Raw genomic sequence first — 1,018,570 nt, forward strand, 5'->3', positions numbered from 1 at the left:
AAGTCCATCTGGTCCAGTGTGTCATTCAAAGCCATTGTTTCCTTGTTGATTTTTTGATTAGATGATCTGTCCATTGTTGTCAGTGGGGTGTTTAAGTCCTCTACTATTATGGTATTACTATCAATGAGTTTCCTTATGTTTGCGATTAATTGATTTATATATTTGGACACTCCCACATTCGGTGCGTAAATGTTTACAATTGTTAGGTCTTCTTGGTGGATAGACCCCTTGATTATGATATAATTCCCTTCTTCATCTCTTGATACAGTCTTTATTTTAAAATGTAGATTGTCTGATATAAGTATGGCTATTCTGGCTTTCTTTTGTTGACCAGAGAGAAAATTAGCATGATAGATGGTTCTCCATCCCGTTACTTTCAATCTGAAGGTATTTTTAGGTCTAAAGTGGGTCTCTTGTAAACAGCATATAGATGGATCTTGTTTTCTTATCCATTCTGTTACCCCATGTCTTTTGATTGGAGCATTTAGTACATTGACGTTTAGAGTGAGTACTGAAAGATATGAATTTATTGCCATTATGTTGCTTGTTGAGTTGGAGTTTCTGGTGGTGTTCTCTGGTCCTATCTAGTATTTGTTGCTTTTGGTATTTATTTGTTTTTGTTTTTGTTTTTGTTTTTGTTTTCATCTTTTCTCCCCTCAGAGAGTCCCCTGTAAAATTTCTTGCAGGGCTGTCTTAGTGGTCACAAACTCTTTTAGTTTTTGTTTGTCTGGGATACTTTTTATCTTTCTATTTTGAATGACAGCCTTGCTGGATAAAGAATTCTTGGCTGCATATTTTTCTGATTCAGCACATTGAATATATCCTGCCACTCCTTTCTGGCCTGCCAAGTTTCTGTGGATAGGTCTGCTGCAAACCTGATCTGTCTTCCCTTGTAGGTGAAGGACTTTTTTTCCCTTGCTGCTTTCATGATTCTCTCCTTGCCTTAGTATTTTGTGAATTTGACTATGATATGCCTTGTTGATGGTCAGTTTTTGTTGAACCTAATGGGAGTCCTCTGTACTTCCTGAATTTTGATGTCTGTGTCTTTACCCAGGTTAGGAAAGTTATCTGCTATGATTTGCTCATATAACACTTCTACCCCTATTTCTCTCCCTCTTCTGGGACCCCTATGATTCTGATGTTGTTCCTTTTTAATGAGTCACTGATTTCTCTAATTCTTAAATTGTGCTCTTTTGCCTTAATTTCCCTCTTTTTTTCTGCTTCATTATTCTCCATAAGTTTGTCCTCTATATCACTGATTTCTCTGTTCTGCCTCATCCATCCTTGCTGCCATGGCATCCGTTCGAAATTGCAGCTCAGTTATAGCATTTTTAATTTCATCCTGACTAGCTTGTACTTCTTTTATCTCCACAGAAAGGGATTCTAATCTATTTTCGACTCCAGGTAGTATTTTCATTACTGTGATTCTAAATCCTGGTTCAGACATCTTGCTTGTATATGTGTTGGTTAAGTCCCTGGCTGTCGTTTCTTCCTGCTCTTTCTTTTGGGGTGAATTCCTTCGTTTCGTCATTTTGAAGGGAGAAAAGGAATTAATGAGGGGAAAAATTGAAATTAAAAAATATTAAAATTAAAAAATATATTAAAATTAAAAAATTAAAAAACACACGCGCACACAAAAATCGAATAAATGATGCTAGATCCTAGGTGTGTTTTGGTCTGCCTGTTGAAAGGGGCTTGATAGATTAGAGAATAAAGGGGAAAGGAAAAAAAAAGGAAATTGTTTGAAAATTTGAAAAAATGAATACACTGAAGTACACTAAAATGAAATGATGGAAGTAAAATATAATTTGAAAAAAATTACACAAAAGTAATAAATATAGTAGAAAAAAATTAAAGAAAAATATTTTTAATAAACATTGAAAATAAAAATGATTTTTCTCTTTCTGTATTCAAGAAAAAGAAGCAAAAAAGAGAAAAACAAAATAAGAAAAAAAGAAAGAAAGAAAATTGAAAAGATGGATCAGCGAACAGACTGAAATATGACTGAAATTACTTCGTTTTCCCCTAGAAGTCAGACTATGAAGCACTTTATAGTCCGTAAACTAAGGAGGCAGAAGAGACTTGGGTTCCTGAAGAGCAAGGTTGGCCCAGTTGGGCGGGGCTTAGTGTAATGGCTCCGTTCTCCACTAGATGGCGCTGCTTGGCTTACTGAGGTAGATTGTTGTGGTGCTCGTAGGTGCGTATGCGCATGCACCGGAGGAGTGAAAATGGCGGCAGCCAACTACTCAGTCACTGGGTCAGAACTGTGTTCTCCTGGATCAGCAATCGCGCACCCGTCCTTTGTCTTCGGCTTCCGTCCACTCCCCACTTTCACACAGTCTGAGACCAACCCCCAGGCAGAACCTCCCTCATGAGTTTTGTCTCCGACGCGGCTGTTTTTCCTGACCCCTTACTTCTGAGGGACTGCGGCTTTGACCCTTTCCGCCCCTCTGTGGAGTGTCTCACCGAGCAATGGCTGTGTGCTGGCTGCACCCAGGGACGTTTGCGGTCCGTGCTGCTGCCGATGTCCAGAGACTGCGGCCGGGTGCCAGCCCGACCCAGAAAAAGTTCGCGAGACAGTGTAGCAGCAGCGTTTCGGGGATTATGGAAAATCACAACGCACATCTGGCATCAGGCTTCACCCACAACGACCCTGTTCCAGCACCAGCGAATGTGGTTGTTCTCTGGGGTCTGCTGGGGTCTCTGTGACTGTGGGCAGCCACAGTCTCCGCCAGATGTCCTCCCAGCAAGGGAACCGCCTGTCCCGTGTGGCCCGAGGACCGCCCGGACCCCACTCTGCTCCTGGGGATTCGCCCTTCCCACCAGAGCACCGCCAGGTATGGAGCTGCGGCGTTTCAGCCTCTGCCCTCCCCTGTTTACAGTCTTAATGGAAGTTAAACCCTCTCCTTTCTCCTTTCTCCCTTTTTAGTTCGGTCCCTGAGGCTGTTTCCACTTTTCCACTTTCTCTCCAGATGCTTTTTGGGGGTGTGCGTTTCCTGTATCCCCCCCCCACCCCCACCCCTACCCCTGTCTCCGTCCTCTCTCCGCACACAAAATCGGCTCCCTGCCCTCCGTGGCTTCTCTCTCCCTCAGTTTACCTCACTGCGCCGCGTACCCGCCGAGTTCTGTGGTTCAGGTTGTGCAGATTGTTGTGTGAATCCTCAGATCAGTTTTCTCGGTGTGCAGGATGGTTTAGTGTTGGTCTGGCTGTAGTTCATGGACAGGAGACACATAAAAAACTTCCATGCTGTTCCGCCATCTTGGCTCCTCCCCCTCAAAATAAATAATTTTTAAAAATCCATAGTAAACTAGGATAATTTTCAGAAACCTATGAAGAATATTTTTCCCAAACCTCAGCCAACGTCATTCTTTTTATTTATTTTGTTTATTTTTTTTAGTATTTTATTTATTTTTAAGAGAGAGAGAGAACGTAAACACGAGTGGGGGAGGGGAAGAGAGAGAGAGAGAGGGAGACACAGAATCTGAAGGAAGCTCCAGGCTCTGAGCTTTCAGTACAGAGTCCGACATGGGCTTGAACTCACCGACCATGCAATTATCACCTGAGCCGAAGTCAGATGCTTAATTGACTGAGCCTCCCAGGCGCCCAGCCAACATCATTCTTTATGGGAAAACTTTAAAAGAGGTCCCTTTATATCAGGAAAGGATAAGAATGCCCATTCTCATGTTCTGTTTTACCTTGTTTTAGAAATCCTAGATGGTGGAATATGATAAGGGGAAAAATTAAAGTCATAAAGATTAGAAAGGAAGAAATAAGTGTCACCATTTGTAGAGAATAGAATATTTCTAGAAAACCTGAAAATCTTCCAATTATTAGAAATCATAACAAAATCTAAGTTGTTATATTTAAGATCAATATATAAAAACCACAAATGCCAACCATGCTTAGAAAATGCAAATAAAAACCTTGTATTTATTTATTTGTTTATTTTTTCAATATATGAAATTTATTGTCAGATTGGTTTCCATACAACACCCAGTGCTCATCCTAAAAGGTGCCCTCCTCAATACCCATCACCCACCCTCCCCTCCCTCAAAAACCTTGTATTTATAACAACAAACTATAAAGAACTTAAGAGTAAACCTAACAAAATATATCCAGACCTATACATAGAAAATTATAAAGCTTTATTAAAAAGCACTAAAGGCCAATAAACAGTAGGATAGTTCATGTTTAAAGATAGCATAAGCCCAATATTGTAAAGATGTTAATTCTTTCCAGATAAATTCAATTAATTTCCAAACAAACTCTTAAGAGTATTTTTCATTGATTTTAAAATTTATATGTAAGACCATACGGTCAAGAAGAATCAAAGTATTGCAGAAGGGATGGGAAGAACTTGCTGTACTTAGTAACAAGGGTTATAAAACTAATTAAGAGAATATAGTATTGATTCAGGAATAAGCTGATGAATGGAACAAAAGAGGGAGTCCAGAAACAGATATACCTATTTATGGAATTTTTACATGAGACAGAAATGTTTTAGATAGTTGGGAGGAAAGGACAGAGAAATCAGTAAATGCTAGGGAAGAACTGGTTTTCCATATGGCAACAATGAAGCTTAATCCTACCTCACACCATGTACAAAATTTGATTACTGAGTTTAAATATGAAAGACACAATAAAAGCTTGAGAAAAAAGGTATCTAATATTATCTTCTTGACTTCAGAACAGGGAAGAAGTCTTTTTGACTTTTTCAGATGCACAAAATAGTGTCAGCATTAAAATTTTAAATGTATTCATAAACACTATAAAAAATGAAAGACAAGCCATAAACTCAGAGGCATGTAACACATTTAATTACAAAGTAATGTTATATGTGTGTATATGTATTTCTATAAACCAATGAGAAGAATGGAAAAAAGACATTAAAATCATTTCTTATTTCTAATTTTATCTTTGACAAAGATTTTAGAAACTTATGGATAAAAATCTGTTGACGTGAACCTTATACTTTGACCTACCTTCTTTCTTAATTTATTAGAATTCACATTAAAATGTCTAACACAACTTTAAACTCTGTAGGTATTTGGCAGTAACTTTTCTTATTGTGGTAAAATATACCTAACATAACACTGACCACTTTAACCATTTTTGGGTGTGTCATATGAGTGCTATCAAGTGCTGTAGCCATTACCACTATCTATTTCTAGAACTTTTTTGTTATCCCAAAGAGAAACTCTGCCCAGTTAGCAATAATTCCTCATTGCCCCTCTCTCCAGATCCTGCTAACCTCTCTTCTGCTGTCTCTATGAATTTTCCTATTCTAGGTACCTCATATAAGTGGAATCATGCATTCATCCTTTTGTTCCTGGCTTATGTTACTCAGCATAATGTTTTCAAGGTTCATCCATGTTGTAGCATGTATCATAATTTCATTGATTTTTATGGCTCAGTAATATTCCATTACACGTGTATACCACATTGTGCTTATTCATTTATCTGTTGATGGAGATTTGGGTTGTTTCCACCTTTTGGCTATTTTGAATAATGGTGTTTTGAGCATTGAGGTACAAGTATCTGTTTGAGTCCCTGTTTACAATTCTTTGCGGGTGTATACCTAGGAGTGGAACTAGTGAATCATACAGTAATGTTATGCTTAACTTTCTGAGGAACTGCCAAACAGTTTTCCATAAAGCCTGCACCATTTTAATTCCCACCAGCAATGCAGGAGGCTTCCAGTTGGGACTATCTTTACGTGTCACCCTTTCTGATTTTGAAATAAAAACAAAGCACGTAGCTTAGTTTTTGCCTGTAGGTGAAGAGCAATAGTTAAATAGAAAGCAAAACCATGAGATCATAAAACCGAAGATTTGTTGATTTCCTCTTGTTTGGCGGACTTTTCAGGAATCCGCAAGTGTTGTTGGCACAAGCTTCTTTGTCAGTAGGTAATGTGAAAATTGAATTTGTTGTTGGTGATAAAGTTCATGTCTGCTTTCTTTGGGGGGACATTGATTTGGGAATATGGTTTACTGTAACCTGGTAATTTCAGTAATGCAAATGCAACAAAATGTTACTTAAAAACAAAACATAAATTCAATCGGGGGTGGCAAGGCAATTAAGGGGAGCTCTCTCCGTTTGGTTGTCCTTCTGGGGCATTATGGCAGCTGCAGCCAATACTGAACAGGGAGCTGCAGCTGTTTACAGATGCATTAGGAAGGAGAGGCTTTGGAACTCAGTTGCAGGATTTCTCCTGTGCAAAAGAGAGGCCAAAATTGTCAGAGAGGGAGCATATCTAAGGGATATAAGTAAATTTAATTTTCAGCCAGAGTGCAACGTGCTAATACTGAGCATTACAGTTGCAATAAATCACAATCTAGGTTTTGATTGGCCAAAAGAAAGGTGAGTTAGGTTCAGAATAGTCAAGCCACTTCTTTACTTCCCATATATCAGTTACTTTTATACAGCCCCACGAAAGCAGTGTGTACCAGTCAATTTTTCATTTAGAATATTTCTATAGTTCATTCATGCCACCGAATGGTTAGTGTTTGAATCATCTGTGGGTTGTAAGGCTGTCCATTTCCACAAGTATGCACCACGATAAGACACCAAATCTTCTGATATTTGATTATCCTTAACATAGAGCTTTGGTAATAAAAAGATTTTTGTTGAAAACAGTATAACTTCAAACTAGAATCCTAGGACTTAAAATGGAACATTTTTGACTCAGGGCTCTTGGTTTTGATTTGTGCCTGGATGCTTAACAGGTGGTCTGCCACTTGCCTTACAACTCTGGTGACATCATCTCTTTGCCAAGATGTTGAAGCTGAACACACGCCCAGCAGAACAGGAGCTACCTCTGTAATTCAACAAATTATATTTATCGTCTCATCTGGCTATACCCAGTTGCCCAGGAATATGACTTTTGGTCATTACTCTTCACCATATATGTGGTTGTCATGTAAAAAAGCCAAACAAAACAGTCACAAAATCAATTTGTTAGCTGGGCAGAAAGGGGGCTTCAAGGCATGGAGGAGGACCCCAATCCCCTTGGGAAAAAAGCAGAAAGGTCAATTTGGTTTATTAAAGAGCTGATCCTTTTAGGTTCAGGATATAATATACTTCCTTTAATGCCATCTAATAGGAAATAAGAAACAGTCCAAAAGCATACTATTCCCTTAGGAGGAGTCAACACAAAATTAGTATCACCAGGCCAAACTCTAGTGCTTTCTGCTGCCTTAAGCACAGAATCCTGCAATGCAAATGTCATTTTTTACTTCTTGGAGTCAAATTTGAGGCCTGGTGCATGGAGGTGTTCTGGTGGGCATATATATGTATATATAAAGTAAAGGCAAATAAAGTACACTTCAGAATGATCTGGTAGCTTTATGCCATAGCCTAAAAAGCACAGAGAAATAAATGTATTTTTCTCTGAAACAACACATCAATGAACACACACTAATTAGGCTCTTGTTATTGCTCAGGGTGGGTTTCTCTGAGCAGATTCCTCAAAGGAGAAAGAGGAGGGGATCCAAAGCTGGGGTCCCAGGACCAAGGCGAGCCAGAAAGGGGATTATCTAAGGTAGAGCACCCCATAAGGGGTGGGGGTGAAGAGAAGACTGTGGTGAGAATCAGAGCTCAGAGGCACAGGGAGAAGGGGCAACGATCTGAATGGGGTGGTAAACTGCTCCTGAGGAGTGGCAGAGCTATAGGCCTCTTGGCCTGGCACCGGCTGTGCACTAAAAAAGGCACAGTGGCTTCCAGGTCCCATGCAGTGTGTGCCAGCAGGGGTTGATACGGACATGTGCCACAGGTAGTCCTCGATCTCAAATGACTCCCAGTGTAGCTGGGCAGACTCCATCATCACATGAGAAGCAACCAGGGAGCAATTCAAATGAGCAAATAATGATGGACTAAATAGTGGGTTCCTGACAGTGTGAGGCTCAGAGAGGGTAGTCGGGGAAGTCTTCACAGAGAAGGGAGCTGGAGCAGGCCTTGATGAGGTTAGGGTAAGGGAGAGGGATCCGGGGCATCCCAGGCAAAGTACAGCATATGTGAAGAGCCTGAGGGTATAGGAACATGGCGGCTGTATGGATCCTGGGGGGCTGAGCCACAACAAACATGGTGCTGCAGAGATGGCAGGAGACTGGCCCTAATGGAGCAAATGGTGCCCTGTGAGGACCAGTGGGAACTGGGCTGTCTGGAGAAGCTTGATGGCCAGCGAAGGACTGGATGAAGTAGGAAAGAGGGAGTCCTAAAAACAGTGTGAAGGGGAGGCTAGCCAGGAGGGGAACATGGAAAATGGGAGATGTAAGAGATAAGAGTCTGAGGAAATTTCACAGAAAGCGGATGAAGTTGTCTAGCCGTGACGCCCAGTTTAGAACCCAGAAGTGGGACAGGGGAGGAAGGGCTAAATGTTAGGACATTTTAGAAGAAAAATTAGTCAGTTTTGTGTTTTGACTGTACATGAGGTATAAAGAAGTAAGGAGTTGAGGAAAAATTCCAGAATTTCAAGTCTGTGTAAAAGGGAGGTCAGAGAAAGGAGACTTCCCATATGAACATAGTTTTGAAAACAATGATTATACGTGTAATAGTGGGCATACTGACGTTAAAGTGACATGTAAACAACCAAGTGGAAATGCCTAGTGAGCAGGCAGAAAGAAGGGAATAAAGCCAAGATGAGACTGGAATATGGATGTGAGCCCATACAAGGTAATTCTCAGCAATTTGTATGTTCATATATTATGATCCTGAGAGAAACTACTTTCTATATTCCACATGGGTTGTGAATTTTGTGTCCTTCAATTACTTGACTACACTTTCCCTTTTCAGAGGAAGCAATAAAATAAGGCAATCTCTCTGCTACCAGAATGCGAAGGAGACAAATCAGTTCACATATAATCCATGAATCCAATGGTTGACTTGGATGAGCAGTTTCTTTGAGTGTTGAGACTCCTCAACCATTATTTGAAGGTAAAAAGGGAACCCATCAGAATTCTTCTCAGTTTTCAAAGATACTACTGGAAAACTCAACGTAATGAGCCAGAAGTAATTCTTTCCCACTGACGCCCAGCCTCTTGGTCTCAGTATCACTTCTGCTACTGAATGGAACTTCCTTCATGGAAACAGGTTGCTTTGTTTCCTTAGTGTGGTGTTCTCATCAGACAAATCTGTTGTGTAGTGTATACAGGTTGATTTGGTGGAATGATATTTGTGTGTGGTGTTATGTAAATAGAGTTATAGCCCATGTTCCTGATACTAGCATAGGCTATAATTAGAATGTGTGTGTGTGTAAGGAAAGGGTGTGTGTGTGTGTGTGTGTGTGTGCGCGCGCACGTGTGTGCCTGTGCATGCTCATGCACATGTGCGTGCTGGGTGCAGGGGTAGAGAGATGTGTAAGCAAGCCCATGTTAAAGTTCTTGATGTAAAGAAAGTCACCAATTCACAAAGGAATTTGATTACCTCTATCCATTATACACACGCAGTGAGTGAGTGTGCTAGTCACCATCTGTCATCCATTTCATTTGCATCACCAGCACCTGGCCTGTTTATCTGCTACATTCGTTTCTTCACCGAATTCTTACGCTGCTTTAATAAAATACAGAAATGTTATTGTTAAAAACCAATTAATTTACAATCCTCTACAGAGATAGTATTACTTATAATTCAATTTGGCTTCTAATGATCTGCTTTCTTGCAAAATGACTTAATTCTTGTGTCAAAGATTAGTTATTAGATATTACCCCACTGTACCAGTCATGTACTGCTGAGGTAGGCAAAGCAGCTTGGAATGTCCCTGGCCATTAATCAGAAGTCTGAAACATTTTCTTGTTTAACTCCTTCAAGAACCTGATTGCAGGCATAATGTCCTTAACTCTTCCCTGACCAAATGCTCAGATACTGCCCTCCCTTGATTAGGTTTGATACGAGGAAATCTGGAATTTTCAGAGAAAGCTTTTGGTCACTAATCTGAAAACATGGATAAACATATACAACCCGAGACTCTTTCCACCTCCACACGGCCACATACATTTTTGTTGGACCATTTCATGCAGTTTACGTTCCTAGGCAGCCATCTTGTGAATGAGGTACGGAAAGATGGCTCCTCTTTCCTTTAAAAGCCAAGGTGTTGGATTTCCCACACAATGACAGTGCTGGGTGTCATTTTGCTTATTATCACAGGATTATCCACACCCATCATGCAGGCCAACCTGCTCACGCAGTGGCAGTCTGGCAGCCTTCAGCCACCTTGTCCACACATTTCACCAATAGAACCACCAAACATATGGCTATGACCAGCACATTCTAGAAACATCAGCTTGGGCCAGAGGTATCTGAGAGAAAATTTATTCTTACAGATGAAAAATCCTTAAAAGCCTTCAAAAAATTGTTTTTCAGCATAACATTCTCAAGCTGCTCATGTCTTTACTTTTTTAACCTTCTGATGTAACCCAGGATTTAGTGTGAGAACTATTATGCCCTTTCTCAATTCAATTTTAACACATAGCAAGTGACACATATCCTAACAGGGGGAATATTTTTATTATTTTTTTAATTAAAAATTTTTTAGTGTTTATTATCAAGAGACAGAGAGAGACAGAATATGAGAATGGGAGGGGCAGAGAGAGGGGGAGACACAGAATTCGAAGCAGGCTCCAGGCTCTGAGCTGCCAGCACAGAGCCCACCGCGGGGCTCGAACTCACAAACTGCAAGATCATGGTCTGAGTCGAAGTAGGACGCTTAACCGACTGAGCCACCCGGGTATCCCCAGGGGAATATTTTTAATATAATTTTTAATATCTTCTTTCTCACAGGGATATAATGTAAAATAAAAATATATTTACATATAAAATTATGAGTATAGAGACTTGGACCTGCCCTGAGAAACCTAATTAATTGCTATGAAAAATAGCCATGAAAATAATCACTGAAGATTAGTAATAGCTATGTGAAGATACTCCTCAAACCTTGAAATGACTCAATTAGCTTAACCTGAAGGGGCCAGAGAATTAAATAATACAAACAGAAAGCAGAGCAGTATTTTGATGTAAGAGTGTGTGTGTGTGTGTGTATGTGTGTTGGGGGGTCTTTTTTTGTGGTTTTAATGAACTAAAAATCCAGCTACATTCTAGATTTACAAAATGTATTTTTTTTTAATTTTTTTTCAACGTTTATTTATTTTTGGGACAGAGAGAGACAGAGCATGAACGGGGGAGGGGCAGAGAGAGAGGGAGACACAGAATCGGAAACAGGCTCCAGGCTCTGAGCCATCAGCCCAGAGCCCGACGTGGGGCTCGAACTCACGGACCGCGAGATCGTGACCTGGCTGAAGTCAGACGCTTAACCGACTGCGCCACCCAGGCGCCCCCAAAATGTATTTTTTAAATGATACATTCATTCTGCTTATACTTTTCTAGTTTTATAAGATGTGGTTGCAGCCTGCTCTGGAACGTGTACCAATTTGAAAACCAGTTGGGGGGGGTGGGGGGTGGGGGGGGCTACCAAGATAGTGGCAGTTTGGTTTGACTTCTTCTCTGGATCTGCCACAGTTGAAGCATGAGGTGCTCATTATTTTACAAAGGCAGAGAAACCAGCTTTGCGATTGAGACAGACGAAACTCGAACAGCTGTCTTATAAGAAGCATTTTCTTTTTTGTACGTTATAGTATCAAGGGAACTGTGCCTAGCTCCACACACTCTGTCATACATAACAGGCTTTCTACAAATGATCAAACATTGGTAAACTCTGAAAGATCATCTTATTTCAGCTGTGTGGCTCATCCTGAATGCTATTCTCTGGTTACTCAATAAGTTATAGATATTATTTATTCTAAATAGTTCGGTCTGTTCATACACATTCTTTACACTCTTTCGCTAGTAAAACTAAACACAAAAGATCATACTGAAGATGAGGTTGTCCCAAATCTTGGAAGATTTAAAAACCAAATCTGAAATGGCCAAAGAGAGAAAACAGTCGGGATAAAGGTGGACAAATGGTCCCCAAATTTGTTCCCTTGTGACTTTGGCTTGGATTGATATGATTTAAAAACTTCATTAGGAATAACGAATAATTCACATCCCCGAATCACTTCTCTATATGCAAAGTAGGGATGGGAACCAAATGCCAAAATATGTCCCCAAAAAGAATAATCCCCAAATAACCCTATTTTCCAAAGTTTATTCTTCAGATTCAGACAATGCATCATCAACCTCAGAAATAGGAGCTGAGCCAAGCAAGCTGCAATCTAATATGGAAATTTGTCCTGGCCATGGTACTGTGTCATTCTTCTGAATGGGATCACCTGCACCCACCTCTCCTAGGAGAAAATTTCAAACAGAGTTAGCTCCTTAAACCTTCTAATTAAAATGAGAAATCCCCAGGCTTCCATGACTCAGCCTCAGAAAAAGATTATTAGGAATTTAATAGGGAAAATATAGCAGCTCAGACCATCTGTGACCCAGTGCTCTGTGAGAATTTAAAGAAAACTGGAGGGAGGCAGTGCACACTCCAATGCACGCTGGAGGAGTACTTTGTAGAAGCTGCAATAAATCAACATAGTTAGAGTACAGCCTTTTTCAGATTTAATTACTGTTACATAATTATTAGCAAAGCATTCTCCTCTGAAACTGTAAAACTCATTACATCAAAAATCCCCAAGCTCCTGATGGAATTTATGAACTAGTTACTTTCTTTCTAGCTCTGGGAAAATAGTGGAATAGAGTCCAGATTTGTCTCCGGCTTTTTAGAAGCAGAGGGGGATATTTCCCCCCTGTTTTGTGTCATTTTAATAGGTTTTGGAATTGGTTTTCTATGGATCATTCTCTTAGACATCCATATTTTCACCTAAATACCTGCTTAAGTGATTGAGTTCCAATTCAGTGGTAAAGGGTGTTAAGCAAGTACATTTCAAACGATACTGACAAGGAGCTGGCTGATTGTCAAAAGAGTGAAAGATAAATAATTTTTGAATGTCTGTGATTCCTTTTGAAGATTCATTTAGGGTCAGAAAGATCACGGCAAGTCGTGGGGCTTTTGTTGGAAGGGCCAACGTCAACACGGGCGTCATCTGTATGCCATAGCGTACAGGACCTGGCTGGGCATCCCCTCCCAACACAGCACACGGTGGCATTATATTGATAGCTTGATATTGGCCATGGTGGGAGGATTTACAATACAAAATTTGGTCAGTGCGACAATCAAGGGCTTCTCCCTGCAGAGCTAGTTGTTAAACATGTACCAGCATAGCACTGTTTCTGTGTTCACCAATGACACAAGTGTAAATGCCACTTCTATTGCCTACACAGCTCTTACAAGCGTCCTAGGGTAAATTCCCCTCACTGAAACTCTATGTCTATCAAAGAGTAACTAAAATGGTTTATTTAAAGTCTGGCATGGGGTAGGGTTTTTTTTCCCCCAGGGAAGGAGCGATACTGTGCAGTAGGATTCCTTTGGAAGATGGGTGAATGCCCTTGCCTGTGGCTAGTTAGCGTTTACTCCAAAGTGTTGCTGAGCCCGAGACTGGGGCATTCCTTTCAGTGTGGGTCAGGCAGCATCCCTGGATCCTTAGCGGTTTACCTGCAGAGAAGTGCAGCTGCTAGAAAGCAGTTTGCTCTTGCTCCTATACTCAGAACATACAACCAGATGTTTTCTGTTGTATTTGCAGGCTCTCCTGGGATTAGCTCTCAGTGAGAGGAAGATAAAGGCAGCTGAGTCTTAACCAGTCAGCTACCTTGGATCTGCTCCCTCTGTTGCCACATTTCCTAGCTACTGACTCTCCAACAGCCCTGGGACACCTTTGTTTCTCCCTGGAGATCCCCTAATTTGTACTACCTGGAGGATCTCTCACTATACTCACTGCTCGTAACTGCCATGTAGCCAAACTAAACGACTCCTTTCCCTGAACAAGTCCCATGTTCTTCCATGCCATCTTTTTTCTCCAGTAGAAGAGACGTTGACTAACCCTGCATGAACATTGTTCTAGAAGTCTGCTTTGATGTTCAATGCCATACATTCTGTATTTCAGATTAAGTATTGATTTTTTTTTTAGCAATCTATTTTTAATTGATAGGAGTTCTCACTTATTTTTTATAGCAGCCTGCTCTTTCTTTTAAAATTTATACATGTGATGGCTATGTAAATCTCTTGGAGAATAGTGTACTTAAAGTTTTCTTTTGTTTTCAGTGTTAGTTCTCTGTTCTCTGGATGTAGTTCTTCTGTGTGCTAGGTATTATGTCTCTTTCATGCTGGAGTTTTTCTTGGATGTTTGGTGACTCTTTGCAGTCTGTTCATATTATAGATGAGGATCTAATTTAAACAATATTGCTAGGAAGGGTTATCTCCCAGCTCAAATGAAACTTTCTGTCTGACACATGAATTTGGGTCCTGTTTGGAAAGCCCTGCTGGCTGGCTGGAGGAAGAAGCCATGCCACGGGGCAGGACTGGCTCTCCTTTCAAGTGTAGAGGTGGGTTTTCTTCTGGGTGTGGAGACTAGTGTCTTAGTGACCATACGTTTGTTAGAGTGCTGTTTACTTCTATTGCCCCATACCAATTATTGTTAAGTCTCCCCTGTCCGAATTCTGAAATCAGAGGGTACTCCAGAATTAAATCCACTGCCAGATGCCAAATCCAGAAGCACGAGATTATGGAGCTGCCCTAACGTGTTTTAAGGCCACCTGATTTGTTAACTAGCCCGTCTCTCTCATCGTCCTCCTAGACTCTGCTGTTTCTGAGTTTGGAGGTCTTAGAGTTTCTGTCGGTGAAACTCACCTGGACCAGGAAGTTTCTTTCTTTCTTTCTTTCTTTCTTTCTTTCTTTCTTTCTTTCTTTCTTTCTTTCTTTCTTTCTTTCTTTCTTCCTCTTTCCTTCTTTCCTTCTTTCTTTCACTTAGAGTGGTTGTAGGTTTTTCAGTTGTATATTCTCTCCCTCTGTTACTTATTTGAGGAAATATTCTCTGTTCTGGTGCTATGTTTTCCAGCTTTCAAGTGTTGCTGTGTTTTTAACTTTTTAAAAAATATTTTTAATGTTTATTTATTTTTGAGGAGGGAGGAGGGACAGAGCACAGAGCCTGACATGGGGCTTGAACTCACCAACCATGAGATCATGACCTGACTCAAAGTCAGATGCTTAACCGTCCCTGTGTTTTTAACTTTTTAATCTCTTCCTGCATTTTAAATGTTTATTTTTATTTTATTTTTGAGAGAGAGAAAGACATAGCGTGAGATGGGGAGGGACAGAGAAAGAGACACAGAATCTGAAGCAGGCTCCAGGTTCTGAGCTGTCAGCACAGAGCCCGATGTGGGGCTCGAATTCACAGATGGCAAAATCATGTCCTGAGGCGAAGTCGGACACTTAACCCACTGAGCCACCCAGGCACCCCATTTCCTGCATTTTAAATGAAATTTGAGAAGAGAGTGGTGGCAAGACATGGCCCCAGCCATCTTGAACTAGAAGTCCTCCTCTTTTCCTTTTTACAGGACTTAGTTCTGGCTCCATTATAACCATACCTGGAACTTAACAGAACTTAACTGTGGCACTGTTCACACTGTGCCAGTGACCTGCAAACACATCTTTAATGACATAGTATGAATCATCTAAAGGTACTATGGATCCTACTTTAATTAGGATACATAACAGTGGGCCTCCCCATCCATTCCACATTTCCTGACTCTACATTGAGGAAAATGCTACTTTTTATCTAAGATTCCTATGGGAGATAAGTCACCTTAAGAAGAACTATCCAATTTTTATTTCTTCTTTATTTTTGAATATGGTTTAAATTACTTCTATTAATTTCTTTTGTATTTTAGTAGAAAATTGTTATTAAAAAATCCACGAAAGCTTATGGTGCTAATAGTCTTCTTCAGAAATCTTTGTGCAATGAACATCACGCGTTATTCTCTAGACAGTCATTGAGTCTGTGGCTGAAAAAATACTGAGCCTTTTGCTTAATGCCAGCATTTATTGTTTCTTTTTCTAAGACGTCATTATCATAGACCCAAAGCTAATTCTTCAAGGGAAGGGATGTATTGTAAAGATAAAGAGGGAAATGCTAATATTTTCTTACTACAACTTGCTAATTGGCAATAGAATTGCATTACAGCAGAAAATTCTTAAATATACATTTTTGGATATCAGTTATAATACTTGGAAGCTTGTACTATGATCACATGACAAATCTATTTCAGTTTTTATTGCCATGACAATTAATCACTTAGAGATTTATTCTGTTTCTTTAATTCATTTCCATATATTGTCAGGTGGATGGAAGTTGCTCCGTGTAAATCTAGAATTCAAACACCTGACCTAGAGAGTAAATGCTATGCTTTAAATTGGTCAGCATGGCAATGCAGAAAAATCCTAGAGGGTTACAGATGATATCAATCACTTGTTAAGCTCATGACTAATTTAATCTCCTTCTTGCCATGTTCTCCCATCAGCGTAACACTGCATGACCTATCAGAAGCTCTGCCACAATGTGACTGGGCTAAAGATGAAACAATTTGTTCAGTCAAGCCTATTTGGCTACATTCTGATTCAGGTTTTGTAATAACTCACCCTGGTTTGGTTGAAATTCATTTTATCATGGCCCATAAAGAAGGTGATTAGCAAGTTAGAGGTAACATGAATTCAGCATTGATTCTGGGTTGGGCACTTCTTTCAACATTGCCCATGTATTATCTCATTTAATCCTCACATCAATGCTATGAGGCAGGTGCTGCTAGTCAGTGAAATCTACAAGGGAGAAAAACTAAGGGCCAGAGAGAGTAAGTTGCCTGCCCAAGGTCATACAGATGGTAAGCAAGGAAGCCAGGATTGTCATCCATGAGATGATGTACAGTCCGTGCGTGTTACCCCTTGCTTTAAAAAAAAAAAAAAACAACATAGTATATTTACAGGGCTATATGGTAACTATTTATATATAAATTTACCAAATGGCCCCAAATAACAAATGAATTGTATCTCATTCATTAACTGAAGGATATATATGTATACCCAAATATTTTATTGAATTAATTCAGCTCACTTATAGACTTAAAAGAAGATGAAGTATATTTCTATTAAAAATATCTGTAACTCAAACATTGTCTTAGTTTATATTGACTTTTTCTTTCCGTTGACCTGAATACATTAGCTTTTACTCAGTGCTCATGGCTTCTAATCTGATTTTAAAAAACCTTCTGTATCCCTTTGAATTCTCTAGATGTCACTCTGCCTTTCTGGATCTTAATCCCTCCTGCAAGGCTTGGGACTGCCTATCCTTGCTCATCAATTCTAACCCTGGACCCAGAGGCACACCTGGGTTTGTGGATCCTGGAGCTTACATGACTGGGATGGAGGGGGAGGAGATCTTTAACAAAAAGAATGCAACATGAAAAATACAAACGAATATTTACTTAAGAAAGGAATCACAATACATTATAGATTTTTAAAAAGCTGGAGAATACTAAAAACATGAAGAAATCCAAATACACACACACAATATTTTTAATAGTTAACTGGTTGACAAATTAAAAATAACTTTCCCCGGGACACCTGGGTCGCTCAGTTGGTTAGGCGTCTGACTCTGGATTTTGGCTCAGGTCGTGATCTCACAGTTCATGGGTTCAAGCCCCACATGGAGCTCCACACTAACAGGGTGGGGCCTGCTTGGGATTCTCTCTCTCTCTCCCTCTCTCTCTGCCCCTCCCCTGCTTGTTCTCTCTCTCAAAAAAAAAAAAATAAATGAAGTTAAAAAAAAACTTTAGTAATTAAAAAAAATACCTTCCCCTACAATTTTTGGCTATATAATCATTGCTCATCTCTTCATAAACCAACAATTTGGTAATACAATTTTTAATAGAATAGAAAGCTAACCCAGTCTTTCCTCTACCATTTTTATCCAACTTTCCTGCATGTGTGTGTGTGTTTACAAGTGAATTTATGGATTATCAGAGTAGATATACTTCATGTGTGTTAAAATCAAGATTTTTGTAATTTATCACTTGCTTTATGGAACATTCTAAAATGCCTTTACAGGGGCGCCTGGGTGGCTCAGTCAGTTAAGCATCCGACTTCAGCTCAGGTCATGATCTCACAATTCATGGGTTCGAGCCCCACGTCGGGCTCTGTGCTGACAGCTCAGAGCCTGGAACCTGCTTCAGATTCCATGTTTCCCTCTCTCTCCGCTCCTCTCCTGCTCACACTCTCTCTCTCTCAAAAATAAAATACACATTAAAAAAAAAAATTTAAAAAAAAAATAAATAAATAAAATGCCTTTACAAATGGCAGCTAAAATGGTTATTTTATAAGCTTTATCAAATGAATATGAATATATCCCAGTAACCCCAACATAAATATATCCCTAACAGCTTCCTTGAGCCAGTTACTCAAATATTCATCTGTAAGAAGAGGTCATATGAGAGAGAGGCAGAGGGACAGAGGGCCAAAGACAGATGCCCACCTTGAGTCTTTGTTCCTCCTCTGGACAAGTTTCAGTGCCAGGGCCCAGAATTCCCTTCCCAAATGGCGCTGAGCTCACTTCTTGGGCTACTGACCTGCTGGTATGACTCCTCACAGTATGGACGATGCTTACTCAAGCTCAAATGATGGTCAAGTGGAGTCGGGTGGGAAGAAAAGGGGACAGGCTAGCACCCAGGGCTGGCTTCCTGCACACTGCCAGGGTCTGAGGAGAAACTCCAAGGAGTCCAATTATTCTCACTTTGAACCGGGCCTTGCCATTCATTAGGCAAACATATTTGTCAAGAGAGTTAGCTAGATTTATAACTTAGATGCTCTACAATAAATATGCAATACTGTATTATCTGAAATAATATTGGAAAATTTGTCAAATATTGAAATATTTGTCAAGCAAGCAAAACTTTAAAGGCCTAATCTAGCCATAAAATTTAGAAACTCTGGGTGCACTCGGGTGGTAGTTAAGAGGCTGACTCTTGCTTTTGGCTCAGGTCATGAACTCACAGTTGTCAGATCGACTTCTATGTCAGACTCCATGCTGAGCATGGAGCTTGCTTAAGATTCTCTCTCTCTGTCTCCCTCTGTCCCTTCCCTGCTTGCACTCACTCTGTCTCTCTCAAAAAAATTTAGGGGCACCTCAGTGGCTCAGTCGGTTGCTTTTGGCGCAGGTCATGATCTCATGGTTCATGAGATTGAGCCCTGTGTCAGGCTCTACACTGACAGCATAGAGCCTGCTTGGGATTCTCTGTCTCCCTCTCTCTCTGCCCCTGCCCTCTCTCAAAATAAATAAATAAACTTAAAAAAAAAAAAAGAAACTCTGTTCAGTATGTCAAGAAAGTACACTAGGACATCTGACTGCTAAAAATCATTGGACTCTTGGAAGAATTGTTGACAGACCTTGGTATTAATACTCAGTATTCCTAGGATCGCCAAGCCTGGGGGACAGAGAAGTCACAACAAATACTGCTCCAGCTTCTGGAGAATGCATATTATAAAGCAAGACACTTAATATAGAACTTGAGCAAGTAGAAACACACCTCACTGCTCACAGTGACAGGTGCTTAGTCACCATAGCTAAGACTAATAAATAATATGTCCCTAATGCCACTCCTGTGGAATGGAGCAAACGATAGAGATCTCAAAGACTAAGGCCCCCTTAGATTGGCAGAGTCAGGCCCTCAATATGCTTATGACCACACAGCCAGAAACTGTATGTTCCTAAAAAGAAATCATTCTTGGACGAAAGGAAATTACTCTCTTTGGGAAGAGAGGAAGAGTAACACTCAACAGAATGGTGAGTTTTTATTACCCAGCTATTTAAAATTCTAAGCACTATTGTTTGTGTCACATAACACTTAGAGAATGAGATAATGAGGACACACAATCGGATACCTTCTCACTATTCTTTGACTGTTGTCAAATAACTGTTGGCGGTCCCCTCCTAATCTCATCTGATTGTGTGCCCAACAGGCGTCCAAACCTCTTTCCAACAGAGGAGATGGGAATCCACAGTTTTAAGTTCTAAGAGGTTGCCTGCCTCTGCTGTCTGGGTTTAGGACAGGCAGGCCTGCGATCCCTGCCGATGATGGCAACGTCCGCCTTTCTTCTTCCCTCTCTCTTGTTTGCTCTCCAGTCCTCCCTATCTAACCACACAGCTCCTATCTCTCTGCTGAAACAGGAAGCCGGGGCTTGGTGTCTGCTCAGCTGTTAGACCCATGTGGTTTTCTGCCCCACATCGCTTAGGAAGAGCTGGAAGGGAGAGATCAGAGCCCCACTAGGGCTCCTCAGTGTGATTCCCTCCTAATGATCCTTTTCCAATCAGAAGGGAGTAATTCTCCTCCACCTCATTATTTTCCTGCCTAGCTTTCTGCCCTTTGAAGCTGAGTTTTTCCTTCCATTAACAAACAACTAGGACCGTGTACTCACTAGTACTTTGTACTAATCTTGCAGTTTTATAGCCTGACCTCTGACCAACCTTTTGACATAAATGGTTTCTTAAAGGGGCAGTGCTGGCTTTTTTCTAAACTTATTAGAAGACATTAAAAGGGATTCTACTTCCTTCTGGGATCCCCTGGAGAAAACAATATACACAAAATACAGTTATTTTTTATTCAGGCGGTGGGGTGACTTTTTGCACTGTCTATATGTCAGATTCCTCATGGTGGCCTGGATACTTGGTATTCAGAAACCAGGCAAGAAATTAGCATTTTAAACTGTTCCTAAACACAAATTAGACTCATTCTCATCTTCTGCGACAAGAATAGCACTTGGTAAACACATAGGGTACTATTGGGGTACAAAATAGATGGATTCAGTTAAGCAAACATTTATTGAGCACCTGCTGTGTGCAAGACATTGTGTTGAGTGCTATACTGAATTCTGTGAATCAGCTGTGTGACCAGGATTTGCAATTGGATAGAGCATATGGCTTTACATGGGCATAATGTAGAATTTTTAATGTTCATAAAAGGAATAAACACAATATGAGCAAATGATGGAGTAAGTATCCCAGGAAGTCAAGAGAGGGACGGGCAATGCATTTTCAGATTGGGAAAGACAAAAGGAGGCCATGATTCAAATTTCCTTTTCTTATATTTTCTTCTTCTAAGACACTTGTTAACAGTGTCTCTTCCCAGCTGTAATAATCAGTCACCCAAATGGGTCAGCAGCGCTTCAGATCTTCTATTAGGGTGCACCCTTTTCCATGGGCTGGGTCTATATCCAGACTGTTAGATTTACAATGTTTGCAAACATCTTATGTGTTTAGGGTAGTGGTAAAATATTCCAGTCGATCCTTAAAACTCGCAATATGCAAATAGTGTTATGGAACACAGTTTCTACAAAATACATAAGTCATGCTTATCTCACCCTTAAAGCAAGACTTTGCCCCGACTTTACTAAAACAACTGAACTTAGACATTGCCAGGGTATTTCCTTTTCTTCCTTCCTTCCTTCCTTTCTCCTTTCTCCTTTTTTTTTTTTTTTTTTTTTTTTTTTAAGCTGTGCTATGAACGGACTGTGGAGTTGAATTTTGAAAGACTTGGACCTAATTTAAATTCTGCCACTTGCTAACAGTGTGAGTTTGGGCAAGTCACCCAACTTCACTGCTTTTCCAGATTTGAGACTAGTAGTTACATTTATTTGCCACAATTTGTCAAAAAGGTTGTTGTGATAATCCATGCAAAATAACATAGGTATTCAGATGGAAGCAATCATTATCGCAACAAGCATTTTTCACTAGTTGTTACCAGTTACCAGTGTTATATTTCTAATTTTCTTCACTGATCTTTATAGAATGTTTCCTAATTGCATCATATTTTCTAGCTTAGGATCAAAACACAGAAGTCTTCTACAAAGATGTTAGTTTGAGAACAGTAGCCCTTGGGCCTGTTTCCCTCATGTAGCCTTGCCCCTGTTTTGAGTGAGAGCATCCTTGTCTGGTACATATCCGAGCAGGCTTATTTCCCTTCTGTCTTCTTGGCTCCCCAAACTTCCTCTCCCCTCAGTCAACCCCTCCTCCTGTATGTAACAGAAGCGAAAAGGTGCAATTGCCAAATATAAAGTTGAGAAGCTAACTCTGTCACTAGGGGTTTTTTTTTCCCCTCGAAAGCATAGGTGTATCTCGTCAGTTTAACTTTTGACAAATGGCAGTAAAAAGTCTCTGGCAAGACTTATAGAGTGAAATGTAGTGACTTAACCACAGACTTCATCATGATTGATAAAGAGATTCTTTCCGGGACAAAGTCTGGAAGAAAAGTGGTTTGAGTTGTCTGGTCTCTTCAACCAGACTTCATAATGGGGATGGCTAAGGAAGAAAAGCAGGTGCCCAGAACAAAATACATTGAGAGACTCTATGATGGTGGTCCATGAGACACAAGATCCCAAGAAAATAAAACATTAGAGGGAGTCACAGGTGAGAGACCTGTTTTCTTTAGGCTAATTGCTCTCTTTTAGGCCCGAGAAGGAAAGTAATTATTACTGGAATGATGCAAATCATGTATCTCATTCATTAGGGAACTTGAACTCCTTCTCATGGAAGCATGAAATCTAGCGACAAAACATAAAGCACCTATCATTTCTGGCAGGATCACGAAAAAGAGAGTTTAAACTGAACAATTCTTTTATCTCAACCTTCTTAAATAAGTCAAATAGGCTGTGTGCGTGTGTGTGTGTGTGTGTATGTGTGTGTTTCTCCTCTTTTCCTTCATCTTCTAAGGAAAAACAGTGAAAAGAAAAAGTTGGGAACTAGAAAAAATACAAATGTCTTGGCTAGTTTTTGAGATTGGGTGCTTTGGTTTTTCTCCATCACTAAATCTCCACATAGCAGTTGGCCTATAGATTTTAAAAAATATATTTAATATAATAAAAATAAGAAATAAGCCAAACATTTAATTCCATAATTTGAAAGCCAGTGTTTCATACTTCGATTGGGTCAAGTGCCCTCTGACTTGACATGCCAGGCTATTCGTAAATGATTCAATGGAGTGACCAGAAACCTAAAATTGAAGCCATATGGAAACTTACTGTGCATATTAAATTGTGTGTAGCAGTGTTAACAGCATCTTGATTTGTGGCTGCAAGTAATAAATGAATTATATTAATTTTGTAGCTGCAAGCTAATTTCTCCAGAATTACTTTTTAATAACCAAGCATCATGTTCGCTGGTAAGATTTAAATACATTTAGGAACAAATTTGTAGACTTTTAAGTAATGCTAGATTATCATTTTGAAAGCTTAAGAGTTCATTTACTATTTCCCCTAACACCAAATTTTTAGGGAGAAACGATTTTGTTCAAACTGGATAAGTTTGTTGGTAAACAATGTATGTGGTATTACCCAGCAGGGGTCATCACCCTACTATGGCCAGATGGGAACTGCATTGTTGTAAATATCCCCCCCCCCACACACACACATTTTATAGGTGATTTGTCTTTATCATATTTTCTTCCTAATTATGTTTGATAATGGATAATATTATAATTAGTTTGCCTTCCCTGAAGGAAGAGGTAGAAAAGGAAAAACTAGTTTGTACTGAAAAAAATATTGCTGTGGGTAACCTGTACACGAATAATTGGAATGGTATCACCAAAATATTCAACTCCTTCACAAATACTAACAACGATCATTGCTTATTGAGTGCTTACTATGTGCCAGAAATACTGAGTGATTTACATGCAATATGTAATTTAATTGTCCCCTAAATGTTGTTAAGTAATTGCTGTGGGATCTCACAATTGCAAATAAGGGTACTGATGGCAAAGAGGTTAAGAAAAGTTACTCCAGTCACTTCCTAAACTGATGGTTCAGCTCAGGCGACTGAATGGGATAGAGTGGTCAATTTTAGCCTTTTCTTTTCTTGTTAAAGTATCTGATTTCATGACAGAAAACTACACCAAAGGACTTTTAAAAACCTGTACAACAATATTGTTCCAAAATCTTGTGATTAGGAACCATTTTTTCATTTGTCTGCATGGTCCTCAGTGATCCTACCCAGAGGTCAAAGGTCAGTTATGGTACAGCTCCTGCAGAGGATTTGGGGATAACAACTCCAATACAGAGATGGTATCCATTGCCATGGAGCTGTACCCAGAGGAGCTGTACCCAGAGAAACACTATTGGCGCCCCAGTCTTACTCCTCTTTTCAGGCTCTGCACCCTGAGTTTGAGCCCACCTGTGTCCTGAAGTTCAACTGCAGCACAGACCTTTCTCTTGAACTCCAAACTTAAAGAGCTGCCATTGAACTGCCTACCCCATCACAGGACTGTGACTATCCACAAAGCGCTTAATCTCAACAAGTTATAAACAAACCACAGATGTGTAACTGTTCTTCATCCACTCCTCTCTTCCTCATTTCAGGGTTCAGGCAGTAATTACAATGGTTTCTCTGTGCTCATCACCCCTCAGGGCCTCTGCCTTCCGTTCTATTCCATAGTCATCTTTCATTGGAGCTACTTCCTGGTAGGTTCCCTGGGTCCTGGCTTCACCTCTCACTTTGCCACCACGGCAATGCTCCTGAAGTGTGCATGTGTTGATGTACTTGTCTGGAAAGACCCTTCAGCAGACTCCCCTGCGGAACTACAAGGCTTCCCATGGTGTCACCTTGGCCAGTGAATCCAGGCTCACCTCAGGACAATCCCGGCTGACTCCAAACACTCCTCTCAAACTGAACTTGCAGTTCTGAAAGTGATTTGTACCTTCCTCTCTCTAGGTGAGCATTTCTGCCTGAAACTCCCTTCTGTTAGAGTTTCAGAGGGGTTCCCAATAACTAACAGCTCCTTAAAAAGATAAGAAATAAGGTTGACGAAAGCCAGAGATCAACCTTATAATTGATGAAGTTAAGGTCAGAGAATTTTGAGTGTGAGCTAAATGAGCTTGCTAGCTCAACTCTAGAAATGGAAAGAGTGTTCCAAATAATCATAGAAGACACTGGAAGACCTCAGAAGACTGCAGTGCACCCGCAGTTCCTTAACTTGGAACTCTAGGGAACACACAAGAGCAAGCTTGCCTGGAAAGGAGGAGGGGTTGAAGCAAGTGTGCCCAATGTTCTTTTCCAACATCCTCCAATTGGATTAAGGCATTCCTTCTCCAGAAAAAGGGTTTAGGAGGTACTGAGAGGCTGAGGATGTCTGACCTTTCCATCTGGATGGAAACAACAGGAGGAAAAAAGAAGCATTCCCACTGTACACCTTCTCACACTGGTCCACCTGTGAAATGTCTCTAACTTGAGCATCTTCTACAGGAAACTCCTGGTCCCGTCTCTCCCATGGCCCTGCCCAGGATGAAAAGCTTTTGTCTCCATCCGTGTCCCCTCCACCAAGGCCTTTGATTGACCAATTTCTATTTAGCTATATGTCTGTCTTCTGTCTTAGACTCCTTGTTCTTAGAGAGCCATGTCTTTTTCATTTTTTGTATCCTTCATATCTAGTGTAGTACCTAGAAAACAGTAGTTTAGCAATAGATATTTGTTGAATTAATGGATGTTCTTTTGGCCTTGATTATTCAGGCCCCAAGGAGCAACGTAGCCTGTTCATCACTGTGTCTACCCCTCTCCCAGCACCTTCTACAGCAACTGGTGCAGGATGGAACTCCTGAATGGCATGTTACCTGGGTGAGAGACACACAGCCGTCCTTGCTACACTGAAACTCCCCGAGCATGGGGAGCTTGCTTCCTCTTACCTCACTGTGTCCTCATTACCTAGAGCAGTGCGGGACTTACCAGAGCAGGGACTCAATAAATGATTGTTAAATGAACAACTCCTCTCATTATGTCCTACATTTTTCTCCTCCCTTTAAGACAGAAACATGTGAAAGCCATGACCCATTATTCAGGGGTTTTATTAAAGGCGTGGAGCAATTGCCAGAGCATTGCCCTGGTGTTCTTTCAGGAAGGTTGGTAATTTTCTGTCCCTCTCTTTATTGGATATTGAGTCCAAGCTAATTGGAATATATGGTTATAGAGCCCTGAAAATCTGACTAGGAATGCGAGAAGCTAGCATGTATGTATGTATGTGTGTGTGTGTATGTGTATATATATACACATACATACACACACACACATACATGTGTATATATATATATTTTTTTTCCCCACAATTACAGTTCTCCACAGGGTGCTGGCCAGTCTACATTCCTGTCTAGATTCTCTTTGATGTGACATGGAATCTCAGTGGGGACTGAACTGTCTCAGTTTGCAATTCTCCAAATGCAGTAGGAAATGAAAAATTTTTATGTTGTCTTGAGGATATCTCTTTTCTTTGTCAAGCTTGGGAGAGGATCTTGTAGAACATACACAAAGACCAATTTTTCCATGATGACAAGCACAAGCATACAACCCTGTTTGCTACTCCATGGTGCTGCCCTTAAGACACTGCCATGGGGCAGACTGCATTCAGTGCTCCCAGGGTTATAGTAAGTCTGGATCCCTCTACCACAAAAGAGGAGCGAAGGTCACAGCTTAGGATCCACCAGGATTTCCTTTGTTATCTCCAGTCATGTGTTACATACAAACACACAAACATACACATGACTAATTTTACTTCGATTATATTTTGAGAAGAAAAGGATATGGAATGTTCAGCAAAGGGAATTTGAGAGTAGGCATATTTCAAAACCGAACAAGGAAGAATGCCCAAATGTTGGGGATCATTGCTCTCCAATGACAAATTTCAGAGTCTTCTACATGTGCATCCAACTTTTTGACTAGTGTACTGACTGCTCAAAGGTTGAAAAAACAAACAGCCATTGTGTTTTGGCAGATCACACACCTTTGATATATTTTTCTAATTTAAATGTTTTTATTCTTGAGAGAAAGAAAAGGAGAGACAGAGGGTGACTGGGGAAGGGGCAGAGAAAGAGAGGGAGACACAGAATCCGAAGCAGGCTCCAGGCTCTTAGCTATCAGCACAGAGCCCAACGTGGGGCTCAAACTCACAAACTGTGAGATGACCTGAGCCACCCAGGCGCAGCCCCCCTCCCCCACCTATGATATCAGCCGACCAATGCTGTTTCACAAAGGCTAGCACAACTCATGTTATGACTTCACTTTCTTTCTTACCACAAACACCGATGGGCACCTGGACTTCCTCCTCTTCCTTACTCTATCCCATCATCTGTGTCAAACTGTCTGGCTGAGAGTGAGATGCTAAAGATTTGGCACAGGATAGTGTGCAGATTTTCTTTCAGTAGCCTTATCTGTCACTCCGAAGACTGAGTTCCTTGTTTAGTGATGTGAAATGTACCTGGTGCTGGCATTCCAGGAGTTCATGTCTGCCAGGTAAAGCCAAAGACTCAGCAGGCGGAGGTGAAATCTGAGTTCTGGTATTCCAAACATTATTTCCTGGGTGATTCTGATGCCAGAAAAACTTAGGAATCCTGACCTACAAATCCAGGACTTGATGGGACTCTTGCAGAATTCCGATGGGGTCTTTCACACTTTTTTGGTTCTTTCTTTATACTTCAGTGTAAGTCTCTGAACTGATTGGGTGCCTCTCCTCTTTCTAACGTTGAAAGGATCCTGGTTCTTTGCCATCTTCCTCTGAGAGTTCTCATTGCAAGACTGACTTTGTCAAATTCTGGAAAGAAATAAGGTCCCTGACTTGGCATTTTAGTGGTTCTTGCTACTTTGTAAGAGTCATCTCTGGCAACTGGCAGGTAAGCATGCAGGGGACCCTCTCAAGCATTCTCACCTTTCTGGTAGGAGAGGGCCTGACATAAGGTATAATGCAGTTTGTAAGGTTAGGTCTAGGTGTCTGCAGGGCCTTGGTGTCTGGCTTTCTCATTTATTTACCCTACCATTGGTATCTTGTTGATCAGTGGCTTTCCAACTTTTTTCGTGTGTGTGTGTATCTGAAGCAAAATTTCAGTTGAACTAATACATACTTTTACTTTGTGTGAGGGACTCTTTTTCTACAAACAGAATTTGCTATATTTTAGATTTAACAGAATTGTATTTTATAATATACTAAAATTATATTGATTAAATGCACTAGGCTAAATTGGTATTGCAATGTGCTACTTGGATCTAACCTGCACTGTAAAAAATTGTTGTTCGTGTTGTTCAGATTTTGCAGGAGTCAATATGTTGATACCACGTTAATAATAGAAACAATAGCTGGTTTCATCAGCTGCCTGCTTGTTTTGAACCAGGAGGTGAGCTAGTACTTTTCCTAAATGATTGCATTTTATCTTCGCAACCCTATGACGTATATGTCATTATTCTCACTTTATAGGTGAAAATCTGAACCTTAATGTCAGGTGTCATTGAGTGTGAAAGATTCATGCTGTTTTGCTTGTGATTCATGAAGTTCTTCTGTAATAAAAGCCAGAGCTTGTATCTCCAATCACATTCACGAGTCAAGAACATAATGAGTATGTGTACATAGAGACACAAAGAAGATTAAATATTGCCCCTGCTCTCAAGGAGTATACAATCTAGGCATATCTATAAGTTACAAAGCAATATGTGACTTAAATAAGATTTTGAGTATAGAAATATGTAGGCAGTGAAGATTTAGATGACAACTATGTGACCGAAACAAGAGAGATGTGACTTTGGAGCAGCATGATGCAACTACAGACTAGAGGGATCTGGAAGTCTTCACGTAGGAGGTGGCCTTAAAGGACATGTGAACTTGAGAAAGTGGAGACTATAAATGAGTCCATCTCAAACAGGTGGAGCATTGCAAGACCCCAAAGCAGATGGACATACAAAAAACAGGTTCAACCTCAGGACCATTTTCCTGTAGTACAGAAGTTGTCTAACCTTGCTCCTCAGACGTATCTGAGGAGTTGGAACACCAATGAGGATGTCTTGGTTCCTGGTCCTCCATTCTTGTCTTTACTAGGACCAGAAACATTTTTACATGTACACTAACTCCTAAGACATCATTTGAACAAAGCCTATGGATGCTTTTTAAAAAGTGGGTGAAAACCATTGATAAAGAAATGGGATATCTGGTTGGAAAAATGGACTGTGTATTCCACACACAAGGCCTTGGGTGCCAATTTAGGGACTATGGAATACTGCCTGGGGGTGGGAGCTCAGGACTGGTTTTGTCCACCTTTGTCCATTAGCACTGTGCCCATGGGCAAGTGACGTGTCTCTGTTGATTTGGTTTCCAAATAAAATAAGGGCCGTATGAATTATTACCTAATGCTGAAGTTCCTGGGACTAAAAAAGGTGAACATGTAAAAAGTATTTTGTAAATTCTAATGTTCTATATGACATCATCAGTTCTCAGTTTTAATATGGAAGATTTAGATGAATAAAAAAATGCATTTAACTGTTTATCAGATAGAAAATAAGAACCATGAAAGGCGTCACTCTGAGGGACTGGTGTGTTGGAGTAGTTGGGGAAGATTAATCTGGCATTGGGAAGTGGGCTGGAAGGAGGAAGGTGGAACCAGGGTAATGAGCTTGGAGGCCAGTATGTTGGTCTAGGTGTGAAGTGAGAAGAGAAAAGCAATAGAACTGGGAGATCAACCTGAAAGGCCAGTGGCAAGAAAGCGAAGGAACTATGAAAAATATTAAATATCATTTTTTTTTCCTACACATTGCAGCAGAGTTCTGGAAATGACTGGCAGGAGGGGTAGTGTTTTGGAGAGGGCTTCACTGTCCACATGTTGAGCTTTTGAGGACCATGGGATAACACTGAGGTATTTGGGGGCCTGAAGTACAGGTCTGGTGGTCCTCACATAGGGGGCACAGGCGGAGAAGTGGGCTCCGCAAGACAAGACAGGTGCAGAGGGCTGGGTGCCTGGGAAATATGACAGAAGGAAGAAGAGCTTGTAATGGAGTAGAAGAAGAGTTACCAAAGTGTGAGGGGGCCCACAATAGCTGGAGAGGGCAGGGGTGGCCAGGGAGTGAGCAAGAGAGGGACTGAACAGTCACCGGATGGCAGCAACTTGTGTTACTTCTTACGATCCTCCTTTTACCAGAAACCAAGAATCTGCAAAGTTGTGTCCCTCGCCTAAGCATGCAAAGCTAATGGACACAGCTGGACAAAGCTGGGCCCTCAGGCTTACACCCTCAGCAGATCTTGCACATCCCCTTCTATAATGCGATCTCTCGTCAAGAATTCCAACCTGCTATCCCAATTCTTTTCATCGGTGGTTTTTACACACTTTCATTTTTTTTTTAATTTAAATTTGTTTTTTCAACGTTTATTTATTTTTGGGACAGAGAGAGACAGAGCATGAACGGGGGAGGGGCAGAGAGAGAGGGAGACACAGAATCGGAAACAGGCTCCAGGCTCCGAGCCATCAGCCCAGAGCCTGATGCGGGGCTCGAACTCACGGACCGCGAGATTGTGACCTGGCTGAAGTCGGACGCTCAACTGACTGTGCCACCCAGGCGCCCCTACACACTTTCATTTTTAAACATCAGTATGCTTTGTTCAAAGGATGCCACAGTAGTTGGAGTAAATATTACAACACATGCAGTGTCGGTTGGATGGTAGAAGTGGAGGCAGGACTACAGCAGATCAAAGAGACAGGGTGCTAAAGAAGGTGTGACATTGTGTGTCCAGCGCGTATTGAAGAGCTTTGACTAGGAAAGAAAGAGAACGAGAGGCTAGGCGGGGCTTTGGGGTGAAGAAGGGTATTTTGTTGTTGTTGTTCTATTAGGGTTCTCCAATTTGGGAAGGAAATCTTGTATACCTAGCTGAGTCTCTTGCTAAGTTAGAACATGGCATTATACACTTCGTATGAAAGGGCAGGGTATAGACCCTCCCCTTCCATCCCCTAGTATATAACTACTCAAAAGAAGAATTTGAACCTTGTCCTAATTTGGGAGCCTGCATCAAGAAACAGGGTTCCTGTTGGAGAGGGGGATACCTACAAATAGAGAAAGTATCAGATGCAGTGAGGCCAACTGAGAAACAGAGCCCGAGGGGAAACAGGCTGCAGTGGCTTTGAGGACAGCACAAGGTTATGCTTGATCTCCTGTCTGGGGCAGCAGAGCATCCTGGGACCAGATGCCACAGGGCTGAGGGGTTAAAGCAGGAGACCCTCATCAGGAGCCTGAGCACCCTGCCTTCCCTTCAAAATGAGAACATGTTTTCTCTTATACGTCAGAGACACACAGGCAGGTGATGAGAGACAGAAAGTGGTTCCAAGGGAGAGTGCAAATCCCCAAACGACATTAGATGGGAGTCATAGGTGGGCTGCTGGGGTAGAACAGCAACCACGTGACACTGCATTGGAGGCGGAAGCAGCACAGCAACCTGGGGGAACAGGAGACCCTCTCCTTCCATGTCTTCAAGACAGCGAGAGGCCCGAGGCCATCCATTTTGCAGGGGGTAAGGAGGACTGGACTTAAGAATGAACCTACTTAGGGGTACCTGGGTGGCCCAGTTGGTTAAGTGTTCGACTTCAGCTCAGGTCATGATCTCGTGATCCATGGGTTCGAATCCTGCATCAGGCTCTGTGCTGACAGCTTGGAGCCTAGGGCCTGCTTCAGATTCTGTGTCTCCCTCTCTCCCTGCCCCTCCCCTGCTCGCTCGCTTGTGCTCTCTCTCTCTCTCTGTCAAAAATAAATAAACATTAAAAAAAAAAAAAAAGAATGAACCTACTTAGATTCCACAAGCTTGGGGAGCCTAGGAGGCCATGTGGTAACACAGATGTGTGCAATCTAATGGAAAGAGACAGTAGAAACAGAAACCAGAATACTTGGGCAAAGTGTATGATCTCAGAGAGGAGAAGAAGGAATTGGTAGACAGCAGAGTTATAGGCACAAGTCCTGGAAAGAGGGAAACGAACCTGGCCACTCACGGCTGGGGAGGGAAAACGTATGTAAAGATGGGGCTCATGATATTAAAAAAAATAAGCTAAGACAATCTCTTGTCTGATAGACTGAACCTGGGTAAGTCTAGTGATGCCATGCAAAAATGTGTCATGTTAGAGGCCGGGGCAGTGTGGTGTGGGGAGGAAGAGGGCAGTGTGGTTCAGGACAACCCCGTGAGGGCATTGATGAGGAATGGATTGGCTGTAGCAATGGTCCAGCTGAAGTTTGAAGTGCAGTGTGTCCCATGAGCACCCAGAAGGAAGGCATGTTTTGCAACGACATATGCCTCCTGAACTGTCAGGAGGATTTTGAAAACAATTAAAAATCTTATTGAGCACCATGACGTGCAAGGCAGAGTGCTGAGGCGGTCCACACAGTGTATGCGATGAGGTCCAACCTCTTGAGGATTGAGAATCCAGAAAGGGAGGCATGGCAGAGATTGCTAAGTGCCTAATCAGCATCCATCTTCTTCTTTCTTACTTGCAGGTGGCAATACGCTCTGATAAAAAGGATAGATTTTCCAGCTTCTCTTAAATCTAGAGGTGAGATTTAAATATCAGTGAGATATTAAGTAGAAGCCATTGGGTGGGACTTCCACAAATATTTCTAGAAGGGTCTGGTGAGGTGGGTGGGACACCCTTTGCCATCTCCTTTCCTTCTTAGTGGAATGAGGACACAATGGTTAGAACCCCAATAGCCATGTGGGGCCATGAGGCGAATCTGAGAATGGAAGCACCACACTAAGGTTCACGGAGTGGAAAGGTAGGAGCCAAGGCCTCTGGTGCCCCTGGACAGCCATTTAAGTTCTGTACTACCTACTACTTCTTTCATATAAAGGTAAATACATCTTTGTTTTGTCGAGAAAGGACAGGAGATACAGGAGAAAGGACAAACATTGTAGAAATACAAGATTTATAATATAAAAGATAAATATAATATTCACATAATTCAACTCAAAAGAAGCCTTTCAATATGAAAGGCAATAATTATTTAAAACATTCAGAGAACAGAAAAGGCTTTTCATCCTTTCTTGTTGGGAGATGAGGAAAGCAGGTCAGAAAGAAAGCAAGGAACTAAGGTATCCTGACCTCCATATTGGATGTTGTATCCTGTCTCACTGAGGCTGCAATAAGAGGTTAGTGGTGAGGCAAAATTTTGATCCAAATCTGACTCCAAGACTTCCTGACCCTAAAGTGCACTGTCTATACTATACCATTCCCCCTTCCATGGGAGTAATACCTTAAAAGGTAAGATTTTGCAATGCATGGCATCTGTGATGTTGGTGTATGAATGAACAAGTCATAATTTCTCAGGATTGAGGTGCATAGGGAATTTCTGACAAAGACAGTGACCTTCTGATCTTGGTTAGTGTAAAGGGGACCAGCTGGGTGGCTCCCATACTGGGGGTCATTGGTGGGATGGGAAGGATGAATAAGCCACAGAGATCAGTCTCCCACACACAACTCACATACACCATGGGATCCCAGATTCCTACTGGCAACAGAGCACGCATCAGATTTGTGCACCCAAACCATAGAAGAAATTTCACAATCTCTGGGGTCTGTGCCGGAAAACCCCATGCTTTTGCTTGAGTTTATTTCCAACTGAGCCCTGACATAAGACACTTCTTCTGAACATTTGCTTCTTCCCCAGACATTCAGCCAGCTGCGTTTTCCTCAGCATTCCATATTGCCAGAGGGAGAGGGGAGAATGCATCTCCTGTTGTAGTCTCTAGCTCCAACATGGATTTGTGACCCTGGAAAGACTGTGGTCAAAGCCTGTCTGGACCAACAAGACACTGAGCCCGTGCGATGTTGTTTGAAGTGGGTCACCTTGGAACAAGGTGGGGGAGACCTCACTTATTCTGTTAGTGACTAAACAGAAATGCCTTACTTTTTTTTTTTTTTTTTAAGTCAGATCCTTCTAGTTTCTGATGCTTCCTCACTTTCTTGCTCTTTGCTCAGACGGGGTAAGCAGTGATCAGACTCTTGGGGTCTGAGGGACCTTGAAGAGGCCTGGCAATCCTGGACACGGTCCCAGAGAGGGCAGGTTTTGTGCGTGTCTGCCAGAAAGCCAGGGCGAGTCGCTCGAGTGTCCAGACAGGGAACTGACGGCTCACTACCCCGGGCAAACGTCTCTCCACCCCTAGAGGGCACACTTCCTCCTCTTTCCCTGACTTCTTTGCCCTCGTGGGAAAGGAATGAACAGGTGCTGTCACAACCACTTAGAAGGGTGTGTGCATCACCCACCGAATCCCACGCCAGCAGCTGCTTGGACCCCTTTGCCCTTCGGAGCGCGGCTGCAGTGCGCTCTAACGCGGGGGGAGCTGGAGAGCCGCTGCCCCTGGAGAATGGGTCGCAGGCCTCTCGGCCTCGACTCTAGAAGTCCCGCAGGCATGGGAAGGCAGGACAGGGACAGATATCAGCGGAGTTTGAGCAAACTGGAGCCGCCTCCTCAGCTACCTCCACTGCAGCAGCCCGAGCGGGAGAATGGGCGTCGCCCTTTCCAGCCTCTCGGGTCCTGGCCCCAAAAGGTCCCCTCCTCCCTGCTTCGGGACAGGGTATCTGGGCAGGCCGGCTCCCCATGCCCCGCAGCCCCTTTCCGGGAGGGCGGGGTCAGCTCGGTAGCCGCTAGCCGGGCACGGGGCCCCCCGGTCCCAAGGGCGCCCACTGTGGGCGGGCCACGGGCGGTGCAGCCTGTGACCCTGTGCACCGGTGACAACCCCGGGGGCACGAAGCCGGCTCCAGTCCCCCCACGCGCCGCCCTCCGGGAGCCGTCGGGCCTGCGCCGGCTCAGGCAGTATCTGCGGGGCGCACGAGTGGGCAGCGCCGGCCGGCGGTGAGCGCGGACCTCTTGCCAAGGCCCACCCAGACCCTCTCAGTCCCGCCACCGCGGGACACATTTCTGCCACCCTCGCAGACCTTCGCAGCTGTCCCCCTTCTCCCCCTGGGGGGGTGGGCAAACCGGCGCAAGAGGGCATCTGGAGGGAGGTCACTGCCACCTTGGCTTTTATCCTAGGAGGGACTCAGTTCTGCCTAAGAGGCTGAGCTCCCCAGGCGCTATTCAAGTGGGTTTTTGGTGGCCTTTTGTCAGGAAACTTTTAATCACACAGAATTTAGCCTCTAATCGGCCAGACTTATTTAAACCGCGCAGAGTAAAACCTTCCATTTTTACCATCCACTCTTGGTGTTTGCTGGAAATTTGCCACCGAATTTCGGCTGGAGCTGAAGGTTACCAGGATTTATCATTGTTTCCCCAGGATGTTTAACCCTCGTGCGCTCCTCTTCTTTCATTTAAGATACTCAAAAAAAAAAAAAAAAAAAAGAAAAAAAAAAATTCTTGTAAGCGCTTTGGCCATTTTGTTTAAGAAATTTGTTTTATCTCGTACGGTTTTGAAATAAAGAAATGTTTCTGCAATGGGGAGGAGGGAGTGTCAGAGACAGAAAGCAGCTGTGTACCAGGAAATAATAAGTATCATGCAAAAATATCACAGCTAATGGATGTCCTTTAGGAGTGTAAATATCTATGTTTAATTGCTTTAAAAACGTGGGGTGGAAAAACACAATTATACATTGTGATAACAAACCTGTACAGATAATTTTTGAACAATACAAAACAAGAGCTGAAAAATTTTTCTTTACGATTGAAATAATTGTTCCCAAATCATGACACCGTCCACCCAAATATCATGTTGCCCCCTCTGCAGAACTTGAAGAGGAATAGTTACCAATTGAATGCATTTAGATTCATCCTTAATAAAAAGAAAATTGCATAGCTTTTTATATTGTTGCACATCCTCAAATGCATCTTCCAATATCAATGTCACCTTAGTGTTATTCTCAATATTTTAAATTTTCAATTTTCAGAGATACATAATATATAATTGCTAGTAATTATAAACACATCATTTTATTCATCTGATTTTAATAACATGCATTTTTATAATTACTGTACAACTGAAATAGACATTGAGTTATGCTGTGTGCATGTCTTTCTTCAACAGTATATTTTTAGATACCTTGTTCAAACAAATTAAGTGAATTTAAAAGAAAATAAAACATGAAAAAAAATCCTTCCAGTAGAAACAGAATCACAGTGCTTCACAGACAAAAGGAAAGGAAAAGAAGTTCTCATACGAAAAGAGATTTATTATTACATAGAAAATTCTCACAATAGTTGAAACACACTTCAGAAACTAGTAAACACCTTAGATAGAGTTGTGCCAATTATTCAGCCCACAAGCATCTGCTTTGTCTTAATTAGACGGGGGAGGTGAATGACCACTGTTTATTTTCATTTTCCTCATTAATTATGAAAAACTGCATTTAATTCATCTTGCATGGTGAGAGATTGGCTGCGCAGATGTAAGTCGTAAGGGAAGTGGCTGTCGGTGGGCAACCTGAACATGGCACCCTGCCCAAGGGGACCCCTGGGTGGCACTGCACAGTAATGCATGCCGTAATTGTAATTTTTGCCATAGTCCAAGGTTTCTTCTTGCTTCAGGGAAAATATCCCATTATAGTTAATTGGGGGAGGACTTAAGGGACCTTCAAACTGAGGGCTGGCACACTCAGGGGAAGTGCTTTCATAGAAGGATTCATACGCACTGCAATAATTGTAGGGTTTCATGGACTTGGAATTATCAAGAGTTCCATGCCCTGGGGGAGTGGTGAGCTCAGGGCTGTGGTAGGGCGGGTAGAAGGTAGAGTAGGGTGACCTTGTGTGGTGCGCAGCCTCCCCACCCTGACCCATCAGGAAACTCCTGGCGTTGAGCTGCAAGCAGCCTGCCACCAAGTTTGTAGTCGGCTGGGAAAGACCTTTGCATAAGTTTTGGACGAACGTGAGCAGATCAGGTCTCTTGCCGATTCTCAGGATTTCAGAAAGTGCCCAGATGTAGTTTTTGGCCAGTCGTAAAGTTTCTATTTTGGACAGTTTTTGGGTTTTGGAGTAACAGGGGACCACTTTTCTTAAATTGTCCAGAGCGTCGTTGAGGCCATGCATCCTGTTTCTCTCCCGCGCATTAGCTTCCTGTCTCCTGAACTTGACCCTCTCCAGTCGGAGCTTGGTCGTCTTTTTTTTCCTAAGACCCCTCCTTCTGGGCAAGCCATTTTCATCTTCCTCTTCCCTGTCTTCCTCCTCTTCTTCCTTCTCGGTTTCTTCTCCAGGGGCCCTTTTGATGCTCTTTCCTCGAAGGACAATCTGTTTGGAAAAGCTTTCTGGTTTCTTAATTTGCTTCTGGTCCTCACATTCTCTAGAAAACTTTCTGCACATCTGGGATTCTGGCATTACAACAGACTCATCAAACGGTAGTGTTAACATGGTTCTCTAATCTTAAATTACCTGAAAAAATGCCAGCACAATATTTAAAGTGTTTTCATTTTTAAAGTTTATACACTTAAAGCATATTTAATGACTTAATCATAAGAATACAAAAAATGAAAAACGTGAAAAAGTCTGATTCGGGGACCAATTTTTTACATTAACTATAATTTTTGAGTTTGTGCAGACTCGTAATTATAAAAACTACATGGACACATGCGAGAGGATCAATTTATACAGGCAAATTATCAAAAGAAAACAAAACAAGAAGCATTTATTACATTGCCACCACCATCTCCATTTTCCTTTGATTTTGAACTATTTTTAATGCACAAAAAGGACCTTTGAATTCCAGCAAATGCAAAACATGATATAGCAATGCAGAATTTCATTAATTCCAATTCCCCTGAGTACAAAATGCAAAGAGACACCAGTTTTTAAAATGAAAAAGTATTACCTCTCCGTCAGCTGACAAATTTGTGAGGTGTTTCTTTCTTTTTTTCGAAAAAGAAATAAGCCTTAACTTTATTTGCTGTATTATGTAACTGCAGATTTAGATAAGTGGCTGTTGACATTTACGAATTTAAAGAAAAGATTAATCAGAGCCAATTTTTAAACTGATTTCTTTCTGATCAGTGAAGAAATATATGTAAAAGGGCACTGTTTTCCCAGCCTTCACAAAAAAAAGGGGGGGGGGGGTGGGGGGTCAGGCTAATTTGGAATAAACTCCATAAATACATTTTAAAAGACAAGAATCACTGGCATTTTTTTTAAATCAAAGAAAATGTTAAAACTGCTTTTACATTTAAATTTTTCCCAAATGTAATCGTCTGTTTACTGCTGTTCAAATCACCCTGGACAAAAAAACCACTCTCGTAGTGTTTTTGTTCTGCGAGCCACAGAAGTCTCCCTCTAGCTAATATCTGACAGGAACGGTCCAAGGATTCTGACTGCAATTGTGCACGTGTGTACAGAATCCCGAATGAAAGGGGAAAATAATTTGTGTTTCAAATACAATTTTGGCTTTCGTTTGGTGAAGTAGCAAGTATTTTCATCTAAAGTCTTCAAACAAATAGGCACGTTAAAACAGACTTTCGAATGTAACAATCTCCAGCCCCCTCAACACACACACACACACACACACACACACACACACACACACACACACAAACTCTTAGCAATGTCCACATACTTGCAGTGTTACATAATAGCAGTGAAAGTATGTGACAGTTACATCATAAGAATGAAATATGATAAGAAGTTATAGATGGCAAAGAGCATGTAAATACTATAAGACAGTGACACTGTATCTTTAAATACTTGCATGCAAAGCCAGCATCAATTGAAGTATATCTTTATTTATATTACCTTAGGTTTTAACTTCATTCAATAATCGGTTTTCATTTTGTATCTTCCAAATCTTTTCAGGCTGAGTGTCGCATCGTCTCCTGGAGTCTCTAGATCTGTGTATATCTGCACTATCTCATTGATCTCTAAAAAGTGACATTGATGCCAACTGCCAGAGCTGGTACCCATGCCATCTGCTAGTGACGTCACAGGGCAGAGAGAACCATGTGATCCTCTCTCTTGGGACCTTCATTCTGCACTGATCATCTGGCATCCCTGTAAGTGGGTACCAGCATTCATGCATCAACACAGAAGGTTAGACTGATAGGGAAAAAATCTGCACCAGCATTTCACATACAGTAGGTGCGTTTCTCTCCTAGAGCTGCTTCAGCTTCACTGGCAGTCTGTAGAAATAGCTGTGTTAGTGTTCAGTTTCGCCCTGCCAACGGTGCAACTATTAGGTAGTCGTTAATATTCCATTCATTTACAAGGTGGGCTTTTGTGTGAGCGAGAGGTTTTTGTTGTTGTTGATGTTGACGTTTAGTAAAGATCACCATCCCGTTCGTGCACCTGGCTACCCAGGGAAAGAACGCCGGGGAAAAGGAGCCGAAATCAGGAAAATGGTCTTGAGGTGCTTAACCAAACTAAGATTTGTGTAAGCGAACAGGGATCAACAAAGGTCTCCTTATTTCCTTGTTTTGTTTCATGGCGTGTAACTTATGGGCGTGTGTCTGTGTGTTCTCTTATTAACATGTACGACTTCTGTGCTTCTTAGGAATTTGGAATAAAAGAACAGTTTCTCCATCTGGGGTCTGTGAAAGACATCCTCAGACGCTCCCCTTTCTACACTTGCTGGTGTCTTTCAACAACTTTTCGGAGAGCTTCTTTATCTGTATCAAGGCAGAGACGTCTTCAAGTGCACCGTGAAAGATTTCAAACTACATTCTTGTGTCCGGTACCAAAAGTCACACTTCCCTCTTGCACTGTCCCAGACTCCTTCCAGTGGTAACTGGCTTGTTCTTTCTTTCTCATTTCATTTCCTACACAGTAAACATCAAAAAAAAATAGCACTTAGGTTTTTGTCTTTCTCTTCCTGGCATTGTGCTGAGTATATTAATCAAAGAGAGGCTTTTCTGTTTTCTCAGATTTTTTTTTTCCTTTCTCATAAAATTCTTCCCTTCACATTTTTCCCCCTCAAGACTGACAGCCAATTTAAAAATCTCCTCATTCTTACATCAGTGTCCAGTTTTTTTTTCTTTTTTCAGATTTATTCCTATTTCTCTTTCTCCCCACTCCCCACTTTTGATTTCTTAACAAAAGCAGGGCAGAAACAGTTAGGCGAAACTGGCAAGGCCTTGTAGATAAAATGAACTGTGAAGCCAGAGGCAAACTCCACCTTCCTCTCCTTTTCCCTGCTCCCCTGTCACCCCCTTCCCTTGCAAAAAAAAAAAAAAAAAAAAAAAGGAAAAGAAAAGAAAAAAAGAGGATGTTTTATTTCAGAGTCGCCTGTCAGGAAAGTAAAAAGTGTACTTAAAAAAAAGTTCAGAAATGGACAAACACAACCTTTGTTGTTTGATAACTGAATAATCTCTTTCTATAAAGTGAGACAATATGCTTTTGGTATTAAAGTAATCCCTGGCAGAGTTGTAACTGTTGAATCTGTGTTAGCATTCCCCTAATAAATCCCAGTTTTGAAAGGTTTAGAATTCTGCTGCTTTAATGCTCTTTGGTTCCAAATTGGCACCAGGGGTCTCAAATTAAATTCAATTTTGCTCCTGTCGTAGCCCACCCATTTCCGTCCCCCTCAAAGTTATTCAACTTTGCCTGGACAGGTCTAGAAAAGATAGGGACGATGGCAGAAGGGAGAGGTATGCTAGGTAAAGGAGAATAATTTTTCTCTGTCAATTGTTTGGTAAAAATGCAAATTTAAAATAAAAATAAGCCTATAAATTCACAAGTGAAGTGGGTTGGCCTGGCTTATGTTTAAAAAAAATCAGACCTACCCAAGGCTTTTCAAAATGTGTTGCTTAAGGGGATATTACTGGTAATGGGTGTGTTGAGTATATTTCATGTAGCCTTTGGTTCAAAAATGCACACACCTTTTCTTTCAACACAGAGAGTTTCTATAGGAAGACCAGAGGCACACTTTTGTTTGATCTCACATATAGTTTAGTTTTTAAATGTAAAGGAGCATAAGTACGAAGAGTCAGGAGCCACAAAGTATGTCACGCATTTTGCATATTGTACCATATTCTAAACTTGCAAAGTCTTCAGAAGCTGCATTATATTATAGGCATCGCAAACACGAGAATCAAAATCTGAGGAATAGGTAACGTGACATGTTAGTAGAAAATTATCACCAATGTAGCTCACCGCAAGGATAGATTTATATTTTATCTTTGCAATGTGCAGACAAATGAGAAACAGTTTTTTTGATGAAAACATTTGGGACTGTTCTATTTCTGCCTTTGAACGTGAAATAAAAACCTTTGGTGGTGGTGATGAGGTGGGGTGAGGGGGGATAAATTCTGTGTTGAGGTTTTTTTGAGTATTAGTCTATTGTTTGAATGTCTTAGATTTCTTTTTCAAAAAAAAAAGGGGGAGAAAACAAAAAAGTTGTTATGTCAAGATTTAGCAAGGATTCAGTGTGTTTGTACAATAATCTTTCAAAAGAAATTTTGTTATGCATTTTCTACTATAGTTCCAGATATGCAAATGCATGTGCTGTTAATATGCATTCATAACATACACCACAACGGCTGTTCTACTCTCTGCTAAGAAAGCACGTTAACACCAATACTCCAAACAGAAATACATTCTGAATTGTAGACGAATACTCCGAGTATGGGGAGTATATTATCACCATTTCTATAATAGATTTTCTCATTTTGCAGCAATAACTGCACACCAAAGTTTATATCCATAACTGAATTCAACACTGATTTAGCTGATATGATCTTTGCTTCTGGGGCCAAGACATTTTATAGATTTTTTTTTAAGTCCCCAATGTCTGTATGCCCCTGTCTTGCTTTCACTGGGTAATTTTTCATATTTCACTTATAAAAGTGACCCACAGAAAATGTAGCTATAATTTGACTCAGTTGCAAGGCAATGGAAGCCAAAAGTGCAAAGTAAGGCATAAAAGTGTTGTTATTTTTAGGTCATCCAGTTGGTACCTGTGTCACAGCAAAGGAGAATTCTATTGACTCCCTTTTTACACTCCTCTCATAACTTAAGAGATCAGTTTGGAGCATGGCAGGCATTTTTTCTCAGCTCTCCTAGGGTGTAAGGCAACAGAATGTAGACCTGGGCAGGATCAGGCAGCAAAGCCTTAGGACCATTTTTCCCCCTAGAAGTAGGGTGCTTTCTGAGATAGATTTTTGGACAATTTTCTCTATTGCTTTTTTTTTTCCTTTTCTTTTTTTTTTTTTTTTTTTTTTTAAGCTCTTAGACAAATGCTTCAGGGCAGCCGGTAAGCCTGTGAGCGAGCCCAGCGTTAATCCTTAGAGTTTTAACTCTGTGATCCCCCGTGGCTTGAAAGAGTTTTATGGCTGTGGCAGAATATTCCACTTTGGAAAACAGACCTTGGGATTTAAATAAAAGTATTGAAAATATAAGGCAAAACACAAAGCAACCTTATTCTCCTTGAAGATTTAGAGGGCTTAAAAGTATAATTTAAACATAGATGTCTAAATATTTTATAACGTATATGTCTATATATATAATATACACATATATATTTGTATATATTCCTGTGTGTGTGTGTGTGTGTATATATATATATATATATATGTGTGTGTGTATATTATACATCTATATACACCAAAGATTACTTAGATTAAACGATAATCTGGAAATTTGAGGACAACGTTTGAATTGCCTTTATAGATTTACTTCAGGGTGAGGTAAGCCGAATTATACTATTATTTTGCAATAAACGATATTGTCATTTTTTGCAATTCATAAAATATAGCAACATCCAATCTTTTATTTTAGTCTTTGCACAAACGGCACTGTTGTTCTCTCCAGAAATAGATTTTATAAATTTTTCCTCCATGAAGTATACTTTTTATTTGACTCCCCAAGCTGCAAGTGTTAAATTCATTTCCTAATTTGTTATTAAATAAAGTCATGTAAATCTGCCAGTTAAAACTTCTACAGGTCTGAGACAACCAGAGTTACTGGACTGAGTTATTATAATCCCAGCCATTCATAAAGAAATGGTGCTTTATTAAGTTTTGTGATGTTACTGTAAGAAAATGTATAGTTTCCTTTAGTCTTTTACAAATATGAAGTATGAGTTGTTGTCCCTGAGTAAGACTTTTTATGATACGGACTCAGAAATTAGTGTTATATTCCAATAACATGTATTGTGATGGTTATTTTTAAACTTAGAAAACAGATGTACCATTTCTTTTTTTCTGTTACATTAATCCACTGTAAAATTGGAGTGGGAACTTTAGGCAAGAGATATTCTGCAAAGGTTTCATGCAAACTGCATTTTGAAAATCAAGCTTTATGTCACACGCTTGTATGGTGACATGCAGGCTCTCTTAACGTGATTTCTGGGTGAATTTCAAATGGTTCTGGAGCTTCCTCAGATTACGTGCAAATTTGGCATGTACGTACACATGTGCATTTTCTGAAGAAAGACCCTCTGCCAGATTCCGAAAGGTTAAGCGTCACAGTGAGTGTTTTGACGTCTTACTAAACGAGCTTTAAATCCTGATCCTGATGTTTAATGGCTGTGTGTCATTCATTCACTTATTCGCCCATTCATCCACTCAACAAAGGTTTATTGAATGTCTGTTTTGGAGTCTTTCTTGATTCCTTTCTTTCTCTCACCCCCTAGAACCGGTGTGTCAGCAAATCCTCTCAGTACCATCCTAGAATTACATCCAGAATCTGACCACTTCTTGGCAATTCTGCCACTTCTTCCCTCATCCAAACCACGAGCATCTCTCACCTGGCCCAATGGCTTCTGTGTTCTTCATTCTTGGCCTCTTATATTCTGTACCGAGTCCTCAACTCAGCAGCCAGAGGCATCTGGTTAAAACATAAATCAGGCTGCGTTCTTCTATATTCAAAATCCTTCAGTGGCTTCCCCTCCCTCAGAGTCAAAGCCAAGTCTTCACAGAGGCCCAGAAGCTTCTTCTGGTCTTTCTGTTCCCATCTTCTATTGCTCTCTCCTCCACTCACTCAGCTCCAGCCACACTGGCCCTGGCTGTTCCTTCCACCTCAGGATCCTTGCACTTACTTCTACCTGGACTCCTTCTCCTGAGTATCCCCGTGGCTCGTCCTGACTTCTTTCAAGTCTCTGCTCAAATGTTCCCTCTGACCATCCTACTCTATATTGTACCCCTACACCCATCTGTCCTTCCTTATCCACCTTCCAGTTTTGTTGTTCTCTGTAGCACTCATCACTTGCTAACACAATACTTAATACGTGTATTAATCTTGTGCCTCCAGGTGAGAGGCAAAAGTACATACTTATTGAATGATGGGTTTGTTCCAGGCACTGGGTTAGTGATGGCTGTTCGATGGCATGTAGAACGGCTATGACAAACTGTTGGGGAGTTTAGAGGCCAGAAGGGGGACGTAGGCAATAAACAAGTAAACACAGAAATGTGCAATTTACCTATTGGTGGCTACCGAGAATCATGAGAAGCCCTACTTGGTTCAAGTATCTGGGAAGCCCTTTCTGAGTCATCCTCCAAGTTGAGTCTGAAGACTGAGCAGCAAGCAGAGGCACGAGCATGTGTGACATGTTGAATGTTCTGGGGGAAACTGCAGTGAGAACAAGGATCAGAGCCTATGAGATTGTGTAGGTCATGTGAAGTATTTGGAATCTATTTCTTTTTTTAATTTGTTTCAAAGGAAGTCATTGGAGGGCTTAAGGAAATTTAAGATTTGAAAAGATTACTCTAGGGGCACCTGGGTGGCTCAGTGAGTTAAGCGTCCGACTTCGGCTCAGGTCATGATCTCGAGGTTCATGAGCTCAAGCCCTGCATCAGGCTCTGGGCTAGTAGCTCAGAGCCTGAAGCCTGCTTCAGATTCTGTCTCCCTCTCTCTCTGCCCCTTCCCTGCTCATGCTCTATCTCTCTCTCTCTCAAAAATAAACATTAAACAGAAATTTAAAAAAAAACAACTTTGAAAAGATCACTCTAGCTGAGAAGAGTTGCAGAGAGAAAAAGAAGAAGCAGGGAGGACTTACAAAGCCTGTAAGGGGGGACGGACAGATCACGTTGCGGGAGTGCTGACTGCGCCCAGCTTAGAGTGGGGTAATGGAAATGAAGGGAGGAAACCTAGACATGTATTTTGGAGAGACAATCACCAGAACTTACTGATGGATGGGTGTGGATGGGATGTGGGGAGCTTACTTAACCTCTGGTCATGGTGATGATGAACTGTGCTTCCATACGCAGTCTGCCAAGCACCAGGTGAAGTACTTCACATACGAGGTCTCATGGGATCCTTGCAATACTGGGACTATCTCCCCGGTAGGAGTAATGAAGGTGCAGCTCAGAGAAGTTAGCCAATGTACCCGTGACTGTTCCATTTTTAAGTGAGAGGATCATGATTTAGACCTAGGTCTGTCTGAATCTAAATTCTAGTTTCTTTCTTTTTTCTTAAAAATTTTTTCAGTGTTTATTTATTTTTGAGAGACAGAGAGCATGAGTGGGGGAGGGGCAGAGAGAGAGGGAGACAGAATCCTAAGCAGGCTCCAGGCTCTGAGCTGTCAGCACAGAGCTGGACGCGGGGGCTCCAACCCACAAATCACGAGATCATGACCTGAGCCAAAGTAGGACACTTAACCGACTGAGCCACCCAGGCGCCCCCTTCAGTTCTAGTTTCTTAACAACTATACTTGGTAACCTTAGGCATTAAGTAATCAAACGTCAACAAGCTGCCTAGAACTGTCTCTGATACATAACAAATCCTGGATTAATAATAAATACTAGATGAAATAGAAAAACTTAACCACGAATCTATTCACAAAGTTAAGAATTATCCCATTAATATATCTGGTGACTTAAACTTTTTTACTATACATTTGTCTTTCAGATCAATGTTTACAGGTAGGTCAGTAGACTGCCAAGTGATGTATTCATATAACAATGATTGCAATCGTCATGACAGTGAGCTTCTATGATGGTTGAGTTGTTCATTTAAATCCTGATCCTGCTGTTTAATAGCTATGTAACATTCGTTCATTCATTTATTCATCCCTCCATCTCTGTTTTTTAATGACAAGGAGTTGTTCTTTCCTTCTTTTTCATTCACTGAACACAACACTTTTTGCATGTTACCACTGTAGACATTGTAAGGAGAAGTAAAGGTAAATAACCAAGATCCCCACCTGTCAAGGAAGTTCGAGTTGAATTAGCACATAAAATATGTCCACAATAGTCTAATTAAAAACAGTATGAGCTCACTGTGATAAGAGAGGTTGTTGGCAGGGAATGAAGAAAACATTGGAGTACAGATTGCAAGTATGTAGAAGATTTTTTTTTACTTTTATTTGAAGTATAATAGAGACTAAAATGCATGTGGACAATAAGTGCACAGCTCAATTAATTCTGATAAACTGAATGCATCTGTGTAATAAGATCTTGATAAAGAAATGGAACATTACCACTCTTCCTGCCCCTTCAAGGTACCAACCACATCTCCCCAAGAGACACCACTCTCCTGACTTCTAACAGCATTGATTCGTCTTGTTCATTTTGTGTATTAAATACACAGAATCATTCAGTAAACACTTCTCGGGGTCTGACTTCTTTATCACAGCATTTTGTTTTAAACTTTATCCATGTTGTTGCATGTAATCATAGATTGTTCACTGTCATTGCTGTATAGTATTCAGTTATGTGACTATACCACAATTTGGTTTTTTTTCTCCATTCTGTTATTGACGGGTGTTTGGATAGTTTCCAGTTTGGTGTATTGTAAGTAGTGAGTGCTATTCTAGCACATACTTTTTATTGAATATATATATGTTAGGTGCATTCCATTCCTAGGTACATAGCCAACAGAAATGCATGTATACGTGTATTCTGCATGTATGGTTTTAAGAGAAGCTAAAAAAAGTACATTCACAAAAATTAGTTTTTAATAACTACCTCCATGACAACCACATGCTTTCTAAAATCATTAACCAAGATCAATAACATTATCCCCAAAGTTATGGACTCATGAGTTCTAATTGAGGAGGGCATTGATTACCAATCTACCAACAATTATTGAAGGATTCATCTGCATGAAGCCACTATGATTTTGGGGAAAAAAGAGAAGAAGAGACAATCCTTTTCTTCAAGGAATCTAGAGTTCTGTTGAGGAGAGAAAAGTAACCAACTTAAAGCATTGAGATGCACGAAGGACAGACTATGGTGCAGAGTATCAAACAAATGACTACCTTCTTTGTTTATCTAACACCCTTTAGGAAGATAACACAAATTTTAGACTCTGCAGTAGTATTGCCAAGAACATATTTCAGAATATTTGCACTTAAAGAGTACTGCATTTTAAGTTTTAAAACACAATAGCTAAATTACAAAGGTTAATATTTGATCGATGTTAATATTGCTTAATATATACATTTTTTAAATGTTTATTTTTGAGACAGAGAGAGAGAGACAGAGTGTGAGCAGGGGAGGGTCAGAGAGAGGGAGACACAGAATCCGAAGCAGGCTCCAGGCTCTGAGCTGTCAGCACAGAGCCTGATGCGGGACTTGAATCCACAAACCGTGAGATCATGACCTGAGCTGAAACCAAGAGTTGGATGCTTAACCGACTGAGCCATGCAGGTGCCCCTGTGCTAGCTTTTCTGCGCATGTTATAGAATTCTCACAACATCTATAGGAGGATGATATATATGAGCAGACTGGTGCAGCGATTCAAGCACAGTGACTAGAGGCCAGCCACCCTAGTTCTGCCACCTTCTAACTGGTTGACTCTGAGCAAGGTCCTCTTCTTCAGCTTTTCCATCTGTCACATGGGGATGATTGTATTCTTACCTTACAGGTTGTTAGATGTAAATGGCTAGAACAGTACCTGGCACATGGTATGCACTGCATTATTATTTGACAGATTATTTTAAAATAAAAATGGGTTTGGAGAGAATTGAGTGTAAAGCGTTTCTCAACCCCTTGTGAAGGAAAGGTTCATTTCTATGGCAATGACCTCTGATCACCCAAGCATTCAGGGTATAGATGGGAGCACATGTTATGATGTCAAAGAAACCAGTTGTGCTGAAAATATTTTAGATTTCTGCTTGCAATGTCAGTACCTTGGGCCAGGGAAGATAGCAATACCTTAAGGACAAATGATTTCGGAATGAAGGCTGAACCAAGCAACAGATCTTTTAGAGATCTGAATTTCTTTCCTACAGAAACACTGAAGTGTTTCTCTTTGTCTCTGCCTGCTTTTGAAACTCTTAGTGGCTCTGAAGGAAGGAATATACTGCACACCCAAAAGATAAACAGAAAACATTTTTTTTTTTAGTCCTAATGTTCACATGCTTGCTGATATAAGCCCACAAGATAACTTTGGAAACTAAAGCATTAGGTTGAAAGGCTAACCTTGCTAATGCCACAGATTCAAAAGCACACAGACATGATCCAATCACTCCCCAGGGAATGTACATATTTGTCCTGGGATCTGCCATATGCAGGTAGATCTTATAACTGCTAGATCGCATTAAAAAAAAAAAATCATGGTCCACACCTATAGCAATAAAATCAGTAGCTAACTAATCCTACCCAAAATGAAAAAGCCCAAATTATTATGTGTCTTTTTGCATTTTAGACTTCTGGTTGGTTTTCTCTGTTTGGCTGGCAAATCTCATCTAATTACAATATATTTTTCATTTGTGTTTTAAAATAGCAATCCCAGCCCACTGTTATTATAACATATGCGGTAAGTTGTTGTTCCTGGGGTGGTGATAAATTCGTGGCGATCCATTCACATCCTCATGGGTTGGAATTAATCTTTCTCCTCTGATTTCCCACTACACTTTGTGCTTCTATTATTGTGCTTGCATAATTTGCTTTGTAGTGTAGCTATTTGTGAATGCATCTGTCTCCCCCACTAGATTGTGAGGACAAAAACTATCTCAGATTTCTGTTTCATTTTCCTTTCAGTCCCTATGTCACCCAATACACTTATTTATACATAGTAGGGACTCAATAGATATTGATAGTAGAATTGAATTGATTGATTGCAGTACAGCACATTTGGCTGCAGAACACCTCAGAGCAATGAGGCCCATCTGTCAATCAAAGCTGTGATCTTTGCTTCATTAACACCGTGGCTGAGCAATGAAGTAACAAGTCAGTGACAAAGAGCTTCATGCCCCACATCCTGTAACTTAGATGCTAGATTGTATACTTCTTTAAGCAGCAAGAATCCTTCTGAAAGCAAGATTCTATGTAGTGGCAATAATGATCCATAATTTTATACAGTCTGCATGTGAAGATTGAACCCCGCTATCTCTTTCCTTGCTGTTTATCCAAAAAGGCTGCTCCAGGGCTAATTACTTCTTTCAAAAGCTAGAGGAACTTTTTCCACTAAGCAGTTTGCAGTTCATTTTGGCCATCAATATTGGTACAAGATCCAGTCTAAGAATGTGGCACATGGCTTTGAATTCTTTTATTGCCCGTGTCATTTTCTGGAGAAAATATCTCATTAGCTCTTTGATCTGAAGATCAAGCATTCCCCAGCTGGATTTTCTACCATTTGCCGAACGTAAGTTTGGCTTGTCCGTGGTGATAATAATTTGCACTACACTAGCTCTACTTTTTCCACTGCTACCTTTTTTTGGAGACGGTTGACATAAAAAAGAATGGAAGGAGCCGTCCTCCATCACACTCCATCTGGCCCTGCTGGTTACTTGGCGACTGAGGCAGCACATACATTTGGTGGACTGATAAGGAATGGGAAATCCACGATATTAATAATGGTTCTCTGTTCTCCAAAGCAAAAACCTTTCCAGATTAGCATCTCTCTTACAAACAGTCCATGTTGGGAGGAGGCTAGGCAAGATTCAGTGCTGAAAGAGAAAGAGAAATAAATGAATTAAAGACCAGCCAGGACACTTAAAGATGGCGTGTACTTCAACCGCTACAATTATTGAATGCCTTGCATGGTAAATAAATAAAACAATGTGCTTTCCCTTGAAGAGCTCCTGGTCTTTAGGGGCATTTAGATTCATGTAGATATATCGATAAGGTAGTAGGGCAAGAGGGGCACCTGGGTGGCTCAGTCAGTTAAGTGTCCACCTCAGCTCAAGTCATGATTTCGTGGTTCGTTGAGTTTGAGCCCCTCGTCAGGCTCTATGCTGACAGTGTGGAGCCTGCTTGGGATTCTCTCTCTCTTTCTCTCTCTGCCCCTCCCCTGTTCTCTTTTTCTCCCTAAAATGAATAAATAAACTCTAAAAAATTACTTCATAAAAAAAAGTAGTAGAGCAAGTGTCATTTCATATGGCTCTGTAGAAGTCTGTTTCTGTTAGGTCTGAAATGACCCTTGACAGTTTTAGCAGTGATGGCAGTAAAAATATGATAGCCCATTGGCAATCTGAATGAAATCAACCTTTTTACCTGGAGAATTATAATGTTTCTACAACAAGAAAAGACAGATTGAAAGGAAATTGTAAAATGTAACGCTTAAGGTCTTTTGAGTGCTTGGTTTTTAACTATTCCTTACTTTCATTTTCACTTACTTTCATTTTTACTTTTGTTTTCCATGGAACTTCGAGTCATAACTTAATGAAAAGTATAAATTGTATAGGTGAGAGTATGGCCTTATTTTTTTTAAGGTTTATGTATTTATTTTTGAGAGAGAGAGAGAACACAAACAAGGGAAGGGCAGAGAAAGGGGGAGATACAGAATCCGAAGTAGGCTCCAGGCTCTGAGCTGTCAGCACAGAGCCCGATACAGGGCTTAAACTCATGAACCATGAGATCATGACCTGAGCTCAAGTCAGGCTCCCAACTGACTGAGCCACCCAGGCGTCCCCAGAAGTGTGGCCTTTAACTCAGAATCTTTGGGCCGTGTGAAATGATAACTTTTGTGGGCCCTGGACGCTTGGCTTTCATAGGCATTGTCCTCCATGAAAATAATAAAAGTACTTGATGATTTGTTGGTATAAACAATATATAATACAAGATTGATTATATTAGTTTTTATTTTTGTGCACTGTGCCGATGGAGAAGTTTACCTGTCATTGGAGATAGGGCTTGACCAAGAGCATTTTTCTAAACCTCCACATGAATGAGAATCACTATGCTTTGGAAGTCACCTGCTACCCCACAAGGACCTTCGGAATAATCTGTGGGAGTGGCTGCCTTCTCCACTTCCTTCAACTTCCAGTTTTCATAAGCCACTCACTCTGCATATGAAATACACCTGGTGTGAGAATATGGCAGAATAGATATGCTACTAAAATAGCCAGATTTAGCAAATCAAAATGCAGGACAGCCAGCTGAATTTGTATTTTAGATATATTTAGGTGTGGGACAAAGTATGCATTGTCTATCTGAAATTCAAATTTAACTGGGCATCCTGTATTTTACCTGGCAACTCTGTATGCTTCCTCTATTCTTGGAACTCAAGTTGTTTTTCCCTCATAAAATACACTTTCTGATTAATATGTCATGCACTAATAAAGTGTTTCCCAAAGAATGCTCTGTAGACTATTAATAGGAATCACTCAAACAAACAAACAAACAAACAAACAAAAAACCCACCAAGACTCACATGGTCAAAGATGTTTGCTTTCTCTAAAGCACATTCTCTTGGGTTCTTCTGTATACTAATGTACATTATGACTCTCCAAGAGCAGAATATGGTAGGCATATGTCCCAAACTTACCATTCCACTGAGTGGTTTCCTTTCCTTCTGGAGTTTCTCACAGGACTGAAATTTCTGATGGGACACTCTAATACCCCACCAAGGGCCAATGTGTCTTTATTTATGATGAAGGTGATGGATATTTTGAATCTGCCTTACTGATTTGCTTTACTTTCCTCTTTTGCTCTTGGCTTCTGTGGTGGGGAATACACAGCAGGGTGAAATGTGTTTTGCTGGTTCCCTCTTTTGACTGGGTTAGGTTTAGTGAGAGATGGAGTTTACAATGTGGGGTCTCTGGAATGTGGATTTTACCTTAGTATTGAATGAAGGACACCTGAGGCAGATGTACAGGGCCAGCTACATAGTTTGTGGAGTCCAGAGCAAAATGAAGATTTGGGCTCCTTGATTAGAAATTACTAAAAATTTCAAGATGGCGACAGCAGATCATTAATCCAAGCATAAGGCACACAGGTGGCATGACCATGAATTCAGCCCTGCTGGAGCACCGTCCTCAGTGCCAACATACTGGGAGTCCTTACCCAGAAAACTCCAGAAGGAGTTTCCAAAGGCTAGTCATCAGGACTATCTTCAGATACCAAAGGGTCAAAAGTGGAAGCAAGTTCACTAGACTGGGCCCCAGGGGACATAAATTTTTGGCATTTTGTTCATTGTGGATTTTACATTAATTTTGATTTTTAAAAACATTGTATTATGGATATTTTATCTTGATTTTGGTGCTTAGTTTTCTCAGGTTGCTGTAGCAAAATTCCCTAGACTAGGTGACTTAACAGAAATTTACTTCTCACAGTTCTGGAGCCTGGATGTCCAAGATCTACCTGCCAGTAAATTCAGTTTCTGTGAGGGAGGGTTCTCTTCCTGGCTTGCAGAAGGCCACCTTCTTGCTATGTCTTCATATGGCCTTTCCTTTGTACACATATGGGAGGTAAGAGGAGTAGGGAGGAGACAGAGAGTGAGAAGGAGAGAGAGAGTGAGGAAGAGAGGAGGACATCTTTTTCTCTTCTTATAAGGCCATTAATCCCATGATGAAGGCCACATCTTCATGACCTAATCTAATCCTAATTACTTCTCAAAGAGTACCATCTGCAAACACCATCACATTGGGAGTTAGGGCTTCAACATATGAATTTTGGGTGCACATACTCAGTTCATAACAGGTGCCCCCCAAATTTTATGCAAGGCCCTCGGCCAAATTTTTGGTCTAGCAAAAGATGATGAAGAAAGTATGCTTTATCATTGTTTACTTTAAAAAATATGTTTTTAAAAGAAGAACATTTTCTTAATTTATTTTTGTGTTTTTATAAATTTTTTTAACATTTTGTAATTTATTTTTGAGAGACCGAGAGAGGCAGAGCATGATAAGAGGAAGGGCAGAGAAAGAGGGAGACAACAGAATCTGAAACAGGCTCCAGGCTCTGGGCTGTCAGCACAGAGCCTGATGTGGGGCTCGAACTCACAAACCATGAGATCATGACCTGAGCCAAAATTGGACACTTAACTGACTGAGCCACCCAGGCGCCCCTTAATTTATTTTTGTTTTACAACTCACACACAGAAATACATACATGTATACATCCATCCATATGCCCCAATGAATAAATGTGACTTCTTGGAAATAACTGGCACAAAATCTAGAATCATTCTTTAAGATGACTTTAAACAGAAATGAAAAATGTAAGATTAATCTATTATTCTTTCATTAGAATTATACGTATTTCATATAAACAATTATCCCAAAGAAGGCAAATTTCTTTTTAAAAAAGTTGTAGCCTGGAGCACCTGGGTGGCCCAGTTGGTTAAGCGGTTAAGTGTCTGACTTCAGTTCAGGTCATGAACTCATGGTTCGTGAATTCGATCCCTGTGTCAGGCTCTGTGTTGACAGCTCAGAACCCGGAGCCTGCTTCCTATTCTATGTCTCCCTTTCTCTCTCTGTCCCTCTCCACCCCTCACTCTCTCTCTCTCTCTCTCTCTCTCTCTCTCAAAAATAAATAAACACTAAAAAAAATTCTTTTTAGGTTGTAGCCAAATATATTTCATCTGCTAATTTATCAGGTATATGTTTTTTTCTTTCTGTATATTAAAACAGTTACCTGATTAAGCATAACTTCTAAATGATGAGAAAAAAATCTTTTTAAAAGTTATTTTCTTAAGTTTCTAGAATACTTAATTGTTGGTTTATTGTTTTAAGTGTCATCTGTTTCTGAGTGTCAAGAGTCATTTCTTCACATTTTGGCAGAAATGCTCTTCTTTTCTTTGGTGGCTGAAGCTTCCTCCACTGTCGTCCCCATGCCTTCCGCGGGGCTGATGCCACCCCCAAAGATAGGCCAGACCCAGGGCTTAGCCATGGATGATCAGCAAATTCTATCTCCTGCCATGGAGTGATTGCTTGTGGACCAGCAAATGACCTATGTGATACCAATGAGAACCAGCCCCAGGCTTTTGATGGAATTATTAGAAAAAGGCACTTCCTGAGCTGGAAGAATGTCAGCCTGGAGCTGCAGGAGCCATCTTGGCCACTCCTGAGGGGAGGCAGACAGAAGAATGCGCACACAGAGGGAGAGGAGTCAGACCTGGCCGCGACAGATTCCTGATGATGGTTTTTGAGCACCTGGATCAAGCCATGTCTGAAGCAAGTCCCACCCCAGACTTATTGTTATGGAAACAACAAATTCAGTACTGACAAACATTAGGCACAGGACTGTCAGAACTGGAGGGGAGTGATGACTGTAGGGCAGATGCAGCTTCTCAGTAATACCACAGTCAGTCTTGAAGATTCATTACTGACACCTCCCCTCAGACTATGTTAGAGGCCTCCTTATAACCTGGATGGCCATACTTGTCATGAGAAATTTTAATTGCCTGCTTACCTATCTGTCTCCTCATCTGGGCAGAGATAGGCTCCTTAGGAGGCTGCTTTCATGGGACAAAGCATTCACTTGGTGCTTACTAAGTGTTAGGCTCTACTGGATCACAGGCTCCTATAAAGTACCTGTGCTTTTTTTGTTTGTGTTCATGTGCCTGGCTTGTAGTCTGTCTGTGTGTGTCAGGGGCCAAATGGGTAGTGAGGAAGTCTCTGAATTTACTTTCCTTTAGAACACATATTAAAACTCAATAACAACTGAATCAACTCTTTAAAACAAGTGTAGATAAACGTTTTCTCCAAAAAGACAGAGAAATATTTAAAATAAAAATTTAAAGGCTTTTCAGGTTCTAAGGTCTCTTTTGCTGTTACAACGTGAAAACAGCCATAGACAACATCTAAGCAAATGAGAGAGCTCTTTTCTTTTTTTTTAAAAAAAAATTTTTTTTTTTCAACGTTTATTTATTTTTTGGGACAGAGAGAGACAGAGCATGAATGGGGGAGGGGCAGAGAGAGAGGGAGACACAGAATCGGAAACAGGCTCCAGGCTCTGAGCCATCAGCCCAGAGCCCGACGCGGGGCTCGAACTCACGGACCGCGAGATCGTGACCTGGCTGAAGTCGGACGCCTAACCGACTGCGCCACCCAGGCGCCCCTGAGAGAGAGAGAGAGCTCTTTTCTGATAAAACTTGATTTATGGACACAGAAATGGGAATTTCATACAGTTTTTACATGTCATAAAATATTGGTTCTTCTTTTGGTATTTTTCAACTATTTAAAAAGGCAAAAATGTTCATAGCTCTTGGCCTGTACAAAACCAGATGGTGGACTGAATCTTGCCTATAGGCAGTAATTTGCATACCCTGTTCAGAACTTAGATCAGTACTTTCCAAATATGTGAGCCACATATGTAATATAAAAATTTCTGGTATCTATAGTTAAAAAAAAACACAAAAAGAAACAGGTGAAATTAATTTTAGTAATATATTTCATCCCCTCCAATATAACAATTTTTGATCATTTCAACATATGTTCAATATAAAAATTAATTAATGTTATGTTTTACATTCTTTACATTTGTACTAAATTTTTGAATTCTGGTATTGTTTTACATTAAAGCACATCTCTATTTGTATGCTAAGTTTCCATCAGAAATACTTGATTTGGATTTAGATTTCATAACATTTGCAACAGAAAACAGATTCACATACACAAGTTGTTAAAAAAAAATTCTTAAAAGTTTTCCAGTAGTTGAATCAAGAATCGGTTTTTAAATTTTTGTAATATTTATTTATTTTTGAGAGTGGGGGAGGGGCAGAGAATGAGGGAGACACAGAATCCAAAGCAGGCTCCAGGCTCTGAGCTGTCAGCACAAAGCCCGATGCAGGGCTCCAAGTCACAAACTGTGAGATCATGACCTGAGCTGAAGTCAGACACTTAATAGACTGAGCCACCCAGGCGCCCCAAGTATCAGTTTTTAAATGTGTTAAATAAAATTAAAAATTTAGTTTGTTAATTACTCTGGCCATATCTGAAGTGCTCAATAGCTATGATGTGATGTTGGACAGCACAGACTCAGAACAACAAAAGATTGTATTTTTTTGCCGAGAGGAGTAATTTCCCTGGCATGATTTAGAATGGTTAGTAAATGGTGATTATAAAAAGAAGATCGACTATGACAGTGTTTTAAATGTGTTTAAATTCTTGGCAGACCATATACACCCTCTAGAGCCTGCAGCTAGGGCAGACCTCCCCTCCTTGGTTCACCCCCCGGAGCCCTCCTGCCCAGACTGTAGTGACTAAGGAAGAGAAAAAATATGAAATATTACCGAAGAGATAGTTAGCAGCAGATCATGTAGAGCCTGGTGAACAAGGATGAGGATTTCAGACTTTCTCCTCAGCCTGATGGGTCGTCATTGGAGACCTTTGAGTTGCTTTTGGAGAATAGGCTTTAAGGGGGTGAAGGTAAAGTGGAGGTCAGTCATGAGACTATTGCAGGTTTGAGGTGAAAGAAAATGGTGGTGCAGGGCCGTGGCGAGGTAAAACAAGGAAGGTACCTGGGGCTCGAAACTGGAGGAGGCCTTCACCCTAAGGTCATGCTCCTGACGTTGCACAATCCTGGGAGTGAGCAGCTCCTTCAGTGTTGGCCCTGCTGGCTGGGATGTGAGGGCTTCTGTGGACGAAGTGAGAGAAGTCACCAGGATTGGCATCTGTTTTGAAGGAAGAACCCACAGAATCTACCGATGGACTAGACATGGAACATGGGAGAAAGAGGGGAGTCAAGTCTCATATCACATTCTTGATTTTCACCGTGGATCCAGCCCGCCCTAGTGAAGCCCGCACAGTTCATCCTGCTCTGTTGGTGAAAGAGCGGACCTAGACCGGCCGACTCCATTTTGTTCTGTGTCCTCCATCTTGCGTGACTATGTCCCCGACATGGCCCCCTTTCCGGAAAAACCGCAGAAAGAAATTCCCACTCAAACCTCAGACCACGCTTCCTCCCTTTGAGTAACTTCCTGCTCACCCGTTCAAACTTCCCGTTCAAACCACGCCTGGCAACCTGCACAATGGGACTCTGACCCTTCCCCAGCCAATGGGCTAAGGCCACGACCATCACACCTCCAACTGCCCCTAGATCCCTATAAAACCTTTGTGCTTTTGAAACTTGCTCTCTCTCTCCGGCCTCTCACCGCTGCATGGGTGCAGGTAGGGGATTGAGCTCCAGCTAGCTCGAATGAAAGCTTTTTGCTTTTGCATCGGACTCGGCTCTCTGGTGGCCTTTGGGGATCATGAATTCTGGGCATAACATTGGCAAGTCTACCAGAGCACAGAGGTGTCCTGAAAATAGGAGATTTCAATTAAACACGTTTCGAAATGGCAAGTTCAGTGGTGCAGCCCCAATCTCCTTCATTGTAACAAAGGTCACACTGTCCATAAAGCTGGATGGTTTATGGTCCCACTTCATTGTGAGCCAGCCCAGGGCTGCCTTGTCCTTAATACACCTGTAAGAAGTCCCAGCAGGCACGTGGGCCCTGGGGTAGGGCTGCATGAACCTGTTTTCACCCAATCTCCGATGCAAAGGCTGCCTTGACCCTTCACTCCATCAAGCAGCCCATCCCCATCCCCCTTCTCCCCACTTGGGCTGCTCCTCAGCCTGTAATGGAAATCCAGCCTCGTTCTTCCCCCCTCCCCCACCATCTCCACCCCTCTTAAATTCCATTTTACAACACACAAAGCAAGATAGCCTTTGTTAAAAAGTTTAATGTTCTTAATTAGTTGAATCGGTTGGGCTAATTAGAATACCAATTAGAACTGGCAGGGCTATTGTTAATTTGAAAGTGCTGTGGTCTAGTGTTAATCGCTATTAAACCTTATAGTTTGTGAAAGATAGAGAGAGGATGAATTCACAAAATACATTTTAAATGTGAAAGGTCTGTGGTCAGAGGGATCCCGCCCCATCAGGGAGAGTTCCAGGGAAACAAGACCACAGAGAAACGCAGTTGCTAAAGACGGGGCCCTGTGAGGCGCACAAGACCCTCTCTTTTCAAAAAAATGTTAAAAGCCTGCAATGTGTTTTAAAAATAGCCAAAGTGTTTAATTCATCTAATGGACTAATGATCTGGAATGATTCTTTTTGGAAAAAGAAACAAACAAACAGTGTTTAAGTTACCAGGGCACAAAAAAGTTTCTGTCATTACCAGAGCGGTGTGTCCCTTTGGATTGTAACTTCCTAACTCTAAGGAGCAACCCTCAGGATTAAACCTCTTTTGTTTCTGGTCACTGTGTGACTGGGGAGATTAAAAACACAAAACCAGAGAAAGTCTTTGCGCAAAAGAAGTTCCATGTTTGGACGGTGGTGATGCATGAGTCCATATTTTCATGTCTCATTTGGAAATGACTAAATGGATAAGCAAGTCCTAATTTATGTTTTCAGACAAGTATAAAAATCACTCCTCGTTTTCTCAACAAGCAAATATGGAATGGACAATTATAGCTATTCTTACCGTACATTTTCGGAGAGATGACTTTATTTTCCCTCTATTCCAGTGATAAAGACAGAAGGTATTGCCATCCATCATCGCTGGTGTCCTCTCAATATATCTGTGATACATTTCCAGAAAATAAACCATGCAGTTTATAGAAAACAAATATAAAGATGTATTTTATCATATGTATTATGGCACTGTTAGGAAACAAGGAATCTTTTTAAATGGTGAATTGCTTTACAAAGGATATAAAAATGTTCAGTGCAATTGCCACCTCAAATCTTCTTGGAGCTAAGTGGAGCATAAATTTAAAGCAGACAGACCAACAAATAAATAACTGACTGAGTGACCACCCGTGGAGTGTTTGTGTACAAAAACTTGTAGGAAGACGAAGGTTTATAGCCCAAAATGTGCTCCAAGTGTTTCTTAAGATACACGGTGACATTGATATCAAGGATACTAGATAGAAATCATGTCTAAGTTAATCCAGGTCATTGTGTTTAAATCCTAGTTGTCCCTGATCCAGCACCACCAGCATGATAGGCCTTATACAAGGTGTCTGCCCTGCAGATGTGAGGCATACATTGTTGAAAAAGACCTGATTGGAGTCTATTAGGAAAGACTGAGGTCAGGCAAAACAAACAAAATAATACTCGATAACATCAACACAGATGTGTTTTCTTTCAATGTGGATTCACGCACCCCATCAGGCCTTTTGCCTCACCGTTGATGGTTTTATGTTGACTTGTAATCCTACTCACCAGTTCCAATTCTTTCAGGTCGGCTAGTTAAATGTTAGCTTTAGGGTATGATTAAAAAGAATATTTTTGTTTAACTTTTTATTTTTAGCCTATGGGTAAATAAGGAGCCGTTTTTTATGAGATGCCAAAGAATCCAATTTTCGATATCTGTCAAATATCTATTAAGTGTCAGAGATTCCCCTCTGAGCACAGAGAGAGGGGAAAAACCAAGAGGAGTGAAGTGCAGACCTCAGGTAAAAGTTTGACCTGGGAACTATACTGATCCACTGGTTACTTTTATTTCCTTTCATTTAATTTGACTGCATTTCGTCTTACTCATTTCCTTGCCTATGTTTTGTAGCTGCTTTTTCTCCTTATAGCCAAACCCCTAGTTAAATTTGTTCTAAAGTCAAACCATAAATGCCTTCGTTAATTCATCCATGCAGTAATTTAACACTTATTGTCTACCATGTACCAGGTAGTGTTCTAGGCTCTCAGGTACAGAAGTGCAAATATAAGACACCCATGTCAAAAAAGTTCTCGGTCTAAGAAGAAAGGGAAAGGTATAAAGAAACCTTGTAATGTAGTCTAACAAGTAGTGGTTCAGGGTCAAGAGTAAGGTGATTTGAAGGATAAAAGATGGAGAAACTTGCTCTGTTGGCAGAAATGGGGAGATGAATTCTGAAGAACAGTAGGACCACGATGGGATTGTTATCCTCCAGAATGTTCAGTGGAGGGGCTCTGGCTTATGGTTTGGTGGTGGTGGGAGGCATTTGATGTTATTTGAGCCTGAAAAATATAATGCAAAAGCAAAGTAAAAGTACAACTCTGATATAAGACACAGGTATATTTTCTTTCTAGAATCTCTTGAGGACAGGAGTTGAGCCACAACATAACGGATTGTGTGGTTCAGAAAGTTACTTCATAAATTAACAAAGCTCAGTTATAATTTTTCATCCACAAAGCCATCGATAGGATTGGGCCAATATGACATATTTTCAGAAAATGCTTCTGGCAGCCGTAAAAGGTATGTGAACATCAAAGAAAGCATATACAGTTCAATTTCCTTTTTAGAATGTTCATAGAACAAATGAAATAATTTTATTTCCTTTTCGGTTCGACTTGAGACTAAAAATATCCCTTATTACTAAAGAAAGCATTCATACCAGGTCAAGCTCCTTCCCTTGAAAATAGAGGTCCTATCAAGATACCATTTCTCATTTGTCCTGTCTCCCCAACCTCCCCGGAAATGTGTGAGCAAATCTCTCATTTTACTGTGGTTGCTTAAGGCCTGTTATTTGATGTCTGTGTGCCTGCGCATCTGTGGGTATGTTTATAGTTTATTTGCCCCATGTCATTCTGCAGAAATGGATTCACTCAGTCAACTAGATAGGAGAGCTTTGAGCTTAGCTATCAGCTGGAGGAACAAAGGGACTACAATCAGGAGAAGCCCCTGCGGGGGAAGGTAGTCTACCCAGGCAGTCCCCTGAGGGTCCTCATCAACATTGGAGAACTGTTTTGACAGAACCACTGAATTGGGTGCAGGAGTCAAATTCCTGGGACATCAAACCAGGACAGATTTCCTGCTCACCCACAAACAACAGAGACCCCTCTGCCTTTGGGGAATAGGAGGAGCCCAGTCTGAGGGGCACGCTGGCTTCCAGGGTTGGTTGGAATAACTTGCTGTAGGCAAAAGGGCAAGGAACATTGAGTAGCAGAAATGGAAGCAAATCATTTATTTTTTTTCAAATTGCGAGCCCTGATGTCTGGCCCCAGATATGTGAGCATATTCTCCATTCTTCGAACAAAAGAAACACACATGCTTATTCCACCCTTTTCCGCCTCATCTGGCAGCCGCTTTCTGGTCCAGCAGACACTAACATCTAATGAGTCAAACTTCTCATTTTCAGACTAATCAGTCGGCTGCACTAATTGCAAATGCAAATATGCAAATTTATATTAATTAATTACTCTGCTAATTAGTTCTGCGGTCTTTTTTGGGTAATAAATCATTGTGCAGTGGAAAGGAAACAAGTCCTGTCCCATTTCACTCCACATAAAAATTTAATGTACTCATGGAAGAAAATATATATATATATATATAAAAAAAAGACACCCTGACTTGATCACTGTGCTTCTACTGACGAGCCCCCTCCAGAAAGGTGCAATTGTGAGAGGGCTTTCACATCTTCAGCAAATGCCATCACTAAGGTGCCTGTTAGCAATTTAATTATCACATTATGAGCTTCAGAAAAAGCCAGTTTGCTGTGCTGCAGGCTGTGACATGGAGCTCGGCAGTTCACCCACTTTGCAGCAAAACACTTATAAATAAAATGAGAATATAGAGAGGGAATCACATTTCTTTGCAGAAACGCTGTAGCTTGGGATCCGACGTTTTCAGGGGTTTTGTTGTTACTGTTGTTGTTTTAAGCCAAAAGGATCATCTTGAGTTCCGTGCCTTTGAATGAAAAGTTTTATCTTTCAGGTTTAGGGATGCATTGAAGGACTGTGTTGGGGGAGGGAGGTTGGGAAGAGGGAGGTGACGAGGAGCTAGCAGGAGAGGAAACTCTTCCACATGTCTAGGAGTGATGAGCACTCATTTATTTCATAAATTCTTATGGGAGACCTACTCTGTTACCAGGTACCCACTGTAGGGGAGATAGTGACATGTAAGTGATGCGTGGAAATGATCTCTCTCAATTAGACTATGAATTCTTTGAGGATAAGAGGCTCTGTCTGATCATCTCTGTGTTCCCAGTTTTATACCCAGATAGAACATTCAGGAAGTATTTACTGAATGAATGAATGAATGAATGAGTGAATGAATGAATGGCGGCAGCCTTCAAGGACCTCAAATCTAGTTAAGGTAACAATAACTGTAACTCATGTATAGATTTGCCTTTTTGTTGGGCAGGTGCTGAATGATACTCAGTGATTAGGAGATGAGAGGAAGGACCTATGGTGGTTAAGACTGAAATCCTCACATGTGAAATGTCCCCTCATTTCCTTCTCCTTCTCAACAAGAAATTTCTACTTTAATCCCCCCGTGCTCATTCCTTTCTATTGTGCCTTCTCCATGTGGGATTTGATGTGGAAGCATTAAAGAGGAAACTGCAATCATTACAGCTGGGCAACTGGCATGCAAGCCCTAGCTCAGCCTCTGGAGGTTTTGTAATCTTGGGCAAGCCATTTAACCTCATGGAGTCAGTTTCTTCATGGGTAAAAACAGAGTGATGGGTTTATCATCAGCACTGTGGAGGCCAGAGCTTTGTAGTCAAGGCAACTCAGCACCCATTCCTTACCTCCCACCTGCTCTCTGTGTGATGTTAGGTGTTTATTTTTTATTGTTTATAAAAATTCTTTACTTTGGGGGCACCTGGGTGGCTCCGTTGATTAAGTATCCGACTTTCGATCTCGGCTCAGGTCACGATCTTAAGGTTTGAGTTCAAGCGCATCGGGCAGCATGCAGAGCCGGGTTGGGATTCTGTCTCTCCCTCTCTCTGCTCCTCCCCATCTTGTGCGCACTCTCCCTTTCTCTCTCTCAAGATAGATAAATAAACTTAAAAAATTCTTTACTTTTGGATTTTTTGAAAAATTAGACTGTAGGACACATGTACATGGTATGAAAATTTAAAACTACACAAGAAAATCAATAAGAAATGAGTGTTCCTCCTTGATCCCTAGCCTCTCTGTCCCCTCCCCAGTGCCAACAAATAATTCTATGCATCCTCCCAGTGATACAGAGATAGTGTGTGTGTGTGTCTGTTTTCCCACACACAAATGAATGATAGTATACCATAATACTCTCATGCATCTGACTCTTAACATATTGGTACCTGTAAGCTACCTCACACAAATTTTTTTTTAATGTTTATTTTATTTTTGAGAGAGACAAAGAGACAGAGCATGAGCAGGGGTGGGGCAGAGAGAAGGAGACACAGAATCTGAAGCAGGCTCCAGGCTCTGAGCTGGCAGAGAGTTCAGGGCCTGAACTTGTGAATCGGGAGGTCATGACCTGAGCCGAAGTCAGATGCTCAACGGACTGAGCAGCCCAGGAGCCCCAACCTCATACTCTTTAAACCTGCGTGTTTTCCATTGTATAAGAACACAGTAATTTTTTTTTTTGTATTAGCCACTAATTGATGGACGTTTCATTCCCATTTTTCTGCTACTACAAATAATGTTGCAATTAATATCCTTGTACATATGAGATTTCACCCATGTGAAGGTAGATCTACAGGATGATACCTATAAAAAGATTGCTGGGGGGCGCCTGGGTGGCGCAGTCGGTTAAGCGTCCGACTTCAGCCAGGTCACGATCTCGCGGTCCGTGAGTTCGAGCCCCGCGTCGGGCTCTGGGCTGATGGCTCAGAGCCTGGAGACTGTTTCCAATTCTGTGTCTCCCTTTCTCTCTGCCCCTCCCCCGTTCATGCTCTGTCTCTCTCTGTCCCAAAATAAATAAACATTGAAAAAAAAAATTTATAAAAAGATTGCTGGACCAAAGGATACATACTTTCGAATTTTGAAACGTTACTAAACTTATCCTCTCTCTGAAACCCTTTTCCTTCTTATTATATTTCAATGTATGTTAATAAGCTATAAATAACTTATTTCTTTGCTACACTGTGTTAGCAAGGACAATGTTGCCCAATCATATGTGTACTGTAGATACTTGTAGGTTGACTGGTGGATCCAGAAATGTTTCCCATGCTTGTGACAGCCTCCATCGTCCCCCGTGCAGCTCACTTCTCTTATTTTCTGTCTTGATGTGAACACAATTTGGAGACTATTTTCTCAAAGATAAAACAAAATAAACATCTTTTGAGTGTTCCATGGCTTGTGCTGGATGATTAACAATTCTTCAGCAGAATCCTCCAACCTGCTGGTCTTGGAACAGCCTTGGGAGAGGCCTGTGAGGCACTTCTGTGGGTTTCTGTGTGTGGGAGAATTCCTACCCTTCCACTCTGCAGGACATATGGCTGTGCTCTATAGGGCCCAAAGGGGAAGAGTTGGGCTGATTATTTATTTCATATCAGAGCCTGAGACCACTAACAATCTTAGATCATAATTAGACTGATTAAAAGTGGATAGTGATGCAGATTTTAAGAATACAAAAGGGTGTGGTTCAAAATCTGGAGCACCGAAACTTCAAAATTCCATCTGAAAGGAAAAAAAAATGTTATTAATAAATGCTTTATGAAAGTGAATGGGAAAAAATGTAAGCATGTTTTATTGAGAAAATTAAATTTAAAACGCTATGCCATATATTAGATGTGTGATGTATTTGAGTCATATATTTCTAGAAGAAGAGATATTTTTCAATAGATTATTTTTCCTAGCTCATGTTTTGAATAAGAAATCATTGAGTTTTCGTTTTGGTCTTGGCCTCACCATTTCTTAGCAATCAGCTATAGTTACAGGATGATGCTAGTGAGCTGAGGTTGAGTATTTCATGTCCTAAAATGACCGATTGGCTCATCGGAAGGGAACTGTGCTCTGTACCAGCATGCTGTAGCCACCTCTTGTGAAAACATGTGCTGCTGCTTATAAAAAGAAATGCGTTAGGTTTCCAGGAAAAGCAATTTAAAATCTATGCCCTTTTCAAACCTTTTCTTTTATATTCATGCTTTTGCATTAAAAAAATGACAATCACCTCTAATCTTACAATCCAAAGATGACTACTATAAACATTTAGGGTTATACCCTTCCAGACTTTTATCTCTAGCTACATCTAGAGCTGTGAGTATGCGTGTCCATTCATACTTCTCTACAGACATGTCCCTGACATTCCTGGGATTTGCACTGAGGCTGCAGCTAGATCAGTAGGTTAAGGCTCTTTCTGATTGGTTAGAGTCAGTGCTCCCACATTTGCAAATACTTTGGGAATCACCTGGATTCTGTTTAACAAAAGTGGAGTCAACCTCTCCTTACTGTTTTGGGGTGTGTGTGTGTGTGTGTGTGTGTGTGTGTGCGTGCGTGCGTGTGCGTGCATACACCATGGTTGTGACTCATTGGTGTCATTTTTTCCAAATGCACAACCTCATTTTTATTTCTGCAGAGTATTCAGTTGTGGGAATGGACACTTCACAATGTATTCAGCCAGTCTTATGTTATGGGACATTTTGAATTGTTTTCAGTTCAGTTGTTTTTAAATTCATATGTCATCCTATTTTATGTTTGTGAGCCTCCCCTTTCCTTTGTTACCTTTGTTGCTTACATTTCTTTCCACTAGTGGTTTGTTCTACACTTATCACTCTCTAGTACTCATTATCTTTTTATTGAAAATATTTGAATCAATCTTTATCAGCATTAGGATTTAATCAGTTTCTGCTAATTTCCCCACCCCCAATTTCCTGTGAGAGTAGATACCTTTGCTTTTATTATCTCTTCCCACCTCCAATTCTCAGCTGATGTTTAAATAATTGGGGACTTTTAGATCCATTTCTTGAGGTACAATTTGTGTCTCTTCTTTTCAGAATTATGTTTGGCATTTGCATCACTTATATTCATATTAACAATTGTTTACCTATTAAGTCTGAACTTTACTGCTTTCATTGCTCACTGTCATTTCTTTTAAGCAACATTTTACATACATTTAAATTCTTTATTTTGATGCCTTTCTCAATGAACTGAAATACTTCTTTGAGGACATTTTTCAGAAAAGATATGTGTTTGATCAACGTTTTTAGCTCTTGCCTATCAGAAAAAAAAATCTTTCTCTTTTCTCTTGTTTTCGAACATAAATGGCACAGGGTTTATTTTTAAGTTTTTCTTCAAATTTCTTTGTGTATTCCTCCCAATTAATTTCTGGCTTTGATTTTAATCTGCTTTTTTTTTTCTTTTTTTCTTCCTGGAATACCTTTTAAAAAAATTACTCATGCCTGAATATATATATAGGTTTTTTTCTTCATCTTTCAAGTAGAAAATCATAACTAGAATTTGTGTATGTGTATGTGTGCACATGCCTTTCTTCCTTATCTTGTGTAATGAACCCATGGAATCCAGACTCATCTAGCATTTTTTTCATCACAGGAATCTTTCTGCTGTTATTTCTTAGACAATTAATGCTCCCATATATTTCTGTTTTCTTGTGTTCTTCCCATTGTACTCTTACCACGTCTTTTGGGTTTATCATCCATGTCACTGATCTTTCTGCTTACCGTTTGTTTTATGTGTGTATTTTTACACTGAGTTCTGGGAGAAGCTCGGAAGCTGCTCCCCCAATTAAGGCATTCAGTTTTTCTGCAGTACCTATCCTGCTCTTCACCTCTGTACTTGCAATCTTGCATTTGAAAATCCTGGTTTTTGGGGGGCACCCAGGTGGCTCAGTCGGTTAAACGTCCAACTCTTGATTTCAGCTCAGGTCATGATCTCAGGGTTTGTGAGTTTGAGCCCCACAGGGGGCTCTGCACTGACAGCACGGAGCCTGCTTGGAACTCTCTCTCTTTCCCTCTCTCTCTCTGCCCCTCTTCCACCTCTTTCTCAAAATAAATAAATAAACATTAAAAAAAATAAAATCCTGTTTTTAATCTGAAATAATCTTTTCCTGGTAGGAGATTTTTCCTTTACAGAGACGCAACTCTGAAATATCCTGACTTTACAACAGTATGGATTGTCATATAAATGGAATATGCAACTTCAAATGTACAATTTTTACAAATTTCTGGTCATAAATCTACATCATTTTGGGAATGTGTCCCTGCTGCTTCTTTTGGTCAAGTGAATCTTTTCATATGCCTGGTGAATTTTCACCTTGGAGGGAAGGAGCAGAGATAGACGCTTGTTTATTTTAAAGTACTATGATGGCTTCATTGGCAATTTTATAGATCTCTGTTCGTAGGTATTTTAGTTCCAGACAAAAAGAAGTGAAAATAGCTTATATTTTCTGGGGTCTTATTTTTGCAGATAGAGGTTCCAGATGCTTGAGAAGAGACTGAAGGAAATATAGCTGGAAGCAATTTGAGTTCTGGACCCCATGGTTTTCTTCCTGGTGTCCCTTAGTGCCTGGCCTGCCTTGTGCAGCCCAGGCAACAGGATGACATTGTTGTCAGTCCCATTCACACTTTCTGGAAGCCCCTGGCAGGGTCTTTCTTTTCACCATGTTGACTCTGTGTCACTTACTCTTGCCTAGAGATGCTGACTACTCCAGATTAGAGGCAGAGACAGCCTCCTAGGGCTTCATGGTCTCTACTGGTATCATTTATAGCTGCTCCAGATTGGCTTTGCACTCCAACTGGCCAAGTACAAGTTAAGAGAGATGTGTGACCCATAAGCTGCCCTATTACATGGCATCATTCATAAAATTGAGATTTGCTTCCATAGCCCACCCTTTACCCTAACCCCTACTCTTGTTAGTCTGGGGGTGTTTATGAGGCTGATGACTAACTTTCTTCTTAGGAAAGTACATCCTTTCAGAACTAGAAATTTCAGCCTGGGTATTCCAGTCCTCAATCTTGATCCAGTGAGCACTATGTCTGGCATATATCCTATGATATTCTTGGCTTCACCTATTTTTATGTTCAGTGAATTTGCATAGTTGAAGCCATTAATCAAAAAATGAAAAAAAATTTTTTTTTAACGTTTATTTATTTTTGAGACAGAGAGAGACAGAGCATGAATGGGGGAGGGGGCAGAGAGAGATGGAGACACAGAATTGGAAGCAGGCTCCAGGCTCTGAGCCATCAGCCCAGAGCCCAACGCGGGGCTCGAACTCACGGACCGCGAGATCATGACCTGAGCTGAAGTCGGACGCTCAACCGACTGAGCCACCCAGGCGCCCCAAGCCATTAATCAAAATTATTGAAGGACTATAAAGGATGTTGAAAGCTATGACGATTTCCACCCAACAGACTTGTCAGTGGGTCTAGAGGACATGGAAATATCTGAATGAACAATTCAGGAATCATCATGATCCGTCATCTCTGTGATGTGACCCATTCACCTATATATAGATATTCAGGCTTTGAATTTTCTTTTTGATATTTGATGTCATAAAAACATAGATGCCACCCATGGATCCTGAAGATCAAAAAACATTTTTCTCCCAAGCCTGAAGATCTTTTAGGCAGAGGTACATTCCAGTGAGGTAGACTGATCTGGTCCCCTTGGGACTTTTTCCAGAGTGTTTGTAAAAGGACGGAACAATAAAGAGCTTGTTTACAGCTTTCATTCAAGTTGCTTTGCTCTTACTCCCACCTCCTGTCTTAAGGCACAAGCTGAGCTTTACAGTTCAGAAATCAAGCACATCAGAACATTTATTTAAAGGCAACTGCACTTCCTGCTCTTTCTGGGGAGATGGGTTTACCATGTCACTAGACCTCCCAAGTGGTTATTCACATTAGGGTGGTGTCCCAGCCTTTGGGTCATGGCTCCCCTGTTGTCAGCAAGTGGTTTCCTCCACAAACCTTTTAACACCACAAATTTGCAACCATTAATTCTTAAGGGTTTTGACAAATCTCCCCAGTTAAATATTAAATAATAAATATGGACCTGATGGTAGCAGGGCTTTGTGAGGTCTGTTTGAAATGTTCTTTAAAATATTAAATTCAAATAAATGATTGAATCAGAACAAAGGATATATCTTAAGACAAATTCAGCCAAGTCTCTTTAACCTTTGAGTTTTCAACATAGATTAGAACGCTAGGGCAGCACATGCTCTCATAGCAAATTGAAATGGGATTTTTGAAGCAGGTCTTGCAAATACAGGTAACCCATACCTAGGTTTGATCTGCCTTTGCCATTTTGGGGGAGAGATTTTGCTGCCTATTGTTTAATAAGTATGTGTGTGACTGTTTTTCTAAAAAAAAAAAACAACTTACATTCAAAGAAGCAAATCCTTGAAAACACTAGCTTTGGGCGCTATGTTTATTCCTTGTCAATGTCTTCCATATGAAATCTGTTCTGCTTATAATATCTACCACAGTTGGAGCTCTGAAAGAAATCTGTTTCATATCTGCCCTTTGCACTTAGCTTATTTATTTTACACTTTCCCCAAGTTATCTGTCTGTAAGCAATCTTGCTTAGAAGCAGACAGTCCCGGGGAGGAGGACTTGGCGAGACCACCCTGCATTTAGGAAGAACCAGGACTCCTGACACTCGGGCCATATCTACCTTGGGGAGCAGGTAAAGGAGAAAATGGTGGCTTCAGCAGCTGGGATAAAAAGACTAATAAAGACTACCAAACCAAATTCTGCCTCCTTCTTACTCCCTCACCCTGTGCCAGGCTGGTTTATCTCTACTCTTGAGTTTATGCTCTGCCACCATGTTTCCATCTGCTCCATCTGTTTCCCCACTACTGAGCAACCTCCCATGGTTCTCAGTGGAGTCTGCCCTGGGACAACGATTCCATGTACCCAAGCTTTTCAGAAGTAGAGTGTGGCATGCTTGGACACAGAGCACGCACAATAAAGAAACCTTGTTATAACTGGATGTGGGTAGCTCCTCAGGAGAAGTGTGGTTGACTTCATGGGGGCATCATGGAGATACCCACCAAACATCTCTGGAGTGAATGCTGTGGGCTGCAAGGGCTTCTGAGAGGAGTGGGGATGAGAGCAATTTCTCACATGGGCTGCAGTATGGGATGAAAGGATGTCTGTGCCCACCTGGGGGTAGGATGTTCCAATACAAGAGAGCGTGGGTCTCAGCTAAAGCCCTGTAATCTGACCCCCATTTTTTTGTCGACCTTGTCCCCTTCCCCCACCAACCCCCAATGATGTTCAATCTAGGAACAGGGGTCTCCCTTGCTTCAGAGATAGACAAATAAAGCAATTAGCAGATACAGGAAAGCTTAGAACTTACCCAAACCAGTAAGGGGAGGTTTAAGATCTAGAGAAAGAAATCTCCCTTGGAAACCCAGGAATAAGATGCCCATCTTTCTTCTGCAAGAAAGGGAAACATTATCTTTGGGGCAGCGCCCATCGTTGTGGAACTACCTTTGACGGAGCCTTGTCTGGAGCCTGAGTTGCTAGGCTGAATTTCTCCCAGGGATCACGGTGCAGACTTGGACCTCACCCCTGTTTAAAGGAGTGTTTAAAGGCACTGCCTTTGGTTCATATATGTCCATCTTGTTCACGCCACTAGAGGTCCTCGTTGGTTTATTCAGGACAGAGCAAAAGCCAGTTTTTGAAATAGAAACCACCAGAAAGAAGCTTCGTTTTCAATTCTCTGTCATGTCAGGCTGTGTGGTTTTGGGCAAGTTACTCAGTGCCCCTGAGTCTCAGAGTTCTCTTTTTCACAATGGAAAGAAAAAGGGGTCAAGAGTTTTACATTTGTTGAGGACCTACTCTGTGCCTGATAGAGCTTTCATTTTCGTTGGAATTCCTCCAAACAAAGCCAGAGACAAGAACTTGGGTACAGTGGCTTATTTGGGAAATGTGGATCACAGTAAACAGCAATGAAGGTCAAGGGTGATTGTGATAGGAGCTAGGAAAAACCAATGTAAGGGTCTGTTATGGAAGGGTTGATGAGGACAATCTCAATTCCAGTGAGACCTCCTCAAGAAGTGTCTTTAAGGACCGGAAGCTGGGCCATTTATCCACTGGCTCCTATCTCATGTGGGTTGAGGGTGCCTCTGAAGGTGATGAGTCTTCCACAGAGTGGAGAAGGCCCTAGGACAGAAGGTGGAGACTCATGGTGCCACTTAGGGTAGGTGCGTCTGAAATCAGATGAGCAGCCACTGAAATCAGACATGAGCCCAAGGATGTGATGTAGGTACCTGAGCTCTGGTGCTCAATACTGTGTGTATACGTGTACATACATTATATAGCCTGCCAGTCCATTTGACACATATGCTGGGATCTAATATCTTCCTCTCAGAGTTGAGACAAGCATTTAAGGTAATAGTGGCAAGTATGCTTGATGCAGGGGAGAGTTTTACAAATACAGCTTAGCTGCTTGTTGGGACAGGAAAAGTGTATGTTCACCATCAAAGAATGTTCCTTCCACCAGGACCATTGTGTTTTGAGGGAGATGGGAGTATAAGGAAGAAAGGGGCCATCCACCAATGAATCCTTTGCCAGTGCTCCAGCAACTCCTCTTGCTGCTGAGACAATCCCCAGTGGACGCTTATTAAAGGAACGAATGCAGTCTTAAGATTTTTCTTTGCTTACCTACGGGGGTGCAAGACCCTAGATGGTTTTGAGACGATTGATTGAAATACCAATCAGCTGAAAACCTTCGCCATCATGTAAAGCACCCACAGAATGGGACTGGCATCACATCTGTGTATAAAAGCTTTTAAAAATTTTTTTAAATGTTTTTATTTTTGAGAGAGAGAGGGAGAGAGAGCATGAACAGGGGAGGGGCAGAGAGAGAGAGACAGGGAGACACAGAATCCGAAGCAGGCTCCAGGCTCTGAGCTGTCAGCACAGAGCCCAACACAGGTCTTGAACTTGTGAACCGCAAGATCATGACCTGAGCCAAAGTTGGACACTTAACCAACTGAGCCACCCAGGTGCCCCTGTGTAGAAAAGCTTTTTAATGTAATTATTATTACATTCCACAAAGTAATGCTTTTCCAAACCTAAATAAATAAATCTGTTTTAAATAGATTGGACTTGTGAACATATATATCAGGGAAAAAAAAATTAATTTTTTAATCTAGTGGAAAATGTTGTGGGCCTGACAACAGGACAAAGTTTTGAGCTGGTAGCCAGAGCACAGACAAAGCCTCACTGTAGGGAATGATTACCACTGTGCTTACTCACAGGGCCTGGCTCTATCTAGACAGCACACATCTATGTTACTACTAAGAATTATCCAAACCTCCACTTGTCTGAAATGGATTGCTTGAAATTCGTAGTGAGATTTTCCAAAGAGTTTAACAAAATCCAGTGGTCTGCTGTCTCTTGTTTAGCTTAGTCCATCTTGAGTTTGCAGTCAGCAAAAGGTAGTTTTAGTAAAAATATGTACGTACTCTAAACCAAAATGTGCTTCGTGCCCTCATTTCTGTCCCCACACACTCTGTCTTAGTTCAAGTCACTCTCAGCTGTTATCCAAATTATTGTAACCTTCATTGTACCAGAGTCTACCTCTTGGTTTCACCTCCCCCCCAACCCCCCTATCCAGTCTGAACTTCTGCCCCAAGGGAGCCTTCCAAATTGCCAATCTGAAGGTATATTTAAAATCTTTCAATGGCCCCATGTCTTTCAGAAGAAAATGAAAATGAAAAGAAAAAGTCCTACCTGCGTTTTCAGCCCACTCCAGTCCCCACGCATTCCTGCGATTCCAGCCAGACTCCAAACTTTCAAACACCACATTCCATGTCTATGTCTTAGCTGGAAATGCTTTCCCCATCTTTACCTGCCCCAGCCCCTCTGCCTGGTCCTCTCTCCGTATTCCTCTCTGCCCTGCTAGAACCAATGACATTGCTCAATAAATCCAAATGTGCTTGACTCAACCACAGATAAAATAAAAGAAGCCTGCCTCTTTCTAAGAGGTTGGTCAAACTCCAGTATGGCAATAGAGAGGCAGATGAGAATTCTAGGCACAGGTAAGAAAAAGAAGTGTTAAAAATTCCCAGCTTCTCCTGAACCAAGGCTTTGTCATGTGATTTAGCTATTTTATTTAAACTGAATTCCAAAAGCACCCGGCCTCTGTACATTTAAATACATGAATCTTGGAAGTTTAAGTAAATGCTATGTTAGTGATTCTTGGGTTTTCCACCATTTTAAGTTGTCTGATACTCTATATTATCTCTACAATATCTCTATGGGACTTAGCTGACTATAATATAAATATTTCCATGCTATACCTAGTGGACTAATTAAGTAACACAGACATTGCTTCCTTAATATTCAATATAATAAGATTTGACATATTTTTCAAAGCAGGTAGAAAGTGGATCTGATTTTGGTTGAATAAAGTCTCCTGAAGATAAGCTCTTGTAATTCCATAGTTATAAAAATCAGTAGGTTTGGAATTTAGTTTGCTATCAACAAAGTACCTATTTTTAATCTGAGAAGTGAAATTATCCTAGTTCATCCCCAAATTAAAAAGCAATGTGGTTACTCAACTCCTTTATGACTTTTGCCTTATATTAAGAAACTGAAGACCATTTTTCATTGTATTTATGCTACTAGTTTACATGTCTAACTTATATCACAGTGGCATAAAGCAGAAGATTTTTGTATTAAGTTTTATTGTTGCTTAAGTTACTTTGCAAAGATGTAGCCAACCCACTTGGAAGCAGCTGTGATTTAGAAAGCAGAGTAAAGCTGTCTCCTTTTCATCAGGGCACTAATAATCCCAAACATACATTGATTCATTAATTTATGAATTCACCCATTCAATCCTATTTCAAAATACTTATTGAGCCTGGCATGCTACGACAATGCTGTGACAATGAACAGTTCTCTCAGAGCCCATATGATGAGCTGTTTATCTACCCTCCATGGGGAGAGCCTAGACCAGACTGTCCCTGTATCAGAGACACTAGGCAGATACTAGGTAGAAGTAGTTTTCAAAATAATGTTTGGGGGATCGCCTGGGTGGCTCAGTCCATTAAGGGTCCGACTTCGGCTCAGGTCATGATCTTGCAGTTTGTAAGTTCCAGCCCCATGTCAGGCTCTGAGCTGACAGCTTCCGGAGCCTGCTTGGGATTCTGTGTCTCCCTCTCTCTCTGCTCCTTCCCCGCTTGCACTCTGCCTCTCCCGAGCATAAATAAAAAGCATTTAAAAATTTAAAAATAAATAAATAAAAATAAAATAATGTTTGGAAAAGGACTACCAAGCAGGGCCAGGACAAGGGTGAAGTATTCACCTCAGGATCAAGGTTAGAGTGTGCAAGTTAGGTGGGACGAACAAACTACCAAAATTTATTTTTTTAAGTTTTGCCGTAAAATACTTATCTCAGTTACTGAGTTTGTGTGTAAGTGTGTGTGCCCCCTAAAATTCACACCCAAGGCAAGTGCCTCACTCTCCTCTCCCTAGTCTTGACCCTGCCAGCGGACACACCTCGTTGTTGTCTAAATGTTGTGCAAACTGTGAAGTGGCCTCTCTCTCCGTGCTCTCCTGGACACTTGCTTAAATATGTATTTCTAGGGATAAAGCAATTTATTCCATAATATTAGCTTCTAGACATAATATGTCAAGGAAAAGATAGAAGAATGACTTTAATTTACCCTAGTAAGTAAATGACTAATATCAATTCTTTCCAAGGATCAAATTTAGGATAAAGAGGAAGAGCAAAGAAACCAAGTAGACACGTGAGCCATGCAAGGGAGAAAATGCACAGACAGGGAAGCTGGGGGACAAATAAGACAGACACAACTGTGTCCCAGTCACGTTGGTCCCAGGTGGTGGATGTGGTAGAACCAAAGATTTTAAGGTGGTTAACACTGTTCTATGTTATTGGTATATAGGGTTTTTTTTTTCCCTTGGTGGAGGAGCCATGGACACAGCTTTGTGTTTCCTTCAAAATATAGTTAATTTTAATGGACAAGAACAAAGAAATTTGGAGTTAATGGTGAACATCTGTCTATGATTAACCCTGATTGCACTTAGAAATTAGAGACAATCACACCATTTCAAAATCATATTACCTTCAAGTGAAACTGGCAAGCCTCAGTTCTTTGTCACCAAAAAAAAAAAAAAAAAAAAAAATGATAATAATAATAAATGCTAGTACTCAATCTTAAATTGTGAGAGTTTTGAAAGGTATTTCCTTATAAATATAATGTTTATATTTTAAAAAATTTGAGTGTGTGGTATTTGCCCCCTAAGCCAAAGAAAAAAAAATTCATTGTCTCCATTTTCTAATCAAGAGATTATTTAAGACAATCAAGTGAACATTATTTAACCAATCTAAATATAGACTCTTTTATAAATGATAACAAAGTCTTATTCTGGTCATAGAGACTCTGTATCCCACAGCCCCTCACACATACATCAGCATACCACATCGGCAAAGTCAGAAAACTTTCACACAGAAATCCAAGTTCAGCCCTTACTTCAAGACCGAAACCCATTTAAATTCCAAGAATAAGTAGCTGACAAAGATAATTTTCATAGATTAACATTTTTCACCTGGGTTTTATATTTCTGGAAGAAATATACACTGCATTGGTTATGCATTGATCAAACTTTTATTGTGCCAGCTGTACTTCATAGACCTGAAAAAGTGATTCAAGCAAAACAAAAGAGAACATAAAAGCACAACTATAATGGTTTTAAATCCCAAAGAGGCAATTACAAGTTTGATTCCAGTGATGCAGCTGGACTCCATTGGAAAACTAAACACCTTATCCATATTAAGTAGTTATGAAGGCTAGGGCTCGGGATGTAAATAATAAATTTGCACTGCAGTCATATTTGTAAAGTACATCCCTTTTAATAAGTGGAAAGAATATGGTAATAAATTTCACACTAACTCATGTGCAAAGGAGAATTTTACAGAGTTCAAATGTGTTAAGGCAGGTAAAAAAAAAATGTGTGGTATGAAATAACTAATCATTGAGATAAAACAAATGAAAAAAGATTAGAATCATGTGCACAGGATTGGATTGTAACTCTTTAACCACTTGGAGCTGGATTCAGCCTAATGTAGCTTTTTGTATGCATGATGTTTCTCTGCCTCTCTTTAAAAGAAAAATGAAAGTAAATGGGGCATTGTGCTGCTTCCCAAATTAATTCACAAAAGCCGAGGACAAGACACTTCTAGAACTAATTATTGCATACTTTAGAATATCTTTCTCTTCCCCAATTTTTAGAGGCAGGAATGAGAAGAGTAAAGAATTTATACAGGATTCCATCCAGCATTAAGCAAGCCGGCTGGGGCTCTTCCAAGCTCCCCTCTGAGTGCTCCAAATATGCTCATTAATTCATTAATCTGCCAAACGTTTAGTGTCTATTACATGTCAGGCACTGGGGATGCAAAGATCAGAAGGCACCGTCCTCAATCTGAGGGTGCCACAGTTTAGTGGAGAAAATACAAAGACACATAGATATCCCAGTGAAAAGAAATACTTGCTAAAGTAGAAAAATTCAGTGTTAGGTTGCAGAGAGAAGGGCCACTTAACTGTTTGTTTTACGGAAAGGATTTCAGACAAAAAGCTCAATAGGAGAGCTAACCTTGAGTAGTTCAAAAATAATCTTTCACAAGACTTTGCCCCAAATCTTGTTGTTTGTGACAAATTACTGGAGGTTGCTCAGTGCTAGCTTGTTTTTCCTCAATGGACCATTCACAAAAATCGATCCTAGTTCCCACCAAGACAGAGCTTGATGATTACCCATACAGTAAAATATAAAATTGAATTCCTTCCTCATGGCAAACATAAAGATGGATTTAAAAATGAAATGTAAAAAAATGAAATGTAAGAAAAAAAGAAATGCAAAAAGCTAAACATTTGGAAGAAAATATAAGATGATGCTTTATGAAGCTGGAGTAGGAAAAATATTCTTAACCCATTCTCAAAAAATGGAAGACCTGAAGGAAAAGATAGACAACTTTAACATCATTAAAATTAAAATTTTATTTTCATCAAAAGGCATGTGCAAACAACCCACAGACTGGAGAAGATATTTCTAATTTGCAAAACCATGTAGATTAGCCTCTTGAATATATGATACTTATAAATCAATAAGAAGAAAAATTTTTAAAAAGAAAAGTAAAGAAATGAATGAGTAAAGAAACACATGAAAAGATGCTCAGCCTCTCCAGTAATTGGGATAAATGCAAATAAGTCACAGATTTCACACCTGTCAGATTGGCAGAAAGACAAAAAGACTAAGGATACAAACTGTTGGCAAAAATGTGGGGCCACAGACACTCGCCTGTACTGTGGGTGGGATTGTCAATTATTACAACCACTTTGAAAAACAAAATGGCAAAATCTAGCTGGGGTGAAGATGTACATAACTTATGACTCAGGAATTTCACTGCTCAGAATATATTCTAAGGGCATGCTCATATATATACACAAAGAACATATCCAAGGAGGACATACTGTGGCTGTAAAAGAGCCAAAATGTCCATGCATAGGAACATAGAGAAAAATGTGGCATATTCATACAACGAAATACTAGACAGCGGTGAATATGATGAACATGCAAGACCTTGAGTGGAAAAAGGAGGTAATAAAAATAAAAAGAGGAGCTCCAGGGTGGCTTAGTCGGTTAAGTGTCTGACTTCAGCCAAGGTCATGATCTTGCCATTCATGAGTTCCAGCCCCATGTCGGGCTCTGTGCTGACAGCTCAGAGCCTGGAGCCTCCTTCAGATTCTGTGTCTCCCTCTCTATCTGCCCCTCCCCCTTTCACTCTCTCTCTCTCTCTCTCTCTCTCTCTCAAAAAGAAACATTAAAAAAATTTTTTTAATAAAAAGAAAACTGAAGCATGAGTAGTAAAACAGAAGATAATCCTGGAGGAACCCATTGAGTTTTCAGAAAGGATAGAAGATCTTGGGGTAGACGGGTGAAGTTTGAATATCTATGAGAGAAAGGAGATGGGCTACAGCCCAACCAGGACAAGGAAACAAGAACAGTGCTCTACACATAAAGCTTCCCATGTCAAAGTCATACCTGACCTCACCATCTAGAAAATCTCCTTTCACACTGGTCTGGTAAAGTTGCAAAAGAATTTGCTCTGTAAGAGAAGAAAGTCACCCATGAGAACTTGTGAAATCTTATGCCTGCTCCACAGTAGTAAGGAATCCCACATATGTCATATAATGAGGAAACTCCATGCTGAGCAATTAACATAAAAGCTATCATCAAATGACAACCAAATAATAATTTAACAAATGACTGTTTACCACTCACAGACCCTCACTGAAAGGAATACTAAATAAAGGCTGAACTTTAAAAAGAAGGAAATTGGATGCAGAAAGATCCAGGAGAATGAAATCATGAGGAATAAAAGAAGTAAATCTAAATAAAATGACCGTGAAAGCAAAACTGTAACAATGACATCTAAAAGAGTGGTGAGGTAGCTAAAAACATGTTGGAACTGAGATATGAGATCAGAATAACATGGCAGCATGAGAATGGGGAAGTGGGTTTAAAGCTTCCCAAGGGCACGCAATTATGGGATAGACAGATTTAATCTTTAGACTTTGTTATATGACATAGACTTGTTAACTTTCTCCACAACTTGCAAATAATTCCTTTATTAAGCTTTGGTCAATTGACTCATTCTCATGTATCATTTTCTGTCATGGCTTCACGACTCATTTTAATGCAGACTTAAATACTTACATTAGAAATTAAGAAAGGTTATAAACAAATGAGCTGAGATGTCAGTTCAGAATGTAAATCCAAGGAAATGGAATAAATGAATTAGTAAAAAAAAAATTTATGATACAGGAATTAACTATGCAATAGAGAGGATCGACAAAATTGAATCCAGTTCTTTAGAGACACTGAAAAAAGTGCTGGTTATATTGCTCAAGAAAAAGAGAAGAGGGGGGCGCCTGGGTGGCGCAGTCGGTTGAGCGTCCGACTTCAGCCGGGTCACGATCTCACAGTCCGTGAGTTCGAGCCCCGCGTCGGCTCTGGGCTGATGGCTCAGAGCCTGGAGCCTGTTTCTGATTCTGTGTCTCCCTCTCTGTCTGACCCTCCCCCATTCATGCTCTGTCTCTCTCTGTCCCAAAAATAAATAAACGTTGAAAAAAAACTTAAAAAAAAAAAAGAAAGAAAAAGAGAAGAGAAACAAATAAATAATATTAGGAATGCAGAAGGGTCATGACTATATTATAAATTAAATGAATCATAAGAGGATATTTTGAAAACCTTTATGCAAATAGGTCTTAACATTTAGATGAAGTGGAAAAATTGCCAGAGTTGGCTTGAAAATTATTAGAAAACCCTAATATCTTTAAGGAATTTAAAGCATTAATGGAAGTCTACTTCTCAAACCACCACACTCAGTTTTATCAGAGAGCCAAAGAAGTGAAAGCATCTGTCTTATCCAACTGTTCCAGAAGATAAAACAAGAGAAAAAGATCCCTGCCTGCCTGTATGGGTCTGGTAAATAACTTTGATGTAGAAAACAGTCGAGGATAGCACAAGAAAGGGAAATTATATGTTCTCACGTGTGAACATAGAAACAAAAAATCCAGAATAAGTTATGGTCAAACCAAAGTAACATATGTAAAAAAAGATACACAAAACAAAAAAGGGTTTATCCCAAGAAAGCAAAGCTACTAATAGGTGTGTATGGATTAACAGTGGTCTGGTGTTTCCCTTACTATCTAGGATCTAAAGGGAAAAATCTTGAAGGAACTTCTTAAAGCCTTTTTTTTCCCCAATGTTTGTGTGTTTGTTTATTTATTTTGAAAGAGAGAGAATGCATACAAGGACAAGTGCAAGCAGGGGAAGGGCAGAGAGACCGAGAGAAGGAGAGAATTCCAAACAGGCTCTGTGCTGCCAGCACAAAGCCCAATGCTGGGCTCAATCTCATGAACCAGGAGATCATGACCTGAGCCAAAATCAAGAGTCTTGGAGGTTTAACTGACTGAGCCACCCTGGGGCCCCAGAAGTTCTTAAAGCCCCTTAAAGAAAGTCCTAAGAAACACTGGTAAAGTTTTAAAATGCAAAGTTAGCAAACTACTTTTTAGTTTTACTAGCCAGTGACTTATGAATACCAACTGTATTTCATTTTTTAAATATAGTTAGTTCTGTGAATAAGCAGAACAGAGTTATAGCATGGCATAACTGGAGAAGATCTAAGAGATTATATAGTTGAACCTCTCATTTTAGACCTAAGATACACAGGGGTGAAATAATGTGCCCACGGTTACACAGTTCATTAGAGGCAGGTTCAGTTTTATGACCTAGGTAAACTTCTGGCTCTGGTACACCAATGCCAAGGGTCCCCCCAAATGCTGACTCATGGATATGGATAATTCCATCTTTGTGTGATGGATTAACTTGTTAGAAAAACCCTCTCACCTAGAACAACTAAAAAGGCTGGAGATTATGTATACATATGTGTATATGATATATACACATGTAAGTGTATCAGAGGTAAGCACAATTTCCCTTCAGGAATTTACCAGTTGAGGCCGAGAGGTTGAGAAGATGGGCAGAACTTTGGAGAGAAAGAAGTTGGAATTCAAGGCCCTCTGTGACTGGGGGGGGGGGGGGGGGGTGGGTCTTGGTAAATACCCCAAACCATCACTTGAAGTCATTTTGGACACCTGAAGGACTATACCTAAGAACTATGGGTTCACAGAATTTAACCAGCCCTTATAATGATGAAACCCAGGTTCAAATCAGCTAAGTTCCATATTGGACTAAAACACACAGTTGCTACCTAACTGCCACCCAGAAGCAAAGCAAATTATCTCCGGAAGAAAATAACATTACTCTGAGCCTCGAATTTTTTTCATACACACTGTCTGGCATTTAATGAAAAATTCGCAAACATAATTAGGGACAAAAAGAAATAAGGAAAAACTAAGGGGAGAAAATAGCAACAAGCTTACAGGTGATGCAGATATTGAAGTTATCACAGACTTTTAAATAACTAATTAGTAAGTTCAAGAAAATAGATGATGATCAAGAAAATAGATCATGATCTCTTGGTTCATGGGTTCAAGCCCTGTGTTGGGCTCTGTGCTGACAGCTTAGAGCCTGGAGCCTGCTTTGGATTCTGTGTCTCCCTCTCTCTATGTTCCTCCCCTGCTCACACTCTGTCTCTCTCTCAAAAATAAATCAACTTAAAAAAATTAAAAAAAAAAAACTAGATGACACATTGAGAAACTTCACTAGGCAACTGTAACATATATTTTAAAACATCATGTGGGAATTCCAGAACTTAACAATATATAACTTAAATTAAGAAATAGATAGGTTCAACAACAAATTAAATACAACCAAGAAAAAGATTAGTGAACTGGAAGCCAGGCCAATAGAAAATATCCACATTTAAACATAGAAAAATAGATGAAAAGCACACACACAAAGAAACATAATGAACATAGTATGATGCTTGAGGTGGGACACTGTCAGAATATTTTGCAATTTCTCACCAAAGCTGCATCACAAGTCAGAGGGGGGGCCTTGGGCATGTGGCCCAAGAACCAAAGCATGTGCTACAAAATACGGTGGTACTATTATCCTCCAATTAAAGCATAAGGATTATCCAAGTAGATTAAAAAAACAACAGCCATATGCTACTTACAAAAGAAACATCTTAAAAATAGGATGCTGAAAATGGAAGTCAAAAGATAGAAAAAGATATATTCTAGTCCTGTAAAGTACACCCTTTTATAAAAAAAATAAAGAAAGACTCTATTTAGGAAGATGCAATCATTCTAAATTTGTATAGATTTAAAATATGCAAAGCAAAAATGATAGAAATAAAGCTAATCAGGGCAAATTAAGTTAACCTATTCACTGAATAATTTCAGCATCTTCATATAGAAAGCGCCTCTCCTGTGATAAAATTAGAGAAGGAAGCTGCCCTGAGGCGTGAAAATAAGGGTACAAGATATCTCTAACGGTGCTTGGAATTTCACATGTTGGGATATGTTTCTTAAGAATTTTTAGACTTGGGTTTCACACCTGAGGGTAGAACTTTGTTGTAAGTGAGAACATCAAAGTGTTCGGGAATCGAATGTGAAGCAAACTCAGTGAAGGGGGCACAATAGATCCATTATAATTTTCCCATTTTTTTTCCTTTAGAGACAGTGATAATGTGCTCATGCAGGTGGGGGGAAAGGGCAGAGGGAGAGAGAGAAAATCCCAAGCAGGCTCCACACTCAGCACAGAGCCTGACACAGGGCTCGATCTCACAACCCTGAGATCAGGACCTGAGCTGAAATCAAGAGTTGGACGCTTAACCAACGGAGCCACCTAGGTGCCCCATAGAATATCCCCATGTTTTAGCCACACCAGTTTCTGCCTAGAATCTGCATGGCCAGTTGCTTCCCCCTATACCTCTATGAAAAACGTTTGCACATGCTTGTCATTTTCAGCTTCTTACAAACTCAGATACACTCGTACCCTTGTCCAGTGCCTTCCAAACATCAGGTACAATGATTATTCTTTGCTGTCTTACTTAGAACCATTTGGGTCATGGAATTAAAATTTACACTGCTTCTACCCCATAAGGCAGCATCAAACAGTGACACCTAATTTCCTGTGGCCATGTTCTTTGTAGCTAATTGTCTTGTAGAACTGAAATATTAAAAAAAAAAACCACGTTTCTGATGTGTGTGCACTATTACTGTATAAAAATCCACATTGCAGGTGTGCATGTCCTGTGCTAATTCATATCTTTGGGATTTTTCCATTGAAAAAAATGTCACTTCTCTCTAATTCATACAAAGTTCCTGTTAGTCCGAAGCCTTTCACCTCTCCCATCCTGTGTGATTGGGACTGATCTGTAGGAATCAAAAGTTGTCAAGGAAGACCATAAGCTCTGAGGCAGAATAAATTATTTCATCATGTCCATTCCTTGGATTTTCAGTTTAAAGGAATGTAGTGGCTTTAAGCCCAGGCAAGGGACAGGCCTGCATCCTGCCTCAGGTACACGGAAGCTCCTGTCTATGGGGCATTACCTTTGGAACACCTCTGTCTAGCTGTTAAGAGTTTTGTTCTTGGAGCACAGAAGATGTGAATATAAATCCTGGCTCTGTAATATATTGGCTGACAGATGTTGGGTGAGGCTCTCACCTCTCTGGGCCTCAGTTTTTCTCATGTGGAAAGGAGGGATGATCTCCATCCCAAAGGTTATTGGTTAATTAAGAAAACTCATATGAAATTCAGTGCTGGCAAAAAGAGGTCAACCTCCAGGAGTCATTACTATTCAGAGGCTTACTCAGAAAGGTCTGTACAGAGGCCCTCCCAGGAAGGAATTTATGCCAAAGGAGAAGAGATATTTGGGGTCCGTTTGAGGTCCTTGTGTAGGAGTATGGGGGATTCTGGTGGTATCCATCATGCAGACTGTCCTGTAGCTCCAGTGTCATGACTTCTGCCTAATCTCAGGAGGAGCAGTGTAATAAAGATCAAGCACAGAGAGGAATGAGGGCTTTAAAAAGCTGTGAGCAGAAGTCAGCACCACCATATGGTAGCACAGGTATCAGGCGTGGCACGTGGAGAGGTAGGCACTGTCCACCAACAAGCTCAGTGTTGGCTGCAGTTGCGGGCGTGATGACAGGCTGCGGGAGACGAGGGACCGCATCCTTCAGGAGCTCTGGGTCCCGTCCTCAGAAGATGTACCACAGCAACCGGAGCAGGAGGAAACACGTAGGACAGATGCACTTGCTGGAAGGACCCATCCCAGAAACCACTGTCCAGGTGCTTGAGGCCATGCTCAAATTTCCACCAAGCACTAGGTGAAGGTTGAGCCAGAGAAAAATGTGCTCTCAGCAGGCTGGTCTGGCTACGTGAACCTGGGCTGCCTTCACGTCCTGAGTGATACCTCGTGGATCTCTCCATTCCACATTTCAGAGGAATGTTCTAGTTCCTCTCCAGAGGGCTTGCCATCTGTTTTTCCCTCTTTACGTGTGTCTGGCTATCATTTCTGTCTTCCTTAGAATATGATTAACCGCATGTCATGTATTTGGATTTGTTATTAGCTGGGTTTCGCTCAACCTTGGTAGGGTGTAGAATATGGAAGAGAGCTTTCACATTTTCTCACTGTTTGGTCAGTATCTTTTCCTCACCCCCTCTTCTGACCTGTGCCCTAAATCTATCCAAATATTCTTGGTTTTCTCTACAATGCTTGCTTTTTCCTTTAACTGTACTTAACCACCTGCTATTTGCTATTGTAGTTATGGCTCTGCCAATAGAACAGCGTCAGTGCGAGCAGACTTGGGTATCCACCGTTCACTTCTGTACCCTGTGGATGGAGGCTTAAAAGTCATCCCAGCTCGTATTTTCTTTTTCATCCTGTTTCCCAAAGTGCTTTTTAAAATTTTTACTTTAAATTAAATTTTTCGAAGTTAAAATGTTGAATATATTTATTTTTTAGAAAGACATCCTTGGTGTTTTCTAATGCCAAATGATGACTTTAGCAATGTCTTTACCAGGATGGTGAAATTTGGTGTAACTATAATGACAGTCAAAAAGAACATTAAAAAAACAAAACAAAACTGGGAGTTCTTGTATTCAAATCCATAGTGAGATTAGGTACACAGTATATTTCTAAATTAGCATCTTTTTATTCATTGAAAATTAATATAAGGGGCCCCTGGGTGGTTCAGTCAGTTAAGCATCCAACTTCGGCTCAGGTTATGATCTCATGGTCTGTGAGTTCGAGCCCCAAGTCAGGATGTGAGCTGACAGTTCAGAGCATGGAGCCTGCTTCAAATTCTGTGTTTCCCTCTCCCTCTCTCTATCTCTCTCTCTCTCAAAAATAAATAAACATTGAAAAATTAAAAATTAATATAAAAACACACGAATGAAGAATGAGAGAAAGAAAGTAACGAGAGGAAGGAAGGAAGAAAGGGAGAGAGGGAGGGACTCTCACATGTAAATAAATGCCTTCATTACAACATTTGAAGTCACATCAATTTCACAGTCTTTCTCAGAAGACATGATGGATACAAGTCATGGTGTAATGATGGGATGGAAACATTCTAAAGGTCATGCGGCATCTTTTGGAATATCCATTATTTAGACATTGGGCAACCATTCTTTGAGCAGTTATAATGAGCCAGGGTACTGTGTTTCACTCCAGAAGGTGAAACATTTGACCTTTTAAGTGTTTTCAAATGTAACTCTTAAACAATGCTTATGTTCCGTTCTGTTAAAACAGGATTGCTTTTCAAACAAAGTAACAACCGACACTGACTCAAGAGTTTGTTTCTGGTTATTTTTCTACACCATGGGAGGTTCTGTCACACTTTCCTCTATTGTGGTATCTCATACTGCCCTCAAAGGAGATGGTTTGGACAAGAGAGTTTGTTATAGGGGTGAGGGGTGGCTGTTGGCTGTGAAGCAGAATGGAAACAATAAAGCAGAACACAGCAATACTAAATCAATCTGGCCTGTATACATAGTTTGAGCTCATAACCTCATTTATTTTCCTATGTTCCGAAAATTCATGAAAAGCTTCGTGAATGATTTCAGACTGTGTCAATCCTGTTGGATCAGTGCCCTCTCTGCTCTGTAGCACAGTAACATGAGGAACGAAATTGTGGGGCAGAGGGATACATGAATATGTGTTCAAAGTGCAGAAGATGGGATCATTTTTAGTGATCTGGGACCCCTCCTCCTTGGAGTAGAACTGAAGTAAGAGAGAGGCTAAGCAGGATATTGAGACTGTGGGCGATCCAGAGAGGTGAATAGAGGCCCCCAGCAACGGTGATGCTAAAATAGAGGCCGAGAGAAGAATGTCTCCATCATGACAGATCTGGGCACTTTTCTTTGTTTCATGGCAGGTGGTAGTGCTGCAGAGGCAGCCATCTTGGTGGGCAGTCCATGAGCTGCCAAAGCTCTGCCCTCACCTGCCCCTTCAACGGACCTAAAAAGGGATGCAAGACAAGCAGTCCTTTGAAGAAGAGGAGTGGTAGATATAAGGGGTGGGCAGAAGAACAGAACCATTTCTTCCTCCTACTCTTCCAGACTGTGCATCTCTTTTCTTCCAAATCATTTATACCTTCCGAACTTTTCAGTTCAGGAGCACATTTAGCTCTTAACCACATTTTTCCATTAATACTGACCTTCATTTTGAGGGTCATACTGATTTCATATTTGGAATATATAGATGCTCACCATCTGTCTAATGTAGGACCTTTATTTTCTTTTCACAAACACTTGGAATTCTCATGGAACACCAACATGCCAGCTCAGTGCCTCGACTTTTTTTTTTTTATTGCTTCAGGGGATCCAAGTGATAAATAATGAGTAAGATACTTATTACCTTCTCTTTTGCCTAAATGCCTTACTAAATGCCTTCCAAAGCTGCATCCTCCTGCCTACTTCAGGTCATGGAATCCAGCAGTAAAATATATATGTATGTGTAATCCACCTTATAAATATATATATTTATTTGTATATATAAATATAATAAATATATATAATAAATATATATAAATATATATATATATATATATATATATATATATATATATACTTGTCTAAAAGCCATTTGCTGCCTATAAGCTGTATAAGATGATTGTCTTTATTATCTTACCCTAAAGGATTCTCTCTGTTTTTGAGTTTCCAACTATGGAAGAATTGAAAACCTTGTTATTGGTTTAGAGGAGAATTATAAAATTAACAACTTTCAGGGGAGCCCAGGTGGTTCAGCCGGTTAAGCATCCGACTTCAGCTCAGGTCATGATCTTGTGGTCAGTGAATTCGAGCCCCACATCAGTCTCAGAGCCTGGAGCCTGCTTCAGATTCTGTCTCTCTCCCTGTTTCTCTCTCTCTCTCTCTCTCTCTCTCTCTCTCTCTCAAAAATAAATAAGCATTAAAAATTTTTTAAAAACCTTCCAAATAAGACTTCTGAGGAAAAGTTAAAGAAATTTAGAGAGTTAAAGGAATTTAAGATTGGGGTGGAATCGGGTAACAGCGTTCTCATATTTGAGGTTCCACAGGGCATTAATGCTTCTGCTCTGACCCTCGCTCCCTCACACAATGGCTGTAAATAGAGGTGAGGCCTGAAAGAAGCATAGAATGGGGGTTCACCTCTTTATCCTGAGTCCTGTGTAGCCTCTGGTGCCCGCTTAGCCTTTAACTTTTCCTCAGCTGTGAAAGGAAGAAGCTCATGGCTACGTTCTAGAGCTGTTTTGAGAATGAAATGAGATCACCCACTTAAAACGAGCTGCTTACATTTGTGGGTGAGGCACTATTCTAAACTCTGTGTGTATTACCTTCTTCATAATGACTATGTGTGAGACCTGCTACATCCATCACTTGGCAGATGAGAACCAGAAGACACAGGGCTGAATTTTGGTTCCCAAGTCTGCATTCTTAACCACTCTTTACATTTAGAGCATCAACTCCAACACAATAAAGTATCACTTGAAGTGAGCTACAAATATTATTATTCCTTAGCTTTACTTTATTCCAAGTCTTCTCAAGGGTGTCTTTGGAAATTCTTACAGAAACAGAATGAGTGGTGTTAAAAATCACCTTGTGCATGCAGTGAGTGTAGGAATGCATTTGAAAGTAAGTTATATAATAATTACTAAATGTGACACATCCAAAATGATTGTGAATATCCTGCCTCGTGATTATGATGTAGTAATTTAGAGGTACTGATGAGGGAAAGACGTTTATTTCATTCCTTTCTTCCTGAAACACTAAGGATATTTATTTATCTATTTATTTACTCCTTTATAGGCAGGCGGGGCATTATTGTTCAAATTCATAATACTTAATTTAGGAGTTGAAAGGCTGATGCCACTCATACAATGATCACAGCCTTTAAAAGTAAATTTCCCGTTGTCAGACACCCAAATTAACTGGCATAAATGTATGACACATTGTGAAACAGTTGATTAAACCAGTTGCCAAACAGAACTCCATTCAGATAATAACCCAGTATTCAACACATTTTAGCACAGACTACATGAAAAGTCTTTAGCAAAATCAGAGAGGAAGATTGTTCTCCCACTTTGATTTTCAGAAAGATGATGTGATTATAATAATAATAATGTGATGACCTTTGGCATGAGCAGCTTCTGGATTCAGTTCACTAGAAAGTGCATTTATTTTTGCCAGTGAAGGATGTGATTACATAGTGGAAAAGATGGTGGGTTATCGAGTTTTTTTGTAAAGATTCCTCACTTTGTAGGTCATGACCAGGAAAGTCAGCTGATATTCTCAGTTCTATATAGCAAAGGCAGTGCCAGAATCCAGGACTCCTGCCTTGCTGGGCTCTTGTTCTTCTTGTAACAATAAACTGCCTCTTTATTTTTTGGGTTCCTCATGCTTCTTAAGTCAGCATTTCTTTGGAAATATACTCCAGTAGAGATACTTTGGGGCCAGACTGGTGCTGAAGTAGAGAAAGGATAGGGTAGGCTCCCTCTTTTGTGTGTTATCTGTGGCCTGCTCCCTGCTGCTATGTGGCTGATTCACCACTCAGGTTCATTTTCATGACCCCCCCCTGCCATATGAACTATGGTAATGCCAGTCTTCGCTTAACATGATCCTGATGTAACTTAAGCGAAGGGGCGTCATTAGAAATAATGGTTAACATTTTCCCCTTCTTTCCAACAACTGTTATATTGTATTTGCTAGAACTTTCAGAAAAGGTTAAACAGTTACATGAAAATGAACATTCTACCCTTATTCTTGATTTCATGGAATTCGTGAAATATGTGCTGCCTCTCTCCTCAGCCCTGACTGATATGGGAGAAACTGGTACTCAGTCTCAGAACTCATTCTGCAGAACATGGAGGCCGTTAACACATCACACCTCTACCCAGACAGCCACCCCACAGCTACTGCCAACTGGTAGGAGTGAGCAAAGGCGGAGAAAAACATTTGCCATTCATACTCTAGAGATTTGCCATGCACAGCAAGTGCTCTCCTTTATCCCATTTATGTATGGATTTCTTTTATTGTTATATGTTTTTCATTTTTGAAACAGAATTGTACGTCTACATATATATAGCATTTTCCAAAATGATTATAGCCCCCACCCCTTTTGGGGGGGGGGGTTTGGCTAGTATTACCATGGATTACATTAATTTCAAAATATTAAATCATTCTTCGGTTTCTGGATGAACTATTTCTCGGCCATGGTGTACATACTCTTATATTTGTTGTTTTAATTAGGTTTTTTGGTTTCCATATTAGCAAGTGACATTTACCATCAGTGCTGTGTAACTTATTTTAAAACTATGTTTTAGTATCAAGGCTTTGCTATTTTACTAATATCATTTGTGGAATATTCATCTCTTGGTATCTATACAATTTATCTGTTTTTTAATAGGATCTACAGTGCCCCATTAGGACTAAGTGATTCTTGGAATATATGTTCAATTTTGTTTGTGATTATCAATATATTCAGATTTTTTTCTTTGGTTACATTTCAGTAATTTACATTTTCCTGGAAATTATTAATTTTATCTACATTTTCAGATTTAGTTTCAATGAGTTATAGCTGATATTCACTTACAGTTGTTACATTCTCTTGTCTATACTCTCTATTCTAATTGTGAATATTGAATATCTGTGTTTTTTTAAATACTTTTTACCCATGTTAGAATTACCTATTTCATTGGTCTTAGCATAGAAACACTATTTGCATTAATTTATTAATTATATGAACCTTATTATTTGTTTTATTTAGATGGAGGTTTTTTTAAAAAAAAATGCTACTCCTATTAAGTTTCTATAAGATATGTTTCCATTGATTTCAATTGTTTTCCATATTTCAATAATCATTTAGATTTTACTTTTACTCATTGTTTTATTACTACTATTTGTAACATTGGTTCTTTATCAGTACTAGGGGCCTGTGTTCAAACTTTTTCTTTCATTGTATCGTATTAACATAGGAAGATGTTCTCTTTTTTTTTAATGTTTATTTATTGCTGAGACAGAGAGAGACAGAGCATGAGTCGGGGAGGAGCAGAGAGAGAGGGAGACACAGAATCAGAAGCAGGCTCCAGGCTCTGAGCTGTCTGCACAGAGCCCGACATGGGGCTCGAACTCACAAACCGTGAGATCGTGACCTGAGCCGAATTGGTGGCTCAACTGACTGAGCCACCCAGGTGCCCCGGAACGTGTTCTCTTTGTGTTAATGCTATTGCTTGTTCTCACACAATCCATTAATTTAAATCTTTTACTGTCATTTTATTTTATGTATATTGTAAATATCAGAAAAGAAAGCTTTTACCATAAGTCAGAAATCAAAACTAATCATAGCTTAAACAAATAAGTATAGCGTTTTTTCTCTTCTATTTTGTTTTGTTTTGCATTTTAAGACCTGTAAGGTCATAGGTTCTTTTCAAAATGCCATCCATTTTCAGCATATAATTTTGTTGCCTCATGGTTGCAAGATGGCTGCTGAAGCTCTAGACATCACAACAATTTCCAAGCCAAGACAAAAGGATAAGAATGGTACCAGCTATGTTGGTTCCTTTCACCTGAAAAGCTAAAACTTTCCCAGACACCCCATACTTCCATATCATTGACTAGAACTGTATCACGTGACCACCCCCAGCTGCAAGGGAGGCTGGAAAGTATTTATCTATTCTAAAATCTATAGCAGAAGATGAAGAGGAAGAATGAGTTGGAAATATCTGGTTAATTAACCAACTAACTCTTGTCTGCTGTAATATGTCTATTGGAAATAAAAATTATGATTTTTTTTACCCAATCTGAAATGTAACTTTTAGATTTATTATTACAATTGATTTTAATCCTCTCATTACACGTCTACCCTTTTTTATCTTTTAGTATTATACAGAAGATAATTTCTTTACTTTTTCCTCTTCTAAAATTTCTACTAGCAGTTAATGTTTGTTGAAAAAGGTTTTTAACCTATGTTTTTCTTCTAAGATTAAAAAATTGAATTATATCTTCAATATCCTATTATTTGAAAGAAGTAATTATTAATTCCTAACTTTCCCTTTTGTTAGACTTTATCACACTCCTACTACCTGACCTATATGAATATTTGAGATTTAGATCCAGAACATAGTATTCTGTACTATTCAGTTTACTGATTTTTAGCATATTCACAGAGCCATGCACCTATCACCACAATCTATTTTAGAAAATGTTCATGGCTTTAAAAGGAAATGAATTTTAAACATAGATAAATACTTTCCAGCCTCCCTTGCAGCTGGGGGTGGTCACGTGATACAGGTCTAGTCAAATTCCTTTAAAAGGAAATTCATTTTAAACACAAAAATGAATTGCATTGTTAGTTCTTCCTTTATATTTTTTCTCTTTGGAGGATAATATTTGATATTGTCATCATTTCTTAGCCAGATTTTTAAATGTTCTTTAGGCTTAATTTCTAACTTAACTGGTTGCAAATATTTAAACTCACTCTTTCATAACCTTTGTTGGGTAGAGATTGAACTCAACAATATGTTACAGAAAACTTACATAATGGTTGCTTAACCAAGATGGCTATTGGTGTTCCTTTGTGTAACAAAAAGTCTAACGGTAGAGAAACCAGAATTGGTATAGCAGCATCACACTGCCACTGGCTACTCAGCTTTTTTTATGCCATCCTTGGGATGTGGTCTTTTTTTCTCTTGCTAACAAGACGACTGCATTAGGTGCAGCAGATATGAGGGAATTGCCATAGGAAGAAAGGAAGACTGTCCACATGTCAGGAGTTCTTCAAAGAAGAACAATACCTTCAAAGAAACACCCAGAACACTCTATACATCTCATTGACCAGACCTATGCCTGCCCAGCCACCTCCCATATACATCTCACTCCCAGGGAGACTTGTGGCTTTTAGATGGACACATTGCCAACTTGAACACGGTTGGGGTTCTGCTAGTAAATTAGAAAGGGGAAATCAATATTGCATAGGCAGCGGTCTTGCACATTCCCCTTTTTCGACCTCTTCCTGGTTTAGTTGAAATATGTCATCAATTAATATTTTTTAAACAGTACATTTTAAAATCTCATATGTATCCGAAACTATAGTTCTATGTTTTCACATGTAAAAACCCAGCTTTGCCTTGAATCATTAACTTTCCCACTTAAAACCTTATATTTATTTTTAAAGCTTTATCAAGACATAGCTTACATAGCATAAAATTCATGCATTTAAAGTGTATATATAGTGTAGTGATTTTTAGCATATTCATGCAACTGTACATCCGTTGCTACCAGCTGTTTTAGAACATGTCCATGACCTCAGAGGAAATGCCTTTCACGTTAGCATCAGTCTTCGTTCCTCCCCTCTTCCCAAAACCTGGAAACCACTAATCTACCTTCTGTCTCTATGGATTTTCTGATCCTAGAAATTTCACGAGAAGGGAATTATACAATACATGGCTTTTTGTGACTGACTTCTTTCACTTAGCACAATATTTTCAAGTTTCATCCATGTTGTACCATGTATCAGTATTTCATTTTGTTGCTGAATAGTATCCCATTGTCTGGGTGTATGACATTTTATTTATCTGTTCTCTACAATTACCATACCATCGGTGGATTATTTGACTTGTGTTCCACTTTGAGGCTATTATGAACCTTCATGTGCAAGCTTTGTGTGAATATGTTTTCACTTCTATTAGGAATATACATAGCTAGGAGTGGAGTCACTGGGTATTAGAATAACTCTATGTTTAACTTTTTGAGAAAGAATCACACTGTTTTGCAGAGTGGCTGCACCAATTTCACATTCTCACTAGCCGAAGAAGAGAGTTCCAATTCCTCCACACTGTTGTCATAACTCTTGCTATTGTCGGTCTTTTTTATTATAACCATCTTGGCAAGTATGAAGTGGTATCTCATTGTGGTTTTACATTGCATTTCCCTGATGACTAGCAATGTTGAGTAACTCTTTGTGTGTTTATTGGACATTTATATCTCTTCTTTGGAGAAATGTCTATTCAGAGACTATCCATTTTTGATTTGGTTATTTGTCTTTTCATTGTTGAGTTGTAAGAGTTCTATATGGTACATATATTCTGGATACAAGTATCTTGTCAGATATATAATCGAAGATATTTTATCCCATTCTATGGGGTGTTTCTTCAGTTCGTTGCTGGTGGCATTTGATGCACAAAAATTCCTAGTTTTGATGAAGCCCACTTTGTCTTTTTTGCTTTGTCACTTAAGCATTTGGTGTTGAAACTAAGAAACCATCGACTAACCTAACGTGCCAATGATGTACTTTTATGTTTTCTTCTAAGAGTTTTATAGTTTTAGCCCTTACATTGTGGTTTATGACCCATTTGTTTTTTTAATATGAAATTTATTATCAAATTGGTTCCCATACGACACCCAGGTTGGTGCCCAGTGCCCTCAATGCCCATCACCCACCCTCCCCTCCCTCCCAATCCCCATCAAACCTCAGTTTATTCTCAGTTTGTAAGAGTCTCTTATGGTTTGGCTCCCTCCCTCTCTAACTTTTTTTTCCCCTTCCCCGCCCCCATGGTCTTCTGTTAAGTTTCTCAGGATCCACATAAGAGTGAAAACATATGGTATCTAGTAGGACTTATTTCACTTAGCATAACACTCTCCAGTTCCATCCACATTGCTACAAAAGGCCAGATTTCATTCTTTCTCATTGCCAAGTAGTCTTCCATTGTGTATAAAAGCCACAATTTCTTTATCCATTCATCAGTTGATGGACATTTAGGCTCTTTCCATAATTTGGCTATTGTTGAAATTGCTGCTGTAAACATGGGGGTGCAAGTGCCCCTAGGCATCAGCACTCCTGTATCCCTTGGGTAAATTCCTAGCAGTGCTATTGCTGGGTCATTAGGGTAGATCTATTTTTAATTTTTTGAGGAACCTCCACCTGTTTTCCAGAGGGGTTGCACTAGTTTGCATTCCCACCAACAGTGCAAGAGGGTTCCCATTTCTCCACATCCTCTCTAGCATCTATAGTCTCCTGATTTGTTCATTTTAGCCACTCTGGCTGGCATGAGGTGGTATGGTTTATGACCCATTTGAGTTACTTTTTGTGTATGGTATGGGGAAGGGGTCCAAATTCATTCCCTTGCATGTGGATATCCAATTGTTCCTGCACCACTTGCTGAAAGGACTAATCTTTCCTCATTAAATTGTCTTGTACCTTTGTTGAAAATAATTGACCATAAATGTGAGGGTTCCTTTCTGGATTCTCAATTTTATTCCATTATTATGGAACATGTCTATATGTCTATTGTTATTACATTACCATTCTGTCTTGATTTCTAGAGTTCTGTAATAGATTTTAAAACCAGTGAGTTTCTCAACTTGTATCTCTTTTTTCAAAAGTGCTATTTCTGGATTTCTTCTTGCTTGTGTCTCTGGCTAAAGTGTTTTGTTCTGAGGGACGTCTCTCAGAATGCACTGTGCCACCATCAGCCTTCCTCCAGCTCCTTTTTCTGTCTTGGTGCTTTCTGGAATTTTCATCCCCTGTCTGGATATGGGAAGGCTGAGATAGGGAAGAGATCATAGGGTCATCCTCCAGCCTCTTTTCAGAGTATGTCAACAGCTCAGAAGAGGAGTGGATGCCTCAGTCTTTCACAGATGCAGTATTCATATCACCAGGACAGGGGATAGATTTGGAGAGACATGTGAGCATTTTCTCCTTCCTCTTTGCTCATGGTCTCCTATGGTTTCGTAAAGTCTCCTTCACGAAGCCTGGGTAGATTCCTTTCAACCCCATTCCACCTTCTGTATAACTGAGGCTGATGTTTAGTCAGTACCTTCCACAATGCCTATTCAAGTTTGTTCATGACCAGCCTCTGTCATGGTTGGTTTATGCTTATGCCTGGATGATAAATATTTTGAATAATCCCCTGCTCCTTGCGCATGTCGATTTCCCCTAGATACCAAGATGTGATTACCTTTCAGGCTAAGCTTTGCTGCTATTATGAGCTTTCATCTAAGCTGTGCTTAGAACTGTAAACCAGGTGCCACTTTGCTCTTTGCTTTGGAGGTCTCTGTTGGATGGGATATGAAAATTGTGGTGTAGCTGCATTGAGTTTCTAACTACATTGAGTAATTTCATTTAATAATCATTTTGATTTTCCCTCTGTGTAAATTTTCCCTGAGAGGAGGTTAGGCTCATTGGGAGGTGAATTCATTCTCCCAAGTCATTAAGGTTCCGGTTAGTGCTCTGCAGCTATAATTAATTAAACTACACTCAACTTCCCTAAAAATGAAATTCTCTATATCCCCAGTGAATTCAAGATTTCCACTACATAGACTGAGACACGTACACACCAAACCCTGGGTTTTTCTTGAGGCTCTTCTTACCTAATTTTTTTTTTTTTGCCTCCCAGTCTGCCTTGATGAAGGTATCTAAATTTAAGTAGGAGCATGATGAAGGTGATGTTTCATTTCTACTTTTGTACTTTGCAGATTTTTTTTTTTTTTTTGCTAATCTAAGTGTCTTATCGGGTAATCATATCTAAGAAGAGGGTGGTAGACAGTAAAAAGGAGGAAGTATTCTTTATTTTAATTAAAATGCTAACATAAGGCATGATCATTGAGTGATTGCATTACAAAGCAGCTACTTGTTCTGCCATAGTTAAGTGTGATTTGATGCGTCCATTATGAGCCTCTATTCTCAGGGGTTTATATCTTGGCCAAAATAGTCCCTCCAGGCTGAAACTTGGCAGACAACTCAGCCTAATTACAGTCATTTTCCTTTTTGGATTAAGAAAATGGAATTATTACAGTGTTTTAAGCCCACCCACCCCCATATTTTCAAAGGTCTATATTTATACCCACACAAATTGTGAGCTCTTGATACTTTCAAGTAAGATGGCAACTTAGGAAGAACCAAAAGGCTTCTTTAGTACCTGTGAGCAACCTGACCCAGGGATTCCAGAGGGAAGGACTCATCCTTCCTCAAGCAATTGCAGCAAGGAGTCCAGGAAATCACTACATTAGTAACAAGGTGTGTGGGGATGTCAAGAAGCCCAGTACTGTGGGTTTGGTTACCTTCAGGAAACAGGTAAAGTGTATCTTCTCCAGTCATGGGGCCACAGCCCCATCACATTTCTCCTTTGACTTTCAGCTGGCCTAGAATTGTCCTACCACACACCAGACCTCCATTTTCATCATTCATCTTTCCCATCAATAAGGATGGACAAAAATTGAGAGGATTAGTGGTGATTAGTGGGCTCTTAGGCATAATCATGGAAATCCTGGGTCAGCAAATCTTCTCTGCAGGTGTCACTTATCTTGTGATCTTGGAGACTTCAGAGTCCAGTGGCTTTGCCAGTCTCCAAAGAGCAGGTATGTGATAGGTTTTGCTTCCCTGAGTTATCATTGTATTACTTTTGCCACAGTTATTTGACAGATCACTATGGATAGTATTAAAATTTTCATCATTTCTTAGGTGCAATAAGTGAAATTTGACTTAAAATTCTACATCTTATCTTTTATATCCCACTCGACTTTGTTTTTCTTTTATAACTTGAGGCACGTCATATCCTCTCTCAAGTGAAAGTATTGTAGATAGTAGATGGAATGCTTTTGCAGCTTTAAGACAGCTTCCCTGACAAGAACCACAACCTACAATTTGTAAACTTTTGTGAAGAAATCAGTGTGGTTGCTGCAATTTACAGCTTGGATTTCCCTGGGTTCCTGCTTGTAAATCCATCTAGATATATGCCATGAATATGTAACATGCAGACTGATGCTGAATGTAGCACTGCAATATAAATAGGATACTTGGGCTTTTCAGAAAAGCAACAGGAGTTAAAAAAATTCAATTCAGATTTCTACACTATGCTGCCCACTAAAGAGACCAGGGAATCAAAATGCTGAAGATGTTAGACAGAAAATGTTGCTGAATCAGTTCCTTCTACGAGGCTGGCAGGAACGAGTCACGTGGTGCAGAGGGAGCAGGAGCTGAGGAACACCTGTAGCTGTCAAAAAATTCATTTGCTTGGAAGGTCTGGTATTTGTGTGAGTGCAGTGAGCAAATAAGCTATGTCAATGATACATAAAAACGAAGTTACAGCAATTAAATTAAAAACTAAAAAGGTTTTGAATGTTAAAACTGAAAACATTTTAATTGAACATAATTCTATGGAAGACTATTAAATTACCACCTTGGAACAGAAGCACAAACAATGTGATAATGAGCTATGGAACCAAAATTTAGAACAGATAAACTGAAAAAATTACAGGTACCCTGGTGTAGGGAATGCACAGTGCTGATGATATGAAAATATGAATTATTTATACCTTCTTTAAATGTAGAATGTAAATTTGCTTGGAATTAATTTCTGTTGGGAAATCACTACACAGTAAACATGGCTGTCTCTTAAGGTAATATTTTTCCTCCTAAATGTTATTATTATTATTTTATTATTGTTGTTGTTGTACTGGGAAGAAGAGAAGATGAAAAAATGCTCAAGATTGAAACTGCCAAGTTATGGTTACACTGGAAAATTAAATCCTTTATTTCTGGGCAACATGGAATATAGAGAGCTACAAAGTAAATTATCCTACACTTTTCAACAAAGGACAGCCAAACCGAATGTTACAGACTGAATTGTTTCCCCCTCAAATTCAGACTGACGCCCTAACCCGCAATGTGATCATAATTAGAGATGGGTCTTTGGAAGGTAATTAAAGGTAAATGAGGACGTAAAGGCAGGGTCCTAACCCACTGGGATTGCAGCCTCTACAAAAAAGGAAGATCTCTGTGTGTTTATGGGTGTGTGTATGTGTGTGTATTTGCACACGTGTGTGTGTGTGTGTGTGTGTGTGTGTGTACAGAAGAAAGGTCATGTGAAGATGTAGCAAGAACCTGGTCAACTGCAAACTAGAAAGCAAGCCCTTTCAGGAAGGGAATTGGTCAGCACCTTAATCTTGGACCTCCAGCTTCCAGAACTGTGAGAAACAAATTTCCATTGTTTAAGCCACCCAGTCTATGGAGCTTTGTTATGAGACCATGGGCAGACTAAGTAAGACACTAGGTCAGTAGAATGCATATTTATATTTAATTTGACGTCATTTTTATATGCTCACCCACTGAAGACCATAAAGGCTTTTATGTTTTTGACCCTCTGAACTGTGTGCGCATGAATAGCTGTGTATACCGCCCTTCAGTGACTTCTGTTTATTGATTCATTGAGTGTGTGTTATTGTTTCTTCAGAACTGGAAAGTCTGAAATTGTTGAGATACTTTACCTATAGAAATTGTTGAGATACTTTACCTTCTTTTTTCCTATTAAATCTTTAAACTCTGGTGTGTACTGACATTTTCAGGCCTTATTTATTTATTTATTTATTTATTTTTTTAATATGAAATTTATTGTCAAATTGGTTTCCATATAACACCCAGTGCTCCTTCCAACAGGTGCCCTCTTCAATGCCCATCACCCCCACTTTTCCCTCCCTCCCATCCCCCATCAACCCTCAGTTTATTCTCAGTTTTTAAGAGTCTCTTATGGTTTGGCTCCCTCCCTCTCTAACTTTTTTTTTTCCCCTTCCCCTCCCCCATGGTCTTCTGTTAAGTTTCTCAGGATCCACGTAAGAGGCCATCTTAATTTAAACTAAGCACATTTCAAGTGCTCATAGACACATGTGGCTAGTGGCTATCATATTGGACAGTACAAGTTTAGATTGGTTCATATTAGTTAGTCTCATGCAAAAGTAACATGGAATAAGTCTACCATATCCATAAGAGCATTTTCAAATAACCAGCCAATAAATTTTTGAGTCTTCTTAAGTATGTACATTGAATCATCTCAACTATGGTCTATGACTAAAGGGAGAAAGAAAATATGTGATTTCTGATTATCTAAAGGGCATAGACATGGGACCACTGGTTAGTGGCCTTGGGCTTCTGTCTTGACTAACATCTTCTCCTTGACTAACCTTCCACAAAACCTCAGTAGCCGCTCACTCCGATGTACTTCACAGGTGGGGAATCTGAATCCAGAAAAGGAAACCAATTGGTTTGACCAAATTATACAGTTAATTTAGTAGCAGAACTAAAACTAAGATTCAGGTCTTCTAGCTCTCTACCCATTAATCTTTAATAAATGATGGCATTTATGAATTGATGCCAAAATGCCTCTGTAACTCTTATGAAAATAACTATACTACATCCCATATATAAATCATATAAATCACATGTGGAGGTGGTGAGAGGGAGAGGAGGGAAGGGATCTAAATGAATGAATTGTATTTATTAGCCTAAATATGTACTAATTTATCTCAGCTGCTCAGAGTATTTTTATGCTTCTTTACCATTCATTTCTCTCTTCTATTCTGGCTAAGTCAAGGCCATGTTCTGGAGTCCTTTAGGCCAGATGGACTAGCTATGAGGTCTGGGCTTATAACTTCTCTGTGACTTAGTTTCCTCAACCTATACAACAAGAAAAAAAGAGTACTTCTTCCATAGTTTGGCTGGAGGGATTTAATAAAAAAAAAGACATTAAAAAACACTTACAGTAGAATCTGGTACATGTTAAGCATTTAATATATGTCAGTTGTTCTGGATGGATAAAATTGCCACATAACTGAGTTTCAAATGATGATGTTCATTACATCTTATCCTCTTCTAGTAAGGGATTTCTTCTGGCTGGAATGTGTCTCCACCTTTCCTTTGAGAGTTTTGGTGGGAGGCAAATATAATAGGGGTCAAGTTCGAGAGGCCAAAAGGCAATAGATGCTTTCTCTCATATTCTCACTCAAGACACTGAAAGCCCAACACTCCCTAAGATCAAGAGGAGAGTATGTGGGTGCCCTTGTCATTCATGAGGGGTTTATTGGTTACCAGGAGCCAGTCAGACTTATATGGTATCTGACCCAGTCTCTCAGAGTCTCTCTGCTGCCCATCTCCCCCTACCCCCTCTTAACCTTACCTGGACCTTCTTCCCATGAACACCTCTTGTTTCTTCCACACTGAGTATCTCAAAGTTCTCCCAACTCATCAACCCCTTATCCATGCTGTGTCTTTGCACCTAACTTTCCCTCTGCCTAGAACATTCTTACCACTCCCCACGCCTCCTGCCCAACACCTCTCTTCACCTATTCTTGGCAACATACAATCTCCAGTGCCAGCTCTGCCTTGAATTCCGAATGCTCCTGGGCTCCTCCGACATTGTTCTAATTGTCATGTTACCATAACATGTGTGTTGTGTCTCTCCCCTGCCAACAGAGGGTTCCTCATGGGCGGGGACCCGCCTTACTTACTTCCACATCCCTAGCTCCTAGCACATGGTCTGGCACATGGTAAGTGCCCATGCAGTCCAGTTAGATAAATGAGTTAAGGACCCTGCCCACAGCTGACCACCATTCGTACCACTGTAGCCCCAGAACTCTTTCCCTTCTGTGTTCAGAGTCTGGAGCTCAATTAGGCTTCCAAATGTAAATTCTCTTTTAATTACAAACCGTAGAAAAATACATGTGAATGTGGGTATATTTTTAACCTTGGATGCCTGCATTCTTTTTACCTTTGCCTGGTTTGGAAATCCTTGCCTTCCCTGTGATCACGCCTCTCTCTCAGTAAATGGACATGAAAGTGAAGACGTGAATATTTTTATCTGACATTATTTTGGAGCACCGCTTTCCTGTTTGCTGCTGTTTCCTTTTCATGGACCATTAGCAGCTTCCAAAGGCAATATCCTTTCCCTGTCACACTATGCCATGGGGGGCCATTTCAACAACTTCAGACTAGGGCATTAAGTGCAATTCTGGATGAGAGTCAGCACATAACCAAATAAAAATAATAAAGGGAAAGCTTGTAGGAGCCATTTGGAACGCTGTCCCGCGCTGAATTCATTTGCAGCCTCACAGAAACCTACCCATCACCGGTGATCAGCCCCGAGCCCGACCGTACCTTATTTAATTGTAAAGTATTTCATATCCTCAGAAACAGCCCTGCTCATTTGCTTTTCCTTTTTTGGAGATTGTCTTAGTGGAATGCTGAGATTCTAATCAGTGGGAGAAGAAGAAAATGCAGGTTTTGATTTTAGCAAGCAAAATAAAAAAGAAAAGAAAAGGAAGGGGGGGGGGGAGGTACATTTCTTATTGCTTCTCTCCCTTCCTTAAAATGAGCATTTAGGAGGCCTGTTTGGAAATTCTTCTAAACTAGGTGCTTAGCACAGGGGAGGAAGAGACAGAAAAGCAAGGTGAGCAAGCTCACGTGCCTAATTCAGCATGAGCCACTGCTACCCCTGGTCTCCACGCAGATGGTGGTTTCAGAAATGAACTGGGGAAAACTAAGCATGGAAACTGGTTTCCAGACCAGTGTCCCTCATGGTCCACCCATTTGAGAGTGTTCTGAGCCTGCATCCAAGAAAGCCTCAGGTCTAGCCAAGCCGGGGAAGGTTAGCCTACAAAAGTGTATCCCTAACTTTCCTGACATCAGGGCCCCTTGGGGAGGCAGGCTGTTAAAGGTACTGATTCCCAGAGACTTTTCACCTTGAAATTCTTACTTAGTAGGCCTGGGGTAGGTAATGAGAATCAGTATTTTAAGTGCCTCTGAATGAACCTTATGATCAGGCAAGTTAGACAGCATTCCCTTAATTTATTTACCCATTCTCTAAACAAACTTCTCTGATAACCAGTTTTGTACCAAGTGGTGTCCTAGAAACTACGGGGACAGAGCAGAAATAGAGGTGGAGCCTCCCCTCTTGTAGTCTACCATCCAGAAGAAGATTGTGGCACTTCCAGAAAGCTGCCAGTTCATGCTTTTATCTTCAGCTTTTCTACAACTCAGCGGTTCAGGTGAATAAACATTGGTGGTATATTCACTAATCAGCCAGTTAAGAAATGCTGGTAGAGTGTCTTTGCAAGATACCATTCCTAAGACCTGAAAGGGTTATACCTCAGAGCTGATCCTTCAGTTCAGAATATCAGAACAGGCTACATTAGAAGACCAGGGATGACTCATAAGTCTGTCCAACAAAATAATTCTATTCTAAAAATCATAGCTTTTATCTATCACATGCTTAGTATATGCTGAGCTCTATGCCAGGCATTTTCCTCTAGACTCTTTAACAAGAGCGAAGGACTGTTTGTTTTGTTCATTGCTATATCCCCAGCTCCCAGGACAGAGCCTGGCACATAGTAACTGCTCAAGAAATATTTGTTAAATAAATAAGTAAATATATTATTGGCTGATCTAATCTTCAAGACAGTTCTCTGAGCTAAATACTAAATACCCCCAGATATTCTAAAACTCTGGGATGAAGCCTAGAGAATCTATCTGTATTTTTATCAAGGTCTTTGAAAGATTCTTCAGATTGGCCAGATTCGGGAAATAGGCAATCTGGACCAACACCCTAACAGACACGTAAATTCCCTGGGCTACGTTCTCCTTCAGTGCTTTTTGGCTTCTACCTGAACATTTCAAAGGCGAGAAATTCACCACTGATTATGTTAGCCCATACTGTAGCCCTTACCAAAGTCTAATCACTTTAATTGTAGAAATGGTCTTCTTATGATTACCTGAATCTTACCTTTTCTTCACTTCTACCGTCCTTATTCCCTCTCCAGGGAAAGGATCATGCTCACAACATTTAGCTCTTGATCACTGTGTATAATGAAGAATTAAGATCATTCCATCATACCAGGATCTAAGAGGCAAGGGAGATGCTGAATCCATGGCCGATCCCAGCTGAGAAGCTTAGACCCTAGACTCTTTAAAAATCACATGGGCGGCGCCTGGGTGGCGCAGTCAGTTAAGCGTCCGACTTCAGCCAGGTCACGATCTCGCCTTCCATGAGTTCGAGCCCCGAGTCGGGCTCTGGGCTGATGGCTCAGAGCCTGGAGCCTGTTTCCGATTCTGTGTCTCCCTCTTTCTCTGCCCCTCCCCCATTCATGCTCTGTCTCTCTCTGTCCCAAAAATAAATAAAAAACGTTGAAAAAAAATAAAAATAAATAAAAATAAATAAAAATCACATGGTGCCCTGAGTTTAAGGAGAACATAGACCATAAACTTAGGTTTGAAACTTGACTCTCTAACATATTAATTATGTGACCTTGTACAAATTAATTGTGCTCTGTGAACTTCGGTTTTCCCATGTGTGATGTGGGGAAAATAAAATATCTTACCATTGTGCATATAAAATATAATAGCTAACAAGAACAAAAACAAAAGCCAGATGTAAAAATAAAATAATACCCACAGCTCACATTTTTCATGTGCTTATTAGGTGCTGAGCACTGTGTTAGTGAATATTCCCCTCAGCTCATTTGGCCTGTTTTTTTTGTTTTGTCTTGTTTTGTTTTGCTCATGGTCGTATCCCCAGCACCTAGAACAGTATCTGACGCACAGTAGCTACTCAATAAGTATTTGTCGAATAAGTGAGTTAACCCATTAGCTTATCTGCAAAACAGGTCTGTGAACTAAATGCCACTGGTAACCCCATTTTACATGTGAGAAAACAGAGGCTGATTACTTGTTCAACCAGCAGGTGATGGAACAGGAGTTTAAACCCGACACATTCCCGTGTTATCTACGGACTAGTTATCACAGGCCTTTACCATTCATTGCTAATGTCAATAAATGTAACTTTAGATTTGTACCCTTATGCACTGTGACATCTGTTGCTGGAGAGAGTGCATGAATTTGGTTGTGCTACCGGACCTCAACCTGTCATTAATCTATCCGGTGGATGAATGTGCATGTTCAGAAGCCGGCAGCACCAGAATAGGGTCAGTGTTCTTTTCTGTCCTGGTGGTCTCGCTGCCTGCTTTGTGAGACATCATGCTTTACCCAGAGCCTTCAGTTGTCTTTTCCTCCCACTGAATAGTCACTGGGAAAAGCAAGGACTCTAAAACTGCAGGACTGAAAATGAAATATGTGATGGCTTCGGGCTATGTGTTCCCTTTGCTGGGAAGCACTGCCATGATAATTGTTTCTACAAAAAGAAACTACAACTCTGGCAAAAAAAAAAAAAAAAAAAATCAAACCCTCTGTTTGCTTGAACCTATCATAAAGCATTGCTGGTAATTATAGAAGCTGATTGTGCGACAGTTTAGTTTAACTTAATTGGCAATTTTTTCTTTTTTTTTAAGCCGCAACACAATAAAAATAGTAAAGAACGAGTCAGGTTCTAGAGATGGAACATTTAGCTTTGGTGAAATGTCAAAGATCTGTGCACACTGCCAAAGGTGTGGGAATGTAACTCTCTGCTGTCAGCTCTGTTATTTAAACTCTTGATACTTGTGTTTTAAATTCTGTTTCTTGAATGCACAGAGTCTGATGTGGGCTTTATCGTATCCTAGCTAAGCAGGTCTTTAAAAGGTTGTGGGAAGAAATGTGCCCCATAAACTAATTTAGAAACATGAGAGTCCTGTGTCTGGGAGAGGTGGTTTGTACAAGATGAACTAGCTGTGTCCCATTACAAATTAAGTATAATTGCCTCTTTGGGGGGTTCATTTTATTTGATTTAAAAAATGGATTAAATTTTTGCCTCTTTTTCCATCACCAGGGGCAATCTCATCCTGTTCCCCTCCCTCGGCCTCTTCCCTTAATATCTTCATCATCGTGTTCATTGTCTTCATCCCCAGCCTCATGACCGGAATATCCTAGTAATAATAGTGATATTAGCTCGCCCACTCATTATGATCACTGCTATCTGATCATGGCCGAATACAAGGCCAAGGACTTTGGAGAGTCTTCAGGACAAATTAGAAGCCATTCATTAGAAAGTGGCAAAGCTTAGACTCACTCCTGTCTAGCACCAGGGCATATGATTTTATCCACAATGTTATTCTATGACGTTTAGAGTTTTGTCTACAACTTTGCACCCATCTCTGGAACAAAGCTTAGTGCTATTTCATAGCCAAGGCAGAAAATAGAGCAAAAACCTCAGGGCCACCATTCGGTGAGGCTTGAAATTGGTCTTGCTACCTGTAGAGCTGGTATCTGCTATGGTAGGAATGACCCTTGGGGGTTGTGTCCCTTCCAGGTGGCAGTCTTCCAAGTGCAATAACCTTTCCCCATGGCTCCTCCTCCAGGTGGGAGTTGTGACTCTTTTCTGGGCCCACGTTGCCAGGTCCCCAGTAGGCTTGGAGCTCTTCCCTGAATGCCAGCCCACTACCTGGGGCCAGGAGAGACTCTTCTCTGTTCTTATCAGTTCCTTCCCCCCAGGGCTTGGAGTCCCAATCCTGTACCTACAAGTGTGCAGTGAAGACTAGATATTCCTTTTAAATGAAAATTTCCGTGATGGTGATGATTGTAGTGATCCATTCAGTGCTATTTGCCAGCACTATTCTTAGTGATTTTACTTGTACTAAATGCCCTCACAATAAGCCTAGGAGGTTGGTCTGTTGTCCCCCCGCCACCCCATTTCCAAAGGAGGAAATGAGATAGAAAAGGGTTAAGTGACTTACCTGAGGTCACACAGCTAAAAAGTGGCAAAGCCAGATGCATACCCAAAGTTGGTAAGCTTAATCATAATACTATGCTGTAATGTCAAAATAGCATGGCAAATGATTTAGGGAAGCACACTTTAAAAATGCTTCAGATGAACGAAACAGCCTCCAGGTCAATTGATTTATAAGAAAACACTTCTACTTCAAATCTACCATGTAACCTTGAAATGGTTGGGGTTCATGTAAAATTCAGGTTCCAGTCTCCTGATTCTTCAGTGGTATTTTTTCCATTCAAATTATATTTTATGATACCTGTCCATTGCTGGATGTACAATACTATGTAATGATTGGATTATAATCATAATCATATACCATATTCTTACATGTACAGATTTTTTAAATCAAATTACCAACAACCACATTACTACCTGTATCTGTATGTGACTCATTAACATTCAACCACGTCACTGAAATTTATATATCTTGTTGATACTGATTAACCAGTTAACAAGGATGGCAGGCTTTTATGTGCTTGGCACTTAATATATATTCAGCAATATCAAGATGAGTAAGAAAATTGTTTTGATAAGAAACACATACATCTATGATTATATGTACAAAGTCTTATTCTTTTGTATAATGGTGGAGAGGGGGTTCTTACTAATTACACCCTAGAGGTTAGCTGTGGGAAGTCATCCAAGGGAATCTGAGACAGGGAGGGAGGTAAGTCACGACTAGGGCTGGCTCTCTTTGCAAATGAACTGTGACTAAGAGGCAATCATCAAATAAGAAAAGGGAATTCAGTAGGTGGCTCAGCCAAGGTCATAAGCTCTGAGACAGAAGAAATGAGAAGTCTTCTAGTCACACACAGGCCCGGACTGAGTCTCCATGAGGATCCATGGTGTCCACTTAGAGACCACTTGGCAGCTAGCTAATGCAATGGTAAACTATGGTGGGTATGTCTAGGGAAAAATAAACAGGAAAGAAAGGAACAGATTAGAGAAAAATGACAAACACATCACTGGACAGAAGCCCCAGAAACCTCCATTTCATCACAACTGCATTGATCTTGGGATAGCACCAGGGGCTAAGAAGGGGCATGCTTGCTTCCCTGATTCAAGGGGCTGAATCTGAGGGGAGACCCATCTGCATCAGTGTTGAGTGATGGGGGCAGAGGCCAGAGAACGTACTTTCTGAGCATGTCACCGGGCTGTCTGGGGGTCAGTCCAGTTCCTTCCCTTAAGGTTCCAAAGACACTGTAGCTTCTAGGTGAGAAAGGCCAAAGGGAGTAGAATAACTAGAACGAGGAGCCCCTGGAAAGGCCCTGTGGAGTTCACCAACGGCTGGTGAAACGGACTCTGTGTCTCTGTCTCTGTGCTTCCATGCATTCTCATATTTAAAAGTTTCTGTCTTCATAGGTAATGACCGCTTTCAGCATTATTAAGCAAATATACCTCCTTCTAGTGTGGGAGAACATTTACATTTCTCATTTAGCACACCGTAACTTCCTGGGATTTTTCCTGGAGGAGATGTCACCTCTTATGGGACACAGAAAGGAAGCAAGGTCTTGAGATAGGGCTTGGGACGCTTAGGAGCAGAGGCTTCCATTGTGTTGGAGTTATCTGGATAGACATGAAAGGACGGAAAGAAGAAAGGACAGAGATATGGGCCCATACTAAGACAGACAGATGAGAATACCTCACCCCCTCCCAGGACACATCTAGGGATACGTGGGCCTATGCTGGGGACGGGCTGTGCCTGTGCATGTGGACTGGCTGAGCTGTGCCCAGGAGCAGGGGAAACTTGAGCTATGGGGTCTGGCACTTGTTCTTTCTCTGCACCTTGGGGCCCATCACCCTCTGCACACACACCACTGGTGATGGGGTGGTGGACATGGCTATGGCGGGGCAGGTGGACTCCTGTGCTGAAGTCCCACCTCGGGCTCTGAAGAGAACCACACAGAGTTGGCGCAATGGCTTTTCAGTGATACCATGTGGGTACAACTTTGTCAGCTTCTACATGGAGCTTCTCTAGCAAGGGACACATTGGCCTGCTTCCTCTCCATGGGGGTATGTTGTTCACATGGTCTTGGAAAGGAGTAAATCTCCAAAGTTTTGTGACTTATCAGCAATATGAGGCCCATTGAAGAGAACTTAAAAAAAACAAAAAACAAAAACTAAGAACCATTTCAAATACACCAAAGTATAGAGAACAAAATAATAAATAATTATATATAACACCCAATTTTAACAACCATTGAGAGTGTGTCATATTTGCTTCAGATTAAAAACAAAAAAATTACTCATACAGCTAATGTCCATTTTGATTCCATTTTTGTTCCCCTTCCGTTCTCTTTTTTTCTCTTCTACAAGTCCTATGAAACTTCTCATTAGTGCTTTCCTGTTACTATACATGTGTGTGTCCATAAATGATATAAAGTAGTGCTGTGTTTAAAATTTATGTAAATGTTATCATATTCTATATATCCTCCTTCAATTTCAGCCAACATTAACTTTTTAAAGTTATCCATTTGATGCAGAACTAGATCTAGTTTATTTGTATTAACTTCTTTCTTCCTCTCTCTACATCTGGTATCTACCTATTTGTCTATTATCTATCAGTCTATCAATCAATCTATCTATCATCTCTCTAAAAAGAGAGTTTGATTTATTTCTAATTTCTCCCTTTCTCACACTTAATTTTTCAATTCAATTAGAATGTATTTTTGTATGTATGATATAGAATTTCCACATGTCACAATGTCACTTATGGAATAGAACATCATTTCCTCTACTGCTTTATAATTCTCCCTGTTTTCTTTTTTTTTAATTTTAAAAATATTTTTATTTTGAAAAAGGGAGAGAGTACACATGAGTCAGGGACAGGGGTGGAGGGAGAGAGAGACAGCGAGAGAGAGAGAATCTTAAGCAGCTCCACCCTCAATGCGGAACCTGACACGGGGCTTGATCCCCAGACCCTGGGATCATGATATGAGCTGAAATCAAGAGTCAGACTCTCAACAGACTGAGCTACCCAGGCACCCCATGCTCCCTGTTTTCTATCTCAAGTGCTGATATAGCTATGGGTCTGCTTTTGGCCACTCTAATAATCCATTAATCTATGTCTCTGTCTCTGAACCAATATAATATTCTTCTAATGATTATAGATTTCAACAAGATCTGATACCTGATAGGCTAAGACCCACACCCTTGTTCTTCAAAATGAGGAAGCTCTGATTTGGATAGTAATATTGGGCTTTGATTGACTCTATTGGAATAAATCAAAGTGTGAAACTCCGAGTCCAAGGAAGTGAGACATATTATACTGTCTGCAATTAGTTATCAAAACAATCTTGTAGAATTGAAAGTATTATTCTCATCTTGGAGATGATGAGACTAAGAGCTGGTGATGTTAGGTAACTTGTCTTGTGAAGACATTTGGAAAGTGGCCTGTGCCCAATGTCGTTGACTTCACATTGGTGCTTATTAAAGATACTTTCCACCGGATCACTTAGTACCCCTTGTGAAGCCCCATGAAAAATACTTTCTTCTCCCTCAGGTAATATGAACTATATATTTTCCTCTTTGGAGTGTAGGAAATTTGGATTCAAATCGTGCTTAACAATTTCACTCAAAAGCTCCTCATGATTTAATTTCCTGTGTTCTATTTTTTGCTCCTTTTCTTAATATCCTCTTCTAGTACGTATTTTTTCCTCTCTTGATTTTTAAATATTTATTCCTAATATACTGTGTTGATGTATGTCAGTTTTATAGCTAACTGTAAATAATTTACAAAAAATTGATGAATACATGTTATTTTTTTAATGTTTATTTATTTCAGAGAGAGAGACAGAGCAAGTCAGGGAGGGGCAGAGAGAGAGGGAGACACAGAATCTGAAGCAGGCTCCAGGCTCTGAGCTGTCAGCATAGAGCCCAACTCAGGGCTCAAACCCACGCACCAAGAGTGAGATCATGACCTGAACTGAAGTCGGATGCTAAACCGACTGCGCCACCCAGGCGCCCCTGTTCTTGCCTTCTGAGAGCAGGTCTCATTCTGGTTGTACATTAGAGTCAGCCGGGACGCTTCTTAAGAAACCCTATAGCCAAGCCACCTTCTAGCCCAATTCAATCAGGATTTCTTGGCGACAGGGCCTCAAGAGTTTTTTCAAGTCTCCCAGGTGGTTCCAAAGTGCAGGCAAGGTTGCAAACCACTGCTTTGCACGGAGGGAGAGAAATGGTCCCATTTGCTGGTTTTGTGGAGAATCCTGCCCTCCGCTGCTCTGCCCGGACTGCCCTTCTGGGGAGGGGGAGGCCCTGCCGTCAGGCCAGTATCAAGCCAGAACTGTCAGGATTAATTTCTCAAAACTCTTTCCACTCCTAGCCCCTTGAAATTCACCCCGTTGGGATCCCTTAGCAGACTGGGTTCTTTCAGAATTGTCCTATTTTAAGATCCAAATACAAATTAGAGAGTGAACATTTTAAATAACATAGAATTTCTTTTTCGTACTCATAAAAGATTAATTACAGACTGAATCCATTGCTCCTCCTTCCCTACATGCCCCAATTTGCATCTTCCTTTCTCTCTGTCCTTGGTTTTCAGATCCAAGTTCCCTGTGTCGGAAGGCAAGTTTCAATTTTCTCTTTATGTGTTTTATTTCTATGAAATGGAAAACAGGGAATTTGAAATCCACATGACCCTGGAGTTGCATCATATCTCCCCTAAATATTCATTGTGTGTTGAAGAGCAAGGTTTTTCTTCGTGTAAAAAAGCCAGGATAATACTGACTTCACATGTTTGTTCAATGAGTCGAGTTAAATTAATTAAATGATAATATGTGACAATTTCTTCCATTTCACAAAAACTCAAATCTTCGTTTCCTTCCTTCCATCCTTCCATTTCCATTTAGAAACAAGTTGCAATATATCCTTTTATATAATTGATACCCCTCCTTTTCCTAAAAGAGATTTGAGGAGACTAAAAGGCACAACAGAAAGCCAGTATACAAACAAATATTTAATGGAAAGCGTGTGCCTGAGTGAGATCATTCTTTTGGAGACATAACTATCACATGCCACCATTAAGCAGTAACGTGCTCTTCATAATCTTAATTCAAATGAAGAAGTTTTGGACAGAAGAATTGCTGCTAAAATTCCTAATGAAACACAGCAATTACTTTCTCATTTTTTCTTTCCTAATTTTTTTCTTTTAAACTTTAGTCTTGGATTGCAAAGAAATTAAATACAAGTATCTTTATCACCTATTTTTTTTTAATTTCGGTGCTTTTTCCAATTTTGAAAATACCACTTCATTTTTATTTTTTTAAATACCACTTTAAATATAGGTGAATATGTAGATTTATTGTTGTAAAAAGAAACTCACTCCTATTCCATTAGATTATTTAAAGTAGTAGAATTTCTTTTCTGCATAAGAGTAAATAGATTCACATTTCTTATATCCTTGGAATTCAGATTATGAGTATTTTTGGGTCTATAGTTGTGAAATGATGACGGAAGATCGCCTATTCTCAAAAGGCCTTGGTTCTGAGCTATCACAGGAATGATCTTGAATATTATTATTTGATTTCATGATACCCTTTGAAAATGTGTTGAACAACATATTTAATATTTAAGCTAATGAAATGTTTTGTTTTGAGGAATATTATGGCTCCCTTTGTACTAACTGGAGACAGGGCTGAAAGTCAGCGTCTCATACACAGACAGTATCCAAATGGACACTGAGGTGATTTAAAAAAAAAGGGGGAGGGCGCCTGGGTGGCGCAGTCGGTTAAGCGTCCGACTTCAGCCAGGTCACGATCTCGCGGTCCGTGAGTTCGAGCCCCGCGTCAGGCTCTGGGCTGATGGCTCAGAGCCTGGAGCCTGTTTCCAATTCTGTGTCTCCCTCTCTCTCTGCCCCTCCCCCGTTCATGCTTTGTCTCTCTCTGTCCCCAAAAAAATAAATAAATGTTGAAATAAATAAATAAATAAATAAATAAATAAACAAACAAGTGAAATAGCACTACATTTGCTTCAGAACACAGAGAAAGAGTTTTCGCTTCCACAAAAAGATCCAAGCTTAGGTTTCTTTAAACATGTGGTCTTTTGTTTACCACTTTTGATAGAGAAGTAGATACAGGGCAATATCTCTGTATTCAAAAGAAAAATCATGGTACAAGCATCGTGATAAATGGCATATGTCACATGACCTTTAGGTCATGGAGACAGTAGGGAATGGTGAGGAGTGTGGCAAACCACAGACTATGTCCAATTGTTGCCCCGTGGGAATGGAGCCCGGAGTTGCCGGATCTTTTGAGTTTGCAAGGGAGACAAACAGCCTGGATTTTTATGTTGAAAGTGTCCTAAGTTTTAAAATACATCTTTTAAAAAACAATTTATAGACTAAATAAAACATGACTGCCAACTAAATTCAGCCAGAGAGCCACAAGTTCATGATTACTGCTTTAAAATACCACAACAGATTCAAGGGGAAGAAATTTCAGTGAGGTGTTTGGTATGAAGACTAGCTCCTTTCTAGAATGAATTGTTAGTTGTTTAGGAGAAATGTGAGGTTCCGTGTGTGTGGTGTAGACAGAAGGCTATTGGAAAAGTATTTGGTTGAATGGGACATGATACAAAGTACATCACCTTTTTGTGATGGAATGTTGAGGATCAAAGGCATGCACTTCAAGCACAGGGAGAAAGAATTGGCATACAGCCACCACACCAGATGGGGAAGGCCACTATGGTCCTGTCACTGAGGACCAAGTGAGGCTCCCAGAGGAATTGCCAGGACATAAGAGAGAATGACAGTCCAGGTGAAGAAGACAAGTCGTGGTGAGACAGCGACCTGTCAAAGATGAGCTACTCTTGGAGGCAATTTTTAAAAATATCAACAAATGATAGGCAGGGCATTTCCATTCAGGGTACAGTTGTGGGTAAAAGGACTCAACGTTTCCTAAGGGTTTTTTGTCTTGCATCCTCTTCTTAGCAGTTAGAGATTGCTGTTCTCACCCTCCCTGTCTGTCACGCTCCCCACTTTCCTCTACTTCTTCTCTTTTTCCCTAGAGAAGTATAGAGAAGCCTCCTTAGGCTCACCATGGCCCCGCATTCTGGATCCAATCACCTTCTCATACTTGTAAACTGAAAAGGAGCAAGCATCCTGCACACATATTTAGTGAATTCTGGATATGTACTACATGCATTTGTTGTGTGTTTGGCTTTTTTTTTTTTTCAACAGGGACTTTCCCCATGTGAGGGAAAGAAAGAGGAATTTGTATTCACACTGCTTTGTAGAGTTCTAAAATGTGTTTTGGGGGGATACAATTCAAACACTAAAATAATCCATTTCATGCATATTAATTGATTTTTACATGAAAACAATTCCCATTTGCATGAGAGCTTTGGCAAGTTTTGAGTCTGGGGAAGATGTTATAAACAGTAGTAGGGAAAAAAATGAAACCAAAGATTGCACTATGTTGGCGAGAGCTTAGAAAGCCAAGTGCCCTCAGACTAGTTTTTCTTGCTGCCAATGGCAGAAGTCCGCTGGTCATCCTGGCCCATTGCTGGCCACTCTTCCCCTGTTGTCCTCCATCCAGAGTCTCAAGTTTTCAAATCCTTGGGTTTGAATCTTGAGCTTCTTCTCTTTTCTAGCAATTGTCTCTCCTTAGGTGAGCTCATTCTGTCCTGTGGATTCAAAAACTGTCTTTGTGTTACTGTCTCCCAAATGTAAGTCTCTAAGCCCAGAAAACTGCCCTGGCTTCCATCTCATGGACACTCCACTTTGAGGTCTTATCAACCCACAAAAAACTCATCTCCTAATGATTTAAACAAAAGGACATTTATTGGCTCACACATCACATATAAAGAAAAGTAGGTAGGCTTCAGGGTTGGCTTAATCCAGAGGCTTTGGCTCCATTTGTCTGTGCTTTTCTGCTCTCTCTCCTTTCCACACCATGTGCTGGCTTTGTCTTCCAGCTGGTAGTGAGATAGGTCCGACAGTGCCAGACCTTGGGCCTTCTGTCCATCGTGTCCAGAGGAAGACAGAAGGATGCTTCCTAAATCCCCTCTCATAAGAATGAGGAAGATTCTTTCCCAAAAATCCCCAGAAAAGCTTTCTTTGAGTTTACTTGGTTTGAATTGAAACATGCCCATTCTGACTCTTCCTTCCAGGGCAAGTCCCATGCGGAGATTGGTTTAGCCTTCCCATCTCTAAATTACGCACGTGGCAAACATAGTGGGTGACCGTGAAAAATCTGGACTGATATTCTCAGCTTTAGAAGATTTTGCACCCCTGTTTTTAATATTGAATTTTTGTATTGTTCCTTCATTATGGTGAAATAAAATCCATACAGAATTAAATATATCTGCAAACTTATTGATATAATGTCCCAATTACAATAAAAAAGAGAAATGAAAGGTGCTGATAGTAAAAAAAAAAAATATGTATCTCAAAATGCAAGTGATGGGGCACAGTTACCTTGGAACCTCACCACTCAGATGTGGTCCATGGACCAACAGCATCAGTACCAGCTGAGAGTTTGTTTGAAAAGCAAAATCTCAGGTCCTAGCCCAGACTTACTGAGTGTGAATCCATTTGTAACACCATCCCCTGGAAACTCATGAGTTTGAGACACACTGTGCTAGAAGACATAATGCAGTCAGATGTTGTTTCTATTTGCAGAATCACAATGAATATGATAGCCATCAATGTGACTGATATAGATGTGTTGTGTTGGCAAGTCAGACATCCACTGGTGGTATGATTTTTGGAAATGATCAACAACACTTGATACAAGAGCAAAACAAAGTACGATGTGGCCTCAGTTTGCCTAATAGTTGGATTCCTGGAAAATACGGAACATAATAAGTGATGCAAAAGTATCTTGTGTTTCCATGTAAAATGGAGTTGGGTTTCTAGGGTTCTATAACACTAAACACATCTTATACCTGATTCAGGTGTTTACTTTTGATTTTGAATATCAAATAAGATATTTGAAAGCAGCGCAGGATCATGGGACAGCTCTGCAGACTTTTCCTTATTTGCTGTCAAATCTTTTGTCCCCCATGTGGGCTAAAACTAAGTTTAGTTTGAGGTAAAAAACTCAGCTTCTCTAAACTGTCAGAACTCAGTTTATGTTCAGGTCAGATTCAGAAAGGATCTTTTGGAAATTTCCAGGTATTTCATACAGACGACAAGCCGGGCTATGAATCACAGAAGACAACAATTCACAGGTGTAAATAGGTAGAATGTATTTAGATGCCATCTGTTAAAATTAGTTATGTCACTTGTTAAGATGAATGTGTGCAAGTGTGTCTGCTATATCGATAATTACAATGAGTCTGGGAACCTTATCATTTTGTGCAGTACAATATTCCTATTTCTTAGCCCCATGATTCTCAAAGTGAGCAGACATCAGAATGACCTGGAGGGTTTGTTGAAACAAAAGTTGCTGGGCCCACCTCCAGAATCTCTGATTCAATAGGCCCAGCATGATTCTGAGAATCTGTATTTCTACCAGACTCCCATAAGATGCTTCTTAAATTTGCCAAAGTCCAAGGATCATTCCATGAGAATCACTGACCCAATAAATATATGTGAATGAAGGAATTATATTCAATGAGTCAACAAATACTTCAAGTGTATACTAGTGTTGAGTGCAGTTCACAAGTCTGACACCATCCTGGCCCACAGGAAGAAACATTCAGGTTGAGGAGGATAATCACATAACTGTGTGGATAGGTGTGCCAGTAGAAAACTGTGTACTCAATGTGGGAGACTGAGGAAAGATTAAGAAAGAGTATTTACAGGGGCACCTGGATGCTTCAGTCAGTTGGGCCTCCGACTCTTGATTTTGACTCAGGACATGATCCCTGGAACATGGAATCGATCGCCGTGTTTGCTTCGTGGTAAGTGTGGAGCATACTTAAGATTCCCGCCCCCCCCCCCCCCCACGACCCTCTCCCTTGCTCGCACTCTCTCTAAAATATAATAAAAATAAAAATAAAATGTAAAATAAAAAGACAATTTACAGAGGTGTGGGCAGGGTTCGTGGAAGCACAGGAATGTGAGGTGCCCAGTGATTAGCAGGAACAGGAAGTGACCCTCCCTGCCCTGACAAAGCAGGACTAGGAGCTGTTATAGGAACAGGGAGCACTGTAGCCCTGGAAGGTGGGCTGCCTGACAGGTCCTGAGGCTTCAGTTAGAAGACCCTAGAAACAACTCCACTGATGGAGGGGTGGGAGATAGAATCCCACCTTTCTCTGTCCTGCCCTCCAATCTCCTCACTGACTCCCTTGTAGGGCTGCCAGATAAAATATAGGGTGTCCAGTTAAATTTGAATTTCAAAACTTTTTTAAGGCTTTTTTATTTTTGAGAGAGAGAGACACAGAGCATGAGCGGGGGAGGGGCAGAGAGAGAGGGAGACACAGAATCCGAAGCAGGCTCCAGGCTCCGAGCTGTCAGCACAGAGCCCAACATGGGACTCGAACTCATGAACCCTGAGATCATGACCTGAGCCAAAGCCAAATGCTCAATCGACTGAGCCACCCAGGCGCCCTTAAATTTGAATTTCAGATAAGCAGTGAATTTTTTTTTTTTTTAGTGTAAGTGCAATACTTGGATATACTTCTAAAAAAATATGTCTTGTTTATCTAAAATTCTGAGTGTCCTGTATTTTATTGTTGATGCTAAATCTGGCAACACTATCCCCATGGGCAAACTTAACCAGAAGCCAGAAAGCATGGGGTAGTAAACATTTCAGTACATTAAACTTTTCAGGGCATGGAGCCGGTAGAGACAGGGGATCTGCAGTTAAAGGAAGGATTTTGGAAATCGGAAAATAATTTCATGTTTGCCTGATCTGGTAGAGAGAGAGAAAGAGAATTGACGATTCAGGAGTGATTAAAGACACATGTGAGAAGCTTTGGAGAGGAGCATTGACATGTTGCCCTCAGTGACCAGTGTAAAGGCAGCACATAAAGACCAGAATCTTCGCAATTGCTTGCAAGCTCACCAGCATCCCCTCCACCTCTCCCACTGCCATTTTCTCCTCATCTCTCCCTCACTTCCCTCTACCTTTCCCCGGCTTCTTGCTCCAAAACCACTGGCCTCCTTGCTGTTCTTTGATATGATTTGATAACTAGGAGTTCACAAATGGCCCTAGATGCTCATTTGGGGTTACCTGGACAATGAGTTAATTGGGACCACCTTGGTTCCGGCAGGAGGGACTGTCCCAAAACTTAGCTCCATGTGGGGATAATGGCTTCCTTCCTCTGGCAAGAAGGGCTACAAATCGTCATGGACCCTAAGGTCCCCAAATAACTTCCATAAACACCTGGCACCTTAAACTCCACCTGCCTGACTCCAAGCAGTGTTTATTATCCACTGAGAAGGTCATTCTCACAGGGAGTTAGGTCCTTCCATAGGGGCATAAACCCACTATGTGTCCAAACCCAGCATGCTTTGCCATGGGATGAAGAGAGGATGAGGGGGGTGGCATGCCTCGTCTAATCCTGTGAATCCCTCACTTGTAAGATTCCCCAATAAAGCCTGTTTGTTACACATTCTGTGGGATGTTGTCAAATTTTTCCTCGGCCAGGATGAACAATCCCATATCAACACAAAGATATTTAACATGCATGGCTCTTGAACATTCCAAATGTGTTCCTGCCTTTGCCCTTGGTATATACTCTGCCTGTAATATCATTGCCTGAGATGTGTTTATGGCACTTTCTCTCATTGCCCTCTGGTCTCTGCCAAAATGTCTCATTAGAAAGACTTTCCTTGACTACCCAAGATGAAAGGGTAATTTAGTCCACTCCCCAACTTTCCTTTCAAATTCTACGTTTTATTTGTTTCTTGTCTGTACTACCCAATTTGGATGTAAATTGCCTGAAGTTGACACTTTATTTTGTGTCATGTTATACCCCCAGTGCCTAGAAGAGTACCCAGGATGTAGCAGATGCCCAAGGATATTTGTTGAAAGAATGCATAAATACAAAAAGATGGCTATTAAGTGGATAATGGACTGCAAGCATAGCGAGATTGAAAATGGAGGCTTCATTTAGAAAGTTAGACCTGCAAGGAGGCAAAAGACCATAGCAATTGAGATTAGGCTGGAGAAACAGGATCAGAGGGAATCAGATTAGGAAAGGTTTGGGGGAGAATGTTGGTAGGACCTGCTGGCAGATTTGATTTGGTGGGTGCAGGAGATGAAAGAGTCAATGAAAAGCCCCACCATGGCAATGGAATGGTTAGGTTTTCCAGTCACTGAGGTGGGAAAGGCTTGTGAAGAGCAGGGTGGAGTGGCTTGCGAGGAAAATCAAACGTTTTGGTGTGTCAGGGTGCCTGGGTGGCTCACTCAGTTGGGCCTCTGACTTTGGTTCAGGTCATGATCTCACCGTTCATGAGTTTGAGCCTGGCATCCGGCTCTGTGCTGACAGCTCAGAGCCTGGAGCCTGCTTCGGATTTTGTGTCTCCCTCTCTCTCTGCCCCTCCCCCCTCACACTCTGTCTACTTCTCTCAAAAATAAGTAAACAGTTTTTAAAAAAAGAATTTGGGTGTGTCAACTTCAAGTTATCTATTAGACATCCAAAGTGCAAGCCTTATGTAAGCAATTCAAGTTTCAGGAAAAGGTGAAGGTAGACACATAAATTTGGGAGTTATATATGGTTTTCAAAACCAAGGGGATTGTTTTAGTTAATGCAGGGAAAATGTATTATTAGTAAAGAAAACGGAGAGTCAGAGGGAGTCCTGTTACTCTCAAACAGTTAGAGGCCGAAAAGGTAAGAAAAGGCAAGTAAAATGGATTGAGAAGTAATAATTCGAGAAGGAAGAAAATAAAAACAGAAGCATGTAGAGTCTTGAATACCAAGAGAAGAAAAGTGAGGATGCAGAGGTTAATTAGTATAAATTTTATGGAGAGAAAATGGCAATATGTATCAATGTCTTAAAGATAATCACACTTTTTATTAAGTAATTCAACTCCTAAAAATCTAGCTATAAAATTCTAAAAACTATGCAACAAGATTTACGCATAAGAGATTTTCACTGAAGCATTATTTTATAATAGCCAAAAATTATGTACAACATAAATGTCCAAAAATAGGGCATTAGTTAAATAAATTGTGATGCAGCCATACAATTGAATATTATGCAGCCATTAAATTATGTTTATGAAGAGCTTTTAATGAGCTGAAAAATGCTGATAAGATGATATAATGTTAAGTGAAAAAAGAGCATGCAAAATTTTATGTACAGTATGATCTCAATTATTCAATCATATGTACTCATTGAAAAATACCAGGAAGAAATATCCTAAAATATTAATATAATTTCTAGCTTTTGGGATTATGAAGTTATTATTTTTCTTTGTTTTTTTTTTTTTTAAATTTTCTTCAACTCATCATGTATTTCCTCTACAATCAGAAAACATTGAAAAAAAATTCTTCCTTAAGTTGAGTGGAAATCTGTCTCACTGGGCTTTGTTGTCCTTTTATAGAAATAGAAAAGTGAGTAAATCTTACCTCTTTTTTCTAGGCAGCCTTCAAATATTTGAGGAGAGCTGCCAGCCAAGAGCTTTAGTTTTACCTATGAATCCATGTCCCTCTGTCTTTCAAACTGCTGAGGGAAGAAATCATCTGATCCCTTTCATATCTCCTAACAGAGAATCTTCTACATCATTTACCACTTGCTCTGTGATTAATCTAAACTTCAGTTTCCTCACATGCAGATTGGGAATAAATTGTTGAAGGAGACTACCTTTAGGGGGATATTGTGTATAAATGACTTCACAGTCCAGGCACTGCACACATTTGAAGGAATGGATGCTCACAGGAGGATTGCCAGAGAGTGGGAAGAAGGAAGAAGGGATGGAACCTGAGCATGTCCAGCTCTGTCACTTACCACAGCAGTGGTGCAGACCAGTCACAAAGACTCTCCTCCATCAAAGGGATTATTACCAGCTCCTTGTGCTGTCTCCCAGGGTTGAGTTCAGAAAGAAATGAGGTGAGAAACACAAACACTGTGGAAAAGTAAAAAAGTACTGTGTGTGTGTGTGTGTGTGTGTGTGTGTGTGTGTGTGTAAACATTATTTCCACATTGGGACCTTCTCCCTCACCCTACATCCCCTAACCCCTCGTGTGACAGGGACTTGTGATGCTTTCACCAGTGGATGTCTTGGCAAGGCAGATATGACCCTTCTCCAGTAAGGTCCAGTCTTTCTGATTTCTCTAAAATTTCAAATCTTACCCACTCTAAATGATACTCAGCCCATGAATATTCACTTGAACCTCCTTGAAGTATTTCTTCCTCCATTGCACACTTACAGAAATTACTATTCCTACCCTTTGGAACTCACTAAGTTCCTGCTTTGCACTTTATATTTGCATCAGTATTTATTTATTTATTTATTTATTCATTCATTCATTCATTCATTTTATGTTTTTAAAAATTTTTTTTAATGTTTGTTTATATTTGAGAGACAGAGACACAGCATGAGCAGGGGAGGAGCAGAGAAAGAAGGAGACACAGAATCCAAAGCAGGCTCCAGGCTCTGAGCTGTCAGCACAGAGCCCAACATGGGACTCGAACTCATGAACCACGAGAGCATGACCTGAGTGGAAGTTGGAAGCTCAACTGACTGAGACATTCATTCATTTTAGAGAGATATTCATTCATTTGAGAGAGAGAGAGAGTTCAAGCAGGAGAGAGGGACAGAGGAAGAGAGAGAGACAGAGAGAGAGAGAGAGAGAGAGAGAGAGAGAGAAAGAAAGAAAGGGAGAATCTTAAGGAGGTTCCACACTCAACATGGAACCCAATGCAGGGCTCCACCCCATGATCCTGGGATCTTGACCAGAGCAGAAATCAAGAGTTAGACGCTCAACTGACTGAGCCACCCAGGCACCCCTGGAATTTCTTTTTACTGACTAAAATTGAAATCCTTAAGAGCAGGAGTGACCTATAGCATAATGGATCTGTAAGGTCTTGTAATCTGTTCATATATTTTCATTTTAAATATGAAGAAATGGAAGACTGAGAGATGGGACCTGGTTTTCCAGCATTTTGTGTTTAATTGGAGGCAGAACCAGGACAGGGACTGAATTTCTGACTACTTTTTCCATTGGTTCATACCAATAGAAGTAGATGAATCACTGCAATCTCTTTCTCCGCAAACTCCCTGCCCAGGGCTCGCCTTCATCAGAAGCCAGTGGTATAGCAGTTAGGGACTTGAAATATGTGAGTGTTGGGTAGATATTGCTGCTGAGTTGTGGAATCTTTCTTAAGCCATTTCATTATTATGAACTAGTAAACTATTGTTCCTCTCCCACCCTATCCCCTCTCTATCAGTCTTTTACCCCTACTTTAGGAATGATTCAGCCATTTGAGAAAGGAGGTATAATACAAGGGCAAGGATTATACTACACTCCCACCCCAGGACTCGAGGACAGGAAAATTCTCAAATTTGGTTAAGTGAACCTCCAACTACTTTTGGTGGGAATCTAGGCATTAACCAAAAGTCTTTTCTTGACTTGGGTTATTCTGTTTTTCTTTTGGTGGTCAACTGATGCGTTTCCATGATTCTCTTTTTCCATAAAAGGTATTTCCCCCAAATCTGAAGCTGAAATGTCTTCTATACAATACTGGTCTATCAAACATCTTATGATTATTTACAGGATAGGGTTCAAGTACTACTGCAATTTTGTTTTCAATCCAAGGTTTCTGCCCTCCTTAGAAGGGTTCTCTAATTAATTGGCATGTAAATGAGGCTTAGGAGCTGGGTTTATCAAGGGCTTCACATAGTTCTCAAAGACTTTCTCATCTCATTTTCAAGGCAATTTGCATACTTTCACTCAGTTCTTCTTACACATTTCTTTGAAGAAACCCCTTATGCCCTTGGGTGTTCTCTGTATACAACTCCCTTGACCTAACACTTGTGCTTTACTTTCCCCTGAGCAATGACATTGCCTTAGGCAAAAGTGACACATTTCCATCACTGATGAGCCTCCTGAAAGATTCAGAGAGTGTCTTGGGTACTGGCTTGAATGTATCTAGAGCTGAGGTTGTATATCCTGTCATCTTTAGAAATTCCACGCACAAATTAAAGAGAAAATGCACTCCTCCATGTAGAAAGGAATAATAATCCTTCACAAATAAATTTCCTTTCTTTTTGCTATGCTAATTAAATTTAGATGAGTTTGGTGAAGGGGGGGGGTTATTTTATTTTTTCTTCCGGATTCATCCTTTTCAAATGGCATTAAACAATGATGTCTTCATGAAGGATGAGTTATTCTGCCTCCTGACCTACATTTTGGCCACATTCCATCGCTATGGAAGAAGGGAGACATTCATCTTTTTCTGAAATTGAATTTGGAAAGGTCACTTCTAGGAAAGCATAAGACATGTCACTTTGAATGCTTACATGTTCATAGTGTCATTCATCCATTCCTTTATTCATAAAACAAATGCTAATTGAATGGTAGCACATTTCAGACACTCTCTTCTGGGTAGCAGATAGAGTTTGCCTCTAAATGCTTGGTGGCTTAGCACTCTGATATATGGTAGGAGATGGAAGAGGCCAAGAACTAGGAAAGGTGGATCATGATCCCAGATTAGTCATATTTTGTGATCCTGGACATGTCATAAGTGAGGAAACATGGTTCAAAACTATGATAAACTACTCTTATCCAATTGGAATTTTTCTTTGATATACTGAAATAGGTCTTTTAGACCTATTTAAGCACAGATTTCTAAAATTGCGTACTGTGTGTGTGTGTGTGTGTGTGTGTGTGTGTGCGCGCACAACAAAGGAAAATTCAAGCAAAATAAAATAAAGCTTCTTGCGAGTTGAAGTCTTCTTAGTGACTTTTCAGCTCAGTGTTGCTGATGCTCAGGCTTTTGCCCATAATATGAGGAGTGCTGGTAATGTGCATCTCTCTGAAGGAGCACGCCATTCTGGGTTCTGGTCTTTTCTAACCTATTGATATCCATCTTGCAAGTTTTGATACCGCAAGTTTCTTGGTCTTAACAGAATGTGTCAAATGGTGTTTTTCAGGCAACTACTGGAACTCACAGTCCTCAACACTTAGTTGACTGAAAGGCCCAAGAATTGAAGCTGTTTGATTATTCCACCAGTAATAACATGTTTTCTCACACACAGGCAATCACAATTTCAAGTCTACCACCTGGCTTACAGTAATTGCATGACATGGTTTGCAGAGATGTTCAAATGTATGTGTGTGCATGTATGTGTGAGTTCATATCATCAACAGTGGCATAAGAAACAACCTAATGAGAGATTCTAACCTACTAGTGCTAATTGGGACAGCAGTCATAAATGTGTCCTGGCAAACCCAGACTTCTCCCAAGCTTCCATCCCCAGGGAACATGAAGAAGCAGATTGGGCACAGGGCTCTGTATTGTTATTTAAAAAAATTTTTTTTAAACATTTTTTCATTTTGAAAGACAAGGAGAGACAGAGCATGAGCAGGGGAGGGGCAGAGAGAGAGGGGGACACAGGATCCAGACTCTGAGCTGTCAGCACAGAACCAGACACGGGGCTCGAACTCATAGACGGAGGTATCATGACCTGAGCTGAAGTTGGACGCTTAACTGACTGAGCCACCCAGGCTCCCCACAGTGCTCTGTATTATTAAATTACTGGAGACATATTAGTCCTGTGAGAGAGAACTCAGAATAGGAAGGATGTCTGAATCTTCTTAGCATAATAAGACCAAGACATTAGTTCTTAAGAAAGAATCAAAGCTATGTTAATAGGGAGGGATTTGGATTTCTTGTGTACACAAAAAAAGAAGGCAGTGCTAGTAGGGGGTTAATGCTAGTGGTGGCCAAAAACGTTTGATATTGAGTATGCTCAGCCTTGTTTCTCAAGCATGGTGCAAAGACCAGTGGCACAGACGTCACCGGGGAGACTGATAGAACTGCAGAATCTCAGGTCCACTCTAGATGCACAAAATCGAACTCTGCAATATTACAACATCTCCATTAAAGTCTGAGTAGCAATGCCTAGAGGAGAGTTTTCTCCCTCCAGGCAAACACATGCACATACCATCAGGGACACCAGAGCTCATCAACCCTTGAGGAGCAGATATTCGACACCTAAGGCTATTAAATATGTAATCTACTTGAAGATTTTAATGATTGCTGAGTTTTAAATCAGTTTTGTGGGTAGGAATGGTGAGTTCTGGTTGAACAAAATTGGAGACAGAACTGGACTGTATATAGAGTGGAATTTAAAGGAGAAGGCTTTGGGATGCGGGACAGAAAGTTTGGCAGTGAGAAAAATCCCGGGGTGACACCCTCTGAAAGCCTGTGAGAGGACATTTGAGAACTGTCTGCCCCAAAGACCTAAGGGGAAGATCTACTTTTGTGCAGGGAACATAAGAACCAGAGCAGGATAATGCCTAATTCCCCAATCCCAGTCTATTCTGTAAGGTTGGTAACAATCCTTGAACTCTCAAAAGCATTACCTAAAGTAGTGGCTTTCAAACTTTTCAAACATTTTTGACTTGCAACTCACCATAAATACATTTTACATTAGTTATACCTGAAATAAGTATTTTGTAAAATTTCACTTATCCTTCCTAATGCATTCTGATATTTTAATCCATCATACTCCATTAAAAAAAATACCAGTATGACCTGATAAATGATTTCATGACCTACCAATATGGTGGCATGGTCTGCTTTCACTCGGAGGAAAAGGGATGAATGATATAAGGACAGGTTGAGAAGGAAAATCCATTCCTCCCTGGTCTTCTATGAGATCAGGACTATCTGTCCTCAGTGTAGACACCAGAATGGCCTGTAGGCAAAACCCACAGATAATACAGTGGTGCTGCTCTCCTCTCTCTAAGGAACATGGGGACTTATTCCATGGGGAAAAAAAGGAAGAGAAGGAGCAACAGCAAAATTCACAAATTCCACAGGTTACGTCACTGATTTGGTTTAAAAGCAAACTATTTGTTTGTACAACAATCATGACAAAGTATTTTTATAGGCAGGACAAAAAATTAAAAATATTTACCACATTTTCTTTCACATGAAGAGATTTTGAGGAGATTTAAGGAAGGACCAGATTGCTTTCTTTAACAAAAAAGATGGTCACTGTCTTAGTCCATTTGGGCTGCTATAACAAAATATCACAGACAGGGTGACTTATAAACAACAGAAATTTGTTTCTCACAGCTCTGGAGGCTGGAAGTCCGGATCACGGTGCCAGCATGACTGGGTGAGGGCTCTCTTCTGGGTTGCAGACTTCCCACGGTGTCCTCCTATGGCAGAAGGAGCTAGGGAGCTCTATAGATCTTTTTTCTTTTTTTTTTTTTTTTTTTATAAGAGCACTAATCTCATTCATGAGGGCTTCACCCTCATGACTCAAGCACGCCCAAAGGTCCAAGCCCCCAACACCATCCCATTGGATATTAAGATTCCAATATGTGACTTGTGTGGAGACATAAATATTCAGGCCATAACAGGCAGAGAGGGAAATGAACAGAAAGGAGGCCAGAAGACCAACATGGGAAAGAAGAGAGGAGGAAGAGTGAATAGAGGGTGTCTGTGAAAGGAGACTGGGAAACTTGCTGTGTAGTGCAGGTTTTTAGAAAATTTGGATATATCAAATCTAGTAGAATTCCTTCCTTGACATACTGCCCAATTCTAAGAAAACCTTTAGAAAAAAGTTATATTATCCTTTAAAGCTTTTGTAGAAGTGTATGTGTATTTCGTGTATGATAAAATGAGCCTTAAGGCCACCGCCAAAGAGTCAGTTTCATTTGGATTACAGAAGTAAAGTAACAGTTTTAACTAATAAATTGACTTTTTCCTGATTGAATTGAGGAGGGGCCCAATAGGAAGAATGAGTGAGTTACCAGTGGGTTACAAAGATCTGCTTTGCACTTGTAAGTATTTGCATGCAAGACTGCAAACGTTTCCTTATTAACATTTTCTTGGCAAGATCCAAGTGGGCCTGGTGAATCATATGGTTTTCATCCATTTAAAAACTTAAATGCCTTGTAAGTTTCTGGAGGCAAATCAATATTGGCTTGTGAGATCTATCAGTAGACTGCAGGATCTGATCTCACCTAGGTGTAAGTCTCGAGAAACAGGATTTTCTTCCTTTCCACAAAATTGAAAGAAATCAATAAGAGTATGTATAAATAGGAGGAGACTCCCCTGTCTATGAAATTAACTTCTCACAGGACCTCAGTTAATTAAAAAAAACCCTTAGTATAAGAAGGAGGGCTGTAGCAACATTTCAATGAGACTTTTTGGGGAAAATCCAACACCATGAAGTTGCATGAGCCTTCGTTTCTCTAAGATCAGAGCAAGACAGACTCAATGTGTTGAGATTACTGAGAACTGTCACATCATTGAAGCTCAAATCATCAAAAGAAAAAATATTTATTGAGCTTTCTTCGAACCTGAGGACTTGAAGTTGATGAGACCTATAACCCTTGCAGGTCTAAGGAGCAGATAAAATGATACTGGATGGAGTGGTGTGTGTGATATCAGTGTTTCTAGGGCAGCCTCCTTACAAGTGAGGTTTTATGAGTCATGGTGAGGAAGTAAGCAGATGATCCCCCACTGCCTTAAAGACAATAGATGAGCTGTCACCTGCTCCTGGATATTCTGAAGCTCTCAATGGCATCTGAGAGGTAGTAGTTTCACAGCCTTCTCTTACAGTGTGCAGGTAAAAACCCACAAGGATCATTTCCTTCTTTTTATCTATTGTAGGAATATGTCAACTTGAGTGTGCATGCACACTTAGAGCCGTGCCATCTGAAGTAATTTGTACTGGTAGCTAAGGAAAACAGTCAACAGGCAAATCAGGACTTAGAATTTAAAAAATGCTGCCAAAATTATTCTTTTCTGGTTACTGACAATCATTGGGAATTATATTTCTTTTTTTTTAATTTTATTTTTTATTTTTTAAAATTTACATCCAAATTAGTTAGCATATAGTACAACAGTGATTTCAGGAGTAGATTCCTTAGTGCCCCTTACCCATTTAGACCATCCTCCATCCCACAACCCCTCCAATAACTCTCTGTTTGTTCTCCATATTTATGAGTCTCTTATGTTTTGTCCCCTCCCTGTTTTTATATTTTTGTTTCCCTTCCCTTATGTTCGCCTGTTGTGTCTCTTAAAGTCCTCATATGAGTGAAATCATACGATTTTTGCCTTTCTCTGACTGATTAATTTCACTTAGCATAATACCCTCCAGTTCCATCCACGTCATTGCAAATGGCAAGATTTCATTCTTTTTTGACTGCCGAGTAATACTCCATTGTGTATATATATCCACATCTTCTTTATCCATTCATCCATCGAGGGACATTTGGGCTCTTTCCATAACTTTGGCTATTATTGATAGTGTTGCTATAAATATGGGGATGCATGTGTCCCTTTGAAACAGCACACCTGTATCCCGTGGGTAAATGCCTAGTAGTGCAATTGCTGGGTCGTAGGGTAGTTCTATTTTTAGTTTTTTGAGGAACCTCCATACTGTTTTCCAGAGTGGCTGCACCAGCTTGCATTCCCACCAACAACGCAAAAGAGATCCTCTTTCTCCACATCCTCGCCAACATCTGTTGTTGCCTGAGTTGTTCATGTTAGCCATTCTGACAGGTGTAAGGTGATATCTCATGGTGGTTTTGATTTGTATTTCCCTGATGATGAGTGATGTTGAGCATGTTTTCACGTGTTGGTTGGCCATCTGGATGTCTTCTTTGGAGAAGTGTCTATTCATGTCCTTTGCCCATTTCTTCACTGGATTATTTGTTTTTTGGTTGAGTTTGATAAATTCGTTGTAGATTTTGGATACAAACCCTTTATCTGATATGTCATTTGCAAATATCTTCTCCCATTCTGTCAGTTGCCTTTTAGTTTTGTTGATTGTTTCCTTCGCTGTGCAGAAGCTTTTTATTTTGATGAGGTCCCAGTAGTTCATTTTTGCTTTTGTTTCCCTTGCCTCCAGAGATGTGTTGAGTAGGAAGTTGCTGTGGCCAAGATCAGAAAGGTTTTTGCCTGCTTTCTCCTAGAGAATTATATTTCTCTCCTTGTAGATGTCATAATTTCCTTCCTCTTCAAATGGAGTGTTTTTACAGTACCACGCTCTGTCCCTGTATGTAATGGCTAAGCCCATGATATTCTGTTCTTCCACCTCCAAACAAACCATCCTGCTACTTTCAAGAGCTCACCTTGCTCTGTGTCTTATTGCCACTCTTGGCTTCGTCTTTGTAAAATGAAGGACTGAGCCCCAGAGTTTTAAGGGTTTTCCCAACTTTACTTCTTTGATTTTCAAGTGTCCATCCCTGCCATCTTCCAGTGGTGTCTCCCAGCTGACCCCAGCTCCCAGCAGTCCCCATTGGCCGCTTTTCCCAACTTTGCTCAGAGACATCAGATCCATAGCTTACTTACAATCAGCCGTGGCGGGCGCAGTCCTAACACAGAGACTGGCAAGCACAATAGATCAGACTGCTTTTGTTGCTGGAGAGCCAGTGGTTAAACACTTACCAGCACACCACCATGCCTCTCTCATGTCTGATGCTAACGAGCCTGACAGACACTGCTCTTTGAATTTGGCATGGTCATCTCAGACTCCAGGGCAGAAACTAATACTTGGGTCTCATATTTGTTCCCTCCCCCTTCCCCACTCCTTGTCTCTTTTGAGAAAGGAATTACATATTTTTCAGTCAGCTTTGCACAAAATCTTGGTATCATCTTTGTTTTATCTCTCTGCACCCACGGAGAATATGCAGAGTTTTAATGGTTATTCCTTTGAAGTTTCTCTTAAAACCATCCTTTTTCCTCATTCTCCTTGCCAACCTTCATCATTTCACACCTGAGTGTATTCAAGAGACTCCCAACTTTCTTTTTTGTTTTTACTTCTGTCTCTCCAATCCTATACATGGCAACAAAATTTTCTTAGTTCCCATCTTTACCCAGTAAAAACTTTCATGGCTCCAGCAGCTCTCTGATCATATTTCATGTCTAACATCCCCTGCCTAGTCTATAAGGCTCCTGTCAATCTGGCTCTGTGTTAGCCATCTCACAGGTTTTTCCTACTCTGTCCCATCCCTGTTACGATGACTCTTCCTGTCATCTCACATAAGCCTCAACTCCCAAGCTGTTCTCTCAAGGACTCAGAACACCATTGCTGCAGCTGCAGAAGAGAACGAAGCGGCTGTAGCAGCTGCTGATGCAGCGGCAGATTAACCTCCCAGGCTTAACCTTCTGTTGGACCGCTCTGCATTCGCCCATGTCTAGCTCCCATGGGCCCCTCTTTCTCCATCCAGCTCATCTCCACAACTAGGCATCGCCTTCTCATTTTGAGTCTTATGGAAATCCTGACCAGACTCTGAACTGCCTTCAGTGATTCTACTGCTCTTGCTGAGAACACAGCCCTAGAGGATGCTGGTCCTAGGCTGCATCCTGCTATGCTGATAACCCCAAACGCTGTAAGTTCTGGGTGCTAAACCATGTGCTTGAGAGAACAGACATGCTTATTTATTCCTGTTGCCTGTGCCCTTTCCTCTCTTTATTCATTTATTTGAATAAAGTTTATTGAGCATATACTGTGTCAGGCACCCATCAGGATGGGCAGTAGAGAAGCAAAGCTGAAAAGACATGATCGCAGCCTTCTGGGACGGGGGTTGGCAACTACAACCCACGGGCCAGATTCAGCTCACTAGCTGTTTTTGTACAGCTCGTGAGCTAAGAATTTTTTTCACATATTTAAGTAGTTGGAAAAAGTCAAGAGAATATACGGAACTCAAATTTCAGTGTTGATAAATAACGTTGTCTCGCAGCTCAGGCGGGCCCATTTGCTAAGGTGGCATCTATGGTTGCTTTTCTACTCTAACACCAGAGACCTTATGGCCCACGAAGCCGAAAATATTTACTATCTTGGCCTTTACAGAAAAAGTTTGTTGACCCCATTCCAAGATTTCAACATTTAGTGAGTGAGATAGACATGCGAAACAATTACAATATCCTGGGATGACTAATTTGATGGCAGTAAAAACAAGAGACAGGAGTAGGAGAGAATAAAGCTCCTACTAGAAAAAGTGACTGGAGGCTAACGTTTGAATTGTACGGAAGGTGAAAAGATGTTCAACATTTGGATCAGAGAGTGGGGGGAGGGGAAGGCACACAAAAATTATGCCAAAGGCACGAGGGCAGGGGAGAGACAGGCATGATTTGGGGAAGAGAACATTTCCACGTACCTGTAGAGTTGGCTCCATAGCTTTCAAAAACATAACGTATTGAAGTTGCAGAATAATACTGTTTTTGTAAAGTTTAAATAATGCAGAATAATAAGATATATCTCACATGTGAATGATAAATACTCAAATCAAGATATGGTGACTACGTTTGAGAAGGATGGGGAGTCAGATTGAGGAGAGCATCCGAGAGATTTCATCTGTACTGCAATGCTTTATACCTTTTAAAACATTTATCAGGCAAACATGGCAAAACTAATGTGACAATTGCTAAAGCTAATTACTGAGTTCACAGATGCACACTACTTATTTCTTATTCTTTCTATATGTTTGAAATATTTTATAAGGAAAAACAGTGATTTCACCCTCTGCTTTAAAGATGCTCACAGTCCACAGTTTAGAGGTGGAGGTGACTTGGCCCGTGACAAATTTGTGTTTGGAACTTTTACAGTGACTAGAACAGAGAGTCCTCCAATCTAGCTTCGAAATGGGTACATTTATCACAAAGTCACACAAAGGACACCTCCTGAAATCGAAGGACAGAAACACAAGTACAGCCAGGACTCCTGGGGACTGGAGCTGGGAACTGGAAAGTGGCCAGGAACCTGGGTAACCTTTCACAGAAACTGCAAGGTTGTGCTTGTCCTCTCTCTCTCTCTCTGTCTTTCTCTCTGTCTCTGTCTCTGTCTCTGTCTCTGTCTCTGATTTTCTCTGGGCATCTGTTTCACTCTACTCTCTGCTTCCTTGTAACGCCTCTGATTCATCTGTAAGATGGGAAATGGAGTTGCCCTTCCCAATACCAATAGCACCCAGGGCTGTTTCCCTGAGCAGAGGCTGTAGGAGGTACCACTTACTATTACTCCTTTTTCTTCTCTTCTTCTCCTCCTCCCATCTGCCTCCCCCTCCTTCTCCTCCTTCTACTACAGCTACTACTACTACTAATAACCACTTTCTTTAAATGCCTACTGTGTTCCAAAGACTACACCACACACTTTACAGACATCGTCATATTTGCTTCAGACAACATCCCTATGAGATAATACTATCATCCCCATTTTACAGATGGGGGGAAATGAGGCAGGAAGAAAGCTAGGTGACTTGCCCAAGGTCAGTGGTAAATGGTAAAGCCAGGATTCTCAGGCAATCTGAGCATCGCTTGTAAATCGACTGGCATTTCTTGCTCTTTAATTCAGGCTGAGATTGTTGTTATCACAGAGTTGCAGAATGCAGGGGGGAGGAGAGAAAGTCATTTAAACAGGGTGCTAAGGGGTAAATAGGACTTCTTACAACAAAGAAGAAGAGTGGATTTAAGAAACGAAACAAATGAACATAGTGGGGGAAAAAAGAGAGAGAAAATCCATAAAACAGACTCTTACCTATAGAGAACAAACTGAGGGTTGCTGGAGGGGATGTGGGTGGGGGATGGGTTAAATGGGTGATGGGTATTAAGGAGGGCACTTGTTGTGTTGAACACTGGGTGTTATATGTAAGTGGTGATTCACTAAATTCTACTCCTGAAACTAATATTATACTGTATGTTAACTAATTAGAACTGAAATGAAAAACTGAAACAAACGAAAGAACAGTGGATGGACATAAAGGCAGGAGAAGAGCCAGGAATGCTCAGTAACCCAGATGGAACCCTGGGTTTGAGATAAGTGGGAGAAAACAGGGAAAACACAACAGCAATACCCTTCACTTAATGACCTGTAGGTGGAATTGGCCTCAGCCCAGCAACTATATGATAAGCCATCTAAACTATAAGCTGTCTGGCTCTTGTAAGTTTACCGGATGGGAAAATACAAGGGGATAGGAATTTTTATTTTCAAGGGCCTTGAAGAAATAGGGTATATACAGACATAAAAAGATGAATGCCATGGTATTTTCTGTAATAGCAAACGTGGTGGATATTATTAATATTATGGCTAATATTCACCGGATGTTTACTATGTACCAGGACCAGCTAAACTCTTTATACACGTGAGCATATTCATATACGTTAGATCATTTAATTTCACAGGAACCTTATAGATACCATTATCATCCTCATTTGACAAAATCAAAAACTAAGGCTTAGAGTGACTTGTTTCAAGTCCAAAGACTTGACTTGGCAGAACCCATGTCTCTCTGACTCAAAAGCCAATTATGTTAGTCACTGCGTTATAATGCACAAAGGTACCAGCAAATGTGTGTCTAGATTGGTTATGAAATGGGGCGCCTGGGTGGCGCAGTCGGTTAAGCGTCCGACTTCAGCCAGGTCAGGATCTCGCGGTCTGTGAGTTCGAGCCCCGCGTCGGGCTCTGGGCTGATGGCTCAGAGCCTGGAGCCTGTTTCTGATTCTGTGTCTCCCTCTCTCTCTGCCCTTCCCCCGTTCATGCTCTGTCTCTCTCTGTCCCAAAAATAAATAAACGTTGAAAAAAAAATTAAAAAAAAAATAGATTGGTTATGAAATGCCCATATTGTGGACTATCATGCAGGCATCACATGATGCTGTAGTTCTTTATTTTCATGATGCATTGTTAGATGAGAATAAAGTTGCAGCATAGCATGTATGGCATAAATATATATATACACACATTTTATTTATTAGAAATATGTACATATACTAGAAATACACAAGTTATGAAATACATTTTTATTACACACAGAAAAATCTAGAAGCATATACACCAAAATATTAACATTGATCTCCTTGTATTGAGATCTGAGATCTTTTATGTTTTACATGGGTTATTTGCATAAATTCTAGTGACCCTGCTGTATTGGTATACTGCTGGAACAAAGAGGCTCCAAAGTGCAGTAACTCTCTCCTGTGACTTGGCCACTTTCGACTCGCAACCTCCAAAGCTGCCTCCGTCATCCACTTGTTCCCAGTCAGCTGGGGAGGAAAAGAGGGATCCAGGACAAGCAGTTTGTCTTCAAAGCAATGACCCAGAAGTGACATGATCTCTTGCATGCACACCTCATTGGCCTAATACGAGCAGGAGTGGCAGGGAAATGCAGCTTCCAGCTGGACGGCCGTACACCCTGTTCCTATCACTAAAAGCAGGAAGGGGCTAGCGAGCACTAGGGGACCCTTGTATACAGTTGGCTACTTAGGAAGCAAGATTTTCAGGCATTCCAGAAGAGAAGACTGTTCTATCTCCTCCCCTATATCTCCACCCTCCAAATGATGCCAGAAACCTCCTTCTCCCATAATCCTTTTCAGGGCCATTGCACAGATTTGCCCCACACAACTAGAGAGGACAACATTTGCCAATGCTGGGAGCTGAATGGCGTGCCAGACCAGGCCCAGGGGTGGCCGAGCTTCCTTTCTCTTTCAGCCTGAGCTCCTACTCAAGTGAGCAATCCTTAGCAACTTGCATAGCAGTGTGTGTGTTTCTGACCTGTCCTTGGGAGACTAGGTTTGTATTGGCTGGCCTTTAAGCAAGGATGTCTCCCATCATTACAGTGGAAACCAAACTGCTCTCCCATTGCATGTCTCACTGCTTCCTGCACCACACCCTCTCAGCCACATCTTCCATTGCTGGGGTACCAGTCCAGAGCTGTTGGGAAGGACTTGTTGCTGTGATTAAAGCATTGAATATGTATACATACTGTATAATTCCCTTCACTATATTTTTTTTGACTTGATGTCATGACGCCATTTCTCTGGCTAGCTTCTCTAGTGATAAAACTTCTGAAACAGAGTAATACTTAGAATTCATGAATTCAAAATATCTAATTTGTCTTAAAATAGGAATGCCTATGCAGAGCAGGAAAAATCCAAGCAGGTCAAAAGGATATCGGTTTCTCCTGACTTCTGTCCTCAGTCCTCTGTTTTTCTATTAGGCAACCACGTAGCCAGTTTCTTGCATATTCTTCCAGAGGACAGAGAAACCATGGTAGTTAATTGGACACACCATAGCCATTGCATGTTTTATTTATGCCACAGTCAGAGTTGGGGTCAGAACCTGCAGGGAGTGGACTGAAGGCATTTTCTGAACTCACATCCTGCTCTTCCTACTGCTGTTCCATCCTTTCTCTGTTTCTCCCCAACCATGAGCTCCTTCGTATGCATGCAGGTCAGATGTACCCAGCTCCGTGATGACCTCCATTCCCACCCGGTCCCGCGTGCTGCTTTGATTCTCCAAGAAGAACATGTTTTCCCCTTTTGGTGCTCCCCGAGCACTTTTCTCCAATTCTCTAGAGTTTCTCCAGTAGTCATCATTGTTAGGATGTTCACCTTTCTCTTTCCTTGCTCCCTGTAAGTTCCTTGATTGCATAAACCCTTCATTACAGATCTCTGTGGCTTTACAAAGAAGAGTGCTTATCACATAGTAGGGGCTCCGTAAATTTTTGGCAAATAAAAGAAGACACAGACAAGCCCTTCCCATTGGTGAGTGGAATCTAATTGAGATGTGATTGAATCCCAGGAGCAAACCCTGGCCGGGCTCCTTCTCAAGAAACTGTGAATTTCTCACTGCAGCTCTCCAGAGGGGCCTGCTTATCGGGGCTCAGTGTGTGGTCTAGAATCATGTGCACCGACATATTGCAACGCGGTATTTTAACGATGCCTTAGGTAGGAGGCAGCGCTGTCACATATAAAATGGCTAGAGAACGAGACGGCTCTTCCTCTCCCCATTTTGAAACTTATCAGATATTTTGGAGGAAGATGCAAATATCAGATCCCTTCAGACACACAGATATGGGCAGAGACACATACACGCACGGAAATGCTGTGTCTTCGCTAAATATAACCCTTTGTAGCGACAGTATCTCAATAATTTTCAAGTGAAAAGATAAGGAAGGGGAGCCAAGTCTTTCATAATGAATGCAAGCCTATAGCTTTTAAGCAGGGCTAACATATGGGCCACTGATGTGAATGTGAATGCAAATTAGATATTTTTGATTGCTTGAAATAAAGTCAGCAGAATCAAAGCCTCACACAGCAAATGGTGCAGATTTAACTACGTCAGTGCCAGGTTGGGAACAAGAGCTCTTAACACATCCTCAGGAAAAAAAGGCTTTCAGGCTGGCATTTTGGATTGAGGCCTTGCTAGGTAGGGCAAAGATGTGGCTTTATTGCCATTCTGGCTCTTCTTTTAGAGGAGAGTCTTGCACCCATATAGATTAAAGATCTGCTTTGACCTCTGACCTTTCTGACTTATTACGTTGTCAAAAACCTTAAGGTGGTAACGAGCTTATGGAGATCATTTTATCCAGTCTCCTGCTTTCAAGGAGGTAAAATCATACTCCATCCTGGGTGCTGGAGGCCCAGAAGGGAATAAAACAGTCACTTTGTTCAAGGAGGTTGTACGTGTTTGGAGTTGTGAGACACAAACTCTCACTGCGGTGTTGCATGATTCTTCCTCTGGCGGAAGTGAGCCTAAAATACCAGAGGAGCACAGGTGTAGGTGTAGTTGAGAGAGAGGCTCATACAGTGAGGCACACGGTCCCTTGTGAGGGAGAGCATGGCAGGGTAGCGGGCAGGCAGACTGTGAAAGCGGAGGGGATCTTGCTCCCAGTGTGCCTAGCCATCTCATGTGATGCCCAAGAGCTGGAGGTACAGGAACAGAGATAAGATCAAGCCTTTCATAATGTGAGGCTTTTGCCCCCTCAAAAGAATGAAGTGCCTGCCACCTAGGCTCCACCATGCAGAAGGCGCCTGCCTGGACTCAGGCAGGGAAAACATGAGAAGAAGGGGTGGCCTAGTGGCCCCTTACCCTATATTCCCAGGCTTGAATCCCAGCCACCATAGCCTATCACTTGCAGGGATTTTACTGTCACATCAGCCCAACACGTCTGTCCCCTTCTAGTAAATGGCAATCTTCTCTCCACTGCCTCCCTACCCTCTAGCTTAGGGTTTCTACACCTCACCACCACTGACATTTTGGACTGGATGCTTCTTTGCTTGAGGTGGGGGCTCTTCTCTACATTGTAGGATGTCTATCAGCGTCACTGACCTTGACACACTAGATGCCAGTAGCACACCCCACACACATGAGTTGTAACAATCAAAACTGTCTCCAGACATTTCCAAATGTCCTCTGGGGGAGGAGGTGGGGACCGAATTGTCCCCATTTGAGAGCCCTGGTTGTAACCTAAACATGCTGATACTCTCTCCCAGGAAATTCTCATTTCCCTGCTCCAGTGTTACAATGTGACCTTGGTGGGGGCTTCTGTCTCTCTTGTAACAGCCCCTCCCCTTGGTCAAAGTCTTACTGAGCCTGGTATGCCTGGTTTGAGCTGCTGCAACCATCGTTTCCTTGGTGCTCCCATTGGACCCGGGAGGCTCTTACTTACTTCTAGTAGCACATGTGGACATGATGAGCGTGGAGACTGTTGGTAGTCATATAACCAGTCATAGCCTTAGCTTCCCTAAAAGACGTGGAGATGACAGGAGCAAAATTCTGGTGGTCTATGAGTACCTGGGACTATACGCCCTAAGACCTGTGGTTTGCCTCCATGAGCATTGTACTCTCCTTTATACTGAGTTCGTGTAGGTTGAGTTTCAGTCACTTACAAGCAAAGCAGACCTAAGGAACACACTGTCCCATGGTGAGGAAAGTCCAGTCTGAGGAGAGGCAAACAAGTCAACAAGATGAGGTGAGAGTGAGGTTGTCATTATGCCAATGTCTAGAGCACAGTCAGTCTGGGCTGCCGATCCCAGGCTGGCTGAGGGCAGAGCTGCTTGCTGGGGGTCATCCTATCTCCAGAGAGCAAAGCAATGACAGGGAGACAAATGACCAGGGTTGGGTTCTTGTGTGGGATCAGACCTCTATCTCTTTTGCATATCCCAGTGAAAGTTTCTATCCCCAGAAATGTGCCCTAATAAAATGCCCTGGCTCCTAGTTCTACCTCAGTCTTCCAGTGATGGGTTGGCAGGGGCCAGAATGGAGCTGAGAGGAGCTTGAGCCTATATAGAAGACTACATTTCTCCTCTTCTTGTTCTTTTCTCCTTTTAAAGGCCAATGACCAAGTAGAGATGCAGCTGTCCTCCCAAGGAGAGGAAATCTACTGAGGATCCTTAAAAAAATCCACTTCCCTTCGTCTGAATCCCCACCTTCATTCCTATATCACCTGGGGCTTATGGGGTAGATGGCTCAACTCCCAAAGCCTTTATAAATGCTTCTTAAATGCTGTTTCCATCATTAAATTGGATTGGTACTGGATATTAATAAAATTTATAGAACTTTTTTTAATGTCTATTTATTTTTGAGAGAGAAAGACAGAGCACAAGAGGGGGAGGGGCAGAGAGAGAGGGAGACACAGAATCCAAAGTAGGCTTCAGGCTGTCAGCACAGAGCCTGATATGGGGTTCAAACTCATGAGCTGTAAGATCATGACCTGAGCTGAAGTCAGACACTCAACCAGCTGAGTCCCCCAGGTGCCCTAAATGTACAGAACTTTTAAGGAGAATTTAAAATTAACCAAATCTGAGAAGTCAACCACATTTTTTTCTGATTATGAGTTATAATCAGTTATATTTTTCAACCAAATTCAACAGAAAATATATTTTGCATCAAAGAACAATATGGCCGCTGTGGCGCCTGGGTGGCTCAGTTGGTTAAGCATCCAACTCCAGCTCAGGTCATGATCTCAGAGTTCATGGGTTCAAGCCCCATGTTGGACTCTGTGCTGACAGCTCAGAGCCTGGAGCCTACTTTGGATTCTGTGTCTCTGAGAGCTCTCTGCCCCTCCCTGGCTTGTGCTCTATTACTCTTTCTCTCAAAAATAAATAAACATTTAAAAAATTTCTTTAATAAAAAAAAAAGTAATATGGCCCCAAAATGCAATTCTGATACTATTGAACCTCATCGTCTCTGTCCATGGCACAAGCCTCTAATTCTAATGAAAAAAAGAACACAGAAGAGGAACAATAGTAAAAACAATAGTACAAAAAATAGTACAAAATAGTACAATAATGGTACAAAAATAGTACAAGTCTTTTGTTATCTGCCCTGGCCCCAAATATCTTCTATGATGTATTTAAGTTTCCTTGCCTTGGACAACCCTACTAATGTAATCACGACAGAAACATCCATGTTGTCATAGTACAGCATCCTTTAGTCATAGGCCTTGACTGTATGTCTCTAAAGGAGCATATCAGCCTCTTGACCATGGCTGAGAGATAGGAGAAAGAAAAAATAGATTACCTTAGCAAGCACCAGGTCACCCACCATAGCTGAGTCCTTCAATCTGAAGGGCCCAAAGCTTCATGTCAGAGCTCTACTGGTTAGGAGAAGCTTCCCTGATCTTACAAACAACCCCTACACTAGCTGTGTTTCTTGCTGTGGGAAATTATACACTGAGAACACAACCGTGTAGCTGCTCAAGGTTCCTGGTCAAGCTGTTCTCATCCAAAAAAATTCCTTTCCCTGCTAATACCAGATCCTACTAACTAAACCTGGGTCATTGCTCATCAGGCCTGGAGCTGTATTTTGTGTTTTAAGGATCCCTGGGATTTGTTTGACTCAAGTAGAATAAGACATGCAGACACAGAAATGAATGTCAAGAAGCTAAAAATTTTACACAGTTCCCTGGAAATAGGAAGCTTAATATGCCATGCAGGACCGTACAGAGAAGCACTGGGGTCAGGCAGGAGGCAGAGGAAGCGGGGTCAGGTGCCTGGGGTGGAGGGGTAGGTGTATGGAAATGTAGGCAAGAGCTTTTCTTGTGGTTTCTGTGGGAAGGAAGAAGCAAGGCACCATGAGCAGCTTTAGGATTGGTTAGTTTGAATAATTTCAGCTTGCTCTGAGGCATAGGGGCTGTACCTGATGGTCTGGAACCTGGCCCCGGAGTGATTAGGGCAGGGGAATTAGTAGCTTGACATGTGAGACACTAATAAATACTTTTCTTGGGAGCATTGGTTTGCATATGAAATGCATGCTGGCTGAGTTGTTTACTATCTCTAGGAATTGACTAACCCTGGATGACACAGTCCATCCAGGGCCAGTGAGGCCCCAGATGTCAAAGCAACAGAATATAGGAAATAAAAAGATATGATTAATACAGTTTGTCATTAGGGATAAAAATTAAGGTCGTTCTCAGACCTTGTATATGTCATGCTACAGATTTTTTTTTTTTTTTTTTTTTTGAGAGAGAGAGAGAAATTGAGAGCGTGAGCAGGGGAGAGGAGCAGAGGGAAAGAGAGAAAGAATCCTAAGCAGGCTGCACACTCAGTGCAGAGCCTAACGTGGGGCTCAATCCCATGACCCTGGGGTCATGACCTGAGCCAAAATCAAGAGTCAGATGCTTAACCAATGAGCCACTCAGGAGCCTCACTACAGAATTCTTTATGCAAATAAAATGTCACTCAGATGACTAATACATAAAGTAGTTAAAGGATAGCTGCTCTGGTTGACATAAGGATCACTGGCCCAGAGACTTGAATACACAGGCTTCTGTCCTTTTCGTGGGTGGTTCTTGAGGCAATACTAGAGATATATGGATGATGGCTCGGAAACAGGGCATTGGAGGCCTCTCCTAATACCGGTTGTACCTGCCACAATGTGGGAGTCAGTTGCTCACATTCTAGCCCTCTGTGTATACTGCTTGAGTTGGTTGGAGGTTCAAAGAAGGTTCTGGGGACCCACCATCCACATTTGTTCTGCCAGAACACTGCTCCCATGTACACTGTCTGCTCCCATGTACACTTGTCTGAAGACAAGGCCAGGAAAGGGGACACCTCAAAACAAGCTGGCACTTGTATGGGGGGCTACATCATAGAGCAACTTGTCTGGGGCCCAGAAGATACCTCTCCGAGGACTTGGACGGGACCATGCACAAGGTGCTGGCCTAGGGTAAAAGGACTTGAGCAACATCTTCTGCCCCCTTCCTCCTGAGCCTTTGAATCTCAAGTCCTCAGTATCTTCCTACTTCAATGGCTTGAAAAGACCAGTCTGAAGATGAACCAGACAGCCAATGAAGAATAAGAGCAAGACTTTGTCTCAAGGTCTAGTCCAGAATAATCATGATGACCTGCCCCAGACCCTCTTTCTTAGGCCCGTTTCAGTTCACTACATGCAAGGAGGCAATGCAAAGAAGAGAGTAAATCAACATTTCACTATCATTGGCATCATCATCACCGATACTGTTAATTTTATTGCAATTATCATTTTTTTTCATGATATCCCTTTCTTGCTTCGAGGCAATTGTTATTAATGTAAGTTTAAGGTGCTTCATTGCCCTGAAATGGCTGGGAGAAGCTATAGCTCTCTGTCTTGTTAACCTGAATTTTCTGTCTGTGTTCTCTCAAGTGACTACAGCAGTGCTGTTGCTGTTATTTCTTGGTTGACTTATTACATCAAGTGCGTATAAGTATGCTGACAGCATGGGCTGGAGAGTCAGTCTCCTATTCCTGGGCTCACTCCAAGACCTCAGGAGAACCTCGTCTCCTCCTGTTCCCTGCTGCTCAGAGAGGATGACCATTTCTTGCCCTTGACTGTACCTCTGTACCCTGTTCCTCCCCATGGTCTTTTCTTATGGGAGAGCATCCCCTGGAAAGAAAGAGCGACTTTCCTGTTTGGAATCTGCGTTTGAAAATGAACCCCAGTTGTTTTGCACGGTGGAAACTTATAAGTAACGTCTCCTTGGAAACAGTGGCACCTGATGACCCACTTAATCACTTATTGCTCAGGATCAAGTAATGGAATTTTCAGTTTATTTCTTCTTGATTTTGAACTCAGGGCTGTGTTCTGGAGAGTTAAATGAACTGGCTGGAAATCTGTCCTCTGAAAAATTGAACAACATCCTATTTTTACTTAAGGCTGCACTTTGAATCTCAACACCTGAGCACAAAGGAGAAGTGCCTAAGTTGAGAGATGAGTATATACTATGTGGAATTAGGTTCCCATTCACCCCAGCAGAAACCTGATATGGGAGATTCAAGGTGATGTATGAGAACATTTGGCTAATGCTTAGAAAACTCTTTGTAATACAGTCATGCCTCTATGTATTGGATGCATGATTTTAAACTCCTCTTTTCCTTTTGTTCAAACTGACCTGAAAGTTGCATGTTCAAGTGAGATTATTTATAATACAACGTTTGAACTTTATATAGAGTACGATCCATATATAGGTTGTTATTGTATGTAGTTATCTAAAATGAAAGTACGTGTAATTCTCCACTTACTTTCTTGGCTTCTTAGGTAATATAGAAAATTAAAAGTTAACTGTAACTCATATGGACAGGTCAGTGAAGTAGAAAACAAGCTCATGTGGAGATGGTAAAGAACTGTCCTTGAGCAAATGAATAATGATACAGGGAAGCAGTTGGTGATGGCTTGTGCTGTTCCCAGGCCTTCCTGATTCTGGCACAGTCACCTTGTACATTTCCAAAAATGTAGGGGCAAACACTTTAATATATATCAACAAAAAAAGCAGAGGCATTTGAGGAATATGATAGTATAACTCCAGTGTTAATTTAACAAATTTATCTTTTTAATTTTTGTAGGATCTGTTTACTTATGATCAGCATACTAAGATTTTGAAATATACTCAGAAATGTCTAAAACTCATTGATGTGGAAACCAGGCCAGACATTGTTCAAATATGTAAAGTGGAGATTCTGAGATGTTCTGTAATTCTATAGTCGTTGCTGTTGTTATTTTCGTTTTTGTCATTTTGAATTACTAAACGATAGATCCACCAGTGACATAGGAGATGAACTAGTCCAATTCTCTCATGATTCACATGATCATCCCGATTTCCAGGATGATCGCTGACCTTCTCAAGGTCACATTCAAAATCCATACTGCCTTATGTGGTAGACATTAGTCACACACAGCTGTTGAACACTTGAAATGTGGCTGGAGAAACTAAAACACTGAATTTTAAATGTTATTTTAATTAATTTAAATTTAAGGGGTGCCTCAATCGGTTAAGTGCCAGACTTCGGCTAATGTCATGATCTCACGGTTCATGGGTTCAAGCCCCAGGTCAGGCTCTGCACTGACTGCTCAAGCCTGGAGCCTGCTTCAGATTCTGTGTCTCCTTCGCTCTCTGCCCCTTCCCCACTCACTCTCTGTCTCTGAAAAATGAATAAACGTTAGAAAAACTGATATTTGGTTCAGTTACTGGAAAATTTTAAGTACATCTAGAGTAACTTGGCTATGTTAATCTACTTTTTCAACTATAAAGTTTATGAAATCTAAATACAGATCAATTACTTCTGAGGAGTCTTTGGCATCCTAAGTTAGATGTGCTGTAAGAGTAAAATACACATTAAATTTCAAAGACTTAATATGAAGAAGATACAAATATTTCATTAATAAGTTTTCTGTTGACTGTATGTTGAAATAATATTTAGGATATATTGAATTAAACAAAATTCATTAAAATAATTTTACCTCTTTCTTTGTACTTTGCTTTAATGTGGCTGCTAAAAATTTAATTACACATGTGGCTCACATTATATTTCTATTGCTAGTGCTGCTGTAGAGGATAAAACAATTAAGACTGCAAATACAGGTTTTTGATTCTTGGTCTCTTGATCTCTCCACTGAACCATGCTGCTTCTTTAGAACATCTTCTTATCTCCTCCATTATCTTTGCAAAAGCTGGTATGTGACCTTTCATCAAAAGTTAAAATGAAATTAAAAGGAAAAAAAACTGTTAGAGAAAGCATTCTGGGAATACGGTGGAGGAGGAAGCACCAGGAATCTGTGTCCCACCTAGACAACTATTGTACTAGCAGAGTCTGTCAGATACAGCTCTTCTGGGACTCCTGAGTCTACTGAAGGTCTGTAACTTCCAGGGGGAGCTTTGAAAGGTAATTTGTACAGTTCTTGGGTGGCTCAGTTAAGCATCTGACTCTTGGTTTCACCTCAGGTTCTCCGGGTTTGTGGGTTTGGGTCCCACATCGGGCTCTGAGCTGACAGTGTAGAGCCTGCTTGGGGTCCTCTCTCTCCCTCTCTCTCTGCCTCTCCTCCCCTCAAAATGAGTAAACATTAAAAAAGAAAGAAAGAAAGGTAATTTGCAGTAAATTTCAGTCAACATCAGCTCTTAGCACAGTAGCAGCTACTCATCTCCCACCTTCACCTCCATGGTAGGCAGCTGGGCATGTGCTCCTGGAGCAGTCTATGCACAGCTTTCAGGAGCCAACATGAGCAAAAAGGACCCTGTGCTCTGATTGCTGATTGCTGCTTCTGGTCATACAGGTACAGGAAAAGAGATAGGTGGCCTGTGTTGTTGCAGGAACATGGCTCTTTCCATTGAGGTGAACCTCTCTCCCTCTGGTTGAAATGACTTGCAGGAGATTTAAAGAGCCAGCACCCATTCTCTCTTCTCCTTTCATTTTTCTCCTTGCCTCCTTTATAAGCCAGACATTAAAGACTAGGACATTCAGAAGCAAAGAATACAGTGCTACAGTAATAGTTGAAGACTGCAATACCCATTTTCAATAATGGATAGTACAACCAGACAGAAGATAAGTAAGGAAATAGAGGACTTACACAACACAATTAACCAATGAGATCTAGCATACATATACAGAACAGCAACGTCATATACATTCTTCTTAAGCGATGAAGCATTTTTTAGCATAGAATATACGTTAGACTACAGACTAAATATCAGTAATTTAAAATGATATGTATTATACAAAATATCTTCTCCAAGCACAACCAGATGAAATGAGAAATTGGTAACAGAAATAAAACTGGAAAAGTCACAGATTTGTGGAAACTAAATAACACACTCTTCAACAATCAATGGATCGAAGAAGAAATCACAAGGGAAATTAGAAACAACTTTGAGATGAATAAAAATGTAAAGACAACATACCATAACTAATGGAATACAGCAAAAGCAATGTGAATGGGGAAATTTATAGCTATACATGCCTACATTAATAAACAAGAAAGAGGAGCACCTGGGTGGCTCAGTTGGTTAAGTGTCTGACTTTTCATATTGGCTCGGGTTATGATCTTATGGTCGTGAGAACAAGCCCTACATTGGGCTCTGTGCTGATAGTGCAGAGCCTGCTTGGGATTTTCTCTCTCCCTCTCTCATAGCCCCTCCCACTCTTGCATGTGTGCACTCTCTCTCTCAAAACAAATAAATAAACATTAAAAAAGAAAACAGGAAAGATCTCAAATCAACAACCTAACTTTACAATTTAAAGAACTAAAAAAACCCAACTAAACCCAAAGCTAGCAAAAAGAAGGTAATAAAAAAGATTACAGTAGAGATAAATGAAATAGAATATAGAAAAATAATAGAGAAAATCAATGAAACCAAAAGTTTTTTCTTTGAAGAGAAATCAAGAAAACTGACAAAGCTTTAGCTAGGTGAATTATGTAAAAAAAAAAAAAAACAAACAAAAACAGGACTTAAATTACTAAAATCAAAGGTTAAAGTGGGTATTACTCCAAATTCTACATGAACAAAATTTATTATAAGACAGTACTATGAACAATTTTATGCCAACAAATTGGATAACCTGTATGAAATGAACAGATTTCTTGAAACACAAAACCTATCAACATTCAAGTATGACGAAGTAGAAAATCTGAATAGACATAACTAGTAAGGAAGATGATTGCTGTGAGGCATGGGTCTCCCAGTTTGGGGACCTCACAGTGTTAAGGGGGAAGTGTGTCCATTCATGCTACTTTTGGAAAATAACTTAAACACAAACCCCATTCCTTGTGCACTGCTGGTAGGAATGTAAAATGGTGCAGATGCTGTGGAAAACAGCAAGGGATTTCCTCAGAAAATGAAAAGTAGAATTACCACGTGATCCAGCCATTCCACTTCTGGATATATATCCCAAATAACTGAAAGTGAGAACTCGAGGGATATTTGTGCACCCATGGTCATAGCAAGATTGTTCACAGTAGCTAAGGCATGGAAGTAACCCACGTACCCATTGATTGAATTGATAAGCAAAATGTGGTACAGACCTTCCTCGACTGATGATGGGGTAACATCCTGATAAACCCATTACAAGTTGAAAATATCGTAAAGCTGTAATGCATTTACTACACCTAACCTAGTGAACATCACAGCTTACCATAGCCTACCTTAAATGTGCTCAGAACACTTACGTTAACCTATAGTTGGGCAAAATCATCTAACACAAAGCCTACCTTATAATAAAGAGTCGAATATCTCATATAATTTATCGACTACTCTACTGAAAGTGGAAAACAGAATGGTTGTAAGGGTACAGAACGGTTTTAAGTATGTCATTTGTTTACTCTTGGGGTCACATGGCTGACTGGGAATGACTGTCATTGCCCAGCAAGAGAGGGAATCATACTACACCTTGCTAGCCCAGGGAAAGATACAAAAGATTAAAAATCTGAAGTTATAGAGGTTCAGTTTTACAAGGTGAAGAGTTATGGAGACGGATGGTGGTGCTGGGGGTACGGTATCATGGATGTGGAATACCACTGAATGGTACACCTCAAATGACTAAGATGAGAACATTTATGTTATGTGTACTTTACCACCATTTCAAAATAGAAAACAGGAAAAAAAGAAAAACCTTTCTGGCTGGCCTGGACTCTCTGCTTGGTTATATTACCTATTCCCCATTACTGGCCTTTTATTTTAAATCTTGGTATTGCTCTCAGTGTGGGCCTGATAATTGTCTCTATTTCTTTATATTATTATTAACCACATTCACCACCCCTCCCTGAAGGAGAACTGTATCGTCATCTCTTAAACTCAGGAGTGGCTGCGAGAGTTGTTTTGACCAGTGAAGCCTGAGGAAGGATGGGGTCTGTCACGTGGGGTTCCAAACTCTAGAGCCGTGTGGACTTGACATTCTTTCTTTCCTTTCTGCCATGATAATAGGCCGAGGCTATGATGTCCCAGGTGGAGACTGTCCCTCATCTGGGACCTGGAGTGAAGGTGACTGGAGCAAGCTGTAGCTGTGGTGACGGCTCAGTAGTGTGAGTGAGAACAGATCTCTTGAGGCTGGAAGCCACCAAGATTCAGGGGTCATTTTTTCTTGCAGCTTAATCTAGTCTCTGGTGTTAATGAATTCTGGGGAAGGTAGGTGGGAGGAAAGGGGAAGAAGAGGAAGCTGGGTTGGCCAACCTAGAGGCGATTTCCATTCTCTTCCTTATAGAGGTTTATGTGCGCTTGGCAAAAAATAGCCCACCTAAATGATTTTCACAGAGGTAGAGGGAGAATAAAGACTTATCAGTGCTAAAGAGGCCTATTTAAGACAACAGTGGTTGGGGGGGGCACCTGGGTGACTTAGTGGGTTAAGTGACTCTTGATCTCAGCTCAGGTCTTGATCTCTGTCCTGAGTTCAAGCCCTGCATTGGGCACGAAGCTTACTTAAAATGAAACGGAATTTTGGGGCGCCTGGGTGGTTCAGTTCGTTAAGCATCCGATTCTTGATCTCAGCTCAGGTCTTTGTCTCAGGGTTGTGAGTTTGGGCCCTGCACTGGGCTCCATGCTGGGCGTGGAGACTACCTTAAAAAAAAAGGGCTAGGATGGTTGAGTTTATTTTCATTTCAGAAATAAAAAGACTAGTTATAAGGTTTTGAAAGGCAGACAGTGTAGTAAGTACAGGTCGTGTGGCTATAATGCAAATTTGACCCTGGCTGTTAGAACACAGGCTATGCCAGGCCCTCCTGATTGGAGATGTCACTACTTTTTGGATTTCTGAATGATTAACTACTTCTTTCTGCCTTTTCCAAAATGATATTAGAGGTAAAAGTGGAAAGGGAAAACAGAGTTAGTGGCTCAGAGTTGCTTTTAATTGAGTATTTTTAATTATAAAAGAAGTAAATATTCATTTTCAGTTTAAATCATTCAAGAAGAAACAGAGCAAATAGTAGAAATCTGCTCCTTCTCTGCCTAAAGTGCCCAATTCTATTCCTCAGAGGCTGTTATAATTTCTTCTGTCTTCCAGATGTTTTTTTTTAAGTTTATTTGTTTATTTTGAGAGTGAGCACGTGAGCAGGGGAGGGGAAGAGAGAGAGGAGGAGGAGGAGAAAATCTCAAGCAGACTCACACTATCAGCATAGAGCCTGATGTGAGGTTTAATCCCACAAAGTTGTGAGATCACGACCTGAGCTGAAATCAAGAATCGGACGCAAAACTTACTGAGCCACCCGGGCACCCTTGTCTTCCAGATACCGCCAATGTCCGTATCAGCACAGAGATAGCTCTGGATATGTTTGCTGGAATGGTTGAATATTCTTTTTTTCAAAGCACCAATATGGTACCGTGCTCCACAAGCTATTCTGTATTTGCTTTGATCACTTCGCAATGATACCTTGGGTATCATGTCAACAAAAAAATTTGTACCATTCTTCCTGTTAGCTATGTAATATTCCTCTGCTTGTATGAACTATAATTTATTTAACTAATGTCCTTTTGACCAGTATCGTTGTTTCTAGGGGGGTTTTTTCCTATTATAAAATACTGTAATGGACATCTTTCTCTCTCTTCAATCCATGTAACATTCTATATAGGTCTTTATGCATGCGTGTTAATATATCTGTGTGAGAAATCAAAAGAAGAAAGCATAATTAAATAGTCCTTTAAAAATGAATAAATACTGTCAAATTGCATCCCAAAATGTGAATGTGAGAAAATTACCCTTTACTATCTTGGGAATGATAGTTTCTTTTAAATTTTTGCTAATATGGTTCAACAGTAGTGATATCTCATTTGACATAATTTGCTTTTTACTAGGAATGCACTTGAACTTTGTATCCTACATTTATTGACCATCAAAAAGCAGAATGGGGTAACACTTCTGTGATCTCATGAAGGGACTTTAGCTCAAAGGCTGGTACCTGAAGTCCTTTGGAGAATGAGTCTGGGCCCCTGGGGGTAAGATCCATGACCTATTTATTTCTGTATCACCAGTGCTCCAACATATCTCCTGAGATATGAAAGACATTCCTTCAGTGTTTGTTGGATGAATGAATAAAAGTGGGTACAATAATGTAGGAAAAGGCTGAAGAAGGTATAGAATTTTCAGAAGAACTGGAGACATGGTGTTTGGAGTACAAGGAATTGAAAGAAAACTCCATAAAAGTTACAGGCACACTCTGCTCATGGATGTGTAACCTGTGCCCCATGCTTGGAAGGGTCCTGAACTTAATTTAATGCATAGCTGGCACCATTTTGAAATTCTTAATAGTTTTTAATAAGGGGTCCTGCATTCCCATTTTGCAATAGACCTCGCAAATTATGTAGCTGGTGCTGAGTACAGAAGGTGAAAGTAAATGGGAAGATAAATATTTAAAAAGTGTTTGGAAAGATGAAGTTGCACTTGAGGGTTACATCTGGATGAAAGTGCAAAGTGGGGCCTCTGGAACCCTTTTATCACATGCTCCTACTTACACTAAAATAGATCAGCCTATGTAGTCCTTTCGAATCCTCATTTTTAGATTAGGAAATTGATGGATAGCTGACCTGTGGCAACAGTAAAATTATAGGTATGATCCCATCAAAAAACGTCAGAGTAAGCAGCTGTCCACTGAGTGGGGAAACAAGAAATAGAAAAAGAAAACTCAACCAATTGTCTGCAATGGCAGATTACAATTTAGGATGTAATTACAATAATTACTATGGAAAGAATTACAGTGGGTGCTGAGTTAAATATTTCACTTGTGCAGAATTTCACACCAAGTCCATTGTTTTGTAATAAGTGATTTGTATTTACCTCAATACACAAATGAAAATAGTCATTAAGACTCTGAAATGCAGCGGGGCTCCTGGGTGGCTCAGTCGGTTAGGCGTCCGACTTCGGCTCAGGTCATGATCTTGCAGTCCGTGAGTTCGAGCCCCACGTCGGGCTCTGTGCTGACAGCTCGCAGCCTGGAGCCTGTTTCAGATTCTGTGTCTCCCTCTCTCTGACCCTCCCCCATTCATGCTCTGTCTCTCTCTGTCTCAAAAATAAATAAATGCTAAAAAAATAAAAAAAAAAGACTGAAATGCAGCAAGTGATAAAATGGGATTCATTTCTATATATTTGACAACTGGTATATTAGGCATGTATATGTCATATAATACATATTAACACAGAAGAGGGAGAATCATATGCCAAGCATCTTGCAAGGGAGAAGGAACATGGTGAATTTCGGGCACTCACTGACAAAGGAAACACCAGAAAAAGACCAAGTTCACGGTGGGAAGATCATAAGTTTGATTTCAGAAGCATATGAAATGTTGACTCCAAAGTGCCTCTGAGATATCTCAAAGGAGATGTAATAAGTAATCTTTTGTATTTAGAGAGCAAAAGAAATGTCTAGTTTGGAGTTGCCTGTGTATTGCTGATGATTGAAGGCTTGACCATGGACTAAGCCAAGAAAAATAGGAGAGGGAAGAAACCAGGGGCCAATCCCTGTAGAATGGATAGGCCTGTGTATGGGACTGAGAAGGGGGCCCCAGAAGTGGGAGGAAAACCTACCCTGTGTTGAGAACAGACACCAAGGGAAGAGATTATTTTAGGAAGAAGCAGTGGTCCGTGGTGCCAAAAACTACTAGCAGGTGCAATAAAATGATTCTTCTATTCATTACATTAAGTAACATAGAGGCCGCCACTATCACTAGAAGAGCTGTTCAGGGCCAGAAGCCAGACCAGGATGGGTCAGGAAGTGGATGGGATAAGAATAGTGAAAATACACATTTGCTGTCACCCTTTTGCTCACTCTCTCCCTCCTTCTCTTGTCCAAAGATATAAAGAATCAAGCCATCTGGATTCTCCTTTCTACTCACTCGCTTTTCTGAGAAAGCCTGAGATGTAGTGGAGGTGTCCAGGAAGAGCCCATTCTCTCCAGGAGTCAAGGACAAAGGCAGGGCAGTAAAGGTCACTTTCCTGGACCTCTAGCCCTGCTCCAAGTCTTAGTCTGGGGGTGATGTTTGAAGTTGGGGAAATCAGTGAGCAAGAGGCTCCATTCCTCCTTACAGAAGACAAAGAGATTCGGGGAGTGTTCATCGCCTTCCAGAGGAGGACTAACCCTATATGTAAGCTGACACTCCACCCACAGGAAGCGTGTAGCCAGAGTGCACCGTCCATGAGGCCATGTGCCTGGTGAGCACTGTGCCAACTCCTGGCCTTAATGCAAAGTGTCATCTCGATTACTGCAAATGCCCAGAGTCTCACATTCGCAAACATCTGAAATTTAGAAGTATGTCTCTGGCTAGAACTGAGACCACACACAGTCTCAGAAGTACCGTAACAGGATTGGAAAGAAGACAGCAAAACCTGTGAATCTGCCTCTACGCCCTTTCACCCCAGGCAACTATTGAACGTCCTGGTGCCCCAATTTCTTAAAATTTCTTGAAATATGGATTACAGAGTCTACTTCATAAGGTTGTTGGGGAGAAAAAATTAAATGATGTAAGATTATGAAAGACACATTGAGCAATGCATAGCATATAGTAAGCATTCAATAAATGTAAGCCATTATTATTTTTATTACTACCAGATGTTCATGAACAACATGATCACATCACATTGTATTTCTGGTATGAAACATAGTTTGTTAAATGTAAATATTTTTGAAATAGCATCATTTTTGTGACCTTGTTTTGACATTTCTTTATATTTTTAATATCCCAGAGCCTTAAAATAATCTAAGGGTTTCAAGCTCTTCTCCACTCTGGATGGACTGACAGTGGTCGCTCAGGAGGACTTGCATATGGAAATGGAATGTGGGAGGAAGTGTCAGTGACAGCGGTTGGAGGTGGGGCTCTACCTCTGTCTTCACAATTGCAAGACATCTCCTGAATGCTCAACCTCCAATGTTTTTTTTAAAATTTTTTTAAATGTTTATCTATTTTTGAGATAGAGAAAGAGACAGTGTGAGTGGGGGAAGGGCAGAGAGATTGAGAGACAGACAGACAGACAGAATCTGAAACAAGCTCCAGGCTCTGAGCTGTCAGCACAGAGACCAACGCGGGGCTCAAACTCTGGAAGGGCGAGATCATGACCTAGGTCAAAGTCAGACACTTAAGTGACTGAACCACCCAGGTACCCCTTAACCTCCAATGTTCTTTACTGATATGGTGATAAGATGACTGTTGCTGCCAATTCTGTGGTCAATGTTGTTATTCAAATGGCCAGTTCTCCTTGGAAAACTGTCTTCTGGCACTTGGCCACATAGGCAAGGCCAGCTCTTAGCACGTCTGCAGGCAAACGGCATTACTAAAGGTTGCTTTGTGAATTGTTATGTCAAAAATTAGCTTGCGGACTGTAGCTCACAAGGGATATTAATGTTTGGGGTGCTTATCAAATAGATTTAGAGCTTTCTAGAGAGTGGAGTCTCTGGGGGAAAGAGGAAGGAAAAAACAGCTTGTCTGATCTAGCTTGATGGTCAGGCAGGAGATTCTTACTTTTCATAGAAAAAGACGAGTTGCTAACAGAAAAGATTGATTACTGGACACAGTTACTCAAACTAGACAAATTAATCTTTGGAAATTCAGAGTTCATGGAATATATATTTTATGAGCAACAACAGGTATGTTACTTTCTACTACTGTCAAGGAAAGAAAATATTCACATTAAGCGATGGTGTTTCTGAAAACCAATTAATTTCTTCAGAAAGGCATTCTGAGTAACTGAGCTATGGCTGTCTTGGTCCCCACCTTGGACTAGCAAGGGAACATATACAGTACTTAGCAAAGCTAAAGCTTCAGGCTGGGAGGAGGAGAGACTAGTTCACAGTGAGTTCTGTGGAAAGACACCTAGACCCAGGTGCATTTAGAGGCCATGAAGGAAGGCAAGAATGGCTCCCATTCCCAGGTTCTGTGCTAGGCAGCTCCATTTTGGCAGAGAGCATCTTCGTAGGAGTAGTAATTACATTAACCTGGTCGGCAAGTTGAGGAGATACGGGTAGAAGAGAGCAAACAGTAGCTCTCTTCTTGGTGCTCAGTCTGCGAGCATTCATTTTATGTCATTTTTATTTGCCTAGAGGATGGGTATTCCACCCACATTTAACAAATGAGGAGACCGAGGTTCAGAGAGTGTATGCGACTCATCCCAGGTCACACGGCTGGCAATTTGGCAGGAGTGGGTGGGTGCTGGGGCCAAGCCCACGTCATCGCTCATGACACATGATCTTTTCTGCTCCATCCAAACTGCCTCATGGCACAGTTGGGTTCCCCCAGTTTGGATATCTCTTCTTGATGACACTTGGAGGTGTTTTCTAACCAGTGAATTACACAGATTACACGAAAATGGCTCAATATGCGTCATGAGATGAGAACTATCTGCGGTTTACTCTTCCATTAGCCTAAATGCAATCGTTATGTTCCTGCTGACATTGCTTGCCACGCCTCCTTCATTGTGATGAGTTAGTTAATTGACTAATATCTACCTTGATTATGAAAGGGCTCAAACAGCGTAACAAATAAAAATATCATACAGGGAAGTAGAAGGAGCTAAAGAAAGAACTAAGAAAATGTTACAGAAAGGACAGTAGTTCTCATTAGTACTTGGCTAAGGATGTGACTTTGCACTGCTCACTGCCGTGTCCTCTTTTTTCATTTCCTGGATCCTACCTAGCCTCTATCCTGGTCTTGTGAGGTTAGTGGGTGGTACAGGGCTGGTTGCCTCCTGCCTCCTTACACTGGAGACCCATAATCAATGACAGAGAATGGCTAGTATCAGCTGATAAAATACATCAAAGTTCAAAATTGCCCCCAAATGTCAAAATATTGGTCTATTTCCTTCTAGCACCTTTTTGGTTTTTGCATGCATATGTAAAAACATTTTTGCAGCGTTGAAATTCTACCACACACATCATTTTGTATTCTTTCTTTTCGCCCAGCATTGTATTGTTACAGCATATAAAATTCTATGAAAACAATTTGGGAAACAAATTTAATTAGCTTTTTTTTTTTTTGAGTTGCGAAACACATATATTCATATGGTAGACACCTGGCAGGGTATACAGGATTGTGGTCTCTCCCTACCCACACCCAGCCCTGGCACACGGGGCGGAAATGCCCGCCAGACCTCTTGCTAGGGCTCTGACTCTGGGGCCATCCCTGCGGCTGGTGTAGCAGAGCTGAGTTGCAGAAATTAGAGGGGGTGTTTGCATATGGATTCTCTGGATCCCTAGCCAGGCACCTTTCTTCCTTGATAGTTTTTGTCTAACTCTATGGAATATTCCCTTCTGCCCTGCTGCCAAAGGTCATTTCTACTGCTTGACCGTTTATAATGACCATAATACTGTGCTCTTGGAAGATCTGGTTGTATCTGCCAGTTTGTTCTGCCCTCAGGCCTCTGGGCAGGAAGCTTGTGAGTTTGTTGGGAAGAGGGGAGCTGCATGTGACCCACGTCCATGGAGGCAGATAAAAGCAAATTCAAAGCAACAAGCTACCCTAGACTGTGCCTAAACCCTCTGACCAGCTGTCCTTGCTCCTGGACTCATGGCTTCAGTTTCTGAACTCTGTATCCAACTTGGATTGCTGCCTCTGGTATCCTTGGCAACTTTCCTGCCTCTTTTTACTACCTGGTCTTTGGCTGGCTCATGTCCGTGGCTTTTGGTGCTCTCTGTTACCACGTGGGTTTGCTCCACCATAACCTCTTGGCTGTATAGAGTTTCAGCTTTGGCCATGGTAAGCCTATTCTCCATTTCCTTCTGTTGAAATGGGGCAGGTTCCAACATTTTGCCTATGAATGTTGTCGAACTGCTCACTACCTTAGGCAAAACATGAAGTCCCCCCCACCCCCTCAACCTCCAGTCACCCTCTCACTGCCCCTACCTGGAGAATTCAGTGTGACAGGAAGAAAAGACAGTCATTATCATTGTCCCAGAGAAAGATGAGGAGATAATGGGGTTGACACTCAATTTACATGAGCCACTGCTTGTACTCACCACCACCACCTTGCCCGTATTTCTCTTCTTGAGTAATACAGGGGTAGTTCCAGTACCTTTCTAGGTTCCCAAGCCCAAGAGGGAAAGGCAGAGAGGAGGAACAGGCTGATATCCAGACTGTTCTTCTTCTAACAAGGCAGAATCGATGGCCCCTCTCTGAAGGCATTCTGCAGCCACAATTCTCTGCCTCCGGAGAACGTAGGGTTGGTTGGATAATATACCACCCAATCTGGCCAGACTTGCAGAGGGCAAATTGTCAGAAGACTTTTCTTTAGGGAGGTCCCTCTTGCCCTTTCATTCACCGGTGATGTGAGTGAAATGGGCAATGTTTCCAGAAAGCAAAAAGAACTATAAACTGTATTTATATATCCTTTGTCCCAGACATACTATTTCTAGGAATTTACACTTTAGGAAATTACTGGACAAACGTAAGAAGGTGCAACCTGGTTACTGCAACAAGGTGATGACAAAGTTGGCTATAAAAGCCAAAGATACTTAAAGAGGGAGGGAAGAAGGGTAGGAAGAAGGAAAGGGAGAGAGACAGAGACAAAGATATGGAGACAGAAGCAGAGAGAGGGAGAGAGAGAGAGAGAGAGGGAGAGAGGGAGAGAGAGAGAACTTCAATGCTCCACAATATGGAATTGGTTAAATAAACTGAGGTCTGTCTATAAATGAAATACTATAATACAATATAACATTAAAATGATTTATATGGGGTTACTAGCTAGAAAATGTTATATTGTTAAGTTACAAAAAGCAAGTTACCAAACAGTCTCTTTTTAAGGATATGTACTACATGTTAACAGTGGTTATCTGTGGCTGGTGTGATTTCAGGTGACTTTTAAAACTTATTTTTGTTTATGTGTTATTTTAAATAATCTACAAACTCGTGCATTACTTTGGTAATTAAAAATAGTCAAGGGGGAAAGTATTTAGCAAAGTAATTAAAACCCCCCACCCCAGCCATTCTGAACCCCTTGCTTTGTGTGAGAAGTGACAAGCACCTTGGGGACCCAGACACAACTTCCAGTCTTTGAAGCAACGCTGTCTCCTCAACTCAGGATGAGCAGAGAAATCCGGATGAGAACCTCATACTTGCCATACATTGCCTCATATAAATCCCGGGTGCTGGCAATCCTTAGCCCACAGCAGAATCCCCACCTGCCTGGGGGCCAGCCTGAGGAATATTTTCAAGAGCCCAGAGGACCACCTTCTGTTTCCCAGAAGCTTCTGCACAGCACCACCTGTAGGACAGTCAAGGAAATCTAATGGTTCCTTAGCTCTTTGGACCCTTTTCTGATCTCAGGAAAAGGCTGCCGTTGTCTTTCAGCGCACTAATGCCTATCCCCACCCACCCTGACCAAACCCAAACCCGGCAGGCCCAGTTGCAAATGCGTTAAACGTGTCCTTTCAGGGGCCCCATCCCTGATGGGATCAGGATCTCTACAGGCAGTACTCAGAATTCTGTGTTTTTAACAAACCATTCTGTACAACTAAATGCTGGAAGACAGGTTGCCCACACAGCCCTACGCTCTCTGTGCCATTAGAAACTCATGTCCTGCTGGACTAATTTGTTCTTTCTCTCTATAGCAAGGTGGCGGGTGTGTGGGAATTCAGACGAGCTGAACCCTACCAACGACTTGATGAATTCCTTCCTTCCTTCATTCCCGCTGCTGGATGCTGGTGGTGAAAGAGTAAGCCACGGCCACCGCTCTCCAGAATCTTGCAAGCAGAGGGAGTGCCAGCTTGTAAACACATGGCTATTATGCAGTGTAGTAGGCCAAGTAGCAGAGGTCAGGAGTAGAGAACCAAGTGTGGCATCATCCCAGGCCATGAAGGGGTGGAGTATACAGAACTGGTAAGAAAGCCCATGTGCCTGGAGCACAGGCTGCATGGGAAACAAAGGGCTGAGGAATCAGTGTGAGACAGGTTGAGCCCATTCTACAGCCGAGAAAGAGAGAAATTTGGGGCTCTAGTAATTTGCTTGCAGTAATAAAGGGCACTAGGATCAGAAATAACTCTTTTTGTCTCTCCACCCATAGGACATTGGCTGGGAATCCTACCTCCCACCCAGATTGCTGTGTTTGGCCGCACAACCCCAGGGAAAGGGATATATTACTACATTAGCTCTTAATCATTTCCATGTCCTAGATCCCTTTGAGAAACTGGTGGAATGTGCCTATGCACACACACTTTTGAAAAAATCGCGAGAGGTTTATTGACCCCCCCCCCCGCCGGAAGCACTTCTACCATTCACGAGATAAAAACTCTTAACCCACAACAAAGGACAGAGAGAGGTGGGGAAGGGTAAGAACACAAGGAACTGAAATCTAAGAAAAAGATGTTCATCGTTAACTGGGAGAAAATGCCTTCTGAAGGGCAGGAGGAAAACAACAAAATGAGTAGGCTGTATGATGCGTTGCCAGCAAAACATCCAAAGTGATGACAGCTGACGTGCTAGCAGTATTTTAGGATCTCTCCGCCACTTGCACATTTGTTCCTTAGATACACTGACAAAAGCCCACGTTGGAGATTATTGATTCTCTTTCCATTGAGCCCTTTCTATCGAGGACTACAATAAGAAAGCTCCAGGCCTGGAAAAAACATCGAGCCGTTGGTGTGATGAAAACTATGCAATGTGTATTAATGAAATCACTTGGTGCCTTTCCCACAGGATTCCAGAACATTCTCGCTTGGGGACACAGCTTCCCCTGTAGTGCTTCTCTCCCAGAAATTACCTGGGGTGGCAACGACCATCAGTGTTGGCCCAGCCCAACCTCTGCTGTTTAGAGCCTTGTTTTGTTAAAATAAATATGCTAAACTCACTCTCAGTAAGTTTGACGATGGCTGTTCATGAGGTCGTGAGTGGCTCTGTTCAGGTGGGAGCTTACCGGTTTCAGTGTCTCAGTTAGCAGAAATGAGGAATGTAAGAACACAAAGGGTGAAGAGAATTGGGGTCCATGGCCCTAAGATTGCATAGTTTATCTCCGAACATTGCCAACCTTGACATCTAGTCTGAGGTCACGTTAAAAAAGACATAGACCAGCACTAGGAATGTTTGCTCAGTGAAATTTGTCCTTTTCAAACCTCTCACAGACAGGACCTTAACTGACAAGTCCCCCCCCCACCCCTGTTTTTAGGAGCCCCAGAGGAGACCTTTGGGGAATCTCTTCATCCACTTCCATTTCAAACCTTGCAAGGTATAGATTATTATTGTTCCTGCTTAACAGATGATGAAAGTGGGTCATCTGTAGTGAAAAGAACATGGGTTCTGACCCCATGGAGCTCTGGATTTGGTGGATCTGAACCTCAACATTCTTATCTATAAAATGGATGTAAACCCTATGCAATCGCACATTATTGTAGCAGTGAATCAGATGCCTTAACTAAAGTCAAGCAGACAGTAGGTGTTCAAAATACAGTTTCTTCCCTTCAATAACTGCCCGAAGTTACTCTTCTGGAAAATGGCAGAACCAGGTGTTGTAACGGCAAGTCGAGGAATCATTCCGTGCATTCTGCCCTGCCCTGCCTACATCTTCTGTCTTCTCAAAGCCACCATGGAAAGAGCTTCAAATTCCCATATGGAGCCTTGGAGATTCACCTTTCATGACAAAGATTCTTGCAGAATTAATTCACAGCATCGCTAAGGTGGGGTGCTGGTGGATGTGAGTAATTTTTTTTATAGCGTTACAATAATTTATCATCCTCTCTCCAGCAGCCGTACTCTCGCTGGCAGCTCTAAAACCCTACAGTCCACGAGAGAGCAGTGAACAGAAATATTTTCAAGAGCAGATGTGACGTACCTTCAAAACGCAGGATTGTCCCACTGAAACTGGGACATCTGGCAACCCTAAAAAAGCCCAAACTAGATGAAATAAAAATTATGAGATGGAGAAGCAGAAAAATATGTCTTTGCATTGATTAGCAGGGAATGTAATTAATCTCCTTCAACTCCCTTTTCAGTCCTGTGGTGTAAAACAAGGAGAAATTGCAGTCCTGCTGCGTTCCCCTGTGGCAGCTCTTACGTGATCATTTCAAAGTAGTACGAGTTTTAAAACTTCGTAGTAATGCCTCCCCTTCTCTTGCTCAGAACTGTTCGGGGAGTGATAAAATGCACGCCCGAACGTCCTCGACACAATGCCTTCCTTAGTAGCCTGGCCAACAGCGGGGCGAGAACGTTCAGCTGACTAGAATCAGGCCAACTTTTACCGTTTTATTAGGGAATTCTACAGACAACTCTTTCTTTGCCTGTGAGATGGCTTTATTCCAATTTCCCTTTTTGTGGATGGGCAGAAACGAGAGGGGAGGGCAGACCAGCCCCAAGAAAAGGAGGGAAGATCTCCAGATTCTTCTCATCTGCTCCTCCATCCTTCCCTTTCTGTTTTGGCTCCTAGCATCCTATGTTAGGTTGGTCATTTTCTTCTTATCAAACCTGTGTTGTATTTAGCCTTAATACCATTAGACAAGACACCAGTGTCACTGTGTAGCTGTGTACCTTGGTCTGTGTTCCCTGCTCCGCTCGGTCCAGCACAGTGCCTGAAACATGTAGGTACTTAGCAGTAAAATGTTTATGGACTTGAACAAGCCAGGCCCCTCACACAGGCCGACAAGCCTGCATTTGGTCTGGAAGAGTCAGTATCTGAGCTCAGTTTGTAATCTGTTAGTGGACAGGCCACAGAGATAAAGAACAAAGATAAAATGTAAGAAACTAGTCTTTTTAAGCCAAATATCCACTCTCTATAAAGGTATATTAAAAATATATAGAATATTAATATATAAATATATTAAATGATTATATATTATATGTGGTATAATATATAAATATATGTGCTATAATAATTATATATAACAATATATAATACAAATATATATGCTACATTAATTTTATACACACACACACACACACACACACACACATACACACACCTATTGAATTACATTTTATTCTCCCAAATATTCTATTATTCCTGCTTCCTGGATCAGAGAAGCGTTATGGACTGATTTGTGTGCTCCCCCAAAATCCATACATTGAAGCCCTACCCCCAGTGTGATGATGGTATTTGGAGAAGGAACCTTCTGGAGGAGGTCAAGGGTTAGATGAGCTCCCAAGAGATGAGATTTATGCCCTTATTAGAAGAAGAAGAAGAAGAAAAAAAACCCTCTCTCTCCTTGTGCATAGTCAGAGGAAGTGCCATGCAAAGACACAGCAAGATGGCAGCCATCTGCATGCCAGCCAGAAAGAGTTCTCGTCCAGTTGACCCCTTGATCCAGGGCTTCTAGCCTCCAGAACAATGAGAAATGAGTTTCTGTTGCTTAATCTGTCCAGTCTACGGTATTCTATTAAGGCACTCAGAGCTGACTAACACAAGAAGTGATGCCTGAAGTGGTTAAACACCATACCCATGAGCACTTGGCCATGGAATTTTCATAAAGGTGAGAAAAAAAACCTGTGTCTCTGATTCCAAGCTCAGGACAGTCTCCACTACACCATGCAGACAGCTCCAAGTCCATGGCCCATCGTGCATCACTATGTAAACTTGCATGGATACAAGCAGCTTTTTCTTTCTTTTTTTTTTTTTTATAAAAATTTTTTTAATGTTTATTTATTTTTGAGACAGAGAGAGACAGAGCATGAACAGGGGAGGGTCAGAGAGAGGGAGACACAGAATCTGAAACGGGCTCCAGGTTCTGAGCTGTCAGCACAGAGCCCGACGCGGGGCTCGAACTCATGGACCATGAGATCATGACCTGAGCCGAAGTTGGACGCTTAACCGACCAAGCCACCCAGGCGCCCCTACAAGCAGCTTTTTCATCCCAGGGGTTGTTCCCTGGAACAAACCCATTGAGGCTGTACAGGGAAGCTGGAAGACTTGGGTCTGCTTCACCCTGTGCCAAGCACAAGCTGTGAAAGCACACCACCTGCTGCTCCCAGCCTCAGTTTCCTTATGTGAATAAGGGGGACTTGTTGAGAACACTAACTTGAGAGACCCTTGGGAGCTAAGTGCCTTAAAACAACAGACAGCACATCAATTTCAGTCAGAAAGCTCCTCAGAGATGAGACAATTTCTCACTTTGCAAATAAGGAGATTGATCATAAACAATGATCTTTGAGGACTAGCCCTGCCAGAGTCACCTTAAATTCATCCCTCAGAGAGAACACCCAAGGGACTTGATGATTCACACAATTAAGAGAGAGGTCAGGGCCACCTTATTCGTTAGGCACAGACAGTATGGAGTCTAGGGCCCAAAAGACTTTCGGGGCCCATTTTTAGCTTCTTTTAACATCAGAAGAAAAAACATGAACTTTTAGGTCAGAAAATTATGTTATTTTCACACCAAGGCAGTTATAGAATATAATTTTTAATACTGTTTATGAAGGAGGGGCCCCACAAAGACAAAAGTGCCTTAGGCCCATAAAAGTCAGACTGCAGGCCTGAGGAAAGCAGCAAGTAATGAAAATACTTTTACTTCCAAGGGAAACATTTCATTCACTTGGATTAAATACTGCTCTGTAGTTCTGCGGCAGCCACGTTCGACTCCCTCGTGTTCTCCTAAAAGTGCAGCAATCTGGCCAAAGTCTTGTCTGCTCGCGCTGTTCCCACCGTCTACATCATCTCTTTGCTCTATACCATCTTCTCCACTAGGCAAATATTCTAATGTACACTCACCTTTGTGCCTTTGCTAAAACGCATCGCAGCCCTTGGTCTCTGGGTTTTGACTACTCGCATCACCCTCATCACCCTGTGCTTTGTGTCTTAATCATTCAGTCAGCGAGCCAGCCATATCCAGAGTTTACAGAGTGCCCTGTGCAATGTGGTAAAGCTTAGCGGTAAAGACCGGATTCTGGTCCTAAGTTCGAAACGCAGTTTTGCCTAGTCAGTAAACATACTTTCTTTCTTCCTCTGTAAAATGGGAAAAATGATAGCATTTACCTCACCAGATTCTTATGAAGATTATTTGAGAATACACACATGTGTGCACACACATTTGCATACCCAGACTCACTGCCGGGAACATAGTAAGTACTATGTAATGATAGATATTATCATTATTTATTGTTAATAGTAATAGCATTATTATTACCAATTTCTAGGCCCTAAGCATACAAAGAGCCCCTTACGAGGGTCATAATCTGGTGGGAAAATAGGCATATAAGGAAAAAAACATTAAGATATATCTTTCTAAGTATTTTGAGAACCCAGACTCTCTCTAGCTGGGGGAAGTTGGGAAGGCCTTTTAAATGGAGACTGCATGCAGGTGGATCTTGGTAGAGGGTGGGTTCCTCAGGCTGATGAGGGGGCAGGGCGTCTAGGAAGGTTTGCAGACTTGACTAGCTCAAATGGCAAGCTATGTTTGGAGATTGGTGAGAAGTTTGGTTGGGCCAGAGCATAGGCCACTCCAGGGAGAGGAGCCGGAAGGGCAATAGGAGGGGCACAGCTGAGGCACTCTTAGGAGTTTGGCCTTTTGCCTATAAGCTTTTGGAAACTGGAGAGTAATATGCTTAAATGTGTACTCTGGGGAGACCACCGGGTACGGATGAAGGGAGGCCTGGAGGGAAGGGTCATCACAGGGGTAGCAGTCACCAAATTATTGTCAGCATGATCTCAGATCTTGGGACTGGATCTAAGGCAGATGGGGTGTGGAGAGAGAGAAGAAGAGGCCGGAAGTGCAAGACTTGGCAGGGCATGGTGACAGATTGGTTGTAGGAAGACAGGGTGAGGGAAAGATGGAGGCTGACTGATTCTTGGTTCTTAGCCCAGGTGGCAAGATCGATGGTGCCTGGGTAAGTGAAGACTGAAAATGGTGAAGAAGGAGGCATTTGCAGTGCTTCTGGAACACACGTGGAGACATCTGGGAAGCAACTGTAAGCATGAGTCTGTGTTCAGAAGGGAGACCTAGGCTGTGATAAAGGTTTAGAGGATTCAGCAAGCCCATAGGTGATAGTCAAAGCCACAAGAGTAGCTGAGAATACCCCGGTGAGGGTGTCAGCCATGGTTGGATGAGAGACACAGATAGCCTGCAGGGATTCAAACCTGAACAGTTTTGGTGAAGTTGGAAGGAGTCAACGACAGTATATTTTGTTAATTGTTCATTGTCCTTATCCACAGGAATGTCAGTTTCATGACAACAGCATCTTTGTTTTCTGCAACAAAGGCATTCAGAGCCACTGGTATCATGTGATATAAACTGGCGCATATTGGGGAAATATTACATGCAGAGGGGAGTTGAGCATACATGATCCTCCAAGGTTCATTATCTCAGAGAAGGGTGTCAAGGTCAGGTGCACCATACAGAGAATGCTTCCACTATTTTGAAGTTCTACTTATTTATAACAGTGGTGAGGGTGTGACCACATAACAGTAGAGGCTTCCTGGTAGAGGAGTGTCCTCATTAGAAAATCTGCGTTGGTCCCTGTCCCAGTGAGCTAACTTTCCTCACTGAGCCATTGAAGGGAGAAAGTGAGCCTCCAGCCCCATTGGATCTGTATCTCCCCACTCAGGCATCCCAAACACCTACAACATTGCTCAGCATATAGAAGTGGCCAAAAATAGTCATGGAATCAATAATCAAGGACTGTCTGGTACAGTCCTTGGTACATAGTGAGTGCTCAAGGAGTGAACTTTCCTTATGTCTTCCAGACGCTTACAGGACTCATTTCTAAAAATTCTAATTTATTTCTCTTAGTCCTCTTCCCTGTCACACATCCTAGTGGGGACTGATACACTTTCGGGCTTCTAAATACCCTGGGGTTCTTTTTCTGTTTTTCTTCCAATCACATTTGTTGTGCCCTCTGTCCCATCCCTCTATCCCTCCCCTTCCTATTAGATAATAACACTTTAGAACAAGTAGGGACAGCTGCCATTAGTTGTCAGCTAAGGAAACTGAGACTCCCAGGGTTTAATGTCTTGCCCAAGACCATAGGGGTGGTAATTTGCAGTGTGGGATGGCCTAAGCCTTCAGACTCCAAGTCTATGGCTCTGCTGCTGCCTGCTATGGGAAGTACTTGGAGTATGGTTCACAGTGGTCCTTGAGCAGATCTTTGGGAGATGATGCTGCATTTCCAGAAAAGCTACACAACCCAGGCTTCTTAGGGTGGAATGGTGGAAAGAATACCATTAGTCAGGAGAGCTGGGTTCCTGGGTCAGCTTGGACACATAGCGTATGTGTGACCTTGGGCAAATCTCAGCAGTTCCCTGGGCCTCAGTTTTCACTTCTGCAAAATGAGAATAATAATTCCTGCCCATTTTACACTATAGAATTTTTGAATCAACAATTGAAAAGTCCGTATGCCTAAGAAATGCAAATGTACAAATAAATACATAACTGAGTGAAAAAGTTTAGAGGATTATAAAGTTGTCCATAGTATCAGGGGCTTCTTCTTTTTTTTTTTCATTATAAAAATGGTCAATAATGAAAAGAGGACCATTTAGGGTCTCTAAAGATTGAGTCACAGTAGCCATTTATGTATTATGTATTAATTTAGATTCTAAATTAATTTTTTCTAAAAGGCATCAGGCATGTTTGAAGTGTGCTTTATAAACTTTTTTTTTTATCAGACAGATGAAATTTCTGATAGTTCACTCTGGCAGAAATAACTCATTGTCATTGTCATCACTTTGATAAACAAAGCTTTCAGGTCTTAAAACACCCTGGAAGATAGAACTGATATTTGCCAAGGGATCCTTTGGTCCATGAATCTCACCAACTTGTTCCTTGTGCAGTTAGTTACATGAATGAGAAAAAGAGCCTGGCTCTTGGATCTGGGACATCTGAACTGACTCCTGCCAAGTGGCAGGGACAATTTTAGTGCTGCTGAGAATCTGACTGCTGTTTCCGCCTACTCCCGCCTTCCTCCTTCCTCCTGTCCTTGAGCACGCAGATGCTGCCTGCCTTCTGCTCTCTCCTTTACCAGTTTCTTGTATTTCCATGTCTCCTTGCACCCGTTTTCCTCACTCCATATTCTCACTGTTTGCCTCCTCACCCCTCCCCACTCCCTATGCACAACTATGTATTGCTTGGCTTCTCCAGTAGACCTATGCTATCTTTCCTTAACCCTGTGAGTACAGTGGGGCACAGCCTGAGGGTAGCAGGGTGACTTCATTTTCTCTTGACCCTCAAAATGCCACTGATAAGAACCCTCTCCAAATGTGAACACGTCTCCACTCTCGTCTTTGTTCTGGGTTGCCACATCCTTCCGCTAACCAGGCGTCTGTCTCCAGCTCTGCCCTCTCCAGTCTGCAGAATCACCCCCTTACGCTCAGAGTGAACTTTCTAAATATTAAACCTGACCAGGTCAACTTCTAGAATGCTTCAGTAAACTCCAGATAAGATCCATTCTCCTCAACTTCATATTCAAAGTCGTCTCTCACCCGGCCCCTGCTCACTGCTTCTAACTTACTCATCTCTAGTTACACATGTAGCACAGACTTAATGTTGACCTCTGATGGCATTGCTAGTGAATGGATGAGTGAGGGAGTGAGTGAGTGAATAAATGAATGAATGAATGGCAACAGTAGGGTACAATGGGAAGAGCATGGACTTTGGGGTAGACCTGTGTGCAGGTGGCTACCACTTATTCACCTACTGAACAATTAGCCTCCTTCAACCCAACTTTTCTGTTTAAGTAATAGTAAGTCTTCTGCCCTCCCTCGGGGCTGGGACTAGGGGGAGGTGAATAAAGGCTTCACCTTGGACAAAAAATTCAGGGGGTCACCAAAACCTCAGTATTCGAGAAAACATTATTTGCACATAATATTTTTTAAAAATCAAAATTAATGTAAAAGAGCCCCATGATGAACACACTTCAAAACTTAATAAAGACCATTTCTGACCTTGCTCTTACGGCTTGCTCTTCGTTCTGCCCTTCTCACAGGGTTACCGTGAGAACTCAGGGCAGGATGTGAACCACCACCTGGCCTGTACCTGGCCTTTCACTTGTTCTTGAGTTCTCTAACACAGTGATGCCTGAGGGTGGCTCACAGACCCATATCTATCCATAAACCATTGTGGATCTGCAAGGAGTTCAAAGTGGTTTTATATTTTTATAGTAATTGGACAGAGTGATGTTATGTCTGCTCAGTCTATTTACAAGTTTGGGCTTCTATTTTGTATGTCTTCTGTTTCTTTCTTTTCCTTTTTTAGCGATTCATTTTGATTATAGCTTATAAACGTTTTGGGGCATAATCGTTTGGAAATCATTTTACAAAACTAGTCCTTCCTCACAGATGATTCAAACACTGAGCTCAAGTTTGAAACAATTCAAAAGGTCTGTGGCTTTCTAGAGTGGATTCACTTGTTACTAACATGGAGTGGACCAAACTGTGGGAGGAGGTGGTCTAGGCAATACTAACTGTAGGAGAGCCCCCAATATCTGTGTAGTCTATGCAAATGGCGCCCCCTGGTGTTGTGAGCAAGGCAGCCCAGTGTGCATCCTGCACAGTCCACCAGGAGCCACTCTGAACCCCCTGCTTATGGTTCAGGCTGCATTTCATTTCCCCCTTTTATTCCTCTGCTTGCTGCTGCATTCTGCTAGGCAATGTATCCATTCTCATCACTCACCTATTCAAGCAACGAATACTCATGAGCCCTTACTATGGGTGGGGACATTCGCAGATGCTGGGAACATAGTGATGAGAACACCAGACACGGTACATACCCTTACTGAGCTTACAGTCTATCGGACAGGCCAGATGAACAATTACACAAGCGAATAATTATATCGACTACAACCTGGTGAAGTAGCATAAAAACTAAACACAGTTTATAATGTGATACATTATAGAGCAAGCCTTACTTAACCAGGGTGTTCAGTGAACCTTTCTCTGAGGACGGGAGCCCTGAAGTATGACAAGGTCTTAACCGTACAGGCAGCAAGCAAGAAGCTTTTATAGGCAGAAGGAATAAAATGCATCAAATCACAGGAGGGAAAGGGCCTGCTGTGCTCCAGGACCTGGAAGGAGAGCAGTGTGATTCTATAGAGACAACACCAGGTGAGGTTGAGAGGTAACGTACCACCTCCCGCGGCATCTGGAGGCTGTAGTGAGCTATTTGCACGCCACCCTAAATGCAACGAGAAGCCTGCCCGCAACTTTCAACTGTGTGTCCTGTCTTTGAAACGTGTATTATTTGGGATAATCAGTGTAGCTAACACAAGCCAGCCTAATCTGTCAAGCCTGCGTTAGCTGCTGTGGTGGACGTTGTGTTCAGCCGTGCAGGGAACTGCCTTCACTCGCTTCCTTGACTGCTCCTCCCCTCACCGCTACTTGTTTCTGCACAGACTCTGACCCTGAGGAACCAGGCTGGGCAGGGACGATCTGCTTGGATTCAGCGACCGGTCAAGGGAGGAAAGCGTGACCCAAGCTGAACTCCTCAGGTTACTTCTCTGAGGTTTAGTCTGACTGGAACCAATAGGAAAGCCTTTTGTGATTGGACGCCAACCGTGAGCACATTCTCTGCCTTAAGGAGAAAACTTGCGCCAACCATGAGCACATTCGCTGCCTTAAGGAGAAAACTTGTGCACACCGTGGAATCAAAAACAGGCGGAGGTAAAGGAGGGATCGATAGGAAGTCGGGACTGTATACAGTTACAGGCCTTGGGCCCTGACCCTTCTGCACTGCTCTGGTTCCTTTATCAAAGAAACCTAACAAGTCCTTTGTACCTATCATTTTGTCCAGCCTTATGGGAGTGGTTTCTGTGACCTGTAACTACAGACGTCACACCTGCAGCCTCCCCGGCTGCCCACCACCTGTAGGGCCTGTCCTTTCCCACATTCCCACATTGCCCGAGACTTCATCTGCCTCAACATATTTTATTTATTTTTTATTTTTAAATTTTTTTTAAATGTTAATTCCAGTAGAGGTAACGTACGGTGTTAAATTAGTTTCAGGTGTACCATATAGTGATTCAACAATTCTCTATTTTAAATACAGTGAAGGAAAGTCCATGTTTCCTGAAGGGTTTCTGTCAGGAACTTTCTACCACTGGGAGACTGAGTTTGACTGTTTCTCAATGTTTTGAGGTGTGCTTTATCATAGGGGAAGTTAGCAAATTTAAAGACCATAAGTCAGTATTCTTCACAGATTCTATGGGGCTCCTAAGAGAGGACATATACATATCATCTCTTCACAGATGCACAAGTGCTCACACACGTAGGTACATACACGTGCAAATTCACACATGCCAGAGTGCGTTCTTAATGGATGTTCAGGTTAGTTTCAGTTGTTGCTTTTATGACCAAGTAAAAGGAATACCGTTTTCTTCAATGTTCCATAAATAAAAGGCCTTTTCTTGGGCTCTGGGTCAATTTCAAGTTCTTCAAAACCATCTGGAGCATGATTTCCTTTCTTCTTAACAATTTCTTTGTGCTATTTTTCTTTAAGCTCAACTGTAGTAGAGGGGGAAAAAAAAAAAAACCCTCTAGAAACCAAGCCAAAAATCGGTGTGAATCTTGACAGCAGGCTCCAAAATGCCAAATGGGAAAGAAAGAAATGGAAACACTGACTTTTTCCAAAGCCATATAACAATTCATCCATATAACAATGCACCCATCTCAATGCGTGTAAACTTTCAGAGGCTGGCCTGGGCCAGGAGGAGCAGTTTGTCTTGGTGGTTACGCATTGTCATATGCCCATCTATCCATCCACTTCTACTGCTCTGAATCTGGTGACCTTTAGGATTCGCTGCAAAATCCAGATGTTCAATCTGGCTTGGAAACCCCCAGAGGACTAACTATGGGTGTATTGCAGAGGTACGTGTAGATATTTTAAGCTGCGAATGATAAGTTAATGAGGTAGGTGGCTTGTTGAAGTCTTGGAAGCAATGATCTACTGCCGGAAACTGGATTTTTCTGTGGTTTTAGTCACTTTTAAGAATAACTTCTGTTAGTCCTAGATTTATACTAAATTGCTCATAAAGGCTGCATTATAGCTATGATGATGTGCCATATAGGAGAACCATTTACACAAAATTTTCAACTTCAAAACATATTAAGTATTCACTAGTTATTTTCATATCAAAATAATTCTGTTAATACATTTTCCTACTAAACAATTCTAGTAAATATCCAGCTTCTCTGGTTTCTTTAAAAAAGATTCTTTGTGGGCACTTTTATGTCATTAGGAGAAAAAAATATTTTGAGTAAGGTGGGGAATCCATATATTCTGGAACAGAGGTATCAACTTGTAAGTTTTAATTATGTGGCTATTGCTATGAGAAGGTATGGTGACTGCCTTTGTTACTTTTGATCTTAGGAAAAAATTTTGGAGTTCTGAAGTTTACAGTGACTCTATGACTGAAATAAAGATTGTGGCTGGCAATCAGTTAAGTGTGACAGATTCTATGATCTGCTCTCGAAGCTGGTAAGCTGGTCCTTGAGAAATACCCCTGGATTCTCTTGATTGTCTGCCTGGTAAGGGACAGGTGAAGGGGCAAGAAGCCTGAACTGGGAACCAGAAATCTGCATTGGAGATTAGGATCTAGTATTGACCATCCAAGTCATCCTTTGGCAAGTCATTTATTTCTCAAAGTTCCAGGTTCCCTGTTTGTAAAATGGGAATAATCCCTGCCCAAATTTTCTATGTTGTCATGGGATTTAAATGAGATTACACATGTGAAAATGCTTCCAATCTATTTTAAAAATCACATGAAGATTGCTATCATCCTCTTCATTTTGTCCATAAAATAATGGTGTTCTCTGTGCCTGGAATGTTCTGTCCCTGCATTCTCTCAAGGTATATAGGTTTAGATTCCAGCAAAAGGCAGATTTCACCCCCAATTTGTTAATACAAAGATGATACTGAAGGAATAAATGTGTGGATAGGTTTAAGGGATCAACCAGGAAAGGTGAGAAACCTAGGGAGTGGCAAAAGTGAGAAGCCATTGCTACCTCTAAGGCCAGGGTGACTGTGGCTTGGGTGGGAGGCTCCCGGTTACAGAGCTGGAGCCATGGATGGGCCACCTCATGGGAGCCGCGGTTGTAGAGGGCTACAGTCTCCCCAGGATGCAAAGGCTCAGGTGCTAAGCAAGGAAAAATCAGAAGAAATGCCTCAACTCTCCCTCCTCCTGCCCCCTGGTGTCTCCCTTGGCCAAATTCCATTGTGAGCCAGTTGAGAAGGGAGTTGGATAGGGAAGAGCCGGTGTGGATGGGGCAGGTGGAGAATCACCAGCTCACTGGCTAATTCCTTCTTGTTACTCAGTTCTCATCTCTTAAGAATGCCTTTTCTTACCACCTGATCTAAAGGACTTTTTGCCAATCCTTTTCAACTCTGTCACCTTGTTGTACTTTTTTGTAACACCTATTATGACTTGAAATCACTTCACCATTCATTTGCTTGGTTATTTATTGTTTGTCTCCCCTTACAAGGAGGTCCATTCCATGAGGGAAGGTCCTGGTGGGTTTTGTTCACTGCTCTAACTCTAGAGCCTGGAACATTATAGATGTTTCCTATATCAATATTACTGAAAAATCATCAATGAATAATGATGGTAGAGTAATGGAGGAAGATGATCCATTGGTCAGAGATGCCATCAAATGAACACATGAGCTGTGACTATATCAACAAAAATCATCTTTGCTCCTAACCCTGAAAGGAACTGCCAGATTTTCTAGAGAATTCAGACTGCCCACTCTTGCCAGAGGCTAAGGGATGTTTTTGAATGACTTGCTACAAAGACTAGTTGTTCCCTGATTGTTCTTTGCATGCCGCAACAAAAATAGTGTTTTCGTGACAAAGTGTCAGGAAGAACCAAGACCACTCATTTTCTATTTGCATCTGGAGGTGGAGACTCTACCATTTCCTCTACATATCCCTTATCATTCTGGAAAAAGGGGAGCACGTGTTGCACAGAAGCCCTTACCCCCAAAGACCTGGATGCATCTTGGCAATGACAACAATACTAGTAATCCCTTATACTTGTATAAAGTGCTTTAAGAATCAAAAAGTACTGTTATAGAGGCTCCTGGGTGACTCAGTTGGTTAAGTGTCCAACTCTTGATATCAGCTCAGGTCATGATCTCACGGTTTGTGTGCTGACAGCACAGAGTCTGCTTGGGATTCTCTCTCTCTCTCTCTCTCTCTCTCTCTCTCTCTCTCTTAATGTAAATAAATATTTAAAAAATAAAGTCTTTTTAAAACAGTACCATTATAGCCATCATCCATTCATCCTGACACTACCTATGGGAGAAGTATTATTTTCTTATTTCTTAGATAAGAAAGTGGAGGCTCAAAGATGTTAGGTAAGTTGCCCTGTAGGAAAAATGGAGTTTGGTCTTGAACTCAGTCCCCTTGGGAGCTGTTTCCTATATCATTATCACTGAAAAGAATACAGATCTCTACTGGCAAAACCTGCCACTGACCAGGAAAATCCATGAATGGAAGACCTGGAAGGGTCTTATCTAGCACCTGGCATGAATTCATTCAGCATCTGTTAGTTGATCAGAGAGCTTGGCCAAGTAACAAAGAATGGATTTTGGACTCAGACTTAAGATCTCACTTTGGAACACATTTGCTTTTTGATTTTCAGGTAAGTCATTTCTCTCTGAGTCATAGTTTTCTCTTCTCTAAGTGGGTTATCAACACATGTCTTCCAGAGTCGTTTGGGAATTAACTTGCCCCAAGTTACACCATTAGCAAAAGGCAAAACCAGAATTTGAATCCAGTCATGGAAACTAATAATAACATTGAAATAATAGCATTGAAAATGAGACTGGACACTCCCCAGTCCTCCAATGTCTTATTTGCCCTCTCAGCCAACCCAGTGACTTGCCCACCCCATTGTTATAAAAATGAGGGGGAGGGAAAGAGGGAAAAGAGATTTGATGTAATGAGTCCTTGCCCTCCAAGTGGGAGCTGAGTCTGAGCATAAGGAAAGCAAAAGATAGGAGCAGAGGCAGAGCGTTCACCCACATTCATCCTGGTAGAAAATTTAGTTTGAATAATCCAAGACTTGAGACTGTCCCTCACAAATATAAAAGAATATTCTAAGATCGTTTACATGCCTATCCCATCCCTTTGACCTTTGTTTTTCAGTGGCCTCTCTGGGGGGTGGGGGAAGGGGGGAGGATAGGAATCCTGTGGCTCCTTTTGATGCAGGCCGTGGGGACCCAGATGAAGGTAAGAACAGGCAACTCTCTTCCTGCTGTTCCTACTGGACAGCAGTAAACAGCCAACTGTCCCCAAGGGATGCAGACCTCACCGCTGACATGAGCATAAACTGCTAAGGCTGCACCCCGTGATGACAATGGAAGGGAGTCCTTGCAGCTCAGGAGGGCAAGTGGACTTTGCAGTTAATCAAGCAGCCGAATAGACATCGTAGTTAATCATGTCAGATATTGTGGCATCAGCTCTATTTGAAACAAAAGGAGGGTGGAGGTCACCACTGGTACCAGGTAAGAGGAATGGCAGTTAAAGAGGAATGTTTTATCTATGAATTACTCTTTTAAAAAGATGGGAAAGTATGCGGGCTGTGATGTTAATAGGGTCAAGGTTATTTGAAATGTGCATAGGAGTTATTTTTGTGAAGCACAGCTGGCAGTGTCAGTACCTATATTCACCCTAAGAGAGGTGATTCCACCATTATAGCCTCTGAAATTGGGATCAGCTGTCTTGGAAAGTGGAGCGCTCTTTATCTTCATTCATGTGTCCAGCAGAGCTGGGGGACGGTTAGGGGAACAGGTGGAGTGGATTCAATCACTGGATGGAAGAACATAGATTAGAGTGGTCTCCAAGTCTTGGGTGACCTAAACTGCTTGGGCTTCTCAGTGAGCATATCCATATAAGGAGAACAAGAACTCTAACCCCAGTGCCAGGCACAGAGTAATTGCTCACTTAATGAATGTCTAATAATAACAATACATACAGACTTTTTAAATTAAGTACTTATAAAGCAGTAGGTGTTTTGCTGAGATATTCATACATCATTCAGTCCTCTCCCCAACCAGTGAGCTGTAGAGCAGGGATTCAAAACCTGTCCCCATAATGTTGGCCTTCACACACAGTATCTCTTGGTCACTGCTCTCCTTTGAGGCCTCGCTGGCTAGGTGGTGTTAATCTGGGAAGCTGGCTCACACAGTAGTACTAAGTGCTCTCATGGCTTCACAAGGGTCTGTGCATTTTATGGTGTTCTCAATGCTTTGATACAAATGTCCAATATGTGAAATGTTTGGGCACTTTGGCAACTTCATGGAGGTTTAGGGAAGCATGGAGGATTTTCTTCAGTAACTAGCCGGTCGTTGGAGATCTGTGCCTTTTGGGTAGGGCCAACCAGTTCATTATCATTTTTGAAAATGTTTTCATGAATCTTCAGGAGAAAGGAGACAGCGTCTTGTTAGGCACTGGAGTGGACCTCTCATTTAATCCTTACAATGACATAGAGAAACACATTGTTATTTAAATTCTTGTAGCAAAGGAAACTAAAGCTCAGAATGGTTTATGCACTTAACAGAGGCCACATAGGGACTAGCAGAATCTGGTTTTAAATATAAGCGTTCATGAGTCCAAAGCCCCCAAATCTAGAAGGTTTGGGGAAAAGTGGGGAAGATGTTTAGTCCACTGCTTTTAAAACTTGCTCTGGGTTCAGTTAGATGGGGAACACATCTTACTTTACCTTGGTTTTAGAGATTCTCAGTGCACATCAGCTCAGGAATGAGGCTCAGAATTCCTACTACAAGGACAATTTGTGTATGGCCAGCACTTCTCAAGGGTATCTGACCACCCAGCCTTTCCCACCACCATTCACTGTTGTTGTTGCTGTGCAGGGACTGGTCTTTATTTCCATGTAATATAGATGAACATTCCATGAACCTTGGACTATAAGTTGCAAAATTCTGCTTTATTCTGCTCTTGTGAGAGAATCAGTGCCATAGTAGGGACAGCCAATAATTAATACTCTCTTTGTATATGTGATGTGTATGTGTGTGTGTGTGTGTGTGTGTGTGTGTGTGTATGTGATATGTCTGTGTGATGTGTCTGTGTGCATAAGAGCCTGAGAGTCTGAGTGCTACCACTATGTCTAATTGGGAATAGGAAGAAGATGAATACAGATAAACAAATGTTTTTCCTACAAGTGGGCTCAACGACTGCCCCAACTTTTCTTCTTACCCTTTATTACATCAATATTGCAAATGGGAATGTAATGGGAAATAATGTTATCAGGGATTGACATGTATTGCTGGGATTGCTGGGAATTGGGATGACGGTTGTGGAGGAAGGTAGAAACAGGAATCCACTTCCTGGTATGAACAAATGATGCTAAAGTCTGGGATGTGACAGCTTCTTTTAGGAAAGCTGGCAAAGTGATTAGTACCCAGCTTCTCTGAGGCATTGAATATACACCTCTGACCTACAACTAGGGGTAGAGACAAAGGCTGATAAGAAAATTTTAGGATCTCCTCCAAGGGAATTGCAGATTTTGGAGAGTCTGCTGGGGCATAAGTTCTTCTACCTCAGTTCCATATCTCAGATAGATGAGACTGGACTGGATGGTATTTAAGGTTTCTCACAGATTAATGCCTGATGACTTCATGATTTTAACCATCTTTACCAAAGGGTTACTAAAAATTGATCATTACGGAATTGTTCAGACTATTTCTTGGTAAGTAGCCCCCAGTATGGTCTCTCCCAGCTTCTTACTAAAATAATCATGAAGAAGCAGATTTAGAGAAAACCCAAAGCATTAGAAACTGAGATTTATATACAACTTGTTATCCGGATTTTGAATGCCTTGTTACTAAATAAAATACAAATGGAATAATTTCGGAAAAACAATATCAATTTGTGTCATGACCTGGTTTAATGTAATGAAACAGTATGATTAAAGAAATAATAGATGTTTTCTTTCTTCCATATCATCCCTTGCAGATTTAAGAACTAGAACCTGTACTCACAAGACTGTCAGTGTGCATACTCCCCCATCCTTCACTTTTTAAACTCTTACGCAAAGACTATGTGTCTTAGAACTCAAGCAGGAGATGCAGAGGGCAGGGCTTCGGCAGAGTGCATTCTGGAAAGTTTCATTATACAAAGAAAATAGTGAAGCCCAAGTCTGAGGAAGGAAACTTACAGAGCACAGCAAGCTTGGAATGATCGATTTTCACATATTGTTTGGGCTCATAGCCATGAGAGAACAAAAGCAGGAGAATAGCAGGAAGATTACACACTAGTTAAAAGTTTGGTAGAGGCTGGTCAAGGATCTGGAAGATGTGCTCATTGACTTGCCCTTGCACTTTAGGTTGGAGAAGGGAAATCAATAGCGGAAACACCCTGTCTGAAAATACAGGGAATGATTAGATCTCACCTTTCTAACAGTTATCTTATAAACATTCATTTCTTGAAAGATGGACACTAACAGTAAGAGAGCGGTATGGTGAGCAGTATGGGACAGAAAATAGCATCCAAATGACACATTTGGCATATCGTTGGAGAAAATAAGGAAAGGAAGATACTTCTACAAATCATCCATTCATGATCTCAAGGAAAATTTTGGGTAACAGGTTATATTGAGCACAGAATGAAAAAGACATGGTCTATGTAAAATATGAGCAGAGGGCCACCAAGAGAGAACAGGTTGAGGTTAAAAGATTGGAGTGGAGAATTAAAATAGACTTAAATAAGATAATATAGATTTTTAAAGACTTTTAAAGGACAGTAGCAGCATTAAATTTTACATTGGAGAAAAGTAGAACTGATGTGTAAAAAAATGTTTCAGTGATATGAATGACAAATTTGTAAATTTTTTCCAGAATGCAGAGGCAACATACAAAAAAGGCAGTGGGGGGCAGTGGGAAGACTATAAACACTAAAGACAAATATAGATGGCCAATTTCAAATTATTATTTTTTTCTGAATGAAACTCTGGAAAAAGGAGAGAGGACATACAGTTATAATAAAAAAGCATTTTCTGCATATTCCATGTGAAGACAAAGAAATAACATACATCTAGACATTTGGAAAAAGACAAACAACTAGGATAAAGATAAAAATCAATTATGATCCAAATAAGAAAAACAGGTTTTCTGCAAAGAAACAAACATTAATTTAGCTCAGTTTCTCATTTGTAACCTTAAATGCCAGTAGAACATAAAGCAGTGTTTTTTTCTCTGTCAACGAACAGTTTTTAGACCCAAGAATTTTAGACTCAATTTTGAGAGGGCAATAGAAATATATCTTCTGATAAAAAAGAAGCTCATAAAATATGCTAATGACATATCTACCCTACTTGGTAAAATTATTTGCAGACCTATTCCAATTAAACAAGAAGGCAAGAAAAATTAGGAGCTCAAGAGCTCAAGAATGAAGAAGTCACAGCATAAAAAGAGTGAGTCTGCATATAGTCTGGCCTATTTAACAATTCTTTGTCAGCATAAATGCACAATATCGGGTATATGTGTAAAGTTATAAGCAAGATTATAGGTGATATGAACAATATGACTAATAAAGATAATGTTAAAAATATATAGCACATTTACATCCTTACAAACTGAGAATCTAAGATCCTATGCCCATAAAACACGAACACAAATCAATGACACATAAAGTCATATAGACAGTATCAAAACTTTCAAAGAATCAATAGTATAAGCCTCAGTGTCCTGACCTCTGGCCATGCCATGCTTCTAGAACTTAATAACAAAAAGTTAATTTATGAAAGCACCAGTAAATGAAAAGCAAATTTCCAAACAAACCAGGCTGAGTTTTTCAATCTTGTTTTTCAGCTTCAAGTGTTTGGAAGACGACGCCTCTTGTCTCAGAGATGGATTGGTGTTGGAAAGCATGTCACACTGCCAGCTGAAGGAAAGGTCAGTTGTGAAACTTAGAGAAGACTGTGGGTTTTCACCTAATAGCTTTGATTACCAAGCAGCCCCTCACCCTTCAGCTAAAATTGCTTTCTTTTAAGTTTATTCATTTATTTATTTTGAGAGAGAGAGAGAGAGAGAGAGAGAAAGAGAGAGAGAGAGAGTGAGAGAGTGAGTAGCTGAGTCAGGGAGGGGCAGAGAGAGAAGGGAAGAGAGAATCCCAGCCAGGCTCTGCACTGTCAGCACACAGAGCCTGACCCAGGGCTCGATCTCATGAACCCTGAGATCATGACCTGGGCTGGAAATCAAGAGTCAGAGCCTTAACCGACTGAGCCACCTAGGTGCCCGAGCTCAAATTGCTTTTGTAAGAGATGTATAATATTGTATAAACCTGAGACCAATTCGACTTCAGATAAGCCAGAAGTGTCCTATGGAGAATGAAAGTAACAGGAAACACTTGCCAAATTGCCAGCTATCTTATAAACATTCATTTCCTGCCCCCAAAGGGTAAGCCTTGAGTAATAAGGGAAATATGTGTCACCTCCCCTTGGCCTGCCTTTAGCAAACTTATCTGAAGTAGGTATTGTTCTTTAAGTTGAAAACCCAGTCCCCTGAAGACTGTAAGATCTTCCCAGAGGTTCATGCCATAACTGTGGCTCTTTTCCAAGTCTTACATGGTGGAGATACCCGAAGTGTGGGTCCCAGGCCTGTGGGACCTGACATACCACTGAGGGCCCCTTGGCTGTGCCAGGTGGTTTGGGGTAACTTTGCTTCTTGTCAGTTCAGGTGTCCATCAGCTTTCCTTGGTGGTCTTGATGTGCTGCTCCATAGCTTACAAGCTTAAAGGGAGTAATTCACATTTTTTCAAAGCAGGAAAGTGGTTTGATTGTTAGGCAGCTCTTGAGTACAGTGTTGAAACATCCCGGCCACTGAAACTTCTAGAGATATTGCTCTGTTGAATCATAATGTGTAGAGAGTCATAGAGTGAAAAAGAGTATTTTAAGTTGGGCTTGAATTGCAGTGCAGTTCCTGTTTGCTGGTCCCCTTTGCTAGGATTTGGGTGTTGGAACTCCTGAAGCAGGAAGTGAAAACCACAATTTTTGCCTATGACTGGCTCTAATTGCTCATGTTTTGAAATCATCTCCTAACAGAGACTAAGGAATACAGTAGACATTTGATAGATATTTACTGAAAACAATGGAGCCTAAGAGGAAGGTGTGTGGTGACCATACTTATTAAATTTTTCCAGAACCTTCTTCATTTTAAACATTCTGCCTCATTATGCAGAGAGGCATAATTTTGTCTTGATTATCAAGTGAAGAAGTATGGTTTCTTTGGTGTGGGTTTCAGATAGCTAAAGGAAGAGATGCTTTGGACATGCTATCAACCTGTGTGAGCAGCACACATAAAACACTAGCACAGTGACATCATGGAAAGCCTCTCATCTTTGGAATCAGAAATTCCTGGGTTTACACCCCAACTGCACTAGGTATTACTTGCATGACTGTGGGCAAAATCTTTGTAATTGTAGTGGGCAGAACTGATGTTCTGATGGCCATGATCATGGAAGACATCTGGGGAGGGGGAAGGGAGAAATATTATAGAGTCATATTTCCTGGGACTGAAAGTCCAAAAGCCCTTGTTCCCCTAACACTGCACACATTGTCTTCATGGTCAGCTCTGTGCCTCCAGCTGTACCTCCATGAGAAAAGCCAGGATGCCTACAGTGGGCTTCCTAAAACAACCGGAAGAGAGAATGGACATCGGTAATGTCTCAGTGCCTTTTCCTGGAAAATATTTACTGCTACTCCTGCTCTTTCAACTAACCCAGGAGTATATTTGCAGAGCAGTGTATGATTCTGAAGTTGTAAAGAAATATTTCACGCAGCATCACGACTCTGTGTCAAGGCTGTAGGTTCATTCCAGTTTGAACGGAGCAGGAAAGGAGAGAAGGAATAGTTGTTGCATATGGGAAAAGCTTTCATAGGTAAATTCTATGATAATGAAAGCCCAGGGATAGCCTCTGTATTTAAATAAACCAACATTTTTTTTTCTTTTTCTGGTGGAAATATAATGCATTCTGTCATCAGGGCTGCTCCCTGCCTCACCAAGGTGGAATAACAGCATCATAGCTGAATTCCACCTGTACCATTCTCTCACCACAATGTTTGGCCAGTGGCCTAAAATACTTGGCTGCAGATGAGGGAAATTAGAATGTGAGTAACTGGTGTGATTAACTCACCTCTAAACTTAGGGTAAATGAAACTCCCTTTGGCAGGGGGGAAGGAGAAGGGGTTGTAATAGTTATAGCATGTGTTTTCAGCCCTGAAGAAGAAATTAGCAAATGAACTTGAGCCCAGTGATCAGGGATTCATCAGGAATTAAAAAGTACCAGATTCAATGATGCAATCTGACCATGTTCAGTATTTAGAGATACCCTCCACTGGTCCATAGTGCACCATGGGTCTCTGTTCCACAGCAAAATCCCCTAATGCAGGTGCCAAGCTATCAGTACAATGCATTTGGACTGTTTTCAAAGCAAGTGAATTATCTACTGATTCTTTTGTACCTCAAAACCACCCTCCGAGTCAGGCAGGCATGACATTATTATCCCGATTTGGCAGATAAAGAAACTGAGGATCAAAAAAGATAGACCACCTGCCAATGTCACAGAGCTAGTAAGTGATTGGTTCAGTTCTTAAATCCAGAACAATTTGATACAATCCAAATTTATGGAATCCCTACTATGTTCCAACTTTTTGTCTCTTCTTGTCGCTGTCTTCTTGCTCTTCCTAGCAAACCACAAAGTCATATCCTCAGGTCCAACATCAGTGTCACTCTGGGTGCCTATTGGGCTCTCTGGTCACAGTCTTGGCCCTTCATTTCCTCAAGACAGATGCTCATGACTGTCAGTTGCATCTCTGCCAAATCTAGTAAGAGATGTTGGCAAATTCACAAAGATCTTGGAAACCCTTTCCTTTCTGAGGCTTCATGGACCCTCTCTGTTCCAAGTGGGTAAGTGTTCCTCAGCTGTGCACATTGGAATATTCAGTAGTTTGTGTCATGGACCACAGAGCAAGGCCTATGTGGAACACATCTTGTATTTTCTCATCCAGAATGGAGTCTCAAGTGTAGAAGAGGCTTATTAGGTGTTGATGAGACTATTTATTATTAGGTAAAAATTAAAAGGTTATTATTAATGATGATCATCATCATCATCATCTAATAATGCTAGTAGTGGATACCGTTTACTGGTATCACACTGTTTTCCAGATGCTGTTATACAATGAGTTCACTTAATCCTCATAAAATCACTACACAAGATGGAAAACTAACATGGCCTGGGGCCTCCTTTCTGAGACTGAGCCCTGGACCTACCCCCAATGATAAAGAAAGACAAGGACAGCCCCATCCAACCTACATGAAACACGAGACATTCATGGACAACAGAAGGACCAGCATCACGGATGAGTGACTCAGTAGGAAGGGGGTTTCACACGTGCTCTTTTTTTTTTCTCCAGACTACTTACTTCCCACTCCACCAACTCTGAAAGGCGAAATCAGGAGGCAGCTCAGAGAAGCTAGGGGACACCTGGTCAGGGTAGGGCTAGAGGCAGGCCACAGGGCCAATAGCAACAGATACATGACAACTGGACCAATCAGCAATTGAGCTTTTCCTCTTTAATCACCATCCTCCCTGAGCCCAAGGTGTTGGTTAAATGGTGACAAGTGAATGAGAGAGCCACTGTAAAGGAGCTGAGTCAGCACACAGGTACAAAGGTAGCTCAGGTGACTCCTCTGACGAAGGGGCATTCCTTCATCCCCACCATTTAAACTCCTATGGACATAACGAACAATCCAGGCTTTTACTCTTTCCCATAAGTTCATATCGCCAGCTGAGATATCCACTCTATCCAGAGGAATATGAGCTCAGAGGAAAAATAGCAAGATAGCTAAAGAGCAAACAACATTAAAAGGAAGATGGCAACTTGAACAGCTTATACTGAATAAAGGAATATTGATAGACCAGAGGAAAAAAAATAAATGACTCCCTATGTGGAAAGACACTACCTTAAAATCATGAAAGTTGACATCACCAGTAATGGAACAAATTGACTTCATATGACTCTTGATATGGTGCACTGAGAGGAACACAGAACACAGAATCACTTTAGTGGTATTTCTGCAAAAATGCGTAACCTGAATCTAATCATGGGGAAACATTGGATAACCCAAACTGAGGGACATTCTGCAAGTTTATGCTTCAAAATGTTGCTCCCATTATATTTAAAAGACTTAGGGATGTTCCAGATTAAAGGAGGATAAAGAGACATAACAACTGAATGCAATCATTATCTAAAATGTTCTTTTGTTACAAAGGACATTTTGGGAACAACTGGTGAATTCTGAATAATGTCTGTAGATTATATAACAGTATTTTACAGTACTTTATCAAGATTAATTACCTGATTTTGATCACTATATGGTGTAAGTGATTGTTCTTGTTTTTAGACATTTAACACTGAAGTCTAGGGATAAAGAGGTACCATGTCCATAATTTACTCTCCAATGATTTAGACCTATATATTTATAAATCTATCTGTATATTGACAAGTAAATAGATAACTATATATAAAATCAAAGAGAGAGAGAGAGAGAGAGAGGACAGAAAATGTGGTAAAATATTAATATGAAATTGGGGTGAATGGCATATATACATTCTTTGTGTTATTTGTATAAGTTTTCTCCAAGAATTAAATTATGTTAAAATATAAAGTTTAAAAATATGACTCCCACACACATTTCCTATCCCTTTCCTTGCTTTATATATCTTTTCTGTGCTTTTAACACCTGACATATATTCATTTGACTATATGTTTATCTGTCTCCCTCCAGTATAATATAATTTCAATGAGACATGTTTTGTCCTAGCCATATTTCCAGCATGGAAAATAGTACCTGGCATGTGATAAGTGTCAATATAACAAATAAATGTGTAATAGCTATTCAATGAATATTCTCAAAGGAGGATATAGAAGGATATTGGAAAAATGAGGCTAGAACAAGAATTCGTAAAGAAGAATTTTAGGAGGTAATGGGTATAAAATATGTTAGTTATAATGTAGTGAAACTTAAAAACATGAAAGAAAAGTGCAAGTTCTGAAAGCTTCTGAACAAAAAACGATCACCTACAGAAAAATAATAATCTAAGAGAGAGAGCAGATTTCTCAAGAGCAACAATAGATGCAAGTACACAATGGAATGAAATTTCAAAAGATTTAAGGAAAAGCACATTGAATCTAAAATTTTATATCCAGGGGCGCCTGGGTGGCGCAGTCGGTTAAGCGTCCGACTTCAGCCAGGTCACGATCTCACGGTCCGTGAGTTCGAGCCCCGCGTCGGGCTCTGGGCTGATGGCTCAGAGCCTGGAGCCTGTTTCCGATCTTGTCTCCCTCTCTCTCTGCCCCTCCCCTGTTCATGCTCTGTCTCTCTCTGTCCCAAAAATAAATAAACGTTGAAAAAAAAAAATAAAAAAAAATAAAAATAAAAAAAAAAAAATAAATAAAATTTTATATCCAGCTAAATTCTCACTTAACCTTGAACATTAAAAAAGCTATTCTCAGGAATGTAAGGAATGTCAGGACTAGCAGATATACAAAGACCTTGCAAAATAGAAATTCATGTTATTTATAATAATACATGGAAAATTCACAAAAATTCAAGTACCATCCATCAGTTAATTTCAGATCATCAGCATCATAGAAACTAAAAAATTTATAACTACTTAAAAGAAAGTTTATCATTCTAAATGTATGATCAATAAACAAGATAGGCTCAAAACAAGTGATCTAATATATAATTCAAGAAGATAGATATAAAGCAAGAAAGTAAACCCTTAGAATGAGGAAAGAAGAAATAATAAGAATTAGAGCAGAAACTAAAGCAGTATAGAATAAAAAAGAAATACAGAAGATGAACAAAACTGAAATTTTGGTCTTTTCAAAAATTTACAAACTTTAGGCATTTGGCAAGACTAATGAAGACAATTAAAAATGTTTACCAGCATATTAATTATATCTGAATTTTAAATATATAATGTAATTAAAAAATTATCTGCAAAATATTTCAGAAAGTTGAGAAATAACTATGGGAAAAATGGAAAGTGTTTACAGCTTAAAAGAATATCACGGACAACTACAGGCAACAATTTGGAAAGCTTGAGCCAAATGCATAAATTTCAAGAAACATTAAATACCAAAATTGGCACAAAAATAAATAGAAAATATGAATAAATCCTATTATCAAAGAAACAGTTAAACACTTCCATTTCCACCCTGCTTTTACCAGCAGAAAACCCCAGGCCCAGATGACTTTTAAAAAGAATTATATCCATTTTTAAAATAAAAAAAAAAAATTAAAAGAAAGAAAGGTAATTAACTTATTTCATAAGGCTAGTATATTTGCAATTTCAAAGCCAGATAAGAACAAGAAATGGAAATTATATGGACATTTTGCCTAAAAACATAGATAAAAAGTTCAAATTAGATATTAGCTAATGGAATACTTAATGTATTTTAAGGTAATACATGATAATCAATGAGAGTTTATCTTAGGAAAGTAGTGCCTAAAAGGAAAATTTAACTCAGAAAAAATATTAGAAAAGTAGAATTAGAAGATAGTCTCTTTAGGTTGATAAAGTCTACATATTAAAGATACCCAGGAAACATATGCATATAGACTTGATCCTTTTATTGTAGGAAATTACACAAGGATATACCCACTGTCACTCTACTGTGTTGTTTAAAATGGTGTTAGAAGTGTTGGCCAATGCAATGAAACAAAAATAAATAATTAAGGAGGAAGAAGAAAGAAAGTTATGAAGATAAAAAGGAAAAGGACAATATATATATTACTGTGAATTACATGATCATCTACACAGAAAGAGCAATAAAATTTTCAAAATATGGTAACAATAGAGTTCCATAAGGTTGTCAGATACAGACTTTGCTGTATAAATATCAATATCAATATCAGACACAGACTATGTAACAATATCATTGTTCTATATTAGTGTATTGGTCAGGGTTCTTTAGAGAAACAGAACCAATAGGGTGTGTGTGTGTGTGTGTGTGTGTGTGTGTGTGTGTGTGTATGAAAATATACATCTTTCTCTCTGTCTCTCTCTCTCTCACTGGATAGAAATTTATAGAGCGGGGCCTGGGTGGCTCAGTTGGTTGAGCGTCCGACTTCCGCTCAGGTCATGATCTTGCAGTTTGTGAGTTCAAGCCCTGTGTCTGTGCTGACAGCTCGGAGCCTGCTTCCGATTCTGTGTCTCCCTCTCTCTACCCCTTCCCCACTCATGCTCTGTCTCTCTCCGTCTCTCAAAGATAAATAAACGTTAAAAAAATTAAAAAAAAAATTTATTGAGACAGAGATATGAGATATGTACATATATCTCGATATGTATTGAGATAAATGGTATCTATCTATATAGACAGAGAGACAGAGACAGAGACAAAGAGAGGCAGAAAGATAAAGACACAGAGAGAGATTTGATAAAGAAACATCTCCACAAACAGGAGTAAGAGGAAGTGGATTGACTAAAGATTGTTCAGTAGATGATATTCAGAAAATTGGCTCACCATATGCAAAAAAAAAAAAAGTTTGGATCCACACTTTATACTGTATATTTGAGTGGACTCCAGAGGTATATAAGACCTATATATTAGAGGTAAAGCTATAAAATGAATGGGGGGAGGGACATGATAATTTATTTAATCATTAGGTGGCGAAGTACTTCTTAAATAAGAACCCCAAAGCACAAACCAGAAGGCAAAAATTGGATTTGACAACATCAAAATTAAAGACCTCTGTTCAATGAACCGCTGTATAGATTATGTTAACATATGGGTGGCAGATTAGGAGAACATATTTGCAACTTCAAAAACTGACGAGGGATTAATCTAGAAAATACAAAGGACTCTTATGAATCAACCAGAAACAAAAATGAACACAGTAGAAAAATAGGCAAAGGTTATGACTCTACAATTCAAAGAAATGAGAGCATGGAAGGATAAAAGCATATGATGAAATTCTCAACCTTGTTAGTGAAAGTGTAATGAGAGAAATGAAAATTAAAGTAATACAGACATACTACTTTATGCCCATCTTAATGAAAATCAGATACCACCCAGAGTTAACAAATGCCTGTGAAATGGGATCTCTCCTGAACCACTGGTGAGAGTATGGACAATACAACACCCTTCTGGAGATCAGTGTGGCACAACTGGGTGAGGTAAGGAATGCATGAACCCTCTAGAACAGGCGATGGCCTGACCCATAGAGATGAATAGGAGTAATGAGTCCATAAGGAAAAACCAGACAGAGGAGCAACCAGATCATTCCATTATTCTATAGCATAAAGTTCCCTTTGTGGTAATAAGGTGGACCATGGATGTTGATGTTACCCACACCCACCATACATTCCTACTCAAAACAACAAAGAGAATAGCCCAAGATGCTAGGCCTCTCAGCTATGGTATGTCCTTCACTCTTCAAGGGTAGCTGAGACCTCTAAACTTCGGAGGTGACATCCTGAGTTAAAAAGAGACCCCAGGTAGCTGTAGTTATTCAAAACACCATGGATCCTTGATATTAAGTACATCATTTACACAAAAACAAAGTGAAAATGTAAGCTTAAATATATCTGAGTCATCATTCTTCCTGATCCTTGACTCTAGACCAGCCTTTGTGACTTTGCCTAACTGACTCTGATCCTGAAATCTGACTACAAGTTGTATATCCCAGACAAACTCATACACAAGGTCATGAAAGTCTGGTCATGAGAGACATGAACAAGAATGCTTATAATGTCATTGTTGGTGATTGAGTAGCACTGGAGCCCAGTTGAGGCTCTATCAATGGTGGAATGGATAAGTAAAATAAATGGACTGAGTTTGAATCTTATTTGACAATTAGGAACTCTACAAGCAAAGAAGTAAGAGGAGGTTTTTCCTGATAGAAGAAAGAAGCAACATCTGTATGGGTGTGATGTGTGACAAAAACAAAAACAAAAAACGAAAAACAAAATTATCTTTTAGGTTCTTCAAACAAGTACAATGGTGAGTAAGTAAGTGACATGATCAGATCACTACTAGCTATGAGGATAGATTGGAATGACAGGAAGTCAGGAGGCTGGAAGACCAGCAAGGTAGCCGATATAACCCAGAATTGTCTAGTCTTAAACAGGTGGTGGTGGTGGAGACAGAATGGAAAGGATAAATTTGAGAGGAGTTAAGGAAGAAGAATTGACAGGGCTTGGTTGTGAAGGGAATGAGGAAGAAGGGATCAATCTAAAATAATCCCCACATTTTTGACTTGAAATTTGAGTGAATGTTTATGTCATTAACTGAGATCAGAAACACGGGGGAATATTTTCTGGGCTTAACAAGTATAAGTCTATGAACAAAAACAATTAAGTGGTTGGCTCTGTTGTCTGGAATCTTTGAGTTCAGTGGGTAAGAAAACCACATAGACAAGTGATATTGTAGCAAAATTGCAAGGGACAGTAATGGCATTGGGGAAGGGAGATTAGCTGCCTTGGGGGGCATATCAGCAGTAGATAAAAGTACAGACTCTGGAGCCAACCATTGGTGTTTGAATCCAAATTCTTCCTCTGAGAGGTTGTGTTCCTAACCTTTCCATGTCTTAGGATCCTCATCTGCAAAACGGGAATGACAGTAGCACCTATCCTGCAGGTCTGGTGTGAGGTTTTCATTAGGACAGTGTTGGGAACATAGTGCTTTAACTGGTGAGTTAGGCATGTCCTCGAAACAGTATGATAATGTGAAAAAGGGATTCAGACGTGGAGGTAGAAGCATACATTGTTGTTAAGGTCATGTGACCTTGGACAAAGCAAGCCATCTTTCGGACTCTTAGCTTCTCACGTGTTACATATAGAAGGGGAAAAAATCAAACAAACAAACAAACAAAAAAAAAAAAACGAAACAAAACAAAAAATATCTTTCCTGTCCTGGGCATCCAACAGGTCTTTAGAAACAAAGTAAAATAATGGATGCATTTAATGAAGCTGTAAAGCCAATACTAAATGGAGCAAATTATAATCACTAATGTGATTTCACCGGGGGAAGAAATGCTAACAACAGAACGTACTTGCTGTTTCAAGGGTTTGCCAGTCTGTGGGAACAAGGAAATATCAAGGACAGAGATCTGACCTAGGGATAGAATTACCAATGCATTCCACCTTCCTTTCAGGGTTCTTATGACAATTAACTTGCCAAGTTTCAACCACAAGACCATATGTTTACTAGATCACGTGGGGAAATGTGGTTTGTTCTGATTATTTGTTTGCATTAACATTAGTGCAGTGCTTCATTTATTATGTTGGCCCAAATTCAATCTGTCAGGAGGTTTCACAGCACATAAAGTGTAAAAATATTCAAAATGCAAGTGATTTTTAAAATAGGAGAACCCTAAGCTCACCTCCTCCCTAGCAGACCTTGTTGGCAATCACCTTGGACCTCACAGAGAGTGGTACTCATGCTGATTACAGTCCCGACCCTTTCTAAAGATTTGAAGATCCTTCTGAAGTGCCAAGGGAATATTCACATGTACTAAAGACAGCTTTAATATTTAATAAAATTTAATTATTCTAATTATTTGGAAGTTGGTATTCAGTGACCTAATTCAAGGTAGGTCATTTGACCAACCAGACCACCCACTTTCTGTGCACTCAGAGTAACTAAATATACATCAACTCCTCCCTTCAATGTTTTCTTACAATTACAAATGGTATGCTAAATTCATACAGTAACGTGTAGGATCATTATAGTACCCAAATTCACAATTGTTATTTTCTAAGTCATAAGTCATACCCCAAGGTGAGGCTCCACATAGACATACAGATGACTTTATAGCCATACATATAACTTTGCAGTTCCCCAAATGTATCATCCTGTTCAATAATTTTCTACCTTTGTTTGATGTTCTACTTTCAACATCTTTCCCACTACCCCAAGTCTAGCTCAAACCTCATCCATCAGGAAAACTCCTACTCATGCTTCAAAACTCCTTTCAGACACTACTCCTTGGTGAAGCCTTCCCAAATTCCTGGTTGATAATATGTCCTCTATCACTCTGGGTCCTCAACATTTCTCCATGGAAGTTACTAGTTGTGGCCCCCAAAAGGCTGTGAGATCCTTGGGGAGAGGAAAGTGATTTGTTCTTCACATCTCCTTTCCCCAGCCCTGGGTCTGGCACAAGGTAGACCTCCAAGAATCTTGTGGTGCCCATGCATACAGGAAGTCTCCTCTAATTTGGCTCATTTGTCTGAAGGAGCCCCACTATCTCAGATCCCTGTTTTGAATGTTTCCTGATACAAAAAGATCAGGAAAACAGGTTTTTCCCTGGGACAAATGGGCGTGGATTATGAAAATGTTATGCAAGATTAGTCAAATGCTACACTGTTTCCTTCAGGAACTGTCCAGGTACACAACTGCCAGAGAGTTCAGGAGTGGAGTTTGTGTTGCAGGTGGATGAGGGCCGGTGGAGGCTGTTGTGATGACCAGCTTCTTGAGGGGGTGGGCTTTGCTTGTCCCCTGACTTCTACTCCAACGGGCCGAGGTAAGACTGTTCATCAGTTTTGCCTTAGCAACCTGAATGTTCTTCTTGATCACTAAAAGAAGGGGCATAGAAAGTCTGTACCCTCTTTCCCTCTTCCTACTTATAAGTACTTTTTATTTATAAGTATTTCCAAGTATCTTTTGACTGTGACCAAGCTAACACACTTGGGTTGAATGCAGGGGATGTTGATGAGACTGCAGCTGTTAGAAACCAGTAGAATAATGTGAAATGTTGTCGATCATGCAGAGGCTGAGGAGTGAGGAGGAGACAGAGGAAGGGGATTAAGTCTGAGTCTCTGTGGGTGGGGGCAGATCACAGATGATAATAATCTAGAGCTGTAGCTAAGAAAGGACAAATACATGGTGTGGTCATGAGACCTAGCTGAATGCAGAGGAGGGGAGAAAGGCAGGGGGGGTGGTGGTGGAGAGAGAAAGAGAGAGGAGAGGAGAGTCCAGGAGGTAAGAACTACTTATAAGCATGATGCTCCATTTCTGGTTTCCAGATGGTGATATTTTTGTGTGAGGATGTCATTCAGAACAATGTTCAGAATGCCCTAATCAGAGTGATATTTTGGTACTTTGTAGCCATACAAAGTATGGCTTTAACAGATATAAGTTGCTGATTAATGAAACATGCTAAAACTGATGAAATTGACTGTTCCAATGGGATAATAGAGCAGATTTATACATATATATTTCCATATCAACATATAGAAATAGAATTGCTTTTATTTGATATATGTGTGTCTGTCTCATTATATAATAAAAGTAACTGTACTATCAGTAGATACTTTTCTAAAGTCACTGCAGGGGTCCCTCTCACTTCTCCTGGTTCCAAAATCACCATCACGGGGGTACCGTCTGGAGAGCAGGACGGTCTCTAGTAATTGTTTATTCATATTTGATGGTATGTTGCTAAATAATAACTTTCCTTGGCCACTCCCCCAACCCCTCCAAAACAGGAGATCAAGAGGTGAGGGAGTTTGGGGGAAAGGATTTTTCTTTTTTAGAAAATAGCTGTAGGGCTGCTTTTTAATTCCTTTCTGTACTTCTCTGTTGAAAAATACATACAGGGATAAATGCAATGAGACAAACAATCTGCTTTCTGCAACAACTTAAAGGGAAGTCTAGAGAGAAACCAATCATGATATGTTCATACAATGGACAACAATATGGCCACTAATTTTGCATACATTGTCTTGTTTAAAATGTTTGTGATGAGCCAAAGTGATATGTTTCTTATGTAAAGAACAAGTAATTGAAGGAGGGGAGTGTGAATGAGAGAATGAGAAAAGACAATGAAGAAATCAGGGCACAAATCCCAAGAATGTGATTAAGGTGTACTCTTTTGCAGAAGGGACTAATGATTTTCTATTTCATGTTATAAGGGGCCAAAGACATTGTGTTAGGAAAAGACATAGTCTAAATATGTATTAAATAATCCTTAATAAGTTATGTTGCTAATAATATACTGGGCTCCTAGTTAAACATTGAACTTTTAACCAATTTAATATAATATTAATAAATGGGGGCACTCAGGAAGGAAGGGGAGTACTTTGGAAGCTTAGTTTAATTGTCTTTTAAACCATGGGGTGCACAAAACAACTTGAACAAGTTGTAGAGAATCCCAGAGACACAGGGTTGGGCAAAGGAGAGAGAGGGGGCAGAGATTAATAGTAAACCCCATTTTATAAACATCATATTTTATAATATGCACAATATTTCATCACCTTAGTGTCTTATTGGAACTTTAGGTCATTTTGCAAAGGTTTTTTGGTACATATTTATAGGTTCTAGAAAATAAGTATTGAAAATATTTTCAGGGGCACCTGGGTGGCTCAGTTGGTTAAGCGACCAACTTCAATTCAGCTCAGGTCATGATCTCGCAGTTTGTGGGTTTGAGCCCCACGTTGGGCTCTGTGCTGACAGCTCAGAGCCTGGAGCCTATTTGAGATTCTGTGTCTCCCTCTCTCTCTGCCCCTCCCCTGCTCATGCTCTATGTCTCTCTGTCTCTCAATCATAAATAAATGTTAAAGAAAAAAAATTTTTTTAATATTTTCAAAGAAGAGATTCAATAAATCAAACTTTAGACTTCATGTAAAAAGCTCACCCAAATTATACGATCTTGTTTGTTTTCTTATTTATTTCTATTAAGTCTATGAAGTCCAATTATGCCTTTTACCCTATAATTTTAGACACCCTGGCTATCCTTCAAATCTCAATAGAGAAAACTTGGGGATAGTGGGGATATAGTATATAAAGATGGCAGGAATTGTGGTTGAGTCAGAAGATAGCAAAGCTCAGGAAAAAGTAAGTCACCCATTCTGAGCGACAGAGATAGTGGAGGGTGGAGCCCAGATTTACATCTAAGTCCAAAGCTATACTCTTAAGAAAAAGATAAATTTTGCCTGATACAAAAGTATTATTTGCTCACATAGCTGTAAGTAGAGCCTCACATAACCTTTTACACTTTCTAAAAGGGAAATCTTTATAGAATTGTTAAAGCAGTGACTTCTCAGGGAGAAGATGTGACTGGCACCAAATGTTCCTGACTCAGAGGTTGCTGTGAAAATAGTGTTCCACACAAGAGGTATCCACTGCATTGGATAGTAAAAGAAAGATGGATATATGCTACACTGAATAATGGCTCACATAGCAAAGATGTCAATATATTTCCTTGCATATCAAAAAGGACTTCAGGGCACCTGGGTGGCTCAGTCGGTTAAGCTTCCAACTTCTGCTCAGGTCATGATGTCACAGTTCTTGAGTTCGAGTCTTGCATTGGCCTGTCTGCTATGAGCACACAGCCTGCTTCGGGCCCTCTGTCTCCTTCTCTCTCTGCCCCTCCCCTGCTCGCACTCTCTCTGTCTTTCAAAAATAAATAGATATTTTTTAAGGACTTCATAGAGATGATTAAGTTAAGAGTCTTGTGATAGGAAGATTATCCTGAATTATCTGGGTGCACCCAGGGTGAGCACAGGGGTCTTTGTTGGAGAGAGGCAGGGGAGTGACTGAGAGAGGAGATGTGTTAACACAGGTAGAGGGTCCATCAGAGAGATCTGAAGATGCCACCCTGTTGGCTTTGAAGATGGAGGAAGCAGCCATGAGCCAAGCAATGCGGGCAGCCTCTAGAAACTGGGAAAGTCAAGGAAATGGATTCTCCCCCAGAGTTCCCAGAATGGAATGCAGCCTTCCTAACACCTTGATCTGAGCCCGGTGACACCCATTTTTGACCTCTGACCTCCAGAACTATAGGATAATAAACGTGTGTTGTCTTGAAGCTAAGTTTGTAGTAATTGGTTACAGCTCATTCGGAAACTAATACCACTCTGGTAGGTTTTTCTAGGTGAACTTGTTGTTTCAAGCAATCAGTGTCACTGAGGGGCAGGAGTGAGATTGTGGAGAATATTGCTGATTAAGACAGAGCAGAATCTTTGATGTTGGAAGAGCCTCAGAGTGTGACTTGTAGATGTGTAGACAGTGAAGGGTGCTTCTCCATCATTCTTCCTTAATCTCAGGCCCAAGGAAAAAGCAGCATAATTAGAGTGACATACATATAGCAATATGTTCACTTTATCACACAGGATATTTTCTGCAGATTGTAGAAAATAAAAAAAATTTTTAACTAAGATCTTACAAAATAATTATCCTTGTATTCAACCCTTTCATATTTTAACCATTTGTTAAATAATTAATAAATTATTTAAACCTTACAGAAAAAGACTTTCGGAACCAATTCCCACAGAGCATACATTTCCTGAATCTCAACCTTCCATCACCTTCCAGAAGATCCAAAAGAAGAATTTGGGCAAGCTATATAATCTCCCTAGAGTTCTTATTTTGTGAAATTATACCCAATTCACTTAGATGGGAAAAGAATCTTGAATCTTAGATCTGGAAGTAGCCCCAGAGGTGGCAATGGCCCAAATTTTCCATTTTGCATGTGAGGAAACTAGAGCGGTTACTTGTCCAAGATTTCACACTGCATTGCCCTCTGCCTGTGTCCCCAAAGGCACAATATTCCAGGATCTGTACGAGGTAGTAGGAATGCAGAATATTTTTTTTTCCTTGAGAATTTTGTAATTTGAGAAGAAGACAGACAAAACAAACAGCATAAATGTATAAAATGGTTTCTTGTATGGGGTGCCTGGATGGCTCAGTCAATTAAACATCTGACTCTTGATGTTGGCTCAGGTCATGATCTCATGTTTTTGTGAGTTCAAGCCCCACATTGGGCTCCATGCTAACAGTGTGGAGCCTGTCTGGGATTCTCTCTCTCCTCTCTCTTTTACCCTCCCCCACTCACACTATCTCTCCCTCTCTCCACATAAATAAACATTAAAATTAATTTTTAAATGGTTTCTTGTAAATACAATGACAGAGGTAAGCACAGGGTGCTGGTTGAGCTTAGAGGAGGGGCACACAGCCCAAAAAAGCATCAACCATGGATATCTATTGATTTTAAAAATAAAACTTCTATTCACTTCTTTTTAGTTTATAAAAATAATTATGCCCTTGGTAAATTGTTTTTAAAATACTGTCTCTCTGAATATATATATAATTTAATACATATATTCCTCTCTGTCACTTAGCACACTATCACAAAAAAATCTTAATTTTAAAGTCACTGAATCTCAGAGTTGGAGAGGATGTACTAAATGCCATCTAGGCCAATTTCTTTTTTTTTTTTTTCAACGTTTATTTATTTTTGGGACAGAGAGAGACAGAGCATGAACGGGGAAGGGGCAGAGAGAGAGGGAGACACAGAATCGGAAACAGGCTCCAGGCTCTGAGCCATCAGCCCAGAGCCTGACGTGGGGCTCGAACTCAAGGACCGCGAGATCGTGACCTGGCTGAAGTCGGACGCTCAACCGACTGCGCCACCAAGGCGCCCCATCTAGGCCAATTTCTACATGAATAAAACTTTTTATTTTTTAATAGTGTTAGATTTATAGAAAAATTGCAAAGATAGTACAGAGAGTTTCTCATGTCCATTTGTCCCTATTATTAACATCTTACATTAGTGTGGTACATTTATTGTAATTAATGAACCAATACTGATACATCATTATTAACCAAAGTCCACACTTCATTTAAATTTCCTTAGTTTTTACCAAATGTTCTTTTTTTCTGTTCTACAATCCCATGCAGGACACCACATTACATTTTGTTGTCACTTCTTCTTAAGCCCCTCTTGACTGACACAGTTCCTTAGATTTTCCTTGTTTTTGATGGCTTTGACATTTAATAAAACAAAAACAAAAAACACTGATCAGGTATTTTGTAAACTGCCCCTCAGTCGGAATTTGTCTGGCGTTTGTCTTCATGATTAGAGCGAAGTTCTGAGTGTGTAGGAGGAAGATCACAGAAGTAAAGCACCATTCTCATCATACTGGATGAAGGGTACATGACTATCAACATGACATCGCTGTTGATGCTCACCTTGATCACTTGGTTCAGGGACTGTCAGGTTTCTCTACTGTAAAGTTACTCCCCACCCCCCACCTTATACTGCACTCTCTGGAAGGAAAGTAACTACACATAGTTCACATCCACGGGGTGGGAAGTTAGAAGGTGGTGTATCTACCTACATTATTTGGAATTTTTCTGCATGGGAGATTTGTCTGTTTTCCCACGATCATTGAGGACTCATGGATATTGATTTTAAACTTTTAGTTATGATCTCGTACTGTTTTATTTATTATATGCTCATATTGTACCAGCTTGGGCCATTAGGAACTTTTTCAGCAGGATTTTGTATCTCTGACATACCACATCAGTGTATGTGTATGTGTGTGTGCTTAGCACTTCCTTACTTTTTGGTGCTGTCAGGACCTATGAGTTCCTGTTTTATATTTCCTGCCCTAGACCTATAATCAGCCATCTCTCAAGGAGCATTGGTTCCTTATATTGGAGAAAGGTATTAGAAACCAAGGCACGCTTATTAATGGTGGGGTGTTTTGCTTCTAGGCCCTCTCAGCTGACAGAAGAAATAAATATATATATATATATGTATATATATATATGTATTTATTTATTTATATACATATGTATTTATATACATATAAATATATATATATACATATTTTATTCATGCATATGTACATATATACATATATATTTCTTCTGTCAGCTGAGAGAGCCTAGAAGCATATACATACATATATATATATATATATATATATATATATATATATATATATATATAATGCTGACCCATGTATACAGACATACCTATAAATATGTCCATATATAACCATCTGTACCTACACTAAGTTAATCATGAGTTAGTACTGATGTCCCCAAGTCTAATCCATTACCACCTGGATCGCTGTAGCCTCTTCCCTTTGCTTATTTATAAATTTCCACTCCAACTGTGAGAAATCTGGCTCCCACATTACGTTTGTGTCTCTGCCCAGTTAGCCTGGCCAGAGATTTATCCCTTCTATTAATCTTTTAGAAAAACTGGCTTTAGTTGCATTCATTTTTCTCTAGTGCTTTCCTGTTTCAACGTCATTGATTTTCGTTCTCATTTTTATTATTTTTCTTTTCTTCTACTTGCTTTAGGCTTATGTTGCTCTTCTTTCTCTAGTTTCCTAAGGTAGAAGCTTAGTTGATCAATTTTAGACTTTATTTTTCTTTCTAAAAGATGTGCTATAAATTCCTTTCTGAGCACTGCTTTTGTAATTTTGTGTTTTCATTTTCATTAAGTTCAAAATATTTAAAAATTATCTTGAGATTTCTTAGCTCACATTGTGTTGTATAGAATTGTGTTGTTTAATGCCATTTGGAAATTTCCCATGTTTCTTTCCATTACTTATTTCTATTTTGATTCCACTGTGCATGAGAACATATTAAATCTTCACATTTGTCCAGTCTTGTAAATGTATTTTTTAGCCCAGAATGTGGTCAGTCTTGTTGAATGTCCCATGTTAGCTTGAGAAGAATGCACATTCTTCAGCAGGTTGATGCAGTTTTCTATAAATGTAATTTGGATCAAGCCAGTTAATAGTGTTGTTCAGGCTTACTGATTTTCTGCCTACTTTGTGTATCAGTTACTAAAAGAGGGGTGTTGAAGTCTCCAACTATAATAGTAAATTTGTCTATTTCTCTTTTAAGGTCTACCCGTTTTTACGTCATTTTTTGGATGTTTTTTTGTTGGGTGCATATACAAGATTGTTATGTCTTCTTATGTAATTATATTATGCCCATCTCTATCCCTGATAATCTACCTTGCTCTGAGGTCAGCTTTGTTTAAAGTGTATATAGCTAATTCAGCTTTCTTTTGATCAGTGTGGTATATCTCTGTCCATCCCTTTTATCTTTAATTTATCTGAGTTCTTATATTTAAGTGCATTTCTTATAGACAGCATAAAATTAGGGCTGGGTTTTTTTTTTATACCCTCCTACAGTATTTGGTTTTTGACTGCTGTGTTTAGACCATTCACATTTTAAGTGATTATTGATGTAACTGGATTAGTATCTACTATGTTCATAACTGTTTTCTCTTGGTTGCACTTGTTCTTTGTTGACTTTTTCCCCTCCCTTTCTGCTTTTAATGAGCATTTTATATGATTCTGTACTTCCTGGCTTAGTTTGTCAATTATATTAATTTAAAAACATTTTTAGTGATCTCCCTAGAGTTTACAACGCACATTTTAAACTATCCTAATTCACTTTTAAATAACGCTACACCACTTCAGGTGTAGTACAGATACCTTAAAATGGATACCCAATTTCTCCTTCCCATCCCTTGTGATATTACTCTTAGCCATTTCACTGATCCATATGCTATAATCACTCAATACATTGTTATTATTGTTACTTCAAACAGTTATATTTGAGATCAATTAGGAATAAGAAAAACAAAATGTTTTCCTTCACCTGTATTTATTTATTCTTCCACGATACTCTTTTCTTTTATCGATCCAAATTTTTTACCTGCATCATTTTCCTTCCGCATAAAGAAATTCTCTTAACATTTGTTGGCAGACAATTCCACTGATGATGAATTTTCTCAATTTTTGTGTTTCTGAAATGGCTTTAGTTTTCTTCACATTTGAAAAATAATTTCACTGGATGGAAAATTCTAATTTGGTGGAATTTTTTCATTCAATGCTCGAAATATTTCACTTCACTCTCATTTTGCTTGCTTGGCTTCTGGTGAGAAGTCTGCTGTAATTCTTATATTTGTTCCTTTGGAGGTACATTTCCCCTCCTCTGGTTCCTTTCAGAATTTTCTCTTTGTTTTTAGTTTTCTATGGTTTGAAAATAATAAACTAGGTATGATTTTCTCATATGTATACTATCTGGTGCTTTCAAATTTCCTAAATCTGTGGTTTGGAGTCTGCCGTTAATTTTGGAAAGTTTCTGGCTATTATTTAAATATGCTTTTCTGCTCTGCTCTCTTTCTTGTGTTTCTGATATTAAAATTATACATGCCACATCTTAAAATTGTCCCACAGTTCTTGGGTGTTCTGTTTTAGACTTCATTCTTTTTCCTCATTGACTTTTAGTTTGGGAAGTTTCTACTGGCCTATCTTTAAGTTCATCGATTCTTCCCATGGCTGTGTGAGTCTCCTAATGATTTCATCAAAAGTGTTCTTCATTTTGGGGCGCCTGGGTGGCGCAGTTGGTTAAGCGTCCGACTTCAGCCAGGTCATGGTCTCGCGGTCCGTGAGTTCGAGCCCCGCGTCAGGCTCTGGGCTGATGGCTCAGGGCCTGGAGCCTGTTTCCGATTCTGTGTCTCCCTCTCTCTCTGCCCCTCCCCCGTTCATGCTCTGTCTCTCTCTGTCCCAAAAAATAAATAAATGTTGAAAAAAAAATTTTTTTTTAAAAAGTGTTCTTTGTTTTGTTGCAGTATTTTTTCATTTCTAGACTTTCCTTTCAATTTTTTCTTAAAGTTTCCCTCTCTGTGCTTACATTACCCTTCTTTTTTTCTTACATGCTGTCTACTTTTTCCATTATACCCTTAACACATTAATCACAGTTATTTTACATCCCTTATCTGATCATTCCAACATCTGTGTCATATCTGAGTTTGGTTCTAACAATTGTTTTGTCTCTTCAGACTATGTTTTTCTTGCCTTTGATATGTATTGTAAATTTTTGTTGAAAGTCATACGTGTTGTATCAGGTAATAGGAACTGAGGTAAATAGCCTTTAGTGTGAGAATTTATGTTAATCTGACTAGGTATGGGGCTATGTTTAATGTTTGCTATAGCTCTAGGTACCAGAGTTTCAAATTCCTCTAGTGTCCCTGTTTATAGCTCCTATCTTGACTTTGGTTTTCTTTAAGTAACTCCTCTGAGAAAAAGTGACACAGACAGAGACTTATAGCTCTTTCAGCTATAATCCCCTTTTATTATATTGAAACCCCATTGGCATGTTAGTTAAATGTTGGGGAGAGGAAGCATTCTACAATCTTCTGATTAGATCTCAGTCTTTAATGGCCTATATGTTAGGGTTGTGACTTTCACAGTTCTGTTGTGAAAAGACTGTTTGGTTAGTGGGATAGCCTTCTCTTTCCTGCCCACATTGCCCCACCTGGTAGCACCATTCCCCTCTATATCCTTAAAGCCCGACCCCCGTTGACTATGTTTTGTTTTGTTTTCTCCGTAGGTGACATAGGCTAAAATGGTCTAGTATAGGAGAAAAGCTCTTCTACAATTAGAGTAAGGGTCTGTCAAAGTCTTTTTCCTTTGGAAAGCTCCAAAGACTATGGAGAAGGATCTGAGCATATTTCATAATACTTTCAATGCTTTTCCTCTCCCTTTCCCAGAGCCATGAAGGGATCTTTCCTTCATCTTCTCTGTGAGGACCTGGTAGGTTTCCTGGAGGTAAACCCCACAAAAATGTAAGAGATTGTCCTGGATTGTATCCATGAGGGATCGTAGATGCTCTCAAACTGTGTCAAATTCAATGTGTTTGTGTTGTGAAATAGTAACTCACATACCACCCCTCATTAGAATTGTATCAGGTTTCAATCTAGATTTAGAAAATGCTATCCTACATTACAAGTAATACTACATTTTTTATTATAGTCTGTTCTCAAACTGACACTTTTAAATTTTGTTAACATTTACTTATTTTTAAGAGACAGAGAGTCAGTTATTTATTTTTAAGAGACAGAGTGTGAGCAGGAAAGGGACAGAGAGAGGAGACACAGAATTTGAAGCAGGCTCCAGGCTCTGAGCTGTCAACACAGAGCCCGACACAAGGCTCAAACCCACAAACCGTGAGATCATGACCTGAGCCAAGGTCGGGCACTTAACTGACTGAGCCACCCAGGCACCCCTCAAACTGACACTTTATTTTTCAGTTGTAGTTGACGTTATTGCCCTACCTGTCTCCTTTAAGTCTTGAAGGATTTTTTCTAGTTTCTAAATTATTGGAGAGCAATGAGTCAAATTTTCATATGGAAAAGAACCTAAACTTTAAGGAAGCTGATTTCCATGTTATTTCTAACAAAAACCAATCTGTGAATCCCTCAGTGCCATGAAAATTTTTTTGTACATCTTACTTGTGAATGTGTATTTGAATTCATATTTTCAATATCACAAGGAAAATGACATGTAAATTTTTAATCTGTTTCCTTTGAAACTTAATGAGTTTTCATTGTGTCATAAAATAAAATGCTTAAATGAAAAAAAAAAAAGAGGGGCGCCTGGGTGGCTCAATCGGTTGAGTGTCTGACTTCAGCTCAGGTCATGATCTCGTGGTTGGTGAGTTCAAGCCCCGTGTTGGGCTCTGTGCTGACAGCCCGGAGCCTGGAGCCTGGTTCGGATTCTGTGTCTCCCTCTCTCTCTGCCCCTCCCTTGCTCATGCTCTGTCTCTCTCTCTCTCTGTCTCAAAGATAAATTTAAAGAAACATTAAGAAAAAGAAAAGAAAAGAAACCTGGGCTTTTTTCTTACTATGTGAAGTTTGTTGACAAAAATGATATTTGTAAGGGTGATGGTTCTTCTTGAACCACTGAAGAACCAGCTAGACTAAAATGGCTTAGAACCACTATATTGAACAATACTGAAAACACTCACGGAACGGAATGTGACAAGGCACATTGTAGGAAGCATAATATATCACTAATATAACAACTTTCCAATGATCCTGATACTTTTCCGTACTCAAGACAATGTGTAGGGCAGATGAGTCCATGTACCATTTTTTATGAAATGTCTCTGAATAATTGACACACTCCCTTCCGACTAAACATGCAGTGGCTTTCGTAGAGAAAGGAACAAAATCAGTGCCATTGGTTCAGTTTATCAGACATTTACCGAACAGTTATTTATTTCCTATGAGCACAGTAAATGGGAATATGATCCAGCTGCCTGGAGTGTCCTAGAAAACTTTCCCCAAATACCATCCATTTGCATCCTGAAAGCATTTTATACCTCAATTACAGTGATAAGCAATTTGCAGCATATGCAGCTGTTTTGAGTCCTGGCTAGTGGTCCCATTTCAGGAGTAAAGATTAGAGAGCTGCCTCCATTGTGTTACTTTTCTATATGGTCAGATTTAACACATTCATTGTTAAAAAGCAATTTCGGTCTTCTTACCGACTTTCATTATTCTGCAGAGTGGGTAATCTAAGTCATAAGAATGTACATTTTCCCCCATGGGGATCAGTTAAGTGAGACATTAAAGAAAGGGTTTTGTTGTTGTTGTTGCCAGTAATAATGCAGCCCATAAACTTTTAAAATATATCTTGAATTGCTCTGCTTCTAAAAAAAAAAAAACTTCATTCACCTATCCTCTGTTATCTTAGATTATTTCACATAGTGTTACAACTTTTTGTTTATTACTCTATTTCCATCCTAAAAAGAGGGCTCCTTAATTCAGCGAGACTATCTTATTTTTACATCTGTAGTACCTAGAAGAGAGTTAGCCCAGAGCTATTGTTCAATAAATACAATGAAATGTTGAGATGAAATTAATAAGATTCTACTGAGATTTGAACCTAGCCTCTTTCATTACTGAGCTCTAAACCTAACCTATGTATCCAAGCTGCCTGCACAATTATTATTATTGTCATCATACATACAAATCACAATGCATCTAAGATGACTGTAGTAAGTTTAAAGACCATTCTTCATACATTATTGCAGTGATCCCTATAATAATTCTGTGAAGGGAGCATCTGTAAAATAAATGTTTGCATTTTACTGGTGAGAATACTGAGATTCAAGAATTGAGACCTGCCCAATGTCTCACATGTAGTACACACTGGAGCCAGCTCTGGGTCCTAAGTTCTAAGCAATGTATGCTTTTCTTTTGTGTAAAATGGGGTTTTTCTATCTCAACACTCTTTTGGTATTTGGAACGGAAAAGTTCTTTGCTGCTGGGAGATGGTGCCTGCTCTGTGCCTTATAGCTTGTTTAACATTATCCTTGGCCCCTATTCATTAGATTCTAGGAGCGACCCCCACCCTACTGTGACAACAAAAATGTCTCCAGGCATGGCCAAAGGTTCCATTGGCAAAATCAGTTCCAGTTGAGAGCCAATGGTCTAACAGTAGGCACAATGGGGCACAAAGTACTCTGGGACCAGCATAAATAAAATGAGGGTAAAATGGTATTGGGGGGGGGGGGTCTCCTTCACAGTGGAAACAGCATTTAATTTGAATTTTTACTGTAGAAAGATTGAATTGACCTAGCAGGATTTATGGTGATGAGAATGAATAACAAATATTTGTTGAGCATTCATGATGTGCCAAATTTAACTCTAAGGGCTAAAATATAATAAGCATTGTTAAATGTCTTCTTAAAATGAAACACTATCTTAACATCCATCTAGTGGAACATAGAGCTATTTGGGGTCACTTAATCTCATGATATGCATTTAACATCTAGATTTATCATATTATCTGCTAAAGATTACTTAGGAAAGAATTGCCTCCAATTTATTTTTGTAGCTTACTAACATAAATCAGTCCCAATCATCATTTAATTGTACTGTACATGGAGATTGTATTTTCTAGTAAGTTTCTGGCTCATTGGGAATGTTCAAAACTATTGAATTAAAGTGTCTTTGCAAAATGCGGAAGGAAGGAAAGCCTACCTTTAGCTCTTGTCCCTGTTAAGCCAGGGTTCTTGGAACTGCATAGAAACTCTCTCAACAAACATGACAGATTGATGAGCCTGGGCCTAAATCTACTTCCCATCTATTCAGAACCACTGGAAAACTGAAAAAGACTCTGACATCTCTGAACATATATGCTTTCTTTCCCTGAATTAATCATTTGGAATATGTATAGGAGCTGTTTGCATACTCTTTGTGTTGATCTCTAGAAATATATATAATTATTAAGAGTATGGATTTGGGGGACAGATAGACCTAGACTTGCCTACCTCCTACCTCTATCCATATGAACTATATGACTGAGGACAAGTTGTTTTAATATCTGTGAATCTCCGTTTCCTCATCCACAAGATGAGGATAAGAATGATTTCCACCTAGGGCACCTGAGTGGCTCAGTCGGTTGAGCATCCAACTTTGGCTCAGGTCATGATCTCATGGTTTGTGGGTTCAAGCCCCGCATGAGGCTCTGTGCTGACAGCTCAGAGCCTGCAGCCTGCTTCAGATTCTGTGTCTTCTCTCTATCCGCCCCTCCCTCCCCCAGTCATGCTCTGTCTCTCAAAAATAAATAAATGTTACAAAAAAAATTTTTTTAAAGAATGACTTCCACCTAAGTTTCTTGGGGGGATCAATTAATAAAGTGTTATCACACTTTTCATGTGGGATTTGGCACAAGCCAATAATAAGTGGTGGCCATCATTACCATCATCTTATCATCTAATTTTTGTCACAATTACTAAATACAGAATTCCTATATGGGAGGACTCCCTTGAAATGAGAGTGGGTTTACCTTTAAAGGTATGTTGACATAATCTTTTCCCTAAAATAGGAAACACTTCAATGGGTCTTAGTAAACAATGAGGGTCTGAAGAAGATTCTAGGGAGGCTGAAGCTTCCTCTCCCTACTGCAGGCTCAGTCTCTGATCATTAATCCATCACTACCATCATCATTCACATCTTCTTTGTAAGATAGGTTTTCTGAGGGTCTGAGTGGGAATTGTAGCGCTCTTCCATCCTAATCAATATGTCTTTTTAAATATTTGATAATAGGAGGTGAGTGTGTGTATAGAAGAACAATGACAAGAAGCAGAATTGACCAGAGTTCAATCAGGAGAGAGGATGCACTAACCAGAAACAATGATTCTGAAATACTGAGATTTGTTGGGATTTACTCCATCAGAGTTGTCTTGGAAAATCTGAGGGAAAAAATGTAGATTTTCTCATCCCACCCCAGACCTATTGACTGACTAAAAACATGCTCATTCAGGTTTGAGAACCCTTTAACCAAAAGTCTCAACTGTCTGTTGTCTCTCCCTATGGTAACTTACTCCCAGTAGATATTTCAACAATGCATCGAACTCTGTTCCAGAATCCAAGCAACCTGATGATTAAAATTTGGCTTCTCATGCAGGTCAAAGGTTTCAGTTCTTTAGAGCTCACAAGTGTGCTTTAGCTTTTGGCATTCTTAACCCTTTTCCTCATCTTGCCCTCCTTCTGGGTCTAGATTCTCCTCTCACTCCAGACTCTCTCCTGGAGTGAATTCATCTGTCACCCTGGCTTCAATTAGGAGTTATTTTGTGGCTGCACATGTATGTTAGTCCAGACTTCACTACTGAACTCTAGACTCACTATCCAAATTGCATTGTGATACTTCCCCTCAGTGTTTCCAGGGGAACTTCAAACTACATTTGCAAAGCAAAACACACTGGATCCCTCCATAAACTTACTCCTCCTTCTATAATCCCTGCCCAATAAAGGAAATGGTATTGTCCACTTGCCCAAGTTGGTAACCTGAGAAAAATCTTTGACCACTGTCTCCCTCCACATTGAGGACAGTCAGTAAAACCTATTGATTTTTTTCTCCCACGTAGTCCTAAATTACTCACATTTTTCTCTCTAATCTTGGGGCCCTGGTTGTAGCCACCATTATATCTCAACTGGTTTTCAGCACCCTGCCTTCAGTTTTTGTTCTTTTCATTCATTCCACTCTCCATATTGAAGCAAGAGGAACTTTTTAGAATATAAATTTGATCGTGTCACTTCCTGCTACCCTCAGAATAAAATGTAAACCTCTTAATAGCATATGACATCTTTCATGATCTGGTTACTCCTTCTCTCTCTGGCTATATCATTTGACACTGACTCTTCATAAGTCATGCAGTAGCCGTACCTAGATTCTTGCAATTTTTCAAGTGGACCATTCTTTCTCTTGCCTGAAGACCTTTACACATGCTGTTCCCTCTGCCTAGATCACCCTCCTTTCTCCCACCCACGTAGAGCATAGGGGGGTTACCTTTACTTACTGACACCTTAAGAAGGCTATCCCAGACAAAGGAGATTACAAGTGAAATCACTTGATCAGGAAGACATTAAAACTGTGCTTCTTTTAGCCTGTTTCCCAGGATAACCCATTAATGGTTGAAGCATTACATAGGGGATTCCTGAGACTTTAGTTCTAGTGCCGAATATACCAAAATTTCATTTTGTGACACTGTGAAACCACTTAGCTTTTCTGGGTCTCACTTTTCTTATCCTTAACATTCTATTACAAGATTTCTGTGTTAACCCAAAGAGATCAAGTCTATGAGAATGGCATATTTATTGAAAATATTCATGGCATCACTTTTCTAGCTCTACCCTCACCTTCCTTCTAGTTGGACAACCCCTACCTTTTAGTTTATTTCTCTTCTCCTTCACCTCCTCAAGTAACTAAAATATCAAGTTTAAATTTGATATTTTCCAGGATGTTTTTTCCAAACCCTCAAAGCTGGGCTGAGAACTCGACTTATGAGATCCCATAAAACTTTCTTTTTCCCCAGAAAAAAACTTAGCAACTCTACTTGTCATTTTGATCTACTTTATTATCTCCTCCCTTGGACGGTGAACTAAGTCACTTTACTTTAAGTACCGATTTGTGGCTAAGGTGTGTTCTTCTGTAGGCTGAGGGGCAGACCTACAAGGAAGTGTTCTATTTGGGAGACTGTTCTTGGAATATCAGTGCACTGGGCTATCAACTGCACATTGTTTACCAGGCTTTGATATATATTGTATCTTCTTTAATTTTCCTGCAGAAAGCTTTTTTTTTTTGTATTCAGTGATGTACACATTACTTTTTCTGAATTAACTATGCCTCTGAAGAGGAATTGATTTTCCCAAGACCATTCTAGTAGGAGCTATGTTTAGATACGTTCGTGTTCTCCCAATTCCTAATGCATATTTCAATGCATGTGCACTGCAATCTCTCACTAAATGAGCTACATTAATAAATAGATATGTAATTAATAGTCAAAATGTGAGTATTTGAGGGTTTCTTTGTAGATGTGATTGCATGGTCATTTTTATTTTAAAAAAATCACTTTAAAAAATCATCTGAGATAAAAACTGTTAAAATAAAGGACTTCATTTTCTAAGTCTAGTTCTGGACATGATATTTTGAGTAAAGTTTATTTTATCAATTAACCTTTGTCCAAGACCATCATATCCTAATGGGTGGTGCAGAGATCCTGGTCTTCTCAAGGGTAAGTGGGCAACGGATGCCACAGGAGGAGAAGGATGTGGTGTTACCCCTAGCCTTGAGACACACTTGGACTCCTGAGAATAGAGATTTCAGACATTGGTGGTGAAGAAGTGAGAGAAATCCTAAGAAACAAGAGCCATCTCCAGGGATAGGTTCAGGGCCAGTTTATATAGGGCTATTGAAATCTTGCTCACAGACACTAGGAGGTTTGCAGAGGAACTCCCTAGGGGTGTGTGTGTGTGTGTGTGTGTGTGTGTGTGTGTGTGTGTGAAAGAGAGAGAGAGAGAAAGAGAGAGAGAGAGAGAGAGAGAGAGAGAGACTAAGGCTAAAACAACCTTAGTCCTTCCCTTTTGTATACTGGGGTTCCTGTTTTTTTGAAGTTAAATATCATTTGAAATGCACATGGTCTTTTCTATAATTCTAAACTCTGATAATGCAGTTTATCAACATGAAGACAATTGTTGGCATGCATGACTCAAGAATAGAATAATTGTTAGGTTGTGTTTTAGCATTGTATCCTTTGTAAGGATCTGTAGTAAATGTGACCATGAAATTTAATTTTTTTAAATGAGGATGATAATGTGCTTATTTACCTTTCTGAAATGGAACTGTCTGATCTTTCAATGAAAATACTTCATAGAGGGGCGCCTGGGTGGCGCAGTCGGTTAAGCGTCCGACTTCAGCCAGGTCACGATCTCGCGGTCCGTGAGTTCGAGCCCCGCGTCGGGCTCTGGGCTGATGGCTCAGAGCCTGGAGCCTGTTTCTGATTCTGTGTCTCCCTCTCTCTGCCCCTCCCCCGTTCATGCTCTGTCTCTCTCTGTCCCAAAAATAAATAAATGTTGAAAAAAAAATTAAAAAAAAAGAAAAGAAAAGAAAATACTTCATAGATACTGAAATAAATACCTTGGAAAGTAGAACTATTAGCCCTGACAATTTGGGCCCCTTCTTTATGGGTTTGGGAATATGTGTGTATATGTTTTGTTTCCTCTGAACTTTCTAATAGAACTTCCTGGGAATTGAATCTCTCCACCTGGAATATCAAGTTCTACTGTCCTCATTTCCAGTGATGGTTTGCAATGCAAATTGTTGGGTTGGTAACACATAGCACCATAACCATGGTAACCAAATGAAGACAAGTTTGCTTTACTTCCTCAGCAAAGTACTTTCCAGCCCTGCATTCAGACCTGATGCTACTGCCAACAGTCAAGGGCATTAAAGGAACAGCCAGAGGGTTCATAGAAATAAAAACACAACTGGACCCATTGTATTCATTTCCCACACTCCTCCCCTTAGTCCAGAATTTGTTACTAAAAACTTCTGCCATTTCTAACTACTTTCTAACTGCTTTCTTGGAGGCAAGGGTAGAGAGAATCACCATGTATCTTTATCCCCAATTTGACTATAGATTTTGGCAAGCAGACTATCCTGGCTTTCTGTGTCTAACTTCGAAATAGGAGCAGATAGAAACCTGGTCACAGTTCCGTGGTCACAAGGACTTTTTTAGTGTTAGCAGCTGTGATGCTCAAGGAGACAGGAAGGTGTCCAAATAAAACCACTTTCTGAGAACAACTACAGCAAGCTACAAGGGCCACTTCTCTGCCGAAATTCCTTTCCTCTGGTATAGTAATTCTTATAATTTGTTAGTTTGTTTCTCGCCTGTGGGGGAAGGGTATTAGTCCTCTGTTCTCATTTTCTCTCCGTTGGAATGGAAGGGCAGCTATGGCATGTTCTGAATCTTCTTTACCTGCAGCTATGTGACCGGGTGCTTCCCAGGAAGAAAGACTATTAGCAGTAAGGTAAGCAATCTAATTGTCATGGATCCTGGCCTAGATGATTTCAGCACTCCCATGACTGCCTGGGTGGCCTCCATTAACATGGAAAGGTCAAAAACACAAGGGATGGGAATGCTCTAGACTCAAGATTCTTGGTTTATTTCCCCTAAGTTTGAATACCATTTCAAGTAATGTTCCTGAGATGAGGTGCAGAGATTATATTTTCCTTCCTTTTGTAGCTATTGGGACTTGTGTGTCATTTTCACTGATTGTTTATTGCTGCAGTGTGGCTCAGTAGATGATTTTCTAACTCTGCCATTCCTTCTATCATTATTTGTTGGCATTCTACTCTAAAGAATAGCTTCTCCATCTCCCACATGTCTGCAGATTTTAGACATTGGTACATATTACCTGACTTCTCTCCAGGAGGTTTGACTATTTAATATTTCCACAGTGATGAGTGTCAATTTCCCACCTTCTAGATGTTCTCACACTAATGAATTTCTGAGAATCTAACATGGGTAACCTATTGTCTTTTTAGCCTTCACTACCTTGTATGTTACATTTACATTTTTTAGCCATTTCTAGATTTCCTATTTTTTAATTGCCCTATTACATTGCTGCTACTTCTATGTATCTTTTTTTATTGATTTATAATTGTATGTCATATAGTAAGTACATAAAAACCTTTAATTTCACATATTCCACCAAAATTTTTAGTTTTTTTTTAACATTTTGACATTTTTATTATCTTTGCAATAGGAAATTTTAAATTCTTAACTGGTTAAATCCATCATGGTTTCCCTTCTTCGCCTTTGGTGTCATTTCTCCACAGGTGTTCACCACCTCAAGATTAGAAAAATGTTTACCAATATTTTATTCTAGGACTATTTTTTTAAGTTTATTTATTTATTTTGAGAGAGAGAAAGAGAGAGAGAGGGAGAGAGGGAGAGAGAATCCCAAGCAGGCTCTGTGCCATCAGCGCAGAGCCCAGTGCAGAGCTTGATCTCATGAACCATGAGATCATGACCTGAGCTGAAATCAAGAATCTGATGCTTAACCAACTAAGCCACCCAGGCACCTCTAGGACTATTTTTGTTTCATTTTTCTCATATTAAATCCTTAACACTATTGAAATTTATTTTGATGAATTATTTAGGGCTCTCTTTTGTTTTGCTTTGTGGTTTTTTTCATTAAATTTTAAATTTAGAAAATTTAAATTTAGAAACACACATACAGTTCTAAGAAATAATACAAAGTCTACCTGCCTTAATGCAAAAATATTTTCAACAGTACATAGATAACCTATTTCTGCCTATGTAGATTTTTATCTGGGACAGCCATCGACAGGTGTAAAGTTGTGACATCAGGATAGTTTCTTACAATCACTTATAAGGAATACTATCTGTTTCTTTCTCCACATTCCCTGAGATTTTATGGTTATGATCATAGTGAGAAAGGAAGGATGATGATATCTTTGATGTCAGAGGAGTAAAGTACATGCTAGAATTTGCCTTTGTGAATAATCCAGGTAGGAAAGGAGATTTAGACCCAGGAGCTGGCTTAAAATTTGATCTCTTCTCCTCACTACCAGCTATTTCTGTGTGTTTTTAGATGCAACACTTTCTTATTGTAGTTAAGAACTTAACCATTATGATGGTTTCCTATTGGACTGAAATATGATGCAATTTGTATTGTATAACAGTATGTTTTTAAACTTGAGGTGTGTGCATCTGAAAATCTTAAAGAAAATGGCTTGACCAATCACTTTTTAAAGGTATTAGGAAAGGTATATAGAAGGAAGGTGTGATAGAGCCCAACGAAAAGTATTGTTAAGAAAAATAGTCATCTGCATTGGTCAAGGTTCTCCAGAGACATGAGATTATGAGTGTGTGTGTGTGTGTGTGTGTGTGTGTGTGTGTGTATACATATATATACATACACATACATACATACGTATGTGTATATGTATACATATATGTGTATATGTATGTATACGTATATGTGTATATGTATATATGTGTATATGTATATATACATATATGTGTGTATATATAATTATATAATACATAATATAATTACATACATTTAATTATAGATAGAGAAATATATATCTATCTACCTATCTCTCTCTCACACAATTATGGAATCTCAGAGGTTCCATGATCTGCCATCTGCAAGCTGGAGACCCAGGAAAGCTGATGGTGTAGATACAGGCTGAGTCTGAAGCTTGAGAGCTGGGAGCATTCACTTGTGTAAATCTGAGTTCTAGAGCATGAGGAGACTGATGTTCCAGCTCAACAATCAGCCAGAGAAAAGGGGAATTTTATTTACACACTTTTGTTCTATTTAGGCCCTCAGCAGATTAAATAATTCCTGTCCACACTGGGGAAAACAGTCTGCTTTACTTCACGCTACCAATTCAAGTGTTAATCTATTCTTAGACATCCCCAGAAATTAGGATTAGCCAGATATCTGGGCACCCCATGGCTGAGTCATGTAGACACATAAAATTAATCATCACACCATCAGGTAAGATGAGTTGTGATTTCAGTAAGCTAACATTGAAGAGCATGTGTTTAATTGTCACAAATCCACTGCTGAATAGCCCTTTGGTGAAATTTATGCCATTATTGCTCACATGCATTTTAATCCCCCTGTCTGGAATGTTTGCCTATTCATTAACCTTCTTCAAGAGACAGAGCCAATACCTCCCTTTCCAAGAAACCTTTGTTATGCCCCTAAATGATCATTTTCCTCCTTCAATATTTGAGAACAGTTGTTTTATACTTCTCTTAAAATGTGTTTTATGTTCTACTTCACAGTATATAGTTAATAAGTACTATATTTTGTAATCAACTGTAAGCTCCTCAAAGTTTCTTTGTACACAATAGACAGTAAAATATTTCACTGAATTGAATTAGTAGATGATATTATTGCATTTATTTACTTAATAGTTCATGTGTACGACATGCTTTTATGAGGAATGACTAGTGCACAGTACTATCCCTGATGTGACAGAAACTATAAAGATGAGTAAGTCACACTTCCCACCTCCTGAGAGCAAAGACAGAGTCCAGCATGAGAGTAATCATTCATTCAGTTAACAGTCATGGCTGATCACCTATTATCATCCATGGCCATGGATATAAAAATAAATAAGTCATGGTCCTTGCCAAGGAATTGCCAAGGAGTCCACTTAGTTGAGTGGGAAAGGCAGAAGTGCAAATAAACTACTTGAGCATGAAAAGTGCCACTATAAGGAGTTGCAAAGGTTTCTGTGAATGCCAGGAGCAGGCTAGGACGGGAGTGGAGGGCGATAAGGGGAGAAAGTGCTATAAAGTGAGTTCTCTTTGAGCTCAGTAAAATGGTATCCAGGAAAGAGAAGGGCAGCACTAGCAGAGGGATCTGTAGCCAGTAGCATCAGAGAGGAGGGCATGTTGAACACAAGTAGTTCTGTGTATCCGGAATACAATGTACATGCAGGCACCTGGATTGGGATGCGTGGGAATGGGAGACACCCACACATCCTCTCATTCTCCCTTCCCAGGACGAGGCAAGGCAGATGTTGAGAAGACAAGAGTAGAAATAATGAGGAAAGAGAGAATCATTGAGAAAGAAAAATCTCTTTTAAGTTGGAGAAGGATTGGAACAGGGCTAGGAGTAGATGAGTCAGTTGATTCAATTTACCAGCACTTCAAGTTTCTAAGAAGCTGTATATGTAGTTATTGACCATAATCTTAGTACTCTTTTGCTTATTTCACCAGCAAAAGATGAAAACCCCAAGTCTAAGAGAACTGACTTTGGGTTCCAACTTGGGTACTACTGCCTTGTCTTTAAATCCAGCTTGCTCCTAAATATCAGGAGAGAGCACCCTTCACATATTTCATGGTGGGAGGAAGCCACCCACAGAATAAGTCATCACAGACTGCTTGTTCCTCCTAGCAGAGTATTGACAGAACACTCTATTCTCTAAGATCTGCCTTTACTTCACTGAATCACTTGGAAATCTTTACATGTATTTGTGGGACTTTGATACTTGGACAGTGAGGAAGAGCAGAAGGGCATTCCTGGCTTGGCTTTGTTGTTTGAGTTTTTGAGTGGTCTTCCAAGTAATAGGAATGGTGTTTTATTCTCAGCCCTTTTATAGTCTTGATGGACATAACTTTAAAATATGTTTTAAATGTGAGCTCCACTCATCAACCAATAGGCTACGCGGAGGCCAGAAATAGAATAACCATCTTATGGAATCATCTCATCACATCCAATTCTCTCATATTATGCAAGAGGAAATTACATTCCAAGACAACTTGAAACCACATGCCCAATGTCATACAACCAATGAACTATTTGTTGATTAATTAAAATAAATTACTTTTTGTTTCCCTGGTGATGAGTTAAGATCTTTCCTCTGCTAATGCTGTTGGAAGGCACATAGGAGAAGGTAACAGAAGGTATTTACTCAGATAGCTTTGGTTGAAATAGTGGAAGTGGACAGACATCAAGTGACTAGCCAGAAAATTTTGCTTCAAAATGAAGGTAGAATATATATTTATATAGTTGAATATATATTAACATATATAATCTGATCACTTGTCTAATTCAAATTGCATTGTTCCCTGATATCGTATACCTGTTCCTGGCAAATTGCACCTTCTCATAAATTGTTTAATTGTTGAATACCACACTTTTCTTCATGGTTTAATAACCAAATTGCACCGATATTTCTCAATTCCTTTTTGGCATTCATTTAAACAGTAATTTATTCAGCAAACATATATCGAGTACCTTTTTCATACAATTATGATATTAGAACTAAGAGCTCTGTCCTGAAGAAAATCCCACAGTGGGATAAACAGAAGGGGTGTTGAAAGTTGGCAGATTATTGAACTGAATGGTCAGGTGTTGATGGGTCATCTAGATTGACAATGAAATCTTCGGGGAGGATGACAAAAAAAAGTCCCACTTTCAATCAACACACACTTATAAAATGTGAAAATACTTTAGTAGTGATTTACATTAAACTCTTGGATTACAGGGAACAATTAAAGCCACACTCACATAGGGAAAGCATGTAGATAAAAAAAAAAGATAAGAGGGAGTTGAGAACTGAGGTATAGAACACTAAAAAGTTAGAAAAACCAGCAAAAGATCTTGAGAAAAAAGCCTTGAGTGAGATAGGAAGAAATCTGAGAGAGCATATTATTAAAAAGCATTGTTTCCAACAGATTGTTTCCATTAAGAGGAAGTGCCCAACTACTGAAAATTCTAAAATGATAAGAACTGACAGTTAGTTGAGCATTAGCATACTGATTTGGGTGGGTTATAAAGAGAGTGAGAGGTGTGGATGGTGCTGTACATGGGAGCTTTTTGCTATGATCCAAATGAGACTACAAGTTCTGATTCACATAATAAGGTTGACAAAAGCAGAGGAGGTCAGTGTGAGATATATTTTAAGGGCCCCTCTCTCACTCTCTTTTAAGTAACCTGTTGTGAGGTGTAAAAGGAATAAAGGAATTAAGGAAGACTCATAAGTTCTTGGCCAGAGCAACTGCCTAAATAGTGGCACCATTTATTAATTTGGGGGACACTGGAATAAAGCCAGGGATATAGGGGGTCAAGTAGAAGTCAAGGAAAGAATAAAGAATTCAGTGTGGCACATAGTAACTTAGAAATGTCAGTATCCAAGTGAAGATATCAAGTAATTGGGAATAGCCCATTTGGAAACTCAGGGGCCCTATTCTAAGGATCTGGACTAGATTTGGAAATGTGAATTTGGGAATCATCATCTAGAAAACTAGAGTAGGAGTTGGAGAGAGATTGAAGGGTCATTCAATGACCAATGAGTGGAGGATCATTTTAAGATGAGACATTTTAGCATGTTGTAAACTAAAGGGAACAATTCAGTATGGAGGGAAAACAGTGTCCAAGCAACATCTACGAGTAGAATAGAGGTGACAAGGGATGTTTGAAATTGGGAGTTTAGAGGATGTTCACTTACAGTGATGAAGTATGACCCTGGGAATTGAATAGAGAAAGGAGTGTTGAAAGTCAGCAGAAAACTGAACTGAATAGTCAGATGTTGATGGGTCATCTAGATTGACAATGAAATCTTTCAGGAGGATGACACAAATACCATCCCATTTTCAGTAAGTGAGGCCATATGTCCTGGGTGTTAATGACAACTTAGTTTGGTAGCCTTGAAAGGACAGAGGAAATAAGATCTGAAAGTAGCAATGAGGAACATGGAGGAAATTGATATCACCTCTAAGGTTAGGGTCCTGATTCAATGGGTGAAAAAGAAAAAACTCAGCTCAGAGAGTGACAAAGTAAGCTGTGTTCAGGTTTCAATTAGAAAAAGGAGATGAAGGGGCATTCGATGAAGAGCTTAGGATAAAGGGGATCTGGTGGTTGACAGTCTGTGAATACCAGAGGGCACAGGTGTTGGGAGCACCTGAGAAGAGTGAGAGATTGGGCCAGATGAGGCAATGTCCACTGTCACATGAGCAAGGCTCTAAGGCATGATAAAATTAGTCCTATGATCTCTTAGAGTATGATGTTTGAATCAGTTCTCTTAAAGTGGCAGCCTCCCAGGACTGGTTTCTTAGTCTGTAGAGGGAAGGGAGTTGTATCAAGGCTCATGATAATTATTTTTTTGAGAGCATGAGGGGCTGTGAAGGCTTCTTTTTTAAACTTCTGTGTATGAAGTCATAGTTGAGAAAGGGGCAGGTCTTCCTGGAGCATACGGTTCTATGTAGACTTCTCCTAAATTTTTCTACTGGGGAAGTCGTTGTATATGGTAGGTGGAGGGGAGCCAGACAAGCCTGGATATCATTGAGATCTCACGAAAGGCTTGAACAGAGGCTGTGGTGATGAGGATCCATAGTAGAGACATAGAGATGGTAAGATTCCTGTAGACTCCGAATTCCTGTGGAATTTTTTTCCTGTGTGACGTTTTCTTCTTGACCACAGGGCTCCTTCAGAAGTGGAGCCACGGCTATAACTATAGTCTGCAATTATAACCTTGAAATTAAGATCATAGTTGAAGGAATTTCCAAGCTCTGATATGTGTCTCTGTTCTCAAATAAACATGCATTCTCATGGTCACAGAAATATTTTATTCTTGTACTCTCCAAATGTATCTTCTCAACTATTCAAACTAAGTAATCTCAAAATGACACAGGTTATAGGCAAACTATGAGTGTCAAATTTATCTCTTATGGAAAAACAACTGAACTGTTACACTGATTGGTGATTCTTTTTTACTGGACAGTTCTCGACATGAAAATGACCTAGAGAGGCAACATAGAGAAGGAAAATGAAACAAACCAAAAAAACAAAACACAAAACAAAACAAAAAACCTGACCAATGTGGGTATTGATTGTTTTATACACATTTTTCATTAATTTTTTCCAACAGCTGTATGAAGTGGTTATTTCATACTCATTACAGAGATGAAGAAATAGATTATCAGAGATGTTTGAAAATTTCCCTAAGGAGATGTCAGAAAAGCAACAGAGCTGAGATTAAAATCTGGAGTTATCTGACCTGAAAGGACTTATTCTTTTAACCACATAAGAACCAAGAATACTGGCTAAACCAGCTGGTGTTCCTTTCCCAAATAACCAAGCAATCAACTTGCAGTCACAGATTCTTTACCCCGGGCAGAGTTCTGTGCTGGGATCTGTAGGGAACACAGAGATAAATAAAGCACAGTCCCTATTCTCCAGTATGAATAACCTGTTTAGCAAGATAACCTGTTTGCACAGAGGTGCAAAAAGTTAAATAACCCCAGAGGGCAAGAACGTAACCATTGTCACTGCTTTAAGTATGAGTATCAAATTCTATGATTTCACTGTGGGCTGAAGGCCTCACAGTGAAAAGGAACAGGTATGGTAGCATTTGCTCAAGGAAGAAAATGTCATGGAAAATTAATGTAACAACACCATTTTTTTTTTCATTTTGGCCTTTTTAAAAATTTTAAAAGCTTGATAATATTTTAGTACATTACTCTTTGTCTTTTCAATATACTTTGTTGTTGTTTTGTTTTGTTTTTACAAAATCGAGTTTCTGGTGTATATATTATTTTGCATCATCTTTTTAAAATTAAACATAATATGAGAAATTTCCCACATTAATGGAAGTTCTTTATACACACAAGGATTAATAACATAGTAATTGGAATAGAAAGGATCTGAAGACAGGAAAGGGACCCTCGGGCACAGGAAACAACATAATCTAGGATGAAGATTCATTTTGGGCCAAGCCAGCATCAGCAAGAATTTGGATCCAAATGGTCCTTGGGATAAAGAGTTAACCAGAGGAATCAGCAGAGACCACATCCTACAACTTCTGCTCTGTCAGTCCCCTGGGCAATTCAGGGCTACCACCCGATCTGTGTTCCTTTGCAAAGGACTGCTCTCAGGGTCAAGTCCGTGGATGCCGAAGGAGGGTCATTCAAACATCAGAATGCAAAGCAGATTTGTTTACTGATCAGAAAGGCATCCACGAAAAACGGCTGAACAAAAGAGTTGTTCTTTACAGACCAGTCCCTGACCCGAGCCTTTAGCAAGGGTTCCCACTTTCCTTGGCAAGCTTTTTACTGCTCTCAAGCCAACGACAGCTGAGCTGGAAGGCAGCATACCCTCACTGGTTGTGCAAGCCTGGTGGCTGAGGTCAAACATGCCATTTTAGAGAGGAAGTCTGAGACATACCGATAAAGCAGCACTTCTATTGAAAATTTTGATGATTTTTACAGGGTTGTATTTGGGAAAGTGGTAGCTAGGTTAAAATTTGACACTGGAGCACAGGAGCCACAATTTGAGGACTGTGAGCTGCTTGACAGGCCCTGATCCTACTACAGACCAGAGTCCTTTGTGCTAAATAGGACCTCACTGTCAGCTGAGGTGGGTGGACGAGCAAGACTATTTTGGGGTATCTTATTTTCCCATAATACACTATTCTTTTCTTCAAACCCTGAGCACGTACTGAGTCTGATATTTCACGAATCTTGTTGAGCGTGATTTGGGAGATTTTCCCTCCTTGTGAAATTCTGCATTGTCAGAGTTGATGCTCTGATAATAATTCACATGCCCAAGATGTACAGCATTGCCAAAGAGAACTTTTTTAATTCAAAAGTACCAAAGCTTGTGTAAAATTAATAACTAGAAATTAAATTCAATTCCTACAGTTTGTCTTGTGTTATAAATTCTAGTATACCAGATAACCCTATAAAGTTTAGAAATACATATCAGGGCGCCTGGGTGGCTCAATCAGTTGAGTGTCCAGCTTCAGCTCAGGTCATGATCTCCCAGTTCGTGGGTTCGAGCCCACATCATACTCTGTGCTGACAGCTCAGAGCCTGGAGCCTGCTTTGGATTCTGTCTCCCTCTCTCTCTCTGCCCCTCCCCTGCTCACGCTCTGTCTCTCTCCGTCTCTCAAAAAATAAAATAAAACATTAAAAAACATTTTTAAAAAGAAATATAATCTTATCTGTATTATTTTTGACTGTGTTAGCATCGAAAGTTTTATTAACATTTATTTGCTCCCAGAGGATATTCTAAAGGTTAACTTTCTGAGGTTGGCTGACTAAAAGGCTCCCCGTAAATATAAATTTTAACTGTCTACTCCTTGCTGTAATTTTTAAATAATTGAAATTTCTTAGTAATTGTTTTTTTATGCATAAAATTAATAGTTGACACAATTGTCATTAATTTTTGCAGTAATTTACTATTGCAACAATAAATGTATATTTATACTTCAACTGGATTCTAGAATTTTAATGTACAAAGCATGCAAGGAAACACTTACTGCCAGTTGCACCAACAATGTTCACCTATGTACTTAAGTGAAAATATTCAAATGTTTTCAGGAAATTTGAATGACTTTGCCTTGATAAAACACTGATTAGAAACAATGGTTTATAGCATATGGTTGGTGATTATGCATGAGTTTAAGGATGCAAGGGGTGCTGCTGAAAGAGAAATTTGACTATTTGGTCATTTCTCTAAACTTGGCTGATACACTGTGCAAATTCAAGTAGATGTCATGGAAAGAAGTTAGTCAGAAAGTGCTTTGGAATTCTAGCTTTGCCACTTTAGTTTTATTTGTATTTATTTAGCACCTACTATGTGCTGGGAATATAGTCAAATACTGTAGGCATATCAACAAGTAAGAGGCAGGCCCTTGTTCTTAATGTGCTGATAATCTGGGGGTTTTAACAACTCACTCAGCTGCTATAAGCCTCTGCGTCCACCTCTCACTCTGCAACTCTCATAATGATGTTAATAAAGGTTAAGTGAGATAACAAAGACGATCAGTATTTCTTGTGGCATATACATAATATACTTACTAATATTCTAATTGTCCCAATCATCCTAGAGGGTAGATGGTATGGTTTAATAATTATGGGAATATGCTTGGAGTCTGGTGCCCGGGTTTGAGTGTTGGTTGTTGTGTGGCTTTAGGTGTGCAACTTTAGATACACAACACCTTTCTCTGCTCTTCAATCTGCTATAAAATTGTGACAATTAGATTGCCTCCTTGGTTGGCAATTTAATTAAATAATAGATGTATGGAATGCAGCATAGAATCTAGCCCATGATAAGTACTCCACTGAAGTCAACAGTTATTATAACTCAGTAGAATTTACACCCAATTAAAAAATAAGAGAATGTAGAAAGATTACATAATTTACCCAAGTCCACCCAATAAGTTGCAGACATGAGACTCATCCAGGTTCATCTGTTGCCAAAGCCCTTATTTTTTACATTTTGAGTCTCTAAAAATATTGTTATAGATGTAACTGTTGGGTAACTTGGAAGGGTATTTATTATGTAATCAATACTTTTAAACTTCCTTCCTGGCTGATGTGCCCTCCAGTCCACAGTTTCTTTGCATCCACATCGCAGTCTATCTGATTGGATCCACCAGAGGGTGGATGTGTCCTGGTGACAGGTGAAGTCACATTAGTCCCAGCCTCCTGTGGCCTCTCCACTTAAGAGGCAACCTCTTCTCTGCATTGGGACAGGGAACTCAGCTCTGGTGGGTGAGCCAGGCTCTGGAAGATTGTAAGTGTTGGTGGTATGAGCACTCTGGCTTCTCCTTCTCACTGAACCAAGCCTGAGAGCTGACTCATTGCATCTGATTTGTTTGTCTGCATGTTTTAGTTTGCCGAATTACTCCCTTACAATGGCAGAGAGGTCACATGGATCCAGCAACTCCCCAGGAGGCCAAGAAAAGAGCAGGAGAGAGATCCTGAGGTCCACCAAGAGGGCATGGGCTCGCCTAGATCAGCAGCTGCCACCTGGCTCTGAGGAGGAAAGCCAGGGTCTCACCATCCCCCTGCTGGGTGAGAACAGGCCCTCAGGGCTATATGAAAACATCCTGCTGTGGGTGGTAAGGGATGTGGGCACTTGGCTGGGGGCAAATGATTTGGAACAAATGCTTGGCTTTGAAGATACCAGTGTTCCTGGTGGGACGCCAGAAGCATCTATGAAACGGGCACTTCTGACTTTCCCCACAGACATTCAAAACACACACCTTCTTGATGGAAATAGACCAACTTTTCCCTTTCTACTCTGAGGTCTTCTCATCCCAAGTCCCCCATGGACTTGGAGTCCATGCCAGAGACATGAGGCTTCCTTCAGAACACCAAACATTTTATTGAAAGGCTCTTATATGCCGGGTCTTGCACGAAGCATCCCTAATAATTTTAATAGTTTAAAGAGTAATAAGTAGGAAAACACTTCTCCCTCCACAGTGATGTTGCTGTTTGATGGCTTTTCTTCCTTGCCCACCACTTCATTCATTCTACCTCTCTGGAATCCCTAAATTTAAAAATAAGCATCTTCCATGCCCACCTGACACCTTGTGAGTGGGTAAGTCAGGTACTTCACAGTTTGGTGGGACAAAGTCAAGGAAAATCAGCCCAGAGTAGCCTGTAGCCGACCAGAAAGGAAAGAAATATTTACCGAGAAATGCTGCTTTTCTACCCTCTCCTTTTTGCCTGTTAACTATTTGTTAAGCCAGTGACAAAGATCCACCTTAAAAGGCCCGTGGCTTTTTAACACAGGGTGCCTTTGGCAATCCTGAGACTGTAGTGCACTATATCCCTGGAATGAATGCAAATTTGGTTTAGAACCTGGCAGAGAACTCCTTGCAAATCAACTTCACTGGCTAGCCTCCTCAGGTAAATGTGATTCAATAAGGAGAGGGTCCATGGTGATCTATATCTGACAGGAGAAAGACAAAAGTCTGGTATGCTTAATCACCCTTCATGTTCACACCAGGTAATTTAAAAATTATTCTAACATCTCTTGCACTTTGGTGATTTGTTTTTCTTCCTTTTCACTTTTCCTTTTCCTTTGCCTGCCTTCCTTCCTTCCTTCCTTCCTTCCTTCCTTCCTTCTTTCCTTCTTTCCTTCCTTCCTTCTTTCCTTTCCTTTCCTTTCCTTTCCTTTCCTTTCCTTTCCTTCTTTCTTATTTCTTCAAATCAGTCATTTGGCAAGTTTATATACTTTGTTCTCAGGAAAGGCTGATTATGGAAAGCAGGAAGTTTTGCCTTGGGAAAATGAATGAATATGCTTATAGAAACTTGTGATTGAATATGTAGGAAATAGAGCTATGGGTGGTGGCTGGGTAACAGGTAGCATTATTTTACCTGGTGTGCTTTGATTGCTCTGTTCCTTTCTCTTCTGTAGAAGATACCAAACAAGCAAGTATTCAGCAGTGGCTGGACTCTGGATTCTTGTAAGTGTTTCTTCGTGCCCTTATACATTTCTCTTCCAAAGATCCTTGCAAACAATATGGGTAGCTCTGCTGGGGCAAGGTGTGACAGGTAGGGATTTTCATTTTAACTGGGTGCATGAAGGATGGCTCCATTGTTACAAAAGTTATATATCAATTTTAAAGTACACAATAGAATACTGTTCCAGTTCCTGGCTGTTGATTGGTTTTAAAAAGCCCTCCCATAATAAAGCCTAGCTCTGCATTTACTCTCATCTGTTTAATTAAATTGCAATTTAGTATAATTGAGTTGTACACATAGTTTGACTCGCAATATTTTTGTTTCTTTATAGGGTCTCTGTAAATGAAAACTTTCAGCAAGACATCGGCCACACTGGTAAGACAAGAGAACCAGAAGCAGTTAAGCTTTGTGGACCTGAGTAGATTTATTAAAATGTCTGTGTGAATAAATCTTCTTAAAATGAGATTATTGGAGCTTACTAGAAATGGAACAGATCTCAAAAACCACCCAGCTCAATTGCTTTGTTTGATATATAAATCTGAGGCTCAGAAAGGATAGGGGGTTACCCAGCAGCAGCAGGTTGGGGGCTGCAAACCAGGACTCTTGCCACATCATTAGCTCAGACTCTACCAGAATACTCACTGGGTCCTATGAAGACATTTTGTAAGGATATAATTATGGAAATGCAATTGCTTTAACTTTTCCTCATGCTGTATTGTACGTCTATGTTTAAATCTAGTTTCTTTCTCTTCTTCAGTCTCAAAGTTATATCCTCTCTTTCTAATGATGCACTTGTTCTCAAAAAGAACAATATTGAATTCTACAGCAAACAGTGCAAGTATGTATTTCTGTTGCAGAACATATATCACACCTGTTACATTGACATGTGATAAGAACATTATAAAAAGAAAACAAAATTAATTGCAGATCTCACAGTTTCCATATTCTCTAAATGAAATAATGTATTTCATAGAAATACAATCATAAAATGTACTCACCGACTGACTGTTAGTCTGTGGAGCATGCGATGCTTGATCTCAGGGTTGGGAGTTTGAACTCCATGTTGGGTGTGGAGATTACTTAAAAATAAAATCTTAAAAAAATAAATAAAAGGCACTCACATTTTAAGTGCTGCTCAGATAGGAATATAAAACAAGTCCTGGCAATTATAAATGAAAGGCAACACTGACTACAAGATACTTTCTGATTTCATAGATGTTAAAATGTGAAAAAAAAAGTGTGTTTTAAAATTGGCAAAATGCCATAAATAATGTATGTAAAAAATGACATAAATTAGGAGTTTAATGATTAGAGGGGAAAACTATTAGTTTAATGGTTACTTACTTGACTGGTTTTCATTATTTCACTTCCTCCACTGACATCTTCAATTAAGATTGACCATTGGTTACAAACCAGTTTAAATTTGGGACTTTTTTACCTAATAAAAACAAAATAATACAGTAACAACAGCTAGGTATAACATTGAAATTTCCTCCTTTTCCAAGCCGCTTTGGACTTGGAAGTTCCATGATCCCAAAATCTCTGAAGATGTTTGCCAATAAACCAAATTTAAGTATCTGTTTACAATAGTGCAGAATCAAGAAAAGGCAAGAACTTAAGAACTATAGCCAGCATGAGATGTCAGATGTCACTGATGTTTCATCTTGCCCGGGTCATGGTGGGAGGCCTGGAACCCACTCTGGAGCTGCCAGTAACTGTTTTATTAAAAGCTTCACTGGGGCGCCTGGGTGGCTCAGTCGGTTGAGTGTCCGACTTTGGCTCAGGTCATGATCTCACAGTCTGTGAGTTCGAGCTCCGCATCGGGCTCTGTGCTGATGGCTCAGAGCCTGGAGCCTGCTTCCGGTTCTGTGTCTCCCTCTCTCTCTGCCCCTTCCCTGCTCATGCTCTGTCTCTCTCTGTCTCAAAAATAAATAAAAACATTAAGAAAAAAAAAATTTTTTTTAAAAGCTTCACTTCCTAGAAATTAAAGACAACCATGGTCCTTCCACCTCTGAATCAAGTCAATGAACTGTAAAGGCACATACAGGAGGTGCAGAGCTGGAGGAAAGAAGGGATAGCGATCAGAAACACACAGTTCCCATTTGCCAAGTCCTTTATCTTCAGTGAGGTTTTTAATAATAGTGGAAGGGCTTATTACAAGTTTAATTGAGCCTTCATTTTTACAAAGCCCTTTATGATCTATCATATTTTAAACTCAGTCACCTGTGTGGAAACAAGGCTGGTGTTCATCTGAGCTTTGCAGGTGAAGAGTTTGGGCCACAAGGTGATCATAGCTGGTTACAAGAGGGCAAAGGAGCATTAAGTCCAGCATTCTATCAGCCCTCCATGGGCTGGTTTAGCCATGATGAGACCAATAAACGTGGAGTTTAGGGAAGCCAAGCGTCATACTGAAAAATGTGGAAACTTGAACGGTATCAGAATCTGGTCATGTGAAGGTCGTGGTGAGGGTGGCAGGGAGAAAATCTGTGGCAAAGTGAAAAGAAACTGAAAGAAGAGAGGAGTAATCCCTACTAGAGGCAAAATCCCATAAAAACTCATGCAATCCTATGGCACCTGGGCGACTCGGTGGGTTAAGTGTCTGACTTCTGCTCAGGTCATGGTCTCCTGGTTCGTGAATACAAGTCTCGCATTGAACTCTCTGCTGTCAGTGCAGAGCCTGCCTTGGGTCTTCTGTCTCCCTCTCTCTCTGCCTCTCCCCTGCGTGCTCTCTCTCTCTCTCAAAAATAGATAAACCATTAAAAATAAATAAATAAAAAATAAATAGGTAGATAGATAGATGATAGATAGGTAGATTATAGATAGATAGAGAGATATATAGATAGATAAAAAGCCCTCATGCAATCCTAGTATGATGCAGAGTGGTGCATTAGTTCCTGGGGCAGCTCTAACCAATTACCACACACCTGGCAGCCTCCAACAGAAATTTATTGTCTCAAAGTTCTAAAGGCTGAAGTCTGAAATCAAGGTGTGTCAGCCAAGGTCATTCTCTTTCTAAAGGTTCAAGAGAGGAATCCTCCCTTGCCCCTTCCTAACTTTAGGTGACTCCCAGAAATCCTTGACATTTCTTGGCTTGTGGTGACATCCTTTCCATTCTCTGCCTCCATATCCACATGGCCACTTTTCCCTGTGGGTCTTCTTTTCTCTTTTTTTAAGGACATTAGTCATTGCACTTAGGACCCACCCTAATCCAGTATGACCTCATCTTTACTAATTGTATCTACAAAAACCCTATTTCCAAATAAAGAACACATTCTAAAATGAGAGATCAGATACGGAAATTAAATTCAACTCACTACAAGTAGAGTTTATTTTAAGGCTGTTTCCTTCATTGGTCACCCCTGAGGCTTTTATACTTTGAAGTAGGAATAAGATTCAAGTGCCTGCTCATCTTATAGGTGACCCAGTGACTCCCAGAGAAGTCAGGTGGGCCTCTAGGTCTCAAACTGAGCCCCAAATAAAATGGGACAGGGGATGGCATAAGGCTTCAGTGGACCTATTGCTGAATTCCTTCTGAATTTTGAGATGACCAAGGTGGGGTGTTGTCCTCTTATGGTGACTCTTGGGCTTTCCTGCTGCTCTGTGTCTACCCAAAGTCTCATTTTTATTAAACTGGAATCTGACTGGCCCATTTCACATCGTGTTGAACACCATTACACCAGGTAAAGCCATTAGCCCTTGGCACTTCCGTCTCTTTATCAGTAGAACCGGGAGGGGAAAGAAATGAAAACATGTGAAGGCCACACAGCTAGGTACTTTACATAAGCCATCTCATTTTCCCCAACCATCTTCCGAGGTAAATATTACCATTACTAACTTTTGCAAGAAAGAAAATGAGACTCAGAAAGGTTAAGTAACTTGCCCAAGGTAGCCCAGTCAGTAGACAGGAGGGTCAAGATTTGAATTTGGATCTGTCTGACTCTGTAGCCATGTTGCCTCTCCAGAGGACTGGTTCGATTTACTGTTACTATATGTGCGATGCATGGAAACCCCTGGGAGGAAAGCCCTGCATCAATGTCCTTGCCAGAAAAATCAAAGTGTGAGCATCATGGCTAATGTCGCTGACATTTACTTCTCTCTCCAGGTCTTCTGGCTCTTGTGCATCAGCCTTCAGAGCCACAACACAGTCCTCCAGAATTTAAAAGTCTTAGAGTAAAACTAATTTTTGAAGTCAAGCGAGTATCTACGGAAATGTAAAATAACCATATCTGTATCTTAAAGTAAAAAAGACACATCAAATAATTCCTCTGGAAAGCCACATGAAGATAGGCTGGCTGCTTGCCTCCCAAGTCTCATTAAAGTACTTCACGAAGAATGCTCTCTCACTGTCTGCCCTGTCTTCTGACAAATATTTGGGCATTTTAGCTAAGGGGTCTGGCAGTCTTCTTTCTAAGTATCTCCAGAGCATTGTCTGCTCAAGGCACATGGATAACTTACAGGGAACACCCTTATGGAAATCCCTCAATTTTTTTTTGTCTTTTTTCTGTCTGAGAACCTCCACCGATGGTGAAGATCAACCCCTCTTCGTGGTCACCAACTGCACACACAAACACAAGTTTGATTCTCAGTTTGCCCTCAGTGAGGATCCATGGGCCTGCCTTCTTATAGCTACAAACCCAATAGGACATTCAGAACCTCTTTGGGGTCAGTTGGGGTGCTAAAGAAACATGGTTATGAGTGTTAAGGTCTCTCTTCTCAGGTTTCTGACTCATTCTTAATCCCAGATTCCATATTAAAACTGTGTATAAGAAAGCCTGGGGAGGGGCGCCTGGGTGGCGCAGTCGGTTAAGCGTCCGACTTCAGCCAGGTCATGATCTCGCGGTCCGTGAGTTCGAGCTCCACGTCAGGCTCTGGGCTGATGGCTCAGAGCCTGGAGCCTGTTTCCGATTCTGTGTCTCCCTCTCTCTCTGCCCCTCCCCCGTTCATGCTCTGTCTCTCTCTGTCCCAAAAATAAATAAACGTTGAAAAAAAAATTTAAAAAAAAGAAAGCCTGGGGAGAGGAGCTAGTTTCTGGTAAACCCATTCCCACCACTGAAGAACAAATTAGACATCAGCACCATCGCCCTGTTAGAGTGCATTGGCGTTATCCTGTGGGGACAGACACCTACACCGATGCGTGTGCCACATTATATAATGTACACTTGTTTACCAACACAGCCAAGAATAACTGCGAGGGAAAAAAAAAAAAGAAAAAAAACCAGAACCAACTCCTACAGCAAAGAAACAGTTTTTGTCAAAGATCTGCTTGGAACCATCGATTACTTGATGGGTGGTTAATTCATTTGTCCTTTTAATATTTAGATACTTCTCCAATCCCCAGAGAAATCTTTGAAGCATAAACTTACACCTTTCCGGAAGGAACTCATTAAATAAGAACTTACAGAATCAAATTCTAAAGCCTGTGGTCTATAAGATGAAGTCAATGTAAATCCAGTTAAACATAATAGATACTCCCTAATGCTTATCAAACAAAAGCACTTAGAGCAAAGAACTGAGCTAGGGGAGAATGCAAAGATGTAGAATGCATGTCTCCTGCTCTTACTTGTATCACTCTGACTTCCCAGGACCATTGCAATCTGAATACAACCTGGGCCAGCTTTTCACAAGACCCTCTCGTCTCAGCCCCTCTCATTGCCATCCTAATTCTTGATCTTTCTTCATCTAATTCCTCCTGTCCTAAAATCGTCCTGTTCTGTTCTCCTCTTGCCCTTCTTTTGAGGCCTGATTCAGGTCCCATATTCTCTATAAGGCCCTTCCTGACATCTGCACTCAAAGACTCAATTTTTTGTCTGAACACCAAAGGGTTCAGAACCCTGATCCACGAAGGGTTCTGCCCATATGGCACTTGGTGCTGCCTCAAATTATTAGGGAGAGGACTCACTGACAAAATTGTAAATCCCACTGAGGTAGGAATTATCTCTAACACATCTGATTTCCCCAAAGCTAGTCAACAAAAGATCTTAGTAAAACTGGTCCATAATGAAGCTGATGTGAGTCATATTGGGAAATTTTCAAGGAAGAGAGACTTGGGCTAGTCAAAGAGCAATACGTTTTAGAAGAAAACAAAGAGGCAAAGGAAGACAATGCCACTTGGTTCAAGGAGCTTGAACAAAGGCACAGAATGAAAAGAAAACCAAATGTGTGCAGGAAAACATAGAAAAGGTGGTCAGATTAGAGAAATGGTTTCATGCTGGGGAGCAAAGGTGGAAATTTTTTCTGGTAAAAAAAGTGTTGTCAGGTTATAAATGCCTTAAAATCCAGAAAGAAGGAATCACACTTGATGTGTTAAGATCATCTCAGGTTCCAAAGGAGAGGTAATTGTAATTGGGGTCTGTATTGAGTAGGATTTGGGGACCATATCTTTGGTCATGAATAGTTAGTGATGGCTGCCACAGGTGCAGTGCTGGGGAATTGAAGTCCACGTGTTACAAACGTGCTATCTCTACACTAGTGAGTTATGCATGATTTTTGAGAAGAGAAATGACAAATTCCAGTGTTTATCCTGCCCACTTTAGAAAGACGCTGTTGTGAACTCATGAACTCGGGGTGATGTCATGAGGGTGTGGGCTGTGTGTCAGCAGTGGAATGGAGAGGGGGAGTCAACTGCATCCAGAGAAGAAGCAGATATGTGGGTGAGGAAGAGCAAAGCATTACAGTTGGCTTTAAGGTTTTTGAGCATGAATGTCAGGGAGAAAGAAGAACCTTTTATTTTGTAAGCATATAGACTGCAATTATTTGCAAACTGAGACAACTCAACCCCGCTGACTGTCTCTACCAAGTGTCTTGGGCATGCAGGAGTTAAATACACAGAAAGCTGCAGAATGCTATTATTTTAGAGCCCTGTGAAAATGTAATTTGATTAGTCTATTGGACGATATTCCAAAGAACCAAATGTCTTCCATGAATCAGTCAGAAATGCTTAGGAAAACCAAAATAAAAAATGCTTTCTAAGCCAATAAAGGTGCTAATTAGTGCCTTCTGCATATCTCACTACATCTTCTCCAGTAATACATTTTGCAGGGTTAAGTGCATGTCTGCTGCTTCAGATGGCAGAAGTCCACCTAACAGTAGGGAGGGTGGCTGGAGACTCAAGTATCTAAAAGGGAATCAGAACCGGCGTTTAACCCATGCAATGGGATGTATTGAGTAGAGCAGAGAACTCTTTTTCTTGCTTTAATTCTCTTCCAAATCAACCCTTATAAAACCTAGGGAGAGTAGGACCTTACTTTTTCTTTCTTTCTTCATCCACTGTTGCTTTTAAAGAGTAGAGTCTGGTTTTTTAAAAACCTAATAAGGGTATCCTAGAAGGAAAAATAAATTGGAGAAAATATCAAGACCAAGCAACTGGAGAAGAAAGAAGGACTTAAGGAGATCGTAGCCAGTAGGGATTTACGTGGTAGATACAGACACATCTGTAAGTGTTTCATTTTCTGCTGGGGCAGCCTCAAGCGTGGTGCCTACAGAAGCTTGAGGAAATGCAGGGTAACAGGAATTTGTCCCATTATGGCATTACCTAGGTGTCAAATTCTTGATGTGGTCCAAGGTAGCTGACTCCGTGCTTCCGGGAGCTGGGCAGGTAACTGCTAATGAACCAAGCAAGCAGGGCAGAGAGAGACTGCGGAGAATCGCAGAACACGTGGGCTCCAACAGATCTCTCCCTGAAGAGATCTGGGATTGATACTGCTGTGTCTTCTGAGTTTTAAGGAAATTCTAGGAATCTCGGTGCAGGGGAGAACTGGGCTACCAGCTTGTGCCTCTCAGTTCAGGTTCCTTATTGAATATAGGCAAAGGGAACAAGAACCCTGACAAGCCCAGGAAGTTTATCTTGCAAATTAGCAAACTGGAAAACAACAGCAACAACTATACTTGAACTAAAACCAAAAAGACCCTCCAAAAGGCAAGGAATAATAGTTTCTTACTGTCCCATTAGTCTCTCAACTGCCTGGTTCCAAATGCTTGAGAGGTATGGAGTAGATTTATATTGTTCACCCCATATGACTTGTGTGGCTGAGTTACATTTGTTTTGTAGGGCAGACATTCATTGTAGCCATACTCTCACTACCTTTCAAAATTGTAGTTGTGTATTCTGAGCTTAGTTAAGAACTCACTGTTTACTCACACCTCAGTGATATGCCTTGAGTCCTTATCCTTCCAAGACTATATGTTCCTTTTCCATCCAGCAGGGTCACTGAGCCCTTGTAACAACAGATGAAAACTATAAGTGTTATTTCCATATATCAAATTTGGCATTCAGAGGCAAGTTCGTGGATACCTTGAGAACTGTTTCTAGTCTCCTCCCCAGACAAGAACTCTGGCTCCACACTGAAGAGCCCTTTATTATTTTCAGGCTCTTTTTTCATATGTTTCAATCATATAGGTTTGTTGTTGTTGTTTTTAATTTCTCCCACATGCATTATATTTTCTTATGGTGAAAAACTTCACTTTCTTATGGAAGTGCTGAGTGGCAACATTTCCAGTATGATACGTGTCACACGTTCGTACTCGGGAAAGCACCCGGGAGAGCCACCGTGAGAGGAAATGAGAAGGTTGGTAAACTTCTGGAAGCACCAGCCCGAGTTCTGAATGTTGCCCGGGCAGCCAGCAGCCACAGCATTACATCACCACTCCTGCTTACCATAACCACAACGCATCCTAAACGGGCCTCCGCCTCCCAATATCAGCTCTTCTATTCTGCCCTCAACACCACTAACAAGGCAAATGGACCTTCCGCATCCTCTCTCTCCCATTAATTTGTTTGCTCAAAAATCTTCCCTGGTTTTCCAGGTAAACTCCTCTTTCTGCTTTTCAAATAAGTTACAGGACATTCTGCTGGCAGTGTGGTGTTTTGAAAAGCAACAATAGCAACAAATAAAAATAAGCTGTGATATCCTGCTGGCCACGGAAAATTTATTTAATCTCTCTGAGCCTCAATTTGGCTCTCTATTAAGGAGAGATTCATAATACCTATTTCCTTGATATGTTGTAAGAATTAAAAGAGGTGCTGCATGCAACATGCACACTGCCTCATTAATTTATTATTTAATGTTAAATAGTAACTGTTATTGCTATAATCAATAATAAAGGTAATGATAAATTCCTGGATCTGCTACTTTTGAATGTGTGATCACGGGCTCATTACTCAACTTCTGTGAGTCTGTTTCCTTATCTGAAAAATAAGGATAGATCCTAAATTTTAAGAGTGTTGTGAGGATTAAGAGATACAAATGCATGGAAGATGGTCAACAAATGCTGGGTCCTTCATATATTTTTTTTTGCCTGTCCCCACCCTTGCTCCTCGACCTTGTGGGCCATGAGAGAGTATTCCAAAATGGCCTATGATCCCTTCTGAATAGCCCTATCGCTGTGCTTTGCATTTGCTACAGACCCTCTTGGTGCATGGCAACACCTCTTTCCATCCATCAAATTTTACCCATTCTTAAAAATCCAAGATAGTATCTCCATGAAACCTTGGCAACTACTCCATTTGCCACTGACTTCCCTCTCGACCAAGCAAGTACATTTCTTCAAGTGGTCGTCACACAATTTAGCCATTCATTACATTCTGTCTTGTTCACTACAGAGATGCCTTGTACCTCATGCACATACAATCTCGGATATGGAAATCGATCCCATGTTAATTCGTCTGAGGACTAGAAAATCTCCTATGGGACAAAAGGAGATTAAGCTCATGTCCCCTTTTGTTTGTTGCAGTTTCTGTGCGTGAACAAGGGATGGTGTGCATGACCGTGACGGGCTACATGAGGTAGGTGTCAGTGTCACTCTGCTCCAGTATCTGACAGCCACAGTTTTCATAAATGAAAGGGAAGTGAGGAGCTTTCTTAACGATGCCATGGATCTTGGGATTTTGTCACTGGTTTAGCCACAGCACCTGGAACACTTTCACTAGCCTTGAGAGAAATAGAGGTTCTTTAAATGTCATGAGGCAGTGAGCACAATAAACGAACAAATGCTGGCTTGGAGGGAGGATTTAATTAAAATATATGCATAAAACACATTTGACTGTAATACGAGTGTTCAGAAGGACCTGTTCATGAAATAGTTGCATCCGTATTCTCACACTGTCAATGTTAGTCATCACGATGCTATTTGCTGGGCAATAATACAGTTGACCTTTGAACAACACGGCTTTGAACTGTGTGGGTCCACCTATATGCAGACTTTTTTTTTAATTCAAGTATTATTAGCATACAGTGCTGGTTTCAGGTGTACAACATAAGGATTCAACAATTCCATACATTTCTCAGTGCTTGTCATGATAAGTGTACTGTTAATTCTATTTCCCCCATCCCAGCACCCACCTCCACTTTGACAACCACCAACTTGTTCCCTGTATTAAAGAGTGTGTTGGGTTTTTTTTTTAAATTTGTCTTCATTAAATTAAATTTCTTTTAATTTTAAAAATTTTTCTTTGTTTATTTGTTTTGTTTCTTAAATTACACACATGAATGAAATCATGTGGTATTTGTCTTTCTTTGGCTGATTTCACCATGCAGATTTTTTTTTAAAGTACAATACAGTACTGTAAATGTGTTTTGCTTTTGATTTTCTTAATAACATTTTTTTTCTGTAGGCTACTTTATTGTAAGAACACAATATATTATATATAACATATAAAATATGTAATTGACTATTATCAGTAAGGCTTTCGGTGAACAGTAGGCTATAAGTAATTCTGTTTTAAGGGAGTTAAAAGTTATATGTGGCGAGGCACCTGGGTGGCTGGGTCAGTTAAGTGTCCGACTCTTGATATCAGCTCAGGTCGTGATCTTACTGACATGAGATCAAACCTGAGTGTGCTGAGCATGGAGCCTGTTCTGGATTCTTTTTCTCCACCTCTCTCTGCCCCTCCCCTATTCCCTCTCTCTCTCTCTCTCTCTCAAAACACAAAGCCAAACAAACAAAAACCAAACAAACACAAAAACACAACAGAGAAATAAACGTTAAAAAAACACCAAAAGTTATTTGTGGAGTTTTGATTGTGTGGGAGGTCAGCACCCTTAACCCTCACGTTGTTCAGGGGTTAACTGTACATAAAATTTCCAATGGTAAGTAGAAAGCAGTAAGATTCTCTTAATATGAGAATAGAGACTAGGTCTCAAAGCAGTGCTCAACAGTGGCAGCAGCATGACCTCAGAACTTAATAGAATTGCAAATTTTCAAGCCCAATCCCAGACACTCTGAATCAGAAAATCTCAAGGTGGGGTTCAGAAATCTGTGTTTTTGCAAGCCCTTCAGGGGATTCTGAGAAATACCCTCGTGTAGGTATCCTATGCCAGTGGTATAGAAAGTGAGCTTTTTGACTTTGAGAACTCTGCTTCCTTGCCTCAGCCACCCTTGCGTGTTTCAAGATAATTCCAACTAGTTGAAAACCAAATACTCAATACTGTATCCCTCTGACTCCTACCAATTCACAATTTTTCTATTTGGTCATAGTTTTTCCTTCTTAGCAGATTATTTTTGCTGCTTATAGAGTCATAGAGCCACAAAGGACCCCAGAAATCTCTCAGACAACTTTCTCATTTTGTTGAAGAGGAAAATGAAAGCCAAGGTCAGTGACTCACTCCTGCTCTCATGGCTTGATCAGAACTGTGACTATACATGGATTCTCCTGGATCCAAGGCCAGGGCAGTTTCTGGGTGGCTTTGCTGAGCATTATAAAGGAAAGTAATGCTTACAGACCCCAAATGAAACAGAAATATGGCAGGCTTAATACAAACTGAGGTGAGGCAATAAATGAAAGGATATCTTTTGCCTCTCTCCAGGGCTCCCAGCAAGTTCAACCATCTGTTAAAATCAGGGTCTTTATTATTCAGAAACATACACATTCTCAGCCTTAATTGCTTCTCTTGCTCTCTTCTCAGAGAAGCAATTGAACAAAGAGGCAAAGGACAAAATCTGGGCAAGGACTAAGGAAAATTCAGGATAACTTGGTCTTCTAGGGAAAGTGAGATCTACGTTGTATTCTTTGATAAATTCCCATTTTGTGCCAATTGGCTGTTACAACTGAGGCTCAATGAATCAGTGGTACATCAGAACAATATAAAACTGAACTATATTATAACGGGCTCATTCTGTTTGGAAGTGCTTTCAAATGACTTGCAACGCAGGCCCATTTAGCTAGAGTGTCATTGGTTTTTGTGGTGGGGGAGGAGCCAGTTACTGTTGCATATGGGTGGCCACAGGAGACAGCATTTAGAGATTGTTAACCATGCACTATGGAACCCGTCACCGTTATGGGAATTAATAGGGAGTCACTTCAGTAACCGCTCACCGTACCTCTTTCATCACATAATTTTAACTTCTTTGGAAAGTTGGTGCCTAGCCGAGCTGTGTTCCTGATAGGTTCCCCAATGATTTGCCATCTGTCAAAAGTGAGACATTCTGTCACCTTTATAATGAGCACTAGCGGGCACCTAACACTTAAATTCTCACACCTTCTGTAACACAACGCTCTTGGAAACAGGAGCACCTTCTCCACTGCATGCTCTCTCTTCTCCAAAGGTGCAGCCATTAGGGATTATTAGAAATGAGGAAGAAATGCAAATGTTTGCTCTGGAAGGGAAAGATTCACAATGATCTCCCAGGGGACTATCTAAATCAACACATCTCATCATTGGTATTTTCCCCCACTGCAGATCTCTGCATCCGTTTTCAGAAACTCCCACCCTTTCTAGAGGGACCAGTTTCAACTCTTGCCATTCTACTGCAAGTATACCACAAAGGTATGTGATTTCCAGGCACTTTTCATCCAGAGAAATCATTCTGTACAACTGTGGATTTCATGAAATTATAAATAGGCATTTGAGAAATAACCTGTTGAATGAATGGATGAGAGAATGAATAAAGGATTTCACAACTCTGATTCACAAGAACGGTGCAAAAGAGGCAGGGAGATCAAGCTAAGTATCTGCCAATGGGGAAATGGTCCAACAAACTAATGGCCCACCCATTTTATAGAATTCTATACAGTGATAAAAGGAATAGGCAGAAAGAACTATATATACTAACTTAGAATGATCTTCAAGTCATATTTTTGAGGGGAAAAAGTAAGATGCAGAAAGATATGCAGTAGGGTATGCTACTATTTATAGATCAAACAAGTGAAAACTATAAAGCATATATGTAATATAGAAAAATATATGGAAGTGTACAGATAAATTTAGTAGGAGGGGAGTCAGGATTTGTGGGGATAATGGCCAAGGGGAAAGAAACCTTTATGTGTAATATAATGTTTTGACAATGTGAATATATTTTATGTATTTCTTACATAATTAAATGTAAACAAGAAGATTTAATGATATTAAAAATGTTTAGTGACAAATCAAGCAATCAATACATTCTGAGACATGAGATTGTGAGCCTTTAGAAGGCAGAACTATGTCTTTGTTCCTTTTTGCACCTTGGGTGCCTAGCAGAGGGCCTAGAACATGACACATGTTCAATAAATATTTGTGTAAATGGGCAGGATAAATATTTGTACTATGAGGACAATAGGATAACGGACTAAATCTTTCATACACGAGTTAGATTTCTCCCAAGAATTTTTTTTCTCCCTCAAAACATTTTTATTTGGGGGTGTCAAGTGATTGGTATCCCCAGTTCTTCAGTTCTTTCCAATGATTAAGATATCTGAGCTGAACCATTTAAGCCCCACAGTAAGAGTTTTTGGCTTATCTTTTCTTCCTTGATCGAATCAGGAGGCAAAGCCCCAGATCTCTATGTCACATAAGAAAGTGTAAACGTGATGTTGAGTAATGTGTGGTAAGTGGGCCTGCCCAGCGAGACTACAGGTGGCTGTTGTTAAATGTGTGAATGGCTAAATACATGAATTGTAATTAACCCAATTTAAATGATGAAGTCATGAAAGTAAATCATCCAAACTATCTCAAATAAGCTCCTTGGTGTTGCATGTAAAGCAGAGGCAAACAGAAACCTGAAACAAAAGAACCAGGCAAACCTAGGAAAACCTCCTCAAAAGTTCTGCTTCCCATGTAATCCATGAGTTTTTTAAAAAAGGTCAACAGTGCAGTTACCAAGGAGAAGGTCAGTGATTGGGAAGTGGTTAGTATACATAAATATAATTTCCAGAGAACTGAAGTTTATAATTTTAAGTGCCAAAGCTGAGTAAAATGATTTGAAGAAAGCACTTCTTATTTCTCACCCAAGTCCCACACACACACACACACACACACACATACACACACACACACACACACACACACACACAAATACAGAATATATTTTAATCCGCCTTAGGGACTACAAATTATTATTTGTAAAGATCAGTCCTTGGAGTCTGCATTTAATGACACCCTCAGCAGATTTGTGTAGCTGAGGATGCCCTCAGACTGATTCTCGTTAAAAACATTCTTTTTTGAGTTCTGCTGTTCACAGTTTTGTTTTTGTTTTTTCTGTTTCACATCGCCATGAACTACCATTTCTTTGTGGTTATCAGTGCATCGCTTCTGGTTTCTGTCCCACAGTCTTCCTGCTGTCTCTAACTTAACATTTGCTTACTATGAAGTAGACAGATAAATAAACTCATTGGTCTTGCATAGAAAGTACAGCCAAGCAGTCCCTGAATGGGGTTGATGGACTATCCTTTAAGTAAGTATATGTGAGTTCTCGTAAATGCACCATCTATTTGCCTATTTAGATTCCTCTTCCATTCAATTTCTAGAAGATTGGGTGGGTGAGGTGACTAGAAAAAAAAATGGGTCTTGTTAAATGAACTGTTACTGGATAAAGATATTCATATTTTTACCACAGCATTCCTGAATGGCTGGAATTTTGGGAAAAAGATCCAGTGGAGATTCTCTTGGATCTGGGGTTTGGTGCAGATGAGCCAGACATCTGCACTCAAATCCCAGCCAGATTTCTGGATTGTGGCTCAGCAGCCAGAGGAATCAACAACCAGGTTTTTCTTGAAGCTCAGAAGCAGCGAATGGACATTGAGAACCCGGACTTGTATGGTAAGTGGGGACTTCGTGGTTTCTGAATCTCAGCAATGGGGGTGGTGGCCAGGTGAGCCACAGTATTAGCAGAGACCATATGGGATATATGTGTAGTGACAGTCACCCCTGTGTTGCAGTGGCTTAGAGCAGAAACGTTTACATGTTGATCACTCTACGCTACGCGTCTGCTGTGGCTTCATGTGCATGTTTGGGGGGAAGATCTGTTGCATATTGTCTTCATATGTAGTCTTGGCCCCATCACCTGGAAGTCACTGGTTGCAATGACAGAGAAAAGGTGGAAATGGAGAATCATACTTGACTCTTACCTCTTTCTGCTCAGAATTTACTCATTGATTTCATTGTCCAAAATCAGTTACATGGCCACACTTAACTCCAAAGGGGTGAGAATGTGCAGTCCTACCATATGTCCAGAAGAAAAAATGCAATACCAGTGGAAAGCCCTAATATATGCCATAGCCACTTACCGGGGAGGCAGAGAAACCACGAAGCTTATCACAAGTCGCAAGGTGAAACCTTAATTTCCTCATCTATAAGGCTTAGAATGTTACTTATTCTACCATGAGCCATGAGCGGTAGGTATTAAGCTGTCAGATCTCCAGATTTGAGGATTAACTATACCTAAACCTCTTAGTTATCATACATGCTTCTATTTTTCCCCAGCTGGTGGTCAATGGAATTTTCTCTAGGATGTTACTAGGACGCTCTTGGAATGTGTGCTCAAATAATTTGGGGGAAAGATGCCTTGCAGTTAAACAGGTTTATTTACTTCAGGATTTGTTTAGTATGGTGAAGTGCACTCTCAGTCTCCCAGAGAGGATGCAGTGCAGATTTTTCAAAATCATTTAAATATCAAACCCCTCTTGGAGGAGCGTTGAAGAACATCTCCTCCATGGGATAGAGTTTGCAGAATTCTAGACTGGAGAAAATGCCAAAATGCTGTTTCTGAAATAAGTTCTTTAAATAAATTCATGAAAGTCAAGTGAGATAAAGTGGTTTTCTCAAACAAATATCTTAGATTTTTCATTTTAGTCTCTGTTTCCCCCATTTTCATGTGGGTAAAATGGGTCTCAAAATTTCAGCAATGCAGTTTTTTAAAAAGAGGATGTATCCCCGAAGATGTTGTTAAGAGATGTTTCTTTACATTTTGGAAGAAATTAGTATCATTCTTTGCTGTCTCCTTCTCCAAGCCCAGGGAGATGCAAGTTCTTTGATCAATTCTTTATTTGGAGACAATAACTCTTATCAGTATTTGAGGAGTGTTTGACTTGAGCTGTAAAGTAAACATTTTATAGATGAAATTGACACACAGATTATAAAAGACCCGGGAGCTGGCCCCTGCTCCTGTGACTGTGCCCACTCTTATTTCCACCACTCAAAACTGTGCTAATAACACACTGTAGCCATTCTCACTCAACACTTACCACTTTTGATTCAAGAAAGCCGAGAAGGTTGAATGTAAAATAAGCAATAATAAAATTAGTTGGTTGGTCCAAAAACAAGGGAAAAGTATGTCTTATTCAACATCAATAAAAAAAGGCTCAAACGTGAAGGGATGAGAATCAATTGGTTCATTGTTCAATCTACCAAAGGCAAAACAAACAAACAAACAAACAAACCACAAAACACCCACTCATCCAACACCATAAGACTCTGTTCTCTGAATTGACTTACCCAGTTAAATGGATAGATTCCTAGTCTAAGTATAAAAATCTGCTGTAGGATGGATGGATGACAATCATAAAAATAGAATTATGATTCAGTCATACCCTTGGGCTCACAAAGAAAGATTTTGTTTCAGTTAAAGCTGAATTTAGAGGAAAAATGTAATCAGAATGCTTCTGAAAATATCCAGAACCCAAGATTCCTTTAGATCTTGAAAGAATATCATAATCCTCTACGAAAAGCCCATCACATTTTTTAAAGTAGAAGTATCAGTAGTCAATGTCTTTGCCTTTCAAGTAGAGGGAGCAGGTAGATGCAAGGATGTGCTCACGGAAGAGTCAGTAGTCCTGAGGGTGCAAGCAACAGAACAGAGGAGAGTATCCTTACTCACCAACATGGCCTTTGACCTTTGCTGAGCTATGCAACCCTGCATGTTATCGCTGGGGTTGAGAAAAGGTTGTGTAATAAAAACAAAATGTTCTGTTTCCATCTTTTTGGTTTTATGATCTGGAGATACCAAAACTATTCTTCACCGTTTTCTTTCAAAGTGACAATGTGTCCCCAAATTGCCCTATCCGCACTAGGTCTCTTCCACATGCTAATTAAGTCAAAAATTGCACATTGCCTACATGCACCACCCAGAAGGACTTACAAGTTGAGGAGCTGGTTCATTTGAAGAGACAAATGGATTTTCACATTAATGACTATCTTCCCTCGGACAACTGAGGACGATATATTGCCTTCCAGAGTCTTACATATTTATAACTCTAACTACTGTATAGCATTGTGCTTTCACAACAGATGTGGGAGATGCATAAGATGGGCATTATTACGCTCATTCTCCTGATGAAGAAACTGTTTACTATGTGCTTGGCACGGACTAAGCACCATATTTCTATTAATTCATCTACTCTGACATCGCACACCCAATGATTGGTTGAACTGGGATTTGGATCCAGGCCTTCTGAGTCCATATTCCATGATCTTTGCACACCGTAGGTGACAGGACAGGTGGAGATGATGGAGGTGATGATTATGGTATCTGCCACCTAAAGCTATAGAAGAATACTCAAGTTCACCTCACATGAAAGAGCTAGCTTCACTCTTTAACCTTTAGTTTAATATACAATATTAAGATTGATCCTTGCCTATAGTTTTTATGGATTTACACATAAAAACTATAGGCATATATGAGTGTATATAGCTATGCATATTTAACTAAATATAAAAGCTATTAGCTTTCCCCAAGACACAGTGGCATCTTCTTATGTTGAGGAATCACCACCATAATAACCAGTGGCACATAGTGAGAAAAACTTAAGTTTCAAGAGTTTAAGTCCTTCCCATCTTAAAAATCACATGTGTTACCAACCTGTTCAGTTTTTACTACATTCATGCAGCCTCATTGAAAAGACCCAGTCTAAAAATTGTGTGTTTCTTGTATCGTTCAGGTCGTTTCCGACAACTAGAGATCCTGGACCATGTAGCCAATGCCTTCTCATCTTTGCTGAATGATGTTAACATCCTGCAGAATAAAGCTGAAGAGAAATATGGAGGGGGAAATGTGCAAGGAACCTCAGTGAGTGAGGCCCAAGAACATCGAAGAAGAACGGGTGGACTTTTTAGGAGAGCTTCAAAGCAGAGTATTGCGAAGGACTGCAGCTCAGAAGTGTCAGAGTCATTGAAGATAAGGGGCAAATTTTCCATTGCCTCTGCAAAATCAGGAGAATATGGAGCAGAATTAGCAGCTGTGACAAACAACCATGACCAAAGTCATTTGTGTCCTTCAGCAGAACACTCGTCTCTCCAAGCCTGTGATGACTTGGTACCTTGTCACTCTCCCCAAGCTCTTCTGGGCAAGCAATGGCCTCACCCATCCACGCTGGCCAAGAGGGCTCCTCCTTCCTATACGTCTGAGCGGTCAGTCAAGGACAGAACTCAGAAGGTGAACTCGATCCAAGCTAACAAGCTCAAGAGCTTCTATCGTCTTGCAGGCAAAGTACCAGACTCCTTTGAAATGGAAGAGGTCAGTGTTGTACCTACACACTCAACTTCTAAGGGAAGTAACCATTCCCAAGGCATCTTCTGCTTTCTACCCTCAGTTAACCCCTTCACCTTTCAACCCCTCAGCTTTATATCTTATTGTTCCAAATTCCTGTTTTTAGTCTAAAACATTTAAGGTCATTCTAGCATGCTTCCATCCACTCTAACTTTCCTTGTTTCACCAATGGTCTTTCAGAGCCAGTTCAGCTACTTCCCACTCAGTGAAACTTGCCCACACGTCCACTCTGTATTCTCACAGCCTTGGCAGGGAGAGCTTGTATGGCAGAGACTGTACATGTGTTTCAATGACATCTCCCCTGCTAGTCTGTCAGCTCCTTGACCACCAGGTTTTGTCCACAAGGAGATGTATCTTGGAAATATGTCCCCCGTGATGCCTAATGCAAGGCCTTGGACAAAGAAGTAGGGACCCGGGTTTGGTTTTGATTTTGCAGGACTAGTATTTTATTTGTTTGTTTGCTTTGGAGTTTATCGATAGTCACATAACTTGACCTCCATTTCATACATATTTATTCACAACTCTGTCTACCAAGAACTTTTAGCACCAACCTCATTCCTATGCCACTACACCTTTCTGGGGCTGGCCCCCCTTCTTCTGGTGACCACGCAGCTGTCAGCATCAGTCTCAGTCTATGCCACCATGAGTCAACTCAGGAAAAGTATGAATGCATTTGATAGTTATCTCACTGTTGGATTCTCCCGGGACTGCACCGCAGCACAGAGCCTCTTGGCATGGGTCCTGTGGCTTGGCTGAAGTTCACACATCAGTGCCTGCTCGCTTTCATCCTTTTCACCACATCTTATGCAGGCTGATCACCCTATATTTTGTTCTTAAAACACAGGAGTGAAACATGTGATGGGGAAAAGATTATACTTTTACAGACTCTTTCCTCACTTGTTGCTTCTTCACACTGCCTATTTGGTTTCCTCCCCACATCATTTATTTCCCATCTATCCAGGGTCAGAGCCCTGTAACTCCTCAAACTTCTCTTTCTTGACTGGGAGAAGGGCTAAGGAATGTCAGTAAACAAAAGATTTTTTGTCCTATATGTGCATGTATGTATATCTTCACATATTTCACAGTCTGCTCCTTCATCTTCCCCTTCACTCACTCATGCTAATTTTCACCCTCGTTTAGATGACACCCTTACATGCACTTCTCAGTCTTTTAAAAAAATATACACATGTTTTCACACATTTCTCTATTCTTTAATATTATGACAAAGGAAGAGCAAATTTTTTTCCCTTTCATCATGTAAATCATCCAGAAGTGGGGCAGAATATTTATATGCAAATCCCAAGGTGGGACCACCTTTCTTAGAAGCCCTCTACAAGCCAGGCGCTCTGATAGTCTCTGGGGTGCAGAACCTGCCAGCAAGGGAACCTCAGTGCAATGGCAGGGGTGGGCACAGTAACACGCAGGGAGAGTGACAGCTCTACCGGTAAACTTTCCTATCACTCTAGACATGTTTGGGACATCTAGGGAGCAGAAAGATAGGTTCTTTTTTTTTTTTTTTTTTTTAGTGTTCATTTATTTTTGAGACAGAGACAGAGACAGAGACAGAGACAGAGTGCGAGCGGGGGAGGGGCAGAGAGAGGGAGACACAGAATCCAAAGCAGGCTCCAGGCTCCGAGCTCTCAGCACAGAGCCCGACGCAGGGCTCAAACTCACAAACTGTGAGATCATGACCTGAGCTGAAGTTGGATGCTTAACTAAGCCATCCAGGCGCCCCAAGAAGATAGGTTCTTAAACAGCCAAGGGGCTGAGAGGATCAAGAAACTTGCAGGAGGTAAGACTTACCCATAACCTTAAAAGAAGAAGAGGAATTAGGTGAATATGCCTATTGGTAGCCCTCCCTATCCCACAAAGATATGAAAATTGCCTCAAAATATGTAGCTGTTGATGATCCTAATATCTATGCATATATGTTTATGTGTATACATGTCTTATGTCAAAAATTATTTCAAGAACCTTAAAATATTAAAAAATAAGAACCTTAAAATATTAGTCTGAATGTAAACCAATAGCCTGCAGATAAATAAAAATTATAAATGGAGAGGGGCGCCTGGGTGGCTCAGTCGCTTAAACGGCCAACTTTGGCTCAGGTCATGATCTCACGGTTTGTGAGTTCAAGCCCGCATCAGGCTCTGTTACTGACAGCTCAGAGCCTGGAGCCTGCTTCCGATTCTGTGTCTCCCTCTCTCTCTGCCCCTCCCCTGCTCATGCTCTGTCTCTCTGTTTCTCAATAATAAATAAATGTTAAAAAAATTTTTTTTAATTATAAATGGAGGAAAACAGGAGACCTTTGATCTAGTGCCCTGATTTGAAGATAAACTGAGGTAGCACTAAGAAAAATTTTCTTTTGTTTCAATCTTGCAAAGATTACTTAATCACCAGACTACTACTTACAGTAATATAAAGAATATCAAGAAAATCTGCAGTCCATTTGTCAGTCTGCTATATTACTTAGGATCCAAACAAGAAATTTCACCATCCCCAGCCTGTTGGGATGCCTCACAGACTCTAGTGTCCCTTTATGAAATTTTTTTATGCTTCAAGCTTGATTGATTTAGAGGAAAATAAGGTCCATTGGAAACCATCTATATGTGAGAGGACAGGGAGAGATAATATTACATTCAGGATAAAAAAGATTCAGAACAGAGTGTCAGTTCTTACATGGTACACTTTCAAATATTCTTCAATAGCAATTATTCAAGGCAAAGCTCTCTGGTGGTATGTATGGAGGTGGGAAGACACTCAGGCCCCAAAATAAAATAATACAAGTTCATATGTTTTGTGTGTTTGTTTGTTTTTATTTTTTTAATGTTTATCTTTGAGAGAGAGAGAGAGAGGGAAAGAGAAAGAGACAGAGCATGAGTGGGGAGGGGCAGAGAGAGACAGACACAGGATCCGAAGCAGGCTCCAGGCTCTGAGCTGTCAGCAAAGAGCCTGAGGAGGGGCTTGAATTCATGAACCACAAGATCATGACTTGAGCTGACGTCGTTCCCTTAACCAACTGGGCCACCCAGGCGCCCCTGTTTCTTTGTTTTTTAAATAAATTTATTTTTATTTTATTTTTTTAAGGATGTTTATTTATTTTGAGAGAGACAGAGAACAAGTGTAAGTGGGAGAGGGGCAGAGAGAGAAGTAAGACAGAATCCCAATCAGGCTCCTCACTGTGAGTGTGAAAGGCCAATCCCATGAACCGTGAGATCATAATCTGAGCTGAAAGCAAGAGTCAGACACTCAACTAACTGAGCCACCCAGGTACCCCAAGCTCATATGTTTTTAGGCACATACTAGGGACTCAATAAATATTTGTGAATGATTAAATTAACATCAAAAATATTTGATAATATTAATTTAGTCTGGGTGGCATCTATAGAAAAACAGAATACTCTCTTGAACTTTATAACCAACTTTGTCCCTGGTCTTTCTTTAATATTTGCCCAGGTTTGTGTGTGTGACAGGCTATATGTGTATCCAAGGCATAGAGCCCCCAAAATGATATAAAGGAAATTCACTACTTGAATTTTGTTTTTCTAAAATGTATACCTAAAATATTATGTCCTCATCACAGTCTGGGAGAAAAATATTTGTTTCACTCAATACCAATGGATGAGTAAATGAAGCTTGGGTACGTTGCATCTTAAACAGGAACTAATGCCAGATTTAATAGTCATTTTTTAATGGCAAATTTAAGAATCCAATTATAAGAAATGAAAAATATGTGTGAAATTGGCAGATTTTCATGGCATTTAAAACATGAGCCAATATACTTAAATATCTAGCTATCATAATTTCAACTGTGATTGGCCAAAATTACCTCCTGATCAATCTATGATGCTCCCCTAAAGTCCTGCTTACAGGCTGAATTTGACAATATTTGGCTCACTTTTCAAAACTATGATTCCAAGCAAATTGTGCATCAATTTTTTTAGTGCAGAAATCAACATATTTTTTGTCTAATTTTACCTAGTAAAACTGAGTCTGTTCCTTTCTTTTTAAATTCCCAAACATATTAAGAGAATTTAATCCTAATGAAGCATCTGCAATTGTAAAGTCAAGGTAGGATGCTTCTTTATAGCCACTATAAAACATGTTTAATCTTCCTCTCGCTTCCATACAGGGATCCTGCTCCTAGAACTAAATGTAAGAAACATTGACCCTATTATTAAACAATGCCAATTGGCATCCTGAGTAGGTGGAAAATGTTTCCAAAGTTTATAACTGTTCCTTTATTTTTAATTTAAAAAAATTATTAATAAGTTTGGCTCAGGGGAAACAACCCAGGAATACACCTGGTTTCCGTTCTAAATTGTTGAGATTTTGTTGTCTGGGGTTGTTTTTCCCTAGATGACCATGTACTTTACATCACACAAAGTGGACTTTCCTCCATGATAATAATCTCAGCAGAAGAGTTTTCTTATTATAATTGAAAATGTCCACGGTACATGTATACAGTACACAGACAAGGTGCACGCTGGTTTGAGTTACAAAACCAATAAAAGTAATGTTAAGAAATATGTCTAATGAATCATAAGTATAAAACAACTTTAAAGAAAACCGATGAAGGATTAAAAAGAGGGAATAAATAGTTCTTCTTACATTGCTAAGCTGTAACCTCATGGTCTTCTCTTTATTCCTGAGTTTATGGCCCTTTCTGGCCACTTGTGCTGCAATGTTTAAATGCCCTTTGATTCAGTTTTCACTATTCAGATATGAACCTAAATGGATAATATGACATGTAGAAGAAGATTTATATATAAGGATATCCATCTCACCATTGCTTTTATTTGCAAAATTTAGAAAACATTCCAACATTAGGAGAACCATTAAGTAAATTAATGACCTTCAAAATATGGCCTATTGTAGTCATGAAAAATGGTGTTTTCAAAGGAATTTCACAACGTGGGGAAAGAAGCTCTCCTTCTAAGTTTTGAGTGAAAATTTTTGATTACATAACGATGTCCAAAAACATCATATTAAAAGGGAAACCTGCAAAAATGAACTCTAAAATATCAACAGGAACTGTTTTCTTACCTTCTTTAACTTTTTTTATTTGTCAAGTTTCTGTAGTACTCTATCTTATTACTTTTCAAGAAAATTTTTTTTTTTTTGAGAGAGAGAAAGCGCACAGGAGCAGGGAGGAGCAGAGGCAGAGGGAGAGAGAGAATTTCAAGCAGGCTCCATGCCAGGCATGGAGCCCAGTTCAGGTGTCATCTCATAAAACCCTGAGATCATGACCTGAGCTGAAATCAAGAGCCAGATGTTTAATGGACTGAGTCACCCAGGCACCCTTAAAAGAAATATTTATTATTTTGTTTTACCCATAATTTTATTCTCAGTAGAGTAGTATTTATTAATTTCTGAAAATAACTTTAACGATAAATTCTGCTCTATCAATTTGGAAAACAAATTTTCTTTGAGCTATCTAAGCTCTGTATAGCAACTGAGTTGTGAATTTTCTGAATTGCTTTCCATAAATTTACCAAGTCATAAATAAATCCCTCAGAGAAATAAAATTAAATGTAGGAAATAACTCTCATTCTCCAAGTATATTTAAAGCTCTTTAGGAGCAAAAAAAAAAAAATCTAGAATAATATTATTATTATTTCAGTCTTGCTCAAATGCCGCATCTTCCAGACAGGGTCTCTATTCCTCCCACCTAGAAGTGATTCCCCCATTTCCCTCTCCTGATCTTTAGTTCTTTGAGTCTTTATCCCGAGTGCTTGTACCATGCCACCTGCCTGCCCCCCAGTGTAAGCTCTTTGAGTTTAGAAATCATGGTTAATCCTCTTAGCGGTAGCCAGTAGGCACTCATTATATGTTGATTAAATAAATAAAGTGAATTCATTATGAAAACATTTCTAATGAGACTGATGCATTTTGCTGTCTCAGGTCCAGAGCTTTGAGGAAGAGACGGGTAATCCTCTTGACATGACTTCAGGAATTGCAGGTAAGAATTTCTCCAGGTGTCCAATTTCATCGATGGTCTTTCAGAGAGAAACTGTAAATAACTCGCACTCAACTTTCTCAATATGTAGCCACCTGCACTGCCATTTACTTCCACCACTATTTCCACCTACTACTATTAAAGGCATACTAGCGATGCCAATGTGCATGCAAATTTCAAAAGACTTACTGCAGAAAATGTTCAACGTCCCTGGGGCTAATGCAACATGTGGTTTGTCCAACATTAACTCAGTGTGATTTAATCAGGAGAGTGGAATGGATTCCACAAAGGACTGGGACTCACTGAATGAGTCATTTCTTACTCCTACTGACAACTGCTTGATGTTAAAAGTCACATCATTTTACTGGGCCTCGGACAAGTGGAGGTAATTTTTAAGTTCTCTGAGAGCACTTACATTCTAAATTAAGTGATTGTAGGACCTTCGTATTAAACTCTCCATGGAAACAAGTTGCCTAGATGTAACGTTCCAAATAATCTCTCAGAATCATGTTACATAATCCTAGATAGCAGAGAAGGAGGGCTTTCTCTACACCTCATCCTTCTGCTCCCATTCAGCCATCATTGTGATTCAGCATTTCCATGATCCTATAACAGAGCTAAAAGTAGACAGGGATTAGTGAAGCAAAATAAAGCAGATGAAGCTAGTGCATTTCCTGGAAGAAAATATGCAAATTTTTAATTTAATTTAGTGTGGTGTCAAACACATCTTTTTCATTACAAAGTGTATGTATGGGCCTCATTTTGCTAAATGCTGTTTAGAAATTATGCATTAGTAATTATAGGGTCCTGCTGATTACATAAATTGTTATCCTGCTCTTCGAAGTAATTACCACATAACCTGCATTGAGGTTTATAAGACAAAAATAAGCATCTGTTTTTCATCTAATTGAATGCTTCTCAGTGAAGCTGGAGGTCCCCGTGCCAATAGGAACTGCCTTCCTTGACATTCAATTAAGAGGTCTACTGATATCATGTAAGTCACCCCAATCATTCCAAAAAATGATTTAGGACGTTAGGCAAAAGTACCAATCTCCATTTCATTTCAAATTCAGAAAGCAAAGTAAGATGGGTGAAGGTTAGCCTAATGAAGAAAATCTGAATTAAAGTAAAGCAAATGTAATTTATTACTTTCAAAAACATTGTCGTAAACCCAGGAAAAAATAGAACTGAGAAAAAAATAAGTAAAACTAGTTCTATTTCTATTAATAGGCAAAGGGGAACATTATTACTTTTATTTATATATGAATGACTGAATGAATTCATTTATGTATGAATTATATATATGGATGAATTTATATTTCTGTATATATGAATATAAATGAATGAATTTTGACTCAAAGTTAAAAAGATGACTTCATTCAAAAATGAAGGTGTGTGGACTATTTTGACCAATAGGATATGGCAGAAATGATGCTTTACTACTTGTAGAGTGTTGCCTTTAACCCACCTGGCTGCTTCCTGGCTCTTGAGATCCTTGTTCTTGGAACATTCCCTATGAGAACCCAGCCCTCATGTTGTGAAAATCCCAAGCCACATGGGAGTGTCCACTCTGGTGGACAGACTTGAATGAGCCTCCATGTGAATAAGGCATCCAAGATGTCCAATCCAGTCAAACTTTCAGATGACTTCAGCTCAGATATCATCTGACTGCCACCACATGAGAGAATCCAAGCGACAACCACATAGCCGAGCTGAGTCACTCCCCAGAACCATGACAGATAACAATCAACTGTGGTTCTAAGTCACAAATATTTAAAGGTTTAGTAATACCAAGTGACAGTAAAAATGTGAAACAAACACTTACCCACTGTTGGTTGTAAGTTAAAATCATAATAATTACCTGAAGTATAATCTGTCAATGTCACACAATTTTAAATGTATGCAAATATTCCACTTCTGGGATTTGACCCATCAGTAGACTCCAATGTACACAACACACAAGGTTTTTGATTGCAAAAATATATTTATAATAATAAACAGCTAGAGGCAGCCTAAGTGCCCCAAAGTATAAATTAGCTTTAAATAATTATCGTACATTTTTACATTAAAATCTATTCAGACAGTATTTCGGAAAATGAAGCAGATATTTTTGTGTTGATATGAAAAGGTCTCTGAGATATACAGTTGTTAAATGAGAAAAAAATATGTACAAAGGTTTTATATAGACACCTCTTTTTATTAAAAGAGTTATCTATTTCTATGAAGGGGAGAAAGTATGCACAGAATGCTTCTGGAAGAATATCTCAGGAACTGCTAATGGAAGTACCTTAACAGAAGGGAAACTAACATGTTTTAAATTAATTGGCATCTTTTAATTTTCTTTTGTTACCATGTGCATATGTTATTTTCATAACACTACTTAGCAAAAAATTCTGGCAATACTATAGGCAATTGACACAATAAAATGGGGAATTTTGTTGTTAATTCTCTGCTCCCCATGACAACCAGTCCAAAACTTTTGTACACTTTGTATTTTGTATCTTTTAATTTTTAAATCAAAATTATATGTTTGAAGTATGAAACATGATGTATATGTACATACATACTGAAATGATTACAGTAGTCAAACGACTTAGCATATCATCTCTTCACAGTTTCCATTTTATAAGTGTGATAAGTACACCTGAAATCTACTCTCTTAGCTAATTTTCAATATTCAATATAATATTATTGACTATAGTCACCATGGTTCTTAGATCTCTAGACTTATCCTTACTTAACTGTAGCTTTGTACCCTTTGAACAACATCTCTTCCAAAATTGGGAAACATTTTAATATTCCTCTCAGTCTTTTACTGATCAAGCATGACATAATAGAAGATGGTAGAAAATACATTAATAGGGGAGCCTGGGTGGCGCAGTCGGTTAAGCATCCAACTTCGGCTCAGGTCACCATCTCACCGTCCGTGAGTTTGAGCCCCGCGTGGGGCTCTGGGCTGATGGCTCAGAGCCTGGAGCCTGTTTCCGATTCTGTGTCTCCCTCTCTCTCTGCCCCTCCCCCGTTCATGCTCTGTCTCTCTCTGTCCCAAAAATAAATAAACGTTGAAAAAAAAAATTAAAAAGAAAATACATTAATATTATAATTGATAATATGAGCATAATAGAAAAATATTGAAATAAGTATTCTTTATCAGTGTTCTTGATATACTTTGTTAGAAGGGCTAATAATTTGTAAATGCAAAGATTATTTCATTGATTTGCTACACGTGCACACATTATGTAAGAGCTACCTTGCCATGGATAAATGCAGTAATATGTGAATTCAATAATAAAAATATAAGCAATACTTCCTCCTCCCAACAAACAAAACAAAATACTAAATCTAGGACTTGACTGAGTTCTCCATCTTTAAAAAAGTGCAGAAAATGCTCATGTAAAACTATAATTTCAGATCATTTAAATAATGAAGAATATTTCATATAAAATTGAAGAATTGGAACAGAAGCAGTAATCTGAGGCAAATTCATAGCTTTAATTGCTTTCATTATCAAATAAGTAACAACTAAAATGAATTATTTGCCTCAAGAAGCCATCATAAAAAAACATATTTGGAAGTTAGAGATTATTGAACTAGAAATTAATAGTGGAGAAAGAAGAAACAAGTTATTTGATAAGTAAAATCAAAGCATTAGCTTTTTTGTGGGCAAAGCTGTCAAGCAATAAAAAGAGAGAAGTGCATACAAACAAAACCAGATAATCAAAATAAAATTAGAGAAAAGACAGAACCACTGATATAGAAGTTATACCATCTGAAAAACTGATGCTAAAATTATAAAGGAACACAAATACAAGTGGTATAATTAAAAACAGGGATAATTAACACGGATATTTCAGAAAATATATGTATAGTAAAACCTTGGTTTGCCAGCATAATTCATTCCAGAAACATGCTTGCAATTCAAAACACTTGTATATCAAAGCAAACTTTGAGAACCATTGGCTCAGTTGTGATCACGTGACATTCGATGTCATGTACTACTATTGCAAGACGTTGCTCATTTATCAAGGTAAAATTTATTTGAAATGTTTGCTTGTCTTGCAGAACACTTGCAGAACAAGTTACTTGTAATCCAAGGTTTTACTGTATTTATATTTCCACATTTTATATAATTTTATATTTATGTTGCCATATTTATATATACATATCTATTGTAAACCTAAAATATTAACAAAATAACATAGCAGAACTCCTAAGTAAACTAATACCAGAGAGGGATAAACAAACAAAAATTAAGTTTATCAAAAGCAACCTATAAGAACAGCAATGCACAACAGCAAAACCAAACCAAAAGTGTTACATGAGTAGACTCTTCCAGTTTTTCAAGAGATAATTGCTCTTCTCTGTAAATTTTCCAGGTAATGTAAACATTTGTAAATCTTTCCAATTCCTCTTAGATTAAAAAAATACAATACTTGGTTTCAAAATTGACTAAATTGGCTCATAAAATTGATGAATTTTACTTAGGAATACAGATGTAATAATTTTCTTTTTTTTTTAATGTTTCATTTATTTTTGAGAGAGACAGAGTGAGAGTGGGGGAGGGGCAGAGGAAGAGGGAGACAAAGAATCCAAAGCAGGCTCCAGGCTCTGAGCTGTCAGAACAGACCCTGACACAGGGCTTAAACTCACCAACTGTGAGATCATGACCTGAGCCAAAGTCAGATGCTTAACCAACTGAGCCCCCCAGGCACTCCTAAACATTTTCAATAAAGAAATGATGATTTAAATGTAGTAGAGCACCAGAAATAGTCTAATCCTTGAAATCTTTTATTCCAAGATTTCAATGTTTCAACAATTGAAAAACTAAAATAATTTATCAACTACTATGATAAATTATGAAAGGAAATAAATGATATGATCAACTTGATGGATTATGAAAAAGATGTGTATGCTTATAAAATATTTCACTCTTCACCAACAGAACTTTCAGATGAATGAAATTTCAGATGGATAATTAAATATTAAAAAATGGCACCTAAATTATAAAAGGGCTAATAGTATAAATGTAGATGAATTTTATATAAATTTGGAACAGAAACCTATTTTTAAAGCTTGATTAAAGTGCAATAGCTAATTGAATTAATTTTTCATGACTTTTTTCAAGTTGATTTATTTTGAGAGAAAGACAGCACAAATGGGGGATGGGCAGAGAGAGAGGGAGAGAGAGAATCCCAAGCAGTCTCTGTGCTATCAGCACAGAGCCCAATGGACAGTTTGAACTCACAAAACCGTGAGATCATGACCTGAGCCAAAACCAAGAGACAGACACTTAACTGAGCCATGCAGGTGCCCCCAGTTTTTCACTAAACATTGAATATACCTATGTATGTATGAAAAACAATCATAAAAAATTGAAATGTAAATGACAAGCTGAGAGTATATATTGTCATCATAAACAATAAATGATTATGATTTTTACTATACAAAGATTTCTTCCATTACAAACATTTAACAACTTAACAGTAGTGCTTTTCCATAAATTTGAGGGTGGATCAACATTGGTAGAGTCACTTCAAACATACTCTATCAACAGTTCAAAAAATTTAGGAATCTCAAAAGATGCAGAAAAAAAAAGACAGCAAAATGTAAACATGATTCATGATTAAAAATCAAAACAGAGAAAAATTATTTGCAAGTAGAAACAGAAGGAAATTTTCTTAATCTGAGAGGCATCTATCAAATCTTCATGCCAAATATCAATCCTAACAAGGAAACCTTCAAGGAAATCACATTCAACAAGGAACAGAACTTGCTACACTCCTTTTATTCAACATTGAACTCAAGGTCAAAGCATAATGACAACACCATGAAGTAAGATGTATATAAACTTAAAAACTATTCACATTCGCAGGCAAAATAACTGTCTGCATAGAAATCCCAAGAGAACTAATAGGCATATTAATAGAATAATAAGGTTTAGCAACTTTGTTGAATGTAACAGCAAAATGCAAAAATCAGTATTATCTCCAGGCATCAGCAATAACCAATTAGGAAGACATTAAAGAAAAAAAAAAGATTTCTCTCACAATTCCAACAACAATAAACCTATAAGAGTACCTTTGAATATACCTAAATGAAGACTCAGGATATTTATTGGGAAAACTATAAAATATTACCATGTCTCTTAATGAGACCTAAATAAAAGCAAGACTATGTCATGCTCAAGAATGGGAAAGCTCAATATTATGAAGAAACCAAATATCCACCAATAATAAAATGTACAGTACAATTTCAATAAAATCCTGATAGGGCTGTTATTTGCTTTGTTTTGTTTTGTTTTTGTGTGGAACCTGCAAGATGGTCCTGAAATTCCTATGTCCTAGTAAAGGACCAAGGAGAGCTAAGATAATAATGAAGATCATGGAGGAGAAGTTTATGTTCCTAGAAATCAACACTTATATCGTAATTGTAATTAAGGTGTTATACCACTGTTAATTTTTTTTTTTCTTTAAAAAGATGATGGATCAGTGAAATAGGGGTCAGAAACAGACCCTTACATGTATGGAAATGCTAAGTCAGAGAAAGCATTTCAAAACCAGTGGAGAAAGGATTAACACAATTGATACAATGAATTGGTTATCCATATGAAAAAGATAGAAAATTACACCCTTAGCTTGTCCCATTAACAAAGATAAATCCAAGTACAGCTAAGGTCTAACTGTGAAAAGCAAACCATTGCTACTTACAGAAGAAAATAAAGAAGGGTATACTTATGACCTCAGAGTAAGACACAATTTCTTAAACAGGACACCCAAAAGCACATTATAAAAAGAAATATGGATAACATGACTTCATTATAATTGTTAATATTGGTTCAACAAAGACAGCATAAACAAAGTTCAAAGACCAGTCACAGGTCAACTATATTACAATTGAAAAATAAACGAAGTCACAAAGTAATAGATATCTACAACCTATGCACAGCAAAATGTTTGTTTCCAGAATTAATATATAATTTCTAAAAGTGAGCAAAAAAAAAAAAGGCAAATGACTAAACCAAAAATGCACAGTAAATTAGTATACAATTCACAGAAAAATTAACCAATGAAGAAGAGGGGCTCCTGGGTGGCTCAGTTAACAGAGCTTGGAGCCTGCTTCCAATTCTGTGTCTCCCTCTCTCTCTGCCCCTCCCCTGCTGTCTCTCTCTCTCTCTCTCTCTCTCTCACTCAAAAATAAATGAACATTAAATTTTTTTTAAAGAAGAAAATATGCTTTACCCTATTATAATCAGGAACAGATAAATTTAAATTATTAGATACCATTTTAGACTGACAAAAATGTTTAAATTTAATTCTACCAAGTATTGGTGACAAAGAAGAAATCTTACACAGCTGATGAGATTATAAATTGGTACAACCATTTTGCAAAGCAGTTTGGCAAAATCCGGTAAAGTTTAAGAAGCACAGACCCTTTGACTCAGCCATTCCATTCATAGGATATGGCCCAGGGAAATCATTACATATATGCAGATGTGAATGAACGTATAAAAACATTTTTTGCAACACTGAAATAGTGAAAAACTTAAAACAACCTAAGGGCAATCAAATCAATAAGAATAAGGTTAATGCTATCATAACATAGTCATAGAGTAGAATAATATACCACAACGATAATAAACAAACAAGTTAACTTATCCACATGGAAAAATACCATGAGTACAAGGTGGAAGTAAGTAAATCAGTTAGATGCATACAATATATAAAATAAATTTACTTTAGCAATAGTTGGTATGTATTAATAATGCATATACAAAGTAAAAGCACAAAAATATACAAGGGAAATATAAACACCAAATTCGGGATCCTGGTTAACTCTGGGAGGTTAGGAGGGAGGAAATGAGTTCAGGAAGGGATAAACCCAGGTAAATGAGGCTACTGTGTCTGTAATGATTCCTTTTTAAAACAAATCTGAAGTAACTATGAAAAAATGTTAAATTTTAATACCACTGTAGGTGGTTACAAGGAATAGATATACATTATGCTACTTTCTATACTTTGTACATGTTTGAAATTTCCCAATGCAAGAAAATTGAACAAAAAATAAAGGTGTCAGTAGGAATTTTATTAACCAAGCTAAGGCAAACGAAGCGATTTTCAACCTCAGTAGTAATCTGAGAAATATGAATTAAATTACACTAAAACAGGCAAATGAGTTATTAAATCAATGGAGGTTTAAGAAATCATAGAATCTAATGTTGGCCAGAATACATATTGCTTTCTGGAAGGCAATATATAACAATATGTATCAGAAACTTTGCAACTGTGTTTATCTTCCTACCTGGATATGCCCTCTAGGAAGTTATCCTAAGGCAATTATAAAAGAGGTGTGAAAAACTAGCTTAAATGTCCAATATAGAGGATTATTTGGAATGGAATAAAATTAAATGGAATATCATTTGGTCATCAAAAATGACAACTGGTATTTCTTGCCACAGTGGTTAAAGACTTACAATTAAAAGACAAAAGCAAGTCATAAAATAAAATGTGTTTCTCAATTCACTTATATAAAATTACATATATAATCTATATAATACACTTAAAAAATAAGTTAAGCTACACTTAATAGTTTGGTGACCATCTCAGGGTGATGGGTTTCAGGTAATATTTTTCCTTTCTTTGTATTTTATACAGTTCAAGTTAAAAATTTTAATGCAAGTTTCTAACCCTCAACCCTCTCACAAAAAAACAAAATAGAGAAAGCGTGAGTGTATATGGTGTAGACAGTGGCAAGGTAGATAATAAATGACGTCTGGTTTTTCCTTCTTGTGCTTCTCTGTGTTTGCACATTTGTCCACAACAGAATAAATAATCATTCATCCAAGATAATGCTAAATGTACCTAGTTACAAATTGAGTATATTTGGGGATTTAGTGAGAGCTAAATTATTAAGGTTTTACTGATAGGATTTTTGCTCCAAAGCAGATTGGAAAAGGTAACTTGGAAGAGATACCTTTTATATCCTGTCTCCTGGTTGGTCTTTTGGTCTTCTTCCTGATCAGTTACCACTAAACTAAACTAGATTCTGTTTAGTCTCTTTCGATTTCACAATGTATCTCTCTTCTCATCTCTCTGTTATTTCAAAGGGGCTCAAAGACAGCCCATTCTCTCTCTTTTTAAAATTTTATCTATTTAAATTCAAGTTAGTTAACATACAGTGTAGTATTGGTTTCAGGAGTAGAACCCAGGGGTTCATCACTTACATAGATTCTCTTCTTAGGCAGACAAATTCCACAGTCCATGTATTCTTCCTCCTTTCTTTTCTCTACCTGTAAACTCTCCCTTTATGCTACTGGTAGCCTTGATCAATGACACCTCTACAGGACTCATCTGGAAAAACACTAACCATTTGCTTATGTCTCTCTCCCTTATGCTAAATTATGTTCTGCTTGAGATTAGGAATCTTGTCTAATCTACCCACCATCCCCAGACCTAGCACAGTGCCTGACCCATTAGGGAACCCCATATATGGCAACATCTAAGCTTCTCTTACCTTCGCCAGAAGAGTTTACATTCTCATTCAACAGTGGTGATTTAATGTTGCAACAGTGTTCTGTGGGCAGAGTATAATGACTGTCTTAAAATATAACACATGGTATTTTTAATGATTTTATTGGCATGGACTTCGGTATTTGTAAATTAGGACTGCATCCAATAGGTGTATTCCTTTCAGATCAGCAGATTGGTGCTTTCTTTTTGCATGTTGCATTTAGTCCTAAGTAATGTAGACTTACTTTATTTTAGGTTTGCACACATTCCAGCAACATCTCTCAGAAAGTTGTTTTACCTGAATATACATGGAATCTGTTGCTTAACTCTATATTCCAGTCAATTATAATCATTATTAGAAAGCAATTCATTGGGTTTGGGGGGGATGGTTATTGGTTGCTTTTAAAGTTTATTTATTTATTTTGAGAGAGAGAAAGAAAGAGAGAGCAGGGGAGGGGCAGAGAGAGAGAGAGAGAAAGAGAGAATCCCAAGCAGGCTCTGCACTGTCAGCACAAAGCCTGATGTGGGGCTCGAACTTAGGAACTGTGAGATCATGACCTGAGCCAAAATCAAGAATCAGATGCTTAACCACCTGAGCCACCCAGGTGCCCCAGGAAGCAATTCATTGTTAAATTAACAGTTAACATTTGACACCCAGACTCGCAGTGTCCTGAGCAGTTTCAATTACATTATTTAATGTAATCACCATACTATTCTTTCCTCTTTAGAGATAAGACATCAACAAATTAAGCAACTTGCCTGAGTTTACATAGCTGGCAAAAGAAGGACCAAGTTCAAGTCAGGATCTTTTGAATTTAAATCTAGTCCTCCTCCCATACTGAATTCATTCATTCAGTGAATATTTAATGAGCGCTTATACAAATAAGAACCTGGTCTAGGTACTGGAGACACAAACGAAAGCAAAACAGAACTTAGTCTCGTAGAGCTCGTGAATAACCAGGGAAACCAACTAATTACTGAATTACTACTGTGGTAAATGTTATGAAGGAAAAGCAAAAGATAAATGGAAAGCTACTAACATCCAGGAAAGAGCCAAGTACACACTTGAGTGCCTTGCTAAAGCATCCCTTTAAATTCTTGGCAACATTTATTAAGTGCTAACTCCATGACAGGTGCCGTTCCAAGCACTTTACATGTATTAATTCATTGAATCCTTCCTTGGGGGGGGGTGGGGGGGTGGGGTGGATTCTACCATTACTATTCCCATTGCACAGATGAGGAAACTGAGGTAGAGAAATTGTGCAACTGCCCCCAGCCACACACCTCGGAGCCCCTGACTGCCTTTTGTTTCTGGTTGGCTTCTGAACTGATTTTGAGAGAATGCACCTGGTCACAAGCTCTTAGCACTTGCCTTAACTTCTAGTGCAGAACAGCTATTAATTAAAACAACAAAATTGCTCAAAGATAAACTTAGATCACAAGAGCCAGAAGATACTGATTTCTGTGGTTATTTACACATGAATCTACTTTGCCATCTACAGTTTCATACTTGAATTATCACCGCTGGCCTCCCTGATGATGGGGATTGCTAACTTGGAGGTAAGAAATGAACCCCACTGGCACTGAGCAGAGGGCTGGAGCGCCCATCTCTTTTGTTGTTCGTTTGGTTTGGGTAGTGTTATTTGTTTTCAGGGAATTAGCACACAGGGAAGAGCGATAGGCGAAGTAAAGGGAACTGATCACCGGCGACTGCCTGTTCACAAAACAGACTAGGAGCAGGACACTGGCGAAGCCCAAGCCTCAGTGGCCCTGTCCCTTGGCTCTGTCCCCTGGCCTCAATTTGAGTCCAATTGTTTAATTTTCTACACACCCCACGAAAGGCAATTCCCAGGCTGCTCTGTATCTTCTTTATATTTCCCCGTAATGCCGTCTCTGGCTGTTTAACTGCAGCAGGCTTTATGATAAGAGTTGTTGTTTGTTTTTTCTTCCTTGGCAGTAGGCAAAGACTTAATTTTAAAAGACACACTCAGACTCAAACAGCCCTGAACGACTTACACAGAAAGCAGGGTGTTTTCTAGGCTTGTTTTTGAAATATTGCAATTTTTTTATTAGGCAATTTTATCATTGTTATAAATAAGTAATTGTACTGGGGAGAAGGGATAATCCTTATTTAATTAAATTCATCTATACTCCCAGGTTGGCAGCGAGAAGACATATGTGAGACTAATACCCACAGCCTGCCTCTTTGCATGTGCAATTAAAAATTCACTCTACAGTAGCTCTGGCAGTTTAGTGTTGCTTTTGGCATTTACAAATTCTTTTATTTTGTGACTTTTTTTTTTTACCATACACATATGCTGGAGCAGATGTTGCTTATTTGTTGTTTATTCAAATCTGTAGGCTCTGGCAGCTAACTCCATTGTTCTGTAATGAAGCTTTATTCGCTGTCCTGTATTAGGACCCAGCGCCTGCACGAGAGACTGCGTTAGTTCCCAGTAGGACGCCACGGTTATTGCCCTTGTAGTTGGCTGTTTAGAGTTGGAAGCTTGCGCTGGGGGAGAAAACCACCACAACAAAGAGCTGGGTGGTTACAGTTTGGGGGGAGTGGGAGGGAACAGGCAGGAAGGTCACCCTGCAGTGCTCTGCTCTGTGTTTCTGCCCGGTGGCCTCGGCCTGGCATCCGGACTCTGCTGCTGTGGGGTTCTGGTGTCCAAAGCTGGAAAGCCTTTCCTTCTTGCTCATTCTCTTCCTTGACTTTCTTTTTCTCTTTCTAGTTATTTGATTCGTTCACAAGCAGGGTGCCTACTGCACCTCCCCACCCAACCCCAGCCCCTTCTTTCCAGGGCACCCGTGGATTCCTTAACAGCCACATTTAGCCAGAGGAACTCTGTCCGGGGCAAAGCTGTTTCTTCCACATATCACCCCCTCGTCACATCTTTCCTCGTCCACATACTGTTCTGGCTGCCCGTGTCTTGGGGGTAGCCACACTTCATAAAGTCGAGAATGTCAGGTCCACGTTGACCAAAATAAAGACCCGCTGATCCCTAGAGCTCCAATGCCAAATTTTGCCTTCTGGAAAACCCCTGTCTTGGCCAGGAGGCAATCAATCAGAGATGTAACCACCTCCATCTGGCACATTATGACATGGAACCTCACTATTAACACATTTGTGATTCATCTTGTCCCAAGGAGCGGTGCCAGGGATCAAACCACATCCTCCCTCCCCGTGGCAGCTGGGAGCACTCTAGCTTCCCAGCATGCAGAGTTCGCACATTGGCTCCCGTGACATCGCAAGTAACAATTCTTTTAATTATCACACCTTCCCTCCCCCTCCCCACCCACTCCACAGACATTTTGGCACCATGGGGATATTTTGCAGCCGGCAATCAGTACTTTTCTTAATTGACTGAGTGTGTTCCAATAACGTGAAGCCTGGTATTATCCACTATGGAATGAAAGGGGCAGTTGCTTGATGCTGAGTTCTGGAGTTACAACGCCCGGCACGTGTTTGGTAGCTTTTACCTCCATAAGCATGCTGTAGTGTTTATTCATAATTTTTAAAAATTATTTCTCTTCATTGTCTATACATGTGAATGTGAATCTCCCTAGGATTGAACTCAAGGGACGGTCTGATTCTGGCCCCACTCCATCCTGGCAGTCTTGCTTCATCTCCCATAGCCTACCCTGCATATATTGGGGTGCTCAGTGTCCTCCATCATTCCCCACTTTTCCGTCTCTGTAGTACCTTGCTGCTTTTTCATGGAATCCACTTCTGATCTCCTTTTCCACATGCCAAATCTCACCCATCCTTCAGTGTCTCAGTTCAGTTACTACTCTTCTATCACTTTTTCCAAGAACCCTGTTCCCTGGGGATACACCTTCAGTGCTCCCATAAATTTTGACATATGTCTTTACTATAGGCCTTAACACAGTTTGCCTTGAATTATCATTAGCTGGTGTAAGACATATGTCCCTAACTGGATTGTTACTTCTTTTAAGGATTTGTTCCATGCATCTTCTTAGCTAAAGGTTGGCGTCACATCTACAGAGGGGTTAGCGTGGGGAATGGGTTTAAGGAACCAGAATAAATCTTCATTGAGCATTCTGTGTGCCAGGGACTATACAAAGCACTTTACATTCTTCATTTATCCTCAAAACAATGATCCAAACAATCCAAAAGTGGGTTTTACTCCCATTTCCTAGATGAGAAAACTGAGGCTCAGAGAGGATAGTAATTTGTATCAAACTAACTCAGCTAGTGAGTGGCTGAGCTAGAATTCACAGAATTCTAGGATTCTAGAATTCTGACCCCAAGCTTTTATTCTTGCTGAAGCACTCCCCTATTTTCCTAGTAAAATTTGAATGTTGTTATGTTAGAATAGCCAAGTTACTACCATAATATAAAAATGTAGGTAAAACTACAGTCATCGTTCAACAGAGAAAACACTGCTATATTTCTAAGGAAATCAAAGTATATTAATTAAATCAAGGTATATTAATATAGCTGAAGTCATCCACACCAAAAAAAAACCAGGGACCAAACTGAAGTTTATGACTTAACCAGGAGTTAAATTTATTTAAATTCAGACTTAATACATAATAATTATTTTATTATGATATTAATATTATAATATTATTATTCAAATCCCCACAGAACTATGCTAGACATGAAAATAAATAGGACCTACCCTGCCATGTCCTTATAAAATCTTTTTGTTTAATAAGAAAGAGATATGTTTCAGAGTTTTTTCAGAAGGTAGTTTATGTCAGATATGAAACCAAGAATCCTTTATTTCATTTTAGCCTGAGAGATTGTGGGTAGGGGAGTAGAAAGTTAATCTCTCACTGATCTTTTTGATCCTGGATTGGAGAGTATGAAAGGAAGGGAGGATGTGGCCAAGGTGGTTGATGGAAGCCACCAAAGAGGAAGGAAGGGCAGTAAAGTCAACACATTTCAGATGCTCTTTATCTTGTGTTTTATCCCCTATTCTTGCCCCAGCTCAACCCTCCCACTCCCCCCACCCCACTGGTTTCTATGACCCTTTAATAACTAGCCAAATGCTAGTATAAAACCTTTCAAGGTGAAACAAGACCATTAATTAACAAGGCCATTAATCAAGAAACTAGGCCATTACTTTAAAAGGGTTTTTTTGCCAAAAATCCCACATAATGTGAAGTAGTATGAAGATCAGTGGCTTGAGAAAGCACAAGGGGGAAATCTTCGCTTCCCAGCTCCTTTTTCAGTATCTGTCAGAAGGAAGTTCCCGGTTCCTGTCTGGTGTAGCGAACATCATCCTGTTATGAGAAGCATGAGGCCCAAAAGGTTGAGCAAACAAGGTATTCCCAATGGGAGGAAAATGGGTGCTAGTAAAAGGCTTTGAATATTAGGGTTTTTCCTTTCCTAACTGGATCTCATTCTGGTTGCCCTCCTCACCTTGGGAAGAGAGTCGGTATTTCCCCCTCCCAGCCTCAGCCTTCCCTGGGCAGGTTGAAGCCAGAGGTAAGGCTCATTCTTCTTCCTGGGAAGAGAGGTTAGAGAGAGGCACAGAGCCAGAGCAGCTGAGATTTTGATTGGTTTCTCCCGCTGCCAGCTCTCGTCGGCTTCTGGTGCCCACACAGACGTCAACGATCGTATCTGACATGGTCTATTTCCTGCAGCATGTGCAATTTGCCCACCTGCATGGCAATCACACAGGTTTAACCTTGATCAGGGTCTGACGCATTAACCAATAGGCTTTAAAATGTATTTTATAAAATAACAACATGGTACGAACTTACAGATACTCTATTTTCATGAAGTGACTTTCTTTGAAAAATGGGTCGAGTTGGTCTATGGAGACTTTCAAAGTTTGTTTTTTATCGTTATTGTTCCTATTATATTGATAGATAATATTGATAGTATAAATTCTTAGAAATAAGACTATTTCAGACACCAGTATTTGCTCCTTGTTAAAACTGGAAAGTGAAACAAATTATTACGTGCTCACAGTCCGAAGCCCCTGACACGCACACCCTGGTTACCCAGTGTCTAGTGTAGGACCTGACATCTACTAGAAGCTCAAAACTGTTCAATGGGTGAATGAGATCAACAAAGATTTCTCAGGAGCTGTAGTTCCGCCTATGATTCACAGACAATCAAGCTCCTCCCTAAAAGTCTGCAACACAGACAGAAAGTCAAGATGGCCAATCCCCTGAGGCTTAAGTGAAATCAAGGTCGCATAGATAAAACCTTGCAAAGATAATATAATCCAGTATCCTAGATTTCTGTTGAACTGACTTGATATGGAAAAAGAGCTTTGAATTTAAAGAGGAAAAAAAGATTTTTTTGTGTCCATCAGACTATCATTTTCAAATATTTATATCAAATACTGTATTCACTGACGTGTTTGTCAGGGAAATTGAAGAAACTGAAGGTTTATATGGGATGCTGAATAAAAGATATGGACCAAGGTATTTTGGAAAAGCATTTTTTTCTTTCTGTTTATTTTCCTTTGTGTATACTGCCAACTCTTTCTACATTTTCCAATACATTCTCAGTATATATATACATATAATAATTGGAGTACAATTGGATTGAATCTTTGTTGGAGTCCCTATTTTTGGAGTACTTCTCTCCTCTGTCTCATGGATGCCTTCACTTTGATGGAGGAATATCTCTAGTAGCTTCCCAAGCAGTATGCTGTTCTTAAAACCAGGTGATTTCATCTCCTTCTAGTTCTGCCCTCGTGCATTTTTTTTTTTAATTTTTTTTTTCAACGTTTATTTATTTTTGGGACAGAGAGAGACAGAGCATGAACGGGCGAGGGGCAGAGAGAGAGGGAGACACAGAATCGGAAACAGGCTCCAGGCTCTGAGCCATCAGCCCAGAGCCCGACGCGGGGCTCGACCTCACGGACTGAGAGATCGTGACCTGGCTGAAGTCGGACGCTTAACCGACTGCGCCACCCAGGCGCCCCTGCCCTCGTGCATTTTTATTTATTCTTCCATTTCTTTTTTATAATAACTTTATTGAGATACAATTTATATACCAAAAAATTCACTTTTATAATGTGTACCAATTCAGGGATTTTTAGTGTATTCACAGTTGTGTAACTATTATCGCTAATTTTAGAAGATTTCCATCACCCTAAAAATAAGCCCCATGCCGTTATCACTCACTTCTTCATGTCTGATGCCCTCTCTCTCCCTATGAAAATTGATAATCTACTTTTTGTTTCAATGTCTATTCTGGCCATTTCATGTCAATGGAATTGTACAATTTGTGGTCTCTTGTGACTGGCTTCTTTCACTTAGCATGACATTTTTGAGATTCATCTATATTGTGGCCTGTATCCATACTTTATTCCTTTTTCTATTGATGAATAATATGCTATTTTATGGATATGACATAAATTCATTTATCCATTCATGAGTTGATAGACGTTTGGGTAGTTTCCACATTTTGGCTATTATGAATAATGCTTCTTTGAACATTTATTTGTAAGTTTTTGTGTAGACATACATTTTTATTCCACTTGGGTATATACTTAGGAGTGTGATTGCTGGGTCATATGGTAGCTCTGTGTTTAACATTTTGAACAATTGTCGAATTGTTTTCCAAAGCAGCTATGCCATTTTACACTCCGACCAGAGAGCTGTCACACAGGTCATAGAGTGACAATTCCCCAGGAATGGGGCTTTTCTGGGACTTCCACATCCTTTCTGCTACCTCCAATAACTGCCAGAGCTGTTGGCTTTCACAGATATCATTGTTCCAAGGTGCTGGGGCGACGATACGGGATTCAGGAAAGGTTCACTGTTCTTGTTTATACCCAGCCACTTTTTTCCTTTTAATTTTTTTAACATTTATTTATTTTTGAGAGACAAAGTATGAGTGGGGGAGGGAAAGAGAGAGAGGGAGACACAGAATCCAAAGCAGGCCCCAGGCTCTGAGCTGTCACCACAGAGCCCAATGCAGGGCTTGAACTCAAGAACCACGAGATCATGACCTGAGCCGAAGTTGGACACTCAACTGACTGAGCCGCCCAGGTGCCCCCAGCTACTTTTTTCTTGAATATATGTTCCTTAGATTGTTACAGGACTTTTGTTAGTTCTAGAGTTATGAAAGAGTTAATTTTGACAGTTCTTGCCAGTGTTCCTGTTGTTTTTATGGAGTAGGAGGGTTTGGAGGTTATTTTTCCACTATTCTAGAAGTACCTCTCTCCCTTTATGTCTTTGTAATAAAACACATTTCTTTCCTGGAGCTGTAGTAGGATATTTGCAAGAAAAAAAAATGTGTGTTCCTTCTAGCATTTTGGTCCAGACCCTACATTTATGTTATTATTCAGGAACAATGGATTTTAAATTTTCCGCTAGCAGAATATCAGGTAGTAAGACACACCAGAAGGAAAGATATTCTTGGTTAAGGCCACCTTTCTTTTAAATTCCCATATGATCAGCAGTCTGTTTTATTTCAGTCTGAAGCCAGATCCAGTGGTTATGTTTATATTTATGTTGTATACCCAATAACACTCCGGACATTCCTGAATTTGAGAAATGGCTCCTCAGAAATGCAGATATCATTTTGAACTCTTTATTGTTCTCTGTACAGCATAAGGACATTAGGTTACATTTGTGGCATTCTTGTCATTAATAAGAGCTTCAATATTTTCTAGCTCATGTGTTTTTTTCCTCACAGTCACCTGTGCAACAGCTCAAGCCGTCAGCTTATTACCTTTTTTAGATGCTGGACGTTGGCTCGGAGGAGTTAAGTAACTTGCCAGAGAACAACCAGTTAATATGCACCAAGGTTAGGAGTTGAATCCAGGTCACCTACATTAAAGGTTAGAGACCTCTTCACTATACCATCCAGTGGCCTGGATCCCAGGTTTTTGATTGTTGCTTAATACAAACCATCTGATGCTTAAAATACCTATACAACATCCAGGATTTTCTCAAACATCTAAAATAAGGGGTCTGGGGAGGTGAGTCCATGAATGTTTCCAATAAATTATGCTTTACAAGCAAAGGCTGGAGCTAAATACCTTTACTTTTGGAGGGGCGGAGAATGTAGATGGGACTATGAGGCTTAACTTGAGCTCATCGGCTTATCTGAAAAATAATTCTGCATGCAAGTCTGCAGATTTGTACTTTTTCTAGTAACTTAACAAATATTTACTAAGCATCCATTATGTGTCCAGAGCTATAAATAATACTGACAAATCCTCTACAAAAAGAAGAGGTGACATACAAAGTAAAAGGTATATATGCCTCTTGACTATCGTGATTTTCTGTTTCATTCAATACTGTATGCCCATATCCTTAGGACATATGCATATCCTGGTACATAATTGGTGTTCAATAAATATTTATGGCATTAATTAACTCACAAGAAATTTCAGATATTTTTAAAGGTTATAAAAAGAGAAAATGGGGTAATGTAGTATAGAGTGTCTGGGCACAGGGAGCTATATTATACCGCATAATTAAGGAAGGTTTTCTGAGGAGAGAGTATCAGACACTCTTGTCATCTGACTTGAGAGTAAGTTATGGCTTATATTTTGAAACCTACTTCAGAAGCAACCACAGAGAAAACTCCTGACTTAGCAGCTATGTTTATGCTTTCAGATCACAAGGACTCCTGAAATGTCCTTTCTTGTTCCCTAGAGTAGAATGGCGGGGGTGGATGCCAGACCACACTGGGTCCATTGCTAATATTTTCCATCGGCCAAGGGACTCAATGGATATTTCCTTTTAGCTATAAGCTGGAGGTTTGAGAGTGTAACTTAGTTCAGGTTAACTTTATACTAATTTTTTAAAGGAGGATAAGATGGCTTCAGGACATATATATTGATTAGCAAAATGGTAGAAGTTACCATAATCCAGAATTCACCCTTAGAAAACAAAGTGACAAAGGTTCATTAAACACATACTGCCAATATATTCTCATTTGTTCTTCAGGCATGGATACAGGACTAACTGGAGAAAAGCCAAAGATTTGATACATGTAGGTTAATGGAAAAAGGTCCGATCACATGTAGTATTCGTGTGAACTGCAGTAAGTTATTTGAGGCCCACAAACCTCAATGTTTCCATTTTCACAATGGGCATGATAACATTTACCCAACTTGGGTGATGGGCATTGAGGAGGGCACCTGTTGGGATGAGCACTGGGTGTTGTATGGAAATCAATTTGACAATAAATTATATTTAATATAAAAAAAATTCACCCAACTTGGAGTTGTAAGCATTAGGGACATGTACGGAACATCACAAGCAATAATGGCAAGCAGTAAGTGGTAGCTGTTAGCCCTATTGTTACCAAGAAGGATTCATCTCACAGATCCTTTGCAAATCCTCTTCTGTTATTTCTACAGACAAAGATATAAAGACATGAGTGATTATCAGTGTATTGTCCTTAGTACTCTTTTAAGGAAAATGAAACATTAACTTTTAAAAAATGGAAATCCTTTCTCTGATACTTAGGAGTAAAGTATGTGTAACTACATACACTTTAATTTTCAGGTATGATCAAGACTGTTACTAGTAACATACTAGGAATCGAAGTAAGGACCAATGCAAGTAGTATGGTAGCGCTTACTGGGATTTCTAATTCAGTCTTCTGTTAAGGGGCCTGGCTGCTAGACAATGCTTTGAAAGCATGACAGGATGCCTACTATCCACACGAACATGTCAATTATTGGAATTCTTACCATGTTCAAGAATTGTGGTTTGTTATCAATATATTAGTAACATCATCTTTAATCGATCATGGCTTTCTATTGTAGCTTTTCTTGATTTTTTAAAAGGTGCATCAATGTTCATTTATATTTCTTTATTTATCAAGTTCATGGTTAGCCCTTCAGGGCCTAGAGATGACTGTTTGCATATCTGGGCTTTTTGCTTTCAATAGTTAGATTTTTTAACATGTAGGTTCTAGAGTTCAGTTATGAATCATCGCTACCATTTGTCTTTGACACTGACCTTGGGGAAAGGTTTGTGTTAGAGTGATTTATTAGGAAGTATTCCTAGAAAAACAAACAAACTAACTAACATAGGGGGACTGAGGAGTGGGACCGTGAAGAGAAGGAGGTAATATACTTTTTAATGCACCCTTCCACAGAGCAACAAAGGTCTAATTTTTTCATCATCTCATTGGTTCCACAGGCACTATCTGTTATTTTAGCCTTGAAAAGAGCTAGTAACTTAAATCACACAGTACATTCCCCAGGTAACTGGAAGAATAGTTTTCAATGGCTTTTTTCTGATTTCCTCTGTGCCCAAAGCAAGAAACAGCATGAGGATTATGCACAAGTGAATGAGACAAAACACGCAAGACCAAAAAGGTTTCTAAAATGCATATGCTGGCAGCATGAAAGCATTAGCTTGTCTTTCAAACAATCGTCAGACTCCCAAACCTCTCCTGCCTTCCTTTTGCCTCTCCAAACCTGAGTACTCCATTGATCAATGGAGTGTTTTTAATCTTGATGGCTGGCATATATGGTGTGGTAGCCCTGCTCATATTCCAATCTAGATAATTATATCTCCTCTTCCTCAAGCCTCCTGTTGCTGATATTCTGAGTGGCATTCTTCTTTCCTTTTTAACCAACTGCTCCGGGGCATCACTGTGAGGTGGTAAACAGTTGGAGGGAGCTGCCCCAGAAATGGTTGCACATCAGTGGTAGGTGTGCTGTCCTGGTACAATTTGTCTATCAACTTTGTTCAATATTCAAAACTTGTGGCATCTTTCAGGAAGAAAAGCCTAGAGAAAAAGCCTAGATCTTACGATCATTCCTAAACCCTTAGCAGATTTGAAGCATTGCTCTCCTGAGGATGGAGATAACACCAACAATTAAAAAGTGATAGAACTTTACAGAGAGGGTGATTAATGTAAAGGGGTTTCTCAATATGAAGTATTCATTGATAACCTATCATAAAATTAGCCTTCTGTTCAGGTTACCCACAGGTATCATACCTCCGTGCAATATTAGGCATTTCTAAGTTAAGCAAGAGGGGCATTAAAATAGCACCCAAGGGGTACCTGGATGGCTCAGTTGGGTGAGCGTCTGACTTCAGCTCAGGTTGTGATCTCGTGGTTCACGGATTCGAGCCCTGCATCGGGCTCCATGCTGACAGCTCAGAGCCTGGAACCTACTTCTGATTCTGTGTCTCCCTCTCTCTCTGCCCTTCCCCCGCTTGCATTCTGTCTATCTGTCTCTCTCTCTCAAAAATAAAAGAAACATTAAAAAAAATTTTAAATAGCAACCAAATATACCCAACAATTTACTTAAAAGAAGATGTGTTATCAGCATAACATCAAAACCATCACGCTTTATGTGAAGAAAACTTCATTGTGACTAGAGATAACAGAGTTCAGACAACATTATTTCAGAGAAAACATATTCCAATTGGTCACCTCCATTAACAGTTATTCTCCAGACAAGTTCCTTATCTTCTAAATAAGCCAATGTCTCATTTTCTAAAGAAAAAAAAAGTCACCATACTCTCTTGTCATTTTTCTGGTTCATGGTTGTATCCCTCCCTCCAGCTCTTAGGGGAGGGACACTACTTTACCTAAAATAATCGGTTAATTTGGTTTAGGGAACAGAGATAAAATATTTGAATTTCAGAAAACAAAAATTTGAGTTCCTCAGAAGAAATGTGCTTACATTTACTTCTAACCCTACAAATCACTTCAGGAAAAGAAAATATAGTCCCTTTTCTATTTTAGCAAGGGAAATGGTGGGAAAAGAATTTCAGAAGCACACTTGTATCTATTGCTGTTAAAGAAATTCTACACGCTCTTCAGACATTTCCTGATAGTTGTGGCCTCCCCACAATCCTAAGGAAGCTTGGAGAAGGCAAAAGCCCATCTTCCTGATAGACTTTTAGGAATTGCCTTCCTTCTTGATTCTATCAGTGTTACAGAAGCAAGGGCTATGATGTCCATATCCAGATCAAAAGTATAAATATTTCTCCAAACTTAAGAACTTTTCTGCTTTATGTATATCTTTCTAGTCACTACCCAATTTGTCCCTCCTTCCCCACAACATGACCAATAGCCCATAACCAATAATTAAGGCTGCTCATGGGAAAATGCAAAGAGGGCAAGTTTACAAATTCTTTGGGAGTTCATCTCATGTCCTTTTCTTCTGATATACAACACTGCTGGAGGCATCTGGGTACTGCCACCTCTGGGTACCCAAGCTTCACAAAACTTTTGGTCAAGAACGGGAAGGCACAAAATGTTTCTTTGCTGATCCATAGCTCACTCCTAAGACAAAATGCCTCCAGTAGGCTCTTCTCCTTAGAGAAGGTAGAGAAGACATTAAAGAAGGTTTTGAGTCAAGGGGCACCTGGGTGGCTCAGCCGGTTAAGCCACCACCTTTTGATTTCAGCTCAGGTCATGATCTCATGGTTGGTGAGTTCGAGGGTTCTCTCTTTGCCCCCATCCCCCACACATGTGCTCTCTCTTTCTCTCTCTCTCAATCTCTCTATCTCTCAAAAAATAAATAAACTTTAAAAGAAAAATAAAAAGGCTTTGAGTCAAGATAGCCAAAGGGAGGGGTGCCTGGGTGGCTCAGTCGGCTGAGCATCCAACTTCAGCTCAGGTCGTGATCTCTAGGTTAATGAGTTTGAGCCCCGCATCAGGCTCTGTGCTGACATCTCAGAGCCTGGAGCCTGCTCTGGATTCTGTGTGTCCTTCTCTCTTTGCCCCTCCCCAACTCACACTCTGTCTCTCTCTTTCTCAAAATAAATAAACATTAAAAACGAGAGAAGAGAAAGAGAGAGAGAGCCAAAGGGAGCCAAAGAAGGCCAGAAGCAGACTTTCAGAAACTTGCTTCCTTAATTGGGTTACAATGTAGAACATCATAATTATAGTTGAGGATTAAGACTCACCTACAATTATTCCTATTTTGTGAATGAGGAAATCAATACTCGTAAAGGTTAAGTAATTTGCTCAAGTTCACCCAGCTGGCAAATGTTGGCATCAGGACAAAGCCCAGAACTCTCTGACTCCAAATGGCATACTCTGCCCAGATCCCGTGCTCTAAATAACTTTATTATAAAATGCGCTTTGCTGATGCAGACTGCTTTCTATCAGAAGCCAGATGGATAAGATGGTTTGTCCCACATATCACAGGGGGTGGGCGACACACAGCATTTCAGGATTCACTCTGTACAACCTGACGGCCCATCGCCTTATATATAGCATGTCTGAGAGAGGAAATCCCTCCACTCCCTGTCTCCGTCTTTACCTTTGTCTTCTTCCAATTTCTAAAGTACACTCATGCTGTCTTTAATTTGTATATAGTAACCATAATATTCTATTAGTTGTTAAAAATAGATTTAGCCCCCTCTCCTTTTCTTCACCTGTAAATACACGTGAGATATTCTTTCTCCATCTCCAGAGGCTTTAGTGCACCATGTTGAGCCAATATGTATACTCATGTTAGATATTTAGGGGTGGGATTGGGGTTATGGTTATTTTCAGGCAATCACATTTTTGTCATTATAAAATAAAGGCTTATGACCACATCTCTAGGCCAACCCTCATACTTTACATATGAGGAAAGAAAGTCCCCTGAGGTAATTTGCTCCAAGTGCCAGTGATAATTAGTGCCAAATCCAGACCCAAGATTCCATTTTTAATCTTCAATTCTGATGATTTTTTGATTAACCAATTCTCTGTGTAACATGTTCCTAATTTACTCTTTGTTTACACCATATGTGTAAAGCTGAGTTCAAGCAGGTAAATCCACTATACCACAGCATTCTGATGTCAGGAATAATGTCCGATTTCTCTTCAATCCCTAGAATTTCCCTTAGTGACTGGCACATGGGAAACACTCAAAAATATGTATGTTGAAGAAACAGATGACCAAATAGGTTTTTAAGTAAAGCATGTTCTTAAAAACAGCTAAAAAATTAGAGAAAGCTTTTCTTGTGATGTCTTTTTTTCTTGATGAAACCCAGCGTATTTTATTGATTTTTAATTTATCTATTTATTTATTTTTAATTGAAATTCAAGCTAGTTAACGTACAGTGTTGTCTTGGCTTCAGGAGTAGAACCCAGTGATTCATCTGTTACATGTGACCCCCAGTGTCATCCCAAAAGTGCCCTCCTTAATGCCCATCACCCATTTAACCCATCGGCCCACTCATCCCCCACCCCCCGCCACCGCCAGCAACCCTCAGTTTGTTCTTTGTATTTAAGAGTCTCTTATGGTTTGCCTCCCTCTCTGTTTTAATCTTATTTTTCCTTCCCTTCCCCTCTGTTCATGGGTTGAGTTTCTCAAATTCCAAATAAGAGTGAAATCATATGATATCTTTTTAAAAATCTTTTCCTTTATAAAGTTATGTTATAAATGCTTCATCAAAATAAAATGATCTCACCCAAAATTGCAACACTATATTTCAGATTCAGCTACGTGAAATGTTAATAAGAAGGTTCTTTATTTACAGGTATTTAATGATGATTAAAAAAAAAACCTTCAGCAAACTTTGCTAAGACTTCTTTATCTACGTATGGCTCAATCTGTGATTTTTCCAGTGTTAAAAGGAACCCAAGTTGATTCTAAAATCAAAGAACAGACAGAAGTTCAAGTGGGTTGTAATCTTGGCAAAAACATGTTCTGCCAAGAAAAAAAAAAAAAAAGAATTCAGCCTCCAAATCTGTTACTGTGCATGCATCTTCTGGTTTTCCTTTTGTATGAGCAAAGTCCAGGAAAGAGAATCATAGCAACACATAAAGCAATGGAGTATATTTTGTGTGACTAAAAACATAAAAATTGCTCGTTTGAAATTAGACCAACTGTATAACTCCTTTTGAAAAGTCAATTTGTAGTTGGCCACCCTATCACCGCAATTATACTTCAAGTTTGGGTATATAACCTTATGTTCCCAGAACTGCCATGAATAACATTGTATTGTATTGTATTGTATTATATTGTATTGTATTGTATTGTATTGTATTGTATTGTATTGTATTGTAAGTTTATGTATTTTGAGAGAGAGAAGGACAGCACAAGCCAGGGAGGGGCTGAGAGAGGGGGAGAGAGAGAATCCCAAGTAGGCTTCACACTGTCAGCACAGAGCCCAATGTGTGGCTCAAACCCACCAACTGTGAGATCATGACCTGAGCCAAAACCAAGAGTTGGACGCTTAACCGACTGAACCACCCAGGTGCCCCTTTCATGAATAACATTTTAAATCACTGTAATTAGCCTAATTGCCTAAATAGCACCTAATCTGATGCTACTAGGTAGAAATAAGTTTTTCTAATATGTTTTTGCTTGTATTTCACTATTTACAGATCTGCAGTTGTCCTTTTCCTTTGTTATCATGTTTCCCTTTGCTATCATGAACATCCCAAAGGTGGATACAACAGCTTAATTTGAGTTCCCCCCTGTAGTAGTTATTCAAAATTTCTGTTCTAAATAGCTTTTAGCATTTAAATCCAACAGTTTTCACATGTCCATGAAACCATGCTCTATCAGAGAAGCCAGTGCTGTTGGGGCCTCAGGTTAAAGGGACTTAGTTTTAAATGTGCCCCCAAACTCTTGTTATAAGACCATTTATTCTTTGTAAGGGCCACTGGCATCCTCAAAGTTCATTCTCAGAACATTAGACTGTGAACTTCTGGAAAGGAGAGGGATGATCCTATTCACCATGTATCCCCTGAATCTAGTACATTGTCTAGCGCACAGTAAGCACTCAATAGATAAATGTTTGTGGAATGAATGAATAAATATAGCAAACTTGTTCTAGAAGGTAGCTACTCATCAGTTTTAAGATTATTTTATTGTTTAGGAGGCATACCTTGTGAATTGTGTGTTTCAAAGAAAACATATGTTGGGAAAGATGTCCCGGGATATTTTTCATTGCTATCAAAATAAATAGAAAAGCATTCTTAGTATTTTTCCTTAGCATCTATGCTATCCTTAATGTGTGGCTTGTCCAGTAGACAAGCTCTTCAAAGCCTGGGCTGCATCTTTCAATTCTCCTCATTGTCCATCCAGTGCCTGGCACAGGGTAGCCAATCAGTAAATGGTTGTTGTTATATGAATGGGAATATATATAAAATAATTTTACCAAAATTTAAAAAGACTTGGTAGCAGAACATTAGTAGTGCAAAGAAGAAAAGAAAAGAAAAAGCTGACATGGAAGATATTCTCTAGAGAATCATCAGCATAAACAGGACAAAGAGAAGTAAGTGAGTAAATATTACAGATATGGAGGACAATGCCCAATCCTCTGTTCATCTTTTCTCCAAGCTTGAGTGAGTTGAGGTCCCTAAAAACCCAAGCCTCTTTTTTATTAAAAAGCAGATTAATCATAATTAACATGAAAGAATATAATGCTATGAGAAAATTAATCATGGCAAGGCATTTTTAGTTGTCAGGTTGATTGTATAAGGTATATCACTCAAACAGGAAAGAGAAAGTATATCAAAGTGTTTGACTAAAAAGAGTTTGAAAAGAAATTATTTACTATGGTGGGCTGGATTGAAGGAACCAGTAAGAGATTGGGAAGTACCCCCAAGACTAGCAGGAGTACAAGGCCATGTCTGAAAAGACAGACAGAATCATGCAACTGGAGCCAGATCCAAGTGGAAGCCTTAGAAGAGAACACCTCACCAAGACTCTTACTAAAAAGGGAATGCAGCCATTTTCAAAAAGCACCTTGAAGGAAGCGGGTGAATAAATACTCCATATTATTTCCCCTGCCCTTCAACCTCCTACTTCTATTTAGCACCTTCCATCAGTGGAACACAAATGCAAGCTTGGAGCACAGACGGGGCAGAGAATGACCTGAGCGAGGCAGTGAAGGTAAGGAAGGGTGAATGGAAAGCATCAGCACACAGCTGGCTTCCCTGAGAGCCCCCTTTGTCTCGGATGCAGCCATGAGTCTCACATCTGTCCCCTAGAATGCAGCTAGATGAAAATCATAAGCCTGATTCTTGAAGAATCTCTTAGTTCTCTAGCTTGGTGAATCTAAATGTTTGGTTTTTTCTTTTTTCCTTTTTGAACCCTGGATTATTACTTTTGATGAAGTAGACTGCCACATAAAAGGGATACTTCCTCCTATCTGAGGATTTGACATAATCATCTGCCAATCAACTGGTTAACTCAAGCAGGAATAATGTTTGCTCCCAGACTGGAGCAAACAAAAAACGAAAAACATTTGGACTGGTTGTCTCTACAACTGTGGCAGTCGAATCAGTACAGAAATTAAACGCTACAAAAAAATCAGCATTACAAAATCTGCAATCCACCCATTGCCTAAGATGGTGATGGGGACATTGTTCATTTTACCCTGGGAACTTCTAATTTTCTATTTTCAAATATAGGATAGGCACTGGATCTAAATTTAAATGTGTCATTGCATTCTTCCAGGATAACGAATGCAGGTTTGCTATTAAAAATTGGATCTGTGCCCCGTCTTTTTTGTCTCAGGAATATCTAATAAATAAGAATCTATGTAGACAAAGAGGATATGTAATTGAAACAATACAATCTTTATAGATTCTTAAAAATGTTGTTTTAGGAATATGTAATTGAATTAGAATTCTAACCTGTTTCATTCCAAAATTCTGCATGACCAAACCCCTAATTACTTTATTCCACTTAGCTCCAGGCACACTGGCTTCTTTTCTCCTGTGGGTGGAAACATAGCTTGTGAGGGGGGAGGGAGCAGAGAGAAACATCACAAGTCACTCCCTGTGAATATATTACTCCATAGTGTCCTTTTCAACAATTGTCAAGGTAATTTGTTGATATGATGATTCTTAAGAAGATGGTATTGAAGAGATGCCAGAGGAAGCAGTGTGAATAATGCATTTAAAAATACAATGGTCAGGGGTGCCTGGGTGGCTCAGTCGGTTAAGCGTCCGACTTCAGCTCAGGTCACAATCTCGCGGTCCGTGAGTTCGAGCCCCGCGTCGGGCTCTGGGCTGATGGCTCAGAGCCTGAAGCCTGCTTCCGATTCTGTGTCTCCCTCTCTCTCTGCCCCTCCCCCGTTCATGCTCTGTCTCAAAAATAAATAAACGTTAAAAAAAATTTTTTTAAATACAATGGTCAGACCATGGGACCAACAGAGAGGGGTTTTCATGCTCACTTAACCTCTCAACAAACATCCTCTTAATAGATGCCGGAAGATAGTGAAGGCACATTTTAAATTGGAATTTGTTGCTGAAGAATTCTATACCCTTTCAAATTGTTGTATATTTAGTAAAGCATCATTTCAGATAAACAAAGTCTCAGGAATTATAAATTACATAGGCATAATGCAAATGCCATGAAAATTCTTAGAAGAAACATGACAAAATAATTCAACAACAATATCCTGGATCTAAAACCCAAATCATATCATAGAAAGCTGAATGTAGGAGAAAATATAATTTTCAGCAAATACAGATTAATTAGGGAGTCAATAGATACTGCTAATTCTTAATGTTGCTAATTGTAGTTTGAAATGTTTGCATATTTTAAGTTATCACCAATTTAATTTAAAAACACTCTACATGCTTTGTGAATTACCAGAGGGGAAACAGCAATCATGAAAATACAGTATACTTGGCAAAAGAAAAAACATTAAAATTTAATTATATTAATAATACTACCAGGGGCGCCTGGGTGGCGCAGTCGGTTAAGCGTCCGACTTCAGCCAGGTCACGATCTTGCGGTCCGTGAGTTCGAGCCCCGCGTCAGGCTCTGGGCCGATGGCTCAGAGCCTGGAGCCTGTTTCCGATTCTGTGTCTCCCTCTCTCTCTGCCCCTCCCCCGTTCATGCTCTGTCTCTCTCTGTCCCAAAAATAAATAAACGTTGAAAATAATACTACCAAATATTAAGGCCAGGAACCAGGATAAGTGTTTTATATTATTGCCTTTAATCCTCACTGAAGTCTCTGAGATAGCTATTTATGGTGCATTTCAAAATCAGGTCTACTTAAATGTGATGTGTGGGGGTTATTAATATAACAGTAGGATAGCAAATCCACATTATAACTTGTATCCCAGTTTTCACTGATTTGTATCAGCCATTGGTAATGTCGAACTGTTAAATATTCTAAGGCTGAATTCCAGCTCAGCAGAAGAGATTGTCGTGAACTATAAGTGATGCCTATTTTCAGATTTTCATCAAGTATATCACATATTTGCTGAATGAATTCCAGTTATAAAAATAGAAAACATAAAATTACAAACATTGAGACCAAATGCATATCTTATGAAAGTAGTTATAGATGGAATAGTGCATCTAACAAAGGAAAAGACTCAAAAGTCATTTAAAAATTTATCCACATTTAAAATAAGGAATCACAGAAAACCTAAAAGAAAAATGAATGGGCAAAAATATACCACAATGTATGCCAATGCGAAAAAGAAAAAGAAAACAGGAATGACAGCATTACTATTAGATACTATGGAATTTTTTTTAAAAAGAGGGACCATATAAAAACTTATGAAATAAGTCCAAAGCTATCTTAAGAGGCATAGACATAGTCTTTTCTCTTTTTAGAGACATTAGAATGAAAATAAATTATCTGACTAATGACATTAGAAAATAAATTTTAAAAAATAAGAATTGAGGCTCCTGAGTGGCTCAGTCGGTTAGATGTCTGACTTCAGCTCAGGTCATGATCTCACGGTTCATGAGTTCAAGGCCTGCATTGGGCTCTGTGCTGACAGCTCAGAGCCTGGAGCCTGCTTTGGATTCTGTGTCTCCCTCTCTCTCTCTCTCTCTCTGCCCAACCCCTACTTGTGCTCTGTCTCTCTCTGTCTCTCAAAAATGAATAAATGTTAAAAAAAAATTTTAATAAAAAATAAAAATAGAAAAGTAAGAATTACTATCAATCCAAGAGGTAGAAATCCTGAAATATTAGTAACTATTGCCAAAATTAAAAATTATCAAAAAATTGTATCTTTTAAAATGTGCCATAGTCAGTGGTTTTATGGCTGAGCTCTTTTAAAAGTTTAAGCAAATAATACAATATCAGCTCTCCAGGCTGCTTGAGGGCATAGAAACCGACAGAAACCTAGCCAGTTATTTGCCACACAAGTGGCACAATTCTTATACCACAGTCTGAAAAAGAAATGCATGTGTTCACAACCACACACATGTGCACACACACATTACAAGGAATTTTTGGAAAGAAAAAAGCTCACATCTATTATGTGAAAAGAAGCAGATTATAAGTTGTGTCTGTTATGATTTTAATTTCACAAAATACACACAGACAGGTGCACAAAGAAACTGTGATGGATTTAAAGACCTAGAGACATATTATAGTAATTTTCCTGCATGGTTAGAGTATAGGTGATTTTTATTTTCTTATTGACATTTTTTCATTTTCATAATTTTCTTCACCAGCATGTACTACTTCTGCAATGCTAAAAAACAACTAATGGTATTAAGCCAAAAGTAGCAGCTTAGAGAAGCAGCTTCTCTCTCTGTGTCTCTGTCTCTGTCTCTGTCTCTGTCTCTCTTTTTTTTTTTTTTTTTTTTTTTTTGGTAATGATAAAGAAAGTTCGTTCTCACTAAAGAACAGAGGAAAGACTGCTAAGCCTAGAGCAATAAACGAACAGAGACAGAGAGAAGGAAGAAAGGGAAAGAGAGAAAGAGAGAAAAGAAAAAAAAAAGAAAAAGAAAGGAAGGAAGAATTCCCAGGTAACAAGAGGTTGAAACAAAAATGTCGAGAAGGCACTCATGGAAGTTATAAAAACCTTATGTAGAAATCTTGATAGGATAGAAACTCCTCCGTCTAAGCCTGCTGGCATAGAAGGAAGAATCAAATTGCTTCAGGAATATTTGCCACAATCACGAATGTTCTCAGCCATTCTTCAGTTCTAGGATCACAGTCAAGATAAATATAAGCTCTGTGAGGGCGGGTACCTTTGTTGATGTGCAGGAGTTTCTAGAACAGTATAGGATCCTGCAGGCGCCCAGTGAACGTTTGTGAAATGAAAGAATGAGGGTTTGCAGTAGAGCACCCCCCGGCTCTGTGTCGTGGCCTCTTCTCTTCAGAGTATTCTCAGTGGCTTGGCCCACAGCAAGAATGGGTTTCAAAGCCAAAGGTAACACCAACAGATTTTAGAATGAAGATCAAAATTATCTTGACAGGATTAGCCAGACCAAATTTCACAAGAAAACAAAATAGAGACTGATCTCAGTATAACTCAACTGGGAACCCATCTGACTAGACTAACCCTTGGGCTGTGTGGATAGGAGTGAAATATTCAGAAGTAGGCAAAGGGGAATCCTCCTGTACTCCATGTTGGTCAGACCACATCGCACCTACTGAATCTAGTTCTGAGTCCTGGATCATATAGCAAACATTACTGGGTAATGCTTATTCAAAAGTACAAGACAATGGCTTGAAAACTCTGCCCTGTGAGGGCTGATTTAAAGGATCTGGGGATATTTAAGCTGAGGAGGAAAGGCCTGGAGAGTACAAGAGAGCTGTCTTGAGGAAAAGGGGTTAAACATGTTCGGTATTACTCCCTGGAGCAAACTATGACCAAGAAATGGAAAATGCTAAAGCAGATTCAGCTCAATATAACAAGCATTTTATAAAAGGTATGATATGCTCTGACTTGATAGAAGTAGGTCCCTGTCACCACAAACGTGTAAGCACTAGCTAGATGACCACCTGTAAGGAATTTTCTGGAAGGGATTCCTGCATTTGGATGATAGGTGACACCATTCTATCTTCCAACCTGGAGAACTGACTTTTGTTTGCTCTATAAAACATGTAAAATTCATTTTTAAAATGCCTTTGGGGGAACACAGCCTCTGGAGTCCAGACACTTCACACTGTCCCTATTGTCTTGCATTCTAGCTGCTTCACAAGCTTATGCCATGCCCAGCTCCTGAGGCATCTAAGTTTGCATAGTCTGTAATGTCCAGTCCAGTTCCAAGATAATTGGCCTCTGTGACTCAACCTCACCACAGAGCTGTCACAGAATTTTCTCCCACTAGGAGGCAGAAGGGAGGGGAACATGGCAAAGAAATCGGTGAAGTATAATAGATCCATGTAGACAGTGAGCCCCAATTTAAGGCTGAACTATTCTGCTCTATACAACTCCAGCACATGGTACACCCCCTAAAGACTCCTTTTCTTTTCCTCCCTCCCTCATTTATGTTTCAACTTCATAGACTTCCTTTCTCCTGAGCCTCTAGGAACTCAGACTACATTGAGAGTAAAACTCTCTACTTAGGATTCAGAAGTTATTATCAGCTCAGCTCAGAAAAGCAACCCTTTGAGTTGACTTTTCTGACTAGTTTTAGCCATTCCAGAGACTCGGGGCGGGGCCCTGGCTCCTCTGTTCTGTGGTTGGTGTAATGCTGCCACCTGCTGATTATTCAGGCAAAGTGCCTGAGGCATCTGTCTCCTGGCGGGCAGAAATGTTTCAAACTTATTAGGCAGTGAAGCAGTCTTACCCAGGCAGGGTCCACCCACCTGGGACGGTAAAATCTAACTCTGTGAAGACAGTCCTGTGCTGAAAAAAGTCATTTCTAACAAATATTAATATTAATAATGGTACATATTAATGATATTTATTAATATTATTAAGTTATTAATATAATTTATTAATATTAATAGTGACAGAATTCTAATTGGTAATGTTAATCTGTCACAAAAATTTATATATATATATATAATCTTTTACATGTACAGAAAGTCTTCAAGTATTCGTGTATCCAACATGTAGTATTAAATATTACCCTCATCACAACCCACAAGTAATCTATCATTACCACATTTATTCTTTTTCCCATGATGAAACATTCAGAGAGCATAAATGGCGTGCCCTAGATCACACAGCTAATAAATGAGAGAGTCAGAATCTGAATCTAGTAGATCTGGTTCCAGATTTTCTAAATGACTCAGTTATGGGACCTGTATGGATCTCAGTAACATATGATGTAGAGAAGTTAGCCCCCTTGAGCTACGGGATTGGCAGAGTGGGGGACCCAGCAGTCTAAAAGGGGCATGACAAACCCATAAGATGGCTGATGGTGGTTTGGAACAGGATCCCTCCCGTAGTGGAGGGTTTGAATAATAAGATCTAGCTAGGAGAAAAAGACTGGTAGGTAGAGGTAAGGTGGGAAGTCAAGGCCCCAACCTAGTGAATTAAGGAGGAGCTGTAGTTCTTGGGCATATTAAGAGTCTGTGGAAAATTCCATTGTAGGTGATGAGGCTTCTAAAGTTCTCCCAAACCTGGCCTAGATGGCGTCAGCAACTGAGCTGGGTTGGCCTGGGGGTGCTGGTAGTACTTCCATCACTCCCACCAGAGGCCATACTGTCTTCCCATAAGTCTTGCTCTCCATATCACTTATTAGGTGTGAGGACATAGGAGTAACAAACAAACACATTTGAATTTGTCTGTTTGTTTTATCATCTATTGATCTATTGTAGCCACCCTGGGTGGGGGAGTTTCTCACCCTTTGTATCATTTAATTGCTACAACCTTAAGGGAATGTTTAGAATTTTGCAAACCCAATTTCAAGATGTTTATTGTCTAGTTGCTGAAAAGGTGGTTTATAGGCAAGAAAGATTTTTAGTTTTCTGAAGAAACTAAACCATCTGTAAACTGGCCCACATTTTGCTTGGTGACTCTTTCTAAATGATTCAGATGCATGTATTTGACTCCTAAAATACAAGGTAAACAAGCCTCTATTCCTGGGAGAACTATGCCCAATTCCACCATTTGATCTCACCATCAAAGAAAAACTCTCAAAATCTGGTTGTTTCACAACTACACTTAAATGAGTTTCAGAGGTTATTTTTGTTGTTTTTGTTTGTTGTGCTTTGCACTAGTGTAATTAACTGAAGGTAACGGTTATAATTTTTAAACATCCATCTTAGAGGAAATTACTCTTTTTACCTTTTAGAGGCCCTTTATGTTAGTGGTTGTTTATCTCCATTTGGACCAGATTGATATGGACCAACCAGCATATGGAGGAATGAACTCCAACATAGAATTTTGTTCTAGTACTTGAATGCACAATTTCATCTTAGACTTGTAAGAAGAGGAATAGCAACCATTTTATATGAAGCTTATACTCAATAATAGTAATTGGTTAGGGATTATCTAGTAAGTTCAAAGACTAATGAGGTACCTGGAGTCCTTCACAGCTTGCGGTGCAAATCTTGCACCAAAACATATAGAAAGAGGAAGAGGTTCCAAAGCTGTTTTGTCCGTCCTTCAGCAAGGTTCAACCCAGCTATCGAATATCTCTGGGCCATTTAACGTTTACATGGTATGAGGACAGAGAGTGAGCGGTAAAAATCAGTCCCTTCTTGCTTTCTCCTGTCCCATGCTCTGTCTACTGCAAAGTGGTTCTGGGGGCTAAGTAGAATGTGGGTCCCAAAGCACGTAAACTGGAACAGGAGTCTTGTGTAGAAAACTCTTGACGATCAGCCATCCACTCTGGAGGGCTAGTCAGTGGAGAGGCCCCAGCCAAAGTGATCAGGGCCCTTGGGTGGTACCAAAAAAGTATTTGACATTCTGCATTGAGAGTTTGAAAGGTTTCTGCCCTAATCATCATTTATTTCATAGCCATAGTTGATATAAGGAGAAAAATAGGTGATTTGAAAGACAAAACTAAGAGCCTAGAAGACTAAAAAACTAAAACTCTAGAAGAGTTTTAATATTGGTTGAGTTAATTATAACAAGAGCAGTGAAGTCTTAAATATTATACCATATTCTGTAAATATTACACAAGTAAATTTCCTATAATAAATATACAACAGGTATACACTATTTCCTTTGTCAACAAGTAAACAAGTATTCTGTTACCCAGGCTGAGGTCTCTGTAAAGATTGTACCTCATAGTTAAAGGGAAACTTCACAGGGAGTTCCTTCCATATAAACTACTCAGTTTTATAACAGGTGATTGTTGGTTCGTTTGTTTTACTCTCCTAGGTCTTTGTTATAAACCTCACACTACACTGTTAGTGTTTTTTGTTTAAAGAGTTAGTTGTTATTTTAAAAGATTTAGAGGGGTGCCTGGGTGGCGCAGTCGGTTAAGCGTCCGACTTCAGCCAGGTCACGATCTCGTGGTCCGTGAGTTCGAGCCCCGCGTCAGGCTCTGGGCTGATGGCTCGGAGCCTGGAACCTGTTTCGATTCTGTGTCTCCCTCTCTCTCTGTCCCTCCCCCGTTCATGCTTTGTCTCTCTCTGTCCCAAAAATAAAATAAACGTTTAAAAAAATTTTTTTTTAAAAAATAAAAAAATTAAAAAAAGATTTAGAGAATTAAAAAAAAAATCTTTAAAACTTACCTGCACCTTTTTTTCTTGCAGCACTGTAATGATGTCGCTCCACTGTCTTCTCACTTAGATCATTTCCAGGGAGAAACTCTCTGCCTTCCTTAACTTTGTTTCCTTTGTGTATAATGTGTCTTTTTGTTTCTGGCTGATTTTAAGACTTTTCTCTTCATCATTTGTGTTGGAAAATTTCACTTTGATGTACCTTGGTACAGTTTTCTTCTTGGTATATATTTCTTGTGCTTGGGGTTTGTTGAACATCTTGAAAGAAACTTTTTTTTTGAAACATTTCTTCCAGTGCACCCCCTCCTCTTTGGGATATTCCAATGACCTACATGTTCCATTACTTGGCTTGTCCCATGGCTCACAGATGCTTTTTTGATTTAAAGAAATTTTTCTTTAATCTCTGTTTTTTACACTTGACCTTAGCCAAAAGGCTGAAAGCTATAATGTCTGTTTTGTATTAGGGATACTTTCTACTGCTATGTCTTCAATTTCATGAATTTTTTCTCCTGCAATTTCTAAAATGCTGTTAATTCCACCCAATATGTATTTTACCTGAGACATTGTAGTTTTCATTATTGGAATTTCTATTTGGGTATTTTTTAATATCTAGCAGTCTCCTCCTTATCATATTTAATCTTTCTTCTAGCTTCTTAAACATATGGACCATAGTCAGACCATTATCCTGGTAGGTAATTCTAACATCTGTGTCAGTTTCAGTTTATTGGGTTGTTTTCCTCACTATGGGTCATACTTTTCTGCTTCTTTACATGCCTGATATTTTTTGTTAGATGCCAGATATTATAGATTTTACTTTGTGGGTGGTAGATATTACTCTATTTCCATAAATATGCTTGAGCTTAGGTCTGGGACACAGCTGAGTTACTGGGAAACAGTTTGATCCTTTCAACTCTCACTTTTAGGATTTGTGATGTGGGGGGAAATGCTCATTCTAGGCTTAATTAGTCCTCACTCCTGAAGTAAGACCTTCTGAGTACTCTGCCTCACCAGTGCTCTGAGAATTGTGAGGCTTGGGAATCTGGCTGATGGAAGCATTGCACTATTCCAGGCCTGCATGAGTGGTAGGCACTGTGTCTTCTAATCCTTTCCAGTGATTCTTTCCCTAGTCTTTGGTGTTTCCTCAGGAGCTGATCAGCCCTCCGGTAAATACTAAGGGGGGTTTCTGTGAGTTATCTCTTTGTGAAGATCTCTCCTTTCTTCCACTCTTCCCTGCAAACTCCAACTGGCTCAGTCATCCAGACTCTTAGTTTTATCTTTTCAACTTAGGGAGTCTGCCAGGTTCTGCCTGGGTCTGCCCTCCCTCCCTACACCACAGCCTGCAAACCGTCTCAAGGCAGGAAGCTGAGTGATCATAGGGCCCACATTATTTGTTCCTGACTTTCAGGGACAGCTACAGCCATTTTTAATTATCTGATGCCTGTACTCTTGAAACCATTTTTTCACATACCTTGTCCAGTTTTTTAGTTGTTTCAGGGGAGGGAAATATAGTTCTTATTACTCCAACTTGCCAGAAGCAGAAGTCTTCTTTAAGTCTATAACCAGAAACCATTTTCCATGTTTTACCCTTAACTATAGAATAAGAGGTAACAGCAAGGTCAAAGACATTGTTTTCTCAAATTTTCTCCCATCGCTCTAGGTTTCAGCTATTAAAAACTTACAGTCTCATATTAAAGGGCTAGTATCCAAAATCTATAAAGAACTCCCCAAACTCCACACCCAAAAAACAAATAATCCAGTGAAGAAATGGGCAGAAAACATGAATAGACAGTTCTCTAAAGAAGACATCCAGATGGCCAATAAGCACACGAAAAGATGCTCAACATCACTCCTCAGCAGGGAAATACAAATCAAAACCACACTGAGATACCACCTCACGCTGGTCAGAGTGGCTAAAATGAACAAATCAGGAGACTATAGACGCTGGAGAGGATGTGGAGAAACGGGAACCCTCTTGCACTGTCGGTGGGAATGCAAACTGGTGCAGCCCCTCTGGAAAACAGTGTGGAGGTTCCTCAAAAAATTAAAAGTAGATCTACCCTATGACCCAGCAATAGCACTGCTAGGAATTTACCCAAGGGATACAGGAGTGCTGATGCACCTGTACCCCAATGTTTATAGCAGCACTTTCAACAATAGCCAAATTATGGAAAGAGCCTAAATGTCCATCAACTGATGAATGGATAAAGAAATTGTGGCTTGTATGCACAATGGAATACTACTTGGCAATGAGAAAGAATGAAATCTGGCCCTTTGTAGCAACGTGGATGGAACTGGAGAGTGTTATGCTAAATGAAATAAGTCATACAGAGAAAGATAGATACCATATGTTTTCACTCTTATGTGGGTCCTGAGAAACTTAACAGAAGACCTTGGGGGAGGGGAAGAAAAAAAAAAGTTAGAGAGGGAGGGAGGCAAGCCATAAGAGACTCTTAAAAACTGAGAATAAACTAAGGGTTGATGGGGGGTGGGAGGGAGGGGAGGGTGGGTAATGCGCATTGAGGAGGGTACCTGTTAGGATGAGCACTGGGTGTTGTATGGAAACCAACTTGATAATAAATTTCATATTAAAAAAAACTTACAGTCTCTGATTTTTAGATTTTCACTTTAATTGAGGCTGAATTAATGAATATGGAGTTTATAAACTTAGATTCTACAAAGCTAAGCTTCTTTCTCTTTACTCTGACCCCAGGATGGGATAGTTGGAATTTGGGTTGGGGCGACCACCTCTGGAACCACATCTCCACCAATTATCTCTGTTCAGACAGATGGGCAGTTAAGACTGGTGGGAGAGAGTCCTACAAGGAGATGAGGTGCTGCTACCCTTATTAGCGGGGCTTCCCTTGAGGGCTGGATCCAGAACACTTAAGCAGAGGTTGGACTGCTTGTTTGTGTGCTCTTTGCTTTTAACTCCTCTGCAGCAGCTAGTTCTTCAAGCAAAGGTAAATTCCCTGTTTCTCACTTAGATCCCAAATAGCAAGCATGACATCCATCAACAACCCCACTCCCCAGACCCACACCCAACCTTTCTCCTAGGACAAATGAGGCTCCTCTTTCTGCTTCTTGTAGAAGAAGGGCTATTCTCCAAATGCCCTCTGCCCAGGTGACTTCCTCTTCTAACCCCATAAAGCATTTCTTATTAAAGAGCAGCAAAAAAATCCTACAATTTAATCTTTAGGAAGTTGATCCTCTAGTAGCCACCCATATCCCCCACCCCCGCTAACGTAATATATCTATGCAAAAAGTTCAAATAGATTTAGAATTTCCAGACGCTTATGTCTGCAAAGTTGTTATCTGCCCTCACTTAACACTGTTCTTTCTCTGCCCCTTCCAGCCTATTGCAATGACAAGAGAAGCAGTCTAAAACATGAGCACAGACTTGTAGTCATATAGAGTCCAGATGAAGCTAGCTAGGTTCTTATCTAACATTTTGTTAAAAAAAAAAAATAAAGAAGATATACATGTCTTAGTCAGTTAGGGCTGCTATAACAGAATACCACACATTGAGTGGCTTATAAACAACAGAAATGTATTTCTCCCAGTTCTGGAGGCTAGAAGTTCAAGATCAAGGTGCTGGGCCATTTCAGTGCCTGGTGAAGAGCCACTTCCTGGTCCACAGATGGTCACCTTCTCACTGTGTTCCTGCCTGGTGGAAGGGACAAGGGGGCTCTCCTCTCTGGGGTCTTTTTTATAAGGTACTAACTCTATTAATGAGACCTCGGCTCTCATTTCCTGATCACTTCCTGAAAGCCCCACCTCTTAATACCATCACCGTGGGGGTTAGGATTTCAACATATGACTTTTGGGGGCCATAATATTCAGTTCATTGCAAAATATATACACACAGATATATACATTTTGTTTGTTATTGTTTTATCAGCGTGGCATTTAAGATATACGTATTTCCTGCTGGATTTTCTTCCCCTTAGTCAAGACGCATCACAATCATTTGTTATTTAGTTTTAAGAGATGGTAGTTCTTTTTACTTTATTTCATGTTTTTACTCCTTGTATCAGGAAACCAGTGGCACAATTTTCCATGGGCACCTCTGACAATCGATAAAGTAAATCCTTGTAATTCCCTCCTTCATCTACATTTCTGCATTGGGCATTTATGAGGATCTACGCCATGTCGGGCACAGAGGGGGGTTGATCTCAGTCCTGTTGACAGCCTATTTCCCTTCACTTACTCCAGGCCTCTTTTTCTTTCCACAGGTGCCACAGTGAACAGAGAAAACAGCTGCCAGTCTGACAGCAGCGGGTTCCTGGATGAACCACCAGAACCACTGCCCCTGCAGGTAGAAAGTCCCTGGAGGGCTGGAATAGGAGTAAAAAGAAAGATAAGTAGATAACACGCTGCCACATTTGGAAAAGAGCAACCAGCCCTTAGAAGATATGCACCCTTGGGGCGCCTGGGTGGTGCAGTCGGTTAAGCGTCCGACTTCAGCCAGGTCACGATCTCGCGGTCCGTGAGTTCGAGCCCCGTGTCGGGCTCTGGGCTGATGGCTCAGAGCCTGGAGCCTGTTTCCGATTCTGTGTCTCCCTCTCTCTCTCTGCCCCTCCCCCGTTCATGCTCTGTCTCTCTCTGTCCCAAAAATAAATAAAAAACGTTGAAAAAAAAATTAAAAAAAAAAAAAAAGAAGATATGCACCCTAGGCACCCAAGGGACAGGGGACGATGAAGTCACAATAAACAAGGTGCCATAGGGACACCTGGGGGGCTCAGCCAGTTGAGCTCAGGTCATGATCTAGCAGTCCTTGAGTTCGAGCCCTGCCTCGGGCTCCTTGCTGACAGCTCCAAGCCTGCCTCGGATTCTGTGTCTCCCTCTCTCTCTACCCCTCCCCCACTCAACACTCTGTCTCTCTCAAAAATAAATAAACATTAAACAAATAAAAAAAAAAGCAAGGTGCCATAAAGCTTAGCATTCCTTTCCTTTCTTTTTTCTTTTGACTTTGCTAAATAACGAAGGTGAGCCTCCTAGAGAGAAGGTCCCAGTTAAAGTAGTAAACTAACATAAACCTGAATTTGTAACCCTGATCTCCTGACTCCTAAGTCAATGGTAATGATAAAGAAACGACACACACATTTTTTTTTCCAAGAGACAGAGAGAGAGCGCGCGTGTGTGAGCTGAGGAGGGGCAGAGAGAGAGAGAGAGAGAGAGAGAGAGAGAAAGAGAGAAAATCTAAAGCAGGGTCTGCAGCGTGGAGTCAGAGGTGGGGCTCAAATCCATGAACCGTGAGATCATGACCTGAGCCAAGATGAAGAGTCAGACGCTTAACAGACTGAGCCACCCAGGTGCCCCAGACGTACCCACTTCTTAAACCGAGTGCCTCCACCACCCTCCCGACCCATTTGCCTTTATCCTGGTTTCTCACACAGATGCCTTCCTTGCCAAGCAGCCAGAGTCCTGCTGAGGATGGATGTAGACAGCCGAGGGATCAGAGCCAGCATGCAGTCTCACCCCAGAGCTGCCAACCAGAGTCAGATGAGTCTGATTACAAAGGTATGGTGAGCACATCCTTTCCATATCAAGGCTGGAGTCTCTTGGAAGAAAAGGCCTCGATACAAATGGCGGAGAAAGAGTCTCAGTTTGAGGACATGGAGGAGCCACCACGGCCACTGACTCCGGACAGTGCCCTTCACAGGACCACCAGAAGGGGAGAGCCCTCGGGGAAAGGGAGCCATGTGAGGCAGCGCCCACCCATGCCCCCAACTGCATGTGAGACTGTGGTGGGCACAGTCACCTCCACACGTGATTGTCCTCTGGGGTTTATGGCGACCCATATCGCAAAAATGAAGGACGGGTTGCTGAAGCCTGAGGGGCCTGGGGAAACACATGTGCAAAGCCACTGCTGCGAGTTCCAAAGATCACCTGGAATGGAACCTGCTCACAACAAGTTCCTCCATGTTGACTCTGAGGCCCCAACCGAAGAAGAAGGCAGTAAAACTTATTCTGACACCAACAGTATCTTACCAATGGGAGAAAGTCCACCACAGCACGTCCCCAAGCCCAGTAACGTCGTGCCCTATACAGCTGACCTCATTCAAATATCCGAAAAGTCCATTCCCCACCTAGGCAAACTGGCTGGAGATACTCCCCAAGCAAAGCCAACGTTTAGTGCTTTGGGTCAAATACCACCTAGAGCAGAATCTGAGATGGAAAACCTTCCTCCAAATGCTGACTCAAACACTGTTAGCTCCAAGGCTGTGATGGTCCAGATGTCCTCCAATCTGGCATCGGCTGCTCAGAATGCTGTGGCTCTGGGGACTGATTCTAAAGGAACAACTTTAGAATGCACTCTGTGTGACCCTGTCCCCACAACAGAACCAGGACTGGAGACAGAATCAAGACAGTGCAGTGATGTTTCCATTCAGACCTATATATGTGAGCCTAGGCCCTGGCATTGCTGTTCGGCCCCAAGTCTCACCAAATCTGCCTCTCTAGACACAGGCTTCCCTCGTATCTACCCAGCGGGCATCAGCCATGCCGTACCCGCTCACTGCTGTGTCTGCTGTCATCACTGTTCACACTGCCACTCAGAGAGGCAGAGCCCCAACCCTGCACCCTCAGCCTATAGGGACTGCCCATGCTTCCATAATCATCTGGAGGCCCAGTTCATGAAGACTTTGAACATCCTTCAGGACACTACAGTGAGGGAGTTGTGTTCTGTAAGTATTCATCTCTGCAAAGACGGGAAGACAGATGGAGCGATACCACGTTGGGGATAATGTTCAGGCCTCCTGAATGCGGGCACTGAGGGCATGCCTTTCTATCTCAGATCATGAGTAGTACCTGTAAAGTGTTTTATAGCTTACCATATATGCCTTCAAATTTCTTCTTATCTGATGCGTCCAATCAATCACCTTCTGAAGTAAGGAGGCAAATTTCATTATTAATCCCCATTTACAGAGGGATCTAGAACAATAAAGTCATGTGTAAGGTTATAAACAGTAACGCATCTGTACCTCATCTCCAATTCAGTCTGACTGAATAGTTCTCTGTCCTAAATTCACTTAGCTGAATAATCTAGCACAAGGTATGAATGCTCTCTGAGCCTGTTTTGTAAAATAGGGAGACTATTCATGCCACCAACACAGGCTTGTTTTAGGTTAAGTGAGAGATTGCTTAACCTCTAAGAGTCAGGCTTAGGGTTAAGTGAGAGAAGCACTCAGCACACTCAGGCACTCAAAACAGTGCCCAGCACACAGAAAGCCCTAGAAAATGCTAATTGTATGGCTGCTTCTGAGACATAGCATGGGGGGAAGCTCAGAGCCAGGTACAGGATAAGGACTGGCTCTGGAAGCCAGGCAGGAAGACACTGATTAGAACGAGGACCACCAATTAAGCCTGAGCCAGCTCCAGGGGTGAGTGACCCTCCATGCAGACAGAGCCCTCCTCATTTCTCTAGCTGGTGTTAACAGATGACCTTGGGCCCACGTAGCCCCAGCTGTGCGGAGAGATCTGGCAACTGGAAATAGACCTTTCTCTTCACTTGACACTATGAGACATCAGCACTTCTGCAGAAAATACAGGGGTTTTGCATCTCATTATGCACAATGACCATCTTTAGACTTGTGTGTGGCTTGCAAATGAGTAGGCGTTTAAATGAGAGTGTCCATACAACCAGCTCATGTCTTCTAAAACCTTGTCTCACATTACCTTAGCCTGCTCTGCTCCTAGAATTCACAATTATCCAAAAAAAAAATGAGGGGGCGCCTGGGTGCCTCAGTCAGTTAAGAGTCCAACTTCAGCTCAGGTGATGATCTCACGGGTTCAAGCCCCATGTCGGGCTCTGTGCTGACAGCTGGGAGCCTGGAGCCTGCTTCAGATTCTGTGTCTCCTGCTCTCTCTGTCCCTCTCCTGCTCACACTCTGTCTCTTTCTCCTTCAAAAATAAACATTAAAAAAATTTTTTGATGCTATTTTTACAACAACTTGATCTGACATTATACATCCTGAAATGCATAGCATGTCAGGTTTTATTAGATGACAGTGCATTTCTCCATATTTAGATTCAAGGAACCACAACCATACATTCAAAGAAAATAATCAACACACACACTTGCATTATTATACTTACATGCGGGTATACACACATGCACACACACACACACTTGCAGAAAAGCAAGTAAAAATGGGGGAATGCATTCACCCATGAGAGGAGGCTACTTAAACTGAAGAACAAACTCAAGAATGAAGAGAAAAGCCATCTATGGTGAGTGAGTCTGGGTTTGTAAGGCCTGAAAAATATTCTGGAGAAAAATGTCTCTAAATCAGATGCTAAGTGCTAACTAGGACTACAAAAATTATTTATAAAAAAAAATTATCTGGAAAATGGATCTTGAACCACATGAAGATTATAGGCAGGGACAGGTACTATCTCTTACCTGTCAATGGAAGTTCCAACTGCGCATTGAAAGTAAGTGCAATTTTAGATAAAAGACTCAGAAAAAATCCCCATCTCATCCCCTTACAGAGAAATATGTAACTGTGCAGAGACTCATTTGACTAATTGGCAGATTCCATTTTTGTTGTCCTGTGGGTCATCTAAAATAATGGTTTGTGGGTATGATTAATTCTTATATATGTGTGTGAATTCTTCATAATAATTTATTAATTTAAAAAAACTCTCCAGGAAAGAAAATGATATTATCTGAAAAAGATTTTTAGATATTAGAAAATGCTTCTATAATGTTTATTATTTAGATTTAAATAAAAAGGAAGCATACACAGAACGTAGAAAGTAATCGGAGCCAACTCAAAAGTGAAGTTTCAATGTTTTCTGGTGCTGTTGCTCTTACTATTGAAGTTAAAGTCTGTTTTAATGGGCTTGGGTCAGCAAAGTAGACCTTCAATTAACCTTGGGTTACAACCCAACACTTATATTGGAAAAAAGAGTTCAAAACAACTTCTTTTTTGTTTTCCTTGCCGAAATTTTTCCTTTTTTCTGAAACTACTTCTATACCTGTTCTAGAGCTGAAATGTAGCTTTAGTATTTCCAAATGACCAGAAGATGGCAGTGTTTCAGAATCTTCCACATCACTCCCTTCTCAGGGACCAAATGGCCATCAGTTATTCCTACATCCCAGCCCTGCATGCCTTCCAATCACAAAGGGTTACCCTAAAATAACTAGATGAAGCGTAATATTTAATGTCTCTAATGCTCAGCCTACTTGAGCGCCATATTTCCATGCCCCTGGCCTCACCATCCCTAGAACTTGTCAATTAGGACCATTCAAACAACTCACTCTTAAGAAACGAATAACTTCTCCCTATGTCCAGCTACACTGTAGTTAATAATCCCTGCTATAACTCAGTTAGATCTTGAGAAGAGAATAAATGAATCAGGATACCTGGGCTTGAAATCTGCCCTTTTTTGACCTTGGACAAGTCAGTTTGCCATTCCGTTTCAGAACACTTCTCTATAATAAGAGCCCTCCGTGGCCTCTAAGATTTTTCTGGTTTCAAGAGCCCTACTGAGGTCACCTTTCAAGCATGCTTGTCAACATCAATAACAGTTCAAAGACTCCTCTACCTGGTTCGAATGTACTCACACTGAAGCCAAAGTAATTTGAGAGTTTTGCCATGTAAAGTATGTTTTTCATATAAAAATATTAGAGGACGGAATCAAAACTGAACTCTCAAAGCAAAATGATGAGGAGTTTTCAGTAGAAAAACATCACTTGAAGGAAAGTATATCCATTGTGACAATTTCAGTAAAAATAACCATGAGGCTGCCAGGATTTGACCATGGCGTTTTGGGGACAAGAGTAAGAAATCTGGAACTTCCTAAAAACAGGGCTAAGAGGAATTAACACAGTTGTAAGACCAGTCTCTGTGGAAGGAATAAGAGGAAGTTGAAAGAGGGCTGCCATGAAAATCAGTTTCTTTTAAAGAGCTTTCCAGGGGTGCCTGCGTGGCTGAGTCAGTTCAGCATCCGACTTCGGCTCAGGTCATGATCTCACCATTCGTGAGTTCAAGCCCCATATGGGCTCTGTACTGACAGCTCAGAGCCTGAAGCTTGCTTCAGATTCTGTATCTCCTCTCTCTGCCTGCCCCCCATCCTCATGCTCTGTCTCTCTTGGTATCTCAAAAATAAATAAACATTAAAAAAAAATTAAAGAGCTTTCCAGAAGCTCTACCAGGCCTGGGAGAGAGAGCATTACAGTCTAAAAAGCATTAATGTCACTTAAAGTCAGATGGATGGAGATGCTGGGGTTCTGGATCATGCATCTATTCAAAGCATGATCCAACCTGGGCTGGAAAACTAGGCAGGTAACTAGTAAAAATTCAGCAAATCGTGAGGTTCCTGACAAATGGACTGGGTTTAGGGGCTGCAGGAAGATACATAAATTAGGAAACCAAGGCAGAAGCACAGTCATGCAGAGAAAGTACGATTTAAAGAACGGTTCACATCAGGAGCAATAAGGAGCAGGATAGGGAGAATAGACAGAGTTGAATTCTAGATTCACTTCATGAAGAGAGTAGGATGCCTCATCTATGTCTGCCTTACTCCAGATGAGCTTGTTAGCTACATGGAGCTGATCCTGCAGATTTCACCACCAGGGATTGTGGTTAAGCAGGGCTAAGACTAATAAAAAAATATTCTAAGCAGACTTTCTCTAATCAAACACATACCATCCAGACAGATGTGTTCAATGTTATTGAGATTCAGAGTGAGGCAGTATTCAGCACCCAAATTAAACAAGATTTAACAAGACTCAACTTTTCTAAGCACAAGCCCTCGCTCTGGGCGTTTGTCTACTGCTCTCCCTTATCTACATCCTCGCACCCCCACATCACCTAGTCCTCCAGACAGCCTTTCTGTCTCTGGGACATGATGCTACCAAGGGCCGTCCTATAACAGCTGCTCTTCTGTCCCAGACCAGTATTGCCTCCACTAGCCTGGAGAAGCCAAAGGCTGGCCTTTCCCTCTTTTCTCCCCCACACATTAGCAATAGGGCTCCACTGCAGACCAGGGAGCCCAAGTGGGAAGGCAGGCTCCGCCATGGTGAGCTCTTGCAGTGAATCAGGAAGGACTCCCTTCTCAGCTCTTTTCTAATTGTTCTCAGTGCACAGTCAAGGAGATGGAAGCCATGAAGACGGTGTGCCAGTGTTTCCGGGAGCATTTAGAGGAAATTGAACGGCGCCTTACAGGACAGCAGGCACTCTTTTACAGGGACATGTCAGAGGAGGAAAGGTAATTATTGAAGAGAGTCATAAAAGTAAGTAGCAGCTCACACACCTGGAGCAAGGAAAGGTAATCAGGGCAGGACAGATGAGCACCAGGGAGCAGGATTAATGAGAAATGAGTCCTTTTCCTTTGCTTTCCGGTTCTTGTCCTTGCTTTCTCAGTGGGAGTCAGTGAGAGCTATTTGCTAGATAGCAACACTTACTCTATAAGGCCAAGGCTATTTGAAGTCAGAGGATGGGCAGTCAGCTGGGAAGAGGGGGTGGCCAGCAGGATATCTTCAATTGATGTCAATGGGACTTATGCAAATGTAAATGTTGAAAATCTGCATTATTTTCACATAGATTAAAAGCATATATCCCAAAAGTAGATTAGCCATTGCCTGGTCCTGAAGGGTGGGAATAGGGTTCAACTGTTAAGGGGCACAGCTTTTATGGGGCAGATGGAAGCATTCCTAAACTGCCTGGTGGTGAGAGATACCACTTGGCAACTTTACTAAAAATCATTGTAGTATACTGTTAAAATAGGTAAATTTTGTGGGATGCAAATTATTCTGCAGTAGAATTGTTTAAAAAAGAAAGGAAACCGGGGGCGCCTGGGTGGCTCAGTCGGTTGAGCATCCGACTTCAGCTCAGGTCATGATCCCGTGGTTTGCGGGTTCGAGCCCCGCATTGGGCTCTGTGCTGACAGCTCAGAGCCTGGAGCCTACTTCTGATTCTGTGTCTCTCTCTTTCTCTGCCCCTCCCCTGCTCAAGCTCTGTCTCTCAAAAATAAATAAGTTAAAAAAAAAAAAACACTTTAAAAGAAAGAAAACCTGCCCTGGTAATATACCTATGTCTGCAACTGATACAAATAAAGAAGGTGACATTCCCTTTTAAGAAATGCCAGAGGAGTGAGGCACCTGGGTGACTAGTCAGTTAAGCTTCGGACTCTCGGTTTCAACTCAGGTCATGATCTCATGGTTTGTGGGTTTGAGACCTGCCTTAGGCTCCACGCCGACCTTGTGGAGCCTGCTTGGGATTCTTCTCTCTCTCTCTCTCTCTCTCTCTCTCTCTCTCTCTCTCTGTCTTTCTCTCTCTCTCAAAATAAATAAACTGAAAAGAAGAGAAGAGAAGAGAAGAAAAGAGAAGAGAAGAGAAGAGAAATGTCAGAGGAGTGACCTGCATCTTGAGAGGGATGATGGAGGACTGCGCTTGGAGGTGATGTGAAATTTGGTGATTTTCTATTCTTTCCGTGCAGGGAAGAGGCAGAGCAACTGCAGACTCTACGCCAGGCCCTGCGGCAGCAGGTGGAGGAGCTGGAGTTTCAGTTAGGAGACCGGGCTCGGCAAATCAAAGACGAGATTCTATTGGTACGAGGCAGTGGGGTGTGAAGATTGATCACATCCTGCCCACCGTAGGAGGGATGCATTAAATCAAAACCTGATTGCACATTCATTTCAGATGCTAGGGTTATGTGCCAATGCCTCTATTTGAAATATAAAGAAACTGAGGCCCAGAAAAGTGCATCACTTGGTTCAAGGCCACGTGGCTGCCTAGCTGATGGCAGTGCAGGATTAGAACTCAGGTCATCTAATTCCTATGCCAAGCTTTCCTCCTGCCTTGTAAATAAGAGATAAATATTATTAGCCATTTCCCCAAAGAGAATAAGAAACACAACTTTTGAGCTAGTATGGCTTAGTCACTTCCAGAAGCTCCTGCTAGCTCACAGAGCCCACTCTAGAGAATTCCCTGCCCATGAGTACCTTTCCCACAAGTCTGGCTTAGTTATTTGGCACAAATATGGTAAGTTGTCCTCTCTTTCTTTCCTTATTTTCCTTGTAGCAGTTTGAGCTTCTCACAGAGGAACAATGGAAACACTATACAAATCTGCATCACTGTAACTGGACAGAAGAAAAGAATGGCCAGACTTCGTGTGCTAAAATCCACTCAGCCATGGCCTCCCGGGTTGCCTTTCTTCTGGACGAATACCAGCAGGTTCCCGGCTCAAGCGTGACCCATACGGCTGCCTGTTCTCCACCCACCTGGAAGAGCAACACCAGGATGACTCCTCCAGCTCAGGCTGAGTCAGGTCCAGTCCCTTTGTCAAATTGTCCTATTGGAGGAAAGGATACAAATGACTTCCTCTAGATCAGAGCCGTTTTGATGATCTTCCTGCAAAACATAAGAGCACATTCTCACCAGACAAGGAAATCTAAATTTCCCCCCAAAAGGTGTCTATCAATTCTTCTTCAGCTATTTTTGAAAACATTCTATTCTGGGGGGCAGCTGGGGGGCTCAGTCGGTTAAGTGTCTGACTTTGGCTCAGGTCATGATCTTGGGGTTCATGAGTTTTAGCCCAGTGTCAGTCTCTGTGCCGACAGCTCAGAGCCTGGAGCCTCCTTTGGATTCTGTCTGTCTGTCTGTCTGTCTGTCTCTCTCTCTCTCTCTGCCCCTCCCCTGCTCATTCTCTTTCTCTCAAAAATGAATGAACATTAAAAAAAATTTTTTTTTTTAAATATTCTACTCTGGGGATGACTGGGTAGCTCAGTCAGTTAGGCCTCTGATTCTTGATCTCAGCTCAGGTCTTGATCTCAGGGTCATGAGTTCAAGCCCCGTACTGGGGCATGAAGCCTACTTAAATATACATATATTCTACTGTTGTTGAACCCAGGAGAAACTCAATATTTCAATATTCATTCAATACAGAATAAATGAGCACCTACTGTGTTCCTGGCACAGGGAATACATGGTAGCCAAGATATATGTATCTTGGTAGTCAAGATGTTAGACAAAGAGAGAAAATAACAACAAACGAGTAAGATAATTTCAATATTGACAAACACCATCGGAGAGGATAGTGTGGGAACAACGTAGGGGGTGGTGTGGAAGAAAAGCATATGGCATTCCTGAGGGTGACAAGGAAGACCTTGCTGACAGGAGGCTATTTGACTAAGACCCAAAGAGTGAGGAAGAGGAAGCCGTGTGAAATTCTGGGGAAAGAACCTTTAAAGCAGAAGGAATGGGAACCTTAACGGCCCTGAGACAAAAACAGCCGGAGCCGCTGAGCACATGAGTGATGGGAGCACGGAGGGAGACGAAGTCCACGGGACCCATTGTGCACCAGAGTCTGAGAGCAGATCCTTCTTCCATGTGGAAGCCATTACAGGTTTTAAACAGGATTGTCATATAGTCAGGGTTACATCTAAAAATCACGCGGACTGCCTGTGGAGAACACACCGCCGGGGACTTGCAGCTAGGCAGCACTTCCGGTCATGACACCCTTGGTATAATCCCTGAGGTGAGAAAGTGTCAAGCTGCTTCCGTGCAGCTGGAGAGGTGTGTGAGGCCGCCATCCCAGGGAAGTGCAGGATGCATTGGCAGGCTTGAAGTACTGAAGGAATGCTAAGGAACAGGGAATAATCGAGGAATGGAATCGTCAGAAAAACCTCATGGAAGAAGTAACCCCTTGAGAGAAGTTATAATTTGTACAAGACGAGCAAGTGGAGGTCACTTCCTAGCACAGAAACTAGGAGGCTAATTCTTTTGAGACCCCCCACTCCCAGAATGGGTCGCCTAGCCCTTCTCATGCTTCATCCTCCTTGCTTTTCAGAAACCTTTGGCTTCAGTAGACCTCTCCTACCCTCTGGACCATCCCACAGTCTCTTCTTTCTCTCTCTCCACACCCACTTCCCCAGTATACACACTCAGTCTGCAAACATCTTTAGCTCCAGTTCCCGCCCTCTCTGGAATTCCTGTCCAGCGCTTTCTACTCTCTGTCACATAGTTTCACCCTGAAGACCTGCCTGTATGTCTCACTCAGCCTCTAACACTTATCCTGTTATTTCCCGAATCAGTTCATCTTCCTGATACTCTCTGTTGATGGCATCACCATTCTCCTTGACATGCAGACTCAGAACCACAAATTCACGTTGTCGCCTCATCCTCCTTCACTCTCTTCCCCCAGAATCAATGAACACATCACTGCTGAGTTTACTGCCATAATGCCATTCCCACAAGCCCCTTCAGAACCTGTTACCCGGTGAAGACCCAACAGAGGGGCCTCCTAACTGCCTCTAGGTTCCTTCCCTCGGAGCTATACTGGCCTCTGCCAAATTGGTCTCCCTCATGCATCACTTGGGTCAAATTACACTGGCCCAGCAAGAACTTTTAGGATATCCTAGAGACTTAGAAAGAAGTCACAAGATCATACTTCCCAGAGCAGTCTTGCACCAAAAAAACTCTGTGTCTTGCCATTATTATGCCCCTCTCCGTATCTCCCATTGCTTCATTTCCCTTTAGTACATCCCTGTTTTGGCTCCTACATGATGGTTCAGCTTCCAGCCCCAACTTGGCTCCTGTTATATTGCATATATATCCCCCTAAATTGTCTTTTTCTAAAATTGTTAAGCTTTTTCCTCTTTGTCTGGGTCAGACTCCAGGCTCCCTGGTTTATCTTTATTTCTCCAATGTAGACTTTGGAAAGTTTGCTGTGGTTTCTGCCTGGATAATCAGCCAGATGACTTCAGATATGATGGAGGAGGAAAAGGAGACCTGTTGCCTTCAGATGAAGGGTAGCATATGGAAACCCCAAGGATCGCTAAACATCTCATGGCATTTCCTTACTTAGTCTCCTAACTTTCCAACAAAGAGCACAAACAGGGAACCAGGATGTAGAGAGGCTGCCCATCTCTCCAGAACCATGACTGTCTTCAGCCCCCGATGACCTGATTGCCAATGCTATATCTTCCATAGCTCATGCCCTTCCTCTCATAGACATGAGACCTCTGGAAACCCAGGCCACCTGGGGATCTGTGGATTACTGCTGGTGTCCACAGTGGTTCTCCATCTTGAATACCCTTTAAACTCACTGGGGAGCTTTAAAAAATGCTGACATTGAAGCCCCATCCCAGATCAAGTAAATAAGAATTCCCAGGGATGGGATCCAGGTATCTACAAATTTTTAAGGTTCTTCAGATGATTCTGATTTGCAGTTAAAACTGAGAATTGTTGTTCTAGACAGAGAGGCTACCTTACAATTCAATCTTTTCCTGCTGTTTTCTAAGGACTCTTTGATTTCCCCTTTTCCTTTCTATGCCACCCCTCTCAGCTAAAGAAGTCTTTCACAATCCATTTGGTTGCGACAGTCACTAAATAACAAAATTGGGAGAGAAAAGAAAGAAAAAATGACATGTGGACTTTATTTCTGTTTTTACAGCATTGACTTCTACCTTGCTCATCAGTTTCATCTTTATTTATAGAGAAGCAGTAAACAGATGACTTTGTTCTGTTTTCCTTCCTTTCCCAAAAGCCCTATTCCAAATGTGATGAAACAGATTAAATATACATATTTGATTAGGTAAGTCAGGGTAAGGATTGTTTGTTTCCTCCATCGAACACCTTCATTCTCTTGCAGGAAACGTCTGTATAAAGTAGCCAATTACAAAAATTATGGAAATTTCTTTTCAATGTATACAGTTGTTCCACCCAGAGGATACAACGCAAACATTCTAGGAAGGTGAGCAATTAGGCAATTTTCCTTTACAATGTAAACATTAAAAGTAAATGTAAGGCTGGGTGTTTGAATATTATTTCTAGCACCCGAAGATACGAAGCAAGTCTCTCAAGGGTAGAATCCACAACAAGCGCTCAGGTAACTCAAAAACCCTGACCTTATGATGTCACCTGTCTTTCGTTCTTCCACCTCCTCCATAAATAAACTTCGAAAATTCATGTGTATAAGTACCGTGCGCTAACTGAATGCACCACTGGAGCACTGGCTGTTGTATGGAAACCAATTTGACAATAAATTTCATATTTAAAAAAATAAATAAACGTTAAAAACAACAAACAAATTCATGTGCATATCATGGTATTTATAGCTGCTACAGTGCTTCACTCTGGTATCAATTTGCTCGACTTAATACATCATAAAACATTGTGGGTATGGACAGGATGTCAAAGTGTTTTCTGGAGTTACCCGGCAAAGAAAATGCCTTCCACCTCGAATCGTCGGGCATACCTTGCTGGCCTATGTCTTTATTTCAGTGTGATACACGATGTCCCATGCCAAGCCCTTACATTACAATCTCTTGTTCTCAAAAGTGGGTTCACAGCAAAACTGCTCATTAGGCTTGGAAAACATTTTTTTTTTTTTCCTGAGAACCTAGCTTAAAGCTAAATAAGATTCCACCTTGGAGTCCAGATGTATTTTGACAAATTTCAGACATGCTTTTGTCTTGAGTTGATTCCACAGAAAACAGATGGAAATTAAGATTTGGTGGTTATTAGCTGATATGATCAAAGCGGATAAAATGGACTGACCATGCAGGATGCCATTTGTTTATACAAAACTAGGAGTCTTTTGCGTGAGACTCTCTTGTTTGAGTCTCACAGTGCTGAGGGGAGTATTCCCCATTTGAACAGTGAGGGAGTGAAGCTATGGAGAGATGGACCTACACACTGAGTCTTCTGCTTTATCATTAGTAGACAATGGCATGCTGGAGTTAGGGACTCAAGTTCTGGAGTTACATTCAGGGTTTGAAGCTTAAATCCGACTCGACTACTTATCTCTGTGTTGGGTAAACTACTATAACCCCCTAAGCCGCAGTGTCACCATCTATAAATTACCAGAATTAATGCATACATTAATGCCCTTTAGAACAAGCCTGGAACATGGTTCAGTATGATTCCATACTGAGTCTGGCTCGGTATGATTAGGATCCTGTTGATAATAATGAGAATAGAAGCAACTTTTTAATATCTACTCCATGCAAGGTACTGGGCTAGATATTGTGTGTGTGTTTTCACTCATCTTTACAACAATCCTGAAAGAGGAGAATGAACACAAGCTCACACACACACACACACACACACACACACACACATATACTCAAGAAGGTTGTAAATTGTCTAAGTTCCGGCAACTGGTAAGAGATTGAGTTGACTCTCTGATTCCCTGCTTTGCCAGTGATTCCCCTTTGTGGCTTTGCCAAGGCTTGGGGCTTATGTGGAGCTCACTGATGGATCCAAATCAGCCAGAGTAGCCCTGCTTTTGACTACATTTCATATTGGGCTTTAATAGAGATTTTCCTTTAAAAAAAAAATCTCGTTACTACAGAAAAGTTTGAAAAGTACTGTACTATGCTAATCACACATGACTCATACGGTCAGATACAGGTTCTGAGTTGCTTTCATACAAGGAAATGACTGCCACCACACAGGAACCCTCAAGAACCTACCATCCAAAAACTCTTAGCTTACTGCCACTTGCCCCACTGCCAGGAATAAGGGCAACAGGTCCTTTGCAGTCTCTGAATGATTTTCTGGGGAGTCTTTCTGTTCTATCATCAAGTCCCGAGATCCTGAATTCTCTTTCTTTGAATGTTGACTGTATTCAAGTTGACTATATTCAGGAAAACCCAGATCACATATTTAAAAAACAGAGGAGATCATTGCAAAAATATTTATAGGAAGTTAAAAACATAGCAAATTCTTGCAGCACCTGGGTGACTCAGTTGGCTAAGTGTCTGACTTAGGCTCAGGTCATGATCTCAAGGTTCGTGGGTTCAAGCCCCATGTCAGGCTCTGTGCTGACAGCTCAGAGCCTGGACTCGGCTTCGGATTCTGTGTCTCCCTCTCTCTCTGCCCCTCCCCTGCTCTCTCTCTCTTTCTCAGAAATAAACATTAAGAAAAAAATTTTAAGAAACATAGCACGCTTTTTAACTTTGAAACCCAAGTCAGGGTTGGAGTCATTTCATTTCATTTCATTGGCAAAAAAGGAAAAGGTAAAACCATACTACCAGATTATTTTCAAATTTAGAAATTGGCAAGAAAACAATTTAACCTCTTCTATATCAAAGGACAGGAATTGCTTCCCTGTATTAACTTCATTCTATCCAGATTCTATTTCTGTATTCAAGGCCAAAGCTTTGAATAGAGAAGACTGACTTGAGAAACAATATTGGTAACTCAAGTCACATATTTTCCTTGGTTTTGTTATGCATGAGTGAAGACCCAGGTTGCAAGGTGGAGACAAAAAAGATAAAACCTTGAAGATTGCTTCAAACCACAGCATATGCATAGGCTGTGTAGTTTTGTATAGGAAAGTACTTTTTTTTTGGTCCACAGATAAACATTTCCCACAAAAGTATCCCATTAGATTTCATTTAACAGATTTTCCCTTATATGTGGATTTTTGTCCACAAGACCAGAGTTATTTTGTCTTCAAAAGGAATAATTCTGTTGAGAAAAAAAGAAGATAGAAGACTTTCTCATTATGTGAAAACCTGGTCTATTTTCTTTGGGTTTTTTTCTTTGTTGAGAAAGTAATCAGTTTCTGTGGCATAACACTAGTCAAATAAAATGGGACATTTGTGCAGAGGTTAAAGATTAAAAGTAGCTTCCCTTTGAGAAGAAAAGCTTCAGAGTGTTTTATTGTGGGTTGGTGGGTTGCATATCTAATTTCAAATTATAATTAAAATAACAACAGCCATACTTTGCAGGGATTGTGGGTTATTAAAAATGATGTCAAATTACCTTTTTTGAAAATTGAGAGAATATGAACAGAAGCCAAAATACAGATGGCATCTTTCTCTAACCAAACTCAGTCTCTAATAGTCTAATTTTAAAACATTAGTTGGCCAGAGGCTTAGTATGGGATGTGCCCTCTCTGAATCTGCCCTCAGTTAAGTAAAGGAAGAGCCCTCTGCATCGAAGGTGGTTTCTTATTTGAATCCTTTTGAGGACTTTTCCCTTTGGGAGTACTTTAAGAGCTCAGGAAAATGGAAGGGAAAGACAACAATTCCTAAATTACACCTACATTTTCTTTATTCCCATTATCCTTCAATAATTGCTTATTTGTTGATGACAATGTACATGAGTCACAGGACATCTGCATTTTTCTTTTTTTAAATGTAAAGTATTGGGGGCTATTTTACAAGTGTGTAGTTTAGAAGAATTAAGAAACATAATAGGTATCCACATAATAGGTACCCCACATGGACTCCATCCTTATCCAAAGTCTACATGGCACTTAATTGTTCACATTCCCACCTTCCCCTGGACTTCAGAGTAAGTTTCTTAAAAAAAATTTTTTTTAATGTTTATTTTTAAGAGAGACAGAGTGCAAGCAGGGGAGGGACAGAGAGAGAGGGAAACACAGAATCTGAAGTAGGCTCCAGGCTCCAAGCTGTCATCACAGAGTCCAATGACAGACTCACAAACCACAATGATCATGACCTGAGCCGAAGTCAGACGCTTAACTGACTAAGACACCCAGGCCACCACCACCCCCACCCCCGCCCAGAGTAAGTTTCTTGAAGAGGGGGATTGAGTCCTTGTTTTGTGAAATTGTTTGTACAGAGCACTATACCTGGAACATGATAGGGGCATTTGGTGAAAAAAATCCTGAGTGATATTTTCAGAGGGCTTGGAAATCAGCACTGATGGTATTTTTCTTATGACACTTTAAAATGTTATTCCACTGTTTTCTTTTTTTGCTTTTGCTTTGCCTCCATGGTTTCTGATAAGAGAGTTTCCCTCATTTGAATCACTGATTCCTTATGTGTAATGTGTTGTTTTTATCTGGCCTTTTTAAGATTTTTGGCTTTGTTTTCTCTGTTCTTTGATTATGATGAGTCAGAGAACGGCTTTCTTCAAATTTTTTCCTATGTGAGGTTTGCTGAACTTCTTTCATCTGCAAATACATGTCCTTTTTCAAATCTGGAAGTTTTTCAGCCATTATGCCATCACATATATTTCTGCACCATTTCTTTCTCCTCACCTTCCAGGATTGCAACAACATCAAAATAGGAAGCTTTGAAACTGTGGTTTATGTGCATAATAGAATACTACGTGGCAATGAGAAAGAATGAAATCTGGCCTTTTGTAGCAACATGGATGGAACTGGAGAGTGTTATGCTAAGTGAAATAAGTCATACAGAGAAAGACAGATACCATATGTTTTCACTCTTATGTGGATCCTGAGAAACTTAACAGAAGACCATGCGGGAGGGGAAGGGGAAAAAAAAAAGTTAGAGAGGGAGGGAGCCAAACTATAAAAGACTCTTAAAAACTGAGAATAAACTGAGGTTTGATGGGGATTGGGAGGGAGGGGGAGGGTGGGTGATGGGCATTGAGGAGGGCACCTGTTGGGATGAGCACTGGGATGTTATATGGAAACCAATTTGACAATAAATTTCATATTGAAAAAAAAAGAAGCTTTGATACTGTCCCACAGCTCTTTGAGGCTCTGTGCATATTTTATCAAACTTTTTTTTTCTTCTGTGTTTTTCAGATTGGATAATTTTTATTGATCTACCATAAAGTTTTATGGATTCTTTTTTTTAAGTATTTTTTAAGCTTATTTATTTATTTTGAGAGAGAGAGACAGAGCAGGAAAGGGACAGAGAGAAAGAGAGAGACAGAATCCCAAGCAGGCTCTGCACTGTCAGAGCAGAGCCCAATGCAGGGCTCAAACTTATGACCCATGAGATCACGACCTGAGACGAAAATCAAGAGTCAGATGGTTAACCAACTGAGCCACTCGGGTGTCCCATTATTGATTCTTTTCTTACTCATCTCCATCCTGCTTTTGTGGTGCTACAGTGGACTTTCTACTTCTGTTATAGTATCTTTCAGTTCAAAATTCCCATTTGGTTCCTGATACACCTTCTATGTTTTGGCTGAGAATTTCTGTCTTTCCAGGAGTGTTCACCCTTACTTCATGCACATCATTGTAAGAGGTTCTTAAAGTCTGTGTCCGATTATTACTACATCTGGGTCATCTTGGACTTTGTGTTTGTTGAATATGTTTTCTCTTGAAGGTTGCTAACATTTCCCTGATTCTTTGTATGTCAAGTAATTCTGGAATGTATCCCAGGCATTTTCATATTATGTCTATGAAACTCTGGGTTCTGGGCTTAACTCTGGGTTAAAATTTTTCTGGGGAGTGTTGTTTTTTGTTTGTTTGTTTGTTTGCAACCTAGTTAGGTTCAGACCACAGTCCTGACCCACCTGCATGCTGTGGCTCCAATATCAATTTAGTATTGACAAACTTTCTGTATTATCTGGCCTCCCCTGTGCATGCACCATCCAGGGCTCAGTCTGAAACCTGGATGGCGGTCTACACTGTAGGTCAGTTCTCGGAGTGTTTGCTGTGTTGCTTACGGTCAAGTTCTATGCGTGCATGGCTCGTGATGAGCCCAAGACTTTGCAGACTTAAAGGATCCCTTTCTCCAGCTACCTCTTCTCTGTGAATCCCCCACATTCTCTGACTCCTAGGAGCCCTTTTTCATGGAGAGCCATGGTTTTAGCATCCATGCACTACAATGAACTTCCTGAAACTAGGTCTACCTCGGAGCAAAGTAGCAAGAGGAAAGAGCCTTCGAACCACCTGTTGCTGTGGCTGCTACCCCTATGCCGTCTCCACTGTTGCTGCTATTGCCACTACCACAGATATGCCACTACATTACTCAGGCACACCCGAAGTAGGGATTGAGGAAGTAAACCTCTCTCTTTCCCAGGGACTCCTTTCCCAGCCTTCTGGCCCAAGAGAGAATTTTTCTTGCAGCATCTTCTGCTAGCATTGACTGCACAGCTTCAAGATTCAGGCTGCCATGGAATCTATGCCAGCAAATATGGGAGGAAAGAAGAAGCAGAGACTCTTCTCAAAAGGTGTGTCCTTTGAGTTTTTTATTCTCCTCCCCTGTTGGCTTGCTATTCTGTATTTTTCAGAGTCTTCAGATAGTTGTTTCATGTATTCTGTTCAGGACTTTGGGTTGTAATCAGGGGAAACGATAGGGTGGCATGCAGTTCCTTCATCTTAACCAGAACCGAAATTTGCCAATCTAATTGTTTCTAATATCCTTTTGTCATGGTAAACAATGCTAACACTTGCTTACTATGTGGTGAGTACTGTCTTGAACCTTTTACATGTAGGAAAATAACAAACATTTGTCTCAAGCATCATTATCCCAAGTTTATAGAGGAGGAAACGGAGACTTACAGGGTTAGGTGAATCGCTCAATGTCACACAACTGGAAAACCAAGTGCAATTCCTGGCCGGTCTGACCCCAGAGCCAAACTCTGAGTCAGTCTGCAGTGTGGCCATGGCCAGCCCTGTCACGCAGCCTGAATGGGGCCAGAGCTGCTGACACTCTGATTACATGTGAGGATCAGGCAGCAGTCTTCTCTGGGACCCATGTTTTCATAGCTTTCAGCATTGATTAGGTCAAGCTGAAAGATGTACTTATGCACAAGGCAGGTTGAGATTTACTATTGCTTTGTGTTGGTTACTGGGCAGGTGTTTGTTTAAAAGAAGTGGAAACAGGTGTGTGGGCTCTGATTCAATTACATGATGGAGAGGAACACACTGATCCATGGCCATTTTCAAGGAGAGATGCTGATTGTGCTAATTAATCATTTGTCTGTCAGAACAAAATAGAACATAATAGAAAATGATGTTCCAGTTACCACAGGTATGGAACACGGACTCTAGTGTCTGTCACTCCAGCAACCAGATGCAACTGTTTATGATGACAGCAATTAAGATGCAGTAGCTGAGTCCTCCTGGACTACCATGTCTGGGATGGTTTGAAGGAAAGGTGTTTTACAGACTCTTGCCAACAGCATGGGACGTCATCCAACAGGAATTGCGTCTCAAAGGAACTTTTCCCTTCAAAGAGATTAACTGAGTCCTTTCGGATCATGATGGTATCCCAGAGATATAACTGAATGGAATGTTTTTCCATTCTGTGCTCTTGGAACACTCAGTCTACCTCACGTAACCATGATGTTTATGCCCATAACGGAGTGTCATAATAATATTCAATTCTTTCTTGAAGCTATCCACTTGCCACCCAACAGCCAGAGTGGTCTCTTAAAAACAAATCGGGTACGTTGCTCCTCTGCACAGGAGTCCCCAGTGGCTTTTCAGTACATGTATAATTAAATCCCAACTCCTCACCCAGATCTACAAGGCTCTGCACGACCCAGCCCTGCATACTCCTATGCCTTCATTTCATGCCACTCTCTCCCTTTCTCTCTATGATCCAACTTCATGGACCTTCTTGCCAATTGCTGAACAAATTGAGGCCATTCTCACTTCGGAGGGATTTCCTTTGCTGTTTCTTTTTTGTATTTGCTATTCCACTTTCCCCAGACATTCATACAGGTGGTACTTTCTCATTCGGTTCTCTGTTCAAATACCACTTTTTCACAAAGGCTTCCCTTCACAGCCCTACCCAAAATAGGGCTTATTCCTGCACATACCTCCATATAATCTCTATACATTTAGCCTACTTTGTTTTCTTCATGCATTTATTATCTGGATTTTTATTGCTTCATTTATTTGCTCAGTGGCTGTCTCCCTTACTAGAATATAAGCTTCCTGGGGAAGAGACTTGTCTGTTGCCTTTCCGTATTTTATCTGCAGGCCTGAAACACTGCCTGACACATAATACGTTCGTAAAAGAATTTGATGAGTACATGGACACGAAGATTAATTAACTAATAAATATTGGATATACACAAATAAGGCACAGTCTAATCCATCAAGGAATTTTTCGTTTGGGGAAGAAAACACATACAGCTAATAATCTGTCTGTGTCACTTCCTTGTTTATACCTTTCAAAAATTCCCCATCAACAGTGAGGTTTCTGAGCCTGGGATCATCATTTTCACCAGATAGTGGAGAAGTTTAGAAAAAAATATTAGGACACACGTTAGGTCTTTAATAAAGTGAATGCAACCCAAATTACAGTGTTCTAACTTTTGCTTCAGGGTTACATCTTCTTTTAAGTTGGAGGACTTTCCTCTTGGTTGCAATGTAACAAACCTAACTGCATATTATAGGCTCTACCTCAGAGATTTCTCCTCTGCTCCCTTACTTCTCCAGCACATGGAACTTGCTATCTGAGTTCCCATCATTGTAGGGGCACCTGGGTGGCTAAATCAGTTAAGCATCAGACTTCAGCTCAGGTCATGATCTCGTGGTCTGTGGGTTCAAGCCCTCCCTGTGTGGAGCTCTGTGCTGACAGCTCAGAGCTTGGATCCTGCTTTGGATTCTGTGTCTCCCTATCTCTCTTTGCCCTTCCCCTGCTCACGTGCACTCTCTCTCTCAAAAATGAGTAAACATTTTAAAAAATGTTTTTGTATCTCCATTACTGTAAAAGCACTTTCTTCCAAGGGCCTGCTTTGAAGCAGACTATAGTAGGGACAGGTTTCCTTTATCTTTAGGACCTCATGTCTATGTCGGTTTTTCAGATTATGGTAAAACATCTAGCTGGTGATTCTTGAATATGACTGCCCATTACAAAAGCTACTGTTGCCTAGAAAAAAACACCCAGAAATTTTCATATAATAAAAATCTAGTACGGGACCCAGGCAATTCCTTCCAAGAACACATAACCCCAGCCCAGTCATGAGGAAAACATCAGAAAAATGCATTTAGAGAAATTCTACAAAATATCTGACCAGTGTTTCTCAAAACTGTCAAGGACATCAAAACAAAGAAAGTCTGAGAAACTGTCACAGCCAAGAGGAGCTTATGGAAAGACGGAGACTACCGTAAGACGGAGCTTACGGAAAGACGGAGCTTACGGAAAGATGGAGCTTATGGAAAGACTATAATGTGGTATACTGAAGGGGATGCTGGAAAGGACAAGGGAACAACAGGTGAACACTAAGCAAAAAAATATAGAGACTTCTTTTTTTGTTAATGTTTATTTAATCCTGAAAGAGAGAGAGAGGGCAGTCAGCACAGAGTCCGATGCGAGACTCGAACTCACAGACGACAAGATCATGACCTGAGTCAAAGTCAGAAGCTTAACTGACTGAGCCACCCAGGTGCCCCTAAAATACAGACTTCTGAATAAAGTCTGGAATAAAGTATAGATTTCAGTTGGTGATAATGTATCAACATTGGTTTTTTCATTGTAAGAAATGCACTGTGCTAATAATGTAAGCTGTTAATAATAGAGGAAACTGGGCTCAAACACATAGGAAGGAACCTTCTGTACCATCTTCACAATTTTTCTGTAAATCGAAATGTTCCTAGAAATGAAAGTTGATTTTTTTTTAATTTTTTTTTAACATTTTTATTTATTTTTGAGACAGAGACAGAGCATGAACGGGGGAGGGGCAGAGAGAGAGGGAGACAGAATCGGAAGCAGGCTCCAGGCTCTGAGCCATCAGCCCAGAGCCCAACGCGGGGCTCGAACTCAGGGACCGCGAGATGGTGACCTGAGCCGAAGTTGGACGCTTAACCGACTGAGCCACCCAGGCGCCCCTGAAAGTTGATTTTTAAAAAGAGAGAGAGAATAATACCAATGTACAACTAAACCAAATTGAAAAAATATAAATAAATAAGTTTTAAAAAGAAGAAAGAAAATGAAAAGATAAGCTGTAGATGGGAGAAGATACGTAGAAAATACATATCAAATAAAGAACTGGCATTCAGAATATATAAAGCACTGCCATGACTCAATAATAAGAAAAGAGCCCAAAGGGGGAAAAAAAAAAACCCCACATAAGATTCAGACAAATACTTCAAGTAAATAACATATAGATGGCAAATAAGCACATGACAAGAGACACAAATTATTAGCCACTTAAAAAGGCAAATTAAAACCACAATTAAAAAAAATAACAAAAAACACAACAACATACCAGAACACATCTGTTAGAATGATTTTAGGGGCACCTGGGTGGCTCAGTTAGTTAAGCATCTGACTCTTTTTTTTTTTTAAGTTTATTTTATTTACTTTGTGAGAGGGAGAGAGCAAGCAAGCAAGCAGGGGAGGGGCAGAGAGGGAGGCAGAGAGAGAATCCCAAGAAATGCAAGGCTTCATCCCAAGAATCGTGAGATCATGACCTGAGCCAAAATCAAGAGTCAGAAGCTTAACCCGACTGAGCCACCCAGGCTCCCCAGTGTCCAACTCCTGATTCTGGCCCAGGTCATGATCTCATGGTTCATGGGATCGAACACCATGTCAGACTCTGCGGGAACAGCACAGAGCCTGCTTGGGAGTCTCTCTCTCCTTCTCTCTCTCTGCCCCTCCCCTGCTCACATGCACACAGTCTCTCTCTCAAAATAAGTAAATAAGCTTTAAAAAAAAAAGAATCATGCTAATAACCATAAAAATGATACTGATTATAAATTGCCAAGACCCAATGCTAGCAAGGATGTGGAGCAACTGGAAGCCTCCTACATTCCTGGTGGGAATGCAAACTGCTACAGCTGCTTTGAAAACAGTGTAGCAGTTTTTTAGAACATTAAACATACATTTATGAAACAACCCTTGTGAAATTCCACAGATTATGTCAAAGGCGGACTCTGTCCTGTCTCAATGTATATTGAAGGAATATAAAAGGAAATTCTTCCAAACTTGCTTTGATAATTATATGTTGCTTTACTAATTTAGATAGTTGGTTTATTCAATAAGTAGCTATTTGGTGCATATTATATACCAGGCACCATAGTAGAGTCTCAAACATACAAAACAAGACAGACAAGATCTTTTCTTTTCTGTGGCTTACATTCTAATGGGTAAAGGCAGAGATAAATAAACAAGAGTCAAGTCAACAAAAACAATAAAATTTCCAATAATGGTAAGTGCTTTTATGTAATCCATAAATACAACAACATGATGGTGACTGTAGAGGTTACATTGTACTGGTCACCAAGATGGACCAGCTCTGTCATTGGGGTACAGACCAGAATAATGGAATAAAACAAATCAGATAACAAATGTTGGCAAGGTTGCACAGAAACTGGAGCTCTCTTACATTGCTTGTGGAAATGTAAAATGGCACAGCCACAATGGAGAACGATTGCTCAAAATGCTAAACAAAGAATTACCACTTGACCCAGCAATTCTACTTCTGTGTACCCAAGGAAATGAAACTGTATGTCCACACAAAGGCTTGGGCATGAATGTTCATAGAAGCACTGTTCATAAGAGCCAAAAAGTAAAAACAGCACAAACTTCTATCGACTGATGAATGGATAGATAAAATGTGGTACGTCCATACAAGGGGATAACTCTTCAGCAACAAAAAAGAATGAAGTACTAATAATGCATGCTGCAACATAGGTGAACCTCGAAAACATACTAAGTGAGAGAAGCCAGCCACAAGAGACCATATACTTTATGAATCCATTTATGTAAAATGTCCAGAATAATCAAATCTGCAGAGGCAGAACTTAGATTATTAGTTCTCTAGGGCTGGAGAATGAGGCAGGTAATGGAAGTGACTGTCAATGGGTACAAGGTTTCTTTTGGAGGCCATGAAAGTATTCTGAAATTAGATCATGGGTGATGGTTGCACAATTCTGTAAATATAATAAGAGCCATTATATTGTTCACTTGAGTGTAAACTATGTCTCAATGAAGTGTTAAAAAATAATAAGGCAATTATGCAAACACCTGAGGCAGAGTGTTTCCAGGGAGGGAACAGCGAGCATGGCCATGAGAGCTGGGAATAAATTTGGTCTATTTAAGGAACAGAGAGAAAGTAAGGCTGGAGCTAGTTGGGGAATGAGAAGCAAATAGAGACAGGTCAGATAGAGTCTATTAAGCCATAATGGGAAGCTCGGATTTTATTCTGAGTATGATAAGAAGCCATCGGAGGGTTTGAAGTAGGATAGTGACAGGAGGGGATGCATATTAAGATTAGTTGGGCTACTTTGTGGGTAAGTGACTCAAGGAATATAAAAGAAAGCAGGGAGGCCAGCCAAGACCTATTATGGCAGTTTGTGCAACACCCAGAAATGTAATAGATTTCTTTTTTTCTTTCCTTTCCCTTTCTTTTCCTTATCTTTTCTTTCCTGTGCTTCTCTTCTTTTCATCATAAACAAAAAAACAAGGTCACTTTATATTTAGCAGGACAGTTCTCATGAGTGATCCCAGAAAAAGACACTAGCCAAAATATTTGACCCTCTGTTAACCTTTAGTACCTCAAACAGGTTGTACGTCACCGGTCACAAGAGAACAATCTATTAATAATGAAAAAATTTAGACTCCTTTTATATAATTAGTCCTTATAAAAAAAAAAAAAGGGTAACATTCCAATTTAGTATCAAAACCTGCTTTTCACTCCAAACAGCACTGTCACGGTAAAACATAGGCCACTTCATGTGGCTATGACAACTCTTCCCACACCGATTTCCTACCTCACCGCAGCCAAATGATTTCCCTACATCACAAACAAACTACAGTCTTCGGGGTTATGTTTGGAAAAGGAACAATAAGGCATCTGTAGAAAACAACATTTGCATGAGATTCCTCTTCTTGCCTAAGGGGTTATTTGCAGTGTACAAGCTCAAGTGGGTGGCAAAGACTAGGCGGGCTTTGTGAGACCATTACTCATGTAATGAGATTTGAGGTCCGCTACTCAACACAATTTTCAGTGGGCACTCTCCCCATGGTTAAATGGCTGCCTACAGACATTTTGATTATCAAATGTAATTTAAAAATGAAATAACACAAAATACCCCTTCTTTTCTCCAGCCCCACCTCCGCCTTTCAAGTTTTTCCATTTATCTCCTAAAGGAGGTTTGCTTAGCAGGATACTATGCTCAACCTTGGAATGTCTGACTCTCACCTGGGACTCCTCCAGCCCTCCTCCCATCCCGTGACAGGTCCCAAGGCATCTCTCCAGTTGACCCAGATATTTCTATGTCAAGAGCCAATCAACCTTGAAATTATGAGTGATTTGACACCTCGTGTTTCAGCCAGCTCCAAACATCCATATACCACATGCCCACTTCTCCATAAAATTAAGCTACACCCATACACTGGTGATTATAACCATTTTAGAGCCTGTTTATGAGTTCTAAACCTGCCCCTGCTTTCAGTGCAATTTTCCTCCAGTTTCTCTCCTTTATGATCCTGCATATCTCCCTGTGAACTTTGTTTTGCCCTAATCTCTCTGATAACTTTGGTCTTATTATTACTTGGATTCTAGAGAGATGAAGCAATGTTTTAAAGTAGACTCGTGAGCAACTTTAGAAGTTTGAGCTCAGGCCCTGTGTATCAACTGCTGAGACTATCTTAGCACCTCGGCCACAAGCCCAATTGTGTTTCACTGGTCACTCGATGCCTTGTGCCATGATGATAGCCTCACAGGTCCACTGGATCTGGACCTGCTCTACACCACTTCCCTACTCTACACCATCACCACCTCATCACCAAACTGGGGCACACAGGAATGTCTGACTGTCTTCAGCACCATGCCTAGATGGAAGGAAATCATGGGACCCTGTCTTAGACCCTCTGTCCATCTGAGACTACCATGCTGACATTTCTGTGGTGCCCACTCAATATAGTCATAGGATATATAAAACTATGGTCGTGAGTCAACCAGAAGCTCAAATGGGAAGCAAGCTGTAAGTCCCCTGAGCTCTGAGATTCCAAAACCTCTATCAGGGAATCCCAGAGATCTAACAGGGATCTAACCAGAAGTGGGGCACAAAACCACACTAAAACTAAATTATTTTTCCCCTCTTATTTCTTTCCTAGCTTCTTCCACCCCTAACCCCACGAGGAATTTTGTACATGTGTGATAGGAGTGTTCTTTGTGTCATAACTCCCACTATTTCATGCTCCAAGGATTGATTCAATTTGTGAAAATCTAGTCTGGGAATTTTCTAGAAAATTAATATTTTTCTCTTCTTTCCTAAAGCCCTGTTTTTATAATTTTTATCTTGATGGGGACTTTAAAATGTTCAAAGCTGAGCTATTACTTTTTGTTCTAGGCATTATCAGTTCCCTCTACTGGGGCAAAAATTCTGATTCATGGCCAAAGATTAATGTAAAAAAATGCTGGGTGGAAAGGAGGAGGGAGATATATTTTAACAAGATGAGAAAGTACATTGTGTGATCTTTCAAAACACAATTGCAAACATGAACATTGCAATTACAAATCATTTTCCAATACCGCTTATAGAGAACAAGATGGAGTCACTCATGTCAAGAAGGGGCCCGTGTCAAGCAATGATGCGAGCAGTTAAGGGTACTATGGCTACCAGATATCACTGAGCCTAGCACTAGTTGACGACACCCCAGAACTGATAACAAGCAGAAGCAGAGGAGGTCTGCAGGAGCCCAAAGGGCCAAATCCCTTTTTAAAAAAGGAAGGATTTTTGCAGCAAACTGTCAGACTCTTCAGACATAGTCCCCTCTGTCTGACCACTTCAAAAAGGCAGCTGCCTGATGGATCTCTGAACAGAACTGATCCTTGCCTGCTTGAACTTAATAAACAGCAAGTGCTGAGAGCTGACCCCGACCAGACTGAGGCTTTATCTCAACTGTGTGCCCACAGACTGACTTCAAGTTTGGTTCGTTAACTTCCTACCTTCTGTGTTAATCTTGTTTGTTATGTGACTTGTCTTGTGTTCTGTTTTGTGCGCTGTGTAAGAAGCCAAGTTAATCACATGGTGAAATGTCATTGAGTTTGGGATCCTGAACCTGCTTTATAATTATGTTAACCTTGCTTTATGGCTGAGTAAAGCTGACATTGTAGAAAGACACAACTCGTGTGTTTGCCTTCGTAGTGTGCTCATGACACTGCTAATGCCTTCCATTGATATACAGCTAGCTTCTCATATTTCCTTCTTATTAACAATGAAATAGATATCTTTTTACACAGAACAGACGGTTTTGGTAGGTTAAATTAATAAAAGTGGAATTTCAGGGCCAAAATATTAACATTTTTAAAGCTTTAGATACATGTGGCCAAAGTATCCCTTTCTCCATATAGACCCCCCAACAATTACTCTTCCTCCATACTCTTTTCATAATAAGTCACTATCATTTATTCAACTCTGTCAACCGGGTATGTGAATTCGGTTTGCATTTATCTGAATATTATGGAAATCGAACAGATTTGCATATACTTTTGACTCTTTTTTTTCCTTTTCTTCTTTTCTCTGTTTTTTTCTTTTTTGGTTTTTAATAGCCTATTCATATTCTTTGTACATGTTTGGGAGTGTGGAAATAAATGAAGAGCTTTCAAATGAGAGCAAGCAAAGACTATTCATTTCAGAGCCTCCTATAACAAGGCAGTCGGCCACCATCACTTGTGTTTGGCAGTGATTCAAGGGCAGACGGGGAAGAGGGAAAGCTTTATTGTGAAATAAAGGGAAGTCTTCAACTATGCTCTGGGTGGGAGTTGTTGGCATGGTGAAGCTGGAAATGAATTAAGTGCAAGTGAGCCATCCATATGATTGGTTTGGGGAACATATTTGACCCTGAGTTGGAGCTGGGCAAAAATTAGGGAAAGTGACAGTAATTACCAAGTCACGGCCATTTGGGGCTGATTACTGCAAAGGTTATGGGTCAGAGTTCTTTTTTCTTAGGTGACCTAGCCATTGTCCATTTGTATACCCAGATTTTCGAGAGGGGAAAGATGTCTTTTTCTCTTTGATATGTAAGAACTCTTTATAGATAAGGAGACTCATTCCTGGACACATGTGTTGCAAATTGATTTTGAATTCTGAACTTGTTGAAGAGTGTTTATGTTATATCAGGTTTTTTTAATTTTTTTTTTAACATTTATTTATTTTTGAGACAGAGAGAGACAGAGCATGAACAGGGGAGGGGCAGAGAGAGAGGGAGACACAGAATCTGAAACAGGCTCCAGGCTCTGAGCCATCAGCACAGAGCCCCACGCGGGGCTGGAACTCACGGACCATGAGATCATGAGATCATAACCTGAGCCGAAGTCGGACGCTCAACCGACTGAGCCACCCAGGCGCCCCTGTTATATCAGTTTTTAAATATTATATAAACTATTAATTTTCATAGCCTCTGCTTTAGTTCGCTTGGAAAGATTTTTCACATTCAAGTATTATAAAGTATTTACCTGTATTTTCTTTAATACTTATACTCTTGGGGTGCCTGGGTGGCGCAGTCGGTTAAGCGTCCGACTTCAGCCAGGTCACGATCTCGCGGTCCGTGAGTTCGAGCCCCGCGTCGGGCTCTGGACTGATGGCTCGGAGCCTGGAGCCTGTTTCCGATTCTGTGTCTCCCTCTCTCTCTGCCCCTCCCCCGTTCATGCTCTGTCTCTCTCTGTCCCAAAAATAAATAAACGTTGAAAAAAAAATTAAAAAAAAAATACTTATACTCTTGTTTTAATATATTTATTTTTTTTTAATTTTTTTAACGGTTTTTTTTTTATTTATTTTTTTTTATTTATTTTTTTTTATTTTTTTTTCAACGGTTTTTTTTTATTTATTTTTTTTATTTTTTTTTTTTAATTTTTTTTTCAACGTTTATTTATTTTTGGGACAGAGAGAGACAGAGCATGAACGGGCGAGGGGCAGAGAGAGAGGGAGACACAGAATCGGAAACAGGCTCCAGGCTCCGAGCCATCAGCCCAGAGCCCGACGCGGGGCTCGAACTCACGGACCACAAGATCGTGACCTGGCTGATGTCGGTCGCTTAACCGACTGCACCACCCAGGCGCCCCTGTTTTAATATATTTAGAATTTATGTTAGTGTAAGATGGGTGGTAAAGATTAGTTTTCCTTTTATCCAGATGGATAGGCTTTTGCCTCAACAACATTTGTTAACAAATCCATCCATTGCCCATCAATGGATTCCCACAATAGTTTTGGTTTGACGAGATTATACTATCTGCATGTGAATTTGTAATTGAAGTCTAAGCTTATGAAGTATCTCACAGAGCTTTTAAGAGTCCAATGTGGGGCAAGGCGTAAATTTCAAAGAAAACCTGGAACTAATTGCTGAGGTAGGAGTGTGTATGCCATTGGTAAGAGTTTACTATGTGTTTACAGTTTGTGTCCTTTAAACGTATCTGAAATGCACAAATCTTAAATACATCATTCAATGACTTTTGACAAAAAGTACAACTCAAACTATTATCAAGAAAATGTGGGGCACCTGGGTGGCTCAGTCAGTTAAGCGTCCGACTTCGGCTCAGGTCATGATCTCACGGTCCTGAGTTTGAGCCCCGCGTCAGGCTCTGTGCTGACAGCTCAGAGCCTGGAGCCTGTTTCGGATTCTGTGTCTCCCTCTCTCTCTGACCCTCCCCTGTTCATGCTTTGTCTCTCTCTGTCTCAAAAATAAATAAACATTAAAAAAAATAATAAAAAAAATAAAAAGAAAATGAACACCATAATAATCTCAGAAGTTTCCTCCTGTTCTTTCCCAGTGAGCCCTTCCCCCTCCTACAGAGACAATCATTACTCTTAATTTTTTTCCCATCATACATTAGTTTTGCCTGTTATTGTCTATAACATACTTTGAAATGCAACAAAAATAGTATGTATTGGGGCACCTGGGTGGCTCAGTCAATTGAGCATATGACTTCAGCTCAGGTCATGATCTCATTGTTCATGAGTTCAAGCCCCACAATCAGGCTCACTCCTGTCAGTGTGGAACTCATTTCAGATCCTTCTGTCCTGCTCTCTCTCTCTCTGTCTCTCAAAAATAAATAAAACATTTAAAAAAATACTATGTGTTGATCGAAGGAGAGAGGAATAAACAGATGGATATTTATATGATAAAGCAAGTATAATAAAATGTTAATGATAAAATCTGGAAAATAGGTATATGCATATTCCCTATAAAATGCTTTCAACTTTGTTTTTGTTTGGAAATGCACATAATAAAACGCTAAAAAAAGAGAAAAGAAAAGAAAAAAAATCAAAGAAGAGCTAAAACAGTTCTGAAAAAGACCAAGATTAGGGAAATATTGCTACATATCAAAAAATATATAAAAATATATTAATCAATACAGTGTGGTGCTGGTACAGAGATAGAAAAACTGACCAATAGAATAGAATAGAGAAACCAGAAATAAGCCACATGTATGCAGAAACTTCATTTATGATGGAAATAGCATTGCAGATCTATAGACGAAGAATAACTTTTTCAAGAAACAGTACTTGGACAATTGCTTATCCACATGGAAAAATAAAATAAGATTCCTTTCTGACTGTGTAATATCAGATGAATTAAATGGACTTAAATGGGAAGGCAAGACTGTGCAAGTTTTTGAAAATGTAGTTTACTGATGTTCAGAATCTATTTCCACTTTCCTCTGATGTGTATCCTTGTACTACAGAAATCTTACCAAAAAAAAAAAAAATTCTCCACTTCCCACTAAGGAACAGGATACAATTAGGTCTAATCAATTAGGCACACTCACATGAGATTTAGAAAGTGGCAATGAGGCCAAGGCCACCTACCTGCTGCTTTAGGTTGCTTTTGGCTTTAAGCAAGCCCAAGGAGAATCCAGCAGGCAGCCTCATTGGCGAAGGACAGTTGTGATGGCCTCAGTGGCTGGATTCTGTTCCAGGCTTCAGTTACCAGCTTCAGAGCTGTCAAGACATGGCTGACACGGTGGTTGTGACAGCTTTGTGAGTATGGATTTTTTCTTCCGGATCATAGATTTTATTTAGATGCAAGATCCAGATTTCATCAGCATTAACTCCCTCTTTTAAACCGCTCAGGTTGAAATACCTTGGTTATATTTCCTGCATTTAATCCTGACTGACAGAGCATGCAAGATTAGAAAATACCCTTATGGCCTTTAGGAAAGTATTTCTTAAACAGGACACATCAAAAAAGTCATAAATCAAAGTAATTCACATTTGACTTCTGTTCAAAAAAAGACAATATAAATAGATAAAACCTCACAAAATAGTTGGCGATACTTGCTACATATATCCTTGGTAGAGATTAGAATCCTAACTAGATTTTTTCAAAAAAACTAATACGAATCAATAATAAAAAAGGGAGAGAAGGTTTAAAACTTGGCAAAATACATGAACAAGACAAAGTGCAAATATCCTATCAGCATGTGAAATTATACTTAGCTTCACTGGGAAGCAACAAAATGCAAAATAAATCCACAATACAAAATTCGAACTCATCCGATTGGTAAACATTTAAACAGTGGATCATCCAGTGATACTTGGGTATGGAAAAACCATAATTCTAAAACACCACTAATAAGAATGTGTTCTGCTACAGCCACTTTGAAAGAGTCTATAATTACTTGGAAGAGTCCAACAAGAGTCCTACCACACAGATATTTCATTGCCGGGAGTATATGTTTGAGAAACTCTTACACATATGAATCAGGAGGTACGGGTAAGAATGATTCTGGGAGCTTTGCTTCTATGGAAAAAAATATGAAATAATCCAAATGTTCATCAGTAGTAGCATAGATGAATGAACCATTGAATATTTGTTCAGTTACTATGCAACAATGAATTATAGCTACTTGTTGCCTGTTTACTCTCATATCTATTCCTCGCCCTACTGCAAACTACACTTTCTGGGGTCCTTTGCCAACTGACTTCTGGTTAGGTGGGTATCCTGGCCAATCAGATGTACAAGATGGAGGCTGGGGAGTTGGAGGGAGCAGAAATCTAGGATATTTCTCCCTCTTTTTTCCTCTGTTGTAGTGGAGGCCACTACAATGGAGGCCACTACAGAGGCCACATCTCTGCCATTTCCCACCAGACAACTCTTTTCTCTATGGATCCAGCTCTTGCTATGGTTCTAGGTCTCACCAGATGGCCTGGTTCTAAGGTCAGGACCTCTTAAGTTCTTCCAGCCCCAGTGGTGGCAGGGTCTTTGTGCTGATGCTAATAGCTGGCTTCCCTCACCATTCTCTACTTCTCAGGTCTTTGAACCTCCATGGAAACAATGCCTGTATTGCATTTCTTTTGTTTCATACCTAGAGTGGTATTTTTTTTTTTCTGATCCTTAACTGATACACACAACTGCATATATCACAAGTGGATCTGAAAAAGCTTTTAAAAAAAAAAAGAAAAAAAACAAATTGCAGAAGAATACCGACAATATAATTATAATTACATAGGTTTCATAAGTATGCAAAAGTAATATATTGGTTACGGATATAAACATATGCTAAATCTATAAAGACAAACTATGGGGAAATTTCAGCAGGGGAGGTGTAGTTTCTGAATCTTGTAAATTACCCATTAAAATAAGATAAAACCAGGGGCACCTGGGTGGCTCAGTTGGTTAAGCGTCTGACATTGGATCAGGTCAAGATTTCATGGTTCGTGAGTTTGAGCCCCACGTTGGACTCTGCACTGACAGCTCAGAGCCTGGAGCCTGCTTCAGATTCTGTGTCTCCCTCTGCCCTCGCCTGCTTGTTCTCTCTCTCTCTCTCTCTCTCAAAAATAAATAAATATTAAAAAAAAAAAAAGACAAGACAAGGCAACAGAATAGCAAAGCCAAAATCCACTGACATCTACAAGAAAGCAAGTGACCAGGTATCCATCTGAGGAACTACATATAATGAATGTATCTCAGAATCTACTGCCTGAGACATGGAAGAGAATATTTCACCACTGTCTCCCATCTTCCAGAGTTGCCCCAGGAAATATTAGTGCCTTGTTAATACCACAATGCTTTCAGGTTTGCACATGTGCCAGAATGGCTGAGCAGGCTTCTGCAGATGCTCAGATGGTAGAAAAGCCCAGGGCAAAAAGCAAGAGATACGCCAGTGCAGCTGAGCCAAGAGCCGTTAACAACGGTCAGAGCAAAATGGTGGGCGAGCCGGAGTCAAAGCCACATCCAAAGCAAACTCTGAAACCTGACAATGAAAGAATACATTTGCTTTTCAAATGCATATATAACATTCAGGAAAATTGGTCATAGTTTAGGTCACAAAGAAAACCTCAATAAACTCCCAAGTATGGATATGGTACAAAGAGCATTCTTTGACTCCAATGAAATAAAACTAGAAATTAATTGCAAATGATAGTAATTTTAAGAAATATAAACACACACACACGTACATACACACTATTAACTTCTAAGTCATGGGGGAGATACAAAACAAAATTGCAGAAGTTCTTTAAAATAACAAAAATGAAAACATTACACATCAGAAGCTATGACGTACAAAGCACTAATGAGAGAGAAAATTACATACATATATTGTATATAAGTAAGTATATATATGCAAATGCGCATACACATATAAGTACAATATATATGAATTAACTACCAATTCCAAAATCTAGAAGAAAAAAAAATAGTAAACCAAAATAAAGCCACAGGAAGGAACAAATAAGACAAAAACAAAACTTCATGAGTTAAAAAACAGGAAAATACTAGAATTATTAGGTAAATACAAAGTTTTTCTTTGAATAAAATAAATGAAATAGACAAACCACTAGCCAACTAATTAAAGAAAAAAAGGCAAGATGGGGAAATGATGAAGACATAACGTCAATCAGGAATTTTCTTAACGAATCATAAGAAATGACTGCAGAGGGTGACCATTGGTCCCACCTTCCCTAGGACAGATTATGTCTGTGGTCCTAGCATTGCTTCCAGTGATCACACACTTTAGATCTCAATTGGAAAATGATTTTTATGGTCACCTCAATTCTGCACAACTCTCTCTATAAATTTGGAAACCCAAATTGAAATGAATAGTTTTGTAAAAGATGCAGCAGCAAAACTAACAGCAGAGACAGAAAGTATAAATATGATAATTACCATGGAAGACAAAGAGAAAATAATTATATGGATTCCCCCCAAATAAGCACCAGGACCAGAAAGTTTTACAAGGAAATTTTACCAAAATTTTAAAGGTCAAATAATAGTAATGTGACTTAAACTATTCCAGAACACAGTAAAAGAAGAAAAACTTCCAAACACAGTTGTGAAGAAAGCAGATTGACACCAAAAATTGAAAAAGATTATACCAAAACAAAAACTAAATCACTCTCAGTTATGAATGTCAATGAAAACATCTTAAACTATTAGCCACATTAGCCAGTAAAATAAAAAACTATTAGCCACATTAGCCAGTAAAATAAAAATATATATCCTAAGTGATCTCCCCTCCGACAAATGGAAAGCTTGTTAAATATTAGAATGCCTTTTAAAATAATTCAGCATACCAATAAAGCTAAGGAGAAAAATTATATTTTTATATTCATAGGTGCAGAAAAAATATTTTATGAAATAAGTCAGTCAGAGAAAGACAAATACCATACGATTTCTCTCATAATGTAGAATTTAAGAAACAAAACAAATGAACATAATAGGGGAAAAGAGGCAAACCAAGAAACAGACTAACTATAGAGAACAAACTGATGGTTACTGGAGAAGAGGTGGGCAGAGGGATGAGTGAATTAGGTGATGGGGATTAAGGAGTGCACATTTTGTGATGAGTACTGGGTGTTGTATCTAAGTGATGAATCCTTAAATTCTGCACCTAGAATTAATATTACACTTATGTTAACTAACTGGAGCTTAAATTAAAACATGGGGGGAGAAAGTGTAATATAGAACACAATGTCATATGTATTTTCCCTTTGATCCAATCATGTCACTTCTATGAATCTTTTCCAAAATGAGATATAGAATATTTACATCACTCCCAGAATGTGTCCTATGTTCAGTTACCAGCCTTCCTACCATAAGGAACTTCCTAATTTTTTTTTCAGCATAAATTAGGTTTGCCTGTTTTTGAATTTCATGTAAAATATAATCATACACTATGTATCTGAATTCTCTGCTCAACAAAATGTTTTGAGATAATTTATAATTTTGGGTGTAGTTGTTTACTCCTTTTCACTGTAACATAGCATTCCACTGTGTAAGGACGCCATAATTTATCTATCCATTTTCCTATTGATAGAATTTGGGTTTTGTTTGTTTATTTGTTTGTTTAAGTAGGCTTCGTGCCCAGTGCAGAGCCCATTGTGGGGCTTAAACTCATGACCTTGAGATCAAGACCTGAGCTGATATCACGAGTCCGGATGTTTAACCAATGGAGCCACCCAGGTGCTCCTCGTTTGGGTTGTTTCTACTTTGGGTTTTTTATGAATGATGTCATTGAAAATTTATTGAAAATACTTGTCTTATTGAACTACTTTGGCAGCCTTGTCAAAAATCAACTGGTGACATAAATGTGGGTCTTTCTGGTCGGTGTCATTGATCAATTTATCTCTTTCCACTATCTCTATGTCAGTGGTTCTCAACCCGAGTGATTTTGCCCCACCCCTGGAAGGGCAGAGGGAGGGAGTCATTTGACAATGTGTGGATAAGTTTATTTGTAACAATTCAGAGAGGGGGCTGCTACTGGCATCTAGTGAATAGTGGCCAGAGATGGTGTTTAGCATCCTACAGTACATGGGACAATACCCACAACAAAGAATTATCTAGCCCAAAACATAAAATAGTGCCAAGGTTGAGAAACACCAGTCTACACGAATATAACACTGTCTTGATCATGATAGCTTTATAGTAAGTCTTAAAATCTAGTAGTGTAAGTCTTCCAACTTTGTTCTTCTATTTCAAAATTGTTTTGGTTATTCAAACTCTAGAATTTTGAATGAGAATTGCATTGAATCTTTAGATAAACAAGGGAAAACGAGCTTCTTAATGATACTAAGTCATCCAATCCATGAACATGCTCTTGGTTGCAATATTGGTTGATAGGTTTTTTTTTTTCTTATCATGTGCTTGCCCAGTTTTTGTATGAAAATTATGCTGGCCTTATAGAATGTTTGGGGAAGTGTTCCCTTCTTTCTATTTTGTGAAAGATTTTATGTAAACTCAGTATTATTTCCATCTTAAATGTTGGTAAATTTAGTAGTGAAGCCATCTGGACTGGAAGTTTTCTTTGTGCAAGGGTTTAATTATGAATTAAATTTCCTTATAATGAAGGGCTATTCAGATTTTCTTTTTTTTTTCTTGCATCCATTTTGGTAATTTGTGTTCCCTAAACATTGCTTTAATGACACTCTACAAATTTTTGATATGTTATATTTTTATCAGTCAGTTGAAAGTAGTTGTCTTTGATTTTTATTTCTTGACTAATGAATAATTTTGAAGCTTGTGTCTTAATCATCAAATATTTGAGCATTTTCCAAACACTTTGGGTTTTTTATTTCTAATTTCATTCCACTGTGGCCAGAAAATGTACTGTTTTATTTCAATCCTTAGAAATCAAGGGTGTGTGTGTGTGTGTGTGTGTGTTTATGGCCCAGCATATATTCTATACTGGTAATGTTCTATATGCCCTCGAAAAGAATGTGTTGTTGAGTGGAATGTTTTAAAATGTCAAATAACTTAATTTGGTTGATACTGTTCTTTAGATCTTTTGTATTGCTATTGATTGTTTTTCCACATACACTATCAATTACTGAGAGAGATTTAAATCTCTAATTATGTTGTTAAAATCGCTATTATTGTGGATTTCTCTATTTCTTCCTTTACTTCTGACAGTTATTGTTTCATTAAATCCTGCTACTAGGTACCTACACACTTATCATTTATATGTATTCTTGATTAATTGACCCTTTGTTCTTATGAAATGTCCCTCTTTATCTCTGGTAATGTTTCTTGTCCTCAAGTCCACTTTGATACTAATATTCTAACTTGCGCTTTCTTAAGCTTGCTCTCTGACACATTTTCCCCATTTTTTTTGCTTTTATTATATTTGTGTCTTTATGTTTAAAGTCTGGGTCTTATAAACCATAAATAGCTTGGCGTTTCTTTTTTATACAATTGGACAATCCCTGCTTTTTAAATTGAGTGTTCACTTCATTCTAATCACAAATATTGTCCATTTTTGTCTACAATCTGTATACTTGCTAAGTAGCCCCTCTGTTCTTTGTTTCTCTTTCCCTCAATTCCTGCTTTCTTTTGAATTAATTATTTCTTGAGATTCCATTTTATCAGTGCTCTTGATTTATCAGACACACCAGTTTGTTTTTTTTTAAGCTGTTGCTCCATGGTTTATAATATACAACTTTAATGTATTACACTCTACCTTCAAGTGATATTATGTCATTTTACACATAATGTAAAAACCTTACAAGAGTGTTCTTCCCTTTACCTCCCTTCCAACCTTTGTTGTCATACAATCATACATTTTACTTCTACGTGATATAATCTCAATAAGAAATTGCTATTCTTTGTGCTTTCAGTATCCAACTATCACTTTAAAGATTAAGAGATGAAAAAAATAAAGGTATTTTATCTTTATTCACATGTTTACTATTTCCACGGGTTGTATTTTCTTGCTTCTTTACATGTCTCAAATTTTTTATTGTATGACAGACATCATGGGCAAAAAACAACAAAAAAAGCCCAGTAGAGACTGAGGCAAATAATATTTGCCCTGAGCAAAAGGCACACTTATTCTTCTATCATACACTAGCATGGGGGCCTGAATAAATCGAATCTGAGATTAAGCTGGGTTGGGGCTTTGTTACAGCTTTCATTAGCTTCAATTCACCACTGACTCCAGGTATTTTCAGGGTGGTATAAGGACCTTCTCTTCACTAGGACTTGGGCTCAATCCATTAATGATTTCAAGATTTCTTTAAGATTCACTGTCCACGGGTGCCTGGGTGGCTCAGTCGGTTAAGCATCCGACTTCAGCTCAGGTCATGATCTCACACTCTGTGAGTTCGAGCCCCGTGCACAAGCTCTGTGCTGACAGCTCAGAGCCTGGAGCCTGCTTCGCATTCTGTGTCTCCTTCTCTCTCTGCCCTTCCCCTGCTCATGCTCTGTCTCTCTCTGTCTCAAAAATAAATAAAAATACTAAAAAATATATTTAAAAAAAAAGATTCACTGTCCAGCTGCTCCCCTTCAGCACCCTAGGATAGCTCTCTCTACTCATCAGTCAGCTTTCAGCTTTTTGCCATTGGGGGCTTCTCTTTGCCCTTCAGTCCTTCTTGTTTTGTGCATTTCTGTAAGATTTCTCTCCATCCTGCTGCCCCGATTCTACCGGTTCACAGTCTCTAAAGTGTACTTGGCGATGGCCTGAAGTGCACTGGCATGATTTCCCCTGATTTTCCTGCTCTGCTCCTTGCATTCTATGGGTTCCTGCCTTGCACTAAGTGATGGCCAGGGTGCCTCAAGGAAAATTTCTTTGCTCTCTTGCCCTGCAAATAGCTTTCAGTGGAGTGGACCACTACATTTAACTTGGAGAAGGTGCTGTGAGCCTCAAGGAGAATATCTTTGTTTTCCTCCAGCCCTCCTGCCTTGCCCCAGCCCTCAGCACACTACCTACTCCCTTGCACTTAAGGCAAACCCTTGGGAAAGTGAGAGCAAGTAAATATAGTTCTCTCTGGCCAGGGCTTTTCAGGGTTCTAATGAGCCCTGCAGCTCATACCCAGCCATTAAGATTTCTCTTCATCTACAATGAATTCTTCTTTTGCCTCTCCCTTCCCCAGTGATAAAGGCAATCATTCCTCTATTTTCTCCTAGGAAAAATTCATCACTTTCTCTAATTTTTAGCTCATTTAGCTTTCTTTGCATCTTCGACAATCTGATAGGCTTAAAAAAACTATAATATTTGTGGTTTATCTTGTTTGCTCTCATTGTTAAGACCTTGCAATTTCATATATGCTGACTGACAGCAAAAGTCTCTCCCCACCTTTGATTTTAATGAATGGACTTTGAATAGTCATGGAAATATAACCTCTTATAACATGTTCTCACATATGATTTTCAAAGTTCTACTGAGCCTCCAAATATAGCTTTTGTCTAAGTTGATCCAGGAGATTCCTATTTGACAAATTAAACTGGATTTTATTATTAATGGCAATGTGAGAATAACAAATGAAGCAAAGGGAAGAGGATGAGTATTTATTAGGTGTCGGCTATAAGCCGCACACTGTATCAGATACGTTTGTGGTGCTCTCTCTCTTACTACTGATCACAACCCTGTAAGGCAGATATTACTGCCTCCATTTTACAGGTGGGAGACTGAGGTCTCAGAAACTAAACTACCCGTGTTCACCCAAGTGTGACTAGACAGGATAGAATCTAAGCCCAGTTTTCTAGATTTCACATCCTGTGCTTTCTTTCCCAGTATATTAAATGCTCGACACAAGAATGTAGGGGGCAGGGAATGAAGAGGAAATCACGTTGGCAGTAGGGGCTGACCAGGTTGGAGAAGTAAGATCGATCAATGAACCTCGATTCTAGTTGAAGATGTTTGAAGTTGACCTCAAAGGCCATTGGTATCATTTCAATTTCCTGGATTGTGGTGATAAGGTAAGAAAAGGTTTTCTGGAAACACTGGCAGAGACAAGAGCTGGTTGACTTAGTTTCCATACTGTGTACAGTACCAATCCAAACCCAAATGAACACACAGTCTAGTGATAACCACATGCTTGTTTGCAAAAGTGGCTTAGAAGTCAAGCCTCCAACCTTCCCTCCCACCAGGGTGCACCCTGGGGCCTCTGCTCTGCAAGCATTCTTGAGCTGCCACTACAGAGCCAGGCAGACTGGACAGACAAGAAGAGGGGCCAGAGTCCTTGCCAGAAAGCAGGTCACTGACCTTCACTGGTAAAAGGCTGGAGAGTTTCCCACTGGGCTTTATGTGGATAGTAATATGAGGCATATAATTTCCTTGAAATTAAGTGCAGAAGTTATAGCTGTTATTTGAAATACATGCTGGGCTTAAAATTTGCTTTCACATTTTCCTAAATGGTGTGTCATTTTTCATGCAGTTGAAACTAAAGAAGCAAAGTCCTGAAACTTAAAAAAAAAAAAATTGTACATCGTAAAAACCTTAGTCAACACTTTTCTTCATGCTCACAGAGTTAATGAACTTATTAATATTTTTGTAGCACAATTCAAACATGATAACCCTTCATTTAACTACTTCTCCCTGAGCAACAGAAGCTTTAAACTACATTGCACATACCTTAAAACTCTACGTGCCTTTTGGGAAAATACATGTGCTTGCTCCCTCTGTGTTTAGAAGCCCCCATAAGCAGTGTGTCGTATCTGCCACTATTACCATCTGGTAGCTGACATCAATTCCCTCGCTGGTTTCCTCCAACAGGGCAGCCTTATATGAACACTTGCAGTAACATTTGACAGGCTTTGGTGACGCAGTGGGGCTTAGGCTCAGTTCCTTTATTGTGCTGCCTCTCTTGGTGGAGGTTTCTCAGAATTCGGGCAAGTCTCAGATTTGGGGAACTCGTAACAGCTTAGCTTGAAAGAAGCGAGCATGGAAATGGCGACGAATTCATTCTCTGCAGGCCTATCCATTCTCACGTGCTATGAGAGGTAACCAGTGACCAGAGAGCACTCAGGTTCCCTTAATGACTTAGAGCTGCATTAGTCAGCATATTTGCAGCATGTTTTTCATCTTTAGTACACTTATTTAATCGAGCATCAGAGAAGCCATGATAGAATTAATATTCAAGCAAAGCTTTGGATTAGTCACCGAATAAAAGCCACATGGCTCCCTTGCTGTTCTGCTGAGTGGTGATCACCATTTTATACAGTAGCCAGATGTCCAGTTTTGAGAACATGTTACTCAAAAGGAATAAAATCAGCTTGATTTTCAGGAGGGAACAAATGATGGGTCTGATTTGTCTGTTTCATTGATGCAGGAGAATAGCAGAGTACGAAACATGGAAAGACCACCAATGCAGCTAGGGGAAATGTCACACTCATTAAAGGTAGAGGGAAGAACACTGACCCTGTAGAGGAAAAGACTGGGTTCAAATCACTGCTTTGCCCTTGAGTAGCTATTCAGCATTGACAAGTGATCTAGGTCCTGAAAATCAGCTTTTAAATCTGTAACGTAAAATAACATATACCTGATACAGATGTGATGACAATTAACCAGAATATAGTTAGGAGATTGAAGTAAGAACTTAATAAAAAGCTAGCTAGGTCAGAGTGACTATGCTGTTTAGATCAGAATAATGCTCAAGATCAGTGTGATTATGTCCCATTGGGTCAAAATGCTGCTCAAGGTCAATGAGACTATGGCCCTTTGGGTCAGAATAAGGCTCAAGGACCTCATAACTCTAAATCTCTATTGGATATGACAAATCAATATAAGCCAGGACCTGGAGACTAGATAGAAATGCAACTAAGTGGGGCAAATCTTGGAACTGAATCAGCTTCAGGAAATGAGAGAAAATTAAAGCAAAGATAAAAAAGAGATCAAAGATGGTGTATGTGTGGAAAATGGGGATGCAGCTTAGATCAAATACCCAGTCAAGCATCAGAAGACTTCAGTGTCATGTCCTGATAGATGAGCGGCACATCATCAGAGACATTCAGGCAGCCAAATGACATCAGAAAGTAGCGACCAACCCACCCCATTTAAAGACAATTCACCCGTATTCGTGGGAAGGTATTATCATCATAGCCAAAATATCAGAAAATCCAAAGTTTTAGTTAAAATTTGATGGTTCTTGAAACCATATAACACTGTCCCTACAGAAAGATTGGAACTTTTTATTCTTTCTCAGAAGGATAGGTAAATAACTGCTATATTCCGTCAACTTTCAAAATTTGGCTATCCTTGACCATCATCCTCTGCCATATTTCATGCAAAGAACTTTGAGATTGTGATGAGACTGTATTGTATTTACCACTGTATCTGCAGTACCTAACACACTGCCTGCACATAATTCCTCAAAGTTCAGTTGGATGGGTGGATGGATGGATGGGTAGTTGGATGCATGGGTAGTTGGATGCATGGATGGATGGATGGATTGTTTCTCTGTCTGGATTGACTTTATCTGCCTTTCATTCAAAATCAATCCTCCATTTCTTCAAAGACCTCAAATCCTCTTCCAAGAAACAGATCCTTTTTTCTTTTCTGACAATCCCACAGCTCTTGGCTCATATCTGCTAGATCACACAGTGTATCCATCATTCTTTCTGTGTCTACCTCCTTTCATTTCTACCACATTATGAGCTCCTAAATGGTAGGGTCCATATCTTATACGTGTTGAATTCCCTCGCCAGGGGTTAACTTCATACCAGTCGTGACACCAAGTTATAATCTGAAAACTAAAGGCATAGGAAAAATATTGACAGCAGCCAGAGACAAATGAAAAATCACACATGGGGGAACACCAATTTAAATGACAGTGAATTCCTCATCTGAAACCAAAGATGCCAGAAGAAGTAGCATAATATTCTTCAAGTGCTGAAAGTAAAAACAGAAAACAAAAAACAAAAAACTATCAACATCAAAATCTATATCTAGTGATATTATCCTTCAGGAATTAAAGGGAAATAAACACATTCTCAGTAAATGGAAAACTAAAAGAATATGTTGCTAGAAAATATACTCTTTAAAATTTAACCAAAAGAATTTCTTCTAGCAGAAAAAAAATGATATAAGAAAGAATCTCAGAGCATCAGGGAAGAAGAAAGAACAGTTGAAAGACTAGAAATATGTGCACTTATAAGAGCCTAGCTTTTTGCTTATGAGTTTTTAAAATAATATTTCATGATGAAAACAAAAATTAGAATACCACTTGATATTCAAGACAATGTTTAAAAGTAGGAAAGGTAAGGGACCTAAATGGAATTCAGGTTTCCACACTGCATGTGAAACACTAAAGTGTTGAAACCAATAGACTGTTATATTCTGAATGTTTTTGGATGTTTTTATGAGTGTGTATGGATGAGATTAACATTTAAGGCGGTGGACTTTGACTAACCCAGACTACCTTCTGTAATGTGGATGGGCCATATCCAATCAGTTGATGGCCCAAATAGAACAAAAATTAACCTTCCCCAAGTGAAAGGAGATTATGCTGGCAGATCGCCTTCAGACTTGAACTGCCTGAGTTTCTAGCCTGACAGCCCACCCTGAAGATTTTGGACATGCCAATCTTCATAACCACATGAGCCAACTCCCTAAAATAAACCTCTTTCTATATGTATGCACTTCCTATTGGTTCTGTTTCTCTGGAGAACCCTGACTACTACAGAGATACACTCAAACAGTCTCTAAATGAATGAAGGTAGAATCCTAAAAAATGCTCAATTTACTTGAAGGAAGGCAAGAAAAAAGAAAGAGAGAAAAAAGAATCAGAAGAAACAAAAAGGAAACAAATAATAAAATATCAGATTTAAATGCTAATATATCAATAATTGTCTTAAATGTAAATGGTCTAAATATATCAAATAACAGAGATCTGAAGAATGGACAAAAACCACTACTCAACTATATGCTGCTTACAAGAAACTCACTTCCAATTCAACAATACAGATAAGTTGAAAGAAAAAGGATGAAAGAAGATATGCATTGCAAACAATTTTTAAGAAGCAGGAGTGTCCATATTAATATAAGGCAACATAGAATTCACAACAACAAACTTACTAGTAACAAAGAAGAACATTACAAATAATAACAGGATTAATATACCAGGAAGACATAATGGTCAAAACTGCCTAAGCACCAAGTGACAATCTCAGACACAAAAAGCAAAAACTAATAGAATTGAGGATGCAAGATTGGTTCAATATCTGCAAAACAACGTGATTCATCACATCAATAAAAGAAAGGACAAGAACCATATGATCCTCTCAACAGATGCAGAGAAAGCATTTGACAAAATACAGCATCATTTCTTGATAAAAACCCTCAAGAAAGTAGGGATAGAAGAAACATACCTCAAGATCATAAAAGCCATATATGAAAGACCAAACACTAATATCATCCTCATTGGGGGAAAACTGAGAGCTCTCCCCCTAAGGTCAGGAACAAGACAGGGATGTCCACTCTCGCCACTGTTATTTAACACAGTATTGGAAGTCTTAGCCTCAGCAATCAGACAACACAAATAAATAAAAGGCATCCAAATCGGCCAGGAGGAGGTCAAACTTTCACTCTTCACAGATGACATGATACTCTATATGGAAAACCCAAAAGATTCCACAAAAAAAAACTGCTAGGATTGATTCACGAATTCAACAAAGTTGCAGGATATAAAATCAATGCACAGAAATCGGTTGCGTTCCTATACACCAACAATAAAGCGACAGAAAGAGAAATCAAGGAATCAATCCATTTACAGTTGCACAAAAAAGCCATAAAATACCCAGGAATAAATCTAACCAAAGAGGTGAAAAATCTACACACTGAAAACTATAGAAAGCTTATGAAAGAAATTGAAGAAGACACAAAAAAATGGAAAAAAGATTCCATGCTCCTGGATAGGAAGAACAAATATTGCTAAAATGTCGATACTACAGAAAGCAAACTACATATTCAATGAAATCCCTATCAAAATAACACCAGCATTCTTCACAGAGCTAGAACAAATAATCCTAAAATTTTTATGGAATCAGAAAAGACCCCAGATAGCCAAAGCAATCTTGAAAAAGAAAACCAAAGCAGGAGGCATCACAATCCCAGACTTCAAGCTGTATTACAAAGCTGTAATCATCAAGACAGTATGGTACTGGCACAAGAACAGACACTCAGATCAATGGAACAGAATAGAGAACCCAGAAATGGACCCACAAACGTATGGCCAACTAATCTTTGACAAAGCAGGAAAGAATATCCGATGGAATAAAGACAGTCTCTTCAGCAAGTGGTGCTGGGAAAACTGGACAGACATGTAGAATAATGAACCTGGACTACTGTCTTACACCATACACAAAAATAAACTCAAAATGGATGAAAGACCTAAATATAAGACAGGAATCCATCAAAATCCTCGAGGAGAAAGCAGGCAAAAAAAAAAACCTCTTTGATCTAGGCCACAGCAACTTCTTACTCAACACGTCTCCGGAGGGAAGGGAAACAAAAACAAAAATGAACTACTGGGACCTCATCAAAATAAAAACCTTCTGCACAGCAAAGGAAACAATCAGCAAAACTAAAAGGCAACCAACAGAAGGGGAGAAGATATTTGCAAATGACCTATGAGATAAAGAGTTAGTATCCAAAATCTATAAAGAACTTATCAAAGTCAGCATCCAAGAAACAATCCAGTGAAGAAATGGGCAAAAGACATGCATAGACACTTCTCCAAAGAAGACATCCAGATGGCCAACCGACACATGAAAAAGTGCTCCACATCACTCATCATCAGGGAAATACAAATAAAAACTACAATGAGATATCACCTTACACCTGTCAGAATGGCTAACATGAACAACTCAGGCAACAACAGATGTTGGCGAGGATGTGGAGAAAGAGGATCCCTCTTTTTGGTGGGAATGCAAGCTGGTGCAGCCACTCTGGAAAACAGTATGGAGGCTCCTCAAAAAACTAAAAATAGAATACCCTATGACCCAGCAATTGCACTACTAGGCATTTATCCATGGGATAAAGGTGTGCTGTTTCGAAGGGACACATGCACCCCCATGTTTATAGCAGCACTATCAACAATAGCCAAAGTATGAAAAGAGCCCAAATGTCCATCAATGGATGAATGAATAAAGAAAAAAAAAAAAAAAAATATATATATATATATATATATATATACACGATGGAGTATTACTCGACAATCAAAAAGAATGAAATCTTGCCATTTACAACTACGTCGATGGAACTGGAAGGTATAATGCTAAGTGAAATTAGTCAGTCAGAGAAAGACAAAAATCATATGATTTCACTCATATGAGGACTTTAAGAGACAAAACAGATGAACATAAGGCAAGGGAAACAAAACTAATAAAAAAACAGGGAGGGGGACAAAACATGAGACTCATAAATATGGAGAACAAACTGAGGGTTACTTGAGGCGGTGTGGGAGAAGGGATGGGCTAAATGGGTAAGGGGCACTAAGGAATCTACTCCTGAAATCATTGTTGCACTATATGCTAACTAATTTGGAAGTAAATTTTAAAAAATAAAAAAATAAAATTAAAAATAAATAAAAAATAAAAAAACTAATAGAATTGAAAGGAGAAATAGACAAATCTATAATTAAAGTTGGGGACTTCAACACCCCAATCTCTGCAAATAGACAAGAACTTATCAAAGAAATTGACGATCTGAACAATTCGATCAATATCTAATTGAAAAATATAAAACACTCCATACACATTTTTTTCCAGCAGTCATAGAACAGACACCAAGATAAACTATATTGTGGGCCATAAAATAACCCTCGACAAATTTAAAAGAATTGAAATTATGCAAACTATACTGTCAAACCATAATAGGATCAAACTAGAAATCAATAAAAGAAAGACAATAGAAAAATCTGTAAACATGTGGAAATTAAATAACACACTTTTAAACAACCTATGAGTCAAAAAGGAAGCTTCAAAAAATTTTAAGTACCTACAATTAAATAAAAATAAAACCTGGCTGCCTCAGTCAGTTAAGTGTCTGACTCTTGACTTTATAGCACAGGTGATGATCTTACAGTCATGAGATTGGAGGCCCACATCCAGCTCCACGCTGAGTTTCTCCCTCTCTCTCTCTCTCTCCCTCTGCCTCTCCACTGCTCACACTTGTGTGTGTGCATCTCTGTGTGCACTCTTTCTCATATATGTGTGTGTGTGTGTGTGTGTGTATAATAAAACTACAACACATCAAAACATGTGGAATGCAGTTAAAACAGCACTAAAGGGAAATTTATATCATTAGTGCTTACATTCAAATAGAAGAAAGGTCTCAAATCAGTAACCTAAGTTCCTACCTCATGAAACTAGTAAAAGAAGGACAAGATAAATCCAAAGCAAGCAGAAAAGGGGAAGTAATACACATAAGAGCAGAAATCAATGAAATTGAAAAAAGGAATACTATAGAGAAAATCAATGAATCAATAAAATTGATAAGCCTTTAGCAAGACTGACAAATGCAGAAGACACGAATCACCGATATCAAGAAAGAAATGGGGGGTATGTCTACATATCCTGCAGCCATTGAAAAGACAACAAGGGAACAACTTTATGCTCATACATTACAAACTTAGAAGAAATGGACCAGTCTTAGAAAACCACTAACTACCAAAATTTAACGAAGATGAGATAGCCCTAGAATCAGTAAAAAAGTTGAATTTTTGAAGGCTTGAAAGGCTTGAAGGCTTGAAGGCTCCCAAAAGAAATGTCTCGACCCAATGGTTTCAACATCTGAACAGAACAACACTAGTTTATCATAGCTTCTTCCAGCAAATGAAAGAAAAAGGAATAATTCCCAAATAATTATACAAGGTCAGCACTAATTAGATAGTAAAACCAACAAATGACAGCACAAAAGACAATAAGAAGGGATCTACCTCTTTGTATTATTTCGTGTGTATCTACAATTATCTCAAATGACACCACCTTTTATTTCAATAAGCACTTATTGAGTATTTGACAGTTCATTTCTGAAATGTTATATTGTTTTATATCTTAATTTTAATTAAATGAGAATAAATGACATCAGAATTTATTAGTGGTTAATTCAAATAGTCCTCTGTTATGAAGAACTAAAAGGTGTTCAGAGCTTCCCAAAGCAAAACATAGACACTTATTTACCAGAAAATATTGATCTGAAACAGTTATTTCTCCTCTTTAAGGGCTGAAAGAGACAACCGAAGAGACCCAGCAAGATGTCTGGGATAAAACCAGCCTACAGATATTCAGTGCATTTGCTTATGCTCTTTCTCTCTCCCTTGATTGTGAAAGCCCCATCACCCCTCAACACAGAAACTGCCTTAGATTGATTCTGGAAAGCAAATATTTCAAGTACACACTCGATAAGCTATTGGCTAAAATAAATTGTCTAGAAATGCTCATCACTGTGATCATTCTCATTCATAAAGATTGAATATTTGTGATTAAAATGAAAATATATTCATTTAAAGCTAGTTACCATTAGGCATCCATCAGGAATGAAGCCAGAAGCCAATTGAGCCACACATCAGAAGGCTCTTGGACCAACAAATCATGTCATGGGCACAATGGCTCCTTGCACTTATGCTGGGAGCGCTGTAGGCCAAGGGTCTATGACTTCAACATTGCACATATGTGGCTGTTATTTAGAGCTCTCTGAGGTATAGATTTACATTACCATCTGCCATCTCAGTTGCTGTTTACATCTGCCTTAAAAGGGGGGTTGGGCATAATCAATTAAAGTGTGCATAGAAAGCCCTGGAAAAAAAAAACCAAACAACACCACCACAACAACAACCTGAACTTGGCATAAGTACACATGTCCATCCAAAGGGGAAATAAGGAATTCATACTCTCTTCTTTCTTTGAAATATTCCCTTTGAATTGGGGAAATTCAGTGACAGAAGAGTGTTTTAAAATTCCTAACACCGTTTAGCTTCCCTGAAGAGCTTCAGAAATATTCTCAACTATATATGTTTTAAAGTTAATTTATTGATAAATGAGACCTGATATAAATTTAAAACTTTTGCTCCATGAAAGACTCTGGTAGGAGTTAGAAAAGACAAAGACAAGCCATAAACTGGGAGAAAACATTTGCAAAACCGTATTTCTTATAGAGGACTAGTATCTAAAATAAAAAGGAGTTTTCAACAACACTCAACAGTTAAAAAAAAATCCAATTAAGAAATGGGCAAAAGATATGAAGAGACATTTCACCAAAGAAGTAAGTGCAAATGAAGTAAATGGCAAGTAAGTGCATGAAAAGATGTTTAACATCATTAGTCCACAGAGAAACATATTAAAATCACAATGAGATACCGCTGCACACCTATAAGAATGACTTTTAAAAAATTGCAACAAAGGGGTGCCTGGGTGTCTCAGTCGGTTAAGCATCTGACTTTGGCTCAGGTCATTATCTTGAAGTTTGTGAGTTCGAGCCCCGCATTGGGCTCTGTGCTGACAGCTCAGAGCCTGGAGCCTGCTTCAGATTCTGTGTCTCCCTTTCTCTCTCTGCTATTCCCCTGCTCGCGCTCTCTCTTTTTCTCAAAAATAAATAAACATTAAAAAAACTTTTTTTGACTGCAACAACACTGAATGCTGAAAACTAGGAAGAGAAACTGGATCACTCATAATGGCTGGTGGAAATATAAAATGGTAGAGCCATTTTGGAAAAAAGTTTGGCCGTTACTTATAAAATTAAATATGCAACTGCCATACAAGCCAGCAATTGCACTCCTGGGCATTTATCCCAGAGAAATGAATACTTATGTTCACACAAAATCCTGTACATGAATTTTTAGAACAGCTTTATTTGTAATAGCCAAACACTAGGAACAATTCAAATGCCCTACAACACATGTAAGGTTAAATGTTGGCATATACCATGGAATACTAGGCAGTGATTAAAAAGGAACAGATTATTGATGCATGGAACAACTTGGATGAATCATTGGGAATAATGCTGAGTTAAAAAAGAAAAAAGCCAAATCCATAAAGTTTCATACTGTATGATTCCATTTATATAGCATTTTTATTTTTTTTTTTATTTTTTTTTTTTTATTTTTTTATTTTTTTTTTGGGACAGAGAGAGACAGAGCATGAACGGGCGAGGGGCAGAGAGAGAGGGAGACAGAATCGGAAACAGGCTCCAGGCTCTGAGCCATCAGCCCAGAGCCCGACGCGGGGCTCGAACTCACGGATCGTGACCTGGCTGAAGTCGGATGCTTAACCGACTGCGCCACCCAGGCGCCCCTATATAGCATTTTTAAAAAATTTTTTAATGTTTATTTTTGAGAGAGAGAGAGAGAGAGAGAGAGAGAGGAGAAGTGAGAGAGAGAGGAGAAGGAGACACAGAATTTGAAGCAGGCTCCAGGCTCTGAGATGTCAGCACAGAGCCTGATGTGGGGCTTGAACCCATGGACAGCGAGATGATGACCTGAGTCAAAGTCGGACACTTAACCGACTGAGCCACCCAGGCACCCCTATATAGCATTTTTTTAAATATTTTATTATTTTTTTAAGTAATCCCTACACCCACTGTGGAGCTCGAGTTTACAACCCCAAGATCAAGAGTCGTATGCTCCACTGACTAGGCCAGCCTGGCTCCCCTATATAGCATTTTAAAAGTAGCAACATTATAGAAATGGAGAACAGATTAGTGGTTGGAGGGACTGTTAAGCAGTGAGTAGGAGCAGGAGAATGAGGAAAGAAAAGGGAGGGGGATGGATGTGACTAAGGACAACATGAGAGATTCTTGTGATGGAGCTGTTCTGTATCTTGACTGTATCAACACCAATATACCAGCTGAGATACTGTCCTATGTAGTTTTGCAAGATGGCACCACTGGAAGAAATTGCTTAAATGGTACAGGAGACTTGTCTGCATTCTTTCTTTCTTTTTTTTTTTTAATTTTTTTAACGTTTATTTATTTTTGATACAGACAGAGACAGAGCATGAACAGGGGAGGGTCAGAGAGAGAGGCAGACACAGAATCTGAAACAGGCTCCAGGCTCTGAGCTGTCAGCACAGAGCCCGACGCGGGGCTCAAACTCATGGACTGCGAGATCATGACCTGAGCTGAAGTCGGATGCTCAACCGACTGAGCCACCCCGGCACCCCACATTATTTCTTACAACTATATGTGAATCCAAATTATCTCAGAAAATGTTTAATTTTTTAAAAGAATTGAAGAATTTAGGAAGAAAGCATATTTTTTCCCCTCAAGTTTGGAAATGAAGATACTGCTAACCCATTGGCCAAAAAGGCTGTTGATAAGATAAAGCAGGCAGTTTGGAACAGAGAGATGCTTCTAGGGACTTTCTCTTAATATCCAGAGCCTCCCTTCCTAGCCAGGAGCATTACCTTGTGGCAGCCTCCATTTCTTTCCAGTAGATTCCAATAAGGACTAAGACAAACCGGGATCTAACAAGGAAGGCTGCTTCCTGCTGATTTGTTACCATGGCCTCTGAATAAACTAACCCTAAGAGTCGGAATGAGTTTATTATGGTTCCAGCCCTATTATTTGGGATACTGGCAAATGGAAAGGGGGAATCAGTCAACTCAATACTGAAGACTAACAGGTAGTTGAGGCCAATGAGGGGCTTCGAGGGATGCACACTGCTTGCAGCCTCTGGAAGGAGAGGAAGCAACATGGGTGGATTGTATTCATACCTCTTGGGTCTCATTGTGGGTGGCCTCTTGGCTGCCCTCCAGAGGTCTCAAGCTGGTCTCTGCCTGAACCCCCAGACTAACCTCCCTGCTCTTCATGCCCAGACCAGCGACTAGATACTGCTCCTCTGGTCAACACAGGACTTCCTCCAGTGAGCTTACCCCCAACACAGACCCTTCCTCTCCATATGACAGCACATCACACCCAGCCTTGCTTCAACACCATTTGCTCCCCCTGCCCTTTCCTGTAGTGCATGTGAATTCCTAGTATTAGAACATTTGGTTTAGTTCCTTTGGAGGAGCAAATTTTTCCTGGCCCCCACACCCCAACCTAGCTAAGGAGGGCTGCTTTCTTCGCTACATGCTGTCCTCTCGGAATGATGAGCAGTATTGCAAACCGGTTAAGAGCATGGATTCCACATTTGATTGCCCAGTTCAAGCTCTAGCCTTACCACTTACGAGCAGTGAGATCTTGGGCAGATGATTTATCAGCTCAGTGCCCCAGCAGCAAGAGGGGGATGATGACAGCAGTTTATCTGGCAAGACTGTACTGAAGATAAAATGAGTCAATATGGGTAGAGTGCCTGTCACCTGGGAAGGCTCATGGAAATGTCAGCCATTGCTACTATTCTTCTCACCCGGGGCCCCGGTGGTGAGTGAAAGTGCCTCGTGGTATTTAAACTCAAGTAGATTTGAGAATTAAAATTAGCTGTAGCATCTTTCGGGCAAGTCACCTAACCTGACTGTGCCTCAGCTACCGTATTTGCAAAGTCAGGCCAAAAAACCCTACTGCATCGGGTTGTTTCAGGGATTGGAGGGTCTAGCTGGCTTGTCTGGATTTCTCCAGCCTTGCACACTGGGAACTCAAAGTGCCACTCTGTATTGTGTTTTGTAATGGACAATTATTGCAGTCGGAGCAGTGGCAGCGAGATTATCGTCTTCCCCTCTCCATCCCCCTTGCCCTGGCGCCTGTGAAACGGAGCATCCCCATGGCAACAGCGGCAGCTGGTCCCTTGATAAGAGGAGCTGGAGCCCAGCAGCAGCCACTGCTGCAGAGAAGCCGGCCCAGCTTGGGGAGGAGTCTTGCCCTCCCCTTCCTTCTCTCGCCTTCTCATCCCAGAGCCTGCACTGATTGGTAAGTGCTTCAGATTTTTACTCCAAGAACTTTTGCAGCAAGGAAAGCAAATTTTCAATAAGTTACTGCTTCTTTATGGTCGCTGGGACAAAGGAGGCGGCAGCTGGTGGTGAAGGGGCAGGGAAGGGGGCAGGGGCGGGGGTATGCGCTCTGGAGCAAGACTAAGCTGGGGCTAGATGGGAAGCTGGAAAAGTCATCATTTTCAAGACATTTTTTCTAAAGGAGGTGGAATTCTGAATTCTGTAGAGTCAGAATTCTCGCAAACTAAATTGCTAAGTTTCGAGATGAACACTGATATGTCCACATATTCGCACATTGTGGGAAGGCTCATCTTCTAAGGCTGGGGAGGCTGTGCTTGCCAAAAACACCTTTCCGTGCCCTACTTCAAGTAAGACTCACTCCTTGAGGAATACTGCAAATTTAGTCTTTTAATGAACAAACCTGATTTTAAAACGTAGTACTTTTTGACCTGAATTAAATCCTCAGGCTAAAAAGAGATTTGACAAAGGATACGGATTTTATATAATCAGACACCACATTGGGCTGTGGACATAACCTTCTAACTTTTTATTCCATCAAATCAATCCAGGGATGATTACTTTGGGGGAAATTCTTCAGAATTCTTTAGAATTTCCTCAGTTAAGCTGCGTCCGCTCGCTTCTGAGAATCAGTAGTACCATATTCCCAAGACTTGGAAAGGGGTGTCTGTGTTGGTTTGTACCTTGGATTGTTCTAATCTCATGATTAGCTTCAAAGAAGGCCAAAGATGGGACAAGGAGACGTTTCCAACGGTTCAATTTAATAAGGATGAAAAGAACAAACAAGGCAACGCACACTTTTTAAAGTGTCAGCGTCCACTGAGATCTGGGCTAGAAGCTTTAGACACGCTGTGTGAATACCCTCAACCCTGGAGAAAGAGCCACCATCAACCCATTTTACAGATGTGGAAACTAAGTTTCCAGGAGGACATACAGTTTCCCCAAGTGGACCCAGCTAGAGACCAGTACAAGTAACCAAACATTTGTTTCTACCCCGTATTGCCTCACAGGGCCAAATGCTTGATGTCAGTGACCTTGAGTTAAACTACATATTCTAACATCCAACCAAGAAACTTACTCGGTGTTGAGAGAAAAGGCAAAATGCCCAGACCTGCTTCTGACCTCAAACTGAACTGACCGATCTTTCTAACATGAGGAAATAGCACTACTGTCCCCAAAGTAGAAACGGGCTCTGGGCTGGTGGAGCCCCCCCACCCCCACAGTGTCCTCAGCTTCAGCAGCCCACTCTGGCTTGGCTGTCTTCCTGCAATTTGGTGGGCTTCCTTCCCAGGTCCCCGATCTTCCGGTTCCTGTTCTCAAAAGACAAGGTGACTTTTATCATTAAATGCACTGGTGCCCTTGTGCATTATGTGATGTCAGTTAATATATCTCTTCTCTAGGTGGTGTTTGCATTTACAAGTGTCTCTCTGTGGGGGAAAAGAAAAGGCTTTTCAGGTGAGGGTGGGCAGCTTGATATTATCCAAATCAACACTGTGTGTGAGTGTTAAAATTCAGAGACCCTGAACGTGCAATCAACAGCAAGAAGAATGTGAGAGGGTGACAAATCTTTGTACTAGAGAACAGTTTATGTAATACCCCCAAGGCATCTCATGAGGCCCTAGTCCCTTGGTTAGAATCTGAACACCCAAGGGGCCAGGTATTTAGGCATGAAAGAAAGAGCCAGCACTTAGAACATTCCCAAATTACAGTGAGCTGCTGAGGGAGATGATACAACCTTCCAGGGCAGCATGACAAGCGCAGGGTCCCTTCACTGGTGCTTGGGATGGGGAGGCTGAATTTAAGAACAGAAAGCATGAGCAGGGGCAGAAATCATTTCTTAGTTCATTCATTAGACCGGCTCGTGTCTTACAGTGGCTCAATCACACAGAGCACTCCTTATTCATCGGGAGGGAAATGACCAGTGAGTAGGGAGAGGGGGTCATCTTATACTAACATTCAACAGACAGCTAAAATGACAGTTACCAAGAAGGTGATGCTAAACCAAACTTTTCTCTCCTCGAGTACTTGGTCCTTTCTTTGTGTGAAGGTTTTCTGCCAAAAAGATCTTAATGACATCATCCGTGATAGCAGTATCCTCTAATCCCCTGGGCAAAACTCAACCCTGCCCGGCACAGGCTATTGTTGTGACATAAAACCCCAAATCTGAAAACCATCTTTCAGCCCCATAGCAAACAGAAGCTTGCCGGCCCGGCCCAGCACTGCATGCTTGCAATCACACTGGTTTAAAACAGTGTTTCTGGGGTGCCTGGGTGACACTGTCGCTCATGCTGGGCATGGAGCCTGCTTGGGATTCTCTCTCTCTCTTTCTCTCTCCCTCTCTTTTTCTTTCTTTCCCTCCCTGCTAGCACTCTCTCTCTCTCTCTTAAAAAAAAAAAAAGTTTAAAGTAAGTAAATAAATAAATGAATGAATAAAATAGTGTTGCTTCCCCTACAGACACGAGGTACTATCTTGGGGAAGAAGCAGGTGCCCTCACCTTGTCCAGGGACTTCCAACACTTGGACAATTCACCTGCTAAGGGAAGGCTTCTCTCTCACACATCCAGTACCGTGAAAGCCGTTTTGTTCAGATAGATGAAGGCTAGCCCGCCCATGGTTCAGCATCCAGATGAAAATGAAAGGTTTGATAATTTTTTAGCTAAACAAGCTGGTCTTCATTAGCTAGTCATCCGGTATGGTAGAGATGTTACATAATAATGACTACCACTCACTCAGTACCTGCGATGTGCAAAGCAGGGAGCTATTCCATTTAACCTTTATAGTAACTCTATGAGGTAGATACTATTTCCTCTATTTTACAGGTAAGAAAAGTGAGGGTAAGAATGGGATAGGGGGACAGAGAGGGACCTGTGACCCCGGAGGCCCATCCCTCAGTGCACCACAAAGAGGCTAGCCTTTGCTAATTCTATCATAGCAGCCGTAGCTTGTAGAAAAAAGGGGAAAAAATGATGACATGGTTACTTGGGCTCCGTTTACCCCCACTACCTCATTAAGATTTAGCCACTGAATCAAAGTCATACCTCTTTTTGAAGAGCTGAGATTCAGCCTAGATCCATTTGAATTTGAAAGCTCAGATTCGAGTTAAATAACCAGCTATTGAGCACACAGGAGCAGTCATATGATTCAAGTACAAAGAAAAGAAAGCTTACTCTGGCTGGAGAGAAGGAGAGGGGGACCATTGCCAGATAAGACCTAGAACAGAGAGTAGGAGCCTATGGTCAAATGACGGCTCTGACTCTAAGTGTGTAACTAATGATAGGTCCCTTCAACCTCTTCAAGCCTCAGTTCTCCTTCTAAATGAACACTGGGCTAGATCCTCAATGGGGTGATTTTCAGCATCAAGTCAATGACGGGGCCTGTGACTTTCTGCCCAGAGTGAAGTAAGATTGGATTGGTTAAGGCGCACAGGCCGTATTTGAGGCTGTAACTTTCCCTCGAGACCTCAGCACTGAGCCCACTCATCCCGACTGATGGTCCAATAGCTTTCCTCTCTACTTGAGCAGGTGGGCGGCAACCACCCAAGTTAACTGCATACTTCCTTATGGTCCCAGGGAGTTGGCAGTCTTTATACAAACATTAAAACAATGGTCTGAATTGATTTCTGCTAAAGTCACTCAGTACAGTCAGTCTGCTCAGAATGACACTAAAAGCCGGGTTCAAGTAATCCGTTAATAGCTCCATCTGCTATGCAATGATCTCAGCTTGTAGGGGGAGAGGCCCTCCAGCCTTCCTGGAGAAAACTGGCTTATTCCTCAGAAGACAACTGAGTTGAACTAATTCTATGAGCTTGAAATGTTAACACAACTGGTCTCTGTGTTCGTCTGCATGCCAGTGATCCAGGAATCTCAAGAACAGAGGATCAGTTTGGGCCATTTTAATCTTTTTTGTCTGTAAGTATTCTTGTTATGATAGAACATGAGAAATAAATTTTCAGAAAGAAATAGAATCAAGGCAGATTCTATAAATCTCAAGTAATGCATTTCTCATTCAGACTTGACATATGTCCATTCTGGATTTCCACTCCTGGAGAATGACTACAACTAATAGCTCTGAAAGTTCAATGGATTTGTGGTCTAAGAAAATGGGGGAGGGGGAGGGGGAAACAGATTTGCTTTAATGTCAGAAATCTCTAGGGAGAAAATAATAAAGATCCGTTTCAAGACCTAGATTTTTTTCTTACCACCTTATAATACAGGCAGGGAAAAAATCTTATTACCTTATAATTACTTTATACTATACATTTATACATTACATGCTATACTTTGTAGTATGTCATGATAGAAAACCAGAAGGCTGATTCAATTTGGGTTCAAAGGAATCACTGTTTTAAGAGTCTTGGGTATCTAATGGAAATCTTCAGGACTGGGTTTGGACCCAGGCTATTTAATAATTGGATCTTGGCTATTTAATAATTGCATAACTAAAGAAATTATGTTTTCTGGTTCTTGCTTTCTTCATCTATGAAGTAGACATAATCCTACTTTGCAGAACTCAACAGAATATATAGACAAGATTTAATCAAGATTTCTGTAAGTCTCAGCTAACTCATTTCTAATTCAGAATTGACAAGTGTTCATTCAGAAACTCCCACAGTGCTTCTGAAAGAGGAATAAATATTGAACGTTTGATGAATGGCAGTTATATCCATGTATGTGTGTGTTTCATTTATTTTGACTTAAATCTTTTTTTATGTTTATTTATTTTGAGAGAAAGAGAGAAAGAGCGTACATTCACTCACATGCATACAAGCAGGGAAGGGGCAGAGAGAGAGAGAGTCCCAAGCAGTCTCTGTGCTGTCAGCATGGAGCCTGATACAGGGCTCGATATCTGATCGAGAGATCATGACCTGAGCCAAAATCAAGAGTTGGATGCTTAACTGACTGAGGCACCCAGGAGCCCCTATTTTAAATCTTAAGTTAGAGCTTCTAATAGTTAAGCATAAGAAACAGACTTGAGGGGCGCCTGGGTGGCGCAGTCGGTTAAGCGTCCGACTTCAGCCAGGTCACGATCTCACGGTCCGGGAGTTCGAGCCCCGCATCAGGCTCTGGGCTGATGGCTCAGAGCCTGGAGCCTGTTTCCGATTCTGTGTCTCCCTCTCTCTCTGCCCCTCCCCCGTTCATGATCTGTCTCTCTCTGTCCCCAAAATAAATAAATGTTGAAAAAAAAAATTTAAAAAAAAAAAAAAAAAAGAAACAGACTTGAAAAAATGGGATTGAATTGAGAACGTAATAAGTGCTCAATAAATACACTTATTTAATAAGTGAGCAAATGAACAGAAGACACACTAATGGTCTTGTTTCCTATACTTCTGTAGGGCTGGAGAAGATATACCTCCTTCGATGATGTCCACTGAGCAAATGCAGCCACTGGAGCTCTCAGAAGACAGGCTGGACAAGCTAGACCCTCATCGTGAGCACTTAGGTAAATGCTGCAGCATGCATGTCAGTAGTGAGAGTCATAAAGGAGGTGTCTCTGCCATCCTCTCGCCATTCGGTTTGCAGGCAAGTCAGCGGGAGGCCCCCTGAAACCTGATCCTTCGTACCTTCTGGTGACAGCCAACACCAGCTGGAAAGGCAAATAGCCATGGCTCTGTGGGGTCTGCCATGTAAATATTAGCTGAAGCACTGGAGAGAAGTTCATTAGAGTTACAGAAAGAGAGAAAAGGCATTGTCCTCTTTTCTGGGTCTGACAGAGTCCCAGACAGAGCATTTCTGAGGCAATAAATGGAATGTGGCAGGAGACCCGCTTTCCAGTATTTGCCGGCACACTTACACCCCATGTGCAGTGCAATAAAATATTTCAAATATCTCTCTTTGCCTATCAAGACAGAATTTTAAATAGCCTTTTTCGGCTTTATTGTCAATCTGTTTCCTTTCCAGAACTGACTTTTTGCATAACCTTTGTAATGAAAATACCAGAAACATTTCTGCCTCTACCCATTTCTAAAAATGAGACACTCAGACTTTTGATGGATGGGCCTTTTGCATATTCATAGCCTTTGTTTATGTCTCGCCTGGTTATGAGTCCCCCCTCCTCTCCCCTCTCCCCATTTGCCATCAAGATAGTTTATGTTCAGGATTTCTCCAAAAGTAGGAAAAAGTGCAATGGAAGTAAAAGTCCAAATTGAAGCAAATGTCTTGCTCTCTGTACTGTGCACTGAGTCGTATCCTGGGGTTGAATGGTGACCCATGACTGGTCGACATCCAGCCTGTACTTCCAGAGGCCCTACCACTGGGCAGCACCCATTCCGACCAACATTCATTCATTCAACAAATGCCTATGGTATGTATGATATGGGGCGGGGGGGAGTTAACTGTGCTATGTGGCAGCAAATTTTTAAAACGGTAATTTCAGTCCTTATGAAACATAGTCCCAAGAACCTCGGCTTACTCTTGGTGCCATAACAGGCCAGGAATGTAACCTTTAGTTTTTCATCTGGCCTTCCCAACTTCAGTTTCCTCGTCTGCAAATTGGAGATAATAGCACGCCTTCCTTGTGGGCTTGGTGTAAGGACTACATGAAAGAATGTGTTTAGGATACGATATGAATATTTAACAACCGGTAAGACACAGGCATTGATTAGTCAGAGAAGGTGTTGGTCATTCCCACACACTAGAAGGATGTGGAATTATCTCGTACATAAGCAGTACTCAGGAAAGTTCCCCACTCACCTCTTTTTTTTTTGTATATGTAAACCTAAAAGCAAATAGTGCAATGCCTTACATATAATATGATCTCAATAAATATTTGTTAAATTGAAATGATTGGATGGAATTATTCAAATCCTTTAGATGAAAGGAAACATGTATTACTATTAAATATGGCTGAAGGGAATGACTCTATTTGATTTTTTGGTTATATACTGTGATCTTTGGATGATGCAGGCATAATAATGTATGGTTACTAAGTATATCTCCTGGTAGGTTTCTCGTGCATATTGCATTTTCTAAAACAAAGGACCCCATCCAGACATAAAGCCCAATAGATCACAGCAACTTGAAAACAAGGGCCATTTCTTACTTGTCTTTTTAGCCCTAGAATCTTGCTCAAGACCTGACATAGAGTAGGAACTTGATCAACGTTTGTTGAATAAATGCATGAATGAATGACACAGGTTATATCTAGACCCACAAAACTGAAGTGAACAGGTTTGACACATTTAACCCCCAGTGTTTTGAAGACATTGACCTGAATATTTTCATAAAAGAGAAACAGAGAGAAAAAGAAGGGAGGAAGGAAAGAAGGAAGGAAGGAAGGAGAATAAAAGGAGGAGGGAAAAGAGGAAGGGGCTGAAAATATCCAATTAATACCTGAATTTCCCCAAATTCATTCACAGCCTTAGATGTAACCAGTCTGTATCCAGGTCATAATGAATTTCTTCACTGTCTATGGCTTCTTTGAACCCTAACAGACTATCTCCTTATATATAACATGTTTGAGTTCATTCATTCAAGCATACATCCGACAAATATTTATTAATTTTGTAAGGAGATAAAAACACAAGATACCTGTCATCAAAGACAGCAGAGAAGATATATGCAGAAAAGGTGTTACATGAGCAAAACTCCTGCAGCTACCCAGAAGCTGAGAAAGGATACCCAAGACTGGGAAAGACTTACAGAGATGGGGTGGGGAAGTGGGCTTTCTTTGGATCTTATAGAAGGTGTCAGGGGATGAGCAATGGCCAGAGTCAATTTTTTTTGAGGATTTGAGATATATCAAATGTAACAACTGCTTTACCAACATTAACAAATGTAGTCTTCTCTCTCTGTCACACACACACACACACACACACACACACACACACTGATTTAATATTATCCCCATTTAAAAATTTGAGACGATATCAAAGTTCCTAGAAATTGAGGGCCAAATTCTCAGAACTAACAGGGGACAGAGTCAGCAATTGAACTGGGATCAGTCCAACATCACTTATCCATTCAACATGCATTTATTGGAGGGAGAGGCAACTAAGAATAAAATTATTAAAAGGACATAATCCTTAATTTCCATGAAGCCTCTTTCTAGAGCAGGAGAGAAACCATTATGGAATAAACAGGTGCTAGAACAATGACAGAGAAGCTCAGAGGAGTGCACCATCAACAAAAACATTGAGGAGTCAGATGGAGCAAAGAAAATAATGGGCGAGGAGTGATCAGACTGGATTAATTGTGTACCCTGGCATCTGATGGATGTGATGCAGAGCCTCACAAGCTCCGGGCACTGAGAAAGGTAAAAAGCTGAGTAAGAGGGCAGGAGGACCTGGGATTGAGATGGGCAAATGGGAGAATTGCAATGCCAGTGTGCGGTGAACCAAGACACCAATGCTGAAGGCAAGTGTGAATCATCCGGGTGACCACCTGGCCACAGGAATGGAGGTGGGTGAGGAATTTGCAGAGAACTTTGCTACAAGACTGAAGAGCATGCCTGGCTCCATCCTGGCCCGTGGAGTCTTCAAGAGAGCAAGCCTTGAGGAAAAGAAGTTAAGAAAGAGCATTTAGCACAGAGAACCTGTTCTCCCATCAGAAAGTTAACTCACACCCACTCTGTGGCTTGCCTAATTATATTTTAAAGTTCTCTTTTGCTTTGATTATCCATCCCCTTTGGCGTTTTGTAGAATAGTCCAGTTTTCTGTTTTACTGTGTATTTGTGCAAGGCTTCTCAAGTTTGATGTAGACTAGGCCAAAATATATAAATAATTTTCCTTTTCAGACCAAATGGCTCCTGCAAGTGATTGGAAACCAACCAGTTTGTGAGCAACCCTTATTCACATCACATTCTTTTTTATTTTGCATGCCCTCAATATCAGATGACCTTTCAGACCAGTTCATTAAGGACTGTGATCTCAAAAAGAAGCCAAGAAAGGGAAAAAATGTGCAGGTTGCCCTGAATGTTGAGTCAGACCAAAAGAAACCAAGAAGAAAAGATACACCGGCATTGCACATCCCACCTTTCATACCAGGTAACGGACAACGAGTTCAGTTCGCACATCTGTAAAAGGGAACCGCTGCTGTAGATCACATTGGTCTTACAACATTTCCTTAAATACTTGGGTGTTTTTAAATCACTGGTACTATCCCTACATCTGTCTTCATGACAATATGGCCAGCTGCTATAACAAATGAATTACAAAATGTTAATGGCACAAGTTTTGGGGTTTTTTTTTTCTCACTCATCAATAGTGCAAGTTGCAAAAGCAGTTTCTGCTCCAAAGAGTAATTCCAGGATTCTGGCCGGTGGCAGTTTGCATGTCACCAGCACATGGCTTTCAAAGTCACCGTGAGCCTCAGCATCCAGCAGGCCCAGGGATGAAATGGGGAGGGGTGCAGAACAGTGGGCGAGATTGGCAGGCCCAAAAGGGGCACACCTCGCGTCCTTCAGTCCCAAACTTCACCTGAATGCAAGGGAGGCTGAGAAGTATAGACTCTCTGTGTGCCCAGGAAAAAGCAAAATGGTTTGACGAACACGTTGCTGACGTGTCTCTCTAACAACCTTGTGTGTGAGGTGTGATACTGTTTCCCAACAGTTTTGTTTGGTCTTCTTTCCTTTTCTCCTTCCCTCTGGGTCATGTATTTAGTGTTCTTTCCACTCATGACCCACTTGGAGGGCTACAAAACAAATAGAAGCCAGAGCTTCCTGGGAAGGAACTTTCAGTTTTACAAGACAAAACAGAAGCACCTAAATAGTTGAAATATGCAGGAAGAAATAACAACTTTATGTAAAAGTTGTTTACTTATGTAAAAGTAAAATAATTGCTTTATGTAAGTGATGAGGTCCTTACATAAAGACTCCAGGAGCTCAGCCTGGGCAAGGGGTTGTGGAAAGTTCCCTAGAAGAGGCCGCTTTCAGAGAGCCTTTAAATGATGGAGAGAAATTTCACATGTGGGAGAGGTGAGAAGGCAGGCAAGACACTGAAGAGTGAAGCATGTGGCCTGCAGAACAACAAATGATGCACTGCTCTAGCCAGGATGGCCCTGGGAGGCAGGCAAACCTGGGCTCAATTCCAGGCCCTGACCCCTGGGAGCTGGGCTGCCGTGGGTATATTTCGGTGCCTCATTTTCCTCAGACGTGTGACGGTGATGGTAATACTAAATTCCTCAGTGCTTTCTGAGGCTAACATAAAATCAGGCATGTAAAACCCTTTACTTAGAGGATGTTCGCTAGTGTTGCCTCAATAGAGACTAATTCTTAATATTGAAACGATTGTTTAAAATAAGTTTGAAAAGATATATTGACTACCATCACTAGGTATATGTGCAAATATGAAGGCATAGTCCTTACGTAGTAGGATATATGTGTTTGACCCTGTTTCCCCATTTGTTCCCCAAACCATGCAGGTGTGCTTTCAGAACATTTCATTCAAAGATACGATGTTCAAGAGAGACATCCAAAGGGCAAAATGAGTCCAGCTGTTCATAACACTGACCTGGAACAGAAAAAACCAAGGAGAAAAGACACACCTGCCCTGCACGTGTCCCCCTTTGCAGCAGGTAAAAGAGCTGGTGCAAGGCATTTGCAGGGGGTGATGGGAACAGGTCAAGAGTCTTACCATCTGGAACTGCCACGGGCATGGCCTTTGTCCTGGCCCAGCAGTCTGTGTCACACAGCAGTGCTCTGGGGAAGAGGAGCGTGTATGGCTGCCTTTCACGTTTACCTTCCCCGGCAGCTCCCCCAGGGCTGAGTTTGAGCCGGGGGAGGTTCAGAGCATTACTCGTGCTTCAGCAGGGCTGGTCAAGTTCACTGAGCCAATGAAATAGAAAAGTCAGTGGGTCCTTGAAAAGAGTTGAAATATCCCCCTCCCTAGTCTTCCATGAACCATGCATCCTATGACTGATAGCAGATTCTCCCAAGACGCCTGGATATACTGACCAAATCTTTAAAACAAGAGAAAGAGAGAGGGAGAGGGAGAGAAAGGGAGATTCAGAAATAATGATAGCCACCTTCATATGTGTCAAATCAAACCAAAAAGTCTTGCTGAACTATGTACACCACCCCAGGCTATATAAGGCAGCTAATGTATGAAGTGTAGTCTTGTCCCTGAGAATGTTAAGTGCAGGTTGGGGAAAAAGACATATACATTCATGATTAGGTTATAAGACTGAGCGAGTCTTATACATGTGACTGAGTGAGTCACATGTGTGAATGTGTGTTTTACATAGATATTTGGAGGGGGTGGCAGAGAAGAAAATGTACTAATGTTCATTGAGACTCTACTAAATGTTAGGTACTGAGTTCGGTATGTTTGTGGATTTTGTTTAAATCAGCTGAGTAACACAAGAAAGGAGCTATTAGGTCCCTTCACATAAAAAAAGCTGAAAGAGAATGTATGTAACTTCAAGTCTTCCGTGGATGACATTGACGGAGAGGTAGCTGCTTGGTTGATTGGTTGGATTGAGATGGGATGATTAGGAGGACAGATAAATGGATCAAATTATGCTCAAGATCAAACGCAGTGACACAACAGAGCTGGGGCTCTAATCCAGGTCTGCCTTATGTCGTACTGTGGTGGATAGTTGGGACTTTCAGCTCTGTGGCAATCCAGAAGGGACCCTTAGGGAGGAGATGAGATTTTGTTGCTATAGAACTATGTTTCCCCATTATTTTGTTTAATAAAAAATTGAAAGACACCTCAGAAGAAGACATCATAAATAGGCAGTCAGGGATACAGACAAGGCCACTGATCTCTGTGGAGCAGAGCCAGGCAAGGACGCATGGAGCATTGAGGAGGCATTTCTCTGAAGAAATGGACCAAGGACCAAGTGACAGGTTCTGAACTGCCTCAAACGTGTTCTCATATGCCTGCAATGAACCTCCAACCCATCACACATTTCCCCCAAGCTCTGCCTCTGTCCCAGTTCTAGTCACCTTTCAAGACTCAACCAAAGTCTCTGCTAACAGACCCCTCCAAGTCCAAAATGAATCTTTTCTGTCCGTAACTAACTCTGTAGTAGATGGGCATGCAAACTGAGACTGTCGTCTTTCAGTATAGTTTTCATCGTTCTTGCTGCTATTTTTGTAGCTCTTCTTTAAATTGACTTAAATTTGATGAATTCATGAGAACTGGCCTGTGATTGCTCTATGTTGCTGGTATTGACCTTGCTGTCTAGCCAAGTCCCTTCTATACAGCAGTGCTCAATAAGGATCTGTTGATTTGATATTCTATTTGCCAATCACAATTCTTGGCAGTTCCAAGTTCTCTATTAGGAGATTTTATTTCTTTACCCATTCCTGTATTTGTTTTTATTGAAGTTCTTCTAGGGGAAGACTTGATCGAGGAACAAAATATTTATGGGCATAGAGTCACCTTAGCAGAGGCATTGAACATGGGCTTTGCGATCAGAAAGGACTAAGTTTGATCTCTGGTTCTGCTCATCCTAGCTTTGTGAGCCTGGGCAACCAGCACAAACAAAAGAGCCTCCTTCATTTCATGCATTTCTGAATGGAGGACCATAAAAATCTGTTTCCCAGGATTGTTAACAAAATTAAATAAAGTATATAAAGCACTTAGCACAGATCCTGGATTGTTGAAAGTCCTCAGTAAATGTGAGTTCCCCTCTATTCTCTTCAATCTTATATTCCTTGAGATTATTCAAACCATTTCTAAAAGTGAGAATTTTCCTAGCTGCAAGTGTTTTTACCTCTCCATATAAATCTACTGATTCAAAGGACTTCCTAAAATGTTAAGCCCTGTTTATTTAAGCAATGGATGCTGCCTACATCCCAATATCTACATCTTAGGAGAGCAGCTTCCAAGCTGAATTTTTAAAAAGTGTTTATCAAACAGGGCAAAGTACACAGAGCTGGAAAGAGAGGCTGTATATCCACGGACTCTACACACATTATGGAATTCCTAGGATCAGCAAATCTCTGTGTTGTATTTGCAATTATAGATAGTGTTCTATGATTCTAGCTTTTATTAGCATATTAGCTGAAGCACTTTATTTTTGAAGAGCCTTTTAGTATCTAAAGATTTGGCAGTAATCGAAATGCTAGTTAAGCTGATAAGGATAGAGCCTTCGGCAGATGTTCAGAGAGACTCATATTGGTTCTAATAAGGGTGTTGAGAGGAACTCACAGACAAATGCACTCTGGAGACATCTCCTCTCATTAGCCCTTGGCAAGTGAAGACCGGACAAGGATTATCTCTCTCTTCTAAATCTCTTGCTAACTGCCTTCATTCCCCTAGGTTAATGAGCTTATTTGATGGGTTCCAACTGCCAGACAACTCCTTAGTGAGGAGTCATCTCTGACTTCCTTGCCAACCCAGGTCTGTTCCCAACTTGGCCCACATTTGCCAGAGCCCCCCATCTTGGTGACTGCATGGCAGGGTGCATAGGACTGTGATTAGTAAGATCTTAATAGCCGAGACCTGCTTAAAAGAAAAAGAAGTCTTTAGCTAAGGTTTGTGGCAAAAGGAACCAGGAAAGTAAAGAATAACGAGGCTGGAAGCATTGAAGAGAAGTCGCTTGGAAAATTGGCCCACGAGCTGTAAATATTTGGAGATCAAAGCTCACTAATGTGCTTGTAGAAAGGAGACTGATATGTCCTTTGAAAGTGACACCTCTTCTGTTTTTCTGGGAATAGTGTTCTCTCTGGTGTGGTTTGCCAGGACAGGTGGCATCTCAGCCCTGGCTTCCTTGAATTAGAGGCATACATCTATAATGCAGGTGACCAGCTCTGAGTGGAATCATGGCCTAAAACAGCTTGTTGCAAGGCTAATTGGTTGGCCCTAACCTTGGACTGACAGCTTTGGCCTTAAAAACATACGAGTTTCTAACAAACAGGCAAGTTCCTTAAACTCTCCTACACAGAGAATGGAAAGGTAGGAACTGATATTTTCTAAGTCTCTACTGTATCCCAAGTCCCCTGATAGATGCTAGGATATCCTTTAAGAACCTCACAGTTCTTGGCCAGGCAGGCTCAGTTGGTTAAGCGTCTGACTCGATTTCAGCTCAGGTCACGATCTCATGGTTAGTGAGTCTGAGCCCTTCATCAGGCTCTGTGCTGACAGTGCAGAGTCTGCTCAGGATTCTCTCTCTTTCCCTCTATCTCCACCCCTCTCCACCCTCTCAAAATAAATAAATTAAACTTAAAGAAAAAAAAAAAAAGAACCTGAGAGTTCAGTAGGGGGTAGGGGTGATGGATGTATTGTCCAATGATTCCTACAATGTGAAAAGTGCTTTAATGGAGGTTCACGTAAAAGTGTGCTTGAAGCATAAAAGAATGTTGGTCTAAATCTACCTGGCAGTGTCACCCCCTGAGGGAGATATGATTTATTTTTTTCTCCAGTTTTGCAAATGAATAAACTGAGGCTCAGACAGGTTAAATGACTTGCTCAAAGTTCAATGACCACCAGGACAAAGCTTTCTGGCTCTAGAGTACATTTCTTCAATAACATACCTCTGTTTCCCATGGGAGAACATAGGCTCAGGACTGGGTTAAATCACAGACCAGTGTTTATCAAACCTCATTCATCATCAAATGAACAAAGCTGACAATATGAAACATCAAGCAGAATGCAGTGATGACATAGATGTTACTGATTTAAGGCTCATCCTAAACAATGATAGCCATGAAATCAAGATTTAGATGAGCCGCAATATGTATTTTTCATTGTAAGACATTATTTTAAGGCTTAACTATATTAATATAAATGCTAGTTCACTTTCCACTTGAAATTATCTCCTGTGTCCCTGTTGAAAGCCTAGCCTAGTTTGGGAAGGGCTGACCTTGATGGTTACACAGGCTCCTCCTTTCCCTGGAATCCCAAGACTTTTTTTTTTCCTGCCCAGATGCTTGTACAACTAGATTTCAAGGATACCCCAAATAATCAGAAAGTTGACTGAGATCTGGGAATTTAAACACTCTTGTCCACTTTGAATCAACTCAAATTTGGCTTGATGTGAAAAGATATCAAGGAAATTAAGATGGAAAGTTTGGGGGATTAGCATAGTTAACTGTATGTTCTCCTACCATGATAGCCTTAATTCCAAGTAAAAATCCAAACCTCTTTGCAGCGGGTATAAGAGAAAATATCTCCCACTGTGTTTCCTAAGTGATTTATGCAAAATCCTCATTTTCAACCAGACTTCTGAAATTGTTTTTCTCCTCCAATAAATATCAGCTAATTGGTAAAGAACCCATATGAACAAACTAGGAACTGAATCAAATGAATAGTCATTAAGATCAACACATAGTTTTCATTAATTTGCTGCTGTTGAATGGAGTCCAGTGTTGTAGAAAGGCCTCTTGTGGTGCACAGCTTTCTACCCTCATGTTTAGATCTTTATGAAATGCTTAATGAACCGAAAGGATTCTAATTAGGAGAAGGTGGGAGTGGGGCAAGGCACTGTGGTTGGCTGGGATGAGATGACAGAAATCACGGAGGACTGGCCTTGAATCATACCCTCCTTTATGTTTTTATTAAAATGACCCTACTTCACAATTCACAGGATGAACAGACCCACCCAGACCTCCTTGGATGGTCTTAACTGGTCTGATCAGTCCAGAAAATTGTGCTTAGGCTTCTGAATTTCAACGATCAGTAAACTCTTGAAAAAGAAAATATATTGGAGCCCAACTTAGGGATACCAACTTTGGATTCTGCCTAGTAAGATGCTAAAAAACTAACCACCTGACATGCCTAAAATTTCATAAAAGAAAGGATATTTTAATACCCAAAAGGAGAAAAAGAGTCACCTCAAAATAAAGAACAATTTTTAGTCACAGAACTTTACAAAAACTCACTGCCCGTTCTTGAGTTTCTCATTTTGCTCTGAACCACATAAAGTTTAGCGCCTACCAGCACTGACACACAGAAATGGCATGTTCAGAGCCTCTGCTCAATATTTCCCCTAGATGTTAAAATGTAGTTGACTTTGACTTTATGCTGCTGACCAGTTCTTTGCAAAGAAGTGAACTAGCAAGTGTAAAAGGAAGGGATGGGGCGCCCGGGTGGCTCAACCGGTTACGTGTCTGACTGTTGGTTCTGGCCCAAGTCATGATCTCACGGTTTGTGAGTTCAAGCCCCGCATCAGGCTGTGTGCTGACAGTGCGGAGCCTGCTTGGGATTCTCTCTCTCCTATTCTCTCTGCCCCTCCCCTGCTCATGCTCTTTCTCCCTCTCAAAATAAATAAACTTTACAAATGAAACAAAAAGGTATAAAATAATAGGAAGGGAGAAGCGGACTCAGCTGCTCACAGGCATGGTGCTGTGCTCAGCACTGGACGAGCTTCTTGTTCAATGGGCATAATAGCCCTTCACATCAGTATCAGAGTGGTCATTTTACACCCCAGAAAATTCAGGTGTGAAAGTGTTCACGGGCCCAACACAGATCGAGTGAGTGACAGAATGAGAGGTCCGAAGCAGTTGGACTCCAAAACCTGTTTGCTTTTCATCCAACTGTGCTGTGAGCTTAAATGCAGAACACAGACACGGGGGTAAAAGTTGCCTCTGACTCCCAGGTTAGTGTCTCCTGGTAACCAGAGCGGTGTCCTGCCTGAGTCACAGCTCCTCTGGAAGGCCAAATAAGGCCACCCGGCTCCCTCTTTCTGTTGGCACCTTTAACACTTAGCTCTGCAGATGCTAAAGGGCTTTTGGGTTGTCATGCTCCTGTGTGCTGTGTCTACGCTGTAAGGTTGTCTAATATTTTAATTAGAGGCACTTAATTGCAGATTGGTGCTTTGTTTTGCAGGTATGACACTGCTCAGGGACGAGAGACCCAAAGTGATCATGGAAGATGACGAAAAGGATGGTGACAAAATAGCTATTTAAACAGAGTTCCCCTGAGACCCTTGTAAATAGGTTAGATTGGTTCCCTGTGGCGACCTAGAAAAAAAATAGACTTGCTTCTGCTCTCATTTTGTCATAATCTGCCTTTAAGATCCAGACACCTTTCCCCCAGGAGGCATACTATATCAGATTGCCAGTCACCTCTTTGACTCTCTCTTCTTTCTTGAATCTGGTTTCTATTCCTGCCTCTTGAATTTTCGTTTTCTAATGCAGCGGAAAGGAAACAGATCATTCCAAAGTGGGAGGTAACAGGGAAAACTCTAGTGTTAGCTTCTGCATCTTCTGGATCAATTCATGGAGCAAAGAATACGAATAGCATGGAAGTGCTTTATTTCTTGGTCTACACTGGTGACCAAGACTTGACTTGACATTATCCAAATAGCAGCTCAAGGGGGGACTGACTCCCAGTTGCCAGTTAAGGAGGCGGGAAGGCTTGGTTCAGACTCACTGATTACTTTGGAGAACATGGTCTTTTGTGTCCTTTATCTTTCCTCAAGATTCCAAGTGTCTCTTGTGACCTTTCTATGATCCTTGTAACTGATACCCTAAAGGCGAATGAGTTGGGCAAGTCAACCCAATTGACCATGCTGGTCTACTGAGAAGCTTAGCAATATTTCTTATTTATTTTTATTTTTTAAAACATCTCTTAACCATGTTATCCTGAAATTTGTGAGCTGTGTCCCAAGTGAACCATGATAGGTAGAATATTGTTTGTGATGAATTTTCTCTTTAAAAAATTAATTAAGGTCGATGGAAGGCATTTGTATATTTTTAGCATTCTGACTTATTTAGACCCCAATATGCTTTCTTGAATGGGAAGGAAAAATGTGGTGTTAGCTACTGAGCAGAGATCTACACATAACCCCAGCCCCAGCCTGCTGGCTATGGGTGCCGTGGGAAACCTTCGCGTGAAGGCCTCATCCACCAGGTGATGGATGTGAGGAGATGCAAAAACTGTTGTGCAAAAGTAGAAAGGTGGATATTCAAACAGATCCTGCCTGAAAGGGCTAATGTGGAGGCTCTATATACACCCTGGCTCCAAAAGGCTGTCTTTCTCACAAACGTGGACAAGATATAGGACACTGCTGGTAATAAAAACGCTTCTAACCACATGTTTATGGCCCGGTGCATTTCTTCTAAAAATTATTTACTTACAAATACCAAGAGAAGAGGTTGCAGGAGAGAATTACAGGACTGATTCTGCTTGTTTTTTGACCCACGTAAGTTTAAAAATATTTGAATTGGCCATTAATATTTCACAATCCAATCAGGAGAATTAGCCTAAAATTCTAGATGTGCAGATTCTCTTAGAAAAACACCTCAAGATCTGACAACCTCGGGCCTGATTAGAAGCATGGCAACTGTCAGCTGATGCTGGGCACCGGATGCCCTTTTACAAACACGCATTGTCCAGCTCGCCCTCTGCCCCGCATGGAGTATGTCGTCTGCTGACTTTACCTTCCAGCCTTCACATTTGGGTTTGGAGTCGCTGGTGAAGACCCACACTTCGTGTTCCTAATGATCTCTTGCCAACTTGATCCCAGGACTCCCTTTTCACTTCTGATGGCCTCAATCCCAGGGGTCAGGGAGGAGGGGAATAGATGTGGCCAAGCTGCTGGTTTAGGCATAAGTGGTGCAACAGGGCCACCATAAATTCTTTAAGAAACTGAAGGCAACTACTGTACATAATAGGATTATATCACTTCTTCTGCTATCAGATTTGCTGATAAGCATGGTGTGTTCCTGCAGCCATGCTTTCAGGGTCTACTCAATAAACTCACAGGCTACTCAGGGAAAGCCCAACCCATTTCTGACTTCTAGATGGTGTGGAGAGTAGACAGGCTATTGTAGAGACAAAGGCCTTGGGTTCCAATCCCAACTGTGCGACACTGAGCAAGTCCCTGAAACTCTCTGTTTCTTTCTCTTAAAAATGAAAATAAGAATCCCTATTTGGCTTGCTTAATAGTTTGAGAATGAAATGAGATCATGTATGACAAAGAGCTTTGTGAATGAAAAAAACCACATCGATATGTAACATAGGATAATTTTAAAGACATTTTCGGAGCAAGGACTCTACCTCTTCTATTGCCAAATCTCCATTGCCTGGATATTAAATGGGTAGCGATCGTACGGAATTCAATGACAGCACCTGACAAAGGACTTCCAATAAGGAGATCCCATCACTTGCGCAGCCTTAACTGAAAGAGTAGCCCTCCTCCTTCTGGGAATGGCCTTCGTCACCGTCTCCACTGAAAAGGAGCGTTCACAGAATGCAGAGGGGCAAAGCCAGTCAAACATCCAACCAATGCTGGACACCGCTGGGGTGATTTGGACTGAAATCTAATCTCCCTTACTTCCCTTGGCCCACGTGGCCCTTTTCTTGGCAGCTTAAGTAGAGGCTTCATAATGAGGATACATTCTGATTAACATAAACAGCTCTTAGTACGTTGTGACAACTTCCCTCCAGCCGCATAATAGAATTAAGAAAATAAAAGCATTATATGGTAGCCTATTCAGAAAGAAGGCCCAAAGTAAAGGCATCCCAACAGAACTGGCAAACCAGTTGGCCATTTGTCCCTTCTGAAGGCATCTACCAACCCCAAGCTACCTGGATGAGGAGGCACCAGATGTGAGACACCCCCACACAGGACTGCTGCCTTTCTTTAGATCCAGACCCTCTTTAAAAGCTGTTGCCTGATGGGGCGCCTGGGTGGCACAGTCGGTTAGGTGTCCGACTTCAGCCAGGTCACGATCTCGCGGTCCGTGAGTTCGAGCCCCGCGTCAGGCTCTGGGCTGATGGCTCGGAGCCTGGAGCCTGTTTCCGATTCTGTGTCTCCCTCTCTCTCTGCCCCTCCCCCGTTCATGCTCTGTCTCTCTCTGTCCCAAAAATAAATAAATAAACGTTGAAAAAAAAATTTAAAAAAAAAAAAAAGCTGTTGCCTGAGATCACACAGCCAACTTCTCATGTTTAATTATCACTTGGGGAGGCAGAACCGAGCAGGTGCTGAAGGATAGGGATAGAATCATAAAGGACTCAAGCCGTGTTTCCTTTTCAATTCAGTTGAGTGAACTTTCCTTCCCAAGCCTGTGTTGTTCAGGTTGTTTCTTAAAACAAGGATAGATTGAGATAGCATGTGGTTGTGAAAACAAGCTAGTCAGGCAATTATTTTTCCTAGCTGAGAATGAGAGGCCAGTTCCATAATGGATTTTGTAGAGCCTCTGTCATCTTGTGGAACTAAAGCTCCCTTTCCACGTGTAATTTGTAAGTGTGAAAAGGTTACTCAAAAACTCCCCAAGGCAGGGTATGACTGTACAGGAAACCCATGAGCTGAGAATATCCCCCTCCTGTTCTCCTGGACACAAGATTGCTTTGAACTGGCTTTGAAGTATCATCTGTACAGAGGGTTCAGAACCTTAGGATGGCCATAATTCCTGACCCACAAAATCAGGGCAGGAGACTGCTCATAGATAAATGTGCAGGGAAAATAATACACTATTCGAAAGGAGCTCTTGCCTCAAGAGCCCCTGATATCAGCTTACCTTTTGCAAGAAGAAAAAGGTAGGAATTTCCTAACCTACGGTAGCAGGTCCTTCCAGCAAAATAAGAGTCCTCGTTTTTCAGGGGACTCCCAGAGAAGAAATAGAAAATGGAATATCACTGTGCTCATCCTAACCAATGTCACTCTGTCTCCTGATGACAAATGTGAACGTCAAGGTTGACTAAGTTAGCAAACTACAGATCCTCTTGTCCTTATAATTATGTGAGAGCTTCAGAAGAACAATATATAGGGGTGCTGGGTGGCTCAGTTGGTGAAGCATCCAACTTTGGCTCAGGTCATGATCTCACGGTCTGTGGGTTCAAGCCCTGCATCGGGCTCTGGGCTGACAGCTCAAAGCCTGGAGCCTGCTTCAGATTCTGTGTCTCCCTCTCTCTCTCTGCCCCTCCCTGACTCATGCTCTGTCTCTGCCTCTCAAAAATAAATAAAAACATTAAAAAAATTTTTACAAAAAAAAGCAGTATATACTTCAATATTTATCAACTAAATCATTTGTAAACTATATTTAAAATTTATTAAATGCTACTTAATGCCCTTCACGAAAGGAAGAGCGTGCTCTGAGCCCTTGTGTTTGTTCAATCTTTTTCCTATATCATCTCACTGGATCCTCAGAAGCCATTGTAAGAACACATACTAGCCAGGGATATTGACTTGAAGGAGTGGCCAAGACCGGAATTCAGGTCTCTGAACTCCTAGCCCAGCACTCTTTGTATTTTACAAAACTGTCCTGAAAATCCCCCTAAAAGCCAGTTCTGGAGGACAGAGAAGCTTAAAGAGGGAGGTTTTTCAGTGATCCAGAAAGGAGTGCAATATGTAAACGGTTCCCTTTCGTGACTTTTCCCCGCCCTCTCTAAGGAGACTCATGTTTGCCTAAGTACATAAACATTTTCACCTTTCTGACACCCAGAATCTGATGGTGAGTAGCAGACTCTATGCTTGAAGGAGGTGAGCGGATTATCTTCATCTTCTCATTCCACCCCAGCCCCCATATTATCCATTCTGTTGTACTTCACGGCCAGACTGATCTTTTCCAAAACCTAAATCTGACCATGTCTGACCTCGCCTTAGTGTCTTCTCCTGGCTTAGAATAAAGGCAAACATCTAGAGCCTAGGACTACTCCCTTCACCCTCCTCTGTGCTCCAGGGGTGTTGGCCTCCTGACAACTCCTAACGTGTGCAACATTCCCTCTACCACAGCATCCTGCCGCTTCCAGGGATGCTCCTCTCCCCTCCCTCCCACCCACTCCCCCACCCGGGGCCACAGGACACTCGGCGAAGTCCACTCAGCCTTTAGAGCTCAGCAAAACGACATCTCCCCAAGGAACCTCTTCCTAGCCACTTTTTGTTTTAAACTTATTTATTTATTTTGGGGGGTGGGGAGCAGAAGAGGGGCAGAGAGGGAGAGAGAAAGAATCCTAAGAAGGCTCCTCACCGCAGAGTATGTGGAGCCCAATAAAGGGCTCGAACTCACGAACTGTGAGATCACGAGCCGAGCCGAAATCAAGAGTCACACACTTAAACAACTGAGCCACCCAGGTGCCCCTTCCTCACCTCTTTGACCAGGTCGGGCTTCTCCATTACTCACGTGTTCTCCAACCACCAAGTTCTCTTCCATCATGGTCCTTGTCTTTCATGATTGTCCATTTGCAAAACTGGTTAACCTTTGTCTCCTCGCCATGAATACAGAGGTTGCATCTGGTTCTGCACCACTAACACCCTACGCCTGGCATAGAATTTAGCATGACATAAACGCTCTAGAAATGACAGCGAGTGAGTGGGCGAAGGAATGAACTTTGTGAGACACCAAACCTGATAGTGCAAGGCTGCCATGCCATCTGCCAAACTGGAGGAACACAAGGTTACTAACTCTTGCAGTAGACTGGAGAGTCACGATAGCCACAGCAAGCTGGTCTGTGTTCTGGACCCCAGGTCCTCCCGTTGGTACCAGAGAGTTCTCTCTATTAGCAGCCCACCTTCCGGTGAGCAGCGTTTTCTGTTAGCAAGTCCTCTCCCCTCAGAATCAATGGTGGAGTCAGAGGGAGGGGCAGTTGCCCAGTAACCTGAGGGTGTGAGTGTCATGGCTTAAGGGTGCCATGGCCGGCCAAGGTGAAGACCTCACAGATGCTGGAGTTGGGGGGTTTCCAGCACAGCAGAGTCGCTGTGCTCTGGCACCTAACACTTCTGCTTTTTAAGCTGCTGTATTATCACCATATGTGTTCACCCTAGTGATTACGTAGTACGTGGAGAAAATACCAATCTATTGACATTTGAGACAAATGACAAGGGAAAATCTAATATGTTGGTTTGACCATATAATTTGCAGAAACAGTTTTTTTTTCAGATGTATTATTATTATTGCAAGAGCAATTGAGCTTCTCATTAATTGCGTGTGGAAGGCATCTTTGTTCTTTTTTCTAATCACAGAAGGAATTCTCTGTACCTCCAGTCCATTTTCCAGTCTGTTGGCTTCCCAGCACAGTTTAGGCTAGGAGCTCTGAAGTGTCAGACATACCTTCCATCAGCCTTGACCTCCGGCCTGCAGAGTTTTGGTCCATCCCATTGTCTATAGCCCAAGGTCCTGTCCGTCATACTCCTGAGAACGTGAGAATTCTAGTGCACCCAATGCCTCCACAGGCTGAGGTAAATAGGAGGAGTTCTGAGACCCATCGAGGCCCAAATCATCCCTGCTGTTCCAGGTGACTTCTAGGTGAGTCAGTTTGTCGTGTGGATTCAAAGACCCTGAGACCCCATGCCCGCCTGTGCCTGAGTCTTGGAAGAAATCACATTTGCCATGAACTTTTCCAGGACCTACTGTTACAAAAAAAGTCCTAATCTTTTGACTTTTTTTAATGTTTGTTTATTTTTTTTATTTTTTTAATGTTTATTTATTTTTGAGACAGAGAGAGAGAGAGACTGAGCATGAGCCGGGGGGGGGGGGGGGGGGAGGTGGAGGGGAGAGGGAGACACAGAATCCAAAGCAGCCTCCAGCCTCAAGCTGCCAGCACAGAGCCCAACGCGGGGCCCAAACCCACAAACCGTGAGATCATGACCTGAGCTGAAGTTGGATGCGTAGTCGACTGAGCCACCCAGGCACCCCTCTTTTGACAGTTTTGTACAGCTAAGGACCAACTGCCACCTTGTGCTATGATCCTGGCAGCTGGGTGTAGAGGAATGACTGCTGCATACAACCTTCTGCAGCTAAAAGCTGCTGCCAGGCACCCAGGGTAGCTCCTACGGGCTTGTCATGGGTCCTGGGATCACCCTAGGGGAAAATGTGTGAAACACCCTCTAAGGGTAGTATAGTCAAGTTCAGGGCCCTCCTGTAGTTCTAGAACCAGTCTGAATACCAAACTGACCCTTGGTTACCAGCAGGGGGCCACGAATAGCAGCAGTGATGCAGGCAAAGGCAGGTTGAGAGACAGGAGTTTGAAAGAAATGTGTGAAACTAGGAAGGTGTAGATGTGGGGGTGAGTTGATCCCTGGGGTAAATCCAAGTTCTGGAATCTTGAATATCAGGGTCTTCTGCGGCTTCTTTCGCAATTTACCAGAAATGCTTCCAGATGGCAGCCTGGCTTTCCCTCCTCCCTGAACACTCTATGGCTCCCAGCTACCCCCAGCATTCAAGAAGGCCCTGCAAGTAAAGGGCCGCAAAGCTTAAACTTCATTCGCTACTTAATCAGTCTGCCCTCAGTGGACCCAAGAGACAGAGGCTGGCTGTGCTAAGGACAGGGGAGCTGCTATGAGCCTAGGCAAGTGCGGGCACCTGTTTCTTTCACCCTTTTTTGCAGTGGTACTCAAATATCATATGTTCTCCACACTTTCGCTGACCAGATCTTGTAGCAGCACGATTGATGAAATTAAAAGGCGAACATCATTAAGACAAGACTACGTGCTTCAGGAAATTTTGATAAGGCATCTTCCCCAGTTCTTGCAGTGCCGACCAGGTTGTCCTTTAATGCTAAGTGACTGATACAGCTCCTTTTCTAAATGTTTATGTATTTATTTTTGATATAGAGAGAAAGAGAGCATGCATGCACAAGCCAGGGAAGAGCAGAGAGAGGGGGACATAGACAATCCCAAGTAGACTCCACGCTGTCAGCACAGAGCACGATGCAGGGCTCCGAGTCACGGACCGTGAAATCACGACCTGAGCCGAGTTCAAGAGCTGGATGCTCAATTAACTGAGCCACCCAGGTGCCCCATGACTGATTCAACTCTTTACTGCTCTGGTCAATGCTAGCACAATTTCCTGATGTCAAGTTCTCATGTGTTCTTGGAAACAGCTCTTTCCTTGACGTGATCCCTTCGTTCTTTCGCAGTCACACGTTGCCCCCCACCGTCCCGTTGCATAACCACGTGGCTCTATGTTCCTTCTGACAGTAGTTGCGACAAAAATAAATTCCACACATTTGCTGAAATGAGCCAACATCTATGTGAAGGGCTTGAGGCATCCTGGTCCACACCCATTGCTCTAAGGCTTCTGTTCAGAAAGAAAACAAGCACTATGGCCAATCCTGCTCTTCCTTAAACCCCTTAATCCCACAGGAAAGCTTCTTGCTTCCATTGTCAAGTGTTTGAGGGATCCTTTTGAAAGGAGATGATACTGGGAAGGCTGATATGTAGAACACATAGAAGCAGAGGTGTTAAGTGAGAGCGTGGTGGGAAGCGCCCTGTTTCCCCTGCCGTCCCTCCTCCCCTCATCCTCCTCTGGCCTTTACGGAAAACCTGAGGACTTTGCTGAGCAGAGTTAGGAAGCACAGTAACTAGGTAATTAGGGAGGCCAAGCATTCCTTCAGCCGCTTCCAATGTGAGAGTCCTCAATTCACACTCAGCCCCAAGCCTCCCATGTTGAGTGGGATGCAGGTTTTCATCGTGTGGGTAATGTATGGGTTTTAATATACATGTTTGCAAGCTCCGTCTTTGATATACCCCGCGCATTTCTGAATAGGAACAATATCCCTGGTGATTCCTCAGTCTGAGCAGCCGCCAAATCTGCAGCCAGTCTCCTATAGAGCAAAGCAAAAGCCAGCAATAAAAAAACTAAATAGCAAATCAACAGGGTGTAGTTCTTGAACAAATGCACATTCATAATTTGTAACTGTGTAGTTATAAATCCCCTCCTAGAGCTTTGCTCTAACGACCCAAAACAGAGAGGAAGCTTTTATTTTTTTTCTCCATTTGGGTATTTGGTGAAGGAGCGATGTACATTTGCCAACAGTACAAATATTTATACTTTTTAGTACTTTAAAGCGTTACTTCCGATGTAGTGGAGTTACAGAAAATCAAGGCCTGGTTTTACCAAGCCCTGCCTCTGCAACAAAATTCCTATCAGCCGCAGATATTAATTTTAGAGAAGAAGAGAGTATTCTGGATTTGTCACGAGAGGTTTAAAGACAGGCTCCACGACAAAACCCTCAACTGCATGCTTGTATATGTGTGTGTGTGTGTGTGTGTGTGTATGTGTGTGTGTGAACATACGCATATAAATCTCACCCCAAATCTTCTCTCAAACCAATGTCAAGCACACAATGCTTGGCAAAAGACAGAACATCCTGTGGCCCATTTCATTGCAAGCTCAACCTTAATCTGCAGTAGTAAGACAAGAGGTCAACAGAAGGAGAATTCTAGAGCAGAGTTTATGTTTGCCATTCAGAGATGATTGGCTCTCAACAATCAGGGCTCCTTTATCACGGAGCTTAAATGAGGAGATGAACATCCATTTATTCGGAACAACGCTGACCGGCAGAACTCCCTACAATGATGGAAATGCTGTAGGTGTGTGATGTCCAATAGGGTGGGCACTTGCCACCTTATGCCTCCTGAGCACTTGAAATGTGACCGGGGAGACTTGGGACCTCAATATTTAATTTTGTCTAATTTTCATTCCTTTAAATATTAATAGTCACATGTGGGTAGTGCCTATTGTATTGGGCAGCAAACGTTTGGAATGTAAACATATCTGATTTGGGATGCTGTGGTTGGAAATAGAATCAACCATCCAAGCAGTTGGGTTGGGCGTAGAGAAGCAAGTGACTTTAAGTTGAAAGAGATGTTAACATCCTCGTGTGGCAGAGACAGTAGGGTTTGGAAACTCCAAGATAAATGTTCGATGTTAAATAACCCCAATAATGGAATTTGTTAGATTTCCAGGAATGCTTGGGAAAACTCTAGACAGGAAGCTCCAATCCACAGACACACACTCAGATGCTTTTGCTCTTGAGAGAGCCAGGCTAGATGTCCAACCACAGCCATGGTTGCACAAAGAAGGCTCGGTTGAAAGGGGAGAGTGTGGAGAGAGATGAGACGGTCAGATAACTGCCCTGAGCAGGATGCTATCCCCAGTGGATTCTCATTTCAACCTCACAACAACCCCATTCACGGGCACTAGGAAGGGGAAAGAGTCCCAGAAAAGTAAGAGCCCAAGGCTCACATGATAAGTATAACCCCTGGGATTGGAACCCTGTCATATTTGCACTGGAACCCCTCAGAAGGTGCTGTGTCTCTTTGCTGATAAAGACTTCGTCTAGCGGACTCCTTTTGCACCTGCCCCCCACCGTTGGATTTCCCATCCCCTCCCAGCGTGCTTTGGCCGCGCCCTCCAGGAGCCGAGCTACCCTCGGTTCCCCACCAGCCCTCCTGCAAACGCCAGATCCCACACCCTCAACTGCTCTGCAGGCACGCCGCTCTTGCTTCACTCCAACCTGTCTGTCCTGAGCCCAAGGTCTGTCAACCTGACTGCTCTTCTGGGCTTTGACGCAACGTTCTGTGTTCTTCTTTTGGTGTGAAATTTAATAGCCACATTCACTCAATAAACGCTTATTGAACACAGGACTGGACATACACCAGACACGGTGATGGGAAGGTAAACAAGGACCTTGCTCACTGGAAGTCTACAGTCCACAGCAGGATAGTATCAAACAGAAATAATTCAATTAATATTTATATTGACTAAATCAGGGTTATGGGAACTTATAACACAGGAGCCTGGCCTTGTCTTGGAGGCGGAGGGGCAGTCAGAAAAGTCTTCCCTGGAGGAACAGTGTTTGTTTGCACTGAGATCTGGAGGATATATGTGTGTTAACCAGGTGCAGGTCTCCCCAGAAATCTGGGAGAACCTGGCTCTGGGTCTGATGGTGTCATTTTGGAAGTTATGTTAGAGTTCTTGTGGTCAGTTTTCTATTTGGAAGTTCTGGAAGTTATATTAATTTATCCTCCCATTCCTTGGGTATTTATGGATCATCCACTGTTTTCTGAGTACTGATAGTTCAGAGATAGTGGGGCACCTGGGTAGCTGAGTCGGTTAAGCATCCAACTCTTGGTTTCAGTGCAGGTCATGATCTCACGGTTCGTGAGTTCGAGCCCCGCATCAGGCTCCATGCTGACAATGTGGAGCCTGCTTGGGATTCTCTGTCTCTGTCTCTGTCTCTCTCTCTCTCTCTGCTTTTCCCCTGCTCTCTTTCTCTCTCTCTCTCTCTCTCAAAATATAAATAAATAAACTTAAAAAAAAAAAAAAGACATCATCCCAGCCTTTTCTGAGTTCACACCACCGTAGAAGAAGCCATCAGCAAATGCTGATGACTTACTACGTGCAGTGCTAGATAAATGTCAGTTCTGGAACCTGGAAGAGTTGGGGTCAGAGGTGAGGCTAAGTACCGCCAGGGAGGTCGTAGAAGAATTAACAGAGGGGGTGAAATCTGAGCTTGCATAGAGAAAGAGAGAATGAAACGTGAGAATTTCAGTTCTAAGGACTGAAGTGAAAGCAAAGAGGGGTGGAAGCCGAAGAACATAGTCCACATTCTCTGGTGATAAATCTTTCCAGTCTGGAGCCTGGGTTTTGTACGTTGTAATCAGGTAGACCGGGCTCAGTTTCAGACTCCAAACCACTGGCCTGGGATTTGACTCTAGGCCTATGTCTTGACCTCTTTGGAGTCATGCTTCCTCATCATAAATAAATAAACAAACAAACAAATAAATAAATCGGACTTTGCTATGCTTTTGTAAAGATTAGATGAAAAAAAATGTGAAAATTTCTAGCACCTGGTGTGTCATAAAGGAGGCATAAAACAAACGATAGAAGCTTTTTGGTAAACATCGATTTTCTTCGTTCATTCCACTAAATAAGGGTAATCTTCCACTTGGGCCTTCCTCAGATATGGCTGCCCCTGCCCAGAGACCGTGGTTGTTGGGCTTGGTCTGGGATTAACCCGGGATGAGTGAATTTCATTTGCTCTTTACCAGAGGCTTTGCTCTGGCATGAATGACAAATTTCATAAAACCTCAACTCCTAATACACCACAGAGCAGCCATTTGGTGAGGAGGCAATAAGACAAAAGAGTAAAAGAGGTTTTGCATTCTTTAACATTTTTACCTCTTGCATGACCCTTTTAATTTTTTTTTTTTTTTGATGTCTATTTATTTTTGAGAGAGAGACAGAGCCTGAGCAGGGGAGGGGCAGAAAAGGAGACACAGAATCCGAAGCAGGTTCCAGGCTCTGAGCTGTCAGTACAAGCCCAACACGGGGCTCGAACCCACAAACCGCGGGATCATGATCCTGAGCATGATCCTGAGCGTGACCTGAGCGAAGACAGACGCTTAACCAACTGAGCCACCCAGGCGCCCCTTGCATGGCCCTTTTAAAGTTTAATAGTAGCAGTAAATTTAACCTCAGTAAAACCCTCTGAATCTGAATCCATTGTACCCTGTAGTTGACTCTCCGTTTTATATCAAGGAAAAGCTTCTCACACAAGGGATCTTGGAGAAGGGCAGGGCTATACCCCGAAGGATTCCTGTCAAGGAGATGGACTGAAGGCCAGCTCCAGATCGCAAGCTCAGTCCAGTAAAAAGAACAGTATCAGGTAAGTGAGAGATGCTTGGGCATGTGGAAAAAATACCAGGAGATTTCTCCCTTTAATCCAGGATCATAATTGCTACAAAACAAGTTTTTCTGATTGATTCCAGGAGAGGAAATGAAACAATTTAAACTTCTGTCAGGACCATGCTGTATAAAAAACATGCAAACCTAATTTGAGAGCACAAATATTCATTCAGGGAGGACATATACTACATGGGGAGCTTTGGAACTACACCTGTGGGGTTTGACCCAGTATGACTGGCAGCTCGGTCATTTACCAGCTATGCCTTCGATGGTGGGTTCCTTAGCCTCCCTTCGCTTCAGTGTCCTCATGTGTAAAAACAGTTTGCTTATTGGGGCGCCTGGGTGGCGCAGTCGGTTAAGCGTCCGACTTCAGCCAGGTCACGATCTCGCGGTCCGTGAGTTCGAGCCCCGCGTCGGGCTCTGGGCTGATGGCTCAGAGCCTGGAGCCTGTTTCCGATTCTGTGTCTCCCTCTCTCTCTGCCCCTCCCCCATTCATGCTCTGTCTCTCTCTGTCCCCCCAAAAATAAATAAACGTTGAAAAAAAAATTATTAAAAAAAAAACAGTTTGCTTATTATACCTTCCTTACCATGTTGATGGGACAAGTGATTGAGATCCTGCACTTAAAGCCTCTGGTTCCTCTGGTTAACTCAATCTTAGTTCAGCTCTCTTCCCTGCTTTCTCCTGTTTGTGACCTCACCGACAGATACTGTGCTGCACAAACTCACACGTGCCTGTGCATGCACAAGAATACATACTCAAAACACACACACACACACACACACACACAGATGCTTTCATCTCTGCAGAAAATATTTCAGGATCACTGACCTCCAGTCTCACTTCTTGCATTCAATTTCTACTCCCTCCACTAGACTTCCTCCTCACCCCCTTTACCAGGCTTCCAGCTCCCCCCACCCCAGCATCCCCCAGTCCTCCCCAGGGCCACGTCAGCTCCTTTCCCCTCTTACCACCACCCAACCCCCCCTCGGCCTCTCTGACCTCTGAGCTGTCAACTGTCTACACACGGTTCATCTCAGTCTGTGAGCCCTTCCAAACTGGAATTACCCCCCTGCAGTGTGGGAAAGAAAACCTGGGCTTCCAGGTCAACCCAGTTAAATAAGCATTTGCTAAGGACCTCATTTTCAGTTTTTCGACTGAAGCGTGTGTGCATCCTCTGTGGCAAGCACTTTATTGCCGCAGGCAGAGAGGTTGAATCATTTCTGTGCTCAGTGAGGAAGGGAAAACACACATATGAATAAATAGATACAATTCACTGCAATACATGCAGATACCCATTCACCGGGCAGAGGTCACACCTAATAGTGGGTTTACTTTGCTTGGAAGGAAATGAGTGGCCCAGAAAAAGCTTAAGGGTGAGAGGACAGATGAATGTGGATAGGAAGGGTGGACAAAGGAAATGACACAGCGGGGGGGAAGGAAGCGACAAATAAGACAGACCTAAACTAGCCTGGTGGGTCTGAACACCTAACGACTAGATCAGAAAATGCAAGGAGTTTCGGGGTAATGAACTGGAAAGGTACAGGCAGGCAGATCAGGGAGGGCCTTGCAGGGCAGCAGAGGAAATCAGACCTTCATCGTCCCATCCCGTTGCTGGGAAGCCTCTAGGTGACCTTACAGGGAGGAATGACACTGAACGGTCTGTGTCGCTGCATGGTGGGGAGTGCCTGAGGGAGGCGGCAGGAGCATCAGACACCACAGCTCCCACAAGCTTACAGGAACCTACAAGACCCTAAGGATGAAAAGGGAGCCTGAAGATCAATGGGTGGGACTAGCTTAGCTCTTCCCAGAAGCTCCCACCAATCAGTGGCTACAAATCACCTCTTCGTACAACTAAGGACCACATGTTTGGGGCGAAATGGCATCTTCCCAGTAAACGCTAAGGCAAAATAGTTCCGGGCACACCTTTTTTCGCAATGCTCCAGGCACGATGCCGAACTTCCACAAAGTTGACCTCTTACCAGGGTTGATCTGGCCCCTATTCCGGCCCAGAGAGGAGAGAGGTGGGCATGGAGGGCATTCCTTCGCTTTGTTTATTTTCCCAGAGCTCCATTCAATTCTGAATCTGAAAAAGCAGGGTGTTATTCCGAGGGGACTTGCCCTGGCGGAGGAGGAAATGTCCATGTAAAGGGTACATCAACCCAGAGATTGATTGCCTTGTGGTGATCACGCACATGCAGATGTTCCCACACCCACTCAGATGTTCCCATTCACTGTGTGGGGCCAGGAAGCCGAGACATGGGGCGTTGGAGGAGGAACTTCAGTATTTCATTTTCTTAAGACATTTACCTGGAAAAGTTCCTTCACCCTGAATGTTTTCTCCCTCTAGGTTTTGTTCATCTCAAAGTGGTAGCAACTGAATTATGATAAATAGCTAATTTTAGGCTGTTTTTGAGGGACTCAGTCATTTTTGGACACCAACAGTGATGCTGAATTTTGTCCACCTGGGTAGCCTCTGGTGGCCAACTGTGTGGTCAAATACCAGGATAGATGTTGCTGAGAAAGTATGATTACGATGTGATTCCCATTTAAGGCGGTAGAGCACAATGTAGGCGGGCCTCATGCAATCATTTGAAGGCCTTAAGAACAAAAACTGAAGTTTCCCAAAGAAGAAATTTGACCTCAAGACTGCAGGTTGGGGCACCTGGGTGGCTCAGTCGGTTAAGCGACTGACTTTGGCTGATCTCGCAGTTCGTGGGTTCGAGCCCCGCATCAGGCTCTGTGCTGATAGCTCAGAGCCTGGAACCAGCTTCAGATTCTGTGTCTCCCTCTCTCTCTCCTCTCTGCCCTTCCCCGACTCATTCCCTCTCTTTCCCGGTCTGTCTCAAAAAAATAAATAAACATTTAAAAAAAAGACTGCAGCGTTGAAACCCTGCCTGTGTTTCCAGCTTGCTGGACTGCCCTGCAGATTTCAAACTTGCAAATCCCCAATCACATGAGCCAATGCCTCAGATTTTTCTCTATGTTATTGGTTCTGTTTCTCTAAAGAACTCCGACTTACACACCCACATACTTAGACTTCTTCATTCCCGCAATTTGTGTTAACAATATGACTAAAATTAATAACGGTAAACTGCAAACCAAGGAAGACCTGGAGGATTCATTGGTTGATGTTCTTTAATCTGATCCTCAAAAGATAGGTTTGGTAGAGCCCTGATGCCTTCTTATGATTAGGGGAGAGGATTGCTGAGTTAGGTGGGGAGTAACAGTGATTCATCCTGATATTGACGTGAGGTCGTTTTAGGGATGTGTGTCAGGCTCTGAGCTTGGAACTTCCATTTGAAATGGAAAGTCATTTTATAGGGTTTCCACACAAAAAAAGAATAAGAATGGCTGGCATTCTGCTGATCTGTGTTTGTTATTCATTAAATAAATTGGCTTACAATGCCTAATTTTTTACCTCTCAAACAGATAGAGATTGTCTCCTTGTCCACTCCCAATGGTTTCTTTCAATTACCTGGATTATACCTGAGCCCTAGCATTAAAATAGGGCAGGGAGCTCCCTCCCAGTTATGGCTTTTGGGAGCTATGTCGTTTGCTTAATGTAGCACACAGTCATGTCACCCCTCTGCACAGGGGTTGGTGAGGGGACCATGGATGCCTAAGATTCTCAACCCACAAAGTGGTCCGCACAGAGCTGGACACGGGGCTAGAATTCATGAGCCGCGAGATCATCACCTGAGCTGAAGTCGGATGCTTAACCGACTGAGCCACCCAGCCACTCCCAGACTTTAGTTTTGAGTCCTTGTTCATTGTTTATTAATATCCTGGATTCCATGACACAAATGGCTTCACTATGTATGCATTCTTTTAAAATTACTTGTAAAACACTGGCCCCTGAAAAGTTTATTTCACACCTAAAAATGCTCTGGATATTTCAAAAGTAATAAAATCTCCACCCACCCCATTCCACCAGAAATTAAGATGATTTTAGAAAGTGCTCATTGCATAGCTCTTTATTGAGCAACTCCTATGAAGACGCTGCTGTGAGATTTGATAAGCCACGGCCCCAGAGACGTGTGCACCGACCATTAAAATCATACATACTTTATCTGAAGGATCTTAAAAGTTAGTTCATGTGGTCCCCGCTCTGGTCAGAAAATGACCCCAAGACCTTGGCAACCTGCTGAGGTCACAAAGTAACTTAAAGAGTCCCTTGGCTCCTGGTCCAAAGCCCTGGCCAGGCTCCTTACTGCTGTTCTCGAACACAAATCAGTGTCTTAAAGCCATGCTTCCCAAACTGTGCACCGAGGAACCCTGGAGCGTTATGGATACTTTAAATTTCGAGGGAAATACATCGATACTCGATACTGTCAGATTCTGTGTTCACTACTGATTCCAGGTAGTTCATATTTCAACATGTCCTATCTTTTCAAAGCTGAGTTTTCGACTGCTGCTGTGCTAAAGAGCAAGTGTGTCACACACCCCCACACACACACCAATAAAGAACAGTGAATGAGGGGGGCGCCTGGGTGGCTCAGTCGGTTGAGCATCTGACTTCGGCTCAGGTCGTGATCTCATGGTTCATGAGTTCGAGTCCTGCGTCAAGCTCTGGGCTGACGGCTCAGAGCCTGGAGCCTCCTTCAGACTCTGTCTCCCTCTAGCCGTGCCCCGTCCCCGCTCATGCTCTGTCTCTCCCTCAAGAATAAATAAAACATTAAAAAAAAAAAAAAGTGAATGAGGGTGTTGCCGTCCACAGTGATTCCAAGGTTTGAGAAATTGTGCAGGCCTCGGGTGTGCATATATCTCATTGGTAATTGTGGTTAAGAATAAAATTAAAGTATCATAGTTTTCTATTTATGCATATAATTCTTTTCAAATGGCTAAGTTGTTAGAACATAATGCCTAATAAGTTGTGTGAAGCTAACAACGTAAAAATTGGAAAAGGAAGTTCTTTTGGCTTAGAGTCCTGAGACAAAGCTGCTGAGATGCAGAAAGTTCTGGAATGTCTGCAGATTAAAGCCTTGCTACTCTTAAGTGTGGCCCAGCACCTTCCCTGACACCTGGGAGCTCATTAGAATTGCAGAATCCTCTACCAAATCCAGATGGGAAGTTGATTTCTCACCAGGTGAAAGGGCCTCAGGTGATCCTCATAGCCTCCTCTCACACTTAAGCTCTGCCTTAATAGAAGCAAAGCCTAGGCCTGTGGGCTCCTTATCAGAGTATCCCCTGGAGTCAGAATTCAGACCCCACCCCTGACGCTTACTAGCTCCGGATCTTGGGGAATATTGTGAACTTTGAGCCTCTGTTTCTTTACCTGTCAAGTGAGAATAATGGCCTATCCTGGCTCTTTGAGGTGGTAATAAAAGTTAAATGAGAGAATATAAAGTAGACCGCCTGGCCCAGAGTAGATGGTCAACAAACAATTGTTTCTTTTTGCTTCGTGGGTCTGTGGCTAGAGCCACAGGCAGGGGATTTATCTTTTTTTTTGTATCTTTGAAAGGTCACAACTGCTACAATTGGCAAGCAATTAAACACACACTCTCTTCCCAGGTCTTGTTTGCAGGCTCCCTGCCTGGACATGTGTGTAGGTTTGCTTAGGAATTTTATTGTGTCTCTGTAATGAGGGCAAACACTACAAGGGGTGCCCAGGGGCAGAGGACTTGTTATGGAGGGGTGTGTGTGTGATAAAATACACATAAGTACCATCTTAACCATTTTTAAACGTGCAGTTCAGTGGCATTACGTTGTGCAATCATCACTGGGGTCCAGAACTCTTTTCGTCTTCTAAAACTAGAACTCTGTACCCATGAAGCGAGAACTCCCCACTCCCCCTTCCCCCAGCCTCTGGCAACAACCCTTCTACTTTCTGTCTCTACGAATTTGACCACTCTGAAGTACTTCATATAAATGCAATCTTACAGTATTCGCCTGTTTATGACTGGCTTATGTCACTCAGCATAATGTCTTCAAGGTTTATTCATTGTAGCACGTGGCAGAACTTCCTTTCTTTTCAAGGCTGAATAATCATCCTTTTTGCGGATACACATTTTGCTTATTTGCTCATCTGTCTACGGACGCTTGGTTGCTTCCTGCTTTTGGTTGTTCTAAGGATATACCCAGAAGTGGAACTGGATCAGATAGTTATCTTTAATTGTTTGAAGAGTTGCTGTACTGTGTTCCACATCCACTGTACCATTTTACATTCCTACCAGCAGTCCACAAGGTGTGGGATTTGTTTTTAAGGTTTTTCTCTAAAAGCAGAAGGAATGACCCTGCCTGATAGACAAGGACACATTGTCCCCTATGACTGTGAGGTCCCCAAGCTGGGTGACACTGCCTCACTCCTACTGGATCCGCTGCACATTTAGGGCGGTGCCCGGAGACTAGAGCGGCTCAATACAGGATTGCAGACTCAAACGCAATGTTCCCAGTCAGCGTCTACTCTGGTCTATCCTGGAGACCCTGGTCTCAGAGTGCAGCTTTTCTTCCTACACACCACCGCCACCTGCTGGATAAAATTCACATTGCAGCGCTAAGGTAGTGCCTTTAATACCCTGCAAACATTCATTTAGAACCTGCATATTCAGGTTTTTGTGATCCTTTAGACAAGTTGACGCTTAGTTTTGCTTTGTAATTTCTTTTATCAGAAATAAAAATGTCATAGAGTTAAAATAATGGGTGCACAAAAAATGAGTGTGTGTGAGAGAGAGAGAACCAGGATGACTGAGAATAACTTGTATGGAGGGAAGCTCTGTAAAGAAATGGAACACGGCAAAGTGTGTTAATGGTATGAAAAGACACAAGAGGAACAGGAGAGGGCCAGCCTTGAGGCACTTTAAAAGTGGCCATTTAGGGGCACCTGGCTGGCTGGCTCAGTCGGTAATGAGATGCTTGATTACAGGGTTGTGAGTTCAAGCCCCATGTTGGGTGTAGAGTTTACTTAAAAAAAAAAAAGTGGCCACTTAAGTTGATGTTCCAATTACAACTCATTGTAACAGCTCATTGTAACAACTCCTCTGATTCTGTCCTTAGCTGCAGGAAAAACAATGAACACACCCGCCATTGACCAAGTTTGGTCTCTTTGTATTCATATACAATAAAACTATAACTTTTGAAACCTAGAATCAAGAATTACAGCTTTTCAATAGTTCAAACTGACCTTCCCCAAATAATATTCAGAATTCATTCTCTCACATATGAAATATCGCCACTCCAAAGATGTCATAGTACAGAGAAGCTAAAGCCTGAATTTGTATCTGTTTCTTCCACAATAACCATCCCCAAACACTGTGACTTTGGTCATCATTAATAAGAAGAGAAATGAACAGGAGCTTTTAAGCCTCGCTTGCCTGAGTGGACTATTACATAGGTTGAATAAGAGAATATAAAGCCTGAAAACATAGTAGGTGCTCAACAGACATTTGTTTTCTCATTGGGCTCAAGTTTCCCTCCCAAGTTCCCCTCTGAGCCCCACCTCCCCCCCCCCCCCCCCCCCGTCTGTATCACTGAGGTCCTACAGATGCCTTGAGTGATGGGATGGGTCCTAGGGGGTTATCAGTTCACACCTCCTAGCGTTCAGCCAGGTGAGCCAGGAAGAGGGATTATGTGAGTTGAGAAGAGGTAAGGAGAAGCAGGGATGAACGCAATCTCATTTCAAAACAGGTGTTGCTTAAAAAGAAACAGCTAGGGGAGGAGGGGTTTTGGAGAGGCCACCCTAAGGGGCCTAGTTTCTATAGTACCGAGCACTTTAAAAGGGGCCTTCAGAGGTGTCAGGAGGGCAGCGGACCCATCGGTCCCTTGGGGAGGTAGTTAGCTGCTAAAGAAGGCAGGGCTTTGGACTCAGGCAGACTGGGGTTCAAACCCAAGCTTCCCCAGTCACCTGCTGTGTGGCCCCATGAAGGACACTGAATGCTCTTAGCCTCCATTTTCTCTTGTTAGAACGGGAACGATAATTCTTGTGATGTGGTAAGGATATAAAGAACTAACATATGAAAGCCTGTCCCAGAGAGACCTTCTCATAGGACATGCTCAAAATGTGCTTGCTCCCTTTGGAGAACACTAGCTGCCCTTCCTCATCTCACCCCCCTAACTCCTCATCCACACCCCTATACATGCCCCCCTACCAGCCCCCATCCTCAAACCTTTGGCCTCCAAACTCAGTGGCAACCTTGTGTGCATGATGTACAATTATCTACTGAGATCTCTTGGGATTCTCAAAGATTTCCTGTTCACTAAGACACTATTGACTGATGTGAGCAATAATTTAGACACACACCACACACATACACAAACCAGGCTTTCTAGAAGGAATTTTAATAGTGATAGCACCTTTAAATGAATAGCATGAAGCCTCACTCAGGCATCAGCCAGCTCAGGGGAAAATTATGAAGAGGATAGGGAGCAAAAAGCCCTTCCCAGAGCACCTAGAAATCTATGTAATGGGTGAGAGGTAATGGTCTTATTTTAAGAAGGCTCCTGGAAGCACTCATAGTCTTGATGGGAATATAAATAACTATTTATTGAGTACTGACCATGTTCCAGGCACTATGCCATGAGCTTTACATGCATTTTATAATGTCATTCCAGCCACTATTATGTTCACTTAATCAATAAGGAAAGGGTTGTTTGAAAGGTCATATAGCTAATAAACCATGGGGCTGTGAAGTAAGTCTGATGATGGGGGTGTGCTAGGGTGCCCAGGCACTCACAGGAGTCCTCCAGAAGTAAACCTAAAAGCCCACTCATGGTGCAGCGCGGCTTCTGAGCCCTCTGACCACCCTGCCTCATCTCCCTCGTCTCAGTGTGCGGCATTGCTCTTGGGTTGTGATCTTGACTTACAGTGACCACAAGCCTCTGCTGATGTTGTGAGATCCCAACTAGCTCCGCCTACCGAGGACCATGACCCAGAAGCTGCCCCTACCTGCTGGGTTCCTGCTCCACCTTATCCCCGGTCTTGGCTACTAGCTGACCCAAACCAAGCAGAGGGAACAAGGCATGCAAATGCCGTGAACCCCAGGACTGTTGTTATTTCCAGCTGCTCATGGAGCATGTGTGGGAGGGGCAAAGAATGAAGGCAAGGCAAGAGGCAGGCAGGCACAGATCTCAGAAGGCACCTAAGGTCTTCTTAGGCACTCAGACAGTGTTCTGAAAGCAATGAGAAGCTGGAGTTCTTAGGCAGGAGAAGTGACTTGATCACCTTGGTAACGAAAAGTATCTCTCTGGTAGTTTTAATGGCTATGACTTTGAATTTTATCCATCAATCCATATATTTATTCCTTAACCCGGTAGACTGTTTCTAGGTGTCTAACACAATCTGTAATAAAATACAAATGACATTCATCTTGGGAACTGGAACTCAATTTGTGAGTTGATTTAAAAATAAAACATTCTCCTCTTTGTTAAGAGTTGTGGGTTCTCCATCTGGGTTGTCATAGAATGGAAAGTAATAAGTTTACCTATAAATAAAAGAACAAAGTTATCTGAAATTAGGGAATTTTATAAATGGGAACAAACAGTAGAGATATTTTAAGTCAATGGTTCTCTGCATTATTATTTAAAAAGTTCCACTTTCATATAAGAAAACTTAGACTTTTGGAAAGCATTGTTTGAAAAAAGTGCATAACAAAAAGTCACCATGAATTCTACGATATTAAAGGCATATTTTACTATTTGCAATACCACCCACAAAGATTAAGAAGAAATGTATATCTTCATGTGAATATAGATATGTGTGTATATGTGAGTGATATGCCTTCCTCTTATAAAGTCTTTGTATATAAATCAAGTTTTATCCAGTTAATGATAGGGAGTAAAATAAAATATTAAAAACCATAAAATAACTCTAGAGGTATTTTAGAAAGAAGCAGAGTCAGTCATCTAAAGACCAGCAGACTTGCCCCTTCCCTTCACCCCAAAATACAAACCCTAAGGCGCAAAGACTCTGATAATACATTTGGGTCAATTTATCACCAACCAGAATCCACAAGATATAAAAGGAAGTAAAACTTTGCACATTTTTGATCCCACCGTTGGCAGAAATTTGAAAGTAAACATTGTTTGTTGAGGGGGGGTGCTAGCTTCTGAAATAGACAGCCCCAAGTCTCGGTGGGTTATTACAGGAAAGGATTGTTTCCTGTGACGCCACAGTACCATGTGGGTTGCTGGGGGAGGAGATTCCTACCTCTACTCAGTCATTCAGGCCCCTTCCATCTCATGGTTCCATCAATCCCTAGGGCTTCAGGCCCCTCCACTGCACCCACTGCATGCAGCAGCTGGTGAGGCCACAGAGAAATTGTTGAGAATTGTACAGGTTTGGGGAAAGAGTTGGAGAAACATACATCACTTTCCCTGCATTCTATTGGCCAGAAATTGGTCATGTGACCGACTTGATTGCAAAGGATTCTGAGAAAGGAAGTCTAAGCATCTGGCCAGCAGAAAAGGAAACCGGTTTGGCAAACTGTCTGCTCTGGCCCTCCTCAGCTCCCCCCACTAAATATGTAAAATCCTAGAATTGATATTCTCATCCAAACAGGACCAAGCAGGCTCCAGCTAAGAATTTCAAATAGCAGTCCTCAAGATGAGACATGCCAACCACGTGTATGGCAAAGACTTTCCAAGAGGCACATGGACGCAGGACACTTTAAATGACTCATCTTCCCAACTTTACTCTCCCCCCTAAAACTGAGCTGCCTGAGAACTGGTCTGCGTGTTTACATGAATTTCCATTTTCCACCTTACTCTGCAGAGGGAAGGCACGCCATAAAACATGAGTCAACCGTGGAAGCCTCATTTAAGTGTGCATCAAGGCCTTCTGTCTTGAACATTTTGCTGTGACAGGTCAGAACGAGGCATGTGAACTCCCTTTGTGTTGCTTTTTTGGAACTCCCTTTCTTTAGGGAATACAGGCAACGAAGTCACCCACCACCCCTCTCTCTAATGTGCCCCAAGAAAAGGATGATATCGACAAAAGCATGCTGTAATTGTTGTTTCTATTTTTCCAAGTGCTGAATGGCCAACATGTAGACTCATCATTGATGAGTCTAGGTGAAACTTCTTGGTGTACCTGAAAAAATTGAGCCAGTGAGTGACTCTAATGCCTGGCTTAGAGATCCTTTTCAACCCACATCATTTCCACTTTTTCACTGACAACAAAGTTGAAATAGGTCCTATTTAAACTGTCAGAATAACTATTTTGGGGCTAGATTACCAGTGTATATTTTTGGCACATTACCCACACGAGGTTCAAAGATTTAAGGAACATAACTATAATAAAACTTCGTCTATTTCCATATCCTTATTTCTGTGAACCAGTTTTCCTCAAACACTTGTTTCAATGCCCAAAATGAGAGTATATCATTCCAGCAATAAATAACATCCATCAATGGATCCATAATCTAATGAGGAAAAAGACCTCACTGTCTCATTAGGAAACACATTTCCATCAAAATTATACATTTGATGGCTAATAATGTGTTTACCAAAATTTATAATATAATTATGTTGTTTTGATCTATTTTGTTGTAATCATAAGTTCACATAATCCTTATCATTAAGCATAGTCCCTATGAGAATTTGTGATTAAATATCTTTTAATCTCAGATTTTGTGGTGCTGTGACTTTTTACCTTTTGGGTTTTTCTTTCTTTGTATTCTGTCTTTCCTAGATATCATTTATGAGAAATTTGGAGAGTTTACATGAAGTGGTGGTGACTATATTAAATGGTTTTGTCTTAATTTTACATCTCTTATGGGTTCCATAATATCTCTTACCTGATCATTTTTCAGTCCCTTACCATATTTTCACCTTTTTTTTTTAAGTTTTAGCCTTTCCTGCTCTAAACCTAAATTCATCCAATTTTCTCACTATTATTATTTTTCTCATTTTTTAAATTAATAAGGTCTGTTAAGCTCTTGTTTTGTTTTCCCTTCAATTTTATTCTACTCTATTTTTAACTACTTCGTGTCTTATTTTTAATCTTCAGCTTCAGGTTTATCTTCAGTTATTTTCATCAGTTATTCGTTCTCATCTTTAAGATTCTTCTAGCCGGTGACTGGCTTTACAGGAGCCCACAACCAGCAATAGTTTCTCTCCCTTCTTGGCAGTCGTGCCTATATCCCCCCAGATGTGGCTCGTCAGAGGGACCAAGAAGAAATGAGCTGAGCCAGGGATGATGAGGGATTTGTTAAGAATTTGGTAGGACTAGAGAAAGGGATCTGGGGTGGGAAATGGCTGCAAGGGATACTGGAAAGGAAGGCGGGGGCGGGGGGGGGCAGGATGTATATATATACATATATATATATATATATATATATCCCAATTCTGTGCCTAAAGCATTCCCCAGAGCTAACAACTCTTTCTATTCTGGAAACACTTTATTCACAGCTGGAGCACAGCCCTCACTTATCACATTGTTTGGTAGTTATTTGGTCATAAAGCTCCGTTCCCCACCGGATGAGAGCTCCTTGGGGACCAAGGACTATGACTCCGCCAGAGTTGCAAATTCCCAGAACACAGCACAGTGAAGGTATTCAATCAATATTGTCCAATAAAACAATGAAAGAATGGTACTCAAAGCCAGGAACAAGAGGCATGAATAAAGAAAATGGAAGTGGCACGGCGTGTGTATGTACATTCCAGGACAATGAGAGCATGTCCCCCATACATTCCACTAAGAAATCAATAAAGAACAAACATGGCACAGGACTTCTGTTTACACAGGAAAACCCTAAGTCCCTCTGCTCTGCGGCTATCAATCGGTTGTTAACATCAACTAAGAAGCCAACATCTTCCTAAGGTCTTACTTGATGATGGCTCTCTAGACTCTACAGTTTCTGTTCTTTTAATACCTACAAATGTCTTATGAATCGGGACTTTAGAGATTATATTTCAACTGAATTCAAGACATGCTTCCCAGTCTTCCTTCACTGAAACACTGCATTTTTTTCCCACATTCTTTGCTTTCCACATTCTCGAAGCTTAATTTCACAGAACTCACCTATACCACCAAAAGTAATGCTAAGCACCATTGGGGGTAAGGGCAAGTAGATCATGAACATTTCAAAATTATGTAATGTGATCCTCCGGGAATGTCTAGCTCTAAGGCAAACTTTCTTCTGAGCTCCTGACCAGCAGATCAAACTGTTAATTGTGTGTCTTATACACCACATGTGCGAAATGGAACAACCAGTCTCCATTCTGTCCCCAGATGCTTCCTCTTCACCTCTCCCGTCCATCATGCCCTTGAACTCTCCACCTCAGCGACCATTGCCTTCATTGCCCTCACTCGTGCAGATAGCCCTCCCTCAACACCCCATCCCTGTTCTGTTGATTCTACTTTTCAAGTCAGAATTAACCCTACCTACCTTGCTGTTTCCAATGTCATTCCTAGTCTGGCCTCAGTTCCCATCTCTACGGTCTCCTTACTAGCTTTCTGGTTTTTTCTCTTTACCCCAACTCATTCTCCATCCTCCAGCCACAGCAATCTTTATCAAATGGGAACTTTATCCTGCTGGAAACTTGGTAAAAAAAATTTTAAACCTTCCCTCCTTCCTCCACATCCTCAATCTGCCTCTGTGACCACTACATGAGTCAGCCCTTTCCTAGTCAGAGAGGTTCATCTCCTGCCAGCCTCTCGACTGGTCACAGTGCTCCTATAATATGGGCCTTTCTGCATTTCACCAAGTGTATGCTTTCTGTTTATGCACTTTCCATTCTTCTACCCACTCTTAAGTCTCTTATTGTCTTCAAAATTTTTGATGTTTTTATTTATTTTTGAGACACAGAGAAAGCATGAGCAGGGGAGAGGGAGCGAGAGAGAGGGAGACAGGACCCGAAGCAGGCTCCATGCTGGCAGCAGAGAGCCAGATGTGGGACTCGAACTCACGGAGCCGTGAGATCATGACCTGAGCCAAAGTCAGACGCTCAGCTGACTGAGCCACCCAGGTGCCCCCCAACCCTGCTTAGTTTCTTAATTCCTACCTGTCAGGTGCCTGCAACTGCCCTCCTACAGCAAGTAAGACGAAGGGGGCAACAAGAGTGTAAGCAGAAATGTTTTCTTGTGTTTTTAATGGCGACAACTGAAGTGAAAAGATCATATTGGCCCTGGACAACTGCCTAGAGAATGCAGTGCGCGCGCACACACACACACACACACACCATTCTGTCCTGCAAAAAAGTAAAACGAATATTTAAGCACCTTGCTGAAACTTTCGGGGAAGCAGGGTCTTTCATTTAGCTAGGAATAGGCTTCAGAAATAGCAAGAGAAATAGTAACTTCACAGTAATTCAGAGAAATAGTTTATTTTTCTCACAAAACAGTTAAGTTTCAAGAAATCAGGCCAAGGATGGTGTGGTGGTTCAATGATATCATCAGGAACACGGATCCTTTCTATCTTTCTGATTCTTTAGGGTCAGCATGTCGGATTTTATTTCCATGCTCACCATTGCCTAGCGAACCCAAAATGGCTGCTGTACCGCCCAGCTAAAGTCAGTATTCCAGGAAAGAAGAACTGGAAGAAGCAGCTTTATATTTCATCAGCAAAAACCGTGTCACCTGACTGCCCTTAAATTAAAGAAAACTGGGCAACTGAATGTTAACTTTCACAGCTTCTGTAGCAAAGATAGAGGGGAAAGGGCTTGGAAACGAAGGTTGTGCCAGCATGCTAGCATACTAGGGATAATAAACAGAAATTAATAGTGCTGTCATTAAATGGCAATGCAATGAAATGGCGCTATAAATAATAAATTGTTATTTATTTTCATATATAAATGTCATGGATATTGTCAACTTAGAGTTCTATCTTTATTATTTTAATATTTATTTATTTGGGAAGACAGCAAGCAGGGGAGGGGCAGAGGACCCATAACAGGCTCTGCGCTGACAGGCTGACCGCAGTGAGCCCAACGCAGGGCTCGAACTCACAAACCGTGAGCTCATGACGTGAGCTCGAGTCAGACGCTCAACCGCCTAAGCCACCCACGTTCCCCAAGCTCTTTCTCTATTATATTTATCAGGATTTCTACAATTTGTCCCCCAATATTTCCTCCAACTACATTTTCTTCATATTTAAGGCTTTATATATATAAATTATATATAATATGTATAGTTCGAACAATAAAGCTATTCAAGAACCTAAGCCTTGTGTTTGATAATAGTATAAACATACACAGAAATGTAGCAGCACGATCAGAACAAGAATGGTATTTGCTGCAGTTTGACCTTTTGAATCTAAGAATTCATCCAGCTAAAAACCATCCCCATTAAAGATGCCCTGGAACTCAGCAAACAGCTCATGCCTCTAAAAGACACCAGGTGGCAGTGCAGCATAAGAAGTGAGTAGAATCTAGTCTGGTAACCTGATTCCACAAAATTAATCGGTACCATTTTTGAATGTGTGCCTTACCTGGCTGCTTGGACTACCAGTTCATCATGGCTTCAACTTCCTTTCCAGAAATGAGCGAGGCAGGATGCGCTTTTAGTGATACGGGTTTCACCTGGTTATTAACATGCAAATTCTTTTTCAGCTGGAAGACTGTTGACTGAAAATACAACTGTGTTGTCTGATACCACATCACCCCTGGCATTCTTAGCCTATTTTAGGAGATGATGAGATCACACTCTGATATTTGTTTCCAAAATTCTGGATCACGTGGGACCTCCACGGGCGGAGATGTTTGTGGAACAGATGGCCTACATGAACTACCTACCTTTGAGGGTGAGACTCTAAGGCCTAGAGCTATATTCCATTATTCTCTAGGAATTTTGAGTCTGCAGATGAAACAGAGACACATATGAACAGCCAAGTAGGGTTTTTTTCTTTTTTAGAAAAGTACAATGATACTTCAATCTTTAAACGTACATTTCTTTTTCTGCATCAACTGAGATTTCGACACGTGAGAAGATATTGAATCAGCAGAGAATTAGAGTAAAGGCAAAACTAGGTTATTTCTTCATCCAGGGATGATACACTGATTTTAAAAGAATAGAAATGCCAACGGATTTCAACCAATTGCATGGAGCTCTGTGTTGGGAAGGCTTTTCAGGCTGGCTCTGGACTTGGTGGGAAGAGGTGCACTGACTGACTAATGTCTGTCGTAAGTGAAAAGAGGAGATGTGGTAACATATGTGTCACATACTGACACGTTTTCTATCTCTATATTACTCTGGTTCGGTGGCATCTTTAGCCATTACATTTTTGAGGGTCTATTTTATATGAACCACTGTGTTGGTTGCCATAGCAAACACAAATATGAAAAAGTGTGTGGGGGGGGTGGTCTTTACTCTCCCCAAAATGATCATATGGTAAGAAATAATTAAGATCTATGTAATTTGAGGCAGAATCACTGAAGTGTCACGAGGAAGCAAAAATAGATCATTCTGAGGGTTAACCAGGGCAAAAGACCAATTCTAGTCAAAGAGATCACAGCACATGACCCAGAGAAGACGACATTTTCTGCTGGGTCTTGAATAACGAAGGTTTTCATAAGGACAATAGGTGTAGAAGGAGTTACATAAAAAGAATGATGTGAACATACAGGAGAATAGGCCTGGTTCAGTCAGGAAACAGTTCCATGTGAAGGTGAGTGTAGGTGACAGATGTCACTTCATGAGGAGCTTGTCTTCTGGAAAAGGCACAATTAATATATTCTCCACATATTCATTCATTGAACAGAATCACCACCCAGTGATATCTTTATGCCTTTATGGCTTAGAATGCTTGAATTCAAATGCTTTGGCATTCATCTGACCTCTGATTATGGCCGGGGAGAAGGAGGGAAAGGGAGAGCTTGTACAGGATCCTAGCACAGCCAAACGTCTCTGTAAACTTGCCAGCCGTCACGGACAGGCGCTGAATCTCAGCCTGTAAGGAGCCCACTGGATGAGACAACAGTCAAACTCCAACAGGGGAGTATGCTCATGGCAGACTTGCTCTTCATGTTTGTCTTGATAAAGCCTCTACCACTGGCCATTAGAAGTCAGTTTTTCTGGAGCTAGGAGGTGTCTGACATGCGAGGGAATATCATTTCCTGCTACCAAAAGCCATAATTATTAAGGAAGAAATCTGGAACTGGCTAGCAGAATTCCAGAGAAGTGTCAGTGAGAAGAGTGTGAAAACTGATTTGGAGAAATAAAAAAGATAAATGACTTTGAGAATGGGTGACTAAAAAAAAATGGGGTTCGTAGCAATAACAGAAATATAGACATCAGGAAGATCACAGTTGCAAAAGAATCCGGGAGTGAGGCTTAGGGTACCTTCAAGACATTCGGATGGAGAAGTCCATCTCAGAGTTGGGAATGCTTGTGTAGGCTTGAGAAAGTGATAGGGACAGATGTGTGGAGTTAGAAATCAAGCTGATGGAGTTGGTGCTTAAAATCCTAAGAAAAGATACAGTTTATTGGAAGAAATCTGAGGAGAAGAAGGCTGATGGCTTGATTTGGGGAAAAGTCCCGTGAGGAGGAGGAGTAGCCAACTAGTCAGGCAGTTAAGTAAAGAGATAAAAGACAAATCAGGAGAATGCAGGGCTCATAGGCAAACAGAGGAGAGTTTCTAGATGAAATGGTGTGGGCAACAATGTGAAAGCCTTCAAAAAATTCAAAGGGAACAAGCCTGTGGAAATGTCGTTGTGCTTAGGCAGTTTGGATATCTATCTATTTATTTGATTGTTGAATTTCATCGCTGATTGTCTATGAAAATCAAATGTAAGCAGGTTTTGGCAGTAGAAAAAGGATACAGTTCCGTTGGTTTTAAAGAGGAAGAGAAATTATATCTTCCTTTGAGATATCAGGGACGGATAAGAGGATGGCATAGAGTCAGATACCCACAAAGATCAGAAGCAAAATAATTAAGGAATGCTTTTCCTCCATGGACTGTATTTTCTTAATGCTGCAGTAGAGAGGACAGGGAAAAGGAAGCAGGAAGTTGAGGAAAGAGCCATCCATTTGGATTAACTGATGAGAGGTCAGGAAGATGCATTCAATGAGCAACGGTCCTTGAAAGGCTGATCTGCAGGTGTGTGAGTGGTCACGTTAGCTCAGTTGTAGGGCTTCTCTTACCAACGCTTCATGACATAGTTTCAATAAAGGACACAACACTGGCCCAAGATGGAGAGGGACACAGCCAGTCTGTGTTGGGAACAATCATGCTATCGTTGTTGGTCCTGGATTCTGTATTGGAACCACATGAGAGCATCGTTGAAGGACAGAGGATGCATAATGCTGGCGAGCAGGCTCAACAAAGAGGTACAGCAAGTCTGCAAGCAGCATGGCATGTGGAAACAATATATAGTCCTGTAATCAAAGGACCACAACTAAATCTCCTCTCTACACTTTACCACTAGCTCTGCAAACGTTCTGTAACGTTCTGTTTAACCCTTTGAATCTCAATTTATTGATTAGCAATAAGGACAATAAGTCTTTCCACACAGGTTTATTAAGAGTTAAATATATTATTAGTACATGTTAAAGTGCTTTAGACCTAGTGGGTACTTAAAAAATACTAACCAAATTTTACAATCTACTGTACTAGAGCAGTATAATGTAATTTTGGGTTTTAGCGGCCATAATTGGACATATTTGTCTCTGTTGTTACATTTACTTAATATCCTTTTACCATTGGGTCTTAAAGTTTGAAATCTTCTTATACCCAGTGAGTCATAAAAGATGAATTGTTTCTATAATGGCTGGTTTCTAGGCAAGGTGCTTCTATAAGCACTGGTCAGCTGAACCTCTTAGTCAGGTGCACAAAACAAAGTATGCCATAGAACGTTCGCAGAGAATCCAGAGAACATTAAAATACACACTTGAATACAGTATTCTGTAGCTATTATCACTTGTCATTCCCCAAAAGCAGTTTCTCATTTTCTTTAAATATAACAAAAGTATAATGAATGCTCATAAATCTCCTAAATTAGTCTTTAAACAATTCCACCAGGAAAGGCCTACTATCTACATCTATGATACAGCAGAATCTTCCCTGGCCCCAACTGGCCTCGCTGTGGCACCCGAGGCTATGCCAGGGTCAAGCCTGGGGCCAAGTAACCAATCTTTCACCCACCCCCAACTCCCAGTCCTAACACATCCTCACATTTAACTTAATTTGACAGACTCCCAATGAATCAAGATGTCGACCCAACAGTTTTTTTTTTTAATTAAAAATGGATCAAAGAGGGTGTAGTTGATGAAGTGAAGTTGGCAGTCAGTGGGAAAATGAATTTAAACTTTGCAGATAAATAGGTGGCCTTCCATCTGTCTTAGGACATGGATCTTTATGGAAATCCCATACTTGAAAAATAGTTGTTATCAACCATCTCCACTTTTCCTCCCTACCTCACAGGGATTAGAAATCATAACAGTAAGAGTGCTGGAGTGTCTTCCCTATTTCAAAAGCTCAATGGATAAGATCATGGTAAGGCTTAAGTGGCTTGTGGTAAAAAAAAGGTAGGAAGAGAAGGAAATTAGCATTCTCTCAACCCCTATTAGTGACAGTCACTGCCCCCTACCCATCTGAGGTTAGTATTACAACTAGATGGAAAAACAAAAACAAAACAATACCTAGGGACTTATTCTGGCCAGAAGTGGGGTGGGAAGAGGGACAGGCAGATTTATACTGCTCTTTTCTTACAGGGACTGGTCCTGCCTAAGAATTAGATTATATTACAAAGAGAAAAAATACCATTCTGAAGCTTCTGTCAGTTCTTTGTGCTTATAGAAGCAGGACCCAGAATAAAGGCGCTTTGTTTGGCAGAGTGAGTTCATAAGCTTTAAAAGTGCCTTGAACTTGTGTGGTGTAGGGAGTGAGAGATGGATTGCTCTGTACATTCATAGGAATTGAAAGTTCAAGAGCGGGGGGGAGGTCTTGGTAAAAGGAGAAATCCAAGAAGATGCAGGCAAATCTGTGTCTAAGGAAGAAACAGCCATGAAGAATCATCCGCAAAGGGAGACTAGCTGATACTGCTATTGGATTTTTAATTTACATATTTCCTTCTGCTGTGCCATCATCCTAAACTTTCTGGTAAAGTCCGTTCTACACAGTAGGCTTGTATCGGTGGCACTTGGAAAAAACAAAGGGATGGGGTGTGGGAAAAGAGATGGGGTGAACAGGAAGAGACGAAAGACAGAACTGTAGGAGTAAGAGGCCAGGGGTGAACAGGGGTTCAGCGAAGTGCAAGATGAGAGCAAGAGGCAGCCACGACAGATAAACGACGGAAGCCCGAGAACTCCAAGGGTGCAGGAGACACAGGTGAAGGGAGCATGGGATGAGGGTGGGCTGTCGGGTTTCCAACTGAATGTTGAAATGCATATTAAAGATTGAGATGCAGGGTGAGGCAGAAACTGGTACCTGGGAGAACAGGCAGGTGGGTAAACACCACTAATTAAATCATTAGCATCTTTTTACTGAAGGTGGAGAATATGAACAACCTATCTGGTGTCATAAAACTAGTAAGGGACATTGCTCTCAAACTCAAAAGCCTAACTTCTTTTTACCATACTCCACTCTTTCTCCAAGAAATAATAGAGAATATTTATTGATATCGTTACCATATGCTTAGCCCTGGTACTGTGATAGGTGTTTCTACCCCCAAAGTGCCTGTTCTGAACTGCTAACTGGAATAATATGAACCAAGTTGATAACACAGGTGTTTACCTACGGACTAGCTGGTATTACGGGTTACTCATATTAACAAATTAATCGACTGGGTTTGTGGTATGGGAAGAAGGGGGTTTAAAAAAAAAACCCTACCACCTATACAATCAGGAAGCCAATTGAAAAGTTTAAATTATGCTATTCATCTTGACAAGATATTCAGGACTAAATAGTGTCAAGGATAGGGAAAATCTAATGCTTTTCAAATGAATCCCAGAATTCTGAAGATGAAAAATGTGACTCGTACAAGAAAGTCCTTGAAAAGCATCTTTTTATTTGCTGTAAGAATATAATCTGGCATTTGTATACAATCCATCACGCAAAAACAAAAACAAAAACAAAACACATGGTAGGTATCTTACAAGCAATGAGGAATCTCAGTATCTGAACTCAATCAAAATATTAGCCAAAGCTGAAAAATAGCATCTTGGGATAAAACAATACAGAAAATTCTGCCCTAGGATCATGGCTTCTAACGTCAAGAAGCACAGTCAAGAAAGCACAGCCACGTTGCTATCTCAATGCCTAAGACTGAAAGTATTGAAGGACAGATGAGAAACATCACTGATGATCCACTGGGAGCAAGGAGGCCAGTACCCCATGGGCAGTTTCACTGTTTGCTTAATGGCTCTGTGAAGCAGGCACTAAGGCACCTGTATACAAACAGGGAGGAAATACCTGTTGAGCTAACCTTCTTCAGGCAGAATAGACGCTGTGAGCCTGCAGAAGGATCCCTTCGCTCAGGGACCAAGCAGGGAGTTAAGAATTACAATTGCTTTCCTAACAAAAAGTCACAGTGATTTTTCTTTTCGTAGAGTAATTAAATTTCCCTGAAACACCATCGTAAACCATGTTATAAATAAAGTACTCACTAGCGTGATGGGCACTAAACTCTGGAGCTGGCTCAACTTGCATAACTGTGGTTTACTAGAAGTGAACTGTGGTGAAAGAGAGAAGAGAACACTAAACCATTTGCAGTCAGACTCCAGAGGCTATGGCCATCAGTACACAGCTTCTTCTTTGCAGGGGTGCCTGGGAGTTTGTTTTTTTTTTTTTTTTTTCCTTTCCTTTTCTTTTCTTTTCTTTTTTTTTTTTCTTTTTTTTTTTTTTTTTTGGATGTGGAATGCTCCTAATTACATCTGTTCTGTTCCTATTACTCACTGAATTCAGCAATAACAATCCACACCTACATTACTCTCAATGTTCACCACAAAAGGCAGAGTGGGTATTATGAGTCCCACTTTCTAGTTAAGTAAACTGAGGCTTTTAAAGATTATGCCGTTAGACCAAGGGCATGCAACTAGTTATAGACAGGACAGGACTGGAGATCAGAACCACCTGACAACAAACCTAAAGTTTTCCACTGCACCAGACCATTTCTAAAGGGATCAAAAGCTATTTCTGGCCTTGAAAGATTCCTTCCCACTTTGTGTGATTTTAGTCCCAAAGCAAAAACTCTAGGAGAGATTCAGAAGAGCTAAAAATGCCGCAATGGAGAGAGGTGAGTTATTGACTTCCATTCCTCCAAGAGCTGGAAGAGCAACTGAGATCCCAAAGGGCTCAGCTATATGGTCTGCTGGGAAGATTATCCGAAATTGAACTTAAAGGTATCTCCAACTTCATGGAGAAAAATCTGCAAATTAGGGATTTAAATTAGGTTCAGCAATTTACATCCTCCTGCCCCAGGACCACAAGACTTCTCCTGGGGTAGATCTCAAACCTGGAGTCTCTGAGGCACGGGCATCTCATTGATTTCTAGACTTGTCAACTGTAAGTGAAAGTAACAAATTAGAAGTACAGCCAAAATGTATCTCCTGCAAACTCTCAAATTTCAAAAGGTACGAAATGAGGCGATTGTGTAAGCATGCAACGAAAACCAAAGCATGCGTCTTTATTTTTAACTTGTATCTTCTCTGTGAGGCCTCTGTTCAGAATTACCTATGAACTCTATTCATCGGTCTTCTTTTCCGCCTGTGATTGTTACGTTCAGAAACACAACTTTTATCTTTAATGCATTTCCTTTGGAAGTTACATATTCACCTACATTTTAAATATTATAATAATCACCATATTTAAGAAATGCATATGCAAAAACACCTTTTTCTACTGTATTTAAAGTTGGAAAAGATGTTTTAAGACTTACATTTCTTGGGGCGCCTGGGTGGCGCAGTCGGTTAAGCGTCCGACTTCAGCCAGGTCACGATCTCACAGTCCGGGAGTTCGAGCCCCGCGTCGGGCTCTGGGCTGATGGCTCAGAGCCTGGAGCCTGTTTCCGATTCTGTGTCTCCCTCTCTCTCTGCCCCTCCCCCGTTCATGCTCTGTCTCTCTCTGTCCCAAAAATAAATAAACGTTGAAAAAAAAAAATTTAAAGACTTACATTTCTTAAATACAATGATTATTAAACCAATATTCTTATTGGGGCAAGTCAACTTCTAGGGATGAAAGAAGTGTCAGTGGGAGGGATTCCATGTTTTCTAAAGAGGTGGCATTATTTTAATTTGGGTTCTATTTAGACTTTGAAAGATCTATACAAATATAAGCCACATGAGACTAACCTCTTACTCCTGGAGTCTCCACTGACTCCCAAATCCAGTAACGGTTGGGTCCATAACAGAACAAAGGGGAAAATCACATACAGCCTTCACTTTGCCTTGGTGGAGTCAACCACGAAAGCACCAGCCCCCACGGCTTCCAACAGTCTTGGAAGCACATCCCACTGTGGCCGGTGAGTGCTGAGAGGCAGGGGAGTGGGTCTCTCCTTCACTCCCTCTCTTCCCCTTGACCTATTTCCTGTTCCAGTTATGTGAGATATTCTGAATCTTTTTCATTTTGATCCTCTGATCCAGCATCTTGTACCTCGCAGGATGCTCGTCAGTTTTCTTTGGGACCGAAGGTGCGTAGGAGCTAGACGCATAAGCAGGGCGTTTAAAATGACGTAGAGGAGGCTTGATGACTGGAGGCCATGCAAAGGAAGACAGACAACCATTAGCCTCGCCAATGACACGGCACAACCTAACTACTGTGGGCAACTTGCTCTCCCCTAGACCTGTCTGTTCTCTTTAAAACCAGGAAACAAACAAGTTGGATCCTCACTGGGAATCTTACTGCAGGTAGATGAATAAATAACATTATCACCCTCGTCATTTACTTAAAATAAAGAGATAGACAATGGGAGCAAGGAGGCCAGAGATAGACAATGTACACAACCTAGAGACAGACAATGAGGATCCCAGAATACAAAGCTTCTCTGACAACGAACGAATGGAGTTCAGGAAGTGAGTGGGAGCAGTGGTATCACTTTGGGGAACAGCAAAGTAAACACAGGTGAGCAGAGTCATACCATGATTCAGCATTTAGCACTGCGTGTAAGCTTCCAGGCTTGCAAAGTGGCAAACAATCTCGAAGCGCTAATAAAAAGTACATCACGGGGAAAATATTTGCCAAACACACACAGAAAGGTCTAGTGTCCAAAATGTTTTTTGAAAACTCTTAAAATCCAGCAAAAGGAAATAAACAACCCACTTTACCTCGGAGCAAAAGATCTGAACTGACTCCTCACCGAGGAAAATATGCATATAGCAAAGAAGGCACAGGAAAAGAGGCTCAACAATTTATGCCATTAGGGAATTGCACATTACAAGAGCAATGATATACACCACACACCTACTAGGATGGGCAAAATCCAAAACAAAACTGATGACACTGCTGGCGAGGATGCAAAGTGTCAGAGCCACTTCGGAAGACAGTTTGACAGCTTCTTACGAAGCTAGACATAGTTTTACCACACGATCCAGACATTCTGCTCCTGGGTATTTACCCCACTGATTTGAAAACCGGTGTCCACATAAAAACCTGCATATGAATTTTATAGAAGTTTATTCATCATTGCCACAGACTGTAAGCCAAGAACTCCTTCAACTGGCTGTCCATGTTGTAGACCACCTACACGACGGGATATTATTCAGTGATGAAAAGAAATGAGCAGTCAAGACACATAAAGACATAAAGTACTAAAGTGATTCCTCCTCCTCTGCTCCCTTGTGCTCTGCCCCCCACCACCCACCCCACCTCTTCCCTCTCGGTCCCACTGGAGAGCACTCTGTGATACCATGTAAAAGTGAATAAAGGTAAAACCAGGTTAAATGATAATCACAAACAGATGAGATAGAACACTCAGGTAAAAGGTATGAAGGGCAGAGCAGGTGCTGAGCCATTTCCTCAAACACTAGTTCTCAGTGAGGCGATTGTACTAACATGTAAAAGGCCAGCAAATAAAGGTAATACACAGTTGTGTCAGCGTGGAGGGCTAAGATTAGGAGACAGATCTATCAAACAAGAGGTTACCTTTGTGAAAACCAGTTTCACATATCTCTTCCAATATGATCAAGCAAAAGATCAGAACTTAAACATACAACTTAAATACACAATCATAGGGGTTAGTGAAGTTCTGGTACATTCTTAAAATATACTACTGTGATACTATGGAAAAGGGATATAGATGTCTATTAATAAAAATAGAGGTTCATGTAATACCGTTAAATCAAAAAAGCAGTAAACAGAATCTAATCTCATCACTATAAAAACACATCAATATGCGCATAGGAAAATCCCAAAGAACATACATTTAAATCATAGCAGTGATTACCCCCGAGTAGTATAAACATGGCTGTTGTTTTTTGGATGTGTACATTTTCTAATTTTTCTATGATGACCAGGTTTTAGTGACGTAACTTTTGAAAAATAAACATGCTATTAAAAATTCCTTCCATAGAATCATACATCAGAGTTATTCTACAAAATCATATGTAATAAAAAGCCAGAAAAACGGGGGTGACTCTGGGCTTTAATATTATAGACATCTCAGAGAGCTCATAGCTGAGTATACTTTTCACAGTCTATAGACTAATATTCATTCACTGATGTCTTAGAGCACTTATGTGTTGCTGATAAAACAGTGAACAAAACAGAAATCCCTGCCCTCATGGGACTTCCATTCTAGTGATTTCTGCTGAAATTTGTGACTTCACTTACAGAAGAAAAACATATTCAGGCATAATAAGGGATGCTATTACTACCATAACACCCACACCAACTTTTCCTAAGATGTTTAGCAAATGGTCCTGTAGTGACAGAATAATACATGTGCAGAAGAATCGAGAATTTTTTCAGACTTCACAGTGCTTAATTCTGTTTCTTAGGGTAAACAAGGGATTGCAGCACAAAACACTCTAGGAACAAGTGTAAAAACGACCCTGTTACCCTGGAGAATGGTGTAGAAACAAGAGAGGGTTTCAGATTAAAAGCTGATTGTTGCAAGCGTCTGGGCTAGCTGATTTACTGCTCTTCAAGTCACAATCCCTCTCCATATTCATTCTATTTTCGCTACTCAGCATGAGCCCAGCCAAAGTATTATTGAATTTCCCACTTCTCAGCAGGAAGAAACATTTACCGTTTGCTGGAATTCTTTTTGTCTGAACAAAAACTCCCCTTGCCACTGGAGTCGCTGCAAATAGAGTTGAACCTGCTGATAGAGATCGGCTCCCCACCAAGACTGTGGAAATACTTATATGCCTGCTGTCACCTTTACTCAAAATGTTGGAAAAAAGAAAAATTCATATAGCGCTGTTTTGTATGCATTGATTGCCTCTCCACTCTGCAGCGAAACATGATTTGATGACAGAGCAAAACAGCAGAGCTAGGGATAAGGGCACCATCTTGAATTTAATGGAGACTTTTGTTCTGGGATGCTCGCCTGGCCTCCAGGGCTCTTTCATTGGTCTCCTGGCTATTCTGGAGATACCGGAAGAGGATCTGATCCTTCCACTTTCAATGACTGCACACATCCCCCAGCTGAACCCAATCCGTAGTGTTAAAATCCACCTCTCCTTCCACCAGGGTAGAGAAGAACCAAACTGGGAACAGAATCCCCTCCCCTCCATATGCTTATCAGCAAGTTGGACCTTTTTTCTCTTGGGGACGTATTTACAAAGTCGGCTCTCATCTCTTAGAGCAATTTACTTGAAGGAAATGATCTAATTAGCTAATGAAGATTTGACAAAGTCACATTTCTGCACTGAGCCTGAACTTGGGAAAGTCATTATCTATATTACTTTCAAAGGTGCTTAGGAAAAGAAAAGTGCATGACAAAAGTTGATCCATCACCTCCTTTATTTCACAATTATGCACAATATTTGTTTTTCACGAAAGTAATGCTCTTTGAGGGGTTTTAATCCTCATCTGCTTACATCTTATCTTACTCATCAACACCAGGGTTCTCCCGTTGTCTATGATCTTCTCCCCTTCCTCAGCCACCACCAACCTCTCCATTACACCCTCTCTGTCTCTGTCCCTGTCTCTATCAAGACCATTTTGCTTGGTGGCTACTTTTCTTGTGGTGTGGGAGAAGAGTCTATAGAACTAGTTTTCAGAAAATAGATTCAGACTTAGTCCTACGTCAAAATCATGCGGTTGTTAGTTGGATTCAGGCATTGCAATGTGAAAGAGGGCTTTTAAAGCTCTTTAAGATCACAGAGCCTGGAGCCTGCTTCAGAGTCTGTCTCCCTCTCTCTCCGCCCCTCCCCTGCTCACGGTCTGTCTCTCTCTGTCTCTCAAAAATAAATAAATGTTAAAAAAAAAATTTAAAGCTCTTTAAGGTCATATTAGACTACTGTTTCTCAAAGTATCCTTCAAGAAAGTTGCAGGGGCGCCTGGGTGGCGCAGTCGGTTAAGCGTCTGACTTCAGCCAGGTCACGATCTCGCGGTCCGTGAGTTCGAGCCCCGCGTCGGGCTCTGGGCTGATGGCTCAGAGCCTGGAGCCTGTTTCCGATTCTGTGTCTCCCTCTCTCTCTGACCCTCCCCCGTTCATGCTCTGTCTCTCTCTGTCCCAAAAATAAATAAACATTGAAAAAAAAAAATTAAAAAAAAAAAAAAAGAAAGTTGCAAATGTAATAGGCATTGTTAGGGGATGGGGAAGTTCCTTGTCAAATTTAACTGGGTTAAAGGTAAACCACCATCTTCATGGTACCCCATCTTCTCAGACACCTAAATAATAGGGCTATGTATTAATGAATCCTTAAAAGCAGCCAATAGCATGTAGCTTTCCTCTGTTTCTTTTTAGGCTAAGGAACTCCCTTTATAGGGTCCTCTCATAGAGTGTTCAGCAGAAAACACTTTCAGAAAAACTGGGCTAATTCATTACCTTAGGGCCTCATATCATATGCTATGATGATTCCCTACCTCAGGACACCTTGTTGTTCTGCACTGAGAGCAGGTCAGAGAGAACTGTCACTAGTCCTCACCTGGTGTTGGTCCTGCCTAATCTCAAGCTAAATAACAATTTGTGTGAGAATCCGTCTCTGTTCTTCTGATCCACTATGACTTGATTGTGATCTTCTGGAACAACTAACACTGAATCTCTGTTGCAGAGCACTACCTGTGATGGCAGCAACTTGGTCTATTCTTAGCTTCTGAATGAATTCTAATTATTAGCACCTTTTTATTTTATTTTTTGATGTTTATATGAAAGAAAGAGAGAGAGAGAGCATGAGTCAGGGAGCGGCAGAGAGAGAGGGAGAGAGAGAGAATCCCAAGCAGGCTCCATGCCACCAGCACAGAGCCTGACTCGGAGCTCAATCCCAGGAACCATGAGATCATGATCTGAGCCAAGACTAAGAGTTGGACGCCCAACCAAATGAGCCACCCAGGCACCCTAATATTAGCACCTTTTAAAAATAAGAAGTGTTATACATGTATTTTCCGCTCTTTCAAAGAGAATGCCACGATAAGACCTTTTGAAAAAAATATTTCCATTATACACCTTTTCTATCTGCATTCACACACACACACACACACACACACACACACATCCCACATACACTAAACTAACAAGATAAAAAAATCACTTGCTGCCTCTGGAATATTGGTTTACGTGAAGAATAAAAATCCCACTTCCATACATTCCATTTCTAAAATCAGTGTCTACTTGTGGTATCTGCCTGAAAGCTGATGGAAAGTCCTTATGAAAATTACAAAAATCCTTCACAAGTTTTGAATTGCAAGGGATTAGAATGCTAACATCAGCTCCACTGAAGACGGAATGATAAAAGAACCTGAGCCTGTGATTTTCATTTCAGGTTTCACCACGGTAAAATAGTTATAATATCTGACATATATTGTGTACTAGGCATGATGCTAAGAATTTAATGAGAATTAGCCTTTAATCTACTCTACAACCCTGTGAAGCAAGCACTGTTACCACCCTCTTTTTGGGTGAGAAAACTGGAGCTTAGAGAACTTAAGCAACTTGCCAAAGCCTACACAACATGGTATGCAGGGAGCCTGGATTCTGGATTCACCTTCAAGCAGCTCAGCTTCAGAGCCTTAGTCCAATATTTAAGATAACCTTGGGGCAAAGTTCAGAGTAAGTTTTAGTAACTACCATAATAAGTTGAAAGAGTCAAAATTGTATCTCATTTACACTATCAATATTTGAGTATATAATCTGTATAATATATGGGATTCTTGAATACCTTGTTAGCAGCTATAGTTACACTTCCCCAAAAGCAAAAGCCAATCATCCCCCCCCTTAATATAATTTGTGGTGATAACTTGGGAAGGAATTATATAAAGGTCTTAGCTAACAGATCTCTTAAATAACTGCTTTTGTCTCTTCCTTCACTTATGCCAGGTTGGAACGTTAACAGGAATTCCAAAAGTCTCAGCCCCTATCGATGAGCAATCAAGCTAGGTTGAGCTCCAGGTTGTTCTCTCCCTGGCTGCATATGAGAACCACTATGGGAGATTTAAAACATCCAAATGCTCAGCTCATACCCCAGATCAATTAAAGTAGAATCTATGGGGGGTTAGTCTGAGACTTCAAGAGTTTTTAAAGCTCTTCAGATAATTCCACTGTGCCAGAGTTTGAGAACTACTGTTTTGGTCTCTCCAAAGGTCTCCTTCCTTATCTTCACAAAAGAAACAATAGTAATAATATTTTGCACACTGGAAGTGTTCTGTAAACTGTAGAGAGCTAGCCAATGTTGCTGCTATATTTTGATCATAACATCCTGCCTTGCTAGGGAGGAGTCTTTTGTGCATCTATTAAGGTTGCTTGTGGCCTTCAGAATTATGCTTTGTCTCTCTCTCTCTCTCTCTCTCTCTCTCTCTCTCTCTCTCTCTCTCTCGTGTCCACTATGTTTTGTTCTTCTGTTGGGTCTACCATGAAGACAAAAGCTCTGAGAAATGAAAAGGTATTTTTGTTGTTGTCGGAGAAAGCAACTTTGTGATGCTATCATTTGAGAACTCTAAGAAGACCCACACCAAGAAGAACCAACCCTGAGATTAGCCATTATTTTCTAAATAAATCTAACACTTGGAAAAGCAAAGAATAAGAGCAGACAAAGAGGGCATTCCTGATGTCTGACTGAAGGATAAGATAAGAGTGAGAGCTTGCCAGGCAGAGATTAATTTTAAAGCCTGCCTCTACCACTCCTGTTTTTTTCTTGGGCAAGTCACTTTTCCTGTAAACTCCAAGTAAGTTCCACATTTCTCCTCTCCAGCCCAAGTGTAACAGTTGCCTACTTCACAGGGCTTCTGGGAGGACTCAGCCAGACTGGGCATATAAAGGACTTACTATGGCGTCTGCAATAAAAAATGCCTTCGGTTCTTTATTGTTATCATTGTAGTGATAGTGATCACGTCCAAGGGTAACTCCTGGTGGATAAAGTGGGACTAAAACCCTGAACAGACAGAATGCCAAGAAGACTTCCAGGGTGGGCACTGCCATTCCCTGTAGGACTGATCTTGGGCTGATAGTTATAGTGTTGCTCAGTTTGAGATAATCTGCCTGATGTTAGTTTATGCCTCTGGATTTGTATTCTCTCTGGACACTTTCTATCTCTTTTCAGGGCATCTTTTCAGATTATCTGGAATTCCAAACCTGGTTTATGTCTGATTCTGATCAAGTCAGCCATATCAGCTACTTTGGCATGACTCGGTTGCATTTTGAAGGTGAGCTCAGGAGAAAACATAAAATCAGCCAAAAGACTCTTCTCTATGTTAGCATCAGCTCCACGAAGGGCTGAATCAAGCAGGATTCTTCCTACTCCCAAGGCAGAAACACACCCTTTAGAACTCTAGCAGTTCGGCTGGACTGGCTTTCAAAGGTGGTCTTAAAGGGCAAGTGGATGATATTAACTGGCTTCAGCAGTAAAACAGGCTTGGTTCTTGTTCATTATCTAGGCTTCCCATGAGACGTTTTAAAAAGTGAAAGCAAAATAAAACAACCTTTTACAAATTCAAGGCTTGGCTGCTTAAGGAGACCCAGTAGCATGGTCTCCATCTTCTGTACTATTCGGTGTTTGCACACCCATTATCGCAGCTGCCCTCATCCTTGGAAGGGGACAGGTTCAGTTCTGTCTCTACCGCGGATGACTCGGGCACATGGCTTCAGTGCCCCACATTAGATGTAGTGTTGTCTAAGGTGATGATCTACTCTAAAACCCCTCAAGGTGTGTTTTATACTAAAACTAAGATAATGAAACCCATTACCTACATTTTAAGACTCTGGCTCTCCAAGGACTTTACTTCAAGAAACTGAGAATGCTAAATAACCCACTGGTTCCCTGTTTTCACCTCACAGAGTAAAGATCCCAGAAACAGGAAGCCTGCCTCTGAGAAGCTATCCAGAAGGAGCTGAGGTGACACTGCATGAGCCAAACCACTACCTAGCATCAAATGATGACCCAACCAGCATTTTCAGGTCCCCAGAGGAACATATGTCCATAGAGAAAAGATAACCTGCCTGGTTTTGTTGCCCTTTATCCAACTTGAAGTTCTTTGCTTCCACCTGCGGTTCTCCACCTTGGCTGCACATCAGATTGCCTGGAGAGCTTTAAAATTTACTGATGCCCAAGCTCTACTCTCAGAAGTCTCTGAAACGATCTATTATTTTAAGTTGGAGCCCAAACATCAGGATGTTTGTCACGTCCAGTGATTCTAACGTGTAGCCAGGTGGAGAAACACTGGCTTAGGTGCCAAGTTTGTTTTGAGAATAAGTCAGTTTATACTTAGGTATTAAGGAATATCTGGGGCAGCTGGCAGGATCTGGTCATTGCATGCAGGAGTTTCCAACCCTTGGCCATCTGCTAAAATCTGTGACAAGAATTGAACGCTTGAAAACCTACTTTGGAGGGAGGTGGTGTGGTATTACAAGAGAAGCATGGGTTTGGGACAGCACCTAACTGGGTTAAGCTATTACTAGCTGTAAGATTCTAAGGAGATGAACTATTCTGGGACTCGGGTATTTTTTTTGTTTTGTTTTCTGCTTTTCTGTAAAATGGGAAGAATAGTAACTACCTTGCATGGTGCCATAAGGATTTTAATGGGGATGTAAATGAGAACGTATATACAGTACTTTGTAAGCTTGAAGACTCCCAGTATGTTGTATATATTTGATATGCAGCTACCATTATTATTACAGAGCATAGGGGATGAATGGTCATCACTGAGGGCCTTTTCAAGGCGCCCTCCCTGATGGATTTCTTATGATAGTGTATAAAAGTCATATAATTCCCCACACAACTAGATGCTACTACATCAAAGACCTTACCAAACAATGAAGAGATTAATTTAATTTATTTATGAACATTTGGCAGAGAACACACCATTCTGATTCAAAAAAGACTAATTATCTAAAAAGTGCATGTGTGTGTGTGTGTGTGTGTATATATATATATATATGGAAATCTATATCAGCTACCTGAGGGAACCAGTTTGCTGAAACTAAGTGCCATTCTAACCAAAGCAAAAGCATCTAGCCCACATTCTAAACTACTTATACAATGTACAGATATGGATGTTTGTGCAATCACTTTGGGCAACACCTAACCATGAGTGTGAAGGGGTGCTGGAAATCCTGGTTGGGATGGGAAGTGTGGTTTAGACAACCAACCATGATGGAAGAAGTTTCAGTCACTGATTTCTAATCTTGATGTAATTAGGAAAATCACAAGGGCACTTTTGATTCTTAAGACTCTGCATTTATTATGCTGAGGCATAATAATTCTTCAAGTCACCTTCACTGGAAGCCATTCTTAAACCACTGATGCCCTGGTCTTTTAGATGCTTCTTTATGCTTTATCCTGCATATCATTAATCCTGGCTACAAACCTCATGGGGACAGGGACAAGGTGTTATGCACACTTGCGTCCCCAGAACCTAATCACAGAACTGGTAACAGTTGGTGCTAAGAAATATTTAACAAATGAGTAAGCTACTCTGCATCACACTCAGTAACTTTCATAAATCTCGCATTTACTAAAGAATAAATGAATCATTTAGAAAACACATCAGCTGGCAAAGATGATGGGAATCTACAGACCCTGATAGGTCCCCCTTGCTTCAACAACGTCTTGATGTCTAGATTTGCTGCCCCTATTTGTTCCAAGAAGGGTGTCAGCAAGTTCCTTCGTCCTGAAGTCTCAAGTCTGAAGCCCGAACGTTTGCTTTACACAAATGCTACAACCTCAGCTCATTTCTACACTAGAGTATGGAGAGGCACTGAGGCATGGTTTTCAAACCCCTCTCCCTCTAACAAAGAGCTAAAAGAGGAGGAGCAGTTAAGTAAGGCCCGAAGACAAGCTCTCTTCTTATTCAAACAATGGCTGGTTATTAAATGCACTGCAACCTGAGGATTAAATGATTAATGATTTCATTTAATAAAATTATTATTTCAATTAATAAAAAAAAAATAAGGAAGTCCTCCCTCAAGGAGGGATCACCTTCAATTTAGTTATTTGTTTTCATTTTGTTGGCCCCAGCAGGCCCAATGTATGTGAGCCATGGTGTTTTAAAGGAGAAAAATATTTTGGAGAAAAGCCAAGTATTTTTCCTGAGTTTTTTTTTTTCCCATCAATGTGTATGGTTTTCCACATGCACATGTGAAATGGGAAGTGTAAGGCTCATTCAGTAACTCTGCCCTTTGTTCATACCAACAAGGACCTATGCCTGGAGAAGACTGCAAAGCTAAATTTCACCAGGGGTCTGGAGCTCTGAAGTACTAAATCAAAATATAACACGTGAGCTTCGACCTACACCATTGTAAGAATGACAACTTCCATCCCTCAAACTGAACTCAACATAAAAGAATTACAAAAGAGCACTCACTGGAATCTTCACTCAAAACACAGGGCAGGGTCCCTCCACACTCATAGCTGGGTAATTGACCTAATCCCCAGACAGAGCACAAGTGTGCAAGAAAGGCGGTTACAGTGTGGACTATTTGACGTCTGTCTTTACCCACTAGCAATGAAACTCAAGCAAAAAGCATAGGCTTGTCTTGCCTCGCTAACTTTGAGCAAGCTACTCATCCAATTATGCCTCAGTTTCCTGATTTGTGAAATGGAGATAACATTACCAGGATCAAGTGAGGTAATACATGTTAAGAATCTAACATTGTCCCTGATATTTAATAGATGTGCAATACATACCAAAGTATTTATTGTTAAAAACCTGTGTTAGGGAGATCAGAAGTTATTTTTTGAAGTTCATCACTCAATAACTTATAATACACATAATGTTTCATCCTGGTTAAAAAAAAAAAAAAAGCATAAACTTCCTAAAATGTCTTCAGACCTCAGAGCTGGTCAGGTCTCTTCTGAGGAATCCTCCGGATGGACGTTTTATCCGTAGTCCCCTAGAATAGGACACAGACAATGTCACTGCAAGCCAGCTGGCATCTCAACACACACGCTCTTTCTACGTCAGACACAGAGATTAGAAGCTGAGCTGCGTCTATTGCCAACACTACTGTGCATGCCAGCAGCTGCACACACAAAGAAGCAATCAGCTGTCTGCATCAGCAAATGGTGACAGGACTGTACCTTTCCATCTAGGGACCACTTCAGGAAAGTGATGGGACTGAGGCACCCTGGGGAATCTGCTCAGAAGTAAGTCACTGACTAATCTCCATCATCAGCAGTCATGACTGTAAGTAGTGGTGAAGCTCCGGGCCACTCCTCCAGTGAGAGCCAACATCTCCTCAGCTCTCCATCATTTACAGCCCACCATGGAGCTTGACTGGGTTCACAAACCCCATGGGGCACAGTGGAAGTTGGCTCTAGAAAAAAATAGGCTGCAGGTGCTATTACTTTATGACACAGGAGTCACTTTGTGATAGATGTGCCAAGAATCAAGGTGATGTCCCCAGAAGAGTTTCCCAGTGCTGGAGTTTTAGGAGGACTCCTTTGATAACTTTGGAAACCACACAAGCAGTTCCTTAATGAGTTGTTCTCTGGTGGCTTCTGGATTGAAGCATGGTACCAGCAGAACTTTCTTCATATCTGAATCCTCGTATCTCCCCCCATATGTTAGAAAGAGAAAACATCAAATTTCTCTGCAATATATCTAAAATCAAGTTTTACATGGATGAAACCAAACAAAACAGTCTTGGAAGACAACCATAGATTTTTCACTTAAATTATTTAATATGTAATACTTTGAGCAGACAGAAAAGTATAGATAAAGGTATCAAATTCCCATGTATTCTCAATACAATTTAATCAACTTAACATTTTGCATATCAGTTCAAAAATGTATTTACTTTTTAAAGTTTATTTATTTTGAGAGAGAGATAGAGAGAGTGAGGGTGATGGGCAGAAAGAGGGGGAGAGATAGAACCCCAAGCAGGCTCTGTTCTGCCAACACAGAGCCCAATGTGGGGCTTGATCTACCGAACGATGAGATCATGACCTGTGCCGAAATCAAGAGTCAGACACTTAACAGACTGAGCCACCCAGGCGCCTCGGTTCAAAAATTTATTTAAAGAGATTAAATATCACAAATAGGGTTGAAGTACCTAGTACATTGTTCCATGATACTTCTCTCCCCCAACCCCCCACCACATGCAAAAAGCATCATATAGAATTGGGTATTCATTAGCCCTCTGCATATGTTCACTCAATTATTGAATTTGTGTGCATCTATTAAATATCTAATATTTTAGCTTGTTTTAAAAGATAATATAAATTGTATTAGATGGCATATGTCTTGTTGCAACTTGCTTTTCTTGTTCAATATTATGTTAAGCATTGTTCGTAACAGCAAAAAATGGAAAAAAAAAACATCAATAGGAGAATAATTAAATATCTTGTGGCTCATTTATATAATGGACTACTATATGAATATTAAAATGGATAACTTTCTTTTGTCATATGTTATCAAACTTTCTGTGGGTCTTTTTAAAGGTGTGCACTTAAAAGCAGGATAGAGCTGGATTTTGTTTTCCTTATCTAATCAGATAATCTCTTACACCATTTGCAATTATTGTTATTACTGATATTTTTGGACTTGATTCTACTACCTAATTTTGGTTTTGTTTTGAATTTGATTCTACTATCTAATTTTGCAATCATTCTTTATTCCTTGCTTCCTTTTCTTCTGCCTCCTATTAAGTTGATACATTTTTATATTCCCCTTTTTTGTTATTGTTCAGTTCCCAATTTAGATGTTACAGGCTATATCTCCACTATTTTACTAATGATACTTTGTGTTGAAAAGTTACAAAATTACAAAGTTCTGCCCAAAGACAAAATAGGTATTAGCAGTCCTTAGCTTTCTACTGAACAAACCTCCTTTCATCCATAGATTCTGTTTCTCATTTTAATACAAAAATTGGACATTTTTAGGGTCACTAGTTACTCAAATTTACCAATATGTTTTATTTACCTGTGCATACACCATTTATTCTTGTATCTCACACCTGCTTTGGGTTTGTTTTTCTTCTTATTGAAGTATATCCCTTAATCATTCTTTTAATAAAGACTGTGACTGATAAATCATGTCACTGTATATCTGAAAATTTTTTTACTTTGCCTTCACTCATAACTAATAGTTGAGCTATTTCAGCTATAGTATATTGGTTTATTTTCCCACAACACATGGTAGATACATTTTCATTGTCCTCTACTATTATGAATGCAAATTTTGCTGCTAGTTGGTTGTCATTTTATTATAGGCAAAATGCTTGCAGCCTCCTTGAATATAACCAGCTTTTCATGGCATTTAAGATTTTCTATTCTTGAGGCAATTTTGGGCAATCTCACACAATATTTTTAGATATGCATTTGGTTTTATTTAGGTATGGCAACTGAGGTGCATTTTCCACCTACATTGAATCTCTCAAACCATTTGACTATCTTCCATGCTCTTTCGTTTTTTATTGAGATATAATTCATATACCATAAAATTCATCATTCAAAGTGTATAGTTCAGTTAGCATATTCACAAGGCTGTGCAGTCATCATCAGCATCTAATTCCAAAACATTTCCATCACTACTAAAAGAAATCCCATATTCATGAGAATTCACTCCCCATTTTTCTCTCTCCCCAAGTTTCTAGCAACCCCTAATCTCCTTTCTCTTTCTACAGATAAGCCTATTCTGGATACTTCACACAAACAGAATCATATAATGTGTAGCCTTCTGTCTTCTGGCATCTACTAGCAATTTCACTTCTTTCTTTCACTTAGCAAAATGTTTCTAAGGTTCATCCATGTTGTAGAATGTATCAATACTTCAATACTTTAGTATGGCCCAATAATAATCTATTATATGGATACAGCACATTTGTTTTTTAAATTTTTTTAATGTTTATTTATTCTTGAGGGCAAGCAGGGGAGGGGCAGAGAGAGAGGGAGACACAGGATCCGAAGCAGGCTCCAGGCTCTGAGATGTCAGCACAGAGCCTGACACGGGGCTCGAACCCACGAACTGTGAGATCATGACCCGAGCCAAAGTTGGACACTTAATCAACTGAGCCACCCAGGCGGCCCAACATTTGTTTTATGTACTCATCACTTGATGAACAGTTAGTTTCTCTCCACTTTTAGCTATTATAAATAATAATGCTATGAATATTTGTGAACAAGTTTTTGTGTAGACATAGCTTTTCAGTTCTCTTGGGAATACACCTAGGCGTGGAATTGCTGTGTCATACGGTCACTGTATATTGAACTTTTTGAGAAACTACCAAGCCATTTTCCAAAGTGGCTGCACCATTTTACATTCCCACCAGCGATGTAGAAGGCTGGTAATTTCTTCACATCGTCATCAACGCTTGGTATTATTGTAGCAATTTTTGTCCATGTAGAGTCGGATCTCACTGTGGTTTTGATCTGCATTTCGCTAATGACTCATGCTGGTGAGCGTCTTTTCATGTTCATCTGTATATCTTTTTTGAAAAAATGCTTCTTTAAATCCTCTGTCCTCTGATTAATTGGGTTATTTATCTTCTTATTGTTGAGTTGTAAAAATTCTTCATATATTCTGGATACTGGACCCTTATCAGATATATGATTTTCAAATATGTTCTTCCATTCTATGGATTTTCCTTTCCACTTTCTTAATAGTGTCCCTTGAAGCACAAAAGTCCTTGGTTGGAATGAAGCTATATTATCTATTTTTTTCTTTGGGTTTTAGGTGTCATATGTAAGAAACCACTGCCTAATCCAAGGTCATAAGGGTTTATCCCTATATCTCCTTCTAAAAGTCTTACAGTTCATGTTCTTTCACTTTTGATATGGTTCCCTCTCTAAACTGTGTTTGGTATCCGGTCCTAAGGACTGACTTCCAACATTAATTCTCTTTTCATCTGTGTTGCACATTGAGTTTTTCTTTCTCTTTTTAAATTCCAGTGGCTATAAATTTGTTGGCTTTTTAAAATTTCAGATTCTGAATTGCTTCTTTTGCATATCTCTGTTCTTATTTTTTTTTCTGCACAATTTTATTTTATTGTTTTCAAGGATTATTATCCCTCTGTTTGGCTTTTTGAGTATCCTTAAACATGGTATTTTATTTTACTTTACTTTATTAGAGAAAAATGGGGGAGGGGCAGAGGGTGAGAGAGAGAGAGAGAGAGAGAGAGAGAGAGAGAGAGAGAGAGAATCTTAAGCAGGCTCCACGCTCAGTTCACAGCCTAACACACGGGGCTCAATCCCAGGACCCTGGGATCATGACCTGAGCCAAAAGCAAGAGTCAGATGCTCAACCAACTCAGCCACCCAAGCACCCTTAAACATGATATCTTAAATTGCTTGACACCAAGAGTTTATGGTAGAGGCATTTGAGTCAAGGGAGGCAACGTGGTATTCCTGAGGTAGGACAGTCGTGGGCTGGCCATCGTAATGAGTGAGGTGGAGGGTGCCTGCTGGACGTTGCATGGTTAATTATGTCAAATGTTTTGAGAACTCCAGTTCTGACCACTTGGAATTGCCAGAACTCAGAGCCCCCAACGCACAATTTAGGACAGTTCAAACTGCCAAACTGAGGCCAAAGACAAGGTGTCTGCAAAGACAAGGTGACTCATAAGCCTTGGAAAACTAGCAGGCCAGCAATGGGCCCCCAGCACAGCAGGGGGGAACCAGGTCAGCTCTGCATATTATTGTGGATGTCCAGGATGAGGTCAGAGGTGCCATGTGACCCAGGAATGATATAACCTTACAGAGAAAAGCAAACACTATCACAGCACACTGGAGTTGCTTGATTTGGAGTCGTTTCCCCCCTAATGCCTATAGTCTTAACACCACCAAAACTACAAGCAGGAACGAGATGAAAGAGGCTTTCCGAGACAACAGAGAAAGAAAGTTAGTAGAGTTAGTGCAAATCCAAATTTGAAAATGAGTCTTTTTCTGAAGGCAGTTTCTTTCTCTGCAGTCATAAATGAAACTGGACAGTTCTCATTCACACACCCAGTCTTACAGACATTAATGAGCACCCAGTGTGTGCTTGTCACCTTGAAAGGCACTGGGATAGAAAAAAAGACAGTCCCCACTCTTGGAAAGGCCGCTATCAATGAGTGAAGGCGTTTACAAGCAAATCATTGTAAGTCAGTATTAATTCTACCTAGATGATTTGGAAGGACCACCAAGAGAAATCATCCAGGAGGAGAAAAGGGTAAAGAGTGTTCTAGGCAGACTGATGGTGGCAGGAAGGTTTCAGGGCTATTCAGTGGACGCTGAGTCCTGTTTTTGGACTGGGGTAGGGAAGCTACAGAAGTTGAGGTTGAAAAAGCACGTATGTATGGATTATATTTCATCTACTCTAAGGTGCCACTGGTTGTAAAGTGAACTATTATTTCATGTACAATCAAGACAAAATGCTGCTCACTAAATTATAACACAGCATTGATTGCAAAACATTCCTATTGTAGAGGGACTAAAATGGAAGGCAATGTCCTGCTCAGAGTGGATGAAATTTGGCAATTCCCAAAAGAAGAAATATAAAAGATAAATTAACATTGGAAAACAGATTTAAAAAAAAAATAAAACAAATACAAAGTAAATGTGAAAATAATTTTTTCTAATCCAATTGGTAAAGCATTAATGTTAGCATTGGCAAGGGCATGGTAAAGGCAAACTCACCACTAAAAGTATAAAATAATATTACCTTTATGGAAATCATTTTGACAATAATATGTCAAGAACCTAAATATGTACATATTCTTTGAGCTAGTAATCCTACCTAAAGAATCTATTCTAAATCCACACTTACGGACTCAGAAGATTTGGATACAAGACTGTGAGATTATTTATAATAACAAAAATAACATAAAAGTGAAAGTTATCCATGAGTAGACACATAAATTGTGGCATAATATGAAATGTAAGTCAGTCACTGAAATATTATTTGATATTTAATAATGGGGGAAATATAATATAACAGTAAATTTTAAAAGGGAAGAAACAAATTTCTCTGTAGAATATAATTCAAATCTAGGGGGAGAAAAGCATCTAATATAGACTGGAAGGAACGGCAATCTTGGTCAACTCTAAGTGCTAGCATTATTAACATTTTTCCTTCTTAAACGTTTTATTATTTTCCAAATTTGCCAATGTCCATATTTACTTTTTATGACCTCTCCTTCCTCCCAAACAAGTTTTGCCAGATTTTACTTATAAAACTTAAATTGTGGTAGAGAATGTAAGCCTATGCATGGAGACAGAATGACCAATAGGTGTTCCTCATATTACATAGCAATTACACAGGATCATCGTGAATGCTTAAAATTTTCTGGCAAACGTTAGATGGTATCCAATACAGACCGTACAGGACTTTCATATCTCTCAATAGTGGAGATTAGCTATGAGTCAGTTCTATGCTAAATTCTCAAGCATTATTTCTAATCCTTACCATCATGCAGACAGATGAGAAACAGAGTTCCAAGAAGCTGAATAAGTGTAGTGAGCTTGCACAATTTGAACAAGGCAAGGCTGGGATTTGAACCCAAGCCTCTCACAAAGACTCACACTCCCTTCCCTGTACCATTTGGCTCTCAAAGAAGTTCTTCCATAGCCTGCCCCAATGGACATCAAGGAAGAACACGATTCTACTCTTTCCATCAGTGAGCAGGAAAGATTGTGAACCAAATATGTGCACATAATGTGCATTCCAAAAGGAACGTTACAAACGTTAATGACAGAGGCAAAGCTCTCTGATAATGTGGGTGGACTAGATAGATAAGGGACCAGATTCCCACTTTATCAACCGTCAGAATCAACTCCTGAGAAACCAGCCCTTTCTGTCCTCTGTGATTGCTAAGGTCATGGTGCTGTGCCATCTACCCACCTGGCAAGGTAAGGCGACTCACAGAGCTAGTGCTTGGGGCTGGCGAGCCGTGGGAGCGCTTCTTGGTGCCTAGAAAGAGGAAAAAAGGGGTAAGGAAAAGCAGGATTGTGGACAGACTTGTAGGACAGATAAATGCTCATCTGAAACATTATCAAATAATCCAGACATTTGGGTCTTAAAACAACGTTTGGGAGAAGGTTGGGTGAGGTTGTGGGAGCAGCACGTATTCCATGGTCCAAAAGAACCAGGAGCCTAGCCTTTACCTCTGTGCGTGTTTCCTGTCCCCAACACATCACAGAGCAGGACCACACTTTAGAACCACCAAGGAAGTTTTCTAAATACACAGTTGCCTGAGCGCCACCCCCCAGAGATTCTGTTCTCACTGTACTAGGGTGGAACTCTGGCATCAGTACGTTTAAGTCCCCCAGATGATTTTATGTGCAGGGTGGAAGACTGCTGCTGTGGAAGGGAAAGTCCTAGATTTAGAACCAAGGAATCAGGGGTTTGTCCCCAGAGACTTGACAGGCTATTGAACCTCAAACAATTAACTTGATTTTTCTGAAGCTCAGGTCTTCTGAAAAATAAGGGAAATAACAATGACATCAAAGTGTTCTGGCGAGTATGAAAGGGACCACAGTGTGTGCGCATATGCAGGAGACCATACTAATGCTCAGTTAGTGGGGTCCATGGGCTCCCTGCAGCTGGCATCAAAACTCCCACCAGGATGGGGCACCTGGGTGGCTCAGTTAAGCATGAGACTCTTGATTTCAACTCAGGTCATGATCTCATGGACTGTGGGTTTGGGCCCTGCATCGGCCCCGAGTTGATAGTGCAGAGCTTGCTTGGGAATCTCTCTCCCTCTCTCTCTGTCCCTCCTCTGCTCCTATGCTCTCTCTCTCAAAATAAATAAATAACAACAACAACAACCAAAACATCCCACTAGGAAAGGGATTATCTATCTTCGTTCATATGAACAGTTTCGTGGGCCACGAGGGAATGACAAGGCAGACCCCAGAGTGAGGATCAGGAAGGAGAGAGAAAACAAAGGGAGGGCTGAGTGGTTGTGCAAAAGAACATTCACATAAACATACAAATAAGTATGTGTGTGTGTGAGTGTATACACACACAAGTATATATATTTTTTATTATATTTACGCATATGCACACAGACATGCATGGGTATACACATTCACATATATTGTGTATACAAATGTTATTTATCCACTCATTCATCTCTTTCTTTATTTTGTCATCCAGAGTGGGGCAAAAGAGGCCTGGACATCAGAATCCAGCAACACGGCAGACGCCTGGAGTCTGAGCTGGCAGATGTGCGGAGAGAATCCTTAAACAGAAGATATACATGATCCACTGTCATTTCTGTTACAAGTCCCCTGAACCTACTCCAACTTTCTGTAACATCTACGTTACACGCAGAGGCCTGATGTGTACGGAGGTTGTGTTCATTGAGAAATCACTGTCTGACAGTCAACACAGTTGACTTCTCATCAGAGGAAGCAGGAACTTGGGGCTGGAAGTGAGCGGGGAAACTCCCTCCACCCCCGAATCGCAGGTGAGATGTGGAGAAATACACTTGGGATAGTGTCTGAGAAGTTTCATTTTAGTCTTACAGGCTAGGGTACCACCCTGATATTCTGTGTTATTGTTATTGTTATTACTGGCAATGGTAGGGGCAGTAGTGTTAACAGGAGGAGAAGAAGCAACAGGAAAAACAGAAAACACAAACGAATCCAAATACCTCAGGGCCACAGAAACGGTTAATTTGCAGGAGGTGAGAGAAGCTACATCGGGCAGAACTTTACGTCCCTGTGGTTCAGGTCTCATATGTGCCCTGAATATCAGAGTTGGCAGGGAATGCAGAGGGCCCAATCCTAGCTCTGAGGGTGATTCAGAATTCCCTGAGGTGATTTCTATAAATGTGGCATCCAGGGCCCTTTCCTGAGCCTACTAAAGTGAAATACCCAAGGAATGGAGCTAGATGTCTGCAAATCAACAAGTTGCCCAGGTGGGTCTAATGACCACTGGTAGCATGAGGTGTCACAGACACCCCGAGGTGAAAAGCCCAAAGTGAAACTCTGGGTCAGGACCAGGGCTGCCTCATTGCACAACTCCAGGGGGTGCCCTTCACAATGCATCCTACGCAAAGAATGGTGGGCCTGTGCGTGGCAAGTCAGCTCTGATCAGGGGTGCTACCAGGATGCAAATCCATGCCTCTAACCTTCTTGTCCAGAGCTACTTCTGGTCCACCAGAAATGCCTCTGTGTCCCACTGATCTGCATCTACACCGGGGCGCCAATGACTCAAAGCATTTATCCCTCCACTCACAAAACACCTTACTTGTCTCACTGTCCCCTCTACCGTAGGGCTTACAACAGCGGCACAAGGCTGTAGGAGTGGGCTGTCCTGTGCCTAGAAGGAGGTTTAGCAGCATCCCTGGCCTCTACCACTAGGTGTCAGTAGCACCTCCCTATTGAGATCTTCAAAAATGGCCTCCTGACAATGACAAATGTTCCCTAGGAGCAAAATTGCCCTCAGGTGAGAACCATTGCTTTAGGATGGAGACTGGGTTCGGGGTTTTTTATTCAGAGTGGTAATTCACAATTTGACCGCTTGGTCATTAATAATAGTCGCTGTTGCACATCAAGTGGTTACTACGTTCTAGGTACCATATTAGCTATAAATAATTAAATGTACATTAGTTATCTTTTCTGATAGTAACTCTCTGATGATAAAATAATTCCTGTTTTATGGAATTATGGAATTTGGAGACAAAAGCTTTTGCACAAAGCTACTGAGTGGGGCAATATTTAAGCCAAGATCCTTCAGAGTTCAAACCTAGAGACACTTTTCCCTGTGACTCTTGCTGTTTTTTGACTAACTCAATATCCAGGCTCCCTTCAAGTGCAGTCATACTAAATTTGCCTCAGGATAAGAAAAACCTAAACAATTATTTTAACAAAAAGGAAAAACAAAACGAGATTTTCAGGCCCAACCAAGCACTGGTGAGCCAGCATTTCCAGAAGGGCTTGGAAGTTTCACAACTGCCCCAGGTGATTCTGATCATCACGCAGGCTTGGAAAACTTTCTGCAATAGAAATTTCCTTGTTGTTGTCTTACTACTGGAAAATACGGCACTCTGCTTTCCATGGCTACTCTTGTGAACTTGAGAGATCAAACATAATGTTGCCTATGCGAGCCCTTGAAAACCTGCAAGGCACTGAATGACAAGCCTTCAGTGTTATTACCTGTAGAAACATTCGCTAGTACTAGGTGATTTCATACAAATGCTTGGTGCAATTAAAAGAAAAATGACTCACTGTGATTTTTTTGAAACCCTGCAGTTTGGTGGCTTTTCCTTGGGACAGGTTTTCATCCCCTTGGTATGGTCTTTGCAGACACTGAGTGACATGGGGACCTCTGGGAGCCTTGGGTCAGTGGAAAAGTGGAACCACAAGCCCTCTAGACATGGAGTTATTTTTTCTGTTTGCTGGATGAAATGCCCAATGTACCAGGAAAAGGGAGCAATCATCCACATCTCTCCTAATCATAAGTCACAAACAGGTAGCATGTGGAGACACATAAAATAAACCTGTTTGTGATTTCTCCCACCCTTTAGATGGCATCATGGACTATTGTGGGTGGTTAAGTTCTGAGTCAACCCCCCACTGGCTCCCCGTAAACTGGGGTTGTATTCCTGAAATCATTTTCCATCCCAGAGCCACCAAACTTACCTATCACTTTACTCACAGTGCCATTTGTGGGAATAATACTCAACTCATGTAAGTTTCATTTTCTAAAACCCCACCCCTCCTTTGCTCCAGTTGCCAGAGAAAACACCAGAAACTGAGCTGGAAGATCTAGGTCCGGATCAGCTTCCAAATTGTGCCCTACTGCTCCATGCCAGCAGAACACCTTGGGACACATATAACTCTAGGATTTATCGTAGAAATCTACTTGGGAATGACGCTCTGTGAGTGATTCAGAATTCACTCTGTCAGAGCTTTTCCATCCTGGCTACACATTAGGATCACCTGGGGAGTTGTAAAGAGAATATGCTAAAACCCAGGCACTTCCCCCAGAAATACTGTTCAATCGGCCTGGGGTGGAGCCCAAGCCTGGGCAATTTTCAAGTTCCCAGCTGAGCCCGCTCTACAGCAGGGAATGAGAAGCACACACTCAGTGAATACGTATAGAAGATATTTCTTTCGGCCATCAGACGAAGCGTTCATTCTTCTGAACAACTGGTGTGCTTTATCCTCAAGGATGATGGGAATCTTGTAAATGGCTTCTTTTCATTTTTATTTAGGTTTCCAGGAAACTCAGATCCAATTTATGAAATAACGCTGGGAACTGGGGAGGCCTCTTCAGCCTGCATGACTGCTTACTAACATTTGTCCTGGTTTGTTCCAACTACACTAGCTACTTTTTGCCTCTGGTTTTAGTTTGCTTTCTTAATGTCTTAAAAACAAATTGATTAATGATTTTAGAATTCCAAAATATTTTATAAATGAAGTAGGTAAAATGAAAACATGAATAATCAACCACATCAGGGCTGACATCGCCAAGCTTTATGTTCCTCATCTCTAAAAACTTAAAACCATCGATTTCAAGATATAATTGTGGGGATCAAGTAACGGTGCACATATGGAAGTACTTAGCAAACTGCGCAGTGTGATATAGGGTTTATTATTAGTTTATGCTCGAAAGAAAGGGGTGTGTGCTTGAGTGTGTGTAAAGTAGCTAATATGTCATCTTTGGAAGATAAGCATTTTAAGGTCACAGATTACACTGTCCTTGACCCACGGCATGTGAATGTTCAAAGAGTAAACAACCCAATCAGTCAGCTCGGGGCAGAAATGTCATCACTGCAGCTTGTGTGACTGGAAGGATCTTTTGACAAACGAATAGCTTTCAGATATTTCAAATTAATGTCCTTCGTTGGTTCAGCTAATGGGCAACGAATCCAATTCATCAAGAGTCTGGAGAAGAAGACACTGATGGAAGTGACACCCAACCTTGGGGCAGATACACACACCTAAGACTCAGGACAAGAGGTTAGCAGTAAACCCCAGTGATAGGCAACTTGATGTTGAACAAACAATTCCCCTTCTGCAAAATAGAGTGAGCACCGCCAAGCCCGCTGGGAAGGGGTGTTTTAAGAGCCCTTGAGATCAAGTGTCATCATTAGTAATGGTGCAACAACAACAATGTTGTTACAACACAAGCAGATGGATCCCACAGGCAGAGGTGGGTGCTGAAAACGGAAGTAGGAAAAGTGTCTATCAACCTACAGGGCATTTTCAATCCCTTTCTTTTAGCATTTTACAATATCTGCCTTTGTGATACGCACAACCTTTGATCTCTATTGCTAAGCACATCCACCAACACCTTCTCTGTGTTTCATCCGGGGTGTGGCAGAGGGCAGCAAGCCGTTGCCTGATGCCTCAGAATAGATCACCATTTTTGCCTCTTCCCATCCTTGACAAAAGCATCAAGAGAAGCCCACGTTCTGCTCAGGGCTGTGGCATCACTGAAGGAGGCTGCATTGCTTCCAACCCACCCATACCTCCCAAAGAGTTGTCTTCCAACAGCGTATAAATTAGGGCTGCACAGTCACAGTTAAATAACCCTTTTCCTCCCCCCTACAACCACCATTGGTACAATGCCTTCTTTGTAACTTGATCTCTGTTTATCACAAAGATCAATGCCCCAAAACACAAGAGCTACTCAGATACGCAACACTGTATGCTATTTAAATACGGCTGTTTTAATATTTGAATGTGCCTTGGAATTGGGCCTGCAAATGACGAGTCAAACAAACGTTCATAACCCTTGACCCAGTAACTATACATCGAGGAATTCATCCAATGGAGATATTCAAAAATGCTATAAAGCCTAGGAACAAAGAACTCCATTGCCACGTTGTTTACAATTGCCAAAAAAATAAATAAAAACAGGTAACTTAATTGTCCCACAGCAGAGAGTCGGTTAGGTAAACTGGACTAAGCCATGAAATGAAATATTCTGTTGCCATTGAAATCACATTAACAAAGAGCGTTTTTTAAATGGGACAATGCTGATAATCCAATGTTATGTGAACAAGCCATAATACAAAAGTAAACATACTGCACTCCATGGCCTCGATTGGGTAAAACACAATAGCAAAAACCAGAAGGCATTGAGGAAGGAAGTGACAGTGAATAATTTTTGGATAGGGCATTACAAGTGAATTTCATTTCATTATACTTTTCTATATTTTTTAAAATGAGTAAAGTCTGCGTTTGCTTTCAGAAAAAAAAAATTTTAAAATACGTTTCAATGCACAGCAAACACAGCCACTTTGGATAAACATCATAGCCTCCTTTGTTAAAGTAATAATCCAGTGGAGTTACTATGCAGGAACAATACACAGAGGTGGCCCAGATAAGAGGGTGGTGTCTGTGTAATATCCTCGCCACCAGGAAAGTCCCTCTTAGTGGCTGGTTTGAAGGAGGTAGGCTCAGTGACATCCTGTATGTAAACCACTAGTATGCCCACAAACAGGGGTAATGACTATTCCCTAGTCAGGCTCCTGCTGTTCACTGCTGCAGAAAAAGAAAATATTGCCAGGTAGGCCTTTCAAGAGAAAAGAAAAGGAAAAAAAAGTCAGGAATTTGAAATCTGGCATCACAGGATTGGAAAACCATGCCATCATATCCAGAAGAAAACTGAACATATGGAAGCCAGCTTAATTCCATGAATGCTGACATTTCTTATGCCCTGAGGAGCTTCTGATAACCATCCACCTCACCTCTCAAAAAAGATTATGAGATGTGATGCACTGTGTATATCTTCCAATGGGCAGGCAAAGGCACTTGGTACCTAGGTGTTATGTGGTGTTTGGAAGGATACAAAAGAGACAGATGGTTGAGTGAGTTTGGACAACCCCATATCTGGGACAGAACACAGACAACAGCAAGAAAACATTAAAAGAAAGAAAAAACAGCATTTCAGTTTTCAAATTCCAACTGAGAGATGAACTCATTGTTTTTATTTGGTAATCGGAAGAACATACAAGTACTTATTCATTACTAGATGATGGGGGAAATTATACATTGACAGACTGTTGGCCTCATCCATGAAATAAAGATTTACAATAAACACATCTTTAATTTATTGAGAGCAGTTTACTATTTCTGTTTTACATGAATCTTTACGAATTATTTTTGCATTTGGAGATGTGATGCTATGGCATTTGAATAGTTTGTTTTAGTACAAACCAGCATCATAGGGAATAAAACACTCTTCTTCAGAATGGATGACCATTCTCTTGCCCTATGATATACAAATGCAAATCACAACCAGCATTTTATCTGCTAGAAACATATTTTACATTATGGAAGTACATTCTATCACTGCCATAAAATAAAGACAGGTCCATGTTACCATCTTCCCTTTTGAAAGAGCATTCTCAGGACATATCCAGAAATCTCTTCCTCAACCCTCCAAAGAACTACTTATTTGACATGATTTGGATGGAGGTTTGGGGTTTTGGTTCTGCGTGCCTCCCTCTTTTGAGTCTTTTTAGACATTCTTGGTATTAATCTAGACATCTCCCACAAATCCAGCTGAACAGCAGCAAAATCTAAGGCTAAGGAGATGAGCTGAGTTATGCATTCACATATGGCCAGTGCCCATATCAGGAGAGGATCTACTCACAGTGAGGGCATGGCATCCTAAGGAGAAAAACCCTGTGAGAGCAAAGTGTGCTCTACACTGAGGGAAGATAACAGCATTACATCAGCTTCAAAGTGGTTCACCTTGCTTTGGGTAACTGGTTTCCCATGAGAATTTCCTTTTTCCTGCTTCCTTTCCCCAGTCTATTCCCTACTCCCCACCTACCTACCCCACCCTTGGCTCCCAACATTTCCTCATGTTAATTACATTGGAACAAGATGGGTTTATTCCTTCCCCCCCCCCCCCCCAACAGACACACCATTATTTTGTGTTTCCTTGTGCTTAAAGATACTACAAGCAGAATGGCTTGCCTGGACAGAGGCAAAATAAGGAATTTATGAAAGGTAGAAAAATGAGGGAAGAAAGAAGGGAAAGGTAACAGAAAGGTATGAAAAAGGGAGAAGACACTTAAATTAGGTAGGGGGAGCAATCTGGCTGTACAGTGGGCACCGGAGCTGATAAAAACCTAACTGAGCTCTACAAATGAAAATAGCAAATATTTTTAAAAATTTTGTACAGCATATAAAATTGTATAAAAATATCATCAAAGCAAGAAAAAAGAAAAATGTATATTCTACAGTTCTATCTCTAGAATCAGTTACTAGACAATACTTAGGGCTGTATATTTTTACTATATATCTAAGTATATCAGTGTGTGACTATATCTCTGTACTATCGCACATATAGCCATTCAAAGACAAGGACATTAGTATACAGATACCTACCCCAAGATAGATCATGACAGAGAAGCGAAGACTATACAACAATGTGCCTCCAGGGCAATCTTTTTAAAAGCCAATCCATAGCTACTGGGTTTTAATGGGTTTTATTTTAAATGAATTATCCTGCACCATAACCTGACAGAGAAATGTTTCTGCAGGTTCAGAAGCCAGCTCCTATGAAGATACATGGGTGAAGTTCAGGGATCATGGCTGAAGCTGACCAACGCTGAGGGCCTCCGTGATGGTACTGAATGGCCTGCTCCAGACAGCATTTACCTCCCAAGGGAGGGTGAGTAAGTGTGCCTTGAGTGAGCTGAAAGGGCCCACACACCACCCCCTGCTTCTTCTGGCTCAGTGGAAAGCAATGTGGGCTGGCACCAAGTTCATTTAATGAAGCCAGCCTTTGCCAGCGTTGAGTCACTTCCACTTGGGAACAGAACCCAGAATAAAGGTAAATTCATCTCAAATACATCTGAAATATTTCAATGGAAAATGGGTGAGATGGTGGTGGGGATTAGTTAAAATAACCAGGAACTAAGAATGTTTAAACTGACGTTCATGAATTTTCCAGTCCAGACCTTCCACCGTGTACCCACTCTTGTTTAGTGTAAAAACAAGGTGTTCTTTCAATGAAACAATTCTTGATTATGCAGCCTTTCCTGGGAAAGGACCTAGTCTTTTACAAATGTCTAATGAGAATACCCAGAGGACTACTTCCCATTTTTCTAACCTCTCTGAAGCCAAATTAACTTAACTCTGTCAAATGTCCTAGGTGGCTCTGTTAACATTCTAATTCTAGTGTCACCTCAATGCTCAGTGTCTTGACAAGAGGAAATCTTAAACAACTGAAATCTGGTCTTGGCAGGTAATGTGTCCCTGGTTCTCAGAGGGATGTTTCGTAGAAATATTGTGTTGTTCATTACATTTTTTTCATTAAGTTCATTTTCTAAGTGATAATGAGGCCTTTAACGATGGAGCACTACTGATGAATCACAAGTATTACTTTCCATTTATTCATACATAAGATCCAATATAACATCGTTATCACACCATTATGTTCCTTAATGTCCAACTTTATGTGGTTCAATGCTGTACCAACCGTAATATCGGCAGAGCAAAACTGGGCAAAGATTCCCCACCCTGCACATATAGAATCTCCTGTTTGCTCCCAGAGAGTCTATTTTGGATTTTAAATATTTCAACTTGGATTATAAATATAAATCCACTGGTATTTCATATAGATTGGCGTCATCATCCCTTTTAAAAGAACAATTTCAGAGAAATCCTGTTTTATTTTTCTTAAATCCTAGAGCCATAGATAAGTTTTCATTTTTTATTTTTTCACAAATTTGGCTCTGACAATTTCCCCCAAACTACTTGCAATTTCCTATCCCTTATGATAAGCTATTTGTGTCTCTAGGTTATGTTTGCATATACTTAGAAATTAAGCCTTTAGTGATATGCTTGGTATATAGGAGCTGCTGAATAAATGTTCAGGTAAATCTGAGCTTTGTTTGCACTCACAGGTGGAGGGTGGAATGCAGCGGGACAGTTGTGTATGCACTTCTTGAAAGCTGACTGTGTGCCGGGCCCTGTGGGGAACCCCCTGCTGCTGCAACTCCTGATGGGATATGTGGGAATCTCAGAATCAGAACAAAGTTTCCAACTGGAAAAAAACAACGTTGCCTGGATTCTTTAAATCCCCTTTATTTGGGACATAATACTGCACACATAGGCTTTAATCTCAGAATCTTCTCTATCTCATTATGAGAAAAAGATTTAGTGCTTTTTTTTTTTTCTTGTTTTCCCCCATACTCCATGGGGGACATTATGAAATCATTTCTAACATATAAGTCTCTGCCCAATGGTTAAGAATAGAAGAAAATATATATTCTATCTATCTATTTATCTATCTATCTATCATCTAAACAAAAGTGATCCATAACAGAAGTGATACTAAAAGACCAGTATTCTTACTCCCAAACTATGGATTATAAAATTGGTCTCCATCTTTTTGTCTACATTCTGTCTCACGTCCTGTAATAATGTTGCTCTTTACTTTTCGCTTTTCAAATTTACTAAAGGTGTGGTTCCAAGTGGTAAATATAATACAATGGCTTTAATTCAGCAAATGAAATAAACAGGTACACTCCATTGTTCTTTGGCTTTTAGGTGTTTAGATACTATTTTACTGTTTATGTATATCAGGTCCTTAATGGGATCCTGTCAGATGTTTTCAATAGTTTTTAAAAGCTCCAAGAATGAAATGGATAATGGAAGAAAATCCATTTGAATTTAATGGGTTAGAAATGAGTCTCTTGCCTGCTGCCATAAGTTATTAGGGCTCATAACCTAAGAAAGGTTGGAGTGAATAAAAGATGGAACAAAGATCTCCCTATGGATGGATCATTATGCCATCAAAACATACCACATCATCAAAACCTGGATGTAGACAATTTGGTGACACAGGGACCCAAACGTTAGGGCCACCTGCACTGGAAAGCGTTCCGCCCAGGGATATGTAGAAATTGTGTTTTGTCCATGGTGGAAATGTCCCTACTGCTTTCTCCACACACTGGTCAATTCAGGTGTGTAAGCCCTTGCTTTCTACGTGACAGCCTAACACTAAGATGCTGTACTCCATGCAATGGAAGAATGTGTGTCCCTTATCACTGTTCTTTTGGAAGTTGTTTCAAGAGAACAAAAACACCACAGAGAATGAGCTAGAGCTTTGGAAATACTGACTTGTTTTATCAATGTTTTATCTACTCCAGTATCAATTTATACCACAATAATACATATATTTTTATTTTTAAAAGGAGAATAATTTTGCATTTTTACTCAATGTCCCTTCAAAATACTTTCTCTGGATTTAAAAATGAGTTACATGGAGCTTTGTTTTTCCACACAGCAAATTCCAAGCAGAGTTCTCTACTGAAAGCAATTCTCTTCCCATTCTTTTTTAGCTAATTAATGACTCAAGGCAAATGAAAAACATTTCCATCTTTATAGGTGCTAGAAAAAATGGCTATATTCCTGTTTCTTTCTCAGATATTGTTTATTCTTACTTGTTAAGAGTATAAAAAGGAAATTGTAAGCTTTCTATTTTGACTGGCTGCAAAGCTCTACATACAAAAATACAGAATAGAAATGAGGTAAAAGGCTCCAAGATGAAAGATTGGACATGCACTGGTTGGTTGTATTTCAGTCCTATACAAAACGATATCACCTCAAAGAGCATAGTTTGCAAACTGATGTCCCATGGACTGAATGCAGGTCACAGGCATGGTTTTTTGGACCCACATAGTCTTTGGAAATTTCTGAACTCATTGCCGATATTTGAAAATTTGGAGAAAGTTTACATAAAATCCAAAGTATCTAGGATCCCCATTCCTACGCAACACTAATCCTGTAGCTGACTAATAATCACCCCCTTTCGACAGCACACACCTCAACATACAAATGACTCCAATTCCTCACAGTCCCTCCTGTCCTTACTGCCTCACTACTGCCAACTGCCATTGATCGCAAGAACATATTATATGGCTTGATTTACTCAATTACTTGACCTGTCAGGCCTCTGCTTTGGATTTGTGACCACATTATTTACTGTGGTCACTGTTAGGAAAGCAGAGGGAACTACAGAAAAATATGTGTTATTACAATGCAAAATGTAAAGCTGACCAAAGAACTCTGTTTAAATGTCAGTACACAACTGTCATTCTATTCAGATCGTTCTGTTGGGTAATATTTCAGAGAGGCAAGAGGCCCTGTAGACTACATACAGGGTCTCCTTTCTGTCTGAAGAAATAGCAACATTTTGCCTTAGGAATAGATTTTTTAAATGTTTTGGTGTTTTTAATGTAGAAATTAAATCTGCAATGGGGAATACGCCTAAGCCTACCATCTAGCTCTTTCTCTTCCTATTACTAATCCCACTCTATCACCAGTATGCTCATGGAGTTTCCCCTTGGGAAGGACTCAAAGATTCCTTTGTGAACCATAACCATTTTTAAGCATCAGTTTTATCCAAATCAAAGCATTTAGACCCACAACATTACACTTCACTTATACTCCACTGGATTCCATTTCGACCTGGATTCAGGAAGTGTATCTTTATCCTTTTTCCATGCTATCTATGTCCATGATTCTTACTTTTGATTTGTGCTAAATTGTCTCTTGTGTGACATTTTAAAGACTCACTAAAATGAGAAGAATTATCTGACATATTTCCCTGATACTAATTCCCTTAGCACTTCCCTGAATAGAAAGAAGAGTGATCAAGTGAAACCATAAATATGCAAAAGAAGAGGGCCAGCCAGTGGTAAAAATTTCAGTAAGCACTTAGTTATGGATGGTAACCAATGAAAGCAATGTGTTTCCAACCTAAACAGTAGGGTCATTAGCTGAAACATTCAGGTTTATATTAATGAATGCAAAGATAAATAAAGTACTTACAAATAAAGAGTCCTATAGTATAATCTCTTTTAAAAAAAGAATCTCATATATAAATGGAAAGACGAGCATAAGAACAATTTTTAAGTATGAAAGAAAGTTGGAGAAAAAGAATGTTCCTGACTCAGGAAAGGAACAACCAGAGACTGGAATCATCATCTTAGCTGTGATGGAGGGCCAGCACGGCTGTCTCCACCATCAGCAGCCAGTACAAAAATAACAATTTAAAGTAACAGCATCGACAGTAATAAAATGGCGATTACTGTGCATGTGACTTTTTCAGACCTCCCTCAGCATATCCAGGATGTCCATCCAGGCCAGACAGGTGCCTTGAAAGCCAGGGCATTGGCAAAGAATTCTGAGGAAGTCCCTTCATGTTTTGTTTCTGTTTGTGCAAAAATCTCGAGTTGTTTTATTTGCCTGGGGGAGGATTTCCCCAGAGTTCTTAGACCTCACACCAGCTCCCAGAGAGCCATCTCTTGGAAGATGGCATGAGGCAAGGCCAAGTGTGGGGGACTTGTTTCTGAAAGTTGTACACCTTCCCCAGATATGGGTCTTTGTGAAGGAGAAGGAGAATGAAGAAGCTCAGCTAAAATGATGCAAGACATGGCAGCCTCTTTAATTGTATGTGAGGTGTGTTTTACTCTTCTGAATCTGAAAAAAAGAAAAAGAAAAAGAAAAGTGTCAATGCTGCCTTTCCCCCCTCCCCCACCTTCTCCACCCTCCAGGTCTGAGGAGAAGAAAAATCTAAGGAACAACAACAAAAAAAAAAAAAAAAAGAGAGAGAGAGAGAAGTATCAATTAAACATTTCCATACTAGTCATTGCTGTCTCCTTTGTAGTACAGTTTGTTCTGTTCATAAAGGGAAACTCTCAGTGGAGAATTTTAAACACTGGTTACATTCAAAATCTTACCAGTTACTTTAAACTTGACTATCAAACATTTGGTTCCCTCAATATGGATCTAAGATACTTTATTTTTGACCAAGATGACAGGGACTGCCTTGTTTGGCTAATATGCTTCAGGGGTCAGTGGGACTGAAAGGAATCAGATTCACTGAATCCCAGCCATTTCCATACCAAAAGCAATGTTCCCCTCTCAGAATTTTTGCCCTACCCTTAGAACCTTCCCAGAAAAGATTCAAAACAAGACGGGTCCCAGCTGAAATCATTGTGCAGATGGGCAAATCAACTGACTTCTCTACTGGGCCCAGAGTGAGGTGGTGGAGGAAGAAGACAAAGATGGAAACAGGACTAAATTAATGGAAACAGACAATGCTGGACTTTTTTTTTTTTTTCATTTGGCATACCCTACCCCTATGCAACCTCACTGGGCTTGAAAGGAAACTCTAAAAAGCAAGCAGACAAACCAAAACCATTATGTTATTGCTTCCCCTAAGTGGTGCATGGTCTGCCAGCCACCATGCCTTGTAGTTAGACAGGGTTCTCTCCTGTGCAGGACTCCAGATGGGAGAGGAGTACAGTGGCTTAGGCTTTATGGATAACACCACCACCTACAGAAATGTCAGGAGTCAACAGTGGGTAAGGAACATTTCCTATTCAACTTTAAAGACTGAGATACTCTCCTAAATAAGACTTAGTTGAAATTAGACAGCAAACTAGTCGAGAAATAGGGGAGCCCTATCTGATCTATTGTAATTACTATCAACTCTCCATTGATCTAGCACTGCTGTTATTCCTCTTTCTTCATTCTGGTCCATTGGCACCTTCACTTATTTGGGAGAAATACTTCTGACCAATCAGTTTACTCTGATACTAGCTAGCACTGTCAGTGAGGGAAGTTGCCAGTTGCCTCTCTGCAACCTGCGAGAGGAAAGGGGTGGGAAAAAAAGCTGAAATAAGGACTGAAAATTTCCCCCTTGATTCTAATTATTTATGCACAATTTGTTCTGTGTGGAAGTTGCAAGACAGGACCCCTCCTTAGGGCTCTGGCCCTGCCATTATCAGTTTGGGGGTCATATGTAATGAGCCTCCTTTTAGACAGTCATCATAGCACTAACCATCTTAGGAGATGTCCCCAGGTCCTTAAATACAAAACCAAATTTTATAATGATGATATAAGTTTGACTTTTTAATGAATGATCAATTGGTTGGAAGAATGCTAGGGACAGACAGCTGGGGACTAGGACACCTGTTATACCCAGTGAGCCTCAATTAACCAACAGGGAAGTGATGCACATCTTATTTCATGCAGCCTGGGTTAGCAGTGGCCAGATGTCCAGTCTGCTGGGTTCCAGAGATGGAAAGAAGTCCATCTAGGGTCTAAGTGGAACCCACAGGCCTTTGACAGAAGACCTTTCTCCTTTTCTATTCATTGCTTATGAATGAGATGAGAAGTGGCTGGCTGTAAATCTCCATCCTCCCCTCCACAGTCTTTATTTACCCCTCCCCTCCACAGGGATGGAGGGGAGGGGTAAATAAAGGAAATGTGGGTTTAAGCTGCACCTGTGTTCATTAAGTACAGCCAACAGTAAAAGAAAAAGAGACATATGCTCTGTAGCTGGGTCTGTGACCTGAATGACTGTCATAGCCTTCCTGAACATATCCTCTCTCTAAAGTAGTTTCTGTTTATGAATCTTTTAGGGCACTTACTGTAAGGTCCTTCATATCATAGCTATCTGCAAGAAGATGTTCTACGCAGACGATAGACTCCTTGATGGCAGAGAATACATCATTTATCTTTGTAACTCTTTTTGCATATAGTACAATGCCTGACATATAGCACATGCTCAACCAATTATTGTGGGGTTTTTTTTAAGTTTATTTATTTTGAGAGAGAGCATGATCAGGGGAGGGGGGAGGAGAGAGAGAAAAAGAATCCCAAGCAGGCCTGCACTATCAGTGCAGAGCCCAATGTGAAGCTCGAACTCACGAACTGTGAGATCACGACCTGAGCTGAAATCAAGAGTTGGACACTTAACCGACTGAGCCACCCAGGAACCCCAACAAATTATCATTTTTTAATTGAAAGTGAATTAAATAAGCATCAGGTGGATGGAATAGATGCAGAAGCATAGTGATGAGTAAGATTTTCCACCTTTTTGGAAATCTGGACTTTCATAGCATGAAGTAAAAACTAAAAAGAAAATCATAAATCCGGTTATTTTATATTTTATTCAATAGCAAGGTGTGATATGTCAAAAATGTATATTTCCTGGGGTGCCTGAGTGGCTCTGTCAGTTAAGCATCTGACTCTTGATTTTGGCTCAAGTCACGATCTCACGGTTCATGAGATTGAGCTCCACTTTGGGCTCTGCGTTGACAGTGTGCGGCCTGCTTGGGATTCTCTGTTTCCCTTTCTCTCTACTCCTTCCCTGCTCTCTCTCTCTCTCAAAATAATAAACATTTTTTAAATATTTTAAAAAATATTTTTAAAAATATTTCCTTTGAAGAAATTGCCCCATTATGTAGACTCAGCTCCCAGAGAAGGGACACCTGCTGTGTGGGCAGCTTTGACATGGTCTGGAAATCAGGCTTGCTCCTCACTCACTCCACACTTCCTCCCCTGAAATTTGAGTGCCTTATATTTGCTTTATTGTGGTTTGGTTTTGTGTCTTTGTTTTCAATTTAAACTAAAATTGGATAAGCATTTTAAGCTAAAATTGGGTAAGACTACAGAGTATTACGAAAATAAGGTCCTGGAGACAAGATGTAAGTGACCACTCTGTATTTAACTGAGATAAAGGATTATTTTTTGTTACAGGGTCTTTGAATTCCATTGATTACAAATCTATGTTGGCTTTTTGGAGGCTATGAAGAGCAGATAAACCCACCCACCTTTTAATGATTGATAAACTGAAATGGAAAATATCTTAACCTAACTTGGGATGATTCAAGAAAATATCTAAGTAAGTGCCATCCGTCCACCCACCTCTTAACCAAAGACTTTTCTTATGTCTCACAAAAGAGTAGCCATGGAGGCTCTGAATCCTGAAGACATGCTGTATGAACTCATAGAAACATACTTACTCTACAGAAATTAATGTTCTGTAATGTTCTCTACAGAAAAAGAATGTTTCAGCATCTCCATTTGGAGAAAAAGGAGCTGGAAATGTAAAACAGTGTGGTCCTGTTTATTCCACCCTTCCCACGCTACTCCTCCTACAGGTAAGTGGAGATGCTGTATGAAGCCACTTGTTTTAAAGATAATTGTTTTAAGAAGAGGCTTAAATTTCGATGTAACATGGTTCGACTCTAAAAATATGCTTATCTGTCATAATGTTTATTCCTAGATCATCTATGAGGCAGCCCTCACAGGAATCTGGCACCAGGCTTGAAAAACAACTGTAAACACTTTTCTTTTTCATTTTTCTTGGGTTTGATTTTTTACAGCCTGATTCAACTATCATCCAAGCTTAATGAAATAAGCTGAGTTGGCTGAGAAGAGAGTTGGGATTCAAACCACATTTTCAGGTTCCAGAAACTCTACCATAGCTGCCTTCCTATGGAGTCGACTTTCTACAAAAGTGACAAAATGATACAGTAAGCAACGGAAAGAACAAGAGTGGTAAAATGTAACCCAATTTTAAATGTCTAGTAGAATTTCTGTGGGGCTTATAAGTGGGTCCTGGTTTTGTTTTGTTTTTTAATAATGAAAAAATGCTAAAAACCAACCAACCAACCAACCAACCAAACAAACAAACAAACATTATTTTAAATACAGCTGTTAGAATTTATCCAGGCACAGACTTCACTGTTTTAGGTCATAAGTGTTATTTTAAATGGTTATCACTAAATATCCAAAAGTATATATTACCTGCTTTCTCCTTGCCCCAAATGATAAGTGAGTGATAGGATTATAGTATGATTGTTCTAAGTTACTTTCACTGCATATAATACTAATGCTATAGCCCTGCTAAGACAGATGGGTAGATGGATGGACGATGGATGGATGGATGGATGGATGGAGAGATAAACAGACAAGAGTAAGTGTGTAAGTAAATTTATAGGACTATAACTTCCTGAAACCCTGCCTATACCTACATGATGATCTGTCAAAATTTACTCATTTGATCTAAATACACAGAATACGTACAAAAGATGGTGCTTCTTAGCTCTAACACTTGCCCATTTTTTTTTCTTTCTTTTTGATCCATGGCATCTGTGCTATAAACTGAGAACAATGATGGTATTAAACTTTTATTCTGTAACTTTTCTGCCTTCTTTCCCACTTCATACAGCATGGTCTTTCTTTCCAAACTTAAAATTTGTGAATAACTCGCTCTCTTCTGTACCACATTGCCCAAGGCATTTTACTGAGCTTACTCTCTGTATTAAGAACTTAGTAGTTTAACATCTAAGGAAACAATGAAAACATTCAATTCTCCAACCGCTACAGAGCCTGGCCCATTCTGAAGAGGTAAGTAAACGTCAGGCACCAGCAGCCCCAACCACTCTTTGGTGTAGGTGAGGGTAGAGTTGCCTGTACACAAGAGTTTTGTTTCTGATCAGTCTTTGAATCTGCTATTTTTGAAGCCAAAAGAGACCAGAGACTGACCACAGAGACCAAGAAAGTCCTTCACAGAAAGTTAAATGAGGCTAGAATTTTATACCTGAAACATTATGACTGTTTTATGTTTTTCTCAATTTTATTAGTTTAGGAAAAGGAATATAAGTTTCAAAATAAGTGAAAGAAAAGTATTTTTTCTCAAGCTTTCACTATGGTTCCAGAATATAAGATAAAAATAGCATGTATTATAGAGGGCTAATTCTTACGAAGATACAGATGTCATCACTTGAAGATTGGTGCCCTTCTGTGGAGAATGTTAAGAATAAATACAAAGAGGAAGCTTCAATACTTGGTTGATATTGCTTTTTTAATGGTTCTCCTAGAATGTGTGTGTCTAGAAAAGAAGTGGCATTAACAGTGTAGACACTTGCTAGCTCCTGGCATTATTTCAAAGGAAGCTCTTATTTTAAAGAATTTTTATAATGTTAATAGAGTTTCTTTAGACAAATGCATTGTTACTTGTGTTTGTCTAATCTGTGTAGAATCTGACAGAATCTAATTTTTCTAGGGGGAAAACAGATAAATATTTATTTCATGAGTACTATGAAGTTATTTTTAAATCCTAAACATCAGTATTAAGGGAAAAGATTACATTTTCCACAGTTTCAAAATTATAATCCTTTCTGTCAAAATGGATTCCTTTAAAAATACAATGGTACATTAAGAGTGTAACGAAATGTCTAGAAGATAGAGTGAAACGATGAAAGCTTATATACCAGTAGTTCCAAGGGGAAAGTTGTTTAAAAAGATTAATTTTGTCATTACCAAAGAGTACATAATATACTTTCATTTGACATTTCTAGTATGTGGCTATTTGGTAAGAAACTGGAATCTAAATGGCTATGTAAAAAAAAAAAAAAGCATGAATTGACTTCAGTTTTCTTTAGTATAACACAACTTAATTATTTTAAACCCACCAATTTTACATCACAATATTTAGATAATATCGCATATATACACAACATACATATATTGTATATACATATATTTACAAAGGTTTATGTATCTTATATGTATATACATATATATATTTCACTTGCTGTTTTGATACTAAAAATGTGAATTTTAAAAACACAAAAATGTATAGGAGTAGTAGCATGTCACCTGTTCTTTTATAATCTACCATGAGGATATCTATTATACACTGCTCCTTAAAAAGCATAAAGATATTCACTAAACCCAAAAGTATATAAAAATACATTGGTTTGAAATAGATGTGTATAACCAAAAGAGCTAACTGTTCTGATTCACTGTGATTCATTGATCCTAGGACCATGTGTAAGTAAAAGGCTTTGTATTTCCATGTTCTCAAGAGTATAAGTCTATAGCGAAAAGGAGCAGATACATTTTTGAAGCCCACCCCATTTGGCCACTTCCTACCCACATATCCTGGATTGGTTAATAATTTTCACCAAAATCCATCCAAAAAACAATTATTTTGGGTTTCAGCATTGCTTAACTCACAGTAACTCTTGTTGGGTCAACCGACAGCACAGCTTCTAAAATTAACATGAAAATAACACTTAAGCACATCAACCAAAATGTTTAAACAACAAGGGGTGCCTGGGTGGCTCAGTGGGTTAAGCACTGGACTTCAGCTCGGGTCATCATCTCACGGTTCGTGAGTTCAAGCCCTATATTGGGTGAGCCCCACCTCTCTCTCTCCTCTCTCTTTTCTTCTCTGCCCCTCATGTGATTCTCTCACTCTTCCTCTTTGCCCATCACTCACTTGTGCCCTCTCTCTCAAAAAAAAATGTCTAATCAACAAAACCCTTTAAATCTAACTAGTGAGATTTTATCCAGATGTGTGAGAATAACAGGCATCTAAAAAATAATATTGCAATTCTCTCCTCCATTTACCAACTTTCTGTAGTTTTCCTTTGACAGGGACATTGGAGTGCAGCGTCTAGACACTTGGGTTATCACACTACTTGAGAAAATAAGAATGTAAAATGTTTTGAAAAACAAATATTTCACGGCCCTTCTTGCTAAACCGTACCACTTACTTATTATTCATGCTCCACATGTTAATACATAACACGTAAATTCGTTACGTAAATGGGTCACAGGAGTTTTCATGGACAAATGGCTAAGGGAAATGGGATATTAATCAGAACATGTGTTGTTATGATGACTTATCTTGACTGGGACCCAGGGCACTCCAGATGTTTGGTCCCTGTACACTTATGGAAAATAACTCACAAGGATGCTGTATTTTCACATTGAAGGAAATTTCTTTATTAAAGAAACAGGCCTACTTTTTGTCAATACATAAAAGGCTACAGTGCAGTCTCTTCCCAGAACTAAGAAAAAAAAATGTTATCCTCTGAGAAGGAAAAAAGTAAAAAAAAAAAACAAAAAAAACCCAAAGGATGGGATTAACTATTTGTAGAAACTACCTTAAGGCAGCAGCAGTTGACCTCAGTGGCATAATCAACAGCAAGGTGTACTGCAAATCATTCATTCCTAAAAGCAGTTAAATACTGCAGTTCTACAGGTTTTGTTTTTAAAGCAAATTAGAAAGGATTCAAGTTTATGGTTTTGGTAGCACTATCTTGAACGTGAGAGAAAAGGACATGGTATGGTAATAGCTAATGTTATTGGAACTATTCACCATCTTGGCCTTTTTTTATCCACCACAGTTCATGATCTGAGCATAACTCTGGATATGTGTAAAGTTTATGAAAATGTGGTAGGCTATTGTGGGGAATAAAAAACCATGAGAAAGAAAAAGAGACATCTGCCTTAAAAACAAAGAAGTTTCCTCAATATTAGACGAATGGAGAAAGAAAATGTGGCGCATATATATATATATATATATATATATATATATATATATATTTTACACATATCAAGAGGTATGCTCAGATCATGAAGTACTCCTGTGCTTCTTGTGTTAAGCGTCTGATTCTAAATTTCAACTCAGGTCATGATCTTGCAGTTCGTAAGTTCAAGCCCCACAATGGGCTCCACACTAGCAGTGTGGAGCCTGCTTGGGATTCTCTCTTACTCTCTCTCTGCCCCACTGCAGCTGACTCTTCTCTTTCTCTGTCAGAGTTAAATAAGAATTTCAAAAAAAAAAAAAGATAGCTCTTACATAGAGAACAAAATTAATGAAAATCCAGAAAGCAGATTTCACTTCAAGAATTCTATGTCAAGAATTTTCAAGATTCCATAGTCTCTTCTATTACTCAATTGTCTTATTTGTAGCTTCTGCAATACAAATTGGGATAGAAGTTGAATTAAGATGGCCATTAAGACCACTGCCCTCCAAGAGTTGTGAACCCATTAGAATTCTGAATAAAATTGTATTAATAAGCTGCTTAGAAACAAACCAATCTGTCAAAAATTGAGGGAAATATTAAATGAATACAAATGCCTGTAAAGTCCCCCATGGCTAGCATATATGGGATTGATTCAAATATGAGTGTACTGAAGATAAGTAAATGTGTTCAATTGTTTCTAAAGCTCTGCATGGGCCAAGGCACAGCCAGCATCAGCTACAAGTGATAATAAGATGACCTGTGAGAAGAAAAGCATAGATGGGAACAATGAGGCAATAAAATGAGGCACTGACCACAAGCTACAGTTTCTTTATTCTGGGTTATAAAGACAACCTAACAACCACTGTCCTGAGTAGTGTGGGAAATATATTTGAACAAAGAATGAAGTGAGCATGATTCCCTGAGATGAGAATACTGAGGTCCAGGTATCTATGCAGATTCTAAAACTGGCCTCAACAAATGCATGCCTCCTGAATAATGATATATGTGCCAGTGTGTTTTTGCTTCTCAAATTTCTTAATATGAACTTAAGTCAAAAACTATCCCTGTTGTAAAGACAGACATGTGTCTCAGTTCTCCATGCACCCTGCTGTTTGTCTGTTTCCTCCCTAGATTTACAGAGAAGGGCACACCTCCAGGTCTGTACAGGCCCCATCTATCTCTCACTACCAACTCCACTGCAAAGCACATCCCATCCTTAAGGCAACTAACAAAAAAATTCCAATTTTAGCTAAAAGATAAGAACATTAAGTACAACTCAAGTGTATAGGTTCAGACTCTAGCCTTCCTCTGATTTATTAATAATTTGGTGCATCTATTATAATAGAACAAAACACAACTAACAAAGTCAAAGTCATCCGTTCCATTTATTTACCCACTTCCAAACTACTCTGATAGGATCAGCTAGATAGAAAACAGGAAAAACACATGCATTTCTTCAGTTGACTCTTGTGAGCCCAGCAGCAAGTCAAGGTCGTGAGACACCAGACTTGTGAAGAATCAAATCACAGGCAAATTGCTTTAATGTACACAACAAACTTTTTAATCACAAGTAGCAGTTCTACAAAAACAAACAGGAATATTGGCTCTATTGCCTTTTATATTTTCTGCACTGAGATCATAAAGAGGATCTGAACAACCTAAGAAATATGCAAAGAACATGGCTATAAGGCAATGAGCTGACAAAGTTGTGTCCTGACTGGCAAAGTGAAGTAGAGAGCTAAGAAATTATTAGGTGAATATAATATACAAGTATAAAACCATCTCCCGACATATAAGTTTTGTTTTGTTTCCTATCAATATGGTTTTTAATTTGGTTTTTAATTTACATTTCCTACTGGTGTCTATGATCTCCTAATGTACTTATTTGCTAGATGTACATCTCTTCTTTTTTTTTTTTTTTTTTTTTTAAATATTTTTTTTTCAACGTTTTTATTTATTTTTGGGACAGAGAGAGACAGAGCATGAACGGGGGAGGGGCAGAGAGAGAGGGAGACACAGAATCAGAAACAGGCTCCAGGCTCCGAGCCATCAGCCCAGAGCCTGACGCGGGGCTCGAACTCACGGACCGCGAGATCGTGACCTGGCTGAAGTCGGACGTTTAACCGACTGCGCCACCCAGGTGCCCCGATGTACATCTCTTCTTGTGAAATGTTTAGATCTTTTGCATGTTTTTCATTAAGTTATTTATTTTCTTATTATTGAACTTTGAAGTTTCTTTATATATTTTGGTACAACTCCCTTTAACACATATAGGCTTTGCAAATATTCTCCCTCCGTCTGTGGGCCATCTTTTCATTCTCTTAATAGAGGCTTCTGAAGAGCAGAAGTTTTTAATTTTGATAAAGTATAATTTATCAATTTGTTCTTTTATGGTTTGTACTTTTGTTGTCAAACCAGGAAATCTTCGCCTAACCTGAGATCACAAAGAGTTTCTCCTGTTTTTTTTAACCATAAGTTTTACAGTTTTATATTTTAAATTTGGGTTTATGATCTATTTTAAATTAATGTTTGCATATGATGTGAAATATAGGAGATAATTACTTTGCATATGAATATATAATTGTTCCATCACCATTTGTTAATGACTACCTTTCTCCATGGAGAAATAATAAGTTGTCTATATACATGTGGATCTATTTCTGGACTCTCTAGTCTATTCTATTCACGCATTTGTCTATCTTGATGCTAATACTATGCTACCTTAATTACTATAGCTTTATTGTAAGTCTTGAAACAAGGTCTACCTTTTTAGTCCTTCAACGTTTCCCTTCTTTTTCCAAGTTGCTTTGTCTACTTTGGCTGTTTTGCATTTTCCATGTAAATTTTAGAATTGGCTTGTCAATTTCTACCAAACAAACAAACAAACAAAAACCTGCTAGGACTTTAATTGGGATTGCATTAATCTGTAAACAATTTGGAGAAGACTTACATTTCCACTATCTCTAGAAAACCCCCCAGTATTTGGAACTAAAGAGTACACATCTAAATAGCTCTTAAATAAATGTAGAAATCAGACTGGAAATTATAAAGTATTTAGAACTAAATGTGAATACAAATGCAACATGTAAAAGTTTTTGGCATAATACTAAAGTGGTACTTGAAGAGAAATTTATAGCACTTAATGCCTACATTACAGAAAAAAAAAAGATCTCAAATCAGTGACATTAATTTCCAACTTAAGAAACTAGAAAATAAGGCAAACTCAACCCACAAGTAAGCAGAAGAAAAAAATAATAAAGATAAGAAATCAATGAAATAAAAACAGAATAACAATGGGGAATTTCAATGACAATAATTAGTAAAACTTATCCTCTAGCCAGACTGGTCTGGGAAAAAAAGAGAAAAATAAACAAATTACCAATATAAAAAAAAAAAAAGATTATGTCATTACATATTCCACAAATATTAAAAAAGATAATAAAATAACATAAATACACCTATTTAATTTCACTATGACCTGTAAACATACTTTGCATGACTTGGATCCTTTTCAATTTATTCGGACTTGTTTTATAACTCACAATCTGGTCTATATTGATAAATGTCCTGTGTTCACTTGAAAAGAATGTGTATTCTCTATTGTTGAGTGTTCTATGGATGCCAATTAGGTAAAGTTTGTTGGTAGTGTTGCTCAAATCTCCCTTTCCTTGCTGATTCTATATCTATTTATTCTATCAATAATTGAGAGAGGAATAGTAATGTCTCTAAATAAAATTATAGATTAAAATTTTTTTGCAGTTCATTTTATGTATTTTAGTGCATAAGTATAAAGGATTATAATATCCTCTTGATAAATGGATAACTTTATCATGCAATGAACTTCTTGATCTCTGATGATAATGTTTGCAAGAAATCTACTTTGTCAGGGGCACCCAGGTGGCTCAGTGGGTTGAGTGTCCGACTTTGGCCCAGGTCATGATCTTGCAGTTTGTGAGTTCAAGCCCCACATTGGGCTTGCTTCTGTCAACATATCAGTGCAGAGCCTGCTTCAGATCTTCTGCTCCCCTCTCTCTGCCCCTCTCCTGCTTGCACTCTCTTAAAAATAAATTTTTTAGGGGGTGCCTGGGTGGCTCAGTCAGTTAAGCATCCAACTTCAGCTCAGGTCATGATCTTACGGTTCAGGAGTTCAAGCCCCGCATCGGGCTCTGTGCTGACAGCTCAGAGCCCAGAGCCTGCTTCAGATTCTGTGCCTCCCTGTCTCTCTGCTCCTTCCCCACTCATGCCCTGTCTCTGTCTCTCAAAAATAAATAAACATTAAAATTTTTTTAAATAATTTTTTTAAAAAAATCTGTTTTGTAAGATATTAATGCAGCCATTCATTTTTTTTTTTTTTTTTAGTGTTAGCTTGGTATACCAATTTCCATCCTTTTACCTTTGGGATATTTTGTCTTTTTTATATAAAGACAGAATATAATTGGGTCTTAGAATCTGAAAATCTCTGCCTTTTTATTGGGGTGCATAGGCCATTCACATTTAATGTCATACCTGATATCAGCTTAGTTTTAAGTCTATGATCTTGCTATTTGTTTTCTATTCATTTCATATGTTCTTTGTTCCCTTCTTACAGTTTTTTTTTACCTTCTCCTGGATTAAATATTTTTATGATTCCATTTTATCTGTTTTGTTGGCTTACTATCTATATGTCTTTGTTTTGTTATTTTAATTGCTTTACAGTTTATAGTATATCTTTTAATTTATCTCAATCTACCTTCAAATGATATTACATCACTTCATGTATATTAGAACTTCACAATAGTATACTTCCATTTCTCCCTTCCCAGCTTTTTATGCTATTGTTGTCATACATTTCATTTGTATATGTTATATATCAAAGGTGTTATTATTATTTTGATTATTTTGTTCAAATAGTCAACGATCTTTAAGAGCTTGAAATGATATGAAAAAATCTTGTATATTTATCCATCTAGTTACCATTTTTTGTGTACCTCATTCTTTTGTTCAGGCTCATATTTGTAACTGACATAGTTATCCTACTGCCTCTCATTAACATTTCTTATAGTGTGGGTCTACTGGTGAATTCTTTCAGCTTTTATACATGAAAGGTATTTTTGCTGGTTTTAGAATTCTTAGTTGAATTCTTTTTTTCTGTCAGCATGTTAAAGACATTGCTCCACTGTCTTCTCACTTGCATTGTTTCTGATAAGAAATCTATAGTTATTCTTACTGTTGTTCAATTGTACATGAGTTTTTTATTCCGCTACCTGTTTTTTTTTAAATTTTCTCTTCATTACTGCTTTTGAATAATTTGATTATGACATGTTTTGGTGTAATTTTCTTCATATTTTTTTGTGCTTGGGCTTTACCAAGTTTCTTGAGTCTGTGGATTTATAGTTTTCATCATTTGGCAAAATTTTGGCCATTACTTCACCAAATATTTTTCTTCCCTCCTTTCTCTATTCTTTATGTTAGGGACTCCAGTTACACATATATTAGGCTGTTGAAGATGTCCTACAATTCACTGATGCTCTTTACAATTTTTTTATTGTCTCATTTTGGATAGTTTTTCACTAGTCTTTTCTTCTGCAATGTCTAATCTCATGCATTGTATTTATTACTAATCTCATCCAATGTTATTTGGCCAATACCATCCAGTGTGTTTTCCACATCATACATTGTAGTGTTCATCTCTAGAAGTTTGATTTTGCCTTCTTTATATCTCCTATGTCTTTAGTCAACTTCCATACATATGGGCTATAGTTATAAGAACAGCTTTAATGTTCTTGTCTGCTATTGTAACTTGTTGCAGTTCTGGGTTCGTTCCAATTGTTTCTGTCTCTCTCATATTTTCTTGCTTCTTTGCATGTTAATAATTTTTTATTGGATATTGGACATTGTGGGTTTTACCTTTTGGGTACTGTATATTTTTATATTCCTATATATATCCATAAACTTTACTCTGGGATGCAGTAATTTGAAAACACTTTGATTCTTTTATGTCTTATTTTCAAGGCTTGTTAGGTGAGACCAAATCATCATTTAGCCTACAGCTAATTACTCCCCTACTAATAAAACAAGACAATTAGGAGTATTCTACTCAAATCCCTTTGAATTATGAGATATTCAAGGCTGGCTAGTGGGAATGGGCACTTTTCCTGCATTATATGAAGTATGAACATCAGGACCATTCCCTCTAATCCTTAAGTTGAGTGGTTCTTTCCTGATCTCAGGTACCTTCCTATCTTTATTGGTCAATCATTACCTTGATGTATACTGTTTAGATCTCTGGAGCTCTATATCTCTACAGCTCTCTCCTCTCTGGTACTTTATCTTGTTAACTTTAGCCACCATGGCTCTCCCTGGATCCTTTATTCAACTCTTCAACTCAAGGAATCCATCACATCTGCCAGGGTTCCCCCTCCTTATTCTGCCTGGAAACCCTCTCAGGAGTAAGTTGGAACAATCATAGGGTTTATTTCATTTGTTTCCTATTTCTTGGAGATCACTGTTCTTCATTTCTTGATGTCCAGTGTCTTGAAAACATATTCTTCCATAGAAGTTGTCTTTTATTATTATTATTATTATTATTATTATTATTATTATTATTTCAGGTGAAAGGGTAAATCTAATTCTTATTAGTCCTCTTTGGCAGAAGCAGAGGTCCATAGATAGTCTTTGTCCACACTTCTCACTCTACACAATTGATTTTTAAATTTCATGAACACCTTTAAACATTCCAATTTCTAGAACATTCAGTGAAGGAGAAATTTCTGCTGAACTCCTTTTCTGGAATTTGGCAAATAACCCTGTAGGGCCCAATTATAATCAATCTTTTGAGAGACACAAATGGTGGCTATCTCTTATATCTCTGTTAATGTAATCAGACAAAGTTAAGGGCAAGTTCATATTTCTGGGCAACTATAAAAAATTATGGCAGGCCCAAGAGGCTATGCTGTTTCAAACATGACTAAAAACACACTGAAAATCATTCATTCATTTGCATCCTACTCTTCTAGTGACCCTGTAAAGTTTAGGCCCTGAGAGAATCTTGGCTCAGAGTCCCAGATCTTTTTATGTTAGCACATTTCTCCCTTAGGGTAAACAAGGTATTTTCAAAGAACATTCATTCTTTGAAGTCAGTTTGAAAATTAGTGCTGCAGGATTCTAAATAGTACCTCAGCAGCCTGACAGAGATAATGTACAACTGCAATGTGTTCACTGTGCCAGGATGTAATTTACTCTTTCAGCACACACACACCCCTTCCTTCTGTGTGTGCCTCAGCTCAAAGTGTTTGGGATTAACCAACTGTGGTCCAGTTTTCATCAGGTTTCTTTCTGAATGCATACAATGTTGAAACTTCAAACCACAGTGGGTTTGATCATACTGGGCACTGAATTGTGCTTGGATACTTCTTCTCAACAATTAGAGCTGTCACCACCGGTTCCCAGGGGTTACATGAGGGGTAGGGGCATTAAAAATAGTTAAATTGACTCCCTCTGGTCATCAAATGTAATAGGATCTATTAAAAAGAAATGTTCAAAATGTACGCTCGTTTTTAAAAGCCAATGTACCCACTGATCTACCTATCATTTAAAAAAAATCTAAAGTAGAGAGTTTTGATGAGCAAAGAGGAAGAGATAAATGAGACCAATCAATTTCTTTTCCACTCATGCCACCAAGAAGAGCTTTAGTCCTGGTAAAGATTTTTGGCTAAGATAGCACAAGTAACTGAAACCCAATGATCTATGTTCTTATGATACCAAAGCAGTGATAATGACTGATGTCATGCTAGCACATCAATGAAATTAAAATACAAAGTTGTTCACGTCCAAGTTTGTATACAAACTTGCTAGTGTAGGGACACACCTGATTCCATGTGAAGCAGTGGAAAGTTAAGAGTTATAGAGGGAAAAAGGGGTAGATATCAGAAAATGTCTCTTCTTTACTTACTTCACCCTATTCACTGAATTAGGGCTATGGGCTCAAGAATTCCATCCATTAAAAAATCAAGTTTTACATTTATTTGTTCAATAGAACATAGTGTCTATTCACTCCTTCCCATACCCTCCTTTTTCAAAAAAAATTTTTAATGTTTATTTATTTTTGACAGAGGGAGAGACAGAGCATGAGTGGGGGAGAGACAGAGAGGGAGACCCAGAATCCGAAGCAGGCTCCAGGCTCTGAGCTGTCAGCACAGAGCCCGACGCAGGGCTCGAACTCACAGACCACGAGATCATGACCTGAGCTGAGGTCGGATGCTCAACTGACTGAGCCACCCAGGTGCCTCCCCCCATACCCTCCTTTTAAAGAAGCTGTTTAATTATTTTAAATACTTGGGGACAATTCAGTTATAAAGGACACAGGTAAAATAGAAGGGCTTATTGCAGGTAATAAAATTTAATTCACAATGCCCGCATGACAACGTCATAGCAGATACTTTAGCACAATATAAAAATGCAACAAGACCTGATGTGAAAGATTTGGGACTTAGTTTATTCTTCAGTTTTACGCTATAGGAGTTCATATGGGCTAGTCACTGGATGAAGGATGGGCCTGGTGTCCAGGTGCTGGGTTAATATCTAACACCATTCTCCACTGTACACTTTCTGGCTTGTGTTACCTTGACTTGGGTTTAACGATATGTGGCAACAAACTTTACCCATAACAGAGTCTGACTAAAAGGCAGTCATTTTGAATTCTGTTTTGTCTCCGTGTAATTCATGTCTTAGTCACAATCTTCAAGGAGGGTATTTTTATTAGGTACATGGTTTCCATTTGCATAAACAATCTGGTGAAAAACTGCACATGGGTGCTCCCTAGGTATTATGTGATAAGACACCTGGAGTGAATTATTTGAATGAACTTAAAAGAAAAGAGTTGAGAACTGATTTCACACATACGAGTAAAGAAAGCCTGTCACAGTGACTTAGAGACAAAAGCTAGAGGTTGCTTCCTTTTTAATAGATATGTGAGGTGTTGTGTTCAAATTCCTTCTTATTTCTCAGTCTGAACACCCGTATTTGTTCTTCAATGACATTAGAACCAAGGTTAGCATTCAGTGCAGGCAAGTGTGAATCAAAGAGAGTCTGGGACTCTAACAAAACCATGTACATGTATGAAGGAGCCACGAGGAATAAGCCCATGTCACAACTGAAATAGTAGATTTCTATATAAGGCAAGAACAGTTTTCTCAGTAGGACAATACAAAGTCTGAAGGATAATATAATCTGAACTTTCAGGTTTTGGAAAGAGTAGAATGCTCTTTGTGAAAAGTAAAAGCAGCATCCAAGAAGCATATCACAAGATAGCTTCATTCTAATCTGTTTGGTTGAGATTGCCATCCAAAGCTTGCCTTTAAGACTTATTCTCGCTGACCAAACTGCTTTCTACACTCTGTATGTTCTCCAACAGGTGGGTTTCCCAACATAGTGATAACACTGAACAGGTATCTGTTTTTACTGAAACTAGCAATTCCTCATTAAAAGAAAAAATATGAAGACTGAAAACATGGAACATTTCCCATTTATGCTGCACAATTCGCAAAGACTTGTATTCCATTCTAATCATCAAGTCCACAGTCAACTTTAAAGTTAAAATGAAAAAAATGGCAAGTGATAAAGCGAGAGTAGAGAATGTATTTATGATGAAGAAAGAATGGTGGGGAGGAAGAGATAAAACAATCATCTGTAAATTATCGAAAAAGGGATAGACTACTCGTTAAATGTAGTGAAGTGTTTTTTTTAGGGTATAATATAAGAATATATTAACAACCATGATTTCAATTTTAGGTGTAATTCTAACAAATTGCATTAAATTGCACACTTTATGGAAAAGTATAATGGAAATTATGTTCTTACCATCTGTTTTCTTTGAATCATTTCCGACATTGGATTGATCCTTCCTGTCTGTCTTATTTTTACCATCTTTCAAGTCACCTGAAAGTAATAAAAATGACAAACAGTATATAGCTAAAAGGGAAGTTATAAATATCCTTAAACTTGTCAAGGTAAGTAGAGGAAAAAGAAGTGCATAAGTTTAGTCACGAGAGGGTACATGTCTGAATGTAAATATCTTTTATAGCCACATATCAGGCCTCAAAAATTAGATTACAATACAGAAACTAAGACAAAGCTCCTGTTAAACAATGTTTGCTTAATCCAAGAATGTTTATTTTCCAAGAAACGCAGTTCAGCTTTATTAGTAGGCTGTGGAGTGAAGAAAAACTTAAGTCAAATGTAAGTTATACCAGGTAATAGCTATTTAACTTCTATATGCTTCAGTTTCCTCATCTGCAAAATGGGGATAATAATAACTACTTTATAGACATAATATAAGGACAAATGTATTTAAGGTATTGAATAAATCATCTAGCCCATCACTCAATGACAATTGTTACTGTAAAACAGAGCTATAAATAGTATTCTAAGTAATGAGCTTGTTGAAACATGATTCGTAAATGTTAAAAAACACTACGCAAACAAATGTACAATAAACACGTGTCAAAAACTTACTTAATTCATTTATGAAGGAACCAGAGAGACAGCGAGGATGGTATTCAAGGGCATTTAAGGAAATGGGTATTTATAGGCATTTTATAAAACCGTTAAAATAAGACAGTTGTGTTGGAAATAAAACTGGTTATGTCGTACAATAAAATCAAAACCTTCGGGGGGTTATCTCCTCTAACAGTCAAAAATCTGTAAGTTAGCATATAACTTCATAGCACCTAGGCTTGAGTCAAATAGTAAATGACAAAGTTAGACATAGTCATGTTCTCCCACAGCCAGGGTCATCAAACGATAGCTCATGGGCCAATCTGGAAAGAAAGGTTTTTTTGGAAACAGTCATTTATATATTGTCTGTGGCTGCATTCATGCTATAGTGGTAGGAGCTGTATGGTTGCAAGAGAGACACGCAAAACCAGGAATAGTTACTGGCTGGGTCTACGCAAAAAAAGTCTGCTGACCCCTGTCTAAGATAATTAATCCCTGGGCATGTGTGTTCAACAGTATGCCAGTGTGACATTGAAAGGACATGGCACCTTTTCCCCCAGCCTTATTCTCAAGTTTTGGAATTTTTTCTTACAGTCTTACTGATGGCATCTTTCTGTTGTAGCCTGCATAAAACCCAGAACAGATTACAACTAAAATACTGGTACTATCGAAGGGAAAAGACCCTAAGAATAATTACAACCAGGAAGAAGTGAGCAGGGTCCTATCTCTTTTTGCTTTCTTTGTGCCAGGCAGTGTGCTAAATGCTTTGCATGCATCATTTCATTAAATTCTTGTAACAACCCCATTATGAAGGTACTACTATTGAAAGTAGATAAATTCATCAAAGATTAATTCACTAAAGGATCAATCTGCAGAATAACAAACTCATCAAATGATTGAAGAGGTTTTCCAAGTCTGAGTTTTCTTCTAACTTCCCTGCAGCCACTCTGTCATATACTGGTTGGCCCAGCTTTGTTGAACACAGTGCACTGTGTATGCCCATAACCTTGCATATGTGTCTCCTTCTGGCAGCACGACTGCTCCTGTTGGCTACCGTGGATCTGGTTTAAGCCATTCGACTAATAGTTTTTGCATAAATGGCCAATTGATCTTTCTACAAAGTGATTTTGTTTAAACCGACTTGTGAAGAATTGACATGAAACTCATATTGTCATCTCCATTTTATGGCTCTGAACCTAAGGCACGGATAAAGTAATTTACTACAGTATACATAGATGGGTCTGATTCTAGAGGCTAAGCTCTCAACTACTGTATCTTGCAACTTCCCTATGAAGCTTAACTTTCTGATTTCGGGCTTCTGTTCACTGTTGCCATTTCTAAATGCCTTTGGTCTACAGATTTATAAAGAAATGATTATATAAGGAAAACTCAAGACCATCTTGGGTTGTGATACATTAACAATGTATTTTCAATGAAATTCGACAAATCCTAAGTTAAGTTGGGAGTCAGTAAATTCTCCAAGTTTCCTCTTAATTCTGAATGGGATGAATTGGCTGAAGGGATTGAGGAAAAAGGTCAACTCTAGCCACAGTGTAAGCAGGAGGAGTTCAAGTGAAGGAAATGGTCACCACCCTTTACCACCATTAATGGCCAAAGAGAGGATTCCTTTGGAGGTCCCATGAAACAGTTCAAATACTGGCTTCTTCCTGTTTTAAGGATGCCAGAGATAGATTCAAGGATCTTAAGCCCTGTGGTCAAATGAATTCCCTGCAGAAAAATGATCTTCCTTTCCCAAATGAGCCTTCACACCCCTAATGCACAATGCTTTATGCCTTCAGGGTTTCCCTGGACTGAAGATTTAGGTACAGCTGCAGCAAAAGACCAGGATGTCTTCCAGAAGTCAGCAGCAGGGGTTCAATTTGCTGGATTCTACCCAGCAGCTTGTGGCAGCCTGCCTTCTCCTCAGTCAGGGTTGGGGAGGCTGATAGAGAAAGTACCTTGATGGAGACCAGAGCTTAGGGGATCTCATAGTTGCTGAAGAGGACTACACCTCCAGAACCCCACTTAACCAAAATCCTTCAGTTCTATCCTGGAAGTATCTTGGGCGACCACAAAGAAGGGTGCTGGGAAAGTGACACATGTTTGTTTGATGATGTTCCTTGAACATAACCCATTAGGTAATTTCCCATGGGTTGTATATGGAGTAATGGCTGATGTGAGCTGTTATTCAATAAACAGGGGAAACAAAAGAGCCTTTCTGCGCAGTTATAAATCATTTTAATTAGGCTCCTGTAACACAGTCTCAAACCACCATTAGCCTTTCTTATTATTGCTCAAAATTGACTTATTTTCCCATCTCTTATTTAATACTTAATTTTTAAGGGAAATGGTAGACTGTTGATTACTTTGGGAAATAAACACAGTTGTGAAACCAACCCAGCCTAGCTGAAAACTTGGGCTCCTGTTTGTTCCTTTCAGGCTCTCCCTCTTACAGTCTTCAAAATAAATTACTGCCACCTTTGCCCTCTCTGGGTATTTGTTTGTACCCATTTCATAAAATTCATAACCATTTCTATGACTGGCATGTTTATGTTCATTGGTTTCTCTCCCTGACCAGACCCGGGATTGGTAAACTATGGCCCATGGGCCAAACATGGCCCCAGTACCTGGTCTTACATGGCTCACAAACTAAGAATAGTTTTTACATTATTAAATGGTTGAAAAAAGGGAAGAATATTTAATGATGTTTGAAAATTGTATAGGATTGAAACTTGAATTTTCATAAATAAAGTTTTATTGGAATATGGCCATGCCGATTTGTTTATGTTAGCTGTAGCTGCTTGCACTAAAACAGGAGTGTTAAGCAGTTGTAACAGGGACTGCATAGCTCCCAAAGCCTACACTATTCACTATCTGGTCTTTTACAGAAAAAGTGTGCCAATCCCGGGAATAAACAGATCATAAGCTTCTTGTGGACCTCCACTGAGCCTCAACATTTTTCTGATTTCCTGTTCTCCCCAGTAGTGCCAAAACTTGCAAATAGTAGGGACATGCTGATTATGAAATATAAAATTTGGACTCGGACCTGAATTTGACTTGAAATCTCTACTTAGTGGTTTCTTGACCTTAAGAAAGTGATTTAACCTCTCTGAGTTTCAGTTTCCTCATCTGTAAAATGGGAACGAGGTATGTACCTCCAGAGTTGTTAGCATTTTTAAATGTAGATAAAATCTCATGCACAATGTCTGGCAGATGTTAAGCACTCATTAAATATTATAGATATTACAATGACTATGTTTATTAAGGAAAAGCCATTTTTTTACCCACTTTCCTAAAAGACAAACAAATAGGGAAGAAATACATCTTGCCTCTCTCAGGAGCCCTTACATATTCCTCCTTTGGGAAGGAGAGACTCATCTAGAAGGAGGAGTTTGAGAATGCAAAGCTCAGCCCAGCCACCCATTTCTCTGGTTCCCAACTCCCTTTGAGATATGTTTTCCACAAAACATACACCTTTTCAGCCACTCCAGAAGCAGCCTGCTGGGGTGCTAGGATGCTGGGGTGGTGGCGGGAGGCAGGGGTGGTGGTCCTAGTCCCGCCTGCACTGCCGGTGTCTGGTTGGCTAAGTTCAGCTCAGGGCAGATGTGTGAAGTAGCCCATGTGCTCAGCAGACCAAGGTCACATTTTCCAATTCAATTCTAGTTGCAGTAGAGCTAATATTTTGATCATGGACTTTTTGATTCTGGTATCTCTCTCTTAGTTGGTTCTGACCTCAGGAGTGGATGAGATGGGGTCTTTCGCACTGCCCTCTAAAACTCCAACAGGTATATCATAAATTCTTATAAAGCTGAACATATTTTCTGGACCATGATGCACCTGAATACAAAACAAATGAGCTATGAGCAGTCTCTAGAACCAGGCTGCTGAGGGTCTGGACAAGTGGATAAAGGCCTTCTCTACCTCCTATGGTGGTCATGAGGTTACCTGAGGGAATTTATGTAAAATTCTTGAAACATGATATGAGCTATCATCATTATCATATGTATTAAAATACTGTTTTCTGATTCTACATGTTATATATGTTCATTATAAAAATAACTGGAGAGTGTCGTGCTAAGCACCTTCTATATATTTCTCATTTACTCAGGCTATGTAGCATACATAATAGCTATAGTATGGCCCTACGAAGCAGGTAAGAGAATACATACATAAAGAGAGGACTTAACACAGCATCTGATGTAGGCGCACCTGGGTGGCTTAGTCGGTTAAGTGTCTGACTTTGGCTCAGGTCATAATTCCGTGGTTTGTGGGTTCGAGCCCCGTGTTGGGTTCTGTGCTGACAGCTCAGAGCCTGGAGCCTGCTTCAGATTCTATGTCTCTCTTTCTCTGCACCTCCCCTGCTCGTGCACATGCATACTCTCTGTCTCTCTCTTTCTCTCTCTCAAAAATAAACAAACATTTAAAAAAACAGCATCTGGTGTATAGTCAATAAATCCTAGTTTGTTCTATTGCTGTAATTGTTTTTTGCTATCATTATCACTACTGGAAGCTCACAAGTGGTCCTTGCTGTGAGCAGATATTATTACACACATTTTACAGAGACAGGAGAAGGTTAAGTAACCTGGCCATGGACACTTAGAAGTGAGAGGCACAGCTGTAACTTGAATCCAGGTCTGTCTGACTGCAAAACTACCTTGCCACAACCTGGCATTTGACAGCTCCAGAGACTCTGAACTTCCTGCTCTTCCCTGAAGAAGGTAACCAACTCCATGCCCTTGTGCCTTAGCTCATCTTGCTCCCTCTGTCTAAGAAGTCCCAGTCTCCCATCTGACCAGCAAACTTCAGCATTTAAAGCAAAGCTCAGGCATCACCACCTCCTGAAGTTTTCTGTGACATTTCTCCATTCCACAATCCCCAGATGCAACAAAGCTAATGTCTCTTTTTTGACATGATCCTTGGGCATTTTATCAGCCATGCTACTACTGTTACTAGCTCGGAATCACTTCTGAGGATGTTCATACCCCTATGAGATTGGGGACTTCCTATGGCTTTTCCATTTCTAAATTCTCAGTGCCAACCACAGTGCTTCGCACATAGTTATTAACCAATAAATATCTGTTGCCTTAAATATTAAGAAATCATCAACAGTAAGTACAATCATCCAGATCATCCTGGTACTTTTCTGGTATTAAAACCTAAAGTTCTGGGGCACCTGGGTGGCCCAGTCTGTTGAGCATCTGACTTCAGCTCAGGTCATGATCTCGTGGTTCACGAGTTCGAGCCCCACATCAGGCTCTGTGCTGACAGCTCAGAGCCTGGAGCCTGCTTTGGATTCTGTGTCTCCCTCTCTCTGCCCCTCCCTGATTCATTCTCTCTCTCTCTCTCTCTCTCTCTCTCTCTCTCTCAAAAATAAACATTAAAAAAAATTTTAAACCTAAAGCTCTGCATGCAGGAAGCCCCTCAGTCCCGGGCAAGGTGGTCACCCTAATGTATATACTTATTCACCTACAGATGGCCAGACACATACTATAGGAACAGACCCTAGATAGACCAGGGCCCCAGCCCTGCCTACTAAAGGGATAGTACATATCCCTTTAGACTGATTTTCCAGTCCACCCATCTGGGCAATAAGCCCTCAGGAACGTGCTGGGATTGTTAACAGGTATTTCCCCAGTGGATAGGCAGGCACTGGCCAGAGTCTCCAGAACAGCTGGGAAAGGCCTGGAAGGTATAAATCTCCCCAGAAAGAATGGCTCAAGCAAGGCTCTGGCTGCTTTTGATGGGATCCTAATGGGGTCCACAGCCCAGTGAGGTGTGATCAGCAGCAGCTGGAAGACCACAGAAGCCCTGTCCTGAGAGCCGTCCTCATGGGTGTGGTTGTTGGCCAGTTTCCATTCATCACGTCATCAGCACCCCGAAAAGAGCCTTTCACCGGTGAAACTGTACTCACCATTCTGTTGTTTTTCTCCTGAGGACTTCTCAGCTTTGGAATTTTTCCCACGAGGGTTGTCGCTTTTGTTTGTGCGAGTTCCATTGACTTGATTCTTAGCTTCTCCAGATGTCTTTTTCTCAGCTTTGCCAGCCGCGCCTTCTTCAGCCTGGCTTTTGGCTTCCATTTCCTTTTGCTTCTCCTCCGCGGCCAGGCGAGCTTTTTCCTCTGCTTCCTTCTTGGCCTTCTCCTCTGTACCCAGGGCAAGTTAGGAAAGGCACAGAAAAGATAAAAAGAGGTCACAGTATTAGGGAAATTGCCTCTTTGAACAAAACCAAGCCTTTGCACTGAGTGTTTGGGGTATATTTTTGGTTAATTCACATCAGATTAGTGTGTATATTCAGGAAACCAATAAAATTGGTTCATGGTGATGTCATTTGTGAAATCAGTGGATTATAAGGGAGGGCAGGGAGAAAATAATAATAATAAGGATAATGATAATTAATAAATCAAGGTTATAATTGGCATTTTCAATATTATCATCAGTGACTTCTCTTGAGTGTGTCCTCTATGCCAGGTATTATGCTAAGTGCTTTTCAAGGAATACTTCCTTACATTCTCAAAATACCTTTAAGCAGTAGCTACTATTACTAAAACCATATTTTATGGAAGTGAAGTCAAGGCTCAGGTACATTACAAAACTCTCCTGTGCCACTGCAAAAACTGGAGTTTCATGTAGATCTGTTTAGGATCTGGAGTTTAAACATAAACAACTGATTACAAAACAGAAAGACAGGAAAAATAATTGCCACTAGAACAGTACAGTTTCAGGTCACTGTGAATTTAAAAGTAGGATGAGGATGGGGCACCTCGGTGGCTCAGTCGGTTGAGCGTCCGACTTAGGCTCAGGTTATGATCTCACAGCTCGTGAGTTCAAGCCCCACACCAGGCTCTGTGCTGACAGCTCAGAGCCTGGAGCCTGCTTCGGATTCTGTGTCTCCCTCTCTCTCTGCCCCTAACCTACTCGCATTCTGTCTCTGTCTCTCTCAAAAATAAATAAACATTTAAAAAAATTTTTTAAAGTAGGAAGAGGATAATTAGGGCTTACAAAACACAGGTCTTCAAACTGTCCACAAGATTAGAGGTGGCCTTTAGTTTGGCCAGGTATCCTGGTCTGTATCTTCCCCTTTAGTGACAGGATGTCAGCTGTATTTCCAATTCTGCTTACTATGAAAGGATCTGGCTCTGTGTTTCATCAAAAACATGGCATAATTACATACGGTCAAGTATTCATGAAAAGATAGATTGGCTCATTCAACTGATAGCTTATTGAATAGCTACAGTGTCAAGCACCATTTTAGGTGCTGGGAATGTAGCAGCACGTAAGAATTATGAAATAGAAAAGATCATAATTAAGTAAACAAGTCACTAAGATAATTTCAGGTGGTGAAAGGGTTTTACAAAAATGGTTAAGCAAAATAATATGATGGAACACAATAAACATAAAGGAGAGAGGTGGCATTGCATCAGGAGGTGGCATTGCATTCTTTATCATGAATTGCTGGCTGTGCAATAATTAGGGGAAATGGCATATAAGACAGAGGAATTTAAAAATGTCAAGGCCATGAGGTAGGAATGAGCGTAGAATGTTCAAGGGATATTGAGTTGGTCAGTACGGCTAACACAAGTTTAGAAGAGGTTAGTGACAGATGATGTGGTCAAATGGCCAAGGACATGCAGAATTGAGATCATGCGGGGGCCTTGGAGGCAATAAAGTGGCACTTGGTTGCAGAAAGTGACACACACCTAACAGAGACCAATCATCCCTTAGGGTAGAGGCTCACCCCGTTTAGCATTCAACTGACTAAAAAGGCTTTCCAGATTGTGCCATCCATTATAGAAAACATTATTTCATTTTTTAAATCTAGATGTGTTAAAAATATCCTACACCTCATTATTATCAGGGGTCCTCTTGATTTCCCTTGGTTAGTGTTGGTCCTGAAAAAGCTCGCTTTCACAGACGACAAGTTTGTTTTTAATCTAATGGTCACCAGAGTGGTTGTTTCCCGTTTTACCTGGTTAAGAGCACAAAGCCCAAATCTGATCCAGGTTCACATGTCATTGAACTGTATTGTATTTTGTGGATGTCGATGATCTCTGGCTTCATTAGGCTTCTCCCGCCCCTAGATTTGCCTGGCTTCAATGTCCTCCTTAATATATTATGAAGTTTTTATTACTCTTTTCATTGATTCATCTATCCACCTATCCAACTCAATGCCTTGGTGTCACCCCAGACAAATTAAATCGTATTCTGGAGGGAGAGGGGCAAGAATAGGATATTTTAAATGCTCTCCAGATGATTCTAACATGCACTCAGGATTGATGAGCACTCATTTAAATTTTAAATGTTTGCCATTCACTATTTCCTGACATTCTACTTCCCAAGAGGATGCATTTATACTTTACAATGAAAAGGCGAGGAAAGATTTCTTTACAAAATAACTTAATTATGCACATATAGAGTATGATATCTCTTCTGACTTCTACAGAAAAGTACAACTAAAGAGTAAGAAGATGCCCCTGCAGAAAATAGTGAAATGGCATTCTCAGTGGACTACAGGGTCACAGGAGGCCCCCTGGAATGTTCGCCCAGACTTCCTCTCACCTTCGCATAGTGCCCGAGAGACAGAAGTCAAATGTCATCTCCATCACTGAATTCCCAGCGCCTGACACATAGAAGACGCTCATGGAGTATTCGTTAACTAAGTGAAAATGCACACAATGGGTATGATTTGCCCAATCTGCCAATAAACCTGACTTGTACATATTCCATCTGTAATCTAGACCTGTGTAAAATACAGAAAGCATACAAACTCTAAAGTCCTGTCTTGAAAGAGTTAGCCATTTGACAAATGTTGGTTTCCTTAACCACTAAATACAGGTGAGAAAAAAAGATGACTGTACTTACTATATAGAGAGGAAAAGTGAGGGGGAGGGGAATTCACTCACATTCAGGTAGCAGGTTAAATAATTTATGGTCCCCTCACAGAACCCCCACTGAATCTGTGGCAAACTTTCAACATTCAAAATATCCACAAGTCAAAAGCAACTGATAAAAACTGAAGGTGTTAAATTCTGGTTTGCTACAGAAGAGCATAAAATATGTGAGCAAGAAAAATTTATTTGACAACTGAGTCAGAACAATTTTCTATGGAAATCTAGCAAGGAAAAATAAAAACTGGGAGAAGGTACATTTCAGAAACAAATCCATTTTTGCTCAACTACAGCTGACAGCGGTCAATTAATGTTTGAATTAATGAATGGCAGCTCTTATGACATTACAATCAGATCCCAGGCAGCCTGCCCTACTATATGACTCCTGTCCCTGTGGCAACTGTGTTCCAGCACGTGGCTTTGCCATGTTCTTCCACTTCACTACTCTACTCCCATCTCTCCATGATTCTGCGAAATAACTGAAATGAGTGTGATCAGCTATCAGCACCCAGTGATAATACTCAAAATAAGTAGACAAAAACAAGCAAACATATAACTAAGAAAAAAAAATCAGCAGAAGGTATGTTTGTGCCACTGTAAACAGATTCTCATATATTTTCAGATATACAAGATACATAAACCTTTCCTACAAAGAGAAAAAGTAGACTAGCGCACAATTAATTTGTGCTATAAGGTTCCAACGATAATATATATAGATTTAACTTGTCAGGTCTTAGATTTAGCATCCATGGCACTCGTAGGCTTCTAGACTAGTAGGAAGCAAATGCCATAGTTGAATTGCATTTCCTTTTGCTTCCCATTTCAGGATATCTGTGGTGATTTGACTCATTATGAAAATGGCCCAAACCAGCAGCTAATGAGTAAAGGTAGAGCAAAGCAGAGCAGGGCCCTCATGATCCACAAATCTTGCTTCTCCTTAGAGCTGGTCCTATCCCACGCTGCATGCTATGCATTCTGGGAGAACTACACTGATTTCATTTCATCTCCCTTTCTGAATAATGGTTTGTAGTCTCTTGGTTAAAAATGGTATTGCACTAGTTATCCCTTGGTAAAATTTTCTGAATTGCCTTCTTAAACTACCTACAGAGAGAGAGAGAGAAAAGGAAACTGAAAAACCACCAAAATACTATATGAATTTTGAATAGTTAACTCTTAGTTGTACACAAAAACAACAGAAAAATATCTCCAGCTATCTAAGGACCAGAAGGTGTTCACACAGGATCTTTCTAAAACCTGAAGCCAAATGCTCTGGTTTCTCTTCAGATCACATAAATCTTTCACCTTTTAAAAACTGAAGCCAAAAAGTGCTCCAACTGATAGAAAAATTCAACTAATATTAGAAACTTAAGAATAAGGAAATATATTAATGATGTGCAATAAAACTAGTAAATCTTAGTGTTCAATGGAAATAATTGTTTCATACATATAAAACTTGATGCAAATATTACAAGTAATATTAAAGGTTAAGTTAATTATAAAATAATATTCTACTTATAATCACCTAGATTAAAAATCTCATAGTATTTCAACAAAAACAGTGATTATGTAGGAAATAAATAAAAATTCCATAAATCAGCATTTGCAAAGGAGTGTCATTATATACAATTTCTTAATTTAATTTTTTAAAACGTTTTATTAATTTCTGAGAGAGAGAGAGACAAGAGTGCAAGCAGGGGAGGGGCAGAGAAAGAGGGAGACCCAGAATCTGAAGCAGGCTCCAGGCTCTGAGCTGTCAGCACAGATTCCGATGAGGAGCTCGAACCCACGAACCGTGAGATCATGACCTGAGCCGAAGTTGGACGCTTTAACAGAGTGAGCCACCCAAGCTCAGCCATACCATTTCATATTTACATTGATACACACAGGTCAATAAAAATGTAAAGGAAATCTCTGGTAAAATAAAAATAGGATATATTTTAAAAGACCATTTATAAAGTTAGCTGCGGGGTAGGGAGATGGATTAAATAGATAAAGGGGATTAAAAGATACAAACTTCCAGTTACAAATAAATAAGTCATGGAGATAAAAGCTAGAGCACAGGAAATATAGTCCTACTGAAAATATTGTAGTAATGTTATATGTTGAGAGATCGTGACTATACTTATCAGGGAAAAAAAGAACACAAAATTAAAAGGCATAGGACAAACTAGTGCAGGGCAGAAGTTGCAAGATATTTTGCCAACGGATGAATTACCATCCTTAACATATAAAGAGTTAATATGAATCAGCAGTAAAAATATAAACATTTTAATGGAAAAATGAAGGGGGGACATAGAGAAATATTTCCCACTTCTATTGGGAGATAATATTAGTTGAAAAAAATTGCCAGAGAGAAATTTGATAATATATATCAAGAGCCTTACAGTTTTTCATCTACTTTGACAGAGGAAATTTCACACCTGGAAATTTATCCTAGATAAATAATCATATGTAGGCTCAAAGACTTTTGAACTTGCATGTTTTTAACACTGTGATATGCAATAATGAAGAATTGGAAACCAAAATGTGCAGAAATGGAGGAATGATTGAACTATGGTATCACATACAATGCAGACATTTAAGTCATACTTTCCAAGAATACTAGTATGAAGATAAAGTGCTCAAAACAGAAATAGTAAAATGAGGGGCACCTGGGTAGCTCAGCGAGGTAAGCATCCGGCTCTTGGTTTTGGCTTAGGCCATGATCGCGCAGTTCCATGAATTTGAGCCCCACGTCAGGCTCTGCACTGGTAGCACGGAGCCTGCCTGGATTTTCTCTCTCCCTCTCTTTCTCCCCCTCCCCCACTCACACTATCTCTGTCTCTCCCAAAATACATAAATAAACTTAAAAAAATGTTTAAAAATGAAATAGTTAAATGAAATACAGGACAATATTATACTATGATCGCAATGTATGGGGAAAATTTTTACTTATATATATGCATGATAAATAAAATTAAAAAGAATTACATCGGGGGCACCTGGATGGTTCAGTTGGTTGAGGGTCTGACTTCAGCCCAGGTCATGATCTCACAGTTCATGAGATCTAGCCCCATGTAGAGGGCTCTGTGCTGACAGCTCAGAACCTGGAGCCTGCTTCTGATTCTGTGTCTTGCTCTCTCTGCCCCTGCCCTGCTTGCACTCACTCGCTCTCCCTCTCTCTCTCTCAAAAATAAGAATAAGCATTAAAAAATAAAAATAAACCAGCAATAGCACGGCTAGGAATTTACCCAAGGGATACAGGAATGCTGATGCATAGGGGCACGTGTACCCCAATGTTTATAGTAGCACTTTCAACAATAGCCAAATTATGGAAAGAACCTAAATGTCCATCAACTGATGAATGGATAAAGAAATGGTGGTTTATACATACAATGGAATACTACTTGGCAATGAGAAAGAATGAAATCTGGCCTTTTGTAGCAACGTGGATGGAACTGGAGAGTGTTATGCTAAGTGAAATAAGTCCTACAGAGAAAGACAGATACCATATGTTTTCACTCTTATGCGGATCCTGAGAAACTTAAAAGAAGACCATGGGGGAGGGGAAAGAAAAAAAAAGTTAGAGAGGGAGAGAGCCAAACAATAAGAGACCCTTAAAACTGAGAACTGAGGGTTGATGGGGGGGGGGGGGGGGGATTAGGTGATGGGCATTGAGGAGAGCACCTGTTGGGATGAACACTGGGTGTTGTATGGAAACCAATTTGACAATAAATTTCATATTAAAAAAAAGAGAAGAGAAGAAAAAGAAAAGAAAAAAGAATACATCAGAATTTCACTAATAGCTATGTCTGGTTGGAGAGGTTTGGAGTGATTTTTATTTTCTTCTTTATATATCTTACTTATATGTCAGCACTGTAACCTAAACACAAATTATTCTTACACCAGAAAAAAATGTTTAAAAAGTATTAAATACTAAACAAAAATTGATCAATATTGAGCCTGGGTGGCTCAGTCGGTTAAGCATCGACTTCGGCTCAGGTCATGATCTCGCGGTCTGTGAGTTCAAGCCCTGTGTCAGGCTCTGTGCTGACAGCTCAGAGCCTGGAGTCTACTTCAGATTCTGTGTCTCCCTCTCTCTCTGCCCTCCCCTACTTGCCCTCTGTCTTTCTCTGTCTCTCTCTGTCTCTCTCTCTCTCAAAAACAAACATTAAAAAAATTTTTTTAATTGATCAATATCGATCAGACTTGCAAATTGTTATAGCTACACATCTTTGTTTGGGAACAATAATTTTCAGCCCTGAGAGCTGTTAAGAAATATTGGTTTAATCTTTTCTAACAACTATGGGTTCTGGTCTAGCTCGCTTTGTAAATCAGGTTGGTCAGTAAAACCAAGACTTTAGATCCCATTCTAATCCATTTAATAACAACATAGGTTCAAGTGCTCCATACAGGTCAGGCTTTCTTGAAATCACAGTTTTCTGATAGAAAAGAATAGGCAAAACAGCCTGGGATAATCTGGTACAAACTAATCACCAGAGGGAAAAGAGATGCAAACTGAATTTCTTAACACCAGGGAACTAGTCAACAGCATTACCGGGAGGCTGAAAATGTAATAAAGTATTAGATATAGGTTAGTATTTTTACCACCGCCTTCATAACTCTGCATTCAAACCTCTAACTTTCTTTTCCAATTTTTTAAAGTAACAGCTATGAGTTATCAGGCACTAACCACACACAGGCTCTGTTCTCAGTGCTTTTCATATATTATTTCTGTTCTTTGCATCAGCTCTGTGATGTGTATTATCATCCCCAGAAGGTAATTTTCTCAAGAAATCTACATGAATCTGCCAAAGAGCACAGTGCAAATAGGGATTCAATTCTCCATTTCCCCACTAACTGAAATTTGCTTTGATATTCAAACTATTCTCCCACAAAACATACATAATCCAGGCTTTGTGCCTGTGTCCACTCCCTCCTTGTTCCCCATTTTTAAATATAGCACCTCCTTCAGGACTCAACCTCAAGCATCCTTGAAGTCCTGGCTACAGGATGCCTTCCCAAATACCCAAATAAGCAGGTTTAGGGAAACGTCCCTTTATGCTTCCAAAATAGCTTAACCATATCTCCATCAGCGTACCTAACATTTTGTAATTACCCGCTTTTATTTATCTGTCATTCTTAAAGGGCCAGTTTTCTCCTGGAAAAGAAACTAACGCTCCCCCAGGTCATTAGTTTCAGAAGGTAACTTAAGGAAGCCAGATAACTGCAAACAAATTATTCTGAAGTACCTCTTTAGACTGTGTGCTGTCAGGAATTGGATTTTCAAACGTAATGAGTGTAATTGATTACAAGAGAGTGCTTCTTTTGAGATGAGGTAGTAGCTGCCACTGCTGTTTGCAATGCCTGCCAACAGGGAGAATTTAAATGTTTAAAGCATCTGAATACACTGTGAGAGGCTACACTTAAAGTACGGAAGAGGAGTTGGCTCTGTAGCTCAGGGTGCAACATCTGTCCTGAAATGATAAGGGCCCAATTATGCCTTAACAGCACCATAAACATAAATATAAATATAAACCCTCTGCCCCACATGAAATGAGCAGCCACTTGGCCAGGATTCTGTGGACAAGCCACAGTGGCTGGCATCTGATTAACTCCAGCAGTGAGGTCTCTTCTCTCCCACACCGGAAGCACCCCCTGAGGTATGAGGGGCAAACAGGGCCGGAACATGTTGCGCCCAGCCACTCCCGCACTTCTTCCAACGTGTTGTGCGGGCACTGGTGGATGAAAGTGTCAGTGCTGTGTTTGAGGATAGAACTCTCTTTCCTTGTTCTGAGGATCTGGGGACAGGGGCCAGTGAGTGCTGGTGACAAGTGCAAATCCTTGAGTGAACTTCCATTCTTTCTTTGAAAGAAACTCTGTGGTAATGCCTCCTGCCCTCAAGAGACTGTGAGCTTTGAGGATGAGGATGTCTGTTATTCACCTCTGCACTCTTGGCACAGAACACAGAGCCTGGCACATAGTAGGGATTCATTCAGTAGATGTTAACAAGCACTGACTATTATTGAAGGCTCACCTCCACAAATCCTACTGGGATCAGCCCCCTCACCGAGCTCCTCGCTGAGCTCCCAAGAGCCAGCTATGTTTTCGTGCCTCCCTGGAATCAGGCACCACAGCATCACGCCCTTATCTCAGGTATGTGTTCCTCCCTAGACTACAAGATGAGCATGTAGTATGTATGGACCTTGTAGTATGTGTTCAATAAACACAAATACATGTATGAGCAAATGGGTTTCAACTTTCAAGAAGCGCACAGATTTCAGTCTTTTTTATTTACAGTACCAAGAGTCATGATGTTTCTGATAATGAATTTTGACGTTGGCCTCAATGAATTTTACCTACAAGTTACCTTCGTCTCAGAAGATCAGTCCGAGTTATGACTGAAAGGAAGTTGAGAACATGAAAGGAAGATAAAAATGTATGCAAAGATATTAAAGCTCTCTCTGTCCTAACGTAATGGCAGGGGTGGCTATTGGCCAGGCTTTACTTAGAGGAAGGAAGAAATTAAGGCTTCACAAGTGTGTCACATGACACGAAATGAGAATGAAAGTAGTCTAGCAAAAACCAAGAAATAACAACACCCATCCTCTGTAGAATCTTTACACCAAAAAGAGGAATTTAGTCATACAGCACAAAGGTCATGCTGAAATGGGTACTCGGTGGGCTGCCTCATTCTGTCATGTACTGAGCATTACGTACAATGAACAGCAAAAGATGGGAGAGCCTAACATTCCGCCATTTGGATAAACAGCCTGAGATTGTGCTTCATTTGCAATACCTAGAAATCAGGGTTGGCAATGCCTTGTTTTTTTAAGTGGATTTGGACAGATCTCCAGGAAGGTTCCCCAGTAGCATGTTACCTTTGGGCACCTTGGCCCTCCATCTCTCCCGATTGATGTGCACCACCTCAGTCCACGTGGCTTTAAAACTCTTATAGTCAACAGGGATGACAGAACTGTTGACGGGCGCACTTCCTTCTGAGCCAGTGCTCTTGACACCTGATCGCTTCGCATCTGCCGAACTGATGCTGTTCAAACTGGAGATCAAAAAGTCATACCCAAGAGGACGGTTAGTGTTTGAAAAACATATCCCAGTGAGCAAGCCCAAGAAAGGAGTGAGCAGCGCTCCTCAAGTTATTGGGGTGCAATTCCTCTTTCCATATGTGAGAGATGGGAAATTCTGTATTCTCAGCAGGAGAAAAAGATCAAGATTTCAGCCTCATGAGTATCCATATCCCCTGTATTTCTTCTCGGTTGATTGGTATCTTCTTATTCAATATGACTAGAATTCCCTCATATGAATCTTCTGGCTTCAACTCTCCGAAGTTAACTAATTTGAAATCAGGCTCCTACTTAGTTCCACAGTGCACCCATCTGCTTCTACACTGACCACTTTTCCAAGTTACCCAGTCACTTGTTCCTCTTTCTCTCCAGGTCCACCTCCCCCTGTACTTGAGTGCCTCTGACCCCAGGATCCCCAAGGCCAGAGTAAGATGATTTCCTTGTATTCTCGGGGGAAGCTGAAAAGGCACAGACACCTTAGAGATTGTGGGAAATGAGACATGCAAAAGACATTTTTTAAAATGAATATTACTTCAAGCTTGAAACATGGGCATTTTTGCAAACATAGAAAGTGTAGCCTCCCGGGAAACTTTAAGGTATTATACACTTCCAGGTGGCTTGCGCAGTGACTGACACAAATGCGCACCCGTTGACAACCTTGGCTGACTAGACCAGCAGGATACGTTTCAGCCCAGTCCCGTGGGGCAGGGGACCAGGGAGAAGGCTTCCGTCCTCCTTGTTAGCAGCCATCACTGGGTTCATTCACCTTGAGTGTTCGGGATCCCACTGTCCTAATATTCCTCTTACCTTCTCTCCTTCTTGCTCTTTTCTTATTTTTCCCATTAATTCCATTTCCCCCCTTTCTCATTTATGACAAAGCCCCAGGTTTTACATGGACAAGCGGGGGAGGAGCAGGAATACTAGCCATGGTGCAAGCATTTCCTCTGTGCTTGATCCTGTTATAAGGGCTTTATGTTGACTGAATAACTCACTTCGTCTTTCCTCCAACCTAGGAGTATTACAACCTACATGGGAAATCAAGAAAACTCGCCTGAGATGACACAGGTACAACGTAATGGGATTGGGATGTTTAACCTGGAATCTGACTCCAGAACCTGCCACTAATCTATGCTCAATATAATGAAACCGTGTCAGAGGGTGACTTAAAACTTGCAGGTTTTTTTCCTTCCTCCACTTCATTCCCTTCCTGAACCTAGAAATGAAAGTGAGTTTCATTTCTTGGGATGACTCCGATCAGCGGGACTGTCTTTTTGGATTATGGGAAGCAAGGACTGTCTGGGCTCAGGCAATCAAAGTGCCAGGATGGATGTTGTCACGAGCAAAAGCACCGAAAGAGAGAATATGGTAGGAAACCTGTACTGGGAATGCTCCGGTCACGGTGTGGACCTTGGTCATTCCCTTCCCGGCCAGCCTGGAGAGTACAGACAGTATAGCTTCAACTCCTCTGAGAAAAAGAAAGAGGCAGACATCTCTCTTACAAGAGAGGGAGGGCAAACATCATTATGAAAAACCCCCATCCCTCCCAAAGGAGTGACTCTGTCCTTGTGGAGAGGCCAACCTGACCCTCACCCTTCAAGCTTCTGCACTGACCTTGAACGCCTCTGTCCTGTCCCGCCAGTTTGGGAGGTTTCATCAATTAAAGGACTCACGATCTTTTCGGTCATGTCCGTGAGCACAGTAAAGGTGGGTTCCACGATGAAATCAATAAAACCTGAAGAGAGACAGCAACGCTTCAGAGGAACTACACATAAACTGGTCCCTTCCATATTTCCCTATGGAAACTGATGAACCTTCTCTTTTTTTTAAACTTCATCTGCAGGGGAGCTCCAGATCAGATCAGGAGAGAGAAGGTTGGTCTTATTCATTTAACATATTCCTGGAGTTGAATATCATGAGTGAGTTCCATCTCTCCTATGTAACTTCCTATGACTTTTTAGTAGATGGTGCAATAAAGTGCTTAAGAAACTCATATCCAACCTCCACTGTGTCATAGATCTGTGGTTGGTGCTGCATAAAAGATGAAGATGTAGAACACAACCTGCCTACCCTCAAGGAGTTTACAGGAGAGATGACCTGAGCACAAAAATGACCCTGAGGGGATATGGAAAGGGCCCAAGGGGAAGCCCAAATGAGGCCTCTGGGAAGGTAAGGAAGGAAGGATATTTTCCCTCTCACGAGAGGTCTGTGAATAGCTTTAGGGGAGTTGTGTGTTTGAGCTGAGACCTAAGGCTCTTCACTTTAGGTGGAAGGAGTGGAATAAGCCAAGTGACAAGGATAGGAAAAAGGTAGGATGTGTCTGAGGAATGACTGAGGCTTAAAGACTTTTTTGGAGTTGGAAAGGGGAATTCTGGGAAGGCAGGTAGTCACCTGCTTAGGGCAGGAGGCTCCTGAGGGTGGAGCTAAGGAGCTGAGACTTAGATGGGCACTCTATGCTCCTTGACGTGTTTGGGCACCATCACAGTTAAGATTTTTTTAAATGTTCTTTGGGAAAGTTAATTTGGCAAGAGGGATGGGAAGGGAGAGAGCAGGAGGGGCTGAGGCTGAGAAAATCATTTTAGAAGCTGTCGAGATAGCCCAAAGGAAGGTAAGGGAGGGGAGACCCAGTGTCATTCATTGTAAGGCAGATGTGTGATGGAGGCACAGGTCCACGTGCTGCAGTAGTGGTGCTGTCTCCAAGGAGATCTCCCACAGCAGAGCAGAGAACACAGGGATGATGGCGGGGGGACAAAACGTGGCTGGGGAAAAAAATGATGGGCTCAGACTTAGATGTGCTGACTAATAGGTGCAGGGGACACATCCAGATGGCAGAGGGCAAACAGAATTGGGAGAAACAGGGCTGGAAACTGGGAGAGGGGTCAGATCTGGAACTGTACCTTAGAGATACGGCCATGTTGGAGAGACAGTTGATGTTAGGCTGGAGTCACTGTGTCAATGGCTCAAAAATACCCGAGCGTTCTGTGACACGTTAGGAGAAACTATATGACCTGAAACTATTGGTCGTCGTTCCTTAACGCAGCCACGTGAAAGTTAGAAGGAAATGAAATACCAATCCAAGGAAATACAGTGTTTGGTACAAATGCTTATTTGGTTTTCCTAATGACTGAAGTGCAGGTGATCTTGGCATTTAATGTCCAGCAATGAAGGATGCTGAAAACTGTATAATGTAATTGACCAAACAAGGATTGCCCCAAATGCCCATAGTATCCTGATAAGGAAACACTGATGGCCAAATCTGTGTTATAGTTAATTGAGGTATACTTTTACAATTTTAGCTTAAGCTGAAACTTAAGTGTTTCATGATACTATTTCACCTTTTGGCTTTCTTACAGGTTAAACTCAGTATGTCCAAACCAGAACTAACTCATCAGCTTTCCCTCCAACCCTCATAAATGGGACCATGGTCCAACCACTTAATCTGGATCACTGCCTTTACCTTAGGTTTGCATCCAGCTGAATCCTTAATATGTTATATGCCACCTTTCTCCTGGAGAGTCTATGTGCTTCCTCAATTCTCACACTCATCATCTCTTCCCTGTAAGCCTGCAGAAGGCACCCAGCTGATTTCCTCGCCTCTAGTCTTACTCAAAACCCTCCAAGCTACCTATAGAGAAATCTTGCTATAACAGTGGTTGACAAGCTTTTTCTGTAAAGGGCCAAATAGTAAATATTTTAGGTTCTACGGGCCAAATCTAGGACAGCTACGTAATTCTCACACTGTAGTGCAAAGGTAGCCATAGACAACACTCAAATATCGCACTTAGCTGTCTTATAATGGAATTATTTACAGGACCGAGTGGTAGGCCATATATGGCCCACAGGCAACAGTTTGCTGATTCTCATTCTAAAGCATCCATTTATATGTTTTTAAATCTTACTTAAAACTCTTTGGATATGCCCTGATTTTCTCTCCATACATGGCCCTCACTTCATCATACACTCTGCCCACTACTCCAACCATATGGAATTATTTGTAATTCCCTGACGTACTAGGCTGTTTTAAATTTCCCTGCTTTGTATATGCTAATCCCTTGTTTGGAATGCCCTTCCATGTGCCTGTTACACGCCTCTCACCTACAGCACCATTTGCCTACACTGCCTACTTCTTTCTTAATCCCCAACTCAAACATTACCCTTCAACAAATCTTTCTGGGTTTAACGGTCCACAGACACTATTCTGTGCCTGAATGTACCACATAGAAAACTCAATCTGAGCACTGTAACATTCAAACAGACACTGTTTTCCTAAAGTCTTGCCTACCACCCAATACTGGCTCAATGTCTTTGGGAGCAGATAGCATTTATAATTTGTATTTGTTTTTTATACCATCTAGTACAGTGCCCAGCAGTGCCCCATGCCTAATAGAAACTCAATACAATAGTATGAAAACAATTATGAAAAATAGTATTCAAAACACAAGTAGAAAAAAATCAGTAAATCCTTGTTGAATTTATTTTTTGAATAATTTCAGACTCTTCCAAGGTGGAGATCACTGATGATATTTGATTAATGTGTGATACTGGTACCCTCATATCTAAGGATTTTTGTAATTCACATATATTATGGTTATTAGCAGTACAAAATTATCTTTATTTTAAAAAAAGTGCTGAAAAGTTTTTAAAAAGAAGGAAACATTTAAAATGAGCCATTCCTGGAATTAAGGTCATCCAGGAAATAGGACTGTCCTGGAAACAGGGCCAAAGGAAGCATCACTGGGGAGAAATAACAGGGAGACTTCCAGTGTTGCATGCAGAATGGAGAGGCTGAAATACAATGGGCTTCCTGTCACTGATTCTTACCATGTTGGAAAGTTGAGGCCCTTTCTGCTCTTAGTGGGGAATGATAGACACAGCAGAGCACCACTGTCTAATCTTCCTACAAACCAGCCACATTCCAGGGACAAGGATGGGGAGAGGGGCTCTAACAACCCAATCAGCCAAAGCCATAAGCATGGCACAGCAGAATGGAGCCAGGTTCCCAGCCAAAGTATCACTGGGAGCATCTGCGCTTACTTCTAGGCAACCCCAGTCCGTTTTTTCTTTCCATCCAAAGGGCTGTCAACACGTACCCACTTGCGACTGAGCAACCATCGTTGACTTTCTGTCGCACAGAGGAGAAAAAGGCAGCCCCAGCTCTGCTTCTCTGTCACCCTGGAAAAATAGGAGGTCACAGTAAATTAAGATCAGTAGGTGGAGTTGCCCAGATTTTATTTAGCAACTTCAACTGCCACAAAGGCCACTGGTCTTTATTATAATTATTACAATTACATTATGTAATAAGTCCTTCTGGGGCCTGATCCTGTGCATAAAAGACACCAAGAGGCTGAAACCCTCTGGGGTCCAATCATTCCATCCAACTGCAAAGGCACATGCTGTTGTACAGAAAGCCTCATCAGGCAGCAATTGGTGCCCGAGGAAAAAAAAGCCAACGAGTTCTGTGGCCCAGAGCTAAAACTGCATCCAGAATTCCTGTGTGTTCTCAAGTTTTCGTCGATCTGTGTGGCCTTTCTTGAGCCAGTGAAAGGCCTCCCACCCCTGCCAAGACACAAATTCAAACCAGACTGATCGGATTTATTCTGCTAGTGTTGCTACCTAAAGCCACACACCTGAGGTAAGTGCTCTGGGGTCTTAAGCACAGGGCTCAGTCCATAATGAACAGTGGACCAAAAAATGAAACAGAGTAAATACTTGCTTGTGTTTACCAAGTTAGACAATAATAATTTTCTGACCAATATATTCTCAATCTCACTAAAAAACCATCACTATAATAAGCGAGTACTATGGGAAGTCTAAATAATGAGGGAGATGATTTTTTAAAACCTGAACCAGGGGCGCCTGGGTGGCTCAGTTGGTTAAGCGTCCAATTTTGGCTCAGGTCATGATCTCACAGCTCGTGGGTTCTGGCCCTGCATCGGGCTCTGTGCTGATAGTTCAGAGCTTGGAGCCTGCTTCGAATTCCCTATCTCTATCTCTCTCTGCCCCTCCCCTGCTCACGCTCTCTCTCTCTCTCAAAAGCAAATAAACAATAATAAAAAAAATGAAAACCCGTGTGACTTTAGTCACACACCTAGAGGAAAGGAAAAATATGACAGCTTTCTTATAGTAGTGAAGGTGTGCTGATTCATTTTACAAGGCTAGAATTTGCTCAGGTTAATGGCTACTGATTTGGGCTTGAATCTGGCCTTTCTCCCTCTAGCTGTGTGATCACAGGAAGTTGACTTTCCTTCTCTACATTTCAGTCTTATGTTCTATAAAGTATGGATAATAATACTTATCTCATCAGGTTATGATGAGGATTAAATAATGAGAAAATATATGTAAATATATAAAAAACTATTATTGTTTTCTAATAGATATCTCTAATATTTAAGTTAAGATTTGAGGAACATTTAGTGAATTTTTATCTCAAATACACTCTGATTATAATAAATACTACCAATAAATTAATAGTAAGTGAAAAGTAACAACGTCATTCAAAAACTAGGCCAAGTTCAAAAACTAAATACGTTTTCTTTCTAAGGCATGTTATCGAAGAGAAAGGATGCTGGTTCACACACACAAAAGGAAAGGAAGGAAAAGGAATGGGCGTCTGAGGAAGCTGAATGGTGGGGTCACAATAGGTGCTGGGGACATCCAAGGGTCTCAGGAACAGTCCTGAAGTGGCTCAGTTCCTTCTGCACCCTTTCCTGGGTAGACACCCCATGGGACACAATGGCTCCTCTGTTTCTGAGTATTCCTTGGCATGATAAAAATAATTTACCCCTGAGCTATTTCTTCTTGGGCAGTACAAAAAGAAGGAAGAGGATTTATGACATAAACTGTTGTGGTGTAGATGGTTCTGTGGGATATTGCAGCTTAAACAAGTAAAACCCACTCTTATTCCCTATGAAGCAGGGATACAAGTTGGTTTTTTGGTACATTTTAATGGGGGTGGTTTAGAAGAAGAGGTGGGAAACACAAACCACTTGACTATTAAGACGTAAGCATTAGTTTGGATTTTATTACTGAAAAAGTACAAGCTATAAAACAACTTCTTATCCCATGGACTTGTCTGTACCCACATCTATACATCACATACATCTTTTGGATTTAATTGAGCTGAGCAGGCTCAACTATTAAAACCCTATTTTAAAATAGTGGTCACTGAATTCCCTTTGGATGACAGGTACATTTATGAATTGGAAAAAAAGTAATTTGCAGCAAGTAATGTGGAAAGGTGTACTTCTGGTGAATTCAACTTGATTGAAACAATATTATATGGTTCTATAATTACTGGCCCATGTGGAATTATTCAAACACTTTCCTTTTTACTGAAGACATCAATATTTTTTAAGAAGGGCAAAAGCCTCAGTACAAAGGATAGTTTTGTAACTAACGGAAAAGAAAAACAGACCATTGCATAAAGGAAGATTGCATACGAAGCTGCACAAACAAGAGTTTTTCTCGATGGAAACACAGTAAGGGGCATAGAGGTCAGGAGTGTAAAAAGCAGGCCACACAAATACCCCTGATCAAAGAGTTAATGAACGTTTAAAAGAAAAGTGATAGACATGGAAGAGAAACAAAAGGGAGACAACATATGAATAACTGCTTTCCCTAAAAAAGAGAAATAAATAAATGGAAAAGGAAAGCACTCAAAGATTTAATCAATGTAACCTGAATCTATAGAGGAAAAGAACAGACCAGGTCCCGAGAAAAGCTATTACAGAACAATCATTATTGAAATATATCCCAGTTCTGTCAGTGGGCTTCAAAGGTAAAGGAATGATCCTTTAGGGCACATAAGCAAAAAGATACATCACCTAGACATGAAAATAATTACAGCAGGGCCTCCAACCCCTCCATAGCAATATGCACAGGTAGAACGTATTTGAGTGAAATCTAAAAAAGTCTTCAGGGAAAGAAAGCTTGATTCCACCCCTGGCCCACCACCCACCAAAAAAAAAAAAAAAAAAAAAAAGCAAGCAAACTATGGCCCAAATATAATAGCAGTAGAAAAACTGGCAAGTATACAAAAACGTGTTGCATTCGTTCTTCTTTTTTTTTTTTTTAATTTTTTTTTTAACTTTTTTTTTCAATGTTTATTTATTTTTGGGACACAGAGAGACAGAGCATGAACGGGGGAGGGGCAGAGAGAGAGGGAGACACAGAATCGGAAACAGGCTCCAGGCTCTGAGCCATCAGCCCAGAGCCTGACGCGGGGCTCGAACTCCCGGACCGCGAGATCGTGACCTGGCTGAAGTCGGACGCTTAACCGACTGCGCCACCCAGGCGCCCCGCATTCGTTCTTCTAAAAGAAACCACTTGAAGAACAACTTTGGCCAACCGATGGAAGATCAACCAGAGCTAAAGTACCAGCAGTGAGTAGAACCAAGACAAAAACAAACTAGAAAATTATGCTTTTGCCAGATATGTTTTCCACCTTTCCAAGTGGTATTGTTTAAGGTTTATCTTTTGTAAACAGCAGGTCGTACATGCCAGAGAATGCTCATTTAAAAACTCAGGACAATTTAGAAATATGATAGGCAACAAATAGCAATAAGGAGTTAATTATGTTATGAAAAAAAATGGGGAATGGTATTGGAAGGTAATGAATAAACACTGGCTTTCTTATCTGTTGTAGATGGGGGTAAGAATATGTCATTTAAACTTGATACATAAAAAAAATAACTAAATTTAAATAATAAAAGACAGACTACAATAATTAAACCAGTTAATAAAGCCAGCTAAAAACAGGTGCTGGGGAAGAGGTGAGAGGAAAAGAAGTTTACTAATTTTTATAACAAGGAAGCAATAGATACTATCGAAATAAATAGAGAATGTAAAATTTTTTACTATCAAGTTAGCCACTGGAAAAACTGAAAATATAAAACTTCCAAGTCATCAGAAGAAGTAAATACATAACAAAGCAGACAGCATAGCCAATACAGTGAACTATTTAAGAAGAAACCATAAAAACAGAGAGCATAATGTAAAATGTCATGGCACCTAAGATCAAGTATTTCTGTCATCTCAATGGATGTTAATATAGCTGATTTCAAATAATAAAAGAAAAGAATCTTAGGTTGCCTCATAAAAAAACCTCAACTACGTACAGTGTTTATTTATTTTTAATGTTTATTTTTCAGAGAGACAGAGAGAGAGATGGAGTGTGAGCAGGAGAGAAGCAGAAGGAGAGAGACACAAAATTTGAAGCAGGCTCCAGGCTCTGAGCTGTCGAACCCACAAACTGCGAGATCATGACCTGAGCCGAACTCGGACACTTAACCAACTGAGCCAACCCAGAAGCCCCTATATACAGTGTTTAAAAGGCACATCCCAACCAAAGTGCTTCTGAAAGGTGGAACATAAAAATCTATGCAAAGACAGGGGTCATATTCTTAAAATGAGTCAAATTTGAATTCTAGGTAAAAGCATTAGATGAGATACAGAGGCAGGCTTTATAATGATAAGGGGTACAGTAAATTATGATGGTCTAATAGTTATTAATATGCAAGAACCAAGTAACATAGAATCAACCTTCATACTACATAGAAAAAAAATAGAAACACTTGTCATCCTACAAAAGATCAAAAAAATTTTAATGATATATAAAATACCTAAATGACATAATTGATAAGGTAGGTGTGTACAGTATTCTTTGAATTTTATATCCTGCAAGAAGAAAATAAATATATTTTTCAAGAGCAGTGAATACTCACAACACTGATTATACAGTAGGTGACAAATGATTCACAATAAAATCCAAACAATGAAAAATTTCTGTGATTTAATTTCAATAACCCACAAATAATTACAAAACTAGAAAGCAAAAGACCCTACCATTGGAAATTATATAAACAAACACTTCTATCAGAAGCAACTCTTGGGTAAAAGAAAAATCTACACCAAAATTCCAGAATATTTAGAAAGGAGTGATTGTAAACATACTGCATATATGAATCCGTAAGATTCATAAGAAAAAGACAAACTCCTAGTCTTAGTAATGTTAAACAGGCAGAATGTAAATAAGTGAATTAAGCATCCATCTCAGGAAGTTAACAAAAGAACAAAGTAAACTCAAGCAGAAGAAATGAATTAGTACAAATGAAAACCTCAATTAAGGTATTATAAAATAAAAAAGAAACAAAATAATCAAATGATTAGCTAATTTCATAGAGAAGAAAGGGCACAAACACTAATATATGAAATGAAAAATAAAAATGAGGAAATAGGGGCACTTAGGTGGCTCAGTTAGTTATGGATCCCATTCTTGATTTTGGCTCAGGTCACTATCTCACAGTTTGCAAGTTCGAGTTCGAGCCCTACATAGGGCTCTGCACTGACAATGCAGAGGATGCTTGGAATTCTCTGTCTCCCTCTCTCTCTGCTCCTCCCCCACTCACACATGTGCACTCTCTCTCTCTCTCTCTCTCTTTCTCTTCCCCTCTCTCTCCCTCTCTCTCTCTCAGTAAAATAAACTTTAAAAATTAAAAATTAAAAAAATTAAAATGGGGAAATATGGTGGCTCAGTCAGCTAAGCATCCAACTCTTGACTTTGGCTCAGGTCATGATCTCATACTTCATAGGATTGAGCCCCACATTGATGGAGCCTCGCTATCAGTGCAGAGCCTGCTTGAGATTCTCTCTCTCCATCTCTGCCCCTCTCCCACTCACACTTTTTCCCTCTCTCCCTCAAAATAAATAAATAAGCATTTAAAATAATAATAATAATAACAACAGGGAAATAACCACAGACACAGAAGATATTAAAAGAATTGTAGAGAACATTTGCAAAATATAAAAATAAACAACAATATAAATGAAATGAACCTCAAGACTTTTATAGCATGTATTTACCAAAAAGGCAAACTTATACTTCTTTAAAGTCAATATTTCATTGAGAAGCACCCTGAAGCAGTAGCTTAGATTTTGTAAAATATGGTTATAATACTTAAGATGTAACTTACTCTTTTAGCAAAGCATGGAAGGTCTGGTCTTTCAGTACTGAGGCTATGCCCTTATTTTGAATTATAACCAAACTTCCAAATGTAATACTTTCAAAGACTCTACAGTCCCATTGAGATTTCCCATTTGAACTGTCTGATTTAAAATCTATAGTTAAGAACTGAGGCAACATTTCTCCTACATGGGTTACTTACAATGGCTTATGGCATCTGGGTTAAAATATTAAGTCAATAAAAATAATTTACTGAATCATAATTACTAAAAAGTAGTTCCAGTCCAGTGAGCTAACATTCCATTCCCAATGGGCAAGAAATTCAATAAGGTTATTTTCACATTGCCTCTAGCACGTTTTCATTCAATTCAAACATATGTGTATGCAAACAAGGTTTCTTTTATGTGGAAAATGTGCACATGTTTAAGTAATTTCTCATATCCACTCACAATTAAAAGAAGGAATCATTTCATTACCTCAAACTTACATGAGTTACTATCACCGACCTTTGGCTACAAATTAAATACTCCTAGCCATTAGGGGTGTTATTACACAAGCAATATTAAAGAAAGCATATGATAATGGAGAGGGGGTATTTACAGAAAATCCTCTCACTAATATTAGGAAAAGAGCTTCTGGAAAAATGGTTCAAAATTAGCCCTTGATTAAGGATGAATTTGCAGAGTCATTCTTATATACATAAGGCCACACCTATACAGCTCTAGTTCCTCACATACCACTAGGTTCTCCGTGAGAACTAGTCTGAGAGACCAACCAATGCCTTTGCAAAGGGAAACAGCCAAATGCAGAACAGGGTACCTGCTGGTGTATTCACATAACAGCTGAGGGGTGCATGTGTATATGCATACCCTGATGTGAACTCCTAGACAGTATGAAGGAAGTGTAGAACATGTAATGCCAGAAGGACCCTAAGAAAACATCTGGTACAACCTTCCCCTAAATCCACTCCCCACTACCACGTCCTAAAACACAAATCTCAGATAAGTCCATTAGGAACTAGAAGAGTGATTTGATTAGTCCCACGAACCAGGTGGAATAGAAAAAAACAACGAAGAGTCATCTGGACTTCGTTGAATATGCTGTTAACTCTAGTCCCAGCTCATCACTGGATACTGTGTACAGTTTCAGAAGAAAACACACACACATACAGATGCCTTCTACAATTCTCCCATTCAAACCAGAATCCCAGAAGAAGAGTAATCATAGGAGTAATTTGCTTCCAAAAATTAAGTAACCAGTGAAAGACCCTATCTCTTGTCGGTTCATGGGACAAAGTTGAGACTGGCCTTCATAAATGTTCTGTGCAGTGTCAGAAGTCTCTGAGTCCATGACATGAACCACCCTTCATGAAGTAACAAGAACTGAATTAACTGTACTGATGTGAATTGGCTGTAATTCAGGCCCCACAGTCTGCATATGTCATCTTGCCTTCAACCTCAGGACCTCGTATCTCAAAGCAGATGTTTTAATGGCAGCTCTTCTAGAGAAGACATCAGTTTTTGGTACTATGCACTTATTCCCCTATTTCTCTACTTCTGTGTACCTTTTTTAAATTTAATATTATTTAAAAAAATTTTTTTAACATTTATTCATTTATGAGAGAGAGAGAGAGAGAGAGAGAGAGAGAGAGAGAGAGAGAGAATGAGCACAAGCAGGGTAGGGGCAGAGAAAGAAGGATACACAGAATGGAAGCAGGCTCCAGGCTCTGAGCTGTCAGCACAGAGCCCGATGCAGGGCTCGAACTCACAGGCTGTGAGATCATGACCTGAGCTGAAGTCGGACGCTTAACTGACTGAGCCATCCAGGCACCCCTTTATAAATTTAATTTTAGGGGCGCCTGGGTAGCGCAGTCGGTTAAGCGTCCGACTTCAGCCAGGTCACGATCTCACGGTCCGTGAGTTCGAGCCCCGCGTCAGGCTCTGGGCTGATGGCTCAGAGCCTGGAGCCTGTTTCCGATTCTGTGTCTCCCTCTCTCTCTGCCCCTCCCCCGTTCATGCTCTGTCTCTCTCTGTCCCAAAAATAAATAAACGTTGAAAAAAAAAATTTAAATTTAATTTTAAAGTACTGCCTACTCACTAAAGACTCTGGCTACCCTTTTAGAAAACACAACCCTGTGTCTTAGGATGTAGTAAGTTTAAATATAATTGAAGCAGCAGCATCTAGTGATTTCCTGACCACAAATTGCCACACCTCACTTTGGAATTTGACAACATGGCTTATCTGCTCAAAAGAAACAACCCAACCAATTATAACAGCTAAATTATTATGAGTTAAAGATTAACATGTTAATCCTACAGGATAATGCAAAAGTAACTACCACTTGGTCAACCCATTAAAATAAACAGTAAAAAGGAAAGTAACCAGTTGACATTTTGACAAAAGACTGCCAAAAGCAAGTGCTTGTTTTTTTTTTTTTTTTCCAAACAGAAATGGATAGGACAGAAACACCATAATGTTCTGAGAATCAAAATTTAGGTAAGAGTCAGACATCACATGACCAAGAAACAAAAAAAACAAAACAAAAAACCAAACAAACAAAAAGCTATGAAACCTTACTCCCCAAAGAAAATTACTGCAGTTCCCATAGTCTTATTATAGCATTGCTGAAATAGAAAATTCAGAAATATCTACTGATGACAGCCCTGAGGAGTAGCACAACAAGGTACCTGTCTGAAGAACTCCTCCAGGAGTGACATTGTCCAGCGATGATGGAGCTCCCATGCTTTTGCTGGATGGCTAATGTCTGCTGTGTGCAACATCAGGGATAATGCTTTCGGCTTTTCAATTCTGTCAACCCAAAGGACCCAAACACGTGAGGATCAAACTTTCAGAGTTTTTAAAAATCATTGCTTTGTTTTATCTCTTCTATTCTCCCATCTCAAACCCCACTTCAGCTGAACTGGGGGAAAGCATCATTTCATCCTGCAACTGAGCTGGTCATCAGCTGAGTCTCCATGTCTATTGAGCTGCACACCTCACATATAGACTCAAAAGTATCTCTGGAATGACCGCATCGTTCAAAAAGACAAGAACCCAAGAGTCACTCACTGCCTTTTGTGGCCTCTCCGCTGAGTGAATCTTTGATGATTTAGTTTTCCCATGAAGAATTATTTTAAATTCTAACTGGAGCAAATTGTTACTGGTCCTATTATTTATTTCAAACCTGATGAAAATCTATCTGTGATATGTACAATTCTCATGCTCTTTCCTCCAAACATCCCCACTTTATGAGACTATTCAGTAACGTTCTCTGAAGAAGGTGCTCTTCAAAGATGCTACAACATGGACAAGCACCTCTTCGGACACCCATAAAAACACATGAGGTCACAGGGGCACTCACGCTTCTGGCTGCTGCAGAGCAGTCTTCATTGCTTTGATTTGTTGGAAGTGACAGGACATATCCGTGGCCATCACCATCTCAATTACCAAGGTCCGAAACTCCCTTTCAGGGACACCCCGTGGAGAGAGAAGCATAGAAGTAAAAAAACAGAAAGCAAAAATTTGTTTATACTTTCTGCCACTTCTAGGCAAAACCAGTTAATTAGTTGTGACATTTCTAATCTACCTGAGCCTTTTAGGTGGGCTTTTTTTCTTTTTTTAATGGGGAATAAGTGAAGGGTAAGGATTAAGGAAATCATTTATTAGGGATATGACACATGGAATATACATATCATTCGGCATGGCTTATTTCACTGAACCTTTGCATAATGGCTAGCACAAAAATATTCGATAAACAGCTGACTGTTTAATTAAAATATAAGTACTATTTGCATCACCGTAGATTCAGAACTCTGTAAGGATTCAAATAGTTTTGCCTCTGATGGCACCTGGGTGGCTCAGTTGGTTAAACATAGGACTTTTGATTTCGGCTCAGGTCATGATCTCACAGTTCGTGAGTTTGAGCTCTGTGTCCAGCTCTGTGCTGACAGTGCAGAGCCTGCTTGGGATTCTCTCTCTCTCTCTCTCTCTGCTCCTCCCCATTTGCTCTCTCTCTCAAAGTAAATAAACTTTAAATAAAATAAATGGTTTGGCCTCTAATCTTTGAAACACCTGACCTACATTTACATGACTTGCAGGGTTGCCATATACATCACAAAGTGTGCTAAGCATTTTAAATGGGTTATATCCTTTGTCATAACATTAACCAAAGCAAGAGATAAATTTTATTATCTATTTTCTAGAAAATAAATTTTACAACAGTGTGAAGGGGTTAAGTAACTTCCTAAATGTCATATAGCTAGTAGCCATGTCCATATTCAAACTCAGGTGTGCCTAAATTCATTCAAAGACACATAATGTCATTTAGGCACTAGAATTAGTTATCCGCGATTTTTTTTGAGCGTCAAAATAATTTTCTTAGGAAGTTTTGAAAGTTTTAAAGAAAACTTCAAATCAAATAGAAGGTGGAAAACATATTTTAAATAAAAAACTCAGATTTTAAGAAGCTAAGATTTATTCCTAGATATCTTAGTTTTGGTGCAATTGTAAATGGGATCAATTCCTTGATTTTTTGTTCTGCTGCTTCATTATTGATATACAGAAATGCAACTGATTTCTATATATTGATTTTATATCCTGTGACTTTACTGAATTTGCTGAATTGCACTGCTAGGTATTTACCCAAAGGGTACAAAAATATAGATTTGTAGGGGTACAGGTACCCCAATGTTTATAGCCTCATTATTAATAATAGCCAAACTATGGAAAGAGTCCAAATGTCCACTGATTGATGAATGGATAAAGATGTGGTGTGTGTGTGTGTGTGTGTGTGTGTGTGTGTGTGTGTGGGTGTGTGTGTGTATACTGATATCAATGTAGATAGATAGATATAGATATTACTCAGCCATCAAGAGGAATGAAGTCTTGCCATTTGCAGTGACGTGGATAGAGCTAGAGTGTATTATGCTAAGTGAAATAAGTCAGAAAAAGACAAATACCACATGATTTCACTCATATGTGGAATTTAAGAAACATATAGGAAGGGGGAAAAAGAGAGAGAAACAAACCATAAGAGACTCTTTACAACAGAGAACAAACTGAGGGTTGATGGAGGGAAGTGGGTGGGGGATGGGCTAAATGGGTGATGGGTATTAAGGAGGGTACTTGTGTTGAGCACTGGGTGTTATATGCAAGTGATGAATCACTGAATTCTACTCCCGGGGTGGGGAGGGAGGGCAGGGGCAGAAGATAAAGGCAACACAAGTTTCCTAAGGTAACAAACAGCAAGTATTTCCAAAGTACCTATAATATATTTGAATATTTGTGTTAAGCAAAAGACAGACGGGGGGGGGGGGGGGAGAGAGAAAGAGGAGAGAGCAAAGGGAGGGAGGTGAGCGGTGGGGGGAAGCAGAAGAAAGGGTGCCATAAACATTTCAAATGGTATTATTTCTCCAAAAGCAGCATATTTCATCTCTCCTCACGGTTCCTTTCTTGGCCTCCAAATCTCTCTCCTGCCTCATCCTTACCTCCAGTCGTCCTTTGAGAGATTGATCAAAATATTCATTTCCTCATCCTCTTGCAGAAGGCGGTAAGCTGCGCTTAAATGGTGATTTTCTAATACGGACCTATCGTTGTACAGAATAGCAGGGTCAGACCTGAACAGAAAGCCAAGAAAATAATTTAGGATGTTAAACGGTTGAGATTTTTCAGGTAACTCTCTCAAGCTAGAATGCATCGTCTTTTTTCCAAATGTAATAATTATCTTTGCCCCATGCCATTTATATCAACCAAAAAGCTAAAACCAAACACTACAAATTATCAATAGATATATGTAGGGTATTTTAATGTCAATATGTGAATGTGAAATATGTGATATCCAACCTGAGAATTCTCTGAAAACTATTCTATAACCAGATCTCAATGATCTCTACTAGTAGCAAAGGTGATTTCATAAAACATGGGTCAACTCAAACTTCCTTGTATCTTCTGGAATAACGTTAATTTTTAAAAATTTTATTCAATGAAAGTATTTATTATCATTATAATTCTCTTAACACATACCACTTGATAGGTACAGTGTGCCAAGTTCCTCTGGTAGTGCCTTGATCTTAAAACTTGCCGTGTTAAAGTCATACGTGTAAAATTGAGAGTAAAGATGATAAGAATTATATGACAGTTTTTAGTCACTTTCTTACAGACCATTGCACCAAACACAGAGCTGTGTGTTTACTATTTCAATATCTTCAGTTTAATGAAATCTTAGATTATTACAGGTTATTTGTTGCTCATCAAGGACGCTAAGTCTCAGTGATCTAAAGTGACTTCACAGAACCCCATAGTACCTAAGTGTCAGGGTTGGGATAAAGGCAAGGTCTTCTGAAAATTCAGCCACTGCTCCCCACAATAACTGCTGACTGTCATTGGCCACACTTTGGGATATATCTAGCATACCTTTAAAGTGTTAGGTGTTAGGCTTAACATACCATCAAAGGACAAAGAACCAGGTCACAGATTTAGTTTTCTGTGCAGGGATCACACGGGCTGAGATGCTTTGAACAAAGTTCTATTAAAGAAGCCAATGTTTAAATTCTATTCTAAACGAAGCATACCTGAACCCACTGGAATATCCCCACGCCTATGGAGATAACACAAAACATACAAATGTCGTGGTGAAAGGTCTGGTCTTATATCTTTTAAGTCAGGCTCTAACTGACGTATATTTTGTGACATTAAGCTCATGTCCAGCTGCTGTAATTAAGCCATTTCCTCTGAGTTGGGATTGGTTTTGACATTGGTCTCCAGCAAAGACCCATGTACAGTCCACCCACCTCTCTTCCTTCAGCAAGTGCTATTCACCACAGCCTCTGTCCTCAGAGCAAAGGCTCCACTCATAGACATCCACTAAGCAGAGCTGCTCTGAGGAATTCCCTATATTTAAAGACCTTGCAAGTGAACCACAAAAGGCTGCTTCCCAGTAGCTGAGGCTCCTCTATGTGAAGAAGCAGGAGGTAGACAATGAAGCTAATGGCTTAAGTCCCTTTGTCTGCTGCTATCTATTGCAATTCCCCTTCTGAACAGAGATCAGACAGTACTGTCTTCTGTTGTGTACCCCATAATTAAGTGTAGGGTTCATTAAATACATGTCAATTGATTTAATGAACACAATCCTATCTAGAGTGTGCACCTGCTTTTTCAAGTGAAACAGCAAGTATTTAGTTGGTTTAAATTCTCATCTCTCCCTGCTACGTTCTTCCTCTTAGCCATGCCATCTTTCCCCAAATTCTAGCTTCTTTTGATTACTATGCCAAGATCCTATTAACCCTACTGTCAGAGTTCCATATAATTGTCTTAAGAGAAGGTAAGCTCTTGGGCCAGGACAGGACAGATAAAGTTTCATCCTAAATGGAAAAGACAATTGACTGGGACTGCTTGCCTGGAATTCTGTCCTGAGAGCAATATTAAGGAAAAATGTGAAGCTTCATTTAAAAAAAAAAAAGTTAGCAATATCTGTTATAGTAAAGAGGTTCAGAGTGGAGCACTTGGACCCATATTTAATACTCCCCACAGAGGTTCATTACAGTGGGTACATAGGTTGTCTATAGTAAGGAGGTCTACATGAGACAACCTAGCTCCCCAGGCCTTATGTGAGGGAGCAATGCAAGCACTCAACAGAGCAGGGATAAAATCAAGAAGGATAAGAAGAGCCTCCCCAGAATCCCGGAGATCATAGGGCAAGAAGGCTCAGGTATTGTTCATGTCAACAGAAACACCCCAAGCCTGGCCCACGCTTGCTGATTTAGTCTACTTGGCATCTTCACCTTTATGTGAACTGTTCTACTGCCTAGTAGAAATAGTATGCATAGTCCCTGTATAAGTAAACAAATAGCTAGCATCAGAATAGAGAAGAAAAGGATATCCATATTTGATGTGAATAAAATATGAGAATTGGGAGCAGATGGCTTCTCAAATTCTAAATCTTGGTCAAAGTTGACCAGGCTGATATCTTGTTGAAAAGTTGATTTTTTCAGAAACGCAAGGTAGAGCAACCATGCAAAAGAAAGGTGACTAACACCTTTCTGACTTCTCAATCTCGGTCCCTGCCCCCTCCTGCCTCTTCTCCAAATATTCAACATCCTCACCGGGTCTGAATGTGGAAATTGTTGGTGGTTCCGGTGTGCTCATAGTCATGGATGGCAGCTGAGAAGATTATAGCAAAGATCTCCAGCTCCGTCAGCCAGTTCTGAAAGGGAGATTACAGGGCAATCAGATAATCTGTCTCTTTCTCAGACAGAGTCTTCAGCTTGCTGACAACACACCCACATCGCTGTCTTTCCGCCCTGCAGCTGGCAAGCTGTTGCCAAACACACGTTTCCTGACAGACAGAATTTTTTTTTTTCCTGCGAGGAGACTGGGGGACATGTGATTTGAGAGCAGCATGCCCAGCAAGGTTAAAAGAAAAAAGCCAACGAGTAGTTTTATTATTTTTTTTCCAGGAAGCAAAAAACAACAAACATGAAGACTTTAAAAGCCCTCATTGTATTCTTCCCCAGATTCCACATAAAGTTTCTGGGTAGACACAGAAAAAAATGTATTAAAAATTTCAATGCAATACCAAGAACACACAGAGAACACACAGAAAACCTGATGTCTCTCCACTAGAAAGTGGGTAGGTAGACAGATGGAAAGGTAACACCTGGCCTTCTACCTTATGCGTGCTGATCTTTGAGAAGACCTCTCCCCATCCACGCCACCAAAACTGGCTGTAATCCAAGGTTCTCAGAGCGTGTTCTCTGGACCATCAGAGGTAGCATCACCTGTCAGCTTGTTACAAATACAAATCCTACCCCCATCACCCCAAACCAGAAACTCTGGATTTTACCACCAATCTGTGTTTTACCATGCAATCCGGACAATTCTGATGTATACTAGAATTTGATAGCCACTGCATATTTGAAGCTGTCTTAACTGACTTCCATTTCAATAACTTGAGATTCACTGATGCTTCCCATCCATTCTGTAAACCATACTGCCCAATGCCCATATGACAGAACATCCATGACTGCTAGCCCAAACTTTGGGACCCTCAGCTCACTTTTGTTACTAGTTGAATCAATACAAGTTTCAGTGTGGTTTATTCCAAGCCCTGTTTTGACAAGTTGCACTTGTTATTATGATTACATAATTAAATATGATATAAAACCAATAAAATAGGAACACAAAAATGTAACTGTTTACCTATCGTACCTAAATTCAATGATTTAGTGTGGCAAGTGTGAGACAGAAGGAAACAACTATAAAAATTTAGAGGGATTCTGCCCTGAGTTTGTTTCATGAGTATCTTTAATTTCCCATTTCCCTTTGAAGAAATGAAACTAGAAATTTTAGGGGCGCCTGGGTGGCTCAGTCGGTTAGGCGTCCGACTTCGGCTCAGGTCATGATCTCACGGTCCGTGAGTTCGAGCCCCGCGTCAGGCTCTGTGCTGGCAGCTCAGAGCCTGGAGCCTGCTTCAGATTCTGTGTCTCCCTCTCTCTCTGGCCCTCCCCCATTCATGCTCTGTCTCTCTCTGTCTCAAAAATAAATAAACATTTAAAAAAAAAAAAGAGTTCCATTTAAAAAAAAAAAAAAAAGAAACTAGAAATTTTAGATAGGAGCAGGGTTAAAGCAAGACAAATATGAGTACCCACATCAGCAGAATTCAGAAAGGAGCCAGGAGTCAGAATTAAAGATTAGTGAACACAATATATTTACTTGATTTAAGTTAGTACAAAATGATTAAAAATTAACACATACATTTTCATAATTCCCACCTCAACTGGTTTTTCTTCCTAATTAACTACTAATTTTGATACTCATCTTGAAAACTTCTTGAGAATTATTACCTTCTTTGTGGATAACTGAGGGTAAAATAAATAAACTACAGACAACTTATGGGGGAAAAAAGACCCCACAGTTTGTAAAAGAATAAGCATAGAGATACTCAGGGGAAAAAAAAATGCTACACTTTTGCAAATGATTTCTAGCAGAATTCAGCATGAAATGTCAGGAAACTTTCTGGCATCTTTGATAGATTACACTTCAAAAATACAAGCTAGAGTGCCTGGGTGGCTCAGTCCATTGAGTCCATCTGACTCTTGATTTAGGCTCAGGTCATGATCTCATGGTTCATGAGTTTGAGCCCCACACTATCAGAGTTGAGCCTTCTTGGGGTTCTCTCTCCCTCCCTGTCTCTCTGCCCTGACCCTCCCCCATTTATGTTCTTGTACTTTCTCTCTCAAAATAAATAAAGTTAAAAAAAAATACAAACTGATCTACAGGGAGCAGAAAGACATAAACACAGACTAAGATGAAAAACCAAGAAAATGAAATTAACATTTAAGATAAGTAAGAACTTCAAGTGAACTGAAGTTGCAGTGCCCTCCCTGAAAGCAGTGAGGGGCGTTTTCATCGGGCCTAGTGCCTACAGGGGCTCACTTTACATCAGGCAGCATTCTAGGTGCTTCACATACAGAAACTCATGCCATACACACAACTCCGTAAGGTAGGTACTGTTGTTGCCTCCATTTTCTAGATGAGAAAACTGAAGCTGGGACAGGTTCGATGACTTACCCAAGGTCACACAGCTAGCCATGTGAAGACCCACATACTAGGTCTCCAGAATTCCCACTGAATCTCTGTCACATTTCCTTTGGGTCATTGTTCCTGTGTTTACTCAGTTTTACATAAAATTATATAGGTATAATTTTATATTACACATGCTCTTGCTACTTTCCATACATATATATTTTTTTATTTTGGCAATGTCTTTCTTTTCTTCACCAACACCCTGTCCCCACTCGATGGCCTTCACTGTCTCTACCCGTCTCATTCCCCAGTGTATCTCTTTCTCCAAACTCATGCAAAGTTAACATTTTATTTTAATTAAGTTTGTTTATTTATTTTGAGAGAGAAAGAGAGCATGTGAGCAGCATAGGAGCAGAGAGAGAGGGAGAGAGAGAATTCCAAGCAGGCTCCATGCTGTCGGTGCAAAGCCCAACATGGGGTTTGATCCTAATCATGACCTGAGCCAATACCAAGAGTTGCATACTTAACCAACTGAGCCAGCCAGGTGCCCCCCAAAAGTTAACATTTTAAAATAAGATTATGAGGCTATCTTGGAGCCTGTCAAGCCCTGCTTGGAACAGAGCTTCTAAAATGACAAGTATGTCTGGAACACTGTAGTCCAAGGCTATTCCTATTGGCTATAAGCAGGGTCCCTGGAAGCACACAGCTCTTCTTAAAACAGAAAATATTTACACTAGAGGTGAAACTGAATTCTCTCTAGGCAGGAGAGTGTTCGTGTGTACAAAGAAAAGGTGACCCCTGGTGGCACACCCAACAAAACCAGAGTATCTGAGGAAAGGTAATTCATGCTCATGGAAACAGTGGCATGATTCAGGCCAAATTCCAAAGCAACCTTCCTGGTAGGGCCATTGGACACAAACCCATGTGATGTTTTACCCCTCAAGGATTTAAACTCATGGGAAAACAAATATAAGTGTAGGGTTTTTTTCCTATTGTTAAATAAATAAATCAATAAGTCAATCAATAAAAAGATTATGACTGGGAGACAGTATACCATCTAAACAAATCTGAATCACAGAGCATCAGCCCAGACAGTAGGCGTCTAAATAACTACATAATTATGGTTCTATTACAAATATCAGTGTAACTTCTCCCCTTTGCCCAAATACACTAACAAGATCCTATCTTACTTCTAATAAACCAAAACCAGCAAATGATTTAAATAAGCAAACAACAACAACAACAAAATAAGACCATACCCTTTAAAAGTCATTTTAACACCCTTGCTTTTCAAAACACCCTGTGGATGCTTAGAAATCAGTTCTGTTTCTTGAAGCTAAGAAGGACAGATGGTATCTGGCACAAAAGGAAGGAAGGAAGGATACAGGAAGAAAGGAACAGAGGAAGGGAGGGAAAAGAGAAAAAAAGGAAAAGAGAAAGGGAAGGGGAGGGAAGGAAAGGAAAGAGAGAAGAGAGAAGAGAAAAAAAAAGAAAAGAAAGGAAAAGAAAAGAAAAGAAAAGAAAAGAAAAGAAAAGAAAAGAAAAAAGTAAAGAAAAAAGAGTGAGAAACAGCTTCACAGATGGACCTTGAAGATTGGACAGAACAAGAAATGGAAGAGGGCATTTTCAGAAGAATGAAGATATGAGCCAGTCCCAGCATCAAAAGCTGATTCATCATGAGTAAGGAAATGATTCCCTTTAGAGGAGTGGGAGTTCGGGCTACTTAGAGCCCTGGCACTAGAAGCCAGAGTGAGGAACACAAACCAGATTCAACAGGCAATGAAGTTTACATGCAAGAGGGTAACACGGTCAGCATGCCAGTGAGGGGGAGAAATAAGAACAGTACTTCTGCATGGCAAAGTCCTTATAGGATGCAGAGATAGTATGAAGGTAGAATTCATTGCTAACTCATAGCAGTCAACTGACTGCAAGTGGGCAGAAGAGGTTGTAGTCAAGGATAAGAGTGAATTAAAGATGGTCCTAATATTACTAGCTAAGTGACAAAAATACAAAACAAAACAAAATAATGGGTAGTATTAGATAGCATCATTAATAGAGACAAAGAAGGTGGAAGAAGTTATTTTGAGGGAAATTAGGCTTCATATTTTTTTAAGTTCACTTATTTATTTTGAGAGACAGAAGAGAGTACAAGCACACAAGTGGGGAAGGGATAGAGAGAAAGGGAGAGAGAATTCCAAGCAGGCTCCATGGTGTCAGTGCAGAGCCCAACGCAGGGCTCGATCCAACGAACCGTTGAGATCATAACCTGAGCCAAAATCAAGAGTCAGATGCTTGACTGACTGAGCCACCCAGGAGCCCCTGGCCTCCATATTTTAATATGGTCCAGATCTTCTTGCCTTTTCCAAGTTAATTAGTGTGAACCCAGAAGTTTTTATGACAACCCAAAAGTAAGAAATTTAAGTCCCACATGAATTGTCTTCTAGAGTTATCAAACTGTGACAAGGGACAAGCCACAGATCCTATCAGCATCTCCCTATCTATAAAATATGAGTGTCACAACTAATTCAATAACAGGGATGCTGTGACAACTGGTAGCAGTGGACTTCGAATTCTGTAGTGCATGACTCAGGAAGCAAGCACCGTATGTGTGGGAATGCGGGCAGGTGGAGGGCAGTGGACACCTCAAGGAAAACGACATGGGCAAAACTGCTAGAGGGGACATTATTAGCAAGTTATGGCTTTGATATGGGAATGACAGTTTCTCTGTAATGTTTCCACCCCTATATTAGTTTTCTATTGCTACCTTAAATTACCACAAACTTAAGGCTCAAAGAATACCTCCCAGTTATTGGTCAACAGTTCTTCTGTAGGTCAGAAGCAGCATAGTGTGGCTGGATTTTCCAGTGAGAATCTCAAATGGCTGAAATCAAGGTGTTGGCAGGGCTGTGTACTTTTCTGGAAGCTCTGTGGAAAACTCTGTTTCCAGGTACATTCAGAGCATTGGCAGAATTCGTTTCCTTCTTGTGCTTTCTACTCGGCCCCCTCCATCTTCAAGCTAGCAACGGCTTGTGGAGTCCTCACACTTCCTCTGCCACCTCTTGACTTTCAAGGACCCACATGTACATTGGGCCCTCCTGGAGAATCCGAGCTCATCCCCTACTTCATGGAACCCTGATGGAACCTTCACTGTATTCATGTTTTGGCATCAAAGGTACCATTAGTGTTGCAGCAGAGGGCAAATCATGGGGGCAAAAATTCTGTTGACCACAAAGACTAATAAAATTATTTAGCACTCTTTAACCATTTATATGTGCTTAGTGTTTCCTTTATATGATGACAAAATATATGATCAAAAGTACAAGATATACAGCTTCTCCCTTCTAAAAAAAAAATAAGCAAAAGGAAAGTTAATGGCACTTGCCTGACAAAAGCAATGAAAGGGGCCAAGGGATGGCTTTGCAGTTTGGAATCTTTTCTTAAATCAAACCTAAATCAAACTTTGGAGCTCGGAGTCTAATTCATATTTATTCAATCAACAACTCTTCAGTCTACTTCTGTTCAAGGATTTTTCTCTTAAAAGTAGGCAAAATAATTCTGAAAGGATTCAAGCATCTCCTCAGAATCTAAGTTAAGCAATAATGAGTAATATAAACAGATTACAGTGAGTAATACTGTTGATGTTGAAGCCCAGACATCACTTTATCAATAGGATGTTTTGATTCCCTACGTGTCTTACAGTTTATAAAACTGAAATGATTTAAAGCGTTTTCCCCCTCTTGGTTTGTAATGAAAGGTTAGAGTAACAATATGCTCTCCATTCATCAGAATGCTCCCCACTGTTTTTGTAAGCTTGCAATGAAAGAAATTTGTTTTGAGCTGCATTTCCAAGAGAGTGTGGGCAGGAAGTAGTTTCTATATTTAAGAATGATTCTGAATATGGCCTGAATTGATAATGAAAATTCAATGGCAAATGAGCTCATTTAAGAACAGTATGCAACACATCATGATCATTGGCTGCTAGGATATAACATTCATGTTAATGATAACTTGCATTAGCATAAATACTTGGAGTTTTTCTCGAGGGCTAAAAAAGCTACGTATGATTCACCTTTATATCTCCATTGTACACCGTACACAGAAAGTACCGACTAAATATATGTTGAATAGATGCATCCAAAGTACGTTTTTACATCCATTTTGATCCTCACCACAATACTTTCAGGGATCACATGAGGACACTGAGGTGTAAGAATATCAGGGGCTTATTTTTTTATGTTTCTATTTTGGCCACAGGTATTATAGAAGTATAGCTAAATACATAAATGCATGGTGTTAGAAGTCAATCCTGGGACCAAATCATGGCTCTGCTACTCGATTTGTTTGCTTGGGCTGCCATAACAAAATGGCCACCGACTAGGCAGCTTAAACAAGAGAAATGTATTTTTTCAGTTCTAGAGGCTAGAAGTCCAAGATCACGGCATTGGCAGGGTTGGTTTGTGGTGAGAGCCCTCTTCTCAGGTTGCAGATGGCCACTTTTGTGTTGTGATCTCACGTGGCCTTTCCTATGCACACATGCATGTCTACAATCTTAATCTCCTCTTTGTATAAGGACAACAGTCATATTGGCCCACCTATGTGACCTAAATTATGTCTCTAAAGATCTTGTCTCCAAATATAGTCACATTCTGAAGCACTGGAGATTAGGACTTTCAACAATATAAACTGGGGAGTGGAGGGTGGGGGGAGACCAAAGTCTGCCTATGACAGAGACTTTATAACAGGGCAATCGTAACTCTGTGAATAGGTTTCCTCCTACTTTCTACTGAATTTGTGTCTTTTCTTGTTGATTCCTTTCTATAACCTGGATCTTAATCCTTGCTCTCTCTATATTTTCCTTACATCACTATGATGATTCTTTTTACCCTACAGGTTTTAATTTTAATATACTCAGCTTAATCAATATTTTTATATAACTTTTGTGTTTAAGAAAGAATTTCCTTTTTCAAGTACATAAACATATTCTCATAGTTTCTTCTGATATGATTGGATTTTTATTTTTGTATTCACATCTTTAATTCATTTGTCTGATATTTGGCAAATGATTTAAAGTAGAACAATAACATTCTTTTTCCCCCCCAAATGAACAGTCCTCAAAACACTTGTTGAACTGAATCATTTTCCCTGTAATGTTGTCATCTATACACACACCCTTACCTTCTCACCTGCAATCTTTCTTCATTATCCTCAGTGTTCCATCCTCACCAAAGCACTGAGACCACTCAAGCCAAGGACACAAATGACTTCCATGTGCCAAAGGCAGTGGTTACTTGCCTATCCTCATCCTACTGGACATTTTGGTATGTGTCACACAGTTCACTATTCTCTTTTGAAGCACTTTCCTTCCTTCGCTTCCATGACACTGCACTCTCTTGGTTTTTATTCCATGTCACTGACCACTCCTTTTTAGTTACGATTAGTGGCTCTAATTCTTTACCTTCATTTTAAACTCTAGGCTCCTCCAGGACTCACTGAAGAGCCCCTTCTACTTCTCTATTCACACCACCTCCTTAGATAATCTCATCTAATTCCATGTCTTTTGCATAATATTGATATGCTGTAGATTTCCTAACCTACATGAGAATCCCTGACCTCTTTCCAGAGGTCTAGACTCCATTCATTCTCTTCCCACTGGACATTTCGACACTGATGTCTAATAACGATCTGAAACTCAACATATCTAAATCAAAACTGTTGACTCCCCCTCTCCCAAAGCCTGTTTTGCCACCAGGCTCTCTCATCAACCGCATTTATCAAACCAAAGGTGTAAAATGTACTCTTTTAAATTTCTAAATTCTACTTACCACCCAGTCCTTTTAACTCTACCTCAAAGACATGTTTTTGTCTCTGTATCCCAGGATTGTCCTTCTGTGTTCAAACTACCCTTATCTCTCTGGTAGACTTCTACAGTACCTCTTCCACCAGGCTGCCTCAAAATCTATCCTCCACAGTAACACTTTTCTAATCTTCATCAGAGCACATCACTCCCCGGTCTGAAATCCTTTAGAGGCCTCACTCTGCACCTAGAAACTATACTTAAACTCGTTACCCAGGCCTATGAAGCCAAACTTGGTTTGATTCCTACCTTCTCCAAACTTGTCTTGTACCACTGTTCCCCTCATGTACTTTTATATTCTGCTCCTTGAATGCTGCAAAGCTGTTCTCTCGTGACGGGATATGTGCTAGTTCCACCTTAACTCTACCGGCATACTCTTCTTCAGTCCTTGGCATGGCTCAAGCTAAAACTCATGACCATCTCAGATTAAATATTACCTCCAGAGAGAGGCCTTTCCTAACTGTCTAATGAAATTCCCAGTTTTGTCTGCGTGGGTGCCCTATTTTAATTCTTTACAGAACACTACGATATATTCTTTGTTTAGTTTTTCATTGGTCTTCTATTTATAACCTCCCACTAGAACATAAGTTCTGTAAGAGCAGCAATGTATCCTCATCCTGTAAAGATGTACCTAGTACATAATAAGTGCTCAATAAATAAATTTGGGTTTTGTTTTTGAAACTTTACTCAATTTCATTCATCTATTTGTCTATTTTTACACAAATACCATCCTGTCTTTATTTTATTTTATTTTATTTTATTTTATTTTATTTTATTTTACTTTATTTTATTTATTTTTGAGAGAGAGAGAGAGAGAGAGAGAGAGAGAGAGAGAGAGAGAATCTCAAACAGGCTCCATGCTGTCAGCATGGAGCTCCATCTCACAAACAGTGAGATCATGACCTGAGCCAAAATCAAGAGTTGGACACTTAATTCAGTCACCCAGGTGCCATGACCACCCTGTCTTTATCACTATAGTTTCAGCATCTATTTTAATACCTAGTAGAATAAGGACTACCGTATCACATACATTTTTTTCAAAACTGTTTTTTCCACAGTTGTGAAATATCTGTTTTACATATATTTCATACTCAGTTTATCATGTTTCATTACTTTTCATTGGTATTGCTTTGAATTTATAGATTAGTTTGAGGAAAACTGACATCTATATAACACTGAAGATTTACATTAAAAAATATAGTGTATTTCTTTTTTTATTTAAGCGTTGTTTCTCTGCCCTTTAGTTTTACAGTTTCCTTTTTATCACTTTTAAAGTTATTCATTAGCAATTTATTGATTTTTTTAAAAAAATTCTCAGGAATGTGTGTTTTTCTGTTACACTTGTTAATTTCCAGTCAAGAGGATAGCTACTTTATCTAGATCTTATTGAGGACTTTTATTTGATGTAATAATTTTTGGTTGATTTTCTTGATTTTTTAAATGAGATGGTAAAATTATTTTCACACGATACTTCTTCAACTTTTTTAGATACGATACTGCATTGGCTGAGACCTCCAGAAAAATGCTCAATAGCAACATTAATGAGGGCATCCCTGTTTTGTTCCATGCCTTCATGGAACCACCATTAACTAAGCCTGATCTATGTTTCTGGCAAAAATCTTTTATCACATTAAACAGGTCCCCTTTATGCATGGGTGGCTCAGTCAGTTAAGTATCCAACTTCAGCTCAGGTCATGATCTCGCAGTCAGGTCCATGGGTTCGAGCCCCACATTGGGCTCTGTGCTGACAGCTCAGAGCCTGCTTCGGACTCTGTGTCTCCCTCTCTCTCTGCTCCTCCCCAACTCATGCTCTGTCTCTCTCAAAAAATAAATAAACGTGGGGCAACTGGGTGGCTCAGTTGGTTGATCATCCGACTATGGCTCAGGTCATGATCTCATGGTTTGTGGGTTTGAACCCTGCATCAGGCTCTGTACTGATGGCTCAGAGCCTGGAGCCTGCTTCAGATTCTATGTCTCACTCTCTCTCTGCCCCTCTCCCATTCATGCTCTGTGTCTCAAAAATAAATAAACATTTCTTTTATTTCAATAAATAAATAAATAAATAAATAAATATTAAAGTTTTTTAAAAAATCAGTTTTACAACAAAAAAGAACTGAACATTGATACGAGGTTTTTGGGGGCAGTCCAGCAAAGTTTTACTAACAATTCCTAACTGTTGAGCTTCCTTTATGATGCAGATAGAGCACTTCATCTTTTTCATAGTTTATTCCTAACCATCACAGTATTTCTACAAGATGGAATATTTTTTCACCATTTTAAGAATGAGGAAATCTTGACTCAGAGATTTATGCAATTTATCATAGGTCACAAAAATCTAATAAGTAATTACTCAAGGATTTATGTCCCACTATATCTTGCTTCAAAGCCCACATTCTTCCCACTGTGTTCCATTTTTAATTCAGTGAGACATTAGACCAAGTCTTTCAACATGCCCTAGAGGAAAAAATAACAAATGTGTTGAGTTTATGGGCTAATTAATAACCATAGTTGAAGAATGTCTACCTTGATGTCAACTCTGAAGAAGATTTCAAAGGAAAAAGTCACAAGAGAACAACATAGAGAACTAGCTGTTTGTTACTAATAGCTATATCTTGTCAAATTAATGGCTCCCATCAAAGCAAAAGGGGAAAAGGCATAGATAAGCAAGTTAAACAGGTCAGTTCATACAATGGATTATAGAACAGAGATTCAAAAACATCTAAAGAGTTGAAATGTTGGGCTAAAATGAGCAAGAAAAGTTTCACATGGTTAGAAGTAACATTGACCCTTAGGTCAAACAAATCAAACACACATAAATAGGATGAGAATAACCATAGTCCTTGTGAAAAAGGTCTAGTGGTTTAAACCAAAAGCTAACCGTGTGTTATTTGGGTGCCAGACACATTGATACAATTCCAGTATACATGGATAGCACTGTCATTGGCCATAGCAAGAGGTTAATAGTACTACTCTCCATATCTGGAAATACAGATTTCGTTCTAGAAATTATATTTAATTTGGCCATAGCCTAATAAAGATGCAAGTCACTATCTCATATTCATTTCATCAAGTCCAGGATGGAGAAAATATCAGAGGCAATGAAGAACCCCAAGACCTTCAGTGACTGGTTAGGCAATTTTGGGGGAGCAGGAATTCCACGCGCCAGTGCACTTCTTGTGCCTCCAATAAAAAAAAATCATCATCACATTTTTTCGTGTCATCTAAGAATTCCTGTCCGTACTTACCGCTACTCCTGTCTTATAAAGGAGGTAATGCACAGTCTGTGTAACGTCAGCAGCATGCATTAAATTGTGGTAAGGATTTTTATGCTTGCTGTATCCTACTTCCAGGGCCTCCACAAATGAGACAAGAGCAGAAATGGGGATCTGAAAGAGAGCAGGAAGGTGGTTTAGCTAGTGATTTGGTAGCCTGAAGTGAGGCAGCAGAAATCTAAGGCACTCTAGCTGCCTCTTTCTGGAGGCATAACATACCACGTGAAGAAATGTGAACTTCTCAAAATTAGTAAAAATCTCTGAACAAATTATCAGCTGATTTGAAAAATCTCCCAGGAAGTCCCTGGTTTAAGAACAGTCTGCCCTGCAAATTGCTTTTTGTGCTCAGTTTCGAGCTCCAGGGGGAACGAAACAGGATCATCTCAAAGACATTTAGGGCAGAAAGATAGGTGTTCATTTATATCTCAAGCAAAGGGTCAAGTCTTTTATTTCTTGAGAAATAAATGAATACAAGCTGTGTAGCATATATCATTTATTTGGGGGGGAAACACAAAGTACATAGAGATCTCAAGTTGTAAAATCATTGCAAAATAAACTTAGGCTGCCACCTCCTGAAAACTGTGCCCTTTAGAAGGAGTGATTGTATGCCCTGGACACATGGAAAAAACACAACAAAATATGTTCTATTACTTGGCAATTTATTATTGTTGCATTGCAATTTGGATTAATATTTCCAATTAGCCTAATTCCTTTTCTGTCTCAAATATGTATAATATACATACCTGCTTTTTTTGTGTGTGGCAGAAAATAAAGACTAGTGCAAAATACTTCTATAAAAAAAGGGGGCCCCTGAAAACATTCACTGTATTTCTTTTCTGGATAAATTCCTTGGTTTAGAGTAAATTATCAAATATAAAACTGGGGAAAAAAGAGAGTGTGTATTCCAGTATTCCAGGAGACTAACCATCACGTTAGAAAGGAAAAAAAAAAAAAGAAAAGAAAATGCTTTACTATTACGCTTTGTGAGCATCCATTACATGTTCTTCCTTGGGCACATCCTTCAATATTTACCATTTGTGGGTTTTTAAAAATGTAAATGTTGCCTCTAATATGTCAGAGACAAAGTCATTATCATTTTTAAGATGAAGAGTCAATAAACGTAGGTTCTTTGGACTGTTCATGAGAGATCCATGAGTCACTGAAGTGTTAGGTTACAAGATGTGCATATGTGCACAAGAACTAAGTATCCACCAGGTTTTCAAGCAGATTTTGGATACAAAAGTAATTGAGGACCACTGCATTTATGGCTATGTAAGAAATACACCTCCACCTGTGTTAGGAAAGTGATACAGAACTGTGCTGTCTAGAGAAATCAAGGCATTATATTAAAAAAACAAAAAACAAAACCCCTGCGATTTCCAGAGGTTCATCCATACGATGAGAGAAGTGCAAGGAACATGGTACGATAAAGGTCACTGGACAAACGCAGATTCCCTGAGGAACCTGGCCCCACCTCTAGAGTCCGTGGTATTAGAAAGCAGAGGGGATTGAACACTGAAAACAATTCATGCTCTTTACTTAAAGTTGAAGAGTTAATTTGAAGCATGAATGGCTGGGAAATACCGATGATCTGTCACAGATGATAAGTGAGAGCATTTGTCTGAATCTGAACCAAGTGGTGGGGAAAGAAGTTTGCAGGGACAGCAGATGCACACTCTGTCTCCATTACTGTCTCCATGCCAAGAGTGCTTGACAATACACGAAATCAGGCTGAAATGAGATCCGCAGGCCGAGTTGTAGGGGAGTTCTGCTAGTCCACACTTCCGGTTGTACTTCTAGGAAGACTGGGATCAAACTGTGTGGCTCCAGCCTCTTGCCTGCCGTGAGCCCCACTGGACAAGGGCTTAAGGAAAAGTTCCCACTGCAGAATTCAGGGAAGCGGCTGTCTGGATGATGCTTCCCAAGTCACCCACAGCAGTTTTCAGTCCATATTAAAAGGATTCTCTTGGTCTTAGCCCAAAAGTCATGCAAGGGTGGACAAAACATGCATATTTTTTTTTCAACGTTTATTCATTTTTGGGACAGAGAGAGACAGAGCATGAACGAGGGAGGGGCAGAGAGAGAGGGAGACACAGAATCGGAAACAGGCTCGGCTCTGAGCCATCAGCCCAGAGCCTGACGCGGGGCTCAAACTCACGGACCGCGAGATCATGACCTGGCTGAAGTCGGACACTTAACCGACTGCGCCACCCAGGCGCCCCAAAGCAGGCATATTTTAAAAGTAGGCAGTGGGGCTCCTGAGTGGCCCCTCAGTTGGTTGGGCGTCCGACTTCGGCTCAGGTCATGATCTCACAGCCTGTGAGTTCGAGCCCTACGCTGGGCTCTGTGCTGACACCTCAGAGCCTGGAGCCTGCTTCAGAGTCTGTGTCTCCCTCTCTCTCTGCCCTTCTTCTCCTCAAGCTCTGTCTTTCTCTCTCTCAAGAATAAATAAACATTAAAAAAATTTTAAATAAATTAAATAAATAAATAAAAGTAGGCACTGACCTTGAAACGGCTGATCAGATCATAGCGTGTGAGTAATTCATAGAAAATGAATTTCAGTGCATGATCCCCGCTGGCCTCATTGAGGGAAAAGACATCAAAGGACCACTTGTCCACATCCTGTATGGCAGGGCAGGAGAAAGAATGCCTTAGTCCATAGCCACTTGCACAGCTACCAGTCTCCCCACTTGGGAGTTACCCCATAACCCTCACCCAGGATTTTCACAGCCCAAAACTCTAACACCCTTTCCGCCCTCAACTTTTTCCAATTTGGCACACATAAGTAGCATGTACTGATAAAATAATTTTAAGTAGTCTTACTATTTGTAACAACAGCTCTAATTTATGGAGTGCCTACCACATGCTAGGCATTGTGATGTGTGATAAACACATGATTTGTCCTGAAAACAACCCTAAGTGGTAGGCAGTATTGGTCACATCTTACAGATGAGAAAACTGAGAAGTGCATTTCCCTCAGACGCACCACAAATGAAGTGTTATAGACACAAGTGGGGGCGAGGACACAAAAACAGTCAACAGATGCCTCAGCTCAGGCTCTTTCCATTAAGCCTGTTCACTACACCGCTGAACTTCCCATCTTTATTCACTTCACAACAACCTAGGGTGCTTGCCTCCTCCAAACTTCTCCCCAGTCCCTTACTATTACCTATGGACTTCCTCTTAGTCCACAGTTGAGAACATTAACCCACTTAAAATCTTCAGAAAAATGCCTGATACAGAATACAAGTAATATGTCACTTCAGTTCAAACCGCTGAGCTAAAACCGTGGAGAAAGATTTCATTTCACAAAACAGAAAAATGCTACAACTTTTGGAGTCACTGATCTGAGAACCTAGCCCTCAAATCTGTAAGTCACTTTACTAAAAAAAGTAAAACTAAGACCTAAGCTGAAGGCGCTCCTCACACACCATTCTTGAAGTTCAAAGGTTTATATGTCCATAAAGATATAGACTCCAAGATATATGTAAACTTGTCTGATGTGTCTTTGACTTATAGTCAGCCACTTGTGGATGTAGTAAACAAAAGTGCATTTAAGCAATAGTTAAAGCAACAGTTATTTGGTTTCTTGTGTCAAGAGTTTCACTTTCAGGGGTGCCTGGGTGGCTCAGTTAGTTAAAGCTTCCAACCTTGGCTCAGGTCATGATCTCGTGGTTTGTGAGTTTGAGCTCCACATCAGGCTCGGCACTGGTGGTACAGAGCCTGCTTGGGATTCTCTCTCCTTCCCTTTTTCTCTCTGCCCCTTCCCCACTTGTGCATTCTCTCTCTCTCTCTCTCTCTCTCTCTCTCTCTCTCTCCCTCCCTCTCTCTCATAAATAAATAAATAAACTTAAAAAGGGGTGGGGAGGGTTAACTTTCAGTAAAGACAGTGTCCTGCCATAAGCATGACAATAAGGACCCATGTGAGACCATGTTGAGTCAAGGTAAAGTGTCAGATGCTTCCCTGGAAGAGACTCTGGTGGTCTGGAACTGTTAACCTAAGTGGCTCTCACCTCAGCCCTCAGTGCATTCCAACATCAGCCAGCTATTCCAATCCTGTCCCGTCTCAAACATCCCAACCGCCAAAGATCATCCTAAGGCCACTAGAGTCTCTCTCTTGGATGCCAGGGCACAGGAAAACTGAATCATATATAGGGAAAACAAAACTTTTCCAAAAGGGTTTCAGTGGATTGCTTCAACTGACACTTACTGGTAACCTCACCTCAGCCTTCTATAATTTCTCCTCCATTATAACAACTAAAGAAATAGCTCTAAGTACTGAGCATATTTTCTGTGCCAGGCTCAGTGAGAGAAGTGTTAATGTACATTTGCTAGCCCTCACAACTCTAGAAATAGGTGTTACTTTCCCCACTTTTACAGATGGCAACCTCTGAAAGACGAGAGGAATTGGCTAATGCCATTTGGTAGCAGATCCAGGTAACAGTCCCACTGATATCACTGCCAACAGAAGGCATTGTAAACTCAGTGAATATATGCTGTGACTGAGGTCTCATGCCCTAAATGCCCAACAGGGCCCAGGCCATAGACAGCGGGGCCATTTAAGATAACCCAAGACCTAAAGCTTCACCTTAGCTACCATAATTGCCACTGTCATGCCATCCATCGTCTGACCATTAGTCCTAAGGAAAAGTCCACAGACAACTCAGTAGGTGGGAAAACATTTTGTGATTTTTTAATCCTATTCTCTCAAATGAATAGAAAAGAGAAAGGCTGTCACTGAAAATTGAGAAATCATCACAGTAAGAAGTCATTATTTATTCTGAATATTAGGAGTTAGGGAAACAGGAGGAAGAGTGTGAATAGTGAGATGGATGTTCTCTCCTGCCACTCATTTTTATTTTTTTAAATAAAGAATATGTTTATTATTTTTTTAATATGAAATTTATTGTCAAATTGGTTTCCATACAACATCCAGTGTGCCTCCCAACAGGTGACCTCCTCAATGCCCATCACCCACTTTCCCCTCCCTCCCACCCCTCATCAACCCTCAGTTTGTTCTCAGTTTTTGAGTCTCTTATGCTTTGGCTGTCTCCCACTCTAACCTCTTTTTTTTTTTTTCCTTCCCCTCCCCCATGGGTTCCTGTTAAGTTTCTCAGGATCCACATAAGAGTGAAACCATATGGTATCTGTCTTTCTCTGTATGGCTTATTTCACTTAGCATCACACTCTCCAGTTCCATCCACGTTGCTACAAAAGGCCATATTTCATTCTTTCTCATTGCCAAGTAGTATTCCATTGTATATATAAACCACAACTTCTTTATGCATTTGTCAGTTGATGGAGATTTAGGCTCTTTCCATAATTTGGCTATTGTTGAAAGTGCTGCTATAAACATTGGGATACAAGTGCCCCTATGCATCAGCACTCCTGTTTCCCTTGGGTAAATTCCTAGCAGTGCTATTGCTGGGTCATAGGGTAGATCTATTTTTAATTTTTTGAGGAACCTCCACACTGTTTTCCAGAGTCTGCCACTCATTTTTAAAAGGGCCGTAGTTGTGATTCTCCAATTTTAATGTTCTTCAGAACCACCCAAGGTGCTCAGGAAAAAAATGCTGATTCTCGGGTGAGGGACTTGCAGAATCCATTTTTAACAAGCACCTACTTTAACTGTCTTAAGCCATTCTTCCTGTCTTACCAAACTTGGCCCAAGGCCCATTCCCGAAGAAAAATTTCATGAACTTCCTATCAGTCTAACATAGCCCGAAACTCCTCATTTCCTCCCACTTTCAACCTGGAGTCTGCCCAGGGTGTCTCTTTCTAAGTTACACAACAGCTGCCTTCTAAACAATAACAACACTTCTATAATTTCAATAACCCCACCTCAAAAGATTAGAGAGAAAACTCCCCAAATGAGAAGCTAGCATATATTGGATGGAAAAAATTAAAAGAACAAAAATTTCAAATTTAGAGATTGGTGGTGGTTAATTATTCTCTTATTTAAGTGTGATTTTATGCCCTGTTCTTACATTAATCACAAAGGTTAACACGTCAGTGGCATGATGGTTATTTTACTGAATTGTATTTTCTAAGTCTTTCAGGAAATTTTCTATAATAGAAGGAAACAATAGTGGTTCCATATAAACTGCTGGCAATGAAGTAGAAATAACCTTTCCTAACAAGCACCACCTAAAACAAAAAAAAAAAAGAAAAAGGAAAGAAAAAAAAAAGAATATCTGTGTGATCTTGCCAACTCCCCTTCAATCCACTGCAGATAAAACCAAAGTCTTGGGGGGTGGGGGGTGGGGTAGAAATATTACATTGTAAAAAAATCTTGAACTTCCCCAGTAAACAGCGGACAGGATCAAGACAAAGGGAAGCTTTAGCCTTATGCACATTATCAGCAATACTTGTGGAGAAGGGTAGTAATTTGGAGAGTTAGTACTTATTCTTGGGCTGTATCATCTAGGTTCCTTTCCCCTCAGAAAGACAACATGTGCTCATCTGAGAATTACTTTTCCCTAAGCTAAAAAATAACAATTCATGGATATCCCAGGTTGCTCCACATTTTCTTCAGTTATTTTGCATAGAAAAGACGCTCCAATTTAGAAGAAATATTTTCATAAATTTCTTAGCACAGGTATAACTACCTGTATTGATGTTCACAATAAAAGAAGAAGTTATAAGATAAAGGCTTCTTTTAATGTCCCTAAGCTTTCATTGAATGTTTCAGGTTCCGTTAAGAAAATCAATGCAGCTTCATAATGGGTGTTATGAAACATCAGATCTCGTGAAGCGATTTCACTGATTAAATGAGAAACGTCGCTACGAATTTCACCAATGTATTGGGCACTGGTGGGGGATTGAAAAGGAGTGACAGGAAACGTGTCTTCTTGCTGTAACCTTCTTGAGTATCTTTCCTGTTCTTAGGATGAGCTAAGAGGCAGAAAATGGAGAACTGAGAATCTGAATACAGGGTCTCACAAATTCAATTAGTGAATGTTCTTGCAGCAAGAGAAAGAGACTATGAAATATATAATCAAAATGGCCCCAAAAGGCTCACTCTTGACATTGAATTAAGCACTCCCATCCCTGATTCCATAAATAGGTAATTTAAGTTATCTTCCAAAAATATCATCAGGTAATACATGTTTCAGGTTTCAGAGAAAGACAACAATACATTTAACAATAGTAATAATGCTAGGATGTCCCTGAGCAAATGGATGATTCCATGTACAGACATCATCAATGTCAAGGAGCCAAGTGATCTGGCCCTTAGCACAGCCCCACCCTCAAATCCAGAAGCCAGATCCGCTTTAGTACAGCCAGGATAACCTCAAACCAGTGGACCTGAACGGATGCATATCTAGAGGAATACATCCACTTTGAGGCTTTTAGAGATATTCTATACAATTCCAAGAGCTTGCCTGGCAAAATAACTCTCCAGGACTTAGCACACTTAGACTCAAATGTCTATGTAACTTCTCATGGAACTTTTGGGCTCAGTGGGAGTCTTGGGTAAACAGTAGGATACATGGGTTCTGGGGACACACATTCATGCAGTAAAACGTTACTGAGAGCTTACAATGTGATTGGAACTCTGGTATCAAACTTTAGCTCTGGCTCTAATTAACTGTATCTTTTTAAAAATTTCACTAAGTCTCAGTTTCTTCATCTACAAAATGGGCTTAGAGTAGATAATCAGATAATGATACCACTTTGATCAGCAAAGATCCTTCTGATGGTGATGTAGAAAAATATGAAACCCACACTGTGTGATTTAAAAAATTATCAGGGCGCCTGGGTGGCTCAGTTGGTTAAATATCTGACTCTTGATTTCAGTTCAGGTCATGATTTCACGGTCATGATCTCGCCACCATGAGATTGAGCCCCGTGTCAGGCTCTTGCTGAGCATGGAGCCTACTTGGGATTCTCTCTTTCTTCTCTCCCCTTCTCTCTCTGGCCCTTCCCTACTCATTCTCTCTCTCCCCCTGTCTCTCTCTCTCTCTCTCAAAATAAATAAATAAGCATTTATAAATAAACAAACAAACAACAGAAAGAAAGAAAGAAAGAAAAAAAAATTAGCAAGACAAAGGCAAAAAGATTGTGATACTGTAAGAACAGATAAGTGAAAAATAAGAAGTCAAGAATGACTGGGAAACCTGTACATGAAAGCCTCTCATTTTCTAACAACAAATGTAACTATACTTTTTATAGGATACCGTGTACACTGTAAGATCTTTTCATTGGTATTACCTTTAATGCTTCAATAACAGCTGGTGGGTAGCTCAGTCCAACCATGTTTGATGTCCGTCTATACATTCTGGCAAAGTCAGAAGGGAAAAATGCAATGTCATACCTTACAAACAGGAATTAGCAGGACACACACTTATACTAAGTGCTGACAAATAATGAGAAGTCATGTCGTTGGGTGCACCAAGAAACGTAATGGTGTTTTACAACCTTTTTCATAGTCATTCAAGACGACTAAGAAAGAGTTAAATTCAAGAGAAATTAAAGCAATCCCAAATACGTGAACCATTGGAAAGAAACAAAAAAAAATTAATCTCTGTGCCCCAAATTGGAAAGTCAATTATTAAATTGGGTCACTTCTTCTGCCAGAAGTGAATTATAGTACAGCATAGACAGTATGCAAAGTAGCACTTTAACCTGAATGAGGAACTCCTATGGGCAACCCATTTGGAAGAGCTTGTTCTTTAGAACTGTCAGAAACAAAAAGAAAAATGTCCCAGGTGAACTCTGAACTGAATGTGGCATTTCTAAAACCTGTAACTGTGTAATGAGGGTCATAGGAAGAATAAATTGATTTGTGCAGTAAGGATTATAGGAAGAAGAAATCAATTACTGCAATCTATTTCTGGGGAAGGGGGCAATTTAACTTAAAGAGCAAAATGGCCAACAAAATTGGAAAGTGTCATGGGGAACTCAAAGCCTTTCAACAAACTGGTCCCTCTGGGTCAACAACCTCAAGGCATCTTTGCCCTGTTCCAAATGCAGGCACTATCCACATATGTCAAAGGATGATGGATTAGATGATGGCCTTTTTTAAAACTCAAACCAGATCTTTTCTAGTTAACAGAAAGCATTCTGAGCAAAGGCAAACGCTTGTCCTAATGATGCTACAGAGATTAAATAGATATGTTTTGGCAATCTCTCACTCAAGACTATCTGTTTCCACCAGAATTTTCTGGTTTATAAAGACACCAAAATTAAATCAAAGAAAAGCTTTCAGTTGTTGGAAACTGGTGTTCCTTTTGCTGCTTTGGTCATTGAATGACAGCTGTCTTTACCTCTCCACAAATATCCCGGCCTGCACTGCATGGACAATGCTCTTGAACCGTGGCTTCTCCTCGCTCCTTCTGAGCATCATCCCCATCTGCCTCGTGAAGGTGGAGGCCAGCCAGTCTCGGACCTCAGAAGGCACTGCATCTGACTGAATGTCACTGAGTTCATCCTCTGTATCCAGGAGTCGCCTGAACGGAGGAAATACAACCAGGACACTGAGATTAAATCTGAAGTTAGAGCTCTCTGTTCAAAACAGCTGCTCCTTCTTTCTACCCCACCTGCATACATAGGTACAACGAAACCAGATAAAAATGGCCACAAAAAATACAGCATGTTTTTAGTAAGGCTTGTAAAACCTCACCATTTATGTTTCAGGATGGTTCTGCCTACCAGACTGGACAAAGAAACACAGAACTCAGAGGAAGTCAAATACACTCCATTTCAGGCTGTAGGTCTCAGACCCACTGCACTAAGGAGCACCCAGTATCTGTATTCCTAGGTTTGTAGAATTTGAATGGGATATAAATCCTCCACTTAAACATGCATTCACAGGGAGGTTTATTTTAGAGATGGACCATGTGGCATTATTTTGGGTTTAAAAAAAGAATATTTAAAGACTTTGCTATAGACAATAATACTGTATCACAAACTCCGAAGTTGCTAAGAGACTAGATCTTAATTGTTCCCACCACAAAAAAATAATGATGATTATGTGACCTGATAGAGGTGTTAGCTAACGCTATGGTGGTAACATTATAATATATAACATATAATAAATCAACCCACTGTACAACTGAAAGTTACCCAATGTTATACATCAATTATAAATAAATTTTTAATAAAAATAAGTTTAAAATAAAATAAAATAAATATTTTTTTAAAAATTTAATTTAAAAGAGAAAAAGAACTACTTTGTAAAATATTATCCAAATCACATCAACCCAGTCCTCTGAAATAATAAACATCTGAAATGATGTCAACTGATATTCTTTCTAGTTTGATAGCACATTATAGAAATTTAAATTCTAAATTCAAGAACAATTTCCAATATAATTCAGTTCTTTATTTGAGCTCAGTTACGTAAGTCAGATGTGCTTACCTGACTTTTCAAACTTGTTCATAGGTCAGACCACCAGAAGAGAACATAAATAGTAATGAGTTATAATAAAATTATATTTTATATTTATATTAAGCCCTGCTAAAAATAAGCAGTACAAACAGGTGTTCATAAAAAGGGTTTTTTAAAAAAGGTTCTTTTTTTCCCCCCTTTAGACACATCAAATGGGGGGCAGGGGAGAAAATGAAACATTTGGGAAAAAACTAAGATATCAAATTTCCTTAAATTAGGAACCAAGCATGTCACCAAACACTAAGTCACATACATAATTCTTAGATCAGGGGGAAATCCTTTCAGATTGGAATCTGGTACAGGAAAGTAAGACTGACAGAGGAGCCTGTCTGAATTAGGAAAAAGAAGATAAGATTTTCATATTTACCATGTCAACATTTTTCAAAAGAAAAGCCGTTTTGCTATTTTCAAATGCATTTGGTGACTGGAAGTGCTTTCATACTTTTGGGTAATTCAAGTGGGATGAGTCTATTAAGAAAATCAGTAACATGTAAGATTGAAGGAGGAATTCTCGGTGCTTAAGGGGATAAATGCTTCACTACCACTTCAGGAGTTTCCGCTTAGAGACAGATGTGAATTAAAACACGAACATAATTTTTAGGCTGAGGCTGACAATGTGCAATAATTACAGTGGAACTCTACACTTGATAAGAAATCTTACCATATTTTTAAAAATCATTTCTTCTCCTCTTACATTATCTCACTTCATTGTCATAAAGGCCATGTGAGAGAAGTTCAAGTAGCTTCTTTTCTAGATGAGGAGGTACAGAGGATGTGTAAGGGTGAAAATCTACCTGATTCCTTTGTGGAAACTAAAGTGCCATGACCAGTCATTTGACTGCTACCCCATACAGGCCATGGGGGACATTTCAGAAAACCACATGACAGAAAACTTCCCATCAGTGCACTAACTTCTGTCATTTCTAGCTTACCTGGTTTCATCAATGTACACGGATTCAAGTACCGTGGCTGCATATTCCAAATTCTTCTTAAGATCTACCACTGAAGCCTCTCCTCTCTCTAATTGTTTGACCAAAGACCGTAGCCTAGGGGGAAAAAAAAGACATGACTAAACTAGAATAGAGGAAACAAAGAACAATCTTACAATTATAGTGACAGATTTTACAGCCATTGAATATTTTTATTTATCCCAATATACCTGAAAGGAAAACACAAATCTAGTGATGGAGTAGACCAGTATTTCTCAAAAGAGCAAGTTATAAAACAAACACATACGTTTTTGCCAATGTGAAGCAAAAACAAAAAATGTTCTCATCCACCAGGCACTGACCACCCCCAAGACTTCTAGCTATCTTTTATCTAAGAGTTCCCTAAATTACCAATGATTTTGCTGCTTCTCTGATTTCAATTTTTTTGGTTCTAATTGGACGTATTAAAGCATGAGCAGCAGCAATATTCACCAAATGCCACTGGAGATTCCACTGTGTTGAAGACTATGTTATGTTTGTTCAGCAGTGACCAGCTTCATGAGCCTGCATGGGTAACCTCATGGCCAACGGGTGTTCCAGGATAGGTAAGGAGAGTCAGACCACCAAAATACCCATAGAGGGCTACATAAGGAATACATGAAGAGAAACTATTTTCCTGGACAGGAGGAATTCCTTGCAGATTAATACCCCAGCTCTAAGCAGGGGGTAGGGGTGGGGGGTGGAGGGGTGGGGGGGTGGAGAGGCTGGATGATAAACCAAGGTAATGAAGACAAGACCTTCCTCACTGCTGGTCAGGTATTCCAGACAATGTAAAAGAAATGATAAAATATGCTCTCTTATTTATATCAACATTATCCCCACAGAGAAGGGGTTAGCATATATGAGAGCAATAAAATGACAGCAGAAGATCAAAGTCCAGTAACTGAGAACACTGTAAATACCAGAGATATGGAGGTTGAACAAACTCCTTGGGCTGTGTGACACTAGGTAAAGAAAAGAGCAGAAACTTTGAGGACAACCTTGGGTCTGAGCCCCATACCCCAACATATTAGCTATGCTATACCAGGCCAGTTATTTAACTTCTCTGAGTGTCAGCTAAAAAAAAAAAAAATGGGAGATTCAACCACCAAATGTTCTAAGTTGATATAAAGATTAAATCAAATTGATATTAATATGTTCACATCAATCATGTGGATTTTTTCTAGCTTTAATATAATTAACACATCACATTGTATAAATTTAAGGTGTGCAACACAGTGATTTGACACATGTATATACTGCAAAAATGATTACCAGAATAGGATTACTTAACACATTCATAATCTCAAATATTTACAACCTGTTTGTGTGTGTGTGTGTGTGTGTGTGTGCGGCAAAGACATTTAAGATTTACTCTGTTGGCAACTTTCAAGTATACAATACTTGAAACTAATACTTGCTAACTATAATCACGGTGCTATAATCACCAAAACACATTAGATCCCCAAAACTTATTCATCTTATAACTAAAAGTCTCTATTCTTTGACCAACATCTCCTCATTTCCTCTTTGTTTTTCTGAAGGCAATTGTTACTATTATTGTTGCTGTTATTCAGTGACCTTGATCATCAGAGGCAGCCAGACAGGAAACATTCTAGCAATATACCTAAGAGTATCATGAAGTCTCCATTTCCCAAGGCTATGCCCATGTTCCTGACTTCAAAATATCCTCAGATTTGCCATCATAAGAGATAATAGGTCACTTCTTGGCCAGGTGTAGACTACTCCCCTCCAGATCTACATGAAAATGATCACCTGTAAATACTGAGGAAAAGTTCTGGATTAACCTTAAACAGTAGGTCAGCCACACAAAAGAAATTCCCAGGAATTTCAGTGATATAAAATACAGAAGAAATTAGATTGAGGATGGTCACTACTGGACTTGTGAATCTCCAGCACGTAATGGGAAAATAGGCAAAGGAAACCAGCAGAGGCCTCTGTGGGCTTAGAGGTAAGGATCAGCCCTGTGGCTCCCATTAGCAGCACTAGGAAGTGTTCTGGATTTCAGGGGCAGCAGGACAAGGAGTTGGCAGGAAGGGCTTACCAGTCACTCACACACAGTGGACAGCCAGCCTGCCAAAGAATGGGGAGATTGTTGTAGCTGTGAGCCCTGAGAGCTATTCCAAATAAGGAATGGAAGTTCTTTAGCAAAACACATTCCTGGCTAAGTCTGCCTCTAATTTGGACTCTCACCTACAGGGGCCCAACTACCCCCAAGATGTCTGGAATCTCAACCAGCAAAGTCAAATGAGGGTAAATTAAAAAAAAATTTTTTTTAATTTTCTCCCTTCATTTGGGGTTTAAAGATTCCACCAGGAATTGACACGAATCTCTAATAGGACCCATGTCAAATCTCAAAACCTAAGAGGAATGAACCAAAAGTAAAAAAAAAAAAAAAAAAAAATGGCTAGGCAAAACGTAAGACTAATAGAAGTAAGGACCAGATGATTCTGTCTACCTGCAATAGGGCTTCCATAAGAAATAAACAAACAGAAGCAGCTTTAGTCAAATAAGTTTTCCTAGACTGAAGAAAGCCTTTTGTAAGAGGATGAAAAGGGATCAGATAAAACCAGGAAAAAATAAATAAAACATCCAACATTTGCTGTTGTAATTTTTCATTTCAAGGAATAGAGAAAAGAACCTGAAAACGTTTGAGAAAATATATGACTTACAAAGTAAATAGAAATGTAGCTGGCCATAGAATTCTACCATGCCAAATACCAGAGAGCAATTTAAAAGTAATACCATTTTTTAAAGAATAATGTGGTATAATTCAAGAGATCTATGTCTGTATCTATACAGTAGAATTGCCTACAAATATATTCTCAGGTGTGGATAACTTCAAAAATCCATCATTAATATGATTTTCCAAAACAAAACAAAACAAAACAAAAAAACAATAAACTTGAAGGCATACTCTAGGACAGTGATCTTTCAAGGGTGAGAGTACATTCATGGTTCTCCCATTAAATGGATTGTGAATTCATGACCTAGATTTCACTAAGCCAGTCTTTACAAAATAGACAAGTAGTTTCAAAGATTTTAACAAATGGCAGATGAAACACAATCCTAATTATATAAGGCCAAGGAAATATAAAAATGACTGACAGGTCTTCTCCCAAGACAAGCTCCTGTTCCTAGTAGAAGGGCTTCCTATGTCACTTTTATGAACCAAAAAGCAATTATAATCGTCAAAAACAACTGAAATTATTAAGAACATTATATGGAATACTGCTTTGAATCCACTATTCTTAAAGATCCCTACTCCCAGGAAAGCACAATATCGGGGCAATACAAGTCTAGAAGAGTTGGATATCATCTTGTGATCTCGCACCAGGACCACAGGCCAGAACAGGAGTGGGGCTCCCAGGGAAAGCATCACCTGGAATCCCACTCCACAGTTCAGATTAGAGTGCTGAAAATCATCTCCCCTGGAAAGTCCCAGGCTTGGTACCACAAGTAGCAGAAAATCAACAGTGTGGGGCTCCATCCTGATGTAGTCACCAGTCGTGCCAGTCAGACATTGGGCACAGCCACATTTATGTATCCGCTGTGAAGGTCTGACACGACAGAAAGTTGTAAACAGAAGCAAACCCATAACTGAGTGACTTCAACAAACCCAGAGAAGAAATAATACAGAATAAAGTACCTTTAGGATGCATAAGAAGTACTAAAAATTCTTATCTGTTCCCATTTCCCTGGCTTACGAGATGAGCAAAAGATTCTACCTACACCCTGGTGGACACAAAGGAAACCTAGGACACACTCAGTGTGTTTATGGAGAGCACCTAGTTGACAGTCACCTCTCTTTGTTCAAGAACAACTAAACAGAAATATATATATATATATACATATACATTATTATATATTATATATTATATATCATATATACTTATGTATATACTTATAATATATACTTATAATATATACTTATATAAAACATAATATTATATATATAATATATATAAAACATATCAATGAAAAGATTCAGCATTAAAGAAAGAGAATACAGCACTCAAAATGAAGAGCAAGGACTCACTTTCAAAAATAAAATTCACTAATGGCAACAGAAGTAAGTTTCAGGGAACATCTGCTTTGTGTTCAATAAAATTCAAGAAAACATGGATCTGTGAAACAAAGGTGAGAGCGGAAATCATAATGTAATAAAAAGCAAACATATTGAGACAGGAAAAGAAATTTAAAAGAAACAAAACACGACAATAGGAAAAATATATAAACTTTTTTTTTTTTAGAAAAAAAGAAGTAAATGGTGATCAACTTTTTAGACGCCCAGCTCCTATTTGGACTGGCACCCATCAAACACAAGCCATAGCTGTCCCTGTCCACATAGCTGCCAGCTTTATGCTTTATGCAGCCACCACACAAACCCTAGAAAATTCCAAATGTCCTTATTTTCAAATATTGTTGAGCTCTAAGACAGCATTCAGGTGGGTGTTTCTCCACTGGCCCCCTCTACACCCTCTCCTCCTTATCCTTCTTGGAATATGATGCCCTGTCCTTCCCTACCTACCACATGAAACTGTAGCTTCGTGAATGGAAGAGTTTCAAATTAGCTCTTTCACCACTGCCACCAAATCCCTAGATTTGAATCCATCTTAAGAAGAGTTGTCTAAAAATAGCCAAGATCTCTCATACCCATGTTATAAAGTATTTTTGTTAACTTTGGAGAAGACTAGCTAAAGGAGGAAGGCTCGGATGCCCTCCTTTGTTTTCCTAGTGAAATTTGTCTGGGTATTTTTCCATGTGGATTCATTTCACCTAAAAGCCAAGGTCCCAAAGGACCAATCCCAGGTAAGCTCTACTCTATATAACTAGCTATTTAATACTATTCATAAGAAATTTTGGTCCAGGCACCTAAAGGAAGGGAGAGAGGGAGAAAGCTGAGGGAGGGAAAAGGGAAATATACAACAATACCAATAATAAAGTATCTCTTCTGCGTGAATGTTCATAGTTTCCAGCACTACATTTATTTCTGTCACCATGGCTGCCAGATAATGGTTCCAATATAGAAGTGCAACACCATTTTAGGACTAGCTTATGCTTTCAAACTTTGGCAATATGCCTTTCTGTTATGAAGGGTATAATTTTATTGTGGATGAACCACGGCATCTTTACCCGAGTCCTCCACTTCTCTACAGAAGCTGCTTTCCCCAGGCTTCCCAGCTACAAGGCATATGATGAAATGCTGTGTTACTTAGTTTCCCATGCCCTCAAGCCCAGAGCAAGTCCTGGATGCTGAGTTACCTTGAGACCATGCCATTATTTGAAACGCATATAAGCATCAGAAGAGAGGAACTAAGTGAGGAAAGGCCGAACACCATATTTTTGAATTTGAAAAGCTGTTGGAATGGATAATTTTCTAGAACCAATGGGGTTGATTTTATTAGGAAACAACTTTTTGACTCAACTTCATAACCCAGAAAACTGCCCTACAATGGACTAAGCACTACTCCCCACCCAGGTGACGTCCTAAAAACCCTCCTATACTATGCTTTGAAAGCACATATATTCGTTGAGCTTTAGACACTACTACAATGAAATCATCAGAAAAGCCTACCAAGCAAAAATAAACTGGAATAAAAAGCCAGGAAATATGGTTTCTTATTATCGGTCCTTTCTGCCCCAGGTTATTCCCTTTGAGAATGGATAAGCAGCAACAAAAATGCCACCGGGGCCAAGGATGGCTGTTATCTCAGACAGGCTTTGTTTAATTTGAAAGAATGTAAAAGGGAACTGGATCTTTTAAAACACTTCCCGTGCAGGTTCCAGGGAATCATGAGTCCTAAAAACTCTTTTGAATAAAACACTCAGTGTTTCAGTTCATCACATCCGTGTATTTGTAAGGCAAAAACATCTCTGTGTACTTTTCACACACCTGTTTCCTCCATGTCACTCCCATCCCCTGCCACTTACCTAAATGCCACAGAAAGTAAATTAGAACAATTCCTCCTAAAACAGCCCTAAAGTGGGATACTCTAAGTGACCCTCAGATTTATGTTTTAATGTCATCTGCCAATGCCATCTGAGTATTTTTCTGGTTTGTTTTTATAATTAATTAGGGTGCCTGCACTTGTAACACTCATTCAGCATTTGCTGGGTGCTTTCTGTATGCAGGCACTATGACAGGCTCTAACAATCCAAAGGAGAAAATGCACAACTTTTCCTTAATTAGGGAAGATGGATAGCTAATAGGCACCTGCCATGAAGCATGGCAAGCATGATCCCTGAGGTGACAAAGGTGCTAAGAAAGCAAAAAGGAGGGGAATGTACAAATAACAAGGCACTCACTTGAGGAGATGACATCAGAGCCACTGGAGACCAGATAGGCATCAGCCAGGCAAGCGAGATAAACAAAACAAAACAAAACAAAACAAAAAACTGGCAAACTTTAGACTAAGGGAGCAGCCAGAAGACTGTGATTCATTCAGGAAATTCCCATAGGTAGCTGGAACTTAGGGGTATATGAAGAGATAAAACTTTAGAAGAAGGCAGAAAGAAGCCAGACCCTGGCGGGGCTATTGTGCCAAGCTAAAGAAATTTAATTTTCTCCTGGAGATAATGTGGATTCCCCTGGACAATTTTTAAATGGGGTAGCGAGCGGCATGATAAGATTTTCTTTTTTTTTTTTAATTTAAGTTTATTTATTATTGAGAGAGAGAGAGAGAGAGAGCGTGAGCAGGGGAGGTGCGGAAAGAGAGGGAGAGAGAGATCCCAAGCAGGATCCACACTGTCAGTGTGAAGCCGGATGCAGGGCTCAAACTCATGAACCCGTGAGACCATGACCCTAACCGACACTTAACCGACTGAGACACCCAGGCGTCCTAAAGAGTAGCGTTTTAAAAGATCTAGCAGCAGAGCAAAGGAGTGCAGTTACTTAGTAAGTGGGAAAATTCTATACATTTTTGTTGTAATTAGGCTTGTCTAATAGCCTGAACAGTGCAGTAGGAATATAATCTCTCATGTGAGAGCACAGTGATAAATAAGGTGTTGCATGAGTTTGGTGGTAGCATGGAGTGTTGTTTTTAATAATTTCTGGGAAAGGACTTGTTTGGAGCATGTGATATCCTGATATAGTGACCCCCAAAAGCACGAACACCAACAAAAATGATGACTGGCAAGAATAGCCTAGTTATGTAACTTTTACCTTCTGTTAATGCCCTAAATAAAAGAGAATTTTGCTTCTATGGCTCCCAACATGCTTAGGCAGAGGTTCAAATAGATTTAAATAGATTATTGGGCTCAAATTATTCTTTCACTTAAAAAAAAAAAAAACAACTGGGTGCCTAGGTGCATTTCTGTATTTTTACATACCTCTCTATATACGCTATTGACTAGTAAAAACATAATGTTATACAAGACTTTAAATATCATTATTAACAAAATTGACCTAATTGAACATGTACTGAATGAACACTACAGTCAGTTGCAGAGTACGTCCTTTTCAAATGCGCATGTAACAGTTACCAAAATTGACTATATGCTGGGTCATAGCAAAAATATCAACAAATATCAAATAATTGAAATCAGATAATGTTCTCTAATAACAGTGGAACTCAGGTTGAAGTCAATAACAAAAAAAAATGAATAGAAATATTCCAAATGTTTGAAAATTTAGGCATATACTTTTAAATAACCATGGGTCAAAGATTAAATGAGAAAATCATTCTAATGTCAATAAAAATATGATACATCAAACTTGTGGCATTCAGGTAAAGCAGTGCTGAGAGGGAAATATATAGTCTTTTATTTTTTAATTTTTTAACATTTATTCATTTTTGAGAGACAGACAGAGAACATGAGTGGGGGAAGGGCAGAGAGACAGGGACACATAGAATTTGAGGCAGGCTCCAGGCTCTGAGCTGTCAGCACAGAGCCTGATGTGGGGCTTGAACTAATGGACCGAGAGACCATGACCTAAGCCGAAGTCAGATGCCTAACCCATTGGGTCACCCAGGTGCCCCTGGAAATATATAGTCTTAACTAACTAGATCAGAAAGGACGAACATCTGAAAATAAGTGATCTCATTATCTATCTCAAGAAATTAGAAAAAGTAAGTTAACCCATCTCAAGAAAACAGAAAAAGAACAAGTTAATCCAGAAGAAGTTAAAGATAGCAAAAAAATAAATAAACACAATAAACAAAACTTAATTAAGTAGAAAACAAACATTTACTTAGGAAAAATAAAGCCAAAACAATAACAAAAAATAATCACCAAAACTAAAAGCTAGGTAAATCAATAAAGCTTAATAATTGAATTTAATAATTCAAATAATTGAAAAGCTTAATGAAATGGTTAAGCCAAACAAGACTGATCAAGACCAAAAAAAAGGCACAAGTAACCAAGTATCAAGAATAAAAGAGTGAATATTACTACAGATCCCAGAGACATTTTAAAAAATACTAAAAAATAACATAAATACTTTTCTGCAGATACATTTAAAAATTGAGATAAAATTTTTAAATTTCAGACAACTTAATTTATCAAAAAATTTTATAAGAAAAAAGATAAAATATAAATACTTCTATATCCACTGAAGAAACTGAATCCATAGTTTAATATTTTACCACAAAGAAAATGACAGTGCTAAATCATTTTATCAATGAATTCATCCAAAGAGGACATAACAGAATCTTCCAGAGAAAAGCAAAAGAAGAAACATTTTCCAATTCATTTTGTGAAGCCAGCATACTCTTGCATCCAAAACTAAACAAGACAATTATAATAACAGAATTACAGATCAGCCTCCCATAAACATAGATGCAAAAATCCTAAACAGAATTTTAGCAAACTAAATCCAGAGATAAATAAAATGGAAAGCAAACACCAAGCAAACTTGCAAAATGCAAGGTTGCTTTAATATTTTAAAGCAATGAATAAATGGTATTATTTTAACAGAAATGAAAGAAAAAATCATACACTCTTCATAATAGGTTTAGAAAAAGCATTTGAGAAAACATCTATTCATGATAAATATCTTCACAAAGAAGGAGTCGAAGTGAATTTCCTAAATCTGACACTGGGTCTTTAAAACAAAATACTACAGCAAACATCATCATACATAATACTGAAATATGGTGAGTTTTCCTGTTGAACTAGCTAATATGGGGACATGTATTACCACTAATTCCCTTCAAGCCTATATGGGAAGTTCTCACCAGCTCAAGAAAGAAAGGAGAAGAAATAAAAGGCATAAATACTGGAAAGGAAAAATAAAACTGTACTACAGATGAAATCCTACATAGACAGGATATCTAAAAGAATTTGCAAGTATTATAATTAAAAGGTGAATTTAGCAAGGTCACTGGATAAACAGCAATAAATAATTACAAAAGCATCAAAAAGGAAAGTATCCAGAAATAAACTTTATAAAAGACAAAAAAGAACTCTATAAAAAACTGTAAGATATTATTAAGAGAAGTCTAAATGGCCTAAATAATAATCCATGTACATAAATTTAAAACTCAGTATTTAAGAAATATGAATTCTGCCTAAATTCATCTATAGCTTCCATGTAATCCTAAACAAATTGTCCACAGGTCATTTGGTGGAAATTGACAGGCTGGTGCTAAAATTTATTTGGAAATGCGACCAAATATACCAAATATGGTTTTTGAACAAAAAAGAACAAAGCTGAAGAAATTATACTCCTAAATACCAAGACTTATTACAAAGCATTTAATTCTGGCCCTGTGTCCCTTAACCACGTCGCTATTTTAGCCTTCTCTCAATATCCAGCTGGCATGTGTAAGGATGTGCACCTGTACTTTTATATTAATTTAAACACAACATAAGTAGGCAAGGGAATCTGCTACAAGCATAACTAAAACAGCTAAATATAAATTGCTTTTAAATGATCCTGGTCTACATGCGATTGTTCTATTCCATCAGCATGGGCCCATTCTTTGGATGCCCACTTGAGGGTATCACTACATACTCTCTAGGTTGCTGTGGATTCTCTGATGCCTCTTGTTTTCATGAAGCTACACCATGAACATACCTGAATATTCAGTCTTCTCTTACTTTCTGTTCTACAGAGTAAATCTCCTTTCAGGATGCATGTTTGTGGGTGAGAGAGTGAGAGGATGTGAGTGCACATGCATGCAAACTCACTATCAACACCAGGCAGAAAGCACTGTTTAGACCAGGAGAAGCCTTGTATTTTTATGGTATTCCAGGAGGTATTATGACCTAGGGTTAAAGTATCAATTCATTTTGAGTTGATAATATTGACTTTGTTCCTATGGAGTTCTTATTATCATATAATGTATTGATTTAGAAAGGGGGTTCCCTCTAGTCATTCTTGGTCTTCTAGAGAAATAATTCTTTAATACTAGTTTATCCCTTACTTGTTTTCACTGTCACTCAACTCACACATTCTAGGTTTTGTTTTGTTTTTTAAGTTTATTCATTTACTTTGAGTGGGGGAAGGGGTAGAGAGAAAGGGAGAGAGAGAATCCCAGGACGGAGCCCGACCTGGGGCTCAGTGTCACGAACCACGAGAACATGAGCCAAGATCCAAGAGTCGGATGCCTAACCCACTGAGCTACCCAGACACCCCTCACATATTCTGTTAAAAAGAGATATTGCAAAAAAAAAATTAAAAAATAAGTGCAAGACACACAATTATGCTAGGAAAATCTTTACTCCTGAAGGAAGACATTGTCTCTCTAAAGTATGACTCTAGGTGGGCAGAGCTTATTAGAATAGAGTGCTAATGTGAGAACCCACTTTATTGGCCAGCTTTCTTCAGGAAAAAGAAATAAAAAGAATGAAAAGGAAAACTCAGAGCATCATTCAGAATCTACCACAGGCCATGATGGGGGCTGTGGAGGGAGATGGAGACGAAATCCTGCCAGCCTACGAAGAGGTAAGTTCCAGAAGCCATTTTTCATTTGCAGCTATTCATGTGCAAAGAATCACCATCACTTTTCTCTGCTAATAAACATGCCACTTCAAAAACATCTGTTGGGACAGACCAAAGAAATGAGAAGGACTAAAAATGTCTTTGAATGGTGGTAATGAGAAAAGGAAGATGAGCAGAAATAGGAGGGAAATCTGCAGGAAGATTTAGGCAGGTTGAAACCACACATGGACAAATTTCTCTACATCTTAAGAATCAGCCCAGCCCCATGGCTCCCTCACTTTCCTTCCTGAATTCAGTTCCTTATTCAACCTGAATTGCACTGTGTTGGAATGATTATCCAGAGAAGCTAAGTAAAATTCACTCGCCCAGCAAAATCACAGAAATTCTACCATACTAGAAACATAGTATATTTTTTTCTTTAATTTTTTTTAACGTTTATTTATTTTTGAGACAGAAAGAGACAGAGCATGAACGGGGGAGGGGCAGAGAGAGAGGGAGACACAGAATCGGAAGCAGGCTCCAGGCTCTGAGCCATCAGCCCAGAGCCCGACGCGGGGCTCGAACTCACGGACCGCGAGATCGTGACCTGAGCCGAAGTCAGATGCTTAACCGACTGAGCCACCCAGGCGCCCCAAAACATAGTATATTTTAATAAGATAAATCCACTTTGGGGTTTTTTTTCTTTTATAACAGATACAAATAAAATTAATTCGTGGATAAAAACCTGCAAAGAATGGCTAACAAGATGCTGAATTAGCATCGTTCCCTTCCTTAAGATTAATTCCAGAAGAATTGTAGAAATAAAAACCAAAAAAAAAAACTCAAAGAAAACTGTAAGAGACTCCCAACATGACTCAAGGGTGCTTTGCATGTGTGAGGACAGAGAAGTGCGTGGACCAGAACAGGCAGCAGACCCACGAGGTCCCGGGAGGAAATGATAGGAGAGGAAGTGTTACAGTCAGTAACTGTTCCCTCCCGTCTTCCACTGCCTCCAAATCCACAGTGGCCGCCCCCACACCTCTGGTGACTCAGAACTCTAAAGGTCAAGAGATTCGGGAAAGTTCGATCAGGGTTGTTCGTCTCACCTTGTGGCTCCACTAAGTTTGACATAGGTTCCAAGACAGCCACAGAAGGAAAGAGAATGTGGAAGGACACATGTGGGAGGGTTTTATGAACCAGGCTGCAATTGGAACTCATCACTTCTGGTCACTCCCCATTGTTCAGAACCCAGTTCATGGCCACACCTTTCCAAGAGAGAAGCTGGAGGATGTAGTCTGGCTGTATGCCCTGGAGGACGAGGGAGCTGGTTTGCTGGAGAGCCAGCCAACCTCTGCCACAGCTAGGAAATGGAATCCTGTCATCTATACTTGTTTTTCCTTTTAACCCTTTTGTTTCTACCCTGTTGAGAAGATCAAATGGGATACTAACTGTATATTAAGGGGGCTTGTTAACTTGATAATCTTTTTAAACTGAGAATCATAATCATGCTGATTACGGGATAACTTCCCAAACTTTCTGACAAATATGACATCGTTCTCGAGGAGACTATCCTGAGTGAAAAAAGGCAATCCCAAAGTTACGTATTATATGATTCCATTTATATCACATTCTTACAACGACAGGATTGTGATACGAAGGACAGATTATTGGCTGCCAGGAGAGGAAGGGGGAGGAGAGTGGGACAAAGATGGGAGCATAAAAGGGAGCTTGGGATGGTGGCACTATCCTGGATCCTGACCATGGGAACAATGCACAAACCAACATGCCTAATAAAGTTGCACAGGACTAAACATATGTGCACACACATGCACACATGAGTACAATAAAACTGGGGGAATCTGAGAAAGATAAATGGATTGTGCTCATGTCAATATCCTGGTTGCACTACAGTTTTACAAGATGCTTCCATTGTGGGAACTGGGTAAAGAGTATGTGGGACTCTCTCCATATTACTTCTAACAATAATCTGAATCCATCTCGAAAGAAAAATTTTAATTTAGAAAAAAGGACATAGCCCTACAGCTCAATGGAATATTGATAACAGGTTGGACTTACGTTGTCCTCACCCTGACTGGTTTTACAGGGGCCTCTCTGTTCATGTGGCCTGTTTAGTGTCTACCTCCCAGATCCTTCTGCTTGGTTTCAGCAGGGGAAGGGAGAAATGTTTATGGGTGAGCTGTTAACTGTACGATGGCCTTGGAGAGGATCCAACAAGGGCTTACAATCAGTGATGTTTGGAGCATGGTAAGAACCAAAGACTCAAGGCTATTTCAGGCTGGAGAGTCTCAGGATCAGCTGAAGAAACTGAGATGCTAGCAAATGGTTGACTTGCTAAGTGACTTTCCTTTGGCTAGCTGGGTGACTTTCCTAAGGGGTCCGTGATCCCACCTTTTCTGGCCACGACACCTGCGGAGCTCTAGGGTATGAGGCACCTTCCCTCCTTGCATTTGTGCTCTCCCTTTCCAGTTCATCCTCAGAAGTCCGTTTCATTTCACGGGCAATTTCCCTGAGGCAGGCTGGCCACGAAGGGTCTGTGAAGAGGGAAATCCAGAGCTAGGCATGAGGCTGATGGGGTGACGACAGTGAGGCAAGGGTGTGAAAGAACCTGTCACGGTGATTGTGTTGTATTGTACAGTCCTTACCAATGAAACAGGAAACCAATTTGCATATTATTAACATTTGAAGTTTGTTTTCAACCTAATTACCTTTCAATTTCCTGCCAACCGTAAATCATTCTGTTAGAGCTTTGGGGTGGGGGGCAGGTAGAGATCTGGACCCATGGTGCATTACCACTCATTGTCTGACTGCTCTAGCACAATCTAATAGCGGAATGTGTCAAAAGCCAAAAGATCCTCCATTCTTCTGCTATATTAATAGGAAAAAAAAAGAGTCAAGGGGACTTTTTATTCAGGCATTATCACCTCACTCACCACTTCTCTTTGTACTTGAGGGTTGGGATTTATTCCACTTTCTCTTCTATTAAAATAGTGCCCCACCCTCTCTACGGTTAGAAACACAAGCTTGCTGTAGCTCAGGTCACTAAACAAGGTAAATGCTAATACAGGACCCAACTCTCATAACTATTTAGGAACACAACCCATCCCCTGTTAGCTATTTTCTACCAGAATTTATAAGGAGAGTTGATTTACAAAGGAATTAGCAGTCATCGTAGCACATATTGATGAATCAATATGGATAAAGCCCTCTGCTTATGCCAAGTAAATTATTCCTCAGTGTTCAGGATGGTAATTTTTACGATTTAAAAAATACTGTCTGGTGCTTTGGAGTTCTCCCCTCACGAGCAGCGTGAGCCTCCGTGGCACCAGGACTTCCTCATTTAGCATTTTGAAAACCTCCTAAAACTCAGCACACAATCTGTAAGTTTTTTTTAACGACATTTGAACCTCTGTGGTGTTGTAATATGTCCTGTTATTGAATGTGAAAAGAAGAATTTTTTTCTGAAGAGCCTTATTGAGCTTCAGACTCTGGCTCAGGACTAGAAAGAGAAGGGAACAATTCCATTCAATGATTCTCTGTCAAAGAAAACAGAGACCCCAACGGAATCACAAAACGTCCCACACTTGGATACTGACTTCGGAAGAGTACATGAGATCTGTCAAATCTTGAGAAACAGTGGTGCCTTCACACCTACGCTATTGAGGGTTTCTGGAGAGGAATTTTCCTTTCTCCCAAAGGGACTGCAAACCCGCAAAACTGGGGCTCAGTGATTGATGCCATGGCCTGGTCAAGCAGGAGAGGGGACACCTGCTCTGTCCACAGGACCAAAGGCCAACCAGACCTGATTATAGGTCTCCCTGCAGAACCTGAGAAGTGGCTGAGCTCGGTCCAGTGCCAGCGTGAACTAAGAACATCATGAGCATCTCTACTAGAGTTGGAGACCGACTGGTCTTTAAAATTGATAATCACACATATGGCTCAGTGAACAGCCACTTCTGAGTGTGCTTTGGCTCTGGGCTATTTACTATCGCTTGCTGAGGACCAGGTGTGGATTCCTGCTTCACTTTTTCTCACAGCCCTTGCACTCTCACATTTGTCTCCACAAAGATGCCATCAAATCAAAAGTGAAAAGCTAAAACCTGTGGCCCAGGTTACCTACTGCTTTAGACTTGCCTCACCTAAAACCTTAGTTTGTCCTCATGCAGCGAATTCCACTACCCGAATTCGCTGGTATGGAACAAAAGAGACTATGCTGTGTTTTCATCTCCCCCCCGCCCCCGGCCCCCCGGCCAATAAACTCCACTGCTACCAACAGCCTTTCTGACCATGACAAATCTCCAGGAAGTGGCAGAAAGAAGAGTCTGGACATGGGTAGTGTCCTAGTCCAAAGTCCTGAGGTGGGAGGTTGTTGAATGGGTCAGGAGAACACAGAGAATTGAGTAACTCAGCCTTTCGTGAACTCAGCAAGGAGGACTCCCAGGCCATTTTCACACCAACCCAGCACAGCGACATCACAATACAAGCTGCTACTGTATGATAGTTAGACAGAGGGAGGGACAGTTCCCATCACTCAAGTCTCCCTTGGCTCCCGGGTGGGAAGGAGGAAGGTGTCACAGGTGCCCTGTGCCCTGCAGAAGGACATGGGATAGCTGATAGAGCTGACTGGCAGGATTACCATGAATGCTGCCATGACTGAGGGCTACAGGGACATATTCCCAACCAAGGAGCCAAGTGGGAGTTACAGACAGACCTCAATGAGGGGACAGTGCGACGGAAGCTGAGCAGGGCCAAAACAATGGGGAGAAATACAGACCTTAGCTAAAGCTGTCACTAAGACTTTTAGTGACCAAGGGGACAAGAGGGATAAGAGGTGTCAGAGAACAATAATGCAAGGCCCCATGCTGTCTTGGAGAGTAACAGGGAGAGAAATACAGAAATCTGAAAGTCTACGTACTTAAATATTTTTGTTTATTTATTTTTAATTATTTTTAATTTATTTATTCACTTAGAGAACAAGTGGGGGAGGAACAGAAGAAAAGAGAGAGAGAGAGAGAAAGAGAGAGAGAAGCAGGTTCTGCACTGTCAGCACTCCAATTCACGAACTGTGAGATCATGACCTGAGCTGAAATCAAGAGTTGGATGCTTAACTGAGCCACCCAGGTGCCCCACTTAAATATATTTAAACATGAATTACCTAAGAAGACCATTTAAATTATTAGATCGGGTGGGGGTGCCTGGGTGGCTCATTTGGTTGAGTATCTGACTTCGGCCCAGGTCATGATCTCACAATTTGTGGGTTCAAGCCCGTGTCAGGCTTTGCACTGACAGTGTGGAGCCTGCTTTGGATTCTCCATCTCCCTCTCTCTCTCTGCCCTCCTCCACTCATGCATGCTCTCACTCTCTTTCTCTCTCAAAAATAAATAAACATTAAAAAAATAAATATTTAAATTATTAGATTAGGCGGAGTTTCAAAAATTGGATTATAATTAGTTACTTTCCACTTTCACGAATCAATCTCTCTCTCTCTCTCTCTCTCTCTCTCTCTCTCTCTCACACACACACACACACACACACACACACACACACACACAACACACCATTACAGACACAGACCCAGCAGAGTAAGGCTTAAGAAGATCAGATCATGCACAGGAAGTAAAGAAGCCACAGTTCCTTTGCACATCTTCAGTATGCTGTGAAGAAACGACTGCCTTTCTACATTCAAAGCACTGAGCAACTCCTCAGAGGCAGGCAGCACACAAGAGAAATAGATGGATTTGGTGCCAAGCCTGTTCCCATGGCACTCACCTGGCAGAGGAGGTAAATGCAAAACAACCATTATTTTCTATGGCAAATCCTGTGACAGCTATAACCAAATATTGTTCAAGTACACAGAAAAGGGAAATTACTCCTGATAGAGGTAGGACAAGGCTCACAGGTGTAGATATGCAAGTGAGGTTCAACAGTTCCATTTAACAAACATTTCATGCATCCTTATAATATGCTTGCTACCGTGCTGGGCCCATGCATCTTGAGGGTACAGTCTGGTAGGGGAGGCAGACGCAAAGAGATAAACTCCACAAAAGACAATTAAGTCTTAAAATAGACTGCCTTGGGCATTATGGAAAAAGGATAAAGTTTGAATGTGTCAACTTCAATTTCCAAAGAACACCAAGAAACCCAAAGTTGAAAGCAATCAGTGGCAAAGTTCACTGAACCCTCTATCTCCTGTTTAGGATAAAATAGTACTTTATTTATTTATTTTTAATTTTTTTTTAATGTTTTACTTTTTTTTTTTTTTTTTTTTTTGAGAGAGAGACAGAGAGTGAGTGGGGAGGAACAGAGTAAGAGGGAGACACAGAATCAGAAGCAGGCTCCAGGCTCTGAGTCGCCAGCACAGAGCCTGATGCGGGACCCGAACTCACGGACTGTGAGATTGTGACTTGAGCCAAAGTTGTCCGCTCAATTGGCTGAGCCACCCAGATGCCCCAAAATAGTACTTTAAAATAGATATTGGGGTGCCTGGGTGGCTCAGTCGGTTGAGTCCGACTCTTGATTTCGACTCAGGTCATGATCCCAGGGTCATGGAATAGAGCCCCACTTCGGGCTCCGTGCTCTGCATGGAGTCTCCTTGGGACTGACTCTCTCTCTCTCCCTCTGCCCCTCTTCCTGGCTTGTGCTCTCTCTCTAAAAATAAATAAAATAAAATAAAATAAAATAAGGCATTATGAGAAGAGGTGGGGGAGGAAAAGGGGAGGGGAGACATATGAGATGATTTTCAAGTCATTTCCTGAATTTCTTCCCTTCATATTTGGGAATATAATACCTTTGGTCCCACTTGAAAAGGCAGGAACTATGAGTCCAGTATACTGCTTGTGTCTCCCTAGGGCGTAAACAGTGTATCTGCCAGCCAATAGCCCTGTTCCCTTTCCAGAGAAGGCTGAAGAACAATACACATCGACTGAGAGGAAGGGAGGAGGCCTGAAAGGAGTGTGCTGCCCACTTAGGATGATGTCCTATGGGCGGCAGTGGACACTGTCTCAAACAGATAAAAACACAGGGGAAGAAAAAGTTGGGAAGTTTTTTTTTTTCCTTAAGTTTCTTCTCCAAAATGTGGACTGTAAGAGGGGAAGGGATTCCAAAAGGACAGAACACAAGTAAATATGCCAGCTCTTGTGATTTTCATTTTTCTGTCCCACCTGAATCTCAAGAGTAGAGGCAGAGGTGGGACAGAAGGACTATCCCTGCTTTGGAAAGCAACTCTCTGTTGGTCATTTCAAACAGGGTATGAATCTACATATCCCTGGGGCAAAGCTGGGGGTCATTTCACAGGGATGAGTGCAAAGGCAGAAAGACATTAAATGTCTCTTAGGGATTCCTTCCAAAGGGCTGTTTGGGTCCAGCCGAGATGTCCAGACGCTAGATGAGCAGGCGTCTGGGCATCACTGCTATACTGAGGTTTCTGCGGGGAGGCGGGAGATGTCTGCTCCTGGACCACAGGGAGGATGGTGGGTGGGGTGCAAGCAGGACCTGCCAAGAGCAGAGAACGGACACAAATGGGGAAGGCAGGATAAGATGGATTGATCGGCCACCTACTCAATCTAATTGACTACCAGAAAGTTTCCTTATTCTTAGAGGCTTCTTACTAGCTCTTGTGATCCACTTGGTAAGAATTTGTTGCTATCACTGTTGTCTAGAAATGAAAGCAGCTAACTGGACCTTGAACTGGACAGTTGAACATACTGTCCAGAATGCTTTCCTTCATGTTTTTGTGGTATATTTGCTTCCATGGCAGCTAGTCAACAGGCAGTGACAAAGAGATAAGCAGGGGAAAAAGAGTTTTGAAGAGGTAATAGCAATAGCATTATCACAGTAATAGTAATATTGGTAATTGTATTGGCATTATTCTAAATTGATTCTAGTGCAATGATTCTCAAAGCCAACACTGAATTCTAATTTCCTGTGGGCTTTTAAAAATATAGGAATCCAGCCCAGATTTTAGGCCAAAGTATGAAATGACAAAATCATGCTGATGATTCTGACCTTGCAGAGTGGTGGTAACAATCTGAATAATTAAATCTTGTGAAGTCTGAATAATCTTGACCAGTGCTTTCGGAACTGTATTCAACAGAACACTTGGCCCACAGGATGTTAAGAGGCATTACCAATGAAAAGCCTTTCTGGACGGAAATGTTGTGGAAATCCAGGTTAAACAAAGTTAAGCAAACTTTGATATTTGTCTTCTCAGATCTCTTCCTGTTGATGTGACACTCACTCAGACTCTCTGAGGTTAGGCTGTTGTATACAGCATTTCCCCACTAGACTTGACAAAAAAGATTAGTGTGTTTCTTTTAAATCCCTCAACGTTCAAAGGTGATAGTGTATGGGATCTGGGGAACACTTCTCCGCAGCCTCCCAGCTCTGCCTCCTTAGATGGGCAGGTACAGTCATTCCAGGCAAGGGATCCGGCACACTTGAGATGAAATAATTATAAAACAAGACAGTTTCCCTCCTTTTCATGCACTTAACACTTTTCGATTATATATTGAGCTAAAAAGATACGGAACAAAACACATGCAAAACTATACATTCACGGAAGCAAAGTAGTAAACCGCAACATGTGACTGTCCCTGCAACCAATTTTCTATTTTAAGGATATTTCTTCCATTGTTTTTCAGTATGATGATATTTTTACATGATTCATCAATGATTTCTTAAGTTAAACGAGGGGTGGTCTCAGATATTTTGATGAAGTTCGTGTTTACCTCTGTGATGGAAGAATATTTTTAAAAATTCTTTCCCTTTGTCTCTTACGACTTTTCTCTAGTATTTTTTCTTTCTCTCTCTGGACACTCTCTGACAATCAGTGAACATAATTTACAAGGACAAATGGACATATCGTTATGATTGCCAGTTCTCAAGTGGACTGTACTGTTCCACATTTGGAATACTGTCCCTAAATAAACAGAACCACCACAACCTATCTATCCTCCCATATTCAGAAGCTTCTGGTTAGAAGAACTTCTGATCAAAACTACAAATAATCTGATATGTATTAATTTTTTGCTTCTTTCTTTTCCAGTAGTCAGAAAACCAATAATTAGTTGTTTACCTACCACAGACTATTTTCAACACAATGAAATTTTTTTGTGAGTAATTTTTTTTCAGGTCGTATTTAAATTTTTCTTAACATTCTTCTAACTAACTCAGGGTTTGTTTTGTTTTGTTTTGGACATACTATAACACACATACACATATGGGATAAAAATAATCAGTGAACATAATTTACAGTAATCAGTGAACATAATAATCAGTGAACATAATTTCTTTAGTTTGTATTCTTTAAAAGGTATCATAGGAGATTCCAAATGAAGTATTTCACAAATGATAAACACACTTGTCATTGGCATTTCTGTGTAGAGTACCCCACTAGATTTTCTTAAATTTTACAAATCTTTGTTTATTTGTATTTCAGAAAGAATACACGGTCATTGCAGAAAATTTATAAAATATCTATTAGAAAATAAGAGAAAATAAAGATCACACCAAATTGTTTTAGAGAACAATATTTCATCATATATCCATAAATAGATTTTTCGAGTGATGATTTATTGGCCTTCCCTACACAAATTATTTGGTAGAATGCTTTTTATAGCCTAATACACTATAAATTTCCTCCCATGTTATAAAATGTTTTTCTCCAACCTAATTTTAACAACATAGTTTGCCACTAAAGATACACCATATCTTATACAATCAGTCCATTAATGTTGGATATTCAGGTTGTTTCTAATTTTTGCTATTATGATATACATTTAAACAAAATTTTTATAGCTATATTTTTGTGCACTTATTTTTATTTGGATAAAATTTAGAAGTCCAATATCAGGATTAAAGGAAATGAGTATTTCTAAACTTTTTGATGCCTGTTGCTAAATTCCCTACTAAAAACTGTTTTGCTTTTTCACCCGCAGAACATGAGAATGCCCACTTCTCCAGATCTTCATAAATACTGGCAAGACTGTTTGAAAGGCAATGGAAATACATTTGCATAGCTACATGTTTTGTCTCTTTTTTTTTATTCCTTGGATTTCAATGGAAATTTTAGAAAAGGGGAAAATAAAGGGCTTGATATAAGATGATCACCTTTAACTGGAATGGCTCCCCTCCATCCCAACCAGATTTTAACTGAAGGAAGTTATTTATGTTTCCAATATAAAACAGTAAAGAAGGCCGGCTTCTCTGCCTAGCAACTCTGAAGCTTTCCATCATTCAAGCAGTCTAGCCTCCTGCTAGAGTGCCCTTAGCATAGCATTGTTTGTGGCTCTTGTCTTTACCAAGAGCACAGGTGTCCCATTTATATCAATCAGTCCTGACTGTAGATAATAAAGCATCAAGAAGGGGCAACCAACATTGCAAGTCCCAGAAGATCTCTAAATGCCCAGTTATTACCAGAAGTATTAAAAAAAAAAAGCATTACAGATGTTATGTCTTATGTGAGAAAGGTGTTGGGACAAAGAGAAGAAAAAGAGGCTGAAAGGGGAAAGTGAGGAAAGAAAGAGGGGGGTGGGTGGGTGGGTGGGCAAAGAAAGACGGATGCAGGGGAGGAAGGAGTGATGACAAAAATGTGTCAGCCCTTAGAAATGAGCATTCTTGTATTTCCCTCAACAAGTGAAAGGAAGCAGGTTAATATATTTCATTTTGCCTGAAGGCTTCCATTAGATTAAACTGAGTCTTGAATGTGTTCATCATAACTGTCTCATCCTCAGGCAGTGATTCGCAAGCAGGGGCGATTTTGTCCCCCACAGGAAATTTAGCAATGTCTGGCGACGTGTTGCTTATAACAAGAGAGTGTTACTGGCATCTCATGTATTAGAGGTCAGGGATGCTGCTAACCATATAATGCACAGGACAGCCCCTGCAACAAACGGTAATCTGACTGGAAATGTCAATAATGTTGAGAAACCTTGCTCCAAAGAAAACAAAAGTTTAGTTATCTGTTCTTATGGAGAAAAGGAATTCCATTGTCTGTTTCTTCAGTTAAAAAAAAATGCTACAAAAAATAACAAAAAATCTCTAGCAGATCCTAGAAAATGTCTACTTAATTAATTGGTTTTCTTGTTTATTTTATTTGTAACAGCTTTATTAATGTATAACTGATTTGCAAAGAACTACACATATTTAATGTGTATAATCTGATGAGTTCGGACAAATGCAAACACCCATGATACTCTCACCACACCAAGGTAACAGATAGATCCAATATCTCGCAGTTTCATTGTGTCCCTTTGCTTTGTTTCTTTTTGATTTGTTGTAAGTGGTAGAGAATTTAACATGAAATCTATCCTCTTAACAGATTCTAAAATACACAATACCATATTAACAATAGGCACTGTATTGTAGAGCAGATCTCTAGAATTTATTCTTTTAGCATAGCTGAAAATTTCCACCCACTGAATAATTGTTTTATTACATAAACTATATATAACAATAAAAATACATATACTTCTAATTTAATTTCATTTTCTTTCTCATAACACTTTTATTAAACATCTGTTGAATTAATCACATATATTCAGCAAATTCTCTAATCAAATGTTTTTTCTTTCTTATCTGAAGTATATTGTTCTTAAAGTTACACCTTCTGGAAATCAAGAAAAAGGATTAGGTAGTATTCATTAGCTTTCTCTTCCTGTTTTCTTTTTTACTATAATATACAATATTTTAATGGAAGTTGTGAAAGTGCCAACAAAGTTTAAGTTATAGAGATAGTTCATCGTTTTTTTACTCATACTAGGGTAAAATTTACTATATAAACATGACAACTATAAATTAATAAATATGCAAATAAAACATCTGTAGGGAAAGTACTATTGTCTGTCCAACATTCTATATTTTATGTGAAAAAGACAAAAGCACAGTAACATAATATATACCTAAATGTATGTCAATATATATAGTATCATATATATATCATATATGTATTAATATATTGCAGATGTATCACAACAAAATACAAGTGTTGTCTATAGCACTCTATTGACACCCTGAGTGTTTTAGAATTTCCTATTTCAGAGTCTGACTTGCAGTTTTAAAAATCTAAAAGTGAAACTTTTTCACGGACTCCATTGTTTAGTAAGTTCTTAAAATTTCCATTACCAAAGATGGCTCAATATTTTAAAACCTGTTAATATAATGTACCAAATTAATAAGTCAGGAGAGAAAATCTATATGATCTTTTGATAAATGCTAAAAGGAAATTCAATACAGCAACTAAAAATCTGTAATATCTAGAAATAAATATAAGAAGAAATATCCTGGCTCCATGTGAAGAAAACTACAAAAATTCAACTGAGGCATATCAAATAAATATTAAATTGAAATCTGTATCATGTTAATCCCATGTTGATGGGAAAGCATATATTTTAAAGATATAAATTTCTTCTCAAATTACAATATAAACTATTAATTTGTTATATGGTTTAAGAGTTTATTCCACAATTAATCTAGAGGGTTAATTTTTTTTAAATAGCCAGAAATCTTCAAACAAAATGGAATTCAAAAGAAAACCAATTTTATATTTTGCCCTACCAGATATCAAAATATAAAGTTTGAAAATAAAAACAATATGGCACTCTTGTTAATGTAGAAAAAACAATTTGATTTTTATCTTAGTTTAGAATAAAATTTCCAGGAAAAAATAATAAGTCCTATAATAACAATATATAACAAATTTATTTTATAACAGTAAAAGTTAGGATTATTGAACAAATAGTATATAACAAATTTGTTAAGCGACTGTAAAAATTAAGATAGATGGTACCTTATACCAAAATGTTTCCTAAATTGACAGAAGATTTAAATGTAGAAAATGAACCCATGCGTACACTCAAAAACTATGTAAGATATGTATTAGTGTAATTTGGGAGTGGGAATAGGCTTTTCTAAACATATCAATCTTTGCAAGCATAAAAGTAACAAACCAATAGACCAAACAACTACAAAAACATTAAAGTTATTACGAAATGAGAAAAGTCTATAACATATTATAACAAAGAATTGTTTCTAAAAGATTTTTTGAAATCAATAAAAAAACACAAACATGCATTTTAGGGAGAATATGCAAAGGAAATGAGCAAAAATAATTTACAAAAGATGAAATATACATGTCCAATAAGCTTAGAAAAATTGATGAGCCTCAGAAATGAAATTAAAATTTTACTGAGATTCCATTTATTTATTAAATTGGGCAGAATTATAAACAATAATAAAAGTGCAGAGAAGCATAGGGGAAATGGTTGCTCTCATAGGTCACTGATAGGTCTATATATTTATTATATGATCTTCTCAGTGGGCAATTGGGCAATGTTTGTCAGAAATTTGAAAAATGTGGGTATCCTTTGATTTAACAATTTATCTTCCATTTATTCATCATAGTAAAATAAATAAGGATATTCTGAAATATTCATTTACAAAAATGCTCATCAGTGTGCTCCTTTATAATGGCAAAGAAATACAAAGTTTCGACTAATAGGGAATTGATTAATTACATTAATATAGTGCCATTAATTGGGATATCTTCAATTTTTATTATTATGTATTATAGTTATAAAACAAAATTTTAAATTATATCATATACAGCATAATTACTTATACTATTTATAATTACTTATATGTTTATAATTATTTATAAATTTTTAATAAATTTATTCATATATTTATAATGTTCATCATATATTAAGTGAAATGGGTAAGTATACATAGTTATCAGTTTCCTTATAGAATCCACATAAGAAGAGTCCTTTCTTAGTCTTCCCAGACTAAATACCAAAAAATACCAAACAAGTATGTCTTAATTGTAAAATCAAAGTGCTACATTTTGATTTCTGTTTCATATTGGAATATTCCATATTTCATTTGAACACATAAACTTCATGAACTAAAGTGTAATAAGGCCAAAGCTATACAACTAACCTTAAGGAAGTAACCATTAGCAAGGAATTAAAGGACTAATAAGGAACAGTGCTTTTTATGAAACCATTCCATATCTAACAAAAACATTTAATTTTTTTCAAGAAAAAAATAACTTTTTGACAGGAAAATAAAATTTGTGCAAATATTGGCATCATGGGATGCCACAAAGAAATTGTTTTAAAATACTAAAATAAATCTTTCCATAGAGCACAGAAAAATATCTGAAGATATACGTGATGAACTGAAACTTAATAAATTGTATTTTATTTTCTATAGGCATCAGAGGTGCCCTCTTTTTATAAATATGCCATAAAATACAAAGAAAAAATTTAAATCTTATGTACAACACTGATAAATTAATTTAGTTGGTAAGGAATTTGAGCAAAGCAATTTTTCATACATCGGTACTCCAGTGAATTGTAAATGGCACTCAAATACCACAAGGCCAGATTCTTATCAATTCCTGCATTAATATTCATTGTAAAACCTGTCAATCTTTGAGCTCTAAATACTCTAGTGAGTCTATACATTATGTAATAATAGTAAGAATTCAAATATCAAGAGAGTCCATTCTTTTGCCAAAGTTTTCAAAATGAGAGCATGGAATGGGAAGACTGTTTCCTTAGGGGAGATTTCTCCAAAAATAGCAGCGTGAGTCAAACAGGAAAACAATTGGTCAAACTCATTTATTATTACAATCTAATCATGTTTTACAGCTGCCCATGGGACATCTAGGAAATTACATTTACAACTTTAATCAAAGGGCCAGCATTAATGCTTATGTAATAATCAGTTCTTCTTTGCTTATCTCTATAATTTAGAAAAACAAGATTAAGACAAGATAGTAAGTGGTCATTTCCCTCTTAAACTTATTCTGACGCTCAGCCTTGGTTTCCCTATTAATACTTAAACATGTAAGTAGAGCGGTGAACTTACACTCAAAAGAAAATTCAGACAGTGAGAAGGTTCTGAATTTCATGGCAACCTTCTCAGTGTACAGGAACACAGAGGGCTCTATGTGTAGTCTTTTGAGGAAAACTTGTCCTTTCAGCTCCACAACAACCCAGGAGGGAAGCAGAATTCAGCCTTTAGTGATGCAGGACTGGGCAAAGTAAATAAACCATCTCATTTCTTGGTTTTATAAGCACCAAAGAGAAGCACAGGACAAAATGAAAAAGCAAAGAGAAACAACTTTAAATTTTAATGAACTTATAACTCCAAGGAAACCTTGATGAAATCATGCATAGATGGTTTCTAGTTCAAATTATTTAAAAGACATTTAAGAGCAAAAATGGATTCAAATAGATCTCAATGGGAGATTATTTAGCATTTTTCTCATTAGGGGTAACAATGAATCTGGATTCAGAGACATTGTTTTTACAATATGAAATTTGCAAGCAAAATCACTGAAAGTAAAAACATCTGTATACAATTAAAGAAATTTCTCTTGAATTTAAGGGTCTTAAATTTAGGCTCCTACCACAGTTAGTTGTTAATTTTTCAGATTCTTCAGATTCTCCTAAATGAAGATAACACATCTCCACTCACTTTTTAAAAATATCTAAATTCAGTTTGTCCAAACACATAAATATGAAAAAAGCAGGTTTTATGTATAATTATTCTCCTACTGAAAACTGCTAAGTACTGCTTCAACTTATTATAGGAATGGATAAGAATGAAAATTTTTTCCAACATTCACTGAATTTCCATCATTCTTTTAAGAAAGAACCAACTCAATAAAGACCTCTCATCTCAACTGCAGTGAGTAAAATTAATCTTTTTACAGTAAATTATGCATCCCATCCTATATGGTTCATGTCTATAATTCACTTTAAAGAACTTATGGAAATGGTTTGGATGCTCTGTTAACTGAACATATTTGTTGATGAGATGATTTTTACCATCATAAACTAGGAGCATCTTAAGAACTGGAATGTGTTACCTTAATTATTATTCAGCTGAAAAACCTGCTGGGGTGTCTGGGTGGCTCAGTGGATTAAGCGTCCAACTTCAGCTCAGGTCATGATCTCACGGTTTGTGAGTTCGAGCCCCGCATCAGACTCTGTGCTGGCAGCTCAGAGCCTGGAGCCTGCTTCGGATTCTGTGTCTCCCTCTCTCTCTGCCTCTGCCCCGTTCATGCTCTGTCTCTTCCTCTCAAAAATAACATTTTAAAGAAAAAGAAAAAAAGAAAAACCTGGTAAAAACTATGCTAAGACTTTTTTTTTAATTTCATTCTTTTTTTTTTTAAGTTTAACTTATTTTGAGAGAGAGTGAGCAGAGGAGGGGCAGAGAGAGAGGGAGAGGGAGAATCCAAAGCAGGCTCCATGCTGTCAGCGCAGAGCCTGACTCAGGGCTCAGTGTCACAAACTGTGAGATCATAACCTGAGCTGAAACCAAGAGTTGGACGCTTAACCGACTGAGCACTGAGGCGCCCCTCCTTCTTTTATATACTGGATGAACATACTTCCTCTAGACTAGATACTATGTTAGACGCTGTGGAGAACAACAGAGGAATCTGACATGGACCTTGGTCCCATATTGCTCATAGCCTAACAGTGCAAGTTCACTGCAAGATACCAAATGATTGCTTGCACTTAATTTAGTAAACATCTGAAGACTGCCAATGTGCTACACGTTATTCTGGACCCAAGGAAATGAAAGCAAATAGGTCACAAACTGACAGTATTTTATTTGGTTTCAGACATACAAATAAAGAACATCTCTAATAGATTAAATGTTATCACTATATTATATAATCAGATATCAGTAGACCTGGACTTTTGTTACCTTCACTTCCTGAAAAAAACAACTGAATTAAGATAAAATGTTACGCCATCTGGTTTTAGAAAAATTTTGGAGATGAAAATGTCTATTTGAAAAGAAAAATATGTCTTTTATTGCAAAATCATCTTGAAATAAATTCCTTCTACATTTTAGAACCAGGAAATAATCTGTCACTTCACTTGGACTGTGGGGACTATATATAATTCAATGTGTGCAAACTTTGGTCTTCTTTTAAAGTCCTTATGGTTGAAGTTTCATTCGTAGTGCTAGGATCATAGTGGACATTAAGTAAAGGTGTTGGATGGAAAATGAATGGCAAGCCAAATATTTTTACTTAAGTACATTTTCTCTTATGTGTAAATTGAATGGATCATGATTATGTGTCTCCCCAAATCTTCATATGTTTGAAGTCATTATCTTATCATAACTTCTCCTCTTTATGTTAAATATTCCCAAGTCATTGCCTCACAAACACCACATTTAACGCCTTTAATCATCTCACTCATCCTTACACAACTCTTTCTCAGTTTTTCAGGTTCTCTTTAAAGTGTCAGTATCATGAGATTCTAATTAGTTATTATCTCTTAAATGTCAACTTTTCTTAATAATTCCCAAGCATGTGTTAACTTTTTATAGTACAGCGTAAGCTAATACAAGGATGATAGATCATTCTTTGAATCCATCTTTGCTTTGTTTTAAATAAATTAGCTGTACAGTGAAATACACTTTCCTTGGTTTGGTCTTGATATAGGAAGAGGTGTAGATCAGAAATCCCCACGCCTTTGGCCAAATCCACTGTGGAGTCAATAGCATTTGTTGTTGTGGAGTACAGATGCTGTTTGGGCTATTGAGAGAAAAGTTGCAAGAAACTTCCAGTTCAGGTGGGGCACAGGCATTCATTTGTGCAAAAATAAGTGAACAGACAAGGGATCTCCCAGCAGTCTAGCATGTGGCCATTGGAGTATAAAGCCTTCTGTTCCAAAGCCCAGCTTTTTCATTTACTAGTTGTATGACCTTGTACAAGTTTTTCCATTTCTCCTTTGGTAAGATGGGGATGATAAGAGTATTTACTTCACAGGTTTGGTGACAATTATATAAAATAATATATGTAGAATGATTTTTAAAAAATGCCAGAAATTAACCAAAAAAGTTTTAAAAATAAAAAATTAAATAAAATAATGGATGTAGAGAAATTAACACAGTGCTTTTAAACCCTCAGCAGCTGCCATGTGTATGTATGCACATATGTGTGTACTTTGTGCCAGGTATTCGGCTAGGTATATAAATAACAATGATGCAAAACAATATTTAAAATAGAGTTAGGGGCACTGGGGTAGCTCAGTTGACTAAGTGTCTGACTCTTGGGGCGCCTGGGTGGCGCAGTCGGTTAAGCGTCCGACTTCAGCCAGGTCACGATCTCGCGGTCCGTGAGTTCGAGCCCCGCGTCGGGCTCTGGGCTGATGGCTCAGAGCCTGGAGCCTGTTTCTGATTCTGTGTCTCCCTCTCTCTCTGCCCCTCCCCCGTTCATGCTCTGTCTCTCTGTGTCCCAAAAATAAATAAACGTTGAAAAAAATTAAAAATTAAGTGTCTGACTCTTGATTTTGGCTCAGGTCACGATCTGAGTTTGAGCCCCATGTGGGGCTCTGCACTGACAGTGTGGAACCTGCTTGGGATTCTCCCTCTTCTTCTCTCTCTGCCCCTCCCCTGCTCTCTCTCTCTCAAAAATAAATAAACTTAAACAATAAAAAATAAAAATAAAAATAAAAAAGAGTTAAACTGACAAGCAAGAATAGATCTTGAGAATGAGCCAGCAACCTCCTAATATGTCTTGAGAATGTGCATCCCTGCGTGTGCATGTGTGTGTACATCGAGAGTCAGAACTAACCTCAGGGTAGGAAGTTCTGAGCCTACAGGTAGCAGCAAGATAAATATCCTTGTCCAAGGGAAGCAAAGAGTAAGAAGAATGGCATCCAAGTCCTTTTAGATGTGTATTCAGCCTCACCTGCATTCCTGTGCACCATTCCTTCCCTCCCAAAGCATACAGGCCTCCATAGATGAGATCGACTGTGACTCGTAACTCATTCTATACAGAGACTATCACCAAGAAAAATCAGCAAGCATAAAAGGTATTTAATAAATTAGAACCTGTAAAACTTTATGGGAAGCAGGTGTTTGAGTCTCATTTTCTGGAACAGGAGCCTAACAAAAGGATTATATGAAGTATTGTGAGGTTGTTCTGCCTGTGAACAATGATGGGAAATGTAATCACATGCCCCACAAACTAGACTATGATAAGTCTCCCGTTGTTAGGATAATGCCATTTATACATCTATTTATAACTTTATATTCCTCCCTTTCATTTCATTCTTCATTGAAAGTTAATGTATTGCAACTCATTGGCAGGCAATTTATTTTAGGGTGAAAAGTAATCTAATAAAGAACAATAAAATCTGTGAATATGAAAAAATATCCCAAAGATATAAGCAGATTTATTATACAAAGATGGAAAATATATCTCTTATATGAAGGCATTCATAAAGTGAGTTAAGTTCTCTGTGCAGAAGTTCTTCGGAAATATATTTGGCAGAGTCATTTACTTTCAATGTCAGCAATCACCTGGGAACAGGTAAAAATTACTCCTACAAGTCAGGAAGTAGTTATACACAGCCAAATAGCTAGAGCAAAATAAAACCTTATGGGAGAAATAGATTGAGTGTACTGAAAAAAAGGAGGGCGGGTAAAAGAGAAAGACCTAAAATTTAATTTACATCTAATTTAAAGACAAAGTTAAAATGGGCCCACTAACCACACAATGATTTAATTATAGGATGCTGGTAATCTTGATTTCATTTGACAACTCTCAGTAAGTAAATCTCTAAGAAATTCATATTAAATCATTTGTAGTATTGCTCTCGAACCTAGAAATTATCTTTAGGATCTTTAAATTTACTTCTTGGGGTCATGGACCTGACTTTCCATGAAAAATTTCAATATAATTTTCTCTCTTTAATTTCTGCTTCTTGATGGAACAGTTCCTCTTTCATGGTGTCATTAATCTCAATGCCCAGTTTTGATGGTGGTGCTTAGGTTCACTGTGTGAGGAGTGGATGGCCAAAACACCCCTCTACAGTGAGAATATGCAGGTATTCTCACTCCAGTGTGCTTCCGTCATGCTCTGGACATCTACCATCAATGGGCACATCATTACAACACTGTGTGTTGTTAATGGTCAGTGCGTAGGCCTCTGTCAGTCAGTCCCTGTGCTGTGCCCAGACACACAGAGACTCAAAATCAGGTCTACAACTTCAAGAAGTAAACACTCTGACTTTGGAGGACAATCTCATTTAGTCCTCAAAACAAATCTATGAGGTAGTCAATATTATTATTCCTATTTCACAATGAAAAAAAATGGCTCAGTGTATATAACTTTTCTAGGGTCACACACCTAGAAAGTGATGGCATTTGACCCCAGAGCCTCTCTCTCTCTCTCTCTCTTTTTTTAAACATTATTTATTTTTGAGAGACAGAGAGAGACACAGCATGAGCAGGGGAGGGGCAGAGAGACAGGGAGACACAGAATCTGAGGCAGACTCCAGGCTCCGAGCTGTCAGCACAGAGCCTGATGCAGGGCTCGAACTCATGAATCGTGATATCATGACCTAGGCCGAAGTTGGATGCTCAACTGACTGAGCCACCCAGGCGCCCCCAGAGCCTCTCTTTTTAACTACTATGTAATTCAACAAGTAACATCGATTGGATGTTTATTGGATGACTAAACAAATGAATAAGACATATTAAAACAGTGGCACCTGGGTGGCTCAGTCAGTTAAGCATCCAACTCTTGATTTTGGCTCAGGTCATGATACCCATAAGTTGAAGCTCCACATTAGGCTCCACGCTGACAGTGCTGAGCCTGCTTTGGATTCTCTCTCCACTCTCACTCTGTCCCTCCTCCTTCTCTTTCTCTCTTTCAAAATAAATAAATAAGCATTTTTTTAAAAAGACATATTAAAACAATTTAAATATGTGATCATACTCCTATTCAGTCTGTCAACTTTCTTAGAACATTCTTTTTTTAATTAATTTATTTATTTTTTGAGATAGAGAACACATGTGCAATCAAGGGAGGGGCAGAAGAAGAGACAGACAGACAAACAGACAGACAGAAAGGGAATCCTAAGCAGGTTCCATGGCCCAGTGTGGAGTCCAACATGGGGCTTAATCCCAGGACTCTGGGATCATGACCTGAGCTGAAATCAAGAGTCCAACACTCAACTAACTGAGGCACCCAGGCACCCTGAGATAGAATATTCTTAAATTTGGGATTATGTATTTCCCAAATTAAAATTAGATCACAAAGACCATGCCCAGTACTATGGACACTGGCATTTGATGAATAAGCTAAAGCAATGAAAAGAAATATTAGTAGTCAGAGATTGTGTCCTCAAAGGACTAACACAACTAACTACACATTCTAAATCTTAGTTTATAAATTAACCAAATTGATGCAAAATGCCTCTATTTTTTTTCATTTCATTGATTCTATCAACTAATTGTGATGTTTTATAAATACATCCCACATACTGTAACAATGTCAAAGTACTATTAGAAAATTAATAGTGGACTGAATTAATCTGGCCGTTACTTATCCATTAAAATATACAGTTTAGTACCTGGGTGGCTCAGTCAGTTAAGCATCTGACTTCGGATCAAATCATGATCTCACAGTTCATGAGTTCGAGCCTTGCATCTGGCTCTGTGCTGACAGCTCAGAGCCTGGAGTCTGCTTAGGATTCTGTGTCTCCCTCTCTCTCTGCCCCTACCTCACTAGAGTTCTCTCTCTCTCTCTCTCTCTCTCTCTCTCTCTCTCTGTCAAAAATAGATAAGCATTTCAAAATATTTTAATAAAAATAAAATATGCAGTTTAAAACAAATTTCTTTCAAACATTCCTGGGATGGTCTTTTTGATGTGTCAATTTAGCTAAGCTAGTCCCCAGTTATTCAACGAACACTGATCTAGGTGTTACTATGAAGGTAGATGTGATTCAAGTTCATAATTAGTAGACTTCAAATCAAGGAGATTATACTAGACATTTTGAGTGACCCGTCAAAAGCCCTTAGAAGCAGAACTGAGGCTTCTCAGAAGAAGAAATCCTGCCTATGGACAGCATTTGTACTCATGCCTAAGAGTTCCAGGCTGCCCTGCCTGATGGCCATCCCTGCAGGTGTGGGCTTTACCTGGCAGTGCTGAGAACTAAGTAAGCCCATTCCTACCAATCACTCTCTTCATGTATCTCTTCCATGGAGTCCACTTTTCCAGTTGAAGCCTGACTGACAGAATTACTCTTGCATTCTTACATGGCCAATAGTTGAAGTGATTCTAGTCAGTTTATCAGCCTCTACTCAAAAAACACACAGGGTTTGGAAGCAATATAAAACTCAGCAATAGCTGGAAGTTCTTATCACCATTTTAATAAAAAATAAATTTTAAAGAAGAGCAAAACAGAAGCATATGAATTTTTAATAAACACCCTGAATTTTTACTCATAACTCCAGTGGCTATTACATAGTGGGTGCTCCACGCGTCTTGTAAGTGAATAAATGAGTGAGTGAGTGAATGAATGAATTGATTTAGCTGACAGTTTTCCTGTGCTCTCTCAGTCTTTACTTGCAATGGGTGGGCTATAAAGGACGTAAGACCCTAGCACAAAAACTATAGATCCAGATAAATAATTGCTTTCATTGTTCAGAAGTCCCACATGAATTTCCCATTTTTAAGACAGTAATTTGCACCCACAAACTGTAAAGTCTCTCACCAATAATTCCGCTGACTTAACCACTGAAATATGGAAACATGCTTATCATCACCGAGAAATAGGAAAATGAGCCAAAGATAAAAACTTCTAAAAACTGGGCCCTGAGTCCTCTTAGTTGGTTACCCAGATGTCAGTTTCTAATCATAACTAAGTAAGTATATGGTTTTGGCCATTAGAGCTATTTCTACACACTGGTGATCAGCGATTTAATTAAATCATCATCATAGAATACACAGATCTTTGAATATCTAGTATCAAAACATGCCACTGGAACTCTCTAAATAAGGCCTCACATGCTCTATCATGTGAGGAATGAGTCTGGCCACCTTTCCTATCACTCCCCTGACCATAAACTGCCTGGACTCTTTGGGCTTCGCATTTGGCTCCCTCATTTTGCTCCACTTGGAGCTGATAACCAAAATAAAGAATGTGTTCTGTTACAGATAAGGCCTCAGGGGTACTGGCTCTTTCAGGTTCATTAACACCAATGAGGGAAAGAGAGGGAAGGAAAAGGAAACCTCCCTTATTCGTTCTCCATTGTTCCTAAAGCTCATAGAGTATCTACCGTCTATGAACTAAGAAATAACACCATCCATTTAATCTTTCTAAAACTCTATATTTTTATTTTTAGCAGAAGAAAATCAAACAGAAGTTTAATAACATGTGCCCATGCAAGAGACCCGAGGAAACAAAACGGTTCTGGGAGGCAATGGGGGGAAGGGCAGTCCTAAAACCCTATTAAACAGAACATCCCATATATTATCAATTCTAAGACACATTTATTTCCACATTTTAATATATCTTAAACAGACATACATTGTATAATCTATAGAATGACTTATTCGGCATTGATTTATCTTCCATAAAATGAAGGTGTACCTTACATTGACAGCATCTTATTTTTTTTTAAGTTTATTTATTTTAGAGAGAGAGCAAGAGTGAGCGTGAGTTGGGGAGGGGCAGAGAGAGAAGGAGAGAAAGGGAATTCCAAGCAGACTCCACACTGTCACGCAGGGCTTGAACTCACGAGCTATGAGATCATGACCTGAGCCGAAACCAAGAGCCAGATGCTTAACTGACTGAACCACCCAGGCACCTCTGACAGCATCTTATTTTAAATGAAATAGGGTCTTCGGTTAATTTTGCTGATGAAGAAACTGATGCACAGAGGCTAAGTACCTTTCCCAAGGTCACAGAAATAGGAAGGGGCGGAGCCAGGACTTGAACCCTGGCAGTCTGGCTCTAGAATCGAGTTTCTCAAAATCGGCACTATTATCATTTTGGGCTACTTCTTTGTTGTTAAGGGCTGCCTTGTGCACTGTAGGATACTTAATAGTATCCCTGGCCTCTACCCACTCGATGACAGTAGCACCCAGCGCCAAGTTGTGACAACCAAAAATGTCTCCTGACATTGTCAATGTTGCCCAGTGGGCAAAATCACTCCTGACTGAAAATCATTGCTCTAGAGTATGTTTAATCACTGTGCAATACATATTCTTTCCTAAAAATGAAGACATATCTAGGGTGACTTCCACTACAACCAGAAAAAGGTTGAGTCCTCTCCAAAAATCAAAAACACTACTTAGCTTAACTTCTCTCCCATACAATGGTCCTTTCTCCTGATTTCTTTTATTTTTGCTCTGCTCTTACTGCCCTCACCCATTTTAATTCTGCACAATCCTTCAAGCAGTATTCTTTCCATCCTCTTGCCACATCTTATTTCTGTTCGCTTAAGTTCTGACTTTCAGTTTAGATGGTGAACTGCAGTTTGGAAGCACCTCTGGAGGTGCTGAAGGCACCCATCCCTTCACCAGCCTTTTGCAGGTGGAGAGTTCCCTGCTGCGTTTTACTGGCTCCACCTCATACCCTAGGGATAGGTAATGGGAACCACTTGCTTGCTCCAGCCTTGGCCAAATGAGGAAATCTAGCAGAGGCTTTCCAAAGGCTGGTAGCATCGTGCAATCCAGGCAATTAAAGAACACAATTTGATTATAATACGTTCTGATGAGAAGACCATTCTATTCTCAAAATCCTGTAAGTTGAGAGACCATATATGTGGTGGGTGAGTGCATGGCTTCTATATAGCTTAATGGCCTAGGTTTCAATCCCAGCTCTGCTGCTCAAAAACTGTGTGAGTTTGGGCTACTCCATCTTCCCCTACTTCAGTGTCTTCCTCTGTTCAGAGGGAAAATAGAGCCCCTACCTCATACAATTGTTGTAAAACACTTGGAAGAGTACAACACCTGGTCTATGCAAACAACAGATAAGTGTTTGCGATCATTAGTAACCCAATACTAAAAACAGCTGAAGTATGTTTTCAGCTTAGCTTGATAGGTTGGTTTCCAGCCTAGTTTTTAAACAGAATACTCACATCCAAATACTAAATGTAAAACCAGAAAAAATATATAAGCAAATTGCTTACTTATATTCAGAGCAGGATGATGGACTTAGACTATCATTTTAGATTTGGTATATATATATATGTGTGTGTATATGTATGTATATGTACATATATATACACATATACATATATATATGTGTGTATATATATACATATATATACATATATACATATATATGTGTGTATATATATACATATATACACATACATGTGTATACATATACATGCACACACATACACACATATATACATACACATACATGTGTATACACATACACGCACACACATATACACATGTATGTGTGTGTGTATATATATATATATGTATATATATATACATACATCAAATCTAAAATGATAGTCTAAGTCCATCTTCCTGCTCTGAATATAAGTAAGCAATTTGCTTATATATTTTTCACTATGATCAGAAGGAGAAAAATCAATAAAACCTATTTATTCTGAAACAGCAAATGAGAAGAAAGAAACCTATCTCAAATCTAGTTAATCTTATAGTCCTATAGCCAGACAGTTACTACCACAAATATTCAGAATATTTTGACTTCACATACAGATGTCTTTCCATTTGGGTAAACATGTATTTCTAAATGAAATTTACTTTGGGGGAGGAACCACTATTTTTATATCATGGTGTATTAAAACATAGATAATAAAATTATTTTGGCCTTTGAGACAGGGTGTTCCCTGCAAAACAGCAGGATATGTTCAATAAAGTTGTTTTTTAAAAAGACAACAGAGATAGCTGGCTAGAAATTACATGGAAAAAATTCATTTCACACAAACATGTTTAACAGGTAATCACTGAGGATGCTTGTGCTTCACAGATTAGTACTCAAATGTTTGCCTTCATAGTTGGACTTGATTTCTATCTTCTTGACACCAAGTGGTTGGCTAGACCAAGCGTTTCATATTTCAACCTGTAGTTTTGGTGATCAAGAGACATTAGCGGTGAGCAACTGAGATGTCTTCCCAGCCCTGTTGATTTACCATATAACAATAAGGATGCAAACATATGGACCTCAGCTTCCTCCCCTGAAGAGGGGAGGTGGTAAGGGTTCATTGTCATCACAGGGCATGCACACCTTTGAGGCTATCCAATGTCTAACACTATCTACAATTCAGAAGTCCTATTTTCAACTTTCACATTAGCTTTCTATGTGGTACACAGCCATTCACGTGAATTTTCAATAAAAATTTTCAATGAAATTTTGAAACTGCTTAAAAGAAAAGGAATCCCCAGGGTACAAGCCAATGCTATACAACAGTTGTGTCCAGCTCCATTTTATTAGGGAGTGAACTGGGCAAATAAAACACCATAAATAATAAGTTGTGGTCAATTTGGGTCACGTAGGAGGAGGGAGGCTAATGGAAACAATCAACCCTGGGCCAGAATGACAAAGCCAAAACCTGGAATCATAAGAGCAGAAGTTACCCAGCAGGTGTCAACTCAGAGATGTGACTATGGATGAACATGGGAATAGCAGACATGATGCCGGAATCTGAACAGGGCAACGAATGAGCTGATTTGAGGTATAACAGTAATCCAAGTGATCAAACCAAGTCTGGGGTTTGTGACCTGGGACCAAGACAAGAACAGTCTAAAATAATATTAGGAGATGGCACTGGTACCTCTTTTGAAGAACCAAGCACAAACTAGTAGTCGCCCTTACACACAGTTCTCCAATCCTCGCCTCATAAATACAGTTTGGCTGCAGCTACTGAGCAGCATTTGTGGGCTGGTTTGCCATTTCTGTTCATGAGCACAAAGAGCAAAGTTTTTCAAAAAGAACCTGCACAGTCCACTTCATTAATCACGCTTCGGCTTGCTACCTTTTGCCTACATCTCAGGGTTGTATGTCAGTTAAATCCACAGCAGTTGTATTTTTAAACCAGCAATTATCCTCATTCCTCTCACCGACACCCCATACAGTTAGTCTGGTTTAGGTCCAAGGAAAAAACAAAAAGAAAATTATATACTGGCTAAAATAAATTCATATAAACATACCTCAAACTGGCTCAAAATCACTCACATAGTTTTTAAGCAGCTCCAATCTGATTTACAAGTCAGATTCAAAGTTGGTTCTATACCAAGTATGAATTAATTACACAAATATTACCAAAACAACTATAAAAAAAAAAAAGTCCAAGGCTTTGGCTAAGAAGGCTAAAAGGCTAAGACCTTAGTTAAAATATCGTTTAGAGAATATAGAGATATCACTGGAAAACCTTACCACATCAAGATAAATATAATAGTTTGGATTATATGTGTAAAAATAAGCATAGGTGGGAAAGAAAAGCTTGATGACAAGGAGTTCAGGGAAGAATTTAGCAATTCTACATCCAACCTGATCCATCTACACCCAAATGTCAACATATAACTTGCTTTTTCTATTGTTATGTTAAATAGGGATGCTTACACTGGCCCTGATGATAAGAGGAATCTAGGGAAGGCAAAGAGTAGACCTAACATAATACCTCTTAAACTACAGTCAACTAACTCTAAATACATGTTTTCAAGGCAAGGACATGTGGATTAAACAAATTAATTTCTTTCTCCCCATTATCAAGCTGTCTTCTTCAATCATTACCAAGGTTGAATACCAAGCTACCAAATACATAAAAAGAATTGCCTCAAGAACAACTTTGGTAAAAGATGCTCATGCCACATAAACACGGTTATGTCAAGGTTTTTCTTCTATTTTAAATGTTCCCTTTTAGCATCTGTAATAACAAAAACTGTGGTCCAGATGAAAAGAGTTCAGAAGACAACACCCCATTTTAATCATTAAAGATAGTCACTATTCCTCTGAAGCTATGAGAGGATTTGCTCAAGAATAAATCCATTATGGCAGAAAAAAACCCACTTATGTAACAATGATATGTCTGTCTGCCACTAAGTATCTCCAATTCATTTAGCTCTATTTGCTTAGTCTCACCAATATGATGTTCGTTCATCCATCCATCCATTCATTCATTCATTCAAATACTCACTTTTTGAAAAATCCAATCCATTTGCAACCCAAGGTGAGATTTAAGGTCACCCAAGAATCTAATCAAAAGTCAGTCCTCTTGCTGTGTACACTGATGTGTGGGTTTGGAATCTGTGTCCTTTATTAAGACCCTGCCTTTCCCAAAGAGAATTGTCCTTTCAGGTGCCAATCTCTGTCATAACAGCCCAACCTAGATGCTCCCCAGGAGCCCATGACCCAGGCTTGGCCTTGCACTCCAGCATTATCAGTATTCAAGGTTCAGCTGCCACGTTACAGCCCTTCCACCTAGGTCTTGGCTAGATATTGTTACATCTTCCTAAAACCTCCTGCTTGCTCACTAGGCCTGTTGTCTGCTGCCAAGTTACTTCATCATGAAAATCTGCCTCCAGTTTTGATATTGACAAAATTGGCCTAGACTGATGCTACTTATGGATTTGGGGATTAATGATAACCACGTATCCTTCACATCTCATTGAATCTACAGGATTTTTGCCTGGGCATGCTTAGCTTTAAATGTCTACACTAACTTCTCTGTGTTCTGATTTCCTTCTCGGTAAAAGGGGGATAATGTTAGCATCTACCACAAAGGATACTATAAAGATTAAATTATATATATATATATATCTTATAAGTATATGAAACATTTATATTTTATAAGTATATAAAACTCAGAAATTTACAAGTGTCTGGCAGATAAAACATACTCTGTAAATTATTATTAGTATTGCTATTACTATTATTGTTGACTTCTTCCAGTAAGCTGCAGGATCCCTGAAGATGGAGACTGTGTCTATTCTATTCTTAAAACCCCTCAGACCTAAAGGGTGATTTGCGTATCTTAGGCAATAAGTGGTTGTCCAATAAAATTGAATTACCAACTGCTTACCAAAGATATCTAGAAATATTATGTCAATCATATAGCTGTAGAAAGTAAGACCATAGAAATCAAACTGCCTACTTAAAGACATAAAGTCACTAAAAGAGCCAGAAATGCAAGACAGTCAAAAGCCCATACTGCTGGTTCCATGCATGGTCTTCATACCATACTGTTTTCCTGATATAAGAACCAATGTATTTACTCAGACCTTATGATTTAGATTTACCTCTCCTTGGGAAAGGGCATGGCATAGAGTACCTTGGGCATGCTCATTCATTCATTCATTCATAGATTTATTAAGCCACCTCATGCCAGACTGTTTCGGGTGTAAGGAGACTACTGTACATTGGACATAAAGCATTGCCTCATGGAGCTTACATTTGGCAGGGGGGAAGTGAAGAGGGTTTAGAAAATAAAAACATTGTTTTATATTAAATTGTGATAAGTATGAAGCATAATATTGAGGGACTGTTCCCTTAAATCACCTACAGTGACACGATCAGCTCCTGTTCCATTTATTCTTATCCCTTTCCAGAGCCACTGGACCAGCTTTCTCCAACACCTGGTCAGTGAAGGGAAATGTATTGATTTGATGCTGAGAGGGGTGTAACATTGTTATTTTGCTGCCAATCCTCATGCCAAAAGTCTATACTTCACAGCCGACCTGAGGAAGAACCCCATTACCAGTTACGGGCAGAAACTTAAACAGCCCTAGGGAAGTCCAGCAGCTCACAGTGAGGAAGCTCTCTGGGATGGGAAAGGCATCACTTCTATTCAGCCACATGAAAAGAAGCAAATGGCCGCAATCCTGATCTGGTTTCCACCTCAAACACAACCACAAGATAAACAGAAAATTCGTTTGGTAGGAACAATTCTCTTCTTACAAATAGAAGATATGCTATATCACACTATGTGCTCTAAAACCCCAGGGATTATTTCTTAAAGAAAGAAAAGTTTTATAGTCATCAATTTCATTTTAAGAGTTTTGAGGCACCTTCAAGATTTTATGACCTTTTACCGATGCAACAATCCACAGATGGGTATTGCTCTTTGAAGCAAATTAATGTCAACCTAAGTATAAGTGAGTCAGACCTATGAGTTTCTAAGCATTATGGTTAATTATACTGCCAAAACCAAGCCTTTGTAGAGTAGTTTTAATTCATTGGCTTTCTGAATAAGCCTGCTGAAGAAATATTTTACTTAATGACATTAATTGTCTTGATATTGGGTTTGGATAAGTTGCTTTTTCATATAGCAACTGAATGGGGAAAAAACCGTAACAAACACATAAAAAAACATAGAAATCAATCAATAAAGTTCTTTTTTCCCAAATTACTACATTAAACCCTGCATTCAGGACCTGTCAAGCTATTGATCTACTCTTCATAATTCTCTGTTTCTCCCAAATAGCTATGCTCTTCAATCATGTTTGATAATTAAACATCGAAGCCTTGCCAAAGGGCCTGTTAAAAATATCTATACCTCTGCTCTGGGAAAGCCTCTGGTAGAAATGATATATCGAATAGTTTAGATTCAAATCACTGCCCTGATTTAAACCAGGTGGAAATAATACTATAAGTAATATAAATAATTGAGTGCTACCCACAACACCATATATCAAAGACCATCAAAGATATTTAATGTTGAAGCCCTTCCCAATACTAAGCCCCAGGAGATTTATAAGAGGTCAAGATGATTGGACCTCCTTAATTAGAATATAAATACATTTATTGATTTATTATATCAAACAGATCCATAAGTGGCTACTGATTTTTTTACATGGTCATTTTCTATTTCAATGACAGCCATCAATTAAATATTAATCAGAATCCCCCACCTCACCTGTAGTTTTAGTGTCCTGGACTCAAGCAAGATGGGGCATTTTGTGTCATAATTCCATGCCATTCTAGCTTCAGAGTTTTGGAAATGGAATACCTGACACTAAACAAAACTTGTGTGAAACTGCCAACTCTGAGGCAACATATTATTCATTTGTGTATGTGTATGTATCATGCATGTTTGCCCAGGCCAGCTCTGCAGACCCATGAAAACCAAAATGACTCCTTCATCCCAGAGTAAAGAGGGAGAGAAGGAAAGGGAGGGGAAGGGAGAGAGGAAAAGGGGGACAGAGGGAAAGAGGGAGAGGGGGAGAGAAGGGGAAGGAGGGGGAAGGGAAAGAGGGGAGAGAGGGAGGGAAAGGGAGAGGAAGAGGGGAGGGGGAGAAGAAGAAGAAGGAGAGGGAGAAAGGGAGAGGGGAAGAAGGAGAGGGAGATGCTTAGTTGTGAATGTTGCAGAGGGGACCTGGGGGTCTGACTGTTCCTGTGAAGAATGTGAACTAGTCATTCAGAGCTTCTTCTGGCCCCCAGTTCCTGCATACAGTCTTTTCGTTGTTCTGCAGCTAATACGAACCTGCCTCTCTGTGCCTTCCCTCTCTGAAAGCTTTTCAGTTTTCAGAAATGGCAGTTAATGCAATTTCCAGCTTTTCTGTTGACATCTCTTTTCTTTGCTCATTTCCTCTCCCCTTCTGTTCTTGTACATTTATGCCTTCTCCATTGCTTCGCTGTCATAAGGAAGAGTTTTATGAAGGAGCAGAGGTAAACACGTGTGTTTAGTCTGCCCTATTTGGCCAGAAGTCTCCTCTATACCCTGGCATACCACTATAATCTAAATCTTTTTGACCCAAAATGGCTGATTTCTAAGGTGGAACTAACATTAAAAACAGTAAATGGCATTCCTTCTCTTATTTCTTGCTCCTCTGGCTCCAAGGAATCGGTTATACACAACTAATAATCATCGGCAGTACTACCGCAAGTAAGGCACATATTATGGTGGGGTTTACAGATAAATCTCAAAGTTCAACCCTGAATACCTAGCCAATGATTTACTCTTGTTAACATATTAAAAATAGGGAGTAACACTTAGGAAAACAGAAATAATTGAGTCATAGTGTCAGGGCACAACCCATACAATCCTGAATAGACAAGACAGTCATATGTGGAGTAAAAAGAGTACAGTTGATGGAGTAAAGATCACACGGAGAAAAGAATATCACGTCCTTCCCACCACTTGCTCTAGCCTGCTATTGAACCTCTTTACTCAGATTTTCAGTTCAATTATTGTACTCTTCATCTTTTTTATTTCCAGTGCTTTTGGTTTTGTTTTTTTTTTTTAGCACTCTTTTATATTTTCTATCTCTGTCACATTCTTATCTTTGTTCATGCATTGTGTTCCTGACTTTGGTAAGCACGTTTGTTACCATTATTTTGAATTCTCTATTCTGTAAATCACTTAGGTCTGCTTCATTAGGGTTTCTGGAGATTTATCTTGCTCTTTTGTTTGGAACATATTCCCGTTTCTTCCTTTTCCTTGACTCTCTGTGTTGTAAATTAGATAAAACAGTCATCTCTCGCAGTCTTGACAGATTGTGATCTCCTGTAGGAAATGAATCTTGTCACTCAGCCCAGCCTGAGTTCCTATTTGGCTCTCAAACTTTTGTGATTGCTCAAGCCACCATCTTTTTTTCCCAGTGGCTCCCAGTACTTGAGTATAGGCCAAGATTTGTCAGTGTCCCAAAGGGAAGAATCAAAGTGAGCACCTAGATACTGACTGACCAGAAGCCAGACCCTCAGGCAGCAGCTGAAACTATACAGTGAAACCTCTTCCAGGAAGAAACTGGGAGAAGAACATTTTTGCCTTCTCCCTCTGCACTGAGCCTAGGTGCATAGCCACAGCGGGTGCTCCTGCACCCAATTAAAAGCTGCTTCTTTGTTTGCTATGGTCCTGTGGGATTTATAAATGCAAGTGCCATTGGTTATCAGAGGTGGGTGAGTGGGGGCCCATTCCTTGAGTGGCAGCCATAAAAGTTGGGGGAATCCAGATGTGTGGACAAGCTCCTTCCAGAAAGATGCTGGCAACTTTGTTTTATTGTTGGACCAAGTGTGAAGGGAAGTGCCCACCAGCTCTTTTGCGCTTGAGGAAGGATCTCAGTCAGTACCATGCTAATTATAAGCCAGACACTCAGGCAGCAGCTTGTAAAGTGTGCAATCAAACCCCTTCCAGAGAAAGACTAGGACACGGGCATTTTTATCTGTTCCCTCTGTGCTAAGCCCTGGGGGGATAGCCCACTGTGAATGCTTACTCCCTGTTAACTGCAGCTTCTTTGTTTGCCATAGGTCCTATGGGATTCATCAATGCAAGTCCTGTTAGCTTTCAAAGCTTTCTGATTTGGGAGCCTGTCCCTTTCCAGTAGTGACCTTAAAAGTTGAAGTGCTAGATGTGTGGTCCCAACCCTTCATGCCTCAGGGAGGGGCTGGGGGCTGGATGTTTCCTCTCTGTTACTGTATATTCTGTGTCAGTAGTAGGATTTATGACAAGAGGGTGTTTCAGCATTTACTACCCAATTTGATGTAAGTATTTTTTCGGGTGCCTGATGTATAGGAGTCACTCAACCAGTTTCTAGACTTCTTTCAGAGGCAACTGCTCCATGTTTAGCTACATATTTGGTGCATGCGTGGGAGGAGGGAACTTCAGAAGCCTCTTCTGTCTCCATCTTGGTCCAGAGTCTGAGTTTTATTTGTTCTTGATGAAAGGTTATTCTTCATTCCTCAGTGGAATCAGGAGAACCAATCTGCTTCTATTATGAATAATTTTATTATTTCGCTATTTAAATAATACTATTTATTGAGCATTTATTTTCTATCAGGCAGTATGCCAAATGTATGACACGCATTAACTCATTTAATCTTCACAACTATATGAGGTAAGTATTATCAATACCCAATGAGGAAGTGAAAAAACTGGCAGTAAGAGAGGTTAAAATAATTTGCCAAAGTCACACAGCTGACAAGTGACAGAGCTACAGTCTGAATCTGGTCAGCCTCCAAAGTTCACCTATTTACTTCTTTATTATATTACCTTAATATGCCTACGAAGTTCCATGGCATGAAGAATGAAAAGACAGTCTACATTAATAACACTTAACTTTTCTTTTTTTTAAACTGCAATCTTTTAATTTTTTTTTTAAATGCTTATTCACTTTTGAGAGAGCTAGAGGGCGAGCAGGGGAGGGGCAGAGAGAGGGAGACACGGAATCCAAAGCAGGCTCCAGGCTCTGAGCTGTCACCACAGAGCCCTACATGGGGCTGGAACTCACGGACCAGGAGATCATGACCTGAGTCAAAGGTGGATGCTTACCCGACTGAGCCACCCGGGCACCTCTATTTAACTTTTCTTTAAATACTTTGTGTGATGTCCATGACCCGTCTTACAAACACTTCAGATTATTTTGGGTATACACTATATAACAATCTTAGGCAAACTAGTTCTGGTGCTCTGGAAACACCAAAAACATTGAGCTTTTTAAAATATAAAATCTCATTGCCCTAGGCAAGAATGCTCTATGAAATTAGAGACAGATTTTGCTTATAATTTAATAGTCTTTTTTTCTCCATCATTTGCATAGCGATACAGCTTTTATAGAGTTTTAATTCTGAATTTACATTCCAAAAATGTCAGTCTGGAGGCTGGAATCCTAATAACTTTGCTGTATGCCCATTTTACTGAATACGTATAAATGTTTATTTTCTTTAAGCAGCATATTTTGGAGGTAAAATGTATTCCAAAGGCTTTAATCTAAGCAGAGGCTGTCATAAAACTTCCCTGGAATATCTTTCTCTTACAGTTAACCAAATTACATTGGGTATTTGAAGCAAATGAGGATATAACAAAGCGATGTGGGTGGACAAAATGTATGAACTGCATCCTGTTTATGGGACATTTTTACAATTGTATAGGCTGACAGCTATGCTTAGAGAAACAGTTGAAGAAAATAAAATCATTCACTCAATGGTTTATAAGCAAAAGAGAAAAAAAGGATGTTAATCTTCAAGATAAAAGTGTGGAGTCAAGAATGAGTTTTATGTAAAAAAAAAATCATTACAAAGGTCCTTGAAAGAATGTAAAAGACAATACAATTTATAATGACTATTCGAAAGTGGGTCCGCCGATCCAGAATTGGAAGCTTCTGTCCTTCTTTCTTTCTGTGTGTGTGTCTCTCTCTAAAGACGTTTCTGTCAGCTCGGGTGCATTTTCATCAGATTTGGAGTGTACATTTGGGAAGTCATGACTAAACATAGACCAATGACATATGCTGAATCGACTTGGGCAGAGAGATGTGGGAGGGGTACTCAGAGCAGCTGACGCTGAAGACACAGCAGGGAGGTCCCCTGCAATACGCACTGTGGTTCTCTAAACAGAGAAAGCCTACAGAGATTTTAAATGTAAGTCCCCAAATCAATAATTGCAGTGGCAAATGCTCTGAATTGCCCTTCTGGTTTTGGCTTGAGCTGCTTCTCACTTGAGCCACACAGTTTGATTCATGCACAGTGGCTGCACATTATCATTTGGAGGACTTTTAAAGACTATGGGTACCCAGTTCCCAGCCAGACCAGTTAATTTGGAATCTATGGAAGGGGTGGGAGTAGGGGGTAGATGCGTAGCCCCAAGGCACCAGCATTTTCAAAAGCTCCTCCAGTAATTCTAAGGAGCAGCCAGAGTTGAGAACCCCTAGTTCAGGGTGAGTAGCTGTCAGAATTTATTAAATGATGGTTGATAATTCTCTCTCTCCTAAGTAACATGGAAGAGACCAGCTAGTAGTATGTAAAATTAAAATATTTTGCTTATAAATAACTGAAAATATTTTATGTCAACTATATATGTTTGTGCTGCACAGTATACTAGCAAGAAGCTTCGACACGGAAAAGTTAGTGCCTTGCAGATCAGAAGTGGACTTGGTCTCAAGAAAGCCAAGGCGAGGTCACCCAAGTCCACTGCTTTCAAAGTATTCTCTCAGTAGCCAGTGTAATGCGATGGTCCCAAATTCCTAAAGTGAACTTTTTCTATTATGTAGAATCCCATTGGTATGTAGCTCTTACTGTAAGTCCACAGTAAGTCCACAACAGAAACCTGAGTTTTAAAACCCAAATGTGGGGGTGCCTGGGTGGCGCAGTCGGTTAAGCGTCCGACTTCAGCCAGGTCATGATCTCGCGGTCCGTGAGTTCGAGCCCCGCGTCGGGCTCTGGGCTGATGGCTCAGAGCCTGGAGCCTGTTTCCGATTCTGTGTCTCCCTCTCTCTCTGCCCCTCCCCCGTTCATGCTCTGTCTCTCTCTGTCCCAAAAATAAATAAACGTTGAAAAAAAAAATTAAAAAAAAAAAATAAAACCCAAATGTGAAGGTTCCTTTCATCTTGGGTAGCACTATTTGTTTTAGGTACTTTCAGTAGGAGGGTAATATAGGGTCTCTCCAAAACAAGTAAAGAGACCCCCTTCAATGTGCAGCAAAGCTCAATAGAAGATATGCTCTGAGCTGACAAGCATTTCTCATTCTTCCCATGTGATCACCTTTGGATTCCAACCTAGGAAACAGAAGGGACTGGCTTGTTGCCTGCAGGCACATGACTGGCACTGATAAATCCCTGCCTTGCAGCATTTCAGACAGCTTTGATCAACGATTCAACGGGAGCCACAGACACTGGTCTCTGTAAAGAGCCTCTTCATTTCCTCCACTGATCCAGCAGCTGCTCCTTCCTTTTGGGGACCCCCGCGTTTATATATAGGCAGGGTTCAGAAGGAGGACACTGTGACATTGGTTGCTCTAATGCCTTCCTTATTCAAGGAGATGGGCAGCGGTTCTGTTACTGGAAGCAACTGGAAAGTCCAAAGCACTGTGCTTTCCCCAGGGGGAAATGCTGGTGCCTTGGAGACCAGGTAGTATTGTTATCAAAGTAATTTTAGGATCCAAAAGAGTGAAGTTCAAGCACAGGGCCATCCGCAAAGAATGAGAAGAGTCTTACGTTCCTATAACTATTTTCTTTGTCAGTAGTACTCATTTTGAAGTATAATTTATTCAATTACATTTGCCAAGTCAGTTGATACACACTACCCCAAGTGCCAAACATATTAAAGATGGGGGACGAATGAGTGAAGGTGATCAATCACAGATCTAAGTATAAACCACACCTCATGAGATGCAAAAAGAAGATGGGACCTCAGTGTCCAATTAACCCCAGCCAAACTATAGTAATCAAAGAGCTTTTACTTCCGAGCAGAAAAAACAGTCCTTAATTCAGACAACAATGTAAAATTTCCAAATATATGGCTCAGTCAGATTTATAGAAAATATCTGGTCGAAAATGTGTTCCATATGCCTGAAGCCACTCTATAAGAATAGACATTTCTCTCCCTCTCTCCCTCTCTCTCTCTCTCCCTTTCTCTCTCTCTCTCCCCACCCCTCGGTGTGTGTGAACATCATTTTGAAAGATGTTTGTGTTGTAGCTAACTGTTCAAGTCGAATGCTGACTGCATTTCTTAACCATCACAAAACCTTAAATTTGTGTAATTGGAGCTTCCTTTTGTTATCTGGAAATGGTAGGAAAACTCAGCTTTCTATATTGTTTTCTAAAGTATATGAAGATAAAAAAAGAAACTATTGCTACTATAAGAAAAGAGAGAGAGAGAGAGAGAGAGAGAGAGAGAGAGAGAGAGAGAGATTTCAGAGCTGAAGAATTTCTTTAGACAGAGTCCCACCACTAAGTGGACTCCAAGAGATAAGGGTCTGTAATGCTGAGATGAACTTCATTATTAGTTTTTTTTTTTAATGTTTATTTATTTTTGAGAGAGAGAGAGAGAGAGACAGAGCACGAGTGGGGTAGGAGCAGAGAGAGAGGGAGACAGAGTCTGAAACAGGCTCCAGGCTCTAAGCTGTCAGCACAGAGCCCGACGCGGGGTTCAAACCCGCAAACCGTGAGATCATGACCTGAGCCGAAGTGGAACGCTTAACCGACTGATCCACCCTGGCGCCCCCATTATTAGTTTTTTCCCCCCTTGAATATGTCTGTTATCATTCAGCTGCCCCTCTTCATCAGTGGGAGGAACAATTAAATAAATTATTTATTAAGTCAATAAATGTTTATCAAGTGTCTGTCATGTGTGAGGTACTAGTTGAGACCTAAGGTCGTCCATACAATAAAATTCCACACAGTCCAAAAAGAATGAGGAAAATCTATACAGGATGCTAGGGGAAAACCCAAGTGAAAAAAAAAAAAAAAAGAAATACGAAAGTATTTTAAAGTATTCTTCATTTGCACTTTTAAAAATGATTTATATTTGTATTTTTATATGCACATAATTACATGGAAAACTTTTGATACGAGGCACCAGGAACTACTGACAATCTCTGGGGACTGGGGCGCCTTTGAGGTAGAAGGGAAATTCAGTTTTCATCACAGCGTTTTTTCACCATGTACATCTATATTTCACATTTCATAATATAAAAATGTTTAAGTTACAAGAACTATTTTCTAGAGTAGACCTCACTGTCACTAAGTGAGAAATGATTTGAAATGAAAGATGAAAAAAGTGATTTCAAAGAAACACAAATTTTCATAATTTTACCTAGTGTTCAAATGTATTTGAAACCCTAGGACTCAATTTTCTTTTTTTTTTTTTTTTTTTTTTTTTTTTTTTTTTTTTTCTGAAATTTATTGACAAATTGGTTTCCATACAACACCCAGTGCTCATCCCAAAAGGTGCCCTCCTCAATACCCATCACCCACCCTCTCCTCCCTCCCACCCCCCATCAACCCTCAGTTTGTTCTCAGTTTTTAACAGTCTCTTATGCTTTGGCTCTCTCCCTTTCTAACCTCTTTTTTTTTTTTTTTTCCTTCCCCTCCCCCATGGGTTCCTGTTAAGTTTCTCAGGATCCACATAAGAGTGAGACCATATGGTATCTGTCTTTCTCTGTATGGCTTATTTCACTTAGCATCACACTCTCCAGTTCCATCCACGTTGCTACGAAAGGCCATATTTCATTTTTTCTCATTGCCACGTAATATTCCATTGTGTATATAAACCACAATTTCTTTATCCATTCATCAGTTGATGGACATTTAGGCTCTTTCCATAATTTGGCTATTGTTGAGAGTGCTGCTATGAACATTGGGGTACAAGTGGCCCTATGCATCAGTGCTCCTGTATCCCTTGGATAAATTCCTAGCAGTGCTATTGCTGGGTCATAGGGTAGGTCTATTTTTAATTTTCTGAGGAACCTCCACACTGCTTTCCAGAGCGGCTGCACCAATTTGCATGCCCACCAACAGTGCAAGAGGGTTCCCGTTTCTCCACATCCTCTCCAGCATCTATAGTCTCCTGATTTGTTCATTTTGGCCACTCTGACTGGTGTGAGGTGATACCTGAGTGTGGTTTTGATTTGTATTTCCCTGATAAGGAGCGACGCTGAACATCTTTTCATGTGTCTGTTGGCCATCCGGATGTCTTCTTTAGAGAAGTGTCTATTCATGTTTTCTGCCCATTTCTTCACTGGGTTATTTGTTTTTCGGGTGTGGAGTTTGGTGAGCTCTTTATAGATTTTGGATACTAGCCCTTTGTCCGATATGTCATTTGCAAATATCTTTTCCCATTCCGTTGGTTGCCTTTTAGTTTTGTTGGTTGTTTCCTTTGCTGTGCAGAAGCTTTTTATCTTCATAAGGTCCCAGTAATTCACTTTTGCTTTTAATTCCCTTGCCTTTGGGGATGTGTCGAGTAAGAGATTGCTACGGCTGAGGTCAGAGAGGTCTTTTCCTGCTTTCTCCTCTAAGGTTTTGATGGTGTCCTGTCTCACATTTAGGTCCTTTATCCATTTTGAGTTTATTTTTGTGAATGGTGTGAGAAAGTGGTCTAGTTTCAACCTTCTGCATGTTGCTGTCCAGTTCTCCCAGCACCATTTGTTAAAGAGGCTGTCTTTTTTCCATTGGATGTTCTTTCCTGCTTTGTCAAAGATGAGTTGGCCATATGTTTGTGGGTCTAGTTCTGGGGTTTCTATTCTATTCCATTGGTCTATGTGTCTGTTTTGGTGCCAATACCATGCTGTCTTGATGATGACAGCTTTGTAGTAGAGGCTAAAGTCTGGGATTGTGATGCCTCCTGCTTTGGTCTTCTTCTTCAAAATTCCTTTGGCTATTCGGGGCCTTTTGTGGTTCCATATGAATTTTAGGATTGCTTGTTCTAGTTTCGAGAAGAATGCTGGTGCAATTTTGATTGGGATTGCATTGAATGTGTAGATAGCTTTGGGTAGTATTGACATTTTGACAATATTTATTTTTCCAATCCATGAGCAGGGAATGTCTTTCCATTTCTTTAAATCTTCTTCAATTTCCTTCAGAAGCTTTCTATAGTTTTCAGCATACAGATCCTTTACATCTTTGGTTAGATTTATTCCTAGGTATTTTATGCTTCTTGGTGCAATTGTGAATGGGATCAGTTTCTTTATTTGTCTTTCTGTTGCTTCATTGTTAGTGTATAAGAATGCAACTGATTTCTGTACATTGATTTTGTAGCCTGCAACTTTGCTGAATTCCTGTATCAGTTCTAGCAGACTTTTGGTGGAGTCTATCGGATTTTCCATGTATAATATCATGTCATCTGCAAAAAGCGAAAGCTTGACTTCATCTTTGCCAATTTTGATGCCTTTGATTTCCTTTTGTTGTCTGATTGCTGATGCTAGAACTTCCAGCACTATGTTAAACAGCAGCGGTGAGAGTGGGCATCCTTGTCGTGTTCCTGATCTCAGGGAAAAAGCTCTCAGTTTTTCCCCGTTGAGGATGATGTTAGCTGTGGGCTTTTCATAAATGGCTTTTATGATCTTTAAGTATGTTCCTTCTATCCCGACTTTCTCAAGGGTTTTTATCAAGAAAGGGTGCTGGATTTTGTCGAAGGCCTTTTCTGCATCGATTGACAGGATCATATGGTTCTTCTCTCTTTTTTTGTTAATGTGATGTATCACGTTGATTGATTTGCGAATGTTGAACCAGCCCTGCATCCCAGGAATGAATCCCACTTGATCATGGTGAATAATTCTTTTTATATGCCGTTGAATTCGATTTGCTAGTATCTTATTGAGAATTTTTGCATCCATATTCATCAGGGATATTGGCCTGTAGTTCTCTTTTTTTACTGGGTCTCTGTCTGGTTTAGGAATCAAAGTAATACTGGCTTCATAGAATGAGTCTGGAAGTTTTCCTTCCCTTTCTATTTCTTGGAATAGCTTGAGAAGGATAGGTATTATCTCTGCTTTAAACGTCTGGTAGAACTCCCCTGGGAAGCCATCTGGTCCTGGACTCTTATTTGTTGGGAGATTTTTGATAACCGATTCAATTTCTTCGCTGGTTATGGGTCTGTTCAAGCTTTCTATTTCCTCCTGATTGAGTTTTGGAAGCGTGTGGGTGTTCAGGAATTCGTCCATTTCTTCCAGGTTGTCCAATTTGTTGGCATATAAGTTTTCATAGTATTCCCTGATAATTGTTTGTATCTCTGAGGGATTGGTTGTAATAGTTCCATTTTCATTCATGATTTTATCTATTTGGGTCATCTCCCTTTTCTTTTTGAGAAGCCTGGCTAGAGGTTTGTCAATTTTGTTTATTTTTTCAAAAAACCAACTCTTGGTTTCGTTGATCTGCTCTACAGTTTTTTTAGTTTCTATATTGTTTATTTCTGCTCTGATCTTTATTATTTCTCTTCTTCTGCTGGGCTTAGGCTGCCTTTGCTGTTCTGCTTCTAGTTCCTTTAGGTGTGCTGTTAGATTTTGTATTTGGGATTTTTCTTGTTTCTTGAGATAGGCCTGGATTGCAATGTATTTTCCTCTCAGGACTGCCTTTGCTGCGTCCCAAAGCGTTTGGATTGTTGTATTTTCATTTTCGTTTGTTTCCATATATTTTTTAATTTCTTCTCTAATTGCCTGGTTGACCCACTCATTCGTTAGTAGGGTGTTCTTTAACCTCCATGCTTTTGGAGGTTTTCCAGACTTTTTCCTGTGGTTGATTTCAAGCTTCATGGCATTGTGGTCTGAAAGTAAGCATGGTATAATTTCAATTCTTGTAAACTTATGAAGGGCTGTTTTGTGACCCAGTATATGATCTATCTTGGAGAATGTTCCATGTGCACTCGAGAAGAAAGTATATTCTGTTGCTTTGGGATGCAGAGTTCTAAATATATCTGTCAAGTCCATCTCATCCAATGTCTCATTCAGGGCCCTTGTTTCTTTATTGACCGTGTGTCTAGTTGATCTATCCATTTCTGTAAGTGGTGTATTAAAGTCCCCTGCAATTACCACATTCTTATCAATAAGGTTGCTTATGTTTATGAGTAATTGTTTTATATATTTGGGGGCTCCGGTATTCGGTGCATAGACATTGATAATTGTTAGCTCTTCCTGATGGATAGACCCTGTAACTATTATATAATGTCCTTCTTCATCTCTTGTTACAGCCTTTAATTTAAAGTCTAGTTTGTCTGATATAAGTATGGCTACTCCAGCTTTCTTTTGGCTTCCAGTCGCATGATAAATAGTTCTCCATCCCCTCACTCTCAATCTAAAGGTGTCCTCAGGTCTAAAATGAGTCTCTTGTAGACAGCAAATAGATGGGTCTTGTTTTTTTATCCATTCTGATACCCTATGTCTTTTGGTTGGCGCATTTAATCCATTTACATTCAGTGTTATTATAGAAAGATACGGGTTTAGAGTCATTGTGATGTCTGTATGTTTTATGCTTGTAGTGATGTCTCTGGGACTTTGTCTCACAGGGTCCCCCTTAGGATCTCTTGTAGGGCTGGTTTAGTGGTGACAAATTCCTTCAGTTTTTGTTTGTTTGGGAAGACCTTTATCTCTCCTTCTATTCTAAATGACAGACTTGCTGGATAAAGGATTCTTGGCTGCATATTTTTTCTGTCTAGCACCCTGAAAATCTCTTGCCAATTCTTTCTGGCCTGCCAAGTTTCAAAAGAGAGATCAGTCACGAGTCTTATAGGTCTCCCTTTATATGTGAGGGCACGTTTACCCCTTGCTGCTTTCAGAATTTTCTCTTTATCCTTGTATTTTGCCAGTTTCACTATGATATGTCGTGCAGAAGATCGATTCAAGTTACGTCTGAAGGGAGTTCTCTGTGCCTCTTGGATTTCAATGCCTTTTTCCTTCCCCAGTTCAGGGAAGTTCTCAGCTATGATTTCTTCAAGTACCCCTTCAGCACCTTTCCCTCTCTCTTCCTCTTCTGGGATACCAATTATGCGTATATTATTTCTTTTTAGTGTATCACTTAATTCTCTAATTTTCCCCTCATACTCCTGGATTTTTTTATCTCTCTTTTTCTCAGCTTCCTCTTTTTCCATAACTTTATCTTCTAGTTCACCTATTCTCTCCTCTGCCTCTTCAAGCCGAGCTGTGGTGGTTTCCATTTTGTTATGCATTTCGTTTAAAGCGTTTTTCAGCTCCTCGTGACTGTTCCTTAGTCCCTTGATCTCTGTAGCAAGAGATTCTCTGCTGTCCTGTATACTGTTTTCAAGCCCAGCGATTAATTTTATGACTATTATTCTAAATTCACTTTCTGTTATATTATTTAAATCCTTTTTGATCAGCTCATTAGCTGTTGTTATTTCCTGGAGATTCTTCTGAGGGGAGTTCTTCCGCTTGGTCATTTTGGATAGTCCCTGGCGTGGTGAGGACCTGCAGGGCACTTCCCCTGTGCTGTGGTGTATACCTGGAGTTGGTGGGCGGGGCCGCAGTCAGACCTGATGTCTGCCCCCAGCCCACCGCTGGGGCCACAGTCAGACTGGTGTGTGCCTTCTCTTCCCCTCTCCTAGGGGCGGGATTCACTGTGGGGTGGTGTGGCTCGTCTGGGCTACTTGCACCCTGCCAGGCTTGTGATGCTGGGGATCTGGCGTATTAGCTGGGGTGGGTAGGCAAGGTGCTCGGGGGCAGGAGGGGCAGGCTTAGATCGCTTCTCCTTAGGTGATCCACTTCAGGAGGGGCCCTGTGGCAGCGGGAGGGAGTCAGATCCGCTGCCGGAGGTTTGGCTCCGCAGAAGCGCAGAGTTGGGTGTTTGCGCGGAGCGAGCAAGTTCCCTGGCAGGAACCGGTTCCCTTTGGGATTTCGGCTGGGGGATGGGCGGGGGAAATGGCGCTGGCGAGCGCCTTTGTTCCCCACCAAACTGAGCTCTGTTGTCAGGGGGCTCAGCAGCTCTCCCTCCCTTTGTCCTCCAGCCTTCCCGCTTTCCGAGCAGAGCTGTTAATTTCTGACCTCCCAGACGCTAAGTCGCGCTTGCTGTCGGAACACAGTCCGCCCGGCCCCTCCGCTTTTGCAAGCCCGACTCGGGGGCTCTGCTTGGCCGGCGAGCCGCCCCTCCGCCCCGGCTCCCTCCCGCCAGTCCGTGGAGCGCGCACCGCCTTGCCGCCCTTCCTACCCTCTTCCGTGGGCCTCTCGTCTGCGTTTGGCTCCGGCGACTCTGTTCTGCTAATCCTCTGGCGGTTTTCTGGGTTATTAGGCAGGTGTAGATGGTAGGACTCAATTTTCAAGTAAAATTAGTATTCAATAAATGCTTAGAGATTTGGCAAACATGGAAAATCATACATAACCATACACCTGCACCCCAACCCTAATTTCCATGCGTGCACATACGTACATACTGTGCCTTATGTCTTAAATCTGTCTCTTCCTGCCCACCCTGGTGTAAGGCCGCCATTCGTCTCAAATAGTTATAATGTAAGACACAGGATACCTGTTACCACACATGGCAGTTTATAAACAGAGTTCTATGTTGTATACTCACGATGGGTAAATAGAATACATCATATTTTCCCTACACACAGGCCTGTGGTGGGGGGGCATCATACACACATACACAGCCTGACATTTGTGTATTTGGCAAGTGGAGCTCCTCACATGCTTCTTCTTTTGCAGTGCATCATTCAATGGTCTAGGATATAAAATGTTTTCCAACTCAGAGATTTATAATGCTCATGTTCAAGTCTACATATGGTATTGTCATGAGAATTAGCTAAATGAAACATAGGAGAGTCCCTAACTCAGAATCTTAGAACAAATCAGCAACTCAGCAAATGTTCGTGGACTATATGTTGAATACCTATGTTGAAAGTGAATGCAAACCTATGGGTGTTTTAGAACATAGCCTCTAAAAGAGCTATGACAGAAAACTAAAAATATGATAGGTTACTAGATGCTTTGCTCTTTCATCAGATAAAATAGTAAACAAATCAATATATCAAGACGGCATTTCCAATGTATTAAAACAAAACATGAACAAGGGTAAACATCCCAGTACTTATTTCTGGAAGTGATGCTATAGTAAATGTTGACATTAAAGAACAGCTTCTTTTGTGTGTGTGTGTGTTAATTTATTTATTTTTGAGAGAGAGTGAGCGCGTGCACATGGCACGTGTGTGTGGGGGAGAGGGGGAGAGAGACAGAATCCCAAGCAGGCTCTGTGCTGTCAGTGCAGAGTCCCTCGCAGGGCTTGAACTCTGGGACTAGGAGACCATGACCTAAGCTAAAATCAAGTGCTGGGCACTTAACCAACTGAGCCACCCAGGCGCCCCTAAAGATAGTTTCTACTTCATTTTCCAGCATTGAAGAGCCTTTTCCTTTTCCACACCAGTTAGCATTTTAAAAGAAACTTTCTGCTTAAATAACAGGTTTTTATGCCAAGCACAGCCAGTAGGCTCATTACATTAAATAAGAGTATAACAATTTTAGGATGGCACTTTAAAAAACCATACCCAAAGAATGAATTTTACTTTCTCAAGGCACTTGAACATGCACTGTTCCATTTATGCTTTTCCACAGTATGGTATAGAAAGAAATACGGAGTTGTCTCAAAAAGTTTAAGTGCTGGGGCTCCTGGGTGGCTCAGTGGGTTAGGCATCTGATCTCTCCATTGGTGAGTTCAAGCCCTGCATCAGGTTCTCAGCTGTCTGCTGAGAAGAGTCTGCTTAGGATCCTCTGTCTCCCTCTCTCTCTGCTTCTCCCCTGTTTACCTGTGTGCTCCCTCTCCCTCCCTCCCTCCCTCTCTCTCTCTCTCTCTCCCACCGAAACAAAGCGGGGGGGGGGGGGGGGGGGGGGGGGGGGGGCCTTAAGTGCTACCTCCCAGGTCTCTACCACCAGGAGACTCCATATCTCCTGGTTACCACAATGCTACCACACCATGAAATCGCAGGACACCCCTGACATAAGAAGAGCTTTCCACAGCATGAAAAAGGATGCTATATTTGATGTACATCTCTGCTGTGAGAATCACACCGATTTCAAAAATGATTCCAGTTTTTAAATGCATCTGCTAGAATCAAATAGTTATGGTATACATCTCTGAGACTATTAGTCTTAGCTCATTAATAACATTTTTACTGGTAAGTATAAATCAGAAAATAACATAATAATTAACATAATTCCTGTCATTTATTCCACTGGTGCCCTTCTGTGTGTAACATGTTTCACACTGACACTAGTTTATGTTCACAGCATAACTTCTTTGAGGTAGAAAATTTATGACGTAAAAATCTCCGGCAAACTCAGCACAGCCAGTAAAAAAAAAAAAAAAAAAAAAAAATTATGCTAGTTTATGTGAGTTGATGTCAGGTTTACATGGTAAAACTCTTTTGCCTCACAATCTAAAAGTTAATAGTAAAAGTACTGAAAATTTATCTAATTTGTAGTACTGACAAGGAAGAGTAATTTTTTTCTTATGCCACCATTCTCTTTAAAGCCTGTTTGTGATGAGAACTTTTACCAAAAGTCACTGTGGCACTTGTCACTCTCATGGTGACTGGTGGTCAGGGTCGCCTTTCATTGTTTGTAGGATTGATGAGGTTTTGGGGTGATGGTAGGGTTAGTGGGGTCCAGAGTCAACACCCAAGAAAGAATTCTTGAAGACGTCTTTGGTGCAAAAAGGTGATTTTACTGAAGCACAGGGACAAGACCCGTGGGCACAAAGAGCTGCCCCGGGACCATGAGGTTATATACTAGAGTTGGGGGAGGTAAAGTCCAGGGGAAATTTCTAGTGAGATTTTCATTCCAGGATAGTGGGAGCCTAGCTATTGTCAAACTAAGGTTGTTTTCCCTCTACAAAACATTAGCATTAAGACAGTAGGGAGCTCCTAGAGAAACATTCTACTCTGCCAGCCTCAAGTATTTGTCAATGGGCTGCAGGGTATGAGGAAATTTAGTTCTATCTGCCATTTCCTTCTGCCTTTGTTTCCCCACAACACTGTGGAGGGTGATGGAGACTTGGGTCCTGCAGGACAATGGTCTCTATCAGTTAGCCATTTGTTTTTCCCCTTTCCTTTGTTCCTGGGCAGCCAGGAGTGCCAGAGGAATATCACACACACCCCACCTGGGCAGGTGTGGGGGCAGGTTGTGGCCTGTCAGCTTGCCTTATGCTCCTTCAACAGGATTACCATGGGCCAGAAAACTAGGAAGGTCTAGCTCTGTAAGAAATAAAGTCCTGGGGTACCTGGGTGGCTCAGTCAGTTGAGCGTCTGGCTTCGCCTCAGGTCATGATCTCACAGTTTGTGAGTTCGAGCCCTGCGTTGGGCTCTGTGCTGAAAGCTCAGAGCCTGTTTTGGATTCTGTGTCTCCCTCTCTCTCTGCTCCCCCCCGCTCATGCTCTGTCTCTCTCTCAAAAATAAATAAACATTTAAAAAAATTTTAAAAAAAAAGAAATAAAGTCCTCAAACACTAAATTCCCTTTTCGATAATACAAATACTTGATTTCAGGGGTGGGGGACAAAAAAGGAAGAAAGTAAGTGGTTGTGTACAATTTCATATTCAAAATGCAAAGATAATACTGCATTTTTAAACTAAAAATCTCATTTCTGGAGCACACATGTGAAGATAAAAATGTCACATGAATGGGTTCATTTTACCATATAACCTTCCTTTATGACAAAGGCAACAAAAGCTCAAATGCCTCCTTTAATAAGAGCCAATGGATAAAGATATCATTTTTATGTGGGTCTATAAATTTTAAAATGTCAAGTTGTTGAAATAGTGAAGAAAAGGCATCCTGGGTAGATGGAAAGGAATAAAAAGTCCATATACTGACACGAAACTCCTTTGTTTAATTGAAATCAATACTTTAAAAAAAAATGGCTGTCAGCCCTGGGCCCTGGGCATTCTCTATTTCCTTAACAAATCAAGTTAGGTATTTCAGCTCTGCCCCTCGCCCCAGGCCCATACCTCTCTCTCTTACAGAAGTTCCCTCTTACTGATTTAAGGGCACAAGTTCATTCTCCTCTGGCTTTTGCTTTTCACACTGAAGTTTCTATCTCTGAAAGGAAAACCTATAAATCAGTTCTCAGTACAAATGAAAAGTCAGCAATGCCAAGGATGAGAGAAAGGTACCAATGATATGAGGGCACATTCATTCTTTTATTTATTTATTCACAAGCAACCACTCTGTGTCAGGCCTAGTTCTAGGCCTTGGAGACAGATGTAATGACAAATATTATTCAGTTTCTTGGCTCAAGGTGCTTAATATCTGGTCAGGGTGAATAAAATGAATTAAAGTTCAAGCACATGTGCTAATAAGAGCAGTATAAATAAAATGAGATGGTAATCCCAAGAACAGTGTTCTGGGCTCCTTTGCACCCAAGTTTCACTGGCTCTAGCGCCTCTTATTTACCAAGTCAAAGCACCACCAAGGGGCAAATGGTAGGGAAGAAAGACAATTCTAACAGTGATAGCAGCTTCTGCAATGCCCAGTACACTGAGCATGGGTTGTGGAGAGGTGAAGACAACAAGGTCTATTAACCCCACTTCTCACACTTGATTAGAGGGGAGGGGACTTCACTCCACTTGGCAGAGGGGAACTGAGGATAGAGTAGCTTCCATGGGATATAGGCAGCAACCTCTGTCCAGGTTTCAATCACTTCTCATTATATACTTCTACAGTGATCATATTCTGCAAACCAAAAATATGAGACATGTGGTCTGTCAAAGCATAAGTTTTTTTTTTCAAATTCAAACTAGATATATTTATATAAACACTTTTAAAGGCCAAAGACTAAACCACATATGCTTGACAAACAGCCTTGATGAAGTAGGGAATGGTCCGTAAAGCTCATTGCATGTGCTGGTATAGAGAGTTACAAGTTTCACCAAGTTTCAGCATACCCAAGTTACATGGATGCTGATGCTACAAACAAACAAACGGACAAACAAAAAACAAGTAGAAGGTTGTTTTTTTGTTTTTTGTTCTTTTGTTTTGCCAGTTGCTAACAAAAATTTAAATTCTCTTTCCTGAAGATTTTAAATAAAAGTCTACAGGAAGGGAACTCAACAATATGCTCTAAAAAAACTATACCAATGGCACTCTAGTTCCATTCCTTCCAAGAGAGAAAAGTTACACCTCATTCATCCCAAACTTAACAGGCATCGGAAACACATACATGAGCAAGTACACAAATAGGAAAGGCCAAGAAAATTCCCCAGTAGGTTCGGGTACTAAACTTCATGAAGGTGATGATAACAAGCAAGACATTTAGAGCTTCACAGGCCCTATGAACTCATATTTTGCATACAAGTATAAAAACTTTGCTTCTCTGGTTTAACAGCTCATAGCAGGTTAGAGAAAAGAATATAGAAAGATGGTAGAAAAACTACTTAAGTTAGGCATATTAACAGTGCTGGTACTATAAATATTTGTTCTGTGAATGAATGAATAAATGAATGACTAAACAAGTCACATCTAGTAGCCTTGCAATAGGCAATGTATTAAAAGCTGATCAAAAACATCCAAGATCCATAATAAAAGAAACTATTTATAAATCATATATCTGATAAGGGATTAATAACATACATATATATATATATGTATACATATATATATATATATGGACTTTGCATTTCTCTAAAGAAAATATAGAAATGGTCAACAAGCATATTAAAAGATGTTCAACATCACTAATTATTAAAGAAATGCAAACCAAAACCACAATGAGATATCCCATCTATTAGGATGGCTATCTAAAACAAAAACAGAAACTAAAAATAAGTGCTGGTAAGGATATGGTGAAACTCTACCTTTGTGCACTGTTGTTGGGAATTTGCACACCTATGTTCATAGCAGCATTATTTACAATAGCCAAGAGGTAGAAGCAACCCAGAGGATGATTGAAAATGATAAAAAAAAAGGCATGGTATTTATATACCGTAGAATTATTACTCAGCCTCTAAAAGACCAACATGAAAAGATGCTCAACATCACTAATCATTATGGAAATAAAAATTTACACCACAGTAAGATATCATCTCATGCTCATTAGAATTGCCATTACCAAAGCAATCTACATATTCAATACAATCCCTATCAAAATAATACCAGCATTCTTCACAGAGTTAGAACAAACAATCCTATAATTTGTATGGAACCAGAAAAGACCCCGAATAGCCAAAGCAATCTTGAAAAAGAAAACCAAAGCTGGAGGCATCACAATCCCAGACTTCAAGCTATACTACAAAGCTATAGTCATCAAGACAGTATGATACTGGCACAAGAACAGACACTCAGATCAATGGAACAGCATAGAGAAACTAGAAATGGACCCACAAACGTATGGCCAACTAATCTTTGACAAAGCAGGAAAGAATATCCAATGGAATAAAGACAGTCTCTTCAGCAAGTGGTGCTGGGAAAACTGGACAGTGACATGCAGAAGAATGAACCTGGACCACTTTCTTACACCATACACAAAAATAAACTGAAAATGGATGAAAGACCTAAGTGTAAGACAGGAAGCCATCAAAATCCTCAAGGAGAAAGGAGGCAAAAATCTTTCTGACCTTGGCCACAGCAACTTCTTACTCAACACGTCTCTGGAGGCAAGGGAAACAAAAGCAAAAACGAACTATTGGGACCTCATCAAAATAAAAAGCTTCTGCACAGCGAAGGAATCAGCAAAACTAAAAGGCAACTGACAGAATGGGAGAAGATATTTGCAAACGACATGTCAGATAAAGGGTTAGTATCCAAAATCTCTAAAGAACTTATCAAAGTCAACACCCAAGAAACAAATAACCCAGTGAAGAAATGGGCAAAAGAGGGGCGCCTGGGTGGCACAGTCGGTTAAGCGTCCGACTTCAGCCAGGTCACGATCTCGCGGTCCGTGAGTTCGAGCCCCGCGTCGGGCTCTGGGCTGATGGCTCAGAGCCTGGAGCCTGTTTCCGATTCTGTGTCTCCCTCTCTCTCTGCCCCTCCCTCGTTCATGCTCTGTCTCTCTCTGTCCCAAAAATAAATAAACGTTAAGAAAATTTAAAAAAAAAAAAAAAAAAAAAAGAAATGGGCAAAAGACATGAATAGACACTTCTCCAAAGAAGACATCCAGATGGCCAACCGGCACATGAAAAAGTGCTCCACATCACTCATCATCAGGGAAATACAAATCAAAACCACAATGAGATACCACCTCCCACCTGTCAGAATGGCTAACATTAACAACTCAGGCAACAACAGATGTTGGCGAGGATGCGGAGAAAGAGGATCTCTTTTGCGCTACTGGTGGGAATGCAAACTAGTGCAGCCGATCTGGAAAACTGTATGGAGGTTCCTCAAAAAATTAAAAATAGAACTACCCTACGACCCAGCAATTGCACTACTAGGTATTTATCCAAGGGATATAGGTATGCTGTTTCGAAGGGACACATGCACCCCAATGTTTACAGCAGCACTATTAACAATAGCCAAAGTATGGAAAGAGCCCAAATGTCCATCAATGGATAAATGGATAAAGAAGATGTGGTATGTGTGCATACACACACACACACACACACACACACACACACACACACACTGGAGTATTACTTGGCAATCAAAAAGAATGAAATCTTGCCATTTGCAACTATGTGGATGGAACTAGAGGGTATTATGCTAAGTAAAATTAGTCAGAGAAAGACAAATATCCAGGACTTCACTCGTGTGAGGACATTAAGACACAGAACAGATGAACACAAGGGAAGGGAAGCAGAAAAAATATAAAAACAGGGAGGGGGACAAAATATAAGAAACTCTTAAATATGGAGAACAAACAGAGAGTTACTGGAGGGGTTGTGGGGGGGGGGTGGGCTAAGTGGGTAAGGGGCATTAAGGAATCTACTCCCCAAAATCATTATTGCACTATATGCTAACTTGGATGTAAATAAAAAAAAAAAAAATCCTACCATTTGTGACTACATAGATGGACCCTGAGCGCATTAAGCTCAGTGAAATAAGACAGAGGAAGACAAATACTGTTTGTTCTCACTAATATGTGGAACCTTAAAAAAATAAAATTAAAAGAAAAAAACCACCAAACTCCTAGAAAGAGAAATCAGCCCTGTACTCACCAGAGGTAGAGGTTTGGGGGAGGAGGAAGGTGGTCAAAAGGCACAAACTTCCAGTTACAAGACAAATAAGTAATAGGGACATAATGAGACGACTGTAGCTAACACTGCTATGTGGTATATGGGAAAGTGGTTAAGTGAATAAATCCTAAAAGTCTCATCAAAAGGACAATTTTTTTCTTCTTTCTTTTAACAAAAAGAAAAAAGAAAAAGTTGTATCTATGCGAGATGATGGATGTTAGTTAAGCCTATTGTAGTAATCATTTCACAATATATATAAATCAAACCATCATGCTGTATGACTTACACTCATACAGTGATGTATGTCAAGTATTTCTCAATGAAACTGGAAAAAAAGAGGGAAATTCTGTCCCAGGTTATGACATAGGTGAACACTGAGGACATCATGCTAAGTGAAATAAGCCAGTCACAAAAAGACACATACTCTCTGATTCCACTCATATGAGGTATCTGACTAACGTAGTCAAATTTCATAGAAACAGAAAGTAGAATGGTGGTTGCCAGGGGCTAGGGAGAAGGAAAAATGAGAAGTTGTTGCTTAATGGGTATAGTTTCAGTTTTGCAAGATTTAAAGGCCCAGAGACTGGGTGCACAACAATGTCAATATACCTAACATGACTAAACTATACACATAATAATGGTTAAGATGGTAAAATTTGTTATGTTTTCATGATTAAAACTCTTTAATAAGACATCCAGAACCATTTATTGCATTAATAAATATTTATACACATCAGTTATGCTCACTACCAATTATCAATGCTAATGATATTGACCATTAAAAAAGAATGGACACAACTGGACACAACAGTTAGACACAATTACATACTTTCAAGATTGTCCAATACAAAATAGTTTTTAAAAGTGGCATTTGCAGTAGCAAATTGCAGCTGTTATAAAATTCATTAATATGTGGCACTCCATTCCCAGACAGTGTAAGATTAAGAATTTCTCTATTTTGCCTCAAAAAAACCCCACTCTGATTAATAAAGGTATTTTGTATTCACTTAAAATAAACTCCTTTGTGATGAAGAAAAAGCCCTTTTTTATCATCCTGAATCATGCAGACTAGAGATCTATATTGATTGAGCTCCCTGGCTAATTAGTCACCACACATTTCTTACTGTGTAGATACAGTCTAACACCTATTACATGACTTACAAGCAATTTTGGAATTCTTGCAGGAATGTCATTTTGGAAGATGGATCTATTTTTGATTCAACAATAGTTATTAATCTAGTATCCTGAAAAAAATCAGTAGGCATCCAACACATTTAAAAGTGGTTTGTAGGGGTGCCTTGGGTGGCTGAGTAGATTAAGCATTCGACTCTTTATTTTGACTCAGATCCTGATCTCATGGTCATGGGATCGAGCCCTGTGAAGGGCTCTGCACTGGGCATGGAGCCAGCTTGGGATTCTTTCTCTCCCTCTCCCTCTGCCCCTCCCCACTACACACGCATGCAACTGCGCTCTCTCTCTCTCTCTTTTTCTCTCTGTCTCTCTCTCAAAATAAATAAACAACAAAATAATAAAATAAAATAAAACGAAACAAAAGTGGTTCATGGAGGTCTAGAATTTGCAGTTTCCAAACTACTCACAAATTTTGGTAATCCTAAATAATTTCTGTGTAACTTTTATCTTGTAAGATATCTCAAAAAGGAGCAAGCCAGCTGGATAAATTGAGGGTCAACAACCAAACAGCTTAAAGCCAGAATTAATTTTATTGGTGGAAATCCTTTTATATTCAATGCAATAGTTACTTTTAGAATACTTTCATTTTAATCATGTGTTCAGTGCTATAATTATCTATCTCTACCTCACGAATGTGAAAAACATTTACAAAAGTTTAATGTAAAACCTTATAAAGATCTACTTTGAATTATTTCATACATCATAATTAACTCCTAGTGCATACAAGTACTCAATAATTTCATTTTTTTGCTGAATGAGTAACTGAATAAGTGGTTTATGTCATATTTCTAACCTTAATTATGGTTACAGCATCATCAAGGCCCCAGTAACACCACTACCACCAGCATGAAAGCACTTTTAGCTCCTAGAACATGTTCAGGTGTTGCAACGAAAAATTTGGGCACATAATCCAAATCCTTTAAGAGAGTCCAAATTAAACAAGCCCAAGCACCAGCAAAACTTTTAATTTAAAATTATTACTCCTGGGATGCCTGAGTGGCTGAGTCGGTTGAGCGTCCGATTTCGGCTCAGGTCATGATCTCGCGGTCCGTGAGTTCTAGCCCCGCGTCAGGCTCTGTGCTGACAGCTCATAGACTGGAGCCTGTTTCAGATTCTGTGTCTCCCTCTCTCTCTTACCCTCCCCTGTTCATGCTCTGTCTCTCTCTGTCTCAAAAATAAATAAATGTTAAAATCATTACTCTAACAATGTGGTGACTAAACTACTGAGGTAGCTAGACTACTTTTTATTTTTTCAAGTCACACACACAGTCACTTTCTTTGTAAAGAAAGTAGCCAACTCATGTACATGGTTATTAAGTTTTCTGTAACTGACTTGGGTGGACAATGAATAGACAGTTTCACTGAAGTTTCAAGGTCAATATCCATAAAGCTGACAATGTTTAACAAGAGTTAAAAGGAAAACAACTGTTAACAGTGAACCCTTGCTCTGTTTTTAATATTTAGTGGTATGATCTTTAATACTTAGCGCTATTACCATAATGCCAGAGAATAGAAGAGACACTGACAAGCGTTTGCTTTGAGACAAATAAGAAATAAATCTGACAGTTGAGAAAAACAAAGGATTTTTAATGGGAAAGAACTGATTGGAGGGAGGTGATAAGGAATGTGAATAAAGATTTCAGAGAGCAGCCTCAGAACATGCAGTAACAGTTCTCACTAAGCTTGACTCATTAGGCCGTATTTAGGACAGAAAATAGTAATTACCTCTTCTTTACCAAATGGACTAGTGAACTATGACAGGAACTGATGATCAAAGTCATAGAAAAGAAGGAAGAGGGAAGACACAAGACACTATGTGACAAAGGTCAAGGCAGAATGAAATGACACAGAGGGAAAAAAGGTATTGGCAACTCCCAACCAGTCCACTCAGGACCAAGTGGAAATCGTAGAGAAGAAACAGGCTCGACTGTCCACAACCATCATCACAAAGATGTGCGATATAGAAACTGAGTCTGGGAGATTCCCCCCAAACTAAAGGCTATGAATGTCAGACCAACAGTGTCCAGCTCTGACTGCATATTAGCATCACATGGGGAACTTTAAAAATCCTGATGCCCAGGGGCGCCTAGGTGGCTCAGTCGGTTGAGCGTCCGACTTCAGCTCAGGTCATGATCTCACAGTTCGTGAGTTCGAGCTCTGCGTCAGGCTCTGTGCTGACGGCTCAGAGCCTGGAGCCTGCTTCAGATTCTGTGTCTCACTCTCTCTCTGCCCCTCCCCCACTCATATTCTCTCTCTCTCTCTCTCTCTCTCTCTCTCTCTCTCTCTCAAAAATAAAAAATAAACATTAAAAAAAAGTTTAAAAAAAATCCTGATGCCCAGGCCCCTCTTAGAAAGACTGATTCATTTGATTCATATTGAATCTGTGTGTGTAGAAAGTATTCAAAAGCTGTCCAGGTGATTCTAATCCATAGTCAGAGCTGAGAACCATGATTTCCATTAACCATTTAACAGAGAAGAAACTATAGCCGACGGGGAATTGTAATTCATCTTCTCCAATGATTTTTTGACTTTTTTCTCTTAATGATATCCTTGGCATCTGTTGACATTGTCTGTCATGGAACAGGCAACAAACTGGAAAACCAGAGCCCTCAGTCTGAGTCTTGATTCATCTGCATCACCTCAAGCAAGGCTCTTCATTCCATAAATGTAAAGCGAAGGACCAGACAGTTACACAAACTCCTCTGAGTGAAGAGAGGCCATTTTCTTGCCAAAGTAGCTTCCTCCAAAGTGGCTTCTCATCTTCTTCACTGTTGCTATCAAAGTCTTTTTATTTACCAGCAGATTCACACTACTGTCATTTCTGCCCCATCATCAACTCCTACCCACACTTCTCCCTGAAAAGAGTTTATTTATGGGATATGAAGGATGCCTGTCCTCCATTTCAGAAACTTATAACCAAGTAGTTATGAGAGTGCTTCCTCTAACATCTATCAATTCTCCATCAGAAGATAGTATTTTCAGATATGACACAGGGCCCTATCTTGTTTAAGCTCTCCAGTAATGTTTGACTTAGAAAACAATTCAAGACAAACAAAAAGATAAGTCACATTTTTAATATGACGTTGATATTGAAATTCTATACATGGAGTCTACCTGATATATCAACTTTCTCATAAAATTCTGATCTGTAGAAATATTTTATATTCTAAATAATACTCTAGACCCCAAATTGAACCAGCAAGGTTGAACTAGAGCAGGGGGTCAGCAAATTATGGATCAGTCAGATCTGTCCACTGGATTATTTTTGTAAATGAAGTTTTATTTGAACACAGTAAAACTGACTTATTTGTATACTGTCTATGGCTCCTTTCACACTACAACAGCAGAGATGAGTAGCTGTGACAGAGATTATATGGCTCTTAAATCCTAAGATATTTACTAGTTGGCCCTTTACAGAGAAGTTTGCTGACCCCTGCACTAGAGGGTGAGACTGGGGAAGGTTGTCCTCAGACACTTATCCTGCTACCTCAGAGGACCCAGCCCCTACCACAGCCTACCACAAAAAAAGTTTGTACTGTTATACTCTGATAAGCCTCTGGCTCCAAGGAGATTTCTCACAGATGTTACTCTAGATGATGTAACCAATCAAAAAAAAATTTTTTTAAGTCTATTTCTTCATGCATTAAAACAGAAAAATGGCACAGGTGGGGAGGAAAGGAAAGTGATGACTGACTGACCACATAAATATTCCCTATCTCCCACCTAAAATCCCATGAAATAACTAAAAATGTATTTTGAAATGTGTAAAACATCCTTGTAAACTAAGAAAAGGTTCCATGGTGAAACAGAAAGTTTAAGGAAATACCACAGACAAGATCAATTCAATTCAGAAGCAAAACCAGAACAAAACCACATCCCAAAACTCACAGAGACAAGAATTGCTTACAAAGTAGAAACATTTGGGGAAAGTCAACTCAAGGGAAACTGAGGCAGGAGAAGCCCCTGAAGCATTCATCAGAGACTAGGTTTGGCATTCCTAGCCATTTAAGCCTTCACCACTGTTAATCTTGTGCTAAGAAACAGACATCAGGGACAGTGTCCACTGGCTAAAACAGTGAGTGTGGGGCTAGAGTAGGAGACACAGAGGGGATCCCTGACACCCAGAAGACAAGTTACTAGCATTTTCGGGAGAATGTCCTGGTCCTCTCCATATTAACTGGAAATATAGTTTGGTAGGCAAAACAGGGAGGAAAACAGTGATTTTCAAATACAAAGATAAAAAGATAAACAAGAATCACCAAATGATTTAGAAAACCCAACACCAAACTCAATGGAAATAACACCCAAGGAAATGGAGCAAAGAGAAGATAAATTTAGAATAAATACATTGATATTTTCAAGACATGAGATTTGATATTTATGGGATCCACAAATATATTAGAGATCTTTTAAATTAATTTTGATCATTGGACAAAAAAACGGAATAGAGGGGCTAAATAGTAAATTGTATTCAACCGAATATGAACTTGGGAAACTGAAATAACAAGTCAAGGAACTCTCACAGAACGCATAACAAAAATATACTGGGGTGGGGGAGGGTGCGTGCGCGCGTGTGTGCGCTATTACTCAGCCATAAAAAAAGAGTGAGATCTTGTCATTTGCAGCGACATGGATGGACCTAGGAGGCATTATGCTAAGTGAAATATGTAAGACAGAGAAAGACAAATATTAGATGATTTCACTTATATGTATAATCTAAAAAAAACAAAGCAAACAACAACAACAACAACAACAAAAACCAGAAACAGACTCATAAATACAAAGAACAAACCGGGGGTTGCCAAACAGAAGAAGGGTGAGAGAAGGGGCAAATACGTGAAGGGGATTAAAAGGTACAGTCTTCTAGTTATAAAATAAATAAGTTCACAGAGACAAGAAGTACAGCATAGGAAATATAGTCAATAATATCATAACATTGTATAATGACAAATGGTGGCTACACTTGTGGTGAGCACTGAGTATTGTATAGAATTGTTGAATCACTATGTTGTACAGCTGAAACTAATACAGCACTGTATGTCAAATGTACTTCAATGTTAAATATAAAAAAAACAGACTTCCAAAATGTGAAAAAAAAGTTAAGAGACAAGGAGGATGGATCAAGATATTTCAATATATGTCTAACAGGTGTTTGGAAGGAGAAAAAAAAAAAAGAAGCACAGAGAGACAAAAGTAAGTAAAGAAATCTTAGGGGGAAAAAATCCCAGAGCTAAAAACACAAGTCTCAAATTGAAAAGGGCCCAAGTGCCAAGCCAGATGAATTAAATTATATTTGTTATACTGTGGTGAAATTTTAGAACATCAAAGTTACTGAGGAGTAAAATAGTACAAGCTTGAAAAGAGAAATAACAGATTACCTACAACAGTACATGTTGATATCCTATTTCTCATTGGCAACCCTGGAGTGCTAGGAGAGAAAGGACCACACTCTTTGAGTATGGACAGGGTATTATTTTGAATTGGTTCCCCTCCGACTAGCAAAAATATATACACATTTTTCAAACCTCCTAGCTTTTAGAGAACTTACCTCCACAGACCATCAATGAAATAATCCCCAGGTTAGTAAAAGAAATTAATCTGAGAAAGAGGAAATTACAACAAGCAGAGCAGAGGAAGGTAAAACCTTGGACAAGGGATACCACCTCTTTCAAGTAGGAAAGAAGGTGAGACCCCTGACACATAATGGTGGCCCCGTGGGTGGGAAGCCCAATTTTTCAAACCAATGTCTTTTCTCTTGGGAAACGCTCATCCCAGAATGCAACAGGAAGACCCACTGTGCCAAGGCAAGATATAGCTGCTCTGAGGGGCACCTCTGCCTGGGAAACTGGATACTGGGTTCTAGGAAGAGAGCTTAGAAGTAAGAGTCAGCAAACCACTGTCCCTCTCCCAGGTCTGTATTTGTTCTTTCTGGGTCTTGAGTTCCTTATTTGTCAAGTGGTGAAAAGTGTGCTTACCCTTTCTTAAAACACTGATCCCTCGCCACTTCAAGCATATGTTTTGTAAACCAACACTCTCTCTCCAATGACAGGCCTTTAAAGATGAGTATTACATTTCAACTCTTGGCTATTCACTGGCAGCTCCAATGTCAACAAACATTTATTGTGTTCCTGATCTCTCCAACTTCTTTGCTCAGACTTAGAGAAGTACAGAGGACTGAAACAAGATCCAGTCCATGAAGGGCTCCTACAATGGTGGCTAGCAACCATTTCCTATTCCTCCAATTTCACTACAGTCTCAGTCTAGGTCTCCAATACTGTCTGGGATATCTCCAGCTGTTGGCTGGGGAAATCCCTAGTCTGCCTTTTTAAGCCCCAGAAGCAAGTAGTTGCGTTATGCACTGTTTCTGTAAGGCCCACATCCCATGCTCTTTGGTGGATCACTCAGGGCACTGGGCATTCTGGGTGACTTGGCCTGTGGTCTCATAACCCCTCTATATCTGATCAGAGACTGGGATGTGGTTCTGATTCTCAGTTTCAAAGCATAAATGGGATCAAATAGATCCAAGGGTTTGAAAGAACTCAGGCTTACAGGAGGGTGAGAGGTTACTACTCATCATGATCATCCTAGATACTTATCAAATACTGTGTCAGGGATTTTACACACTGTCACAACCACCTTCCAGGGAAGAATTACCACATGCACTTCACAAGGAGCAGGATGGGAATCAAGGAGGTGGGGTTATTTGCCCAAGGCTCTTGCTAGTAAATAACAGACAGGATTTGAAGTCACATCTATCTTACTTCAAATACCATGACCTTTCTATTGTGCCAAGCTGCCTCCTTCTATCCCTGACCAACCATGCTGTGGGTTGGAGATGGAGTTGTCTATGCTATATTTTCTCCTCTGACATACTCTCAGGCAGATGCAGACTTGTCTAAGATGAAAGCAGTAATTGGGAGAAGAGATGGAAGAGGCCTGCATCAGGCTTTCCCACTGATGACTTTCTAGTTCTTCTGTGCACAGAGTTGTTGACTCATCCTCTTCCAGACTAGGAAAAAACGTTTGCAAAGGCTTCTGCTTGAGACAAAGAATGGAACCCTAGAGAACATTCAAATAGTATAGCATTGCTGGCCTGGAAAGCCTGAGGAGAGGGAAGGAGATGAGGGGCTAGGAGAAATAGCAAGGGCAGAGAAGTCTAGGGACCTCACAGAACCCATTGGAGACAGATGACTTGAGGCACTGAATAGGAATTATGAGTCAGAACTTCTCTGGAGGACGACAAGGACTGTGTCCAGTAACCTGAGCAGGAACCTGCTCCATAACGCTTATTTGGTCCCTTGCTGGTCCTCATTTACTAAGCACTAATTCTGGTATGGAATTGGGGATGCAAGGTGAATGAAAACCAGTCACTGTCTGTGGACCACCAGGTCATTTCCATCCTTCCCTCCTTTCCAGGTAAAATTGCCCTGACTATTATCATCCCTTACAAGAACAGAGCATGCATACACCTTCCATATTATACATCCACACACAAATTCTGGGTCAATTGCAAATATAAAATTAATTCCAGCTAAAGCCCCATTTCTACAATATGACAATAAGCAAAATACTCAATCTTCTGAATGGAAACACAGATATTTCAAAAACACTAAGCAGCCATTTACCTAAACTGTCCACCCAAGCACAGAGTAGCCTCCCAAGACACAAGGTTATCAGGACATTCCATAGCAGAGCAAAGGTGATCTGAACTCTGGCTATCCTGAGCCTTTGGAAAGAAACTGAGTCCTAAGATGGTACTCTAAATTCACTTAGTAGAACCCTAAAAAGTAGAGGTAATGGGCAAGCAAAGAGGGAGCCTCCTCTAGTGGGGGACAAGAAACCCACTGACTCTGAGCTGAAGGACAGAGAAGACCTGCTTACCACCTTATCTCCACTCTAGAGTCAAGTTCATTACCTCTAGAATAAGCTAATCATCCTGCAGAAGATATTAGTACAAATTCCAATGATCCAAAACCCATTGTGCTGTGCTAGATGATGACAGAAAATCTTTTGCCAAAGGCATAGAAGTTTCTATGGAGAGCCCAGAAAGAGAACCTCTCTTTCCCTTGGAACCTTCTGCATTTCCCCTTATCAGCCCTGCCACACTCCTTGCTCCTAGAATTGAACCAGATCTTGACATATCCAGGGAGGAGGTATAAGACAATGTCTGTCCTCTAAATTAATATGTAAATAACAAGGATTCTGTTCCCTTTCCAACATCCCCCTCCTCTTAGTCATTCCTAATGGAAGACTTTTCGACATTTTGGGAAAAGAACACTAGACTAAAGTAGTCAGGGGATCTGGCTTCTAATTTTGTCTCTACCACTCTTTTTTTTTTTTTTAATTTTTTTTTTCAATGTTTATTTTTATTTTGGGGACAGAGAGAGACAGAGCATGAACGGGCGAGGGGCAGAGAGAGAGGGAGACGCAGAAACGGAAACAGGCTCCAGGCTCTGAGCCATCAGCCCAGAGCCCGACGCGGGGCTCGAACTCACGGACCGCGAGATCATGACCTGGCTGAAGTCGGACGCTTAACCGACTGCGCCACCCAGGCGCCCTCTACCACTCTTTTAACCAGTAACCTGGGCACACCCCTTACCTTTTTATATCAAGAGTTTGTCATCTGTGATTTTATGATGATAATGTGAGCCTCTCAGGGTTCCTAAGTAGTTCAAATAAGACTATTATATGAAAGTGCTTTAAAAACTATTAATCACAATATAGTGGTATTTTGAATGATTGTTTGATAAAACCATGCAGTAAATACAGTTGATACTTAAAATAAAAAAGGAAAGATGCACAAAACAAGACATAATATTTCTAGTAACACTGAGAGTCAGATATCTATCTATCTGTGAAGCAGATATCTCTACTCATGCTAATACATGGGCAGGTAGTTAAACTTTTTGGGTTTTCCTTTTACATTTTAGAGGTAAATGTAAAAAAATAGCTAAACATCTTTCTAAGAATGGAAAAAAGAACAGCCCATTTTTCCCTTCCCGAGAAGTCTGAGGAAACCACAGTAATGAGAGCTGGATGCCTCACATTGACTCCAGCTAAAGAGTGTGAATACCTCATTTCAAAGTTCAGAAGGGAAATCATAAGCTGTATCAAGCATCGTGTTTTGTGTCAACCTGCATCATGAACCTCTCCAAACTTCTCCAGGAACAGTATTAGTTTCAGGGTTGCTAGCTCCCAATTTATGCCCTTCCAATAGCTATTTATCATAACCCAATTCCCTCATGCCGCCCATAGTTGCCCAAGAAAAGGGTGCATTTTTAAAGTTATGTCCCTCAGTAATTTATGAACCTGGCAGAATGACGTCAAAGCCATTTGAATTCCCAGAAGAAATACACACTACAAATGACGTGAATTGAAATTGATCCAAGGGGTTATTAAAATGGATGTGTGCTGCCGCTTGTCTCATAGGTAATAAACGATGCTGTTCAAGCAAGCGGTAATGCAAAATATTAGAAGGATCTGAGATAGTAACTTGAGATCATTCTTCTTGGAAGGCACTCATTTTGAGAGACAAGTGATAGTTATTGTCTAGAGGCAGTAATAAGAAAGCATGGTATTGCCTGGATTACATCTATCGTATGGTCGATTGCCATCCTCAGGACGTGCACAAATGTGAAGAGTAAACACAATCTGTATTGTCCTCATTTAAATTTCAGCCAGTAGAGCTGATCTCGCATGTGATAACAAAAGATTTCTTCAATTGCCTAGGAAATTTTTTTCTGCTGATAAGTCTCACAATCTTGTTCTTGTCGCTAAGATGGTTTTTTAAAACAACCATTCACAGTTATTGTTACTGTTCTTATTGATATACAAAAACTGCACATTTTTAATGTATATAATTTGGTGAGTTAGGACATGTGCATCAACCCATGAAACCATTATCTCAATAAAGCTGTTACAAAAAATAAAAAATAAAATAAAAGCACATGTATTTTTTTAAGTACCATGTGGGCTATTACAGGAGCAAGATGTTAATAATGCTAAATAAAAAAAAAAAAATTGGCCATGACTGGTGGAGAATATATAGCTGTAGCCACTGAGACGGGCCAAGACCAGGCCCCCCGTATAAAGGAAAAATCCAGGCCCCCCGAAAACATGAAAAATCCCTATGTTATGTGTGCCCCTTGGTTAGGCTATTTTAAAAAAGACCCTGTCCTTCAGCAGTTTGGTAAGGTTTGAGCTTTGGGGTACAGGATCCATGTGGAAGAGCTCTAAATGCAGAACAAATGTTGCCGATTAGTTCCATGTAAGGTAACAGTTAAGAGCCATATGTCTATGATCTAGCTCCCGACGTCAAAAGGAAATCTAAAGTCTAGCCTGGAGCGGCTCAGAACACATATTTGACCTCTGCCCTGCAGAATTTGCTCACTAAACATCTAGAGGTCAGAAAGGCTATGGGAGCCACTTCAGGGAATTGGTTCCAAAGGAAGTCTTGTTCAACAAAAAGCTATATTGATTTTTCAGCCATATTGTATTGTTTTAAGTAACAGATAAGTACTGATTTGTGTTTCCCAGAGTAATACACATGGGGATAGGAGGCTCCTCATTTTCTGCCAACCTAAAATTGGTACTCACATCTTAAGGTGAAAGCAAGTCCACCAATAATAGTACATAAACATCAAGGACCAGGAATATAAGCCCCTAAATAAATAACTAATTCTTCTAACATACTTCATTCATTCTCTCCAGAATTTCTGTATACACAGGTGATCTTCTCTCCAAAGGCATATGCATGAGGGCTTTCTCTCAGGGAAAGATAAACTGTACATTTCTTTAGAATAGGATCACACTTGGGGCATGAGGATGGCTCAGTGGGTAAAGTGTCCGACTCTTGATTTCGGCTCAGGTCATGATCTCACGGTTCACAACTCTGAGCCCCACGTTGGCCTCTGTACTGACAGTGCGGAGCTTGCTTAGGATTCTCCGTCTCTGTCTCTCTGCCCTCCCCTGCTCGTGCTCTCTCTCTCTCAGTCTCAAAAGCAAATAAATAAACATTTTTAAAAAAGAAAAGAATAGGATCACACTTTCAAATATTGGGATCAAAACTGATTAGAAGACTTTGTTGACTCCCTACCAGTGAAAAACAGTACGTTCAGAAAAACTATAGTGGAATCTCTAAAATACTATTTCTTAAAGATACGGATAGCTAGATAAAAAACAAAGAATCTCACCAAGAAACATCAAGTAGGACAAAATTCATATCTGTTAAGTCTCTTCTAGTCTTCACCAGTGACCCCAACCACAATATCCTGTGGTCAAGCAGAAGTCTCTGGCAGAAGCTGCCCACATTGCCTGCCAGCCCCCTCCCCCCACAGCTCACTGTTTCCTGTCCCAATGGCTTCCACTCAATTCCTTACTTTGTATTTAAACAAACTCCTTGCTTTGTTTGTATTTAAATGTCACTTAGGTGAAACCATGCTTTTCAAATCACCAGAACAAGACCCATTAAAAGGCATCCTTTTCCACTTTCAAGGTTTTTTAAAACTTCCTCATCTTACTCTGCCCTTGCCAGTTTTCTCTTGCCATCACTGTTAGGCTCAAGCATTCACCTACATTAAGGTCAACAAGTATGTGGCACATGATTAACAACATGGTTAGGAGTTGGCAGAGTAACTCTCCCTCCCAAAGATGTCCACTTGCTAATCCCCAAAATCCTTGAATATTACAAAGAGAATTTGCAAAGACATTAAGATTAGGAACTTTAGAATGGAGTAGCCTGGATTTTCCAGGTGGATCAAATCTATTCAAAGGAGTCTTTGGAAGCTGAGAACCCTTCCCTGTTGCACTCAGAAGATGAGGTGGCAGACAAGGCAGGAGAAATCTGAAGCATGAGAGGGATTCAGCCCACCACTGCTGGCTCTGAGGACAGAGGAAGGGGATGGCAAACTAAGGAACATGGGCAGCTTCTAGAAGCTGAGAATCACCACCCCTGGCCAGCAGCCAGCAAGAAAATGACTGTGTTGTTTTAAGCTGTTAAATTTGTGGTAATTTAACAATACAAAATTAATACAGTGGCATTTGTTTATAACAGCTGTAATAAATTGCTTTTCTTTAATATTGACTACAGGCTTTTGCCTGGCTCTTTGTGAGTTGTTTTTATAAACACTAGAATTTGACGAGCTTATTATTTTACCATTTTATTGCTTTTCGTGTTTCACTATTATTTGATATTTTTAAATTAAGATTTATAATGTCTTCTATAACTGGGTTTAGAAATCTGTCTTATCAACCGATCAGGAGAAGAAGTTCTAAAATTATAGTCCTACAGCCCCGAATTATTTAAATAGGTACATTCTTCAGCTGTATAAATATAATGCTAAGTTCTAGGAAGGCCAAAAAGATTTGGTTGCTTAAATAAGGAAGAATCAAATTTCAGGATATGGAAGTTTTAAATTCTTTCAAGTAGGATAGCCCTAGGGGCCATATCAGCAATGTCTAGAGAGACTTGGTGCTAAGGAAATATGATAAAGAGTTTCATTCAGTCGCTAAATCTGTGTCAACAACATACATTCACACTCACTCTCACAAATGGAATTTGCTTCAAAATAAAATCTCTCAAATTGGATGACTAATCTTACCATTTTCCAAGGCCCAGATTATCCATAAATAATAATGTAATTTTTCTTGAAACATTCTTTGTTTATCAAAGTTTTGCTACTTTGATTTCTCTTTTGAACCAGTTGTAATATCTTACTAGTTCTCTCATTAACAAATGAGTTAAACAATATATTTGACATGTGTATTAGTTAGGGCTCCAGAGAAACAGAACCAATAGTGGATGGATAGGTAGATAGATAGATGGATAGACAGATGATAGAATATATTTGTTTTTTTTTAATTTTGATTATATATATATCTCTATATATACATATGTATGATAGAATATCATATATATATATGAAGAACACTTGTAAATATTTTATATATACATATAATAAATCTATGTCTATATAGAGATAGAAATAGAGAGAGGTGGACATAGAGATAGAGGTGGGTATAGAGAAAAGAAGAGAGATTGAGATAGAGATAGTAGATAAAAATGGACATAGAGAGGCACTGGCTTATGTGACTGTGGACTCTAACAAGTCCAAAATCTGCAGGGTGGGCCAGCAGGTGGAAGACCCAGGGAAGAGTTAATGCTGTAGCTAAAGGTCAAAGGCAATCTGCTGGCAGAACTCCCTCTTCCTCCAAAGAAGTCAGTCTTTTTTCTATTAAGGTCTTCAACTGATCGGATCAACCCAATGGATGAAACCTACCCACTGTATGAAGAGTAATATGTTGCCCTCAAAGTCTACTGATTTAAATGTTAATCTCATCTTAAAAAATACTTTAAAGGAAACATCTAGAATAATGTTTGATCAAATATCTGGGTCCTGTGATTTAACCAAGTTGACACATAAATTCAACCATCACAACATGGGTCAACATTATATTTGAATGAAAGCCAAGATTTACCTCTATAAAAAAAAATAATAATAACCTTTAACAACTGGCAGGCCTTTGAGGCCAAGTTATGCTGGGTCTCTTTCACTTCCAAAAGCATCACTGCACCCCTCCAAAGTCAGCCAGGTCTTCATAGTACCCATTACCATGGGGAAGCCCCCAATCATTTACCGCTGCAAAGCAAAGAACTCCAAGTATCATTTTAGTGAGTCGTGTCAGTGATCTTCATATATGTAGGGTCACCTATGATAAATATTCTCATAGTACCTGTACTGAAATAGCTTTTAAAAATTAAGTCAGCATTCACTCAAAATACTGATTGAACATTTACTGCAATCATGTCATTGTAGAAGATATAAAGAAGCAAATACCTCAAGGAGCTTAAAATACAGTTGAGACAATATACAACACATCTGTTCAACATACATTCTTAAGAAGAGGTCAAGTTCAGACACTAGGTATGTTCACCTGAGAAGGTCCACTCTAGCTATGCTACTAGAAAATGCAACAAGATGCACAGATGGTGCTGTTAAAATGTGACAGACAATGTTATCTCTATTTTCAGGATCAGGCTAAAGATTGAGAGGCTAAACCCAACACTAACTAGCTCAGCCATGAGGTCATGCCTGTCCACTTGTACAGCACCTAAAACATTACCAGTCCTCATCCACAACTTCTCTCTGGGACTTTTTAACAACCCAGCTCACCAGAAAACAATCTGTCATCTTTTCAAACACCCACATAAGGATACATTCCAATTTCTCTAGAGATATCAGTGTCAGTAACTCATTTGAGAGGTCCTCCCTTATCAATACAGTTATGTGTACTTTGGACCTGACTAATAGGAACACTCTTATTCAGTAAACATAGATATCTTAGCTGATTGGCAACCAGGAAAAGGTGTTGTAAATGATAAACTATACACAGGTATAGTTCAGTTTCCTTTTAATACAGTAGTTTAGGTATTGGCTGAAGAAAATATCTAAAGTTTAAAAACAATTATTTAAAGTGATGGTTAAATTCTATTTTATTAATATCATTTGGAAATGATTCATTCCTTTACATTCACTTAGCTCCATAAAAGTTGTGAATCAATCACCACTCTTGTCATTTTAAGCATAAAACAAAATAAAGTGGTATTCAAAATTACCAGTTCTTGACATCTTCTCTAGACCTTTTCTTGCTCCCAATTTTGCTTCCTTACTTGTCCCTGTCCTTGATGTTTCAGTATTACTTACCCTTTTTTGGAGAAGGAGGATAGTTGTCTGGTGGAGATGGGAGGGGTAGTTTTTGTTTTTGCGTTTTGAGGGGTTTTGTTTCTGTTGCGTGTGTGTGTGTGTGTGTGTGTGTGTGTGTGTGTGTGTGTGTGTGTTTGTTTGTTTTAATTATCATCCTACACCTAGTACTCTTTCTTGGTCACCTGGATGAGGAAGGTGTTTTTTAAAACCTATACACTGCAATTTGATAGCAAATCTGGCTACCAAGATCCAAGACAAGCTCCAAACTGGGGCGCAGCAAAGAAGGAGCCCCACACAGTCAATACATTCAAATTTGTACAGTTTGCTGGAAAGCCCCTAATTTTACAAATAGTCCTAACTTTATGTAACAAACTGGCTTGCCACTCAGGAGCATATTAGAAATTGCAAATATTAAGGGGTGGGCAAGGGCAACAGGCTGACATGCTGTTTCCAGCGGAGGTTGTACTGGAAACAAGAAAACCTACAATGAGCAAACAAATTGCTCAAACAGTAAAGTCTGGGGTCTTTTAAACTGATGAACTATATATATATTCAATAACCCTACACAATTTGGTCTAAAAAAGCACATTACTACCATTTGCCCTCAATTTTTAGATATATGTTTTCACTTTTTAATGTTTCAGAAATTGAAATCAATATTAGAAGTGATGTGTTCCTTTAACATAGTAGTGTTTCTTTCCTTTAGTGAAACTCAGTAATCCTACAATGTAGAATTTAAAAAACGAGGTGATGAATATGCATTAAAAAGTTGAATTGGGTTCACTGTCCTCTGGATTGAGAGCTTTCAACATTTTATAGAGATTTTCATCCCAAATCTGGCATTTTTATCTCTTAATTTGACTTAAAGGGGTAATCCAGAAAATTAAGTTATGTAGAACACTACATTCTCCATAGATGCCTGATAAATAAATGATACAACCTAAGCATATGGAGCTCCCCAAAAATGCAGCCAAGGGCTATCACAAACCATTGCTAGTTTACTTTCTTAGTAAGTTTTGTTTTTTCCTGATTAATGCTGTTTGACTTTCCTGCCTTTTTAAAGACCTACCCCAGGGGTGTCTGGCTCAGTAAGTCGGAAGAGCATGCAACTCTCAATCTCAGGGTTGTGAGTTTGAGCCCCATGTTGGGTGCAGAGATTACCTAAATAAATAAAACTTTTAAAAAGTAAATAAAGACCCACTTGAGTGAAGTTTAGAGGCTTCATATGATTCAAAGTATAATTTGTCAGCTTCCACATTAAAAAAAATGTACATATCTTTTCATTCTCACTCAATAAAGCAAAGCTATATGCTTGAGCAGACAGTGTTTCTTGGCTATTTGTCTTGCTTTATTTGGGTAACAGTTAACTAACCTAGTCCTCAAGCTATCCCTCAACACACTAAAAAACTAAACTGCCATTTGAATATTTATAAATCTTTCTATCTGACTGGCACTGTGATCAATCAATGTTGCACACAAAGGTAAAGGAAATGCAAATTCTGCTCCCAAGGGGCTCAAGACGGTGTTGACATAAAAACTGAGGTCTTATTAAAAGCTGACCATTAATCAATAAACTTCATGTGCAATATACTCCCATAGCCCATCCCAATTTTGACAAACCAAAAGACACTTCTATAGGTCACCCCAATTTCAATAAACTCAAGTACACTCTCAAAGCTCACTCCAATTTCCACAGCTTAAAAATATGCAGAGTAGCAGAGAACTAATAAATAGCTATTGTCATAACTGCTAACTGCATATCAGAAAAGGACTCACTTTGGCAGAGATTTTCAGTGCACCTAAGTGTAATTTAAGCAATCACACCCATATGTGTGTGTTCTTGCTATCATTCCACTCTCTTTCTCTCTTACTCCTGAAAAGTATATTTGAAGGAAAGTAAGAGTTATAGGAATAGCCTTGAGTCTGCTCATTAAGTGAATCATTCAAAAAAATTTATGGTTTTATTATTAATAACAAATTACTTGTGACACCTCACAAGATCCATCCACAGTAGGCACTGCCAGAGAATCCAACCTAGTATAATTCTACATATGAAATCAAAATGATAAGATTTAAACTTGAAAAAGAGTTAGAGAAGTTAAAATTTTCACCAAGGTACAGGGTACCCTGACTGCATGGTAATCTCCACGAGTGTAGCTATTGTTCCTACAAAAATTAGATGCATCTGACCCAGAAATTATCCATGAATACATGAAAAGAAGAATAGATCCCAAACCTATCAAACCATGTGTGCCAGTTCAGCCACTGGCCCTTCTTTCAGCCTTTCAGGGAAGCTGTCTTCCCTTCCCCAAGTTTCCTGTATTTCTCACTACTATTTGCCATGCAGGTACTGGCAGCCAATAGGTCTGAGCAAAGAAGAAATGGTGAAACCAACAGTTACTTCAGTCGCTACTGTACAATTCTCAGGTTTTCTTCCCAACTGTGGGCATCACTCAGCAGGCTGAGATTGGCCCCTCATAACTAACCACAATTTGGCAGGGCCTTCCTTTATCCAGCACTCCCTCATGGGTCTTCTCTGTGGTGAACAGTTTTGGTTTTACTTGAACCAACACCTGATCCCAAGGCAGCTAAGCCTAAACCCTGTGTGGGGGAGAGCTGGACTGTCCCCACCCAGTGGACACAGAATCTTGGCCTCTCTGTCTCTGTGCCTTCCATGGAAAGGCTGATACAGGTTTCACCTCTTACCCTCCCTTTATTCTCCCACAAGAGATACCAATTTACAATTCTCCTTGCCTCACCACTGCTATGAAATACATAAACAATTTCATACATTAAAATTAAAATAACACACTTTCCTAATTTCAAGCTACACTATAAAGCTATAGAAATCAAAACAGTTTGGTACTGTCATAAAAACAGACAAATTGATCAATGGAACAGAATGGAGAGCCCAGAAATAAACCTAAGTATATATAGTAAATTAATATTTAACAAGGGAGCCAAGAATACTCAATGGAGAAAAGATAGTCTCTTCAATAAACAGTGATGAGAGAACTGGACATTCATATGCAAAAGAATGAAACTAGATCCCTACCTTACACCACTCACTAATGTGAACTCAAAATGCATTAAAGATCTGAAATAAAAAACTCCTAGAAGAAAACAGGAAGAAAGCTCCTTGACACAGGTCTTGGCAATGATTTTTGGATAGGACACCCAAAGCACAAGCAACAGCATTGAAAATAAACAAGTGTAAAAGCATCAAACCAAAAAGCTTCTACACAGAAAAAAAAAATCCACAAAGTGAAAAACCAACCTATGGAATGAAAAAAAAACTCTTGCAAACCATATATCTGATAAGGGGCTAATATCCAAAATATATAAAGAACTCATACAGCAGCTCAATAACAAAAAAGTCCAATTAGAAAATAGGCAAAAGAGGGATGCCTGGGTGGCTCAGTCAGTGGGGCGTCTGACTTCAGCTTATGTCATGATCTCACAGTTCGTGGGTTTGGGCCCTGCGTTGGGCTTTACACTGACAGCTCAGAGCCTGGAGCCTGCTGTGGATTCTGTGTCTCCCTCTCTCTCTGCCACTGCCCCACTCATGCTCTGTCTCTCTCTCTCAAATATAAGTAAACATTAAAAAATTTTTAATAAAAAAGATAAAATAGGCAAAAGACTTGAACATTTTTTCAAAAATGATTTATGAATGGCCAACAGGTACCTGAAAAGATGTTAACATCACTAGTAATTAGGGAAATGCATATCAAAACCACAAAAAGATATCACCTCACACCTGTTAAAATGACTGTCATCAAAAAGACAAGTCATATAACAAATGCTGGCAGAGTTATGGAGAAAAGAAAACACTTCTGCACTGTTGATGGGAACTTAAACTGGTGTAGCCAATATGGAATACAGTATGGAGGGTCCTCCAACAATTAAATATAGAACTACCACGAGATCCAGCAATTCCACTTCTAGGAATATAGCCAAAGGAAACAAAAACACTAACTCAAAAAGGTACTTGTACCCCCATATTCATAGCAGCATTATTTACAATAGCAATGACATAGCAGTGATCTAAGTGTCCATCAATGGATAAATGGATAAAGAAGTTGTGGTATACATATATAATGCAATATTATTCATCCATGAAAAAAGGAAACCTGCCATTTGCAACCATACGGATGGAACTTGAGGGAATTATGCTAAGTGAAATAAGTCAGAGGAAGACAAATACTGTATGATCTCACTTATGCATGGAACTCAACAAAACCAAACAGAACAAAACAAAACAAAACAAAACAAAACAATACAACCCAACTCCTAGGGAAAGGATTTATGGTTATCCAAAGCAGGGTGTAGGAGGAAGAGGAAGTTGAAGAAGGTGGTCAAAACACACAAACTTCAGATATAAGATAAATAAGTACTATAGATATAATGTACACAGTGAAAACTACAGTAAAACTGCTGTGTGATATATAAGAAAGTCGTTAAGAGAATAAATCAGGAGAGTTCTCATCACAAGTTAAAAAGAGGTTTTTTTCTTTTGTTTTCATTGTATCTGTATGAGACGATGGATGCTAACTAAACTTATTGAGGTAATAATTTCACAAACTATGTAAGTCAAACCATTATGTTGTACACCTTAAACTTATACAGTGATGCGTATCAGTTATATCTCAATAAAATAATAAGAACTAGTCAGTGAGTGCTTACTGTGTACTAGGCACTGTGCTAATTGTTTCCCTTATATTGTTTTATAAATCTCAACAAATCCATGTATTTACAGAAGGGAGAACTGAGACTCAGAGAAGTTAAGTAACTCCCATGGGATCATACAATTAGTAAATGGCAGGGTTAATATTCTAATCTATCTCCAACACTCAGGTTTTATCTACGATCTTTTCCTCCTTACTCAAGCGTAAATTCCCTACCCAACTTAGGTATAAGAAAGCACCTCTATAGGGAGCTATTTCTTTTTCACAGAAGGTTATCATACAGGGAGGTAGAGAGGTGTCATGGAAAAAGCACTACTTTTAGTCCTGGATCTCACACACTGTGAATCTCTGGCAGGGCTATGCCTCTCTGGGCTTCTAGTTCCACACCAGGAAAATGGACATGGTAATGCCTGCTCTTCAGACTGCGGAGCTGAACAATTAAACATGAGAGGCTGTATGTAAATGAGTTTTGACAAAAATTAAACAGGCACTACAACTGGTATTATTAAAAATTTACATGCATCTACCTAGAAATGTGGATGAGTCACAAGTACTCAGTTTTGGAGATTATGTTCATTATTGTTAATATTTCCAATAGTGTGCCCTACATGCTTTTCTATATGGTAGATGTTCAAAAACTCTCATGTTGTTGGAATGATAATAAATATGTATATCAACCATCACAGCCAGAAAACTGGTATTAACTGGCAGCCATTTAAAACAAGAAATTAAATTTATTTCAAAATTAACTAAATGTTTGCTAATTCTATCTTTGACCAATCTGCCTCAATCTGTTTGGGCCAACAAGAACACAAGTTTGCAGGTATGCTGATTTAATTAGTAGCCACGGCAGGTTCCATCCATAAGTCAGCATAATGGACTCCACCATTTAACATCTTATTTCCATACTCCATTCTAAAGGCAGAGGGGAAACCTTGAGAGAGAAGAGAGAGGTTTTGATGCCTTAGTCCTCAAGTAAATGCAAAACAATTTGTCCCACTGTGTATGTTTGATATGGACAGATCCTCAGCAAAATCACTGAAAGTTTAGGAGTCAAAACTAGAAACCCAAAACATAGGCTCCATACAAGAACACCTTCACTAGGGAGACTTAACTGGCTGGATTTCTTTTCTTTCTTCTTTTTTTTTTTTTTAGCTTATTTATTTATTTTGAGAGAGAGAGAGGGAGAGAGGGAGGGGGGATAGAGAGAGAGAAAGAGAGAGAGAGAGAGAGAGAGAGAGAGAGAGAGAGAGAGAGAGAATCCCAAGTAGGCTCTTCACTGTAGTTCAGAGCCCAACACAGGGCTCAATCCCACAAATCATGACATAATGACCTGAGCTGAAATCAAGAGTCAGACATTTTCTTTTTTTTTTTTTAATTCTTTTAAGTTTTTTTTTTAATGTTTATTTATTTTTGAGACAGAGCATGAGTGGGGGAGGGTCAGAGAGAGAGGGAGACACAGAATCTGAAACAGGCTGCAGGCTCTGAGCTGTCAGCACAGAGCCCGACGCGGGGCTCGAACTCACAGACCGCGAGATCATGACCTGAGCCGAAGTCAGACGCCCAACCGACTGAGCCACCCAGGCGCCCCCCAGAGTCAGACATTTAATGGACTAAGCCACCCAGGTGCCTCTGGATTTCTTTTCTAAGCTCAGATTTTGTTTTTGTTTCAAACCAGTGTCTCCAGAGAAAATATTGATTCATCCTATCAGGTACTTTCACATCGGAGTTCCATGCTAAGACAATGTATTTGACACATCAGAATAGCAGTAGAAACTATTTCAGATGACACCATTGAAAACTCTTCGCACTTTTTGAGGGCTACAACTCAGAAACCATTTCATGGTATCTTGCATGAAAAAGAAAGGAAAAAATAACTCAATAAATACTGTTCTTATGAGTTTGTAAAATATTATGCAAAAAAAAATACACACACACAGCAACAACAAAATAGGAGAAGTAAAACTACAGAAATAGGGTATCTTAGTACCTTGGTGCACAATATTTTTATGGTAACATTTTAAACTGTGATGATTTGAAACTTTACCATTTGAAGTTAAGCACCTTTTCTTGTTCTTTTCCCAAATATATTCTCCACTTCAATCCTCTGTGATACATAAGCAAAACTCATTAATGTGAGGCCTAGAGGACTAAAGAAGGTCCTATTTGTGTAGCCAGTGGCTGAAGATCTCCCAAAGACTCATGCTCCCTCATCCAGGTATAGGGTTGTTTCTGGGAAGAGTTGCACCATCAGGGGCTACCTGTCCCAATCTCCTCACCCCTCACTGAGGTAAGGCCATGGGACTAGTTCTTGAGTGGGAGGCATGTGTGTCACTTGAGGACCAAGAATCTTAAGGAGCAATTATCCCTTCTTCACTCCTTTTCTCCATTCTCTGACTGAATGGAAAGGTTTCAGAGGCTGTGCCACAAAACAGAAAGAGTATGGGTGCCCAAGTCACCACTTGGCAGGTTGGCTACCCACGTGACTAGGAACATGTAAAGAAGTAAATTTCAGTAATGCTAAGTCACTGAGAGTTTGGTGCTTGTTACAGCAGCTAGCATTACCCTAACTAGTCCAATTTGCTGCTTCAGTTTTCTTCCTATTATACAGTTTTTCTCTTAATAGGTCTATTCCTTTCTAACTAAAAATTTGACTCTCTGAACTATTCCTGGCTTTTGGGTACTATAAAGAATCTGTCTCTCTGATTTACTGAAATAGTTACCTAGACTTTTCTCCATTATCTGTAGCCACTTGGCTTATCATATTTAAATACTACTATTTGATGGAAGTGATTAGAACAGGACAGAGTTGTAGTGTGGGGCATAGATGTAAGGTTGAATGTTGATTATGGGTAACCCTGGACACATTATTTATTTTCACCAAGCCTCAGTTTCTTCCTTTATAAAAGGACAAAAACACATTTTACCTCTGATTTGACATTTCATTCTCTCATCTCAAAATGTAAAGAGATAAATTTTCATTCAGTCTCAAACAGCTTCATACATCTCTTTCTGCACATTTTAAATCACTGCCCCAATAGGTTTGGCAATAGTTCTGGTACTAAGGAATCTTATTTTATGTAACAGATAAGAAGCACATCTGGAAGCAGCCACAATGTGAAATGGTACAGGACAGTCTATCTGGACCATCCTCCCTGCCCCCAATTTGAATTATGTTACATATAATTTTATGTGGCTGTTCATTTGTCACATATGATTTATCAAACTGAATCCACTCTGTCCATTTCATTAAATCCTTCTCACTGCAACAGAACACCCATGGATACCACTGTGTTTTCCTCCTCCTTATTCTGGCATTAAGGAAATAAGACTAAAGTTTTACTCTCACTGGTAAAGCTATTCACCCTCAAATCAAAACAAATGCTAAAACATCAGTTAAATATTAGCTAGTTTAACAACAAAGTCAAGAAGTTTGGCCTTCAGGAGGCAATTTCCATAGAGTACATTCAACGATTAATTTTCTTGTGCCCCAAATCAGGCAGGACAGTATGAAGTATACTAGGTAATTGCCTGAAAATTGAAAAACTCCCCACCCCCGATATGTAACTGCAGTACTTTAGATTGGACTTTTAACCTATGGAAGTACATACTGGGGTTCTCCAAGAATGTTATCAGGTCCAGATAGCACCCTGTCCAACTGTCTTATTTCAAAAGTAAGGAAACTCAGGCCCCAGGAGATTCAGTGAATTGTCCACGGTCAGTGAAGGAATATGTTAATTTACCATGGGACGCCCAGGAGATGTCTGCTTGCCTGCCTCCATGTCACACTGATGTCAGAGGCTCACTGCAGAATCCCCTTCTGTGTGCACTGTCTTCCTCTGGAGACAATACAGTCTAAGCCAAGAGCTTTAGGGACACACACACACACAGCCTGATATGAACTAAGTAACCTTGACCCAGTCACTTAACCTCTCTGAAGTTCAATTTCCTCTCTAGTAACATGGAATTAATAACAGCGCCCACATCAAGGGTGGTGATGGAGACCCACAGAGCCTTCAGTCCTGACACTGAATGTGGCCTCAACTTTTTTTTTTTTTGACTGGATATGATCACTATTAAGAGGATTCCGGGGTAGAAACAAACAAACAAACACAAAAAACATGCTGCAGCTCAGATAAATATAAGTGCCCATGTGCAAATAAGCAGAAGAGAGAAAGGAAGGAGAAAACTCTTCTTCCTACTTTTAGATATGAATTTGATTGCTTAAAGAACCGTTCCCAAGTGAATGAGTTTGATATTGCCTGTCTTTGCTTGTTTTGCCACATCAACAGTGAAGATGATCAATTTGACTTCAAGGGCAAGTCATAAAAGATGAAAGATTTTTACACTTTCTAATATTTATACTTTTAATGTTTTCATACATAAAACAGAGAATTTAATGTATGCTCAGAATGTACCCATTAACAGATTTACAAATAAAATAAACTTCCACAGGTGTACAGGAACTCTCTTGTCCAGGAGAATGGGCTATCTAAATCTCTCAGTAGGTTGAAACAAGTGAAGTGGAAATTTGTTGACTGGGGTTTGAATTGAAGTGATTTGTAATTAATAAGTTTTTCTCGCTCTTAACACAGAGTCACCTGATAAATCACCTCAGCTCACTCTTTGGGGATCCCTGTTCTGAAATTTGTTTCTGTGTAACCTACCATCACCCACAACCACCAAGGAACAACAAAAGTCAGAATGCATTAGTCAAGCAAAAATTCAAACTAAAATCTAACTCACTTTGTTTTGTAACAAAGACTCAACAACCAAACCAAAATTTCTAACTTTTATCACAACTATAAGAGTCTTTCAAAAATACACACACACACACACACACACACACACACACACGAACAGCAATAAGTCAAAATCATGGGAAGATTAACAATAAAACCAATTTATGTTTGCACAGGTCTCTGCTTCCCCTCTATAAACTGGCATGTCCAACTATTAGAAGATATTTTTCTCCTGGAGTAAAATATCCTTCCTAATAAGCCTACCTAATTTCTCTATAGAGATCATAACCTAAACATATGCCAGCACCCAAGGTAAAATTGGCCAATATGCACACTAAGGAATAAAAAAGGGAAAATTCATTAGTGATCTTTTTACAGAGACAAAAAAATTGCCACATACTAAAACCATAGTGCTATTAACATAGTGTTAACAGGAGTTTTAAACACATATGATTTTTGCCAGTCATACATTTCACACTAGACAGGCAATTCGGTTAACTGCCCTGATATAGACACAAAGATACGTTTATGTAAATATGCAACTCAATGTCTGGCATTTCAAGCAAAAGGGTAACATGTCAGTTTTCCATTTGTTCTTCTACTGGAGACATTAGCTAACTTGTGGCGATCAGGCACAAATATCAACCTTTTCCTATAAACCTGGCATCACCCGATTCTGTCATTCAAAAATGTCTTTCTATGTGATCCTTGAAAACAGCTGTAGAAACACAGCTCCCCTGTATGGACAGAACAAACCACCTAACCCCCACTGAACTGATGCACTGGGTTCACACAGTCAAGATGCAGGGCAAGAGGATAAAAGGAAAGTGACTCAGCATTTGGGGACTGTGACATCACTGGCAAATTTAGTTTGGTTTTCTGTAAGATCTAACAAGAGAATTCTTCATTAGCACTGTCATTTTGAAAATATGGGGAACACTGGCCACATAAGCACAGTTTTCACTCAGTATTACATACTGGTGTTCCCTTCCTGAGTAGCTCAGCCAAGATGCATTTTCTCAGCAGTTCACCTCCCAGCTGTGGCTTTGGTTACTGCTGGCAGTGGTGGGGGTGATGGCAGAACAGGTAAAAACATCATCCCCATTAAGCCACTGAACAGCCACCAGGACCTGATGTGCTTTGTATTTTTTTAAAGAGTTGCTCTCCAAATGATAGATAACTCTGAAAGCCAACTAGGTGTTTTAAAAAGCACTGTTTCCCGCCATGGCGCCACAGTTTGGCCCACTTGCAATGCTGGATATGCCAGTGAGTTGCCTTTTCATTCACTGAGGTGTTCCAAACCTTGAATATACTGCGGTGGTTAAACGAAATGTCTTTTTTGGTTTACAAATTGTTTTAGAGCTGATGTTATACAAACAATGTTTGCTTATCCAAGTATCTGCAGGGCAAATTACCTTGCATTCATGCTAGAGCCAAGCTAAGTTACACAGACAAGAGGGCTTGATCTCAGTCTCCCCATTCAGGCTCATGCATTTTTCTGCATCTCATCAACTTATCATAATAAGCCTCCAATCAACATTAGTAATTGCTTCTCTTAAAAATTACAGTGATATTTAGACATGTTTTATCTTTTGTAAACACTTGCTGCTTCAGGTGAATCTGACATACAGCTCAGAGCCTGGAGCCTGCTTCAGATTGTGTCTCCCTCTGTCTCTGCCCCTCCCCCACTCATGCTCTGTCTCGCGCGCGCGCTCTCTGAAAAGTAAATAAACATTCAAAAAAAAAGTTTAAAAATATTCTGAAAGAACTATCTATAAACCAATTTTTTTACTGAGAAATTTATTTATTTATTTATTTTAAATAAACTTTTTTTTGAATGTTTTATTTTTGAGAGAGAGAGACAGAGAGAGAGAGAGAGAGTGCAAGTGGAAGAGGAGCAGAGAGAGAGAGAGACACACAGAATTCGAGGCAGGCTCCAGGCTCCAAGCTCTGAGCTGTCAGCACAGAGCCCAACACAGGGCTCAAACTCACAAACCATGAGATCATGACCTTAGCCAAAGTCGGAAGCTTAACCAGCTGAGCCACCCATGCACCCCTAATTCAGAAATTTAATTCACGCAATAGAGAATACTCATTATTTACAGAAAGTCTATGACTAATTCTTTTGCAGAGTTCCCTTTTGCAATGTTAACATCCAGCCCTGATTTATCTGTTTTGTAACTCCCAATCTTCATATATCAAGGATATCCAAAAAGTGCCTAGGACAGCGCATGGCAAACAGTGGTCATTCAATAAATGTTCTGGCTTAACGCAGCTTCAGAAAATCCACAAAATGATCTACTATAAATCATAGTGCGCCCAGACACATTTTCTAACACTATGTACAAGTTTCTGACCTTGGAATAATTTGGACAGAGTCATTCCCTTTTAGATATTAGATGACTCCATGGAATTTTTGAGTTTTAGAGAAATCTTTGGATTGGATCAACTAGCAGAGAACTAGTCACTTGGGAAATCAATTTCCAGATCTTCTACGTGTAGTTTTTCCCAGAACTAATCTTCCTGCAGCTGAGGCTTCCTGCCAGTTCTCTTTCATACCACTCCTTTCCCCTTGTAAAAACCCAAGGAGCAACAAACAAAAAGACAAGACAAAATAGGAGTCCTCAACGCCTTGTTCAATCAAGTCACCATGACCACCTTCGTCTAAATTATTGAGATATATTGCTAGCTTTGCTATTTACATGTAGCAATTATTTTTTTTTTTAAATTATAATTCTGTCACATAGTTTTCACCATTTTATACCAAGAATAATTCTAAAGATAAGCCAATCCAGGGGTACCTGAGTGGCTCAGTCAGATAAGCAACCGACTCTTGATTTCGGTTCAGGTCATGATCTCACAGTTCATGGGATCGAACCAGGGGTCAGGCTCTGCACTGACAGCACAGAGCCTGCTTGGAATTCTCTCTCTTCCTCTCTCTTCCTCCCCCACCACTTGTGTTCATTCTTTCTCTCTCTCAAAAGAAATAAATAAACTTAAAAAAAAAACTAAACATAACCCAATCCAGAGGGGGAAAAATTAACACTTAAAGACTTATGGTCACAAGACATTAAAAATAAATGCAGTTTTATTAATATTCATGTTTTTTCAAAACACCATGATAGGGTGATCAATAAGAAATCTTTAGGGGCGCCTGGGTGGCGCAGTCGGTTAAGCGTCCGACTTCAGCCAGGTCACGATCTCGCAGTCCGTGAGTTCGAGCCCCGCGTCAGGCTCTGGGCTGATGGCTCAGAGCCTGGAACCTGTTTCCGATTCTGTGTCTCCCTCTCTCTCTGCCCCTCCCCCGTTCATGCTCTGTCTCTCTCTGTCCCAAAAATAAATAAACGTTGAAAAAAAAAAAAATTTAAAAAAAAAAAAGAAATCTTTAACACAGGATAATATTCTCTAGGAGATGGGGAATGAAAATAGAGTTTTTTTTAATTTTTTTTTTCAACGTTTTATTTATTTTTGGGACAGAGAGAGACAGAGCATGAACGGGGGAGGGGCAGAGAGAGAGGGAGACACAGAATCGGAAACAGGCTCCAGGCTCTGAGCCATCAGCCCAGAGCCTGACGCGGGGCTTGAACTCACGGACCGCGAGATCGTGACCTGGCTGAAGTCGGACGCTTAACCGACTGCGCCACCCAGGCGCCCTGAAAATAGAGTTTTTAAGAGGTAAAAACCTTTTTCCCATTTTTTTTAAAGATGATATTAGGTATCAAATTAAATCATTCTCTTCTATATACTTTAAGAAGCGATGTTAGAGTTTCATTTTATTTTTTTTTAATGTCTATTTATTTGCGGGGGGGGAGGCAGAGAGAGAGAGAGAGAGAGAGAATCCCAAGCAGGCTCTGCAATGTCGGCACAGAGTCCAATGCAGGGCTTAATCATAATCTGAGAGTCACTTAACCAACTGAGCCACCCAGGTACCTCGAGTTTCATTTTAAACTATCAATATTTACAATACACAAGAAATAACATAGTTTTCAACTTACTAAATTAAATGATAACTACAATGGAGGAATCTGAAGGACAGTATCTTAACCAAGTGACCAAAGTTAACAGACCAACAATGGGACAACAGGTGTCCTCTGACTCCTAATGTGTCACAGTGATAAGGACACAATACCACTTCTGGCAAATTCCTGCAATAGATGGATTACCTGAATCTAATAATGGGGAAATTCCTGACAAACCCAAACTAAGGGAGATTCTACGAAATAACTAGTCTTGACTCTTCAAAATGTCAAGGTCATGAAAGCAAAGAAAGATGGAGGAACTGTTTTAGATTCTCACAATAGGTGATCCTGGACTCGGTGTAAATGCTATGCATAAAGACAAGCAGTAAAATTTGAATACAAAACTGTGAGATCATAGTATTTTATCAATTAAACTTCTTTTTTTTTTAATTTTTTTTTTCAACGTTTATTGATTTTTGTGACAGAGAGAGACAGAGCATGAACAGGGGAGGGGCAGAGAGAGAGGGAGACACAGAATCGGAAACAGGCTCCAGGCTCTGAGCCATCAGCCCAGAGCCCAACGCAGGGCTCGAACTCACGGACCGCGAGATCGTGACCTGGCTGAAGTCGGACGCTTAACCGACTGCGCCACCCAGGCGCCCCATCAATTAAACTTCTTGACTTGGGTAACTGTACTGTGATTATGTTGGAAATGTCATTGTTCTTTGGAAATATCCACTGAAGTATGTAAGAATAAGAGAGTACTTAACCTCAAATGGATCAAAGGAAAAACTAGATAGATAGATAGATAGATAGATAGGCAATAAATAGATAATGAACAAAGAAGCAAAACTGGCAAAATGTCAACAATATTAACAGTGAATTTGGTGAAAGGTATCTAAGTGTTCTTTGTACTACTCTTTAAATTCTCCATGAGTCTGTAATTATTTCAAAATAAAAAGTAAATGAAATAAAATCTACATGTCAAATTAAAATATGGGAGTGCCTGGGGTGCCTGGATGGCTCAGTCACTTAAGTATCCAACTTTGGCCAGGTCATGATCTCGTGGTTTGTGAGTTCAAGAGCCACATCGGGCTCTGTGCTGACAGCTCAGAGCCTGGAGCCCACTTCAGATTCTGTGTCTCCCTCTCTTTCTGCCCCTCCCCAGCTCACACTCTGTCTCTCTTTCTCAAAAATAAATAAACATCAAAAAAATTTTTTTAATATGGGAGTGCCTACATCATTTTCCAGAATCTTACCAGGTACTATTGATCAAAATATTGCAAATGCTGCAAATTCTGGATTGCTTCTTTCTTTCTCTCAATAGGATCTCTCAATATATAACCTTAACATACATATATCATTTCACCCAAACTCAAGCATAAACCAACACCAATAAAAATACCTCCAGAAATCAGTGTATTTCCTCTTGCTCTTCTCAACAAAAGGAGTTAATGAATATGGGCATAAAAGAAAGTGGATATTTGCAAAAACAAATCCTGCCTCAGGTTGCTGAGATGATCCTTAATCCAGAGACAGTTCAAATTTCAAGACTCAGAGACAAAACTTATAGCCAGCAATCCCTGTAAAAATCTAACGTAAATGTCAAGAGAAAATTCTTGATATACTATCTTTCTATCATGCCTGGAGTTTCATAATTAGAAATCAAATGCTGCCTTCTAAATGTTCAAAAGCTTTCCAACACCTTTTGAACAAAACAGCACAAAATAAAGAGGCACTTTGTTCCTACCGACCTCTTGGGCCTTTTACTGAAAGCAAACCAATTCTAACTAGAGGAGCCTAGATAATATTTCAAAAATGTCATACTCCTACAATCTCCTTACCTTGTAAACACCTAAGTGCAACCATCTTTCAAAGCCAGTGCACCTTAGCTGGTAAGTGCCAACAACCCCCAAGAGGCTACACAAAAAAACTGAGTCCTTTGGTGCTATTTGTAATAGTTGAAAACCCAAGATTTCCAGTTTGTGGCAGTTTTGTGGAGACAGAAAATAAATCCTGCGATGGATAGGCTTATGGGCCACATTTTCCACTCAGAGAGAAATGACTCACTTCTGCTTCAACTGTATTCCATACGGGCTACAGAGGGAGTGGGGCTAGGCTGGAAGGGGTCAGAGAAGGATGGAGGAGGCACAAAATTAGAACTAAAATAATGGGGCCTTAAAATCCTCTGGTCAGAGAATAGAGAAAAGGCTTCAGCAGGAGACAAAAGAAAGAAGAGATAACACGGTTAATTTTGATGGGCCCTATAGGAGAAGGTGGCTACAAATGGGAGGCCAGCAAACCAACATGAGGGTTCCAGAACTGCAAAGTGTCGCCTTAGGATTGGTCTTAGCTAAAGGATTCAGCACTGACACATCAGTGTACCATCTAACACCTCTCCATCTTCACTCCAGTTAAGACCCACGCATAAAGTCAGGAGCTGGGTACATACAAGGTCAGCAGGAATAACATGAGAATGAAGACAGGCCACAAGTTGAGCATGAGCTCATCCAAGGTCTTCTGAAAAGACAGGTCCATTTTCCCTGTGACCAGCGCCCTTAGCCAGGTCAATTCCACCATTAAGTTTGACCCCTTTAAAGAATATATTGCTTTTGGTGTCTTTGGGTTCTCCTTTTTCCTTCTTATTAAAAGCAACTTCTGTTAACTTCTTACTACAAAAGCAATGCATTAGAAAAATTAGAAAATACGAATAAGAAAAAACAAGCCAGATGCTCACCATAGAGATAAACATTATTAACCATTTAGGTATATAAGTAAGAATGAAAACTGAGTAATAAGAATAACTGCCTATATTTATTGATCAATTACTACATGCTAGACACCCAAATAAGCACTTTATACATATTATTTAATCTCACCGTTAAAACTTGTTTTTAAAAAAAGGTAAGAAAAAAGTGTTAAGCAAATTTTATCGATATTTAAGACCAAATGCCATGCTGAATCACTAGGTTATATTGTTCAGCATATATTTGTTTACTTGTTGTGCATAGATGCATTTATTTAGCAATGAAATAATTTCCATATTAAAATCTGCAGTCTTCCCGTTCAGAAACATGAATAGTTCCCAAATTATTAAGAGTTTCAGACAGTAAAGAACAAAAGTGTTCTTCATATAGGCTCTGCCCATACCCTGTTGAGTTTATTGTTTAGTTTTGATGCAGTTATAACTGGGATTCTTTTCTCCCAATTATATTATTGTTTGCATATTTATTCAGGATTCCCTGTAATTTTGAGAGTAATCTGTCATATTTGAGAAAAAAACCAAAATATATTTTCTAATAAGAATTAAAAACCATGGGGAAATAGGGATGCCCGGGTGGCTCAGTCAGTTAAGCGTCTGACTTCAGCTCAGGTCATGATCTCACCGCTAGTGGATTCAAGCCCTGCACCAGGCTCTGTACTGACAGCTCAGGGCCTGGAGTCTGCTTCAGATTCTGTGTCTCTCTCTCTCAAAAACAAACAAACATTAAAAAAAATTTTTTTAACATAGGGAAATGGAAGGGGGTGGTAACTAGAAGTTAATTTGAATTGTTTACCTTGCAAAAGACAGAACTTAAGTGCTGATAGGGTAATCAATGAGCACCTATTTATTGACTTGTTCTGGTGGTGAATTACACAGTAGGGGGTTATAAAATAATTCTATAACCACTGACCTTGACATAAGAGTTAACAAAATGGGTGGAAGATTGAAAGTTCATGTATGAAAATCTGTTAGCACCTATACAGATAGTAAATACTAAATTGTGTATCATGACTTCACCTGTGCTAGGTGTTAAGAAAAAGTGTCTAGAAAGCTGAGATGGTAAAAGAAATCCCACCAAAATAAAAAAGCTTATATTATCATTGAGTCAGTGGGAAATTGGCAAATAAAAAGTCAGTATAAATATAGAGAATAACATCTTTATGGTGAGCTCCAAATAGCCACTAAATTCTTTCACTGTGGCTCCTCAAACAGTGAAATCAATAATAATCCTGCTGAAAAATCTTGGGGATAAGGAAGAAGGGGACAACAAATCCATGAAATTGCTTCTCATTGTTGAATCATGTTGCTAAAATGTGGGTTAGTCAAAAAGCATAGGGCTGCCTTCTTCCTTGAGTCTTAATTTATTCAATTGTTTTAGACACAAATCTCTTTTCTTTGGCTAAGAATTTATTGTAGTTTCACCCTTCCTAAGAAATGAAAATTGCATTGTTGAATAAACAACTTGTAAAGCTATCTATTTTCACTGACATTTATTAAGTACTTTGCTCCCTGCATTGGATTTCTATTTAGTCACTTCTATTTAGTCACATCACTAGATCTCAACCGATGTCTTGATTAGAATCCTTGAAGGAAGAAGGGGGAAAGACTGTTTAAAGCACTCTACCTCCACTGGGAAAATAGGCATCCTAGACACATGGTGCTGCAGACCACACTTTCTTTTTGCCCATTTTTATCTAGAAAGAAGATGCCTAAGTGGGGGGGGGGGGGGGGGGGGGGGAGGGGATGGGAAGGGAATGAGTCAGTATTCAGCATTTCCTATATGCCTGGGATTGTGCTCACAACGTTACAGGGTCCCCCTCCTCAAAATGACCTTTGCAGGTAGGTATATCACCTCTATTTTACACTTGAAAACTGAGGCTTAGTGTAGTTACAGCATAACTGGGGTTTATACACACAGGCTTGGATACTTAAGGGAAGGGTTCAAATACCAGCTCCACTGCTTACCAGCTGTATGATCTTTTTTTTTTTTAATTCTTATTTAATTTATTTTTTAATTTACATACAAGTTAGCATTTAGTGCAACAATGATTTCAGGAGTAGATTCCTTAATGCCCCTTACCCATTTAGCCCATCCCCTGCCCACACCGCCTCCAGTAACCCTCTGTTTGTTCTCCATATTTAGAAGTCTCTGATGTTTTTGTCCCCCTCCCTGTTTTTTATTATTTTTGCTTCCCTTCCCTTATGTTCATCTGTTTTGTATCCTAAAGTCCTCATATGGGTGAAGTCATATATTTGTCTTTGACTGACTAATTTCACTTAATATAATACCCTCCAGTTCCCTCCATGTAGATGCAAATGGCAAGATTTCATTCTTTTTGACTGCCAACTAATACTCCATTGTATATATATATACCACATCTTCTTTATCCATTCATCCATCGATGGACATTTGGGCTCTTTCCATACTTCGCCTATTGTCAATAGTGCTGCTATAAACATTGGGGTGTATGTGTCCCTTCGAAACAGCACACCTGTGTCCCTTGGATAAATACCTAGTAGTGCAATTGCTGGGCCACAGGGTAGTTCTATTTTTAATTTTTTGAGGAACCTCCATACTGTTTTCCAGAGCAGCTGCACTAGTTTGCATTCCCACCAGCAACCAGCTGTATGATCTTGAGTGAGCTATTTGATCACTCTGAGACTCAGTTTCCTCATCAATAAATGGGGAGAAAACTCTTTTTTTGCAAGCACAGAGCTGGTGTTTGAACCCCACTTTGCATTCCCAAGCCTGTGTATATGTGCCTCAGTTATAACTATTCTAAACCTCAAAGTCCCTGTGAGAATTATGTATAGAGAGCACTATGAGGATTAGGTTTTTAGAGCACTTAACACAGTGCTTGTTATATAGCAAGAACCCAATAGGTGGAAGCTATTATTAGTAATAAATAGCAGCCATGATTACTAAGATTGGTTCTGAAGACTAATTCTTCTGTTTATTTCCCCATTAATTCTGGACTATGCTCCTGCCTTCTCTGCCCTGCTTTATGACCCAAGACTGCCTCCCAAAGATGCATTACCAGAGTTCCCTCACTGGTAGGCTTCTGGTTGGATAAGACCAATGAGAGCACTAACAAGAGGTCAGAGGTCAGAAGGAGAGAAGTTCAGGTATTTCCACTCTCTTCTTCCTCTGAGTTACATTTTCTGGTAATGATGGTGTCCCTCCATGACTCCAGCTCCTGTTAGGAGACCCTTCTTCCATAGTTCCTGTTCTTACTTGCTTCCTGCAATGCTGATTCCTCCCCTTGTGCCTTCAGAACTAAAGGGAATAATAACTTCCCACTGTTACTAGTCTCTGGGTACCCAAACACCCATAGGTGATCCCCTTACTCCTGGGCCCATATTGGTAAGTAGTTCCTCCATTAAAATCTTTTGAACCATCTGAGTTGGAGTCTGCTCCCTGCCAAACCCTAACTGATATCCAAACTCAGAAACCATATATTAGTAAATGAGGGAGCAGCCACCACTATGATCCATTGCCAGTGCTTTACACAGCACTCACTTGTCAATGGTGATTTAAACTAAAGCAGAAGTTTACCAGCAAATATTATTAAGTAGCCATTCTTAGAAGGAAGAGGAGCATTGTTAATGTATATCTGGCAATTACCAAAAAATACATTTGGTGCTTATTTTGACAGTAATTAAAAACGTTCTCTATCTCATCAAAAGCTCCACCCTAATTACATAGGTTGGTCCAAACCCAATCCTGAACATAATACCAACTACAATTCAACTTGCTTCTGAGAAATGTCAGTCTAGCTTTATTCTGAGAAAAAGAAGACCAACACTCTTCACAGAAACTTAGAGAAATATTCCCAAACTGTTGCCAGCACAGTTTTTCTCAGTCCTTCTGAAAATGTTTATTACAAACCTCAAACTCTGGAAACCACCATTATCAAAATACCACCAGAGCCATTTTACAAACCATCATTTCAACCATGTTCATTTAGGACTCGACAGAAGCCACTTTAGCAGGTCTCATTTTTTCCCTAGCAATTCCAAGTGTAATTGCTAATCAATCCACGGGGCATGAATAAGCATGTAATTACTCAGTTAAAGAGTAATTATATGGGCATTTATTTGTACCCTCCAAGCTCAAGGGATATTGGATGCAATACCCAAAAGAGGCGTACTGTATGTTTTCAAAGATTCAAATTTGTGTTTGCTTCAGTGTTTCCTTTTTGCTGTTTCTGCGGATCTTTTTATAGCTTTTGTTTTGGTGCACAATTTGCTGTGTGAAGCTTCGGCGCTTTAGATGAAATGTTTAAAGTAATGTGCCACAGTGTTTCACATGACTGTAATCGGTTTTGATGATTTGAAGCAATTTTATAAGTGACCCCACATTATTAGTGAATCATTGCGAATTTCCCATTTTGGAATGGAGCAATAAAACAGTAGTCTTGACAATTGCTGGTTATCAACAAGCTCCAAACTGGCAAGGCAAGCACAGAGTATAAGCTCTGAGAACCTGGCGACTCGCCACTTTCAATAATTATATTCTGCCAATCTCAACTCCCAGCTGCAATGTCAGCTGGATACAGAATTTTTACCCATTTCCTGTCCTGTACACTGCACCACACCGCCACACTACTTCTGGGTCTTGCCCCAGATGCTAGGCCATTTCACTGAGGATTAAGTGACAGCTTATGAAAGTTCTTCCTATTAGAGAGAAGTGCCATAAGAATATTTTGGAGTCCAGTGAATCCAGGAAAAAAGAGGCAGCCTCAGGTATGCTTCCTTGGCATCTGTTCCAGTTTGCATGACACTGTATACATCCAGGCCTAGTTATCCCTCTTGTCACAAGGCTCTATATTTATACTTAGCTTCCCTGTTGCCAACCCCTACTTAGCTCTTAGGTTATTGCCTAGAACATGGGCAAAAAATAAATACTTGATAAATGGGTGAGTAAATGAATGGATGAATGAATGAATTAGTCCACCTGGATGCCCCAAAATAGTTCATTTTGCCATCTAATTAGTAACCCTCCCTCATTGTTCCATGCCAAATGTCATGAGCATCCTGCGCCCATCAGACCCTACCTGATTTTGCATACACTTGGAGAAACCAGCCTATGGCTACACTTGGTATCCCTGTTGCCTCAACCACAGCAACAAGCTTGGGTCCTGCTTTGCTCTTACCCAGCTGCAACATCAGTTTTCTATTGACTTATTCAAAAAGGCACACCATGAGACTCCACCCTGTCTTCACGGAGCTCCCCTTCCTGCCTACCTTTGCATTATCCATGTCTGACCCATTGCAATCAGCCACCACAGAGGAACCATACCTGGCATATAGAGTCATTGCTCAATAAATGTTCACTATTGTCAGTAGGAGCAATTTAACAAATGCTATATCTTTATCTGAGTGCTGTGTTAGTGATTTAAAATGTATTTGTCAACTTTTTCCACAGAAGTCATTTACATTTTAGAAAGAACAGCAAATAAAGTTAAGCAATAGTACCAAGCCAAAACACAAGGAGAAAAACCGAAAATTTAGCATAGAGATGTTAATAAAATCATGGAATTGTTTCCATTTGGAATAAAAGTATAGGGAATGGAGTTCATTCAGCCCCTACCTTTCCAAAGCTAAGAGATATCCAGGCACACAGAGGTCACTGACCTTTTTGTTCACTAGAAAAAGGTACAGAGCTAATCAACCATACAATGAGCTTCTGGCTCCCTAGACTGGAAAAGGGGTAGGGAAGAAAGAACAGAGGACGAGCAAGACCAAAGTGAAGTTAGGTTGAATCATTTCATGGCAAAAGGAGGAATTAGAAAGTAACAAAACTTTTAAAACCAATATTCCCTCCTACCAGTTCTTTCTGCACAGCACCTGTTCACTGATGAGCACAATGGTGTCCAGTAGATTCAAATTTGTCAAGGTGTGCCTCCTTGCCCCCGCCCCCATCATGGGCTGGATTGTGTCCCTTCAAAATTCATATGTTGAAATCTAAACCTCCAGTACCTCAGAATGTGACTGCTTGGGGGAGATAAGCTCTTTTAAAGAGGTGATTAAGTTAAAACAAGGCAGTGAACATGGGCCGTAATCCAAACTTACTTGTGTCCTTATAAGGAGATTAGAACATACAGAGAAACACCAGGGCCATGAGCACAGAGGGAAGACAAGGAAAAGAAACAACAAGAGGGTAGCCATCCACAAGCCAAGGAGAGAGGCCTCAGGAAACCAGCACTGCTGGCACCTTGATCTTGAACTTCTAGACTCCATATCTGTGAGAAAATAACTTTCTGTATATGAGCCACCCAGTCTATGTGGTATTTTTTTATGGCAGCCTGAGCAGACTAACACACCCTCAGATTTTCCAATTCAAAAAGCTCCTATATTACAGAACTATGGAAATGAAGAAGGGGGCACTCCAAATGAACCCACTGGGCCAGAACCAGATTACAGTCAAAATCCTAGCTCAGTCCCCAGCCCTGCTGCCTGCTTCTGCAGGCTGTGTGATTAAACAAAAGTCCCTTCCCCTTTCTGGGTCTTGAGTCATCCTTTATGATGGGGTGGAAGAGAGACATGGTACACAGTTCCAGGTTTTGCTACTTCACAAACCTGTTTTGGGGACCAAATGAAATGACAGTATCAGGAAAGTGCTACAAACATGTAAGGTATTTGAATAATTCTTATTCTTAGTGTCATGTGCAAAAGAAGACCAATTCAATCCTAAGTCTATACAAAGCAACTGCCTGCTACAATAGAATCCAAAATCTCCTAACATAATATCCACATGTCCAGGATACAATTTTAAAAACCACAGACCATACCAAGAGTCAGGAAAATCACAACTTGAATGAGAAAAGACAATCAATCCAGGACAACAGTGAGATGAATCTGATGTTTGAATTCTGATAAGGATTTTAAAGCAGTCATCATAGAAATGCTTCAGTTTTTAATTTAATAAAGAGATTACAAATGCTTTTGAAACAAGTAAAAAAATAGAAAATCTGACACACACAAAAATAAAAGATATTAAAGAACCCAGTGGAAATTACAGAACTTAAAATGAAATAACTGAAGTGTTTTTTTTTAATTTTTTTTTAACGTTTATTTATTTTTGAGACAGAGAGAGACAGAGCATGAACAGGGAGGGGCAGAGAGAGAGGGAGACACAGAATCTGAAACAGGCTCCAGGCTCTGAGCTGTCAGCACAGAGCCCAATGCGAGGCTCAAACTCACGGACCGCGAGATCATGACCTGAGCCGAAGTCGGATACTTAACCGACCGAGCCACCCAGGCGCCCCTGAAATAACTGAAGTTTAAAAACTCACTGGATGTGCTCAATAGCATAATTAATAAGACAGAGAAAAAATAGGTGACCTTGAAGACAGAACAATAGAAAGAGACATTGGTGAGACAACAGCAAAACATCTAATAGTCATATCATTAGAGTTCCAGAAGAAGAAGAGATAGGGCCTGAAAGCATATTCAAACAAATAATTACTGAACATTCCCCAAATCTGATGAAAGACGAACCTACAGATTCAAGAAACCAAGAGAATACCAAACAGGAAAAATTCAAAGAAGTCCACACTAAGACACAGCATAATTAAACTTCTGAAAACTAATGACAAAAAGACATAATAGGATTAACATCTAGAAAGTCAAAGTTTGTTGACAGTATACACACCAAGAAGTCTTTGCATACTGAAAATGCAAATAAATTTCTGCCAAAGGGGTATATAGATATAGACAGATATTCATATAAATGTAATACAACGTAGCATTTACAATGTATCATGTACTCATGAGCCCTTTGACAAGTACTAACTCATTCAATTATCAAAACAATCCTATTAGGTAAGTATTATTATCCTCATCAACTTGCCCAGGGTCACAAAGCTAGGGAATGGCACAGCTGAGGATTCAAAGTCAGGCAGTTTGAGAGTTTGTATTCTTTATCAATGTGCACAGAATTAGTAGTATAATCAATAACCAAAAAGTACAAGGTCTTCAAAAACTAGACAATGAGACAAGAAATAATGCAGAACTTTATTCCAGGTATTTGTTTTAAACATTTTCTTTAAATGTTTAAAATATATATAAATATAATAATAATTATATATTAGGGCTGGACATCATGGCTTACATAGGCCCAAATATTAATAACTTTCATTGTTCAGAACTGAGTCTAACCTGAAGCTGTAGTTGGTGAAAACAGTATTTTTTCAGCCAGAATCATACAGTAAAAGACCTGTTATATTTTAAATCATACCAGTGTGCTCAATGATTTTTATTAAGACATATACACTCTAAAATATGGAGAGCAGATATCTTCACAATTCTATTAATTAAAACAGAAAACACATACACAAAGAAATTAGACAGCTAAACAAATACAGGCACACCAAGCAATGAAAATCTTTTGCAAATTTGAAAATAATATAGGTCTCAGGATAAAACTGTCCTTTATAGGAGTTCCAGGCTAACATTATCTTTTTGTTCTAATATGTAACCATTTTCAGAAATGTGGTTTCCTGTAAACCAAAAGGAAACTAAAGTGTTTTTGTTACACTTAACTACACTAATGCTCTCTGTAGGCAACAGCACTGTTTATAAGTGACATTTACCTTGGAACTGGAGGGGGCCATTAGGATATACTGGAACATACTAAGTGTTCAACAAATGCAAGCTTGATGGATAAAAGGGAGAAAGAAAGGGAAGGAGAGAGATCCAGATTCTGGGCTTATTCCCCTCAAATTCCCACCTTGCTCCTGTAATTCTTGAATTAAATGCCAAACTAATGCCTTCATAAATCTGCAGTGTGAGAACTGACTGTATATGGGCATGAAAGGGAGTGATTTCTAAAACTGTTGTGGTGATGGTAAGCACAGCTCTATAAATTAACTAAAAATGACCAAATTGTACACTTAGATGAATTTTATGATATGTAAATTACACCCCAATAAATCTGTTTTGCAAAAAATCCTCTCACTGCCCTCGGAATAAAGCCCAATTTCCTGAAAGCATTCCTTGATAAGGCTCCTGCTTATCTCACCTCTTATCTTTTTCACCCCAAGTTCCCTAGCCCTGTGACCCACAACCTCACTTCTGTCTACTGCACAACCTGCAGTTTCCAGAAAATCTGAGGTGGTTTTACACCCCCATGTATCTGCTCACTTTGCTCATTTGCCTTCTGCCTTCTGCCTTCCAATCTTCTTCACTGCAGCTGCCTGAAAAACACCAAATGGTGTCAAAGACACAACTCAACCAAATTCCTATTCTAGGAAGCTTTCTTGACCCTTTTGGTAGAATTGGCCATTTCTTCTTGTGTAACCCCAAGACACCCAGTAGTTCAATGTCTATAAATATTTTTTTTTCCTTTCAGGTGACAAAGACATCTGCAATTCTATCAAAAGGTTGGTTAGCACCAATCCTTTCCTTCTCAGACCTATAAAGATAATGGGCAGATACATTGAGGCTAACAAGACAGTGATCCACTGTGGAAAGGAGCCAAAAGAATAAAGATTGCTGTACACAAGCCAAAAAACTGTTAGCAGCAATGAAAAGAATTAACACACACACACACACACACACACAAACACACACACACACAGACACAAACACACACACACACACTCCCATATAAAACAGCCATATATAAAAAGAAAGAACATAAGTTTTGGAGCCAAAGACCTAAGTTCAACCAAAAAAGCATCACAACTGAGACTGATGAACATTCAGTCTCATGTCCCATAGCATCTCCATCTGCTTTTAAAACATGTCTGTAGAGATTATTCCAATAAATGATGTTTGTTTCAGGCCATGAGATATCAAGAAAATGCTAACTTCTGCTTAGAACATTGCATAAGAAGGCAGGGAAGTATCTATGGACTACAGTCAAGTTTCCTACAAAGGAATATTAACATTTTAGCACATAAAGGATTAGCATAAAACCTGGGAAATTAAGTAATACATAACTGCATCCTCCCTCAATGGAAGAATTATTATGGGGATCTGTGTTTGCAATCCAGTGTAGGAAGAGAAACTTAACCATTCAACAACCATTCAAGCATTTGCTGAACAAATGATGTATGAAATAATGAAAGAAGCAGTCTAGAAGATGGTAACCTGTGCTCTGTGGATGGAATGTATGCTACAAAGGAGCATATGTGAAATGCTATTGGGCCTTTAATTTCAGAAAGTTAACAAAAGATTCAAGGTCAGTGATAATTAAGTTCATAAGTATAGGAAATGTTCCAAGTAAACATCTCTTAGCAGATACAGAATTTCCATTAAGTATTCAATATTAGGTAAGTCATCTTAACCAGTACTTTTTCCCTGTAGCCTTAACCAGACTATCAGCAAGCATGGAAATACATCTGCGAAATGCATGTTAAATCTGTGTGTTTCACTGCCACTAATCTGGCCCATGCCACTGCAGTCCTAAATATGGACAATTCTGGTAGCCTCCTAACTGGCATCACTTCAGCAGTCAGAGTAAATCTTTGAAAACATCTATCAAATTAAATTATTAAACCTCTTTGGGGGAAGGGACCAATTAGCTGATTATCCTAACTGTAAATTTACAACATCTACGTCAAATGTTTGAAAAGAAATGGGTCCAGAATGGGCCCAAAAGACCCAGAACGCCACCCAGGATATCTGAGTATGGAACTGAATGGTGATTGGCACCTACCCTAGAAAAAAAGTGAAGGCTGCAATGTTCCTTAAGATCCCCGCTGTGTTCCTGGGTGGCTCAGTTGGTTAAGCAGCCGACTTCACCTCAGGTCATGACCTCATGGTTTGTGAGTTCAAGCCCTGCATCAGGCTCTGTGCTGACAGCTCAAAGCTTGGAGCCTGCTTCGGATTCTGTGTCTCCCCCTCTCTCTGCCCCTCCCCTGCTTGTGCTCTGTCTCTCTCTCAAAAATAAAAAATAAATAAACATTAAAAAATTAAAAAAAAAAACAAAAGATCCCCACTGTGTTGCACCAGTGGCCAACAGCAAGTCCAGCAGCAAGACAGCAGAGAAGATAGGAAGTAATAATAACAATAAAAAGAATAATCTGGTGCAAATGGACCCCAAGTGCAGTAGTCATCTCCGTGTAACAATCACCTTCTATTGCAATTTACTGATGGGGCTTTGTTTCAATACAGCATATACAGGGGTAATCTACTGAGTGTACTATTTAAAGCTATGTATTTTGAAGCAGCACATATCACCCTCATAGGCACTGCTAGGGGAGCCAAATCAGACTGCTCAAAAGTGAAATTACCTATAAAAAAAAAAGAAAGAAAGAAAAGAAAAGAAAAAAGAGAAAAGAAAAGAAAAGAAAAGAAAAGAAAAGAAAAGAAAAGAAAAAAGAAAAGGATAAAAGGTAGCAGGGAACGTCGTTTCCTTAGCAAATTTTAAAGGCATTTAAAATTAATCCGAATTAAAACATCCTCTGAAGAGATAGCAACTTGTGGCTTTGTTAAAAGGAAAAGATAAAGAATATGATGCTTCCTGTTTGAAAATATAAACTGGGTCTCTGTTTCCTATTCTTTCTTTCTCCATCAACTATGTAAAAACCACATCTGACCCCAGCTACTCTCTTATCATATGTCACTGTTCCCATTTTAACACTTAGCCCGAACTGATTTTACTTTGTTTATTTGACGTGTGTGTTGATTTTGTGTCTGTACACTAAAATATGAGCTCCCTAAGAGATGCTTAAGAGAAAGGATCTTGTCTGTCTTATTAACCACTGGGGCCCAATGCGTTGCAGACAATAGTTACTCACTAGCTACAAAATAAATTAATGAATAAACCCTGCATTTAACAGAAGCTTAGAATAATAATAGTGATAAAGACTCAATACTGATTAATAACAAGTATCCAAATTGCCTGCTTATTATGAGCCAGTCCCCGGGTTAAATCTTTTCTGGCATCTTCTTCCTTAATTCTCCCTAGAGCTCAATGAGGTACAAATATCATTATCCCCACTTTAGAGATAAAGACACTGAGATGTAGAGAACTTACATAAACTGCCTGAGACTATAGAGCCAGTATTTGCTGAACCAGGGCTCGAACCCAGGCTAACCCCTAAAGTTAACACTCTACCTTTGCAGAACCTGCCTCAGGGATGCGCGACTCCACCTCTCTTCCTGGCTGGCTTCGTCACTGCCGCAAGGCTCAGGTGTGTGAGGGCTCTATCCTGCCTCTGCTGAAAAAGGTATCTGGACAGATTTTCAACATGGATTTCAGCAGTCTCCCTGCAGGGACACCTCAGTGAAAAAATAGTCTTCCTAAGTCAAATCTCCTACATATGGAAGCTGGGCAGAGAGGTAGTCAATTCTGTCATCTGAGCCTCAAGAATTTATAATGTTAAGTGATGGATACTTAGAGAATGTACATTTCAGAAGACTCAAATTGAGTACAGATGTTTAGAAGATTAGTGTCAAATTAGAAAGCATTAAGCAGACATTAAGGCAGACCAAACTGGTCTTTTTCAGAAGGTGGGTCAGGATGGAAGAAATGTGTGTTTACTAAGTAGGCCAGGTTACTCAGAGGTGGTCCTCTAACTCTGAAATCAGTGCAAGAAGCCCAGCTTTGCCAGAGAACAAGACAAAGTAGGAGGCCTGGACTCTGGGGCTGAAGGGCTGAGCTAAAAGCTTTCAGATGAGGTAGACAGAGAATGGATTCTCCTGCCAAGACTTTTCAGTAGCTTATAGATGCAGCACTGGAATGCAGGACAACAGAGTGTTTTCTTTCCTTTGTTTTTATTGTGGTTAAATTATGTATCACATTACGTTGTTAATATGTATATATTATATGTAACATGAGATTTACACTTTTAACAAATTTTCAAGTGTGCAAATTTTCAAGTATAACCACAATGTTGCATGGCCCGTCTCTAGAATTTTTTATCTTGCATGGCTGAAATTGGAAACCTTGTACATTGTTGGTGGAAATGTAGAAAGGTGTAGCCACTTGGGAAAACAGGACGCCGGTGCCTCAAAAACTTAAAATTAGACTACCATGTATTCTAGCAATCCCACTTATAGGTATGTATCAAAAAGAACTGAAATCTAGATCTTGAAGAGATACAAGCACTCCCATGTTGAAGACATCACTACTCACAATACCCAAGATGTAGAAGCAACCCGTGTCCATCAATAGATAAAGAAAATATGGTATACAAATAGCCATAGTGATCTTGAGAAAGATGAATAAAGCTGGACATATCACAATCCCAGATTTCAAGATATACTACAAAGCTGTAGTAATCCAAATAGTACAGTATTGGCACACAAACAGACATAGATAAATGGAACAGAATACAGAGCCCCAAAATAAACCCATGCATATATGGTCAATTAATCTACCACAAAGGAGGCAAAAATATACAACGTAGAAAAGACAGTCTCTTCAACAAAAGGTGTTGGGAAAACTGCACAGCTACATACAACAGAATGAAACTAGACCACTTTCTTACACCACACATAAAAATAAACTCAAAATAGTCTAAAGACTTAAATGTGAGACCTGAAACCATAAAACTCCTAGACAAAAACATAGACAGTAATTTCGTTGACACTGGCCATAGCAACATTTTTCTAGACATGTCTCCTTAAGCAAGAAAAACAAAAGCAAAACTAAGCTACTGGGAAGACACCAAATGAAAAAGTTTGTGCACGGTGAAGGACAACATCAACAAAACAAAAAGGCAATCTACTGACTGGGAGAAGATATTTGCAAATGGCATATCCAATAAGGGGTTAATATCTAAAATATATAATGAACTTATACAACTCAAAACCAAAAAAACACAAATAATCCAATTTAAAAATGGACAGAATACCTGAATAGACATTTTTCTAAAGAAGACATACAGGGTGCCTGGGTGACTCAGCAGGTTAAATGTCTGACTTCGGCTCAGGTCATGATCTCACCATTTGTGGGTTTGAGCCCCACGTCAGGCTCTGTGCTGACAGCTCAGAGCCTGGAGCCTGCTTTGGATTCTGTGTCCCTCTCTCTCTCTGCCCCTCCCCCACTTGTGTTCTGTCTCTCTCTTTCTCAAAAAAAAAAAAAAAAAAGAAAGAAATCAAAAACAAAACAAACAAAAAACATTAAAACTATTGTTTAAAAAAACAAAAGAAGACATACAGATGGCCCACAGATACATGAAAAGATGCTCAACATCACCCATCATCAGAGAAATGTAAATCAAAACCACAATGAGATATCACTTCATACCTATCAGAATACCTAAATTAAAAAACACAAGAAACAACAAGTGTTAGCAAGGATGTGGAGAAAAAAAGGATCCTTGTGTATGGTTGGTGGGAATGCAAATTGGTGCAGCCACAGTAAAAGAGAGTATGGAGATTCCTCAAAAAATTGAAAATAAAATTTTATGATCCTGTAGCTCCATTACTGAGAATTTACCCAAAGAAAATGAAAACACTAATTAAAAAGATATGTATGCTTCTGTTTATTACAGCATTATTTACAACAGCCATGATATGGAGGTGACTCAAGTATCCATCCATAAAGGAATGGATAAAGAAGATGTGGATAAAGAATAATGGATAAAGTGTGTGTGTGTGTGTGTGTGTGTGTGTGTGTGCGCGCGCGCACGTGCGTATAATGGAATAATACTCAGCCATAATAAAGAATGAGATCTTGCCATTTGTAATAACATGGATGGATCTACAGGGTATAATGATAAGTGAAATAAGTAAGTCAGAGAAAGATAAATACCACTTTTTCACTCATATGTGGAAGTTAAGAAGCAAAACAAATGAACAAGGAAGAAAAAGAGACAAATAAATAAGCAAAAGACCACTCAAATACAGAGAACAAACTGGTGGTTGCCAGAGGGAAGGTGAGTAAAACAGGGACAGAATAAAGGGGACTAAGAGTACACTTATCTTGAGGAACACTGAGTTCCATTTATAGAACTGTTAACTCATTATATTGTACATCTGAAACTAATATAACACTGCATGTTAATTATACTTCAATTTTAAAAAATGTAGTATGTACATAAAATGGAATATTGTTCTGCCTTTAAAAAGGAAGAAAATCTGGAATGTTTTCTTAACCAACAATCTGATGCTGGGGATACTGAGACTGAGTCTTAAAACTCCATTTTTTCAACAGAAAGCACTGGGAGAAATGAATGAGATCCTACTCCTGAAGGGACACGCTAATGTCATCCATCTATGGGTTTCTAGAGGAGGCAATGTCTCTGAGGTTTCTTAAACAAAACTGTTCCTTTATTTTCATTTAGTGGTTCCACTGTATTCAGAAAGATTAGGCATATTTCCATATTGTGAAATCTCATTCCCCAAATTGCTTTTGGAGTATATGTGCTGGTCTCTAAATGATGCTACACACCCAGTCATATGTGCTTATATGATTGGGTGGGAATAATAAATCTTCAGCTAAAGATATTTAATATTGTAGAGGAGAATATGCTGATCATTCGCCTTCGTGACTTGAGGAGTCATGGCAGATATCGTTAATAAATCACAGCCTTAGAATCCTTAATCCATCAATCACAATAGTACTCAAGAAATGATGGGCCTTCCCTATCATGAGTAATTTATGGAAATAAAGTAGAAGAGGCAGCATAGATGGGCAGTTAAGAGCACCACTCTGAAGTTCAACAAAGTTTCATATCTTGGCTCCTTTCACTTACTGTGCGCAGGTTTCCACCACTAAAATGGAATAAAAATAGTCCCTAACTCATTATATGAAGGTTGTAGGGATTAAACAATTCAAGTAAGCAGATAGTCATTATTTTTTTATTTTTTTCAAGTGCTAGATACTACTCTAAGTGCTTTTCACATATTAATTTATGTAATCCTCAAATAATCATCTAAGAAAGAAACTATCCTTATCCCCCTCTTGGCAAATAGGCACACAGAGAAGTAAAGTAACTTGCTCAAGGTCACACAGCCAGTAAGTGGCAGAACCATAATTCAAACCTAGGCAGTCTGGCTCCAGAGTATACACGTATACGCCACATGTACTAAGAAGATAATTCCATGCTTATTAGCTTCCTGCTAAGGTTTTGTGAAAGTGAGTACAAAATATGTGCTGCTTTGCTTTGAAATCTCCATATGAAAGCTACTAGAAGAATACAAAGATTATTTTACCACTCCAAACATCAGCCAAGAAGAAATACGAGCAACAGAACTGACTACACCCAAGTACCATATAATTATTTTGCCACAGGTCAGCAACTATAGCAGATGTTGGTCTCCATCTTCCTGACAGGTGACAGGTAGTACCAACCCTCTTTAAATAATAAGACCTCAAAGTACTCATCCAGATGGTAGTGGAGAAATAACATATAAATCACCATGGGGATATGGAGACCTAAGTAAATGTTCCAGGAAAGAGCTCCTTTAACAAAAAGTAGCCTTTTTCACGCGTGCTCAGATTTCACGAAGGAAGTAGCCCATAGTTGTCAGCTCTCCTCTCCTCTGCAGATGATGAGCTTTCCAGCCAGCCAGATGCTGGCTTCTAGAAATGCAATCTAGCATCCTCCTGGTACCCCAGCACAAAGCTAGGCAGATCTACTTCATCACAAAGTTTCAGGTGAGTCACAGATAAAAAGTGAGTCCTTAATTATCAGGGATTAAGATTTCAGGAAGTAATTATTTTTTAGAAATAATATTTGATTTTTAAAAGTATGGAAATTAAAGCTTTATCCTGTGCAGAATGATTTAAATTCTGGCTTAATTTCCACCTACTAATATAATTATGATGATTAGTCTTGATAAAAGTACTTTGAATTTGCCTAACACCTCCTAGGTGATGAATTCCAAGCCTTCGGCAAGTCCTGGGTAACAAGATTATTAGTTTTTTCTGTATTTCATAAGACCTTTGGATTGATACTCTATGAAATGAGCCATGAGCAGGTTTTCACCTTACTGGCCAAAAAATATTTATACCTATGACCAGCTTGTTTCCTGACTATATGAGTTTCTTATTGCTGCTATAACAAATTACCACAAACTTAGTGACCTGAAATAACACAAATTGCTTATCTTGCAATTCTGGAGTTCAGAAGTCTAACACAGGTTTCACTGACCTAAACTCAAGACATCAGCAGGGTTATACTTCTTCCGGTGGCTCTAGTGGAGAATCCATTTCCTCATCTCTTCCATCTTCTAGAGACTGCCTGCATTCCATGACCTATGGCCCCTTCCTCCATTCTAAAGCCAGCCAGCCATGTGGCATCTTCCAATCTCGCTTGTTCTCTGACACTGTCTCCCTCTTATGAGTACACTTGTGACTACATTTAGCCCACAGGATAATCCAAGATAATCGTCCCATCCCTAGATCCTTAACTTAACCATGTTGGGTAATACATTCACAGATCTCAGGATTAGGATGTGGACAATTGGGAGAAGGGCATTATTCTACCTACCATACTGATCCTTAATACTGTCATAAAGTCTTTTCTCCTACTTTATGAGGCCATTAAATGTCAAAAGTAACCGAGTTTTAAGTCATTTTTGCAGCTATGCACCACCTTGTACATATCTAATAATTCAATGTTATAATAAGTTATGTCAAACTATAGCCAAGAATGATGCCATTATAATATCATCTATATAAACAGGGGGACAAAAATTATAGCAAAAAATGTTAAGTCTTAAGTTCTGCTTTTCTGCATTTATATGCCTATGGATTTATGGATAATTGAGATTTGATAGATAAGGTTATAAGTAAATTTTAACAATATAATGTCACTTGTCTTTAATTGGTCCATTTCATATCCTTTAACTATAAAACTCTTTGCTGACAAAAGTTCAAATTAATTTGCTTCATATTCAAATGTTTCAATAATGATGAGTATAAAGCAAGTCTTCTCTCTGGATTTTGATCAGTAATACTTCTACTCAAGAATAAAGATTTTTACAAACTATGATCTACAGTTTACCCCACTACCTCAAGTGATGACATTTTATTGCTGCTTCAGTTTTAAAACTATATCTGCCTACAAGCACTTTTTCTAGATAGTCATGCCTACTTTCTTAGCTTGAGTAGATGACACACACACATTACTATATATAGTTGTATGTGTCAATACACATATATAAAAAAAAAGAGATAACAGAGAAAGTGTTAGCTGCATATATTTTATCTTTTGGTGATGTCAAAGCAATTTAGAAAGTTTTATATTCTGAGAATTAAAGATGAAACAGAAAAAAAGAAAGTTTTAAATCTTACAGATGAAATTCATGTCTTGGAAGATGAGAATAGAATATTTTTTGAGCACATTTCACATTGGAGACTTGTTCTAGGTGCTCTACTCAAACAACCATTCTCAAATACATCATATTTTTTGTCAGTGTCTTAAAAACAGCCTATTATATTGCCTTACGTAACCCCCTTCTAAGCTGTACAACACAATTCATTCACTGTTTTGCCTAATTTTCCACCTGAAGAACAGAGCAGAGTATTATTCTTTCTATTTGAAAATATCCAATCAGATTTATGTGGAAGTCAAGTGTCTCCTCCAAGGAAGTAAAGCAGCCCTGAAAATGGCTCTCAACTTGACCCCTGACATGGCAGCCATTCAGGCACGGTGCCCTGGAAAAGTGGCACTTCCAACAGAGGTCACGCCGAGGTTCCTGCTTTTCAGAGGTCTCTCTCTTTGCCAATGGGCGCATCAGTATGAATTCAAAAGAATGAAAAACAGTTCAGTACAACATTCATCTAACTGCTTTGTCCTGGGAGAGGTTAGGGTAAGTTACAAACCAGGATTTTAATGTCAAAACCCTGTGTTCAGTGAGGCATAACAGTCAACTCCCAGTAGCCTATACAAAGGAAGATGAAAGGATAATGATAAATAAAATTCACAGAAAATAGTAATACTTCAGTGGAACCAAGAGCTGTAACAAATTCCTGACTTTGAAGATACTGCATATAGATGGCTCCATGTTTGTTTGTTTGTTTTTTCCCTCCCATACATATAAGCAGAAATCAATGGGTCCTTCTTAGTTTGGATAATTCTGAACACAAGCCAGAACCAACAGACTTTGAAATGGGCCTGAGAATAACACACATACAAAAATTGCCTAATTGAAGTCAAGAACCAACTCCAGGCTCTGGACAATTGTTGAATCTAGGTGGTAGGTATAAGGGTGTTCATTACACTGGTCGTTTAACTTTATGTTTAAAGAAAATTTCAAAATCAATAGTTGGAAACAAAAAAGTGAAATAAAAAAGTAATTCATAAGATACTTTTAAAATATTTAGAATTTGACAAATTTGTATACATTTGGGGCATATTCACACAAATCAGTTTCATATATATACAGCCCTACCCAAAAAAACATTTATATAAAATCTACCACCTGAGAAAATGGAAATCCACATTGTTTCATACCTCTTCAGAATGAACAAAATGTGGCTGGTGTAGAGTTCAATTCTTTGGAGAAATTTCCTTTTGCAGATCATGTCATATTGACCCATACTAAAATAGCAACTAAATATTCTAAACCCATCCCCCTCTTGGTTTAACTGTCCTTGTCACACTGTCTTTAAGTCAAAGTACAAACTTCCCCAGAGCTAAGCAATGACAGAAAAATCTCCCAAGTGCTCCTAGTTACACAGACTCAAAGACTGGGGTACAATGAACATTCTAATGCCTACACACTCTTTGGTGAATTTAAATTTCCCAAAATTATGAATAGTCAAAAAGAGTCTTATGGAAGCTTCTACACAAGAAAAAGGAAATGAGATCCGGGGTGGAGAGTGTCCAAGAGGAGGGAGATAGAAACCAATTTATGGATGACTCCCTAACACACCACAGAAGATAGTACAAAAGCAAACACACTGAAACATGAATTCCATTTACCATCACATTTGACAACCCAAATATTTTGTTGTTACTAGAAAGTGAAACTAACGCTCCTGAAAAAAAAATGAAATGAGAATCAAAAGTGGTCATGATCACAGAACTAATGTCCCACAACATAGTACAAATGCCTCCTAGTTTTTCCACTACACATGAGAGTTAATTTAAACATTAGAAAGCCCTCTGATCTATAATTCCAACACCTTATTTATTTTGTTTGTAAAACCAACTAAGGGAAAAAAAAAAAGCAACTCTGGGCAGAGGTGCAAAGAACTTCTCTGAATTACTACGCATGCCAAACTTCCTTCTCCACACATCTCCCTCTTCCTTTTCCTTCTCTCTCATCCCCTCTCAGAAACACTGCCTTCTCTTGTGGCTGCTTCAACAATCCCCTATTCCGGGATATTTTTTTCCATTTTCATCTTTCTATTTTGCCTGCTCCTTTCTGGCAACCTTCAGACCCCAGTACATGGCCATCACAGCTGGCTATATAGTTGGTTCTAAAGAAATAATACTGGCAGGAATTCATGACCAAATTATACAGAAAGTTGTTTTAGAAATTCGTGACCAAACTACATAGAATTAGTAATGAAACTATACAGAGAGTTGTAAAGAAAGAATAAGAGGCCTGCTTACCCTTGGCAAACAAATCTTCAACAAGCAGATGAATCTTCAGTGACTAGTTAACCCAACAAAGCTTAGTTGAAGAAGGCATTCAGTGCATATACAAGGCTTTAAAAACTAAATTACCTGAAACCCTCTATAAAAACATTAATTGGTTGGGGGAGGTGCCTGTGTGGCTCAGTCGGTGGAGCGTCCGACTTCGGCTCAGGTCATGATCTCACGGTTTGTGGGTTCGAGCCCTGCGTCAGGCTCTATGCTGACAGCTCAGAGCCTGGAGCCTGCTTCAGATTCTGTCTCTCCCCCTCTCTCTGTCCCTGCCCCACTTGCTCGCTCTCTCAAAAATAAACATTTTAAAAAACATTAATTGGAGATTATCAACTTGTTAATAACAGTATCTGTCACAGAAAGACCAGCAACTTGGGAATAGACTGATCTGGGCCACCACCCAGCCAGGAAACCTTGGGCAAGTTATTAAACCTTTCTGAGCTTTGTTGTTTTGCCTATAGTGAGATAACACCTATCTACCAGGGCAAGAAGAAATGTGCGAGTATACATAAGAAAGTGTACATTCAGTAAAAGAATAACATGCAAGTGAATTATTGAATAGCAGACACTGTGAAGTGATTTGTACATGATGACTCATTAAATCTTTACAATAATGTGATCAGATGAAGTTTTAGCCCCTTCCTCCCTGAAGAGATCAGAGTCATTGTCAATACCATCAGTTCCCAAATTTGACTTCATATTTGAATCACCTGGAAGGTTTTTTGTTTGTTTTAATTTTTTTTAATGTTTATTTATTTTTGAGAGAGAGAAAAGCAGACAGAGAATGAGCGGGGAAGGGCAGAGAGAGAGAAAGAGACACAGAATCTGAAGAAGGTTCCAGTCTCTCAACTGTCAGTACGGAGCCTGATGTGGGGCTCAAACCCACAAACCACAAGATCATGACCTGAGCCAAAGTCAGATGCCTAACCAACTGAGTCATCCAGGCACCCCTGAATTACCTGGAAGGTTTTTAAAAATTGTGATGCATGAGATTTTTTTAAAAGTTCATTCATTCATTCATTCATTCATTCATTTTTATGAGAGAGAGAGAGAGCTCATGCACACATGAGTGGGGGAGGGGCAGAGAATGAGAGGGAGAGAGAGAAAATCCCAAGCAGGCTCCCCACTGTCAGGGCAGATCCTGATGTGAGGCTTGAACTAACAGATTATGAGATTATGACCTGACCCAAAGTCAGACGTTTCACCTACTGAGCCACCCAGGCACCCCTAAAAATTGTGATACATGAGATTCCTATCTAAGAGTTTTGGGGTATAACCTGAGTGCTGGGATTCCTAAAAGCTCCCTAAGTTTTCCCAGTGTGCAGCCAAGGTTGAGAATCACTGTTCTAGAAACACCTTTCCCCTCCACATCTTCTGCCTTGCTTTTCTTTTTCACATTCTGGGGTCCCTTATCAATGAATTCATCAATCACTCATTCATACATGCATGCACTATAAATTTGGGGAGAAACAAGATATAGTCACCATTATAGGAAAAAACTCAAAGTCTAGAGTGTAAATATATGAGTAAGCCAACAATAATAATCTGAAGTGTTCTATCATGCACACTCAAATATTTAATTGAGTGCCTACTATGTACCCAGCACAATGTTGCTAGGCACTGGAAATAGAGCAAAAAAACACATGGACACATAGCCTTATCTGATGAAGTTTCCCATCAATCGATAAGGACTATAACCAAGGTAAGTTCTGGTTGCTATGGAAGAAAGATTCTGTTTTCCCGAATCATCCTTCCAGCCTGGAGAGGCAGTAAGCCTTATAATAGACAAGCAGTTAGAATGCAATACAGTATGAGGGTGAGAGGGTGGCGAAGGGAAGTCTAGCTAAGCAGAGGCATAATTGAAAGTCAAAGTGCAAACACTGAATGATCTACATGCAATGCCTTGAAAGCAGCTTGCTCTCTCACACTCAACCCAGGAACTCAGGAAAGGTCTCCATGAGTTGAGGAACTCTGCACCTACTCTTCAAAGAAGAGAAAGAGATACTCAGGTTGGGAGATGGTGTGAGGATCCTCAAGAAAGAGAAAGCAAGGGCAACAACTTTGAGGCAACATCGGGGGCAAACTGCACCCAGACAATCTAGCCTATTCCCTCTCCTTCTCTCCCATACTGTCTGACAGTTACTCTTCCTTCTTGTCTTTTGACTGTCTTACCCCACCCTTTAATTACCCCCTCTTTTTTTGGCCTTATACTTTGCTTGTTCCTTCTAGGCAGCTTTCAGCATCTTTGACCTCCCCTATCTCAACTGTACCTTCCACTCTACCTTGTCCACTTTATCCCGGGTGATCGTCCTGGAAGCAGGGCAAGATTCATTAGCCTGTACTCAGAAGGGCCCCTGCACTTGATTTACTGCTCTGATGTCACTGTCTTGAAATTCTTAATAATTTTTGAACATTGGGCCCCTGTGTTTTTATTTTGCACCGAATCCTGCCTATTAATGTAGCTGGCCCTGCCTACAAGATTTAGGGATTCACCAGTCTAGACAGAGAGTTCTGGAAAGTAATTTCTAAAGAGGGTCACCTCTGGTGCAATGATCTTTTAAAAATTGGTTCAGTTTGTGGATTGTCTACAACCTTGGTTTATAAAAACACTGAGTGCTAAATCAAATGTTGACATAAATGGATCTTGTCATGGAGGAATACAAACTTTCTCTCTGAGAAATTCCAGTAAATCAACAAATTACAATATGGAAGCCTCAGACAAGAAATCCAGAAAGTTAACAAGACATGGTCCTTCAGAGCAGTTGTTCATTCAACACTCTCCCTCCAGTCCATTCCTTGGTTCCTCTGAAAGAAATATGGCCCTCAGTACAAAATAGTAGAGCAGAAAGGTAAGGAAATGACCAAAAATCAATGCTTAAAGAAAAAATCCTGGGAGACTGCTGTTGAGATACCCACAAGCCATGAGTGCATAATTTCTCTTCTGAGGAAAGATTTATCAGCCGGAGACAAGTGCCAAGAGGAAGCAGACTGGTCAATCAGTACTACAGCGATCATAAAATGCCACATCTTCACAAGGAAGGGATGAGTTTTCTCATGATTCTCTTTTGCTCCACTGAAACACAAAGGGTCCTAGGTCACATTTTTTAAATAGTAGGGCTGTTTATACAACTGGGTAAATTAAATTTAGGACTGACCCCAAAGGAATGGTTTCTCAGAAACCTTGGTAATTCTTATCCTCAAGAGAAAAGAATTTTGAACTTCAATTTACAACATAAAGTCAAATCTAGTCCCTACTCTCCACCCTCCCTTAGTACGCTGCTCCCCATTTATATAACAGGTAGAATGACACTGGCCAACACCCCTCACCATGAGGTTGTCTTAAGGGCCAAACAAGAAGGTCTTTTATATAGAAATTCTTTCTAAGCTAGGTGAACTAATCACTAATAAATGTTGCTATTATTACATTGGACATTCTTCACTTTAATTCAAGACGTTCTAAGACCTCCTTTTTCTCACTCAGACTAAGTCTGTCAGTCCCTGTCCGTTCTTGCCTTGTCCAGCTATAGATGCTCCCCAGGATCTCCCTCTTCACCAGCAAGATGGCTTTTGAATTAGGGTACCTGCACTAAAGCCCAAAGGGTGTGACCCCAGCCAAGTCCCCACCTGTCCTCTACCAGTGGCTCTCTCTGAATCCCTACACTTCATACACTGCTCTGGCTTCCTGGTTTCTTTGAGCAGGATTCATTCTTCAGATCTGTTTAGATATTGATTACAGTGCAACTTCTTCCAAGAGTCTTCCCTAACGTGTGTGTGTACATGCACACACATACACACCAACACTCCTTTTGTGATAGCATTCCTGCATTCTTCCATGCCTCCTTGCATTCTACCCTATTATAGCACTTGGTCCAGGACACTGTAATAGTTTCCTTTCCTTCAGATGGCTTTCTTCTCCTCACTAGACTGTGATCCCCTCGAAGGCAGGGACTGTGTTTATTTTACTTTTTCAGGCACTTCACTTGGCACAGTGCCTGGCAAGAGTAAGCATTCAGTAAATGTTTAAAAAATGTTTTAAAAATGGCAAAGAAGAGGGGTAGGGGGAAGGGTGGGAGATAGTGGACTGAACAATGCTCCTCAAAATTCATGTCTAACTGGAAACCCAGAATGAGCCTATTCGTTTTCTAAGACCATCATAACAAATTACCACAAACTCAGTGGTTTTAAAGACCAGACATTTATTCTATCACAGTTCTGTAGCCCAGAAATCCTAAATCAAGATGTTGGCAGGACCATCCTCTCTCTGCAGATTCTTTTTTTTTTTTTTTTTTTCAACGTTTATTTATTTTTGGGACAGAGAGAGACAGAGCATGAACGGGCGAGGGGCAGAGAGAGAGGGAGACACAGAATCAGAAACAGGCTCCAGGCTCTGAGCCACCAGCCCAGAGCCCGACGCGGGGCTCGAACTCACAGACCGCGAGATCGTGACCTGGCTGAAGTCGGACGCTTAACCGACTGCGCCACCCAGGCGCCCCATCTCTGCAGATTCTTGAGAAGAATCCTTCCTTGTCTTCTCCTAGATTCTAGTGGCTCCCAACAATCCTCATACTCCTTGGTTTGGGGCTGCACTACTCCACTCTCTCTCTCCTACTTCACACGACTTCTTCTCTCAGGGACCATCCCCTTCTTATAAAGACACCAGTCAATGGATTTAGGGCCCACATTAATCTAGTATGACCCCATGTTAATTTAACTAATCACATCTGCAAAGACTCTTATTTCCAAATAATGTCAAATCCTGAGTTTCTAGGTAGACGTGAATTTGGGGGGGGGGGGGGGCAGACTGATTTAACCCACTACAGTGACCTACTTGGAAATATGATCTTTGCAGACATAATTAGCTAGGGATCTAGGTGAGATCATACCAGATTTGGGTGTGCCCTTAATCCAATGACTAGTATCCTTATAACAAGTGGGGAAGACACAGAGTGAAGGCTGATACTGAATTGGTGCCCTGCAGTCCCAAACCAAGGAACATGTGGAGCCACTAGAAGCTGGAAGAGTCCAGGAAAGATTCTTCCCTAAAGCCACCCGAGGGAGCATGGCCCACCAACATCTTGATTCCGGATTTCTGGGCAACTTAACTGTGAGAGAAAACATTCCTATTGTTTTAAACAAGCAGCTTGTGGTAATTTGCTGGAGAAGCCCAGGAACTAATGGGGGAGAGGGATGGTGAAGCATTGATGAAGATGAATGATTTGCGACACTTCTATGAGCTTCTATTCCCCGTCCCCCCCGCAAAAAAAATGTTAAAAAGAAACTAAGGAGAAATGCATGTGTTTCAAGACAAACTTCAAACCTATGTAATTTAATGTTAATGCTGATTAAATCAAAGGAATATGAGTCACAACAGTTTAAATTTTATTGAATCTGTGACTTAAACAGGTATGTGGAAGAAAACATTCTCAGATGGACTGAGATGATGCTACTAGATGTTTGTTTGTTTATTTATTTATCCATCCACCCATTCATTCATTCTTGTTTATTTAGTACAGTTTTTTAAAAAAGAGAGACGTTTAAATTATTTTTCTGGAAATCCCTGCTAAAAAAACAGCCTGTCCTTGATATTTCTTGAGGGGATAATAAAAAGTATACAGGGCGATGCAAATAGAGTGTGCGATTCAAAGCATTTATTCCCAGTGGCATTTAGGAACCAGAATAGGGTGGGCCCATCCAGCTGAGCTCATCTTACCTCCCCCTCAGTCCCTTTTCGGGAGCAGTGGAAGGAAGATATTACAGAGCTCTGAAACTTTTTAAATTGCCTAAAGAGAAAACCACACCCAGGCCTAAAGGGAAAAGAATCAGCTTTGAAACTAAGAAAATATCTCCGGCTAGGATCTCCTAGAAGGTCTTTGTTCTCTCTCTGCAAATACTCGGATGAAGGGACAGGGTCCTCCATAACAAAATATCCCCTTCTTTAATAAAAACTTATTGAAGCATCATTATATTTTTTTTTCTAGAGAACCTGGTTATAGCTTCATTAGCATACAAACTGGACTGAAAAGAGCTTATTTCTGGTAACTTCGGTAATAAAATCCCTTTGAATGACATTGAATATGGAGCTATCTTTTGCTGAATTTTCCTCTCATGTGAACAGTTCTATAATGAACTTTCAGTACAAAACTGGAATGAGCAGATATATTGGTTATCTGCCAGCTTAGATCCATTCTCCAACCTTCTCTGTGTGCCTCCCCTGGGAGAGTCACTGTGGCCGTCTGCTCCCCACTGGGTTTCTGTTGGAGGCACCAGCAGAAGATCAGAGAGTAGAAAGAGAAGGAAGTTGGGGTGGATGGGGTACTTAGGACATGACCCACCCTGAGGTCACTATTGTTTTGACCTTGACAGGTAAGGCAATTCCTTTCAGACTCTTCTGAGCTATCTCCAGCCCCCAGTCATTTCACCCCTCCCCTGCCCCATCAGCCCCAGGTAGTGACAGCTTCCTGCCATTGCCAGTCCCTGACTGTCTCATCATTCCTTCTGGTTCTGTTAACTGTGCCCATTTGTCTATAAAAAGAACCTTCATTAAGTGGCCCTGAGTTGAACTCTTGGTTCCAACCAGAGCCATGACTGATAATAATGCCAACATCTGTAAGTCAATTTAAAATATGGCCATGTAATCCATATAAGTAATGACAGCAACTCAAAAAGATGACTTCGCCTTACCTGCCTTTTCTCCATTCCACCTTTACCTGTTGAAATTCTTCCCACCCTTCAAGAATTATCTTGAACATATTTCTAACTTCATCCAGTTTATTCCACATTTAGGCCTTTTTTTTTTTTTTTTTTTTTTTTAGTTTTACTATTTTGGACTTTACGTACGGGATTTTTCTCATTCTTCTTCATTTTCATTTGTGTTCAGGTCATATCCTCCTTCTCTGGCTAATAACTCCTTAAGATCAATGACAGAATGGTACTAATTCTTACGTCTCCACCCAACCCAGTAACTAGTTCACTGACAGTACATACAGTCACTGTGTGCTGCTCCTGTAAACTCTAGCCAGGCAGGTATTTACAATTATTTCCCTAGCATAAAACCAAGAAAATTTTCATAAATATGCATACCAGATATATGTATGTATATCTGATTTTCAGCTCAGGTCATGATCTCACAGTTTGTGGCATCAAGCCCTGTGTCAGGCTCCAGGAGCCTGCTTGAGTCTCTCTCTCTCTCTCTCTCTCTCTCTCTGCCCCTCCTCCACTCATGTACATGCTTTCTCTCTCTCTCTCTCAAAATAAATAAACTTAAAAAAATTTTTAAATATATCTACATGCATACCCTACAATGAAATTTTCCTGATAAGCCAACTCTTCCTCTTTTATTTTGACAGATATATAGACACAGACACAGACAGACATAGGTATAGGCACAGGTACAGGTATAGGGTGTAGGTATACGTATAGCGTATAGGGTATGGGAGTATAGCGTATAAGTATAGGCACAGGCATAGGCATAGCCATAGCCATAGGTATAGATATAAAACAAGTCTTCACCTTTGTCAAGTAGTTTTTGAAACACTTTACACATTCTTATACTTCAGTGTCTCTGCTAACCCAGAGAAAATTTACTTTCTCCCTTGTTCCTTTTCCCTTTAATGATGCTGCCCATTGCAGCCGGTGTTGGCCCCTGACTGGTGAACTGTCCTTTGCTCTCTCCAACTATGGTAACCAGAGACCAGCTCTGTCTTTGTCTTCAGCACTTCTCGTGCTGTCTCCATCACTTATTACTTACATAATCATATTCAATTCCTGTTTCCTCAACTAGAAAAAAATGGGAAAAATTTGGTCATTCACTGATTGGATCCTTCAGTAACAACTTACTGAGGACTGGGCACAGGGAGGCAGGTGAATCTGAAGCAGCCCCTCCCACAAGGAGTTTGCGGTCGGGTGTGGGGGTGCAGAGGAACAGCAAGGCAAATATGGTGCATGAAGGAAGACTTCCCAGAAGAAGGATCACTAAACCAAGCCCCTAACTCTAAGCTGGAGTTGGATAAAGAAACACCCTCGATAATTTGGGTGATTTTAGAATTATGGAAATAGTAACAGTCACAGTTGCAACAGCAGAGAGATCCTTTTCACAACTGAAATTAATATAGAGTTACTTGAATTTTACTGGGTTTAAAGAGAAACTATCTCCTTTGTGAGTCTGACTACTGAACTTAATTCAGCTTCAAAATTACATTACCGTTCTGCTGGAGAGTCACTTAGAGCAGCAAGATGCAGGGGGAAAAGTAATTTAAATTAAAATCATACTTAAAAATTCAGTGCATTATCGTGATCTCACTAGGATATTTATTTCATGTTGAAACCACTATAGTTTTCTCCTTCAACCAAGGAGCCTCTTACATGTTTTTTACCAGCAACTCTGAGCTGCCTCCAGATAGTAAATGAGGCTCCCAGGTCCCATAGGCCTCTCACTTGACCAAGAAAGATGGTTGTGGACACTGATGAAAACATTTTTATATTATAATAGATTTAACTCTGTTTATGCTATGAATACCCAACTTATACATTTCCAAAGTTTTTATTACATCTACATATATTTATTTAAATATGTATTACATAGTCAAAGTTTATTTGTGAGCTATTTAATTGGAATGTGACATGCATTTCCCTATAGAAATGCTATCTAATAGTGCCTAGCTTCCCAGGCTAGCCCTCAAAAGTCTATTACACTACAGCATCTGGTCACTACATCAAACAACGTCTCCATGGAGAAAGTATGGATGAGAGTCAAATTCAGAGGCCTATAGTTCTGATTCTGATTAAGTAAATAAGGTTAGGACCTCTGAGGCAAAGATAAGAAACAGGTATGGTGGGTACAGAGTTAAGTGGGGTCTCTGAGGCCCTTGTGCTGTACAAAGGAGAGAGCTAAGGCTTTGAACTCAAACAGACCAAAGTCAAGATCTCAGGTGTATCAGTTACTAACTTTGTGGCCATCAACAAATTACATTCTCTGTGTCTTCGTGTCCTTATCTACGAAATGGGAATGGTTGTGAGAATTAACTAAGGTAGCACATGCAGTGTACCTCCCAATGCCTGGCACAAAGCAGGCACTCAGTGAATACCGGTTCCTTTCCATTCTTCCCTCTGCTTTCTGAACCTGTTACCTGTACTGAACTATGAAGAAATTGACTTCCACTGTAGGGTTGAAAAAAAAAAGAACTAAGTGAAATGCATGAATGTGTGTGTGTGTGTGTGTGTGTGTGTGTGTGTGTGTGTGTGTTACGTGTATACATATATGTGTGCATAAAATCAGTAAATACTAAGTACATGGCCCAGCGAATAGTAAAAACTCTGTAAATAATGGTTCATTTTTCCACCAGCTCTAGGCAATATACTGAACAGCCTGCTTCCTTTCCCACTGACACAGCCTATAAATTCTTGCTCACCATTCTGTCCCTGGGCCACTGCAGTGTGAATCACAGTGTTTCTTCTACCAGTCACAAAGTCATCGTCTTTGTGACTCGTAATATATTATAGGGTTTCCAGTTGGTTCCAGACCTCTGGGTTTATCTGGAAAAGCCATAGGGGTGAAGACTAGAAACATCTATTTCCATGAATTGATCTGCATGGGCTGAGAAAGTCCCTGAGGTCAGGGGTGAGTACAAAGACAGAAAGAATACCTTTCCCCCAACCCCCGAGGGGTCCCAGAGGGCTGTGTTCACAGGCTGCAAGAGTATTTTCACAGGGATACTTCTGTCACTTGTGAGCAAGTGGAGAAGAGAAACCCTTCTCATGTATGCACAGAACACATGTGGCTTCAGCTCAGTGACGTCCAAGGAACCACAACACCCACTGGGACTATCAGAGGGTTTGCACTTTTAGGAGAATCGGGAATCTACACCAGTTCAGGGAAGCCATTTTCCTAAAAAGGATCCCAGTCACAGGGCAAAGACGAATGAAGGACTAGTCGCCAGTGTCTTCAAGCACTGAAGACATCAGGGAAGGAAGGTCTTCAGAGAGACAAACCATGAGAAAACTGCTTCATCACATATGAGAAACCCCTAGGAGCTCCCAGTCAACAGAGGAAAGACTTTGCTGGGGGGCAGGGAGGTAGTCCTGAGACTTCAGTGGCAATGTAAGCCAGAAACATGTGAATTCCTTTAATGGAATTCATTCTGCATCCACAGGCTGGGAAGGTCTGAAGAGGGCACAGAGAGAAGGGTGCATCTGAGGAGGACGTCCAGCACCCTGAAGTGAGGCGTGTCTGCAGCAGTCCTCACAGTCATTGGGGGGACTGGAGGGCTTAACAGCAGAACAGAATAAATGGTTACATTATTACCTGTGTAAATAATACCGTTTCTAAATATTATGGCACACTGGGGTGACTGGGTTGCTCAGTCAGTTAAGCATCCAACTCTTGATTGTGGCTCAGGTCACGATCTCACAGTTCATGAGATCAAGCCGCGCACTGGGCTCTATGTTCACAACAGGGAACTTGCTTGTATTCTCTCTCCCTCGCTCTCTGACCCTCCCCCACATGTGGGTGCTCGTGTGCACTCTCTCTCTCAAAAATAAACTTAATAAATAAATAGATAATATGGCACCAATATTAATAACTGTGCCTCTTTTAAGCAAATGTGCTAAACTGTTATGGCTTGTTGCCACACAGAGATAACAGATAAAGATGTCTTGCTAGCACTTGTCAGGATCTTGGGAGGAAGACGCTGTATAAATATCAAGTATGATCGGTGGAGGTTTTATTGTGTTCCATCCTACAACTCATGCAAGTTCTGATCGCTAATCTTCAGATCATAAAATCAGCGCCTACTTAGTGTACTGCCTACAATAGTTCAACTGTAATTAGTTTATGCCAGTTGCTCTGGGAACATCTCTGAGAGGAGCTTTTCTTATCCAATAATTATGCTTTGGTTGTCTTTCAATACAAGTCAATATATACTTGTTAATATTTAAGTGGCCTCACACTGAGATGCTAAAAACAATGTTGTGACTATGTCTCAGCTATGTCTGAGATAGAGAATGGCTGTGGCCTTACTATCTGTTGGAACTCTAACATAATCATTACTGATCATCCAGTATGAATGTTTAACCCAACAGATAATCGCTGCTTTCCAGGCTAACACTCAAGTTGGCTGATATAAAGTCATTCCGGGATATGCAAAGGATCATAGTCTGAGCTAGCCTTGGGGGAAGAGAGCACACAGTGTCTGGAGGGCCGAGTTGGCAGGTATTGGTAACAGTGATTTAGGAAAACCAAGAAAGGGAGACATAGGGCCTCAGGCATAGACGTTCACATGTCCTAAGTGATCAGTGGGTGGTTACCCTCTATAAGTCTAATTTTTTTTCTCTATTATACAACATAATAGTTTATAGATATAAAAGTTTTGGGTATGGGAAATTAAAGGAAGAAATTTTGAAATGAGGAGTCTCATAAAATCTTACAGAACAGTAGGAAACATTAAAATAATAAATAATTGGAATGCCAATATATGCAAAAGATGTAAGAGAGTAAAAAGTGAATAGAACAGAGAATTAGAAGGCCTAAGTTTTGACCCTAAAGTTTACACTTACTTATTTGTGACCATGACAAGTCTTTTCATCTCCATCTCTTTCCTCATCAGTAAAAAGAAAATCATAGACAAACCTGATCTCTTAAAAACAAACAAAAACCCTCTTACAACCGGCCAAACATAATAGTCCTGAGTTTTCCCTTTTTGGACAGTGTTTATGCTGAAAAGCACACAACCAATTTATCAGTATGTTTTCCCAACGGCCCTGTGTAGAAGACAGAATAAATCATTAACCCCCCCAAGGAAGAGAAACCAGAAAGTGGAAAGTCCTTGATGTTGCTGAATCACTTGGTGTCTGATACCCAAGTCCCCTTTACTGCATATCTTCAATATCACAAGCAGTAGCAAGAGCTCCAATTCAGAGGAAGCAGCATACAAGGCAAACAATAATTACTTTGTGTGGTAGAAGGGCCACAATTCTCTTTTTCTTAAGTTTATTTATTTACTTTGAGAGAGACAGAGAGCAGGAGAGGGGCAGAGAGAGAATCCCAAGCAGGCTCTAGGCTGTCAACACAGAGACAGATGTCACCCACTTAACAGACTAAGCTACTCAGGTGTCCCATCTCTTGATGTTCTATCTCTGATTTCACTTTATGGCCTAGAGCAAGCCCTCAAATTTCTTTATGCCTTAGTTTTCTCACCTAGTTATGTGTTAATATTATCTAAATGGCCTTATTATTTTTTTTAAAAAAGGAATACTTTAGACCTATTCATAATCAAAGCATTTCCGAACAGAACATACTAGCTTTGAGAGCTAAGGTGCTTAATGTGCACTGAACTTGGAAATTAAAAAACTGATCTTGATAGCCTCATTACAGTCAGAAGGAACCTAATAACCAACCATTTTTCCACTCTCTTTCAGCCATTAAGTTTTACAGATCCAACAATTAGGGATCAAGAAACTTCAGGATCCAGGAAGGTAAAAGAACATCTACAAAAGAAATGAATTCAACCTAAGCTTTATGCAAATCTGGGAATAGTAACTGACAGTTGTGAGAGCTTGCTTAAATACCATTCTTAACTGGTTTGTAAAACAACAGGAAAACAACCGTGTAAAAGCCATGATGTTGGGGGCGCCTGACTGACTCAGTCTGTAAGACGGTCAACTTTGGCTTAGGTCGCAATCTCCTGGCTCATGGGTTGGAGCCCCGCATTGGCTCTGTGCTGATAGCTCAGATTCTGCTTCAGATTCTGTGTCTCCGTTTCTCTGCCCCTTCCCCGCTCACACTCTGTTTCTCTGTCTCTCAAAAGTGAACATTAAAAAAAAAAAAAAAAAAAAAAAAAAACCATTTAAAAGCAACAGCTTTAGCAAGTACTTGTTTACAAATGGCTCCGTATTCCAGCAAAATCCTTGGTCCCATCAAAATGTAGCAAAAGCCAGTATGTAATGATTTGGGTTTTCAACCCTGAAACAAAAACCCGCATTGGCAGGACTCCCTGGACCATGATAAAGCATCTAGAAATGTTTTTCCATCCTGTATCCTAAAAAAAATTCCCCTGAGTATCCCCTTTAAGTTACAGGTATAACTACTGCCCAAGGGTTTCCTAAAATTATAGCAGGAAGGTAAGGAGAAGAAAGAGAGCCAGTGAGGCCCCTTTGGGTTGGAAGTCTATTTTGTAGACTGCTTAACAGACAAGTAAATCCATTTTGCAATTTTTAAGGAGCCAAAATACAAACTTACATATCTACCTTCTAGTGACTCATTCTCTACCACAACTTCAATGCCCAGAAGCCTTGTTCTACAGTAGAGAATATTTCCCCAACAGTTTTACACTTTTCCAACTCTGCATTTAAATCCATTTAAGAATAAGCCGTTTTAAAATTCTGTCTACTGGAGCCTGGGTGGCTCAGTCAGTTAAGCACCTGACTTTGGTTCAGGTCATGATCTCGTGGTTCATGAGTTCAAGCCCCGTGTTCTGCTTCAGATAACCTGACTCCCCCTCTCTGCCCCATGTGCTCTCTCTCTCAAAAATAAATAAACGTTTAAAATAAATAAATACTAAAATAAAATTGTGTTTAAAATTGTAACAAAATTATGTTACATTCCTAATTATGCACCAAAGATCTGTTTTGGGGTTTTTGTTTGTTTGTTTTTCATATCATCTGGGTTTTGGCATTGAAAAAAACTGACTGGATCACCAGTTTCTTACAAACAAGAATAGATTTTTTTTTACCCAACTTTGTAATTCCCCAAAGAACTTTCTGGAGTTTTATATCTATACAGGGTGCTGCTTACAACTGATAGGCCAACTGGTTTCCTAACAAAAAGCACCAAATCTTAGGACCAAAACAAACAAACAAAAAGCATCAATACTTAATTGTCACCAGCGTCTAGGCGAAGCAAATACTTTTGTATCTGTTCATAGTTTCTGGTTGGCCCATGCCCCGCCCCTCCTCCCCACCCATCTACTTGAGGTACAGGTTGCCTATTCAAAGGGTGAAAGAACCCTTGGCAATGGGTGTCGGTGCCAAAAATCATAGGTTTATTGGACAGCCAGCATTACCCCAAGAGGGACATCTGTTCAGCAGGAAGCTCCCACTCTGTGCCAGCCTTCAGAGCCATCTGCCTCCTTATGCCTCAGGACACACACACACACTCGTCCATACACTGACTGGGTATGAAACCCTAGTTGGAGAGTGAAGCTGGCAACATAAAATGTCTACCTCACAGCAGAGGCTAAAGGAGCATATAGTGAAGAACCGTCATGATCACTATCTGGATGTGCCTCTGCATGACAGAAAAAGAGTTCCCCGCCCTGTCCATGCCCCCACCAGCCCCAGCCCTCATGCTAGAATAGTCATTTACAGACTGAAAGACTTAATAAAGATCATCTACAACGATGTCCAAAACTAAATTTCAAGGTCACAGATCCACTGTAAGGTCTTCAAACACTCAGAGAATGCCTTTTTAACAACAACTTTCACATGGGGGAGTTGGAGAGAGTAAGAGGGGAAATGTCGCTTGGATGGTTGATCTTTCATTACACTGTGTGGTTGGTCAGATCAGGTGATTAAAGAATAGAGTCAGTGAGCCTAATGTCACACAAGACAGACACATGCAGGTCATGGGCAGGAGACTCGCAGGCCATGCCCTCCTGATATTTGTGTGTGCCTGTGCTTGCATACACTTCTATGCACATGTGTGTGGAAGGACAAGACACAAACTGTACTGCTTAAATGGACCTAGTATCTCCCAACTGCTGAACATTATCAAGCGAACGTCCAAGACGAGTAAACGGTTTAAATGTTTTGATGATTTTATAAACTACACGTGACTTTAAGAAATATTTTGGAAGTTTACAAGGCAGTTAAAATAAGAGAACAGAAAGCAGTAAAATTCTAGATAGAAACGGGGAGATAATAGTACCAGAAATCAGAGAGGAGGATTATTGCAATTGAGCACCCACTCTGGCTCTCTAGTTAAGCAAAAAGAAAATCATGAGAAGTAAAATAAGGCACATGATGTAATAAAAGGGAGCTTTTAGAAAGATAGGTCTTCCTGGTACTGAATTTAGGAGCAATTCATTGCATGAAAATGTAAAGATGGATGGATTGACAAATATTAATAAAACATAAAATAACAAATAGTGCTTCATGAAGCAAATTAGCATAGAAGTTTGGAGTGTGGATTTTTCAACAGACAAATCTGAGTTCAAATTAATAATGAGGACATTGGTCAAGTTACTTAAGCACACAAAGCTTCTGATTCCTCATCCCTATAATGGAGGTGAGGGTACCTACCTTGTAAGGTCGTCACGAGGGTTAAATGAGATAACACAGGTAAAGGATCTTGCACAGTACCTGACCAGTAGGTGCACAAGAAATGTTGGTTCCATTTACTATTTCTCATCCCCACTCACAGTACTTGGATTCAGGTCTTCATGTGGGTGGAACAAAAGTCAGAGACCTAATGCTCTTGAAGGTATTCTACTGACAGTGTGGATACTATGATGGTAAAATCGCTAGCCACATGCAACAATAAAACTTGAAGAAACTGAAGGAATGGTGGCTGGCCTCTTAGATTGACAGTGGTCTCAACCACAATTAGGGAGTTGCTGTAGGACTCATTGCCAAACAGTGGGATTAACAACTTTTTGACCATCTCACCCAGATAGTGGGCCATCCCACCTCCATATTGAGGACTGGCTATAGGCATGATTATAGACAAAGCCAATTCTTTGTCTCAAAGAAAACACACATTGTGAACCTGTCAAATGCTTAGACAAAACGAATTAGGATTCCAGAACTCTGTATCATAGAGCTCTGGCACAATAATTTAAACTTGACATATATAAGAATCAATGTCACCTACTTTAAAAAAAAAACAAAACAAAAGATAAAATACTTTTATATGGCTGCTAAAAAACATTTTTAATAGAATTATCACCAGATGGAATGTGGATGTACATGTATTAGATGGATGACTAAATACTTAGCAATACTTTACCATATGTCTGACTCTGTGCTAGTCCTTGCATGTATATTATTTCAATTAATTCCAGCAGCAGGAGAACAAAGGTAATACATCGGATTATTATCATCAATTATGCTTATACACATCTAGGTACAAGTATAAGTTTGTATTAATGATCCATAAAAGAACTGTTAAACTGAAGAATGCTAAAGGATCATGTATGTGGCCCACAGTACAATTAAAGAGACTAAAGCAGAAAATGACCATTAGTAGCAAAATTATGGTAATTTAGTCGCCATATACATTGCTTTGTGCATAATTAACAATTTGGCCAACATATGCAAATTGTAATACTAGAAGTTCTTTTAGCTAAAGGAAGGATTATCCGAAATTCATTTCCACAGCCAAATTCCAGCCCCTGGCAAGTTCTCTAATATCTGCACATTTTCTCAAATGATGAAAGCAGGTCAACAGCACTAAGCCAAAGCAACAGTTTAATTTTAGCAACTCTCTGTGCAAAAGCTACTGCAACCAAGAAGGTCACAGCCAAGGTTACTATGCCACTTCCTAACGGCTGTGCTGTCAGAAACACCACGAATCATTTCCAAGTACTGAAACATGAAGGAAATGTTGCAGTCCAGTAACAGAGGAACCAATACACTTGGAGGGTTTTCAGAAACTCTTTCCTATCCAGAACCTTCTTACTCCCTAAAGGCAAAGCCATTCATTCACTCAATATTTATGGTTGTTCACTGTGTGCCTGGTACTGTGCCAGGCGACAGTTATATCAGACACAGGCATGGCAAGAACTTACATTCTCAGACCTAAGCACAAACTTCAGAGGCTACTCTTAAGGAAATAAAAGGCTCAGAATCAAAATGCAGGAATATTAATATGCAAATATGCTCTTCAATAAGGGTGTATCATCTATTCAACATGCACTTGGGTAATGAACCGGAGTAACAGACACACTCTGCCACAACTCCATCCAAATGCCCATTCAGGGACCACACAGCCCCGCACAGGTCTGGCCAGGGGATCTGCATAAACCATACTCAGCTGAGCACAGCAGAGCCTGGAAGAAGCACCAGGAATCTGTGTAGTTCCAAAGCTCTGGGACCCTGCAGCCACTTCCCATGTGACACTGATAAATTACTGGGGGAGGGCAATCTACTGAGTCTACCAATTCAAACACTCACCTCACCTAGAAACACCCTCACAGACAAACCCAGAAACAATGTTTAATCTCGCACCCCATGGCAGGTGAAGTTATCATATTAAATTAATCAGCACACTAGTAAAGTTGCCTGAGAGGCACATGTGCATGGATTCCAAACAGGAAGAGAGTAACCTGTAGGGGAAGAAAATACCCCGGTATGATCCACAGAGAGCACTTTCAGGAGAGTCCTGCCAACCAGCATGGAAGCAGGAGCCCAGCAGTCCTGGACAGCTGCAGCTGACAATAGTCACCTAGGTAAATATAGGTTCTGCCACATGACCTTGGACAAGTTACTGTGAGCCTGTTTCCCCATCTGCAAAATGAGAATGATCTGGGGACCTACCACATAGAGATTAAATGACATAAAAGGTATTAAGTAATTAGAACAGTTTCTGACTTAAAAAGTACTCAATGAACATTGGTTGTGTTTCTACTATTATTAGAATAGCCAGAGCATAAACACCACCCCCCACACACACTCTTCTCCACCCCAATAATTACTTACTGCACACTATGGTATTTTGCACAGACTTCTATCACACTACTTATCACAGATACTAAAATTAGTTGTGTGCAGATCTGTCTCCTTCTAGACTGTTTTCTGAAATCAAAACAGTTTGTATCTTACTCAATTTTATACACTCAATGCTTAATACTTGGAAAGTGCTCACATGTGTTTGTTAAAAATGTCAAAGTGGAATGAAAAATTTCGAATCATTTAGATTCACAGAGTGATAACTGCAAGCAATATTCTGAAAATTGAAACTCAGTTTCTTTTCATTTTGTGGATGTCTTTTCAGATAGTTCACCATAAAAGCAGTATCTATAAATAAAGCTAACTTGCACTCTGAGGTCCATTAATGTGCTAACCCATCAGCCCTCCAGCTTCTCTTCATGTTCATTCAACTTCATTCTGCGAAGTTTAAGCCAACACATTTGACCAAATGAACACAATTCATCAAAGAGTTCAGGCTGCCACAGACATACACAGAGATCCAAACAACAGGTTGTCTATGCAATGGGGACAGGCAGATCCCCTTTAACATGTGCCATCTCTTGAATCAGTTCTCTTTCTCACAGCTTGATGGAGAGGGGAGGCATGTGTGGAGGTACTGGCAAAGGAAACTCTAACTCTTTTCCAGGCACTATGGCAGATTTCTGTAAGTTGGGTAACTACTTAGATATCTCTGCCAAGCAGATTGTAGGACTGTGAGCTCCAAGAATGCCCCAATAAAAAAAAAACCTTATTCCATTCCTATATAGTGAAATCACATTTGTCCTCAGATGCAATTGTGCAGTTCAAGATAAAACACTCCATGCTATAATGTTTACTGTCATTAACTGTTAAGTCCCATCTATCATGGAGGCCAGATTCATTCCCTGACTAAAGCCAGTAATATGTCTTTGGGATAAAGCACAAATTTGAGGAGTTTAATAACTTCATTGCATTACATGACCCATGCATTATAACAACATAGCTATGGCTGGACTCAGCTACTATAGTTACCCAAGCCAACCTCATGTTTACAAAGGACAGTTTGTTTCTAGAGAGGCAGAAGACTGGTTCTTGGAGCCGTTCATTTATTCCCTAGTAACTTGTTTGTTGAGTGCCTACTTTGGGCCACACGCTGTTCCAGGTACTATGGCTACCGAAAAAAAAAATAAAACAGACACAATTTTTTGCTCTTATGGAGTAATGTTAGTGAGTTAAATGTTACTGAGAAAAGGGGTGCCTGGGTGGCTCAGTTGGTAAGCATCTGACTCTTGATTTCAGCTCAGGTCATGATCTTATGGTTCATGGGATTGATTGCCATGTCAGGCTCTAAGCTACAGCACAGAGCTTGCTTGGGATTCTCTCTGCCCTCCCTCACTCTCTGCCCCTCCCACTCGCACAGGCTCTCTCTTTCTCTCAAAACAAATAAATAAATATTTTTTAAAAAGTTAGTGAGAAGAGACAGACAAAAAAATTAAACAAAAGCTCATTTCAGGTAATGATGTATTGTTAAGAAGAATCAGGAAGGCCTTTTCGATGAGGTGAAATATGGATGATGGGAAGGGACATCCATGCAAACATTTCCCTTTGCACAGAACTTAATCTGGCTATTCTGTTCATACTTCTGTGGAGCTCTGTGGAAGGACCACACGTGCAGTTTTCCAGAAAGTCACAGCTAAGATGGATCGTGAAAACTTGAACTCACCTCCATGCACCAAAATCTCTAGATTCCCTAGATCCCTAGAGAGATCTTGTCAGACCTCTGAGTATAATCTAGACGCTTGGGGCAAGCCTCTGTTGTTCAAATGGCCCCCAACACACCTTCAAACAAATAGGACTCAAATAACAAAATAGTTTATTTTGAATTGTCATTAGATCATTAAGGGTAATATCCCTTCTCTAAACTTAATTGAGGAGGAGTGAGTTACAAAGACCTGGAGAGGGCAACCAAGAGGTCTACAGATGGAATGAATACTTACTATAAATTGATCACCTGATGTCCATGCCCCCTTTCTTTCTCATCCCTACGATCAGTTCTCCTGCATTGAGAGGACCCCACTGCCAGCTCCAGGAAGGAATGTCTTACCCAGACCTGGCCAGCGTGCACACTGATCCACTCCTTCTCCATAGGACTTGCTATACAATGGGCATGTGGCCCTAGCTTCTCTAGTCCAAGTAAGCCCTGAGATCTGTGCAAAAATTAGCAAATATAATGGTTATTTTCTGCCAGAATGAACCCAGAGGTATGTGAGGCACAGCTGCAACAGCTAATCCTGGTAGAGAACAGAGCCTCTGTGGAGCAGGAATGTGGGAAGGTGAAGTAAGACACTGTGCCTAGATGCATTCATTTGAACACCTGGATCAAGCCACACCTAGAGCCAACATACTCTCAGGTTCTTAAATTCATTGGTTCATAAATTATTTCTTTTTTTCCTGTATTAGTTTAAGACAGGTTTTCTATCACATCCTACAGAAAAAGTACAAATACATACCACAGGTAAGTTTTCCTCAATACTAAATTATTGAGAACTTAACACACTTCCCAATATAGCCAAAGAGCCATTTGTAAAGAATTCTAGATTGCTAAAAGAGAAAAATGAGGTCTCTTATGATTTCCATTAATCAATAATTCTTCATTTGGCACATATTATGTTTTCACATTGGTGCCAGCTTCCATAGAGGATGAAAATGTATAAAACGTTGCTTCCCTGGCCTCAAAGTATGTATCCCATAATCTATCACTGTTATTAATGCTTTACTAATCCATAGAGCTTTCTAGGATATAGACCATTTTTAAAACACTGAACTTCAGGTGCAAAGAGAAAGACTAGATTCATCCAAATCCTTAGTTTATGAACTCTCATCACTGCCCCATACGTGGTCTTTTTTTATTGAGTGCCCAACCAACCTTACGTCATTTCACTGCATCTTCACAACAGAACAAGGAGGCTGAGATTCTGAGAAATCATCCAAACCTCCTAATTAGTGACTGCCTCTCCCCCTCACTGGCCTGTTCATAAAAGTATAAAAGAAGGAGGTCCTCCAATCACACTAGCAAGAAGCTGCACCATACTGGCTGGTATATGTGAAAGGTGTAGTTCAGAACAGCGCTTTACATTTGCCACTAAGCACAGAGTCAGAATTTCTGGGATTGCTTTCAGTCAACTGCTGATTTGGCATCTCTGAGTGCAGTCATTTTAAAGAAATTTTGCACCAATTCAGTCGGTACCCACAGACACACTGAAATAGTCAAGCCAGACTCAAATCAGAATTTTTCAGGATAACAATAAGCGGTAGCTTAAAGTATTTGTGAGAACTTTTCTTCAAAAGTCACTTCTTTAAAATGTTGTTACTGGCTTTCTTTAGTGGCATTTTCTTTCGGCAGATCAACGATAGGTCTAGTGTCCCTTTTTTGGTTCCACTGGTTCTGACTGAAGCCAATCAGGTAAAAAAAAAAAAAAAAAAGGCACAGGGGTTTCATTTATTTAATCTAGAAATTAAATCACCTAAAAAAAGAATTAAAAAATTTTTACAGACAATTGATTTCTACTCTGTGCCTGAAGTGACTCACCTCTATTCTTCTGGCACATTAAATTGATGAAGCAGTTTCACTTTTGGGGTACAATGATCTCAGAAGAATTAACATTCTCTACATTAATTAACTTAGAAAAAAATCATCTCCCATGCGGGTGCTTAGGGGGCACAGTCGATTAAGCATCTGACTCTTGACCTCAGCTCAAGTCATGATCCCACAGTTTCTGAGTTCAAGCCCCGCATTGGTTTCTGCACTGATGGTGTATGCAGCCTGCTTGGGATTCTGTCTCTCCTCCTCTCTGCCACTCCCCTGCTTGTGCTCTCCCTCTCTCTCAAAAAAAAAAAAAAATCCTCTCCCATGCTACATAATTCAAGGGGGTAAAGGATGTAAGAGTAAAAGAAATGTTTCCATAGTAGTGGATATTTATAGGGGAAATAAACCATGGCTTGGGTCCCAGGTCTTTCAGACATCACCAGTAGATGGGTGTCCTGGATCAGAAGCCTGGTGTTCAAGGAGGGCTTCATGGCTAGTCCTGTCACCTACAGCCAGGGCTGGCAGTACAAGATAGATTGATGCCATTTTCCATAGAAGGATAAGAGCTCAATATTGGAATGTTCTCTTTCTTTCACGTACATAGCAGGAAACAAAAATATGATGAAATTCCATAAATGGGTAAGTTGGGTAGGAAAGAGAAATATGGTTGATGCTGGCAATAAAGTGCACATATGGCCAACACACATGAGAAAAAGAAAGACACTGTAGCCCTTGGGGTGACCATGTGCAGTCCAGGGTGGGGGCTTAGGGGGAAGGGCCATCATGATACAAAGTGTTCTATCCATAGCGTCAGCCTGGACAGGCCTAAATCCCAGCTCTGCTACTCTCCTGCTTTATTGCCATATGGCAGGACAAGAATAGGAGGAGTCCAGTGTTTGGCACATCAACATTTCAGTGGTAGTGGTCTTCCTTTCTCTCGTCCCCACTCACTATCTATGATAATCCTTGGGGCAATTAAAGCCTTATAGCTTCCAAAGTTTACCTTATTTTTACATGCATCATGACTAAAATAGTGAGTATAGAATTTGGAATCCCTTAAGCAACTCTATTTTCCATTAAATTTGCCTAATTAACTCTATTAGGATCCAGAGAGGTTTTAAAAATAGAACTTACCTATCTCAGAGTTAATTGCATGCTGTTGTCTGTTCAATACTTCCATCTGTACATAGGACTTGTGTCCTAAGAAACAACTTTACCCTCACATATGCCCCAATTAACTCTTTTCCCCCAAAGAGCCACCTCAGCACACCTACCATATTGGCTTCCTAAATGTACTTTGTTTCTAACATAAGCTTCAGTCCACTGGGTTTTACAATATTGTAAATCAGATCGGCCGTATTACTAATTCTCTTGGCCGGCACCAGGAATATGGGGAAAAGAGGCCACTGTAAAATGTCTGTAATTATTAGTTTTCATGTATCATGAAGATTTATCCTAAGATAAATAATAAAAATAGCTAGTATTATAAATAATGATCACCTTCTTCAGGTTTTTGTCTCTCCTGTCCTTAACTATTTTTATTTGCACACCAACACCACCATTACCAGTCTCGACTAGCCTTATTTTTCTCCATAGCACTGCTGGTTCCATAGTACGTTACTTATGTACTTTATTTTATGCTTCACTAGAATGGAGGCTCAAAGAAATCATCACTTTGTTTTCATTTCTATACCCTCAATATCTAAAACACTACCTGGCACAGGGCAGAAAGTCAAAAATACTTGAATATCTAACATTCAGTTTGGATCTAATATTTCTTTTTTTTTAATTTCTTTTTTTTAATATGTGAAATTTATTGTCAAATTGGTTTCCATACAACACCCAGTGCTTATCCCAAAAGATGCCCTCTTCAATACCCATCACCTACCCTCCCCTCCCTCCCACCCCCCAACAACCCTCAGTTTGTTCTCAGTTTTTAAGAGTCTCTTATGCTTTGGCTCTCTCCCACTCTAACCTCTTTTTTTTTTTTCCTTCCCCTCCCCCATAGGTTTCTGTTAAGTTTCTCAGGGTCCACATAAGAGTGAAAACATATGGTATCTGTCTTTCTCTGTATGGCTTATTTCACTTAGCATCACACTCTCCAGTTCCATCCACGTTGCTACAAAGGGCCATATTTCGTTCTTTCTCATTGCCATGTAGTACTCCATTGTGTATATAAACCACAGTTTCTTTATCCATTCATCAGTTGATGGACATTTAGGCTCTTTCCACAATTTGGCTATTGTGGATCTAATATTTCTTTAAGACTCTCTCTCCCTATAAAGAAGTTCATGAGAAGTAAAAGCTAATATAATATGACAATACTAAATAATAGGTTTCAGAGAAACTTCCAAGGTAAATGGTAGAAACATGTTCTTTACAAACTAAATCTTCTGATAGCAAATCCACTATGGCTTAATATTGCTTCTCAGAATCCTTTCAATAAATACTTAGTAAAAATAGCTCCTTTCCAGATGTCTGTCAAAACTCTAGGGCTATTTAGGCCTGACCTATCCATGTACAACCTGTCAGACATAAAAAATGGCAACTATGAATAGTGTAGTGCCATTTGGATCAACAGCCCAGGCCCCTGCTCTACTGGCTTAGCTCCCAACCAGCTGCTCTTTTACTCCATGGCTGTAGATTCCTACAAGTTGGATAATGATAAACAGACTCTTCACAAAGATGCAGTACAAGGTAAGGCTATGAGAAAAATGTATGAGGAATTATGCTTCCAACCAAGCTGGAGTGTCAGTGATCAGATTTACCCTCCTGCGAAAAACAACCTAAAAATGGGCAAAATATATAATTTAGTGGTTTTCAAGACATTGGACATCAACAAAGACTAGACAATGAAGAGTGGTATCTGAGACATGGAAAACAAACAAGGGGAGCTCTAGGATCACAGCTTACAGTCTTAAGAAAGTTTCCGGGATTCAGTGCAGAGAATGGGAACCCAGGTGGAGTCTGGCAGACTCCCTGAGGTAGAAGAGAAAGCTGACATTCCAAAGAGACAAAGGCAGCTAGAATTTGCAGGACAGACTACCTGAGAAAGAAGAACTGCACAAAGAGAAAACATCAGAGTTCTGCAGAGAATCCTACCTGAGTATACACGTAAGTAATGTTAGTGCATGTGTGTGGGGAAGATATGGCTGCTTTTGTACTGCAACAGCATAGTCGAGCAGTTACAACAGCATCCATATGGCCCTCAAAGCCAAAAATTTACTATTTGGCTCTTTACAGAAAATAACTGCCAACTCCTTACTAACATCATACTCAGTGGTAAAAGACAGAATGCTTTCCTTCTAAGATCAAGAAAAAGACACTACTTCTATTCCACACTATTCTGGAGATTGTTAAAGGAAGAGAAGAAAAAGATATACAGATAGGAAGGGGAGAAGTAAAACTGCCCTTATTTATAGGCACCATGATCTTTTATGTTGAAAACCAGATGGAATCTACCTAAAAGCTACTAGAAAAAAATCAGTCTAGCAAACTTGCAGGATACAAGATCATTATACAACAACCAATTGTACCTCTATATACTATAAATGAACAATGAGAAGTTGAAATTTAAAAATAATGCCATTTAATATGAAAGAACTCCGGGGCACCTGGGTGGCGCAGCCGGTTAAGCGTCCGACTTCAGCTCAGGTCACGATCTCACGGTCCGTGAGTTCAAGCCCCGAGTCGGGCTCTGGGCTGATGGCTCAGAGCCTGGAGCCTGCTTCCGATTCTGTGTCTCCCTCTCTCTCTGCCCCTCCCCCGTTCACGCTCTGTCTCTCTCTGTCTCAAAAATAAATAAATGTTAAAAAAAATTTTTTTTAATAAAAAATAAAAAAAAATTAAAAAAAGAAAACTTCAAGTACCACCTTCTTTCATTAAGATAGAAGTGTTTAGCCTTGTGCTTCACTCATTGAAACTACACTGTGTATAAACAATCATCAAAATAATTTCTTACATCAATACATGAGTGTTTGCACACTTAGGAAAAAAATTTTAATAAAAATAATATCAATTATAATACAAAATATAAAATAATAATAAATATGGTAAGAGATTGTTAAGATCTGAATACTAAAAACTACAAAATGTTGTGGAAAGAAATTAAAGGAAACCTAAAATAATAGTGAGATATACTGTGTTTATGGGTCAGAAAACTTGATATTGTTAAGATGTCAAATCTCCCCCAAATTTATCTATAGATTCAACACAATCCAAATCAAAGTTACAGAGGCATTTTTTTTTGTAGAAACTGACAAACTGATCCTAAAATTCAAATGGAAATGTGAAAGTCCTAAAGTAGCAAAGCAAATCTTTGAAAAAGATTTTCAAAACTTTGAAAGTGCAACCTGATTTCTCATCTTATTATAAAGATAGTTTGGCATTAGTATCAAGATAGAGCAATAGAACAGAATAACAGTCTTCAAATAGACATACAAATATATAGAAAACTGATTCTCAACAAAGATGTAATAGCAATTCACTAGAGAAAGGCTGGTCTTTTCAACAAATGGGGCTGCAACTACTGGATGTTCATACACAAAAATCTAAGCTTCAGCCCATCCTTATCACCACATATAAAAATCAACTCACAATGGACCATAGGCCTAAATACAAGTCCTAAAACTTCTAAAAGAAAATTCTTGTGACACTGTATTAGTTTGCTATGGCAAAATCAAATGCCATGAATTGGGTAGCTTAATAGAAATTTACTGTATCACAATTTTGGAGACTAGAAGTCCAAGATCAAGGTGTTAGCAGGTTGGTTTCTTCTGAGGGCTGAGATCTGTCCAAGTCCTCTCTCTCTGGCTGGTAGATGGCCATGTTTACCCTGTATCTCTATATATCATCTTCCCTATATGTATACCTGTCTCTGTATCCAAATGTCCCCATTTTATAAGGATACTGCCAGTCATATTGGATTACAGTCCACCCTAATGACTTCATCTTAATTTGATTACCTCTGTTAAGAACCTACAGGAATAAATAAGGTGCAATTCTGAGGTACAAAGAGTTAGTACTCTGACATATCTTTTGGGGGAGAATATAATTCAACCTATAACAGATACCAAAATCACAATCCATAAAAACAACAAATGATAAATTGAACTCCATAAAAATTAAGACCATCTACTCTTCAAAAGACAATGTTAAGAAAATCAAGAGCAAGCCACAGACTGCAAGAAAATATTTTCAAATCACATGTCTGATAAAGAATTTGTGTCTAAAATATACAAAGATCTTCAAAATACAATAATAAATTGACAATTTTACTTTATTTTTTTAATGTTTATTTATTTTGAGGGGGCAAGGGGAGCAGAGAGAGAGGGATAGAGAGAACCCCAGCCAAGCCCCACGCTCAGCACAGAGCCCAACGTGGGGCTGTATCTCACAAACCATGAGATCATGACCTGAGCCAAAATCAACAGCCAGACACTTAACCAACTGAGCCATCCAGGTGCCTCAAATTAACAGTTTAAAATGAGAAACAGATTCAAACAGATATTTTACCAAAGAAGATACACAGGTGGCAAATAAGTATACTAAAAAATGTTCAACATCATTAGATGATACAGAAATACAAACTGAAATCCAATGAGACAAAACCGCAATGCTCATCTATTAGAACAGCTAAATTAAAAAGACTGACTACACCAAGTGCTTCAAGGATATGGAGCAACTGGAATTCTCATATTCTTCTGGTGGGAACATAAAATGGCACACATTTGAAAAACAGGTAGTTTCTTAAAACTTTAAACATGTAACTATGTGACCTAGCCATTCCACTTTTAGGTACTTAGTCTACAAAAGTGAAAGCCGATGTTCACACAAAAACTTGCCTATGAATATTCTTAGCAACTTTATTTGTAATAGCCCCAGCTGAAAACAACTCAAGTGCCCATCAACAGTGAATGAAGAAAAATATTATGGCACTTAATCCGTAGAGTAGAATAATATTCCACAGTATAGGGAATGAACTCCTGACACATGCAGCAACATGGATGACTCCAAAATCAGCTACACTAAATGAAAGAAGCCAAGTTCAAAAACAGTACACACTGTATGGATCCACATGTAAAATCTAGAAAATCCAAAATAATCTACAGTGCTAGAAAGCAGATAACTGGAAATTTGGGTAGAGAAGGCTAAGGGAGAGCTGGGGGGAGGCATTAAAAAGGGTGATAAGCAGAGTTTTGGAGGTGATGGATGTGCTCTTTATCTTGAATGTGGTAATGGGTTCACGGGTTATATGCATATGTTAAAACTTATACACTTTAAATAAGGGCAATTTATTGTATGTGAATTATACTGAATAAAGCTGATGTTAAAATACTCATTTCATATACAGATGGCCTCTATTTCAAGTTCTGGCTCTATCTCTTTTTAGCTTTGTTATCTTAGGCACGTTATCTCTGAGGCTCACATTCTCTGAGTGCAAAATGGTAATTCATAACACTTATTTCCCAGGATTATATTGTAAATACCAACTGATAACTCAGTGTCTGAAAATAAGAAATACTCAATATTGTAGCTATTATTAATAACAATAATGAAGTTACTCATTTCTACTTTTTATAAAACAAGACATACAATCCATATTTTCAGAACCTAGAAAGCCGAGTGTTCTCCATTTTCTTATTTAGTGTTTCAGACTGTGCTAACATAAATGAGTTTTGCTAAATCAAAAAGGGAATTGGCAGAAAGTCAAAATGTGTTTTTCTGATCCTTTAAAATCATTTTCAAATATGAGTTGTGACCTAGCCTGCAATTAATACAATGGGTTTAGTTATACAGCCTGAGCAAAATAATGCTTTTTTATACATATATAATCCTTCCTTAACTGCAGTGTTGTCAAAACTACATTTCAAGTTTTACACACACACACACACACACACACACACCCCTCAAAATTTTCAACTTAAAAGTCTTTTTATATGTGTGCAGTTTAGACCCTCAAGAAAGAAAGCATGAATAATTCTTGTCTCTTTGCAGAGACCACATGGGTGGCCTATCGGATTATGCAAAGAGAGGAGACAGGTCTGGGTAGCATCCTTATAATGTGTGAGTGGAAGACCAAGCCTGGAAAGATATCCTTAAGCACTGCAAAAATTAGTAAAAGGCAAGATACACAAGTACTTTGCTGAGACTTTGGAAAACGAAATAAGGAAAATTCACACGCAAAAGGCATTAAACGTCAAGTCAGTAAGAAGATAGTTTGAAAACATTTAAAACCTATACAGTCAATGACACAAAAAACTTCTGGTATAATCTGACTCAAAAAAGATCACACCCTCACAGCAATGGTTTGTGAAAAAGTGACATTGTTTTAATGCCTACAGATCTGGTTTATTTAGGAGCAAACACCTTCAAGAGCTTTTACTTTACTGTATCTTTAAGAAATATATTAAAGTTTTTTAAAACAATTAGAAAGTACTCATTTATTTCCTAGCACATATTTTCCAAGTTCACAGAAAGAGACAGGGTCTACAGTCAGGCATAGAAATCTCAATTCCATGTATGCTACTGAAGCCCCGGCTTTCAAGGTGTGTATATTTAGAATGTGCAAAAGACAAAACAGACGTCACTGAACAAATGACCAAAAATGAGGAATCAAATTCTTAACTGACAGTATAAATGGTGACCCTCTAGTTTGTAGATGTTTACAAATGTAGTAACACTTATAAATAATATGGTTTCCAATATGTACAGGTGCTGTGGTTTATCTCTATATATGTAAGTTTTCAACTAAAAGTCAATAAAGTTCTCTAACTCCTTTTCTTTCCTGAGCAATGTGTTCTAGCACAACCCTATAGTCTGAGACCTGGGTTTGAATCTGCAGAACTATTTCCTAGCTCTTTCTTTGATCTTGGATAGCTTACTTAATCTCACTCAGTCTCAGTTTCCTCTTATGTAAAATATGCACAAAAATAGCATATTTTATTGTGAGGATTAAATGAGATAAAGCTTATAAAGTGTTCAGCACAGTGTTTTGCAAAGGAAAGTACTTAGTATTAGCTTCTAATTAAGGCAAACACATTTCTAGTCCTCTGTCTAAACCCTTTGAAACAGAATAAATCTGAAATGGAGCTGGAGTCAAAATTAGAAATGTATTTCATACATATGGAAAAACCACATTAAAAATGAGAAAAAAATCCATTTTCTAAATCAATTGTGTGAAATCAGTCTGTTGCCATCGTCATCTCAACAAATCAGACTAGAAGGCCAGAAATTGTTCCACGGCTTCAGGAATAACCAGTTTGCTCAGGAAGAAAATCCCAAATCTCCATGTTGTATTGAGAGGCACTTGAATGAAGTTCATGATTGGATAGTATGTTATTTTTCTAACCAATGTTTCTATAAAAGTCCATACTATTTCATATAAATTAGTTGTGTGAGATTTAAGATATTGTGTCTAAATGCGAGGAGCAAATTTAAACGAGAACACTGAGGGTTGATGGGGGGTGGGAGGGAGGGGAAAATGGGTGATGGGCATTGAGGAGGGCACCTGTTGGAATGAGCACTGGGTGTTGTATGGAAACCAATTTGACAATAAATTTCATATAAAAAAATTTAAATCAGAACAAACCATGGAGAGGAAAGTATTGCTAAAAACCATACAATTCACAGGACAACCCAGTTCTCCAACCCAGCCTGTCTCACCACTAACATTTTTAATGCCAAATGGTGAAATCGATGCTCTGTAAGCTAAAGAACTACAGATAACTGATGTTTAAGATAAAACAAGCCAGGGAAACATACAGGAAAATTACTGTTATTTTTTATATCCTCCCTCAACTTATGGAAGCCAGGTACTGGCAACAATATTTTGACCTTTTATTTTTAAATACAAAGATGCCATAAAGGAAAAGGCTGATATATGTTTTGCTAATATATTTTGCTACTGAAAAATGTAGTGTTCTATGCATCAAAAGAAGTAATGAGAAAAAAATTTAAAAGCAATGATAAACTAGAGGGAAAGCAAAAAAAGACACAGGATTTGTACTTTTTAGTTTATAAACAGTTCTTAGATGGAAATATAGACAAAATGTGAATAGGTAATTCACAAAAGAAAAATTATAATCATTGTTGATACATGTTCAATCTGATAATCAAGATGCACAGAGTCATCTATCAGATATAAAATATAAAATATCAATGGTGAGCATATAGGAATTTCTTAGAGAATAACTTTTCAATATGTATTAAAAGCTTTATAGATTTTTCCTTACCTAGGGAAAAAAGTGGAGAAGTACATAAAAGAATACATGCATCAGAACAGTTTTATAGGGGCGCCTGGATTGCTTAGTCAGTTAAGTGTCTGACTTCGGCTCAGGTCATGATCTCGCAGTTTGTGTCTCCCTTGCTCTCTGTGTCCTTCCCCAACTTACACTCTCTCTCTCTCTCAATGACGAATAAACACTAAAAAAAAAAACAAAAACAAAAAAACAAAACAAAAAAAAACCCAACAATGTTTATAAAATGAAAAATCAAAACAACTTAAATGTCCAACAATAATAGGTTGGTTAAATCAATAGCGGTGCAGACATATGGTAGAATATTATGCAGGCATTAAGAATAATTCTTTAGGGGCGCCTGGGTGGCGCAGTCGGTTAAGCGTCCGACTTCAGCCAGGTCACGATCTCGCGGTCCGTGAGTTCGAGCCCCGCGTCAGGCTCTGGGCTGATGGCTCAGAGCCTGGAGCCTGCTTCCGATTCTGTGTCTCCCTCTCTCTCTGCCCCTCCCCCGTTCATGCTCTGTCTCTCTCTGTCCCAAAAATAAATAAACGTTGAAAAAAAAAATTTAAAAAAAAAAAAAAAAGAATAATTCTTTAGATGCAGATTTATGGACAAGAAAAGTCATTAATATATCAATAAAGTGGATAAAGCCATTTCAAGAATGTATAGTCTAATCCCATTGTTATAACATTCTTTTGCACTGAACAAAGTTTGGAAGACTGTGTATATGAAAATGTTGACAGTTCTCTGGAAAGTAGAATTTTGGCTGTTTTTAAATTTTTGTGTTTCCTGTGAACAAGACACAGTCAGACATAAATAATTGTTAAGAATAGGCTGTAGAGTCAGTCTGAATTCGAAGCCCAGCTCCAACACTTAGCAGCTGTGTGTCCTTTTTCAAATTATTTAGCCTTTCCAGGCTTCTGCTTCCCTTCTATAAAATGAGGATGATAACAGTGTCTATCTTACAGAGTTACTGTGAGTACTAAAAGGTAGATCTCCTAAAATAGTGCACAACTCCTAGTAAAGACCCAATAATGCTAATTATTATTATTACTATTATCATTTTCTACTTGTGCTACTTATATGATAAATAAAAATAATAATATTGAAAACTGGGCACCCAGGTGGCTCAGTTGGCTGAGCATCCAACTCTTGATTTTGGCTCAGGTCATGATCTCAGGGTTGTGGGGTCAAGCCCTGCATCAGGTTCCACAGTGTGCTTAAGATACTCTCTCTCCCTCTGCCCACTCACATGCTTTCTCTCTCTCTCTCTCTCTCTAAAATAATAATAATAATAATAATAATACTGAAAACAATTAGGACAAAAACACCTTGACACTGAGAAAGGTGCCAAGAAAATTCAATGAAAAAGTAATAGTCTTTTCAACAAATGGTTCTGAGGCAACTAGATATCTGTACACAAAAGAATGAAGTAGGAATACTTCCTTACATCATACACAAAAATTAACTCAAAAGGAATCATAGACCTAACTGTACGAGCTAAAACTATAAAACTCTTAGAAAAAAATATAAAGGTAAATCTTGTAAAGTTGTATTGGACAATATTTTCTTAAGTATGACACCAAAAATATAAATGACAAAAGAAAACAATGATAAACACGACTACATGAAAATGAAAAGCCTTTCTGCTTCAGAGAATACCATCAAAGAAGCAAAAAAAAAAAAAAAAAAGCAAACATACAGATGGGAGAAAATATTTCCAAATCATATATTTAATAACAGACTAGTATCTAAAACATATCAAGAACTCCTAAAACTTAATAATCAAAAAGACAAATAACCCAATTAAAAATGACCAAAAGATCTGAATAGACATTTCTCCAAATATACAATGGCCATAAGCACATGAAAAGATGCTCAGTATTATTATCCATTAAGGAAATCAAAACCACAAATGAGGTATTATTTCACATCCACTAAGATGGCAATAATCCAAAAGACAGTTAATAACAAGTGTTGCTGACAATGTTGAGAAATGGAAACCTTCATTCAGTCCTGGTGAAAATTTAATACGGTACAGCTGCTTTGGAAAATTATTTGGCAATCCTCAAAATGTTAAACAGTTACCACATGGCTCAGCAATTCCACACTTAGGTATATACTCAACAGAAATGAAAACATTAAACATATGTCCATACAAAAACTTACATAAGAATGTTCATTAGCAGCATAATTCATAATAGCAAAAATGTGGAAATAACCCAAAGGTCAATAAACTGAGGAATGGATAGAGTCTAGTATATTCATACAATGAAATACTATTTCACAATTAAAAGGTATAAATACTGATACACGCTACAACATGGATGAATCTCAAAAAAATCATGCTAAGTGAAAGAAGTCAAACACAAAAGGCCACATATTATATGATTCCATTTATATAAAATGTATGGAATAGGCAAACATATAGAGGCAGAAAGTAGATTAGTGATTGCCTAGAGCTGAGAGAGAATGGCAGGTAAGAATGAGGGATAAATACAAATGGATATGTTTCCCTTTCAACTGATAAAAATGCTGTAAACAAATTTTGGTAATTGTCACACAATTCTGAATACATGAAATACACTGATTGTACACTTTATTTTTTAATGTTTCTTTATTTTGAGAGAGAGAGCAGACAGGGGAGGCACCAAAAGAGAGGAGAGAATCCCAAGCACTGATAGTGCAGAGCCCAACACAGGGCTTGATCCCATGAACTGTGAGATCATGATCTGAGCCAAAATCAAGAGTCAGATTGAGCCACCCAAGCATCCTTGATTGTACACTTTAAATGGGTGAATATTTTTGTATTGAATTACATCTCAATATAAGTTTAAAAAAAATTTTTTTTTCTAATTCTCTGACAACTCTGAGCTTGACTTCCTAAGAATGTCCTTGGAAGAACCAAAAGTTTACATATATATACTTCCTAATGTTTTTTTTGTTTTGGGGGGTTTTTTGTTTTGTTTTAAGAGAGAGAGACAGAATGCAAGCAGGGAATGGGCAGAGAGAGAGGGAGACACAGAATCCAAAGCAGTCTCCAGTCTCTGAGCTGTCAACACAGAGCCTGACACAGGGCTTGAACTCACAAACCATGAGATCATAACCTAAGCCAAAGTTGGATGCTTAACCAAATGAGCCCTCCAGGTGCTCCTCTGGCAGTTTATAAGGGAAGCAAAAGAACACAGTTCAAAAAGATCTCCTACCGGGGCACCTGAGTGGCTCAGTCAGTTGAGCATCCAACTTTTGATTTCGGCTCAGGTCATGATCTCACAGATCGTGAGTTCAAGCCCCGCATCAGGCTCTGCTCTGACACTGCAGAGTCTGCTTGGGATTCTTTCTCCCTCTCTCTCTGCCCCTCCCTGGTTTGCTTCCATCTCTCTCTCAAAAATAAATAAAAATAGGGGCGCCTGGGTGGCGCAGTCGGTTAAGCGTCCGACTTCAGCCAGGTCACGATCTCGCGGTCCGTGAGTTCGAGCCCCGCGTCAGGCTCTGGGCTGATGGCTCGGAGCCTGGAGCCTGTTTCCAATTCTGTGTCTCCCTCTCTCTCTGCCCCTCCCCCGTTCATGCTCTGTCTCTCTCTGTCCCAAAAATAAATAAACGTTAAAAAAAAAAAAATTAAATAAATAAATAAATAAATAAATAAATAAATAAATAAATAAATAAATAAAAATAAACCTTAAAAAAAAAAACAGATCTCCTACTGAACTGTTAGGGCTTCAGGCACTTCCTTTTCATATTCACCCATGACCAACTCCTCCCCCGTGACTCACTCCTTAACTCCTTTTTGAGCACCTGTGCTAAGCCAGGCATAGCACTAGGTAATGGGAAACAAAGGTGATCAAACCCTAATCAAATTTACAATTGAGTGGAGGGGCACCACAAGTGACATTAACGCAAGATGGTCAAAGTATAGGGTACTTGGCAGCATGTGGCAGGCTGGCAAAAGGAAGCATCATGGAAGCAGTGATGTCAACATTGAAAACTGGCAGATGAATTAGAGTTGGCAAGCAAAAGTGCTGGAGAAAGAAGGAATCAATCAGGGCAGAAGGAACTTGTGCAAGGGACTGGAGGCTCCCGCGTTGTCTGGGGAAAGTGAGGTACATACAATATGGTCAGAGAAGACAGTGTGAACCATGGGGGTAAAAAGCAAGTAGGGTTCTTCATGAAAGGCCAGGTGTACCATGTTAAGGAGTTCAGATATGAATTTGAAAACAATGCAAAACCATTAAATAGGAAACGTACACAAGAATACTAGTGGTTGGAGGTTTAGAAAGATTACTCTGGCTTTACATGATCCAAAGGGAATAAGACAAGAAGCAAATACCTGAATTTGGAAACTACCAGGTAAGAAATGGCAGCCCACACTGTGCTATTGATGGTGTGGGAGAAGAAAGACAGCTGGATCCAAGAGGTATTTCACAAATTGATGGGACACAACTTTGTATGTGGGACACAAAAGAGGAAGGACAACCCCCAGCTGTGGCTTTGGCAACTGGATGAATGATGCCATTTGCCAAAATAAGAAACATTCAAGAGCAGCAAATTTGGAATGGAAGATATTAAACATATTTCATTTAGACTTCCTAAATTAAGGTGCCTATAAGACTTCTTAGTGAAGACAAAGGTTAGATATATAGGTCTGAAGGTCAGGAAAGAGAGCTGGCTGGGGGAGTTGGATTAGGAAATCTTAAGTGTGAAGAGACTAGATGAAGTTCTGGAAGAAGCTGAGTTGTCAGGGAAGAGCATGAAGAAGGCCTGGGGCAGAACCCAGAGAACACTGATTCCAGGGCCATGGGAGCTCCAGTCCATGCTCCTTCAGCCTCCAAGGGCCTCTCTTCTGCCCTCAGTGGTTAGCCCAGTCAGCACAGGTACTTAAGGTCTGATCACTGAAGAACTTGGTCTTCTTTCCTTAGCCCCTAGGCATCCTAGGCCCTTTGTGCACCTTCAATGAGCTTTTATCCCAAAAATGTCAAGGGAAGTCTATGTGCCAAGCACTGTCGTGGGTGCTGAGGTATAAAAATGCCAACAAATCCCCTGCCCTAACAAAGCCTAGTTGGGCGGGGGTTCAAAAAGAATGCAGGTGACATCAGGACCCTGTGGCAAATGACTCTAGTAAGGCCACGCCCACGGGGAAGAGCACAAATCTACTCAGGAAGTATTGGCAGGCCCCAGCAGAGAGCGCTTCCAGAATGGGAGTGTTAAAAAAAAAGAGGAGAAATCAAAAACACAGAAGTGAAACAGGCCCAGGGACATCTGGGGATGCAAGTACTTCAGAATGGCTGTGGCTCAATGTGCAGATGAAGAAATCCTTTTACCCCAAGACAGGGGACATCCCTGAAGTATATGCAGTTGCAGGTGGTTTGATAAGGGCTGTGTTTTTTAAAAGCAGGCAGTAAAAAGAAAATTCTAATCCATGAGTCAGCTCCCAGGTCCCACTTACCAGGGTGCTTTTCACAAGTGCAATACAAGTGTTAGTTTGTAATCACTTTGCTACCTGCTTATATGCTCATAGCAAATACTGGTAATGGGAAGAGCAGTTCTGCCCGCCAATGGGACTAAGCTCCCAGGTAGTTTGCCTATCAACACACTTACAATCTTGGAATTTCTTCATTACATCTGAAATTTTAAAGGAAGGTAATTTTTTTTCCCCTGAGAAAAGGGTACGTAGATGGAGACTTCCTTAATGGCAGCAGATTGATTTGGACCCATTTCACTCCCAGATCCCTGATTCTATGAATGTAAGAAAAACCGTGTTCCCAAATTTTGTTGACAGAGGGTAGTTTAATCTTATAAATTCTAAATTTGTTTTTCTGAAACAGCAAACACATAAAGTGATACAAGGGCTTCCAAAATACCAAAATTTTAATAGGTCCCTTGCCCAAAATTGGGCACTTAAGTCAAATCCCATAGATCTGAAGCAGAGAAATTTAGAGATACTTTAAAATCAAGACAGAAAAAAAAAAACCCACAGATTCTTGGTTTTACAGAGTAAAGACATTTAGTGTGAAATTGCAGTTATATTTTCTGAAAAGCACACTAGAGCCTCAAATCCTGGCAATTTGTACAAGGATAAACTGTATTCAAACACAGCCCAAAAGAGTTCAGTCTGTATCAGACAAATTTCACACAAACCTAAAATTTTGCTCTGGGGAGCAAATCAAAATCTTCCTGACAAAGTACAGATCATATAGTGTTTGTTTTCATCAAGAACGCCAGTAACATAAACTTCAAAGCCATGTTTTGTATTGCAGTAATTTCTATACCCTCAGTCTGGTTAAACCATTACGGCCATGACACAGGTGGGGCAGCCATATTTCTCTGCTGTCAATGCTCTGCTCTGGATAGAAATGCACTATGCACAGGAGAAAAATGCAAACTAACATCAAGGAGGATATATAGGTGAATTTTAGAAATGAGTCCTCAATACATCCTTCCATATGCTTTCCAAATTTGCACTTGGATCAATTTACTGGGTGCCATCACTATTGATTTTATCCCAAATGAAGCCTATTATTAAAGGTTGTCCTGACTCTGTACTTTCTCAGCCCATGTCCTTGATGTTCCCACATTCATACTTCTGTGGGCCTTCCTCGCACTGCATTGAAAGGAATGCTTCTCAGAGATTCTGTTGCTTGGAAATGGACGTTTTTTTTCAAGCTCCTTACATTTTTCACTTAAAATCCAAGGCGCTGACCTTCTGACAGCTTCATAGACTTTGCCCTACAAATCCCTACTGCACTGACTACTCTCTAAACAAATTAGGCTCAGTAGAAGTTCACAGCTTTTAGTGTGTTCTTTCCACAATAATTATTTTTGAGAAGGGAGAAAGGTAGACAAGAGTTAGAGGATGGCATAAGGAAGATACATCCTACCCTGTATAGACACAATTTATTCATTAAGCACCTCAGCCATGGGACAAGATACAAAATGAGATCCTGCATAGGTAAGTGATAAGCAAACCAAATACCTTTTCTCCACTTCCGCATGTCTTTTTTATATTTTCAGAGCTTCCAGAGGCTTGGCTGAAGTATTTTGTGCACCAATAAAAGTTATTTTAACACCTAATTTGAATTCTAGTCATGCCTTATTTGACATTTTCAGTTTATATCATCAGCTGACATTCACTTGATGCCTATCAACAAAACTCAGGAACATAATAATTTTTCTTGAATTCACAGAATCCCGGATTTAGGAGTGAAATGGGTCCCATTCAATCTACTGCCATTAAGGAAGATTGTATATACACAACTCTTGGGGAAAAAATAGCTCACCTTCTTTTAAAATTTCTGAAGAGGAATATTAAATACGTTCTCTCTTAGGATGTCTCTGGTATCTCAATCTAATAATCAGATATATTTTTTTAATTCCTAATGTTTAACTTAAATATATAATCAAGCTACCCCAGGGACCTGTGTTTTTATACTCTCTATCCAAAGCCCCTAATACAGTGTCTGACACATAGCAGGCGGTCATCAAATATTTAATAAATACCTACAGGAGAGAAAGAAAGAAAGAAAGAAAGAAAGGAAGAAAGAAAGAAAGAAAGAAAGAAAGAAAAAAAAAGAACAGCAGGAGAGAGGGAAAAGAAGGTAAAAGAAAGAGCCAGAAGGAGGGAGGAAGGAAGGAAGAAAGGAAAACGGGAGGAGGAAAAACCAAATAAATACCAAGAAGGATCAAATATTAACTCAGCACTCAAGAAATTAACAACAGAGTAACAAAGATGAAACATGTACGTAACAACCATAATACAAAGTAGAAAATATTAAAGGGCCACAGATAAAATGTTGAGGAAAGTCAGAAGAGAGTTAAACAATTTCTAGCTAGGAAAAGCCAGGAGCAAGTCACAGAGGAGATATTTGAAGTGGGCCTTGAAGAACTGGTAGAATTTAGTCAAGTGATCATAAGGGGCAAATATAATTCCAAGAAATCATGAATGTGAGAAATCACAGGGTGATGGCAAATGAAGTGGTTTAAGGGGGGCATGCAAATGGGATGGGGCCCCTTCAGTAGCCAGGCATATCATTATACAGCAGAAGTATTAGTTATGACTTAGGAGATCATTTAAGTAAATACATAAATGAATAAATGAACAAATGAATTAGCTTAGGCCTGGCACTTTAAAGATAAAAGAACATGAATACGGCTTCTACTATCAATCTGCTGATGTCAATTGCAAGTTACACCTTTATCTCTTTATAAAGGATCTGTGGGAAAGTCTTCTTCCATTAAATTGATTCTACTTGAACAAAAAAAAACGAAGGACAGAATTTTAAGTGTTTCATAGCGCTTGCATATAATTTTATTTTAATCCCAAGGATATGGGAAATCAATATGAAATAGATTCTAATTTTCCTATTACCAATACTATAATCTAGTGTGAGTTTCCATTTCTTGCCTTTCTTTTTACTTCTGATATTTTTTTTTTAATTTTTTTTTTCAACGTTTATTTATTTTTGGGACAGAGAGAGACAGAGCATGAACGGGGGAGGGGCAGAGAGAGAGGGAGACACAGAATTGGAAACAGGCTCCAGGCTCCGAGCCGTCAGCCCAGAGCCTGACGCGGGGCTCGAACTCAAGGACCGCGAGATCGTGACCTGGCTGAAGTCGGACGCTTAACCGACTGCGCCACCCAGGCGCCCCTCTGATATTTTTTTTAACATTTAAAAGTGAACCAAAAAGTGTTCCTACTCTTCCTCTTGCCTAGTTATTCCTCATCATTTAATACAGATACACCTTAAAGACGGGCCAACCAATTTGTCAATAAAGTACTCTCCTGCTGGCTTTTATGGCTGAATTATTTCTATTAAAAAAAAAAAAAACTAAAAAAAAAAAAAAATAGGACATACTGCCACACAACTAGTCCTAGCAGAAATGTTAACTCTAGAATAAGATGGATAAAGCAAAATCAGTATAAAAGCCAGTGAGATTAGTGAAAGCTTCAACATACGGCTTGCAATGGCTGAAATCTCTTCTGACCCATGATGTTTGTTAAAGATTAGATTTGCTGAAAAACAACCTCAACCCCTATTAGTAAGTTCTAATTGAGTTTTCTCTCTATAGCTGTCAAACTTCCTATACAATATGATGAGTTTTTTTCATGCTTAAGCTCCAATGAATTTTTAAATATACATCAGAAGAACTTAACCTCTTTTTCGTGGAGGAACTTGTAAACACATGTTCAAAGCAGCTTGATGTATAAGAGCCCCAAATTAGAAACTATCCAAATACCTTTCAATAAGTTAATGGTCAAACTGTGGTATATCCATACCATGGGTTACTACTCAGGAATAAAAACGAATGAAGTATTGATAAGCACAACTTTGATGAACCTTGAGGAAATTATGCTGAGTGAAGAAACAGCCAGTCTTAAAAGGATATAAACTGTATGATTCCCCCTACATAACACCCACGAAATAACAAAATTACAAAGATGAAGAACAGATCTGGAGTTTGCTAGGGATTAGGGATGGAGCAGAGGGGATGGGTATGACTATAAAAGAAAAACTTGAAAGTGTCCCATGGTAATGGCAGAGTCTTTTGATTGTGGGGCTCATTAGACAAAGCTACACATGTGAAAACTGCACAGAGCGTCACCCACATGTAAGTGAGTATATGCATAACTGATGAAATCTGAATAAATTCTATGGATTGTACTAATGTTAACTTCTTGGTCTTGAGATCATACTGAACTCATGTAAGATGTTACCACTAGGAGAGACTGGATGATGGATACACAGGACTTCCTTGTACATTTCTCCATAACCTCCTATGAATCTGCCATTACTTAAACATTAACAGTTCTTAAAATATATGCTCAATGCATCTCAGGATGTGTCATGAGATTTATCTCTACTGAGATATCAATACTGAGTGCAGAATGAGCTATAAAATACATGCTTTTTTGAAGAAAATACTGGTGAGAAAGAAAAGGGAGGAAGATGTGCAACCATCTCTAGTTAAATCTAAAATTGATAAAAACTTGATGCTGGAAACAAGTCACAAAGTTGTCTTAAGCTTTCAATACACTTTCATACAATGGGGATATTTATACAACTTAATAAAGTAGTTGTACAAAATAAAGAAACATATATGGTATTTAGTAAAAGCCCGGGACTCAAGAAGTACACTCAACCCTTGAACAACACGGGTTTGAATTGCTCAGGTTCACTTATACACAGATTTCCTTTTATAGATGCAGTACAATTCTGTAAATGCATTTCCTCTCCTTTATGATTTTCTTAATAGCATTTTCCTTACTCTAGCTTACTTTATTGTAAGAATACAGTATATAATACATATAATATATAAAATATGTATTAATTGACTGCTTATGTTATCAGTAAAGCTTCTGGTCAACAGTAGGCTATTAGTAGTTAAGTTTTGGGGGGAGTCAAAAGTTATGTGCAGATTTTCATCTGCACGGGATGGGTCAGTGTCCCTAACGTCCATATTGCTCAAGGGTCAACTATATTTTTTTTCAACGAGCAAAAAAAGAAAAAGAAAAAAATATCTATCATTTTATTCTTCTCTCCTTATTGGAGACCTTACTTATTGCATGACCTTACTTCCTGAAAAAATTATTTTTTCCTCCTCCAACAACAACCGTCAGATACAGCAAAGATTAAGCATAAAATCAGAGCTTATTTCATCTAGGCGCGTCTGTTTTAAGTAGGCCTAAGTTTAATCACTTCAGGACTGAGGCACAGCTCTGTAAGCTCTCAGAAGCACAGAATCCCATACGCAGTTCAGCCACAGGGCTGAAATGTAGCACTTTAACAAGATCCCTGCTCTGAACACTTAACACTCAACCCTTCTACTGTGGTCTCCATCCCAAGGTAATTGCAAGTCTACTTCTCTCAGTGAATATAATCCCCCCCTTTCGTTCCCGTTAGTGAAATGTAATGACCTGGACAGATGGCAAACAGGCCACTAGAAAAGTGATGTCTTCAAGTACCAGCCCAATGAGGGAATCCATCCAGGAGGTTTAAATGGAACAGATGAGCGGGCCAAAAACCAATAAAGCAGGAAACTGTCCCAAAATCAGCTATTAGAAGAGGCAAGTATCCCAGAATGCAATGGGTCTTCACTGACCCCAAAGGTCAAAGCAGACAAGGCAAAAAATGGACAGCATGCTAAAAGTTATCTTCATATAAAGTTACCATTTTTTCAGAGAGCTTTTTCTCATCTCTAAATGTACCTATATTTACATTCATTTGTATGCCAGACGCCAAAAAGATAGTATATCAGAGAGGTCAGGCACAAGGAGAGCCTGAAAGCCAAGGCCAGGGTCCAGGTGGGGGTGGATAGGAGGTGGAGGTAGGAAACAATGGGGTGGGAGAATGGGAGTCAGCAGAAACCAATGGGCAATGGGGCATGAAGATGGTAATTAGAAGCATGTATGTATTCACGGCTTGAAGACATCACTGAAACAGCTGCCTGCTACCACTCAGAACATGAGGAGCTGATCCCAGCAGGGCTGGCTGAGGCTTCCAAGACAGGACAGACAACCAGAAGGCAGAAGGGCAGTGCCAGGAAGAGTGGGAATAGCAGCTCTAGGTGAGCCAATTCTAACAGCGTCAGAAATAAGGCAGAGCCATGAGACAGATCTGCATGGGTGGGATTTCACTCCAACAGGCAGAGGACAGTTAAGGTCAATTATGGGCTGACGCAGATTGGCTTGTCCACAATTACGTATTCGGCATCCATGTTGTAGGTGCAGTTCCCAATCTGTACTTACAGCTAAAGGTCACATAGTCAGGATACAGGCCCCCACTCCACTGCCCTGTTCGTGAGGGAGCACATTCTCTTTTTGATCTTAAGGAAGAAGATCAGAACACCTACCTAGCTGTGGCTTTTCAGGCCAACCAAGATCTGGCAGCTTCTGTTTCCTTGTAATACCTTCCCAGGAATTTGCTCTGCTAATGAGGCCCCTCCATCTGACAGCTGGTTACACAAGCTGCTCTCAGAAAACAAAAGCTACATGTTGAGGTAACCAATATTCCCCCACATGCACGCAAGTGCACATGCATGCGTGCACACACACACACAAACACACACACACACACACACACACACACACACACACACGCTCCCCCCAATATAATTCAGAAACTATGGTTAGAATGAATCCGGCACCAAATGGAACAAAGGCTGCCTCCAGCTCAGATTGAGCGTTGCCACTTTTTTCCTTGCCAAGTGCATAGCCTGTGCTATACTTCTGTTCACCCACAGAGCAGAGCTGACCACAGCTTGCAGTGTTAGATGAAATGTTGGTGCCCCATCTGGTCTGCCATCTCCTCTTATCCTCCAATAGCCACCACAGAAGAGACTCGCTGACCATCTCAGAACATCAAGAACCTACCTCAGTCCTCTAAGAACAGCATTCTGCTGGGATAAGAGAATTCCAACTGAACTACTCACTGATCTGGGCATGTTAAAGCAATCACCATCATGACACATCTATCGGAACAGGCAAAATCCAGAATACTGACAATACCAAATGATGGCAAGGATGAGGAGCAACAGGAACTCTCATGCATTGCTAATGATAATGCAAGATGGTGCAGCCACTTTGGAAGACAGTTTAGAAGTTTCTTACAAAACTAAACATACTCCTTACCTTATAATTCAACAACCATGCTCCTGGGTATTTATCCAAATGAACTGAAACTTATGTCCACAGAAAAACCTGCACACAGATGTTTATAGAAGCTTTATGCATAATGACCAAAATTTGGAAGCAACAAGAGGTCTTTCAGTAGGTAAATGGATAAACTGTGGTACATCCAGAGGATGGAATATTACTCAGTGTTAAAAGAAGTGAGCTGTCAAGCCATGTAAAGACATGCAGGGATCTTAAGCGCATCTTACTAAGTGGAAGAAGTCAATTTGAGAAGGCTACATACTTTATGATTCCAACCATATGACACTATGGCAAAGACAATACTATGGAAACAGTAAAAAGATCAGTGGCTGCCAGAGGTTGGGGGGAGAGAGGGATGAAAAGATGGAGCACAGAGGGTTTTTAGGGAAAGGAAACCACTCCATACAATACCATAATGACGGATACCTGTCATTATGCATTTGTCCAACCCATAGAAAGTACAATGCCAAATGTGAAACCTACCGTAAGCTATGAACTCTGCACCCGAATATAAATATCACCTACTTATATGTCAGTGTAGGTTCATCAAGTTGACAGTGGGGAAGGCTGTAGGTATATAGGGGCAGGAGTACATGGGAATTCTCTGCACTTTCCATTCAGTTTTCCAGTGAAGGTAAAGCAAAAAAAATGAGTTACTGATTAGAAAAAAAAAATCTTCAGAACATGACAAAAGCCAAACCAAATATACTGACATGCAAAATGAGTGGTAGTGTGCCTGTGTGTGTGTGTGTGTGTGTGTGTATGTGTGTGTGTGTGTGTTGAATAGATACCAACTCAGAACATTCCCAAAAAATGCTGTCTTTACCAATATGGGAAAAGATAAGACTCCAAAGATGCCACAAATGATGGTAACTGCCTCAATTTTCTTTGCAAGACAAAGAAGCCTATCAAAAATGGTAAAGAGGCTAAAGTAAGGAATTTTTATCAATCAAAAATCACAACGCGAATCGCTATCAAGATGAGTCTCACTGCTATGAACTTCATTACAATCTACTGCATAAGAACTTCAAAAAGAAATTATTTTTATCTGTTAGGCTAATGTGGTGATTACCATTTCCTCAAATTCTTCACTTCATGTTTTCAGGGCAGCAAAATTCTGATATAATAAGTCTTACACTGAAAACGTATTCAATCTTCAAAAACCAATCAGAAAAAAAAGCACAAGCAAGTCCTCTTGGGATTTTGATTTAATCACCTTTAGAGACTAAAAGTAGGATCAGAACTTAAGTATGTTCTTACCAAAGAGGGGAATGCAAAAGCAAAGCTGGCTAGGGAGAGCCTTCCTCTGGTTCCTAGCTAGAGCAGTGCTGTCCAACAGAAATGTACTGCAAATCACATGGGCATTTAAAACTTCCTAGTAGCTACATTTTTAAAAAATAAACAGGTCAAATTAATATTAACAGTGTATTTTATTTACCTATTTATTTAAGGTATCTAAATGTTTACCATTTCAACATGAGGCAGTAGTAGCCACATTTCAAGGGCTCAACAGCCGCCTGAGGCTTGTGACTAGTGGTTACCGTACCAAACAGCATAGATTTTTGACTCTGTGTAAATTAAAAGGTCCCATCCTCCCCTCTTTTCAAATATTTATTTATTCATTCAAATGCACTTATTAAATCTCTAATAAAATTATTAATAATTATTATTAAATATTTATTATCTCTAATAAAATATTTTATTATTCTTGCCATTAGAAGTTCAGCTGAATAAGCAGGAAGAGCACTCAGGTCACCCCTTCAATCCAAGCAAATCAATAAAAGGTTAAGATCTATGATAACCTGAAAACCAACCAATCTCAGTTTTGTTGTTCTTGCTGCTAATTTTATTTCCAGTTCATATCCTTCCCTTCCTGTTTGGAAAAGCAAAGAATTTCTCATCCCAAGGTTATCTTCATGATTCAAAGTAATGTTGCACATAGTTCTGTTTTAACAATAATCTACAGATTTTATAGAAGTAGAATATATCAAAAAAATAATATGTGCAATGCTATTTGGGGCCTGAAAAAAAAAAAGCGGAGGAAGGTGTGGTGTGGAATGGGAGGAGAGGAAAGAAGGAATGGAGAAGAGAAGGTGGTGAGGGGGATATCACAGCATTTCATAAAAATAAACTCAAGGAATCAAGAGTTTAAGAGCAAGATTTTCACATTTAATGACTTTCACCCAAACAGGTAATGGACCTAGGTTTAAAAAATTGTGTAAATGTTTTTAATAGGGATTTTCAAAGCTATGAACGTTAATTACATGCACCAATACCTCTGAAAGACCAAGAAACACAGAATTTAGCCACTGCAACTGTGCATTTTAAAGACTGTCGCTTAATAAACACTATAATGGGCCTTCTTATTTCATTGCAGCAAACTCATCACAGCAAAGAACTGGAAACAACCAAGTGCCTATCATTAGGCAAGCAGTTCAATTAATTATGACTTAGGTCACATTATTAATTTTTTAAACAGATACATTTTTAGGAGCTGACGTAAAAATTGCCAATTTATGCTCGCATGAAAAAGTAAGTTGCAGAAAAACACATTATTATGCAAAATACACATACCCCACACTGATAATAGTTACAATATCTCAAGATGAACCTGGGATCAGGATGGTTGAAGGGACAGAGGGGGAGCCAAAGAAGACTGGACCCTTCAGTCTTCTCAGTAATATTTCAATTTTTTATAGGGCAAATATATTCATATTTTACTTATATTAAAAAAAAGAATTTTAAAACAAGACACACCCCCAAATGTGTTTATCCCAAATCCAATCTTAACGTATTGGAAGCCATCACACTCACACTTAGGTGTTTGTGCTCACCTAAAAAATAAAGCTTCTCCCATCATATTTATGTAGATATTTGAATGTGGGGATGTGTCCCTGAATACAAAAAAGTAGTTCCTTGGAATTGCTTATTTTTAAAAATTCATATCTCTGCAAATCTTCTCATGTAAAACTGAATACTTCAGTATGTTACTACTTACTTGTGTATGAACTGAGGTCTTGGAGATACTGTGAAATAAAAATAAAATGAATGGGGCGTCTGGGTGGCTCAGTCATTTTAAGCATCCAACAGTTAATTTTAGCTCAGGTCATGATCTTACGGTTCATGAGATTGAGCCCCAAGTCAGGGCTGTGCTGACAGTGTAGAAATTGCTTGGGATTCTCTCTCTCCCTCTCTACCCCTCCCCTGCTAGTGTATTTGCGCTCTCTCTCTCTCTCTCTCTCTCTCTCTCTCTCTTTCTCTCTCAAAATAAATAAACATTTTAAAAAATAATGAAATAAAATAAAATGGAGAAATAAACTGGATGCTGAGCTTGATGCAAAACTATAGCTGTGATTCACAGTTCTTCTTTGTCTTTGACTGACTTTATCATAAACCTGATTAAGAATTTATAAAACAAACAAACTGCAGTGGATACTACTGTCACTTGCTAATATGGACCTCTTCTCCCCCTACGGGAGGACTAAACTTCTCCATCCCACTGATGTTGGACTTGGCCATGAGACTGTTCTGCCCAAAGTCATGATTTACACTACAATGAAGTAAAAGCTTTAAAGGTGACCGAGTGGTTTCTCTCTCTTGCTTCTCTCCTCACCATGAAACCCACAACCCTTCCTTTGAGCCATTTCACAACTCTGTAAATTGCAACTAACCGATAATCATACAAAATAATTCTTGTCTATAGACATGCAAATACATTCTGCCTGGTGTGAGGCAGTCAACTTCCCTCCTCCACTGTGGAAAAAGTTCTGCCCTCCCCATTGGCACATTTCTAATCTATACATGTGCCTGTTCTTTTGTTGGTCATTTGAACTATTTGTAACATCTTACCAGTTCCCTCATTAATAATGAATTAAATAAAATCCTTAACACATATTAATTTTACATGTGAATGAATTATAATTTTACCTTTTTAAAAAAAAGTATCCTGACAGTGCTTAATATGTGCTAGATAATTTTACTATACATTTAATCCTCCCAACAACCCCACCTTTACTAATGAGAAAATGGAGCCCGAGAGAGATTAAATAATGTACTTAAAGTCACACACTGATTAATAGCAGAGCTGAAAATCTAACTCAGGTCTAGCTAATACCCTCTCTACAGTGTCTTAAGTGCAACATTCTGAGAAAGGAGTAATTGGTGTGGAATTGGAATGTCAAAAAATGACAGAATATTAAGGTCCAGTTCCTTTGTCACATGAGGGAACGGAGGCACAAAGGCATAAAGATTTTCCCCATGTTGCATAGCTTATTTTGGGCAAGGACTAGAACCCAGGGCTCCTGACATCCAGGGTAGTGATCTTGGGTTCAAGAAAGAAGTTGAATATGACCAAAGCTTTGATGGATAAGTAGAATCAACAGAGTTGGCAGGACACAGGGAACAGAGGCAAGGACACAGTGTGGATATTTGGCGTGAAGAACAGAAGGGTTGTATTCTGACCACAAGGGTACATGGGCATGCCCATAGGAGGTAGGGGTGGGAGCAGGAGGAAGCAGGGCAAGGAGACTCTATATCCAGACATTGCCACAGGGCACTGGAGAGGAGAAATCATAGGTTTGTAATCCAGGAGCATCACTGGTTGGTAGAAAAATATCAAGAGGTTTTGAAATAAGTTTTCTACTTTGCTAGAAGTCAAGATTAGATGGAGGCTGTCCGACCTTGGGCACAACCGTTTACTATATGAGCTTGCAGCTTCGCCTGAGGCTGAACAAGGTGATATCTAAGATTCCTTCTAGGGCCAAAGCTACAGCAATGTCAAAAGAGCAGATATTCTCCCTCTTAAACTGATCGCGGTAGTATACTGAGTTCTAATCACATGTGTAACAGAAATCCACAATGCCACAACTAGTTAGGAGTTTTCCCAAAGAGGAAAACAAAGCTACATTTATTGTCAGTCCACTGTCAGGCTGTGTCCCAGATCAGCGGGAACTTCACAACAAGCCCCAGCTGCTTTTTTTCTAGTTAAATGTGTCACTATCAAGAATCTCTCACACTCTAGGGGCGCCTGGGTGGCGCAGTCGGTTAAGCGTCCGACTTCAGCCAGGTCACGATCTCGCGGTCCGTGAGTTCGAGCCCCGCGTCAGGCTCTGGGCTGATGGCTCAGAGCCTGGAGCCTGTTTCCGATTCTGTGTCTCCCTCTCTCTCTGCCCCTCCCCCATTCATGCTCTGTCTCTCTCTGTCCCAAAAATAAATAAACGTAAAAAAAAAAAAAAAAAAAAAAAAAGAATCTCTCACACTCTAAAGTTTTCCCATTTCTTTGCCACCTGGGCATACCCTGGTCCTCACAACTCCAAAGCAACAATCAAGGTCTCCATTCTCCATTCACTGCTGAGGGTGTGTGGAGACAGCCCCTTACAGGAAACAGGACCTTTATTCCCAAAAGGCACATGTAAAATAGAAGATGAATGCACAGAGAAGAGAGGTCAGACTGGATGGTACAGACCAACTCTACCTAGAAGGAACGAATGATTCCTGATTCTCTTATTATAGGGTAACATCCACCACCCCATAGTCACACACTGGGTATTAAGAACACAATAAACATCCACACACACAGTGTCCTCTCAGCCACCTACATACACATCACTCTATGGAGCCCCACTATTCAAAGGGCCAGGGACTAAAGGCATCAGAATCACCCAATATAAACACAGAGTCTCGGGCCCCACTCCAGACCTACTGGATCAGAATTTGCATTTTAACAGCAACATGTTTAAGGTGATCACAGTAAAGTTCCCAAATGCTGTTTGCAGATTTCCCAGGAGTAACGCAGCAGCAATGCATGTGTATACAAAGAACTAACAAGTCAGCAGAGAGATGCAGACGGGAAGAGACCAGTCCCTGAACTGGAAAATACAAGCTCTATCACCAACACAATTAATTCAGAAGGTGACTTCTCAAAACTCATCTTCAACCGAGATCAACTGACAACGCTAACATCTTCCCATGGTGAAATGAGGAGTGAATCCACAGGCAGGGAGAGGCAGGAGAGGAGGGGTGAACGGTCACTTGACTGCATTCCTACAGAATCGAATGTCAGTTCCCAAAGCTGTCCTCGGATGCAGGATGCTCTGTGGTGAATTTGCTGTCTCTCTGTGACTCAACCACAGATGAATGAGCTTAAAGAAAAGGGAGAAGCAAACCATGAAATATAGTAAATTACAGCTTAATCTTCCTCACCCTGGAATTCATTCAATAGTTTTAATGAACTTACAGTCTGGAAGGCAGGGTGAAGAACGCATACAGAATACGGAATACATTAGCAGAAAGGATTTCATGCTGCCCTGTGCATCAGAGAAGCCCAATTCCCTTTGTTATTAAAGGGATAAATATCCTTCCTCCAGTCAGTACTTTGGAAGGGAAAAAACCAAAAACCTGCTTTCCATTATTCCTGTATCTACTATCAATTCCCAAAGAATGCAGATTCTCAAGGGCTTATTAGAGCAAGAAGTGATTCCCAAGACCCAGTCAGCTCCCACTACTTTGTGCTTTTACCCCGCACCACGTAGGCAGGCAAAGGCCAAGGGCCCTGGGCCTTCACGGTGAAACTCTACCACATTTTTTCTCTATGGGTCACTTCCTTTGATTGGATCCACAGACTTGAGAGAGGTTCAAACAACTTGCTTCTAATTTAGGTTAGAGGAAAACCCAAAGACTCCTGGAGGGGTGTTAAATTATCCCTAGGGGAGAAAAAATACAGCACCTAGATTTATTAATGCATTTAGGCTGGACCTGGACACTCAAATATATCCACAAGAGGATATAGTTTATGCCCTTATTTTCAGCACCCATTGATCACCACCAGTAATTTTCAAATTATGGTCTGCTATCCATCAGTGGATAATAAAATCAGTTTACTCTGTTAATAAAATAGCATAGACTATGAAATATCAGATTTAATTACTCATAGTAAGATAAACTCTTATTTCAGTTGTGCGTGTGTGTGTGTGTTCAGTGTGTGTGTTCACACACACACACAGAGTCACCATGTACAATCGTTTCTTATTGTGGGTCACAGTAAGAGGGAAACCACTTGCTGATTTAGAGCACCTGGAAATCAGCCTTTTGCTACAAAGAGAAGGGAGGAATCATGGAAAGAGAACGGAAAAACCAGTTTCTAAATGAGCTTCTAAAGCAGACAGAGGGAAAAATCAAGTCTTCTTGTGGACCCACCAATGGGACTGGAACTTGTAGACACTCCCTTTCCTTGCTCACTCCCCCCACACCCCAATTATGGCTCCATCGCAAGCCACATCTCATCAGGGATCTCACAAAAAGGAAGAACTGATTTGTGCCAACACAGATTTGTGCCTGGGACAGAGATGCCAGTCTGGCATGTGGACTCCCCTTAGCAGCACAAGAAAAGGCTGAGCAATCTGGAGATCCTTTCCTTTGGCAGTTTTCCTTGAGGTCTTCATTCTCTACAAAGATTATCTTCCTTTTCTCCCTTAGGTATGTTCACAGTAGCCCCCAGTCACGCAGGAAAACAAAATAGAGGGATTACGCAAATGCCCAAATCACCTGCATCAGAATGACTGTAATCAACACTGATGATGAATTTTAATGCAAACACAGTTATTACCCCACTTTGTCACCATAGCCCAATATCCCCAGAGTCAAAGAGAGAGGCAGGATAGCAGAGGACTTAAGAGCCAAACCGGCTCAAGTGAAACAAAGCCCTACTATTTTCTGACCTGGGAAAGTCGTTCATGTTCTCTAACACTGTTTTCCTCACCCATAAAATAGGAACAACAAAAGTACCTACATCAGAGGTTATGGTAAAAATTAAATAAGATAAATGTGGAAAGCACTTAACCTGGCACCAGGAACACAATGACTATCATGATTATCATCTATTATCATAGCTATTATTATTATTACCATCACATTTTTACTATCACATTATTACTAGCTTATTTGTTTTGAGATCTATACCTCTGGTATGGACTTAAAAGTATGAGCATAATGTAATGATATTTTGTTATAATTGTTATTGTAAATGGCTTGCATAATGATGGGCCTCCAAACTCAATCCTCCAGGGACTTTCCCATTTGCCCTGGGGAAACAAACACCATAATGCTTCCCCCTTTAAACAAGTTGTCAAAAGCCGGAAAATCTATGCATGTGAGAGTTTATATTTCTGAAGACCCAGCAGCTCAAAACTCCAACGGGATCAGTCCCTACATGTTCTACTATATGAGTATGTTAGCAGAGGGCAGTTCTCGCCTCTGACAGCCACATACATCAGCTGCTGCTGCGGAAATGGGAAAAGCCACCCCACGTTTCAGCTATAATGTACCTGGTCAATTGTGAAATCGACTTGAAGGGAGAGAAATCTCATCTTGACCCCATTTGGTAATAAACACAAAAGGCAGCCTGGCCACCAAAGAAAATGCCAGAGAAGGGGCAACTCAGAGAAAATTCAACCAACTTAGGCAGTGGAATAATGTTCTGTGAGTGCCAAGCTGGCCTTACTGCCACCTATTACAACAGTTTTTCAAATCAAGGACTTCTCCATTCCCACATAGTTTGCTTCAAAAATGACTTCTCCTTCCATAAATGATGTTCCTCTGTCTGAGAACCACATATGTAAGAAACAAGGACAAAGGAGGAGGCATCTAAGCCACCAGGTCAACCATATTCACTCATCCACCTGCTCCGACAGAGTCATCCTGGGTTTATTAGGGAAACAAAAATGAGTAAGGGGTCTTCCCTAAGAAGGAGTTTATGAGATAGTTAGGGAGACAAACAAACAAGAATCCAGTGTAACAACTAAAACACTGTAGGTACCAACGAGACACCACAGAGATACAGAGGAGGGATTGTATAGCTTACAGGGAACTGTATAGGTTAAATGTTTATATTAAAAAGACAAAAGGTTTAAAATCAATACTCTAAGTTTCATCTTAAGAAGTTAGAAAATTAAACCCAAATTAAGTAGAAAAAAGGAAATGATAAAGATAAGAGCAGAAAGCAATGAAGTGTTAATCAACAGAAAAAGTTACAGAAAAAAAGATAGGTTTTAAAAAACATTAATAAAAGTAATAAGCAAGTAGCAAGACTGATCAAAAATGATGAGAGAAAGCACAAATTATCAATATCAGGAATGAAAGAAGGGATATCACTGCAGATTTCACAGACATTTGAAAGATGGTAAGCAACATCATGTCAGTGAATATAACAGATGAAATGAACAAATTTTGTGACAAACACAAATTACCAAGAATGACACAAGAAGAAACAGAAAATCAGAATAGTCCTATACCTAGCAAGGCAATGGTTATCCAAGTGTGGTTCCCCAGTCTAATAGCATCAGCAACACCTGGGAACTTTCTGAAATGTAAATCCTCAGGCTCTACTCCAGATTTATGGAATCTGAATTCTGGGGATGAGTCTCAGCAAGCTGTGTTTTAACAGACCTTCCTAGTGTTTCTGATATCATTGGAGAACTGTTTTAATATGTTCTTCCCACAAGAAATCCAGACCCAGACGGTTTCACTGATGAATTCTATCAAACATATAAGAAATATAAGAACATTGATAACTGTGGTTACCTTTTGGGTACTGAATGGGATTAACCAATGATTAAAAGAGACTTTGGCTTTATACACAATCTTTTTTTTTTTACAATGAGAATGTACTCACAAATTATTTGTATAATCAAAACAAATAAAAATATTCAAAACAGGAAAAAAAAAGACCAGCCTTATAAAAACTGAGAAAATAGAGGACAGAACACTTCCTCATCATTACTTTTCATCTCTATTGTCTTATGGAAAATGTAGCAGATTCTTTTTACCTGCCCTTTTAGTTTTTATTTTGAAGTGGTTCTTGGTTTCTTTGGGATGAGCCACTCTGACAGACAAGTGGTCCACAGGGTCTGGGTGGCCACAGTACACGCCTTCAAATTAAGGAAAGTCTTTATTAATTGTCTCCTTTCCTTTGCTTGCAGCCCTTAGAGAAGTGATTACCTACTTCTCTACGCAGCAGCTCTCTGCTCATGGCGCACCCGCTAGGAGACCCACAGCACAGTGATCCTGCCCTCCCCTTACATACCAAAACCCACTCAAGCCAGAGAGACTGGGACTCAGATAACAAAAGTGATTAAAATCAAGTATCCACTCATGTTGCTCCTTCTAAATAAATACCCATAAAAACTTTCCACATCTGGCTATTTTCTCTTATTTAAGTCTCAGCTCAAGAGTCACCTCCAGCAAGATTTTCAGAGCCCCTAGACTAAGCAGAGCACTCCCTCTGCTATGCCTCTGCACCTCTATCAAAAATCTTATATTCAAATAAGCTGTCTGGGTCCCTATCTGTCTCCCATTGTGTCATTAGCTCTTTGAGAAACCACACCTTACTCTTTCTTTTCATTTTTTAATATCTCACAGTGCATGACCATCACATAGCTGATTCCCAGTAAATATGCAGTGAAGTGAAGAGTCTGGGAATGAAGTCAGACAAGCTGAAATCTACACCTATAAATAAAACATGCTAACTTCATTTTACTCAATACTTTTGGCAGAACTCATTTTTAAAACTAAATACTTTTAATTTGCTCTTTGTTCAATCTCTCAGTGGTGTTATTGTTAGTGCAAACTATGTGGACTGGCTTTCACTTTGCAGCCTGATCTCCCCTTTTAAATCCTGGGTGGGTACAGTAGGTCCCTGCCACTGACCTGTGCATTGCAGGACATCTTGAAAGATAAATATAGGGACCAAGAGAATAGCAGTGAACAGATAATACCTAAAATCTTTGGCTAAAACAGTCAGATTCCTTCTTTTAGGCTCTTTCTAGAGACCTGTACTTTATCTCCACAACTTTATGAATCAGCCTGAAGCACAAGGCAGATTCTCCCACCTCTGCCCATAATTTGTTGGCACTGGTCCAACTACTCCTCTGACAAATGAGATCCTGAAGAATTAATCTCCTACACAAGCAGAGTAAGTCCTTGTGGGAGGCCAAGTATCGCAGAGAGTTTGCAAGGTCTCATTCTTTATTATGATGAAAATGGCATTCTATAGCCATTAATTTTTACTGGGAAGGAAAGCATTATATTAACAGCTAATATTTATTAATCACTTACCACATACCTAGAACAGAGTCATATACATTTATATACATATACATACACACATTGTCTCATAAATATATTGTCATATATACATATACATGTCATATCATCATATATACATATACATATACATATACATATACATATACATATACATAGTCTCATTTACACCTTATCAACAACCTTAAGAATTAGGAACTTTTAGTAGCCCATACCCTGAAAATATGCACACTTAACAGGCTGAAATATCACAAAATTAAGAAGGGGTGGAGATGAGATTTACATTTAGGCCCCTCAGACCCCAAAATCTATGCCCTGGGTCTCAATATTACATTGTCTTGTTAATAGACTTCTGGTATAATTATGCACCCACAATATCCCACACAAACCAAAGGCAGAAGTCACTGATAATCAAGGAAGGGGAATCATCCACCCCACCAATCTAAAGATCTAAAGTACCCTTTAAACATGATTCATTAATAAGCAACTAATTAAAATTTTTTTCTTTCTATTCAAAATAATGATGTTAAATGGGAAACTAATATTTAAGCCATGTGATGGCTTCATCAGAACCTCATCTGTTAAATCATGCTAACGGAACACATTTCTGAATACAGAGAAGTCAGCAGGGGAAAAAAAACAGATGTAAAGCAAACAGGTGGAAGTATGAAGTCAGTGTGATCTAATGAGCATAAACCACAGTCTTAATCAATAGCTATCTGCATGGGCCATCAAGAACACCATCACTGTCACCATCACAGTCACCACCATCACCATCATCAGTATTGTTATTATTCAGTACCTTCATCCACCCACTACCCTCCCCCCACCAGCAATATGATCCCTGAAGAAATGAGGCTTCTGTTTACCTATCAAACAGGCACTGTTTGCATTACCAAAAGGGTTAATTTTCTAACCTTTTTCTCTTGATAATGGGTCATGAGTGAACAGTGGCAACTAGTAAATATTTTACAATTGTTACTATTACTAACAACACAGTACATTCAAATTAGTAAAAATTACTGCAAAATCATGGCAAAATTGCTTGGACTTATCAATTTGGCATACCAGTAGAGAATGTCCGTGTAACTCACAGTCCATATTGCACACATCAGGCTCATTTCTTAAGCTATTTAATTGTTGTGCCAGCTCTAAGAGACTCCTGATTATGATCTAAATGATAAAACGCAACTTAAAGATTAAGGAACTGATTGTAGGAAAGTCATCCCATAAATTCTCCATTTGTATTTACCCCAGGAGGGCATCAGGACCACCGGGACACCCCAGCTCTGCTGGCAAAGCCCTGTGACGCACAAACACAGCTGCTGAGAGAGGCTAGCCCTGTGACTCTACACAGAGCCATGTTTTCAGACCTGCGCGACTGGCGGAAGACTTGTATCAGCCTCAAGGGACATTTTTGTTGTCTGGCGGATAAGTAGGAATCCATTCCAATTTATACTGGGGCTTACTTTGTAGCTACTAGTTTTCACTGAAATTACTGATAATTCATGAAACAGATGGGACTTCATTTCTCAGTAAATTTGTTTTGCTTTATTGCCTCCCATGTAGCAATACGCAACAGTATCAGAGTGTTTCTTTTAAAATCTGTGATTTTATGTATCTCAGGGTTAATAGAATATAATAGCATGTAGAACTTACGATTTCTGATTTGTTTCAGCCTATACTATATTTACATAAACCAAACAATATTATCTTTTCAAAACAATTTCAAAATCTTTCAATGCCTGATTTAAAGTACTTTAAAATTTTTTCTTATAAAATTTAAATGCATCTAATACACTATAAAATTTTCCACGTCAACTAAATAAACTATGAAACAGAATTCATAAATCTGCTACATAAAGAGTGAATCATAGGTCAAAATAGTAACATTAATAATAATAGCTAAAATACTCTTTACACTTACAAAAAGCTGGAAAGCACACTTAATGTTTTCAATCTTTATCTTATTTAATCCTTACAACAACCCTATAGGTGAGAACTATTATTATTCCCTTTGTACAGACAAAGAAAGTGAGGCTCAGAGCAAGGTTTCTCAACATCAACACTACTCACGTAATGAATCAGATAATTCTTTGTTAAGATGGAGATGTTCTGGGCACTATAGGAAGTTTAACAGCATCCTTGGCCTCTATCTACTAGATGCCAGTTGTATACCCCCCTCTCAGATGTGACAGCCAAAAATATCTCCAGACATTGCCAAATGTCCTCGGTGGTGGGAAGGACACTCCCCCTCCACTCAGTAGTGTGGAGTCACTCCCACTTGAGAATCACTAGCTTAGAGAAATTAAGCAATTTACTGTCATATATAGGAACTGGTAAAGCAGGGAAGCCAGGGAGGCTGATTCTAGAAAGCATACTACCAACCAATAAAATACAGTGCTATTTACTCTGTCATAGTTTAAAAAACATAACTTTCCCCTCAAAATTGAAAACTAAATATGAGGATGAACTATGGGTGCCTTCCTATGGAAAGATCTTCCCTGACCACACCAGACTGAGCCACTTCACACTTATATTTCGTAATTAAGGACCATATTCCAGTGGCTATTGACTTGGCATAGCTTGCACGCCTGCCCCATCTACCCCAACCTTCTTTCTGTTCTGTTACATGTGCCCCATCACTTGTTAATGCTGATTCCATCCTTCAGTAAATAAGACACAGTCTCTACCCTTCGCAGAGCCCCTAAAAAGCAGGGCCTATCTTCTTCCTACTTCCCGCTTCCTCAGGTGAGCCTGCACTCAAAGTGCAAGCCCTTGGCAAAGTGGCCACAGAATTCTGATTTTCTGAGAGATCTTCCAAGCACTCAGTGACTGAGCACATCATGTGCCAAAGACTTCCTATGTGTTTCATATATACTATTTCATTCTCAGCTCACAAGAATCCTAGGAAGCAAGTATTATTATTTCCATGTGTTATTGGCCAAGAGGAAACTGAGGTTTGGGTAAGTAGGGGAACCTACCCAAACATTACACAGGATTCCTGCCAGGACTCAGATTTCATGGATAAGCGAAGACTACAGACACATGTCTTCCAAAGAATGTTCTCTGCTTAGTCTATTGCCTCCAACTTGCTTAAAATGTTCCTTCAGGTCCCGTCTCCCGATATCCCAAAGTCATGGGAATAAACAAAACAGAGCGGAGGGTGAGTCCACTCATGCAGAGACAAAGGGAAAAATTCAGGCAGTGACCTCATGAACTCTGAAAAGGAATTATCTTATTAAATCAGAGGATAGAAAAATACAGAACAAGTTTTCTTTTATCTGATTCTCCTTTTGTTATTTACTTTTTATGCATAAAAAGTTACGTATTCATGTATGAGTGATTATATCACTTCAAAGTACTTTAAGCTGTTGTACTAAAATAAATGATTTTGAAAAAAAGAACCTGGTGGTAGAGGTGAATTTTTCCCCCTTCAATCACATTATTTAAATATAGCTTGTTAGGTTTCTTTTTTGAAGGCTTCATTAAACTTTCTTGAGAGCTTCAACTGTGGGTTGAAGCCAAATACAAAATTTTTCAAATGTAAAATGTCCCAATGAAAAAAAGAACAATTGGTGGAGAGGGGAAATGAACTCCAAAAGACATTTCTTTCTGACTCTGATTATATTCAGCTTTAAGCTGCTTCCTTTGGGAGGTTGGAGGTCGGGGTGTGGGAGTTCCTGAGCTGTAAAAAATTATGAAACCACTTGAATAGAAAGAACCCAAGAAGGTTTTGGCATCTCAAAGTCTTGCCTTTAAACCCTAGCCCAACCACTTTTCTGCTTTGTGACCTCAGTCAAGTTACTCATTTTCTCTGAGTTACTCATCTGTCAAACAGGATCACCATGAAGATTAAACTAGATAATGAGTGTGAAACACCTAGTACAGAGTAGATACACAATAAATTTAACCAACAGGGTGCCTTTTAGACATACCTGTATTTTTGCCAAATTCTGCTTTGGCAATTGTCTTTCCATGCCTTTATCATGGTCAGTTCACATTATTTAGGTGAAATCAGAAATATCTAAACCTAGGGTGATCTGGCTGGTGGCCAAAGAGCCATCGGTATGGGGCCAGTCTATGCTACCAGCTTAGTGACCTCCATTCTCAGCCTCAATGCTGCTCCTCTCCCATGATGCAGTTATAAGTCCTCAAGTGCTTGCCATCACTGCAAAGATTGTGGTGGCCTGGGCTTTCTAGTGGAAGGACCTCAGTAACTAGAATATGAGAATAGTCATTTTTGAGCCAAATGGAACCAGAGAAAGCCGTATATTCAACCTCAATCTCTTTACAGATGAGGACACTAGGACCACAGAGGAGTAATTTGGCAAAGCTAAGCTAGCGACAGGATCCAAATCTGATTCTTAATTTTTCATCTACACCAGTGGTTCTCAACTAGAGGTGATTTTGGCCACCTCACCCCCCACCCAGGAGACATTTTTGGTCATCACAACCAAGGGATGGGGATTGCTACTGGCATTTAGTGAGTAGAGCCCAGAGATATTACTAAACATCCTACGATGCACAGGATATCCTCACAATGGAAACAGCAATAGTGCCAAAGCTAAGAAAGTCTGATCTACACTGTTGGATCCAGTGTCTCCAGAGACTCCAAGAGCTGCCTCTTAAGCTGCTGTTGTTGGGCATTGGACTTGGCCTCAATTTGGAATCAATCAAGTCAATTCTGACTCTTTAGTATTGAGGGCCAGTAGGATTAGGAGGGAGTAGAGACTTGTCTACCCAGGCAACTTAAAGTCTGGGCTTAACTTGTGAAGCATAGTGATACGTCCAGCATGAGTGCTACTGAAGTCTTAAAAACACACTTAAGTCTTACTGGGCAATCTAAGAAAATGATGCTCAAAACCACTTTGGCAAATACCACAGAACAGCCAAATGATGTACACCATACAGTTATCAAATATTTAGAATAATGAACTGCAAACAAATACATTTGACATTGCCCTAAACATCTCTAGAATTAATGGTTTGAATCAAGAAAAGATAAAAGATTGAAGCCCTGGTAATAGAGCAAAAATACTCTCAGAGTTTCTACCCAAAGCTAAAGTTCCACATTGAAAGAACTTAAATAGAAGAGAAAAGCAGAGTCAATGATCCAAACAATTACACACTTTCTGGTTCTTGACCATCTGGCTTGCTGACCTCGTAGGACTCTACCCTGACCAGTGGGAGGACCAAACGAGATGTGGGAGTATGTGGTGATCGGCAAAGCCATTTGTAAGTATGAGTCATTTATCAATCTGAGCTTGTTTACCCACAGTTCCACTTGGTAATTCTGACTTTGGTTCTGACCCAGGGTAAAAAAATATATGGAGGATCCCAATCTGATTCACTCATACATTCAACCCACATTTAACAAATACCAATCACATCCAATGCACCATGCTTTTGAGGAGCATATTTCCTACTCAACAAAATCACATTGATGCATAGAAGAATGACATGCACCCAATTATTTCTTGCACATGGAATTAGAGCAGCATAACTGGATAAGCAAGATCTCTTTTATGTGGAAAGATCTAAGAAGGCTTCACGGAAAGAAGCAATATTTGAATTGGATCTTCAAGAAAACATGGGCTTTCAACAGGTAAAAATGAAAACATTCAAAATACTAGAAAGATTATGAATGAGGAATGGATAACAGAAAACACAAGGTAAATATGGCAATCAGTGAGGAGGAGAGCTTGACTGAAACTTAGGATGAATGGAAGGGGGTAACAGAGACAAAGCAGGAAAGTGAGATGGATGCAGATGAGAAACCCTTAAAATCCTACACAAGAAGACAGCCTTTATTAGCCAAAAGGAAGCCAAAGGAGGTTTGTTGTTGTTGTTGACATGGCACAATCAGAGACACTGTGGGAAAAGTGATCAGACATAGGTATGCAGAATGAGATGAAGAAACCAGAGTAAAGAGAGGGGTTAAGAAAACTCATTGGATACTCTAAGAAATGGGTAATGAGACTGGACCAAGATCATGAGAATGAAAATAGTGAGAAGTAAAAGCCCACAACCTATTAGAAACCTGTCTACCATGGGCAAAGGGGGAGAACAAAATGTTAAAGTTGAAGAAACACACACAACAGACGATCATATGAAGTGACTCAAAAGCGTTGTTGATCCTGGGTGAGTAGGAAAATGGTAATAATTATAATTATCATATACAAAGATGGAAGAGAAATGAAGACTGAATTGTGCCTAGATGATCTTCTTGACTCAGAAAATGGCAACCCACTGACAAGGTCATTACTGCTACTAGTATCTACATATACTACTCAGATTCAGTGCCTGAGCTACTTACAGTATCTCAGCACCCTCTCTTACCACACTCAGTTCCTAACTCCTGCTACACCACCTCTCTGGCTCTAGATCCCTGCACCTGTGCTCCTCAGACTCCTGCTGCTATATTAGGAGGGCAACTGAATGAGAAAGGAATGAATGAGTGGTAGTTGCCTGATACTCTGACCTCTGACCAAACTATCTATGTAGACCCTCCATCACCTTCCTTTCTTCACCTGAAATTAACTGCCTTGGGCATTATCCTTTGTGCATCTCCGTGTCCATCTGTGATCTGTGCTCTAACCAAACCATTTTGCTGTTCTTTCTGGTGTACCTTAACCTGCTACCATTCACTGTAAAGTCACTTGATTCAGTTGGCAATCTTGGAATGTAAATTAGACATATTCTCACAGCTGATACACATGTCCTTACTACCCTGAGAATGTATTAGTCATCACAAATATTGGAAAATATTTTTCAAAGGACTTTATCTCTTAGAAGATCCTCATGTCCCTGATGTCACCAATATTTAGACTCTAAATATCAATACTACTAAGTAGTGGTATCCAAAATTATCCATAAGTATGTGAAACTATGCGCATTGATTTCTCAAATATCCCCTTCAACTTTCTCCAAAAGTTACTTGATTGTCATTTTTCACAGCAAAAGTAAGAACAACAGTCCACTAATTCTCTGTCTGTGATACTGAAAGAGCTTCAGAATTCACCAATGAGCCTTTATATGTCCCAGAATGAGAAAGGGGGCACAGCTCAGCAGAAGATGCACTTGCTCACACAAGGATACAAGTGCTTAGAAAGTAGCCTTCCCAAAGGGTGATATCCACTCATCTTCCCACATGACAATCTGTTATTAACAGCAAAGGTGGCAGTTTTGCTGATGACTCATTAAGCATGCTGATTCGTGACAGCATAGGCAGACCTGACTATGGGAATCATTTGCTGGATTTAATCAATTATTAAATGTGATTACTCATCAAATGTGATTACTAAGCCACATAAAACTCCAAGTGAAAGAAGGCATAAGACAGTTGGAGGAAAAAAAATAGTTCCTTGTTTTGCCTTGCAACAGATAGACTCTATTATCTACATGTGAGATACCCACTCTACTGATTATCTCCACATGTTTTTATCCTGGGCTCTCTTCCTTCTAATGTCCAGAATATTTGTGAGACAATTGCTTTTTTGAGAGAAAGCCTAAAGGATCGGTAAAACATCCACTTTTAAGATAACTGAACACATGAAGAAAACAGAGAAAAAATTCTCAATTATCCTGTTGGACTTTAATATGCCCATACTTCCAAGCACCGTGAATAAGAAGCAATATTATTTGTGATCTAGTGAGAGACGAGTGTAATGTATAATGGAAATATCTTCCCAAATGACCGACTTTTCCCAATGACCTTCAATACTAATAGCACTTACCATATTCTAATTATTTTGTTCACATGTGCCTTAACTACAAGTCTGCGTACCTCTTAATAGAGGCGATTTCTTACACTGTTGACCTAGAAAAACACAGGTTTGAACTGTGCATGTCCATACACACAAGATTTTATATATATACACACACATATACAGTACAGCACTTTAAATGTATTTTCCCTTCCTTACGATTTTCTTAATAACATTTTCTTCTAAGTTTGTTGTAAGAATACAGTATATTATACATACACATAACTTTATGTTATTGGTAAGGCTTACAGTCAACAGTAAACCATATTAGTGATTAAATTTGGGGGGAGCCAAAACTTATACACAGATTTTCAACTGCACAGAGATTGGTGTCCCTACCCCCCATGCTGTTCAAGGGTCAACTGTATATGTTTTTATTTCCAGTACTTATTTAAGTGTATGGCAATAGTATTAAGTAAATGTGTTAAATTGAAAGATTTTTGTAAAGTACTTTGCATGTGACTATCAATCTAATTTGATGACCAAAAAGATGAGAGCGACCACCTTTGGCTAAAGTTATTTGGTCATAGAAATGTCTAGATTTATAAAGTGAGTAAATCAGATATAGTCAGAACCAGAACTTCCTACATTATCTAAACAGAGCTAAGATTTGATAATCAAGCAACCAACCAACCAGGCAACCAAGCTACAATTAATAACAAATCAACAAAAACCTTTTTGCTAATGAAGTTTTCCCTATCTGATGTGGCTTGAAATTCTAACTCCCCACCAGTCTGACCAAATTATTTCCACAGTCCAGACATGAAAACTGGACATGTGTCTGCAGAGGTCCCTGAGGTCTGTGGATAAGTCCTCATTTGTACCTTTGCCTCTGATTCTGCGGACCAATCACAGCATTTCCAGGCACACTAAAATAGGGGTGTGAGTACGTGCACACATGTGGGTGCATGTGTGCGTTAGAAGGACTTCTAACATGAATTCGGCTTATAACACCATCTCTGGTAGCAATTCCTTTCTTTAGTAGCAACCGAGAAATATTAGATTATTTCTAGGTATTTGTGATGATTGTATACATGATCTGGCATACTTTCTCAAAGATATAAACTTCTCAGAGCCAGACCTGATAACTTGAATCTGCAGCTGTATTAAAAACAACCTGATGAGAATTTTCGGGGTAAGCAGGTCTCTTGAGTAATCCCTCTAGCTGTCAAATTACCATGTCACCACTTCAACGAATCCCTTGGAACAATTGGTCCTCGTGGACAAGACTCATTCATTCACAAGGCGAAAGGATGGTTCCCCTTAATTGTGTTGATTTAAGGCCTAATCCAATAAGGGTTTCTGTGCAGGGAGAAGCTTACCTACTAGTTACTGGTGTACTTGTTAACCCAGTAAAGAGTTCCTATAACATCATTCCTTCGGTTGAAATTCTGGTCTTGGAAGAGACGAGTATATTTTCCTTAATATTAAAAGTGAAATTCAGTAAAACCACTATCATAACATTCTTTGGGGCTACTAAGATCTGCCTGGTCCTTGATAAAATATTTTTAAAAAGATACCTACTTCAGTTAAGTTGTAGTATGATGATGATGACTTTGAAAGCCAGAGGATTTTTTTTAATTCTTTTTAATGTTTATTTATTTATGAGAGACAAAGAGACAGGGCATGAGCAGGGGAGGGGCAGGGAGAGAGGGAGACACAGAATCGGAAGCAGGCTCCAGGCTCTGAGCTGTCAGCCCAGAGCCCGACACGGGGCTCCAACCCACCAACCATGAGATCATGACCTAAGCCAAAGTCGATGCTTAAAGGACTGAGCCACCCATGTGCCCCATGATTTCTTTTTCTTTAACATGGCTTTGAAAGATAAATAAATACATAAGTGAAATGAAATGAAGCCTAGGACTCTCATCCTAGTTTAAACACAGGTAGATTATTTTTGTATCCTGGGCTCCTAATGTCCAAAACAAACCTATGAGATCTAAAGCTTTTTAATAAAACATTTATGTCATTTAGTTTTCCTACGTGAAGCCATCAGCTTTATCTAATTATTAGTTGAGGCCAAACAACTACACTTAGCATGCAACTAACCAGCTGAGTCCGCACTAGGATGCTTGTCGCTAACATGAAAAAGGAATCACAGCTACAAATGAATCATCAAATAGACAAGCATACATTCAAACAGACCAGCATCTGAAAGAGGTATCAAGACATATTTAAAAGTGTCTCTCATTTATCAAATGAGGTATTCACTTAATCCAAATTTACAAATCCCTGGAAAGGTCCTCAAACAAGATCATTCTGAAAAAAGTTATAGGTTTGGTGTATGAAGAAGGTCTCAAATTCTTTAACAGCTTTCCATCAAGAGATGTAATCTATGTGCCCTTCTCTTGAATCTGGGTGGGTTCTGTGATATCTTGACCAATAAAATACAGAAGTGACACTGTACCAGTTTCTGGACCCAGGCTGTATAATTAAGAGACCAGCATCTTCTGTTTCTTATCTGTTGAAACACATGACCTAGGAAGCCAGCAAAGAGCGCAACTACCATGAGACCACCATGCAGTGAGAAGCCCAAGTTCTATGCTGGAAGGTGAAAGCCATGTGCAAAGAGAGAAAGAAACAAGGAGCACCAAGTCTTCCCACATGTGAGTAAAGAAACAATCTTGAAAGTGAACCCTCCATCTCCAGTAGCCCCAGCTCACTCCAGCTGGGTCAGGTGCAAACCACTCAGCCAAGTCCTTCCTGAATTCCTGATTCATAACACTGTGAGCAGAATAAAATGGTTGTTTTAAGCCATAAGTTTAGGGATGGTTTGTTATCAATGACAGATTAGTAGACATGGATCTATTTCACATGAAAATATGTATATGATTAAAAATAGAAGAGCTCAAACCAACCCTCTATTAATTTGCACTTTACATGACTTCAATGAAGCTGGCACAAGACAGTCTATTTTTTTATTACATCGACATAATAAGAAATGCAACAGCATTCATGTAAGATATGCAAAAATATGCTTTCAAAAATAATCTACATAGTAATTTGAAACTTGACAGGTTTGAGCCACTCTCTTGTAAAACTCCCTCCAACCTATTTATCCTTTCTTAAAATAAAATCGAAGTAACTTTGAAATATCTCATGCCCCAGGTTAACCACAAGTAAAAATGATAAATTACCTTTTACTACTGAAGACTATTATGCCCTCTAATCTGAGTGATTAATTTATATCCTGCTCAGTGGTTCACATGCAATTACTACCATGAACCCGATGAACTTGAACAAGACAGAATTATTTTGCCATCTGTATAAGCTCACTATATTTAGAAAAGTATAGCAACCTCCAAGAAGCCCTAAGGTTTTGTTCATCTTCTCTCAACGATGTGTGCACCTCTAAATCACATATCAAATTGTAACACCACTACTTTAGATTATCGACTTTATTTGGAAACCATAGGACAGGACTCTCTACCATGAGATGATGCTCATTAGAAAAGGTAAGAGTAAAGTGGTCATCCGAAAGTACCATTGTTAAAACCTACTGCATTGGTGATTTTTTTTTTATCTGAATGTAATCTGTTTAATGTTATAACACCAAAATCAAATCTAATCGATGAAAAGTAGACACCAGTCTTTTCGACTGAACTGCGGGCTTCTAATGCTTGGCAAACAAAAGGTCTGAGCAATGCTATTTCTTTGGAATGTGCTTTCCAAACTCTTCTCAATAAAACAAAGTAAGGGAGGATGATAAAAGATGATCTTCTACTTTAAATTATCTTTTCCATGGTTAAACCAAAAAAGACCAATAATGCCCTTGAAGGAATTTGTACCTATTTTGAGCTCAACAGCATTTTGTCAGAGAATCAGGCAAATAGGAATTGCAGGCAAAGGAAAATTCAAACGCTAAAAGTATACTTAAAGATGCTTTTATACTCCCATCCACAAACCTTCAGCACCTCCCAGGCCAGCCCCTCTCCGGTCAAAGTTTTAGTAAAGTCACTAGGTGGATCAGCAGTTAACAGGCCTTTTCATCCATCAGATCCATTCTCACAGGAAGGTATATACTCACAGTGCCACCCTAAATGTCTGCAATCAATTTTTAATTCCAGCAGCAGTAGTGATCCAAAGATTAAGCGGGGACCTCACTGAGAAGGAACCAAGAGACTGTTCATTACACTGAATGTCTACCATGAGCCAGACTTGCGATGAGTTGCACCATTAATGACTCAACCAACCAGCTCCCCTTTCTCAGAAAGACACTCTTACCTCTGGGATGTTTTCTTATATTTCCTCCTGTAGGAAAAGAAGCATAAACACACATCAGAAAAGGGTTTGTGGCAGGCAGTGAATTAAAAAGGTAACTTCAGCAGGGATGGGTATGAAGGGGAACTTCAGCAGGGATGGGCATGGAAGGTTCTTTCTGTGAGGCTTGTGAGTTTCCAATATCAGCTAAAAGTTTCAGATTATTGTGTCATATTGTGGTCAGATGCATACAAGCAGTCTTAACAGTTACAAATAGCCTCCCAGGAGCTCAGTGGCTCTGCCCTCCTATATTCTTCCCCTTCCCCTTTGAAGGCAGTGTAGTATCTGGGGTGAGGTCAGGCTTTAAAGACCACAAGACCCAGATTCAAATATCAGCCTTTCTATTTGTTAGGTTCATGGGGTTGGTGAGGAGTAAATGGGCAGGGTCTTGTAAAGCATTTCTTTTGTCTGGCACATTTTAAACACCCAATAACTATTAGCTATTTGTATTGTAACTATTATTACTATTGCCTACACCATATAGCACTGGAGTCCCTTTAAGAATGTGCCTTTTACAATGAAAATGAGTCTTTCCGCTAAACCATAAGATCAGACATAAGCTCTTCCCAGAAGGAAGAAGGGAGGAAAGGGACAATGAGAAAGTCTAGAAGCAAAGGGGTAAGAGCAGCAGTAGGAACTTGCTAATGGCTCAGCTGTGGGCTAGTCTTCTAGAAGAACACTTCCACAGGAGCAGAAATGGCTGGAGTTCTAGTGCACCTCTGCTATTTAGCCTTGGGCAAATCTACTGGGCATAGAGCTTCTTAATCTATCAAATGGAGATAGTATCTGCCCTGGCTATCTCACCCAGGTCATGGTGGCATCCAAGGGGAAAGTGGCCATCAAGTTTACTATCCCAATATCTCAATGGTTTTTATGTTCATGTCAGTTTTTGCAGATTCTAAAGTCTCTCAAAAGAGTCTGAATAGGATCTTAACTGGAGGGGATTCAAGGAAAGAAAGTGGTGGGAGAGGAAAATGTGTCTTCCTTGCTGCATCTCCAAGAAGTGCAATGCTTCCCAGTTGTAAGGAACTAAGGAGTTCCACACCTACGCTCCCATTACAGTCACTGCATCCAGGAAACTAAGCCACTGATTTGCTCATAGAGCTGTACGTCACACATTTTTTTTTAAAAAGGGCACAGATGTTTCAAATTCAGAATCACTATGACCTGTTACATCTCTGTTCAGATGAAAAAATGAATGACAGTGTTAGGTGTTAAGTGAAGAAAGCAGCATGCAACGCAGAACCTACAGGATGATCTTGCCTAATGTACCAAATATCTATCTGAAAGGAAACACCAGAATGAAAACCATGACCACAGGGTAGTGGATTAATCGATCACTGCCTTTATATTTACTATTTTTACAATTATTCTATACCTGTATATAGTCACATATACAGATATACAGATATATAGGACTATATGAATATATAAAGATATTTACATGTTTGAATTTTATCATATATAAAGAGAGGAGGTCAACTAACAGAGTGGGTTAAGGCTTGAACTTTAGAACAAACTGTTCTGATCTTGGCTCTGGCACTTAGCTCTACAATATGTGACCAGTTCTTCAACTCCTCTGAGCCTCAGTTTCTTCATTTATAATGTGGGAATAATCAGAGAACCTCTCCCAAGACCTTGTGATAAGAAATAAATGAGATCGCCCACATGAATGTCAGTTTCACAAACGCAGATTCTTTGTGTGGTTCCCCACAGTAACCTAGTGCCTAAAAGAGCGCCTTGCACCCCCTCTAAAAGCTGTTCCTGGACCCCATCAGCAGTGACAGATCACTCTTCAGGCAGTAGCCAAGGGCAGAGGTTCCATCTACAGGCACAGAGCACAATGAGTTGTGGTGTGGCCCATGCCCTTGGCCCTTGTTAGGACTGTTGTCTACTAAACTGTGTTAAGAAATCTCTGGCAAGATAATGATAATAATAATAATAATAATAATCCATTGAGAGTGTGCAAGAACCAAAGACAATTGGGCAGGCAGGCCAGATGGATGCTCCTGGCTTCTACCCAGAAGCCCAACTAATTCTATCAGCAGAGGGTATCTTCAAAGGTCAGAAGAAGACAACCTTTGTTATTGGCTTCCACAGAACTCTCCTAGCATTTGCCAAGAAACATGCAAAGCAAATGCTGGGAGTGCTGAGACAAACAAAGATGAATAAAAATTAGAAGAGCTTCCATTTCCAGCACCCACTAGTAACAAGCACTCAAAACACATGGCTAATCCTCACAATACCACTGTTAAAATCCACTCTCTGAAAGAAATCTGGATTCTAAAAACAGAAATGAAGTCATGTACCTTAAGTGTTATTTTATGATAACAACCAATACAAGGGGGGTGGCTCAGAAAGCTTCATGAAGGAGGTAGTTTTGACTGATGGCTGGGATTTCAGCAAGGACAAATACGAAAGTATGACACAAACAGGTAAGGAGAGCATGTCTAGCGACCTCAAACCAGCCCAGCCCAGCCTAGCCAGATATGGGAGGAGATAGGCTAAAAAAGTGCTGAGGACAAAGTTAAGAAAAGTATTATAATTTATACCCTGTTTTAAAAGATGATACCTGGGAGAAAGGGTCACCTTTTGCATTGCCTTGTCTCATCTCCAAGTATGTGGAAAGACAATAGGGCTCTGGAATGTGACAGACTCAAAACCCAACCACTACCCCCCACTCCCAGCCGTGAAACCTCAGGTAGGCTCTATGCTAAATCAAGCTTTAGTGTCCACATCTGTAAAATAGAAAGAATGATCTCAGAGGGCATAGCCAGGTACATGTATGCCATATAGACATTCTAAAAATTTTACATCTCCTTGCCCCTATTTTGAGCTTCTTGAGGTCAAGGATCCTATTATGTAGATCTGTGTATCTACTCCAAGGGCTTGCACATCAACTAGCACATGGGTAGCACACAACATGCTTGTTGGCAAAATAAACGAATCATTTGCAGCTGCCACTCACACTTACCAAAATACTGGTTGTGCTTTTGGTAGACCCAAAGAAACAGAGACCAAAAATCTGATTTTCAGTATAATCCACTCCTGACACTCACTTCTCACCCTCATAGATGCATCCTTGGTTTCATAGACCTGAAGTTCTCTCTTCCCATCTTGTCCCAGGTAGTTTCAGAACCAAGACAGATCCAATCCAAATAGTGTCATCTTATATTGGAGTTGAAAGGTCGGCACTTAAAACACTGGAGAAAATGTACTTCCATGGAAATTACCCCACTCAAGAGCCACTCACAGATCATTTGGACTGGGCAAGATCAGTGAGGCCTGAATGAGCCCTACTTATCCTTCAGCTCTCCGCTGAGACATCGCTTCCTCCTGAAAACCTTCTAGGGTCTCCCAAACTGGACAGTGCTACTTTTGTATGTCCCACGGTGTCCAGAGTTCACCCACATCATTGCACTTGTCACTCCAGATAGTTAGGATCTGTTATACTGATGGCAATGATAGCTTGTCTGCTACCTGCTGGTGTTTCTCTCTTTCTTAACACAGTGATTGTCAAATGGCAGCTACTCAATATATTGCTGGGGAATGAAGAAGTGAATTTATCAAGAAACTGATCAAAAACTTCTTTCTTTCTACTCATTTCCTTCTGTTCAGCAATGACTTACTATGAGCAGTAAGGACACCTACAACAGCCATCGTTTTCTACACACACGAGGAATGTAGAAAGAGAAGGCTGGGGGCCTCACAGTTGTGGAGCATCTCCTCTGTCCCATGTCCATTACACAAAGTAACTCACTTTGACATCTACAGACCCTGGGAGGGCTACCTCACTTTTCACTTAATGGAAGGGAGGTTCAGAGAGGTTAAGTAACTTAGCTAAGGATACAAAACCTTCAACTGGTTGAGAAAGAAAGCAAACTCTGAAGGCTTCAAAGAAAATTATGCAAATAAATCAAAGGGTGCCAAGAGGGAACTTAGACACTAGACAAAAATAAACAAAACCAACAACGATAAAACAAACTGGGTCCTTTCCTTCCAAACGCAGGAAATGAACTGGAAAAGAACCCAGTTTATTTTTGGCCTTTTGTTTTTACGAACTTCATCAGAATTTATCCCTGATTCATAACCTGAAAGACAAAAGGAATATTTTTAAATGTTCTGTTTTGTTTTTTCAAACTTACTTCCAATTTACAATTTTTTGAAACCTGAAACAATACGCTGCAAATCTCAAAATTCACATAGCTAGACTGAGTCGATACAAAAAGTAGAGAATGACCAGGAGCTGCTGTGCTCTGAAATCTGGCAACCCTGGCAGCATGGGAGATGGAGATGGCGTGGCTTCATGCTCAGACAGAAGGCCGGTCATCTCCACAAGGCCAGGCCAAGGGAACTGTATCCACGAAGGTCTAGAACAGCGCTTTGCAAACTGTGCCCCAGAATGGGCTCTGCCCTCCTCACTCTGTGGACAGGCAATACAGCATTATGCTGATCGCTTGCCTGGACTCAAAGCTTCCTCCAGCTTGGAGTGTCCAATAAGCTACGTGACCTTAAGCAACTTCTATCACGTTCCCAACCACCAGTCTCCTCATCTGTAAAAGCTGGTTAACAATAACACCCACTGCACAAGATGATGTGAGAGTCAAGTGTAAGAATAATGTAAAGCCTTTAGCACAGTGCTGGGTATTCAGTAAGGGTTTGAGAGTCAGCTACTATATTAATAGCAGCACTGAATAAATAATAATGGTATTTTAATTCAATAGGTTTCCAAATTTTGTTTGAAAAAAAAAAGGTTTTCATTGATTAAAGAAGCAAAGAAAAAAGGCTGCAGATTGTTTTCTAAAAGTTAAAAAAAAATTGAATACTTGCAATTCTCCTTATCTTATAACACTTGAACCACGAAGAAAGCAGGTGCTAACCTCAGTGTTGCTAAGAGGAGAAGGAGCCAAAACCGTGTCCAGCTTACCCCCAAGCCCGAAGGACCCTGCAGGCTATATACCGTGCCACACACTCTGGCTGTGGTCCCAGTAAACCTAGCAGAAGTACACACGTCCTTCTAATGTTGAAGTAGGACCATTGTTGAGAAGGCAGGAGAAAAAAAGTAAAAGTGAGTATTTATGAACTAGACGCCATAATAATCCTTAGAAATATCTCAAGTTACTTTGTTTTCAGAGGCAGAGGGAAAAAGAGAGAGTGTAGGGGATGGGCAGAGAGAGAAGGAGACAGAATCTTAAGCAGGCTCTACACCCAGCATGGAGCCTAACACAGGGCCCGATCTTTATGACCCTGAGATCATGACCTGAGCGAAAATCAAGAGTCAGCTGCTTAACTGACTGAGCCACCCAGGCGCCCCTTTAAAGTTGTCTTTTGATAAAGATTCTTTTTATCCAGCACTCCCTAAAAACTGAAGCCCATTGAGCTGCTAACACAGAATCCCTAAGCACCCACCAGAAGTTGTAATTCAATGCAGAGACATGATGTACTATAACCAGCATTGACTGACCTGTATCCACTTACCTCTTAGGCAAATTAAAAGCCTCCTGGTCTTCACTGAAAATCAATGTCTGTTTCATGTGGAATGTTTCTATGGAATTGTGGATTGACCAAGAACTATCATCGGTGTATGTGTACATGCACGTGTATAGAACAGGAAGTGAGGAGCTGGAAAATTTCCCCTCAAAGGCTTCCGTCCATTTATACCCAGCTGATCACATTCTGCAAAGTGAATACTGAGATGAGAACATCACCAAAGAGCAAAGGGCACTGACCCCCAATATTTTAAAAAGTTACCGAAAGCTCTCCATAGCTGTGTCATCTAGCAGAGGCTTCTAGACACTGAACTTCATTTTACCTCTCCTGGCCCCAGCCAGGGAGAAAAAGGATGAAATTAAGCAAGCATAAAAGGGGTGATTCTGTCCATAGTAAACCTGGACCTACTTGGGGACAGAGCCCAAACAGCAAGGGAACAGCAAGAAACAACAAGGCAGGAGCAAGGATGCTTCTGAGGGGCTTTATTTGCTTTTTGGGTGGCTTGGAGTTCCCAAAGTACCAGGCATGCCCACAATCAAATAAATGTAAGTTTCACATACTCCAAAGTCAAACAGATGACTTGGGAATCATTCCTGATAGCCCGGATAAGTGAGGGTTGAATAAGCACTGATGTTAAATTACGAAGCGGCTGGCAGTCTTTCGTTTTTTTTTAAGTGAGTATCTTTGAGTAAGAGCCATATGGGTGCTACAATAATGAGGTTTATAAATAGGCTTAATATTCAAACAAGCTGGCTTAAAAAAAAAAAAAACAAAAAAAAACTTGTGTTCAGTTTCAAAGTTGACAGCAAGATACCTCCCAGTGGGGCACAAGAGGGTTTTCCGGTGTGGGAAGTTGAATGTGCAACAACTACGCATGCACAGTGAGAACTCTAGCTCTCGGCCTTCAGTGTTTGCCGGCACTTCCAGGCAATGGTGACTCATTCTGCTCCAGATCCCGTCTCCATCCTTCCCTACCAAGGTCACTACTGCTGCCGATGCACAGACAGCTTTGGAAATCTTGGTTCTCGGCCCTCAGTTTCCTCAAGGGAGAGGAGATTGGGGGGCAAACTCAGAAAAAGTGCACAGAGTTAACTGAGTGGCGTTAACTACATGTTCTCAGGAGTTCAGCTCCCTTGTGGGAAAGTGGACTACAATAAAATGTCCCAAATACCCATGAAATGAGCAAGGACCTGAATGATCATCTGATCCTCCACTTTTGTTTTTCATTGGCATATGGGTTACAGGCTGAAGAGAACCGGATATCTCTGGAAACTTCTGAATACGTCTTAAATCATTTGTATGAACTACTCTACATGTTGCTGAGAATGGAAGGTCCTTGTACATTTCTTCTTAATCTACCAGTGATTTCATTTCCATGATGCATACATTAAAACCTAGATTTGCAAAGCTTTGTGTATATTGACTGCTTGATGGCACTTCTCATATTTGGAACAAGTAAATGCCATTAAGAAAATGTATATAAATTGCAGTCTCCTGGCACCTTCTGGCAGAGTATTGGGGAGCGGGAGAAGATATTAGAGAATGTGAGAGATTCTCTTCTGTTACTAGATCAAATATTTCTTAACTGATGAGCTACAGAATGAAAATCCATATGGGCAATGATTCTATTTTCTTTCATGGCCAAAGATCCAAAGCAATATAAAAAATGAAAAATAGTAAAATGATATAAGCTCACTTTCACCTGGAATAACCCAATAATTACTAAAGCGTTGTTTTTCTTTAAATTTTCTAGAGAATTTTTCTGCTAGTTCTTTCTTTGGGGAGGGGGGGGTGGGGATTGTCCCACAGACTCACACTCTTCCATTTAGCCTTGTTAGAAAAGGAAGATCATATTCAGAGTCAGCGACTCCCAATGCACAAACCTGCAATATGTACTCATCACCCAAAGTGATGAGATCAAATTCAAATGAAGAAATGAGGTTTGGGGACGAGGATGGTGAACCCGAAGAATAAGAGAACGCTAATCTGAAGCAGAGCTGTAAATAAGACCATCGATTTTTAACTCACTCCTAGAAGCAAATATGTTTGTATGTAGTGCTGGCTGGGCACTGGAAAGAGGAGAAATCTTTAAGAATTAATACAAACTAAACAACCCCACAGGAAGCCCCACCTGGAACAGCACCAATTCACTCAGCCAATCCACACGGTGCCCCATGCTCCCATATTCCCGAGGGCCTGTTTCTTCATTGTTCTCCCTCCCCAGCCCCCCTGTCTGCCTGCAGACAGCTGGCCAGACATAGAAATCCAAATCTCTTGTTCATGCCTGCTTCTCTCCTGGGCCTGAGTTAAAAATTCCAGCACTCGAATTACTGTCCAACAGGCCCCCAAATGGGACTCCCCCCCAGAGAAAGCTGAAATCTTCTGGAAAGCAAGGCTTTTTGAACAGACCAAGCACTATTTCCCTCCTGCTTAAAGCTAGGCAGTGAGCTAATCACTGGCACCAACAACAAAATATGGAAAGGTTTTTAGAGAAAGAAAATAGAAAGTAAATGTCATGCTTGTAGAAGTTCAGGTAGTACTTTTTTGCACAAATTATTTATCCCTCTATTCACATATTTACAACCACTTGCTGTGTTATAAGCACAGCAAAACTGTGTGGGTGGGAATGGAAGAGATTTCTGTGACCTCCTTCTTAGGAGCCTGGCTCCTATTTAGATAAACATCAATGAGAAAGGCTGAAAACAAAAATATTTCTTAATATCTGTGCAACACTGCCAAAGTGGAGATAAATCCAAAGGATTAAGACAAAATCTTACTCTCCACAGATGTATCCCTGTAATTAGGGGAGGAGTAGAATTTTTTAAATTGAATTATCCAAAGAGTTGCTCCAGGTCTCTACTTTGCTCTTCCCCATGTGTATTTGGCCGGAACAAAAACTGTATCTTCTGCCAAGTTTAACTTCAGCGACCAGTCTAATCTTTCTAAGCCTTTCCTATCTACTCTAGGAGTATTCCTTCCCTCGCTCCTCTCTTCCACCCTCCTCCCAACTCTTATCCAAACCTACTCATGGCAGAAAGCAGCTACTGGCCATTTACAACTCCAGGTGACTTTAAGTCAACACACAGTTCCTGGGGAGCAGAGATCCTTCCTATTTCCTCCAAAACCTTCTCTAACAGTAACATCATCCACAGAAGACTCTTCTCTGGACACAGGCTCTGTAAATTTTAACAATTTAAATATGGCAAAAATAATGGGAATATCAAAAAAACAGAAAAAAAAAGAGGGAAAAAATTAACTAGCAGATACACTCATAAGGACCATTCTGAGCTCTACTATCAATGGAAATCAGTTGAAAATTTGAACCAAATTCTGTTTACCTATAGTTACCTTCACTGAAACTATCCAAAGACTCCCAGAAATGGGTGCTTTGAACAATTCCTTTATTTTTTTTAACAATGACTAATTTCAGTCCATAGTTTTGTAGAAAGAATGACAATTCTAAACAATATTTATGGAGCTTCGATTTATGGTAATTAATCCTTTTGTGTCACAAATGAGCAACACAGGACTCTATTCATGAAAGTATTGGTGGTCCCTCATAGTTAGCAGACTCGATTTCCAAATACAACCTCCTGGAATAGTATACTAGATATAAAATAGGGAATTTAAAGGCATTATAAGACCCATCACAGTCATCCTTAGACAAGAGTCAGAGAGATAGAGAAAAAAATGGGTCAGATATTAGTCTGAATTTGAACTATTCCTAAAACACACATGGAAGTAGATTTCAAAAACTAATCCTTCAGGGGGTACCTGGGTGGCTCAGTCAGTTAAGCACTGGCAGTGCCTGCTTTAGATTCTCTCTTTCTCTCTCTCTGCCTCTCCCCAGCTCATGTTCTCGCACTCTCTCAAAATAAATGATAAATTAACTTAAAAGAAAACTAATCTTTCACTACTAGATTTACTCAGAGCGTCTCTAGAGTGCAGGAAAAGTCTTGGTTATTTCAGCATTTTGGTTGTTTGGAATCTGGATAAACAAAACTTAATGTTCTTTGGATGTCCAATAGTGACTTTCGGCCAAAATATTCAACGCATTCTTATGTTGATTATTTAAGGTTTCACTCTTCTGGTGGCCTTAAGGGAAAGGAAAGCTGTTTCAGCAGAATATTGAATAGTGCGTCACTGCAATAGACCTCTGGAAGAGAATGAAAGTGGACGGAGAGAGAGGACTTTGGGGAAGGCCTTAAGAGTAGGAAAAGGGCCATGAATGAGGAGACATGGTGTGGAAGGTGAGAGCTACACCAGGACCTGTGCAGTGCCCCAAGAGACAGAGGCTTGGTGTGTCCATCACAGGGCACCTCAGGAGCAGCAGTGACCCCATGGAGCACCACTGGGCAAGCCTAGACAAAGGACAACCTCCTGCAGAATCCAGAGAGTCTACCCAGCCAACCTTCAAGAGGCCCTGCTGTGGTGCTTGGGCTCCACGCTTTGGGTCTCACTGCCTGGCTCATGCTCTTGGAACCAATGTTCCAAGCAAAGCTATGTACACATTATGAGCTGGCCTTTCCCATCTGTTGGACAAGAAAATGTCAATGAGAAAATATATATAAACTTACAGTCTTCTGGCACCTTCTGTCAGACTATTTAGGGTGTCACACTAAACTGCATTCTCTGTGTATGTCTGTGTATATACATACATATAATTTATTTTTCTTCTTACTTTGTTGGACTATACATTATACCTCCAAACCAGGCTTTTCCATTTATCTCCAGACTCATTTATCCAACTGCTCATGGCTTCACCACATCTATTCAAGGACATCTTTGGGCCCCTCATATTCAATATGTCCAAAACTGAACTCATTATCTCTACTCCCCATTCATTGTGCTCCCATGTACAACCAAACCTACAACATTAACCCCCACCCCACCTCAGTGGGCCTGATCTAAGTAAATAGCATCTAGGAATGAAGCTAAAAACCTAGGAGTTTTCCTAGATTCCACACTCTTCCCCATTTCCCACATCCAAATCCTGTTGAGTCTGCCTCCTGAAAATCTCTCAAATCCATCCCTATAGACCTACAATGGCTTCCCATTGGTAAAACCCCTGGTATAAAGAAGAAGCCTCTCAGCCTTAGTGCATCATCTGGGAGCCCTCCGTGCCATGAGAGCCAAGCAAGGGAAGCAGTGAAAGTGCAGGCTAAAGTGTAAAACAAGAAAGCTGAGGCAGAGGTCCAAGTAAACTGCTAACTTCTGCACCCATGGAAACCACAGGAGCAGAAACAGGAAAGCCAGAGGTCAGGGATGCTAGTACCAATTTGTTGGTACATGTCTACTTTCTAAAGCTTGATTCAATGGATCTCGAAATCCGTCACCATCTCATCACAATGACCACCTTTGAGACCCACCTTGCTCATATCAAAACAGTCCCTTTTGGTCCTTTGCCCTGGACCTGTGACTTTCAGGACTAATTCTGTTTTCATTTGTAGCTGAATGTGGCACATGTACAATAAATCATCTCTTCTGCTGTCTTAGCTGAAGAAATCAATAAAATAAAATAAAATAAAATAAAATAAAATAAAATAAAATAAATAAGAAGCAAGATCCAATCCCTCTCTAGCCACGTCTTGAGACTCCTGTCTCTATACAATCTTGACTCTAGCCACGTGGCCTTCCTGTTTTTTCAGAGGTGCCATGATCTTTTGGCTTTTTTGCACATGCTGTTTTCCCAGCCCCTGAATACCTTAGAACACTCTTCTTCAACTCTTTACTTAACGAATACCTACTTGTTCTTCATAGCTCATTTTAAATCTCACTTCCTCGAAGAAGCCTTCCCTGATTTTTGCACCAGGTTTGGGCCCTCTATTATATTTTTCCACAGCACTCGTCAATATAAATAATTACTTGTGGAATTACATATTTAATATTTGCTTCTACCAGTAGACTGAATGTTCCCTAAAGGAGGGAGCCTTTATCTTGCTTCTCACTGCCTGGTGCCTGGTGCATGGTAAGTGCTAGAGAAATGTTTGCCTAGTGAATGAGTGATGGATTACTTTCCTACATATAGTTGTACGTGTAGTCATTCAGATATATCAATAAAATTCATTACCTATGATCATAAATTATGTCTTCTCAATTGAATTATTCTCTAAAGCTTTTCATTATTTCACAACCTAGAAACATCTAGGCTTTTCTTACACTCATAAAGACTCATTTATTTTATTTAATAAGAGCTGTCAAAAGGTCTTTAATAAAGAGTACAGTTCAATAAGTCTGAAGAATACCAAAGTTGACATGGATTCAGTATACTTTCTTCAGAAACAGAGTGTTCCATTTGTTGGGGAATCCACTTTTTACTGCTGATGAGAAGTTGTGATGCTCATTCTCCAAGCTGTTAAAGACTACTTTATGGGCCTCAGACTCAACAATTATTTTTCTTAGTCTCTAATCAAAAAGCCATGACTCAGGTCATGTAAGTGCTTTCCCTCCATATGGAAAAACTGGAACCAAGCAGTTTCTATGAGCCAAAGAAAACTAAAGACAGAAAATCGAGCTAGAAATGTAGAAATACCCTCTACTCAGGGCTGCATCCCAACCAATAGAGGCTGTAAAGCTTGGTCAAAATAATAAATACTTAGCTTGATAAATAGTTAGTTGTAATTAGCTAATAAGTCAGCACAACCAAATTATGTTAAGCAAGTGCTGATGTACTAATATACTGCATTAGTATTCAAGTAAAGAAAATTTCATTCTAAATGTAAAAACCCATTTACCCTTTATATGTTTACCTCTTTCTCCCTCTTAATATACATTAAGAACCTATTCAGGTGAGACTTTATTGATCTTTATTAGGAAAAGAAAGACTCAAAAATAATCCCTCATATACAAATGTCTTCCTTCTCTGAATCCTAGGACATTGTGTCAACATCACTTATTTAGCAATTAATTATTGCACATACTTTTATTGTTGTTTTTTAACTTTTCACATGTATAAAGATTTATACTGTCTCCCTAACTAGACTCTAAATTTCCTGAGAACACGGTTTTTCTATATCTCCTCTGAAGCTCCTGGTATCTGGTATAGAATAGGAGACCAACAAAAATATGCCAAGCCATTCCAATTACGTGACAGATTGGAAGGGCCAATTAATACCCTAAAATACGTAATCTGGAGGAAATAAGTAATTTTTTAGATTATTCTTTCGGCATTGCTTTATTAGTGAGATTCACATGAAGCCCCTCTTTCTTAGGTCATCTGTTTGTGAGGCTTTTCCTCAGAACCATGACTCTCAGACCCACTGCTCCAAGCCAAAGGTCTCTCCATAGTTCCAGACTATCACCAACACCTACATGGATCTTCCATTCCATTTCAACATATCTAAACCCAAGTTTATCACTCTGCTTTATCCCAGCCTGCTCTCCTCTCCATGGCCCCTAATAAGGCAAATGGCACCAAACTAAGACACCCAAGCCAAAACAAACTTGGAAGACAACTTCCCTTTCTCTCTCTGCTCAAAAACTAACTGGCACTACACTAAATTCAAGAATCTTCTCCAAACGGTCGCCAGGCCTCAAATTCCATCACCAGTCTGTCCTCTACACTTCTTCCAGAGTAGCCATCCTAAAATTCAAATCTCAATTTGTTACTCTCCAGCTTAAAGCCTTTTAACACTTCCTTATAAGTAAGAGATAAGATGAAAACTCCTTAAAATTACCTGTACAAAATAAAAAATATTCTCTGTAGGATGAATGGAGAGTGGAACGCATTTGTGTGTGTGTGTGTGTGTGTGTGTGTGTGTGTGTAATATAGCAAAATGTGTTCAAATATTTGCCTCCTTAAACTATGAGCATGTACAGTTTTGAATAAAACAAAAAGCAAATCTCCTAGAATTCCATGTATTACTACCTGGCGCATGCCTTCCTTTCCAACATTCTCTCTCACTCCTCCTCAACGGGCCAACATCTCCCATGCCTCTGTACCTCTGCACACTCTGTTACCTCCATTCATCAGCTTTCATCTATCCCTCAAAATTGCACTTGATAAGCTGCAAGAGGATATCACACAGCTACCTTTCAAGGAAAGTAACTAAGGCTCTTGGGAATTAATTGATTTATAGGGAAAGGTAACCCTGTGAGGTCCCTAAGGGACCAGGGACCAATTTAGGGGCCAAGTGCTTTTGGTTTTAATGTTAATTTATTTTTGACAGAGAGAGAGAGAGAGAGAGAGAGAGAGAGAGAGAGAGAGACAGAGTGCGAGCAGGAGAGGGGCAGAGAGACAGGAGACACAGAATCTGAAGCAGGCTCCAGGCTCCAAGCTGTCAGCACAGAGCCCCACAGGAGGCTCAAACTCACGAACTGCGAGATCATGACCTGAGCCGAAGTCGGATGCTTAACCAACTGGGTTACCCAGGCGCCCAGGGGCCAAGTGCTTTTGAGGTGACCTGGGAGATTTCTGTCCAGTAGTTCAACATTGGATGATAGCAAATTGACCCAACCACACCCTCTCCTTTTGGAGATTATCAATGAGAAGTGAGCATAGAGAAGGGCACTAGGATTCAGGCTTTATCCCTAGTAAATAGAAGAGCTTTCCCAGTTGCCCATAAAACCAGCTCATAATTCTGGGCTGATTTATTCTGGGCTGACTAGAGGACTCTTTGCTTCCTCAAATCTTTGCAAAACACTTCTTTGCATCTTTGCACAAGGCTGACATGAATGAAAAGGATCTGCGCGAGTCTCTTCCTTGTAACTCTAAGGACTCCGCTAGAATAAATCTGCAGCTGACTGCCAGCCGGCAACACCTTCTCTGGCCAACCCAGATAGAGGTGGCTCTCTGTGTATCCCTCTGTAACTATAGTCAACACTTCCGGCTTTTCCTTTCAGTCTCTCCTGCCAGCTTTGGAAGTGCTGAAGGACAGGTATTTTATCTACTCTCGCACACCCAGAGCTTATGAAAGTGCCTGGCATATAATAGACACTCAGTAAATGTTAACTGAGTAAACTAATGTTGCCTGAACACTGATGGCGCTATTAAAACTTTCAGATGAGTACAGAGAAAATACAGCAGCAGAGGGCTTCATTAAATAAGAAATATGAAACCAGATATCCAAGCTTCTTTGTCTATGGCTTTCCCTCACATCTTTGCTGTGTAGTTTGGAAGAGTCACTTAAGGTCTCGGTACTTCAGTGGGATATTAGTGAAGACCCTTTGAGAGAAGTCAAACTCAAAGCAACCTTAGCAGAAACAGCCTGGCTGGTGGTAGAGCTGGCAGAGTACAGAAACTGGGGCTTCGGCTTCTGGGAGCAGATCGGGGATTTCCACTCCATATTCTCCCCTCTGCTTTTCCCTAAGTGGTGGCTTCACTGTCTCCTATCACAGAAAGGTCTTCCCCATGAAGTGGGAAGTTGAGCCAGTGGCAGCCACCAGGAAAACCCAGAAGAAGGGAAAGCGGCACTCTCCAGCGGCCAAGAGAGCAATGCCAACAAAGGACTTTACCACTCGGTTCCGTGCCACACCTGAGACCTACCTACCACTCTTGCCACGAAGGTCAAATTCTAAGATTTGCCAGTCCTGGGTCTTGAGCTCATCCCTAATCAGGAGGGAGGCAGGGTCTATTACCACATTGGGGAACGGGAAAGCCCACTGAATAGACAATAGTCCCAGTCTATTACCTTAATGGCTATTTACCTCCCTTTATATCATGATATCATTTTAGATAATGCAAAAGAACACATCATCTTCATAGAAAGTGTTATATAAGCATAAAATTTATTATACTGACTACCTCATAGTAAGGAAAAATAAACACATTATAGCTTAATTACAATTTTGACAACAGAATAAGTGAAACCTGTTCACTTGCTCTCAACTAAAAAAAAAAAAAAGGTATAGAAACACTTTTTCGTCATCATAGAACAGTCTGGCAATAGAAAAACCCTTGGTCAGGACCCAAGGTACAAGTCATGACTCAAACCTATGCAGCCATGAGGCTCCCCCACATCACCAGAGGAATAAAGTACAGCCGTTGTCGTATTTTCCCTGATTGGAAGATTCCCTAACAAAACAGCCATCGGGAGGGGCTCTTAAAAATTCCACCCTCTTTGCAGAGGAAAGAAGTATGACAACAGCACTAAGGGGAAACCGAGGTTTACAGAAACGAAAATGGGTTAAAAAAAAAAAAGAGGCTCATCCCAGAAATGTAAGCAGATAGCATCCCTTTGACAGACATAATTAAAAAATTCAGGTGTGCAGTATTGTTCCCTCCCAGCAAAGAGGAACATGAACATGGGTCTGAGAGCTGCAGAGGGAGGATGAGGAACACCACAACCTTCAAATCACAGTTGGTCTCTATACATTGGTATTCAGCACCTCACGCAAGGAAAAAGAGTCGTCATTATGGTAAATATCAATGCTTGCAGAGTTTTGCCATCTCAGCTGGGGTACATAGTGTTTAAAATTCACATTTCCAGTATTCGATGTGCTATGAGCATGGCGATGATGCTACAAGGCTAGATTAAGAGTTTTTCCCAATTTTTTTCCCCAGAGAAATATGTGAATGAGCTCTAGGTTTCAAATACGTATTGATAATTTACTATACACCAGGTGGTACCGTAAGTGCTGGGGACACACCGGTGATCAAAACAGACTAGAAAAACTATGTCCTCATGAAGTTTATATTTTAGTTAGAGAAGACAGACAATACACGTAATAATAAAAAAAATACCTAGCATTCAGGTGGTGAGATGTGTAAGAGAAAAAATAAAGCATGGAAGGGGGATGAGTAGAGGTTGTAATGTATACAGGATCATTCCCTATATTCTCCTATGCTGTAGATTCTTGGCAGATAATAATAGCAGGAGCAACAATCCTCTTACTGCCGGTAAAGACCACTCCAGGCCAGTGCACAGAAGGGAAGAGGATATGGGGAGGGAAAAAGAGAACTTAGATAAACAAGGGTGGGATTCAGCCCTGGGTTGTGGCTTTGCCACATCTGTTCCTACCTCAGTTTAGATCTCTGTGCCCGATCTGGGTAATGATATTAACAAAACCTGCCTCCCACCTCGTTCATGGAATAGTGTGTTGATACGTCATATGGCCTATAAGCTGATCCAAATATATTTGGATATATACATTCATGTTGAATATTATAAAGTTCCTATTTGGGTCTTTATGTTTCCTTAATCACCTATTTACTGAACACCTACTACATGCCAGACCCTGCTCTGTACACTGGAGGTACAGCAGTAAGCAAGACACACAAAGTGTCCGTCCTCAAGGAACTTATGCTCTAATACAGGAGATGAAAAATTCAATAGTAAATTGAATAGAAAAGATACTGACAAGAAGAAGACGCCACTGAACAGTCCAGGCATGAGATGATCAAGTCCTGAACTTAGATGGTTCCCAAACAAGCTGAACTAAATTCCTGACTATCTGTGATCACCTATAAAGCCCTTTCTATAAGGGAGTCATGGTAACAAATTTACTTGAAAATCCAATAGGACTATTAGGTATTTATAAAATGATGAAAGGGCTGCTTCCTTTCTCTTACTGACAGTCTGTTGTGTGGACAAATAGAAACATACCCTTCCACCTCCTAACGGTTTCTAGTTTGTGAACTGCGAAAGTGTTATTCCAAGTGGTATAAATAAGCATGCCTTTGGTTTCCAGAGTCTTTAGCAACTTATCACAGCACTACTGTTTTGGTTTTTTAAGTGGCAGTAAGAACCATTAACAGTAGTAAAAAACTATGCCATAATTACGGTAGGAACATGTCCTTTTCGAAACAGAAAATGAAGCAACAGATCTCCTAGGATTGCTGTTAGGCAGAGCATTTCAGTAGAAGGGTAAAGAGAGGAATTCAAAAACACACACTTGGAAAAGAATCAACCCACACCTTTCATGTTCAAAGGCACCGGATGCTGAATAGATATGAGAGACTAGAGAACGAAAATGTGGTTATATCACACCCCAACACCTTGGGGAGAGAAGCCTACAAGATATGAAGCAGAAAGCTACAAGACAGCATGTTGTAAGCACTAAACGCTTTTTTACACACATTCTCAGCCTGGCTTATTTGCCCAAACACTCCTCTCTAGCCTGAGTAGCTCCATGGAGTGGGCTGTAATTGTAAAGCAGCCAGAGAGCAGTCCTGAGTGTGTGCAGATGAGTCCCTCCAGCCGAGATGGCAAGGAGACCAGCCTGACTGCACTTTTACATTGCATACTTGGACCCAGACTGTAGAGGCCAACAACTCTCTGTGTGCACCACAATATGATCAGATTGAATGCTCATTACCTATGACATGAGTTTATTGTAAACACTGCTCTGAAAGAGGCGCTGCCTTGCACGCGTCTCAACTGTCAGGACAGTCTGCCAACCAAAACGACAAAATTTCCACACAAGTTTACCACCTCTGCTTGCTTACAGCAGCCAGACAACTCAAAAATCATAGTATTTGGCATGGTTTCCCCTTTAGATCAATGGCAATGAAACTCACTTAGATTATTAACGGAAGGGCTTTGATAAATTACACTTTAGGGGACCCCTTAAAGAAACATACACTTTCGTTATTGCTTCCCTTTAGAAACTTTGAATACCCTGGTCAGGATGTGGTCTCCTCTAAGATGAAGCGAACTTAGATCAGTGCCTTTTTGATTTTGTTTTGGGATGTGATGTGTGTGTGTGTGTGTGTGTGTGTGTGTGTGTGTGTGTACACGCATACATGCACACACATGCTTTCAAAAACAATAACTACAGCAAAACAAACAAACTGCCAAGGAAGGCGCTGGTATTCCCATCTTTGTCCTTCATAAGGAACAGAATGTCTGGATAATATATTTGGAGAAAAAAATTGTTTTTTTAACTGCACTAGATATTTGATGCCAAATGTCTAATGAAATGAGTATCGGGTAGTTATGAAAGATGTCTTTGGGATCTGCCTGGTCAACTGAGGAGCAAGATGTAAATATACAGGTATCACTAGAGCTTCCTGAATGGGGTAACAAGCTCTTCATTATCTATAAAATCTTTTCACAGAAAATACCATGTATTTTCAGGTCACCTCTCCTCAGTACCCAAAACCAGACAGAACCCAATGAAGTGAATGAAATTCAGAGATCTCTGTCCATCAGTCCAACTAGAATTCTGGCCACTATATTGAAAGCAAATGCACGATTTCACTATTCAAATACTGCTAGGAAACTCCACTGTTGGTTCTGACCCCCACTTTCTCCAAAAATAGCCCCTTCCTTCTGGTGACTATTTTAAGATAGAAAGAACCCTAAGAAAATATCAGAAGTTGAACTAGGCTGGGGAGAAGGAGAGGAAAATTTAGCAGCCAGAATGCATGTAGAATTTGAACGGAAGGTAAGTTCTTGGACCACCTGCCAAGATGTTTGCAAGCACTTTGCAGAGAATAAGTCTTCCTTCGATTAACAGTCCCCAGACTTTTCTCCCTGGGCAAAAGGACCAGAAACATCTCCATGAGCTACTACAACTGAAATCTAAGGACATTTCCTCTTTCCCCCAAAGAAAGTATGCTTTGGAAATAGCAAGGCATTCTAAAACACTCAGAAAAGTCTCTTGTGAAAAAAAGAGGGGCGGGGGGAGGTAGCAGTGACTGTAATTAACAGAGAAGCAGTTGTGGAACTTCTAGGGCTGTACTTAAAGGGCCATGCGGGAACAGGGTGAGCAGTCATGGCTGTAGCTGTGTAGTAAAATACTGACTGCAGAGAGATACGGGGCAAGAGAAGTAAATGGATTTACTTACAGCCCTCGGAGCCGAAGCCAGATTTTCTCGATCTGTTCGGGTTGCAGGTATTTCAGAGAGTTGCTCTCAAATTCTTCAATCTCCTTGGTCGGCGACTCCATAGCTGCAGGTTATCAGTGGGAGTGAGGCTGGGAGAGTTTGGGCTGGCCCTCCCCGCCTCCTCACCGGCCCGGCCCTCGAGCCCCAGCCGTGCGCCGCGCGCCTTTGCCTGTCACTTTCTGTGCGCGCTCCTCCTTCTGGGCCCCCCAAACCCGGACTTACAGGGGGCTCGCAGCGCCGGCGACCCCCGGCCCAGGTGCCTCCTGGAGGCGGCTGCGGGAACCAGCCATGGTCCCGAGCTGCTCAAGGAGAAAGCACCTGGACCTAGTGGGATTTTTTTTTCTTTTTTTTTTTTTTTTAACAAAGCCACAGAAGCGAACCGTGAGGCAGCTGAAGGACTGGGGGGAGCGAGGGAGGACCGAGTGTGGAGGGGAGACAGTGAGAAGGGGAGAGAGCGGAGGAGATGCGCCGAGGGGGAGCTGGGGCGGGCGGGGTGCTCCGACCCCGAGGCTGCGCACGGGGCTCCGCCCGCGCCCCCAGCCCGGGGCGCCCCGAGGCCTCCCCCCTCCCGTCCCGCCCCCTCTCCCCCCCCCCCACCGCCTCGCAGCCTTCGCGCCCCGTCTCTGTTTTCTTTCACTTACCAGCAGCTCCGCTGACAAGCGAGAAAAGTGACAACTGAGAAAAGTCGTCTGTCAGCGCGCCGGGGCTGGCGTCTGGTGTGACACCCGCGGGCGCGCAGGGAGGGGCGCGCCGGGCAGCGCGGTCCGCGGGGCACAGGCTCGCCAGGCTCTGGCCTCGGACCCGGGGCCCCGCGCGCCACGCACCGCCCCGGCGCACACAAGACCAGGCCCGCGGCGCCACGCGCGAGCCCAGGGACCCCGGGCTTGCGGGCCCTCCGGGGGGCTGCGGAGCAAACAGCGCGGCGAGCTTCCGCGGAGTTTATGGGGGGAGCCCTCAGGTATGGCTCACCTACTCGTCCTCCCTTGAGCCGCTTCCATTTTGAAATATTAAAGCAATTGGTAAGGACTAAAGTAACCACACATCACACTTAGAAGGTCCTGCTACGTTCCTGCTCTTGAGAGTCTTCGTTTCTCCCCCCGCCCCCCACCCATGGTGCGGAGAAAAGGAAAATAGAAACCAACAGTGAGGAGGTAGGAGTTTCCACCGATTCCACATACTCAAGAGGTCCCCGCGGGGCGACGGCTGAGCAGACGTTGGGACTGGCAAAGAGTTTCAGCTCCACAGAGTGGCAACGCACCGTCTGTTTCCCCCTAGGTCATTCAGTGTCAATAACACCCTGTGTGCTCTGGAAGAATGGGACCAGCTATGGAGTTGGGAAGCGCGGTGGGATTAAGAGAGAGACCACAGACAGAACACTAGAAGATCCTGGCTCCGGGTGATTGCAGCCCTGACTGACCTCACAGAACTGGTGGTCAAACTCCCATCTAGAAGAAGCCACCAACACTTCCCTGGGCCATTTCAAAGCTGGGACTCAGGGCTCCTGAGATTCTGGGTGCAGCCTGCCCTGTAACCATAGTTCCCTCACAAGCAGTTAGATTCTTTCAGTCACACTCCCAGCGTCCTTTGGCTACCCATCAGTTACATACCTGCTTCCCAAAAATGAGAGACTTAAAGGTAAGAACTCATGTTTCTTCATTGCTCAAGTAAAGTTACATTCATTGTGACCTTGACAAAGAAATAAAATGATAGTGTCAAAATCCTAAACGTTCACCCATTTGATGGTTGGCATTTACTTTCCAGAAATTAGAGGTTTCCATCCATCCAGTGGTGGGGATGGCATGGCTAGCCCCAGTCATTCCAGTGGAAGAAGGTATCTTCCACAAGGTGAGATGACAGACCTATTTGATTCAAAAGGACTTACACACTCACCTGCCACACAATCTGAAGTCACCTCATTAAAGTCAGTCCTTTAACTGTATGTATGAACCACATACATTATCACTGAGTTAACACATTACTACCAGGCAAAGGTAGTATTAAGCAGCTACCATGTTAACATGAAATTGATATATCTGAAAAGAACCAATTACCTACCCAATGTCACCCAGCAGGGAGCAGTGACCTGCTAGAACTGGATGCTTAAAAAAAAAAAAAAAGACATTGTTTTAACCACTTGTTTTGGGGATGCAAGATGGGAGGCAGCATGGTCCCCAGAGAGGTTTCCATCTCTGTGAACTCTGGGCAGCCTGCTGTCAGAATATGGAAGCGTAGCAATGATAACAGCAGCAAACAGGTATCTCAAACTGTCTCTAGTCTGAGCACTGCTCTAAGGTTCTATGCTCACATAACACTGGCAACAACTGTAGGACGCAAATACTATTATGATCATCCCCATTTTACAACAAGAGAGCTAAAGCACAAAGAGGTTATCCAAACCCACTGGAAAATGAACTGACCTGGAAAAGCGTTTGAGTTATGGCTCATTACCCTATCCAGTACAAATCTGTTCCCCTCACAGGGTCCCATTTTCCACCTGGCTAATGTAAAGAATTTAGGCATAAAGATTTTTTACATCTGTTCCACCTTCATGATTCTATGAGGTCATCTGGAGAGAACTGGGGAAAGGAATTGCTGAAAAGGGACATGCATATGGCTGAAAACATATTTTAATTATGGCATGGTTTCTCCAAGGACTGGCCTGGGATGAAAGGATACAAGAGAATAATAAAGCATATTCATCTTCCTGCCCTCCACCATATGTATGACCTTTTCCTTGTCTGAGTAGGATTTGGGTTAAGTCAGAGAAAAGTGAATTTTAGAAGAAAAAAGAAAGGAATAATTGTTCACTACAATTAAGCCCATCAGAAAGGGAAGACAAAAAAAATATATCCTTTAAAAAGTTTCTAAAAAGTAATTTTGTTTCATTTTTAAAAACTTTTTAAAATTGTACATTAGAAAATTAGTAAAGATCTATCACTTTTTTTTTTTAAATTTTAGAGCCATATAGTTTTTGGAGTGGGAGTGACCTTAAAGATAATCTGGTTTAGTAGAAGTTTACAGATTTTTTAAGCAACAGAACATTTTATGTAGAATAACATTTTATAAGGGACTCCAGTGCACACTTCATATTTAAAGATTATAGAAAGTGGTGCTCTGGTTGAATGGGGAAGGGGAGTGGGGAGTGCTTAGTTCTCAGAGACAGAGTCCACCTCTTCCTTCTCTATATCCCATCCCTGTGTGGCAAATACTCCCACTTCACAGATGAGAAAACTGAGGCTAAAGTACCATAGACTATCTTAGGATTTCTTGCTCCTAATCCAGGGTTGTTTCTAAAGCACATTATGAAAGGTTGTCTTCTCTCTGCCAACAAAGTATTACTACTTTTAGATGCACCATGTTATTATGTCACTCAGACTTTATTCTCTTTATGTATCACAGGCAGGATATGCTTGATAGTTGCAATAGCATTACAAGCCACAATTTCCACTGGCATTCCACCCAGAGACAAGCAATAAGTAGATGCAAACTCACCCAAAAACAAAAAATCTAAGAAAATGCAAAGCCACTCAAAACTTTGCTTTGGAGGTTCATTTCCATTGTAACTTCCTAACCCGACTTTTTCAGTAAGACGTTTTAAGAAATCTTATATGGTGAAACATCACTAAATACACATACACACACACACACACACACAACACACACACATATACACACAGAGACATGCATACATGTGTAAATATGTAATGTACATAAACACACATACTTATATACATAAATATAACTGCCAAATTAGAGTATTTCCCCAAATAGGGGCACCTGGGTGGCTTAGTCGGTAAAGTGTCCGGCTCTTGGTTTCGGCTCAGGTCATAATCTCATGGTTCATGAGTTCCAGCCCCGCATCAGGGTCTGTGCTGATGGTGCAGAGTCTGCTTGAGATTCTCTCTCTCCCCTCTCTCTCTGCCCCTACCTCGTTTGCACTCTCTCTCTCAAAATAAACTTAAAAAATTATTTTAAAAAATAATAAAATAAAATATTTCCCCAAATAGACATAGAGTAACTTAGCCTAAGTACTAGCAAGCCCCTCTGCATCATAAGATCAGAGAGAAAGTGAGCTCCCTGTCTGTGGCAGAGTTCAAGGAGAAGCCGGATGACTATCAGACAAGGGAGGAGGCATCAAGCTTTGTAGGCATAAGAATTACCCCTCAGGTCCCTTTCATCTCTAAGATTTCATAACCCAACAATAATCACAATAACCACAACCACTACCCTTACCAGTTATTGAGCACTACTAAATGCCAAGTGCCATGCTAAGCACATCACAGGTTGTTTCCTCCTCAAGAAAACACTTCAAAAGAGTTCATCATGCCCATTTACAAGCAAAGACAGAAAAGGCTCCCAAAGGTCAGCTCACTTTTGCAAAGACATGCAGTCAATAAGTGTCAGAGCCAGGCTTTAACCCCAGACCAAGTGCAAAGCTCCTGTTCTTTTCCCTTTGTTATACCACCTCCTTGCAGACACATAAAAAGACAAGTAAAAGGGTATATAGTAAAAAGGGTAGGGCTTCAAGATCACAGGTGAAGGGTCACTGATACTGTGGGGGAATTAGGAAGGCTACATAGCAGAGGTGACATTCAAACTGGATCAGGAAAATGGATCTGAAGAAGCTGTTTACGTGGAAGATGGGTGGAGGCAGATGACTCTGGAAAGAGCACACTGCTTGAAAAGAAACACAGAAGCATGAGAAGGTGTAGAGTGTACAGTTCTTCACAAACACTTTTATGTGGCTTGACTATAAGGGCATGACTAAGACAGGCAGGAGAAAATGCTGAAAGGGTCTGCCAGACTCTGTGGTCACAGAAGTAACTCAGTCTCTCTCCAGATGATGGAGAGCTGGGGGTGGCTCAAGGCAGAGGAAGGCATGGTCACATGTCAAGGGTACTCGCTGCCCTGAATATGCAGCACACACGGAGGTCAGCTCTCCAGGAACCTACCACAGGCGTGTGCAACAACCATGGGGCAAATGATCACCAGGGCTCCGTAAGAAGAATCTGGCTATCAAATACAAACAAGCTCCTCAGCCTACAGAGAACGAAGAGCTGCACAAAGAAAAAAGATAAAATCAGAAAAAGCACAGCACTGTCTCCCATGAAGACCCGTCTTCCAGCTACAAGATTAGGACCGCTTGCTTTGACCTTCATGAAGCAAACCAGAGCCCTTGTTACAGTTTTCATGACTCAGGAGTGGCATCATCCAGAGAGTCTCTCAGTAGGGAGATGGGGGAGAATTCTAGAGAAGTATTAAGGATATCGGAAGTAGCACCACCAGGCACATCAGCCCCTCCTTCTCACTCAAGCCAGAACATAACACAATGTCAATAGAGACATTGACGTATCGTCAATGGAGACAATAGAGAAGACACATTGTCTTCTCTCCCACTGGCTTCCCTTTGTGGCGAGGGGCCTCTTTGGTGACAGTTACACTGTCTTTTCCCTTTGAAGTCCTCTCATTGTGGTTTTATAATTTGGGTCAGACTCTGTCCCAGGAACCACCTCCACCTGAAAAAAGAAAGTGCAAGAAGAGGCAGTGAACTGCTAAGCACAGAGGACCCCCGTTCTCAGGCCCATCTGAAATGGGGCTCTGAGTAGCCAAATCTCAACCATCCAGAGTTTGGCCCAGAGATGGAGGGAGAGGAGACAGGAGAAGAAAGAGGATGGAGTCCCAGGCCAGGAGTGGTCTCATGTAACCTGCATGTGGCCCAGTGTCTGCCCCTTTCTGTGGCAGGATCCTTCAGTTGCTCTGACAGGACAAGCTCATGTGATGCGTCCACCGGAGGTGGTACAGGCAAACTGAAGGGCTAAGTGTAGCACTGAATCACATGTGACCTAGGACACGAAACTTCTCTCCTCTGGCCATGGCTGCGTTGGACTCAGTGACCTCTGGATCCCTTCTTAGCTCTCACATACCCCCATCTGAAACCCAAGCCTGGCCTCGGACAACCATGCTTTTTTGGCCCTCCAAAAAAAGCTACAGGAAAACTGGAGTGCTACCACTGGCTAGATTTGACTATAATAAACATCACTTAGGTTGGCCAGTCAAGGCCATCCACCCTGTATCTCTGAACAAAGTGACCAGTCTAAGGGAGCCACATAACTAAAGCAGATCTAATATTGGTTCCTTATGAGAGATTTGATGTGGCCACTGGGAAAGAGAGAGAGAGAGAGAGTCTGTCTTTTCTTTGAGATAGCATTATAAAGCTTGAGGTTATCTTGGCCTGGGTACATCGTTACCATGTAGAGAAAATATACCAGAAAAATGACACCAACACAGAGGAAAACAGAGAGAAAAGCTAACGACAACAAGAAACAAATGTTACAGGATCTTTTTGAGCCCCTTGATCCTGCTATGGCTGAAGCCAGAGCTACCCATGGACTTTTAAGTTATATGAACCAAACAAATGTCCCCTCCCCCCATATTTTCTCACTTGAGCTAAACTGAATCAGAGTTCTGTCACTGGCAACCATAAAAATCCTAACTAATAGAACTCCCATAGAGGATTTTTGTAAGGAGCTTAAAAAAAAAAAAAAAAAGCATGGCCAGTACCTTAAACACTGAAAGCTCTCATAACATAGTATAGCTCCTCCACCATCTCATCCATCCAACGGGACATGAAGGGAAGGAAACTGGAAATGGTACAGTACCTTGGAGTGGGCAGGGCACCCAAGGTAAATACAAGGAGACTTATCATCTCGACAAATAGATACCTCAATAATTTCATTTCAATAACAGTTTAGTAACAACCTATCAAAGCACTGCCATTATTATGTACATTAGTTCTTCAAAACAATCCTGAAGTTAGTGAAACACATTATTTTTATCTCAAGTTTTGACATGAGGTGGATGAGGTCCAAAAGATCTGTTGACTTCCCTCCCCTGGTCTAGCATCCAGCTAGTGGCCAGGTAGCATGACAATACACGGCTTCCTGACTCCTGGCCCTGGTGGCCACTCTGCCTCTCAGAACACACTGCCAACCCAGCAGAATTAACTTGGCTGTTCTAATGAAATTGAAAATTTTGCTCATGTAAAACTGCTGATGCTACAGTCAGCCAAATTCCGACCCAAATGCACATAAATCAGCGGGTTGTTCTTCCTATCACTGTAAAGCAAATTTGAATGTGGAAAACCTCAGCACTGAAAAGGATCTTAGCAATCCTCTTAGCCAAGTTGCTAATTACACTGACAGGAACAAGCAGCCCAAGCAGGTTAGATAACTGTCCACCAGACCCGGTGCTTGGCAGTGGCACAGCTGAGACCAGAAGCCATGTCCCGGTGCTCCACTAGCCCTGAGTTTCCTTCCTGAATCTCAAGAATGGCTCCTACTCCTATCCGAGGACTTGGCTCAACAGTTTGTTCACAGATAAGGAGAAGGAATGACCACTAAAAGCATAAGCCATTGGCAAAGGCTTCCTGAAGGAAAAAGCTAGAGAAGAGAGACTCCAGGAACATGAAATTGCATGCGGTGGCCCTGATAACACAAGGAATCTGGTGTGACCAGTATAGGGGGGGCCAAGAAAGGGACAACAGGCAAAGGCTGGATATGCAGATTGAGGTGGGCCAGGGCTCCCATATGAAAGCTTAGTCCTTGTATGCTCTTGCCAGTAGGGAATCATTAAAATCTGTTGAGAAGGTGTATGGTAGATGCAAAGCAGAATTGTGATTTAACAAGGACAATTTATAAAGAATGATAAATTTTTTTCCTGGGGCGTTGCATTGGCTCAGTCACTGAGTGTCAGACTCTTGATTTTGGCTCAGGTCATAGTCTCATTTTTGTGAGATCAAACCCTGCATGGGGCTCTGCACTGTCAGCACAGAGCCTGCTTGGGCTTCTCTCTCTCTCCCTCTCTCTCTCTGCCCATACCTCTCTCTCTCTCTCTTTCAAAAACAAATAAATAAACTTAAAAAAAAAACTTTTTCTCAAAAATTGTTCTTGAACTGTCACCAGAGAAAAAGATTTGCAGATTCTCATCTCTGTAGCAGGGCAGGGGAGGGGTGATAACACAGACACAATTTCACAAACAAACGCTAGGACTTTTAAAGTTCATTCACTCACTGAGTGCTTACTATGTGGTAGGCACTATGTGATAGTAAGTATGCAGTGGTCAATAAAAAATCCAGTCCCCGCAAATAGGGAAACAGATAACACAACATCATCATAAGTTGTGAAAAGTGCTAAAAAGAAAATAAACAGAGTCCAGTACAGAAAACAATAGGGGTGGGGCCTATTTATAAATAGGTTGGTATCAGCCAACTACTGCCATATAATATACCACCCTCTAGGATTTAGTGGTTTAGAACAACAGCAACCATTTTTTGCCCCCTCGTGATTTTGGGGGTTGACCAGGCAGTTCTTCCACGGGTCTTGTTTGGGGTCTCTCATGCATTTGGAGCTATAATATCCAATATGGTTTCACTCACTTGCTTGTAAGAGCAAGCGTTCTGAGAGGGAGGAGGTGAAGAAGCTGCCAGCCCTCACAAAGGCTGGGCCCAGAACTGGCACAGCATCACTTCCGCTGCATTTGGTTGCCTAAAGCAATCATAGTGCTAGCTCTGATTCAAGGGCAGGAGGAGAAATAAACTCTACCTTCCAAGGTGGAGGGAGAGGGAAGAAAGTGACACAGATTTTAGAGCCATCTTTAATCTACCTAGGTGGTCAAGGATGGCCTCTGTAAGCAGGTAACATCTGAGCCAAGACCTGAAGGAAGAAAAGAAATCATCCAGCTAACAGAAAGGAGGAAAACATTTCTGACAAGAGAGAACAACATATGCAAGGATTCTGAGGCAGGAAGAAGCTTGATGTGGTTAAGGAACTGAAGGCAGTTAAGTTGTGGCTGAAGGATATGACAAAGGGCAGAGTAGCCTGGGGTGAGAGGTGGAGGCAGCCAGGTGGGGCCACAGCAGAGCCTTGAGGGCAGATTTAAAGGCTGGCTATCACTTGAAGTACAAGGAGAAATCACTCAGGGATACCAAGAGATACATGTTTGTCAAGGGTCACTCTGGTTGCTACATGAAGAATGGCTGGAAAGGAATAAGAAATGTCCCCTGGCTTAATCAGAGATGCTAACTAATCTCAAAAAGTGACCTGAACTGGGTGGCTCAGTTGGTTGGGTGTCCGACTTCGGCTCAGGTCATGATCTCGCTGTTCGTGGGTTCAAGCCCTGCATCGGGCTCTGTGCTGACGGCTTAGAGCCTGGAGCCTGCTTCGGATTCTGTGTCTCCCTCTCTCTGCCCCTCCCCTGCTCATGCTCTGTCTCTCTCTGTCCCTCAAAAATAAATAAACGTTAAAAAAAAATTTTTTTGAAAAAGTGACCTGAACTGAGGAGAGACTGTAATGAGCTCCGACATCCAAAACCCACAGTGACAACACTGAACTAATTCAATCAGTGATGATGAACTAACTTCCCTGTTGGTAGCATTACTACAGGATTTACTAGACTAGCATCCCAGAAGACAGAGATCACAAGTATCCTGTCCATCACTGTCCCCAAGGGCATAACAGGCCAACTGGCCCATGACCAACTTGAGCTTCTCAGAGAAGGACTGTGAAATTTATTTCATTTATGGTCCAAGATGATTACTGCCATATGAACTATAGTCAATGAGCATATCTGAGACATGCAAACAACTAGACCAGAAGCTAATTTGGGGTTGTTTGGGGAAAGGCCAATAAGGCACTGCCCAGCTTGCATTTTGGTTCATAAAGGGTTAACTTTCAGTTATCCAGCAGCTGTACTTCCAAATAAATGAAATGTTACCTTTTGTGTGATTAAGGATACAAGCGGAATGAGGGGAAATACTCCTGACAGTATCTTCAAAATTGTTCTCTGGGATATCTAAATGGCCCATTCTAGTACTTCTGATTCCCAGAAGTAAAAGGATTTTTACGACCCAGGAGAATAAAAGAATAATGTCTCCATGAATGCCTCCCACCCATATGCTTTTGACAGATTTGTGCTAATAAAAAAGACCCCGAAGGCACCTTGATTTGGCCCATAGTCCTTCATATGTACAAACTGACAGACTCATCAGAAGTTGGCATACACTTACCTTGCTACTTCTGAGAGAGTTACAGACTCCTATAAGCAGGGAGTAGGACCTGATTTATGGAGAGGAATGGAAACTTACGGGCACAAATTAAAATTAATTAGCATGCAAGGCAAATCTTAGCCAGAGACTCTAAAAGCTGTGTGCCACCAGTACGCCCGCGGAACTGGGTGGACTCCCACAGGTATAGATAGTTCTATGGATTCTCCACTGCTTGGGCTAAATGTCAATGAAGAAATGACAATTATTCTCCTCAGTGGGATTTCAGAAGCACTTGAGAATTTAAAACCAAAGCATTGAAAAGAAAGGGTGCTGAGTCCTTGAAAATAGCTCCAATGTAGTCAGTGAAGATGCTGTTAGCAGCCATTCTGCTTTCACTGTGGGCAAACCAAACACAGCCTTCCACATCAGTCTCTAGGTAACAAAGATTTCATTTCATACTTCCTGTCTTCATCTCGAGCACAAAAAGCATTTGTGAAAATCAGTCCCCACCTTCACCTGTCCATACAACATAGCAGAAGTACCCTCTGCATCCTGTGCAGAAATCAGTCTCATTTGCCGTGAAGTTTCCAATTTTAATGATCAGAGTAATAATTTCCCATATACTCCTATTCTATATATGACTCAATCTATCAGAAACCATTCTGCCAGATCGAATTCCAAGCAATGCCTAAACATGCTACTATAGCCTGGGACTTGGGACCACATTTCATATTCATTTATTGCAGGATTGATCTGTCTCTAACTATGTGCTAGAACCAGCCGGTCAGAGAGAAATTTTAATGCATGACCTTTTCAAAACCCCTCCATCTCTCTCATAGCAAAGTCAAACTTGGTTAAGGGTTTATTGACAGAGGGCTGGCCATTTACTACTGGTCACCTCGTTAGCTTTATTTGATAACTATGGCTCTTAGAAACAACATTCTCATCAAATGAAAATGTGCTTGTGTCAGAATATTGGCAGGGAGACTTACATCATTCAATCTGATTATAAATTTGATTAAAATTGCAATGATAGCCTACGCCTACCTCCCACGGTTACTATCCAGCCCCGGAAACCACGACTAATAAATGCATCAGCATAAACCACTTAAAACATAAAGGAAAGGAGGTGGGGGGGAGGGAGGAAGGAAAGAAAACCACTCCTTTAAAAACCTACGGAATTCAACGGTAAAAAAAAAAAAAAAAAAAAAAAAATCTGAAAATGTAGTGATGGGCTTTTCTTTCTGTTTCTCTCTCTTTTTTAAACCCAATTAAGCAGGGGCTTACATTTGAGAGCTTATCCGAGTTTGCTCTCCAAAAGTACATGTGAACGCATTATTCTGGGCATTTTGGCAGCAGCCTGGCGCCGCGTCATTTCGTGCTATGGCTGAGCCCATCTCCCTGGCATTTGCAAACATTGGGGACACGCTTTTCTCGTCGGCCAGGTCCGCCAAGGCGGCCAGAACCCCGCAGCGGCGAGGAGGCTCCATTTGTCCCAGCTGCTGCTAACCATCGCGCCAAATCAATATCCCGTCAGAAGGCGCTTTCACCGCAGCAACTGATAGCGCCCCCGAGGCTCCGTGACGTCGCCCGGTGTTTGCTAAGCGAAGGAAAATCCCTCTTTGCACCCCGGGCTCTGACCTCACTCCCATCGGAGCGCGCCTGCCTGTCCTTAATCACCCGTGAAATGGTGCAGGGGGGGGAACGGTGCGGAGGAGGGGCGGCGCGGAAATAACCCAGGGGACGACCAGATGTGACTCATGCTTTTCACCTTTGAAGGGAAGTCACATTTTGGAGCAGGATTCCACTCTGGCCTGCTTCCAAGGGACACAAGAGAGAGAATACCCTTCCTGTTCTCCGCTGACAAGGACCGTGCAATGCAGCTGGAAGAAAAGGGCCAACATCAATAATGCATCGGGACCATGGCTGACATAGTTTTCGGCTATCTGGGTAATTGAGCAGTTGTCAAAATATAGCTCTAAAAGGCCATGTGTAGACAGAGCCAGCACGGTTACTGAAAGGGCAGACTTAACCCTGCATAGTGTCCAGAGGACATATCCAATCTCTCCTCCTCCCTAAAATAAATATTTGCTGCCAATGTGAGTTAGTAACAGTACTAGTAGCAGTATAGTAATAACAACAGCTACTGTTTATTGTATATAGTATGTACCATCCTCTTTGCAAGCATGATAACCCCTGAAACCCCCACAGGGAAACTTAACTTGCCCGACGTCATATCATAAGTGGCAGAACTGGATTTGAGCTGAAGCCTGTCACTGGCCTACCCCACCACTATGGTGTCTCTCAGAAGTAGGTGTTTTTGCATAAAGTGGAAGGCTGATTCTATGTGTCTGATCAACAAATAGTTCTCTGACCCAGAACCCTCTGACGATGGTACTATGGCTTTGCAATTGCAGAACACTGCAAGCCAACTTTAAGCAGCTTTATAGTCAAGAATGAGGAGAGTGGGAAAGTGACCACTAACCCAAGACCACACTTGCAAACAGTAGCAATATGCTGAAATGAAAAGGACCCTGCAGTGAGAAACTGAGCAGCTAGTCTCTTAGCAAATGTCAAGTATACAAGACAGTATTATTAACTAGAGCCACCGTGCTGCACATTAGATCCCCAGAAAGCATTCATCCTATGTACCCAAAACTGTGTACCTTTGACCAACATCTCCCCATTTCCCTGCCCCCCACACCATCCCTGGCAGTCACAATTCTACTCTCCACTTTTAGGAGTTCAACTGCTAAGGGGGTAAATCTTAAGCGTTCTCACCACGACCACCAAAAAAAAGGTAACTATGTGAAGTGATAGGTATGTGAATTAGCTTTATTGTAGTAATAATCTCACAATATGTACATATGTGTGTGTGTGTATGTAAAACCATCACATTGTGCACTTTAAATATATACAATTTTTATTTGTCAATTATACTGCAGTAAAGCTAGGGGCGGGGGGGGGGGGGGGAGAGTCTACAATTGTCATCATGGGAGCTGTTTCACTCATTCATTTGAGGATCTACAAATAGACCCTTACCTTTAGAAAGCCACAGCACAGCCGTGCCATGTGCCACACAGGTTTCTGGAAAAGCATGCTCTCTTCCCAAGGGTTTCCAATGACTGAAAGGGAACACACAGTTTGGGACTCCAGAAAGAAACCCCACATATCACATACCCAGGAAACCCTCTTATCACCCACTCCATTGTCTCGTTTTTGCCTCGGGAGCATTTTTCCTTCTCTCCAGAGGAGAGACCCCAGTAAAAATTTTGCTTGCTTGCTTCATTAAGGCAGGACAAAATACTTCCTTGGTACTATTTTCTTGCCTTTTAAGCCTCTCTCATTCCTTTCATCTAATTTTTCTGTTGCAAAAATGAAAAGAAAACGTCTTCCTGGAACGATACATGCAAATGAAGAGGCACTGGTGGAGCTGAGATGAAATGCTACAGAGCTGAAAATAATGCACCGAGCTAAGCAAGCCAGCGGGCTCCTCGTTGATAACACAAATAATAATGGTGGTAATCATAATAATAACAGCAATGTATTAATAATAACAGCAGCAACGCTTCTGCATTTATCTCCCTTTGGGACAGTCCTTTTCTTGCCTTTTCTCAGGTTTCCCAAATCCGAACACGGAATTAGGCGGAGGGCCTGAAGGGAGGGACTCTGCCCTCTGTGATCTATACTCAGATTAATGAAGCATTCATAACACCTGTGCTTACACTTCTCACACTGTCATCTCAGCCATCTCGGGGCTGGTTTCATCTGCGTCTGAGCAAGCCTTTAAATTCCAGCAGCACCAGGGATTCAAAAGGCAATGACCTTGACACACACACACACACACACACACACACACACACACACACAGGCTTTCCTCTCACCACCCAGGAAGCTGGGGGCTCAGCACCAATACCAGACAAAAGCCACCTTCCACCCTGGAATTAATCATCATTTCAGAGTTTCCATTACAAATCTCTGTTTAGAGAGCCCAGAATAGCAGACCAATCATGGGGTTTTAGAGTGGTTTTAAACTTTTATGGATCAAGGACACTCTTTGAGAATCTGATAAAAGCTACAGATTTTCACTCTACTTAAATAAAATGTGTACACTACGATTTGCATATACAAGGAGACTCTTGGACTCTCCTGGAGCTCATCCAGCCTCCTTTCCCAAAAATCCTACTGTGGTTCAAAGATGTGTGTGTGTGTGTGTGTGTGTGTGTGTGTGTGTGTGTGTGAATCTAGTTTGTTCTTCTTAGCACTAAAAGAAAATGCTATGAACTAAAAGGAGAAGATAACTAATAAAAAATATAATTCAAGTTCTTCAAAAAGGGAACTGTGTTTAATGAGCACGAAATACATGCCAAATTCTCTACCAGGTATATGATACGCGTATGTGCATTTAATCCTCTTTATAATCATGCAACAAGGGCTGTGTCTTTCATATTCACCTCTCCATCCCTAATGCCTTTCCCACTTCTGGTCCTCCTTAATTACTTGCTGGGTGAATTAATTATTACTCTTTTGCAGATGAGGAAACTGAGCCCCTGAGAGGTTAAGTAACTTAAATCAGACAGGGAATAAATGCTAATAGAGGCAGGGCTGAACTCATATCTGCCTGTCCCCTTTCTCTTGTGCCTTGATGAGCATTTGGTATAAGGGACTAAAGCAAAGACCCAGACATAGTATACAAATGATATGCTCTGTTGGTGGCAAGAGTTGTGGGAAAGAGAAAGAGCAGAGTAGGTGGGCTGGGAGTATGTGGAGGGGCTGGGGCAGGTCGCAATATGGATCGGGGTGCTCAGTGGTGGCCTCTGTGAAAGACGACATTTGAGCAGAGCCTGGGAGGAAATGAAAGGATGCACCAAGTGGAGGAGTATGCCGGGGAGGGGAACGGCCTGGGCCGGTAGTATGCCTGGTAGCTCAAGGAACAAGTCAGGTGACCAGGGGGAGACTCATAGAAGGTGGGGTTGGAGAGGCGATGGGGGTGCTGTGGAAAGACCATGTGTCAGTCATTGCAAGGACTCTGGCTTTTACTCAAGGTGAATGGGAACTCACTGCAAGATCTGGAGTGGGGCAGAGGCATGATCTGACCTCATCTTACAAAGACCACTTTGGCTGTTGACGTGAAGACGGAGGGTGGTGGGGAAAAGGTAGGGGTGGGGAGACCAGGTATGAGGCCACATCCAGTTTTCAGGCAAAAGATGATGGTGGCTTGGCCAGGATGGCAGCAGTGAAATAGAGAGAAGTATATTCTGGACATGTGAGAGAAGAGAGGAGGAGTTAAGATGACCCAAGAAACAAAACTGACATCTGTTCAGGCTCATCCCTGCCTTCTAGGTAGGCAAGCCTTGAAAGCCTGCTCTTATTTTCAAGGTCTCAAAACCAACCTGAGAGAAATAATATGTTTACAGTCTTCAAATATGTTTCTTTTTTTTCCATGAAAGAGATATTCTTGCGTTATAGCCTTGTGAGAAAAGAGGAAGGAAGGACTTCCTTAAAAAGTGTATGTTTTTCACTTCTGAGTTTTCGAAAGCAAACTTTGGAAAAGTGTTTCCTTTGTCTTACTCCCTACCTTCATATCTAAGGCTGCATGGCCTTCCCTCCTGCTCTGCTGCACACCAGGTCAGTACTGGAATGTGCTTCCAAAGAGCTTTCTGAAATGGGGAGCTCTAGGCAGATGCTGACTTCCAGGTGACCCGAATCTGACACCAGGAGTGAGAAGCCAGGGCTGTCCCCTCTGCTCCCATGAAAAACACAGACATTCCTGGCTAGCCTAGGCTGCCAGGCAAATGTTGAGCCATCAGCTCTGGACACAATCAAAAGTGAATGTGGAGCTCGCTTCCGGATCCCACTGCGCAGCCAAGAAGACAGTCCACGGGAGGTTAAAGCAAAAGTGCTGAAGGATTTGCAGAGGGTAAGTCTCCCACTTACTTCCATCGAGGGTTTGCTTTTGAAAAAATGCTATGGTGGAAAAGCCAGGATGATAAGAAAACCACATTTTTGTAAGGAAAAATGTATTACACATCTACTATGTGCATGGCACTACCATCTTGCTGAATTCCACACAACATCCTGGGAAGCCAGCATCATTTTCTCCGTTGTTCAGAGAAGGAAAGGTTAAAGAGGTTAAGCAACTGGCCCAAAGGGATCCAGCGAGTCAGTACAGATGTCTGACTACAAATAACAGCTTCCACCATAGCTGCCTGTAGGCTGACTGACTGTCCTCCGTGTGCCTGGGACCGAGAGGGCTCTCAGGATGCAGGATTTTCAGTTTGAAGTGCAGGAAAGCTCTCAGGCAAACCAGGACGAGAGAGTCACTCTAGCTGCCTCTTGAAATGAAAATATGCCCATAAAAAATGCAACCATTTCATGAATATCTAGAAAATTCAGTAGAATAATTTAAGTCTTTAAAAACGTCATTGAGAAAATTAAAAGTGCACACTCTTATTTGAGGTAAATATGGGCTCCCAAGGGGGCTCACCTTTAAGAAAGGCAGGTTTCTTTTCTTTTCTTTTCTTAATAGCCAATCTTCTGCGATCACAAGAGTGAGTCCTCGGTGAGAATCTGCTGCAGAACATTAATCCCCAATTTCCCACACATTCAACTCCACACTAGAATCGGTCCTCCAGCTGACTCCCAAAGCACACTTGCCAGTTGTGAGTGTTCCCAAATCCAGTTGCCTTTTGCATCTGCTTGCTGCAAAATGTCAACCGCATCTCTTGCTCGGGTCATTATGATGTATACCCCTGACCAATTTACCCAAGGACTCTGGCCCGATGTCTTGCTAAGGGGACATCAGTGAACTCAGCTACCTGAGATAAGATTCAGCTGCTTAGAAAGGTGGTGTTATTTCTCCAGAGCCCAGGTTACCGCATTTGCTAGTACTGCTCCCTCACTCATTTCACAGACATTTATGCTAATTTTGTGCCAGGCTTAGTGCTGTCATCTTCCAGCAACTCATCAATTGGCAAAGGATTCCCTTTTCAAGGAGTCTCATTGGCATGGTGTCCTGGACAGATGACACAGAAGACACTATCCTCTTTTTTATCACCCAGTGACTTGATCAAAGAAACTGAGGCATCAAAATAAGCCAGAATAGTTGAACTGTCACACTTGGCCCCGTGAGCTTTGAGCAGCCAGCCCGGAGGTGCCAGAAGCCCTCGACATGAGCTTGTGTGTTTCGGACACCACTAGCAGCGGGGGACCCAAGGGGCAGAAGAGCCCTTCCTTACACCCTTCTCCACAGGCTGGGAGCACAGCAAGGCACAATCTCTGGCTCACCTCTGAATCTCAGGGCTAATGCCCAAAAGGCAAAGAAGGCTGATTTCTGGTCACTCTGACCCAGAAATAGATGGAGAGGGCCTCCTCCTTCTCTAGCAGGGGTCTCTTCTCCCTGCTTATCTCTGCTCTTGCTTATGCAGGTCTCCCCCATTGCAATGGTGTGCCCATATATGTTTAACCCGGTACAGGGGGAGCCCTTCTTTGTAGCATTTGCTGATTTCTGCAGCGTAAATACTCCCACCATGGCTGATGTCTGTGGTGTAAATACTCCCACCATGCCAATTTGAAGCTACCAACATGATGTCACTGAACACAGAGCTGGGAAGAAATGCTCACAGCCGCCTCCAGCACACCACCACTCAAATCCTCACACCAAGAACTCAACGCCTTATCTTCCTTCGGTTCCACTCTTCCAATTCTTGAATGATGGGTGAAAGCAACTGTGCTGTTGTAACAAGGGCCAAAAACAGAGGCGGACAGGGGAAGTGCATGACACTTTGCTTGACTACAGTGGAGGTTGTGTGGATTTTTACGGCTTCAAGTAATTTCTTTCCCGAGTGCTAAACAACTTCACATGCTTTATTTCAGTGCCACTTAAAAAGCTGCCATCAAAGAGAGAAAGTAGTTCTCATTAAACAGACAAGGAGACCACCTCCAAGTGGGTAAGACCGTCAACCAAACAACTACATCTGAGTCCCTAGCCCTATTTATTATTTATTCTTCTGTTTGTATCTCCCCATAGAGGAGTCCAAGGGTTCTGTCTACAGTGTAGTATGATGATGGGGGTCCCCCGTTTTAATTCTTTCAGTGGCTCCCTGTCAATCACAGGATGAAGTCCCAGATATGTGTGTAGCATGGCATAGAGGCCATCTGGCTCTGATCCCACCTCTCCTCACTAGCCCTGCAACCTTGTCTAAACTCCAGCCATAATACTCGAGATTTCCGTAAAATGACCAGCTCTTTCCCAACTCTGGCCTCAAGTCGTACCTTCCACCTGTCCACTATTGGGGACACACCTCCTTTCCAGCCATCCACCATCTCCAGCTAACATCTGCATATCTTTCTACTAATTTATTGTCCTTATTTATTTGAAAGACACTCTGCTCCCTCTAAACTAAAACTCTTTGAGAGCAAGGACTGGGCTAGTTCATCCTCCAGAACATATAGGCAATTTTTAATAAATACCTGCTGAAATCATCTTGTTCTTTCATTAAGAAAACTAGTCCTGCTGCTCAAAAAGACTTCTGCATGCTCAGATTGCCTGAAGACTGACAATCTCCTTGGGAAAGAAAGCCGACAGTGGTGGCATTTCTGATGAGGCTGAAGTCAGACAACAATCAAAAACTGTGTTCCCAGGACACACAGATCTGGCATCCTGTGTGGGCGTACATCAAGTCCCACCTTCACTGACAGTTTCTTCCTTCTAGTCAGTGGCATCGGAGCTGTGTCACTCCCAGCAGGACAGGTGTGCCCTTTGCTGCTGTGTCACCGTGTGCACCTGCAGAGGTTATGTGGCTTGGCCAGAATCACACTGGGTGGGGGAATACCAAACAAGACACAAGCATTTATTATCATAGTTCTACAGCTACAAACGAGGCTATAAGTAAAGTGCCCACAGAATAGCACAACACAAGGTCCTTCACACCTGGCCCCTCTCCAGCCTCAACAGGTACCAAATGCAAACATCTATCCCATGCTTAGGCCAATATTTCCCACAATATTATGTTGCATGGAATTCTAAACTGACATCATAAAACCAGCCTTTGGTTAAATAAGTTATAGAAATGCTAGGTTACCAAATATGAAGAGGGTATCTTTACTGGAGGGCATCTGAGAACTTTAATATGCTAAGGTGTATCATGAACCTCCAAACTGAGGTATAGTATGTAGAGATCCCCAGACTTTTTTTTTTAATTTTTTTTTAACGTTTATTTATTTTGGGGACAGAGAGAGACAGAGCATGAACGGGGGAGGGGCAGAGAGAGAGGGAGACACAGAATCGGAAGCAGACCCCGGGCTCTGAGCCATCAGCCCAGAGCCCGACGCGGGGCTCGAACTCACGGACCGCGAGATCGTGACCTGAGCTGAAGTCGGACGCCCAACCGACTGAGCCACCCAGGCGCCCCTAGAGATCCCCAAACTTAATGGACCATGGAAACTCTAACTCACTTCCTTCTTTGGTGGATCACCTTTAGTCACTGATACTCTCCCAATGTAACTTTGAGAATCCAGTTCTAGCCTCATGAATTCATTCAATCACTGAGCAGGTGAGGCATTTCAATCAAAGCCAAGGAAAGAAGCATTAATGGTTTTGGAAGATTTTTTTTCAAGCCCTCATCAGAGGGAAATACAGGGTGAAGTCAGACAACAGAATGTTAAACAGAAAATGTTAAAATATCTCCAAAACAAAAATTTTTAATCCCAAGCCATAATGCCATACAGAGCATCAAATCCTGCCAAGAGAATAAACTATTTATTCCCCTTGACATCTTAGGATTCTCTTCATGGTAGAAAGAGCACAGACTTGGGAATTAGATCCACCTGCATGCAAATCTTGGCTCTGCTCCTATTCACTGGCTCTAGACTGCCTTGTAGAGCTGTGGTGAGAATTGCAGAAGACAATGAATACCCACACATAACAAAAAGCAATTAATTCACACCTTAACATTATTATTTTTCTATGATATGGAAAAGATCCCAATATGTCCTGTGCAAATAGCCTATGCTCTTTCTTTATAGAAGTGATGGTTCTATTCCAAGCTCTGCTTTATGGCCTGGCACAGGATGAATCTGTATTAATAAAGACTCTCCAGAGAAACAGAACCAATAGGATAAAGGATCATATACTTTCTTTCAGATATATGCACATATCTATGCATATACAGTTGGCCCTGAACAACACAGGTTTGAACTGCATGGGTCCACTTATACACGATCTTTTCAATACAGTATGGTACTGTAAATGTATTTTTCTCTTCCTTATGATTTTCTTAACATTTTATCTAGTTTGCTTTATTGTAACAATAGAGCATACAATACATACAACATATAAAATGTGTGTTAATTGATTATGTTATTAGTAAGTCTCCCAGTCAATTAGCTATTAGTAGCTAAGTTTGGGGAGTCTAAAGTTATATCTAGATTTTCTATGATGCAAGGGGTCAGTGTCCCAAACCTCACATTCATTGTTCAAGGATCAACTGTATATGTATACATGTACAGATATGATTGTGTGTGTGTGTATATATATATATATATATATATATACACACACACTATGTATGTGTGTACTTATTTTTTTTTATTTTACTTATTTATTTTGAGAGAGAGACAGAGAGAGAATGCTGGGGAATGGGAGAGAGAGAGAGAGAGAGAAAGAGAGAGAGAGAGAGAGAGAGAGAGAGAGAGAGAGAGAATCCTAAGCAGGCTCCACTCTGTCAGCACAGAGCCAACACAGGGCTTGATCTCATGAACCACGAGATCATGACTTCAGCTGAAATCAAAAGCTGGACACTTAACCAACTGAGCCACCCAGGCACCCCTGTGTGTATTATAAGGCATTAGCTCACAAGATTATGGAGACTGAGAAATCCCTAGATATGTAGTTGTTAAGTCAGAGACCCAGTCTGAAAGCCAGCAGGCTTCAGAACCAAAAACAGATATTTCAACCCAAGTCCAAAGGCCAGAAAAGACCATGTCCCAGCTCCCAGGCACAGGAGGCATAAGAAGTTCCCTCTTACTCAGCCTTTTTGCTCTATTCAGGTCTTGAACTGATTGGATGAAGACCACCATATTATGGAGGGCAATCAACTTTACTCAGTCTACTGATTCAAATACTAATGTCATCCAGAAACATCTTCACAGGCAAACTCCGAATAATATTGGGCCAAATGTCTGGCCACCTCACAGTCCAATCAAGTTGAAACATAAAATTAACCATCACAACATCTAAATACAGCTACTGAATTAACTGAGTAAATCTGGGATTTGGGGCTGTCAGAGACCAATATGCCAAGAAGCAAACTGAAATGCCAAATGACAATCAAACTCTAGTGCCAAGATACCTAAATAACTGAAGGAATTATTTAATAATCTAGCTACAATGAACTATTCAACAATCGTGTCTGCTGCCCACTGACTGACTCCCAAAGATTAGCTAGCTGATCGTGCCTCCAACTTCAATACCAACATTTGGGGTCATGTAAATGAAAGAGAAAATGCTCTTAGCCATCAAAGAAAGCATCCCATGCCAACAGCAATGTTTTGTTGGTTTGTTTTTTAATCATATAACTCTACCCTGTTGGTGTATATTAAAAAAAAAAAAAAAAGCAATGAAGCACCCCAGCAAACTTCTGCCCACACTGAAAAAATGAACAATTAAAGAATACACTGAGACTTACACTGGGAAATATGTGGATAAATAGAAAAAGAGTTGCCACAGGCACTAAATGCAACTAAAACCTCCATTCTGCTGGACTCTTCACACTCCATGTTTAACAGGAATATAAGTCGCAAAGTAACAAGGCATGAAAGGGGAGAGAGACTAACAACTGCTGAGCATTGTTGTGCCAGGCAGTGTGCCAAGCCCTTTAAAGACAATGACCCACAATCCTGATACAGACATGCATTTACTTTCCCATTTCATAGATGAGAGAACTGGAGTTCACACAAGCCAACTGACTTGACCTTGGAGAGTCTTTCTTCTCATGGACAATGAGAATTATATAGATGATTGTATTTGCCCCTTTGTTAAAGATGCCAGGAAACTCAAGTTCAAATGATCTTAACATAATCCTTGCTTACAGATTTTATTTAATGTCTGGTTTTTTTCTTGCACCCTTGTAAGCCACACCAAATCCTTTATGAATCAAAGAAGAAGAAGGATGGGTAGAAAGATGGACACACAGGACATCTGGAAGGATGATCCAGATTTCTCTGATTCCAAAGCTTTTACTCCTTTTACTTCATTAAGTTGGGAATATTTGGTTGAATTAGGTTTTTGTTCTGCTGCTTTGCTCTGTTTAAGCATCCTTCAGGATTTTCTAGGACGAGTCTAGATCTATATACCTTGGGCCTGTTATAAACCTTTGAGTAATTTCCTATAGGATCATTCCCATTTTATCTCCCCTATTGCATGGGCCCACAGTTCTTTTTCTAAATCACTATACTATCTGAAGAAGTTGGTTCCTGATACTGAAATTTAAAACATCTACTTATGGCCATAAATGAATATTGAACTCTCTGTAAGAGATGCATGCCGCAGTATTTAGGGGGAAATATACGAATGTCTGCAACGTACTTTGAAATGCATCAAAAAAACATAGGGGAAGAATAATATGGATTGATGGATGATAGAAAAATAGATGGACAGATCTGTGGAAATGCAAATATAGCAATTGTTAGTTACAGCATCAAAATGGTGCATATATGATGTTCTCTGTACAATTCTATCACCTTAACTATCTATTCAAAATTTTTCATTAAAAAATATTGGGGATTCATAGAGACAGTGTAATGCCAGGGGCTGGGAGAGGGGGACAGTTTCAGGGGTGCCTGACTGGCTCAGAAGGTTGAGCACCGACTCTTAATTTCAGCTCAGGTCATGATCCGAGGGTCATGGGATCAAGCCCCATGTCACGCTAAACGTGAAGCCTGCTTAGGATTCTCTCTCTCTCTCCCTCTGCCCCTCTCCCCAGCTCACACACTCTCTCTCTAAAAAATAAAATAAAATAAAATGCCCTTTAAAAAAGATGATAAAAAAAATCAGATCCAAATTAAAATCTATATGGAGAGGGTAGTAGTGACAGTTCAACAACAATGTGAATGTAGTTAATACCACCAAATTTGACACTCTGAAAGAGTTAAAATGATAAAACTTATGTATGTTTTATACATAGAATTAGAGAGAGAGAGAGAGAGAGAGAGAGAGAGAGAGAAGAAGGAAGGAAGGAAGGAAGGAAGGAAGGAAAGAAGGAAGGAAGGAAGGAAGGAAAGAAGGAAGGAAGGAAGGAAGGAAGGGGAGAAGGAAGGGAGGAAGATTGAATTATTCTGCTATATATTGCTATAGCAGCAATAATTGCTCTTGAAAATACACAGAAGGAACAGAACAAAAAAACAGATTCTCAAATATTTTTACATATATACAAAAAAAGTGAAGTAAAATATATTATATGCACCAGACCAAAAAAAAAAAAAAAAAAAAGATTTAAGTCTTAAAAAAGTTATACACAGATTCCTTGGTTTCAGTAGAAGAAAAGTACCTGAAGGGAGGGCATGTCATCTGTGGCTTTATAAAGAACCCTGGACTACATCTGACTTTGCTTCTAAAAATTTCCCCTAAATCACTGTGTGCTGTTCATACGTGTTTCACCTCCACTGTGTTAATGTTGTCATCTGGAAGAAAAATGTGGAAAAGTGATACCTTGGGTCCTTTTCAACTCTAACATTTTATAAATTGTGGATTCTTCTGCATGTTGTATAGGAGTCCTTGTACATTATTATTAGATAGATAGATACTACATTGACTAATTAAAAAGACAAAAACCACAAAACCTCTTCTGGATCCCTCTTGTCGGCAAAATCCCGTCTAAGTCCTGAACACACATACAAGGCCCTGTGAGCCTGCTGCTCCAGCCACCACCTCTTCCGTTTCTCCCACCTTTGACGGGCTACAGTCATTCCCCCTTTCTCAACTGTAGCATCCACCGTGCCTCTGAGTACATTCTCTCCCCTGGCCAGAGGTCGCTGCTCTGCCTCTCTTCCCCTCGCACCTATCTTCAACCTGGGGACACTCTCCCCTGGTTCACTCTGAGCCTTCCTTTGATCCAGCTCACTAGAACCCCACCAGTGAGCCCCTCTTGGCACTTCACCTTCTCATGCCCACACCCTTCATCATCATCACCACCAACATCAAAGCAGTTATGCTACTTCCTGCATCTTTCATTTTGTTTGTTTGTCTGGGGTTTTTTGTTGTTGTTGTTCCTCTCTTTCTTCATTTTGCTTTGTTTTATAATTGAGATAGAATTGACATATAACATTATATTTATTTTAGGTGTACAACACAGTGATTTGACATTTGTAGGTGGTATGAGAGAGGACCGCTGTAAGTTTGGTTAACGGCATGCATCCCCACTCTCCACCTCCTACTACCAGTTGTACTCACAATGCACCTTTTTGAATATGCCTGTCTCCTTGGTGAATGAGTCTGTGCCAGCAGCCCCTCAGACTCCATTCCACTCCCAGGCACCTAGCACAGCAGGTGGTACATGGCCATTTCTCAGCTAATGTGGACAGAACAAAAGGAAGGAAGAAGGGGAAGGAGGGAGAAAGGGAGGAAAGCAACATTTCTGTATGTCCCATCAAACTTTAGGCTGGTTTAATATGGCATTCCTAAAGAAGAAATTCTTCTTTGAGGAAGTAGGTGGTATAAATTCTGTTGTGCTTTGGTAGGAAAATAAATACATAGTTCTGGCTGCTCCCATTAGTCATCCAATGCCATAAATTAAATTCCTGCCCGGTGGCATATTAATCTACTATGCCCTAAATTACACACTCATGCACAAATTCCAATATCTACTAAATTAAGGAAGAAGTAAAGATGATGTTTTATTTTAATTTTTCAGAAAGCCATGTAAATACTTCAGTCTTGGCTAAGGCAGTACATAATGCCTTACAGAGTCAGACATTGACCTTCCCTTTTAATCTAGACGGATCCATCCATGACCCACCTACTTGCCAGAATAAGAAAGGTGAGCCCAAAACACCAGAGTATCTAAGGTAATGCCCAACATGATCACACATGCATGCACAAATATGTGCATGCACACGTGCACGCACACACACACACACACACACACACACACACACACACACACACACGTTATCCTGATCCTGACCTCTTTGCTGAACAACTTAGTCCCAACCCAAAACCCTTCCTGAGGACAGACCTCAGGTGTTCCTATGTTCTCTCCAATACTTGAATAAATGTTCTGGAGAAAAGGAAAAAATAAGACAAACTGATTCAAACCCTTCAGAACTGGTTGATATGATTCAACATCACCTTGCTCTAAGTAATATAACGCCCACATGGCACAATATATAGGATCAACTGAATATCTTGATGTCACACTTGATGTTACTCCTCACACTGGGATCCCTGGCTAAACATAAAACCATAGTGCTAGAAACTAAGAAGATCCAGATCCAAATTCTCTTGCCCCTGAACATAAGTTGTTTGTTCCTTGTTACTTTTTAAAATGTCTTTTCAAAAACTGTCACAAAAGGAGATCAACCAGCTTCTTAAGCATATGGATGTGATATCAACCAACAAAGTTATTCTTACAATGGATTCCCCACAGAGGGAATTACTGGAAAGTAATGATAAAACTTTGGTTTGGGTATTCTCAGATACCCAAGATATATTTCCTGGTCAAAGACAACTGAAAGTTGGTTGGATATCTAAATTTCTGGATTCTTCTAAACGATGATCTATAATACCAGATATTCTTAAAGTTATTAAATAATTAGAAAAGGAGAACTCTTCCACTCCATTTGTTCACTCAGACTACATTTACTGAGCACATCCTGGGTGTGTACCTAACATAGAGCATGATTCCTTTGGGGTTTCCTGGAAACAGAGGCCCCCTTTGTCATCCTTTTCCACAGTAGTCTACTGATGCTCTACTAGTTTTTGAGCCTGACAAACTTGGGTTTGGATACCCATTCTGCCACTTAGCCACCATGGCCTTGGGCAAGCTATTTAACCTCCCTGAATCTCAGCTTCCTCCTCTACAAAATGAGGGTAATAATACTATTCTCAAAGGGTTGTTACAAGAATGAGGTTAGCAAGCCTATATAAAGCACCTGGCATGTTGCCTACCTCAATGTCAACTCCTTTCCCTCCTTCCTTTTCTATCTGGCAGGAGGCAACAATTCAGGAAAAACTGTACTCAGGCCTGAGAGGTCTATAGTGACAACTGCTCCCACAGCATGGCATGTTACCAAAAGGGAGATAGAGTGGCAAAGAGTGACTTTTGAGGTGACTGCTATTTAGCCATTATGTTTCTGGTGTGGTCTCCTGGAGACTGCTGCCAAAGGCAGGCCATGGAAAAGCTGGTTCATTATGGACATTTTTCACTTTGCACATGCATCCATGGAGACCTTTCAGCCCTCCCTTGGGTATGGTGGGATTGCTTCACATAGAGAAATCAGAATTGAAGGGTTTCCTCAGGTGACTGAGGAGCATGTGACAACCCACATAAAACCATACCCTATTCAATAAGGAGAGAAGTTCCTGCCTAGGCCTGTTGAAACTCAGTTGCCACTTACACGTATAGAGAATTACTTAGTCTAAAAGTACAGGTCCAGGGGATGCTGGTTAAATATAGTCAATTATGTTCAGGGTTGTATCATCCTACCTCTCCCATGCAATACTCCACCCATAAGCGTAAAAATGGACAAAAAGAATGTGGGGGAGACATGGTAAAAGATTCCAACAGATATCTAAAAGCAAGAAAGAGCAAAGAGTACAGTCTGACTGTGCTACCAAAGGAGAGAATACTACAATCACTCCTCTACAAGAGGAATGAGTCGATTCATCCTGCAGAATCCCAAAACCCAAAACCTGAGGAGTCAAGGTCAATGGAAGGTACAGATGAATATGGAGCTGAGGACAGGGGTCTTAGCCTGCCTCTTATCCCCATAGTGCTGGCCACCAGACAGATATCTCCCACCCACTCCTGCCCAGCAGGAGGTTAGAAGATTCTTGAGAAACTGAAGAGCTCCAGAGAAAATATCACTAGATACCAACATGGGATACCCCAAAGAGACCAGCCAAAAAGCTGCCCAATTACCCTGCAGTAAAGCCCAATAGCTTAAAAAGCCCAATCACATAGAAAGGGCTTGCTATTAGGGGCGCCTGGGTGGCTCAATTGGCTGAGCGTCCAACTTTGGCTCAGGTCATGATCTCACAGTTCCTGGGTTCGAGCCCCGCTTTGGGCTCTATGCTCACAGCTTGGAGCCTGGAGCCTGCTTCGGATTCTGTGTCTCCCTCTTTCTCTGCCCCATCCCCACTCATGCTCTGTCTCTCTCTGTCTTAAAAGTAATTAAAAACATTAAAAAGAAAGAAAGAAAGAAAGAAAGAAAGAAAGAAAGAAAGGGCTTGCTATTAGCTTTCAGTGGTCTTAAATATGAATGGACAATGGTTGCCATGTATTTATGAAAATCTTTTAACATGGTAAGAGTCAAAAAATAAATATTAAATATAATATATATATATATTTGAAAAAATAAAAAGAATCAACCCAAAGGATTAGAAGATTGGAAAAATCTAATATAAAGTAAAAATGAGAAAGAAATGGAAAAGCATAGACAAGATCCTTAAAAATAAGAGCACAATCTAGAATATCCAACATCTGACTGAGCAGACTTCCAGATAGAGGAAAGAGGAAAATGGAAAGACGACATTACCAGAGGAATTAACAGAGTAACATTTCCCAGAACTGGACACAAGTTCCCAGATAGATTCAAAGGGTGCTCAAAGTGCCCAGCATAATGAGAAATAGGACATATATCAAGGTATATAATCATAAAATTTCAGAACGGCAGGGCTAAAGAACATATATTAAAAACTTCAGGGAGGAGGATAAGCTCACAGTTCACATAAAAAGAACTGGAATCAAGGAGCATCAGTTTTCAATTATAACCCAAGAACCTAAAGGCAATAAAACAATGACAACTGTTTTGGAAAAAAATATCTTCCTCAACCTAAAACTAAGCATAGCTAAAATTTCAAACAAGTATAAGAATAGAATAAAGACATTTTCAGACATGCGAGGTTTAAAAAAATGTATTCTTTTTCTCAGGCAGCTATACAGGATATGATACCCCCACGGCTCAACTTGACTTCTTTCCTAAGTTGGATTTCCTTTTCTTGGGTCCCATATCAAGATAAAATAAAGACGCCTAATACTAGTGATGGAGCCAAAAGAAACAGTACACTGACAGGAGGGAGGAAGGAAAAATGGGAATGTGGTCTAAGAAAACTGAGAAATTTTAACAATAATTTTATTTATTGCACATTATATTCAGTGAATATGACAGAATTTACATAACCATTTTTAAACATTAGGAGTTAAATTATTTCCAATATTTATTATTGCTGCTCAGTAACACACAATTATCTTTTTTTCTTTTTACCTTTTAAGCCTCTTCACCCATTTCTCCCACCCCCATCTCCTGCCTCTGGCAACCACCAACCTGTTTTCTGTGTCTATGAGCTTGTTTGGTTTTTGGGGGGGTTTTGGGGGGTTTTTTTTAGGATATAAGAGAGAACATATAGTATTTGTCTTTATCTGCCTTACTTATTTCACTTAACATAATGCCATTGAGGTCCATCTGTGTTGTCACAAATGATAAGATTTCATTCCTTTTTTATGGCTGAATAATACTCAATTGTATGTATCTATCACAATTTCTTTATTCATTCATCCATCAATGGACACTTCGGTTGTTTCCATATCTTGAACGTTGTAAATAATGCTACAATGAATATGGGGTTGGGGTGGTGCATTTATCTTTTAATTTTCTTCAAATCCTCCATACTGTTTTCTATAGTGGCTGTACCAATTTATACTCTAAGAACCTGCCAAAGTCCTCCCATTCAGATTGCTATTGAAAGCCCCACTGTTCCCAAGCTGGTGCAAATAAGAGTCACACTGCAAAGGAAGATCTAAGCATGACTGTTCAAAAGTCCCCATGATTGCCATGACCAATGAGATGACAGGAAATAGAGAAGGAAGGTATGCTTCTAGCTTAAGGTGATAGACAAAACATACACACTTATTCCCTCTCTCTCCCAAATTTCTACTAAAAGAGACATGAGGGTTTTTTAAGGTATGAGGATACAAAGATAAAGCAAATGAGAGAAAATAGAAGAGCAAAAATATTTTGAAAACTGGAGAGAAATAAGATGAGTAGTAACCACCTCAGGAGACCCAAGAAAGGCTTAGTAATTGGCAGTATTCCTCTGGTACAAAAAAGGAATAAAATAAGCTAATTGGTTGAAAAGCTGGTTAAGAATCACATCTCAAGATTTCCTGCTATGCCCCATATATAATACAATTCCTTCATCCCCAAAAGTCTGAAAGATTTAGTCTTTGGGGAGGGTAAATCAGAACATTTCTGGAGAGAGAGAGGATACCCAGCCCTCTTCCTCTTTAGGTCATGGCATTTTGGCAGATGAGCATTTAACTTCTAGACAAGACATTGGAAGATTCTCTTCTGAGCAATCTGAATCAGCCAAAGAAGAAAAGAAAAGAAAAGAAAAGAAAAGAAAAGAAAAGAAAAGAGCAGAGAAGAAAAGAGAAGAGGAAAAGAACAAGATATTGATATCAGAGATCCCGCCCCCAAACAATTCAACCAATCATGGTAAAGTCTACAATCTAGAAGCACCACCTCACCACTCAGTCCCCACCCAAATATCAACGTGGCATTTAGTGCCCTTTTCTTAAATATGAACAACCAATACAGGGATATCAGACATCTGAAGGACATCTCTAACATAAAAGATTGGGAATAACAGCAGAGAGACTGAGAGGAAAAAGAGAATTTGTAAGGAGATTAAAATTTAAAATAAAAATAAAAAAAACTATCACCCTTCACACATACCTTGCCACCACATCAATAGGGTTCCTATATAATGAAAGGGAATTACAGCTAAAAGAACTGCAAAGCCTCAGATTCCATTTAAGGAACCATCAGAAGAACCCAAAGACAAGAGACAAAAACAAAGACACTAGAAGAAATGTTCATCTTTGACATGACAGCTATGGTAAACATGATCTAATTCCTAAAGAATTAGCCTTGGGGTGCGTGGGTGGCTCAGTCAGTTGAGCATCCTCGGCTCAGGTTATGATCTTACAATTCTTAGGGGTTCGTGAGATGGAACCCCCCCACCGCTCTACTGGGCTCTGCGCTGACATTGGGGAGCCTGCTGGGAACTCTCTCTCCCTGTCTCTCTTCCCCTCCCCCTCCCCCATGCACGCACTTGCTCTCTCTCTCTCTCTCTCAAAATAAATAAATAGATTTTTTTTTAAAAAAAGGAATTAGACTTATCTACCTCCATGCCCTTTACCTGATACATAATATGTGGCTTTTAACAAAACTTGTAAGTCATGCTAAAAGCAAAAAACATAGTCTGAAGAGACAAAATAAGCATTAGAACCAAATTCAGATTTTGGAATTCTCAGGGAATTTAAAGAAACTATAATAAGGTGCTGGTTGGCTCAGTCAGTAGGGCCTGTGACTCTTGCTCTTGGGATGGTGAGTTCAAGCCCCATGTGTGGTATAGTGTTTACTTAAAATGACAAAAGTTAAAATAACTGTAATAAATATACTAAGGGCTCTAATGGAAAAAGTGGACAACATGCAAGAACAGATGGATAATGTAACCTTAGAGACAGAAACTCTAGCAAAGATGAAAAGAAAATGCCCCAAACTAAAATCACTGTAACATGAATAAAGAATGCCTTTAATGAGCTTATCAGTAAATTGGACATGGCTAGGAGGAAAATCAATGATCTTGAATATATGTCTGTCAAGAGATACCTCCAAAACTTAAATGCACACAGAAAAAAGAAAGAAAGACAATAGAATATCCAAGAGCTGTGGGACAAGTACAGAAAGTCTAATATATACATAATAGAAATATCAGAAAGAAGAAAAAGAGAAGGGCAAAAATGTTTTAAGTAATAATGCCTGAGAATTTTCCAGAAATAATGACAAACAGCAAACCACAGATCCAGGATGCTCAAAGAACACCAAGTAGTCTAAATACCCCAAATCCACATTTATACTTACCATATTCAAACTGCACAAAATCAAAGACAAGGGAAATTTTGAAAGAAACAAAGCAGGGGGTATCCCACCTACCTACACAGAAACAACTATAAGAATTACACTGGACTTCTCTTCAGAAACCATGCAACAAGTAGAAAGTAGAGTGAAATACCTAAGGGGCTAAATGGGCAAACAAAAACTAAAATACCAACCTAGAATTCTGGGTCCAACAACATTATCCTTCAAAAGTGAAGGAGAAACAGACTTTGTGAGACAAACGATAACTGAAAGAATTTGTCACCTAGACCTGCCTTGCAAGAAATGTTAAAAGACATTCTTTAGAGAGAAGAAAAATGACACAGGTCAGAAACCTGGATATACATAAAATCAAACACACACACACACACACACACACGAGGAGAAATAAATAGAAATAAAATAAAATCATTTTTCCTTTTTTTTCTTTTCTTTTTAACTTTATTTTAGAGGAGTGGTGGGGGGAGAGGGGCAGATGGAGACAGAATTCCAAGCAAGCTCCATGTGGAGCCCGATGTGGGGTCCAATCCCGTGACCCCAGGACCATGACCTGAGCCAGAATCAAGAGTCAGATGCTCAACTGACTGAGCCACTCAGGTGCCCCTAAAGTCTTTTTTCTTGTTTTTAATTGATCTAACAATTTGTACAAAATAATAATAGTAATCATGTACTTGATAATTATAGCTTACGGGTAAGTAAAATAAATGACAGTGATGTCATAAAGAATTGGGAATTCTTTGTTACAAGGTGCCTGCACTACCTGTGATCTAGTATACAGTTACTTAAAAGTGGACTTGAATTAATTGTAAACGTATATTGCAAACTCTAGAGCAGCCACTAAGAAAATTTTTGAAAGAAATATAGTTGATATACAAAGACAAGAGAAAATGCAATCATATAAAATGCCCAGTTGAAACTGGAGAAGGTAGAAAAATTAGGAGACAATAAAAAGAAACTAAAAATAAGGACAATGAAGAGAAAACAGTAGTAAGTATAATAGATATTAATCCAACTAATACTAATTAGTATTAGTAATTAGTAATCCAGTAATTACTTTAAATGTGAATGGGTAAGTATACCAATTCAAAGACAAAGACTATCACAATGACTAAAAAAAAAAAAAAAACCCAGCTATACACTGTCTACACAAAACTAAACTCTTATATTTACCTTCAGTGAGATAGGAAATAAGAAATAACTCTTAGAAATTAAAGATATGATAAAAAGCAATTAAAAAATCAATGTGTCACAATATAGGTTCTAAAGGACTCTTACACAGAGTAAAAAGGAAAATAAAAACACATAAAAATAGAAAAGATAAGAAAATTAGAAGATCAATCCAGGAGATAGTGAAGGCTCAAAGGGTTTGCTCAGGTCATGATTTCAGAATAAAATTATAGAGAGGCAAGATCCTCAGACTCAATCCTTCCCTAAGCATTTATTGTGCACTGACAATGTTCTAGTACCATGACAAACATCAACATTTGGCTCTACAACTGTATCAAATTGCTCCCTCCTTGTTCTAATAAGCATATAGGATGCATAGCATAAACGTTCATAAGTTAGAAAATCTGGCCATGGTTTCTTCCTGTATCCCACAATGTCAGCTATCAACCCAGGTCTCTTCTGGCCTGGGCCATGCCCACAGAACCAGGCTGGTGGGTTGGGCCAGAGCATGGACATTTTTAAATGGAATGAGTCACTCATTCAGTACACTGGCTACCATATGCTTCTGTTCCAATGTTTGTGCCTTCTCTTCAGTTCAGCCTTACCCCTGGCACACATATATTCTATCTGGTCCACATTCCAGGACTCGAGGTAAAATAAGGCTCCTTGGCCAAGGGAGCATGCAGGGAACTGGCCACAAATACTGTAGGAGCACAGGAGTGAGAGAGACATGGAAGTTCAGGCTTGGGGTACATTTATCAAGTGCCCTCCCTATCCTGGGCACAATGTGTCACTGGGGTATAAAAATTACCAAATGCATAAATACTGATGTATAAGAATTCTCTTCATACCGTTGTTTACAATCACAAAAGCAAAAACAAAAAAATAGCAAATAACCTAAATATCTGAAAATAAGGAAGAGGTTTTAAAAATCCTAATACATCCATATGAAGGAAGGGATCACACAGGCTTCAATAACAACAGAAGTTTAAATACATGGATAGATGGATAGATGTTTGTTGCTCTGCCAGGGAAAATATTACAAAATAGTATATACCTGTATTCCATTTTTGTTTTTTAATAAAATTAAGTTATAAAACAAGTGAATAAGCAAACAGAAAGCAAAATTGTACCTATAAATACAGAGAACAAATGGATGGTTGCCAGAGGGACGGGGGGTGGGGGATGGGCCAAATCAGTGAAGGGGAGTGGGAGATACAGGCTTCCAGTTATGGAATGCATAGTCATGGGAATAAAAGGCACAGCATAGGGAATATAGTCAATGGTATTGTAATAGTGTTGTATGCTGACAGATGGTAGCTATACTTGTGAGCATAGCATAATGTACAGAGATGTTGAATCACTGTGTTGTACAGCTAAAACTAATGTTATATGTCAACTACATGGAAACTTTTTTTAAAACAGCATGTCTAATGGATCTAAATAAGGCTTTCTCAACCTCAGTACTATTGACATTTTGGACCAGATCACTGTTGTGGGGCTGGTCTGTGCATTGTAGAATGTTCAGCGGCATCTCTGGCTTCTACCCACTCGGTGCCAATAGCTACCCTCAACTTGTAACTACTCAAAATGTCTCCAGACATTGCCAGTGTCCTAGGGGGTGGGGGTGATCAAAACTGTTCCCAGTTAAGAACCACTGCCCTAATGAAGAAGTCTGGAAGGGTACACAGAATAGATTTTGGTATTTACTATTCAATAAATCTTAACCATGGCTGTCTCCGCTTGGTGACATAACAAGTGATTTCTTTTTTCTTCTTAGAAGGAAGGAGACTTCTGAGGTATCTTCCAATTTTTATAACATTAACATGTATTTCATAAGAAATTATTAATATTTTAAAAATACTGCATAGTCAAGTTGAAACAAAGAGCTCTCCCAGGTCAATGGAGTTTGTTAATAACCCCAAAATGAAATGTACAATTTCTGTGCTCGGATCTTGAATGTCTATACTTAGATACGCACATAATACAAATGATTTTTTAAATTTAGGCATTAACAATTCTAGAGATGAAAGGGACCTCTGGTGACCCTTTAGTCCAGGGATAACCAAACTACAGCCATTGGCTAAAACCAGCCCATTACCTGTTTTTAGAATTAAAGTTTTTGGGGAACCCAACCACCGGTACTATTTATGACGGCTTTCACGCTACATTGGCAGAACTGAGTAGTTGCCACGGAGACCATATGGCCCACAAAGCCTAAAACATCTGACCTTTACAGAAGGAGTTTACTAACCCCTCCTCCCATGCATGGGCATCTCCTCTAGGACAACCGGCCCCAGCTGGGACTCACCTAGGCACCAAGGCTTCACCAATGCAAGGGCAACCCATTTCTTCACTGGACAGCTTTGAGTGACAGTTTTGAGTTGTTGTTTCTTTAACTCTTGACCGAAACCAGCTCCTCTATGACATTCTTTGTCCCTACTTCTGCCTTCTAGAGCAACAGGCAACATTTCTACCTACCCTTCCCCACTTTGACGTCCTCGCTTTCTCTCACTGCACATCCACAGATCTCTACCTTGAAAATATATCCAGAACTTGACCACATCTCCCACGTGCACTGCTTCTATTACACCATCTCTTACCCTGACTCTAGCTATAGTTCCTAACTAGTCTCCCTGCTTCTGCTTTCACCCCTCCTCAATCTCTTCTCAGGTGTCAAAGTGATCCTTTCAAAATACAAGTTGAATCATGTCCCTCCCCTGCTCAAAATCATCAAGTGGCCCCCATCTCTCACTGAGTAAAAGGCGAAATCTTACAAGGGCGCACAAAGACCCCACATGACCTGACTCCATAGTCTATCCCCCCCCGCCCCTCCCCCATCCCGCCTTTCCCACTCTGCTCCAGCCCACCATCCTTTTTGACATTTCTTAACCAAGTTACTCCTCCAGGCCTTTGCACTTGACCTTCCCTTGGCCTGAAATTCCCTCTCACATGTCTGCAGGTCTCACTTCCTCACCTTTTCGGTACTCTGCCCAGAGTCGCCCTCTCAGGGAGGCCTTAATTGAAATTATAACCCCTCAACTCACTCCAGCACTCTACGCATTCCTTTTCCCTATGTGACTCTTCTATAGCTCATCTCCTAGTGACACGCTGTATGTGTAACTTATTTACTCCTTGCTATATATAGCACATGAGCTAAATATGAGCAAGGGACTTTTGTCTGTTTTGTTCGCTGCTATTTGCCTACCTAAAACAATGCCTGGCACATGTAACATTCTAAATAAATACCTGAATATCCAGCATGCAAATTCACCACCATGGGTACACATGTTCCTCCCAATATACGCATATATATGAATTGATTTTTTTTATTGTACTGAAATTTTTTTGAAGTATAGTTGACATGCAATGTTATAGTAGTTTCTGGTGTACAACACAGTGATTTGACAATTCTGTAAGTTTTGCAATGCTCACCACAATTCTTGAGGCAACTGACAGACAGCCAGTTCTGACTGGGAAAGTATGCATGCATTCTCACTATCTCCATTAGGAAATTGAGATAGTTGTCAAAGCTGTCTTAACTCTCCCTGGCCATAGGCTGACCCTGCAGAGAAGAAGTGGCATTGCCCTCTACAAGGGTTTGCATTTCAAGATAGACATGTAGATGTGCACAGGATTAGGGGCAGCCAAACAGAGCCATTAAACCAAGGAGAGTAATATGTTTAGATCATGTGTAAAGAAGGGGAAGTATAATTTACAGGGGCATGAAAAGGCCATGTCCGGGGTTGAGATGAGGTATACCAAACCCATGTCAAGAGAAATCAATGAAGGATCATGAAAGAAAATTGTCATGAGGGGCATGCCATGGGCCATTATTATAGCAGGTTCTTTTACTGCCCTTTAGGGTCAGATTATATGTGAAGAAACTGAGGTTTAGAGAAGTCACTCACCCAGGACTACAACACACAAGTGTAAATACAGGTGCGTGTCTTCAAAGCCCATTAACTTTCTACTAAATGATATCTATTACCAAGAGCTTAGGACAATGCCTAGCACACAGAAAGATATTCATATCAGCACTGTTTTCATTACCAAATCCTACTGCCTTGCATGAAGAAACCATGACACCTGAGCAAGAGTGGGTCTTTCCCTTGACTAACCAAAAGAAGACTACAGCTACACATTTGGCCCACAAGCCCCACTCTGCTGGCCCTTTTGGTCATCACCTCTTACCCTTCCCACCCTTTCCCTCTCTCTCTGCCCAATTTAAAGTGAGAGATGAACCTCAGTCTCTACACCACTGGAACGACGATGCTGATGAATCATCGTCCCTCAAGATGGTGCTGCTTCCACCAACCCAGCAGCCTTTCAGAGACTGCCATCTGATTAAACCCCATAGATGGGTGGTATTTTCCAAACTACTGCATTTAAGATCTCAGAAACAGGTGTGGAAAACAACAACTGAGCTTATTAGAAGATGACTTTAACTGCCTGAGAGGAAACTAAAAATCTCTTCAAACTCCCCAGAGAAATTTCAAAAACTCCAGAGCGGCTTGAAGCACAACTACACATTTGCTAGAAATAAAACATCTCACGTCGAACGTACTCTCATTAAGCAAACAAAGCTGGAGGGTGCTGTTGGGAGGCAGTGGACTGACACAAATTACACTCGTAGTGAGGCCTTGCACACACACCACAGCAGGAAACAGGGTTTGTAACCAGATGGTAGAACAAGACTTCTGAGAGTAAGGCGTTCTTCTCATCCCTTCTCTGTCCCACAGCAAACTCAAGAGCACTCTGAATCAGATTCAAAAGGATGAAATATTTTAAAAGTCTCAAAAATGTAAGCAAATGAAACCAGAAAGTACTAAAATTACATATCATATCAAAGTCCTTAGATTTTTAAGCTTGGAGCAGAGGGGCAGGTGTGAAGTGACAATAAGGATGTTTCGGAGACACCAAAGATAATAGGTTTGATTATAGATCTTGAAATCTTCTAAAAACTATCAGCACCTTCATAGCATTTTAAAGACACAAAGTTGTGGTGTAAGGTACTGATTATATTAAATTTGTCAGAACCTCACCCCCATTGTACAAAACAGTGCAGGGAGCAGAGATGGAATGAGGTGGCAAGAAAGGATGGCTTGTTCACAACCAATTAGCCTGAGATTATGGAGCCATGGTTGGCAATCGGGTATTTCTGGAACCATAGAAGTGCTGGGAGCCATGAGCTCATGAAGTCAAAGTCTGTTGGGGAAACTTATGTTCAGACCAGGAGACCTCTGGACTATATTCAGGCAGTAGCCAGAACTGCAAGAAAAGGAGTGCAGAGCTAAGAAGACAAGAAAAGAATAAGAACAGCTTGGGAATGGGGGAGGTGCACCCCCACTCTGTGGGGGCTGGTCAGCATAGAATGGCACAATGTCAGAAGAAAGGTAGACAAAACAAGATTCAGCAATAGACCTCTGTAAGTTACTTGCCTGCCCACTTAACAGGAAAACTCCACAAGAAAATGAATAAAATTGGTTTTCCTTGATGTTCTCCCAAACCTCATTTTGGTATCTTCACCCAGTACTGCTTGCACTCATTCATGGTTACAATATTATCTTTCAACCAAAAAAACCCCATAATTCTCTGTTGCCAAAAGATGACTCATCAGAACCTAAACTTTCTAAACACCTTGGGAATCATAAAGGAATCTCTGTATTGAATATTGTGTCTCCCTCAAGGTGGTCATGTGTCCTCTCATAGGTTTTCCCCGAATTCTAGATACTAGAGCCCCCCACTCAGCGTTCCACCTCCAAAATGATGTTTTCTCCTACTTTCTTATATTATTTTCCTCCTCTTCCTCCTTCTCATGCTTCGTCAACTTCTTTCCTCTTCCTCTTCTTTTCACATATTCTCTTCCTTCTAAAGCTTATTGAATGAATGACAGAAGTGATCCAGCTTCATTCTTAACAAATGTTTCACCAGGGGTCTCAACTCATTTTGTTGAATCAGCCATCCTTTACCCACCAATTAAAAAGCCTTCTTTATTACATATAAAACTTTTTTATATACTTGGGTCCATTTATGGACTTTTTACTCTATTTTCTTCATTTATGTTTACCTATGGTTGAATCTGTACACAGTGTTTTAATCATTATAGCTTCATAAATCCATTGTTCCAATAGCGAACACCCTCCCTTCTAAAAATAATTTGTTCTTCTATTTCTACTTTTGTAAGAGATTTACTCAGAAATGGACATTGCTAACATTACACTTAAAAATCCGCTAAGAAGGTAGCTCTCATGTTAAGTGTTCTTACACAATAAAATAAAATAATTTAGGGGGAGAAAAAGAAATAGATGTTGCCTTTTGAAATCAGGTTATCTGGCTTAGACTTTACTTGATCATGATACTGTAAGATGCAATTTGATAACGTTTGTAGACTTTTATGTCTATATTCAGAAAACAGACTGGCCACTAGCTGTCTTTGAAGTGTAATTTCTACCAAAAATCATAACCAAAATTTGCAAGGTTGAGCTCACTATATCTTCTAATTTCTAAACTCTGTGGAGCTAAATATTCCTAATAAGGAAAGATCATCCAAAAAAAAAAAAAACTAGCCTAGGCAATGTGCCAAATGGTCAGTCAACAACAGTGCGATAATTTAATCATTACAGGATACACTTATAAATGTAGAATGAATGAATGAATGAATGAATGAATGAATGAAGAATAAAATGGAATTTCTCCAATTCCTTTGCCCCCTCAGATTCTTCCTTGTCCCCAGCTCTCTGAGGTGAAAAGAAAGTTGCATTGGCAACTTCTGAAGAGAATAACCATCAAAGGAAAGAACTATACCTCCCAGAAGGCTTTGCACAGTGGAAAGATGTGACTTGTGAGAAGCTCATCTTGCAAAGCTGCACGTAACTATGGAACCAAATTGCAGGGACAAAATGGCATGGATGAGATAGGTCTGCTCAAGTAAAAGTGCAAGAAAATCCCAAGAGATTTGGAGCATTAAAATGAAAGAAGGAGGGATTTTTTAAAAGATTCTTAGCCCAAGCCCTTAAAGTTCCTAAAATATCAAAGGTGTGAGTCAAGAAAGTTTTGTCCTTAAATGTGACATTTCTCTGGGGAGTAACTGAAGGGTGTTTTGAAACTTGAGGCGATGTTTTGATAGCATTACTGTAGTCAATCCATTCCCCCTTTTATTGCTGTACCTAGGTTTACTATGGGATTCTCATACACTACTCAGTTTGTAGATGATTTGATGTACTTCTCTTTCTCTTAGTACACAGCTATACCTACCACATTGCCAAAGGACACTCCTAATGTGCTCGGCAAACCCCGTAAGATAATGCACCTGCCATTCTCAAGGGATGGAAGTAGAGTGTCCTTGCTGCTTCTGATTAAAGCTGATGCATCATAATAACCAAGACACAGGCAGAGTTTGTCAGATTTATTCCAAGTAAACACCTTAATGACCTCCCCAAATGGCAGGGGGGCTGCTCATAATAGACACATACATATGTAAAACAGCAAAAGAGAAGGTGCCAGAGTTTTTCTGCCACCTGTACTTTCCTCTCCAGATTCCACCACCTGGGGTGAGAGTGATGATGATCTGTGGGAAACACAGAAGGTGCAGTAACCTTGGAAAGCTGGGAGCTGAGGGAGCAGTGAGCTAGAGAATGAGAGGAAACCAGAACAAGAGAGGTTGGTCTGAAAGCCCTTTCAGTCCACAGTCCCCATGAGGTGATTTGTGTCCTCTTTTGCTATTGCTTTGGACTACAAAACTATAGAATTACAAAACTCATGCTCCTTACAACCCTATAGTTACTTCTTCCCAGAGCTTCAGTCACATCTCTGGACAAGTTCATCAACAGCACCCTATCACCCATTCCATGGCAATAAGATAAGCATTTGAAGGGAGTGCTTAACACTCCTCATCTCACTGTGACTTCTTCAACCATATGGCAAAAAGCATTTTTATTTGCAAGTTATTACTCAGCTATGCAAGTGAAAAGCTCTGCTTCTCTGCTCCTGGGATCACGCAGATGCAGGATATAGAAATCAAAACCCTTGCTCGGTATGCATCTGGAAGCCCCTCAGAGGGAAATCATCCTTGAAATTTCTACCTCTCTTGACATGATCATTCTTCTTCCTGTCCAACCCTTCAGACAGATTTTGTTCTAAAGGTCAAGAAAAAAATATTAATCTCAAGCAGTTTGGCTGGCTAGGCTTTCCAAACTATTTGACCAAGAGCCATTTGACCCAATTTCGCTAATAATAATAATTATAGGAAAACTATCTCATGTGTAAATGGGACTTTATAACTTGTATGGGATTCTGTGTACATGATCCCTTTGGGCCTCAGGGTCTAAGGTACAGGTTGATTTCCTCTTTTATAAACAATAAAGCTGAGACCCACTGCAGTTGAGAGATGTGCTCAAAATTATTACCAGAGCTGTAAGTAGAACCTAAGCCTTCGACTCCAGTATAATACTCCTTCACCTCTTAGTGTCTTCAAGTGTTTCAAACTTATAACAACTGGTCAGTTTACCACACATGTGGGTACATACATGGGCACATATACATATGTATGTTCCCAGATCCATAGTGATGTCCCCTCCTCCATTCCTTTATATTGCTCATTTGTCTTCTCTCTTATTTTCTTGATCAGTGTGGCAAGAGGTATATTTCTTATGGTAGGTTGTAGTCAAGTGTTCAAAATCTGCTGCTTACCTTTTTCTCCTAAATGACGATAGAAATTCTGGAATAGAATAAATTATTGAGAAATTAAATTGGTACCATGCTTTTAATTTGGGGGTAGGACGTTGGGAACTCAATAGCAAAAAGAATTAAGTCTTAAAGGGGAGAATCCCCTTCCCCTCCCAAGAGGGAGCTGGTCTCTATGTCTTTGAAGGCTGGTTTCTGTTACTCTCAGGGAAGAGTGAAAAGGACAATACTTTAGGATAAATTTCCAAGGAGAGGACAGATGCAACAACAGGAAGAGAGACCTGCCCTTTCCCTAAGGGTTAGAGTTCTAGAACCTGGGAAGTCATGTGAGTATGTTTGGGTCATCACCATGGTCAAGCCTGCAAGGAGGGATCTTAGCGGCATCATCACAGACAAGCATAAAAGCAAAGTCTGACAGACATAAAGAACCAGGTCTGAACTGGAGCATCTAGGAACAAAAGGAAAGATACCAATGATGGTACCACAACAGAATTAAGGTCAGGTCCTTTCTTCATTTCCCAAGACGCACACAATTACTGATATCTTTGCAAGATTCCATAGAGAAGAGAACCCCCATAAAAATGAACATTAGAATTCTTTACCAACTATAGCTAGTATAGTTTAAAGCCAGGTTTGATTTCATTTAGAAAAATAAAAAAAAAAGCATGACATATCTTGTATCATTTTGTGGTTGCTGTATGCTATTTATGATACTAGGATGATACGATTGACTTTGGATCCTACCCAGAACTGCTTCTAGAAGGACTCCTCCACGATGGAGAGTAGTACCAAATGCCAAGTCAGATAATATATGAGAGGGTATCCAGGGCATGGAGACCAGGGAGCTAAAAGGTGCCAGATTTAATGGCAAGCTGAAAACGAGTTTTTATTTTCTCCTCTGTCCCTCTCTCACTGAATCCCTGCTTTCCACACTGATTCATGGATATACTTGGACATACTCTGTTTATACCAAAATTCCAAGTCTATGAAAAGCTCAAGAGGTTCTCAGGGAACTGGAAGAAATAAAGGGAGACTGCAAACACTCAAGCTACTAAGCCAAAACTGTCATCTAGAAACATACAGAATGACAGTGAAAAACCCCAGGTTAAGCCAAAGTCTTAAACATACCTCCAGATTAAGGTTCCTACTGGGAGCTGCTAGAGGGGGTCTCAGAAAAGCAACAGTGTTAATGGGAAATGCTCCAGTTTCCATAACAGCCTAAAATTGACTGTCCCATGAGTAAGAGGGAATTCCTTCCGCCTGACTGGCTTCAGCTGGGACATCAGTTCTTCTCTGCCTTCATACTCAAAACTGTTCTTTCTGGGTCTCAAGCCTGCTGGCATTTCAACTGGAACTACACCATCAACTCTCTGGGGTCACCAACTTGCCAACTACGGATCTTAGGACTTATCAGCCTCCATAATCACATGAGCCAATTCCTCATAAAAAATCTCTAACTCTTAAATACAAAGAACAAACTGAGGGTGGCTGGAGGGGTTGTGGGGGGCAGGGGGGATAGGCTAAATGGGCAAAGGGTTGCATTAAGGAAGACACTTGCTGTTGGGACGAGCACTAGGTATTATATGTAGGGGATGAATCACTGGATTCTACTCCTGAAATCATTATTGCACTATATGCCAACTAACTTGGATGTGCATTTTTTAAAAATTTAAAAAAAAAACATTCTGATCACAAACTATCAAACTATATATTTATTATATATATAATATATATATATAATAAAAGAAGACCTTCTACCTTAAAAAAAATCTCTATCTATACATACATTCTATTTGTTCTGTATGTCTGGATAACCCTGATACAGGGATTAATGTGGAAAATCAGCTTAAGAGCTCCTCAGCATGCAAAGAAAAACACTGAGGAAAGTGCTTTAATATAACAGGAGCTCCTAAAGAAAGAGCAGAACCAATGAAACAAGAGTAATAATCAAAGGCATAATAGAAGAAAACTTTTCTGGCTTGATCTGCAAATGCTATGACTGTCTACCAGAAAAGCTCAAAAGAGAACAAATAAGAACTCAGAAAGAAAAGTAACAAAATACATTACAAAAACTAGTAATTTTCCTATACATCAAGAACAGTTAAGATAATACAATGCAGAAGGAAGGTAGGGGGTTTCTAACAACAACAATAAATATAAAATACCTAGAAATAAGCATAACAAAGAACCATATAAAAATTGATAGGGTGTCTGGGTGGCTCAGCCATTTAAGTGCCTGTCTTCATCTCAGGTCATGATCTCCGGTTTGTGGGTTTGAGCCCCATGTCGGTCTCTGTGCTGACAGCTCAGAGCTTGGAGCCTGCTTCAGATTCTCTCCTTCTCTCTCTGCCCCTCCCCTACTCATGCTCTCTCTCTCTCTCTCTCAAAAACAAATAAACATTTTAAAAATTTTTGATAAAATGTTCTTGAAGAATACAAAAGAGGACTAGAATAAGTAGAGAGTACTTCCTGAACTAAAAGATTCAATATTGTAAAGACGTAAATGATCCCTAAAGTAATCTATACATTTAATGCCATTTCAATACGATTGGGGGATGCATGTCAGAGACTCTAAATTTTTCCTGAAAGATTAAATGTACACATTGATTAAGATGTTTCTGGGAAAAAGAACTGGTACTAAAAGGAAACTTACCCAACCAGATCCTAACAGATATTTTATAAAGCTACAGTAAATAGAATAATGTTAATGCTAAAGCAAAAAGAAAAAAAAAAAGAGGCAGATTATTGGATTCGAATTGGAAAGTTAAAAAAAAACTGAAGTAGACTTCAGATGGCATTTACCACTGGTAGAAATAAAATTTTATTGGCGGGGGCGGGGGGAGTTTTGCATTGACCTTATTCATTTTGCTCTTTTTGTTGACACCTACCCCTCACAGCCCTCAGAATTGGTTAGTTCAGTGTAACCCAAGAGCAATAGAGGGTTTGTGCAGGACTATGAGAGTAGTGGCTGCTGATCTGTTCCTATTTCTGCAGTTCTGTGTGATAGATTTGTCTGATCTGGGTCAATCGGGCTCCATAACCTGAGTGTTCAATACCTCCAGAGGCCGCCCTGCTGCTGCTGCAGATCCCCAACCTTTCTCAGGACCTGAAACCCCTTCTGCCAAAAGTATATTGTCCAGTCTCATTAGCTGGGCATCGGGAGGATCCTCCTTCTGCGCCCCTCTGACACTAAGACCTGTTTTCTCCTTGATCTCACACAGGACGCTGAAGAGTGCAGGTTCCATTCTGTGACTTGTCAGGGCATGTTTCTTTGCTTGTGCCACATCCAAGCTCTGGTTGGTGATGGTCATCATGTGACAGAGGATGTCACCCATGTCCTGCTTCCTGCCATTGCCATCCGCCCCTTTATGGCCATGTTGGGGAAGGTGACAAGGCCATGCCCCCCTGCACTGAGTGGACGGCTAGGTTCACCCTGGCCAGAGGCTGTAGCATCCTGCATCAATCATCCATCCCATAGCATGTGAGAGCGTGAGCAGGGCTCTTTCTTTCTTTCTTTTTGAGAAGATAGAATTTTAAGAGTTTGTATTCTGTTAGCTATATAGCAATTTAGGTAAAAAAAAAAAAATTAATTTAGTGCCTATCTTATGCAAGACACCAAAATAAACATGAGTGTATTAAAGATACAAATTTTAAAAATGGAGCCACATGAATGCTAAATTACAGCCTAAAGAACTACTTATAAAATATGAAAATGGAAATTTTATTTAGAAAATTTATTTTTATAAGCATGAAAAATAAAGAAAAGATTGGAGAAATCTGACTTTATAAGAATCCCTATGTGTCAACACATGACATTAAATTAAACCTACACAGCATATGAAGGAGAAACTATAACATGCATGAGATAAAAATAGAGTAATGTCATAATTCTTATTAATTCAATAAGATATATAGATATAGATATATAGATATAGATATAGATATCAAGAGACAGACACAAAGAGAAGGAATTCAAATGGTCTGTAGAAGATTACAAAAATCTTCAACTTCGTTATTTTTTTTAAATGTAAATGAAACAATGATAATGTTTCTCTACCATCAAACTGACATTAATTTCTTTAAATGATCTTGGCCTAAATTGTAGAACATGGACAATCTCTTCAACTGTTATAACAGTAATACCAACGTGTATGACACTTCAGGGGAAAATACGGCAATGGCTTGAAGTCAATGTATAACTAGTGCAGGAAAAGCTCTTTAGTACAGCAACTCTACATTTAGAAATTTATTGTTAGGAAATAATCAGATAAACATTTAAAAACTGTTTTTCACAATATTAAACATTGTGGTTAAAAATGAGCAACACGCTAAATGTCCAACAACTGGGGATTTGTTTTTAAAACATTAGAATTTACAAAATCATTAAAAGTGATGTTGTAGATTAGTATTTGGCACATGAATTTTTTTTATCTATAACTGACCATCTTTGCTCCCTCCTGTGCATCCTATTTTCTCACTCCTTAAAAAAAAAAGTCAACACTGAATATCACTGTCAAGACTGGGCTTAATCACTCAATTGTGCTGGAGTTAAAAAAAAAAAAAAAATGGTTGAGACCAATGTACTGAAGATACACATTTACTGACATGGAAAGATGTTCCTGATAACAGTGTTCATGCAGGAAGCAAATTATAATTTGTTTTATAATTGTCACTTCAATTAAATAAATTTATAATTATAATTAATTTAATTATAGTTTAAATTACAATTTAAAATTATAAAATTGTTTTTGAGAAACACATACACCAACAGTAAAAAGATATAAAAGATATTGCAATGGCCATATCTGGGTACTGGAATTACATTTTTAAATTTTTCTTCTTTTTGATTATTTTTACATTAATTTCAGTATATTAATATATACTTATTTGCTTACCAAATTCAGTATATTATTTTTAAGTTTATTTCTTTTTTTTTTAATAATCTCTACATCCAACATGGGGCTTGAACTCATGACCCCAAGATCGAGTCATATGCTCTTTCAACTGAGCCAGCCAGGAGCCCCCAAATTCAGTATATTAATAAACGTTAATAAAACAGTATGTTATATTAAGTATATAATTCAGTATATTAATAAACAAACATTAATAACACTTTTATAACAGGAAAAAAATTATTTTTACTTTGTTAAAATACAATTGAAAATTGCTCTCAAATTTCTCTTTATCAAGATGTTACATTGGTAGTGATTGATCAAAAGGAAAAAAAAATGACACTAATGAATCACTCTTGCTTTTTCAATTGCCTTGCAGTTAATTAATTTTCCTCAGATTCAAAACTTTTTTCATTTACTCTCTTCAAGCCACTCCACATTAATGTGAAATAACACAAAAATAATCTTGTAATAGTATAACTTCTTTACTGCTTTCATTCAAAGACTATAAATTGTTTTAATGGGCTTATAGATTTCTTCTTCTTCTGAGTTAAGACAGAAATAATCCTCCCAATGACTGTTATCTCAGTTCAGGATTAAAATAGAGCACACGTTGTTCCGGTATAATTAGGCCTGAAGTTCTTTTATATGGTACCTTACAAAGTTAGAGAATTATAAAATTGTGATTCCGAACTTCCAAGATTTTCCTCCTCTGTTACCTAGAAACAACATACCTCACGCAATAATAATGGAAGCATGGTTCCAATACAGAAGCCCCAAAATCAATCTAACTGCTTACTTATACTCATTTTTTTAATAGTATAGATTTTCTGGTTGTTGTTGTTACAGAAAATAGTGCCAAATGTGCAAATGGGAAAGGCAAAGCCAACAAGAATGATGTCTCTTTCACATTTGAAACAACTGTCTTTCTGTCTTTCACTGCAGAAGCTGTCTATCCACCTTTATAGGGAAAAACATTATAGATTTTTCCTGGAAGAAATGGGAACTAATATTTCTCCATTACAAAATATAGAAAGTAAGTAAAGAAGACATTACAAAAATTCATTACAAATTTGGTCAAGATACGAATACCATGCAGGTACAGGAAATTATGAAGTACTTAAGGAGCATCACCATGTTCATTATATCAAGGAAAATGAGAGGAGCAAAGACCTTGAAAAATTATAGCCTCTCTTGCCTTACTACCTTCCAAATGAGCGAGTGATAACAAGAAGTACAAAAGCTTCTCCTGAGTTCATGCTCTGACCAGTCGCCAGCAATGGGCAATGATGATTAAGTACATTACTATTGCTAACTTTTATTGGGCATTTTGTGTTCTAAGCCCTGTTTCAGGTTTAGTCTCTTGAAGTTGAGGAGGTCAAGATAAATCTATGTGGATCAAGGTTGCTACATTACATCATAGGGTGCTGGAACTTTCCCACAGTTTATGAACCTCTTACTAATTTCCCCACATGGATCTGCACATAAGCCTTCCCCTTGGTGTCTGAAAGGCTGTCACCAGATCTTCAACCATCACAACTCAAGCATCTCCTTTCAAAATGTTCCCTGAATCTTTTACACTCATTCTCAAACTGGGAGCCCCAGCACATCCCTTATTATAGTTTTATTGTGCTGAATGCCACTGACTGTTCGAATGTCTGACTCCACTAGTCTCACAACATAAGGTATATATGTAATCACCTCTGTATCTCTAGGGTCTGGCCCTCAACCCAATTCTCAGTAAGGATAATAATTTGTTCCTTGATTGATTGATTCATTGGATGGATGAAATGAAAATTTTAAATCCTTAATGTTTAGAAGGAAGTAAATGCTTGGTCACTTGTACATCAGAGATGACCCTTGAGCTCCCATTAATGTATTAGTGACCTAAATTTAGGTAGCCCTGGTAAAGCTATCTACTAGAGTCAATGAGTCCTATTTGTTCTAACTCATTCACTCTCTGCCTCGAGATAATTTACTTATATTTAATTTCAAAATGATCTGATAATATGATTCATGATAACATACCTTCCTGGGTATGTCTTCTCTTCCTTCTAATTGCCATTGCCCAAGTTCAACTTCTCCTAGTCTCTAAACCACAGACATTACTTTCCAAATGACTGCACACTCTTTCTTTTATTTATTCAATAATTCTTTATTTAGCACTTTCAGGTACAATTGTAGACAGTGGAGACAGCAGTGAACAAGACAGACATGGACCCTAACTTCATAGAGTTTAGAGTAGGGTTAGACAAAGAAAATTCAGGGAATCTGAAGATAGATATCATAGAAATCAATGTAATGTAAAGAACAGAGAAAAAATATATTGAAAAAAACTAAAAGAGCCTTAAGACTTGTAGGAAATTTCAAAAGGTCTCCCATAAAGGTAGTTGGGTCCCAGAAAGAAAAGAGAAAGAAATTTGGCCAGAAGAAAATAATAGAAAAAGTGGCCAAAATTCCCCAAATTTAGTAAAAGACAAAAAATTACAGATTAAGGAGCTGCCATGGCATAATCAGCACGCAGTACTTACACAATAGCGCAAGCAAAAAAATTTATAGATTCAGGAAGAACACATTCAAGAAAACTAGATCTAGGTACATCATAGTCTAAGTGTTAAAACAAAAGATAAAGACCTGGGACAGATAAAAACACTTAAGGTAAGAACAAAGAAGAAGATGAAGACTAAGCCACAGGATTCTCTAAAACGGAGATGTCAAGTAGACGGTGAAGAGCCAGTAGATGAGACTGAGAAAAAAATAGCCAATGAGGTGTGTGTGTGTGTATACACACACACACACACACACACACACACACACACAGGGGAATGTGGTGATCACATGACCCAGGAGAAAAGGTGTTTTGAGAAGGAAATGGTTAACTGTGCAGCATGCAGTAGCATGGACTGAGTGAGATGAAGGCAAAGAAGTAGCAATTACATTTGGCAACACAAGAATCAGTGAAAACCTAGACAAGAGCAGTTCCAGTGAAGAGGTTAAAGAAAAAAGTTCAGGAGCCTAAAGAGGTTAAGGAAAGAAAGGAAGGCAAAGAAGAAAGGCAAGGACTTCATTCTTCACTCTGATGAGAGAGAACTTCTAAATTGCCAAATTCATTATGCCTTACTCCTAAGAAAAACCATTCTAATAGAGAAACCTAAAGTCCTGAAAAGAAGAAGAAGAAAAAGGAGAAGGAAGGAGAGGAAGGGGGGTGGGTTGGAGAAGGAGAAAGGGGAGAAGGAAGAAGAGAAGGAGAAGGAGTTCACAGCAGATTAAGGGGATTGAGTGTTGCTTCCCAACCTGCCAGTCTAGAAGGAACATGAAAACATCAAGGAAAATGTAATGCAATGCAGAAAAATGTGTTCCCCAAACTCCTCTCATAGCCAGTCCTGTAGGTTATTGGAAAGAAAACTTTGAAAAACTTTTTGGAGTCGTGGTGGTGAGAAGTGAGATATCTCATGGGAAGTTTTGAAGAAAGCACAACCCTCTATGGTCAACACCAATAACTTTTTTTTTTTTTAATTTTTTAAAAATTTTTTTTTCAACGTTTATTTATTTTTGGGACAGAGAGAGACAGAGCATGAACGGGGGAGGGGCAGAGAGAGAGGGAGACACAGAATCAGAAACAGGCTCCAGGCTCTGAGCCATCAGCCCAGAGCCTGACGCGGGGCTCAAACTCACGGACCGCGAGATCGTGACCTGGCTGAAGTCGGACGCTTAACCGACTGCGCCACCCAGGCGCCCCTCAACACCAATAACTTTAATTCATGCATCCATTTTTGCTTCCTCTGTTCCCAGAAGTGTCCAGCATATAGTAAATGCCCAAAAATATTTGTTGAAAGAGTGAATTGGTTCAAAATAACTCAATTTTACTTCTCCCTTGGATTTTATATCTCATCAAAAGGCTCTTTCTGATAAAAATGCATATTTGGTTACAAAGAGAGAGGGGCCAAAATAAGCACATAGCAATAACACCAAGGTCAAAGTTGCTGAAATGTCGACCCAAGTTAAGATAGCCTTAGCTCTCAGTTCCTTGCACCCAGGATAAATCTATACTGTGTCACTCACAATATGCATATACAAATATTTAGTCATTATTTTGTACACCTGAAACTAATGTAATGTTATATGCCAATTATACCTCAATTAAAAAAGTCTCTACTGAATCATATTTAAACAGAAGTGTCTGGGCCTAACAGAATCTAGTCTGTGCCTCTTTTTCCAAAAAGTTGCCTTTATATGAAAAAGACATGAAGATTTCACTTGTTTAATTGAAAGTAGTTTGGTGTTGTTTATTTAGCAGTCCTTAATAGAAAAGAAGGAAGCAATTACACCAAGAACACTTTCCTTTTAAACCCCACATTTATAAAGCACTGTATTTTCTTAATGTAGTTCACCTTTACAGTGTCGTGTATTCATTCATTAATTGATTGATTCATTCATTTATTTTATTCCTGTATATAGTAATCCAGGATGGGGCATAAGAATATCATACTGTTTTTATAAATTAAGGGGTCTGGTTCAATAAAGACCCTACAAAACACTAAACATAGTATGTATTGTGAAGGGAAGTGTGCTTCCAGAAACCAGCTTTCATGCTGCAAGCAAAGATGCATAGCAAGCAATCCAAAGCAATCTAAAAATAGACCAGGGTCCACCTCCAGCCCCAGCACTTTCCATCTTCACTCTCCATCAAAAAAAAGTCAGCATCACCTGGTTCTTTAAGGGCTGTGCAATTGCAGCACCCTTTGAGCCCATGCTCCACTTTCTGGACAACACAATCAAATTAATTCCTGTCATATGCTTTGCTTGGGTGTCACCATTATTAAAAAGCAATGTGAAGACTGCCTGGAAAAAAAGCTGATTAGCAGCCACAGTTAAATAAAGGCTCTAAAATTGAATAATCAACTAGGTGAAGGATGGATTCATTGCCAGCTGTTGTATCTCCTCTGTCCCCTGGAGAAGAAGCAGATGAAGAGGCGACCAAGGCTGTTCATCATCAGATTAAATGATGAAAAGAGCCAATAATCATTTCTACTTCAATATTTGTTACTCAATTCACTCAACCTATTATTCAAGTTTTGTCTACATCAGTTGAAAGAGTGTTTCCTCTCTGGAAACAACATTAATAGGGAATACATTAGGGCAAAGTGTCTGTCCATTCAACTCACAATCTCCTACTCCGACTCTCCACTCTCTTTGACATCATCCCAACACTTACATGGCAATGGTTACTTACAGTAAATAAGAGGCATATATCAATCCATAAGTGTTTATATCTCTGATTGATCAAGGAAATTCCATTATAATTTATATAACTCTATATAATTATAATTTAGCACATCTTTCATGTCGAGATCCCCAAGCTCTTCAGTGATTACTGAAGAATTGAGTCCATTTATTTTGTATATCACAACTTCCTATGAGAGTTTAGCATGGTCATTTGTTAAATATCTCTGACAAAGGGAAAAGATACTAGGATATAATAGAGAACAACAACAACAAAAAGGTAACTGAGGATAATACAAATAGCAATGAATTTTGAATCAGGAGTTCTGGGTTCAAACCCTAGTTTTAAAATTTTTGAAACACACATTGTGGATGTTCAAGTGAGAGTTTTATTGAGCCAAATACTTACTTTATTAAAAAGTGTTAACCTTCAACTAATGTACCACACTACACAGTAGTAATCTATTGTCTAAATATGAGGATATTACAGTAACTTCTAGATTTGTCATGAAAATTAAATGGAATAACAAATATGAAAGGGATATTCCAATATAAGGTACTATTATTAATATCAGTATTTTTAGAAAAATTTTTTAATGTTTATTTAGTTTTGAGAGAGACAGAGAAAGAGAGACAAAGCATGAGCGGAGGAGGGCAGCAAAACAGGGAGATACAGAATCCGAAGCAGGCTCCAGGCTCTGAGCTGTCCACATAGAGCCTGACATGGGGCTCGAACCCACAAACCATGAGATCATGACCTGAGCCGAAGTCAGATGCTTAACCAACTGAGCCACCCAGGTACCCCAATACCAGTATATAATTAAATCAACAGATGGTCCAAACTCATGTGGACCGATGTTCTCCCACCAAACCTTTACCCAAGACACAAGCTATAATCTTCCAATATTTGAATTTAATGCACTCTCCTTTTCCAAACTTCTGATTGATGAAGGTGTTAATTGCTAGGAAATGCAGAGTCCTGGGCAGACCAAGCCAAGAAAAAAATACTAAGGTCGGAGATTATCATTCCAGAATATCCAAGAGTTGAGGTTTGTGAGCATAAATGAATAGATAAAAGATATGTTAAGTACTAATTAATTAAAACTCATATTGAAAATGTAGGCACATTGAGAATCATTAATTCCAGTTTATATAGATCAACTGACAACTTATGGTAAGAATTTCTAAATGTTGACCCATAAATCATTTTGATGTGTTCTATTCTTCAACCAATCAATTCACCCATCAAATTATGAAATCTATACATAGACATTAGTAGTCCTGAGTCTCTAACTCAGAATTTAAAACTGGAAAAATGTGGGGTGATGGGTATTGAGGAGGGCACCTTTTGGGATGAGCACTGGGTGTTGTATGGAAACCATTTTGACAATAAATTTCATATATTGAAAAAAAAAATGAAAATCTTTAAAGAACCATAAAAAAAAATTGGAAAAATGTGGAGAATAATCAAAGGCACTGGTATCCACTAGGACTTTCTACAGCAGTGATGGCAATGTTATATAATTTGTGCTGTCCAATATAATACCTAGTAGCCACATGTGGCTATTAAACATTTATAATGTGCCTAGTGCAACTAAGGAGCTAAATTTGTAATTTTACTTAATTTCAATTAATTTTGGTATAAATAACCACTTTAATATATAACCTCAGGATTGGTCCTCCAGAAGCCATTCAGCCATGCTTCAGGGAGACACTCAAGACTTCAAGAAGAGGGAATAACAATTCTTTAGGTATATTTTAGAGAGATTTCTTTATTTTTTCTTTATTTTTATTTTTATTTAAATTCTGGTTATTTAACATACAATGCAATATTGGTTTCAGGAGTAGAATTCGGCAATTCATCACTTACATACAACACCCATTGCTCATCACAAGTGCCCTCCTTAGTACCCATCACCCATCTAGCCCATCCCCCACCCACCTCCCTCCATCAACCCTCAGTTTGTTCTCTATCATTAAGACTCTCTCTGGGGCGCCTGGGTGGCGCAGTCGGTTAAGCGTCCGACTTCAGCCAGGTCACGATCTCGCGGTCCGTGAGTTCGAGCCCCGCGTCGGGCTCTGGGCTGATGGCTCAGAGCCTGGAGCCTGTTTCCGATTCTGTGTTTCCCTCTCTCTCTGCCCCTCCCCCGTTCATGCTCTGTCTCTCTCTGTCCCAAAAATGGATAAACGTTGAAAAAAAAAAATTTAAAAAAAAAAAAAAAAAAGACTCTCTCATAGTTTATTTCCCTCTCTCTTTTTTTCTTTCCCCCTTCCCATATGTTCATCTGTTTTGTTTCTTAAATTACACACATGAGTGAAATCATATGGTATTTGTCTTTCTCTGACTGACTTACTTCACTTAGCAGAATACACTCTAGCTGTATCCACATCATTGCAAATGGCAAGATTTCATCCTTTTTGATGGCTGAGTTATATTTCATTTGTTCATAAAAAATGAACAAAATGACCAATTTAAAGAGAAGGAAGAGATATCTACATTTTAATCAATCAGGCAATGACCAGCCTCATGAATTATCTCAGTAACCTTGTTTGCTGAATCTGCAAAAGTTTTGACAGATTCATATGTTCCTCCTTCTCAACAGAATCCAGACCTTTTTTTTTCAGGTAATAAAAGTGTGGCTATTGATTTAGGCAGGCTGAACCAGCCTTTGCCTCAAGAGTGGATCCTAACTGGCCTAAACCAATTACACTGGCCCCAAAGTGAATTATGGCAACCCACAATTTGGACACAAATCTGTGATATAATTCTAATTAACCCAGTTGACAGGAAGAATAGTCAACTGGGAAAAGAAGGGTGGAAAGGGATGGGGTTGCTTTTGAAAATGGTTTCCTTGGCCTTGCCTTTCTCTTTCCACCATCTTGGAACCTGTGGAGGCCTGCTGGGAACAGGACTCATGAAACAACAAATATGTCTGAAAGGTTGTGGTCCAAAGTCATTTCTGCTGGCTATAAGCAGGGGTCTCCAGAAGCAGAAGGAACACACAGTTCTTCTTAAAATTGAAGGTGTTTATACTTGAGATGAAACTGAATTCTATTTAGGCAAGAGATGTGCTTAGTACAAAGCAAAGAACAACACAGTGATTCCTGGTGGCAAACCAAATAAAATCAGAGTAACTGGGGAAAAGTAACTCATGCTCATGGAAACAGCGGCATGGTTCGTGCCAAATTCCGAAGCCACCTTCCTGCTAAAGCCACTGGCCACAGGATCCGTGTGATGCTGTACCCCTCAAGGATTTAAACTAACTGAAAAGTAAATAAATAAAGGTGTAGATTTGAAGAAAGAAGGAAAGAAAGAAAGAAAGAAAGAAAGAAAGAAAGAAAGAAAGAAAGGGAAAGGAAAGGAAAGGAAAGGAAAGGAAAGGAAAGGAAAAGAAAAGAAAAGAAAAGAAAAGAAAAGAAAAGAAAAGAAAAGAAAAATGTTTTCCTCACCATTAAGAAAGATACTGGAAGAGGTACCTCATGTTCCCCTGAAGCTTGTCATCTATTAATGTGATGCCTGGAACTTCAGCAGCAACATCATGACTGTGAGGGGCGCTACTCTGACTACTAACACATCCTGCTGAGCATGACAGAGCAGAAAGATGGAAAGAACCTGGACTTTTAATGACAATCCTGAGCATCTGAACCAACAAATCCTGAAGTAATCCTACTACTACTCTTCTATTTATGTGAAATATTTTTTGATTTTTTGACCACTTTGGGTTGGATTTTCTGTTACTTGCACCATTCTGAAGCAACCTCCATCTGTTAAGTACCAGGTAGGTATTTAACAGCCATTAATTATCTCATTTAATCCCTGCAACAACCATCCAAAGAAAATTTCACTAAGTCCATTTTGCAGCTGAGAAATGTGAGACTCAAACGAGATGACATTGAAAAGGTCACTTGACTAATAAATGGCAGTGTCCAGATCAAAGCTCAGGGGTGCCTGAGGCCAAAACCCACATTCTTCCCTACCAGCTCCTATCTCTCAAAACTGTATGTCTCAGTGAGGATGTGAGTTAGCAGGTAAGTCTTAACGAGGCCTTGCTCTTGCAACTGAGATGTATTACTTTTCACATCATCTGTAGATTCTCACATGTAGAATAAAGTGATCCACCTAAATGATCTCACCCAACTATGCTTATAAATGGAAAACAATTAGAGCAATGATTCATTTCAATTTTAATTTCAAAAGCATTCCCTTCGTACTTTTCCTGACAGCTGAGAAAGCAGGCTTTGAAGTGAGAAACTCAACCTCCCATCAGACATTCTGCAGGTTCCTCTCTAACATTCTTGATGCTGTTAGCTGCTTAGGTGGGGCATGACTGTGGCTGTAACAACAGCAAAATGCACCCTCTTGCCCTCTTCCCTGACCAACTAACAGAGTATCTCAACACCTTGGCCTGTCACAAAGGTTGGGATTAATTCTGAAACGCTGCCAAGGTGCCTCACCATTTTACCCAAGAGTAAGGATGTGCATTCATGAATAATGAAGGCAGTGAGTGAGTCAAGCAGCATTATTCAGTTATTAGCCAACTGTAAGGTGTGCTACTTCACAGAATGATTATATGCTAATAGGTTCATTTGCTTGCTTTGTTTTGATTCCTCAGGACGGACCTCACTCTTACCTGTGGAATAAAAATTTGCAAGGCTCTTCATTTAGTTTTCAAGGAGACAGCTTTGGGGGCCATGATTTATGTTTGCCATTGAGACTCAAATCTATTTAGGGACTTTGAAAGCATTTAAGTGAGGAAGCATAAGAATAGGATGCTCCAAATAATATTAAGTAGATACTCTCCCTTTCAGGAAGTGGAGCTTAATCCCATCCCGCTTGAGTATGGGATGGACTTAGTGACTGCTATCCAATGAATAACAGTATGGAAAGGAGAAAATAGTATCTTGACAGTGAGGAAATCTGGCAAATACTACCTTAAGCAAGTATCGGATTTATCATAATAAGTGATACCACGTATCCCCCGATATGATGTGAAGAGAGAAGTTCACCTCTGTGGTTTTCCACCAAAAACCCACAATCCAGAGTAATCATAAGAAAAACATCAAACAAACCCAAACTGAGAGACATTCTACATAATATCTGACCAATATTCTTCAAAACTGTCAAATCATCCAAAACAAAGAAAGACAAAAATTGCTACAGACCACAAAAAAACTTAAGGAACCATGAAAAACAATGCAATGTGGTGCCCTGGATGAGATTCTGGAACAGAAAAAGGACATTGGTAGAAAAATTGGCAAAATACAAATAAAGTTTGGAGTTCGGTTAAAAGAAATATACTTATGTTAGTTTCTTAGTTTTGACAAGAGTACCACAGAAATGTAAGATTAGGGGAAACCAAGTGAGTGGTATATGGAGATACTCCGTATCATATCTGTAACTTTTCTGTAAATTCAAAATTATTCCCACATAAAAAGTTTATTTAACACCTCTCCCACCCACCCCCCAAAAAGAGTAAAAGGAACTGGAATGGGCTCCTTCTTTGTCCACTGTCCCAGAAAATACATGATCCATCCCTGACTCTGTGTGCACATCAGCCTTCTGCACATGGCTTTTGAATGAGAATGAAAAGTTAAGAGAAGGCAAAGAAAACAGGAAAGATTTAGATAAGCAGGGAAAAATTAGAGAGAAGAAAAATGTATCAACTATACTTCCTTTTTTTTTTTCTTTAATAAGGAAGATAAGTAGAAGAGAAGGTGAAAAAGGGGAAGGCACTCAAGGTTTTGTCCCTGCTCAGGAGCAAGGAAGTAAATTACAACAGCAAAAGATAGTGCCAAACACACAGGTCCTCAGGATGTCAATTTCACTGATGCCTGATGTGTTTAGGATACTTTGTTCGGAAATGCCAGAGTATTAATATGATGAGACAAACTTCTCCAGTAGGGAGGTGGCAGTGACCGGCCAGAGGCTCACCAATCTCATTTCTTCTTCCAGGGCCCACAGAGAAAAACTACATTTCCCAGCCATCTCTGCTTTTAGACAGGTGCCATATGACTCAGATCTGGTCAGTGATTCATACGTAGAACAACATGCACCACTTCCCAGTCTAGCCTCTAGAACAATTCACACTAGTCACCATACTCTCTCTTTCTCTCTTGCTCTCTAGACAGACAGGTGGAAACTAAAGCCTCTGAGGTGGTAAAGCTACATAATGGAAGATGCCCAGATTCCTGAGTCTCTGACCGGAGGTGGCCAGACAAAAGATGCTTAAACTCATAGGAGGTGGCAAGTGAGAAACAGAGTTTTATTGTGTTAAGTTGCTGAAATTTGAGGTCTGTTTGTTATATAGCAGCTAGACTATCCTAATACAAGAAAAAATACACACACACACACACACACACACACACACACACACACACACACACACCAAAACATTATAGAGCAGTTCAGAATGTAGAAAGGGGAAGAGCTGGCATCAGTCTGTGGCCTCAAAGGAGGGCAGCTTTTGGGGCTGCAGAGTTGGGAACTGAATATTCCAGGTGGAGAGATCTCCCTAAGAGAACTATCAAATCAGAAAATGACATGGGGCACCTGGGTGGCTCAGTTGGTTGAGTGTCCGACTTCAGCTCAGGTCATGATCGCGCAGTCTGTGAGTTCGAGCCCTACGTCGGGCTCTGTGCTGACAGCCTGGAGCCTGCTTGGGATTCTGTGTCTCCCTCTCTCTCTGCCCCTCCCCTGCTCATGCTCTGTCTCTCTCTCTGTCAAAAATAAATCAACATTTTAAAAAAAATTTATTTAACTAAAAAAAAAACCAAAACAACAGGGTATAGTCAACAACAGACTGGCATACACTTCACTTTAGCTGAAACACTACAGGGAAGGATGGAAGAGCTAGGAAATGAGTCTGTGAAACAAAGTTCAGGCCATTCCATAGCAAGGCTCTAAGTGATGTTTTAAATTTTTTTTATTATTTTTTACTTTTTTTTTGAGAGACAGAGAGAGACAGAATACAAGTAGGGGAGAGGCAGTGAGAGAGGGAGACACAGAATCCAGAACAGGCTCCAGGCTCCAGCTGTCAGCACAGAGCCCAGCGCGGGGCTCAAACCCACAAACCGCGAGATCATGACCTGAGCCAGAGTCGGACGCCTAACTGACTGAGCCACCCAGGCGCCCCCTCTAAGTGATGTTTTAAAGAGCTGTCTTAGGTACTTAAGGTTTTTAAGTGAGGCTGTGACAGGAGCAGATCTACAGGGTCACTCTGACCTAAAATATAGAATGAACTATGTGTGAAAACAGGGAGCCCTTGGAGAATGCTACTGGAGTAGCTGGTGAGGACAGCCTGAACTAGGGAACAGTGAGAAGGGAAGAGTCCTTAGAGACCTTCCAGGAGCTAGCATCCCATCAGCTGGTAGGACTTTGCAGTTGTGCAGGACACAGTATCACTGACCATGATTTTATGTAACTTAGAAAGAATCATCACTTCATCTCTCCTTGCCATCCTCTTGTGCTATGCTAAATCCCTCCCATCGAGGGCTACCATATATTTTGCAGCTGTCAACTATAAACAGTTCCCAGAAAGAGAGATTAAATAGCTTTAACTTGTTATTCAACAACTCGTTCCCATATTCCTTTACCCACAGTCCAAGGCCAAGACTTACATTGTAAAGGGGAAAATGCGCTTTTTTTTTCTCTCTCTTTCTTTATTTCTTCCTTTCAGTATTTCTCTTTTAATGCTAAATTCAAGTCAACAAATATTTGTAGCCTACTGAAAAAAAGCTGAACAAAGTGTCAGGAATATAAATTTAGATAAGAAAATGTCTGAAAATAAGTATCTTACAGTAAGGGGTCAGAAATTCCAAAGCACATGTGGCTAAGTGTAAAACAAAGTGCAATGACCTTGAACTACAGGAACGCAAGGAGGAGACTCATCCTGCCCAGGCAGTGAGGATATCTGACTGGGGACTAGACATATACAAAGAATACTGCTGGGCTGAGAGATGGGGTTGGGGGGCGGGGGGGCACTTCAGACCATGAGCAAAAACACACCATGGTAAAGGGCTTGCCAAGTTTGGAATCGTTAAGGAGTCCAGTATATTGGTCAGGACTCGTGGTTTAAGGTGACAGAAATTGAACTCAAACTGATTTAATCAAGACAGACCGACAGACACTGTAGTGGCTCATAAAAGCAAGCTTTATCTAGCTTCAAGTGAATCCAGGGGCTCAAATGATACTACTGAGACTTTGTGTCTACCTATCTCTCAGTGCTCCTCTCTTCTGTATCAGCTTCATACCCTGGTAGGCTTTTCCCATGGAGACTACATGGCCCCTGGGAAGACCAGCACACATCCGACCAGCCTGGCACCAGCTTCCCAATAATCCCTGCAAAACCAAAGGTTCGTTCTGATTGACACGGCTAGAGGCACCTCCCCATCTCCAACCCTGTACTTCCACCAACCAGACCTGGGATACAAGACCCAACCTGGGACGTTGAAGGCGGGGTCAGCCCCACCCCAGCCATGTGGGCTCTAAGTAGAAAAACACAGTTTCCCCGCCCTGCAAGAGGAAAAGAATACATGCTGGGTAGGAAACAAATGTCACTACAACTGAAGTGGCTGGGGAACAGCACAGAGGGTAGGGAAGGCAGAAGTGGGTTAGGTGATGGGAGGGGAGAATCAAAACAAAATAAGGACCACATCATGGATTCCTTTTATGATATGCAAAGGAATGTGGATTTTATTCTTCAGACTACTGGTTCTCAACTATTTTCTCCCACAACATAAATGATGAATGACACCATCTGCAGGCATATCCGGGGGTTATTTGTGATTTTTTCCATGCATTAGCTCTAATTCTACCCTCATTCTCTCACACTAGACAGCAATGATACAGTGAACCTTGCTCTAATTGGTTTTTAAAGAGTAAAACAAAAAGAGAATAAATTATTCACAGACTTCTGCTCTCTAATTATTAGTAGTAACAAATTACTTTGATTCAACAATGACTCCCAGTGCCTCAGTTGAGCACAGATGTTGTAGGCAATGAGGAGCCACTGAAGGTTTTTAAGTATAGGATGGATTAGATGAGGAGATTCTAAAGGCAGAGAGGCCAGTTGGGAGGCTATTATGATAGAAAGGTGAGAGGTGCCAAGAACTTGAGCCAAACTGATAGCTGAAGAGAATGAAAAAGGAGAAACTAATTGCAGAGGTATTGCACAGGATGTCACTGCTTACTGAACAGAGAACAGCATGATGCTTCATGTTTGACTGACAGCTCCCAAATCATGCATTTTCACCCCCTCCTCCCATTAACTCTTTTATTCCTGGGCCTGCTAACATTTACACACTGAAGAAAGTACATGACTGGTGGGGGTCGCAGATGTCAGAACTCCCGTCTAAGCAAAGTTCTTAGTCTCGGGCTTAAAGGAGCGTTTTTTTCACGCACCTTGGTGGCTCAGTCAGTTGAGCATCCAACTTCAGCTCAGGTCATGATCTCACGGTTTATGAGTCAAGCCCCATGCTGGCTCCTGCTGTCAGCACAGAGCCCGCTTTGGATCCTCTGTCCCCCCTCTCTCTCTCTGCACCCCCCACCCCCGCTCATGCTCCCTATCTCTATCTCTCTCAAGAAATAAATAAAAAACATTTCTTTTAAAATTTTTTTAACGTTTATTTATTTTTGAGACAGAGAGAGACAGAGCATGAGTGGGGGGAGGTCAGAGAGAGAGAGGGAGACACAGAATCTGAAACAGGCTCCAGGCTCTGCACTGTCAGCACAAAGCCCGACGCAGGGCTCGAACTCACGGACCATGAGATTATGACCTGAGCCGAAGTCGGACACTTAACCGACTGAGCCACCCAGGCACCCCATAAAAAACATTTTCAGTAAAGAGTGTTTTTTTCATAACTTCTTATTGATTGTAATTTAAAATATAATAAAATAATTCATAATAAAAATTGTTGGTAATTTTTAGGTGGTTATGAATGATTGTGTGGGCATTAATTATACCCATAACTGCAATTGGTTTTTTGTTTGTTTGTTTGTTTGTTTGTTTGTTCATTTGTCTGTTTTTAGAAAGAGAGCTTGTACGAGCAGGAGAGCAGCAGGGAGAGAATCTCATGCAGGCTCTTTGTTCAGCATGGAGCCTGACGTGGGGCTTGATCCCACAACCCTGGGATCATAACCTGAGCCAAAACCAAGTCAGGCACTCAACTGACTGAGCCACCCAGGCGCCCCACAATTGTTAATTACCATAAAAATATTGTTACTAATAACTGTTCAAAATAGTGAACATTTTATAGTGCTATACCACTTTACAGATTCATTTACTCCATTTATTTTATTTTCACAATAGTTCTGAAACAGGTGTTGATCCCCTTTCACAATGCTACCAGACTGAGTGACATACCCCAAATCATACAACAAATAAATGGCAGAGGAAAGGTTAAAAACTCCAGGTTTCTGACCTAGGACCATGATTTTTCCACTTCATTTTAGTACTCATTATTTTCAGTAAAAATGAATGAATAAAAACTGTATTCCCAATCTGAGACTGGATTATCATCTAGCTTTTAGATTTTTAGTTACTCAGCTGTTCTTAAGGAGAAAATTTAAGTAGAGAGAAATGAAAGGGTGTAAGTAGTTTGGAGGTAGTAGAAACAAAGCAATTCCCAAAAGCAATTCCATCGGTTATCTCAGGAGGTTCTCAATGGCGTTGTTATGGGCATTTGGGGCGAAACAATTCCTCTTTGTGTTGGACTGCCTTTTGTATTTTAGGATCTTAACATCTTCCCTTACCCCCACCTCCAGGCATTATGACAACCAAAATTCCCACATGTGTTTTCTATTGCCCTCTGGGGGATCAGGATGATACTGCAGGATACCTGGGCCTAGCCTGGGCACGAAAAGACTTTGAACCTCCTCTGAGGCTTCAGGTAAGGCAGAGCTAAAACTAATGGTCGTTAAAAAAATAATAATAAAAAGTAAAAAAAATTAAACCATTTATTTCCTAATACCGTACCTAAACTCTCTGCCCACAATGCTTTTGTGAAAGCTACTTCCTCTCACTGGCACTTACTATCCCCTCACAGAAACTAACCAGAAACCTTATCTCTCCAGGCACCTGGGTGGCTCAGTGAGCTAAGTGTCTGACTCTTGGTTTCAGCTCAGGGCATGATCTCACGGTTCGAGAGTTCGAGCCCCACGTCGGGCTCTGCACTGACAGTATAGAACCTACTTGAGATTCTCTCTCTCTCCCTCTTCTCTGCCCCTCCCCTGCTTGGGCTTTCTTTCTCTTAATTAATTAACTAATTAATTAATTTTAAAAACTTATCCATCATTTTCAACATATTCAATGCTCAGTCAAACGAGATGGTTCCAAGAAGCGCTGCTAAACCCCACGCTGGTGGAATGATTCATTCTCTCCCAACACCAGAATTCCCAGAGCATTTGTCCCTCAGTTCAGTCTGCACTAAATTTCACGTTGTGATCACGTATCTCTATACTGACTTCAGCACTGTCAGTAGAAATATGGTGCAAGCTACATATCTAATTTTTCTAGTAGCCACATTTAAGAAGGTAAATATAGCAAATTAATAATACATCTTAACCTAAAATATCCAAAATATTATTTTAACATGTAATCAATATTAAAATTGTTAATATTTTATTTTTTGTATCTAGAAACCAGGTGTAATTTACTCTTATAGCACATCTTAATATGGAAGCTAAATTTTCATTAGAAATATTTGCTAGTGTTTAGATTTCATTAAGTGTACAGTTGAGAGTATAGATTCACACACTCAAGTTGTTCCAGACATAACTCTCAATGGAAACTCTTAAGACATAACTCTTTTTTTTTTTTTAATGTTTATTTTTGAGAGAGAGAGGGAGACAGAGCACGAGCAGGGGAGGGCAGAGACAGAGAGGGAGACACAGAATCCAAAGCAGGCTCCAGGCTCTGAGCCATCAGCACGGAGCCCAACACAGGGCTTGAACCCACGAACCGCGAGATCATGACCTGAGCCGAAGTTGGATGCTTAACTGACTGAGCCACTCAGGCGCCCCCAGACATAACTCTTAATAGTAGGAGTTTTCCAATAACTGAATTGGTCTCAGTGTTAAAGCTTATATTTAAATTCATTAAAAGTAAATAAAATTTGAAAATCTGTTGCTTGGTGGCACTAGTCACATGTAGCAAACAGCTACCATATTGGACAGCCCAACAGTCTACACTACTAGATTTAAAACTCTTCAAGGGCTTACAGGGCCTTATTCAGCCGCTGTACGCCCAGCACCCAGGTCATTACCTTGTGTACAGTAGCTACTCAATAAATGTTTGTTGAACAATAAATGAATAAGTGGCTCATCTTAGTGTTACCATAAGTATCCAACAGAACAGTTTGTATATATGGCAATAATTGTGCCTCTCATTTACATAACACTAAATAGTTTACTAAGCTCATCATCTATTCATCTTCACAAATACCCACTGAGAAAGATATTATTTCCACTTTCCAGGTGGAAAACATAATGACAAGATTCAGAAAGCTGTGTGGAAGGTCATTAGTAAAGGACAGAGCCAGACTTTGAAGCTAGATTTTCTGAATCCCAGTTCAAGTTCCTTCAACTGACTCACAGCTGCTCTTCAGTGATCAACAAATGTATGTGGAATTGAATTAAACACTGCAGAGTACAACACAAAATATGCTGAGCACAACTGAGAAAGGATTCTCTGAAATGTCCTATATCAATATACAACATGAATATCAAAATTACATAGACTCTATGCATCAGTCAAAGGAAGAGTCCAGGCAAAACATTCTAAGACTAAAGAGATTACAATTAATACCTGTTTGATAAGAAAATACCAACTGAGGGAGGGCTGGAACAGTGTCCAAAGAAGGACAACAAAGTCACTATTAGCCAGAGCATCTCTGATCATAGACACACTGCCTATCTGGGGAGTACCACAAATTCTGCCTGGGATACAAGAATCTAACCCAAGTAAATTATCTTAGATCTATAAAAATCTACTTACACAAAGATGTCTGCCACAGAGTTGCTTATATTACATTTGCAAAAACACTGGGAAAACTTCAGCATCCAAATATGAACAAAGGTTGAGTGAATTATGGTGTATCCACTAAGTGACATTTAAAGTTTTTTGATGCTCATGAAAGTTTAAATGTGAGGAAATGTTGGGTGGGTTTATAATATTAAATTTTAGAATATGATACTGTGTGATTAAAGAGAAGCCAAGCATATCCATAGAGGAAATCAATCAAGTTTTAACAATAGGAAAAGAAAGAACAATGGGTGATATTTTTCCTCTCCCCTTTTCTATGAGCACGCATCACTTTTAAATAGAAATATATGCACACTGGGTGTTGTATGGAAACCAATTTGTCAATAAATTTCATAAAAAAAAAAAAAATAGAAATATATGCATTTAAAACTTCCTTGAAACAAGTAACAGGCAAACACAGCTCATGTCTCCCCTACCCACCCCCCACCATGGGTAATGAAGCCCAAGTAAGGGAAAAGCTTCTCTTACTGCCTGTCTAGAAAATGAGCTTCCACTCAGAATCAAGGAGATAATCCTTCTCTCTGAGTTGTTGATCTAAGCTACTGGGTGGGTCAAGAACTATCATCACCCTTTGGAAGGATATAGCAACTGCTCAACGACAGTCTAGCTCAATGCCCAAGGTCACACAGCTTTGTAGAACTGAGTCCGGGCAACATAGTCAACTCAACTGTCACAGTAAAGCTGCTCATATTCTCTAAAGTGCCCTGGCTGCCTTCCAGTAGACCCACTTCACACTGGGCCCCATCAGCATGGGGTCACCTTACACACTTGGATAATTGCCACCCAGTTCTGGGAGATGTTGTTCACACTATTCTAAGAGTCAGCCACATTAAGTCCTCAGTGATAAAGAGCCTGGAATAGGAAATGTCCTTGCAGCAAGCCAGAGCCTGGCAAATATAGCTCCCGAACTCTCCCAGGCTCCCCTCCTGCCTTGCCCATGGAATCGACCACCTTTGTTCTAAAGTCAGTAGGATTTCCCAAGGATAAGCAAAGGCTAAAATACAGAAGGATGCTTACCTTCAAAAATCCTTTCCTAACAAAATCTCATACCTTACTGATGGGCATCCAGAGGGGCAGGTGGAACCATTCAAACTCAACTGGCTTCCACACTGAGATGCCATCTCACAGCAGTCAGAGTGGCTAAAATGAACAAATCAAAAAACTAGAGATGCTGGAGAGGATGTGGAGAAACGGGAACTGTCTTGCACTGTAGGTGGGAATGCAAATTGGTGCAACCACTCTGGAAAACAGTGTGGAGGTTCCTCACAAAATTAAAAATAGATCTACCCTACAACCCAGCAATAGCACTGCTAGGAATTCACCCAAGGGATACAGGAGTGCTGATGCATAGGGGCACATGTACCACAATGTTTATAGCAGTGCTTTCAACAATAGCCAAATTATGGAAAGAGTCTAAATGTCCATCAACTGATGAATGGATAAAGAAGATGTGGTCTATATATATATAATGGAATACTACTGGGCAATGAGAAAGAATGAAATCACGCCATTTGTGGCAACAGGGTTGGAACTGAAAGGTATTATGCTAAGTGAAATAAGTCAGTCAGAGGAAGACAGATATCCTATGTTTTCACTCATATGTGGATCTTGAAAAACATAACAGAAGACCATGGGGGAAGGGAAGGGGAAAAAAAGAGTTACAGAGAGTGAGGGAGGCAAACCATAAGAGACTCTTAAATACAGAGAACAAACTGAGGGTTGATGGGGAGTTGTGGGAGAGGGAAAAATGGGTGATGGGCACTGAGGAGGGCACTTGTTGGAATGAGCACTGGGTGTTGTATGTAAGCCAATTCGACAATAAATTATATTAAAAAAAAACAACTGGCTTCACAGATGTATACAAATGTCAAACTCATCCATTTGAATATTTAAACATGTGCAGTTTTTTTCTATACCAATTACATCTTAATAAAGCTGTTGGTAAAAATACAGTAACCATTGATTTACCTTTATATTTTTTCCACTAAACTCTAAGGTCCTTGAAGACAGGAACCTTGATGAGGTCTTTCCTGGGCATATGTTACCTCTTCTCCTTTGCCCCCAACTCCTTGCCCAAGAACAATTTATGACTCCGTTCTCTGTGCTCCTGCTTCTAGCTTGGGAGTCAAGTGACTGGAAGGCACAAAGGCTCTGGGGCCAAAACGTTACAGGTTTAACTCTTGGCTATTCTCTTTCTCAGCTGTGTGCCCATAGGCAAATCATTCACTTTTTCTGAACATTACTTTGCTAATATGTAAAAGAGGGATGATACCTACTAGGAGCAAAACAAAAAATGACTCTATTACTCCCCTGAGCAGTATGCTAGCAAAAGACACAGAAACCATCAGCATAGGCACCATATGGCTTTAATGAAAGGGCAGGTTACCTTGAAAATAATAATAATACTCAATTCCAAGTTGGGAGAAATGAGCACTGTCACACTCAATCTAAGGGGTTCAGTGCTGATTGGAATTGCTGGAAGAAGCCCCAGCAGAAGAGATTACTTAGGGCTCTTCTGTGATGTGGTTTTTTGAATCAAGATGCCCTTTGAATCAGTGTTTCCACTGCTAGTTATCTACCCTTAGGATACAGCTTAATATACAGCAATATCTAGATGCACAAAGATTTTTATCATAACATTCCTTTCATGAGTGAAAAATTGCGGGGGGGGGGGGGGGAGGGGGGGAGGGGGGAACCTGGACCACTCAGTTGGTTAAGCATCCAACTTCAGCACAGGTCATGACCTCAAGGTTCGAGGGTTCAAGCACTGCATCAAGCTCTCTGCTGTCAGCATGGAGCCCACTTCGGATCCTCTGTCCCCCTCTCTCTCTGCCCCTCCTCCGCTCATTCTCTGTCTCTTTCTTTCTCCCTCTCTCTCCCTCCCTCCCTCCCTCCCTCCCTCTCTCAAAAATAAACATTTAAAAAAAAGTGAAAAACTGGGAACAACCTAAATGTCCAACACACATTCACATACACACATTATGTGGCAACACAGAAAAATGCTTAAGATAAAATGTTCAGTGGAAAAAAATATCAGGATACAAAATTGTATCCACACCATAACTGCAACTATAAGAATAAGGCATAGATAGACTTCAGGAAGGATGCCAAAATGATAGCACAAATTATATTCAGGAGGGTTTTTTTTTTCTTCTTTTACCATTTATCAAATGTTCTACAAGGTAAGTACATTATTTTTATGACACAATTTCCTTTTGGAAAGATGAAGAAAGGAGGGCTGGTGACTAAGAAACTGAGGCAATGTCTCAAAGTCAGTTTATCCCGAAGGTGGTGAAAACATGTCAGCCACTGAAATAGTAAGTAAAAATAGTCAGTGCCTAGCAGGCTTCTGAAAACTTCCATGTATCACATTCCCAAAAGAAAACATGCACTTCGCCTGCATTCTGTTGAATTGGCTTTTGGAGAAAGACAACACAAGGAACATTTGGTGACACTTCAGTTATCGAAAATGGCATGGACATATGGCATCTCGAAGGGTGGGAGAGCTCATTCTGTGATCATTCCAAAACTCAAGACGCCCGTTCCAGATACATACTGTAAGAAAGGAGCAAAGTCTATCTGGTAGCTGTGGTCAGGAAAGGCCTTCATGGTCATTGGAAAAATGGTGCCCTGTGGAATATTTTTAAATACCAAGGTACTGTGACTGTGGGAGGACACAGAGGAGGAAGGGAAGACCAGGGAGCCTGTGGTATAGGCAGAGCAGTGGTTCTCAGGCCTGCTGAACTCAGCTTAACCAGAGAGGCTTTTAAAACCTACAGCTGCCAGGGCCCCATGCCAGGGATGCCGGTTTAATCACTTGTGAGTATACTGTGCAGCCTGGATTAAGACCCACTGAAATAGAAGGTAGATAATAAATCTGAAGAGAATAGAGACCGCTGAGGGTGGTAAAAGGCAAGGTTTTCAACTGAGAGAAGATGAAATTACATCACAGAGGGGATTCACTTGTGGTTACTGGTGACGCCATTGATTTTGTTCATTAAGTTAGAAAAGAGATAGAATTTTATAATTCATTTGCTCTACTTTCTCTTTTTTTTTTTTTAATTTTTTTTTTCAACGTTTATTTATTTTTTTTTTGGGACAGAGAGAGACAGAGCATGAACGGGTGAGGGGCAGAGAGAGAGGGAGACACAGAATCAGAAACAGGCTCCAGGCTCTGAGCCATCAGCCCAGAGCCCGACACGGGGCTCGAACTCACGGACCGCGAGATCGTGACCTGGCTGAAGTCGGACGCTTAACCGACTGCGCCACCAGGCGCCCCTGCTCTACTTTCTCTTAGGTAGACTCTCTCTCTCTCTCTCTCTCTCTCTCTCTCTCTCTCTCTCTCTCTCACACACACACACACACACACACACACACACACACACACACCTCAATAAGTTGAGTTAGTGCCAAATATCAGAATTCCTGGTGACATTTTGTAAGCTTTAAAACTACAATTAATAGGGCGCCTGGGTGGCTTAGTTGGTTAAGCATCTGACTTTGGCTCAGGTCATGATCTCACAGTCCGTGTGTTCGAGCCCCACCTTGGGCTCTGTGCTAACAGCTCAGAGCCTAGAGCCTGCTTCGGATTCTGTATCTCCCGCTCTCTCTCTCTGCCCCTACCCCATGTGCGCTCACTCTTCTCTCTCTCAAAAATAAAAAAACATTGGGGGCGCCTGGGTGGCGCAGTCGGTTAAGCGTCCGACTTCAGCCAGGTCACGATCTCGCGGTCCGTGAGTTCGAGCCCCGCGTCGGGCTCTGGGCTGATGGCTCAGAGCCTGGAGCCTGTTTCCGATTCTGTGTCTCCCTCTCTCTCTGCCCCTCCCCCATTCATGCTCTGTCTCTCTCTGTCCCAAAAATAAATAAACATTGAAAAAAAAAAATTTTTTTTTTAAATAAAAAAACATTAAAAAAAAATTTTTAACTACAATTAATAGATATTAGGGACTACACTAAGTCTATTTAACCTGTTTAAAAAATGATTGCAGATACAAAACAAGTTGCAAAAATGGTACAGAGAATTCCTACGTACCAATCATCTAGTTTCCACAAATGACAACATCACACACAACAACAACACATGATCAAAACCAGGAGTTTGACATTGACACAGTACAATTCCCTGGACTCCAACCACACTCAGATTTCAGGAGTGTGTTTTTGTGCTAGCTGTTTTTACATATACTTTCTCATTCCACCCTTCCATCATTACTACTTCCATTTTGCAGAAAAGAAAACTGAGGCCAAGAGTAACTTTCCCGAGGTGGTGAGTCACATCGTTGGGACAGAAATAAGGCTTTGTCTGATTCCAAGCCCCAGTTCTACGTTACCTTCCTCCACCAGGTCTGTGAACTACACAGAGCACACCACCGTGGTTCACAGCCCCTAGAGAGAAAGGGTTCTAGCAAGACCCCAGGGAGATGCTGGTGATAGCCCACGGGCCTCGCAAGTATGTAGGCTCGGGCCAGGAGAGCAGGAAGTCTTAAGAAGAGCTTTCTAGGTCTCCAGATGAGCAACTAAAGCTGCATTCACAGGCAGCTTTTGAATAAAGTAAGGCAGGAGGAAGGGGCAGGCAGGCACCCACGGCAGCAGGCCAGTTGGTGATGTGAGAGTCTACCCTCAGCACCAAGAAATGGCAGGAAATGAAGTAAGCAGACTGATGTTGGCACCTAGCATTGGATCAGGGTGACAGGGAGGCAGGCAGCAGGAGCCTAACTAGAAAATAGGTCCACACTAGCAACAAAACCAGAAGACACAGACCCATTCCTCAGTGCTAGACTAAGAAAGCAATGTGGCCTAGTGACTAAAATGTAGGTTCTAAAGCCAGACTGTCTGGCTTTAAACCCCAGACCTACTGACTAGTGGTATGAGCTGGGATCAGTTAACTGCTTTATGCCTCCATTTCTCCATCTGTAGCTATTATTATTATTATGCACAATTTGACTACGCAGGGATTAAAATGAAAATGTTAGAAACAAAAGAGAGGCAGGGGGTACCTCAAAGATCCTAGATGTCAGAACAGCAACTCAGTGCTAAAGGACACGTGAACATGGCTACTAAAGTCAGATAAAGTTAATTCCTTTATACAACACAGGGCCTAGAGCAAAGTATACATATTCCAAGAGCATTAAACAGGATGTTAATGCTGAATCATATTACCCACTAATTATCAAGCACCTGCTGATGCCAGACACTGTGCTCATTGCTCAACATGTATAACCTTCCTTGACTCCCCATGGGTATCCCATGAGGAAAAGAATATATAATCCCATTAGAGAGATGAAACAACTGAGCCTCAATTTAGACTGCATGTTCAAGGTCACACAGCAGGCAAGGAGTGAAGCTGAGTTAAAAAACAGAGCTCAAACATTCTCACTATACCTCACTGATAAGATACAGGCAACTCTTTGGACTGGTGGTTGTCACGGTCATCAGACACCGGCCAGCAGGAGCAGGAAGCAGAGAGTAGTGTGTTATGGCAGGAAGAGATAAGGAGAAAAGAATTGGAGACCTTGCTTAAAGTCCAGATAATATGGAACTCCTTTCTCTGGCTAAGTAATACCTTTCCAACCTACTCCACATGACTCTCTCCACTCCGCAATTCCCCATAATTCTTGTGGCACCAACAGGTTCAGGTAAAGAAAGACATTGCCTGCCACCATATCATAGGACCCCAAAGAGGCTCTACTAACGGGGTAGGGGTTTAGACTCTGGATTTTCTGATACACATCTTCATATTCCAGGTGAAGCTAATTTCTGCCCGTTAGAGTCAACGCATTTGAGACTGCAAGACCACTCATACCACCTCTCTGCTTGGCCTTTGTGATTTTCCTCTCATAGCTAAATCCCGGGGCTCCAGGTGTGATGAAGACACAATGGCTTATAAAACATTGAGTGAAAGAAGAATCCAGAGTCTGTATTGATACTAAAATCTAGACAGAGATGGAGAAAGGGAAGGGAAGGGAAGGGAAAGCTCTTGTCCATAGTCAAAGGTCATTCCATCGGTGGAGCAGGGATGACAGAGTTAGAAATCACCATTAACTCAGGCAAGAATCACAAAGTGGAGCTAAAACCACTGCATAAATGTTTGTTAGTGAAAAGGCTACACTACATAGTCTCAAAGTATCTTCCCACAGATAACCTATTACTTACACAAAGGGAAAGGTAACTTTACAGTGGAGAAATGGGGGAACAACCTCAACCAAATGCTCAAGATTAACATCACCAGTAACGGAAGCAATAGGCAATCTTTTCCCCTACTGCTGCCCTGAGAAGGACACGGTATCTATCACTTATGTAGTATTCTTGTCAACGCGAATAACCTGAAGCAAACCACAAGGCAATGATCAGGCAATCCCTAACTGAGGAACATTCTGCAAAACAAAACACATGACCTGTTTGCTTCAAAATGTTAATGTCATGAAAGACAAAGAAAGGCTGAGAAACTGCTTCAAATTAAAGGAGATAAATGAAACATGACAATTCAATGTAACGTGTGCTTCAGGAATGGGTCCTGGGCCAGAAGGAAAGATTGCCATAAAAGACATTATGGGAACATTTGGCGAAATTAGAATATCGGCTGTATACAGTAGTATATAGTAATCATATTATATTAATATTAAGCTTCCTGAGTTTGAGAATTCTACTGTGGCCATGTAAGAAAAAGGTTTCTTCCAAAGAAACTCAAACTGAAACTGAAAGGTCATGATGTCCACAACTTAGGGTCAAGAAATTCAGAAAAAAAGATAGATTCTGATATGAAATGGGATGGGATGGGATGGCGTGGGATGGCGTGGGATGGCGTGGGATGGCGTGGGATGGCGTGGGATGAGATGAGATGAGATGAGATGAGATGAGATGAGATGAGACGAGATAAACATTTGATAGCAAGTAAGCAAATGTGACTCCAGGTAGAGGTTTGACAGTTGTTCATTTTACTAGTCTTACAAATTTCTTGGAGGTATAAAATTTGTCAAAATCACCTTTTTTAAAACAAATGCAAAGACATTTCTTAAATACAGGGACCTGTAAGTTGACTTAGAGTTAGACAAGATAAACTTGGTCAGTGCTACCCTTGGAAACTTAACCATGGAAACTCAACCCTGACATAGCCAGTCAGTCAAGGATAGAATAAGTGGCCCAACATTGAAGAAACACATAATTTAACAAGTATAATCCAACCCCCCTTCATACATCTTTCTCTAATTCTAAATCTGGACCATTTTCCAAGAATGAAAATGATGAACAGATCAAAGTTTGGGATCCATAATCCAAGACTGTTATTTGATTCACATCTTCCTGCTTTTGACTTTGCAGACAGGGTTCAAGTCATGCTCTTGGGCAGTTTGCAATGTGCCTGCCTCCAAGTACTTGAGCCCCATCACCATAGCCAGAATTATCAACTCTTCCAAATGAGGACAAGCGTGTCTGCAGCTCATGTTCAAATAACAATCCTTCCCCCAGCTAAGCTAACCCCCAGGGTCTGGAGGTAATTTATTGTAGCAAATTCACTTCTGGCTGCACTTAACACTAATCAATAAATGGGGAGCAGCTAGGTTATAGATATGGGGCTGTCTATTCAATAACCATTAGCTACTACTGCTTTTGGAAGTAATAAATTAAAAAAAAAAAAGGTCTCTGTTCCAAAGCATGTGGAAAAACATATTTTCACAGGTTTCTTCCCCAAATTGTCCATGTACTTCCTCCAGGCACCATAGGTGCTCAGACCCCATGCTACTCTCTATCTCCATTATTCCACCTCTGCCGAAGGCCGGAAACCTTTGTTTTGATGCTCTGTGTATAGGGGACTGAGGCATGGAAATATAATTCCTAGTTTTGTAACTTAATGAAAAATGTAGTCTCTTTCTGCGTCTCCAGAGATTTTACAAGAGCTCCAAAGATCTTTGCCTATGGAATAAAACTGAACCTTACTCCCTCAGTAACAAGGCCCTACCATATTTGGTCCCAGCTTTACCTTTCCAACACTGCCTCCCTTTCACAAGCCTCAGACACAAATCCAGCAGCTCCTCCAACACTAGCCATGTCTTCCTGCCTCCCGACCTTGGCTCGCACTGTTCTTTTTGCTTCCCTTTTATGTCCACCATAAATGGGTGGTCCAGGGTGGCCCATATCATGGTTACACCAAGCGCTATTCATCATATTCATCAATCCATGTGGAGTCCAGGAGGGCGGAGCATGCACTGGTCTAGTTCACTCCATGTGACTCCAGTGCACGGCACAGGATGTGACTGAAGGGTGGGCACTTGAATGGGAAAAGACAGCATCCAGCATTAGAGAGATTCTAATAAGAAAGAAACTGCCCTAATTAACAAAGTCAAAACCCCTGCCCTAATGCTGGGAACAAAATGGGAACAGAATTTTCTATAGAGTAAAACACAGGGTCACAATTATCGTGAGGTTGATAACGTAACCAGGAACCCCGCACTGCAAAGGGCAGGGACCAATAACCAATCAAAGGATATCACAGTTTGCATCATCACTGGACACAGTTTTAAAGGGCTTTTCTTTATTTTTCTTCAGGTACTTTAATTTGACTGTAAAAAAACAAATGCAGTAAAGTCATTCATCACTGAAAGTTTATAAGGAATAACATATGGTGCTTTTGAGAAATTTCCCAGTGCAGGGTCCCATATCAGTTAGCCAATCTATCTCTTTACCTCACCTACTATTAAGACTTAGCCCAAAGCCTGGAACTGGGGAGATGAAGGATATAATGCAGGAGAAGTGGAAAGCCAGGGTCCAGCTTTTCTGGCTCAGAGAATTATAGGGAGAAGGGAAACTGGGGCAGAAGAGGCACAGGGGTGAGATCTGTACGTCTTTTTCTCTCTCTAGAAGGACATCTACCCACAAACCAGAGGGTCCACATCCAAGTACACACAGTGGCCAGTAATGCTAGGTAGTGGGAGGCTAGGTTTTATCTTTCCCAAGTTGTCTCTCAGGTTCTGAGAGGTTTGACCAGGCCCCAGATGCTCCCACGAGTTCCTGAGGCCAGACCTCAGAAATGACCTGAGACTGTGATGAAGAGTTGGCCAGTGAGGCCGACATGGGGACAAAGTAGCCAAGGGCGGAAGGCTGGACCAACTGATTCAGAACCATATTAAATTTTTTAAATATTTTTTAATGTTTATTTAATTTTAAGAGAGACAGACAGACAGACAGACCATAAGCAGGGGAGGGGCAGAGAAAGAGGAGACACAGAATCTGAAGCAGGCTCCAGGCTCTGAGCTGTTAGCACAGAGCCCAACACGGGGCTCAAACTCACAAACCATGAGATCATGACCTGAGCCAAAGTCAGACACTTAACCAGTTGAGGCACCCAAGCGCCCCCAGAACCATAACAGAATCACAACCAGACCTCTATAGATCCAAAGCTCTGCCAGGGGAGAGGTGGGGGTAGGGAGGCCTTCCTTCACTTAAGACTTAAGACTAGCAGAAGTTCCTGTTGCTAGTCAGGAGGCACAAAAGGTTGATCCACACATCACACTGGCAGGGAAATTTAGATAGAGGTTCCAAGAGTGTCCCAGCCCTCCTCCCCCACATGACAGTACTGAAGCTACTTGACCCTCCCTGTAGGGTTATTCTAGGATGAATCACTTACACTTTGCATACAATGTTCTTCTGGGAGTTATTCTGAGGGATGTACACTGAGGTGCTGAGGATACCTCAGATAAGGTCCATTCCTGTGGCTGGAAAGATGGATTCTCCAAAAGCCCAGTAAGAACATGTCAGGTCTGAAGAAGGATGCACTCTCTAGGGAAACTCAGCCCTAGGGACAAGTCCACTGGCTGGAAACTGGAGTGTGTCCATAAGCAAATCATCTGTACAATGTTCAACACTTTTGAACAGCTGTATTTTGGATATGATTTAAAATTCTCCCCTCTTACATTGTAGTTTCTGTAGTGGATCCAAATGTTTCAGCAAAGTCTCTTATAGGCAATGAAAGTACAAGATACTAAAGGAAATTGTGGCCTGTCCCATATTTACCCCAGCGCTAGCGCCCACGGGGAAGGTACAACATCAACTACAAAATGTAAAATCAAATAGAGAGAGACTGGCCCAGGCTTTCTAGGCCAGTAGCCTTGGAGCTGTGCCCACAGCACAGAGCCAGCAGTGATCAGCCCGCAGAGGATCACAGTGAGATGGGAGACTGTGTTAGCCCAGGTCTTCTCTGAGAGGCAGTTACCAAGACATGCAAGAAATCTATCAGCGGGAACATCTGTAAGAGAAAATGGGGAAGAAACCAGAGAGGCTGGGAGAGTAGGGATACAGGTCTGACAACCAGTGAAGGAGAGAAGGAAGGAATATTGAGTGGAAGTATCTTAGACCACAGTGCAGTTCCAAAGAAAGTTCAGCAAGGCCATCATGGAGTCTTCAAGCCAATGTCAGCATTAGAGAAGTCCCATGTCTTCCAGGAATGGCCAGTCTTAGCATCTCTGATGCTCTCAGTCACTGGCTGAGAGAACACATGGTAAACACAGCATCAGCCATCACCAAAACAAATTTCTCACATAGAACATAGAGCCTTGGGTCAAGTATACTTCCTGTGGTTGGAGATGTGAAAGGTGCATGGCTGCCATAAGGATAAATCTCCTCTTCTCCAAAATACCAGGGAAGGACCAAGAATAATGCAAGAAAAATAGTGTCTGTATGATACATGCTTTGTCAATTTCTAACACTAAAAACTCTGTCCATAAAAACTTACTTACAAAAAGAAGCCTAAATATTTCCCTTATGGGAAGCCAACTTTGCAATACAAACTCCTCTGAGTTATAAAAAAAAAACCTCAGAATTAATTCTTTCATTTTCCCCTTAGCAAACTTGAGGAAGACTCTACAATTTGGATTAGCAAAGACCAGAAGAGGAAAATGTCAACTCCAGGGAGGCAGCACTAAGTCAGGGAAGTAGGTGTCCCCAAAAGTCCCAGTGGGTGACCAACATACGGTGATAGAGAAAGATGTGTGACCAGACTTCTCACAAGCTAATTGGGAATTTTAACCCATGACTCATCCCGGGGTGGGGTCCGAAGCGGCAGGGGCCGCCACCCCACACCATGCCCTATCATCAGCCAGATTGCACATTTCCTGAAAGTAATCAAGTCAGAAACTGGCTTCTTGGCAGTAGCCCCTGGTGGAAAAATGACTGCCAAAAACAAAAATGAGGATGAGTTCAACGATTTAATTCTGCATGGAAAACACAATCCGTTAAATGGGATCTGACAAGGCCTTAATCTCATCCATAGCTGAGGGCGTTGGCTCAATGCAGTTCTGCTCTCTGCAACATATTCTTAGTAAGCTATGTATAGAATCAGGAACACTTTTGCCAAAGCCCAAATAAGTCCATTCTAAGTGGGAAGAGAGGCGTATCAAGCCCCCAATGATTCTCTGGGGATTTAGCATGCTATTCTTCCAAATGCAAAATTATCAAAGCTTGGTAACTCAACCCATGTTGAAAGTCACACAGTTCAAGGTAAGTAACAAAAATGGCCAATGCACTGGATGGCTTCAGAATCTCTGCTAGTGTCTAAGGAGGTCAGGTCAGGACAGCCTTACTCATAAGGCACCCATGGGGCTCCTATTCCCACCCTGGGGTTCATTGCACAACCCAGTCACATAAGAAGGGGTCAAGGTGTGGAGGATCAATCCACTCCTAAACAGGTTTTTGGAAACTGGAAGAGAAGGAATTAAGGGCTGTCACATTCATTAGCTCTCTTAATCCTAGCAACAGTCCTATGTTGTTATTTTGGTTTCCATTTGTAAAATGAGGAAATTGAGATTCAAAACCACATAGGTTAGAAGAGCATTTGCAAACTCATACCTGTAGTATTCCAAAGCCTATGGCTTTCTACTCAGAGGGTGGTCCTCAGACCATGACATCTCTTGAGAGTTTGTTTGAAATGCAGATTCCCAGGTTGCAACACAGACTTACTGAATCTGGATCTGAATTTAATAGGATCCCCAAAGGAATTCATTCATAAAGTATGAGAAACACTGCCTTTAAAGCGGTCCTATCCAAAAGCATGGGTGGATTAAAAACATAAATTTGAACGAGAAAAAGGATTTAGTACAAAAGAACAGGGTAGGTCTCACAGGAGAAGCATCAAACTATATATCCAAATTGCCACATCCAAATTAGCAGAGCCAATGATGCTATCTTATTCACCAACAACAAACCCAGAAGCCAAGGTGATGTGGCAGTAGTAGAACGTGGTGGAGAGGTCATAGCTTTGGAGTCAGGTGGACTGAGCTGAAATTTCTAGCTCTGCCACCTGCTGCGTGACTTTAGGTAAGCTGTTTGATCTCTCTGAACCTGTTTCCTGACCTGTACCACTGGTACAATACTCACTTGTAACCTCGGGAGATTAAATGAGCAAATGAATGTACAGTTCCTGGCCATAGCAGATGCTCAATAAACATCAGTTTCTTTGCCTCCCAGTGCAATCTGGACTGGGCCTCACCTTTGCAAATGTACACACTAGAGGCTGGGGACAGAAAAGGCTCCCAGCAGCCAGTTCTTTCCTGTTCTCTGGGTCCTCAGGTGGCAGGTACTGAGTCCTATCACTAATCAGACTAGCTGCGCTTGTCCGTCTTCCTCAAGCTCCAGATTCAGCTTTCTCTCTCACCTCTTTTAAGAAAAACCTGAGCAGAACAGGCTCAAAGAAACAGGTCATGAAGAAGAAGGAAATCAGGCATCTCTGAATAATTCCCAGGAGTATCTATTTTCCAGACAGTGAAGCTTTTTTTCTTAGTTATGTTCCCACATTTTTCTTTTCAAAAGTCTCTGGTCTTGAAAGCAGAATTTTCATGCCAGAGGCTTAGCAAATTTTCAGAACCCACGGGGTCTGCACCTGGAGCCACAACACCCAACCTGATCCTATTTACTCTGTGTGTTTATGCTCAAATGCACGTAAGGTTTCCAGTGAGAGCTGAGTAGGAATAGGAGATTAGCACTTCCAGAGCACATTCTGGGTGCCAGATACTGGGCTTGTCTCTCTCATTTATATTAGCTCCTTTAAACCCTCCCTCCAACCCCAGGAAGTAGGCATCTTTATCCTTATTTCAAAGATGAAGAAACTGAGACCAGATTAGATAAATGACCTGCTCAAATTAACACAGCAAAATATTTCTGAGCTCCAGGGATTATTCAATATCATACGGTCCAGTGACTCTCTAACTGTGGTCCCTGGACCAGCAGCATTGGCACCACCTTGTTAGAAAGGTATATCCTAGGACCCCACCCAGACCTGGGGATGAGCCCAACAATCTGTTTCCATAACCCTCTAAGTAACTGTAATGCATACCCATGTTTGAGATCCACTGTTCTTGTCTACCCTCAGATGTGACAGTTAAGAGAACAGACACTCAGGGGAGCCTGGGTGGCGCAGTCGGTTAAGCGTCCGACTTCAGCCAGGTCACGATCTCGCGGTCCATGGGTTTGAGCCCCGCGTCGGGCTCTGGGCTGATGGCTCAGAGCCTGGAGCCTGCTTCGGATTCTGTGTCTCCCTCTCTCTCTGCCCCTCCCCCGTTCATGCTCTGTCTCTCTGTCCCAAAAATAAATAAACATTGAAAAAAAAATTTTTTTTAAATAAAAAAAAGAGAACAGACACTCAAAGAGATGATGCAATTTGCCTTGGTAACAGAATCAAGACTAAAGCCCAGGACAGTCACTTTCAGAAGTTGAATTTTCCTAACTGGGTACCTTACAATGTCCCTTTCATGAAGAGTAAAGACTAAAGTCCTTGGTAAAACAGCACAAAACTATGCTATCTTCCGGCGATATCGGCTGGAATTTGAAAGTGCACAAAAATGAGGAGACCCTTCCCTCCATGCACTGCTATCTTTCCCTCGAGACTCTGCTGAACCACATGCTCTGAGACATGGAACATCCACGTCATCACTGCTGCCCAGCCAAGAGGAGGACTAGAGGGGAGAGTGTCATGGAACGTATTCAGGATGGAGACGGCATTTACACACACCTCAGCCATCAACTTATAAGCCTTGGAGGAAAGAGGCCATGCCTCTCATTTTCTAGAATCCTTATTTCTAAATCTGTGTGCAAATTCTCACTTTCTGCTACACCCTCTCACATTATTGCTAACTGACATAAACAGAGAGTGTTGACCACCAGTGGAAGTCATTTGGAAGGAGAGCTATCCTGAAGCCCCATTTGCATCACAGGCATGCTTTTTTATGGGCGTTTATACGTGATATATTTACTTGGGGTGGGATTCCAGGGGCTGATAAAGACTAGGTAGGACCTAAAGTCTACCCAAGCTACCCCTTGTTTCTGCCATTGGTGACCACCAATTGACAAGCAATTGTCCTGATGAGTTTGTATTTGAATTTAATCAGAACTATGGGCGCTACCTCTCTGGGCCAGTTTCTCTATTTCTAAAATGGGCATCATCTTTGGGTGGTTAGGCCCATGCCTGGCAACATAAGAATCCTATTGTTATTGTTGTTGTAACAGGGAGCCTAGGGGGAGTTTTAAACATACAAATTTCTGCAACTTTTTTGAAAAACACCTACCATTCATAAACGTATGAACACTTCCTACCTTATTTCTTTGGAAATAGAGACTGGAATTTACCTTTAGGGCAGACTGTCCCTTTAATCTAAAAGGAATTACGTGAATGGAAATATTATGCAAATACAAAACAAGCATACACTCTTTGTCCTGGGAGTGGCTTGTATGCAATCATCTCCACATACTTGCAAAGAACTAGAAACGATTTCTAGGGAAAGTGATATGAAGCATCTATCTGATCCCTCCCTTTTGAGGATCCACATCATTAGAATATGTCTGAGACATTGTGGTAGTGCTGAAGCCGGGTGTCAGGAAAGAACAAAAGAAGCCAGCCAGAGGAGGTATCGCAAGAAAGAGGACATCTGGACTGGACACCAACTTAGAACTTCACTGAGATCAGAGAGTCCACACTCAGTGTGAGACCCCATTGCCCTGGCAGGTGGCAGGAGGCAGAGCAGGCAAAGGGCTAAGTCTTTAAGCCTGTCACTAAGCCTGGAGTCCCTGGGGACAGTCAGGGAACTGAGCCCCAAGACTAGACTTCCTAATAATTAGGCACATTGGGTTTACTGTCATTGCAGTTTGGATCTTATTTGATAATAAAAGCTGATGACCATATTTCATGGCCCAGGATTCCTAATGCCCTCCAACTGTGAACAAGGAGAAAGAGAAGGGAGTAACCAAAATTGCCAAATCCTCCCAGATTTCTCAGAGTTACTAATACTGGGAAGTCAGCAATTCTCAGGGTTTTTCACTCTAGTGAAATGGCCGGTGAGGGGGAGAACACATAAGTGATATATTCCTATTGGCATTATTTAAAATCCAGCTACAACTCATCTCTTTCTTTGCAATCCAAAAAGCATATAGAAAACAAGTGGCATTATTACAAGGGTAACCTTGATTCTGCTCTAATTTATATCTTGATAAATAAACTGTTTCCACATGTTAATACTTGGCTTGTGATCACTTGTGTACAAAGAATCTCACAATGATGGGACTACCACAGTTAAGAACAATTGCATTAGAGAATACTTACCCTCTAACATTCCCATTGAAATCACTTATCTTCTTCAGAAGAAAGGATGGTGCCAGAATAACACACGGTTGTATTAAGGAGACAAATAAATGAATAACCAATGCCAATGGATTTCTAGCTTCAGTTGCTGAAGGGTTGGCATATTTACACCTGCTGTGTTTTTCTTACTGCACCAAGTGTTACAACGAACTAAAAATAAAGCCCGACCTTAACAAACATCATTGAATTTTTTTTCTGAAACCCAGACATTGATGCATAATACAACTAGCAGATCAAATGAAGTTCATGGTCATCAATACATTTTCTCTATTGAGGAGCATTGAATGCAAAGAGAAGAGATGATGGTAATAGAGTTGGCAAGCAAATGAGATGTTCTTTTCATGAGAGTGCCTCTTTAGCTGTTCCCTGAAGAGGACAATGAACCTGGTCTGGGCTAGAAGGAGTAGCTACAAAAAGACTGCATGTGAGGAGTGACTCCACCAGAGACGCTCCAAAATGAGAACACACAGCCCAAGAAAGCCATTTGCCCTCCCCTCCCCCACCAGTCATGTGCAGAGAATTGCAGGTTCATGGAAGTTATTTCTCTCTACCTGAGTGGGTTTTATTTTATGTAAAACCTCACAATGCAGTCACCAAACCCTTAGTAGGAATAAGAAAAGCATTTGCTTTGCAATTCTTGTCCCGCCACTGCATCAGTCACACTACATAAAGAAATCCAAACCCCTATTCATCACTGCTTTTCAGGGCTCATCTATAATTCAGTCGACACTAAGAACCTTCACACAATGAAACGGCTTTTACTGAGCGATTACACACATCACCTGGATGCAAAAAAGAGTACGTTTTTCATGGATGCCAAGAGTTGTCTAAGTGGTTTATGGGAGAAGAAAAGCAAGGTTTGTATGTCCTACTGGCCATGTGGAGAGCAGGAAATCCTTATATAACAGAAAGAAAAGTGAAAGAAGTAAAATTAGGGTAACAGGGAGAAAGGAGGGGAGGAAGGCAGGATGACAAAAGAAAAATTAAACCTTAATTTCTGAAAACAGCACTGCTGTATATTTCAAAAGTGAGTTTGAAAGACCCATTCGGGGGGAGGAAATCACTTTTATACACCATGTCCCGTACTCAGATTGATTTTTATGTGATACAGAGGAAAGGTAAGTGCTAGAGTCGTGACGAAGTGGAGCCCAAGACAAGAAGAAAACACGAGAGGCCTCTGCAGAAGACTCGAGACCAAATGATGAACAAGAACAGAGTCAGCAGCCACCTGGGAAAACACACAAGGAAGATCTTTGCTTCCTTTCAGGAGGCAGCAGCTCTCACATCTCTTATCACTTAGAAACCCTCCCCCAGCCAGAGACTCTAAAGACACGGGGCTGAATTCATTCCCACCACATGCTTTTTCTCTGTGCGCTTATCTCCATGCGTCATCCTCTTTTGAAGCAAAAGACTCATTAATCCAATTCAAATTGCCAACATCAGTAAATCCTTTGCCTCAGCATTTAAATGCCAATACCAATTAAATACCAACAGCAACTTAACTGCTGATGGGATCTGCGCTACATTCAGGAAATCCAGCCAGAAGTCCAGCTAGCATTAATTCCAACACTCCTTCATCAATTCTAATTTACTCAGTGCAAAAAAATGAGGTAATTTTCTGGCCACGCCGACGATGCATCCAACTGGATTGAAATAACTCGGCAGCAAATAAGAAGGAACAGACTGATTGCAATCCACCAAACCTGAAGGATGTCTTCACCAAGGCTTCTGGGCTGTCGAGCTGAGGCAATTCATCAGCTAAGATTTCTTCTGGTGGTCGGGGGTCATGGACGATAGTTGGCCGTGGCTTTTCCTTGGCATTCCCCGTGAGCCCGTCAATGAGGGAGTTCCACAGACAGTTCTGCGACTTAGACCCTGAGGTGTGAGGGGGAAAAAGTGTGCAGTCAATTACAAACCAACAGCGTGCCCTGCCTTACCCAACTCAGGATTTTCAGAAGCAAAGCAGGGAAACTTCCCTATTTCTCATGATCTCCTACATTCAGAGGGTTCCAAGAGATATTGGTCAGGCAACTTAGGGAGTAACCAGGACTTTTTAAATTTATATGCAGGAAATAGGCTAATACCCTGAATATTTTGACCCACAGCTAAATATTAAGGATATATATCTTGTCTCATTTCAGTGGTGATCAACTCCAACTCCTAATAGAGCTGTAGGTATTTACTTATATATTTATTCAGCAATTGGAAGTATACAAAGGACTACCATTCTAGAGAAGAGTAGGATGTTAAGACACAAGTCTCCCTTATGAACTCAGCTTGCCTAAAGCCCAAGTTTCAAGACTCCATTCTGTGGAGACATCCACCCCACATAGGACCCCACCTTTAGAAACCAGAACTCTAGGCAGGTTGATCTTCTAGAAGATCAAGACCCAAGAAAAACTATACTGCATGTTTACTGATACTCTACCCGACAAACACTTCAGTCATATGAGATGAATGTTAAAGGCAAACATGAAGTGGAAAGAAGTGTCACAAAATAGGGCAACCAAGGTCAGTATCAACAGGGATAAATTACATTGATATTACGTACAATTGATATGATGTGATGAAAATGGCACTTTAACTCTGTGGTCTTCTTTCCCAAAACACATAGCCCCAGTGTATTAAGCATGTTTCTAGCTTCGATAAACTTGATGCTTTAACATCTGCCCTACATCCATACATTCTTTGTTCAGGACAACTCAGTAATGTATCTGAGTCACCTTGTCTTGGCTTCCTGCCTCCTCAGCTCCCACCTCCTCCCTCCCCTCAACTCTTCAGAAGGAGTCCTTCTTCCAGGGGCATGCTTTTCAAATACAAACCAAACAAATCAGAGCCCATACCCCCAACACCTCCCCCACTGAGCTTTTGCACTCTAGACCACTATTCACTTGCCCAACTCACCCCAGCCCAGGTACCAGAAAACTAGGGACAGCCCCTATGCCCCAGAGCCCACTGAAACTATTCAAACTAACCAATCCTAGGCCTGCTTACCCTGCCTTGCCCATGGCTCCCTATAGAAACCACAATAAAGACTCTTGCTCACATTTTCCTCCACCCTAGCTCTGCCTTATAACTGGCCCCAGTGCTTCTCAGCATGGCCTCCATGGTGCGACATGGACCCCCTCTTCGGAGACCTGCAGGTATTAAAAAACTATCTTTTCAATGGCAATCATCATCAGATTTGCTGGCCCTACCATGCCTAAATAACAATAAAAACCTATCCAAGTACCCAGTCTAGTCATGGGGAAAACATCAGACAAATCCCAACTGAAGGACATTCTGCAAACACCTGACCAATACTCCTCTAAACTATCGAGGTTATCAAAGAACAATGAAAGTCTGAGAAACCATCACAGTCAGGAGGAGACTAAGAAGACATGATGACTAAACACAATGTGGTGTCCTGATGGGATCATGAAACTTAAAAGGACATTAGGTAAAAACTAAGGAAATCTGAATGAAGTATGTACTTTAGTCAATAATAATTCATCACTATTATTTCATTAATTGTGACAAATGTACAATATTAATGTGAGATTAATAATAGGGGAAAACTGGCATGGGGTATACAGGAACTCCTAGTACTATCTTTGCAAATTTTCTATAAACCTAAAGCTGTTCTAAAATAAAGTTATTATAAAAATACAAATAAATAAAATACTACAAATAAATAGCTATTATAAAAGAAGTCTATGAGCAAAAATAATTTTTTAAGCGGAGCCCGATGGTATTACCATTACTATTACCCAATTACCACTGGCTTATGCCAGTTATGCTCTTCCCAAAGGAAAGAAAGTTTTTATCTTTGCACAAAGATACTACTGGGTTTCCAAGTCATGCACCCATAGAGCTGTGTCCATCCAGAAGGGGTTGGCTTTTTCTACCCAATCCATGCAGATGGAGTATCTTTATCTAATTCACACAAAGACTCTTTATGGGGCCTAAGGGGGTGTGCGTGGAGAGGTAAAAAGCACTGCCAGCTAATGCACATTCATGTGATAGGAGGGCAGAGAGTAAGTCTGTATGCACATGGGGATGTCTCCCCAAGACTCTAACCAGCTACCTGAAGCCCCCAACAAAAGAAATCACCTGAAGGACAGCTTTGCCACTAAGACCAAAAGAACTTCACACAAAGGAGAGCATCTCAACAAAGATCCCTGAACCTTTACCAAGGACACAAATGGGTCAGCACAGAACTCTTCCAACAACCACAGCTATGACTGACCCCCTTAAGATGTCCCACATCCAAATTACTTTTGTATGAATCAAGAGAAAACTAAAGCACACTAGTGCCAAGAAACATATGCCTCCAACTCTTGAAATGCAGGACAGCTTTTCTGAAGTCCTAACCAAATATCTTAACAAGATCCAGTCCTATTAATGAAGGTCTGGTTCTATGTTAATAAAGGTCTGTTCTATGTTAACTAAGGTCTGGTTCTAAGAGGAAGAACAACAGCAACAGCCTGTTTTCTTAAATTTGATCTAAATGAAGGCTTTACAATAAACTCCTAGCCCATTTCCCTTCAACCTTTTATTTATTCATTCAGTATACACATGTTTAATTCCCTCACTATGTCAGGTTCCATTCTGGGCCCTAGAAATAGAAAGATGAACCCAGAAGCAATCACAATAAATGGGCAATGCACCATAACTAAGGGCAGATGAGTACTCTAGGAGGCAGAGAAGGGCTCACCCACTCTGCTTCAGGGCCCTGGGGAAATCTACACAGAGAACATCACATCTGACATGGTTCTAAAGCAGGAACAGACCTTCAGCAGATGAGAAACAGAGAAAAGAACATTCAGGGCAAGCAGTATGTGCAGAGGTTCAGAAGATAACAAGGTAGCTTGTGAACGCTGGAGCAAAGTGAGAGGAGATAAGGTCAAAGGCTGGTTGGACAAGTTGTAAAAGGCCTTGAATAAAATGCTAGTCATTTAGAATGTCTTTTTTTTTTAATTGCCTATAATTTTATTAGCCAAAGAAAATCACAGATGACATTTAATAGAATGTCTTCTTTAGACCAAAACACAAACAAAAAAACAAAAACAAAAACAAACAACAACAAAAACTAAGGCCATATCTTTGTTTGAGAAAGGAGACCGGCACACTATGGAGTGGTGAACTTGTGAAGAATAGCATGGCCACGTGAAAAGGTCGGTGAATCCATATCATCTGTAGATGAAATAAAGTCTTACATGGACTTATGACTAATTCTTAAGTATATAGAGATGAGATTAATAAATTACAAACTCATGTAAAGCACTAATGAATTCATAATAGGGTTTTCACCATTTTCTCAGTGAGTGAATCAGAAGGGTCAGGTGACCTAAGCTCTCTCTCCATTTGGGGAGACTGTTATTGATCTCCGCTTTAATTCCACTGTGGTCTGAGAACAGACATTGCATGATTTCTAGTCTTTTTAATTTTTGTTAAGATGTGTTTTATGGTCCAGAATGCAGTCTAATTTGGTGAATGCTCCGTGTGAGTTTGAGAAAAATGTGTATTCTGATATTGTTGGATGAAGCAATCTACAGATGCTGGTTACATCTAGTTGATTGATGGTAAAGTCTTTTTTCCTTTTCAAATAAATTTTATTTCATTCATTAAAACAACATCTATATACATAAAGAGTATTATATGCATACAAGAGTTAGTATATGTTCAGGATACAGATCATTCCCAGGCCCCTTGCAATAACTTTATGGTACATTCCCTCTCACTACCCAATCCCAGAGATGAGGAAATCCTTCTAAAGATTTATGATGATACTTTGGAAAAAATATTTCCAGATATTTTTCCACATTAGCACCTAAACAACTATCCATTCATAAGGATCATTACTATTAAAATTGATTTGTGATAAAAACTTTACAGAGTAAAAAAAAAAAACTTATAGCAACTTTTTGATTAAAAAAACTTTGTGTTTATTTCTGAGGGGAGGTTTCAGATTTTTATTAGATCTTCACCGGGTCCATAATGCAATACAAAAAGATATATACCGGGGCACCTGCGTGGCTCAGTCAGTTAAGCGGCCGACTTCAGCTCAGGTCATGATCTCGCGGTCTGTGAGTTCGAGCCCCACGTCAGGCTCTGTGCTAACAGCTCAGAGCCTGGAGCCTGTTTCAGATACTGTGTCTCCCTCTCTCTCTGACCCTCCCCCTGTTCATGGTCTGTCTCTCTCTGTCTCAAAAATAAATAAATGTTTTTAAAAAAATTTTTTTAAACAAAAAGATATATACCTCTGATTCAGAGACAGATTTTCCATTCCACTAGATTGATGCTGTAGTGAATTCAACTATGTTCTTGCTGATTTTCTGCCTGCTAAATCCATCCATTTATGAGAAGGGTGTTAGAGTCTCCACCTGTGATAGTGAATTCATTCTATTTCTTTTTGAAGTTCTATTAGTTTTTGCCTCACATAGTTTGACACTCTGTCGTGTTAGGCACATACACATTAAGGATTGTTAGGTCTTCTTGGAGAATTGACCCCTATTTCATTATGCAATTCCCTCTTATCCTTGATAATTTTCCTTGTTAGAAATCTGCTCTGTTTGATGTTACTGTAACTATTCCTACCTTCTATGGATTAGTACTAGTATGGTGTATTCTTCTCCATCAATTTACTTTTAATCTATATGAGTTTTTATATTTAAAATGGGTTTCTTGTAGGCAATTATAGTTGGGTCTTGTTTTCTGATCCACTCTGACAATCTCTCCTTTAATTGGTGCATTTAGACCCTTGATATTCAAATGATTATTGACACAACTGGATTAATATCTACCACATCCATCACTGTTTTCTATTTTTGCTTTTGTTTTTTGTTCCTGTATCTGTCTTCCCTTGTTTTTCTGCCTTGTGTCATTTGAACTGGGTATCTTACAGAATTCTATTTTCTCTCTTTCTTAGCATATTGGTTTTAGTTCTTTTTTTTAATTTTTTAATAAAGTCACCCTAGAGTTCACAACATACATTTACAGCTAATTCAAGTCCACTTTCATATACTACCATACCACTTCAAGTCCAGGGTGAGTACCTTATAATAACAAAATAATCCTAATTCCTCCCTCCTGTCCCTTGTATAATTGCTGTCAGAGATCTTCAGAGGAGCTGTGCGTGATACTCAGAATTATCCTCCTGAGGAATGGAAGAAGGGAATATTTATATGCAAGTTCTCATCCCGGGGACGAGAACCCCACAGGGTATTATAATTATAACCCCATAGGGTATTAATTCTCTAGGCTTTCTGGGTCCACTATGCATGACTGTGGGACATCATCAGAGAATCCCGACATAAATCCAGAGAATCAATTAGGCTAGAGCTTAGAAAGTGGGCCAAGAGGATGTGAAGCTGGGCTCAAGAGGTACTTAATACACAGAGTTCCCACACAGTTTTAGTATCCTAGAAAATACAGCCTGAATCCCCATCTGCTACTCATTCCTGCCTTAGAAGGATCACAACGGCCCTTTACCATGGCTCTTCCCAAGGCAATGTGATATGGGCCTTTTGGAGTTGAACTCTGAGAGCAGGAAAGAACACTTCCTCTGATTCTCCACAAATGTGGGCAGAGCACTCTCCAGGGATACTGGAAGGGTCTGCTCTGGCAAAATGAAAAATAAAAATTCCCCTGCTCTGATTTATTTTAAGCTGATTTTGAAAGCATGAAATGTTTCTGACTAAATACAGGCAAAAATATGGAAACAGATAGAGTCACACAGGTCTCTCTCAATAATATCAAAAACCCCATGAGGGAAATCAGAGATAAACTAAGCCTTCAGGATACCAAAAATAACGTGGCTCAGGTGCAGGAGATGAGCAACTCCACTCAGCCCACTCAGTGTCATCTGCTTCTGCCCACTCCCCTCCCCTCCCCACCCCTGCTTTCCTGTCTCCTTTGACTTGTTTCTGACTCTCATTTGAAGCTTATTACATTCTCCTTTTCTGTTATTTCCCCTCTGTCCCTGTGATAAATCCTCTCCCTTCTCCTCACAAAGACAACTTCTCACATACCCCATGAACCCTCCAGATTGATTATAAATCTTCCAGACTCATAAACTCTGGTAGCAGCATCTGTACCACTGAGTTTATCAAGACAACAAGTCCTCAGATTCAGATGTAACAAACATTTGTTCGGTGGTTGCTATGTGCTGGATGTTATTAAGATGTTATTAACCGTCAAATCAACCCTTCAAACTAAATACTATTAAAATACTATCGAATGCTAGGGCATTAAGACTCCAAGAGATCAAATAACCGAGATCACAGAATTAGAAAACAACAGACTGCTTTGACCCAAAATTCTCACTCCCCTAATCCAGGCCTCCAGGTGATATATCACACTGTTTATATTTTATTTATGAGTAAATAAACATACACATAATGTAGCTCAAGCAGAATGCTCCACACTTGTTATTATGAAACAAACATTCTTTTACATAAGAAATAAGATACACCGTATCTGCAACTGGGGAGAGCCTTGATCTTGTTAAGTCTCTTGCAGGAAGCAGTTTGCAGCTTCCTTTAAAGAAGGAAGTTCAGGGGGTGCCTGGGTGGCTCAGTCAGTTCAGCGTCCGACTTCGGCACAGGTCATGATCTCGCGGTTCATGGGTTGGGCTCTGGGCTGACAGCTCGGAGCCTGGAGCCTGGAGCCTGCTTCGGATTCTGTGTCTCCCTCTCTCTCTGCCCCTCCCCTGCTCATGCTCTGTCTCTGTCTCTCAAAAATAAATAAATGTAAAAAAAATTTTTTAATTAAAAAAAAGAAGAAGAAAGTTTGGGCTGCATGGGGAGATGAATAATGCAAGGTAAGTGTAATGGGTTGAGAAAAGACTTCTTAAGAAAGAAAATGAGATGAGAAGGTTCTAAATCAGAAATAGCTACAGATTCATTCTGAAGTGTGTCTAATGGTGCCAGTCTGATAAACTGCTAGCAGGAGGAATCCAAGGTGATGTGGTGATCCTATTTAAATCTGACAAGTGACTTATCAACTGGGTTCCTGATAAAAAAAAAAAAATTGCACAAAGATTACACTGGCAAAAGGCTGAGAAATTAGAGTCTTGCAAAAGCACAGAGGAAAGAGGAAATTTAAATCGCCAAAAAGGTAAAAAAAAAAAAAAATTCTTAGAAAACATCAATGATTCTCAAAATATCTGTGACATGGGTTTGTAGGTATCTCCCCCTTCTGGGGAAGATAAGGGTCCTGAAGTTCCTATAGGGTAGGAAAAATGCGGCTGCAGCACAGAGGTCAGGAATGAAGCTAATAAAACCCAGATGAAAAGTTTTGTGCTCACTAAAAACAATAATGGTAACAATAATAATGGAAAAATTAAGTATCAATAATGCTTTGAATATCTTTAAATCAGTCACATAGGCACTATTCTTTTACTTTGAATATACTAACCCTTGATTTTGGAAACTTTTCAGAAATTTTGTCTCCTGGCAATTTCAAAAAGATTTTAAAATTGAGGCGCCTGGGTGGCTCAGTCAGTTGGGCATCCGACTTCAGCTCAGGTCATGATCTCACAGCTTGTGAGTTTGAGCCCCGCATCGGGCTCTATGCTGACAGCTCAGAGCCTGGAGCCTGCTTCAGATTCTGTGTCTCCCTCACTCTCTGCCCCTAACCCACTCGCATCCTGTCTCTGTCTCTCTCAAATATGAATTTTTTTTAAGATTTTAAAATTGAGCTCTATTTCTAATATCATACACGTGAAGGTAAAAGGGTCTCCTCTATCAAAATGTAAGAATACAACTTGATTTGTAATAACATATTCTAAATTCTCAAAAATGTTAGGGCCTATTTCTGAGTTATCCCTTTAGTTTAACTTGGCTTTTTTAATGATTGTATCACATTATTCTACTTAGTATAACTTCATAGTATCTATTAATTATCTGACAGGGCAAGACCGCCTCTTTTCTCTTTTTGGCTATTCTTACTTGCTTCAGTCTCTAGGAAAACTTCAGTTAAATCTCTTTGTCAGGGCGCCTGGGTGGTTCAGCAGCCGACTCTTGATTTTGGCTCAGGCTGTGATCCCAGGGTCGTGGGATCAAGCGCTACATCAGGCTCCATGCTGATCACGAAGCCTGCTTAGGATTCTCTGTCCCTCTCCCCTGCTCTCTGTCTCTCTCAAATAAAAAAAATGTTTTTAAATCACTGTCAGTTTCTAAAGAGAACTCTTCTTTTTGAATGTATATTGAGATGGTACTTGAGAAAACTATAACTAATTACTTAAGGAAAAGAATTATCATCTTAACAGTATATCATGCTCTCATCCAGGTAGATGACTGGTCCTTTCTGTATGGAACACTTGTTGTATTGACTTTCTCAAGCACCTTTTCCTCCCTAGTTATAACAGCACCTCTCACTTGATTTTGAGAACATCTCCTCTCATGTTACCCATTCCATGTGAATCTTAAAGGCTCTCAGCTATGTTCTCTACTGCTCTGGCTTCAGCGATAAGTCAAGGTAGTGGGTATACGACCCAAACTTGGATAATCACAGATCTTCCCTGGTATTTTCCATACCGAAACTAAAAGGAAGAGCCTTTTCTTTCTTAGTAGGTTGCTAGTGCAAGCTGCCACATCCCAATACCTGAATAAGCCTAAGAAAATGAAGCTAGTACCCTAAGGAAATCACACAAAACGAATCCTGAGAGTGGCATGTCCCTGGTCGTAATCCCTCGTATCCCCAGACCTACAGCTCTTCCATAGGTCTGTGAACTACTATGGTATCCTTGCAGCAAATCCCATTCTGAGCTTAAAATAGCTTGTACTGAGTTTCTGTCACCTGCCAACAAAAATGTCCTCCCATGTATTCAAGACTTTCATTTCCTTTAGTAAAGTTTAGTTTTCTTTGGTCCTGACAATTCTTCGTAGGTTTTTTTCTGGGCATTGTGTATGTTGGTCCACTCTTGTTCACAGAGTACATTTTTAGATTATATTTTCTAAATCATTTTTACTGGGATATAAAATAGATATTTAGTGTATTTGCTTAACGGTCTGTCTCCTTACTAAACTCTTAACTCTTTTAAAGGATTTCCTTGTTTCTTTGTTTTAGTCTTTCTAAGCACATATGCCATCTACAATAATTTTCCCTTCTCGTTTCTAATTGTTATGCCTCCTATTTCTGTTTGGTCTTACTGCATCAGCTAAAACTTTCAGAAGAATTTTAAACCATGCTGGCAATAGCAAGCAATTTTATCATTTTGCTAGCTTCACTTAATTTTCTATTTATGAAATGTCTATAAAATTTTCTGTTGTAGCCTTAATATAAATTTCCCTCTTATAACTGAGTTTGTGATTATCCCAAAAAACACACAATTCAGTAATAATGGCTTTACCATATATTGAGATGATCATGTATTGTTCCCCCCACCCTCTCTCTCTCTCTCTCCCTCTCCTTTTGACCTATTGACATGTTATATTAATAGCAAAATGTAAAAGAAAAAAAACTTACTTTCCAGATAGAATCAAATTTCCTCAGAGGAACTTTGTTGGAAAAATACTTTCATAAAACAAGGGATGGGGGGCGGGGGGTGGGAGGTGAAAGCCCTAAAGGCATAGATTGAAAAAAGACAACAAAGAAAAAGGTACAGGGGTACCTGGGTGGCTCAGTCGATTAAGCATCTGACTTCAGCTCAGGTCATGATCTCGTGGTTCGTGGGTTCGAGCACCGCATCAGGCTCTGTGTGATGGCTCAGAGCCTGGAGTCTGCTTCAGATCTGTGTCCCCCTCTCTCTCTGTCCCTCCCCCATTCACACTCTGCCTCTCTCTCTCTCTCTCTCAAAAATAAACATTAAAATATTTTAAAAAAAGAAAAAGTTATGCTATTCTGCACATAAAATGAAAATAATTTAGAGGTGGGCAAGAACAGAAAAGAGGGGAAAGAAGTGGGGGAGAGAGAGTCTTCAGGACAGCTGCCAGATGCAACCATAATTGACAGCAGTAACTGAAGAACTTTCCAAAAACATATAAACCTGATATCCATGTTTGTCACATGCCAGATAGAACTGCAATGTAATCACCTCTCCAGAACAGTGTGGTAGTTCTATTTTTTTTTATGTTTATTTTTGAGAGGGAGAGAGAGAGAGAGAGAGAGAGAGAGAGAGAGAGCAGAGGAGAGGCAGAGAGAGAAGGGACAGAGGATCCAAAGCAGGGTCTGTGCTGGCAGCAGAGCCTGATGTGGGGCTTGAACTCACGAACTATGAAATCATGACCCGAGCCAAAGTCAGAGGCTTAACTGAAAAACCATCCAGGCGCCCCTGTGGTAGTTCTATTTTTAATTTTTGGAGGAACTTCCATGATGTTTTCAAAGAGGCTGCACCAATTTACATTTCCACAGTGTACAAGGGTTCTCTTTTCTCCATATCTTTGCCAACACTTGTTATTTCTTGTCTTTTTGATAGTGACAGGTGTGATGTGGTATCTCATTGTGGTTTTCATTTGCATTTCTCAGATAATTAGTGATGTTGACCATCTTTACATGTACCTGTTGAGCATTTGCATGTCTTTTTTTTTTTAAGTAGGCTCCACACCGAGTGCAGAGCCCAACTTGGGGCTTGAACTCACAACCCTGAGATCAAGACCCGAGCTAAGATCAAAAGTTGGATACTCAACCAACTGAGCCACCTAGGCACCCCTTACATGTGTTCTTTTTGATTAATTTTAAATTGTTAAACAGACGAATGGCTACTATATTGGATAGCCTAGCTCTAGGAAGTAATCAGAAAAGAAAATAAACATTCAAAACTATTAATATACAGATGAAGATTAGAATAGACAATGCATAGAATGGTAATGAATTTGAATATCTCTATAAAAAGGCAATTTTTAGGGGAGTCTGGGTGGCTCAGTCAGTTAAGCGACTGACTTCAGCTCAGGTCATGATCTCACAGTTCATGGGTTTGAGCCCCACGTCGGGTTCTGTGCTGACAGCTCAGAGCCTGGAGCCTGCTTCGGATTCTGTGTCTCCCTCTCTGCCCCTGCCTTCCTCATTCTCTCTCTCTCTCCCAAAAATAAATAAATAAAATTAAAAAATAATAATAATAAAATGGCAATTTTTAAAGGAAAATACAACAAAAGAAAAAGATACCTGTAATTCAGCAATAGCATATGATGACATTGAAACAATTGTGAAATAATTACTTTGCTAAAAATACTTTGGATCTCAAGAGTCTTATAGGCAATTATATTAAAATATCAGGGAATAGGTTATTCTTATGATGACAACTATATAGAAGAAGAAAGTAAAGGTTAATCTTTATGAATATAATTGCAAAAGCTTTTAATAGAATTCTAGCAAAGCAAATGTATAAATATACAACAATAACAACATGACCAGATAGAATTTATTTCAGAATTCAAGGTGACTTCACTATTATGAAGTGTTTTAATGTATACTCCAGATGTCATGTGTACATGCCTTTTAAGGCCTGCATGAGACTGTCTCAAAGCTCCATCCCACACTATTTTTTTAAGTTTGTTTGTTTGTTTGTTTATTTATTTATTTATTTTGAGAGAGAGAGAGAGAGAGAGAGAGAGAGAGAGAGAGAGAAGCAGGGTAGGGGCAGAGAGAGAAAGAGGGAGAGAGAGAATCCCAAGCAGGCTCCTCAGTGTCAGCACAAAGCCCAACACAAGGCTCAATCCCACAAACCGCAAGAGCATGACCTGAGCCGAAACCAAGTCAGATGCTTAACTGACTGAGCCACCGAGGCATTCCCCACCTCCAAATTACTAAAATTACTTGGAATTACCAAAATTCGATCCTCTCTCTCTGTCATTCTTGCATGCATGTTCTCTCTCTCTCTCAAAATAAGTAAATAAACTTAAGAAAAAAGAAAATGAGAACAATAATTTGAAAAGATACATGCATCCCGTGTTTTTTAAATCAATAAATCCAAAATATTATCATTTTAACATGTAATCAATATAAAAACGTTCATGAGATTTTGTATTCTTGTTTTTGAAAATCCAGCAAATAATTTACACTTACAACACATCTCAGCACTGGTCACATGTCAAGTGCTCAGGAGTCACATTTTATGGGACAGTACAGTTCTACAAAATTTATTTTGATTCATGTTTCAATTGCTGAAGTATATATACCCTTGAATAATTCTTTCCAGGAATGACAAGGTTAATGAGTTACACATGAACAACAACTTCAGTAGAGATTTTTTACATTTACATTAAACTCAACATATTTCTTAATTCTCTTCTGTTATTTACATGCTATAGAAGAGAATTAGGAGCCAAGTCTGATAGGTTTTCTTTCTTTTGTAGGCAAACATTTTTCTTTATCTTTGTATTTCAAACATTTTGCTAGCATATATGTAATTGTGAGTTATTTTTACTGATTCTTAAATTTATTTTTCTGGAACACCATGAGCCCTTTCAATGTGGAAGGAAACTCAAGCCCTACTTTCTTCCATTCAGGCAAACTGCCTTCAACTTTATCTTTTATTATTGCTTCTGCGCCAATTATTTTGTTTGGCTTTAGTCTCAGAACATCTATGATTCATTTACATGCGTTGGTTCTTTCTCTGACCTCCTATTATCTTTTCTCATCATTTTCAGTTTGTCTTCCAATCATTGATTATATTTTTCAGGGTCAATTCTATATTTCAACATGAATTTTCATTCCTATGTCCCATATTTACTTTCTTTTCATTGTTTCTCTATGCATCTTAGATCAAAATCAACCTGCTTCTTTTCTTATGGCTTCCTGGTCCTATCTTAGAAGCGCTATATCTTCCTCCTTCTTATACAGAATGCAAAAGAGTATTTACATGTGTTCTTTTGGCTTCTACATTAAATCAGTTTTCAGAAGGCTACCGCTTCCCTATGTTTTTATTATGGCATTTCACTTCCTTAGTTTTTCCTATGTTGTTTAGAGTTTTATTTTGGACATAACCATAGGTAAGTCATTCTGGAATGCAAAAAGATTCATACAGAGATTACTGTTTTCCAAAAGGCAAGGTATGTAGGTCACTGTAGGTTTCACTCATTGTCTACTTGGGCTGCCAGATAAATTCAGCAGAAAGAACCAAGAGTAAGATTGACATTTATATCCAAACAGTTACCATAATAAGCAATGCATAACCCAAGCCTAAAGAGTAAGCACAAAAACATGGTGCCCAACCTGCTTCAGATAAAGCCTTGCATCTGTCTTTACCCAATTGATGGGCACAGCTCCCACATAATTTTCAAAGTCTATTTAGAAATTCATATGGTACAGAAGATCACTATATAGTGAGACCATCAATCCCAAGAGGAAAGGTCTCGATTACTCTTTGTCATACATCAGAAGAATGAGTCTGTTCAGCAGAGTAATGATGTAGACAAGATTAAAGGGAGGCTGTTTTCAAGAACTTTGACAGCACTCATTTAGTATACTAATTAAAAGAGAAGTTTATCTGTTGAGAATGAAATCTACTTGACAAACACTTTGTTAATGGTCAGTGTAAGTTGGGAACTTGAGAGTAAAAAGATAGCATTCTTTTAAGTTTTTCATAATTTAGACTTTTCACTAATTCAGACACCACCACTCCCATAATTAAGTGAAAATTTTTCAATGCATAACTACCTTGAAATATGCTAATGTCTGCAAAGCATGCAAAAATCCAAGTTTTACCATCTGCTGGATGATTCATTTGTAAATCTGCCTAGTATTCCTTTGGGAAGTTCCAGCACGGATTTTTAACCTCATTATAAAAACTTGGTAGGAATGAATTCAGTATGTATGAAAGTGCTCTGAGCACTTGGAAGAATGTGCCACATTCATCCTAGACATGTTGAAATGGTATGTGTACTGTGATCAAAAATAAAAGTGTTTGAAATGAATTGCTTGGAGATTTGGTGTTTTAATCAAGAGTTCCAGAAAAACAGAGACTTTGAGGTAACGTATTAGTCACAGAGAAGAGCTCTTTCAAATTCTGGCCCAAACTAGCCGTTGCTGGTAATAGAATAAAAACGATGGACTGTTTGTTGGTAGTAAGCTCCTTTAGGAAAAGAACTGTGGCTTACTCATTTTTATACTCCTGCACCCAAAATGTCCTTTCAAAGTTATTCACATGTGTCGAAGATACCTGCTTCTGAGGCTGTAGAAATCACACTAAGGAACTTCAATAAACTTCTCAGTCTTTTCTTCCTTCCATGTGCTTCAATTGTATCATGCATGGGCTTTCTTCAGTTTCTTAGCAAATGGCTTCACATCTTGACCTCTCTTCCTATCTTGCCCTATTGGACTAGGGAACCTGGCTTCATAAAGTTTACTGACCTGGAAACTAGGCAATTCTTTCATAGGTTCCCAGAAGTGTAGCTCTGAACATGATAATTTCTCCCATGATTTCATAACTACAGGGGAGTTGTTCATAGTTTAATCTGCAGGCTGATGAACACTGAAGGTGCACATATTACAGCCTACAAAACCAGATGTGTCCAGCCTGGGTTTCAACCCAAGGCTTAGCCAAGACCTAATGCACACCATGGCAGGAACCACTACACCTCCTTAGTCTACCTGCCTGTCAGTGGGGGGAAGGCAGAGGGATGGAACGTAGTGTGTGGCACACAATAGGCACTCCATAAATATTTGTTGAAAAGAAGGTATCATGGGAATTTGTGACTGGTAAGTCAGGGGAGTCTCCTAAGATAAAATACATCTGAATTCTTTCAAGCAAGTTAATTGAGTATGAATCTCTAAGGATTGTCCAAGTGGTAAGTGACTTTATCACCTTGTTTGGAATTGTTACAGATCTGGAACATTTCTATTCACTCTGCTTTCAGCCCAATTGAACAAACATTTACTGAACATTTACTATGTACTGACGAGCAAGGCACAGTTTCTGTTTTCAAGGAACTCAAAAATCTAGTAGGGAGATAGTCGTGAAAGAGATATTTATAATACAGTATGATGCAAGTAATAATACAACTATGTAGAAATATACTGATACCAAACAAAGGGAGTGATAATTTTGTCCCAGGGGTCAGGCTAGGCTTTACAGAAAAGGTGGCCTATGACCAGAGTTTTGAGAGATGAATGGGTTGGCTTGGTGATAAGAGGGATAGAACATTTCAGGCAGAACCACATGTACAAAGGCATGGAAGAGTAAAACAGCATGGGAGGGCAACTAATTTCATTTTTCTGAGGCTGAAATAATGAATTAGGTCATTAGAGGAGAGGTCATCTTGGGCCAGAATTTGAAGGGCCTTATGTCATATGCCAAGGATTCTGACTTATAGGCTATGGAAAATCATCTTCTGGTGTGTGGGTTTTTTTTTAACATTTTACTCTGAGAAAATCATAAATTCACATGCACTTGTAAGAGATAATACAAAGATCCCAGGTACCCAGTTTCCCCCAATAGTAACATTTTGTATCACTATAGTACAACATCATAACCAGGATGTGGACACTGAGGCAGAACATTGCCATGGCAAAGGTCCTTCAGGTTATCCATCTATAGCCACACCACTTTCCTCCCAGCCCACTCCCTCCTAACTCCTGACAACCACTGATCTGTTCTCCATTTCTAGAATTTTTTCATTTCGATAATGTTGTGTACATGGAATCATACAGTATATGTATAACCTTTGGGGATTGGTTTTTTCATGCAGCATAATTCCCTGGAGATTCATGTGTGTTGTTGCATCAGTAGCTTGTTCTTTTTATTGCTGAGCAGTATTCCATGGTACGAACACCCTATAGTTTGTTTAACCACACACTGGATAAATAAATCTAGGTTGTTTCCAATCTGTGGCTATTATGAATTAAACTTCTATAACTATTCGCATCAGGTGTTTTTTTTTAATTGTAGTGAGATATACGTAATATGAAATTTACCATCTTAACCATTTTTATGTGTAACTAAGTTCAGTGGCACTAAATACATTCAAGTTGTTGTGCAACCGCCATCCCCCTTCACCCCCAAAACTCTTCTCATCTTGCATAACTGAGCTGTGTCCCCATGAAACTAACTGTCCCCTCCTCTCAGCCCCTGGTAAGCATGATGCTACTTTCTGTCTCTGTAAATTTGGCTACTCTTAAGTACCTCAAGTAAGTAGAATCATACAGTACTTATCTTTCTGTGACTGGCTTATTGCACTTAGCATAATGGCTCAAGATGCATCCATGTTGTAGCTTGTGCCAGAATTTCCTTCCTTTTTAAGGCTGAATAACATTCTACTGTATGTACATTTTCTTCTGTAGATATTTGGTTCATCCATTCATCCACCTGGGCTGCTTCCACCTCTGCGGTACTGTGAATAACACCCCAGTTCTTTACCCAGTTCTTTGGGGTACACACCCAGAAGCAGAATTGCTGGATCAAACGGTAATTCTATTTTTGAGTTTTTGAGGAACTACCAAACTGTTTTCCATACTGGCTACACGACTTCACATTCCCACCGGGTTCCAATCTCTCCATATCCTTGCCAATATTTTTGGGTTTTCTTTTATTTTTTTTCTTTTACACTAGCCATCCTAACAGGTGTGAGGTGTCACATGTACAGGTTTTTGTGTCTTTGTGTCTCTGGAAAAAATGCCCAGAAGTGCAATTCCTGGGTCATGTGGTAGTTGCATTGTTTACTTTTTAAGAAAAAATAGCCAAACTTTTTAAAAGTGGCTTGCCACCAGCAATGTATGAATGATGCTGGTTCTCTGCATCCTTGCAGGATTTGATGTGGTCACTATTTTTTTATTCTGGTAGTTGTGTCTCACTGTGGTTTTAATTTGCATTTCCCTAATGGCCAATCAAGTTGCACATCTTTTCAAGTACTTACTTATCATCTATGTATCTGCTTTGGTAAAATGTCTCTTTCTGTCTTTTGGCCATACTCTGAATGGCTTGTTTTCTTTTTTACTTTTGAGTTTTGAGAATTCTTTATATAATACTAGAACTCTGTTAGATAGCATAATTATTTGCAAATATTTTCTCCCACTTTCTAGCCTGTCTCTTCAACATCTTAACAGGGTCTTTTGCAGAACAAAGGTTTCTAGTGTTAGTGAAGTCCAATTTATCAATGTTTTCCTTTTATGGATCATACTCTTAGTTCCAAGTCTTTCTTGCCAACCCTTATAATCCCGTGACTTTTTTCTGTTTCTTTTTTTTTTTCTAAAAGTTTCATAGCATAAGGTTTTATCTTTAAGTACATAACCCACTTTGAGTGAATTTTTGTATAAAGTTTGAGACTTAGGTTGAGGTTTGTATTTTTGCCTATGAATATCCAAATACACTGGCACCATCTGTTGAAAAGGCTATCTTAGCTCTATTAAATTGCTTTTATGCCTTTGTCAAAAATCAGTTGGGCATATTTGTGTGAATCTATTTCTGGCTTCTCTATTCTGTTCCATTGACCTATGAATCTATCCTTTTACCAGTACCACCTAGTCTTTATTACTGTAAGTATACTTTAAGCTTGAAATTGAATAGACTGATTCCTTGCACCTCATTCTTCTTTTCCAAAATTGTTTTAGCTACTCTAGTTCCTTTGAGATTTCCATATAAATTGTAAAACGATCTTGTCTATATCTACAGAAACTCTCCTTGGGATTTTCATAGGAATCGTGTTAAATTTGTATATCAATTTAGGGAGGATTGACATCTTCACTATGTTGACTCTTCCAATCCATGAATACAGTCTATCTTTCCATTTATTTAGATTTTCTTTGACACTTCATCACCATTGTAGTTTTCCATGTGTAAGTCTCATTTACATGTTTTGTTAGATTTATACCTATACATTTCACTTTTTTTGAGCAATTGAAAATACTACTTTATTTTTAATTTTGATTATTTTATGTTTATCTCATATCTTATAAGCTTGCTGAATTCACTTATTAGTTCTAGAAGGCTTTTAATAGATTCTTGACAATTTTCTGGATAAACAATCATGCCTTCTGCAAACAGAGACAATTTGATTTCTTCTTTTCTGAACTGTATGCATTTTATTTCATTTTCTTCCCTTATTGCACTGGCTACAACTTTCAACACAATGTTGATAAAAGGATGTGAATAGATATCCTCATCTTGTTCCCAATTTTAGAGGGAAAGTATCAGTCTTAGAATAATGTTAGCTGTAGGTTTGTAGTAGATGCTCTTTATCAAATTGAGGACATTCCCGTATATTCCTCTTTCCCTAAGAGCTTTTATCATGACTGTTTAATGCTTTTTTGACATCAATTGATATGATCATGTGATTTTTTCCTCTTTAGCCTGTTAGTATGGTGAATTACATTAATTTTCAATGATGAAAGAGAATCAACCCCACTAGGCATGATGTACAATTCTTTTTATATTGTTGAATCATTTTGTTAATATTTTGTTTAAACTTTTATATCTACATTCATAAGGATATTGATCTATAGTCTTTCTCTGGTTTTGGTATCAGAGTAATACTAACTTCATAAAATGAATTGGGAAATATTTCCTCCTCCCTATTTTCTGGAAGGGAATATGTAGAATTGGTGTTAATTTTTCTTTAAAAATTTGGTAGAACTTTCCAGTTAAACTAGCTGGGTGTGGAGATTTCTTTGGTGGAATTTTTAATTACTAATTCAATTTTCTTAATAGTTATAAAGCTGTTGGCTATTTTACAACTGGCGAATTGTAGTGGCTTGTGTTTCTCAAGGAAATGATCCATTTCATCTAAGTTTTAAGAGCCCAAGGTCAGGCAAAAGTCTCAGATCCAACTCCCCACTCTGCCCAAGGCCTGGAATCCTTACCCCGTGTAGATGTCAACATATACACTACTAGATCCCATGGGCTTGGCAACATCACCGCCACACAGCATAGCTGCAGAATCAGCAGGCATGTGTACAGCTTGCTGTACTAATATTAAATTCCTCCTTCATTTACACCTGCAGAGTTCCCTTTCTTTATTACAAGTTTAACTATGCACTTTAAAGTATTTTTAAAAATATTTTACTCAGCATCTCTACATGCTTATAAAAATGGAGGGGTTTCAGGCTACTCTAGTCCACCTTTCGCTGAAACCAGAAACTTCACCCTAACTTTATTCAAAGGAGCATACATTGAGAGCGGAAAGGAGAAGGTGCTTGGCATGCAATAGCCAACCCATGTCTTCCTTGCCCTCCCTGAGGTTGCATTGCACACAAAAAATTTCTAGTAAGATTTTTAAATTGTGTAAACCTGTACACATGTAGTAAGAAGTAAATATTTGCTATTATCTCAATAAGCTGGATTACAATTCTCCCTAGGGAAAAAGAAATTAGTCTGCATGAAGGGAAAAAAAAAGTCAAAAGGAGTAGAGATGAAATGCTGAAGGCAAAAGTGTCAGCAGATACCAATGCAATTAATGTGATGATCAAGCTACTCTGTGTGAGAAACTGGGAGGAGGGCCTTTCAATTCCTAAGAGAGAAATGGAAATATGGGCAAAGAAAGGAGGAGGGTAGGGAGAAGGACTAAGGGGTGGAAGGCCAGGAGCTACATGGGCAAAGTGGTCTTTAAAAAAATCATCGGTGGTGGGATGGATCAAAGGGCTGTTGAGAACAGGACTGTGAATTATAATTGTCTGCATGCAATGGCATATTGTAATCTCTCTCGTGGATCTCTCATCTTCCGTCAAGTTCTGCTTTGACCAACAGCCTTTGGTTACTCCAAAAGAAGAGAAGGGGCTTTGTTCCACATCTGAGTCTATGTCAGAGCAGATAAGACAGCCAGAGCATATAGAAGGAAACAATCAACAGAGGTAGGAAATCGGGTCAAGGAGAATAGTAGGTCATCCCAGGTATTCACAGAAACATGAAGGAGCACTCTGAGCTTCCAAAGGGCACACAATAGCAATTTGGGCCTATTTACCTAGATCTCAATGGGCCAGGAGCCTCCAGCTGACATGTGGGCTACATATCATCCACAAGCTCCTGGAAGCTACTTATAGCATCATCAGAGAGTCCACTGGCGAACCAATGGCTAACATATTGGGGGCCAAGTGATACAGTGGATATATTCAAAGACCTAATCATACACATTCAAAAAGAGAAAATCAAAGTGAGTCTCAGTTCCCCAAACACAATTATACTCCAAGCCTTCACTATGACCATAACCATCAACCCTTTCCAGGACAAGCTGAGTTTTCCCCATTAGACCAGTTCTTGCAGACAGCTCATGACACCCTGACAGGGATGCCATAAAGAAGATTTGGATTTTACATGAGGTGGTGAGGTGGACTAGATCATTTTTAAGTTCTAGTCTAACTTGAAATTGTTCAAATGTAAGATAATGGGTTGATATATCTGTTTACTGAACCAAACAGGTTTGCTTGGCTGATAATAACTATATCTGATGAAAGAGATGGAGAAAAGGAGTAAGATACAATCTGGAACCCCTTGTGGTCAGGCAGACGGATCTTGGGTGAACAAACGTTGGGGAGTAACTGTCTATGGTTCTGAAACACAAATATGTCATGACAGAAACTGCAGTTTCAGGATGACGGTACACGTGACTGGGAGGTGCAAGCAAGAGGCCAGTGGACCAGCCAATAAAGGGCTTATAATGACCTTATTGTGAAGGGGGAAAGGACAGGAGTTGGCAGGAGATGGCTTTAGAAAGAGAAAGAGAATTTGATTCAAGAGATGATGCAGAGCAGTGCCAGTTCCAAGGGTTGAGTAGGGGTACCTTTAGACTCTCTTCCCCGTACTCACCTTCAGCCATTAAATTCTAATTTATTAAAATTTAATAAAATTTTGTTAAAATTTTATTTTAATAAAAATAAAAGTATTTTTATTTTAAAATAACAACAGACTATTCTTTGAGAAGGGCAGTTAACATTTGCTCTGTCGTATGTATATCTAATTACAAGTGGCTATAGAGAAATACTAATAATAATACTAATAATACTAATTGTATGATTCCACCTCTACCTTCACCACCACCATCACAACTAAAGCAGTGGTTCTGAAAGTGGCATACATCAGAATCACCACTAGCATCTGCTGGGACCCACCCCAAGAGTTTCCAATTCAGCAAATCTGGTAAGGGGTCCAAGTATTTGTACTTCTAACAAGTTTCAGGGACCCCACTTTGAGGACCACTGAGCTAGATCACTACCCTTCATGTATAGAAATTTTAGAACTGGCATTGTTGAAGCTAAAATTCCAGTTTCTGCTGAAACAAGTGGGAAATGAAGATATTCAGTCCTTAAATACTGTTAAGGTGAGACCTAGAGCTCTATAGACGATCTGAACTTTTTAGAAATAGACTTGTTTAAGACAAATCAGACAATCTCCAGATCCAGGTCCTGCCCTGTCCTGGGCCATTTACACGGCTCTAGCTCATCCACAGTACATGCTCCTGAAAACACTGAACACCCAGCCACCAGCCACAGCCCACTGCTCACGGCATCTCTCGGCCCTTCTTCCCACCCATTTTATCTCCTCCTTCTTCTCATCATTATGGTTCCATAACCCATCCAACTCCAACTCAAGCTCCTAATGCTTGCAACAGACCTCCCTGGCTGTGGCCAGCAATTTCAAAAAGTTCTCTGGCTGGACTCTAGCACTCTGTTAGACAGGATTTTCAGTGTGCCCTGGGGTTCCACAATGGGCACCACCATGTAATAGGTGCAGGCTCACCCTCTATCCCAACCCCAGACAGAACTCACCCTCACTGTACACCCCTATCTGCCCCTGCCCATTCTCTGCCCAAGGAAGGGGATCATTCACCTACCCACATTGTATACCCAATACAAATATAGCAAGTGACCCTCCCTTTGCTTTAACATCTATCCACCCAAATTACTCCAGCTCTTCAATAGGATAATCTGTTTTCAACACTATCTGGATTTTTACCTCCAAAAGCAAAAGAGGTCAAATAAGACTCCATTTCCTTACTGCTTTTATCCCACTATTTTCTTTCCAACCATTGCTCATCTCAGGGGAGAAATTATTCTCTCCTCAATTAGAGAAGTAATAAAAACTCTAGAATGGAGTTTCCCAGCTACACAAGTTTTGGGGCCAATACCTCCCTCTGCACAGACTCTTCCAATGTCCTGGATAGTCCACAAAAGTCCACTGCACTGAATGCCTGCCTCTTTTAAGTCTCCTAGAGTAGAGATGCACACCAAATTCTGGGCTTCTGCTGCCACATTGTGGCCATATCTGAATACTGCATGCAGCCCTGAAAAGTACTGGGTTTTTTTGTTGTTGTTTTTTTTAAGATATAATTGACATATAACATCTTAGTTTCAGGTGAACAACATGATTTATTTGCATACATTGTGAACTTATCACCACAAAAAGTCTAATTAACATGTCACCATACATAGTTACAAATTTTTTTTCTTTTCTTGTGATAAGAACTTTTAAGATCTATTCTCTTAACAACTTTCAAATACACTATACAGTACTATTAACTATCATCACCACACTACACATTACATCCCCAGGACTTATTTATAACTGGAAATTTGTACCTTTTGACCACCTTCTCCCATTTCACCCATCCCCACATCCCCTCCCCTATCTACCTCTGGCAACCACCAATCTGTTCTCTGTCTCCAAGTTCAGCTTTTTTGGTGGTGGGGCAGACGTGGGTATTATTTTACATGTTAGTGAGACCGTACGTATTTGTCTTTCTCTGTATGACTTGTTTCACTTAGTATAATGACCATGGATGGACCTTGAAGCCTTTTTTTTTTTTAAGATTAGAAGTTACCTTGTCTACCTGTTAACCTCCACTCACTTCCCAAACCTCAGCTAATGCTTATCTCCTCCAGGAGGACTCCCTTGAACCTACTCCCATCCCAGGTCAGATGAGTTCTCTCCATCTGGTTCACGAAGTTCCTTGTACAATCTGTAGCATTTCCTTCTACACACTACACTGGAGCCACTGACTTCTTCATTGTCTGATCAGATTGTGAGCTCTCTGAAAACAAACTTACTCTCGTGTGTGCCTCTAGGGTCCGGCACAGAAGTCTTCAATAAACATATGTGAAAAGAAGGAAGGAAGGAAGGAAGGAAGGAAGGAAGGAAGGGGGGTGAGGAGGGAGAGAGAGCAAATGACCAATATTTGTTCTGACAGATCGGGGACCATGTCACATGTTTTTAAGTATTTTATCACTCACCCTGGCATGTGATCAACCACAACCACTCTGGAAATAAGTTATAATATCGTCCTGGAATCCAAATGCATAAAGTGTGACCTAGAGGGGTAAGTTTCCTGCCCAAATTCACACAATTCAGAATTCCGGGACAGAGAACCCAAGCGCAGGCCTAACACCAGAGCCTGAGCCCTTAATAGCTTCTGAACACCTTGACATTCGTGTGTGGGAGACCCTTGAGGACATGCTCTGGAGTGGTTTCAGGAGTGTGTGTACTGGCAGTGGGATAACATTCCCCTGCTTATGAGGTGAGGATGAGGAAGAGAAGTGGGGAACAGAGCTGGTGGGTCCTAGTTTACTTTGTCTTCACTCAACAAGCAGTTATTCCTACACCAGGCAAGGTTAGTACACAGCTCAACCAGGTGGGGCCCTTGGCCTCCAGGAGCCTACTGTCTACTGGAAAGACTGACATACACATAAGACAGACATCTCCAGGGAAAAGCTCTCCAGGATGGCACTGGAGGGTAGCCATGCCAGCATCTCAGATGTCTGGGCCAGCAGGGAACCCAGCCCCACAACCAGCTGACTTCATCCCAGAAGTCCAGGAGCCCCAGCCTAAGGGGAGGCCCAGGAGCTCCTCACCCGAAGGTCCAGCTCTTCACAGCACAGCCATGGTCCCCAGAGGTCACCTCCATCTCCAACAGAAGGCTGAGTTGCCAGCCAAGTGTGAAAACCTTTCAAAGGCTTCCCCATAATCAGGGTCCACTCTTTAGGCTAGTACAAAGACCCCTCTTGGCTTGACCCCAGATTGCCTCTCTTTTGTTCCCTCTGTTTACACACTGAGAATATTTTTTCAGGTGTCTGGGGGAAAAAGTTAAAAGGTCTGATATCAATCATTTTCACCATAATAAGAATGAACCCTGTATCCTCACTCTGGAGAGAATTTGCATTTCAAGTCTTCAAGTGATTCCCTTATTTGAGGGAATTCCTGATATCAGTGAGCTGGTGGAAGGGATGTTTGAGGAAAAGGTCTTCCCAACCCAGATGGAACCAACTGTAGTGACGGCCACTATAGTGTGGGTCTAGGATGCCTGCCCTGAGCTAAAGTTTGAGCATCTCCACTACCAAGATGGAAGAACCCCCAGTCTCTGAGCTACAGAGCTGGCAAACCCAGCCCTTAGACCAAAAAGTAATGTGCACTGGGAACAGCCAGGATTTGGAGTTAGGAGACCTAGAATTCCATCAGTGAGAAATTCTCAGTGTTTTCTCCCAACTTTGTCGTCCTCATTTGTAAAATGGAGACACTGGTTGTCAGAGAGTTTTGCATGCAGGACCAAGGTGAGGTGCTCTATAGGCTCATGCCCCCACCCCCACCCTGGCTCTGATGCATGGGAAGGAAGTCCCCACACACAGGACCTCCAGCCCCAGGACAGCTAGCCTCATAATGGGTGCCATTCTAAACCATCTGTTGGTCCAAAGCCAACATGCTTTGGACTCATACGGTACCTTACAGTCAGAGTCACTCTCAGTTCCTCATTCTCTTGGACACTGTCATTTTTCTGTAGGTTTTGGAGGGAAAGATAATATTCTCCACTGCTTTGGAATCTCATCCCCCTCCCTGTCTCCTTCCTTCTCCTTCCTCACCTCCTTTCCTAGGAGAATGACTTTCTGGTTACTCTCCATGCCTGTGGCTGTTAGTCAAATGCTCTGATTAAGGTCAAAAGCCACTGTTAAGCATAAAATGATGGGGACGGGGTGATGAACGGGCCATGATAGGATCCAGAGACTCACAGAAGTCACTCCACAGAGTCCGCAACCACAGCACTGCTATTTCATGGCATATTAAGTGTCTCCAGTCTAAAGGTGACAGGAACTGAGCTTGACCCATGGGCTTTGGCATCAACTTCTTTGAGGAAGGTTCAGTGGTTCTGGGTGGTGGTGTCAGCCTCTGAGAGACAGAGGTTCCAAGAAGAAAGCGGGGGATGGGTTGTATTGCAGAAGTGACCAGAATAAGGCCTGCAAGGCTGGCAAACCAAGTGGTCAAGCATGATCAGAAACCAGGCCTTGGAAAAGCTAGATGTTTTCATGAGTTCTACACTCTACTTCCCTCTGCTTCTCTTTTGGGATCTCTTAATATAATCAACACAGTTCACCTCTGTTGCAATATGGGGAAGCCAAGAAAAGTATATTGATTCAAGCATGGGCAAAATCTCTGGAGAAATGAGCAGCATATTCCAGAAGAATAAGGAATCAGAATGTGAGACCCCACAAAGGGAATGAAACCCTTGGGATGACTTGGGAGGCCAGTGGACCCGCTCCCCTCCTTCCCACCCTGAGCTCTTTCTGCTGACCACCCCACCTCTTGAGTCCAGCTTTCAGAGCATCTCCAACCTATGTTCTCATTGCCCACTCCCATCTAGCCTAAATCCATGCTGGGTGGTGCACACTGTCAGGGTTTTCTGTGTGTCTCAGTGGGGGCAAAAATTAGAGTGTCGCAGTATTTCATCTTCTGGCCTCCAAAGAAAAGTCTGTCAACCAAATCCTTCCACTCTTCCCAAAGTGAACATTCCATTCACACCATATCACACCTTCAAGATCATTTTCAATTTGTATATGTGCTGCCGAAGCGAGCACAAGATCATTTTCAATTTGGTAAGTAAAGTCTCAATTAGACAATGCTACATTAAGAATTATCTTTTTCTTGGGGCACCTGGGTGGCTCAGTCGGTTAAGTGTCCAACTTCGGCTCAGGTCATGATCTCGCGGTTTGTGAGTTCAAGCCCCATGTCAGGCTCTATGCTGACAGCTCAGAGCCTGGAGCCTGCTTCGGATTCTGTGTCTCCCTCTCTGTGCCCCTCCCCTGCTCATGCTCTGTGTCTCTCTGTCTCTCAATAATAAATAAACGTTTAAAAAAAAATTTTTTTAAGAATTTTTTCCTTCATTATGCCCTGTTCAATCTCCAGAGCCTCCGCCAAAAACTATATATATGGGGTGCCTGGGTGGCTCAGGCAGTTAAGCACCCAACCCTTGATTTCAGCTCATAATTTCACAGGTTTTGGGATCAAGCCCCATGTCACGCTCTATGCTGACAACTTGGAGCCTGCTTGGGATTCTCTCTCTCCCTCTCTCTCTCTCTCTGCCCTTCCCCCACTCATGCTGTCTGTCTGTTTCTCTCTCTCTCTCTCTCTCTCTCTCTCTCAAAAATAAAGAAATAAACTTTAAAAATATTTTTTTCTTCCTAAAATCCACCTCATATTTTCCATCTAGTATTTGCTACAAAAAAATTTAGTGGCTAATGTGCCATCTAATTTTTTTTTTCCAGGACAATGCACTGGTAGGAAATTTTTTTCCCTTTTTTTTTTGGTCCAGAATCACAGAATCAGCCCAACTTAATTGGTTTGTCACTAATTACTTTTTTTCCTAAGAGGATATTTTTTCTTTCATCTCTTCACTTATCTCCTACGAATAAGCTTTCAAGTGACATATCCTCTTTTCAACCCAGACACACAACTTAGAAGTTGTGGAAGCCATTTACAAGTGAAGTCACCCTCTTCTATCTGAGAAGGGACCGGCTGCTCCAGGTTTCATTCTGGCTTCACGGTGAAAGGCCCCCATCCTGTCCCCTTCCTACATCTCCTGATGAGCATCAAAACTTCGGGGACTCCCGAGGAGATGCACGCAGCACAGTGTGCCCAGCGTGGTTGGGTTACCATTTCAGCTTATTAACTTGCCTGACTACTGCTTGGGAGATCAAGAAACAAAGGGACTAAAGGCATATTCATCATCCTCATTGAGCCGTGGGATGAAATGCTTATTTTGGGAAGTAATGGTTCCAGGTAGGAGGGAAGTGAGAAAGGAGTGTTTTATTACACACCTTCTAAAATGTGAGCACTTAATGCTCTCGCATTATCATCTATTATTACAGTTCTATACAAGCCATTTCTAGGAACCAATCCCAAAGTTTTGAAGCCTTCCCAAAAGAACTGGAAGGCAGAATTTAGAAGAAGGCCCTCTAAATAGAAAAATTATACTTTTGATTCTACACATTAAGGCTTACTATGGTGGTATCCACACCCAAAACTCAATCCACCTTAGGAAGTAAGGCCGTGACAGGGAATTTGTGTGCCATGACTTCCAAAGAAGGTAACTTTTTTATAAAGGAGAGAAGATGGGTACGGATTCCCTATTTTTCAGAGGGAGGAAACTGAGGCCCAGAAAGTTTCAGTGAAATTACTCTAAGTGAAAGCGAGCAAGTCGTGCTGGTGCTGGAAAGAAAAATCCTCCTGTTTTGATTTCCTGTTCCACCATTTCTCCACTCCATGCCTGTCTGGTTCGGGGAGCATCTCCACCCAGCCCCGCTCAACCTCTGGTATTTCTGCTCCCTTGTTGCAATCTGGGTTTTCATTCCAGAGAGAGCATTCACTTGCCGCATAGTTTGCTGATCACCCTGGCACAGAAAACACTGAGAGGCTTTTGACTCCCGTTCTCCCACTAATGATCAAGACCTACAGACAAAAGAGTCAAGTGAAATTGATGGGGATCTCCAAGGCCCTTACAGGGACCCCTGTGCCCAAGGAAAAGCATTCAACCTATCTTCACAATGTTCACACAAGCTTCAAAATGTCACCTAAGTGAGGTAAATTTCACACGAGCTTCAAAATGTCACCTAAGTGAGGTAAATTTCACACAAGCTTCGAAATGTCACCTAAATAAGGTAAAGCCAGTGGAGCTAGCCCAGAAATCCACTGTGGGTGGTGACGACGCTTTCACACATGTGTGGACCTTGGCAACTATAAGCATTTTACATACTCTTCCTCATGCTGTCGTCATAAAAAGCCCGCCCTTGAGTGCAGAACTCTCTGAGAGGACTCCCAGGGCAACAGTTCTCAAATTCAAATGTGCACAGAAATCACCTAGGGATTTGTTAAATTCAGATACTGATTCAGTGGGTCTGGGGCTCTGCATTTCTAAAAGTCCCCAGGCAATGCCAATCCTCCTGCTCCCAGGACCCCACTTTGAAGAGCAAAACCCTAAAGCACAGTTTGATAAACTACAGCTCTAAGGGTTGAAAGGGCAATAGCAATGAATAGCTCACCACGATGGGGCTCAAATGAAATATTAACCCATTAAAGACATTTCCTATATTACTCTATTATCGACAGTGTTTTACTGACAGCTGGCAGGATTACAAGTGTGGACTGCGCAGGCAAGAAAGCCCCTGAAGGAGCCCAGGAAAGGAGTGAAACAAGATCTACTCACGAGAGAAGCGGGCAAGTGGTCTGGCAGGCTTGTCTCCAGCTTCATTTGCGACTGAAAAAGAAAAGCAGACAATGCAATAAAAGCAAGGCACATATGTCCACAGAATATGCCCAACCTACAGCTAATCCTCTGGGGGATTTCACATTAAACTATGTTTGAGGATCTTTGTAAGAAAATAAAAGCAACTTCACTCTGTCTATATTCACTCTGCCTATATTCTCTGTCTATATTTCCATTGCTGCTCTCAATGTCTAAATGAGGACAGATGTCTTCATCATTTTGATTAAGTGCATTTGAATAAAGCTGGAGAGGACCTAAGCAATTTGTAATTTCCTATGCCTCAGGGTGGAAAGTGGCTTGCACCCACACATTAAGAGGCATGAATGTCTGACTTCCAAACCTGTGTACGTCCTTCTGGTTCAAGCTTCCACTTACCAGGCTGTCTTAAAACACATAAATGCACCCCAACCACTTAACATAAAACCACTATGCTCAGATGCATAGGGCCAAAGCCAAGACAGGATTTCAGAAGGTAACAACAGGGTTAGTTTTTATTAAGAAAGATATTTAACTTTAGACACTAACAAACAAAGGAGTTCAAAAGAGGGGATCAAGAAAATTCTTCAGAGAACTGCTCTAGAAAACCTTACCCTTAAAGCTTCTCAGCAGGGCACTTTACCCTCCTCTGATAAGCGTCTAAATAATTTGTCATGTGGACAGAGTCATAATTAATATCCCCTATATTTATGAACACCACCTTTGTGAAGAAAAATGAGATCAATCATTAAGTGGAAACACAAGTTTCCTTCACTTTAAATATCACTTTTAATGCCCATAAGGATTATAGCTTGCTTGTTTTATATATTCATAGTAAACAGGCATGACAGTTGTGGTCAACTTGAACAGAACACCCAAAGCAATCAACTGGAAAAACCTGTTCATTTCAGCTTAGAAAAAAACACTCACTAGACAGGCAGAATAAAAGGGTGCTAAAGTAATCATTAATGTATGCAAAGTTGCAGCAGCGGGACAAAAGAAATAACTACTTCATAAACATTACATCAATTTTGCAAAGCATGGAAGGAGTGAAAAAATTCTTTTCACCCTCTCACAAAGGTAAAGATTTCACAATTCACTACATGTGGACAGATTTCTAAAGTTCATGGATCCAAACTCAGTCTACTTTCCTGTCATTTGCATGGCCCATTGTCTTCACTCTCTTTGTGGATGACAAACAAGATGTGATTAAAAAAACAATGGGGGGAGGGGGGTGTGACATTACCTGCCTCCGTTACCTCCCACACCGCAGCATTTCCAAAAAGAAGAGGGTAAGAGAGGCAGAGAGGAGCAAGCCCTCCTTAGGTACTGACATGAGTTTCCCTGGCCTTGAGTTCAAACTGTTTCCTCTCCAGAGATCCTTCTTTAAAGAAACAGAGCAAGGGTTTCTTCCCCCAAAATATTTGCTGCAGAAACTGATGGGCTACTTTTAAAGTAGAAAAACAAAACCACTTCCATTGCTGTGAACACCAGCAGCCACGAAATTGTTCAGCTTGGAGAGTGAGCATCTTCCCTGTGGGAAGGAAGAGGAGCAGTGACAATACTGTCACCATTTTACACTGCAGCGATGGCTGTTTCCTCACTCCAGGGCTTTTACCTCCTCTCCCCACCACCCTTTCCAAGGATGAGAATTGCTGACCCAGATCCAAGTCAGACCAGGAGAGGCAGGAATCGAGATCTAGGCCAGTGGAGTACCAAGAGACTTGTTTCTACCCAGAAGGAATCTGAACCATGCCAGCAGGATTATTTTCCTAAACATAGACCCAGTGCCACACTCCCTTACTTAAAGGTCTCCAGCGATGTCCCAACACTTACAAGACACAATCCAGCTAACCTGACCTGGTCATCGAACACCTGGCCTCACCTATTCTTCTCAGCTCACTCTATTTGCCAGAGCATCCTTCAGTCACATACTCTGAAAATTCCTAAACACGCCCTACACACACCCTCCCTCCCCAGGACACCCCTCCCCACTGCCTCACCTGCCAAGTCACACTCATCCTGCAAGATTCAGGTGGAGACATTCATTTCTGAAAAGCTTCCCTGATGCTCATCACAGCTTCTCCATCCCATTGATCTCTGCATACACCCAACTCCCTTCCCAGACAGTAGTTAGCAAACTTTAGCAGGCATCAGAACAAGTAGGAAGGTTGGTTAGAATAGAATGCAGGGTTTGTTAAAGTAAAAATTCTGACTCAGTGAGAATCTGCATTTCTAACAAGTTCCCAGGTGATACTGAGGAGCTGGCCTGGGGACCAAATTTTGAGAAAAGCTCCTCTCAACTACAACCTACCCTACCCAAGACAAGGATCATAACTTTGCACCTTTGTATTTTCAGTCTTCTGAACACAGAGTGAGCACCACACAGAATAACACATAGGGTCAGTGTTTTCAGAACTAAATCAAGTAGAGGCACCTGGGTGGCTCAGTCAGTTAAGTGTCAGACTTCAGCTCAGGTCATGATCTCATCATTTGTGAATTCGAGCCCCACGTCAGGCTCTGCGCTGACAGCTCAGAGCCTGGAGCCTGCTTCAGATTCTGTTGTGTCCTTCTCTCTCTGCCCCTCCCCTGCTCACACACTCTCTCTCTCTCTCTCTCTCTCTCTCTCTCTCTCTCTGTCTCTCTCTCTCAAAAATAAATAAACATTAAAAAAAAAAAAAAAAAACTAAATCAAGTAGACTGAATCCATACCACTGCCACAGATGGCTTAGTAGACCAGAAACCTAAGACTGGCTTCCAGAGGATAATAAAAAGGCCCAGGTGTGTTGTTTGGCCCCACAATGTTTTAAATTTTTAAACAATCATCTACACTTAAAAATCAAGAGATTTCAAATATAAAATTTAGATTGTAGGCTTCTCTGAATAACTGAGCGGCTGTCCAGTCCACCGGCCAGTGATGGCTCACCACTGGGACGCCCGCTATGGGTGGTTCTGTCTCCTGCATGCTCAGGAGGCAGCTCTTTGCTGATCTGCATTGGGCTTTCTATATTCTCTGCATGGTCCACAAGGAAAATGAAAATAAAACTTGTTTTGAATGAAACTAAAACTCAACAGAGACCAGCACTACAAAAAGTGGTTGTAGCCAAGCTCACTGAGCCCTTTGTCCCCAGCCCACAAACTGCCCAGGCAGCCTCCACAGACTGTTGGGACACACCTGGGCTTCTTGGCCAGTGGAAGAGTCCTCTGCTGTTTGCCTTTTATTTTTTTTAAAATATAGAGCAAGCTTTAACAACAGACTAGATGTTCCATTTATCAGATGCAATTAGAGCTTGAATTTGGCAAAATCTCATAAAAATAATTATGTAGATTTAAGGAAACTTATCCATATCATACTGTTGGGCAAAACATACAGACCAGTACATATGATGCTGACTTGTATATCTAGGCTATGTGTCTATATGGGTACAGAGAAAGGAGTGGAAAGATGTGCACTAGATATATTAACAGTTATTTCTTCTGCATCCTAGCATTTGGGATGACTTTTAACCTATTTTATACTTTTCTGCATAAACCTAACAGCTTATGATAATCATGGACCATGTTTATAATCAGGAAAACTGTTCTTATTAAAGGGGTAGGGAAAAGGTGTCTATTATTTGATACACATTAAAATTTTAGATATTGTGTGTGTATGTCTATTTATCTATTTATATAAATTACATTTTAGATTCAGATTCCGGAGGAGTTTGGGATCACAGAATCCAGGGGACTTTCCATCTCTAGTCCCAGACGATTCCCTATAAAGAGTCCAGAAACGAATCTCCCATCTGCTCTCCAAGGAGTTCCATACTTTCTAAATCAGGGATTTGCAACCCTTGTCACACATTAGAATTGCCCAGGGAATTTGGGGGTGGGGGGAGGGCACCTGAGTGGCTCAGTCAGCTAGGCATCTGGCTCTTGGTTTTGGCTCAGATCGTGATTTCACAGTTTCAGGGTTCAAGTCCCACTTTGAGCTCCACACTGGCAGCACAGAGCCTGCTTGGGATTCTCTCTCTCCTTCTCTCTCTCTCTATACCACCCCGCTGTGCTGTCTCAGTCTCTGTCAAAATAAATAAGCTAAAAAATGAAAATTAAAAAAAAGAACTACCTAGGGAACTTTTAAAAATCCTGATGTCTAGGCCATACCTCAGACCAATTAAACAGAACCTTGGGGATGGGACCCAAGCATGGATACCTGTTAAGCTCCCAGATGATTCCACTGAGCAACTGAGAAGTACTAAAAAATGGTGTAACTTCATACACCTTTACCAAAACAACCTTTATGGAGGAAGGTGTGGCTCAAATTCCTTCAAAAAGTAATTACTGCTTTTCAGTTCTTCTTTTCAGGATGCTTTTGTTTTGTCATTAAAATCCTCAACAGAGACATACCTCTACTTTAAGAAAAAAAGCAACTGTTAAGATTGCAAACATAACTATGGGGATCAATTAGTGAGCAACTCTTCACATTGCGAAGGTTTCTTATAGAAGGATTGCCTCCAACCTTCAACACATGCATACTGTGCACCAACCGTGAGCTTGGCACTGGGCTAGAGTCTGAGTGGACTGCAACAAGAGATTTCACTCTCAGCCTTCACATACAAATAAATTAGGGAAGCAAACTATGCCTTTCAATCTGGGTTTATCCCAGCCTGATGAGCTAAGAAATGGACTTTAAAATCATGATGATGGGGCGCCTGGGTGGCGCAGTCGGTTAAGCGTCCGACTTCAGCCAGGTCACGATCTCGCGGTCCGTGAGTTCGAGCCCCGCGTCAGGCTCTGGGCTGATGGCTCGGAGCCTGGAGCCTGTTTCCAATTCTGTGTCTCCCTCTCTCTCTGCCCCTCCCCCGTTCATGCTCTGTCTCTCTCTGTCCCAAAAATAAATAAAAAAAAAAAAATAATTAAAAAAAAAAATAAAAAAATAAATAAAATCATGATGATAATGATGATGACGATGATCCAGATTCCTTAGTCCCATCCCAGAAACACTGAATCAGAACCCCTGCAAGTGGGGACAGGAGTATGGATTTTAATCAATTGCCTCAAAAGCTATGTCTGTGGTACGTCTGTTGTGTGTCTGTTGTATATCCCCCTGCCTCCCCGCAAAAAATGGCCAGAAGCAAATCTTAAAGGAAGGGTTTGCCATGGAGACCAGAGAGAGGGAGGCAAGTGAGACAGGAAGTTAACTCAGAACAATGAGTACCCCAACCCCAGGCAGTGAAAGTGGCACTGATGTCCCAGCTAAGCTACAAACAATCCAGCCCATGAGAACAGGAAGGGAGGGTGGTCCAAGCAGTTGTGGTGGTGGGCTGGGCAGGTGCACACTGCTTTGTAACCAAAACTAGCACCAAAAATACTACCACCCTTGTTTTGAAAGCTCTGGCACCTGGGGGTGTATAAACGCAGCTGGGGTGCTGGGTGCCCGGGTGAAAACACAGTGAGCAAGCAAGCCAGGAACAGAGCCTGGCTTCCTGAAAGGAAACCTGCCCGATACATTGGCTATGTGCTGCTTTGCCACAATCTCTGAGGCCAGCCCATGGACCCTCTCAAGGTGAATTCCTTTGGGAAGCCTAGGGGCTAGAAAACCAGGCACAAGGAACTCCCAGAAAAGACAGGCTTGGAATGAGGTTCCCAAGTTACTGTAAAAGCTGAAGCTCAGAACTGCTCACAAATGTTTGCTCACCTCACATTGCCGTCAACTTGCAAAGACCCAAGCAACAGCAAAGGAAACTGGATAGAATGCTGGGGAGAAAGACTTGGTCCAAGATCACCATTATCACCTTCTAAGTAAGACCCTCCATGACTACATTACCAAGGCCACACCTCCTGACTCCCCGCTCTTCCTCTGCCCCCATTCCCCTTCCCTGCTCTGGTCCTCCCCACAGCACTGTCACCTTCTCATATGCTCTGTACTTTACTCACTGGGCTTATTGCCTTTCTCCTTCCACTTCAAGGGATTCTCTGAACAAGCACCAGGAAAGAAGGTCATGATCATGATCACATGATCGTGGTGACATGACCCAAACTCAGAGCATGATTCTCTGCCGGTGAAAGAACTACTACATCCCCAGTGCCTAAACACCTGGCACACAATTTTTATCGTATGAATCAATGACTAACCTTCTAACAACCTACCACGCAGAGTGCAATGGGGCCAAGAATTGGAAGGAGAAGTGGAGGGGGGAGGCACAAGGACATTAGCACACAGTAAGCCCTGTAAGTATCAATTCAGCACTGAGAAATATTTATCAAGCACTGACTAAACTGTAGATATCAGGTAGTAAAGCTGTGAACAACCAGACATGGCCCCTGCCCTTCATACTGAGTAAGACTGACATTCCCATTTGATAAATATTCAGGCCACTGGAATTCAGAACTGTCAGGTAACTTTTCTAAGACCACACCGTTGTGTGGTAGAACTCCCATCCAAATCCAGGTGTACCTGGCTCTGAAGCCCATGTTCATTCCATCTTTCCCATTTCCTTTTTGCCTTCCAAGAAGGGTAGGAAGATAGAGGCCATGCTCCAGAGAAGGCTACCCCTAGAAAAGAAGTCTTACTAAGGCCTGCCCCTCTCCCTTATGCCTCTAGCCCTGGTGAGAGCCACACACTGGCCTGCAGAGAGTGGAAGAGGTCACCTGCCTGGGACCTCATACCTGACACAAGCCCAGGAGATTCTCAGTAGAGAGGAATCCTTTTGTGAGTGGGTGCGGGAGTCAGGACTCACAGCAATGGCCTCCAGAAGGGGGAGACACTAGGTACAAAGGAAGGAGCTTCATGCCATGTTCCTGCCAGAGCCCCAGCTACCAGCCCACTCCCTAGCCCTCTAAAACCCTCTCTAGGTAGAAAGTAGTAACAAGGGAATAGAAACAATCGAATTCATGTTAGCATGAGAAGCACTACAACTTAGAAAAACAGCCTCAGGAGGCACGACCTATTCTCTTCAACAGGTAAGGAAACTGATACTCCGAGAGATCAAGCAACTTGTCCAAGATCAGTCCAAAGCCAAGTAACAGAGTCAGAAACATCATCTGTTTCTCCAGCTCCAAGCCCAGCATTCTCAGAAGAAGGGATGAAGTCAATCTCTTCAACTCTCACACAGTGATGGGTCATGAGTGAAGTAAAGGGTCTGGCTTCTTTTTCCCCCACTGGGTTTGATAAATATCAATGCCTGACAACTCCAGGATCCATTTTAAGCATAAAAATGTTTAACTCTAATTGAGGATGGCTGATTCAAGTGCTGTGTTGAGAAGGCTTCTGGTGTCTGACGTATCCTCAAAGCCTGTCCCGGGGGTGGGGGCGGAGGAGGCTGGGGGAGGAGGGGTGGGGATGGGTAGGTGGGTAAATGGGAAAATCCCTACCAGATTAGATGACACATAAATGAATAGGGCCACAAAACGTATAATTCACAAATAGAGTTAATTACTTACATAAAATACATAATTAGGGTTGCTAAAAATGAGAAATGCTAGCTATATAATACCGTATAATTCTGCATAAATACCGAATTTTATCTTCACAGCTACTCTCTTAGGATAGTGCTATCATTTTCCCATTTTCCAGATGTGGAAACTGAGTGTTTGAGAACCTAAGTAAATTGCATGAGATGAAACAACTAGCGAGCGGCAGGTCTGGAAATTGAATCCACTGCTGCCTTACTCCAGAGCCAGCGCTTTTAACCCCTGTGCTACCCATCACACTTCCCCAAATGTTAATACTATTTCCTGAGCCCTACTACCAAGAAACCCAGACCCGGCGGGAGAGCCCCTTGTCTCCCCCCCTACGTAGCCTCAAGTTAAAAGCTCACAAAGGAAGGCACCCTGCTCTCCTGTTCCTTAGGTGGAACAGAGCTCTGTAATCCAGGTGGAATTTGTGCCCCAATGACATAAAAGATATCACCACACCGCAGCCTGTTCCTGTCTCCCCTTCTGTATTCAGAGATGCTCAGCATTGCCTCATTATACCTTCCAGGCCAATTTGGCTGTCGAATCAACTCTGAATCAAGCTCTTGCACAAAAGAAAATAAAACCAATTTGTAGTGATGACTCATCAGGGCTGATAACTTGAAAGTGGCAGGGATAGCACACCTTCCAGACCCTCCTTTCCTAGGGTAATGGGCAAACCCTTACAGAGGGCAAGGCTTGCCTGCCAGAGGGCAGAATGGCTCACCCGCTCACTCAGACCAGGGTGCAAAAAAACACAGAAAAATCAAAGAAACCTTTGCCAACCTGAGAAGATTGCTTGGAAAACATATTGTCTTTATTATTATTTTTTTTAACTTGAAGGAATTTGGGTCATATGGGAAGACTCATGAAATGTATTTCTTTCTTCTCTGGTCCTGATTTTATACATTTGTTTATTTATCTATATCCTCCCTCATCCCACAAATTATATATTGCTTTCTATTTTGCTATATGCACCAATCCTTTATGGAAAAAAAGTGGGATATTAATAAAAAAGTGAAATTTACTTATTTCAATCACTTCCTTGCTTCCTTTCCCTGATCCCTCTTTCCAAGTTGTCAGGTTTCAAACTGACTTTCCATAGCTTCCTGTGACGTAGATCAAACAATTTATTAACCTCTATTGAGTCCCCCTTGAGCGCCCTCTTCCCCATTGCTGTGGATGCAGGGATGGACATTACTGGCCCTTGGGTGGCTAGGAGTCCAGCTGAGACCCAGTGGTCAGGCACTGAGCTTTCTGACACAGATTATTGGAGTTGTTGCAATAAGGATGTATCATGGTGCGTGGTATTTCTGCGGAAACCACCTGGCCAGGGTACCAGGCCCTGACCTCACAGAGCCTGAGGCCAAGTTGGGGAAACATAATATTAATATGTGACATGATCCAAACTCTGTTGAATGCTAAGTGAAAGTCCTTATTCACAGAAGAAAAAGAATCAGAACTTTATGAGATTAAAATCCAATATCAAGCTGGCTGCTCAAACTGTTAACTAATTACAGTCCACCCCAGACAGGGCAAAGAAAAGTATATAGAAGAAGAGGAGGGACACAAAAATGCATTACACCCGTATGTCATGTTAGGCCCTGATGGGAACTTTACATCCATAATTGTCATTTAATTTTCACACCATCCCACAAGGCAAGTATTATCATCACTATCTTCAGATGAGGGAACTGAGGCTTTAGAAAAGTGAAATAACTTGCCCAAATCAGGGCCAGTAAATGGGAAAGCTGGGCTCGAAACTCAGTTATGAGTCCTTCTCTCTTCTGCGGTTCACATGGCTGGAACACGCATTAAAAGATGTCTGATCCTTGGGGCACCTGGGTGGCTCCATTGGCTAAGCATTCAAATTGAGCTCAGGTTATGATCTCACGGTTCATGAGTTCTTGCCCCATGTTGGGCTCTCTGCTGTCAGTGCAGAGCCCATTTCGGATCCTCTATCCCTGTCTCTCTCCCTGCCCCTCCCCTGTTCGTGCTCTTTCTCTCTCAAAAATAAAATTTTTAAAATTTAATAAAAAATAATAATTTTTTTAAAAAAGAGGTCTGATCCAACCCCACATGCCCTGCTTGGATCCCCTGCAACACCCCAACTGCCCCTCTGGAGACGGGCCCCTTCACCTTTAACCTGTTCTACAACCTTAGAAGGTTCTTCTTCATGATGATGAAATCTGAGGGCTCATTCAACATTTGATGACAACTGTCATACCCTTGAGCCCCCTCGACCCCGACTGACACTCCCTGTTCCCTCCTCCTTTGACAAAAATAACCAGAGGTCTTCACTCACAAAAGTCAAGTCATTTAAATCACTGCCAAAAGAAGAGAATACATGTGTCATTTTAAATAAGCCTCAGCAACCCACTGCTTAACAACATTCACCTCCACGATGATCTCCAGGCTAAGCCAAATCCCCACCTTCCCAGGAAACAAAGGGCACCTGGGAACCATTTTCTGTACTGTATAATCAGGAATCATCCAAACAGACTGAGCGTTTTCCAGAAGACTGCTGTCTGAAGTTCCACACCTCAGACTTTTCTGTGCATAAAAATCACTTGAGGATCTTGTTCCAGTGCAGGAGTGGGGCCTGAAACTTTGCATTTCAGAAAAGCTCCCAGGTGATGTCATTGGTGCTGGCCCACAAACCCCACTCTGAATAAAGAAGTGTTAAAGGACATAACCCACTTTGAAAAGAAATAGCCAAGCACACTTTCTGAGAGCCCCTTGGAAAGCCCCAGTGTGGTTTTGAAAATGCACATGATGGAATTTAACGTCCAATTGCCTGGTTGTTTTTTTTCTCCCCAGCAATTTTGTGAGAAAGAACTGTTCACAGCAGGACCTTGAAACGTACTTAAGGACAGATTCTGAGAGTGTGTGCATGTGAGAAGGAGGGTCCAAGCAGAGAGGGAGAGGGAAACTCATCTGCCTCAGTGGGCGTGAAAAAGAACAGAGCTGAACTAGAAAATCACTCCCCACCCGGAGCGTGCCACCAGCAGGATGCAAAGACCAAAATGAGCAAAGAGCTGCTCAGATCCGAGGTAAGAAGTGAACCTCCCAGCCAGGACGAACTAGAGCCACTCCGTCTTCATGCACACTCTTTGCAGGACCTTGAGCTCAAGACAGCTAGTGCGCATGCCTGGCTCCTCCCAAACGTGGCTCAGGTGTGCGCCGCAGGCACTATGCTGTCCAGCAACGTAGATCATCACGTCTTTACTGACCGGCTGCAGGCTGAGCAGATCAAATGCATCAAACAAATAAAACTAGACACAGAAAAAACTGTACCCTTGGGCAAAGAACTCACATGCCCACTGGACTCAGCTCCCCACAGCAGAGCCGACATCTTCCCGTGGGATTTCCCTCCGGCCTGCATACTCGGCTGCTGAGTGAAGGACTGGAGAAGGAGTGGAGGCAGCCAGGTCCAGTCGTGAAGCCACAGAGGGCCTGGGACAGAGACCCCCCTGCCGCTAGGAGCCGTCCCCTGCCGGAGCCAAAGATCCCTGCTACCAACCAGTTAAAGGCGTGCTCTTAGCTTGGCAATCGATCTTCTCAGCTGGATGGAAGTTTGGGAACCATTTGGGGGTCACAAATTGGAGGCAGGTGTATTGAGCTTGGCAAGCACAGTGTTTAAATGATCCGAATCCCCTTGGGAACAGTTCACAGTTGCACAGATCCCTGCTGCTCACACCAGACGGCCCTGGTCCCAGCTGCCTACCTGAGACACGTGCATTAGGACTCTCAAGCCGTACAAGCAGAATTGTGTTCCTGCCAGAAATCTGCTCTCCCCCAGGCTTGCCCATCTCAGTAAATGCTATCACCCTTCCCTACCCTCCCTTCTGCACCACAGTGGATCAGGACACAATAGTAATGTATAAACCCTATAGGTCTTACCTCTAAAACATACCCTAACTCCCACCACTCCTTCTAGCTCCTCTCACCTAAAACTCCGGCCCAAGCATCCAGGGCCCTCTGTTTAGATGACCCCAACATCATCCCAGAGTCTCCCACTCCACTCGTGCCCCTTCTCCGTGTACCACCACCCCATCAGACTGCATGACTTCCCCACTTAAAACCCACCAGCACTTCTCGTGGTGTTCAAATCGCTGCCGACACATCCCTCCCTGATCTGACCTCACCTCCTCTTCGCATCTGCTAATTGACTAAGATCTAGCTACACCAGCCTCCGTCCTCCCTCCCAAAGGGTATTCCCATGTCACTTGCTTCCCCTGCTTGGAATGCTGTGCTACAACTGGTAACAAGGATTCCAACAGCAGTGGATCCCCTTCTAGGCCCTTTCATGTCCAGGTACCAGTCTAAACATTTTACATGTGATAACTCATGCAGTCCTCTTAATGACCCTAAGGGGCAGTGCTATTGTTATCCCCACTTCATAGATAAGGTATCTGAGGCACAGAGAGGTTAGGTGACATTCCCAAGGCCACACAGCTGGAAAATGGCAGAGCCAGATTCCTCACTGGGCAGTCTAGTTCCAGCGTCTTGCCCTGAACCACCACATACCCTGCCTCTTACAGATCTCATCCCTGGCACAGCAGCCCCCTCACCTGTCAGGTCTCAACCCAAATGGCACGGCCCCAGAGTCTACCCTGACCATCATCCTCTCTCAAGCACCTGTCAGTATCTGGAGTTGACACACTTCTCCATCACAAACACAGACACAAGAGGGTATAAGCTACCTGAAGGCAGCTTCCAGAAGCCTTATTCTCAGAAGGCTAGAGAACTCAGAATAGTGCCTGGCACAAAGCACCCTCAGCAAGTACGAACCAGCCTACGGCCTGGTTTATGCTACTGCCTGGCCTCTGAAGGCATCTGAGTTTTCAGTCTTCCATCTTGTCCTATCTTGTAGTCTTATCTGTAGTCTCCCCATGGCCTGCTCCACAGCACAGAGTCTATGCCCAGATGCCAGGGCCCTGCACAATGTGGCCCCAGCCACCCTTCTGGCCTTGGACTCCCACCCATCCCCCCACAGCCCTGCATACCAAGCATCCTGAACCCTCTACCTGTGGGTCCCACTCTGGACACTTTCCCACCCCAAGCCTTTATTCACGCCCTCCTTTGACTTTCATGGCCTTCTCCACTTTTCCCAACCAATGAATGCTCATTCACACATCAGGAACCAAACGTACCTACCCCCAAAGAACAAGTCCCTCTGTGATCCTACTCCTGTCCTCTTGACACCAGTTTTCTGTCATGGCAGGCGGAAAGACCACAGGCTTTCGAGTCAGACAGACCTCATCTGGAGTCCTGGCTCCTCTGCTGTGTTACCAAACCTTTCCAAGTCATTTTCCTCACGTGCACACTTAAGTCACAATACTTACCTCTCAAGGGTGTCAGGGCGGGTGATGAAATGTGGGAAATACTCAGCACCATCTTAGCACACAGCCATGATGAGATGCTCGACAAAAGGTAGATGATGGTGTTAGTGTTATTTCTTTAGGGTCTACTTTCCCGTCAATATGTGTGTTCCATGAGAGTAGGGAGACCCTCTTAATCCCCTTTTTGTCTTAACTGCTCCATGCATGCATGACACATGAACGTCAGTAACCATCTACTGCAGAAATGCATGAATGGTATCTTTGGATTCTGCTTCCAGAAAACCCTGGGATCACAGGAGGTCAAAGCCTTGCTCTTCCTCTGGTCCTTTTCATCTTACTACTAATAAGGGGGAAACTGAGAGACAGACAAAAACTGTGCATTCAGAACTTTTGATCTTAAGTTAGGAAAGCTGACTTAGAAAAGGGGGCAAGGAAGACCCAGCTGTGGTTTCGGGGAGGAGGTGGAAGAAGACAAGCTGGAGAAAAAGAACACTCCCAGAGGGCTGGCCATGGGTGGCCAGCTTTGTTAATTAGGAAAAAAACTAGGGGCGCCTGGGTGGCTCAGTCGGTTAAGCGTCTGACTTTGGCTCAGGTCATGACCTCGCAGTTCATGAGTTCAAGCCCCACGTCAGGCTCTGTGCTGATCGCTCAGAGCCTGGAGCCTGCTTCCAATTCTGTGTCTCCCTGTCTCTCTGCCCTCCTCTGCTCGCACTCTCTTTCTCTCAAAACTAAACATTTAAAAATTGTTTTAGGGGCACCTGGGTGGCTCAGTCAGTTAAGCATCCGATTTCAGCTCAGGTCATGATCTCACACTCCGTGAGTTCGAGCCCCACATCGGGCTCTGTGCTGACAGCCCGGAGCCTGGAGCCTGCTTCAGATTCTGTGTCTCCCCCTCTCTCTGCCCCTCCCCTGCTCATGCTCTGTCTATCTGTGTCTCAAAAATAAATAAAAACATTAAAAAAAATTTTTTTTTAATTTTTTTTCAACGTTTATTTATTTTGGGGACAGAGAGAGACAGAGCATGAACGGGGGAGGGGCAGAGAGAGAGGGAGACACAGAATCGGAAACAGGCTCCAGGCTCTGAGCCATCAGCCCAGAGCCTGACGCGGGGCTCGAACTCACGGACCGCGAGATCGTGACCTGGCTGAAGTCGGACGCTTAACCGACTGCGCCACCCAGGTGCCCCTAAAAAAAAATTTTTTAATTGTTTTAAAAACCAGTAAAATATACCAGAGTCTACTGGGGAACCAGCAAGAAAGGAAGCAGTAGGGACAAAGTGATCATTATCCATTCTCAGAGAGGGTGATCGCTCATCACGTCCCGGCCACCTGGCTGGATGAGTTACACCCCCACAGCAGCCCCACAAAGAGGACATCGTGCAGCTCAGTCGTGTTAAGGGGAGGAAAGGCAGCCTCCATGCTTCTGGAATGCACATCCTAAACCTTCATGGGACACGCCTGCCACGTGTTCCTCTGTATTTCCCTTTGCAGTTTCTACACAAGCCCTTCTCTTTCTCCCAAGCGCACACACGACCTCACATCCCCCCACTGCCTGCAGGACGATGGCAGTTTTCGTTTTCTCTCTCTGAAGGTTTTTCTGCTAATGAGCTTAGGGTCTAACAGCTAAGGATTGCAATGAGTGCTACAACAGAACAAGTCCAGGGTGCTCTCAGAAAGAGGAAGGTGGTAAGGGGGGGTGCATATCTTAGATCGGGGAGCAGAGTAGGCCCCTCTGAGGAAATTAAACTTAGGCTCATGGGGAGATTTGAAAACCCACACTGCCTTTGCGTCTCCACCATTCCCTCAGGACACCTCTGCGCAGCCCTGCAAAAGGGAACTTGAAAGAAAGGCAAAAGATGAACATCCGATGGGAACAGTTGTTTCTACTCACTTTGGGCAGGGTGTTAACAAAGCTGGGTTAGGAGAGGTATTTTCACGTGATTGCAGACCTTGATGTCCACTGAAGTCTGTCACTTATAATGCAACACAGGGGCACCTGGGTGGCTCAGTCAGTTAAGCCTCTGACTCTCGATTTCAGCTCAGGTCATGATCTCACGGTTTGTGGGTTCGAGCCCCATATCGGGCTCTGCACTGATAGCATGGAGCCTGCTTAGAATTCTATGTCTCCCTCTCTCTCTGTTTCTCTCTCTCAAAAATAAATAAATGAACTTAAAACACACACACACACACACACACACACACAGGGTTCAGGATTCCAGGGCTTGATGTGAATGACAGCCTCTCTGCCTGGCCCTGACTCCCTCATTCAGCCTCTCCGGGCCTGAGCTGCTTCTAGAAAACAGCATTAAAGGCAGGATACCTGTCCTGTCTTCCTCACAGTGTTGTTCTAAGGAAGGGCTAAATGAGCTACCTCATAAGCACTCTGTAAATTATAAGGAGATAAGGGTTACCAACAGCACTTCTGTTCACACGGTGCAATTTTATATCTCAACGAATACAGAGAATTTTTATGTTTTACTCCTCTGGACAAACATGGCGATCCCTTTATTCATCTCTTGGAGCCATGAACTGAATGTTTGTGTCTCCCCAAAATTCATACATTGAAGCCCTAATGTAGTGGTACTTGGAGGTGGGGCTTTCGGGAGGTGACTGGGTCATGGGAGTGGAGCCCCCATGATAGGATTAGAGCCCTTATAAGAAGAGGAAGACACATAGCCCCCTCTCTTTCTCGGCCACGTGAGGATACAAGAAGGCAACGGCCTACTAGCCAGGAACTGGGCCCTCACCAAGAGGGTGGTGCCTTGCTCTTGGACTTCCCAGCCTCCAGAACTGTGAGAAATAAGTGTTTGTTGTTTAAACACCCCGGTCTATGGTATTTTTGTTACAGAAACTGGAGCTAAGATACCAGAGCTCATATTTAAAACAACATAAGAGTAGATACGATCAGTACAATAAAGATTAGAATTAGAAGGGCAACCAAGTGAGAAGACAAAAAGGGCCTGGGGTGCACCTTGAGATAGGATGGTCAGGTAGGACTTCTGATGAGATCTGAGCAGACCCCCACAGGAAGTGGAGATGTCCAGAGAGGCAGGCTGGGGGGGGGAAGGGGGGGGCAGCAAATGCAAAGGCCCTGAGGTGGAACATGATGGTAAGAATGCACATTACCGTGCCCAGCACATAATAGGCACACAATAAGCAGGAGCTACGTGATAATGACTGTCATTCTCACTGCTGCCAAAACAGCTAGTTTCTACTGGTGGATGGGCCGAAGCCAAGGAAACCCAACGCACTGCAACAGTTAGGGCCCTGTCAGAATTCAGCTCTGGGGGCTCTTTTCATGCCGCTACAGAAAACAGCCACATGGGGGCAGAGGCCGTTAAGAAGTAGTACTTACACAGGAGGGTGGCAAATTCACTCTGTTTTATCCTCCGCTGGATCCTACGTCTTCCACATTTGCCCGCCTCGTCTCCCCCAAACCCAGCCTCTGAGGGGAAGAGGTCTCTGCAGGCACATCATGCAGTCACTCAGCTCACATGTGCTGGGCCCCTCGTGTGCGCTCAGCTCTGGGCCAGGCACTGGGGACACGGAGCTGCATCAAGGTGAGATCTTTGCTCCTGAGGGGCTCACTATTGGGTGAGGAGTTAGGAGTGGAGAAAAAACTGGTCAAAATAACGATAGCCCAGACGAAGAAGCAGCAGGGTGGACCTCAGTGACAAGTGCCCTGGAGGCAGAGCAGAGAGAACATTCTCAGGGAAACCCACCTTCCATCCCCAACCCAGACCACATGAAGTCCCTCATCGAAAGTTCACATTGAACCTCCTCCCTTCATGAAGTTTTCCATTTATGAAAACTGTAATGGAATAACAATTTGGGGATTAATATCTATCTCTTCTGCTAGACTGTGGGCCTCACGAGGCAGGGACTCTGTCTGTCTTGTTCACACCCACATTCCCAGCACCTAACACACGGCTGGCATGTGGCAGGGGTACAGAAAGATGCCGTAAATAAATAAATGCTGCTTAACACCAGAACACTTAATTCTGTTGTGGAAACGTGATATCAGCCTCCAAGACGGCTCCCATGAGCCTTGCCTCCTAGGGCTCACGCCCTTGTGTGCTCCCTTCCCACAATAAGTCAGGTCTGACTACACGATGAACAGATCACTGTAAATGGCTGGTACGACTTTCAAGTCCTGCTCATAAAGCATTGCTACTCACACCTTGCTTTCTTGTGGATCCCTTGCTCTGGGGGAGCCAGGAAGTCAAGCTGTGCGGATTCTCAAGTGGCCCTATGGAGAGGTTCAGATGGTGAAGAACTGGGGCCTTCTGCCAAAAGCGAACATCAACTGGCCAGTCAGTCATGTAAGCCACACTGAAGCTGGTCCCCCAGCCACAGTCAAGGCTTCAGATGACTATAGGCCCGGCTGACGTCTTGCATGTGACCTCATAAGAGACGGTGGCCCAAAACCCACCTAGCTAAGCTGCTCTCTTCCTCTTCTTATAGGGACACTAACCCAATCATGAGGGCTACACCCCCATGACCTGATTACCTCCCACCTCCAAATACCATCACATTAGGGCCTGTGCGTAGGAATTTGGGGGGAATAAAAGCGGCAGTCCCAAAATTCAAGTGCAGGAGGAATTAACACCAGAGCTGTTAGAAGAGCTCCATGACTCCTCAACCAGGGATCGCAGCAGCCTCCATCCCAGCTCCCCTGACTCAGTGGGTGACCCAGTGCTTCTGCTCTGCCTGCCAGGTAGAATAGGGCTAGGCACAAACAGTCTGTGTCCCTCTCTCTCCAGGACCACCTTCTGCCAGGAAAAATTCCTCACATTCTATGCCACTCTTCCTTTCTGGCCTTGGCTCCCTTGAGCCTCCCCACTGCCTTGCAACAGTGACGCTACTCTGTGCCCCAGGTGATCACCCTGCCACTGGGGGCTCCCCCTTCCCTCCTGCAGGGCAAACAGAGGCAGCATCCCAAGGCATCTTGGAATGATTTCCCAAGACAGCAGCAGAATCTGAGGCAAACTGACAGAATGTGATTCCAAGCTCAAAACCCACCTTGGAAACACTAGGTCACCACGATGCTGCTCTTTGGAAGGGGGAGGTGCCTTAGGCCCTGAAGACCACATCTCAAGAAGACTGGAAAATTAAAGGGAAATTTATATTTCCAGGGAAACTACTGTGTACAAGCTCTGGGTTTTTTACACACATCTCTGTCCTCACTGTTACCCTGTGAGATAGGCATCACTATCCTCTTTTTCTAGATAAGTAAACAGAGGTCAAACAGGTTGAATCAATTACCCAAGGATACAGACAACAGTTGTGTATAGCTGGGCAGGTTGTGCACTGCACAATTCTAGGGAGCAGAAAAAAAGTGATTTCAGAAGGGGTATAGTTTTCTAATTTGTACAAAGTCACATATGGTTCTACTGGATAACCACCAACCTGTTGGTCAGTAGCAGTTTGATCAAAAAAAGATGAGGTCTGACTCCCAAGCCCTTGCTCTTTCCACCAGACCTCTACACCTTCCCTGGGATAGCTTCAAGCATTTCCATATCAAGTTCTTCACAGTTCAACTGGCAAAGATGGAGCCACAGACCTCTAGAACATTCCAGCTGGAAAAGATGTTGGCAATCAATAATCTACCTCAAAACCTTCCCTCTGTATTAGAAGAATACAAGGCCCAGAGAGGGGAAGTGAGCTGCCCAAGATACACAGCTGGGTAGGGCACAGCTAGGACTTGCATCCTGTGCAGATGAAGGTAGGTCTGGCTCTGAGACGGTCAGAGCTATATTATCTAAGCTAGTAGTCTCAACTCTTTTTTGCATCAAAATCAGTTATAAGTGGAGGCAGTGAGGGAAGGGTCTCAAGGAAGTTTCCCTCACCAGACAACTTTCTGAAGTCTAAGCTTCAAAGAAGGTTGAAAGGAAGGAGGAGCTAAAAGGGCCATAGCTCAGAAGTTTCTCCAGAATAGGCAAGAAGTGCATTCCTCTGCAGGCCTGTCAGGTCCTGGGAGGGAAACTGTTGCTAAGTGAAGCTTCTAGGCCGTCCCGGGTGGCCTTCCTGGCAGTTGGCATCCACCTTGAAGGGAGAACTCAGATTCTGTACAGGCCTCCCTGGGAGCCCCTGAACACCATGGTGATGGCCCCCAGGCAGCCGTTCAGTTCTGCCTGGGCTCCAGCCAGGGTGACAAGAGCCCAGGGAGAAAGAACACAGGGAGGAAATCCGAGCACTCAATTTGCTGTTCTGTGGAAGATGCCAATTAAAATGTTTCACCCTTCTGAGGCTGCTGTTCAGCCTTGTTCCTGTTGGGCTGCCTCATCAACAGCCCTTCCTGACCACCCCACACTCCAAGGCCCACCCAGCTTCCTTTCCAGGCAATAGAGCACAACAGACTCAAAGCTATGATGGCCTTTAAGGACCTCTAGAGCCACAAAGATCCCCACCTTGACACTGAAGTGCAGGGAGACAGGGTGACTGCCCAAAATCACTCGGCTGGTCCATCCTGGCCCAAAAGCATTCATGAGATGACATTTTAAATATCACTGAGAATCACTGAAAATATCACCTGGTCCACCCTTTTTTTCTGCATGAGTCATTGTCACTGCCAATGCACACAGCTGGTTAGGACCCATGCAGGAAGAAGATCCAGGACTCCAGACTCCCAGGTTCCAAACACTGCATGGCCCAGGAAAAAACACACCACAGAATTACCTGCAAACCGGTGCTGGAAGAAGCTGTCACACAACATCTGGAAAAGGGATCTGGCGACCACTATCAGATCTCTGCGCACAGCTATCTTCTGGTTTAGCCTCTTCCATCATACTTAGAGCCCAATTTTTATAAAGTAAAGACTAACTTACCACTTCACAGGAGCTAAGTAAATCTTTTTTTTTTAATCTTTTATTTATTTTTGAGAGCGAGAGAGAGAAGTAGAGAGAGCAGGAAAAGATCAGAGAGAGAGGGAGACACACAAAATCCGAAGCAGGCTCCAGGCTCTAAGCTGTCAGCACAGAGCCCGACGCAGGGCTCAAACCCAGGAACCATGAGATCATGACCTGAGCCAAAGTTGGACGCTTAACAGACTGAGCCCTCCAGGCGCCGCTGAAGCTAAGTAAATCTTACTTACTTACTCCACATGTAGGAGTGGGAATAATTATGTGGGAATAACTATTTAAAAGAGAAGGAGAGTATGGGAAAATTACATACTTATATAATGTCACTAACATGAACATGAACACAGGTGAAATAATAGTAAATTAAACACCAGACCCAACACCAGTTAGCAAACTGAAAGTAAAAAGGTATTTTTTATTATAAAGCTTAAACAAATTATGCTTATAACAGAAGTGTAAGAATAATATCAGAGAATCTATTAATCTCATAATATAATTTAGAATGCTAAGATATTATATAAGAAAATAAAAATATCATTTCAATAGAGGTAGGAAATGCCTTTGAAAAAAACTCAAGGCTTATTTGTGATTAAAAGAAAACAAATGAAAACAAAACAAAAAGGATGAGATCTCTTTCCAGATGAGATAGAATCAGCACACTCCACCTTATGTCTCCCACTGAACGCAGCTACAAAACCTGGATAGAATGCGTGGAGCACCTACTTGAGGTTGCTGAAAGTAAACAGTAGCAGGTAGATTAAAAGAAAAGACAGGAACTCAAAGTACCACCAAACCAGTAGTAAGTTTTCTGGTTTTTCTTCAACAGTCCTCTGTCTTTGCCTCAAGGCAGTCGAGGATAGCAGCATGAATAAAGAGTAGACATCACCATGAAAAAAGAGAGCTCCAGGTGAATACTTCCAGGTCTGGAACAAGAGTGGGAAAGGAGTCTTCTAATAGTTTGAGTAGGGATATCCACGTATTTTTTTTTCTCATTTTGTGTATTCTCTTGTGTGTCAGTCCCTAGACACCCACAAGCCCTTACGACTAAAGGAGGGGTATCTTCTTCTCTATGGTCCCAAGAGAGTGGAGTGAACCTCCACTGCATTCTTTCTCTCTCTCCATCTTCCTGCCCCTTGGCCTGGGATTCAGGTACAATCATGGGAAGTAAATACGAGAGAAACTTAAATAAAGTCCTAGCTTTCTAGCCAGAGACCTAAAAGGGGAGCATTAGAGAACCATAAAGTATGAGGGGGATTGTGGAGAAGAAAGGTTCAGGAAAACAAACCTCTAAAAGGTATATGATCTTCTAGGCTCACTTCTGAGCAGTACATGTGTGACTTTGACTCTAAACAGAATAGCATAGACCTTAAAAGCTGAACTAAAAAGTAAATTAGTATGGGGGTTCCTCAAAAAGCTAAAAACAGACTACCCTACCACCCAGCAATTGCACACTACTCTTTACCCAAAGGATATAAAAATACAGATTCAGAGGGGTACATGCACCCTGATGTTTATAGCAATATTATCAACAATAGCCAAACTACGGAGAGAACCCAAATGTCCATTGACTAATGAATAGATAAGGAAGATGTGGCATATATATGCATATGATGTAGGACAGATAGATAGATAGATAGATAGACAAACAGATATTATTACTCAGCCATGAAAAAAAGTGAAATATTGCCATTTACGACATACATGGATAGAGCTAGAGTGTATTATGCTAAGCAAAATAAGTCAGTCAGAGAAAGACAAATACCATATCATTTCACTCACATGTGGAATTTAAGACACAAAACAGATGAACCTAGGGGGAGGGGGAAAAAATGGGAGAGAGAGGAAGGCAAACTGTAAGTGACACTTAACTATAGACAACAAACTGAGGGTTGCTGGAGTGGAGGTGGGGGGATGGGCTAGATGGGAGATGGGTATTCAGGAGGGCACTTGTGATGAGCACCGGGTGTTACATGTAAGTGATGAATCACTAAATTCTACTCTTGAAACCAATATTACACTATATGTTAAATAACCAGAATTTAAATAAAAAATTGAAGAAAAAAATTATTAAAACAATAAATCTTATGGCATATAAACTTTACCACAATTTTAAAAACTCGATATTAAGAAAAGGAACATCACAATAAAAAACTGGGCAAAAGACTTAGACATTTTACAAAAAAAAGATACATAGCAAGCTTACAAAGCACACACTTTAAAAAAAGACGGTCGACATCATTAGGCATTAGGCAAATGCGAATTAAAACTACTATGAAATACCACCACACCCCTCTTAGGATGAGTGGGATGACTAAAATAAAAAATTTTGACAATACCAAATGCTAGTGAGGACGCGGAACACTGAAACTCTCAAACATTGCTGGTGAGAATGCAAAACGGGACAGCTACTCTGGAGAACATTTTGGCAGTTTCTTACAAAGTTACGCATATGCTTACTACAGGAATTTATCCTAAAGGAATAAAAATTTACATCACACAAAAACCTGTACACAAATGCTTATGGCAACTCTATTCATAATCACCCAAAACCAGAAACCACCCAAATGCCCCTCAGTGAGTAAAGGGATAAGCAGACTGTAATGACTGTACCACAGAACTGCTCAGCCATCCAAAGCAGCAAGCTTCTGATACATGCAACTTGGATGCATCTCACAGACATTATGGGGAGTGAAAAAAGCCAGGCTCAAGAGGCTATATACTATATGCTTCCATTCATGTAGCATTCTCAGAAAGACTTAAATTATGTGACAGAAGAGATCAGTGGTGCCAGTGGAAGTCCAAGAGAATTCACAAACACATAATTAGAACTAGTAAGAGAGATAAGCAACTTTCTGGATTTAAAGTTAACAATAAAAATCTATACTGGATCCCTTTACACCAATATTGTACAATTAAGAAGTGTAATTTTTCAGGGGCGCCTGGGTGGCTCGGTCGGTTAAGCGTCTGACTTCAGCTCAGGTCACGATCTTGCGGTCCGTAAGTTCAAGCTCCGCATCAGGCTCTGGGCTGATGGCTCAGAGCCTGGAGCCTGCTTCTGATTCTGTGTCTCCCTCTCTCTCTCTGCCCCTCCCCCATTCATGCTCTGTCTCTTTCTGTCTCAAAAATAAATAAACGTTAAAAAAAATTAAAAAAAAAAAAAAGAAGTGTAGTTTTTCAAATGATCTCTTCTACAACAGCACTGAAAATTTGCAAGGTGCCAAGGACTAAATCTAGCTGAAACATCAAGACCATTATAAAGAAAATTATAAAACTGTATTAAAAGATATTTAAGAAGGCCAGATTTGATATGTTCATGAATGGGAAAACTCAACAGCATAAACTCTCTCCAAATAAAAGCATACATTTTAACTGAGTATTTGCAAAGCATTTAGAACAGTGCCTGGCACATAGGTGATACATAATTGTTGTTAACACATAAATCAAAATTCCAACAAGGTTTTTCATAAAACTTGACAAGCTTGTTCTAAAATTTTTAAAACAGAACAAAGGTCCAAAAATAGCCAAAGCAATCTTGAAGAACAGAAGTGGGAGGAAAGATAATTTTCATTCCACCAGATATTAGCACTTAATTATGAAACCATTAAGAATGTTTTATTGGCCCAGAATGAGACACAAAGGATAGAACAGAAAAAAACAGTCCTGAAATATTCGCTGTATGGACACTTGATACATGACAGAAAAGGTATTATCAATCAGTGGATGCTGGAACTGTTTATGATCCACACTGGAGAAAAATAAAGTCTTAATTCACACCATCTACAACTCTCAACTCCGAGTAAAATAAGGCCCTAAACATGAAAAGCAAAACTTTCAAAAGAAAATGTTTGTTCCTCAGGGCAAGAAAGGATTTCTCAACCAAAAAGCAAAAAGTACAAACCATAAAAAAAAAAAAAAAGATTTTTAAAAAACAATTTTTAACTTCTGTATGTTAAAGATTCTATAAACAAAGTGCAATACAAACCATCAAGCAAAAGAATATAATTCATATAACCAACAAAGAGCTAGTATCCAACCTAGACAAAGAACTCCAATAAATCAATACAAAAGCAACATGTAACAATTTTTCAAATTAAAAAAATCATGTAAACAGGTAACTCACAAAAGAGGAAACCAAAATGGTTAATAAACACAAAAAGATGCTCAATCTCATAATAATCAGAGAAATCAAAATTAACACCACAATGAAATCTCACCAAATTAAGTATAGTAATGTTTTCTAGAGACAGGGAAAGAAATGGGACCAGGAAGTGGTTCACAAAGAGCTTTAACCAAATATGTAACTGTGAAGGTCACTAGACCTACTCACAAATATTTCAGCTCCCCTCTCCTAATGCATTCCCTGCACCTCCAGCCTCCTTGCCTCCTCCTCGCTTTAAGCTAGGCAAGTATGTGTGATTTGCTTTTGTCAAGCAAATGCATGTAGAAGTGTCACTTGTGGGTGGAAACCTTTGAATAAATATGCAATTCGTCATCTTTCTTTCCCTTTGCCTGCAGCCTGGATCCTGGAGTGGGCCTCTGCCACCCATGTATGGACATAAAGCATGAGTTGAGAGGTAAAACCGTTTGTTTGTTTGTTTGTTTGTTTGTTTCTTTGTTTCTTTGTTTCTTTGTTTTACACCACTTAGATTTGAGATGTGTTTGTTACAGAAGCATAAACTAGCCCATCCTGAGACAGTAGCATCTTATTCCTTTAACTGGGTGGTAGGTATGTGGATGCTCATTATATTATACACTATATCTTATGGACCTAAGATATTTCATAATTTTTACAGCATACTTTATGGTAATGAATCATTATCTAGGTTAAGTATAGAATATGTATGCATTCATTCTATAAATATTAATTGAGGGCTTACTATATACCAGATACTATTCTAGGTGCTCAGGATTCAATAGTGTACAAAAAAAGTCAAAGTTTTTGTGGAGCTTAAGAGAGGGGAAGCAGAAAACAAACTAATACATATTTAATAAATCAAATGTCATTATTTACTATAATGAAAAATAAAGCAGAGTTAAAGAGATAGAGAGTAATACAGTACTATTTAAATAGCATGATCAGGAAAGTCTCTAATAAAGAGATCTCTCAGCAGAGACCAGAATACAGAGACTTGCAGAAGGTGGGTACAGGGATGGAAGAGAGGGGAAAGGAGAGGGGGGAAAACAGCAAGAAAGTCCTGTGTCTGGAGCCGAATGAGAGATCTGGGAACAAGACTACATTGGGCCCTCTAGACCATGGATGGCCATCAGACAGCCTTGAGTAAAAGAAGGTTATGATCTGAGATATACCTCAAAAGGATCATCTGGCTGCTGTGTGAAGAACCTTTAAGAGTTTGTTAGGTGGAAGCAGGGAGACCAGTTAGGGGGCTACTGCAATGGTTCAGTCAAGAAGAAATGGTAACATGGGGCACCTGGGTGGCTCAGTCGGGTAAGCATCTGAGTTTGGCTCAGGTCATGATCTCACAGTTCGTGAGTTCAAGCCCCGTGTCGGGCTCTGTGCTGACAGCTCAGAGCCTGGAGCCTGCTTCACATTCTGTGTCTTCCTCTCTCTCTGCCCCTTCCCTGTTCATGCTGTGTCTCTCTCTGTCTCAAAAGTAAATAAACATTAAAAAAAAATTTTTTTTTAAAAGGAAGAAATGGTAACCTGGTCAAAGGGAAGAGACGGAGGTAGGGAGAAATAAATTCAGGATTAGAGGTAGATATGACAGCATTTGCTGATGGGATGGATATGTAATATAAGGGAGGCAGGTAAAGGATGACTAGAAAGCATTTGGCCCAAGCAACTGCAAGAATGGAGATGCCATAAACTGAGTAGAAAAGACTAGAGGAAGATCAGACTAAGGGGTGAAGACCAGATCAGGAGTTTGGTTTGGGCCATGTTCTGCCTGTTAAAAATCCAAGTGGTTGTATCAAACAGGCAATTAGATATATGAGTCTGGAATTCAGGGGGAGAAGCTCAGACTACAGTAAGCAATACATCACTGGTATTTAAAGCCATGGACTGATATGCTCATCCACAAAGTAAATGTAGATAGAGAAGAGACCTAAAGACTAAATCCTGAGGCAGCACAGCAAACACAGAAGAAGGCTCCACTGAAGAACAGAGGTTCGTATCTCAAAGCCAAGTAAAAGAAAGTTTTAAGAAAGAGGGAGTGGGCAACTGTGTCAAATGCTGCTAAGGATTAAATATAATGGCTGCTGGATTTGGCCAATGTGGAGGTCAATGTGGAAGTGTTGATCTTGACAAAAGCAATGCCACCGTAGTTGTGGCAGTGTGTGGGTTTGACACAGATTGAAGAGAAAAAACTAAGCCCTCATGTGTAAAAATTATGTTGAGAAATTTTCCTACCAAGGAAATCCAAGAAATGGGGCAATCACTGGAGGAGAATATTGTGTCCATACAGAATTGTTTTTTTAGAGATAGAAGCTATTAGAGCATGGTTGCATGCGAGTGTAAATAATCCGAAAGAAAAAGAAAAATTGACGGTGTAGTAGAGGAGGGATAATTGCAAGCAAAGTTCTTAAGAAGGTGAGAGAATATAGGGTCCATTGCACTGTAGAGATGTTGGCCTCAGACACAGTCTATCTACTGTACCAGGACAGAAGATGTAGGGAGAAACAGCAAGAGTAAAGTATGAATGCAGGGTATGTGAGTACAGATGCAGGAAAGGTAGAAGATGTGGCAATGGGACCACATGGACGTTCTCTTCTGATTGCCTCTATTTTCTCAGGGAAATAAGAAACAAGGTCATCCGCAGAGAATGAGGAGGTGTAAGATTTGTGAAAATTCTGAAGAGACAAGAGAGGATATAAAATAGTTGTCTCTCAAAGGGAAGGAAGGTACTGATTTAGATTTGCCAGGTAGTACAAGGGTCTAGTATGAAATTCATGGTCATGAATTTTTAAATAAGATAGTCAGCATGTCTATACGTTTTTCTCAGCCACATTCAGCTGCCAGGGAGTAGACAGAGTTGGTGGTTTTCCAGGCTATGTGTTGTTGCCAAACAAGTAGAATGGAGGGTGAGTACAAAAAGTATTCAAAGGAGTGATTATAATGGTGGCCCATGGAAACAAGATGAGTAAGGAGGGAACAGAGGACTTCAGGGGGTGCTTGCCAGTGAAAAGAAGGTAAGGTCAACAGGTTGGAGTTCCCAAGGGGTTGAATAATTGTTGAAGGTAAGCTTGCTCCTAGGAGTGGTCTGGAAGGAAAGAAAGGATTAGTCAGGAAGTAGAATATTATTAACGGGGATTTGGTGAGAGGGGTGATATACAGTGATGAGCAATGACAAAGCCTAGGGTATCCTCATGAGTGTGAGTGGCCAAGAGAGGACAAGGTCATTGAAGATGAGGAAATAAATTAATAAAAAGAGCAAGATATTAGGAGGATCATCCACTTGTACATCAAAGCCACCAAAAATCGTGACAAGAGTAGTAGACCAGATACAAAAGTCTTCAAGAAAATTTAAAAAATAAATTTATATTTAAAAAAAAGAAAATAGTAATAGAGAATTTGTAGATCCAACACTCACAGAAGATTATTCTTTAATTTTTTTAACATTTTATTTTATTTTTTGAGAGACAGAGAGAGACAGAGCACAAGCAGGAGAGGAGCAGGCAGAGAGAGAGGGGGATACAGAATCCAAAGCAGGCTCCAGGCTCTGAGCTGTCAGCACAGAGCCTGATGCAGAGCTCAAACCCATGAACACGAACAAGATCATGACCTGAGCTGAAGTGAGATGCTCAACTGACTGAGCCACCCAGGCGCCCCTCACAGAAGAATAGTCTTGTGTTATATTTGTTAAAAAAAAAAAAAAAAAAAAGAAGACATTTTGGGATTGTCTTGGAATTGGGGTTAACAAATATCTTGTCAGATTATCAGAAATAACATGATGCCATGTGAATAAACAGTAACTGAAGTAATGACATGGCAATTAAGGCAGATATAACCTTTGATGTTTAAAAATCTCTTCCTTGATAAGATTTTCTAAATTAGTTCATATACCTTTCCCCACTCCCCCTCTATCCCAGCTTTCATCCACAATGAACCCAACAGAAGTGCAGAAGGAAGAGAAGCAAGTATTTATTTCAAGAACTCTGGGTTTCACTTACATTTAGTAGTGAGGGAACATGGATAAATAGAAAGATCAGGCATTCAACCCATAGGAAGATCCCCCTGGTTCTCATAAGGCCTACTGGCTCTTCAGATAGAAGACTTGAATTCGAAGTTCCATTATTTGACTTACCATTTCTGTAACCTGATACATTTTCTCTCAGTATCTTTGTTTTTAAATCAGTAAAGTAGGGGTGTCCCCACCTACATGGCTCTGATGAAGATTGAGACATGTTGTGAAGGTTTTATTAGCTATGAAATGCAAAATAAATGAATATTCAACTATTCCCTTAAAAAAAAAGTCTTCAAAGAAAGACTGGAGATGGTTTCCACATGGTTATAACAAGGAGTCGCAGGTAGTACAGATTGAGGCCAGAGCTTCCAAAGACCAAGGGACTTCTCAGAAGGAGGCAAGAACAGTGGCCTGAAGCAGCGATGAGAAAGAAAAAGTTGATATACGCACCTCTGGGCCTGGTGGGACAAGGGAGAAGAAAACATCCAGTGGAAGTAGTGTTCACCAAAGATAGCCCAGTTCTAGATGGAGCAAAAGGGAAAAGTGGCCACTAGGAGAAAAAAGTGAGGACACAGGGGATTTTACAAATAGGAGAATGAGGGTTCCATTGGGCCCTGTGGATGGTTTAAGGAACCGGGCAGAAGAGAGGCCCTGAGTACAATTTAAGGATAAAAGAGCTATAGGGAGATGAGTATCTAGAAGACGGTGACGGATGACTCAGGGTCTTGGCTTCCCGGAATACCTGACACAAATGAGTTACTCCTGGTGGATCACTGTGGAGAGACCACCTTTTAGGCAATTGAGATAGGAAGGAGGAATGTTAGGAGGAGGAAGAATGAGGTTTACCTGGATCACACAAGCATTACACACTTGCACAATGAACATATGCATGATGTACTTCTTTTTTTTATTTATTTAAGTTTATTTATTTTTGAGAGAGAGACAGAGAACGAGCAGGGGAGGGGCAGAGAGAGTGGGAGAGAGAGAATCCCAAGCAGGCTCTGCATTGGCAGCACAGAGCCAGATGTGAGGGTCAAACTCGCAAACCACAAGATCGTGACCTGAGCTGAAACCACGAGTTGGACACACTTAACCGGCTGAGCCACCCAAGTACCCCTTCGTGATGTATTTCTTAGGGAAATGGCTCTGAGACAAAGAGATTTCTACAAACGAACACTGTTAAGAGGTGGCTCCACACACTGGCAGTACCTGCCTTCCTAGGCTGATATGCACATACTGTTTACACGGCAGGAAGCATGGGGAATACCCAGATTAGTCTTTTGAGCCCTCCTAGTTCAGCAGTTTGGGGTGATGTTTTTGAGCAGGGGGCAGCCGGTGACACTAGTTTAAAATGGGATATGGAGGGGCGCCTGGGTGGCGCAGTCGGTTAAGCGTCCGACTTCAGCCAGGTCACGATCTCGCGGTCCGTGAGTTCGAGCCCCGCGTCAGGCTCTGGGCTGATGGCTCAGAGCCTGGAGCCTGTTTCCGATTCTGTGTCTCCCTCTCTCTCTGCCCCTCCCCCGTTCATGCTCTGTCTCTCTCTGTCCCAAAAATAAATAAACGTTGAAAAAAAAAATTTTTTTTAATAAAGAAATAAATAAATAAATAAATAAATAAATAATAAATAAAATGGGATATGGAAATTATCTGTGGTTGTTAATGATCTACACCTTCACGGTCCCACATGTCATGAGAAATGGCTCTGGTGGACTTAAAATGGTTTAAACTGCACACCAGAAATACCAAAATAGAGTCCTCCACCCATCACACAGATCTGAAGGGAAGTTAGGTCTTTCAGAACATCGTGGTTGGGGTAGGTGATAGTGGGGCCTGGAAGAGTCCTTCTAATGGATCAAACAGTTGGAGGTGAGAGGCGGCAGGTTTGAATCCTGACTCTTTCCTGGGGGGTAGTCATCTATCCAATTTTAGTTCTTCTGCATGTAAATGTAGGGGATAATGATGCCAGCATCTGAGAGCAGTTGTAAAGAACAAAGTCTATGGAGCTTTTAGTACTAAATCAGTGCTAGTTTTCTTTCTCACCTCTTTCGCAGAAAGAAGCCATGAATTCTGGGATATACAGATTTGAATAAGAAGACAAGAAAGTACTGGTATTCCTGGTCTGGAAGAATACTTAAAGATACAAGAGTTTCTTTCTGAAGTGGCTATAGAATGAAGCATGTCTCAAAAGCCTTTCAAGATGAGGATTTATGTGTCAGTGTGTTTCCAAGGAGACTGATTTCACAAAAGCTACTATGATACACACTCCCTTTACAAAAACAAGATAACATCACGCTCCTACTCTCAGCGAGTTCCTTCTGCCTTCTGACAAATGATGGCAAGGTAGGAGGAAGGGCCTAAAAGCAGGATAGGAAGGCAGAACCCCCACACTCAATTTGTGGAATGAATGAATGTTGTGTTTTTCCTTCATGCAGAGATGAGGAAAGAGAAAGGACAATGACATAAAAAGTGGCCACATGGGGACCCAGGAGGGGGCACAGAGACAGTTGGGGACCCAACCACTGGGCCTGGGACAAGTAGTAGAGCTAGATAACAAGAAACAAGGCAGGAGGCCAGGCTGCTTCTTAAACCCAAAGGCCATGCAGCCAAACTCACACATGAAAACTGGCCTCCAGAGAGCTCTCAGTATTCCAGAACCAACTGCCCTGACCTGGCTGGTCTTGCACTGAAGCAGCATTTGGAGAACAGATGTTTGTGAGTCCTGATATTGAATGTGGAAAATGGAATCCGCTTTAGTTCCTTTTTCCTTTGTGGGTATTTGGTATTTTCACCTAATCACCAGCTCCCTCAGGCTGAGGCATTGTTTTCCAAAGAGTGTTCTATGAAATACCAGCAAGATATCCCATACAGGAAAGTGCTTTGTCAGAAAATGCTGGCCTAAGCCTCCAAACAACCTCCCCATCCTACAGACATGCAGGGCACATTGGCATATTAAAGGCTCATGATATTCTGCTGTAAAGAAACCCGATTTTAAGATGTATACGACTAGAAAACTCTTCTCCCATCTATACATGAAACACACACCCAGAAGTTGTGTCCTCCTGGGGATCCTCAAAGATGGGGCTCACATGGTTTCATTGCCCAGTCACCCACTAAACAGACCTAAGTTAAAGACCTGGACGCTTCAAAAGTGAAGAGTTGCATCCTTTCATTCCACAAATACACATGGAGAATGTAATAATTGTTTAAAGATGTTGGCATCATGAAAGAGGTACAAACAAGATGCTGTAGGACTTCAGAAGAGAGGAAGCTTGGCAATATTGCTACACTGAGAATTTTAGAAGATATCATGAATATCACCTCAATTTTAAGGTTTAAATTTAAGCCCCAGAAGGGATTTTTCAGAACCTGGAAGAAAGTGTATCCAGTGAATTACATAGATAAAAAGCCAAAGGACACAATAGACTGACAGAAGACCTCCTGAGAAGGTAAGCTCTACCGAGACCTAGAAGGACAGGTAAGATTTACAAGAGGAAAAATACAACCCTTGCAAACAGCCTGTACTAGCCTCTCATCAAACAGATGTACCAGGACCCTCTGCTGCAGCAAACACTCTCTGACCCAGATGTTGCACCATAATTAACTTCTAATGACACTGATGGGCAGAACGGCACCAACATTTGGAAAACAGAATGTTTGGAGAGAAAAGTCTTTGTGAACAGCTTCCCTTTGTTTTTTGTGCATTGTACATAAATGCTACTACATATGTGAAGAACAGGCATGAGACATGTTAGGTGAGAGTATCAGCAAAGTTGTTTCTGGTAAGGAAGAAGGGCATCCATAGTCTTCAAATATATGTAGCTGTCATACAGAAGAGGGATTGTATATATGTTCTAAGGTGCTAATGGATGAAAGGTCTTGGGAGTCAAATGTTTTGTAAAACACTATAAAAAAAAAAAGGTGTCCAATATTCAAAGAAATCCAGAAGGAAGTGGTTGCCATGGGGGATAACAAGTTCTCCTTCATCCCTGGAATTGTCTAAGCGGGGTCTAGACAAACTCTTCACAGGGATGCTATGGAACAGAATCAAATATGGTATAGAAAATCCTAGTTTCTTAGAGTTGCTCTTAAAGGGCCATGCCACCACATTGGTGACTATTTTTATCAATTCTACTTTGGACTAATTTAAAGCTTTTTCTTTTTAAGAACTAAGTGCCTTTCACAACTGCTCTCTCATGTATCCACTCAACAAACCGTTAGATGATTTCCATTTTGCATATAAAAAGATTCAAAGGCACAAAAATAAGTCAATCACTGTGTCTTAAGTATAGTGGAGTGAGGTTCTAACGTTAGCTCAGAAAGCAAAATTTACATGTGCTCAAGGATTACCTTTGAAAATCCCTTATGTCAGCTGTAAAGTATAGTCAGTCTCTTTGGTCGCCTGTATACAATCCTAAACAGTGCACGAGATAAGTGCATGCAGTAAGACAGAGTGTTGAATAAAGAATAAATGCAAAATATAAACTTGGAGAGTTTTAAATTCTATAAAAGAGAGAAAAGTGAGGGTGCACAGGTAAGTTTTTGAGGGTCAAATGAACATTTGCTACCACTCCACCATACACACAGCTTATTCGACTCTGTAGCACTGAATCAGGACAGATGAACTGCTAGCCTGGCAGAAAATGAATAATGACACAAGAGCTCCCATTTACCGGCACTTACCTGCCAAGCTCTGTGTTCAGCACTTCTTTGAATCCTTTCAACTACCTATCTATGGGATAGACACTGCTACTATCCCCATTTTATAGAGGAAGGCTATAAAAGTGGTAACCCTGGGTCACATACACAGCCACTATGTAGCAGAGCGGAAGCCAGGGTTTCTCTGACTCAAAAACATGGGCTTTTTGGAGTGATTCTCCAATTATCTGTGTGTCACAATCACCTGGGGAGAAAGCCTGTTAAAAGTAGAGTTTCTTGGGATGCCTCGGTGGCTCAGTTGGTTAAGAGTCCAACTTCAGCTCAAGTCATGATCTCACAGCTCGCGAGCTTGAACCCTGCATCGGGCTCTGTGCTGATGGCTCAGAGCCTGGAGCCTGCTTCAGATTCTGTGTCTCGCTCTCTCTCTGCCCCTCCTCTACTCTCTGTCTCTCTCTGCCCCTCCTCTACTGTCTCTCTCTGTCTCTCTCAAAAATAGATAAACATTAAAAAAATTTTTTTTCTTAGGTAGAGTTTCCTAGGTCCATCTCAGACCAACTGACTCAGAGTCCCAGCTCCCTTCCCGGTGGATCCTGATGCAGATGGTCCACAGACCACAGTTGGAGAAACCCTGCTATAGGCTCTAACTCCCCTGCTTCATGCACTTTCCACTAAACCATGTGAGTGCTCCCTGTCCAGTGCCGTGAGGGCTATTAACAAAATGCTCGACGAGGATGAATAAGACTGATAATGCTATAGCCACATCCACTTACCATTCATCTCTGAAGCAACATGCCCCAAGTCCCTCCATAAGCACACCTGGCTGCCTGGGGTTTGTTTTAATGATTCACGCAGACTAAAGCCCCTGAAACTGTGGGACCTTTTCCTGATGAAATCTCTTTCATGGTTAATCCAAATAAGCTTTTTACTTAAAAAATACCTCAAAGGCTGATTACAAGTTCTTGGCTATAATGCACCATGGAGGCATCCAGTCATGGACTTGCACTTCTGAATAGAATCGTTCCGCTCCTTTTGATTGAAAAGGCACATGATCTAGTGCCAGATGGTGACATTTGTACAAGTCAAGCTGGATTAAGTCAAGTGCTTTAGTGAAGCATGATGCAGATAAAGAAAATGACGGATTATCAGCACACACACACGCACACAAACACACACGGCTAATGCTAAATTCTTTAAATTGTGGTAGCAGATTCCCCACCAGCCCACTTCTGTTCCCTGGCCTCTGCAGTTCCTAGCCTCAAACAGCTAGATATACTTGGCATTCACCCACCTACAGCTGGCATGTCACAGTCCAGGCAGACCTAGGGCTAAGTCAGGCAGCACAGGACTAAGCTCCTTAGGCCCTCTTCCAGCCCACCTCTGCCTTCACATTTGAATCTGGGTTGGCCCCATCTAAACAACAAAAGCAGCCTGAAGCTTCAGCTCAGGGAAAGGTGGACTCATCTAGCCAGTTTTCCAGACAGGGCACCTGGGCATTCATCATCCTTCCTTCCTTTTCCCTCGCCTTCCACATCAAATCCATCGCCAACTGCTGTCAGTTCTACCTCTCATCTGCCTGCCTCTTTCCAGCCCACCACTGCCAGGATGCTCCTGGTTTCCTGTTCTAGCACCATGCTTCCTCTTGGGATCACTGTAGCAGGTTCCTAACTGCTCTCTAGCCTCAAGACTCTTACACTCAATGGATTGCTCTCTTCGCAGCACCTGCACAGAGGAGGTGCCTGGCTCAGAGGAGGGTAGTATACACACTAAACCATCAACCCATGAATAATAAAGGCATAATTAAAATATTTATAACCTCTTGCCCTTTCTCCATGCTCCATTCTCTACCACACACCCCTTAAAATTTTGCAGTTCCCCCTTGCTATTAAAATAAAGTCCAAACTCCTGGTGACTGTTTACAAAGGTTGGCCATAGTCATCTCTCCAGGTATGTCATCTGCTACTTCCCTCATCCTTCTCTGCACTCAGGTCAAGATGGAAGTTCTTTTAGTTGTGAACTCATCTGATTGACTGTATCAATCGGATCTCAGCTCCAGGGTTGAAGAGATAACCCAACTGATGGCTAATATCTACAGGGAGGATTCCATTTTGTACTTCCCTATAAAGTGAATACTTAGGGATCATGAATCTTTTAGGCAAATGCCAATTATACAGGGCATCTAATAATGTGTTATACAGGAGGTTCCCTCCTCTCTGACTTGCCTACTCTTAGGCAACCGCTCTCTTGTTTTAAAATTATAGCTAATACAAACACATAAACAATGTACCAAGCACATTTTCCAATTGATTCTTCATTCATTCAGTAACTGTTTACTGCGTGTCTACTCTATGCCTAGCACCATGCAATGTCTCACACTTAAAGGGCACAAATCACAAAGCAGGCACAGCCCCTTCCCTCATAGAGCATATTCCAGTGGAAAAATAGACTTTAGACAACAAATTACACCATCAATTATTTGATGATGGTCTTATAAAGTACTAAGAAGAACCAGGAAAAAGAACGCATATACCCAGTTAGTCTGGAGGGAAAAAGAAAAAAGACTTCTTTGGGAAATGGATGTGTGAGCTGAGATCTGAAGGACAAGCAGAAATTAAATCCATAGTGAGGACAGGCAGGGAAGAGGCATTTCAGGCAGCAGGAACAGCATTCGCAAAGCTGCACTGGAAGGAAAATGAATGTGGGAAGGCCAAAGCAGGATGTGAGATGACCAAAAACCAAATCTAGAGAGACAGGCAGGGCCAGAGGCTTCAGGTCTTAGAGGCCAGTGCTGCTCGAACTATTTATTTCCAACGTGTCATGGACGGATACTTTTGCAAAATACAATAAAAATGTATTGCCAGAAAATTAAAATTAAAGGACATACAAAACACGAGCCCCATTTTTTTTCACTACTACACAAACATAAAATTATTCTGCCAGTTAGTATAAAATTTTTAAATGCTTGCTCTCAATTTGTGTCCTTTGTCATGGCTTATTGGCAACAAACGGGCACCTATCCACAGACTACATTTCTAGTGATGAAGCCATCAAAGGACTTTAAGAATGGGTAAAGCAGGGGCGCCTGTGGGGCTCAGTTAAGCATCCAACTTTGGCTCAGGTCATGATCTCACGGTTTGTCGGGCTATGCTGACAGCTCAGAGCCTGGAGCCTGCTTCAGATTATGTGTGTGTGTGTGTGTGTGTGTGTGTGTGTGTGTGTGTCTGCCTCTCTCTCTCTCTCTCTCTCTCTCTCTCTCTCTCTCTCAATTTTAGAAAAAATTAACTTAAAAAAAAAAGAATGGGTAAGGTAAATTCAAAATAGAGTTTTTCAAAGATCACTCTGGCTATTGTATGGGGAACAGGTTTGGGGCGGGAAGGGCAACTGGGGCCACTGCAGGCATCTTTGTGAGAAACGATATACCTTAAAGGGAATGATATTTAACATTTGCAACAACCTATGAACAGGTTGTTAAGTGAGATTTAAGGCCATCTCCGGAAGTAGAACTCACATTTCCAAAAACCTAGTAAATCCAGACTCTATAAAATCTTATTTAAATACAATCCTTAGGGCCATCTTACTGGTGACCTTTTAACCTTTTACTCTTTCTGTAAATAGCCTTTCTATGCCATCCACAGCCAAAGTGGGCTTTACAGAAACCCCATGATGACCCATCAGCATTACCCAGCCCTCCAGAGAACACAGCCGCCATTCTTCATGCAAATGCCCTGCAAAGAATGAAACCCCAGACGTAGAATGAGAATCTGCTCATAATGGGCTGTTCTTTTTACTATTTTCCCATGGATGTTCTTTTTACTATTTTTCTCATCTCTCTTAAACTGATGGATTTCCGATGAGTCCTGATGACTTTTAAAAGACAACTGAGTTTATGCAGCTGGGGGAGGAAAGGGTTCAGGGAAGGCCAGGAGGCAGCTCAGCTCAGCAGCAAGAGCAGAGCCCTTTGCTGGCAGGCAGGAAGTGCCTGTGACACCCCTCTATCACACATGCATTGGGCTCTAAGACCCACTGTTTATTGTGCAGTCTCTCTAAACCTTAGTTTCCACATCTACAAAATGGAGCCAATAATTTCTGCTCTGGCTCACTTGCAGGACTGAGGTAAAGGTGGTTTCAGTGTCATTCAAACATTTCTGGCATAAGCAATGTGCCAGGCATTGAACTGGACACTGAGGTCACAGACCTGGGAGATGAAGTGTAAGGAATTAAAGGCAATGCTGCACAGTAAACACAATGCTGCACAGACACATACACAGGAGCACCCAGAAGAGGCAGTGTCCACTCTCAGGGAAGGGGGTCAGCGGGTCAGGGAAGGACTCCTGGATGAGGTGGTGGCTGATCTTTTAAAGCAGACAAAAAAATTTCCCCAAGCATATAAGCCTAAGAACACCATCCAAGGGAGAGGGATCAGCACGATGCATTTGGAAACCACAGGTAGCTCACTGCTTAGAGAATACATGGGAATAAGGGGAAGGGTATAAGGCAGGAGAGGGAACCACAGAGGGCCTTGTGCACCAGTGAAACAAGGAAATGAGATCATAGAGAGCATATCTGAGGTTCTGGGCTGGACTAGACTCCAAGGATGCACTTCAGTGTGGGTCACTATTGTCATTACCACTGTGGAAAGAAAATAAAAAAGTGGTTGTGTGCATCTGACCTTCTTTCGAGGATACCTCCAGAAACAACAGTAAGACACTGAGGAGGCTAGAAGTCCTATGCTATGCAGGTGGGGACAAAAGTCAGTCACATTTGCTACTGTGACCTCACTTGTACTGACAGGTTCAGGAAACGAGTCCTCTGCATGTTCACAAGAAGACACAAACCTTTGGGTGTTGGTCCAAGATGCAAAATAACTGTTCTCTACCAGACCTCTTGAGAGGCCAGGGAAAAACTCCACTCCCTTCCTGCCAACTTTAAAATAAAACCAGAAAGCCAATGGCTTCCTTCACTAGTGTCGCCATATTCTAAAAGCAATAAATAAATGCTATTTTCTAGACAAATGACAAAGACAGAAAAATCCTGACTTTTGCTCTACTATTCATCAGAGACAGCACCAACTTAGGGCAATCCATCCAGAATGGGTGAATGTGGTGTGTGAGTATGTTGCATGCATGTCTGCGTGTGTGCACATGTGAACATGCATGTACATGCACATGTGTGTATGCATATGCACAGGTAGGCGAGAAGAAGGCAGAAGAGACCTCAAAGATCTCTGCTAGAAGGAGCTGTCTACTTCCAAGAAGGGCTGCCCTAGAGAGGGCCTTAGGACCCTACAATCAACTCTATGCTTCCAACAAGGCCTTTCCTGCTAAGGAAATTCTCTCAGGAGATAATGGCTTCCCTAGAAAGTCAAAGACACAGCCCGAAATCTGGCTAGGAAGAAATACCAAAAAAAAAACAACTTCCATTTCTTTTCAGGAGTCTATTGAAAGCAGCCAGTCTAAAGTGGCTGATACACTGAATCTTCCCCATTGCCAACTGATTCCCAGAAGAGCTATGAATCCCAAGACTCTCTGCTTTGGAAATCATCCACATTGATAACAAGAGGTCCCAAAGGTTGGCAAGAGCCCAGAGCATGACCCCAAGGTGGCTGACATCACCTTGCAAAGCTGTTAAGAGCATTAATGAGTTCATGGGACTCAAGGCCACTCAGATGGAAGACACCAAGATAACTGCCCAGATTTATTTCTGTGCCCAGGTATCTTGCCCCACATCCTTCCCTCTTCTCACTAAGGAAGGAGGAGAATGAGCGTGAGCCTTGGAGATGCATGGAGCTCAGTTTGAGAACACCATACTCAAAGTTCTTAAACTTGAGCGTGCATCATAACCACCTGGAGAGCTTATTAAAACACGTCCAGAGTTTCTGATTCAGTGAGGATGATGCAGACCTGATAATCTGCATTTTGCCTAAGCTACCAGGGGAGGCCAATGAAGCCAGCCTATAACTATATTTTGGGCAGCCCGGGGCTACCCCATACTACCTCCGTGACCTTTGCCAAGTTACCTAACTTCCCTGGGCCTCAGTTGCCTCATCTTTTCAATGAGCATAGCAAAACCTGTCTCCTAGAGTCACCTAGAGTCACCCTGGGCAGTGTGCTTGAGAGAACCTGTTTTACAGCCTGGCATAAGAAGCATTTGATAAGGGCGCCTGGGTGGCGCAGTCGGTTAAGCGTCCGACTTCAGCCAGGTCACGATCTCGCGGTCCGTGAGTTCGAGCCCCGCGTCAGGCTCTGGGCTGATGGCTCAGAGCCTGGAGCCTGTTTCTGATTCTGTGTCTCCCTCTCTCTCTGCCCCTCCCCCGTTCATGCTCTGTCTCTTTCTGTCCCAAAAATAAATAAACGTTGAAAAAAAAAAAAAAAAAAAAAAGAAGCATTTGATAAATGGCATCTGGAGTTTTGCACTAAAAGAGCCACAAGCTCCCAAGACAGTAATACAAGTAGAATCTTGGGGGCCCAAAACCCAAATTTCAGAAACATTTGCACGTGCACACACATGTACACACACCATTTCCTACTCAAAATATTATCAGTTCTCTGGGTTCCTGGAGGTTCAGTTGCTCTTGAGAAGAAGGAAAGAGAAAGTGACTAAGGGGAATGCCCTGTCACAGCTGGCTTCACTACCATCAGTCATGAACGTTCAGCAGATGGAGCCACAGTTTGTGCTGGCTGGAGACTGAGCTGAACGGGCCCCCTCTCCTGCCCCTGAAAAAATCGGGGGAGCCAGACACAAACAAATGGCTAAAATGCATTGTTTTACATATAACATTGGAGATACTGTGAATGCTATGGGAACGTAAGAGGAAAGGATATTTGCCCTGCCTGTAAGGAAGGGTTTGAAAAGCTTCAACAATGGTGCATTTGCAGTGAGCCCTGAAGGATACAGTAGAAGAGGGCAAAGAACACCCCAGCAGAAACAAGAGCGCGGACACAGCACAATGGACGGCAAGCTGGGGAGTGAAGCAGCCTGCACTGCTGTGGGCTTGGAGTTAAGTATGCGTGGACAGGAGAGGCAGAGGCCAGATCACATGCACGAGGGGCCCAGCAGACTATGCTGAGCAGTCCCCCATGAGGGAAATAAGGACACATAAAATGTTGAGGCAGAGACACGACACAACCATCCCTGTGCTTTGGATAGAGCACTGTGGCAGTTGTGGAGGAGGACTGGCGGATCAAGCTTAGAAGAAGGGAAACCAGGGGCGCGTGGGTGGCTCGGTCAGTTGAGCTTCCGATTCTTTATTTTGGCTCAGGTCAGGATCCCAGGAGCTCCGTGCTGAGCATGGAGCCTACTTAGGATTCTCTCTCTCCCTCTCTCTCTGCCTCTCCACTACTCAATCTCTCTCTCAAAAAAAAAAAGAAAGAAAGAAAAGAAAAGAAAAAAGAAGGAGCAGGAAGGAGGAGGAGGAGGAGGCAGAAGGAAGGAGAAGGAGGAGAAGGAGAAGGAGAAAAGCCATTCAGGAGGCAAAAAGTGGCAAAAGTCTCACCCAGAGTGATTCACAGGGAAGAAGATGAGGGAAAGAAATCAAAAGACTTTTCACAAGAATTGCCCAAGTGAGTTCCAATGTGTTTTGCCACTTCATGTAAGGTAGGGTTCACATCAAGAATCCAGCTCAGAGACCTGAGTATCTGAACTTGAACAATCAGACATGTCTCAGTTTTCAGTCAAGTGGTTATAAGGTATAAGCAGCTTATTTAACAGAGTTTTCCAAAAGCTTGGTGTAGACATCCTGTTTGGAGTTACAGGGAAGGGGCTCCCACTGTAGGCTTGGTTGAATGACTGTCATGCCAGGTGACTGGAGTGGAAGATCCCAGGAGGGACTGCAGAGCCAGTTTTCTGGAGGCAAAACTCTGGGCCTCCACCTCCTAGCTTCCCTTTCTCCAGTGCGTGAGCACCAGGGCCTAATGGCATCCAAGTCATCAGGGGCTGTATTTCTCCCACAAGCAGCCAGTTCCCTCTGCTAATATGTCTTCCAGCCTAACCAAGGAACTCCTGTCACCCACTCAGGCTCAGCTGGCCCCAGGGGCTGGTTAGCCACTCACCGGGCTCCCCTGCCCTCCTCTGGGTCAGTCCCATGGAGTATTGGAAGGACCACTGAACACACAGTGATGTTACCATGGGCAAGTCACTTCTCCTCCCGGCCTCAGTTTCCTCATCTGTAAAATGGAAGTAATAGCATCTGCTCTACCTCTAATATGTGCTATTGGGAGGATTAAATATCTAAATGTGTATAAAAATCATTTATGAACTGCAAGTCAGTAAGTGCTGCCATTCTTTCTACTTCCAACCCAGTCTCTAGCTTCAGTTTCTTGCTTTTCTCTACATTCTTTTAGGCAGTCCCCATGCCCTTGCTCACCCAGGGAAGGTCATTTTGAAGTTTATCACTGGGTAGCAGGGCTGAAATTTAACAGTCCACCTGTCCATCCATCCATCTTTCCATTCTACAAACACATAGTGAGCATATTTTTTATACATATTTATTTATTTTTGAGAGAGCGCAAGCGAGGGAGGGGCAGAGAGAAGGGGATAGAGGATCCAAAGTAGGCTCTGTGCTGACAGGAGCGAACCCGATGTGGGGCTCGAACTCACAAACTGTGAGATCATGACCTGAGCTGAAGTCGGACACTCAACCGATGGAGCCACCCAGGTGCCCCACATGTCGACCATATTTTATGCATCAGGCTTTGTGCAGCTGCTGGGATTATCGGGCACACGGTTCCTGACTTCCAGGAGCTCACAGATAAGCCACCCAACCAAAGTTTGACAGCCAGCTACCATGTACCATTGCAGAAGTGAGGAAAGAGTGAGGATGAAGAAAAAGTACATGTAAGAATTTAGAGAAGTTAGAGAAAAGACAGGCCAAGGAGGAAAACAAATGAGGAAGAGGAACGGCAACTGTTTTGGGCGTCAGCACTATCACCACCTGTTTCGGCTGTCTGTTTCCGCTTCACCTCTATTCCAGGCCTGGACAGGTGCCTGAGAGAGAGTAGGGGCTCAATGAAGACTTATGCACACCTGAGTCAGGTGCCAGAAACCAACTCCCTAAACTCAAATCCCAGCTCTCTCATTTACTGTGTGATCACAGGCAAATTATGCAACTTCTCTGTGCCTTGGTACTCTCATCTATAAAAAAAAAAAAATCCTGATTGCACCTACTTTAGAGTGTTGTTGTAAAGATTAAAATGAGTTAATATTTGTAAAATGCTTAGAACAGTGCTGGCACCCTGTAATCATTCTATGAGTGCTATTACTATTATTATTATCATTGCTGATTATTATTATTACTACTGTTATTATCAATTCGTAAATACTCATGAAACAGAAGAGGTGGTGGCTCTCTTCTGGGCACCAGGACAGACAACACTACACAAGTTCACATGCCACTCAACTGCCCAAGCCTAGGATAGGCTCCTGATGAGGCTGGAGCCCCAGCACAGCGGCTGCTCTCAAGCAACCAGACACCAGCAAAGCTTGGCATGGCCACATTCTGTGTCTGGGAGCAGAACAAAATATCCTCACTGCATCCTGGCAATGCCTCTGTGAGAGGCAGGCAGACGCCAGTTCTCACAGGGGGCTGTTCCGCAGCCGTGAGGATGGATACAGAAGGTTATAGGCTGCCCATTCCTTCTACCTGCTCGGGCAGGTGGACAATCTCCAAGGAGCCATACGGGCAAATTCAAAGACTTCAGGCCCCTGAGCAGAGTTTCCAGACAGAGCAGATGAACTGACAAGTGCACCAAAGGTACAGGACAAATGCCTTTCAATTCAAATTTGCTCTCTGCCTCCCACCAGCTGGGGGACCTCAGGAAAGTTCCTGAACCACTTAAATCTATGTGTCCTCATCTATAAAGGGAATAATAAAACCTACTTCTCAGAATTAACTCATATGCCAGCACAAAGGCCAGCCCACCATAGGTGTTCCAAACTGTGAAGGGAAATGGAGCCTCTATTGAATCGGGTATCAATATCAGCCCTTGTCTGGTAACTTGCCCCTTCCAAACACAAAGCCTGACAATGTCTCTCTTAGCAATACATTTTCCATGTGCTTCCCTTCTCACCCATGAGAGCTTGGCCCCTGCATATAGCCTGACCTGGAGATGGCTGGTGTGCAGACAGACAAGGGCAAGGGCACGTCCCTGGTGCATTCTCAATTAACAAGCTGTACGCATGCCCAGTCAAGGTAATCCAAGACTCTGGGGTCCCTGAGGAACCATCATGTTAAAAAAAAAAAAGAAAAGAAAAGAAAAAAAAAAGTAGCCAGGCCAACAAGTGTAAGTGCCTCAATCTTGGGACTGGCTCATAAAGCTCCAGGAAACCCAGTGGGCAAGGCAGTCAACTTCCTGAAACTTTCTTTTGGACAAGTTCACAACCCTCTGTGTTTTATTTTGTTTTTTTACTCAAGCCAAAGAACAGCTGTCCTCATACTCTCAAGAATCCTTCAAAAGGTTCAGCTCCTTCCAAAAAGCAGCTCTTGCTCTTACTTTTTGAAAAGCCTACTAGGTTCAAGTCAGTTCCCTGCTCTGAGCCCCAGTCTACTCATCTGTGAATTGGAAACCACAGGATCTACCTCTTGGCACCACTCTGAGGACTAGAGGTAACACCTGCCACACCACCAGCACAGGGCAGGTTCTCTGCAGGTTCCCCATCTCACTCCACAGTTTGGACCTCAGTGGATCACTGCCTACGGTAGGCAGTCGGTAAGAGTTTATCGAAAGGAAAATACTTCTAAAGTCTGATTTTCTAATATTTCATATGGTGTGTGTTTCCCAACTCCCCAGACCCAGAGATGCTATCAGCATTTTTCTACCAAACAGAAGGTTTGATAAACTGCTTTCCCATACTCTAAGTGGGGAGAAAGGGAGGGCCAAGGCTGGCAAGGAGCAGCACTGAGACCCTGACTCACTTCTTTCATCAGTGTTTCATCAAATTCTACCTGAGTGCTAGCATACGTGGGCATGGCTGGACAACTGTCCAGAAGGCACAGGACCAATGTCTCATGTGCTTGGGGCCTAGGACAAGTCTCTGCTCTAGACAGGACACTGCCTTGGAGTCAGGACAAGTGGATTCAACTTGAACTCTGCCTCTCAACAGCTGGGGAACCTTGGGCAAGCTCCCAAACCTCTATGTGTCCTCATAGGGATGATGAGGCATTCCTGGACTCAAATCTGGATCTGACTTAAAGTCTCATGGTTTTCTACTACACTGGGATGAAATTCTAAAAAGCAAAACAAACAAACAAGCAAAACACTGCACTTAAGGAAGAATTTTATTTGTTCTCTCATCCACCCCAAGGGAAATTCCTTAAGCAAACATCACCACATTTCCACCCTATGATCTTGCTACAGTAGCCGAAGTGGACCAAATTAATCTAGAGAAAGAGAACACTGTTAACAGAGGGCACTTGTCACCCCAACAGGCTCCTCCAGCCTCCATGAAGAGGATGAGTCGGTTTATTCTGCATCCTCACTTTTCAACAACTTTCATTACACACATCTGTCAGTGTCACTGCATAAACACACAACACAGACCCACAGCACAGCCTATCTTTCACCCAGCCAGAAATTCTTTGTTTCACCTAAACACTGGGCTATTCCCCAAAAAAGTGTCATCAGACCCTGAGGACTGGGCCTACCCAGTCTTCAGAGAGCTACTATGTGGCTCTTTCTGTTTCCAGGCCCACTGAGGAGGGCTGTCTCACCAGAAAAGACTTCAGAGGTTAGGACTTTGGTTTCAAGTCTGACTCAAAGCCGGAAGCCTGTGAAAATCAGAGTCAAGGTCAGGGAGGGAGGCAATGAAGAGAAGAGTGACCGAACAAAGCAATCAGCAGTAGGAAGGACAGAAGGCCTGGCTCCACCCCTCACTGGCTACATAATCTTGGGAAAGTTATGTAGTTTTTCTGGACCTCAGTTTTCCCATTTGCAAAATGAAGATGGATGATTAACTATGCTTTTCTTTTTTTTTTTTTTAACATTTATTTATTTTTGAGACAGAGAGAGACAGAGCATGAGCAGGGGAGGGTCAGAGAGAAAGGGAGACACAGAATCCGAAATAGGCTCCAGGCTCTGAGCTGTCAGCCCAGAGCTTGAACCCACAGACCGCGAGATCATGACCTGAGCCGAAGTCGGACGCTCAACCAACTGAGCCACCCAGGCGCCCCTAACTATGCTTTTCAAGACCACCGCAAGCATTATGGGATGATATACGGACAAAACAACTGGTGCGGAAAAGGTCCCAATGAAACAAGTCACTTTTTCCTCAGTTCTTTGTTTTGTGAACAGAGTGGTCAGTCCACAGAGGGCAGCCTACTGTGGGTCTTCTCTGTCAAGAGATCTCATCTTCTTCACCCCTGAGAGACTGAGAGAAGGCAGAGAGAGTTCCCTCCCTGCTGTATGAATTCACTGTTGGCTTCCTGACTCAACAGCCAAGAATTCGTCAATTAATTGATTGATTTTCACAGTGAACCTGCCCATAAGTGTCTACTAATGTGACAGCTAAACCATCAGAATCAGAAAAGCTCAACAGACATTTTAGTGGGTGTAAGTCAGTCACTATTTTGAAATCATGTATTCCCTCAGCATCAGATCAACATCTCCACCTTGCAGACTTTTCTTTTAGCATGCCACCAGTTTTAAAGTAATGTTCACAAGCAGAAAAAAACACAGGTGGACAAAATTATCCTGAGCCTTCCATTCTGAACACCAAAATATATTTTTTTGATTGTGTGCTGAGCCTGAGATAGGCGGCTCACACCTGGGGCCACTCTGGGAGTTTTAGATGTGACATCTAATGAATGATTTTGGGTGTGAGAAAACAGCTGCCAAAGACCAGCTAGAACTTCCCCTGGTTTGCCTATATTGATGAGGATATTTTTTAATGTTTTAAGTTCTAAATTGGACTATACATAGGAGATAAAAAGTTATGTCAGGATAATTTTTGACATTCATTTATAAATTTGTATGTTAATTTGCATTTTCTATGGTCCCCACCTCCACCTCACATCCAATTCCAAATAAGCAACCAGGAAACTAAGTCTGTGGCCCCCTCTTATCTTTGCAAAATCCTAAATTCACTGGAAAAATGTTATGCTGGTGGGGCGGGGCGGGGGGGGAGGTAGATGGTCTGGGAGGATGGCACATAGGCTAAGTGACTTTGAAGGTTCTAAAGAAGGCAAAGGAGAGACAGTCCCCCAGATAGGAGATCAGACTGCGGATGGGATCCCACGAGTGGCAGTGGTTCACACCCCACTATGTGGCACTGCACCAGGGTGGTAGTGATTATAAGAGGCCCCCAGCATGGCAGCTCCCCTGGCACACAGGTTTCCAAACTGACCAAAGACCTCCTGTGTACTGAACAGGGTGGAGAATCAGCAAAGCCACCAACCAGACCTGCAGTGAACCAGGCTGGGACTAGGCAGCTCTGTGGTCCCCAGTGGTGACTGGTGATGCTCTTACTCCTAAAATCTGGAGAGGGAGAGCCCCAGTAATGACTCTGAACTTCCTGCCTATCAGTTGGAACGGAAGCTTGAAATAAAGTTTAAATAGATTTTAAGAAAGATAATATGTCTTGCACAACTAGGTGTGTGTGTGTGTGTGTGTGTGTGTGTGTGTGTGTGTGTGACAGAGAGAGAGAGAGAGAGAGAGAGAGAGAAAATTTCCACGTAAAGGCTTTCCTTGACCCATTAGGTCTTAGGTCTCTCTTGCCCTCCTGGATCCTTTAGTCCTTAGTCACAAATATCATTTCATTCAAGACTCTGCAAAATGATGATTCTTGGTTTTACCCGCTTTGAGTTGTAATTAAAGAATTAAGATGTCAAATATGATTCCTACCACAGAATCCAGCTACCTCCTTTCAATAAGGCATGGTTGGGAAAGTATCAGAATCACCTTGAAAATTCTTTCACTACACATCTATTCATTACTACCACTACAACATCCCTAGTAACCCAGATCTTCGGGGGCAGGGAAGGTGAGAAGGGTATGATGTACTGTTTTTAACATTTTATGAACAATTTCAAGTTTATAAAAAGTTGCAAAAATGGTACAAAAACACCCATAAATACTTTACCCAGATTCATCTATTATTAACACTTTACCCCATTGGCTTTATTCTCTCCTCTCTCTCCTCCTCCTCCCTCCCCACTCCATGTGTGTGTGTTCACGTATACATACTATCAGTTTGGTGGGGGTATAGCTGTGAATGTATGTATAAACTTGTTTTTCTGAACCATTTGGAGTAAGTTACACAGATTATGGCATCTTACCCTAAATACTTAAGGGTCTATTTCCTAATAGGGATAATCACAATATAGTTATCAACTTCATAAATTTACACTGGCAGCACTTTTATGTATTTTCCACCGTCCATATTCAAATTTTGTCAGTTGATCTCATAACACCCTTTATGTCATTTTGCCCTTCCAGAACAGGACAGAACAGGATCCATTTGGGGGTCAGGCATTGCATTTAATTGTAATGTCTTGTGAACCTTCTTTAATCTGGTACATTCCCAATAGCCTTTCCTTATCTTTTATGATGTTGGCATTTTTGAAGAATACAGCCCTGTGCTTCCCACGCTTTTTCTTAATGTATGAGGGAACGTTTCTCATTTTTTGTGTATGTCTGATGTTTCCTGTGATTAGACTGAGGGTTTGTATTCTCAGCCAGACGACTGCATAGATGATGTTTCTTTTTTTTTTGTAATATATGAAATTTATTGTCAAATTGGTTTCCACACAACACCTAGTGCTCATCCCAACATGATGTTTCTTTCTCACAGTCTCACATGTGCAGGCACACAATGTCCGTCTGCCTCTCACAAGTCATTTTATTTTTGGTCACCTGATCAAAGGTTATGTCATATTTTTCTCAATATCCCTACTGTTTTATTTCTTCCCTTGCAAGATGCTTTAGGACCATGAAAATACCTTGCTCTTCCTCAAAATTCAACCAACTCTCTTGATTTAGTATCCACCGATAATTCTTGCCTGATCCAAACTTTACTATGTTTGCAAAGTGATGATTGCAAATGTTCCACAGATTGTTAGCGTACCTCTGTACTCCAAACAGTTGAGAACCACTAGATAGAGAACCCCCAAAACACTGGCAGGTGTTGAAGATCTAATGTGCAAAGAACAAGGGTCATAAAAGATGTTGTTCATGTTTATCAAGGAAGGAAAAGAAGCCAACATTTATCAAGCTCTATCTTCAAGCACTTTATATACATGATCTCAATGAGCCTTCATGACCACCCTTTGAATTAGGTATTTTTATTCTTTCACAGATTAATACACTAAGGCTCCAAGGATTTAGCTAACACACCCAGAGTCAAACAGTTACTAAATGACTACACTGAGTTGAATGTAGGCCCATCTGACTCAAAAGCCCATGCCTTTTATACCCTGCCACTTTCATAGCTAGTTTCTGATTCCCTCCAAAATGGATCCAAGCCTTTAGGTCTCTCATCACACTGACCCACTGGGGAGGGAGATCTCATTCAGAATATACCCCATGCCATCCAGGACTTTGGTTGGGTGTAGTCCACTGTAGTGTTCAAGGAATGGCTGATGAAGGCCACCAGTAATTATTCAAATACATCCACTGGATTCAGTGCCTATATTGATCCTATCCTTCTTCCAGCTGTCCTGAAGTTGATAAAGCAGAGTTGCACAAGCTCCCATTCTCTGGGCCTATCATGGAACTAGAAAAAAAAAAAAAAAAAAAAAAAAAAAACACCACCATACAGCACTAACAAAAGTTCTGCCTAGAGGCCTTTTGTACTTCTCCCTTCCTTTTCAAGTAGGCTTTTCCAAAACCCAAACAGATGCTTTCTTGTTCTGCCAGTTCATACTACAATATCCCCTATTGTTTTTTAATCCACATTACATTTTCCTTTGGAATCTGGGTTGATTTTGCCAAGAAGCAAGGGCAATAGTCCAGTCCATGATGAATTCATTCAGATATACAAAATTAAGAGTAGTATGGATGTTGTACACCCAAAACTAATATAATGTTATGTCAATTGTATCTCAATAAAAAAATTAATTTAAAAAAATTTTAAGAGTAGTAATGGATTTAAGCAGTTAACAAAACAGAATAGATGAACATTCCAGAGAAGGCAAGATTAGCAAGGAAGAAACAAGTGAGAAGGGAATTCATTTCATGAGCATCTTTGTTCTGTCTCACTGTCCGTTAGCCCAGATAATTACATTGCTGCTAATGGTTAATGAACAAGTCACCAAACTCCTCTCTGTTGCGGAGGTTTGAATGAAGTTGGCCTCATACTTCAGCTTGAGCGGTGGAGACATGATTTAAGGCTGGCCAACCAGGGCATCCAAATGTCTCCAGACATAGTGATTCATTCAGAGATGGGAACATGACCCAATCCAGGCCAAGAAGACTCTATCATAGGACTTATGCTGGAATAAGAGGGAAAGAGAAGAATGTTCTTTCTCTCTTGTTTTAAGGATAACATACCTGAAAGCCACCATCAGGGCAGAGTTAGTCTGAGGGTAAAGCCAACACACAGAAAAGTAAAGTCAAGACATAAAAAGAGACAGAGACAGAGACAGAGACCAAGCCTGAGGACATAATTTGAGCCACTGAATCCAACTATGCCTAAATCTAGGTTACTCTTTGGTATTTTCTGTTTTGTGAGTCAATATGTAAAGTGTTTCACTCAAGTCAGTTTAACGTTGACACTTTACAACCCAAGAAATCCTGACTAATAGAGATAGATATATCCAAATAACTGAAAAATAGGTCAGAATGGTACTGTCAGAAATAAAGAACAGAAATTAAGAACGGTATTATATGTGTTCACAGAAAAAAGGCATCGCTTCTCGTGGAACAATCAGGAGAGGCTGCATGGAAGAGGTGGTATTTGAGCAAGCTCCTAATGGATACATAGGAACATCTGGAGAACCTCCCCTCCAAAGGGAGGAGGGAAATGGCAAGAGAGAAGGGAAACATTACCCAGCCAGAAGAAGAAAGAGAAACAAAGGCATGCATTATTTTGAAGAAAATTGCAGACATCCTTTCACCAATAAAATCTTCAAAACCTATCTGTAACAGAAAAGAACTTTTTTTAAACATGACTACCACAGCATTGTTACACACAACAAAATTAACAATTCCTTAATAATATCTAACACCCGGACTGTGTGCTCTATTTCTGTTACATCCAAAGTGTCTTTTTTTTTTTACCTGGAAAGAATCAGCATTTATTGTATAAAAACTAAATAAATATATTAAGAAGTACAAAGTTCCAGTTGTAAAATAAGTCACGGGTACGAAAAGCACAGCATCGGGAATACAGCTGATAACGTTGCAGTAAGTTTGCATGACGACAGACGGCAAGCACACCCGTTACAGCAAGCACTGCACAACATGCAAAACTCTCAAGTCACTATGTTGCACACCTGACACCAATACACTGTATGTCAACTACACCCAAACAAACAAAAAAACCTAAATAAATACAAAATGAAGGGTTGTAAATGAAAACAGCTCAACCATTGAGTGCACTATCATTTTTTCGATATTCAAATGTTGCGTGTAGGTAAAAATTTTATATACTTTTATATACATGGCCCCAAATGTCTAAGACAATACCATGCACACTGTGGCAATCAAAACATTGCTACAGCTGATAACTGCATTTTATGAACTTGACATAAAATAAGGCATTAAGAGAGATAATTTATTAAGGAGAATGTACTATATTTTTCAACAAAACTTAGAAACAACCCCAACGTGTCTTTTTACGTTGGTTTTTGTTCAAATCAATATCCAATCCAGCCACCAGAGGGTTTGAAGGCGGTATTTACATTTTTAAAGGATCACTCTCAAAAGTGTGCAAGAGACAGATCAGTGTGCAAGAGACAGATCTGTCAATGCAGACAAGTAAAGGAGGCTACAGCCATGATCCTGGTGAGAAACACAGACTGAAAAGGGCTGTAGAAATGGAGATGGATGGATTGGAAAATATGAAAGACAGAAAATCTCCAGAAGAGGAATCAAGTTTCTGATAAGGTGAAGAGTAGGATGAGCAAGTGACACCATCAGCAGAAGCAGAAAAGACATGGAGAACAAATCAAGAAATCGTTTTTGAGAACCTGCCATATGCCAAGGCACTGTTCCCTGCACTGGAACAAGAGAGACAAAACCCCTGTCCTTTTTACAGCTTACATTCTAATTGATGGCTGAGAGAAAGCGGTAAGCAACAAAATACAAGTATAACAAATACAAGGAATTCTGACGGCTATGGAGGAATTAAAATCTGTGAGGTGACAGATAAGTTCCGGGGCCACAGATGATCAGCAGACTTCCTTAGACAGAATGGTCAGGGCAGGCTCCTCTGGGGATACGGCATTTGAGCAGAGTCCTGAATGACGACATGGGGCTGGCCTTGAGGATGAACATTCAAGGCAGAGGGTACTACAAGGGCAAAGACCCTGAGGAGAGAATGAGCTCGAAAAATAGTGTGTTAGCCTGGGTCCTCAGTGCAAGAAATTAAATGGACAAGAATGTCACAAGTTGGGATGCTTGTGAGTAAATGGGGTAGAGTGCTGGAAAAACTGAAAGAGCCATCTGACCACAACCCTAGTGGAGGAGGGAGGAAGAGAAGGCGGGGTGAAAGCACCCTGGAGCACCAAGGAATCTAAAGGAGATGTGGCAGGGCAGTACTGAGCCTAAGACAGCAGCCAGAGGAGCCCCATGTCTCCAGCCCTGCCCTGGGAGGCACAGCTGAGCAGTCCTGGTCAATTACACTCTGTAGTTACAGATCCAAGGGCTTTCCCACCAAAATCCTGTGAGCAAGGCCCAGTGCGGAGATGAGGTCAGAAAGGGATGCATAGGCCAGATCACAGGCTGCAGTTCTTTCATCTAAGGGCAAAGGGGGGAATTGAGGGTCCGTTCAGTTTGGGGCAAACTCAGCTGGAAATGTCTAGGGGACACTAGGATGGAGATGTCAAGTGGGCAGTGGAGAGCACTGCTTTGGAGGGCTCTCAAGAGTGATCTCAGGGCTCAGGAGAAAACTCTGGGAATGTCTGGCACACAGGTAGCAGCAAACACTTTGGAGTGGACAGAACACTCAGAGCAAGTACAGTGAAAAGAGAGGGCTGGCTGACATCCAAACCTGGGGGCATTTCCACGTAAGATTAGGTGGAGAAAAGAGTCAGGTAGAAGGGGGGTGGGAAGGATCCATCAAGCACTGGAGGCAGGGATGGCTTGGGGGAGAAGGGGAGGAAACCAAAGGGCCTTTTCCCCTCAAACTGCAGAAAAATACCCCTGCTCTCCCTCTCTATTTCTCTCTCACTCTCTAACATTCCTGCCAATGACCCCCAACCACCTGAAGTGGGGTCTCATCTCACACCCCTAAAGAGGGATATAATGTCACAGTGGGAGGAAATTCCTTCCAACATTGCTTCTTTTTCTCCTGATCACAGCTTCATTTCTCTACCCCTACAGGGGCTATCCACAAACAGCAATTATGATGCCTCCAATTTATGGAACTCTCAGGCACTTTACATTCATCCCTAGGAATTAAAGATTATTCTCCCCATTTGACAGAAATGGAAGCAGAGGCTCAGAAAGGCTTAGTGAGGACAACTGTCCTAAAGGCAAGCCAGTGTGCCTGTCGGTAAAAGAAGTCAAGCTAGCACGCTCTCAGGACAAGCACACCAGACATGGTGGCCCAGGGAGATTGGAAAAGGAGCACACTCTCCCAGGGCTGCCAGCCTGGGTGTGCAGGCCTCCCCAGGTCAGGAGCCCAAGCTGTGCAGACCCACTCCTAGACCCAGCACTGAGGTACTTAGGGTAAGACCTGATGCAGAGAATTTTACAGTTGATGTCTCCAAACGGTTCATCCCTACATTTTTCCCAAAGGCTTAGGAGGGTACCTTGCTCAGTATGGCCTGGTGATGGAGTAAGAAGTGGAATTTGGATAGACCTGGGTTTAAGCCCTGGCCCCACCACATGCTGACCCCATGGCTATGGGCAAATCACCTACCTCTCCATCTCAGTTCCTCTACTGGAAAATGAGACTAATGATACCTCTCTTTCTGGAGTGATAAAAGGATTGAATAACATATATAAGGCACAGCATATAAAAGATACAAAAATATACTACTGTGACATTTTTTTTTAAAGGTAGGGGCTTTACATTTCTTTATTTCTTTCTACCTTGCCTTGTTCCAAAAGACAGTTAAGGCAGCTGGTACACAATAAATATTTGTTGACTGGGTACATGTAAAATAAATACTAATGAGCTTGATCTCCCACAGAGAGGCTGGAGAAAAAAACTGAGGAAAACTTGCCTACAGTGTAATTTATTAGGTTGTTTTTAATATTAACGATTTGAATTCCAGCCTTTCACTGCAAGGGAGAAAAATGAATCTAGTATTTAAATGCACTTAGGATAATAGGTAATATTTCAAATAACGCAGCCTTTCACTAATTAATAGCATTGAACTAGACCTCTCCCCCCTCCTTCTCCTCTCCCCTTCCCCCTCCTCCTCCATATCCTCAACACATACATATGAAGGGATCCCTGAGTGATGGTCAGGGAAGGAGCAAGAGAGGCAGCAGTACCAGCTAGCACCCCTGATAACAAACTGTTAGTAATTCTGACTTGAAGAGAACCTCTCATGTCTTGTGAATTCTTCCCCATGAACTCTGAAAGAGGCAATGAACTATAAAACACTAATAACCCAACCTGTCTGGACTCAGGTTGTCACCACAGCTGTGACAGTAGCAATATATAAAGACCTCCTTAAAAGTGCCTGTTAAATGTTCATCGTGTTGTTGTTTATAGTTAAAATGTTGAAAGCAACCTAAATGCTTAACAGTGATGACTTTGTTAAACCAGCACTTCACATGGTTTAATGTGAGCTTTAATGTGACTCAAATCCCTCGGGGGGGGGGGGGGGGGGGGGGCGGGGAGGGTGTTAAACTGCAGATTCTGAGCCAGTAGGTTTGGCTAGGGGCAAAATTCTGCATTACTAACAAGCCTCCTGATGTGGCCCACAAACCACACTTTGAGTAGCTAGGCCTTGGTTAAGCTATAATAAATGCATATTAGAATAATGTGCACTTGTTAAAAATGATGTGGATCTATACACACTCATACAGAAGGGAGTTTAGGATATACTGTTAAGCAATAAAAGTAGGCTATCCAATTAAAAAGATTTAAAATCAGAGCACAAAACTATATATATAACAATTCTATTTTAGATGCAAATTTTGCATCTAAAAAAGTCTAAAATAATACACTACAAAATCTAAAAGTACTTATCTACAGGTGGTGAAATTTAGAGTGATTTTAATTAATTTTTCTTTTTGTGCAACTGTATTTTCTAATTTTTTTTCTTTTTACAATAATCAAGTAGCATTTGAGCAATAAAAAAAAAAAAGAAAGAAAGGAAAAATCTGCAAGAGGTTATGAGGCCCAGGAAAATGCTTTCTCACAAGAATAATAAGCAAGAATATATATAAAGTCATGCTAATTTCAAATGTGACAATGCTACCCATCAAGGTGCCCCAAAGACCTTTAGAAAAGGAGATTGGTTTCCGATGGCTTGACCTAAGGAAAAAATGTTATGAAATGACAAGCTGAAATTCCACAAATAAGGAGCTGGTTAGGAATAGTGACCAAGATGCCATCTGGCTTTAAGACCTGAGGTGCCCCCAGGCTGGATGCCACGATCCTAGAAATCCTGTTCAACAATCTTATGGTACTTGGGGATGGATACACAGTGCAGAGGGCACAGGCTTTGGAGTGGATGAAATCGAGATTTAAATTCCAGCTTCTCCATTTAGCAGGAGGCCCTTAACTTCTCTGTATCAGTTTCCTCCCATGCAACATAGAGGTGCAAACAGGACTTGGATGAATTGGTAAAGGAGATGAACTTTGAGAAGTCCCTTCCACAGTGCCGGTCTACCAAGTGGTAAGCTCGATGGACAATCTAATCAACTTGTCAGGGCTAGTGCCTAGGGAAGGAATTTTTTTTGTTTTTAACCTCAGTACATATTGTTGTGCTAAACTGGGTACACATTCCTTCCTCTGAGTGAGTTTGTATGAGGATAGAATGCTATGATATTCCAGAAGAGATCAATAATAAGAGGTACCAGTTTTTGAAGAAACATTTAGGAAAGAAAAAGTTGAAAAATATTTTATCCAGGAACAGAATCATTTCTCAAATAGGAATGATGCTGCAAAATAGGTAATTCCCATCAGAAGGAAACCCATTATAGTGGAGGAAGTTATAGTATCAGATTAGTTGAACTTAAATAAATTACTTGTGATGATTTTTAAAAATTAACAATCCCACAGAACCTTGTTGACAAACAGGCAAAACAGAAAGAAGTTGGCACACCTGTCGTAGGTTTTACACCATCCTTCCCTGACTTGGCAATAGGCCTCCACCTGTAGGATAACAGTAAATGGAATAATGCTTACAAATGAAATGAACACCAGAGGTACAGCCTCTTGTAGTCTTTTTAGCTCCACCTTGAAGAACAACGGGGAAAGCACCTAGGGTGACTTTCTGTTGCAAATAAAGGACAGCGCAATGAAGGGAAGAATTTGACAAGGTAAACCAGGCCTTCTTGCTGGAGAATGTCTGGATGCTGAGGACCAGTCGTTTCTTCCACTGGTTTAGCTGTAACAAGTGCCAATAAACTGCCTTACCTATTCACTCTGGCTGCATCTCAGCCTGGGAGGGACCTTGCCTGAGAAATGAAGACGCTCACTGGCTTGGGTAAGCAGATTGGGGAATGGAGCAATGCACACTGACACTTGGATAGCTCTCTTTGCCCCTTGTGATTAGCCAGGAGAATGGAGGCGAGCCAGACAGGTTAGAAAGAACAGCAGGACCAGCCGTGAATAAGAGGCACATCTAAGCCCCAGAATCTTTGGGAGACCTCATAACCCAGCTTAACTGACCTGCGCTGGGGATGCGGCTGATCAGGAAATGATTACATTCTCACACATTCAGGACAAACATTCCAAACATTCCACCAGACCAGATCATATACATAGACAGCTACCTGTTTCACAAGGGAAGTTAATAAGTTACTTCACATTTAACTAATGAAGATGAAATTCTCCCACTTAAGTAAATTCTGAAAATTCTAAATTCAGAAAATTCTAATTCACTTATTTGCACAAATTAAGAGTCTCTAAACCCAAAGTTCATGGCCTTCAGTAAGATTTATTACACAGGAAAAAATCTTAACTTTCAATTAGCAAAATAGTTAGGTTGCCTGTGTGGGACACTTTTGACTCTCTAACCAACAGCCATTCTCCCTTCAAAGCCTAGCAAAGAGAATCCTGATTATGTTTGGGTGCTTTGGACTCAGTCCAAGGACTGACTCATGACTGGTCTAAGTCAATAATGACAATGCCCTTCTAAGAAGCCAATGATTGGTCTATGAATATGCATGTGACCCAGTTCTAGCCAATGATATTTTAGGAAGTAACTAACTGCTGATGCACCCATACGGCCACATTAAGTAATGAGCTGGAGAACAAAAACAGAAATGCAAAGCTATTTTCATTGGGCATACATGTCAAATGTGACAGCATAAAAGAATACACTGGGCAAAAGTGGGCAGCTCCATGATATAATTTCAACAAGTATTTATTAAGCATCTACCATATGCTTAGCTAACCCTATATTATTAGGTATGGAATACTTCATCAGTAACCTCTGTAGCATCTGCTTCAAGATGGAGGTTTGGTTGGGGTATTTTAGGTTATTAAACAGGAACTGCCCTAACACCTGGCAATGACGAAATCTACCTTAGCTTGGAGCATACCCAGGAAGTGACTCTTCCAGCACAGCACTCAAATAACATTAGTTGCAAAAAAGAACAATAGCTGCAGTAGCAGCAATAATAGACATGGGGCAAAGGGTGCCCACTCCGAGGTTGATGGGGCACAGCCTGTCACAGAGAGTCCCATAAACCAGGGAAGTCAGCAATCAGCATTTTGCAAAACATATTAAAGGCAAGTAAAACTGTCCATAAAAATTAATTGATAAAGTCTTGGTCCTGTGCTTTTAGCCAATGTATAAACATAAACCAAGAACTTCCTGTAATTATAGTACTTCTGAAAGTATGTTGGGGTGATACCAGAGGTCATCCTACAACAATTTCCTTAGCCACAGTAGACACAGAGTTATCAGAGTGAGAACTGGAACTTGATTTCAGAACCCAGTAGAGCTCTTTTGCAGGTCATTGTGTTTGTTTATAAGTAAGATGGAATTCACCTCAAGGCTCAGTCAGCAGAACAGATGGGCATGGTGATTGATAGAGAAGGATATCCTTGAGAGCCAGGGGATTCAAACGTTGCCTTCGAAGACAAGTACAACCAATTTGTGGGGGCACTGAAGCTATAGCCATGTCTCTAGTCAGCATGAAGCCAATCAACTCATTAACAAAATCAGCTGCTTCAACACTGTAATTGTGGTGGCAGCCTAGATCACAGAAGTCATATGTGAAAGTGTCCCAAATCTAAAGACACTGATTCCTAGTATCACTGCTTTGTTGAGTTCTTGAGGAGAATAATATACTTAGAATATCAACTCATGCTACTGTTTTCTTTTCTAGATATCTCAAAACATGGTCTGAGTACTATTCTCATTACAGAAGAGGCTTATGGAGGATTGTGTACTTAAGGAACACACACCAAAGGACAACAGCAAGGCTTATAGTAAAGTTAAATCTTAAGAGGGTTTTGGAATAGGACACTTAGAAACATCTAGTACAATGTCTCAAACATTTTTAGCAGTAAACCTTTTATTCAAATGGAATTTCATACAGAACCCCAATATGGATATAAAGGTATTTAATTATCATAATTTTATTTAAAAGGGAAAACTCTTGTATTTATTATAAAGTGGGTCAAGATCAATTAGACACTGTTTTGCTGGATGTGAAAATTTCAAATTGGGGATTAAGAGTGATTGTAGATTATTATCACCTTCAGCATCTAGTATATTTCTCTGTCATATACTGTTTTAGTTACACAAGATCAAAAAAAATCAGACTGGTACTTATAAGCAGGGACACTTCTTTTCTCCTCACCCTGTAATCTCAGGATAATTTTCAAATAAATTGAAATAACAGAAGAAGCTTTATTCCAAGTTCCACTAGAAAAGTAGCTAATCTTACAACATAAATGAACATGTTTACAATTGCTGATGTGTTCAAGAAAATTGGTATATTTGATAGAACGTATGTAAAGTGAACATATGTAAATTTTTTTAAGTTAAAAATGTATTTTACAACTGATACTTAAATCAAACATTTGCTTGATTCCTACAGCACCTTTCCTAGGCCCCAGGATTCTACCAAACTGCTTGAAAACTACTGATCAAATTAAATTCCTTGATTTCATAGATGAAGAATTTAAGGCCAGGTTGGGAAGATTGTTGCTCAAAGTCATACAGTTAGAAAAGCATCTCTAGGACTAAAATCCAGAATGTTCTACCCCAAGTTCCAACACGCTTCCACTAAGCATGTTATAGTTCTAAGAAAAGTTGTTCCTCTTCCACATTAGATACACTTTTTACTTCTAGCAAAGAAAGCAAGCTCACATATTTCATCAGATAGGACCTTGAACACCTTGACATGTATTTCAGAGTTTAAAATGAGAAGGAAAAAAAAAACACTTGTAAACAAAAACTTCTCTGCAGGATGCCCACGCCCAGCTTCCAGTGACGTCAGTGGGGTTCACGCAAGTTCCTCTTATAGGCACATAATCTGCACGCTCATACTGAGCCTCTTTCTCCATGGCTCAGACTTTGTGCTTCCTCCATGAATCTCACTGAACCAAAGGTGAGAAAGCCAGTAAACTTGAAAATATGTTTCAGGGTAAGAGTTTAGCATCAAACAAATACCAGCAGCAGGCAAACAGCTGGATTTGACAATAGCCATCTCTCATATGAGAATTCTCCAAACCCCCTCTCTGTATCCTGGCCTCTAGCCTAAGACATCCCCACTGCAAGTTGGCAGGAATTTCAGGGAAAATAAAACAAAAGCCACAAGCCTTCCTGGATTGCCCCTGAAAACAGCTCCTGGAATGGGCAATGCAATTAAGTGCAGAGCTCCCCTTGTGGTTCACTTACACACCCATTCTCAAACCTCACGACCACAGAGAGCTAGTAAATCATTTGTTCATGAGTGTTGCTGAAAGTCTAAGACAAGAAGTCATTTGCCATGAGTGAAAGCATCCAGCAAATTCACTGACATAATGACATGATTCCTAACCATGGTCATTTAATAAGTCCCTATCACCATCGATGACTGCTCACTGAGTTAGCAAAACCTTATTCATAAATGGCAAGATGGCCAATTTGTGAAAATGCAAACATATTTTCATTTACTTGGAATATAAACGGCCATGATGAAAACAGAAAATTTTATTGCAGTAAGACTAATAATGTCAACAATAGCTAAATTTGTTTGTCACTTATCATGTACCAAGCACTTGTATAAGTACTCTACATTCATGAACTCTTTCATTTTCACTGTAACCCTAAGAAATAGGTACTATTATCAGCCCCGCTTTATAGAAAGTAAACTGAGGCAGAGACAAGAAAGAAGTTATCAGAATGGACAGAACAAGAACAAACAGGACTTAAATAAGCATTTGTCTTTTCCTATCTAGATATTAATTGGTATCTAAACATGACTCATAAAACAAGTAAGAGAAAAAGCTTAGACATCCCAAACATCATCTTCAGGTCTTCTGTTAACACAGATGAGAGGCATTTTAACACAAGAGCAAGCAGACATTAAATCCCAGAGTTACGGGTTAAATGGAACCTTGGGATCTAGGAGGAGGTGGGTAACTACATGAAACACAGCTATTTTGAGAGATAGTATTTTGAGAGATAGTATTTTGATGTGACAGTTAGGAATTGGGGCTCCACAGCAAGACAGGCTACAGTCCAACTCTAGCTCCGCCCCTTGTTAGTTCTAGGATCTTAAGCAAATCATTTAACCTTTCTGCGGAAATAATAATATCTCACAGTGTTGTTGTGAAGATTAAATGAGCTACTACACATGAGGCCTTAAGATAGAACCTGGTCCACAAGAACCACTTAACAAACATCAGTTACTGTTATTGTAACCACTGCTACCACCACTGGAGACAGTAAAAACTGGGAAGTGAAACTTTGATTAGCATAGAAAGAACAAAATCCTGGCTTTTATAAAACAGTTTGTTCACTATTCTGCTCCTGGAACTCATTCTTAAAGGAAATAAAAAGTCCCTAGACCCCACATTGCTTACAAACTGCATACATGCCCAGTTTTCCCACAAATAGCAACATATGAGACTACTCAAAAATGAATAGTTGCCCTCAATATTTCAAAAAAAAATGAATAGTTATCTTTTTAATCCTCTGTAAACCTCACTTTTATAAAATCTTCACAAATTGCCAATAGGCATTTAAAATGTTTTGCAGAGTCTTAGAAAATTAGCTATGCTCCCTGATGAATATGGATGCAAAAATTCTCAATAAGATACTAGCAAATCGAATTCAACGGCATATAAAAAGAATTATTCACCATGATCAAGTGGGATTCATTCCTGGGATGCAGGGCTGGTTCAACATTCGCAAATCAATCAACGTGATACATCACATTAACAAAAAAAGAGAGAAGAACCATATGATCCTGTCAATCGATGCAGAAAAGGCCTTCGACAAAATCCAGCACCCTTTCTTAATAAAAACCCTTGAGAAAGTCGGGATAGAAGGAACACACTTAAAGATTATAAAAGCCATTTATGAAAAGCCCACAGCTAACATCATCCTCAACGGGGAAAAACTGAAAGCTTTTTCCCTGAGATCAGGAACACGACAAGGATGCCCACTCTCACCGCTGCTGTTTAACATAGTGCTGGAAGTTCTAGCATCAGCAATCAGACAACAAAAGGAAATCAAAGGCATCAAAATTGGCAAAGATGAAGTCAAGCTTTCGCTTTTTGCAGATGACATGATATTATACATGGAAAATCCGATAGACTCCACCAAAAGTCTGCTAGAACTGATACAGGAATTCAGCAAAGTTGCAGGATACAAAATCAATGTACAGAAATCAGTTGCATTCTTATACACTAACAATGAAGCAACAGAAAGACAAATAAAGAAACTGATCCCATTCACAATTGCACCAAGAAGCATAAAATACCTAGGAATAAATCTAACCAAAGATGTAAAGGATCTGTATGCTGAAAACTATAGAAAGCTTATGAAGGAAATTGAAGAAGATTTAAAGAAATGGAAAGACATTCCCTGCTCATGGATTGGAAAAATAAATATTGTCAAAATGTCAATACTACCCAAAGCTATCTACACATTCAATGCAATCCCAATCAAAATTGCACCAGCATTCTTCTCGAAACTAGAACAAGCAATCCTAAAATTCATATGGAACCACAAAAGGCCCCGAATAGCCAAAGGAATTTTGAAGAAGAAGACCAAAGCAGGAGGCATCACAATCCCAGACTTTAGCCTCTACTACAAAGCTGTCATCATCAAGACAGCATGGTATTGGCACCAAAACAGACACATAGACCAATGGAATAGAATAGAAACCCCAGAACTAGACCCACAAACATATGGCCAACTCATCTTTGACAAAGCAGGAAAGAACATCCAATGGAAAAAAGACAGCCTCTTTAACAAATGGTGCTGGGAGAACTGGACAGCAACATGCAGAAGGTTGAAACTAGACCACTTTCTCACACCATTCACAAAAATAAACTCAAAATGGATAAAGGACCTAAATGTGAGACAGGAAACCATCAAAACCTTAGAGGAGAAAGCAGGAAAAGACCTCTCTGACCTCAGCCGTAGCAATCTCTTACTCGACACATCCCCAAAGGCAAGGGAATTAAAAGCAAAAGTGAATTACTGGGACCTTATGAAGATAAAAAGCTTCTGCACAGCAAAGGAAACAACCAACAAAACTAAAAGGCAACCAACGGAATGGGAAAAGATATTCGCAAATGACATATCGGACAAAGGGCTAGTATCCAAAATCTATAAAGAGCTCACCAAACTCCACACCTGAAAAACAAATAACCCAGTGAAGAAATGGGCAGAAAACATGAATAGACACTTCTCTAAAGAAGACATCCGGATGGCCAACAGGCACATGAAAAGATGTTCAGCGTCGCTCCTTATCAGGGAAATACAAATCAAAACCACACTCAGGTATCACCTCACGCCAGTCAGAGTGGCCAAAATGAACAAATCAGGAGACTATAGATGCTGGAGAGGATGTGGAGAAACGGGAACCCTCTTGCACTGTTGGTGGGAATGCAAATTGGTGCAGCTGCTCTGGAAAGCAGTGTGGAGGTTCCTCAGAAAATTAAAAATAGACCTACCCTATGACCCAGCAATAGCACTGCTAGGAATTTATCCAAGGGATACAGGAGCACTGATGCATAGGGCCACTTGTACCCCAATGTTCATAGCAGCACTCTCAACAATAGCCAAATTATGGAAGGAGCCTAAATGTCCATCAACTGATGAATGGATAAAGAAATTGTGGTTTATATACACAATGGAATATTACGTGGCCATGAGAAAAAATGAAATATGGCCTTTTGTAGCAACGTGGATGGAACTGGAGAGTGTGATGCTAAGTGAAATAAGCCATACAGAGAAAGACAGATACCATATGGTTTCACTCTTATGTGGATCCTGAGAAACTTAACAGGAACCCATAGGGGAGGGGAAGGAAAAAAAAAAAAAAAAGAGGTTAGAATGGGAGAGAGCCAAAGTATAAGAGACTGTTAAAAACTGAGAACAAACTGAGGGTTGATGGGGGGTGGGAGGGAGGAGAGGGTGGGTGATGGGTATTGAGGAGGGCACCTTTTGGGATGAGCACTGGGTGTTGTATGGAAACCAATTTGTCAATAAATTTCAGAAGAAAAAATAAATAAATAAACAATAAAAAAAAAAAAATTAGCTATGCTAATGCTAATGCTTCTGGCCCAAATGGTAGAAAGTCACAATGCAAATACTCCTGAGTTCTCATTAATAGCAAAGAAGAGGGGCGCCTGGGTGGCTCAGTCAGTTAAGCGTCTTGGTTTCAGCTCAGGTCATGATCTCAGGTTCATGAGATTGAGCCCCCAATTGGGCGCCGTGCTCACAGTGTGGAGCCTGCTTGGAATTCTCTCTCTGCCTCTCCCCAGCTCTCTTTCTCTCTCTCTCAAAAAATAAATAAACTTAGAAAAAAAATCTTTAGGGGCACCTGGGTGACTCAGTCAGTTAAGCGTCCAACTGCAGTTCAGGTCATGAACTCCTGGTTCATGGGTTCGAGCCCAGCATCAGGCTCTGGGCTGACAGGCTGGAGCCTGGAACCTGCTTCAGATTCTGCGTCTCCCTCTCTCTCTGCCCTCTCCCCAGCTTGCACTCTGTCTCTCTCTCTCTCTCTCTTTCAAAAATAAATAAAAATTTTTAAAAATTAAAAAAAAATTTTAATAGCAAAGAAGACACAGAAAAAGATTTAAAAGTCATAACAAAACTAAAACTGACCACAGCCCAATACCAGAACCTGGGAGCAACGGAAGAGGATTATAAAATAGATGGCACTGGATTAAAACAACAGCTGCCGAGGCTCTTGACACAGCCTGGCTTTGGTGAACGAAACAGACCACAGGACCAAAGAGAGAGAGATAGATTGACAGAAATAAAGATGCTTCAAACTTCCCCTTTCATCTCTCAGCCTTAGGTTCTGTTCCCTCGTCATCATTCCCACCTCCACCCATTCCTTACCTCTTAAATCTAACCAGAAACCACAAATTCTAGAAAATACAACATTGATGCAGGTGGGAAGCAACCTGGTAGCGGCACAGTATTTTCCTCTTAGATAAAGGCAATACACCATCAGGATGAGCCCTGATGACAATGCACACCGATAGCTGCGGCTGTTCGCGTTCAGAGTGCCAGAGAATCAGGCAATGGGAGGAGACAGAAAAATGCCACTTCACTGGAGCAGGACTCATCAAGTCTAACGGAAATAAACTGGGCTGGGAGTGATGACACTAACGTGATAAGGGGTTTAGACTACGTGGCAAAAAAAAAAAAAAAGTATAAACATGGGCAGATGGAAATTAAAATGCGATTAAAGTTGCAAAGAAAACAAATGCAGAAGAGAAAGAAAGATTCTGAGAAAATAAAAATGCGATTCTTGTTGTGGAAAACAGAGAATGGAAGTCAGTACAGGCATAATGGGTGTTCCTGAAAGAAACTTCAGAACAAATGGAAAAGAATAATCAAAGACAGAATAAATCATTCCTAACCTGAAGAAAAACTGCACAAGCATATCAAATGGCCCTTTGACTCTAAAGTCAATTAAGAGAGACCCACATCTACCCCTCTGCTTACAAAACTATTTAACTACAAGGATAAATTTAAAAACAAACAAACAAACAAACAGAACTACAAGCACCCAGGAAGATTAACCAGGTTGCCCATAAAATATGAAAACTCAGTCAGGCTTCAGATTTCTCCAATGCTAGGCTAAATCCAAAGAGATACTGAATCAATGCCTACAGAATTTTGAAGAAGAAAATAGTTACCACCAGCAATTTTGTGCCACCAATTTATCTGCCATGTTAGAAAAGTATTTTGAGATACATGAGCTCTTAAGATACACAGGAGCTTCTAGAAAGTTTCCTGAATTTGCAGTAATAATATGAAGATTAAGACAAGACTTTCAGAAAAGCACACAAGTGGCTTGCAGGGAGAAATAAAATTAGTTGGGGTGCCTGCCTGAGTGGCTCAGTTGGTTAAGCATCTGACTCACGCTTGGCTCAGGCCATGATCTCAAGGTTTGGGAGTCCAAGCCCTCACATCGGCTCTGTGATGACAGCGCAGAGCCTGCTTGGGATTTTGTCTCCCTCTCTCTCTCCTCTCTCTCTCTCAGAAATAAATAAACTTTTTTTTAAAAAAAGACAAAGTTTGGGGCACCTGGGTGGCTCAGTCTGTTGAGCGGCCGACTTCGGCTAAGGTCATGATCTCGCGGTCCGTGAGTTCGAGCCCCGCGTTGGGCTCTGTGCTGACAGCTCAGAGTCTGGAGCCTGTTTCAGATTCTGTGTCTCCCTCTCTCTGACCCTCCCCCGTTCATGCTCTGTCTCTCTCTGTCTCAAAAATAAATAAATGTTATAAAAAAAAAAAAGAAAGAAAAAAAAAAGAAAAAGTTAAAAGAGAAAAACAAGTGGCCGAAAACTGGCTACAAACTGGATTCAGGGACTGTCAAAGGATATAAGGGTTCTTTCTGGGGTAATGGAAATGTTCAAAAATTGCATGGTGATGACAGTGGCACAATTCTGTAAAAATGATTTTGTTTACTTAAGCAGGTTATTGTATGGTATATTACATCTCAATAAAACTGTTTGTATTAGTTAGAGTTCTGCAGAGATTCAGAACCAACCAGATATATAGAGAGACACAAGTAAGAGGAGATTTCTTATAGGAATAGGCCAGCACAACAAAGGAGGTGAGAAGTTCTCTTATCTGCAACAAATTAGATGATGCCCACCAGCCCTAGGGAGGGTGATCTATGCTCCGCCTGAATTCAAATGCTAATCTCTTATAAACACCCTCACAGACACACCCAGAAATAATGTTTACCAGCTGAGCATCTTTAGCCTAGTCAAGTTGACGTACAAAATTAACCATCACATTCTTTAAAAAAATAAAATCAAATATAAAACTTACCCAAAGAGAAAAATCTATAATGCTAAAAAGAATCACATAGGGGGCACCTGGGTGGCTCAGTTGGTTAGGCGTCCGACTTCGGCTCAGGTCATGATCTCACAGTTTGTGAGTTCGAGCCCCATGTCGGGCTTTGTGCTGACAGCTCAGAGCCTGGATCCTGTTTTGGATTCTCTGTCTCCTTCTCTCTCTGCCCCTCCCCCACTTGTGCTCCGTCTCTCTCTCTCTCTCTCTCTCTCTCTCTCTCTCTCTCTCTCTCTGTGTCTCTCAAAAATAAATAAATGTAAAAAAAAATTTTTTTAATCATGTAAAAACTATCTGGATTTTTTTATTTTATTTTTTTTTCAACGTTTATTTATTTTTGGGACAGAGAGAGACAGAGCATGAACGGGGGAGGGGCAGAGAGAGAGGGAGACACAGAATCGGAAACAGGCTCCAGGCTCCGAGCCATCAGCCCAGAGCCTGACGCAGGGCTCGAACTCCTGGACCGCGAGATCGTGACCTGGCTGAAGTCGGACGCTTAACTGACTGCGCCACCCAGGCGCCCCAAAACTATCTGGATTTTTAAGCCCAAGGTTATATCAACATAGCCTAGGAAGTGGGCAAAATGAGTAAAAGTGTGATAAACACCTTATCACCAAAGGCACCATGCCACACCTAACTCCAACAACCTGAAAAAATTGATTAAAGAAGCTTCTGAAAAATGAAAACTCCAACAATCTGAGTTGATTAAAAAAGCTTCTGAAAAATTATTAAAGAAGTCTTCTGAAAAGAAGACTAACACAACATATGTCTTCCAAACACCAGAAATAACAAAAGGTAAAGAAAATACAGTCCACATGCCAAAAAAGAAACATGGCATTTTTTTCAGTAGAAAACATTGTTAATATGTCAGAAAGAGCAAATATAACAATTATAATGATAATTATATTAATCTCCCCAATCTAAAAAGTTAAAACTAATTGGGAAAAAAAACCCAAAATACTGTGCACAGTAAAACAAACAGGATAAGGACAAAAAAATGAGAAGCCTAATTTCTTGATTGATGAAAAGTACAGACATTTCAAACCAAGAAGAACTTCACTTAAAAATGGTTATTTTGGGGTTCCTGGGTGGCTCAGTTGGTTAAACGCTGACTTCGGCTCAGGTCGTGATCTCAGGTTCATGAGTTCAAGCCCCACGCTGGGCTCTGTGCTGACAGCTCAGAGCCTGGAGCCTGCTTCCACTCTCTGCCCCTCCCCCACTCACACTCTGTCTCTCTCTCTCTCTCTCTCTCTCTCTCTCTCTCTGTCTCAAAAATGAAATAAACATTTTTTAAAAATGTTTAATGGTTATTTTTTATGTTTATTGCAACCAAGGAAAACGTATTTTTTAGTGAGAAAAAAATGTAGTTTACAACCAGCAAGTACAGAATGATCACATGGCACATTATGAATATGTGTGTTCATGTGCACCAATAGAGAAAAGGGTGTTCACCAAGATGTTAGATGTAGGTTTAGGGAGAATTTAATGCTTTTGGAAAGCAAATGGGAGAGGCCTGGATAACTTGAGTTTTTAATGGTGAGAATATAATAGTCACATACACACACACATACATACAAAAGATATTGTAAATTTGAAGAAAGAAAATGGTAAAACCACTTAGTGGTATATATCCAGAGAATCATTATACTGAAAAAGAGAAAAACTGACAGTGAATATGTAATTCTCATTAATCTACAAAACAAATTACAGTGTACCTAAATATATACAAAGCTAAAAACAAAGAGAAATTTCTAAGAACAAGATATAATAACGAGAAGGCTTTACTAAACAAGTAGTCTTCATCAGGTCAAGCTGCCAAAAAAATAGATAAAGATCTGAATAATGGTCCTAATATAATTACTAACCTGGATAATTAGTCGGGATTATACAATTATAATTAAATTAATTTATTAAATATATTTAGTGATATACATGAAAACAGAAAATATCTTCTGTTTCTCAGTGCCCATGGAATATTTTTTAAAGTTTATTCAGAATTAGACCACTTAGGGGGGCGCCTGGGTGGCTCAGTTGGTTAAGCGTCTGACTTCGGCTCAGGTCATGATCTTGCAATCCGTGGGTTCAAGCCCTGCATCGGGCTCTGTGCGGACAGCTCAGAGTCTGGAGCCTGCTTCAGATTCTGTGTCTCCCTCTTTCTCTGGCCCTTCCCCTCTCGAGCTCTGTCTCTCTCTCTCTCTGTCTCTCTCAAAAATAAACATTACAAAAAAAAATTAAAAAGAATTAGACCACCTAGGAAGTTGTTAAGTCATGCTCTTACCTACCTATTAAAAATCTTGAGGACTTTTAAATGGACTTATAAACCAAACATTTAAAGTTCATCAAGAAGAAAAATGAGCAAGAATAGCAAAGAACATTTTGAAAAAGATGAATGAGTGTAGCTTTGTCATATTGGATATTAAGATACATCACAGAATTAAAAATAATAATCACAATAATTAAAAAACATCACACTAGTACAGGAAAAGACTAAAAGAAGAATGGAACAGAAATTCCAAAAGGAGACTCAAATGTGTGTAACTATGTATGTGTTACATAATTATATTATGAAATTAATGTTTTAAATCAGTGCAGAAAAAATTGATAATTTTTTATGGAGGGGAAACAAAATTAAATGTCTGCCTTATTACAAAATAAGTTTTAGATGAATTCAGAGATTTCAATTAAAGATTTTATAAAAATAAAACTATATAGTCTTAGAAGAAATAAGGAATGCAAATTTTCATAATCTCTTTATTGTAGAAGGTTTTTCTAAACATAAACTACAAATGAAGAAATTGTTTCATTTTAAAATGTAGTGTCTGCACATCAAAGTTAAAAGGCATATGTACAAGTGGTGAAAATTACTTGTAGCAAATATCACCAAAGTTTAATAGCCTTAATATAAAAAAAAACTTTATTTTAGAACACATGCCAAAAGAAAAATGAATATGCTATTTATAAATGAAATATAGATGCTATTTATAAAAAAAATAACATGAGAAAGAAAGGCTCAAACCCACAAATAATCAAATAAATTAACAGAAGAGTTATATGCCATTCTTTGACGGATCAGAGTATACCTTTTTTTAAAGGTTGAGATCCAATGGGGCGCCTGGGTGGCGCAGTCGGTTAAGCATCCGACTTCAGACAGGTCACGATCTCGCGGTCCATGAGTTCGAGCCCCGCGTCAGGCTCTGGGCTGATGGCTCGGAGCCTGGAGCCTGCTTCCGATTCTGTGTCTCCCTCTCTTTCTGCCCCTCCCCCGTTCATGCTCTGTCTCTCTCTGTCCCAAAATAAATAAACATTGAAAAAAAAAAATTAAAAATTAAAAAAAAAAAATAAAGGTTGAGATCCAATATAAGTAAAGGTCAACAGGCAAACTCATACTTTATGTGTGGATTTGTAAACTGGTTCAACATTGGGGGAGGGAGTTAGACTATATATTTCAAAAGCTTCAAACATAGTTCCACTCAACAGCTTTACTCTGAAGAATGTATCCTAAGGCAGAATAGATTTACAAAGATGCAAAAATGATGATAGTCACTGAATGGTATTTGTGGCAGCAAGAAAGCAGAAAGCACATAATATCCAACAGCAGAGACCAGCTAAATAAACCATGGTACCTTAGAAATTCTGTCGAAGAAGGCTTTGATACAAAATGATATTAATTATACACTGTCAGGTGGGGGGGAAGTAAACAACAATACAGTAATGGTCTCATATTTTAAAAATAACAATAAATGTCTATCTGTGTTAAAACTCAAGCAGAGGGGCACCTGGGCGGCTCAGGTGGTTAAGTATATGACTCTTGATGTTGGCTCAGGTCATGATCTTACAGTTTATGGGATGGGAGCCTCCATCAGGCTCTGTGCTGTGCTTGGGATTCTCTCACTCCCTCTCTCTCTGCCTCTCTCCCGCTCATTCTTTCCTTCTCTCTCTCTCTCTCTCTCTCTCTCCCTCCCTCCCTCCCTCTCTCAAAATAAATAAATATTTTTTTTTAAAAACTCAAACAGGGGCACCTGGGTGGCATAGTCGGTTAAGCGTCTTGATCTCAGCTCAGGTCATGATCTCACAGTTTGTGAGTTCAAGCCCCGCACTGGGCTCTGCATTGACGTTGGAGAGCCTGCTTGGGATTCTGTCTCTACTTCTCTCTGACCCTCCCCCGCTTGTGCTCTCTCTCTCTCTCTCTCAAAATAAATAAACTTTAAAAAAAAATTTTTAAAAGCTCAAACGGAAAAAAAAAATATTTACCAAAATGTAAACAGTGATTGTCTGCAAACATTGCTATTATAAGTAGGATTTTGTGTTCTCTTGGCCAATCTTTATTTTGTAAATCTCTCTACAATCAACATGTACAACTTGAATAATAATTGTTAAATAATAACAACAATAGCAGGTAAATCATGCTGAAAATTGTTAAGCTTTTTCTCCTTTCGAAAAGCATGAACATATTAGTTCTTTTTCTCCTGAGCATGGAAGAAAGCACCATGAATTCCCATTAATGGGAAAAGATGTGGTTTGCCCTCACCCTGAGGGACACTTTCAGTGGGATGATTACAGCTGCTATGACAACAAGGAGAGGATGTGATGTCACATAATGATCCAGTGACTGTGATGTTCCTGTCCCAATGCGGCGCTCTCACTGCCAGCTGGAAATCCAGCAGAGACCTCATTAAGGGCATCTGTTCAGTAATTACTACAAGTTTCCCCTCGTCATGCCTCCAACTCTGCAAACAGCCCTACCACAGAACTCCAACTCCTGATTCACAGAGGGCCCTAATCTCCCACTTCTGCAGAGCTCAGACCGACAGCCACCAGAGATCCAGGGTCAAGTGTCGGCCCAGTCAGTAAATGTAACTTCCATCAACAGGGACCAGGAGGGAAGAAGCAGCCAGAGGACTTGCAGCAAAGATAAACTGAAGCTTCAAGGCATTTTACTAAGAGATCAATTGCATCTCCCTAAAATGTTTATTGCCATTCCCCTCAGAGAAAACCTAATACACCTCCAACCTACAGAAAAGAAGAGCAAATAGCTGTGGTTGCACAGCAAGCCAGAGAATCAATTGCAATATCAGAATACAAAATGAATTCTCCTACAATGAGTATGAAATCCCAAGACCCTGTTCGCACAGTGCTCTGCAAAGAGTAGGGGCAAAGTGCTATCATGGAAAGAGCCAGACCAACCTGGTTTCAAGTCCCAGCTCTATTCCCTACTTAATCTCCTGGGCCTGAGTTTCTTCACCTGTAAACTGAGAATGACAATGAGTAAAAAAGGTTGTTGAAAATTAAACATAAAGCTCTGAGCCTAGTACCTATACCTGTGAAAGAAAGAAAGAAAGAAAGAAAGAAAGAAAGAAAGAAAGAAAGAAAGAAAGAAAGAAAAGGAAGGAAGAAAGGAAAGAAAAGAAAGAAGCGAGGGAGAATGGACAGACCTCCCCTAAATTTTTTTTTTTTTTTCACATCAAACTAGATGGATAGGTCAATTAATTAATTGGTCCCTCCCCTTAGGTCTTGACTGGACCAATGCAACAGTCTCCTAACTGACCTGTCTCTCTCTGGCCACTCCTACTGCTAACCATTAAATGACTTATTATGATGGTTTTTGCATGCCATTTTTTCTGCCTAGAAAGTTCCCTAAATCTCTCCCTTGCCCATCCCATCCTCAACTCCATCCAATTCAGTGATTCCCAAACAAAATTACACATCAGAGTTACTCAGAAAGCTTTCTAAAATGCACGTGCCTGGGCCCCTCTACATAACTATAGAATCAGAATCTCCAAATCCTGGGTACCAGAAATCTTTAACAAGCTCCCCATTTGGTTCTTATGCAGCCAGCCCTTCCCCTGCAGTATTTGAAAACACTGATATGGCTAATTCCTACTCCTTTAAAACTCAGTTTAAGGACTCGAATATTGCTGGTAGGATTGTAAAATGGTACAGCCACTTTGGAAAACAGTCTTTAAAAGTTAAACATTAATTTACCATACAACCCAGAAATCCCACTTCTAGGAATCTACCCAAGAGAATGAAAACATATGTCCACACAAAGATCTGTATATGAATGTTTATAGCAACATTATTCATAATGGCCAAAAAACAGAAATAACCTGTGTCCATCAACTGAAGAATAGATACACAAATGTATATATCAATATAATGAGCACTATTTAAAATAAAACAATGGAGTAGTTATACATGGGAATGACTGCACAACTCTGTAAATTTACTAAAACTCGTGAATTGTACTTTTAAATTGGGTAAATTTTATGGTATGTAAATTACACCTCAATAAAACTGAATGAAGGACGGGAAGAAAAGATAAGATGAGACGGTGACTGGGTGGCTCAGTCAGTTTAACATCTAACTCTTGATTTTGGCTCAGGTGCTGATCTCAGTTTGTGGGTTCAAGCCCCACATTAGTGGGGCCTGGTTGGGATTCTCTCTCTCACTCTCTCTCTCTGCCCCTCCCCAGCTCATGTGCATGCACACATGCTCTTTCTCTCTCTCTCTCTCTCAAAAATAAACATTAAAAAAAAGATAAGACAAGATAAGGGAAAACTGAGTCAAACCCTTTGCTGACTCGTGCAAGCAACGAGACCTTCCTACCTCTGTGTTACCTCCATTCTTTCTAAATCCCTCAAATAATACTTGGTCCAGAAATGTTATTTTTTAATATCAGTCTATAAGCCCACGTACTTTTCAAGAATGAGAAAACTGTCTAATGTCTCCTTATGTGTTGCAGTCAATGGACACCTAGCATATGTTTGTAAAAGAATCAATGAAGGAATGAGTGACCCAATGAGCTTTCCGTTGAAATAAACTATTAAGGAACATTCTGGTCCTAAGCTTAATACCCAGTTTACCTTCCTCATACAAGGTCATAAACCCTCTCATTGGGATAAGAAGAAGGTTGGATGTCCCAAAATTGCTTTGAATTTTTACCAAAGGTATGTCCCACAAGAGTAGGAAGAGCCCCTTCCTCTGACATCCCCTACACATAGTCAGGCTCACACACAACCACTGTAGCTTCAAATACCCTGGACTCAAGTCCTGGTCTCTCCACTTCCCCAGGCAAATGCCTTGGCTTCCTTTCCTCATCAGAAAATGGGGAATGAGGGGCGCCTGGGTGGCGCAGTTGGTTAAGCGTCCGACTTCAGCCAGGTCACGATCTCGCGGTCCATGAGTTCGAGCCCCGCGTCGGGCTCTGGGCTGATGGCTCAGAGCCTGGAGCCTGTTTCCGATTCTGTGTCTCCCTCTCTCTCTGCCCCTCCCCCATTCATGCTCTGTCTCTCTCTGTCCCAAAAATAAATAAACGTTGGAAAAAAAAATTTAAAAAAAAAAAAAAGAAAGAAAATGGGGAATGAAATGAGCCGATACTTTCAAAGCCCTTAGAATCATGCCTAGCAAATAGCAAATGCTCAATTATATACAGAGAGAATAAATATACATGGAGTGTGTGTGTGTGTGTGTGTGTGTGTGTGTGTAACTAGTGAAACATCACTACCCAAATAGGTCATGCTGTGAAATGCTCAGGTAAGTCTCACCTGGCTTGTGGGGTACCACAAAGTGGGGGATTAGGGAAACTGAGATAAGCACAAAACAGGGCATAGGTACTAAGAGAGAGTAAGTTGAGTAATCTTAAATGTCCTTACATACAATTAGGACTTAAAAAACAAGTAATAGAACAACATGTATGATCCCATTTATATATAGAACTACAATAGAGTATTAAGTGAACATAGGGTAAAGAAAAATATGGAGAGGCACCTGGGTGGCTCTATGGGTTAAGTGTCTGACTTCAGCTCAGGTCATGATCTCTTGCGGTTCACAGATTTGAGCCCCTCATCAAAGTCCATGCTGACAGTGTGGAGCTTGTTTGGATTCTCTCTATCTCTCTCTCTCTCTACCCTCCCCCACTTGCATTCTTTCTCTCTCAAAATAAATAAATAAACTTTTTTTAAAAAGAGAGAAATATGGAAGCAGATTCACCTAAATATTATCAAAGGTCATCTCTGGATAATAAGATTTTCTTTCTGGGGTGCCTGGGCGGCTAAATCAGTTAAGCATCTGATTTTGGCTCAGGTCATGATCTCACAGTTTAAGCCCCAGTCGGGCTCTGAGCTGAGCCTGCTTCGGATTCTGTCTCCCTCTCTCTCTCTGCTCCTCTCCTGCACTCTCTTGCTCTCTCTCTCTCTCTCTCTCAAAAATAAAATTTAAAAAAGAATAAGGCTTTCTTTCCTGAGTTCCTAAAATGAATCTTAACTATTTTTACAGGGAAATAAAATTAATAATCCTATCTTCATTTTGTTAAAAGCTAAATTAAGTAATTAAGAAAATAAAGACAGCCTCCAGCTCCCATGGACCACCTGCCTCTCTGGCAGCCTAAAAGTTTACCTGCTCTGTTCTGAAGAGAGAATGAATACTCAGAAGGAGACAGGAAGGCCCAGATACAGAGGAGGAAGAATGCCCACACACGGTATTAACTAGGAACAACAAAATAGCAGGACCAGTCAACACTCAACAAACAGATTCACCACAGTAGAGGCAGTGTGTTTTTGAGAACACAAATCTGATCATGTCATTTCTGCTTAAAGCCACCAGTTGCCCCCTACTGCTCTTGAGGAAAAAGACCAAAATCCAAGAACCTCTGCCCACCTTTCCAGCCTCTTCTCAGCCATGTTCCTCCTCTACCCACCCCCCAGCCACAGGGCCTCTGCACTGGCCATCCGCTCCACTTGGATGCTCTCCCATCGCCGCCTGACCTTCATCAGGGAAGCCCACACCAATATCCCAGACTAGGTTCTATCCCACTGATGGGCAGTCATAGCACCCTGGCCATTTCGTCAGAAGATGGAGCCCAGTTATACCACCAACATCTATGGGCCCTACCAGGCTGTTGGTTTTACTCACATTATATCCCTAGTGCCTAACACAATAGCTGTTGTGTGGTGGGCACTCCATAAAGAAAGCCTAAGTGAATGATTACAATCCATGGCCAGGTGGGGACACTGCAAATATGAGCCTAAACAAAAGCAAAGATTAGATCGTGGAAGGTCTATGAGTCCTCTTGGGAACGTGGGCTTGATCCTGCAAGCAATGAGAAGCTACTGACAGTTGTTTTTTTTTTTAACTCCTATAATCATTTATTTGTTTGTTTTTATTTAAATTCTAGTATAGTTAACACACAGTGTCATATTAGTTTCATGTGTACAATACAGTGATTCAACAATTCTATACATTACTCAGTGCTCATCACATCACGATAACTGTACTCTTAATCGCCTTTACCTGTTTCACCCATCCCCCCCACCCACCTCCCCTCTGGTAACCATCAGTTTGTTCTCTATAGTTAAGGGTCTGTTTTTGTTTATTTCTTTTTTCCTTGTTCATTTGTTTTGTTTCTTAAATTTCACATATGAGTGAAATCACATGGTATTTGTCTTTCTCTGACTGACTTATTTCACTTAGCATTATACTCTCTAGATCCATCCATGTTGTTAAAATGGCAAGAGTCTATTCTTTTTTATGACTAAGTAATATTACATTATATATGTGAGATATATATATGCATATATATATATACATATATATATATGTATATATATGCATATATATATATATGTATATATATATATCCCACATCCTCTTTATCCATTCATCAATCAATGGACACTTGGCCTGCTTACATAATTTGACTATTATAAATAATGCTGAAATAAACATAGAGGTGTATATATCTTTTTGAATTAGTGTTTTTGTATTCTTTGGGTAAGCAACCAGTAGTGGAAGAATTACTGAATCATATGGTAATTCTATTTTTAATTTTTTGAAGAAAAAATTGCATTCCCACCAACAGTGCACAAGGATTTCTTTCTCTCCACATCCTCGCCAACATTTGTTGTTTCCTATGTGTTTGATTTTAGCCATTCTGACAGATGTGAGGTAATATCTCATTGTGGTTTTGATTTGTATTTCCCTGATGATTAGTGATGTTGAGCATCTTTTCATGTATTTGTTGGCCAGCTATTTGTCTTCTGTGGAGAAATATCTGTTCATGTCTTCTACCTGTTTTTAATTGGATTATTTGGGGGTGGGGGATGGTGTTGACTTGTATAGGTTCTTTATATAGCATGAATATTAACCCTTTGTTGTATATGTCATTTGCAAATATCTTCTCCCTTTCAATAGGTTGTCTTTTAGTTTTCTTGATATTTCCTTTGCTGTGTAGAAGCTTTTTATTTTGATGTAGTCCCTACAGTTTATTTTTGCTTTTGTTTCCCTAGCCTCAAGAGACATATCTAGAAAAATTTGCTACAGCTTATCTCAGAGAAATTATTTCCTGTGCTCTCTTCTAGGATTTTTACGATTTCAAATTGCACATTTAGGTCCTTAATCCATTCTTAGTCTATTTTTGTGTATGGTGTAAGAAAGGGGTCCAATATCATTCTTTTGCATGTAGCTGTTCAGTTTTTTATTGAAGAGACTGTCTTTTTCCCATTGCATATTCTTGTCTCCTTTGTGGAAGATTAATTGATCATATAACCATGGGTTTATTTCTGGGTTCTCTATTCTGTTCTATTGATCTATGTGTCTATTTTTGTGCCAGTACCATACTGTTTTGATTACCACAGCTTTGTAGCATATCTTGAAATCTGTGATTGTGATGTCTCCAGTTTTGTTCTTCTTTTTCAGGAGTGTTTTGGATATTCAGGGTCTTTTGTAGTTCCATATAAATTTTAGGATTGTTTGTTCTACTTTTGTGAAAAATGTTATTGGTATTTTGATAGGATTACATTAAATCTGCACATTGCTCTGGGTAGTATGAACATTTTAATAATATTTGTTCTTTCCATCCATAAGCATGGAATATCTTTCCATTTGTTTGTGTCACCTTCAATTTCTTTCATCAGTGTTTTATAGTTTTCAGAATATGGGTCTTTCACCTCTTTGGTTAAATTTATTCCTAGGTATTTTATTAATTTAGGTACAGTTGTAAATGGGATTGTTTTCTTAATTTCTTGTTCTGCTTCTTCACTATTAGTGTATAGAAATGCAATGGATTCCTGCATATGAACTGTGTATCCTGTGACCTTACTGAATTCATTTATCAGTTCTGGGAGGTTTTGGTGGAGTCTTTAGGGTCTTTTACATATAATGTCATGTCACCCGCAAATAGTGAAAGTTTTACTTCTTCCTTACCAATGTGGATGCCTTTTATATATTTTTTCTTATCTGATTGCTGTGGCTAGGATCTCCAGTACTATGTTAACTAATGGTCATGAGAGTGGACATCCTTATCTTGTTCCTGATCTTATAGGAAAAGCTCTCAGTTTTTCACCATTCAGTATGATGCTACCTATGGGTTTTTCACATATGGCCTTTATAATGTTGAGGTATGACCGACCCCTCTAAACTTACTTTGTTGAGGGCTTTCATCATGAATGGATGTTGTACTTAGCCAAATGCTTTTTCCACACCTATTGAAATGATCCTATGTTTTTAACCTTTCTCTTATTGCTGTGATGTAGCACCTTGATGGATTTGCAAATACTGAACCACCCTTGCATGTCAGGAATAAATCTCAAGTGATCATGGTGAATGATTTTTTTAATGTATTGTTGGATTCAGTTTACAAATATTTTGTTGGGAATTTTTTTTGCATCTATGTACATCAGACATATTGGCCTGTGGGTCTCTCTCTCTCTCTCTCTCTCTCTCTCTCTCTCTTTTCAGTAGTGTCTTTATCTCATTTTGGTATGAGGGCAATTATGGCTTCATAGAATAAATTTGGAAGCTCTCCTTCCTCTTCTATTTTTTGAAATAGTTTGAAAAGAATAGGTACTAACTCTTCTTTAAATGTTTGGTAGAATTCACCTGTGAAGCTATCTGGTCCTGGGCTTTTGTTTGTTGGGAATTTTTGATTACTGATCCGTTTCATTGATGATAATTAGTCTGTTTAATTTTTTTTTATTTCTTTCTGATTCAGCTTTGGAGGGTTATGTTTCTAGGAGTTTATCTATTTCTTCTAGGTTGTCCAATTTGTTGGCATATAATTTTTCATAACATTCTCTTATAATCTTTTGTATTTCTGTGGTGTCATTCATTTCTGATTTTGTTTGAGTTATCTCTCTCTCTGTCTCTCTCTGTATGAGTCAAGCTAAAGGTTTATCAATTTTGTTTATCTTTTCAAAGAACCAGCTCCTGGTTTCATTGATCTATTAGTTTTGTCTTAGTTTCTAGTTCATTTATTTCTGCTCTAACTTTATAATTTCCTTCCTTCTGCTGGTTTGGAGTTTTGCTGGTTCTTCTTTTTCTAGCTCCTTTAAGTGTAAGGTTAGATTGCTTATTTTAGGTTTTTTTTTTTGTTTTGTTTTGTTTTTTGCTTCTTGAGGTAGACCTGTATCACTATAAATTTCCCTCTTAGAACAGCTTTTGCTGCATCCCAAAGATTTTTTTACTGTTGTATTTTCATTTTCATTTGTCTCCATGTATTTTTTTATTTCCTCTTTGATTTCTTGATTGACACATTCATTGTTTAGTAGCGTGTTATTTAATGTCCACATATTTGTGTTCTTTCCATATTTTTTCTTGTGATTGATTTCTAGTTTCATAGTGTCATCAGAAAAGATGCATGGTATGAATTCAATCTTTTTAAATTTGTTGAGACTTGTTTTGTGGCCTAACATGTAATCTAATCTGGAGAATGTTCCATGTGCACTTGAAAAGACTGTGTATTCTGCAGTTTCAGGATCAAATGTTCTGAATATATCTGTTAGATCCATTTGGTCCAATGTGTCATTCAAAGCCACTGTTTTCTTGTTGGTTTTCTGTTTGGATCACCTATCCATTGATAGATGGAGCTGTAAAGTCTCCTATTATTATTGTATTTCTATCTGTTACTTCCTTGATGTTTGTTAATAGCTGCATTATGTATTTGGGTGCTCCCATAGTTCAGTGCATAAATATCTACAATTGTTACATCTCTTTGTCAGATTGTTCCTTTTATGAATATATAGGGCCCTTCTTAATCTCTTGTTTCAGTTTTTATCTTGAATTCTATTTTGCCTGATATAAATATTGCTACCCTGGCTTTTTTTTCACTTCCATTTGCATGAATAAATGCTTTACTGCCCCCCTTCACTTTCAATCTGCATGTGCCTTTAGGTCTGAAATGACTCTCTAGTAGGCAGCATATAATTGGGTCTTGTTTTTTTGGGTTTTTTTCTCCATCCCCTCACTCTATGTCCGTTTCTTTTTTTAATGAACTTTTTTTAATTTAAATTTTAGTTAGTTGATCTCAGCTGAAGTAACTTCTTACTAAACACATTGCCAAAGGCAAGGGAAACAAAAGCAAACATGAACTATTGGGACTTCATCAAGATAAAAAGCTTCTGTACAGCAAAGGAAACAGTCCACAAATCGATGTCTTTTGATTGGACCATTTAGTCCATTTACATTCAAAGTAATTATTGATAGGTATGTTTTTATTGCCATTTTGTTACCTGTTTTATGGTGGATTTTGTAGTTCTCTGTTACTTCCTTCTCTTGCTCTTTCTCTCATGGTTTGTTGGCTTTCTTCAGTGATACACTTAGCTTCCTTTCTTTTTTTATTTTTGCCTATTACTGGTTTTTGATTTGCAATTACCATTCAGTTTATTTACAACATCTTATGATTTTAACAGTCTATATTAAGTTGATGGCCTGCTTAAATTTGAACACATTCTTTGTTTTAATGTTCATTTATTAATTTTTGAGAGAGAGAGAGCAGGGGAGGGGCACAGAGAGAGGGAGACAGAGAATCCCAAGCAGGTTCTGACAGCAAAGAGCCTGATATGGGGCTTGAACTCACAAACTGTGAGATCATAGCCTGAGCCAAAATCAAGAGTCAGACACTTAACCAACTGACCTATCCAAGCACCCCTGAACCCATTCTTTTATTTAAAAAAAAAAAAAAAGTTGATTTACTTATTTTGAGAGAGACAGAGACAACATGAGTAGGGGACAGGCAGAGAGAGAGGGAGAGGCAGAGAATCCCAAGCAGGCTCCACACTGCCAGCTCAGAGACCAAAGCAGGATTCAAACCCACAAAGCTGTGAGATCATGACCTGAGCTGAAACCAAGAGCTGGATCCTTAACCAACTGAGCCACCCAGGCATCCCTCTGAACCCATTCTTTCTCTTCTTCTCCCACTGCCCAGTTTTAGATATATGGTGTCATACTTTATATCCTTGTATTTTGTGAATCCCTGGACTGATATTTATAGATATACTTGATTTTACTGCTTTTGAGCTTCCTACTTTTCTTACTCCTATTTATGGTCTTTACACTCAAAAAGTCCTTTTTAACATTTCTTATAGGGTTGGTTTAGTGGTCATGAGTCCCTTTAACTCTTGTTTGTCTAGGAAAGTCTTTATCTCTCATTCTATTCTGAATGATAGCCTTGCTGGATAGAGTATTCTTGGCTGCAGGTCTTTTCTTTCAGCATTTTAAATATATCATGCTGCTCCCTTATGGTGTGCAGTGTTTCTACTGAAAAATCCCCTGATAGCCTTATGAGGTTTCCCTTATAAGTAACTGTTGTCTTTTCTCTTTCTGCTTTTAAATTTTTCTATCACTACTTTTTGTCTTGGTGTGAACCTCCTTGGGTTGATTTTGCTGGGGGCTCTCTGTGCCTCCTGGATCTGGATTTCTGGTTTTTTCCCCAGACTCAGGAAGTTTTCAGCTATTATTTATTCAAATATATTTTCTGCCCCCTTTTCTCTTTCTTCTCCTTCTAGGATACCCATAATGTGAATCTTATTACACTTGATGGTGTCACTAAGTTCCTTAAGTCTAATTTAAGTTTTTATTATTATTTTTTCTCTCTCCTGTTCAGCTTGATTGTTTTTCCATTACTCTATCCTCCAGGTCCCTGTTCCATTCTTCTGCTTCCTCTACTCTACTTATTCCATGTAGTGTATTTTTAATTTCAGTTATTGAGTTCTTCATCTCGGGTTCTTTTTTATGTTTTCTATCTCTTTGTCAAGGGTCTCAATGAAGCCCCCTACTCTTCTCAAGTCCAATGAGTATCTTTATGACCATTACTTTAAGTTCACTATCAGGCATGCTACTTATCTCCATTCCATTTAGCTCTCTTGCTGTGATTGTGTCCTGTTCTTTCCTTTGGGACACATTCCTCTGTCTCTTCATTTTGTTTAACTCTATGTGTCTGTTTCTGTTAGGAAAGTTAGCTACCTCTCCTGCTCTTAAAGTAGTGGCCTTATGAAAAAGAGGTTTTGTAGTGCCTTGCAGTGTAACATCCCCTGTTCACCAGAACCTGGTGCTTCAGGGATGTCTCTTATGTGTATTGTGTGCTCCCTACTGTTGTGGCTGAGTTGCATTTGCTTTTAGTCCAGTTGATTGCAATGGCCTTCTGCCTATTGTGGACAGGGTTTGGTCCCTGTGTTGCTAATGGGCCAGTCTGGGGCTGCCTTGGGCTTGACTTGAGGCAGACCAGGCATTTGTCAGTAGCACTGAACTACGAGACATGTAGTTTTCCATGTAGGCTTTCCATGTTATCTCTTGAGAAGTCTTCATTTTGGGGTGGTGCCTGCAATCAGATCAGATGTCTGCCTCCAGCCCACTGATAAGGCTGAAATTGAGCTGGTGTGTGTGGTTACCTCCTCAGGGCAGGAGTCACTTTGGAGTGGTACCAGGCCCTGTCAGAACTGCTTACACACTGCTAGGCTTGTGGCACCACTTTGGATGGGCTCCAGTCAAGAGCATATTGGAGGGGGAAGGACAGCAGGAGAACACAGGGGCAGGGCACACAGTGTTAGTTAGGTCTGCACAGGTCTATTGTTGGAGGAGACCTGGAGCTGTTTCAGAAAACTCCTGCCACAGGGCTGAAGGGAATCAGTCCTCAGGAGAGCATGGAGGCAAGGTGCACGTGCCAGAAAGGCCCAGAAGGTAGGGAGTTGGAGGAGGTAGATCCACAGAAGCATACAGGGGCACAGCAAGCAGTATTAGCAAGTTAGGTAGTGAGTTTTGGCATCATGCTGGTTCCCACAGGTGTCTATGTGTCTATGCTGGAGGGCAAAACGGTGCCCACCAGGTGCTTTGTTCCTGGAGGAGTCTCCAAATGATCCCTGTCCCTCCAACACATGCTCTGAGATTAGGAAACAAATCGCCCTCCCATATACCCCAGGTGCTTTTCAACCTGGGGCTTCTATGATGTACCTCCACAGGACTGTTGTGCTGTCTCTTTAAGGGCAGGGACTCAGTTGTCCATCCCCCTCCCAGCTCTCCAAGAGCCAAGCCCACTGATTTTTAAAGTTCTAGGTTTTAAGCCCAGCTGATTATAGGAATTCACAAAATTTGGCCCTTCTGGTTTTCAAAGTTAAATGTGATGAAGAGATTCATTTCCCCATGCTAGTTCCCCATGTCTGGGGTGCCTGATGTGAGGGTCTGTTTCTCTCCTCTCTTTGCATCTACAGCACCTCTCCCTCCTATGGACGCTCTCCATGGGTCCATTCACCTCCTAACTGGGTACGCTTTGATGTGGCTTTTCTCTACATTTAGCTGTGGAGAGTCTTCTCTGTCAGTCTTTGGGTCATTTTCTGGGTTATTTACATTGATGTGGGTGTTTTCTAATTGTATCCATGGGACAAGTGAGGTTAGGATCTTCCTACTCTGTCATCCTCCCCAGAAGTCCTGCCATCTTCCCCAGAAGTCTGCTACTGGACAGTTTTAAACTAGAGGGCAGAGAGATCAGTTGTATGTTCCAAAAGAATATTCTATTTGCTGTATTGAGAAGAGTGTGGAGGGAGGCCAGCTGGGAGGTAGGGAGACCACTTGGAAATATTGCAATGACTCAGTGAGAGAAGAAGAGGGTATGAACTACTGCAGGGGAGGTGGGGGTGGGGAAAATGAATAGGAAAAAGTTTAGAGAAGAAAATCAACAGGAGTTGATGGCTACTTAGGTGAGATGGAGAATTGGGACACAGGAAAAGTGGTTCTCAAATTACTGCTTCAGGTGCCTGAGCTTTCTGAAATGAAGAAACTGGATTTGAATCACTTGTTCTGAAACAAGTCATTCTGACTTCTTGAAGCCCCAGTTTCTCCACCTGCAAAATGGAGCTGCTCATAGTTTTCCTGCAGGGTTACTGGTAAATCAAATGAGTTGATACTTGGGAAAGTATTTCACAAATAGTAAAACCTTGTTTTTATCATCATCAACACAGGGGCAATAACTTGCACAATAACTGTATAATCACCCCCCAAAAAACAGCCTCCTTGAAATCATCACTAAGACTAGGCTGAGAGTCTTACAAAAGTGGCCTAAATTCTACATCTTTTAAACTTTTTTTCACTGTCTTAAATAGTTGGCCTCATGAATGACCCAGATGAGAAAGGAAGAAAAGGCATCTTGGAAGGTTGGGTTTCCCTAGGGCCCAGCAAATGTTGGGGACCTGCTTCAGCACAAAGTCCTGCTGACTCCCTCTTTAAGAGATGTTGGATTCCCCTTCAATGCTTACTAACTTATCAAAATTTGAAAATGTAAAGTAACTTCCAACTGTTTAAGAAAGATGAGTCCCTAGACACAATGAGCCATACTTTATGACTACAGGATCAGCATCTAAGTCAGCCAAAATACCTTCAGGTTTGGCATGAACTAAGGAAGAAGAAAAGGGAAGGCAAAGCAACTAAGATTTATAAACACTTGGGATGGTATCATTACTGGGCCAACATTTTATAAATGTCATATTTATACACAGATATTATTATTCTTACTTTACAAGGTTCAGAAAGGTAAAGAGAGTAGTCAGACACCTCATAAATAGTGAATGAACATCAGAGCTCATCACTTCAACTTCTGATTTGTCCAAAAGAAGGGATATCCTTCCTACCTTATACACTACAATGAGTCTTTGAGATGATCATCTCCAATAGTCAAAATGTCTGATGAATAAAATATATAATTCAGCAGGTCCAACATAGCATTCCAACCCAAAAAATAACAAAACAGGAAAAAAGTGCTGGACCTGGACTCTGAAGACCTGCACTGAAACCCTCACTCATCAGGAACTGCTCCATTTGCAACCCCACTTATAAAAGCCAGATGAAACCACCTTAAAGGTCCTTTATTAAATGCTAGACAGATGCTGGTAGTTACTAGTGACACAAGTCTAGGATAACTGATCCTTCTCTTGTTTTCTTCTCGAAGCTCATGGAATCACACCTGAGATACTCTATGCCATCACCAAGAAGAGAGAAAGCACGCTGTCTGAAGAAGCAGAAAGATAAAGCAAATCAATCAATATGACTTCCTCCCAGAGAAACAAACCTCCGCAGGAGCCAGTAAGGATTGATACTCCTAGATGGAATTTTGAGTGATTTGGACCTTTGTCCAGCAGATACTGCGCTCCCATAAATATAAACCAACTTCCAGTAACTCTGCTTCCAAGCCCCCCTTTCCCAGGGCTCCTTGGGGAAGGCCTGGTTCTCAGGCCAAGCTCCCACCACACTCCAGAGCCTGCCTGCCAAACAGCACAGGAAGTGCCAACCAGCTCTCCCCAGAGCAGCTGGCACCAATTACCCAGACCCTGCTGGAAGAACTCGGCTGGGGTAACGCAGGCACTCCAGATACCGGCCTGGTTGGAAATCCTATACTAAAACAAAGACAGCCTTGCAGCCCTGCCAGCACTCAACATAAGTGGCTGGTAGGGGTCTGTGGGAGGCAGCCAGGGGGCAGGCTGGTGAGCCCCATCCAGGGAAGCAGCTGTGGGCCTGGGAGACTTGCCCACTCCCTGATTGCAGGGCCTCTCCATCATCACAACCAACAGCTACCAATTATTGGGCACCTAGAGTGAGCTAGTTTCTTACATTCCTCATCCTATTGAACTCTCCCAACACAACAAAGAAGAAATTGTTATCCCATGTACAAATAAGGAACATGAGGTTCAAACAGATTCTTTTCCACAGTCACAGGGACAGGACAGGCTGGCACTGGGCCTAGTGCCCACGTCTCCTGCATCACTTTCCTTTCCACCTACCATCCTGGCCTGGGAGAGCTAACCACCTAAAAAGGGCCTGGACATTAGGGACTCACTTTGCAAAGCCATCATAAGTGACACATTAAATCCTAAAGATGATAAACTAGTTGAAAAGATGGGAACATTTGTAGGTCCTCCATGGATTCATCGCAAAAAACTGTACAGCATCAGGACACCAATGCCCAAGGACACAAAAGTGAATGTCTTTTGCAGGAAATGCCAATTTTGAACAACAGAAAGTGGAAGACTAAGGTCATAATTACAGCTTTTCAAAGAACAGTATATACAAATATTTGATCAAGCAGGACTCAGAGTTGCTTATTACTATTATCTTCATGATAACAATGTTATTTTAGAAATATGTCATCATTATGGATATATATATATATGGATATTTATAATAATATCACAAAAATACTATTATAACAAACATTCACACAGAACTTACTATGTACCACATGCTGTTCAGAGTGCTTGATATACATTAACTCTTTTAATCCTCCAACAACCCAAGAGACAGGTAATATGATTATCTCCATTTAACAGATGAGCCCATTGAGATACAGAAAGGATAATAACTTGTCCAAGATCACACAGCTAATAAACTGTGAAGTCAAAATTCAAACCAAGGTAGTCAAGTTCCAGAATCTATGTTCTTAACCTCTATATAGACTGCCTCTCAAATTCAGCAAGCATTTATTAGGCAGAACCCATGCGAGGTGCCCCCATAAATATTATCTATTACACATTTATTGTTCATAACAAGCAAATCTAGGAACATGAATTGAAACCATAAAGACTTCCTATACCACCAGAATGGACCCAACCCTGCTGACAAACACCTGGAAATCTCCACCCATGTCCCACTAGGATTTGATCTCATAAAGGAGAAATGGCTGGAAGGTCCAGTCAGCTACACAGCCACTTGCCTTTGGTTCCTTCCTTGAGTCTAGCTCAGTGATTATCAAACTCACTATGAGTGAGAATTATCATATACAATTATATACACACAATCTAGGCTACTTACTCCAAGAATAGTTTCAACTCTTCACTAGTCCTACATCCAATTTACCTCTGCTTTGCTCTCAACTCTGCAAGGCATCTTTCACCAGAAATCCCAGCGCATCTCATTTAGCCATTCCCCTGTGCCTTCCCACTCTGCGAAAGCTATGGTGGCCTTTAGGACTCAAAAGCTCACCTCCTTCCCAAGAGGCAGGAACTACAGAGATATCCTTAACCAACCAGTTCATTTGCAAATGGAGAAACTGTGATGTCCATGTTAAGTGACTTGATGAGCATTAAAGAGCAAGTTAGTAGGAAATGAACCCCAACCCTCAATTCTGAGTCCATTATGTGTTTTCCAACATACTGTGCATTTCTCCCCCTGTCCACCATGGTTCCCCTGCCTTTGCACAGTGCCTAGTTCAGTGCTATAGTCAGCAAATGTTTATTAACTTCCAATGATTGTGGTGCTATAGACTAAATGTTTGTCTCCCCAAAATTCATACGTTGAGCCCTAATCCCCAATGTGATGATATTAGGAGGTGGGGCCTTTGGGAGGTAACTAGGCCATGAGGATGGAGCCCTCATAAATAGGATTAGCACCATTGTAAAAGAGACCCTAGAGAGGTCCCTCAATATTTCTGCCACACGAGGAAACAGTGAGAAAATGGCCATCTATGAAGCAGGAAGCAGGCCCTCACCAGACACCAAATCTGCTAGAGCCTTCCCAGCCTTCAGAACCGTGAAAAATAAGTTCCTCTTGTTTAAGCCACCTGGTCTGTGGTATTCTGTTACATCACCCCAAATGGACTGAGGCAATGCCTAGGAACTCCACTTGCATTTTATCTCATTTAACTTCCCAACTCAGCAAGGTAGATACTACTTATTATGTCCACTTATAGCTTAGCCATGTGATGTCACCTCTCCAAAATTACAACAAAAGGAAGATGGGGTTTGGAAAATGAACCCCAAGTGTCTCACTCCAGAGCTTGTTATATTCTAAACTCTACTGAGTCCAATTTAACCATCCTGATCCCCTTTTTCTCCCTATGTCCCAGGATGGACTCATAAGCCTGGCTCAGAAGGTCATTCCTGTAATTCTGGAACTACTCCAACTTCTCCATAGCCCCACGTGGATTCTGCCAGGTCAGTGGAGGTTGGGTAGACATTCCAGGTACACTGTGTGGCCCAGGGAGGGACATCAGTCCATAGATGGCAGAAGAGTGCCCAGTGCACACTTTGCTCTTGTTCCTATCTGGTGTCAGGGGCCAGCACAGTTGTACAGGGCTTCCTGGGGGCCACCACCCCACACCGGCACAGGCCAACAGTGATCCACCTCTGAGCCTGCTCCAGAGCATACCCACAAACCCTCAGGATCACGCCACCAGCCCTCACCCACTCCCAGCCAGAGCCAGCTCTAGTCACGGCATGATTTCAGGTGAAGGGAAGGCACTCCGAGCAAAAGAGGCACAGTGTGACAGCCAGGTGCTATGCGTGGCACTTCACTCCTCAGGCTGTGGCTTACCCACAAGGAAGGTGGTATTACCCCCTTTGTCCTGAGAAGGAAATCGAAGCTCAGAGAGGCTAGCTGACTTGCCTGGCCAGCACAATAAGCCCTTGCGTGACTCCAAAGCCCAGGGTTTCTTACCACAAATGCAACCTCTTTGCTGACACATATCCCTAAAACTGTGCTCCAGTAGCCGGCTGACAATCAGAACCCCACTGGGAGAGCCTCATTCCTCAAGCTAAAGACACAGCTTCCCTTTGTTGAAGTGCAAGTGCTGTGAAGAGGGGGCACAAGTTTTAACCAGTATGAAGTCTTCCCTAATAATAAGAAGCATTTTAACGGCATTTTAGAGTTAAAGCAATTTTTTCATGCATAACTTCACCTGATCCTCACCACAGCTGCATAAATAAGACTCATACTCCCCATTTCACAAGAGGAAACTGAGGCTCAGAAAGTGATTTTCCCAAAATGCAGAATGGGGTCGGGGAGATGGGTACCGGAGCAGAGACAGCAAGCCCTGGGTGGTGTGACCCCCTCGTTCCACACACTGCTTCACCTCACTCTGTCCAGTCTTCTCAGAGATGGGAGGAGGAGGGAATTAGGTCCATGGGTACTGGGAGGTGGCTGCAGAATATTTTGCCTTGGGTCCTTATTCAGTTCTTTGCTCCCTAACATCACTCCCAACCAAGTAGGCAATGTCCAAAGGTCTTGCCTCCACCCAGACAGACAAGCAGGCTGACAGAAGGCAGACAGGACACTTAGCCAAGAGAGCACTGAGACCAGACTGGACTGAGAAAGTTCTGAGCCATATGCACCAAGGGAGACCAGGGGCTTCTATACTTGGGCTGGAGAGTGGACCCCACCCCCGGTGCCTGCAGCCAAGTCATCCTGGCCTAGTTTACCACTGAGCCCTGCTCTGTGACGGGAGCATCCACCAGCAGACCTCCTCTACTTAGCTTGGGTTCGCAGCTCCTGCAATCCAAGGGTGTGGCAGGGAACCCTCACTCCCAGCCCCCTGGGCCTCTACTGTCTAGGGGCCCCTTGTGTTTCCTCCTCTGGGACAACCCCGCAGAGAGAAACATAGGGTGAAGGAGACAGTGGCAGTTGCTACAGGAAACGCATCCCACTGTTAGCAACACCGCTTCTGTACAGGCCTAGAATTTTCCCCACTACCACTTTCATTTTTGAAGGAAGCAGCTTCTTTGCCATGCACCCCACCATTTCACATCCTCCCAGTCCATGGCTTCACCCATTTCCTTCTGACACCCTAGAGGTCATCACTGAAGGGAGAAGGGAAGTGAGAGCCCTCCTGGAGCCCCATTTTCTCATCTGTAGAATGAGTAGTGAGGAGTACCAAAAGAGATCAAGTGAGGCCCACCCAGGTGGTTTGAAAAAAAAAAAGGTGTTTTTCTTTTTTGCAAACATATTTCATTTTGGGGGTAAGGTTGTGTATTTATATTTCAGGCAGCCTTGTGGAGAAAGTAAAAATCTGTGAATGCACTTAATACAAACCCAAATAGATATCCAAGCCCCAGAAGACAAGGAAAGTTCTGGAAAACAAGACTACTGCAACTCCCTCCAAATCCATTTGTTCCATATTCAAATGCTAGTTCACAAAGTACCTGACCAGAGTCCAAGTACACTTGAACTTCAACATATGGCCTTCAGTTAATACTAATCATTATAATGACCTGCTACAACTGAAAATTCAATAGTTTCCTAGGGATGTAACACTCAAATCACAAATGCTGGATGACAGTCAGTGCTTTCTGATACGGCACATATTCACCTTCATCGTCTTATTTCCAAGACCTCTTGACCACATACCTGACTTCATGACCTGAGAAAATTATGTAAAGAGGACACAAAATCATTTGCCTTGGGATATGGAGAATGATCAGACTGATGAGGCAGCCCTGGTGGGAAGCAGACTAACGGACCTTGTTTCTTCAAACCTGATACTCCTCCCAGGAGCAGTCCAGTCTCACCTGTGACAATGCTCCAACGCTTTGTGGTTCTGCCCCAGCCTGTGCTGGCCCAACAGACCTGGCAAACTCCCTGGCCTCTCTTCATCGGGATGACAATGGGTTCTCAGGCTCAGGCAGAAATAAAGTACACAGTGGGAGGCAGCATGGTGTGAGGCAAACCCTGGGCTGACAGGTCAGAGCAGATGTGGTTTGAACCCCACTCTACTATTTCCTGGCTTGTGACTTTCAGCAAATCATTCCCTTTCAGAGTCTTAGGAGTTTCTTCTCCTAAAGTCGGGGTCATAACAGATAACTTTCAGAATTGGAAAGGTGATAAATGAGCTGAGTAAAGCACCTAGTTCAGAGCCCGGTCCAAACCGCACAGCTACACGTGACATGTGGCGGCACTGGTTCTCAGTCAGCCTTGACCATCAATATCCCAAAGTCCCTGAAGCCAGGGCATAGGCTCCTTTAGGAGCCTCAGGCTTCCATGGAAGAGGGAACCCTCACAGTTTTTCTCCATAGGGATGTTACTAGTGTTTAGGAAAATTCCTCATTGTGCAGGACTGTACCTTACTTACTCTGCAGAAAATTTAATTCCTCTGGGCTTTGCTCACTGTCTTAGAGCCTGTCCACAGCCCCCTACCATGCAACTACCAAAAGTGCACCATGTATGTCCAAACAGCCTCTGGGGTGTATCACCCCTGTGGAAAAGCATAGCTGAAGCCTTCTCCCTGCCAATCTGAACCAGAAGTGGATGTCTCTCCTTAGTTCAGAAATGTCCATTCAACAGAGAGTTTTTTCAGGAGCCCTCCAAACAAACTTTATTCTTGACCTTGATGCAGGGTGGGTCACATATCTCCTCCTGCAGAACTCCCAAGACCTCCATGACCTCATCCGCTTCCCCTATTAAGAATGTCTTCGGGTGCCTGGGTGGGTCAGTCAGTTAAGCATCTGACTCTTGATTTCGGCTCAGGTCATGATCTCAAGGCCATGAGTATGAGCGTCGGGCTCCATACTGAGCATGGAGCCTGCTTGGGATTCTCTCAATCTCCCTCTCTCTCTGCCCCACCCCTGCTCACACATGCTTTCCCTCTCTCTCTCTCTCTCTCTCTCAAAAATAAATATTAAAAAAAATCTCTTGAATCACCAGTACCATAACATGAGTTCCTTTAGTAAAGTCCTTTGACCTAGAAATTTTGCATTTGTTAATCTAGACTACAACAGGAGGTAGTTCCTATTGACAATGTCAGTCACTTGAGAAAAGGAGCAATCTGGGAGGGACCAGGATCTCATGAGGATTCTTCTCTCACATGGTAAGAGAGGGACTGTCTACCTACTCTGCCCTGCAGAAACCATGTAAGTAGCTGGTGTAGGGGCTAAGGGCATGTTGCCCCAAAATGTGTTACTTTGGCATGCAGATTATTTTGAGCTGAAAACAATCAAGGCCCAAAGACTTAGAAACTTTGACCTTCCCCCTAACTGCCTAAAAGTTAGAGGACCTGCTCCAGGAAGAGAGCCATCAACAGAGATAACTACAGTATGATATGAACTAGGGGTGGTAGACAGAGAGGAGCCTAACAAAGTCTGTTTGTTAAAATTGCTCTCTATGCTTCATTGATTCTGAATGGCCCAGCAAACATTTGTTTACTAAACATTTACTCTTTTTCATCTTCCTGTCAATTGCTTTCCTTCCCTTTGAAGGAAAGGACCCCTATGTCCTTCTCCTTAGTTCAGGATGGCATATATACCTCGTTTTGTCTGTCTGTCTTTGGAATCTCATGTCTGTGTGGATTCCCAGTATGTACATAATTAAGTTTAATTTTCTTCTCCTCATCTGTCTCATGTCAGTTTGATTCTTAGTTCAACTAGAAGAGCCTTCAAAGATAGAGAAAATTTTTTCTCCCTAACATTGGTAACAATGGGTGAGGACTGCAAGATGTCTCTATGTTTCAAAGTAAGTCTTAACCACCACATACTGATGTTGTAGGAATATGAGTCCTCCTACTTGGAAGAAATATTGTTAATATACATGACAGTCAGCACTTGCAAACTACATATATATATAGAGAGAGAGAGACAGAGAGACAGAGGGACAGAGGGAGAGAGACAGAAAGACAGCAAGAGAGAGGTGCCCTTGAATATATGGGGGTTAGGGGCACCAATGCCTCACACAACTGAAAATCCACATATAACTTAGATTCCCTAAAAACTTAACTACTAATAGCCTGCTGTTGACTGGAAGCTATATTGATAATATAAATGTTGATTAACACATATTTTGTATGTTATATGTGCAATATACTATATTCTTACAATAAAGTAAGCTAGAGAAAAGAAATGTTATTAGGAAAATCATAAAAAAAGGAAAAATGCATTTAACAGTATTGTACTGTATTTACTGGAAAAAATCTGCATATAAGTGGACCAATGCAGTTCAAACCTGTATTGTTCAAGGTCACCTGGATATGTATATAGCTGTATATATAAACACACACAGGACATATATGTTCATGTGCATATATAATATATATTACCGATATATATTAATTATATAATTATGTGATTAATATCAAGTAATTGCAAGTTACATAATTAACATACTGTGTTACAATTATATGTTATTTATAATTAATATATTAATTTATGTATATTAATAATATTATTATGTATAATATTATGTAATTAATAATAATATAATTAATATATTAGTTATATGTATAATTAACATGTATTATATACTGTACCTTAAGAGTAACTGCAAATTAAAATAAATAATAAAATCACCCAGAGAAAAAACATATAGGCCAAGGACATAAAAAGACAATTTTACAAAAGAAGTAAAATAACACGTGGAATTGAGATACTTCTGTCCACTTCTCAAACCAACAACTTTTTTTAAAATTACAGTGTCTGGATTCATGGGAGAATACGAGCAGCTTGACCAACTGCTGGTGGGAACATAAGCTGGTATTTCCAGAGGTGAGTTGAACAATCAGTGTGTTTTAAAATCTTTAGAAATATACATAGAATTGGACCAAGCAGCTATACTTCTAGAAATGTATCTTCACAAGTATTTATGGATGTCCTCAGGGGCTCCTGGGTGGCTCAGTCGGTTAAGCATCCAACTCTTGGTTTCAGCTCAGATCATGATCTCATGACTTTGTAGCCTGAGCCTCAAATGGGCTCTGCACTGACAGTGCAGAGACTGCTTGGGATTCTCTCTCTCTCCCCATCCCTGCCCCTCCCTCGCTCATGCTGTCTCTGTCTCTCTCAAAATAAATAAACTTTAAAAATTATATTTAAAAAATTTTAAGTCTTAGGATATTCTCAAAGATTGTCTTTCTTCATTATTGTGGCAAAAATTAAAAGACACTAAACAGCCAAAAATTACAAGTGATTCTCTTCCTTTTTGATTATCTGTATTTTCTAAAATGTCTATATTGGCCTAAAATGCCTAAAATGTCTCTTATGGTACTAACTAGTTTCCACTTAGTACATATATGTCACATATATGGACATATGACATCACCTCAAGAATACAAATTCCTTGAATACCAGATTCTAAGTCTGATTTATCTTCATACACTACCCTGTGATATTAGCTTAGGGCCTTGAATAATTACAACAATTGTCATTTATTGAATGTGCACCATATGGCAGGCATTGTGTTAAATTGTCTCTTTTAATGTAGTAAAATTCAATAAGCAGTTGTTGAAGGAAGGAGGGAAGAAGGACAGATGGAAAGGAATGACTGAATAAATGTCCAGAGATCTGAAATAAGCTAGCAGCTCTCTCACCAGCTCACTTTTGAGGTCCCTCCTAACTAGCAGACCATAGTGCCAAATCATTTCTTCCTGTGAGGACAGGAGCAAAAGGACAGAAGGAGTTAGGTGGGGCAGGACGACACTATAAACCTGGGTTTTAGAAGCCACACTTTTTAGAAGATCTCACAGAGAACTACCAGGTAAAACTTTAAAAATCACTTTTAGACGTATTCTTACCAGATTCAAGAAAACTAATATTAACATGACAATGGCCTTTTAATGAATCACTTTTGACCTCGGCAACATTTAATTCATTTCTACAAAAACTCCCAGCCACCATCACCATCAGAGGGTGAAAGATACATCAATTAGACATAGTTTCATAGGTCCAAAATAAGTGATTCAGGGCAGGGTGTGAGCTCTCACAAAGGACTAGGAGGCTAAGGGAGTGCAGAGGGAGAACTTCGGTCTGATGGGGAAGGAGAGCACAGGAGGTGGCAAGTGAGAGGCAGGAGAGACAAGATTTCTCAATGCAGAGTTAGGGAAACAGCATTCCTGCCTGAGGAAATAGCCAGAGCAAAGGCTCAGAGGGCTGGGGCATGGGCAAGGGCAAACAATAAGCATGTAGGAGATACAGATTTGAAGTGACAGTTGGACAGTAAAGGAGAGCCTTGGGAAGCAGGCTAAGGAGTTGAGACTTAATTCTGGAAGCAACGTGTTCAGTCCATGCCCCAGAAATCTTGGGCTACTTCATTAGAAGGAACAAAAGTGGTCTAAAGATGAATTCCTCTCCACTGGTTTCTTGCCCCAGGCAACTTCCTGCTCCTGGGGCAAGCCGGTGCAGCCCAACAAAAAGCAAATTAACACATCCCTCATATTCAAAGGTTTGGGGGTTAAATTCAGATTTAAAGCCACAGTGACCTGAGCATACACAGAAATAGAGCACCTTGGCACCTGGCTTTGCCCTGTTGTTTTCCAAACTCTGACGTTCCAGAAAGGAAGCCTCCCTGGCTTTGCCCACCTCCTGGGAAGATTAAGAGGCAATCTCTGACCAATTGTTTCAAAACAGTGCACTGTACGGAACCAGTAGTGAGAGCATCAAGAACTGATCTCTTCAAATGCAGCTTCCAAAGGGTTAGCCCTGTGGTCCTGCTACCTCTAATAATCCCTCTGGTACCCCACTTGGTAAAAGGTTTGAGGGGGAAAGGAAACAGGAGGTCCAGAGGACGGGGGACAGCTTTTTTTCAAACATTTCAGTAACATGATACATTTCTCCCTGTCTGCATTCCATGCCTGGCAGTCTCTAGGTTTCTTGGATTGACACTCTCGCTCTCTCACTCGCTCTCTCTCTCTCCATCTCCCTACTTCCCTCACCTGCCTTTCTCTCTGTGTCCCTATCTCCTTGTTTCGACTTTTGTAAAAACTATCGTTCAATCTGTCTGACTCTATCTCTGTGTCTGTCTCTCTCAACTTCCGCATCTCGTTTCTGTCACTATCTCCACCACTCTGTCATTCTCTCTGTTAGTCTCTGTCTTGGCATCTCTGTCTCTGTGTTTCTGACCTGATGTCTAGGTGTTTCCAATGAATGTCTCTGTGTATCTCTCTCAGTTCTCCCATGTCTCTTTCTGACTTCCCTCTCCCAGCATTTCCAGCTCCACCTCTCCATCTCTTTGCCTCCATCCCCGTCTCTATCCCTCCTCTCCAGTTTGCGTTACTAAAATCTCAGCGAGGAAACAGCAGTTCAGAAAGGTGTAACCCTGAAAGCCGCTTTCAGCGGGCTGCCCGGTCAGAGCGGCGGGAGGGGCGCCGCGGGGACAGCCCCGCGTCGGGCCACTGTCACCGCTCCCCCCCCTCCCCCGGGCTCCCCTCGAGAGCGCCCCGCGGCCCAGCCCCGACCCCTGACCGCCTCCCACCCCCGGTTAGAAAGGACCCTCCCCGCCACCGGCCAGGGTGTCTGCCCGAGCCAGGGGTCGGACGGAGGACAGAAAGTTCTCACCGATGGTGAAGCTGTAGCCATCGATGCTGAAAGTGGCGCTCCGGCATTTTTTGAAGCCCTCTTTCCTGTTGCTGGCGTCCGTCATGGCTCGGCCGGCGGCGTCCCGGGGTTCCCCGCGGCAGAGCGCGCAGCCCCGCGCTCGGCCCCGTCCCCTCCCCCAGCCGCGCGGCGCGCTCTCCCGCAGCCCCGCCGCCTGCCCGCCGCGAGCCCGGTGCGCCCCGTGCGCCGGCTGCGGGTTTGGGGGGCCGCCAGGCAGCCGAGGCGCTAGGCGCTAGGCGCGCGGCGCGGTCAGTGCGCGGCGCCACTGCCCCATCCCCAGTGCCAAGTTCCAGGTAGGACGCGAGGAGCGCTGCGACAGGGAGGTGACGCGCGCCCGCCCGGGCGTGTATACCCGTGTATACCGGGGCTCAGGGGGATGCCGAAATCCCTATCCCTTCCACCCTACTCTCCTCGAGCGCTGAAGCCAGCGCGCACGCCTGGTTTCTATCTCAACTTCGCCTTCCCCCCTCTGGGGGCTGGTGGGGTTTGGGGACTCAAGGGAATGGCTAAGATCTGGCGTCGTGCTTCTTCTAGATGTTTTCTCTGGCAGGCAGGAGAGCTCCCAAAAAGCACATCAACAGATGGAAGCAAACATGTAAGCCGGTCAGATGCTGCCAAAGTTTACTCCAAACAAGGAAGTCGGGGGAAATCGCCACGCCCACTTCCTCCCAGCAGCTGTCCCCTCGACTAGCCTGGATCCCTGAGAAGGTTACTTCTCAACAGTCCCTCGCCAGAGATAATTATCAAAGCAACCCACGCGTGTGATTTCACACAGAGGTTGGAAGGTGTGCAACTCCCAACCACGTTCTAGCCCATTCCTAACGGCTGGTCCCAGCTCTCTCCAACATGGTTTTGCCAAACGTTAGACTCCTGGAGTTTGGGGAGGTAAGAGAGATCTTACCAGACAGCCAACCCTCTTGTTATAGATGAGGAAACTGAGGCCGACAGAGGCTTAAATAAGAGATAGATGGAAAGCAGCAGCGTTTAGACATAGTAATTTCACTTTATGACACCAACTCAATCATTGGTTCTTCCATTACCTAAAATGACTGGTGGGCAAAATTTACACGGGGAGAAATCATTCCCTCCGACCAGCTAGCAGTTGCTGGGGATTTACAGTTGCATTGTTCTGTGTCAGGGACTCCGGAGAATGTGAATAGACCAAAGCTGAGTCCCTTGGTGGAGTCTACCCGGTGCCACATGTGGAATGACAGTGCTATGCTCAGGCTATTAGTGGGCTGCCGTTAACCTCATTTGAAACAATTAATATACACTTGTCAGAGAGTCAATCAAGTTTATTTAGAGAGTCAATAAGGTATATTCCTAATTGGTTCCAGTTGAGTTTAGGGGGTTTAGGGAGAGGGACAGGTCTTCAGAACCTAATTAAAATTAGAGACCCTCTCCAAAAAAAGGCACGTACACACATGTACAGTATTCTACATACAACTCAGAGGACCCGTAACACCCTCAAGCTCCCTGCAATGCAGGTTAATGGATGTCTCAGGATTGAGTCTCTTTCAAATCACCATATATTTTTAGAGACATGGGTATTTCTTTTTTTTTATGTCAGATGTAGTTGGAACTTCAGTTATAAATTCCCTCAGGAAAGACCTAGAATCACACTCACGTTGATAGCATGCTTAGGTCAATAGCAAGATTAATTGATCCACAAGGCAATAGGTGACAAGGGCCTCACGTCACACAGAATGGTATGTCTCAGCTTGGAAGCCTGGGGATGCTTCAGACCCTGAGGTACTCCTTGAGACTGAAAATGGTTACAACGGGAAAGCGTAAAAAGGGCTCTGTCGACAGATGTGGGTCTGAAATCTGGTTCCACAACTTACCAGCTATGTGACCTTGAGCAAGATGCTAGAATTCCCTGAGTCTTGCTTTCCTCATCTTACAATGAGGGTCAAGTGAGACAAAATGGAGGAAACCTAGGCATACAGTGGGCATTCACTAATTGCAATCACCAGGTGGTTGCCAATTTTCATTCTGTAGACACTGGAAAATTCTTCTCCATGACAACAGTATATTTTAGTTATTGTTATCGCCACTAATTCTATAAATAATGAAAATTTTGGGGGCACCTGGTGGCTCAGTCAGCTAAGCGTCTGACTCTTGATTTCAGCTCAGGTCATGATCTCACAGTTTGTGAGATCGAGACCCACGTCAGGCTCTAGCACAGAGCCTGCTTGGGATTCTCTCTCTCCCTCTGTCTCTCTGCCCTTCCCCTACTCATATATGCTCTCTCTCCCTCTCAAAATAAATAAACATTTTTTAAAAAGAAAATGTTATATGTAAAATTATTATGTATATATTTTTAAATATAGTAACAAACAAAAGTTTCCAATAATTCCCATTCCCCTGTATGTCTCCCACTTTCCTAAACCTTTAGCAGACACACATACCTTCTTTTGTGTCACAGTAAATCCTGGAATGAGAAGCCTGAAAGCCCTGAGTGATAGTCTCCTATAGTAAATTATCAAGAAACAAATATCCTGATGCAATGGAAATTTTTCCTTGAGCGAGTGAAATTAAAACTTGGTACTTAATCACTCTTAGCAGAAAAGCTTTCTGAAATACAATCTATAAAAATAATAACAATGTGATCATTTATCTGTCCCCTAAAGACTGGTAAAAATAACTTGGCTGAACAATTAGAACTGTTTTTAAACTGCCTCTCCCCAGAATCATTACCTCTCTCCCTGGTTTTAGAGTTTGCACACCTACAGAACCACTAACTGCATTGCTTCAAGTGCAGAGTCTTAAAGCAGCCTTCTCAGTGTGGAGCTCTCACACCAAACCAAGTGAGGCTGAATGCTAACATTACATAAGCCAAGAAGGAATGAGCTCGAGACTCAGATCAAAAGAAGCATTGCTTTTGCTTGCTCTTTCAGAAATGCCCGGTCAAGAATGCCTGTGAAGTAAGAAAACTAAAGCAAAACGGCTAAGCAGATCTTGGTGTCAGAGCAAGGGTCAACAAACCAATGCATGCAGGCCAAATCCAGCCTGTCACCTGTTTTTGTAGTTTTCACACCTAGAATGGCTTTCACTTTTTAAGTGATTGAAAAAAATTCAAAAGAAGACCATGTCTTATGACATGTTAAAAATATACGGAATTTAAATTTCAGTATCTACAAATATTGGAACATAGACACACTCATTTATGTACGTATCGTCTATGGCTACTTTTAAATCAGAAGGCAGAGCTGAGCACTTATGCCCAAGACCGTATGACCGGCAAAACCAAAAATATTTACTATCTGATCTTTACAGAAAATATTTGCTCCTCGATTATAGTAAATACCTTACACCTGTCTGGACTTGGATAGCTTTTAGTTTTATTATATTTTAAAATAAGTTTGGAAAGGAATCATTCTTCTTTTCACTGTTAGAGTAGTTTCTAACAAGGAATATACAGCAACAAATGTTTGATAAAGGAAGGAAGAAACAATATACATATTAATAGTTTGATCCAGTCATTAGCCAATATTAATTAAGGATCAGGGGCGCCTGGGTGGCTCAGTCGGCTAAGTGTCCAACTTTGGCGCAGGTCATGATCTCGCAGTCTGTGAGTTCGAGCCCCGCATCAGGCTCTGTGCTGACAGCTCGGAGCCTGGAGCCTGCTTCAGATTCTGTGTCTCCCTCTCTCTCTGCCCCTCCCTTACTCATGCTCGCTCTCTCTCTCTCTCTCTCTGTCTCAAAAATAAACACGTAAATTTTTTTTTTAATTTTTTTTTTCAACGTTTATTTATTTTTGGGACAGAGAGAGACAGAGCATGAACAGGGGAGGGGCAGAGAGAGAGGGAGACACAGAATCAGAAACAGGCTCCAGGCTCCGAGCCATCAGCCCAGAGCCTGACGCGGGGCTCGAACTCACGGACCGCGAGATCGTGACCTGGCTGAAGTCGGACGCTTAACCGACTGCGCCACCCAGGCGCCCCAAATTTTTTTTTAAAAAAAGATTAATTTCTTCCAAGAGTTAATACATGACCCTACTTCATTCTAAGAAAGTAGAGTAGGAACTGAACTCGGTACCTAAATCAGTTCATAGCTCATGGATGAAATAATGCCCTTCAAAATATAACAACCACATATGAAAAAGTAAAAATCTGGCAAGATACTCCCCTGACTCAGATGCTACTGCCATATCCTTTGATATTCCCTGTGAAGGGGGTGATACCCATTTCTATATAAGAGAAAGAGTGTCAATGGCACGTATCTATTTCTCACTGGTTTTTAAACTTCTAGAAAAAGATGAGACACTATATATAGTATATGTTATCAAAAAACTTTCCAAGAAAACAACTTTTTATTTGACGTACCAAAGAAAAATAGCTCTTCAGCATTTCATTAATGCATTTCAACCATTCTCAGGTAGGAAGCTGTCTACCATTTTGGAATTCCCCCAATAGCCAACGATCTAAGAATTGTAAACCCAAGTTGCCCCAATGAGAGCATTGTTCATACCCCTCATGGACACTCTCTGGGCTCTGACAACCACTTCAAATTCTGGGAAGGGCCCCCTCACAGTCACATGATCAGAGAAATGACTGCAGGCAATGAAGTTTCTGAACTGCAACCCCACTCCTCTGGCTACAATTGGTAAGGTCTAGATGGGGCCAATGAGTATCTTTGCTGAGAACAGGTATTATGAGAGGTGAAAAGAAAATTCCAGTACGTTCCAGACCCATTCCAGCCAGTATCTGAAAATCGGCTCCTCCTAAATTCCATAAGATGCCCTTGTGCCTTATACAATATTCATTCTTTGTGAATGACCCAGCATGAGGAAGCTTCTCTTGCTTCACAACCAGGAGTCCTAACTAGTCCACCAAAGATACTCCCTTCAAGGGGAGACACAGGAAGAAAAAATGAACAAGAAAGAGAGGAATCAAACTAACATTACTGAATGCCAACTAAGTGTTAGGCATTGTGTTAACCATGAAACAGTCCCTGCTTTTGAAGACTTTACATGAAGAGTAAGTCCCAGACAATCTCTGGAATAGAGCATTCAGATGAGAGAGCAGTCTTAGAGAGTCTGCACTTCAGGAGGCGACTCCTCTTCAGCTGTCACTAACACCCCTCTCTGTTTCATTTTGCTTCTACGTTATTGCTTCCCTAGAGTCCATTCTTTACTTCTCATATTAATTAGGCCCAGGGATGATACAGACCATGTAAATAAACAGGGAGAATAAAACTAAAGTGCCTACACCCTTGAGGGTCCAAGAGAGATACCAGAAAGATGCCTGCAAGGCCCTGATGGAGATTACAGAATTCTATTTGCACAGTGAGGCAATTTTTCTTTGTGATAGGGATGGCCTCCCATCTACTCAACTTTTTTCTAAGTTGACATGTTAATAGTGCATTTGTGAAAGTGACTATTTTTCAGTACCTACCTTCAATATCTCAAAAAATTCTTCTTCAGTGTCTCCTTTTCCAAAGAAGACATCCAGATGGCTAACAGACACATGAAAAGATGCTCAACATCACTCATCATCAGGGAAACACAAATCTAAACCACATTGAGAGACTACCTCACACCGCTCAGAGTGGCTAAAATTAACAGCTCAGGAAACAACAGATGTTGGTGAGGATGTGGAGAAAGGACAACCCTCTTGCACTGTTGGTGGGAATGCAATCTGGTGCAGCCACTCTGGAAAACAGTGTGAAGGTTCCTCAAAAAATTAAAAATAGAACTACCCTACGACCCAGCAATAATAGCATTACTAGGAATTTATCCAAAGGATATAGGAGTGCTGATTCAAAAGGGCACATGCACCCCAATGTTTATAGCAGCGCTTTCAACAATAGCCAAATTATGGAAAGAGCCCAAATGTCCATCAACTGATGAAAGGATAAAGAAGATGTGATACATGATAGATAGATAGATAGATAGATAGATAGATAGATAGATAGATAGACAGACACACAATGGAATACTACCCAACGATGAAAAAGAATGAAATCTTGCCATTTGCAACAACATGGATAGAACTGGAGGGTATTATGCTAAGTGAAATAAGTCACTCAGATAAAGACAGTATCATATGTTTTCACTCATATGTCAAATTTGAAAAACTTAACAGAAGGCCACAGGGGAAGGCAAGGAAAAATAAGTTACAAACAGAGAGGGAGGCAAACCATAAGAGCCTCTTAAATACAAAGAACAAACTGAGGGTTGATGGGGGTGGGGAGTCGGGGGGCAGGGAAAATGGGTGATAGGCATTGAGGAGGGCACTTGTTGGGATGAGCACTGGGTGTTGTATATAAGTGATGAATTACAGGAATCTACTCCTGAAGCCAAGACTCTACACTGCATACAGTGTATGTTAGCTAACTTGACAATAAATCATTAAGAAATAATTCTTCAGGGTCTCAAAAAATATTACCTGAGCGATTCCCAGACCAATGCTTTCCCCATAACATGAAGTAGCAAATTAGAGTAAATTAAATTTCTGGTTTTTTGCACTGAGAATTTGGGGAAACTTTCCCAATAGCCTTTGGAGTGAGGAGATTTTGAGAACTGGACACACTCTGCAGTAGAGACAAGATGACTATCTTGAATTTATTTACATAATCCAGAATACAAGCCTGGCATATTCTTCCCCCTTAGACCACCTGGTTTGCCTAGAGACCTCCTCCTCAACCTTCAAGTCTCCACTGATGTCCCAGGTCTTCCAGAAAGCATTTCCTGCCTGACCTTCCTAGAGGGAGGAAGCCACTCCACTAAGCCCCTTCTGCACCTCCATCCTAGAACCATCATGTGCACTCATTCTGCTTGTTTGCACACTGGTCACCCCATGACGATATGAGCAGCTGGCAGCAGGGATGGGTCTTCCAACCCAGCCCCAGCACGGTGCCTGGCACAGAGCAGGCCCTCACTGCAACATCTAATGAATTGAAGAGTGAACACAGATGTAACATGCAATGCTGCGTGCCAAGAGGTGACGTGATGGGAGCAAGACAGTCATTCTCAGGCATCCCTCCCTCCGTTCATCCTCCATCTTCCCCTATGATGAGCTGTGTACCCAGTTCAAAGCACAGCTCCGTAGTAAACAGGTTAACCGCATTTAAAATTAATAAAATAAAACAAAAAGCCCCTCTACTTGCTAGCTGTGTGACCTTGAGCAAGCTGCGTGGCCTCTCTGAGTCTGTGTTTTCTTCTGTAAAATGGAGATGTAATATCTATCTCATAGGGACTAGGTGAGTTACAATGAGATAATTCATGTTAAAGACTTACCCTGAACCTGACCCATGGTAAACTTTCAATAAAACTTTTTTAACACCATTATCACTAGAACACTAGGTCCCTTTTGTGCTTGTTTTCTACATAGAGTGCTTGAGATAATCCATACTCAGAGGTAAGAGGAGCAAGGCTTAGGGCTCACTCACCCATGGGTCCAAACCCCAGAGTATCAATCACCCCATGAGCAATGGAGCCAGAGATTCTAGGCCTCCATCACTCAGGTGAGCTGTGGACACTCACAGGCTTCCACAGAGCTAGAGTCCAGACTTTGGACAGGCTGTGGCTCAGACAGCACCCTCAGGAAATGCTCAGTTACTCTCCTCCCTCCACCAACATCCAATGCCCTCCCCATTCCATGATATTTCTATCATCTGGGCATCACCACATTAGGCAGACATGTCGTGGCTCCCATCTTCTAGATTTAACTCTGAGGACTATGGCTGCATCACTTAGGATGCCTTTTTGCTCCTGGGCATCCAGGACATAGCTTGCTCCTGGTTTGCCTGCTAGCTTTCTTGCTAATTCCTTTACTGTCGTGTAACCAGGGAATCTCTCATCCTGGAAGTTCTTATCTTCTCACTCCATCCCCTCTCCAAAGACCAATCCTCTTCATTCTTGATAACTCCATTAATGACTCTCCAGTATCTATTTCCAGTTCAGATCACTTTCCTGAGCAATAGGGTATCTCTCTGACAGGCCAACCTTCTGAAGAAAAAGAATTAAAAGGAGATACCCTACAACCTCAACTCATCCAAGTCTGAACTCCTCATCTTCCTGTTTTGCCCCCAGAGTTGCCTTGCGGTGTTACAAGCAAAAATGCATTCAAAAAGATCTTTGAAGGTAGAGACCATGTCTTACGCACTTGTTTGGCAACTTACATGATGCCTGGCATGTAAATCCCCATTAGGAGTTGTTGAATGAATGAAATGAATGACTAGTATACAACGTTCACAGTACCAAGTGGACTTCCAACAGTACAAAGTGTTTTCCAAAGAAGAAAAGTCAAATGAGAGTTGGCGATTCCTCTGCCTATAGCACAGCCTTTCAACCTTCCTCACTAGACTAATACTCTTGACAATTTTAATAAGGTGGCACTAAATTCAATGAGGTTTCCCAAAATTATAGCAGGTATCTAAGTTCAGTTTAAATCTGACTTCCATCCAACTTGCCCACACCCTTAAAAGCATAATATTTATTAGCAGTCACTATAATTATGCCCCATTGTCCACAGTGGCTACTAACTCTCTGCTGTTTTGTCTCTACACAAAGCCAGCCTCACAGACATGAAGCTCCATCCTTTCCCAAGAGAGCATGAACATGGCTCATGACAGCTACAGAAGGGCAATAAAAGTCAGGCCCCTGACCACAGCACCCAGATCCAACAGGACTCAAAGGCACCATGGTAATCCCATGGGCTGACCTTCTATATCTCTGCAGGAAAAACAGTCACAGATGTCTTGGGCAATGGTGTGTTTGAGCCATAGTTTCTTCTGGCTGCAACTATTTCTGACCTTCATTTAGTATGCCACAAGACTACTCAGTACCTTTGGGCCACCCAAGTATGCTTGGGTACCCACTACTCAGTAAAGGCAAGGCACAGATGCTTCACCACTTAACCACAGTGGTTCTCAACACCAACATCACACTGAAATCACCTACAGAACTAGTAAATCATATAGACGCTAGGGCTCACTAAAACAGATTCTGATTCTGTTCAGATTCACTGGGCTTGACTGGGAATGGGGGGTCTAAGCACGGCTATTTTTTTTAAAGGTCACCAAATGATTCTAGTGAGACACCAGGAATGAGAACCACTAATGGTTTGCAGTATTCATTCCAAACACTCCTGGTCTATTTCCAACCTGTTTCCATCATGATGTTTCCATCTGGCTCCTGACTGAAGCCATGTCTTCTGTCGCAAACCCCACCATGTGCCAATGGCAACGTATTTGACTTCCCTCTTGATTCCTGACTTTCTCTCAAAGGCTTCACTTAGATACACCCTATCAACTCTTCTCATTTCAGACTTCCTTGAGAGGATTCTGACATTCTGTGCTTCCTTGGAGCCAACAGAAAGTGTGTGTGTGTGTGTGTGTGTGTGTGTGTGTGTGTGTGTGTAGCTATGATGTGCTAAATCCTGAATTAGTTTGCATAGGTAACATCTATAACAAATATCTAAAGTCTTGGTGCCCTGACATCACAATAAAGATTAATTTCTTGCTCATTACAAAGCCCAGTAGGGGGTGGGGAAATGAGTGACTAGGGAGTTATTCAGGGACCCAGACCCTTGCACCTGGTCACTCCACTGACCCCTAGTTGCCTAGAGTCCTCCACTGGATACTCTACATCTAGCTGGAAGATGAAGGAAGAAAAAAAAAAAAGGTTAAAGAACCATGAAGAAAAATTTTAGGGACTAGGCCTGGAAGAAACACATATCCCTTCTTCCCACATTCCATTAACCGGAAATTAGTAATATGGCCCCACCAAACTGTAAGAGGGGGCCTGGGAAATGAAATTAAGAAAGAAAGAGGTTTGGTAAACATAAATCCTTTGAAACCCTATCCTTACCACTGTTTTGACCAAATCTGACATCTAATTCACCAGGTGTAGACATAGCTTACACCTGTGTGCTAGGGCTGAGGAAAAAATCTGCCCTCAAATCAGACTTATAACCTTTCAGTCTTAAATCCAGGCTCACTTGATCAAAGCACCAGGCCCACCACCATGGTATAAATTAAAGCTTTGCCCCACAAATAACACCTCTTTTTCATGTGGTCTGTTGTTGGTGTTATCTCTTACAGAAGATTTAAGAGTATAAATAGTTTTAATATTACATTATAGCTCTGACTTTAGAAAGTAAGCCAAAAGTATAATTCATTTAGGAGTTGAAAATTGCATCATTCTTCTGACAGATGACTTTTTTTTTTCTTTCTGTAACTAGAAAACATAAATATATAGAAATACAAAAATGCCAGTATGTTAAGAGGCAAAAGGAATAGCAGAGAGAAGTTTGGTGAATGATCTTTAGTAGGCCAGAAAATTTGCCACATCATAGATGCTTGATGAGGCTCTGGGGAATAGGGGATTAGAATAAATACAAAGCATCCAAGGTAACAACTTGCATAGCAATAGGTCCCAAATGGACAACCCTTTAGAGGGAGAATTAGCTCACACCTGCACGTGGATGTAAGTAAGGGAGCATTGTTTCTTAGGGGTCTAACATGGGTCAGGCCACCATATGGCAGGTTCTGTTCTAAGTATATCACACATACATTTCATTTCAAGCCTTCCAATAACAAGAATACATTATGGAGCTAGAGTTTCTCACTGCGGTTCTAAAGTCCCTGGAGAAGGTAACTCCTCTCAGGGGCTACCTTGACAACAGAATTATCAAGAGCACCAAGAATGCTGGAACCAAAGAAAACAGACAGGCAGCCCAAAAAAGGATTTCTGACACCAAAGTGGATCCACCTATTCGAATCCAAAATGACTTGTAATACATTCTCCTCCATCTGTTGTTCACTGGCAGCTAAATTCATCTCATACTTTCTTCCAGCTTAGTGATTCACCTCAAATCAGATAGCAAACATGTTCCTTGTCACCAGCAAACACACACCCACACAGATACACACAGCTAGCTACACACACACACACACACACACACACACACACAATGCATACACACACACTCCACTTTTGTGTCCTGGATGTGACCTCCGCTGGTGATGATAATGGTAACAATGCTGAGGTTTTGGAGAAAATATGACAAAATAACACAGTGAGGGTAAAGATAAACTACACTTAAGAAAAAAGAGCAAACTACAAAGTAGGATTCGGTACAATGGCAATCATGTGAAAACACACCTTAGACAGGAAGGAGGGGCACCTGGGTGGCTCAGCTGGTTGAGCAGCTGACTTCGGCTCAGGTTGTGATCTGACAGTTCATGAGTTCGAGTCCTGCATCAGGATGGAGCCCACTTCCAAGCCTGTGTCCTCCTCTTTCTCTGCCCCTCCCCCACTCATGCTCGCTCGCTCTCGCTCTCTCAAAAACTAAATAAAACATTAAGAAAGAAAGACAGACAGACAGACAGCAAGGAAACATACCAAAATGGTAATGGTGATTATATTCCGGTGCTGGGGTTATAAGTAACTTGGTTTCCCACAGCCAGCGAGTTCAGGCTTGTCCCGGTTCATATGGACATAGGCTAGCTGCATCTCTGGTGGCCTCCTACCCAGGAATGTGAGTGAAATTTAGTTTCTTATTTTGTGCACCCTCCAAATTTTTTACTATGCTCATAATTACAAAAGAAAGAAAAATAAACATTTTAGAAGTCATGTCAATACAGACATGGATACCTATGTTAATTCCTATATTTTCATGTTTCAAACATTTTATAATTTAAAATGTCTATTAAACTAAATTATCCTGGGCCAGATCAATGACCCATCCCTACCTAGACTGTAAGCTTCACGTGGGCAATGTCTGTTTCGTTCACTAATCTAAACACCCAGAACAACACTTAGCACCTAGCAAGCAGTTAAGACTTGCTGAATGAACACATGAATATTCAGGTTCTGACAATAGCTTCAAGAAGAAATATGGAAATTGACATGTCAGCCTTTTAAGTCAGAGATGTGCTCTCCCCATCCTCCATGAATCAGGATAAGATGGCCCACATTTACCACAGATTGAGTAAACAAGAATTCCTGCTCATTGCCCAAAAATCCCTGGCTCCTCTTCTTAGAAGGGATTTCATTCTTCCATCATTGCAGGACCTAATGGAAAAATCCTGCTACCACGTCATCAGGAATACAACACCGTATATAGTGGTACTTTATAAAATATTAGGCATGTTCACTACAGAAGGCAAGCTGATGCCAAAAGAAATAGATTACACACTTGGGTGGATGAAATTCTAAATCATGATCATGAAGTTAAAATAAATCTTCATGGGAAGGGAAAGCACAAAGTCTCACCATTGACAAGATGACTGAAATCTCAGAATCACAAGCAAATTTTTCCAGCTGTTGATTACATTGCTGCCCCCAAAACTCTACCAGAGAGTCAGTCTATATTATCATGATAAAAGAGAACAGTTATAGTTGGCAGCAGGTGGGAGTATTAATGATTTAATGCTGAGATGCTTTTGTCAGCTATTTAAGTTACCAAAAGGTATTTTTTTTTTCATTGTGATAAATTCTTGCACATATATTTGGCAATCAGATTTTTAACAAAATGCCTCTCTAGACAGCCAAGGGCATTTGAAAGAATGGAGGTGATTTGGTTTCCTCTTTTCACATGACTTGCCTCTTGGCTTCATTAATTCTCTCTCTGATTTTGAAGATATCCTGCAAACCACAAAGCATCGCCATTGACATGCAGCCTACACTCAGCACATGGCTGTGGGGTCCACTAAAAATGGGTGGCGACTGAAGAACATCACAAGGAAAAACAGAGAGTGCTAGAAATTCAAGACCACGTGTTGGAAACACTAAGCAGTGGGAAAGGGTAAAAATAACATGTTAAAATTCAGTGATTGAACTGAAAGGAGTAAGAGAAAAGTCAATGGGTCCTTCTAGAACTTGTCTTCATTTCAACTCATGTTTATGGAAGCCACTGCACTAGACCCTTTCACAGACAGAATTGCATTTAGCCCTTACAATATTTCCTATTTCATACATGAAGAAACTGAGGCCAGTGACAGCAAGGTGGATGAGAGATCTAAATCGGGACCAATGTGACTCCTCTCCAAGCCTCCATCCATCATGCTGGGTCACCTCTCTTCATGTTCTGAGAAGTGTAAGGTGCTAGACACTCCCATCTGATGGCGGCTGTACTCACTGTTACTTTTTCAACCTCCTCCTTTTTAAAGAAAGTCTAAAGAAATAACTAAGCAGGGAAGAGACTGGTGCCAGTTAGAGCCTTATTCCTTTCCCATCCCCATGCCTGGAATATAGAACTGTGCCCCCAAGATTCACTGCCCTTGAACTGCCCTTGAGGTTTCTGTTCCTGGGGGAGGGAAACTTTAGCCACCTCTCAAGCTTCTCCCCACGCCCCCAATTCCAAGTATCTTAGGTGGGCTTGGTTCCCATCCACAACACTGGCACGGACACCCAGCACTGAGTACCTGCAGCTTCCTGCTACACCAAAAGAAAGGAGAAAACTCCAGATGCAGTGAAGATGACTTGCCTTGAAACCAGAAACCCCCCTCAAAGGACTACAGACCTGCTTTCCTGATACCCAGATGGACCCTTGAAACCTCTCAACAGAGACTCTTCTGGGGAGATGGGAAGGACATCCAGCTATCTCAAGGAGTGGGAAGGAAGAGGGAAAGTGGAGAAAATTTACAAGAGTGCCCAGAGGCCCAGTGTTGACCTGCCTTGGTCCCTGCCTTCAGGCAGCTCACAGTTTAGTTGGGCTGACCCTTGAGTGAATTGAAGATGCTAAAACAGGGAATATGGGGGAGGGGGTGCAGCATACAGACTATTAGCCCAGCCCAGGAATTTCTGAAGGAGATAACATTAACACCAGTCTCTTTTTTTGAAATAAGAGTGATTAAAAGGCAGGAGCAGGGGCGCCTGGGTGGCTCAGTCGGTTAAGCGAGCGATCTCGCGGTCTGTGAGTTCAAGCCCCGCCTCAGGCTCTGGGCTGATGGCTCAGAGCCTGGAGCCTGCTTCTGATTCTGTGTCTCCCTCTCTCTCTGCCCCTCCCCCATTCATGCTCTGTCTCTCTCTGTCCCCAAAATAAATAAACATTAAAAAAAAATTTTTTTAATAAAAAAAAAAAAAAAGGCAGGAGCAAAAGTGATAGGGTTTTTTTAGATTATTAGTGTCACTTTCACCCTAACCATTTTCACATGCGTCCTACCCGCACACACAGCAATTCAGTAAACCATCACAGAGAACAGCACAAGCTTTACAGCCAGAGTGAAACCCTGGAGCTGCTCTCATTGGCTATATGACCCTGGGTTCTGCCTCAGTTTCCTCATGGCTGATCACAGCACCTCCTGTGGCTGTGGTGAGAGTTACATGACTTAATACATGAGCAGGGCTCAGAGCACTGTCTGGCATGTAGTAACACTCAATAAATAGGAGCTGCTGCTACTGCTGTCATTGTGTCTTTGTTTTCAAGCCTTATGCATTTCACTGCACTTTTGCCCAACGTCTCTTTGACACAGGAAGCTGTGAAGAGTGGGAAGTCACAGGTAAAGGGACAGGGTCAGAGAGGGGCATAGACTGCCCAAACAACTAATTAGTGTGGTTCTCGTGCCAGGACTTGCGATTGCCCACGTTATTCCCAACACTTCACGTTCCATAAATTGTTCACAAACCCTGAACTCTTGAAGAAATTTCCTTTAAAAGCTTTAACGACTCCAGCGCCTCTTTCACATAAACAAAGAGGGAAATGACACTAGGAGACCACGTGACTGGCAACATTAACACCTCGGAGGACCTCGCACCTGCGGTTTACTTGGGGATTTTTGGAATCTGAGCTGAGTCTCCTAATTCTGATGAGATCCCTCCACACTCCAAGGTTTCACAGGGTCCCTGTGTCCAACACTCCCCAAACCACCACCACCCGCAGCGTCGGGAAACACAGGTTCGTCGCTTTAGAAAACACAGGTTCTTGGGAATGCAAGCTGGTGCAGCCACTCTGGAAAACAGTATGGAGGTTCCACAAAAAAGTAAAAATAGAACTACCCTATGACACAGCAATTGCACTACTAGGCATTTACCCACGGGATACAGGGGTGCTGTTTCGAAGGGACACATGCACCCCCATGTTTACAGCAGCACTATCGACAATAGTCAAAGTATGGAAAGAGCCCAAATGTCCCTTGATGGATGAATGGATAAAGAAGATGTGGTATATATATACAATGGAGTATTACTCGGCAATCAAAAAGAATGAAATCTTGCATTTGCAACTACGTGGTTGGAACTGGAGGGTATTATGCTAAGTGAAATTAGTCAGTCAGAGAAAGACAAATATCATATGATTTCACTCATATGAGGACTTTAAGAGACAAGACAGACGAACATAAGGTAAGGGAAACAAAAATAATATAAAAAAGGGAGGGGAACAAAACAGAAGAGACTCATAAATATGGAGGACAAACTGAGGGTTACTGGAGGGGTTGTGGGAGGGGGGGATGTGCTAAATGGGTAAGGGGCACTAAGGAATCTACTCCTGAAATCATTGTTGCACTATATGCTAACTAATTTGGATATAAATTTTAAAAAATTAAAAATAAAATTAAAAAAAAAGAAACTCCAACTCTACAAGCAGCATAATGGCAATAAATTCATATCTTTCAGTACTCACTCTAAATTTCAAAGGACTAGATGCTCCCATCAAAAGACTTAGGGTAATGGATAAGAAAACAAAATCCATCGATATGCTCTTTACAAGAGACCCATTTTAGACCTAAAGACACGTTCAGATTGAAAATAAGGGGATGGAGATCCATCTATCATGCTAATGGTCACCAAAAGAAAGCTGGGGTAGCCATACTTATATCAGACAATATACATTTTAAAATTAAGACTGTAACAAGAGATAAAGAACAGTATTATATCATAATTAAGGGGCTATCCACCAAGAAGATCTCACAATTGTAATATTTATGCTCCAAACGTGAGAGCACCCAAATATATAAATCAATTAATAACAAACATAAAGAAACTCATTGATAATAATACCATAATAGTAGGGGTCTTCAACACCCCACTTATAGGAGTGGACAGATTATCTGAACAGAAAATCAACAAGTGAACAATGGCTTTGAATGACACAATGGACCAGATGGACTTAACGGAAAAAAAAAAGAAAACACAGGTTCTTCCTTCCCATGCCCACTCCCCCCACCCCTCCCCGGGGCACTAGCCACACAGGTGTGTTTGCCGCTAGCACCGCTGGGGGGCGTCTGAGTGTTGGCAAGACTCCACCCGGCACGACTCAGGACCCTGGTCACTTAACAGAAAGGCAGCAGGAACAGAAAGTGGCGGAAAGCCAAGGACCCAGAACAAGTGAAACGATGTGAAAGCACTGGTCTTCCCTTTTCTCCAAGGTGAACGTACCTTCTTAGGCTGCCCAGGGGTCTCTTCTCACCTGGACAGAAGGACCCCCCCCTCCCCCACTTACCTGGCAGAGATGACCACGTTGAAGGGCAGAAGTAAAGGTGAGAAACCAATAAACGACTGACTATGAGAACGTTAAAATGGACCACATTTGCCTGGATATTTTCCCACAAAAAGAGCACAGAGTCCTGCAGGCAGGCCTTCGGTGTGGCCGAGATACCTGCCAGAAGTGCTGCCTTGCTCCTTGGGAACGCTTAGGAGGCTCCAGAAGGACATGCCTGTGCAGTCAAAATGCTCAGGACTAAGGTACAGGACACCTAGATTCAAATCCCAGCTCCACCATGGCTGAAAAAGGCATTCGCATCTGAGTCTCGGTTTACCCATCATTTCAATGGAACTGATAGTACTTTTCGTGCTCCCTCAAGCTGTTTCTAGAGAAGAAGAGGGTCTGGAGGATTTGGGATGAAGCTGCACACAGTGGGGCTTACCTTGCTCTCCTGCGTCCTTGAGTTTGTCCACGGTTTCCTTCGGGTCATGGCACTCCCCTGCAGCCCCTGCCCTCCTGGCTTCTGTCAGCACAGAAAAGAAACAGGCCCTGTCAGGCACCTGAACCAGAGGACCACATCCTGGGTGCTCTGTCCGGGGTGCCTGATGCTGTTGACTAGTTTCTCTGCCTGGCCTTTGACTTTGGTTTTTCCAGCACTGCCATCCCTGTTCCCTCCTAGCTGACCCTCTAACCTCTCTCTGCCCCTTAAACATTGGTGCTCCCAAGGGTTCTCTTACAGGCTTCCTTTTTATTCTCACTCTCCGTCCCCTTGGGTGCTGTTGACTTCTATCTCTTCAGCCAGCACATGAAGGGACTGAGCCATCTGGACAGTGGGCAAGCCATCACTGGAAAAGAGACCAGCTGGGAAAGAAATGGGAGCTTCCTCCAGACCCCTGGAGTGGGAAATATTCCTGCATCCTGAGAGCACTGGTCCAGAGGAGGCAGAAACAGAAAAGCAGGCCAAACTCTGCCGTAGAATGTCATTTGCCACAACCTTGTGAGTAGTTCTAATGACTCCCATTTTTCAAATGGAAAAACAAACCCAGAGTGGTTAAATAAAAGGCCCAAGGTCGCAGAGCTCATAAGTGACAAGGTCAGGATTTGAACACAAGTCTTCAACAGGTCTGGTGTACTTTCTTCCTCCCCCACAGCCATCCCTGTGGGTTCAAAGTCTGAAAAGGCAAGAAGTCAATTCTAAAGTGAAAATATTCCTCCAGAAATGTTTCTTGAGGTGGTGTTTCATTGCACATATTTTAAGGTGCCTCGTTAGTGCAGTAGGTAGGGCGTCAGTCTCATAATCGCACGTATTTTGCAATGACTTAAAGTGTTTTCTCTCAGTTTTGTTTTTCTCTGTTTTTATACCTCCTGAGCATAGATAAATAAAACACAATTATACATCTTATTAGCCCCAAATCCAAAATGAACAGGGTACATCAAAGACCCCCCAGAATGCCATAGCCTGAGACACAGAGCAAAGCTTCTCTGCATACAACCCAGCCAAGTCGGGGTGGAGGGGAGCAGGCAAGGTGATTTAAGGTCAATTCAGTGAATGCCAATTTGCCAAACAGAACCTTCAACCTACTAACTGACGGATTATTGACTCACTACACCTTGTTTGTAGTAACACTTTTTTTATGTTTATTTATTCTGAGAGAGAGAGAGAGAGAGAGAGAAAGAGAGAGAGAGAGCACTCCCATGTGACTGGCAAAGGGCAGAGAGAGAGGGAGTGCGAGAGAATCTCAGGCAGGCTCCACGTTGCCAGGGCAGAGCCTGACACGCAGGGCTCCATCACTTGAATCGTGAGATCATAACCTGGGCCGAAATCAAGAGTTGGTTGCTTAACCAACTGAGGCACCGCCCCTCTGTGTCAATTTAAATATGTTCACATAACACACTTTCTGGGAGAAAGAGATTATTAAAAAAATAAATAAAGTAGTAAATTAACTTTAAAAAAAATAAGAAAGATGGGAATGCAAGCTCCACTCTGGAAAACAGTATGGAGGTTCCTCAAAAAAGTAAAAATAGAACTACCCTACGACACAGCAATTGCACTACTAGGCATTTACCCATGAGATACAGGGGTGCTGTTTCGAAGGTACACATGCACTCCCATGTTTATAGCAGCACTATCGACACTAGCCAAAGTATGGAAAGAGCCCAAATGTCCATCGATGGATGAATGGATAAAGAAGATGTGGGGGCGCCTGGGTGGCTCAGTCAGTTAAGCGTCCGACTTCAGCTCAGGTCATGATCTCGAGGTCCGTGGGTTCGAGCCCCATGTCGGGCTCTGTGCTGACAGCTCAGAGCCTGGAGCCTGTGTCTCCCTCTTTCTCTGACCCTCCCCTGTTCATGATCTCTCTCTGTCTCAAAAATAAATAAATGTTAAAAAATTTAAAAAAAAAAAGAAGATGTGATCTATATATACAATAAAGTATTACTCGGCAATCAAAAAGAATGAAATCTTGCATTTGCAACTACGTGGATGGAACTGGGGGGTATTATGCTAAGTGAAATTAGTCAGTCAGAGAAAGACAAATATCATATGACTCCACACACATGAGGACTTTAAGAGACAAAACAGATGCACATAAGGGAAGGGAAACAAAAATAATATAAAAAAAGGGAGGGGGACAAAACAGAAGAGACTCATAAATATGGAGAACAAACTGAAGGTTACTGGAGGGGTTGTGGGAGGGGGGATGGGCTAAATGGGTAAGGGGCATTAAGGAATCTACTCCTGAAATCATTGTTCCACTATATGCTAACTAATTTGGAAGTAAATTTTTTTTTTCAACGTTTATTTATTTTGGGGACAGAGAGAAACAGAGCATGAACGGGGGAGGGTCAGAGAGAGGGAGACACAGAATCGGAAACAGGCTCCAGGCTCTGAGCCATCAGCCCAGAGCCTGATGCGGGGCTCGAACTCACGGAGGGCGAGATCGTGACCTGGCTGAAGTCGGACGCTTAACCGACTGCGCCACCCAGGCGCCCCTAAATTTTTAAAAAATAAAAAATAAAATTTTAAAAAAAGAAGAAGAAGAAAGAAAGAAAAGTGAGAGCAAGGAAGGAAGCATTTCTTAAGCACCTACCGTGTGCCTTCTGGGCTCTGCCTCATACTGTCACCACAGTGCCCAGTCTCACTGAAACCCCCACCCGCTACTAGGTAGGTGTCATAATCCCGGTCTACAGAAGAGGAAAGTGAGGCTCAAAGTCAAAGGTGCACCACTACCAAGTGACAGACTCCTGATTCAAACTCAATTCCGTCTTGCCCCAGAGTGGGGAGCACGAAGGGTAAATTTTACAACAGTCCTGATCCCTCTTATAGGCGGTCCTCATCTACTCTTAGCTGAAGAAACAATTGCTCAATGACAAAAGGATAAGAACCTCAAAGAGAATTATGTCAACCACAATCGGTACCCACATCCTAAAAAAGACAAGTTAATATCTCTTCTTTTGTGTAGCAGCCTTTCTTTTAACACAATCACAGAGCAGAACCACACATTGTTAGCTTGGCTTTGATTCGCCAGGAGACAGCATAGGTGAGTTCCAGAAGGAAAAACAATTCACAAAAGGCAAAGTGACAATGGATGTGGGAGAAGGAAAGCAATCTCTAAATCACCGTAAAATTACTTTTGGGTGGCTGTGGAAACTTGACCATATTATGTTAATTTCTCCAGCATGCGTAAAGTAAATGCCCCAGAGTTACAGAATGTTCCTGACTTCTTTCTGCTTTCTCAAGTGCATCATTCAATAATTAAAATCTATTATATTCCTAGAGCAAAACACTTAGTAACACCTCAGCAGACACTGGGGAGGAGAGAAATGGAATTTTGATAGCAGGTCTGCTAACTTGAGATGAAATCAACTTAATGCTAATTATTTTTCACATTCAGTTTCTATATTTACCAAATGGCCTAACTGTGGGAGAACAGGGTTCTTTCTATGAATGCCTGCTGAATTAATTAACCTTCCCTATCTATGCACATTACCGACACTTCAGGCCCCATTTCTTTTTTTTTTTTTTTCAATGTTTATTTATTTTTGGGACAGAGAGAGACAGAGCATGAACGGGGGAGGGGCAGAGAGAGAGGGAGACACAGAATCGGAAACAGGCTCCAGGCTCTGAGCCATCAGCCCAGAGCCTGACGCGGGGCTCGAACTCACGGACCGCGAGATCGTGACCTGGCTGAAGTCGGACGATTAACCGACTGCACCACCCAGGCGCCCCCAGGCCCCATTTCAAACTCCATCGGTTGTTCAAATCCCTTTACCCCAGCTCACAGGGATTATTCTCTTCTCTACCTCCATTTGCACTTTTGCTCATATAATTAGCACTTCACATACATATTAAATGTATCAACGATGTACCGTGTATGACATGTGCCAGACATCTGATGGGATTTGAAGACAACATGATTACTAACAACAGCTGATTTCACTGAATCCTTACTAAGAGCAGATGTTATTCTAGGTGCTTTCGTGTATATTAAATTATTGAGTCCTTGCTGTCTATGAAGAATGTCCTACTGTTACCCCAATTCTATAGATAAAGTCAACTGAGTTACTTAGTAACTTGCTTAGCATTACTCAGATCATCAATGATGGAACCAGAATTTGGACCCAGACAGCCTGGCTCTAGGACCCTGGCAATTAGTCACTACACTATAGCTGCTTCTCCAAGCCCACATTCCAGAAGCTCATAAAATAAAATAAATGAATAAAAGACAGATATGGAATCAGAAGAGGACACAAAAGTGTGATATGACTGAGCACACTGAGGGAGGGTGACCAACAGACTAGGAGAGGCTAGTAGGAGTTTGTCAGGAACCGCATCCCAAAATCTGGACTTCTTTCAGCAATTACAGATTCATTTTATCTATTTTAAAATGTATGTAAATGGAATCGTACAGTGTAGCTTCTTTGGCATCTGGTTTCTTCCACTCAAAATTCTATTCGTGAGACTCATTCATGTTGTTTGCATGTAGAGATATTTCTCTTTGCTGAATTGTATACCTTTGGAAGAATACGCCACAAATTATTTACCCATTCTACTGCTAATGAATATTTGGATTGTTTCCAACTTGAGGCTATTAGAAATAGTGTGCCATGAACATTTCTTTCATATCTCTTGGTGCACATATGCAGGCATTTACATTCAGCCCATCCTCAGGAAGTGGAATTGTGGGGTCATAAGTGATGTGCACGTTCAGCTTCGGTAGACACTGCCAAAGAGCTTTCCAAAATGGTGCTATCACTCTACACTCTCATCACAGTAAAGAAGAGTTCCCTTGCTCACATCCTTGCCGACTCTTGATATTGTGCTCTTTTTGCCATCTTAGCCATTCTAGTGGCGTGTGGTGCCACCTCATTGAGGTTCCTGTTAAATAGCCTTTTAATCTCCCTGCTTCCTCTTTTGTCTCCCTCTGATCTGCTCTCCAAATAAAACCCAGAGAAATCCTTTCCAAACACAAATCGGAACGCACCATTCCCCTTCCTAAAACATCCCAGTGGCTCCCTCTGCACTCAGAACGAACCCAAACTCGTAAGCACTGCCTGCAAGTCCCTGCGTGATCTGGCTTCTGTCCATCTGTCCAGCTTCATCTCATGCCAACCACACTCCCTGTCTTCCATGGTGCTCCCGGCACTCCAGCCTCCTTTCTCTCCCGTGAACCAGCCGAGCCCTCTCCCACTTGAGGATCTCTGTGTCGTTCTCTCTGCTGGAACGCAGCCCTCGTCCCTATCCTCCACCCCAACTGCCTACATGCCCAACTGAGATTAATTCTTCAGGTCTCAACTTACAAATCACCTCCTTAGATGAGAACTGTTGTCAGACTTCCCTATCAACAGTTCATTTTCTCTGCAGCACCTGCACACCTCCACATCTTATTTCTTTATTTACCTGTTCACATCCTATTTTCTCCACTAGCGTATGAGGTCCACGAGGGCAAAAACATGACTCTTTTGGTCACTACAGCACACCCACCACCTGGCACATAATAGGAGCTCAATAGATTTTTATCAGCTGATGGATTTAATAAATGTATCCTGCTTGGGAGGATCTAAGCCCTTCCTTGCTGAGGAAAATAGATGAAGCAAAATGTTCTGAGATGTTCAGAAGAGAAGCATCATTCATCAGCCTAGCCCTTATTTACTGAGCACCTACTATGAATATGATAAGCCCCATGTATTTTGCAACAAAAACCACATCAGCACTCCCTCTCAATTGTCAACAAACTTTTAATCCAGTATGGATGACCCTAAGGTGCCCTGAGCACCTGCTTCCTACTTCTGACCACTTTATGTAGATTCACCCATACTTCAGAGGTGCAGTAACATTTAAATTTAAATTTAAATTACTTTACCCAGTGTTTTAATTCAGAAAATTTATGTGTAAGGAGGGAGGGGTTCAAATAGTAATGCTAATAAATTATCACCTACAAAATGTGGGCAATTGATAAGAGAAAAATAATAACCATCTATCCTCCTACTACCCAGGAAAAAAATTAGCGAATCTCCTCCAAGTCTTTGCTCTTTCTTTTTTCCTTTACTGTCAGTGTTGTTCAAAAGGCTCAGGTAAGAATATGTCTGGAACTACTGTATAAAGTAGGGCATTTGGGGGATTCTAATTATTCAGGCTTGCACTATGGGTAGGAGGGAATTAAAGCCCTCTATGCCCACATTGCCAGAAATGAATTGGGAATAAACTGGAGACAGATTATTAAAAGCCAGTGTGGACCTGTTTCCAGCTCACTTGCTGAAATCACCTTCCAAACCTTGCCTTTGTCTCCCCATCAGGGATGCTGGGGAGCCTGGCAGTCCCAACAGCAATTCAGCAAACACTTTTCTGGAATCAAGAGTAAATATAGTATCTCCTATATAGATATATGAACCAAATAGATTCAGAAGCCATATTTGGCCATCATTCCTATAAGATGGAAGACTGGGAAAAGAACCACCCTGTTACAGGACACCTATTCTCTGCTATCTACAATGTTGGACACCTTCTGTAACTTACTTAATCTTCACAATGGCCCTAGAGATAAGCATTACTCCATTTTGGATGAGGATGTTGAGGCACCATGAAATAAGTGACTTGTCCAGGGCCCCACTCAATAAGTGGCTGGATTTAGCTTGAACCCAAATCTCTCTGGCTCCAAGACCTTATTCAATGACACTGAGAGCTTGCACCTTGGACTTAAACTGTGGGAATACAAGGAGGAAGAACAGAAGAGGACTTCTCCTGTGCTGGATTTCAAATTGCTCGTGAACCCACAGTGCTGAGTGCAGACTATCTAAAGGGGACTGGGGAAAACATCAAATTAATTGAGATCATCACAGAGTTAGATTACTACTTAATAGACTAGCTAAACACTAGGGACGTGGCCTCAATACAGCCAGAATTTCTAACTGCAGTCTTGTCTGTTTCCAGTGATGCATTTGGATATCTAGCTCTCTGCCAGCACCTTTGATGAGAGTGTGTTAAATACATACTTGGGTAAGGAGCTGAGCCACTGGGAGATGGGTGAAGCCCATTCCAGAGCCCCAGACCACAATGTATTCCACTCTAGACCTCAGTCCCACAGCAAGAGGTCAGAGGCAGGGCATGGGAACAGGATCGACCCCCAAGCTTATTTTGTCCCCAGAGCAGAAGTGCACCAAGTTCCCTAGAAACGCTATGGGTGGGAGGGAAGTTAGGGCCAAAGAGCCAGGAATTGCATCTGCTAACAGAGGGGAATTTTCCAACTAAAACAATTAAGCATGGACATTGGTGCCTTGGGAAGATTTATCCTGTTTTCAATCTTGCTGAGACCTGGGCCTTCCTTCAACTTACACACGTTGCCTCCTCTCTGAATGCTGAAGTTAGGTGTATTGCTTTCCTTTCAAGTATAGGATAGGTGGCCTCAGGAGTAGTGAGAGCTCCATCCCTTGAAGGAGCCAGAAGAGGCTAGATGACCGCTTGAAGGGAACACGGGGGGCCTGATTCAAATTTGACATGAGACATTAATTCAATCACTCATGTTCAAATTCAACAACTATTTACTGATATACAAAGTAGGCCTCATCCCTTAATGGAATTGGCAGGTCAGTGGAAAAGACACGAAAACAAAGGCAGAAGGAAACATGTAATTGCCAATCATGGTAAGTATATGAAGGAAAGAGAGGCATTGTGAGGAATAATAACAGGGAGAATAAGAACTAGTAAGTAGAAGGACAAACTAGGTTTTCAAACAACTCGCTGTAGCAGTTGGAAGTCCATTTGGAAGCCATCTCGTTGGCCTAGGAGAGAAACGATGTGCCTTGAGCCAGGTGCCTTGAGCCAGGGGTAGAAGTAGGGCGAAGTGATCCAGTCGGATGCGTCTTTTGGACATACAATCAACAGGATGTGGTGGGACTGGAGAGATGAGGGCTTGGAGGAGAGGTGAGGAAAAGGAGATGACTCCCAAGTTTGGGACTGGACAAGATCATCTGAAATTGTGAGTTTATAATACCAAATAGATTCCAGAATATGAGACTTCAAAACCCAGATTCATAGGCCAAGAGGTAAGCCAGCCTACCTCTCAGTTAAGCACAGGGCCACCAGAGGCACTAAAGGAATTGCTACCTAAAATACCTTTCTCCTGTCGGGGCTGAAAGGAGAAGAAAGTGAGGTTTTATTCTGGTGCCACAACCTCCCTCTCTGTTCTTCCCCTCCGGCCCCCATACCACACCTTTTGGAAACCCAGGACTCCCATGCTGCGTCCAGCCACTACATTATCTGGGGCATGTATTAATAAAGAATTCCTATAATCATAAGAAAAGCATAGACAGTACTATACACATAGGTGATATAGTAGATAATATTGTAATAATTTTGTATGGTGACAGATGGTAACTAGACCTATCATGGTGCTGATTTTGCAATGTTATAGAAATATCAAATCACTATGTTGTACACCTGAAACTAATATAATATTAGTTTGGATTTTCATGAAATGGGGACCTGCCTGTGTAGCTGGCACCCAGATTAAGAAACAGGAGGGGCACCTGGGTGGCTCAGTTGGTTAACACACAATATTGTATGTCAATTATGATTCAATAAATAGATAAATAACAAAACATAAATAACCCAATAGAAAATGAGCAAAAGATCTGAAAAGACATTTCACAAAAAAGGATATCCAAATTGCCAATAAACACATGAAAAGGTGCGCGACCTCATTAGTCATTAGAGAAACACAAAAGAAAGCCATATTGAGACGCCACGGCATGCCCACCCAATGGCTAAAATGAAAAAGAGTAACAATACCAAGTGGTGGCAGATTCAGAGCAACTAAATTACTCACATATTATTTGTAGGAATTTAAATTGGTACGACTTTGGGGCAAACCACCCCTAGGCACTAATCCAGCAGAAATATGGACATATTTGTGCCAGAAAACATGTATGAGAATATTTTCAGGAGCACTATTCATCACAATCAAACAACGGGGAAAACTCAAACGTCTATCCAAAAGAGAATGGATAAAATAAATTGTGACATATTCATATGAATGAATGCTATCTAGAAATGAAAGTGAGGAAACTGGATTTCACGAACATCATGTTGAAAAATGAAACCAAATGCAAAACAGTATTCTCTATGACTCAGTTTATGTGACTTTCAAAAACAGGCAAAACTAATCTCTGGTGATAAAAAGTCAGGACAGTGGAAACCATTGGGGGCAGGGCAATCGAGACTAAAACTGGGTGTAAGGTTTCTCTGATGTTAGTGACATCCTGTTTTGTTTTTTTAATGTTTATTTATTGTTGAAAGAGAGAGAGAGAGAGAGCAGGGGAAGGGCAGAGAGAGAGACACACACAGAATCCTAAGCAGTGTCCAGGCTCTGAGCTGTCAGCACAGAGCCCAATGTGGGACTCCAACCCACAAACTGTGAGATCATGACCCGAGCCAAAGTCAGACACTTAACCAACGGAGCCACCCAGGTGCCCCTCCTGTTTCTTAATCTGGGTGCCAGCTACACAGGCAGGTCCCCATTTCATGAAAATCCCTCAGCCTGTACCTTGTGATTTGTCTACATTTAAATATATTTGTTTTATACGTCAGCAAAAATGTACTTTAAAAACATCTGGCAGTCAAAGGTGATACAGCTACAACAAATAACCAAACGCATAGTCAAGGTAAACCAAGGTCACAGCCAGTCAGTGCCATGCATCAAGTCCAAAGAGAATGGATAAAAAAATAATAATAAATAGCAAAATCACTGTAGCTTCAAATATTAATTTTCTGAGCATTTTTAAGGCCTTGATATATTATTATTATTATAGCATTTGGCTGCCAACTTTTGTTCTGGCTATAGGATTTGGCTGTGTTTTAAAGGTTTGCAAAGGCATTACTGTATCCCTTTCAGGGTAGTCTTTTGTACGTGCATAAATGCTATACATGCACATACCCATCTACTCACAAGGATATGTATGCACACAATAGACATGCGTGACTACAAAACAATGAGAACGATTCCCATAACCACCCACAAAATGAGCCTGAGTATATTATCATCACAACTGGTCTGGGTGTGCATGCTTCTTGCCACCGAATGCTCATTAAAGAAGTCCAAAAACTATTTGAGGAGCTGTTCTGGTCACCAAAACAATTTGTGCTGTATAATGGAAAAAAATACATGCTTTGGAGCCCACGACTTAGCATCTATGTGTCCCCGGACGAGTGATTCAACCTCTTTGACTCAGTTTTCTGCCCAGAGAAAATGGAGGATATACGGCCTAAATTGTCAGACCACGGGGAGCAGTGAACAAAATCATTGACAGGAAAATGCCTGTCATGAACGAAGTCAGCGCTTAACAGATACTAGACAGTTGTAGCAATGCAGCAGACTTTTTTATCTTGCGATTCTATTCATTTTAAAGTAAACACATTAACTTTCTCTATTTCCTCCATAATTTAATGAGAACAAAAGGTCAGGCCTTTTGAACTTGCTTCATAGACTGGACATTTTAAAAAAAAATGTTTAAAAATATGACAGGCGCTGTCATTTCAGAAAGAAAAGCAAAGATAAGGAAGGGAGGGCATTGGAACCTTACATTTGAATTCATGGAACAGACACCTTTTCAGGTACACACATTAAAAGTAAAAATAAAATGAACCACCAATAAATGAATCAACGAAAAAAAATGTAAAAACATTAAAAGTCATAAAATGCATTTCATTTCACTTCATATTTTAATCAAATTTCTTTCAGTAAAACTAAATGACCTCCAGTGACAACACATAATTACTGAGAAAGAATAACTTCAGTTGCAATCATCTAAATAAAGATCCTTAATTTCTGGGTAACTGAACATATAATATGTCTTTTAAAAAATGTTTTTTCAACATAATCCCACTAACATTTTGTCCACGGTTCATATTAGAAAATGAACCTAGGGATGCCTAGGTGGTTCAGTCGGCTAAGCATCCAACTTTGGCTCAGGTCATGATCTCATGGCTTGTGGGTTGGAGCCCCATGTCAGGCTCTGAGCTGACAGCTCAGGTCCTGGAGCCTGCTTCGAATGCTGGGTCTCCCTCTTTCTCTATCCCTTCCCCACTTGTGCTCTCTTTCTCTCTCAAAAATAAACATTTTAAAAAAAGAAAAGAAAATGAACTCATTTTATCTGAATATTCATAGATTAAATAAAGCATGGCACTTTTATATAATGGACATTAAAATGTAAGCATAGGGGCGCCTGGGTGGCGCAGTCGGTTAAGCGTCCGACTTCAGCCAGGTCACGATCTCGCGGTCCGTGAGTTCGAGCCCCGCGTCAGGCTCTGGGCTGATGGCTCAGAGCCTGGAGCCTGTTTCCGATTCTGTGTCTCCCTCTCTCTCTGCCCCTCCCCCGTTCATGCTCTGTCTCTCTCTGTCCCAAAAATAAATAAACGTTGAAAAAACATTTAAAAAAAAAATGTAAGCATAAAAGCAGTATTTTCAAAGAATATTTGATGATTTGGGAAAATGTTCATGAAATATTTCCAAATGGCAAAAAGAGGGGCTATGAAATAGTATTAAGTACAGTGTATAACATCACTTTTTTGATATATACATATGTTTACACAGCCTTAGAACTTGATTTTGAAAAGACAGCTACTCAGATGTTCAGAAGAGGTATCTTTGAATGGCAGGATTGCAGGTGATACATGTTTATTTCTTTAAACTTTGCCTTTCAAATTTTACACCATAAATATCTATTACTTTTACAATGAGACAAGAAAATAATCTTCTCTTTAAAAATGATCTGTAACTGACTGTTACTTTTTTGATGTTTTTTACATCTTGGCAGAAATCCAAGGGTAGATTTATAAATGGTTCCTTCCCCTATCACTGCTTCTCCCTTATACCTTCTTTCATTTTGACCATTTTGGGGAAACATTTATGAACATTATCGTGTAATCTAAAAAAATAATAATAAGCACCTGTTCATAAGTGGTTGCACAGACATATTCAAGATTTTAAGCCTTGAATAGTCTATCTTCAAATATGCCAAAAAATTGATATGTCCAAATCTCTTATGGAGACTATGTGTTGAACAGTGAACTCAAGTCTACAGTCTGGCCTATACTTGGGTGTGTGACCCTGGACAAGTCATCCAGCTGCTCACAACCTCTGTCCCTCACTTGAGCCCTCCAGGGACTGCCTTTCCACTTCCCCTGTTCTCCTTGCAGGAAACCCTGTAACACTCAGAGAGTGGCCAAGAAGCCCCAGCAAGGCTGGTGGCATTTGGTCAAAGAGTTCTGTGTTTATTTGTGAGGGCCACCATAACAACGTACCACAGACTGGGTGGCTTAGACAACAGAAATTTATTTTCAAACCATTCCGGAGGCTAGAAGTCCTAGGTCAAGGTGTTGGCAGGGATGGTTTCTTCTGGGGCCCCTCTCCTTGGCTTGTAGATGGCGGTCTCCTCTCTGTGTCTCCATGCAGACTTCCCTTTGTGCAAGTCTGTGTCTTCATCTCCTGTTCTTATAAGTCATATTGGATTGGGGTCCATCCATATGACCATATGTTCCCTTAATTACTTCTTTAAAGGCCATATCTCCAAATACAGTCACATTCTGAGGCAGTAGGGGTTAGGATTTCAACACATGAATTTGCGGGGGGTGGGGACACAGTTCAGTTCCCAACAAGGAATGGGTCTGGTAGAGGCAAGAGTCCAATTAAAGATACGGTATGGAACTACCTACAGATTTCCCAAAAGATAGGTAGAGTTCTAGTTTCTTCACACCCTTTTGCAGCAGGGCACTGCTTAACAAAGTTGCCCTCCAAGTGAGGAATCTTTTGTATATTATCCAACAAGCAACCCGTTCAAGCTGTCATGCCAGCTGCCAGCTCATAGTTCAATTTTAGCAGCACCCCCACTTGTATCCATTAAAGAGAGATTGTTTATGCACTTATTTGAATATTTTACTGCATTTTGCCCTTATTATGTCAAATAAATGTGTAGAAAGTGGGAAAATGACAGGCTGGAACTAGTGATTAGAAACAGAAGTCTCATCACTTACTACAGTTGATGCAAAAATGGGAATTATAGTGTGGGCTTGAATCAGGGACTCTCTCAACTGGGAGTTCACTGAGCTTAAGCTGCTACATATACATCCGTGAAGGAAAAAGAAGAAAAGCTAAAGAACATAGACTAAGTTCCAAAACCAAATGATCAAAGACTGGACCTAAAAGATGAGATGTAACTTAGGATTGGAAAGTGCATTTTAGCTCTCAGAGAATGGAGCTGCCCTTGCAACATCTAAATATCTTGTGCAACCTTCATACATTTGACGTTTGTACCCTTTTCCAGGAACTTCCTATACGAAACTTTCCACAGAAACGAAGACAATTCTGTAGTGGAACTCAGGAACAAACAATTCAGTGAGCATGATTTAAAAGTCCCTAAGAGGGGCGCCTGGGTGGCGCAGTCGGTTAAGCGTCCGACTTCAGCCAGGTCACGATCTCGCGGCCCGTGAGTTCAAGCCCCGCGTCGGGCTCTGGGCTGATGGCTCAGAGCCTGGAGCCTGCTTCCGATTCTGTGTCTCCCTCTCTCTCTGCCCCTCCCCCGTTCATGCTCTGTCTCTCTCTGTCCCAAAAATAAATAAACGTTGAAAAAAAAAATTTTTTTTTTAAATAAAAAAAAAATAATAAAAGTCCCTAAGAGAGCCAAAGCATAAGAGACTCTTAAAAACTGAGAACAAACTGAGGGTTGATGGGGGGTGGGAGGGAGGGGAGGGTGGGTGATGGGTATTGAGGAGGGCACCTTTTGGGATGAGCACTGGGTGTTGTTGCATGGAAACCAATTTGACAATAGACTTCATTAAATAAATAAATGAATAAATAAATAAATAAATAAATGTCCCTAGCCACACCATGGAAGCCTACTTTCTGTACAAGTCCTGAGTCATAGTCCCTCCTAACCCCATCCCCAGACATTCATATTCCATAGATTCAGTTTTCATGTTTCTTAAATATATTTCTTCCTTTCTACCCCTACTTTCCTAGCTCTTCCTTAGAGAACTCCTGAATGGGCTCCCTGACTCTAGTCTTCTAACCTTTATACCCCCATTCTCCACCATCAAATAATTCATTTGTTCAATTAATATGTATTTTTTGAGTCCCTATTGCACTCGAGATTCAACCTCAAACAAAGCAGGCACACACCCCGGAGGTAATAGTTTAGTTGCACAGATAGCCAATTGCTAGAAACAAATAACTACAATAAAGTAGCACTGTGAGTGCTTGATAGTAAAGAACATGTGCTATAAGAGCAGGCAGCTGGGTGACCCAAACTAGTGCAAGGAAAATGGGAAAAAATGGTATTAAAAAACATTTACTGCATACATATTCTTTCTTGGGGGAGGACCAGTGAAGAAGAAGGGAGTAAAACATAGGAATGAGCAGATTCTATGAGGTAATGAATAGATGTGAGGCTAAGATGTCTATTAGACATCTGAATAAAGATATCAAAAAAGCATGTGGATGTGTTAGTCCAGAGTCCAGGATCTAGGATGGAGATAAAGAATATGGTGGGGGGGGGGGGTTCACTATTTAAAGTCATGGTATCAGATGAGATCACCTAAGGAGGGGAGAGGTGAGCAGAGGGAAAAGACAAGTACTAAGGCTATGTATATCAATTTTTTAGAGGTCACAAAGAAGAGGAACAGCAAAATGGATGAAGAAGAAACAGTCAATGAGTTAAGAAACAGAGCAAGCGTAGGAGAAATCACAGAGCAGTGGAAAAGAGGAGACTTTAAAAATGAGGGAGTGAATGAAGTCTTTTCAACAAACGGTGCTGGGAAAACTGAATATCCATGCACAAAAAAACATGGACTCAATATCCACACACAAAAAACAATTAAGTCAAAGTGCATCAAAGACATAACAGCTAAAACTACAAAAACTCTCAGAAGAAAACATAGGGGAAAAGCTTCATGACATTGCACTTGGCAATGATGTCTTGGATACTACACCAAAAGCACAAGCAACAAAAGCAAAAATAGAAAAATTGGACTATATCAACATTTTTTAATGTTTTCTTTTTTGTTGCCAGATTTCCTCTAGTTTTATTTGTTTTTTCATTATTTTATGTTTATTTATTTTTGGAGAGAGAGAGAGCAAGCCAGGGAAGGGCAGAGAGAGAGAGAGAGAGAGAGAGAGAGAGAGAGAGAGGAGGAGGAGAAAGAATCCCAAGCAGGCTCTATGCTGTCAGCGCAGAGCCTGAACCAGGCTTGAACCCATGAACTGTGAGATCATGACCTGAGCTGAAACCAAGAGTCAGACGCTTAACTGACTGAGCCACCAGGAGCCCCTGCACTATATCAACATGTTAAACTTCTGTGCATCAAAGGACACAATGAATTGAGTGAAAAGGCAACCTAAAGAATGTAAAAAAATATTTGCAAATCATACATCTGATAAGAAGTTAATGTCCATAATATATAGAAGGGGCAAAATAAATCCAGAATATATAAAGAAGTCATACAACTCAACAACAACGGGTACAGAGTTTCAGTTTTGCAAAATTAAAAGGTTTCTGGAGATGGGTTGCACAATGTGAATGTACTTAACACTACTGAGCTGTGCATTTTTAAATGGTTAAGGGATGCCTGGCTGGCTCATTCGATTAAGTGCCCAACTCTTGATTCTGGCGACTGGGCCCCATGTCGGGCTCGGCGCTAAGCATGGAAACTGCTTGAGATTCATTCTCTCTCTCTCTCTCTCTCTCTCTCTCTCTCTCTCCCCATTCCCCCTCCCCCCACATGTGGACTCTCTCTCTAAAATAAAAAAAGATGATAAACTGTGTATTATGTGTATTTCAACAAAATCTTAAACACTTTTGAGAAATAAAAAAGTTAAAAATATTTTTTTAATTTTAATTTTTTTTAAACATTTATTTATTTTTGAGACAGAGAGAGAGCATTAACGGGGGAGGGTCAGAGAGAGGGAGACACAGAATCTGAAACAGGCTCCAGGCTCTGAGCTGTCAGCACAGAGCCCGACACGGGGCTCGAACTCACGGACCACGAGATCATGACCTGAGCCGAAGTCGGCCGCCCAACCGACTGAGCCACCCAGGCGCCCCTTTAATTTTTTTTTAAGTAGTACATTTTGCTGACAGGCTAAATAACTGTGTGTAATAAGATATGGCACTGGAGACTTGTTAAAGCCATTTCAGTAGAATGAGCTATACAAGCCTGATGGAAATGAAGGTAGGAGAGAGACTGGGGGTGAGGAAATAGCACCAGTGAAGATACATAACGTTTTCAAACTTTTTAGCTTTGAACAAGAGCATAGAGATGAGGCCACAGGTGGGGGAGGATGTGGGGTCAAGGTTGGCAGGGTTAAGATGAGCAATGTTAAAGAATGTTCACAGGGAATCATGGGACTGTCTAGGGGTGTAGGGTAGCCATTTGGGATCTGCCGTCTTTTAGGTGAAATGAGCCCCACTGGCATGGTGGTGGCCCTTACGTCAGCAGCAATACAGCCGCTTGGGGGGCAGGTGCAGAGTTAGTGACTTTAACCTAGCTTTAACCAGGTTGTGGGGTTTTTCTAGGCAATTTTGCTAGAACATAAAACTACTTGAAAAACTAAAGTCTTTTTTTTTTTTTTTTTTTTTTAATCACTCTGAAATGCTGTGTGGAGCATGAATGGGACAGGGGCAACCCTGGAGAAAGAAAGTCCAGTCAAGAGCCCGCTGTTGCCACTTGCTGAGACACAGAGCACAGAACAGGAGGGAATCTGGGGATTTGGGGAAGTGCACAGCGAGTTCAGTTTGGGGGTGGGAGGTCGGGAGAGGGGGGGAGGATGCGAAGTCCGGGTTTCCTGAGCTGAAGGGAGTCCATGCCCAATACTTTTTCCATAAAGGACTAAGCACAGAAAAAGCCCCCTCAGTGTGAACCCCTATAGCTCTGTAAACACACTCATCATGGCCAAGGCCAGCACAAGCCTGTTTGCATGAGCCATGTAGTACGATGGTTGAGTTCACAGACTCCAGAGTCAAACTTTCTAGTTTGAGTCTTAGCTCTGCTACTTATCAGCTGGAACAAGTTATTTAACCTTTCTGCCTCACTTTCTTTATCTGTAAAATGATGAGTACAATAGTACCTACCTCACAGGTTGCTATAGATAAGGCAAGTCACTATATATAAGGTAGTTAGGAAAGTAATAAATCATAAACACTATAGGACCACTTGCTATCAATATTATGAATAACTCACGACCTTGAAGAAAATTTAGCAGATATATTTATTCATCCACTCCGTTGTTCATTCATTCAATAAATGTTGAGATTCTCCAGTACTAGCAGTCAGAGATAAATCATACCCTAATTCTGCTCTCAAGAAGCTTAAACTAACACAGATTAAGACGTGCAGAATTTTACATTTTCAACCCCAATCTGAAGAGCAACTTCAATTAACTGATAACAAATATTACTGGAATATATGCATCACCAGAAAAAAAAACATTCAAATACTTTTCTTCTAAAGTCAAAGTCATGTGTTTATCTTGCTTCATATATATAATTCTTCCTTTTATATGTCTATCTTTAGGTGATATATTTTACTTCAATGTTTTATATATGAGTGTACATACATATATATGTATATACACAAATACATCATCTTGTTTTGCTTTTGAAAAGCAAAACACCCAGGTGCCTGAGTGGCTCAGTCAGTTAAGCACCTGACTCTTGATTTTAGCTCAGGTCATGATCTCATGGTTCATGAGTTCAAGCCCCGCATCGGGCTCTCTGCTGTCAGCACAGAGCCCACTTCAGATCCTCTGTCTCCCTCACTCTCTGCCCCTCCCCACTCTCTCTCTGTCTCTCAAAAATAAGTAATAAACATTTTTTTAAATAAAAATAAAAAGCAAAAGTATTTGAAGAACAATGGTCAATTCTAGAGAACCAGGCATCACATAAAACCAGTTGTATGCTCGGCCACAAAAGCAATGGTGAGGGGAGGTGTGGTGGTTCAGAGCACAGAGTCTGGAACAGACTTCCTGAGTTTAAATCCCAGCTCTCCTATTCACTAGTTGTGGGACCTTATGCAAATGAGTCCTCTTTGTACCTCAGCTTCTCTTTTGAAAAATGGGAATATAATAGCACCTTATAGAGTTGTGTGGCTTAAATGAGTTAATAAACATGAAGCACTTGGAATAGTTAGAACCTGTAGTGTTAGCTATTATTATCATAGAGAAATGTTCCACCAAAATTTTTGTACTTACTTATTTTGCGCTTATTTATTTTTAAGCCCAATTTGGCATTCAAGTGATTTTACAAACTCTGTAATATGCACCCTCAGCAAAGGACAATCTAGATTTTACATGAGATAAGTTGGTACAGGCCTTTCTCATTAAATAAGGGCTGTTAGGAATTGTTAATTCGGTCACTAGTCTGAAGCTTGAAACTGCCACCAGAGGGCGCCAACAATGCGTTTCTGACAAAGCTGTGCAAAGGTGACCTGTCAGGCAATACAGAAACAGATCAATATCCACCAGAATTACTTCTGGGTCCACTCCAGCCGGGCTAAAACAAGATTTTCTTTACATTTAATCATTGATTCATTCATTCATTCATTTTTGAGAGAGAGAGAGAGAGAGAGAGAGAGAGAGAGAGAGAGAGAGAGAGTGCAAGCAGGGAAGGGGCAGAGAGGGAGACAGAATCTGAAGCAGGAGGCAGGTTCTGAGCTATCAGCACAAAGCCCCACCCAGGGGGCGAGGCTCGTGAGATCATGACCTAAGCAGAAGTGGGATCCTTAACCAATTGAGCCACTCAGGTGCCCCATGTTTTTTTTCTTTACATTTAAAGATCCAATTTTGGCAATTTAGGAACCCCTGGTTTAAAGAACTTTCTGATTTAAATGATTGGTAATATTTGAGTTTTAAGCCACATACCCCACACCAAGCTTGTTCCAAGTCTCTTTTCCTTCCTCATAGACAGTGAGCTGGGTTCACAAGCCACCAAGAGTGGGCCCTACCAACTCTGTAAGGAAAGTTAGTGCGTTCATGCTGTACCTCTTTTCCCCCAGTGCACGAGAGGATATTGTGTTTGAATTACCATCCACATCACTCCATATTACTCAGGTATATGTAAAAATATCTTCAAGTGTACATTTTACTTGTACCTAATAATTGCATACTCTGCTGAGTTGCTCTTTAAATCTGTCTCCACTGTAACACTGTGGTTCCCCATTTACTTTATTTATTGCTTTGCAATAAATTATCTTTTGTAATTTCCCAAAGTCTCTGGGTTGTTGTTTTTTTTTAATGTTTTATTTATTTTGGGGAGAGAGAGTGAGCAGGGGAGGGGCAGAGATAGAGGGGGACAGAGGATCCTAAGTGGGCTCTGAGCTGACAACAGTGAGCCTGATGTGGGGCTTCAACTCACAAACCGTGAGATCATGACCTGAGCTGAAGATGGGACACAAGGGACTGAGCCACCCAGGTGCCCCCAAAGTCTCTGGTTTTAATTAATCCACTTAAAACCCATTTCAAAGAAAATCGATGCATTTTTGTCTTTAAATTTTATTCATTTGTACATAGGCCAGTATTTTTATCTTTTTGGCAACTCTGTAATAACATTTTATTTATTTTTTTAATTTTTTTAACGTTTATTTACTTTTTTTTTTTTAATTTTTTTTTTCAACGTTTATTTATTTTTGGGACAGAGAGAGACAGCATGAACGGGGGAGGGGCAGAGAGAGAGGGAGACACAGAATCGGAAACAGGCTCCAGGCTCTGAGCCATCAGCCCAGAGCCTGACGCGGGGCTCGAACTCACGGACTGCGAGATCGTGACCTGGCTGAAGTCGGACGCTTAACCGACTGCGCCACCCAGGCGCCCCAACGTTTATTTACTTTTGAGACAGACAGAGACAGAGCATGAACGGGGGAGGGTCAGAGGGAGAGAGGGAGACACAGAATCTGAAACAGGCTCCAGGCTCCGAGCTGTCAGCACAGAGCCCAACGCAGGGCTCGAACTCTCAAACCACGAGATCATGACCTGAGCCAAAGTCAGACGCTTAGCCGACTGAGCCACCCAGGCGCCCCTGTAATAACATTTTAGATCCACGTTGTATGTCATTATCCACACAGTATCATTTGGCCTTTTAAAAAGTCAACTATTCCTCAATGATATTGAATTTTTTTGTATTGTTCGGGAAATCATTTGAAGAAAATGTAACTATTATACACCTGGATGGAATAGAAATTTAGATACTATAGTTGCACAAAATTTGTTCTAGTTCACTCTCTGTAAGAGCTCAAGTCTTAACAGTGTATGAGACCTACATATCTGGCTCCGTTTCCTCTCTGGCTTGTCTCCTGCTTCACTGTCCCCTGTCTTCTTGGCTCACTCTATTCTGACCTCTGCACCAGCCCTTGAACATGCCAGGCACACCACCGTCTTGAGGCTTCTACAGTGCCTGGTCTCTTCGTTTTTTGCTCTTTCCCCCAGACATCACTTCCTACCTCAAATACTACCCCTTCAGTGTGTTCTTCCCCGACCACCCTGTATGAAATCAAATACCTCCAGCATCCTTGATTCTCCATCCCCTGATATCTTTTCCCACAACATTTATCACCTCGACCACATTGTGTCATTTTCTTTACTTTTTATGTATTGTCTGTCTCCCCCTCCTGGAATATAAGCTCCACAAGAGCAAAGACTTTTGTCTGCTTTGTCCTATTAGGCACCCATGGGACCTAGAACAGTGCCTGGTCTGTATGATGTTCAATAAGTGTTTTTTAAACTAACAGAAAGGTATTCAAAATATTAAAATGTCCTGAGTCACATCTCTCCATCATTTAAAATTGTGAGAATTGCAGGTGCCTGGGTGGCTCAGTCGGTTAAGCGTCCAACTTAGCTCAGGTCATCATCTCATGGTTCATGAGTTCGAGCCCTGCATCAGGCTGTGTGCTGACAGCTCGGAGCCAGGAGCCTGTTTTGGATTCTGTGTCTCCGCCCGCCCGCCCCCCCTGCCTCTCCCTGGCTCTCACTGTCTCTCTCTCAAAAATAAATAAACATTAAAAAGAAAATTTTAAAAATAAATAAAATTGTGAGGATTGCATCTATTGCCCATTTGCATTTTTAGCTACAACAGAGGTTGCGCTTAGTCATCAGCCTTAAATGGTGCTTAGTTTCATTTATTTATTCATTTTGAGAGGGACAGAGAACACACACAAGCTGGGGAGGGGCAGAGAGAGAATCCCAAGCAGGATCTGCACTGTCCATGGGCCTCAATCTGATGAACGCCATGAAATCATGACCTGGAGCAGAAAACCAAGAGTTGAATCCACTGAGCCACCCAGGTTTCCCAAATGGTGCTTAGATTTTGAAACAGAGAATAACTAGAGCTTCAGCCTCATATCATTCCCCTTCTAACATGATCATACAGCCATATCTTCTGGAAAAAATCCCTCACCCAGAGCCTGAGGATCCCCCGATCCCTGAAATTCCCACATAATGTTTTCCCTTCTCATGTATAGAGTGGATCTGTGACTCTTCTCCATCGTCCCTAAGCCTGCCACTGAGCCTCTCCCAAGATAACATGCATGTCCACAATGAAAAGGAGGAGTGGAGAGGCCACAAAGCCCCTATGAATCTAAAAACCACTTTCATTTTTCTCTATGTGTTTCTATAATAGAATCAAGAGAAATCTGTCTCTCAATGCCCCAAATGAAGTAAAAGAGTTGTGACTGTCTGTCACCATGGCCCCCAATTTCTTCCCCAAGGAGAGTAATAAAAAATAACCAGATGACATCGAAAATACCAACCATAAAAGAAAAAGCTGACAACTTAGACTTCACTAAAATTAAAAACTTTTGCTCTTCAAAAGATACCATTAAGTAAATAAAGACAAGTCACAGACCAGGAGAAAATATTTGCAAATCATAAAACTGAAATGATTTGTATCCAGAGTATACATTTTTTAAAGTCTTACAACTCAGTGAGATGACAAACAACCCCATTTAAAAACAAATGGGCAGGGCACCTGGGTGGCTCACGGCTGAGCATACAGCTCAGGTTGTATGATCTCACAGTTGGTGAGTTCAAGCCTCACATCAGGCTCACTGCTGTCAGCAGGGAGCCCACTTCTGATCCTCTGTCCCCCTCTCTCTGCACCTCCCCCGGTCATGCTCTCACTTTCTCTCTCTTTCTCTCTCAAAAATAAACATTTTAAAAAATAATAAAATTAAAAAATTAAAACAAGTGGGCAAAGATTTAAATAGATATTTCACCAAAGAAAATATATGGATAGCAAATAAACACATGAAAAGATATTCAGTGTCACTGGTCATTAAGAAAATGCAAATCAAATAGCAGCACTCTCAACAATAGCCAAATTGTGGAAAGAGCCTAAATGTCCATCAACTGATGAATGGATAAAGAAATTGTGGTTTATATACACAATGGAGTACTACATGGCAATGAGAAAGAAAGAAATATAGCCCTTTGTAGCAACGTGGATGGAACTGAAGAGTGTGATGCTAAGTGAAATAAGCCATACAGAGAAAGACAGATACCATATGGTTTCACTCTTATGTGGATCCTGAGAAACTTAACAGAAACCCATGGGGGAGGGGAAAGAAAAAAAAAAAAAGAGGTTAGAATGGGAGAGAGCCAAAGCATAAGAGACTCTTAAAAACTGAGAACAAACTAAGGGTTGATGGGGGGTGGGAGGGAGGGGAGGGTGGGTGATGGGTATTGAGGAAGGCACCTTTTGGGATGAGCACTGGGTGTTGTATGGAAACCAATTTGACAATAAATTTCATATATTGGAAAAAAAAAAAGAAAATGCAAATCAAAACCATAACGAGATACCACCACACCCTCTAGCATAAAGGCTATAATTTAAAAAAGGTAGATAGTATATGTTGGTGAGGATGTGAAGAAATGGAAATGTAAATCGGTACAGCCACTTTGGAAAACAATTTGACAGTTTCTCAAAAAGTTAAACACGTACTTAGCAAATGACCCAGCAATTACACTCCCAGGTATCCACCCAAAAAAAAGGAAAACATATGTCCACACAAAGACTCTCATAAGCAAATGTTGATAAAACCAAAAACTAGAAACTTAAATGTCCATCAGCTGGCAAATGGATAAGCAAAATGATACATCACAGAGTGGAATCAGGGCCAGCTTCATGAGAATGTAGCCTCCTGCCAAGCTAATACCCGGGTAGCACATGGTATTAAATTTTTTTGAGCAATTGAAGAAGAGTGGAACTCTATAGGCCAGTCTCTGTCTTAATGGATCTGGCAGTTTTTGTGATATTGGAATAAGAAAGAATCAAGAACAATTTCATTGTGGTAGGCAGAATTCTAAGATGGCCCTCAGGAATCCCTGCTCCTTCATGGTCATGCCCTATATAATCTCCTTCCCTTGAGTGTAAGTAGGATCCGTGACTTTCTTCTAGCCAACAGAATATGACAAGGATGAAGATATTTTACAGATGTAATTAGCATTCCATATCAATTGGTTTTGAGCTAATTAATCAAAAGGGAGGTTATTAGGGGTGGGTCTGACTTAATCAGGTGATACCCCTCCCTGAGGTCAAGGATCCTCCTTGCTGGCTTGATTAAGTACACTGCCATGTTGAGGAAATCTACATATCAAAGAACTGTGAGTGGCCTCTAAGATGAGGGCAGCCTTTGGCTGAAAGGCAGCAAAATGCTAGAGTCCTCAGAAAGCTGGAAGGAAATTAATTTTGCCAGTAACATAGATGAGCTTAGAAGCAGACACTTCTCCAGGTGAGAATGCAGTCCAGCCAACATCTTGACCGCAGCCTCGTGAGATCCTCAGCAGAGGATGCAGCTAAGCTGTGCCAACCTCCCGACTCACTGAAACTGGGAAATACTAAATGTGTGCTGTTTATGGTGATTCATTACACAAGAGAAAACTATACTCTGGACTATACACTTGAGCACTATACACTTTGTGTGATGCCACACAACAGAGGCATCCCTAACTTTGTCCAGAGCTAAGATAGATTATTACATCTAATAAAACCACCTGAGCTGCTGTGCTCCTGGTGTAGACTGTAAGTGTGGCAACTGTGTTTACTGAGCTAAAAATCAGCATGCATAGTCTGATGACTGCACATAACTTTACAGGAAAATGGGACTGGGTCTGAGCTCAGTTTTATCACATGAAGAACAGAATCGGTGGTTAAACAGAGTGGCTAAGATTAACAACTCAGGAAACAACATGCTGGCGAGGACGTGGAGAACAGGGAACCCTCTTGCACTGTTGGTGGGGATGCAAACTGGTGCGACCTCTCTGGAAAACAGTATGGAGATTCCTCAAAATGTTAAAAATAGAACTAACCTACAACCCAGGAATAGCAATACTAGGAATTTATCCAAAGGATACAGGAGTGCTGATTCACAGGGGCACATGTACTCCAATGTTTATAGTAGCACTTTGAACAATAGCCAAATTATGGAAAAGCCCAAAGGTCTATCAACTGATGAACAGATAAGGAAGATGTGGTTTATATATACAATGGAATATTACTTGGCAATGAGAAAGAATGAAATCCTGCCTTTGCAACAACACGGATGGAACTGGAGGGTATTATGCTAAGCGAAATAAGTCAGTCAGAGAAAGACAGATATCATATGTTTTCACTCAAATGTGGACCTTGAGAAATTTAACAGAAGACCATGGGGGAAGAGAAGGGGGAAAAATAGTTGCAAACAGAGAGGGAGGCAAACCATAAGAGACTCTTAAATGCAGAGAACAAACTGAAGGTTGGAGTGGCAGGGAGAGGGGGAAATGGGTGATGGGCATTGAGGAGGGCACTTGTTGGGATGAGCACTGGGTGTTATATGTAGTGATGAATCATGGGAATCTACCCCCAAAACCAAGAGCATACTGTATACACTATATGTTAGCCAACTTGACAATAAATTACATTTTTTAAAAAAAGGATAGGCATTAATAAAGGGACACAAATACAGCAAAGAAAAAGGAGGAGGAGGAGGGGAGGGGGAGATGGTGGTGGCTAAAGATGAGATCTATGAAAGGGCCTTGAACAGTATCTGGCACACAATAGGTGTTCAATAAATGTTACTTTATTCTTTACCCATATGAAGACTCCTCCTCTGCCTAATCCAAAATGTGAGTATGCATTTTAGCACTGGAATTCCACAGACAATAGATCCATTTTCATTTTCATATCTGGGGTAGGAGGGCTCCCTAGGAGGCCAGGTACCATAAGCCGGTGACTCCCTGAAGCTCTTATTACACCACCAAATGGGCCCTGTCATATGCAGGTGGGCTCATTTGTACTGTCCACTCCTACATTAAACAGCAATAAGTGACCAAGAGCTACCAGTTGCAGCTCAAACTTATGACAAAGAATTCTAAATCCTTTTCTCCCACACAACCAAAGCTTGTAAGACATCTCCTTGTAGAAGCTATTCTAACAGAACCACCAGGGGGCGTCATGAGATCAAAGAAACAACCAGTAAACCCTCTCCTCAGAGGGGATTACTTGAAATTTATTTTCAAGTGTCAAGGACCTTTCCCAAGACCCTCAACAAAGGTAGCCCTTAAGGTGACCTGTGGCCTCCTGGGGGAATCTCTAGATACGGCAGAAAGTTCAGGGACTGAACCAAAAAAACTGCACTTGCAGTTAATAAGGCAAGCTCTGAACTTTTGACTAAATAGAGTCTAGGGAAGGCAAGATGGCTGGGGTCTTCTCAGTCTTGCAGCAAGCTAAGCCTCTCTTACTCCTCACCACAGACTCACAGTAACTGCAGCACCTCAAAAGGTGAAAAGATTTCTGCTGAAAACAAAGAGAAGGCATCTCAGCATTCAGTATCAAAATACTGTTCTCTTTCCTACTCTGCCTTCCCAACCCCTGTCCCAATTCTCTTCCTCTGTTCCTGCTTCTTCACCAGATCTGGTCAGCGCCTCCCCACATGTCAAGATCCAGCAAGTTCCAGCATAAATAGCACTACTTCTCTTAGCCTTCCCAGACTCTCCACACCTGGATGAATGAATGCTCCCTCATCAGAATTTCCTTCCCTCTTTGTTCCTCTAAGACATCTCCTAATGTGCTGTATTACAGTTATTTGTTTATTCATCTACGTTCCAAGCAGATGCAAGGGGAGGGACCGTGATTTATCTATCTTAGCAGCCTCCTGGTTGATCCCAGGGTCTGGCAAAAACAAACATCACCTGAATCAAAACAAAACTTAATTACACCCATTCTCATCACTGCAAACTTATGAAATAAATACTTCCTAAAGGAGCTTCAAGGTTTTACAAATGGTAGAGCTGGTTTTCCTCAAAGGTCCAATCTAAGCTAAGATGCAAATTTATTTCCGAAATCCCCCCATGATACTCTCGAGTGTAAAGTATAATCTACTTTATATGGCCGTTTTTTATTTCACAGGCATGTGTTCCTCATTGAGAGGAATTTCATCAATAACATCTTGAAAGATGATTGTATGACAAGATCTGTAACCAATGCACAGAATGGACAAAGCGGGGAACCAAGATCAGATGGGGAAAAAATGATGTGTTCCATCACAGAGTGGATGGATGGTCTGTCAGGGACATTGTGGAGGACAGGGATGGGACACTGGAGCAGATGATCACCAAGGCTTCACCCAACCCTCAGACTTTAGAACTCCAGAAAATCAGGAGTATTCTCATCCAAGACACTGGTGAGCTGCCAAAGACCCCAGAATGTCTCCCTGGGAAACTTTGTGTTTCCCATGCACTGGGAGAGCAAAGAATAAAAATGTTCTGTCCCTTGTTAATTACAACGATCTTGCCTTGATGACATTAAGAGATAAGTGGTGCTTAATGAAATAAAACCTTGCTAACTAGGGAGCTGTTAAAAGTGGACACAAGCCAGAGGACATGGGCCCTGGGGGAAATGAAGTCATTTGTGCTTAAGTGTTTTAAATTATCCAGAATCTTGTTTGGATGAGCACAATCTAGGAGTATACTCACAAAGCATCATGGAAATTGTAAAAATGTAAAAGAAATCCACAACGGAAGTACCATGTACACTTTGTTGAGAATCCTCACCCTGTGAATTAGCTGATAGCTTGTTAATTACTTTATTTAATGTGCCATGGTTTCCTAATCATCTACTTCTGCTATTCTAGCCTTGCTTTTCCAGATTTATATTGAATTCATTACACCTGCTACTTCACATATAAAACTTATTGACTTTACAAACAAATGATGAATAAGTGTATTCTAGGCTCATTTTTTTATGATGAGGATTTTTCCTTAATTTTTTTAACTCACACGTGCAGATTAAAATGGTGCTTTATTGATTTTGACAATGAAAATAGTAAGAGCAAATCTTGAGGAGCACTTATTGTGTGTTTATATAGGTTACGTTATTTAATAGTCTCAACAAGCATACAAGGTAGGTACAGTTATTATCCCTATTTTATAGATGAGGAGACTGAGGCAGAGAAAGAGAATTTTGAGAGACTTTAATAAACTGCTTGATAAACCATCAGATAGGTTGGGATCAGAATCATTAACACAGCTTCGCCTTCTACCTGTCTGACCTTTGATGAATATTAGCCAAGACACTAGATGTGCTGTAAGCCCTGCATTTCTGTAGTCTCAGTATAGCTGTGCCAATCAGCTGTCTCCTGTTCTATGGCGAGAATACTGGCAAAAGCCCTGAGAACTTGTTTGACCAAATATCTAGGCTTCTTTTCATACCTAATCCTCCCTGGATTAGACAAGGGAGAGTACAGGACTCACAGAATGGAGAGTCCTAGAGGGGACATGCTCTCCTTTCTACACACACCTTAATCTGAAAATCTACACACACACCTTAATCTGAAAAAGGCCTGTCTCCACTTTTGAGCATATCATTTGTGTAGAAAAACCTTAGGAGACTGTGATGTAGTTTAACAGTATATAATCCAGAGAAAATGTAAAATAAAATATATGCTTGAATTTAAATTTGAGCCATCTTTTAAAATATGCATTATCATCTTTCTGTTGTTGACTCTGCAGACTGGCTTCAGTATAGAAACATTTCAAGAGGAAACAACATAGTGGACTCTGGGGAATTAAAGTGTGGGGAAACGCTTGAACAGAAAGGGCGTGTTCTAACAGAATTAGGTGGACCATCCTGGGTGCCCAGCTTAGGGGGGGGAAGTTCTGAGATCGGCAGATACTTGCTTCAAATTCACTTTAACCAGCTCCTACTTCCCTTTGCTTGCCCGGATGGAACGTCAAGGCTCTAACACCAGCATTTCTTTATCTATAGTGCCATCTGGGGATTACATGCCTTCGCTGTCATAATATAGATCACCGGAGTCTGGACTTCCACTGCTCCTCTCCATGCAATGTCCGATTGATGTGATGTTGGCATTTGTCTGCAGAGGCTCTTCATCCTGCTCGTGGGATTAGATATGCATCTAGAGCCCAAGCTGTCAGAGGTGTCCAGCTCCCTCTGGGACCTCCAGTGATTATGGGTTTGTTCTCTACCTCTAATTAGCAATTCTAAAGTTTTCAAATTTGTGCCAAAGCACTTATATGGAACAGGCGGTGGCCCCAGGAGGAGTCAGCTGGCTTTATGCCCTTGACCAGAGCCCTCCTGCATCCCTAGGAGAAGCTGCCTGACACAACTCCCGTCTTATTTTATGTCATACTATGTTCTGTTTTCTTTATTCCTCCTTCACATCCCACTCAGTGTCTGTCCACCACCAAAGTACGTGTCTTTCAGATGTCCCCAAACCAAATCAAGGGACTGCCAACACCCTCCAGAACAAGCTAACCAAATACAGCAGCATCTTTTCTTCTACGTTCCCAGCAGGCATTTCTGTCTTTTGAAATTTAATGTTGACTTCCAAGGCCAGAGAAAGTGGACATTGGAAAGGAACAATTCTGGCATGCTGAGTAGCAGCCCAATGTCATCACATGATAGGACTGGCTGCAAATCATAGCCCCTATCGCGGACCAGCTAGTGCTCTAGCGCGTGCTTACTCTTCAGGTTGCAGTGCCTTCATTAGCTAGGGGAGCTAATAGTACAGACTACTCTTCCTTCACAGGGGGGTGGGGAGGATCAAATCAGGAAGTGCTAGGCTCTGTAAAAAGACTAGACTTGAGGATTCCATGGGGACATAGACTGGCTTGGGTCCTTGTAGACGACCTCTGCACCCTCAGAGCCTAAGAAGAGAGCTAGACACATAGCACAGCCAACATTCATAGAGCATTAGCAGGTGCAGGGCTCTGTGCTAACACATTAACTCATGTAATCTTCACCACAGTATGAGCAAGAACTATTACTACTCCCATTTTACAGGTGATGAAACTGAGTATTGCAAAGTTAAGTAATTTGCTCAAGATCATGCAGTTGGTAAGTAGCAAAGGAGGGATTTAGATTCAGCACACGAGATCCCTCTCTCTTGCTTTACTTTTCTCCATAGCATATGTCATCATCCAATATTACACGTAGGTTTGTGCACAAGTATATGCATACATGTATGTATATTATATATATTACATACCTATTTATTTACCATCTATCTCTCTCACTAGGATTTAAATTCCATAAAGACAGGAACTTTCGCCTGTTTTGTTGCATTTTTATTTCCAATGCCTGTAACAGGAAGCATGTAATAAATAAGTGCTCAGGTAATAGTTAATGAATTAATGAAAGAATCTAGCCCGAAGCTTACACTCTTAACCACTGTTATACTACTTATCTATGAATAGCTGTTCTTTCTATGCTATTTAAATGTAAACTCTGCGAATGTAAGGGATTGTTATTAAATGTTTTTTGACCCAAACCATTGTGTTCCATTCTGCTCCACTCGGCTCCATTTCCTCACTGTCCCCAGTAAAACCATGTCTTTCCCATTGCAGAGCCTTTGCTCATGGCCAATGCCTTCTTGAAATGCCTTCTTTCCTCCCTGGCACCCAGCCAAATCCTACCCACCCAGACTTCAAAGTCAATTCAAACCCCATGTGCACCAGTAAGTCTTCTCCAATCCTCCAGCCCACACATGTCCATCTCTCCTCTGAATTGTCCTATAATTACAGATGAACTTAATTTGGTATTATATATATATATATATATATATATATATATATATATATATACATATTTTTTTTTTTGAGAAGGAGAGAGCATGAGCAGGGTAGGGGCATAGAGAGAGAGGGACAGAGGATCCACAGAGGATTCTGCACTGACAGCAGCAAGCCCTATGTGGGGCTCGAATTCACAAACTGCGAGATCATGACCTGAGCCAAAATTGAACACTCGACCAACTGAGCCACCCAGGTGCCCCTAATTAGGTATTTAATTTCTTTAATCAAGTAGAGTCTCCTTACTTGATGGCAGATTCTTGGTGGGGACAAGGACGATGTCTTTCCTGACTCTGAACCCCCACACAGAGCGTAGCAAGGACCAGGCACATGCTAGGTGTTCGGTGACCATCACTTACAGGGAAAAGACCGACTGCTCAGCTCACCTTCCTGGCCTGGCAGTGCTAGAACGTGGGGGCTGACCTATCTGGAATGAAGAGAAGCAATTAATGGGCCCTCTATGTTTTCCACTAAATGTGAATTTTACGTGTGATCTATAAGGTGTCTGGGCACAGAATATGATCAGTAAGATGAGAGGCCCAAAGCAAACTGCCCACCCCTATCTGTTGCTATGGTGTTACCAAAGGCAGTAACAACACATATCCAATGGATTCTGAGAGGACGAAACACAACACTGAACTCAATAGCAGTTTCCCCCCCTCTTCCTCAAACATACAGTTCTCATTTTGAAAACCAGCATAATCTGACTTGACTTCAACAGGAAGCAGCGGGAGAAAATTCAGCACTATTCTGACTCTTGTGCATTCAAATGCTATGAAGTTAAGAGCTTTGTAGAAGGAGAAACCCAGGGCCAGCTTCCTGGGTGTGCAGCATGTGCAATCACACAGGGCTCTGCCCTCAGAAGGGGCCGCACTTCAATTAATGCTGTACCGTCCTCCTCTTGATATGCTTACTAATTTTCAAACAAAGGACCCTGCATTTTCATTTTGCATTGGGTTCTGCAGCTTATGAAGCCAGTCCTGAGGAAACCCTTGGGGACATAGAGAGAAAGGCACATTGGCTTCTGTTCTCTGAAGGTATAAAATCCCATTTCTGAGGGGCGCCTGGGTGGTTCATCAGCTAAGCACCCGACTTCAGCTCAGATCATGATCTCACAGTTCGTGGGTTCAAGCCCCACGTCGGGCTCTGTGCTGACAGCTCAGAGCCTGGAGCCTGCTTCAGATTCAGTGTCTCCTTCTCTCTCTGCCCCTCCCCTGCTTGTGTTCTATCTCTCGTTCAAAAATAGATTAACACTTAAAAAATTTTTAATCGTGTTTCTGAACTCAGAGCTCAGGAGTGGAAAATGTGAAGACAGAAGGCAATAGGAAACCCACAGAGTGATCTATAATAACAGCAGCAGCAACAAACACTATCAGAGCTTTATGAGTATTAACTCAAATAAGTGTATTTGAGGCTTTTCTTCCAACAAATGGATCAACATGATGCATAAGTGGCCTATCAATTTTATTTAAGTGAACACTTCTACAGTGCTTAAAATGTTGGGGCAGGGCAAAAAATAAAAATAAAAAATAAAGTGCTTAAAAATGTTTCATTAAGCTCAAAATGGATAAAGGACCTAAATGTGAGACAGGAAACCATCAAAACCTTAGAGGAGAAAGCAGGAAAAGACCTCTCTGACCTCAGCCGTAGCAATCTCTTACTCGACACATCCCCAAAGGCAAGGGAATTAAAAGCAAAAGTGAATTACTGGGATCTTATGAAGATAAAAAGCTTCTGCACAGCAAAGGAAACAACCAACAAAACTAAAAGGCAACCAACGGAATGGGAAAAGATATTCGCAAATGACATATCGGACAAAGGGCTAGTATCCAAAATCTATAAAGAGCTCACCAAACTCCACACCCGAAAAACAAATAACCCAGTGAAGAAATGGGCAGAAAACATGAATAGACACTTCTCTAAAGAAGACATCCGGATGGCCAACAGGCACATGAAAAGATGTTCAGCGTCGCTCCTCATCAGGGAAATACAAATCAAAACCACACTCAGGTATCACCTCACGCCAGTCAGAGTGGCCAAAATGAACAAATCAGGAGACTATAGATGCTGGAGAGGATGTGGAGAAACGGGAACCCTCTTGCACTGTTGGTGGGAATGCAAATTGGTGCAGCCGCTCTGGAAAGCAGTGTGGAGGTTCCTCAGAAAATTAAAAATAGACCTACCCTATGACCCAGCAATAGCACTGCTAGGAATTTATCCAAGGGATACAGGAGTACTGATGCATAGGGGCACTTGTACCCCAATGTTCATAGCAGCACTCTCAACAATAGCCAAATTATGGAAAGAGCCTAAATGTCCATCAACTGATGAATGGATAAAGAAATTGTGGTTTATATACACAATGGAATATTACGTGGCAATGAGAAAAAATGAAATATGGCCTTTTGTAGCAACGTGGATGGAACTGGAGAGTGTGATGCTAAGTGAAATAAGCCATACAGAGAAAGACAGATACCATATGGTTTCACTCTTATGTGGATCCTGAGAAACTTAACAGGAACCCATGGGGGAGGGGAAGGGAAAAAAAAAAAAGAGGTTAGAATGGGAGAGAGCCAAAGCATAAGAGACTGTTAAAAACTGAGAACAAACTGAGGGTTGATGGGGGGTGGGAGGGAGGAGAGGGTGGGTGATGGGTATTGAGGAGGGCACCTTTTGGGATGAGCACTGGGTGTTGTATGGAAACCAATTTGTCAATAAATTTCATTAAAAAAAATGTTTCATTAAGGAACTAAAACATCATGCAAACACACACTTGTATGTTCACTGTTGGCTAATGCTGTTCACACTTAGCTGCTGCCTAAAAGTTGCTAATAACAAGATCAGCATTTCCCTACTAAAAACCTGTTTCTCTTAAAATTAACAGTCCCTGCAATAACAGACACCACGTACTGAATCCTTACTGTGTCCCAGGATTTGCTCTATGTGTTTTACATGTACTAACCCAGTTATTCCTCATAACAACCCTACTGGCTCCATGCTAGTATCATTCTCATTTTTATAAATAAGGAAACTGAGGCATGGACAAGGTTAGCAACTTGCTCAAGGTTGTACAGCTTATAAGTGACATCTGGGACTTGGCATCCGAACTCTTAAACCTATGCTCACTTTAACTTGGCTCCCGAGGCATCGTGAGGCACTGCCCGCCACTCGTCTCACATCACACACACTGCCCCCAATTTCTACATTCCACCCACGTGGACTTTACGTCACATCACACTCACTCTGCTCCTTGAAGTCTCTCATTCTTTATTTACACTGCTTCCTCTATCTTGAATGCTAACCTCTACCCTATCTCCCTCCTCCCAAAAATATCCCTTGCTTTTGCCTACCCAAATCCTGTGCCTCCCTCCTAACTCCACTCAAATATCACTTCCTCTGGGAAGTCTTCCCAGATACCCCCAAGCCAGCTTGAACCTCCCTCTTATACACCCTGAAAGAAACCAAGAGTTTCCTTCATAGCACTTCTCAGTTGGTAAATAACCACGATTTAAGTCACTATTTGACTAATGTCTGTTCTCCCCCCTGGTTTGTATATCCAGGAAGTCAAGTACTGTGCCTGTTTCTGCTGCTCTCTGTATTCCCAGTACTTAGTGGAGTACCTGACTATGGTACACACACAGCCAACACTCACTGAACGAATGGCATGGATGGATGCTGCTATGGATGAAGCTCTGTGTCCCCCCAAAATTTGTATGTTGAAAGCCTAACTCTCCATGTGATAGTAGCAGGAGATGGGGCCTTTGGGAAGCGATCAAGTCATGAAGGCAGAACCCCCATGAATGGGATTAATGATTTTATGAAAGAGACCCCAGAACGTTCCCTTGTTCCTTTTGTCCTATGAGGACACAGCAAGAAACTGGCCGTCTATGAACCAGAAAGCAGACCATCACTGGCACCAAATGGATAAATAAAATGAAGTCTATCCATACAACGGAATGTTATTCAGCCATAAAAAGGAATGAAGTACTGATACGTGCTACAGCATAGAAGAGCCCTGAAAACATTGTGCTATGAAAGAAGTCAGTCACAAAGGGCCACATATATGATTCCATTTATATGAGATGCCCAAACCAGACAACTCTATAAAGACAGAAAGTAAATTAGTGGCTCTTTAGGGCAAGGAGAGAGAGGACTGGGATGAAATGGGGAGTGACTGCTAATGGATAAGGGATTTCTTTTTGAGGTAATGAAAACAGTCTAACATTGACTGTGGTGGTGACTGCACAACTCCTGAATACACTAAAAACCCCTGAATTGAACATTTTAAGCGAGTGAATTATTCAGTGTGTGAATTGTATCTCAGATAATGGCCACAAAACTCTTTGACACTCCTTGTGTGGAAAAGAAGAATATTCTCTCCTTTTGAATTTGGGTGGACTTGTGATTCCTTTGGCTAATAGGGTGTGACCGGGGTGACATTATGTGACTTCCAGCGCAAGATAGTTTGCGGGAGCACACTTGGTGTCCTGAGTCACTGTGTAAGAGCTCAGCCGCGTTGAGGCTACCATGCTGGAGCCCAAACCATGTGGAGAGGCCGTCTGTCTTCCAGTCATTCCAGGCATCGGACGTGTGAGTGAATGAGCCTCAAGAAGACTCCAGCCCCGGCCAAGAGTCACCCTGCCTTCATGTGTTCCCTGCTGAGGCAGCCCTTGGACACCATGGGACAGAGACAGACTATGCCCACTGTGTCTGCCCTAATTCCTGATCCACTGAATCATAAAATGGCTGTCATTTTAAACTACTAAGTTTGTGGGGCGCCTGGGTGGCTCAGTCGGTTAAGCGTCCGACTTCAGCTCAGGTCATGATCTCACGGTCCATGGGTTCAAGCCCTGCGTTGGGCTCTGTGCTGACAGCTCAGAGCCTGGAGCCTGCTTCGGATTCTGTGTCTTCCTCTCTCTCTGACCCTCCCCCGTTCATGCTCTGTCTCTCTCTGTCTCAAAAATAAATAAGCATTAAAAGAAAAAAAATTTTTTAAATAATAAACTACTAAGTTTGGGAGTGCTTTGTTATGCAGCAATTAGTCCCCAGAACAGATGCCAAAAGGTAAACTTTATTGATCTAAGGTTTTGAGCAAAACAGAAAACATTCTGAATCCCTGACATCCCGTGAATTCAATTTTTTTTTTTGTAAACCAAGTCTTTGTTTTTTATCTTATTTTCATTTTAATTCCCGTATAGTTAATGTACAGTGTTATATTAGTTTCGGGTATACAATATAGTGATTCAACAATTCTATACGTTACTCAGTGCTCATCATGATAACTATACTCTTAACCCCCTTCACCCATTTCACCCATCTCCCCACCCACTTCCTCTCTGGTAACCATCAGTTTGTTCTGTACAGTTTAGAGTCTGTTTTTTGGTTTGTCTTTTTTCTTTGATCATTTGTTTTGCTTCTTAAATTTCACAGATGACTGAAATCAGATGGGATTTGTCTTTCTCTGACTGATTTACCTCAGCATTATGCCCTCCTAGATCCATCCATGTTGTTGCAAATAGCCTGATTTTATTCTTTTTTATGGCTAATATCGCAGTGTGTGTGTGTGTATGTGTGTGTGTATATATGTATGTATGTATACACACACACACACACACACACACACACACATCTTCACATGAACTCAGTTCTACCCTACCTCTCAGCTGATTTCACGTCCATGGTGCCACTCAGGCCAAGGCAAAACTGTGAGTCGTACATCATCCTTGATACTAGACAAGCATCACTGAGTTCCCAGGAACTAGGTTACCAGATTCCTTGTGTCTCCTGAGTCTTGTCAGGAAATAGATAATAAAAAGGATAATTTAAGGAGGGCTCAAAGGGAATGGAGGGGGCGGTGGAAGGTGGGGAGAGAGTCTGTGTTCTACAAGCATCTAGTGGATACAAGCCAGAAATGCTGCTAAACATCCTGTAATGCCCAGGACAGATCCCACATCAAAGAATCCAGCCCAAAACATCAAGAGTGCCCAGGCTGAGGACCCTTGCTATAGAGTGTCCTCAGAAAAGCCCTGGCATTGGGGTCATGCAACTTGACTTCCAGCCCCTGCTGTGCTGTCAGAAGTTTTGTGTCTTGGACCAGTGACACAACCTGCCTGAGCCTCTTTCACATCTGTCAGATTAGGATCTTGATAACATAGGACCTTGCTTGTTTGTGCAAAGGACGTGTTCTTGAAGACTTGATATAATTTAAACCTTGAATAATTCAAAACCAATCCTTACAAATAGTGGCAGACAGTTCTGTTTACCAGCTGAACCCATGCAGCCATGGGGCATTAGCATAAACACCACTGGTAATTTCATCTGCCAGCCAGCTTCGAAATTACGTGACTCCTGATAGATTTTTACACTTGAGAGAATCACATTAATTTCATGAATAAAGTAAGATTTTGTTAATATTTTATATCATGCTTTTCACATTCTCATCAAATGCAATGCCTCTGCATCTACTCTCCCCTGCCCGCTGGGGCTGTTGGGAGGGTCAGGGGAGCCCCATACCCCTAGAAGGGTTGCTGCTCTCGGTAGAACCACCACGCCAGGGACTTCTCTGTCCTTTCTCTCTCCCTAATTTTCAAGCCATCTCTTTCCATGGGGCATCCCCCATGGCAGTTAATCTAATGAACTAAATCAGCATTTGCTTGAGCTTCCTGAGCCCATGCCTCTTTGTATGAACATAAAAATATGATGACTTCCCCTTTCCAAAGATCCTATAAGCATTTGTCTAGTTTGGGCACCCCTTCATGGGCCCAGATACAAATTACTGGGCTCTTTGATGCAGCCATCTCTCCCCCTACCTTTCCACTTCCCAGTCAATCTAGAGAGTGAAACGGAAAGGATTAGATAATGACCCCAGGACATTCAATAGCTGAGTAAAATAGGAGCTGCCCAGAGGTGGCCCATCTAGTCACAAGTGTGCAAGGCAGATCACCAGAAAGGAGTGTGGGAGCCTGATTAACCTCCTTCCCTGCTCCCATCCCTCCCACCAAAGCACATTGTTCCTACCACCATTATAAGCACAGTGCACTGCAATATCACGGTTAGCTGGTGATACTTGCCTTAGACTAATGTGCACTTTCTATTCGCTATTTTAAAATAGTCTGTGGGTAGGCAGGGGGCGGTTCGCCTGGGTGGCTCAGTCGGCTAAGTGTCGGACTTCAGCTAAGGTCATGATCTCATAGTTCGTGCTAACAGCTCAGAACCTGGAGCCTGCTACAGATTCTGTATCTCTCTCTCTCTCTCTCTCTCTCTCTGTCCCTCCCTCTCTCTCTGTCCCTCCCCTGCTTGCACTCTGTCTCTCTCTCTCTCTCAAAAATAAATATTAAAAAAATAGAAAATAAATAATAAATAATAAAATAGTCTTTGGGCCCTGCCATTACCTCTTTGGTACCCCAGTTGGGAAGGACAATTTTAGAGGGTCTCTTTATAGTAGTTTTGACATTGAGGAGCATTTCATGCTTGCCCTCCCATCCTCAAATGTTCCAAGTCACCACTAACAATAGCTAAGAGATATTAAACCCTACCTTGCCAAGCTCTATTCTATTTTACAGGTACTATTTCATTTACTCTTCACAGTAGCATCATAAAATAGGTTGCTATTATTATCTTTTTTTTAGAGATGGGGAAACTGAGGCATAGGGAGGTTAAGTAACTGACCCAGAATCACTAATCACTACCCAGGTAGTCTAGGTACAAAATTTATGCTCTCCAACGCTATAATCTACTGCCACTTACCAAGGAAAACAGCATGTGGGTTTCATCTTCCGATCCATCTCAACGGCCCACAAAAGGGGCTGTGATTTCTGGTGCACAAGAGTCCACCAGATAATCCCTTCCCCCAATCTCTACAAAGAGAATATTTCTGGGAGGAAGAAGCAGTATTTAGTCATACCGCTACTCAGCCCATATGTTTGGGAGAGTAAGGGGTTTGTATGGGGGCTGAAATGAATCAGATTTGTGCAAGTTACCTCAGGGGCATCGTGTTCTAAAGCCGAGGTGGGGATCCTGCCAGTTGAGTGTAATTACATTCTTTGATGTCAGCCCCCACATCCCCTCTGCTACTTCCCTGGCTCAGGCAGAGGCAAGGATGAACAAAGGCTGCTCACCAGTCTTCCTGCTCCATCCAGTCCATAGCCCTGGAGGCAGCAAAAGCCACAGGGATTCTTGCATGCAAATCTCAAATACAAATCTGACATGTCACTCGCCTTCTTAAAACTTAAAACTTAAAACTGAGGGCTCTCTACTGCCCTCAGCGAGAGGTCCAGACTTCGGCCTGACTACCTCCCCAGCTTCAGCTCCATCACTCTTCAGCCGCAGCCCCACCACAGGACTTGCAGATTCCTGAAAAGGATCTTGCCCTCTGACTCCTCCCCGTGGCTGGTCTCCCTGCTGTCCTGTGAGCCCCCTGAGGGAATGTCACAGTCATCTTTGGGTCCCTCTGTCAAGCAGTGTAGAGTCTCAATACAGGTGTGAGGCTGGTCCAGACAGTCAGGTGGATCTCCTCAGGGTGCAGGTAGGGCTTGGAGCACCATCCCATTGCCAATCAGATCATAGGACTTGCAGCCAGAAACTCAGCAGCCATACTGAGAAACAGTGAGCCAAGGACAGACAGAGGCCCAAGTCCAGAGGATAGGACACAGCTGAGAACATGACAGGTAGAGATCCCTTGAGTCAAGGACCCAAGGATCAGAGGCACCAACCAAGGCAATCCCTTGGGCTGCGAGCCAAAAGGACAAAGAGGGAAGATTGGGCTTTCAATGAGAAAGAAAAAACAATGTCAGAAACACAGAGAAACTCTCACCCACAGCAAAATCTCCAAACATCTTGTTTGAAGGCAATACCACAAGCAATCTCAGCTGGACTGAGAGGTTACAAACCATAATTAGGGCTGGCAAACAGAGACTTCCTACAACTCAAGATTCCTGAAAAAAAAAATAAATAAATAAACTGCCTTCATATAAAAAGTAGGATCTTTGTCCATGAGCTTCAGGAAGTTGTCTGTTATTTGAAGGGCCACCCTCTCAGACTGTCAGTTCCCAGGAACGATGAAATAAAGCAGCCTGAGATTCCACCCCTACAAGAGTTGCCCAGAATAACTAAAACTCAGCCCCATGGTGGACTTTCATCTCATTCATTTTCCTGAGGGTTTCTCCCTCTTTTTAATGCTAACACGGTTGACAAACCACTGCTTCCTGTGAGCATTAATTGAGCTGTTGATGGACAACTGCATAATTTGAGAGCCAAGAATTTTCTGCAGCTGCTATTAGTGGCTGCCTTGTCTGGTTTCTGGTAATAAGTTCATCAAATTCACTGTATGTCTAAAACCAGAAATCTGAAGCTATAAAAAGAATTTAGCATTGGAATGAGTCTTTGAACGTTCTCTGCAGGACTCACTGTGCCACGGCTGTCTCTCCTGGCCCAGGAAACACCCAGCCAGCGCCAGGGACTCCACTGGGGGCATGAGCTGGTGTCCACCCTCAGCGCCTCCCCAGGGCACGCAGGCCCACCCCTGTTGCCTACTCAAGGACTTGGCCCCTGCCAATTGCCCTCTCTCTCCTGCATTATCAGCATCCCCTTTCCTGGATCATTCTCATCAGCACACAAATTTGTTATTTGTTCCATCATAAAAGAAAACATTCTCTTGATTGATTGCATACTCTTCCCGATATTACTCCAATTATCTGCTCCCTTTCATAATAAAACTCCTCAAAAGATGAATCTATAATTATTGCCTCCTCTCCTCTCCTCCCATCCTTCCTTGAACCTACCCCGATTGGGCTCTCATCCCCCCTGCTCCACTGGCACTGCCCTTATCAAGTTCAACAATGACTCTATTCCCAAATCAATGGCCAACCTCAGTCCTCATTTCACTGAGCCTCCAGCAGCCTGTGACACATTCGATCACTACCCCCTTCTGGAAACATGCACTCCACTGCCTTCCAGACACCATGCCCCTGTTTTTCCTCTCTGTCCATTCCTTCCCAGCCTCCTTTGAGGATTGTCCTCATCTTTCTGACCTCCCACTTTTGGGTGCCCCTGGGCTGAGTCCCTGGAAATCTCTTCTCTCTCTATTCTCTCTGCCCAGGTGACCTTGCCCACATACATGTTGACATGCCCTGTTTTACATCTCCAGTTCCAGACTCTTCCCTAAATGAGCTTCCTAGAAAAACTCAATTAGATGTCTCATAGGCATCTCAAACATAGCACATTCGAAGCAGAAGGACTGCTTTCCCCTCAACACCTTCTGTTGCCCCTGCTCCATCTTCTTCAAATCCAAGGGGATATGGCAACTCCATTTTTCTTTTCGCTCAGACCATAGGTGTTGGAGTCATCCTTGACTCCGTTCTCTTTCTCCACATCCACTCTACCTTCAAAATACACGTAGAATATGATTACTGCTCACCACCAACCACTCTTTTCTCATCCAAGCCACCACTCTTTCTGCCTGTTCTGTTGCAATAGCATCAAAGGTTGCCCCACTTCCCCACCCCACCAGTCTCCTGTCCACTCAGCACCAGAGAGATGGCTTATCAATGCACCCCGCATGAAATTTCACTGCTCTGCTCAACTGCCTGCCCTCCCATGGCATTCCATCTCCCTTATAATAAGTCCAATATCCTCAATGGGGCTCACCCTGAGTCTATGCACACTCGCCCCAACTACTTCTCCAACCCCACTCCCCGCCATCTTGCTGGCTCCTTCCACTCCTGCTACACTAGCCTTCTTACAGTTATCTGGATGCCTAAGCATGCTCCCAACTCAGGGCTGCCCTGGTTACTCTTTCTTCAGCCTGGTTACTCTTTCTTCAGAATATTAGTGTTATAACACTAATATTCATGTGATTCTCTCCATCATCAATGCCTCTTTTCAAGTCTTCTAGCCAGAGAGGCTTTTCCTCACCACTTTATCCAAAATATCTCCCCTCTTCAACCCTTTTGCCTTGCATACCCACCCTGCAGATTATCCCTTAACAGCATAAATTTACTTGTGTATTTATTATCTGTCTGACCCCTCCTACCACCACCACCACCACTGGAAGAAGAGACTTGGTTTGGTTCCTGGAGGCTGGAACGGTGCCTGGCACACAGGAGACCCTCTAAATCTTTACTGAGCACTGCCATATGCCAAGCACTGATTTGAGTGCTTTACATAAATGAACTCATTTAATCCTCCAAAGAGACTACAAAATAAGTAATATGACTATCACTCCCATTTCACAGAAGAAAGTGAAGTACAGAGAAGTGGCATATCTTGCCCAAAATCACACAGCTAGTAGAAGGCAGAACCAGGATTTGAATGAAGGCAGTCTGGCCCCAGCACCTGCTTTCTAACACCACAATACACCTCCCTTAAAGAGCTCAGAGTCCAATCTGGAGGAACTTTTTTTTTTTAACATTTATTTATTTTTGAGAGAGAGAGACAGAGCACGAATAGGGGAGAGGCAGAGAGAGGGAGACACAGAATCCGAAGCAGCCTCTAGGCTCTGAGCTGTCAGCACAGAGCCCAATGTGGGGCTTGAACCCAAGAACCATGGGATCATGACCTGAGCTGAAGTTGGATGCTTAACTGACTGAGCTATCCAGACACCCCTAATCTGGAGGAATTTTTAAGGCTTCATCCTGCCTGGACTTACCATTCAGCACCTTACCTCTGACCTTGGCCCCAGTTCTGCTTACAGAGCTCTGCTCTGCTGAGAGCTGGGCCTTAATCCTGGTTCATCTCTGCTTCATCTCTGTTTTACTCTTTGGTAAGGGTCCTAAGTCTCTGACTTGGCCTGCCTGTCCACAATCCTTGTCCCCAGAAGTGGGTCCTGCCAGACCCCTCCCCAGAGACAAGTAGGCTTATAGGTGTGTCACAGATGGAGAAGCCTTCAGGAGCTCTCTAGACTATCTGGACAGAGCCCAGCCCAGGTGTGTCAGGAACATGGCTGGCAGTCCAATAACTGCCTCTAAAACTGCTTTGGGAAGAAGCCTGTCTGCAAGCCCCTACCAGGTAACCTTACTAGTTACTAGCACACCATTCATTAACCATTCCTAAGTCACTTAGAATTTGCCAGACCCTGTGTATAGCACTTCCCACACATTACCTTATATAATCCTGTGAGATAGGTATTCTAAGACCCACTTTACAAATTTTAAAAGTTTAGAGATTTGCCCAAGGTCAGGGTAGGATCATGATCCAGCTCATCTGACACCAGCGCCTGTGTTCTCCCTACTCTTCCTCGTTATTACCAGGCGGACCTTTCCCAGTCTGCAGACATGTCTGCTCGTTCCTCATACATCTCAAAGACAACAGGGGGTAGAAAATTCTGAAACACATTCCCCTGGCTGTCTAATTGTTACATTCAAACACACACACACACACACACACACGCGCGCGCGCGCGCGCACGGAGTCATGAGGCAAGGCCTCAGCCAGCTGATGTCTCCACTCAAAATTAATAGACAGCTGCATTGGGGCATCTCAGGACTAACCACATTTATATTTAATAATAACTATCAAGTTATTATCTTTGACATTAATGGCAGGAATTTGAACAGATAATTACAGCTCAAGACATGAACTTCTCTTTTGCTTACTAAAAATCATAGGGGACTTGCCTATGACTGAGGCCTGAGTCATTACATACACTGCAAGAACTGCCAGCAGTGAGCAACAATCACAAGACTATCAAGCATTGTGACACCAACATTTTTTTGATACCTACTGCACACCAAGTAGCAAAGTCCAGTGGCTAGAGCTCTGAATTGACTACTCAAAGGTCCGGGTTTGAACCCCAGTTCTGCTACCTATCTGCTGTGTGATCTTGGGTAAGTTACTCTGTGTCTCTGAGCCTTGGTGAAAAGAGAGAATGGAACCAACTGGACTTTCTAGAGGTCTCCTCTAGATTTGGCATTCTATGGAGAGACAAAGAGGCTTCAGATCCCACACAGTAGGGGCCAAAAGAAAGTCTCTTTGGGGAGTCGGCTGTCCATGGGAAAGACCAGGAAGGACTCTTCTATGTTAGAAATGGTTGGCCTTTGAATGTAAAATACCTGATTTAGTGAAAATAATTATCAGAATGATGAATGCCTGCATGCATGCATTTATTCATTCATTCATTCATTCAGGACAGATATGGCCAACCCAACCTTTACTCAAGTCCTGACTCTGTAAAGAGTCACAAGCTTTGGAGTCAGCCACTCTTGGGTTGGAGTCCCAGCTCCAACTCTTACAACCATTGGCAGGTTGTTTAACCTCCCGAACCTCAGTTTCTGCATCTTTAAAATGAGATAATAGTTCTTACTACCTCTATTTCCCCCGTTTGCCAAAGACTAAGAACACACCCACTTGACCACACTCAGATCAAAGGAAGCTTGTACACATCTGAGATGCTTGTACAGATGTACACATCTGAGAAGCTTGTACACCCACAGGACTGCTAGAAAGTCAAAATTAGCTTCTTAACTCACAAAATAGGTCCTTTATATCCCATACTCATCATCAGTATAGTTGGAGCTCCCCATTCATTTAACAAGCTTCTTTGGAGCATCCTGTTGTGTTAGGTCTAAGTATTTACAAGTGAATAAACATGGCTTCCATCCATACCAAACCTAAAGTCTAGAGGGGAAGAAGTACATACAAACAGCATCTACAGTTGAAGGTATTCTCAGCAGTTTGCATCCCAGCACAATGCAGACAGGTGCTGTATAAATATTATTTGAAAAGAAAAAAAAATTAATAGCAAGATAAGGGAAATCCAGAGTACCACGGGACCACATAATAGGGAAACCAAATTAGACATGGAAGGTTGCAAGAGCTTCCTTGAGGAAGAAATATTTCAGAGAAGGAATATTCCAAAGGAAAAATCACATGCAAATCTAGAGGGAAAGCACAGATTTCGGTCTATCAGAGAACTGAGAGCAGTTCAGTGACTATTGTTCAGAGGTCATAAGCACTGAGAGACAAATCTGCACAGGTACACGTGGAGTAACTCTTAAAGGGCATTGTAAGATCATGTAAGGAGGCATGATTTTCCAGAGAGCAGTAGGGAGCCTTTAAGGGCTTTTAAAAGGCAGACACATCATTAGATATTTATTTTAGAGCTATGGTTCTTAAATCTTAATGTACTTAGGTATTACCTCAGGGTTTTGTTAAATGCAGATTCTGATTCAGTAGATCTGGGGTGGGACCTAGGATTTTAGGAGTCTAGAATCATGCATTTCTAATGAATTCCCAGATGATGTCATTGGATGTGATGTCCATGGACCACGATTTGAGCACCAAGATGTTAGGGTGGTCACTCTAACCAGTTTTGGAAAACAGATGAGGATATAGCAGGACCAAGGAGGCAGATACACCAATTAAATGAGCAATAGTGAGGAAGTGGGCTGAGGAAGTGGCAAAGGGAACAGAAATAGGTGAGCAGAGATGGAATATTACAGGATTTGTTGGGGGAGAAGGCAAGGTTGGTGCTCTGGTCCATGGCTTAGGCATCTGAGTGAATCAAGGTGGCATTCACCAACACTGGAACCCAGAAGGAGAAACCAAATTTGGGTAAGAAGATGAATTCATCTTTTTTTTTTTAAGTTCGTTTGTTTGTTTGTTTATGAGAGAGAGCGCGCGCACAAGCAGGGAAGGGGCAGGAGAGAGAGGGAGAGAGAGAATCCCAAGCAGGCTTTGAGTTGTCAGCAAAATACAAAGACCAAGTGAGTAGTTCTATACAGACCTGTAGTTCAGAAGACAATTCTAGACTGAAGACATATATCTGGGAGCCATCAGTAGGTAGATTTTTACTTTTGCTTCTCTATAATGCCAAAGAAGCTAGGGCTACAATTTCCTTTCTTCTTTTTCTTTTTTAATATTTTTTAACATTTATTTATTGTTGAGAGACAGAGAGAGACAGAGCACAAGCAGGGGAGGGGCAGAGAGAGAGGGAGACCCAGAATCTGAAGCAGACTCCAGGCTCCGAGCTGTCAGCATAGTACCCGATGCAGGGCTTGAATTCACGCACCATGAGATCATGACCTGAGCTGAAGTCAGACACTCAACTGACTGAGCCACCCAGGCGCCCCATACAATTTCCTTTCTTCTGACAGCCTTTGAGGTACTTCCAATGCAAGGGGCAGGGAGCAGGAAGCAGGCAGCTCCATGGCACTCCCCTTCTTGAGCCTATCCATTGCTCTCCCACAATCCCCCACAAGCAAACATGAATGGGGTGTGCAGGAAGAAGAGTGCTCCCTCACAGAGTCCTGGTGGGAAGCTGATCTTGGAACTCTGCTTCTCCCCACTGAAATCCAAACTCAATCTCCCTCACAGAGTATTTGAGAAAATGAAATGAAAGATTACAAAGGATATCTGGCACAATGCCTGGCAGAGAGTGGAAAGAGGGAACTAAGTTATAGTCACATGCAGTATCATGCCCAGGGGCCAGCACGAACTTGGCAGGACTTAAATCCCAGGAGGTCTGATAAGCTCCAGAGAGGAGCAAGCATGGGAAACAAGAAATACAGGAGGAACTCCTGCATCTATGGTCAAATAACATTTGGCAAAAGAGCCAAAAATATTCAAAAAGGAAAGAATAGTCTCTTCAACAAACGGTGTTTCAAATACTGGATAACCACATGCAGAAAAATGAAGTTGGACCCTTATCTTACATGACTCACAAAAATTAATGTGAAATGGATTAAAGACTTAAACATTAGATCTGATCATAAAAATTCCTAAAAGAAAACATAGGGAAGAAGCTCCTTGACATTGGTCTTGGCAATGATTTTTTTAATAAAACACCTAAAGCACAGCAACAAAAGCAAAAATCAACAAAGAGGACTATATCAAACTAAAAAGCTTCTGCACAGCAAAAGAAATGATCAACAAAATGAAAAGGCAGCCTACAGAAAGGGGGAAAATTCTTGTAAACCATATATCAGATAAGGAGTTAATATCAATATATATAAAGAACTTCTACAACTCAAAACAACAGTAAGCAGAAAAACTCAATCTGTTTAAAAAATGGGTAGGGGAATTAAATAGACATTTTTCCAAAGAAGACATCCCAATGGCCAACAGGTACATGAAAAGATGCTCAACATTACTAATCACTAGCAAAATACAAATCAAAAGCACAACGACACATCACCTTACACCAGTTAGAATGCTATCATCAAGGAGACAAGAGATAACAAGCGTTGGCAAGGATGTGGAGAAAAGGGAACCCTTGTGCACTACTGGTAGCAATGTAAATTGGTTCAACCACTATGGAAAACAGTATGGAGTTTTCTGAAAAACTTAAAAATAGAACTACCATATGATTCAGCAATCCCACTTCTGGCTATATAGCCAAAGGAAATGAAAACAGGGTATCAAAAAGATATCAACACTCCCATGTTTATTGCAGCATTATTCACAATAGCCAAGTGTCCATCAAAGGATGAATGGATAAAGAAGATGTGGTTACACAATGTAATATCATTCAGCCACGACAAAGAAGGAAATCCTGCCATTTGCACAACATGGATGGACTTTGAGGGTATTATGCTAAGAAAGGTAAGTCAGACAGATAAAGACAAGTACTGTATGATATCACCTATATGTGGAATCTTATAAAACTAAACTTGTAAAAACAGGGAGTAGAACGGTGGTTACCAGGGGCTGGGTAATAAGGAAATTGGGGAGAGGTTGCTTAAGGGTTCAGACAGAGAACTAGCAGATAAATAAGTCAAGAATATCTAGTGATTATAGTAAACAATACTGTATAATAAACTTCAAAGTAATTAGGAGGCTAGATCTTAACTGTTCTCGTCACACACACATACACAAAATTATATGGCATACTAGAGGCGTTAGCTAATGCTACAATGGCAATCATGTTGCAATATAATCAAATCAATACCTTACATACCTTAAACTTACACAACATTATATGTCAATTATAGCTAAATTTTTTTTAATAAAATAATATAAAAAATATTCCCAGTTCCCAGGAGATAACTGGCCTTGTGCATCAGACTAATTATGGAAATCATAGCACAAAGTTGTGGAACCAGGCGTGAGGTTGCTGCTTTGTTGACACACCAAGCTACTGGCCTGGAGCCCCTTAACACCCCAAAATCAGGCCTGAGACCTGTTCCAGAGACTAGAATGGCCAAGTAGCTCTGGTTCTGGAATTGTAAAGATGCTATTTCACACATCCATACCTTTACTGACAAAGCTCCCTCCATTCTTTCCTTTGTCTCTCTACCCTTTCCTTACAAAATCTAGCTCAGGTCACCTTTGCCAGAAGGCACCCCTGGACCCTCCACTCCTGCCTTGGTGTCCCCATTTACTCGATATAGAAGACCATCATATCCTCGACATCAATTTATTGTGTATATATACTGTGCCTCCTTCAATAGATTGTGAGCTCCAGATGGCTACTGCACTGGAATGATAGCAAGGTAACATCTAAATGTAATGGCCGGAGTCTGCTGAATGAATAGACTGACTTTCATTTTCATCACTATGACTGACTTGGTTCTCAAGTAAAAAACACTCCTGGCACAGGACACCTAAATGCTGGTAAAACATTTTTTAATCCACCTACATGGCTGAACTGGCAGAAAAGTAAAAGACATGCTCAGAAGTTAGAAACAATGAGAAACCATAAATCCAGAGAGATAAGCAAGTGCTAAAACTGACATTCTCTCTGGAGGCATCTGCCCATCCCCAGTGGTTAGGGACTGATTTTAATGGGCCTCATGAGCATAAGAGGACAGGAAATAAAGCATGGAATCAGAATGAGGTAGAAGGCTGAAATAGAGATCTCACCAAAAACTAGGATCTCCAAAAAAAAAGCGCCATCCTCAACTATATGAACTAGATCTTTAAAAAAAACCTTCCCTATGGGGCACCTGGGTGGCTCAGTCGGTTGAGCGTCTGACTTTGGCTCAGGTCATGATCTCACAGTTTGTGAGTTCAAGCCCCACATCAGGCTCTGTGCTGACAGCTCAAAGTCTGGGGCCTGCTTTGGATTCTGTATCTCCCTCTCTCTCTGCCCCTCCCTAGTTCACACTCTGTCTCTCTGTCTCTCAAAAGTAAATAAACATTGGGGCGCCTGGGTGGCACAGTCGGTTAAGCGTCTGACTTCAGCCAGGTCACGATCTCGCGGTCCGCGAGTCCGAGCCCCGCGTCAGGCTCTGGGCTGATGGCTCAGAGCCTGGAGCCTGTTTCCGATTCTGTGTCTCCCTCTCTCTCTGCCCCTCCCCCGTTCATGCTCTGTCTCTCTCTGTCCCAAAAAAATAAACGTTGAAAAAAAAAAAAAGTAAAAAAAAAAAAAGTAAATAAACATTAAAAAAAATTTTTTAATAAAAAAATTAAAAAAACTTTCCCCATGGCATGGGCAAACAGCAGAGATATTAAATTTTTTTTGTTTTGTTTTTTTTTAATTTTTTTTTTCCACGTTTTTATTTATTTTTGGGACAGAGAGAGACAGAGCATGAATGGGGGAGGGGCAGAGAGAGAGGGAGACACAGAATCGGAAACAGGCTCCAGGCTCCGAGCCATCAGCCCAGAGCCTGACGCGGGGCTCGAACTCCCGGACCGCGAGATCGTGACCTGGCTGAAGTCGGACGCTTAACCGACTGCGCCACCCAGGCGCCCCGAGATATTAAATGTTTTGACCTTGACTCTGAGTAGAGTATGAAAAAAATGGGGAGGGTGGGGGGGAGGGAATCTCCCTAGAGAATTCTTTTTTTTTTTTTTTTTTACATTTATTTATTATTGAGAGGCAGAGACAGATAGAGAATGAGCATGGGATGGGCAGAGAGAGGGGGAAACACAGAATCCAAAGCACGCTCCAGGCTCTGAGCTGTCAGCACAGAGCCCGATGCAGGGTTCGAACTCACAAACCATGAGATCATGACCTGAGTGGAAGTCAGATGCTTTACTGACTGAGCCCCCCTAGAGAATTCTTAATCACAAGGCTTCACTCACGTGGATTCAGAACTGGAATCTATACTACATGTAGGGACAGAAAAACCCAAAGTCAAAAATTTAGTTTAAAGTGGTTCCAGGTTGACCAGTAAATCCTATGCAGAGTGAACAAAAGGAAAATCATACCAAATGCATTGTATTCAAACTGTAAAACACTAAAAGAGAAAAAAATCTTGAAAAGTAAATTTAATTCTTAGTACAGCTAGAAGAACCTCGGATGGAATAAAATTTCTTCCTCCCCTTCAACACAAATAAGTTGAAGGTAAGAAAAAAAAAATAAAAAAGGAAAAGAAATTACCTTGCAAACAGTAGTCATAAAAAAAGCTGAGGGCTCCTGGGTGGCTCAGTTGGCTAAGCCTCCAACTCTTGATTTCAGCTCAGTCTTGATCTCACAATTTGTGGGACTGAGCCTCACATCAGGCTCTGCCCGGACAACATGTGGCTGCTTAGGATTCTCTCTCTCCCTCTCTCTCTGCCCTTCCATGCTCATGCTGTCTCCCTCTCTCTCAAAAATAAACATTTATTTATATATATATATATATATAATATATATAAATATAAAATAAATGTATAATATAATATATAAATATAAAAATATATATTTTTATATATTTATTTTATATAAATATATATAAATATATAAATAATTTATAAATAATATAAAATAAATATATAATATATAAATATATAAATATATTTATATATTATTTATATATAAGTATAAATATATATAAATATATAGTATATAAATAATTTATAAATAATATAAATATATAAATAATATAAAATAAACATTTAAATATATATATTACCATAGCCAAAAAAGAATATTTTATAATGATAAAAAGATCAATTCATCAAGAAGATATATTCATTATAAACATATACACACCATACACACCTAAGAACAAAGCCCTAAAATACATGAAGCAAAAATTGACAGAACTGAAGGAGGAAACCAACAATTCAACAATAGTAGGAGAATTCAATACCACTCTCAATAATGGTTAGAACATCTAGACATAAAATCTAAAAACATAACCTTATGCTACTTGAATTATTTGAAGTCCTCTTCAGATTCCCTGCCAATTTTGCCTGAATCTGTGCCAACACTCGAATCATTTATTTTGTCTTACTGTTGCCAGGAGATCATGAACACTCACCCCATTTTATGTCTTTCCTTAACCAATGTTTTATGAGATATTTTCTCATTGCCACAAACAATCCAATATTTATGGGAAATGTATAACTCTTGATTTGCTTAATAATAATAAAAGGAAAAATGCAGGTTACTAATGACTCAGAAATGACGCGGTGTAGAGCTGTCGTTATACAAGGCTATTTGTGGAAATTTTAATTGTTGAGAAATAAGTACACAAAAAGCTTCGTTGGAACCCCTGGGTTTTGGTAATTAAGGTGTATTGTCTGCTAGTGATGCAAAGGTTGTGGAAAACTATGAAATGTCTCTCTGGTTAATGCTTTTTTCAAACAGTAAGAGATTATACAGAAAGTACATCAGAGGAGAAACTGTTAGGAAAAAAAAAAAGCTACGAAAAAGAGGCTGAAGGAGAGGCAGGATAGAGGTTTCCAACTATATGAAGGGCTGCTATATAGAAAAGGTGATAAACCTGGCCTATAACTACTCAGTTATTCAACAAACATTTGAGTATATAATTTGTGCCAGGAATTGTATTAGATACTAGTAATACAAGAACGGGGAGAAACCAGCATCAAGGAGGAAAAGACATGTACAGCATATCACCTCACAATGTAATAAGTGCAGCAATCAAAACAGGTACAGGGAAGAGCGTGCTGTAAGAGTAAATACACTATGGGAAATCAGGGTAGCCTTCTTAGAGGAGGTGGCTGTTCAGCTGAGAAAGAAATCAAAGTTTACCAGAAAGATGAAGAGGAAAAGGACTACAGAAAGAGGCATGAGCAAGAGGTACAAAGGCATGAAAAGGGATGGAATGTATGAGGAAATAAGTGATTCTATATTGAGGGTACAGAGTAAGGGTAGGAGGCAGTCAAACAGGAGGTGAACAGGTGCACAGAGGCCAATTAGGATGGGCTTAAACTCTTATTGGCAAGCAGAGAAGGGAAATTATAGTTCTTATATGCTATTTCAGTGGAGCTAAAGTAAAACCTGGGGTGAAGTTACAAATTATAGGGAAAAAATATTGGGTCAATATAAGAAAAAACATTTTAATTAGCTAGAACTGCAAAACCAGGAAGTTGTTTTGCAGAATACTGATCAACACCAGTAGCAGCCAGAGATATGTGTTACAGAGACAATAAAATTTGTTAGAGAGATAATAAAAAGGATTCCCAGCAAAATCTATATGAGGAAAACTTTAAAACACTCCTAACTTGAACAACTGGAAAAGCACCCTTTGTCCTCGGATAAAACAACACAACATCATTTAACAGTGCCCTCTCCCCAGACATTTAGTTTGTATCCAATTCTTGACTATTATAAACAGTGAACACCTTTGTTCAGTGGCATGCTGGCAAATGTTTAACAACTGGGGGAGGAGGCCTTGGTTTCTAGTGTTTTCCCTGGTATAAATACTCTGGCATGGGTGCTTTCAAGCTACTTTCATAAAGCCACTGAATGGGGGATTGGGATTTTAGTTTTCACAAGCCAACAAGCCGTCCCCAACACACCGCTGCTTCTCCTTAAAGCCTTGTCTCCATATTGCATTGTATTCTTAAATTCATTGGTGTGGAATGATTGGAATACTAAACACAAGTACTTTGGTGGAATCCTTATACATACTGAACAAGATACTCTTTTTTAAAGTCCTGGAAAAGTCTGATATCATACATAGAGCTCTAAACCTGGAGAGTTCGCTGTTCCCTTCTCTGAGGAACACAGCATGCTGTGTATGTCTCTAAACTGACACCGTTTTATAATTGTCTTTCCAACAAGAGTATGAGCCCTCAAGAGAAAAGGACTCTGCCTTACTCGCATTCATACCACGGTAACTGACACGGAAGTATCTATCACAGAGAATGGTTTTTGGATTGCATGAATGAACAAATGAAGAAACCTGAGTTCTAACCCCAAATCTGCCTCTCACTCAAGGCTTGACCTTTGCCAAAGCAGTCTCCTTCTCTAAATCTGAATGTCCTCCTTCATTTTTCCCCAATATGTCCCACAGACATGCTCTATACAGAAAAGGCTCGGGGGGGGGGGGGGGGGGGGCGTGATTAAGACGGTTGGAAAATATTGAAAAAATCAGGTTGGACTCTGCTCTTAGAGTCACGGAGCACATTTCTAGAACAAAGCATCTGAGAAGCCCAGCAGAGAGTAAAGCAGTTTAACTTTGTCTTACCACATGCATTTGTCCATGGAAACCTTCCTGCTCTCAGTATTGGATACTGAACTAGAAAGGTGTTCAAGGCTCTTTCGTGCTCTGATGTTTTATGATTTTGTCACATTATAGCTCCAACTGAATTTGAAACTCAAGCAAGACGTTGAAAATTAAATCACAGGGGCGCCTGGGTGGCTCAGTCGGTTAAGCGTCCGACTTCGGAACAGGTCACGATCTCGCGGTCCGTGAGTTCGAGCCCCGCGACGGGCTCTGTGCTGACTGCTCAGAGCCCGGAGCCTATTTCAGATTCTGTGTCTCCCTCTCTCTCTGACCCTCCCCCATTCATGCTCTGTCTCTCCCTGTCTCAAAAATAAATAAACGTTAAAAAAAATTCTTTAAAAAAAAGAAAGAAAATTAAATCACAAATGTTAAGAGAGTGAAGTCATGAATGTGCTATTAGTTGGCATTTGTATTTGTAGTGTCATAATACAGAAGGTCCCCTTCCCCCTTACGCATCCCTGATAGGGTCACTCCTGAGCAAGTTCCCACCCTAACATGTACCTTGCAAGCCAGAGTCACCTAGATGTCCTGTGCTCTTCACTGTGATTCAGAACCCACCTTCACTTTGCCTGAGTGGTTCCTGGGTAAAATGTATCACTTTTTCCATCTGAGGTCCCAGTATACAGACTTCCCATTTTCTCACCTTTTGTAAATTGCCATAGACTTGACCTGATGGCCATAACCTTGCTTGCACCATTATCTAAACTAGTAGCCTCCAAAATGTTTTGATTGTACATATCAACCTGGGAAAATATTTTGGTGTGCACTCCCAATTTATCGTATTCATTTATTTGTAAATTATGGGCATGCTCCGTTGTCCTGATATAATATGGCTTTTATTAATTTTTTTATGTTTATTTTTGAAGGAGAGAGAGGCAGAGCATGAGTGGGGGAAGTGCAGAGAGAGAGGGAGACACAGAATCTGAAGCAGGCTTCAGGCCCTGAGCTGTCAGCACAGAGCCCGACGTGGGGCTCAAACCCACGAACTGTGAGATCATGACCTGAGCCAAAGCCGGATGCTTAACCGACTGAGCCACCCAGGCGCCCCTCTAATATGACTTTTATTAAACTCAGAAGAATATAAACATAAATCAAGTGAGGAAACAAAATAAACAGAAGTAGAAGTTCTAATGTTTTCATACAACCCCCAGCAGGTTAACTTGGGCTCCCCCGGTGTGCATGTCCCTTGCTTTGGAGACCAGCCCTTAGGTTACAAGGGAAAGTAGAGGTTACATCAGGCTCCCAAGCTGAGCAGACGAGCTCTACTAACATGACCATTCCTGCTTCCAAGAGGGGTGACTAGCCTTCGTTGGAGAACCTGTAGCAGTTAAGCATTTCAGCAGAGTGGACTTTAACTTGAAGTGGACCTCGTTTCAAATTCTGGTTTTATCAGCTTGCTGGTATGTGACTTTGAGCACATACTATTTAGTACTAATAGTATCTCTCTTTTTTTTAGGGACTTACTAGGTGTCAGGCAGTCTGCTAAGTATTTTGATACACAGAACCTATTTATCCTTATATCTGTCATGCAATGAAGATATTATTATCCCCATTTAATAACTTGGGGAAAATAAGACCCTAAAACGCTATGGAATTTGCCTAAAATGAAACCTCTATCTGTCTCACTCCAAATTCCTGACTGCTGAGCACCACACCCTACTGCCTCCCATGCTCACCCTCTCTGAGCCTCTGGTGTTTTATCTACAAAGAGGAGATAAATAGTATTTATATAATGTGAGCACAGCACGTAGGCTCAACAAATGTTAGCAGTAATTGTTAGACCCCCCCCCCCCCAGGTAAGTCCCCAAAAAGGTGCCAAAGGTAAGTCATCAGAATAAGAATATGTAGAAAGTTAATCACGTTGGGCCCTGACAAAAGAAGGTGCTAGGAGAAGGGAGCCGCAGGTAGCCCAGTAGAGGGCCAGAATGCGTGGGTATGTGCCCTGCCCTGCCTATTCCTGTGGCCTTGAAGGCAGGGGTTTCAGAGCTGCCTGCCAGACCCACCTGAAGTGCAGGTGGGAGCCTAGGACCTTCCCAGCTACCTGATTCCAGATTAACATCATCAGCTACTTCTCTGACTCCATGGTCATACGCAAATTTCTGAAAGCATTTCAGCTCTCCATGGAGGAGAGAATTCACTGACCATTAATGTTCTATAACAGGGCAACTAAATTAATAAATTGACACTTTTGAAACTCCAAGATGTGGAAGAAAGATCACAAGCCTAAGGACCTGGCTCCCACGCTGCCTGGACAGCTGTATGATTTCAAGGCATCATCTATTTCCCTTTTTCTCTACCATAAACTTCCACTTCCCCAAATTGCTAAGGTCCCTTTTTCCTCTTCTAAATTCTAAAGCTGAGGCACTTAAATCCCCTGTTCCACAGCTTTCCCTCTTATGAAACAATCAACGTTGCTCCCCAGCAGTGAGAGCCAGCAGGGTTTATTTTAAGGCTTGAAGATACTCAGGAGGAAGAAGCCGTATCATAAATATAAACTAGCACTAAAATCACTCATTACTTTAATCATTAAAAGCATCCTGAGGTATGGAAACATAAAGGTTGCAACAATCACACTCTTTAAGTTTATTTATTTAGAGAGAGTCGGAGGGAGGGGCAGAAAGAGAGGGAGGGAGAGAGAATCCCAGGCAGGCTCCACACTGTCAGCACAGAGGCCCACTTGGGGCTTGATCTCAAGAACCATGAGATCATGAGCTGAGCCGAAATCAAGAGGCTGGTGCTTAACCAACTGAGCCACCCAGGCGCCCCCAAACCCCTGTCCTCTCTAAATTTGTAGGATTATTGGGTTGGTTTGCCCTTCACTGTTTGCTGTTGATTTGATTTGCAGTCAACAGGAAACCACTCCATGATTCAGTTTGATTCCATTCAATAAACACTTCTTCTACTCCTCCGCTTTGGCAGGGAGCTCCCTAAATCACATTTTACATCGACAGGTTCAACAATGCTCGCAGTACTCTTACTCAGTACCAGTCACAGTGTTGGGGACTGGGGATGGGGAGAGGGCTGTAAAAGATGACAGAAGCCCTTTTTCCATTTCTTTTTTTTTTTTTTTTAAGGGTAGCAAGGTTAAGAAAAATTAAATTACAACAATAATTCAAAACCTACCCACGTTACCATTACCACCCTCAACACAAAAATTGTCACTATTGCATCCATCCCTCCGTGTGCATCCATAATTATTAGCCCAGTGACCAAGTACCTGCACTGAGGAGTGAACTGTGGGGGGCTGAATCTTGACCCCACCCCCCGCCAGTCAGGGAGGTGGGCCAGAGACCTCGGACAAGTTCTCTGGACTCTGTGCACTTCTCTTTTCTTGTGGATCAAATGGGAACAAGGGTAGTCCTTATGTTATGAGGGCTGAAGGAATTATACATGTAAAGGATTTAGAAAGTGCCTACCACATAGCAAGCAGCCAATAAATGGGTGCTGTTAATTACGGCATCCACACTAGTGTTTAACTTCATTTCCAATAGCTGTTATTTATTTGTTCGCTGGCATTGATGACTCTACATATTCATCGTGCCCATTTGCTTCATATGCGAGGGGCTAGGGGTGCTCCTTGGAGTTGTCTCATTTTTCTTGGCTGTGACAAGGAAGTAGGGAGATACACCCTCCAGTCAAAACCCTGCGTAGTGCGGTATGACTTGAGCAAAAGAAAGAAGCAAAGAGCCAGGATTGGGCAGACCTCTTTTCCATCTTTGCTTGCCGCTTGCTCTTCTTCCCGTTATATACCCCCTCCAGATCACCCTTGCTAACAACTGATATGTATTCTTTACTTTGTTAATGTCCATCTAACCATATGTAAACTAACAGGGGGTGGGTGTGAGTGTACAGGTGACAAAAGAGTGTTTGCTTTCTTAAAAATGGGACCATATGATAATATATTTCTATCCATCTTGCTTTTCTCACTTGAAGTATCTCAGCTGAAGGTGGGTTTCTTCATAAGCATGGACTTACAATTTTAAATGGAGCATTTACTTCAGCAAGACTTTATCTATGGGAGCCCTGTGGGGCCTGGGTTGAGGATAGCTCTCTCCAGCAAGCGTTTACATTTCCTTTGCCTGGAACCCAGGGCAACTACCAACCTAAGTCAACTTTATTTTGTACACTATTGTATATTAGAAAAATGTACCTATTTATATATTATGTTGACTATTATAAGCTCACTTTATAGTGTCCCAGAGCAGACGGTAATGTGAACTGGGAACTCAAACACAAGCAATAGCAGACCTTCAGAAATGAAGGCTCAAAACACATTTCTGTTTTTCTCTGCCCGAACCCAGGATAAAACCAGTAACATTTTGTTTTGTTTTTTCTCCTTGCTGGTAGACAAAATTTCCTTTGGCACATTCATTCACAAAGGTCCTGGCTTTGTGCAGGGGTTTCAGTTCCAATTCCCTAGTTAACCCAAGTCTGAGGCCTGGTCTTCTGCCACCTCCCCCCGCCACAGTGTTTAAAACCCAGTTACTGAGGGGCGCCTGGCTGGCTCAGTTGGTTGAGCATCCTACTTCGGCTCAGTTCATGATCTCTCCGTTCATGAGTTCATGTCGGGCTCTGTGCTGACGGGCTCCGTTCATGTCGGGCTCTGTGCTGACAGCTCAGAGCCTGGAGCCTGCTTTGGATTCTGTGTCTCCCTCTCTCTCTGCCCCTCCCTAACTCATACTCTGTCTCTGCCTCTGCCTCTGTCTCTCTCTCTCTCTCTCTCAAAAATAAATGAAACATTAAAAAAATATATAAAAATAAATAAATAAGTAAAACGTGCTTACTGAGATCAGCAGCCCCACTGCACTTCTTCGGCCCCCTAAGAGGTTCTCTTAATTTCCTGCAATAACAGCTCTGCATTTAAAGAGCTGTTTGCTGTGCTTTATCAATTATTCTAGGAATTTATAAGATGAGTTTTTCAGGATACCTACTCCATCCCTGGAGATCAGACGGAAGTCAGAAGCCTATTAGCATAGTTGTGTCCATTAGATGCACATCCATCTTCCATGCATTGGATGATTAAGTCATCACGCTTATGCAGCTCGGGATACTTTCCAAAGTGCCTTTCAGGTCCATTATATTCTTCGGTAAACTCAACAAGTCCATAAGGTAGATACTACAATATCATTATTTTCATTTTATAGAAAAGGAATAGATGCTGAGAGAAGCTAAGTGTCTTACCTCACAGGGGCCAAAAAGCAAAGTGGAGGCAAACTGGGAGTAGAATCCTGGCTTCACCCACTGCCTTTCCCCTGCACCACCAGCCTGCTATCACAGCCACAGACGGATCCCCTGGCCTCTCATGAATTCTTGCACCCCACTTCTTGAGCTCCTACTGTGAGCCAGACCCAGAGTCAGGCACTGGGATTGAAAAACTGAAGAAAGCCCTTCCTAGGGGCTCCTAGGTTGGCAGGGGAAAATAAAGTAAAACCCTCAAGTACAACACACTCAGGTACAAACTGTAGAGAGAACAATAATGAGGAGAGCACAAATTTGCCCAGATGCCATCGATGACTTCTATTTCTAGTATACGAAGGCGAAAAAAAAAAATGCTATTCGAAGCTGGTGCAGACTTCCTCTTGTTCAGCAAAACATATTGATGTTTGCAGTAAAACCCCTCCATAATGCAAAAAATGAAATCCAGAAAATCCAATTGCATGGAATGCTGAAGTTGCATTATTGCAAGGTTAATGAAAAGCAATACTTTTCAGAAGAATTTCCAGTTACTGTACAAGGCTCATGCATGAGGGACTGTGGAAGCATTCTTCAGAGCTGTTTGGTTTTCTTGACTGAGACAGGGAGGCCTGGAAACACACCCTCCAGTCAAAGCTCTGTGTAGGACGCCTGTGAGCTGATTGGGAAGAGACGGAAGGGCCAGACTCTAACTGACCAACTAGTGTAGCCAGGGTCGTGGCGTGGCCTCCTTCCTCTGGAAGACAGGCAGTGTCCTGATGGGAGTCGGGAATGCTTTAAACTGATCACAAAGGAGTCACTCCCTCACTCCATCACATTCCTCCACCACATTCCTCCCACCCCCACAAGTGATGGGATTTAAAAACCAGGTGCCAGGGTGGCTTAGTCAGTTAAGTGTCCCAGCTTGGCTCAGATCACAATCTCATGCTTTGTGAGTTCAAGCCCCGTGTCGGGCTCTGTGCTGACAGCTCAGAGCCTGGAACCTGCTTTAGATTCTGTGTCTCCCTCTCTCTGCTCCTCTCCTGCTCGGTCTTTCTCTCTCAAAGATAAATAAACATTTAAAAAAAAAAAATTTTTTTAATAAAATCCAGCTGGGCAGAGGGAGGGAAAAATGGTCACTTTGTGCTGCATCTGAATTTCATCATCCCAGGGCACCATTATCACCAGGTTCTATTGTATTTAACTGTGAAAAGGTAAGCTGCAGCACGTCAGCTGGAGGGGAAGTGGGACTGAGGGAACTAGAAACTTTACATAAAAGGTAAGAAAACTTTTGAGGGGCAGGGAAGGTGATACTAGGTCAGAAAGAGAAAAGAGCAAAGCAACAAGAGGTAGGCCAAGAGACAATGTGAAGAAAACAACCGAGGAGTTTAATGTACGATTTTCAGTTGTTTGCTGTGCTGAGCTCAATGTTGCCCACCTCCTCTGCCCATAAACTGCTTCACCCACAATCTTGGGTCAGTGGTACTCTGGGCAACCATGGAATCAGAGCTGTGTTCAGTGGGGATGCCGTGGGGTGATGTGCAGGCAACAGCAGGCAGAGGGAAGAAACGGAGAGACAGCACCACAGAATCTGGACACTGGAAACTTGGGGTGGTGGGGAGGACTGTGCATGGCCCACTAGTTAACCTGGTAGGGGGACTCGAGCCTATCCTGCTTAAGCGTTCAGTAAAATTCAGAGAGACATAAGAGAACACTCAAGCCTAAATAAACACATTATAAAATCTGAATGAAAGAGAGAATTTACTAGGAAGATATAATTTGCCTAAAGATTCCTCAGAAGAAACCAAAAATCTTGAGCGGTATCCAGTTTCTAGAGAAGAAAGAGAACAAGTTGTCAAAAATTTGCCCCCCTACACACCTCAAAAACAGCAGGCCCAAGGTTTCAAAGGGCAGGTAATTTCGATGGTATTTAAACTGGTCTAGCGTATAGAAAGAAAATCTTCTTTTTGTAAAGAAAGTATTACATTGGTATCAAAACCTGGTAAATGTTTCACACATGGTAAAAACTAAAGACAAATCTCACTTCCTATCTATGCAAAAATCCTAAATAAAACATTAACCAACAGAAAGCAACAGCACATCAAAACAATAATATGTCTTATCTAAGTAAAGTTGATTCTAGGAAGGCAGAGATGGTTTCATATTAGGAAATCTATTGATTATTCATATTTATTGATCTAAGGAGAAAAGTCATAATGACTCCTTAGGGGATGAAATCGCATCTGATAAGCTTCTACCCCTAGTCTTGATTTAAAAAAAAAAAAAAAGGCCAAATACCCTACAAGCCAGCAGTTGCATTACTAGGTATTTACTCAAAGAAAACAAAAATACTGATTCAAAGAGACACACACACCCTAATGTTTACAGCAGCAGCATCAACAATAGCCAAATTATGGAAAGAGCCCAAATGTCCACTGACTGATAAATGGATAAAGAAGATGTGGTTATATATAAATATATACAAACACACATACAATGGAATATTATTCAACCATCAAAATGAATGAAATCTTGCCATTTGCAATGACACGGATGAAGCTATAGAGTACTATGCCAAGTGAAATAAGTTAGAGAAAGAAAAATACCATATGATTTCACTCATATGTGGGATTTAAGAAACAAAACAAATGAACATAGGGAGAAAAAAGAAGCAAAAGAGATTCTTAACGAGAGTGAACAAACTGATGGTTACTAGAGGGGAGGTGGGCAGAAGGATGGCTTAAATGGGTGATGGGTATTAAGGAGGGCACTTGTGATGAACACTGGGTATTGTATGTAAGTGATGAATCACTGAATTCTACACCAGAAACCAATATTACACTGCATGTTAACTAGGTTGGATTTAAATTAAAATTTGGAGAAAAAAACATAAATAGATGACAGCCAAATAACATAGGTAGCTTTGAATAATTCTGTGGGTATGTGTACATATATGTATTGGTAACATATATACATACATATACACATATACATATATCCTTGATATATATTCCTTAATATGTTATTTTTCATATGTATGTATATATCATATACCTATATATGATATGTACACATACATACACTTATTCTGAAGACAGCAATCTAATAAAGTCAGAAACAAGAGGCTCACTCTATTACAACTTAACCTGGTCCCAGGAGTAATATGAATATAATTATAAACCTAACTACACAAGAGAAAGAAATGAGAAGTATAAAAACTGGAAATAGCAACATAAAACTATTACTGTGACGTGATATACCTGGAAACCACAAGAGAATCGACGAAAAAAACTGCTATGATCAACAGGAAAATTCAGTAAGACACAGGATTGATGATAAAGAAAACTGGAAGGAGCCCCAAAATCCATCAGTTGGAGAGTGAGAGGTAAATTATACTATGTACACAGAAGAACACCCATTAAAAATAATGATGCATAACTATATTGATATAAAATGCTCACAAAATATTATTGAGTGGAAAACATTACATTATAAAATAGTATGTGTAATATAGTCCCATTTATATAATATGTATATATGTTTGCATGTGTGTGTTTTTGTGTGTGTGTATGCCTAAAGAGATATTTGGAAGGATGTGTACCAAAATGTAAACAGTAGTTATATTTGGCTAGTAGTTTATTGATGATTTATTCTTTGTATTGTTCTACATTATTTGACATTTTTGCCAAAAGATTGCATTATTTTTATAAAAATAATAAAGCCATTTTCAAATCATACTGAGACGTTAGAAGAAATTAATAGCCACTATCAGACGATGTTTTTGGTCCCTTGCAGCTATAGAGATTCATTAATGCTGTGTATGCCCTTATATCACACAAGGGTTTTGTTTGGGTGTTTGTGTATGTACAAAATTAGCCCTCAAAAAAGACAGACTTACTTACACTTGAATTCTCCAATCTCTCCTTTCCAGTGGATTAGAACTCAGACTTCACAAGAAGAGGCGGAGAGACAAATCTGAATGGCTAAAACCTAAACCTCAGTCAATGCCTTCCTTGTAAAATTTCCAGTGGCCGCACTATTCACAGTTTCAAAGAGTTCTGTTGTACAAACTTAGACATGGGGAAGATAATGTGCTGTGGAAAATGTCAGATGACCCCAAAATGGCTTTAGTGAAGACAATGATACTAGTGATAAAAATGCATGTAAAAAGATTAAATAAAATTGTTTTATGAGGGGTGCCTGGATAGCTCAGTAGTTAAGCCTCCAACTCTTGATTTCCGCTCAGGTCATGAGTTCAGGGTTGGTGAGATCAAACCCCTGGTTGGGCTCTGTGCTGACAGCAGGGAGCCTGCCTGGGATTCTCTCTCCCTCTCCCTCTCCCTCTTTCTCTGCCCTTCCTCCCCTCTCAAAATAAATAAATGAACATTAAAAATTTGCTTTAGGAAATGTAAGAGTGTAAAATGCGATATTCTAAATTAATGATTTTCTGCTCCTTGCGATTTTTTAAGGCTTTTTTTTGTTTGGTTTTTTGTTTTGGTTTGGTTGGTTTGTTTGTTTGTTTTTTGAGAGAGAGAGAGAGAAAGAGAGAGAGAAAACACACAAGCAGGGGAGGAGCAGAGAAAGAGAAAGAATCCCAAGCAGGCTCTGCACTATCAGAGCAGAGCCCCACACAGCTGGAACTCACGAACCATGAGATCATGACCTGAGTCAGATGCTTAAGGGACTGAGCTACCCAGGTGCCCCAACTTGATATTTAATAGGTGTAACAAAAGTAACAAAAAATATGTATTAAAAGTAGACATGTGGCTTTTTTTTTCTACTCCCTTCAAAGTGTGTGTGTTCAAAGGAGGCCACTTAAAAGATCTTTTTTCACATTTTCTCCAAAAGGAAAAAGAGTACTCGCCTTGTCATTTCATTACAGGACAGCTTGAGAAGCAGTATGGGGTCTGCAGGCAGAGGTCTAGAGCCCCTACTTAACTGGTACTCCTACCTTCTTTTTCCGGGCCCAGTGAAGCCCGAATCCAAGGACTGATGATAACAAAGCGAAAGGCTGGAGGCCGGGGCAGGGCAGGGGAACCGAGGACGCGCCTCCTTTCCTTTTCTCCGGGGAACCCACAATTAGTGTGGCTGTGGAAAAAGTGACAGAGCGGAAAAGCAAAAAGTCTTGGTGGCTGATTTACAGGCTAGTCAGCTCCAAGGCCACGTGGTGGGTGAAAACCCACCGCAGAGCAGCTTTCCCCTGAGTTGGGCAGGGGCCGCCCTTAAGGAAGTGACCCAAGACTTAGATGGTGGTGGGGAGAAGGGGGCGGGGGGGCCAGAGAGCGGAGCTGGGCCCCACCCATCCCCGCCCCACCCACAGCAGCGCCCAGGGCCCGGATGCGGCGTCTGCCCGCCCACTCCACTCCAGGAGCCTTGTGAGGCGACCTGCCTTGCCAGTGATTGAGGCCTGGAGTCCTTCAGGGCGCGTGCAGATACTCACACTGACGGACGATGATATGTACAGGGAGCCCTGGGCAGTGATGGCAAGACACACTGAGCATCTTTGGTCTGAGATCAGAAGATCCTCCCAGAACCCTCCTCCCTTCCTCCTGTCCTTTCTCCTTCCTTCTCCAATGCAGAGGCTCAGGGTGTGCTTGGGAGTGACTTGGACATTTATATTCAGGGGTAGCGGTGAGAAGAGCCTCTGAGCACTCCCTGGAAGTGGAGAGAGATGGTCTGGAAGGGAGAGAGATATGGAGACATCCCTGTCCTCCTCCAGGAAACTCAAAATGTAACCAGAAAGGGATATGGCCAAGTGGTTACTGCCTGCTAAGAAACCAGGTGACACTTTGCTGGACATTTTGATGCGGCTATATTGATGTGGCCCGGTGTTTTTGGAAACTTGGGGTTACTAAGAAATATGAACAATTTAATCAGCTAGCCTCATCCCTTGCCCACACCCCACCCCATTCCTGACCCTCACTCAGCCTGTATTTTCTTCTAAGTGTAAGGGAAAGTGGGCATGGGATGACAGGCTGAAGCTCAGGGAGGCTGCCAGGGATGAGCAAGCATCAGGATCAAGGTGAGAGATGGGGTGAGGCTCAGGCTTGGGGTGGGGGTCTGTGCACATTCTTTGGTAAAACTGGTTTTGGGTGACAGGCTCAGAACTCCTCTAAATCATAACAGGTTTAGTGGGGGGTAAGTGAGAAAGAACTGCCAACAATGAGGAGCTGTGCGGAGAGTGACCCGGGGAGGGGGAGGGGAAACCACTGGTTTTGTGTGAGTCTACAGAGACCCAGAGAAGAACCACAGAGGGGAGCTAGCCTGAAACACCCACCCCATCCGTGCCTTCCGCTCCCACTCCCAGCTGACAGACTTTGCCCCAGGTCAGGAGGACAAGAACGTTTGAAGATGTTGCTGCCCCCGCCTCAGGGCAGACTGACCTGGCCTGAAAGCTTCGAAAGACCCAGCCTCTAAAGAGCAGCAAGCACATTAGGAGTAAAGCCTGACACCCGCCCATCAGGGCCTTTTATTGCTCCACTCAGTCTCAAAGCTTTCTGGGTGAGCTGAGTGGCTCCCAACCGGAATAACCACTTGTGTGGCACAGGCACCAACAACAAGAAGAGAAGCTTGGAGGCACCCAGCAAAGCTGGTACAGAGCAGGAGTTAATCCTACTTCTGACTGATTTCCTTTAGAAAATGATACTTTTTTAAGCACTGACAACTGCTTAGTACTGGTTGTAAGGAAGTTATACTAGGGTTGCCTGGGTGGCTCAGTCGATCAACTTCAGCTCAGGTTAAGATCTCACAGTCCGTGGGTTCAAGTCCCGCGTTGGGCTCTGTGCTGACAGCTCAGAGCCTGGAACTGCTTCAGATTCTGTGTCTCCCTCTCTCTCTGCCCCTCCCCTGCTCATGCTCTGTCTGTCTGTGTCTCTCAAAAATAAATAAAACGTTTAAAAAAATTTTTTTAATAAATAAACCCTAAAAAAAAAGAAGGCTTAAAAAAAAGGAAGTTATACTAAAAATGCATTACTTAGTAGTAATTTTATTAGTAGTCCAGTAAAATCACACCCTGACGAAGACCCTCTCCTTCACCAAACTTTGGTTAGGCTCCTCTCAGTCTCTCAACTAGGCCTCAACTTTGGCCTTGCCCGTTCCTCTTGTCCTTGCCAGACACAGCCCAGTTCTAGCAAGAATCCTCCCACCCTGAATATCTGATCTCTCTTGATATCTGATCAAGTTCTTCTTGATGTCTAGGTCCTTCTCCTGCCTTCAGCAAGAATCCTGTTAGGTCACTTTAACAAAACTCCTCTTACCCTTTTAGTAATTTAGTAAAATTTAGTCATTTCTAGTCACTGATCCCCTGACTCTGCTAGTTAGTTATAAATCCCCATTTATCTTTGCTGTATTCAGAACTGAGCCTGAACTCTCTCCCCTATTGTGGTATTCCTTTTTTTTTTTTTTTTTAATGTTTGTTTATTTTTGGAAAGACAGAGCACAAGCTGGGGAGGGGCAGAGAGAGGGGGAGACACAGAATCTGAAGCAGGCTCCGAGCTGTCAGCACAGAGCTCAATGAGGGGCTCAAACCCACTACCTGTGAGATCATGAACCGAGCCGAAGTCGGACTCTTAACCAACTGAGCCACCCAGGCGCCCACCCCCGATTGTAATATTCCTATTGCAGTAGTCCTAAGTCTCCCTTACTATTTTAGTTAAGTATCAGAATAATTTTTTAACAGCATGTAATAATAAAAATAATAGCTAATGCCCACTGAGCACAGACTCTCTGCCTGACACCGTGCTAGGAGCTTTGCTTTAAGTCCTTACACCCACAAAACAACCCAGTAAAGCCAGTTGTTTGCATCCCCATTTTATAGACGAGGAGTCTGAGTTTCAAAGAGTTTAAGTAACTTGCCCAAGACTACACAGTTAATAATGGGCGGGACCAGGATTTTAACTCCATCTGTCTCGCCCCAGGGCCTGGGCTTTTAGCTACTAAATAACATTGACTCTCAGAGAAAAATTTTTAAAATACTATAATCCCGGGGCGCCTGGGTGGCGCAGTCGGTTAAGCGTCCGACTTCAGCCAGGTCACGATCTCGCGGTCCGTGAGTTCCAGCCCCGCATCAGGCTCTGGGCTGATGGCTCAGAGCCTGGAGCCTGTTTCCGATTCTGTGTCTCCCTCTCTCTCTGCCCCTCCCCCGTTCATGCTCTGTCTCTCTCTGTCCCAAAAATAAATAAACGTTGAATAAAATACTATAAGCCCAACTAGGTAAAAATTATATTATGCACATAAACAAAAAAAAAAAAAAAGGGAAGGTATACACAGATGCCAAAACAGCTGTTTCATTAAGGAGATGATATTTTAGGAGTCTTGTTTTATCTCAACTTTTTCTAGATATTGTAATTTTATTATACTGCAACCAAAAATATATATCTATAAGATATATAGATATATATTCCTATTTCAACTTTAACCAGAGATAATCTGATTCAGAAATAATAATTCTATAGTCAACTTCTCAATATATTTACCATTATATTTCAACCACAACTTGACAATAATGAAAGATAATGATAAATGTTCTTCTGAAAACTTTTATGGCATTATTGCCTTCCTCACATACTATTTGTCCCCACAAATAGTTGCTGTTGTTGGGCAGCAACAAATTGCCCAAATTTTTTCATCAGCGTCAAACTGCTGGTGCCATGGGCAGTTTAGCACAGTGCTTAAGACCTTGGTTCAAATCCCGTCCCCAGCACTGACTACATGTATGAGCTCACCAGATGTATGAACTCATTAAATACGTGACCTTGGATCATTCTCCTAGCCTCAGTGCCTCATCTGTAAAAAAGGAGATAACACAGTACTTACCTCGTGGTGTAATGCTGGTACACAAAGAATGCATGGAATAGTTTCTTAGCACACAGTAAATGATCAATAAATGTTAGTTCTATTGTTCCTGTATAATATAATGATTTAATTTTTTCTCCACACTTTTATGATCACTAACAACAGCAACAACAACAACAACAACCAGCTCACTGCCTACTTTCCGAGCAGCACCATTACATAACAAGATTCAGACATGGGAAGATACAGCAACATCTACATTTTAAGACTGTGCTTCAGGGAGTTTCTGGGTAGCTCAGTCGATTGAGCGTCTGACTTTGGCTCAGGTCATGATCTCGTGGTTACTGGGCTCAAGCCACAAATTGGGCTCTGTGCTGACAGCTCAGAGCCTGGAGCCTGCTTGGGATTCTGTGTCTCCCTCTCTCTGCCCCTCCCCTGCTCACACTGTGTCTCTCTCTTTCTCTCAAAAGTAAGTAAACATTTAAAAAAATTTTAATTAAAGACTATGCTTCAGTTTTTCCTTCAGAATAGAGGCTTTATTCTGGAAGGGGCGCTCTCAGATTAGTAACATTTCTTCCCTCCGGGACTGAAAGAAAATGCTCATTGTTACAGTGTCAAAGTCCAGAAACTAACTCAACATAAATAGCCAGACAGGGCTTGAGAAGTAAAAAAAAAAAAAAAAAAAAAACCTTTTCCAAACAGCCCTGCCACGTAATCTGCAAACAGCATGGAAATGAGGTCCACCCAACTCTTGGAGCATTTGAGCTACTGGCAAATCTCACCGTTATACAAAGAAGGTTAAGTGAATACGTTGGGCACATACTGATTTAATGGTTCCTTTCTTCCCATCGTGTCTTAGTTTTATTGAGGTCTCTTAGGAAGATGTGATATCAGTAACGAGCCCAGCACTCTAACTGGCAGGGAAAAAATGGCAACATGATGGAATCCTCCTGAAATCTGTAAGCTAGGGAGGGGAGAGTACTGGGGAGCAGAACTTGGAGGAAAGAGTCTGTCACTGAATTTGGATTTCTAATTTAATTCATACATAGTTCAAATTAACAATTTTCTAGTATCCTCCAAATGTTTAGTAAGATATATCTTGTTAAAAGGATACTCAAAAAATAGTAGATATGGAGAGAAAACATGACAGAGAGCAAGTGAGCAAAAGACCAGCCCCTTTAAGAGTTCCCTTCCTACTCAGTAACAATCTTCTGGAGGTTAGCTTCCATTCCTTCAGAGGTACAATCTTGATTAAAAACAAAACAAAACAGGGTGTTTGGATGGTTCAGTTAGCTGAGCATCTGACTTTGGCTCAGGTCATGATCTCATCGTTCGTGGGTTTGAGGTTTGAGCCCTGCATCTGGCCAGGCACTGACAGGGTGGAGCCTGCTTGGGATTCGCTCTCTCCCTCTCTCTCTGCCCCTCCTTAACTTGTGCTTTCTCTCTCTCTCTCAAAAGAAACAAATAAACTTAAAAAAAAAAAAAAAACCTTTATAAACTAAAACCACTAACTGGTTAAGGATGATTTTATTTCTTTTATTCAGGTTCAGGGATTTTGAAGTGGACGTGACATCAGAGAAGGGCAAGTCTGAACTAAGCACGCATCAGTTTCCTGTGATATTTGCTCATTAGATCCAATTGCTGCCAATTGTGGCCCAATATGCACATCCATTTTCCCGGTCTCAGCCATTCCATGAAAATCAAATCAAAGTCTGACATATGCATATTCTGTCATAAGCCCTTGAACAGCCAAGATCTCATTGGGTCCCAGTTAGGCCCCCCTCTATCTATGAGCAAGTCACCTAGACTCCCAAAAGAATGCCAAGAACACCACAGGGAAGCAATTTTCAAAGTTAGTATAAGTAAGATCCTCCAGGTATGTGTGTAAAAATGCAGACTTCTGGGCCCCACTGTCAGATTCTGATTCAGTAGGCCTAGGAAGGGGCCCAGGAGAATGCATTTTAACAAGAACCCCAAGTAATTCTGAGTCAGGAGTTTTCCAAATGTACTTCCAAATGGTATGCTATGTTGCATACCATGTAATTTAATCAGCCAGAATCGATTTTGCACTGTTCACCTTTTGTTTATTTTTTTAACATTTATTTATTTTTGAGAGACAGAGAGAGGCAGGGGAGGGGGAGCATGAGCAGGGGAGGGGGAGAGAGAGAGAGAGAGAGAGAGAGAGAGAGAGAGAGAGAGAGAGAGACAGAATCTGAAGCAGGCTCCAGGCTCTGAGCTGTTTGTTAGCACAGAGCCGGACGTGGGGCTCAAACTCACGAACTGTGAGACCATGACCTGAGCTGAAGTCAGATGCGCAACCGACTGAGCCACCCAGGCACCCCTGTTCACCTTTGTTTAAACTAGATTTATCATCTCTCCAACTCAATTTCAAGTTTAAATCCTAGCTTTGCTATTGACTAGCTCTGAGATCTTGGGCAAGTCATTTGACCTTCATGAGCCTGTTTCCTCAGCTGTAAAACAAGGAAAATCAACTCTAAATGTGCTAATGTTGCTAGTGCTCACAATATTTCCAGTTCTGCTCCTCTTCCTAGACATGCAGAAGACTACATATCCAGCCCCTTGCACATAGATGGAGCCATCTATCAGGAGGACCAGATAGCAATCCAAGCAGCAACAAACCCCAAATCTTCTGCTAAGAGGTGAAGTACAGAACCAAATCAGAAATCTAGGAGTAGGGTGCCACTTGAGCTGGTATACATCTCTGGACTCTCCAGGTTCATATGCCTCCTTCATGAGAGGGCAGAAGTGCCTGACAATATTTCTTACCAATGAATATTTTTTGACCAGTGAGAAATTATTTCTAATTACCTTTATGTTGTTTAAAATCCTTAATGCAATTAGATACAACATAGTTGGAGCAGTTAGAGGAATCATTGAAGAATATAGGAATATACTTCTTATTGAGTATTTCTGATCAGGGTGCTAATGTTAACTGCTCACCCCTAGAAGGCAGATTGAAACACTCTCTCTCTCTCTCTCTCTTACACACACACACACACACACACACACACACACACACACACCACTATCTAGGTTGAACAGTGAGTAAATTACAGACAATATAACACCAAGGATAACATAAATATATGTGATCTGTGTCCTTATCCCAGAAATGAGTGAGCTAGGGCTCCAATCCTCTAACATCAAATGAATTGCTTTGTGTTTTCTTGCTTGCTTCCCCTCTGCCTTCAATCCTTCTCTGGTTCTACACCCTTCTCTTCCCTACCTTCCTCACTACACTTAATTGTTTTATTTCCACAGAAGAATCAACATGGCACTGTGGAAAGAGAAATGGACTCGAAATTAAAAGGTCTCCACACTAGCTCTGCCAGTCCATTGACTTTGGGACTCCAGGAAAGATACCTACATCTCTGACCTGTTTATAAAGATAACCAATATTTACTAAATGATTATCATGTCCCAAGGCATGTGCTAAGTGCCTTACATAAATTACCTTACAGAGATGTGGTTAATACCATTTCTATTTCCATTTCTACATAAGGAAGTGGGCTCTGAGAATGTTCAGTTCAGGTAGCCAGAAAGTATGAGAGTCAAGGATTAAGATTCCAGAGGCTCTTTCCCTGGCACCATGCTTCCTGGATGAAATAATGGACTACCTAAAAATCTAACTAACTGCAAGTGATCTAGGATAAAGCATGTCATCAATAATAAATTAAAAAGTTGATTCATTTCAATTCCCTTTCTTTATTAAAGGGGAACAATAAGGCCATCTGTTCCATCTATCTCAAAAAACTGTCCTGAAGACCAAATGATAAAGACACTCTCTCAGGGTTTTCTAAGTTGTAAAGTGCTGTACAGACATAAGGCATCCTTCCCCAAGTCTTCTACCCAGCAAGAGCAAATACTGGTGAGACCATCTTTGGAAGCAATGCCTCTTGTAACTATCAGTAAAGAAAATGAAAGGAAAGTGGTTTGGAGACTTCTCGGCCTTGGTACAATACTGGGACTCCAGTTTGCCTCTCTAAGAGAAAGACAGTTTGGCAGAAAAGGACAGTTCCTGGAGGTAATGCCAAATCCACAGTGGCCCAGTACTTGCCCAGCGCACCGCCATTCCCTGTCTTTAACCTAAGCTTTTAAAAGGCTGCTTGTGTCTGTTTAAATTAATTTGGAACACGGACATATCCTAAGAGATGCTGTGAGTGTTGAAGATTAAGACACTAATGGCATCACCACTTCATCCATTCACCCTCTGATCTTTAAGATGACGAGAGTTTTGTTTTGTTTTTCCATTAATCAGTCTGTAGGGGAGCAAAATTTGACACCCCCAAAATGTGTGTTTTTGGCATGAGGATTAATTTAGGCCTATTAGTTTTTAGAAACAGAAGACTCAAGACCTTTTTCTTTTTTGCCTCCCTGCTACTTTCTAAAAGAATTTAGACAGGGGCGCCTGGGTGGCGCAGTCGGTTAAGCGTCCGACTTCAGCCAGGTCACGATCTCGCGGTCCGGGAGTTCGAGCCCCGCGTCAGGCTCTGGGCTGATGGCTCAGAGCCTGGAGCCTGTTTCTGATTCTGTGTTTCCCTCTCTCTCTGCCCTTCCCCCGTTCATGCTCTGTCTCTCTCTGTCCCAAAAATAAATAGACGTTGGAAAAAAAGAATTTAGACAGAGGACCTGCTCCAGGAATGGAGCCATCACCATTCCTCTCTATGTCCCATTGTTTCTAGATGGCCCAGTAAACATTTGTTTATACCAAACGTTTACTCTTTTCATTTTTCCTGTGAATTTCCTTCCTTTCCTTTGTAGCTCCAAATCCTTACCCCTTTCTCTCCTTAGTCATATATGTATATATATATATATATATATACACATATACATATACATAAACATGTACATATACATAAATATATATACATATATATATATATATACCACATTTTGCCCCACTGTCTTTGGAAACTTTCATGTTGATGTGGCTTCCCTGTACATACATAATTAAATTTGATTTTCTCCTGTTAATCTGTCTCATGTCAATCTAATTTTCAGACTAGCCAGAAGAATCTTGAAGGTAAAGGAAAAAATTTAATTCAGTCCCTTTAATTCAGCTAAATTTTTCAAAAAAAAAAAAATCCCAAATTAGAAGCATCACTGTTGGGGTGCCTGGGTGGCTCAGTCGGTTAAGTGTCCAACTTCGGCTCAGGTCATGATCTCATGGTTTGTGGGTTCAAGCCCCTCATCCAGCTCTATGCTGACAGCTCAGAGCCTGGAGCCTGCTTTGGATTCTGTGTCTCCCTCTCTTTTTTGTCCCTCCCCAACTTGCACTCTGTCTTTCTCTCTCAAAAATAAATAAACATTAAAAATTTGGGGGAAAAAAAAGCATCACTGTTAAAGAATTATAATTATCTTGATACTTTAGAAATTGACTGTAAGAAAGTGGCCCTATGGAGTTAAGCAGATGAAGCAGAAAGATTGAGTAAATAAAAGCTACCTTGCATCCAGAGTCTCTCTCCTCTATAGCATCTGCCAAGATCTAAAATCAAGAACTCAATAATGGCTAATAAAATACACCTAAGAATAGTGTCCCTTCTAGGTGGCTTCTATGCATTGACCAGTGGTTTTCAAAGTGTGATCCTTTGACCAGCAGCATTAGCAGCATCTGGGAACTTGCTAGAAACGGAAATTCTCATACTGTTTGCCAGACTGATTCGCTAATCAGAAACTCTGGAGATGGAACCCAGGATTCTTTTTTTTTTTTTTTTTAATATTTTTAACTTATTTTTGAGAGAGAGAGAGAAAGAGAGAGAGTGTATGTGCAAGTGGGGGAAGGGCAGAGAGAAGGAAAAGGAGGATCTGAAGCAGGCTCTGTGCTGCTGACGCGGGGCTCAAACTCACGAACCATGAGATCATGACCTGAGTCAAAGTCAGACGCTTAACCTGATCCACCCAGGCACCTCCGGCCCAGGATTCTGTGTTTTACAAGCCTCCAGGTGAGTGTGATACACGTTTTGGTGGTAACAGAATCACCTGGGAAATTTGGTTAAAGAAAGTACTAAGACCCCTGGCCTTATCCCATACCCATGAGCCTGGGCTTCTGGAATTTGCTCTCCAGGTGATTATGATAAACACCAAAATTTGAAAATCACTGGTGCTAACATATGAGAGGACTGAGTCATAGGCCAATAATACTAAAGAGATTATTAGCCCACCAAAGTTATACAAAATTTGCTTTAAACTAAAAACATCTGATTGGCAGCAATAGAAATAAACATTACCTAAACTTAAGCAAAGCCTCCCAAAAATTGAGCTGCAGACGACCCTCATCCTTTGAGGGAGTTTCTAGAGTGAGAAAAGACTGATCCTAGCACTGGGAATTGTGAAAATTCAGCTGCCTATTAGCACCCAGAAAGCACAATAGAACCTTCTATACTTGCCCACTGCAGCCCTGAACTACCCCTCTTGTTGTTGTTGTTGTTGTTGTTGTTGTTGTTGTTGTTGTTAAGTTGGTGTATAAACATTTACCTCTGTCTATTCAACAAGTTACTCATTACTAAATATTCCCTTATGCAAATGTAAATAAACCTTTTCTCTTCTCCTTAATCTATTGTCAGTTAATTTGCAGGACCCTTATCTTGAATCTAAGTGGGTAGAGGAAAAATTTTCCTCCCAAAAGTGATATCCTTATCAAGAATCACAGAGGACTTAGATGGAAACCAAGAACAATGAAATTCAGGAAGACAATGTTCCAAGACCACCATCTGACAAATATTGGTTGCACTTTGAAACTAGCTCTTGCAGGACACACATTTTCCAAATGTTAAAACAGCAAGACAAAAGAAAAAAAGGACTGTATCTGAAAATTGAAAGAGCCCCAATAATTTTAATACACAGATCATTAACCAAAAAATCACTTTACTCAATGATATCGAAGTTTCTCCCCATCCGGAGGAATTTCTATTTGTTTGTTTGTTTGTTTGTTTGTTTGTTTAGAGTGTGTGTGTGTGTGTGTGTGTGTGTGTGTGTGTGGAGGGGCAGAGACAAAGAGAGAGAGAATCCTAGGCAGGTCAGAGGCTGATGCGTGGCTCCATCTTACGAAGAGGAGATCATGACCTGAACTGAAACCAAGAGTCACATGCTTAACCGACGGAGTCACTCAGGCACCCAAGAGGAATTTCTAACAAAAGCTAGAAGCCTCAGATAATCTACTGCAGATTATTACACAATAGACAGATTGCTGTGGAAGGTTTTTTGTTTATTTGATTATTCATTTATTCTGAGGTACCCTTTTACTGAAAATGGACTAAGCTGTTCCTTCCTTTCTAGCAATGAGTGGGTTCCCAAAACTTTGAAAAGAAACAAACATACAAAATACCCATTCATAGGGGCATCTGCGTGGCTCAGTGGGTTAAGCGTCTGACTTTGGTTCAGGTCTTGATCTCATGGTTTGTGAGTTTGAGCCCCACGTTGGGCTCCGTGCTGACAGCCCAGAGCCTGGAGCCTGCTTTGGATCCTGTGTCTCCCTATCTCTCTGCCCCTCCCCTGCTTGCACTCTCTCTCTCTCTCTCAACAATAAATAAACATTTTTTAAAAATTTTTAAAAATACCCATGCATAACATATGCCAGGTCTCCACTTGGGTTTTGACACCATATCTCATTTAATCTTCACAACGGTATGATGAGAGTAGTAGGGAACCATCAACATCTATAATAAAACAAATCTCAGAGGCCTAAAGCATTTAATATTGGATGAGGAGAAACAGCTGGCCTTACTGCTCTAACCCTACACCCTGAATCTCATTTTCCCCATAAAGTTCTCTGACTTTAACTACAATATCCAATACGACTATTTCTTCCTTAATACTCTGACACATTTCACCCAGGACTAGTGCAATTTCTCTTGGTTCCACTGACCATAGTTGGGACAAAATAAAACTTTCAAAGGACATTACTAAATAATAAACTAAGGACTAACAAATGGGAAATAAACATACAGCACTTAGAACAAGTAGCATAGAGAAGTGGATAAGAACATAGTTCTAGAGCTAAACTACCTGGCTTTAAATTCTGGCTGTCATTTACTAGCTGTGTGACTAGTTTCTTAATCCTTCTGTGTCTTAATATCTTCATCTGTAAAACAATAATAAAAATATCCATCTACCATCTTATAAAATAGCATCTGGCACATAGCACTTATTTATACACACACACACACACACACACACACACAATCACTTTGGCTTGTAAAGTTCAAGTTTTAGTGTGCATCACAGTTACTTTGCTCGCAGATTCACCAGTTCTGTTCTGTTCTACCCAATATTTGGAGAAATCCAATCGAATCCAACAAAGAGCCACCCAGCTTCACAGGTAAAGGAAACTAACCTCATTTTTAAAGATGATAAAACTGAGACCGATCTGCAATTCCATGTATCCAAACTCGTCAGACTTCAAAGGTTTAAGCTCAAATACCACTTTTTTAAAGAGCAAAATATAGAAATCAAATGACTTTGCATATGTATCCTAGGTGATATAAAACTCAGAATGTCATTTTCAATTGGTGATTTTCTTTATGAAATAAAATGGAAGGAATGGAAAAAATGAATTCTTATACATTCAAAAAGTTAAAGTTAATAGTATTTAAAAGTGTGTCCATAAAATCCAGAACAGAAATTAACTGAATGCAAATTCCTAGGAATTGGTCTCCAGGCATTGTAAATGTGTGAATTAATCGCAACATCCAAATCTTCTGCCCACATCATCAAAAGTGTGAGAAAAAAAATATGGTAATATTCTTTCATGGAGATAGATACATACATACATACATAGGTAGATATATAGATTTGTAATTCAACTAATATCACACACATACATACACACAAATTAATATTAAAGAGTTTCACAAAGGAAGTCCACATTCCATCCACTATAACTATGATAGATCATAATAAGATTATATAAAAACTAAATTTGTATCCTATACATTAGAAAATATTAAGCTTCCAGACACTTTGATAATACCTTACCCTTGTAGAGTACTTACAGTTTACAAATCACTTTTATCACCATAACTTTCTTTGAGTTTCATGGAATAGGAGATGTTACAACTCTATTTGGACTCATTTTTAAAGAGCAAATAGTACAGGCTTAGAAAATATAGGTCTTCTGCCCTAGGATGTAGAGCTTAGCAGAACCCAGGTTCCCTGACTCCAAATCTCATTCTCTTTCCATTAATACCACAAAGACAGGTCCTATGAATGGAAAAAAACTAATATATTTTACAGTGATAAATCCCCTCTTGTAAGAGCAATGTATATGTATCTTCTTTTAATTTTTGTTTAGGAAGGTTGTTTGAATAACACAAGAACAAATAAAAGCTAATGGATAAACTCACAATATTTTTTAGAAAAAAATTCTCCAGGGAATAGGAATACATGTATAATTACCTCTCATGAGTCAAAGTATAAGCCAATCTCCCTCTCCACTAACCTTGTCTTTTTCTGTTTAGGGGAACCAACATTGTGCACTGGATCCATTGAGTCCTTTTTGAAAACTCAACAGACAATAGCAGTGACCATCACAACCTTGCCTGGGATAAGGTGGGGATTCATGTGAAACCAAAAGGCCAGCTGATGTATTTAGTAACTTCTAGTGTGGGAGATTTTTCTTTTAATTACATCTACCAACTGAAGGACTTTTCTCCCCATTTACACAAAGTAGGACCTGCCCTATGAAATGGAACCTTTGAATATTTCAAACTTAAAATTGAAAAGTTTCATTATTCCCTTCAGTTTTAGCTGAAGAGGTTCAGAGATCAGGTTCAGGCATAATACTGAATATCTGCACAGCACTTTATAGTTTGAATCCTGTGTGCTCTTTTCACTTCTCCCTTGCTGCCTCCCTTAACAATGTCTTCTCCCAAACACACACCCCAAGCCCTTTCAGAAGAGACTAGTTCAAATACTGGTTTCCTTCTTCACACATGGAACTAAGGTCTTAGACAAGCAGGAATCTCCTGCCCTTTTCCCATTTCCCCTGGGAGGAGATAGGAAGATGCACCTCATTTATCCTTATCTTTCCAAGACAACAAGGGAGACCTCGCTGCCTGGTGCCAGCGCCAGTACAAAGCTGGGGGAAAGGATCCGTATGGCGGAAACTGCGTTGCTTGCTATTGTTTAAACCCCTGTGAAAGACGGTCCTTCTGAAATAACTCTCTATTGACAGAAATGAATCTTAACTTGTAAAAGTTATGGGCAAGAAAACAAGGAAATTGAAATCCTGTTGAGAAACAGAGCCTTCATTTCTTCCCCTGCTGGTAAGAAGCCCCCCACAGGTCTCCAGGCAGCAGCTCCCTGCGATTCCTACATCCCTGTGCGAGATAAGACTCACCCGTGGCGCTACCGCTCCGGGGCAAGTAGGGCTGGGACGTACTCTCTGCACGCTTCAGCACCGCGGACAGCTCCAGACTCTCTAACTTCCCGCGCTCTTCCGGGCTCGCCGCGGCAGACTGAGCCTCCCAGGCTGCCGACGGGTCTGGCGTCTCCGCCCGTTCGGGTCCTAGCCTCCGGGTCTTGGGGAAGGCGAACGGGTCTCTTCGAGCAGCGGGAGCAGCCGGTGGCTCCTCGAGCTGCGGTGAAGACGAGCCCAACTGCACCACAGCGCTGCGGGACCGCGCCAGCGCGGAGGAGAAGGAGCCCATCTCAGCGGGCCGAGCTGGGCTCAGGTGAGCGGCCACGTCTCCCCGGGAGACCCACACTCCTTGCCTGCCAAACACTTAACTCCCTCTTCTCACCGGAGCGCCCCCAGCCTCTGCTCCGCCTCTGACCCCGCGGGTTGCAGCCCCTCCTGGTGGAGGAAGAGGAGGAAGCTGAAGAGAGGGCTGCGCGCCCACCTCAAGTGGACCAACGACAACCCGGGCCGTCTCCGCGCCTGTCCGACAGTCCTGGGTGGATGGAGACACTTGGAGGGAGGGGGACGTACAGAGGTTGTTTGGCGACTACTGGAGAGTTGGGGGAAGGAAGACGTGTGGCATTAAGTGAGGGATACTTTTTTTCTCTACTTTCTGCCCTTGGTTCGCCTGGGGCCAAGCGTCCGGTACTTCCTCCTCCTCTCCACACTCCTAGTTCTCCTTTGTCCCGCGAGAGAATGGAGGATTTAGCGAGGGCGGAAGAGAAGCCTACATTTGTTTCCTTCTCAATTACTCTTCTTAGAGCCAATATCACTACGCTTTTAGGTTGTGTTTTCCCTAGGAGTAGGGCTCGAAGCCGTCCCTGAAGAAGACTTGTAAATCCTCCTCCCCAGCGTGCCTCCGCCCTTGCCCCGCACCCAGGGCGCCTCCCGCTATGGGAGCCACTACCGCCCACCCTTCCTGTGGGGGCGGGGGGGAGGGTTAGGCCTTAGGTGGCGGTGGAGGTGCAAGGGGAGACCACTCTGCTAATTCCCTGCAGGGATGCGGGGAGGCAGGCGCCAGCGGGCTCTGGAGGCTCTCCTGACGGGAAGCCAGAGCAGCCAGGGGCCCTATTAATACGCCTACCCTGCCGGCCCCATCCTTTCTCTGACTGCAAAGCGAGGGTGGTGAGGCCTAATACCTAGCTAGAAGCAGGAAGGGCAGCCTGGTATTATGTTTCAGCCAAAATCCTGTTGCCCAGATAGGTTTTAGGCCTTGCCCAAGGTTACACAGTCAGTTAAGTGGTCGGTTTGGGTCTTGTGTGGGGGGCACTTTTTTCTAGATGCAGCCTCCTACCACACTGCTCCCCATTCCAAAGGTTTTCAGGCATTGAATTGTGAAGCAAAACAACTGTGTGATACACAGCATATCTAAGGTTGGAGTTTGTGAAGAAAGAGTGACTTTATCAGTGATTCCTCAGCTGTCCTGGGACCCAACCTACCTTCCTCCTCATTCAGTGCCCTTTCTATGACAGCATGACACTGGACATTGTCATCTGTAAAGGGGCATACAAATAAGTATATGTAAAGTACTATTATCATGGAAGTGGCTTCCAGATCAACAAGCCCCAAGATGAAAAGAGAAAAAAAAAAAAAAAGTTCTTAAAATCCTCAAAGGGTATTTAGAGAAGACAAGTCAGAATTAACTTGGGTGGGACAGCTGCAGGTCCAACACATCCCTCTGTCCTTGGCATTGTTTCCTGTGAGGCCGGCAGAAGCAGAAATCATAGGTCCTGAGCTAACATTACACCGCCCTCTACCATTTAAGGGAACACACACCACACACACTTGTGATCCACTTAACCATATAAGGATGATGCCGTGTCCTCTCACCTCAGCCAACATCATGAGTCCATCCTCTCAGAGCAGGCAAAAGGAATGCAACAGGTCCACCTATCCAGGTATCTGTATGGCTATATTAATTTCTTAATAATTTTAATCACTTTGGGGCGCCTGGGTGGCTCAGTGGGTTGAGCATCCAACTTCGGCCCAGGTCATGATCTCACTGTCCGTGAGTTCGAGCCCCGCGTCGGGCTCTGTGCTGCCAGCTCAGAGCCTGGAGCCTGCTTCGGATTCTGTGTCTCCCTCTCTCTCTGCCCCTAACCCACTCTCATTCTGTCTCTGTCTCTCTCAAAAATAAATAAACATTAAAAAAAATTTTTTAATAAATAAATAATTTTAATCACTTTTCATTATTTCCTTGCTCACCTGATGAATTAATAGAGCCTGGTATAAATGCTCACTCTGGGCAAAGGACTTTTTAGAAAGGGAGCTCCCCGGGTAGACATTTCCTATTCTTGTACCTTGACTTGATTTCTTTGCAAACCTGACATAGTCATCATTAGGAATAATATAAAGATGGGCACAGAAAGAGGTAAGATGTTCTGGACTTAGACTGTGTGACATATTCCACTTGGCTCTACCTATTGTGAAAGTACATAAACATAATATTTCTGAATGGGATGATAAAGAGCTGCTACCCTAAGCCCCCAGAGTCCTCTGTTCCATACTAGCTGATCCAGGCCTTGCCCAGGACACACACACACACACACGCACACGCACACGCACATGCACATGCACACCCTTTTCTTGGAACGTGTTGAGATCAACTGGGCTTGGTTGTTGACATTTCTGCTGATAGCCAGAATCTCCCAGTTCTCTTGTCAGTGGGAAGAAATGAGCTTGGAAAACTGAAATAATCCTCTCACTTTTCCACTTGCATTTCAAAAAATGCGGCTGTGTACAGTCAGCTAGAGTTTAGAGGAAATGTTAGAGAATGTGCTAGCTATTGGTGACATTCTCATGGCCCTTGCCTTTCTTCTTCCAGGCCTCTGACCTCATCCATCAAGGACAGGAGGGCTCCCTCCAGATTTCCACCAGTGGGTGCTCAGCAAAGTGTTCACTGAGGGGCATTGGAAAGACCTTCTGACTTACCCGTCAACATCCTGCAAAGATGTCACCAACTGGGTGCCTTTGGATCCTGAAGGTTTTACCACTGACAATGTTGAATTTTACCTGAGCCCTGTACTCCTGGAAAGTCTTGAAGGTTGAGAAGTCCCCTGCCCTATGGTGTTCTGGAAAACAGCTTACTACAAAAACCACCCTTCATCAAATGACTTAGGTAAGACTCAAGGATGCTCCTTTGTTTATCTATGACAAAGCTAGGACACTGACCCTCCCTCCAAACTTCCATTCTTTGCCTCATAAATGATTAGCTGAACTATTTCATCCCCATTGATCAACTGGATATAATGATTGTTAACCAAACTTTAGTTAAGCTTATCTCCTTCCTCCAGGCCCCTGAACTTTGGCCAACCTCAGCCTGAGCCAGCACTAAGCCCTCCTGAGAACGGGATGGCCTCAGGGTAAAATATTCCCTGATCTGCTATCTGATCCAGTAACCCATTCATCCCACTTCATCACATGCAGTTCTTTTTGGCTTTGTTTACTCCTTTCTATTAAAGGGGACCCCTTTTTGCCTAACTCTTTAGACACTTGCAGATCTCATGGTCAGGGCATTCTCCCAATTAAAATAGTCTCTCCCCCCTTGCAACAATCCTTCAAATAAAGCCTCTCCTTACTAAGTTCAGATTTGTTTTCGTTGCCACCATCTGTAAGAATCCCTTGTAGAATAGAAGTATCCCTATTAGAGAATACTCCAAGCCTTAGTTAGCTAAAGGGTTTTTTTTGAGATTCATTTACCCCTGTTTGAGTAAAGGAAGAGGACAGGCAAGAATATTTTGAGAACCCACAGGACACTAGACACAGCCCTAGATAATATATATGGTTTGTCTCATTTAATCTTTTTTTTAAAAATTTTTTTTAATGTTTTATTTATTTTTGAGGGACAGAGAGAGAGCATGAGCAGGGGAGGGTCAGAGAGAGGGAGACACAGAATCCGAAGCAGGCTCCAGGCTCCAAGCTGTCAGCACAGAGCCTGACGTGGGGCTTGAACTCACGAACTGTGAGATCATGACCTGAGCTGAAGTCAGACGCTTAACTAACTGAGCTACCCAGGCGCCTGTCTCATTTAATCTTTACCACAATCTTACAAGTATTATTATCCTCATCTTACAGATGAGAACACTGAGGCTCAGAAATGTAAAATGATTTCCTGAATACCCTGCAGAGGCCAGACTGGAACCTAGATCATTAAATTGGAATTAGCAGCTCTACACAGACAACAGCCCCCAAGGAACCTTAAAGATCCCCGAGTCTAGCCTCCTTCTTGGTCATGTTGGGGAAACTAGAGCTGGTGGCTTGTTAGTGGCAGCAGAGCCCAAATCTTCCACCCCAACCACTGTCTCATCCCAACACAACGCAGTTAACATTTTCACCAGCTTCATAGAAGTCTTGTCGTCTACCTTATTTTAACTGCTCTCTGCTGAGGAGGTCTAAACAATTCCCAAGGAACTTCAGAGGGCTCCAGAAAAGACCCCAAATTCATGAGACTGAATGATTTCAGGTCAAGTCAGAACACACAGGAGCAAAGAAGCGATTCAGTCAGGCTCCTTTAACATCGATTGGGTACCAACAGCTTGTTATGGTAGCCAAACACAGGATTAAACATGGCTTCTGCCCAGGGCTGGGGACTATGGGAATATAATACAATGCTGGAAACCTGAGCTGTACCACAGGCATTGGCAAGTAAAAGGAAAAACTCCTATAACTCAACCTTGAAAACACAGAGGATGACCTGCTCCAGGGAAATCTGAGAGCCAGAGAAGGGTTGGGATGTGGAGCCCTGGCGCTGTGACGGCATTGCTAAGCCTCTGGGTACAATACAGGAATAAACATGGCAAGTATTGTTCTTAAAAACAATGACACACAGGATGTTTTCCCACTAATTCCACTGTTTCATTTGCCTTTGTCGTATCCTGGGAAATTAGAAAGGTTAAATATATTATCCACCCTATTCTATATCCAAACAAAATAAAAATTTAAAAGCTGAAATGGATGGCCCAAACCTACATGGGGATAAGAATAGATACAAGTCTAGTTCTGGCTTTCATGTCTTCTGACTCCAACAAATGTTCTGTCTACTATAAAAATCAAAAAGAAAATTTAAGTTGCATCTTTGGGCCATCTATCTTTTCCAACTTACATCCAGTGTAGGAGTTCCTTCTATAGGGCTCTGCCAAAAAAAAAAAAAAAGTAAAATTAAAACTTATGGCACCTAATTAATATCTCAGTAATAGAGAGTTCATTTCTTTTTATAATATATTCTTTCAGTGATTATTAAAATGATACATTTTCATGGGATAAAATTTGGAAACTACAAAAAAGCATAAAGAATAAAATTTAAACCACTCATAACCCCACCACACTTTATCTTCCTTTTGCTATTAAAACACAAGTGAAGTTTATGTTGATTATTTTAGTGGTATTACATAGGATGATACCTAAGACATAATCTATATTATTTTTCGAATAGTGTCTCCCAATCATAAAAACCCATCTAATCATAAATACCCAGTCCATTATATCCATGTTTTACAAAATTAGGATCATATATTATATACTACCCTGGGACCAGATTTTCTCCCTTAATACATCATTGTCTTATTTAATTTACATTTGTCATAAAATGTGACTTGAAATGTCTGCGATATATTTGTTCATTCCTTGGCATCACTATAACTTATTTAGCCTCTACTCTAATGTTGGTCATTTACATTGTTTCCATTTTTCACTTTCATAAAAATAACATGAAATAAGTATTAATCTACTAGCCTGATCATGTAAATAGTTTATTCACTGCAACTTTGTAGTAAGTTTTAACAACACTTTCTAAAATCTCCTTGGATTTTCTTATACAAATTTTTTTCTAGATTTACCTTTTCAGCATCTCCTATAAAGATGAGATGTTGTTTGAAATACAGTCAATGTTACAGATTAGCCAAAGGAGAATTGATAAATTTGCTCTTATTATTGCTTTCTGAGACAGTCTACTTACCAATTAAGCAGCACAAATGTTTTAAAAAGCTGTTCTTCCTGGGGTGTCTGGGCGGCTCAGTCAGTTAAGCCTCCGACTCTCGGTTTCGGCTCAGGTCCTGATCTCACGGTTTCATGGGTTCAAGCCCCGCACTGGGCTCCTCACTGAAAGTATAGAGCTTGCTTGGGATTCTCCGTCTCCCTCTCTCTGCCCCTCCTCCACTCACACTGTCTCTGTCTCTCTCAAAATAAATAAATAAACCTTAAAAAAAAAAGTTGTTCTTATCAATATTTCTAGGCAATAATCTTTAATGGCCCCTAATATCACAAGGAAGACAAGACCAACAAATAGTCAATGCCTCCTGGTGTAAGTTCACAGCACCACCTAGAAGTTGTCTTGCCAAAAAATCAAACCTCAATCTGACCACATCTCTAGATCTACTACCAATTTATTGGAAATACAAGGGATAGAGGATCATGGTAAATGACAACATAGTCCAGACTCTGAAATTTTACAGGACAAACAACTAATTTCTTCAACAAGTACATTGGAAGTAGAGGTGGAGGAGAATCTTATACATAAAAGCTATTTAAAAAGCATATCAAACAATTGTAATGTATGAACTTTATTTGGATCTTGATTCAAGCAAACTGTTACCAAAAAACTTCATGTGACAACCGGGAAAATATGAAAACCATCTGGATATTTGATGGTGTTTAGGAACTACTATTAGTTTAAAAAAAAATTTGTTTTATGTTTATTTATTTTTGAGAGACAGAAAGAGCACAAGTAGGGGAGGGGCAGAGAGTGAATGAGACAGAATCCCAAGCAGGCTCCAGGCTCTGAGCTCTCAGCACAGATCCTGATGCGGGGCTCAAATTCACAAACCGTGAGATCATGACCTGAGCCAAAGTCGGACGCTTAACCAACTGACCCACCCAGATGCCCCTATTAGTTTTTTAGATTAAATAAATTTTATGCTTAAGTTTTTATGAGCAGTCCTTATCTTTTAAGGACACCTTCTGAAATACTCACAGATGAAATGATAGGTCTGGGATTTGCTTCAGAACAACCCAGGTGAAGGCATGGAGGGAATAGAGATGAAACAAAACTGGCCATGAGTGGGTAATTATTGAAGCATGGTAATAGGTCCATGGGAGTTATTTATCCCATTCTCTCTATTTTTTATGCTTTAAATTTTCTATAACAAAAAGGTTTTTTTTAAGCTGGTCTTAACACTTTGCTGAAGTCAGTCTCACTTCATTTTGTGCTTTAGTTCTGTTGTCTAGAGCAGAACTGTTCAAGCTGTGGTTGTAATCCTCCACTGGGTCATGAAATGAATTCAGTGGGTCTCGACTGACCTTTGTTTCATATGGAATGGAATGGAATAGAATAGAATAGAATAGAATAGAATAGAATAGAATAGAATTAGAGGGCATCACAATAAGTAAAGTCAAGAACTGTTTCATGAATCTTTTCATTCATTCTGTGTGTATGAGTGGTATTTGTCCATTTCCCAGATCACGACATAGGTTATATTTCATACTCCAGATTATAGTGCAAATTTTTCGGAAAACATTTCTCTAGAGCAGAGGTCTGCAAACTTTTCTATAAGGAGCCAAATAGTAAATATTTTTGGCTTTGTAAGCCACAGAGTTGCTGTCACACTATTCAGCTCTGCAGTTGGATCATAAAAGCAACCATACACAAGACAGAAGTGTATATGCACGACTATGTCCCAACAAAACCTTATTTATGGATACTAGAATTTGAGTTTCATACAATTTTCACTTGTCACAAAATATTCTTCTTCTGATTTTTTTCCCCTAACCATTGAAAAATGTAAAAATCATCCTTAGCTCTAGGACTATACAAAAGCAGGGGGCAGGCTAGATTTGGCCTGTCCTTTGCTCTAGAGTTTCTAACGGAAAGGTTTATTGTGGGAAGGAGGAAGGTCACCCTGCTGAGGTTTTAGGAGTCTGTGTGGTCGGTAAAAACACATTAAAATTTACCATTGCTTAGATTTGTTTGGGGACTAGATATTCAATTTATTTTGAATAGCATTTCAGTTCAGGTCGTGATCCCATAGCCGGTAGTGAGACTGAGCCCCTTGTTGGGCTCTGGGCTGAGCATTGAGTCTGCTTGGGATTCTCTCTCTCCCTCTTTCTCTGCCTCTCCCCCCGTTCTCTCTCTCTCTCTCTCTCTCTCTCTCTCTCTCTCTCTCTCAATAAATAAACATTAAAAACAAAAACAAATAAAACTAACAGAAAATAACAAGTACTGATAAAGATGTGAAAAAATTGGAACCCTGTACGCTGTTGGTAGGAAGTAAAATGGTATAGCTGCTCTAAAAAACAGTATGGCAGCTCCTCAGACAGTTAAACATAGGATTACATTTGATCCAGCAATCCCACTTCTGAGTACATGTGCAAAAAAAAATTGAAAGCAGGGACTCAAAGAGATATTTGTACACCCGTGTTCGTAGCATTAATCACAAGAGCCAAAAGGTGGAAGCAACCTAACTGTCCATCAACAGATGAATAGATTAAAACATATGTGGTATGTGCAGGCAATGGAATATTACTTAGCCTTGAAAAAGAAGGGAATTCTTACATTTGCTATAACATGGGTGAACCTTGAGGACACTATGCTAAAGGAAACAAGTCAGTTACAAAAAGACAAATACTGTATAATTTCACTTGTATGAGGAACCTAGAATAGTCAGACTCATAGAACAGAAAGTAGAATGGTAGTTGCCAAGGCCTGGGAGGAAGGAGACATGGGGAGTTGTTTCAGTTTGGCCAGATAAAAAAGTTCTGGAGATTGGGTGCACAACCACGTGAATGTATTTAATACCATTGAATTGTATACTTCTAATGGACTAAGATGGTAAATTTGATACATGTTTTACCACAGTTTTTATTAAATTCAGTTATTGAGAAGAAAGAAACAAAGACTTTCAGAGCAATACCAAATCTGTGCCTTCTTCTAGGTGATAAAATTGTAAATATAGAAGACAGCCATTGTGCTCCATCAGACTTCTCTTACTCAAGCCAACTGTTTTCCACTTCACCAGCTCTTCCCCATATGATGGGCTGTTCAGGCCCTTTGCTTTCCTCCATTGTGCTCCTTCTAATACCTTCTAGTTGTTCTGGGGTTTATTTTGTTTAATGTTTTTCTTAAAATTGAATTCTCAGGCTGAAGACCATGATCCAGATGTGGTCTACTCGGGATAGAACACTTTGGAATTGTCCCTTCCTATGATGTGGCAGACCCTGGACCTTCCACAACGTGCTCTGAGAATGTTATATCTCGTACCTCAGGCCTGTTTTGTGGAATCTGCTTCCCCCATTTGGTACATGGGCCTTTGAACCTAAATGCAGAATTTTTTAATCTACTCCTATTTAATTTCATGTTTTGCCCCCGTTGTGTTAAATTAAATTGAAAGGAACTACTTCCAAGAATTTAAAAAAAAAAAAACAAAAAAAACCTACAGGGGCACCTGGGTGGTTTAGTCAATTAAGTGTCCAACTTGGGCTCAGGTCATGATCTCATGGTTTGTGAGTTTGAGCCCCGCATCAGTCTCTGTTCCCAGCTCAGAGCCTAGAGCCTGCTTCTGACTCTGTGTCTCCCTCTCTCTCTGCCCCTTCCCTGCTTGTGCTGTGTGTGTGTGTCTCTCTCTCTCAAAAGTAAATAATAAAACATTAAAAAAAAAAACAAACCTACAAAACACAAACAAAAGAACACACTAGATTTCATGATCTGAATATAAAAGACCAAATCTGTAAAGTGACAAGAGTCTTCCTTCCCAGCTTCTTCCTTCCCAGCGTCTTCCCCTATTCTTCACACGATAAACTGTAACAACTGAGCTTTTGTTAGATCAAGATTGAGACAAAAATAGGGGCGCCTGGGCGGCTCAGTGTCCGACTTCAGCTCAGGTCATGCTCTTGTGGTTCACGGGTCCTAGCCCTGTGTGGGGCTCTGTGCTGACAGCTCAGAGCCTGGAGCCTGCTTCGGATTCTGTGTGTGTCTCTCTCTTTGCCCCTCCCCTGCTCAAGCTCTATCTTTCTCTCTCTCTCAAAAATAAGTAATCATTAAAAAAAAAATTTAAGATTGAGACAAAAATAAAGCAGACACGGCAAAACAGTTTCATTTAGTATGCCTGCATTTGACTGATGGTGGCTGCCTGCAGCACTGTGTTTAGCAGGAATATGGAGCCATATCCATGCGGAGCAAGAAAGAGTGCAGGAAAAGATTAAAGGTGTCTGTCAAAGACAGAGGTAAAGAGAGAGAGGCTAGGAATGCAAGCTGGTGCAGCCACTCTGGAAAACAGTATGGAGGTTCTTCAAAAAACTAAAAATAGAACTACCCTACGATTCAGCAATTGCTCTCCTAGGTATTTATCCAAGGGATACAGGGATGCTGTTTCGAAGGGGCACGTGCACCCCAATGTTTATAGCAACACTAGCAACAATAGCCAAAGTATGGAAAAAGCCCAAATGTCCATCCATGGATGAATGGATAAAAAAGATGTGGTATACACACACACACACACACACACACACACACAATGGAGTATTACTCGGCAATCAAAAAGAATGAAATCTTGTCATTTGCAACGACGTGGATGGAGCTGGAGGGTATTATGCTAAGTGAAATTAGTCAGAGAAGACAAAAATCATATGACTTCACTCATATGAGGACTTTAAGAGACAAGGCAGACGAACATAAGAGAAGGGAAACAAAAATAATATAAAAACAAGGAGGGGGACAAAATAGAAGAGACTCATAAATATGGAGAACAAACTGAGGGTTACTGGAGGGGTTGTGGGAGGGGGGATGGGCTAAATGGGTAAGGGGCACTAAGGAATCTACTCCTGAAATCATTGTGGCGCTATATGCTAATTTGGATGTAAATTTTAAAAAAGAAAAAAAAATTTTTTTTAAATTAAGAAAGTGAGCTCTTAAAAAACATTAAAAAAAAAGAGAGAGAGAAAGAGAGGCAAGTATGCCACCAATTTGCAAAAAAAAAAAAAAAAAAAAAAAAAAACCATGGGTTTTTCTGTGGTTGCATTTTTGCCAAAGGCCATATAACCAAAATCTAAAGGCTATTAGCAAGAGTGTTTCAATTGCTCTTATTTGTCACTACCCTATAGTAGGAAATAAAGCTAGAAAAGGAAACCTAATGTCTGTAATTCCCTCAGACTTCAAAGGATATCTGCATGTGCTGGGCTGATAATTCTGTTTTATCCCCACCCACCCAACTTTGAGCCAGAGTCTAAATCAGAAACAGGAAACACAATTCTAAAGGAAACCAAAGGATAGAGGAAAACATTATGATGATATTTTTAATTATACTTAATATTACATGAAACATATGTATGTGAAAATATTTTTTAATTTTATATGAAATGTGTGTATGTATATAAATCAGTCCGTACTAAGAGAGACAGATACCTTATAACATATACCATATATAAAGACATATAAAATCATAGTAGGAATACATGGGGAAAGAATGATTAATCTTAATATCTTCTGTATCCTATTAAGTTAAAAGAAATTCAGTGTATCTTTTTGATATAAGGCAAATGATGGCCCAGACCCAAATCTGGCCTGTCATCTGTTTTTATGTGGCCTGTGAGCTAAGAATGTTTTTTATATTTTTTAAATGGTTGGGAAAAAATTAAAAGAAGAAGGATATTTCAGTCAGTTAAGTGTTCAACTTCAGCTAAGGTCATGATCTCAGTTTGTGAGATCAAGCCCCACATTGGGCTCTGTGCTGACAACGCAGAGCCTGCTAGGGATTCTCTCTCTCCTTCTCTCTCTGCCCCTCCCCTGCTCGCTCTGTCTCTCAAAATAAATAAATGAATTTTAAAAATAAAAATATGAGGGGCACCTGAGTGGCTCAGTCCATTAGATATCCAACTTCGGCTCAGATCACGATCTCGCGGTTCGTTGAGTTCGAGCCCCGCATTGGGCCCTGTGCTCACAGCTCAGAGCCTGGAGCCTGCTTCAGATTCTGTGTCTCCCTCTCTCTCTCTGCCCCTCTTCCCCTCACACTCTGTCTCTCTCTCTCTCTCTCTTCCTCAAAAATAAATAAATATTGAAAAAAATAAAATTAAAAAATATAAAAAGTACATGAAATTCAAATTTCAGGGTCCACAAATAAAGTTTTATCAGAATAGAACAATACTCATTTACATATTATCTATATTTGCTTTTGCATTCAACAGCAGAGTTGAGTCTTTTGACAGAGACTATATGGCCCACAAAGCCAAAAATATTCACTATCTAGCCATTTATGGAAAAAGTTTACTAAAGGGTAGTGGTCATCATGTCCAGGATATAGTTTCTTTCACAGATTTAGCATTGCAACTTGTATTTTGGACCCAAAAGCAAGTAAGATTTCAAGTGATTTGGGGTTTGTTCCTACCCATGTACTTCTATTATAGTAGATCTTAATATAAAATAACTTAATAAATGATAAATCAGTCTAAATTTTTCACAAAGTCACAAAAAAACATTGATTATTTTACTAAAATTGTTAACTATTTCTTAACTTTTAATTATGATTTTTAATTTTCTAAATTTTAGAAATTACTAAATAAAAATTATTATAATAACCGTTTTTACATAGGAAACACCTAGCACCTGGCATATACTAGGCATGCAATAAATTTTTGTTGCATTTAGCTAAAATAGTTTAACTCTTTCTATTTCAATTCATTAAATGAAGCAGTTGCTCAAACGAAGAGCACCCAAATGAGAAAAAACAAAGGCAATTAATTCAGGGCTTGCTATAGCAAAGGCATCTCTACCATGACTTCCACTTGGAGAGACGAAAGGCAGGCAGAGGAATGGTAAAGCTTTCTAGTAGAAAAAGGGGAAGGTTGTGGCCGTGCCTTGACTGGAGGCTGTTGGCATGCACAAGCTGTAAGCAGACTAACAAGAAACGGGGTATCCCACGTGATTGGCTAGGGCAGCATATTTGGCTTTCTCCAGTTGGTCCCAAGTTAGAAGTGGGGACAAAAAGTAAGGAAGCTGTCAGCTATTAATCAAGTCTGGGTAATTTGGGGCCAATTGCTACAAGAGTTATCGTTTGGCTTCCAGGACTGGTTGCTGTAGACAACTGGTCCAAGTTGCACTTTTATATATGGTCTCATCGTTGTTTGTATATTAGTCTCTCAAATGCAAAAGGCTAAAGTTCTCTTCAATGCCACAAACGTTGCACAACCACTAGCTATATGCCAGGAACCACATCAGATGCCAGGAATAAAAGATAAAGATGACATCGTCACTGCCCTACATTGTGGGAAAGGAGGCACATACAAAATCTATACGGAAGGCAGTCTATCCCTTATCTCTTGTAGAGATGGAATTAAAACTTGTCTACAAAGAGCTGTTGACACATAACCTTCCCAAAGAGACTCCACCACCTTCAAAGGCAGTGCCAGCCTCCTAGATTTAGGAAATTGTTTTTAGATATGTCCTGCTGACATTTAAGACAATGTTCTCAAAGCCTACCCAGCAAAAAGATAAATTCATGGAATTTCTTAATGTGTTTTAAAAAATTTTTTTACATTTATTTATTTATTTATTTTCGAGAGACAGAGAGAGACAGAGTACAGGTGGAGGAGGGGCAGAGTGAGAAGGAGACACAGAATCCAAAGCAGGCTCCAGGCTCGGAGCTGTCAGCACAGAGCCCAATGCGGGGCTCAAACTCACAAACCATAAGATCATGACCTGAGCCAAAGTCGGACGCCTAACCAACTGAGCCACCCAGGCCCCCCTGTTAATGTGTTTTTAAATTTAAATCCTCACAATAGGATTTCTTTGATTCACGGTTACTTATACTCTTACAAACCAGAAGAGTGAAAACTCTATAAAAAATAGATTAAACTAAGATGCAACATCTTCCCACAACCAGCTTGTTGATTTTTTTAGAAACATATTCTTGAATATTGAATGGCACCAGTCAAGTAGCAATTATTATACCCCAATTATTATATCCCTCTTTCCCAATCTGATTAGGCAGAACTCCCAATTTTCCACCTGTAGCCTGGTTCTCCCTCCCTGTTGTACTTCAGGTTCCTCCATTCGTCTGTCTTTCTTGGATCTTACAAGTCCTGCTGTGCTCACAGAGTTTTATCAATGGTATCCATCACTTCTGACTCATTCTATTGGCCAGAGCAAGTCAGATGGCCAAATCCAAGTCAAGAAGGCAGGGAAGTAGGCCCCCAGCACAGGGAGGAGAAAGAATCAGGGCCAATGATATAGTGTACCTCACAGCACCTGTCTCTGCCTCTGCATACTCGTGTAAAAGCATAAACAACAAAGTTCACGTAACTTGTCCCACAGCTCCAGCTTTTGAGTCTCCTCAAGCTCATTAATAAAGCACAGTATAGTAGTAAGCTGAGCTTTGGAATAGACAGATGTTGGTTTGTTCCCTAGTTCTCATCGTGTACACCGATGAAACCCTGGGCAAGTTACATAACCTTTCTCTGACGTTCATTATTTTCATCGGCAAAACAGAGATAATAACATTACATGTCTTTCATCAGTTGGGGTAAAGCAGGAAGCAGATGGCACTCTCAAACTGGACAACGTAACAAGAGTTAAATAAAAGGTCTCATCTATAAAGGTGTCAATAATCCTATTGTACCCTTTTCCTGTCCTCCATGTAGGTTCTGGGCTTCTCAGGCCAGCCCTCATGTCTCTCAATACCAACTAATGAAAAATACCAGGCGCGGCTGTGCTGCCCTCCCAGCAGCTGATGAAAGAAATCTCCACGAGATAGGCCACCCCTCCAGCTTCAGAAAAGCAACGCAGAGCTTATGTCACAAAACTGCCCTTGCAAATGGCTTTTCTAACAAAGGAGTCTTCTAAGACAGCTAGACTGTGAAAGTAAGCTTTCACTTCTTGAAGTCTATAATTTTACTTGGTCTTTCCTAATAATGTATTGCCTTGGTGATGATACCTAAATTGATAGCTTTGTTTTCTGGGAAGTATAAATATTTGTAAATTTTCTTTAAGCCAGGAGAAAAAGTTAATGGCACTTTCATTTTCTTCCACGTGCACAAGCTATTTAAAACCTATGACTCTAGCTAGATTTTTTTTTATTTTAAACAAAGAGTTTGAAGGTCTATATTAAGATTAGAATTAATCTTAATTAATGTTAATTAATGCAAATTAAATGGGCTACTGCCTGGGAAGTAGTTAACAATTACACGTAATAAACTTGCTTATTAGACACTGGCTCTCAAAACTGCAAACTAAGATTCATGCACATGTGCATTAGAACAGAAACTCAAAAGTGGGACAAACGAAACCAGGTGGGGTGTTACATGCAGCCCGTAGGAGCCGGGCCCTGTGACCAGCCCTGGGAGAGAGCAGCCAGGGAGAGGAGCCCATCACCTAGGGCCTGTCTAGAAGCCTCCATCATGGGCATGAGTGGGGCCCAGCAGGAAGGCAAAAACAGTGACACGGTGACATGGTAATAGGGAGACTATGAAAAAGTGGTATACACAACAAGCAGGCAAGCCACATCTGACCATAGGAGGTGGGACTCTCCCCAATATGTCTAAAATAATTTACAGATGATTACAAATTACATTTTTTTATTTTTTTATGTTTATTTTTGAGAGAAAGAGAGAGAGAGAGAGAGCACAAGCAGGGAAGGGGCAGAGAGAGAAGGGGACGCAGAACCCAAGGCAGGTTCCAGTCTCTGAGCTGTCAACACAGAGCCCGAGGCACGGCTTGAACTCACAGCCACCGTGAGATCATGACCTGAGCCGAAGTCATCCGGATGCTTAACCGTCTGAGCCACCCAGGCGCCCCACAAATTACATTTTAAACTAAAACTAATGTTTAACACTTTTCAGTGTTCTTGCAGCTTGCATTATTCTTACTTTTACCAATCTTGGAGCATTTTAAGGAATTTTAAACAAATTCATCTAACGATACTTCAGACCTAATATGCATTTATAAACAATAATAGTCAAAGGTATTCTTTCTTCAGCTCTTCCTATGTGCTGGGTGATGTTGATGAGGCACTTCACTTACGGTTTACAGCAGAACCTCTGGTGACAGAGATCCTAGGTGCAAAGCCCAGTGCCGTGATTCACCGGCTGCACGATGCTGGGGGATTATCTCACCTATACTACGCTTTAAGTTCTTCATTTGTACGATGCTGGCTGTGCATAAAGTGCATGCCCACAGCAAATATTAACACATTAGCACACGTCATCTCACGTCATCACTACGACACAGCAAGGTGAGCATAGTATTAATCCCATTTTATGGTCAAGGAACAAGTTCAGAGAGGTTCAGCTACCTGTCCAAGTTTATGCAAGTTCAAATCTAGGTCTTTCTGACTCAGACCCACGCATGTTCTTAACCACTGTGCTATGCCAAACTCCCACCATTTATCAAATCTGCAGCATTTTGAAAATGACAGAATTGTTTTGGATCTGTGTGCATTTATTCTATTTTTTAACTTTTAGAGAACTTTTTTGCCAGTTTATCTAAAGAGCCATTCATTCAGAATAGAACTAGGATCTCAACAAACTATCCAGCCATGGCCTGAAAAACAGGGGATGAGTCACAGGTCAAGGGTATGAGGAGGGGGCTGGGTCCCAGCAGGGAGTCCAGTGGCAACCTAACCTGTACAGGGGGTCAAAATAGGAGAAGCAGCAATGCCCGGCTGAGAACAGGACATTTCCACCTCCCCTGGTCTCCACAATAACAATTAAATATAGGTATAATTATCTGGCAATGTGGAAACTGCGACATAAATAGGTTAAATGACTTCCCCTTTAAGTAAGGCTGTAGCTAGAACTTGTACTGGAGCTTAAGTACCGTCATGGAGCGGAAGAAGGGGCCAGATGACACAACAATGGAACATTCCTCTGAAGTGACCCAAGGCAGTTGCCTGTGGTGTACCGCATCTATGCCCATGAGCTACGGGGACATTGTGGGGCCTTGTCTAGGTTGAAAGGATCCCAGACACAAAGTGGGACACACCCAAGTCTCACCGGAGCATGAGCTGCTTCAGGGTTCTCTCTCTAGGCTAGGAGCTGCTGCCCCCACAGGCAGATGCAGTTCTTACAGAAAGAAAGGAAGGGTGTAGATGAAGGTAAAGGAAGCCCAGAGAGAGAGAGAAGCAAGCAAGTGCCAAAGTGAACATTGGCACCAGCTCTGTAGAGACCTGACCCCAGTATGCTGCCTAGCAAGGAGAGCAAACCCTTCCCAACCCCAGGGCACTACCTCAATTCCGCAGCTGCCTCTGGTTGCAACTTGGAAGCTCCAACTCTGCATTCAAGATGAGGACACCAAAGCATCCAATTTCATCTAGCCCATGACAAAAGTCGGGGGGAATACTTGGGTTCTGTATCCAATGCACATAATGGAAAACTTGATCAACAGTAGCTTAACCACAAGCATATTTATGCATCTCACCTAACAAAATGTCTGGAGATTGGTGGTTCCAAGGTTTCTCAGCCTCTCTGCCATTGTATTGACCTTCTTCTTGGGGTCACAAGATGGTTGCCAAAACTCCAAGTATTGCAACCTCACACGATAGCAATCCAAGCAGAAAGGAAGAGGACCAGTGGGAAAGGGCCCTCTCTGTACAGATCTCTCTTTTATTAGGGAGGAAAACTGTACCCTAGAACTCAGCCCCCTTTACATCTCACTGGCCAGAACCAGGTCCTATGCCCAGTTCCCTAAACTGCATCACTAGCAAAAAAGAGAGAGAGAGAGAGAGAGAGAGAGAGAGAGAGAGAGATTCCATGATTAGCTTAAGCCAAACTTGGGGCTTCTGGTTGCCTCCAAAAAATCAGCTTTCTTTTAAAGATTACACAAGCAACATGGGGTGCCTGGGTGGCTCAGTCAGTTGGGTGTCTGACTTTGGCTCAGGTCATGATCTCCCCAGTTCATGGGTTCGAACCCTGCATCAGGCTCTGTGCTGACAGCTCAGAGCCTGGAGCCTGCTTTGGGTTCTGTGTCTCCCTCTCTCTGCCCCTCTCCTGCTCGTGCTCTGTCTCTCAAAAATAAATGTTAAAAAAAAAAATTTTAAATAAAGATTACACAAGCAACAGTGGCTCCATCTCCTATTCCCAACCTACCCATTATCCCTCCCTCTCCCATTATTCTCCACTCTCCAAGAACCTGGTCCTTGATGAAACCAATCCCTTTGGCCTGCTCACAGAAGAAAAGAGGAGAGCTCTTCTCAAAGAGTGTGGAGGCACATTGTGTGAGCACCAACTTCTACTAATTATACCGCTGGAGTTCTTACCACAAACATTACCCGTGGCACCCAGATAATGTGGATCTCCCAGGGCAGTTTCTGCTATACCCTACACTCAGAGCCTCAGCACTTTGGAACACTCCAAAACAGGCTGATTTCATGACAAATTTGCTAGTCATGGGTATTTTAGTGAAGATTCCATGGAAATGGAAACAGAGGAGTGGAGAGGCTCAGCACAGAGTCATCACCCCAACAAGTCTCCCTTGAATAACACTTTCAGACCTACTTTGGAAGCTCCTCACTCTCCCTCTTTGCCCTTACTTCACACATCCTCTACAAAAACTGCCCTAAGTAGTCTGCTCTTGCCTCAGCCTGCTTTTTCCACTCAGCCAAAGGCTCAATGGCCGTTTCCTGGATCTGCAACCAAATATTATTCTTCAAGCAAAGCAACTAAAATTATCATTCACTATTATAGATGTTGATAAGTAGAGTGAGTAGGAGAGCAAGGAATAAAGCATAGGAATTAAAGTGAGTAATTTCTAATAGGGAATGTTGGAAGCAGGGTGTTGATTGTTTTATCTTGGGACAGGTATTCACATTTTAGGTCACCCAAGAGTAGCTAACTTACAATTCAAATTCCTGTCTCTGTGAGATGAAATACATACCCAAAGCAAGAACAAGACAAATGACTTTAAGTTGCCATACCTCATTCTCATTAGTTCTAATTTTATGTTCAAACTGTGTGTGCATGTGAGAGAGAGAGAGAGAGAGAGAGAGAGAGAGAGAGAAAGATCAAGAATAATTAGCCAAATGGACTCAATTCCCCAAACCCCTTGAGAGCTTGCTGTGGTGAAACCAATTTTACAGGCGTCTGTCTGACATAGACAGCCAATTATTGGGATCCCTCTAGAATCCGCTGGACCTAAGGGCTTGCCATGTTACCTTTCCCTCCAGTGAGATGTAGGCCAAACAGACTGGGGATCAAGTAAGTGAGGTGTTCAAAGACCCACTGACCTTAACCACCTGAGAACTGAAGCTGAAATAGCTCACAAAGGGGGTACACTTGTTACCTTACTGGAGATAGGAACAGTGGTTAAACAGAATCTCTGAGACCACTGATTGAGACTTTTTCAAACAGTAAACTTCACTCAGAAGTACTCTTTCTGGTTGCACTCCAGGCAAACTTCTCTCACCCTGTTTCAGTTTTCTATTGCTGGATGAAACACACACACACACACACACACACACACACACACCAAAACACAGTGAGTTAAAACTATAACAATGTATCATTTCTCCTAAGTCTGTGGGAGACTAGTTGGGGTCACTCGTGCAGCTTTTAGCCGGAAGCTCAGTTAGGGATCCTGTTTCTCCTTCGTATGGTCTTTCTTTCTATGTGACATCTCCAACTCTAGCATCTCCCCTTGTGGCTTGCCTCTAACAGGGTAGTCCTGACTTCATCACAGCATGGTATTTGGGTTGCAAGGGTGGTCCAGAGGACAAGCCCCAGTGTACAACTGTGTATCTAGCCTCTGCCTATCTTAAGCTCACTAATGTCACATTGGCAAAAAAAAAAAAACCCACAGGGCCAATGTGGGAGGAGACTCCACAAGTGGCTCACTGGGTTCACTGTCTACCACAGCCTCAAAGTGCCAGTTTCTCTATTTACCCCTCTGGGGAACATAATACTCTTCAGGGAGGACAACTGTGAGACTCTATGGGCTGAAGACTCTAAGTCACCAGAAACAATTCAATAACAGTGAATATAGAATTGAGTTAAAGAGGATTTCAGAATATGTCTTAGGAAGATTTGTTATTTGGTGTTACCTTAAAAAAATCATATTAGAAAGGATCGGTGAAAACATAAACCCCCCAAATTTAATCAGATGGTTTAAATTATTGAGTCTGGAAGGTAATGAGTGTGCCTAATTGAAATTTGTCTTCAGACATGCTTCCCTGATCTGCCTCTTTTCTAAAGTTAGTACTTAATTCATCCATTTCTTTATTCCTTCAGTAGGTGTTCATGAAGTATCAGGCATGACTCTACACGCTAGGAATTTGTGCTCAGCCCTAGTCCATCTCTCACTGTCTCTACCTGGATTCTAGCAATGGCCCAATACCTGGTCTCTCCATCCCAACTCCATGTGCTCCCAAGTCCAAAAACACAAAACTAAACCCATTTTGTTTCAGCTTCAAAAGCTTCTGGCAGTGTATAAAATCTAAACCTTCCAGAGTGGCTTTCAAGACCCCTCAGAACCTAACTCCCATCTACTTTCTGCTACTTTTTTATGAAGAGTAAAATGATGACTCTCATACAGATATGAAGTGAACACCTGTCTCATACAGATATGAAGTGAACATTTTATTTAGCCCACTGATTAGTAAGGACCTGGTAAGGTGTTATTAAGATCAAGTTCAAAGGAGTATCTGCAGAGCAGACATGTATACAGACACTCAGGAATACTGAAATGAATTTATTTTTTTAATGTTTATTTATTTATTTTGAGAGGGGGGCAGAGAAAGAGAGGGAGAAAGGATCCCAAGCAGGCTCTGTGCTGTCAGCATGAAGCCTGACTCAGGGCTCGATCTCACAAACTGCTGGATCATGTCCCGAGCTGAGACTAACAGTCGGATGCTTAACCAACTGAGCCACCCATGTGCCCCTGAAATTAATTTCTTAACAGAAGCAAAACAGAATTCTTCCTTCCACCTGTATGGCTTGGGGTTGGTGGAGGTGGGGAATCAACTATACCTCCACCTGACAAAATTGATTTTCATTTCTCTAGACAAGAATCACTTGCCTTACTCTTAGAGTTGTATAACTTACAGGGTTGTAAATAACTCAGACAGTGAGAGGCACAGATCACTATAGAACCACATAATATGGAAGAGTGCACTGGACAATGCCCAGCATTCTGTAAGATACCCAGTAATCTTTTCTTTTTCCTTGTTTTCCATTTCAAAGTCTGATCATTTTTTTATACCTTCCAGCCTCATCATCAACTGTTTCCTCAGCCCTTCACCCTATGTTATTGCCACACTATGCTCCTCATAGCTGCCTAGGAAAGCCCCATGTGCTTCTGTTCACAATTCTGGTGAACTTTCTGTACCCTCTGCATGGAATGGACGCACTCTCTATTTAGAAATATACCCATATTTCTATTTATTCAGCATATACTTCCTTCTACATCAATAATAGGCCAAGAAGTAATGATTCAGAGGTGAAGAAGAAAGACAAGGTCTCAGCCTAGCCTGGGAATTATACTATACGTGTGCTATCTACCTTGAATCATCGAGACTTTAGAAAATGCACAGATGTCCAACCATTGTGTAACTATGAGTGTCAGTGGGACTTCCCTTGGAGTGCCAGGACATTTCCACTGGTGATAATTCTGAATGAAAGAGGAGCCCTCAAAGGAGACTGAGAAGGAACATTCGGCAGAGGCAAAAGGACCAGAAGAGACCAAGACAAGACAATCAGAGCAGGAGAAAGGACTGGCCAACAATGCAACCACCATGGAGAGCTCCAGCAAGACTATGAATTAAATACGCCCATATGTTTTGGAAACCACATTTTGCAGAGTGTTTCCATGGAAAGACAGAGGCAGAAGTCATTTTACTCTGGGCTATAAAATGAAATAAGGGGTAGAGAATTGTAGAGACTGGATGTGGTTTTTTTCTTTTCAAAGAGTAGAAATTCAATTTAGAACTAGAAAGGGGAGAAGGATGGAAAGAGAAAGTGTAAGTATATCTGCTAAGTCATTTCCCAAAGCAAAGCCAGCTATATTATCATGTAGAAAGAGCACTGGATTTGGACTACAAGCAAAACAAAACAAACAAAAAACACACAAACCTTGCATTCAGATCCTCCTTACGAGATTTGGGGTTTGCTATGCAATCTCTTTGGACTTTAGTTTTCTTACCTGTACGGTGGGTATGGTAATGCCTCAAAATATCGTTCAATGACATAATCTTTATAAAAGAACATAATATAAAGTCTAGGACACATCATTTGTTCAATATGTATTATGTTAAGCCTCAGAGAGACATTCACTGAGATTTGGTTTTTTTTTACATCCCATCTGGCTGGGGTTCCAGAAGTGAAGAGTAAAAGTACCCACTGTCCAAGGGCTTTGAATTCTTGGTAGTAAGAATTTGCATTTCAGGATCCGTTCCTAAGTAAGAACCTGGGAGATGATCTTGCTTTGCTTTGCTTTGCTTTGCTTTGCTTTACTGAAGGGCAAGGCCCCCAAAGGTGATCGCGGAACAGACCCGAGAAACCAGGTCTCTTGAGAATGGTACCCTGCCTTTTCCTCCTTACTAATTAGACCCCAGAAAGACTCTAAGATGGAACAAGTGGGAAATGTGAACAGCTCCTTTTTATCACTGAGGAGACTGAAGCAGCTCAAAGTAGAACTGATGCAAACCCTAGGCCTCCTACGACTAATCTACCACCAATCACCCTCAAGCCCCCAAACCTTCCACTCCCACCCCCGAGGAAGAATTAACTACTTGAACAGATGACTTTAGTTTTCCCTTCTGTCTTCAAGAGGGGAAAACTTCACTTTCTTTTCTCTAGACAGCATCCTAATTTGTTTCCACTTAGCCACATAGCTCAGGACAAGAGCTTTTAAAATTAATGATGCTTTTCTAAGAGCAACTGCTTCTGCTCTAATCACACGCTATTTCTTGCTACCCACAGAGCCCAACATTAAGACTGCCTAAAGAAATCATCAAATTGCCCAAAATGCACTGCTCTCAAGCCTCCAGGTTGCTTAATAAATGATGATGAGTCACCCTTAGCTAGGTAGTCACCTCACATCCCTTACAATGTGAGCTTTCATGTCAATATGCTCCCTAGGAGGCAAATATGGGCTGGGAAAGGTCAAGGCTCAGGGTTTTTGAAAACCTTCCCAGCGGTGTTTGTTTGTTTGTTTTTTAATTTTTTTTTATTGAGGTAAATCACATAACATACAATTAGCTATTTTATTTTTTTATCTATTTTTTAAAATTTATTTATTTTGAAAGAGAGAAGAGATCAGGGGAGGAGCAGAGAGAGAGAGGGAGAGAGAGAGAATCCCAAGGAGGCTCTGCTCTTTCAACAGCTAGATGCTTACTGACGGAGACACCCAGATTTAGCTATTTTAAAGTGGACAATCAGTTGTATTCAGTATTTCCA

General features: G+C 40.6%; 4 protein-coding genes across 11 annotated transcripts; 2 read left to right on the plus strand and 2 right to left on the minus strand.

The window, feature by feature from the left end:
- The first annotated feature begins 2,181 nt into the window (after positions 1-2,181).
- On the plus strand, positions 2,182-291,171 carry ITPRID1 (ITPR interacting domain containing 1). 4 transcript variants are annotated; one of them, XM_047850300.1, is made up of 15 exons: positions 2,182-2,837; positions 174,383-174,466; positions 215,642-215,823; positions 217,175-217,223; positions 217,553-217,596; positions 226,951-227,002; positions 229,896-229,982; positions 232,030-232,232; positions 235,349-235,923; positions 241,861-241,918; positions 281,868-281,950; positions 283,032-284,321; positions 288,725-288,852; positions 290,083-290,194; positions 290,667-291,171. In XM_047850300.1, the coding sequence occupies exons 2-15, from the start codon at positions 174,441-174,443 to the stop codon at positions 290,970-290,972; spliced, it is 3,195 nt and encodes a 1,064-aa protein (XP_047706256.1). In that variant the 5' UTR covers positions 2,182-2,837; positions 174,383-174,440; the 3' UTR covers positions 290,973-291,171. The 4 variants fall into 4 exon arrangements, with proteins under 4 accessions (XP_047706256.1, XP_047706255.1, XP_047706258.1 ...); XM_047850299.1 differs by lacking the exon at positions 2,182-2,837 and adding an exon at positions 88,143-88,162; XM_047850302.1 differs by lacking the exon at positions 2,182-2,837 and adding an exon at positions 160,434-160,536.
- Positions 36,001-37,014, minus strand: NEUROD6 (neuronal differentiation 6). Its single transcript, XM_047850304.1, has one exon. The coding sequence runs from the start codon at positions 37,012-37,014 to the stop codon at positions 36,001-36,003; it is 1,014 nt and encodes a 337-aa protein (XP_047706260.1).
- A 48,951-nt stretch (positions 291,172-340,122) lies between the features above and the next one.
- Positions 340,123-351,666, plus strand: PPP1R17 (protein phosphatase 1 regulatory subunit 17). Its single transcript, XM_047849294.1, has 4 exons — positions 340,123-340,204; positions 343,593-343,745; positions 345,121-345,273; positions 351,477-351,666. The coding sequence occupies exons 1-4, from the start codon at positions 340,123-340,125 to the stop codon at positions 351,554-351,556; spliced, it is 468 nt and encodes a 155-aa protein (XP_047705250.1). The 3' UTR covers positions 351,557-351,666.
- Positions 351,667-386,881: 35,215 nt separating this feature from the next.
- On the minus strand, positions 386,882-901,595 carry PDE1C (phosphodiesterase 1C). 5 transcript variants are annotated; one of them, XM_047849290.1, is made up of 20 exons: positions 901,481-901,595; positions 806,967-807,017; positions 778,362-778,533; positions 494,781-494,894; positions 492,725-492,907; positions 491,670-491,736; positions 485,961-486,077; positions 483,429-483,569; positions 471,908-472,008; positions 469,295-469,423; positions 467,170-467,271; positions 466,496-466,616; positions 457,939-458,020; positions 454,463-454,583; positions 452,651-452,826; positions 442,818-443,048; positions 436,271-436,348; positions 405,229-405,297; positions 398,243-398,303; positions 386,882-387,563 (listed from the first exon to the last, which is right to left on the minus strand). In XM_047849290.1, the coding sequence occupies exons 1-19, from the start codon at positions 901,563-901,565 to the stop codon at positions 398,290-398,292; spliced, it is 2,154 nt and encodes a 717-aa protein (XP_047705246.1). In that variant the 5' UTR covers positions 901,566-901,595; the 3' UTR covers positions 386,882-387,563; positions 398,243-398,289. The 5 variants fall into 5 exon arrangements, with proteins under 5 accessions (XP_047705246.1, XP_047705248.1, XP_047705249.1 ...); XM_047849292.1 differs by lacking the exon at positions 398,243-398,303; XM_047849289.1 differs by lacking the exon at positions 386,882-387,563 and having other exon boundaries at positions 398,132-398,303.
- Between the last annotated feature and the right edge of the window lie 116,975 nt (positions 901,596-1,018,570).

The sequence above is a fragment of the Prionailurus viverrinus genome, chromosome A2 (genome assembly GCF_022837055.1).
Source record: "Prionailurus viverrinus isolate Anna chromosome A2, UM_Priviv_1.0, whole genome shotgun sequence".
NCBI lineage: Eukaryota > Metazoa > Chordata > Mammalia > Carnivora > Felidae > Prionailurus > Prionailurus viverrinus.

Excerpts from the sequence above, each read along its gene's own strand:
- NEUROD6 (XM_047850304.1), bottom strand. The coding sequence starts at position 37,014 with ATGTTAACACTACCGTTTGATGAGTCTGTTGTAATGCCAGAATCCCAG.
- ITPRID1 (XM_047850300.1), top strand. The coding sequence starts at position 174,441 with ATGTCACACTGCCAGCTGAAGGAAAG. Across the intron at positions 174,467-215,641 it reads CACTGCCAGCTGAAGGAAAG|TTTGCCGAATTACTCCCTTA; the intron begins GTCAGTTGTGAA and ends TGCATGTTTTAG. Across the intron at positions 235,924-241,860 it reads ACTCCTTTGAAATGGAAGAG|GTCCAGAGCTTTGAGGAAGA; the intron begins GTCAGTGTTGTA and ends TTGCTGTCTCAG.
- PPP1R17 (XM_047849294.1), top strand. The coding sequence starts at position 340,123 with ATGATGTCCACTGAGCAAATGCAGCCACTGGAGCTCTCAGAAGACAGG. Across the intron at positions 340,205-343,592 it reads CCCTCATCGTGAGCACTTAG|ATGACCTTTCAGACCAGTTC; the intron begins GTAAATGCTGCA and ends CCTCAATATCAG. Across the intron at positions 343,746-345,120 it reads CATCCCACCTTTCATACCAG|GTGTGCTTTCAGAACATTTC; the intron begins GTAACGGACAAC and ends CAAACCATGCAG.
- PDE1C (XM_047849292.1), bottom strand. The coding sequence starts at position 901,565 with ATGACGGACGCCAGCAACAGGAAAGAGGGCTTCAAAAAATGCCGGAGC. Across the intron at positions 483,570-485,960 it reads ATCTGATCAGCCGTTTCAAG|ATCCCCATTTCTGCTCTTGT; the intron begins GTCAGTGCCTAC and ends GCTCTCTTTCAG. Across the intron at positions 443,049-452,650 it reads GAGGGCCAAGGTGCCCAAAG|AGGAGAAGGCCAAGAAGGAA; the intron begins GTAACATGCTAC and ends CCCTGGGTACAG.